The following is a 1,153,433-nucleotide window of genomic DNA, read 5'->3' on the forward strand; positions in this document are numbered from 1 at the left end:
TGTTAATGGCTTATTGGGAAACTGACCATTTTGATCTAAAAATAAACAAGAACATTATGGACTTTAAATCCCATAATGCTCTTAATACTGAGACGAGGAAAAGGGGTGCAGAGTTAATAGACGGCTGTGAGTGGTCTAGTTGTTGTAAAGACCAATACCTGAGTGAGACCTTTACACATTTAAAGGCCTTTCAGGGGCGGGCAAGGAGGAAGCAGCAAGGGGAAGCAGAAGCTGAAGTTGCCTTTGTGACAGCAGCAGGACGATTTGTGGAACACGTGGCAGAGGTCAGGACTCATTGGCTTGGCAAAGGACACACAGCGGGAAGCGGTATTGAAGTAAGCCACATCGAGAGAGAGAGAACCTCTCTACATGCCTTGAATTGCTCCGGTATTGGATTCACACCGGAGAGTGCACAGAGCTGTGAAAGCTCCATTGAAGGTAAGCGTGAGTAGTGGCAGACTGACAGAAGCTGTCACAAGCAGAGGAAGTCCTGAAGAGCGAAGCAGCAACACCGGAGAGTCAGAAGGAAATGCCAAGGCATACTGGTGAGTTGGCCTGAAGCAGGTGACCCCAGGGAGCTCCAAAGGAGACCACTAGGTAATGATAACTATTTTGAATACTGAACAATTAAATTAAGGCAAACTGGATGCAACTATCCTAACAATGGATTCCAAATAGGGGAATATTGGAACCCAAATTGGAAAAACCAAAGAAAAGTGAAATGCTGAAAAAACTCCCTCAGGAAGAGATGTCAAGGTGGAGATAATTGTCACCCGCATTGGAAGCAGCCAAAAGGTTGCACAACCAGAAATCAAAGGCTGCAGCAGCAAAGCCCGCCTTGAAAAAGGGATGAATGGGGAGAGAACTGTAACCTGCATTGCATAAGGCAAACAGACAAACAGGAGAACCATGATCCTTTTGTGAAATATCCATTTGAGAAAATATGTAAGCCAACTGTTTTAGAAGTCAAAAGACTAACCAGAGAAGCAGTTGTGAGTTCAAATCCCCCCATTGATGATCCTAGTATGGACAGTTTGGAACAAGCCTTACCACAGAGTACAAATTTTAGTAGTAGGAGTTTATCCTGGCAGTAGAGTAAACCAGGAAAGGGACCAATTTTAGTTAGTGCTGGCAGGCGAGTATAACAGGACGAAGAAGATGATTTAAAGTACAGCAGTTGTGGTAAATGGTTGTGATGGAAAAGAAGTGTCAATTCCATCACCTTGTTTTGATGAAATGTTGCATAATTGAAAGTGATTGTTGAACCATACTTACTAAAGTGTTTCTTTTGAATGAGCCATCCTGACTAAAGTGTTTCATATAAAGAAGAAATTTGATGCGCTAGTATGTGATTGGCTTTTGGAGAAAAGAACACTTGCATTTGAATTCTGAATGTATGTTTTTTATTGTGTTATATCTTGCAAAAACAAGCCTTTCACAAATAACAACAATTTAAAAATTTAGAAACACAAAATAAGAAAACAATCACATTTAAAGCATATCTAAAATTCATACAATTTCTTTAAAACAATATATAAAAATACATACAATGCTAATATCAATGGGACCCCATTTGCCCACATCAATTTGATCAAAAACATCTCAGATCCACTCAAGACCCCTAGGTAGCGGCCTCTAGCCTCCTCAAAAGGCACACATTGTGATACTATGGGCCTCATCACGACTTTGGCGGTAACCCTTAAATCTGGCGGTCGCGCTATTACCACCGGATTTAAGGGTCCGCCAAATCAGGACTTCGGCGGATTTTGCCCCAGCTCTTGGCTGGGGGGAAATCCACTGAAAATATGCGCTATAACCGCCAGCGGTAAGAGCGCAAATTTTCCCCATTGAGCCCAATGGGGAATGGGCCATTCCCGAATGGGCTCAATGGGGAATGGGGAATTACCGCCGAACTCGTGATCCGGCGCTATTAGCGCCAGGGAGTTCGGCGGGAGGGCTAATACCGCCAGCAGTAATACCGCCGGCGTTACCGCCAAAGTCATGATCAGGCCCATGTGTTTTAGCACTCTACATTTTTTCCTGTCCAAATCCTGTCCTGTCCAAATCTACAGTCAGCACTCGTTACCAAGTCACCCAACTTGATCCTCCTCTCTAGAGTAGAGAATTGATTTAAACGAAAACGCATGTATGTACCACACATTGTAGGACATGGAAACAATGACGCATACATTTGTGTTTCTGATTTCTTCCTCCCAAACTTAGCATATTCCGTATAGAGAGAGTAAATAGGAAGCAAGTCAGATGTATCGGCCCAATCTGCATCAAGCAGTTTGCCCTTGACCAGCTGTGGAGTAGCCCTTAGTTTGTCAACTGAGGCGCCGATCCGGCGCAAGATGCAACCCATGTTCTGCTTGAACTCTCTAATTATAACTGCCAACTCGAGAATCAATGTTTCCCCCAAACATTGGTAAATAGAATTGGCAGGCAGATTTAAAATGCTTGCATATTCCTCCATCCTTTTCCACACTGCCCTGGCTGCTACGGACGTAAGGCCTAATTCGTGCCTCACCACTCAATTTGGCACGGAGTTATTTAACCCCAAGGTCTTTTTCCAAAGCCTGCCCTGTAGAATTTTTAGAGGAACCCCCAAATCAAGGAGTGCAATGTCCAGCTGATAGAGGATTGTTGGCTCGATCTTCTGTATGTAGAACCTAATAAGAGGCAAGAGGGAGTATCGACATAACTGTGAGTACACTCTCCTCATTTTAGCTAGGAGAGCAAAAAACCACCCCTGAAGAGGGACCTACAAGCGTCTAAAGATTGAGCATAGATTACGTTGTATCCAAGATACTTCATGAGGACACCCTTTCCAGGGGGGTCACACCCACCCTCCAGAGAAAGGAGATAGAACACTTACTAGCAGTAAACATCTTAGACTTGCCTTCATTTATCTTTAGGTTATCATACCCAGCATACTGATGGAAAAGCATCAATTTCCTGAATAGCCCAATTGGTGTTTTATCAAAGAGACCTTTGGTTTACCAAACAGGAGGTTATGGAAATGTTAACAATTGCTTTGATTTGTGAACAAAGCTTTGGAAGCAAGAAAGTCACTTTGACAAGTTAAAGGATATATTGAATGGAAAAGTCTTGTTATCCTACATTGAGTGGAACTTTGGTATTTAACAGAACTTTCTTGAAACTGAACTTTGTTCTAGATAATCCTGAATTGATCCAGGGGAGGATAATCCAACCCTGGTCACAAGGATGATTGTTTATAACTTTTGAGTTTGAATTTATATGTTATTTTGTGGAGTTTAAAACAGCCAAATAATTCCTGTATAATTGTGTTGTGTATGTAAGTGTGAGGGTCAGATACGTTTTGGACATTAGGTCATTTTTCTTTAGCCTTAGTTTGCTAGGCAGGGATATCCTTGTTAGGTTAGGAAAAGATAGTCATTTGTCTCCCCCCTTTTTATTTAATAAAATTGCAAATTGTGAGAAATATATACCTGTGTGTCTGTTTCGCATTTCTGACTCCTCACAGTCTATACTAAACATTGTTGAAAGGAGAGTAGCAGAAACAGTATCCTGTTTAGCCAATCAGAAACCAGTCTATCCCTTTGATTCATATGAAAGTCTAACTCACAGTTGAGTGAATACAATTCTTCAAGTGCCCGAATGATACTACCAGCCAAAGTTGATACTCCAAGGATCTGTTTGACTTTTGACGTGGCCTGCGACGCCAATGGGTAGGGTAATGAGACTGAACTCTAAAAACATCCTATTCAAACAAAGTATTATTTTATTGTATCAGTCTATGAGCATTCTCTTATTTAATGATAGAAGAGTTGTGTTATACATCTTGCAATCACCCCTTTCCCCTCTTAAGAGTTGGCCTTGCCTTCTCAGCTTGCAGGATACCCCGTAACCTACATGGGGGCAGTGACTATCACTCTCGGAACACAGGGCTGAGATTAACCGCCCCAACACATATTACTATTGGTCTTTTGCCCCAGGAATTCTTTTCATGACTATTGGGCCTCATTACGAGGCTGACGCCTGTATTGATTTTTATCTGGCGGCCAGAAAAGGGCAATTACTGGGTCATTACGGCCTTGCCAGACCCGGTAATTGCCCTTTTCTGGGTGCCGGTAAAAATGATTCCCCATTCCCATTGAGCCCTATAGGGCTCAATGGTAATGGGGAGGATGGTATCAACGGTACCGTTATTAATGGTACCGTTGCTACCATCAAGTTCTGCTCGCAGGTGCCGGTACGGCCACCCGGTAAGACCCGGTGGCTGCAAGGGCACCCGCGAGCAGAGCTCATAGTATGGTGGTACGGTATCAATGGTGCCGGTAGCAATCCCGGCGCCGTTGTTGCCTTACCACCATACTCGTAATGAGGCCCAATGTCTGTGACAGGTCTAAAATGTCCCACTTCACTCCCTTCCCTCTTCTACAAATTTCTAATCCCCCCCGTATTCTTAATTAAATGCACCTTAAAGTGATGACATTTGCTAATGGCAAAATAAAAATCACCAAATATATACTTCAATTTGCAATTACAGTCGTGGTAAGGCACACATAGATCCTGATCTATTAATGCTGCAATGCAAAAAGGACCAAGTGATTAAGCAGTGCCCACTTCCGCCCTGTGCTTGCAAAATTGTGCGTTTTTGCAAGTCACCTATGTGGCGATTCACAAAGGTATTTACAGGGGTAAATCCAGCATACTCCAGAAGAAAATTACACCAGATTTACAGCGTGACTATCCCACTCATAAGTGTAATGTATGGGCCTGTCAAGCACCCACACGTGAACCCCATATGCATATCTAAACTGCTACCATATTTAAGGCCATACATGAGGGCAATGCAATGGTTGGCTTAACTAGTCTTATACAAGATGGCTACCCAGTACTCACAAACATCTCCAACTGCATCTCATACGCAACCGACTGATCGAGACCAAAGGGCTGCTATGAGCAGGGGAACGTGCACCCTTTGCTGCCAAATTGACTGCATGTGAGGAGTAAATGGGAGCATCTAGACAACATATACTTTCAGCCAAGAGGAAAAAGGAATTCAATGGTCAAAGTTTAAATTCCCTTGTTGACTCCGTACACCTTGGGTTCTTTAGGGCTAACTCTTGAGGGCCGAAGGCTCGCCGAAAAGGGGTGATGAGAAGCATTTTGCAATTGGGGAATGTTCTCATTTTAGGAATCACACCGCTGGTGGTCACATTTTCTGGAGTAAGTGCAGGAACGTCTTTTAAGGGTCGCCTGGGGTCGCACTGGTGACCCCAGAGGTCTCCCTTGCTACCCCTGTGGTCTTCCTTGCTAACCCTAACCTTTGTTTTACAAATTGAAGCTCCTGGGCTGTGGCAAATGCCATGTGGCTATTTGAGCTATTTGTCTTTCTGGAATTCTATACAATAATTGCTAGACTCATTAAAGGTTTTTTTCTGGCACACTTCAGGGGGTGAGTCACTGATTTAGTCTGTTCTTAAACACCTCAAATTCACAATGCAGACAAAATCCTCCAAAAAAGCATTTAGAGTAGAATAATCATCAATTTTGGACTACGTATTTTGCTTCTCGCAAGTTGCAGTTATAGCATGTTTATTTTTGCTTATACATATGGTGATCCATTCTTGTATGAAATGTATATCACGTTACAGTAATATTGTAACTATATTTTTCATAGTGTACTTAGAAACAATGCTATGTGAGGCCACCCCCTGTTTTGCCAAGTGGTAAACGGTCATGTTCCATCGCTTCCCGTGATGTCACTTTGGGGTGGGGTCAAATAACATCACCTCCCGTGATGACATCAGAAGTCGAGGGTCATGTGATGTCACTTCTGCTCCCCCTGGCATTTTGGTGAAATGTCGTCCCTGAGTAAGTGCATTTTCTGTGAGAATACCAACAATTACACACCAGATTTACGCCATGGGCAAGTTATGCATATGCTGGGGATGATTCAGTTAACTACTATAGAGCTCATTTTGCTCCACTTTTTGTTTTGTTTTTATTGTTGCGTGTTTAGTTTACAAAAAACCTTACACAACATATAGAACAAAAAACATCATATAAATATACATAACACTTAAAATCCACAATACGAACAATAATCTATTCACATTTAGAATTAAAAAAACAATGATATCAACATTAGTCTGTCACTTCAAGTTCATCACAGCATATACAAAACGGTAAACAGATCTAGTATCACGCTAACCAGAATTAATTGAAGCAAAAACTCCTGCATCTGTTAGATAGAAATAAATGACCAAATTCATTATTTCCAGTTCTTTGGCTACATCTTGCAGAAAAGCATTTAATGCCACAATTAAGGAAATATTGAGCCCCCACATACATCTACTCCAGAAAAGGTTAACTGACAGCTCTGAATCTTTATCAAACCTATCTTTGAAAATCTAGACGCGCGTAGGCTCAAAGTAGGGACAAATAAGCATTAAATGCTTCAATGTCTCTTGGGAGTTGTTATCCCCACAGAAACGACACCGAAAGACAAGAAAACTAGGCGCTGGTGCATCTTTATTACCCCAGAGACGTGTCCTCTCGAGAGCCGGTACCTTTTTGAGCCTAAAGCGCACTTAACTTGTTCTTCCCCTATCACAAGGAAACCTCTGGAGATGAAGGGGCAAACATTCCCGAACGTAGCCAAAATTGGAGTGTTCGTTGTAGGTGGAGTAGGAATTAACACAATCCACAGTTTCCACCCAATCTTCCCTGAAGACAAACCTCTTCACTATCCCCGGACGTTGAATAAGGTTGTTAAGCCAAGGGGAAGCAAGATTAACTTCATTTTGGCGCAAAACCTTTCCATGGATATAGCTCCATTCTGTATTTTGGCTGCCAGGAGCTGTTACGTGTAGACATACACGTAGGCGGCTCCCCGCCCCCAACATTTTGGTAATTTGCACAGCGGAGTGAAAAATGTGCAGGACTAAAAGGCGGCGTATAATGCGTGTACACCTCCTTTTGCCCTGCACATTTGCACTCTGCCGTGAAAATGAGTACATGGTAGGCAGCGAGCATGGTAGGCAGCATTTACAATGGCTCCTAATGGAGTCCGCCTGCTTCATGCTGGCGCATAAAGCCAACGGGCTCCATAGGGATCTCCAGCATTTGCACCGGCATGAAAATGCAGGGCGGTGCAAATGCTGCGGCATTTTGTAAGGCGGAGAGCAAGGGAGGCAGCAGAAACGCTAGTTGCGTTCTGCCCCTCCTCTCCACCATGCAAATTAATGAAAATATGGCGTGCCGTGAATGAAAGGCATAAAAGCCAGTCTCGGGAGGATAGCTCAGGGGCAACGTGCTCACCTTGGAATCAAGACGACACAGAGCACCGCAGGTTCGATCCCCGGGTCCGCGCTTAGAAACCTCTGGGTATTAAGCGCATTATAAATAACCTATCATATCATATCATACGCAAGCCATTTACGTATTTCATTTACGTTACGTCACCGATTAAAATGAGCTCTCACGTCCTGGCAAAATCTATGACCACCCAGGTATGGGCTAACAGATGTAATAAACTAGATGTGTAATTCCTTACCATTGTTAAACATACCTATTTTTAAATGTGATGCTTTTGCCAGAACAGTATTAAGTAGTGCACTCTTAATTGGCTTTCCCTAAACAAGTGTACTTTTGAGTGAAACGTGAGTAATTTTGATTTTGACTCTCGAACTTCCGCATAAAACATTGAGCAGTTAGGAGTGTCACAGTGGTGATCACAATTTTTCTACTAGGAACAAAAGCTTACTGTTTTGTTGAAGACAGCTTAAAATGATAATTATTGCCCCAAAGGGCAGCATAAACTAAATGGAGGTTTCCATGAATAGTTTGCTATATAGCTTATTTTGGTTGCCTCGGAAACAGCAGTTATTCCCTCTTTTAAGTTGAAAGCCTTGCATTGCATGCAGGTCACACTTCACCACAGAGACGTGTCCGTTTTCACGAGAAGCACATAAATAATAATTCTGTTTTTTGTATAGTGCCGCTAGCACCAGGAAACCAGTTTCAGAGCGCTAGGTAACCAACATCTCCTGAGATTTTTCCACATCTGCATCTGATTCCATTGCAACTGTGCAGTAGGGAGCCCGCCTGCTTGCAGCACCAGCTCAATGTGCTCGGGGAAGAAGGTCAGGCTTGACAGCCTGAGCTATGGCACAAGCTGGACAGCCAGTTTCCCCAGCAACCGAGCCTGCCTTTGGAAGATTGTGCTTTTCCTGAAGCTTGCTTTGTGTGGGGCACTAGTCAGCGTTATCCGGTAGAGGGTTTGCTCTGCTGTCTGCCGGCCCGACTCCTGAGCTGCCACAGAGTGCACTGTACGGCTCTGTAGCCCCAAGGAGGGAAGGAGCTGGTTCAGATCACTCAATATGAACCCAATTGGGATTTTAGGGTCCCCACACCTACATTTGCATACATTCCGCAGATGTTCATATTGATGACAACATTGAAATAAACCCTGAATTCCATTGCACTCTGATATATGGTACACGATAGGGGACGTTCGAATGATTTTGCCACCAGGCAGGGTTTTAGGTTGGCCATTAACATAGCATTACTTTTATGTTGTAAAAAGGTGCCATAGAGAACCAAACTCCACCTCACTGAGGAGGCCTAACAAGGCCGAAACATGTCTGGGGCTGCTTGTGTTTCCGTGCAGAGGGGACCTGGGCTAGCAGTTCGGGCTGGGCTGCTACCATTGGTGGCAGTACCCAACTGATTTGCATGTGGCTGAACCCCTTTTGCAATGCCGCAGACGGGCTAAAAAACGGTACTGTGGAAGGGTGCCCAGAGCAATGCCGCAGACGGGCTAAAAAACGGTACTGTGGAAGGGTGCCCAGAGCAATGCCAGTGGTTCAGATTCATTCAAAACCTTCCACCCATCACTTTTCTGGTTGCAGTAGAGAGAATTAGGCTATCTTCCATTGCGTACCTAATGAAACATCACCAAAGCATAGGCTAGTGATTCTAGGCCAATAGATGACACAAGGACCCTGATTCCCAGAGTGTTTTCCAATGTGTGTTTTTGCCTTTATAAAACGCTTCTGTGAATTAGGCCCAAGGGGTCACAAATCTCGGACTGTCCTGAGGTAAAAACACCTGACCTAAATTAAACACAGTAGTAATTTGTGCAAGCATGGTAAGGGAGGGGCTGACCGCTGAGAATGCACTCTAGATTAGCAGTCAGGACATGCTCCGCTCCCTAGCCTAAGCTCAGGCATCTTTCAGAAACCAAACTTGAAATTTCTGCCTTGTCTGCATTCAATTTGAGCCAGTATGGGTCTATTCGGTCAGCAGATTGCTAAGGGTTCCATGGCTAGCCCAGGACTACTGTGCACAGACTCAATCTGTTGCATACGGTTGGCTCTGCATTTCATATCTCCAGACCAGGCCAAACTTAGTTTCCTAATTGAGACTAAAGATAGACTGATAAACATCCGACACCAGCTTCTTCCAAATATTTTCCAAGCACTGTCAACATCATCTTCTCCAGAATAATCCAAGACCAGGAGAGATTGGATGTGGTGCCATAGTTGTTGAGATCCTCTACGTAAATGCCTGCCTTTACAAGGTGAGGTGGAACCAGGGCACTGGGAGCACTCATTTCAAAAGTGACCTGTTGATGTTCTCTGGTAGCCAAGGCCACTGTCCCAAAGGCCTCCTTATTAAAAGCCGAATGGCAGGAATCCTATTGTTAGTTAGTCCTTTTCAAGCCAGTGGTTAGTGTGAGGAGCTTGGCGGTGGAGACAGGGCTATATTTCTATGTCAGGACCGGAGGCAGGCATTATACCCATCATTACTTTATTATATCACTCAACCAGCAACCTTTTCAAAGTTTAAGCATCTTCATAAAACTACTTTTCCCTTAAAATTAAGGAGAAAATGGTAGTCCAACAGAAACGAAGCATCTGTTGCCTTTCACCAATCATAAACCTTGAAAAGCCAGTTAAGACCGCTTCCTCTTGTTTTGCTGCTCAAACAGCGTATAAGTACATTCCTTAGTTATTTGGTGTGCATACAGCATTTTTGGTGAAAGCTCCATGTATTCACACCAGGTCAGCTGATCAGTCTGCGCTCGCACTTTCAATCAGAATGGTGCCAGGTCCTCTCTCAGACTAGTGCACGTCAGCGTTATGGTCCTAACCGGATATTGAGTTCACTGGGGGAATCCTTCCTTCAAATTATTTCCTTCAGAAGGTGCTTGGCACCCGAAGCAAGCAAGTGGAGTGGGTTTCAGCAACAGTGCCTGCATCCTCAGGTCTTAGCTGCTGGACCAGATTACTCAGAGTGAGGGTGGCGCTTTGGTCTACCAGTGACAGGGGGCAGTGCACCAGGCTGAACATCCGGAATCAGTGCACTCTGCCCAACAGGCTTTCGGACTGTGACGCTCCCTGCGGAAAGACGTGCAGGGACAGAGAGGTGACAAAAACGGAAGCTGAAGTAAAGCAACGCTACTCAGATTGCCTGCGCTCAGCAGGGAAGCGCGTTCTTTCATTGCTTCAACCCCCCACTATCATTGCAATATTCTGATGACAAAAGGAAATGACTGCCATGGCTGACGAGCAGGTTCAAGATGTGCTATAGGAAGAACAGGGCGAACAAGAGACCTTATTAGACACCAGTTTCAAGAGAGTGCTGGGATCTTCAGTAGACCAGATCATCCGCACTGCGGTGTCAAATATGCTGGTACCCCTCAAGTACGCCTTAATGACATTGAGGAACCCCTCAGGGATAACAGACAATGAGCCTCATTACAAGTCTGGCGATAACCGTGCTGGTAAAACCGGCAGGTTGCCGCCGGACTTGCAATATTTACCGGTGCATGGCTTGCCGTAAACACCGGGGGATTACAACCCCAGCGTTCCAGGAAGTCAGGCGCCGGTAATTGTAACTCCCCACTCCGATTTGAGTCCCGTTAACAACGGTGCCGGTGCTTCCATGAAACTCTGTGGGCGGGTGCCGTTCCGCCTGCCAGGTCAGACCCTGACGGGCAGGACGGCACCCGCCCACAGAGTTGTACTATGCCGGTCCAGAAACACTGGTGCCGGTAGGCTTACCGGCACCAGTGTTTCTGGACCGGCATAGTTATAATGAGGCCCAATGCATGTGCACATAGACTCCCTACTGAGGAAAGGAGGACAGCGAGTCAGGGGGAAGTACTGTAACCTGCAAAAAGAAAATGTTACAGACCCCGGCTGGCTTTGATGCAACAGCTCCAGGGAGCTCAGAGGGAAGACCTGCTTTCATGAGACTGAAAGAAGCATTTCCTAGGAGCAAGATCATGGCGTCCACCTTCAGACCCTCAGGCCCAGAGGAAGGAAACATGAGCAATAAGGAACAAGACTCCCAGGAGTCAAGCGCAGAGTTGGACTGTGAACATGAGTGTCCATAACAACCCGCAACAGAGACCTGTGATCTGCATAAAGGTGCTGACAAAGAAGCAGGGATCCCAACCAAAATAGAGAAAGTGGGGGATGGGATGTTTGACCCAAAAGGTCTAAATCGCCTTAAATCCTCTGAATGGTCATCCTACTCTCGCGTGGCAGAATACCTAAGGGCCGTTCACACAAGCCACTAAATAAGGAGGTAAGAAACAGACGGAGAGCAAAATGCCCGTACCGGGGCATTGCTGGAAGATCCATGTAGAGATACACATAAAGATGATTAGCTTCCCGGGGAAAACCAAAATGGACCCAAAGGAAGGAATCACCAGGGTTCTGAAAGCATGCCAAGACAGATTGCTCAACATCACCAGGCTGCGGGCAAACATTCTATTTCTCACTGAGGCCCATGTTCTGAACTTGGCGCAGTGAAGATGCTAAACAGCACGATTCACTGTGTCAAACGAGGACGCCCAGGCTCCACTAGTATTCTCAAGTGGGCCTGGGCGTCCTCGTAGAGCGCGACAGTGCAATGTGTGGATTGCGCCTGTTTTTAGTTGTAACAGGCGCAATCCAATCTCAGCCGCATTTTTGTAAAATGCTGCCGAGAGCACAGTTCCTATACACCAAAGTGAGCAGCTTCAACATTGCAGGATGTTGAAGCTGCTTACTTTGGTGTATAGGAAAGTGTTCATATACACCTGTGCGGTGTATATGAACACTTTCATTTACACCAAACAAGGCTTCTTGTGGCACTCCTCTAGTTTAACGCCACCAAAAGGGTACCGTATATGTGCGCGAGTTTAGCGCACATATTAAACTGGCAGAGTGCCACAATAATAGCCTTTCAAAAAGCCAGTTTACGAATGTGGCGGTTGCTAGGATGGTTTCCAACCAATCCTAACAACCGCCACATGTATTCCGAAAGTGGCGCATTCCTTACGACTTCGGAAGAATGCGCCACCTTCAGAATAGGTCTTAAGTACCGAAAAGGTTGTTAACAGTGGAGTAACTTTGCTGAAAATGTGGGGGGGGGGGACATGACAACTGAAGGAGAGGGATGGAGTGAAGGGAGGGCGGATGGTGCCTCTGAGGGATGATTTTGGCCAAATTGTTAAAACAAATGTGATCGAATGGTAAATTTGACCGAATTCGGTCACCACCATTAGTTCAAAGCCAAAGATACCGAACATGAAGAGCAGTGGTTGCAGGGGTGGCCCCCTCAGCCCATGTTTGGTACTTTTGACTTCAGCGGTTGCGGGGTTGTCCCCCGCTTCCTCAGCATCGGTGGCAGGGGACCCAACAAAAAAAAGAAGAAAAGGTAAGTGGTGGGGTTTATGGGTGTACTGGCAGTTTGAGGGGACATGGGTTTGTTTTTTTGTTCCGAGGTAAAAACATATTCACAGCGAAAATGACTACGGTTAATTCCGCCGTGATTTTGTACGTCGGTCAACCTAAATCCCTGAGGGATAACATCACCACAAGAGTCCATTGCTGATGCTCTGTTATAACTTTCATAAGACTGGTGGCGTATCTTTAAAATTCAATTGGGCCCCCACACATCTTCAGCCGGACTGCCATGCACCCAGTGACACAACATAACATTCACAAAGTTAATTCCACTAGAACATACAAACAATGCATTATTTATCATTCATTCAGACACAAAAGTCAACACACATATGCTTGCACACACTCTCACTCTCACTCACACACAAATGCACGCACCTCCACTGACATACACTGTGTGCACACAACATTTATATGTACATTTAGAATAACACATGGAAACAGTGGTGCAACGTCCATTGAGCAGACCAAACTTTATCACCCCCTGATACCTGAAATGATGGGCTATGTTGGCTTGACCTAGCTGAACTATAAAGCCATGGCCAAAAGGACCAGATTCACTGGAATGTCAGCAATTTGCCTGGTTTTTCCTTTCATTAAAAGGCAGAAACCATTAATGCAGTGCAGTGGGTGACCAAGTATAATTGGTATAGATTTTTAAATCCAATACATCTCCAAACTTGGGTTCTGCACAGCACCTTATATGTCTACGTGCTGATAGGTTTTTCTACAAGATTCTGACTGATTAAAATTAAGGTATGTTTTCCTGTGTTCAAATGGCTCCAAGCAGTGGAGTACCGAGCGGGAGAGTCGCAAGGGGGTGGTCAAGCTGCCCCCCGTAGCTCTTTTAAGAGCCAGACCGGGACATTTGTCATTGGGACACCTCTCCCATTCGGCACCTCAAAGAGGGTGCCCACCGGCAAAAGTGTCCCACTGGCAGGACAATGGGCCTCATTATAAGTTTGCCGGTCCAGTAGTAACGGCGTCGGTAAGCTTCCGGCGCCGGTACTACTGGACCGGCAAACTACGAGTTCTTCTCACGGGTGCCTTTTCACCTGCCAGGTCTGACCTGGCTGGCGAACCAGCACCCGCGAGCAGAGCATGTCGGATGCACCGGCACCATTCACAAATGGTGCCGGTGCACCCGGCTTGCCCATTCCCATTGAGCTCAGTGCAGTATGGATGCTTTGTATGGGTGTGAATGCATGCATGTGTGAATGTAAATGCAGTGTGAATGTTCTGTAAGTCTGTGTGTAAATAAGGGAGTCGATGATTGGGTATGAATGCATGTGCGTCCGGGCACTGGGATCAAGGCTGGGGTGACAGTCAGACGACATGCATGTAGGTTTCTTCACAGTGGCATGGAATATTCTACTGGCATTATACGGGCAAATCTACTTCATGAGTGCTCTTACGTGATGGAGGGGCTGGGGAACAGGAGCTACTTTGGGACAACCAGCTTTACAGTGGCAGCTTTACAGTGGCATGCATGTTTTACTGGCACTATATGGGCAAAGCCAGCTAAATGAGTGTTCATATTTGGGTTGGGAGGACTAAGTTGGGCCTGAAAGTATGGGCATTTCTTTACAGTGCCCAGGCATGTTTTACTGCCATTATATAAAGCCAACTTCACAAGGGAGGGAACACTACAATCGGACAGCCAGCTTGACTGTTTTCTTACAGTGGCATGGCATGTTTTACTGGCATCATAGGCATAGCCAACATGATTAATGCTATTGTGTGGAATACTGACCTAGATTGGTGCAGCCAGTATGGACATGTTTTCTTACAGTGGCATGCCATTGTTTTACTGGTATTATGGGAAATGACAGTATGACAGTATGTGGGCATACTGGCCTATATTGGCCTACATGTGTGCAGCCAGTATGTACATGTTTTATTGACGTGTCATAACATTTTTCTACGGACACTTTGGGCAAAGCAAATATGAAAATGTTCTTGGGAATACTGGCACATATTGATGCAGCCAGACATCATGGACATGTATAGGCACAGCCAGCATGAAATTGTTTTTTAAACTGGCAGAACACTAGCATACATTGTGGGCAAACCCATCATAAAAATCCATTGAAACATGCTCCTGTGCTCCATTGGCGGCTTGACATCTAATGGACAGTGACCATTCATATACTGGACATCACACATTTGATTTGCTGCTTGGCTTACTTCTGGCAACTCCTTTTAATGTAACTTCCCATGATCCCCTCAAATATCAATCTATGATGTCATTTTCTTGCAAGGTTGTAATATTATTGCTTTGGCGTCCTGCATGTCTCCCCAAGATCTCGTACAAATGCAGTGCCTCTAATGTAGGGGATAGGGTGGCCAACTGTCCCATTTTTTGCAGGATTGTCCTGTAATTGGGAACTCTGTCCCGCAACTCTGTCCCGCAGTTTGCAGAGTGGCTGTGGGGGACGCAGGTTGTCCTCCAGCACAGCCACTCTGCAAACTGAAGTGGCCATCTACACAGCACGGCACTGCCGTCTGCTGCTTTCTTTCTCTGGGTGGCTCTGCAGCCCTGGCTCCTTTTGAGCCTGCAGGTCGAGCTGTATTGCCCTGACACCTGGCTTCATTCAAATGCTAATGCTTTGTTCCTGGGGTGGTGATGGTCATGTTTGCAGTTAAAAAACGTGATCATCACCTCCCAAGGACAAACCATTTGCATTTTAATTAAGCCAGGTGTTAAGAGCCATTAACAACTTTAAATTACAAAAAGGGGCGGGCCAAACGTGAATGAGATTGTGACGTCATCAGCGCCTTGTGGGCAAGTGTCCCACAAAAGACTATAAAAAAGTTGGCCACCCTAGTAGGCGATGTTGAGTGCGCATGTGGCATGATTGTTGTGCAAGCTAGATTAGAAGATCGCTTGGGTTGTCAGGTGTCCACTTGCTTTCAGTTCACGGCCAGCCTGGTCTCAAATGCCCATGTGCCAGGACACAATCAGAGAGGGCACGCAGTACTTGAAAAGAGTAAACACAAAGAACACTGCCACAGCAACAAAAGTCCTGTCAGGACCACTAACCCTCAAGTTAACGGTAGAGTAAAAAGCCTACTCTCCCAAGTGTTTGGAGCTGATCTTACTTGAGAAATCACCACAAATCCACCAATGTCAGGTTTCAAGGCTTGTTCTGCAAAGAGGCCTTCCTACACACGGGTTGGTGTGAAAATGATCTGCAGCCCATTTCACACAAAACAGCAACCGATCTATCATCCAAAGAAAGCAGGTACACCAGCAGAAGAGCGGACCCCACACATATCTCAGTACAGTGGTCAAACGGTAGAGACACGCCTTAAATTGCACATGAAGGCTACTACAGCCCAATTTCTTCACGCATCCAATAAGTATTTATTGCAGTATTAATCAATTAAAACCATTAATATGCAACCAGATAATATCCATGAACTCATATCACCAGGACGGTACAGAGATAACCTTTCGGCAGATCCCCCCTCCTCAGATCTGAACTACAAGCGAAAACATAAACAATTACTATAACACCTAAAACACTTATCCCTCTTTATCGTCTTTACAACAGCCCTACTTTCACGCGATTAAACACAAAAAGCTCCCGTTTTACATAAAAATACGTATTCTAACAATCACAAGACCTTTATTGCAAAGCAAACAGCTGCATGGTACGATACTTCCTCTAGATTATCTGTGATAAAAAAAAGAAAACGCTCAAAGAATCCCAAAGCACTCGCATTTCCATTCTACAAGTTCTCCCAGCCCCTTCATCCTCCTCAACTAAACTAGAGATCCACCCATCCTTAAACAGGGCTTGATCAAAGCACAGAATACACATAGTATTCTTCGTAAACAATAAATAAGGATTACAAAAACCTTGAATGCTTCATCCTTCACTTCTTTATTGCAATCCTTTAATCTTTATATGAGGCGCACCCACCATGTCGAGTTTCCTGAAATGTTCACACAGTTGGAACTTGAACCCTACATGCCAAAGTGTCCCATTCCATCAGAAGATACTAGTGCAGTCCTGGTTTTAACTTTGCATTCTGGGACTTATAGTCCTGGATTTGCTGATTAGAAATCCAAGGACTTCAAGTGCCAGAATGCCAGTGGCAGCTCATCCATAATGGGTGAGGGGGTGTTGACCCACCTGCCCCCTTACCCATTATGGAGGAGCTGAGGAGCCAGCTCAGTGAAACACTCAGCATTTAATAAGCTACTTTTTCCAACTGAGGGAGCGCTCCAGAGCGGGCGAAACTGTCAAAGGGAAACATGTTTTACCTTGGAATGTTCAGTTCCCAAGCCGCACATGCTCAATGAGCCACGCTGGGGGAGTTTTGCTTCCCCAGCCTCATTGGAAATGGGGGCTGGGGAACTGCGTGTCTGTATGTCCGAGAGTGTGCCATGCACCTCTTCACACATACAGGCAGAGCAGGCTGGAGTGGGGCGTTTCGTCACCCATGCTCAGGCCCCGATGCGCATGTGCAGGAATCAGGAAGCTCTGGCTTCCTGATTCCTGTTCATGTTACGGAGGAGCTGGAGCAATGGGGAGGACACTTCGGGACCGGGACAGAAGGTACGTTTATGTTCAATTATTTATTATTTAAATATGTGTATGGATGCGTGTGTGCTTGTGTTTTGAGTAGGGGCATGATGATTGAGTGCTTGCTGTGTGAATGTTCTGTGAATGTGTGCGTGTGCTGGTCCATGGAGCTGAAGTTGGTGAGTTGGGGGAGAAGGGTTGTACGACAAAGGCAATTTAAAAATGCCTTTGTTGCACAATCCCCCTTCCCACTGGCCAAAATCAGCTCTTCTTCCGAGGCGCTGTGGGGCAGGGATGGTCTTTTTTACTGGACATCTATGATAGATGTCTAGTAAAAAATGCTATCTCTGCCCTGGGCCCCCAGAGTCTGCCATGCACACATTATTACATTGATTGTGTGTGTGTGGGAGGAATGGCAACCAAGGGGGTAGGCACTTAATTTTTTTTACTGGGCCTCTATGATAGATGCTCAGTAAAAAATACCATGCCTGACCCCTGTGACCCCTAGTGCCTTGCATACACACAATCACATTCATTGTGTGTGTGTGTGAGGCACTGGGGCCCAAGGGGGCAGATATGGCCTTTTTTTACTGAGAATGCCTAGTAGAGAATGCCAGCCCAGTCCTCTGGCACTCCTAGCACCTCACATGCAATGTTATGCCTGACCGCTAATCCCCCAATGCCCGCATGCATACATAATTGATTATCTGTGCATGTGAGGAGCTGGAGGGCCCAGGAAGAAGGCATGCATTCATGGACCTGAGCACGGCCTTCAACAAGGTGAACAGGTTAACGCTGTGGGCTGTGCTAAGGTCCATGAAATGCCCAGAAGAGATCTTGACTGTGTTGCAGGAGTTAGATAGCGGAAACCGAGCTAGTGTGTGCAGTGGGCCGGTTGGGCAATGCACGTCTCGTTTCGAAGTTGGTCTGGGGGTTGCCAGGGCTATATTTTAGCCTAATCACTTTGTATATTAATGATTTACACAAAGCCCTGGTGGACTCCCAAGCAGACTTCCCGAGGTTGGGTGGTAGAGTTTTCCTGACCCTATCTTATGCGGATGACACAGTTTTGATTGCTAGAACTCCAGAGGCTGTACAGAAATTAATTGATGCCTACACGGAGTTCATGAATGATTTGGAATTGAAAATGAACACCTCGAAAATCAGCTGTGATGGCATGTGTTGGCAGGAGGAGGACCGTGAAAATGAATCCCAGGGTCTGCAATGGGGCAGTTATCCCAAGAGTCAAGGAGTTTGATTATTTGGGTGTTTGTTTTTCAGCGGCAGTAACAGGAAAAGCCCATCTAGGTAAGCAAAAATTGAAGATGACCCAATACCTGGGTGGTCTCTCCCGTTTAACGGCGGATGCCCTGGTCAACCCTTAGATTTGATATTTTTTTTCCCGACATTTTTGCATTCGACTTGTTTGAATTCGACTTATTCACTATAAACCGGCAAGTGCAACACATTTTATTATTCAATCCTCTTTGGCCAGAGATAATTGGCAGAACATTCCCTGGCTTTCTTTTATAAGTCATTTTTTAATGGAAAACAATGACTCTGCACTTTCCCCCAAAGTACGCTGCTGCTTCGTGCGCACATACACTATTACAAACGCCTGTTTAAAGCAGCAGTTAATAGGAAAAGGGAATGCAAGGAGTTATCCATTCTATCGAATAGAGCCACAGCAGCTACTAGCTGTGCGGGCCTTATTCAGTCATATCTCCTTTTGAGTTTGAAAAAGGGGGATCGTTGGTTGATTACCCGTGCCCGGTTTAATAGTGTGTTGCTGAGGGGGAATACCGGTAATTGGAAGGGCAGAGGGCTGTCTAATGTGCAGAGATGCAGTAGAAGATTTGTATGATTTTATTAAGTTTTGCCCTGCTTTTATGGACATTAGAAAGGCAGAGAATTGATCTGTATTGTCCTTCCTTTAACCGGCTGATTAATTTTATGTTGCCTGGGCACTGCCATCTTTTAAAAAAAAGAGGTGTGTTCATCAGAAAGGGGATCACTGCTGTTTAATAAATTGTATAATTAGTACTTTGCTTATTTGCACTAAAAGGATTCTTTTTGTAAAGCGTTTTATAATGGTATTTTTGCTATGGCCAATGTGGTAAATGTTTAATTGTTATGAACTGGTATGTTTGTGTTGTTTAATAGATGTGTTCATCCAAATGAACTTTTTTGAATGAATGAATGTATTAATGGGCATCTGTGACAGATGCCCAGTAAAACATGCCATGCTGGGCCCCCCAGCACCACACACACACACAATTGATTGTGTGCCTGCAAGGCGATTGAGGACCGAGGGGGCGGGCATTACTTTTTTTATTAGGCATCTATGCTCAGTAAAAAATGCCATGGCTGTATCCTGGGACCTCAGCAGCTGACACACAGCTGCTCCCTGGACCCCTAGCACCTCACACTCCCACATAATCACCTACATAATTAATGTTATCATGTCTGAGTGCGAGGTGCTGGCGCACCAGGGGGCAGGCATGGCATTTTTTACTGGGCATGGATGATACAGTGTTAGGGTAGGTCCGGTGGCCGTCAGAGCCGCACCTGGGGTTAGAGGAATTATTGTTAGTGGTCCATCTTTTTATCCAACCATGTCAGCAGACTTGCGTTCCTGGCCCATTCTTTAAGGCACTTGTCATTTTTTTCCTGAACTTTGCTCACAGCAGGTTTAGTCAAAGTCATGGTTTGCTCCCCACCACTCCATATACCCATCCATCTTTGGTGTATACTTTTCCATATATCAATAATTGTGGTTGTTCCCAGCAGCCTGGTTCTCCACCTGTTTCTATTGCGTTCCACTTGCAAGGTAAGTAGTCTGATGTTATTTCTTTTGTTTCGCCCTTTTCTGGCCCGTCAGTTATGTATCGTAGCGCTACAGTATGTTGCCAGTAATTTTCGAACATGGGTAGTTTTTTGATGTAATTATCTTCATAATGGTATGTTGCCTTGGATCTCCATCTGGGTGTTGCTGTTTTCCCTTGGAATCTTCCTCATGTCTGGAACAGTGTGAAATACAGGAGGCACTGTGCTGTTGTCACTGGTACTTCTGTGGCTAAGAAGGTCCTGGAGGCGCTCATGGCATATGGGATCAATGAGCAGACATAGCAGCTGTCCCTTGTTGTGTCCCTACCTATTTTCAACATGTGTTTATACCATATGTTGTTTGTTATGTGTGCCGTGCCAGTGAGGTATGTATCTACTCCATTAACATCAGTGCCAACCTTTCCTCTCCTTACCTTGTCAGCAGTGTTGTCTGTACCACCTGACACAGCTCTTCTTGCAGCTTTGGTAGGGGGAATATTAGTATTGGGTGTTGCAGAAACATACAAAGTCATGTAAAGTTGCCAAAGGGCAGTAGTTAGCAGTTCCGTCGTCAAAATAAACCACAAGGTTGTCAAAACAAGTTTTATTATTCCGACCATGGTTTTAGTACTTACACCGCCGTCTAGCGGTTGATGAGACGATAAAGGTGCCCGCCTGAAAATCGCAATAAAAAGCGTTATTGTGTTAGTATTTGTAAGTATTTTAAGCCCTGCATACTAGGTAATCATTCAATGTCCAAACAAACATTTCCTCCCAGATCCTTCGATTGGATCGATTTCTAAGTGTGGGCAGGATGTGGCGAAGTTGTGGGTATGTTTGCTCTATGTATGCGAGAAATGCATAGTAATAAATCTGTGGTGGCCTTTGTCTGGAAAGTAGGGGCCTTCTTATAGCATAGATGTATTGATGGGACAATGCTTCAGGGTAGTCAGTAGAGGGTAACATCTAAATCAAATATCACAGTCCATTTCTAGCATTTATTCATTTACAGTTATCAGATGCAGAACCCTGCATGTGCTTTGTAGGGCTTTATATTGTGGGAATGGTGCCCAACTTGTTTACCTGCTCATTTTACAGCCCTGTCGTAACTTCCACACCTTTATGGGGTCCTGTGAATCGTGGTGCGTTCCAACGCCTTGTAAAATTCCGGATGAGAACTGTGCCCCCTATTTTGATTGGGGGTTCCTTAGTTACTTCAGGTAAGTTGTCATTCCTTTCTGCACTGTCTTCTGGCCTCCCCTTTGTACGTTGTATCTGTTGAGAGATAAAAGATGCGCTAGAAACAAGTGAAGTCAGGTATGTACACATTTCATCCCCAAGAACGTTTGCGGTTGATTCACAGTCTTTCATAGCCCGTGTGTGTGGAGCCAAAGGGAGATGCATGCGTCATCCAGTTACCACCTCATGGGGCATTAAATGGTGGTCGTACTCAGGCTTGTTTCTAAGTTCAAACAGGGCCAGGGGTAGACAATGAAGCCAATTATTTTTGGTACTTTGCTGGGTCTTTGCTATGGTCTCTTTCAGGCGACCATTGAGGTGTTCACATCCGCCATTAGCTTGTGGGTAATATGCATATGCAAACTTGTGCTTGATCCCTAATAGGGCTGTTATGTTCTGAAACAGTTCATTTGCCAAGTGAGGTCTGTTGTCAGACCGCAGGACTTCACAGATGCCCAAACGTGGGACTACTTCTTGTACCAGGAATCTTGCTACTCTAAGGGCGTCGGCATGGGAGCATGGTCCCATCTCTCACCTTGAAAAGGGGCACACTACCACAATCATGTATGTATCAATAGCCTTGACACACGTTGATCATGTCTACGTAGTCAATATGGAGGTGTAAAAATGGTGCTTCTGGTCTCGGGATTATTCCCTGTATTCTTAGTGTGTGTCCAGTAGTGAACTGCTGGCACGTCAGGCAATTGCTGATAAAGTCTGTGACCTGTGCATTTAGGTTGGGGCAAAACCATGATTCTCCAATGCGTGCTGCAATAACCTCCTTCCCCGTGTGTGTGGTATAATGTCATTGTGCCAGTGCTATTTTCAATAGTGCTAGTGGCATGACTACTTTTCCAGTGTTGTTTTGTCGCCATAGGGTGTCAGCGGGAGTCAGTGAACATCCTTGTTTGACCCATAACTCTTTCTCACCTATTGGTGCTGCTGCCTGTAGTTCCATAATCTGAGTTTCTGGTAGGTGGTTGTATCCTTCCTTCATCAGCATCTATCTCACCCCTCCCCTTTCTTTTTTTTTCTTTGAGGTCCTTTTTCCAAAAGGTTAGTTGCTTTCCAAGTAAAACTTAGACTAATTTTATTCGGTTTCTATGAATTGCAGCTTTTCTTTATGGAAGTCAGAAAAATTAAAAAAAGGTTCTTGGCTAGCGAGAAAAAATATGTTGCCATAGAACAATAATTGTGTGCATACTGAGGAATTACCGGATTGCAGCTTGCGCTGCATATCCATCGCAGCATGCAGGCAACAGGAGATATAACACCCCCCACCTCTGGAACATGGCAGGTTCCTTGGTATGCACTGTCAAAAGCATCAAGGTTGGAAGAAAAAGCTTAGACTTCAGATCAACTAGGACCGCCACATGGGGATAATCCATTCATAAGGGTGGAGCCTCCTGATAACATTCAGATAACAAATTCACCTACATCACAATGTGGTATCATGATGACTAAGGAAAGATTTGGGTGTTAGACCCCCCCTTTTGGTTCTACACGTAGATACTGTTTCTTTGAGGTCCCACATTTCCCCAAAATAGGAGCCATGTTTTGCATAGCAATCTGCTGCTTCGTTCCCCTTTGACATTGGATCGTCTCCATTAGTGTGTGCTTGGCACTTTACTAAGGCAAGTTCCAATGGTTACGTAACAGCCTCTATTAACTCCCCAACAGTAGGGCATGCTTTACAGGTGTCCCATCCGCTCTTCTGAATCCCCTACTTAACCATCTTGCTAAGCCGGAGTGTACTGTTGATGTAACATAGGTGCTGTCGGAGTATATTGTAGCCCTTTTCCCTTCACATTCCCTGAGGGCCAATATCAGGGCCACTAGTTCTGCTGCCTGTGCTGAATATTGGGGGGGTAGTCAAACACTTCTTACTACCTTGCTCGTCCAATCCTCTGCTAACCTAACCACTGCCGCACCTGTTCTCCTGGTCACATCGCCCTGATCAATTGTTGATGAGCCATCAATAAATAGCACCTCCTCCCCCTCAAGTGCATCTTCCTCTACCTTCTGTGTTGCTGTATATACTTCAATAGCATTTGTACAATCATGGGCATATTGCCCTTTTTTGTATTCGTCTGCCAAGAAGTGGGCTGGGTTTACATTTTTGCACCTCACTATTTTTAATTTGAGTCGTGATAGTAGTATATCATATCCTGTTGCCCTCTGTGTTGTCAGTGTGCTTTTTGGTTTGTGCAGGATCGCGAAGAGGGCATGTTCCACGTAAAGTGTGGTAGAGCATCCCATAGTTATTGTTATTGATGATGTCTTTTCTGCAGCGAAGGCTGCAGCAGCCAAATGTTGTTTGCAAGGGAAGTGTCCTGTCATTACTGGATCCAATTGTCCGCTGTAGTATGCAACTGGTTTGTGGGCCATACTCGTTTTTTTGCGTGAGAACTGCCTTCTTGACCACCCCATCAAAGTGTAAGAATATAAAAAATTCCTTTTTGTAATCTGGTGTGCCTAAAACCGGGGCTGTAGAGATTTCCTCTTTTAGTTCATGGAAGGCATCTGTCATTTCCCTTGTCCACCCCAGCCGAGTCCGTCCTCTTTGTGCTTCCCTAAAGGTGGTAAGTAGAGGACACGTGTAGGTACTGTAGTCAAAAACCCATGCCATAAAATAGTTGCACAGGCCGAGGAACTGCTGCAGTTCCTGTACCATTTTCGGTTGAGGTGTGTCAAGTATTGCTTGTGCTCCCTTTGGTGCTTTGTGCCTGCCGCTTTGAGATATCAGCTGACCTATGTATAGTACCGCCTTCTGACAATATTGTAATTTTGTAATTTTGCCTTGTCCACCTTGTACCCTTTTTCAGCTAAGACATTGAGCATGTGTACTGAGTCCTTCCGGCACTCTTCCTCTGTGGTGCTGCAAATGAGAATGTCATCTACGTACTGTAGGATCGTGCTCTCTGTTTGGATATTTCCTAAGTCCATCTGGATCACTCTGTTAAAGATGGATGGCGATTCACTATATCCTTGGGGCAATTTAGTGTGTTTCCATTTTTGATTGCGGTACGTGAAGCTTGTTAAGTCCTGTGAGTCTGGGTGAAGGGTATTGGGAAAAAGGCATTCTTGAGGTCGATAACGGTGAACCATGCCGCCTCAGCTGGGATGCCACATCTTGGCAGGGTTAGCCGCTATGGGGTATTCTGCCTCTACAATGTGGTTGAGGGGTTGTAAATCCTGGATAAAACACCACAACCCCTCATTTGCCTTGTCGACGGGCTACACAGCAGTGTTCCATGGGGATTCTGATGGTACTAGGATACCTCTCTCTATGAGGGCGCTGATTATCTCATAAATGCCTTCATCTGCTTCTCTCATCAGGGGGTATTGTCTGGCTCTGGGTAGAATCGCCCCTTCTTCAGCTTAATTTTCCCTCCCCCTATGCTTTTTATGCATCCTACGTCATAGGGACTTGTTGTCCATAGTGTGTTAGGTACCTTCACTAGATCTTGCTAGCAGAAGGGAGGCAGTGCTGGAAGGGGTGCTTCTAGTGCCATTGCTATTTTTGGGCCACCTCTCTGTTTGTTATGCGTAACCAGAAGTATACACTCATTCCCATCATCATCTCGCTTTTTCCTTTCTCTTGTGAGCGTAGCTCCTCATCTGACACCTGAGTTAATCGACACCCTTCTGATAGTGGGATTATCGCCCTCCCTGCCTTACCCTCGTCATCTAGGGCGTGCACGGCAACCCAGTCTTCTCTTGCCACAATTCCCTCTATATCAATTGATATGAATGCTCCCTCCTTCTTATCTGCTGGTGTCTCTGGCCTAAAGAGGTACTCACCTGGCCTTCTCCAAATCTTCCCTGCTCTTCCTGGTAGCCATGCAAGTGCCATGTCTGTCCCGTATTCGAACATTTCGTGATCAGCTGCTCCCAGTCTGTACACATTTCCCGCAATATGCCTGTAGTATTTGTCTTGCTGTGAACATGTGAATGCCTGATGTGGAGCACACTATGCCTTTGTCTGTGAAGGATATTGTCATGTTCAGTCTGCTCATTATGTCGCGACCCAGTATGTTTACAGGTGCTTGTTTAGAGTAAAGTAAAGGCAAAGATAAGTCATGATCTCCTATTGATAAGGAGATGTTATCAGTAAAGGGAACCACTTCTCGGGCCCCAGAAAACCCTTGAGTGTTCATAGCATAGCCTGACAATGTGTACCTTCCCTCCCGTATGCATGATCCAGTGGCCCCAGTGTCAACAAGAAAGGAAAACGTTTTGTCACCTATCGCCACCTTTATGCAAGGTTCCTCCACAGGGTTAGGTGTTTCTGATAGGATGGGACGCAACAAGTTTGTCTGTGGGCTGTCCTATTGTGGGTATAGTGATTGTCCGTTTCCTGTGTAAGGGTTGTGCCCCACTATAGTTACCCCGCCCATCTTAGTTATTGGTACCACTGCCATTGTGTTCACAGGTTGTGCTGATTTGTCCTGTAGTTGTGTCAGCTGCTGTGCTGTTTGTGTATGTTGGGCCACTGGTGCAGCCATTTGTTGTTGGTGTTGTTGTGGTGCTGGTTGTGTTTGTATTTGTTTTGTTCCTGGCATGGTTTGGTGTTGTGGCGGATGTATGCTTTGTTGTGGCAGAATTTGCTGTTGGCCTGTCTGTTTGTTTGTTTATTTATTATTTATACAGCGCGCCACACCCTGGAGTCTTGCGTATAGTATCCATTGTGTCCGCCCTGGTAACCTTGCTGCCCTTGTTCACCCCACCCTTGTTGTATGACTCTACTCCTACATGTGTGGGACACGTGACCTAGTTGCCCGCACGTCCAGCACTGGGGCGGCTCTCGGGCCTGCCATGGGAATCCTCCTCCTCCCTGTCCCTGTTGCATTTTCTGTTGGTAACCCCTGAACCCTCCTCCCGGGTAATGTGATTGTGGTTCAAAACCCTGCCCTCTCTGGAACCCTCCTCTTCCTCTATAATTGTTCTGATACCCGTCCATTCCCATGTATCCTCCTCCCATTTGTGGTGCGTATTGCTGTACTGTATTATACTGCTGCTGCTGTTGGGGTTGAGGTTGGGGTTGTGATACTGCTGTCTGTGGCTGTGGGGCTGGGCTCGTTATGAGTGCTCCTTCTAGAGCGTATTTGGATAGTTTCTTTTGGATCCATTTTGCTTCATCTGCTTTTCTATCCTCTGCCTTTTGCTTCATCTTTTCCTGCCACAGTCTGCAATGGTGCACTATTGTGAGTTGTATTTCTGACCATGCTTTTGCTTCCATCCCCACCATTTTGTTCAGTTGTCTCTGCACCTGCGCAGTAACCCTTGTATCAAGATGTGATAAAAGATTGCTATCGTTTTATCCCATGGCTTCCTCGTCTCGAGGGGGCAAAGTTCTTGAATTTCTTGGATATAGCTGACGGTGTCTTCATCGTCACGAATATTGCGCCTATGTCTGATGTGCCGGGATATGGTGTCCGCAGTGCCTGCCACACTGCTTGTCTACAGTTTGCAAATGTGGATCCCTCATGTGTTGTGTTCTGGGTATTCACTTCCGGGAACCCCGCCCTTTTCCAAATGTCATCCGCGGCGTCACCCAGTATGGAGACCAGCAAGCCCTTGACGTCACCCACCGCTAACCTGTGTCCTGCCGCTAATTTTTCCATTTCATATATCCATTTCCCCTCTCCTCCACATAAGGACGGTAACCTGCACTTTATGTTTTCTTTGTTTGTTTCCACGGCACATACTGTGGTCTTGTCCCTCCCCTTTCTAAAAGGGGCATCTGTGAATACGCAGCCCTCTCTTCAGGTGCGCCCAGGATTGTCGCACCTGGATAGGGCCCCTCTCATCCTCCACGGTTGCCCCAATGTCTGGCATGTCTTTAGGGTGTGATTGTGGTGTGTTGTCCCGTGTCCCATTGTGTCCACCCCATGTGCACGAGTGCCCCCTATTGTTTATTATTGCTGCCCCATCTCTCCTGCGTCCAGGGAGGTCCTGCAGTCTATTAGTGTAAGGTGTGTGTGGGGCCACTTCTGCTGTTGTGTCCTGGGTTATGTTGTTAATGCGCTTCCCCCCACCCCTCGCTTCAGGTGTTCTACATTTCCCATAACATTCCCGTGCCTTTTTGCGTTATGTAAAGCTTAGGTGGCCCCTTTCCTTCTGCATCACTGTCCTTGCCATCTCCATCTGTCTTTTCCTCATCGCTACAGAATCCGTCAGAAAATGTCAACTAACATGGGAGTGGATAGCGTACTGTTACTGTCTCAAGATCAATGTTTGTGAAGCCACATGCGTTCTCCTCTTCCCTTCCCCCCAAATGTGTGACTTCGGTCCCTTTCGTATGCACCTTGGACGTACTTGCGTCATCCACTGCACATCCCTTAGGGGCCTGTCTGCCCTTTTGTCTTTCCCAGTGCTCCGCGGCACGTCTGTTCCTGTCCAACTCCTCCCTTACTGCTTTGCTCACCCTTTGCAGTGCTCTCTCGTCTTCCTATCTCTGCGTTCGTTCGCTCTCTCCCTGCCCTCTCGATTTCCAACTCCCTTAATCTTCCCTCCTTGTACTTACGTTGTTGGTCTAGGAATATCTTCCACCTCCAAAATCCCATTTCATTTTCAGTCTCATCCCCTTCACTCGAGTCCACTTCCGTTTTCCTTGCCTCTGCATGCACTTTGCTCCCTTCACCTGTCATATTCCTCCCTATAACCTCTCTCCGCTCCTTCTCCACCAATGCAAACTGTTCCTTCTTTTCCTGCTCCTTTAACTCTAGCTGCCTCACTAACACTTTCCTTTTCTCCTTTAATTCTGCTATTTTTGCTGCTACCTCTGCTTCCTCTTTTTCCCGCAACTGCCCTTCCCTTGTTACATGTGTTGATCTTCCTCAGCATCCCTGTCCCAGCTCGAACTCCCCTATGGCCTTAGTTGCGCCTTCAGCATCCCTGGTAGTTACCCCCTGTAACTGCAATAGCACTTGTGCCTCTATCCATTCATCTGGATCTAGTCCCACAATTTCGTTCTTTGCTTGTAGTAACCCGCTTTCATTGAGGCCTGCACTGTCGGCCTCTGCCCTAGTCCCCTCTTGCAGGGCATTAGGGGTAGCCACCTTTGGAGCGTATGGCGTTGGTTTGTATGTGGGGTTTGAGTATCCTTCTGCTGCTGTTAATTCTCGGGGCTCCTTAACTTCTCTTAACTCTCGCACCGGGTATAAGCCCTGCCCCTCCTCCTCCTCCTCCTCCTCCTCCTCTGCATCATCCAATGCAATGCTAGGAGGTTCAGGAGGGGGAGCGCAGGGGTCCTCCCCCCTTCTTTTGCCCCCTGTAAACGCATCATCCATGGCTGGTGTTCCTGGAACATACGCCATAGTTCAAATATCTCCATGCGGTTAGCTAACTTCTTCCCCTTCTATGTGTTGTGTAAATGGGTGAGTAGTGATTGCATCACGTCTTTGGAGAAACTGCCGTTAGGCAGCCTTGGTACTGTTAGCCTTCCATCCGTACCTTTTGTCCATTGTACGCTATATTTCACTATCCTGTCCTTATAGATGGGTAGCGTTTTACAGAGCTGCTGGATGGGGGTCACTAATGTTTTGGTCCCGCCGTACGATGTCCCCCCATCCCCCAATGGTACATCATAGTTCGTTTTGTATGTTACTTGACCTCTAATCGAGGATTTAGACTCTCCGCTGTCAGGGCAATAACAACTTATGTGGGTTATACAATTCAACTTCGTTTTATCAATATCTGTGGACATCTGTGGCCCCACACCGTTGCGCTACGTACTCTTGTACTTCCCCGTCTCCACCAGGGATGCAGATGTCCAGCACACCCCCTCGATTGTGCTCAGGCACGTTCCGCGCACTGCCGCTCGTCCACCTGTGTCACAATCTCAGCATTGCGCTGCTGCCCTTGTATCCGCTACATCTTTGGCTGAATGGCAGAACAGGCTCCAATAATGCCTAACTACTTTGTGAGCATTGAGTTACAGAGGGGCACAGTGATCTGAACAGGGCTCTAGGGCAACCGACTACAAGACCCTTGCATAGCTCATCATCGCCTTCAAATACTACACCTGGTTTACGCTCTTCATGCATTATACACCTGGTAGGTATGTTCCCTTATGAAATAGTGTACAAAGCAGGCATGCCGTCTATGCTACTTCTTTTGTTCATTGATTTGCATGGCAGAGCGGGGGCATGGAGCAGCATTAAATGCTTCCGTCAACCCCATCCACTCCTCCACTATCCAAATCTGCATGTATTGCCACCAGGATTTGATTTCGAGGCTGGTGGTAATGCATTGAATTTCCATGTTTTTCACTCCTGCTAAACACACGCGCTAAACATAGTGGATTCCATTGTAAATGCTGCCTCCCTCCCATGTGTGAAGGGCAGGTGCGTTTATACGATTTTCAGATTTTGGCTATTTTTACTGCATCCCTCACTTCCTAGTGCAAATGAAGAAAATTACACGGAGGGGAACTGTTTGCCTGCTGCAATTCACACGGATGTGGAAAATGACCCCCCCTATTTACTTTCTCGTAATTTTTAAATTGTACTCCTGTTTGTTCTATCACCACATGCTCAGAGTATTCAAACCACTGAGAAGTGTTTTGTTATCTTCTTGTGGTGCATTTGTATAGCGCCTTATGAACCATTGGTATGATCTCAAAGCGCTGTGGGTTGAACGCCCTCGCGGACCGTGGTCCGTATCAGTGCAGAGAGTAGTGTAGCATATAGTGCTTGGGTGCACTTGGTATGTGTGGCTGGGTGAAAGCTGTTCATTTGGCATTATGTAAAATGCCTCATAGATTAACAACGTCCACATTCAAACAAATGAGATGGTGTGGATCACCGATTCACACGCCCCCATTTCCGATTCCGAAGAATTTGTATAAACATTTTGACTTCCGAGGTTTAGAAATTCCCAGTTCTATAAAGGTGCACCTGAAAACGACCTTCTTCCAATGCAGCGCACTTGACCGCACAATGTTCTACAATATCTTAGGCTGAGTGAGTGCACCCAGCCATCACTTAATGTTACTGTTCAGTCGTCTGAATGCAAGGAGCTGCGCTATCTGGGAAGCCTTCCAGAAACATTGTTCGGTAAAGAAGTCACAAAAGGATCTCTTCTCTAGTGGGAGCTGTTGGGTCAGTGACAATTTCACCTGAGGGACCTGAGATGTAGGACAAGTAAAAACATGGGACGAAGAAGAATTAACTTGCTAGATGACACTTGGCCTTATTGCTGGAGAAAAAACGTAAAGGTTAATTGAACAAAACGGTTTAAGAAAATCAATTTTCATTGCACAAATGCAAACCTGTGAAAGCATAGAAGCAAGGACCAGTGAAACTGGAAGGCCTGCCGAGTACATTATATATATATATATATATACATATATATATATATATATATATATACACACATACTTTAACAAAGTTTTCATTGAAAATATATATATATATATATACATTCAATGAAAACTTTGTTAAAGGGACGTTATGGTTAAGTTTCACTAATAAAAACCTATGAAATTAATTGAAAAAACTTTATTAAAGGGACGTTACGGTTACAAGTAAAACCGAAAAAAAACCTCTGAAATTCGCCTGTTATGGTAAGCTAAGCAACCATAACTTGGGCCATCACTGTGCACTGCTAAAACTAACACCCAGCACATCAAAGATGACATCACAAATGTCATTGATGACATCACTGATGACATCACATATCTGGGCCACTTGTTTTTGTTCACTGACATATATAGGCCAGGTGGTTTTGTTCACTGACAGTCAGAATATTAAAATTGAAAAGGTGCTATATATCTAGACGTTAACCTTATCATATGTTCTTAAAGTGTGTTCCTTAGGGTTTAGTCTCAGCTAATGGTGCACATACATGGGGGAAAAAGCAGGCCTCAAAAACACAATTAATTTGTATACATGAAGTTAACCTTTAATGTTATAAACATTTTCTGATGATGCTGGTTCTTTCTTCCTTACTTTAGTTTCCCTGTATGTGCGCCTGATTTTTATGCATTGTGGTTCTTCATATGTACTAGCACAAGTGTAGTAAGTCTTGAATTGTGATCTAGTTATTACATGTTTAACATTACTCAAAACTTGCATACGGTAGCATTCATTATTGTACTTTCCAAAATTCTACTTCTATGGTGCATGCTGCAGCCATTGCCTATGTTTAAATATGATTAGGTTCCTGTATTAACAACACTCCAATACAATGTTGTTTAGATGAGTACATTCTTTAATACATTGAGTAGTTTATAATAGGTCTCCCGATCACCCCTGATATCTTGTTACCAACATTATAAACACAACCCCTTGTAGGGACTTTTCATCAAAATTAATTTCACATGTGATGTCATCAGTGATGTCATCAATGACATTTGTGATGTCATCTTTGATGTCCTGGGTGTTAGTCTTAGTAGTACACGGTGGTGGCGCAAGTTATGGTTGCTTAGCTTACCATAACTGGCGAATTTCTGAGGTTTTTCAGTTTTACTTGTAACCATAACGCCCCTTTAACAACGTTTTTTCATTGAATTTCATAGGTTTTTATTAGTGCAACTTAACCATAACGTCCATTTAACCAAGTTTTTTCACTGAATTTCATAGGTTTTTATTAGTGCATGCTATTTTCCTACAACTTACTAATATCATACTTACCCAAAATAGCAACATTTGTCTGCAATTTACACCTTAAAACTCTGCCATTTCCCACCTTCTAGCATCATTTTTAACACTTCTATACAATTTTTGCAACATTTTCAACTGATTTTCTGTCTGTAGACATCCACGAACTTCTGACTTCATCGCGGACATTCCGGACAGTGGCACATAACATACGCTGACGCATGGCATGATGACGTGTCCGAGAACGCGTCCACACTTCCCAATCAGATCCATGTTTCGCGGACAGTTTTGAACTGCATTTTCTACTTATCTAGGAACTTTAAACTTCAGAATTTCCCTTGCACAGCTCCTACACCTATTCTTACTCATTATCCATTAACAATCTAGTACACAGTACATGCTTGGAAGAATTTTAGCAAAACTGCTATTTATCTTAAAAATTGCATCACTTATTGCCATCCCTCCCCAAGAGCTACCATCACCACCAGCTGGAGGACCTTCACAACAAAAAAAAGCAGTACTTCCAAAGACAACGAAGAGGACCAAGAAGATGAGGTAGAGGAAGCACCCAGAGAGAATCATGGGTGTGGCCGTTCTTTACCACTGTTGGGAATGTACCAAAGGCTAAAGCTGCCAAAGTGAAATGCACAGAGTGCAACTTTGAACTCAGTGGCACACTCCCCGGACAGTACTCCTACGGCACCACCTCCATGTGCTGCCACACCAAATCCAATGACCGCAATGCTCTCAGAAAACTTCCTTTCTTAGAAAGTAAGTATGAGGCTATCCTCCACCTTATCTTCCTCAACCAATACTTTAACCACCCAGCCTACTTCTGTGGGACACAAAATCTCACCAGCTACCTTGCAAGCAATAAAAGATGCTGTTGATCCATATTTTTTAAGAAAACAGTCCTCTGTATGTACTACAACACATCATTCTGCAGAGGGAAGCAATTTGGAAGTGTTTTTGAAGCGGTAATCAAGGAGCATGAGAAACACTGCCCGCTCACCTTAGAAGTAACACATGTGCAACATCTTCCTCTCTCCACCTGCCCCTCCATATTAGTGCTTGGTGCCTCTTCCCTCCCCACCTTTCGTTCTAAGCTCTCCTGCCAAAAAAATAAATACATCAAAAAAAAACAAAAAAAATGTTCCTTTAGACACCACCTTTCACAGTTAAAAAATAGAAAAAAAAACAGACTCCATCTACTTTACATTTCTCAGTAAAGTATATAGACTCAATAAGATTTTCCAACATATCCATTAGCATGTTTTGTTATGCTAATGGGAATATTGTGGCGTTCATCCGCCGTTCCAGGGACTGGAACAGTGGATAACAGCCCGGCAGCCCAAGTTATCAGCCCAAGCGAAGCAAGGGTGGATAACGAGGTCTCCAGACCATTATCCTCCCATTGCAGTCCCTCCAATAGGGGATGAAGGCCATTAGCACCCCAGTTTCCCAAAGCGGGAACCCGGGGTGCTAGAAACAAATATTTTTCTTCCTACACTGGGACACACTCCTTTTCCAAGATGGCCACCATGGAAAGGGAAGGTGGGGTTCCATACAGGGCACCTCTTCACTTTCCATGGCAGCCTGAAAAAGCGAACAGAGAACCCTATGATCATATTACCACAAGGACATTTTTCTTCCCTTTCAAAGCTATCCCACTTTCGAATAACTTTACCACAAAGCCGGTCCCAGGTGGACATGGCCACTTTAACCCCATGTGTTGTCCCTCGTGGTCATGGCCAGTAGTCAGATTGTCCGTATCATGACCTTATTCCATGACCCAGACAATGTGGCCATTGCCCATGGCATAGGCTACAGCTCAGTCACTAAAGGTATATCACTATTTTTTGTACCTACATTATGCCACTTGACAAAGAATAAAACACAGGCACATTTGCAAAACCATGCTTTAAGGTCCTTACCAATGCTCCTTACACAAGTTTCCTGGAAATCCACAAATGTTTTATTTTTTCAAAAGTGTCAAATGTATGCACATACAATAGTCATATAACTTAGCCCCCACTTGACAAAATACATTCAGCCTTTACAAAAACATTTAGATCTAAAGCTAAAATCTTTTTGCAAACTTTTGAGTAGATTCCTCAAATTGCACCACATTTATAAGCCTTTACAATATTTTTGGATTCCCCCTCTAATTTTGCTCCCTCATGACAGATTCCCACTAGACTTCGCAAAAACATTTATATCGAGTTCTATTATCAGTTTGCCAACTGAAGTGTAGATTCGTCAAATGGCACATCATTTATAAGCGGTTACAGAATTTTGGGACCCCACCCCTAATTTTGCCCCTTCTTGACAGAATCCCACCAAACTCTGCAAACTCATTCAGAATCAGGGCAAGAATATAATTTGCAAAATGTCATGCAGTTTCATTACGTAGCATCAAAGTTATAAGCCATTCAAGATCTGCTTTTCACCAACCCTGTAATGAAGAGGTGTCCGCGAACTTCACAGGACTGTTTGCAAACATCCAGACTGTTCGTGGACTTTTACGGCGAAAAACGCCTGTTTTTTTGCTTCTTGCAGCCATATCCCATCCCATCCTCATTAACCCTCACCTCCCCAGAAATTGTTTGATAAGTTTGACAAGTGAAATGTTGTGTTTTTTAATATGTTTTTACTGCGATGTCTGCGGACACCGACCGCTGTTGGCGAATCCAAGATGGTGGGCGTTTCCAAAAATCTGACGCACTTCGCACTTTTCACCAATCAGTGGGCGTGTCTGATGTCCGTGGACACCACGTTGCCTTCTGAGTCAATCGGAGCCCTGTCCGTGGACCGGACAGGGAAATGGGTCTGAGGACCGAACCCAAATATCACTAATTTTTTGGACCTACTTTTTGGTCGTTTTAAAAATAACTACTGGATGCATTCCCACCAAATTTACAAACGCACGTTTTCGGGACCAAGACTCCGCTTCTGCCACTAATTTGGTGAAAATCCGTCCAGCGGTTTGGGCTGAAGGCATGAGCAAAGTTTTTCTCCATTCAGTCTATGGAGATTTTTTTTTTATTGGAACCCCCCCCGATAACTTTGCCCCCCCTTGACGAAACCTCACCAAACATTTTAAATAAATTCAGAGTGGGCCATATACCTCTTTTTGCAAAGTTTGGTGAGTATTCATCCAGGTTGAGTGAAGTTATAAGCCGCCCAAAAAGAGGTCTTCCTATGGATTTAGCAACTTAACCAAAACTACACGCCCGCTACCGTGGGTCATGATATATATATATATATATATATATATATATATATATATATATATATATATATATATATTCAGTGGAAAACCTTTGTCAAGAGGGATTAAGGTGATCAGACTTAACTCAACAAAACCCTTCAAATGTAGCACTCGCATTTGAAGCAAGTCTTCCTTAACAGTGCGCCCCCTGTTGCGCAGAGTATAACCACAATGCTATGCTACCGCAGCAGAATATTATGGCCCAATCCTTGCTTGACCAACTGCCCTCATTCAATACTCCATCGCGTTGTTCAGCAGAACCATGACATAAATACACAGAAGATGAAATTCTGCTACAAAGAGCTGCGTGTCCTGGTTGTTTGCATCATGATGTAGAAAGCCTGCCTCTTTGGGTAGGAGGTAGGCAAGATCACATTTCAGAGCACTGCAAGCTCTGGGAGGAAATCTGTGTAAAGGTAAACGTGACATCCACAGTCTGTGGATAATCGCAAGGAGACCCTAGGGAGCTCCCCACTACCACCACTGGAGCAGAGGCCATGGGAGGAAGAAGCCCTCACCATCATTGAAATGGCCAACCAACGGGTGAAACAGTGTATCGCACGTATGGGAACAGACATTCTCTTAGACAACCATTCAAACCCTATCCAGCTGATGTCTTCGCAGAGACAGGTGCATCATCACTGTATCAGGTTAACTGATAACAACCAGCCATGTTGACGTCACTAGTGACAACACAACATAGCAACGTTAGTCACAAAATAAATGGGCATGCTTGCACAAAGTTACGCAGACACACACACACACACAAAGAACATGCTTACACCGTTCTGTAGATAGAGGACAGACACATATATATATATACTGTCAAAAGCTTTTCCTTTTCACTAGCCAAATGCAGAAACACAAGGCAACAAAGCGTACATGCAGCTAGCTTGCAATCCCTTCATCGCAACTAACCGTAAGGAGCTACAGGGACATATAAGGAATCTATAAGGGATCAATCAATACTAATCACTAAAAAGGAAGTATTAGAACATATAGGGAAAATATAGAAGGACTGTAGTTTATTTGCATGCAGCCATAGGCCTCAAAATATGGAAGAAGAGATGCAGACTCAGTGTTTGTAACCAAGGACAAGAGCAGGTGGAACATTCCTGATTTCCGAGGCAGTGAGCCAACTCCAAAATACAGAATAAAATCCTCAATAATTGCAGACCGATAGGATCAGTTTCATGGTCCTCGCCCACGTGACCCAGCCGAGCCGAACAATGGGCAAACACTTATGGTGAGGAGAGGAGCTGTTCCCAGCATAGCAGACAAGACTGATACATGCGTTACCCACAGAACATTGCAACCTGCTGGCACTCTGCAAGGCTAGGTGGCTATATCAGTGACAACAATGGGGACACACAGTCTTTCCAATTACATTGAAAAGGTACACTGAGTGCTGTCAACAGCACAGGATCCCAGGCCTGGGGAGAACCGCTCCAGCCAATTCAGATGCTCCAACCTGGGGGTGGTGTGTAATGTTGCAGGGGCCAATGGTCATCGTGCGACCCTGAATCAAAGTAATAGATAGTTTTTGGGGAAGTCTCAGGCAAACCCACCTGAAATGGGAACACTAATGGAACAACTCACATAGGGGATCTCCATAGGTGGCATCAACCGAGCTACCCAATGGATACGGTTTTTGGGATGGGTTGGTGGTTGTGACGTCAAAAAGAAACAAAACCAAGTTACGTGGGCTCAGGAGCTGTGATTGCCAGAGATGTTGTTGTTTCCTGTATGATCCCTGCCCTTTGGAGAATAAAGACGGTTTACTTGCCCCATGGCTGAATTCTCTGTTATTGGCGGGGGGAAGGGCTCAGATGGGCCCCAAATACTCTGCTAACTTGTGACATTATTGGTACGAACACCCATATCCTCTGGTATACTGTTACAAAGGGAAAGGAAGGAGCGGGAGGAGGAAAAGGCCAGGCGGAGGAAATAGGGTGGCAAGAATAGGTAAAGAAAGAAGTTAAGAAGCAAGGAAGGAAGAGAGCAAGAGGGAAAGTGGGTCAGTACCATCAGTCAGAAGGAGGAGGAGAGGGGTAGAAAGCAAAGAATAGTGGACACTGACGTCCAGAGATAAGAATCCAGCATTGGCCAAGCGAAGGTGGGCAAAAGGTAAAGGTGTTCCTAGGGTTGAAAGTCTGGGCGTATAGGACGAGGGTTGGGCAGAAGCCAAGGTATCTTGGTTTAGACAGTTGAGGTCCTTGTGGACCTTGGGCTGGAAGCTGGCAGGGCCTAAAGCCTACATCTTTCAGATAGGCTGATAAATACGAGAGGAGACATGCTAACCAAGAGCCATATTCCGGATCTGGAGGGATAGGCAAACCCGCAAAAGGCACTAAAGTATACTTGCACCAGAGCAGAAAAAGAAAGCAGGCTAGCAGGGAGCCATAATCCAGACCCATTGGGACGCAGAAGCAAATCAAAGACAATGAAGAAGACCTTTTCGGCAGCCACAAATAACAGATTGTAAACCAAATGGTCTTAGAACCTGAGACCAGTTAGGTTCACAGAGACCCAACCCCGGGGTGACAACGCTCAAGAGAAAGCTGAAATTGTGGTGGCCTCCCACTAGATGAAACCCAAAGGAGAACAGCAAAAGAACCATACCAATCAGAATATCTGTCCATGAGTGATTGCCGTTGGAGGAGGTAATGACAATTGCCTGAAAGTAAACCCAGTATAGACAAGAAAGAAATAGGCTGTCGATGGTATACTGACGACCATGGCCCAGAAGGGCCAGATTGTGCCTAAAGACTTTGTGCTCTGATGTCTCAGCATCCAAGTCCTGGAGGACCTCAGGAGACTTTATTTGATTCAGGGCATAGAAGTCAATTAAGGGATGTAAGTGGTAGTGGTAGGCAATCCACTTGATACCCCTGGCACTGCCTCTGTGACCCCTGGCATGTAGGACTGCAGACATAGATGTCAAAAAGTGATTTACTGCTCAGCGTTAGGACAACAACCGGAAATAAGCTTCTGAATTTTGATTGTGAATACATCTGTAATTGTCTATTTGCATTCAGAGTGTGTGTGTGTGTGTGTGTGTGTGTGTGTGTGTGTGTGTGTGTGTGTGATATTTCTGTTTGCAGTTTGCTTAAGTCTAACTTTTTAAGGTATGCATGGACATTTCATTATACAATTAATGTGTATTAAGGTATATGCCCCGTTCCTAATCAGATTATCAAGTGAACCCTTATTCTCCAAATCTACTACCCGACATGCTTTCTGTTATGTCTGAAATCACCTCACGTGACTTAACTTATCCTTACCCAGGGGCTGCCCCAGGGTATACTCATCTACGACCTTCCCTCACTCAACTCAAAATGTTTGCCTTGTAGCCACTACAGCGCTCGCAACACCATACTATTTGACTATAGACTCCATTGGCTCGTACTGATGACGTATCCCCCATGCCACTGGGTGCAGCTTTTCCGGGATGTGCCTTGCATTACTGTTCCCTACATTGCCTGCTGTGTCCTCGCTTGGCCACCATGTCTGACTTGGACGAAGTAGACCGGACATGTCCTAGCCTCTTTCCGATAGACTGAAATCACAAAGTCATTTATTCATTGTATCTTCGAACTTGTCGATTTTGAAATATAAATATATTTTCGTGCTGCAACCATGTAATTTGTAACTACCTGTAACTGGCGCCTAGATGCCTCAGGACTTTTTGTACAGTATGGTGAAGGCGATGGAGATAGCTCATGGAGTTAAATACATGATGCTTGCAATTGTGCACATTCTGCAGCCAATCACACGTTTGAATCACAGAAGGTTCGACTCAGTCTTTCATCCTTCTAATGTTGATAAATTAAGTACATTACATTGCAGTACATTCATATGTATTTACTGTGCTACAAATTGGAAACGTTATTTTGTCAAGCACTTAATAAAATACAAGACCACACTCGTTTTACCCTGCATGTTTAAATCATATTTTCTTTTATATTTTCAGGTCGATTTAGAATGTAGTTTGATGCTTTGCAAATCCACTTTATTAAACACCAGCAGGTTGAAATGTTCATGAATATAAAACAATGCATAAATCGTAGTAAATTGGTTAAAAAAAAAAATCAAGATGGGGATATGGTCTACTCTATTGGGTTAATTGCAAACAATACAATTAGGAAACTTGGGCTAAAATCCCGGATTCTACACTTGCCAAAATGGTGTCACCCAAGCAAAATCACTTGGGCTCATATGGCAACATTTTCCTCAACTGCTCATATGGAGATCATACAGAAGTGAATCAGTTCAGTTTGCACTATACAAACTCTATCAAACGGAATCCCTGACACTTGTAATGCATCAATAATACATGGCAGCCTGCAATATCAATTTGAAAGTCTGTCAATCATTTCCTTATCACAGGCTATTTGTGACATCACTACTGACCTGTAATAAGAACATTGTATCACTACTGTTCTGTAATGAGTTATTAAACTTCGCTTCAGTTATGATGTCACAATACTTGCTACTTGAGCCAGCACAGAACCAAATTCCAGGTATCACTGCAGCACTTAAACCCCTGACCAGCCTTTCAAATTCGCTTTCTGTGACTCTTTACAAGCATTAACTGACAGGGATCTGTTTATAGCTGTATGTGTATTTTGTATACTGATGGAGATTAACACCTGAGATCACGAATCTGCATGTTATTGATTAAAGCACAGCACGAAAAAGTTTTAGAAGCATTTTCATTAAATTGCTTAAATTGTTTTTTTGCAATACATTAGAAGCTACATATTGGGCCTCATTCCGAGTATGGAGGTAATCATGGCGCTATTTGCGCCATGACTACCTCCCATATAGGTACCGAGTCCGCCCTGGTTCAAAGGGGACTTACCGGTCTATTCCGACCTTAGCGGGACTGGTAAGTCCCCATTGTAAAAGCCATTCCCATTCCAATTTGAGCCCCTATAGGGCTCAATGGGAAGGCGCTAATAACGGTACAGCAAATTGCGGTACCGTTATTGGCTCTGAATTCCCTTAACGGGTCCTGTCATTAACGCCTGGTAAAACCAGGCGTTAAGGAAGGGACCCGCTAAGGGAACTCGGAACAGGGCACAAAGGGATTACCGGCACCGATGTCCTTAACAGTGCCCGGTATCCCTTTGCGCCCAACTCGTAATGAGGCACATTATCTTTTTTAATCCAAACAGATTTTACATTATATATATGTACATCTATATGGTTGTATAAAATTGTTCGTTTTACAACTGTTCGAATTACAATTGACCTTTTCACAATTGACCGAATTGTGAAGGTTAACTGCAACATATATGCGGGGGGAAACCCCCCGCAAACCCCCCCAAAACCCAGACATTTTTTAATCCGGATGCTTTATTTATCAAAACGACTGTGAAGAGTGCCACTCACTTTGCCTGATGGAAATCAGTGCCCCAAAGATATATATATGGTAAATTGTGAAAAGGTCAATTGTGATGACCCTTTAAAATCAATCAATTGTTCATTCGAACAATTGTAATAGAACAATTTGGTGTAAACCCATGTATATATATCAGCAACTGGACAAGCTCTTTGTTGTGTTTAAAGTATGCTTTTGGTTTTGGTTTACTGTATGTGTTCTAATGTTCAGTCGTTGGAGGTGGGCCAGGCCGGGTGCCTGTTGCTTGTCCTTATACTTAATAAATACTTTGTTTAATCTTTACCTTGTTCGCATCATCCTTCAATTTATCAGTGGTGACAAGGATGGCTGGAGTGAAGAAGGAGAACAGCGATTAGCCGCCGGCTGTCCTGAGGCTGCTGCAAAAGCTTCAAAAGCTTCAAACTCGTTGCCGGTGAGAGAAGAGTGAGGCGGCAGAGCAGCAGTCACCGTAGCAACTGGAGAAAGCAAATCCCAGGTCAGAGGGTGCTTGCCACGCAAGTAAGGGGGCAGAGTCAATATTCCCAAAAAATTAAGCTGCGCACACACGTCCTCATAACGTCGCGCAGTTCCAAGTGCATGACCAGGATCACGTGCTCTTGCAGCATTGCTTACCAGCGTGACGTGTTGCTTAGCTGAGCAACGCGTCACAGGATCTGTGAAAGGAAGTGGACGCGTTGGTTGCTAAGTGGCCAACAACAATAGGAGAGATGATGGCACGGCGAAGAAAGGAGCTTTGTTATGAAATTTAACATGCAAGGGCCCCACTCATGCCAGGCAATCAGCTTCACCTCCCCAAATACAGCCACCATCATTAAGGAACTTGAATAAAAGCATTCCCAAGGGGTCTGACAAAGAGAACTGTGTTACAGTCACTGCGCCCAAAACACAGCCACATTTGCCAAGGGTACTGACAGAGGGAACTACGTTAGAGTAACTGATCATGGCAGCAGCTATTCCACCACCACCTCCATTCCTGGTCGAACCTAGCACCCCGCCAATTAGGTGGGAGAGATGGAGAAAAATGTTCGAGACCTACCTGGTGGCCATGGGTGGGTATAGGTTTAGCCCATCAAGGAAACAAGCACTTTTACTCTATAATTTGGGCTTCGAGGGGCGAAGGGTGTTCGATGGCCTTCCAAGTCTGTTGGAGGTGGGAGCAGATCTAGATGAGTTTTCCATAGCTATTAAGGGAATTGAAGAACATTTTGAGGCAAAGAAAAATGTCACATTTGAAAGGCATACGTTTTTCCAGAGGATTCAGGAATCTTCAGAGTCGGTGGAAGCTTATATGACTGCACTAAGGACACTGAGCCATACATGTGATTTTGGGGAACTAACAAACTCACTGATTCGAGACCAGTTAGTCAGGTGCACCAACAATCCCAGGGTTCAGGAAAAGCTGCTAGCAAAAGACATGACCTTGGAGCAGGTGATGGAGCTTACTAGGGGCATTGAACAAACTACCCAGTATATGAAAGAAATGAAACTGGAGAAACATGGGGGGCAAGAAGTATGTGCGATAGGTCAAAGAAACCTCCTGTGCCAAGGAAGGAAAGGTGGGGACATAAGTGTCTCAAATGTGGGAATCCCAGACATGCGGCGAGCAGTGTATTCTGTCCTGCTAAGAATGCGGAGTGTATTAGGTGCAGGTGGAAAGGTCACTTTGTACGCATGTGCGCGGAGTCAGTTATCAGTGTGGTGGAGCAGAAGCAAAGCAATAGTGACTAAATGATTTTCTCACCTGCCCCAGTCTTGAAGGCAAGCCACAACATATATTCAAAATCTCTGCATTATCCAAGGGAGTAAATGGTCTAGTAGATGATTTCCAGATAGATGGGCTGAAATTGTCGATGAAAGTAGATTCAGCGTCACCATGGACAATTGTGTCAGAGGATACCTTCAAGCATAACCTGCTAAGTAATGTGCTAGATCTGTCTCTGGCCCACGTGCAACCGTGTGGGTATGGAGAGGGGGCGAGATAGATCTGATAGGGAGGTTTCAAGGACTAGTAAGCTACAAGGGCAGAGAATTTGTGGCTAACATACTAGTGGCAAAGAAAGGTGCATCCCTACTAGGATGGGAGGAACAAATAAGTTTGGGTGTGCAGATTCAAGCGAGTGCACCAACACCAATTGCAATAGCTGAAGTGAATGATAGATGGGCTGTGGAATTTCCAGAAGTGGTTTTGGAAAAACTTGGAAAATTAAAAGATTTTGAACATTCCATTAAACTGAAGTCCAATGCTTGTCCTGTGGTGCACAAAGTAAGACCAGTTCCGTATAAAATGAGACAGCAACTACATGAACAGTTAAATAATTTTCTGCAAAGCGGAGTAATAGAGCGGATACAAGGAACGGAATGGCCATCCCCAGTGGTTTTGGTGGCGAAAAGCAACGGAAGAATGAGTACTTTGCATCGATCTTAGAGAACTCAACAAGAACATTCTGGTGGAAAGACACCCCTTACCGATCATATCGGAAGCTCTAGCTATTTTAGGAGACTCTGGTTGGTTCACTGTTATTGACTTATAGGCAGCATACCATCAAGTACCCTTATCTAGGGAGAGTCAAGATGTTACAGCCTTTATTACACCAGAAGGAATTTTTAGATACTTGCAGATGTCATTTGGGTTGGCATCAGCTGCCGCAGTGTTTCAATGTTTGATGGTGAAAGTGTTGGAAGGAGTTTAGAATGTGATTGTTTTTCAAGATAATATTCTAGTATTTGCTGAGAGTGTGGTGCAACAAGACAAAATTTTGAGGTGTGTGTTGGGGAGGTTGAGACTAGCTGGTTTGATGGTGCAGAGGAACAAATGTAGAATCGGTGTGCGTGAGGTGGAGTACTTAGGACACAAGATACCCACGCAAGGCATTGCCCCCAAACGTAGTCTTGTTGAAAGCACTGTTAAGTATCCCGCTCCACGAGACAAATATCAGCCAAGATCTTTTATGGGAATGGGCGAGTTTTACCACAAATTTGTGAATAATTTTGCCACCATTTCATTCCACCTGAGAGAGTTGCTCAAGAAGGGTGCCAAGTTTGTGTGGTCGGAGTAATGTCAGGATGCTTTCAAAAACAGTAAGGAAGGAATTGCTGATGCGCCTTCATTGGGAGGATCTGTGAGCGGCAGGGAAACAGTGTTGTCGGTGGATGCCAGCTTGTTAGGTTTGGGGACATCACTTTCGCAAGTGGATGGTGGAAAAGAAGAACACATATAGCCTTCGCATCCAGACTCTTGAGGGGTGCTGAAAATAATTACTCGGTCATAGACAGGGAGGCTTTGGATATGTTTTGGGCGGTGTTGCACTTTACATTTTTTTGTGGGGTCAGGAGTTCATGCTTAAAACTGACCATAGACCTTTGGTGCAGATGATGGCTGGTGAAGGTTGGGCTAAAGGATCTCCCAGAATATCGAGGTGGATGTTAGGCCTGCAGGGATACAATTTTTGCATGTGTTGTGTACCCGGCAAAGAAAATGTGGTCGCAGACTGCTTGTCGCGACTTCCTGTGGAGGAACAGGCGGGGGGCAGAGAAGTAGTAAAAGAGGATGAGATAATTATCCCTAGCATTGAACTTGGGGCAGTGGAGAAGAAAGAGTGGATGGGGGCAGAAAAAGAAGATGATGTACTTAGTAAAGTGAAGGAATGGACGGTAGAAGGTTGGCCTGGGAAAAGGGAAATTGAGAGGAAGTTTGACTGTTTTTACGAGGTCAGAGATTAATTGTGTTTGTCAGAGGCTGGGGGAAGACTTAGAAGAGGTGCCAAGTTGGTTCCTCCAGGAGGAGTCAGAGGGAAACTCATTAACATTGCCCATCAGGGCCACTGCGGAATGAGTGGGACCAAGAGGTTGTTGAGGCAGACTTATTGGTGGCCAGCAATGGACAGTGAGGTGGACAGGAAGGTGAGGGAGTGTAGAGCATGTGTGGCGTGTGGAAAGAATAAAGTGGTAAGAGAGACACCACTCTTACCGGTACACGTACCGAGTGGACCCTGGCAGAAAGTAGTGGTAAATTTAATGGGTCCCATTCAGGGGTTGGGGGATGGGTTTAAATTCATCATAGTGTTGATTGATTACCACTCGAAGTGGATAGAGTGGAGGAGTTTGACAGAGGCTACCACGATGGAATTGCTGGCATTTTTTGAGGATGGTTTTTTAATGGAATATTTCCCTTCAGAAATTGTAACAGACAATGGCGTACAGTTCTGTTCTGAAAATATGAAGAATTGTTTGTTGCGTTTCGGGATAAGTCACACTCGTACCGCTCTATACCATCCTAGGGCGAATAGGTTGGTCGAACGGGCGAATAGATTTTTGAAGGGGGGGCATTCAATTGGCCATGAGAGCTGGACTGTTGTGGACTGAAGTACTCAAGGAAATGGTTTGGAGTTATTGTACCACACCCCATTCGGTAACCAAGGTTTCCCGGTTTGTGTCACTGAAAGGGCGCCAAACGGCCACCAAGTTATGTCCAGGTTGGATGGGGTTATCTGGCTGTGTTCATGTGAACCGCAAGGGATTATGAAATTGATAGAAGAAACTCAATGTCAGTACAAAGGTGTTTTTGATGATGTGGCTAAAGTCAAGGAACAGGAGTGGGCAGTCGGAGATGTGGTGCTGATCACAAATCCTACATATGGACTCAAGTGTCTAGAAAGTAAGTTTTTGGATCCTAAGAGAATTACGGCTGTGAGAGGAAGTGTGGTGATTGTTGAGGGAGTTGAAGTTAGAGTGATAAGCAGGAGCAGCAAGAGCAAGAAGAGGGAGTTGTGTTGGGCAATGGCAGGATACCGTTGGGGGTTAAGAGTGTTGGTGAGGAGAGTTGTGTGGGTAGTGATGAATTGAATGTAGGTGGACAAGTCAAAGGAAGAATCAGAAAAGTTCCTATCAGATTTAAGGACTTTTATTGTGATTGAGTGTCATTGTTTTTTTCATTATAAGGAGTGAGATATGTTGTGTTTAAGTTATGCTTTTGGTTTACTGTATGTGTCCTAATGTAGTTCCAGTATTCACACGAGTTCTGGAACTGATCGGTCATTGGAGGTGGGCCAGGATGGGTGACTGTTGCTCGGCCTTATACTTAATAAATACTTAGTTTAATCTTTACCTTGTTCGCATCATCCTTCAATTTATCACTCTTGCATTACTTTAAACAAGAGGCCAGGTATTTAAGGGGGTGGCTGTGTATGACCATGTACTATAAGGAATACAATATCCCGTACCATACGTAAAAAGGGCATGGCAATTCACTTTGGAGTTCCGGGACCTCATAAAGGAAGTTGGCCTTTGGCCTCTTTCCTCTATTTGATCACAGAACTCCTCAGTAGCTTAGAATATCCTTATAATGTACAATAGGGAATGCTGTATCCACTATTTGTCACACCCAAAATCCTTGTAATCTAAAATGCATGACCCCACCTCCCCCACACTGACACCTAGTCCTCTTTGGACACCTTTTCACATTCTTGACTATCCTTGATTCTGAGCTTTTTGTCTTAAATGTAGCAGACCCAGAAGCCAAAGGCTGTGGCTGGACAAATAAGGCTACACTTGACATATAATGAAAACATCTGGATAGGTGAGGCTGTACCTTAAATATGATGACTATACCTGCCATAGGAGGTTTGGCCTATCATAAGATGGCAGTAGTAGTGAGTGAGTTAGGCAGCACTTTGCATATGATCACAGCCCTTTCACCTGTGATGCTATACTTTACATATGATGACTTTGCTTGTCACATGATCATTAACCTGGCATAAGATGGCACTAACTTGATATTTCAGGCTGAGCTTAGTATATTACAGCAGGCACTATGCATGTGAGGCTTTATTTAGAATTGACCTAGAATATGCGGCATTTACTGGTATAAGATGGAAGTAATTGGCCATATGAGACACAAATTACATAAAAAGGCTATGCTGCTAGCCTAGGATGGTTGGCTCAGGACTACACCCACGGTACATTGCATTGAGGCTGCACTGCAGTTAATATATGGCTGAAGACTAAAATAGCCCTATGCCCAATTTAGTACTATTTAATTAATCTTACACTTATTATAGGTCTTTTACGATTGTGATATTGCTTCTTGTGATGGGAGCAGGGCCAAAGGTCATTTGTTGATGTATTATACCATGTTATCAGATGTGTGAAATCACTTCTGCTACCCCTGACGCTTTGGTGAATTGATGTTATTGATCAAGGGCCTCTGGAGCTAAGGCCCAGAGAGCTGCACAAGCCTTTTATGAATTTGGAGGCTGGAGGAACCCAGACCTTTGGAACTTTACAGGACTTGTTTTCTTTCCAGGAGAAGCCTTCAAGACCAATGACCCTGAGCCTTATAAACATTAATTGCAGCTATTTTGTTCTTCACGACCTCACTTTATTTTAAGGAAAGACATGCATTTTGGTGTTGCCTGTATTAGGATGGGTTTCTAGAATCTGGCCTGGCAGGACAGATTTTAGGAGGCCACTCTAGATATAATGACTAGGGAACGCTGAGAGATTAGACAAAACCCAATCAAAGTAGCAACGGGGAGCAGTGAAGGCGTAGTCAGGGACCCTCAATGAGGCCATACAGTATGGCACACAATAATTAAATTTAGACAGCCAAGTATAAAAATACAGTAATTTATTATAGGCCTTATAAAAACACTAGAAAATTGATCTAACAAGTAGTATTATCACACAGCACTCTATGATGCACATATACACAGTCACATAGGTTATAATATATGTTAAATAACTGAGCACAGCAGGTAAGTATTTTAGATGCAGTCAATAATGGAACCAGATCACAATACAACCTAACTTAGTAACTCCAAACCCTTATCTGTATGGGGCCTGCCCAAAAGTCACAGGAGACCACTGTTTCTTATCAGAAGGAAGTCTCTATAGTAAGTTTCAGTAGACTTCTGTTGGTGATAGTATTGGTGATAGTATTAAAGTTCTACAACTATTATACCAGAGTTGAGTAAGACTTTTCCTTTCTTCCAGACCCAAGGCTAACCCAGGGGCAGGATACTTGACCCAGGTTTGATGACCACAAGTTTAGGGGAATGGAATAAGGAGGCAAAGGAACGTTTTCCCAATGTTATCCTATGGAGGACGGGGGAGGGGAGGGCAGACAAGCTGTGTTTACTTACCCCCATGACTCTGATTTTCCCAGATAAGTTTGTTGATCGTCTGGGGGTCGCTGGGTTATTTTTCTTCCACCATTTGTTCTAGTGAGAGGTACCCAGGAGTTGCAAGTTGCAACTTGTTGAATGGAAAAGCAAGATGCAACCCTTTTGGAGAGGGAATGCAGAATCTACCACTGCAGACCTCTTCAGAACACTTCACAGATTGGTGGAAGGTGAGTTCCAGCAACGGTCTCTGCACACGGGCGAGGACAGGCATCCTTCCAGACAGCATCACAGCAGCTTCTCCAGGACACAGGTTTCCTTAAAGGTGAAAAGCTGAAATTCAGGGAGAAGGCTACTGGTGGCACACTTGGACAACCACCAAAGTTCTGAGCTTGAACATGGAATGGCAATGCTTCTAGTGAGGTAGCCCATGAGAGAGCTGGTCCATTCACTGGGCAGTCCAGGCACACTTCCGAAGGCTCTGAAGGGCTGGATCCCCAAGAAGGCTTCAAGACTAGTTGGTCCCACTAGCTTAAGGGTTCAAATACTGCGCAGGGTCTTTCAAAATCAGGCAGAGGAGCAGAGCTTCACAGGGCTGGCTAGTGGAAGGGAGGTTGGGCCACTTCAGGGTTCGTCTTTGAACCTTCAGCAGGCTGCTCTTCTTTAAAGGATTCTTGGCACCAATGTTGATCTGAAGAAATTACTGCAGAGGGCCTTTTCCTATCCAAAATCCGAGCTGGAAGCAAAGCCAAGAACAACAATGGTAAGAATCTGCACCATCCAAACAGCCAGTAGTTGTCCAATCAGGGACAACTACTGGTTTCACATCTGTCCCACACCAATATTTTCTGGCAACATGGATGTGGACTGGAGCTAGACAGTTTGTGCCCCCTTCCTGGTCTACACACACACACACACTCACCAGCTCATGAAAGCCACAACTTTCCCAAACAAGTGCATGACCTTATAAGGACTTTCCTGACCTGAGAAGGCAGGAAGAAGGTCAAACTACAATATGACCAAAGAACAAGTGACAATCTTGTGACACAGTCATTTTAGGGCATTAGCCACGTTTAGTAGCCAAATGCGATAAACACAAATGTGTACATGAAAAATAAGGCATAAATGTTAGAAAGTGTAACTGCTGGTACCAGTTTTTTTTAGGCACATATACAAATAACACAGTTTCCCAGTGCTGATAGTCTGAAGGACTGATCAGTTTCCCTGTGACAATGAGCAAAAGGCAAGGCAAGTGAAGCTGAAGGCTTGACTACCCTTCGAAATGTCAGGACATGATATAAACAGAACTCAATGAATGGGGTTCCATAGGAAACCACGGGGAGAACGTTAGCAAGAAGAAAATCTTACATAACACTCGCCCCCAGATTATGAACAGGGGGATCTGATCCACCCCTGGATGGGTTTCCTGTTCCAGTCGGTTATACATCCTGGACAGCCCATCAGCATTGCTATGTTGTGCACCTGACCTTTTCTCAATGGAGTAGTCAAATCCTTGAAGGATTATGGACCAACTAAGCAATTTAGGATTCTCTTCATTCATGTATCTCTTCATTCATGTACATTAGCCACCTTAAGGGTTTATGTCTCGTCTACACAGTGAAGTGAGTCCCAAAGAGGTATCATTTTAGCTTCCTAAGGGCCCACACAATAGAGAAGCACTCCTTTTCCATAGTCGGCCATCTGATCACTCTCTGGCGACTAATAAAACATATAGGATGTTCCCTGCCTTTGTCATATAACTGTGAAAGGACAACCCCTATCCCAGCGTCAGGGACATCTGTCTGAACTATAAAAGGTCTCTGATAATCAGGTGCAATGAAAACAGGGGCCTGATGAAGGGAATCCTTCAGGCCTTTGAAGGCCTTCTCGCACTCTTCAGACCAAGACACCTTCTTAGGTTTCTTTGGAGTAGTAAGGGCAGTCAGAGGGGTAGCTATGGCTCCATAGTGTAACAAAATATTCCTGTAATACCCAGTGACGCCTAGAAAAGCTCTCACCTGGGTATGGGTTGTTGGAGTTACCCAGTCTTGTACAGTTTGTACTTTACTGTGTAGCGGCTCAATCTAGCCCTCATCAACCTCAAGCCCAATGTAGGTCGCTGAACCTTAACCAATCTAGCACTTGGTAGCCTTTATGGTCAAGTGAGTCTGCTGAAGGGCCTGCAACACAATGTTGTGGTGTCTCACATGTTCTTCTAAGACTGAAGACTGCAATATCATCCAGATATGTCATGCATGCATAATTTGTCTAACCAATTCAAAACATGTTTGACCAGCTTCTGGAAAATGGCAGGTGCATTCTTTAGACCAAAGGACATTACTCTGAACTGGTAAAGTCCCGCAGGTGTAGAGAATGCTATCTTCTCCTTAGCATTTTCTGTCAGGGATATTTGCCAATATCCCGCAGTGAGATCACAGGTGTTATGGCACTTGGCAGCATCTATCTTGTACGCCAACCCCTCAGTTCATGGTAGAGGGTGGGCATCTGTCTTGGCGACAGCATTTAGAGCTCTGTAGTCCACACAGAATCTTGAATCAGAAGTTCCTACTTTTGGTACCCAAACCACTGGGTCGGACAAAGGACTACAAGAAGGCTCTATCACCACAAGAGTCAACATATTGTTGACCCCAGACTTGAGTGAGACCTTACTTTATCTGACATCCTATAACGCCTACATCGGGTAGGCACACTATTCCCAGTGTCAATATCATGCTTACACCAAGGTGTTAAGCCTGAAGTTAGGGTAAACAGGTGGGGGGATAGCCTAAGCAAGGTTTTCACCTCATCCTGTTGTTGTAGGGTTAGTTGAGGGGACAATTTGACACCCTCAATGGCCTGAAGGGCTGCTTTGGAATAGGACAGATTCTTCATCCTCTCTTTCTGAAGCCAGAAGCATAGCTACATTTCAACTTCAGGGATGAATTGCTTCAACCTATTTACATGGAACAGTTTGGGAGCCTGACCAGGTTGTCCAAGGTCCACCAAATAGATCACCTAACCCAGTCTTTCAACAATGCGTTAAGGACTAGACCATTTGTCCTGTAAAACTCTATGCCTTATAGGATTCATGATCAGTATTTATTGGCCTGCGGAAAAATAAACAAGTGAAGCTTTCTGCTCATACCAATGTTTCACCAGTGCTTGTCCAGCCTTCAGCTTGACATATTGCCTGTGCCATCAGACGAGCCATCCTCTTTCTTAATCCCAACATATAGTCCACTACATTGGTAGTGGCAGAAGGAGTAGGCAATTCCCATCCTTCCTTGACTATGCCAAAGGCTCCCCTGATAGGGTGACCAAATAAGAGTTCAAAGGGGCTAAGTGAACCCTTTCCTGAGCTAGCTTTCTGTAGGCAAAAAGTAAGCATGGCATGAGGGGATCTAACATTTTCCTCTGTGGCTCCACAAAAGCTCCAATCATGTTTTTGAGCCCTTTGTTAAACCTCTCTCCTCGACCATTGGTTTGTGGATGGTATTGTCATGGTCATGAAGTCAGGGGCACAGGCATGCAGGGGTCACATGCACAGGAGACCTGGGTGGACACTGTCCCGGCGCCTTTGGTGCCAGGCTCATGAACAAAAGTAAACAAGAACACCCATTTAACACCAAAAGGCTTTTATTATGGACATAGCACTTCAGATGCATTTACCTTGAACATCCCATCCATTAAGCAGGATGAATTAACCTTGAACATTCCATCCATTCAGCAGCCCCAAGTGTATTCTTGGGTGTAGCTGCTAATGGATTGCCTTTGCATGTGCTCACTCTCTAGGAGTGGCAGGGTGTGGCTGGTAAGCTAGCCCTAATGGGCGTGCCCACGATCTCAGCTATATAAGCTGCCCCGATCCTCAAGACAGACGCTTCGCATTATTCTGCACTTTCAAGCAGCGTAACGCTCACCGTCGCCTGAGGTCAGACTTACCTTTGAAGATCCTGCTTCCTGGACATCCTGCTTCCTGCCAGCATACTTACCAACTAGTGGAAGCTGTTCTTACCTGTACATCTCTTCGGCGAACCAAGCATTCCTCTTTACACTTTCCGGAATGCCGAAATCTTCATCTTGGCACCGCAGCATGACACACTCCATCGTCGACAGCAGCGCCTGCAAGGAAAAACAGAAGACAAGGTTAGACATTGAAAGGTTGCACTTCGCCATACTTTGCGCTTTTCCTTAAACCATCACTTACCTGCTGTCGAACATTGCGGTAGAATCCATCTTCCATCCGGCCGAGTCTCGTGTCTCGCAGCTGCATTGAGGCTGCATTTCCATCTAAGGGAAGAAAAACAGAAGAGAGAAATTATTGCTGGCATAAAAAGGAACATATAAAGGCATTAAACAGAACAAACAGCATCACAAGAGCTCAACAAAGACTTACCAATCATAAGGAGAAGCATAGTATCAGCTGGACTGGACTAATCCTTATCAGGGATCGGTAAAGGAACTAGATACCATTCGACACGCCCCTGCCAGAAGTAGCAGGACGGAGAGCTTATCTTTGATATTTCACAAGTGAGCTTTATGGGCCGGCGTATGCTCACAGAAACCGTACTTTGGGGGTGAGGCGTTCAAGAGGTACAACAATCACAGATTGGCGCACTCACACACTGGCCTGAAGGGGGTGATTCAAGTTCAGGGAGAGCTGCGACCGTGCCCCAACGCCTCCACAGAGACCAAGTGAGCGTACTGAAAACGAAGAAAGCATGATTTTGGTTATAGACCTTTATTTAAGAAAATTGGAAAGAGGTCCTCGCTATCCCTAACTTCGAAGAGGGGTTTCCCGGCCTCACAACTAATACTAAAAGGGTCTGTCAAGATGTCTGTCAAAGTACAAACCCCCATTCTGTGTCAAAAACCTGCTTCTATCCCTCACACTCTAAAACTAAAGTAAACTAACACAAAGTTCCTCCTTTAAGGAGAGTTTCTCCTTTCTCCTGTTTCTTGATTATTACTTAACCAAAATGTTCCTTTAAACATGAACACCAGGGGGAGTGGCTCACTTTTCCTGGTTTGCAGTTTTGAAAACAGTTTGTATGCAATGTTCTCTCCGTCGCCTGGTGTGATTCTGTATACATTCCAATAGAACCAGGTGGAATGACTCCCTTCCCCTGGTGTGTCTTGATACAATGCACAATAACAACAAACAGGGTATAGTTGTTGTGGAAAAACAAGGGAGAGCATGGACAAGCCATTGGTTTCCTTTGAACCGTTAATAGGATAAGCCGTGATAACAAAAAAGCAACGGTTTTGTAGGAAAATTTATTTAATTCATCAGGATTACTGAAGCAAAGGACTGGGAGTACAGATCCTCAAACTCGAGTGCAAGGGGTGAAGGGAGGGTGGCAGATCCATTTTTGTTGATACAAAGCTATCCAGAACTGGGGATTAGATTCTGTAGCTGTGTAGTTGTGATAAGAAGGACCTGAACTAGGTCAACTGTTCTTATTCCATTTCCTGTGTGAATATTTAATCATTCACGTAGGTCACAGAGAGTCAGAGATACTTGGAGTTCAAAAAATGGAAATGCACAGTATAAAAAGGCCAAGGGGCCATGGGGTGAGGGGAAGCTCTTCTAAAAATTGCACACTCTTTCCATCTGGGTGTACGCAGGAACAGTTGTTGTCTCGCAATATCTTTTTCCTTTCAGTGGAGATATTTGATCTAGGTCATGAGAGCCCTCATGGCCTATAGGGTCGACCAGTTTCAATGGCAAGATTGGGCCATCTTCATCAGGACCGTCATTCCATTGGGAGATCAATCCAGAAAGGTTCAGAATGTCTGAACAGGGACAAGCACCTCCTGTAAGGATACAGAAGGAGGGTGAGGGGAAAAAGCAAAGGAGAAACCAATGAGTTCTAAATGGAGGACAAGGGCTGAGCAAATCTGGCCTTAGAAAAAACGGGGGCAGAGTGTTCTTAACCTTACCCAAAGAGTAAGAGGAAAAGTGAAAATCTTGTCCCAATAAAGTGGGAGTGTAAATTGCAGAGAAGTACTGCTGCCTGATCACCGGTGTCCATGGTACATCATAAGTGAGGGGAGGAGTGATGAGGTAAAAAGGAGGGGTGATTGCGCGAGGACCCCAATCCCTTGTGGGAACATGCTGGATGGCTCAGGTGCATAGTAAAGGAACAGAGCCATGGGTACCTCTGTACACAGTACGTGTGCTGAAGGAGGTCTGTCCCAAGGTGGCAGGCAACTCTGAAACAAAGCAAGGGTAAATGTCAATCTGGCCTAAAAAATAGGGCGTGCTGCAAGGTAGGGCAGTGAAGGCAGGAACCGTACCTGGTCAGAGTCTCCGGTGGAAGCGTCTGCTCTGTTGGATGGAACCGCTCGAAATGAGCGTGATCACCAAACAATGCCAATCGCCTATAAAAACAGAAGTGCAGCACGTGCCCGCCTAGCGTCGGAATGACGTAGGCGGGCGTCTAGGCAACGTCTGTGGGGAGCGGTGTAGGCCCGCACAGGCGCAACATGCCCAATCGCCTCTAGAGAGATGAGGAGAACACGTAGAAAACAGCTGTTGAATCCGGGAGCTGTACTGTGCAATGAGAAGCTGAGGTAGCAGGTGGATGGCCCGACCTGAGTATAAAAGGAAAAGGGGCAGCCACATGTCCATGGAAAGGTAGGGGGGGGGAGGGAGGAAAGAAGAATGCGTGTCTGGCCCGGGGGCACGGCAGAGCTGTGCAGAAGAGGGCAAGGGTCAAGGACCCAAGGTGGAAGCCCAATGGGGTCAAGGTTGTGGCTCAAAAATTGCAGGGGACCCGGACTGGCATCCGGGGGACCTAGGGTAGCACCGCTAGGTTGTGCCACTGAATATTTTCATTTAGGCCTTTGGAGCACATGTTAAGTCTGAAGATCCACTGCTGTTCCCTTCTAAACAGAATGTTGTTAAAGTTGCCCCCTCTCGCAGGTGGTATGACCCTTTCTATTATGGTCCATTTGAAAGAGTCTGCAGTGTGTCCTTCGGCTGCAAAATGTTGGACTGAGGGGGCAGTGAGTTTGTTAGTGCGTATGCATGACCGATGTTCGATCATGCGTATACGGACTGTCCTGGTTGTCATACCAATGTACCTAAGATCACAGGGGCATGTGATCATGTAGATCACTCCTTTTGAATTGCAGTTGGTCAATGTCATTTGCCTCCACGGTGTCTGCCATCCTATGTCGATCTCTGTGGTGCGTGATGTCTGGGGGCACATGGAGCAGTTGCCACAAGGTGCATGTCCTGTGGCTGGTGCTGTGTTCCAGAGGGTTCGCTGGCTCGATCCTGTGGTCGGGTGCTGTGTGTCAATGTTTTAACCACTTTGTCTCTCAAGTTTGATCGTCTTTTAAGAGCAAAGCGTGGGACAGGTATGGTGGTGTTCCCGGTGTTCAAGGTCGGCCATAATCTCTTTACTTCTTTCTTGATTTTGTTAAGAAGAGGCGAGTAACTGAATACTGCTGCGAGTCCTGTAGTGCTAGCTGGTTTGATGATTTGTTGCAAGGTTACAGATCTGGGGATATTTCTAGCTCTCTTGTAGGTGTCTCTAATAATTTTTTGCGGGTACCCCCTGTCTGCCAATTGTTCGCATAAAAGGCTGGACTGTGTGGTGTAGGTTGGGGTCTGGCTGCACAGCCTGCGGTATCGCAAGAACTGTCCAAAAGGGATATTGTCTCTAAGTGCTTTAGGGTGGTAGCTGGAATAGCATAGAAGAGAATTTCTATCTGTAGATTTTTTGTAGACACTTGAGACAAGTCTGCCATTGTTTGCAGAGATGGCAAGGTCCAGGAAATGAGTGGTGTGTTTCTCTTTGTCTAGTGTGAACTGTAGGTGTGGATTGAGTGAGTTGAGCAAGGCATGAAAAGATGCAAGGTCCTGTTCCGTCCCTTTGAAAATTACAAAAATGTCATCTATGTATCTACGCCATACGCCAAGTTTGGCAAGGAATGGGTTGGTGGTCGGGTAGATGTGTTCTTGTTCAAAAAGGTCGACGTAGAGGTTGGCAAGGCTGGGGGCAAAAGTTGCTCCCATCGCGGTGCCAGATACTTGTTGATAAAAGGTGTTTTCAAACAAAAAATAGTTCTTGGTCAATGCGATCTCTGCCAGTTGGTGAATGAAGACCGGCGACACACCATGTAGTTCAATGCCAGAGTGTAGTAGACTGTAACGCCCACCTGGTTCCCACGGGGGCGCTGATCTAGTCTGGATTACTGCAGCCTCTTCTAGCGTGATGCGCAGGACCCGGAACACCGATTGGACAGGACCTCCAAATCGTGCTTCCTTGGCCCGTAGGAATATCCTTCTGCAGATGAGAAAGGGGATTAACAGTCTGCAGAATGGTGTGCTAGCTCCCCTCTTCCCCCCTCCATTCCTCTCTATTCCTCCAAACCCGGTTTAAGCTCACCTTATGGTTTGGAAGGTTGAACTCTCCATCCTGCTTCTGGTGCAGGGGCGCGCGTTCGTCCAGTTACTTCACTGGTTTTCAGAATGGCGCTGGCAAAATCCACTTGACTTTCCTGAGCGATGCGCCGTAAGTATGAAAGTTCAAAGTTCAAGTGAGGCCCCCTTTATGCTGTCTTTCTCACCTGTGATATGTCCTTTATTTCAGGTGCAGAATGAAGGCGATGCGTCGAGGGGTTAACTTGCCGAGGTGAGTAGTAATGAGGGCGATCCCTCTAGATGTCCTTATCATTCCTCTGAAATGTCTCTAGTCCTTTCCCCATAGGGGCCTGGGTACGGTACCTGCCAACGGGGCGGCGCCGACCCGAAATGTGGAAGAGAAGCCGGTAAGTATTATGGCTGTTAATCAGGCTTTCCTTCTGTGTGTCCTTCTGCTCACCTTTTGTTTCTTCCTCTCTCCCCTAGGGGGGGCTAGGAAGGCGGCCTCACGGGCGCTGATGTATCCTTCAGACTCGGCTTCATAAATGATTGGAGCTATCATTTCCTGAAGAGAAGGTGTGGGGTCTGTACGAAGCATTTTGTAGCTGGTGTTATCGCTAAGAAGGTTATTGACCATGTCGATGTAGTTAGAGGTATCCATGATGACAATGGCTCCCCCCTTATCGGCCAGTTTTATGGTAATGGCTGAGTTTTTGGCTAGATCAGAAAATGCTGCAAGTTGAGGTTTGGTACAGTTATTGTTGATGAATGGAATACTTTTTTCAAATTCTGAGATTTTCTTGAGTAATGCTTGTTCGAAAGTCACTGATTCTGGTGTATTCATGCAGTGTGGAGGAAAAAAATGGGAAGGGGGGCGTAGGCCCGTTGCATCCTTGGTTTCAATTGTCTCATTAGTAAAGTACTGCTTCAAACTTATTTTCCACCAATATGCTGAACCTCCTCGACACTCTGCAATATGATCCAGAACAAGAATGGTTAGTGACTATCGGCATCGAGTCCCTCTATACTCGGATACCCCAACAAGAGACCTTGAACATGCTGAGCAGTCTACTACACTCTGGCATTGAACTACATGGTGTGTCGCCGGTCTTCATTCACCAACTGGCAGAGATCGCATTGACCAAGAACTATTTTTTGTTTGAAAACACCTTTTATCAACAAGTATCTGGCACCTCGATGGGAGCAACTTTTGCCCCCAGCCTTGCCAACCTCTTCGTCGACCTTTTTGAACAAGAACACACCTACCCGACCACCAATCCATTCCTTACCAAACTTGGCGTATGGCGTAGATACATAGATGACATTTTTGTAATCTTCAAAGGGATGGAACAGGACCTTGCATCTTTTCATGCCTGGCTCAACTCACTCAATCCACACCTACAGTTCACACTAGACAAAGAGAAACACACCACTCATTTCCTGGACCTTGCCATCTCTGCAAACAATGGCAGACTTGTCTCGAGTGTCTACAAAAAATCTACAGATAGAAATTCTCTTCTATGCTATTCCAGCTACCACCCTAAAGCACTTAGAGACAATATCCCTTTTGGACAGTTCTTGCGATACCGCAGGCTGTGCAGCCAGACCCCAACCTACACCACACAGTCCAGCCTTTTACGCGAACAATTGGCAGACAGGGGGTACCCGCAAAAAATTATTAGAGACACCTACAAGAGAGCTAGAAATATCCCCAGATCTGTAACCTTGCAACAAAACATCAAACCAGCTAGCACTACAGGACTCACAGCAGTATTCAGTTACTCGCCTCTTCTTAACAAAATCAAGAAAGAAGTAAAGAGATTATGGCCGATCTTGAACACAGGGAACACCACCATACCTGTCCCACGCTTTGCTCTTAAAAGACGATCAAACTTGAGAGACAAAGTGGTTAAAACATTGACACACAGCACCCCAACCACAGGATCGAGCCAGCGAACCCTCTGGAACACAGCACCAGCCACAGGACATGCACCTTGTGGCAACTGCTCCATGTGCCCCCAGACATCACGCACCACAGAGATCGACATAGGATGGCAGACACCGTGGAGGCAAATGACATTGACCAACTGCAATTCAAAAGGAGTGATCTACATGATCACATACCCCTGTGATCTTAGGTACATTGGTATGACAACCAGGACAGTCCGTATAAGCATGATCCAACATCGGTCATGCATACGCACTAACAAACTCACTGCCCCCTTAGTCCAACATTTTGCAGCCGAAGGACACACTGCAGACTCTTTCAAATGGACCATAATAGAAAGGGTCACACCACCTGCGAGAGGGGGCAACTTTAACAACATTCTGTTTAGAAGGGAACAGCAGTGGATCTTCAGACTTAACACGTGCTCCAAAGGCCTAAATGAAAATATTCAGTGGCACGACCTAGCGGTGCTACCCTAGGTCCCCCGGATGCCAGTCCGGGTCCCCTGCAATTTTTGAGCCACAACCTTGACCCCATTGGGCTTCCACCTTGGGTCCTTGACCCTTGCCCTCTTCTGCACTGCTCTGCCGTGCCCCCAGGCCAGACATGCATTCTTCTTTCCCCCCTTCCCCCCCTTTCCATGGACATGTGGCTGCCCCTTTTCCTTTTATACTCAGGTCGGGCCATCCACCTGCTACCTCAGCTTCTCATTGCACAGTACAGCTCCCGGATTCAACAGCTGTTTTCCACGTATTCTCCTCATCTCTCTAGAGGCGATTGGGCACGTTGCGACTGTGCGGGCCTACACCGCTCTCCACAGACGTTGCTTAGACGCCCGCCTACGTCATTCCGACGCTAGGCGGGCACGTGCTGCACTTCTGTTTTTATGGGGTTACCGGTCATTTGGTCGAGAAAAAAAAAGGCCGACAGGACAAATGGTCGACACCATTTGGTCGAAAGACAAATGGTCAAATTTTTTTTTTTTTGTATTTTCACTTTTTTTTTTTTTTGCGGGGGTCCCCCTCCCAACCCTCTTTTTTCGGAAAAACCCTTTTTTTTCCCTAAACAAAACCCTAAAAAATATATATATATATAAATAAATAAAAAATCGACCATTTGTCTTTCGACCAAATGTCTTTCGACCAAATGACTGGACAGCTTTTTATAGGCGATTGGCCTCGTTTGGTGATCGCGCTCATTTCCAGCGGTTCCATCCAACAGAGCAGACGCTTCCACCGGAGACTCTGACCAGGTACGGTTCCTGCCTTCACTGCCCTACCTTGCAGCACGCCCCATTTTTTAGGCCAGATTGACATTTACCCTTGCTTTGTTTCAGAGTTGCCTGCCACCTTGGGACAGACCTCCTTCAGCACACGTACTGTGTACAGAGGTACCCATGGCTCTGTTTCTTTACTATGCACCTGAGCCATCCAGCATGTTCCCACAAGGGATTGGGGTCCTCACGCAATCACCCCTCCTTTTTACCCCATCACTCCTCCCCTCAATTATGATGTACCATGGACACCGGTGATCAGGCACCAGTACTTCCCTGCAATTTACACTACCACTTTATTGGGACAAGATTTTCACTTTTCCTCTTACTCTTTGGGTAAGGTTAAGAACACTCTGCCCCCGCCTTTTCTAAGGCCAGATTTGCTCAGCCCTTGCCCTCCATTTAGTGCTCATTGATTTCCCCTTTGCTTTTTCCCCTCGCCCTCCTTCTGTATCCTTACAGGAGGTGCTTGTCCCTGTTCAGACATTTTGAACCTTTCTGGATTGACCTCCCAATGGAATGACGGTCCTGATGAAGATAGCCCAATCTTTGAGTGCCATTGAAACCGGTCGTCCCCATAGGCCCACCTAGATCAAATATCTCCACTGAAAGGAAAAAGATATTGCGAGACAACAACTGTTCCTGCGTACACCCAGATGGAAAGAGTGTGCAATTTTTAGAAGAGCTTCCCCTCACCCCATGGCCCCTTGGCCTTTTTATACTGTGCATTTCCATTTTTTGAACTCCAAGTATCTCTGACTCTCTGTGACCTACGGGAATGATTAAATATCCACACAGGAAACGGTATACGAACAGTTGACCTAGTTCAGGTCCTTCTTATCACAACTACACAGCTACAGAATCTAATCCCCCGTTCTGGATAGCTTTGTATCAACAAAAATGGATCTGCCACCCTCCCTTCACCCCTTGCACTCGAGTTTGAGGATCTGTACTCCCATTTTGATACAATGCACAACAAGGCCATGGGAAATTACTCCCTTCCCCTGGCACCACCAACTTTTACTTCCATTTCAGGACTAAGAGAATGCCTCTCTTCTCTTGGTCTGCTCCCGACACACAAAGCTATGGGGAATGACTCCCTTACCCTGACATCTCTCTACTTCCGCTTTGTTACCAGAAGAATGACTACCTTGTCCTGGTATTACTGGATATTCAGTGCCTTTCAGATTGATACACGCTTTGCCTTTATAACTTGCTTTCAATAATGTGCCAAATCTTCTTAGGATACCAGATCCTTCTCTTCTAACTAGTGGACTTATCTCCACCACTACGATGAGGAAGATTTCCTCTCTGCTTTAATGTCTCTTTGTTCGGGTCCCTGACACTTCTTATATCACCAGCGGTTTCCTCTTTTCCACTGTTTGTGATGGACAGGGACCCACACCCTTCCCTGGTTACCAGTGGGCTCCTTTTCCCCATGGCAATAATGTTCAGGGTCCCAGGCCCTTTCCTGGTGGCCAGTGGACTAATCTCTGCCACTGTCTTGAGGGTGACTCCCTCTGGTATTTGCTTGGTTTTGCTTTGGGTCCCAGACCCTTATCTTGCTTGGGTTCCAAACCCTTACTTTTCTCCTCTTTTCACTAGGCCCACTTGGCTCACTATCCTGCCAAGTGCTGCCATGAGGAAGATTACACTTATCATTAAGTTCAGTTAACTCAGATTCAGTAATTCCAATTAACTTGTATTTGCTCTCAAGCTTTATGCCCCTACCAGTTCCTGCATTACTCTGGCTACCTCTACTGGCTTTGGGACGCTCTGCCAGTTCTTCCTGGAGTCTTGCTTCATTCAAGAATGTTGCATGGGCCTTCCTTGTCTCTGCAGATCCTGGTCCTAGTTCTTCATTCCCGCTAGCTGGGCCAGCGGTATGGGCGCTGTTGCAGGACCATGTGGTCCACTTTCTCACAGTCGTGCCACCACTTCTCAGCCTCCAGCTATGTACCCGACCAGCTCCACAAAGGATTCTCGCAGCCTGTTTCTCGTCTCCACCGGATGAATGTGTTCGGCTTCCGCAGAGCGTTCTCTGCTCCGCCTATGATTTTCCCAGGCTGGACGGTCTCCAGTGATGCTTTGCTTATCGGCTGCCCCGCATCACGGACGATTCTCTCTGTCATTCTGTCCTTTGTTGCTTTTACATTGTTTTGGTGACCACTTCCTTGCAGAGCACTCAAAAGTGTTCTCTCATTCCATGAGTCACTTATCATGGCTCCTTAGCACCACCTCTTCTCAGAACCTGCACTGAGGTTAACCTTTGCTTTTCAGACAATCTTCTTCACCTCAGTTGATGAAATTGACATGATGTTACATTTTACATCTTGGATGGTCTTTTTCATCTCAGTTGGTGAAACTGACCTCATATTACAATAGCACATGGTTGTTTCATTCAAAGGGGCCAGTAGTGACAGGGTGCTAGAGGTTCCGGGTAGGTTTGGGTTTGACTGTTTATGCTGTGTATCACCCGGGTGGTTGTTATTATCCCCAGTAGGGACATCCCTCCACATGAGGTCCTCCCGCATTAAACCACCCCTAGGTGGCTATTGGGCAGCGATCTGACTGCGCTAGCCTCATGAAAAGGGGCTCCCTCATGGGAAGAAGTGACAACACCTAGTGAATCATCACACACACCCCACATTCCTTCCACATGGACTGCATGTACTTGGACATAAAGTTGCTGCCTCTGTCAGACAACTTCTTTAGGGAAGCCACTGCTAGTAGACAAACAAGACTGGTGCGGAACCTGCAGGACACAGTCGAGTGCGGCATACAAGGCAATCAAGACTGCAGACAGACCCAGAGACTCATGGAAAAGGAGGAGCAAATGGGTGAAGCTATATAATAATTATCACTAATGAGAAGGGCTTTACTGCCCAGTCCACACCTTGAGCATATGAAGATCCACACTTGATGTGTGTGTATGAGTCTGGGTGGGTTTAAGTGTTTACTATTCCCTATGTAAGTGATGCTGTACACCAAAAGGTGCACCAGACTTTCCAAAGTTACCAAAGGCTAATGGTTAGGTAAAGAAATTGCACCAACACGCAGAAGGACATTTTTTATTAAGTCAAAATGCCTATTCTCATATGCCCTTATGTTGAAACGTGTTTCGGCATCCTTTAGGCCTTTTTCAAAACTGGGCTATACACATCCACCAAAGTCATATAAAGTGGAAATAGTGTATCATTATGATATCATCCATATAAAAAAACAACCTAATCAGCAATAAAACAAAGGTTATGGAACCATGATATCGTAATGTTGCAATATTTCAACTTTACGTGACTTTGGTTGATGAGTATAGCCCAGTTTTGAAAAAGGCCTAAATAATAAAAATGTCCTTCTGAATCTAAACTTTAGAACTTGGTGCAATTTCTTTACCCAACCATTAACCTTTTTGTTAACTTGGGAAAGTCTGGCGCACCTTTTTAAAAAAGCACCTTTTGGGGGTACAGCATCACAAGCTTAACCATTTCTAAGGATTGGGTATACCTTAAGGCGCCTGCAAGGAGCGACGGGCAACGTGAAGAATTTCGGATTTCTGTGGTGCAGAGTGACAAGTTATACCCACCCTCCTCTATTCCCTATGTAAGTATGTACGTATTTTGGTCCTGAAGAATGCAGCAACAGTAATATGAGGAACCGCTGAAACCGGTCGACCTTGGATAGTGCCCAGTGAATTCAGGGGATATCAGACAAATGGGAAGATACTCCAATTCACATAGTAATAGTTTGTTTTTAATGGATCCAGTAATTGGACTTTTAATTGACAAAACTCACCCCCTGTTCTGACTCTGTGGCTTCCACAGATAATATTTCTTACTACTTTTTGGAACACGTTCACCTCACACTTTTTGGCTACCATGGACAGCCTGCCCGCTATGGGGGGGGGAGGGCAGGTGCACATTGAGCAAACTGGGAGGGATCATGTGGATGCATGCACCTGCATACAACAGTTCCTGGATCCGATGAACCAAACACTAAAGTTGATGCAGCAGGAACTGCGAGTTGCCAAAACCATGAGGGTGCTGGAGGAGGTGTGCGAGGCAAGGAGGGATGCAAGAGAGGCAGGGATAGAGGCTGTTGCTTCTTGGGCTAAAGTTGCTGCAGTTCGCACCAAGGCCCAGGCTGATGAAGAAGCACAGCAGCCTGGGACTTAGGAGAAACCCCAGGGTTCCTGACAGCAAGCCCAACACAATGTTCCCCTCGTCTATGGCTCCTGCAGCACTGCTAGAGCTCTATGCAGTGTTGGCCAATCCAACCTTTCCGTCTGTCACAAGTTGTTCACTCTCACTCGCCTTTGCCCTACCCAATGCGATGCTGCCCTTCAATCCGATCCTGAACGCATTAATGGAATATCATTGCAGAATGGATTATCTGTAGCTCAGCGAGAGGGTGACAGGCAGTAGGCATGCATTGCAGGGCCGTGTCAGGGCTCATGCCCTTAGGACTGGACTGTTAGGGACTGGCTCCTATAACTGGAGTAAAGCATGGATGATGATGATAAGGGCTCTTTGCACTGGATCTAAAAGAGTACGGAAAGCCGGTATTCATGAAGAGTCTCTTTACTTTAAAAAAGATTTTATTAAAGTTTTATACCAGTAAACAACAGATGTAACAATAACTAGTAAGTGATATGGCATTCATATAAGACAATTATACTGATACTGAAAAATGTACATGAATAGAATAAAGTAAACAAAATATCAAAGAATGTATAATAATAATTCAATAATATGCTTTCAACTATTTTAGTGGGGCTGCAACAAAATATCCACATACATGAAAGGTGAAGGAGACCATGGCGAAGACGCATTATTCTTGCTGGTTTGGGGACTTTTTAAGGAGGCAATGAATTTAGTGGTAGTGGCTCAAGCTCTAACAGGTGCAGCAGTTAAATGCGAGCGACGTGAAATGCAGCAAGGCAGGTTATGCCCAGGAGAAGATAATGAAACGCCAGTGCCCAGTAGGGAAGTCCAATGGTCCCTAAAGCAAAGGATTATTGGCCTCGTTATGGGCACCGCAGTGTGGGTAAAACAATGGTAAAGTGGCAGTCATTTCTTTCCTTAACACCACTTCACCGGCATATTTTCGCACCGCCGAATTACAAGTCTTAATTGCAAAATGGAGGATTAACCTCCAGCAAAAAGCTGCAGGCAAATCATCCACTTCGCTGCCAAAAATGGTCAGAATTGCCACAATAGAACTTCCATTGGTGGTAACGCTAAAAAAAATCCTCATGGAGTCCTATGGATTCAAAAATGGAGAAGTACACTTCAGTGCTACCACTCATAATCCTGTGATCATTTCACAGATGTTCCACCGAATTACCACCAAACTCGTAATGTGGCCAATTCAACTTCTCCCAGCCTCCTTACAAAGTAGTTTTCTCTTATTTGCATTTGCCGATTAGTGTTTTCAGCTAGATGCCACAGTAAGACAGTGATATAAATCACCTCATGAGAAGGGGTGTGATTTAATTGCAGGATGCAACCATGTGCATAATTTGTACTGGCCAGGCTCGGACTGGCCTATAGGGAAATTGGGCAGTGTCCGCAAACTGTTAGTGTGGGCCAGATTTTTTTGGTCAAAGTGGGCCACTTTTTTTGCCAATGTGGGCTAGTTTGATGAGTTACATCACGATGCAGCTAGTAGTTTTGACCAGTGTTAATGAATACACTTGTGTATAGGCACGTTACAAATGCCATATCATATCATATCAACAAATATTCCTTAAAATGCACAATTTGCATCACATTTTATGAAAAAACTCCCCCTTGGGTAGTACCATTTGTAATTGTGGGCCATCATTTCACTGGTGCCCGAGACAATTTTGTGCCGCAGTTAGACCCTGGTAACGCCCTTATGTTTTTATTGTATATATGGCTGATAGATTCTACATCTGAAGCCTCCCCATTTGGCTGGAGTCTTATTGTGCTGTGTAAGTGATTGGGGTTTACTATACCCTGCCCCAAGACAAAATCAGGAGCAGGTGGAGGCACTGTACATATGAGAAGAACAAAGAATCAGCGTCCTTGGACCAGAGAGCTTTAAATAGAGGGATGGTAAAATATCAGGGACGTCATTTCATGCTAGGGGTAGCGGAAGTGACATCACATGACCCTTCACTTCTAATGATATCACAGGAAGTGATGTCATTTGATCCCACCCTGAAGTGACAACACAGGAAGCTATGGAACATGACCTTTTACCCGTCAACAAAACAGGAAGGGCATCAAAAGAATTGTCCCTAAGTACACTACGAAAAATATGGTTACGATATCACTGTAATGTGATACACATTTCATACAAGAATGGATCACCATATGTATAGTTAATATCAGTGCATATAGGCCCATATTACTGTGAACGTAAGCAGACGTCCAAGGACAAATGATAATGATGTTTTATTATATTGCACTTACACTTGAGCGTTTTATATGGAACACATATACATACAATATCACCTAACCTGTGTTGGTACTCATTTATCAACCTCGGAAGGATGAGTTGGCCTTGCCAGGATTCGATCCTGCAACCTGCAGATCACACACACATAGCAGCAGCGAGCACTCAACCCACTGAGCTATCTTACCAGCTATAGCTATATTATCAGCTATAGTAAAATGAGAAATTACATGTCTGAATGTTCTCAAAGACAGAAAGCAAATTACACTCTGTAGTGGATACCATTAAACTGGTAACTGAGATTTAACAGCAGGACAGTTCATCTGCAGGTCTGGTGCAAAGTTGGCTAAGTCAAGCCTGCATAGATCTACTTTCCAGGCTTCAGAGGTTGGCAAAATACATACCATTGGGAGGGTTCATAACTGTGGATTAAAGAATTTAGAGCAGTGCAGGGAAAGCAGCGCACTCACACAGCATCCCGTACTCTGGGCACTCATTACCTCATGCATGCAAACAAACATCCTCATTGTGGCACAATGAAATCAAGGGCCACTTAATGTGCTATGGTCAAACATTTCTACACTGTATACAAGCTTTTAGGCGGAAGGATTTTGTCAAGTGACCGAGGACACCGGGATGGGAAGTCTTTTTATGATCGTAACACAGACAACGGCAGAAAAAATCATGCTATAACTGCAACTTGCGAAAAGCAAAATACAGAGTCCGAAATGGGTGCTAATTGTACCCTAAATGCTTTTTGGACGTTTTTGTCTCCTTTGTCTGGCGACGTGGGTGTGAGCAGCTGTGCCCGGAGCCTGTGTAAGTAACTCGCCGGTAAGAAATTTGCCCGGGTCTCTGGGCCTACAATTTTGTTTTTGTGCATACTAGTGCGCTTCCAGTGAGTTGTTCTCCCTCCCTCTCCCCCTGCAGACACTTCCTGTTCCCACTCCCTCCCGCCTCACAGCCCGCCAACCCCCCCCCCTGATTCCTGGAATGTCATAGTCCTCGTGGACTACCTGCACGCTCCTCTCTCCGCTCGCCTCCTTTGTCTGGCGACGTGGGTGTGAGCTGCTGTGCCCGGAGCCTGTGTAACTAACTCACCGGTAAGAGATTTGCCCAGCTCTTGGGGCCTCCAATCTTGTTTTTGTGCATACTTGTGCGCTTCCAGCGTGTTGTTCTCCCTCCCCCTGCAGCCACTTCCTGGTCCCACTCCCTCCCACCTCCCAGCCCGCCCACCCCCCCTGATTGGTGGAATTTAATAGTCCTCGTGGACTACCTGTATGCTTCTTCTTCCCGGTCTCCTCCTTTGTCTGGCAACGCGGGTGTGAGCAGCTGTGCCTGGGGCCTGTGTAACTAAGTCGCCGGTAAGAAATTTGCCCGGCTCTCAGGGCCTCCAATCTTGTTTTTGTGCATATTTGTGCGCTTCCAGCGTGCTGTTCTCTCTCCCGCCCTCCCCCTGCAGCCACTTCCTGGTCCCACTCCCTCCTGCCTCCCAGCCTGCCCACCCCCGTACCTGATTGGGTGCCCATCTGGTTTTACTGACCATCCCTGGCAGCCCTCTGCCTGGCAGCCCCCTCAGCGAAGGGCCCCTAGGCTAAGGGGGGCTCCCATTGAGGCGGCTCCTGGTTGTGTCTGCAGGTGTCAACAGGGGAAGCAAAGGTTGACCTGCATGCTACTCTGCTTACACCTGTCCACCTAGCAGATATCCAATCCTAAGTGAGCTTCTCTTCTTTTTCCTTTTCTCCTGTTTTTAAAACTGCATTGTAAAAGTGCTTAAAATTGTACTGTGAAACCTAGGCCTTGTCCCCTCTATTCAGGACCCTCAAACTTAGGTGTGTTCTTCTCCTGTTTTAAAACTGCATTGTAAAAGTGTTTAAAATCTGAGCCTCTGTCGTCTTGTTAGTCAACTTTCTCGCCTTGCTACCTGCCCTGTGTCCTTCCCTGGTGTTCTCCCCTTCCCTCTCCGCTCCTCTTCTCCCTCTCAATACCTACTCTGTGGTGCTCTCTGTCTCTCCTATTTTCTCTAACTGCTTCTCTATAGACTACCCTGCTCTCCTAAAATAGTTCTTCTACAACTCCACAGGGCTTACATCTGATTTGTACCCCACCCCGGATGTTTTTCAAGGACGGCAACCGTCTCCATATTGCCACTTTTAACTTACGCTCAGCTGTCAAACACACTTCCGACATCTGCCACCTTCTGGAGGAACTTGACCTCGACGTCCTCGGTCTCACCGAGACATGGTTCACGCCTAGCTCTGTCACGAGCTTTGACACCCTCCTCCCTGACGGCTGCAAGAACCTCTTTGCGCCCTGATCTTCCCCAAGCAGATTCCTGCCTCTGTCATTCCTACGCAGGCCTACTCCTCTTTCAAATGCCTCGTCTTCAGGCTCTCTCTCTCTCTCTCTCTCTCTCCGAGCCACTCCCTTACTGTGGCTACTATCTATTGGCCACCTGGTCAGATCTCCTCCTTCCTCTCTGAGTGGGCGGACCTCTCCTCTGCACTCCTGGTCTCGACCACTCAGCTCCTCCTTCTTGGAGACTTCAACATCCACCTGGATGCCTCCTGCCCTTCCTCTGGGCTCTTTTGCGACCTTTGCGACTCTCTCTATTCTCCCCTCTGGCCCGACTCACTTTGCAGGACACACTCTGGATGCTCTGATCTCCTCAGACCTTCCCCTTTCTGTCCCTCTCACCACTCCTCTCTCCTGGAGTGATCACTTCCTCCTTTCCTCCCAGCTCACCCTCTCTAACCCTCAGGTCAAGCCAACTCCATCACTGCCACCCACCTTCTCGGTCATCTGAACCATGAAGCGTGTCAGTAGAGGATTTTGCCGCCACTCCCCCCCCCCTGTAGCTGACTCTCACCCTGACACAATCCTGTCCATGCTCCACTCTGCTATATCTGATACTCTTGATTTCCTTGACCCTGTCACGAGGATCCGCCTGAAGCCCAAAACCCAGTGCAACTCCTGGTACGACTCTGACCTTGTCACCCTTAAACGCAAGTGCAGGGTGGCCTAGAGAAAATGGCGTGCTTCATGTCCATCCTCAGACAAACTGGCCTTCCGTTTGCACCAAAGGCAATACCAGCTCTCTGTCTGCACTAAGAAGAGAGCCCACATACAAGCCTGTGTCTATGCGGCATCTAACAATGCGGCTGAACTTTTTAAAATCTGCAAGTAGCTGGCCAATCCTTCCGCAGTCTCTACCTCTCCTGTCCCCTCCCAGGCCCTCTGCATGGCCCTGGCTTCTCACTTCATCTATAAAACTCAGGACATCCTAACCTCTCTCTCTTCCTTTGCCCCTCCTCCCTCTACTCCCTACTCTTCCTGACCCTTCTGCGACCACCTCCCACTAACTCCTTTTAAGCCTGTCCCCAGTTCTCCCCAGACGATGTTTCTAGGCAAGTCTGATCTATGAAAGTCTCATCAAAACAGGTTCACCCCTGTTCCTCAAAAACCATCAAGGACCACATCGACTCCCTGGCTCCTGCCCTGGCTGACTTCTGCAACCATTCCTTCGATACCGGAGTCTTCCCTTCACCCCTGAAACATTCTCTTGTACACCCTCTTCTTAAAGAACCCTCTGCCGACCCATCCTGCCCAGCTAACTATCGTCCAATCTCCATCACACCTTTCCTGGGCAAACTCCTGGAAAAGCTTGCCATCTCAATCTTCACACTGAATCTATTGGTTGTCTCCATGATCATCAGTCTGGCTTCAGAGCTTCCAGAAGTACGGAAGCTGCTCTCCTGAACATTGGTGAAGACCTGCTCTCCAACCTTGATTCCAACACCCCCTGTGTCCTCATCTTACTTGATCTCTCCTCTGCCTTTGACACGGTCAACCATGCCATCCTGCTCAACCATCTCTGTGATGACCTGGGGATCACCAGTCAGGCCCCGGCGTGGCTGACTTCTTTCCTTTCTGACCCACCCGCCCAGGTTCAACTTGGGTCCTTCCTGTCCTCTATCTCTATCTCTACCTGTGGTGTGCCCCAGGGATCTAACCTCTCTCCCTGGCTGTTCAACCAATACCTGGCACTTCTTGCCCACCGTATTGCCGCAATCTGCCCCAACATCCACCTCTTCTCCCTCTCTCATCTCTGACTGTCTGACTGCTATCCAGGAGTGGTGTGCCGCCAATGATCTCTGCCTTAATGGCAGTAAGACTGAGATTCTCCTCATCGGCACACCCGCTCCCTCCTTTCCTGTCACACTCTGGCCGGCCTCTCTTGGCCCTCTTCCTGATCCCACCTGTGAGGCTAAATACCTCAGGGTCATCTTCGACTCTACACTCTCCTGCTCGCCTCAGATCTCTGAAGTCTCTAAGAAGTCATACTACCAACTGCACCTCCTCAGAGGTATTCTTCCTTTCCTCTCCTTCCCCCAGAATCTCACTGTCATCAGAGCTCTGGTTCTCTCTAGGCTGGACTACTGCAGCAGTCTCTTTCTAAATCTGCCTACTTCCACTCTCAGCCCTCTGCAACTCATCCAGAACAGGACTGCAAGAGTTGTCCTTGGCCTCAAGCCCAGGGATCGTATCTCTCCAGGACTGAAATCTCTTCACTGGCTCCCAGTGGCTGCAAGGATCAAGTTCAAAACCCTCTGCATTGTCCACAAGGCCTTCTGGGGCCTGGGGCCTCAATACCTCCAACTCTCTCTTCCTAAATATCTTCCTTCTCAAGCTCTTCGCTCATCCACCTCCAACTCCCTCAGGGTCAGTCGCTTCTCCAAGCAACAAGTTAGTGGTAGATCTCTTTCTTTGGCGCCTCCCTCTGGAACAGCCTCCCTGCCTCCCTGAAACTCGAGGAGAATCATCTCCAGTTCTGGAAGCACCTCAAAACCTTTCTCTTTGCTTCTGCTTTTTCTCCCCCTCTCCCCTGCTGACCTCCTGACTGAAACCTAAAATGCATTGGTCACCTGACCACCCTGTTCACGCGGGCCCAGGTCCCTCCCCGCCATTCACACACACCTGCACCTGGGGACTGTTCTGGCTATCCCTGCACTTGGGGACTGTTCTGTATCCCTACAGTTCCACCTCCAGCACTTGACACCTGCTGTCTGCACTTACCCTTGCACTTGCCACCAGCTGGCCTTACTTTTATTTATTATTTGTTCTATTATCCCTGGTACTGCACTTTCCCCCTTCACCCTTCCCATGCACTTGCACGATCTTAATGACACCTGGCCTAGTAGGATCGTTGTCTGTCTCCCCCCGTTCCCCCTCCCTTGCCTCGTCGCGCCCTGAAACACTTGTATATAGGCGCGTTATAAATGCCATATCATATCATTGTGAATTTGATGTGTTTAAGAACAGACTTAATCAGTGACTCAAACCCTCAAGTGTGCTTGAAATAAACCTTTGATGAGTCCAACAATTATTGTATTGATTCTAGAAAACAAATCATGTGTTATTCCTATTCTTTCTTATTTAGGGTCACTGCCCAAAGTTGTACACTTGTGGAACCCCCTGTTTTTTTTTTAAGAGACCTGAACAAGAAAGCCAGCCACTCCAGACACAAAGAGCCACATGGTGCTGGTCACAGCCCAAGAGCTTCAATTACAAAAAAAAGTATTTTTGTAAAATATGTTTAGGGGTAGCAAGGGAGACTACGAGGGGTCGTAGGTGTGACCCCTGGTTACCCCCAAATGACATCACTGTAAAAGATTCCAGATTGCTTTTGTGGGCAACCATTCTTTTACCACTAGTTTGTGGCTGAAACCAGAAAAGGCTTCCAAGCACATGTACAGTTTTAAACATGGATGCTATGTGTTGAAAAGGGCGAGCCTGTCACTTGGTTTCCTGCAAGACTCACTGTGCGCCAATTTGTTTTTAAAAGGGTCATGGCTCATCTGATATTCGGAACACAGGGTTGCTATTTCGATAATGGTGATGCAAGCTCCAAGCCTGCAAATATTAAAGCGAACATTCCTGGAATCAGACAGCTCTACTTTAGTTAATTACTTCCCACACAGTCAGGGCGGTTTCCAGGCAATATGTTGCCCAGGGCAGACAATGAAAATGCATCCCCATGCAGCGCCCATGCATGTAGATCTCACTCCTATGACGTGAACTTCATAAGGCAAGCACACCTCGAGGTAATGCTCAAGATCAGTGTGCCCCTCTTACCTCAGGCACAAACATGGCAGCCAGTAGACCCTCCGGAGCTACAGGCATAGGCAGACTTGCCACTCAGTCAGGGCCAAGTGATGCTAGGATTGTTTTCGAAAGAAAATTTTACGAAGAAATAACTCACTGAAATGTGTTTTTTTTAATGTTTGGGGGTCCTCCCAACCTCCTCCCAATCACTTTTTACCCCTTAACCCCTATATATTTCGATTCGTTTTTTCAATGTAATTTTTTCATTAAAAATGGCATCGAAAAAACACCTGGGGAGGAAACAACGCATTACCCATGAGTGAACTAACAGACAATTCAGCCTACCACACAGATGATCAACATTATAAAATAGCACAGCTGTCAGGGTTCCCGGTTCTATGAATGGCACCTTGAGCCAGTCCTGATTCTTTTTCCATTGCATGCTGGGATTTGTAGTTTAATTTTTCCCTGATTGTAAATATGGGCCTACAAGTCATAGCATGCATTGTAAAAAACCCGGAGTGGCTCGAGGTATCACGCATGGAACTGGGAAACTTGAAAGCTATAAAATGGAGAATACTGCAATCCATTAAATTGCGTAAGAGTAACGCTTTTTATGAAGTGCAGGATAATTTATTGTGGCCTACGACAATTCCGGATATTTTTCAGTTATTACCAAACCAGAAGCTGGTTGGCATAGATGAATTTAGTGTGCCTTACACAGATTACATTGCTGCCTCCAGTGCTACATGAAGACTTAATTTGAAAACATTTCAGAACTCCAGAGCACAAGCCTCATTAACGAAAGCAATAATAATCTGATCGGGCAGAGTTCCTAAACTTACCCTCCACCACTGGGGTGAGTGAAACAGCCACATTTCACCTACTGGAAAAATGTGAACATTCTGGCCAAAATCCACCCACTGTAGGCATTTTGCTTACAGAGCAAAATTGACAATTTTTACAATTTTCAGGCACAAAATTGCGTTTTTCCAGATTTTGCATTTAGGCATCCAAAATGTCAACCAAATAGGGAGCCCCAAAACGTTTTGGCCTTTTAACTGGCCAAAACGTCACACGCCAAAGGCAACATCACTGAAAATTGAAATTACACCAAAACAGTGGTGGAACTGGCAGAAATTGCCTGAGCCAGCAAAGCAGAATATCAGGCGAATTTTCATAGATTCGCTTTGAAGGCTGTAACGTCGCCCACCCCTAGCCACCACCAAGTAGGTAAAATCCAACATATCCAGGAAAATAGCCAGCCTCATGTGTTATTTGATCCCTAGGTCCAGAGTAGGGAGAGTACTGCTAGATTTCACTGGATATTACACTATGGTTATGGGGCGATGGATCCTGCACCATTGGAAGAGGTAACCTACAGAAAAAAGAGACACTTGACTTCAGTAACAAATTCATTATGCAAAACGATGCCTCATGCCATAAACTGTCCTGGTCTTTCGCTTCAGCTTGTATGCTTCCTCCCATCTCCTTCTCCTATTCTCCCTTTAGTCCCTCACTGGTCTCTACATCCTGTCTCCCATTAATTTCTCTTGTCTTTCTAGCCTTTACTTCCACTCTTTGCTTTCATATTCCTTTCTATCCCTCTTCTCAATCTTACCTCTTGTGCGTACATCCATCTTTTACTAATCTTTTCATCCTGCACTGTCGCTCCACATCCACTTCCTCTCCTTCCATCTACCTTCCCTGTTACACACACAGCGCGTCTCTCTCTAAACATCATGTCTCTTGCATAACCATCTACATCACTATCATCCGGTTTTCTCTTTCACCCACTACTCTCAACTTATCACTGGCTGTCTCAACTATCTATCCAGTTTCCCAATCAGCGTTGGCTCTCGCTTCCATCTATGTCTCTTTCCTGTCCAGTCTCTGTTGCACCACCACCACCTGTGTCCTTGTCGCCTCTCTCCACCTTTCAGCCCCTCGTCAACTCTATGCACCTTTTTCTTTCAGATCTCATTCGTTCCCACCTCCATCTCTGTCTTACTTCTCACTTGTATCTCTTGCAGTCAACATCTCATCATCACTTCTATCTGTGCAGGTCTGCCTATCACCTCCCCCCCATCTGTCTAATGCTATCAACTTTATTTCAGTTTCGCTCTGACCCCATCTCCCTCATTGTAAGAATCAGCTAAAAGACCTCCTAGATTTACTATCACACCTCCAACATTCACCATTTCTAACTCGCCTCCTTCCAGTCTCCCATTCCCTTATCATAGTCTCTGACCTCATCAGTCTATTTTCCTCAGGTCCATCAAGTTCCTATTTCTTCCCTCAACTTTGGGCACTCAGCATTGTATGTACTCCACCACTCTTCCCATCTATCTCCATGATTTTATTGCCTGTCTTTCCTTCTGCTTCGATGTTATCTGTCAAGCCATTACTGAGTAGCATTAAAATGGGTAATAACAACTATTTTGTTGTGCTTACAAACAGGAAGACTCCATAATGAAGGGTTATAGAAAAAAGCAATTTCATAAACTGTGATTATAGGTGGCTATAAATATCAAAATGAATACTTTTTTTAGATAAGTGTAGCTCTTGCTACTGTAATAAAGATGCAAGTTCAATGCAGTATGAAGGAACGCACTTATCAGCTGTGAGAGTAGCACTGTAAAAGGGGAGGGGGCTCATCCTGTGAAATAAAATCCATAATAAAACGAATCCATAACTACAGGGACACAGGTAAGAATAATCAAACTTAGTGGGAGGACGCAAAGTGGTAAATAGGCCTTAAAAGCTTGCTTTTACAGAAAATGTGTGTTAGTTTTTTGTGCGCAGAAAAAGCAGCAGTGTCTGGTGACTTGGTGCAGAGTCTGCGATCCCAGGCCAATACTGAAAGCTGTATACAATGGTTGTTATTTTTGAGGTCATAGATTCAAGCTCACAGGGTCCACTAGCAAGTAATGAATGCATGACCATTTTATAATTCAAAAATCACTTGTAAAATACGATTTTCTAATAGAACCGAGAAGAATCACAGTGGTTTCAAATTGTACCATAGTACATTTTCACTGGGAAAAAGGTTAGAGTGTCCCCGATACGCAACATTTGTGTAGCAGTACGTCCGTGGTTCGAGGCTCTGACGGTGATGTGGTGGTAAGCGCTTCTCATGTGAATGGAGATGAGGCGAACATGGCAGATGTTTAAAGTTCTGCTGGTCGTCTCAAAAGTTTCAATGAACTAACTTTGTGCTGTGGGTATTGGTGGTGGCTTGTGATGTCACATATTGTAATTGAGGGTGGCGTGGGAATGTTTGTGGATCTAATTATTGAACAAAGTGCAAACACCAATCAGCTTTGTGTGGGGAGATTTTTTCATGTCTCACAATCACGAATGCTGATTACTTTGCATTGTTTAAAAATTCTAGATTTAGGGTGTTTCTTCGATAGCGCCTTTTCATGCAGTTCTGTTCCACGATCTGTTTGAATATAGCTTTCCCAGCTATGTCTGGGCCTTGAATAAAACTGTATTAGTTCTTGCACCGGCATACACTCCTTTTTGAGTACTTTTGTAATTTTTTGATGAGTTTCAAGGCGACACACTACCATGCTTTTTGCAGTGTACATAACAGGTGTTACTATGACCCAATCTAATGGGATACAGCAGCTGAAACATATAACAGAAGTAAGCTCTTGACTCAGTCCACTATGTGACTAGCTAAATATTTGCTAGTGAGCATTTGGTGTGATTGTACCTGCAGTAGTATGTACACAAATAGCCAAGAGGCAAATAAAGGACAAGTGTCGCTGCCTGGATTATTATATATTTTAGCAAAGAATATTACATCTTTTTCTGTCCTCCAGGTTGGCAAGCATATAGAAAAGCTACTTAGTTACATTACAAAAGTTGAAAAATGTCCCACCCCACATACAATAATTTCATGAAAAGACAAAGGGCCTCATTACGACCCAGGCGGTAAGGGATTACTGGTACCGGTAAGGGCACCGGTACCGGTAATCCCTTACCACCCTATTACGAGTTCCCTTTGCGGGTCCTCCCTTAACAGCTGGTAAAACCAACCGTTAAGGACGGGACCCCCAAAGGGACTTTAGAGGTAATAAAGGTACCACAATTTGCAGTACCATTATTACTGCCTTCCCCATTCCCATTGAGTCCTATGGGGGCTAAAATGGGAATGGGGAAGGGCCATGGTGAATGGGGAATTACCGCCCCGCCAACCTTGGAATGGGGCGGTAATTGCTCCATTCACCATAGCAGTATCGGTAAGGTTTTGGAGGTAACCATGGCGCTAACAACGCCCTGGTTACCTCCAGGGTCGTAATGAGGCCCAAAGCCTTTCCACCATAGTATTGCTGAATAAACTGATATTTCAGCGTGATTTTCAAAGCTGTATGCATTTTTAGGTGTGCCCTTTTGCATTAAATAAAGCTCTATGCGATAACCTTTCAAAGTTCTGTTTTTCCGAGACCACGGGAGGGTGAAGGAGACACACATTATCAGCTGCTGTAAACTTTATTTGTATTGCCGTGCACTACTTTGTAACATGCACAAATGTGTAACTTGTAAGCCTCGCATTTTCTTACTGCTGCGCCCTCCTACCTCCGGGTTTGGTGCGCATTAAAAATAAACAAACAAACTGCTGATCGGTGTAGATAATGACACCTTTTTGACCTGGCAACTGCTAAGCCTCGGCCTCGGCCTCGTCCTCATAGCGTGCGCATGTTTCCTTGGTTTAGAACTTCCAGTAACTTTTCAAGCCTGCCCAGACCCTGCCCCCAGACTTCGATGTGCTTCACTGACAATCCTCAACAGAACGCATGCTGCTCACATTGCGTATCGTCTGCCCATGAGGGCTTGAATTTCAGAATCTTAAAATGTGAGATCAACAGAAAACATATGCCAGTGTTTACCAAATTTCCTTTACTGCCAGATGCATAGTCAGCTGGTTCCACACTGTTGAACAACGCGGAATCACAGGCGAAGCTGTGGATGTTGGTCCATTCGAGCTGAAGGCCTTGATTACAGCACAATCTAAAACCGAAGATGGGAGATTTTATGGCAGGCATTCAGGATTCATACTATCCCATCTCTTTTCACATAAGGAGCAAAAATGACACAAAACAAAAAAAAGGACTACATGTCCCATACTTCCCAGCGTCTTTTAATCCACTGGAGGTATCTATCTCTGCCGTAGCTTCTGTAGAGTCATATATCGCCATTCCAAATCGTCTTTTTTTGCTGCTTCAATTTAAGCGTCAAGTTTCCATGCCAAGATTACCAATTAGTGATTCTATTTCTCTGAGTCCTTCTCTTCCTCATCCCAGCACTTATAGAATGAAGTGTCTATCCTTCTCGAGATAAGTAATCCTCTTCTTAGGGCGCTTGACTGGCTGGGGAAGCCCTGACGCAGGAGGGTATAAGGTCACCTACCACCCACCCATCTGACTGTCTGTATTCCAGCAATACGCTCACCAGCAATTACTCCCGAAGTGGTCAGGAGTGCATCTATGACTGGGACGAGTAAGAGAAGGAGTAATTTTGACATTCCCTCTTATTCCTTCTTCCTCATCTCAGTCCTTTCAGAGGGAGGCTATGCAAAGCAGTAAGCAAGGGGAACAGTGCAGCACCAACACAGACCAAACATGCAGATTCAGCGCAAACAAACTAGAACTTATGTCCACAACAGTCATTGATGTAAGACAGAACTGCTGACCAGAGGTACTGCCTTGGTCGACCAACATGTAGTTAGTAATCAGTGATAAAGGTATAAGGAATGGCTAGGTGGTAGTCCTGCAAATGTCCCCAAAAGGGACACCTTTTAAGGCGTCCCAGAAATGCACATAGCTCAAACAGAACTGCCCTGAACAGCGCAGGGGAGATTGTAGAACAGATGCCTCGGATGCCATGTTGATAACTAACCGAATCCACCTGCTCAGGGTTGCCGCTGTGGGAAGTCAACTAGCCTATCCCGAACAGAAGGTGACAAACATCTCATCACACTGTCTAGTGTCTGAAGTCCTGTCCAAGTAAAGTCTCAGCACCATATCAACATTAAGGGGTAGGACGAATGAGCACCAGAATCCCTAGTAAAGGTAGCATAGGAAGTACTAGATTCCTGTGAATGTGCAAATCTGAAATAACCTTGGGCGTCAACAGGGTTGGAGGCCGAAGCACCAGACCCTTTGGCACAAATATGGGGGTAGGATTTGGAATAAACTACGACCCACCAACTCCCCCAGCCTGTGGCCGGAGGTCATGGCCACCAGGGAAAGGCACTTGCACTTGTTAGATATAAGAAAGATAGGCAGATTCTCCAGCAGCTCTAAAGGAGAAGCATGTAAGGCCCAGAGGCAAGTCCCATGTGTGTAAGAAAGACTGTCAGTGGGTGAGAAATCTCTATATCTTTAAGGGCATTTGAGGCCAAGATCTCAATGGGATTGATGGGTACATAGGAAACCCTAAAAACCATAACTGACGCCAGCTGAACTCTCAGGGTAGAGTGAACAAGACCCAGCCTAGACCACTCTTGAAGAGAATCTTGCACTGAAATTGGGTTACAAGTAACGGGATCAATATTTGTCTTTAGACGCCATGTGAAAAAGGAGCACCAAGCATAAGCCTTATAGGTGGACATATACCTGCAACCCTGCACTGCTAGGGTGATGTCAGGGGAAAACACATTCCTTTCATGTCCATACCATTCAGCAAACATGCCAACAATTGAAGGGGCCAGGGTGGGAGCTGGAAGCAGTGTGTAGGAACCCAGATGCACGACAGATGACCCAGAGGCTAGGCAAAGAAGGAGAGGCAACCAGAATTTCTTGGCCATAACGGAGGCACCAAAATCAATGTCACTCTCCCCTTCTTTGCTCAGAGAGGGACCCTCTGAATGAGAACAAAGGGTGGAAAAGCAAGAGAAGGGACGATGGTCGAGGGGGTGAGAGGGCATATCCGCACTCTCTGCCAGAAGATACAAGGACCTCGACATGAATATCAGAAGGAGGGCATTCTGGCTGTAGGCAAGCTGGTCCACTGTGGGAACCACAAACTTGTTGTAGATATCTCGAAGTCGGGGATTCTTAAGGAATACTCCACCAACGAGGAAAGATATAGCTCAGGTCAGGGTGTCTGCTCTCCAGTTATTCATCTCTGTGATATAGGAAGCCAGAAGGGAGAGGTTGGCCTCTGTACACAATCTCATGAGCCACCAGCTACTTAGAGTGAGACCTGCTGATTGACGTAGGCCATGGCCAACTGATTGTTTGTTTCCTCTCCCTGAACTATGGAGGCATAACGAGCACAGCTCTCAAAATGGCAGAAAGGTCTCTCCCATTCGAGGACCTCTCCCCTGATTGCCTGCTCTATTTCCCTTGGAAGGAGGAGGATCCTAGAGTGGTTCCCAACACCAGCTGCCTGGCATTCATTGTGAGGGGTTGGGGTGGTGAACCAAGGGGTAAGCCTTGGAGAAGCAACTTCAGCATATTCTCCCATATGTGGCAGACATAACCTGATTTTCCTGGAGTAATCTATAGAGGCAGTATACCAGTGGGAAAGCAGATGAAATACTAGAGGCCTCACATGATGCCTGGCACCACAAAGACATATGCCACCATATCTCCCTGGACAATTTCCACTGGTGATCCTAGCTGTGATTCTTCTGTAACAGGTATGAGAGTCTGCTCTGTAGCTTAGAAGCCCATTGGGGAGGCTGGGATATCCTCCTCTACCTGGTGTTGAATTTTCTAGGTGGAGACTAGAAGAGACTTCTGCAGGTTCATTAATCAAACAAATCTCTCAGGAGGGAGTATACAAGATTTGACGAAATGGCAGGGATCAGCCAGTCATCCAAGTACATATGGTGACAGATGCCCATGGTACATATCTGGGCTGCCGTGGGGACTACGACCTTCATGAATACACTGGGGATTGTATGTGTAGGCCAAAGAAATCCAGGAATTGAAAGTGATCTGCCTTCACAGCAGATCTAAGAAACTTCATGTGATCCTGGAGGATGGGGATATTGCAGTACATATTAATGAGGTGAGAAAGTCCCCTTTGGAAACTGTGGGAGTAATCCCTTGGAGAATCTCTGTCCTGAAAGGGATCCCCTTGATGAAATTACTGAACCTCTTTAGATCTATGATTGGTCACCACTCCTCGAAGGCCTTCGCCAACAGGAAGGGGATGTAGTATGACCCCTTTACACCCTCCATTCTGGGCACTGGACTCATTTCCCCCTTTCCACAGGAGCTGAAGAAAACCCCTCAAGGGCTAGACTCTTCTGAAGATTCTTGGGCCGATAGGGGTTGACCATTATTCCTGAGTCCGAAGGAAGGGATCTGAACTCAATAGAGTAAACCAGAGAATGATGTCCTAGGCCTAGGCATCTCCAACCTCTTCATCCCATACTGAGCTGAAAATCTGGAAGTGGCCGCCGAATGGAGATAATGTGTGGGGGTCCACACTGCAGGATATAGGAAGTAGAGCAAGGTTATCAGTAGTCTTGATACGATTGACTTGAACCTTCCCCTACCACAGAACCTGCCCTGTATACTGCCCATAAGTACCTGGCAGGTCTCACAACTATCTGCGTTATTCATAACACGATGCCTGACCCCGACATCGCGGCTCCTGCAGACCACTGCAGTGTGTGCAGCAGTCTAGTTGCCGCGCCCCAGAATGCCTTGCAACGTTTCCGGGTCGACGCGCCAACAGCTTATCTGCCTTCTTATCCCGGACAAGGATGCGTTGCTACTCTCCAAGGAGCTTGCGAACGCTATGTGAGTCCGTGTCAGGGAATCCTTTCCTCTTTCTACTCAGGTTTACCTTTGGGCATATTTTCCTATTGCCACTTTACCATTGAAACTAATTGATCATTGTTGTTGTTTATGTGCGTTTACTTTAGGACGCCTTGTTGCCTTCCCGTTCTGGGGTTCTATCAGAGCCGCCCAAGCAACTCGCCTTCGGAGAATTTGTTTCCGGCATCCGCCTTCGACCAATGTGGGTTACTAGGGTTTCCTTTGGTAGGCATCCTTTTACCCTGAAGCATTTATAAGAATTTTGATTTCTTGTCTTGCGGGCTTATAGTTTGCTCTTCGATTTTCGTCATCCAGATCCAACACCCTGTACTCTCATCCCTTCAGAACCTCAGTCATTCATCAAGATAGAAGGGGTCTCTGTTTATTCTGGGTAACTATTGTTCTCTACTCCCCTCTTGGTGTGTAGGTTGCTTCCAATTATTCTTTAGTGTTTGTTCATCATTTTCCTTTGTTCTACACCCTCCAGTGTATCCAGTCTTTCAGATCATACCGGATCGTCGGTTACTCTCATTTCTAAATCTTTTTACCATCAGATCCCTTGGTAAGGATTCCGCGTCTAGAAGTGTCTTTTCCAGTACTAGGCAGAACCATTTCTAATCACTTTGTTTCACTATTTCCCTTTAGCCAATCTGATTCTTCTGCTCTGGATCCTATCCTTTAAAGACACGCCTATTCATCACCACACTCCCGGGATAGCGTAATCTACTTCTACGGGACGTTTCCAGGAGTCTACGCTCACTAGCAGCTCCGCAGGGTTTTATTCCCCAAGAGGGTTTCCCTGGGAACCTCCCTTAACAGTAGGATTGCCTAGAATTAAGCCTGTGGCGGACCTTAGGCTGGGCTGGTTTTCAATGGCTTGGTCAGATCATTGTACCAATTGACCTGCTTGGCTAAGTCATCAATGTGAGAACCAAAGATCTTCTGGTGTAGAGAGGAAAGATGCCCAGACGAGCCTTCTGGGATGCCTCACCACTTGCAAGGTCTGAGCCAGTATTGTTTTATGGACCTGGAACCACTGATACATCTCCCTGGGTAACAGCTCTCATCACATCACAGGAGATGTCAGAAGCCAGCATAATGTCCTCCTCGATAATCACCAACAGGTCCTCAGAGTCCTGTTACTGTTCCAGTATTGCAATTAGGGCCTGAAAGTGCTTGAGAAGTGACTGGGTGACACAGCCACCATAGCCACCAACTCCCAGTGCAATTTTTGCGCCCCCATGCTTCCTTTGAATTGCAGATTCCACCTGCCTGTCCATGAGTTTCCAATAGAGAAGCAGTTTTGGTGGCCATAGCTGTGTGTCCTGCAAATGAGGAAGAATGGAGTACATCTTCAAGGCGTTCAGAAATTCCTGACCGACCCCCAACATGGAATAGAGCTTGGAGGACCTTCAGAGGATGGAAGCCGTCTCAGGCTCCTTCCAATCTCTGGTGCAACTGTCACAGATACTCTGCAATACTGGTCAACTAGCCTTCAGTACCAGCGGATTGCTGTTGTAGGACTCAGACTACTCTTTCCTGGATAGGGGTATTTTTCACATTTCGTAAATTCAAGTTGTGAAGAAGATTTGTGGTCACCTCCTCCACAATCTTCTTTCACAGGAATTTGCCAGCCATTACACCATGCCCCCAATGGTGTCCAACACATTCCCCATGTGCTATTTACAGTTTATGTAACCAAAGTTCAGGTACAGACACTGTGATGGGCAGGCACAGGCAGGACTCGAGATGGAACCCTGGAAGGGTCAGGGGGGTCAGGGCCCACCCGCATAGAGCTCCTTTTACGTGAGGGAACCTGGAGTGATGCCGCTCACTCCTGCACCTCTCCCCTTGCCCCTGGAGTGGGGCTTGTGACCGCTCCTGTCATCTCTCCTTTGAGGAGAGGCTTGGGCATATCTTTGAGGTCTCTGGCTCCATAAAGGTGAGGAGTGTGCAAAACCAAGCCTACAGCTGCTACAGAACACACAAATCCTCTGGCATGGCATGGCTTGGCGCAGAGGACGATGACCACTGAAACGCAGAGGACGATGGCCACCTAATAGTGCCGCTCTGACCCATCATTACTTCAATGCCAGAATGTCCCTACTTACCGGTTCCTTTCTGCTCCGGTTCTTCTTCTCTGGACCATCGCTTTGTGGATGCCGCTTTCAACCGGAGGTCTGCTGCTCCTGCTGGCTTTTTTCAGTGTGTTCTGCCGGCCATGCACACATGCCTAACCGCATGCTGTTTCAAAACACTACACCTGCATCGAATTAAACCCGGCGTACAATGGCTAAGTTGTCTTCAATTCAACATTTTTATAGACATTTCTGCTCTTCTCCTTGATACTTCTATACTTTTAATGCTGTCCTGTGCATTTTTGGTGCACACACTTCCACAAGGATACAACACCCATTTTGAGATAAACCTAAAATATAGAGGCTACGTGTTTCCTCTATTTGGTGATTTATGGATATTATAGAGGTTTTGGGTTTTTGACTCTGACACTAGTGAAATCCTCACGCTGTCCTGTGCATTATTTGGTGCACGTACCTCTACAAAGAAACTACACTTATTTAGTCCTCAACTTGAATTATTCAGACTAAGTTGTCTTCAGTTTGGCAATTTGCTGTCATTTTTATGGCTTCTCTTTATTATTCTTGAAAATCAAACGTTGCCCTGTGCATTTTTGGCACCCTTTTTCTCTATTTTGGATATTTACCTTATACGATCTGCTCTTATGGCCACTGGTAAAGGCAACCAAAAAATGCTGATTATCAATAATGAATCAACCCCTTCCTCTGCAAATCTTAAAAGACCAAAAAGTAACTCACCTCCACCGCTCTCCCCTGTTGACCCTGCCATTGAGGCTATTTTACAGGAAATAAAATCATTAAAACTTTTCATTGAAACTACTAACCAGAAATGACAGCCACTTGATGACAGGTGGAAGGGTTTTTAGAAAGAATGTATTAGATGGAGAGAAGGGTTGCTGAGGATGTTCCTGTAAGGGTACTGCTGCTAGAAGAAATGGTTAAGGATCTCCAGAAACATAATGAGAAGTTGGAGACGAGGTGCAATAATCTGCGTGTCTGTGGCTTGCCAGAGAGGTGTGAAGGGACTGACCTCATTGCGTTTCTACAGAAGATGCTGTCTGCCCGGCTTCACCTACCAATGGATTCATCATTTAACATTTAGCGCGCCCATCGCATTGGCCCTGCAAGAAATCCTACATCCTCTCACCACCCTCATGGTACGCTCATATTCTATTTACTTGAATATACTCATCTTCAATTTATAATCTCTAAATTCAAGGAGAACTCCCTCAGTTGGCACGGAAACAAACTTCATATTTCATAAGATGTGGCGAAGATTACAGCTCAATGCAGAAAACAATTCCTGTCTTTCCATCCTGCTCTGAAATAGCTTAATGTGAGATATGGATTATACCACCCCTGCTCCTTCAAAGTTAATCATGATGGGAGAACCGCTATTTTTGATGATCCTGCTGACCTGAAGTCCTTTATTCGCTCCATCAAAACTGAGGGCATGGACACGTAGCTTCCCTTGAATTCCTCTTCCTCTTCGGGAACTTGATACTTTTATTTGCATTTGGCAGTTCACTTATATGTGTTCTATGTATTGCTGTCACTAATTTGTGTGCTATAATATTGGTGGGTCCAGCGCAGTCGTGGTGTCCTCCTGCAGTGGGACAGGTCTTTCTTTTTGACGGCTCTGTAGGTGTGTCATGGGTTTTGACCCATGTTGAATCAATAGACTGGGTAGATGTGGGGATGAGCTGTCGCCGCCCATTATTCTATCCCAGAACAAACTAAATCAATAGACTGGGTGGATGTGGGGATGAGCTATCGCCGCCCACATTCACGCCAGAATAGGAGAACTGCGCAGTTGGCACGAGACCACTCCAAAGATACAACCTTCTTGTGGGGAATTCATTTTCTTAATCCCAAAAATGGTTGCATTACCAGCACTCACCACGATCAGAAAGCCGGCGTTTTAAAACCACCAGACTTTTGTGTAAAACTGAACAAATGAAACAAAACCAGACCAAGGAAAGACTTGCTAAAAGGTGGATACAATGTAAAACTATATTCTGAATTGGACTTGAAGGAAGTAATTATTTAATGTATATGTAAAAATTGTAAGTGATTTAAACTGGGAACAAAAAGTGACATTTAGCGGAAACCTGGCTTAATGAAACTGGATTCTGCCTGACAACTACCCCCGACAGGAGTTAAAACCTGCTCAGCCACTCTTCCCCTTGCCAAAAGGAGTTGTCACCTCTCTGATTATATTAGGGGTGGAGCAGCTGGGGACTACAGGGAGTTGAACAAAGGCCTGTCCTGGACTCAGGCAAATGTTATAATGGGGGCGTCATAAAAGTGGCTTCCTCTTAGGGGAAACTGGGAGGGGCAGTGCCTCTGCTAGCAGCTGAGCTTGGGGGAAGTGGATAAACCAGTTATTTCACCCTGTGATGTGGGAAGCCACACCCCTTTTTGACACCAGGGCATAATTTATTTTAAAAAGATAGATAACTCAAAGTGCAGACTTGTCAGAATTATATAAGTAATATCATTATTTTTGTGATTTTTCTGTGAACATTTTGAGATGCGTTAGGACCCTGTGGTGTATTCTGGGGGGTTGCTAGCAGAAAATAGGGTCTCACTCCAAATGTCTTCATGTTACAAATCTGACACTTCATCAATTAATGTCCATACTCCTTGCGCACATGTGTGTAAATGTGGGTAAATGTCCGATATTGCAAAACCAGTTAAAAAGCGCAAAATGTTGTCATTTTTGAATGCAAGCCCCCAGGAAGATCAGAGGCGGACAAGCATGGACCATAAGGAATATATAATGTGCACATGTAATTTCAACAAATTGTATATCTGGGAAGGATGTATTTGAATCAAATATAGATTTGTGGGCAAACTGACAAGGGGAGGTTCCTCTGACCATAAAACCTACAGCATCACTCTGACTCACATTTCCTTCCCCCAATCATGGGAGAGGGGAGAATTGGGCCAATGACAAGTAGAGAGGGGCAGGCTTAGCTAGGCCCAGGCACACACCCATTTTCAAAACACATAAAACGAGACTGCTGGGACAGGTAGAGAGATTCAATTCCATTTGCTGCGGAGCATGCTGACCGACGACTTCACATCCAGAGATCCAGACTTTAAATCCATCAATCTCCAAAGACCAGAACTTTACTTCAGAACTTAAAGCAAGGGCCTAAACCCACAAACTGAGAACTCTTCTCATCAGGCATCGGCATCCTTAAAATCATTTGCAGACTATTCACAGCCGGGCTGAGCTGTTGATTCTGGCCTGAAACCCTGCGCCAGAAAGATCCAGAAGCAGTGCTGTACCCAGAGAAAGCAGAGCAGTATCCAGAACCAGAGGCCAGAGATCCAGAGTGACCCAGACCGCTGTGAGCAGAACCAGAGAGCTGACCCAGATCACTGTGAAGTGCCGAGACCAGAACCGGAGTCCAGTCCAAAACCTGACCAGATCCGTGGCGAGGCCTATTTCAAATTTATATTGTGAGTACCTAGCAGAACTGTGCAGAACCAATCGCTTAGTTAAAATAATCTAATCCAAACTATTTTAACCTAAGTAGAACTGCCTCCTAGAAATCGTATCATCTGTCATTTTTAAAGCAGCACAACTGTCACCTGTCAATTCTGCAGCTGCAAGCTGTGACCTGTCATTTTGAGTTACCTTTAAATCAGAAAAACTACCTTTATTTAATTGTCCGTATCTCTGGAACCGTTTGGGCTAGAACGAAATTCAACTTTCATCTGAAAGCTTCTAGGCTTTCCAACGAACCTAGAACCGACTTCCTACTCCATATACTTTTTCCGCAACCGCGAGACACGCACTCGCGAAATTTACCGCAATTTGTGATTTTGGCTCAATTTCTCCACTTGTCAAAATAGCAGCTCCATTCTTTCTTTTGTTAAAATCCGTTTGCAACTTGGTAATAACTCAGAGCATTGCTAAAGTGAGCCTGAGCTCAACACGCATCTCCCACTCACCCTGAATCTCTAGAGGGAATTAAAATCATTGGCACATTTTCTCACTCCATTGCCACCACATTCAAAGCACTTGGGCCTGTGTTTTAAAACTCATACCGGTTTTCTCTGAGCTCGCTGGGGTGGGAATTGAATTTCGTATTGTATTTGATTGCATTCCTGAGAACTGTGTGTGTTACTTCCATCTCCTTCCATTTCTTACATTGCATAGGGGAGGGGGGTGACTTGCCAGAGAAAAAGTGATTATCTTATCTTTTGCTAAAATCATTGTTGGGATTAACTTTGCATTCATCTGGTGCAAGTGACTAGAATCTTGAGATGAATGCAGGGCTTAGAATGTTTATCTATGAGTGAGTTCCAGGTTTGTTAGTTGCAAGGATGTAAGCCCTGAGAGAGGATGCCGGTGGGTGTCCTATGTCCCCTTTTACTTACCTGACTCTAAGAACTGTATTTGGTGTACCTAAACTTAAGTAAATAAGTTAACAGTTCACTGGAGTGTCAGAGTCATTTATGGCCGGACCCTGAATTCAACACTGGCGACGAGGATGGGATCTGGCTGTGCTGGGGGGACAGCACCAAAGGGAGACACCCACCGCCCCCCCCCCCCCCCTCTGAGAAGTGATCCTCTCTCAGGTAAGAGCGCTGGATGGCTATGAGGCACTGCAAGTGCAGTGAGGGCAATTGAGGTCCAGACAGAGGTGATACAGAGGCAAAGGGGGCAAGAAAGGCCCAGACAGAGGCGCTACGAAGGCACTGGAAAAACAGATCAGCTATGGATGTAAAGGTGCTGCATGAGGCAGTGGAGAGGTTCTGCCAGGGCAGTGAGGCGCTACAATGGGCAATGAGATGTTGCAGAGGCAGTGAGGCGCTGCATGAGGAGGTGCTGCAAGGGCAGTTAGGCGCTGCAACAGGCAGTGAAGAGGCACTGCAGAGACAGTGAAGCGCTGCTAGGGGCAGTGAGATGCTACAGAGGCAGTGAGTCGCTGCATGAAGAAGTGCTGCAAGGGCAGTGAGGTGCTGCAACAGGCAGTGAAGACACGCTGCAGGGGCAGTGAGGTGCTGCATTAGGCAGTGAAGAGGTGCTGCGTGAGGCAGTGAAGAGGTGCTGCATGAGGCAGTGAAGAGATTCTGCAAGGGCAGTGAGGCACTGCAAGATGCAGTTAAGAGGTGCTGCAAGAGGCAGTGAGTGGTCGCTGCAGAGGCTGTGAAGTGCTGCATGGTGCAGTGAAGAGGTGAGGCGCTGCGAGGGCAGTGAAGTGCTGCACGGGGCAGTGAAGAGGCACTGCATAGGGAGTGAAGAGGCACTTCAGTGACAAGGGTGTGCTGCAAAGGGCAGTGGGGACAAGAAGTTCTAGTGTTGAAAGGTACAACGGTCTGCTGTAAAGTGCAGTGGGCTCTGTGAGACTTATGGTTATTAGAAGGAGCTGTGAAGTTCATTGGAGCAGCAAGGTTCATTCATTCATTGGCATGGTGAAGTTCAAGGTGGCAGTCTCTCATAAAGCATTTAAGAGAATTGAGACTGTACAAACATTCAGAAGAGTTGGAAGTTGTTAATGGATCTAGGAGGGGCCTGGGGCCCATGGACTGTGCAAACATCTGTTGCGCCAAGGCTACAAGCTATTGGTCATAGTGAAGGCAGCTGAGATCACTGACAAAGTTATCCGATGTCAGCGCTTACCTTTGACTGGAACCGAAGGTTGCTGCGGTTGGCTTGAGTGGAGTCCTGGAGTTCGGCATGAGTGCTGCAGCGGGAGGCCTGACTCAGTTATGAAGTTTGATGGGGATGGGAGCTCTGTGTTCCTCCGTTACTCTCTATGCAATGGTGAAGTAGGAGAGAATGCAGAGGTGCTGGCGATTAGAGATGAGATACTAGAGCTGATATATATTAGTTTATTAGAGTGATGTTGTAGGTACATGTCTCTCTCTTTAATTGAGTTATGTAGTTTAACATATTTCTCTCCACAGGCGGACTACTGTCCATTACATGTGTTGCATGTGTAAAAAGGTGCAATGGTTGAGGTGAACCGTTGAGCGGACTACTGTCCATTACATGTGTTGCATGTGTGAAAAGGTGCAATGGTTGTGGTGAACCGTTGAGCGGACTACTGTCCTTTACATGTGTTGCATGTGTAAAAAGGTGCAATGGTTGAGGTAAACCGTTGAGCGGACTACTGTCCATTACATGTGTTGCATGTGTAAAAAGGTGCAATGGTTGAGGTGAACCGTTGGGCGGACTACTGTCCATTACATGTGTTGCATGTGTAAAAAGGTGCAATGGTTGAGGTGAACCATTGAGCGGACTACTGTCCATTACATGTGTTGCATGTGTAAAAATGTGCAATGGTTGAGGTGAACCGTTGAGCGGACTACTGTCCATTACATGTGTTGCATGTGTGAAAAGGTGCAATGGTTGTGGTGAACCATTGAGCGGACTACTGTCCATTACACTGTCTGTATAAAAAGGGAAATGTTGTTCCTAGACTTTGGTGCCATTGTTTTGGCATATGTTGGTAGACATGTATGCGGTGATGTGTGAGTGAAATAAGATATTAAGGTTTTGAGTGTTTATTAAATCTTCATTAGAGTTATTAAGTTGATAACAGTGTTCATCATTAGCTGTTCTATGTAGGCATATTAATATGTTCTCTCCACAGGTGGACTTTTAATTTTAATCCACAGATGGACATTGATGTTAATGTTAATAGATTTTGAAGTGGTGACAGGGTCTAAACCTTTTGGAGTTGGTTGTGGTTATATATGAAATGCTTTGAATAATCTTTTGTTTTTCAGGTAGGACTTTACTGGACAAATCTTTTGATGAAATATTGATCTTGCCACCGATACTTTACTGTTCTTGTTGTTGTCCCTATAGGGGAAAGATGTGTTGTGATTAACTTTGCATTCATCTGGTGCAAGTGACTAGAATCTTGAGATGGAATGCAGGGCTTAGAATGTTTATCTATGAGTGAGTTCCAGGTTTGTTAGTTGCAAGGATGTAAGCCCCGAGAGAGGATGCCGGTGGGTGTCCTATGTCCCCTTTTACTTACCTGACTCTAAGAACTGTATTTGGTGTACCTAAACTTAAGTAAATAAGTTAACAGTTCACTGGAGTGTCAGAGTCATTTATGGCCGGACCCTGAATTCAACAATCATCTCAAGTATTTCTGTACTGCATTTTATTCCTCATTGCTTTTCCCTTGAAATCATAAAAGTATTTTTGCTACTTGATCCATCCTATACTAACTCCTCATTGATTATAAAGAAGTGTGCTAGTGTCAGATTACCCATTGTTGATTAACATTATATTTATAAGGGCAATATCGATTATTAATTTATTATAAAAGCGTGGTATCTATATTTTGTTTTATTTCTCAAATAAACCTTTTAAACTTGCAAAACAGAACTACTTCTTGGCTCAGGGGGGATAGGGGGATTCTAAGAGAGGGGTGTTATATAGGGGTAGTCATCCAGAACTCATGAACTGGACATAAAGATATATCAATAAGGGTTTCCATTCAGTATCCCAGACTAGGCATTGACTTAGCTGTAGTGTTGAATTGAATCCTCTTACAGGTGTCACCTACTCCTATTGCATTTTCCTTTTTTTCCCCTACACCCCAGCCTGATCACATTTAGTATCATACATTTTGATGCATTCTTCTGCCTGGATTAGTGGTTTTTCCCTCATTTTCTCAAAGTATGCAATCTGTGGTCAGACTTCCCCTCCCTATCCCTATATCATCTTGAGCCTTCCTTTTCTTGATTGTACATCATTGATTCAGGTTGTAAAAGTATTGCACATATTATTCTAATCTGCTCATATACCTTGTTGCTTACTGGTCATATGTTGTTCTTACCTTTGTTAATGTGCCACTATGGTCTTTAAATGCATAACTTGGAACATTAAGGGATGTAATAATCCAATTAAAAGACACAATATCATCTCCCACCTCAATAAACTCAAGCCATCAGTGGCATGTATAAAGGAAACTAATCTCTCAATTGCAGAAGCCAGAAGCCATGAAATTCAAATCCTTTTGGGTCAAAGATATTATTGCTAGTCCTGAAATAGGTAAGAAAAATGGTGTTGCTATACTTCTTAATAGAAAACAGTAATTTTAGGTGAAGATACGGACACTAATGGGCGATGGGCATGGGTCAAACTTTTGATTGGCTCTGACTATGTTTCCATAATGAACATTTATGGTCCTACCCTACCTGACCCTAGTTTCTGGGTTTCCATGAAGCAAATCATCCTTAAATCCAGTCTCACTAATCTTATCATGTGTGGTGATGTAAACCAGGTATTGGATCCCTTTTTAGACAGGAAATCTAAGTGCATGTTCAAAATCTCTAAAACCCATAAAACCTTTGTGCGTTGTCTCAATGAAACCATCCTGTTGACACATGAAGATTATCTCATCCGACTCAGTTAGAATATACCTTTGAATATACATTTGACTCACCTCCCCATGACACACTTTCACACCTAGATTATATTTTTTCATCTAAATCTCTTACTGTTGCCATTATTGATTCCACTATTTCTAATATTACTATTTCAGACCATGCCCCAGTTAGTACCTTCTTTAATTTTGCTGACATCAAAAAGCTGCCTTCCAGATGGAGATTCAATAACTGTCTACTGCAGGATCGGCAGTTTATCCAGTCCTTTCAATCCTTTCATCAACCGTACTTTGCTGAAAATCTTGATTGTGACACTTCAGTGGTCACTAATTGGGATGCATTTAAAGCAAGCTGCGCTTAGGGGTCATATTATTGCTTACTCTAGCAGGAAAACGAAACAACATAAAAAACATCTTGATGATTTGAACCTTCAACTTTCCGATGCTGAAAAACAGTTCTATTGGGCCTCCTCTGAAACAAATCTGTCAGTCCTAGCCTTCCGTTTTCAAATTAACAATAAGCTTACCGAGATGGCTACCGGGACTATATTGAAATATAAAACCAAGATTTACCAGACTTTCAACAAAGCTGGAAAATCACTTGCCTCTTATCTTAAGGCCAAGAAGTAAAGAACCTATATCGCACACATTAAAGATAAATATGGTACCACCCTTACACATTCTGATGACATTATTTTTAGTTGCTTCAAGCAATTCTATTCTGACATATATACCCCAGAGACCACAGTCTCTCCTGCTAGTATTGCCTCCTTCCTCAGTAATATCAGCAGACTTTCAGATCCCCAGACTGACCTTACTCATTTGCAGGGTGATATTGCACTTCATGAAATCAATCGGCCATTAAGGGGTTAGGTAAATGGAAGGCCCCCAGATGTTTTTTCTATCAAATTCTTTAATAAGTTTGCCTGTTCTCTCACTCCTTGACTCAAATTGTTATACTCCTACTTTGTCTCCCAGAAATCCTCTTCTAGCTCCTTCTCTGAGGCTCTACTCATCCTATTCCCCAAAGCTGACAAAGACCTTGCTCTTCCCAACAATTACAGACAAATCTCCCTCATCAACGTTGAAAGCAAGATCGTTGCTAAGGTTCTTTTTAACAGAATTGAATCTTCTCTACCTGCTTTGGTTAAACCCGATCAAGTTGGCTACGTCAAGGGCAGGAACTTATCTGCAAATGCAAGATTACTGCTTGATGCTCTACATATTGTTTCAAAGGATAAAAAAGATAAACACGGCTATGCAGCTACTGCGCTTGATACTGTGAAAGCCTTTGATCGGGTCAACTGGGATTTCATGTTTCAATCTCTCTGATGTCATGGCTGTGGTCGAAAACTTAATTTCCCTTATTAAACTTCTTTATTCATGCCCCAAATCATCTATTTGTATTAATGGCCAATCCTCATCCTTCTTTCCTTTGCGACGGGGTACCAGGGCTGTCCCTTGTCTCCTATTCTTTACATTCTCTCTCTAAAGCCTTTATTGGAACACATAAGATCTGATAGGAGCATTCCTGGGATTTCTTGTGGGAAATCCAACATTAAAATTGCTGCGTATACAGATGACATTCTTATTCTCGTAAAGAATCCCAAACTTCATCTCCCTTTACTGGTGAATAGACTTCACCTGTTTTCTTTAGTATCTGGCTATAAGCTTAACAAAGAAAAATCTGAAATATTACCTCTTATGCCCTTCTGTGTCAAACATGATTTAGAGGCATTTGGGTTTAAATGGTGTCATGACTCAATTAAATACTTAGGTCTTCATTTTGCTTCCTCTGTGTGTGATACCGTCAAGCTCAATATGAAGTTATTGGTAAATAGACTCAAAGATCTAACTTTGATGTGGTCACCTCTCTACCTATCCTGGTGGGGTTGTCTCGACACCATTAAAATTATGTTGTCCCCCATTGTTCTGTATCACTTGAAACTTCTCCCGGGTCCTTTACCCCCCTCATTTTTCAAGTCTGTTAACTCAATCCTCCTCAATTTCTTGTGGGGATCTACAAAGTGAAAGAGAATTGCCATCAGCAAGTTAAAAGACCCATACGATAAAGGGGCAGGGGGTCAGGTTCCCAGACTTTAAGCTGTATCAATCTGCATTTCTTCTCAAACAATCCTGCTGCTGGTTTTCCCCTCCCGAATCCGCTGACATTCCCTCCTGGTGTGAGTTGGAAAACCAATTGGCACATCCGTGCTGACCTTACCTATGTCTTCGGCCACTTTCCGGCGACTTTTTTGGAACCCATTATGGCCTCTATGCTTTTGGACTGTTTCTCTTCCCTCACAGCAAAACCCTGTCCAAGGAACTTTCCCCATTTCTATGGCATATCAAATCTATTACCATCAATGATAGGGCTCTATAGCGCAAATCCTGGTTAAATAAAGGCATCAGATTCATTAATCAGATTGTTCATGGTTCCGCCCTTCTTTCATTCCAACAGCTTAGAGATTTGTTTTCCAACCCTATTTCGGATTTCAATTTTTATAATAATCTGGTCAATGCATGCTTAGACGCACTCCAGCATTTTTCTATCATCCTCATGCCTGATGCCTCTAGACTTCTGCTCTTAATCATGACTTCCGATATTAGAGCTTCCAAATTTTACAATGTATTGACTACTGTGGACACTAAATGGCTTAGGCACTCAAAATGGGAACATGACCTTGGGTGTGTCCTTGATGATCATACTTGGTCTCTATTGTATAATACAATTAGGGGTGTCTCTACTTCTGCCAACATTACACAAAATCTGTATTTCTTCATTCACAGAGCCTTCATTACCCCCCTAAAATTATCCAAATCTAAGGCTTGTGCAGATAGTTAATATTGGTCATGTGGTGGAGCCCCTGCTTACTACAAACATAGGTTTTTGATTGTCCCTTTGTATTTCAATTTTGGCCAGCGGTAGGGAGATTTCTTAAGCTAATCTTTATTGCCAATGTCCCCCTATCGTTTACGAATGTTTTCCTTGGCAGCCTTGCTGTCAATGATATTAACTTACATGCTTCTGCCAAGCTTTACGATTTGGTCATCACTCTTGCTATAAAGCTTATGACTGCCAATTGGAAATACTCACAAAATATCTCCAAAAAAGTTTGGTGGAATAACACCTGTCATGTGCAAAGAATCAAACTTTGTATGGCTACATACTTCGATGCTTTAACCAAGAATAATGCCACATGGGCTCATTTCATTCGTTATCTAGACTACTTTAGCATGTCCTCGTATGGTTCCTGAGCTGTTCATATTTTATCTGCTACAGTGGTCAGGGCACTTACTGTTCCTTTATATTGTATTATCAGATTTTGGCAATGTTATGAATTAATTATTCAAAGTATTATATTGTTGTACATCCCATTCCCCTTCCTCCTTCTCACTGTTCTCTTGTTTGTCCCCCTGGCCATTCCCCTGTTTGTCTTCATCTCATGAATTTGCCTTGGCTTGCAGATTCTGGTGTATATGAATTCTTCACTAATCAGTTCCATTGTATCATTCATCTGGTTATCAGATCATTGACTGTTTCACCTAGTTGCCTGTGTTCATATTTTGATCATTACTACTTTTCATTGTCATCTGCATTGTTAATACTATTACTTGTTCTTAACCTATTATAATCTCAATAAAGATTATCAAACATAAAAAAACACACAAATCCAGCGACACATGCAAGCCATTACCTAGTGTGCCTCTCGCTTCATACTACACATGCAGCGCTGGTTCTGGAGCTGGCCCGGTATAAGCTCCTCCTCTAAGTCTCCCTCAGGCAGTGGCCTGGTGAAAGTACTCCTCAAACCACTCAAAGAACAATATGATGTGAACGGCCCATCCTGAGCAGCTTGCAGGGGCAGGGGCATAGGTGGTCATCTAATATAGTGCTCCTGGCAAGCAAGGCATGTTAAAAAGGTACACCTTTTCCTAATGCTGCTTGACTATGCCAAGAGCAGGTTGGCAGCAACAGCTTTAAAAGCCGCCAATCAGCCCCTCTGCTCGCTGGAAGCTGCAGAAGAGAGAGAAATTTGAAATATTTACCAGAAGCGATCTGTAGGAAGACAGGAATAACTGGTGGAACTATGAGTGGGAGGTACCCTTATGCCCCCAACGCATCAGGGATATGGTCAGGGGTCACCCCTTGTAAGGGGATTCTTAAGGTGGCGAAAAGAAGAGGGTTGCCTGTCTCGGGAGGTTTGGACGCTTCCAGGCGTGACCTGGCTGTAGGGGAGTCTGGAGATTTTCCGGTAGGCCTCTGCACCCTGGGCCTCTTTTGTGTGGGACCTTACTTTATTTCCAAATGTTCCCATAGGAAAAGGGTTGGGTTTGCTGAAAATGTGTAATATGGGGCCACTATACAAATTATTTCCAGGACCTCTTTTGGTTCCCAGTCCACCCCTCGATGCTTCGTTCTATAATGACTGGGACAAGGGAGAGGGAAAAGGAGGTAGTGTTTTTAACATTCTTGTATAGTTAGTTATCTGCTTTTCATTCTTTTGCTCCAGTACTTGGGCGAGAAACACAGGGCAGGGAAATACACTTTTGCACTATGTAATAGCACTCTGCGTGCCAGTGAATGTAAACTGTAACCATGCAATCAAGTAGAATGTTTCCCTTAGATTTCGCTTTCGATTTGCAGCACATGCACTGGCTTTTCGAGAGGCCCGCAGTATAATTCAATCGGCAGAAGACTCGAGTCAGCCTCAAGGTTCAGGGTGGCTAGTTACATGTATATACACATGTGTACATTACAAATATTGCACAAACCCTGTAAAGAAGATAGCAACATCAAAATACAGTACAACTGGAGCAATTCAAAGGCCTATTGTCAGATGGGCAGTATTTCAGAATGAATGAGGGTCAGTTCTCACAAAAGGAGGAATTTGAAGAAGAGGAAGAGATTAACCTGAAACCTCATTGGACAGGGGATCATAGCATTCCAGAGAATGTTATGAGGAGTGTACCAAATGCCTGAGCGGTTCCTGTCACACCTCTTCCTATCTTTTAGCTATCCCTTCCACCTTGCTTCGTCCCCTTTTTAGCTAGATGGGTTAGCTAGACTGTGTCGCTGACGACATTCGCTAGGTGCTCCATGACTTCCAAGCCTATTGTCCTGGAGCTCGTCTAAAGGATGTCATCAGGTCAGTGAACTGCTCAAATTAGAGCTTCTTCTGAGTCTTTTAGTGCAAAACCTTTGCTCATGCTTCTGCTGTGGCTTTGTTCCAGCATTAAAGTGACATAATACGAATCCAACGAGCTTGCCCAAAAATATCCGTTTTGCTAGTTGGATGACATAACGTTGATATTTTATTAAGGCACGCAGGCAAGGATTATCCCACTGCTTGTCTAAACTTTGATAGCCTTAATGAGAATACACATGTTGTGATGTCATCGTAGAGCTTTGGGGGAGGAGGTACTGTCTTCGGAAGCACGTGTAATCATTGGTAGATGGGCAGCTTGGCGTAAAGGATGAATATATGAATGTAGAGGCTTTGTGTGCACCAGGCAAGAAAAGAGGATTTGGAATGATGATATAGGACTACATATAGGGGAACGAGGAGCAAAACTGTATACCTCCAAAGGCATCGGAGACGCTGGGAACTAAGAGACATATAAGCCCTCCTTACAAGTTTGCCGGTCTGGGAAGAATGCTGGTAAAAGTGGCGATAATACTGTGACCGGCCACTTTTTCCCAGGACTAGAAAACTACAGGTTTTCCGGTGGGGGTTCCCGGATTTACCTCCAGCCAACAGCAGGAGGTAAATCAGGACCCCACCGGCATAAAAGAGCTGGTATTTCCAGCACCGGTACAACTGGTGGCGGAAATCCTGGCAACCCCCTCCATGGAGTCATAAGGGACTCCATGGAATGGCAATTTACCGGCCTTTCCACCACCTGTAATACACCAGTAATTCCAGTATATCAGGCAGCGGTAGGTTAGTTTGCCGGTGTCTCACCGGAATTATCGTCAGGATACCGGCAAACTTGAGTCCTGTTAAAACAAGTTTTGAGTGTTATACATTTTTGCTTCTGACAAAGCAAAATGTCAGACTTCGCCCATGGAAATTGTGGCAGACTTGGAAACATTAACGATATCTACTAGGACCAGAGTAGTCGGTCTAGTCTTCTATGAAGGTGGCCGCTGTTTGTATATCTTTGGGCCACGCCCCCTGTACAGCGCATTCTATCCGTCCATTCTCCTTTGGACCGTGCTGCTGTGTTCTACGCAGTTTGCTTTCTTAGTTTTTTCCTCCGTGCCGGTTTGCTAACCGCCTTTCCACCCTTGTAGTTCTTGGTGCTGCCTTTGTGCAATCTTTCTCTATCTTTGTCTGCCATTTCTTTGCTTTGCTCTTTTCTCTTCCTCTCGGTTGTCTTTCGCGTGGCGTTTTACTGGTGCATTCTGCTTTCCTTTTCCGCTTGCCTGTCCTTTCCTTTCAGCGCTCCTATCATTTCAGTCTCGGCTTCCGCAAGGCTTTTAACCGCTGCGTTCTACTTTACTTACCTACTTTCCTGTTCATGCCTTCTCCGCATTCTAGCGCTTCACTCTACCGCTGTCATTATTATCGCTCTACACTATACTTACCTGTCTTCTGTTCTGTTTAATTTTCACTTACCCGCATTTCACTCTTCTACCGCTACCGATACTTCAACTTCTATTTCTTTCTTCTCGGCTTCTGTACAAGTCTTCCTCTCCGGACCTGCTGACCATCCCAATTCGGAATAGGGGTGGTGTTAGTCTTTACAGTCACAAGTTTATCCTCCCTTTTAAAATAGACTTTACAACTATCGTTGGCCTTCTGATTCCAAGAATCCTTCAGCTTCATATATCCACCCAAACGGAGCACACGCATTTCCATTGGAAAGGACTTCATTCTTGGAGCTGCTATTGGTTAGATCTATAAGACACCTTCCGTTGGATCTACTACCAAGGTTTTTTGTTACCTCAGCTTTTTCCCTGGTCTGGGGTTTGGCTCCTCGGAGTTCCCCAGTAGCAGGTACCAATACTGCCACGGTGGCCTCGGAGGGAGCCAGACCCTACTTGCACGAAAATAAAGAAAGGCCAAAGGAAAAGAAGGAAGCAGACCCAAAGAAGACATGCATGAAGAAGCTATCAGAGCACAAAGGCAGCTCTTCTGAAGATCGAGGTGAGGAGGAGGTTCGGGAGGGTAGGATACAGTCAGACACAAATAGGCAAAAGATAACATAAGTGTCACCTCTGTGCCTTAATAAAATCTTGAAGATATATTGCACAGCGAGACAAATGGATATTGTTGGCAATCCAGTCTGTGAGAGATTGCTGGCTGAAGAGCACTAGGAGAGATGGAGGTCACCCATTATTTTTTAGGGATGCCTCAATCTGGTTTAATCTGTCAGTCAAGGAGCACTGACAAACTGGTTCCTGGTGGATTTTGACAGAAAGGGATGGATTCCTTTTAGGGACCTAAAGCAGATTGAAGGTCAGATGGTGCGTACATACATGGAATATACAAGGTTGAGGAAAATAATCACAGAAGATAATGAGAACCATAATACTACCTTGATCAGCCTCATAGCTAAATTGCTAAGTAGTTTGCGGTCCCCCGCTGTCAAGTTACTTAACGTAGGATCTAAGGCTTCTGGCCATAACCTTGAGGAAGATGCGAAAAAGATGCTGCCTAAATGTTGGGCTAACGTCAACAGACAGAGGGTGTGAGGAAGTCAGATTAAAATTCTAAACAGGGTGTCTTGGACACCTGACTATTCAGAAGAGGTTATCAGCAAAATGTTGGGGTGTAGTCACGAAATGGAAAGTTTGGGTCATATTTTGTTGTTCCAGGAGAGGGATATTCACGGTGAGATTGAGGTCCTGGGCCATGACATGCAAAGTAGGTTGCCTCTTCGAATTCTAGGAAATAATGCTAGGTAAATGTTTGACTGGGCCTATAAGGTAACCCACTGTTCATTTTGGATTTGGTGATTGTGTAATGTATTAATCTACTGTGCAGACCTGGATAGTTACCTTCTCTAGTGGATGTTTCCGCTAGAAAAACCTATTTCACCCATTAGTAGTACTGGTGTCCCTGTATGTTCTAAGTACACCACTGTAGCTATGTTGCTGTAACAAAATCTTCACTGTGCTTTGTATTGTCTTTGAATACTTAATACACTTTGAATACAAAAAAGGGCAGCAAGGATTTCGTGCAGATCTAAATAATACTCCAGGACAGCCATCAAATGACACCATTTTCTGTGTTTCTTTGTTTTGGAAAACCTACAGGCATATCATGGCCAAAAACCTTAAACCAGCTTTAGAAAAGTAATGAGCACACATCACCTTGCCTTTGGAATTTAAATGCTACGGTTTTTACAATTGTACGAGAACCTTAGCTAACCTGCACTATATTTTAAGCCAAACATTGTTCTTTACGGCTGCATTAAAAGCATGGCATTTTTCATCCTATCCAGCAGGAAATGCTATCAGCAGAAAGAATCTACAAAGCTGTCCACGCTTAGTACACTGAGCGTGGTAGCCTTCATTGCTCAAATAGCCGTGTTTTCCACAGTTGCACAGCGTAACCATACATATATTTCATGATAATGGGTTCATCTCACTGTAGTCTGGGTGTGCTACTGACTTTTGCTTACGAATCTGCCAGGTACAATGTTGTTCTTGGTCGTCACGGGGCTGGGGCGTGATGGGGAAGCATAGCCACTAGGTTCAAGGACGCTTGTGGCATCACTATGGCGACAGCAGTTCTATAACGTAGATTAGTTCTGCAATCACAGCCTATAAGGCAATCCTCTACATACCAGCACAGCAAGGACAACATGTTCAGAGTATTGCTATTCTACGCATGATACTTATATAAACGTATGGGCCTCATTATGACATTGCCGGTATCCTGGCGGTATTAATGCCAGGATACCGGCAAATGGTAATATCGCCCCAGGCACTCAGGCTGGTGGTATTACCGCTGGATCACAAGTGTTGGGGTGACGTGAAAACCCCCACGGGACTCCATGTGGGGATTTGCCTGTATCACCAGCCCCGGTAATATTGGTGCCGATAACATAGGCTATTTTTGCTAGTCGGGTGTCTGAATTGCCTCCAGCTGTTAGCTGGAGGTAATTCCTTCACCCCACCGGAAAACGTGTACTTTGCCAGTGCGGAAACATGCCAGTATACGGTGATACCAGCATATTATTTCCGCACCAGGCTTATAGTCTGACAAAGGGAGTAGGGCAAGAACATCCTGCTAGCTCATTGGTGATTTCGTAAATTGCTAGATTTCATATACTTTTACGGTGTTTCGGATCTGCATCCTCACTGTTCCTGGTATGTACTTATTTTTCTTGTAGCACTAGGCTCTAAGGCCTCTTCAAAGTGTTGTAGAGAAAGAAGAGTGAAGAAAGAGGGTGAGTAGAAGCAGGGCCAGTCTTAGACCAAAGGCAGCCCAGGTGGGTAACATTTCTGGCGCACCCCACAACTCAGCCAGAATTTGTTCTTAACACCTTTTTGCGTTGCATGCCACACTACACAACGATCCAAAGCAGCAATAATTGGTTAAATAGATAGTACCCCACAAACCAGCTAAAGCCCACAAGAATCTAGAAAATGTGCATGAAAGTCAAATAAATAAAACAACTGCTTTTTACAAATGTTGAAAATAGACCAATAAGGCCCAGAGGATTGGAGCACAATTTTGGAGAGAACAATAACATGAGCCTGGCAAGTAGATATGATAAGCAACTTCTGCATATCAGAGACAGCTGGCCCTACTTCTTTTTGCAGCTCCTGCACATGAGACAGATGAGATACTTTTGATTGACAGCGTCTGCACAAATGAAACACATGTGTTTTAGAGTGCATACATAGATCACCGTGACGGCCGACCTGCGCATAGTGTGCTACTGCTCATGGCTCAAAGGTCCTGAGAACAGGAAATAGACCAGAGATACACGTGAATGGCAGCCCCTGCGCGCAAGGAACAAACCGAAGGCACGTTTGACACTTGCCTCAAAGTTCCTCCAAGGCAAATGCCTAAAAGAAATCTGTTGGGACATAAACCAGACCAGGTGAGGTAAAATAACTGTTTATTGCTTGTTGACGAATGACACGTAGTAGAGACCCCCAACCAGCTCTGCAGCACATCATCAACTGCTGTTTGTCAAGGAATAACATTCCAGGAATTCTCACTCTAGAACCATATGACCTCGCATCTAGTACAAGAGAGATTCATTTAGTAACATAGCAACAATGATAAGACATCATCATAACACCCTTCCCTCCCTTATCTGAACAAAAGAATAATTATGTACATTGAAGTTTCAGCATGTTACAAGATAAAATTGCCACACAGCACAATCAGAAAACAAAACAATGAGAAAAACAATGGTAAAAAAAAAATACATACATATAACAGTTTACCAACATATAGGAACAACTGATTAAGAAAGTTACATTTCTTATTTCCTCATTCTGGCAACCCTCGATAAATTCCATATCTGTCCACTTTCCAGTTTCACAGCACCCTCAAAAACATGGGCAACTGTAACTGGATCCGAATACAAAGGAACGCCCTTCTTGGGAATAACAGCTTTTCTTATTCTAACAAAATCACCAACCTCAACAGCTGTTCTTTTCCTGGCAAATCTCTCATTGGTTTTCTTAACCCATTTTCCCTTTCGCTCTTCCATCCTCCTCTTCACTTCATCCACTTCTTTATCTGTCTCTCTCGCCCGACCCAGCCAAGCCGGAGACAGTAATGTGCTTCCCTTTTGCCATCTCATTAACTCAAAGGGACTGACCCCCATTTCAACATTAGGAGCCATTCGCAAAGCATACATCCGTTCTTTGACTGCAACCTTCCTATCCAGACCACACACACTTGCCCCTCTAATTCCTTCCATTATACACCGGTTGACTCGCTCAATCATACCATTACCTTGGGGACAATAAAGCGCAGTTTTCTTGTGTTTTATCCCACACATTGCACATATGCTCCTGAAAGAAACCCCCAGTGAACTGTGGACCATTATCCGTCACCACACTCCTGGGTAGCCTTTCCCTCTCAAAAACTTCTTCCAGGAATCCAACAATATTCTGACCCGTGACTTCCTTCATCACTTTGAACTCCGTCCAGATCGAAAACATATCCACTAAGGCAAACACAAATCTACCTACCTTGACCCTTACCCATATCTACTGGGCCCAAGACATCCATAGCAAGATCCTGCCAGACTCCCTTTGGTCCTTTCACTTCTCTCACTGGCTGAACCACAGCTGATAAACTCTTTCCCGATTTAATACAGTCCACACATCCCACAACAACCCTTCCAACTTCGCGATCAAGGCCCGGCCACCAATAATCACCTTTTATTATCTCCTTGATTTTGTATGTTCCAAAAGACCTTGATGGCAATGGCAATGAGTCTTTTCCTCAGACAACCGGGAACAAGCAGCTTGTCCAACCGATATATTAAACCATCCTTAGCAGTTAGCGTTGCCCAAGGTTTTGAGTTTCTCTATGCCCCAATGACATGCCAAAGCTTCTTTCTCTAATACTGAGTAGTTGAGTTCAGCACCCTTCAACATGCGGGAGGCATGCATCACCACTGACTCTGTACCATCCACTCCCAATTGAGACATCACCACTCCAATGCCCGTTTCACTGGCATCTGCAGAGAGCACAGTTCTCTTCCTAGTGTCATACATAGCTAAAGGTTTAGCCATATCTATTTTCAACTTAATCTCATTAAATTCCCTTTCACATTCTCTGTCCCACTCAAATTCCATTCCCTTCCTCAACAATGCCCTCAACGCAGTAACACTATCGGCATAATTTTCTATGAACCGATGATAAAACTCTATCATTCCTAAAAACGATCGTAGCTCTGCCTTATTTCTGGGTGGTTGCATTCTCTTTATTCCATCTACCAGCTCTCTTTTTGGCCTCAACCCTTCTTCAGATATTTCATTCCGTAAATATTCCATGACCCGAGTGGAAAAAACACATTTCTCACCTTGCAGAGTTATACCACGTCCTTTGAATATTTCCAACACCACCTCCACTCTTCTCCTTAATTCCTCTTCAGTTCTCCCACAAACTAACACATCATCTTGAAAACACCATACATCACTCACTCCCTTGAGTAACTTGTCCATGACTTTTTGGAAAACGGAGGAAGCTGATATTAGTCCATATGGCATGCAGCAAAACTGGTAAATCCTTTCATATGTGATAAAAGCAGTAAGTTTACGTGATTCGACATCTAAGTTAATCCGGTGATATGCGCTTGCCATATCTAACTTAGCAAAGTATTTAGCATTTCCAATCCTACTCAATAGCTCACCCATATTAGGAGGAGGATGTCAGTTAGCTATCACACATCGATTCAATTCTCTCAAGTCAACGCATACCCTTAAATCCCCACTGGACTTTTTCACCACTACTACTGGGGAAATCCATTCCACAGCTTTAGCTTGTTCAATAATGCCAGCCCTCTTTAACTTCTCGAGCTCCTCACGCACAGCATTACGCATCGACACTGGCAAAGATCTGAGCTTTGCAGCTACAGTTGTGCTCCCATCTTTCAAAACAATTTGGTGCACCATCCCCTTGAGGCATCCTACACCCTTGTTAAAAACATCAGGATATTTGTCAATTAGGGTATTAGGACCATTACCCAACTTATTGGTATCTGAGGTATTTCCAACATTTAACACTTGCTCTTTGCTATTGGGATCTAACCTGATACACAATCCCCTTTGCTCTCTCCATCCTAGTAAAGTTTCACCTTTCTTGGTAAAGTACATTTTTCCACACGTTACCCTATTTTTAATTTTTAATTGAGCAGTACAATATCCTAACACTTCGATTCGATTCGATGCAAACCCCCAGGTTCTTTGTCAGAGGGGCTCAAATTATCCATCCTGCCACACACAACATTTTTGTACACTGCCTTTGACATCAAAGTGATTTTTGAACAAGAATCTGCCAACATTTTAACCTGATGACCATTTACCTCAACCAAAGCAGACGGGTGTTCACACTCATCAACTCCAGAACATTGTACCATATTCACTGTGACTATCTCATTTTCTGACCCTTCACCCTCCTCTGATGATATCATGTCATCCTCCTCCACAAACAGGGTACCTTTTCCACCACCAATGCGATAATTCTTACAACAGTTTTCAAAACGCCCCCATCTTTTGCAAATATTACAGTTAGCTCTTCTCCCAGGACATATGGGAGAAGTCGATAGATGACGCGCGGTCCCACACTGGAAGCATAAGCGGTCATCCCTCTTTTTGCCTCCTTGCGTACTGTCTTTTTGGGTAACTTTATTCCCAATCTGGCTCCCATCACCCTTGGCCTGGGTAATATCACCCCGCTTAGACGCTCTAGCCTTCTGTCTCTTTCTCTCTTTAATGCCATCTCTCTTCCTGTCAGCCACCCTCAGCACTTCGATTGGCTGAGAAGCCGTGGTTTCTTTGCTAGTTAATTTGGCAACACATTGCAAAGTATGTTCACTCCTTTTGGCAATGCCTAGTACTTCATCCAAACAAGGATCATCTTTTAACCACACTTCCTCACAAATTTTATCGTTAGAGCAGTGCAACATGAACTGATCCCTTATATGCTCATCCAACCCCGCTCCAAACTTGCAATTAAGCGATAAATGTCTCAGCCCTGTAATGTATTCTTCCACCGTCTCACCCTCATGCTGACATCTCATGCCAAAATCGTACCGTTCTAGCACCGTGCTTATCTTTGACTCAAAGTGTTTGTCAAGTTTTGCCAGCGCTGCATCAAAATCCTTCATGTCTTCTTTCACATCCAATTCACCCATATTAGGAAGTGTTTCATAGATTCGCTGCCCCTCATAACACAGGAAGTGCATAAGCATGGACACCTTCCTTTCAACAGACATTCCATTGCCGCACGTGGCTTTCACATAAAGCAGGAAACCTCTTTTCCAGGGGCCCCATTTAATTCTATGTTAGCCAGGGATTGGCATGAACATTTGCGGCCCAGGAACCCCCGATAAGGCCATAACTGTTGCAATGTGAGTTGGTTATAACACTCACACTACAATGGGGGTACTTCCCAGTCTGCCTGATGACACTGATAAGCGTTCAGAATTCTCCCTCACTCGAACTGCAGGTTTGCTTGCTTCTTCCTCACCTGTGTAATTGTAATTGCAGTCAAATCCAATGGCACACCACGGACCTCCTGGCGTAGCGTGCGCCTTCTACTTCTTAAGTGCTGCTCATAAACCTTAATGGGGCCAACATATTACGCGATCCACCAGATGCGGAGCATGGCCCCTGCTGGTTAAATACAGCTGGAGCTCTCCAGCTGGTCCCTCGTTGACGCCTTCCCCAGAGGGCCCTGGGCGGATGCACCAAGCGGGATGTCAGGATCCTGCCTGACTTCCTGGTGACGCTGGCGTACAGCTGACCCTGCACGCTTCACACGACAAGGTCATGTGACCGGCCGTGAGGTTCTTTCCTCGCGGTGACGGTGCTCCACTCCCAAAAAAAAAAACAAATGTACCTCTGGGCTGACTGGGGCCACACCTCGGCACTCAGTCATGCGCGGATGGCGTGTTGAGGTCGTAGACACCGTCCCTCCAGCGGATGCTAGTTCCTGGAAGGTCACACCTCCTCCCAGGCTACCGCTGCACCTCGTGGGGCCACCAGAGTGATCAACTCGATCCCGAACGTCTTCTGTGTTGCAGGGAGACCCGCCTCTCCAGTCCTGCAAACAACGTTGAATGGCGGCAGCACCTCCTCACCATGCGCCAGTGGTTGGGGGTCTCAGACTCCACTACTGGTCCCAGCTCCAGTCCCTGATGGGTGCTACCACAGCAATCCCATCCTCGTCGCCAATGTTGGGACATACACCAGACCAGGTGAGGTAAAATAACTGTTTATTGCTTGTTGATGAAGACACGTAGTAGAGACCCGCAACCAGCTCTGCAGTACATCATCAACTGCTGTTTGTCAAGGAATAACATTCCAGGAATGCTCACTCTAGAACCATATGACCTCACATCTAGTACAAGAGATATCCATTTAGTAACATAGCAACAATGATAATAAGACATCATCATAACAAAATCCTTGTAACAGGCACACCTAACCTGACGGACAGGTTCTGCCCATGACGGATATATGGTACATACTTAGTTCACATCCCCTGCACATAAGAGACAGATGGTAGACACATCTGCCAGCTCCTGCGCATGCACATTCATTAAGGTAGAAAGTGCTGTGATTGCAGGGACATGGCATGCTACATGTTTCATTGCCATATTATTTGGGTAACCCCACGAGTCACGACAGAACTTGCAGCATTGCAAATACTCTAACAATTCTTACACATAATACTTGCTTTCAACGGCACCAAAAGACCTCTGAATTCCGTTAGAGTGCATGTGGCATGTTGCACGAGTCTGCCCGTTCTATTCTTTCAGAGGATACACTAGGCATGTAAATGCTGGCACTAGTGCACTGTATTCTTGCTAAAGCACCATTCTTCCCCCAACTACGTGATGCTAGCACACATTCTTTGCTGAGTAGATCTTGCGAGAAATCTGCATTCTGACACTAGTCCTCTACTGTGCTTTCTGGCAGCAATGTTGGGAGGCAGAGATGTTGACTCCTACACTAACAGAGCTCGCAAATTCACAATTATTGTATTTGTCGTTCATGTTCTATATTCGCAAAATCAAAACTGAATTATCCACATGCAAATGGAGAAGCAAGCCTAGCTAGATTTGTGCATGTTATGTAACACATTAGGATATCTATAATAATGCATTGTTGAGGGACACATGTAACGTCATACACATGTATAGTGTGACTGATAGTAGTAGGGCTCAACTATATGGCACAGGAAATGATGGGCATAGAGTGGAGTGTACCTTTCACATGTGCACTTCTTATAGCAATGCACTGATGGTGGGCTTCTCCAGGGACTGTGAGTTGTGATGTGGTAGCTACTGGAGATTGCTGCCTGTAAACTTAGAAGGAGAGCTGTGGCCCGGTTCCTATAAAATGAGGGAACAGTGAAGGAACCCAGGAAAAGAAAGAGGGAGTGGAGGAGCAAGTGAAAGAAACGAGGGAGACAAATGAGAATAAAGAAAGAGGTTGACAGCAGATTCGGTTCTGTGTGTCTTTATGTCTGAGTCCTTTATTCCAAGCTGACACCAGATCCCTGGTGCCGACTACACATCAACTGGCGATAAGGAGCAGATGTGCCCACGCCCCAAGGCCACACACCATGATGAGAAGGTCCCATAAGACCCGACGCGACTCCCTCGAAGCAGGGCTGACCAGGCCTGAGCCACCTCAACAGAGTGCGGGACCCCAGAAGCAAGGAAAGGCCACAAGGTGTCCAAGAACTGCAGTGGTGCTATTTGCGAGTAGCCGAAACAGCAAAGTGCCACTGAGCTGAATTGTGCCCATTGCTGCCGCCGACCTTCAAATCGTAGTGCAGAAGTCACCAGACGTCCTCCCTATTGTCCCCACGACTGAGGCCCAGGAACACCAAGATCTGCAGGAACTACAACAGGAACAGAAGCCAGCTGGAACCATTTCTTCAGACCTAAGGTACTGTGAACTAAGGGGTAATTACCTCTTGTGTGTGTAGCTTGCTTGCTCTCACTGGAGACTTGCATTTGCTGCCCTTTGCAGAGTTCCTTGCAGCTTTGCCCTTCACAAGTCTCCCAACATGTGGTCCAACAGTGATTTCTTTTTACAACAAAACCCTCTTTAACATTGTGCAAGACTTTTACCTACCTTCAAGAAGTGCCTCAGCTGCCATAAACTTTGCTCAAGTGACATTGGCTGTCCTGGCTCCCTGAAGACTCTTCTTAACCTCTCCCTGTGTTTAACTGTCCCTCCAAAAAGTCATACAAACCTTACTTGTGTAGCTAGGAAAGAGTAAATCTACATTGCATTTGGGGTTCAATAGTGCTTACCTGTATAGCAAATGTGTTAACCATTGTTTCTTTAGGAAAAAATTGAGAAAAGGTGGGCACCACTTCTGGTTCTATAAATCTCAGAATCAAAAATAGTGTCCGTCTTATTTTCAATACATTTTTGCTTGTATGTGGAGCTACTGGGTTAAAAAAGTCCAATGACACTCGTACTCTATAACATGAACAACAAAATGAAAAACAGAGTGGAAACCACCCTGTAAAGCCCAGTGCTCCTCCTTGCTTCCCTTAGGTAGCTAAATCCGTTCCTCTGGATATTATTGGCTTGTATTTATATTATCGCTTGTGTGTTTGACTCAGTACTGTCAAGTTCAAATCTTTCAAGTTAAAGGGTTATAAATGAGATTTCAAATACTTTCTTCAGATATTTTATAGTTAATTTGTGTTTTAATCACACAATGCTTTAGGCGAACAAGCAATTCCTCCACTTAAAGTATCAGCTTTTGCCAATGCATTTCGATGCATAGCACCATCTTCAGGGCTACATTTTAACAAAAGCAATACCATTACATTACAAACAAAATTATGTAAATTGCAAACGTACATACCATCACGTAGACAAATATTGTTGCATGACAAGTCCAATCATATTGGTTGGTTGAAAAAAGGGAAAAGTAACAGTACATCCATTAGTTTCCTCAACCATATTATAATCATTGTTTAAAAAATCTACGTGTCTACACACAACCCGCAGTTCACGTTTACCTTAGCTTTCTTTCAGAGTAAGTGTCGCCTTGCATATGGGGGGCCCCGGGGGGAACGCGAAGCGTTTCCCCCCGGGGAGTTTTTTGGCGATGCACATGGCCAGCGAGTGGCCGTGGGGCAGAGCGCCTCCTGGGGGGTATTTAAGGGCTCGGGGAAGGTTCGGGAGGCAGGCGACGGTTAGGACTTGAGGATTGTCCTGTCGCCTGCTCCCGAGCCTTCCCTGATTGGGGCCTAACGAGGTGTGTGAGGTAGGGGATGGGGGCCAGGATAAGGGCCGAGGGAGAGTGTCGTCGGCAGCAAAAAAAAAAAAAAAAAAAAAATATAATGAGGGCGGGGGTCGCGGGCCCCGAATAGTTGGGGGTACCGTACATAAGGTACCCCCCCACCCCCTCCTTACCGAAGCCGCCGCCCGCGGGTTGGCTTTCGGCAGGGCGGGTGGTTCGGGCCGTTTGAGCCAGCAGTTGGGTTTTATAGTGAGGGAGCTGGGCGGGCATTCTCTCGACGGCCGCAGTGTGGGCCCGCAGGGCTCAGCATTGATGTTGCCGGCCCCCGCGGCTCTTTAGTGTGGGACGCAGTGTGTCGGGTGAGGGGAGCCGTGGGTTAGTTGAGCCCGCGTGTGCTGGGCTTCTTTTCCTCGCGTGCGGTGCCGGCGTGCAGCAGGGAGGGGGCAGAGCGGCCCTCTTAAAGGGACCGCTCCCCCTGTTACGATCCCATTGAGGATAAGAAGGTACTGCGGTGCGGCGTTGGGGCCACTAGGAGGGGGGGGCGGTGGAGCGGGGTTGACGGAGTGGGGGGGCAGTAAAATAAAAAAAAAAAAAGAAATTTAATAAAAAGAAAGGGAAAGTAGGAATAGGGGGTTTTAAGGAAAGGAAGGGGTTTTTGAGCAGGGGGGTGGAGGGTGGGGGGCCCTGTGGGGAGGGTTTGCGAGCAAAGCAGCTCGTAAGGGAGTGGGAAAAAGGGGGGCTATCCGGGTGCAGGGGGTGGTTGGAAGTGGGGGGGTTTATTAAAAAAAAAAAAAGCTAGTTTCAAAGCTAGCATTTTTTCAGTTTGGGGATAGGTCCACGGGTAGTTTTGGCTCGGGGGCTTAGGTTTGTTAGGTTCATTTTCAGGGGGCATATATATTGTCGTGCACAATCAGATTAGTAGTGCACGATGGTGGGCCAGAGAGCCGGCAAAAAGGGCCGGGTTGATGCTGAGGCTCTGAGGGAGGCTTGGGAAATAATTAGTGGGGCATCTGGGGCCCAGTGGGAGAGGGCAGTGGGGGAGGTCACAGGCGGAGAGGTCATGGGGGAGGGGGAGATAAGTGGTGGTAGGCCGCAGCGTAGAGCAGCGGCAGATGGGGCTCTCGCGGCAATGGTGGCCTGCACCCCATCGGCGGGGAGAGGGGAGGTTTGGGAAACTAGGGGCGGAAAGTGAGAAAGGGGATAGACAGGAGGGCGGCAGGGGGAGAAATGATTTCGGGTCATGAGGTGGCTTAGAGGAATAAGAAGGGGGCTAGTGAAGGGGGCAGAGGGGGGTGACAGGGCAAAGTGGAAGAGGGGGTAAATACCTGCAGAAGAGTGCAGGTGGAGAAAGGAGGGAGAGGTCCCCTTCAAGTGAGGAGGTTAGAGTGGGGCGCGGAACGGCCCCCCCGGGTAGGAGGAGTGAGGGCGGAGGGCGCTGCGCAGCCCCCGCTGGTCAGGTGGAGGTTGAGGGTTTCAGTACGGCCCCGCCTCAGTCAACGCAAGGAGAGCCTAGAGGGCGCAGCACAGGCCCTAGCAATGAGGTTTCCAGGGTGCAGGTCGGAACGCCTCGCCCGAGAGAAGAGGACCAGGCAGGGGTTCCCACAACCCCGCTGAGAAGACGTCAAAGGAGTGGCGGGGCGGACACCCTGGGCTCACAAGAAGATCATCAAATCATCCCGGGCATGAGCTCGCATCCACAATGTAGGAGCCCTCTAAGAATGGAGAGGAGGAGCACCGGTGTGGACGCCCGGCCGCAGGTGGCAGGTGTGGAAAGAGGTGAGCGGGAAAAGGAATGGTCATCTGCATGGCAGAGAGGGGTAAAAAATAGGTGGACAGGGGAGGAACGGGCTGGTTTTCAATGTGTAAGGAAGGAAGTTGGTGTGCAGGCCATTGGAGCCGAGGGGGTTGAAAAGAGCATTTGCTCAGTGGAGGTCCAAACGGACAAGGTGGGGGAGCCATTGGTGCTCGAAGTGCAAGCTGGAAAGGATAAGGAGTGTGAAGTGAAAAGAAAGGAGAAAAAATGGCCATACATGGGGATAACAAAACCATTGGGGGCGCACTTGAGGGCAGCGACCAGGGAGAAGATTGAGGCAGGGGAATTTGTGGATGTCTTTAAATTGCTCCATAGGGAAGTGAGAGCAAAGGAGGGGTCTAAGGAGGAAGAGAGGGAACTGGCTTCACGCCCAAGGGTCCCGGTGACCATTGAGAATTGGACATCGGCGTTTATTATTTATGCCAGTGTGTGCTGTAAAAAATTTACGGAGCGGTGCGTCCCTGCTTAAATATATGGACGTACTTAGGAAGGTTTTTCACGAGTTGGGAGTTTTGTTTGGGTACGCTATGATGAGGAATTCAGAGCGAGAAGGGCGGAGGATAGTTAGGCGGTCTGGGGGTGAGATAGACATGGATCTTTGGCTGCAATGGATGGCTCCAACGGGGCCTGCCCCGACATTACACACAGCAAGTGTGCTGCCTGTGCCTTACCGGCCCTTTCTTGGTCGCCCCGCCCATGAGGGGGCGGGGGGAGGAGGCGGAGGACAGCCCTCAACAGCATGTTGGGAGTTCAATAAAGAAAGCTGCATGAGGTGGAGGTGCAAATTTAAACACGAGTGCAGCAGGTGTGCGGGTTGGCATCCGGTTACAGATTGTTTTCAGGCAGGGGACAGTGGGTCAGGGCGAGGAGCGGGGTAAGGAAGTGGGGGGGAAGGACCGCATGCCAGGTAAATTGGGGTGTGCTGGTAGGTCGGGCTCAGTTTATCGTAAAGGAGGTGGGGGGCACAAGGTTTGATGAAAGGTTTGTTGGGAGCAAATTGAAGGGGACAGGAGAAAGGTGAGGAGGAAGATGCGTAGGGAGTGGAGGGCCCAGGGGGGAGGTATCGGTGGGAATTTGTTAAGGGAGAGGTAGATGTCGTTGGGAGGGCAGGGACGACGGTGGTGAAGCCCTCACGCTTGCCGCACGACAAGGTGAGTAGGCTTCAGGCTGCATGGACGGAGGTGCGGGAGCGCCTCTGGTGCAGCAGGGGGAAGTGGGGAGATGGGTCTGCATGGACGGGGGTGCACTAAGGCCCCTGGTGCTGTTAAATTATAAAAAAAATTTAAAAAAAGTGAAACAGAGAAGCGAGGTGCCGGAAGAAGAATTTATGTGTAAATGTCTGCATGGACGGGGGTGCAGGTTTGGCCCCTGGTGCAGCGGTGGAGAGGAGTAAAGGAAAAAAGGGGGCCTGCATGGACGGGGGTGCACTAGGCCCCCTGGTGTAGGTGGGAAACAGGTGGTAATGGACGCAAGTAGCTTGAAGATGGTGATATGGAAGGAACTGCATGGACGGGGGCGCAGGTTTGGCCCCTGGTGCAGCGGTGGAGAGGGGTAAAGCAAAAAAGGGGCCTGCATGGACGGGGGTGCATTAGGGCCCCTGGTGCAGGCGGGAAAAAGGTGGTAAGGGATGCGAGGAGCTTAAAGAGTTAGATGGAAGGGACTGCATGGACAGGGGTGCAGGTTTGGCCCCTGGTGCAATGGCGAGAGGAGTAATAATCTAAAGGGCCTGCAGGGACGGGGGGGTTCACGGGGGCCCCCGGTGCAGGGAGGACAATGCAGGAATGTAAGGGAATAGAACTGGACACAACAAGTGGAACAAATGGTTTATTGCTTGTAGGGGAGCTGTTTGCGACCTGTTTTACGTGGTTATTGTTTGGGGGCTTTCAGGGCTTCTGAGTTGGTCGGGGGGGAAAAGGGGGAGTAGGGTGACTGCAATGGGAAGATGTTCAAATTACAGAAGAAGGTTAGACATCAAGATTAAAAGGTCTAAGACGGTTATGAAGGGAAGGGGCTCTTGGGTTCGGCTGGGTCGTGGGAGCAAGGTCTTATGCCCAGTTGCAGGTGCTAGGGGTATTGCAGAAGGAGTTGGTGGCAGTGGGAGAAAAGGAAGAGGAGTTTGGGACTCATTACTTTAGGAGGGGCGCAGCATCTGAGGGTACCGGGCTGGGTTTTTCAGAAGACAAGGTGAGAAGAGTGGGACGTTGAAGGTCTGGGAAATACAAGGGGTACGGCAGGGAGTTTGATAATGGGGGTGTTGAAAAGGTGGTTAGGACTTTGTGGGCCAACTGTTGTTGAAATAATTTTGACTTGTCAGTGATTTTGTATTTTCTTTTTCAGATGCTGCGCGAAAGGAAGGGGAGTTGGCGCATGTTTTGATTTGTTGGCCATTCAATTGTTAAGTGGACTGGGAAGGAAGTGGAGAAAGGGGTTTGGAAGGTAACAGGGGTGCAGTTTCAAGGAAGTGGTGGTGAGACGGCACGGGTTGGGGGGCCTGCGGTGGGATCAGCTGCTTCCTATATTGGCAGGGACGAGGGAACGCTTGGGGTTCCAGAGGTGGTGATTATGCATGCAGGGGAGAATGACCTGGTGAGAGATTCGGGGTTGGCTCTGCTAAGGAAAATGAAGAGGGACGTAGGGGGGGTGCGGGAAATGTGGCCTCAAGCAGTGGTGGTATGGACTAAGTTGTTGCCGCAATGAGTGTGGAGGGGAATGAGAAGGGGGGAGCAATGGAACGGGCCAGGAAGGGGATAATCAGGGAAAGGGTACAATGTTGTGCCTCGGTGGCAGTGCAGGTCATGGACCATGAAGAAATAACATTTGAGGGTCTCCTTATCATTAGAGAGGTTGGGGTACACTTGTCCGTGTATGGGAATAATCACTACCTGGCGGAATTTGGTGCTTGGCTGGGAGAATGGGTAAAAAGTTTGAGGTAGAAAAGTGGGGGGGGGGTTGGGGCAGAAAGAACTCCTCGGGGGAGGGTTTTTCTGGTGCCGGGGGCATGGCCCCTTTTGATGTGGGGGGAGGGAAGCACAATGGGGGAATGACACGGGAAAGGATGGGGTGGCGCTGTTTGCACAAGCAGGTCACCCCGGGGGAACAGGTATTGAGCCTGGAGGGGCATGGCCCCTGGGAGAAAGCGGGACGCTTGGAAAAGGGGCAAGGAGACGGTAGGATCCAAGGGATCATTAGGGAGGAATTGGGTTATTTAATTATTTAATTGTTGGGGGAAAATGAAAATGTTTAATTTATTTAAGTGGTGGTTAAAATATTCCTTTAGTTTGTTAGGCCATGGAGCCAGTTAAGCGTTTGATTGTAAGCTTTGGCCTGTCACATTAAAGCGACCTTTTCCACTTTTAAACGAGTCTGGGTTTTTGTGCATTAAGCCAAAAGGGGGGCCCCGGGGGGAACGCGAAGCGTTTCCCCCCGGGGAGTTTTTTGGCGATGCACATGGCCAGCGAGTGGCTGTGGGGCAGAGCGCCTCCTGGGGGGTATTTAAGGGCTCGGGGAAGGTTCGGGAGGCAGGCGACGGTTAGGACTTGAGGATTGTCCCGCCCTCCCACCCCTTTCAGTTTCGTTAGGGTAGTGTCTGGTTAGGTAATATGGGGGGGGGCATTGTTTATGGGATTATGCAGGGGGTTCTTTAGATGACATGGCAGGTTCATGAGTTTTGGGGTCTGTTAAGAAGGTAGGGTTGGTAGTTTTGTGTGACAGGTCAGGGCATTGTGAAAGTGTGTGTAATATATGTTGCTGATGTGGCAGGTCAGGCTGGCTGCAGGTCATAGGAAGGGGGAGTTTGGTGTAGAGGGGAGTTTGAAGAGTGTTGAAGTGGGTCCGGGCGCCGGGGGCATGGCCCCTTTTGATGTGGGGGGAGGGAAGCACAATGGGGGAATGACACGGGAAAGGATGGGGTGGCGCTGTTTGCACAAGCAGGTCACCCCGGGGGAACAGGTATTGAGCCTGGAGGGGCATGGCCCCTGGGAGAAAGCGGGACGCCTGGAAAAGGGGCAAGGAGACGGTAGGATCCAAGGGATCATTAGGGAGGAATTGGGTTATTTAATTATTTAATTGTTGGGGGAAAATGAAAATGTTTAATTTATTTAAGTGGTGGTTAAAATATTCCTTTAGTTTGTTAGGCCATGGAGCCAGTTAAGCGTTTGATTGTAAGCTTTGGCCTGTCACATTAAAGCAACCTTTTCCACTTTTAAACGAGTCTGGGTTTTTGTGCATTAAGCCAAAAAGGCACATGTTTCAGGAAATCCTCCCTGTTCAAAAAGAGAAGTAAAGAGCTTCTCTGTGATCCATTTAAAAAAATGTGCTTCAAAAATGCTTGCTGTTCTTAGACGGGGTTCCTTACCTTCAAAGTGCTCCGGTTCCAACGTCTCGTAGAACGAGACGCGTGTGTGCGTACAGTGTGAGACTTGGTTTTGGCGTCTCCATGGTGATTGCGGCGACGCCCGCCGTCGAGGATTGGACGCGGCGGATGCGCCTCCAGTCCCACCTTCCCATGTGAGTGGGAGGGCGGGACTGTAGATCACCCCAGCAATCGCTCGTGTTAATGTTGCATATTTATAACAGTTTGAGGCAGTTCAAGGTAAAATTTGAAATGTACACGCAGATTAGATCATTGCAGAATCATATAGACTACATCTGAAAACAGGAAACAGTGGCGTAATAATCTGCGGAGCAGGACGTATGGTCCTGTGTGTAGAGGGCTCTGCCTGCGTTGGTACAAGCAGTCATACATATTTAAAGGTGTAGTGCACGGAAACGAATGTCACTGTGTGTTCACTCACTAATCCTGTGTCTGTGTAACATCGGGTGCACAAGTGTATGTTGCACTCCGTATCTCCTCCCTCCATAAATTAAAGTGGGTGCTCCTCAAAACCAATCATAAGAGAAACTCGTCACATATACTGCGCCTATAGATAGATAGGCGCAGTATATGTGACGAGTTTCACTTATTATGATTGGCTTCCGTTGACGCCCCAGCTCATTTTCAAGCATGTGTATGGTGGAGAGGAGGGCAGGAACGTAACATGCGTTCCGCTTCTCTCTTCCTCTCCGCCATACAAATGCTCCAGCATCTGCACCTGCATGGATTTTCATGCTGGTGCAAATGCTGGAGATCCCTGTGGGACCAGTCTAAAGCAGGCGGAACCAATAGGGATCCATTGTACATGATTGCATGGCACAGATCATGGACAATTACAATTGAACCCTCCCCGACATGCACGTCAGGGACGGTTTACCAGTGGTCGAAGTGTATGAAAAGAAGTAGTGGAGCTATGTTCCCTGCTGGCCTGCATCCACTCCCCACAAACCCCATCATCACGCTCCCTCCCACACACAATACACACCACCAAACACGTGCACCTGCTGTTTAAGGGGACGTTCAGTGCATTGCACTGAAAGGGCAAGTTTCAATTTCTTCCTACACTTTTATTTTAAAACGAAACCATTCCAGAACGGTTTCTTTTTAAAAATAAAAGTATAGGAGCTGTAAAAGGTAATTTAAAAAAGTAGAGGAGCACCGCTCCCAACCGCTACTGCTCACTTCGACCACTGTGGTTTACTTGTAATTGTGAGCACCACTTGACATGCGAGCATGGCAAGCGCCGCTTACAGTGAAAAGTAAATGCTGCCTCCCATGCAAGCATGCCAGGCGTTTACTCACTTTGCACTGCGAAGTGCAAATGTGAACGGCACAAGCTAGCGTACACGCTTGTACGCAGCTTTTTGCCCTTTATATTTGCATCTTCCAGTGCAAATGACGAAAACCCGGAACCGCAGAGGCATTTACGCTGCTGTATAAACATAACAGCTCTCTGCTGCCAAATTATACCTTTTTTAAAACTGCTGTCCTCTGTCCTCTCTCCCTCAAGTGTCCACAGGAAATTACTTCCTGTGCCCCGTCCCTAATTCCCATGGATATATTTACCCGGAGAGTCCTGAGCAAAGTGAGATTCAGACCCGAAGGCAATGCCAGCTACACACACCATTATTTCCCTTGGTGCTAATGTATGTGTTTTGGGAGGACAATGTAATAATTGCTTGAAAGAGATCATTATCCCGGGCGTGCCCAGGGACAGGTTGTGACATCCTCATAGCTAAACGCTGCTAGGCAAAGGCTATACATGCCAACATTATCCATTCTGTTCGGAAGATGCTAGTCCAGTCCTGGTTTAACGCTGCATTCTGGGACTTGTAGTCCTGGAGTTACCCAGTATAAATCCAGAACTACAAGTCCCAGAATGCAAATTTAAAAACCAGGACTGGACTAGCATATCCCGAATGGAATGTATAATGTTAGTATGAATGCAAGGCTGCAGAGCTTGGGGCCTTGTCATAGATGTCTTGGAGCCTGCACCTCAGAAGCTCCAGTGGCCTTGACAATAGATGTGGTCACATTTGGGGAACAAGGAGGACTCACGACACAGACCACTGCCTGTTCAACTTCAGGATTATGCCCCTACTGGGAAATGGTGGGTGGCGCAGCAAGTGTCAAGATTTACTGAATCGCAAATTTATGATTGGGGGCAGGTGTAGTAGAAATGGAAGAAATAGTGGTGCCTGGCTTTAACCAACACACATCATGTGGGCACATGATTACTGTAGTCCCCCACACACCCGAACAACACTCTTTCAACCTAGCTGCGGCCCCATCAGCACCTCTTCATTCCCCTCAACCTCCAATCCACCACTTCCAGGCATCGCCTTGTAGGAGGCAGCGCTGGCTGCTCCTGGCCCAAGTTACAATGGGCGTGTGTCCTGACCAGTATGCCATTGAAGACGATAGGCACACACCTAGCCATGGAGAGTGTAGAGAGAAGGAATGGGCTTCACTGCACTGGGGCCCATCCCTGTTTTTTTTATTAAAAATAACTCAAGACTTGGCTGTTGAAGAGTCTCATTCACAGGCTGTAACCTATCCTTTTTCTGGAAGTCATAGTAATGCAGAGGCCTGCAGCTCATCACCAAATAAACAAGTAGGGAAACAGGCAGAAAAGGTAGAGACAATATGTATTTGCATACTAGTGCATAGTAAGGGGTTAGGAAACCAGCATATTATCCCTGTCCCAAAAAGATTGGCCCCAGCTCAGAAACCCCAGAGTTTTTATATAGTTTTACCCAATGGCCCTCAAAGAAAAAGGAAGGACAGTAAGATATGTTTAGTCTGATACATTAATAACAGATGGCACATCCTGTGGCATGGCCCACCCAAGTGGCATAGACCATCTCCACTTTGGGAGCTTTCCATTACATCTAACAGCACAAAACTGTGGCCTTAGCATACATGTGATCTGCGTTCTCATTCTCAGGCAGTTAAACCCACCTTCATGATCTAATGTGGGGGAATGTAGGTAGGCATACCTGCACATTGGAAGGTCACTTACCTCATTCCTGCACCATATGGGAATTTGTGTATTGGCCAACTAATCAGTATTCATTCCACAGCAACTTTCATAGCATTTGCTGCGGCTCCTACATCATTGTCACAAAGATGGCTGCCGTTCTTACCGTCTGAGGCCACCAGCTTCCACAGTGTCCACTTGTGTGCTTTGAAGCACAAGTTTCAGTTTACTTTCGGTGCATTCTCATTTCACACAATTCCATAATTCATTTTTATTCCACACTTTGTGAAACCCTTAATAGCTCTTTCCGGGTCTCATTGTACACCCCCAGGTATACATACAGCTTTATTAGTGTTATGTCAGTGTGTTTAGTGCTGTCTTGTATATCATAATTGCACTGGAAAACAAGCAGATAAGAATATCATGCATACTCTGTCTGCAGCATTTGTGAAATGTCTTCTTCCATCTTTGTTGGTATATTTTTCCAAGGAGTTGACATGTTTCAACTCAATACTGCCATAAGCTGTAAAATACCTTCATTACAACTACAGATTACTCTTTCTTGTTAGTTCTTTAGGCAGCACTAGAAACAAAAAAAGAACACAACTATCACAATTTAAATAGCAATGGGTATTTTTATGCCATTAGTACGGCCAACCGACTTCACCCACTCAGTGCTTTGGCAGACGACATCCAAGGTTGAGCATATTGTAAGTGTTCACCTAACCAGTTTGAAAGCTGTCTTTTCTTGATTATAGTGAACTTGTAAAACATTAGCCAATTATTAGATTTCTGGCAGCAACTTTTTTAAATTCTCAAAATGGTATGATACCATATTTACCCAATCATCGTTCATTTTACATTTCAGTTGAATATTGAACAAGGTTACTGAATGCCATTTGATGCGTGATGCTCAGTGTGGTGAGGGAAAAATCTTGTTCAAGATGAGGTTTGGGATCTATGTAATGGTCATTCAAAATGGACATACAGGTTCCATTCATCATCAAACCTCTTCTAACCCTTCCCAATACACTCATCCCGTAATAGTCATTATACAGCTGGTCTTTACCTTCTCCCTACATTCGACTTTTGGGGTTTCTCTAGGGTATAGAGTCCAATCAACGCTAAAAGCAATGCACAGGTCTGGCTTTAGCTTGGGCATGTTCAGTACATATCATGTTTCTTACCTGGGACCTGTACTTCCCAGACATCTCAGTGAATAGCCCAGTCCCAGACAAAGCCTGCCCATTTTGGCATTCCATCAACCCGGCCGATAGTGGTTGCAAGGGAGAGTGGATTTTCTTTTAGAACATCCACTCTCCCTTGAAACCACTATCCTGTATCAATATTCCTATGAAATGGGTATCTCTAGCCCTATTGATTCTCACTGGTCCCCAAACCAAGGAATACAATCATATATTAAGGCCTTCAGAACTGCATGCGTATCTGCCCTATGAGTGGGGCCTGCTGCCACCAATTTCGAGAATAAACAGCACCTTTTCAAGGTGTACCATTTTCAGCATTGGAATAAAATCCCACTGGAGTTGTGATTTGGGGACCATGGGCCAGAGTGTGTCTCTTGCCGTACAGCAGTTGTATTTCCTGTATTCTGCGGCTAACATAACAGGCACCTTCAAATTAACTGTTCTTCAAACTGTGAAAACCTTGCGCATACCATTCCCTTTTCATCCCACTATTCCTCCTTTCGACACATGTGCTAGGCCATGTAGTATTTGTCATGCTTAGGAAGAATCAAATGTCCTGTAGGAAAACCCCACAGCTTGGTATGGTATGGAAAATCACATATTTAGCGCAAACATACACCTTGAATAAGGCCTCACAGCACTGAACAAGCAGGTAAAGAACGACCCAGTCCAAAAACACTGGGAACTCCACCCACCCAAACCTCCAAGAACACTCCGGAAAGTCCCTATTCAAGATAGAAACAGAAAGATCTTCAGCTTATGTGGGAAGTCTACATGGTTTGCATTACCCCGCAGGGAAATGGGAAGGCAATTCCATAGTTGCGCTGCCTGTGTCCCTGCCCTGCTATTTTACCAGTTTGAACTTCAGGACAGACAGCAGATTAGCTGAAGCACATTACAACCTTCTCCAGGGGTCATACCTAAATAGTTTGACACCAATAAAGTTAGGAATCCGAAAGTGCAGGGCTCTATGAGCAATAGAGGGCAACTTGTTTTTATCTGTTCATCCACCAGAAGCCAATGTAATGTTCATAAAGGTGGGGTGAAACGATCTCTCCGGCCTAACTTAAATAAAAGAAACCTTGCTGCAGCATTTTGAAATCTTTTTTTTTTATAACTTTATTTTTGGGAGTTTAGACAAATACATACAACAACAACCTGTATCAAGTAGATACATACAACAAAACTACGTTCATAGCACACACAGTTCCCAATTTAATCTTCTCTGCTTTGGTATGTGATACTGGCACTATCTGATGATCCATCGTGTTGACTCGCTTGGTCGCAACGGTCGAGGGGCGTGTGTCTCTGTTAGGACCTTTCAATCGGTGGAGTTACGATTGGGAACTCGTAGTATCGGAGTTGGAAAGTAAATATACAATGTATGGGCCCCACATATCCGGTGGGCGCGCGTGAAGGGGAAGGGTTCTTATGAATTCGGTGTCCATATCTTGGCAGTAGGTAATGTCTTTTTTCCATGCAGTTAATGTGGGAAGAGGGCCGCGACCCCAAGCCAGGGCCACTCTTCTGCAGGCTAGCACCAGGAGCAGGGCAGTCAGTTTCCTCACTGGGGCTTGTAGGTATTTAGTCATACTTAGGAGTGCGATGGTCGGATTAAGGGTCAGCACCTCTCTGACTATATCACTTGTGCACTGTAACACCGAGGACCAAAACCGGGCCATCCCAGGGCAGTGCCAAGCAAGGTGTATAAAGTCTGCGGCGGAGGCGCCACATCTTTCACATTGATCAGAAGCTTCAGGGTGGTGTCGTGTGTTTTTTAGGGGGTGTAGTATGTTTGATGTACGAAATTGAAATGAATCTGCTTAAAGCAAGTATTTATCGCTACTTTCTGAGTTTCAAAAAAGGTAGCAGCGCTCCTCTCCAGAAAGAACATGGCATGATAACCTGTTCTTAGATGAGAGTTTGCAGCACACGCTTTTTGCTCACTGTACCTTTCACAGATGGGAAATATCCATTTGCATATCAGTCTTTGTCCCGCCCTCATGGGCAGTCCAGCACCGAAATGCTATGGCAATTCCTCTCTGAACAAGAGTACCAAAAGCAACCCCATACACGTGTTTCAGCCTTGTTGGGCCTCATCAGTGAGGTGAAGCTTTGTCTCTCTGAGCACAGTGAGCAGGGAGTCCACGTCTGGTTGCCCCCAGGTAACTCAGGGTGACCAACCCCAAGTTCCTTTCAAATATTTCAAAAAAGGTAGCAGGCGCTCATCTCCAGAAAGAACATGGCATGATAACCTGTTCTGAGATAAGAGTTTGCAGCACACGCTTTTTGCTCACTGTACCTTTCACAGATGGGAAATAATCATTTGCATATCAGTCTTTGTCCCGCCCACATGGGCAGTCCAGCACCGAAATGCTATGGCAATTCCTCTCTGAACAAGAGTACCAAAAGCAACCCCATACACGTGTTTCAGCCATGTCTAGTGCCCCGTTCTAACTTGACTCCGGGAGATTTCATGTTGCCTAAGGTGATGTAGTATCAGGGCTCATTATATAGTAGTGAGACCATTTTAATAAAGAATTTCCCCAGGCCCATTTGTGTGAGTGTCGCAAAGAGGTATGGCCATTCCACGGAGTCGAAGGCCTTTTCGGCATCCAGTAGGACGGCGATTGCGTGATGTGTGGGTTCAAGTGCCGTGATGACTCCAAACAATCGACGAATACCGTACGTGGTGCTGCGTTCAGGGACAAAACCGGCTTGGTCACCTAATACCAGTGCAGGCATTAGGGGAAGGAGTCGGGTTGCTAAAATCTTTGCTAGGATCTTATTATCGAGATTGATTAGCGAAATCGGCCTGTAGGAGGCGCAGTCATCCTGGGGTTTGCCTGGTTTGTGGATGAGGACTACATTAGCTTCACAAAGGGTGGGTGGGAGAATCCCACGCTCCAGGGCCTCTTCGTATACTCAGAGAAGTAATGGAGCTATGATGGGCGCATGGGCCTTATAAAATTCCCCGGTGAGCCCATTGGGGCCCGGCGCTTTGGTTTTTGGGAGGGACTTTATTGCCTCAGTTATTTCCTCTTGTGAGATGGGTGCATTTAACGGTTCCCGTAGTTCTTGGATTACCCAATACAGTTCGGTATCATTGAGGTAGCTCTGAAGCGCCTCTGCACTGGTGGCGCTTTTAGAACTATATAGGTCCTGGTAGAATCTGTGAAACGTGTTCACTATTTTTTCTTCAGTATAGACCAGATTCCCTTGTGTGTCACGGATGCGTTCCACTCGAGTGGGTGTTTGATCGAGTCTTATTAGGTGGGCTAGGAGTGCGCCAGGTTTTTGTCCCTCTCCATACTGTCTGACTCTGTGTCTGCGGCCTCGAAACTTCAGCTCACGTTCCGCTGTCTCCAGAAATTTTGATAGTTCTATTTTCAGATCGACCTGTGTCTGCGAGTCTGGAGATGTTGTTGGTTTATTTTCAAGTTCCTTCAGGCATCGTTCACTGTCTGCTAGCTCGCGCCGTATCAGTTTTAAGATGCCATTTTCTTTGGTCATGACACGCCTCGTACGTAGCATTTCAGCGTCTCCCATAGGGTGCCGGCCGAGCTCACTGATTCTTGATTTATTTCGAGGAAGGTGGTGATCTCTTGTTGGAGTTCAGACGCGAAGACAGGATCCGAGAGCGAGCCTGTTTTAAATCTCCATTTAAGGGCGGTCTTCCGGATATCGGGCAACATAAACTCGAGTGTGACCATGGAATGGTCGGAGAGGGACCGTGTTAGAATTTGACAGGGTACCCAGTTGTATGGACTATGGGTTGTTACCAAGATATAGTCGATGCGTGAGCTGGTGTTATGGACCGCTGAGTGAAATGTGTATTCGTGTGAATTCGGATGGGTGTATCTCCAAATATCAGACAGCTCAAAAGTCTGGCAGATTTCTGTTACCTGGCGACTTGCTTTGGAGACTCTGTTATTCACGCTGTGAGATTTATCATTTTGGGGGTCCAAAGGAGTATTGAGGTCTGCGCCCCAGATGATTGTTGCTGTGGTATACGCTCCCAGATGGGACATGACCCAATTGAAGTTATTCGGCCCATCCATGTTAGGAGCGTAAGTGTTCACCAAAACTATTTCCTTTCCAGCAAGAATTCCCCTCACCAAAAGGGTCCTGCTCTTCCCGTCTTTCTTAAAGTTGATCAGGCTAAAATTGGCTTTCTTTTCTATTAGTATAGCGACTCCTCTCACGTAAGAAGAGTATGAAGAAAAATATCTATGGCAGCCCCATGAGTGGGCCCAGCGTTGTTCAGCAGCTGGCAATATAGATCTTGTATCTGCGGAGATACTGGAGGACCCTCCTGAGCTTAACTGGTTGGTTGCCACCTCTGATGTTCCAGGTGGCAATTTTAAACGGACCCATTTGGAGTAATTCGGAGAGGGGGGTCGAGCTCCGCCTCGTCTGTGAGGTTCAGACAATGCCTGAGCATGCAGGAGAAGTAGTTGAGGATTGGAGGTTCTGGAATGGGGTTCTGTGGTTGCTTTGAAGTCGAACGTAGCTGACCGAACAAAGGTAACTTAACAAAATGAACATCCCTCCCTTGCGTGGGCAACCCCCAACTGGCCCACGGTGTACCCACCCATAACACCATAACTGCAGGCATTGCTGTGCTCGGGGCGCTAGTAGCCCAACAGGAAGTAGTGTGGCTCTTGACTAGGTAGGTTTTTTTGAACTCTGTGGTGAGTAGCATATTTCATGAGGAGTCTGGAATGGTAGCTCCGCTGCTCATTGCCGAGGTCGGAGGCTATGGTGGGTCTCTCTGCATACGATCTTCACGTCGGAGCAGATCGACATCCGGAGCGGTCTAGGTATTCATTGGCCTCCTCTGGTGTGGTGAAGAATTGGGCTTTCCCATCGGACTGAATGCAGAGTTTGGCGGGAAACAACATGGAATAGAGTATGTGGTTATCTTGTAGTCTACGCTTGAATGACGTGAAAGAGCGCCTCTGTTCTTGCACTGTTGGTGAGAAATCGGGGAAGAATTGGATTGGGTCGCCGCCAAATTGGAGTTTGCCTTTTTCTCTGGCTGCCTTGAGTATTGCGTCCCGGTCCTTATAATTGAGTAGTATGGCTATAATCGGACACGGGTTTGCTCCTGGAATTGGCCTGGAGTTGGGGATTCTGCGTGCTCTGTGTGCTCTCTCTATGACAAATAGCTGGGAGAGCACTTCTGTCCCAAATAGTTCAGTGCAGATTTGTTCAACGTGGTGCTCCAGTTTGGTCTGAGGTTGTTGCTCTCTGACTCTGATAATTCTGATATTGTTCCTTTGGGAACTGCCTTCCAAATCTTCGTTCTTAGCAGAGACAGCCTTCATTTGGGATTCTAAAGCGGAGACTGTGGTGGTCAGGGCGGCCGTGCCGTCATCAAGGTCTGATACCCGTTGCTCCACACTGTCTAGCCTGTCTGCAGGTCGAGGCGGTGTTGAATTCGATCCACTTTGGATGATAGATTGTCTAGTTTGCTCCCCAGGTCCCCAATTTCGGCTTTCAAGTCTAGCAGAATTTCCTTGATGTCGAGGCTTGGGGTTTGGTCCGCTGCTGGGTCGATGTCTCTTGCGGGGGATGCTGGTCTACTGGTGGTGTTCGTCGACTTGGCGGAGGAGCTAGCTTCAAAATTCAGTTTTTTCTGCAACTTGTCGGTCTTCCCCATGGTTTGCTCCGGTCTGGCCCCCACGCTCTTAGTATCGGTCATAGTTTGGGCACTAGTTGTAGCGTTGTGGCTCAAGTTGCAGTTCAGGATCTGTTTGCCATTGTTGTTCGCGGGCTGTGGAGGCTTAGCCGGTGACTTATAGGGTTTGATCTAAATAATCATGGGGTACTTTGTGATTTAGCGCCCGTTTTCAGCTTCTTGCATGTAGAGTCCTGGCAGCATCTGTCTGAATGAAGTTTCTGGGGTTTGGCGTTTCCAGTGGTCTCTGTGGATTGTGGCACTGTATTCAGCAGGCAGGCACCCAACCGGCTTCCGTTTGGCATGGCTTTGAGGCTGGAAAGTGCCGTGTGACCGGCTGTTTGTGTGTGCCCGCGGTAGGTAGGCTTGCTGATATGTGGCGCCGGTCCCAGAAGTGGGGCCCTGGAGTGCAGTAGTGCCCCTGCACGGACGGGGTATATTGATTCGGTTCAGCCCCTAATCAATCATCACACAGAGCGTTTCCAGGTCGCCCCGTCGACTGCGGGCTGCAGGTATGTTCTTAGCGGACGTGCCGCGCACAGGTCTTTACATTCAAGGGACCATGGGAAGGTCTCATTTATGCGTTGCCCCAGCAGCGTAACCGACCATTCAGTTCTCTGTGTACGGGCACTGCGGTACAACACCGCTTGAGGATCGGGGCGTACTGGAGGTTGCTATCTGGAGAGTCGCGGCTTTATTCTGCTTTAGCAGGAGAGTGCACCTGGGGTGCCGTGAGGTTCTGCCGTCCACCCGGTGGGGCCGATTACCACCCGGGGGCGGCGCTTGATTGAAATATGTTGGGAATGCAAGTGCTCGTTTCCCCCAGGTGTTCTGTCAGACGCTGGCTCCCGCAACTTTCGCCGGCATCATAGGCCGTATGGGGTCAGGGGGTTCCACAAATCCGCCAGGGCTCAGGCCAAGCACCGCACGCGCCAGACTGGTCTCCTACCTGCACCTCGGGCGGGACTGCTCAGCAGGGCGGGCCCCCTTTACACCGGCTCGGCTCCTCAGAGATATAGTGTTTGCGAGCTTGTGCTGGGCGTCCGCGGCCGGTGTCGGATCGGGCACTGCGAGGGCTCCTCCCTATCTGCTCGCGGCCTTGCCTGCCACACAGGGTCCCAGCTCACTCGAGTCGGCGGGCCTCAGAGATCCGCCCGTAGTTCAGCCGATACTGGAGCCCAGGAGACAAGTATGGTATCAAACTGTTCAGCGCAGCTTCGGGAATCAATGCAGCGTTAGCTATGGCGGAATTGGGCACCACAGAGGGATGGGTGAGACAGGATTAATTCAGAGCCACACAGAGCTCCCTAGGAAGCCACCATTCTTTCCGGCATTCTAGCGTCCTCTCCAGCATTCTGAAATCTTTGAAGTCGGTTTCACTCAGCTTTAGGCAGGCCCAAATATATTGCATTGCAGAAATCAAGACTTCTTGAAATAAAAGCATTCACTATCTGGACTTTGTAAGAAAAAGCAAAAAAGTCCAGAAGCCATTTTAAGGACCAGTGATGAAATAAAACAGGAGGTAGGGATTTGAGAGCCTTGGCTTTCTAAGGACAATAGTGAGTCCAACCAAATTCTTAACCTACAAAAGCGGGTTTGGGCATCTACCAAGTGATGAGGGCCAAATCAGAGTCATCCATGCTTCTACCTCCTGCTCCGGATGATTAACCAACCCTGGAATCAGCATTTCTGATTGTTGAACATTGAATTTAAACCTGTCTAGGTGCATCTACATACTCATGTGTTCTAAACACGTTTTCACCCTGTTTCCTTGGGAGTCTGCAGCCTCTCCTACTTGAAATATCATGTATGTGTCATCCGCACAAACATAAAAACTGACACCGGCTGATCTAATAGGATATGCTAACGGCCTCATGTAAAGACTGAAGTACAGAGGGCTTAATGAGGAGCTCCAGGGGACACAACAGGTTGCTGGTTTTAAAGCTGATTCAAAATTGGGACACACCACTGACTGGGTTCAGTCTGATAAAAAGGAGGTAAGACAATCCAGGCCCCATAACTGCTAAGCCTAGACAGGAGAATGGAGTGGCTGACTGTATAAAAGGCGGCCGAGAGAACCAATAAAATTAAGATCCCTGAGCCTCCCATATCCACTGCCCATCTCAGATTGTCCACTGTGGCAACCACCACCGATGCTGTGCTGCAGCCAGGTCTAAAGCCCACCTGAGAAGCATCCAGCTAGTTCTGTGTTTCCACAAGGGCCTGCAAGTGCTCAGTGGCTATTGTTTCCATTAGTTTACCAACATAGGGAAGCAGGGAAATGGGCTGGTAATTCGGCAACAGGAGAGATCTAACATGGGTTCATTCAACAGTGGAATTACTGCTGCCCTCTTCAGAAGAGGTGGAACTAGGCCTGAATCAAATGAGCGATTTATTAACAGACATAGGTCTTGCACAATCACCCCCCTAGAAACCTTTAGATTTCTCGCTGAAGATGAAGAGAACATATTGCTTTTCCCTAAGCATTATTTTCTCTATCAGATGCTTGCAACATAGAAAAACGTTTGAGTATTTCATACAGTCGTTTTTCTGACTACGCCTGCCTCTGAGGCATCCTTTTCTCTGACAAGGTTTCAAAACAGACAGCTGCCCCTCGCCATTTTATCAGTGAGTGCATTCCCTTTGCTTACAATCTTAAGGTATTTGGTGTGCGACACACATCACGACTGCTAATTCCTTTGGAACTCGTATTTATTCTAGGAGTGCATTTACAAATGATGTATTTTCAGCAGGTGTTCCTTCCACAGTTAACTTTGCTCTTTCTACAAACACACATAATTGTGTGCTATCACAAAGACATAATGAGAATTGGTGGAAATATTGCTATAGTGCTTGAACAAGTAAATGTATTAAATACATCAAGTACAAAAAGGGTTGTTACTGCTGGAAACATCTGATTTGTATCTTAATTATTAGGTGTCTCAATGAATACAAAAGACACAGTGAACTGGATGTCAGAAGTACATGGACAATATTAATAGATATATTGTGATAAAATGCTCTTAAACCATCTAAAAACAAACAGATGTAAATGAATCGCTGAATACGTCTGTTTCTATATATAATGCTAAATAGGATATTAAGAAAACTATATAAGAGTGACATAAACCTCTCCATGTACTTTTGAGATGTATTCCCCAGTTCCTGTGTGAGTAGGGCTAACCTCCGGCGTGTGTCTATGAATTAGTAAATGCAGCCAGTTCGGCTATCTTTGCAGGGTTTATCCCCTCTGTGTGTTTGTTTTCTGACACTTAGGGCCTGATTCATGGAGGTGTTTTATAATGGCGCAATCCCAAAGGAAAACATTCCATGAATCAGGCCCTAAGTGTGCTGTACAAGCTGCCTAGGTAGGTTTTAATTCCTCTTTGATTTTCACACATTTTCCAACCACGAAAAGCTCCTCATCTGTGTTTTGTAATGGTGCTTTCTGTAAATCTGCTCTTGGTGTGGTAAGCACACTTGTGCTTACAATACAACTGTGTTCTTCACCACATGTGGGACATGGCAATAGGGGTGCAGGATTAAATCATTGACAATGTATAAGCCTAATATTTGCAAAATGTTACAACATTAGTTCATATTTAGTCAACCACACTGTAGACAAGTGTTTTGTCTTCATTTTCAATAAAAGGGCAGTAACAGCACATGGGACTGTTAGTAAGAGGGGCATCTCTAAAGCTATGTATTTGTGTAACTATGTGTAGCGAGCCCGGCTGCAGCAACAGACCTAAGGCTAGATGGGTTCGCTCTGGTTCCATTGCCCTATTATAATCAAGGCATAAATTAGTTTTCAAAAATGGATTAGCAGATTTTGCTAATTCAATTATTTTTGATTAGCAAACAGGCTCATTTGATTAGCATTTTTGTACTAATATTGTTAATGTCACCAGAAGTTATTTGTACCCAAAACATGAAGTGAGCAACAAAACATCAGTTTTGCATACGGCTGAAATAAGACATTAGTGAGAGGAGTCGGGCCTTGAAAATTCGGTATGCAGTTATAAAATCGCTGCAAAAATGTCGCCTTTACAAAAAATTGCAGCAAAAATGCAATGGTTTGACCCTGTAAAGGTATACCCCATTGTATCATTTAAGGGGAGCGGGGGGTTTCAGGGGTGTCCCCCACTCCCCTTAAATGGTATAATGGTTTTGGGGGTTGCAGGGGTGTCCCCCGCATCCTTTGCATGGGTTGCAGTGGCAAGACCACATCCTTTTTGCTGCAATTGTTTGTGTAAACTGACATTTTTGCTGCGATTTTAACACATGGAACTGAAAATTCTTTAAACTTCAACTAGACCTGCAGGTCGGGTAACTTAGTTTACCTATTCAACCTAAGAGATATGCACTTGACCCCTAGCAATGGAGGACAACCCATTTAAAATGTGATTTCTTTAAAATGGTACATGTCCCTACAAACCCACTTTATGTTTGGCACACACCCAGAGGCCAGTCATGCACAGTGAAACTTTTATTTGACATTTTTCTGCAAAGTAAATGTTAAATCAAAGTTTCAGACATCTCTTGCAAATGCTACTCACCCTTTATAAAATCTACTTGACTATGCCGTGGGCGAAAAGACTTTGCCAGCCATAGATGAGTGTCTAAAAGGATAGCTGCATGAATGGACACACATTTAATAGATATGATAAAAAAGGCTCTGAAAACAGTTTGGCCAGCTGTCTCCAGCAGTTGGTAATATATAATACAATCATAAAGAAAAGCGTAATCTGGAGGCCAACTACACTCTTTGGTATTGCAGTAGATCTGTAGATGTACAGACTGGATGGAACTATTGATCACTATTTTGCGTAAGCATCTAGTTCGCTTTATGTATTCATTATTTAAGAGGTAAGAAAAAGACTAAACAGAGTGGATTACCTAGCATGCTGAGAACTGAGCAAACTAGGTGAAATATTGTAGTTTGTTGTCATCTCACTTTCAGGGTACCTGGTATAATGCAACAGAGTGATAATACAGAATTTCAAGGATTATAAAGTTGCTCATGGGTTGAGCACCAGTTGCAAGATGTATGCAACATGCAGGTTACAGAACTAGGTTTGCCATCAAAATAATTTGATCATGTACATGTTCAAATGTGTTCACTTGTCAATATGATGCGTCTTTCCCAACAAAATGAAATACAGTGGACACAATGAAATTTAGATACACCAACATGAATGTTACTGTAACACATTGAGATTAAGATGTGCGTTCATGTTACGCTGGGCTTGTCTCTTTAAGAGACACGGACTGTGTCACGTGGCCCCAACACGTGACGCGTGACGCCGGGGGGAGGGATGGTTAAGAGTTAGTCAGAAGTTGTAAGAGGGAAATAAAAGACGTGTTTCCCAACCCTCAGTGTGCCTGTCTTCATTGCGAGGGCCCATCCGGGCCTAACAACTGGCGACGAGGTGTTTCCTCAGGCTGCCGAGTCCTCCTCCTCCTCCTCCTCGCCTCCGGCGCCCATCCCGCTCTGCAGCACACGTCGGGCACCGTCAGCCCGCGAGCGCCCGCCTCCTCCTCCACTTCTGCTGCCTCGCGCCGATCCCGGCCCTGCCTGCAGGACGCTCCTCCGCGGCTCCCGCGACACGTGGGAAGGATGCGTGTGCCATCCTGAAGGTTCCTCCTCCTCCGCCTGCAAAACGAGAAAGAAAGAAAAAAAAAAAAAACAAAACACCACGTGTGCTCCAGCAGACCTGATCCCAGGCCCAGCACAGCAGCAAGCCTGATCCCAGGCACTTTCCAGCACGCCTGACCCCAGGCCCAGCTCAGCAGCAGGCCTAATCCCAGGCACCCACCAGCAAGCCTGATCCCAGGCCCAGATTCCAGCAGCAGACCTAATCCCAGGCACTCGCCAGCGCACCTGACCCCCAGGCCCAGCCACCGACAGCAAGACACCTATTCCGGGGTGCATGACCATCCGCCAGCTACACCATCCAGGCTCCAGTGACCGCCAGCGGGCCCCCGGTGAAAGGTGGGTGACATCCTGCGCCGCCTGCTAGTCCACATTGCCCGCCACTAAGGCAACGGATCCCCAGAGACAGACGCCCACAGGTGAACCGCACCGCTCACCGCCACCATGAGCGCGCCCCAAGACCAGCAGGCTCTGGCCCCCCCCGCCCCAGCGGGGAGCACAGCAACCACTGCATGGCGCATGCCCCCCCCTTCTCCATGATGCCACAGGCAGACAAAGGCCCAAGGTGGGTCGAGTGGTTGGAAGACTTCAACACCTTCATAGACACCGCGGGGGAAGAGAAATCCCCAAGACTACGCAGCATGTTTCTGAACCTTGCGGGGAACGACATGAAAATACTATTGAAAACCATTCCATCAGCAGAACAAGCTGACTTCCCAGCTCTTATCGCAGCACTGAACAGACGGTTGGTGATTGAACCCAACAGGGACTATGAAAGATACATTTTCAATCAGTGCACGCAGAGGGTAGACGAAACGGTCGATGAGTTCATCACCCGCCTACGAATAAAAGGCGCAAACTGCCAGTTCCACGCTTTCTCCCTAGATGAGGCCATAAGGTTGAGAGTGATTGAAGGGTGTGTATCCCAAACACTAAAGAAGCAACTTCTTAAAAAACCCATCACTATTGATGAAGTTAGTCAGATGGCAAGGATTCTGGAGAGAGTCGAAAAACAAGTGACGCAGATAACTGGCACCGCCTCCTCCAAACATGACAAAAACGAGACGATCGCAGCAATGCAGGCCAGTAATGCCAGAACAACAGATAGAGGACCGAATCTCAACTACTCAACGACCCCAAGAACGCAACGCCAGTGCTACCGCTGTGGAATGCCGTATCCCCATGCAGGGACGTGCCCCGCATTGTCCCAGAAATGCGGCAACTGCGGGAGAGAGGGACATTTCCAATCGGTCTGCAGAGAGGGCAAACCATTCCCGACCCAAAGACCACCAGTCGCCCCGCAGTTTAAAATACCCTACAGGAATCCACAAGGCCAAAGCTACCAATCGCGCCCTTATCAACAAAACCCGAGAAGGTACGTCAGAGTAGTTGAAGACGTCTACCCATCGGAAGAACCCCAAGACAATGAAGAATACGAACAAATATCCCGCATAAGAGATGAATACGACGGGCCCCCAGTGTCCATCTCTCACTACGAGGCAGACCAACAACGCCTCGAAGATGAAGGTTATCAATACGATCACTATCGGCAAGATGAGTATGTCAACCTCATCATGGATGAAGGACAAGCACGTGAAGCACCCAAGATACCAATGGAAATAGGAGGCCACCAATTCTGTTTCCTGGTTGACTCAGGAGCTACGGTCAACATAATGGGTGAAAAGGAGTTCCACCAAATTCCCAGGAAACCAGCCTTAGTGCCATCTGAGTCCAAAATATACCAATGGGGCGCCGACACTCCACTACAATCAATTGGCTTCTTCGCCCGTCACCTCATCCACGGCAACCGTGCCATAACGACAAGCATACATGTAATTCGCAGTCCAACGAAAGGAAGATGCCTCCTCAGCTACAGGACGGCCTCCTCCCTGGGACTCATAGACATACACGTCCGAGACAGCGACAAGATCTATTCATCAGAGCCAACTCAAGTAGCGAAAGAGAGCATGTCAAACGTCCAAGCGGAACCCAGGGAGACGGACGTGATATCAAAAGACACCATCGTGAAAGAATTCCCCCTCATCTGCAAAGGCCTAGGAAAATTGAAAGGACCCTCAGTTAAACTGCATATTGACCCCACAGTTCGGCCCGTCCCCCAGCACCCGAGGAGAGTTGGGTTCCATCTCCAAGCTGCAGTGTCAGCCGAACTCGGACAACTCCTAGAAAATGATATAATCGAACCAGCGACAGGTCCGACCCCGTGGGTCACCCCACTGGTCATCGTGCCAAAAGAGGGGGGACAGCTCAGACTCTGCGTAGACATGCGTGTCGCCAACACCGCGATCCAGCGTGAGCGACACCCCGGCCCCCGAATCGAGGACATGATCGTTCAGATAAACAAGTCCACCCTCTTCTCAAAACTGGACCTTAATCAGGGTTACCACCAGTTGGTTCTCCATCCAGAATCCAGGGGCATAACCACGTTCGCCACGCATGATGGACTATTCCGTTATAAGTGCCTCAACTTTGGCATTTCGTCAGCCGCAGAGATTCTTCATGAAACCATCAGACAAGTCATTCGCCCAATCAGAGGGGCACTTAACTACAGCGACGACATCCTAGTATTCGGGAAGTCGAAGGATGAACACGATGTTGCTCTCCGCGCCACCTGCAAAGCCATTCAAAACGCTGGTCTCACCGTCAATGTCGACAAGTGTCGATTCAGCAAGACCAAGCTGAAGTTTTTTGGCCACATATTCTCTGCGGACGGAATGACACCAGATCCCGACAAAGTGGCGACAATCTTCAGCCTACAAGAACCAAGGCAAATAGCAGACGTGCAATCGTTCCTAGGGATGGCAGGGTACTGCGCAAGATACATACCACACTATGCCACAATCACGGAACCGCTCAGGAAACTCCTTCAGAAAGACATGCTTTTCGCCTGGACGGCAGAATGCCAAGATGCATTCGACTCTATCAAGCAATATCTAGCGGAAGCCAGAAAACTTGCCTACTTTGACCCCAACTGGCACACTGAAATCGTGGTTGGTGCAAGTCCAGTCGGGCTGGGTGCCATCCTTGCCCAAACAAATGGAGTGGACACCCACCCGAGACATGTGGTGGCCTATGCCAGCAGAGCTCTCTCAAAGCCCGAGTCCAGGCGGAAAAAGAAAGTCTAGCAGCAGTCTGGGCATGCGAACACTTTCACAATTTCGTCATAGGAAAAAAATGTACCCTAATCACGGACCACCAAGCCCTGCTCTCACTGTTTGGCAACCCACGAACCAAGATGCCGCCAAGAATTGAACGTTGGGGCATCCGCCTGCAAGAATATGACTATCAAATAATACATTGTCCGGGGGGGGACACAACCCAGCGGATTACCTGTCGAGACACCCCACAGGAGAAGCCACGCCGAGAAAAGGAGATGTAGAATACATTAGTTACGTCACCACGAACGCACTGCCTCCTGCAATATCACTGGAGGCTGTCGCAGAGGCATCAGCTGCCGATCCGTCCATAGCACTAGCTATCAACCTCACGGAGCACAACAGATGGAAGACCTACAGGAAGTTTCTGACGGAACATCCAGACGCAAATCGAGATGAACTGGAAAGGCTGGCAAAAGTTCAAACGGAGCTGGCCGTCAAGGACAAATCCATACTCCTCCGAGGGTGCAGAATAATAATCCCAGCAGCCCTGCGGTCGGACATTATAAAGACGGCACATGAAGGCCACCGCGGGCGGACAACACCAAACGGCAACTTCGGTGCCACGTATGGTTCCCATTCCTTGATGCGCTAGTAGACCGTTGGGTACGAAATTGCATGGCATGTCAATGCACAACCAGGGCCGAAGCTCCAGCACCGCTACAGTCAACTCAGATCCCTGAACACCCGTGGGAAAGAGTGGCAGTAGATTTTTATGGACCCCTCGAGTCCGGGGAGTACCTGCTCTTGTTCATTGATGAGCACTCCCGCTTCCCAATCGTGAAGAAGTCGCCGTCAACAGCCTTCGCCCACATAGCAGCTGTATTTGACGAAGTTGTGAGTGAGTGGGGCATACCAGAAATCATCAAGTCGGACAACGGCCCGTTTTGTGGCCACGACTTTGCAACCTTCGCCAAGCATCTGGGTTTCAAACACCAGAAAATAACACCAAGATGGCCACAAGCCAACGGGATGGCCGAGAGGTTCATGTCGTCTATCAAGAAGACCCTACAAAGAGCCAGACTAGAAAACGTTGACCCTCATCAGGCCCTGTGCAGGATGCTTCGGGACTATCGAAACACGCCACATGAGGCAACGAACAGGACACCGGCTAAAATGATGGTGAAATACCAAGTTCACACACGTATCATAAAACATCCCACCAACAAACCGGAAGTAGACCCGGAAGTCTTAGTGAGAGATGCGGAACGGAAGGAACGGGCCCGCATCCAAACAGATGAGAAAAGAGGTGCACGCACAAAAGAGATCCAGGTTGGAGACGAAGTACTGGTCCAACAGACTGTGGTCAAAAAGACTGACCCAAGGTTCTCCCCACAGCCGCTCCGAGTGACGGCCACAAAAGGAACCATGGTGACAGCCGAAAATGAAGAGCGGGAAATAACCCGGAATTGTTCGCAATTCAAGCTCACTGCCATCCAGGGCCTTGAGGGGCTAGAACCCCCGGATCCGGAACCGATGCCTTTGGACCCGAGAGACTCACTGTGGTCGCCACCGAGATTTTCACCTCGCCCAGGAATGAAGAGAACGCAAGGGCCAGAAGAAGATTCGGGAGAAGCCACCAATGGTCGACCCCATCGTGTCGTGAAGAAACCGTCACGCCTAGTTGAAGAATGTTAATGTTGTTGTTGCAAGGACATTTGTCCGGGGGTGATGTTACGCTGGGCTTGTCTCTTTAAGAGACACGGACTGTGTCACGTGGCCCCAACACGTGACGCGTGACGCCGGGGGGAGGGATGGTTAAGAGTTAGTCAGAAGTTGTAAGAGGGAAATAAAAGACGTGTTTCCCAACCCTCGGTGTGCCTGTCTTCATTGCGAGGGCCCATCCGGGCCTAACAGTTCACTGAAGAGCACAACTTAAATAGCTAACTTTGCTACACAAATGTCTATTTTATTAGCAAACCTACAGAATTGTATAGCAAATTGCTATGCGACACTGCTTATTTTATGCCTACTAGATAGGATGGTGTGTATCACAATGCTTCTGAATCAGCACTTGTGCATAGTCCCCTACACTTGGCAACATAGGCAAATGGCATTTTATCTTCTGGGCTCGGGAACTTGTTAATCATTTTTACAAATGTTCGTTCTGCTTCCTCTGTCCATTGGAAGGGTTCAGGTGTATTTATGTGACTCATTTCTTGTAGTGCCTTCATTATAGTTGCATAACGCATTCTCCACTAATGGAAATACCCAGTGATACTTTAAAAGGACCTCGTTTTGCTGACAATAACTGATTGAGCAAGTTCACTGGGGCTGATATATCAGGAACAAAAATAATGTACTTTCTCTTTACATGATTATTCTTTTTCTTTTGGCTACTTTATGGCCTTTCTTTGCCAAGGCTGTTAGTAATAGCAGAGTATCCTGTGTGTATGTTTCATGTGTGGGAGACACCATTGCTGCCTCTGGTTTCAGTGGGCACTGTGGTTTCTTAGGTAAGAGCTTACTTGGGTCTGTTTATTTTCGTACTGGCATCCAGTTATGGATCAAACCCAAATCATTGCACGTTAAGACCACATTTCCTGGAGCACTTGAGCTAATAGTTCATCTAAATCCTCAGCTTCCCTGCATGATTCATTACTTACATTATTCTCACAATCCTCTCGTAAAATAGCGATTACTTAATTTTCATGCTCAATAGGAATATTTTATATACACTTCATCCCGGGTACAATAAACAGTACATCTCAATTTTCACAGTAGATCTGTCCCTAGTAGATTCACTCAGGATCACATGCTTACCAGAAATGTGTACTGTGCCAAAATGGGGCCAATAGAAACTGCAAGTGGTTCAATCACAGGGTAAACTACCGGTGAATAGCCCAGCTATTAGAAATACAGATCGCTTGCACTGTTTCAGAGGCTGAAGGAACTCATTTAAAGTATTATGGGCCTCCTTACGAGTATGGCGGTAGCCGTGCCTGTATTACAGGCATGGCTGCCGCCGGTATGGATTTCTATCCGGCGTCCAGAAAAGGGCAATTACCGGGTTATTACAACCTTGGCGGACCCGGTAATTGCCCTTTTCTGGGCGCCGGAAAAAATGAATCCCCATTCCCATTATGGGAATGGGGAGGGTGGTAGCAACAGTACCGTTATGGACGGTACCGTTGCTACCATCAAGTTCTGGTCGCGGGTGCCGGTACGGCCACCCGGTAAAACCTGGTGGCTGTAAGTGCACCCCCGAGCAGAACTCCTAGTATGGTGGTACAGTAACAACGGTGCCGGTAGCGATACAGGCGCTGTTATTGCTTTACCGCCATACTCGTAATGAGGCCCTATGACTTTATTGAAGGGCCATTCTCGCTCCTGTGTAATTGTAATTGTTACTGTTTACTTGTACAGTGCTTATACACTAGTGAAGTGCTTCAAGGTGGGAAGGGAGCAAGGGAATACAGTAGTCATTGTTAGGCCTTGAATTTTCGGAATGATCTAACAAAGAAGTAACTAGCGTATTAGGCCTGAGTGAGACGGGTATGCCCAGACGTGGGTCCCGTGTCTGCTGGGCCTAGAGACCCAAGCTCTCCTCACTGATGAGGACCAACAAGGCTGAAACATGTTTGGGGATGCTTGTGGTCTCGTGCAAAAGGGATGTGACCTAGCAGTTCGGGCTGGACTACCCCTTTTGGGGTGGGACCAAGCCTGATTTGCATATGGTCTTTCTCCTTCTGTAATGGCTTGGCAGGCGAAGAACAATGGTCTGGAGAGTTGCCTAGAGCAATGCCAGAGGTTAAGATTAATTATAAACCTTCCAGCCATCACCTCTATGTTTTTGCATTGTCACCCCGAGTGGGACGGGTATGCACAGACGTAGGTCTGTGCCTGCTGGGCCTAGAGACCCAAGCTACCCAAGCTACTCCTCACGGATGAGGCCCAATAAGTCTGAAACATGTTTGGGGATGCTTGTGGTCTCATGCAGAAGGGATGTGACCTAGCAGTTCAGGCTGAACTGCCCCTTTTGGGGTGGGACCAAGCCTGATTTGCATATGGTCTTTCCCTTTCTGTAATGGCTTGGCAGGGGAAGAACGATGGTCTGGGGGGTTGCCCAGAGCAATGCCAGAGGTTAAGATTCATTCTAAACCTTCCAGCCATCACCTCTTTAGTTTTGGCATTTATCCTAGTGCAAGTGCATGAAGTGCTTCAGGCGCAACCAAATTAGGGAAGGGAGACAAAGGGGACAAGACAGAACTTACTAGCCCTAGTAAATTCAGGAAGGTCTTGAGGAGTTTCCTGAGCTTAAGGAACTTTGGCTCAAGGCAGAGAGAGGCAGGGAGGCTGTTCCAGAGGGAGGCACCTGCAGAGGATAAAGATCTACCCCCAAATCTCTGCTTGGAAAAACGGCTCACCCGTAAAGAGTTGGAGGACGAGCGGAGGGCTCTAGAAGGAGAGTATTTAGAAAAAGAGCATTGTAGATAGTGTGGGCCCCAGCCCCAGAAAGCCTTGTGGACTATGCAGAGGATCTTGAACTTGATCCCAACAGCCAGCCACGTGGAGCCAGTGGCGGTATTTCAGTGATGGAGAGATGCGGACCCTAACCATTTATCTTGCAGTTGATGTAAGGACTTGTAATATGACTTCAGCTGTCCCTTGGGAATGCTAACTATTACTTTGTTGTGTCTGCGAAATCACTGCGGCAGTTAAAAGGAGGGGTGGAAAACACAATGGTTCCTCCCCCTGCAGCTTGGAGCGGAAGCTGATTCAGATACTCGTATTTCCAAGGCCCCTCTTGTTTGCAATAGTAACAAGCTGTATTGCTAGTTTCATACCCATTTAAATGTCCTTGGCTAGGAGTACCTCCTCCATGGCATCTGCTTCTTCTCCGGGCACGTCAAGTGTCTCTTTCACATACCTGCCTCGCAACTGCTCTTCTGTACACCCGTGAAGACCTGCTCACAAATTTTGACACTAATACTCCCTCTGTCCTCATTCTCCTTGACCTCTCCTTTGCTTTAGACACGGTTAACCACAACATACTGATCGCACGGTTCAGGCTCTGGCATGGCTAATCTCCTTTCTCTCCGACCGCCCATCCCAGGTGGAAGTCGAAGCCTTCCTCTCGCCCATTGCTCTCTCAACCTGTGGCGTTCCTCAGGGATCTAACCTCGCCCCCTGGTTCTTCACCATCTAAATGGCTGCCTTGGCATGTGTGATCACCACTTTCACCTCTAACTCCCAGTGTTACGCTGATGACACGCAACTATCTTTCAGGTTACCCTCACCCGCCTCCTCCTCCACACGCATATCTGACTGTCCACTATTCAGTCATGATGTGCTGCAAACGACCTCTGCCTGAACGCCAGTAAGACTGGTATCATTGGCATTGGGACCCCTGCACCTGCTTTTCCACTTTCACTCTGGCTGGGCTCCCTAGGCCCTGTGCCCGCACCGCCCTGCGAAGCAAAAAAGCTTAGGGTCATCTTCAACTCCACCCTCTCCTTCTCCTCTCACATCTCTGCCATCTCTAAAAAGTCTAAATATCAGCTACATCTCCTCAGAGGAACTCTACCTTTTCTCACTTTCCCCCGTGCGGCTCACTGTCTCCCGAGCCCTGGTTCTCTCTAGGGTGGACTATTGCAACAGTCTCTTCCTCAATCTCCCTTTTTCGGCCATGCGCCCTCTGCAACTCATCCAGAACATAACCGCAAGACTTATCCTTCTCCTCAAGCCCAGGGACCCCATCTCTCTGCGCTGAAATCTCTCCACTGGCTCCCCGTGGCTCTAAGGGTCAAGTACAAGACCCTCTGCATTGTCTACAAGGCTTTCTGGGGCCTGGGACCTACCTACCTGCAACTCCTCCTGCCTAAATACTGTCCTTCATGGACCCTCCGCTCATCTACCTACAACCTTCTGCGAGTGAGCCGGTTCTCGAAGCAGAGATTTGGTGGGAGATCCTATGCCTCGCTCTGGAATAGCCTCCCTGCCACCCTCCGCCTTGAGCCTGACCTTCTTAAGTTCTGGAAACTCCTCAAGACCTTCCTCTTCTCCCCTTCCTTTGCTCTTCCTCTACCCTGCTAACCTAGCTCTCTGCTCTATCCATCTCTCCCTCCTCCTCCTTACAGCCTGCTCACTGGGTGTCTGGTGTATCTCAGAGTCTCACCTGTCCCAGGCAGCCCCACCAGTCCTCTCTCGCACTTGCCTCAGGGCCTTAATCCCACCCACCTCCACAGCACTTAGAAATAACCCAAGAGAGTGTCTCTCTCTGCACTTACCCCAGTCTCCACCGACTGGGTGTCTTGGACCTCCCTCTCCCTGTCACTATTTATGCACTTGCACGATCCAAATGCAACATGCCTGAAGATCGTCTGTCTGTTCTTCCCTGTCTTCTTCCCTTAATTGCACCAGTAAAACTGCAGAAACTCTGTTAGGCCTATTTGCTGTGTCTCATCTGTTAGATGCATATTACGCACTTACTCTGCCTGGGCAACTATTATTGTCTCAGAATTTCAAGGGCTCTGAGCGACTGTTGTTTTTCCCCTGTTCCCACCCTCCTTGAGTGCTTTGAAACACTTTCCTGTGTACAGGCGCTATATAAATCTCCATATGTCTTCCGGGATCTCCCGCCCCAAGGTTCTCTCCCATTTCCCCTTCGGTGTGGTTCCGGCCTCTGCCTTAGATTGGATGCACATGGCGTACACCTCCGATGTCACCTTACAACCTATAGTGCCACAAAGCATTTTATCTAGCATGTGGGAAACCTGTGGTTGATAGGGGAATGTATTGAACACCTGTCGCAGACTCACTTTCAATCTGTAATACAGAAATATGTCCAAAGCCAACAATGCCCCCTTCTCTCGCAGACCCTCCAATGTTATAAACTTCCCTCCGGGGAATAGTCCACCGAGGTGTGACATCCCCAGTCTCTTTACCATGGCCACAAATCCCATCTCACTTGTGATGGGGATCCTTGGCACATGCATTGCCGGGAGTAGCGGTGAATAGAGGGCATCCCCCTTCTTTTTGTGTTCCATTCATGTCCAGGCCCTGCAGATCACCTCCACCAGATTGCGAGTGTGTTGTGCTCTACCCGGTACTGTCAGAATGATCGATTTGAGCAAATCTGGCGGTGCTAGCACCCTTTCTACTTCCCCATGCCTCCTCTCCCTTTGCATACCGTACCAATACCTAAGAAACCCTGCTTGTGCTGTGTTGTAATAGGTCTCGAATTCGGGCAGTGCCAGTCCTCCCGCGTGTATAGGCGTTGTTAGTTTGTCCAAGGATACTCTAGCCGGTTTGCCCGCCCATAGAAACTGTAAGACTGCTGACTTCAGGCTGCGGAAGAATTCCCCCGGGACTCCTATCGGGCCATTCAAAAAATATAAAGGAACCTGGGGAGCAGTATCATTTTGATGAAGGATATCCGGCCGTACAGGTTAAGGGGAAGGTTTTTCCATCTCGACATGGCTTCGCAAGCTTCATCTAGGGTTCTCAAATAGTTGCTATGGTATACCACTTTTTCGTCCCTAGCTATATTGATACCCAGATAGCGAGTTTGAGTCATGTGCCATTGAAATCCCGACCCGTCCTGGTATTGTGCTGCAAGGGCACCAGAAAAGGGGCAATCAACGCAAGATTCAAACTTATTCATTTTAAACACATACATCAGTATTATTACACACCAGTTAAACTGAAGAAATATTTCCCTGATACTTCAGGGAAGTGCGTTAGATGCAGCGCAGACCAGGTGGATTTCCTCCATGTGGCCTGGGGTTGCCTGATCATACTTCAGTACTGGGAACAGGTGTTTGACACGATTAGCGGCGTCACAGGACAATAGACCCAGATCCGCTGTTGGGCCTGCTAGGGTATACCAAGGGGATGCCCAAATGCACCAGGAAACTGGTGGGCCTGTTACTCATATTGGCTAAAAGACGGGTGGCGATGCAATGGGGAGGGAAATGGAGCCCTAAAATATCACAGTGGCGGGCAGATATAATGTATTGCATAGACATGGAAACTGGGTGGGAGGTCGCAGTCCTGTGGTCGATGTAATGCTAGCAGCATGTGGGTTGTAGACACACACTTTCTGATTCAACAGCCTGAAACCCCAGAGGAGGCTTCACCCGCGTCCGGAACCCAGCCATGATTGGCTGGACGATGCATGCAGGAACTTGAATGTATGTACATGGAGACAAGTGGCAGGATTGGCAATAGTCATTTAACAATGTAAACAAATCAGCTTCACTGTATGGCACATATATAACCAAGGACATAATGCACATGGCATATTGTATAAACGCTGGAGTGTATCTGGGGAACTAGGGGGGTGGGTGCCTTATGTTTGTTTATTCTGAAAATGCCAATAAAGAGATGAAAAAAAAACAATAAAATACAATACAACTCCCTATTGACAAGCACTGCCCTAACCTGCCCTGTCGTTAGTTGCTGTTTTTGTAAATTCTGTCCCCGTAGGGCCCTTCATGTGCCCTCATTAGCCTCCTTCTTTTGCTCTTAACATGCAACACAAAGATTTGCAATACAAATTAACTGTGAAAGGGGTTTAGTCTGTCAGCCAATACACCCCAACTTATGTTGTTGCAGCCCCTGCACAAATGCACCTACTATTGCTTCCTGTGCTGCCACAGATGACTGATTTATTCCTGAATGATAAAAACACCTTCAAATGAATGATGTACACAAATCAGCTGGAGATTCATCTTTCCTTTGCTTACAAGTAGACATCTTGTCCCAATCAATCGGAAGTGGGCACCCTATGGAAACATTTTGTACCAACCTAATCTGAACCAACGAAGCACCATACTCACATTCTCAGTGAACCAGCCACACTCTTGAGTCAAACCCTGGCGCACTTTGGCAGCCATCATCACTTTCATGCGCTGATTCATATCACCCCATGGGGGATTATAGCACTACACAACCTTTCTCAATTACTCTTTACATTTCTCAGGTTCTTCTCTAATGTTTGAGAACTCTTTACTTCTTCACGCAAATTCTTCAAATCTCCAGAAGTCGATGGGGCATGTCCCTTTAGCAGGCTACCAGTTCCATCAGCATCCACACATGGTAGCTCACTTGGGGAGGGGGAGGGGAGCATTCTCTGCACAATAAACTATAGCTGCGTGAGTATGGGTGGAGATGGCAGTGGATGGGCTTCTTGCTTGGCTGGCCAGATCTTGGGGTAAGGGTGGTGCGCTCGCTGCACGCTGGGAGAGAGCTTGCTGTGGTTGTACTTATTGTTCTTGTGCTGGTTGTGCTGCTTGCACTGTGCGATACATCCCTAGTTTCTCAATAATATCCTCTGTTACTGCCTCATCTGTTTCTTAACCTTTTGTAATCAGTGTCAGGCTGTCAATTGGGGGCATCATTTAGCCATGGGATTAGACGAGCGACAAATTTCCCTTTTAAATGTTCCTTTCTTATATTGTTACGTATTTCCTAGTTTATGGAGCGCCCATGTTAATTTCTTCAAAATGTCTTAGTCTTGTGCCCCCTAATCTTTTTTAACCCTATGAAAAGCAATTTTTAAAAGACTCCCCATTCTGCTGCTATTGTTGACGAACCTTTAGCTTCTATGACACTTCTTAAATGAAAAAAGCTTTATTAGATTGAATATCCTGTTAACGGGAAATTGTCAACATTGCTCCCCTTTTGTCAGGATATTTCATTTTTCTAGGCACCTAAATGTTTCTGTTCAGTAACTTATATTAGTATGCTGACATGCCCCTGTCAGGCGGTTCCGGCTCTTTTGACTGTTTTTTCCATATCTTCTCATATTTTCGTAGGTCTTATTCCTTGTTGCCATGTCATTTGTTTTTGGGCTTTAATTTCTTTGTTCTTTATTTTTAAACTAAAGTTGCTTTACAATTCACTTGGGAGGTGTTTGTGTCCTTTATCTCAATTGTTGGGAATGGTTCACTTCATTGTCTCCTTCACCCCCTCCTCCTCAGCTTCCTTTCTCAGTCCAAAACTCAGAGAGAATTGTTAATGTTGCCTTGAAACACATTCAGAGAGTGCCACATTGAGATAGAACTGTGAATATTGGCCTGCGCCACATTGAGATAGTGGCACTCTCCCTATCTCCCAAGCTATCGCCCATCAACAGAAGTAAGGGAAGAACAATCTACGGCATATCAACTTACCAACTGAAAGATAGATAAGCTAGAATCACACCAGAGAACGATCATGGAGAGATCAGGATGGAAAGGTAAGGATGATATATCAATACCACCTTGGTCTACAAAGTAAACACAGTCAGCAATGGACCACAGACAGGAAATAGATAGGAAGGGAGCAGCTGATTGTAAAAGAACAGCACCAATACCAGAGATGGGGACAATGCACGCTCCAACCTGGTACACTAAGGTCGGAAATAACACTGCTGGGAACTTGCCACGCCATCACTCCCAGCAATTCGACATACAGGAAAAAATGTCTACCCCATAGGACAACCGGATACATAGAACATGAATAATAAGGACTAAGAGACATATAACCCACTAACACAAAAGCTCAAATTTCTGCATACACAAAAATTGACACAACCACCTTCTCGCACAGCAAACCGCACGCACCTCACCACACTGCAACAAACAAACAAACAACAGATAAGTCGCACTAACAGCACAGGAGGACTCACATCGATCCGATATTCACACCGAAGCTCAGAGCACAGTGAAAACCGAACTGAAGCTGCCAACAGGACACCACCTTTCTCACTTTCCTACTCCCTTTTCACCCGACTAACCTCATCCAGCCCTCTTGTTTGCAGATCCGCCTGAGCGCCTGGGGACTAATTCCCGTTGGTGACGGTGTGCGGTACAAATACCTTTAACATTAACATTAACAAAAAGGGCACTTGAAACACCCGAGATTCTTTTTTGATTTACCTTTCTTGATCAATGCTGCGCAGTCTAATTTGCACAGAGCCCATTCCCTGCCTCGCCCCGGAGCCAGCAGACAGCCTAGATGGCTGCAAAATTTATCATATGACCTTGCATAAATTCTTGAATTTGGTACCACTGAATTGTATTATATGTTTTATACTGCAAATGCTGAGTGCCCTTTTTACTCTTGAATCTTGTTACCTAGAACACACATAGCTGGGTGCCTTTGTTTTCCTGTTACTGCAATGTGTTTCAATCCTCTCATGTACAGCATTTTGGGGTCCTCTGGGCCAAGAGCACAGATACATTTGGGCATCCAAACCAAAAAAAAGATGGGCTCCAAGAATCTCAATTGACACAGTGCCCCCACTCCACTCCCTCATCGCAATCACACCCCATTGCTTGATATGCTGTTCTGGCAGGGATCAATATAAGCATGGGAACTCCCTGGATGTCCCATGAGCTAATCTCCTTCATCCATGCTGAATTCGGAATAATAAACACATGGGCTTTACAGGAAACATTAGCAATCAATGATGAGGGCACCGGAGTTCTAGCAAAGGCACAGGTCCCATTTGAACAATATCAGCCATACAGCCTGTATTAGAGGTGCAGTACACAGATCAGCATCTGTATGAAAAAATGTACACATACACCAGTTTTAAGTTATGCGTAATTTTTTGACATTTTTTTTTTATTTACAATTATATATAAACAATTGCTAAACAATTGAGCAAACACAATAGAGAAATAGAGAAAAGAAAAAAGAAAAAAAACAGTTTAAAAGGAGTCATTAAACAAATTCCAGATGTTCTCATACAATGACAACTTGTGTCTCAATTTGTAAATCATTTTTTCAGTTCTCGACAGACAGTGCATCTCTTGAATCCAATCTTCAAAGGAAGGGGGCATCTGGCTTTTCCAACCTCGCAGTATTATCCTTTTGGCCACAATGGTAGATCGAAAAAAACGTTTTTTGAGGGCAGAGCTAAGGTCAGACAACCCTGCATCATCACCAAGGATCACTGTCTTGAAATCCAAAACACACCCCCCACCAGTAATCTTGTCACACACATCACAAACATCACTCCAAAAACCTCTGACCCTCACACAGATCCACAACATGTGTTCCAAATATCCAACCTCCTGAGCACATCCCCAACACTCGACACTGTCCGAGATGCCTCTCATGTGTAATGTTTCCGGACACCAGTATACGCGATTAAGAATTTTAATTTGCCTAGACCTTTCACCAAAATTCAGCGAACATAAGGAAACATTTCTGCATAAATTCTGCCAGCAACAGACATCAATCACAGAACCAATCCTCTCACTCCAAACTTCCTGAAGTCTGTCATTACTTTGAAAACGTGACACAAATAACTTATAAATTCTGCTGGCCAAACCACCTTCCCTCCCATTCGAGTTGCCCAGAAAGATGTTCAAATCTAGGGTTTCTGACCAGTCAACTTCACCCACAGATCTCTTCAGGCGTCTATAAGCAGAATTCGATAAATTAACAAGACCCATCTATCTCTCATCTCAGCACCTGTTAACCATTTACCATCCTTCCCTATATCAGAAATCTGTTTAATACCAGACAGGAACCAATCAGGCCAAAAAATTGCCTTGGTGTTATCCCAAATCTTTGGATTCAGCCAAATGGAAGCCCGCTGACATTTAAAGGCGTCAAAGCCCAATAGCGCCAACACCTCACTCCAAGAAGTGCGCATAAAATCTGTCACCAAGAGTTTGTCACCAGCGCCTCTCGTATTGGTGGACAACAAAGCCTCTGGACCGAGCGGCCCAAAGACATTCGATTCCACTACCAACGGTCCAACTCTCCACTCAAAAAGGGAAGAAAAGAATAAGATGAGAAGGCTAAGTGATAGGCCTTAAAGTTCAGGACCCCCAATCCACCCAGGTGAACAGGAAGCTGTAATTTCAAAATAGCCAATCTTGGCGGTTTTCTACCGCATAGAAATTCCTGAACGAGACGGTCCAACTCTTTCCAATAGCAGTTTTTAATGCTCAAAGGAAGCATACTAGCCACAAAATTGATCTTTGGAGTCAAGTTCATTTTTAAGGCATTTACCTTACCTCATAACGATAGATTAAGAAGAGACCATCTGTCAAGGTCCATTTTACAATCAAGAATGACCCTGCGCATATTCTCATCAACCATAAGTGAGACAGGAGACGCCAGCCAAACGCCCAAATAGCGTAAGCACGTATCGCACCACTTAAAACCCATACCCTTAACTAGTTCTTTATCACAACCGTGGGATAGAGGCAACATCTCTGACTTCAGACAATTGATCTTGAAACCTGAACATTCATGAAAATCAGATAGAATCTGCATTAGACAGGGAAGGGACACATCCAAATTCTGAAGCACCAACAAGAGATTATCTGCATACAGCCACGCTTTCTGCATAACACCCCAGCAACCAACACCATGCAAACCAGGTTCATTCTTGATGCAAATAGCCAAAGGTTCGATTGCCAAATGAAACAAAAGAGGTGACAACGACATCCCTGATGAGTGCCCCGTTCCAAACCAAAGGACTCTGAGATAACCCTGTTAGTCTTCACGCCCGCCGTCGGATTGGCATATAAAAGTGCAACCCAAGGAATGAATTCCTCACCAATATTCATCTCCCTCAGTACAGAATACAAATAGTCCCAGCAAACCCTATCAAAAGCCTTGTAAGCATAAAGGGAAATGACAGCAGCCCTGCAGTCCGCCGCACCAGCAATTTTCATGGTAAGCAACAATTTCCTAATGTTGCTAGATGTACGTCTGTTTTTCATGAATCCAGATTGTTCCACACCAATTAATTTAGGCAAGAATTTTTCCAAACGTAATGCCAGAACCTTAGCCAAGATTTTATTATCGTTGTTGATAAGACTGATGGGACGGTAGCTCGCTGGGAGACTGCCGTCCTTTCCCTTTTTCAACAAAACAGAGATAGAAGCATGACTCGTACTTTTAGGCAGAGTTCCGTCCAAACATATCTTTCAAAAGCTCAAGTGCCGAATTTGGAAGAATTTATAAAATTCACACAGAAGTCCATTCAGGGCCGGGGATTTTCCACCATTCAGCTTTGAAATTGTAATTTTAATCTCATCAATCGTCACAGCCTCACCAAGAAGGCCACGTTCAACATCCTGAATCTTTGGAAGATTTAAATTCCTAAAGAATTTCCTTCCCCTGCCAGAGATGCCAACTTCATTGCTATATAATTTCATGTAAAAGTCACGAAAGACAGAATTTATTTTCCTAGGATCAAATGTAATTCGACCTTCCTTGTCAACAACAAATAGCAGATTCCAAAACCCTCTTTTCCAACCTGTAAGCAAACCATCTATCCCACCTCTCTCCCTTTTCAAAATATGCACAGCGAGAGTAGAATAAACTATGTTCTGCCCTAAGCGACACAATGTCCTCCATCTCCCTTTTAAGCTTCTTCAAGATCACTAGTTTCGCTGAATCAGTCGGGTCAAGCATTAAATCCTGAGAAACCTCACTGATTTTTAGATCTAGGTCTAATCTTTTCCTTTCCTCTCTGTTCCGTTTACCACTAGACAATCCCAGACAAATACCACGTATACAGCATTTAAAAGCCTCCCACGTGGTTGCTAAACTGATCTCGTCAGAACGATTCTCTTCAACAAAATAATTAGCTTCCAATACAATTCGGTCTAAAATATCATCATCAAATAAAATCGATGTATTCGGTTTCCATGAAAAGGACCTGTCACATTGAAATTTTAGATTTAACCGCATCTCTACTGAGGCATGATCACTCAATAGGATATTACCGATCACATAAGAAACAAAACTTTCTGTTACCGTCCCGCCCGTGAAAATCATGTCCAGTCTGGAATACACCCCATGGGCACCCGAAAAGAAACTATATTGACGTTTGTCCAGGTTCATGAGTCGCCAATTGTCTATCAGGTTGTGTTCCGTCAAAAGTGACAAGAGGGCCCTATGGTGATGATCACTCCGTGTTACCCGTCCTCCCTGACTACGGTCGAGCAAAGGATCAATAACAGTATTAAAGTCACCTCCAAGAAGAATATTAGATGTGTCAAATTCTAAAAGAGTCTGAGCAACCATTCTAGAAAAGGAACCGTCATCCACAGTTGGAGCATACACGTTGCAAAGAGTCACCAGAACCCCCTGTATCTCAACCAACAAGGCAATCATTCTCCCAACCTTATCAGCACGCTCACTCAAAATTTTTACAGGTATTTTTTTTCGAATTAAAATGGCCACACCCATGGATCTTGAAGTAAAAGAAGAACCATAAGCTGAACCAAACCATTCCTTTTCCAACTTTGAAATTTCATCACCTAAAATATGGGTTTCTTGTAAAAAGCAAATATCTGCTTTCATGTCACGAAGCATTGTAAACACTTTCTTTTTCTTCAGGATGTTATTAACCCCATTCACATTCCAAGAGACAACAGAGAGATCTTTATCAACCCTACTTGGATGTGAAGTCATCATTGAAACATCAGTAGAAAAGACAGAAAAAGTAAAGAAAGAAAAACAGAAAACAGGTGCGAAAAAGTCAAATAATAAAAACAAAAAAGTGAAGTGAATAAAAAAAGAACAGTTATGACTGTGAAGTCTATTCAGCTTAATACATACTAGACAAAACATTGATACCATCTCTATGCGTAATTACTTTAGTTTGTGCATCCATTGTATGAGTAGGGTTCATGTCCCCTAGTGTGTGCACAGGACAGAGATTGAGAGCCATGATATGATATGATATATGATATGGCATTGATAACGCGCCTATACACAAGTGTTTCAAGGCCAGACGAGGCAAGGGAGCGGGACATGGGGAGGATAGAGACAACGATCTTACTAGGCCAAGTGACATTGAGATCGCGCAAGTGCAAGGGGCAGTGGGGGGGGAAAGTGCGTGGAGAAAGTGGAGAGGGAAGTGCTGTACATGGGATCAAAAAATAATAACAAGTACGGCCAAAGGGTGGCAGGTGCAAGGGTAAGTGCAGACAACAAGAGTCCAAACTGAAGGTAGGGGACTGTAGGGTTACAGATACAGACCCAAGGGCAAGGGTTGCTGGGAGGCAGTGTGGGTGTGTAACTGGGTGGGCAGGGACCTGGGCCTGAGATCAGAGGGTAGCCAGGTGACCAGTGTAGTTTCAGACAGGAATCAGCAGGGGAGAGGAAGAGAGAAGGCAGATGCAAAGAGGAAGGTCTTGAGGTGCTTCCGGGACCGAAGATGGTTCTCCTCAAGTTTCAGAGAGGCAGGGAGGCTGCTCCAAAGGGGGGCCCCAGCCAAAGAAAGATATCTACCACCAACTCGTTGCTTGGAGAAGCGACTGACCCTAAGGGAGTTGGAGGTGGAGGAGCAAAGAGCTAGAGTAAGAAGGTATTTACGAAGAGAGAGTTGGAGGTATTTAGGCCCCAGGCCGCAGAAAACCTTGTGAACAATGAGAAAGGTATATTCTAGCTGAAAAACAGGACAGGGATTAGAAATTGTGAGGAGGTACACATAAACCCATCATATGTGCAGGGCACAGATTAACTGCCTTGCTAAGAAATGCCACCAAAATGTGAGAGGACAAATGTTTTCGCTGACGATGGCACAATACTATATAGTAAGATAAGATGATCTGATAGGGACCACAGTAATGTCCGGTCGCAAAGCCGGGATATGAGCCTCAACACTTTGGTTTCACTGTCTCCAATTTGGCTACTTAACCACCTCTCCAGACTAACATGTTATGCTCCTCATTGAGGTTGGTAAATACGTTTCCATGGTAGACGCTGCTGTACAGACGCTGCTGTCCAGTTTTTCCAACTCTTGTTCGGAGGGACCCAGCTGTAGACCTGCACAAAACTGCTGCTATGTTTGTTTGTATATATAGCACCGCCTGGTGCAGTTATGTTGTTTTGGAGGGCAGTAGGTGTTACTATAACCAGAGTTTATATACTCAGGTTTATCAACATTAGAGTCAGCTTTGGCCGAATTTGGTTTTTGGCACAATGATATATCGTTTTAACCATCCTGGCATTTGAAAGAATGAATATGTATTTGTACTTCAGTTAGAGCAGGTGATCAGTGTATTTCCTAAAGAAAGATAAACACGCTGTTCTAAAGTAAATGAACAAACTGCATGTGCTAAAAGAAAAAGAGAACACACTATACGACTAATTAATCAGATCAGAACTTAGTTGTCAACAACAGCCAGGTAGCCAACTCAGAGCCTCAGCAGCACACTATAAAATATTATGACGAGTTAGGTATATTTTGTTTAAAAAAGTGCATCAGTCAGTACGGTTTGGGGCCAGGACTGTGCTCCAAAAAAATGTATAAATGAATGAAAACCCTTAGTGGTGGTATGTGAAGATGCATGCATGGGGGGGGGCATGGGATGGAAGATAGTTGTTATCTATTCATGGCAATTGCATACCCTCCCATTTTGATAAGTTACACATTATAATGTGTAGCTTCTGAAATGAGCTTTTATTTTAGCAACAGTTCCTAACAAGCATTGGCAAAGTCAACAATTGTAGGGTGTGTATACCATCATCCTTTGGTAGTAAAAGCCACCTACCAAACGTGGGTCCCTTGCTCGCTCTATGATATGGAAAAAAGCTTCACGTCACTAATGAGCCACAACAAGGTCGAAACGTGTCCTGGATACCGTGTGTTTCCGCACAGGGGGGGCATGGCCTAGCAGTTCACATTGCACTGCTCCCACTGGTAGCAGTACCAGAGGGATTGCCCCATTATGCCTGGTCTCATTATGAAATGGCACATATGGTCTAAAAACCGGTGGTGTGTAAGTTTGGCCAGAGCACTTCTAATGCTTAAGAATAATTCAAAACCTTCCACCCGTCACATTTTTGGGTTACACCTACCAGGTCCAGGCAGAGCATCTGAGGAGGTAAACATGGCTGAAGGAGTGTGGCTATTTGTCCAAAAATGTGCCTTCAAATGTCTGGGAACTTGTCTCATTCTGTGTATAACTTTACAAGCCACACTAAATTAATTTGAAACTTCTTCGAAGAATTGAGGTGCGTTACTACTGAGAAAACATCTGTCTGTCAGGAGGCCTGTGACACTTAGTTGCACTGACTTCCCCTATCTTTTTCAGTTCTTTGTACCTGAGTTTCCCTCTCGCTTACTCTAATTCTATGTCTGCCATTCACAAGAACTTCATATGCCCTTGTTATTTTTTCTCTGTACCTGCCAGTTATTCTGTTTCCCATCTTTCTTAATCTCATTTTTTATTCCTCGTTGTCTCTCACTCTCTGCCTGCCTCTTTCGCTTTCCCTATTTCTATCTGTCTCACTGAACTATTTTTCACTGGCTTATTTCTTTACTTCCCTACTTCCCTCCATACTTCCTCTGTTTCTCACTGGTTATTTGACTCTCCTTTTAGCCCATCTACCCTATTTGTTTCTGCAGTCACTTTCGCTTTTGCCATTGCTTCACTTTAGTTTAGTATTATTTGTATTTTTAATTTTTTGTATTTATTTGAAGAACACGGATTTCAATTTCGATCAGAAATGGCTTACACTAACATATTCACATATAGCGGATGCATTCCCATGAAGGCTGCCTGTACAAGAGCATAAGGATGAGAACCAGTAGTGAGCCAGTTTACGAAGGTGTAAAAAATTAGGACATGTACCAGGGACAAAACCAAACAGAAACAAAATATAAATAAGAAAACAGGTGACTTACAAAGGTAACATTAACTTAAGGGATACAGGTTTTGAATTAAGGGGGAGTACTAATTAAACATACAAAATAACGTTATTAAGTATAACCGCAGGCAGTGGTGGGTCAGGTAGGCAGGATCATGGAGGGGGGGGGAGCTCCATCTTTAGCAAGTAAGTGACGTTTAGGCAGAGCTTTGAAGAGATCCACAGTTGGGCTGCCTTTGATTGTTATAGACAGTGGGTTCCAGTGAAGCGGGCAAAAAGGGTAAAAAAGCGGAAGTGAGAGGAGGCACAGGGAGTGTATGGAATGGTGAGTTTGAGGGCAAAGGAGGATCTGAGGGAACGAGATGGTGACCAAACAGAGATAAAATCAGGCAGGTCCTGATGGGCAAGGCCATTGATAGCTTTCTCGAATATGAGAAGGAACTTGAAAAGAGAGTAGAAGGAACTATGAGAAGGAACTTGCATGGAGAGCCAGCATGTTGTCGGTAGGTAGCAGTGGGGGATAATCTGGGTAGGTTGCAGACAGAGCGGCTAGCAAAGTGGAGGACTTTGTCTAGAGAGAGGAAGGAGTAGTGAGGCTGGCCAAGGAATGGGCTTGAGGAGAAGCCCAATTTTCTGAGCGCAAGAGTGAAGTTTAGAGTTTTTGTAGGATGGTTATTAAGAAAAGGATGCATTTTCTGAATGTTGAGGAGGTTAATGCGAACAGTAGAGGCAGGGGTAATGATGAATTGTTGCAGTCGTAGGTCGCTATCAAACGGGAATCTGAGTTTGCAAGCCTTGTGTTAGGGAGCAAGATGGTAAGGCAGGAAGGAGATAGAAGAGAGGCGCGCCGAAGGATGGCAGTAGAAGCTGTAAGAAAGAGGACTTCCATTGTTGAGTTAGGCATGAGGCAGCAGAGAGCCATCCAGTGATGAATTGCAGTGAGGCAGTTTGTAATCTGCTCTGAGATGGCGGGTGAAAGAGGGAGAGGAGAACAATATTTGAGTGCCATCTGCAATAAGATGATAGTGAAAGCCAAAGAATGAGATATGTCTTCCTATGGCAGAAGTATAGAGGGGGAAGAGAAGAGGTCCAAGGACTGATGGAGAGGAGGGATATCTCAGGGGCAATACCTTTGTCTTGGAAGCAAGACAACGCAGCACAACCCAGGTTTGAATCCCGATCCCAGGCCAGGGCCAGACTGGGTCAAGCAATAGGCCCAGACACCCAAAGAAAAGTGTCCCACCCCTCGCCTCAAAAAGGTGTCCCACCCCTCGCCTCAAAACAAATGGCCCTCAAACCATTATCCGTGAATCGGGTCAATTCAGGACTCATAATATAACATAACTTTGCATACAAGAATGGATCACCATATGTATCATTAATAGCTGTGTGTATAGGTCCATATTGTCAAATTACTGTGAATGCAAGCAGACATCCAAGGCCAAATGATAATATTTTATTGTATAGCACTTACGCTTAAGCTCTTATTTATAGAACAAATATGCATACAATATCACCCAACCTGTGTTGGTACTCATTTATCGACCTCAGAAGGATGAAAGGCTGAGAGGGCCTTGCTGGGATTCGAACCTGCAGATCACAGACACATCAACCCACTGAGCTCTCAACCCACTAAGCTATCATATTGGCTATAGTAAAGTGAGCAATTGTTCTGTAGTGGATACCATTAAACTGGTAACTGAGATTTAACAGCAGACCAGTTAAGTTCATCTGCAGGTCTGGTGCAAATTTGGCCGTATGTCAACCCTGCGTGCATCTACTTTTCAGGCTTCAGAGGTTGGCAAAATAGGGAAAGCCATCAGTGGCGTGACACAAAATGTGGGGGCACCCCTGCGAGCCATGCTGAGGGCCCCCCACCCCCAACTCGGCAACAAATCACAGGTCGTGCCACACTCTGGGCTGGCCTAGATTATCACGCTTGCACAATATGCACGAACGTGCTGATGAAGGGATATGCAGCACACTGTACTAGGAGAAAGATATAAATATGCGTTTTAATGCAATATACATCACACTTTCTGAGAAAAACTGACTAAAAAGCCAGTGTTTGCAAATGTTTTATAAGGTAACACCAATCCAATACAGGCAAGTCACCAACAGTGCACAGGAAAATTAATGCTTTGCTCTTAAAAATGACATGCCACGTTGAAAACGTGCCCAACTGGCTGCACAATATAGACCAGTGTAGACACCTAATAACATTACAGTAAAGCATGCAAGGCCACATTTAAACATACCTAGACTGGTCGCACCAAAATGCCAGTCGAACCAATAACACTCATCAAGAAGAGAGCACACATTCATTCCTGGTTATCTCTGGCCTCTAACAACACAGCCAAACTTTTTAAAATCTGCAAGAAACTGGTCAATCCTGTTGCGGTCTCTACCTCTCCTGTTCCCTCGCAGGCCCTCTGTATGGCTCTGGCCTCTCACTTCTCCGCTAAAGCTCAGGACATCCTGTCCTCTATCTCCTCTTTCTCTCCCCCTCTCTGTCCCCCTTTGGCCACCTCTACCTCTCCTCCTCCTTTCTCCTCTTTCTCTCTGACAACATCTGATTAGGTTTCTAGTCAAGTCTGATCTATGAAAGTGTCATCCAAGCAGGTGCTCCCCATCTCCTCCAGAAAATCAAGGACCATATTGACACCCATGCTCCAGCCTTGGACGATTTCTGTAATCACTCTTTCACCACTGGAATGTTCCCCTCTCACCTTAAGCACGCCCTTGTGTATGCACTCAAGAAGCCGTCTGCCGATCCTACCTGCCTGGCAAACCATTGCCCAATCTCCATCACCCCTTTCCTGGGTAAACTCTTGGAAAAACTGGCCATCTCCCAGCTTACTCTCCACACTGAATCTGTTGGTTGTCTCCATGACCATCAGTCTGGCTACAGAGCTGTCGTAGGCACATAAACTGCTCTCCTGAACACCTCTGAAGATCTGCTCTCTAACCTTGATTCCAGCATTCCTTCTGTCCTAATCCTGGCCAGATCCTAAATCTTTTCTCTACTTTCAACACAGTCAACCACGCCATCCTGATCAATCAACTACATGAGAACCTGGGCATCACGGATCAGGCCCTGGAGTGGCTGACCTCCTTCCTCTTGGACTGCCCTTCCCAGGTCCAACTTGGTCCCTTACTCTCCACCTCTCTCTCTACCTGTGGCATTCACCAGGGCTCTATCCTCTCATCCTGGTTTTTCAACCTCTACTTGGCCCCTTTGGCCCACCTAATCTCTACCTTCTCCTCTTTCAGTGTTATGCGGATGACACTCAGCTTTCCTTCGGGCTCCTCTCCCCTCTCGCTCATTCCTGACGGTCTATCACGATTCAGGATTGGTGGACCTCCAACTATCTCTGCCTTAATGCCAGTAAGACAGAGATCCTTCTCATTTGGACACCTGCCCCTGCTTTCCCTCTCGCACTCTGGCCGCCCACCTTGGGCCCTCTTCCTTCGCCTTCCTGCGAGGCAAAAAACCTTGGTGTCCACTTCGACTCCACTCTCTCTTTCTCTCCTCACATCTCGGACATCGCCAAGGAGTCCCACTACCAGCTGCTCCTCCTCAAATGGACTTTCTCACTTTCCCCCAGAAACTCACTGTCTCCGGAGCCCGGTTTCTCTCTAGGCTGGACTACTGCAACCACCTGTTTCTCAATCTGCCGTCCTATACTCTCTGCCTACTGCAACTAATCCAGAACAGGACTGCAAGATTTATCCTTGGCCTCAAGCCCAGGGATCGTATCTCTCCAGCCCTGAAATCTCTCCATTGGCTCCCGGTGGCTGCAAGGATCAAGTTCAAGACGCTCTGCAATGTCCACAAAGCTTTCTGGGGTTGGGGCCCAAACAACATTAAACGCTCTCTTCCAAAATACCTTCCTTCATGGACACCCACCCACCCATACATTTGTGTAAACCCTTTCAAAATACATTTGCACAGGCACACGTCATGGGGTTGAGGGAAGCCCTATTACTTCAAAAAGATTTTTTTTCTTTTTGAAGTCACTCTGACTTCATAAAGAAATTATTTCCATTAAGGACTGAACCATAACGGAATTTTTTTTTTATGAAGACAGAGAGTGACTTCAAAAATAAACTTTTTCTTTTTGAAGTCATAGGGCTCCTCCCACCCCATGACATGGAGGCCTCCAGCCTGGGGTCTTCCATGTCATGGGGTGGGGGGAGCCCTCAGACTTCAAAAAGAAAGTTTCTTTTTGTAGTCACTCTGCCTTCATAAAGAAATTATTTCTGTTACAGAAATTATTTCATTATGAATGCAGAGGGAATTCAAAAAGAAAAAAAAAAGATATTTGAAAACATTTTTTTTCTCCAAGTGGGGCCCCCATCCTGGACATGTGCTAGTGGGGGCCCCTACAAAGCAGGGGCTGCGGGGGGCCCCGTTATGCCAGTGAACAGCATGCCAGAGATGGGAAAGATAGACACATTACAACAAAGCATTCATTGTGGCACAATGAAGTCACTTGATGTGCTATGGTCAAATATTTCTACACTGTACACAAGCTTTTAGGCACAAGGATTTTGTCAAGTGACCAAGAACACTGAGATGGAATGTGATGATCGTAACAGAGACAACGCCAGAAAAAACATGCTATTACTGCAACTTGCGAAAACCAAAATACATATTCCGAAATGGATGTTTATTCTACTCTAAAATTGGAATGCCAGTTGTGGGACGTGAAAGAGGGGGGAAGCGGTATTGCACAGCAGAGGCCTCACAGATCTTTGTGCAATCTGGGGATCACAGTTCTAAATCCTGATACTGGGGCCGGGCCGACTTCATAGAAGCATGTTCTAATGGCAAAACCCTATTGGAAAACGCTCTGTAAGTAGGCCCATACCTAACAAGAAAAGGGTCAACAAGACAAGATTGCATACTTCTGAGCTCTATAAAATGAGATTCATTATGTTGAGCTTAAATGACATCTCATTTCCTTGCGTCCCTTATTAGACGATTAAGCCTATGACAGAGTGACATTTAAAGCATCGCTCACTGTTCTACTGAGGGTCTCAAGAGACATGCCTCGTGCGTGGGAACAGGTGCCTCGGAAAGTGCCTCGAAGACAGGGGACAACCGAGGACCAAGTAGAGGGGGCTGGGATTCTGACCTAAGTGGTGCTGTAGCCTGAACCTGGTAGAAGGGACATCTCCTTACCGTCTTCATTGGCACCATCAAGCCGTCAAACACTGGGGTTTTGTGGGAGTGATTGCCACCCATATTATTCTCCAGGTTCTTGCTCATCATCCCCGTCCAAAGTTGCCCGATATCCATCACCAACATCTCCTGGAGGTTCAATCCAATAAGAGGTATGAAAATAAATCCACAGAAACAACAAGAGCAGCTGGCTGTCCCGGGGCAGCAGAACGCAGCCCTTCCCTCGACTCCTGCACCTTCCCTGCTATGTGGGGAGGGGATGCAGGCATTGCTGTCCATGCTGCTGCCTGAGGTGTCCTCCTCCGCCTCTCCTGCTCCCTGCCCGCACCTCATGGGGACCACGCCGATCAGCAGAAATACGCCCCTCTCGGGCCATGACCAGCCCCGGGCCCACCACCAACAATTTGTTGTTGCAAATGCAATGAATCGCAACAAAAGGAAAGGCTCCAGGATTCTGTCACGACCCACATCCAGAAACCCCCCTGGCAAGCCCATGGGCCAGGAGGGGTCTTGGCTCGGGTCTCCAACAAACTTTGCCTAGGCCCTCTTGGGGCCAGTCCTGGCGCCTTTGGCGCCAGGCTCATACTTAATAAAGACTTGTGTGTAGGGAACTACTTTATTTCAAGTGCCGGCCAACATGAAGGCATCCACATAGCTTGGCTCCTTGGAACCAAGCTATGCGGTATAGTGTTTTGGGTGTGGTACCCTAGGAACTACTTTACCTGGATTACTTTCTTGAAACTATTTAAACCACAACTGACTTGGATAGCACGCTTCGCGTTACTTTGCAATCCTGCAACGTGACGCTCGTGTTCAGCTGTACCCTCGAACCTCGGAAGAACAGCATCTGTAAAGAGACAAAAGGACATTGTTAACAGCAGCAGCTTACCTGTAATTTTCATCACTAGCTGCCCACAGCTCCTGCGAACAGCACCCTAGGATCAGCGTGTCTCCCGGACCGACGGATCTACAAAAAAGGAAGAAACAAGACATTAGACACTTTTACAACATAACAAACGGTGCCAAAAAGTTTACCTCGCAAGTCGCCCCTCGACCAGCATCGCCTTGGGATTTCATACACCGGGTGAGCACCGTGATCTATGGGAAAGAAAAGACAACAGGTTAGCAAAGGCAAGGCATCATAGCGCTGCGCAAAGCGCCTACTTACCGCACCATAGCGCTCTTTATACGCCATCATTTACTGGCGAGACCCAATTCAGCCAATGCATCACATTGAACTTCCGCGCACCTAAGGAAGAGAATGAGACATTTATTAAACCAAGAAAGGCATGCAAGAATAACAACAATATACAACAGCAATAAGACCTACCTGAAAGACTCAAAGCGGGCCAGCATCAGTGAAGTAACTAGATCGCATTCGCCCACAAAGGACAACGCGCCCCTGCCAAGAAGGCAGGACGGAGAGCACACCTAAATTAACAACAAGGTGAGGAGAGGTCCAGAGGGGCTGCGGGCATACGGGGTGGTGTGGGGCTGCTTACCCCAGTTGCCCAGTCTTGAACATTGCCCACCTGTATTCCAGGCAGAACTTCCCCGCTGGTCATACCTGGGAACCGCAGAGAAGGATACCAGAGTCCGTACGGCTGGGTGGCGTCCCCGTGGATACCAGGTGAGCGTAACAGATTAATTGCATTTGCAACAACTGGCGCCACGCCGTCGCCGGGTCGGCTCACGTCCCAGGGCACTGCCAGGTCAGCAGGCCTATGTGATGCATTTATCAAAGAAAGGTAACACTCACTTTGTGCCATGATGAGGCGCAAGCTGCTTCTGGCTGCTGAGCGGGCTGCAGCCTGCAGCCCGCAGGCAAAGCCTACCAGCCCTGAGCCATATTGTAACCTGGCACACCGGCCCACATATAGTAGACCGCCCCCCTGGGCCTCGGATCAGCCCGGCCATGGGCCGAATGGCTGACGGGCCAGTCTGACCCTGTCCCACACTTAGAAACCACTTGTTGGTATTAAGCACATTATAAATGAACAATTATAATTATAATAATCCTTGGGGGATGCCAACAGGGAAAGGGGTTGTGTCAAAGATTTATGAGTTTGAGGAGATTTTAAAGGATCAACTTTCCAGGCAAGATGCAATCTGGGCAAGAGAAGATTTGCGAAACCCAAGGTCTGGGAAAGTGAGGGGGAGAGAGGAATGGTCAATAGCATCAAAAGCAGCAGAAAGATCCAAAAGGATGAGTACAGAAGAGAGTTTTGTTGGGGACGGCCCCCAGGTATGCTAAGGGACACTGGCAGTCCACGGACTCAGAGGGCCCAACACCCTCCTCCAGTATACACGGAGGACTGAGTCAATGGCAAGTTCAAACTGTGGTTTATTACAGGAAAAAACATGGATCAGCACAGGAACAGGAAATATTCACTTTTCCTCGGTTCGCAGGCCGGTTTTACTTCAGAATGGCATCAGCACTTCGTCACAAGTTGGGCCCCTCTCCAGAAAACATATCGGGCCAAGTGATTGGGTATTGAGTATTCTATTACCTATATGGGACATTATAGATGTTAGTCTACTGTCCCTTGCATGTCAGGTGGCTGGCCTATTCATCCCCAAATCACTAACTATAACATATTTGCAGTGTTGTGAATTTACCAATGGTTATTGCCCATTGCCACCCCTAGGACACTTCAACACCCTCAGCAGATAGCCCGTCAAGTCCTTTAATGCCTGGGGAACTAGTACATGTCCACAGCTTTGTACGAAGGTGGAACAGTCCAAGATTTCATGGCCCTTATGAGGTCAGCAGTGAAGGTGAAGGACCTGAAATACTGGATCCACTTGTCAGATGTTAGAAAATCTAATTACAGTGTAGTACCAGGAACCCTCCAGCAAGATGAACGAGAGGCAGCAACTCCTTAATGAATACAGGAAAAAACTGCATAGTGGCATAAGGGATAACTGAAAAAAGCAATATAGTGGTTCAGAGAAAAATATGCCTTTAAAGTAAAATGTATTGCTTATCATGCTCTTTCTCTCTCTCTTTCTCTCTCTCTCTCTCTCTCAAAATTGCATCTGTACTTTTAAATGTTTGACAATGCCGATGAACTGAAAATATGTTTAACGCCTTATATCCCACTCTGTAGGTGCAACAATGGTAGAAAGTAGCTCATTGTTCACAAATAGAATTGAGTCAGATAGATGTAGGAGTAATATAAGAGCCACTAGGGCATATTCATACAAATGTGGCCTTTATTGTATGGCCATTGTATTCGCCACGATATTATTGTGTTTAGGGTTGTACTGGAGCATTACTTTTATTGTTGGAGACATAAAAGAAGGGGGAAACTAATACAAGAAGGGAGCAGATTAATATGGGACGGTGTGAAACTAATATGAGACCATAACACCTACTTAAATATTACTACACTACACAAGAATCGTACAAAGGTGTCATCACAGCTTGGGCCATTTGCAATGAATGAAAGCGAAAATGTAATTTATGTATATGACGACTCTTTTTCCACCCCAGCAATGTTCACACTACCACCAAGTGACACCTACATAACCAGATGTTCTACCTCAACTGTAAATAATGTATACACTCTGTGTCCTACTGACAAGTCAGAAGCACTTTTGAATACTCCATACTGCCAGCTTAATAATGATACTAATGCAACATCTGATGTGGGTCTCTTTCCCATTTATTGCTTATATGCTTTCAGTACACACAAAACACCCAGTATCAATGGTAAAAGGTGCAAAAGGTCATTAACAAAAAGTACAAATGTGTCAGTACGCAGGCAGAAGTGGCAAACAAAGCAATTACAATACGATGCATAACACGGATTAGGATGAAGTGCTAGCCACCAAAGAAGTAACATAGTTATGCATCTCTTGCCCTAACACATCTGTACTATTCTCACAAACCTTCAGTGCTCTTGTGGGAGGAGCCAGGGGAGATGCATGTGCCGTCCCATCACCACCTCATGGGGTGTTAAATGGAATGGGCCTACTGGCCTCAGTATGGCTCCTCTCACAGCTCTGAGTATGCCCTGCTGGGAACTGCTGGCAAATCAAACAATTGCTCACAGATTCAGCCACGTGTTCCGCCAAATTAGGACAGAACCATGTTTCTCCAATGCATGTAGCAATGACCTCCTTCCCTATATGTGTTGGATAATGAAATTGTGTCAGTGCTGTGTTTAATAATGCTAGTGGCATCACCACCTTTCCTGTATTATGCTGCCACCAAAGTTAATCTGTCAGAGACATTGTGCATCCCCTCCGTGTCCACAATTCCTTTTCTTTCTTGGGTGCAGCTCGCAGCAACTACATAATCTGTGCTTCTGGAAGTACGCTGCACCCCACGTTAAGTACCATATTTCAGGTGCACTTTCGTGCTTGTGGGTAGATCCTCATTGTTCTCATGGCTCCACAAAATATGCTACACATTTTGCCTCAAAGTCTGCTGCTTCGCTTCCCCTTAAAATGGAATCTTACCCTTTCATGTGTGCTTCGCACTTCACTATGGCTATCTGTCTTGTATAAGCAATTACTTCAATCAATCTGCCCAGTAAAAGTGCATGTTGTACTGGAGTCCTGTCCACCTTTCTGAACCCTCTCCTGAGCCATCGTGACTGACCAGAGTGTACTGTGGATGTGAACATAGGCAGAGTCGTAATATATTGTCACTTTCTTCTCCATGCTGTGTTCCAGTGTTAGTATTAGGGCCACTAGTTCTGCTCCTTGTGCTGAGTAATGGGATGGTAGTCGCGCACTGGCTACTACTTCACTTGTCCCGTCTTCCTTCAGTCTTACTACTGCAGTTCCTGTATGCCTGACCCCATCTGTCTGATCAATTGTCGAAGACCCGTCAATGTAGAGCATGTCTCCCCTCTCAAGGGCATCCTCCTCTACCTTGCAAGTGTCACTGAACATCTCTGTTTCCTGTACAGTTGTGTGCATGGTCTCCTATCTTTAGGACATCTGCTAGAATTGTTGCTGGGTTGACAATTCTGCATCCCACTATATTCAGTCCTACATTCGCTTGTATCACCTCGTACCCTGATGCTCTTTGTGTAGTCAGTGTGCTCTTTGGCTTCTGCAGTATCGTAAAGAGTACGTGCTCCACGTACTAAGTGGTGGTACCCCATGGTTATTGCTGCTGGCTTCTCGACTGCAAATGCAGCAGCTGTCAAAGCTTGTTGGCACTGATAGTGTCCTCTCCTTACTGGGTCGAGTTTCCCACTGTAGTAAGATATTGACTTGCGTCCCATGCTTGTCTTTTGTGTCAGTACTGCCTTCATCACTACACCGTGAGTGTGGGAAAACAGGAAGAATTCCTTTTTGTAGGCTGGGATCCCTAGCACTGGTGCTATATTTATTGCTTCATTCAGTTCCATGAATGTCTCAGTCATCTCAGTGCTCCGTGTCAGTGTCTTGTTTTCTTTCTGTGCTTCCTTCAGAGCGACCAGTAGTGGCCTTGTGAATGTGCTGTAATCAAATACCCATGCTCTGCAATCATTGCATAACCCTAAGAACTGTTGCATTTGCCTCACTGTTGTGGGCTTAGGTGTTTTGCGTATTGTCTCTGCTCTTTCTGGGGGGATCTGTCGGACATTTTGGGATATTGTCTGTCCAAAGTATAACACCTCGTTTTGACAGTATTGCAACTTGTCCTTGTCCACCTTATATCCCTTGTCAGCTAACTGTCATGGCCACTCTGGCAGGCACACAGTTGTTGCCCATCCGCCCTCGTATGGGGCACTCCAGAGCCCCTTATGGAGCACAACATGGAGCCAGGTGGGTTTTGTCCTGGCGCCTCTGGGGCACCAGGCTCATGAAGAAAACCAGATCATTGGGAACGTTCCAGGCCCACTCCGCACGTGCATCTAGTATTAGGTGTGGCAGGACGTGCCCAGCCAGACTGCTCGAGGGCTTGGCTAAACAACCCAAGGCTATATAAGCCCCGCCCTCACACTGATCCATGCTTCACGTTACTTTGCATCTTCATGCAACGTGAAGCTCATCGCCACTTGGACCAGCTTACTTACCTTCTGGAAGCCAGTGTTCACCATCTCACTGCATCTGCATACTCACCTTCTGGAAGCCAACGTTCACCATCTCATCGCATCAGCATACTCACCTCCTGAAAGCCAGCGTTCGTCATCGCATCGCAGTAACATAATAACCTTCAGGAAACCAGCAACCCTGATTCCGGCACCACGCTCATCATCCAATGCCACGCCCATTGTCCACGGAGTCGGGCCCTGTAAAGAAATAGAAAGACAAGGTTAGACAATTGAATCTCAGCAGCTGGGGGTCGCGCCGCATTGGGACCACGCGCGCATCCTCAGAAGTCACTCACCTGTTGCCGGGCTTCGTGAACTCGTTCCCTGTTCGCTCCAGCTGCCATCTTCATCTTCGCAGCTGCCAGGTCGCAACATCACCTACACGGGGAAAGAGCAAAAGAGAGACATTAAGGAAAGAATGAACAACATTGCCGGAGCAGACGAAGCACACACTGTAAAGCAGGTTGAAAGCAAAACGGACTATACAAACAAAACATACTCACCTAGAAAGAAGTGGATTAGTCACAGCTGGACTGGACAGCCACACTGAGGGACCAGTGAAGGAACTCGGTCCTAGTTAAGCAAACGCCCCTGCTGGAAGGTGAGCCTTCTATGGGCAGCGCAACCTACAGGAACTACACCCTGGGTGGAAGGGGTCTGGAAGGGAACACTGGTCACAGGCTGGCATACTAACACCTCCTTTACATTTACATGGGAGCAGTCTTGAGCAGCACTACCACAGTAACTGTACAAGCGCTCAGGGAGAAGCCAGATGAGGGCGAACTAATCCCTGGGAGGGCTGCAACCGTGCCCCAACGCCCCCGCAGAGACCAGGTGAGCGTAACACTAACACAGTCAACATGTGTACAAAGTCCTTCCTACACTGTTCTTCTGTCGTGCTGCAAATTGAAATGTCATCTACATATTGCAAAACTGTGCTTTCCATTTGTATGTTGCTCAAATCCATCTGTGTCACTCTGTTGAAGATAGATGGTGACTCGCAGTACCCTTGTGGGAGACGAGTATGTTTCCACTTCTGATTTCTATACATAAAGCTGGTCAAGTCTTTTGAGTCTGGGTGTAGCAGTACAGAGATGAATGCATTTTTCAAATTAATGACCGTCAAGCAGGCAGGTTCCGCCGGAATGCTGCACAAAATTGTTAATCGGTATGCAACTAAAGGATATTCTGCTTTTTCAATGTGGATAAGAGGTCTTAAATCCTGTATGAAAAGCCATGACCGCCCTTTCGCTTTCCTAAGAGGATACACCACAGTATTGCATGGGGACTCTGATGGTACAAGGATGCCTCTCTCAATCAGGGCTGTGATTGTCTGATAAATGCCCTCATCTGCCTCTTTGGTTAGGGTTACTGTTTCACTCTTGGCAATATTGCTCCTGGTTTCAGCTTGATCTTCACTACCCCTATGCTCTTTATGTGACCCATGTCATAGGGACTTATGGTCCATAAGGTGCTGGGTACCTTGGCCATATCCTCCTCCCAGAATGGGGGATGCACCTCCAGTGACATTGCCATTCTCTGTGGTACTTCCCTGCAGTGTATTTGCAACCAATAAGTCACACTCATTTCAAACACCATCTCTATTTCTTGTCATTCTTCCCTGAAAAGCTCTTTGTCTGTTACTGTGGTCAACCTGCACCATTCACTGCTCTTCCTGCCCACCCTGTGTCATCCATCCTGTGCACTGCAATCCAATCCTCTCTTGCAACCACTGCCTCTATTTCTATTGGCACTATGATTCCCTCTTCCTCGTCCATTGGTAGCTCAGACCTGAATAGGTACTCGTTTGGAACTTGCAACATCTTCTCTGCAATTCCTGGGAGCCATGCAATGGCAATGTTAGTTCCGTCCAGGAACATTTCTGCATCCACTGGCACCCCCCCCTGTATCTTGCATCCACAATATGTTTGAACAATTTGTCTTACATTGAGCATGTGTATTCCTGGCACAGAGCACACTATTCCTTTGTCTGTGAATGAGATGGCCATGTTCAGTATGCTCATTATGTCTCGTCCCAGTATGTTTACAGGTGTTTGTCGAGAGTAAAGTAAAGGCAGCGATAGATCGTGATCTCCTATAGAAAGTGCAATGTTTGTCTGTGAAAGGAACCACTTCCCGAGGTCCACAGAATCCTTGAGTGTTCATGGCAGGCCTGAAAATGTGAATGCTCCTTCGCTAATGCAGGACCTAGTTGCCCCTGTGTCAACAAGAAAGAAAAAGGGGCTGTCCCCTATCACCACCGCTATGCGAGGTTTCTCCAAAGTGTTGGGTGTGATCAACAGGATGTGACACATCAAGTTAGTCAGTGGGCTGTCTTATTGAGGGTACAGAGACATCCCATTCCCAGTAAAGGGGTTGTTCACTACTATGGTAACTCCTCCCAGCTGTCTGACAGGAACTGACGGCATTGAGTCCACATGTGCTGTGGCATTGTTGCTCTGTATCTGTGCTAGTTGCTGGGTATTTCCTCAAATCTGTGGTGCTTATAAGTACTATGGTACTGGTGTCGGCATCTGTGGTACCTGCATTTGTGCTTGTGTAACTTGTACTTGTGCCATCTGTTGATGTGTGCCCTGCATCTGTTCTTGTTGTTGTTGGTCCTGTGCATAGTAATCATCCTGGTCCCCTTGATAGGGCTGCTGGCCCTGCGCTCCCCAATTCTGCTCCATCCCCCTGTACCTACACACTCTCAAAATGTGTCTTAACTCTCCACAAGTCCAACATTGTGGTGGCTCCCTCCCTTGCCCTTGGAAGACCCCCGAGAAATCCCCTGGGTTCCGCTGCACCTGCTGCCCATATCCTCAAAACCCTCCTGGAAAGCCTCCTTGGTTGTGATGCATCTGTGGTCTAAATCCACACCCTCATTGATGGCCCCCCTTCCTTGGAACCCTTGCTGTGGACCACCCATGAACCCTCCCCCCATGGGCAGTGCAAACTGCTATGGTCGTTGCTGCTGCTGCAGCTGCTGTGCCTGTGGGTGGGGCTGGTTAAGACCACCCCCTCCATCATGTACTTCAATAGTTTTTTCTGTACTAGTTTCAATGTGTCTATCTTCCTGTCATCTGCCTTTTTCTTAATCTTCTCCTGCCATAGCCTACAATGGTGAACTATTGTAAGTTGTATTTCTGGCCACCCCTTTGCTTCCATTTCGCCAATTTTCTTAAACTCTTCTGGATAGGCTCTGGTAGCTCCTGAACTAACATGTGATAAAATATTGCTACTGTTTTGTCCCATGGCTCTCGAGTTTCAAGGTGCCAGAGCTCTTGAATCTCCTGAATGTACTCCATAGGGTCTTCGTATACCCTCATCACCCCCGGAAACCCCAACCTTTTCCATACGTCATCAGCAGCATCTCCTAGGATCTATACTAAGAGCCCCTCTATGTCCCCCACAGCTATTTCCTGCTTTCCTGCTTTCATCTTCTCCATTTCATAAATCCATTCCCCAGCCCCTGCACTCAACGAGGGCAACCTACATTTCACATTCTCTTTTCTGCATGCTTCCATGGTATGTACTGAGGTTGTACCCCTTCTCTCTCTAATAAGGGCATCTGTGTGAACCCTGCCTCCTCCTCATGCGTCCTCCTAGTCAGTCTGAATTGTCGGTCCCCTCTCTCGCTCTCGATGCCTGCGCATACATCTATCGGCTCTAGTATGGGCACTCTGGTACTGTCGTCATATGTCCTGGTTAACCGTCCCCTTGAACAAGCCATGGCTCTCTCCCCTTTCCTTCGCCCTGGTTGGTTTCTAAGCCTATTGACATATGTAGTGGTGTCCTGTTGGGTTTGCAAGTTGGTTGCCAGTCGTATCTGCTCATTCGAGGTGCCACCTCCTTCTCCTCCTGTGTGTGTCCTAAACTTCCATGATACCCGCCTGTCTGTCCCCATCCCCACTGACTGGGATCGGAACTGCTCCCCTCTCTCGTCCCCACTGTAGCTGTCTTCATTTTCAGACCATGTGTCTGTGTTACTACAGAAATCGTCTGCAAAGCTCAGTCTCCTCGATGTCAAGTCTGTGTTGGGCTTTGTGCTGAGGACGATGTCCCTTAGGTTGTACCTGCTTCCTCTCCCCAGTCCCTAGGCCTGTTCCATCCCTTTCTACTGTGCTCCTGCCTCCTGAGCTTGTGCTGTCTGGTTCTGTCTGTCTGTCCTGCTCGAGTCTGTCGCCTCCCCTGTCTAGAGCTCCTTGTGACTTTACTGCCCTTATTGCTCGCTCGTCCTCCTCCCTACGCGCTTGATCCCTTGCCAGCCCATTCAATTGTAACTTCCTCTGTTCCCTATCAGCTAACTTGCGTTTTTCCGCTCTGCTGCTCCTCTTAGCCTTTCGATCTCCTCCAATTCCCTTGTCTTTCCATCCTGCTGATCTTGCTCTGCTCTCTTCCTTTCCTTGAGGTCTCTTTCGATACCCTCCTCCCGCTCCCTTACTATGCGCTCTTACTCCTCTTTCCTTCATTCCCTATCCTCCTGCTCCATCTTCTCTTCTCTCCTCCTCTCTCCTTGCTCTTGAGTTTCTCTGTTCATTCCTTTTCTCTCCTGTCCTCTTCATCCATTATCTCTGCCCACTCTGACGCTTTGCTGCTCCTCTTCAGCCCCTCCATTGCCTCAGTCGCTCCCCTTTCTGCCTCTCCATTGGTTTCCCTTCCAGCTTCAGGATTATCTGTCCTCCTATCCACTGGTTCATGGCTATGCTCCTGAGCCCCTCCTGAGCACCCTTCTGTGCCTCACTGCTCACCTCTTGATCAGTAGCTGGCTGCCCTGCACCTTTCGGCCTCTCCTCCTTAGTGTACGGCAGTGGCTTATATGTCGGATTTGAGCACCACTCTGCTGGCCTTAATTCTTGCATTAGGCACATCCCTTGCTCATCATCTGTGTCATTGGATACTACACTCAGAGAAACATGGGGAGGTGCAGAGGGATGAGCCCCTGGCTCCTTCACCTCCTGCTGGCTCAGCATCTACTGATGCCTCGCTGCCTCCCCCTCGCCCTCCTGGAACATGCACCACAACTCGAATATGGCCATGCGTTTTGTTAACTTCTTCCCCTTATATGTTCCCTGTATGTGTGTCAGTAGTGTTTGATGCACGTCTTTGGAGAAACTTCCACAAGGTGGCCATGGTGTAATTACATTTCCCTATGTACTTTTGGACCATTCTATGCTATTCTTGCAAATCTCCCTGTAAGGAGGGAGTGTCTTACACAAGTGCTGAAGGGGCATGTCCCCCCGCACTTCCCCTGATACATGTTTTTGTGCCTTAACCTGACCTCTAGTCGAGGGTTTCGACAGTCTGCTGTTAAGGGAAAAAGGTACAGTATAATGGCAATACTTTTCAGTTCATACAAGCCTCTGTGGCTCCACAACCTATCAGGTGTGCTCCGCGCACGCCTCTCCTTCACAATCACTGCCTCCTCAGGAACACCCACAATCTTGCGCATGTGCCTTCTTCGCACTGCCACTGGTTCACCTCGTCTGCCAATCCCAAGTTTCCAATACTAACTCCTCACTGTCTCTTGCTCTCTGTGTCCTATGTGCGACCGTACAGGTGATGTCACCAAACTAACCATGGTAGTGTTGAACAATCAAATATCGCGTGCACACTGCAATAGCCCGTTACTCCCAAACCACACAAAAACCCCACAGCTGTCTTCCTGCTCCAGGCGGAGTATACCAATATTCTCTTTTGATCGAACTGTACCCGCTGTGTTGGCTAGCATGCAAAACATCTCATTCCAGGAAACTCAATCATTCAACTCACCTTACACAATCTAGGCCAGCTCCCATGCTAACCCTTATAGGACATTATAGATGTTATTCTACTGGCTCTTGCATGTCAGGTGGCTGGCCTGTTCCATCCCCAAATCACTAACTATAACATTGTTGCAGTGTTGTGAAATTACCATTGGTTCTTGCCCGTTGCTACCCACCCCTAGGGTACTAAACTGTGATTGGCTAGAGCTGCCTTCCACAGGACTGGGATCCGCAAAGGTTCTTAGCTCACTGTGTAACTCTTCAAGGTGATGAGAACGATTATGTGTCTGTATTGTAACTTGTCTGCACCACACCTTGCCTTATGAGAGTGCTCTCCTGACAGTCTGTGTCTGGCAGCCTGGGACCGGCTCTCGTTTCCCACTGCCGATCACTGTCCATTGTCTGCTTCGGCCACGTGACATGTTCTGAGACAATGAATTTGAGCTGTGCAGCTCTGAATTATGAGGATGTATTTGTATTTTCTGCAGCTGGTGCTTTATCGTCTGGGGATTGGAATGTCATCCATATCTCTTGATCTTGGCTGCAGGTCCTGACTCACACTTCTTGCTCTCTGTCCATCCAGAATCAGCTTGTCATGAACCATTGAACTCGCCCCTTCTGGGCCTCCTGGTCCCTGACACATCGGGCCTTACACTCCATAATACTACCAACATGGTGGCAAGATCAGAACGCTGCTCTCCAGTCTTCACGTTCTACGCAGCGTCCTCTATAAAGAAGCCACACCCCCGCGGCCCCACGCGTCTCAACGCTGCTACTAGCTGTGATCGGACGTGTGCTCCGAACCTTCTCTAGTGCTACTTGCTATCCCCTGGCCCCTGGATTCCCTTCTCCCGACTTCTTCCCTCTTTCCTAACTTCCCGGAATCCCTGCGTCGCTTCCGCTTCCCCCCTACTCCTTCTTGAAATATCCCGGAGTTTCCCGTGATCCTGGACATTGAAGCTGAACGTAATCTGGAAGCCGAGGACGGCCGAGCAGGCTTATTTAAGTCCCGAACCATACGAAAGAAGACTCCACCTAAAGAGAACATCAGGCAAAATAGACAGGTGAGAAGGGGGGAAACCTGTGACAGATTGAGATGCCACCTGACCGAAGTCGATACAGACATGGAGGCGGCCATCCAGGATCTTATGCGTGGTATGCAAGAACTATCGACCGAAGTACAGAACTTGAAAGCGGAGAACGCCGCGCTGAAACAATTGGTACTTTCACGTGACTCTGCCTCAAAGGACAGCGTGCTATTGGGCGGCATTGTTGACAAATATGACGGCAGTGCAAAAACCCTACGAGGATTCCTGGATTCTTGTTTGGTCCACTGTACCTTCAAACCTTATTATTTTTCCACCCCCAGGGCTAAAGTGGGCTTTATTATTTCTCTCCTCTCCGGGAATGCCTTAGCCTGGGCCACACCATTAGTTAACACCAGAGATTCCCTTTTGGATGATTATGATGGATTCATTCAAGCACTTAAGACTATGTTTGACCACCCAGAACAGGTCTTTAGTGCTCAAGAGGGTTTACTCGATTTCCAGCAAGGCTCTCAGGACATGCTCACCTACGTAACTCGGTTTAAGCAATTGGCTAAAGAAGCGGGTTGGCCTTCTGAAGCTTTCTTCACCCTCTTTCAAAGAGGGCTAAATGAAGATGTTAAGGATGAATTAGCCAGGGTAGCACATCCTAGTTCTTACCAGGCACTTATGGATCTTGCTCTACAGATTGATTTCCGCATCCAGGAAAGAAGGGCAGAGAAAAGGAGACCAAGTCAACCATCCAAAAAAATCCTCTTGTGAGCTCTTCAAAATCCGAAGATTCTCCTGTTCCTACAAATTAACCCGAACCCATGCAGCTAGGGGCCTTCCGTGGACCCATATCCCCCCAAGAAAGGCTGAGAAGGATCCATACTGGCTTATGCATGTACTGTGCCTCGGACAAGCATTTAGTCAGAGAATGTCTCTTAGCCCCTCCACAGCGTTCGGGAAACGCCAGCTCCCGATCCTAGATGGAGCTCAGTTTCGGGAGAGAGATGCAGGCTCCACATCTATACATCCTTGAACTCTCCTGGACAAAACTCCCTGGTAGTCTTACAGACTTTTCTATCGTCATCCAAGAAGGAATCCTACCCCATTCTGGCACTAGTGGACTGTGGGGCCATGGGAATATTCATAGATCAGGAATGGGTCCTTAAACATCATATTCCTTACGAATCCCGGAACGTCCTGCAACCTGTAGAAGCAATTGATGGAAGACCCCTTTCTTCTGGACCCATAACCCTTCAGACTAAGGAAATTGAGCTTGCTATAAACCATCACCGAGAAAGGATAAAGTTTGACATCATAAAATCTGCCCATTACCCAATGGTATTGGGAATGCCCTGGCTACAAAAACACAACCCATACATCAATTGGACAGCTGGTTCCCTGTTCCTAGGTTCCGAATTTTGCATGTCCCATTGTCTGTTCCAGGATCCTTCACCGACAACATCAGAAGAACTTTCGACAACTCAGCAAGATCCTCTTGTGGTCTCCAACATCATCCAGGTTCCTAAAACCTACCAGGAATACGCCCATGTGTTCTCTTCTGCTATTGTCCAAGCTCTACCACCCCATAGACCTGAGGACTGTGCTATTGAAACCGAACCTTCAACCGTGATTCCCTTTGGAAGGATGTTTATCCTGTCTGAACCAGAGAAAAAGGCCCTTCGTGAATACCTAGATACTAACCTAAAAAACGGCGCCATACGCCCATCCAAGTCTCCGGCTGGAGCCTCATTATTTTTTGTTCCTAAAAAAGACACCAAGGAACTAAGACCTTGTCTTGATTATCGAGGTCTTAATCAGTGCACCCTTAAGGATCGTTATCCATTACCCTTGATTTCAGATATCCTGGAAGCCGTAAGAGGAGCCGTAATATTCACCAAATTGGATCTCAGGGGTGCTTATCACTTGATTCGCATTAGAGAAGGTGACTGTAACGCTCACCTGGTTCCCACGGGGGCGCTGGTCTAGTCTGGATTGCTGTGGCCTCTTCTAGCGTGATGCGCAGGACCCGGAACACCGATTGGACAGGACCTCCAAATCGTGCTTGCCTGGCCCGTAGGAATATCCTTCTGCAGATGAGAAAGGGAATTAACAGTCTGCAAAATAGTGTGCTAGCTCCCCCTTTTCCCCTTTCCCCCTTCGTTCCTCTCTAACTTCCTCCAAACCCCGGCTTAAGCTCACCTTATGGTTTGGAAGGATGAACTCTCCATCCTGCTTCTGGTGCAGGGGCGCGTGTTCGTCCAGTTACTTCACTGGTTTTCAGAATGGCGCTGGCAAAATCCACTTGACTTTCCTGAGCGATGCGCCGTAAGTATGAAAGTTCAAAGTTCAAGTGAGGCCCCCTTTATGTTGTCTTTCTAACCTGTGATCTGTCCTTTATTTCAGATGCAGAATGAAGGCGATGCGTCGAGGGGTTAAACTGCCGAGGTGAGTAGTGATGAGGGCGATCCCTCTAAATGTCCTTATCATTCCCCAGAAATGTCTCTTGTCCTTTCCCCATAGGGGCCGGGGTACGGTACCTGCCAACGGGGCGGCGCCGACCCGAAATGTGGAAGAAAAGCCGGTAAGTATTATGGCTGTTAATCAGGCTTTCCTTCTGTGTTCCTTCTGCTCACCTTTTGTTTCTTCCTCTCTCCCCTAGGTGCAGTGATGTGGCGTCCGATGCTGACAGCCGCGATGGAGCCGGGAGATGTCTCGAGGACAGGTGAGTGAAGCGTGGCGCTGCAGCGAGCAACGCAATGCTTTTAAATGGAAGTCTTTCTTCAGGGATGCTGGCGAGAAGATTCCGGATGCAGGTAAGAAGTTTGAAATAGTCCTTGGTTTTCACCTTTCTCTTCTCTTCCTTCCTTGGAGGTCTTCCAGGTTCGAGGCGGGCGTGGCTGGAGTCCAGGAGCAGGAGCAGACACGGTGAGCGTTAAGCTGCAGGAAGCAGAACAACGCGAAGCATGAGCTGCTGTCTGGGCGTGGCTTAAATAGCCTCCAAAGAAGTCCCAGGTATGTATCCTTCCCCAACTAGGTATGTATCCTTCCCTGGCCACGCCCGAGTGAAAAAATAGTCCCTATGAAAAAATAGTCCCTTTCAGGTCTCAGGGAGGCCTGAAGAGTGCAGCATGGTCTGCATCAGGTAAGTGCACAAAACACCTCCCTTTATGAGCCTGGCACCTATGGCGCCAGGACTGATGTCCAACATGAGCCTGACGCCAAAGGCGCCATGACTGAGTCCAAAGAGCCCCTATAAGGGGCCGCTGGGCTTTTACCCGAGGGCATGATGCCTGCTTCCGGGGGTGCTGGGCCTGGCCTGGTGCTCCGGGGGTAGGCATCATGACAGCACTCCCCCCCCAAGGCCCCTCCCAAGGTCGTTCCTTCAGGAGGTTTTGGTTTGTTTGGGAAATTCCGATGGAACCTTTTTACCAGCCGAGGTGCATGTACGTGATCACTGGGTTCCCAAGACCTTTCCTGAGGCCCGTACCCTTTCCAATCAATTAGATAGAAAAGTTTTGATTTTGAGATCTTAGAATCCAAAATGTTCTTCAGCTCGAATTCAGGCTCCCCATCTATCTGAATCGGTTCTGGTGGCTTTGTTAATCTGGTTCCTGGGTGCACTGGTTTCAAAAGTGACACATGAAAAATGGGGTGAATCCGCATGTTAGCTGGTAGATCGAGCTTGACTGCCACTGGGTTGATTATAGCTTTGATCGAGTAAGGGCCTAAATACCTTGGATTAAAAGTTTGAGGCCCCTTGAGTGATAGGTGTTTGGTAGCCAACCATACTTGATCCCCTATTTGGTATGGAGGCGCCTCTCTTCGATGCAGATCAGCATTCTTTTTGTATTTCCCTTTTGCATGTTGCAAATGTGCAGTTGCACCCTTGAAGGCTTGAGTAATCGTAGAATGCAAATGGTCCACTGCGGGCATTTCAAGGCTCAGAGGTGAGTCCAAGTCTGAAGTACGAGGGTGATGTCCATATAGGGTATAAAAGGGGCTCTGACCAGTTCCAGAGTGTATCGAGTTATTGTATGCATATTCTGCCACCCATAAAATGTCCTTCCAATTACCCTCCGATTGGTGCAACATACATCGTAGATATTGTTCAAGGGTCTGGTTCGTTCTCTCCGTCTGACCATCGGTCTGTGGGTGGTGGCTGGTCGAGAGTCTTACGTCGATTTGTGCCAGTTGACAACACTTTTTCCAAAAATGAGAAATAAACTGGCTTCCCCGATCGGAGACTAGTATGGACGGGAATCCATGCAAACGGATGATATTTTCGAGGAATTCTTTGGCAAGAACAAAGGCTGAAGGTAATCCTTTCAACGGAATAAAGTGGGCCATTTTGGAAAATAAATCCACCACGACCAGAATAGTATTGGAACCATTACAAGAGGGCAGGTCCGTGATAAAATCTAGTGACAGGGTGTGCCAAGGTGCTGGTGGAATGTCTAAGGGCTGAAGAAGACTGGCCAGTCTTGTCTTTTGACCTTTGTTTTGGGCACAAACTCCACAGGTCATCACAAAAGATTTAGTATCCTTTCGCCAGGAAGGCCACCAGAATTGTCGTTTAACCTTTTCCTCTGTTTTGGCAATGCCAGGATGTCCTTCCATCAGGGTATCATGATGAGAGGAAATAACCAGTTCTTGCAATTCCTTTTCTGGCAAAAATAAGCGTCCTTGGAAGTAAGGTAAGCCATCCTTGACTGAAAAGTTAGACCCCCTTTTGATCCAATCCTGCAAGGCTGAAGAGTCCAGGAATTGTTTCATTCGTGCTTGAATGTCTTCAAGGGTTTGTAAAGTGGTTATCCCCAAAATTCTTTGTTCGGGAATTATCGGCACAGGTTCTGAGTTTGTGTCTATTTCTTCCATTCCAATTCGGGATAGAGCGTCCGCCTTACCATTCTTATAGCCGGGGCGGTAGGTGATTACAAAATCGAACTCAGCAAAGAACAAAGCCCATCGGAGCTGTTGAGACGATTGAGCCTTGGCAGTTTTTAAATATTGTAAATTTCGGTGATCAGTGATCACGGTGATGGTATGCCGGGCGCCGAGGAGATGAGGAGATAATGCCGCCAAACCTTCAAGGCGGACTTAATGGCTAATAGTTCCTTATCGGTGATCGCATAATTTATCTCCGGCGGCGAGAACTTTCTGGACCAAAATGCTACGGGGTGCAGTTGGTTGGTTTCAGGGTCTCTCTGAGACAGGACAGCTCCCATGGCTAAGATGGACGCATCGGTTTCGACTATATATGGGAGATCGGGACGCGGGTGCTTCAAAATAGGTGTGGACGTGAACTTAGCTTTCAACTCCTGAAAGGCCTGTTCAGCTTCCTCGGTCCATTCAAAACGTTTATTTTTTCGCAAGAGTGCAGTGATGGGTTGCACCACACGTGAAAACTCCGGGATAAACCTGCGATAAAAGTTGGAAAAACCAAGCATGCTTTGGAAACCTTTCACCGAACTAGGTGATGGCCATTTGAGGATGGCATCCACTTTACGTGAATCCATTCGGACACCTTTAGGTGTCAGGATGAATCCGAGAAACTCAACCTCGGTGGTATGGAAAACACATTTTTCCAGCTTGGCAAACAGTTTTTGCTGGCGCAGTTTCTCTAGGACGGCCCTGACATGCTTTCTGTGATCAGATTCCGAAGAGGAGTACACAAGAATGTCATCGATATACACGACAACACAGACATCAATGAGTTCCCGAAGGACATCGTTCATGAAGAATTGGAAGGCTGCAGGCGCGTTGCACAACCCGAAAGGCATCACCTGGTATTCGAATAGTCCATATTTTGTACGGAAGGCCGTTTTCCATTCGTCGCCTTCTTTTACTCGTACCAGATGATAAGCCCCCCGGAGATCTAACTTGGTGTATACGCAAGCGTCCTTCACCTGGTCAAGGAGTTCAGGGATCAGAGGCAGAGGGTAACGATTTTTAACAGTTATCTGGTTCAATGCGCGGTAATCGATACAAGTTCTAAGGTCGCCTTCTTTTTTAGGCACGAAGAACAAAGCTGAGGATGCCGGGGACTTTGACGGGCGAATGAAACCATTGGCGAGGTATTGATCTAAATATTGTCTCAAATGCAGATTCTCTGGTTCAGTAAGGGCGTAAATCCTGCTACAAGGGGGTTGTGCACCGGGCACCAGATCGATTTGGCAATCGTACGATCTGTGGGGAGGTAACGTGTTGGCCTGTTCCTTTTGGAAGACGTCCTGAAAGTCTTGGTACTCTGGAGGTAGTTGCACGGGGACAGAGGTTACTGATGCTAGATTAATCTTTGGATTTTCTGGGTAGCAGGTTTGTGCACAATCCGGGAAGGTTATTCTCTTCGCTTGCGAATCAATTCGAGGATTATGTGTCTCTAACCAAGGGATTCCGAGAATAAGCTGAAACTGTGGAGCCTTGATTACATCAAACACAACTGCCTCCCGATGGCCATCCGGACCTACAAGTGTCAGCTCAGCTGTGGAATGTGTTCCCGGTCCAGAGGCAATTTCGGTTCCATCTACTGTGGTGATGACAGCTTTGTTGGTTTTAGGACGCAGAGGGAGGTTTATCCTAGAGACCAATTCTCGATCCACATAGTTTCCTATAGCCCCGCTATCGATGTATGCCTTTATAGCATGCAACCGTTTAGGCTGTTCCGGATCTACGAGGACCATTGGCACAATGAAATGCGAGGTCTGAGAGTTCGTTTTCAAGCTCGGCAAGCGGACCCCTACGCTTGCCGGGCGTGGTCGTTTCCCGATACAGAGTTTCCAAGGATTTTATTAGCGGCTCCTACCACCTTCTTGGGCGGCTTAACCGGGCAATCTCGTAGAAAGTGTCCAGAGGACCCACAATAAAGGCATAATTGCATCTGTCATCTTCTTTCCCGTTCTTTTTGAGTTAGGGGCCCTTTAACACCTCCGATTTGCATTGGCTCTGAGGCATCAGCCCCCTTGGGGTTAGTGTGGGTCTTGGCCAACACCCGGGTTTCAAACTTGGACCGATCTGCTTTTCTGTTTTGCAGCCTGTGATCCAATTGGACCACTAAGTCTATATATTCAGTGCATTCTTGGGGCGGATTTACAACTTGTGCCAGGACATCTTTAAGTTCTCCGCGTAGACCTCGATAGAATAACGTGATTCTTTTATCCTCTGGCCAACCAGTTTCCACAATTAGTCTATTGAAGGTTGCAATGTAGGATAGAAGGTCTTGATTGCCCTGTCGCAGAGATAGAAGTTCGTCATCCAGAGCCTGTCCCTGGGAGTGTTGAGCAAATAACCTTTCCATGCTTGTTTGAAATCCTTGAAAATCACGAAGAATCGGGTCATCTTGAGTTACCAGTGGGACTGACCAATCGGCAGCACAGCCACTGAGATATGACAACACAAAGGCTACCTTGGTCTGATCATTAGGGAAGGCCCCAGGTCTGCATAGGAAGTGCAAACGACACTGATTCATGAATACGGTGAATCGTTTGGGGTCCCCAGCAAAGCGTTCAGGTGGGGCCAGCGGCATGTTTCCAGGTAGATTAATCTGCACCGGGTTACTGGAAACCACAGGAGCGGGGTTCCCCCGGAACCGGTTAAACAAGTTTGTCCAGCTTGACCTTGCAAGAGCTGTCTCGCCAGGTCATCAGCTCTATCCTTTATTACAATCACTTCCCTCCTGAGGGCACTAGTCTCTTGATGAGCGGCGTGTACTTCGGCCCGTAATTCCCCCAGTAATTGGGCGAACTGGTCAGTTTCGGAAGTTTCCATAGCGCCTGGGTGGGAATTTGTAGGAAGGCTTCGCGTTCTGTAACGCTCACCTGGTTCCCACGGGGGCGCTGGTCTAGTCTGGATTGCTGTGGCCTCTTCTAGCGTGATGCGCAGGACCCGGAACACCGATTGGACAGGACCTCCAAATCGTGCTTGCCTGGCCCGTAGGAATATCCTTCTGCAGATGAGAAAGGGGATTAACAGTCTGCAGAATAGTGTGCTAGCTCCCCCCTTTCCCCCTTCCCCCTTCGTTCCTCTCTAACTTCCTCCAAACCCCGGCTTAAGCTCACCTTATGGTTTGGAAGGATGAACTCTCCATCCTGCTTCTGGTGCAGGGGCGCGTGTTCGTCCAGTTACTTCACTGGTTTTCAGAATGGCGCTGGCAAAATCCACTTGACTTTCCTGAGCGATGCGCCGTAAGTATGAAAGTTCAAAGTTCAAGTGAGGCCCCCTTTATGTTGTCTTTCTAACCTGTGATCTGTCCTTTATTTCAGGTGCAGAATGAAGGCGATGCGTCGAGGGGTTAAACTGCCGAGGTGAGTAGTGATGAGGGCGATCCCTCTAAATGTCCTTATCATTCCCCAGAAATGTCTCTTGTCCTTTCCCCATAGGGGCTGGGGTACGGTACCTGCCAACGGGGCGGCGCCGACCCGAAATGTGAAAGAAAAGCCGGTAAGTATTATGGCTGTTAATCAGGCTTTCCTTCTGTGTTCCTTCTGCTCACCCTTTGTTTCTTCCTCTCTCCCCTAGGTGCAGAGATGTGGCGTCCGATGCTGACAGCCGCGATGGAGCCGGGAGATGTCTCGAGGACAGGTGAGTGAAGCGTGGCGCTGCAGCGAGCAACGCAATGCTTTTAAATGGAAGTCTTTCTTCAGGGATGCTGGCAAGAAGATTCCGGATGCAGGTAAGAAGTTTGAAATAGTCCTTGGTTTTCACCTTTCTCTTCTCTTCCTTCCTTGCAGGTCTTCCAGGTTCGAGGCGGGCGTGGCTGGAGTCCAGGAGCAGGAGCAGACACGGTGAGCGTTAAGCTGCAGGAAGCAGAACAACGCGAAGCATGAGCTGCTGTCTGGGCGTGGCTTAAATAGCCTCCAAAGAAGTCCCAGGTATTTATCCTTCCCCAACTAGGTATGTATCCTTCCCTGGCCACGCCCGAGTGAAAAAATAGTCCCTATGAAAAAATAGTCCCTGCGTGCAGCATGGTCTGCATCAGGTAAGTGCACAAAACACCTCCCTTTATGAGCCTGGCGCCTATGGCGCCAGGACTGATGTCCAACATGAGCCTGGCGCCAAAGGCGCCAGGACTGAGTCCAAAGAGCCCCTATAAGGGGCCGCTGGGCTTTTACCCGAGGGCATGATGCCTGCTTCCGGGGGTGCTGGGCCTGGCCTGGTGCTCCGGGGGTAGACATCATGACAGTGACGAATGGAAGACAGCCTTCAGAACACCCTTTGGTCATCACGAATACTTGGTCATGCCCTTTGGACTCTCTAATGCTCCGGCAATCTTCCAACGCTTTATGGACTGGGTGTTTTCGGATATGCCATTTCTTTTCATCATCGTCTACCTGTGTAACGCTCACCTGACTCCCACGGAGACGCTGACCAGGTCTGGGCTGCTGCAACCTCTTCTAAGGTGATGCGCAGGACTCGGAACACCGACTGGGCCGGACCCCCAAACCTCGCCTGTCTGATGCGTAGGAAGATCTTTCTGTAGATGGGGAAAAGGATTTTAATCACCTGCGGAGTGACGAGTCGAACCCCTCCTTTCCCCTTTTACTCTCTCTTCAAACCACCTCTGAACCTTCCCGTTAATTCTCACCTTAAGATTTGAAATGACGAGCTCTCCATCCTGCTTCTGGTGCAGGGGTGCGGTAGAATCCAGTTACTTCACTGGTTATCGGACGGGCATTCAGGTCCAGTTGCTTCACTGGTTTATTGGATGAATAAGGCGCTTTCATAAGTATATGACTTATCAAGTTCAAGGGTTGTTCTCCCTTCCTTTTTGGCCTTTATTTTCAATGGACTGCTTTTAGTCTTTTAGCGCAGGTGCAGAGCGAAGATTCCACGTAGAGAAGACAATTTGCTGTGGATAATTCAGGTGAGCTTATGTTGGGGTGGTTTTTCTAATGTCTGTATGTTCACCCACTAATGCGCGTGTTGTTTTTTCCCCATAGGGGCCGGGGCGCGGTACTCCCAAAAGGCGTGCCGACCCGAGATGAGGAAGGATACTCCCCCACCAATCGCCAGGTAAGCCTTCTGGCAAATCAGTTTTTTCCCAATGTTTTCTCTGGCTCACCTTTTGTTCTTCTCTTTTCCTTCCTAGGTGCTGGAATGCAGCGGAACGTGCGGATGGTCGTAGGAGTTCGGAATTCCTTGTGGACAGGTGAGTTGAGCGCAGCGTTGCAATGAGCAACGCGAGGAATCCAAAAATAATGTCTTTTCCTTTAGGATCGTCGGCGTGTTGGCTCCGGATCCCATGCAATATCAGGTAATGTCCTTTATTCACCTTCTCTTCCTCTCTTCTTCCTTTTAGGTGTTCCAGGACTGAAGCAGGCGTGGCTGGAATCAGGATGCAGGAGCAGACACAGTGAGCGTCCAGCTGCTAGGAGCAGAGCAACGCGAAGCGTAAGCTGCTGTCTGGGCATGGCTTAAATAGCGTCCAAAGAAGTCCCAGGTATTTATCCTTCCCCTATCAGGTATGTATCCTTCCCTGACCATGCCCGAGTGGCAAAATAGTCCCACAGGTAAAGTAGTTCCTTTCAGGCCTCAAAGAGGTCTGGATCTGGCAGCATGGTCTGCATCAGGTAAGTCCACCAAAAGCACTCCCTTTATGAGCCGCCTGGCGCCAAAGGCGCCAGGACTGTGTCCAAAGGGCCCCTATTTGGGGTTGCTGGACCTTCCCTTGGGTACCTGATGTGTGCTTCCGGGGCTGCCGGTCTTGGACTGGCTCTCCGGGAGTATGCATCATGACAGCCCTCCCCCCCAAGGCCCCTCCCAAGATCGTTCTCTCCGGGGGCCTCGGTTTGTTTGGGAAATTCCAGTGGAACCTTTTGACTAACCGAGGTGCGTGCACATGGTCACTAGGCTCCCAGGATATTTCTTGAGGCATGTATCCTTTCCAATCTCTTAAATAGTACGATTTGGACTTTGACACCTTGGAATCCAAAATGTTCTTCACCTCGAACTCGGGTTCTCCATTTATTCGGATAGGTTCTGGTGGCTTGATTAGTTGGGTTCCAGGTTGCACCGGTTTCAAAAGTGATACATGAAAAACAGGATGAATACGCATATTAGCTGGTAGGTCGAGTTTACGGCCACCGGGTTGATGATGGCCGTAACTGAGTAGGGCCCCACATATCTTGGGTTAAAAGTTTGAGGTCCCTTGAGCGATAAGTGTCTGGTAGCTAACCATACTTGGTCTCCTACTTGGTATTGAGGTGCTTCACTTCGATGTAGATCAGCATTCTGCTTGTACTTTCTCTTGGCTTGCAGTAAATGCGCAGTTGCTTCCTTGAAGGCTTGAGTTATTGTAGAATGTAGATGGTTTACGGCGGGCATTTCGAGGCTTTGAGGTGAATCAAGGTCTGAGGTCCGAGGATGATGTCCATATATGGTATAAAAAGGGCTTTGTCCAGTTCCCGAGTGTATCGAATTATTGTATGCGTATTCAGCAATCCAAAGGATATCTTTCCAATTACTTTCGGATTGATGCAACATACACCGTAGATATTGTTCAAGGGTCTGATTTGTTCTCTCAGTTTGACCATCGGTCTGAGGATGGTGACTGGTCGACTATCTTACGTCAATCTGCGCCAGCTGACAGCACTTTCTCCAAAAATGGGAAATGAATTGGCTTCCTCGGTCAGAGACTATTATGGATGGGAATCCATGTAAGCGAACAATGTTTTCCAGAAATTCCTTAGCTAGGACTGAAGCTGAAGGCACGCCTTTTAATGGAATGAAGTGGGCCATTTTAGAAAATAAATCCACTATAACAACGATAGAGTTATATCCACAGCAAGGAGGCGGGTCTGTAATAAAATCCAGTGACAAGGTGTGCCAAAGTGCTGGTGGAATGTCTAAGGGTTGAAGAAGACCAGCTGGTCTCCTCTTTTGTCCTTTGTTTTGGGCGCAAATACCACATGACATCACAAAAGATTTAATGTCCTTTCACCAAGAGGGCCACCAGAATTGTCGTTTTACCTTTTCTTCCGTTTTGGCAATCCCTGGGTGTCCTTCTATCAGGGTATCATGATAACGAGAAATAACTAGTTCTTGTAGTTCTTTGTGTGGCAAAAATAGGTGCCCTTGGAAGTAAGGTAGGTCATCCTTAACAGTAAAGTTAGATCCCTTTAAAATCCAATCTTGCAAGGCTGTAGGGTCCAGGAGTTGCTTAACTCTAGTTTGAATGTCCTCCAGAGTTTGTAAGGTAATCATACCCAGAATTTTTTGTTCGGGAATTATTGGTACTGGTTCTGCGCTTGTATCTATTTCACCCATTCCTATTCGGGAAAGGGTATCAGCTTTACCGTTCTTGCTGCCAGGACGATAGGTGATTACAAAATCGAATTCAGCAAAGAACAAAGCCCATCAGAGCTGACGTGATGACTGAGCTTTGGCGGTTTTCAAATATTGCAAGTTCCGGTGGTCTGTGATCACCGTGATGGTATGTCTAGCGCCAAGAAGATAGTGCCTCCAAGCCTTAAAAGCGGATTTAATGGCCAATAACTCCTTATCGGTGATTGCATAGTTAACTTCAGGTGCTGAGAATTTTCTGGACCAAAAGGCTATGGCGTGTAGTTGATTAGATTCGGGATCTCTTTGGGACAGAACAGCTCCCATGGCTAAACTGGATGCGTCGGTCTCAAGTATGTATGGAAGATCCGGGCGCGGGTGTTTCAGTACTGGTGCGGAGGTAAATTTGGCTTTCAGCTCCTGAAAAGCCTGTTCGGCTTCCCCAGACCATTCGAAGCGTTTATTTTTCTTCAAGAGTGCAGTGATGGGTTGAACGATTCGCGAAAATTCCGGGATAAATCTGCGGTAAAAGTTGGCAAAGCCAAGCATGCTTTGTACTCCTTTCACAGAGCTAGGCGATGGCCATTGGAGGATGGCATCCACTTTTCGTGAATCCATTCGGACTCCTTTAGGTGTCAGGATGAAACCAAGAAACTCGACTTCTGTGGTATGGAAAACATACTTTTCAATTTTCGCAAATAGTTTGTGTTGGCGCAGTTTCTCGAGAACTGCCTTAACATGCCGTTTATGTTCAGATTCCGAAGAGGAGTATATCAGAATGTCATCGATATATACGACGACACAAACATCTAGGAGTTCTCGAAGGACATCGTTCATGAAGTTTTGGAAGGCAGCAGGGGCGTTGCACAATCCGAAAGGCATTACTTGGTACTCGAATAGTCCATATTTGGTACGGAAGGCGGTCTTCCATTCGTCGCCTTCTTTTATTCGCACCAGATGGTAAGCCCCCCGAAGATCTAACTTGGTATATATGCAGGCCTCCTTTACTTGGTCAAGAAGTTCGGGGATCAGGGGCAGAGGGTAACGGTTTTTAACAGTTATCTTGTTCAATGCGCGATAGTCGATACAAGTTCTGAGGTCGCCTTCTTTTTTTGGCACGAAGAACAGGGCCGAGGATGCAGGAGACTTTGACGGGCGAATGAAACCATTGGCTAGGTACTGATCTAAATATTGTTGCAAATGAAGATTTTGAGGTTCCGTAAGAGCATAAATTCTGCTACACGGGGGTTGCGCACCCGGCATCAGATCAATTTGGCAATCGTATGACCTGTCAGGGGGTAGCGTGTTGGCCTGTTCCTTCTGGAAGAAGTCTTGAAACCCCATGTACTCCGGCGGTAGCTGTAAAGTGACAGGGGTTACTGTAGCCAGGCCTATCTTTGGATAACAGGTTTGTGCGCAATCAGGAAAGGTTATCCTCTTCGCTCGCCAATCAATTCGAGGATTGTGTGTTTCTAACCAAGGGATTCCTAGAATTACTTGAAACTGCGGGGCCTTGATTACGTCAAACACAACAGCCTCCCGATGCCCGTCCTGACCTACTAGTGTCACCTCTGCAGTGGAATGTGTTACTGGCCCAGAGGCAATTTCGGATCCATCGACTGTGGTGATGACTTCTTTAGTGGTTTTTGGATGAAGAGGGAGGTTGATCCTAGAAGCCAATTCATGATCCACATAGTTCCCAATAGCTCCACTGTTGATGTATGCCTTTATAGCATGCAACTGTCCAGGCTGTTCCGGATTCACAAGGATCATTGGCATGATGAGGTGCGAGGTCTGAGATCCAGTTTTCAGGCTCGACAAGTGGACCTCTACGCTTGTCGGGCGTGGTCTTTTCCCGAATCCGGTTCCTTATGATTCTTATCCGCGGATCCTACCGTTTTCTTGGGTGGTTTCACCGGGCAATCTCGTAAAAAGTGTCCAGAAGCCCCACAATAAAGACACAATTGCATCTGTCGTCTTCTTTCACGTTCCTTTTGAGATAACGGTCCTTTAACCCCTCCAATTTGCATAGGTTCGGTAACATCGGCATTCTTGGGGTTAACGAGGGTCTTGACTAACACGCGAGTCTCAAACTTGGACCGATCTGCTTTTCTATTTTGAAGCCTATGGTCTAATTGGACCACTAAGTCTATATATTCCATACAGTCTTGGGGTGGATTTACAACTTGGGCTAGAACATCTTTAAGTTCCCCACGTAGACCTCGATGAAATAACGTGATTCTCTTATCCTCTGGCCACCCAGTCTCCACTATCAACCTATTGAAGGTTGCGATATAGGCTAATAGATCCTGGTTACCTTGTCGTTAGGACAGAAGTTCATTGTCCAGGGCCTGTCCCTGAGAGTGCCGAGCAAATAATCTTTCCATGCGTGTCTGAAAACCTTGAAAGTCTCGGAGTATCGGGTCGTCTTGAGTGACCAGTGGAACCGACCAATCTGCAGCGCAGCCGCTGAGATATGATGATATGAAGGCTACTTTGGTTTGGTCGTTAGGAAAGGCCCCCGGTCTGCAAAGGAAGTGTAATCGGCATTGATTCATGAATACAGCAAATCTTCTGGGGTCCCCCGCAAAACGTTCAGGTGGGGCCAATGGCATATTTCCCGGTAGATTAATTTGCACAGGGTTGCTTGAAACCATTGGGGCGGGAATACCCCCGGAACCTGGTAGAGGAGTTTGTCCAGCTTGACCTTGCAACAACTGCCTGGCAAGGTCATCAGTTCGTTCCTTAGATACAATTAGTTCCCTCCTGAGAGCGTTTGTCTCCTGACGTGCGGAATGCACTTCGGCCCGTAATTCCCCCAATAGGTGGGCCAGCTGATCGGTTTCGGAAGTCTCCATAGCGTCCGGGTGGGAAATTGTAGGAAGGCTTCGCGGTCTGTAACGCTCATCTGACTCCCACGGAGACGCTGACCAGGTCTGGGCTGCTGCAACCTCTTCTAAGGTGATGCGCAGGACTCGGAACACCGACTGGGCCGGACCCCCAAACCTCACCTGTCTGATGCGTAGGAAGATCTTTCTGTAGATGGGGAAAAGGATTTTAATCACCTGCGGAGTGACGAGTCGAACCCCTCCTTTCCCATTTTACTCTCTCTTCAAACCACCTCTGAACCTTCCCGTTAATTCTCACCTTAAGATTTGAAATGACAAGCTCTCCATCCTGCTTCTGGTGCAGGGGTGCGGTAGAATCCAGTTACTTCACTGGTTATCGGACGGTCATTCAGATCCAGTTGCTTCACTGGTTTTTTGGATGAATAAGGCGCTTTCGTAAGTATATGACTTATCAAGTTCAAGGGTTGTTCTCCCTTCCTTTTTGGCCTTTATTTTCAATGGACTGCTTTTAGTCTTTTAGCGCAGGTGCAGAGCGAAGATTCCACGTAGAGAAGAAAATTTGCTGTGGATAATTCAGGTGAGCTTATGTTGGGGTGGTTTTTCTAATGTCTGTATCTTCACCCACTAATGCGCGTGTTCTTTTTTCCCCATAAGGGCCGGGGCGCGGTACTGCCAAAAGGCGTGCCGACCCGAGATGAAGAAGGATTCTCCCCCACCAATCGCCAGGTAAGCCTTCTGGCAAATCATTTTTTTCCCAATGTTTTCTCTGGCTCACCTTTTGTTCTTCTCTTTTCCGTCCTAGGTGCTGGAATGCAGCGGAACATGCGGATGGTCATAGGAGTTCGGAATTCCTTGTGGACAGGTGAGTTGAGCGCAGCGCTGCAATGAGCAACGCGAGGAATCCAAAAATAATGTCTTTTCCTTTAGGATCGTCGGCGTGTTGGCTCCGGATCCCATGCAATGTCAGGTAATGTCCTTCATTCACCTTCTCTTCCTCTCTTCTTCCTTTTAGGTGTTCCAGGACTGAAGCAGGCGTGGCTGGAGTCAGGATGCAGGAGCAGACACGGTGAGCGTCCAGCTGCTAGGAGCAGAGCAACGCGAAGCGTGAGCTGCTGTCTGGGCGTGGCTTAAATAGCCACCAAAGAAGTCCCAGGTATGTATCCTTCCCCAATCAGGTATGTATCCTTCCCTGACCACGCCCGAGTGGCAAAATAGTCCCACAGGTAAAGTAGTTTCTTTCAGGCCTCAAAGAGGTCTGGATCTGGCAGCATGGTCTGCATCAGGTAAATCCACCAAAAGCACTCCCTTTATGAGCCTGGCGCCTATGGCGCCAGGACTGATGTCCAAAATGAGCCTGGCGCCTATGGCGCCAGGACTGTGTCCAAAGGGCCCCTATTTGGGGTTGCTCGACCTTCCCTTGGGTACCTGATGTGTGCTTCGGGGGCTGCCGGTCTTGGACTGGCTCTCCAGGAGTATGCATCATGACAACTTGGACGATATTTTGATATTCTCTAAGGATCCTCTCAAGCATGAAGAACATGTTAAATCAGTGTTACAAGGGCTGCGTGAACACAAGCTACTAGCAAAACCCGAGAAATGCCTTTTTCATGTTTCCACTGTTCACTATCTAGGATTCGTCCTTAGCCCAGATGGCATAGGCATGGATCAATCCAAGGTTAAGGCCATACTATCCTGGCCAACTCCGACCTCCGTAAAACAGATCCAATCTTTCCTGGGCTTGGCCAATTTCTATCGGAAGTTTATACCATCTTTCTCCGAGATTGTTCAACCGATCATCTCCTTGTTGAAGAAAGATACTCCCTATTATTGGACCCCAGCCCAGGAGAATGCCTTCCAACGCCTGAAAACAGAATTTACACAAGCCCCCATCCTGGTTCCACCTGATATAAATCGGCCATTCCTAGTGGAAACAGATGCCTCTAACTATGCCATCGGAGCAGTTCTTCTTTGCCCAATACCAGTTCCAGATTCACCATGTTCCGGGAACACAAAAGGTAATTGCTGACGCCTTGTCTCGGCGCCCTGACTATGAACCTCCTGTTGACCGAACATTTCCCAAGATGTTTCCCCACACAATAATTGTAGCCCAGGCGACCAGCCTCCTTGATGAAGTCCGCATTCAGGCTCAATCCTCGGAACTCTGGAAAGATATCTCGGACAAGAACCAGTGGAAACTGAAAACCAAAAATGGATACTTGTTCAAAGACAATGCCTTGGTCATCCCAACACAAAAACTACAGCAAAGGATAATAAATCTCTGTCACGATACTCTTTAGTCCGGGCATCGTGGTATTACCAATACCATCCGATTAATACAAAGGCAATTTTGGTGGCCTGGAGTGAAAGCTGATGTACAAAGGTATATCCAGGCATGCTGTGTCTGAAATCAAAACAAACATGACAACAAGAGACCAGCGGGTCTATTGCAGCAACCTCCACTTCCAACAAGGCCTTGGGAATTCCTAGCAACAGACTTCATTGTGGAATTACCACCTTGCAGGGGATACACAACCATCATGGTCACCATTGATTTGTTCAACCATGTGGCCCATTTTACACCTCTGTTTAAACTGCCATCCTCGTCAGAACTTGCTGGAATTTTCCTGGAACACATATTCCGACTGCATGGACTTCCTTCCAAGATCATATCAGACAGAGGGCTCCAATACATTTCTCAGTTCTGGAAACATCTTTGCCAAATACTAGGAATCCAACGCGCTCTTTCCTCAGGATATCCTCCCCAAACCAACAGAGCCACAGAGCGCGTAAACCAAACCTTGGAACAATACCTCCGTTGCTTGGCTACCAAGGTCCAGGACGATTGGTCCCTTTTAATACCAGTGGCTGAATTCGTCTATAATAATTCAGACCACTCTGCTATTAAGACCAGTCCTTTTTCTGTAGCCAAGGATTCCACCCTTCGGTTCTACCTTCTATCCTTCCTCATCCTACACCAGTTCCAACAGTCGATTCCTGTATTGAAATGCTCATTAATGTTCAAAGAGAAGCCAAAGAACAATTAGAAAAGGCCAGGACCCAGACCAAACTGTATGCGGACGCCAAACGAAGACCAAGCCCCTCCTACACAATAGGGGACAAGGTTTGGCTGTCCTTGAAACTGCTACCACGGCATTTGCGACCAAATAAATTGGCTCCTCTATATTATGGGCCATTCCTTATAAAGGAAGTCATCAACCCAGTGGCCTACCGACTCAAGAATCCACCCAGTCTTTCACACGTCCTTAATGAAGCCATATGTTCAGACTTCTCGAACTAACCTTCGGCCCAAACCAGTACTCATCAATGACCAACTGGAGTATGAGGTCTCCAGGATTTGCGATTCTAGATATAGACGTGGCAAACTCCAGTACCTGGTGGAATGGAAAGGATATCCCCCCAGTGAACGCACTTGGGAACTCAAATCTAAATACCCCCAGGTTACTCAGAAGGTTCCATCTCATACACCCGGGCAAACCCGGTGGAACGAGTTTCCGGAGGAGGCATGCTGTCATGAACCATCGAACTCGCCCCTTCTGGGCCTCCTGGTCCCTGACACGTCGGGCCTTACACTCCATAATACTACCAACATGGCGGCAAGATCAGAACGCTGCTCTCCAGTCTTCACGTTCTACGCAGCATCCTCTATAAAGAAGCCACACCCCGCAGCCCCACGCGTCTCAACGCTGCTACTAGCTGTGATCGGACGTGTTCTCCGAACCTTCTCTAGTGCTACTTGCTATCCCCTGGCACCTGGATTCCCTTCTCCCGACTTCTTCCCTCTTTCCTAACTTCCCGGAATCCCTGCGTCGCTTCCGCTTGCCCCCCTACTCCTTCTTGAAATATCCCGGAGTTTCCCGTGATCCTGGACATCGAAGCTGAACGTAATCTGGAAGCCGAGGACGGCCGAGCAGGCTTATTTAAGTCCCGAACCATACGAAAGAAGAATCCACCTAAAGAGGACATCCGGCAACATAGACAGGTGAGAAGGGGGGAAACCTGTGTCACAGCTCAGCTTGTATCTTGCTCAGAGGCCTGAGGCCTGCTGTAATTTTCCTGAATCTTATAATGTGGTTTGCACAGCTGCAGCACATTTCCATAGGTTAGTCACACTTGGCTCTGTCAGGTCCCATAGGTACTCCTGCAGTTCCATAGGGTTATTTGTGTCTAAGCATCTGCAAGTTCTGCTCAGGATCTCTTGCGCGTTGCGGTTTCTGCGTTTCTTCGTTTGGCTAATGGCAAAATAATAAAAGCAACAACAATATGTATATGTATCTGTCCTCTAACTATAGAACTGTATGCTCGCATTCTTCATGTATTCGAGTGTGTGTTTGTGTCCCGAAGTGCGGATGACACGTGTGCTTCGTACCTAATGCTGCTATGTCATGGTGTCTCGAAACAACGTCAGCAACATGGTCTCTTGGTATTTAGTCCAAGCTGTCCATACAGGTGTCTCTGATCATGAACTGTGGCTCTTTATCCACGCATGGATAGATCTGTATGTCCTTTGGTCGCTATAGCTGGCTAAGGATTTACCTCTCAACGTACTTGTCAATCATGGGTCCGTTGGGGATTCGTCCAAAATAGAATGGGTGATTGCAGTGTTTTCTGGCCTTCTTCCTTGTGAAGAATTTAGTAGGAGGGGGGTGTGATGGCAGGCTTCCCCATCCCTCTTCAGGTTGGAGTGGTGTACATTAGAGACAAAGTTGGAGACATGCATGAGTGCACCCTTGGTGGAGTGTTTACTGCGGAAGCCAGATTGCAGTGCCATTATCCTCAAAGCACTTAGTGATCTGATCTAAGACCGCCCGCTCAAGGACTTTTGAATAATGAGGAAGGGGAGAAAATGGGTGATAGTTCGCTGTGACGTTTGTGTCAGCAGAAGGTTTATTCAAGGTTTATTCAATAGCGGTAAGACAGTTTCAGATTTGAAGGAGTCCAGCGGAGAGAGAGAGGTTAAAGAGCTCAGTGAGATAAGAGCAAGTGATTGGGAGTAAGTCTTTCCTCATTTGGGGAACAAAAGGGGTGATAGGAGCGCAAGATGAGTATCACTGTGAAGGATGGGTGCTAACCCAATAGGAGAGGTGGAGAGTAGTAGTCAAGCATAGAAAAGATACAGGGAGGGGTGGTGGAAAGGAGGAGGGATGGGGAAGGACAGGAGGCTGTAAGAGTGTCGCATATTTTAGATATTTTGGAGGAAAGGTAGTGAGCCAAGTGATGAGCAGAAAGACGGGGCAATGGCTATTGGCTAGGGATGTATAAGCAAAGATTGGCAGGTAGATGAAAGTTTGTAGGGTTAACTGCAAGGTGAGTAAATTAGGTCTCCGAAGTAGAAGGATTCGGCAGATCCAGCGCAGCCGTTAGGGGAGTAAGGGATTTTTTGTAGTGTAGAGTAGGGAAGGTGTCCATAAATTTGTATCAGTGTTGTAGGTCACAGAACATGTTTATTTATTCAAATTTTACATTCCCTACTTCTCACCTTCCATTCCCTTTTTCCCCACTTCTTGTCAGACTCGGCTTTCTCCATTCATTTCCATCTGTCCCCTCACTTTTGCTGTGTCTCACTGTCTATTTCCATGGCTTCATGTTATCTATGTCTCACTCTGGTCTTTCTTTAGTCTCTCCCTCTAACACATCCTACATGGATGTTCCTCCCTGTATTTCTCTGTGCCAGACCAACTGCCCCGGTCTCTGAAGTTCTCTCATCTGTCCCTCCCACTTTCACTCAGTCTCGCCCTTTTCAATTCCGCTTTGTTTTCGCATCCTCCATGTATGTCTCTGAATGGCAGTCTTACTTTCTCTTTTCCCTACCCTCGTTATAACTGGGTCTCATGCCGTTCATCAAAGTCTCTCCATCTTACTTCCTCTAGGTCTTCCTGTCTGCATTTCTCGCTTTCTTTCAATATTGTGATGTCAGTACATAACACGAGTCAGGACTGTGAGCGAGAGCCCACCAAGGGACCGGATGAAGGAAAAAAAACAGGGGGTGCCCGGTAGTGGATTACCCAGTAGTACCGACTCCTGGCTGGTTGTGTTTTACTTTGGCTCCATAAGAACGGAGTGATAGCAAGTGTGTGAGTGTGATCCCGACCTCCTGAGAACAACTGGAGGTTGGAACCAATACATTATCACACTGGCAACGAGGTCGAAGTGCACCCACTGGTGTTTTCGCCCGCTCCGCGGTGCTCCCGCGGCCATCTGTCAGCAACTCACAGACCACGCAGAGGCAGTGCGCAACAGAAACACAGGGCAAAAGGTGTTAGAACATTCCCCACTCACGCAGGAACACAGAGGTGAGAGCGAGGAGGGGGAGGTGTGCTTATTTTACCGCCGAGTGGAGAAGAGTAAGCAAAGTAAAGGTAATGCTGCGAATGCATGCAGCACACACAGTCCATACCCATGGCGAGCCCTCAGAACAGCCCAACAAGGGAGAGCGGCAGCAGCAGAGGCCCAAGACCCAGTTCAGTGAGACTAGAAGGCCTAGGCCCAGAAGCGACACAGGCAACGTTTATGAGACCTTTTGATCCACATGCCTCAGGAGCAGTACTAAGGTTGGAAATGTGGCTCCAGTAATTCGTGCTCAACATGCAAGCCAGCAAATAACAGAAGGGAAAACACAGCGTACCTCTTTACTGTTAAACATCTGCAATGTTGCGCTAAGGCTATTCAACACCCTGCCAAATAGAGGGACGACAGACAACTACGATGCAGCAAAACTAGCACTAAACAACACATTCAAACCCAAATTGAACCCTGATTATGAATGATTCCAATCCTGCATGGTCAGGCAAAGGGCAAAAGAAAACATTGATGACTTCCACTCTTGACTCAGGGAACTGGCGCTAGGCTGTGAATTCCCAGAAGAAGAATTCGCCATCCAACTGTAGATCATCAATGGAATGTCATCAGACAAATTAAGCAAGGCAGTGCTATCGGAGAAGAACATCCCTCTAGACCGTATTCTAGTCATGGGCAGACTACAAGAACGTACAGACGACCAAGTAGCCATCATGGAAGCTGCCATGCAACAACTTCCGCTCAACAACCTCCAGAAAGATGAATAGATTGCTGCAGTCAGAGGGAGACCAGAAGGGAGATGATCCACTAATACTGAGCACCAAAGCGACGAGAGTCCTGAAAGTGGTGTGGAGGACCCTGGCACAGAGGAGAACCATGTCCAGCCCTAGGGGTTATGTGCAGAAAGTGCAAGAGGCTAAACCACTTTGCAGCAGTATGCCTCAACCTGCCCCATCAGAAGGGAACCGAAAAACCAGAGACATCGAACCACAGGCAGAAAGGCAAAGGAAAGGTAAGGGCTGTAGTTGCTGCATGTAGATCACCCAGCAGCAGCGACACAGAGGAAGAAGCATCCCCAGAAAGATGCTGCAGTCTACAAAAAATGAACAGGGAACGGGTCCACATGATTTTTTGTCATCAAGCCAAGGAAGAAAAATCAAAAGGGAAAGACATTGAGACGACCCTCCTGCACTACCGTAGTGGATGGGACACCCACCAAAGTTGTCGTAGACACCAGAGCAACAGTGAATGCCATGCCCCTGGTAGAATTCAAGAAAACTGAACTGAGGTCACACCTCAAAGACAAACAACTGCAACTATTTGTGTATGGATGCAAAAAGCCACTACCCGTGGCAGGGTCCTTCCACTCCAACCTATCGCATAACGGAACAACATGTGGAGCGAGGATATATGTGGTAGATGAAGGTCTGGAGATGCTGGTAAGCTGCCGTACAGCAGAAAGACTGAAGCTAGTCCACTTTGCGTTCAGCATTAACACACCTGATATCGACAACCTCCTAACAAAACATAGCAAAGTATTACAAGAAATCGGATGCCTCAGAGGTAGAACGGTTAAGCTACACATTGACCCAACAATTGAGTCCAAAGCAGTGAGACACCGCAGAGTTCTCTTCCCCATGCGTGAAGCAGTCGAGAAAGAACTACAAAAATTGGAGAAACAAGGAATTATCGAAAGACATTGGGACCGGGTCGTAGCACAGAAACCACGTCAGCCCAATGCTGTGAGAATCTGGATCGACGTGCGGTTGGCCAATGTGGCTGTACGCCACGTGACTCCGACAATAGACCAGCTGATTGTGGATTTCACCGGGGCAAACATTTTCAATAATTATAATTAAATACTTATGCTCTGGCTATCATCAGATACGCCTGGCCCGAGAGTCACACTACATAACAACATTCTCTTCCCACCTGGGTCTCAAGAGTTACGAGAGACTTAACTTCAGGATATCATCAGCTGCGGAAGTTTTTCAAAATGAGATACAAACAGTATTGAATGGACTAGCGTGTACCACCGACATCAGTGATGACATCCTAGAATACGGAACACCTACAGAAGAACACCATGAACGGCTAGCAGCAGCCCTAAAACACCCAGAAGAGGCTGGCCTCACTTTACATGCAGAGAAGTGCGAGTTTGGCCATGGCAAACTGAACTTCTTCGGATATGTGTTCAATGCAGAAGGGGTATCACCTGACCCTCGCTAAGGTGTCAGACGTAAAGAAGCCAAAGCCCCCATCAACATCAGAAGTAAGGAGCTTCATGGGGATGGCTACCTACTGTGCCAGATTCATCCCAGACCTGGTCACCATCGCAGCACCTCTAAGAAGGCTAACCCAGAAAGAAACACAGTGGGAATGGTCCGAACACCACCGGGACACCTTCCAGCGAATCAAAGACTCCCTATCAAGCACCACCAGGATGTTTTTTTTTTTACACAAACCGCCCCACAGTGGAAGCGAGTCCGATAGGAGTTGGGGCGGTATTGACTCAAATCGACAGAGAAGGCACGGTGTACCTGGCTGCATTTGCCAGCCGGGCACTCACTAAAGCAGAACTGAACTATGCCCACATAGAAAAGGAGACTCTAGCGATACTGTGGGGGTGCCGCCATTTTTTGGGGCAACCAGCGAAGGTATTCACAGATCATAAACCCCTGGTACCAATCTTCAAAGGCTCTGCGCCACACCCTCTGGCACGCCAGGAGAAGTAGATGCTGCAACCATTCAACATTGAAGTGCTGTACGGAGCCGCGTGGACAACCCGCGGACTACCTATCCCACCTTCCTCGACCGGCCACCATCCAAGAGAAAGAACACGCTATTGAAACGGGAGCAAGTATGTCACGTCGTAGTGTGCGCCCGGCTGAAGGCAATGACCTTACAGGAAATAGAGGAAGCGGCACGAAAACACACCATTCAGTCAGGAGACTGGAAAAATGTTCTATCAGCAGTGGCACATCACACGGCAGCGGCACAGGAGAAGTTACAAGCCCCGTTTTGAATCAGAAATGAGCTCTCTGTATCTGAAGAAGGAGTCATACTGAAAGGACACCCAATTGTTCCGCCAAAGGCACTCGAAGAAAGAACCATATGGCTGGAACACGAGGGGCACCAAGGCATCATAAAAACACAGGCTTATCTGAAGTCCAGAGTGCGAATGGCAAAAATACAGAACAGGGTGACAGAGCTGGTAGAGAGCTGCGCAGCCTGTCAGTCCTCGAGGAGACAAGTAGCGCCCAAACCCATCACAAGTGCAGACAGAAGGAACACAAGATTGGAATCAGTTAGTGTAGACTTCTGCACTGTTGCCGGAAAAGGATACCTGTTAGTCCTGATTGGCGAGTTCAGCAGATACCCAGAAGTCAAGCACATCAAGCCAACTGACACACCATCAGTGGTAACAGCCTTAGAAAAAGTATTCACTGTACATGGCATATCACAGAAGACAAAGAACGACAATGGGCCCCTTTTTACTAGCCGTGAACTATCGCAGTTCCTGACCAACCTCAACATCAAGCATCGGAAGATCACCTCGTGCTGGCCACAAGCGAACAGAGATGCCGAAGGATTCATGGGGTCCCTCATCAAGACCATCAGGATTGCAAAATACCAACAAAAAACGTGTACCATTTTCTTCGGTCACACCGGCAGAACCAACACACTTCCACAAGAGTCAGCCCACCTGCATTGACGTTTGGGGTGCCTATGCAGGCTGAACTACCACTGAAACCGAACTGGATAGCCCCGGAACCCGACACTACACTCATCGAAGAGGCAAGAAAAACTAAATGACATTGAGAGCCAAGTCCGTCGAGCACAGCACAGAGAACTGCAAGCTGGGGGCACAGTGCTGATGAAAAGCAGCACACCACCAAAGGAAATGATGCTGTCCTATGAGTCCTGCCCCAGGACAGGCCACAATTCCAACCACAGCATGGTGACTGCCACCAGAGGGCATGAAGTGGTAACGCAGAACAAATCTCACTTCTGCAAGGTACCCTCAACACCGGAAAGAACAGTCTGCACTTGAGGTAGGAGGAACCCACCCGCAAAAGTGACAGGGATGGCACCCCAGAACGAGCAATGCCACCCCTCGCAAGAGGAAGCGCCAGCGCTGCCCCTCCCCAGCGACGACCACGGTGAAAGCCAGAACGATCCCGAGCTTCAGGGGAGAACAAACACCAGATATGGACTCCGGGAAAAGCCTCAATCATCGACCCTCAACTATGAGGGTACGTCCTGCACTGAACATATCACCGAAGAACACGAAGAAGTGTTAGCCCGTCCGGGGAGTGAAAACATACAGACACTCCAATACTGGAAAAAGCGATTTGTGTTAAAAATATCTAAGTTTGGAAAGAATGTGATGTCAGTAGACTACCTGATTCATGTGAGTGCAGGTGAGCTCGCCTCACTTGTCACGGCACAGGATGAAGGAATTACAGCAGAGAATGACTGGAAGGGGATCAACCAGTAGTATCGACTCCTGGCTGGTTGTGTTTTACTTTGGCTCTGTAAGAACGGTGCGATAGAAATCCCGACCTCCTGAGAACAACTGGAGGTCGGAACCAATACATTGGGCCTCATTATGAGTGTGGTGGTCCAGAAACAATGGTGCCAGTAAGCTTACCAGCCCCTTGTTTCCCAGACCGCCACACTACGAGGCTGCCTGCCAGGGCTGCTGTGCCTGACCGGTCTGACCCTGCGGGCGCAGCGGCCCAGGCTGGCAGAGTTGCCATGGAAGCACCAGCACCGTTAGCAATGGTGCCGGTGATTCATTGGGAATGGGGACTTACAAAACTTGCATATATGTACACATTTATCTCACTAATTACAAATCCTTACCAATTCAGGGAAGAGCGCGATTTGCAGGTCATTACCTATAAAAGACTCTACAGGTCAGTTTACATCTTGATGCTGCCTGTCATCTTTTTTTTTTAATAAAACATTTTATTGTTTTACATAACATGGTCAATACAACCGTGAAACAAGAAAACAAGAAACAAAAACAAAAGCAAAAGCACTCCAGGACAGCATCCCCGGTCTAAATCAACACATTATTAATCTCGCCAGCCACCAAGATCTCCTCCCCAAGTCCTCTCCCCGTCCGTACATTCAGTGAGTACCGTTGACCCAGCCCTCAAGTCCCGTTCTCTTCCCACCTCCCCCATATCTTCGATGCCTTGGTCAGACAGCTTCTCGTACCATTGATACGACGTTCCATCATGGCACATGAGTCCATATCCAGTACCCATTGTTCCAGTGTTGGGGGGTCCGGCACACGCCACTTTTGTGCGATGTTACGCTTCATTAGGGCTGCCGCTGTATTTAAAAGCAGTTTTTTCCCATTTATTGGCGTCAGATTCGTCAGGTACACCCAGGACAAGGACCCGCGGGTCCAGTTCAATAGAACGAGCGAGTGCCCTAGACAGTTCTGTACAGCAGGCGTTTCAGAAGGTGTGGATCCATGGGCATGACCACAGGATGTGGAAGAATGTACCTTCTTCCTCTCCCCATCGGAGACAGTTCGGGTTCGTTGCCTTCTTCCAGCCATATAAAGTAGTCCTAGGATAATAGACTCTGTGCAGGATTTTAAGTTGCACTAGCCTCAGCCTAGAGGAGATGGCCACCTCACGCGGGTGCATTAGAACCTGGATCTAGTCCACTGGGTCTATTTCCCCCACATCTCTTTCCCATTTGGTTTTTAGTCCTGATAGCTCCGGGGTGGCAAACAAAGTGATGGCGTTGTAGAGGGTGGTCGTGCATTTGGTGGGGATATATGCTGGCAGTATATTGCGTTCTATCGGTGTATAGTTGGGGACCACCTCATCCGAAGGTATGTGGGCCCTCAGGGCATTGGTCAATTGTATGAAGTGATATAGTTCGGTATTAGGCAGATGGAATTTGTCCTGCATATCCTCGAATGAGATTAATTTCCCATCCCTCAGAATATCTTCTACCTTCGAAATTCCCGCTCTCACCCAGCGTGGCCACGGTTCCAATTTCCCAATTTCTTTCAAGTTGCTATTTTGCCATAGGGGTTGTGCCGCGGTGATTTTATTCCCCCACCCCACAAACGTGTCTGCCTGTCTCCAAACGATAGTGGTGTGAGTTTTAGTCGTGGGTATAAGGGGCCGCTGTGGGGACTGGTATAGTAGGTGTATTGGGTCTGAACCGTGCATGGCATCCACATCGGCCTTAATGTGAGGTAATGCCCGGTCCCCGTGAAGCAGATCATTGACAACTTCGAGTTGCGAGGCCCAGTAGTAGGTTTGGAGGCGGGGTACCACTATCCCGCCCTCCCAGATAGACCTCTGCAAAGTGATATGATATGATATGGCATTTGTAACGTGCCTATACACAAGTGTTTCAAGGCGCGACGAGGCAGGGTGGGGGAACAAGGGGAGACAGACAACGATCCTACTAGGCCAGGTGTTATTCAGATCGCGCAAGTGCAAGGGTAGAGGGGAAGGGAAAAGTGCAAGGGGGAGAGGGAGAGGTGAAAGTGCAGTACAGGGTTAAAAGCATACAGGATATACAACAAGGGCCAGCTGGTGGCAAGTGCGAGGTAAGTGCAGAGAAGTGCTGGGAAGGGGGGCTGTAAGGATACAGACACAGTCCGGAGTACAGGGGTTGCCCAGGAGGCAGTGCAGGGGAGTGTGGCTGGGCCAAGGACCAAGAACAGTGAGTGGCCCAGTTGCAGATTCAGTGCAGTTTCAGTAATTTTAGCAGGGGAGAGGGGGAGAGAAAGCAGAGGCAAAGAGGAAGGTTTTGAGGTGCTTCCGGAACCGGAGATGGTTCTCCTCAAGTTTCAGGGAGGCAGGAAGGCTGTTCCAGAGGGAGGCCCCTGCAGCGGAGAGAGATCTGCCCCCAACTCGTTTTTTGGAGAAGCGGCTGACCCTGAGGGAGTTGGAGGCGGATGAGCTAAGAGCTCGAGAAGGAAGATATTTAGGAAGAGAGAGTTGAAGGTATTTTGGCCCAAGGCCCCAGACGGCCTTGTGGACAATGCAGAGGGTTTTGAACTTGATCCCCGCAGTTACTGGGAGCCAGTGTAGTGATTTCAGTCCTGGAGAGATACGTTCCCTGGGCTTGAGGCCAAGGACAAGTCTCGCAGTCCTGTTCTGGATGAGTTGCAAAGGGCGGAGAGTAGAGGCGGGCAGATTTAGATAGAGGCTGTTACAGTAGTCCAGCTTGGAGAGAACCAGGGCTCTAGAGACAGTGAGCTTCTGGGAGAAGGAGAGGAAAGGAAGGATACCTCTGAGGAGGTGTAGCTGGTAGTGTGACATCTTAGAGACCTCGGATATGAGAAGAGAGAAGGAGAGGGTGGAGTCGAAGATGACCCCAAGGTTTTTTGCCTTGCAGGTAGGAGCAGGAAGAGGGCCAAGAGAGACCAGCCTCCCAGCTCAGAGCTATACGTGACTGGCCTCCCCCCAGATGAGTTCCCTAAGGAGGGTTTCTATACGGTTGAAGTTAGAGGTGGGGATCGAGAGTGGGGCATTCTGCAGAACGTAGAGAAATTTTGGGAGTGCCATCATTTTAAAGAGTGCAGCTCTTCCCATAAGAGTCAGGGGTAGAAGTTTCCAATGTTGGACGTCATTAGCAAGCCGGTCTATGATCGGTTGAAGATTGTATGTTCCGTATTTAGTGAGATCACTCGTGATCCAGATCCCCAAGTACTTAAAGCCCTGCCTCTCCATCCGGTATGGGCAGTCCGGTGGGCTGGCCTGCTCTCCCCCCTTCACCGGGAACAATACCGATTTGTTCCAATTAATTCTCAGTCCGCTGAACTCCCCATAACTAACAAGCAACTGGGTTACTATAGGGCAGTTCTGTATCGGATCGGCCAGATATAGCCGAAGGTCGTCGGCGTAGAGGGAAATTCGGTCCTCGTGTCCCTCGGGCATCTGAATCCCGTCCAGGCCCCGCTCTGGCAAAGCCAGAGGGCCAGTGGTTCAATCGCAAGGACAAAGAGGAGGGGGGAGGGGGGACACCCCTGTCGTGTACCCCTACCTAGAGGGAAGGATCGGGAAGTCCACCCATTTACCCTAACCTCTGCCTGGATGTTTGTGTACAGCAACTTTACCCATCCCAGGAAACTTCCTCCAAACCCTATACGTGTCATGATTTCCCAAAGGCTGTCCCATCGGATTGAATCGAATGCCTTTTCGAAATCAATTGCCAAGAGGGCCAGTGGAGTATCAAGAATAGGAGCCCGCTCCAGCGCGAGGTGGAGCCGGCGCAGATTCATTTCGGGTTGATTTGTGTGGCATGAAGCCACATTGGTCTGGATGTATCAGGGTGTCCGCTACCGGTTGGAGTCGATTGGCCAAGAGCTTAGCCAAAACTTTGGCTTCGCCATTAATTAACGAGATCGGCCTGTACGAGGCACACTTCTCCAGGGGCTTGTCTGGTTTAGGGATAACTACAATAGTAGCTCTGCATAGGTCCTGCAGGAGGGAACCCTGTTCTCGGGCATTAAACAGCATCCGATGCAGGGGGGGCACTATGTTATTACTACCTAATTTCTGCCAGGTCTCAACCAGAAACCCGTTGGGTCCTGGGGTTTTCCCCGGTTGCAGTTGGGCAAGGGCTTCCGCTATCTCAGCTTCCGAAAGATCGGAGTCGAGTAACGTGTTCTGCTGCTCCGACAGTGTAGGGAGTACTATGTCGTCAAGGGGTGTTGGGTCAAACAACACCGTTGGGGCCTGATATAATGTAGCATAGAATTGGGCAAAAGCTTCCGCTATCTCAGCGTCTGATCGGCATTTCTCTCCCAGTGGGGTGAGGATCTCTCGGACACATCGCTGTCCCTCATCTCTCTTTTCTAGCCAGGCCAGCATTTTCCCGGCTTTGTCCCCAAGCTCATATATCCTAGCTCTGGATTCCCAGTGGGCTTGTTTAGCGTTGTCCTACATAAGGTTCCGAAGCTGTTCAGTAGCACGTTTAAGGAATGTTTGGGTCTGAGGGGTTGGGTCAAGGGTATGTTCGTTCTCCCGTTGGGTTACCTCTGTCTCTGCCTCGCTTATCTTCCGAAGCCTGTCCTTCCTCCTATTCGCCGTCCAGGAGATTATTTCTCCTCACAGCATGGTTTTGTAGGCCTCCCATACCACTGTTGGGTCAGTTTTGCCAGTGTCATTAATCTCAAAGTATTCGGTCGAGGCTTCCGAAAGACGGTCTACCAGTTCCGGCCAGCCCAAGTAATAGTTATTCAGCCGCCACGTCCTAGGGGGGGCCGTACCTTGCAGTTTCATCTCCACCACAAGAGGCGAGTGGTCCGAAATTTCCCGGGGAAGTACGTCTGCCGAAAGTATTCTAAAAAGATCTGTATGCGGGACAAGTAAGTAGTCTAACCTAGAGAGGGAGCCATGGGCTCCGAATGGAATGAGTAACCTCTGATTCCCAGATGGAGTTCCCGACACACATCACAGAGACCCAAGGCAGATACAAAATTGGAGAGCCCCGTAGGTGTATTCGGGTTACGGTGTCTGAGGTGGGAGTGATCCATAGTGTTACACATCACATCATTAAAGTCGCCACCCAGAACCCATTTATAAGGCTGATGCTTACCCAACAGGGTGGTCAGTTCTTCCAGGAGTTCTTTCCCCAGTCCTGGTGGGGAATAGACTGAAATGAACCCAAAACTCTCCCCCCAGAGCGTTCCCAAGACTAGCACATAACGGCCCCTGGAGTCCTGCACCGTTTCTTGCAAATCAAATGGGATGCGCTTATGTATAAGAGTAAGGGTGCCCCTGGATCCCGTGGTGTATCCCGCATAGAAGGCCGCCCTATAGTTGGTCCGCTGGAAAGATTTACATTGTGAGCCCGCTAGGTGTGTCTCGGTAAGCAGGGCCACATCGGGCGAGTATCTATTAAGTAGTTGCTTAATTAATCGTCTTTTGATCGCGGAGCCCATCCCGTTCACATTCCAGGCGAGGACCCTAAGGGACTTGGGACGCGCCGTCAGTGGCAGTTGAGATTGGTCAGGTGCCATCTAGCAAGATTGTTAGAGGGGCAGGCCAGTGTTTTACGGGGGATACAATCCTGGTGTGTGTCGAAGTATTGTGAGACCAACAAGGATTGGTAACTGAGATGCCATCCAAGCGTGCTGTGGCCCCAGCTAACCAGGAGCCAAACCATCCCCTGAGGCCTACAGGAACAAATTGGCCCTGGGGTAACAAAAAACTCCTCCCAACTAACCCCTCCCTCCCCCTCCCGATACTCCACCCCAACTTGAAGTACCTGTCGCCCAAACATTGCTGACAATCAAAAAGGGTTGAATGCCAGATTGAACAAACCCTACTGTGAATCTAGTAAATAAATTGGGTGGGGGGGGTTTTATGCCCCAAGTGCGAGGGTAACAAACCTCTGCTTGCCGCTATGTAGATATGTGAGCGCCCTTTGTAGGCCGCGGAGGCCCTTCGTGGTATTGTTCATGAGGTGGTGACCTGCAGTCAGGAGGTTGAACTTCCGTCAGGGATCAGGGCGGTGCCCCGTCTCCCTCTGCCCCCGGCATGTCAGGTGATGGGCACTGGTCCGGTTCTCTATGCCGCTCCGGCGCTGGTCCAGGATCTCTGTTCCTGTTACTTCTGGGTCTCGATCAGTCCCCTTCAATGTGCTGCTCCGCCCAGCGCCATGCCTCAGCAGGGTCATCAAAGTGGACCGTTGTGCCCTTATGGTAAATTTTCAACTGTGCAGGAAAAAGCAGGCCGTATTTGACTCCTAGTGATTGCAGTTGTCTTTTCAGCTTACCAAAGGATTGCCTTGCTTTCTGTACTTCCCTTGTGTAATCGGGGAAGAAGGCCAGACGGGACCCGTTGAAGGTAATCGTGCCCTTGGTACGTGCCATTTGTAAGAGTGCATCCCGGTCCTGGTAATTCAAGAACTTCGCTATTACAGTTCGCGGAGGAGCGCCGGGCAGCGGCCTACCTGTGGGCATTCGGTGTGCTCCTTCTATGGAGACATTTTTTGAGAAGGGGTGCAGGTCGAACAGCTCCGTTATTAGTTGTTCCAGGAAAAGTTCCATGCATGGCCCCTCCTCTTTCTCGGGAATGCCAAGTATGCGAACGTTGTTACGCCTGGACCTTCCCTCACCTTCCTCAACCCTTGCCTCCAAAGTCTTGATTTTGGCCGAGACCCCCTGGAGTTGTTGCACATTTTGTAACCCATCCTCTGTAGTTGAGATGCACTGCTCTGCTTCTCCCGTGTGCGCAGACAGTTTCTGTAGGTCATGCCTGAGGAGGGATACATCCAGGCTTATTCGATCTATTTTCTGCTCCATAGATGAGCGAGAGTCTGCTATGGCGGCCATGACATCCTTTAGGGAAAGAGCATGCACGGGTTCTGTGTCCCCAGGAAGCTGCTGCTGCAAATCAGCAGATTGTGATGAAGGAACAGTATATTGTTCGATCCTGTTCTGTATAGTGGATTTCTTTGTTTTTTCCCTGCCCATGGTTGCCACCCGGCTGAGCGGATGTGTTCTTATGATGGAGCTCCTGCCTTTTGATCTCGTTGAGTGCCGCCCGGGTCAGTCTCTCCTCCCCAGTACAGTGTCAAAACATTGGGGTCATCCCCGCACCGTGGGGGGGAGGTTGTCATTCAGCTTACCACTTGCGGTCGGCACTTGGATGTTTGCGGGTTCGGGTCGAGCCGCAATTGCAACTATGCTGGCAGGTGTTTCCTTGGTCATGTGCCCGACCTCCTCACAGGGTATCAGCGTTGCCCAGGTGATTGTTCTCTAGGTATTGCTCGTGGGGACCCCTGCAGTGGCGTTGTTGGCCGGGGCGGCTTGGGAGGGAGTTCAGTTTGTTAGATCTAGGCCCCCCGGGCCCGCCGTGATGCAGGTGGCGGCCGAGCCGGTATCCGGGTGGGACTGCTCAGCGCCCCCTTTATCCCTGCACCGCATCACGTGCAGCAGTATCCCAGACGGCATGTGAGGAGTGGTTGCTCCTAATGTATGTAGGGCCGACTCTCACCCCCTTTATCGCGGCTCCGGGTTGGGCCCGGTTCTCCAACCCAAACCTCGGATCTCCCTCTCGCCCGGAAAACCCAGGGGACAAGCTTGTGCCTCTCTGTACCTCGTAACGCTCCGTGCCAGAGCGGGGGCTGCTCTGCTCCTTTCTCCCCTGGAGCTCCTCGGCGGCTGCGGTTCCCCGGACGTCTGGGTCATCAGGGCCCATGGGCCACTTCTGCTACTGATCCAGGTTGGTGACAATCCCTGTTGTAGGTGGCCGTGCGACCAGGCCGCCGCCGCAGGCGCGATCGTCCTGTCGGAGACACTGCCGGCACAGGATACACGCCGTCCCTTCTTCACTGCGGCTGGCGCTGCCCTTCTTTGCCGCGTGTGGGCGAGCCTCCTTACAACCCCGAGGTCGTGCCAGGCCAATCCCGGGGGAGTTCGAGCCGCTTCAGTCCGGGGCCAAACACAGAGCACCGGGGGGGCGGTCCACCTCCCAGCCGCACCTCGCAGCTCTGCCGCAGCCACGTCTCTGCTGTTCTCACAAACACAGTCGCGGGCGCGAAAGCCCACCCGCGGTCATCTTGTTCTGGAGGCCCGGCTCGCATCCCAGATTTTCGGACCACCGATGTTCAGGACAGCGGGCGCCCCCGGCGCTCTACTTTCACAGGGCTGTGCCGCAGGAGGACAGCTTTCAGCAGGTCTCTTTTTGACACGGCTAGCGCTCACAAACCAGGCTTATTTTCCAGGATGTATGAAGCGGCAGCGGGAGCCGAAGAGCCTCACGTCTGCATCGCCTCGCTATTGGCCACGCCCCCGCTGCCTGTCATCTTTTTGGCTTACTGCACAAAAACCCAGACTCATTTAAAAGTGGAAAAGGTTGCTTTAATGTGACAGGCCAAAGCTTACAATCAAACGCTTAACTGGCTCCATGGCCTAACAAACTAAAGAAATATTTTAACCACCAATTAAATAAATTAAACATTTTCATTTTCATTTTCCCCCAACAATTAAATAATTAAATAACCCAATTCCTCCCTAATGATCCCTTGGATCCTACCGTCTCCTTGCCCCTTTTCCAGGCGTCCCGCTTTCTCCCAGGGGCCATGCCCCTCCAGGCTCAATACCTGTTCCCCCGGGGTGACCTGCTTGTGCAAACAGCGCCACCCCATCCTTTCCCGTGTCATTCCCCCATTGTGCTTCCCTCCCCCCACATCAAAAGGGGCCATGCCCCAGGCACCAGAAAAACCCTCCCCCGAGGAGTTCTTTCTGCCCCACCCCCCCCAAACTTTTCTACCTAAAACTTTTTACCCAGTCTCCCAGCCCAGAACCTAAGAAGAGCCACACCCGTATCCCTCACCAGATCATTTTCCCCAGCAAAACTAATCCCCCCCATCTGTAGGCCCATAGCTTTCCCCCACCCCAGCCAACATAGGAAGCAACTAATCCCAGCCCAGCCCCCCAAACTCGGACATCTTACCACAACATCTTTGTAGTTGCACCCCAGTTGCCTGCCAACAACCCTTTTCTCGACTTCTTTCCCCGCCCACTTAACCCTAGAATTTCCCAAAAGCCAGATTTTGACATCTGACCGGACCTCCTAGCAGCATCTGAAAAAGAAATTACAAAATCACTTACAAATCAACAACATCCTAATAAATGCAACACTCTTGCTACCTACTGAAAAAATTCTATAAAGACATTCCGTTTGCCCCGGTCCCTGACATACCCTTTGTATCTCCCTTACTCCCAGCGTCCCAACCTTTTCACCTACTCCTCTTAATAGCCCAGCCTGCTACTTTCAGATGCTGCACCCCTCCTGAATGACTGAGTTCCAACCTCCTAACCTTTCCCACACCACTAGTAACACCTCCTCAGTACCGTATCCTCTCTGGCCATCTCCTTAACCTTCTCCGGAAACACCTCAGGTCTTCTCCTACCGTCCCCCAATATTTCGCCCCTTTCCCTAACCTTTATACAATACACCTAAACCCACTTAGACCCCCTCTTTCCTCTAAACTATTACCCCCCTGCTCCCCCTTTGCCCCCCCACCTTCCATCACCTTATTAGTATTGGCCCTGCGTTGCCCCCCCTGCACCGGGGGCCCACGTGCACCCCCGTCCATGCAGGCCCTTTGCTTTATTGCTCCTCCCGCCACTGCACCAGGGGCCAAACCTGCACCCCCGTCCATGCAGTCCCTTCCTTATCACTCATTTTCAAGATCCTCGCGTCCATTACCACCTGTTTCCCCCTGCACCAGGGGCCCTAGTGCACCCCCGTCCATGCAGGCCCCTTTTCTTCCTTACTCCTCTCCACCGCTGCACCAGGGGCCAAACCTGTGCCCCCGTCCATGCAGTCCATTCCACATAAATTCCTCTTCCAGCACCTTGCTTCGTTGCTCCACTTCTTTCCCCCAGCTGCACCAGGGGCCCTAGTGCACCCCCGTCCATGCAGACCCAGCTCATCACTTCCCCTAGCTGCACCAGAGGTGCTCCCGCACCTCCGTCCATGCAGCCTGAAGCTTACTCACCTTGTCGTGCGGCAAGCGTGAGAGCTTCGCCACCGTCGTCCATGCCCTCTAAACGACGGCCACCGCCCCTTAACAATTTCCACAGTTACATCCCCCTGCGGCCCTCCCCTACCTACGCTTCTTCCTCCTTGCCCTTCTCCTACCCCCTTTAAGTCACCCCAAAAACCTTTCATCAAACCTTGTGCCCCCCCTCCTTTTACGTTAAATTGAGCCCGAACTACCAGCACACCCCAATTTACCTGGCATGCGGTCCTTCCCCCCACCTCCTTGCCCCGCTCCTCGCCCTGCCCCACTGTCCCCTGCCTGAAAACAATCTGTAACTGGATGCCGACCCGCACACTTGCTGCACTCGTGTTTAAATTTGCACATCCACCTCGTGCAGCCTTCTTTATTGAACGCCCAACATGATGTCGAGGGCTGTCCTCCGCCTCCTCCCCCCGCCCCCTCATGGGCGGGGCGACCAAGAAAGGGCCGGTAAGGCACAGGCAGCCCACTTGCTGTGTGCAATGTCGGGGCAGGCCTCGTTGGAGCCATCCATTGCAGCTACAGATCCATGTCTATCTCCCCCCAGACCGCCTGACTGTCTTCCGCCATTCTCGCTCTGAATTCCTCATCATAGCGTACCCAGGCAAAACCCCCAAAACTCGTGAAAGCCTTCCTAATTACGTCCATATATTTAAGCAGGGCCACGCAACGCTCCGGGAATTTTTCACAGTACACACTGGCATAAATGCTAAACGCCGACGTCCAATTTTCAATAGTCACCGGGACCCTTGGGCGTGAAGCCAGTTCCCTCTCTTCCTCCTTAGACCCGTCCTTTGCTCTCACTTCCCTATGGAGCAATTTAAAGACCTCCACAAATTCCCCCGCCTGAATCTTCTCCCTGGTCGCTGCCATCAAGTGCGCCCCCAATGGTTTTGTTATCCCCATGTATGGCAATTTTTTCTCCTTTCTTTTCACTTCACACTCCTTATCTTTTCCGGCTTGCACTTCGAGCACCAATGGCTCCACCACCTTGTCCGTTTGGACCTCCACTGAGCAAATGCTCTTCTCAACCCCCGCGGCTCCAATGGCCTGCACCCCCACTTCCTTCCTTACACTTTGCAGTCCGGACCCTTCATCCCCTGTCCCCCTTCTTGCGACCCCTCTCTGCCATGCAGATGACCATTCCCTTTCCCGCTCACCTCTTTCCACACCTGCCGCCTGTGGTCTGGTGTCCACACCGATGCTCCTCTTCTCCTTTCTTAGAGGGCTCCTACTGCGGGGACAAAACATGTCAGCACACTCACCCAGCCAATCGTTTCACTGACCCCTTCCTCCCCGTCCACCCTGCACTTCCCCTTCCATATCCCACCTCAAGCTTCTTCTCTCCTCCCCCCTTTCCCTTTCCGCCCCATAATCTTCCACTTCCCATTGCCCCACATATTCCTCCCATCCCACTTCATCACCCCTTAAATACCATTGCGGATGCGAGCTCATGCCCGAGTTGAGTTGATGATCTTCTTCCGAGCCCGGGGCGTCCGCCCCGCCACTCCTTTGGCGTCTTCTCGGCGGGGTTGTGGAAACTCCTGCCTGGTCCTCTTCTCTCGGGCGAGGCGTTCCGTCCTCCACCCTGGAATCCTCATTGCTAGGGGCTGTGCTGCGCCCTCTAGGCTCTCCTTGCGCTGACCGAGGAGGGGCCGTACTGAAACCCTCTACCTCCACCTGACTAGCGGGGGCTGCGCAGCGCCCTCCTTCCTCCTACCCGGGGGGGCCGTTCCGCACCCCATTCTAACCTCCTCAAAGGACGGTGACCTCTCCTTCCTTCTCCCCCCTGCACTCTTCTGCAGGTATTTACCCCCTTCTCCCCTTTGCCCTGTCACCCCCCTCTGCGCCCCTTCACTGGCTCCACTCTGATTCCTTTGAGCCACCTTCATCTGAGAGTTCCTACCTACCCTAGAACTAATACTCGCTCCCTCCCTCCCTGGCTGCCCACCCGAAATCATTTCTCCCTCTGACACCCTCCTATCTAACTCCTTCCTCAACTTCCTGCCCCTGGTTTCCCACACCTCCCCTCTCCCCGCCGATGGGGTGCAAGCCACCACTGCCGCGAGAGCCCCATCTGTCGCTGCTCTACGCTGCGGCCTACCACCACTTGTCTCCTCCTTCCCCGTGACCTCTCCACCAGTGACCTCCCCCACTGCCCCCTCCAACTGGGCCCTAGATGCCCTACTAATTATTTCCAAGGCCTCCCTCAGAGCCTTAGCATCCACCAGACCCTTCTTGCTGGCTCCCTGGCCCACCATACTCCACTACTAATCTGGTTGTGCCCTACAATATATGTAGCCACTTGAAAATGTTTTCCTAGCTAACCTAAGCCCCCGAGCCAAAATTACCCGTGGACCTATACCCAATTGAACAGCTAGCCTTGAACCTAGTAAATCAGCCCTTCGCCACACCCAACGTTAATATGAATTCCCCAATAGAATGCTCCAAATTATTCTTAATTAATAAACATTTTTTTTTTTTAATATTTTCCTATACTTACCCCCTAAAATTACAGGCCAACCCCCTAACCCCCAGACCTGGCAATAAGGTGGCACCAGCCACAGAAAACCCCCCCAAAAACCAGAGGCCCAACTAACAGGGGCCGATATGCGCCCATGTCACACTGCCCCCTGGCGGCGTGTAAGCCCAACCGCCTACAAACAACAAATGGACGCGGCCCCTTTGAAGGGAGCACACTGCCCCCTCCGGCACGCGACGGCCACCGCGCGCAGCCTTCCTCCCTCAAAGCCAAAACCACACGGGACCGGGAGCTCCCCCCAACAACCGACCCGTGCGCGGGAAGGCACAGAAACAAATGCCCGCTGAACCCACCCCCACTCCCAACGGACCGCGTTCCCCTGCACCGTGCCGAAACCCCCCCCCGACTCCCTGCAGCACCGGCCGAAAATGCTGCGTCACGCTGCCATGCCTGGACGAACAAAACCCCTACGCCCACACACCGACCACGGGAACCAGAGCCTGACAAGCAAGGGGGGTACCTTATCTACGGTACCCCCGGCTATAACACAATTGAATTTATTATTATTATTTTTTTTTTTTTTTTTACTAACTATGACTAACCTCCCCCAACTTCTAAAACCCTGTTCCTCTCACCTATGCTAACCTGCCACCGAAGGCCCAGCTCCTCAGGGAAGGCTCAGGAGCAGGCGACAGGACTGATACAATCATCAAGTCCTAACCGTCCCCTGCCTCCCGAACCTTCCCTGGGCCCTTAAATACCCCCCCAGGAGGCGCTCTGCCCCACGGCCACTCGCTGGCCATGTGCAGCGCCAAAAACTCCCCGGGGGAAATGCTTCGCATTCCCCCCGGCGCCCCCCTTCTTCTACATCTCTCCCTTCACACCCGCCATCGTTGCATCTCTCTAGTCACGTTCCTCTTTTAAACGCCCCTTTCTCTGTCCCGCCACGCGTGACTGCATTGAAGTCGGGGAGAGCTTGCGCCGTGTCACCTGATAGACCTGGTGGCAAAGTGTGTAGTTCGAGTCATTCTGATCCGTGCGTTGTCTTCTTCTCGAGCAGGGTGGAGAGGGGAGCGGTCGGATGCTTTGGAGTGTCTTGACAAACGTGCACGACATGGATGTAAACGGATCTACTTGTCTGCACCTTAGCGCAACGCATGAGTGAAAACACATTTGGTGTGCCGGATTCCGGGTGTAAATGGTGGCAGCTTCTGAATGAACATGCGCCCTGTGCCTCGTGGCGGAAAACTGCTGCAAGAAGAGGTCACACACCCACGGAGGCAATTTGTGCCCTTCTAATGGCCACTGAAGGTAGCCGTGGTGAGAGGGGACAGCAAGGAGAGGGCGGGCAAATCCTCGGTGCGGGTTTGCATCTCCGAAACCCTGTCAGCTCAGTCCCGCTGCCGGCGGGGTGGTGCTGAAGAGACAGCTCTTCAGAGGCGTCGCACGCCAACTTGTCCCATCCGGTGGCGGTGTCCCGCCAGCCACACACACACGCACAATCTGCCTGTGTCTTACGAGAAAGCTTCGCCTGGGTCTGGCTTTTGGTCCCGTTCGATTCTTTAAATAAAATTATTCCCGATGCCCACATTCAAGCCTGGGTGAGACACGGGTGTAAACGCGAGCCTCCTTCCTTCAAAGGTGTCCTCGCAGAAGACAGCACGTGCCTGGCTGTCACCATCACAAATCAGGCCCTGATTGCCCGATAATAGTAGGGTCACGTGCCTGTTGTCAAGGTGGGCGATACGTGTCCGTAGACGGGTGGTCGCCGGCAGCCTTTCCCCTCTGTGTGTGTGAGGTGGGGAAGGGTCCGCATCCCTCCGCGCATTATTATCGTGTCATGGCAGCTGTAATAAAGGGGAAGCCGTGACTCAGCATCAAGGAGGGGCGCTGGGAATAATTCCCGGCAAAGGGGCAGATAGCTGAACCAGGCAGGAATCCGGTGTCAGCCCCCTCCCTTCTCAAACCACCACCATCCCGGAGCCGAAGATTGTCTGCAGGAGACGGGGAGGCAACGCGGCGCCACACCGGCACAAAGGGGAAAGCAATGCAACGGGCCACAGCGGCTCCATGCCCCCCGCAGACTTCTTGTAACCTGTAGGGCCGGGCGTGCGCGGGAACCCAGCCGCTGACATCTCCCCCACCCCGAAAGCTGACATCTCTCGCCTCCCCTCTTGCCATTGCCTAGGGACGGCAGAGCATCACTTCCGGATCAGTCCCCAGTTCTGCTGCAGAGTGCTTCTCCCGGTGTGGACGCTGAAGGGGCAACTTGCAGTCTCCCTCCTCCTCCAGAACCCATTGCAGAGAAAAGGGTAAGCGCACGACGCCCAACTTTGGAAGCAATGCCGCGCCGCCCCCCGATTGCACTGTTGCTTTGTAGTCATTGTTCTAAGCAATAAAAGGGGTTCAATGCAAGATCTATTGTCTGTTGTTCCTTCTGCCAACCTCGCCCGCCCCTTCCCACAAATACATCGATTAACTGCTGTTCTTATCCCGCAGGGGCAGATTGGCAGCTGGGGAGGGGAGACCCGAAGATGGCTGGCAGGAATGGCAGGCAGAACGGAGAGGAGGAGGAGGGCTTTTTCAAAAACCTGGGCTCCGGGAGCCCCAAGCCCAGGCAGAAATTCTGCGGCATGTTCTGCCCGGTGGAGGGCTCCTCGGAGAACAAGACCCTCGACTTCCACTCCCTGCCGCCGTCCAAAGGCTCGGGCAAGGTGGTGGCCCAGCAGAGGGACGTCGCCCACCTGGGCTACCAGAGCCCCGGCAGCAGGAGCAGCGGCGCCCGGGAGGACGCCGGGGAACCATCTGTTGATCCGGGGAGAAGGGTGGAGATCCGACGGGGCACCGGCAAGGAGGCCCTGCAGAACATCAATGAAAAGGTGAGCGGAGAATCTGCATGTTTGGCTGACATTCCGCTGCGTGCCATTAATGCTCCTTAACGCCCCCTTTTCGGCTTTCATTCATTGGCATTTCCTTTCGTTATGCCATGCAGCACCTGTTCATGATAGATCCCACTGTTACTGTGCAGTACCCGATAACCCCCATGTGCATTCTTCCAGGAGCAGCCCCACTGTAGCCCAAGCGGGGGTGTGTCCCGCTGCATGCCTCTTAAATCACTGTGAAATCCCACCGGGATTTGCCCCCTCATTAAGGGGAGGGCTGCCTTACCTTTTCGTGCACACCTGTGGCTGGTTTTAGGGAATTATGAGGGGGGGGCGGGGTTGGTCTTGTCTCTTCCATGCCCACATGTTCAACCATCAATGGGAAAGAAAACGCCCCACCCTTTTGGTGCAGCTCAGATCAGGAGGACGTGTGTGTGTGTGTGTGTGTGTGTGGTTAGAACAAGCTTCCCTGCTGGTGCTTCACACTTGGCGGCCCAGGACGAGTGGAGCAATGCGGAGGGGAGGGGTGCAACCTGACATTGGATGTCCCGAGGAGAGAGAGAGAGGCTCGTCGAACTGAGCCCTCCCCTGGGTGCTGCATGCATGCTCTCTGCCTTAGCGATGCAGCGCCCATGGCCGGGGCAGACCGATTATCCAGGACACGTGGCTATTCCCTGGGAAGCTGCGGGACTCAGCGGCGGGCGCTGCCTGCCTGTACCCGCAGGCTGGGGCTCACCGGGCGCACGCTGAGATGTACAGTAGCCCATTCCCGTTCTCTGGGGGAGCATGCGCACAAGAGCCGAACGTGGCGGATCCCTGCAGGACCCACGCCCATGGCCTCCATCAGGGGTGATGGGGAGGAGGGCTGCACAGGAATATATCAGTGAATTGCTGCCATGGACATTGTGTAACTACCATCTAGGGTGCGTGGAATTAAAACCTTGCCTTGATTTTTGGCATTCTGCAAACTGAACAAGACATTGGTTAGGGCTGATAAATGAAGCGGGTGTGTGGCCCAACCTCGCCAGTATCACATCATTATACTATAGCTGCTCATGGCATTGCCTCAAATTAATTATCAGGAAAAACTCCGAAATATGCCATTTTAAAGTGACAGCATTTATGGCATGGCGAATTTGGGTTATCTCGCTAGGCCTGGCTGGGCTTTCGCCCTAAAGTTCTCCCAGGCTGTCATTCGTGCTCTCGTTAGAAGCACAGCTGGTCGCGCTTTTGGCATTGGTTGCATGCCAGACAAACAGGGCGTTCCCCGTGGGCGATGCCCCCTTCTCCAGGAAGCCGAGGCTGCACGGAGAAGCTAAGTTAATCAAAAATAACGTCACAAATGGGGTCGTGCGCTTTTATAACGTGTCCCAGAGCGTTTTATTACCCAAATATATAAGCATTTGCAACGAAAAAAAAATGTAGGTTTTGTGTAGGCCTTGGATAGGTATTTGCCAGGCAATGACATCATTTGCCCAGGTGGTACGCAAACCAGTTGTTGAGATCTTATGGGCAGTTTGTAGCATCAACATGTGGAATCGGAGCACCTGGGGACCATGCAGATGGCAGGAGGGCGAGGACGTGGCTGTATGACCACCTTATGGAAGTTATGGCCCTTTATGTGAAGTGCTGCCATCATATTGCAAGCAGTCTCAATTGCCCCAAAATGCCATCATATGCCCCCCATAGTCCCCACATGAAGATTGTGATCGGGTACAGAAAGCTTTTTCAGACAAATTACTAAAAGCACAAGACAGAATTAAGCAAGAAGCATTGACATTCCCTTTGCCTATTGTAAAACATTTATCAATGCCTATAGAGGAATCCTATTCAGGTACTGATCCGACCAACAGTCAGTCGGATTGTATACCCAAGATTGCCACCTCACCCAGTTTAGCAACAACTTTTACCTTTAGGGAATCCACTGTTGATGAAATTACTAATATTCTTAAAATGATGCATCCTACAAACTGCCCTGGTGAGCTGCTTCCTTCTAAACTCATTCTGGAACACAAGGAAATGTTTGCCCCCTTTCTTTGTAGATTTGCTAATGCTAAGTTTTGGTTAGGTGTCATCCCCCAGTCGATTAAGAATGTTGCAGTCTCCCCCCTATTAAAGAAAGCAGGACAAGATCATATTGACCCAGCTAATCTTAGACCAATTACCAATACCTTATTCTTTCTTAAACTTGTAGACAAGGTAGCAACCATCCAACTACAGGCTTATGTACAGATGGCTGGTATACTACACATCAAACAATCAGGTTTTAGAAGCCATCATAGCACTGAGAGTGCTCTCTTGGATCTACAGACCCTCATGCTGTCTAAACTGGAGGAAAGTAAGTCAGGGCTGCTGATACTGTTGGATTTATCAGCAGCCTTTGACTTGCTTGATCATAAAATTCTACTTGACGGAATGAGGACTGTCGGGGGCCTCTCTGTCAATGCCATAGCTTGGTTGAGATCATTCTTGGAGGGCCGACGGTCACAGGTGTACTGGGGGGATAGTGCTTCTAAATCACAACTTATAACTTGTGGTGTGCCCCAGGGAGCATGGTTATCTCCATTATTGTTTAATATTTACATTCTTCCTCTCTGTAGTGAATTAGAGTCTTTTCAGATTTTCTTTTGTAACTACGCTGATGACTTTCAGTTGGTTCTCGATATCACTGGTGATTGCGATGCTGACCAACAAACAGTGAATATGGTTTACGAGAACGCGGGTGTCTACTGAAACAAACCGCTCAGGCCAACAAGCCAAGAATAAAGGATCTAATTACCTGGATGGATGGTTCTACACGGGGTGCTACCCCGAGATCGTACTCGGCGATTGATATCCATCCACCCATGCAAGACAAGCCTACAAACGAATGTGCCTACAAAGACCCTCTGGGAATAGGGAGATTCCCGGCTGGTCCCACTTCAAAAATTCAACGTACCATTACCCAATCCCCCAAGCCGAAGCACCCTGAGCTCCAACAAACCATCAAACAAGCTCCACTAGCGCAATTATGGTCTTGGATACCGAAGGCCCTCACGATCAACAAAAAGAAATAGCAATGCGCATTGCGTCCTCTCGCCCCTCTTTCCATCAGATCAACCACCGGGAAAGAGGAGATGTCGTTGGGGTCGTGGAACACTAGGGGCTTCCTGCACTTGACCAAGAAAGGGGATCTAAATCTTGGATGTTTCGACATAGTCTGTATTCAAGAGTCTTGGATGATGGAATGTCCCTCAATGGACGGATACGAAATAGCGTGCGCTCCAGCAAAAAAAGGGATTTTTGGTCACCCTTTCTCTGGACTTATAACAGCTATCCGCTTTGGCAGTGGACTACATCTTAAGAAAACGCTGAAATCCTCTACACACCTGCTTGCAACGGGGCTAAGCTGGGAACAGCCTTCTGAAAATAAGGGTCTTTTCACACAGCTGCCGTTAATCATTATCAACGTCTATTGGAATCCCACAGCCATAAGCAACAACTCCTTTCTAGCCCTGATTGGGCAAACTATCGACGAGGTTCTCGTGAAGTGTCCAGAGGCTCTCTTGATACTTTGCGGCGACCTGAACACCACTTGGCCCCCGCATGATACAAGCTGCATCCCTTCATCTTCCATATCTCTGAGAAAAGGACGTTGAACCAAGTGGCTGTCTTTGATGACCTCTAGAGCCTTACTCAGTGCTGGCGATCTATTTTCGAGAGCAAACCGACCACCAACATGGGAGAGGGGTAACTCCTACGCGGACACCGACCACATTTTTGTAAGCAGACATCTGGCAGCTTTAACAACTTCATTTGAAGTACTCAAGTCTACGGCTAGCGATCACAACCTGCTGGCCTTAAAATCGAAGACTCGCTCAACTGAAAAATTACACATGCACGTGCAAGTAGAGACCAATAACCAAAAAAAACGTCTCAAACTATCGGTGGACTCCCTGCTGAAGATCACGCACTACTACCAAAAGGAGGGAGACGAGCATTGCCAAAAGCATGAACTACTACCACCGGATTACCAACCACTCTTGGTTCCATACATATCGTCTAATAACAAGCCCAGACGCAGCAACAAACCTTTCACTCATGAGTATAGTGGTGAACTGGTGGAGAAAAGACGCCTAGTGAGGAAAATGAAAAAGCTATTGCGTGCACATCCGTCATCAGAAAACCAAGCCCGTTTCAACAAGGCGCAGCTAACTTACAAATCCTGGATCAGGCAGTATCAAACACACTTATATCAGCAGGACGCGGAAGCCATGCTGAAGCTGGTATGTGGTCATCATCACCCTCGAGAATTCTGGTCACTTTTGAGATCCACATCCTCCCCCCTGGAGGAACCACCGATAAATCCAATCAGCAAGGAGGGCTGGACGAATTTCTACAAAACCCTCTTCCAGGCACCCTCGGCGATAAACTTTACGGAGGTCAATACTCAACTGGAGCCTTGGGTAGACCTGAGCAATGAAGCGGAGATAATGAAAGTTCTTCATAGACTCCAACCATCGAGAGCTCCCGGTCCCGATGGAAACACCAATCTGGACCTTAAACAAAATCCAAAGGAATGGTCCACGTTGATCAGCGCAATCTTCAAACGATGCAAACACTCAAGGTCAATTCCGCTCTCGTGGACCACATCAATCGTGGTGCCCATATTCAAAAAGGGGTGCAAAGAGGAGGCAAAGAACTACCGCCCCATAGCACTGTTGGATACCATCGGTAAAGTCTTTGGAGCGTTACTGCTACAATATTTTCAGCGATGGGCAACACACGCTCCGTGTGCTGACCCGTTCCAAACGGGGTACACAAAAAACAACGGCACGGCGACCAACATCATGTACCTGAGCGCATTAAAGAGTAAAGTCATCGGAGGAGGGCCTCATGTTTTTTGGCCTTCATTGACTTGGCTCAAGCCTCTGACCAGGTCAATAGAGTGACCCTCTGGGAAAAATTGGGACACTGGAACTGCCCCACTGAAATTGTTCAACATATCCAAGCTCTCCACCAAAACACCAAGCTGCGTGTGAGGCTGAACCAAGCTGGCTTACTATCGGCAGAAATCCCAGTGGGAAGAGGAGTGAAGCAGGGCTGTCCATTAGCCCCGGTCCTTTTCATCGCGTATATTGGCGTCTCCAGATCGGAAACCTTGGGCTCGCGCTGCAGCGTGTTAAAATCCTGGAAAGAAGCCTGTAAACTGAAACTGTCGGAAATTAATTCCTCAGAGGCCGAGCTCATCCGAAACCCGAAAAAAATAAAAAAGAAAATGGGTGAGCTCGACTGGATCAAGACCTTGGATAACGCAGTAAAGGCAAAATCAGCTAGACACCTTCCGCCTTACCAAAGTAAACTAAACATGGTCCCAAACTACCTGAGCAAGTTCCCTAGTAAATCGGCCAGAAATGTTTTCTTGAGAGCGCGCCTAAATCTTCTGGAAACCCAGGAGATTTTAACACTTAGAGGGCTAAGTAACTCAGACAAATGCCGTTTCTGCACAAATGAAGAAGATGTTGAAACCATACGCCACCTGCTACTTAATTGCCCGGGGACTAAGGCAATAGGCAAAAAGTTTCTGCTACCGCACCTTTCAGCCTCCTACGCTAAGGAAGAGGAGCTATGGTGGGGCCGTTTAATGAGTGGAGAAAGGCTACTTGGACAATCGCCACCACACAGACTCTTAAACACATTTTGGCCCTTTGAATCAAAGCTTGGTCCATAAATCAACTAAGCTTCCACTGTGATGCACTATGACGCAAATTAGACTTTCTTTTCTGCATTTACGCTCTTCTTTTTTGCATATACGTTCTTCTCTTTTGCATTTTTGTCTTCTTCTACAGTTCTTTTGTAAAAATCATTAATTTGATTAAATCAAGTAAATAAATAATATGGTTTAACTACTGATAAAGCAGTGGATGTCCACCAATTGGCTCTGCTTGAATGCCTTAAAGACGGAACTGATGGCTATTTGGCCCCCGTCGGGCACTAACCCAGTTGGACCAAGAGTATGCAAGTTTCAGGTAGATGGCAGTTCTATTAAGGTTGTGCAGAAAGTTAAAACTCTGGGCACCTTCATGGAATATAGCCTAGACTGTGAAGCTCATGTCACAGCCATTACTAAGAGCACAAATTATCATCTTAAAGTGCTCAGGCAGGTCGCCCCTCTTATTTCAGTTGAAAATCGCACCAAACTTGCAAGAGCCGTTATTTTGCCACGTGTAGACTACTGCAATGCGCTCCTAGGTGGGGCACGCAAAGCTAATATCCAAGAATTACAAAAAGTCCAGAATAAAGCCATCCGCATCATCTTCCAGATGAAACGTTCAGAACCTACTACGGCAGCTAGGAAAAAACTACACTGGCTTCCTGTGGAAACCAGAATCCAGTTTAAACTCCTAACTATCTGCCATAAATGCATTTTTGGGAATGCTCCAACTTATCTGAAGGACATTGTTAGTATTTCTCAGCCCAAAAGAAACCTTAGGTCAGCTGAAGACTTCTTATTAGGACAGCATCAAGTGAAACGATCGCGTGGGCTCGGCAGGGCTTTTTCCACTCAAGGAGTGAAGACATGGAATGCGTTACCGGCTTCCTTGCGTAAGACCAAGGATCTCCGCATTCCGGAAACAACTGACAACATATCTCTTTAATTAGTATGTATTCTCAATAGCAGCTCGGTCACTATACCTGTCTCTCGGCGCCTGGATGCCTACAGGCTTTGGCGCGGTACAAGCATAAATAACAATAACAATAACATGAAAGCTATAGCTGCGCATGTCCACGTGCTCCCAAAAGATGGCAAGTGCAGCCTCAGGTGCCCCAATAGTGCCATCACAAGCCTGGTATAGGCACCATATATAAACTAGAACTTTACATGGCCAGGTGCTGGCAACATTTGAGAAGTGCAGCCTCCAGTGCCCCAATAGTGCCATCATAAGCCTGGTATAGGCATCATATGTAAACTACAGCTTTACATATCCAGGTGCTCCCAAGAGATGCCAAGTGCAGCCTCAGGTGCCCCAATAATGCCATCATAATCCTGGTATAGGAACCATGTGTAAATTACAGCTTTACATATCCAGGTGCTCCCAAGGGATGCCAAGTGCAGCCTCACCTGCCTCAATAATGCCATCATAAGCCTGGTATAGGCACTGTATGTAAACTACAACTTTACATGGCCAGGTGCTGGCAACATTTGGGAAGTGTAGCCTTGTGTCCCAATAATGCCATCATATGCCTGGTATAGGTAACATATGTAAACTAGAACTTTACAAGGCCAGGTGCTGGCAACATTTGAGCAGTGCAGCCTCATGCCGCAATAATGCCATCACAAGCCTGGTATAGGCACCATATGAAAACTACAACTTTACATGGCCAGGTGCTGGCAACATTTGAGAAGTGCAGCCTCCATTGCCCCATTAGTGCCATCATAAGCCTGGTATAGGCACCATATGTAAAGTACAACTTTGCATGGCAAGGTGCTGGCAACATTTGAGAAGTGCAGCCTCCAGTGCCCCAATAGTGCCATCATAAGCCTGGTATAGGCACCATATGTAAACTACAACTTTACTTGACCAGGTGCTGGCAACATTTGAGAAGAGGAGCCTCCATTGCCCCAATAATGCCATCATAAGCCTGGTATAGGCACCATACGTTAGGGGAATAAAATATGCAGGTGCTGCTATCACATGCCCAGTGCAGCCTCAGAACCCAGTAATGCTACCATATGACTGGTAGAGTCACCGTGCATAAGGTTTAGCCTTGCAGTTGCTGCTATAAAATGCCAAGTGCAGCCTCAAATACCCCAACAACACCATCATATGCCTGCAGTAGTCGCCCTATATTAGATATACCCTCACCTGTGCAGCTGCTGCTATCATATGCAAAGTGTAGCTTTGGGAATGGGAAGTTGCCCCCCCCCCCAAAAAATGCCTAAAACACTGGAGGGGACAACCCCCTTTGGCACAGCCAGGCGTCTCAAAAGAATTTTTCAAGTGCTTAAAAGACAGCCTAATTGATTTACAAAGAAGTACAAAAGAAAGAGCTGCATCTAATATATTCAAGTGCATTGTGTAGAGGAACGTGGTTGGTCAGTAAATAGCTGACAAGTAGGAGGCCAAAGATACTCCGGTTTTTAGCAAAAATCACATAGGGCCTCATTACGACCCTGGCGGTATGGGGTTAACGGCGCCGGTAGAGCTGCCGGCGCCGTTAACCCCATACCGCCTCTTTACGAGGTACCCGCTCAGGACACCTGGTTTGACCAGATGTCCTTAGCGGGTCCCGCGAGCGGCCCAGCATGCTAACGATGGGCCCGTCATTAACGTAATCCTGTGGTAACTCCACGGGACCAAGTGCTGGTAACGGTGACTGAGCTTGGTGGTAATTCGGCGGATTTACCACCAAATTGCATCCAAAGTCGTTATGAAGCCCATTGTGTGGTGGAATTTTCAAGCTCATAATAGTCTTATCTCCACACCACTAAGCCCTTCCAACTAACGCCCAAACATCTCGTCTCTCACACCGCCATGACTTGTACCATCAGCACCTCTTCCTCAAAGCAAATAGCTGTTCTTCCTAACACCTGTAACCTCTTTAAAATTATTTATTTATGCATTTTCTCTACAGTCTTTCTGTATGTACGATGACCCCTCTTTTAGCGACCGGCTCCAATTCTCTAGGCACTAGGATAGCTGATATTTTCTTGGTGTTGAATTTCTTTTGCTACCTAAAATTCTAGACAGACAGGTGGTGTCTTTGATATGATATGATATGGCATTTATAACGCGCCTATACACAAGTGTTTCAAGTATTTACTTGCCTCTGGTCACCTTAAACCGCTGATGAGACACGATCTGGCACGTGGGTTCAGTGCCAACAAAGTATGTTTACACTCTGACAAGCTTGAAGAAAGTGGTACAGGGAAGCCCTTTTGAAAAAGCATAGGCCAACAATCCAGCAGACTGGCCTTTGAGATGCAAGTCTGAGCACACTGCCTCCTCTTTCGAAGCTGGCGTTCGAGTAATCTCTAGCTAGGCAGGGCAAACAGGCAGAAGCGAGAGAGAGACAGAGAGAGAAAGAAAGACAGATATAGCTAAAGAGAGACAGGGATCAAAATGGAAATTTGTTTGTTGAGCAGGAGTCAAAAACATCTCCTGGGTATTGGGCATCACCGTGTAGGAAGGAGCTACCTCGGGAGAACCAGGAGCTTGCACATAGCACGCTGCAAATCTACACTTGCATTCGATGCAAATGCTACATTTTTGTCCATGATGTATGTTTCACTCTGCTTCAAATATGCCACAGAAGTGTCCTTTAAACACATTTTGTTCCTACTACCAAACCTCAAGTTCTGAGGACAGCTGTCATAAGATGATTTGCATGACAGGATGTTTTATTCTCTGATCACATCAATTGCCAATATCCTTGTGTAGACAGTTAAGGTCATCCCTAGCCTATCTGAAGATAGACCATCTTCTATAAAGCTGCCATTTACCCTTCCATGCTTCTGCTGGCATGGAGTATGGGGACCTGCGGGTACTCTCCTTTGATTTATCATGCTTGACCCTGCTGATATCATTGTGCTGGGTGGCACACATATTCACATTGTCTTTTGCAAATGCCATGACAAAAGAGTCCAAGAGATTGTTCTTCTAGTGGAAGCGATATTGTGGTGGTGAAATAGTCAAAAATGTAGAGATTGCTATGGCAAATCCAAGCCACAATTGGTGCGTGTTCTTCCGTATCGAATATTCATGAAAATCCGCCTCTTGATTTAATGGAGCCCAGTCTAAGAATAGCTCAAAGGTTCTTGACATTGTGGATTTTCTTACTTTGACAGATACATTAGATATGACAGGGCTACTGTAAGGAACCCCTCTTGAGTTCAGTCTCAGGCCCATGCCTTCATACCCCGATAAAACGAATGGAAAGAACAAGTTACTTGTAACCCCAGTTCTTCTTCATGTATGTATTCATTACATGTATACATGCTGAATATCTCTGCTCATATGTGGCACATTGGAACACTGTTTAACAGGGAGAGCTTTCTTTACTTCCCTATCAGTTTTTAAGCAATAACTAATAAATGTAACCCCCCTAAAAGCACACCAAGTCTGTTTTACATTGAATTTCAAATTTTCTTTAAAAAAGGAAAAAGGGAAAAACAAGGCAACAGGCGGATAATGTTAACTAATTGAAAATGCACTGCCACATGAAGCTGCGCCAAGGTCCCACAATGCAGTGCAATGACCGTTATAGTCTGCTTATTTGTCCTTAAGGCTCCAACTGGTGATTCTGTTTTCATTCTTAAACTCTTCCTTACTTCTCTCGAGATGAGGGTGGGTTGTTCATGAATTTAATATTGATACCCACGATGAGAACTAGGATTACAAGTAAATAACTTTTCATTCTCCATCGCAGGATTCTCATTAATAATATTAATTAACACTAAATTGAATAGCAAGCACAACTCCCAAAGAATTAGAGGCAAAGAAATCAGTGAAAAGGAAAAAAGAAAAATAATATAATATCAATCTCTCTATTTAAAGAGATTTCTTAAAGAACAAGGACCAAAACAGCAATATAGATTCATCCGCACTAACTCTGCTTACTCTGTTTGACAGGAAGGATAACATCCATTGTACTGCTGCTGATGAAAAGTTGGCCAATACCTTCAGACGATCTGCCAAGATGGTGTGGTCGACAAGGTTGAAAGCGAAAGATTGATCTAACGATAAGAAGGGAAGTGAGACCTTTATCCATTCTACTGAGTAGCTTTGATTTTAAATCTAGAAGAGAAGTTTCAGTCCGGAAGCCCTGTCTAAAACCCGATTGAGATGGGTTCAGGATAGGGAAAAGATTAAGATTTTGAGCAATCTGAGAGTAGGCAACTCGATCTAGAATTTTGAGGAGGAAAGGAGTATTGGTTATGGGCCTATAGTTCGAGGGAATATCCTGTGCCACGCCAGGTTTTTTTAGAAGCGGAGTAATCCATGCAAGTTTCAAATCATCGGGTACCACACCGGTTATTAGGGAAGAGTTAATACATTTGCATATCGCTTCTACAAGAGTTGGTAGACTGTCTTAATGATGAGGGTGGACCAAGGGTCCCCCTTACATTTTGTAGCCTTGAGCTGGGAGATCACTATTGCGAGTTTGTCCATGGTGATAGGGCTAAAGTTAAAAATTGGAATAGCTGCATCTCTAACAAAGGGTTTACGCTCCCTGATGTCCAAATTACAGACAGTCAGAGATTTTATAGCTATAATGCCTTCTCGAATGTCCGCAAGTTTCTTAACCATCGCATTTTGAATTTCAAGACACCACTTGGCATCTTTGACAATTGTGGATGCCTGAGGTTGGGGTGTAGTCTCCTGCTCTTTAAGAGGTAGCCAAGGAGATTCTTAGGTTGTGGTTATCCTTCTTGGCTGCCACTATGGCGGACTTGTAGCTCTTAGAGGCTCTTTTTAAGGGCACCCAGATCTAAGGGTGTTGGGTTTGCCTTCCAGATGTAGAATAGCTTAAGTGAAGTAGATTCCATGCTTTGCAGTTCCGGGAAAACCACGGTTGACTTCTTTTTCCCCTCAGAAGACTTCTCTTTAGATTTCGGTGGGGCCAAGGTATTAGCCACATGGTAGATTCATGGACACGGAATCCGGCGAATCTAAATCTGAAAAAACTGGCAGATGCCCTTAAAATGGGGTCAATTTTTTCACGAGTTAAGTGCTTCTGATTTCGAAAACAAGACAGAGTGCGCATAATTAGGCTTAATTTTAGTAGGAAATGGTACTGTGAAAGAAAAACGCACAAAGGCATGGTCTGACCAGGGGCAAGGAGAAACCGAAATATCATGACACAGAACGTTAGAGACTGATATCCAATCCAATGTATGACCCATTATATGGGTTGGAACATGAATGGATTGCATCAGCCCCAGGTCTGTGAGCGATTGTGACAGCTCTCCGGCAATCGGATCATCAGCATGGCCTAACCAATAGTTAAAATCCCCAAGAACTATAAAGTGTACGTTAGGCTTTAGAAGAGGGAGCAGATAACTAGAAAGGGCTTGGGTGAAGTTTTCTGTTAGGGAAGGTGGGCTGTAAATTAATATGATGTTTACTGTGGCCTCAGCATTCATACCAAGTTTGACATGCATAAACACAACACCATCCATAAGGTAGCCTTTCACTTCCCGTACAGAGCGAGTATCTTTAAGAATTAGAGCAACCCCTCCCCCCCTACCAGCCATTCTATCTTGTCTCAGCATGTTATAAACTGCTGGAATAGATAGATTCAAGGCAGGACCGGCAGAGCTAGATCCCCACATTTCTGTTAACACACATATATCTAGATGATGAAGTTCTATATAATCTGCGACCTCATGTGTGTGTTTAACCAGAGATCTGGTAGTAAGTAACATGCATCGTAAGGTATCAATGGGAGAGAGAGGATGTCGCAGGGGCTCTGGTGGATTCGCTTTATTAGCAAGTTGTACTTCCGAGATAGGTGTCAAGCTATTGGATAATATATCCTTGGGTATCTCAATTGGATGGACAATCCGAATGGCCGCCAAGTGGCTTACAACAGTAGGAGCAATTAGTTCTGCTTCCATGGGAGGGCAATCCACGAGATCAATACAAGTCTCCTGCGAGGATGAGATTGAAGTAAGAGCTGGGGAGACCGTCGATGGGAGACTCACCCTCATGAGATTAGCTGAGGCTCGCCGCGGGCTAGCAAAGATGTTTTTAGCTGCATCAATTGCAGCCAAGACTTCCTGCAAGACCATGGCTGTTGACCAAACAGAGTAGTCAGCCAACACTTTGGCACATCCGGTCACGGACCTGAACAGACCGGCTTGCCCCCTTCACGCCGGTAAGTAGGGCTAGTTGAACTACAATTTTAGATGGGAGTTGTAGTTTTCTCCCGTTCTGTGTGCGTGCAGGAAAAAAGATAGTTCCTGATTCAAGTCGCACAGCAAACCTACCTCAAAAGGTAATAATGAGCTACTTGAGAGGATAAAAACACGCAAACAAAGAGGTGAGTGAAGTATAGGAAGTATATAAAATGACAATCACGCTAAAATCATAGGATTTAAAATAATAATTTAAAATATCCTTACAAATAGCACAACAGTCACTCAGTTTTTACAATCAATAGTGAGACAACGGGGAAGCCAGGGGCTTTATAGTCTGCACAGACCGGCTTGCCCCCTTTGCGCCAGCACGTTCGCACCAGGTTTATGGGTAAGTAGGGCTAGTTGAACTACAGTTTTAGATGGGAGTTGTAGTTTTCTCCCGTTCCGTGTGCGTGAAGGAAAAAAGATACATCCTGATTCAAGTCGCACAGCAAACCTACCTCAAAAGGTAATAATAAGCTACTGGGGGAACATCCCAAATGGCGGTTCTACCCGGTTTCACCAGGCTCTCCTCCATCTTGAAGAGTTCCCTTGCACACTTCCCTCCAGTATACATTTGGTGGCAAGAAGATATCTTTGTCAGGAGCAGCTCTGGTAGTCCTCTACTTTAATAACAGGTGAAGAATAAATGCCTGTTACATGACATTACAAAGGTAACTTTTGCATACTCCAGTCTACATATCTAAAGAGATGATCAATCAATGAGGGGTTGATCTGTGCCAGTGCATGGCTTTGTCATAAGATCCCTGCTTACTCATCAAGGAGAAATCATGATAGCATGATTCGCAACCTTTCCCTCAGACGCATCATCTAAGATGGGCCTTGGCCCTCTGTGGTAGCAGATGCATCGATTGAGGGCATATGGGCCTTTATTGCTAGATGAAAGCACACCGCTTCTTTAGCTTTTTAGAATGGCCAGCGTTTCAGCGTAGCATGTCTAAACTGCTTGAAGGGATGTTAGAGAGATGAACGGCCATTAATTCCAGCGTGAAAGGGGGCGATCGAGCCGCTTTGCTGATAATTATGGGCAAAGGATGGCTCAGCGGCAATACACTCGCCTTGGAAGCAAGACGACCCGGAGCAGCACAGGTTCAATCCCTGGTCCGCGCTTAGAAACCTCTGGGTATTAAGCACGTTGTAAATAACCAATTATAAAATGAGAACAACTTTATGACTATTTCCTTAGAATATGACCAATCTGAGCGAATCCCATTGATTCTTTGGGGTTCAAAAGGTTTGTTTCAAGGTCACCAGTGCAATGTTTGATATGTGCGGAAGTCCGCAAACAGAAAGGTGCAGGGAAACACCAATACAAGTGCAAAATCACTGCCTCTATCAGATCATATATAAAACCATGTCATCGTCCTAGTGGCTTACGATGAAGTAACTACTGTTCATGACTCAATGCACTAGTTCTTACTGGAAGCATATAACCTTTAGTGCACCTACTATGCACCATGGGAATTCCTCCCAGACATTTGAATTACAGGGAACAGATCTCTGAGTAGTCCATTGACACTACGGAAAGATAATTGTATGTCAAGTTACTCACCATAGTGGCTCTTGCACTCGTAGTCCATAGATACTTTTTCTCCATACTGATGGAATATCCGCCCCTTGGGGATGGGTCCGGGGCATTACGCAGCAATACATTTTTCATAGCACAGTTAGACAGATGTGCATTGGGGGGCTAGGGCCCTGAATAGCTCCAATCCCACCCTTTGTTGCTCTGGGAAACGAGTGAATGCATGAGGCTGCGCGCGATCAATGCGTAGTGTTCTGCATAGCCTACTCCTATTATTTGACATGGAACCTTACTTTGAAGTAAGTCGGTTTCCCTATGCAAGATCATGCCAGGCACATTAAAGTACCTTCACCTGAAACACTGAGATGCTGGACATTGACAAGGTGCTGCGTTGGAATATGTTAATACATTCATAAAACGCGACCCTATTGATGCTAAACCCATGGCTGCTGACATTTTTAAGAAAATAACACTGCTCAATGTATGCTGTTACTTGGGTGAAGCTTTTCGTCCCCTAGGCTATTGCACCGATTTAGGACTGATCAAAAGTCTTGGCACTTATGTACTACTTAGAGTGAAGTTGATGCAAATGTTGCTAACATGTAACTGTAGATTTTGAAATATTAGCGCGTAAATGGGTTGCCCGTTCTTCTGTCCGCTAATTTTGTCACTTTTTAGCTTTCTTTTCCCTTTGCCTTATGGCTGTTGTTGGTAAAATTGATGGTGGTGTTGATCAGACACTTATAATGAGCTTCCCCCAAAGGGGGAATGTCAAGTTATGTTAGTTAGCCAAAAATAGTACATAGGTGCCCCTCTGCGAGAACAAACACGGCTTAATGACCTGTTCATTATGAAGGTACCCACTCGAGTGTCCGCAGCCACACTTTAGCTCACTGTACCTTTCACAGAAGGGAAATATCCATTTGCATATCAGTCTTTGTCCCGCCCACATGGGCAGTCCAGCACCGAAATGCTTTGGCAATTCTCTTCTGAACAAGAGTACCAACAGCAACCTCAGGCACGTGTTTCAGTCTTGTTGGGCCTCACCAGTGAGGTTGAGCTGTGCCTATCTGGGGACAGTAAGCAAGGGGTCCCCGACTGAATGACCCTAGGAAACACAGGGTGACTAAACCTAAGTCCCTTAAATAAGCAAAAATAGTCCTTAGGCGCCCCTCTGCCAGAACGAACACGGTTAAATGACCTGTTCTTTGGAAAGGTACACACTGGAGAGTCTGTAGCCACACTTTTTGTTTTTTTATGTTAGTTAGCATTTGTATAGTGCACAACTACTGGTGGCATGACCTTTTGCCAGGGGTGGACTGGCCTTACGGAGCTCTGCAGATTTCCCGGTAGGCATCTGCATCGTGGGCCTCTTTTGTGGGTTATTTCCAAATGTTCCCATAGGAAAAGAGTTGGGCTTGCTGCAAATGTGTATTATGGTGGCCGCTTAGAAAATTATTTCCAGGGCCTCTTTTGGTTCCCAGTCCACCTCTGCCCTTTACTGCTGGGGGGTGCCCCGGAGCATTGTTGGGGGGTGCCTAGATGCGAGGTTGGAAGACTGTAGCTGTGAGTGGTTGTCAGATTTAACAGGGGAGGTGCCTAGTCCCATGAAGTCATGTCTTGGTTATTAGAGGTAAGAGCTGCTGCCTTCAGGGTGTGAGCCCACAACCATAGACCACAGTACCTAACAATTCCAGGGAGCAAAGATCCCGACAGGCAAGTGCTCCTTTTTGGAAAGTATCATTGATACAGTTGAGTTCTGTGTCGGAAACAGCCTCCCTTTGATTGTGCGAGCAGTCATCAGTGAGCAGAGGTGAGCGGAGGTGCGGCTTGACATGTCTTCGGTTCTGTCGGTCTCCGCTCCACACGGTATAATAGGCTGTCCGTATGCGGGTCTGTTAACATTAATTAAGATGACATCAGGATGGTCGGTATCTGAGGTGAAGTGTCCTAATCCATATGTACAGATTCTCTTTCTAAAGCAAAGGATGGATGCACCATATCCGGCATTGATCTTAATGAACATCTATTGGCGAATAAACATGGGGAAGGAGCGGAAATTCATGGACTCTATAACAAATTGTATAGATAATGCAATGGTTGAATGGGAGGAGGTGAAGTTTGTGATCTGTGGTGATTTAAATATGAAGCTGTTGGATAAGATAGGCCAGGTTTTAAGTGAGAGCAAATAGAAAGATAGAGAGAGGGAATGGGTGCATAGTATGGGGGTAAGAGAAATGTGTATTTTTAATGCTCAAACGGAGGAAGATATCCCGGGTCGTCCAACATGGAAATTGGGAGAATCAGAGTTGTGTATAGACTACTGTTTTGCCTCTGAGAATCTCAGGGAGAAGATCGAAGATCGATAGATTCGTAATTATGCCACAGAGACAGAGTGATCATGATTTGTTGGCTATATACATCACCAGGTGGAAGAAGGATGAAAGTAGGGAAGGGATGAAGGAGGTTGAATTGGGTTGGGATGGAAATCGATTAAGATTGAAACCACAGGAGGCTGTGAAAGTGAGTGCTACCTGTTCCAGCTGTGTGAGGACCCCTCAGACATAAACTACACGGGGCTCCTAAATGAGTTCAGCAGGAAAGGGGATTCAGGGGAAAAAAAAACTTGGTTCAGAAACATGTTTATGATCTTCAGATGGTGAGAAAGAGTTGTCAGATGAGAAAAGAGATACAAAAAGATAAGGAAAGATGAGCAAGAGAAAAAATCTGAAAGAATTAGGAAAGTTAGACAGTCTTACAGAAATTGGTGCAAGAGATCCAGGATTATACGTGCACAGAATGACGCTGAGTCGATTATCAAGGCGGTTTGTGCAAAAAATGCAAAAAATGTTTGGGAGCTTATTAATAATGGAGGTGTTTTTCGACAAGCATGTACTCTGGCTATGGTCTCGGCTTCCTTGGAAATTCGCCTTCGATTAACACAACGCCATTATGTTACTTGGTAATCTGAGGGCCTCTCAAGCGGTGGGGCCTGACGGTCTCTCAAACCAAGAGTTAAAGAAAAATAAAGAACAATTGGGGAAATTGTTGGTAACTATGTTCTCACAAATAATGATAAATAAAGAGATTCCATCGTCTTGGAGGGAAGCGAATATAGTCCCCATCAATAAGAAAGGCGATAGGGCTGAGCCTAAAAACTATCGCCCTATTGCACTTATTTATTCCATTGGAAACATTTTTGCCACTGTTCTCCTGAGAGACCTAAGGAGCTTGGCTGAGAAAAGTGGGATATTAGACCCCCGACAGACAGGATTCGTAAGGGGGGTGAGCACAGCCCATAACCTTTTTATCATAAACATATTGAAGGAAAGGGCATTTGAGGAAGGTAAAACTTTATTCCTGGGCTTCATGGACCTTGGACAGGCCTTTGATGGCGTCATAAGAAAGAAATTATGGGCCAAATTGCAAGCTTGGGGATGCCCATGGGACCTGGTTGAAGCCATTGAAGCCCTATACACTGACAACTCCGTAAGAATCCGTCTGTTATCAAAAGGGTTGCTCACCCAAAAGATCTATACTTTTAAAGGACTAAAGCATATCTGGCGGACTCGCAAAAAGAGGTGAGAGCTTGTCCCCTGAAAATAAAGAAAAAATCCCATGGATACTCTTTGCGGATGATCTGGTCTTCTTAGACCAGACCCTGATAGGGCTACAAAGGAGGTTGGGGGCTTTTGAGGTCTATTTAAAAGAAAATGGTATGCGGATCAACATTCCCAAATCAAAAGTCTTGATCATGAACTAGGTGGGTAAAAAAAGCAGGAAAAATGTGAGTGGAGGGGGGAGGCGATGCCCCTGGAAACTGTTGAAACTATGGTGTATTTGGGACTGACAATAAATAGAAGCTGGAACGAAACGGATCACTATAAATATCTGCAATTAAGATTGACAACGCTAACTAACCAGGGACGGGCATTCCATCGTAAATATGGAAAATTCACATTGATCCCTCTAATATCATTTTACAAGGAAAAGGTGGCACAGATTTTAACATACGATGCAAAAGCCATGCTCCATCTATCTTGCTTGGTGTGGGAGAAATTGGAGGCCCAGTTCTGGAGGAGGGTGTTGAGGCTCCCAAATAGTCTAACATTTTGTGTGATCAGGCAGGAGCTCATATTGCAGTCATTAGAATCTATGGCACTGTGGAAGACAATGTCATTAAATAGGAAGTGTGCAGCAGACTCTACGACTTTGCCTTTTGCAATCCTGCATCTTGGTAAAGGGTCCAAGGATAAGCATTTTGAGCTTTGGAGAATGAAAGTGGAAAACATCTTAAAAATAAAGAACATAGAGATGGAAATGTTGATGCAAAATCCAATAAAGGCAAAGAGGAAACTTATGGCAGGGGATTGGATTCTTACCCAAGACCAATGTGGAAATAACTAAATGTCCTACCTAAATACCTTCAACAATTTCCATCTTCAAGGTACAGAGACGTTATGCTTGGATGTCGTTTAAACATCTTGGAAATGAAGGAGGTGCAATGGCTAAGAAAAACCCCAGGAGTGGAAAACCTGCAGTATCGATACTGTAAGAACAGTGATACTGTTGAAACACCCATGCATTTGATAACTAACTGTGAACCATTAAAGCAAATTAGAAGTGCCTTCTTGGAGGGGTTTGAATTGATGGGTGAAAGCATCAATCCATCAGAATGGTGGGGATGGGTGTTAATAGGGGATCAGAACAGATTGGTAATTGCTGTGATGAAAATGTTGCAATTCGTGCTACGACCGGTGTCTAGATAGGACTACAATATACTTTGTTTGTTTGTTTGACTTTGAAACCAATAAAACATTTAAATTAAAAAAAAATATTGATACAGTTGAGTTCAACTATTATTCATAATACCTGAATAATACTTCAACTCCAACTGTATCAATAATACTTTCCAAATAGAAGCGCTTGCCTGTTGGCAGCTTTACTCCCTCGAAGAGTGTAGCTGGCCTGCTGTAGATGGGTTCAGATTGTGCTGATGCTAGCAAATTGGGAATAGAAAACATACCATGTCTTATGGCACAGGCAACACATATGAATATGCATTAGTGGGTTCTATGTTGAGGCAAGGGAAGATCTAAAAACGGATAACCTGTATACTTCTCAAAGCTCGACTATGTAGTGTTAGAATTGAGCGTATTATTAATTTCCGCACGGCGACCATGTACGTGCACCCTCTGCTTTGCAGCATAGACCCCTATTCTATACCCCACATAGTCCTCCACCCTCTTAACACTTTTCCCTACTCCTTCCAAGTCTCACCTCTGCTTTCCTTCCCCAACAATATTAGTCTCTGCTCCCCAAGGTCAAGCACAATCACGCCTGTTGCACCAGAACCTTCTCCTAATCCCACAGCCTTACAGAAAACACCCAGGCTTCACCCCAAAGAGCACCCGCCTACTCACTAGAGTCCTTATCCATACTACCCCACATCACTCTGCCCTGCCCCCTAGTGCCTGCACTGCCCCTTCTTCACTGTCCTGCTTCCTACCACTCGCCTTATGCTGACCACCCGAGTCTCAAGCACCAACCGGAACAGGTAAAGCACTGGTCGATTCCATGTTTGCCATTTTATGTATGTCTGCGTTTTACAGGTAGGTCATAGAAGGTCACATAGGGCGCAGCGCTGTTCCTGGCCACTCGCCAATGGCCATTTCTCCACAAATGTGTAATACATTATAGTCGCCTCTCATAGTTGTGTTCATCCTGCATGCTTCCTTTCCCTTACATATTTTTATTTTTTCAGTGTGGCTTGGACTCTTTTGCTGCTGTCTTTAATATTACACCAAAAATCAAGGTAGGATTTAGTTGTAGTGGTGTGTCACCAAGTAGCACTGTTCCATAAGATAACACCTGTTAATACTGCTGATGCCAACAGGGCACTGCGTGGAAACGATCTCTGAAAGCAGCAGCACTACCACACCTTACTCCAGTCATGCATATTGGTTCTCCATGCCACTGGAGTGGCCTGGAATGAATAAAAGGCACCCTTTCTTCCAGCCTCACCACTAGAACAAAAGCTCCCCTACCTTCAGGACACTTCCCGGTGCCTTCATTGGCAAGTCTGGCCTTGCTGGTCAAAAAACAGGTCCCAAAAAGTTTTTTAAAAGAGTTTTAGGCTGTGGAAACAAAAAAATCAAAATGAAAGCAACAGATGCAAATAAAAACATAGGTGCTATGTTGCAGAGGAACTGCTCAGGCTCTAAGCCTGATGCATGGTGGAACTCAATTGGCTTGGTGCACACCAACCATTGAGAAGAAGTAGGAGAATGCTTCCATGATCGAAGGTGTTGGTAGTTCTGCTGCTGTAGTCCACTTCTCACGTGACTCGTAGAAGGAGATTCCTATTTCCGGGATTGTGGTAAGAGCTTGGAGGCGCTTCAAACTCTAATCACTGCTTTCAGTGGAGGAGGGAAATGGATGCCAAGATTCGGCCCCTCTGGCGCCCCTGTAGCATCAGCTCTAGACAATGTGTTTGTCATGACAAATATGTGTTCTTGCTTAACGAAAGATGCACTGTGCCCATTTACTCAACTCTTGTCTCTGCTCCTCTGCTTATTCTTTATTAAGTAAATGTATGTGCAATAAATAGTATGTTTGATCCAGCTTGCACGATGGCACGCTGATTGCTTCAGATCCAAGCATACCGGCCAGCAAACGCTGGGCAAAATGGCCTAACCTTTGTGTTATTATTTTACTGCATATCAACGCACAGAGGCTAAATTCGATGCACATTACAGCGGCCCCTAAATGTATGGGGGTTTCCTCAGTGACCGTAAAAGTCATTCCAATTATACTCCTTTTGTAGAGGATTAGAAATGGTGCAGGAAAGGGGAGGTTCACGGTGGTCTTCTTTGTAATTATTAGAAGGAGGTAACGTAAAAGGGTGTCCCAGGATTTACTATTCGTAGGATAATGGGGGCGCAGCACACAATTGCCAGAATTAGCCTTTTAGGAGACACCAAAGGGGGCGGGAGTAGTGTAGATTTCAGATGGAGCCGGGAGGAGGGACGTCATATTGCCTGCGGGAATGAGATGCTCGGTGTGCACTGAGTGTGGTCTTGACATTGTATACATTTCAATTGCTCTGAATGCTGAACAACATTGAATATTGCATTTTATTGTGTAGTCCTTTCAATTGGAGGAAGCAAATAGAAAGATTCAAGGACTTGCGTCCGTCTATATTTATAGTGGGCTACACCACCTATTCAGTTGCCAGTACCATTCATAGGTGACTTTGAAAAACTGTTAGCGTGCAGGAACTACAATTCTCATATCTCCCTGTGCGCTGTTCCTTTAATTGATGGCGCGTTAGTGCCGGTGTTCTGTAATATTTGGTATCCCATACCGATCCGGTATCCCCTGGTCTTCGGCTGCCTTCGGCTGATCGCTGATTGGCTGTATTACACCTGAGCAGTAGCCCTTCTTCCGAGCTGTCACAGACATAAGCAGCAATGCACTGCGCAGCACGTTGCTGTAATAGATAAAAACACTGTTCATTCTGAGAGAAAGCTTTGCATTAAAACGCGAGGCTGCCCCTGAGGAAGCTGCTGATGTAAAGCTTTCTCTCAGAATAATAAACAGTCATTCATCTATACCCACAACGGAAGCCATTAACGACTCGTTACAGTTCATGAAATGTCGAGCTGTGCTTTGTGATAATAACAATACAGTTACATCTCAGTGATATGATTTTGTCATGAAGATGTATATTACTGCAAGTACATGTTTTTTTGTATGATCTTTGTAAAAGTTGATGTATGTACCCCCTACGCACTCCTCTATGCAGTGTCAAGCAAAATAAAATAAAGGTTAAAAAAAAAAGACAGTTACATCTTATGAAAACCTCCCTATATTATCCTGTAAGTGGAGTATTCAGCATTGCACGATGTGGTGAGGGGGACAGCCACGTGAAACGCCTGCTACTTTCCCCTCAAATGCAGTGCACGCAATTCCGGGTTGTCTCATTCGCGCCCACAAACCGCCCAGCCCTGCCCCAATCTATTTTTTTGGTAACATTACTAGTGGCATCTCGCATTTTAACACAACAAAAATGAAAAAGGGCAGAATCATTACAGATGCAGGGAACTCATCTATTAGAGCTCTGTCCAGGCGCTGTGGGGCAAAATACATACACATCAACTCATTTGCATATGGATTGCACCAACAGAAATTACTTCACAGAAAGCAAATCGCAAGGAGCATCAACAGTCTTTGATACTTGGGGGTGCCATGCAACTGACTTTAGAATACGTTGTCATAAGTAAGCCAAGTGGCAAATAATTTTCTGGTGCAAAATACCTAAATTGCATTGTTATATATGGAGCAAGTCAGGCTTTTAAAAAATAATAACAGCATGATATATTAAAGCTTTGAAGTGAATCACTTACAGAGCTGCAGATAAGACACAGTCTGATTACATGGTCTGCCCAGGATCACACACTTTGGTTAAATGGTGAAACTGGGATGTGGACAATTTAAGCAACTGAGCACTTCTTCACAGTTTTAGTTTATATAGATTTTTATTAATGTTTCCCTTTGCATTTCATCTGCTTAAATAATACTTTATCTATGTAACTGGAGGGTCAGCTCATGAACAAGTGGAAGGACTTAAGAGCTAATGATACTTGAAACGAAAGGGATGGCGCCCTGCCACTTACTTTTAGTCTCTTGACCTAAACATTTTGGTCAAGGCTAAGTTATTCAGCATGCTTAGTATGGCAAAAGCTATTTCATTAAGCTAACTGTCATACATATACAAAAAAGACGAGCTTTGGAGCCCTTCAAAGGTGCACTGTAGCTTTTTATTTAGCCATTGTCAGTGAATGCAGGGGGAATTTTTTTCCCGCATTTAAGTCTAACATGAAACTAATTCGTTTTCTGGTGTACATAAGGATCAAATTACAGTCATCTTATTAAACAAATGCAACAAAGAAAAGATAGCAAATGCTTAAGGGAAATTAACAAACAAGGCAAATTAATGCACAATCGATGATTTGCCTAGATGTGCAATGAATGCAGCGAAACATGGTGTATTATTTAAACACAAGGCAAACACCTATGTGGGATGTGTGGAGTCCAGACCATGTGTCAGAGAAAAGACTTTCTTTCTTTCTGAGACTGGGTAGATTTGTTACTGGCTCCTAAAGGAAAGGGACCTAGTCGTTGGTCAACGACTAAAAACGGATTGAGTTGTGAAGCGGGAATGGGGGAATAAAGCCCTCAAAATGATGTAGTCCTGTGACGTTTCGGCGGAAAGCCTTCTTCATTTGCCTTGACTTGGTCTCCCCTATATGGAAAACAAAGGAAAGAAAAGAAAAAGAGGGAAATGGGCTCAGAAAATATTGTAGAGCTCGTCTAGGAGGTTCAAATCTGATGCTAGTTATACTGGGATGCAATAAAATCTAATTGAGACCATGTGAGTGAACAATATGTCATTGTCCACTGGCTTGCTGGCACTTGGTTACTGACCTGGACAGTAATCAGAAAGTGGTGTTTTCTTCCAGTTGGTGGTACCAGGGGACTGGGAAAAATGAGTGGCGGACCTCTTCAAGCAGTAGGAGGGGATTTCTGCCGCTAGGTAACTGGTGTGCTGGATGCACTTGGGTATTGGGAAAAATATTTAAAAAACACAGAAAGCATATATGTATGAGTAAATAAATGGTAGTCACTAATGTGTAGTGAAATGCTTGACTAAAACAGTTGACATACAAGTACCTGTTGGCACAGTCCTGCAGCCGTTTGGAGATTCTTGGCTGTGTTCAGTTGTGCGAGGACCTTATGAATGATGCTTGTAAAAGGCAATCAAGCGGTGGTCCACATATTGGTGGGGCTCCCAGGATTATGGGGTGTGAATTTTGCCGCTCCTTAATGTGGCTGCAGGACCCTGGAAATGAGAAACCAGGGTACAGTTTATCAAGAAGGCGCTCTAAAGAGATTCAGAAAAATCTGATGCTATGAGACTTCTGAAAGCAAGGGGCGGAAGGCGCCCGCCCGTGTTGGGTTGGATCGTGCCGTCGTGAGAAGACAGGAGCTTAGGACATGGGTAGCTTCCGTGGCGGGGGCGGTAAACCCCCGGCTCCTTCGTGGCAAGCCCTGCAGGGCGCTCTTACCTACGTGTCCGAAAAGTGAGTCGATTGCTTTCTTGGGATGTGGAGGTCGGCTACGAGAGCCGGCGTCGGAACAGAGACAGTCAGAGCTGCGTCGCAAGTACGCTCAGCGCAGGCGCAGGTAAGAAGTGTCTGTTCCCCTGCACATGCGCGAACCATGTCGGTCCAAGGGTTGGCATGGTAACCGAACAGTTTATGCGAAGCGTAATATGGCGTTAAAGGAGTGGGGTGGAATCAGAGCTTCTATCGTGTGGGCTGTGAATGGGAATATTGAATAGGGAAGATGTTGGTTGCGATTACGGAGGGCACAGATGTACACCCCCCATATACTGGTAGATTCTTATGGATTGAATAGTAAGGCAGTTTGTTTCCGCGATGATTGTAGGCAGCGTGTTGTTTACAAAATAGACAGTGACACAAGCATTTCAAAACTCAAAGTAAATATGCTCAGCATCAACTGGTGTGCGTATGATGATACAATATATATATATATATATATACATACATATATATATATATATATATATATATGTACAAGTGATACCAAATAGGAGTGAACCATGGCATATGCAGGAAAGACAAGGTTGGCACAGGATGAAACCCATTAGCAAATAAACTCTTATTGTGCATATCATTAATTGCTTTGCATGAAATGATTGCGTGTACATTTTTACGAATGGTACATAAGGAAGCACATTGCTAGTTAGTGCTCCACTTTATAGAAAATGTAAAGCACCTAACAATACAAGGACATGATGTGTACTTGTGCGGTCAGGCGTTGATAGCACACCTGGCATATTGCTCGAGTACAGCCACATAGTGGACTGTCCTATTTGTGTGAAGGAAAAGAAGTGGTGGGTCCCCCCACGAGTTTAGTGAAAGGGGTAGGGACTAACCGGTCATCTGAAGGTATTTGGTATGGCCTCGTTGAGACCCTTAGTAGTAGCCTTAAGTTTAAAAATCCACCATGATTCCTTATTGTTCAACGCATTGGATGCATTGGTGGTGTTGGCTACTGTATCTGCAATCCACCAGTATATATCATCCGCACTATGTTGATACTCCATGAAGTGCGAGACTAGTGGTGCTGTGTGGACTCGACATCGAATCCTAGAGCGATGTTCGCCAATTCTTTTGTTGACTTGCCTCTGGGTCTGGCCAACATATCTGAGTCCGCAAGGACATTCAATGATGTAGACCACATTTTTAGTTTTACAATTTGAGAAATGTTTGATCTTCCATTCCTTTCCTTCAATTTGGAATGATGTTGTTTTCCTAGTAAACCTGCACACATTACATAATACTTTATAGCAATGCCTTGGAAGCAAAGCACATCACATAAGAAACTACCCTTTCATTATTAACTTTCACTATACATCATTATAGAAATATGTTGAGGAATAAGAGGATGGATTTAGTTTTATTGTCCCCATCCTGCATGCAAAGTCACAATAGCATCATGCAGATTGATGTGAGCCTAACAAATCCCCCTTGGGTAAAGCCATATTCATTATTTCATAAAGCCTGCAGCAATATGCAACCGTCTCACACCTGATCACTCCCTCCCATGCACATTTCTAAATGGACAGACGTTCCTGCTAATAGTCCACCCTCCCTTCCATCAGTGCCTAATGGTTCACATTGAAATGCTCTTGACACAGAGCAACTTGCGAGCCCCTCTGCTGCTGCCTGGAGCTCCTTGGGACATTATCCTGGCAGAGGCTTCGGAAAGAGTAAGGTGTCCTGCTGCCAGGACAATTACTGTGCTGAGCAGGATTTACTCAGCACACATTGTCCTGCCAGGGGGACACCTTTCCCGTTTGGGCACCCTCATTGAGGTGCCGAACAGGAGAGGTGGCCCACAGACGAAAGTCCCAGTCAGTCTCTCAAAAGAGCATGTGGGGTGGCAGTGTGCCCTCCCTCAGCCCCCGCTCGGTGCGCCACTGTGTCCAGGTGTTCTCCAGCCGATCAAGATATGAAGCTTTACAGTCCCTGGTGCCACATCTATGAGTTTATGAACCACCCTTGTGCATTTCACCCATCCTACGGATTGAAGGGCTTCAACACACCACATAAGACTTCCTCCATTAGGTTCTACACTTTTTTTGTCAAAATGTTATATTCAAGAAAGAGCGTGAACAGTAATTTCAACAAAGTGATACATCCTCATCATATACCGCGCAGATTCCTTACATAAATCAAGAAATGCAACCTTTCAAATACAATTTTCCATCAAAGAGGCACTAATAAAAACAACCACAAACAGCAATACATAAGGAAAGTCGGTGGGTACAAGGTGTGTTTGTGACAGACAGCAACAGGAACATCGACAAGACGGAGCACACTGATACAACAAGCATTAGCAATGCAAACAGTTTGGGCTTTTTTGTAGGCATGGCAAAGGCACTTGTCAGGCACAGTCGTATTGGTATTAACTGCCCATTGGTAGTTGCAGGTGCAAAATGTGGCAGTATCTGGGCATCTAAGCATTGCCTGGCAAGTTCCTAATATTATACAAAAGCCAAAACTGTTGGCTTTGCCAATGCCTGTGCTTAACAGCACTTCAACAAAATCAACACAGAGTGCTTATAAATTAAGTGGCTGACTGCAGACCTGGCTTCAGCATTTTTATTACACCAGTAGTGTGTTTACAGCAGCAATTAAGTCTGCAAGCTGTGTGACCCTCCTCATATGCCGATACCTGAAGGGTTTCTGTCAAAGTGGCTGATACCTTAAAAGTAGGTACTGGGACAAGCAAGAGGAACATGGAGGTAATATGCCTGAGAGATATGTGTAGAAATGAGTATTTCTACACATAAAGTTGACTTACGACTGTGCCGGCACTGTTGTTACCGGCCGGCACTGTTGTTACCGGACCGGCACAGTATGACTCTGCGGGCAGGTGCCGTCCCGCCCGCAGAGTTTCATGGAAGCACCAAAACCGTTATTAACGGTGACGTTGCTTCCTTGGTCCCCATTCCCATTGAGTCCTATTGGACTCAATGGGAATGGGGACGAACAGAATTACCGGCGTCTGACTTCCCGGCCACCGGGGTTGGTGTTACTGGGAAATCAGGTGCTGGCAATTTTTGTCGGGTCTGGCGGCAACCCACTGGTTTTACGGGCAGGGTTACCGCCAGACCCGTAATGAGGCCCATAGTCTTGTTATTGTTAACAAGATACAGTATTATTCTTCATAAAGTACCTATGCTGCTATCACACCCGGCTGGTGTGCATAGTGTAGTTTATTCCACAAGCAGGAGAGCCCCATGGGAGCAACCGCTCTGCCTGCCGTTCTGTGCTTTTCTGTGCAGCGCCCTGCGAGACCCTCACACGCCTCCTCAACCACGAACGGCGTGCCCTTGTGGCGTCGGGCAGAGCGTTGCGGGCAACACAGTATGCTGTGCTGAAACATCAACACAGTAGGCATACATGGTTGTGCTTCTCACCCCTTACAGCATCTGCAGGTAAGAAGCCCTCAATTCCGAACACAAGTGGGATACTGCGTTGGTGCATGGGTGCAGCAGGCACGCATTATGTTGCCTCCCTTTTACAATGGCCTGGGCTCAAACCCTGAGTCAGGAGATAAGAGAGATGTTGTGCTGCTGCAAAGTGCCACATCTTCTCTCCTCCATGTCCTTTGGTCTCACGTCCTTAGTTCAGAAGATGTGCATGAGTGGAGTACTGTACTGATGTATTCCTCTTTTGTGCAGATCAATACAGAAGCCCTGCCGGATTATTTGTCAGTGAGCAGGATTGATACAGCCTTCCCTTTCAAACCCCACTGCCACAAGCTTGTTAAAGCATGTTCGCTGCTTCTAGTGCAGTTCTTGGTGTAATCCCCTGGTTTAGCAAAGTCTTCCATACCAGATGATACTCTTAGAAAGTGGAACTGTTCCTATTTCATCAACCTTGCGGCAGTGGAAGCTGCCAATGTTGTCAACGCTGTGAGGCCTCATTAGAATATGTTTCACCATGAAAATATATTAAATAAATAAAATAAAAATTGTACCTACTCCTGCTCACATGGAGATCACGGGAGCAAGTGTATTATTCTTCTCCACAGCAATATTACCAGTCTAGCTATTTTATAGGCTGTGTATATCATACATTTGTTAAGCAGGAGATGCATACAGCAGGCGCAGGCAGTATGTAAAAACAGATTAATTGGCATGCTTATTAATGCCGTTCAAGGGTGCCCCAGTGATTGGTGGTGTTCCACAGGTGGGGATTATATTTATAACATGTGTTTATCCCTTCCATGATGATTTTCTGGATGCCATATTGGGTGCTGGAATGGTAAGTGGGGAGCAGGTGCAAGTGGATCTCGGTCACCTGGCCTAAACTCTGCCCACCTGGTGCCTTCCTGCCTGCTGCTCTTTTTCACCACTTAGCAAGCCCCGCCCACCTGGTGCCTTCCTGCTTGCCGCTCTGTTTCCCTACTTAAGGAGCCCTCCAGCCTCTTTTCCTTTGCAGATGGGGAGCAGGTGCAAGTGGATCTAGGTCACCTGGCCTAAGCACCACCCACCTTCTTAGCCCTGCCTCTTCTTTCCTGCTCTTAACTACTAGATCAAGGGTGTCTCTCGCCTGGGCGTCCTAAGCGAAGGGCAGACGAAGAAAAGGGCAATTCCTGTTTGGGCCTGCTCAGACCAGGAGGACCCAGGGCCCGACCCCGTGCTCAGACAGCAGGTACGCATGCACCAACATGTGTTACCCCCTCTGTCCCCACAGGCCATCCCCACCCTCTCTGGTCCCCCTGTGATGTTCCCTTGTGCCCCAACCCTTCTCGCACACAGGTGTTGCCTGGTTTGCTTGATTCTTCTACCCTGCTCCCCCTACCCCATTCCAGGCTACTTCTACAGGAGTCTGTCCTGATAAATTCTGGTTTCACCATCACCCTCTTGTGGCCAATGCTGGATTTGACTTTTATGGACTTCATTCATTCACGGTGCGTCACTCTTTCTCAACTCTCATGCTGGATTTCCTTTGCATCTTGTACTCATGGTGGCCCTGAATCATGCTGTTCCCATCTTCATCTTGTATTCTGGCTTGCAAAATTATGCGTTACTACTGACTACTGCAATTCCATTCGCTCTCCACTCTTGCTTCTCCACTCTTTTTGGCTGCTTACTCTCTGTTCTCTCCTCTTTTCCCTTCTCCCTTTTCATATCTCCTCCCCTTACTTTCTTCTATGCACTTACTCTATCAGAATTGTCCCTGGACCTAATATGATAGCAACCTTGTCTGTTTCCTCCACACTTCCATTACTGTTTTTTCCTCCCCACTCCACCTCCAGCACTATCTGAAATGTCGTCAGGCCTAGTATGATAGTCGCTTGTTTTGTTCCTCCCCTCCCTTTCTGCACCCCTCTCCCTCACCTTTTGTTTTTCTCCAGCTCTACCAGAAATGTCGTCAGGCCTAGTACGGTAGTCGCCTGTCTGTTTACATTTCCTTCCCATTCTCCCCCTCCCTTCCTTATCTATGTCTTAGCTCTTGCACTATCTGAAATGTCGTCAGGCCGAGTACGATAGTTCATTTCACATCCTTGCTGTTCATGGCCTGTAAGAATGTCATTGTATTTTCCCTTGTTCCCTCCCTTGCCTTGAAGCGCTTTGAAACACATTGTGTATAGGCGCTATATAAGTAAACTATCATCATCATCATAAGTGTTTGTCTTTATCTCTCTCTACCTGTCTCTCTCACACAATCTTTGACAAAACACCCTCCATAAACTAAATGCACTCTTGCCACTGCAATAATACACCTTGACCATTAACCTTATATAATTTCAAGGTCTTTGATAGACCCTGAAAGTATAAAAGGTGCAGTCTAGAGGTGTTCCTCAGATCTCTGTGGTGGGGACCCAACCCACAGAACAACCTTACTGGCTCAACAGATGGCTATAGTCGGCCATGGTCCATAATCTCTGTCCATGATCGGCAAGGCTTGACCATGATTGGCAATGCTTGGCAATGGTTAGCTATGATTGGGGATGGTGGGCCATGGTTGGCAATGATTGACTTGGGGATAGGCAACTGTGGTTGGTTTGGACGCTGGCAAATGTCAGCAATGGCCAACTGTGTTTGGCAATGGTCGCCTGCTGTCTGATCCTAAAAAACGTTTGGTAATATGAATAATGCAAAATGCAAAACCTTTTAACTGCAGATAACCAAGACTAAAGAGAGTTCAGCCAAACAAAATCCAGACTCTGTATCTGTCACTGCCAACCCTTATGTCATGCTTTCGCCTACTTGGCGCTTATCTGATCAGGTTTCATTTTGGAAACGCTTTCAAATTGCGTCCCGATCCAAGATTGCTCCCAGACGCTCTTGCCACGCGGTGACATCAGCGCGTTCACGTGCTCGGCAACATCTGATACCCGGAAATAAATAGAGGTTTTCAGAAGGCTTCTCGCATTGCAATCGTTTTGTATTGCGGAACGCTAGTTTGCCTTGCAACCTCGTGTTTTCTACTTGTTCCTGGTTCCTGTAAAGACAAATTCCCAGAATAACAATTGTACCTGGAACGTCTTCTCAGCACCTTGTTTTTTTTCCCCCTCAAGGTTTTTTCCCCCCTGGGATCTTGCTCCCGGGGTAGCCGTAGTGCTTACCTGTTATCCTGTAATCGGGTTGCATGGTGGCTACCTGAAAGGACAGGCCTTACCTCTTCCCAGCAAAGGAGTCCAGAAGCAAAGAGGTAAGGTCTGAACCTGACGCCTTATCTCCTAGTCATCATTTAGGGCATTAATTTTGGCTCACATGCAGAGGGGAACTAAACCACCACCTGATGGAGCCAAAACTTATAAATTCAAATGTAATCAGTACTCAAATAATTCTACTAAAATAAAAAGTCAAATAAAAAATGAATCAAATAAGAGATAAAAGTAAGTTTGAGTCCCTGTAATATAGCCAGGGGTGTTAATGTCTCTGTTACAGAGATATACGTGTATCCTACGGGTCCGAATTTCCCATTCCCAGTTAGATTGCACAAAGGGTTAATATGCCTGCTCTGATTTGTCTGTAACATGCACTGCATATACCTACCATTCCAAACAATGGAAGAGCTGTAGCCCCTGCAGCTCACCCCTGAAAAACAGAAAAATATATTACATTTGCTTCTCATAAAAACAAATGTCCCTTCTTTTGGGTGCTCCAGCACGGGAGCAGGACTTTTTTCATTTCAATAGGGCACTGCTGCTACACCAGAATGGGACAGCCTTTGAAAAACTGCCCATGCTGGTGTGGCAGCGGCGCACTATTTAAGTGATAAGTTCTCCGCTCGGACACATCAGCTTGGAGCTTTTCATTTAAATAGGACGTTGCTGCTACTCCAGTACAGGGTAGCTTCTGAAAGGCTTCCCTGAGCTAGTGTGGCAGCGGTGCCCTATCACCCACCAGATACAGAGGGACACCCTGCGGCAGACCGGGCTTACAGCCGCCCGTCTGCCTCATGGGGTAGAGCTTGCTGAGGTGGGTCGTAGAAAGGTTCTGGACCGAACAGGGACTTGCCTGTACTTCAGATTCCCATTCTAGAATCAGAAGACGCTGCTCTAGTATTTGTGTGAGTGGGTGGGGGCTGTGCATGGGGGATGTAGCCGCTTCCCTCGTGTGCTGAGGAGGGACACATTGAAACAATCAGTGAGGGATCCTAGCATTCTCAGTGTCCCAAAAACGAGTCTGTTTGGGTTGTAGCTGAAGACTGTGATGGGAGGCAGGCCTAGTTCTCAGTTGTCAAACCCTCAGAGGAAGCCACTCCCCAGGGTTATGATCAAGCTCAGTGGGACAACTTGTCAACTAACTGCCAACTCACCCTAGTTTTGGCAGAGCCCCCATTGTTTGTGATTGCCCAGATACAATTCCCTTTCACACTTTCCCTTCAACATACAAAACATACAGTAGTCACTCAGTGGCCGATTAAAGCTTGCACCCTATGCCTGTTTAACCGCTGTGAGAAACCTGAAGGTGTCACCCTGGCTAAATCCCAGAGATCTGTCGTCCAGGTGGCAAGGACATGGCCATCGCTATTGGATCCGGTGGGTGGACTAGTGAGGGAGGATCACCTGGATGGGGTGTCCTCGGGGAGTGTGAGTGGGACACTGAAGGGTGAGACGTGGTATCCCCCTTCCTTCAACACCTTTTCCCCATCCTCGTCCGTAGGACATTCAAAAACACTGCCCCCCCGCCCCTTTTCCGACACGAACACTTTCGCACAACATGAAAGACAATGGACTAACACCAGAGCCGTTTACCTGACTTGTCCCAATACCAGGGTCAGGCAAAAGTCAGGCAATTTATCAGAATCACACACACACCTGACGGCCTATTCCCTTCCCCAGAGGGATAAAAAGGGGAGCAAGAGAGCATAGAGAGCACAGCACGAGCGTGGCAGACCGCACAATGAGACAGCTATCATGACCAGGCAGTTCAAGAGTAGGTGAAAGGCGACAAACATCGAGAGGCAGACAAGGAGCGAAACAACCTTGCCCTTCTTGAGAAAACCCAGCGAAACCTCTGCAAAAGGAATCGTAAGACCGAGGACAATAGACCAAGTGTCCTGCAGCAGATGTCAAAGGTACACCGAGCGTATTGACGCTGATAAACTGGATCGAGGGAGACTCCTGCTACCATGGTACCGGCCTTGACTCCAGTTGTGAAGAAAACCAAGCGGTTCATCACAGCCAGTGAGTCGAAGGAAAAACTGATAAGAACCGGGCTGTGAGGAATGAAAGTAAAAGAAGTTCAAAGAAAAATTGTAAAGGGGAGACCAGCTGGAGAAGGGGACCAGACCACGTGGGTGCTGCTTCGAGAAACTCTGGTCGACTCTGATTGATCCCTGAGTGAAACTACAGATACCAGAAGGCCGTAGGAGAGCCGTCGAGATAGCTCAAAGTGGTCATACAGGAGGTCAAGCAAAATCCCTGTACAGTCGAAAGCCTTTGACCTAAGAACTATAAGAAAGCAAGGGAAGTAAGGAACAAGTTACTTACCTGTAACTGTTGTTCTCCAGCATGGGTCTGGGATGGATTCGCTGGGAATCATTGATCTCTGGGTCATACTGCCCCCAACCAATGACTGCCCTCTACCTAAGCCCCTCCTCTGGCAGCCATCTTCAGATTTGGTAGCACGTAAAGTGGCAGTATGACCAAGAGAAGAGTCGCAGAGGGGTTTGAGGGAGGGTTCACATGTGAATCCATGCCAGAACCATGATGGAGAACACCAGTTACAGGTAAGTAACTTGTTCCTTCTCCAGCATGTGGTCTGGCATGGATTCACATGCTCATGAATACAAGAATACATAGCAGTACACACATGCAGAACCATGGGAGGTGGCAAGGCTCAACATTAAGCATTTCAACAACGAAACATTAAGCATCTCTCACCAGGCTCACCTTCAGGCGAACAGGTTGCACAGCACTGCCTGGCCGACTCTGGACTCCTCCCTGGAATCCCGGTCGACGCAGTAGAATCTTGTGAAGGTGTGCGTCAACCTCTACGTAGCAGCCCTGCAGATGTCCAGCAGGGACACACCAGACAGGAACGCCATGGTAGCAACAATCGCTCTGGTTGAATGGGCTCTCGGACAGCCAGGTAACGGTCGGTTTGCCAACCGGTGACAGAGCATGATGCAGTGCATGATGCAGCCGGAGAGCCATCTGGAAATGGAAGCCTTCGAGAGAGCCTTCCCTTGGTTCATAGGTCCAAAGTTCACAAACAGCTGTGATGTCTTCCAAAGACTCTTCATGCGGTCCACGTAGAACTTCAGCACTCTAGCCACATCCAGCGAGTGCAAAGTCCTCTCAGCCGGCGACAAAGGCAACGGGAAGAAAACAAGTAACACCAAAGGCTCGTTGAGATGGAAGTCCGACGGCACCTTGGGCATGAAGGAGGGGTGCATCCTCAGCACTACCCTCATCTAGTGGAATGTCAGGTATGGAGGTTTACAGAAGAGGGCCTGGATCTCTCCCACTTGTCGTGCAGAGGTGATGGTCACAAGAAACACTGTCTTCCACGACAGGAACTTCAACGGTGCCAAATGCAGAGGCTCGAATGGCGGCCCCATTAGCCTGGTCAGCACCACGTTGAGCTCCCACGCCCGGGCCGTGGCCTCACCGGCAGGAACGACCGGAACAGTCCTTTCATGAACTCCTTCACCAGGCGATGAGACCACAGAGATGACCGCCCGAAGTTCTGGTGTAGCGGGAGATAGCCGCCCGATGGATCTTGATGGAGGCATGTGCCAGCCCCGCCTTGGCCAGCGATAGTAGGTACGGCAGCACTTGAGGGGCCGTAATCCGCAGAGGGTTAATCTTCTGTGCCCGGCACCAGACAGAGAACCTCTTCCATTTGTGTCCATAGCACTTGAGAGTCGAGGACGCCCTGGCCTTTGCAAGCAAGCACCTCCTTGCAGTCCGCCGGGTTATTGTACCCTCCGAACTCTAGTGCTGCAGGAGCCAGGCCTGCAGGTTCAGCAATCCTGGGTCGTTTTGGAGGATGGCGCCTCCTTCCCTGGCGAGAAGATCCGCGTCCGCCGGAAGTTTGACCAGGGGGACGCTGACATGTCCACAAAATCCGGGAACCAGATCTGTCTCGGCCACGCCGGTGCGACGAGGATCATCCTGCACCGGGACCGTCTGAGTTGACTGAGTCGCAGCAGCAACGGCAACGGAAGGAAAGCATACAGGAACAGGCCGTCCCAGGGGAATGAGAAGGCATCGCCCATGCTCCTCGGCTGGGGAAACCTGCTGGCGAACCTCTGGCACTTGGCATTCGTCACCGTCGCGAATAGGTCGATCTGGGGATTGCCCCATCGTCGGAATAGGAGATCCACTTGATCCTGCCGAAGCTCCCACTAGTGGCACGAGTGCAGCTCCCTGCTGAGTGAGTCGGCAATGGTTTTCTTTATTCCTGCCAGATGGAAAGGTACCAGGAGCATCCCTTGGGCAATGGACCAGTGCTACAGATCCTGCTTCCTGATGTAGAACATTGTGGTGGTGTTGTTGGTGAAGACCCTTTCCACCTTGCCCTTGAGGGACGGAAGGAACAACCTGAGGGCCCAGAACATGGCTTGGAGCTCCAGGACGTTGATTTGTAGTGACCTCTCCTTCGGGAGCCAAAGGCCTCTTGCGTGGAGATCTCCGGTGTGCGCTCCCCATCCTTCCAGGGAGGCGTCCGTCGTCACTGTTTCCTGATGTGCTGGGTCTGGAAGTCCATGCCCGCCGCCAGATGCGCGCAGGTGCCCCACCACGAGATCGCTTGGCGGAAAGTCTCACTGAGTGAGATCCTGTCTTTGAAGCTGCCTGCCACTTGCATCCAAAAGGCGTCGAGGAACTCCTGCAGTGGTTGCATCAGCAACCTGCATAGGCGCATGCAATAAATGCGCGATGACATCATGCCGAGTAGGGACTTGATGGACCTCACCCTAGCCACGTCCATGGTCAACAGCCGTTGTACCTTGCCGAAGATGGCCTTCGTCCTTTCCTCCGACCGCAAAGCCAATCGTGCCACTGTGTCGAGTCTGGCTCCCAGGAACAGGGCGTCTTGCGACAGTAACAAGTGGGGTTTTGCGAAGTTGATCGAGAATTCCAGATCCGTGAGCAGTTGGACGGTCTTCGCTGTGTGATCGACGGTGAGTTTCCTTGACTTTGCTTCGGATGAGCCAATCGTCCAGGTAGGGGTAAATGTGGATCCCCTGCAGGCGCAGCCGCGCCACCTCCACCGGTGCCAGGCACTTGGTGAAGACCCTGGGTGCTGACTTCAATCCGAAGGGAAGGGCCTTGCACTGATAGTGTCGTCCTTAGACCACGAATCGTAGGAACTTTCGATGTCCTTTGAGAATGGGGATGTGGAAGTAGGCATCCTCCAAGTCCAGCGACGATAGGAAGTTGCCTTCCTCCAGCTGTCCCAACACGTGCTGGAGGGTGACCATCCGGAATTTCTTGGACTTGATGCATTTGTTTAGACGACGAAGGTCCAGGAGGGGTCGCCAACCGCTGGTCTTCTTTCGGGCGAGGAAGTACCGCGAGTACACTCCGGAGCCCCTGGAGCCTCTTCGGGACAAGTTCTATCGCGCCCTTTTTCAGCATTGCTTGTACCTCCGAAGTAGCTGTGGGACGTGGTTTTCCTTCCTGGCCACAGGTGGTAGACGGGGACACTTTCTTTGGAATTCCAGAGTGTGCCCGCGGCCCAGCGCGTCCAGCACCCAACGGTCGGTGGAGATGGACTCCCACACGCTGACAAATTTCACCAGCCGGCCTCCCACCGGGGTGCTTCGGTGGGGGCCCGATGCCGTGGCCGGTTCAATCCTGCTTCGCCAAGGCCTTGGCCTCCCTGGCGACGACGATGTCCTCCGGCCTTGCCACGGCCTCTGTAGGCCTCCTGTGACGATGAATGGGTCGCTTGGCGGTACGACGAGGAACCACCACCAAATCCTTTGGAGGCACCTTGAGACTTGCCTCCGGAGGTCCGAAAGGGTGGCCGTCGTTGTTGGAGATAACCCAAGTCCCGGGCCGTCTCGGTGTCCGTCTTGATGGCCTGCAGTGACTCGTCCACTGCCTTGCCGAACAGGTTGTTCCCGTCGAAGGCCATGTCCAGTACCCTGGTCTGCATGTTCTGATGGAAATCGGTGGCCTTAAGCCAACCGCGCAGACGAAGGCAAACACTGTTGCCCATCTGGCGAAAGCCGATGTCGGTGATGGCCGTGGCCACCGGGATGCCGTTGTCCGAAGCCACCTCACCTTTCTGCAGGAGTTCAAGGGCTTCTGCCCTCTTGTCGTCTGGGAGGAAGTTCAGGAGGGAAGCGATCTTGAACCACAGCTCCCTATTGTAGCGCACCGAGATCGCGAGGGCGTTGGCCACTTTGATGGTCGTCGCCGCCGACAAGATGACTCGTCGCCTCATGGCGTCCAGCTTCTTCCCCTCGCCGTCCGGTGGGGAAGTGGAAGCTGATCCCGTCGCCCCTGCCGATTTCTTCTTTGCCGCTGCGCAGACCACCGAATACTGGGACGGCTGAGCTCTGAGGCACATCGGGTGGAATCTGGGACCCGGTACTTCTTCTCATAACGGTCCCTCTTCGCAGGAGCCGTGGACGGGTTCTTGAGTAGCGACAGTCCTTCGTCACAGATCTCATCTAGTAACAGTACTGAGAGGACGGTCTTCCTCTTGACCTCCCATCGCTGGAAGAGGAAGCCCTCCTTCTTCTGTTCTTCGGTACAAAGTTGGAAGAGCTCCGAAGGCCTGGCGATCATGGCGTGGAAAGAGCCAATTTCGTCGGGAGGGGAGGCCCGGGCAGGAGGTGATGGGAGATCCATCCCGTCGTCACCACCATCGTCGTCCGTCCCCGTCGTCACTGTCTCCGTTCCAGTCTCATCCCTCGGTGGAGGGGAAGGAGGTAAAGGCTGGAAAGGAGGGGGAGGATGGATTCACCTCTGCTTGTTCAGTGGGCTTCCCGACGGTCCAGGTGCTGCTGGATCATCCGCTGGGGTTAAGGGCAATCTTGTCCTTATCTCCGTACACAGGGCCTGGATAGCCATCAAGATTGCTCCTGAGTTGTCCTGTGGCATAGGCACCAGTTGCGACGGCTGGGGAGTAGGGTCCTCCGTCTTCTCCACAGTCCGCGGCTCCTCGTCGGCTCCACCGTCGCTTTCTACGTCTGCCTCGTCGGGATCCCTCCCGTAGGACTGGACTTCCTCGAACCTCTTGTCCAGGATCTTTGCGATGCCAGCCAGCTCATCTTCAGAGGTGGTATCTGTGTCCATTATGGCTACCGTGCCCCCCCTCTTTCTCCACCCGGGGTTTCACGGGGGTCTTATTGATAGGCTGAAAAGAGGATTCCCTCCGGGGTGGCAGGGAAACTCTAGGCCTGGATGTCGTCTCTGGATGGGTTAGCCTCCACAGGCTTCGCCAGGGTCGCCACGACTCCTTCGATCGAGGCCTTAGCCGGGTGAATCAGGGCCTTCGTGACTTTGGAAGCGCCTGAGGCCTTCACCTTGTGGGGAGGATCGCTGCCTCGCTCCCCCTCGGCTGTCGCCGTCTGGTTTGACCGGGGTTTTCCCCTCCAGCCAGTTGGCAAGTCGGGTACGACAATCCCTCATTGTCCGTTCCGACATGTTCTTACAAAACGCACAGTCCTTCTCCACGTGCGATTTGTGATTGTGAAGGAAGTAGACGCACCGGGAGTGCTCATCTTCCTTGAAGACATTCTGTAGTCCGCATCCACGGCAACTTCTGAACAGCTTGGGTCCTGGAGTCGTGTTTCCCTTGTCCTGGGCCATGACCACGCGGCGTAGGCCTCAAAGGTCTTCCGGAATCCTCCGAGAAGTGAAAACTCAACGAAAATTCGCCCTTGAGGGCAGAGGCGGATCTAACGGTCGCTAGGCAAACAAAAGGCGACCGGGCCCCCCCCCGCCCCGGGCCCCCCCGGCCCTTCCACACAACAGGGCCCGCCCCTTCCACACAACAGGGCCCGCCCCTTGCCCGCCCCTTCCACACAACAGGGCCCCGCCCCTTCCACACAACAGGGCCCTTTCATTTTAACACTCCGGGTTCATTCCAATCCTGGGCCAGGACTGGCCCAGGAGACGTGTCTACGTCACAGTGACGCAGTGTTATGTGCCGGCGGTGTGATCCCACGAGGAAAAAGAAGTAATCTCCATTGCCCGGGCCCAGCTGAGAAGAGAAGGTGCTGCTCGAGTCGAGGCTGTCGAGTGGTGTTTGCTGTTTGCTGTCTCCTGCCTACTGAAACAACGGGTAAGTTTAGCTATTGTGGGGATTTGTGTCTCCATGCTCCCGTGACTGTCTCCATGGACCATGCTCCCCTCCTGCCCCAGCCCCTCGTGAGTGTCTCCATGCCCCCCTCCCTCCCCAGGGCCCCCGTTTGTGTCTCCATGCCCCCCTCCCTCCCCAAGGCCCCCGTTTGTGTCTCCATGCCCCCTCCCTCCCCAAGGCCCCCGTTTGTGTCTCCATGCCCCCCTCCCTCCCCAAGGTCCCCGTTTGTGTCTCCATGCCCCCCTGCCTCCCCAAGGCCCCCGTTTGTGTCTCCATGCCCCCCTGCCTCTCCAAGGCCCCCGTTTGTGTCTCCATGCCCCCCTGCCTCCCCAAGGCCCCCGTTTGTGTCTCCATGCCCCCCTGCCTCCCCAAGGCCCCCGTTTGTGTCTCCATGCCCCCCTGCCTCCCCAAGGCCCCCGTTTGTGTCTCCATGCCCCCCTGCCTCTCCAAGGCCCCCGTTTGTGTCTCCATGCCCCCCTGCCTCCCCAAGGCCCCCGTTTGTGTCTCCATGCCCCCCTGCCTCCCCAAGGCCCCCGTTTGTGTCTCCATGCCCCCCTGCCTCCCCAAGGCCCCCGTTTGTGTCTCCATGCCCCCCTGCCTCCCCAAGGCCCCCGTTTGTGTCTCCATGCCCCCCTGCCTCCCCAAGGCCCCCGTTTGTGTCTCCATGCCCCCCTGCCTCCCCAAGGCCCCCGTTTGTGTCTCCATGCCCCCCTGCCTCCCCAAGGCCCCCGTTTGTGTCTCCATGCCCCCCTGCCAAGTCTGGTGCTTTGAAAAGGAAAGATAAGCATCGACTACTTTTGAATTCTGCAGCAAGCGATCCAAAACAGAGGAGATTATGTTTTTCCAGTACAGATTGTCAGAAGAGCTTGAGTACAGAAAGAGGGGGGCAAAAGTCTATTGGGGCCTCAGTTGCTCTGCAAATTGGTGAACCTGCTGTGGCATTTCCATTGTATGCGTGCACTCAACAGCTCTATGAATGTGCACCGGTAGCTACGGCTACTATAGCAACTAACCTAAACCAAAATGTTGACCATGTTGATGTGATCACAAACATGAGCCCACAAAAAGTACTCCAGAATAATTCTGTAACCGATTTGAAAATAGGAAGTGCTGCAGATAATACAGAGAATGAATGTATCACTGAGGTGGAATCACCGGGTGATAAATTAAGATCTGTTTTTGTAACAGATAAAGCGCTTTACAAACATGTTACGAAAGCTGAACTGTGTGCTCTGGTTTCACATGGTGCATGCCAACCACTAGAAAAAGACTTTGCAGATGGCCAATATCCAAGAAATGCCAGTTTGCGTCACTTCTCCTCTTCATCCTATTTCATAAAGAATGCATTAAATGAAAGTGTAAGAGTGAAATGGCTGGCTTACTCATACAAAGAACACTATGCATATTGCCATTATTGCTGGCTTTTGGGTGACCATGAAGCCAAACATGTAAAGTGGGTTCAAGGCTTCAATGATTGGCGGCGTCTTGGACAATCAATGATGCTACACGCAAAAAGCAAATCGCACATGAGAGCTACTTTAGCTTTTTTAGCTTACAACAATGACCAAAGCATTGAAACATTTCTTGACAAACAAATTTCCGAAGAAGCTAAGAAGTGGCATGAAGTGCTAACTATTCTTTTAGACATAGTTCGAAGTTTGTCTACTTTAGGAATGCCTTTTCGGGGTCATCGGGAAAACCTAGATGGTCTCAACTGTGGACTTTTTTTGACGGTTGTTAAGTTGATTGCCAGGTACAATCCTACTTTTAATGCTCACCTCAACTCACAAAGCCGTATAAAGTATGTCAGCAAAACCATAACTGATGAGCTCATTAGCATGATTGCTTTGGAGACTAGGAAGTCAATCCTAGATTTGTGCAAAGAGGCGAAATTCTTTACACTGATTGCCGATTCAACGACTGATATATCCCATGTAGATCAAATGGCAATATTGGTACGATATGTTCATATTGATAGAGAAAAAAACAATGTGACCATCAATGAGAGCTTTCTTTCTTTCATTGACATACAGCAAGCAGATGCAGCTGCATTGTGTTCCCGCATTGTGAATGTTCTTTTTGGGGACTATGGGCTGAATCGTAATTATCTATGTGGGCAGGGATATGATGGAGCAAGTGTGATGTCGGGCGCACGGGGTGGATTGCAGGCAAAAATTAAAGATTATTTGGGAGACCATCTCTATGCCCCTTATATACACTGCCCTGCTCATCAAATTAACTTGGTTCTGGTACATGCAGCAGAGAACAGGGCCAGCCCAACCACCAAATGTTTCTTTGCCGTCATACAATCAGTGTACACTTACTTTGCATTTTCCAATCGTCGCTGGGCACTTTTATTGAAAAAATCAGAAAACCATGAACACCTTACTTCGCTTGCCCAGGAAAGTGACTCAATAGTTACAAAGGAAAATTCCCAACTAGATGACATTTGTAACTTTGATGATCTAGAAGACTGCAGCGGAATTCCACAAGAGGAATCCTCCAGTGCAGTAGAAAATGAAAAAGAACTATATGATGTCGCACCTAGTTCATCAAGCCAAGAATATAAAAAACCTCGCCATGTTCCATTGCGCTTAAAAGCCCTGTGTGAAACACGTTGGTTTGCTCGTTTGAAGGCAGTTGATGCTATGAAAGAGAACTTTTTGAACATAATTGAGTGCCTTGAGGATGAAGCCCATGCCCAACGAAGTAATGGAGAGGATGTAATGAAGGCAAGAACACTCCTCTTATCAATGGATTGGGTATTTTATCTGAACTTGTTGTGGTGGCAGAAAGTCCTCACTGTTATGGATGCTGTGGCACGCATCTTACAGTCTAAGTCAATTGACCTATTTTTGGTTGCTGAAATTTTTAAAGTGACAATACAGAAGCTTCAGAATTTAAGGTCAGATGATGCCTACTTTGATTTGATTAAATGTGCCAGAGAAGAATGGGAAGCAATGGGGCTTGAACAGAATGATTTCCCTGTCCAACGTGAAAGGCGTGTACCAAGGCGTGATGGAGAAACTTTAAGGGATGTGGCACTTTCACCTTTGGAAAAACATAAACTAGGATACTTTGAAGTATTGGATAACATGCTTGGTGAAATGAGAGAGCGATGCAATGGCTTCCAAGAAGTGAGTGAACTGTTTGGCTTCCTACAGCCCCAAAGGTTATCAGGCCTGAGCAGTGTTGAGCTAGGAAAACCAGTTGAACTCCTCCTAAAGAAATATTCAGTCTTCAGCCCGGAGCTACTGGGCAACCTGGTCTTATTCCAGACCTACTATTTTGAAGTTCAGAAACATGTCAAAACTGGGAGTGCATGCCCCACGAGTACAGTGCTAAATTATCTGCAGTTTATAATCTCCTCTTCTCTGGAAGATGTCTTACCAGAGATGTCCATGCTGTGCAGGATATTTTTAACCCTGCCAATAGGCATTGCAAGTGCAGAGAGGAGCATGAGTACTTTAAGGCGTGTGAAAAACTACATGCGCTCTACCATGACACAGAAGCGTCTAAGTGACTTGGCGCTTCTGGCAATTGAACAAGCTACTGTGTATAATTTAGATTTATCAAAACTGATAGAAGCATTTGCAAAGGCAAAGGCACGAAGAGGCAGTGTATTCCTATAAAATTTGGGGACCTTTGGTTGGCGCTGGCAATTTATTTACTTCTAGCATTGCACTTTATTTTTTTATGTATGCGTAGGGCATCATTTTATGAAGCTTAGCTGGCAATTGTGTTTTAACTTCCCTTATTGCACAAGAATGTCTATCAAGGAACTGTTTTTTTTTGGTTGCACAATACTGAATTTATTGTACTGCGAAATGTGTACTTATTAAAGACATATTTCCACAAGGTTCTGTATTTTTGTGAAAAATGTCCAGAGTTGTAATTACAAACATTGGATCCAGCTAGACTTCTTAGAGCCATTTTTCTAGGAAATTGGGCGCTCTTTAAAAGCTTTAAGTAATTCTCTTTCGCCATTAGCCTTGAAGCATGTTCATTTCCAACATTAGCTTTAGGCTTCATCCGCCAATATTACCATTGATAGCAAAGCCTGCTTAGGAGGCCCATCTGTTTCCAGTTAGTCAGACCCCTAGGCAACTGTAATAAAGACAACTTCATAAAAAATAGCTTTTGTCCCTAAAGTTTGCCATTGTGCACTTGTTACCTCAATTAACTCCGCCCACCCTAAGCTCCGCCTCCATGACCCGCCCACCTAGGGCCCTCTGTCAGGTGCTGCCCACGGGGCCCTTTGCCTTAAATCTGCCACTGCTTGAGGGGCGTAGAAAATTCCGAAACGGGTCCCCGTTGATCGGAAGTAAACTCTTTGAAAAATCGCAAAATGCAGTAAAAGCTCGAGAGCTATAGCACGAAGACTCTTGAAGGTGCGGTAAAAATCTGAAGATGGCTGCCAGAGGAGGGGCTTAGGTAGAGGGCAGTCATTGGTTGGGGGCAGTATGACCCAGAGACCAGTGATTGGTTACTAGTAGAAAGACAGTTCAGAAACGAAACTGAAACTGATTTTTTCTTTACCGAGGATTTCCAGCCTGACAACGGGGAATATGCATGAGCATGTGAATCCATGCCAGACCCCATGCTGGGGAAATCCTGCAAACATTGAAAGTAAATGTGAATGTGAAGTTGGACAGAGTGAACCTGGAAGAGTGATGCTGACTAAGAGGGGACAAAGTCTAAAGTCCCAAAAAACAGTGCTTTTACAAACGTGAACCTGGTAGAGAGATGTCCTCTATGAACTGTTAGAAAAGACATTAAGATTTGGGAACCAAGAGAAAGCCATAGTGAACCCGGTGGAGGGAGGCTGAAAGCAAAGAGAGGTCTGCGCCCTGAAGAGCGGGACCCAGGGGTGAAGCCATCACCCGAAAAATAAGCCATAGTGAACCCAGTGGAGGGAGACGGAAAGCAACGAGGGGTCTGCGCCCGGAAGAGGGGACCCAGGGGTGAAGCCATCCCCTGAGGAATACGTAGAACAGAACTTTGCGTTTGTTGGTCATTTTTGTAAACCTATCAGGCACTCGGAAACAGGAGACTCAACCACTGAAGGCCTTGATATTGATAGGAACTGTTTTAGGATCCAAGCCCAGAAGAGGGGGTTTCCGGGGTGGAAGTCATCACCCGAGACCCACTGAAAGGGGACTGTATATATGATTTGTGGAATGCGATTGGTACCTGAAAAGGAACTTTGTGTTTGTTATTTTACTCACCCTAGAAGGCAAGAGACTTTTTGGAGATAAAAGAGACTTGGCCATCGAGGCTCCTGATAAGCTAAAACAGAACTGTCGTCTCATGCTGGGAGAGCTCGAGACTGTGCTGTGCTCCAAGACCCCACCTTAACCCGTGCTCAAAACGTGGGCAAGGAAGACCCAGGCTACCATATCCTGACATATTATTTGTGAACACTTCTTTCTTTTTTTGAAAACTATCCCACACCCTTTTTCGATTAGTTGGAAGGCTTGGCAATAGGTTTCTTAGTATAGGCCCTTTTTCATTTGACACAATGCCACTAGGACTGCCTTATTTTCGTTTGATGGTCGACGCTTGCTCCTATCTTAGATTTAGGTTTAGATTAGGCGTTTTTCCAACCTGCATACAGTCTAATAAACACCCTTGAACTGTGATCACTTGTGTCTGTCTTTACTGTTGCCACCAGGAGTTCCTTACACCGCCATCCCCCTTTTTCTATCTGCCCCCTCATCCACAGAACTTCCTGACAAGAGTTCATATCTGCCAACTAGATATATGCCACCACACGTAGTGCTATGGGTCTATAGGAGGTATAATTAGTGGGGTCTTTCCTGGGCTTCAGGATTAGCGTAATCATGGCTTCACCATAGAAGGAGGGAGGGAGCCTTGCTGGAAAGCTTCTTGCCAGACTTTCAACAAGTGCATGGACACTTTAGGACTAAATTCGTTAAATAAATACAGCCTTTAAACCATCCGACACCAGGACTTTTGAGGTGGGTAGCGCTGCAATGGCATTCATTATATCTTTTTCCGTGATTGGGGCATTTAAGAGTATAGGGTGCTCTGATTTAACTTACGCTTTGGCATATCGCATAGGTTTTCTTTGAGTTCCATAGGGAATTGGGTATGCTTCCTAGCATACAGTATCTTGCTAGAAGTATGAAACAAATACACTATCACTCAGTTCTGGCATAAGTGTCCCTTCATCGTTCAATATGGTCGCTATGTTGGTAGGCCCCCGTTCAGAATGCAAAACAAAAGGGGTGATGGCTGGAATGTTTGGAATGAATCTTAACTACTGGTATTGCTCTAGGCAACCCTCCAGGCCATTGTTCTTTGCCTGCCAAGCCATTACAAAAGGGGAAATACCATATGCAAATTAGGCTTGGTCCTACCCCAAAAGGGGCAGTCTAGCCTGAACTACTAGGTCACATCCCTTCTGCACGAGACCACAAGCATCCACAAACATGTTTTGGTCTTGTTAGGCCTCATCAGTGAGGAGTAGCTTGGGTCTCTCGGCCCAGCAGTCATGGGACCCATGTCTGGGCATACCCGTCCCACTCGGGGGGACTACAGCAAAACAAAAGAGGTGATGGCTCTTTCAGAACACAACAGTAAGGCTAGTAAGCGGCAGGTCTTCCGTCCTCTCCATATTTCGGGTCTGTGTCTGGGCAGAAACTAATTTCACCTCCTGATCTGCCAGTGAGCGGAATTGGTCCAGTTGAACTTTTATGGATGGAAGCAGGATTGTATTGCTGGACCTGATCCATTTCAATCTCAAGTTGTCTGATCTCTACCTCGAGTTCCGTCAAACTCTTCCTTATGGCCTTATGGACTCCATTCTCTATGCCTATGCAGCATGAAGATAAACCTTTACTGTGTCCCAGATAGTAAATATTCAGGGGGACCAAGCCGATGTTAGTTTAAAAAAAGGTGTTAATGACCACGTTGATGTCACTTTTAAATGCTAGATCCGACAGTGCATGCAATTTAAAATGCCAGAGACGTTGCTCAATCGCATTCTTCTCAAGAAGAAATGCCCACAATAAGCGGGGGTGTTCTGATAGAGTTCTGAGGAGCAGAATGCACTCTCAAGACCTATGTAACAGCCCCGTCCCGATTAAGATACATTCAATCCGTGACTGCATTTCATGGACTGAAGAGTAATATGAATATTCCCTATCACTTGGATGGAGTGTCCTCCACAGGTCTAAAAGCTCAAAATCATACATGCCCTTGTGAATTTCCTGTGCAGAGAATGAAAGAGCTCTAGCAACTCTGCTGGATCTACCTAGAGAGGTGCTTAAAATAGTGTTGAAATCTCCAGCCTTGGGTATGAAGATGATTAGCACATTTACTGCTGTTTTTGCTGCCTATGCTCACGTGAGGTGGAGGAGGAGGAGCATTTAACCCTAACACAAGTGCGGAGCGTGGCGCGGAGGTGAAGTCAAGTCAAGGAACAAGTGATTATTGGTGGGGGACTGCCAGCCTTTCCAGTCTGTTTTTGCTGCCTATGCTCATGTGAGGTGGAGGAGGAGGAGCATTTAACCCTAACACGAGTGCGGAGTGCTGCACAGAGGTGAAGTGGAGGCACAAGTGGTTGTTCGTGGTTCGTGGTGGAGCGGCATGGAGGGGGTTACTGCAGTCACTAAGGTCTGCAAGTAAGTCATCGGCCGACCTCCGTTGGTAACCCAGGTTTCCTCACCCCTCTGCACTTTGGTACTTCCGCATGATAGTGGAGTGCGGAAAACCTGTAACCCGAAAGTGGGAAAGTGAAAGCTAGACTGTTGAAAAATTGTACGTGAATATATTTGTACTGCCCTCCACTTTTGCCTGCTACTCTACGTCCAGACAACTGAGTGGCTATTTACTTATTCCGGCAATTGGATAAAGAGGAGTGTGCCAAGCTAGAATCCCTCCCGTGCTACTGGTTGACTATTGATTTGCCTCTGAAATCTATCGCTCTCCAATGCCTCTGACTGTTTCAAGTTTTGTGTTTATGAGAGTGGGGTTAGGGGGATACAGACAGACTAAGGCTGCTCCTTGAGCCATCGGGCGTTCCCTGCCCCCCCTCTCTGGGTCTCTGGAGGTTTTTCCTGAGGACTGGATGCCGGTGGCCATCTGTGACTGTGGGTGTTGTGGCTGCCTTTGGAGCCGAACAGTCCTTACTAAGCTATCAATCCAGGGTGGCGGGTGGCTGTATTTGTCCCGCAGATGGTTGTGGTCCTCTGTGGCCAACAACCCATTACCATTTGTTTCTTATGCTCTGGCGCATGCCAGAAGGTCCCACTGCATAGTCACCATTTAGACATTGACGTTTTAGCGGTCTGTTTACTCTTTTTAACCAATTTTATAATGGCTCAATTTTACTGTTCTTAGGTGCATTTCCACCATAAGCAAGGGATGATCATTGACCGGGGGCACTGACAGAAAGGGCAAAAAAACGAAACAAATTAAAATGGCCCAGGAACTTGCCAAGGTTAAGCCCCATCTTTTGCAACACTCCCTTGATTCGTATTTGGAAGACATGGCCAGCAAAATAGTGAATTGCGTTACTGTTACTGGAAAAGCAACATGGGATGCCATTTCAGGTTCAGGAGAGAATCCCAAAGGTTGCACCACTGAAAACATAGTTGTATTGAGGGGATGGGGGCCTTAGGGGGCACAGTGGTTCAGGCAATGGCTCTACAGGAGCAGTTGCTTGGGGTGTGTATACCTCAGGATCCTCTGCACCCTGGTATGGAGGCAGATAAGAAAGTAGAAGTGGAAGGGGAGGGGGTGAGACTAGGAATGGGGCACCGGATGGTGAGTGTTAGAGGTTACAGTTTGTCATATTAGAAGTTATAATATTTAAATGTCTATGTATTGATGGGCTTGTGTGTGCAATACATCTCATCCATAACTTGGTTACTGTTGTCATAATATGTTCACTGACATCACCTCCTGGAATGTGGAGTCTCAGGATCTGGGGGACTCCACATTCCACTAGGTCAGTTGCGAAGATTTCCCCTGGCTGGGGGTCGTTGCTGTTACTAACTCAATAAAGAGTTAATTATAACTTTTGCACAGTGTGGACCCATCATTACGTGTCTTAACAGTGAGGGTGTGTAGTAACGGATCAATTGGTGAAAAGCCATATGGGTGGGAGCCCGGAGAGGGAACTGAGACAGGATCTAAATTCCTCCTACAGGGGGGAGGAGGATAAGCTTTGGCTGGAATCACTTCTAGATGTAAAGCTCAAGCCCCTTTAGACCATCCTAGAGTCATTGCAGATGTTTAAGTCTGGCTGGCTATCCTGGATGACTCAGAGTTCTAACAAAAAGAGTGGCAGAAATAAGTACGGTTGGGGTTGGGGCAAAGTCGGTAAGATATTATCGGGGATCGGGGGGTTGAGGGGTGACCGTCCTGGCCCGGTCACTGAGGTTGGCGGGCTGGTGTTGCCGGCAAAGGATAAGGCAGTAACCACACAGTTAAGCTCGGTAACTGTTAATTCAAATTTTACGGGTACTGGGAGGTCCGACTTAAGCTTTAGGACTTTCATAGGGGACACTGGGGCTAACATGCATATAGAAGGGCTGTAGAAGAGCATTTTGAATTTACTGCCTGCAGCAGCCCCTCTTATGGGGATTATCATGGGTGTACCGGGGCTCCCTAAGTGTGGATTTGAATTAACTATTTCACTAATGAATAAAACGACCTATTGGATCAACACCAACCTGAATGGACCGAGCATTGACCCAAGCCTTATATTAATGGCAAGAAGGGTAGGAAGGGTAGGCCAAAAACCCAAATGTATGAAGGGGCACTGCATAGTGGTTTCCTTCTCGGATGCAACGATGGTTTGTTATTTGGTCAACTCTAATTTATCCAGAGGCCTAAAACCAAACAGCTACAGTCTCCATAGTAGGCCTGTCTCTCAGGATTTGTTTTACGGTTGTACAGGGAGGGTGGCTGATTCAGGGAACCGCTTGAGCAAATTTGTTAGGAGGAGGGAAGCACAGAGTTACCCCACGCACAGGGGCCTTTGTATCCACCTCTTGGCCACAGATTACCTTTGGGTTGGAGGTCCAACCCTAATTTAGAAATATTGACCCCACAGAAGGGAGAGGCGCATACTATTGGGGTTGAGCTAGCTAATCGGTATGAGGCCCTAACCTCCTGTGAAGATCTGGACTGACATACGGCTGACCAGCCCAGCCCAGTCGACTGGGAGCTTTGTGAGGGGGGCGGGTCCTGAGATTAGGGGGTACACATGTTATCTAAAGCAGCCCCTTTGGTAGCTAGCTTGATATCCTGGAATATAGCCAGGCCAGGGGAAAATTCAAAGGGGAAGTCACTGTGGAGATTTAAAAAACCCACAACTAGAAGACCCAAGAGTGGAACAGGGTACCCCGCGGGCTCCATCGTAGCCTAGAGGCCTTCCGCTGACCCATCAGAGGCGCACGTAGCCCGGTGCCTGGAGGAGAAGTAAACCACGAGAGCGAGACCCGACTACAGGAGAAAGAGAGTTCCCCCTGAACAAAGGCAAAGGAGGTGCCCCCCATGCTTCGTTGGTGAGAGAGGCCTTCCCGGGGGACCCCTCGGTGCCGTGGGGCAGAGAGAGGGCTTGAAACCATCTTGTTGCGGAGTGGGGAGGCAGACGGCGGTGGCTGGGGGGCCTCAAAGCACACAGGGGCCTCGCAGCACACGGCCCAATGCCACCTCGCCTCGGAAGGATCCAGAAGAAGAGGTGAGGAGGTCGCAGGGGAATGAGGAGGCCCAGAGGAAGCCAAATCACGAGCCAGGCTCCCCCCCACACCTGGCATATATAAACGCTCCGAGACACGCTGGAGGGAGCGGGGGCCCGAGAACTCTCTCAGACCCTCTTTTTCGGTGTGCATGGGTCCCAACGTTGGAGGGGAGGGCAGCTCGTGGACTCCGGAGGCATGGAGGGGGATACAATAGCGGCCCTCTGAGGCTTCCACATCGAATCCCGGGGTGCCAATAAACGGGACCCCGACCCATTTCAGCGCAGAGCCCGGGAACCCCTCTGGAGACTGAAGCAGGCGCAGAAAATAAGCAGGCAGCAGGTGCCCCGCCATCCCAGTCCTCGGTGGAGCTCCGAGCCACGCAATCCAGCCTACCCACGCCAGGGAGAGACAGAGAACACGGAGGGAGCCTAAGGCCAGAAGCAGAAGGCTCAACACGGGAGGCCCCACCAGAAACTGGGCCCCAGACCTCATCTGGGGAATCGCTTAAGAACTCTGGGCTTGCAGTGTGGCCCCTCCAGGGCAAAACAAAACAAAGGAGTCTGGAACGAGGTCCTAGGGGTACAGACAGGGAAGCATGGAAGTCTGTACCAAACTATTGGAACCCAGGGGATCGGAAACCTGGAGCAACCATTGATAGGCACCCCTGAGCAACAGCAACAAGCACTTACCCACGCAATCCTATCCCTCCAGCGTTTCTGTAGGCCTCAACCAACACTAGGAGCTGTGCCTGGCGACACGCACTACAATATGGCCACCGGAAGTGCCCGCCCCCCCCCCTCCGCACCACTTACCAGGGATGATCTTAAAGACATGGAAATCAAGGCCATAAGGACAGATACACAGGCCTCGATATTGGCTCTTAAAGGGAGAGTTGACACTCTTGAAGAGGAAATGGAAGGTATGGAGAATAACCACCTCCAGACTGATCTGCTGGACATGAAATATGAAGCGAGGCTGACAAACCTGGAAATGAGAGAAGAGGACATGCTTTTGAAGATGGACGACCTTGAAAACAGGGAACTCCGATATAACCTGCGTATTCTAGGGGTGACCCAACAAAAGTGGGAAGACAGCGGCGGACGTTGGGAGGATAGTCCTAGGCTTAATAAAGCAATTCTGCACCCTGGAGTTGGGCAAGGAAGTCCAGCTGGAATGAGCTCATAGGGGTGGTGGAGGCAGAGGGAAAGGCCCAAGATCCATCGTGGTGCGTTTCCTCCGCTACAGAGAAAAGATGGAGGTCCTAGAAAAGGCGAAGAGACTGGGGTGCTTCTCCTTTGAGGGGGACACAATCAGGATTTATCAAGATCTCTCCGCCCTCACACTTACCTGCAGAAGGGAATGCCGTCCCCTCACACAATGGCTCACTAACAGGATATACGATATAGATGGTCCTACCCATTTGCCCTCGAATTTGAATGGGATGGAGTGGATTATCAAGTCACGGGGGAAGGAGGCTTTACGAAGGGACCCTGACGCCCCAGGAGCATAGACGAGAACTACAGGGCCCCTGGGCCAAAAAGAAGAAGATAAAGGGCAAGAGAAAATATTTTAAAAAACAACACCCCGACGCATGATCTAGAGGAGGATTAAAAGATTGGGGCTGCATCAGAGGTGCAGGAGTCGGGAAAAGTTAAAGGACCCCAGCCGGGGGTGGCGAGGAGATAAGGACAGCGAGGGACGGACGGACCTCTTCCCCGAGTGGCTTGCCAACTGGCAAGCGTTGCAGACAAGGATGGGAGGGGGTCGAGGAGAGGGAAAGGGTTGGGAATGTATGGGGTCAGGCACAACATAGATCGGACTCAAGAAGTGAGCTGAGCGGCTTCCATATGGCCGGAAGAGGTGTAAATCCAAAAATGTCATTCGATGACAGACAATGAGAAAAGGGGCCGGGTTGAAACTTTAAGTCTAGGATCGCTTAATGTAAAGGGCCTTAACTCACCAACAAAGCGCTCACTCCTGGGGAGGGAAACGAAGAATGCAGGTCTGGGTGTACTCCTAGTACAAGAAACTAGAACAGTGAAAGGGGAAGAAAGGCGCATTCCAGGTTCACATGTGGGCCAGATATTCTGGGCATCAGGCCCCACCAAAAAGAGAGGTGTTGGGATCCTACTCCGCAGAAACCTTAGGCTAGAGTCGTCAGTTTGGGGCAGAGCAGGTGGAAGAGCAGTGGTGGTCTCGGGAAACCTGGAAAACTCCAGAATTACCAAAGCAGCCATTTATGGCCCAAATATGGGTCAGATGCAATTCATCAAGGAGGTACTGAGGGAGGTATTGGATAGGGCTGAAGGGCTCATCCGCTTGGAAGGCGATTTTAACATGTGGGTGGACCGGGGATTGGATAATAGTGGGAAGCCGATCCCCACAGGTAGTAGGGGGGGCAGCCATACAGAGGGTTCTTGGACTTAATGGGGAACCACAGGTTGGTAGATCTTTGGAGGGAGACTCACCCAATTATGAAAGGCTATACATTTTACTCCGCAGTCCATGGCTCCAGAACCAGGATTGATTATATATTTCTGGAACACCAGCATATGAGCAGAACTGATGCTTGTAACCATCACCGGGTTAGCTGGTCAGATCATGACCTGGTTTGGGCAGACATTATTATATCGGGTTTAAAACCGAGGGAATGGTTGTGGGGGTGAAACAACCTCCTATTGAGGGATGCGGTTTTTAGAGAGCAGATGATGTTTTCAGCCATTAGAGAGTACTTTGAGTTAAACAACACTGGTGAGGTTCACCTGGAGACGGTATGGGAGGTGGCTAAAGCTACATGGCGGGGTAGATTGATTAGTGAAGGGGTGGCCAAGAAGAGAAGTAGAACGCTCTTGCCCCACAAACTAAGATCTGAGATACGCCTATTGGAGAGAGTCGAGGGGAAGGAAGAGGAAGAGACGGAGAGAGACCTGGGGATCACCAAAACCAAGAGACAGGAACTTAGAGAAATGGAGATGGGTAAAATTGTAGCAGGCCTCCAACACCTGAGACAGAAATATTACAAAAAAGGGGATAAGGCGGGTGCCAGGCTGGTGGCGAAGCTCCGTGCCCAGCGGCCAGATAGATGGGTGGCAAAGATCAAGAGTGGGAAAGAGGGGGAAAGATTGGATCCAGAGGCGATAGCGGGAGAATTTGCCAGTTTCTATGAGATATTGTACGAGAAGGAAGGAGTTTTAGGAGGGGAAACATTAGAATCCTATTTGCAGGGAGTGACCCTCCCGACCTTTAGACCTGGAGAAGTCTTCACCCTAGTGGCCCCAATAAAAGATGAGGAAGTCCTCCGGGCAATATCAGGTTTGAAGCTGGGGAAGGCCCCGGGAGAGGACGGGTTCACTGCAGGCTTCTATAAGGCATTTGCAGGCCAACTGGCGGATTCCTGGCGGATCTGTTCACGAATATTATGTCCACAGGGAGGGCCCCTCCGTCGTTTGGGAAAGCATTCATCACGGTCATCCCCAAAGAAGGAAAAGACCCTGCAGACTGCCAATCTTATAGACCAATCTCCCTCCTGAACGTGGATGCAAAGTTGTTCACCAGAATAATTGCAACAAGACTAGAGGACCTCCTTCCGGAGCTCATCCATTCTTATAAGGTGGGCTTCATACAGGGGAGGCAGGGAGCAGACACCCTCAAGAAGACTCTCCATTTCATGAGGGAGGCAGCACCCAGGGGGGGCAACCCAGTCTTGGTGGCCATAGATGCCGAAAAGGCCTTTTACTGAGTCAACTGGGAGTTTCTACATGGGGTACTAGAGAAATTTGATTTCGGTGAAGGTGCCCGACGAGCGTTCAAGGCTCTGTACGCAGAACCGTTAGCCAGAGTTACGGTAAATGGGTGGCTATCATGTAGATTTAATCTTCAGCGAAGGACCCGACAGGGCTGCCCCCTCTCGCCCCTATTTTTTGCAATGACAATATCTGAGGGGGTCCCCTGATGAGATGGGTATAGATGTGGGAGACAGAACCTTTAAACTCGGTTTCTATGCAGATGATATAATGTCCACGTGAGGCAGCCAGCCCAATCTGTCCCAGCCGCATTGCGGGTGATAGAGGATTTCGGGCATTTTTCAGGATTGAAGGTGAATGTGGGCACATTTGGTCCCCACCAGTGAGGGTCGCGATTCCTGGCCACAAACATTATCAGTCCTGGTTTGAAGCGGGGCTTTGCAGGGTGGGTCAGTTGGTGAAAGAAAATACATTCATAAGCATCCAGGAACTGGAGGAAGCATTGGGCATTGTCAGGCTGTCCCCACTCCTCTATCTAAGATTGAAGGGGTATTCATGGCAGGGAAATGGAAGCAGCATATACAGAGGCCACTCGCCCCAGTAGAGAAGGTCTTGCACACGCATGTAGATATGAAAGGTCTCATCTCCCTCCTGTATACGGCGCTTTTGTCCCACCGTGAAGGAGCAATCAGGGGTCTAAGAACGAGATGGGAGAGGGACTTGGGCTGTGAAATTGGGGACGGTTTATGGGTGCGACTCTGTAGTAGGCCATTTAAGACCTCAATTTCGTGTCAATATAAGATGCACACCATAAAACTGCTTCACAGGTGGAAATATGACCGGGTAGTACTCTCCAAGATGTTTCCAGCGGTGATTCCCCGTTGCTGGCATGGATGCAGGGAAAAAGCCAATTATTGGCATATGTGGTGGACATGTCACAAAGTGTGCACATATTGGACAGAAGTGTTGAGCTGGATCAAAGAGGCGGACGGAGGATCCCACCCACTAGACCCAATCTTAGTATTATTTGGACTTGAAAGAAGGGATGAGCGGTTGGACAATCTTCCACACCTGTCACATTGTTTACTTTTAGCGGCCAGAGCCTGTCGAGCTAGAACTTGGAAAAGGACCTGCCTCCCCATGAAGAAAGAATGGGTGGCAGTGGCCAAGGATATTTATCTTATGGAAAAGATCACAGAAGCTATACAGGGATCCAGCGTTCTGATAGAGACTGAATGGCTCGGGTTCTTTAGTGCTTTTAGTAACATGGAAAGTACTGGTTGAAATTCCCAGAGAACAGTGACTCGGCCCCACCAAATAGTTAACTTGGAAAACACAGACTTTAATTCAGAGGAATCGGCCCATTTCCGACGATCTAGTGCCCGGTCGGGACTGCCGACAATGGATTGAACAGTATAAGTGAAAGCAGCGATCAGAGACTGTGCCTTGAAAGCGGGTTGGGGGGAGGAGGGAGGGGAGGGTGTATACACCAGGGAATTATCTAATTTTTTTTGTATAAGGTTTATAGGGACACAAGGGGCCTCATTAGGACCCAGGCGGTAAGGGGTTTACGGCGGCGTAAACAGCGCCGACCCTTACCGCCTGATTCCGAGGTCCCTTAGCGCCATGGAGGTTTTAACACCTGCTTTTAGCAGGTGTTAAAATCCATGGCGCTAAGGGACCTTGTTGTTAATTACGCCACCGTAATTTACGGTGGCGTAATTAACGCCTTCCCCACTCCCATTATGCCCTATGGGGCAAAAATGGGAATGGGGAAGGGTAAATGGGTTAATGGGGACTTACCGCACCCACTCACCTCGGAATGGGGCGGTAAATCCGCCAACCAACATGGCGTAAACGTAGTTTACGCGATGGTGGTAAAGGTACGACCCAGGCGGTAACTTACCGCCTGGGTCGTAATGAGGCCCAAGTCCCTTTCATGTTTGCTCCGAAGGTTCTCTGTTGTTTCATAAAACCAATAAAAATAAATAAAATTAAAAAAAACACAATGTCATTCTCCTGCAAGAGACCTGAGCCTTGGAGACCACACTGTTAGATGGCTACACATCGTAGGGGATCTCAGCAAAAAAAATGCTAGAGTAAGATGTTATGGGGGTCTGGCGATTTTGGTGAACCCAATAAGACTAATATCTTGTGAATACATCTCCTAACCCCCATAACACGCAGCAAAAAACGTGGTTTACACACTTAAAATCTTTTGTGAGCCCAGACCGTTATCAAAAGCGACCACCAGCTGGGAGGCGAGCTTGTACACAACCGGTGCGCCGACCTGAGTGGCAGCACGCACTTCAGAAGCTGAAGGGATTTGAGAGAGCAAAACAACATTCTGATATCACGGGCCCCGATCAAAGACTACTACTGAGGACAACTGAAACACGCACGTCTCCCAGGAAAGGAGGCAACTGGAGTACTGGCCTGCTTGTCCGTGGCGTGAAGCGGCAACAGGGCCCCTAATCCTGCACTGTATGAGTCTAAGACACACGTTTGAACTGAGACTAATGGAAACACCTCCTTCCCGAAAGATAGGGTGCCGACCAAGCCAATCCTCAGGCCAACAAAACAAAGGAGGGAGAGGGCATAGGTGATTACGCAGCGGACTTCTGGGAAGAAAACCACAAAGTGGACAGTGCATATAAACCGTAAGAGAAACCAAAAGGAGGGAAGAGGTGTTAGAGATTACAACAGCACCTCCCTAGCGAGATAGAAGCCAAGGCTTGTGGCTCTGCCGTCTTCGGAGTACCGCAGCCGGGTGGTCACGGACAGCACCATTTGGTAATAAACGCTGGACAGTGCACCTGCAAAGGCGGAACAAGTGTCTCTGGTGAACCACTTGACCAGTATCCAAAAGATCCTGAAACAACAGCAACAACTGGATGGTGCCTTACCGAATCGTTGCGCCCGAAGCGAGCACCCCACTGACCTAAACAGCTACACAAACATAGGCTGAGAGGGAAGGGAGCAACTGCAACGCAACACTGGCTTGACCACCATGGGGAAAGACAGGGCAAAAACGCGACAACGCAGAGCAAAATGGAGCAGTACACAATCACTACCCAAGTGCCCCCGCAGGAGCAGGGCACCATGGCGATGCATTGGGACCGAAGGATGACAATATGTCCCTTAAAGACATCATGAATGCTATCACCAACTCAAGGACCTCCATGGAAAAAAAGATGGACGGCATAAGTACTGAGGTGTCGCTATTGCGCCATGAGCTGCAAAAATTCACGGCCCGTACCGGGGAAGCAGAGGGCCGCATGTCGGAAAAAGAGGACAGGCTGAGGACTGTAAATCACCAAATGACCGGAGGATTGGCACGCCTCAAGGCACTGGAAGAATGAGTGGAAGAGAGTGAATGCAGAGCAAGACGGAACAACATCTGGATCCTTGGATTGCCTGAAAACTCTGAAGGCCTGAGCATGGAGCTATTCCTAGAGCAATGGCTTGCGGATCTATTCACCCCCAAGACCCTATCAAATTTCTTCTCAGTTGAACGTGCTCACCAACGGGCAGACAAATACCCAGAGCTCCCCCGCGTACGGTAATAGCAAATCTCCTGAACTATAGGGATCGGGACGCCATACTGCAGATGGCCAGAACTAAGGGCTCCATAACATTTAATGGCCCCAGAATCGCCTTTTTCCCAGACTTCACCAGGGAGGTTCAGAAAGCGAGGCAGTCCTTCGACCCACTCAAGAAACGCCTTCAAGCTCTTCACATAAAATACGGACTTCTGTTCCAAGCACAACTGAAAATGTACCACAACCGTACGACATTGCATTTCACGGATCCCAGAGAAGCGTGGAGCTGGGTGGAAAGAAACCTAGAGGGTGACTGGAGGCTGAATCAGAGGCAAGACATCGACGGGAGTCGCCCACAACCAGAGAGAGCACCACCTGAGCTCTCACAACAGGAGATGGAAGCACTGCCAAATGAAGGCAATGACTTCTGAAAGCAATCTCATCCTTTTTTCGAAGGGGATACCAAATATTACAGCTAATATAGTGCTGTAATATTTGGTATCCCGTTGATGTTGAGGGGTAACATTTAACAACGCACTGCTTGAACTATCTCTTGCATTGGGGAGAGGAGTACATCAGAAGCCTACATTGTGACAGCTTTTGGAAGCCATTGCATCCTTTTTTTGAAGGGGATACCAAATATTACAGCTAATATAGTGTTGTAATATTTGGTATCCCCTTGATTTTGAGGGGTAACATTTAACAAAGCACTGCTTGAACTATCCCCTGCATTGGGGAGGGGAGTATATCATAAGCATACACTGTGACAGCTTTTGGAAGCCATTGCATCCTTTTTTTGAAGGGGATACCAAATATTACAGCTAATATAGTGTTGTAATATTTGGTATCCCCTTGATTTTGAGGGGTAACATTTAACAAAGCACTGCTTGAACTATCCCTTGCATTGGGGAGGGGAGTACATCATAAGCCTACACTGTGACAGCTTCTGGAAGCCATCTCATCCTTTTTATGAAGGGGATACCAAATATTACAGCTAATATAGTGTTGTAATATTTGGTATCCCCTTGATTTTGAGGGGTAACATTTAACAAAGCACTGCTTGAACTATCCCCTGCATTGGGGAGGGGAGTACATCATAAGCATACACTGTGACAGCTTCTGGAAGCCATCTCATCCTTTTTATGAAGGGGATACCAAATATTACAGCTAATATAGTGTTGTAATATTTGGTATCCCCTTGATTTTGAGGGGTAACATTTAACAACGCACTGTTTGAACTATCCCTTGCATTGGGGAGGGGAGCACATCATAAGCCTTCACTGTGACAGCTTCTGGAAGCCATCCCATTCTTTTTTTGAAGGGATACCAAATATAATGGCTAATATAGGGTTGTAATATTTGGTATCCCCTTGATTTTGAGGGGTAACATTTAACAAAGCACTGCTTGAACTATCCCTTGCATTGGGGAGGGGAGTACATCATAAGCCTACACTGTGACAGCTTCTGGAAGCCATCTCATCCTTTTTATGAATGGGATACCAAATATTACAGCTAATATAGTGTTGTAATATTTGGTATCCCCTTGATGTTGAGGGGTAACATTTAACAACGCACTGCTTGAACTATCTCTTGCATTGGGGAGGGAAGTACATCATAAACCTTCACTGTGACAGCTTCTGGAAGCCATCCCATTCTTTGTTTGAAGGGGATACCAAATATTACAGCTAATATAGGGTTGCAATATTTGGTATCCCCTTGATTTTGAGGGGTAACATTTAACAGCGCACACTGCTTGAACTATCCCTTGCATTGGGGAGGGGAGCACATCATAAGCCTTCAATGTGACAGCTTCTGGAAGCCATCCCATCCTTTTTTTGAAGGGGATACCAAATATAATGGCTAATATAGGGTTGTAATATTTGGTATCCCCTTGGTGTTGAGGTGTAACATTTCACAAAGCACTGCTTCAACTATCCCTTGCATTCGGGAGGGGAGTACATCATAAGCCTACACTGCAACAGCTTCTGGAAGCCATCTCATCCTTTTTTGAAGGGGATACCAAATATTACAGCTAATATAGTGTTGTAATATTTGGTATCCCCTTGATGTTGAGGGGTAACATTTAACAACGCACTGCTTGAACTATCTCTTGCATTGGGGAAAGGAGTACATCAGAAGCCTACACTGTGACAGCTTCTGGAAGCCATCTCATCCTTTTTTTGAAGGGGATACCAAATATTACAGCTAATATAGGGTTGTAATATTTGGTATCCCCTTGATTTTGAGGGGTAATATTTAATAATGCACTGCTTGAACTATCCCTTGCATTGGGGAGGGAAGTACACCATAAGCCTACACTATGACAGCTTCTGGAAGTTACCCCATCCTTTTTCTGAAGGGGATACCAAATATTACAGCTAATATAGGGTTGTAATATTTGGTATCCCCTTGATTTCGAGGGGTAACATTTAACAACGCACTGCTTGAAATATCCCTTGCATTGCGGAGAGGAGTACACCATAAGTCTACACTATGACAGCTTCTGGAAGCTATCCCACCCTTTTTCTGAAGGGGATACCAAATATTAGAGTTAATATAGGGTTGTAATATTTGGTATCCCCTTGATTTCGAGGGGTAACATTTAACAACGCACTGCTTGAACTATCCCTTGCATTGGGGAGGGAAGTACACCATAAGCCTACACTATGACAGCTTCTGGAAGCTTTCCCATCCTTTTTCTGAAGGGGATACCAAATATTACAGCTAATATAGGGTTGCAATATTTGGTATCCCCTTGATTTTGAGGGGTAACATTTAACAATGCACTGCTTGAACTATCCCTTGCATTGGGGAGGGAAGTACACCATACGCTTACACTATGACAGCTTCTGGAAGCTATCCCATCCTTTTTCTGAAGGGGATACCAAATATTACAGCTAATATAGGGTTGTAATATTTGGTATCCCCTTGATTTTGCAGGGTAACATTTAACAATGCACTGCTTGAACTATCCCTTGCATTGGGGAGGGAAGTACACCATAAGCCTACACTATGACAGCTTCTGGAAGCTATCCCATCCTTTTTTTGAAGGGGATACCAAATATTACAGCTAATATAGGGTTGCAATATTTGGTATCCCCTTGATTTTGAGGGGTAACATTTAACAGCGCACACTGCTTGAACTATCCCTTGCATTGGGGAGGGGAGGACATCATAAGCCTTCAATGTGACAGCTTCTGGAAGCCATCCCATCCTTTTTTTGAAGGGGATACCAAATATAATGGCTAATATAGGGTTGTAATATTTGGTATCCCCTTGGTGTTGAGGTGTAACATTTCACAAAGCACTGCTTCAACTATCCCTTGCATTCGGGAGGGGAGTACATCATAAGCCTACACTGCAACAGCTTCTGGAAGCCATCTCATCCTTTTTTGAAGGGGATACCAAATATTACAGCTAATATAGTGTTGTAATATTTGGTATCCCCTTGATGTTGAGGGGTAACATTTAACAACGCACTGCTTGAACTATCTCTTGCATTGGGGAAAGGAGTACATCAGAAGCCTACACTGTGACAGCTTCTGGAAGCCATCTCATCCTTTTTTGAAGGGGATACCAAATATTACAGCTAATATAGTGTTGTAATATTTGGTATCCCCTTGATGTTGAGGGGTAACATTTAACAACGCACTGTTTGAACTATCCCTTGCACTGGGGAGGGGAGTACATCATAAGCCTTCAATGTGACAGCTTCTGGAAGACATCCCATCCTTTTTTTGAAGGGGATACCAAATATAATGGCTAATATAGGGTTGTAATATTTGGTATCCCCTTGATTCTGAGAGGTAACATTTAACAACGCACTGCTTGAACTATCCCTTGCATTGGGGAGGGAAGTACACCGTAAGCCTACACTATGACAGCTTCTGGAAGCCATCTCATGCTTTTCCTGAAGGGGATACCAAATATTACAGCTAATATAGGGTTGTAATATTTGGTATCCCCTTGATTTTGAGGGGTAACATTTAACAACGAACTGCTTGAACTATCCCTTGCATTGGGGAGGGAAGTACATCATAAACCTACACTATGACAGCTTCTGGAAGCTATACCATCCTTTTTCTGAAGGGGATACCAAATATTACAGCTAATATAGGGTTGTAATATTCTGTATCCTCTTGATTTTGAGGGGTAACATTTAACAAAGCGCTGCTTGAACTATCCCTTGCATTGCAGGTGAGGAGTACATTGTTTGTCTACACTATGCCTCCTTCTGGAAGCTATCCCACCTGTTTTTTGAAGGGGATACCAAATATTACAGCTAATATAGGGTTGTAATATTTGGTATCCCCTTGATTTTGAGGGGTAATATTTAACAACGCACTGCTTGAACTATCCCTTGCATTGGGGAGGGAAGTACACCATAAGCCTACACTATGACAGCTTCTGGAAGTTACCCCATCCTTTTTCTGAAGGGGATACCAAATATTACAGCTAATATAGGGTTGTAATATTTGGTATCCCCTTGATTTTGAGGGGTAACATTTAACAACGCACTGCTTGAAATATCCCTGGCATTGCGGAGAGAAGTACACTATAAGTCTACACTATGACAGCTTCTGGAAGCTATCCCACCCTTTTTCTGAAGGGGATACCAAATATTACAGTTAATATAGGGTTGTAATATTTGGTATCCCCTTGATTTTGAGGGTTAACATTTAACAACGCACTTCTTGAACTATCCCTTGCATTGGGGAGGGAAGTACACCATAAGCCTACACTATGACAGCTTCTGGAAGCTTTCCCATCCTTTTTCTGAAGGGGATACCAAATATTACAGCTAATATAGGGTTGCAATATTTGGTATCCCCTTGATTTTGAGGGGTAACATTTAACAATGCACTGCTTGAACTATCCCTTGCATTGGGGAGGGAAGTACACCATAAGCCTACACTATGACAGCTTCTGGAAGCTATCCCATCCTTTTTCTGAAGGGGATACCAAATATTACAGCTAATATAGGGTTGTAATATTTGGTATCCCCTTGATTTTGAGAGGTAACATTTAACAATGCACTGCTTGAAATATCCCTTGCATTGGGGAGGGAAGTACACCATAAGCCTACACTATGACAGCTTCTGGAAGCTATCCCATCCTTTTTCTGAAGGGGATACCAAATATTACAGCTAATATAGGGTTGTAATATTTGGTATCCCCTTGATTTTGAAGTATAACATTTAACAACGCACTGCTTGAACTATCCCTTGCATTGGGGAGGGGAGTACATCATAAGCCTTCACTGTGTCAGCTTCTGGAAGCCATCCCATCCTTTTTTTGAAGGGGATACCAAATATTACAGCTGATATAGGGTTGTAATATTTGGTATCCCCTTGATGTTGAGGGGTAACATTTAACAAAGCGCTGCTTGAACTATCCCTTGCATTGCAGGGGGGAGTACATTGTTTGTCTACACTATGCCTCCTTCTGGAAGCTATCCCACTTGTTTTTTGAAGGGGATACCAAATATTACAGCTAATATAGGGTTGTAATATTTGGTATCCCCTTGATGTTGAGGGGTAACATGGAACAACGCACTGCTTGAACTATCCCTTGCATTGAGGAGGGGAGTACATCATAAGTCTACACTGTGACAGCTTCTGGAAGCCATCTCATCCTTTTTTTGAAGGGGATACCAAATATAATGGCTAATATAGGGTTGTAATATTTGGTATCCCCTTGATGTTGAAGGGTAACATTTAACAACGCACTGCTTGAACTATCCCTTGCATTGGGGAGGGGAGTACATCATAAGTCTACACTGTGACAGCTTCTGGAAGCCATCTCATCCTTTTTTTGAAGGGGATACCAAATATTACAGCTAATATAGGGTTGTAATATTTGGTATCCCCTTGATTCTGAGGGGTAACATTTAACAACGCACTGCTTGAACTATCCCTTGCATTGGGGAGGGAAGTACACCATAAGCCTACACTATGACAGCTTCTGGAAGCTATCCCATCCTTTTTTTGAAGGGGATACCAAATATTACAGATAATATAGGGTTGTAATATTTGGTATCCCCTTAATTTTGAGGGTTAACATTTAACAAAATACTGACTGAACTATCCCCTGAATTGGGTAGTGGAGTACACAAATTCTTTCTGTGCACTGTGACTCTGGGCCAGCCCAAGGGGTGCTCGGGGCACCAACACACTATTAATGTGACAGGGATTACCCTGATCGCCGTGATCACACGACAAGACCGCAGCTGCCGTGGGCTCCCGGACAAGCAGCTGCTCTGCGATCACACAGCGGGCCAGTGGCCTGGAGACACCCAGGTTACACATGCTTGTCTGGGGGCACCCAGACTGCACCCAGACTAGCAGGGCCGCAGGCCTGTGATCACACAGGGTAGGCTTGCAGGCCCAACACAATGAGACACAGAGGCAGAGTGCCATTACATTTAGTCTACCGCCGTGGTATTGCACGTGCGTGTGCAGGCTCCTTCTTTTCACAGTCAGGTATGAGGCTGTCATGACACATCCTTAGAGGGACAATACATGTTCTTAAAAGGGAAACAGCACAAATACTCCCACTATGCTATGAGATGTTTAATATATATATATTGTCAGTCTGGTTTATTGTGTGATTTATCTGCATTTCATGTCAACCCTGTAAAATGAAATATTATTTGTATGGCCCTCATTACGACCCTGGCGGAAATCGAAAAACCATGGCGGAAATGCAATACCGCCATCGAATACCGCTCGGTGCGATTATGACCCGTCACCGTAAAGTACGATGCCATTAGCGACACCGTAGTGAACGCCAACGCTAACTGCACCAAGTACGCGCACGCGCACTGCGAAACCGTAATTACCACCATGGCGCAACGGTACGGGAATTCTGACCCTAGCGGACATGTACCTAACGCCATCAAGCATGGCGGAAAGTACCATTCCGCCATGGTGAGAAGTACGGCATCGCAAACCAACCGTAAAAGGCCCTACTGAGTGCCTGTACACCACTCCCTGCCAAATTGCACAACTCCTCGTAGGTGCAATGTAGTCACACAATGCAACCAGTGAAATGTACAAGTCACCCATGCATGCCAACGAACAAATGAATGTAGGGGCTCCAAGTGCCTTGTGAGTGGCCATCCATATTAGCCATGGCACCATTGCCGTACTGATGCAGCACAGGCATGTGAAGCTTCAAGTACAGCAACATGAACTGAAAACTGAGACAAACAAAAACAGGCCCCCCATCGCTTGACACCAGTGTAAGGCAACATACAAAGCAATATCCTGAGTGAGACTGCACCAGCCCTGTACTCCTGCCAGTAAACAAACCAACCATCAGCATAAGCATGTACCACACAAGTTGGCAGAGTGACTGAGCAGCCAGGCACATCTCAAGAGGGGTCAATGGGAGCAGCAGGGCACAGATGGCACGAATACAGAAGCTATTCCAATGGACATGACCTCAGTCTCCCTCCAAGAAACGCACGCAAACACAGGCACCTGTGACCAGCCATATTCTGAAAATCACATCATTCCACCAATCCACCTGGCTGACCGGCATCTGTTACACAAAAGCTAATCCCCCTCCCATGAGCATGACATCATCAAAACAGACATAATTGCATCCCCTATCCCTGACCTTACTGGCCTTCGTAGGCAAACGCGCCCAGTACAGTACCACGCAACTATACTCAGAAGGCCGAACCCAAAGCAGATCACCTCACAATACATCGCTCCACAAATAGGAATATGCTACATTACTTGCAAAGAATAACGCTACACGGTCAATATCATAATCAAAATTTAATGCACAACAAAATCACCCGGGCCATACAGCTATTAGGTCATGAACTCCAAATCATATCTCATAATTGTGGGCTGCATCCGCAATAAATGACCAGCTTCTTCTTGTGTGACGCCCTGTTCCTCCATGGTACACAGGGGCTACATTCACGTTCAAAAAGGCAACATGGAAGCGCCTAGAACCGCAGGGCCGTCCCATTAGGTAGGCACTAGTCCAGCTGAAAGCTCGAAATGTTGCTCCTAGCCACTAGTACTGCGTAAGGGCATGTGGCCCATTGGCGATCGTCCCATAAGATCGTAATGGTGCTCCACTGATTAACAGGAAGCAGCAGGTGTCGGGAGTAAAAGCCATCTGCAGGAGTGGCATACAGATGGCAGCGGCAAAAGGGGAGGAGATACCTGTCACCCAAATGAAACGAAAAAGAATAGTATGGGCATCTGAACTCCATTTGAATTACTCACTTCAAAGATCACACTAAATCCACAGCCATATGCACGCTAGCCCACTCAAAAGGATTATTCGCACCCAAAAATCACTTGCGATTCATAACTATATAAATCGAGGTGAAAACACTATTGCAAACGAGTGTTTGTGTGCATGCATCTGTTAAAACAGAATCCATTAGATGGGATTAGTAACGTGCATAGACACAAGTGTTTGAAGGCGCGTCGAGACAGGGAGGGTTCAACAAGGGCAGATAGACGATGGTCCCACTATGGCAGCCCTGCATCACATGGTGCAGAGGAAGTTGATAGATTCCAAAAAGCCATGTACATGGCAGACTCTCTATTAAATCATCTGTCCATGCATCCATACATCATTCCCTCATCCCGGTATAAAAACGCCTGATTATTTACTCACATAACATTTGAAATTTCCATTGAGTCTGTGCTTAATGCAGTCTGCAAAATCCACTGTGCTCCAGGCCGGAATTCTAGTGTTGTGAAGTAACATGTATATGGGAACGTCCTGCCTTATCCTCCACTACGCTATTGCGCATCCCATACTATTCATATCAATCATTGCATTCTCGGCATGGCCCCTGTCCCAAGGACATTAAACAATAGAACTTTCTATCTGCAGTCAGACCTGTGGGCGTCTCCTCGCCGCTAGCTGGAAACCGAAAGCGCTGTCCTTCGAATTCCTCATTTGCAACATCACGTCGAAAAGGCATCTGTGACCGCTTGAAATCACAAATCCATCCATTTAGTGCGGCAGTGTGTGAAAATGGCAACTGGCTTCACTCACAAATGGGACGCCCCGCCCGTCGGTGAACCGCGGTACAGCGCTGCATGAGGGTCCACCGTTAATCGAGTACTACATTCCACTGACCCTTCACAAGTTTGTTCCCGACTGCAAAGATAGTATGTGAAACAATGGGACCATAGCAGAATTAACATATGAAGCAATATCTCACTGCCATCGGGATGAAATACATGATTGTAATAGCAAGATGCCATTCGTCGATTTGCAGCGTTGTGTGCGGGACGTGCTCGCCCAAAGGGGAGTGCAGCTTGCACAGGTGGAATGAATCACCAGAGGTGGAGGCTATACAGCTTGAAAACACATAAATTGAACACCCAACCCCCTCCCACAACCACACCCACTCCAAAATGCTACCGGCAGGACTAGCGATGTTGGCCCTGGGGGACCTGATAGCACTGCAAGTACTCCAACTTCAAGAAGAAGACGAACACCAACTACTACAACAACCGGCCGCACAGAGGAGACGCAGGAGGAGGAGGAGGGCAAGGCAGGGCCAGCAAGGCCCACCAGCACAGCCACTACCACCACGCAGGCAGCCCGCAATCCCACGCCTCCGAGCACATCCGTTCAACCTCACTGATGAGCAGATCCACACCCTCTACCGTTTGGACCGGGACACCATAACCGCCATTGTGGACATGACACACGCTGACCTTGTGAGCATGATAGATAGCCCAACCGCCATCCCACCCCTACTGAAGGTGGTGTCTGTACTCCACTTCCTGGCCACAGGCACCTACCAGCACACAGTCGGACAGTTGCATGGCATTTCACAGCCACTGTTGTCACGGACACTATTGCAAGTGCTCGATGCCCTCCTGAAGCACGCAGACGACTACATCTCTCTACCACGCTTGGAGCAGGAAATTACGAACACAAAAGTGGGATTCCATGCACTTGCCGGCATACCGGGTTGCATTGGTGCCATCGACTGCACCCATGTGGAATTGGTAGTCCCACATGCCATGGAGGCCCAGTACCGCAACCGAAAACAATATCATTCTCTTAATGTACAAATGGTGTGTGACTCAAACAGGATCATTACACATTGTTGTGCCCGATTTCCTGGATCAACCCATGATTCCATGGTCTTACGGAACTCTACAATACCACGCTACATGGAGCGTCATGCAGGGAACAGATCCTGGCTACTCGGTGAGTCTCATTTCATGCATGATAATGTGGGGTATGTGATGCGGCAATGACCTGGCAGGAAGGGGGGGGGTGCTTACGTAGCAATGTCATTCCTCAAACATCCTTTATTGTCCACATACAGGTGATGCCGGGTATCCACTGAAGAGATGGCTCCTTACACCACTCCGGAACCCACAGAACCAGCATGAGGAGGACTACAACCATGCCCACTCACGTACCCGTGTAGTCATAGAACAGGCATTCGACCTACTGAAGGGTCGTTTCCGCTGCCTCAGCAGGTCTGGCGGGGCACTCCTGTACCGCCATGAGAAGGTTGCAAAGATGGTCATGGCATGTGTCATGCTACACAACATGTGCATACGTAGAAATGTGCCCATGCCCCCTGACGCAGAACTGCAAGCACCTGAATATGGTCATGATGTGGGTGGGGATGTGGCAGCACCTCAAGGAGTCCGCGAGGCACAGGAGGGCCGTGAAATTCGTCAGATTATCATAGATTCATGCTTCTAGCACTCACGCCTGGTGGCTGATACATGGACACGGGACTTGTGGCACTGTGTGTGTCTGGAACATGCACAATATGGACTGTACGCCTATAATGGCCTCGTACACAAAGATCAATGTCCACACATCTCATTGGATGATTGTGAAATGTTTATAGCATATGTGAAATTGTGTTACACACCCCATCGACCCGCCTCCCAAGTAAGCCCAACACACCCCCTCCACCCTCCTACCTCCCCCCCGAACACCAGTGTCCAAGGATGCTCATTGTCAGTGGGCAGATGCTATTGCAAGCCCCCTCTCCGGGTATCAGGGGCACCCCTGCCTGTGGAGCGCAGGTTCCTCCCAGATTTACGTTGGGGGCTGCCCTGGACGGAACTTGCAACGGATGATGTCTCTGCCTGCTCACGTCCATGCATGTCCCTAAGGGTTTGTGAGAGCTCAGTGAGCACACGGCGCACAGCGGCAAGTTCAGCACATACGTCTTTGGACGTCGCATGCAGTTCCCCCCCTCAGGCTCTCGGTGCTTCTCTCCATTTGTACTCTCAGGCTCTCGGTGCTTCTCTCCATTTGTACTCTCAGGCTCTCGGTGTTTCTCTCCATTTGTACTCTCAGGCTCTCGGTGCTTCTCTCCATTTCTGCCCTTAGTGTCTCTGTACATGTTTCTATGGCTGCCTTGGTACCCCCACATTCATCAGCATGGTCCTTGAGGAGCGTGGCCAGTTGCTGCTGTTGCACGATCACCTGGTCGAGGGACTGTTGCCTCTGCTGGGCCATGGCCATTTGCGGTGGTGTCACAGAGGGGCTGATCACCTCATGTTGCCTTGACACAGGGCTTGTGGGGGATGGCCAGTCGTCGTCTTGTGAGTGCCCCTGCGTGGTATCCTCATGGTGTACGGGATGAAACAAACAGGGGGATTGAGACAGGTCATGGATGGATCGTACATCGACATCACCGTTTTCTGTGTCGGAGCATGCTTCCATTAATGCAGTGTCACCTATGGTGCTGCTGCCACCAGAAGCAGTGCCTTCTGTGGCATCCATTGGGGGGGCCTGTGGTGGTGGTGGTGGTGTTGTGGCCCTGCTGGCTGCTGGGGTGCCTGTTGAAGTCCCCTCCTGTGTGCTGCCACTTGATTTGTGCTGCTGCCGTGTCTTGATCCGTGCAGCTGAGGTGGAGGGTCTTTGGCCGTTGGTCTTGGCCCGCTTTGCAGGTGTGCTGGTAGGGGTGTCCTGGAGCTCGTCGTTTGAATCGGACCCTGTGGTGGAGTAAAGGAGGGCGAGCGTTATTTATGGGTCTGTGGAAATTGGAATGGCAATGTATCACATGCATTGGGGTGGTACCTGAGGGTGATTTGGGTCAGGGCCTTGGAGGTGGTTTCATTTTTGTGTGGATTGAGGGTGCAGTTGTATTGCAGCCTGCAGTTAGGGGGTGCCTGCTGCACGTGTAGAGGGTGTTTTTAGGAATTTTAATTATTTATTTATTTAATTTGACTTTTAATGTGCGCTATCAGGCCAATGTAAGTGGACGTTCTCCTGGACATGTGTTTCTGTTGCACTATGTGGACACATGGTACTTCACATGATTGGACATTGTGGTTTTAGCATAGTTTTATTTGGGACACCTACCTGATTCTTCGGATGTCTGCACTCCTTTCTCCATCCCTCCGACTCCCTCTATGGTCTCCATTCCAATGGTGGAGGCACAGATTTCTTCCCAGGGGGTCAACTTGATGGGTGATTCCGATCCTCCCCCGGTAGCTGTGGCAATGTTACGGTTGGCGGATAGTATGCTCCGTACGCGTATCCGCAAGTCGTCCCATCGCTTTCTGCATTGCTGTGGGTTGCGGGGTGCGGTCCCCACCGCACTTACCCGCTGTGCCACCAGGGCCCATGTGGCCTTCTTGTTCGCAAGTGCCGTCCTGGTCATTTGCGTCGAGAAGACGACGGCAGCATTCTCCTGGAGGGTCTCTGTGAGCACCGTGAGTTCCTCACGTGAGAAGTGGACCTGCCGCTTGCGGTCGCACGCTTTTTTCGCTACTTTTCCCATTATTTTGGTTTCACTAGGGTGGATGACGGGTTGGGATGTCTCTCAGGGTAGTATTTTTAATGGTTGTGTGAAAATTCTGATTTTATAGGTGTACAGCGTGCTGTTTCCCGTTCCGGGACCATGTTTTTGCTTCCGTTTCCGTATATTTACGGTCACCGTATTTTCGATTGCCGCTCATTACGGTGACCGCTATGTCCGGTGGCGGAATTGCACCTAGGTCGCCGTACGACGGCGGTGAGGGGCGTTTTGGGGACATTTCCGCCATCGCGGACTTTGCACTTCCGCCAAGGCGTAGTGCTCGTGCCCGATGGGTCAGAATTAGCCGCACTTTACTCCGTCGTGCAATGGCGGAAACGCTATTTACGCTATGGCGGTCAGGTCAGTTGCTTTCCGCCAGGGTCGTAATGAGGGCCTATGTGTTTTACATGCCTGCCATGATGACTGCACCGCTACGCCACACCCTCTACAGTGAACCCATCTATCGGGTCAATTTCCCTAAGGAGGTAGTATTCTGGAGTATTTTTTCAATTTTCAGCCATAGTTTGTGTAGTCATTTCCATCACTGTTGGCAGCTGTGATTTATTAAGCTACAAATTATATAACCCACTAAGTGTTGGCAGCTATGATTTTTTAAGCTACAAATAACCATATGACCAACTAAGTTTCATTCAACTCAAAGCAGTTCGGCTGACTCATCAAGTAACAGTGGCGTACCGAGCTGCGGGAGTGGGGGGGGCCAAGCTGCCACCCCACAGGCTCTTTTTAGAGCCTGACCGGGACTTTCGTCAGTGGGCCACCCGTCCCGTTCGGCACCTCAATGAGGGTACCCAATGAGAAAGATGTCCTGCTGGCAGGACAATGTCCCAAGGAGCTCAGGGCAGCAGCAGAGGGGCTCTCAAGTTGCTCTGTGTCAACAGAGCATTTCAATGTGAGCCATTAGGCACTGATGGGAGCGAGGGGGGACTATTAGCAGGGACTTTTGTCCCTTTAGAAATGTACACGGCAGGAAGTGATCAGGTGTGAGAAGTTTGCATAATGCTGTATGCTTTATGAAATAATGACTGTAAAGATGTGCTCAGTTGCTTAAATTGCCCACATCCCGGTTTCACTATTTTAACCAGTGTGTGATCCTGGGCAGATAATTTAATTAGACTGTCTTATCTGCAGCTCTGTAAGTGATTCACTTCAAAGCTTATGTGTTAATATATGATGCTATTTTTTTTTTAAAAAAAAGCCTTACTTGCTCCATATATAACAGTGCATTTTAGGTATTTTGCCTCACAAAATTATTTGCCTCTCGGCTTACTTATGACAACTTATTCTAAAGTCACTTCCATGGTGCCTCCAAGTATCAAAGACTGATGATGCTCCTTGCAATGTGCTTTCTGTGAAGTAATTTCTGTTGGTGCAATCCATAAGCAAATCAGGAGATGTACATGTATTTTGCCCCAGAGCGCCTGGATAGAGCTCTAAAAGATGAGTTCCCTGCATCTGTAATGATTCTGACGTTTTGACGTTTTTATTGTGTTAAAATGCGATATGATGAGACAACCTGGAATTGCGTGCACTCCATTTGAGAGGGGAAAGTAGCGATTTTTAAGAGGGGAAAGTAGCAGGTTTCACCGTGGCTGTATGGAACTCGGGCGTTATGCCGGTGTTATGCAACATTTGGTATCCCATACCGAGGCTCAAAACTTACCGAGGCTCAGAACTCTCCTACTTTGGTCTGTGATCTACGAAGACAGCCGAAGACAGGGGATACCGGATCGGTATGGGATACCAAATATTACAGAACACCGGCACATTTGACTGGCCAGTTTGTGCCTGTTTGTGCAGGTATGCGCAATGCAGCGCGCTAGTCTCTGCTTAGCGGTGAGGTATTCCATTCTGTTCTTCTTAGTCCCTCTCTACCTTTCACTTGCCACTGCTCGACATTACTTGAAGTTAAAATGCCAATGCTATACGCACCAGCTACCAGCGATGGTAATCTAGCTGACACGATAATAGCTGAATTGCCATTAACTTTGAGCCCACCTAGATTGACACAGGCTGCTGCCATACTAAAACGATATTTGTCTATGAGTTTCCTAACCACGGAAAAAGCGTTTGCGGCTAGTGGGGTGTGTGAGATCCAGGGAGGAATGGTTTACACTGATCACTCATTCCGGATTAATACTTTGGCTGAAACTATAGCAGCTACTCAGACTACAGGCAGCACATATACTGCGATTACAGCCAAGGCACATTCTGAAGCTAGAACCACCACAACATATATCAGTACTTCTAAAATAAAGGGCCAGGCCAGGAATGGTTCGTAGCTATACTTCAGCAAACTTGGATTCAGCCCTAGAGGGCGATCTTTCGCGACCCATTAGATCGGAGATTAATACAACATAGATACAAAATCTAACCACATTTAATATACTAGGGGGTTTGACAAGCCTTGTTAGTAATTGGCACTGGCAGTTCGTGGATGTCCACTTCCTGTGCGGTTATCTGAGCACTAGTCGTGTGTGCGTGGTTGAGGAATGTAGGCACATCAGTCAAAAATTGTGTCTGTGCATGTTTATTATGTACTAAATAACACGTGACAATTGCTGCCAAAGGTAGCCTTATGGGTGAAACAAAGAGCCGACGCGCGTGTCGTCCAAAGTCTTTATCAAGGCAGACATAGGTTTGGTGACATGGATGCTGGAAGCAAAATCTGGTGGTCTGAGAGTCGCCTATTTAGAGGTGCCTGCTCCAAGCTGGATAACTTATCAGGGAGAAGGTCTCCGTGGGTCTGTCTGGACTAAAACAGTGCGCAGGGGACCACTGATTCCAAACCCAAACTCCAACCCTTCTGAAAACTACATTTAATATACCTCTATCCATTTAATCCATTTAATCCTTGACACTAGTTCTTACTTTCACTAGTTTATGTGGTCTGAATACTGTGGACACCAATGCTGAGCAAAACATTGAAACTGACGATGGCCTTATAGCTAAGATAGACAGCCAGACAGGAAAAAATAGCAATGCATCATCGGCTGCTTCACCCTCCAATACTAAAGGTCCTACCACGGCTGTAAATCGCTCACAGAAGAATCATGCTTGATCCTCTAGTAAGCCTGCTGTAACAAATCAAGATATGAAGATTGCACTATCATTGGTGAAACATCCAGCAGAGGTGGCAGATCTCATTATTATTGAATCAAAGATAGATATGCTGTTTTAAGCTGAGACATGGCTTCACCTGGCAGCTGGTCTCTTTCAAATGCTGTACATGACTCCCATCTCATCTTACAGCAAGAACACTTAAATCATGTAGGTGGCAGGATGCTCTAATTTACCCCAAAGCACTTAATATACACTCATTACAAATCCAGGACACACCAGGATGCGAGATCTTACACATTGAAATTAAAGATAACCCCCCTCTTTCATACACTTTTCATACCTATAATGACCACCTGAATAGATGCCAGATTTAAAAAATCTCCTTATTGAAGCAGCCAAATCATGTATGACTCCGAGTCCCATAAATATCATACTGGTAGACTTCAATCTGGGATACCCCAGTGATAAAGAAGCACTGGATTGCTTGACCATTCTAGAAGAACTCAACTTCTCTCAACTAGTATGTGGCCCTACACATGAAATAGGGCGAACCATTGATTGGATTCTTACAAATGTTGATGTTATCACCCACATTTCCCTGTCTAAATGCCCCTGGTCTGATCACGCAGTGCTCAATTTTGACCTAATTATGCATGATAAAACGAGGGCTCCCAGGGCTGGTGCAACAAAAATCATTTGTCAGAATTTCAGTAAAATCTCTTATGAGTATATGACCCCTTTGCTCTCAACATTGTAGGAAGACACATTGCGAGAAAAACTCTGGAACAGAAAATCATTCTCTATCATTCCTCTTCTTGGAAGGATGCGTTGGACCTCATTTCTCCCATTGGGCCTAAGAGGGTTGGATCACAGAAAAATATGTTCACCGACACTTCCAACATAAAAAATCTTCACAGGACTAAGCTCCCAACAGAGAGAAAATGGCAGAAGTCTGGGCTTAGTGAACACATACAAGAATGGGTCCTTGCTCAAGCCAAATACAAAGCAGCCTTAATAGCTTCCAAGAAAGAGTTTTATAACACCAAAATCTTTATGGCAGCTAATTCCCCTAGAAAATCCTTCAACTTATTGCGCAAGAGAGAGAAGGGGCCCACCACAATCAATGGCCTATCTGCATCTCCTGAGTATATCCAAAATCCAAAACATCAGAGATGCCATTGGAGCTAAGGCAAATTTATCCCCGAAAGAGCCAAAACTTCCTGAGGAATTACCTAATAAAGAACAGGCCTCGACTCCAAAATGTTCGTTTCAAACTGTTTCACCCACTGATCTGGAAGAAATTATTCTTGGGCTAAAAGTCACTAATTGTATGAGCGACATCTGCCTTGGAAAGATCATAAACAAATGCTCCCCGTGTTTGGTTAATGCAGTCACCTCAATTGTAAATGGAACCTTCTCTATTGGTTTAATTCCTGACTCTGTGAACGATACATGCATTACACCTATCATAAAAAGGCTTCACTGGACCCGGGTGACCCTGGGAATTGCCGCCCAATCACTAACATGAGCTTTGTCTTGTAAATCCTGGATAAAATTGCTCATTCTCAACTCCAGCACTTTGTTGCCTCTGACAACTTATTAGGAACATACTAAGGCTTTTAACAGGGCTATTGGTGTTCCTAGACCTCTCAGCTGCCTTCGATGTCCTGGATCATAACATTCTCATGGCACGCTTGGCTAACGATCTTAACTTGACGCAACAGTCCTTCAATTGGATTAGCTCCTTTTTACAAGGTAGATCAGCCAAGGTGGTACTGGATCAAGACTCATCCAAATCCCACTCTATTTTGCAAGGAGACCCACAGGGAGCATGTTTGTCCCCTCTGTTATTTAACTTGTATATCAAGCCTCTCCATGATCTCTTGCTTGAAAGTCACACCATCTTTCAAAACTACACTGAGCACACCCAACTGCTGTTCACTCTATCTGGTAATAAGGCTGATGACAACCACCGGATTAATGATACATTCAGTTGCTCAGTGGGTGGATGAAAGAAACTGGGAAATGCTTATGAATCTATAACACTAGGCTCCTATTCCATTCCCATCATGAAAAAGGCTAAGTCTTTGGGCATTGTTCTTAGCTCCAATAAGAATATGAACGCTCACATCTCGGCCACTGTCAGTGCTTGCCATTATTACATCCGGTTGTTCCGGCAGATTATGGCATTCATAATGGATACCAATGCCTCCACCACAGCCAGAGCGACCGTGGTAAGCAAGCTAGACTATGGAAATGCCTTATGGTTGTGAGCGCCTGCATACGGAGTAGATCGATTTCAGGTGGTACAAAATGTAGCTGCTAGAATATTATCCAATGTTGACAGGCATTCTCACATTACGTCTTCATTGAAAAAACTCCACTGGCTACCAGTTGTGCAGAGGATCAAATTTAAAACCTTGACTATCACACACAAATACCCGTATGGCAAAGCACCTGACTACCTAAATGAGTGCCTCAAATGGCACAAGGGAGGGAACATGGGAATGAAAATCAAATATAATAATGAAAGATAGAGGCAGACCTACTAGGCCTTGTGAGCATTCAGAACCAGCACTCAGTTGTTAGTGATTAGTAAACGCATCAAACGCACCACAGTGGGTGGCAGATTGGGTGGCAGATCGCTCCAATTTATTGCTCCTGCATTATGGAACATGCCACTGATGTTCATGAGATCTGACTCCTCTCTTCCTTCTATTAGGAAGAAGCTGAAAACGTTCCTCTTTGCGGAATTCTTCACGTAGATTGTTCCCCAAATGACGCTGACTGTTCCTCCATGTGGTTCTTTGTTGTTTTGTTGATGTTCCATGTTTCAGCGCTTTGATGCCCACGGGTTCAAGCGCCATGTAAATAAGTAAATAAATAGATAAATACAATTCTCTGTTGCTGGGATTTATACTGCACTGTGCTACCATTTGCATGGTTTCCAAGCATTCTGGTTGACCTGATAGAGGGCAGTGTTGGTTAGTTCAGTGAAGAGAGAGGATACATGCTGTTGTGTGGATGGATGGTTCGTTTTGAGGTGTTCTGTGTCACTAGCATAGAGTAATTGGTGTCGTAGGGCTAGCATCCTATATCCATGGTGCAAAGATGCATTGGCCGGGTCTGTAGTGTATGAGTTGGTTGCAGAAGTGTGATGTTTTGATGTTTGATGTTTGTTGTGGGGTATTCAATTTACATGTGTAGCTGGTTTAGTTGGTATGTGTGTTGTGTGGTGGAATATAGAAATTGAGCATTTAAGGGAGGAATCAGTCAGAGACCTTGTTTGGGGAGTGCAGAGTATATTGCAGCCACATAAAGCAGAACATTACACGCAATGTCAGCGAATGACAAAGGAATGAAAGGCATAAGAAAGCATTAGAAGCCACCGCAAAGCATGAGAATGCCGAACAAGACCAAACAACCCCGTTTCCTCCCCGTGCTCCTACCACGGGCGTCTGCTTCCCTTTCGCACTTTGCTACTGTCAGACTTTGTTTCCCGCTGCCCCTCTCCCCTCCCTCCCCCCCACCACACCCTCTCTCTCCTTCAGATAGATACATTGTAAGCTGTATGCAACACGGATCTGGGGAGATTGGCAGGTGAAAGGAGGGCCAGTCTGGGGGTTCCACTAATGACCATGTGTGCTGTACCTAGTCACAGTAGATGGTGCAGTTAGACCAGAGAGATGGTGAAAGTGATATAAGGACAGAGGCACTGGGGTGGGGGAAGGCATTGCAAGGCTGACTGAAGAAGGAATCGGGGCTAGGAGGAAGGGATGCTGTGGGGTGGCCACATATCGAATGGGTAAACACATCAGCGCGAGCTGCAAAATGCGTCAACTTAGTTCCATGTGTGCATTATAAAGATGACATCAATCTTGACGTCTGATAGGATCTGTTCTGTGAACTGCCAAGCGATTATACTTCTGCCAGAAGTTGCTGTCGATATGCTTATGCAATTTTACTATTGATATATCTTGAGTGGGAATAAAGGAGACTTGGCCTACTGACGCTGTACTACGTTTTGGGATTCATTTGTTGGATGCATTTTACCATCTATTTGTATGATTAATCTGTTCTTTATCATGTTTGGAATGAGTGCCTTATTACACATTTAAAGAAAGGTCTGCTTGTACTCCATGTGTTTGTCAGACGATGGTGGGTAAATGTCCAATGACGTGGCTTCTGGGAATTGGTGTCAGAGAAAACTGCCGAATCCAGCAGACACAAAAGTATAAACAAATAGAGCCCGCGAACACAAAAGGACACAGAGCAGCCTGGGGGACTGTTCGCCAGTCTTTGTATTGGGGCGTGAGTGGCAATGGCTAATCGTTCGAGCTAGTATATCTGTTTTAGAAAGCGGTGTACCATGGCCTATTGCAGCCGAACCCGTGAGCTTAGGTGTAGGGGCATTTATCATAGTCATCAAGGCATTGGTTTGTAAGGTATCCTTCCACGTCACTGCCAAAGTGGGCACCTACATACCTCACAAAAATAGCATGCCACACACATCAAAATAGCAGTGGCATACACAATTTCATAGACAATTTCAGAATCAGAGTTTTCCACATGAGTATCTCACTCATGAGGAAAACTCTCTGAAATTGACTGGAAACAGCATCAGACACAGCGGGGGTCATTTCAGTCTGGCGTAGCGTACATGCTTTTACCACTCCGTTGTATTGATGTGTATGGCGGGGCGAGGGCGCGGAGTGGAATTACTGTTTCCGCCACCCTCAGATAAACCTGCACACATTATCGCCGGCATCTGATTTTCGTGCTGGCTGTAGTAACGCATTGGATTCCTAGGAAATCTACCTGTGTTTACACCTGCTAAAAGCAACAGAGTCCATAGGGACCGATTGTAAATGCGTCCTGCCATGCCTGAATGGCAGGAGGCGTTAACACAATTTGCACAAATATCTGCAAAAACAAGGCGTTAAGGCAGTTTCGCCTTTTGCTTTATTTTGCACTTTAGAGGGCAAATGACGAAAATTGCATGGAGGGGACCTTTTTGGACACAAGTTCAAACATAATATGTCCCCTCTCGGCGATTGACAAGCCTTTTGAAAATGAACTCCAGCTTGTGCCCCAGGGAGGGTGGGTGGGCTTGGTGGGGTGGGGGGTTGGGTGCCATATCACCTCGATACTTTAGAGAAGATCATCTCTGGAAGGAAAGTCCAGGAAGAATCATTTCACTACATTTAAAGAATCCGAAAAATGATATTGAGGCATGAAATATTTTGCGGCATAAAAAGTGCAAGTTTTGCAGCACAAAATTGCATTTATTGTGGCATTTTTGCTGGGTTATTTCATGCTGCAATTTCCTGGTGGGTCTTACAGGGAACACATATCATCGACTATCTAGCACACTTGTTGAAGCTGGGAAGGAGCATTTGGTGAGAGGTATTGGAGGAAATGCATAAGTTATCCATATCGGGCATCTTCATTACATTCATAAATAGGCAATAGCGTAATTCCTCCAGAAAAAGCACCTTGTTGCTGCTTTTCTTCAGTCCTAGCGTGTGCTATGCCCTATAGAAACAAGTGGAACTGGAAAACAGACAGGCAGCTAGAAATGTACAAAGAATAAGACCCCCGTCCCCTTAAGACAGCCAGACTGCACCAGAATCTCATCAGGCACCATAGTTATGTTATGTCGATATGCTTTTCTACTGAGCCAAATTATCACTGTAGCAGTTTCTGCAGAGTGGCATACCACCCACCCACCAGGGGTATTGAGGCCTTGGTCTGCTGGAGGAAGGAACATGAGACAGGGGAAGGTAAGAGGACGTGAACGCGGGAAATGGATACTACAAACACAGGGAAGGAAGGAGGGATGTGGCAGGGGCAGAATGCTTTGTGATGGCATGGGCGTGCATCAGGCTTATTAGGTGGATCATAGTTCTGTCAAAGGGCGGCAGGGGGGATATGTCCTAAAGTGCTGTGACAATTTTCTTATGCTTCCAGGGCAGACATGAAGAAGGTTAGTACACGTTCCAATGTTGGATGCACGAGGGGCTTGAGGGCGTACTAGGGAAATTAGTGACAGTTGAGCCTCTATGTTTAACTGAGATATAGTCTCTTTTAACCTGGGATCACTGGAGGTCTGATTATGAATTTAATGACAATACCTATGACAACATCACAGATTTGTAAGTAAGGAACTCTTCCTTCTCCATCCTGGATCTTCCTACACACTGAAAAGAACAGCAAGCTCCTCGCAACCCCAGGAAGCAGGGTCACACAGGGCAAAGAGATCAGTGGGTTTCATTCGAATTGGTTGCCTAAGGATGCGTGCCCCTCTTGAGCATTGCCACTCACAATACAGCTAAGAAATAATGTCTTGCAACACATGGATTGATATCAATTTTGGTAACTGGGCAATTCCTCAGAGGTGAAGCAGTAGCCTATTTTCTTCTAAAGGAATAATTGCTGGGTTTATTTGGGAGAGACATATTGTCTTTTTGATGTTCAAAGAGATGCATTACAATATCCATCTTAAAAATTGAAAGTGTGGGGGTTCAGAACCTGTACCTGGCTGGATGTAACCCACAATAGGCTGTTTTCTTCTTCTGCTATCCTTTGTTCTATGTAACTAGTAACAAAGAGCACCACTTACATCACAAGTGTAAAGGACATTTTCTGCTGCAGAGGTTGAGTTTTAAAAAAGCATATCAGGTAAATTGACTGATTAATGTAAAAATCTTAAATTAATTTTGGTAAGGATGTAGGGTAACGTTTTAGGAGCTAGTTTATTCCTATGAAGTATTGTCAATGCCTACTGACAACATCTTAACAAATCGACTGGCCTGAATTTCACTCACCTTCCTAGCTGATATAAGGGCTACCAACAAGGCACCCTTATACATTGTTCAGAATGCTGACCGATTTGCTTTGACAAGGCAATGTTTAATGCACACAATGCCTCCTCAAAGGTGTTAGACTTTCTAAAATTTCCTAGGCTCAGCCAGACGTGGACCCCTTGCTCATTGTGCTCTGAGAGGCACTGCTCCAACTCACTGATGAGACAGACCAAGGCTGAAACATGTGTCTAGGGTTGCTGTTGGTAATCTTGTTCAGAAGAGAATTGCTATAGCATTTTGGTGCTGGACTGCCCATGTGGCGGGACAAAGACTGATATGCGAAAAATCATGTGAGATAAAGTGTGCTGCAGACTCTCGAATGGGTACCTTCCCAAAGAACATGTCATTTAGCCATGTTTGTTCTCGCAGAGGGGAGCCTCTGACTATTTTTTGAGACTTTCTAAAGTGACTGCAAGATACCCTTAATCACTGAGTGGTGAAATATTAAAGCTCAGATGCTTATTTTCTGCAGTATTAAGAGGCGCTAAGTGGGCGTTGATGGATGGAAAAGAAAGGCCTGATTTAACAAGATACAGGTGGGAGGGTAGTACCGATTCTTCCTGGCATGTAAGGTGATCATGGCCTGTTTGCACTTGAAGGTATACAATGATCTGGGGAATGGTCATGTTTCCTCTTTAATGATGTTCATGTCGTCTTCAGATAGATTTAATGCAGTCACATTTAACATTGACAGGTTGTGATGGCACATGCTGCTGTTGAACTGGTCAGCAAGTCTGGTCTGCATGCCAGTTTCCTGTGTAGCTCCTGAGATAGGCACAGAAGGTCTGTGTGCCACCACTAACATGGCTAAACTGGAACGATCCACTTCCTGTGGTCCTCTTCATCACTCCTTCTCTTATTTCAGGACCTCCTCCCGTTTGGGTCAAACAGTCACCCAATCTCTAGTATTGTGTAGTGTTGCAAACACTTCCATTTTGGCTCTGTGACTTTCTTGGATGCTGCTTCTGTCATCTGATTCTCACGGTGCAACCCGGGTACCCTTAGGTTGTCGAACCATGGCCGGCATCAGATTTTGCACCAACATTTCAACCCGAGTACTTTAGCTTTTTCCTCTCAGAAACAAACCCTCTCAAGTTAGGTGTAAAGCAAGGAGAACCTCCCCTTTTCTTGTCTCATGCTCAGCACGATTCTTACTTATGCCCCCTCTCTACAAGGTTAGGTGTACCTTCCTGGCTCAGGTCTTAAAGAGCTGTACTGCTCATGCCATCCCACCTAGTGCTTGCTTCTGTTAGCTCCTTCTAGTCTCTTTGTCCTTCCATCATTGGTATGTCCACCTCATTCTCTAGGTGTCTCCCTTGCCCCACTCATTCCTTTCCCTCTCTTGACTTCAGTCCTTGATATCACTTCTCCTGCTTTCTTAATTGGTGTTCCTTCATCATCACTTTTGCTAGATGATCATTGTTCACCTGCTCTCCTTCCTCTAGATACTCTTCTTCCTCATTCCATCCTCACTCCCTAGCTAGAGTATTTTCCTTCCAACTCCTCTCTTTCTTTTATCACTGGTTGGTTCACCTCCTCTACCTCTCCTTCCTTTCACCCTATCACACTCTATTTCTCGCCTCCATTTTCTCTCCCTCCTACCTTTCCCACCTCACTCCTCCACCTGTCACTTTTCTCACCATTCTCAGCACTCTCAGAATTGCCTCCTGGCCTGGTGCCCACAGTGCACACTTACCCGACTCTGCTTTTATCCTCAACCTGTGGGCGCAGTTGGGCTTGTGAGAGGTAAACGCAGAGCAGCTCTGCATTAATCATTAGTAGACTTTTTGATTGGTGGAGTCCTGAGCAAACCTAAATTCCCCATTGTGTCAAGGAGTTCCCCCCCTTCTCACCTGGGTCCGGTGCTTGCCGGTGTCTTCGATCGCTGCCTTCTTGCGAAAGCTCCTGGTCTTGAACAGTGCTGGTCGAGTCTTGTCTGGTTCCAGGTTGCGTTTAGTTCTTGGAAAAGCTAATAATGCTTGGAATCAGGAAGGGGGAAGGGTGAGGAGCGGGTAATAGCACTGGGACAAAGGAAACAAAGGAAACAATACCGCGAGCTACGAACACATGTCTGAGGCTACTCTGCAATAGCATTGAGACGTATGGAGCCGCGGAAGGCGTGGTCTATAAATGGATCACGCCGCGTTCAGAGCATGGAGCGAGCAAGGGCTTCAGCTCTGGACGGCCATGTTGGAAGTAGTACGGAATGTAAGCCCCGTTGAGACAAGGACCAGGAGGTCCAAAAGGGGCGTGATCTGAAGTTCATGACAGCATGCCTCCTCCGAAGGCCTTTTCCTCCAGGTTTTCCCCGGGTGTATTAGGTGAAATCTTCTGAGCAACCAAGGAGCCTTGATATTTGAAACAGGTTCCCAGGTCCTTTCGCTAGGAGGATATCCTTTCCACTCCACTAGGTATTGAAGATAGCCCCGCTTATACCTGGAGTCACAAATCCGGGACACCTCATATTCCAGTTGGTTGTCAACCAGTAGAGGAGGAGGTCTACTGGATTTTCGAGAGGATTGGATTTAGGGCTTCAATAGGGATGTGTGAAAAACTGGATGAATTCTTTTCCAGGAGTCAGGTAGCTTGATTCGATATGAGACAGGATTGATAATCTCCTTGATGGGAAATGGACCATAGTAGCGGGGAGCCAGCTTGTTTGGTCGCAAGTGTCGGGAAGTAGTTTTGATGACAACCACACTCGGTTACCGACCGTATAGGAAGGACCTGGTCTTCCCTTGGAGTCTGCATACCTCTTGGTCTGTAATCTGTCTTTTTCCAAGTGTTCTTTAGCCTCCCGGTGAATGTTGATCAGAGTTTCGATCCAGGAGTCAACAATAGGTACTGGTGTAGGGTAAGGAAGAACCAAGGGTACAACCGATGGATGGAACCCCTGACTACAATAAAAGGGGCTGGTCTGTAGTGCTGAGTGTTCAGAGTTGTTGTAAGCGAATTCCGCAACGGGTATCAGGAGAGACCAGTCATCCTGGACCTTGGTGGCGAAACATGAGAGATATTGTTCCAGGGTCTGGTTTGCACGTTCTGGGGCTCTGTTGGTTTGGGTGTGATATCCTGAAGAGAGGGCACGTTGGATTCCTAGAACTCGATAGAGGTGTTTCCAGAATTGTGAAATGTATTGGGGACCCCGGTCAGATATGATCTTGGAAGGAAGCCCATGTAGTCGGAATATGTGTTCCAGAAATATTGCAGCTAGCTCTGAAGAGGAGGGTAGTTTCATCAGTGGAGTAAAATGGGCCATATGGGTAAATAAAGGTAAATAAATCTATGGTGACCATGATGGTAGTATATCTTCGGGAAGGTGGTAACTCCACTATGAAGTCTGTAGCAATGATTCCCCATGGTTTATAGGGTAGAGTGGGCTGCAGAAGAAGACCCGCCGGTCTTTTGTTATCACGTTTATTTTGGGCACAGGTCATACAAGCCTGGATGTATTGCTGTATGTCAGACTTCATTTTAGGCCACCAGCACTGTCTCTGTATAAGACGGAGGGTGTTGGTGATACCTCGGTGCCCGGAATTGAGTGTGTCATGACAAAGGTTTATTATTTTCTGCTGTAACTTCCGTGTAGGAATGAGCAGTGCATTGTCCTTGAAAAGTAGCCTTCATTGGCTCTTAATTTCCAGTGGTTTCTTGTTGAGATGTCCTTCCACATTTCCGAGGATTGGGTTTGCGATCAGACTTCTTCCAGGAGATCAACTGCTTGGGCTACGAAGATCGTGGGAGAAAACATTTTAGGAAATGCCTTATCTTCAGTGGTCACGTAGTCAGGACGGCGAGACAAGGCGTCAGCGATCAGGTTCTGTGATCCAGGGACATGAGTAATGTGGAACTGATACTGGGCAAAAAAGTAGGCCCAATGTGCCTGACGACTGTTCCTGCACTCCAGTGACTGTAGGATCTGAAGGTTTTGATGATCAGTACGGACTTGGACAGGATGTCTGGCTCCCAGAAGTAGGTGTCGCCATTCAGTGAAGGCTTGGCGAATGGCTAACAGTTCCTTTTCCAGGACGGAGTAGTGTGTTTCACTCGGAGTTAAGGTTCTTGAAAGATAAGCAACGGGGTGTTCCAAATCTTCAATTTCTGCTTCAACACTGCTCCTATAGCGTAATTAGAGGCATCCGTTTCCACTAAAAAGGGTCGACTTGTATCGTGTTGAGCCAAAATGGGAGCTTGTGTAAACTCGGTCTTCAAACGCTGGAATGCAGTTTCTTGTAATGTTGACCAGACAAATGGGGTATCCTTCTTTAGCAGAGGCACTATAGGTTGTACAATCTCGGAAAAGGTGGCTATGAACTTTTCAATAGAAATTGGCTAGTCCTATGAAGGATTGGATTTGTTTCACGGACGTGGGAGTAGGCCATGCGAGAATGGCCTTTACTTTTGAAGGGTCCATGCCAATCCACTCTGGACTAAGGATAAATCCCAGATAGTGCATAGAGGTAACGTGAAACAAACGTTTTTCAGGCTTGGCTAAGAGGTGATGTTCCCGGAGTCTTTGTAGAACTGCCTTAACATGTCCTTCATGCTTCAGAGGGTCCTTGCAAAAAATCAATATGTCGTCCAGATAGACAATGACGAAGAGAAACAACATGTCAGAGAACACCCTATCCATAAAACATTGGAATACTGCTGGGGCATTGGCTAGTCCAAAGGGCATGACCAGGTACTCGTAGTGTCCAAAGGGTGTTCTAAAGGCGGTCTTCCACTCATCTCCTTCCCGGATACGGATCAAATGGTAGGCACCCCTGAGATCCAATTTGGTGAATATTGCTGCACCTCTCACTGCTTCCAGGATATCCGATATCAAGAGTAGTGGGTATCGGTCCTTAAGAGTGCATTGATTTAGGCCACGATAATCGAGGTAAGGTCTAATTTCCTGGGTGTCTTTCTTAGGAACAAAGAACAATGATGCGCCTGCTGGTGACTTTGAAGATCTAATGGTACAGTTTTCAAGGTTTGTATCCAGATATTTTTTGAGGGCCTTTTTCTCAGGTTCGGAAAGAATAAACATCCTACCGAAAGGGATCACTGCCGAGGTTTCCGTTTCAATTGCGCAGTCTTCGGGTCTGTGTGGAGGTAAAGCCTGGACTATGGCAGTGGAAAAGACATCGGCGAATCCTTGGTAGGCCTCCGGAACCTGTATTATATTGGAAACCATGAGTGGAGTTTCCTGCTCCTTAGGTGGTTCCTGAGGGGGTGTTAAAGGAAGTTCCAGGGATAGACAATGAGACATACAAAACTCTGAGCCTAGGAACAGTGATCCTGCTGTCCAGTTTATATACGGGTTGTGATTTTGTAACCAGGGCATACCCAATACCATGGGGTATTGGGCAGACTTAATGATATCGAATCTGATTAGCTCTTGATGGTGGTTTATTGAGAGCTGGATTTCCTTGGATTGTAGGCTTATGGGCCCTGAACTGAGGGGTCTTCCATCGATTGCTTCCACAGGCTGCATGGTGCTTCGTGCCTCATATGGGATTTGATGACTGACAACCCATTCCTGATCTATGAAGGTTCCCATAGCTTCACAGTCAACCAAGGCCAGAATGGGGCAGATCTTACTCTTCGAGGGTGAAAGAAATGCCTGGAGAACGACCAGTCTGTTTTGTCCAGGAGAGTTCAAGGATGGAATTGATGTGGAGCAAACATCTCTCTCCCGAATCTCTGCTCCATTTAAGATCGAGAGCTGGCGTTTCCCGAACACCGAGGAGGTGCCAGAGGACATTCCCTGACCAAATGTTTGTCTGAAGCACAATACATACACAAACCCGCATGGATCCTTCTCAACCTTTCTTGAGGTGATATGGGTCCACAAAAGGCTCCAATTTGCATGGGTTCAGGTTCTGGGGCTGGGCTTGGGTTTGCGTCCGTTCTGGCTGTGCTCTCAAAGGACGTCTTGGGTGGGTTTCCCTTGGATTTCTTCTTTTCAGCCTTCCTTTCCTGGATGCAAAAGTCTATTTGCAAGGCCAGGTCCATTAGTGCTTGGAATGAATTTGGTCGAGCCACCCTGGCCAGTTCATCCTTGATCTCATCGTTCAGGCCTCTCCTGAACAGGGTAAAACTAGCCTCAGAGGACCAGTCTGCTTCCTTAGCCAATTGTTTAAATCTGGTCACATAAGTGAGCATATCTTGGGAGCCCTGTTGAAAGTCCAGCAAGGGTTCTTGGGCAGTATAGACCTGCTCTGGACGGTCAAACATGCCTTTAAGGGCCTGTATGAACCCATCATAGTCATCTAGGAGGGCATCGCCGGAGTTAACAAGGGGTGTTGCCCAAGTTAAGGCGTTGCCGGAAAGGTGGGATATGATGAAACCCACCTTAGCCCTAGGAGTCGAGAAATAATAGGGCTTAAAGGTAAAGTGTACCAGGCATGAATCCAGGAATCCGCAAAGTGTTTTTGCTGAACCATCATACTTGTCAACAATACCGCCCAACAGGGCACTCTCCTTTGTAGCAGAATCCCGGGATAAGACCAATTGTTTGAGCGCGGCATTTTTCGCCTTAAGATTTTGGACCTCGGTTGATAATTCTTGCACGCGTCGTATTAAGTCCTGCACGGCGGCTTCCATCTCATTTTTAGGTTCGATCGGTGGCATCTCAAACTGTCAAGGAGTTCTCCCCTTCTCACCTGGGTCGGTTGCTTGCCGGTGTCTTCGATCGCTGCCTTCTTGCGAAAGCTCCTGGTCTTGAACAGTGCTGCTCGAATCTCGTCTGGTTCCAGGTTGCGTTTAGTTCCGGGAACGTGGAGTCCAGGAATCCGGGAGTCTTGGAAAAGCTAGTTATGCTCGGAATCAGGAAGGGGAAGGGTCAGGAGTGGGTAATAGCACTGGGACAAAGGAAACAATACAGCGAGCTACGAACACACGTCTGAGGCTACTCTGCAATAGCATTGAGACGCGCGGAGCCGCGGAAGGCGTGGTCTATAAATAGATCACGCTGCGTTCAGCGCATAGAGCGAGCAAGGTCTTCAGCTCTGGACGGCCATGTTGGAAGTAGTACGGAATGTAAGCCCCGTTGAGACAAGGACCAGGCGGTCCAAAAGGGGCGTGATCTGAAGTTCATGACACATTGTGTCTTCCCCTGTGAAGCAGACAACAGTATGTCCATGTGCCAGGGTCATGAATGTGCTGTTAGTCATTTTGGGGTCTGATGGCCCTTTTGTCATGGCCACCAATGCAAGGATGGCAAAGTGGGGTATGGTTCTGTGTAATTCTTCTCACTGCTTTCTTCTTCATTCATGATGACCTTGACCTCACTAGTTCTGATATTGGACTGACTCATGTAAAACCCCAGCGGCTAAGTTTACTAAGTCCAATGCTGTTCTCGGACACGCATGGCGGCTGATAAGTGTCTTGCAGAGCCCTGTAGTAATGGGTCCATGAGCAGTACTTTATATGTCCCAAAGAGACTTCTTGTCTCTACTTGCTCATCATACTTTGTTGACCATATGGCAGAACTGAAGGGGCTCCTGGACACATGGCACAAGAGGCTATGGATGAGATGGAGCCCATGGGAATTTCCTGTATGTTGCCTCTAGGGCCAACATCATGGCAGCAGCACTTTATCACAGAACAATCAGTTCATTCAGATGGGATCCTCCAGGTCAGATCCTTTACTTGGAATTTGTGGCACGTATCAGGGTTCCATCCTGAAACCATTTTAGTTAATATTTATATGGAGATGTAACAGTGTGGTAGGAAGCTTGAGGGTCTCTGTACTGACACCCAACTTTATTTTTGGGGTTTTATCGTTAGTGCATGTCCTCCACCAAACAGACTTTCTCTGTGCTATTTAGGCTTTGATGTCTGCACTTTTCTTGAAACTCAATTCTGCTAAGTCTGAGTTCATCATACTTTACTCTTCTTCTGTGCAAAAACAATCTATTGTCCAGGAGCACACCCAGTAAATGTTACAATGATAAGTTAACTTATAGGATAGTAGGAGGGTGCGGGGGAGAGGAGGAGAGAAACAACCCTGCACTTGGTTGTACAAAGACAATAAGGAAAAAAGGGAGAATTAAAACGGTTTCCACAATCGATGGAACACTTGTGTCCCCTGCACACCTTTAAATATTGATTACCAAAAAATGTTTGTTATTAGAAAAATGTTTATATAAAATAGTACCAAACAAATTCAATCTAATATCACAATTATGTCAAGTATTTACATTGCAATACTTGATCAGTGTCACTACACTTAGTTTCAACACACAGCTTCAAAAATGGTTACAAATAATTTGACATTTCAGAGCTTCAATCTGTGCTCAACGCGTTTCAGGACTTCTTTCCCTTCATCAGGTGCAAAAGGTTCATTATGTCCTTCCTTCAAGTGTTTTAAGATAAAGAATATACTCCATTAGTATCTATTATACATTAACTCTCATCTTTAACTACCATCGCTGAGATACTATCATGGCCCATCATAAATCCATTCACCTGGTGTAGGTCAGATTATCGAATATTCAGGTGTCTTCAATTGCACTATGATAAGACTGGAATCCAGACCTGTTGAATAAGTAGGAAATGGTAAAAAACCTTGCTTCCCTAACTCTGCATATGTAACTAAAAGACAAAAAAAGGCTTCCTTACCTAAGTTCAGGTAATCAAGCGCAGCATGCTTTTTCTAAACTTAGCCTGTGGAAGAACATTTAAAATCAAATCCCTATGTACCAGATGTAAATATTTAGAGCTTCTCATGAATGATTCTCAATATACAAAACATACATTGGTTTCATAGGCAGTCTCAAAAGTTCTTTCAATTAAACAATTTTCTAGTTGCCAGCATGCTGCTCCTCTCCCCTTCCCTATATACAAACAGGTTAAAAGTATCTGTGTTAAGTATTGTTTGGTCATTAGGACAGCTTGTGCACACTCAGATGTACCACAGCTTACCTCTGTGCACATAGACTGGTATGTTCTTAAGATAGTGAAAATATCCAATTCCTACTCCATCCCTGGCAGGAATTTAGGTATTCCTAAAAGTAAAAAGTAGATCTCAGGCTTCCCATACTTATGGGCACTAAACATTCAATAAAAATCTCTATGTCTAAGACAAACACTACCACGGATAAGCACGCAACACATTAGCATTTGATGAACAGGAAGCTGCTCTCACCTGAGTCTGATGGTTTGGATCCTTTCTGAGAGGTTTTAGATTTTTCCTTCTTGGTTTTATCGTCACAAAGTCGCTCTTCGTAGAGAAAGGGCCTATCCTGAGCTGCCGCCACTATGGCATGCTGCGGATGACTATACAGAGAACAATGCTTAGCTATTGAGGGACTTTTTTAGGATGACACCTTTCGAAAGGTACCTTGCGACCTGATAAAAAGTTGGAGTGAAAAATATTAAAGTTCTTGATATTAGGTTGGGTAAGTATTTAAATCCTACGTCGCATTTGAGTAAGCTGCTACGGAGACTTCGAGACCCTCCACTCTTTTTGTTAGAACTGATTCTGGTTTGGGTGAGCTTACAACTGACAGTGCGCTGTAAAATAAAGAGATGAAAAGATATTTTCAATAGAAAAAGTGTGTTCTTTTTATTTTGAGTTTAAAGCCTTAAAGCATGACACGTGTTTCGGCAAAAATTGCCCTTTTTAAATACAGGCTAGATAGGCATGTCACAAAAGAAAACAAAAAGAGAAAATTATTTTGTAAATGATGAAGCACTTAAAAATGAAAAATAGAATACATAATAAAAGAGCACACATTTCTTAATCTTCAAAAACGAGTATGCCAAAAAAGAAAAAACATGGAAATAAAATCACAGCATTTGTTTCACAATTGGTGCCTAAACCACTTAAAATAAGATAAGTGTGGAAAGTCAGGAGAGGAAAAAAGGGGGGGAAAGTCCTTGCAGTTTAGCTAGGTGCTGAAATGTAAGTGATGGGGTACACAGAGTCATAGTGATCACTACAGTGGTAAAAGAAAAAAAGAGACAAAAGACCCATATTCTTACCCTGATTCTGTTTCAAAATAATAGCAGCATAATGCAAAGGGGTGCAGTAGGTCATGGGGTTCAATCCCGCCTGTGTGAAGTTAAATAGAAAAAAGTATACATGTATATTTCCTTTGTTTAGTTTTCCGTTTGGTTATAAACTGATGGCTAATCAAGGACACATATCTAGCCAACATACATATGTCAAGTCTGTGGGATACGGTTGAAAATAGAGGGTTGACATGGACATCATTCAAACTCGATTGCTAAAAATGATTCAAAAGGATAATTCCTGGAAGAGTGAAAAAGAAAGGAAATGGACTAAGATAGTGCCGCACGTATTGTTATAACAAGATTAGTTTCGGTATCTGTACACAAGTTTGTGTCAAGTTTTCAATTATGGACATCAAGCAAAGTGTCTTTATACACTTTTAGAATTCAGTACCGGCAAAGCGCGCTTAAAATCTACATGCAAGTCCCATTATGCTGGGTGAAAAGATGAATACACCCAATAAGAGATGCTGAATAGAATATGGTTGTAACTAACACGTGCGCTGCTGTCAGCGACACGTGTATGCTCATAATGAAAGCGAGTTGAGTGAAAGCCCCCCATTGTGGGTGGGAAGCACAAGAGGGTCCTACCTCGTACTGAACGGTCCTCAATGTGTCGGGTTGTCCGCTGCTGTGACAGTGGATTCAGTGGACTAAAAAAGAGTCTTTTGTTAGTGTCGAGTAATGGCGGCCATACTTAGGGAAGAAACACTGTGCGGACACTATTGCACAATGTAAGAATGCCCATTCCATCATGACCCGGGAAGAAAAGAAGCCGGGTCAGGCTTAGTATTGAGTTTGAATGATGTCCATGTAAACCCTCTATTTTCAACCGTATCCCACAGACTTGACATATGATTGTTGACTAGATATGTGTCCTTGATTAGCCATCAGTTTATAACCAAACGAAAAACGAACCAAAGGAAATATACATGTATACTTTTTTCTATTTAACTTCACACAGGCGGGATTGAACCCATGACCTACTGCACCCCTTTGCATTATGCTGCTATTATTTTGAAACAGAATGAGGGTAAGAATATGGGTCTTTTGTCTCTTTTTTTCTTTTACCACTGTAGTGATCACTCTGACTCTGTGTACCCCATCACTTACATTTCAGCTCCTAGCTAAACTGCAAGGACTTTCCCCCCCTTTTTTCCTCTCCTGACTTTTCCGCACTTATCTTATTTTAAGTGGTTTAGGCACCAATTTTGAAACAAATGCTGTGATTTTATTTCCATGTTTTTTTCTTTTTTGGCATACTCGTTTTTGAAGATTAAGAAATGTGTGCTCCTTTATTATGTATTCTATTTTTCATTTTTAAATGCTTCATCATTTACAAAATTATTTTTTCTTTTGTGTCATGTCTATCTAGCCTGGATTTGAAAAAAGCAATTTTTGCCAAAACACGTGTCATCCTTTAAGGCTTTAAACTCAAAATAAAAAGAACACACTTTTTCTATTGAAAATATCTTTTCATCTCTTTATTTTACGGCGCACTGTCAGTTGTAAGCTCACCCAAACCAGAATCAGTATACAGAGAACAAAGTAGTGAGCAGGAAGGATAGGTCCAGATATAATAGAGGGAAAAACCCTCTCCAGACGGAAAGAATGCGCAAATGGTGGCTCCAGAGAAACGGAGTCACAAGAGAGATCCAAGGAGACGGTCCACAGCGAATTGGCAATAGTATAAGAAAAGGGTGAAACCCCAAAGGAATGCAAGAGAGGGCCAGGGAGGGGGCAAGCAAAACAGGACCAGGAAGAATGAGCAGGACAGGAGAGAACCAGGAAGTCCAGGAGGAGAGACCAAAGGGTAAACCGGAGAAAATGGGGACACTGTAGAAGGAAGGCAAGCAATAGGAAAACTAGCATCTTACTCAAAAGCCGGAGCGAGGACATTTGCAACACGAGGCGCTCCATGGCTCACTGGCTAATGAGGAAAGCTGCAGCTGCGAGCTGCCATCTTGGAAAAGAGCTAGACCGCTAGCTGTAGAACATGACGGAACACATGCTGCTTCAGGAGAAACAACCGTGTTGTGAGCCGTTTGCTTCTCCTTGCTCCACTGATGTCACAGCGACCAATGGGCAGCTGTGACAGTATGCCCCCTCTTTATCCAACTGGGTCTCTGTTTCCAGGGAAGTCGCTTATGGAATTGGTAAACCAACCTAGGAGCATGTATATGGGAAACCGGTTTCCAAGTGTGCTCGGATAAGTTAAACCCTTTCCAGTGGACTAGATATTGCAGAGAACCTCTGTAGTAACGTCAGTCGCAGAGCCTTGAAACATCGTGTTTTGCAGGTTCAGAAACAGGGGGTCTGTGTCCTGGTGATCTCATAGGACGATGAAATGAATCAGGTCAGTAGTTCTTGAGGAGGGACGGTGGAAAACCGGGTGTATGCATTTCCATGAGGGTGCGAACTTGAGCTCAAAGGCCACCGGGTTGATCTTGTCATTGTTTGAAAAAGGTCCAACGTAACGAGGAGAAAACTTGGATGGTCGTATCCATCTTCGTAGATATCTTTTAGACAAACATACAAGGTCTGCAATGTTCCATTCCGGGTTCTCCTTATGATGTAAGTCTGCATTCTTCTAGTTTCGTGCCTTAGAAATCTTTAGATGGTGGTAACTATCTCTTGGGTTTCCTTGATGTTATTCAATTAGTGATTTAAGGCAGGGATGTTGGATGGTGGACACATTTTCTACAGGAATACTCTGGGATGGGTACCTGAGAGGCAGTAGAAGGGTCTCAGCTTTGTGGCAGTGTGAACCGTATTGGTATAGGAGAATTCTGTGAGTGGAAGTAGATCAGACCAGGACGATTGCACATTGGTTGTGTAATAACAAATATATTGTTCCAATGTGTGGTTGAGTCTCTCTGTTTGCCCATTAGATTGGGGATGATAACCAGAAGATAGTGCCCTTTCTATCCCGAGTAGATCACAGAGAGTCTTCAAGAACTTGGAGGTAAATTGGGACCCCCTATCAGTGGTTATGGATAAGGGAAGACCATGTAGAGAGAAGGGAGCAAGTGCTTCTGCAAAGTCCTTGATGACTGTCGCAGGGCAGACATCACCTCGGATTCGGGAGGGTTTGTTGCCCTTTGATGATCTGGGTGACCTCAATTGCTGAGACCTGTTTGAAATTAAGTAGGCCTTGTGAGAAGGCTGTGGTTCCCAGCGCAGGGGTCAGGGGGCTGTAGTGCCTCTGGTCAGAGTGGCTTTTTTCAATAGAATCTTCTTCTGGAGCAAATCAATTTTATCTTGCAATGCATTTTTGATGTCAGTGCACCACATGCTCTCTTTTGTGCATTTGGCGGGTGGGGGAATGGGTGATTCAAGCTCTCGTGATATAGAGAAGAGCTCTCAGGAACTTAAGTTTGTGTTGGCTAGTCTTGTATTCTAAATGGAGCTTTTAACTTGGAGTATTGCTAATTTGTAGTCCTTGGATGCAGCGTTAAAGTGAGCTTTATTGGCCTCAGGTGGATTCTTTTTCCAGTTGGTTTCTGCCACTCTTTTCTTTGCATAGAGGGCTTTGCGGTCAGAGGAGAACCGGGAGTTGATTTGCAAGGTTTGGCTTTCCATTGGGTAAGGGGCGCTGCGATATTGATGGCCCGGGTGCGGGTTTCATTGCAAATATCTACCAAGGAGGCCGGCTCGCTGGAGAGAGTTTGAGAGGAAGTAATATCGTTCAGCAGTGGCAGAATACAGGTGGCAGTTATATTAAGAGAACTCCTCGTTTGAGTAGGGAGCAAGGACCTGGGTAGTGTTGGGAGAGAGTCAGATGCTTGTAGGTTAAAGGAGATAATATTCTGGTCGGACCATGAGCAAGGCAAGTTGGATGATAATGTAGCATAAAAGTTCTGGTCAGCGAACAAGCCAGCCCAGATAGTGCAAAAAAAGTCTGCAGGTCACATGTCATCACCAAAGTCTGCCAGTCACATGTCATCACTGGTGGAAAGACCTGCATGGAGGAAAGAGAATTCAGGGTCCTGGAGTCCAAGACATCTGAACATTCAACACTGGTTTGACAAAAGCAATGGTCAAAGACATCCGTACAGCGAGCAACACTCAAGGTCACTAGACAGCAGGTTTTTCACCATTGCAAGGAGAATCGGCTATCACTGGAGATCTGATAGGCAAGATGTCAGACAATTCTGATGAGGTTTTGGTCTGTGGCTCTACTCCTATCAGAGGGAAATCCTTGTGCTCAGCCTCTCAGGCCACACAGCTGATCACCATTTAACATTCAGAGACCCAAAGGGCAGACCTGCCCTGGTATAAAGAGGTGCAGCATTTTATGGTGAGGGAGGGTGCCAGTGGGTGGAGAACCAGCAGGAAGGAGATGGCAATTGGTAGTCCAATCTACCTTCTCCTCTTTCTCTCTAAACTCGTAGAAAGAGCTGTCTACTCCCAAGTCGCTTCCTATCTTAGCTTCCATTCCCTTCTTCCATTGGTCCAAACTGGTTTCTGTCCAGTCCACTCTACCAAGACTGCGCTGCTGCACTTTTCCAACTCTCTTCTGCCAGACACAACAAGCTTTCATCAATTCGTATCCTCCTTGGTCTATCTGCTGCATTCCATACTGTTCATTCCCCACTCTACATTCTGCTTTAATGTCTCTTGGCTTATCAGATGCAGTCCTTCAGTGGTTCTGGTCCTATGTTTCCAGTCGCTCTTGGTTTCATTTATCCACCCTGTCTCCTTCTCCGTAGTGTCCCACAAGGCCCTCTGTTTGGCTCTTTACTATTCCCTGTCTAGACTATTCCTCAGGCTGCACTTATTGAGTCCTTTAATCTTTCAAGTCATTTCTTTGCTTTTCCTCTTTCCGATTCCCTTCATTCCACTGTCTCACCCTGCCCTTCTGCTCTCCAATCTTGGATGTCCTCTCATTTCTTACATCTTAAACAGAAATTCTCTTTTTCCCTGCCTATCCCCCCTACTTCCTGGCCTGTGGTCCCTCTTTTCCTTCCTCTGCTTGCAATCTCAGGGCCACTTTGATTCATTCTCATCCTTCTCTCTTCACATTTCTACTGCTGCAGCTACCTGCCACTACGATCTTTAGAACATTTGTTGCGTACAACCTTTTCCTACTTTGCGTGCTAGTACATTTCCAGTCGCCTCTTCAAATTTTTCTCGACTCCACTATTGCTTTGCTCTTATAGTAGGTCTTTCCTCTTCTCTCCTTACCCACTTTGCTCGGTTTTTAAATCTGTGACACAAGTTGTAACAAATGAAGCACCAAGAATATTCAAGTTTACACTTTTCATTTGAGGTGTCAGGATGGTTGTTTTAGTTTCTATAGTGTTCCCCTGACATTTCACAAGGATAGTATAGGTTTTTCTTCCTAGGTTAGTCCCTAGGGACCTTTTCTTTTCTTCCCTTCCTCCTTCCCATCACTTTCTCTTTCTGTCTTTTCCTCAGGGATATGGTGCCCTGCTAACCCTTCCACAACCAGGCCTATAGTGCCCTGCTCACTCTACCAGGGATATAGTGCCCTACTCACTGATCCCCACCCAGGCATACAGTATCCTGTTCACCAGTCCACACCGAGGGATATAGTACCCTGCTCACTAGTCCACACGGAGGGATATAGTGCCCTCCTCATTAGTCCACACCTAGGGATGTAGTGTCCTGCTCACACCTCAGGGCCTCTGCCCTTTCTTTCTCTTGTCTGGGCCTCTGCCCTTTTTCTGCTCTGCCTTCCCCTTGGCCATAGCCTCCATCGTCATCTTCGCTGAAGATGTAAATTAATTTATAACGAACAAACATCTCGCCACCAAAGGGGCATCGTGGCACAGAATAACTTTAGGTAACACCTTACAGAGCTAACTGAGTCAAAGGATAGAATCAGCTGTTACCTAGGGAACTAACAGATTTTCATTTTTTTCCTAAATTCAACATGTCCTTCCAGGAAGCAGTGTGAGCATGGCAGCGTATTCCATAACCTTGCCGCCTGAGCAGAGAATGAGCACCTGCCGCAATTTTGGTACCTGAATTTAGGAATTGACAAAAACCCAGCAGAAGTTGACCTCAGATAACAATTTGGCGTGTACTGTCTTAAATGTCTCCATATGAATGGAGGCCCTTTACGATGAAATATTTTATGCACCAGGCAGAGAGCTTTCCATTCCATTCATGTTGTCAGTGGTAACCAATGTAGGTTGCACAGAGCCGAAGAAATATGGTATAGTTGACTCAACCAAAATCGTATTTGTGGCACAACATTCTGGAAATATTTAAGTACTGTATTTGATAGTCTAAACAACTGGCCACAAAGGCGTTCATCAGTTGAATTTTTGCAGGAAAAGAAAAGTTATCCGAGAACCTTTTTTAAGCTGCTCATTTGAAAAAAGCAACTACTTGTAAGTTTTCTTATCTGTGAGACCACAGAAAGGTAGGCATCTATCCAGACACCTCGATTAGGAATACCTTTTGCTGGAATAGACTATGGACCAAGCAAGGGAGGCCATTATCAATTGGGGTCTCATTCCGATTTGGGCGGTGCAAGTTAAATGCAGCAGTATTACCATATACCGCCGCGTTACCGCACCGCCCAACTATGAGGTGGGCGGAAAGTTGGAGCATTTACCTCGAGCTATGAGCTGGAGGTAAATCCGCCGACTTTCTGCCCCTTTTCAGTGGAATTACTACAACGTAATTACAGCCTTGGTAATTCCGCCGAAAATGCCCCATTGAGTCCTATGGACTAAAGGAAAATGGGGACTTACACTGCCACCGTCACTTGTAAACCGGTAGTGATATCGCTGGACCAAGTGGCAGTAACAATAATACAGTTTGGTCGTATCTGGGTGCATTTGCAGCACAGCTACCACCAAACTAGTAATGAGGCCCCATCATTTGAAGGACGAACAGCCTTTTGATTACAGATTAAGATCTCTGTTTTCTGAACATTTATTTTGAAACAATTCCTGTCCATCCATTTCCTGACCTATTCCATGCAATATTTGAGTTCTTCTATTGCTGAGCCCTAAGGGTTTTCTAGGGGAAGAATAAGCTGGGTGTCACCTGCATACATATAGAAAGTTATTCCTGCCCCACGGATTTGCTCAGCCAAATGTTTTATGTAAATATTGAAGAGCAAATTGCTGGGAGAGGAGTCCTGAGCCAATCCACAGGAAATAGATATTTGTGCAGAAAAAAAGGTGGGAGGGACACAGTTTGAACACAACCAGTCAAAAATGACTTTAGACAATTCCATGCATTACCCTTAATTCCCATCTTGAGCAGGCGTCTCAGCAGAATGTTATGATCCACGGTATTGGAGGCCAATGAGAGACCTAGGAGCACTCGGGCACCAGTTTTTCCTGTATCCACACAAAGCAGCCGCGTTTTGTATGTGCATACGGTACAGTCTCCCCTAATAAACTCAGTAGAACAAAACCACATAGTCTGGTCATCCTTCTTGGCCACCACTGTCATAGGTGACATGTTATAATCTTGCAGTTTAGGAATAGGTCACTTGAGGTTATAATTCCCAGTTTCCTCAGATCTCTCACCATAATGGGGGTCACTCTTGAATTTGAGTCTTCGAATCTAGAGGTAAACATTGTGGGTTGATCAGATTTAGAGTGCAGTCTTCTGCATGCCAAAACTATGCAGGCTACATTAGCTCACCCCTTGTGCATGGTTGGGTCTCTTGTAGAGCTACTTCTAAATTAGCTAGGGTCACAATTGTCTTTTCAAGGATCACATGCTGTCAGATAAGAGGAGTGTAGTGCCGATGAATTGAATGATGAGGCTGGGCAAAAAAAAAATATTATGTCTCTAGGTCAGGAACACCCAGGCACCAGAATCACAGGGGAGGGTCAAAGCATTCCAACCAGGCCCAGCGTATGTCCCCTGTCAGTGTATTCTGTTATGATTTAACTAATAAAAAGAGCATGTTGGGTGTTTACTTGAATGTTAGAGAAAATGTATAGAAATGTTGGCCCAATCACCCTTTTAATAAGCGAGATTCTGCACACCAATTATATAGGGTGGGAGATCCATCTCTCAATTCTCTGAGGAGCATCTGCTAATTCCGGTTTCTGAGTACTCATACTCAAACTTATAGACACACTTTACTTCATATTACACATAAGGATGCCTGGCAATTTAGATTCTAGAAAGCTGGCCCCACTCATCACAGATCTTCACCCATTCTATGAGTGTTTTCAGCAAGAGGAAGAAGCTTTGGCTTATTCCAGTTTATTTTGAGTCTGGAAAAGTCTCCAAAGTTCTTATTTTCTGCTACTATAGGTAGCGAGGTATCCTCAACATTTCTTACATAACGGCACACATTGAACAATGTTGTTAGGACCTGCTGGTTATACAAGAGTAGTCTCCCCTGGACATTCTATTCTTGTAAAATACAAGGTAGGGCCTTTATTATCAGGGCTAAGGGAAGTGGCAACAGGGCACAGCACTACCTCCAGCTTCGACAGCATAAACAAGGGTCGGAAGCATAGATTTTGGTCTACACTCTGAATAGCGGCTCTTTATAACAACCTAATAAGGTCTAAAAAACATCAGCCACCACCATTCTTCTTAATAATGAAACCATAAAAGGCCACTCTAAAGACTTAAATGCTTTCTTTGGCATCAACAAGCATTGCTACTACTGGGAGCTGCTGGTCCAGCATCATCAGAACATCAAAAAAGGGCCTGATGTTTGCATGTTCAGATCTATCTTCTATAAATGCTGAGTAGTCAGGGAATTCCATTGAAGGCTGTAGTGGGAGTAGACTGCAAGCCTGTACTTTGGCCAATAGCTTTTTGTCAAAGTTTAGTAGTCACAGAGAGTGGTAGAGCTGCTACTTGGAGCTATTGTTACAAGGTTTCAAGAGTTCTGTAGTTGCATCCGCCCCGGTAGAATTAGTGAGACTTTGAACTGTCAGAGCCTCCTCAAAGAGCAGTTTGAACTTGGGGACAAGCTGTCCAGAACACTCCCAGCAAAATCCTCTACCCATAGTCATTATTGGTGTCAATCATTTCCTTGTCTCTCAAGGTAGAATTCCACACAGTTCCATGTGTAATTTGCCAAACCATGCTGTCTCTGCATAGCCCAGATGTACTTCAAAGACAGCTGTTGGGTAATGCTCCCTGGAAGTACTTCTTCAAGGTATCATTCACATCTTTGCTGCTCCTGCTCATCACCCCATCTTGCAATAGAATTAGTTTAGTCTCACAACCTCTAACCTCCTGCTGCAAGGCCACCAACAACACACTACCAAAGCGCTTGCTTTCTCCATATTTCCGGCCAATAACCCTCAGATTTATATATTTCATTTTGCAGTAGGTTCTCTTTAATCTAATATACAATTTCGACCATCTTTGTGTCTCATTATCATCTTCAGGAGTTGTAGTTTCAACTTCATTGAGATTAGTTCAGCCCGGATTGCACAAAGTATCCCCACATCTTTTAATATATATATTCCTCTAAGGAATACTTGAAGGTTTCCCAGAAGGTAGATTGCAGGGCCATCTCTTCATTAAAAAACAAAATGGAGGTATTTGTTTCTGCAATATGGCTGTGAAGGCAAGATTTGAACCACATGGTGCTCACTTTGGGGCCCAATCTACCTAATGAAATGAGAGCAATCACTGGGGAGCTATCTGAAAGAGTGCAAGGGAGAACTGCAAATTCATTGGTAGAATGTAAATTCCCTATAGAGCTAAGCCAGAGATCCCACCTGGAAGATGTGTTGTTGCCATTCATTAAAAAGAATACTCACTCTTAGATCCGGGTACTGCCCTTCAAACAACCAGCAGTCCAAAGGTAATCATTCTGTCGTGAATGACAACACTTGAATTAGCGTGGGAGCTAGTACCTGTTGATGGCCTTTTCACGGACACGTCCAAGGTGGTTTTACAGTCAGCAACTATTAGGAAATTGCAATCAATCAAACCATTGCATCTTGCACACACTCCTTTGAAGTACTCATGGGAATCACGTTTAGGCTCATAACGATTAACTAATGCAATGCTGCACCTTCAATGGTTCCTGTTACAATGACATATGTCCCCTCTAAATCAATTATGGTTTTATGGCAGCAGGATTGGAGACTCCAGTGAGCTAGTATGAGTACCCCTCCAGAGTATGTTGAGTAACTGGATTGCCACTTAGTGCTGCAAACATTACAAAAGAACTGCCTTAATTGTCAGAGATTGTTAAGCAAAAGAATTTAAAAGTTTGCTTTCAAGACAAATTATATTGGTTTCCTTTCGCAAATTCCCCACCCTAAATTATAGTGTTGTATTTACTGTTTTAGTTGCACTTCAGTGCTTTTTATAAAATGTGCGTCGGTTGCTTAGAGTATTTCTTTCATTTCTACTCCGATAATGGTCTTTGAGTCAGCTGACTCGTCTCCTCTGCATTTATGTGCAGAGAAATGCATCCGTGTACAACGGGTGCGCCTAATGCACGTTGAAGGCACGCAAAAAGAAAACCTGTCCGCCCTTCCTGGTTCGCTCTGGGCTCAAAACTCTAATGTTCAACCAGTATGTGGCCTGAAGTCTGTTGGTAAGTTTGACTCTTGTCTTTATACACACTCTACTCTCCGCACTTTGGCCCTTTGAGACACTGTGTTCGCCGAGACACTGGACTGAGGACCCTCCAATTCTAACTTGCCTGACACCTCCTGCGTTATATGGGTTCCTAATTAATGCTCACTCTTTAGTTAACCATCGCCTAGAAGTGTTTGACCTACCTCTACATGATCCAGACATTGCCTGTATTACAGAAACATGGATTTCCAACAGCTCTGCCCCTGAATTTATCGAAGCTTTGCCTTCAGATTATGCGATCATTTATGCTGACCCCAAGGCAACTCATCCTGGTGGTAGAGTTGCTTTTCTTCATTAACGGCATCTCCAATGTGCACGTATAACCATTTCTCCTTGTGTAGGGATAGAATACTTGTTAGTCAGAATGTATTTTTCAACCACTCAGACATTTTATGTTTTGACTGTATATTGACATGCTTTGATGCCCAGTTTGTAGAGATCTTTGTTAATTGAATTGCAGACCTTTAGTTGAAGTACCCCTCCCTTTATGTCATGGGGGATTTACATTTCTGGCCTGATGACCCTTCTGATCTTCATGGCCGTATATTAATTAATTTGCTGGCTGACCTGTAGATACTCCAATAAGTGACTGGCACAACACACATTAAAGGTCAGTCGCTTGATCTTATCTTTTCTACAGAGAATGTAGTCACTGTGTTTGCCTGCCTGCCTGCGGTCTGGTCCAATCACTTTTTGGTCCCTTTTACAATAGCTTTGCCTTCTCACTTTCTACCTGTCAGTTTGCTCAGTGCAAACTGGGAATCAAAGCATGGTGGACAATGTATACAGTCAAAACATACAATGTCTGACTGAGGTACTGGTGGTTGGCCCTCTACCCTCTATGGACCGATACATTCTGGCCTCCTTCTCTGGGTAATCTCCCCTCGCCTGTTGAATCAGTAAAAAACCTAAGGGATAAGATTTCTACCACTCTTTCTCCTGATTTGCAAATTTGTGGCAGATGTAGCTCTGGCTTTTTTAAGCTGAGAACTTTAAAGAAACTGATGCCATTAATCCCTGCTAATATGAAGGGCTCACTGGTTGCCTGTGCTGTCTTGGGTATCCTAGACTATTGCAAGGTCACCCTGCAGGACCACTCTAAATACTACCTTCAAAGGCTTCAGGTGGAGCAAAACACAGCAGCTTGGCTGGTGGCTGGCCTTCCCAAATCTCCCCACACCTCCCTGATTTTGAATAAACCTCATTGGATTGGAGTGAATTTTAAGTCTCTGTCTCTCATTCATCGTGCTCTTCATGGTCAGGGGGCCTTGTGCACAAAAAGCCTACTCTCTTTGTCCCTGCTGGGGCACTGTGCTCCGCTGGTTACTATCGTCTTGTTGTCCCCTGGGTTAAAAAAAGCACGGTTGGAGGTTGGATGTTTTCCATGGCAGGGCCTCGGTTCTGGAACTCTCTGCCCCTGGCTCTGAGTCTAACTGATGATTTCTGAGTCTAACTGATGATTATCTTCAATTCTGTAAGGGTTTAAAGACCTTTCTGTACCCGCATTGATTGGTATGGCCTTCCTTTTTTTTTACGTTGTACTACTCTTTCTGACTAACCCTTGTGGTGTTCAGTAAGAGCACCAAGACAGCTTCGGGTAATAGATGTGCTATACTAAGCTCCTATAACATAACATAACAAATGCACATCATACTAGCTGTTAATCCATTCCCAACCAACCAACCCACCCCATCCTCCAGGTCCACCCCTAATATGTTCTACAAGGCACCTGATGCCTCACGTTATAAGAAATACTTAGATGGCCTTCCGATGCTATTCCCTCCACCCACCTAAAACAATACCACCCATTGTCCCAAACCACTGTCTGTCATTAATGTCCATGCCGAGCGACACCATGTGATGCTTCACTTCCTGGTAAACATGGCCGGCCAGATCCGCTTACAATCTCTTCCTCCTCTAACAACTTACACTGTTGATGGGAGGCCTTTTTGTACTATTGTTCAGCCATTGTGATTCATTGGACCCGGTTTAAACATCCTTGATCTACTGCACTCATGCAGGCAGAACGTTCATAGCAAGCGGTTTAGGAGCACACGCGCAGTCCAGTTCATAATAGCCAAGCATTGCCTGTTGCCAATAGGGGCAACGGGGCGCACTAAGGAAAGACGGCAAGAAGTTGAAAGAAAAATAATAAACACAAGAGTGATGAAATGGGATTTCGTCATGATGCGGGTGGGTGTATTTTACCTGTAAGGAAAACCCAAGTTACCACCCCTCTTGCTGTGTTGTGCCCCTAATCGGTATTTTGTTAATTTGTTTTATTGACTCAGGTCTGCATTTTTCTTCCACAGCACTGCCTCAACCCCTGGCGAAACAGAAGTGGACTGTATCAGATAAGTGAATTTCCTAGAAAACACCAAGTTAACTTCATTTCCGTCTAAATAATCCAGGATAGGGCTAAAGCGTTTTATTAATGATTTTATACAAACCAAAAGTAGAACCTGTCAGGGTTGCGGCAAAACGCAATAAACAATGCATCAGGATGGTAACAGTTAATAGCAATTAAGGGTATCAGTACTGTTGCTACTATTTTCCAACTTTAAGGGGATAGTAAGGAGTCAGTGCCTCTCAATAATGGAGGACAACAAAATCAGGGACTTCTCTGCTTGCTCCAAATGGGTTTGGTACAGGGATGTTGAATGTATTAAAGTTCCAAAAACAAACAATCCCACACCAGGTAATAAGTGGAAAGCAAATGTGTCCCAAATGTTCCTCAGAATATCAACAGAAATATAATGGGTCAAAACAAAAGGGGTACCATCCTGAGAGATGGTGTTTTTCCTTCGAATAGGTCAGAAGGGTTCAACTTTCTTTACAGACTGCAGGGTTTCCCAAACGCAGAGCCACTGTTCCCAGACTGATAGATGTTTCCTCAGGTCTACAATTCACCGACACCTAGGGATTTTCCCCGGTGCTCTCTCCTTTTGTGCCGGCAAGGACTTCCTGCCAGGCGGGGTCAAGGATGGCACTTGTGGGTTTGTCTGATGCATCGAATGGGGTTCTCTTCCTGCCGGCTAGAATGGACTTCTTGCAGGTTGGCCCCAAGTTTGGGCCTGTTGGTTGGTCTGGTGCACCCTGGTGGGATTCTCTTGTTGCGAGTTGTAAAGGAATTCCTGCCAGTCTAGGCCATGCTAATCACATTAACGTTGGTCGGGTGTGCTCTGGTTAGGCTTGGCAGAGAAACGTGTCAATATCCTTCCACACAACTCACTTCCCGTCTGCTCTGCATTCTGTTTGGGGTCTTTGTCCAGGCTTACTGAACCTATGCTAGTCTCCCTGCTCCCCAGTGCATAGCGGTGCAGCCTTGGCCAAAGTGGTCCTGCGAAACCTCCCTATTCTTGCTTTCTATGTGGATGGTTGACCCTTTTCCCTCCTGCAGCAGATGATTCAACTGTATACCCCTCTCTTTTGGCTCAATGTCTTTCTTATGGTGTCTCCTCTTCTCCTTCTGCTGACAGTGCTCACTTCACTAATGGTATCTTCTTTTCCTTACTTTAATTTTCCCTTACTTCCATGACTGCTCCTTGACCCTGCCCACACAATTTGTCTCCTCCTAAATCATGACTTTCCTCTCTGCAAGACAAGTTTTCAATCCAATCACCTTCACCTCTGGCCTTCGTACTTCTGCCAGCAATGCTCTCTCGTCTGATGGTAACCCTTCTCCTTCAATACTCCTCTATTCTTCCAGTCTCCAATTCTCTCCTTCACCTCCAGTACAACTCCTCACTCCTAGGTGATATCTCTCTCCCTTCCTCCTTTTTAGGCTCTTCACTTTTTCCTCCTTCAACTCCCAAATATCCTCCATGATCTCTTTCCAGAGAATATCTCTCTCCTGCACAATATTCCTCTTCTCCTCTTTCCAGATGGTACCCCTCACTTTCCTCTTCATGCCGAAGAAACCCCTTTGTACTTGCTTCAAACTGATGTTTTTCTCTATTCCCAAAAAGCCAGCGGGCCCTCAATGAGACTCACAAATGACTGAGACGCACAAGTGTTTAAAATAAATATGTTCATTTCAACCATCCGGGGGATCATTTGCAAGAAGCATCAATCAGATGAGCCTATACCAAAACATATACTAGGGGAGCTTCTGTATTAAGCCTAGTGTAGGAGTTTAAAATTAACAGATCGAGGACCCTTTCTTTCACAACACCTGCCCACCTATCTGACATGCTTCTGCCCATTCTACTCCTCTTAACTGTAATCTCCCTTGGGACCTCTGCTATCCACATGTACTGTCATGATGCCTACCCCCAGGCATCCGGACCAAGTCCATCAGCCCCGGGAGCAGGCATCTAGACATTTAGTAAAACCTCAGCAGCCCCGGCTAGGGGCTATCTGGGTTCAGTCCTGGCGCCTTTGGCGCCAGGCTCATAGTAGGAATCAGTCCTGGCGCCTAAGGTGCCAGGCTCATAGTCACTACTTACCTCAGGCAGACCATGCTGCAAATGACTCCAATCCAACATGAAGCCTGAAAGGGACTATTTTTCTACAGGGACTATATTTTACTCGGGTGTGGTTCTAGGGGCTTCTTACCTCAGACTACTTTTAAGGCTATTTAAACCACACCCGACCAGCAACACATGCTTCGCGTTATTCTCCATCCAGCAGCGTAACACTCACCGTGCCTGCAGCCTGCATCCAGTCTTCTGCCACGCCGCCTCGAATCCGGAGCTCTTAAAACAAAGAGGAAAGAAAGGGACAAGGTTAGAAAACAAACTTATTTCTATTCCACACCTGATTCTGGATCCATCTTGTCTCCGGACCTGTAAAGAACATCATTTCTGCACGCGCCGCACCTCCAGCTGCAGCGCCGCGCCATACTCACCAGTTTTCACAGCATCCTTCGGGTCGGCGCTGCCTCCATCATTTCTTCGCCGAACTTCGGCACCTAGGAGACCAAAGAAAACCACAAGGTGAGCCGAGGGAACCAACAAATATAATTCTTACCATCATAGACTTACCTGATTTACCACCGGAGGCATCCTTTTGTGACTCTCCATATTTTCACGTGCCGCATCTGTAAAGAGAGACAAAACAACACGTTTTCTTCGTGCAACATTTACCAGACAGCGCCGGGTAATACAGACTCTTACCTGAGCGCCAACAGCTGCCACAAGAGCATCTTTTCACGAGCCAGCTGCAAGACAAGAAAGGAAGGGGGGAACAAGAGTGAACATCGGACATATTGAAATCTATGAACTTAATACTTACTGGTCCTAACCAGAAACCTCAGAGTCAATACTCTCCGGAACTCTCCCGAGCCTTCAAACCAGTGAAATAACTGGAATCAACACGCCCCTGCAAATCCACGCAGGATGGAGAGCTCATCTTTCAAGAATATAAGGTGAGATTGCTGTGAGGGTATTTCGGAGGTGATTAGTTGGGGAGGACTGTGGGGGTGCCATCACTTGAATCCATAAGTGGCTAAATTCATCTCTCCACTTGCAGGAGAATATTTCTACTGGTTAAGCAGACAAGATTAGGAGGGCAGATCCAGTCAGTCATCGCTGCACTACGCATCACGTGGGTGGAGACCGCAGCTGTCCGGGTCCAACCGACGGCCCTGTGGGATCAATTCCCAACCAACCAACCCATCCCATCCTCCAGGTCCACCCCTCATATTTTCTACAAAGCACCTGATGCCTCACGTTATAAGAAATACTTAGATGGCCTTCCGATGCTATTCCCTCCACCCGCCTAAAACAATACCACCCATTGTCCCAAATCACAAACAGAACGCGAAGCCTATCTACAAATCCCCACACGGGTGTTATGGAAACTTCAGAAACCGACCAACTAGCCCTATTGTTAGGGGAACTTAGGGCAGAAGTGCACTCCGCGCGCCAAGAGACTAATGCCCTCAGGAGAGAACTGATTGTGTCAAATGAGCGCACTGATGATCTTGCTAGACAATTACTGCAAAACCAAGCTGGGCAAACACCATTACCTGTACTCGGGGGGAATCCAACTCCTGTTTCATCAAGCAATCCTGTGCAAGTGGTTCTACCAGGGAGCATTCCTTTAGCTCCACCCGAACGTTTTGCTGGGGACCCAAAAAGGTTTGCCGTGTTTATGAACCAATGCCGCTTGCACTTTTGATGAAGACCTGGAGCTTTTCCGAACGACCAAACCAAAGTAGCCTTTGTACTATCATATCTTAGTGGCAGCGCAGCGGATTGGTCAATTCCATTAGTTAACCAGGATGACCCTTTTCTTCGGGATTTTCAAGGTTTTCAATTGAGCGTGGAAAGACTATTTGCCAGACATTCACAGGGACACGCCCTGGATAACAAACTTTTATCATTACGACAAGGTAACCAGGATCTACTAATCTATATCACCACTTTCAATAGGTTAGTGGTGGAAACCGGATGGCCAGAGGTAAAACGAATTACATTATTTCATCGTGGACTTTGGGGTGAACTCAAAGACGTTTTGGCCCAAGTTGTGAACCCACCTCAGGATTGTGCAGAATATATAGACTTAGTGGTCCAGTTAGACCACCGACTTCAGAATAGAAAGGCTGATCGAGCTAAGTTCGATAATCGGGTATTGGTTAAACCCAACGTTACCCTCAAAGGAACAGATGTATCAGAACCGGTGCAGATCGGGGGGGCCAAAGGACCCTTAACTCAAAAGGAAAGAGAAAGAAGACGGCAGATGCAATTGTGTCTGTACTGTGGGGCCTCAGGACATTTTCTACGGGATTGCCCTATAAAAACATCTAAAAATGTAGTCGGAGTTGCTGATAAAAATCAAACAGAGCCTGATTCAGGAAACGACCATGCCCGACAAGCGTAGAGGTCCGCTTGCCAAGCTTGAAGAAGGATACTCAGACCTCGCACTTCATCATACCAATGGTCCTTATAGATCCAAGGCAGCCATCACGTATGCACGCAGTGAGGGCATACATTGATAGCGGGGCCATAGGGAACTATGTGGACCACGAGTTGGCTTCTAGGATGAATCTCTCTCTCTGCAAAAAGACCACTTCGGATGTCATCACCACAGTCGATGGAACTGAAACTGCCTCTGGGCCTGTAACTCATTCCACCTCAGAGATGACACTATTGGGTCAGGATGGGCATCGAGAGACTATTGTGTTTGATTTAATCAAAGCCCTGCAGTTCCAAATAATACTGGGTATACCTTGGTTGGAAACAAATAATCCTTGTATTGATTGGCGAGAGAAGAGAATAACCTTCCTGGATTGTGCACATACTTGTTACCCAAAAAAAACCTTGAACCAAGGCCTGGCCACAGTCGCTACTCCAGTCGTGCAGTTACCTCAGGAATATCAAGAATTCCAGGATGTTTTCCAAAAGGAACAGGCAAACACCCTACCACCTCACAGATCATACGATTGTCAAATCGATCTCATACCCGGTGCACAACCTCCATGTAGTAGGATCTACGCCCTTACGGAACCCGAAAACCTATAGGAGTACACTAGAATATCGTCTATGTATACAACAACACAGACGTCAATGAGTTCACGAAGGACATCGTTCATAAAATACTTGGACCAATACCTTGCTAATGGCTTCATTCGTCCATCCAAGTCCCCTGCATCTTCAGCTTTGTTCTTCGTGCCTAAAAAGGAAGGTGACCTCAGAACGTGCATAGACTACCGCGCATTAAATCAGATCACGGTTAAGAACTGATACCCATTGCCTCTGATCCCCGAATTACTAGACCAAGTAAAGGACGCTTGCATCTACACTAAATTAGATCTCCGAGGGGCATATCATCTGGTACGTGTAAAGAAAGGCGACGAATGGAAGACTGCTTTTCGCACTAAGTACGGGTTATTCGAATACCAGGTGATGCCCTTCGGGTTGTGCAATGCACCAGCAGCCTTCCAGTATTTTATGAACGATGTCCTTCGTGAACTCATTGACGTCTGTGTTGTTGTATACATAGACGATATTCTAGTGTACTCCTCTTCAGAATCAGACCATGTGAAGCACGTTCATGCAGTCCTTGAGAAACTACGCAAGCACAAGTTATATGCAAAATTGGAAAAATGCGTTTTCAGAAGTTGAATTCCTTGGATTTATCCTGACTCCAAAAGGAGTCTGAATGGACTCTCGAAAGCTGGACGCAATCCTCAAGTGGCCATCACCTAGTTCAGTTAAAGGGGTACAAAGCATGCTCGGATTTGCTAATTTCTACCGCAGATTCATTCCGGATTTCTTACATGTTGTACACCCTATCACAGCACTTTTGCAAAAAAACTAACACTTCTTGTGGACCGAAGAAGCTGAAAATGCCTTCCAAGAGCTGAAAGCGAAATTCACGTCTGCACCTGTCTTAAAGCATCCACGCCCCGAACTTACATACATAGTTGAAACTGATGCATCCAGTTTAGCCATGGGAGCTGTCCTGTCCCAGAAGGATCCTGAAACCGGTCAACTTCACCCAGTAGCATTTTGGTCCAGAAAGTTCTCGGCACCCGAGTTAAACTATGCGGTTACCAATAAAGAATTATTAGCCATCAAATCCGCCTTCAAGGCTTGGCGGCATTATCTACTCGGTGCCAGGCATACCATTACGGTAATCGCGATCACCGGAACTAGCAGTATTTAAAAACAGCCAAGGCCCAATCGTCGCATCAATTTAAATGGGCATTGTTCTTTGCCGAGTTCGATTTCGTGATCACTTATCAACCAGATTATACAAATGGCAAGGCAGATGCCTTATCCCGAATAGGGATGGGAGAAGCATATGCGAACCCGGAACCGGTGCCTATAATTTCAGAACAAAGAATTCTTGGCATAACCACTCTACAGACACTAGAGGATATTCAAGTAAACATCCAACAACTCTTCGATCCAACAGTCCTGCAGGACTGGGTGAAGAAAGGCCCGGACTACTCAGTCATCAATGACCTACCTTATTATCAATGGCGACTATTTCTACCACACAAGGAACTACAAGAACTAGTCATCTCCAATTATCATGACACCCTGATGGAAGGACACCCAGGTATCGCAAAAACTGAAGCTAAAATTAAGAGACAATTCTGGTGGCCCACCTGGCGAAAAGACGTAAAGTCATTTGTAATGTTTTGTGGCATTTGCGCCCAAAACAAAAGTCAGAAGAAAAAACTAGCTGGCCTCTTACAACCTTTGGATATTCCACCTACACCATGGCACACCTTATCGTTAGACTTTATTACAGATCTATCTCCATGTAATGGATTTAACACCATTCTAGTTATTGTGGATCTTTTTTCCAAGATGGCCCACTTTATTCCTCTAAAGGGATTACCTTCTGCTTCAATTCTGGCCAAGGAGTTCATTTCACATTTTTGGAAGAAATGTTGTCAACTGGCGCAAATCGATGTGAGGTTATCAACCAGTCACCATCCCCAGACCGATGGTCAGACGGAGAGGACCAACCAGACCCTTGAACAGTACCTACGTCGCATGCTACACCAGACCGAAAGTAATTGGAAAGATATTTTATGGATTTCCGAGTATGCATACAATAACTCTGTACATTCAGGAACCGGACAAAGCCCCTTTTATACCATATACGTACATCAGCCTCGAACCTCAGAACTAGATTCGCCTCAGCATTTAGAAATGCCTGCAGTTAGTCATTTGCATTCTACTATTACACAAGCCTTTAAAGAGGCAACAGAACATTTGAAACAAACATAAGAGAAATATAAGAAAAATGCTGATCAACATAGATGTGAAACTCCACAATACCAGATTGGGGATCAAGTTTGGCTGGCTACAAAACACATACCTCTGAAGGGAACTCGGACTTTTAACCCTAGATATTTGGGACCTTACACTATTAAGGCCATTATCAACCCGGTAGCCGTCAAATTGGAATTACCCTCTAATATGCGCATTCATCCGGTCTTTCATGTTTCACTTTTAAAACCAGTTCAACCAGGAACAAGATTAACCAAACCACCCAACCCCATCTTGATAGATGGAGAATCTGAATTTGAGGAAAAAAATATCCTGGACTCCAAGATGGTTAAATCAAAACTTTTTTATTTAATCGATTGGAAGGGCTACGGACCACAAGAAAGGTCATGGGAACCTAGTGACCACGTCCATGCACCTCGATTGGTGAAAAGATTCCATCGGAACTTCCCAGACAAACCAGGGCCCAGGGGAATAACAACATTAGGAGGGGCCTTGGGGGGGAGTGCTGTCATGATGCCTACCTCCAGGCATCCGGACCAAGTCCATCAGCCCCGGGAGCAGGCATCTAGACATTTAGTAAAACCTCAGCAGCCCCGGCTAGGGGCTATCTGGGTTCAGTCCTGGCGCCTTAGGCGCCAGGCTCATAGTAGGAATCAGTCCTGGCGCCTAAGGTGCCAGGCTCATAGTCATTACTTACCTCAGGCAGACCATGCTGCAAACGACTCCAATCCAACATGAAGCCTGAAAGGGACTATTTTTCTACAGGGACTATTTTTTACTCTGTAGTGGTTCTAGGGACTTCTTACCTGGGACTACTTTTGAGGCTATTTAAACCACACCCGACCAGCAACACATGCTTCGTTATTCTCCATCCAGCAGCGTAACACTCACCGTGCCTGCAGCCTGCATCCAGTCTTCTGCCACGCCCGCCTCGCATCCGGAGCTCTTAAAACAAACAGGAAAGAAAGGGTACAGGTTAGAAAACAAACTTATTTCTATTCCACACCTGATTCTGGATCCATCTTGTTTCCGGACCTGTAAAGAACATCATTTCTGCACGCGCCGCACCTCCAGCTGCAGCGCCGTGCCATACTCACCAGTCTTCACAGCATCCTTCGGGTCGGCGCTGCCTCCATCATTTCTTCGCCGAACTTCGGCACCTAGGAGACAAAAGAAAACCACAAGGTGAGCCGAGGGAACCAACAAATATAATGCTTACCACCAAAGACTTACCTGATTTACCACCGGAGGCATCCTTTTGTGACTCTCCATATTTTCACGTGCCGCATCTGTAAAGAGAGACAAAACAACACGTTTTCCTCGTGCAACATTTACCGGACAGCGCCGGGTAATACAGACTCTTACCTGAGCGCCACCAGCTGCCACAAGAGCATCTTTTCATGAGCCAGCTGCAAGACAAGAAAGGAAGGGGGGAACAAGAGTGAACATCGGACATATTGAACTCTATGAACTTAATACTTACTGGTCCTCACCAGGAACCACAGAGTCAATACTCTCCGGAACTCTCCCGAGCCTTCAAACCAGTGAAGTAACTGGAATCGACGCGCCCCTGCAAATCCACGCAGGATGGAGAGCTCATCTTTCAAGAATATAAGGTGAGATTGCTGTGAGGGCATTTCGGAGGTGATTAGTTGGGGAGGACTGTGGGGGTGCCATCACTTGAATCCACAAGTGGCTAAATCCATCTCTCCACTTGCAGTAGAATATTTCTACGGGTTAAGCAGACAAGATTAGGAGGGCAGATCCAGTCAGTCATCGTTGCACTACGCATCACGTGGGTGGAGACCGCAGCTGTCCGGGTCCGACCGACGCCCCTGTGGGAGCCAGGTGAGCGTAACATGTACCATGTGGTTGCTCCTCCACTATTCCATACCCCATACACAATTTAGACTGCACCCTGTTTGTTCTTATCACCCTTCCAATACTCACTCGAACCTCCTTTACTCAACTAAGATCCCTCAAGAGATTCATCGCCTTTCCTCTCTACCCTCTCACTCTCTGTTCCAGAGTCCCATGGTGTGGCCATTCAATCTGCCCGTCAGCAATAAATCCTCCTTTCTCATCAACCACTGATACCCCCATTACTCCACACTCCACACTCTTTTTTAATTTTTTTAAAAAATATGTTTATTTTAAACCAAGGCAGGGCAACAACAGTAAAATATAAACAAAGCATGTGAGACAAAACAATAACTCCCCTCCGATCGCCCTCCCGCCTCCCCCCATGGCTCATGGTCTGGGGACGCTTCCGGCTGGTTGCGTTTTCTGTGCCAGCTTCGGCTATATCCCCCTTTGAGGGAGCGTCCTGGTTTCTCAGAGCCCGCCGGATATTGGTAGGCTTGTAGGTTAATGCACGAAATTTCTGGTCATACTCCAGCACTGGGGCCCAAATGTTCTGAAAGCGGTGGAGAAATCCGACCCTTGCCGTTTTTACCTTCTCCGCGATTAGTATGTCCCATATTTTCCCCCACTATTGGGACATATGGGGGCCATCCAGCGTTTTCCAAGAGCGGGCGATCACTATTTTCCCCGCTAGGAGGCATTGAGTCAGCAGTTTAGCTCTGTTCCCAGAGCGTGAATAGATCCCGTGACCCGGGCCCCCAGAAGGATGGGTTTGGGCTCCGGGGGGAGCTGTGTGGGTGATCTGTTCGATGGTTGCTAAGCATAGTTTCTGGAATTGTTGGACTTTTGGGCATGTCTACCACATGTGGAAAAAGGAGCACGGTCGGCCGCACCCTCTCCAGCAAGCGTGGTCGATGGACTGGTTCATGTGATGGAGCCTGAGGGGGGAGTAGTGCCAGCGCAGCAAAATTTTGTACGCGCATTCCCTGTTGGTGACACAAGCGGACGACTTTTGTGTTCGGGTCCAAATATCTACCCAGGCCTGATCATCGACCGGGTGTCCTAAATCAGCCTCCCACTGTGCCATACATCGGGTTCTTGATGCTAGAAAGTCCCCTAGAAAACATCTGTACAGGGTGGAAATCCTGCCCCGAATTGGAAGGTCTTTAAGAGTTAGTTCGAGGGAGGTGAGAGGGCGTGTGGCCGCCGGAAGGTTTGGGGCTAGGAGCACCAGTGATGTAGTTGTATGTACGTAAACCTGTCTCTTTCTTGGAGTCGAAACCTGTCCTTAATTGTTCAAAGGTGCAAGGACGGTCTCCCTCATACAGCTGATCTAAGGTTTTGAGGCCTCCCACTATCCAGTTTTAGATGTTTTGGGGGTTTGCCCCGGGTGAGAAGGTCGGATTGTGAAAGATCGGCGATAGGGGGCTCAGACCCCTCGGTATTTTCTTACATTTCAGCGCCCAATCCCAGGAGTTCAACGTATGTTTGGTCGCCAGCAGAAGGCCTTCCCATTGTTCTCTAAGAGAGGGTGGGATGTGTGGAAGGAACCGCAGGGGGAGCAGGAGCCGTGATTGTTCCAATTCCACCCATCTTGTGCGGTCTGTGGTAATTTGCCACGCGCGAATGTGTGCTAATTGTGCTGCCACCCTGTAGGATTGCAGGTCGGGAACGCCCAGACCACCCAGTCTTGCGTCCCCGAGCATTGATTTTTGGGGATCCTGGCTTTCTTACCTCTCCAGATGAACCAAAGCATTCTCTTCTGCAGGTCGCGGAGGGCGGGAGCTGGGATTGCGACCGGGAGGGAAGAGCAAGCGTAAAGGAATCTTGGGAGTAGGTTCATTTTGCAGGCCATTATGCGTCCCATCAAGGAGATCTCCTGGGTCGCCCAGCGCTTCAAGTCGCCTTCTAGGTCCCTGAAGAGTCGAGGGAAGTTGGCTTGATATGTGTCCCTCGGGTTTGCGGGTACCTGGACCCCTAGATAGGGAATGGCCCTCCTCTTCCACGCAATTGGACACATCAGGGCCAGTGCTTCCCGTTCCTCCGGGGAGAGGCCCACTCCCAGTGCAACTGATTTGTTGAAGTTGATGGAGAAGCCGGTGACTTCTCCGTAGCTGGTTATTTCAGACAGGGCATGTGCTAGTGAGGAGCGGGCTTCCGTGATCGTGAGCAACACGTCATCTGCGTATAGGGTGATTTTGTGCTGGGATGGGCCTACCTGGGGGCCCTTGATGTGGCTATTCAGTCTGATCTTTTGAGCAGAGGGTTCCATGATCAAGTGCGAATAGCAGAGGAGATAGCGGGCAGCCCTGTCTGGTTCAGCAGGTCAGAGGAATCGGGGCAGAGAGTGAGCCATTGATCCTGAGGAATGTTTTCTGTGATTGATAGTTAGCCAGGACCATTGCTTGGAACGCCGGGCCAAATCCAAAAGCCTCCAGGGTCAAGCTCACGAAGGACCAGTCCACCCTGTCAAACGCTTTAATGGTGTCTAGGGCCATCAGCACCAGCCCCTGAGAGCCCCGGGAGGCCAAGTCCACCAGGATCAAGGCTCTGCGGACGTTGTCACCTGCTGATCTGTTCAAGATGAAGCCTGCCTGGTCAGGGTGGATAATGTTGGGTAGTACACGTGATAAGCGGATGGCAAGAATTTTCAAATATAGGTTGGCGTCAATGTTCAGCAGGGCTATAGGCCGGTAGGAGGCCGGGTCTTTCCCAGGTTTTGGCAGAAGGATGGTGGTGGATTCTTGCATTGAAGGGGTCACTGCCCCCGTCTCTCTGAAGGAGTTGAAAAGGACCACCAGGGGGGGAACCAGCTGCGGTTTGAAGATTTTGTAGAACCTTGATGAGAATCCATCCGGGACCGGGGTCTGGTATTTAAGGGATTTAAAGGCTTCCTCGACCTCCTCACTTGTAATCGGAGCCTCCAGGCTCTCCTTCGGCGAGTCGTGTAGTCTCGGGAGGGCTGCTTCCCGTAGGTATTCTCACTGTTTAGCCTGGTCCCGCAGTGGTGCCTTCATTACCTGGGCTAAATGGTCCGCCGCTAGCTGTTGCTTTTTCAGTTCTGCATATTGTATCACCTCTTGTGGGTCTCGCAGTCCGATGATGGTGTTACTACGTTTTGCTTTAGACAGTTTAGCAACAAGTAACTTGTTCGCCTTGTTGTTCTTCACATAGTAGAATTGTCTAGCTTTGACCATAAGCTGTGCAGTGTGTTCGGCGTAGTGGGCCTCCAGTTTCTTTCTAGCGTCCGCATAGCTCGCTGAGTTTTGGGGGACCAGCCTTTTCCCTTATGGGTTTCCTCCGCTATTTTGAGTTCTTCCTCCAGACCCTGGCGGGCCTGCTGCCTGTTCCAATGAAATGTCACTCCCTGCGCGATTAGTTCTCCCCTGATCACTGCCTTCAGGGCATCCCAGGTGTTTGCCGGGGAGGTATCTTCAACTGGATTCTCACTGAGAAAGTTTTTGATTGCCGTTGCAATCTTGCCCCATAGCGGCATTTCATTGAGGATTGGATCGCATAATGTCCATCTACGCGGGGAATTGGGCTTGGATAGATGTGCTCGGATCTCCATGCATTATGGGGCATGGTCCGATAGGACTCGCAGGCCGATGGATACTTCGTTGATGTAGCTAAGCAGCTGAGGGGATGTCAGGAGGAGGTCGATCCTTGAGAAGGTTCAGTGAACATAGGAGTAGAAGGAGTAGTCCCTCTCGGAAGGGTGGCGCACCCGCCATGAGTCCACTACATCCAAAGATCTAAGCAGGCGTAGGAGGCTGATGCTTGAGTAAAGTCTCTGGGGGTCGGGGTGAGATTTGTCTTTCATGGGGTCTGGTACTCCATTGAAGTCTCCCCCAATTATGACTTGGCCTTCAGTAAAGTGGGAGCCCAGTGAGTCATAGAAAGCTGACTGTCCAGAGTTGGGGGCATATACTGAGGTGAAAGTGTACAGGTCTCCCAGTAGGAGGCATTTGACTGCCACATATCGTCCTTCCGGGCAAGTTTTTGTCTCCAGAACCTGAGGGTTTAGGCCCTTCCTGAAGAGGATCACTGTACCTCCTTTCTTATAGCCCCCTGAGGCAAAGAACTGGAGTGGATAAGATCCGGAGCGGAGACACCCAAAGTCTATCGGTAGTAGGTGAGTTTCGTGGAGCAGGGCCACCGCTGCGTCTTCATCCTGGAGCTTTTGCAGAATCGACTTGCGCTTAGCAGGGGAGTTCAGTCCGTTGACATTGAGGGAGAGACATTTTAGGGTTAGATGCTCCTGGGTTTGAACCATCTCTGGTGCCGCATCTGGGGGGGGAGAGGTCAGAAGGGTGTTAGTCAGCCGCCATCTCGAGGAAGTGCTACGAATGAGTCGCCCTACACTTGTGTTTTTAACACAAGCCCCCGACTTTGTGGGTTCCGCCGTTCCCCTGGCCAACCGGGCCAACTGTCTAGGTAACGGTAGTGTAGCATTCCAAGGACTCATAGGTGGAATGTCCCTTGGAAATGGGCATGGGCCATGGGTAGGGCCTGCTGTGTTAGTTATAGTTGTTCGTAAGCTAGATCAAGGTTGGTGAAGTTCCTTAGGGACGGAGCTGGGCGGACGGCAGGCGCGCATGGCAACAATCCGCCTGTTATGGTCTTGCACCTGGCTACCTTCTTTTGCTGCCCCGCAGTACCTTCGACCAGGAGGACCGCCTAGGTTTTGGGAGAGAGGTGGCTCCCGGGCCGGTAGCATCGTCCGTTCATGGCGATGTGGCTTCGTCGCACGAGGCATGATGCATGATTTTGTTGGTGTCGTCATGATGACTGATTCTGCGTAGAGTGCTGTTGTATGAGAACTGTAGGGCAGTCGGGAATAGCCATCTATATAGAATCTGATGCTCCTGAAGAAAAAGGGTCAGGGCTTGAGGGACTTCCTTTTCTAGAGGGTGAGAAGAGAGAGGTCCTGGTAAATTTGGAGTGGAGAACCCTGAAAGGAGAGCTCATCCTGTGAGCGGCTGATTGCTGAGATAGCCTCTTTTGTAGTAAAGAAGTGTCTCTAGTTATGACATTGGGGGGGAGGTCCGAGTCCACCCCACGACGTGGGCGCAACCTGTGGGTGCGATGCAGTTGGAGTTGGGGTTTGTGCAGCTGTGGGAGCAGAGATTGGAAGAAATCCCCCACATATTCTGCCAGGTTTTTGTCCAAGACAGAGGACAGGATTGCACATTTGTCCTGTAGGGATCTGATCGAGTGTTGGATTTCCCCCAGTGTGGGAGCGGTCATCGATCTCCCCCACCCTTTGTTCTATTTCGGTCACCCTTTGATCAGTGTGCTCTAGTTTGGTGGTGAGCTCCATCATGCAGGATCTGAATTCGGACTTGATGTCGGTCATAAAAGCCTGAACGTCTCCTTCGGTAGAAAGGGCTTCTTTGTCCTCTTGCGATTTTTGTGGAGTGAGCTTGGGGGAGTCAAGTTTCTTTCCCTTGTCAGTCGATGTGAACATAGTGGCGATATCTGGGTTCTTTCTGGCTTTTGGTTGCTTCGCCATTGCACGTGATCGGGGTGAGGTGGGTATTCTCGGGATTCCTTGGCGCTGTGGAGTGAGTGTGATGCTGGAAATGCATCGGAGGGACAGGGCCTCCGTATCCTTGTCCTTTACTGCTTTTTATCATGTGTTTTGTCGTGTTTTCCGTGCAGGAGTTCATGTGTGACTCCTGGCGGTGCAGCTCTCTCTTTTGGTTTGGTGAACAGACCCATGGGATACCCTTATGGCACCCATGGGTGGGGTTACAACCCTATGCCCCTAGTGTATGTTTTTGGGCACCTGTGTGTGGCCCACAGAGCAGGGTATGGACTGGTGGCAGCTCTGTGCTGAATTTACTGGTGCCCTGAGCGTCCTCCATTTTGGGATGCCCAGGCCCTGTAATTGGAATCGGTGGATTGCTGATGGAGACAAAATGGTCCCCATGGCCTCTTGCCTTCCATCGCCTGTTACCTTGATCTTCCCGAAGTCCCGGGAAGCCCTGACTCTGTCCCTTCCCCCTGACTGGCTGTTGGGTGGAAGTTCCATATATGGTAGTGTGGGGAAGTGCTGACCAGACTGGCTGGAGCCTTCTCAACGACTGTATGTTGTTGGTACGCCTGTGGGTGGGACCTGGGTGAATGGAGTGTGTGACGAATATGCATTCTATGTTGTGGGTGTCTAGTATCTGGTGTTTGACACAATGGGCCTCATTACAACCCAGGCGTTAAGGGTTTAACGGCGCCGTCGGTGCCGTTAACCCTTAACGCCTGATTACCATTTTAACGCCTGCTTTTAGCAGGCGTTAAAATGCAAGGCGCTAACCCGCCTTGGTGCTAATTACGGCACCGTAATTTACGGTGCCGTAATTAGCGCCTTCCCCACTCCCATTATGCCCTATGGGGCAAAAATGGGAATGGGGAAGGGTAAATGGGGAATGGGGATTTACCGCCCCACTCACCTTGGAATGGGGCGGTAAATCCGCCATCCACCATGGTGTAAACAGAGTTTACACCATGGTGGTAAAGTAGGGAACTTACCGCCTGGGTTGTAATGAGGCCCAATGACTGAGACAGCCCTGCCCGAAACCGTATGAATACAGTGTGGAGTGTTGGATGGCTCGGTACTTGTCCCAATACACATAACTTGTTGCGAGTGTCTGGAGAGAAGTGAATGGCCTGAATGCACTGTGTGTCTGATTGGCTACCTGCCTGCATGAATGCCCTTAGTCGTGATTGGATACTTGAGTATGACCCAGCGGAATGAATGGGAGATCAACAGTATATCTGGGGACCTCTCACTGCTAGGAATCGTGTTCAGAAGCTGAAGTCCACTACGACGAGTAACTGGAGTGAAGCTTAACGTTGAAGCCCTGCTGGACGAGAAGAATTGCTGTTGCTCTCCTTCACAATCTGAAAGCTGCTGTGTCTCCAAGGACTGACCCAGAGAGGACCTGGTAAGCCGCCCTCTTCCCGAGCTACGAGGGACCATCGTGCACCAGCTGATCTTTGCCAAAGCTCCCTGGTAGACAGACCTTCGACAGGCTGCTGACCCGAGACGGGGACCGCTGCGGAATCACAAAGAGAAGCGCCCGGACTATTGTCCGCCACTGTCGACGACTGCCGTTGCCGACTGGAGCCGCCGTGCTCCTGTTTGTCTAAGAACTTCATTTGATCCAAGGGCGCTCTTGTCCGCATTGTCGCCGCTGTATCCTGCTGGAGAAGGCCTGACCGTCGACCCGCCGAGGAGCATCGGGTTTCCCACCACCCAAAGACCACAGAGACACCGACGACTTGATGCCCTTGCTGTGCCACAATTCTTCAAATTCTTTGCGGTCCAGAACTATCGACACCGAGGTGCCCCGCGCGCCTCTTCCTTGCAGGATGTTTACGCTTCCCTATCAACGAGCACCGCTAGGAACAAAGCGGCCACTTCACCGTCGTAGCTCACCCTGTTCTCCGTCGGACGTTCGACGACCCGTGACTCCTGCCTGAAAGGGAGGACACTCAAGAAGGGCCGTCGATTCCCTGACGAGGAACGCTACAGTGCCAGGTACTTTGGGGTTGCAGAACTATTGGGAAGTCTAGTGTGAACAATATATGGACTGGGCTTGTATTTTTATCCTACAGGTTGCCCAGGTGGGGGGATCTCCACACAGAGCTGTGTTTAACGGTAGTGACCAGTATTCTGGCAATTGTTCAACCATCTTGCTTTCCTTCCTCTCTCTACTTCTGGTTTCCTCTCTATTGATCTGTGTGACATTTAACTGTATTTTTGATGCACTTTAAAGAGGTCTAATAGTAATGGTGGTACCACGTAGAACTGTATATTTGCCATTATAGATAACCGAGTACAAAGTGAGGTATCGTGATATTGTATATAACCTTGAATATTAATTATATAAAGACTGTGTTTTAACCGATGCAGTGTATGGACATTCCTTTGTGGGCGCTTGGGTTCTACACTGTATTTAAGAATCAGCCTGCATCACCTTCCTGAGAAGCTAGGCCTTGATTGCTCGACCACGTACCAATAATAGAGAATCTTAGCTGGGGTCCTCTGTGCCTCTCCTCTACCATATAGAGAGCAGAAGTACAGACACCCCCCTCCTGTCCTTTACACTGGTGGCAGCGGTGGGATGCTTATGGTTTTAAGAAACAGTGTATAACCGTGCCACTTACGAAGGATATCTGCACTTTGTTAAATTAAGGTTTAGTTGTGTACAAGATAACTGCATTACAAGCAATGGAATCTATTACAAATGGTAAATTGACTCGGATGAGCATAGAGGCTCTCCAGAGTGCTTGTGAAGCCAGGGAGTTAGACTTTGTGGATAAGTCTAGGGTTGAGCTGATAGCCGCCCTGGTGGACTACCAGACTGATTGTGAAGCTCTTGAAGGGGGGGATGCAACCAATGAGGACTCTACCCCGAGGGTTGTCGCCAAATCTGATTCTGGGAATGCCACCATTCCTACTGCTTCTGTTCCAAACCCCAGCACTTCCTTGGAGCTTGAGTTATTAAGGATGAAATTGGCCTTTGAATATTGCAAGTTGGAAATAGATGCTGAGCTTAATGAAGAGGAGTTGGCACAGCAAGTGGAACTCAAGAATAGGGATCTTGAACTCAAAGACAAGGACACTGAATGTCAGCGAATCCAGTTAGAGAAAGCTCAAGTGGAGACTTCAGCTAAACCAGTTGAGAATGTCAGGTCCCCAGAAATCAAGTTTATGAAAGATTTGGTTGGTGTGTATGTGGAGGGTTCTGATATCCTCCATTGGATTGAAGCATTTGAAATGGCTTGTGCAATTCACGATGTTGATAAGAGAGATTGGGCTAAGTGTTTGTTAAGCAGAGTGCCTCAAACTGGTTATGACTGTATTCTGAAACTGAGTGTGGAAGGAAGGGGTCAGTATGAGTGCATGAAGTCTGCTTCAATTACCAAGTTTGGCAAGACACCGACCCAATATCTTAAACGGTTCAGGGATTTTAAGAAACAAGAGAATGTGTCTTGGATTGACTGGGTGAGTGCTGCGCACATGAACATGATGGGGTGGATTGATGGTTACAAAGTGAAAACGTTTGTTGAATTGCCCCACCTTTGTTTTTTGAGCATTTTTCGGAAGCCTGTTCACCAGAGCTGCGTCAGTATGTTGCTGACCAGAAAACTTTGGACCCCTTTAAGCTGTCTATGTACCTGGTTGTTGTACCTCCTGGCTCTTCTCTCCCACCTAGGTAACCAGGACCTCATCATGCACATCAGTGTACTCCTCCCATTTCTCTTCACACTATCCCTTCGACTCACCCAAGCTCTCCAGCTACCTACAGTAACAACCTCCACACTCTGGGTTAAAATGGACCAGCCTTCCACCGGCATGGCACCCCCACGTCCACTCGCATCGCCTAGAATAAGCCCGGCAGCACCCTCTGTAGGCCATACCAACCTATACCTCAACGACCCAGCTCTATGGCTGGATCACTTTGCCAGGAAACCTACACCTAACCAACCCTGCCCCCTCTCTCTCAGAAATAAGAGACTAGGCTCCAGATTCCGCCTACGCCTACGCCACTCCCGTCACATCGCCAGGAAACAAACCCCCCTCTCTCCTGGATCTCTGTCAATTACCACCACATGCAAACCCACCTCCACCAAGGCTAAATTGCACATGTTCAAAGGCGCCCTCATTAATGCCAGATCCCTCACTGCACATGCACTAGACATAGCTGACCTCATCACCACGTCCGACCTTGACTTCCTAGCTATCTCCGAAACATGGCTTCATGCCGCATCTGGCCCCTTACTAGCGTTAGCCCTACCGCCGAACTACGGCATCACACGATGTGACCGCTCCTCCACCTCTTCCAAAGGCGGTGGTGTGGCCTTCATCCATAAAAATACTCTTGACCTAAGAGTGTTACCTGACTCCAAACTCACATCGGCCGAATTGCTGTCTGTCAAACTAGCACTCACACCTAACCAAACAGCCACCATGCACCTAATCTATAGACCTCCAGGACCCGCTCCAACATTTGTCAGTGAAATCTCCACTCTCCTCCTCAACAATACAAAGATCAACTCGCAAACAATCATCCTAGGCGACCTTAACTTAGGTCTTGGTGACTTAAAAGATCCGGTGGCCTCTGACCTTGAGATTGCACTATCTGACCTCGGCCTTACCTTATACATCCATGAGCCTACCCATATTAAAGGTAGAACACTTGACTGGGTAGCTGGCTCCAATTGCAATATCAAAGTCCTTAACAATTCCCCCTGTCTATGGTCCGACCATCACATTATAACTTTCAACATTGAAGCCACACCACGAATCCCGTCACCGTTAGCCCCAGCACTCCCAACTCGAAGCAAAAAAGATATAACCAAGGAGAAACTCCTCCCGTTGTTACTCCCGTCCCTTAACACAGCCACCAACTCCTTCTCTGATCCATCCTCACTAGCACACACCTACAACCAAACAATGCAAACTGCCATTGATTGCATAGCACCTCTCAAACTTAGAAAGGCTAAACCTCAAGCCTATCTCAACTCATGGTTCACACCACAGCTAAGATCGCTCCGCAAAGCCAAACGCTGTGCCGAAAATCGATGGAAAAGCCACCCCTCAGACGAGCATAAAGACAGTTTCCTCCTAGCCTCACTCTCCTACAAAGATGCCATCATCACGGCTAAAAAGGAATCTTTCAACAACCGCATTATACAAGCCGACTCGAACTCCAAGGAACTCTTTAAAATCCTAAGAGAGCTTGAAACTCCAGTCGCCCCCCCTGACACATGCGTGAAAGATAGTAAATGGTGCGCCAACATCCAAGCAGCCTTACTAAATAAAATCTCCACACTACAAGACAAAATCAAAGATAAACAGGACAGCCTAAAGCGCGACAACCACGCTCATTCCCTCACTAAGGCCCCCTTACCAGACCCTACTAATATCACACCTTTCGCATTCTCTCCACTTACCGTGGCAGAGGTAGAAAATATAATTCTTAGAATTAAGCCAACTAACTGCCAAGGTGACCCGTGCCCAGCCCAGACTATCAAGGACTCAGCACATGAGTTGGCTCCATTCATCACGGCCTTCATCAACTCTTCCTTTCAAACAGGCATTGTCCCGGACAATCTGAAGGACGCTTGGGTTATCCCACTGCTTAAAAAACCTTCCCTAGACCCGAACATTCCCACTAACTTCCGACCTATCACCACCGTACCATTCCTGCTCAAGATCCTAGACCGTGCCGCATACTTTCAGATCCAAAACTACCTGGAAACTAATAACTTGCTAGGTCTACGACAATCTGGCTTCCGCCCCAGACACGGGACAGAGACCGCTTTATTAGACCTTAAAACTCAAATCGAGGTTCTAAAGGATCAAGGCAAATTAGCACTGCTACTACTTCTCGACCTCTCAGCCGCATTCGATCTGGTCAACCATCAGATCCTGTGCGAGCACCTCCATTCAGCGGCCAACTTCTCTTCCTCGGCTGCGGCTTGGATCAAATCCTTCCTGAGCAACAGATCCATGAGAGTCTTTGCCCCAGCCGCAGCCGCGGACCCCTCCCCGATTCACTGCGGCGTTCCTCAGGGATCTTGTGTGTCACCTACACTTTATAACATTTTCACGAAACCACTCTTTGATGTACTTGACTATCTGGGTGTCTCCTATACCAACTATGCGGACGACACCCAGATACTCATCCCCATCACTGGTGATTATCTAGGTGACACCAAAGCCCTTAACGACATCTACTTGGTCATCCAGGCCTGGATGGCCCAACATCAGTTGTGCTTGAATGATGACAAGACGGAGCTCCTAATCTTGGGCACTGCACAACGTCTGAGCAGACTAGAACCGTCCTATCAATCATTCAACATAGATGGTAATATCATTCGTGTCTCAAAAGATACCAAAACGTTAGGTTTCTACCTTGACGCCACACTTTCATTAACCCGACAAACGAATGCTGTCAGATCTGCGTCTGCATACACATGCAAACTCATCGCAGCTTGCAGACCTTTCCTCACTACGTCTAACAGCGTTACGCTAGCGAGAACCCTTATTATGGCTAAAATTGATTACTGCAGTGCTCTTTACCTTGGCACCAGCCAAGAGAACCTGAACAGACTTCAAACGACACAAAACAACGCCATTCGTGCTGCGCTAAACATTCCCCGACACCACCACATCACAGAAACCAGAAGTAAGCTAAATTGGCTACCTGTCAAACAGAGAATTTCACTCAAAACACTTGCCCTTACGCACAAATGTCTAGCCAACAAAGCCCCGATCTACCTTGGTAGTCGACTATCGCGCCACTCTACCTCCCGACCTCTAAGAACAGCCCAATCCCACTGTTTAGCGATCCCGAGATTTAAATTGCAAAAAGCAGGGGGCTCAAGTTTCCCTGTCTTAGCTTCCAAGTTATGGAACTCCCTCCCTGTCTCAATTAGAGCGGAAGACTCTTTCAATACCTTCAAAGCCAACACTAGATCCTGGCTTTTCAACCAGCATTAAGGCCATCTTCGCGCCTCTCCCCGACATACCCTGACCTGCCGTCCACTACTATCATCTATCGACACTGAAACTACTGTACATATGTCTATAAGATCCTCTTGCAAATATATATAATGACTCTTTGCTTGACCTGCATTTTTGGATCCCATGTTTGTAATAATGCTCTGTTATGCCTGCATTTCTGTAACCTTGTACTAATTGCGCCCTGATGCCTCCGGGCCTGCGGGTCTGCGCGTTATAAATAAAATACAATACAATACAAGCTTGCTAGGTTAGCTGACAAGTGGGTCTCCCACCGGGTGTCCCCTAACGACTCCAGTGGGAAGGACAAGGACAAGGACAAAGAAAAGGGGGCCTCTCAGAAAGCTGAGGAGTCCCAAAAGCAGTCACAGTCGGGTAAACCAAAACCTTCCTCTCCGAAGACCCAAGGGCTAGTGGGGATAAGTCTGTTGTGGGTGGTAGTAAGAATAGTGGTCCGCCTGCTGCAAAGCAGGGTCGCAGTGGCTCCAGTATCGTACCCCGCACTCCTGGCACATGTTGGGATTGTGGGGCAATGGACCACCGAAGGGGTCACCCCAAGTGTAAGGGTAAGGCACTTGGAGTCCAGTCTGTCAGCCTGACCTATCCCTACTCTGTACCTGAGGTGGAGGCCACTGTCCCTTGGGTCCTGGGACCAGTATGCAGAAGTACTGGCGGAGATTATTGTCCAAGGCTGCGACGTACCGGTTATTGAGGTGAGGCTCACGTGGATTGGAGCCACCCAGCGTGGTGAAGAGTAGACGGGGATTTTAGTTTCATCAGCGTATTGTGAGGCTGTGTTGTAATCCCTAGTTCCTTAGTATAGACTGCGGGGGAGAGAAGCAGCAGAGTGGGCCGGGGCGCCCCAGGAAGGAAGTGAGGAGAAACAAAGGAATAGCGCTGTTGTAAGTGTACCCCTGCCTACAGGGGATCCTTGGTGTATAGGACTGGGGCCCAGTTTGTATCAGGAGTTGGGTTGTCTCCGGTAGCCACGAGGGGTCCCTCCGATAGTTGTGCCGTCTAATGGACTGGCTGTGAGGCTAGGGGGAGGTGGTAAAGCGTGCCCGTTGCAGTTTCACACTGTTGGTTGGATATAGTCTGAGCCCAAGAGTCAGGGCAAGGTGGTGCCTCGCTCCCCTCAAATGCACCAGGCAAAGAAACCAGCTGGAGCCATTCTGTGCAGGAGGAGTGGTGTAACTGCCAGGCGGACCCTCTGAGATATATCCTGGAATATATCCTTGAAGGGGAGCACTACCCTGCTAAAACAGGAAGGCTTGATTATGTGTCACTGAAATGAAGAGTGTCTTGCCATCCAGCCACATAGGGTGCCCTCTGTTCCCTCGGGATAGTAGTGTGGTGGGTTGCTGGTTCAGTGACCAGGCCGTGGAGTTCATAGGGAGCTGCTGCCAGTCTGGGGCTTTCTTATAAGGAGAGGAGACCCGGTATAACACTGACTAGGATAAGTTAACAGTGTATACTCTGTCTATATCCGGGAGGATAGTTGTCAGTTTAAGAGGACAAAGCTAATGTGCAAATGCTAGAGATTAAAAAATAATGATGATAACTCAAGGGTGGGGACCACTCATGATTAAAAGATAGGTATCAATTTTAATAAATAGTTATAGAGATTAAAACATATAATTAAATAAAGTGGTCCAAAATACAATACTTAACATCCAATATATAAAATACAGGGGATACGTAACAGGCTATCATAGCAAGTTAAAACAGGTTCACAGAAAAAACAAACACAATTGGTACTTGTAAGGCAAATAGTGAAGTACCAGATTCTATTGAAATAAATGTGTCATAGAATGATATCTCTGTTTATAGTCCACAGAGTTGTCTCGACATGTTTCTGTTCATCAAGGCATTAGTATAGAACATTCATCAGGAGGAAGAAGTTTTACATCGTAGCCTAATTATTATTGGATCAATAATATAATCAGCGTCTGTCTCTTAGCATCTGTGGGGTTAAAAACACATAAAACAAAAGGTCATCTTATGGGTAGCTAGATACTTTGATAAGTTCTAATGAAAGAACTAGAGCGCAATATGTAGGGGAATAGTTACCTAGAATGGTGCTGGTGGGGGCTCTCTACTTTAATCAATAGGTAGTTGTAGAAGAATTATTCAGTCCTACAGAATATAGAATATAATATATATATATATATATGTATGTATATATATATATTAAGCACAACGGGTTGCTTAAAGGAAAAGCTTTATATGAGCTCACAACATTATAGCAGAGTTAGTCGTCCATTCCGTTTAGCATAGCTAGATAATACAATAGGTTGAATTGGCCTTAGGAAATAGCTAGCGGTGAGAAGGAGCTCCGGAATGGGGGGGATCGATACAGGGATGACCCGTGGCATGCAGGTGCTCCGGAATATCGAAGTAATAGTGCAGTCATTGTCATAATCAGTCCAAAGGAGTATATTAGCATCGTGTAAAAACGGACTGTACTGTGAGAGGAGTGTAGTGAGATGAGTACTGTCACCCAGGGATATTAAGAAAGAGGAAGAGTGAGGGCGAGGTAGCCGGATAGAGAGAGAAAGTGAGTGGATCTGTAATAACGGCAGTATACGGATCTATTACAACAGTGGTGAATGTCGCCGCACCGGGGGGTGTTAAAAATCGGTAGGGGTATAATACCTGTAGACTGGAACAAGAGATGTTCAGTCTAGGTAAAGACCACAAGTTTTACTGGCAGGCGGGAAAGGATCCCTTCACTCGACGCTGAAAAAAAAGCAGGTATAGTCGCATTCAGTATGGAGAAAGTAAAAAGAGAGTGTAAAGTGTGCCTGGTTTGCGATCAAACGCGGTGCTTACCTATTGAAGAGTATACGAGGCGTGTAGTGCAGGGTACGAGTTAGAGAGGCTCCGTGGATCAACTGAATACGTGAGGGGGCCGATGCCTCTGTGTAGTCATGGAGATGCGGGTAGTCCTTCTTTCGTGTTAGTCAAGCGAACATGCGTCGGGATAGAGGCGAGGGAAGTGGCGGCCATGTTAGGCTGGAGTGTGAATAGGCATGAATAATAGAAATATGTGGAAATAACGGTTAATGAGAATGAAGATAGAGGATATCATTAGTGATATTGCAAGCGTGACGTAGAAATGTGAAATGTTGATTAAGGTTGCATAGAGGTTTAACATGAGATTGACGGATGTGATGAAAATAATTATAAAACTCGACAGAACAAAGTATATAGTAGCGAGGAGTGAGCTACTAAGAAGAAATAATTAGAAAATTAAATTAATTTATAGGTGGGGTCATAAGTGTAAGAAAGACTGGCAGGGATATGAATGAAGAGGTCTTGAGAGTATCGTGTAGGGCTGGCGACAAGTAGTGGATAGTGGTACCCTCGAGGGAGGGAGCTAGATGTTGTGCCATTCAATGGATTCATTAAGACCTTTGACATCACTACGTAAGGTGTAAATCATTTTTTGATCCATTTTCAAAAGTTTCTTTTCACATGCTTCACAATTAGTCCCTTTAAGGGATATTAGTACAGTCCATGTGAAGTCTTCATGATTATGCTTCTGGTGGATGAAGTGTTTAGCCAGGGGAACGTTCTCATTTTTGTTTCTCAAGACAGCTTCGGTGCTCCATGATGCGAGTTTTCACTTTGCGGATGGTCTTTCCCACGTAGTGCAGTCCACATTTACATGTAATCAAGTAGACCACAAACTCAGTATTACAATTAGTGAGGATCTTTTGGGTCCAGCATTTTAAAAGGTCAATATCAACATCTTTACTTTTGGAGGTAAGTTTGCATACCCCACATGAGCCACAGGGATAATGTCCGGTGGCATCTGGAAGGCCCCATAGAGTAGTCAATTTGGGGTCAGGTATGTTAAGGCGTTTCAGTTTTCTGTTACTAACTCTATTGCCTATAGGGGTGCTTCTTTTATAGGCGAATATTGGCATCGGCATAGATTGAGTAGCGGTATTGAAGATTTTCCAATGTTTTTTGATGATATTGGTGATTTTAAAACTCTGGTCCGTAAAGGTGTTAACACAGACAATACGGTCATCTTTAGGTTTATTAGGTTTTGGTTCTAGTAGGGCTTCTCGGTTATATAATGTTGTGAGCTCATATAAAGCTCAGCTCAGCTAAGCTAAGAGACAGACGCTGATTATATTATTGATCCAATAATAATTAGGCTACGTTGTAAAACTTCTTCCTCCTGATGAATGTTCTATACTAATGCCTTGATGAACAGAAACATGTCGAGACAACTCTCTGGACTATAAACAGAGATATAATTCTATGACACATTTATTTCAATAGAATCTGGTACTTCACTATTTGCCTTACAAGTACCAATTGTGTTTGTTTTTTCTGTGAACCTGTTTTAACTTGCTGTAATAGCCTGTTACGTATCCCCTGTTTTTTATTGGATGTTAAGTATTGTATTGTGGACCACTTTATTTAATTATATGTTTTAATCTCTATAACTAATTATTAAAATTGATACCTATCTTTTAATCATGACTGGTCCCCGCCCTTGAGTTATCATCATTATTTGTTAATCTCTAGCATCTGCACATTAGCTTTGTCATCTTATATATACTACCAGTCTGTGGCAGCATCCTGTGTTGAAGCTCATGAAGTGTTGGGGCAATGTTGATGGCCTCGCCGTAAACGGGAAGCCAACCAGCCTAGGTTGGTCCCCTTGCAGCTTACCAGGAAGAATGCAGGGCCGGCGTGGGGAGGAGGCACGAAGAATCCGGAGCGCCTGTGCCTCTCCGCTTCAGATGGGGACTCCTGGTGCTGGGACACCAGATCCGGGTGCTCGGTGTTGCTGAGGAGGAGCTTCTTCACCGCAGCCTGGGTCGGAGCTCTCCCCCATAGGGGGGGGTGGCGCTGGCAGTCACAGAGCCGTTGCGGTGGAGGCAAGAGAGTTTTTCAGGATATTAAAGCTTAGGGCAACGCCTCCCCTGGCCTCCACCCCGCATCGCCGCAGGCTCAGCGAACTCCATCCGCCATCTTGAGAGGAGGCGGCCAAGGGGCAGCGAGGTTGAGAGCTTGCCATGCAGCCTCCAGGCAGCCGTCAGCCCCAGAACCTATCTCCCTGCATGCCACAAGGGTTCCGACACCTCAAATGAGGTTGCTGCATGTTTTTATAAGCTAGAACTGCACCTAAATAGCCACACAGTGGACCCGTCACAGAGGCCTCTAAGATCGTCCGCATTGCCGGAGCTCCAGGCCACGCCCCCCACACTCCACACTCTTTGTGATGGTCCTCAAAGAAGCATGGATTACCACTCTTGAACTGGCACTCTTGCTGCCCCTCATACTGACTCCACTACCTTCTCCCACTCCCCTCAACTGAAATAAAAAAGGTCTAATGATCTAATATGCCTCACTATAGGTCCCTCTTCCCAGTCTGAGTTCACTCCTTTCTTTATTTTAGCATATCTCTGCCCATCTATGTGCTCCCACCCCCACCACTATCCTACTCCTCAATCACACACCTGACAACTTCAACCGTTTCTTCACAGACATTGACCTACTTCAGTAAACTCTACCAGCTATTGCCCCTGACTTTGTTAAAGTTGACCTCAACATGACCAACTTGCTCAATGTTCAACAATTACAGCTGGACTCCCCTCTCTGCAATCACTCTGTGTTCAGCTTCCATAACTTTTCTCCAGCAAGCTCACAGCAACCTTATTTCCTTACCCTCCTCTCTTGACTCCTCTGCTCTCTTTGTTAATTTCTTGCCCTTTCACCACTCACTCATCCACTATTTGTCACCTTTCCATCTATCACCAAAAGAAAATGTGCCCTACCTTGACCAAGTCAGGATCTCACCCCAAGATCTGCCCGCTTGATCACTATAACAGCTGGTGCACCTTTACCTACACCATTGGCACAAAGTTTGGCCCACATTTCTCCTTACTGCTTACAAGGACTCCCTCCTTGCTCTCTCTACTGTTCTTGACTCTGTCAAATGTTTTTACTACATTGACATAAAAATCCTTTCTCTGCTCAAACCTGGAAAACAGTCCATGTCTCTCCAGGCCATACTTGCCCTCTTTAAGCTATGCTCCATAGTCTCTTGCCCCTTCTGTGTTGACTTTACCTACCACTTCGCTAAAATCCCCAAACTACAGGGCACCTGTCCACTCTTTGGTCACTCTTCCAATCCTTCCTTCCCTCATTCTTCCTCCCTCATAAGCAATCCGCCAGCCCTATTCCTTACTTATTGACTGGCCGCAGGGAATCTAAAGGGCCAATAAAGTTCAGCCCTATTTCTTCCTAGGTTGCTGACGGTGTTTCAGCTGGTATTAACGAAGCCTGCCTAACTTGTAGATGTTTCTCACTGCTGATACATATGTAACAGTTTTCTAATGCTGAGTTCACTTCTATGCCCACCAGTATGACTCTCTGGTTCCTCTTAGTCATGATAGTGCCAAAAGTCATCCTTATAATTATTGTGTACCTCAAATGTTAGGGGTGAAACGACTTGTCTGCCACTTTCCAAAATGGGCGTAAACTCTCTGGCATTGGTCTCCCACCTGATCAATCATTATTTATCCAATTGCTAAGTAGTGACATTGTCCTATCCGGAGCCATCCCCTCCATCCAATGTGGTTTGCTCATCTCCACATATATTTATGTCCTCTAATATTGTCTATGGATGCTTCCACACATTCATCCTTTAGGAATGTATTGTCTTCCGCTTCCTTTACTGGCATCCGTGATATGCAGTCTGCTTGGGAGTTTCTCCTTCCAGTATATGCATGATGCTGAATGTGTATTCCTGAAGCTTTTCTGCAATGCAGGCTAATCTGGGTGTGGGGGATTTGGTTCCTCCAAGACTCAACATGTGTATCAACAGTTTGTGGTCCAGAACCAGGTTGAATTTTGTTCCCCAGGCATATGTTCTAAAGTATTCTTCAGCCCAGACAACAGCTAGCATTTCCTTTTCAATGGTGGAATAGTTTATCTCTGATTTGGATAAGGATTTTGACACAGAGCTATTATATGTTTTGTGTCTCATTGCTTCTGCGTTAATGTTGCTTTCATATGAACTGACATCTGTTGTGACATATGCCTTGAACTTTGAATGAAATGGCTTGAGTCATGGTGCTCCTACCAACATACATTTTATTCCGTTGAATTCAGTTTCTTGACTGTCTGATCATGTGTAGTCTGCCCCTTTGGTTTAGAAGCTTCTCATATTCATGATCGAGGTCGAGCATTAGGGAATGAACTTGGCATAGTATTCCACCATACCAAGAAAAGAATGCAGCTCAACTTTATTTTTCAGTTCTGGTGCATTGGCAATGGCATGTAGCAGGTTCTTCTTTGGTCTGATTCCATCGGGTGAAATGGTGTACCCCAGATATGTTTAATTGTTGTGTTTTTAAACTGGCATTTGTCATATTTTAATCTTATACCTTCTTTTGTAGTTCCTCCAATACATCTCTTAACACTCTTTTGTGTGTTTCTTCTTTCTGAGCATACACAAAGATATTGTCCTGAAAATATGAGATATTCCTGAGGCCATTCAGTTGAGAGTCCACCATTCTTTGATAGAGGAATCTGATGACAGGCCGAATGGCATGCATGTAAACTGATGTGTCCCAAAAGGGGGGATAAATGCTGTAAGTGGTCTCAAATGTTTGTGCTTGGGTTCTTTGATCATTAATATCAAATTGATGATACAGGGAATGGGGCAACTATCTGTAATTACCTACTGATTTAGGCTGCGTAGGTCAATGCAGATTCTCAGGGACTCTGATTGCGGTTTCTTTAGGAGGACCACCAAGATCAGCCATTCAAAAGATTCCTATAATAAATGTATTTTCTGAACAATGATTTAAGTAACTGAAGGGTACCCCCAAGGACCCACTGAGAGTCTTCTTCCTCTCAGTCTGATACCGGAATTCTTCCAAACAGGGGGACGAACATGAAAGCCTCCCTGAGTCCCTTCCTCCACCTCCCAGACAAGCTTAGAGGAGAAGAAAGGCCTCAGGGAAACCCTCTGGGGAATAAAACCCTGTGTCGGCGACTGCTGGATTGATGTCGTCTGTGCAGCGAGTGTTCAGGTAATAGCTGGTGGAAAGCTGTCTAATGGAAGAAGCAGAAGAGAATGGTAAGTAAGATGTGGGTCAGTAAAAGATAGGAAAAACAAGGTAAGGATGTATTGAGTTACCCTTAAAAAGGATTTGATGATTTACCACGCTGGAAGAGATGTCTTCCGGCAATTACCTATTGTGTGCGGAGGTTTGTTAGCACAGTACAGAATATAGAGCAAACAGAACGTTTATAGACAAACAAGATCTTTACCTGGCAAGAAATGATAGAAGGGCATAGGAGTACATACGGCAGGAGTATGCACCGAGTGAGAGGGCTTGTAGACTGAACTCGGATTCCTGAACTCGGGGAAGTGAGAACCCCGAGCAGTCTGCTCGCGGGTTTCCGGACCGAAGCCGGTGAACAGGTGTGTGTGAGTGAAGGCTTGAGTCTCTGCCGAAGGGAAGGAGCCGGGTGGGCAAGCAGAGTGAAGCGTTGTCAATGAGGAGTAGCAACGCATCCGCGCGTTGCTGACAGGAACTGATAAACAGAATCCCGAGTAGGAGGGTGGAGCTTGCTCGCTGCTCGATAGCACATCGTCTAGACCCACACCTTCCGATGCGGTGGCCATCTTGGAAGTAAAAATGGGCGAAACCCGTCTATGGGACCAACAATGCCACAGGGACCAACGTCTCCGGAGGGGCGTGACAATTCCACTGGTTCATTGGTGCCTTCTCTTGTCTTTTTCTTTAGCTGCTTGTGTAGGACCCCTCGGGAAGACGTCAAAACTGGGTGGACTCTGTTTCACAGCAACTGCTTCCAGTCACATGTGGATGTTGTGCATGTAATTGGTCACACAGCCCAGCGGCACTCAAATAGTTCCGGAGATTCTTTTTTCCGGAATTTTTTTTTTTCACTCTGTATTGACAATACTTGGTCGACCATGTTAGGGTCTAATTGTATGTCCAATTTGGCCTGATCATCCCATCGCAGTACTGCTGGTCTCCTTTTTGAAAATTATACTTTTGTTCTGGATCTCCTTTCCTTTTATTTCTATCCTGCATCTCTCATAACCCAGCAGGTTCACGCTGGCTCAACCAAACACATTTGGCTGCACTTTGTTCTTGTTCCCAGTGATGTTTTGTTCCCCAAGCATTCTTTTGTAGATGTTAACTGGGATTATGGTTAGATCCAGCCCGGAATCAGCCGTTATTCTTGTTTCTCTGCCATCTAACTTTGCAGTGCAGTGTGAATTTTCTCGTCACTGTTTTTCTGTGCTCAAAATCAATATTGTGGGTTGATATTCATCCGATGAACTGTCATCTGTCCTTTCATCATCCACTTCCATGGCCAATATCCTGCTGCATCTCATCCTGCATGGTGTGGTGAAATGTCCTATCCTACCACAGTTTGAACATTTTCTCCCTTTTCCAGGACACATTCTCCTGTTTGCCAGGTGAATTGAGCTTCCACGCCATTGACACCACCATGTTTCTTTCCTCTACGTTTTCCCACCTTCTCTACTGTCATCATATGCTATTGTTCTTTCCTTGTTCCTCTTGATCTGTATCGTGTGAATTACGCTGGTCAGCTGGCTTCCCAACATTTCCTTGCACTGTATCATCATTTCTTCCACTGCTCTGGCTATTTAAATCGCCTTATCCAATGTGAGTTATTTCTCTACTATACATTTGTCCTGTGTCTTCTTGCTGTTTTATGTGCACCGTCAGCATGTCTCTAATCATGTTCTCAGTACTTGCACCAAACTCACATAAGGCCACCATTTCTCTTAATCTGATGACATAGTCATGCACTGGTTTTGGGCTTTCTTGCTTTCTTGTATCGAACCTTATTTTGTGCAATACTGTACTCTCTTTTTTGGAAAACCTATTCATTGTCCTCTGTATCGCCCCTTTATATACAATATATATATGCAAAGATTATTTGTCTCTCTACACCCATGTCATTGAGTAACATCTCCTTCTTTCTTCCTGGGGCATAGTTTGCTCCACCCAAAACATCTATATGTGAAGTAAATAACGGTTCCCACTGTGTGACAATATTGCTGGCCTACCTGACGTCAGCAGACAAAGTTGTAATGGTGTTGCTTCTTGCATTGTGGTCTTGTAGCATGGTGGTAGGGATAATGTCCTCTTCGCCAATTATGTTGTGTTCTGTGATGTCAATAAAGCAATGGATGAGAAGATGTATGCACTGTTAATGATTTATTAACTGTAATGTAATTCATACAGTGCTTTTTTATAAAGTTTAGTGCAAAATATATATGTTAGTTATTAGAGATCGTGTCCTGGATCTGGAGGCAGCGTGTCCTCGCCTTGTGCTCCCTCACGTGCTGTTGCATAATCTCGTGGGCTTGGGCCATGCTTGCGAGACCATGCGCCTCCTCACTTGAATAAAAGGAGCAATGAAGATGAGCGGAAGAATGGTCTGCACCACGACAAGCATACAGAGCAAATTGTGAGTCCTGACTTTATGCTGTTAGAGAATCCCTGCTTTGGTGCTACATATCTGGGATGCTGAACTGGGAATGATGCCTTGCATAGTTGAAGTCTCTGCTGTACTCTTCCCTCTGTTCCAAGCAGTGCCTGGCTGGACTCCACGTTGCTGCTGGTCAGTGATGGAGTGTTTACTGGAAGACATTTCAACTTTGGAAAAACTTACAGTAGCTCTTGCTTAGTTAGGGTCATTTCAGAAGACTCATGCCTGGCCAATATAAGTTGGTCAGAACATCACCTACGCAGGCATGGTAGGTCCAAGTCAACTTCCTAATGGAATACAGGTAGTCATATGTGTGTAATATGAATTTTGTGACCAGGTTAGTAATCTGTGTTTTCTGTGTGTTTGCAGGAAGCGCCGTAAGAAAATATAGGCCTCAAACATACCCAGGTCGGTCCGATCAGCCTGTGTTATTATCCTGGTAAAGTCTTGCCGGTTCTGTCGGATAACTCGCCAGCATGTGAGTGTCACTAACCATGATAGTTTACAATGTCCAAAATAATCTACACCCGCACTAATGAAGCCAGAATTAGTGACCCAAGCTGTAAAAAATACATTTTTACTTCCAATAAAGATTACTTGATAGATGTTCAGGGGACTGCAACTCCGCAGAGGCGTTGGACTACGACTCCCACGACACCTCACCAATGAATATGATGGCAAGGGCTGATGGCAGTTGTAGTGCAACACATCAGGAGAGCCAAGGTTTGCAAAGGGTAAACGAAATGTATACCTAAATGACAGAATATTGAATTTCGTAGATCGTTTATTTCATTGTATAAGCCAACATGCTGGATCTAAAAACGTTTTTAGATCACAAGCGAGGTCCAATAGTAGAACATCCTAAACAGAAGAATATGTAGGAATACGAAGGAAATAAAAAACAATGAAGGAAGCATAAAAAATAAAAGGTGACACAATACAGTGCTTTTTTAGCAATTCGGTTGAAAGGAAATGTTGCATGTCTCTTCAATAGTGTCCGCAATGACGTTGTCCATCACATCGTAGCAAATCTCTCATGATAATTACAGAAACTTCATTTCCCATGGAAGTTGATGGATGTATGCCATATCAACAGTACGAAGCGCACATGCTTCAGCCATACACATATGGGTATGACACTTCAAGCTTACCCGCTTTAGCCCTACACGTACAGCACTTACGTTGCGGTCGCTGCTGCCTCGGCTGTAGATCGGGATACCAATAATGTTGCTGTGCAATCTCAATGCTCCAACTCAAAGTTGCTGGAACCGATTTATGGGATTCATGCTGTTCTCATGGTCAGCTTTAAGTGACTTGCTCCAGAGTTGCAAACAAAGAAAATTTGTTAACACTAGCTCCTACAGGAAAGACTAGCAATATTGTCTACAAAGAAGCATTGGTTTAGTTCATTAAATAAACTTCAAACTAGGACTGAAGTAGGAATTTCTGTGTTAATCACGGGTACACCTGCTAGTCCTTGAATAAACAAGAATCATATACACATCCCCCAATGAATTGAACTGAATTGCTTATTTTACACACACCTGTGGAGACCTTAGCTGCCCCTTTTGGCACTTATTTTTCTAACAATGTGTTATTTATTACCTGGACATCTATTCATAACATTGAATTTTGTTTTAACTTTATTGGTTACTTTCAGTCTCGTTAAAAAAAAATGAACTGCATGCAGGGTACCACCAACATTAGCGCTTGTGTGCTGTTGGGTACCCTGCGTGCAGTTTTCAACATTCACGCAGTAGGGGAGAGCAAAGCAAACTGTCTTTTTTACTCTTTATTATTCCTCTCTGTCTATTGAAAAAGTAAAAGCTGCCTTCAAGTACATTTTCTTTTATGGAACCCGCCAGGATGTGACTAGATGCAAAACCAAGACGGATTCCATAGAAATCCACTTAATTGCATGCCCTTGTGAAAATGTCATGCAGGCATGACATGAAAAGCACAGATGAGATGGAGGAGGACTGCACGGAACAGATCTCATCCATGCTCTGCTCTCTCTCTGTCTTGTCACCACAGGAAAATGGGGTATTATGCCTTTCTTTTATGTCCTGATTTACCACTCCATCTCCTTTAAAATGTGGCTGTTTGTGTGATAAAATATTTATAGAAACCGTCACTAACTTATTTAACATCATCTTAAATCATATTTTGGGGTTGAAGGTTTCTCTTGAATCACCACCCCAGAATTGAACCTCTCCACACAATTGCTTCTGTAAAGGCAAACAGCATATCCATTGCTTCCACTAGTGCACCAGAAGTAAGAGCAGAGTTGGATCCTGGAGTACTGAGATTGCATATTGAACAACACAACACACACAGCATGTAAAACAACAAAGATGATGGAGTGAAGAGCAATGTACTAGACTGATTGCAATGGTCCTAGTCATCGACTGAACAACATAAAATCAAAAACACAATGAAGAAAGTAAACAATAGAAATGTGTGCCAAAATAACGTGATGGCACAGGCAAATACTATAAGGGATGACAACTACACGTTTATTAAAAACCACAGGGAATTATACGATATAGCTCATGTTAATAGATTAGTATGGGCAAGACACTAAAGAATGGCATAGTCATGGTACAATACATTTCATGCAGGTCTGGCAAAATTGTAGATTTTAAGGCAGCTTTCGCAACCAAGATTTAAGGTTTAATAGAGGACAATTAAATGAAGCACAAACAAAAACTGGAGGAATCCATTAGTGCAGGTTCCCCAAATAAATGTTGGTTCAATTAGGAGTAGCTTGATGATAATAATGTTTGTGATTCTAGCTCCTTATCTTTTTAGGGCACTAATCTGAAGGTCTGACAATTGGAACACAAGAACAAGCAACCTCATACTCTGATCAGCAATAGTTCAGACCAAGTTAACTCAAGCAGGAGCTCAGTAAACACACCAGAGATAGTGCTAAAATGAACAAGTTACTCTCTTACCTGGTAACGTTATTTCGATGGGATGGTCCGACGACGTATTCCATATCTATGACAGTAATCACCACAGCTGTGCTGCTTCGGAAAATCTTTCGGCGTCTGCGTCCTGCGTCGATGACGTTGATACACCGCCCTCGAGGACCTCCTCCGACAGTCAACGTCACTGGATGTTATAAGTAGGACGCACGACGCCCATAGCCTCAGTTGTAGTTTTTTCCCAGAACGTGCGGCACCAGTCTTCTGCCAGTCTGACCACACAAAGCCCTGCACAAACGTAAGCTGCAATTGCATAAGAAATTCTGTAGCGGGGAAGGCAGGGAGGGAGCGATATGGAATACGTCACCTGACCATCCCATCGAAAGAACGTTACCAGGTAAGAGAGTAACTTGTTCTTTGAGGGGATTGGGTCCTCTGACGTATTGCATATCTATGACAGACTCCCAAAGCAGTATCAATGCAAGGAGGTGGGAAAAGAATTTAGAAAACAGAAATTTAGAATGCTCAATGAAATTGCGGAGTAAAGGATCGCCTTGCCAAAGGCCAAATCCTGCCCCCGGATGGAATCGAGGGAGTAGTGACGTACAAAAGTATGTATCGAAGCCCAGGTGGCTGCATCACAGATGCTACGAATAGGAACACCCCTCTGTAGGACAGTAGAGGCAGCCATACCCCTGGTAGAATGGGCCCGTAAGTCGACCGGTGGGTCCTTACCAGCCAAGCGGTAACACTCAGAGATAGCCAAAATAATCCAGCGAGACAAAGTCTGTTTCATCACAGCTTGTCCCAAACGCTTTCTAGCGTAACCAATGAAGAGTTGATCGTCCACTCTGACCCGGGACATGCATGAAATATAAAAGGTTAACGCTCTCCTAGGATCAAGCCTATGGAGCCTCTCCTCTTCCTTACCAGGATGTGGAGGAGGATAAAACGCCGGAAGAACAACCTTCTGGCCTAAATGAAATTCTGACACCACCTTCGGAAGAAAGGAAGGACATACTCTAAGGACAACCCTGTCCTTATGAAACACAGTGAAGGGTGGCTTAACTGAAAGTGCCTGTAACTCACTCACTCTGCGAGCGGAAGTGACCGCAACCAAAAATACAGTTTTAAGAGTTAACAGTCTCAAAGGGCATGAATGCAAAGGCTCAAACGGAGCACCCATCAGAAACTTGAGAACAAGGTTCAAATCCCAACCGGGCACCTGGAAAGGTGACGAAGGGAACACATTAGTGAGCCCTTTCAGAAACTGAGAAATCAAAGGAATTTTAAAATAGGAACACTCTTCAGATGAGCGCTTAAATATGGACAGCACCGCCAGGTAACCTTCAACGGTACCCACTTGCAGGCCCCTGTGGGCCAAAGAAAGCAAAAAAGACAGAACTACAGGAATGTCACATGAAAAAAGATCCACATTCTTAACCCTGCACCAGTCGCAGAGCTTACGCCAACGGCAACGGTACAGTGACTTTGTTGCTGGCCGTCTGGCCGAGAGCAACACCTCCATCACGTCTTCAGGGAGGTCCCAATCCTTATACCTCAACCTTTCTGAAACCAAGCGTGAAGGTTGAGGGATCTGCCCTCTGGATGGAGAACCTGACCCCCCTCCCGTGAGAGCAGATCATCTCGGTAGGGAAGACGACGTGGAGGGCAGATGGACAAGTCGAGAAGGTCCGGGTACCACCTCCTCCGGGCCCACGCCGGAGCAATGAGGATCATCCGGGAACCGAACCTCCGTAACCTCCGCAGTACTTGCGGGATGACGGTGACTGGAGGAAACACGTACCGCAGTGGGAATGACCACTCCACCACAAACGCGTCTCCTAAGGCTCCGTTCGGAGGAAATTCCCTCGAGCAGAAACTCTCGCACTTCCGGTTGACACTGGAGGTGAAGAGATCCACTTGAGGGGTCCCCCAAAAGGCGAAGATCTCCAGGAGAATCTCCTGAGCCAACTCCCACTCGTGAGAGATCGCGCGCTGCCTGCTCAGAGTGTCCACCATCTCGTTTTCATCTCCGGCCAGATGAACTGCCGAGATCGAAACTTCCTGCTGGATTGCCCAGAACCAGAGCTGCATCGCCTCTCTGCACAGAGGAAGTGACCCTGCCCCCCCTTTTTGTTGAGGTAGTGCATGGCCACCGTGTTGTCCGTCCGGTCAGGACATTCTTCCATCGCACAGTCGGCAGATAAGCTTTCAGGGCTAGCCTGACGGCCCTCAGCTCCAAAAGATTGATATGGAGTCTGGACTCCGACGGAGACCAACGACCGCTGACTGTCAACTCGTTGGCATGAGCTCCCCATCCCGTGAGGGATGCGTCTGTCACGATCGTCACCTCGGGCTAGGGTAGCCAAAATGGAGCCCCCTTCAACAGATTGTCTTCGACGGCCCACCACAGAAGGTCCTGGGCGACCGAGGACGGCACCTGAACAGGGTCCGACATCCTGCCGCAGGACTGAGACCACTGGAGCTTGAGTGCCCATTGCAAAGATCTCATCCGCAAACCTGGCCTCTGGCACCAGTAGAATGCAGGATGCCAAGAGGCCGAGCAATCTCAAGAACTCGAACGCTGGGAGACTCTGGGCAAGCTGAAACTTATGCACCATCTGCTGAATGTGATGAGCCCTCACCTGGGGAGGAAAACACTGCCCCAGGGACTTGTCAAGCACTGCTCCGATGTACTGGAACCTCTGAGTTGGTGTCAATTGGGACTTCATTAAGTTGAGGGAGAAGCCCAGCTTGTGGAGGGAGTGGTAGGTGACTGACAGATGATCCAGGACTTGCTCGGGAGAGCGTGCCCTGATCAACCAATTGTCCAGGTAGGGGTAGACGTGAATCCCCCCTTTCCTGAGGTGCGCTGCCACCACTACCATGAGCTTGGTGATGTTCTGATCTTGATGGTCGTGCAGATTATTGAACCTCCGTCCCCGAGTACCGCACAGACAGAAAGGATACACTGTCTGTGCAATCTTTGAGGCCACAGGTGTGTTGAGCCGTCAATCAGGTAGCAGGAACGCCGGAAGGACCCCTGACCGCTGCAAGACAATAGTTAATGGTTAAACAGGAGCAGTGCAATTGATACGGGTAGCGGGTAACAATCAGTATGAACAAGGCTTACCCAGGAGTGTTGCAAGTGGGGTCCTAAATGTGGTAAGAGCCACAGATTGCTGGTAGTGGTGAAAGATGCGTTCAGCACGGCTCGAAGGTGGGACACACCTGGGTCTGATGTAGATGGACCAGTAAGGCAAGAAGTTCAAAAACCAAGTTCCAAGATTCTAGATTCAGAGAGGATAATCCAAAGGCAGTCCAAGAGAGTTCCAAGGTCAAGGTATCGGGGAAAATAAGGTGGAATCCAAGAAACAGAAATCCGAGGGGCAGGCAAGACAAATCCAAAGAACAGTCCGAGGTCGCAAAATCCGTGATCAGAAACAGGTAAACCAAGGCGCTACACAATCCTCCAGAGATCAGCTGTGAAGCGCTGTACCCACGTTGCCAAGATGCTTTTAAACTGATTAAGTAACCACGTGATGTGTCTCACGGACGTGTGAGACGTGACGTGATCACGTGGTCACGGGACGCTGGATGTTCGTTGCCGTAGGAGTCTCCGTGGGCGTGACCAGCCGTGAGCGCGCCTCCATGGTAACTGCCAGCGAAACAAAGGACGGTAGACGCCGGGGCTACAGGCTGGTGTCCTCCTACACCAGGCAAACTGCTGGTTCTTTCTATGTGCAGGGACTGCTCTTGTTGTTAGGTGTGGTGTGGGACTTGTGGTTGTGTGATTCTTAATGGGGCGAGCAACGGGAGACGTGACAGAGGCCCCCCCCCCCAAAGGCCCACGACCCCGTGGGCTGGACGGGTTATCCCGATGAAAGCGAGCAACCAGTCGTGGGGCATGGAGGTCCCGGGAGGGAACCCAGGAGCGTTCTTCAGGGCCATACCCCAACCAGTCAACCAGATACTGGAGGCGACCCCTGCAGAGACGAGAAGCCAGAATAGCACTGATCTCATACGTATCTGGGGAGGACACAGAAACAGGGGCAGGAGATCGGACCATCCGGGTGGCAGAAAGACAGGGCTTGAGTAGGGAAGTGTGGAACACCGGGTGGATCTGCCAGGAAGAGGGAATAGAGAGTCGTAGGGTTACTGGGTTCAGAACATGTGAAATCTTGTAGGAACTGACAAACCGGGGCAACAGTTTCCGGCAACCAGGAATCCGCAAATGACGAGTTGACAGCCAAACACGGTCCCCAACCTGATAAAAAGGAGCCGCCACTCGTTTCTTGTCGGCCTTGGTTTTCATAGAGGCTTGGGCTTCCCGTAAATGAACCAGTGTCTGGGCATGGATAGATTGCAGATCCCGAGCACAGAGATTGGCGGCGGGAGTGGAGGAGGAAGAAAAATCGGGAAGAGGAAGAGAGCGAGGATGCTGCCCATAGAGCGAATAGAAGGGGGAGAACCCGGTGGACGAATGCCAGGCATTGTTGTATGCGAATTTGGCCAACTGGAGTAGGTTCAACCATGTATCCTGGTACTGAAGGGTCAAACATCGCAGGTACTGTTCGAGAGCCTGGTTTACCCTCTCGGTCTGGCCATCGCTCTCCGGGTGGTAGGCTGAGGAGAAGCGTGCATCAATGCCAAGGATCTTGGTAAGGGCCTGCCAAAAACGGGATGTGAACTGTGTACCACGATCGGATACAATGACTTGTGGAAGACCAAAGAGACAGAAGATTGACTTGAAGAATAGTTGAGCCAGTACAGGGGCTGAGGGAATCCCGTGACAAGGAATGAAACGGGCCATCTTAGTATAGGAATCGACTACCACCCAGATGGAGTCGTACCCTTGTCTGCGAGGCAAATCTGTAATGAGGTCCATAGAGACCGTATGCCATGGTATGGGAGGAATAGGTAGGGGCTGAAGGAGACCCACGGGACGACCCCTGCGTGTCTTGCACTGTGCACAGATGGAGCAAGTGTTTACGTAATGTTGCACGTCGCGTCTCATAGATGGCCACCAACACCATCGCTTTAGTAACTCCAAAGTGCGATGCTGTCCAGGGTGCCCATTGATGGCCGCGTCGTGAGACCAAGCAAGTGCCTGGTTACGTACATCGCTAGTGGGGAGGAATAACTTATCCTGTATGAAGGGCAACCCTTCCTGAAGTACCAAATCCCATTCTGTTAGTATTGTGGATTATGTGAAACCCACTGTCGGATGAGAGTTAGCATGGAGGGAGGAGGAGTGCAAATGCATATGACATGACCTTCGTTCAGAAGAGTATCTGGGTATAGGGGCAAAGAATCCCCTCCGGGCGAGCGAGATAAAGCATCGGCCTTACCATGTGAAAGTCCTGGTCTATGTTTTACCACAAAGTCATAGGTGGCAAAAAACAAGGTGCCAACGCACTTGTCTGCTGTTCAAACATTTAAGGGAGGTCAGGTCCTGCAGGTTTTTGTGATCTGTGTAAACCACGGTTTGATGTTTGGCCCCAATGAGATAATGTCGCCAGGTCAATAATGCATCCTTAATGGCCAGTATCTCCTTCTCGGTAACTGTGTAATGGGACTCGGAAGGTGTAAATTTCCTTGAGTGGAATGCTACGGGATGCAACTGACCCGTGAAGGGACAGGGTTGGGAGAGCACTGCGCCTAATGCAAAGGAAGAGGCATCGGCCTCCACAACAAACGGGAGTTCGGGGTCGGGATGCTGTAGTACAGGAGCTGTGGTGAATCTAGCTTTGAGTGTCTCAAAAGAACGCTGATGTTCTGAGGTCCAACAAAACTGGACCGAGGACTGGTCAAGGCAGTCAGTGGTGAAACAATGGATGAAAAACCGGCAATGAAACGCCGATAAAAATTGGCAAAGCCCAAAAACGACTGAAACTGTTTGAGACAGGTTGGAGCGGGCCAGTCGATGATGGCACAGACTTTGGACATGTTCATGGATAGACCTCCAGGTGTAATAAGAAAGCCTAGGAACTCTACTTTCCTAGTATGAAATACACATTTCTCGGGTTTGGCGTACAAGGAATGTCTTTTTAGCCGAGTCAGGACTTCTGTGACATGGCCTTTGTGTTCCTCCAGTGAGGACGAAAATATCAATATATCGTCTAGGTAGGCCACAACAAAAACGTCTAATACGTCAGAGAACACCTCGTTAACAAAACGTTGAAACGTAGCGGGGGCATTGCAGAGACCGAAAGGCATTACAGTATACTCGAACAGCCCTTGTCGAGTACAAAATGCCGTCTTCCACTCGTCACCGCTACGCATACGAACCAAGTTGTACGCCCCCCGAAGATCCAACTTAGTAAAGATGGATGCCTTGGTCAATCGGTCTAATAGCGTGGAGATGAGGGGTAAGGGATACCGATTCTTGATGGTAACGGCGTTCGATCGTCTGTAATCAACACAGGGACGTAAGTCACCCTCTTTCTTGGGCACAAAAAAAATCGGACTAGCAGCTGGGGAGCTAGAGGGTCGTATGTGACCTAAGCGTAGGGCTTGTTGGATGTATTCCTTGAGTACTAACTCTTCCAATGTAGATAAGGAGTATATTCTGCCCTTTGGTATAGTTGCCCCAGGAACCAAATCAATGGGGCAATCATAGGGTCGATGTGGTGGTAGGCCTTCTGCCGTGACTTTGTGAAAGACCTCTCGGAATTCATGATAGACAGTGGGAATCCCAGCTGTAATGGTCCCCACAGTGTGTGGGACGTTCATAGATGGATCTGTCTCCTCAAGGCTGGCAGAGGCCATAGCCCCAAGGACAGTGGCCGGGGATGAAATCGTAACGGACTCGATCAAACAGAAGTGTTGGCAAACTTCAGATTCAAATGTGACCTGTCCTCTGCCCCAGTTAATCAAGGGATTGTGTTGTTTGAGCCATGGAATGCCTAAAATGATACCGAACTGCGGCGTGGAAATGAGGTCAAACGCTAACGTCTCTTGGTGCGTGCCCTGAATCAGCACTAACATGGGAGCGGTCTGGTACTCAAAGGGACCAGAGACAAGTGAGGTACCATCGACCGCTTGTACCGGCTCTGGATACTTTTTCTTGATCAAGGGTAGATTAAGGTCATGAGCCAGCGAAATATCAATAAAGCAGCTAGTGGCCCCGGAGTCAATCACAATCTGTACTGAGTGTACCAAATCTCCGGCTGGCTTCAGCTGGGCCTGGACCGTAATCGGTCTGATGGGACCGAATACAGGTTCATTGGGGGTCAGAGAAGGACTCGCCCGTACCCCCATGCCTAGGGGCGAGCCTTCTGAAAACCCAATGTTTTATTTTTAGGGCGGCGAGGCCATTCTTTAACATAGTGCCCTAAAGTACCACGGTAGAAACAGGCGTTGTCGGTTCTCCGACGTTCCCGTTCGGCCTGAGTGATGGGACTCCGGATCCCACCGATTTGCATGGGTTCCGGAACAGAGACGGATGGGGCTGGGAGTGTCTGATTGGAAAAAGCTGTCTCTGCTTTCCTCTCAGACCTGCAAGCGTCCACCTGTAGGGCCAGATCCACTAACTCAGGGAAGACTGAGGGAAGAGCCGGCACTACAGAAAGAGCGTCTTTCATGTGGCTACAGAGACCACGGTAGAACACTATGGCTTTCTTTTCTTCAGGCCACGAGGTCTCTGCAGCCAATTGATTGAAACGAGTGATGTAATCAATCAGAGTTTGTTTACCCTGTGTAAGATCAAGCAATTCCAGGTCTCGGGATTGTGCCTTATACCTGGTGTCAAAAACCTTTGCCATTTCTGTCACCAGTAGATCGAAATTGTATAGAGCAGGGTGATCACTCTCTAATAACAGGTTCGCCCAAATGGCCGCTACACCTGACAGGTGAGAAAGAAGGAAAGTTGCTTTGGTAACAGAGTCAGGAAAAAGCTGGGGTCTACACAAGAAGTGAAGTTTGCACTGGTTGAGAAAGGTACGATATTTCCTGGGATCCCCCTGATAACGTTCGGGGGCAGCAAGAGGAAAGGAGGTTGGAAGGACCACTGGAGTGGGGACTGTGGATGCTGTGGACGGATGTGCAGGCAGATCTGGGGGGGTGGGGTTGCCGAACTCGGCATCTGCGGGCAAGGGGGCACGTGTGCTTTGTAGGGCATCGAGTCTATGGTGGATAGCCGTTGTGGCTGTGGCCATGTCGGTCCTAAGGGCCGCAACATCTTGCATTAGAGCGGCCACAGGGTCCCTGGAGGAGGTATCCATTCTCTGGACGACCAGGAAGGCTTCACAGTCTGTTCTGATCTTGATGGTCGTGCAGATTATTGAACCTCCGTCCCCAAGTACCGCACAGACAGAAAGGATACACTGTCTGTGCAATCTTTGAGGCCACAGGTGTGTTGAGCCGTCAATCAGGTAGCAGGAACGCCGGAAGGACCCCTGACCGCTGCAAGGCAATAGTTAATGGTTAAACAGGAGCAGTGCAATTGATACGGGTAGCGGGTAACAATCAGTATGAACAAGGCTTACCCAGGAGTGTTGCAAGTGGGGTCCTAAATGTGGTAAGAGCCACAGATTGCTGGTAGTGGTGAAAGAAGCGTTCAGCACGGCTCGAAGGTGGGACACACCTGGGTCTGATGTAGATGGAACAGTAAGGCAAGAAGTTCAAAAACCAAGTTCCAAGATTCTAGATTCAGAGAGGATAATCCAAAGGCAGTCCAAGAGAGTTCCAAGGTCAAGGTATCGGGGAAAACAAGGTGGAATCCAAGAAACAGAAATCCGATGGGCAGGCAAGACAAATCCAAGTCCGAGGTCGCAAAATCCGTGATCAGAAACAGGTAAACCAAGGCGCTACACAATCCCCCAGAGATCAGCTGTGAAGCGCTGTACCCACGTTGCTAAGATGCTTTTAAACTGATTAAGTAACCACGTGATGTGTCTCACGGACGTGTGAGACGTGACGTGATCACGTGGTCACGGGACGCTGGATGTTCGGTGCCGTGGGAGTCTCCGTGGGCGTGACCAGCCGTGAGCGCGCCTCCATGGTAACTGCCAGCGAAACAAAGGACGGTAGACGCCGGGGCTACAGGCTGGTGTCCTCCTACGCCAGGCAAACTGCTGGTTCTTTCTATGTGCAGGGACTGCTCTTGTTGTTAGGTGTGGTGTGGGGCTTGTGGTTGTGTGATTCTTAATGGGGCGAGCAACGGGAGACGAAGACCCTCGGGCGGAGGTCAATTCGATAGGCAGGACGACTGAAAGTGCGAGTCGCCAACCGCAAACCTCAGGTACTTCTTGTGCTTTGGATGTATCGGCCATGAAAATAAGCGTCCTTGAGGTCGAGAGACACCAACCAGTCCTGAAGCTGAAGGGCCTGGAGGACTTGAGAGAGTAACCATCTTGAACTTGTCCTTCCTGAGGAGTTTGTTCAAACCGCGCAAGTCCATGATGGGTCTCAATCCCCCGTCTTTCTTGGAAATCAAAAAATAAGGGGAATACCATCCCTTGTTCCTCTCCACTACAGGTACCAGTTCTATGGTGCCTTTCTCCAGCAGGGATTGAATTTCCTGCGCAAGGAGCGGATCCGGACTCTTCAAAGAGAAATTCCCCGGTGGATTGTCTTGAGGCCTCTGCCGGAAAGGAAGACAGTAGCCGTGGGTTATGATCTCCAGAACCCACACATCTGAAGTAATGGTGCGCCACTCTGCAAGATGCTGCGCCAGCCTTCCCCCAACCGGCGAACCAGGGGACATGGCCTCATGACTGAGCTGTTGCAGCTGCGGCGTTGCCTGAGGGCAAAGAGGCAACTGCACCTCGAGTACCTTGTTTTCCACCTCTGGCACTCCTACGGTGGCCCCTTTGACTGGCAGCTCCTCTCGCTTTACCAAAGGATGAGTAATAACGAAAGAACCTCCCCTCCATTGCTGTCCCGTAGGACGAAAAGGCAGAGGTTGTCGAACTGCAGCGCCCAACGTCTTTGCTGCAGCTTTTGAGGTCTGCAACCTCTCAAGGCTCTCGTCAGCCTTGCTGCCAAAAAGATTTTCCCCGTCAAAGGGCATGTTGAGGAGCCGGGCCTGCACATCAGGAGCAAACCCCGACTTCCGCAACCACGCAAACCTGCGTATCACGGTGCTCGCCGCAATGGACCGGCTGACGCAATCTGCCATGTCCAAACCCGACTGAACGGCCTCACACATGGCATTCTTGCCATCCTGAACCATGGCAAGGAAACCATCCCGTTCGTCCCCTTCGGGAATATGTTCAGCCACTAAGGAAACACAGTTCCACAGAGTGTGCGTGAAACGTGACAAGGCACATACAGAGTTGGCCGCCTGAAGCGCCATACACCCTGAAAAAAACACTTTCTTCGCCCAGCCATCAAAACACTTGTCGTCCCTATCAGGAGGGATGGTAGGATACGACGCCTGCTTTGCCGGGGTCGTAGCTGCCTGCACCACCAAACTCTCCGGAATGGGGTGCTTGGACAAGTAGCAGGGGTCGCTACTGGCTGGGCGGTATTTTCGCGGCAAAGACTTGCCCAGTGCCGGGAGACTCTCCGGAGCAGTCCAAGCCGCTGCCACCCTCCTCTGTAGAGCCATATGAAACGGCAGTACCGGGTCAGTTGGTGGACCAAGGTCGAGGATATCCGTAAGGTCATCCTGAAGAAACTCCCCCGGGGAGCAGACCATCCCAAGTACTCGGTGACCCTCGACCTGCGTATCACGGTGCTCGCCGCAATGGACCGGCTGACGCAATCTGCCATGTCCAAACCCGACTGAACGGCCTCACACATGGCATCCTTGCCATCCTGAACCATGGCAAGGAAACCATCCCGTTCGTCCCCTTCGGGAATATGTTCAGCCACTAAGGAAACACAGTTCCACAGAGTGTGCATGAAACGTGACAAGGCACATACAGAGTTGGCCGCCTGAAGCGCCATACACCCTGAAAAAAACACTTTCTTCGCCCAGCCATCAAAACACTTGTCGTCCCTATCAGGAGGGACGGTAGGATACGACGCCTGCTTTGCCGGGGTCGTAGCTGCCTGCACCACCAAACTCTCCGGAATGGGGTGCTTGGACAAGTAGCAGGGGTCGCTACTGGCTGGGCGGTATTTTCGCGGCAAAGACTTGCCCAGTGCCGGGAGACTCTCCGGAGCAGTCCAAGCCGCTGCCACCCTCCTCTGTAGAGCCATATGAAACGGCAGTACCGGGTCAGTTGGTGGACCAAGGTCGAGGATATCCGTAAGGTCATCCTGAAGAAACTCCCCCGGGGAGCAGACCATCCCAAGTACTCGGTGACCCTCGACGTAAGGCGCCGGTACGAGGGGTCGGCATGAGTGCCAGGCTCAGGCCTACAAAACTCCACCTCCGGAGAGGTGTCCAGCCCACTAGCATCGTGCAGGGACTGCCTCAGGTCCTGAAATTGGCTATGGCCCGAGAGAATCTTGTCTGGAACCGTATTAGGAACCATTGCATCATCAGAGCCCTCATCCACCTCTGAAATAAACTCAAGATGGCGGTAAGAAGGCACAGAATGTGAACCAAAGCCATGCTTGACCTTGGCCAGAGCCTTTCTAGGGGGTTCCACCGAGCCTTGGGGAACCCCCGTCGACACAGCCTCGAAAGGCATCGAGGGCATCCAGTGAATCGGCGTCAACGCCGAATGCGGCGCCGACAGCTTTGATGGCGTCGACACAGGCCTCGAGGCCGGAACCCCGAGCGTGTCCTTCGACAGCCTGGGCGCCGATGGCGCTGAGGACTTCTTCGGAGGCGAGGCCTCGAAAGAGTCCGTCGACGACCTCAGCACCACCGGCGTTGACGTCTTCCTCGAAGACATCACAGGTTCACACGGTCTCAAGTGCGTCGAGGACCGGGACCTGGACCGGGCATGACAAGACCGATTCCCCTTGTCCGAGCGGGACCTCTCCCGCGAATCGTGCCGACCACCCGAGCCCGAAGGCGTGCGAGCGGTGTCTCTCGACCGATCACGACCGACCCCACTCGGAGGCGCGGATTCGAGAATCGCTAACATTTTCTTCCCAAAGGAAGCCCATTCCTCTGGCGTCGCCTGCTTGGTAGGGTAAGCGACCCGCCGATGCGCCGAGTCCTCGGAAGAGGACGGGGAAGGCGACCGATGACGGCACTTCCAGGAGTGCCTCGAAGAGGCAGAGGAGTGGCGGGACCGACTCCGGGACCGAGACCCACTGGACTTCCGACAATGACGCAGAGTCCTCTCGAATCGTCCGTCGGAAGCCCTGTAGACCTCGACTTCTGTGGCTTAGACACCTTACCTACCGATAACTTCTTCTTGCGCTCCCCCAAGGCTTTAGACGTAAGCGAATGGCAGTCGACACAGTCATCCGTGTCATGGGCCTCCCTGAGGCACCAGAGGCAGGCGTTGTGCGAGTCCGTAACCGACATCTTGGACCCACAATCCCTGCACTTCTTAAATCCCGGACGCGGGGTGGAAGATGAGGTAGACATCCTTCACGAAGAAGAAACTTCACAAAACAAACAGTTTCGAAGAACCGAGAAACAACAGAAACTCCAAAGAGTCGAGGCGCGCCAAGATTCCCGAAGCGAACACGTTTGCGGAAAAAACAGAACTGAGGCTACGGGCAACGTGCGTCCTACTTATAACATCCAGTGACGTCGGCCGTCGGAGGAGGTCCTCGAGGGCGGCGTATCGACGTCATCGACGCAGGACGCAGACGCCAAAAGATTTTCCAAAGCAGCACAGCTGTGGTGATTACTGTCATAGATATGGAATACGTCGGAGGACCCAATCCCCTCGAAATGTACATATATACAATGTATTCAGCATTAACACATAATTGATGGTATTAACTAATAGAACCATAAAAAAGTCTTACATTCTCTTGTGGTGTTCAGTACGCAGTCACCTATAGCATAGCTGTTCTGCTTCAGTGCAGGACCTTTGCATTTGGGGGTTTGGCACCGCTGATGGCTTCAAGCTGGTCTTCGGGATGTTGTGAGGGATGCAACGATGTATACCTCCGGGTGGTGGCTTACATTATGTCATTAGTCGAAAACATTCTATTGCCTTCCATCTGTGCGAATGACCCAGAATTTAGAGTAGAAAATAGTTTCACGAGTTGTTGACATAATATCCTTTAGCGAGCAAAATCCAAGCCATAACATTCATATAAAATGAAACCTCACAGAGTAACATATACTGTTCCTCTTTCAAAAGGGCAGCGTAAAAAAGGGAGAAAATCTCAGACCCATTGGCTGTGCACATTATATGTTCCAATCCTCCTCAGCAAGCTACAATATGCCACAATACATTCACCTCCATCACACTAGCCTTTACACCGAGGATGCTACCAACTGTTCAATGCAGATTTTACATGCCACACCCCTCAATTGTGGGTTATCCGTATGCTACCAATGATGGTCAGTTGCAGGTTATCCAATTCATTAATATAGATTTAGTAGAATTACACAGTTATGAGTCTAAAGGTTGCTCCAAAGTAACTTTCACTTCATCCATGTGGATGAAATTGGTATCATCTCAACAATTTAATTATAAAAAATGGGATATGATGGCCAATTACGCCTTGAACTACATCTAAATATCAATAAAATAAGTCCCACTGATCTGAAAACCAGGGTATTGATTTCAATGAACCCTTAAATGGTGGCAGATAATATATTCCGCCAGGCAATTTAATTTTCAAGAGAACCAAGGAAAAATCTTGCAAAGCATGAGTGTCAGAGCAGTGGATGTGTGCAACCCAAAACATAGAAGATAGTACCCAGTGGAGCTGGTTTCCATTCACATTACAATCCAAAATGTTGACACTTCTCTAACTCTGTGGACTGTACTACTATTTAGGAGTGACCCCACTATAGGTATTAACAAGCAATACTAGGAGAATGTACATTACCAAAATGGGTGCCTGTCCTTTGCCTACAGGAGGCTTGGTTGATGGATATGGTACATGTTGATCGAATGAATCTTTTGTTGAACTGACTCTTAAACAGAAGAGGGTTTAATGGGTGTCAGAAATTCCATAAACATTGAACAAATACACTTAGGAAAAGGAACTCTAATATCCTAATTGGCATAGTATAGTGCATGGCTTAATCAAAATGTACTTTTGCTATTGTTCATTAATGTCCATAGTCCACTTAGTCAAGGATTCATCAAGGCTGTTATAGATGGCCTCATAAACATCCTTAATGTGGCGTTATTAGCCCTCAGTGTTGCCCGTGGTATGGGTACATAAGGCTGTTAGCATCCTTTCCCGATATGGGAAATTAGAAGAATAAAAATACATGATGAAAAAAAAGCGCACTTAAAAACAGCGCAGAGAACGGGGCACGTGAGCACCTTCAGCCGTCACTACAGCAAGACATCATAGAGAATTAATGAGCACTAGAATGCTCATGGAATCATGGAGAAGGGGAGGGTTGGCAGCCATGTTGGAAGTAGAAAGGAATGTGGATGCGGCTTCACTAAGGAACGCAAACCGCAACACAAACGCAGTGATGGTGGCGAGCGGCAGCAGTTACAACGATACAATAAGGTAACATGTCAGATGGAACGCTGGCTGAGATTGTCCATTCCAGCCCGCCGTTCCACTGACCTGATTGGCTTAGTGCATGTTCCAGGGTGCTCATGGCTTAGCGCATGTTCCAGGGTGCTCATGACAATGCCTAGGTGTAGCTTCATTTACCCATCATTATGTTGGGGGATCATAAAGCAAAATGCTGGTTGGTGGATCAATCCCCAGCAGATGCCGCAAACATAAGGGAATGAGAAGGGAGCATTATGGATTTCTCTAATAGAGACAAGACATTTTAGGATGTTGAATGGACATGTTGTGGGTCATGTACCTGGTCAATCTACATGTGCTTTTTTTTTACCACAAAAGAATGGCCAGGCAAACCCAGCATTGACTGAGAAAACGTTTACACTCAGCAACCTCACTATGTTTCAGCAATTTTTGTGAGGGACAACACCAATCACTGTACAGGCATTTTAGGCCCTAGGGTACTCTTAGAATTCGTTTTTAGAGTTGATTTTTGTTCTTTATTTTTTATGGGGCGCTTCAAAAAGAGGACAGAGAAAGGTTCTAACTGTCCCTACCTTAACTACAAATATCCTTAGTATGCTGTGATGAGCCGCCTGTATACAAGTGGATAAAACAAGAACAAAAGGTACTTATTTTTCATCCCTAGGCCAGCAGATTTCGTACTTAATTTTCACAATGCCACTGTTCAAAGAACAACAACTATGAACACACCTCATTCACAGAGTTATGGAAAACGTAATTTTTTTAAAAGAAAAAGGGGAAATAGATCACTCAGTAAGGTATTTTTGGCAAAAAGTAACTTTATTAGCCAATACTCTAGGTAAATAAATGTAATTAAAATATGCAGGCTGCGAAGATTTACCAGCGAGGAGAGGAATGTATTAAGTCATTCAACTCAACTGGTTTAGTGTAATATGTGTCAGGCCATCCCTGACACATCACTACGTGCATGTGTACCAATTTTGATGGATATCTAAGTAGTACCACCTTCTTCAGGACTGTATTATAGGAGTACAAAACTGCAATACATTAAATGTCTTTTTGTCGATCTTATATTGCCCAAACGTTTAGAACTTACAGTTCAGAAACATCTCACCTTATTCTTGTGTGGCAATTATTATTATTATGGTATTTATTGAGCACGGACCTAGTTTCGAGAAGCAACGAATCGGTTTACAGAGGACCACACCAATACAGATACATAACTGAACGCTTTAAAGAGGTGTACAACATTGCAAATGCATAAAGGGATGCTTTCAGTGGTAACAACAGAACAGATATACAGCGGGGGGTAAAATGCAGAGGGAGACAGGGGAGGGGTACAGCTGTACTCGGTGGCGGGGAGGCGAGGGGCGACGTGATGGCCTAGGTGTTAGGGAGGAGAGATTCCTTTAAGAGGTGGGTCTTGAGTTCTTTTCTGAATTGTAGGAGTGTGGGGGCAAGTCTGATGCCGACAGGGAGGAGGTTCCATAGTCTTGGGGCATAGGCAGAGAAGGTTTGTTTTCTGGTCCATTCCTTTTTGAAGTGGCAGATTTCAAGTCTGCACACATCCTAGCTTCTGGTGGTGCGCTGTCCACCGTAGATGCAGTTTCTCCACGAGGTAGCTGGGTGACTTGAGGGCCACTGCCTTATAGATGATGCAGCAAAACTTGAGGGTGATTTGTGCGTGCAGTGGGAGCCAGGGAAGGTCGATGAGGGCGGGTGGATGTGCTCGTATCTGCCTAGATCCTTGATGAGCCAAGTAGCCACGTGTAGGACACTTCTCAAGGGCACAAGGGAGGATGAAGGGAGGCCTTCCACTAGCGCATTGCCCCCATCCAGGTGGGAAATGACCAGTGGGTGAACGGTGGATCTAAAGCTGTCCAGAGGGTGGAAGGGCTTGACTTTTCGCAGGAGGGAGAGCTGGTACCAAGCTGTCAAAGTTTTCTTACTTTGTGTTTCTTGAAGGAGAGCTGCTTGTTGATATGGAACCCGAGGGACTTGGTTTAGGAGGTGAGTTCGGGTATGAAGCCCGCAGTGTTCATGGTTGATAGCCAGGTCTGTATGTCTGGGTGTTCGATGTTGTTGGTGAGGAGTAGGAATTTGGTCTTGGAGGGGTTGAGCTTCAAGTATGCACTGGACATCCAAGACTGGATCAGCGAGAGGCAAGTTTTAAGCCTATGGATGTCCTTGATGGAGTCGATCTTGAGGTATAGCTGTGTGTCGACAGTGTATTGGTGGATGTGGATGTTGTGTGTATCTAGGAGTGCTCCAGGTGGCTCCATGTATAGATTGACAAGCACTGAGAAGAAGATGGAACCCTGTGGGACTCCACAGGTGACTGGTAGCATTGGTGATTTAGAGGAGTCCCTCTGAACAAACTGCTTGCAGTTGGTGAGGTATGACTTGAACCAGCGTAGGACAAGGTTGCTGATCCCCATGCGCTGATGTAGGGTGTCCGTAAGCGCCTGGTGGTCTACTGTGTTGAAAGTGGCTGAGAGGTCGAGTGGAACCAGGAGGTCAAGGATGTTGAGGGCATCATCGATCACCTGCATGGTTGCTGTCTCCATGCTGCATCTGGGTCTGAATCTGAATTGGTAGGTTTGGAGGAGATTGTTTGTGTAGATGTGTTGCTGCAGTCATGTGGCTGCCGCATTCTCGATGATCTTCCCTAGGAAAGGAAGATGGGTGATGGGGCGATAGTTAACTAAGTTGTCGGGATGCAGAGTGGGTTTCTTTAGTTGAGGGGGGATATTTCCTGTTTTTATGGTTGACTGGAAGGTGCCTTGAGTTGGGGCACTGTTGATGATCTCCAGGTAGGGAAGAAGAGCTTCTGTCGGGAGGGTCTTGAGGGTGCATGCTGGAAGAATGTCATCTGTAAACGATGTGGCTTTGAGGGTGGCCAGGGTTTCTACCATGTCCTCTGTCGAGAGTGTCTTGAATGTGGTCCAGGGTGTGGAGATTTCACAAGGAGGGACGTGAGGTGGGTCTGTGGATGCAGAGCAGGCGTTTATGTGCTGGCAAATGTTGCTGATTGTCGATGAAGAAGACGTTGATGGCAGTGGATATTTTTTATGGAGTGTGTTATGGCATGGTTTGGTAGCAGGTTGATGCAGTACTTGACCGCTTTGAAGAGGGCTCTGCTTTTATTTTTGGCTTCTGCTATGGTATTCTGATAGTAGGAGGTCCTGGCTATGTTAATTAGTTGTCGGTGGGTTGCTCTGAGTTCCTTGAGGAGTGCCAGGCCGGATGCAGTCCTCGAGAGGTGCTAGGTTTTCTCTTGTTTCCTGATTGACTCTTTTGCTGAGGTTGAGTTCTTGCATGTAGCAGGGTGCTTACTTTTTCAGTTTGCAGGTGCGTTGTTTCAGATGCGCATGTTGGTCGATAGAGACTGAGAGTGTGGCGCTGAGTGTTTCCAGTGGGGAGTTGCAGTTCCGTTGGGGGTGTTTGGTGCATGTAAGGTGTAGGTTTGGGAGGTCATCTGTGAGGGTTCCTCTGGGAAGTTCTTGAAGGACCTGAAGGTTTGTCTGCTGGGTTTCTGCTGGGAGTGCTTGACTGAGGTGGTGTGCAGGATGTTGAAACGCGTGGCTAGCTGCTCAGACCAGTCAAGCAGAAGAGGAGAGCTGTAGTTGAGGGAAGACAGTGCAGTGATGATTAGGTTGAGGATGTTACCTGTCTCATGCGTTGCGTCTTTCGTGTGCTATGTGAGGCTGATGGTGTCGAGAAGGCTGAGGAGAGCTTCCTTCATCGGTTTGGTGGCATTGTTGCCTGGGAGGTTGAAGTCACCTAGGGAGATGCTGTTGGTGTGCGTGAGTGACATGGTGGTGACCAGGTCAGTGAAAGGCGGTGTTGGGTTTGGGTGGTCTGTAGATGAGATGGAAGGTGACTTTGGCAAGATGCGGTGCATATTGATGAACCATTTAGTGGTTCTCTTTGGTACTCAGGAATTGTTAATATGGTGTCTTCCTTTATGTTTTTTTCTCACGCTACGCGTCTCCATTGAAGTTCTCGTCTTCTGTATTTGAACTCAACATGTGCATCAACTACATCTGATTCTACTATTTCCTTGGGTAAGACTTTTAAAAAGCAATTTCACAACAAAAATATAATTATCCCTTACAATTAAGGTGAAATGGTCTGGCTGGTATGACAACCTCTTGCACTGTTTTGCATGATTTGGCCACCAATAAGGGACTAAATAGGATTGTATGGACTAACCTGAAGTTGCAATTGGTTAGTTCTACTTTGTATAACTGAAATATTCTTTGTATGTGGTTTGGCTCTGCTGCAAACACAAGATGGTGTGATGGGATCATGAAGCAAGACACAGGCAACAGATTTAAAGTTCAAATAAAAATAATATAATAAAGCAAATGTCAGGATGGTAGAAGGCCTAACTTGAGATTTCCCAACCTGAACAAAACTAAGGAAAGTCTGAGTCAAAGAGGTCCCCTTAAAAGTCTGTCTGTGTCCAAAACCTATTCTTGCCCTCACAACTAAAGCTACACAATGCGTAAGGATGTCAGAAATCAAAGAAATGGTGATCAAATCAAAGTTCTGAGCTTCTTCCAGCTCTTCGCTTTCTTGTCAACTCCCCTTCCCCAAGTTCAAGAAAGTTCCACAAAAAGTCTCAAGATTACCTTTCTCAAACTTCAAAGCAATACAGTTCCACACAATCCTCGGAGTTCCCTTCCCCAAATTCAAGGCAACACAGTTAAAAAGAAAAGGGTCTTGAGGCTGTGTCCTCAAGACAGCTTCAGCAATTCCTCGAGTCTCAGGGTTGCCTTCCCCAAGACTTCAATTTTGGAATTTATACTTGTCTCTGGTTTTCAAATGTTTAACACAACTCCAGGTCCACTGGATCAAACCTCTGGATTGTATCAATTGTTCGCTTATACTGTTCTTTCTTGGAGTGTTTCAGAATGCCTTTGGTTTAAACATTTTAGGGTTCCCTGGTCTAGGCGCAGTTGTGAGAACGCATGGTCCACCCATTTCAGGTCGCGCAACAAAGAACCCTAGGCTCTTCAGCCCCCACAGTATATGCAGCTTCCCACTTTCTTGGCTTCTCTTGGTCAGCCTCTTGGCTTTGCGATAAAGGGGTTGCACGCTTTATACCTGTCTTTGGCCTTGCCCCACTATCTCCATTCATATAGTTCACTTTGCAATGGTCTTATCAATCTCCCACCTCTCTGTCGCACTTTTTCACACTTGTGCCTTTTTCTGCAGGTTATTTTCAACTGGGCACTTTCCCATTTAACTTTCATCAGTGAACAGCGTTGCCCACAATGTTTCATTCAACTCGGTATTCAATGTGTGTGATTTCGTTTTCCTGTTATTTTTCATTCAGTTCGGTATTCAATAAGCTTCTTTTATAATGAGCGTTTCTCTTGGTCTCTTCAATATGCTAAATGCCACTTTCATTGATCAGGGATACAAAGACTTGGTCCCCCAGTTCTGAAAATCCTCACACACAACTTGCCTTTTCATTGCTGTGTCTAGTAAATGCTCGGGCAATGGTCCGTTACTTAGTTTCAGCTTGCGTGTCAGTTCAAATAAATGCAATCTCTTTAACCATACTGCAGCATTACTTTTCATCATTCGTGTGGATAGTGGCCCGGGGTTTCGGGGCTCTGAGAAACTCACCAGCCTCTTTGAAGTGACTGGGTTGCATCGTGAACCTTGAGGCAAACTGCTGCTGCTTCTGGCTTCCCACCAGGCTTCAGTCAGCCCCTTTTCACACTTCATTGCTTCTGCTGCGCAACCTCTGCCACACAGAGTATGAGCTTCTTGGCCATTCATGGGATAGGATTTACACGTCCAAGAATCCTTATTCATGGCAGGCTCTGCTCCCGACAGTTTACTCGGTCTGCCACAGCCCTCACGGCTACCACACCTCCTCTGCTTCAGATTGTTCACACCTGCTGCTGAAGGAAATGGCCTTCACTCAGCACTCACACAGGCCTCCTGGTTTCTGGCTTGTTGCTCCTTTGGTCTCCTGATATACACCTGCAATAACTTAACATGTTGCAGGGAAGCTCCCAATTGAATTTGTCTGACCATAGTTAAGGGGCATGCATGTCCTTCACAGTACTTTGCAGTCATCTTCCTCGTCATAGAACTAGAGTGGTGAAAGGAGCTAGTGTTCATTACTCCTAGTTGTCTCTACTTTGTCCCAGTACTGTCTTAGGTAAAGTGTGGGAAAGTGAGGGGAGATTCTATACAATAATCCGTAAAGGCTGGGGGAGGATTAGGGTGATCTTCAAACGGAAAAGGGGCATACCATGCCTCATCTGTGGGTACCCCACTCTCAATCACCAAGGACCCTCCACCCAGTTTATCTTATCTCGCTTCTTCACCGCCATGGTCAGGATCCACAAGCGATGCCTTTACCTGGCCACCCGAGAAGAGGATCCAGGGGGAGTAGGAGTCAGGTTTCTCACATAGGCTTACATTGTGCAGAGGAATAGAACAGATTAATAGAGCAGGCCCAATACACTTACCGCACTGTTGATGGTAAAGGGCTAAATAAATAAATATCCATAACATGGATAGTGTTGCGATTTTATGGATGCCCAAAAATATACCAGGCTTAGAAGAGATCTGTGGTACTGTCTATTGAATAAAACGTCCTCTGCATCCATAAAAGTAGTGAAAATTAGGAATTTAAATCCGAAATACAAAAATTGGTTAACGTTTCACAAACAGGATGTGGACACAAACACGGCAAGGTATGTTGACCAGTCTTGAATAAAGACCCAAGGAATTTCCAGAGATTATTTAATCAAAATGAAGGTTTAGAAGTGTAACCACAACTGAATCCAATCTCAACCACAATTTAGGAGCAGTGGCGTCGCCAGGAATCAAATTTAGGAGGGGCACAGAGGGGGCCAAAGACAAAAGTTGGGGGGCACAGACAAAAGTAAGGGGAGAACATGGTCACTGCTCGTCTTAGGTAGGGGGGCACATGGGGGGGCACAGGGTTTCACAGGGGGGGCCCTGGCCCCCCCAGTACCCCCTAGCGACAACAATGCTTAGGAGAACTACATTGACACAATTTATTCACTACACAGCTCAGAAGTAAGTCCTATTACAATTGTGGAAGCTGTGCTTTCGAATTACAATAGAGAATTGGAAAATATCATTATGATAATTAAGAACTCCAAGAATGTGAGAGCACCGGGCCCAGATGGTCTCATTAATTCTGTACTGAAATCTTTGCCTTAACCATTGGTGCAAAGTACGATGTATACTGCTTATTGTGATTTGACAAGCAGGTATTGCCTCAACAATCTGCAGATACAGTTATTAATACCTGCATATGAAAAGGGCAGCAGGCATTTTCTTTTTTTAAATCACTCTTTATTGGCATTTTGTAGTAACCAGTCGGAAACAAATAACAATACCAACATTCTCTTCCACCCTCTTCCCCCCAAACCCCTAACTCCCCATTTCTTGACTGATTTCCCTATGACCTTCCTAATGCCTCATCCCTATCTCCCTTTTCGCCAGCTTCTCCCATTCCCCTTAATTAACAGGACACGCTTACGGATACCTCCCTGAAGGTTCCCTCCAAGGCCTCTCCCTGCCCCTCTCCTTCCCTCTCCTCTCAGTTATCTCACCTCCTTTTCCCATTCCTCATGGTGGTTTCAGGTCATTTGATATAGACAGATCGTTCTAGGGCAATAGACTCGATGTACCCAACTATTGACTTCTAGTCATGTTAAATGCTTCATTTAGGTACTTTGCTAAGGTACTCGTACATTACCTTGTTAGACGGGTAGAGGAGAAACAGCTCCTCCCATTGTCCCAAATGGATTTTGAAAGTGGTTAAGGTAAATCAATCAATTTACTGACACATCACACCCATAGATGTTGACGAACGCTGAAGATTCCTTTTATGCAGTTTGTGTTGATCTTTTACTTTTGACTGTTAAAATTACTTCATGTTTAGGAAGATGCTAGAGAACCGGGGCATTCCCCTGTTTTTATTGAAAATGTTAATGACATATACTGATGAGACAGAGGGTGTCTGGATAAGCGGGTTGCCACAGAAGAAATGTGCACATATAGAGAGGATTGAAGCAAGGAGGTGTATTAGCGCCTCCACTCTTTAACCTATGTGTCTGATCTATTTGTATGAGTGGGATAGAGGCGTTCATTTCTCCCTATCTTGAGTGAAACATCAGTGTAGTGCCTTGCCTATGCTGAGGAAATCTTGATCTTGTTCCTCACACTATATATGGTCCAATGGATAAGCTTGGACCATTTATCAAGGCCCTCAAATTGAAAATGAATTGCAACAAAGCAAAGGTCATGATTTCCAGTAGGCACAAACATTACACTAACAATTGTAATATAAAGGGCCTTAAAACTGAAATAGTAACTCATTACAAATACCTGGGTGTGACCGCTCGGAACAATGGGGGATGTAAATTGCATCAAAAGCCAGTTCACAGGTAAGTAGAAAAATCCATGGCCACAATTAGACATATTCACAGTGAAGAATAGTTGTTATAGTCCATTATCATTACAAGGGATAACATAAGCAGTGTTGCATAGCGATTTGCTATGCAATTCTGTGAGTTTGCTAATTAAATTGACACTTGTGAACAACAGGTAGCTATTCAATGTTCAATGAAAGCACAGCTCGCTCTGCTTTCCTCTCTTACCCTCAGGGCTACCTCCACCCTATTTTATCTATTCACTGCAAGTTCGAAGAGGACAATGAGAGATTGTGGAGGAACTGATTAGTGATGCACAATTAAAATTGCCAAGGGCCTTTGTGGGAGTGCTAGGCAAGAAACATTGGGCCTCATTATACGTTTTCTTGTCCGGTAGTAATGGCGCTGGTAAGCTACTGGCGCTGCTACTACCAGACCGGCAAACTACGAGTTCTGCTCGCAGGTGCCTTTACGCCCGCCAGGTCTGACCTGGCGGGCGTACCGGCACCCGCGAGCAGAGCATGTCAGATGCACCGGCACCATTCACAAATGGTGCCGGTGCATCCGACCTCCCCATTGAGTCCTATGGCTCAATGGGAATGAGGAGAAATTATTACCAGCACCTAGCTATGGGGATGTACCGGGTCCGCCAGGGCTGGAATGCCCCAGTACATCCCCATTTCCGGGTGCTGGTAATAATTACCGGCACGGCTACCGTCGTACTCGTAATGAGGCCCAGTCTCTCTTTTGCAAATAATTCCAAACCAGAAGAAATCGGGATGCTACTTTTATGAAGCTAACTATATCCTATGTTAACTTTATTTTTTTTAAAGACGGTGCTGCAATTATATTCCTTAAAATGTAAGTTGGTACATAATGCATAGTTACAGTATTGCTGCACTACATTGTCTCCATGTTTTTCAGTAAAGTTTAGGTTAGTGTATCTAAATCTTATATTTTCAACTATATATCATTTTGTATGGAAAGTGCAGCATATTGACGATTGAAAAAGTACATGATCACATGGCAAATCCTTTTGATGGCAAATCTAGTTCTGCGTATTGCTACGTGGGATGCCCACCTACTACATATAGTATAGGAAGCAACAAATGTTAATGAAAAAGACTGTCAAAACAGTTAACAAAACGTCTTTTGAGGTGCAAAAGGTGAACACACCCTTTCTGTTCATGTAATCCATAATTGATACTCAAGGCTATCCTATTTTTAGGGCAGACCACCCATGCTCAATTCTCGTAAACTATGTTTTAATAAAGACTTAATATGAGAGAATCTATCATGGCAAATTCAATAAACATTTTTAATAATATTATTTTGAAAACAAAAATGTTTTACTCATTTTGGTTTACTTCGTATTGGTAGTATAATGTATAGGAAACATACATTCTGTTGACCATCTTCAGGTTTTGTGTGTTCGGGGGCCAGCCGTCGGCCGTTACACAGGCATACATACGCACGCGCCCATGCATACACAGAACACACGCCGGAGACGTGTGATGGCTCCGGTCTCCGGCGCGAACTGCCAGGCACCGCCTTTATTATTTAAACGCGCATGCGCGAACTCCGTGGAGGCTCGCGCATGCGTCCCTTGTGTACTCAGTACACAACATCCCTCCTTTTCCCCCAGAAACAAACAATTAACAATTAACTGCAGAAAACAAACTGGTTCCTTCTTCGGATTTCCAACGACAGATTTCCCCACCTATGGTGCAGGGTCCATGATAAAGTCTCGGAACCTCTGTGGAAGCCGTCGTCCTGCCCTGCTCGGGGATCGTGCTGCCGCGTCACCAGGGGCCTCCGATGTCTCGGGATCTGCAGGTGGAGTGGCTTCCTCTGTCCATGTCTCTGCCTCTTGTTCCGGGACTTGTTCCGCTGTTGTCTCGCTACCTGCGGGTTTGATGCGCTTAAAGAATGACACATTTCTGGTGACGGTTCCTCTGGCATTGGCTGCGGTGACCATTGTACCTTTCACGTGTGTTACACCCAGTGGTTGGGTCTCGTAAGTTGTCGACAACTTTCCTTCTGGTCTTCTGTTTCGTACCAAGACGGTATCTCCAACTGCAATCTGTTTTTCAGGCAGTCTTCTCCGCGCTGTTTCATTATCATTTCTCAATGACCTTTCTGACTGTACTTGGTCACTGTCGATCACTCCTGGTTGTCTCCCTTCTGATTCAGGTATGAGTCCTCTTGGTATCCTCTTGAAAAGTGCTTCTGCAGGGGCTATTCCAGTTGATCGATGTGGAGTTGTGCGATACTCCCGGAGAAATTCGAATAAATTCCGTCGGAGGTCTTCTCCTCCATTTTCGGATATGCGAAACACCTTGTTTAGTGTGCGCATGAAACGCTCTACTTCCCCATTGGCTCTTGGCCATAGTGGGGTGACTTTTCGGTGTTTTATCCCTCTCTCTTCACAGTATCGAGCAAACAATTGCCCTTGAAAAGGTGCCCCATTGTCAGAACATAACTCGATGGGAAAACCATGGGTAGCAAATATCTTGTCCATGGCTAGGGTGGTGTCGTCGCTGGCCTTGGACTCGACCAGTTCCACCTCTGGATATCGGGACCACTGGTCAGTTACTAGGAAGTGTAGTCCTCTTCCGGTAGAGCCAAAATCGGCATGTACTGTCCCCCAGTGTAAATCACTCCTTGCCATGGTCTGAATCGGTGGTCCTCTCTCCGCTGGGCTAGTGGCTTGGCACGGGATGCATGCCCTCACAAAATCTTCCACTCTCTTTTCCAATTCGGGGAACCAGACTTTGAGCCTAAGACGTGCCTTCATTCTGGTCATCCCTTGGTGTCCGTTGTGTGCCAGCTGAAGGACCTTCGACACGAGTGACCTGGGGATCACAATCCGGTGTCCTCTCAGCAGGAGACCATCGGCAGTTACTGACAGTTTGTGTCGTGCACTCCAGAGCAATTGCAAATCCCTTTGCATTTCTGCATTTCTCCGGGCATTGTTCATGAGGAGCTCCCGCCATGCTCCTGTGGCTACCGCACCTTTCACTCTCAGAAATGCTTTATCTGAGTTAGATTCGTTGGCAATTTCTTGTCTTGTCAAGGCAATGGGAAGTGCGGACTCGACGACCATGTGAATGGTGTCCACACAATTTGCAGCCTCCGTAGTATCTCTGGATCGTCCTGCACCGGGGTGACGAGACAAGTAGTCCGCAGGGTTGTGCGTACCAGCTTCACCCCGTACTCCATGAGGGATAGCATCCACCTTTCTATTCGAGGTGGCGGTTTGGAAGAAGCGCCTGCCAGAATGGGAATTAGGGGCTTGTGGTCCGTCACCACTACAACAGGTTTCCCCAGGATATATAATCTAAAATGTTTACAGCCCCATAGTATTGCGAGGGCTTCGCGTTCAATTTGAGAGTATCTTCTCTCTGTGTCGGTGAGTGCCTTGCTGGCGTATGCAGTGGGTCGCATGGATCCCTGTTGATCCGCCTGCATGAGAACCGCCACAAGTCCCACTGGACTGGCATCCACTATAATTTCAGACTCCCGGGCTGGGTTGAAATATGCCATGGTATCTTGTTCAGACAGAGCATCCTTGATGGCCGTGAATGCTCTCTGTTCCTTTCCAGTCCACGTCCATGCCACTTCATTCCTAGTGAGCGCTCTCAGGGGTTCAGAGAGGGATGCTAAATCTCGAATAAAGCGCCCACAATAGTTCACCATCCCTAAAAAGCTGCAGACTTCTGCCGGGGACGTGGGTGGTGACGCCTCTCGAATGTCTTTCACCTTCTCAGGAACTGGGGATATGCCTCCCGCATGGAAGACAAATCCAAAAAACTCTAGGCTGTTCTTCAGGAATTCGCACTTTTCTTGGTGCAGCGTCAGCCCGAGGCTGTGCAGTCTGTGAAATGTGTTTTCCAGACGCTTGATATGCTCTGCTTCAGATTTGGCAAAAACTAGGATATCGTCTGACATGTTTATGACTCCTTTTAGTCCGGACAGAGCCCCCCTGATGGCATTTTGGAAGACTTCTGCCGCAGAGGATATTCCAAAACGGAGTCTTTTATATTGGTATAGTCCTTCGTGAGTTGTAAAGGTCGTAATATATCTGGACTCTGGGTGGAGCTCCAACTGGTGGTAACCTGCTCTCAGGTCTAGTTTTGAAAATAATTTTGCTTCCTGAGGTTCTCCAACAATGTCGTCTAGAGTGGGAGTGAGATGACGTTCTCTTTTTATAACCAGATTAGGTAGTCTCATGTCTACGCAAATGCGTACAGCCCCAGGCTGTTTGGGCTTTGGGGCCACTACAATTGGAGAGACCCACGGGGTGGGTCCTTCCACTTTTTCAATGATGTCTCGTTCCACTAAGTCTTGCAGCTCCTTTTCCGCCTGAGCCCTCAGATGAAACGGTATGCGACGATGTTTCAGCGCCGTTAGTCTGACTGACCCATCAATGTGGAGCCTTACGGGCTCATCCTTCAGTTTCCCTATGCCTCTGAAAAGCCTCTCAAAGCGTGTCAGCAGGTTGTTCAGATCTGTATGATATACAGCAAAAGTGAAATGAACAAGGTTGAGTGCTTCAGATGCCGCGCAGCTTAAAAGAGAGTGCGGGCTTACGCTGGTAACAAAAAACCTCACTTTGATGCTGTTCTGGCCATGGGTCACTGGGGCTACGAATACCCCTTGGATGGGTAGGGGAGTATCTTCACCAAAAGCGTATATTTGAGCCTTGGAGGGTCTGCAAGTGCGTTGTAATGTCTGTCCGCCAGTATGCAGACTGAAGCTCCCGTTTCGATGAGGACTGGAGTGGGAATTTCTCCAATGTCTACAGTACATGTGGGTCTTTGTCGAGTTCCAGGGCCATTTTCGATGCTGGAAATGAAGAATATTTCTTCATCCTCTTCTTCCTCTTCTTCGGCAATGTGTAGGTCATGCACGTCCTGTTCAAGGGATGATATGCCCCTCACGGTGCGAGCGCCACCTCTACCGGCCCTCTCTGGTCCTCTGTTTGCTGCCACGGGCATGGTGGCCCTACACATTCTGGCGTAATGCCCAGGTATCCCACACCTGCCGCATGTTCATGATTTGGCTGGGCATTCACCTTTGTGTGGGAGGTCATATCCACAGTAAGAGCACGACTGAGGGGTACCTGATGTCATGGGTCCTTCTCCCCTCTTCGGTGTCCATCTGGCCTTCCCAGGTGTGAAACGTCCGACTGCAAGTGCCTCCTCCTCATTCTTGGGATGCGTGGCTGCATCCATTTTCGATCCTCAGGCCTCCGCCAGTTCATACGCTCTTCCCATGTCTAGGATTTGCCGGAGAGTCAGCCCTGGTTCCCTCAGGACTTGCCTCCTGAGTTTTCCTGAGCAGCATCCTTGCAGCAATTGGTTTCGGACCATTTCCTCTTCCTTGACCCACCTGCAGGAGCTTGCTAGGTGTCTCAAACGGGCACAAAACTGGTCCAGTGACTCTTCGCTCCGTTGTTTTTCAGCCCCCATGACGAACCTGTCGAAGTCAACATTCGCTAAGGGTAGGAAGTGATCCCGAAGTGCTTGTTTGACAGCGTCATATGTCGCCGCTGGAATATCGAGGGAGTCATATATTTTCTGGACTTCACTGCCTGCGGAGTACATCATGATGGCGATCTTTGCCTCGTCCTCTGTCTCCCCCGAGGCCCTGAACATCATTTCCAGTCTTTTGACCCATATGAGCCATTTTGGGCCAAGTTTCGATGGGGGCCCCGTGGTATCGAATTCAGGCATGGGAGCCAGAGTGGTGCGCACTCTGCGTGGTATTGGGGCAACGGCGCCCTCATCATCTGTTTCTTCACCCATCACAATAGGTACTCACAGTATTTTCTTGGCAAGTTGATGGGTGATCCGGCTCCCAACTGTGGCAGAGTCTTCCTGCTGGCTCTTCTGCCACTTCCTGTGTCACAGCCCTGCACCAGCTGGGCTGTGAAGTGTCCAAAAATTGTTGCAGCTGCTTGTAACGGGCAGATGGCGCACGAGCACCCAAAACGGGCCGCAACCACTGCGTGTGTTGTAGTGAACGAGCACTCAAAATGGCCGCCGGCTGTTTGAACGGGTCCGCGACTGCGGAGTTGTATTCCGTTTCACTGATGTCGTCGGAAACGGGAAGACAGCTCCGATCCCACCTTCGTCGCCAGTTTTGTGTGTTCGGGGGCCGGCCGTCGGCCGTTACACAGGCATACAAACGCACGCGCCCATGCATACACAGAACACACGCCGGAGACGTGTGATGGCTCCGGTCTCCGGCGCGAACTGCCGGGCACCGCCTTTATTATTTAAACGCGCATGCGCGAACTCCGTGGAGGCTCGCGCATGCGTCCCTTGTGAGTCTATACTGGTGAATTGCCTTGTGCCTACCTAGGCGCACATCAATTGAACTAATAAGGTATGAAATGGAATTATTTTAATTAATAACACTAGAAAGCATTGAAGTAATTGAAAATGTGACACACGAAGGGTGATACTTTATTAACTATTCTTAACAGAGCCACTTTACATTTGAATGCTGGAGGTGAATATACACCCTGGATACCTCCAATATCCATCACATCAAAGGTGCCATGAATAAATCTATTATCGAAATCACACCGAGGGTGCAAGATACAAGCAATTTTACGTAAAAGCCTTGAAGACATATCTAGTGATTAGGGAAACTGACAACCTTCCTGGTGCTATCAGGCTGTTTCCGTGTCCATAGAACATACATGTAATTCTGTTTTAATACATTAAGGACATTTGCAAATCTAAGTATTTGGGCACATTTTCCAGTTGAACATAGATATTACTGATTATGTGAGTATACCAAGAGCTTAGTTGCCCTAAAAGAGAGAAAGGAATGGGCATAGCAGAGATTATAGAGATGATGGTGGGCAGAGCAGGTTGTTGTGGAGATATGAAGAGAAAAGGATAGAGAAGAGTCAAAGGTAATCCCAAGATTGTGAGCAGTGGAGGCAAAAGGAAGTACTGATGGCGGAAAAGAAATTCCGAATGGAGCGAGGGAGGGAGAAGGGGAGGCCGAGGGAAAGTAGAGGACCTCTGTCTTGGAGGGGTTGAGATGAAGGAAGCAAGAGGCCATTCAGGTTTCGACTTTCGAGATACAAGAAGAAACAGTGGGCCTCATTAGAAGTTTGGCGGTAGCCTTGCCAGTAAAACCGGCAGCCTGCCGCCAAACTTCTGAAAATTTCTGGTGCCTGCGAATGGGCAATTAATGGGTAATTCCAGCCCTGACGGGCTCGGTAATTGCTCATTTGCGGGCGTCAGAAAAAAGATGCTCCACATTCCCATGCGGCCCATAGGGCTGAATGGGAATGGGGAGGCCGGATGCACCGGCACTGTTTATAACAGTGCCGGTGCATCCGACATGCTGTGGTCACAGGTGCCTCTCTGCCCGCCAGGTCCGACCTGGCGGGCAGAAAGGCACCGGTGAGCACAACTCGTAGTTTGCCGGTCCAGGAACTACGGTACTGGCATGCTTATCGGTACCGTAGTTCCTGGACCGGCAAACTTATAATGAGACCCAGTGTCTTGAAGAGAGGGGGAGAAAGACGAACAGGAAAAGAAAATGCGTTAGTGTCATCAGCGTTAAAATGACAGGAGAAATTAAAAGAGCTGATGAGTGCAAAGAGTGGAATAGTATACAGGGAAAACAGAAGGGGGCTGAGGACGGAATCCAAGGGGGGACCCCAAAAAGAAGGGGCCAGGGGGAGGAACGTTGAGCAGTCCAAGCAACTGAGGAAGAGTAGTTAGTAAGATAGGATTAAAACCACCTCAGGACAGACCCAGAGAGACCCAAAGAAGAAAGGAGAATAGGGTGTTCTACAGTATAAAAAGCAGCAGAAAGATCAAGAAGGATAAGATTTGAAGATAGCTTATTGTTTTGTGCAGAGAGAGGAGAACTGGAGAGATGTAGAAGAACAGACTCTGGAGTGGGCAGGACCAAAACCAAATTGGAGAGTGGGAAGAAGAGAATGAAGATGCAAGTAGACAGAGATTTGAGTAAATACAACTCTCTCTCGAGATGTTTAGATAGTAAAGAGAAGAGAGATTGGATGGAATTTAGATAATGAGGAGAAGTCAAACATAGGCTTTTTGAGGATAGGGATGACAACAGCATGTGTATAGGAGGAGGGGAAAGTAGAAGAAGTCAGAGATAGATTGAGAAAAGGAGTCATAAAGGGAATCAAAGTAGGATAATTGGAGGAGATGAGGGAGAAAGGAATAGGGCCCAGGGGGGAGACCATGGGGTGAACACGCTTCAGGTAAAAAAGGATGCCTGCATCAGCAAGAAGTGAAAAAGTGGACAGTAAATGCAAAGACGAGAAATGGGGGAGAAGAGAACAGGCGAATACAGAGAATAGGAGGGGGAGGAAATAGAGAGAGGAGAAGAGACAGAAGTGGGGAGTACAAAAGAGGAATGCAGAGATGTCACTTTAGAAGTAAAGAAATCAGCAAAGTCAGTAGCAGAGAGTTTAGTTGAAAGAACAGGGTTGGGAGGGCGGAGGGCATTGAATAGAATTTAGCACCAGAAAGAGACGACTAGGGTGATGGGAGAAAGAGTATTAACAAGGAGGAGGGAGGAGTAAAGTCAAAGGGTGGAGGCAAAGCCTGCAAATGTCTGAGAGTAATTGGAGTGACAGGGGAGAAAACAGGAGAGAAAAGTAGGGTGGACATGGTGAGAGAGTGTAGGGGGATGTAAAGAAGGCGACAAAAAAGTGAGTGTCGGTCGCGTTGTGAGCCTCTGCCATGATTAGGTGGTTTTACTGCCTCTGTTATTTTTCTCTGTCCTGGACTACAGGATGTGGCAAGAGTCTCATAAGTTCTAATGGAAGAAACCCTTTTGAACCCTAGGTGATTTTTCACTGTTAGTGGGGGTAGGTATTCATCCCCCACCTTTTTTTCCAGTTAGGATTTTCTCCCATTTGTCCTCGACCTGTGTTCTCAAAGCTTAACAAGGTTTCTCTATTTCGGCTTGTGGTCTCTTAACTGCCACCAGAGTCCGGGCTTGAATCTCACCTAGCTTCATGCTTTTCCACAGGGTTTCAGCCCAGGTTCTCAGCAGGATCCTAGTATAGTCTATCGCCTCTCACATACTCTGGCTTAGCTGGCAGAGCTACCACTTTATCTGTCTTTCTGGAAACAGTTAGCCTTTCCAATGTGGCCATCAGAGGTACTGTTCTTCTGATTCTCTTTCTCCTTGATCCATCATTGTTACTTGTCCTTCTTGTCCCATATAAGCAAACAAACATAAACATAAATATTGTCTTGGCCAACAAGGGTCCAGCTCCCCTGGTTCTCCTTCTCTATCTCTCCTCACTGTAAAACCACTTTCGCTCACTCTGGAATGCCCTTCTTAGACCCACCAAGTCAGGAGGCTTGTGCCTCTTTTTATACAGGTGTTTATGAATTAAATGGAACAATGAAGGATCTTAGTTGTGGTCCTAGTTTCCCCCATTGGCACCATACTGTGTGGTTGTCCCTTGCCTAATGGTTCATAGTGTTGCAATTAGTGCGCAGGAGCAGGAGAATGGGTAATGGTATGGGTATGGGTGTGTGTGTTGTGAGTATGTATGTGTTTTGGTTTGGGTGGTGGATGGGTGGGTGGCTGGGGCTGAGAGATGGGGGTTTGTGGGTGCGTGTGTGTTGGTGTGTGTGTTGTGTGTATGTGTTTTGGTCTAGGGGTGGGGGGTTGTGGGGGCTGGGACTGAAATCCTAAGGGGAGAGGGGAGGATTCTGGGGCTGAAATCCCACAGGAGAAAGTAGGGGTGGGGGTTTAAGGGGAGGAGAACAATGGGGGGGGGCTTTGGGCGAAATCCCCAGAATATTTTAAAAAAGGAGGTCTCAGGAGAAAAAGACCTTTACAATGACAGTTTTCCAATCAAAAGAACATCTGTCAAAGGAATTCAGTTTTTTCCTCTTGAGACCTTTAAAAAAAGGTCAATTCACATAGAACCAAATAAACATGCGATGTCCCACAGATACACCAGCAACATTATAACCTTGAGGATTTTGGTTAGGTGAGATTTCTAAGTTGCATACAAATATACAAACTTACAATCATGTCATAAATCTGATAATAATAATAACATATGTTCCGTATTTTTGAGCCCATCTATGGAATAATTAAAGTACTACATAATTGTGTTTTTTCCATAGAAGAGCAAAAACAGAGATGGAACTTTTTAAGGGACAAAAAAACGCAAGCTTTATTAGGTGTAAATTACTCAAGAATAAAGGACAATGCTTCAAACAGGTAAAAATAGGCAAGTCATACATTCCTCCATACAGCTTTTATTTGGAGTTAATAACTGCCATTACTGATAACACTTTCTTGTTTCTCCATCTTTGATTTTCAAGGGAAAAATACAAAGTAATTAAACTGATAGTTACCCAATCAAGCCTTGAGAAAGCACTACGCAGGAAACATGTGGACATGTTCTTTAATTAATTAATGGCATTGGAATAGACTAATGAACAATAATAATCACCCAGCGTGGGCTTTGACTAACGAAATTATAACCAACTGATAATGATTGTTTAATGAACATGTATAGAAAAAATAGAAAATTGGCATTGGTATTTATCAATGGTTACTATAATATTGATGTGATATCTTGTTACAGAAGATGGAATACCAATGCATTGAACTGAGGCAGGATTTCCAGTCTTAAAATATTTTTTGCCGGGGCTGATGCATACTGTTTGTGCCTTTATTCTGTAAATTCTTTTGAGAGATACAATATGAAGTATTTTTTGCAAGGAAGGTCACACTTAAGGTAAATATCAATATGCTGCTAAGGTCAAGTGTAGATAACGGTATCATCAAGGATTCAAACCTGTGCCCAACAGAGTGAACAATGCCTAGTGCTAGCATTGACTGAACTCATGATCTATCTTGAATCTACATGCATTTGAATCTGCATCCGTACGTTTTGCTTATTTATCGGGAAGCAAGCAAAATTGATGTAATAATGGGTCAGGGGTATTGTAAAATAAAGAGAGGCAGGTAAGGATGGCAGTTCTATGTGATTTGGTAGAGAATATTTTGGCGAATTCGAATTAGTCAATACTTTTTGTTCTTGTATTACATTTGGCTGCAAATATATGCAGGGGAGACCCCCGGCAACCGTACCCGACTTCGACAAAATCTCCTACATTGTAATCTATCTTCCTAATCCCAGGATGGCTTGCCACCATTTACAAAAAATGCAAATGCTCAGATGCAAATGTATAATGTTGTGAGCGCATACATGTAAAAACATGGAACTGTGTATTTTTAGAACTACCTGTTCTTAAAATACCATCTAATTATGAGTTGGGTTATGTGACAAAGTGTCATGTCAGAGCCTGGGCAATGGGAATGAGATGACTTTGTGGGCTGGGTGCTATCAAGCTCTTTGTGATGCTGGCCCAGAGGTGGTACACAGAGATTCCCCATAGTCCAGCAGCAGTCTTAAGTTTTCATCTCACTTCCCACACATAAGCAGCCTCTGGGTTGTTCCTGTTATATAGACCTGACGGTATAAAAGGGGATTTCCTAGAGTACCTGGCCTAAAAGCTGTGACTTGAGACTAAAGAACCAGATGAAGGAATAATCACAAAGCCCCATTCCCTGACGTAAAGGTCCTATTGTAATCCTCTTAGTTGCCCTAGAAGAGGTGAACATATATCAGTGAAACCAACCCAGCTAAGCGAGTTTGGTGGCGTGGCAGCACCCCTCACTGATTAGATAGGCACCCTTGTGAGAATTATGGAAAGTTATTTCTTTCCGCTAAATCAGGGAAACACAAATAATTCTTAAGAACAGATAATGGAATTTATTTAAGTATAAATATACACTGTTCATTTGTGCAGGTCAGCCTGTGGAATTCTCAACAAGGACTAATCTGTTAGTTACGCAGCACTGTGGACTCGATCCGGCAGGTATTCGAGGTGCTTGGTACATCGAAGCAGAAGCATGTTTCCGCAATGCCTAAAATCAACAAAGTTAATTTGCACATATTCTTGCAAGGGCAACACAATGGAGCTTGCAGAACCCTGCATGCACCAGACAGGCTTACCAATCGAAGAAGCAAGAAGACACAAGACAAACATCATTGGGTGGCACACTAATCATCTGCTAGCAAACTTAGACCCAGACAGTGCCTCAACTTGATGTAATCTGAGCAATTGGCCCCAATCACAAATGGATAACACATGCCTCGTTTGTAGTTCCCCTGGCACTTCTTTGAACAATTGGACAGCGGTGTTATGCAGCAGATGGAAGGGGTAGGAAAGAAGGATGTGAGTGTGAGAAATTTGAGGTAGGAATATGAGAGCAGTACGTGGCACAGCAGTAAGAAGGAAAGAAGTAATAGCAATGAAGTGGAGAGCAGTAATGTGAAGGTGGTTGAGGAAGTGGATTAGAACTTTGGAGGAGGTGAAAAGGAGCAATTTGGTATAGAGGAGTAATTTGGAGAATGGGAGATCTTCAGGTAAGAGAGAATGCAATAAGGTGACAGAGAGGAGAAGCAGTAGTTTGGCGGAGGAATGAATAGCGGTTGAGAGAGGAGTGGATGTGGCAGAGTTAAGGAGGAGCAGACCGGAGGAGGATGAGAAGAGAGAACATCAAAGCTGAGGAGTCAGAAATAAGAAGCAGTAAGATGGAGAGGTAGTGAGGAACCTGACAGAGGAGACGAGGCAAAAGAGAAAGTGGAGGATCATGCAGGAGGGGAAGAAGGAGGTGCTACACTCTAATCCAAGGGAGGAGAGGATCAGGGAAAGAGGGAAAGGAAATTAACAGAGCGATGGGGAATGTAGCGCAGAGAGGCAGATAAAGGAGGAGGTGGTAAGAGAAAGAAAGGAGAAGTAAGAGACTAGTAAGGAGTTGGGTTGACCAAAGAAAAGGCGGGGGAGGGTTGATCAAGGCCAAAGTGTCTAGGGAGGCTACTAGCTTGGTGGGGGTGTTGTACCCATTGATATCTTGGACAGCTCATCAAGGGCTTAAACCACACAACTCAAGGTCCACTGTGATCTTGCAAAGGATTTTATAGATACTCTGACGCCTAGTCCCTGTCCAAAAGACAGAAGGCAACAGGGTTGGTGTTGCCAGTTTTCCTTGGAGGCAGCATCCTGAGATCTAAACAAACCAAGCAAGATACTGCAATGGCCAAGAAAGAAATGTACAGCATTTAAAGCCCCACAGACTGTGAGTGACTATTTCGTTCCAGTGAGGAGACAACGTCTAAGGGAGAGAGGTAAGGACTAAGGACCATGCGCCTAAAGAGAAGCATCACTGGTTTTGTTCTGTCGAATTCTGATTCAGTGATTTCAACTAACCATAATTCCTTATTTTCCTGTTGGTGAAATACATCTCTTGAACCTCACAACCTGGCTTGCAGTTGTCTGTCGCTCCCTTGGCTGTGACAGTTCACATCCAATACCTTTAGCACGGGTTACATTGAAAGTAGTGAATGGGCTAAATAACTCATATCTACGCCATGCTATCCTTTTTATTAAATTGTGCTGTAAATATTGTATATGATGTTTAAAAAACCACATGTTTTTGTCCTTAGAACCATAATCATGAGACCCTCAGTGTACAAAAATTTCAAATTCAAGTGTTTTTGCCAGTGTCGGCATTTCTGTGCTGTAAATTCCCTAATCGCAATTCCTCAAGCTCTCTCTAATTAATCTCCTCCATCTCACCTTCTCTGGTGGTGATGCTTTTCCAAAGCTGATAGGGACTGTGGTTACCTAACTCAGTTGGGCGCCTCCCTCTGGAACTGCAGTCAACGATCACTCTGGTGGCATGAACTTCATTGCCAAATCAGGAGATATCGCAAGACCTCGCTGTTCACTGAATAACTTCTTTCAGCCATGGAAAACAGCTTTGTCATCCTTGCTGCCCTGAGGCAACCACTAAAGTTGGTGCTATATAAAAGTGTCACAACATAAAATACCACATACTGAAACGAGCAAAATCATTTTCATCAACCACCTGCACTAGCTCTACGCCTTCCCATACGGAAATCCAGAGGACATAGAATCTACTTTTCCTGCTGGTAAGCATGAAATGGTAAGAGTGGGTTAATTTCTAAAGCACCTCTGCTTTGCAAGCCACATTTCTAGATTCTGATTGTCCACCATTATGCAGAGTCCAAGGAAAAGCTCATTGACAGACTGAGATAAAGAAATATACAAAGCATGCATAAAATGTTTTAGAAATGCAGTCACTACAGCCAAGAAATCCTATTCGGATGACCGTATAGCCAAGGCACAGTCCCAACCCAGGGAACTTTTAAAGGTTTTTAAAGAGTTGGAAACTACCAAACAAAATAAAGCTGATATGATTGTTAGAGATGCTAATTGTTGTAACTTAGTACAAGAGGCCATGGACTCCATATTGAAGAAAATCAAAGATGGGATTGCTTTATCGAATAAAACCATCACCAATAAAGACTTTAATACCACCATTGCGAGTCACAAGGAATGGAAAGTTGAAGAACGTTTCACGTTCAAACCTATATGTCAAACCGAACTGGAATTGATTATTGAGAAGCTTAATCCCTCCAATTGTAAAGGGGACATATGTCCTGCGTTAGGTATCAAATCTTGCTCTTCCGCTCTTATCTCCACTCTCTGTAGGTTTGTGAATGCCTCATTCAGGGACTGTTGTGTGCCCTCTTGTATCAAAAACTCCTGGATAACACCTTTACTGAAAAACACCTAGCGCTCCATTGAATGATCGGCCCATCTCGAATTCTCCTTTTCTTTTGAAGATTCTAGATAGAGTTGCATACTCGCAAATGCTCACCCATTTGAGATCCTTTAACATGTTGAATCAACTGCAATCTGGTTGTAGGGAAGATCACGGCACAGAGACAGCTTTGCTGGACTTAAAGTCCAGGCTCCTCCGGCATATGGATCAGGGCGATAGCAGCATGCTTATGCTCCTGGACCTGTCTGCCACCTTCGATCTGGTGGACCATACAGTTTTGGTCAACAGAATGGAGGAGGCAGCATGTCTTGCCTCCTCGGCGGCACAATGGGTTAAATCCTTTCCTTGTGAACGTCAATGGAGGGTGAGTAGTGCTCTGGCAGGCGCTAATCCTAAAGAGCTTGCCCAAGGAGTTCCGTTGGGGCCTGTATTTCTCCAATGTTATATAATATTTTTACAGTGCCTTTCTTGGATTTCCTAGATCAGAATGGCATTGAGTTCACCAACTATGCCGATGACACTCAATGTTTCATCCCTCTTACAGATGTCTTTGTAGAGATGAAGCAAACATTAATAAGATCTATAGTTTAATTCTAGTCTGGATGTGTACTAATGGCCTTGCACTCAATACTAGCAAGACTGAACTGATGCTTTGTGGGAACGGCAGTTAAAACATGTTGGTTGAAAAAAACAGTACACACAACTTCAGATTGATGGCTGTACCATACAAATGAAAAGGAAGGTCAAAACTCTGAGTCTACCTCTACTGCAACTTGAACATGAAAGCTCAGGTCAGCAGCTTGGTAGCCTCAGCTGCATACTACATTAAGCTTCTATCCAATGCATGGCCTTTTCTCTCCAAAGCAAATCGGGTAACTTTGGCAGGTGCTTTAATAGGATCGAGAATCGATTACTGCAGTAGCCTATTGGTCGGCCTACCTAAGTGTGAGGTAATTAGGCTTCATGTTATGCAAAATAATGTAGTTAGAGTCATTGTGGACCACATATTGGATGCAAGAAGGGATCTACATTGGCTCCCTATTAATGGAAGAATTTCCTTTCGGCTTATGGTCATCACACACAAATGCCTGAAAAATGCGGCACCATCATATCTTAAAGATGAATTGGTTCTTAAAGCAAGTAATCACAATTTAAGATCTAATAACTGTTCTCAACTCAAAAAATGCAGGAGGATTTTTAAAATGGCAGGAAAGGTTCTAGGTCCAGAGAATGGAAGGACAAGGAAGGCTAGGTCAAAGAAGGAACTAGCAATGCAACAGGGTGGGTACTATGACATTGCGACATGAGGCACCTCGTGCCCGGTGTCTTCTTGTAGGCAATGAACTGGGTTGCTCAACTCTTTGCTATGGTTTGAGGATGCAAAGGGCAACACCATGTAAGCACCATCTTTGATGGACACCCAGGAAGGATGCTTCCAACATTGCCATAGTGAATGTCCTGGCAATCGATGCCCGGGTCTCTGGCAGGTCATGACAGTGGTCTGGAACTGTTGCATCTGCTTCTGGTTTTAAAGACCATTCCAGATCAAATATCTGTTGTAGTTCTTGCCTGCAATGCTATCTTATATCTGGCGCTGCTTGAGTGGATGCCAAGTGGACCCATCTTGAGTGTAATGCTTTTGCATTTATGATACTTTAGTATGTAGCTGCTTCTAACTGCAGTAATGCTGTGTTTATAGCATGGTTTTGTTTGCAACTAGTATGCATTCCTTCTGCCTTATAACTTGTACTGCAGTCATAACCTTCTTCTCTGGAGCAAACTTCTGCTCAGGAATTGTATAGACATGTGAGTGGTATACTATAGGTTTAGTCTCACCATGATTACACACTAGATATGTAAATGCATTCTGGCTAGGAAATGTCACCTCTAAATCTTTTTATGTGTTTCTCTTCTGAAGAGTTATTTGCTGGATAATGTGGTGCAAAACGCGAGTGTGCTCCCCCTTCCAGTCTGATGGACGGAAGCTGGGTTTCAGCCAATCATATAGCGGTTTCAGTAATGCTGCATAGACTGCAACAAGGGTCAAAAGACCAAGCAAGGCCCGTAACTGGTTAAGTGTGAAGGTGTGTGCATTTCTCCAGGAATTGAGGGTCAAATGCACTTCGCTCATTAGTTAATGAGAACCCCAGCAACATGATTTCTCTGTGAGCTATTTTAGAATTTTTATTAATTTTTAATTGAAATGCATCCTTTAGGTGCTAGCGTCGTTATAGTTTGATTTACCTTTTCTAAATGTTCACTCAAATAATCACCTGTACAGTATATCTCATCAGATTTATAAATCTGGGCTCCTGGTGAGGAACCTATTCTGCCCAGGAAGGCTAGTTATGAAACAAGGATACACTTGAATAGGTCAAAAAAGTTCACTTTTGCACTCTCCTTTTGTCCTGTAACCATAACAATTAAATACAACACGTAATTTATGGTACCAAGATGGGGTAACTTCTTGATTTTTATAAAGTTCAGCAAGGTACATTTGTCAAAAAAACATACATTTTTCCATAACAATTATACAGGGTGAAAAAACACAGAAGCATAAACAATATTTAGTCCAATTGCTTGTGTATCAGAACAGGAAATGAATCCTCCACTGTCATAATCTGGTAGACAGTATTGTAGAGGGAACAAGTGAACATTTCTAACAAGGACAACAAAACAAATAACAAAATGTTCTTTCAGAAAACAGTGACAGTGCACTGTGGTTTAAAAGGTGCGTCCACACTGGAGTGTTTCAGCCGTCTGTATCGGCTAAGTGAGACTCGTATCTGACACGGCCTTCATCAGGATGGGGGGCTGTATGAGAAGGAAGTTCGTTGAGTGCGGTGGACAGGGAGAGGACAAATTATTCAGGGGAGTGCTCGAGTGGAAATAATTTTCAAACAAATACATTATTTTACTGTGCCATGTGAGAAGTATCATGGAAGAAACACAGCTTACCTATGGGGAAGAGTAGCCACAGGCACTTTTATAGGCAACTGTCTTGTGTTGTAGTGGTCCCAAGCTGCTCCTATTGGCAAAGTGAGGGGTGACATACTAAATATAGTCTCCTCAAATGCTTGGATTGTCTCAAGGGAATACGTGATTGAATATAGATACTGTCTGCTTGAGAGAGCTTACCTCTTAGTAGGAGCTGTGGTCTGTGATCTGGATAGGCCTCGCGGCAATAAATGTCCTAAAAGAAGTCAATGTATCAGTCACCTGATTAAAAATGATCCAGCCAGCGTGAAAAATCTAATGGCACTGGTTACATACCTATTGATTTCTTTCTAACGCGCGCTTGCGGGGTGCGCATTGCAGACGAGGTGCTGCAGAGTTCTGCACGGGTTGCTGAGTCACTCCGTGAGCTTGAAGACCAGGAAGCACAGCGTTGCTAACACTGTTGCTAGGTCTCGATTCCTTTTATATGGGCGGCCATCTTGGTTGATTACACAAATAAGACCAAAGGCATGAGAGAATTAATGAAGAAATGCATAACATTTTTATGGTCAGATGAGTGTAAAGGGGAATTCTATCAGATAAAATCTGCAATCAATGAGGCCCCAACACTGGGGATGTTTGACTGCAAGGCAAAAACCATAATTTCGGTGGATGCCAGCAAGATTGGTCTAGGGAGAGTATTGGAGCAAGTTCAAGACAAAGGTTTAGCGGCAATTGCGTCTGCATGAAGAATCCTGAGGGGTGCAGAATTAAACTACTCCACAATTGAGAGAGAAGCTTTGGGAGTAAAATGGATTTTGGAACACTTTAGGAATTTGGTGTGGGGGCTGCCCATCATCCTCAAAACTGATCATAAGCCATTAGCACATGAGCTACAATCCAAGACTCCACATCTGATATCACCAAAGACTAGATGTTGGATTTTAGACATACTGCAATACAACATTTGTATAAGCTACACTCAAGGCAAACTAAATTTAGTTCCTGACTGTTTCTCCAGGTTGCCATGGGATTGTGGAAATGCAGACACTGAATCAAGGATGGAGTCTGAGCCCGTTGACATTATAGCTACCATAAACCCGAGCATAACAAAAGAAGAGTGGAAGAATTTGGCTGAAATTTACCCGGAGCAATTGGGTCTCAGAGAAGCCTTAAACAGTTAATGGAATGACTATGATCAAAGCTTAGGAGCTTACGCTCAAATAAAAGATGAGATATCCATGGACTCGACACACATTTATAGAGGAGATTGTGTCATCCCTCCCACGAAGCTGAGGGAAAAGATATTTACGTTGGCCCATGAGGGACATTTGGGCAGATGTTTCACCAAGAGAAGAGTGAGGTGTAATTACTGATGGCCAGGAATGTAGAGGGACATGGAAGAAAGTGTCACAAACTGTACTGCATGTGCAGCAAGTGATAAAGTGAAAACTGCGAGGAAAACACCTTTGCAACCAGTGGAGATTCCCTGTAAAGTGTGGTCAAACCTGGCGATTGATATCATGGGACCGTATGAAAATCTAGATACTGTCAAAATCTACATTGTGGTTCTAATAGATTACACCTCAAAGTGGGTTGAGTGGGGAGTTGTGGAAGGGAATGTCACCACTGGGAACATTTTAAGTTTTTTTGAATGAGATTTTTAATAGAGAAGGTGATCCCAAAGAGATAGTTTCTGATAATGGAGCTCAGTTTACCTCACTAGAATTTCAATTGTTTTTAAAAGATAGAGCAATTGAGCACATAACCACATCACTCTATCATCACATGGCCAATGGTCTTGTTGAAAGAATGAACAGATTTGTAAAGAGTGTAATTCAATTGCCTGTGGCCAATTCACTTCCATGGACAGATACCCTTAAAGAGGCTCTTTGTACTTATAGAACAACTCCGCATTCCACCACAGATGTAGAGCCATTTACTATGATGCGTACCAGACTAGCATCTAATCGTTTGAGACCTGCATGGATGTTCATGGATACAAGTAAAGTTCATTTGGACATTAAGCAAGTTATAAGAAGGGTGAGAGAAACAGGCAAAGTACAAAGAGTACTATGATTGGAGAAACGGAGTGAAGGAGAACATAATCAAAAGAGGAGACTGGGTTTGTATCAAAGAGCCCAAGAAAATGTTAAAAGGGGAATCCGGGTTCAGACCGCCACAAAGAGTACAGAGTTGTTCTGGAAAATCAGTTGTGTTGGAGGATGGAAAGAAGTGGTCATGCGATGATGTTGTACGGGTGGAAAAGGATTTCAATATGGCAAGTACCAGTAAGTCAAGTACCCAAGTGGTGACAGACCACACACACAGGAGAATACAGGACAGCAACGCTGACAGAAGAGACAATGTGGTGGGAAGTAGGAGTGATGTTTCAAAATGCGTATTATCCAAAAGAAACGCAGGATGATCCAGAATTTCAACAATGACTATATTTACTACTGAGAGGTATCTGGACACCTAGGGAACACAGATGTATCCTTTTCTCTTATTTCAGCGATGCCTTCTTGTTGTTTCACATGTTTGTTGTTTTTGTTTTATTTCATTTTCATTCTTTGATTTTTTCCTTTTTCATAATATAAGGGAGGGGGGATGTTACAGTGGATCTTCTACATATTACATTACGTATGTGTTGTATAGTTATGGTATGTAGCCATTCCAGAACCATTTGAGTGTGAATATGCCCCGGCAACCATACGCTCTGGGGGCTCTATGAATAAATCTAAATAACCACTAATTCATGCCTCACATAGATTCATTACACTACCCTTCCTGCATATTTTCTACCTCGAGAGTCTGTCCTTGGTTGGCATAATCACAGTCTAGCATTGCTGAACACACTGCTCTGTTTAACTTCTCACCTTAGTGTATGGATGGTGATCCTTGGGCTTGGAACAGCAACATTTTACTCCTATGAGAGCGTGAAGATTAGATAACCGCTGCCCTCCCTGTATTCTGGTTACTGCCTTCATACTAAATTTTCTTTTTCTCTTATAAGAGCACAGGATTAGAAACCGCTGCCCTTCCTTGTATTACAGTCACTGCCTTCATGCCAAATACTTGTCTTTCTTTCCCCTCCACAGCCTAGACAGACAGCTCGTCGGCAGTGTTGTCAAGTAGATCAGCGCTAATGAATGCTGACACTGATATATAGGAATTATCATTTATTCACGAACATACATTACAGGCTGTGGCCAGACTCACCGGAGTCTATCAACTGACAGAATGTAAGCCAAACACAAACAATTCCAGGAAGAACCTTACAAGAGAAACGTTCCATCCTGACCTATGTACAGAATATATACACGGGAGAAAACATATAAAAGACATAACAACTACCTCTGAAACCCCAATAAACTTTACCCATTCATGAAAACAAACACCTACATACATTCATACAATTCCTACATGCATGCATACACGTTAAATACAAAAACACTGAACTTACCTGCATGCACCTGGCACACGTGCCACAGCCCCCATGGGCAAGCCCAGATGGCCCTCCCCTCCTCACTGTGGCGTAGGCATGCTGTCTCATAGGAGAGGACTCCTTTCTTGTCAGGCAGTGTGTTTATGCTGTTAGCGTAATAATGGGAGGCAGCAGGGCCAGTCTTCCGATGCCACGCCTGCTCCCATTATTTTGCGCTAAGTTTGTTGCAGAGCCAAAAGGGCTAAACAAAAAAAATAGAAGTGTAGCTGGGAATGCGTCCCTGTGGAGATGCAGGCAGCACAGTCCCTTTTCAAATAAAGCACAAGAGGTACTGTGCTACCTGTCACGCAGGTTAGGTGGCGGCTTGCCAATCAGGCGAGGGGGCAGTACCCCCCCCCATAGTGGCGGGCGACCACTGCTACATTATGCTATGCAAAGTTGTTATTGCATTCGACACAGCAGCTCATACAATCACAGTGACTGTCATGTCAATGGAAGCAGCAAACACATCAAGATCTGACGTCTTTCAAACTGCGAACCACACACATGTAACATGTTTAAACTCTACACCAGCAGCTTGCACTGTGAAAGAGAAGACATTTTCTTTCATATTTCTCCTCTGGGGGGATGGGTATTAAAAATGTTCCCCCTTCCCACGGTCAGTCTCCAGGCTCTCTGATGTACTTCACAAACATTAGGCTGAAATGAGAACATTAGATAGGGAGGCGTTCAAACAAATACAGTTTTACCTTCCATTTCTTCTACCAAACCATGAGTTTCTTTCCATTGTCTAAAGAAAACACAATTTTTCTGACAGCACACAGAGGATGACAAAAATCAACCCTTTACAATAACTAAATAGATACAATTTAGCGGTCTGCAGTGCAACGTTTTAAAAGTATAATCACTTGAATAATCTTCTACGTAGATTACAAGGTGAATCTCCCTATAAATTATGACTTAGCTGTCATAGCTCACTTGCTCAATGCACACCAAACTGTGCCACCTTAGAACCTGCCTCTTCAATAAGGCAGCATACACATCCCAAATGGGGTAGATGGGTGCAAACATTATCTCTACGAGTCTGTAAAATGCATAATTATATGTGCCTCAAGTCTGGATCCTATTTCCATAGGACATCTGCTTGGTTCCATATAATCATTTATTTTTTCAAATATCTTTCTGAGTTATTTATTCTCTATTTATTTTTTGAATATGTCGATTTTGTAGTTATTCTTTTGCTTTTGCAATTATTTCTTTTTAAAAAAACACTATTTTGTTCTTGCTTGTTCTTTTCATTTGAAGAATGAGCCATCACTCTCTCATCAAAAAGGACCTAAATCATCTTTCTTCTGGCCTGGAGAGATAGCACATCTTAAGGAAAGGACAAATGGCACCTCTTAATGAAAGGAAACATCAATTTGAGCAGTCAACAGACTTCAAATACAGAAACGGCGCACATGGTGTGTGTGAGAGAGGGTGTGTGGGTGTATACTCCAATATCTTTATTATCTTTCTGGGTGCATGCTACCTTTGCAGTGCTGTTTCTGCTGTGTTGCATCATTATTTGTTTGGGTTTCCTAGGGAGGGCATGCTCTGCTATGTGCCTACACTAAGCTATATGGTCTATGCTCTGCCCTGTTTTCCAGTGCTACACTCAGCTCGTTTAGGTTTGGTATGCTACACCGTTTTGTGCTCTGCTATGCCATGGCATGTTTTTAAGTTGCTGAAACATGATGTGCAATTCTTTTTGTTGGGATCAATGTGTTCTTTTCCCAAAAGCTAAATGTAAGTTAACTACAATCTATCTGAGTATTGCTGTTTTTTTACTTGCATTTGCATGCATCTATTCACACTTTTTGGGAGTGGGGAGAACACTATGATGTTGCTTTTCCTTTTATACTAGTTGGATAGTTCATACTATATTATGTTGAGGTTTCATTAAATCCACCACTTTTCCTCAACAACAAAAAAATCGGTGGAATTACCACTCAGGAATAACGGCGGTGGTAATTCCGCCCAAAAATTCATAATTTGGTGGTGCAGAAAAAATGGAGGAAATTTCCTTACCACCTAAAAAGTGGCAGTAACGGAATTACCTCAATTTCTTCTTGCACTGCAGAATTCAGAACGAGGCCCACTGTCTATGGCTCAGCAGTGGTCAGGCTTGTGAGTGCCATGTTATACCCCCTGGCGTGAGGAACACTTCTCTCCAGCTATCTCTTCTCTGAGCCCAGTAGAATACAGTTGATTCCCAAAACAAATGTGGTCCAATTGTACACATAGCTCCTCCACTTTTTCCTTCTAATTCCTTCCTGAGCATCTCATCTACCCTCTGCCCTCATCCCAACTATTTACCCGACTTTGCTTCTCCCTACCACTACTGCATATTCTATCATACTCCTCCTTTGCCTCTCTGACAGGCAAAGAGCTTCGACACCATATGGCAGGAGGCACTATACAAATATAAGATAACATAATATAACTCAGTTTTAATTGCTGTCCCCTTAAGTACTATTGTGAATAAGTCCACAGAACATATGAATACGAGAAATAAGCTTCACCATTTATTTAAGGGTAAGAGAGGTTGGGAACCACTCTTCAAGTTTTTTAAAAGAAGGCAGTGGTCTTCAAACTTTTTGGGTCTCGGCCCCCCCAAGCCAAATGCGGGCAGGCCAGGGCCCCCCAAAAATGCCAAATGAACAGTAAGTCCAAATGGCTATGAACTAGGGTGCGCCATCACCGCACCCTACTTACTCCCAGTATAGTCCCTGGGCTCCCCCACCTGCTCCAATCACAGTCTCTGGGCTCCTTCATCCCACTCCTACCCAGTCCATGGGATCTTCCCACCCCACCACAGACCCGGGGCTCTCCCCACCCTGCTCACACCACTATCCCATGGCTCACACCCTCCTGCTCCCAGCACAGTCCCTGGTCTGCCCCACCCTGCTCCCAGCACAGTCCCAGGGCCAGTGGCAGCTGGTGAATTTTTTAAGTGGAGGGGTATAAAAAGTTCCCCCAGATATGCCACAGCGACCGAGCGTAGCGAGGGAGCCCAAACCAATCAAGGGGGGCTTGAGGGGTTTCCCCCCTGGAATGTTTTTTTTAAACAATGGGTTGAATGTTGCATTTTAGAGCATACCTTTTAAAACAATTGGGTAAAAAGCCAAACAGTTTGCAATTGGCACTGGGGGGCCCAGGGGCAAGCATGATAGAAAAAAAATACCATCCCTGTCACCTGGGCCCCACAGTGTCTAGCCCAATCAACATGATTATGTGTGTATGCAAGGCGCTCGGGGGCACAGGGGAGAAGCATGGTATTTTTGACTGGACCTCTATGATAGAGGTCCAGTAAAAGTAAATATCATTGCTGTTCCCTGGGCTCCATAGCGCCTCAGAAGGAGAACTGATTTTGGTAGGTGGGTAGGGGGAGTGTGCAACAAAGTCATTTTTAAAATGCCTTTGTTGAACAACCCTCCTCCCCCCACTCACCAAAATCAGCTCCACTGACCAACACAAACACACACACACATTCACACAGCAAGCACTTTGCTCCACCCCGCTCCTGGCTGCTCTGTCCATATGTGCAAGGAAGCGCAGGAGCTCCCCCTCACACATACAGACATGCAGTTCCCGGCCAACATTTCCAATGAGCTATGCAAGGCTTGCAAAGCAAAAAGCCTCCAGCCTTGCATGGCTCAGTGATCATGTGCGGCTGTGGAACTGTTTCCCTTTGACAGTTTAGCCAGCCCAAGAGCACTCCCTCAGCTGGAAAATGCAGTTGAGGGAGTACTCAGAGTTTCACTGGGCTGGCTCCTAGGCTCCTCCATAATGGGTGAGGGGGCCACTGGGTTGATGCCCTCGCCCATTATGGATGTGCCGCTAGGCTCGGACTGGCCTGTAGGGCAATAAGGTAATGCTCGAACCAAAAATGCTAGTGTGGGCCAGTTTTGTTGGTCTAAATAGGCCACTTTTTTGGCCAATGTGGGCCAGTTTGATGCATTACTCACAACGCACCTAGTAGTTTTGACCATTGTTGCTGAATAAATATTCCTTAAATATCACAAGTTGCTTACATTTTAACAAAAAACACCCCCTTGGGTACTATTCAAACAGTCTCACTAAAGGAATGAATTGTCCTTTGCAACTGTGAGGCCCTTTTTCATTGGTGCCCGAGACAGTTTTATGCTCCAGTCCGACCCTGTGAGCCGCCCCTGCCCATTTCCTACATTTAAAAAATAAAATATGTATATTTTATTTTTTGTTTGTTTCAGGCTGGGGACTTGCGCCTCACCCCGTAATGCGGCCACGCTCCCCTGGGGGGGTGGGTGGGGTGCACCCCATAGTTTGAAGACCTCTGTTCTAAGGGTTTTACATTATTACAACCAATTAAATTACATCTACGAGGGTGCCCAGGTGTTCGCTCACGAACCAGATACCCTCTGGGCGCAGACCCAGGACTGTGGTATGTGGGACGGACCGCCCTGCACTGGCTGCATGACTGGAGTACCGGACCCTGCTGCTAACGTGGGGGAGACCACGGACTGCAGCAAAGGCGTGGTTCGACACTGCCGTATTCACCCTGCTCAGAGTGACATTTGTGGTGGTTTTCAACAGTACCTCGACAACGGACAGTGGTCGCGGCGAGCCGGAAGCCTCCTCCCGACAGGTAACAGGCTTGCAGTACCCTGAGCCTTACTCCTGGCGTAGTCAACCATATTCGTGGGCGGCTCCTGCCATGAAGGGACCGCTTTCAATCCTGCAACCTTTGTGGGGATAATGGAGACTCCACGCACCCTACCCCGCATGATCGCACTGGGCAGGCACCCTTTGCAGCCACAGTCGTACACTTGATCCTTGTGGAGGGGGAACTTTCCAGCTCCTGAGAGGGCACTGAAGCGGCCCATCACATACCGGTGTCAGCTAAGCGTATGAATATGCCGGTCCCAAGAGGTGCTCTATCCCGCATCTGCTACAGAGACTGTTCAAATATATGCAGTCCGAGACAAGGGAGATGGGGGAACGGGTGAGTTTCACCGAATATACGGAGTGAACACTTCTGACCACTGATAGCCGCGGCCTGCTCTGCCCCTGCGGTGCGGGATGGGGGAGTCTCGGACAGGTTGGAGAGGCGCGTGAGTGGTGCCTGAAGTCTGCTGGCCGCTGCGCTCTCCTCAATGAGGTGGACATCTTCCAGCGGGCTCCTCCATAAACTATCATTCGCTGGGTGAGGGGCCATCTTGCCTTCCTGGGGCGCACCCTTTGCCTGCAGATAGGGGGACACAGCAATATATAGTTTTGCTGGTCTGAGAAGTGATGAAGCTCACATTAGGGTCTGAAGATACATTGCATTACTCTCACTATGTGGGAGCATACAAACCATTCTGTCCCATACATGGTGAGGCAATTAAGACACCACAGTAGGAATGCGATGAGACTGCTTGGCATGGTTCGTGGGGGCAGCAACATAATAAGACCAATTGCACATGCATGTAACTGGCTAGCAACTCCTCTCTCTTCATAAGTATGGACAGACTGACCACAAGTCCTGGATACCGGTTGTGCTCCACGGATTGACGGCCGCTCCCCCTAAAATCCCAATACGGAGACAGATGTCGCTGGATCATGTCCGCGGGCGTACCCCGGAGTGGCTGAGAGGAGTATCACTCTTCATGAAGCAACAACATAGATCTGGCCCTCACTACAATCACCCCGGTATCTGACACAAGCAGTGGTCAAAAGCTGCGGAGTGCTGGGTGCCAACAAAGAGACGACACCCATCTGCATTGCTCGTCGGCTGGCTGGGTTCTGTCTGTCGGGTGGTGCAGCGACTGGTTTCTCCCCCAGCCGCTGGCTTTGCTGGCGGGGGATGGGTGGCCCTTCTTTCTACTTCTCTGAACCCCTGGTTCGGCTACTCTGTGGGCCCCCACCACCGGGTGAGCTGTACACTCCCGTGCCTTGCCTGATTCCACTGCCTTTCTCCCAAGGTGCTTGAACCCCTGCGTTGTCGAGCTGCTCTGTACTGTTGGCTGGGGCCCCGCTCTGCGCACTAAGGAGCGGGTTTGGTTGCCTCTGGAATTCACCCTACCAACGTCACCCCTCCATTACTCTCCCTTGCTGCAGTCTCACATATATCCTGGTGCGTTCATGACTAAGGAAGCCAGTAGGAAACAGAGCTCTATTCATATATTTACCAAGGCGACACCAAAGCTGAGTGAGGCCCAGCCAGAGCCAGAGGCTGAAGCCCCCCCTGCGGTGTCTACTGAACCCACAAAAAATGAGGGGGTATATGCGGAAGTGGTTTACTACACTTCACCCAAAGCTTGACGATATGAGCGAGACAATCAGCTCTTTCAAAGCCTGGTTGGAAAAGACTGATACCCGGTGACGGAAGTGGAGTCTAGAGTCGGCCTGGCAGAAGATAATATAACTACATTTAGATCAGAGGTGGCCTCGCTGTCCAGACAAGTCCAGGTGGTCAGTAAAAAGAACGAGGACCTGGAGTCTAGATCCAGGCGCAATGCCCTGCGCATTATTGGCGTTCCTGAAGATATAATTGATGGCCCCATGGAGGATTATGTGGAACGCATCCTTTTTCTCCTTTCTGGATGCCCCTAAGCTCTTACCACAATTCGCAATTGAGTGGGCCCATCGATCCCTGGCCGTGTAGCCCAAGCACGGTGCTTCCCCCCGTCCTATCATAGCCAGAGTGCTAAATTATCACGACAGGGATGCTTTGTTACTTGCGGTCAGAGCTAAAGACGAATTACTTCTTGGCCATGCCTGAATCCATTTGTATCTGGACATCTCCATGGCTATTCAACAGGAGCGCAAAACTTTCCTAGCAGCCAAGAAACATCCTAGAGAGCTGGGCATTAAATACTCCATGCTATACCCAGCTAGATTCAGGATCGAACATGCAGACAGGGTCTTCTTTTTCACCATCCTGGAGGAGGCCTCCAAGGTCATTGATGATCACTTTCCTGGCTAACAGCTGACTCCCATCACCTTTGCGGACCCTTCCTGACTTCTTTCAAAATATGGACCTCCCATACAAACACGGGAGATCAGTGCTTAGTCCACCTGTGCGATCTCCTTCCACATTACCTGATACGAATCCATGCTCTATGCTTCTTTGTCAATCTCAGAGTTGTGCATCATTTCATGTTTCCTTATTGGCCAGCGCACATCCCCCATGCAGTGCTGCATCTTGCTGTTTTGGTTTGATATTCTTTTGGGGTTTCACCTCTCTAATTGGGAGGGGAAAGGGGGGACGGACAAACATTTGAAAAAATGCTTGACTTATGATTGATGGGACGATTTTCAACTTGCCCTCGTGTTGAGTACACCATGATTCGACCCTTTCCGGCCTGGTCGGGATTTTGCTGGGCATGCTTCCACTGTTACGAGTCTACCGTCTAGATGGCGGATGAAGGTATAGTATGTATGGGCTGGAATATTAGAGGATTGGTCAATCCTGTTAAATTGCGTGAACTGCAACTGTATTTTGAATGGCATAAGGTCGAGGTACTTTTCTTACAGGAAACCCACGCATTAGCTAAGGGGTGTGACGGGTTTGCTAGGTCATGTGGCCCCCAGCCTTACTATACCGTCTACTCCACTCAAAGCCCTGGCGTTATGATCCTAATACATAAGTGGCTCGGACAGGAGGTGGTTCTACTCAATGTATATGGTCCAAATATTGATGACCCCGATTTTTGCTCTCATCTCTCCTCCCTGTTGTCTGGGTTCCCCCTCATTTCTATAGTGTGGGGTGGTGATTTTACCACCATAGTTGAGACTGATTCAGATACGTCTCATTCTAAAACTCACCAGCTTTCCAAGGCCGCTAAGACCATTATATAAGTACAGGCCTTTCTGAGGGTGGTTGACGCATGGAGACTGACACATCCAGGTTCCTGAGTCTTCTCCTTCTGTTCATCGGTACACAATTTGCACTCTCGTATCGATAGATGGCTATTATCTGATATACTTATCAGAACTGTATGGCAAATGACCATTCTACCTAAGGACCTTCTCACATCACTCCCCGGTTACGGTTTCATTAAGGTGGGGGGAGAGCAGTGGGGGCGTGCTCATGGAGACTGAAACCAAACTTCTTGTTGGACCCGTTATTTGAATCTGAGCTGGGGTCCAATATTGACGACTATTTTGCGTTTAATACTGGGTCGGTAGACTCTCAGGCCACTCTCTGGGAGACTTTTAAGGTCTACATTTGTGGAGTTGCCTTGGCGAAGGAGGCTGGATCCTTAGAGTGATTCGTAAATCCATTGGGGAGAGCCAGCTCTTACTGGCCGGGCTGGAAACGCAATATGCCTCATCCCCAACTGCTGCTACACTCGGCGACATAGGGACAGCACTAGATACCTTCCGTGCCCAGGAGGACCAAAAACGCAAGTTCCGGGATGATCTCCAGACTGCTAGGAAATACGGCAAGGGGGATCGCCCCGGCCGTCTATTAGCTAGATTGATCCGCCATGAGAGGGGGCTCCCCATATACCAGCAATTGAGAGATCGGACGCTACTCTTGCCCTCTCGTCTCAAGAAATTAACGACAAGTTTTCCTCTTTTTATGAAGCGCTCTATACTAATATCGATACCTCCCCTATGGCAGATATCAAATCCTTTTTCGACAGTCTTCTGCTTTCCGTGTTGTCCGAGGCGATCAGGGAGGCACTTGGCTGCCCAATGATAACGGAGGAATTATCTAAGGCAATAGACTCACTATCGTCCGGGAGGGCCCCCGGTATGATGGGCTTACTACCTAATTTTATAAATGTTACAAAGGTCGTCTGGTGCCCCAGCTGGCAGCAATGTGGGAGGAGGCCTGTGTGGCCGGTGAACTCTCCCCCTCGCTCCGTGAAGCGTTTATTTCAGTATTACTGAAACCTGACAAGCCGGCCACGCAGTGCGGCTCATACCGGCCACTTTTGCTCATTCATTATGACGTCAAAATATTTGCCACAGTGTTGGCCCTCTGGTGAGTGCCATATATGGCATTTATCGTTCACCCCGACCAGTCGGGATTCGTCCCGGGGTGCTCTACCGCTCTTAACCTGCGTCACCTATTTGACATCCTGGCCCGAATCTACCCAGAGGCGCAAGTTGTAGCAGCCACATTAGACATGCAAAAGGCATTTGATTCGGTTTCCTGGAGGTTTTTGTGGTTGGTACTAGAGAGGAGTAATTTTGGCCCCTGCTTGCTGTCCTGGGTGAAACTACTATATGCATCCACAGTCGCCGGGGTCCGCACTGAAGGTCGGTGCTCCACCCAATTTAAGATAGCCAGGGGCACCAGACAGGGCTGCCCCTTCTCTCCTCTGATATTTGCGTTAGCCATTGAGCCCTTGGCAGACAGAATTCACCAGTGACATGCTCATAGAGGTATAAGACTCTCCGGGGACCCTGAGATCATCTCACTCTATGCAGATGATGCATTGCTTTACATCGCTCCCCTGAGGAAAATTTGGCACCAATAATAGAAGACGTTATTCGTTTTGGTGAATTATCCGGGTTAACTGCTCTAAATCCACATTATTTCCGTTGACGGACGCCACCACGGTCCCCCGGGCCCATTGTGAGTTTACCAGGTCTCAATCAGAGATGAAATATGTTGGGGTAGTAGTGACGCATCACCAGACCTCATTATACGATCATAACTATGGGAATTACCTCACCTTTCTTACCCGAAAGAGTGAAGGCTGTGCTAAATTGCCGATCACACTAGCCGGGAGGGTAGCAGTTCTAAAAATGGTGATACTCCCACAACTTTTAAACAGATTTCAGAACGTCCCGCTTTGGCCTGGAAATGACTTCTTCAAATCATTAACACGGACTGTCAATGCGTTCTTGTGGCACTCGCGCGCGGTCCGCCTGAAGTTAGACACTTTGGCCACCCCCATTGCGCAGGGAGAGTTTGCTGCCCCTAATTTGGATACTGGACTGCTGCTCAGGCCCATTTCGCAGCGTATTGGTTTGAGCCTGGTGGATCCCCTTCCCGCGTCAAACTTGAGCACCTGGCAGCCGGTAATCTGTATGTTCGTTCTCTGGTTCGCCCCTTTCCAGGTTTGAAACTTGAGCCCACCGATCCCTCCGGAGTCACGATGATGGCGTGGAGTAGACTGTGGAAACAGGTAGACACCGCTTATCCATTTCACAGTGATTTACCCCTGTGGAACTGCCTCCCGGAGACTCCTCCCGTGGATGGTGCAACTGTCCGCCACTGGTTGGGGACGGGCTTGGACAGTATTCGGGATGTTTTTACTATGGGATCCTTCACAGAATGGCAGGACCTGCCAGAGTCCATGAGAAAACGTCCCTCCCGATGGCTACAATACGCCTGCCTGCGCCGAGTGCTCAAGGGTAGGTGGCATGAATTCCCCTTGATTCCCCCTGATGATTCCCTATTATCTGAGATTATGATGGGCACTGCAACGAGTGGGAAGGTCGCCAATTTATATGGTCTTCTTCAGGGAAGGACAGCCTGTTCATGTGATAGGCTCTGGGGTGCTTAGAGTAGGGACTTCAGTATAGATATAACCTACTAGATATGGGAATCCATGTGTGTCCTTACCCATGAAGTCTCCTTTAATTCTAGGTTCAAACTGATCCAGTTTAAAATGCACCACAGATATCACCATACCCCGGGCGGGTTACATCGTATGTCAAGAGACTGGCCTGCTGAATGCCCGAGATGCAGAACAGACAATGCTGATTATATACAAATGCTTTGGTCCTGCCCAAAGCTCACTTCTTTTAGGGAGGAGGTATGTGAGGCGGTGTCAAAAATACTAGATTGTACTATTACAGCATCCCCAATGACCTATTTATTCCACGAGTTCCCCCACACCGGCTGTGACCCAACCAATGGCTTCAGGCTGTCACTTGGGCCTCTGATATGAAGGAGTGCTGGTCAGCCATGCAGCCGGCAACGAGTAGACCCAGAAACATTTGGGCCCCTTTTCGATCCCATGTATACTCCTTGACTGCTGAAGATGGGAATGACAGTGACAAACCACTGTCCCCTGATCTTTGTCCTTGTAATTATGTCTACATGACTGTTATCGTGTAATACTTATGAGTTCCTCTGTTCAGACTCTGCGTGGTTGCACTGCCCGGTTCTGTACTCTCAAGGTCAGATGTTGATGATTCATACAATGCTCGTTGCTTCCTGTTGTAATATCAAGCAAGTTAAATAAAGTTTAAAAGAAATGTTTTCTTTATGGAGGTGTTTCCCCATGTCCCCCTTACCCCTTGACTACCACCCCTATCCGACCCCCGCAAACCTCCCGTTTACCCCTTAACCCGTAAATACATAGATACAATAAATTCAAAGTAATTCAAAGTAATTGTAATGAAGTAAATTACTGAAAAGTAATGTACTTGGTTAAAACAACCGGAGACCGTCCCAAGGCCGCACAATTTAAATATGGGAAAAAGCATCAGTACTCACCTTTTCTTGAAGAACCAGTGATACACTTCAACACCTATTCTAGATATCTTTCTAGTGCCAGTCTCTGGGCCCTGGTCCTCAGATATGTTTCTGCTCTAGCTTAGTGCTACACCTGCCTTCTCTCCCACTCGGGTTGCCTGGATACAGCCCCCTCCTGTTCTGTGCCTCTGCTCTCGGAAGCCACTACTTGCTGACCACCAGGTCTTGTAACCCCCCCCTCCTCCTGCTTCTCCTCTTACAATATCTCTTCTCTGGAACAACTTCCCCTTTTTCTAAAATTACAGAGATTCCAGACTCCTTTCATACTGGAGAAAATGTGAGAAATTGGGCCTCATTACGAATGTGGCGATAAGGCAACAATGGCGCCGGTAGTGCTACCGGCGCCGTTGTTACCATACCACCACATTACAAGTTCTACTTGCGGGTGCCGCTCTGCACGCCTGGTCAGACCAGGCGTACAGAGTGGCACCCGCAAGCAGAACTGGTGATTGCACCGGCATCGTTATAAACGGTGCCGGTGCAACCATGCTCTCCACCCCCATTCTGCCCTATGGGGCCGAATGGGAATCGGGAGCCCAGCCGTACTGGCACCCGCGAAAGGGCAAATCCCGGCCCATTCAACTCGTAATGGCCCGGTAATGGCCCATTCACGGGTGCCAGTAGCGATTTTGGCGGCCCAATTGTGCCTCATTACAAGCTTACCGGCACCGTTGTTTCCGGAACGGCATACTACAGGTCTGCCTGCCAGAGGCGCTGTGTCCGGCAGGTCTGACCCTGCCAAACACAGCGGCCACAATAGGCAGACCATCATGGAAGCACCGGCACCGTTAATAACGGTGCCGGTGCTTTCGTGTTCCCCATTCCCATAGGGTCCTATGGGAATGGGGATTTACTATTTACTGGCACCTGACTTTCCAGACCGCGGGGGTTGTAATACCCCAGTGTTACCGCCAAGTCAGGTGCCGGTAAATACTTACGGGTTTGGCTGCAACTGGCCGGTAATACAGGCACGGTTACCGCCGGCCCCGTAAGGAGTCCCATTGTCTAAAAAAGGTTATAGTTTTGTTGGCTGTAAATTCGTTTGGCTTCCTGGCTTCTAGGCGGGCATGGCCCAGAGGACCCAGCCTCCCCATGTAGTCCCCTCCTTGTCTCCAAATGTGTAGAACTGTGTAGTGTTATAGTCCAGCCCCTCCTATGGTCTACCATATAAAAATCAGGCATGGGAATTATGGCAATGTCGAGATGACATCTGGCCATCCAGGTTAGTGGGGAATTTGTGCTAATTTATGTTAGCCTGTGTAAGCATGTAAAAGCAGTCTTAGTGCATGTGCCTGCTCCCGGTTTCAACCTGTCTTGTCTATTTGGCAGTATACTACCAATAGGACCTCCCTTTGACCTAGAGATAGTGAACATAACTGTGTTCTCCTTCACACCGTATGCATAAGTAGTGGGGAACCCTTGTGGGTTAGGAATATTTGCAATCAAGCATGACTTTATGTCCTCAATTATGTGTGTAGTAGAGCTTGTCAAAGCTGCCACCACCATTCTTGTAGTCTGCTGTTGCTCAGACTGATCAGAATGCACATTGCCGGCACTGCGCACAGAATTCTTTGTGTGCTTCTGTATGCATAACCCAAATGAGAGGATTTGCCTCTTTGATGTCCCAAACCTTTTGCTAAGGTTGATTTGAATATTTGTTTGCCATTGGAATCTCTGAATGAATTCGCTAGCTACCACTGTAGGTCAAAATGAGTCAGACACAATTAATGTGGGCTTGTGTGGGTCCACTTATCCCAGTGCAAGGAGGAGGCCATGCAACTCAACAACCTGAGCTGAGGTATCACTTAAATGTTTTGCTTCTGTATCCCGGTATACAAAAGCATTATTATGGCTGAAATACTCTTTTACAGCAGCACAGGCAGTTTAATAAGCAGAGCGTGTTCCCACTGCTGCGACAACAATCACATCACATATATGACATTTGCAATTATCCAAAGTGGGAGTCTGTCAGATGGTGCTCTCAACCTTTTGTCTTGAGTGGCCGTTGGTGGTAGGTGCTTAGGACATAATCGGGACTGGTGTGTCTCATGGTGAGGTTGATGGCTCTGCTGTAGATTGTAGTCCTGCAGATAGGGACGACCCTCTCTGGACACCCCCTTCCCCCAAAATATACGCAAGGTGGACAAGGAAAAAAACCCACGGGGAAAAAACCTCAAGCAGTGTCTTCAATGCTAGTCAGTGTGGCAAAATGGGATCCCAGAAATGATATCCAAATGGCCGGCAACTTAAAGAAGAAACAGGTATTGGAGAATGCAGGAAAGGTTCTAGGCTCAGAGAATGGAAGGACGAGAAAAAATAGAGAGATGAAGAAGGCTAGGCCAAGGAAGGAACTTGCATGGCAACAGGGTGGGTACCTTGACATTGCGACATGAGGCTCCCTGCGTTCAGTATCTTCTTGTAGGCAATGAACTGCGTAGCACAACCCTTTGCTATGGTGCGAGGACGCGAAGGGTGGCACCATCTTGGGATGGGCATGCAATGTTGCACTATCTTTGGATGGACGCTCAGAAAGGATGCTTCCAACATCGCCATAGTGACGTCACGGCAATCGATGCTGGGTCTCTGGCAGGTCATGACCGTGGTCTGGAACTGTTGCATTTGTTTCTGGTTTTAAAGACCATTCCAGATTATACATCTGTTGTAGTTCTTGCTTGCAATTCTATCTTATATCTGGCGCTGCTTGAGTGGACGCCAAGTGGACCCATTTTGAGTGTAATGCTTTTGCATTTATTAAACTTTAGCATGTGTCTGCTTCTAACTGCAGTAACGTTGTTTTTATAGCATGGTTTGGTTTGCAGCTAGTGTGCGTTCCTTCTGCCTTATAACTTGTACTGCAGTCATAATCTTCTCTCATGGAGCAAACTTCTGCTTGGGAATTGTATAGAGATGTGAGTGGTATGCTATAGGTTTAGTCTCACCATGATTGGATACTAGATATGTAAATGCATTCTGACTAGGAAATGTCACCTCCAAATTGTTTTATGTGTTTCTCTTCTGAAGAGGACTTCTCAAAGTAATTTGCGGGTAAATGTGGTGACAAATGCGAGTGCGCTCCCCCTTCCAGTCTGATGGACTTCTGCATACTCTGTAACAAGGGTCAAAAGTCCAAGCAAGGCCTGTAACTGGTTAAGTGTGCAGGGGTGTGTATTTCTGCAGGAATTGAGGGGCAAATCCTCTTCCCTCATTCCCTCATTAGTTAATGAGAACCCCAGAAACATGATTTCTCTGTGAGCTATTTTAAATTTTTTTTTAATTGAATTGCATCCTTTAGCTGCTAGTGTCGTTATAGTTAGATTTACCTTTTCTAAATGTTCACTCAAATCATCACCTGTACAGTATATGTCATCTACATATGTCAAACAATTCTGAATGCCCTCTATAAGGGATTGGATTCTGCTTGAAATATTCCTGTGCTGTTTTTATATCCTTATGGGAGTCTTGTGAAAAGAAAATGTTTCCCTCTGAATGTTATAGCTGTGTACTTGTAGCTCTCTTGGTCTAGTGGCTGGGCACAGAATCCATTATCCATATCCAACACAGTCTTATACTTACATCTGTTTATGTTACTCAAAAGGTCTGACTTGTGCATGTTCTGAACAGCCTCTGTGTGTGAGTTTGCATTGGACATTCTGAAATCAATTACCAGACATTATGAAACATCTGGATTGGAGACTGCGAGAAGTACTGCATTTAATGGGGTTGCTTGTACTAGAACCCCTTGGTCTAATAATTAATCCACCATTATCTTTAAATGTGGAGTAGCCTGTACTTTGATTGGATATTGTTTCTGGGGCTTTGGTGTTGCAAACACTGGCATTACATGTGCGGGCAAACAATATCATGTCCTACGTTATTCTTGAATAATTGTGCTGCACTTAGAACAGCCCATGATGCTGCATAAGTGTTCACCAAGTGTTCCTTGACCCCCCTCACCCTTGGGCTTTCCCTAACATAACACCTGAGCCAGTCATTTTCTGCTAAAAGTCAATTTAGTGTTATGTTCAACTTAGACCAAATTAGTTCTGTATCTTTCTTTTGGAGGCTCCTCTTCAAGCTGTATTGTAACCAATTACACTTTATTGTCGTTTACCTCTTCCCCATTAGGAGCAGGGACATCTACTTGCTCATCCGCAGGGATGTGATTTAAATGCTTCTTGCATCTTTATCTGAATATGAATACGTGTGCCAATATTACTAATAGTCAGCATTCTGTTTTTTTAGTCACTGATACTGTCCTGTAAGTCTGGTTTAGCCCCTTGGTCCACCATTAAAGGTGCTGTTTGCTTCCTTTCTCCTTTCTTCCCTCACAGGCTTTTGCTGTCCTGTGGGTGATAAGCCCTGTTTCTTCTCCTTCTGTAAAGAGGCAGAAGATAGATATTCTTTATTGCTGTATCTGTGTGGTTGCCTAAGCTTTGCTCTATCACTAAAGTGATAGGTACTTCTCAGACCACTCCTGCTCTCATAGGATCTTCTACCCCAACCAGCGTCCTGCCTGGGGTTGGTACTATCCCTCTCTACAGAAACTGCTCTGCCATGGAAGGTCTCATTCTCTTCCTCTGCTGTGTGGGCATGCAGGAAGTATGTGTCCTTCCCTAACCCCCTCTATTTGAGAAGGTGTTTCTGCCTGGTACCCGTTGTAGTAGGTTGTGCCCTTTTCATCTGCTTACTCTCACTCACCTCCATCTTTGCTCTCTCCCCGGGGTATCTATACTGGAGATTCTTACCTAGGGACCTATAGGTATCGTTCACAATTTGACTAAATTACATTTTCTTTTCTTGTTCACTGGGCAACATGGCAAGGCATCGAAAGACTTCGAGTCTCCCTGATTCTCCTTTAATAAGTGACATATTACACCCTCAACCCACTGCTATTTCTAGTCCTAGACTCCTTGCTGCTTCTGCTCCCTGTGTGGTCAATACCTCTCCTAGAATAAATGTTAATGCTGTAATTAAGGGAGTCCCTATCAGATGAAGGACTAGCCAACTATACACTGAACCCCAGCTGTCACAGTGTTCTATGGGTGGATTATAACCTGCTGGCCTTATGATTGTTAAAACCCTCTGCCTCTGCTGAGAAAAAACAAGAGGGTAAGCAGCCTCAAGCTGGCTCAATTTAGAGGAATACAATTTAGGGATCTCCTCATGCTTAACTGGACCACTGCCCAATAAAGTCTTTAGTGTCTGAAACCGGAGTGCCTCTTCCTTCCTGCTAACACTGGTTGAGGTGCTGCTGATGCAGCCCCCAATTCGGTGTCAAACGGTGTCAAAGTGTCCCATCAGAATGTCATAGTGCTCCCTGATGTATGGTTAATTTGCATCCCTCTCTGGTGGTACCAAAGATGTGTTCAAAGGCTAACCCTTTCATAGAAAAAGGACAATGCCTAGCCCTGGCAGGGGGATTTGTCAAACCCACTAAAATTAAGGTGATTTACCTTCTGCAAAGCCAATCCATGATATCTATAAGGTGCATATTGTGTCTGGTCATGGGCCCGCCTAACGTTTAGGGTGTCGAACCTGCCCCCTGGATTGGCCTCAGGTGTCTTAATGTATGTAAAAAGGGTTTCCCTTGGCAATCTTCCAGGCACAGCCACTTATCTCTAACACCTCCTTCATGTAACCATCTAGTTACTGCTTGGCAGCAATCTTCAGGTATACGGTCATTAACATGTGGGTTAGCCATTTATATAAATATGTGGTTTAGCCACCATCTACAGGACTCCTGGTCAGGTCTCCCTCTTCCTTTCAGGGTAGTCTGACCTCCTTTCTTCTCTTCTTGCCGTCACCTCCAAGCTTCTCCTCCTCAGAGACTTCAAAATTCTGATTCAGCCACTGGACTCTTCCGCAGCCTCTGTGACTTTCCCTCACCATTCATCCCTCCGGTCCGACGCACTCAACCGAACATAACTTGGATGCTCTCATCTCAGCAGATATCCCCATCTCCAACCCTCTCACTACACCTCTCTCATGGTCTGTCTATGCTCTCCTGCCCTCTCACATGTATCTTTTAGGTTCCCCGACTAAGCCTGTACTTGCACTGCCAGTCTCCTTCTGTGTCACGATCCATGCCCTGACCCCCTCAGGTATAACAGCCCCCTGGCAGCAGTGGGGCTAAAGCGCTTCACACTGGCCCCAAGGGCCTTAAAACTCCATCAGAAACATACATGGAGTCAGTCCTGGCGCGATTGGCGCCAGGCTCATTATCAGGAATAAAGCAATACCAGTTTTGGACCTTAATCCAACATGGAGGCCTATTACACAGCTCAGTTCTTTAGAACCAAGCCATGCGGTAGTGTTTTGGGTGTGACTGGGCCTGGAACTACTTGGCCTGGAACTACTTTACCTAGGCTATTTAAACCACACCCAAACAGCAGAACACGCTTAGAGTTATTCTGCACTCCTGCAGCGTAATGCTCACCGTGTCCAGCTCCTGCTCATCTGCTTCTCCGGCGGCCCGATCCTGAAGCCCTAGATCCGGATTCCATTAATAACCTAGAAATACAAGATCAGCATTAGCAAGCCAGAACACTTACCTGTGAAGTAACCGGCCTTGAATCCATCCTGCGCTCCGCTTACCTCGCCCATCTCCAGAGTTCGCCGCAACCTGCAAAGGAAAAGAAATAAGGACAGCATCAATAACAATTCTTACCTGGGCAAGCAGCGAGTCCTGGCAGCACCCTGCGCTTCTCTTACCTCGCCCATCTCCGGGTTTCACCGCAACCTGCAAGGGAGAAGGAACAAGGTCAGCATTAACAAAGCACTTACCTGGGCAAGCAGCGCTTCGATCGCTCATCACTCCGGAACATCACCGCAACCGGTACAAAGAAGAGAAGAGAACACGGTTTAGCAATTAACACCAATAAACAGCGCAATGCTCCGCGCATCAATAACTCACCGTGGTCTTCGCCATTGGCGCGGAAACTCTGAGATCGCAACCATCCCTGTGAAAACAAAAAGAGACATTGTTAGGGAACAGCGTAGTGGAGAAAGACACGGAGAAGACAGAGAAAACGGAGGGAAAGAAAGAGACAGAATAAAGACGGAAAAGACATAACTCACCTGGAAGACAGCAAGCAGAGTCGGAGTCACAGCCGGTCTGGACCCGACATAAGGGCACATGGACCAGTGAAGCAACTAGGTCCACGGAACGCCCACACCAACCACGCGCCTCTGCACAGAGACGCAGGATGGAGAGTTCAATGCACAAAAACCTACGGTGAGCAATAACCCCAAGGGAGGGGATTTGGACCAGAGGGAGGTGGGAGTCCACCCATCACAGAACCAGTATCTTAACCCTCCATTCTCCTGTTATAGGCGCTACCCAACGTCTGGCACATAACCAAGCAGAGAGGGGTCCGGGATAGCGCTTCGACCTCCATCCAGTATTGTGTGGCTCCCCCGTGGATACCAGGTGAGAGTAACAGATGAAGTGAGTGGCTGCTTTTGCCGCCACTTTCATTCCCCATCCCAGTCCTGCCTCAGGCTCCCACACAGGCCTGGATAATCCTCAACTCTCTATCTCCAACACCATGGACATCCTTGCACCTCTCATGAGTATCCGCATGAAGCCTACCCCCAAGTGCAACACCTGGTATGACTCCGACCTAGCCTCTCTGAAACCCAAGTGCAGAGTTGCTGAGTGGAGTGGCGGGCATGAGACACATCTTCTAAAAGACTGGCCTGCTGCCTGCTCCAGAGACAATACAAACTTCCCATTTGCTCTAAGAAGAGGGCCCATATCCAAGCCCGCATCTCTGAGGCCACTAACAACATGGGCGAACTGTGTCAAATCTGCAAGGAACTTGCCCATCCTATTGCAGTCGCCACTTCTCCCCGTCCATCCCTGACCCTCTGTACTTCACTAGCATCTCATGTCTTAACCAAAACTCAGGACATCCTCTCCTCACTCTCCTGTATACCTCTCCCTCCTGCCTCCCCAGCTCTCAGGCCTAACTTGGCCCCCTGCTCCCCTTTCCTCCTACTCTTCTCTTTCTCGCCCACAGCACCGGATGAGGTATCTAGACAAGTCCTCTCTATGAAAGTCTCCTCCAAACAGGTGCTCCCCTGCTCCTCCAGAACTATCAAGGACAACATTGGCTCTCTTACGTCAGCCTTGCTTGATTTCTGTAATAACTCCTTTGCCACTGGCTCCTTCCCTCTACCCCTCAAGCCCTCCCTTGTGAATTGTGTTCTCAAAAGGCCCTCTGCCGACCCCTCCTACCCTGCTAACTACCACCCTATCTCCATTACCCCCTTCCTGGGCAAACTCCTGGAGAAGCTGGTCATCTCCCAACTGATCCAACACACTGAATCTGTTGGTTGCTTCAGAGAAGCCAGAGGCACGGAAGCTGCTCTACTGAACACCCTTGAAGACTTGCTCTCAAACCTTAAATCCAACTCTCAATCCGTTCTTATCCTTCTGGATCTTTCCTCTGCCTTCGACATGGTCATCATGCTACCCTGACAAATTGGCTCTGTGACACCCTTGGCATCACAGGCCTGGCACTGGACTGGTTGACCTAATTCCAGGTCTTCCCAGGTTCAACTGGGCCCTTTTCTCTCCCCTATCACACACTCCACCTGTGGCGCCCCTGAAGGCTATATCCACTCAATGTGGCTGTTGAACATCTAGCTGGCCTCTCTGGCCCACCTGATCTTCTCCTTCTCTCCTCACATTATTGTTATGCAGATGACACGCAGTTCTCCTTCAAGTTCCCTCTACTGCCTGGCAGGCATGGCGTGCCACCCACGATCTCTGCCTTAATGCCAGTAAGACTGAGATCCTTCTCATTGGGACCTCAGCTCCCTACTTCCCTCCTACGCTCTTGCCGCCCTCTATAGGCCCCCTCCCCTCACCCTCTTGTGAGGCAAAAAACCTTGGTGTCATCTCCTTCTCTCCTCACATTGCAACCCTTGCCAAGAAGGCCCACTATAAGCTGCACCTCCTCAGAGGCATTCTTCCTTTCCTCACCTTCCCCCAGAAACTCAATGTCTCCAGAGCTCTGGTCCTCTCTAGGCTGGACTACTGCAACAGCCACTTCCCCAATCTTCCTTTATCCACCCTTCGCCCCTTCAACTGATCCAGAAAAAGACTATCAAGACTTATCCTTGGCCTCAAGCTCAGAGACCGCATCTCACTAGCCTTAAAATCTCTCCATTAGCTCCAGGTTGCTGGTAGAATTGAGTTCAAGACGCTCTGCATCATCCACATGGCTTTCTGGGGCCTGGTACCCCACTACATACAACTCTCTTGGTGTGGATACCTCCCTGCTGCAGTGGGGGATAAAGAACACCCCCACTTCCTCCATAGGTCTTGCTCTTCTTGTGGGGCTTGACCTTGTAACTCAACTAACTGAACAGTAGACAACATATTAAACCCTCCTTAACCATCATACACCGTCCTGACATCTGTTTAACACTTTTTACTTCAAAATCAGAAATATTTGGGAAATATGTTGCCATTTTAGCTTCTAAATCTGCGGCTTCGTTACCGTGAGAAATCATGTCTGTTCTTTTAGTGTGGGCTGCACATTTCATGACAGCAATAGCACAGCCCAGCCTGGAAGCACCCCCCTCCAGGGATCAGAAATAAATTTACACAAACACTGTGCCAATTCTTCATAGTTATGTATGTTTCTAAGCCACCCTACCATGTACCAAATGTACCAAGCAGTCCTAAGACACGAGAGGGCAGTAGAACTACTGCCTGGTTTAGTGTTCTGGCTGGCATCATCACTACACAAGGTATTTGTTCATATTGAAGAATTGCCCTTTAATGACTCCTGTGTTTGTCTGCTCTGTGCCAACAACAGAAACTATTACTTTGTGGAATGTTAAAATATCCTGGGAACAGCTTCATGAGAAGAAGAGTCAGGGTCTAATTCTCAAAACAATAGCTAGTGTGTGTTGTGGAGAATCCTGCAGATCCCCCCCCCCCTGCCTAAAGCCTCCTCCCAAGTGGCCAGGAGAGGGCATACGCTTCCTGATCCCAATCCTGGGGGTGGTGTACTGCGGGAAGATCACCTGTGTGGAGACAAGGCCCAGGGTAGTGGGGTGATTTCACAGGATGAGACACAGTATTTTTCCTTAAAGAAAAATACTCTTACTGCAGGCTGAGGGGAGGAATTGGCTTCTTGCCATTTTGATATATCTCGACCGCCTACTAAGGATGGAAAGGTAAACACTAAAGAAGTGACTCAATCTAGTGTTGAACCCAAAGAACAAATCTTTTATATACCTAAATCCTCATATCCTCCACAATGCCAAAGGTATACCAAAAGGAACAATGAATATGTATCTTTACCTGTCCCATCTACCTCTCAAAAGGTTAAACCTTATAACTCCTCTTTCAATAATATCAAGGAAGCAAAAACATTCTTAAACATTTTAAAGATCTGAGAAAACGAAATCTTTCTAAGGAGGACTGCATGTCCCAGAATCCCTCTGGGACTGTGACGAAGAAGAGGGCCGAAGAGGCATGAAGGAGCCAAAGACAGGCAGGCCTAGTAGCTTTTGGCAAAGTCAAGCAATTAACCCTAACGGCCTGTACCTGAAGCCAATAAACCCACCTGAGGGGCATAAAAGGTGCCAAAGACAGGCAGGCAGACTTCGTAGCTTTTAGCAAGGGCAGGCATTTAACCCTAAGGGCCTGTACCTGAAACCAATTAACCCACCTGAGGGGCATAAAAGGCTGCAGCAGGAAGGAGCAGTAGAAAAAAGCTGGAGCAGGAGCTGGAAGGTCGGCAGCAGCAGAGCACAAGGAAGGAAGTGTGACCAGAGAAGGGACGCCGGAGTAGAGGAAGAGCAGATTTCACCTGCAGGCTCTGAGTTGGTACTGTGCTCACAAACTCTGTTTGGCTGTGGCAGCATTGCAAGAGGCTGAAACAAACAGGCAGTCTTTCCAGGTGCACCTAATTGCTTTGAATGCAGAACTGAAATTGTGCATCCACCCAAGCCCCGTGTGCAGAAGCAACCCAAGGGAAGCTTAACGCTGACCGAAAGGTGGAAACGTGTATTCTTTTTAAGTGGAATTTCAACATCAGAACCAAATCATGTACACCTAATTTCGTTTCCATCAAGGAACTTGCTATTTGTAATATACCGAACATTGTTGTAGAAGTTGTAGAAGTGGCTGAAGTTGCATTAAGAACAAGTATTACCCAAACCAGTAGACCAAACCCTGTTTTTGTATGCCAAATCATCAAGAAGACCCTGCTGGTAACTGTAACCAGCTTATTTTATACTCACTTGCACATTAAAGCGAGTAAAAGTTGTTCACAGAAGTGGGAAGTGATTCTAACAAAGGAATTATATTACACATGTATATTAACAAAGCTGAAGTAGCCGTGTGTAGTGAAATAATCTCTTTTCCGCATGCCAAGATGTAACCTGTTGCTGAGTGTTCACGTGTCACTTGTTAAAGAAGAGAACGTTCTCGGTAAACCTAATGAAGCCGAACTTGACTTTCCTGCAATATTACAAGTGTATTTAACTTCCGAAGAGGTTGCGCATGAAACAGTGTTTCCCGATCGCCTTGCAAGCTTATTGCTGACCGAAAGGAATTTCAAAATCAGAACAAAATCGCGTACATCTAATTTCGTTTCCATCAAGAAACTTGCTAACTGTAATATACCTAACATTGTTCTAGAAGTTGTAGAAGTGGCTGAATTTGCATTAAGAACAAGTATTACCCAAGCCAGTAGACCAAACCCTGTTAAAGTGAAACCAGCTCATTTAAGATCTAAATATCACTACTTTAAAGTCGCTGAAGCTATTGTAACCACCAAGTCCTCTGATACAAGAGTGACAAGGTTGTCCAAGGCTGAAGGAGTAGCACTACAGCATAGGGGCAACAACTGGAGGCAAAATAGAAATGAAGCTGGGGAAGGGAGCTGGGTACTTATTAAAAGAAATATTAAATCTGCAAAGCTGAAACTGTTTAAGTTGAGAAGAAACAGTCTGGAAGCTAAAGACAGATATTTTTGTAGCTGCGAGACAAAAGGAAAGGCAAAGAGGCTGCCTCTCTTACCATACAAGAGATGAGTGCCTTGCCCACTTGTAGAGGTCGAAGAGCCTTGTGCAAGTTGCCTAAAATTATAAGCAGCAGTAGCAGCGGTAGAACTGTTGTTATCGATACCTTTGTCAGCACTGTATCAGTTGAATGTAGTAGAAGTCAACTGTGGAGCAAGTGAGCCTGCTCACACAGTATCATTGGCAGGAGGAAGTTGCTAGAGAAGGAGCAAACCCTAAGTGGAAGCATCCTGACAACTGTATTTAAAGATGCTGCAGAGGTTGCAAGAAGAAGAGTTGTTGTTAAGCAGAAGTGGTAATTTTGTCTTCAACTTTACCCATTCTTTCCTGGAAGGAGGTTATCCAGGAATACCATTGGTGCTGTTGTTTCCTTCGTGGAACTTGGAAAGGGAATGTTTTCATCCGAAGGAACTGTTACAAGTGGATTTTTATTTCTATGAACCTTTGTTTCTTTGGAACTTTTCAAGACTTGATTTAAGACTTTTATTTCCTTGGAAGAAATTGACTTTGGGACATTCCTGGGGGAGCAAGATCTTCCCAGAATAAGTAGAAGTCATCCAAGACACTGGTTGTTTGGTAACCTTTTAATGATGTTGTTTCTATGTTACTTTGAATGTTTCTGTTGTTTAGTGTGAGGGTTTGTTTGTTTTGTGTATGCTAGGAGGCTTTTTCCTTAGATCTTGGACTAGGTACGGAATCCCCTGGTAGAGTAGGTATAGTTAGGGTTTATTTGATAATTTTGTTTAAAATAATATGTTAAACATTGAATAAACTAAACACAGTTGTGAGTCTCGCATTACTGACTCCTCACAGTGTCCTGGCCCTCCACCATGGGCTCTGACATTATGGTTTTCTCTCAAGGGAAGCAGGACTGTGGTCTGATTTTAGTAAATGACAGAACATTCAGAAATGGGCCTAGTGTTGTGAATGGCAAAACCTATCACCTTCATGTCAGTAACTACCTCTAAAGCAGCAGACAGCAGACTCTGCAATTTTACTGTTAGACATTAGGGCCAATTTGGCATAATGGTATACTTGGTGGTGTTAAGATGCTAGTGAAACGCAAGAAAGGCCTGGCTCAGTAAAATAGCGTAACATTCGTCAGCTTGTCATGTATTCTCGGAGCCTATACTTCCTGTTACGTTTGGTGTGTTGATAGTCCATCTCCATTTCTACACAATGAGGTCCCGTGAACCACGTTTCATAGCAGTGGGCCACCATCTTGCTTTCACTCACTTGCCAGCTCTGCATTGGTTTGCTACTCTGCGGTCCTTCACTTTCCCCCCAGAGCAAGCATCTTCAGGACTGTGCTTTCTCCCAACTTCCTTCCATAGTGGCTCAAAAACACCAGCAAGGAGCCAACTTTCAGATCAATGCCTCCTGCACAAACTGTCTTTGGAAAAACGGGTGCTCTCGTCTGAATTGTTGGAAATAAAAGAATGTGGTCTATTGATTAAACTGCCGATTTTAGAACAAGAAGAGACGGATTATAATCATGGCTTTCTCACTTGACCATCTGTGAGATCTTGGGAACATGACTTTTGCTCTGCATACTCCAATTTAATTATCTTCCAAACATGGGAGGGCTAAGTGATCTAGTGGCACACATATAAGTGAAAAGGGACTTATCTGTTGTATGCCGAACCTGGTTGGAGCCGAAACACAGCCAGTCACCCTGATAAACATGCAAACAGAGAACACTGACCACTAAACAAACCACTCCAGAGAAAAATTGTAATACAGTTCAAGATGGTGCCATGACATATTTTTAACCAACTCTCTCTACACCATGCGATCAGATGCCAGAAACAGAGAATGGTGGGCAATGAGGAAGAGCCAGTGACCAAAAGATCAGTGAGTACAGGTCCTGGAGCAGTATTTAAAAAGCAAAAGAGAACCTCCTTCATTAAACTATAAGAATACCTAGTAAAAAATAAAATGATCTCATACCACATGTGATTATCTTATCTTTTCCCTTCTAGTTCCGTTTACATACCTCACACATGTGGGAATGCTTAGCAATAAGCTGAACACCTATCTGAATTGTTATATTAAAGTAAATGGATGTACAAGGAGAGGAACGGGAGGACATGTTTTTGGTGGCGTACCAAGTTTCTGACTTTGGTATCAGAATATGTGGATCATAATGGTGGTTTCCCAACTTGACCAAGATGGTTTGATCTTGTGCAGATCACTCTATCATGAGGAGAGAAAGGGCAGTGGACATGGTAAGAACATGTACACAAGATCATACAGTGAGTAAATACGTATCAAACAACATGCATTCAGGAATAAAGATACATGCACTCTAAAATTCAGGTTGTGCAAGTAGAACATGATACAAATATATGAAAAGGGATGTGGGTTAAGCCCTCGAAAGCTACTTATGATTATAAAGAAAGTCAGCAAGCTTCTCATCCCCAATTGCAATTACAGGTACTGCTAGCGCTAAGCCAACCTATAGAACAAGCAATGACAGGGACTGTGAGCAGACACCCTTTGTAGCAATTTAAAGACAAAACTCACAAAGCCAAGAGGCACCCACTTGAATGCCAGTGGTGCATACAAACCATGTTGATCAAATATGGATCCTAAAGTCTATAACAGTAAAGGGAGGATGACCTAATACTTCAGACTTGACAAGGGACAAGTAGGAATAATGCTAACAGACTAAAGAGGAAAACATAAGCTCTCACAGAATGCAAGAGAAAAGGAGCAGACCACGCCTAACCATCAATTGGAATACAAAAAGTACTGCTGGGGAAAATTCAATTACAAGTCCAACTCTCCGCCACCCGACCTAGGGAAGAAAAACAAACAACAACAAGCATAGGAATTCTCACAAAGAGGGGTATTTCAGGGATCAGGTTTACACTGCAGAACACAACAAGTTCAAAGATGTATAGAACATAGACAAACTGGACTGTTCTGGAACAGGAAAACACTGGAAGTGCCAACTTAAAAAACAGAGGGAGATAGAAAAGGGATCCAGGAAGCAGAACATTACTAATAAGCACTGTTGGGGATCAAGAAAAAGACTTGGACACAGTAATCAGTTTTGGTGCAAACTTGGTGTATTATTGATAAGCAATTAATAAGGAGGGTTGGGGAAATCCTTTTTTTCCCCGAAACCTAAGAGGGGTTTCCCTGCCTCAACCAAACTAAGGATCGTCTGTGTCAGTATGTTAAACAAAAGATCGTCCTCTGTCCTGGGTCCAAAAGTCCTAAACTGACCCTCACTCTCTAAACTCAATATAATGTGTAAAATGGGATTCTGGTAATCTACATAGCTTTCTTTCAAAGTTCTCAGCATAATGTTTTTAAGGTGCAGAATAGAAAAGAAATAAAAGTTCCAATAGAGAAAGGGGTCCTCCATTCGCCTATGTTTTCTCTGGTCTTTCACTGTCTATCCAGCACTTCTTTTTTTATCAACTTTATTTTAATGTTTTCAAACAAAAGTATGTAAGAATACAACAATAAACATTTTGAACAATATAAACAATACATCCTTAAATTAGAAACCAATAAGTCCTCTTTTGTTCTGCTAAATCAGCTATAAATTTGTTTTCCCTTTTTCCACTTTCCCATTAGGGCAACATTCTTCCCTGCTAAGTAATGTTAATGCAACAATAATATCTACTTATACACTGGACAAGAACACAGAACAAACATTTAGACAACAAAAAAAGGCAAATTACCATATCCCTCCATTTCTAGATTGCTTGAAAGTACACAATACTCAATCCAACGCTCAACAACCATTTAAGTCATTAAAGGGTGCCCAAAGATCCAAATAATTCCCCTCTCTACCTTGCCTCTGAAACAAGACTCGCTCAAAATTAGACAATACCAATGTATCATATATCCAACTCTCAACTGCGGCTTTTTCCTTGTTTTCCACACTTTCAAAATCTGCTTCACCGCTATCACAAGTACTTCGTCGATCCAATTCCCAAACCACCAGGCCGTTTTACATCGCCCATTATGCAATAACAACAACACCTGCAATGGCATACTTGGAAAACAAATTGATAAGATCACGTCCAATCTATCCAGCACCTCACACCAAAACTTCAGTGTTCGTGAGCAATACCACAACATATGAACAATTGTTCCTTTTTCTTTTCCACATCCCCAAAATACATCACCATCTAACAACCCCAATTTGCACATAGGTTCTGGTGTCCAATACAGCCGCCCTAAAATTGTCTGGTGTATAAGTCTTAATTTAAGGTTTTACTTGCTCTAATAGCCCACAGGCAACATACTTATCCACTCCCCTTCTGTAATTGTATACCCCAATTCTCCTTCCCATTTTTCCACTAATTTCTTCCATGAATCAACAGCAAAACTGCTCATTGGCATGAGGTTCAGAAATGTGGAAACCATACGTGGCGATATGTGAAAGATAGAATAACCTGCCAGCTCCTTCTCTAGTGGCATAAACAACATATTTAATCTCTGATTCAAAAGAAACTCCAGTTCCCTGAACCTATTCCTTTCCCTTTATCCAAATCAAAAATCCCTTGTAGTACTTCGAATGATAAAATGTGCCCATCACGCATTATATCCCCTATCTTTAAAATCCCTTTTTAAATCCAACTTCGCCAATTTAATGTCTTGTTTGCGATCCGTAACCCAGGATTCTGCCAAATAGACGCCTTGTAGTTCAGATATAAATTCCCATTAAAGTTTATTAACCACCATCACATCATTTCTTTAGTCACTGCAATGGATGGCAATTTAATAGCCCCGTTTGGTAATTTTTCCATTGAAAAAATACTATCCAATTGGAATTGAGAAAGCCTATCCCTCTCTACTGTCAACCAAGCCGGCTCACATTCTGCTTCTGGTAACACATAAAGGGCTGCCTTTTTTTAGTGTAAACCCTCTATAATAGTTTTCCAAATCCGGATATGCAAATCCTTCCTCCTTAGTACTATGTAACAAAATAAATCTCGGAATCTTTGGAGCTTTCTTTTCACCCCAGAGGAAGTTTTGAAAGATTCTGTCTATTTCCTTGATATTTTTCTTTGAGAAATGTAGGGGTATTGATTGCATTATATATAGAACCTTTGGCAAAAGGGACATTTTACTTGCATTAACCTTTGCCCATATTCCCAGTTCCAGCCGTTCCCACTTTCTAATATCTCTCTTTAGATTTTCCACACATTTTGCCACATTTAATTCTACCATCTTCCTTATATCCTTTGTTAGATAGACCCCTACTTATCCTGCGCCTCAGACCATTTACAGTTCCAATCAGAAAAATCCCCTCTCCTGCAAGACAAGGAAAGCGGAAACACCTCCGTCTTATTCCAATTAACCTTGTAACCTGATAATTTACCCACTTTTTCAAAAGTTTCCTTAAACCCAACGCTACCATCCTCCGGATTTGAGAGAATCACCACCATGTCATCAGCATAAGAGAGCACTTTAATTTCCTTGTACCCAAACTTCAAACCCCTAATTCTCTGCTCATTGTGTATCAAAGTTATCAATGGTTCCAATGAAATATTAAATAGGAATGGTGATAGAGGACAACCCTGTCTTGTTCCTCTGGTTAGATTAAACAGATTAGACGGCTCATTATTCACCCAAATGCGTGCCTTCGCTGCATTCTGTAGACATTGAACCATTCCCACAAATGTATTTCCAAATCCCATTTTTCCCATTTTAAATCTTAAGAAGGCCCAGTTTACTCTATCAAACGCTTTCTCAGCATCCATAAAAACTAAAGCTGTGTTTAAAGATTCATTTTGATGAAGACTTATTATGTCAACAAGCGTTCTGATGTTATCATACCCAAATCTATTTATCATAAACTCTACCGGCGACTCGTGTATTTTTTTCCTGATACAACTTTCCAATCTGTTTGCCATTATTTTTGCAAACATTTTTACATCCACATTCAATAAGGATATTGGTCTGTAATTTCCACATTTTTTATTGTCTCTCCCTTCCTTACGGATAAGCGTGAGCATGGCCTCACTCATTGATTGGCACATCTCCCCCTTCCATAAAGGAATTAAAAAGCCTACATAAAATGGGAGCTAGGAAATAATCAAACTTCCTATAAAATTCCACCGCAGGCCATCCAATCCGGGGGATTTCCCCACCTTGAGTTGTTCAATTGCCAACAAGACCTCATTCACATAAATTTCAGCCCCAAGAGACATACTATATTCTGGCGTTAGTTTGGTCATGTTTAGAAGTTCAAACAAACCCTCCAAATCCACCACTTCTCAATAGAGGTTAATAATGTTCCAATTCTGAAAGGGGACAACTTTTTCCTCGAGGTCCTCCAGTTCTTATATTCGCATTGTTTTCCTTATATTCCCTTAGTTTTAAGGAAAATACTTATTTTCCCTCTACTTCTTCTATCTTTCATATTCAGCAGTTTAGAGTCTTTCTGCTTCACAGCAGGGGAATGACACTTCCCTTTGAATTTCACTGCTTGTTACATTTTACTTCCACTGTTCAACTTTCCTCGAGGGTCCTGTGTTTTCCCTTTTTGTTTCCTCTTAATCATGTAGTTCTTTACAATTCTCAATTTCTCACACCCAGTTGTCCTTCTACCCTTGGTATAGTCTACTGCCAAGGTATTTGTAACTGATCCTTAAAAGGGGTATTAATTCTCCATTTTGTGTTCATAACTTCAGGTTCACCAGTTCCCTCACTCCTGGTTTACTCTCCTTCAATGATATTACTTCACTTCTCTTCTCACTCCTGGTTTACTCTCCTGCCAGGAAATTACTTCACTTCTCACTCCTGGTTTACTCTTCTGCCAGGATATTCCTTCCTTTCCTGGGTGTGAGTCCCAGACTCACTGGTTGCCTGGTGCACTAACCTGCCAGGGATTTTCCTTTCTCTGTTCACTCTTTCTTTCATTCATGTTACAATATGTTTCCAATGATGGGTCCCTAACCCTTCCTTGACCAATTTCACAGCTGTGTTAATTCCTCTTTTCAAGGGGTGGGTCTCCGACCCTCTCTCAACACTATTTGCATGTATATCAAATCTCCTTATCAAGCACTGGTTCTCCTACCTATCTTTAACACTGTTCGTATATGTATTAAGTATATCAAGTCCTCTTCTCAAACATTGGGTCCCTGACCCTCCTTTAACAATGTTCGCATATCTACTAAGTATACCAAATCTTGTTTTCAAGCATTGGGTCAGCACTCCTTTTTCAACAAGGTTTTTATCTGTGTCAGTTTCTTTACTGTCTTCAATTGAGCTCTCCCGTTTTATCACTGCGACACGGCACTCACCTTCACGCGCCCCGGTAACCCATTTGTTCTCCCTGGTCTTACAGGGCCGCTTTGGCGGCTCTTGCTTCTCATCTTCAACTTCTCTCTGAATCCGCTGACTGGGTGTGCATCCCGTCAGTCGGCCAACTTTCTTTTTTGCTTCCTTCGCTTAGGGTGGCTCCACCTGCCCATGGTCATCAAGCGGTAAGCTTCCTTCAGCTTAGTCTCCATGCACACTGTTCGTGTCAGCCTCCATGCTACTTCTTATGACCGTCTCTTCTCTGGCGTCCTGACTGGCATCAGAACAAGTTACATACAGCTTCTGACCTGCTTCTCTCTCCCACACGGAGCAACTGTGACAACTTTAAACTTCCCAGCATTGGACAAAAGTTTCAGAAGTCTAGAACACAGTGTTGGCTTCCCGCTCCTAGTCATGTTCATTGCTCCATTCCTCCTCCTGATCTCAGTACTAAAATGGGCGGGAAGGTAAATAGGGTGATGGGTTGGGAAAACATGGAAAATCATCATCTATGGCATACTAGGCCATACAGATATGTTGTAAAGGCACATGGGTGTCATGTGGAATTGGAGCAGTATGGTTATGTTATTTTGAGCCAATGTTTTCCTACCTCTCTGCAGTTGGTCTTCCCCTACGTGGTCTTCGCGCAGATAGCCACCCCCAGGGTCCCTGGCCACGTTAGAGAAGCTTCCCCCCCAGAGAGTCAGTGATGATATTGCTATATTCTTCACAGCACACAAAATACGAATACAAGGATTCAAGAAAAAGGAACATGTGTTCCTTATCGTCCACTAAATTGTGACCTGATAGGGTGGAGATGAAGCAGTGGGCAAGGCATTCTGGGAAGAATAGGCTTTTGAGTAAAGAAGCATACTGGCTGCCAAAAACCTGAACTATATCCAGTACGGAACTGAAGCAGAAAATGTGTTTTTAGAGGTTCCACATCTACACAGTAATGTGTCTTAAAGTATGTAAGGAAAGTCCAATAAGAAACTGACCCCAAAGCATACCCTAAAGGGACCGGATTGTCACTTGTGTGCGTGTTGGCCATTTGCGATTTCTATAAACGTGTATCTCAATCACATTTCGAATTGTGATTTCCTTTAAGGAATTCACAATACCAAGTCAAGTATAAGAGATACTCATTTGTTTTCTTTGTTTTTATAGTAAATCATTTTAAAAATAGAATTATAAAGATGTATCTTCATTATTATATTACTAAACGTGTAATCCTGTAAAATGTACTAAAAACAAATGTGTCAATAATCTTTTTATTATATGTGACTGAAAAAGTAACATCACTTGAATCTCATGTTGAAGTTAGATTTACCGTACTGTACTGGTCCGATTAAAGAAAACGTTTTCTGGAAAGCATTTTATAAGCAGAAGCTAAAAGCAACTCCTATAGATCAGGCATCTGTCAGCCAGCCAGTAGGAGCTATCTCTGGGAAACGTGGAGCATACTTTGCTGCAAATGGAACTTCCACATGAGATGCAGACTAATATTCTACACATTACACTGGACATGTTATTCTTTAAATTTCTTCTAGATTTGTCCTAGTGCTCCTTTTCACACATTTCCAAATACACAAAGTTAATATCACACAGGTATGCTTGTATGACCCTTGCTGGCATATGGAGTCACAAATAGCTCCAAGTATGATATGCTATGATATGGCATTTATAACACGCCTATAAACAAGTGTTTCAAGGCACGACGAGGCAAGGGAGGGTGAACAGAGGGAAGACAGAGACAATGATCTTACAAGGCCCGGTGTCATTCAGATAGCGCAAGTGCAAGGGAAAGCTGCTGGTGTCTAGCTAACCAGGCATTTCTGAGCAACAATATTTTAGCACAGTTACACCACTCCCATATATTTCAATCCCTTCATGGCTACCTAAAATGTAAAGTGTTCAATTATGCTTAATGGACAAAATCTCAACTTACCCACTGTGAGAAACCTGAAGGTGTCTCACCCGCTAGTCCCAGAGGATCTGTTATCCAGGTGGCCAGGACATGGCCATTGCTTTTGGATCGAGTTCCTGGGGGTGGACCAGTGAGGGAGGATCACATGGATGGGGGGGGGTCTTCAGGGAGTGGAAGTGGGACACCGAAGGTTGATATGTGGTATCCCCTCCCTTATGACACCTTTTTGCCATCCTGTTCAGTAGGATATTTAGAAACTCTACTCCCCGCCCCTTTCTGACATGAACACGCAACAACGGACTAACACCAGAGCCTGACATGTCCCAACTCAAGGGTCAGGCAGAGTCAGGCAATTGCTGATAACTACGCACACCTGACTACCCTTTCCCTTCCCCACAGGGATAAAAGAAGGAGCACGAGAGCACACTTTGAGCAAGGCCAAACACATGAGGAAGCAGTTATTCCAGGACGGCAGTTCAAATGGAGGAGAAAGGCGGGGAGATCTGAAAGGACGACCAGGAGGGAATTGCTCTTGCCCTTTTCAACCCTGACCTGTGTAGCCTCAGAGAAAGATAATGTAAGACCGGGAATCACAGCTGGCAAGTGGTGTGATGGATATCAGGAGTATGCAGGACCCTCCCGCACTGATAGCCAGGGCGGGGAGAAGCGATTTCCATCATGGTACCATCCTTGACTCCAGCGACAACAACAAAAAACGAGTTCAGCACAGCTGGTGAGTCGGAAGAAGCTGATAGTGAACCGGACTGTGTCAAGCTCAAGGTTGCAGTGGCAACATTGTATGTGAAGAAAGAAGATAATAGACAAGAGGTCTTTTGTGAGTGAAATTGGTACAAGAAACAGCGTGGTCCAGCACCATGTGGGTGCTCATTCAAAGGACTCTGACTGGTACCCCTCTCATGAGCAAGGAGAATGTATTGAACTAACTTTGTGGAAACTACAAGTTCCAAGAGGCCTCAGGGGAGGCCGGCGTGAGGTATCAAAGTGGTCATACGAGGGTCAAGCCAAACCCCTATACAGTCGAAAGTTTTTGACATGTTGTGGAAGTAAAGTAAAGCCTGACTGGAGGCTCAAGGGAAAGCCTGATTGGGGGCTGAGACCTAAGGGGTCTAGAATGACATTTTGTTGAACTGTGAACTGTGGCAAGTGTGAACCCGACAGAGGGATGTCGAGAGAATGCTAGGGGAAGGGAACCCCTGCTTTTGATGAGCTTATGAAATTGTGAACTGTGGCAAGTGTGAACCCAGCGGAGGGATGACAGGAGAAAGCTGAGGGGAGCGAATCCCGCATTTGTAAGAAAGCAAAGTGGGCTGTGTGATAAGGGCAAATGTGAACCCGACTGAGGGATGCCTGTGAATTGGGGTAATAGTGACACACCCATGAACATTGTGACAACAAGCATGAACCTGATTGAGGGTGTCCACAGTGAAGTTGTTGGTCTGACCCCAACGGAGAGAGGCTATCATTGAGAGAAGGATCGGCGCCCGGCTGAGGTGGATCCAAGGGTGAAGAGTAATCACCCGACATGAATATTAACAGAAGGGACTTTTGTATTATTGTATTTAGCATATCAGGCCCTCTGAGGCAAGAGACCTTGCATGAATGAGACTTAGGCACAGAAGGCCCTGCTATTGAGGAAAGGAACTGTAAGCTTGTGCCAGAGAAGCCCAGGAGTGTGCTTTGCTGAAGAGTCCCACCTTGTCCCATGCTAAAAATGTGGGGAAGGGAGGGCCTGGCCATAACATCATGACGTATCATTTTGTGAACACTTTTTTTTTCTTTTGAACATGATCCCACACTATTTTGTAGCATAGCGGTAAGTATTGGCCATATTTTTCTTTTTTTAGTATAGGCCCTTTTTATTTGACTAGACTCCACTAGGACTTTATTATTATTATTTGATGGTCGTAGCTTGCTCCCATCTTAGATTTAGGTTTCGATTAGGCAATTATCACATCCATTTTACAGTTTAATAAACACCCTTAAACTGTGATCGCTTGTGTCTGTCTTACTTTGATACCATGCCTTCCTTACACTACCCTTCCACTTAAATATACCTTACTTTTTGGGCTTGTAATTAGAGACTATGATAGGGATCAATCTGGGACAAAAAATAGCCATGCTTCCAATAGAAAGTGGCACATATTTGTGAATCATAATTTGTAAAACAAACTGCTTAGCACCTGGTAGTACAGTTTGTAGACACATATGCGCCAAACCTTTGCAGTAAAAGTGATCAAAAGTACTAGTTGCACAGAACAATAAGCTAGTGAAATTGGCCAACATTACCTGGTCAGTAAATTGCCACCTTTTAAAAGCAGCTTAAGTTATATTAGGGCGTTTGACTGGCCAGGTATTTTAAGTGGCAGTTATAGAATACCAATTAAATGAGTCGCACAATATACAAACCCATTAAAGAAAATGCAAATTACATCCAAAATATGTACCACAAAGTAGGAACTGTCTGATGTCCCCTTCTGTCCAGCTCCCATGTCTCAAGCCATTAACAATGCTCCAGAGTTACCAGCACCCTGGTGCATTAACAGACTCAAAGGAGCTTTAGACGCAAGGCTTTAGCCAGGAGCAAATGGGTACAGTTGCAGTTCCCCAGCATTCCCCAGTGTCTAATACGCTTCACCTATGGTTTCCTTCCTACAAGGGGTAGACATTTCAAGTTGCACGATACTAGCTCGCCATAAAAAGTTACTTGCCATCTCAATTCTACATATACACACAGCCCTGCTCCTATGTGTATATGTATTTAAAAAAAGCTATAAATAAAGACAACACCTATTGTGCTCAATTGTTTAACCGCACACAGAAACCAGGTGGGCAAAAGCTATGGGACATGAGTGCAGCTAACATCCCAGACAGACCATCACAGAAGGACTCCGTCACAGCATCCTTCATCAGAACTCCTTCTATCATACAAGGTGTAATACTGCCTCCTGTGTTTCTGCCTGTACCAGATAAACCTCCTATGCCATATCCCCAATGGTAGACAATGTTCCAGAAGTAATTGGAAGCAGTAGATAATGTAGCACTTGTTGCAACAAGATAAAAGGCAATACTGGCTTCTGTGCGTAGAAGGGCAACAGATCTTTGGAGGTCTACCGAACCATGTACATAATGCCACTGATCATGACAGACTTAATACATATGAAGAGGCGAGAATATCATGTATCAGTGCTATCTGCATCAGACCACCCAATGATCTCTCTCAACAAGGCATCGTACAACCAAGATGAAGTAGAAATCAAGAAACAAGGTGCCCTGACGGATGCATATCAAAGGCAGATCAACAAATGGGAGAGTATTTAGTGAGGAAGGCTCTTCCTGTCTTGGGCTGGCCAGTCAATGACACCAGATCAATCTAGGCCAAACCAAAGATGACCAGGCAACTTACCATGAGCACACACACATGCATATAGACTATTGTATGGTAGACTGAGGTATTCAGAGGGGGTACTGGCTGTCTGTCAGGATACAAACACTACATGCAGGCCTTTAGATAAGGGTTGTGATGGGCCTTTTTACGCATTCATATTTTGTAAATATGATACCTTTTATCTTTCTATGCAAACCATTTATGCACCAGTTTGGAGCAGAGTGCAATGCAAATGGAAAGTAAATTGATGGAAACCAGAAGATCTCTTTTGATTCTCATCTCTATGGATGAAATTACAGGCCATGTAGGAACAGTTCAGACATTTATCTTTGTTGTGCTGCACGCACTGAGCCTGTCAGAAACATAACACAGTGAAAGGAGGAATGGTTCTTTCTCTTCAACTTCTGCTGTGTTTTGGGTCTGTAGATGCTCATGGAAAGGATGCATTTCATAATGCATGCATATTTATTTTGCTAGCATTTTAGGATCATAGCATTAATAAGATGGAAAACTTAATACAATTGTGAAGTATTCTTTAAACAAACAAATTATGCTTTTTGGTGAATGCTTCCTTGTATTGCACCAAAGTATTTTTCAGAGTTCCTGTGTTGTGTACATTTATCATCAATGATAAGGACAATGATGTGTTATTAATATAGGGATTTCACCAAAGCGCTGTACATAGAACTTATTTACATACAATTATCATCCAACCGAAATAGATACTAATTTATCGACCTCAAAAGGATGAAAGCCAGAGTTGGCCTTTCCGGGATTCGAACCTGCGATCTGATGGTCACTTGGACATCGCAGCAAGCCCTCACTCTGCGGAGAAATCTTACCGGTGCATGATGCATCAAGATGCATATATTTGGTTTTTTCTTACATATTAATGTGTGAAAGAAGTTTTCACAAATGTAATTACTTGTTTGAAGCCGCACATTTTGCTACACAACTGTTTTAGTTTTATTCTATTCATTTTCAAGTTTAATAATGTTCTGGTTGCCTTTCACATACAATTTACACTCTGTTATGATTGATTGTCCTGTCTGGTCCCTGCTTCCTGAATGCAAGTGGTGTGAATGCATGGTATGATGTCTTAGATGGAATGCTAGGAGAATGATTGGAATGTTGAGTGTGGATGTGATTCCACCCAGGGCAGTTGGAAGATGTAGCCTGGGTGGTGGGAGCCAGTGGGTTCCCCTCTGTACTTCCTTATCTCCTTAATGTACCTGATGTGACCTGATGATCTGTTACTTAATTAAAGTGACTTGAAAAATACCTGGGGCCTACCAGAGTATCCTTTATGAGTAACCCTGACACAAGAACATAACAACTGGCGACGAGCTGGTCCTTGATCAGGACCCAAGAGAACACAGGGAAAGACAGGTACCTGTGTAGATGAGTGCCAGAGAGAGGATAAAGGAGACTGCTGTGGGGGGTGCAGCATGGGAAGTAAAGGAAATGAGAGAGGGCTCACTGCCCCCCAAGACATGTACCCACTACCCAGGGGAGGTAAAGGTGCCAGAGACTGTTTAGACAGAGACTGTTTGGATTCGCACCCAAGGCGAGGAAAGTTTCTAGAGACTACTTTGCTCTGAGGGTGTCAGCCTGTTTCTGTGAGGCACCTAGAGCAACTGGATTGATTGTTTGCCCCAGAGAGCTGTGGGTCCAGAGTGCCCAAAGTGACCAGGAAAGGAGTTGGCTCCCAAGGGGAGGACCTGAGGGTGGCCAATCTGTCGCGCATGCCACAAGGTTGCATCTTGAGGGAGCTGGGCGCTGGAGAAGTGCGCCAAACTTGCAGACGTGACGCTGTAAAGGAAAGCGTCAATTTTTGTGCAGATGGAAATGGAAAGATTTTCTGCATTGTCATGAGAGCGCTCTGACCCATGTGGCCTCCCAGAGCGCTGTGTTGTAGAAAACAAAAAGAGCGTGTAACGGGTGGAATGGTATGGCCTAATGGTACCTCAGAGTGATGGGCATAATGACCTCCAGCATTACCTCGGTGGCCAGCTGCTGTGACGGTTGGTGTTGCAGAGCTTTGTGTGGCGCGGCATCCAAGGTGGAAATGGTGACCCCAGCGAGGCTGCTTGGGGAGCTGCTGATCACCTGGAATGCCAGCGAGGTCCGTGCTTGGCTCCCAGTGCTGCGGGAGTCGACTGCAGCTGCGTTGTTCAATAAAGAGCCTCAGAGGAAAGCACCCTCTCACGTGACCCGACATGACAAGGAGGTAATGGAGCGTTGTCTTCACAAGCAGCCTTCTCATGTTACTTCCCAGTCACATGGGTGTATACACTGCGGGAGGCTTAGAACCACCATCCAGCATTTGCGTTTACAATCCCAACATTGGACAGCCCACAGCCTAATGTTCCGGTGTAATGATACCTCCGAGCAATGAATAAGATATGGTTTGCTGTTACGATCCAGTGGGAGACCGTACGAGAAGTGATACTGCCCTAGAGCAAGGAGTGACCAGTACGGTATGGGGAGGTCCAAAAAGGACACACAATGTAGATGGTGCAGTGACTTTGCTACCAAACACTCCTGACACAATTGCTACATTTTGCGCCATGTTTTGCCTTCAGCGCGCTTGGTCTCCTACAAAACAATAAAATAAAGAGAGAAGATGCAATGCTGTACTGGATAGCGTATTGACATGCCTGCGGAGTACTCCTCCCATTATGACCACATTTAATTTACAGGGGTCTACCAGAAGCAGCATTGGATTGTGCCGGTACAGCTGTGTTTGATCCTCATGGTTTGATTTATTTTTTGATTGTAAATGATGTGCGCACCTTTTTTTAAAAAAGGAAAAGAGCATATGTAAAGTGAAGTTGAGGGATGTGTTAGTGACTTCCTGATAGTTCAGGAAGTACTTCTGGTATTTCACTGAGGTTTGGCAGTTTTCAAAGAATTTGATGTGAATAGATGTGGGAGAGGCAAGCGAGATAAGACACTTCGAACTCCGAGTGTAGTTTGATTTTATGAACAGTCTAGAGGTTTTTTTAAGAGTAATTCAAATTTACAGTGTTGTTTTTCAATAGTTCATACTCAATTTCTTTAAATTAGTATACTTCATCATTTAGTTGCAATTTCATATACAATTTATTAAAACAAATAGTGTGGCCCAACGTGTTTCTCTTCTTCAGGGGCGAATCATTTTTTTCAAATTTAATCTTAAAAGTCAAACATACATTTAAATTATAATTGTGTCTCAATATCATTACAATAATACATTGTAGCTTCAGATTATTACAATTGTTTGCAAGAAGATTTTGGAAATCATTTCAAATCATAAATTGAGTATGAACTATTGAAAAGCAACACTGTGTAAATTTGAATTACTCTTTGAAAAAACTCTAGACTGTTTGGCTTGAATATTCGGCCATCGAAAATGTGCAGGAGATGGGAGTTCCCTAATTGGGAACTACTCTCAGACATGGGAGAGAAATAACACTAGAGGTAATCTTTTGAGGCTTTGCAGCATGTTAAACGTTCTGCAAACCAGCAACACGCATCACTTGTAAAGGAGTTTATGAGGCTTTTGACATGCTAGCTTGATACCTTTGAGGTTCTGCGGCATGTTTAGGTTGCATCTTGCAAGTATGCAACATGGACATTTAGTATGAAGTTGCATTTTGAGGGTGGAGGTTCCTACATTCCGGGGATGCCGTTTGATTTGCTAGTTTAACAGTTTTGATGAATTGCAGCATGATTAGGTTGCATCCTGCAACTATTCAACATGGACATTTAGAGTGTGCACCCATAAAGTCTTTTGGAGTTTTTTGCAGCAATGTTAGGTGGCGGTATTCTCCACATGGACTTTTAGAGCAGCATGTGTAGTACTGTTTTGAATAATTATGAGATCGCTGTGGGTAGTGGATGGCGTTCATTCATAGTTGTGTTTAGACATATGGGGTGGGTAGGGCCCTGCCCACACACTGCTGTTCCCATATGACGATGTCTAAGGATATCACACTGTGTTGTGGTGTTCAATTATCCAGAGTAATAAGCGACTGCAACGCTTACATGGATGGCTTGAGTTTGTGGTGCAGAGTTTGTATTGATGCATAGTCTGCATGTATTTACGGGTGTTTGATGCATGGTTTAGGGACCAATGGTGTGCTAGTCGAGAATGGCTCTGGCTGCAGTTCCGGCATCCAGTGATGGAGTTAGCCACTGGATCCAGTCCTTCTCAGTAGTTGATTTTCTGTAGATGGGGTTTTGTGTGGATTTGTGCGGATGTGATGACTGGCATCCATGGTTGACTTCTATTGTATCATTTTATTCTGTTTAGGCCACCGTAATCATCCTGGATTGACTTTTGGATGATTTTGAAGGTCTGGGCAACTTCCACATCTTTTCTGCTGGTGCTCAGCTGGTCCAGTTGTGGGCAGCTTTGTCAGTTGGAGTTCAGTGTTGAAAGCTCTGGGTGTCTGGCCTTAAGTGGGTTCCCCTCTGTACTTCCCTATCTCCTTAATGTACCTGATGTTACCTGATGATCTATGTTACCTGCTAACAGTGACTTGAAGAATACCTGCGGCCTATCAGAGTATCCTTTATGAGTAACTCTGACACAAGAACATAACACACTCTTGCTAAGGCAAATTATTTGTACGCTTACAATTTAATTTACACTCTAATTATATGTGAGTGATGTTGTAAAAGTCTCTAGTTCACTGTCTCAAGAGGAGTGGTGGAATATGTTTATAATGAGAGAGAAACCAATGATGATGTTGGGCATAATGAAATTCATGGAAGTAGTCTTAGAATTGTGAAGTGAGGGATTTTCATCTAATCCTGGTCTGTGCGGTTTGTATCTGTATTTAACATTGCTCTATAGGATGGATTTCTATTTCTTTTACCCTTTTTTGGATGTGTTTTGATGTCTGCTTTTTCTGTTTCTTTTTTTAAAAAATCCTTCCTTTTGATAAATTGATGTGTTGTATTTTATGAAAGGTTTGTAATAAACCAACCATAAACATTTTTAAAAAAAGATATATATATATAGTACTGCCACCACAAAACCTTATCTGGGGCACGGATGAGTATGCAATATGTGAGGAGTCAGCAATGAGATTCAGACACAAGGTTATCATGTTTGGGGTTAAAGACTTTTATTAACACAAAGGAGGTTGGGAAAAGGCCTCCTGGATCCTGCTCTAATAGGAATTGCTTACCCTAAAACCAAGGATCTGTCTGTGTCAGGATGTCAAAATCAAAAACTGTCCTTGTGTTTAAACATTCTATCCTGACCCTCATACTACAAACCAAACTGAAATGTGAAAAGGGAAATATCTTTAACCTAATGACTGCAACAAGAGTTCATTAAGGAAAATAGAAGTGGGGTATGGCCAGAGTCCATGCCTTTAGGACAAGTCTGACGTGAGCACCCGCACTCATCCTTGATTAGATCCTTTAAGGCAGCAAGATCTCCATTATTGCTGCACGTACCTGCTGGCTGAACAACTTCTGCTATTGCTGCTACTTTTTGAGGGGTCCCCAGACAGCTGCGAGTGCTATTTGTGGCAAAAACCTGGTGCTGCACGACAGAGCTCGCAGTTCCCAAGATGCTGGCTGTAGAAATGCAGTGCTGACACAGTTGGAACAGGAGACCGGGATTTGCCTGGGGGCTGCTGCCGCACCGGTCGTTGGTGGAGCATCGGAGTGGGGCTCCGTGAGTGTGCAGCAAGGCCCCTCTGCACTGAGCAACCCGGACCGGGGGAGACACTGTCGAAGACCCAGAGGAGCTGGGCTGTTGTGGTGGCCGGCCTTGCCGGCCAGAGGCTGCTTAGGAACGAGCCGCCCTGGCTCTCTGTGGCTTGTCTGAGGAGCGGACCCAACTCCGAACGCACCACTTAGAGGTGCAGGGACAAGACTAGTCCCGTGTGTGTTGTGGTCTGTATCAGTGGCTCCCTTGCCCTTGCAGGCGACCCCCATTGAGGCACTTTGAAGGGCCACCTGACCCTGGCATTGAAGACAGAGGTAGGTTGGAGGTGGGGCTCCCTGTTACGCTCACCTGGTTCCCATGGGGGCGTCGACCGGAACTGGGCCTCTGTTGTTTCCACCAGCGTGACGTGTAGCGCCGAGATGACTGACTGGACTGGCCCGCTCTGCCTAGTTTGTCTGGCTCGCAGGAATATTCTTCTGCAAAGGAGAAGGGGAATTAACCACCCGTGGAATTGAGTGTCAACCCACCTTCCCCACTCCCGTTGTCTTCCCACAGATCACTCTTGATGTCCCCTCCTTAGTCTCACCTGATGGTTTGGAAGGATGAGCTCTCCATCCTGCGTCGACCGCAGGGGCGCGTTGATGACCAGTTACTTCACTGGCGTAGAGGAATTGGTGAGTTCCAGTATTGACTCTAAAGTCCAATTGTTCATAAGAGTTCAAATGTCTGATCTTCACTCTGTCCGATTCCTTGCAGGTTGCCGATTAATCCACTCGAAGATTTCCAAATGGCAATTGGTAAGATTCAAGTAAGTCTATTGTGGTTTTCCCCTTAGGGGCTGGGGTACGGCGATGAAGCAGAGTTGACTGCGCCGACCCGAGATGAGGTGAATACCCCCGTGGTAAATCAGGTAAGTCTTTGGGAGTAGCTTGTATAGCCTTAGAGAGTCCCCTTGCTGACCTTGCTGTCTTTGTCTCCTTAGGTGTCGGAGGGTGGCCGCGAGATGGAGAGAGCGTGATGGAATGCTGAAGTACCGCCAAGCAGGTGAGTTCAGCGCGGCGCTGTAGGAATGCGAAGCGATGCTTCAAAGACTTCTGTCTTTCAGCTCTGTGGCGAAATGGATCAGGATTCAGGTAAGGATTAAAGTTAAAACTCCTGTTCTAACTTTTATCCTTCTTTTCTTCTTGTTTCAGGAGTCCCAGGACTGAAGCGGGCGTGGCTGAAGACTGGAGCTGCTGAAAACACGGTGAGCGTTACGCTGCAGCAAGCAGAATAACGCGAAGCATGAGTGGCTGTGCGGGCGTGGTTTAAATAGCCTTGGAAGAAGTTCCAGGTAAGTATTCTTCCACAGCCCCACCCAAGTAACAAAATAGTCCCTTCAGTATAATAGTCCCTCCTAAGCCTCATTTGGCTTGAGTCTTCATGCAGCATGGTCTGCCTCAGGTGAGTATGCAGCATGGTCTGCTTCAGGTAAGTTATCAATAATGAGCCTGGCGCCCATGGTGCCAGGACTGACTTTATCTTTATGAGCCTGGCGCCATAGGCGCCAGGACTACACCCAAACAGCCCCTAACTGGGGCTTTCGGGCATGCTCCAAGTGGCATGATGCCTGCTTCCGGGGCTGCTGGGCCTGGTCTGGTCTTCCGGGGGCAGGTATCATGACACTCCCTGCCCTCATAGCTAGATGGGCCAGACCCTCACCAAAGCGTGCATCGGATAAGTCTGCTAACTACGAGGAGCATGTTGGCAGCACACTGAACAGTCGTGTGAGGGACAGGCAGCCATGTACGATGCTTATTGAATTATACTGGGCTGAGACTACTGCAAGCCACCAAGAGCCATCCTGAAAGGAAACTTGATTTATCACCCAATAAAAACTGCTGCACTGTGACTCAAACTAAGGTTGCAATACGTAAATAAAAAAGCACGCTGGGAGAGTGCATGCAGTGCTGGCCGAGTGCTGCTGGTGTATGCTGTTATAACACTACTTCAAGAGGGCCCTGCGCAAGACTGGACTGTCTTTGCTGATTGGACTGAGAGGCTGTAACTCAATGCAGCACTGCTTTATGCTGATCTGCAGGCAATGAGGCAGTGGAATGGACACAGAGGCTTGCACCTGGCAAACATAATAGGAGGGAAAGGAGCTAGCTGGTACATCACAGTTATTTATGTCACTGCTGGAGACTGTGCCCCCTGTACAGCTATATTACCTGGCAGTGAGTGGGCATTGGACAGTCTGGGTGTGCGAGGGGGTGTACCTTCATGAGAGGGTGGTCAGCTCCTGCGCTGACAGTGGGGGTAGCACTGCATCTTAAAACTCTGCAGGTATTTGATGCCCGGTGAGGGCCTGGGATGACTGCTGTTCTCCTCACTTTCATTCTCCATAAAGCTTGTTGGGGTACTGGGACTCATTTGGCACGGGGTTGCTAGGTGCCCTCTCCATTAACTGCACTGAAGGTTTGGAGCCACCTGCCTCTGGATAAACTCTTTGGCTGTTAAATCTGGTCCATGACTGCTGAAGAAGGGCTGTCCTGTGTACATCCTGCTTTCCTCGCCTATTAGTCATTGGCACACATTCCACAGTTGCAGACCCATAGCTTTCTCTTTTTTTGGCATGCCAACCGCTAAATCCAAGGGAGGTAACAAAGGCACAATCATAGAGTCCTTTGCAGCTAAAAGCAGGCACCGTGACTCCCTCTCAATGAAGGAACCGGAACGGACAAAGGAGACGCCAAAGTTGGCGGAGACGCAGGAGGACAAGATCCTATCCACGATTGCGGCGTCAAGGACCTCCCTGGAGAGTAAGATTGAGGAAGTCAAAGTCGATGTGCACCTCTCGAGACAGGATGTTCGGTCTCTGGCAGAGAAGGTTACAGCTACGGAAGAGTTGCTACAGGAAACGGTGACAACCATCATTGACCTGGAACGGAGAGTAAAGGCCCTGGAAACGAAAAATGCTGAATTAGAGATGCGTGCTGAAGATGCCGAAGGAAGGTCACGCAGAAATAATATCCAGCTGCTGGGCCTCCCGGAGGGGACTGAAGGATCAGACCCCCACTTCCTATATCAAAAACCTGATTCTTCAGGAGATATGCCCTGGGTGTTTTTCCCAGGGATGTGTGATTGAAAGAGCGCACTGCTCGCTACGGAAACAACCACCCCCGGGGTCCAACCCCCCACCTATACTTGCCAGGGTCCTACATTGTAAATACAGAGGTGATTCTAAATTCTTCAGATAAGGTGGCACTGTCCAGCGAGGTAAGTCAATGGTCGCAATTTACCCGGATTACACACCGCAGGTTCAGAGGAAAAGAAACCTGTTTGTCTCTACAAAAGAGCAGCTCCGTAGTAAGGGCCTTATGTATATGCTAGTTTTCCCTGCCAAACTAAAGGTGCTCCACAAAGGTAAATCGCTTTTTTTAAAGCCCGGTGGTTGCCAACTTATGGGTAGACCACAACAGCATGACTGACGCGGCCTCTGAAGATAGCTCGGATAGAAGAAAGAAAAAATCCTGAACTAGTTGTAATGGGACATGCAGCACTTCACAGGCTACAACTGACACTGGAATATGACTGCTATTTGAGGAGGTGCTTGGTTGGGTGAGCACAGCACCGCAGTCCAGGGCTTGGTATCACTGTCACCCTCAGAGCATTGGACGCGGGTGGTGCTGGATGATCGCTGGTACCCCCCACCTAATTCCCAATTGGCGAAGTCTCGCACAAAGGGGATGGGTATGCCCGAACGGCTGGACCCTGTTTAGCACTTTTTTTGCCCTGATGTTAGGGGTACCTACTGTTTGTTTAGTTAGGTAGGTTGTTGTATTCTGGTGGGAATGTTGGCATTCTAGGTATAGCCTGGTTAGGGCAATAGGAGTTCACTACACTCCTATTGCCCTAACCATGCTATACCAACTTTCCTTCACTCCTTGAGCAGTAAGCTGGCCCAAATGAGGGGCACCTTATTTCTTTGGGGGTTCTTTAACTGCTTTAGAGACCCGATCCTGGATAGATGTGATTCCAATCGAGCTGGGTCACTACCGGCTTCTGCAGCCCTTAATCATATACTGATGGAGTTATCGCTGGTCGACATTTGGAGGGAACAGAATGCTAGCAGGTGGGAATATTCATACTATTCGGCCCCTCATAGACTTTATACCAGAATTGATTATTTATTTGCTGGGGCTGAGTATTTAGCTGCATTCTTGAGAGCGGAGTACATGGGGTGTGGTATTTCAGACCACTCTCCACTACTGTTCACTGGGGTATTCAGGGACCAAGGCCACCTGTCCCGACCTGGTGTAGGCTGACGGAGTCACTACAAGATGATGCTTTCAGGGCTAAATTGGATGTCCTTGTTCCCTTCCTTGTGACTAATGTGGGCAGCGTAGATAGTTGGGGAACAGTATGGGGGTGCTTAAGGTGGTGACCAGAGGAGAAGTTATAGCCAGGGCTGGGGGGATCAGGAAATCGTTGTAGGATAACCTGGGGCCTTGGAAGACCGGATCCAAGAGGTTGAGTCAAAGGTTGATACTAACCCTACCACTGAATCTGAGCTCTACCTGCTGCACACCCAGTGTGTGGAAGCATGGGAGGGGCTATGCAAGTTTGACTACACAGTACACATGGCACGTATTTAAAAAGAGGGGGACATATCGGGAAGGCTGCTGGCATGGCTGTGTAAGGCTGAATGGCCCAGATGAGCAGTCACACTAATCCATGTTAAAAGCAGTATTCACTGGCGGTCACAGGCAGAGATAATTTACACTTTTAGTGTGTTCTGTAGTACACTATGTAGACATGCGATACTGGTTGACCGAGAGGACTTGTGCTTGACCTTCTTCCAGATTCAGTTACCTACACTGACCTATGTGCAGGCGGCTTCTCTAGAAGGTCATTTAACTGAAGAGGAGCTGAGGGGTGTGATTTTGTCCCTGTTCAGTGGGAATGCACCGAGAGGAGATGGACCTCCTGTAGAGTTTTACAAAGCTTTTGGTTACACCCTTACACCTGCCCTGCTAAAAGTATATGAAGAGGCATATGACGGGGGTCTACTCCCACATAGTATGAGGAAGACGTACATATCCCCATGCCTAAGCCCAGGGAGCCTGCAGAGCTATGCGATTCAAACCGAACCCTGGCTATGTTAAATCAAGACATAAAAATATTGACTGCACTGCTTGCTGGGAGACTCCGGAAAGTGGTGCCATAATCCATGAGGATCAGACAGGATTAGTTCCTGGGCGGGGCACTTCCATGAATCTTCGCCGCCTGCAGCACGAAGTGGACCAGACTAATTCCCGGAATGCTCTGTATGTTTGTGGCATCTCTTGTTCCTATGAAGGTGTTTGATTCTGTTTATTGGGGATTAATGTGGGCTGCGTTGAGGGGTTTTGGAATAGGTGACGGCTTCATACGTTGGGTAAAGTTATTATATGCACAGCCGAAGGCCAGTGTGAAAACGGGGAGACGGGTGTCAGAGGCATGGGACATACAACGAGGAACCCGGCAAGGGTGCCCTCTGTCACCCATGCTTTACATACTAGCATTGGAACCACTGGTGGTTTGCCTACGTCAAGAATGTTCTGAGGATGGAGTGGTGGTGGGAGGGTCTACTCACCTTATCTCCTTATATGCGCATGATGTCCTCCTGTTCTTATGCGAGCCAGAGCGCAACCTGCCCATTGTCCTAGAGACCCTAGATGACTATGGTAAGCTGTCTGGGATTTCATTGAGCAGACGGAAATCGTGCCTTCTTCCCCTAGTGGGACTGCAACAGTTTGATACGCAAGATCTGCCGGAGTTAGGGCTAGAATGGGAGGTTGAAACATTCAAATACCTTGGAATACACATAGCCCACATACCTGAAGACATGCATGTTAGAAACACGGTCAAGGCAGTGGACGGGGGGAGGCAGTCCATGGCATTTTGGGGTAATTTGCCACTGTCCTTTTGGACAGATCGCAATAGTGAAGATGATAATATTGCGTTTCCTTTATTCCTTTGCTAATGTACACTACTTTTTTGCTTCATGTTTTTTTTTCACCAACTAGTCGCCTTGCTCAGGGAATTCTTGTGGGGCCAGAAATGACAGAAAATCGCCCTGAATACTCTCTGCATGGCTTATGGGAACGGGGGAGTACAACTTCCATGATTAGAGCTTTAATACTTAGCTGCACAACTTCAGTACGTGGTGAACTGGCTGTCAGATGATTCTACTATGAAGTTTAGGCTATTGCAAGATATGCTGCACTCAGCAGTGCTGAAGGAAGCCTTGTGGGTTGCAGATTGCTGCGTAGACCGCACGTCATTGCTGGTTAGACTTGGGCGAAACGTCTGGAAAAGAGTGGTGAAAGTGCTAGTGTTGTGCAACCTGTACTCCCCGCATATCCCAATGACGGCGGATGCATGTTCGGAGCAGGGGAACTGGCGGTGGCCTGGAGATGGGAAGATCTGGGGCTCACCACATGGGGGGACATGTATATAGATGGAAGTTATAGGGATCTAGATTAATTGACGCAGATTGAGGGTCTCCTCCAAAGGCTAGTACTTATGGTAACGGAAGCTTGTGGCATTAGTAAGGAGGAAATGGGGGACGCAGCCGGAAGAACCAGAACCTAATAAGTTAGTAACACTACTGTATGAACTGAAGGATGGTTGGCACCCAGTGTCTCTGCTGTATAGTTGCTTATTGGGTGCATTTAGTGTGCAGAACATGAGATTGAAATTGTTATGGGAGGTGGAATTGGGGCTGGACTTATGCAACACCCAATGGGATGCAGCATTGATCTTTGTTAAGACAGTTTCCCGTAATATGAGGTTCCTCCTTTTACAACTGAATGTACTCCACGGTACATATATGACACCCAATCGAGTGGCTAGATATAATCCTACTGTGCCATCTGTCTGCCCGTGTTGTAATATGGAAGATGCTGATATTATCCGTATTTTATGGTACTGTACGCAGGTGCAGGCTTTCTGGCAACAGATAAAGTTAACATGTGCTAAGGCTGGGGTGACACGTTATCGCTGGGACCCGGCGTAATGCTTGGTAGGAACATACCATAGACGGGAGAAATTCAGGCACATGGTTAAACTGATGGATCTGACACAGGTTTTGGCCAAAAGACGCATAGCAATGGCCTGGAAGATGAAAGGGGGACTGCAGTATTCTCTTGGGTATAAAGATCTTGTAAGATGGAGTGCAGCTGAAACCACTGAATGGTATAGGGCTTTGAGAGCTGGAATGAATGAGCCCCCAGACAATGTAGAGGCATGGAATGCCCTTCTCCTGGCATTGTTCCACCAAGCCTCTGTGAACATTAGGATGCTATGTTGTTTTTTGTGGACTGTGTACTCAACTGGACTCGTATCCAAGTGTGACGCCCTTGCCGATCCCCCTACCCCACTTGCTCGAATTGGTCCCTTTATTTAGATGGCCCTGAGGTTATGGACGTACCATGGATGTGGACTGTTGGCCCCACCCTCTAACTACTGGCCCAAGGAATTTAGGATGCCCTGTTTTTTTTATTAGAACACCTTTTGTTTCTTGTCACAATTTATGTTTTGTCATGAATAGTCATGTTGCCTAAACGATACTGATTGTGGATATTGTACTATGATTGCTTATACCAATAAACAGAGTTTAAAATAAATAAAGGAAAATAGAACAGCTCCAACATAAAGTTTCTCCAAGGTATAAGAACATTGGTTCCAGAGGGGGCTTCTTCCCTCAGGTTCTTTTTCAAGATTGTTTCTCTAACACATACGTTTTCCAAGGCCAAAACCGTTGACCCCCAAAGGGGAGGGTTCCCTTGTCCTGGATTGTTTCTTGATATCTATGACTCTTCAATACAATGTTTTCCAATGTCAAAACAGGTCTTTATTGTGGGGGATTCCCATCTCCTGGATTTTGTATCTCAGCAATTAACTCTTTAACATAGAAATGTACCAAGATTAGTAGGCCTTGGTCCCAGAGGTTAATTCCCTTCCCCTGGATTCTTCCTTAATGGCAACAATTCTTGGTCTAACAGATCTTTGTGTCTTTCTAGGCTCACACCAATCCTGTTCGTTTCAAAGGTACTCAGCTTTGTAGTTCCTTTTTTCAAAAGTTCCTTCTAATTCAGCAAACACAGTTGTATATCCTTCCTTGGGACATCCTGCAGGTGTCACACTCTGTCTCTTGTCTCATCGGTTTATCTTTTGAAGTCTTCTTTCTCAGAGGTCTTTCTTTACTTCTGGTCATTCAGGACTTGTACAGGTACGGGCGAGTATCCTCTGTCTCCAGTGTGCAGATCAGATACCAGCGTTGAAGAGATGGTAAGCGTTCAATATTCCAGGAAGATCAGGTGAGTAGTGATCTAAAGTCCGGGATGGCTCTAGGAACCAGGAAGGAGTCGAGGTACTCGCAGAGAGCAGAAAGCAGAATGCGAGTACGGAATGGAGCAGGACCGAAGGCCCGGGAGGGAAGAGGGATGAACGTTTCCTCAGGCGGAAGCCCGAGGAGTAACACAAATGATACCAGGAAGGATTCTAGGGATCCGCTGACTAGAAAAGGGAATTAGCACGGGAGTAGAGGGAAAAGTTAGGTACGCGCTTGCCGGATACTTGGAAAGGAGCGTTGAGACGCGCAGAGCCGCAGGGGCGTGTCCGTTTTCTAGGAAGTGGCAGGTCTTGCAGAAACACTAGACAGCAGGCTTCTCAATGGTGCCGGCCATGTTGGTAGAATAGCGGACACGACATTGCGGTGCTTGATGGACCATGAAGTCCAGAAAGGCGGAAACGGTGAATCATGACCGCAGGTTTGCAACTGCCTGGTATATTGCCAGTACTTCTTAAGCACTTGTACCTGCCTGGTTTACTCGCCTGCCAGGACTTGTTATAGTCACAGGTAACAGTTCTTCTTTCACTTCCACAATTGAATATAGCTTCTTGGATATTGTACATCTGATTGATTGACATTCACTCTGGGTTCCCCCCATTTTTGCATTCCTTACACTCATATATGCCTGGGGACTGTATTCGTAGTATGTTTTCTTGATTTATATCCAGTCTCTTTAATGTTTCTTTTTCTGTAGCTTCAATGTTCAAAGTTTTTATTTGACATGGTTGCCGAAATGCCCGAGGTCCCCACTTTGCTCGGGCTGACTCGCTGGCTCTCTGTGGCGTCTTCGGTCCTCTTTGCACTTACGCGGCAGAGCTTTGCCACCCACTCTCCACTCTGGGCTGCTTTCACATCTTTCCGGCTTCTCTCGCGGCTTTGCTCCAGCACGCCTGTCTTGCTTCAGGTCCCGGTAGGTGAAACGCTGCCTTCTCCCATTGCCAAATGCAGAGGAGTCTTCCATTGGCTCCTGGCGTGTCTGTGGCATGTCCTGCTCGTGCAACGTTCCTCTACCTCTGTTAGCGAATCCCTCTGCTCTGCCATGCCAATTCGGGCTTCCCAGCCTCACAGAGAGGTGCAACAACTTCTCCTAGACAGCAGTAGCAGCCGCCTCTTGAAGTTGGTTTTCAATCTTTAAATGTCCCACGCACAGGTGCATACAACTACCACGGGGGGAAGTTTGTCCTAAAGGGTGGGTTTCTCTATTTTCCCTAAAGGGGGTATAGATGCATGACAATAGGCCATTAGGGTGTTGGGTATCAAGGGGTTTTCTTCATGGACAAATGGGGAATACCCTGTCTCATCCAATGAAGCCATGACATCTTCCCGGAGGCTTTCTCCTCCCATGTGATCCTCCCTCATTTAGCAAACCCCAGGGTCGGAATCATATAGCGGCTGGCGTCCTCTGGCCACATGGGAGGAGGTTGCGGCCGGGGAATCCGTGATGACTCCACTGAATTCATCACAAACGTCTAGTTTAAACCGCCATTAAAAGTTAACATGCAATCAATGTTGTAAGTGGCACTATAAATGGTCATTGGCATCAAGGCCCTTGGTGAAGGGTTAGTGGTTGTCATAGTGGTCACAGCCTCTTTTAAATCTTCAAAACAATGCTAAAACTTTCAAAGCCTGACTCTCCAGTCAGCGCAAGCACTGTTACAAAACTAAAATGAAATGGTTACATTTGTTATGAAATGGAAACACACTTACTTTAGTAGTAATCCAGATAGGTATTTAACTGTTTTATATAGCGCTTTATGCAGGGTTCCTTCAACTTCTAAGCAGTGTGATTAGTATTACCTCAGTAGATAGTTTAATGACCTTTGATCACTTAACCCCTGCTGGGCATGTTCTTTGTGATGGGAATTTGAACTGCTAAGGCCTATGCTGTTCCCTTTCTATGCAAGACTAGCTTGCTTTCAGGGCCCTTCATTTACCTATTCAGTGTGGGGGTGCTTGCACAGCTCCATTCCGGGCAGTTAAATCTCTATGCGAGTGGAACTTATACTGCTGTGACCTTATTAATTGAACATTTGTATGGCGCCTATACAGCAAAAAGTGTTTCCAGGTGCCACAAGACAAAAAAGGGGGCTGAGGGCAGGGGGAGTGAGGGGGGGACACAACAATAACAGTCCTACTAGGCCTTGTGACATTCATATCGTGCATGTGCAGTAGAAAAGTGCAGGGGGAGGGGCAAGGTCAGGGGGATGGGATAGGGAGGGGGTGGAGGGGGAAGTGCTGGAGGGAGTGGCCCAGGGTTGGGCAAGTGCTAAAGGGTGCCAGAGAGGGCGAGTGTCAGGGGGAAAACCAGGGGATATGGACAAGTGCGAGGCAGGGGTGTGAATGGCCTCAGAAGGCTAGTCAGGGAAGGGTGCCCAAGGGCAAGTGTGAGTAGGGAGGGGAGGACTGGTCGAAGGAATGTTTTAAGAAGCTTCTGGAACTTAAGGAGATCTGGCACAAGTTGGAGAGGGGAAGGGAGGCCATTCCAAAGGGAGGCTCCTGTCATAGAGAGAGATCAACCCCCTACTCTCTGCTTGGAGAAACGGCTGATCTGCAGAGAGTTGGAGCTATAGGACTGAAGGACTCTAGCAGGGAGGTATTTAGGAAGTGATAGTTAGATGTAGCAGGGATCCATGACCCAGAAAGCCTTGTGGATGATGCAAGGGGTCTTGAATTTGATCCTTGCAACCACTGGCAGCCACTGGAGAGATTGTAGGACTGGAGAGATGCGGTCCCCAGGCTTGAGGCCAAGGATAAGTCTTGTGGTCCTATTCTGGATAAGTTGAAAAGGGTGAAGGGAGGAGAGGTAGATTTAGGAAGAAGCTGTTACAGTAATGAAGCCTTGAAAGAACCAGAGCTCTAGAGACATTGAGTTTCTAGGGGAAGGTGAGGAAAGGGAGAATGCCAATGAGGAGGTGAAGCTGATAGTTGGCCTTCTCTGCAAGATCTGCAGTGTGAGGAGAGAAGGAGAGGGCGGAGTTGAAGATGAGACCCACATTTTTAGCCTGACAAGAGGGTCAGCGGAGGGGCCCAATGAGGGTGGCCAGAGTGTAGTAGGGAAGGAGGGGATATGAGTCCCAGTCTTACTGGCGTTAAGCCACAGATCATCAGCAGTGCATCATGTCTGAATAGCAGTCAGACATTCGGGAATGAGAGAGGAAGGAGAGGAGGAGGGGGAGGAGGAACGAAACTTAAAGGAGAGCTGTGGGTCATCAGCATAACACTGGAAGTGAGGGGAGAAGGGGAGATCAAGTGGGCCAGTGGGGCAAGGTACATGTTGAAAAGCTACGCCGAGAAGATAGAGCCCTGAGGGACGCTGCAAGTCAAGAGTGAGGTAGATGAGAGAAAAGGGCCCAGTTGCACTTGAGAAGACTGATTTGAGAGGAAATTATCTGTGCTAATCTTGTACAGCTGAGCCCCACAACATTCCTGTTCCATGTGAGGAAAGAATGATTTAGTGAGGTCCATGGCATACCCTTTATATATTAGGGAGTGTGCACTCCTGAAGAATATGTTGCACTCTGTGAGGGAAGCTTCTACTGCAGAGACCCATTCCTTATCTGTTCTGTGTGGGTATCCTTTACACTTGCTTTGACCTGCATGGATGAACTCCACCTGTTCTACATGATAAAAGTTTGCATTGCTGTTGTCCTGATTTGCCTTCTCTGTTGTTTGTGGGAGGGTAGCCTGAACGGCTCCTACTCAAGCTGACCTGTTCTGTGTGAGGGAAGCATTAATCAGCATAAGCTGTTGTTGTACCTATTCTTTACACACAGGGGAAGCTCAGTGTAAATGCGTATCTGTTCCATTTGTGAGATGATGGTTGTGCTTTTGCGCACTGTGTTTTATCTGATAATTGTGAGAAAATTCAGCATTTCTGTAATGATGTGAACCACATGATAATAATGTCAATACAGTTAACTTTTTAACAGGCGTCGGCTGGATGTCACATATGTTTTACTCTTTTGTGAAGGAGAAAACTAATTTTTACTTCCTTGAAATCACATTTACTCTCAAAGTGTATAAACAGGGAATACAATACTCCCACCTAAAAATCTTATATGGAGCACTGACTACATGCGATTAAGGCCAAGAGCACTCTCTGGCAAACAACGTCCGACAAATCCTGGTGACAGGCTGCCGAGAAAGGTTTACTGGAGGAAATGTGTATAAATGGTGTCATTGAACCAGCAAAGGGCACAGAATGCATAAGCCCATTACTACTGACAACAAAGCAGGATACATCCAAACTGAGACTCTACGTTGACATTGGCAACCTCAGCAGTGTCATCAATGTTCCCATCGTCAGCATGTCCAAGTTGTTCACCAAGTTGAATATGAAATATGTGTTCCACCAGAAGAGATTACGTGACAGCTTAAAATCAATGAAGTCATTCATCACCCATTTTAGGGTATACAAATGCACACTGACTTTTTATTTGATTGGGACAGTGGAAAGCCACAAAAAAAGGTAAACACTGTATTGCGGATACTGCAGGTATCCAGCCATAGAGTGGGAATTGTAAAACATAGTTTAAACCATTAAAAGGTGGTGTGGCAAGAAATAAAGAACCAGTAGTAGCAACTGTGGAAACTCTAGGCACCAAAAACAAAGAAGAGTTAAAACTTGCTCATGGGCTGATTGATGTATTATCATTTGGGATAATTAAAGAGAACATTGTCAAAATCTCTTGTATACGCCCATTCATCCCGTCAATTCCCGCATTCATCACATTGGATGCCCATTTGTACAGGGGTAGCGCTACACTTATGCAGAAATTCAAAGGGAAGGAACAAGTATTTTCATTAATTAGGCAGAAACCCAGGAGTTACTGTGAAGCAGAGGCTACCTGAGCATCAAAGACATCAATCTGATTTGAAAACACATTCTTGTACAACATATTTGGTACAGTGTGAGTGGATTTTCCACATATCTTTTGAGTTTTAAGAAGAACTACATAAGGTATATTTACCTAACCACTCATCCATATTATTCAATCCTGTCTGTTAACACAGAGGTTTAAGTTATTTGCAAATGTAAAATATTTTATGAAAGTCCAAGTATCTACAAGAACTTAGGTTAGTCAGTCATACTGTAAAGAACTGCGGTATTGTGATTTGCAGGAGTTATGTATTCAGAGAATCCCAGAAGGACCATAGCCCTAAACCCAGCCCCGTAAGACCAAAGGAAGTAGACTTACTTCTGCGTACCCCTTGAAGAAATTCTGAAAGTGAAGGGAGAGGACTGAAACATGTTGGGAGAAGGCAATGTGCATTGTGAAAGCATTCAAGGGACGGGAGAAAACTATTAAATACAATTAAGAACAATGGTGTCACAAAATGTAAAGAACAAAGAGTTATGATATAATTGACGGTGACGCTATACAGGTTGAGGAAACATTGAAACTCAATTTGTGGATGTGAGAAGAGGAATCTGTTCCATGTACAGTATTGTCAATATTTTATGTATACAAAGGATTGTTTATTAGGTAATATCTCTATATGACAGGCTTGTGAACATCAGTGAAGGTTTGTTTCAATGGCATGATCATTTTTGTTGATAGAGGAACGAGCACTAACTTTAGCATCCAAGATATTGTCTGCAGCAGTCACACTTTTCTGTAATAGACAAGAAGGAGCCGACATGCACATGGGCTACATCTACTTCAGGACATACATCTGGATTAGACGGTCTGTCTTCTTACCAATCAGAGGACTCTGGTGAACATCTTGAGCCCAGTAGGCACCACGTCATCTAACTCTCGTTTAATAAAGCTATTGGCAAATAAGATCATCGTAAGCAAAATAATGAGGTCAGCAATCAAAAAATGATCTCATGAGGCACACTAAGGAGCCATCCTGATTAAAAGGGGGTTGAGAGAAGCATATTAGTGACCAGTGTAAGGAAGGCATGGTATCGAAGTAAAGACAGCCACAAGTGATCACAGTTCAAGGGTGTTTATTAAACTGTATAATGGGTGAGATAAACGCCTAATCTAAACCTAAATCAAGATAGGAGCAAGCTACGACCATAAAATAATAACAATACAGTACAAATGGAGTCTAGTGAAATAAAAAGGGCCTGTACTAAAAAAAAAAATGATTGTGAATCCATACCCATATGCTACTAAACAGTGTGGGATAATATTCACAAGAAAAGAAAGAAGTATTCTAAAAATGATAAGTCAGGGTGTTATGGATGGGGTCTCCCTTCCCCACGGTTTAACCACGGGACAAGGCGGGACTCCTGAGCACAGCACACTCCTGGGCTTCTCCAGCATGAGCTTACAGTTTGTTTCCAAAATGTCAGGGCCTTTTGTGGCCAAGTCTCTCACACAAAGTCTCTTGCCGCAGAGGTCCTAATGAGCCATAAACAACAAAGACAAAAGTTCCTTTCAGTAATCTTCACAGCGGGTGATTTCTGTTCACCCTTGGATCCCCCTCAACCAGGCTTCGATCCTTCTTGCAATGTGGGCCTCCCCCAGTCGGGCTCACAACCGTCTTTAGTTCAAAATATCAGCAACTTGTAACATTCAAGAGTCTCAATGTCTTTTTCAACAACCATTCACTGTAGACATCCCTCAGCTGGGTTCACACTTGTCGACATAATGTTCACGGGTGTATTATGGTTCACCCCGATTCACCGGCATCCCTCGGCCAGGTTCACATTTGCCAAATACACAGTTCACTTTGCTTTATCACAATGCAGGATTCACTTCCCTTAGCTTTCCTCTTGGCATCCCTCCGTCAGGTTCACAGATCTAACACAGTTCATGATTCAATCATTTCATCAGAAAAGCAGGGTTCCCTTCCCCTAGCTTTCTTTTGGCATCCCTCTGTCTGGTTCACGCTTGTCACAGTTCACAAGAAAGTCACTCTAGACCCCTTAAGTTCTTTTCTTCCATAAGCCCAGGTCTCAGTCCCCAGTGAGGCTTTACACAATTCTATTAATACAATGTTCTGTTGTCTCCTTAATGTATCAAAGACTTTCGACTGTACGAGGGGTTTTGCTGGACCCTATTATGACCACTTTGGCACCTCCCGCCGGCCTCTCCTACGGCTTCTTGGTAATTGTAATTTCAACAAAGGGGACCATCCAGAGTCCTTCTAATGAGCACCACATGTGGCGCCGTACCACTCTGCAGCTGGTCCTTCATGGGGTTTTAAAAGTTCAATCACACAGTTCGTTGTTCATATACTGTTGCGGTTTGCAACCCTGGGCTCAACATACTCTGGTTTACTATCAGCTCTCTCCGACTCACCGGCTGAACTTGTTGGCGTTTCTTGCCTCTGGCGTCAAGGGTGGTACCATGGCAGCACGCGTTTCTCCTCAGCTTGGCTATCAGTGCAGGAGGGCCCTGTGTACCGTTCACATCTGTCACACCATAAGCCAGCTGTATCGCCCGGTCTTATAATTCCCTTTTCAAAAGCTTAGCCGGTCTGGGTTGAAAAGGGCAAGGGCAATTCCCTCCCTGTCGTCCTTTCAGGTCTCGCTGCCTTTCTCCTCCTTTTGAACTGCCTTCCTGGAATAGCTGCTTCCTCATACGTTTGGCCTTACTCAAAGGGTTTATCTCTGTGGGTAAGGGAAAGGACAGTCAGGTGTGTGTAGTTATCAGCAATTGCCTTACTCTGCCTGACCCTCGCGTTGGGACATGTCAGCTAAACAGCTCTGATGTTAGTCCGTTGTTTGTCACAGTGTAGGAAACTGTTTCTGTTGGAAAAGGCATGGGTGGAATTTCTAGATATCCTACGGGGTAAGATGGGGAAAAGTTGTCATAAGGAAGCGGGTTTCGCGTCTAACCCTTCGGTGTCCCACTTCCACTCCCCGAAGACCCCTCATCCAGGTGATCCTCCCCCACTGGTCCACCCCCAGGAACTGGATCCAATAGCAATGGCCGTGTCCTGGCAACCTGGATGCCAGATCACCGGTTACAAGCGAGTGAGACACCCTCAGATTTCTCACACCAGCAACAGAGAAATATAACAGAAAATAGACAACAGGGAAGCATGAAGGAATAGTGAAAAACACAACAGCATTAGTCAGCATCTCTCCAAAATGTAGAGTGTCCGAGGGGGACATGGGCTGAAGTTAGAACTGTGACAAAGAACCAACAGAACACACAAAAGTAGTGTCCAATGCTGTTACTGACAAACATGGACTCAGACAGGACCTTGTGGTTGCACCAAGATCTGAAAAGGAAGCTTGTCTGAAAAGTGTCAGGGTGCCTAACTCAGCGTGAAGGATGAACTCAACTGTGAGACTGTGGCTTTCCTAATCGTATGCTTGGACTCATCAAGAATCACTGGTCTAATAAACACTCTTCTGGATAGAGAGCCTGTTGGCTTCCAAACTCACAGTTTCAGCTTACTTTTTGTCTTCGCCACACCACGGTTATAGCGTTTCTTGAGTCAGAACTCATGTTACAGGGATATAGTGTAATCCCCTTTCTGGTCTCTGGCTCATGACAGGGTGGGTGGTACAACTTTCTGTAGCAATGAAAGGGAGCCAGGGCTTAGCGGTAGCTCCCCTATGTGCTCTGTCAGGAAAAGCACAGAAACGCACAAAACTCTCAAACAAAAATTCCTTCCGTATTCACTCGTCAGGTTCTGTAACCATTCAATATTTATAGTGATCACTTTTTACAAAAAGTAAACTAATGCATTTTCATACATAGAGCATTTGATAACTTGTCATTGGACAATTCAAAAACCCTTTAGGTATATATAGGTGATCTTGGAACACCCTGCATATCCATTATGCATCCAACCAGTATAAAACCCCAATTTCTTATTTCACATATCTCAAGAAAGACATCACATCCCCAATACACATGCATGTCCACACACTTGACTACACATCTGTCTAACACAATTCAATTCACCACAAAATTAAAATTGACATTTTTCTTTCCACATGGGCAATTCGAGAAACTCTTCAAAAGCACCTTCAACCTATAACGAAATTAATAACAATTCAATAATGTGGAGATCCCAACTGGGGCAGACATTGACGAGTTATACACAAAAATACTTTGAATTGAAAAGGCAGAAGATAGGGTACTGTATATGCCTACTTCCTTCTTCTTTACTTTGTAGCTGTACTTTTCTTATATTCTATTGCTCTGCCATCAACAATGAGGTCTTTCAGACAGTGACATATGTGTCTATTCCATTAACATGTCCACTACTGTCCGATAAATGGTGGCACAAAATAGCCAAAACATTGGCAACTTACAGTTCTTTTAAAATGTCATTCACTGTTAAAATAAAATCAATCTGTGATACAGTGCTACAAAGGCTTTCTGCACTCTACCATTCCTTGGTCTAGTCCCTGTTATTGTGTGGGACATTGCTGTCAATAGGCTCTTGGTTCTCTCTCTCCTCTCTCTCCTCTGTCTGGTATGTACACTGAAGCAGGCTATCTGTTCTCTCTCTCTCTCTCTCTCTCTCTTTCTCTCCTTGGCCTGGTCTCTGCTAGCGTCTGGCATAGAACCCCAAGCGGGCATTTTAAGGTTGTGCGGGCCAGATGTCATGTTTTATTTTTGGGATGTGTGCTTTGTTGATCTCACATTTCTACTTTGTTGAGCATTATGTTTGCTTCTTGTGGGGCTCACAAGACTTGGTTGTTATGTTATGTGCTTGCTTATTTCGCGCTGGTAGCTCGCAGGCATCAGGGCGCGGGAACCAAGAAAATCAAAAACACGTCATTCTCCTCCTGGAGTTAGATAGTATACTAGGGAGAGGGGACAATATTACTCATTGGAACAGCAAGGTTTTAAGCTGTTTCCTAAATCTCTGGTAGTTTGCTTCTAGCTGTAGTGCCATCGGCAACTTGTTCCAGTGGTCTACTGCTTTCACCAGGAAGTATTTACCTTGCCCGATTGCACACTTGGCACCGGGAATATTCAAGAGACCCCTGTCGGCTAATCTTAGGCATCTTCCGGGTGTGTAGAAGGAGAAATGTTTTTTTAAATAGCTGGGGACCTCTCCATATAAGCATCTATGGATTATTGTCATGGCCTTAAAATTAACTCTATCCTCCACTCTTAACCAATGGAGTGCTCTTCTCCCTGTTGACACATGTTCTCTGTTTTTTATATTCGTAACTATGCGAACTGTGTTGTTTTGTATGACTTGGCACTTTTGAATTTCACTCTTCGTAGCTCCTAGCAAAAGAGCATTGCCATAGTCGAGCCGCGACAGGATGATAGCTCTGGCAATTGTTGCAGCATTGACTTCATTGATGAAGGGTCTTATTGCTTTCAGAAGACGCAGATAGTAGGCGTTATTTTTCTGCAGGTAGCTTACCTGTACCCTGTTGAGGGTTGTTGTGGCTTCCTTGTGTATTTTCGAACACTAGAATACCATGACTCTAGCTAAGCATGTTCTGAAATGGTTGGACACATCTGATGGCCTTTGGAAAAATGTTTGCCCTGTAGGATAAAAAATACGGAACCAAAGAGGGGCATTACAAATCATCTTTTTTACATGAATACATATTTTGTGACCTTGGGCGATACAAACAATTCTTTACCCTATCACAACGTGCCTTTACAACTCATATATTTTCAAAACATCACTTTACTGTGCTCACATAAATAATGATATTAAAAAATATGTTTTTACACAGTAGTTTACACAGAAAACAACATTTAATTGCATAATTTACATTTTATTTTTTGTAAAGTGCAATGGGGTTGGTAGGTGAAAACAGTATAGTCTCACAAAATGTTTATTCAAAACTAACCACCACGAGATCAGCTTGCCCCCATGTTCAATTATCAACTTTCCCAACTACGTTGCTCACACATTTCAGATGTTTTTTCAAACATCAACTTCGTTGGCCCAGGTACCGAATTCTATCATCTGTGCCAGGGGAATATGCTTAATCTAAATGTTAGTCCATAACATTCTTTCCAGCACAACCATCCGCTGTCAACACTGTATTTCAGCCACAATCTTGGGTACAGTAATCCCCCACCTCTCCCCCCCCATCAGTTCCTCTGCCTGGCCTTCATCAGAACCACCACACTCCTTTCTTCAACATCCAATGGGACCCCCTTGACTGGCAATGTCTTCATAAATCTGTGAATACATTTACAAGGCACAGTGCATCATTATTCCTCCGCCCTTGGTCACATTTATTGCACTAACATTAAATAATATATTCCACGCTCTTCTTAATTTCTTGTTTTCATACCTCCAATTTAGACATCTTGTGTAAGATACTTTGTAAAAACATATTTTCAACACACACATTTGTATGTAAGGACAATAAGGTGATGTTTTGAAAAGGTAAAGGCACGTTGTGATAGGGCAACGAAATGTTTAAATCCCCAAGGGAACTAAATATTTATTGAATTAAGAAAGTAAGATGATTTGTAAGGCCCCTCTTTAAATCCGTGTGTGTTATGAATATTAATATTGGTGTGAGAGGGGAGCCTATACGGTCCCCGTTCTATACGATGTCCTGTCTGATATTCCAAAGTTGAACCATTGACAGCAAAATAGGCCCACCTGAGTCGAAATGAATGGTATATATATCTTGAGCTCAGATGGAGTTCGCGTTGGTGGTACTCTTTATTGAAGTAAAGTTTTAAGAATTCAGTCGCATTATTAGGCCGTGTGTTCATGTCCTCGATGCCTGTGTTTGGCACTCAACATGTCGACACACAGCTTCACACGTCCTCCTCGTTTTTGGACACTGACTTGGATGACAATCATAGTTTGAGTTGGAGGGAAGTTCTTCTTTTACTGCGTTCTAGAGTTCTTTTCCAACATTCCTTGGATGTTGTGGGGCAGGCTTCACAGCAGTGTTGACATGAACGTTTATGAGGGTGTTTTTCATCTTGACCAGGCCTTGATAGAGCTCAGAATGACATTCCATGAATGACATGTCCCTTCTGACTTCACTTTAGCATTGCGCGAGAGGAGTGCGTCTTCTTTGGTTGCTGTGGATATTGTTGTTATTTTCCACTGAGTACACTTAGAGTGCTGTGTAAAAACGGAGGCACATGCTCATTGTTGTATTCTTTAGATATGTGTTTCTGTGGGGGCTGTCTGCTCGCTGTAGTTTAGATTTTCTATGAACAGAAGGTATGAGGACAGTGCTTTAAGTGGGATGGGAAATTGAGGGCGGCTGGAAACGCCACCAAAATATTAGTTTGGGGACGTGGCATTTAGAATTCTGGGCATGGTCTACGTGTAGCGCATTAATCCTTTTTTTCTGTTTTTTTATTTGTTTTCTCCCACTCTCTACCTCTCACCTTCAAAGCCCCTGGAGAATTGAGATTACAAAAGCAGTGAAAACAACAGCACATTCCAGTGCACTTTTAAAAGCCAGGGGGGACAATGATACACAATTAATCAAATATTTTGTAGATCATGAAAACATAACAAGAAGCAGAAATAGGTATGCACTAGAATCTAAATCGCCCTACCATTGTTGCTTGAAGACCGAAAATATATTATTGGAATGTTACAGGATGAAACCCCAGGTTTATCTCTCTTTTCCTTAAGCTCCAGTGATTGTCCTTATGGTGCTTCCTGGACTGTGTACAACATAGCTCAACACTTAAGGAATTTAATTATTTAATTCTTTAGCCAGGAAATCACTTTTGTTAAGGTCACCTGGAACTTAACTACTGAGACCACATAAACAATAGCAGTGGTTTTTGTTTCTTAATGGCAGCACCAGCACCACAACAGGTAGCCCTTTTATTACGAGAAAGTGATAATCTCCCTGAGTCCCTCCCCACTCTATTGACGTTTTCATTGCCAATTGTGAAGAATGTCAAACAACCATTTCCTGCAGCAATGCCCCGGCCCACTGAAAGCTCTAGGTGTGGGGGTCCCCTGGAGGTAAATCTGTGTCGCTAAATGCCTGAGTTCAGTAAGACAGGCCAGTTCTTTGGAATGTTCAACGTCCAGTATGACTACAGTTTTCCCTGTGTCAATCAGGAACGTGAAGGGGTGTTAATTCATGAATGAGTAGATTTTAACTTGGGTCTCAACAATCCTAAAGATGGTAAAGCCTCCACACTTAAAGACACTATGTCAGAGTTGGGGTTCACACATCGTATAAACAGTCCAACACACAAAAAGGGCCACACTCTAGGCTGGCTGGCAGATCTTAATTGTTCTATTAAGATGTTGGGGAACACACCCTGCGCTTGGACAGACCATCATTTAATCACCTTCGCTATTGATAAAACTGTAACCCGTACCTCCCCTACAATGGCACCAGCATTAATGGCAAGAAGTAAACGGAACCTGACCTTAGAAAATCTGATACCACTACTACATCCTTTAACTCAGACTAACTCTAGACATTCTGACCCCTCTGATCTAGTGAATCTGTATAAGGACAACATGACCAAAGCTATCAACACGCTTGCCCCACTAAAACTACAGAAGTCTAAGCCTCTCGCCCATATAAACAAATGGTACACACCCCACCTAAAGATCCTTAGGAAAGAGAAACAGACAGCAGAGTCAAATTGGAAGAAACACCCGTCCGCACATAATAAAGACATATTCAGTGCAATGTCACACAACTACAAAACAGCTATTATCCAAGCAAAGAAAGATAATTATAATGACCGTATAGCGAAAGCAAATTCAAATACTAAGGAATTGTTCAATATACTAAAAGAACTTGAGTCACCCGCCCCCATACCTGACCCTTACATCAAAGATACTCAACGGTGTACTAATCTTCAAAATGCGCTCCAAAACAAAATTACAATGCTACCTGACAAAATTAACGCAAAACAAAAACCTCATTAACACCACCTTACCTCCCAATCCGCCTACTCCTCTACTGGCAACACTGCTTCAATTTAACTTTCAACCCCAATCCATCAAAGAAGTTGAACAGATCATACTTAAATTTAAACCATCCAATTGCAAGGGCGATATCTGCCCAGCCATTTTAATCAAAGAAGCAGCCTCTGTGCTTGCTCCGTTCATCACTACGTTTATCAATGCTTTGTTTGCTACGAGCTCTGTACCTACTAGCCTAAAAGATGCATGGGTACTTCCATTGCTAAAAAAGCCCACGCTTGACCCTAATAACCCATCTAACTACCGGCCGATCACCACGGTCCCTTTTCTATTGAAAATACTGATCGAGCAGCCTATCTCCAAATCCAGCATTATCTGGAACTTAACAGTCTACTAGGCCTAAAACAATCTGGATTCAGACCCAGACATGGGACAGAGACAGCACTTGTTGATCTAAAGAACCAAATTCAAGCATTAAAAGATAAAGGTAAATCTGCCTTGCTATTACTACTAGACTTATCGGCGGCCTTTGACTTAGTGAACCATGATATACTATGTAAGCACTTGTCATCTGCCGCACACTTCTCTGACCAAGCCAACATGTGGATTAAATCATTCCTTAATAACAGATCCATGCGCGTCTTTGCTCCATCCGCCTCAGCCTCACCATCACCTGTATCCTGTGGAGTCCCCCAAGGATCTTGTGTATCACCAACACACTATAATGTTTTCACTAAACCGTTATTCGAAATTCTTGACCATCTGGGTGTTACGTATACTAACTATGCTGATGACACCCAGATCATCATACCTATCACTGGCGACTACATGGCAGATAGCAAAACTCTGAATGACATCTACAGTATTATTCAAATCTGGATTGCCAACCACGGTTTATGTCTAAACGACGATAAAACTGAACTTCTCCTACTTGGATCCCCGACCAAATTGAGCAAATTAAATACTGCCTTCAAAACCTTCATCATCGATGGCAATACCATCAATGTAGCACACAGTGTGAAAACACTGGGTATCCACATTGACGCATCACTATCCTTCAAAAAACAAACAAACGCACTTGCATCAGCCACTGCCTATACATGCAAGCTTATTACAGCCAGTCGCCCTTTCCTATCCACAAATAACTGCATATAAGTAGCAAGAGCACTAATGTTATCCAAACTAGACTACTCTAATGGGCTTTACTTAGGTACATCACAACAAAATAGAAACAAAATGCAAGTAATGCAGAATAATGCAGTTAGATCAGCATGCAACATACCAAGGAACAGCACATCTCCACAACTAGACAAAACCTCAAATGGCTTAACATCAATCAAAGAATTGACCTCAAAGTACTATCATTAACACGTAAGTCCCTACACAACCAAGCGCCATCCTACCTTGTTACACATTTACACAGCATACTTCAGTAAGACCCACCAGAATAGCCCAAACTTACTGTGTAAATATACCCCGTTTCAACCAACAAAGAGCAGGTGGAGTTAGCTTCCCTGTTCTTGCTGCAAAAGAATGGAATGCACTCCCCCTCACCACAAAAACGGAGCCATCATTTACGATCTTTAGGAACGAGGTCAAATCAGCTCTTTGTAACCTAAACCTCATTTAGCTATCCTACTGCTACTACTCTGTCATTGTATATATGCTTTTGTATATATGCACCTGTTTATTATGTAATTACTGCTTCTACTGCTGCATGATATTGTTGTTGTCCGTTGATGCACAATGTGAAGATATAACATGTAAGATATAGGCTCAGCTGCCCCAGGGCTTCTGACGCGCAATACAAATAAATAAATACAAATTCTATCTTTGTGTACGCCACCCTTCTCATATGTTCTGCATGGGTCGCACAAAATGAATGGCTTCCTGCTCCACGTAATGAAGCTGTGTTTCGCGTTGTTGTAAACATTCCTGTATTCCAGAATGTTTGCATCCCCGTAAATGGTACTCCTAAGCCTAATGGCGTAGCATGAAGTGTTTGTACTGCATTTGACGACAACTGAAATGAAAGCACAAGGGACCAGTGGGCAGTCTACCGCCCTTCCAACAATTACGTAGGGTAATTTCATGCACAGCATTTTCCACATCTGCTGTGGGCAACAAGAGGGGCACTCCTGTAGGGCAGCGGAGCTCTAAAACATCCTTGCAGACCATATGCCGCCCTACAGACCCTTATCCGGCAAAGGGCATTGTATTGTGCATGTACTGCAACACGCTACTCTACAGAGGGAAGGTACTTGGAAGTGCGTGGGAAGGCTCCTTCCTAAGTAGGTGAGGGCCACCCAATAATTCTGTCTGTCGGCACGTTCCCTATGGTATCCATGCAGGTGCTGCCCCTTCTGTACCGGGCCTTTCCTGCTGTTCCTTCTGTGGCATGTGTCAGAAGACCATAATAAATGGAGATGAACTGGGAAAGGAAAAAAGGGAAATAAAGAAAGCACCTTTTAGAGATGAACAATGGAATTGCCAATGAATGGATGCAGGGCGGGAGGCGTGGCACTGTGCAAAACACTGTAGTTGAATCAGTTGGAAAGGGGGTTGCTGTAGAAAGAGGTTTCTTTACGTGTTGCACAGCGTTTTGAAGAGGGTCAGTGCGCAACACTTACTACAACATTTTTTCACTACTTTCAAGAAGAGCACCAAGGCAATTTGGATGGGGTGTGCAGAAATCGGGATGGCAGGCATAGTAAGATGAACGTTATAGTTGGGGGAAACCGTTTGTGCTATGAAACGTCATATTCCCATGTGTGAAGTACGCCATTGGCACATGTTGTACAGAGTGACAAATACACTTCTTCGCAATGTACCACGTTTTCTCCATCGGTGTCTGCATAATGTGATAGAAAGTTATGCAAGAGATCGGAAACAAACGCATGACCCGGGCAAGTGCCTCCTTCGTTGCAAACGGCACTGAAACTCGAGTAACATGCTGTGCAATTTTCCCTCCACAATGAACAACAATAATATCGGCATGATTTCGTGTCACCAAAGTGTCACACAGACAAACCAAAATCAGTCACTTCATTGTAGGAACTCCATAGCACTACACATCCACATGATAGATTCCAAAATGAGCAGCCATTGCACAGTGTTTTCCATTCACTTTCGGTCAAAGTATTTCAAACTCCCCTAAAACCTGCAAGCTGTGACGCGTGAAACACACAGCTATAACCGCACCCTCTGCATTTCTGTCGACAAATACACTGTGTACCACAGTCTGTGCGTACACACCACACCCAGAAACCTTATTGACCAATCACGTAGCCTCTACAGGCCCATTTCTGTGGCCGTCATCTGCAAAAGGGGCGTATCTAACACGTGCCACCCTGCAACTATCACGATATTTGCAGACTTTTCGTGCTGTGCGTGCGCGGGAGTGGGGGAATAACTTTCAAACAGGGTAGGGAATGTCGCAACTCTTAAACAAGACTTTTTTCTTTTAAAGGTGCTTCCATGAAAACACATTTTTTTGCAGTTTTATAAGTAATTTTGTGTTGTCAACGTCAGCTCACATTCTTACAATAGGGTCTTCAGTGCAGCCAATAGATTGTGAAACAAAATGTCATTGCCACATTTTTCGACAAAGACAGGCCATTTCCTTTGAAAAGGTTTATATATCGCGTACTAATGTTCTCATTCTCACAGGAGAACATCCCAACAGCACTCAAGAAGTCACACATGCTTCTGTTGATGAGATCCCTTCCGACCTCTGGCTGGCGACAGGAATCCTTGGACTACTTCTACACTATTCTCGGTGGTATACATGAGAAAAGCACTGTGGCAGTGGGAAAAATGCACTGCACTGCTTTCATCATCTACTTCAGGTGACGGTACACACAGGAACAAGGCATGGAACCGAAAAAGAAGGCTCCAAAGTGCACGACCACAACATGTACAGTTGCTGAAGAGGCCATGCGTGGACATTCTACAAGCACTCCGCTGAAACAGAACGCTTTGACACTGCACCACAAAGCATCCACTCCCTCCAAACTGAAATTGCCACAAAAGCCTTCTTGGAGGGGATACACAAACAGATCTTCCACAAAGGCATCACCCACGACAAAATCTGTGCATCTTGCCATGTTTGCCACCCGCACTAAACAAACTATTGGAAAAAATGATTGCCGCCCTTTCCTGTGACGCACACCCTGCGCACCTGATTGGACATTCCCCACAGTCCCATTTCCATTGGCCAGCATGGTGAGAAGCGCAGAATGTGGCACGTGCCTTTCCCCAAGTACCGCGAGGGCCACGCCCCAGTGAAGTAGGAGGAGCCCTTCTTTCTATTGGTTCTCTTGCCTGTGACGCACTCCCTGAGCACCTGATTGGACAAAGGCCATACTCCCATTTCCATTGGCCAGCATGGTGAGAAATGCAGAATGTGGCACATACGATGACCCATGTACCAGGAGGGCCGCGGCACAGTAAAGCAGGAGGACTCCTTTTTTCGCTTTCCGCTCCAGCCATGCATGCAAGGCGCTAGGCCCTCCCCACAGAAAACACACCATAGTGCAGGCTATGGGTAAATGCTCATGTCATGTGCACTGCACTCCCCATCTGCAATTCAGCCTGCCAGCTTTCACCTCGGGCACATATTTGCAGGCATGGCTTCATAACGTTGCGTTGGGTGTGCTGAACGGAATGTAGGAGCCCGTGTATGTTAGCCAAAGTTTACATGTGTGCTGCTGAGCACGGCCTTTCATGCTGCAATATCTTACAGCCCTCCCAAAAGCAAGTGGATTATAAGGGTCAAACCATAGGGAATGCAATTGGTGGCATGAGGCTCCCTATTGTTCAACAGGGGCAATGATGTACACTGTATGCTAATGTACGCATACCAACTCACTTCTGCTGCTGTACCAAGTCTACAGTGTCCTCCACAACCATTGTGTAAAAGTCACCAACTTCAAATGCATGCAGACACCATTGTACACGCTATGTTTAAATGCTCATGCCATGTGCACTGCACTCCCCATCTTCAATTGAGCCTGCCAGCTTTCACCCTGGGCACATATTTGCATCCATGGCTGCATAACGGTCCGTTGGGTGTGCTGAACGGTATGTAGGAGGCTGTGTATATTAGCCATAGGTTACATGTGTGCTGCTGAACACGTCCTTTCATGCTGCAATATCTTAAAGCACTCTGTAAAGCAAGGGGTTTATAAGGGGCAAACCGTATGAAATGCACATGGTGGCATGTGGCGCCCTATTGTGCAACAGGAGCAATGATGTACACCGTATGCTAATTTATGCATAGCAGCTCTCTTCCGCTGGTCGACCAAGTGCACAATGTCCTCCACAACCATTGTGTAAAAGTCACCAACTTCAAATGCATGCAGAGTGACAACTGCATCGCTGCAATAGGTTGTGGTGGCTGTTATAAAGGACTAGGCTGTTGGGTGCAGGTGTGGTGAACGGTATGTAGGAGGCTGTGTGCATTGGCCATGTTTTACATATATGCTGCCGAGCACGTCCTTTCATGCTGCCATATCTTACAGCACTTCCTAAAGCATGGGTCTACTAAGGGCCTAACCATAGCAAACGCAAATGGTGACATGTGGCTCCCTATTGTGCAACAGGGGCAATGATGTGCACCGTATCCTAATGTACGCATAGCAGCTCACTTCTGCTCCTCTACCAAGTCTACAATGTCCTCCACAATCATTGCGTACAAGTCACCAACCTGACATGCATGCAGACTGACAAGTGCATGACTGCATTGCATTGTGGTGGCTGTGATGAAGGCCTAGCCTGTTGGGTGCATGGTCTACGCCTATGGCCTTCGGCCATGCACCCAACAGTCTAGGCCTTGCCGACACCCACCACAACATATCAAAGTTATGCAGGCAAACATGTAGGCATGTGCCACAATTCAGAAAGGCAACATAGGCACCAACACTTCTACCCAACCTCTGCACCCTAAAGCAGGAATGCAAGCACACATGTTCCACTTACCATAATGCATAAACATACCACAGGATTTGGCACCACTACCCACTTCCAATCAGAAACCATTTGCAATAATGCCAACCAGACAACACAATCGTTGCAACATTGGTCCTGCTCTCCACACTGTACTACGTGCATACAAGCAGAACTCCAAAGTTGACTTCAACACTTATTAATCCACGCAATGCACACTACGCAAGCACATGTAAACACCAGTTGCACTGTAACCTCTTCCATATTTACACTATTGCATGCAGACTGACAAGTGCATGACTGCATTGCATTGCGGTGGCTGTGATGAAGGCCTAGCCGACACCCACCACAACATAGCAAAGTTATGCAGGTGAACATGTAGGCATGTGCCACAATTCAGAAAGGCAACATAGGCACCAGCACTTCTACCCAACCTCAGCACCCTAAAGCAGGAATGCAAGCACACATGTTCCATTTACCGTAATGCACAAACATACCACAGGATTTGGCACCACTACCCACTTCCAATCAGAAACCATTGTAATAATGCCAACCAAACAACACAATCGTTGCAACATTGGCCCTGCTCTCCACACTGTACTATGTGCATACAAACAGTACTGCAAAGTTGAGTTCAACACTTACTAATCCGCGCAATGCACACTACGCAAGCACTTGTACAAACCATTTGCACTGTAACCTCTTCCATATTTACACTATTGCATTAGTGCACCCAGTGGCCACATTACACGACTGGTCACTGCAGCATCTCCACCCATACACCGACAACTGTACGATGTTCTACCAAACACCCATGCAACCAACAATGTGCAATGCAGCCAAACCACACACAAAAAGCGACAATGTAGCACCGACTTTCAACCAGTCGACATACCTTTTCAACCAGTGGACATACTTTTCTGTGCAAGGACTGCAGCCATGCATTAAAGGGGCTATGGACTTACCACACAGAGCACACCATAGTACACTCTATCTGTAAATGTGCATGTCTTGTGGAATGCACTCCCCTTCTGCAAATGTGCCTGCCACCACTCAACACAGAAAGACATCGCCGCTGCAGCTGGCATGCCATAACGAAGGCTGCCTGCAATGACCACACAAGATTGTTCCGTGTTGAGATAACACAAATTGCTGTAGAATGCACGGATACTGCTGGCACACCAACGTCTTCTTCTAATGAGATGTATCACTTGCAGCACTTCTGACTCCCCCACCCTTTCCATCCCTTCTTCCCACCATCAGATGCCGTAAACTATGTTTTCCAGGCCTGTTCGCCGCCACACTGCTCTCGGAAACAACATGCCGGCAGTATCGAAAACTATTCAGGTACAACACGTCACCGTACACTGCAGTGCAATCACATTTTTCACCGCGTGGCAAACGGGGAAAAGGGACACTGGAGCGGAGGCAAATATGAGTACTTTTAGTGGCCACACAGTTACATACAAGAGGCCCAGCCATGAACACAATGCATTAGGGGCTTGGCACACACACCACAACACTGTCCTGCGATACACCATGGCAGCATTTCCCAAAACCTTTGACCCACATCACGCTTCCCTCCAGCCAACCACTGGCCGCGTCCAATGTTCGGGGACAGCACAGCGTACCGCAGGCCAATGAGACTTCGGTCAGCGGAGCGAACAGGGAAATGGGTCCGCGGAGCGGACCTAGATATCACACATTTTTTGGGATGTACATTTCAGTTCTTTGCAACAAAAGTACTGGCCCGATTTCCACCGAACACACAAAAGCACGCTTTCTGACTCAAGCCCACGCTCCTGTCGCAAATTTGGTGCAAATCCGTCCAGCCGGTGGGCTGTAGCCGTGCGCGAAGTTTTTGCCCATTCAGTCTACGGAGAAAAAAAAGAAATTTGGGAACCCCCCTATAACTTTGCCCCCACTGCACGAAACCTCACCCAACTTGGTGAAAAAATTCAGAGCCGACCATATACATTTGTTTGTAAAGTTTGGTGAGGTTTCCTGCAGGCGACGCCCCAGGGGGTAACTCGGGAGTATATCCAACTATATAGTCCAACCTAATGATCCTTTAAATGTTGTTTCCTGTCAAGTTGATTCACAGTTGTTACCAGTAAGTAGCAACTTTAGTATGCCCAGATTTGGGATTTGGACCATCAGCAGTGAGTGTACTCTTCTCCAACATGGCCGACACAGTGAATTACTCACCCCACCTACGCCATGGACGTTATGCCGTACCACAGTGATGCACAGTCGCTTATGTATCAGAACTTTGGTTACCATAGTAACAGCTCAGTTTACAATAAGCTGGGTGACCGAGCCGCTTCAATGTTCTCCCTGCACCGCAGTGATGATCTGGGCACTGCTGAACACATGTTTATCCAAGCACCCCACGGCATGAGCCTTCTTTCTCAGTATTAGTTAAGATCTCTTTTCACTTGCATCATCCTTTCGAGCTCGACATTTTTTCTGATGACGCACTATTATATAGATCAGCGACACCTATGGTCAAATTTGGTCAGGCTTTCTCCTGATATCAATTAGTGATGCAGGTCAGACAACCATTTACATTTTATGATCCGATGGCACACGGATATTTAGCACGCAGCACTATGATTGATACCCTTTTTAAGTGCACTATACCAAGCATGTGCCACTTCCAAATAGATTCTAATGGCTAAGGGCCACGATGTCGCTGAGCACACGTTTGTGCATCTGGCTAAGACTCACCCATAGCTTCTGGTTTTTGATATACTGTGTTTTAGCATGTGCACTTTGTCTAAGCATGTGCACTCATTTTTGTATTCACGCATTACTCAAATGGTAAGCACTAAATTAATTATACACACTGTACCGTTCTCAATTGTTTCATAATGGAATGTTCTTTCTTTTCTCCTTTATGTTTTTTCTACATGTTATTCGGATGTCACATGTTTGTACCTTTTGTGGCCAAATGAACATGTCATATAACATATTGACTTATCTAACCCAATAACAACTCTTACCCAATTAACACAGTGTTTACTTTCATTGATGTATCGAATCCAACTATAGATTGTTGGGATGACCATGGTTGTGATGTTTTTCTTTTTTGATGTTTTTGATTGATATCTTTTTGATCTTTATTATTTTTCTTAAAACACATGGATTATCTCATTCATTATCTCTCTGGTTATGTTGATTTATTGATGTTTATCCACGGCTATCTGATTAATCTCACCCAAACACACCGCCATGATTTATCTCATCTACAGGCCCCCTGGCCCCACCTCTTCATTCGTGGAGGACATCTCATCCATCCTAGCTTCTAGCACCAAGCCCAACTCTCAAATCATTATACTTGGCGACCTCAATTTAGGCTACCAGGACACAAACTGCCAAAGCCATCGACTTAGCAAGTGTTCTAGCTGACTTTGGCCTCACCCAACATATCAGAGAGCCTACCCATATCAAGGGTCGCACTCTTGACTGGGTCTCAGACATGAACTGTGCGCTCAAAGTAACCTCTGTGTCACCTTGTGCTTGGTCTGATCACCACAAAATATTATTTTCCATTAACTCCAGTCCACCCACGGATAAACCCAACATTGCCCCTCCCACGTACACACGCAACAAGAAGGATATTACGGCGGAGAAACTACTCCCACTGATCCTCCCTCTACTGAACACGGCGTCCTTCACCTGCTCGGACCCCACAGTCCTAGTAGATACTTACAACCGCGTCATGTTAAAAGCTCTCAATACCATCACCCCTCTCATATTGCGCAAACTAAAACCTCGCCTCCACCTTAACTCCTGGTTCACCCCTCACTTACGCGATCTGTGTAAAGAAAAAAGAAAAGCTGAGGCCCAGTGGAAAAGCTTACCCTCCCTAGCCAACAAAAATAACCTTACCACAGCCTCCCTTACCTACAAAGAAGCCATCTTATCGGTGGAAAATGAAGTGTATAACAAAAGGATTATACAAGCACAATCCAACACTAAAGAACTCTTTAAGATCCTCAAGGAACTAGAGTCTCCAGTTGCCCCGCTTGATACGTGCACCCCCGACACTCAGTGGTGTTCCAATATCCAAAAGGCTCTGCTAAACAAAGTTGCCTTACTCCAAGACTAAATTAATACTTTACACCCCTTACCATGAAGGAAGTTGAAAATATCATCATAAAGCTCAAGCCGTCCAATTGCCAAGGAGACGCCTGCCCTGCTCCGTTCATAAAGGAAGCTGTGTATGACCTCGCCCCTTTCATTACCTCTTTCATTAATGCTTCCTTCAAATCGGGCACCGTACCAGACAACCTTAAGGATGCTTGGGTCATCCTGTTAATCAAAAAAACGAATCTCGATCCCAGTAATCCGTCCAACTACAGCCCCATCACCACGGTGCCTTACCTACTCAAAATTCTGGATCGAGCGGCTTACCTCCAAATCCAGGAATACCTTGATACCAACAACCTATTAGGGCTCAGACAATCTGGTTTCCGTCCCAGACATGGCACGGAGACAGCCTTGATTGATCTGAAAACCCAAATCGAGGACCTGAAAGACAAGGGCAAACAAGCACTCCTGCTCCTTCTTGATCTTTCAGCAGCCTTTGATTTTGTCGATCATCAAATCCTCTGCCACCACCTCAAGATTGCTGCTCACTTCTCTGACGCAGCTACATCCTGGATTAGCTCCATCCTGGCAAACAGAACCATGAGGGTCTTCCGCCTTAGCTGCAGCTGACCCAGCACACGTACCATGCGGTGTCCCACAAGGATCGTGTGTATCTCCCACGCTTTACAATGTGTTTACTAAAGCACACTTTGATATACTTAACTATCTGGGTGTCTCATACACTAACTATGCGGATGACACCCAGATACTCATCCCTATCATGGGCGACTATGTAACCGATGTCAAAGCACTTAATGCAGTCTACACTGTCATCCAGGCCTGGATGGATCATCAGGGGCTCTGCCTTAATGACGAAAAAACAGAGTTACTCATCCTAGGCTCGCATTCCAAACTCGCCAAACTAGACCCCAAGTACAAATCCTTTATTATCGATGGGAATGATATCAAAGTCACTAACGTCACTAAAACACTTGGAATCTACCTAGACTCTACTCTTTCCTTTAACAGACAAACCAATGCAATAGTTTCAGTGTCATCCTACACCTGCAAAATTATTACAGCGTGCCGTCCTTTCTTGACAACGAGCAATTGTTTGATCCTCGCCAGAACCCTCATCATGTCCAAAATCGACTATTGCAACACCCTCTACTTAGGGACCAGTCAAAGAAACCTTGATAAACTCCAGGTCACCCAGAACAATGCCATTAGGGCAGCTCTCAACGTTCCCAGGCGTTCTCACATCTCCTCCACTAGACGCAACCTGCACTGGTTACCCATCACACATCGCATATCTCTCAAAGCACTCGTCCTAACTCATAAGGCCCAGAACAATGCAGCCCCCGCTTACTTGTCCAAGCACTTCACACAACATACAGCTACCAGACCTTTGAGCTCTGCACAAGCTCACACATTGACTATTACTAGCTTCAAGCTTCAGACAGCCGCAGGCTCGAGCTTCCCAGTCCTTGCGGCTAAGCTCTGGAACTCCCTTCCCAATGCTCTCAGAAACGTTCCATACATCCACTCCTTCAAAAATAAAAATAAACTGTGGCTACATGAATGGGATACCCTGGCCACCTCACTTTAATCCATGCAGCTGTCTAATCCTATCATCTGAAAATGGTTGTACTTTGTCTTATTCTGTATATTTAGGTCTACTCTTCTATATGCAAATCCTTAACTATGTTGTACATTTTTGTAAATTGTAAATGCATCTATGTCTGTAACCTGTAACTGCATTTGTAAACATGCGCCCAGATGCCCCGGGGCAAGGTGCGCACTACAAATAAAATAAATACAAAACACAAAAAACTGGTTCTCCCTGCTCATAGGATTGGGGGTTATACTACGAATGTTGTGTGTACCAAGTGAGAACAGGGTAGACTCAAAAGACCACCTACCTAATCGAGAGAGGACGGCCCTTGTTGGATCTTGCTGAATTTAGGATTTCCCCTGAGTGCCCCTCCGTGGCCCTGCGCGATAGCTTGGTAACCAAGAGGCTCCCAGGGCAACCCTCATACGGGAGAAAACCCTGTGGAGAGCTGCTGGGGTGCGTTGTCTCCAAGGGATCAGGAGTGATGGGAGGTTGATCCTAGGTGCTCTTGTACTGTCGTGATGGTTCTTGCCCGGGACTAGGCTGAGGAGTTTTAGGAAAAAAAGAGATTAGGCAGGAGCGTCCGTTTGGGAGTTTACAAGGGTGTTAATTCCCCTGTGTGGGCTTTGGTATCTTACCCTGAGCTAGGATAGGCTACCTGGATCTGGTGTGGCAGTCTTGACCCAGGGAGAGAGAGCCTTGAGAAGTGAAGAGAGGCTGGAGGGAGAGAAGGGATAGTTAAGGAGCAGAGAAGACTACTGTAATAATGTGGCGAATAGATATCAGGAAATGACCTACCAGCCAGTAGCAGGCGTGGTCCTGAAAAGGAGCAGTTATCTGGACACTTGTTTGGCGTCCAGTTCCGCCCGATCGCATATAGGAACTGAGAGGGAACCTGTAACTGAAAGAGTTATTTAACCGATTATCCTCCTAAACGGTGACAGAAGCACTGTATGATCCTGAGAGAGTATCCGCCTACCGCATGGTTGGAAATGGGAAACCGAAGAAGCAGGCGAAGAAGGCGAAAGCTGTGCGGTCGGTAGGAGTGGCTTGGACTGCTCAAGGAATGGCGTCTCTTGTCATACTAAAGATGATATCTGGGTCAAGTGGACAGAAAGAGAAAGGTTTGAGGAATAGGTCAGAGGATCTGTAAGGGATACAAGAAAAGAGAAAGCTTCAATATTCTGAACGAACTCACGTAGCACTTAAGTACTCCTATGAGAGTAGCAACGCGCGGATCCCCTGGCGTTCTCTCCGGATATACTGTGGAGTGAGTGAACGTAGCGTCCCGCAGTGATTCCTGGGAAATGAAAACTAGACTGCTACTGCTACATGTCGGCATGGCCATATTGGGGTGCGTCAGAATCGGCCAATACGAGTGACCTGCAGTGATCATCATCACAGTATGCCCCCTCTTAAGGCTACATCCCCCCGGCTTGCTCGGATGTCTCAGATGAAATCTTTTCACTAAGCGAGGTGCGTGTACAGCGGTTTCTGGCTCCCAGGTCCGATCCGCGGGGGAGTACCCCTTCCAGTCTACCAGATATTGTAGAAGCCGTCAGTGGTATCGGGAGTCGCATATATCAGCGACCTTGAATTCTGGTCCTGAAGCAGAAAGTACCGGTGGAGGGTGAGCTGAGACTGTAGGGTGGAACGGGCTTCGGTTGTCTGGTTTCATTTGAGAGAAGTGAAATACTGGATGGATACGGGCCCGGCTGTTTGGGAGCCGGAGTTGGAAGGCAGCTGCTCCAATAGCGGCGACCACTCGGAAAGGACCAAAGAATCAGGGAGAGAGTTTGGATGGTACTAGATGTCGGGAAAGAAAACACGAAGAGAGCCAGACCCAATCCCCTGGTTTTATCGTAGGGGCTGGAGTCCGATGGCGATCTGCAAAATGTTTCATTCTGCATTGGGACTGTTGTAAGGCGGTCACTGCGGAACGATGACCTTGTCATATCTGATCCATTAAATAGTCCACATCTGGAAATTTGGTGTCCGAAGCTCTCACCATGGGAAAGGATGTGGGGTTAAATACATAAGAGCAATGAAAGGGAGATGTTCTGATGGCTGAGTGCTAGGAGTTATTGTAAGCATTATTTGGCTATAGGCAATAGATCTTTCCAGTCGTCTTGGGCTGCAGAGACATAACTCCTCAGATACCCTTCCAACGTTTGGTTGAGTCATTCCGTCTGACCGTTGGACTGGGGATGGTAACCTGAACTGAGTGCCCGAGATATTCCGAAAAACCGACAGACATGTCTCCAGTATTGGGAGGTATATTGTGATCCTCTATCTGAAATAATGGTATCAGGCAATCCATGTAGTTTGAAGATTCTGCTGATGAAAATGCAAGCTATCTGGGCGGCCGACGGGACACCGACAAGGGAGAGAAAGTGAGCCATCTTTGTAAAGGTGTCTATCGTGACCATGATGGCGGAGCAACCCCCGACAGTGGTAACTCCACTATGAAGTCCGTGGAGATTATCTGCCATGGGCGAGAAGGTAATGGCATCCTGACTAGTTCCCCTAGAGGAGAATGATGAGGCGTCTTTGACTGCAGACAAATGGGAAAGGACCCCACGTATTCTTTAATGTCCTTCCGCAATGTAGGCCACCAGAAGTAGCGGGAAACCAGTTCATGAGTGCTTGTGACCCCACGATGTCCAGCCGTCTTGGAGTCATGACACATACCCAGGACCTCCTTTTGGAGGGATCGGGTAAGTATAAATGCTCTGTGTCCACGAAAATAACAACCGTCTTCTCGGGTCAGGGCCAATTGGTCGGAACGTGAGAGCTGTTGTCTCACTGCGGGATTGGATTGGGATTTTAGACGTGTCAAAGCCCGGAACTGTATGTAATCCCATGGCCATCCGAGGAAAGATGGGTTCCGACCTGAATAGCTCGCTGGGAAGATGTTCTTTCCGGGACTTTGGTTATCTCTCCCAGGGATGAACGTGAAGGGGATTCCGAACGGTGAGAAGAAATGTGCCCATCGGGGGCATGTATGGGCGTACTGGAGGATCCTTAGATTGTGATTGTCGGTTCGGACTTCTACTGGGAATTTTGCTCCTAGCAATAGGTGGCGCCACTCCTCGAATGCACGTTTATGGCCAGCAGCTCTTTTTCTAGTACAGTGTAGATTAGCTCAGCGGATGCGAGTGTTTTGGACAGGTATGACACTGGGCGTTTTTGATCTAGGTCATCCATTTGGAGTAGGACAGCGCCTACGGCGTATTGTGAGGCATCCGTCTCCACTATAAACCTGCGGTTGTGGTCTGGAGTCACCAGGATTGGAGCAGAAGTAAAGAGTTCCTTATGTTTTTCGAATGATTGATCTGTGATTGGAGTCCAAGCAAAAGGGACTCCCTTTTTGAGGAGGTTCATCAATGGCAGAGGTAAAGTTGAGAAATTCTAGATAAACCTCCAGTGAAAATTTGAAAACCCCACACAACTTTGGAAGTCTTTACTGGAAGCGGGAGTGGGCCAGTTCTGCAAAGCGGACACCTTTTCCGGATCCATCGCTATCCCTTTAGCGGCCAGAACATAACCCATATATGTCACTCATGGCTGATGGAAGGAGCATGTATGCAGCTTGCAGTATAAGTGGTTCTGTTGAAGTCTTCGTAGGACCTCCGCCGCGTGTTTTACATGTTCTTGGACCGAAAATGAGAAGACCAAAATGTCATCTAAATAGACAATGAAGTTATGAAGGAGTAGATCGGCAAAGAGGTGGTCCATGAATCGCTGGAAGATAGCGGGGGCGTTTGACAGGCCAAAAGGCATTACTCTATACTGGTAATGACCAAACGGTGTTCTGAATGCCGTCTTCCACTCGTCGCCCGACCTCACTCGAATAAGATGGTAGGCTCCTTTCAGGTCCAATTTGGTGTAGATACTGGCCCCTTTTACTGCCTCCAGGATATCAGGGATCAATGGCATCGGATATTTATCTGGGACCGTGATTTTATTCAGGCCACGAAAATCAATGCAGGGACGGGGTTTGGGGGTATTTCTCTTTGGGACGAAGAACAAGGAGGCACCTGCTGGAGAGGTGGTCTCGGTGATGATACTCCCGAAGGACCTCCTTTTCTGTGGCCGATAGGATATACATTTGACCAAAAGGTAGGGGCTGGTTCGGGATTAATTCAATAGAGCAGTCGTCCCTCCTGTGCGGAGGCAGTTGAGTATATTCGTAGGTGGAGAAAACCTCTTGGTATTGTTGATAGATCTCCGGAAGAACAGAGATCTAATTGAGGCTAGTTACCCTCTGGGAACTTGAGAGAGTTGGAGCCGGGTCTACCAAGACCTTTTCTTGATTTCCGATACAATGCGTTATGCAGTATTCCGACCCTAGGAAGAAGGATCCAGCCGTCCGAATTGATAAAAGGATTGTGCTTCTTGAGCCAGGGCAACCCTAAAATAATTGGATGGTGCGCTGCACGGATGATATCTAGACTGAGGATCTCCTGTTGAGAGGAAATGGACATCAATAGTGGGCTTGTTTGGTCCTTGATAGGTCCCGAGACCAAAGGGCTCCCATCCACACTTTCCACTCGGATGGACTCTGCTTTGAAGGAACGAGGGATACCATCGGAGGCTGCCCATTGGTCATCCACAAAATTACCTGCAGCCCCACTATCGATAAGCGCCGGGATGTCTTGTAGCAAGTGATCCCCGATGGTGAAAGATACTTTGAGCACTAACATGTTGGTATCAGTATGGTTGGCACACATGAATGAATGAGATGTCTATGAGGAACCTTGTTGTAACAAAGGGTCCTGAACCGTGGTTCCTCTTACGGGCGGACGCTGGCGTTTCTCGAGCATCTAGGTGGCACAATTGGGCATTCCTGTACGGTATGTGTGTTGGAGCCACAATACATACACAGTCCTAAAGTCCTTCTGCGAACTCGTTCTTCCGGTGTTAAGGGACCTCTGGCTGCTGTCCCCAACTGCATAGGCTAATCTGTAGTAAACACTCACTTATGTGATCTCATGAATTGTGATTTGACGAATTGACTTCTGTTGTAAATGATCAGATGACTGTATTGTGTCCTGAAGAAGGACTTCAGAGAGTCCGAAATGCATAGGCAAATATTGTCTCTGCACTGACTTTGTAAACTAATAAGCCAGAGTTTAACCTTTGGACGCTAAGAGCACTAAGAACATCCTTTCATTTTTTAAATGACTGTATTAACCCAATATATTAGATACAGCAATATACTTGTACACGATATCTCCCCCTCCAGCCTCCATGAACAGGACCGTACCACCAGTTTGGTGAGTACACCCATCTTTAATACTTGCATTTATAACCAGTATAACAACAACAGCCAGACTAAGTGTACCACCATCTGTCCTTAGGAAAACCAGACAGTGGTGACGCACGACGACTCACATCCTGGCACAATACTTAGAAAACAGCACCAATAATATGGTGAGTGATTCCCACTCCCTCATTTTTGACTGTGATAAGCAAGTATAAAGAAAGGAGCTAAACACATACATATGGGAGTGACATTATGTTCTTTCTCTCACCCCTGTCTCATTGCAAGTTTACAACAGGGATGAGGATTTAGAAGACTGGTCTTGTGCAGCTTTATAGTGATCCACCACACAAAATGTCACGCCTGTGTTTGGGTCCTGAAGAAAGTGGGACAGAAGCAATTGGTATCCCACTGAAACCGGTCGACCATTTTTTATTGCAGAATGTCTGAACACCAACCAGACGTCTTTGATAAATTAACCCGTTTTCTGCTGTTTTAAAGTTGTACGAGTGAAAAGATGAGTAGGGGGTATGAAAAGCAAACTACACTCCTTCCCGTGCTCCTTGTTCCGGTATTTCCGTATTTTAGTATAGTATGGAATTTGTTTTCTATGCACTATTTGTTGCACTTCTCTGAGATTGCAGTTTGAAATAAATTAGGGCCAGCTTTCTCTGTCTATCCCCTAACCCTAGATAGGCGGTACATCAGCTCCCACTGGGGACAGTCACACGAGGGCTACCTAGTGATGGTTGGAGGGCCAGCTTTAGCTAAATCAGAAGGCTTCTAAAAAATATTTGAAGTAATAAAATGTCACCTGGACTTTTTTTGTCTATCCTGCCTACGGGCCTTTGGTCCAGGTTGAGGGGCCCACTTGGTCCAATATTGGATTTAGGGATTTTGGTTGCACTGGATAGGACTTCCCTTTGCTCCTTACTCATTTTTTCCATTTTAGCAGCAGTTTCTCTGTGTTTTTCGAGGAGTCCATGAACCTTGCTGTGCAAAGGGGCATCCGGTGAGTAGTGGGCTTACAAGCTGTTGGCTGCCTGTCAAAGGATGTGGCACTTCTGTGATGCGCTTAAATGCAGACCTTCAGAATGATGCAGGCGGTAGAGTCTGTTGTCAGAAGGAGGCCGGTATCCTTGCAAGGGTAAGGCGGTCTCCCCTTTTGGCCGGGCGCCAGCTCCTCCATGTGGGAGCGAGGTTTGCCATGTGGGTTGCGTGGCAGGACTGGCCTATCCCTTCCGTGTTCAGGATCGGCAGGTTGCTGCATCCCATCCTTGTCGCCAGTTGCTAAGGGGTCCAGAGGTACCGGGCCCACATGGCCCAATGTTAGAGAAGCATATTATGCAAAATGGGAATTATTCTAGCTTCATTGTCTCTATCATCAAGGGAACTTATAAATACCAGCATACTAATTGATGTAATCTTAAAAGATTCCATGAGTTTCTCTTTTGTCTTTTAAAGCTTTGAATACGACCAAAATATAGGCTTGTGAAATTGTTATTTATAAACATGCAGAAAAAACTTTGAGTTGTACAAAAAAAGCAAACTTTTTTTGTTCCAAGTGAGCTGACATTCAAATATTCTTGACAGAGGCGTGCAATATCCGGTCCGCTCTCTTCTGTCTAGAATCCCTGCCACTCAAATGACCTACAGAAAATTGGCTAAACAATGCCACCAGCATGCGAGAAGGCACACCTTTTCACAGAAGACAGCACAGTAATGTCAGTGATGTAAGATGATTTGTCCAGGATCACTGTATTACCTGCTCTCAAAACCAGGATACAAGCATGAATGCTTTGGTTCCAGTCTCGAATTTGGATACCTAATCACCTCTCAGACTAATACTTTATGCTCACCATTGGAGGTCACTGCATGGGTTTTACAAGTCCCCATTTGACCAAACCAATTTTCTAGACCTTTACCACACTGATGCTATGTTAATTTTTATAGCAACCGCTATCTGGCACAGGCACATTGATGATAATAGCACTTGTTGTGCTACAAAACAATACATGCAGGTTTATCAACTTCAGACAGTGGAACGCTGGGTCTACCTTGCAGGAATTTAGGCCTACAGAGCAGGGTATGGGCTGGTGGCAGCTACATGATGATGTGACAGTGGCTCTAGGTATCCTCCATTTTTGGGATACCAAGGCCCTGCCATAGGAATCAATGGATTCCTACACAAAGGCAAGGTGGCAACTGGTGGTCTCTTGGTTTCCTTTGCCTTACCCCTTTGTTTCTCAAAGTTCTTGGACGTCCTGACTCTGTTCCTTTTCACAGACAGTCAGGGTTGGAGGCACGTAGGGGGGGTTCACCACATTATAAAAGGACCCTTTATTGACCTGGGTGAGTGGAACTTAAAGCCACTGAATGACACCAACGTTAGCTCCTGGCTCCATATAAAGCGTGACAACAATGTGCAGGAGCACAGCTTCACATTACATTTCATCTAGGACCACTTTGAGTATATGCATGACATGCAAGCACATAGCATTACAAATGCGTGTTACTGAGCCCACTTTAAGCACTTGTGGAGTTGCGGGAGACCAGTTCATGCTTTAACCAGTATCAGTTCAGGACATGTCAAACACTGATGGGCCCCATCTTCAGAGGGCCATTTACATGGTTCCTATTGCATAAAGTACTGCGCCGGCACGGAACACACTCATCTCCTGCACCCTTAGGAGCGCTGGCATGGGGAGTGCAGTGTTTCCCATTAAAAGGCGCGGGCAGCCGTGCCACTTTGTTTCTCCCCTACCCCCACATGCGGGAGACAAACACAGCAATGTGGCAGTGGGGGCAGCGCTCCCGGTGGCAGCTCTTCCCCCAGTCGGGAGGCGGACAGATGGATGCAGTGATGCCCGCAATTTCCTTTTCTGTGAATAAACATTCACCCCTTGCAGGGCCAGGAACTCCCTCTTTACTTCATCTCAGACCGCAGAGCACAAAACACTCACCGCCGGTGGACCCAGGATCATTCTGGGCCTGCCGTCATAGCGACCTTGAAGGCTGGCTGTGCACCCACCTTCAGCCTCGCTCCTGTCTGGAGTTCAACAGCTGGGCCCCTCTTTCCACTCTCCGGTGGGAGATTTCTTGGGGCGGCACTGCCTGCTTCGTCCTCTCTCCACCACGCGGGGGAGGCCGCATGGCATCTTCTTTCTTCCTGGCGGTCGACGCTGCCTCAAGACAGTACGGGGCACAGTGGCCCATCCTCGTTGCCATTGTTATGACTGGACCTGCGGTCACGCAGGCCAGTCGGTCCATTGCTGGGGGCACCCAGCACACTCATTGGCCCAAACCGTTGCATGCTGGCTCACGGCACAGCCCGAGGGCTTGCTGGCGGCACCCAGCAGACAACAAAGGACAGGGGGCTCCCTGTCCGCCTGTGGTCACACGGACGCCTCAGTGCCTTTTGGGGACCCAGGCCATCATATCTACACGGGCGTTGATTTGGTCACATGGTCACTCACACGTGACATGAGCATGAGCCCTTCACAGGGGCTCCTTGTCCTTAAAGGGACATAACGCATAGCTCTCAACTCACACGCTTTTGGCGGGTGTCACCTTTGCAACACAAATGGTTGAGAGCTATGCATAATGCCACAGGTGTGGATAGCTTTCTCGAATCACATGGAATTGGAAAACATGAGATCAAACTCCTAAGATTAGTCTTAGTGGTAAATTATGTTAACACACATTCACACACAATATCTAGTGTCCTTTGGACATCAGGATAGGTGGCAATAACAACCATGCTCGTCTGCCGGTTAATTGGACATAACCCGTGCATCTGTCCATTTTGTACCAACAGACATTATACTTACTCATTCTTCCGTTCCTCCCGCAAACCTTACACTTCAGGTTCCATCCCTACCATGTCCAAGATCTCAGAAAACTCTTTCCTCCAAATCTTTTCCTTAGTGGCCAACGGATGTGCCATACCAAGGAGTTCACTGCCACCCGAACCAGAGCAAAGCCTGGTATTGGTCTCCCATACTGAGTGCCAACGCCCCACACTGCCCCTGGTTGCTTGTAGTTGCTGTAACCGGCTGTGACCCCTGGTTCTCCCCACTAAGGGAGGTGACCCCAGCCCCTGACAACCCTTGCTCCCACCAGGCCGGCCCATGCTGTGTCCCTGCTGGAGTTGACCCTCCCTGCGGCAACTGGACCCCGACCCCTTGAGGGCTGATTCACCCCTTGATGGTGCACCGCCTCTGCATTACTTGCCAACTGATTAAATGCATTAATGTTACCACTCAATAATTGACCATTTCCCCATGCTTGCGCACGCTGCATGAACATACCTTGTACCATCTCCAAGGATGTGGGTCCTTCCGCAGCTACTACCACCTGTCTGGTTACAGAAGTGCTGGACGTACTACCACGGTTCCCTGGAGCCTCAGCAGGTGCAGACACCGGTAAAGCTACAGCCTCCTGTGCCCTCCCTTTTCCTCTTGCCCCAGTTGATCTGCGCTTCTTTCTGGCCTTGGCTTGTTGTTTGCTTGCCTTGGCCCTCTCCTTCAAGGTTCTCTTCCTTTTCGATGTTGGCTCCACTTCTTCCTTGCTGTGTTCCTCCTCCTCCTCTTCTCCTTCTTCTAATACTTGTATCTCCCTTAATACTTCTTCATTGGAGCTGTTCTGAAACATCAGAGGGGAATCCGCCCTTTGGCTGGGACCAGATGTATCTTCCCCCAGCTGGGGAACCAATGCATTCATCCAATTAGGACGATGTTTTGCTGCTGCCAATCTGGCCATGGACAAAAATGCCTCCGGATCCATCCTCTTGCAGTGAGGTTCTAACAAGCTTTTCTTACACTCGGGTCCTTGCACCATAAACTGAAGCACTTTCAAACATGCTTTTGTGATTGCCTAGTTCCTTTTTGGTAGCGTTGTTGTGCAGCATTGCCTTTGCTTAATGTTACAAATGGACCTCAGATTTATGCCTTGTTGCCTTAGCTCAGTAGCTCATTAGCCTCCCGCAATGTCTCTTGAATGTATTTAAAAGTTTCACCCAGGTTTCCCGATGCAGTCAAAGAATTTTACCAATGTCCAGATGTTTCACCCCGGCGGCCCGCTGCCGCTCACAGTATTTAACAAATTGTCCTAGAATGTGCAGTTGTATGTATGTTTCACCCAGGCGGCCTATGCAGTAAAAGTATCTACGAATGTACTAGACGTTGTTCATCTTTGCACCCCAGCGGCCCGATGCAGCCAAAAGTATTTACCCAAAGTACTTGAACTTTTCGGCTGTTTAACCAGGCGGCCCGACGTAGGCACGAGAATTTCTGCTTGTGTTTATGCCTCACCCCTTGGTGGCCCGGATCTTTGTTTTAACCTGGCAGCCCGATGCAGTCACACGCTTTCACAATTGTATGTTCTGTTTCACCCCTTGGCGGCCCGCTGTCATGATCTCTGCTTCCAAAAGATCAGGACTTGCCCGACTCCCTTGGAAGCAGACCCATAACCCTGGTTCCGAGTGCCAGCCAGTCCCAATTGGGACCTTTTGGACCCTGTCCTGGCGCCAGTGGCACCAGGCTCATAAAGATGCCCAGTCCCAGCGCTGGAAGCGCCGGGCTCATAATGCTTGGGTGGACTTACCTGCAGCAGACCATGCTGCTTACTTACCTGCCAGTTGAACCCCGGATCCTCTTCTGTTTGGGACTACTTTTCCTGTTGGGTGGGGCAGGAGCCACTCCCTAGGTTCAGAACACTGGAACTCTTCTGGAAAGCAGGAACTCTTTTCTTACCTAGGCGTGGCTGTGGAAGGAGACACCTAAGCACTACAGGAGGCTATTTAAACCACACCCGATGGATGAATCTTGCTTTGTGTTATTCTGCATTCTCTGCAGCAGAACGCTCATCGTGTCTTCTGCTTCTGATCCTGGGCCTAAGGAAACAAAGGCTTACCATCCTGGAATCCAGTCTTCAGCAGCACCTGTAAAGACAAAGAAAGAACAGGTTAGCACTACGGTCTTCAGTGGCAGCGCATCTCTTACCTGGTCCATCGGCTGTCACCAACGCCTCGCGCTGCATTCCGGCATCTGAAAGACAAAGGCTTACCTACTCTTCGCATGTTCCGGAGGTCTTCGCACTGCATTCCGGCATCTGAAAGACAAAAGCTTACCAGCTCTTCGCACGCTCCGGAGGCCTTCGGCGCTGCATTCCGCATCTGAAAGACAAAAGAAGGTGCGTTTAAAGACATTGGGCAACTTTATTACTCACGTGCCATTACTCCTTACCACGCCGAATCCAGTGGGTATTCCAGCACCCTTCAGCTTCTCTAAAGCTCCGAACTTGTACCTGCAAGATAAAAGGGACAGTTAGTGCGCATCGTGAAGCAGGCTACAAGCGCTTACCTACGTGCTTCCAGGCGCTTCTATTCCTCACGCGGGTTCGATCCTCAACTCTCATCAGCCCGCCATCGCCGGAACTCTGCAAAACAAGAGATATCATTACAAAAGACTTTTAAGACATTTGAAGCGCCCAGAACTTACCGTTCGTGCAGTTAACGACGGACAGCAGTCCTCTGAGGTCAAGAGGCCTGCACCCTTATCCAGTGAAGGAACTGGTTACGGCACCCTGCCCCGAGGCAGATGGAGAGCTCGGCGTTCACTTACCTAAGGTGAAGGCGTTAACCTTTGGGGTTCTACAGGAGAAGAGAAAGGGAAGAGGAGAGAGGCACCCAATAACCCCAGTTCATTAATCCCATATTTTCTATCTGCAGACATCTTACTCTTCGAGTCAGACATACAGTGCACAGAGGTCCAGCCCAAAGAGCCAACCGTGTGTTACACATCACCTTTGAAGATACGGCATTCACCCAGTCAAGACCGGCGCCTCTGCGGGAATCAGGTGAGCGTTACAGAACACAAAGCCTACCGCAAAACTCCCACCCAGGCGCTATGGAAACCTCGGATACCGACCAACTAGCCCAGTTACTTGGGGAACTAAGAGCAGAAGTGCATGCAGCCCGTCAGGAAACGAATGCTCTAAGAAGGGAACTGATTATTTCCAAGGAGCGAGCAGACGATCTCGCTAGACAATTGCTACAGTCACAAGAAGGACAAACTCCGTTACCCGCATCAGGGGCAAATCTTCCTTCAACATCCTCTACGAACCCAGTGCAGATCAACCTACCTGGGAATGTACCTCTGGCTCCGCCCGAACGATTTTCTGGTGACCCAAAGAGGTTTGCAGTATTCATTAATCAGTGCCGGTTGCACTTCTTATGCCGGCCAGCAGCCTTTCCAACTGATCAAGCTAAGGTAGCTTTCGTGCTTTCGTACCTTAGTGGCAATGCAGCAGACTGGTCTATCCCTCTAGTTAATCAAGATGATCCGGTTCTCCATGATTTTCAAGCTTTTCAGCTCAGTATGGAAAAACTGTTTGCAAGACATTCACAGGGGCAGGCCTTGGACAATGAGCTCCTTTCATTGCGACAGGGTAATCAAGACCTTTTGGCTTATATTGCGTCTTTCAACAGACTGATAGTGGAAACTCGATGGCCTGAGGACAAAAGGATTACGCTGTTTTATAGAGGTCTACGTGGAGAGCTCAAAGATGTGTTAGCCCAAGTAGTGCATCCCCCGCAAGACTGTTCGGACTATATTGACTTAGTCGTTCAAATTGACCACAGACTGCAGAACAGGAAGGCCGATCGTTCCAAGTTTGATGCTCGAGTATTTTCCAAACCACCAACTCCTACCAAAGGAGTAGACTCCGGGGAACCCATGCAAATAGGGGGCCTGAAAGGACCACTAACACAAAAGGAGCGGGAAAGGAGAAAACAGCTGCAATTATGCCTCTATTGCGGAAACCCAGGGCACTTTCTTCGAGACTGTCCGGTGAAACCAGCCAAGAAGGCAGTAGGAGCTGCAGTTACCAGGGTCACAAACTCTGAGCAGGGAAACGACCTCGCCCGACAAGAATAGAGGTCCTCTTGCCGAGCGTTAAAACCAGTTCCGTGACCTCGCATTTTGTGATACCTATGGTCCTCATTAGCCCTGAACATCCGGATCGATTACATGCGATTGAAGCTTACGTCGACAGCGGTGCCCTTGGCAATTATGTGGATCATGAAATGGTTTTGAGGATGAATCTGACTCTTTGTCCAAAGGCTGTAAAGGACGTCATTACTACGGTGGATGGTACGGAGATAGCCTCCGGACCAGTAACGCATATCACCCAAGAAGTGACGCTAGTAAGTCAAGATGGACACCATGAGAAGATCGTGTTCGATGTGATCAAGGCCCCTCAGTTCCAGATTATTCTAGGAATTCCTTGGTTAGAGAAGCACAATCCTCAGATCGATTGGCGAGCAAGAACGGTTCAGTTTCCAGAATGTGTCTCTACTTGTCACCCTCGACCTGGTGTTGCACTGGCAGCAATTTCCTCGGAGGCTCCCCAGTTACCTCCTGAATACCTAGAATTCCAAGATGTTTTCCGGAAGGATCAGGCTAACTCTCTACCTCCTCATAGGTCTTATGACTGCCAGATAGACCTGATACCTGGATCTACTCCTCCTTGTAGTAGAATTTATGCCCTCACCGAGCCTGAGAATCTTCACCTCCGACAATACCTGGATCAATACCTAGCGAATGGGTTTATTCGTCCTTCCAAGTCCCCTGCTTCCTCAGCTTTGTTCTTCGTTCCAAAAAAAGAAGGGGACCTTAGAACTTGTATAGATTATCGCGCCCTGAACCAGATCACCGTTAAGAATAGATATCCGTTACCTTTGATCCCTGAACTCCTGGACCAAGTCAGAAAAGCATGCATATATACAAAGCTGGATCTTAGAGGAGCCTACCACTTGGTACGAGTAAAAGAGGGCGATGAATGGAAGACGGCCTTCCGCACCAAGTATGGGCTATTTGAATATCAGGTCATGCCCTTCGGACTTTGCAATGCCCCGGCCGCCTTTCAATATTTTATGAACGATGTCCTCAGAGAGCTCATAGATGTGTGTGTTGTTGTTTACATTGACGACATCCTCGTTTATTCTTCATCGGAAACTGAACATCGGAAACACGTGAAAATGGTCCTCGAGAGATTGCGTCAACACAAACTTTTCGCTAAGTTGGAAAAATGTGTTTTCAACGTGACTGAAGTTGAATTCTTGGGATTCATATTATCACCTAGCGGAGTGCGTATCGATTCAAAGAAGGTCGATGCAATTCTCATATGGCCATCGCCATCCTCCGTAAAAGGTGTTCAAAGCATGTTAGGCTTCGCTAACTTTTACCGCAGGTTTATCCCCGAATTCTCTCGAATAGTCCAGCCCATCACCGCCTTGTTAAAGAAAAACAAACGTTTTGAATGGTCTACCGAGGCGGAACAAGCTTTCCAGAATTTGAAGACTAGATTTATCTCTGCACCGATCTTAAAACATCCTCGCCCAGAACTCCCCTACATCGTTGAAACTGATGCTTCGAGCCTTGCCATGGGGGCAGTTCTATCACAAAAGGACCCAGTAACCAATCAGTTGCATCCCGTGGCATTTTGGTCCCGCAAATTCTCGCCTCCTGAAATCAATTACACTATTACTGATAAGGAACTTCTAGCTATCAAGTCCGCCTTTAAGGCTTGGCGGCATTATCTTCTGGGGGCCCGACACACCGTTACTGTGATTACAGATCACCGAAACCTGCAATATTTGAAAACCGCAAAAGCTCAATCCTCTAGGCAACTCCGTTGGGCACTATTCTTTGCCGAGTTTGACTTCATAATTACCTATCGACCTGGTACAAAAAACGGTAAAGCTGATGCCCTTTCTCGGATGGGAGTGGAAGAACATTTGATCAATCCTAAACCTGTACCTATCATTCCCGAACAAAGAATTCTAGGTGTAATCGCCACACAATCCATAGAGGAAGTTAAGGATAAAGCCAGGCTACTGGTAACTCCAGCAGACATACAGAATTGGCATCAGCAGGGAAAGGACTTTACGGTGAAGGACAACCTATTATATTTCCAAGAACGGTTATAGCTGCCCAGCACAGATTTACAGAAAAAGGTAATCTCTTGTTATCACGATTCTTTAATGGAAGGACATCCCGGTATGACCAAGACCTCGGAAAAGATCAAGCGCTACTACTGGGGGCCGTCTTGGAAAAAAGATATCAGAGACTTTATAATGTCCTGTGGAGTATGCGTCCAAAACAAGAGTCAAAAGGAAAAACCAGCCGGCCTCTTACGCCCTATTGACATCCCGCCTCGCCCTTGGCATACGCTTTCTATGGACTTCATCTCCGATCTACCTCCATGCTCCGGATACAATACGATCCTAGTAATCGTGGACCTATTCTCCAAGATGGCGCATTTCATTCCACTCAAAGGCTTACCAACAGCAGCAACTCTGGCCCGAGAATTTCTCGAAAACATCGTCCGACTGCACGGTTTTCCTTCAGTTCTAATTTCGGATCGAGGTAGTCAATTTATTTCTCATTTTTGGCGAAGTTGCTGTCGGTCCGCTCAAATTGATGTGAGACTTTCGACCAGCCACCACCCTCAAACCGACGGACAAACCAAGAGGACCAATCAAACTCTGGAACAGTATTTGCGCTGCATGCTACAACAAACTGAAAAAACTTGGAAAGATATCCTTTGGATAGCCGAATATGCCTACAATAACTCTGTCCACTCGGGAACTGGGAAGACCCCGTTTTTTCTTTTATACGGTAGTCACCCTCGAACCTCGGAGTTGGATCCACTCCAAGATCTTGGAACACCAGCAGTAGACCACCTGCATTCTACAATCACCCAAGCCTTTAAGGAAGCCGTTTCTCACCTTCAAAGGGCTAAAGAACAATACAAGAAAGGAGCAGACCAACATCGGAAGGAAGCCCCCCAATATCAAGTAGGAGATAAAGTCTGGTTATCCACCAAATATCTACCTCTAAAAGGACCACGCACATTCAACCCAAGATACCTTGGTCCCTATTCCATCACTACCATAGTAAATCCAGTAGCGGTCAAGTTGGACTTGCCCCCTCACATGAAGATACATCCGGTCTTCCACGTCTCTCTATTAAAACCCGTGCAACCTCAAACCCGACTAACTACATCTCCAAAACCTATTCTAGTTGATGGAGAACTCGAGTTTGAAGTCAAAAGCATACTGGATTCCAAGATCTCCAAATCTAAACTATTTTACCTGATTGACTGGAAAGGCTACGGTCCCCAAGAAAGATCCTGGGAACCTGCAGAATATGTCCACGCGCCTCGTCTAATCAAAAGATTTCATCGAACATTTCCTAACAAGCCCAAACCCCCGGAGAAGCCCGGTTTGGGAGGGGCCTTGAGGGGGGGTTCTGTCATGATCTCTGCTTCCAAAAGATCAGGACTTGCCCGACTCCCTTGGAAGCAGACCCATAACCCCGGTTCCGAGTGCCAGCCAGTCCCAATTGGGACCTTTTGGACCCTGTCCTGGCGCCAGTGGCACCAGGCTCATAAAGATGCCCAGTCCCAGCGCTGGAAGCGCCGGGCTCATAATGCTTGGGTGGACTTACCTGCAGCAGACCATGCTGCTTACTTACCTGCCAGTTGAACCCCGGATCCTCTTCTGTTTGGGACTACTTTTCCTGTTGGGTGGGGCAGGAGCCACTCCCTAGGTTCAGAACACTGGAACTCTTCTGGAAAGCAGGAACTCTTTTCTTACCTAGGCGTGGCTGTGGAAGGAGACACCTAAGCACTACAGGAGGCTATTTAAACCACACCCGATGGATGAATCTTGCTTTGTGTTATTCTGCATTCTCTGCAGCAGAACGCTCATCGTGTCTTCTGCTTCTGATCCTGGGCCTAAGGAAACAAAGGCTTACCATCCTGGAATCCAGTCTTCAGCAGCACCTGTAAAGACAAAGAAAGAACAGGTTAGCACTACGGTCTTCAGTGGCAGCGCATCTCTTACCTGCTCCATCGGCTGTCACCAACGCCTCGCGCTGCATTCCGGCATCTGAAAGACAAAGGCTTACCTACTCTTCGCATGTTCCGGAGGTCTTCGCACTGCATTCCGGCATCTGAAAGACAAAAGCTTACCAGCTCTTCGCACGCTCCGGAGGCCTTCGGCGCTGCATCCCGCATCTGAAAGACAAAAGAAGGTGCGTTTAAAGACATTGGGCAACTTTATTACTCACGTGCCATTACTCCTTCCCACGCCGAATCCAGTGGGTATTCCAGCACCCTTCAGCTTCTCTAAAGCTCCGAACTTGTACCTGCAAGATAAAAGGGACAGTTAGTGCGCATCGTGAAGCAGGCTACAAGCGCTTACCTACGTGCTTCCAGGCGCTTCTATTCCTCACGCGGGTTCGATCCTCAACTCTCATCAGCCCGCCATCCGCCATCGCCGGAACTCTGCAAAACAAGAGATATCATTACAAAAGACTTTTAAGACATTTGAAGCGCCCAGAACTTACCGTTCGTGCAGTTAACGACGGACAGCAGTCCTCTGAGGTCAAGAGGCCTGCACCCTTATCCAGTGAAGGAACTGGTTACGGCACCCTGCCCCGAGGCAGATGGAGAGCTCGGCGTTCACTTACCTAAGGTGAGGGCGTTAACCTTTGGGGTTCTACAGGAGAAGAGAAAGGGAAGAGGAGAGAGGCACCCAATAACCCCAGTTCATTAATCCCATATTTTCTATCTGCAGACATCTTACTCTTCGAGTCAGACATACAGTGCACAGAGGTCCAGCCCAAAGAGCCAACCGTGTGTTACACATCACCTTTGAAGATACGGCATTCACCCAGTCAAGACCGGCGCCTCTGCGGGAATCAGGTGAGCGTTACACCCGGTTCTACATTCAGGCAGGCATTCGCAGCTCAAATTTCATGCTTCATTGTTGCCTTACCCGGCAACCGTGCCTTTTCTGAACCGCTCCGAGGTCCTCGTTGCTCGCCGACTGCTTCGCTCAGCTGGTCCGGCTCTTCCCTCGATCCTGTGTAGTCTCTCTCCGGCCCCGCTGCTCCTGCTGCCCTCCGGTCGGCCGCTCCAGGCTCCTGCTCCTTCGGTGTCACAGGCACCAGCACCGCATCTCGTCCGCTGTCGAGTCGCTCCTGCTTCCTGCCTTCTTGATGCTCCGAGCAGCGACGGCTGCTCCCACTCCTGTGCGGCGGCTTCCCAGGCACCAGCATCGCGGCTTCGCGATCGTCTCCTTGGTGAGACGGCTGCTTCTCAGCTTCTTTGTTCCTTCACACGTCCGGCAGTACCTTGTGATGAAAACACAGGAAAACGAAATTCCTTCCTTCTCGGTGGCGGGCGTCCTTTTGCAGGGGCTGGATGCTTCCTGTAGCAAGACGCCCACCGGTTATAAGGGGCACCCCCACCCCTTTCCTGTTTGCCCTTTGTGCGCTTTGCAGTGCTTTTGCGTGCTTTGCTAAAACCCTCCCCGTTACCCAAGGGGGAGGAAGGAGGAGGAACCTGCCTGAGTTATCGGGGTGCCTCCTCCATTTTTGTTGTCTTCTGTCGTCACCTGCATTTCCCTTGCACGTTAGATTACATGTAAACTACCTCGAATTATGCTACGGCAGCATACATGCCAACCCTCCCGATTTAGGCGGGAGACTCCTGATTTTTAGGTGAAAAATATTGCTATTTTTCACAGTATCCCGCCTAAAATAACTGTAGCCCCAATGCATTCCAATGTGGAAATATGCGTCTTCCGATTTCCCTCTTTAAATCTCCCCTCCCAGGTGTATCTGAATGTTGGCATGTATGCGGCATACTTGCCAACCCTACCGATTTAGGCGGTAGGATACCGCTTTTTAAGCAGTCCTACCGCCTACCGATTTTTTGACATCAAATACCGATTTTTTTTTGTAAAAAAAAAAAAAAAAAAAAATTTTTTTTTTTTTACATTTTTTTTTTTTGCCCATACCAGCTCGGGGAGTCTTTCAAGGGCTCCCCCGAGCTGGCGTACCGGGAGAATGCCAGGCATGCAGGCTTTTAATGTCAAAGGCACCCACGGCGGTGGGCTAAAAGCGCCCTTCCGCCGCGGGTGCCTTTGGCAAAAGGCGCCATTAGCCCCCCACCACGCCAACTCGGGGAGTCTTTCAAGGACTTCCCCGAGCTGGCGTAGCGGGAGAAGGCGCGGCATGCAGGCTTTTAATGTCAAAGGCACCCACGGCGGTGGGCTAAAAGCGCCCTTCCGCCGCGGGTGCCTTTGGCAAAAGGCGCCATTAGCCCCCCACCACGCCAACTCGGGGAGTCTTTCAAGGACTTCCCCGAGCTGGTGTAGCGGGAGAAGGCGCGGCATGCAGGCTGTTAATGTCAAAGGCACCCACGGCGGTGGGCTAAAAGCGCCCTTCCCCCGCGGGTGCCTTTGGCAAAAGGCGCCATTAGCCCCCCACCACGCCAGCTCGGGGAGTCTTTCAAGGACTTCCCCCGAGCTGGCGTAGCGGGAGAAGGCGCAGCATGCAGGCTTTTAATGTCAAAGGCACCCACGGCGGTGGGCTAAAAGCGCCCCTCCACCGCGGGTGCCTTTTGGTCAAAGGCGCCATTAGCCCCCCCACCACGTCAACTCTGGTGAGTCTTTCAAGGGCTCCCCCGAGCTGGCGTGATGGCAGAAGGCGTGGCAGGCGCCTCATTGTCATTGAATGCACCCGCAGCGGCGGGCTCATTCAATGACAATGGGCTGCTGACGCGCCCTATTCCTATCATTACCTCCTCGACTGACTATTTTTGAAACTTTAAGATTCCTACAGATTTTTGGTCACAGAATGTTGGCATGTATGTATGCGGCAGGCCCCGAGCTAAAGAGTTGCTGTCACATACACTCCAGGTAATACTCAGTAAGTGCTATGTGACAGAGAAGCTTACGTTTCTCTTTTCCCTTTGATAAGAAAATGTATATTTTATAACATGTCTTTCCTCTCTGACAGCCAGCTGGCACGTCACAGTGAGATTTTGTGAAAGCGAGGATTACGCAGCCGCCGTTTCTCTTTCCCGCCTTCGTCTCTTCCATTCAAACGGGCAGGGAGCACCTCTTATTTACATACGAGGCATGGCCATCCAATCACGACAACTGGCGTGACAGACGTACGCGCGCGCCCTCGTTTCACACAGGCGCGTACCCTGCTCCACGAAAAATGGCAGAAACGAAGGGAGGGGGAGAAAGAGAGAGAATTGAGAGAAGGGAGTGGTGGCTGGGTCGCGCGTGCGCAGTGCTTCTTTGCTGCACAGTCTTTTATTGCTTCAGTCCATCAGGCTGGGCTGGCAGCAGAGGAAAGAAACGGGTCCTCATTTTCTTTTTTTTTCATTTGCCACCGTTTTGGAATTTCCGCCAGAGGAAGTTTTTCAGCCTGTCACAGGAAGCAACGCTGCAGACAACCTTTATTTAAATAAAGAGCAACCCCACTTGTGCATCTGACCCTTGGGGGAGCCCACTGAATTGCAGACTCCCTGTGCACCCCCCCCCCTCCCCAAAGATGTCTTACCAAGGAAAGAAAAACATCCCTCGCATCACGGTGAGTTGGGGGGGGGGCGGGCTGCATTCAGGGTGGGGTATTCTTTTGCAAAAGGGAAGAGTCTTTGTTGCTGCCTGTGATGAACCAGCCTTGCCAAGGAAGATGCAGGACTAGAGGGGGAGATGATGCAAGATGGATGGAGCAGTGCACAATCTCAGCCTGTGAATTACCACAGCGAGATCACGTGAAACACTATTCGTGGAATCTGCATCCAGGTGCAAAATTGGCACAGTTCTCATCAGAGCATACAAAGGGCGCGGGTGTGGGGTGACCCTAACCTGTCATTTTTTTTAATGTGCACTTTCCCTGAGCGGGGGTGGGGCGTACAGTAAAAATGGACACAATGCATTTTTTCCTTTCGATGCTTGTCTATCCCCGTATGGAACGTATTTTTAAAATCAGATTCGGTGTGTGAGGTGTGGTGGTGGTGTGGGGAGGAGGTGGGGGGTAAGGGAATGGTGGTGTGGCAGATGATCAGCTGTTTGCTATATTTGATCAAAACACTTGCTGTTCTTGTGAATGCAATGTAAGAGAGGAAGGATGTGTCAGTTGGAAAAAAGAGGTGGTGGGGGCGTTTCAATCCATAAAAATCTACGAAATTCATTTATAGGACTTATTGAGAGGACCTAATAGGCGGTACTCGAGCTAGGGGCGTAACATTGTCGGCTATTTTTAAACTGACAATGTATGCTGTTCACGTAAAGACCCTGTGCAAGGGGCTTGTGCAAGTACATGTTACGGGCGGGGAGATGATCAGGGATATATGCCTACAGTAAAATCCAAGCACTTCACATCACTGTGCCCATTGTAGAGAGGGAGATCGAGGGCAATAGATGCTCAACTGTGTTGTTTTAAAATCACAATTCAGTTCATTCCTGCATATCTTCTTAGAAGAGACGGGTGCATTAATTGCTAGTGTAAGAACCGCTCGGCCCGTTCCTGTAAAAAAAAAAAAAAAGCTCACACGTGTGGCACTGGTGGATTGTGTGGTTGCCATACTACACATTTTAGCAATTTCAGGCAAACTTATGTGTAGAGGGGAGGGGCGCGTGAAGATATTCAGCAGCTGTTCAATTCTGTAAAATGCATGCTACTTGTGATGAAAGGCTTTTTTCAAGTGGGGGGGGGGGGGCATCGATTGCTTGATTTAACAGAATGGCATGCAGCTGTTATAACGTTAACAGTCCGGTGGTGTAGTGTTGCTCTTCATGTTTTAAAACCAAAACACATAGTATAATACTACACCACAATCGGGAACATTGAGAGGGTTGTCGCTGTAATGCCTGGCTATGAGATACATTTGTCGTCACGCCAGAGGTACAGCTTAAGGAAGTGTATCGCTAAGTGTTCTCCAGCCACCCCCTAGAGATGCAAGAAAGGGCTGCAGAAGGTTGCCCGCTTGCGAGCATTCTACGCTGCTTTGGAGCCTTGCTTACAAGTCTGCTGCTTTCCCAAAGAGGCTTTCATACCCTGATACAAAGAGACTGCTGTGATGCTGGGCAGCAGAGCCGCAGCGACCATCCCTGAAAGCGCAGCAGATGGGTTGCTGCACGTTTCCATCCTCTAGTGCAGTACAACAGCCCCTAGTGCAAGTGGCTCTGCCCTTAACCCCTCCCCCGTACCCAATTAAACCACAGAACCGGTTGGCACGGGGAAATGTTGGCGTGCGGGCAGGCACAAGAGCAGTGCTCTGGGCGTGACTTATCTATTGTGATGTAGAATTAACTGTTTTAAAGCGCATACAACTGACTGTATTTGACTTTTAAATAATTAGAGGTGGTTATGTAGAATTAGTTATGTCTGTTGGTGCCAAAGAGTCGTCCACATATAGACAATTCTTCACTTCCAATTATTTGTCGGAATGAATGGGTCGTAGTTCTAAATGTATCACTTCTCCACTTTTCATCAAACAGAAAGGTTGCTATGTTGTAGCTGCTTCATCTTGTCATTCGTTGGCTGGAAGGCTTGGTTCTTTGGGTTGTCGTCTTGCAGATATCGCGCCTTTCAGTCATTGAAGACATGGGCACGCCTAATAAATCTGTGGCATCAGGCACTTGGGTGTGGAAGGATGTGAAACAAGCAATTGGTGGTCGTGTTTTTTGAGTATCGAACATTTAATTTTGCCATTGCCAGATGTTACATGTCATCACTCTGGCTCTAAGCTTTGCCCTGATGTTTTTTCTCTCCTGTCTATAGCAAAGGCATCCTCTCTTGCAGGTGTCTTCAACCTTGGGGTCTCCAGATGTTTTGCACTAGAGATGCCCCCTTTGGCACACGGCCCTAGCTAGCAGTTAATTGCAACGGTTCATGGGAGTCATGGTAGAAAACATCTGGAGTGCCGCAGGCTGCAGACCCCACTGCCTGTTGGATAAATAATGTTGCATCTTCACCTTTATTTGAAATTCTAGATGGGTTCAGTTGCCTGGGCAATGTTGTCTTAGGCCTACTTCTTTTTAATTGCTTTATTTTTTACAGTGTTTTTGTTTACTAACATGCATGGAAGTGTTGACTCTCTGACCCATTTTTGTGAATCTCATGTAAGACGGTATGGGTGCCACTTTAACTGTCAGAAAGATGCGCCTTCAATGTGGAACTTGTGTGTGGTAATACATGCATTGGATGATTGTGGTTGGCCATTGTTTGCTCTATTTTCCAAACGCAGTATGTCTTTTTCTATTTTAACAATGGGCAGGTAAGAGGTGTCGTTCTTTTATGCCTTGGTACAGATGCATTTTGGCTTATACCTTGCCAAGCTCTTCATGTAGCGATGCAATATTTTGCAAGGAACAATACATTAACAATTGATTAAGGTGTTCAACCATTCCAAAGCAGGGCCCCGTTTTTAGCTCTTGGGATGTGGGTGTTGATGGCAGGGGGAAAGGGCCTAACTGATAGAGGAGCAGCCAAATGTCTCATGTTGTTTGCTCCTCTATCACTCTGTTGGTTTTCTTGCATGATCTCTGAAACACCAGTGACTGTTAATGACCTCTTCTCAAGGTCTCTTCCATCCTTTTACAACTTTGGATCGTGCTACTTGCCGGTGGATGGCTTTGAATTTGCTACACTCTACAGAAACACTTGTCAGTCATTTAGAAAGTGATATTAAATGTTTTTTCGGGGCTGGTGAATTTTTAATCATGGCCAATGAATTAATCTTAAGAATTGAGGCCTTCTAGTACCATGTAGAATGGCACTTCATTAGGCTTAATGTAGACGGCTTCATTTCTGACTGTCTTTGCTTCTTGTTTTATTTTCCCTGGTAACATATCAGTGTTTGAAACTGTAAAATTGTTCCCGTTAGACTAGATTTTTAGGAGAGGACATATGTCATGTCATAAAAATCAATGAACTTGGAATATTGTAGAGTTCACAATCCGTCTTCGACTTGTCAATGTTTCTTTACAGTGGTTCAGGTAGTGAGTCAATCTGCACTCCCATGCCACACATTCATCTACATCCTTAATTTCTTCAGGCCTTTGTACACATGATGCACTTCAGGTCGGATCCCACCAGCTTCAGGTGTGATTTACCTCCAGGATCCATTCTTTCCACCTTACCTTTTCAATATCTACATGACCCCTCCTTAGTAACTTAGGCCTCAAAAGTTTCAGCTATTCAAATAATTCCCAAAACATCTACAAGCTTTCAAACCACTCTATATAAAATCTTCCCACATGTCTTGGCACGCATTGGTCCCCCGATGACTACTGGCTGACTCTTAATCCAACCAAACTGCGCCTATGTTTGCAGCACCACTCTGCCATGTCCATACCAATTTCTTGGCCTGAGAAAATGGGAATTTGCCCTCTGTCTAAAACAATGGCAACAAACTGGACCTTTGATTTTCATGATTAAGCCATCGCAAAGAGCTGTTTCTTTCAACTTTAAACAATCCAGTGTGCCCGCCCTCGGCTTCCAAAGTTTACTAGCCCACTAGCATTGGTGAGGAGATTCTATGAAGGTCAAGGACCATTTCATGGTGCTCCACGTTGCTGGGGAGTATGACAAAGTTTGAAACTTATATTTGACATTTACTGCAAACAATATATGATTGTAGTAAGTGGCAAATCAAAGTTTCACTGTGCATAGCTGGTCTTTCGGTGGCAGAATTGCATGAAATTTGAAGTGTGCTAATGGTCGTATGCACCGTTTCACAGGAAGCACTGATAAATATTTTGTCACCATGGGTGGGGCAAGTGCATTTCTCTTAAGCCAAGTTTGGAAAGTAAGTAGCTCACCATGCAGGTTTAGTGGATTTTTGAGAATCTGTGAGGACTGCAGTGTCACGCCTTACCTGGCCTTCTATAACACACCAGTGTACTCTAAAAATCTCATGTAGAACACATATTCTCCATGTAAACGTATTCTTAACCTACCTCTCATCGGCCTGCTAGCTAACATTTTTCCATCGTCTCTAACCTGCTTCTGTCTGTCACGTCCTCTGCCTCCACTCTAGCACTTCACCCATCATGGTCACATCCCAAGCACAGCTGGCCATGCTGCCTACCTACACATAAATATGTCCAACGTTCATTGTCCTTAATATATGTATGTCTACTTATGTATTGTCCCTGGTGACTGTTCCTTTTACTCCCTCCACAACCTGTTCAGAATGTCCCTCAAACTCGCCTCATTGTATGAAGCTCACTGCTTCCTTTCAAATCTGATTTCTTATCTATTGTACGGTCTTTTGTGATCAAAAGAGCACAATTCCGCCTGTATATAACACATTAAACAAACTCACTACATTTTCCTCACCCACTGATGTGAGGAAAATGTGGTACTAAGTGAAAAAGCGATTTTTAGTTTCCTGCTGATTCATGATAGCTTTATAAAAAGCAGTAATTTGGTCTTTCTAAAGCAATCATGACAAATACCTTTCATCCACCCACAACAAGACCCCCCACACCCTCTCACTTGTAGCCCAGGTGTTTCCCAGTATACATAGTGTGATGCCTCTGGTGTGTCACCTAATGAAAGGTGCACTGCCCCAAGTGTACTTTCTTACTTTCTTTGAGTTAATTTGTTGCTCAGAGTAAATGGTGTGCCAAGACTGCCTAACAATGATGGATGAGCTCCATTCTGATTTGACGATCAGAAGAAATTCGGTGAATCTAAATCGGTATTTTGGTCTTGAGAGCATTTGAATGAGGTCATTTCACATGGAACAGAAAATGTTCCTCACACAGGTGGGCGTGTACATTATCTAGCAGTGGCATTGAGGCATCCTCTTTGCACACCAGTGAGTGTGCATGTTATCCATTAGTAGTCTCCAACTCGCTAACAAAGATATGTGCATTTTATGTAATGTATGTTATTATGTATTTAGCTTTTTTGTGTATTAGTGTCACATATACCATTGTATAGATCCCATAAGCACTTTGCACTTTGTTTTGACAATTTTGTATCGGCTAAATTGTTGTTTTTCTCTTTTGTATGTATGTCATATGGTGCAACATGAGAGGATCTCTTCCTTTTTTATACAGTGCACACTGTGTGTAAGAATATGTGGTACACTGTATTATTTTAATTGTTATGACTATTGGGAATGTATAAGTGCCATGTTTTCTGCTGCTAAATAACTTATTATAAAATAATGCATAATCCTATTGATGATTTAGTTTCAGAACATTAATGTGGCCAAGGGTTCGATTTATTTATTCCATTTTTATTTTTTCCCCCACCAAGGGTGGTTGTTTGGCTAAGTACATTTATACTGTTTGAATTGGGTAGTGCACGTCCACATATATCTAACAACTCCTTCCACAGTACTGACCCAGAATCCACCAGAAGGAAATTCTTCCGTTAAAAACAATTCAACTCTTCAATCTAGCGATACAGCCTTAGTAATAGTGCCAAACCTCAATTGGAAACTTTGGTTGCGGGGGAGAAGGAAGATCCTGAGCAAACAATTCCTATAGAGGAAAAACCCCTGACCTCCAGAAAACCATTGAAAACCTGGTGTTCAACGGACTCCAGCTAAAGCCTCCACCAACAGACACCCACTCTCAGCCACTTGGAACCTTTTCTGAGTTACATGAACATGCCACAAACCTACACACAACTTCTCATCCGAGGTAATGGGGATATCTGACCCTTTCCGGTCAGTCTCTGTAACCTTTTAAATGGAATCGGACTGACACTTGCAGACATGCAACGGGCATGTACACAATGTGGCAGACTATTATCTGCCACTTTTGGGTCATTCTCGCTCGACTTTTTAATTGGAATTAGACTGATACATTTGTGAACATGAAATGGGCCATGACACAACGTCAGCAAAGGAATACAGGAGAGCAGATTCACTCATATCGGCTCCCGTGCCCTTTAACCAAAAACATTCGATGGAGGCCACAGCCATATACACCTGACCAACATTCTCCAACCCAAAGGTTCCCTCCTTTTTAACCATTCTCTCTCCCCATCTTTCTGATTCACATCTTTATCTCTCTTCACATTACACTCCTTTCACAATCAACCATTGCAAACGGGAGAGAGCCTCCTACAAGCATGCTTCATTAACAGAGCAACACAATGGTTCACATCTGTAGTGCTAGCATTCCCTTACAGCAGCAGCTAACTAGGTCCTTGCAGCACTGACCTTCGCTGATTGATCCTGGGTTCTCCCTTCTGGATACAAAACACAGCCAAGATCTTTCTGCTAATTCTCACCTAGAACCACACAAATACTCGTGGGACCTTCTGCATCAATGCCACATGTTTTGCATCCGTCTTTCCCTCTATTCCACCAACAATCCACTCCCTTTTTTTTTCTTCCACTGCCACGTGAAGCGATGTTGCCAAAATGGCAGAAGACCGCTACACTAGATCACGTTACTTTACATGACCAACCTGCACAGCTTAACCACAAAACCTAAGGCAGGCTCCCTGCGTTTGATCAGCTGGGGTCGGGACACTGTTCTTGGTGCAGCCTCTGCACTAACCCCAGCAGGTGTCTGCTGTCATCGGGAGACGACGCAGGGGTGGACCGGGGCAGCGGGATGGGTGTGCAACACTGGTCGGATAACGGGTCATGGGTAATAAAGAGCCCCCATAGTGAAGAAGGGACACAGGGAGCTGTCCAGATGGAACGTATGAAATAAACCCACCTTCTAGTTTTCTTCTCTTGGTTAGTCAGCAGCTAGAGATTCCATGCTGCTTGACATTCTGCATACTGAAATGAACACACTGCATTAAGTGAATGCCAACGAGCATAGAGTTTGCAACACCCCTCCGGAGAGGACAAACACACAGAGCTATAGTGTACTATAGAAGAGTGTACTTACAGTGGTCCCATTCCAACTGCATCATATCTCTCCAAACCTCAGAGCATTCTTTGATAACACTGCACAGCATTCCACATTTTCATTTCAGCCACTCTTGCCAGCCCATGTTCATTCTCCCTGATGTAGAAACCTCCCAAACACTAAAGTAATTATGTACAAATCAGACGCTTAAAATATCTTAGCCAAAAACGAAATTGAAATCGTACAAATAAGCTTAGCTAGTTGAAAATAATGCGAGTTATATTTTGCTCAATGGTCTGCATCATTAATAAACGGACTATTGCGAATGGTTTTAGAGGTGATCTGCCTAAACCTTTCCAGTAAGCCACTGAGTGCATAGGTCTGATCTATAGCTCCAAGCACACCCCATAGCCATCAACTTGAAATTAAAGATGAGCCAAAGCTGTTTTTGTCTACCCGGTTGTGTATTGGTTGTGTATACCTAATATTGCTGCTCGTGCTGGGTTATGCAATAGGCATCCTATATATTGCATTACAGGAACGATCTATATTTGGTGTCATCTGGCTTTTCAGCAAGACCCATCCACTTAGCCAGCTCTAAACAGATTATCGTGCGCTTGCACTTTTGATGTAATACTGACTCGATACTGATTATTGCTATTTTAGCTTACATATTTTTTACTATTCCACTGGTAATGTAATTTTGTATGTATTTTACAGTATTGGTTTTAGTGTCATTCATCAACAGTACTATACTGGATGAGTCTTATCGAACTTTAACATCGCTACTGGTGAATGTCGTTGTTAATATTTTCTAGTCATTATGAGCTTATTATATTCATATTTTAAGTGACATTCCCTGTTGATATTTCTGCATATCATACATGGGACATCTTGAGATGCGTCCCCTACCATGATAATTCACTTTTGCACTTTAGAGGCTAACTGGAAATGACATTTTTGTCATTTACACACTTGCTTCATAATTATGCACAAGCTCTTTGATGTCTTGATTTGTGTTTGCCATCCCGACATGCCTTTAGTCCGCATACTTACTCAATGTAGCTTTTTTGAGGCATAGAGTTATGGAACAGCTTTGACGTTTATCCAGTAATTCATTGCACACCCTATAATTGTTAATTGAGGCACTTGCCCGCTATTTGCATAATTGAAATGTATTTCAGTTGGATATTGACTTTGTGCTCATTATTGGTTTTTCACGATTGCTTGAACTAGATTTCCAACATTCATTGGATGTTTTGATATTTTATCATTTGGTTTTATATATAGCCCTAAGGTAAAGACACTAGTACAAGATGGCTGTGCGCTAAGACCATGGATACCCCTCTCTTACATCAGTATCACATGGCATCCTAATGAACAGGATGTCAAAATGTCCACAACTTTATTTAATCTAGCAAATGTAAACAAACAATGTATAACAGCCTGAGGCAGCCCGAGTCACGGATGGAACGCATGGCAACTTTTTTCTACCTTTGGATAGTATCTGCATTTGCCATGGTTTCTAACTACAGTCCTACAAATCTGAGACTGCTGATTTTTAAATGCTTAAATAAATTAACAGCTTTTTGCAGTGTTTTGCAACCAAACCCCATGTCCGCTACTGCTGGTTTCCCACAAACCAGCAGTAGCAGACCCAGACAGCCATGCCTAGATATACGTGCACGGTAAGCCCTAACTTGGTTTTTATTTAGAAATATCAAAAGCAGTAAAAGCTTCATAGATAATCATGTTATTCAACATATTTGAATACGGACTCCTCTATGGCACTCGCAACTAGCTTCATAGATAATCATGTTATTCAACATATTTGAATACGGACTCCTCTATGGCACTCGCAACTATTTTTGATTTGCAGACACACACAGGAATTCTCATTTATTGAACCTCTTTCAGTTTTAACCCGTCCTGATGAAGGCCGCCCGCTAACAGCATCTTCCAACTTCGTCTTGTGGCCGAAACAAACATGTCGACATTCCTACACAGTATTGAGTGTTCATACTGTTCATTAAGCTGTTTTTTTCAGCAAATAGAATGACCTGTTGCTTCCAACAAATGTAATCGGATCCTCCTATTTTTGCAATATTCTATGCTTATAATTTTTCCTTTACATGTTTGTACTATATTCACATTGTATTTTTGCTTTCATTATTGTTCCTGTGACACATTTTGGTTTATACCATTGTTAGTATATGTCTTGTACTATTATGACACATGGAATTATGATGTCTACCATTTAACTAATCTACTAGTAAAACTGGACAGATTGAGGAATTGCTAGGAGCCTTTTTAGTTTACCATTTTTGTTTCCATACTTAACATTTTGTGAATAGCGATTTCCATAGCGAGCAAATCAAAGTCGGTTGCTGTTTAAAAATACAGACCTAATTTTCCCTATACAGTTGTAATTGGATTTATAAACATCCTGCTCTTCTGACAAGGAGTGACAGGAGGGACTTCAGGATATGAAGGAAAATAATTCGACCAGCAAGTTTAAAAATACTTCAGAGACTCCACAACCGAAAGTTCTATTGAAAATGCTCTGCAGTCTTCTATTTTTGCAGTTTGGCATTTATGGATTTCAAAATGTCCAAAAGGGGCTTAGCCAAGGCACTGGAAAGACTGTAGTTGTATTGTATTCATTGACAAACTCCCCAAACCTGCAAGATCCTGGTGAGTCCCTGTCCTAGTGCATGTAAAGCTTTTGCCAACTTCCAGTTCATCCTCCTTTTTTGTTGTGTCTACTCTACCTTAAAACCTATGAAAATGAAGCTGCCAAATTGTTTCCCTCCGGAGCTGCTATGGCAGCATAGCAGAAATAAACCTTACATTGACACACCCACAAAACCCGAGTCCCATTCCAGATGACTGACCATAAGCCCCTATTGCAAGTGCAATGTGTGCCAAGTTGTATGTTCATCAAAGGTAAAAATTGTTTAGTGATTCAGGATAACGCTTTAAAAAAATCTCGTGTAACTTGTCTTGGTGCACGAATATATAGTTTTAGGTCTTCTACATAACTTTTTCCAGGAGCAAGTGTGTTTCCCCGTATTATGTAATCATTGTCACCACTTTATTTGGAAGCATTTATCTGATTTTTCTCGTTTCGTAGAACTGTGTGATGTTCTCAGCAATCCCTTGTAGAGCTTGTCCTTCACTAGGCGAGCTCATGTGACCACAACATGATGGATCGGCTGATGGTGCATGCCAAAGCAAGCTGTTAAATGATTTTGGATTTTAAACATGTGAATGCCAAGCTCTAAAATGAGAACTACTGTGAAACAAAGATTTTATTTTTCCCAGAAATACAATTATCCGCACCAATAATTGTGCAGTAGTGCATTTTAAACGCAGTTTTATTTTTCTGTATCTTTTTATGATTCGATCGAGGAATTCCCCATATTTGCTGTGGGAGCCTGTCCGATAATGCATCCTAGGTGTCCCAGGATTGGCATTACATTAAGACAGACATGCCAGGACCATAGGTGAGGCATTCCCTTGGCTGGCACAGTCAAGAGGTCATCTGATATGTGGCAGGCCACAGGTTTGATGGTTTGCACAGCACTGGGTCTCCATGGTTGTTCTCTGGCTATCGATTCTTTTTCCACTGGGGGCACGTTAAATGCACAGACTTCTGTGATCAGTTGTTCTTCAATGTTGTGCACCGCACCTGGTGGGTTGTGCACTGACTTATTCTGCATGCGTGGAGTGCTATCCCCAGAGGCGAGGGGGTGTGGAGAGTGTATTCTTGGGCATACCAGTTTGGTTAAAAGAAAATTCAAACCAAGTGTGTTCTTGATTACTGATGAATGTTTTACAGTTTCAGTGACAGTGCACGTTATGTCTCAAAGAATCTATCGATAAAAGAATCGGATTATGACCATCAGCCACCCTTTTTTCCTATGCCATGTGCGACGTTGCTATCTTATCACACTGCTGGCCAGCATGAGTTGATTACAAATCTAAAATTGTGGTTGCATAATTGCATGAATCTTACAAACAAGTGATATGCAGATACATAGGTGTTAACTCACTTTGTCGTCATGTCTCATCGAGTAATGGCACAGAGTGTTTATTAAGACAGCGTTAACTGGATTTATGTACCAGCTTAGGGAGCTTGTTGCACTGTATCGCTCACAAATTCAGTTAACGTCTTTTCATTTTAGTTTCAGTCGGTCATTTTTATCATTGTGAGTAGGTGTTTGGTATGAGTGTTGACGAATGAATGGTGGTAGAGGCTGTGTCTTCTAGCAAGGAGTTTCCTTGCCTGGCCTGGCCTGGCGCTTGGTAGCCTTATTTATATGTTTGATTTGCTGTATTCATGTGTGTAACTTTTTCAAATAGCATTTTTGCTTTGGATATTTTTCAATAAATTAATACTTTATTTTTTTTTGTTTTTAGTATGTCATTGCATATCTGTTATTGTAGTTCTAAGTAAAACAATTGTTTTCGGAATTTCACTGGGGTCCCTTCTTCTTTGGTTGTTGTATCTGATATAGAGAGCCTTCGAAGCACATTAAGAAACATTATCAGAACTTTTTGTGTGGTGGGTCTTGTACAGACCCGCAATGTCTCGGAATGGATACAGTGACATGTTTTGAGTACCCTCCAGTCAAAGGCAGTTGGTGGTGTTTTTTCGATTTAGAAATTATTTTTTTTCGTCTTATTGTGAACATGTTTTAGTCAGTAATGCAATAAGACCATTTCCCATACAAATAATATATTGTAAATCTCCTTGTAGAGAAAGTATATGCAGTGGAAGACATTGTTACATTTTTTTTTTTTTTTTTTTAGTGAACATATTTAAAAGTGGGGTGTGGCGTGTGTGTGTGTGTGTGTGTGTGTTTTTTGTTTTAATTTTTTCCTCAGCATCCCTTCCCCAGTCAAATGCTTAGCAAGGACACAGCTGTTTTGGCTACAGTAATTATTAGGCTGCTGAGATATTGCCTTTAAATAGGGGTTCTCTACCTAAAAGGTTAATTTAACCCTTTTAACACTTGGTGCTCTTCAGTTGGAATTTTCACACATGAAAGCAGCCTTGACATTTTAATAGTTGACATTTGGGTATCCGCAACTAGATGTTTACTACTCTTTATGGGGGTCCCTGGCCGGCCGGCAGTCCTTTATTCTGGACTGTTGCTTGGTAATATGGAAATGTATGATATTGTATTTTTTTTCGTTTCTTTTTTTATTTTTTTATGGGTTCCTTCTGATTCCGAGAAAATGCATGACAGAATTATTTGGAGGTACAGAGAAGAAAAGTTTTGGGGTGTAGCAAATTGATCTTGTCCAGTGCAGTTTGATCACTTTTTTTTTTCTGCAGACCTTTTAGTAGTTTAGCTGCATGCATTCTCAGATTCTTTGATTTAAACACATTTCCATGGTTTTGCGAGAGATTTAGTTATTTTGTTTTGCCGTACTGTCATTGATGTATGTGAAGCAGTGTTCACCAGTCGTTGGGCTTGCGTTTTTGTTTTCTTGTCAGTAGAGTTGCAATGGTTGCGTATGCTGACAGAGTCTAATATTATTGAATTACTGCAGGAAAACTTGCTTAATGTCTTGCACCACTCTAGAGAGAGTGCAATATTGAGAAGGTTCTAAAGCTGCTTCGGGGATCTGCAGAGTTCTGAATTGAGTTACTCTATATGTAGGGCGGGGTAAAGATACTGGCATATTCAGTCTCATCGCAAGTACCAGATGAAATGTAAACTGGAAAAATACCTTGCACAATATTAAAACTCGACTAGGGTTTAAAAAAACAAACAAAAAAAAGATCTATCTAAAAGCATGCTCTGTCTTGGGAGCTAAGGCAATTGAAATGTCCAATAGAGAGGCAAATTTAAGGTGCCATTTCTATCGCAATTAACTATTTTAGGATTCTGCACAAATGGAGAATTGCCATTGGCTGACATGACATGGTCATAAATAGCCAGCAATGCTGAGATTGCTTTTGAAACGTCCTTTCGTGATTTGCAGCAGGGCCAATTCTGCAACGCACACTGCAGGGCTGCGCAGCACGAAGATGGATATGTAGTCAGAGGGTTAGTGCTAACTTGCATTTTTGTCCTGACCACTCAATTTCACCTCCTCAAGCATGCAATGCTTTTACCTTCCTGTCTTGGATTGAGCTTTGTGCTTAATTGGAGTAGAAACCCTTGTGTATTGCTTGATAAATATTAATGCGCTTTCATTTAGAAACCTAAAAGGTTAAAGACGATTTACATCTCCTGTATCCTTAAATTAAATTCACTGTTGAGACAAGGTTTGCTGCTGACAGTAGGCTTGGTGAAAGGGCGAAGGGAACAACTGAGCCCATTTGTGATTTAAGAAAGCAGGGTTTTTTTTTAAAATTTCAAAGTACTCCTAATTTTGTCAGTTAAGGGACCTTAGGCACAACTGATAAATAAGATCAAATGAAAAATTGATCTGGTAAAACGCCCCACAGTGAGCATTTAATCTCACTTTCTACGCCCCTCCTATTTCTCCCATGGCCCCTACTACTTTAAAACCCATGTAAGGCTATGCCTGCTCTCCTGGCCCCTCTCACCTAAAATGTGGTGAAACGGTTCCAGTGAGCTGGGCAGAAATCTATTCTCCTAGTTTTTCAGTCCACAAAATGGCAACCAGGCAATATTGCGTTATGTCTTGGCTGCCGCTTCAGAAATTTTAATGTCAGGTTTATGCAGGTTGTATAGACCGTATGACCTATATTATAGTGTTGGCACCCCTGTTCCAAGGGCTGGAAATGGGGGGGGGGGGGGAGGAGAGGCACTTGGCCGTAACACCCCTGTCCAGCACTTGGAACGGGGTGCTAATGCTATTAACACCCCGAGTTACCAAAACAGTAACCTGGGGTGTTATGACTCTTTAGTCCAATGAACATGATGCAGCGTGTACCACGTTCATTGAATGAAAATACTGTTCGGATTGGGCGCTGCGGTTTTGGAAGGCAGGGCTCCAAATGGGCCCCTCTTCCATTTTCCTGCCGGCCGCAAACCGAGAAGGAGGGAAGCTGATGCAGCAGCAGGCTCTGCCTCCACAGTCAGGTAAGTGGGTCTGAGGAGAGGGTGGGAAAAAGTAAAAAAAGAAATGAGGAAAGGGTGGGAAGAAAATGGCAGCCCGCAGCGGGTGGAAGCCTGCAGGTTCCATGGAAAGCTGGCAGAGATTGGAGATTTCAACCTGTGATCCGCGAAACCTGATTGGCTGCGCCCTCTAGCCCCGGGTACTAATGGGGATTTGTGTTTTGAAACCGAGACCATTCTGAATAGATTTAGTGAGAATGTGTTTGTAGGTTTTGGCTCTTTCTAACCTCAAATGATTCGTTTTTTATCAAAATGATGGCTGTGAAATGCTTGTAGCTTAACATCCCATTTCTGCACAGGCTGGTTGTAGCTCTCACATTTGTTAAGAGTGGGAGAGGAAGCAAGCAGTGTTACAACCATTGGTGTGCCGTGGTGAGTTATGCAGTTATTTTCAGTGGGTGTTGGAGACTGTGTGTGAGTTTATGTATATGCCCAGCAAACGATGGAGGTGGCAGGTATCTATTTGCAAGCTAGTCCAAACCAGGAAACCTAAGTGACCATGGTGCTACTCGTGTCCCTCAGATTTTAATTTTAGAACTCTTGATTTTTTTTGTTCTTTGTAATGCTGAGAAAACTGCTGAGGCCATATGACCGGTTAGCATATTTAGGGTCTTCTATCTATAGCAATCCATAAACTACATTTGGGTTCGGGAGTATCTTGTGTAGACGCCTGCCGTGTCCATGTTTCTGAAACGGTGCAAGAAGCGGAGAAGTTGTCCAATCCTCTGTTTTGCTACAGCTTGACACACCCAGCTTTTCTTGGTTGGAACGGTGTGCAAATACTTACTGGCAATGTAACAATTGGTGTCATCCCTTTTGTTTCCTCCGAATTTTGGTCTCTTTGCAGACTAAACAACACTGCATGCTGAAAGCTTCCTCCCGGTTTTTCAGTAAACAATCTTTGCATTTTAACCAAAGACTGATCCACACATAGTATTAACATACAGTATAAAGTCCACCACTCTAAATTATTATTCTGTACTTTAGATGCACTCTAGCCAAGAGGCACAAGTACCGAAAAGTAGGGTGTTTAGGTGAATGAGAGCTGTTTGTAATCCATGCTACTCTGCACCTAGTAATTTATAACGAGCATTGGCAACGCCAACAATTGGGGCTTTTGTGTGGACATGGGGGCTGGGGGAGGGAGGCACTTTGCATACTGCTATTTAACTGACCATTGATTGTAGCAGGTGCAAAATAGTGCGGGTACCTGGGCATCTACTAGCGGTGCCTGACAAATGCCTAATACCTATACACAAGCCAAATCATTTGGCTTTGCCAATGCTTGTTTTTAACCGGACTTCAGTGGAGGACACAGAGTGGGGCTGAAGGCCTCACCTGGTAAAGACCTTACACCATTAGCGGGTTTACTACTTTCAGAAAACTACTTTGAGAAAACACTGGCGGGCACTTCAAGTGCAAAGTTTAATGGTAAGGCTTGATTAAAGCGAGTTGAAAGAGTGGGCATGAGAAGGTGTTTTGATTGGGTATGGGCAGGATCTGGGTGGGAATGGCCATAGGGATTAGCATGGGCATGTGCCGTCAGTGGCTGGGCAAATGATTAAGCAACACCTACAAGCTGTATGTCCCTCCTCTTACCATGTCTCCCTATCTATTCTCGAATGCAATAGTTTTTTTTTTTTTTTTTTTAACTTTAAAATTACTTGTCGAGTCAGGCAGTCATAATGGTAACGCTCTTTTCCGTGGCATTGCTCTGCTGGTATCCCTTCCAAACCTGACAGTAGAGCTGTGTAGGAGGTGGGATCGGGCCCGATTCCTACGTCTGGGTCCTATTGTTTTTGTTGGGAGTATTTGCCTGTTTTGAGGGAGTGGAAGTAGCTGGTGTGCTGCTTACCTGCAGAAGAGTGTTTGGGATGGGGATGTTGGGAATAAGAATGGGGATTTGTGCTTTAGTGATAGTGTTCAGTGAGGAAGGAGATGTTGGAGTATTGTACAACACAATGTGCCCTGAGTAACCTCATGCCTTTTTGTTCAAACCTCCCTTTGGACTCTGACTTCAGAGCGCCTGTCCCGTGGATTCGGACATTGATCCTTGGCTTAATGCTTTATTGTTTCAGTGCATCTTGGTACCAGCTGCTAATTTTGGCGAATTGATACGTTCGACATGTGGTCCATCTGTGATTGGTGACCCCACTAACGGACTTGATGACATAAAATGCAAGTTTAAAAACCTTTATTTTGAAAATGCGGTGGTGGGACTTGGCTAAAAGGTCTAGTCATCTTTCCGATAAAGGTCATTCTTGTTACTGCGCTTTCAACGTGGCTCTGTCTCCCATGACCAAGCCATCTGGGGATTTCTATAACCAGCATGATACCCAGCATGCAATATGATATTTGAATGTGACTCTTGCATGTGCTTCAGGGGTAGAGCACTTGTATCGCCAAAATGCAACGTTTTATTCAAATGCTTCTTGCACAAAAGCTTAAGGAATAAGGGATTCCTGGTCCAGAGTGCAGTATTTTAATTTTCCAATAGCTTGCTTGAGCAGTAGGAGGTGCCTACATCTGGCATGCATTGTTTTAGTCGGCAAGTAGTTTCCCTTCACTTCTGGGGGCTGGACTTGCTATCCCATCTTCAAATCCTGTTGCATCATCTACAAGGCTGTCATCCTGAAGTCCCCAAGCTACCTCACTGTGAAACCCAGCATCTCCAGAGACCCACGATCCAACAGAAGTAAGGAAATGTGCAGACTTGAATTACGACAGTCCAGGAAGGAAAGAAGCTGAAACCAGGCCTTCTCTGCCTACGTTCCAAGACTCTGGAGCCTCCTCCCCGTCAACATCAAACTTGCCCCATCACTTCTACAGTTCAGGAAAGAGCTCAAGAACTTTCTCTTCAAGGAATGTCTCCTCCTTAACACCTAGGTTCATACACCCTCTACTCCCCACCCTACCCGAGAATAGGTGATGTGCTCCACACTGCCCCCACCCCCATGCTGCCATTTGACCACCTTCCCCTGTTAGCTCCCTGCTCCTTTTTTCTCTACTTCCCTCACACTGTTCCCCCCCCTCCCTTGCCCCCACATTTGTAAAGTTCTCTGTTGCTTCCCGAATCTAGGTTCACGCTCAGTAAATACCCTAATATAGGGCTGGGCAATGTATCGCGTTTTGGCGATATATCGATATATTTTCAAAATCGATATATGATACCATTATCGTTAACAGTGAGATATATTATTACATATAATAAAAACTTATTTACATTTTGGTATTAACACAGCTGTGTTTGTCAAACAGGAACCCTGTATTTGCTCTTTATTTTTATCAATGTCTTCTAAATAAAGGTGTTTGACATCTGTGACGAATCCCGCTATGTTATCACTTCTCCCAGGGAGGTGAGGTTGCTACCCGATAGTACCCCTGGGGTTGGTACTCAGTGGGTGGGAGGATCCCATGGATGCCCCCCCCTCCTCTATTGGAGAAGTGAGAACATTATCCACACCATCATGCTGCCAGACATATTTCACCCAACTGTACAAATGGGGCTCAGGCACCCCATCCTCTTTGTCTCCTTTTCTACTAATTTCCTTATGCATAGCAATTACGTATATCAGGCAGATCATACTTTGACGAGGAGGAATGAGGGAAGGGTGAATATGGATGACTCCAAAAGTATTGCCACATGGAAGAGCACTACAATGAAGAGCTCTAGAACTGATACAAACATACTAGCTACTGGAAGCTAGAAAGACAGTCTGATAAGATGAAGGATTCAGTCCTGCCCGGAGCAGCTTGACACTGGGGAGCGGAGCAACGCTGAGAGGTCACGCTGCGGACCTGAATGCTTGAAGCAAGAGGGTGGAAAACGGCCATGACCTACCTGGTTGTTTGGGAAGCCGGCATCCGGTGGCAGAACCCAAGCCATCCGAGTAGTCCAGGTGAGACCCGACGCGTGTTGAGAAACCAGCATGGTGGAACCATCGAAGGAAGACTGCAAGAGCCCAGGGGAAGCTGCAGAAGCTTACTGGCGTTTCCGAGGACTGGAGCCCTTGTGGACTAAGTACCAAGTACAAAGGTATGCAGTGGGGTACCGGGAAGGCACAGAGACCCCCAGAGGCTTTGGTTGGGAGGAAGTGCGAGCCGTCTTCCTTGTCCTAGTGGGATCAAAGAGAGGCCAGTTGAAAAGATAGGGGGTGAAGGAGCACCCCAAAGAGATTGAAAGAGAAGCCTGGCATGATAGTGAATCAGGCCTAGTTAAACATTACAAAGCTGTAAAAAGGGTTGGGGACCCGACATTGAGAAACCAATAGAGGTATACTTATGAGATGATGCCTGGCAGGATAGCGAAACATTAAAAAAATAGTCATAGGCGCCCCTCTGCGAGAACTAACACCGCTAAATTACCTGTTCTTTGGGAAGGTACCCATTCGAGAGTCTGCAGCCACACTTTCGCTCACTGTACCTTTCACAGAAGGGAAATATCCATATGCATATCAGTCTTTGTCCCACCCACATGGGCTCTCCAGCACTGAAATGTTATGGCAATTCTCTTCTGAACAAGAGTACTAACCCCAGACATGTTTCAGCCTTGTTGGGCCTCAGTGAGGTGGAGCTGTGCCTCTCTGAGCAGTGAACCAGCCATAAGAAATAAGTCTTACAGAGCTGAGCAAGGGGTGTTGGACCCACAAAACGATACAAGAAGTCCAGGACACGAGAAGTCCAGGGGGAAGAGATTCTTTAGCACAAGGGAGATGTATCCTTTTGTAGACGACAGAACTTTGATGAATTAGACTATTTGTAACGAGGGCCCGAGGAAGGGAGACGCCTACCCAAAATTGTTTTGGAATTTTGCTGAGATCAGGGATAGAGAAAGACCTTGCAGATCATGGGGAACAACACATTAAAGCCTAATGACTGGTAGTGGAAGAAGGATTTCCCTCCCACCCCTCAACCCCCTCCATTTATGAACTTCCTGAAACATCCCGAAGGAGGGAGTGCTCCTGTTATACCCAGGATATGTTCTAGTTATAGGTTTCTGTTGAAGTGCAAGGCTTGGAAATAGGTTTGGGAAATAGGACGGTGGACTATTTACTTTTGACAGACATTCTGGTGTTATCCTTGGTTTTGTTTGAGGCAGGGAAACCCCTCTTAGTTATACACTTGCCTCAAGCCCAGGGACCGTATCTCTCCAGGACTGAAATCCCTACACTGGCTCCCAGTGACTGCGAGGATCAAGTTCAAAACCCTTTGCATTGTCCACAAGGCCGTCTGGGGCCTTGGGCCAAAATACCTTCAACTCTCTCTTCCTAAATATCTTCCTTCTCGTGCTCTTCGCTCATCCGCCTCCAACTCCCTCAGGGTCAGCTGCTTCTCCAAACAACGAGTTGGGGGCAGATCTCTCTCCGCTGCATGGGCCTCCCTCTGGAACAGCCTTCCTGCCTCCCTGAAACTTGAGGAGAACCATCTCTGGTTCCGGAAGCACCTCAAATCCTTCCTCTTTGCCTCCGCTTTCTCTCCCCCTCTCCCCTGCTAAAATTACTGAAACTGCACTGAATCTGCAACTGGGCCACTCACAGTTCTCGGTTCTTGGCCCAGCCACTCTCCCCTGCACTGCCTCCGTGGCAACCCCTGCACTGCGGGACTGTCTGTATCCCTACAGCCCCCCTTCCCAGCACTTGTCTGCACTTACCTCGCACTTGCCACCAGCTGGCCCTTGTTATTTATCCTGTATGCTATAACCCTGTACTTCAGTTTTCCCTCTACCTTTCCCCCCTGCACTTTTCCCTTCCCCTCTACCCTTGCACTTGCGCAATCTGAATGACACCTGGCCTAGTAGGATCGTTGTCTGTCTCCCCTTGTTCCCCCCCCGCCTTGTTGCGCCTTGTAACAGTTGTTTATAGGTGCGTTACAAATGCCATATCATATCATATCATATCATAGGGACAGATGAGGTACTTTGCCTTCTTTTTTGGTTCAATAAAAGTTTATGCCAACAAGCATGCCACCTTTTTGTGTCCCTCATCTACTTCTGCATCCTTCCACATCTTGCATGTAGTTGGTGACTTACAGCATTTAACCCACATAAAGATTATTGAGATATATATTGCCATTCAGCCTCAAAAATATTGAGATATGACTTTTGGTCCTTATCGCCCATCCCTACCCTAATAATAATAATGCTGCAGTTGTAGTCGGCAGAGTGCTTTGTGTTCATACTGCTGGATCAGTTGGGAAACTTTAATGCTTGAGCTACAACTTTGTTCCGAGTCCCCAACCAGTGTCTTTATGGTTCCTTCTGCTTGCTTTATTTATTGTTGATTTATATGGCACCCACTGTATGTCGTTGGTTGCTTAATGTCGTCTAATTGTTTCTCTTGTCTGGGGTTTGAGAAGGTATCTACAGGCTCAGCTTCTCCCATTTTCCCCCCCAAACCGCCCCTCCCCCAATCGGCACTGCATTGGTAAATTCTATCCTGCACTCGTCTTCCACTTCTTTCTACAGATGCAAGTGATTTATTTTCACTCCAGTGCCTTGCTCGGCTACCACAAGCCAATTAATAGGATGTGATAAGTTATTTATAACACGCCTGTACACAAGTGTTTCTAGGTGCGAGAAACACTTCTCAGCAAAGTTTTCTTAATCACGCTCTATGTACTCTACCCGGGAGTGTTCTTTTCCACTAGGCCAGTGTGTCATCTTTGGTTGCCTGCATACTGCCCTGCTTTGTCATACTGCCCTGCTTTGTATCTGGTATCCAGCAGGCATGTTCCTGTTGGACCAGGTTTTCAGATCTTTCCTGGTAATTTGGCCAGCTTACTTTAGAACTTCTCTTCACTTGCGGATGGTCCATCTTCCTATTCTTTTATGTTGCTGACCGCAGCATCTCCTCAGACCAACTGTGACTGCTCAGTTTCCTTTCCACTGGGATTTTCTAGCGAGTGCTGTGCTGCAGCTTGCATGACATGACTGCTTCTATGACGCAGTAGCTCAAAGTGTGGCAGGCATGCCATGGACGAAACACTGCTCCAGGCATGACCTGTAATTGGTCCAAATAATTTGGCAGTAAAGGAGAGGAATACTGTACGCAGAAGCTTGGCTGACACAGGCCTTGTTTCTCAGCCACAATTCTCTTACTTTATCCCATCCCATATATAAAGATAAATAAACTTCTATTGTACATTCATAGGGAAACCTCTTGTCATCAAGGTATTCTGTCGCTAAATTGATCAAAGAGGCCAAAGTCAGAGTGTCTTTACAGGGGGTCACTGATCTCCTGAGTTGGCTTGCTATATCCTTTTTTAGTTTGGGCTATTGGGTGGCAATGCCACCTTCAAGCCAAAACTAATGTATTGGAGTGCAGATAGGGAAATGGTATATGAGGAGGAACACAAAGCTTCAAGATGTTTGGTTATTTGCCTACGATTCACTAGGCGTCATCACCTCTAACACGGGTGCAGCTCTTTCTCATGAGGCCAGGGAGGTGAAGCCGCTACCCAATATTCCCCCTAGGGTTGGTTTAATGCAGGAGGACCTCATGGGGAGGGACTCCCCTACTGGGGAGAAGGATGAACCTGCCTAAAACCTTGATAACCCTTTCACATCACCCCTCTGACTGATACATCCATGCGCTATTGTAACATCATGTCAGGTTCCCCAACTGAAACAAAGAAAGATCTGAGACGTAAAGATTAACCCCAATGCAAGTACTGAGAAGAGGTGGCCCCCAAGGAGCCATGAAGAGTCGCCCATGGGAGTAAACGTTGAAGTGCCCCAAAAGGGGAGTGTTCACCTAAGAAACATAAAAATAGGCAAAAGATTCGGTGAAAGAGAAAACGGTCCTGGATGCAGGCCAACTGAAAAGGAGAGCAGTACGGGAGAAGGCTCAGCCCAGAATAAGCAAGGAAGGCACTGACTATCTCAGAAGAAGCCAAAAGCTGTAATCTGCTGTGTACGGGAAGTGGGCAGTGAGAATCCTTTGCCTGGTGATGTGGAACTGGTCGGGAACGTGTCTGGAGGCTGCGAAGTGGAGGCACAATGTTGGAAAGATGGGCTGTGCGGTCCTGCAACAGCACCTACACCACCGGCCTGGAGAACTGGAAAGAGACGCAGAATGCCAGCGCAATGCTCCGAAATGAAGCGAGACCCCAGGAAGAACTGGCGGTGTGCTCCAAAGCCAGAGAAGGTAATGTCCCTTGTGGCAGTACTTTGCAGGAGAGTGAACCAAGTGTGTCTAGCACAAGAGAGATAAAGGCACCCAAGCAAGATAAGGGTCTGGGGCCTGAACGAACATCAAGCAAGTACCAGAGGGAGTCGCCCTCCAGACAGTAGCCCACTGGCTACAAGGGAAGGGAAGGGAAGGGAAGGGAAGGGAAATGATCTGGAATCCTGTCTACAACCGCAGTAGGGGGGATAGAAGCTCACTGGCCACCAGGGAAGGGTCTGGGACCCTGTCTACAACCGCAGTGGGGGAGAAGAAACCACTGTTCACACTCTAGGGCCCCAACAGAGAGCCATTCAAGCTCTGAGGAAATCTTCCTCTCTATAGTGGCCAGAGATAAGTCCACTAGACATAAGAGAAGGATTTGGGATTCTAACAAGATTTGCAACATTGTTAAAAGAAAGTCCCAATGGAAAAGTTGGTGTGATCCTGGAAGCACTGAGAAAAGATGTTATCAAATAATACCAGGAGAAGGGAGTCATTCTCCTGGTAGCCAAGCGGCAGTTGTGATGGAGACGCCAGAGGAGGGCAGTCATTACACCTGGCTTTGTGATTGAACTGTGCCAAAGCAGACCAAGAGAAGGGAGGCAATCTCTTGGCCTTGAACTAAGAGTTCATGTGAAGCAGCCAAGGGAAGGGAGTCATTGCCCTTGGTTTTATTGGAATTTCTGCAGAACCATGCCGAGAAGGTAGCCATTCTCATGGAGAGAACATTATGTAAAACTGTTTTTTGAAATTTGCAAACCAGGACAAGGGAGTCATTCCAGTGGCACAGTGAGTAGAGTGCTCGCTTTGACACCCGTGCAGAGCTTGCTAACGCAGGTTCGAAACCCGGCGGGGCCAAACTCTGCTTTTCATCCTTCCGAGGTCGATAAATGAGCACCACACAATGTGGGTAATAATAAGCAGCGCTTAGATACCCGAGGGTTCGTAGCGATATATATATACCTAATTAATTCCCCTTGGGTATTTTTGTTTTGAAGGAACATTTTGTTAAACACCGTTCAAGAAGCAGAAGAAAGCAACTCACCTTAAAGAAGGAAATGTGTTAGTTTACTCTTTAGTTATATAGTGTGAAGGGTAGAAGTAGGTTTTGACACAGGACTGTGAAATTTACTTTGACAGACTTTCTGACAGACCCTTTTAGTATTAGTTTTGAGATTGGGAAACCCCCTTTTCCCCACAAAGCGAGATCCCACAAAGGGATATTGAGGACCTCTTTTCCATTTCCAAAATAAGTCTACAACCCAAGTCCTGCCACCTTTTCGTGTCAGTCTACTTCTTTGACACCCTTACACTACCTATTGCTTGCCCATGGCCCTGCTAATCCCTATGGCCATTCCGTCCCAGTTCCTACCCTTCCCTGCCCAAAACACCTCCTCATGGGAACTCTTTTAGCTCCCTTTAATCAAGCCTTATCAAACTGTGCACTCAAAGTGCCTGTCAGTGTTTTTGAAAGTGGTCTTCTGAGAGTTAATGTCTTAATTGGAGTTGTAAACCCACAACTGCTGTCTTAACTAGATCTGCCTTCTGCCACTTGATGTATTAGCAATATGCCTACCCTTCATTGAAGTCCTTTTTAAAACGAGCACTAGCAAAGCCAACAGTGTTCAGGCTTGTGTAGCAGTATTAGGCATTTGCCAGGCACTGCTATTCGGCTCCTTGCACCATTTTGCAACTCCTACCCTCAATGGCCAGTTAATACCACTACGGCAGTGTCTGTCAAATGCCTTTCCCATACCAACACAAAAACCCAAACTGTTGGCATTGCCAATCCTTGTTTTCTGTATGGTACTTGGTGTTTTATTCCTATGTGGTCGCTTGCTTACCCTGATGCAAGAGATCTAGTTGCTAAATGTAGAAAGTGTATGTGCTCTACACCCATATGCAACTTTGTAGTGTTTCAAATCTGTTTTGTTTTTTGTTTGTTTAAAGTGAGTGGCATGCTGCAGCTATATATAGTCTTGCTCTCCAGTACTAAACCCGCAACCATGATTACCTTCTTACCAACCAAGCACAGCAGATTGTCTGATAAAGTGAGTTCTCATTTATCTTTTTAGTGGCTTTTGAGTTCTGCTTGAGGAGGGTTTGCAAATTCTGAGCTGGCTGCCTGCTTATAATGTGGTGCCACAGCTCGCCTGCAATTAGTTATTCACTCAGTTACTTGTTATAGTTGAGTAGGGCTGTCATGTTTTTTTACTGGCAAGAATAGATTTGATATACCTGGACTGTACTGAGTACACATTTTGGTCTAGTTATTGCAGGATTCCATGTATTGCAAGACTATCATGATTCGTTTGGAGCACAGACGATGTTTTTTTAAATTCTCATTTCTTTCAATGAATTGTGGTTGCCTTCAAAGTATGCCCAGAGTTCCTCAGGCCCTGCCTTAATCCCTCCCGTGTCAGCATTGCACTGCTTCGCTTGAAACAGCGATGCCGGAGGTAGGGGGGCCATGGAGACTAATGCACCCTAAAGTTGAGGGATCGCAACTTGTGCTCCACATCCCATCAAGCGGCGGAGTGGCGTGCGTCCGGATTTGAAATCTGGTGTTCTTGTGGTTTCTGAAGTTCCTTCAAACGTTCTTCCTTTTTTAAAATTTTTTTTATATCACGTGCTATGTTTTTCATTTTTTTCATAGTTGATTGACAGTCGTAGCCTCTATTGAAATTGACTGACTCGCTCTCTGCCGCTGTACCGAATTGCCATGTTTATGTTTTGGGTTTCCAATGGTAACAGACATTTGGTCAGCATCCCCGACTTGCACTCATACGGAGCCAAAAACTGACTTTTTTTTTTTTCGTTGCGAGGCTGCGTTTGCATAAAACCACAGTAACAATGCGTCGCTTCACTTCCCCTCTGCATTTCACTAGCCGTTTGTTCGGGTTTTTTTTTGGGATCTCTGATGCATTGTCTAAAAATGTTTCCCTGAACAGACGTGTACACTGAGGTATGCTGGCAGAAATTAAATGTAGGACGTGATTGTTCGGCCTACCGCAGCAGGCTTGACTTTCTTCTGTATTCTTGCAGTACACTCGGGCCTTGCTGCTTCTTCACGTGGACAACCACTAAAAGAAGGGGTGCGCCAATGCAAATGAAGATCGGTTTCATAGCTTGCACTTAATAATGCTCATCCCTTGCCATCTAGCTGCACTTTTAATTGAAAGTTAACATTGAACTGTAGTGCACATTAACTACATTATTCCAAGCGGCGGATATGATCGATTATACCAAAAGAATGACCTGATTTAGTTTGCTTCGGTGGATTTATATAACGCTATTGGGCAGCCTTTTGGATGGTATCCGAGTGCTGCGGTGGTTGAATTGGAGCATTTGGATACAGCCGCAGTAAAGTGAATTATTATTCACCTAGACTAGGGGTACCCTTCCAATGCTTAATGCCCACCTTCATGCGGTTCTATAAGCCCTGGGGACACTAAAGCAAGGGTAAAAATGGCAAGCCACTAGTCGCCCATAAGTCAGTCGCCACCTCAATTCTACACATACACGCGGCAATTATCACTTGTCTGTGGCTAGTGCACATTTTGAGCACTGCACTAGACTGACTGTTGGCTTCAATTAATGTTTTCGCTCCCAACTGACTCCCTCTGTTTTGTGCCTGCTGAACCAGAAGCTTGCCATACCCTACCTGTTCCCTGTTGGTGTGGGGGTGGGGGGGTGCCACTGGTGTTGTGAGGGTGCTGTTCATACACTACTACTTGCCAAGCTCCCTCCCAGTTCTCCCTTTGTCGCCTTGCAGTAGGTATCCACATTCAAGGTTGCTCCTGAATATCCACTGGAAGCACCCATTCAGAATCGTTGGGAGTCTTTCATATAAAGAGCAGCACGGTTGTGTTAGTTCCAATCCTGCTTGGATAAGGCATACGTATAACTGGAAAGGATTAGCCCCCAGTTCAGATACAAAGTGAAAATGGATGTGTGAATTGCTGTGGCATCCTCGAAGCTGCTGGAATTGGGATGTGGGGATGTTCAACGTTTGAATGTATACCTTTGGCCTATAAGGCTCTTTTGAAGGATTGAGTGCCATTTGTGTTTTGTGAGTAATAAATGCCACTATACGGTTGCTTAAAACCTGCATTTAAACACGAGTCCATAAATCCATACAAGGGGCGTATACGTTCCGATCTTTCTGCTAATGGACCTCCAGGTAGTCCAGTAATTCAGGGCAGATATAGCAAAATGTTTCACCATAGATGCTGTTTGAGCTTGAGCCATACACAAGTGTAGTGTTTAAACACAGACCACCCCTTCCGTCTTACTCCAGCCGTGTGACTGGCTGCTATGCATCAATTACATGTAACTGTGAACCATTAACAGACCCTGGGTTTCAGGCCAAACTCCTGCGGGTTCCCTGCCGTGCCTGCAATCGTAGGGTTAATTAACAGTTAAACCTTTTGAAGAATGGGCTTTTGTGAAGCAGGGTGCTGGATGTAATTATTAGCACTGGACCAGACCACATTGGCAATTCATCTTAGCATTGGACTGGGACTTACCTCATCAAATACAATCTTTGTGATGTCCCAGTCTGATAAACAGCAGGCCCTGGGCTCCTCAAGGCATGCTCGGGTGGAGCAGAAGGTGATTTGGTACTTTGTCTGCAAAAATGCCGTATCCTGAGGGCATTGTTGGGTGGTAACATCCCTTGACCCAAATTGATGGGCTTGAGTGAAGTGGGGGCTTTTTGACGATGCCATAGGGATGTTGCCACCTGGTAATGGCATGTGGGGAGGAGGGGGTCTGGCATTCATTGTGTTTAGAACATTCCACCCATCATTGTGGGCAGAATGTTCTGTTTAATGTGTTTCCTTTCCTCGTTTTAGAGTATTCTACAATAGCCATTCCTGGACCCCTGGGATTAGTTTGTATATGAAGTCACGCTATTCAGAAGTTAAATTGCAAATTGCCTTTATTTTCCTTTCTCGTGGCAAAACATTCTGCCCGTTGAACATTACCTAATGCGATAGCACAAAACATTACCCTCTGATTGTTGGCATCGTTTTAGTGCAAGTTGATAGAATGCTAGGTGCTGATTGAGCAGTTGTGTTGGAGACCACTTCAGACAATAGCATCCTAACAGGATGAACCAATGACCTTATGAGTGGAAATCAACAATGTCAAAAATGTGTTGATTTCCCCAGAATACCACCATCCCCTAGCCCTGATTAGATCCCCTGCCCCCTTGCACTGCTTGCTCCCGCCTCCCATGACGATCCATGTTGCAAACTCTGTACCTAACCTTCTAGTTATCTTCTTATAATGACCAGCTGCATGGAAAAAATGTGTGCACAGTTCTGCTGCTAGAAATGAATTATTTCTATTGATTGGTTCTACCACACACTTACACTTTTATTTCCGATCCAAATACCCTGTGGTCCGTGGGGGCACTGTTGCTCCCACCCTAGTTCTATATTTTAGCAGTGCCGTGACCTGAGCCCTCTTGTGCATCATACTGTGTCCTTCATTGTCACTGTGTACCCATTTGTTTATCATCTGGGAAGGCACCTGCTGTTTGAAGAGCAACTTCATGGCCATAAGAAAATACTCCTTCAACAATTAATTGGACTCCGTTTAGCATCCCTTTCCATCCTTCATTCCGTGAGGATTTCTGCCCAGCAGTAACAATAACATTCCATTAAACGAAGACTGCAGCCTTTAGCTAAACCATGATACTCTGCAGCTTTCTATAACCAGACACCACCCCCCCACACCCCTCGGATTGAACATTACACCCCCCCTCCCACCCCGGATAGACCGTTTCCTCCTCCCGCCACTTTGGATTGAACACTCCCCCCCCCCCCCACACTGGATAGAATATTCCAGCTCTCCAATCCGCATTGGTTTAAAAAATGGAGGAAGGACTGACAAGATGGTCTGACTCTCCTTGGAGGCACCATGAACGAAGTTCCAATACTGCAGACTGGAAACTGAACTTGAAGCTGCTGACCGGGACGTGTTCGGAGAAAGGATGGCATCCTGACTGGTCTGACGAGCACCAGCAGACTGGAGAGGGAAGAGAAGCACTGGTGCAGGAAGGTGCCAAACCGCGCTGTGGGAAGAAGACACAGCCTGGCTCCAGGGAAGTGTTGCAGAGCTGCGGAAGTCGGTGTGCGAAAAGGAGAAAGGAAGGTGTTGGACGCCTCGGGGAAGACCGAGACCGATGCCTGGAACCAGGAGCCCACTTTGAAGGTACGGGGGCTGCCTGGGTCCAAACAATGAAACGCTGTTTAGAGCCTGGGACCCAAAAGACTATCCCTGGCAGGATAGCGAACCTTCATCATAAACTTTATTTGGCCATATGCCATCAAAGTTCAGCCTAACGAAACAATTCTAAAATTTCAACATAAGAATACCACAATGAAGGGGAAAATGGAGTAAATGGAAGAAAACGAGCACCATTTACAGGTTCAGATACCCAGATCACAACATCTCCTAGCTGCCCTTGTACCCAGGGTTGTCAAGTTTTCTCCAGATAGAACAGTTTTGGATGGAGCGTTTCCAAGGGGGCATACCGATATCATGTAGGGGTGCAAACTCAAAACAATCCAGCTGTTGACCACCCTGCCATGACGCACAGACCTTCACAGGACATCCCTGGTCAATTGCTCTTTCCTAAGGGACAATTTAACAGAGTCAACATGCGAATCTCCATCCGTGGACATTATGATGCACCCCATCATGTCATCGCTGGACACAAAGTGAGATTTCTCCACAGTACGAATCCAATGGAGGGATAGTGTACCAGTGATAGTGACCACTATAAAGAGTGAGTGAGATTAGGTCTGGGACCCGCTAAAGGAGACCAGAGTTCCTCCATTGCCATTCTTCTTCATGGCAGTACTTGGCAGGGTAGTGTAGCAGGTCTGCCCACCCGAGCCACTGACGAGGCTCATAATAAGTGAGAAAGGCCAGGGCAAGGGAGTCCTTCCCCCTTGTGTTGAGAGCTGTCTTGTGCAGCCTGGGAAAGGGGAAGGGAGACATTCCTCCTGGCATTGAGAACTGAAAGCTTAGACAGGACAAGATGGAAGGGAGACATCCACTGGTATTGTGAATGGACAAAGTGACTTGGAGAGACTTTTTCTTTTCTGGTTTCTGTATACAAAGAAACCACCCAAGAAAAATTTTGGAACTTAAGCTTTGCACCATTCGGAGAGCACATTTCGTCACCATGAGGTGAACATTCACCCACCGTCCAGAAAGGGGAACCATTCTTCTGGATCAAGAAGATCACCATTTTTTTTTAGTTAGTTTAGAATGTTTAGGGACAGAAATAGGTTTTGACAGAGGATGGTGGACTATTGATTTTGACAGACTCCTTAGTGGTTTAGTTGAGGCAGGGAAACACTTTTTTATTTTCATACAAGTCTATAATCGCAATATTGCTACCTCCTGTGTCAGTCTCGTACATCTAAACCCTTACAATATATATTCGAATTACCCTTTGATGTCATCACCTCATCACTACCCAGTCCTAAGGCCTTGCTAAAATCATGTTAATAGCCTGTACTTGTGATCAGAGGTCGAAGTGGGCGGGAGCGGGCGGGAACGGTGCTCCTATACTTTTTTATTTTTCAGTTTCACTGTTCCTATACTTTTATTTTAAAAAGAAACCGTTCCGGAACGGTTTCGTTTTAAAATAAGTGTAGGAAGAAGTTGAAGCTTGCACTTCAGTGCAGTGCACTGAACATTCCCTTAAATAATAGGTGTGTTTTTGTTTAGGGGTTTGGACTGTGTGTGGGAGGGGGTTTGTGGAGAGTGGGGCAGGCTGGCAGGGAACATAGCTCCACTACTTCTTTTCGTACACTTCGACTACTGCTTGCGATCCCCTTTTGGGATGCCGGATTTGCATCTTCACACACCCACATTCAGTTAATTTATTAACTGATCACTTCTCCTTTTTCAGAATCCTTATCTTACAAACCACACGTAAATTTCCCTTGCTTGCCGCATGCTCCTCCGGTGTACAAGTCAACACCCACTGTTGCCATAACAATCCGATATTCTTTGTAATTTTTAGGGTCTGGAGGAGGGCTAAAGAGTATCCTTTGGGGACCAATTGGATCACCTATCTGATCCATGCATTTCTCTTGACCTCCCTACCCCCCTCCGGTGGTACAGTTGCATATTAATATTTCGGGACTGGGGCGTGGTGCCCTTTGGCCTGTGAGCGACACCCTATATTTATCCTTATTCCCACCCCTTATAACACCTCAACCCCATGTGGCATGCATAGAGAACAATGAGGGACACTGTGAGAATTGGTATTTTGTTAACCAGGTGGGCACCCACAAAAATATTTGATCAAACTAGTCCTCTTCAACCACTCTGCTTGTGTCCTTTTGCGTAGTCATGTGTAGCGCGTTTATTGCTTCAGATAAGCTTCTGCTCTGTGTCATTTGAGGGAGCAAACATGCAGCATCTGCTTCCTATCTTTGCACACACTCCTCCTTTCATCGCTGTAATTGTATCTAATATATATTTTGCAGAGTGGATAGCCTATCTGCCCTCAACTATTCCCTGATGGCAGTTAACCCCCTTTCTGTGCCATTGGCCAGCTGCAGTAATTCATAGCGGTTGATATGCAACCATTTGGCGTTCACAGCAGTTTGGATGCTTGGGGCAAGAAGCGACGTAAAACGCTGCTGCTTTATTAAACAGGTGAAACTCCATATGTATCGCTGCTAATCTGTCAGCGGATTCCTGTGACCAGTAATTATTACTGCACCTGTGCCTTTGCAAGTTCAGGGAACTCTTTGTGGATTTGTGATGCACATTTTGAAGAGCGGGATTTTCAGAAAATGGCATAAGGTCGGAGTCACTACGGGCACAGTAACTAGGGAACACGGTCCACCCCAGCGTGGAGGGAACTGGGTATAATCTAGGGTGCTGCAGACCCAATAGTAATCCATGAGCACCGCTGACTCTGCTCGCAGGCTCGGGAGCTCCATAATTCTCTTGCATGCTTTGTTCGTTCCCATGTTGATGCTCCCTTTGGATCTGAAACATAAGGAAGATTGTGTGAGGACCTTTTATTTGTACTTGTTGCTTATTTTCATCAGTCCTGGTCAATGCCTAAACATTGCTGTTCCTGGTGCCAAAACACCTACTTTTTCTTGTAATTTTCTGAAGGAAAATCTTCTCCCCCCCCGAATACAGGGGTGACTGCTGCAGTAGGGACTGTTCCTCCTTTGGTGTTGGGGTTTCTGCAGATGATGCAGACGGTCAGCATTTGCAAGGTGCAACCTGCCTTGATATAAACTTTAAGGAATTGGTAAGTTCTTTAATACCACTGACATTCTTCCCCCAGACCTCTGCAGAGCTGTGAGCATCTGTGATTGCAATTACTGCTCACCTCACTGCTGCACATACAATCTCCTACCTGTAACAATCCTGTGCGGAGTTAGGTGGTGATCCGAGCCAGGCTGGTTTGTGGAGCAAACCAAGCGAGCAGTGCAGCCAGATCTTGCAAAGCGTTTTACACATCTTTGCACTGCGTTCTTTAAGCAAGCCATTGAGGTGCTGCACTATTTTGTTGGCCTGAGGTTGGTATGCAGTGCATCATTTGTGTTTTATGCCCATTGGGGAAGTTATATCTTTGAAGAGGTTGTTAAAAAAATGTTCTCTGTCAGACCTCAACACCTCACAAACACCTGAGCGAGGGAATACCCTCACACACTCTAAATGTAGCTAGCTTATTTGGCATTAGCATTGGCCGAGGGACCTCCAGCACATGGACACACTTCAACAATCAAATAAGGAAAGCTGTTACACCTGGAAATCATATCTATGAAGTTGATCTGTAGATGTCTGAACGGCCCTCAGTGGCATAGCAGGGTTGTTTTTGTGGGTTCGAGTGTGTGCCCAGCGGTGTACCACTGACAGGTCACACAGTTGTTGCTGAATTCTTCTACATGTTCCTGTAAACTTGGAACAAATCATTGTTCCTGGAGGTCCGCTGCAATATACTCTTTGAATGTGTGTGCTGGGTAATGCAGTTGATCCAGGACAAGCGTAAGGGACTCATGGGGCATTACGGGCTTCCCTGTACTGGTCTGTCTCCATATTAGATCTGTGGTTGATGGGGAGTAACCTCTCTTTGTCCGTAGGTCCTGTTCTCGCTGCAGGGTATGTCCCATAGTTTTTATATGGGCCACCGGTAGAGCTTTATGAGGTACTTGTTGCAGAGAAATGTTTATTAACATGGGAACTTGTTCTGTAACATTTGGTAAATGTGCAGCTTCTTGTGCTGCTGTGTCCGCTGCATCATTACCCCGATAATTGAAGTCTGTACTTTTTTTTTTTTTTTTGGTGTGTGCTGCACACACAACTGCTAGTCCTGAGGTAAGGGGCAGTACTTCTATATTGCGGAGGAAGGATCGCTTCGGGGCAACGTGTTTGTCTTGGAGGCAAGACAGCGCAGCGCAACACAGGTTTGAATCCCTGATCCTGTGCTTTGAAACCATGTGCTGGTATTCAGCGTGTTTATAAAAGACTTCTATTAATTTGGAAAATAAATCTGCCTGTTGCACTGGTGTGCCATCTCTTTTCGTGAACCTTCTCTCCCATCTGAAAAATCCTGAGTGCACTGTGGATGTGGCATATGCTGAATGTGAATAGATGGTAACACAACATCCTTTTGACACTTCTTTTGCCATTTTTAATGCCACCAGTTCTGTTGCTTGTGCAGAATTGTGTAGGGGCAGTCCTAATGTTGACATTACCTCAACCCCTCCCCCCACCCCCGCTCATAGTGCACTATGACTGCCCCCATTTGCCAATAACCAGACTTCTGATCGATCTTCAATGAAAAGTATCTCTCCTTCCTCTAAGGGATCTTCTTTAACTGTTCTGAGAGTGTCTAATGTGTCCTGGTAGTCAGTACATTTGTGTACATGGTACCCTTCCTGCACTGACTCGGCGAGAAATGTAGATGGATTAACAATGTGGAATCTCACTATGTTAATGGAATTATTGGACAGTATTACCTCATACCCTAAAGCTCGTTTGGTGGTAAAGGGAGACTTGGATTTGTCCAAGTTGGCAAATCCTGCGCGCTCCACATAGAGCGTCACTGGACATCCCATAGTGATCATGGATGATTTCTGTACTACAAATGCTGCTGCGAATGCGTGTACACATTGAAAGGGAAATGCTGCTGAGAGTGCGTGTTCACATTGAAAGTGTTTCCCTGCAGGACTGCTCTAGATGACCACTATAATGAGCCAAAGGCTTGTGTTCTTGGGAGGTCTCCTGGGTGAGGACAGCCGTCATTACCTGACGATTGGAATGGGAGAAAAGAAAAATCATTTTCGTATAATCTGGAGTTTGTAAAACAGGTTCCTTGCTAAGTGCATTTTTTAATTTGTGGAAGGAATCTATCATTTCCGCTGTCCAATTTATGGGGCCCTTTCCTATCTGCTTCCTTCAGCCCCTGGATGTGGAGCTTGGTTTTGGTGGAATAATCAAAAATCCAAGACCTGCTGTAATTGCAGTTCCAAAAATTGCTGCATCTCTTTTACTGCATGCGGTTGTGGTGTGTTGTGTATTGCAGTCGCCCTTTCCGGAGTAACCCTGCTCCCATCTGAGGAAATTGTCCTAGATGAACAACTTCTTTTTGGCAGTTCTGCACTGCAGTTTGTCCTTCTCAACCTTGTATCCCCTTTCGGCCAATAGTGTCGGAGTGTTGCTGACTCCTCTCTTCACTGCTCTTAGGTGGTGCTGCACACTAAGAAACCATCAACGTATTAAGTCACTGTGTTAGGCGTTTTTTCAAGTTACCTAAACCCATTTGTAGTGATCTGTTGAAAACACTTGCAGATTCACAGCACCCTTGTGGGAAAGGAGTGTGTTGGAACCTGATCCTGCAGTAGGTAAGCACAGTGATACTTTGAGTCTGGCTGCAATGGAGTCGAGAAAACCTAATTCTTTAAATCTGTTACTGTGAAATGCTTCGCTCCTGTGGCAATGTTACACAAGATGGTGTCTGGATTCGGGGCCACTTGAATCATCCCCCAAGACCGTTCTTTCACTTACTTTACAGGATATATGGTGTGTTGCATGGGGATTCTGATAACTTAATAATGCCTTGTCCTAGCAGACCAAAATTGTTTCATAAATTCCCTCAGCAGCTTCCCGTGACGGCGGTGGCAGGGGGGTGGGGGGCTTCTGTTTTACTCTAGGTAACATTGCCCCTTGTTTCAGCTTGATGCAGACCACCCCGATTCCCTTCAGCAGGCAGACATTGTGGGGGCCGCTGGTCCATATTCCTCTGGGCACCTTGTGTGCTGGTAATGCTTTTGTGATGAGTACTACAACCAACTGACATGGTATGCAATATTGAAACCGCATTTTCACTGCATCGTCATCCGTAAAGAGCTTTTCATCCATCAAGTCTGTCAATCATTGTGTTGGGCCAACGCATAAGACAGTGTGCCATTCAGTACCTTCACGGTCTGCCCTGCAAAATTACCATGTCTTTATTTGTCGCCGCTGCTTCTAAGTGGATGATGATGATAGTGGTGGCTGGTGTTACTTATTTGTACACTTTTGGTCTGAAAAAGAATTTGGTGGTAATTGAAATGTTTGGTCCTTAATCCTGGGCACCCATCCTAATAATACTTGTACTTCATAAAGGAATAACTCTGGGTAGAGTGGTGCACCTTGCAAAGTGCTATGTGCGCAGAATGCTTGTATCAGTGCTGCTGCCCGAGTATAACGGATGCCTGTAGTGGAACACACCATATCCAAGGGCACTACAATTTCTTGTGTACCTATGGTAAGAAATACATTGTCAGTGATAGGAACTGTTACAACAGCCCCAGAAAAACTGTGCGTGCCCATTACTTTGTGTGACAGGGGAAACTTGCCTCCCTAATACAGGACTGGATAGTTCCTGTGTCGATCGAAAATCCAAATTCATTGTTGCCGATCTTCACTGCAACCTCTGGTTCCTCTTCTGGGTCTTCAGTTACCGAAAGGACTGGGCACGCCAGAGTTTCTGTGGGCTGTCCTATTGGGAGGTTGTGGATGCCCCAGGGGATGAGAGGAGGCTTCCCCCGAACACTGTCACTCTTGTATAGTGTGGTAATGCTTTCTGATTAACAAATTGTCCCATTGTTGGGCCGGTGATTGTGCTTGGAGGGTGTTCGGTTGTGGGTATTGGGGGCAACTGCTGTTGCTGGAAAGTGTTTGGCGGAGCTTGTGCGACCGGGGGCAGCTGCTGCATTGTATGTTCACCATTTGTGGGAAAACATACTTTTATCTGCGGGGGCTGCATCTGTGGCTGTATTGCATCTGTGGCTGTATTGCATCTCTGGCTGTATTGCATCTGTGGCTGTGGGGGTTGCATCTGCTGCTGTGGGTCATAGGTAAGAGTCTGATATGCTAAGGGTGCCCCCTGGCCATATGTTGCTTGGGGACTGCTCCTACAGTATCTCGCAAAGTGTCCCACTTTCCCACAAATAAAACATGGACCTCTAAACCTGGGTCTCGCTCCTCCATATCCAAATCCCCCCACCCCCTCTGGAAGTTTCCCGCTCCATGTGGAAAATACCCTCCTTGTGGGAAATTTCCACTGTGTACACTGTCCCCCTTGCTGATTATACCTTTGCAGGTAATACACCCCCCCACCTGTGGATATTACCCCTCCTGCTGTTCGAAACCCTGGTTGTGCCCCACACCACCCTCGCACATTGTTGAGCTCCGGTTGTCCTTGAACAGTGTTTGTACTTACTGCCCTTCTATGCTTAATTTAGCCAAGTTCTTAAAATTCTTTCAAATGGAAAAAAACAGATTTTAGGTCATCCCAGAAGCCTTTCTTGGGGGGGCTCTCGGGCAATACAACCTTGTCTTTGCTCAAGCCGCTGGTCGGAACATATAATTAGGCTGAAGCCCGTTTGCATGTCAGTCACATGTTTTTGGCTGTGAGTTTGGATCTGGTTTTAGGGATAAACGCTGATTTGCCAGACTCATTCCTCCATTTGGACCCATGCCAGCACATTGGGTCTTAACAAGTATTGGCACGTGGAGATGCTTATTGACAAAGACAGTCACTAACTGTTATTGACTGCATTCTAAACCTTCTGTCTTCAGAAGCAGACAGGGAAACAACAATGCTATTTCCAAGCAATATCTTTTTCAACAAGTCTCTCTCTGCGAGCACCTTTTTGGCCTACAACATGCTTTAAACACATGACAAAGATAGCTAAAACATTGAAAAATGTATTCACTTTCTTTTGGTGCACAGAGAAATAGTTTGCTTTTATATATCACCTAATGCATGCTCATGTTAAATTTGTTCCAGTTCATTGAAGTTGCAATTAAAATGCTTAACTTTTGAAGACAACCACATTATTTAAACACTACAAAATAAAACCACATTCAATTTACAAACTATTTACTTTTCTCACTCTGAAAGTAACATTTCCCCACCAAAACATGTATTGCTATTACCAGCATGCTAATACCCTTACAGACCTCTGGAGGGGGTCATTGTTGCTTGTGTTAATGCCATTTCCCCAGCTTGTGGCCTGAGGTGAAGTTATCGGGTGTTGATGATCCCTCCCTCTGTCTATAAGGCATTATGCGAGTAGCAAATCTGCTCTCAAAGCCTTGGAGTGTTGGCTGGAAACACGTTGGGGCAGGCTACGTTTTTGGTAAATATGCCCCATAGTGCAGATGCTTTAGAAGGTTGCTTTTGGTAAAATTAGGACTTTGAGTACTGCGCTACTGCTGTGAGGTTCAAGAGCTTCAATTCTGAGGCAATTGCCAAAGAAGCACAGTTTTTTTTAAAGTTTTATCTCTGCAGATTTACTTGTTGTGTTGGACAAGATTAACATACTATATATTTTGGAAGAAGGAGATTCCTAGCATTGCTGTTTGTTGGAAAATAGCGTGGCATGTGCATCCTCTGGGAAGTGATCTGGCACATGAAATATCAATATTCAAAGCGTTTCCATGTGTAGTCCCATTTTTTTTAAATGAATATCCTGAACATTCAAATATGGACTGCACACCAAGGCAGATCTTCTGTATCTGTCCTTCTGGCCAATCCCTGTTGTGATTTAGTGATGGTTTTGAGGGGGGTGGGGGAGTACATATTGCAGTGAGAGAGGCTGCAGGTTAACTTTGTAGAGCACAGTTAAACAGATCTTTACGTATAGTTAGGGGGAAATTGTAGCCCCATACAGTGTTTGTATGAGTGCACCAATCTTGGTTCCAGTCCATGTCAATCATTAAGTGACCCTCCAGGTGTTTGGGACTTCTACTTCCATCATTCTTAGCCAGCATGGCCAGTGGTGAAAGATCATGGGTGTTGTAGTCCAAAACATCTGGAAACCTACATAACCATAGTAGGCTGTACATCGCTGAATATGTCTCAGCAATACAATACATCAACAAACAACCTTCATAATCATCCCTATGGAAAAATGAAACTAGAAAATGAAAAAAAAGAGAAGGAATCACAAGCCAACACAGACAACAAAACGCACCTCAAACGCGCACACACATGCCACATTCCCCCCAACTAAGCCTTCATCAAATACCTCCATATCATCCACCACAGAAGCCCACCCTTAGCCATATAGGTCGTTAAAAGGCCACCATATTTCTAAATAAGTCCTCCCGATTCTGTTTCAGAAGCATACATTTCTCATAACTGGATAAAACCTATAAGTCGGCCTACCAGCCCTCCACCTTTTGGCTTTTTTTTCTAGTCTTCCACACTCTCAAAACCTGCTTAACCGCCACCACCAAGGCTTTCTTTATCCAGAACTCAAAACTACGAGACACACCACATCTCCCACTAGTCGACAGCAAAAGTACCAGAAGAGGTGACCTTGGAAACGTCACATTCATAACCACATCCAACCTTTTTAACATACCCCCAACCCCCTAGCTTCAACAACCCGGGAGCAATCCAGCAACTTGCCCCTTTTCCTACCACTTCAGTTTCTGACAGCAGAGCAGGTGCTGGCTGGGGGGGGAAAGCAAATAAGTTGGATGGTAGGTCTCTTTGTGGTGCCCCAACTAGTCAGTCACAGCAACCTGTGTTCTAAAAAGCTTCCTTCCAATTTCTATGACCATAAAAGTGAAGTACCAAAAAAGAGCAATGTGCTCCTGTTTGCATCTTAATAGATAGGGACAAGCCTGTAAATCTTGTGTTGAAAAGCATTGCCTTCAATTATCAATATTTGGAATCTACTGGCCTATGGGAATTTTGCAGTTCGTAGACATGGCAACAATTTTTATCCTCTATGGCAAGCCATTTAAAACAAGACTGTTCTACTGGAGGATGGGCCAGGGAACCTCATTGTTATGAATTTATAGTTTATAAAGGTTTTACAAGATGGTGGCCAGGAGGGGGTAGTGCCGTAGGAGCTCCATGAAACGAGGTTGGACAATCCAAGTTGAATCCCGTCATCCAGGTAAACCTCACTTGGTTTCACGTGGAGGAGATGGTGGTGAGTAGCTTAATGTATTTGGGGTGCGTATTTGATACATTGAGGCCTTAAGAGTCAGGAGGTTTGTGTGAAGGTGACCTGGAGCTCTTCTCTTTTGTTTTTGGGGAGCTGGTAATGGCAACCAACCGCTTGGCGTACAGTTTTTTTTTTTACTGCATGGTGTGTGGATCTTGGGAAGTCCCACTGGCTGTTACATGGAGTGTGGGGATCTGCACCCCTAATGAATTAATACAATTGTTGGGGGAGCAAAGGCTTCTGCAGTGGACACAACACTAACTGATGTGACTTTGGTATCAGAAGAGGGGAAGGAACAGATGGCATGTGGTCTGTAGGAGTGCTGAAGTCCTGGGGATCAGGGAAAAGTGACTAGGGGTGTGGGGGAGTTGCTGATGGAGAGAATATGATGCTTCTGAGGGAGAGCGGGGGGGATTGGTGGTGAATACTGAGCGTTGGACAAGCTTTGCCACCTTGTTTTGCACAGGCTGACCCAGACTCAACAGTTGGATCTCTGTGCTTACATAAGAGTTGCAGGATACTGAGGGATGCATAGGTGATGGGAGGGGACTGTGGGTGGGGTGGTAGAGACTTGACGAGGTGGGATACCATGGTGATTACATGCCCTTTTATCCCATTCTAGCAGGGTGCCATGATGGGCTTTGATTATTTGGAGTTGGAAAGCTGAGGGATATAATGGGCCTTGGCTTTTGTTTTCGCTCCCATCAGGATTGAGTGCATTTGGGACAGAGGCAGGGTGGCATGGTGGCATGGTGGGGGAACAAGAGGCCTGGGGGAGTTTCAGGAGGGTGATATGCAGTTGGGAGGGGGTTGGGGGTCTTGGGTGGTCTAGTGGGAGCAGGGAGGTGGATGGAAGAGTGTGTGGGCCTTCTTGTAGATGGGTTCCTCTGCTGCTGAGCACTAGGCATTGGGATGTGCTGGGTATTCTTCATAGTGGGGGACTCTCTGCTAGGTCGGCTCATGGGCAGGTCAGACTGTCTTGTCCTCTGTTTGTATGAGCGTGTTTATGTCCTTGCACCCTGATGCCTGTGTGCCGCTGGTGCATTATAAATAATAAATAATGGCAGTAGGGGGGTTGCTGGAATAGGGGGTGTGGGCTTTCCCAGAGAAGGGGTTCCTTAGGAGGCCAAGGTTCTTGTTGTACGACATGTGATACGTTGTGTCGTATAGTGAAGATGCCACCACCGCAGGAGACTCTCTAAGGGGTGGTGTATTTTGCTAGAGGGGGTGACTAAGTCCAGAGTACGACCAGGTCATGTTTAACTTGTTTGATTCCATGTGCCTTGCGTGGTGCTGGGCGTGATCAGCAATGAGGGGTGTAGGGGGCTGTTGGATGGGCCTGCCCATCTTCCCTCTCCTTTTGAAGTGCGTTCATACTCTGTTTCCTCAGAGTGGTAGAGATGAGATGAGATGGGTATGTATAGGCGTGAGCTCGGTTTTAATCTTCAGAGTGAGATTAAAATTCAGGGATGGGAGGCATGGTGGGGAGGAGTAGCACAGGGCCTTGGGAGGTGTGGGGGACACTGATGGGCCTAGTGGGAGCATGGAAAGTTGATGGAGTAAAATGTATGGATCTTGTTGGAATTTGTGTTTCAATGCAGGTGGGGGCTTAGGGCCGCTCAGTGGTGAGGGGCTGAGATGGGAATGCTTGTGAGAGCATGGCAATGGTTAAAATGAAGTGCCTGGGCCTTCCTGGAGAATGGTATCCAGGGCAGGCCATGGGTCTCATTGCTCCACATCGTGTGTGCAGGATGTTCAGCCTCGCAGTGGAGATACAGCGGCTCCCCAGTGGGTGGAGGATTGGTTTGTCAAGGGGTGACTAACCCCATATTACCATGCTCTCTGCTGATATGATGTGAAGGTCGGGTGGGGGGGGGGGGAGACTGAAGCCAAGGTTTTTGTGGAATTCTTGGGGTATCTAGTCAATTCATCTAAACCCATTCCATCGAAATTTTTCCATCTGAAAAAATGTCCAACTAATGCATGTTTTTGGGGGGGGTGAAGGGTAAATTTTTGTTCAGGTGTATTTTAAAGGGTCAAAAACGGTGGTTTGGGAGGACCCCCCCAAAGAAAATAAAAATGCATTAGATGTACATTTTTTAGATGGAAAAATTTCGATGGAATGGCATTCGATGCAATGGTTTTAGATGAAATGACCATAAACCAATGCTTGGAGCTGACCAATGGCCTAGGTTTGAACAGGTGTCGGGGGACATGAGCCTGGGCATTAATTTCCCACTCGCTTTGCGACTTCCATTCGCTCATTTTTGGGTATATCCATGTTAATCTAGATGTTGAAAGAAATTGGTACGACCAGCTAATAATTTATTTGTTAATGTGTGCTTATTATTTTATTTTTTCTGTACTTCTTACTGCCTCGGGTTCAAATGATGATGGGGGGGGCTAGGGGGCTCATCGTTTGCAGATATTGAGATTTGTGATTTCAAAGCTGTGTGTTTTGCCACAGCTGTACGAATTAATCCCACTGAATCATTGAAGTAATTACAATGTACATATTTGCATATGTGTAGCCTTCAGCATCTCTGCTCGCGAAGTAGCAGTAGGATATGAACACAGTCTCCCACTCTGCTCACACTGCATTTCTACAGCTCATATATGGGAATTCACCATTATGAAGACCACTCCCTTCTCACCATTTGCCGTGGACCCCCCCCCCCCCTTTGCCATTCTGCTCCCATTCGCCCTTTCCTCCGCCTCATTTCCCCTAGCCTTTCACCGTTCCCTTTTCCTTCACCTCTTTGTGCCTCTTCAGAGCCTTGCTTTTCAGCCTTGAGCTCCCAGAAAGCTCTGTGCTGGGGTAGTGGGCACACAATGACCAGCCCTGGACTTTTCAGTCACCAAAAGACTCGATAACCCACCAGCAGCTGTTGTGTGACTGGCAGGCAGCGGGGGGCCTGAGGGCACCCACGCCTGAGGTAATTCCACAAATGTGCGTATGTCTGTTACAATGAGATCTGTGCCCAGATTAATTTATTTATATTGCATATAATTATGATCATTTACCGTTTTATTTATTTCTGTATTTTACAAACGCGGATGGCAAGAGTAAATATTCACTCGGTTTCTAAAATTCCTTTGACTTATTTGGGTTGTTTGATTTGCTAAAGTATGCCTAATAGTATAACCGCTCGCTATCCACGTTTGAAGTCTGTTTTGTCGGCTTTTTAACCTGTTCCATTATTTTTTGTTATTGTTGCTTCATTCACTTGAATGGACTTTCAGTCTTTACCCTGTTCTGGTGCCATTGACTTAAATGTAGCCTGGCTCCTTCTCATAATTGATCTCATTCGGTTGAAGGGAGTCCTTGGAGCATTTTCCCTTTCCCGGCATTGCTACAGAACTATGGCCAACTCGCAGCTTGAGCACTTTAACATATTATTTGATTAAAGTTCATCTGGCTCCCTCTTCCACTCCTTACCTCATACCACTTGTTTTCACGCATTCATCTTTACAATGCCAAATTCTTGGTGCTGACACCCCTTTCAGTTGGTTTGACAAACTGAACCCCCCCCCCCACCCTCTCCCCCTAATACAGGGGTGTTTCTTATAAAACTGCTCTAGTGAAAGCCTCCGCTCGAGCACTTGAGTCCATCTTGGGGCTTGAGGCCAAGGACAAGTCTTGCGGTCCTGCTCTGGATAAGCTGCAAGGCAGAGAGTAGAAGCATGTAGATTTAGAAAGGGCTGTTGCAATAATCTAACCTAGAGAGAACCAGTGCTTGTGAGACTGTGAGCTTCTGGGGGAAGACCAGGAAAGGCAGAATACCGCTGAGGAGGTGCAGTAGGAAGTTTGATTTTTGATAATTATTATAATTTTTATTTTTTTACAGCCATCAGAGATGTGGGCAGAGAAGGAAAGCGTGGAGTCAAAGATGACCCCGAGGTTCTTGGCTTCGCAGGTGGGGGTAGGAGGGCCTAGGGAGGCCGGCCAGAAAGTGCCTGGAAAGGAGGATGAAGGTGTGCCAATGAGGATCTCCGTCTTGCTGGCATTCAGGCAGAGATCGTTGGTGGCACACCAATCCTCAATGGTAGATAGGCAGTCGGAGATGAGGGAAGGAGAGGAGAAGGCCGAGGGAAGCCTGAAAAGGAGTTGTCGTCAGCATAGCACTGAAAGTTGGAGCAGAAAATGGCAATGTGAGGGTTGCTAGGTATTGGTTGAAAGCCAGGGTGAGAGGTTAGACCCCTGCGGAACACCTCTGGTGGGAAGGGAGATAGATGAAAGGAAGGACCCAAGTTTGACCTGAGAGGAAAGCGGGGTATCCAGGCCAGAGCCTAATCTGTGATACCAAGGTTGTCACGGAGACTGTTGAGCAGGATGATATGGTTGACCGTGTCAAAGGCAGAAGAGAGCTTGAGTAGGATGAGGACCGAGGGGATGTTAGAGTCAAGGTTGGAGAGCAGATCTTCACGGATGTTCAGGGGAGCAGTTTCCGTGCTTCTTGCAGCTCTAAAGCCAGACTGATGGTCATGGAGACAACCAACAGAATCGGAGTGAAGGTTAAGCTGCAAGATGGCCGGCTTTTCTAGGAGTTGCCCAGAAAAGGAGTGATGGAGATTGGTCGATAGTTAGGCAAGAAGGGTCAGCAGTGGGTTTCTTGAGAAGAGGGTGCACAAGAGAGTGCTTCAGAGAGGGAGGGTTCCAGAGGTGAAGGAGAAGTTGCAGAAATCAGCCAGGGCAGGAGCGAGGGTGTCAATGTGGTCATTGATGGTTTTGGAAGAAGAGGGAGGAACCTATTTTGACGAGACTTTCATAGATTGGATTTGTCTAGAGACCTCGTCGGGGGAGAAGAGGGGAAAGGAGGAGAAAGAGGGTGGTTGGGGGTGGCTGTAGGAGGGCCAAAGTTAATAGAAGGAGAGGGGGAGGGGACGAGAGGGTGAACCGGATATCCTGGGTTTTACAGACGGATGTGTAAAAGGCCTGGGAAGCGGCAGCAGAGGTAGAGACTGTAGCAGGGTTGGGCAGCTCTTTGCAGATTTTTAGAGTTTGGCTGAGTTGTTAGAGGCTGCAGAGACACGGGCTTGAATGTGGGCTCTCTTAGTATGGATAGAGAGTAACATAACCTAATGAAGCACAGCATTTTGGATGTAGACTGTACAAGAATGTGTGGTCTCAGTTTTTACACCCGCTGGCAGATTGCAAATATTGAGGTAAATGTGTTAAATTGTGCAGATCATTTGGGGCATGAAACGGAATGATCCTTTGTGTTCAGCGCATTTGGCTGACGCAATCAGCCGTTGTCATGTTGGGCAAGTTTATGCCGATGATGCCCAGCGGGCTCTGCACTTTTTCATCAGTCTCAAGTGTGTCATGATGTGGAAATGCAATTATGTACAGGATAAATGGTGGCCGGCGCAGTTAGTAATCTCTCTATTGCCCTACAGGGAGGAGTATAGCGTATCCACTGGATACATTTCAATGCTGGACTAGGGTGCACCAATCTCAGTACCTTGTGCCGCTGTGTGATCTTGGACGCCTTGTCACATTTTCCATACTTCTCACTACTGTGAATGTTTGAACCTGGTGATCCTAAGGCTCAAGCTTTTCACTTGATGCCAGCACACCTCAGTGACTGGCCAACTGGCCCAACACCCTTGATACATGATTATCATGAGGCAACATCAGCGTAAATGCGCGCCCTCGTGATAAATAAGTGTACAGAGCTGCGTGCTGGTGGGGGGGGGTACATCTTGGCACTGCCGCAGAGTGCTCTTGGCCTGCTCTGCGGAAATTCCATTGGCTGGGACTGCCTAGCTATTTAATCAATCAGCCGCTCTTGTTGGCTGATTATGCCTGGATCCTTTCCACATAGCCTCCGTCTGTGGGCCCATAAGCAAATCACTGGATGTCACCCAGAAGTTTAGAGGAAAAGTCTTCACTCCCCATTGTGCATTCTTCTTTCGATTGCCGCTGCAACTCCTGGGAATCCGTCTCCTGACTTTTAGGGACATGCCCCGGCCCCCTGCATCCTTTTTTTAATTCCCATGCATGGAATCCGATATGTGTTTTCCTGAAACTGCTCTTCTCTTCATAGCGCCTCTTCCTGGCTCACTTGCCACATCAATGTAGGCCGTCTCTGGTTGCCAGAAGATGTGGTTGCCATTTGGCATTTATATATCTTTACTCATGACTTCTTTTCTTTCCAAATATTGATTTCTCAACCATGTAAACTTTTAAGCTCCCCTATATTTTGCATTTTCGAGGCCTGTTTTGCACCATTAAAATGCTGTTTATAAATGGGGTTGTGCCTAATGTCGTATTTAGTTTTCGTCCGATTACTGAATAGTTAATCATGCACTCGACCAAAGTCAATTATGAATCTGAATAGGTTTATTTAATCATGTTCCGAATTTGAAACACACTTTTTAAAAAAGATAAGAAAAGCGCAATTTTGATTGTTCTCCCATGTTTCATTTATTTCTCTTTTAATTACTCATCTTTAATTACTCAACATACCATCTTCAATGAAAGCACGCTCAAAATCTTAATGTGCGCGACTGGCGGAATTTCTCGAATTAAAGTTGGCTGCATGGATCGAAATTCTTAATTTTAACTCCAATTGCAGGGATTCAGTACTTTGATTGCAATAAATGTTAGTGAAGCTCCATGAACTTTTGCATACTAACACATTTTGGCTCTGTTTTTCACAGTATTTCTCCCCCCCCCCCCACCAAAAACAAACCAAAACAACCAGGCCGAAGTTCTAAATGGTCGGACTTTTTGCGGGATTTTGTTACCCTTTTTTAAATGGATAAAGGAGGTGGGGGAGTAAGGGTATACATTAAGGTGGGGACGATATGGGTTGATGGCTCCAGAGCGGCCCCCCTGCAATCTTTTTAAAAATACATTTTTTCTGGAATTCCACAAATTTTAAAACTCGTTGTTTTAATTATGATTTTTTTTAACATGGAAGCTTTTTTCACCCCTTCAGCGCGTGTTGTTTTGTCATGTCCTTTAGCAGATTATTTAAGTATATACATTTAAGGATGCATTACAACAGTATTCTACTTTATCTAACATTGCACCTTATATATTCAGCTTTGCTATTGCTATTTATTATATATTTCTGCATTATCATGTTGTATTTACAAAATCCAATACAAAATATTCAACAAAAATAAGCAGAAAGGGAAAGAAAGCATACAACCAAGTGAAGAACAGAATACCAATAAAGTGATGACCAAAAGTAGAGGAGATGTTGCGTATGCAAAATCAGTGCTATTCAAAGTGGCAAGTTTCACGAACGCAAAGTGCTAGTTTGCAATGCATACTGCCATTTGCACTGTGTATCGCACACATAGCTACCTTGCAACTCGCAAGAGATTGACAAGAGTTTTCATCTTTCCTTGCAGCTCACATAGAAATGGATAAATGATTTCTGTCCGTTCATGCAGGGCAAAAGGCGAGGCTACATGCGAAGTGAGTGGGTTCGATCTCCCTACTAGAAGGCACTCCCTCCCCATAGGCCAAATGTGGAAGCGGACTGTCGGAGAGCAGGAGCCCTTCATTTGACGGAATTTACCCAAACCACTTCAAGAAGACTTTGTTGGGCAGTCGTTCAATTCTGGCAAATCTCAATCTATGTCCATTTACTCAAACCCCCCCCCCCCCTCCAACCTCAACACTAGAGGGGTAAAGGGTGTATGGCGCTTTTTTCCTTTTTCTCTCTAGTCCACTCTCCTCCCTACAAAACACGCCGGTACCGTGCCCTCTGCCTCTCTCGCTCCACATAAAATATGCTCTCATCTCACACACCTTTTTGATTAGGCAAGATTGGCCCAGAATGTTGTTGGAGAGATTTCTTCAGTTCCTCCAAGATTTTGTACTTCCTGACGTGCAGCTGACTGGTGACCAGCCCTATTGACTTGGAAGAAGCAGCCTACCTGATGATGGGTCTTCAGACTGCCAAACATCCTCCATTCCTACCAGTTTCACTTTGACTTTCTCGTACACCAAGCTCTGTATACTTCCTCTGGCAGCCAGGGCTTCAGGGGAACTGGAGAGATATCCCAACATGAGGCTCCTCTGAGTGGCCTCTTAGGTCGGGCATGCTGCTATGACTAGCATAACGGACTGCCTCAGCCCTACTGGTCTCCACTACTGGTTGTGAAGACTTGTAGTCTCTCCACAGACCTTTCCTATAGGAACAAACTATGTTCGCCTCACCACTTTCTCTCTCCAATGCACCAACATAGGCCCATAGTCTTCTGTTTAGTCGTGAATGCTTTCACATAACGTTTAGTTTCATTCTTTTTTGCAAGCTACACTCCATATTGCCTCTCGGGTTGATTGTATTCAAATGAGAAGACCAAGTATTTGGCTGGCACCGAATAGTTTTTATTCAGCTCGATCTTGCACAAATACTCAAAAACCGAAGTTCGATCCACTCCGACAGGGTTCGAAATTAAGATTTGATAAGTGGGAGTCAAAACCAGTTCCTGGGTGTTTTTGGCGTTACCCAGTAAGCAGGAGCTACCTCTGAGGAACCAGAACTGTGTATTTGGCACACTAAATCTAATTTCCACATGAGAGGCACACGCTAACCTTTCTGCCATTACCTATGATCCATGGTTCCCAGTGAGGGGTTCGAATACAAAAGGATGAAATGCAATATTTTCGAACCAAAAAAATCTAAAAAAAATAGAATGCCCGTTTTTTTTTTGGGGGGGGGTTCCCCCCCCCCCACCAAAACCCCGTTTTTGGGGGGAAATGCCACTTATTTTTCCTACACGAAACCAAAAAAAGGCATTTGATCATTTTTTTTTCCGATCCTTTTGTTTCGAACATATTGCATTTCGAAACTTTGTATTCGTAGCTTTGACTGGACACCATGATCCATTATGCTTAAATGTATCCTTGAGGTGTTTTAAATTCTTCTTTTCTAACATTCTCAAACACTGAAAGTTAATGTGGCATATGAATGTTTGCTGGGCTCGGGAGCGAAAAGTAGTAGCTCCTGGTAGTTGTTGGTTTCAAGCTGACTAAACTCTCCTAGGGTAGAAGCAGGAGCTAAATAGCTCCCAGCAATATCGTCCCTGCCCCTAGTTACAAAACCCTTTCAGGTGAAGAGCTTGCTGCACTACAGTAGAATGTCATTGGGTCTATCTTTGATAGGACAATCACCCACACTCCCAGTTCAGTTTGTTGCTTTAACCTACTGAGTTGCAAAAAAGTCTGAATTTAGGAATACCTTGTATATTATGTCTACAAGCGATCCATAAGCTTTGCAAGTCTTTCAGAGCACTTCAGATTTAATCTCAATCTTTGGTACTTCTTGATTGACCATGCATCCCTTAAAACTCCTCAAAGCCCTGTAAAGTGCATCCTTATATGTGATAATGAACACCCTCTGCCTTACCTTTTTAACTTCTATCAGGGGACAAAAATATAAAAGTTGCAAACTACTAGCCAGCCATCAAAAGCCCCTTGCCACCTCAATTCTAGATATACAGACAGCACACCATGTCTTACTCGCCAATGGACGAGTGCACGTTTTGAGCCCTGTTTCCATCGTACACTACCTAGTATTTTGTTCTCTGGTTAATTCTTCGTGTCTCTAACTGTGACCCATTCTCGTGCCTACTGGGAATTCGGAGCTCTTTTACTCTTGCTTTCTTTTTTTTTGTATCGGATGCTTTGAATTTGTACCTTCTCCCTCCGAGCATCCTGGATCTGATCCAGTCTGGGGCGCATTCAGGCAAAGGTGCTGAAAGGAAGCCACTAAGTGGCTCTTATCATGCGGTTTCCCTCGCGTGCTCTCCTTCTTGGTTTTAGTGCTGCCTCTGGCACCATTCCCTGCTACTCCATTGTCGAGTGCCTGTCGCTCTCCTACACCTTGACCTCAATTGCACGTTGTCGATTTCTATGTTCCCTGCAGCATCTCCATGCCCTGGGAAAACTTAAAGGCTGTTCTTTAAATGCTGTTATGGTTATTCTGCACATATATTCCCATATCGGCCACTTTGTGCCTTCTTTTTTTGGAGTGAAAACATTTGTGAAACAGAAAGGCATTTGCACACTCATACAAACTGTAGGGGAATGATTGCATACATTGAAAGTTTCCTGTGCACAGTTTATGAAAACGTACTTTTCTAACTTTTTGCCCTCATCTATCCAGACACTATTTCTCCAGTTTCTCTATCAAGGCTGATCAGGTTTACACAAAAAAGTAGCTTTGTTGCTTATGTGTTTGTTACTTGTAAATAACAATTGCTGAAGCGAACAATTTCATTAGAAATCTAGAGAGCATTTAGCCACTGGGTGAATGGTTCTGGGATTCTTGGCTGATGTTCTCATGTGTCCTTTAATCTCCCTTGCCTCGGAGGGATGGTGTTGGTACGATATGCAGGATGGCTAGAATGGCTTAATCGTGAACCCGGGCTATGTTCACTTGTAAAGGCTATGTACTCATAAGGTGTGTCTTTATTTCAGAGCGACCGTCTTTTGATCAAAGGTGGCAAGATCGTCAACGATGACCAGTCTTTCTTGGCCGACATTTATATGGAGGATGGGTTGATAAAGTAAGTGACTCAAGTCCTGAGGTAACCAAAGCACACCACAACATCCTAAATGTGTTCAGGATTTGAACAAGGCAGGCTGATTTCAATTTTTGAGTGTACTAACATTTATTTTTGTGAGAGCAGTCCCATAGTAAGGATTTGCGTACATTTGATTGAGAATGTTCAACCCCATGCTCCCCATATAGTTGTGAGAAGATGTCATTTACCTCCTCATTTGTTTCCTGTACACCCATTGGCTATACTGTACCTTACCATGTTTTCATCACGATATTTTTTTTTTAATGTTTTTGTCACTTCCTCTGTCAATCGTTTAAAAAAACAGTCACAATTATTTGTGTCCAGTCTTTGAGTTCCTCCAAGAACACGCACATGTGTGCTCGCAATACGCACTCCCTCTTTGCTGCAAGATTGGCCTTTCACTCGCCCTTAGGAGTATCCACTTCGTTTATTAGCTCCTGCTGCCCTTTTCATGATTTCTGATTTCTGTCTTTGCACCTATTTCAATTTCACACCGGTACCATCTCCAAGTGAGCTGGGCAGACACAAGTTCCTGTATGCCGTGAGGATGTTAGACATCAACTGTATCCCGTTTTTGAGGCATCGGGTTCCTTAGAGATTTTGAGGCACTCTCATCTGGGGAACAGGCCAACCAGGGAGATGTGGAGAGGCCATAGCAGTAAAGCACAGCTTGAGCATGAGAAGCATACTGCCGAGGCATTCAGAAATCTAGGGAAGGAAGCACCATGGAAAGCGGTTACGAAAAGCTGCTTGACATAATTGTAGGATGGCAGTCTGCGATGGAGACGCTCGAGGTGCCCTAAATGGGACACTAGAAATCCATGCTGACATCAAGCGGAGTTTAGAGATATAAGTAAGGAGCTGTATTAATCGTATAATACGCCAATTGGGGCTAATAGAGTAAATGTGTTATCAGATTGGATACATTGAAGATTGATAGGATACATTGAAGAATGATGAAAATGAAAGACAGCCCAAAAATTGGCATTGTGCGCCTTATGTGGAAGGAGAGGGTCGAGAGAAAGCAAGTGAGATGTTTTTTGGGCAGAACTAGGAAGAATGTGCAGGGCCCGCTTAGAAGCTGCTTCAAGGGGTAAGTGGTGCAGAGAAATGCACTTGGAGTGACTCCCGGAAGCCTATGCAGCAAGAGAAGTATATTGATGGTCAGGCAAGGGCACAGGAAAGGCACGCGAAGCAGCCACCTGATACAGTCCGAGACACACTATGTTGGAGAAGCGATTTGTAGATGAAAAACAAATGCATGTTGTGAGTCTCTGGCTGCTATGAAGATGGTAGATAAACGTTAAATTACCAGAGCCGATTAGGAAGTCAAGTGGGGAGTGAGAATTGGCTGTAAAATGGCAGAGACCCACCATGAATGCAGGCAAACCAAAATGACTAGGGTGCCCTACATTTCTCTATTTACGCCTTTGTTTTTAAATTAAACAAATTGTACTGCAAGTCCTCTTGAGCACACAAATGGGTGCACAGAGGGTAATGTGACCACATCATGTGACTGGATTTGCATTCTTTCCACATCCTGAGGGTCCTGCCTGGGAAAAATGTAAATCCCTGGGCTTACAACACCCAGGACCAAACCTGAATCCTAACTGGAAGTCTGGAAGCCATCTTATTGGCACCCAGATGGTCAGGTGATGCACTTGTTTGTCAGTCTCCCCTGGGAGTCCAGTCCAGATTTCTCCAGTTAAGTACCAAAGGTATTAAAGGGCAGCTCTCTCTTTGGGCCTGCAAGAGCAGGAAAGGGCCAAGAGCAAGAGCCCCTGCTCATGCCAGGACTTCACACTGCTAGCCCTTTGCCTGACACGATAAAGGGATCCTTCAACCAAATGACACTCCATTTGCTGCAGCCCTGCTGTTCCCTCACAGGCCCAAAGCACATCCTTGCTTTATGCCTGAACTGCCTTTTGCTTACTTATAGCCCAATTCGAGCCCACCTCTGAACTTGCACATGCTCCTTCAAAGCTAGCCTTTGCACCACTTTCTGTTCACCCAACTACTCTCCCTCTTGGGCTTCATCCTTCTTACACTGTCTTTACGTGCCTATTTTTCTACCATCAATCATGCACATTAACTTTGTCCCATTCCTCCTTGTACTCCCTTCTCCGCCTCGCCTTCTCTCGAAGCCTTGAGCCACAATTTGGCCTAACCTCTACCTCACTTGCACCCCCATGCATCCACACCCCTCCAACCTGATACTCCTGTTCACTGAATATCTCCAACCTCCTCTATCCCACTCGTCTACTGCGCAACACCTGCTCATCTTTGCCACCTTCTATCACTCTTTCACTTGGCCTTGGACTCCACAGTCCCTCTGCAACAAGTCTTCTTACATGGCTTACCACTTTGACTCTTATCACCCTCAACTTTGACTCCTTGCCATCACAGAAACCTGGATATCCCCTCATGAGTACACTTGCAGCTCTCCATGCTGATGCTGCTACCGTCTCCCACTCTTTCCGGCCTAATGGGCAGGGTGGTGGTGTTGGGTTCCTTATCAAAAAGGCCCACTCACCACCACCTCTGAAATTGGCTCTACCTCTTTTGAATATGTTATTCTCCCCTGGCTCTCTATTGAACCCCAGACCCCTGGGCCTCTTCACTCATTCCCTGATCTAAACCTTCTCCTTCAGTTACTTCCCCCAATATCCCCATTAACATGATGGGGACTTTAACCTTCCCAAGCCATCCACAGCCCTCGCCTTGAATGCATCTCCTTCCTACCCGACGTCCCAGTCTTCTCCATCCAAGACGAGCCTAACCACGCTGGTGGGAACTCTCTTGACCTCGTCTTTCTCTCCTCCTCTGCTCCAACCTCTCCATTGACCTGACCTCTAACCCCCTCTTGAAAACTATGTTCACTTTAACATTTTGTTCCCTCTACACTCTATTCTTCCTTCTTCAATGACCAAGGGGAAATTCAAGCAGCACTCTCTTGCTCTTGCCTTGATGGTGTGAGGACAACTCTCGTCTCTCCTGCCCCTCTAGTCCCCACTCCTGCCTCTTTCAATGACTATTCTGTAGTAAACATTCCTCGAGGCCGCACTTGTGTATGGCTCCAACTTTCCCTTTTAATTCTCAACACTCTAAATTCTCTTCTATACTTGTCCTTTTGGACACCTGCTGCTTTCAACACAGTCGACCACCTCTCTTCTCTGTACACCCCAGGACTATGGGTTTCTCAACTCTGTTTGCACATGGATAGCCTTCTACCTGTAAAGTTGCTCCGTTGAAAATCTCCTGATACCTGCGAACCTCTGACCACCACACCCACCCCTCCTCCTTTGTCATCTTGAAAGTATCAGCCCTTGTACCTTTTTGCTCTTCACCCTCTGCCTTAGTTACTGATCTCATCACCTCTTTGCTGACAGCACTCAATATTTTCTCCTTTCCCGCCTTCACCCCAGCCATTGTGCAATGGATCACCATTGGTCTTGCTGGAAGCCATCACTCAATTGCTCTCTGCTGCCTCAAGTAGAAATAGTCAAAAATAGAAGTCGTCCTGCTTTTTTTCCAATGCCATCCCTACTCTACCCTTGCCCATCTCCTTCAAGTCTGACTTTCTTGCTCCCTTTCCTAAGTCTTACAACCTTGGGTCCCTCTCTGATGAGGACCTTCGACTGCATCAATTCATCACTGCTTCTGCTGCTCATATGAACATTCTCAGCGTTGAGCAAATGTGTTTGTCTTACCACTCTACAGAAACATTACTCTCCACCCTCATGCCCAGCATACGCTACTATTGATCGCGCCTGCTCCTTGACCTTCCTCTTTACTCCTTCCTCCCTCTAGAAAGTCCTGAACATCGCTGCCTGCCCTCTCTTCAACCTATCCAGATCCACCCTCTCAACCCCCCCCCCACACTTCTACCTACCCACACCATGCTGGTTGGCTCTCCATGCACAACGACTCCCATCTCAAGCTTTTTCTCGTCTACAAAGCTATCAATGGTGTTGCCCTTCAGTACTTGTCTGATTGTATCTTTATCTATTAACCATCCAGTTCTCTCTCTTCCCCACTACTCGCCCTACTCCATTTTAATTCCCTGGCCATCGCAATCAATGCCAGCCAGACTGGATCTTGTCAAAGCTAGGCTTAAACCTCAGTTACCTGCCAAAGAGGGTGCATCCCTGGCACTAAACCCCCCCCCCCCCACACCCTCTCACGCCCGCAATCCCCCACTCACTGCCTCCTCCATACCTGACCCCACCACTTCCTCCAGTGCTAGGTAATAAAGGCCTTTTGTATATTTTGAGTACTTCGTTTAAGTTTCAAGCACTTGCACCCCCTAGGTTAATGTTACTTTGTAAGTCACCCGTTTCTTAGGTTCCATGTGTTAATATCCTCGCAAAAATATCGCCATATTTTTGCGGCGATATTAAGCCATGGAACCTGCGGTGGACACCCCTGCAACCCCTGGTCCCATTGCCCCATAAATTATTCCCAGTAATAATATCGCCTATGGCCTTACCCCAAGACCATATATATATATGGCGATCTTATTGGTTGGGATAATATTACATGATACCATTTCTTATATAGTTTTGTTTTGTCCCTGGTCTTTGTTCCACTTTTTTCACGACCTGAAACTGGCTCATCACGTGTTCTAATCTTTGCGCTGTTGTATAGGCACCCTTCTGGGGAAGGCCTCTGCCATCTGTGAATGGCTGACTGCATGTCATTTATAGCCTTGCAACACAAAAAGCGTATCATTGCTATTGTAGAATAAATGTTGTTAGTTGGTGCGCCTCTTGCATATCTGGATGACCCTGTCAATGTTTTGCTGCGTATTTAAAATCAAATAGAGATCGATTTGTTCCTGGAGAGGGCCATGACCTGTTGCAACATGTTGACACCCCCTTCTGTTTCATTGCATCAGAGAAATGGCCCTGTGATTCTCTTGTTGACCCCCGGGCTTGTTTCTATCACTACTCTGATGCACCTTTCAGTGTGAAGATGACCTAGCAGACGACGCATGGACATGCCATGCACCTGCCATCGTTCACTGACCGCTAGCGGTTGGGAGTACTTATATTTGCAATGCACTCAAAATAAATGTGCGTTTTTTGTCTTGTGCTTCTCAATTACTAATGGCCTTTTCTTTACACTTTGGCAAATGCGGAAATGACTGAGCCCATGCATGATATTTGGAACGGCGACTGAAATGAGATACAAATGCAGAATCATGTTTTTACATAGACTTACGGATTGCCTTATTAAGCAGTGGTTGGAGTCTTTGCAATCTGTTTTGAATAATCAATGCAACATCGGATGCAGGCGAGGCCAACTTGGTTTGTCTAGTTATCGAGAATAGCATCATTTTCCACTTTGCTGAGGTCTGGGGCATTGCATTGATGGCAGCAGCCTGACCGATGAGATTGCGCTTCAGGTCTTCCTCTTAAATGGATTGAATTGTGCTGCTGGGAAAAGAGGCCGCAGTTTCATCCCATGCTATACTTGTTGTCTGGATAACCGATAAATTAAATTGCCAGAGTTCTGTACAGTGTGTTCAAAGAATCTAGGTCCGAACCTAAAAGTGCTTAACTTCCCAGTTTGCTCTATATCTTTGCTCACTGTGTGGACTTCATTAATATTGATAGTATATGTATAGATGCTAACCTTTAAGCATATAATCATTTAACATTTAGGAGGCAGACTTTTCCATTGAACAGCACTCCTCAGCAGGCACACTAACTTCTTTCTGACGTGCAGGACTCTGTAGTGTGTGGGGCTTACAGCTTTGTTTTATTCAAAAGAAACAGAAAAGGGGTAAAGTGGGAAGTATGGTCTACTATCTTCCCTGAATTACTCTTGCTTTCAGCCAATGGGCCAGTGGTGCTTCACTCCGGTTGTGCCTTGTCTTGACTGATACTTTCAATGCAAAACCCTCTGACAGACCAAATGCTCAAGATGTTGGCGAGAAGCAGCTGCACTGTGATGGGTATAGTAAAGGAGCATTTTGAAATGTGCAGTCCATCTTATTGAAGCTATTGTATTTGGCCCTAGTTTGTGAGGTGGGGTCCAGACTTGAAATTTTGATATTGTCATAGAGGTTTTCCTTGAGGGTTGTGGTGTAGAGGGGGTAATTCTTTGACAACCCCACGTGCGTTGAACGATAAAGAAATTGATTATGGTTGAATCGTTCTATTTCTGTATATTTTTAATTAGGGTTCCTTTCTGTTAAAATATAATCTCAGTGCAGCTATTGCTTTCCCTGATGGCACTTGTTGGCATCAGTTTGTACCACGTGTTCCTGCCATGTATTAACTCTTCAGTGGATGGAATATTTAAAAGGTGACAGAGCGAGTTGGAATATAGGATTCTGCTTCGCCAGGAACTTTGTGGTGTATGTGTGTACAAAAGTAAAGCCAGGGAACCTCCTCAAATTGATATGGAAAGTTGGCCGGTCTTTTAAGGCTGGTGCAGTGCTAGATTTCTTTAATGCCTACGTGGACCAAATGCAACCCAGTTGGTTCTGAATTGGTCCACAGCCCTTACGTTTTGGTTGCTTTTGGAGGGACATCCAGTGTGCAGTGTTCTTAAGTAAGAACGGGGATGCAGATTTTTACTCCCAAAAAATCTAGAGAGCCCCTCCATCTACTATTGATGATGGCTTTTTAAAAAAATACACTGTCTTTTCTTAAGTCGTGAACAGTGACCTTTTCTTCCCTCCCCCTTTAACACCCACCCACTCACTACACTAGCTTCTGTCCAAAGAGCCTTCTCATTGAGTGGTGCACATTGCCATCTAGAGCGACTTAAGAAAAAGGGGGGGGGAAATAGGGTTGTGTTCACAAAATTGGCACTTAGCCTTCTTATGTCAAATCTTTTTGTGGAGATTGTCCACTTAAGCAAGAATCATAATTTTGGTTCATGGGGTTTCCCCTTGCTTCTTGTGTCCTGATACGAAAAGCGGGAAACGCCCAGATAAATTGCAGAACTGAAATAAAGTTGGAAAATCATTAACTCGTTTGTAATTTTGACCTTGTCTCCTCAAAGGCAAGTCTACACAATTTGCAATGTTCAGTCTTATCTTACTTTAGTCTAGGTACCCCAACCCTTTTCTATTGCATTACCTTCATTTCTTCTTTGGAAGTTCAATGGTAGAGGAAATTGAACTTTGGTCCGGTTACCAAGATTAGCTGCTTCATTTTAATGTTACCTGGAGTAAACCTATACTGCTGTATACCCGTTTTGCAGGAGTTTCTCATGTGGGTTGAGAGTGGATGTTATGCTGAGACATAGATTTCTTTGAAACCCTTAAGCATCTCTTCAGGTACTACAACAGTACTTGACTTGCTTTGGGAGAAATTTGGTAAATTCGTAAATGACACGGATTGTCTTAAAACAGTTCAGTGCTTGGAAGGAAAATCTCTGCTGTGGTAGAATTTTAGAGTGTGATAATGTTGATGCTGAATGTAAGATCGTTTTTAGTTTAATGTGATGCTTTTTGGATTCAGTGCTTTATGTTGAATTGTCTGCATCAAGCGCTATTTCAATTATTTGCATTAATATGCTATTGTGTGTGTATAGTTTGTTTAATAAACGAAATTGCGCAGAAATCGGAAAATGGAATTAAAGTGTCGCGGTACTATCCGCATTCCCACAGCACACAATTTCTTACTCACCAGCCAAAGGCTAGTTGTGAGTGCACATTTTGAGACGTGTTTTTGTTTTTCTGCCTGATAAAACTTGTGGGCGCTTAATTTGGTGTGAATCAAAGCATTGTGGTCTTCAATGTTATTTTAGGTTTGTTCTTTCAGTGGAACAGTGTACCCATTGTCAATGGTTATCATCCATAGAGCAACAAATTCACAAAGCAATACATTGGCTTGCCATAACTATTTTGGGGATGTAATGGTCGCTCATCCATCAGTTTTGTGCTGAGTGAAGCTGTCTAAATCGCACTCTCTATAACGCATAGAGATTTGAGTCATTTAGAAGCGCGCGCACTCAACAAATTGAATCGAATCCTGGCGCAGGCGGGACAGTAGACTTGATGGAAAATGTAGTCATATAGGCATCAGTACCATTGAAATTCACAGAAAAAGAATAAAGCTTTCATTTGAAAAGGTGGGTTTTTAGACCTGCTCGAAAGGCCGGGAGGGAATTGGCGTTCCTTAGATTCAGCGGGAGGCTGTTCCACAGTCTAGGTCCAACAACTGAAAATATGCAGTCTCCTCTTGAAACAGTTTGTCCTTGGGATGGTAAGCAGATGTTTGTCTTCCGACCTTAGGGCCCGAGCAGGATAGTACAGACTCGGTTTATTCATTAAATAGTTTGGTGCCAGACCATTAATACATTTATAGACCAAGCAACCAATCTTGATATGCGATCCTCTACCGCTAGCCAGTGAAGGGAGCGGCAGAGGCCTGAGGTTGAGGTGTTTTTAGATATGCAAATACCAATCTTACTCCTGCATTATGTGCTTTTTGTAGGCGATGGATCTGTTTGGCTGGGACGCCAGCAAGGAGTCCATTGCAGTAGTCCAGTTTGGAATTGACTAAGGCTTCCATGACCAGAGCACGGTCCGTCTCGGGTACATAAGGAAGTGCTTGCCGCAGCAGGTGGATGTTGAAAAAAACTGACTGTACTTTGGCTGAAACTTAACCGTCGCAGCCCAGGTCACTCTGCCAGATGCATCCTAGATTTTTTTACCTTGGAGGCATATTTAAGTCTGGACCCCAGGAACAGGCGTGAGGGTGGGCTACTTTTCCCCTCCAATAGATGTTTAGGTCCAAACAGAATAACCTCTGTTTTCTTGGGTTTGAGCTGTAGCCAGTTACCACCCGTTTCCTCCAGACATCTGCCTACCTTGACAAGGGCATTTTCCACATTATCAAGTCTGATCTACAGCTGCGTATCATCAGCGTAGGAGTGGAACCTGAGACGGTGGTTCTCCAAAATGTCCATTATTGGGCGTAGGTAGATATTAAAAAAGAGGGGATAGTGCAGAGCCCTGTGGCACACCACAGCATTGGGAGAAGATTTCAGATATAAAGCCTCCCAGCTGTACACATTGTTTACGCCCTGTAAGAAATGAGGCGAACCAATCCAAGGCACATGCGTCCCCATTCACTATATTCTTTATGCAGTCTAGCAAAATGCTATGGTCCACTGTGTCAAATGCAGCGGATATGTCTAGCATTACAAGCAGGGAAAGTTTACCTGCATCCCTGCCTGCAACAACTCGTCACATACCACCACCACCACCACCACCACCAATAATGCCGTTTCCATCCCAAATTTGGGGCGAAAGCCGGATTGCAGAGGATGAAGAAGACCCTTGTCTACGATGTAGTTCTGGAGCTGACTTGCGGCTACCTTTTCCAAAACATTTCCCGGCCACGGAAAGCCTCCAATGGGGTGATAATTCTGATAGTCTGCAGGGTTGAGACCAGCCCTTATTAACACAAGGGAGATGACTGACCGTTTCAGAGGGTCTGGAATCGCCCCCTGCGTAAATGATGCATTTGCGAACTTGGTCATAAAAGGGGTTAATTCTGACGATAATGGCTTAGCAACAAGTGCTGAAATTGGAAAAAGTGAGTCATTCGTGGGTTTTAGTTGTGACAGGCGGCTACATAGGTCCTCCTGATGCCTGCTTAAAACTAAACTGGGCAATCCCAGTAGTTACGTTTTCCATTGCCCTAGTAGTTTCATTAATAGTATTAGTAGCAATCAAGGGAGGCATACTATCTGGCTCCATTTGAGACCTGATGCTATTCTGAATGTTCTAAAGGTTTTCCCTGAAGAAAATGTTCAGCCCATTTACATGGTCTACAGAGGAAATCTTCACTAGGATATTCATATTGGGATTAACAAAATGTGCAATTGTTCTGAATAACTCTTGGCGATGATTCGCTGCAGCTGTAATTTTTCCAGCTAAGAAATCAGATTTAGCTCTGAAGATGGCCTTTTTATAATTGGTCAAAGCTGTTTTTGCTAGAAGGGCATGTTCAGGCAACTTTGAAGAGTACCGTCTATTCATGTGATGTTTTTATTCCATTTTAAGCTCTGGGAGCTGTGTTATACCAGACCTTAGAGGGTCTTCTAGGAATACTTGACCTCAATGGGGCATATTTAGTACAAATATTTCTCATTTTTTGAGTCCCCTGTTTAAAAAAGACGTCACAACCTTGAGATAAGGCACACTGACTTGGTGACTCCCCTACCTCAGTACCAGGTATGCTATCCAGTTCCTATTTCCTAGATATTGGCACTTTACTGCTGCTACTTGCCTGCAAAGTTCATCAGCAGTGAAAAATGTTCATGTTCTAACATTTCAGCTCCACACTAGGTTTTTAGTTGCACAATTCAATTCTTTACACTTCACCCAAGATGCAAAAACCCATCAATGGCTTTTGTTGTTGCATTGTAGACTGCCTATTCAGAAGTAGTTTCTTGCAAGTGATCATAGCACCACTTGACCATCTCCAGATCTTTATCACTGGCACAGCTAGAGAAAAGGTGTGCATCACATGACTAAATCGGCAAAGCTCTTTTTGAGCCACCATGGTTTCTCTAGTTCAAGATGGATTGCTTGTGAATTTAAAAGGATTACGATGTAACCATTGAAGATGCCAAAAGAGCAGGAATTTCATGCCGATGGTAAATAATGCCTCTGGCCTTCAGTGTTTTTCTAGGCACCCTCAGAAGGCATTCATTTCGATTGCAGAGTTGAGAAAACACATTCTGTGTTTTCTGGCTGTGTCAGGCTTTGTATAGCTGACAGGCTTGTCGTCTTGTCTTCCAAGCTCTGCTTGTCCCTCAGTTCATCGGTCTTCAATCTGTTATTCAGTCAAGATCCATTTCTTACATTGCCAGCTTGTGATGGTCCTTTTCCAGCTATTTGTTGGATCAGAAACTGGCCCATAGCAGTTTAAACTAAAAGTGGCAGTGCAATTAAAAAACGCCAAATAGTTTGAAGGAATATTTTACAGTTTTTTTTTGTATGTGTATTTGAAAAGATCTAGCACATCATTCAATTGTAGCGCTTAGTACAGATTTGGCAGTTTCCCTTAGGCCCGGTTTTTAAATCATCTACGATTTACTGTTGGTGCATTCCTACTTAGCTTATGGTTGCTAATGATCTCTGCATAATCAGAGTGTGCCATTGCCAGGGCATTGTCAGTTTTTACAACCTTTATATGTCCAGGTTTAAACAAATATTTTCATTAACAATTTCCATTTGATAAAATCTCCATTTGCTCACGGTTTTACCTTTCCAGTGCCATTCTACTCCCATTTTAAAACCCACTATATTTCAATTCTGGACAATACTTGTGTACACCGAGTTACCAAAATTTCAGTTTGACAATCCCAGTATAACTTGAGTTTGACAATCCAAGTAAACCCACAATTTACACAATTCCATTATACTTTGTGTAACATTCAATTTACACAATCCCAGTATATTCAGTTGTACCACCCCAGCATGTTTGCTTTTGTTCAATCACGTTCTATTATGTTTGCCAATCCATATATTCCCAGTTTGATAACTACGATAATACCTACTGTTTTGCACTGTCACTGTACTCCCGGTTTGAACGATTCCAATATGCGCAGTGTGCAGAAATATCATTCTCCAGCATTGGGTCTGGCATGGATGCGCATGCTCATGAATATTTCCTGTCGTCAGACTGGGAATCCTCAGTAAAAAAGAAAGCAGTCTTGCTTTAAAGCTTAAAAACAGCCGTTCTCCTATTAACCAATCAATGGCGGTTGGGTCATACAGCACCCATCCAATGATGATCGTCTCCTAAAACCAACCCCCGGTGGCCATCTTCAGATTTTGAATCGCACGCTTTAGTGCTGGGAGCCCTCTTTTTAGTTGCTTCACGAGCTACTTCTTGATTTTGCTATTTTTTGGCAAAAATTCATTACATTTTTGTACAAATGGTCAGTTGGACCGACCGCTTATCCGTACTGGTGACGTGGACCCATTGCCGGTGAAGATCAGGCCGTGGCACCGTCGGATCTTCGTGTCAAGTTGGAGGGCCTAGTCGAGGCCCACTTCGTGCCTCGTCGTGTCCGAAGAAGGCAAGAGGAGCCTGTACAAGCTCTGAGGAAGATGTGGTTTGAGGAACGTCTACATGGAGGACAGGCACACAAAGTGTCATTACTGTCCACATCCCGAACACGAGGACTGATGTGAAATCTGCCAGGGTTTCCGTGCCAAGACAAAGCGGGACCGTAACCGTAGGTTTGTGGCTTGGCTGAAGGAGGAGAGGGGCCACAGGCGTTACCCCCTGGGCGCACAGGCCGCATTCAGGTCAGGATCACCGTTGGAATATTCACCCTCTGGGAAGAGGTCTAGATCCGCTGAGGGTGCTCCCTCATACATGATCCGGAAGAAGGCGAAGCGCCATGCTGCTGATCTGACAAGGGCCGTGACAGCGGGTCCCAGTTCGGTGTACACTCGCTCACTGTCCACGTTAAGCCTGCCGGTGCATGGTATGTCTGAAAGGCTACCTTCCGCATAGGAAACATGGCCAAGGAAGGACACTCCCAAGAAAGACTCATCCACGGCGCCTGCATCCAAGCAGAGCCGGCGAGTCACAAACTAAGGTCCCCGTCCCCGGGTTTTGGAGATGAAATGAGAAGCAAGGGCAGTACATAGGGCCTGGGAGGAGTAGAGACTGCAGTAGGGTTGGCCAGCTCCTTGCAGATTTTAAAGCGTTCGGCCGTGTTAGATGCCACAGAGACACGGGTTGGATGTGGGCTCTCTTCTTAGTGTGGACAGAGTCGGTATTGCCTTTGGAGTAGGTGACGGGCCAGTTTGTCAGAGTATGAACAAGAAGACCTCCATTTCCTCTCAGCTGCCCTACGCTTACGTTTAAGTCTAGCTAGGTCAGAGTCATACCAAGAGTTGCACTTTGATTTGGGCTTCAAACGGCTCCTCATGACACGGACTGTGTCAGGATGTGAGTCAGCCAGAGGTGGAGGGGCGGGGGGGAGATGGTGGTGGCGAAAACCTCCAGTGACACACGCTTCATGGGCCGGATGTCCGAGAAGGTAGGTGGCAATGTTGGTGTAGACTTGGCCTGTGGGGCAGAGAGGGAGAGGGAGAGGTGAGGTGAGGCGAGGTGATCACTCCAGGAGATCACTCCAGGAGAGAGGAGTGGTCAGAGGGATGGAGAGGGGGAGGTCCGAGGTGATCAGGACAACAAGTGTGTGCCCTGCAGAGCGAGTCTGGCCAGAGGGGAGGATAGAAGGGATGAGGGAGTCACACAGGTCACGGAAGAGTACAGAGTAGGAACAGGGCGTGTCCAGATGAATATTGAGGTCATCAAGAAGGAGTTGAGAGATTGTGGCCAGGAGGGAGGAGGAGAGGTCTGCCCACTCGGAGAGAAGGGAGGTGATCTGACCAGGTGGCCGGTAGATAGCCACAGTAAGACAGTGGCTAGGAGAGCAAGAGAGCCTGCAGACAAGGCATTCGAAAGAGGAGTATGTCTGTGTGGGAATGATAGAGGCAGGGATCCACTCAGGAAAGATCAGGGCTACCCCCCCTACGGACTGAGTGGATCTGGGTGCAGAGAGGATCTTGTAGGCATTAGGGAGGAGAGTGTCAAGGTCATGACAGAGCTGGCTGTGAGCCATGTCTTAGTAAGACCGAGGACCTCAAGGTCAAGTTCTTCCAGGAGGTGGCAGATGTCAAAGAAGTGTGTGACACAGCAAGCGTTGAGAGTGGCTAGATGAAGGAGGTTTCCAGCCTTCAAGACCTTCCGGTGAGGGGTACAAATCAGAGGTACACCCTGTGGAGGTGAGGTAGGAGCCCGAGTTTAGGGTAGAGGAGGAGGGAAGAGAGGGCAAGGTAGCCAAGGGGGGGGGGGAAGAAGGGTGAACAGCAGGAGAAGAAAGGAAATTGATGAGGCAATGGGAAACGCCTGTCAAAGAGGAGGAGATTGGCCTGAGGGCCTTGGACCATGACGGTGCCCTTAAGGTAGACCTTAATGATGGCATTAGAACAGTCGAAGGGGGCCATAAGAGCTTCCCATCGGGTGCCACCATTAATGGGAGAGAAGGAGACAGGGCAGAGCACAGAGATCTTAGTCCATAGATCTGGTGCAGGAACGACAAAGAGGATGTCGGTGACTATCTGGCCGAAGGACTGGAATAAGTGTCAGCAATAGGGAGACCAGGGTTGCAGGCCGAGGTATCCTTTTTGAACTTTTTCCTAGCAGACTTGGTAAGAAGGGGAGGATAATCAATGGAGAAGCAGGTGGAAAAGATAGGAGAAACAAAGTGCCATGGCAGTGGTAGCGTGAAAAGGAGGGATGGTGAAAGGCAGGTAGGAGTGGAACAAAGACTGGTGAAGTCACTGGGCAAGCAAGTTTCAGAGAAGCAACGGATTACAAGCAAAGTGCGGAACAGGTTAGCAGAGTACAGCACGATTTGACTTTTAAACCTAAAGCACAAAACAGCAAGAAGCTAATTTATAGTTTGGTTCAGATGCAAGCAAAGGGTCAAAATGCAATGAAATGCAGAGTGCCAAAATACAAGTAGAGAGGGGGAGTGAAAGACCAAAAGGGAACAAGTGAGCACAGAAAGGAGGGAACTAACCCATAGTTACGGAGGAGAGAACGTCAAGGCAGGCCATGCATCTTGAAGAGTGTGTTGGCAGCATCATTGAAAGGTCTGGTGCCAGGGTGAAGAAGGGACCCAGAGTAGCGTTCTGGGTGCAGACGGGGGCCTTAGGACTGGGCCTTTGGTGAGGGGGCTGGCTAAAGCCTGCCGGTCCCCAATTGGCCAGAAAAGGGCACTCAGCAGCCAATGAAGCTGCAGGACAGAGGAAGGCAGCTCAGTCACACTGCCATAAGCACAGAAGAAAAAAGGGTCGGCCATTTTAACAGCACCGCATGTTAACCAGATATAGCAGGCAAAAATCGGGGAAGCACAAAAAGCTTCATGTAGCAGTCAGCAAGTGAGAGGAGAGAGGCTGCCAGGTAGCGCGGTGCAAATGCGCTATATTTACAAGCAATTTTCGCACAAATTGTTTTGTTAAAGAAAATTGCCCCAAATTGCTTTGTTTGTGCCGAGGAGGTGCAAAGGTTTAGGGCAAATGCACCTACCTCCTGGAGGAGGCTGCAGCAGTCCAACAGGATTACAGATACTCGGATGCAGATGATAAGGATGCCAGACCTGTTCTGATTCACTCTCTTGCCAGTACAAATCCAAATACTGCAATATTCTCTGACCTGGTGTCCTCCCCTGCCAGGCCAGAATAAACTGCTACTTGTAAGTACTTCTGTGGTAAAGGTTAAGTTTAACTAGGTTAGAAATGTCTTGCTCCACAACATCATGTGTTATAAACTCTTCAACAGAAATGAGAACCACGCTAGTGCTATTTGTTACAACTGTGTGTTCGCAACACTCACTGCAGGTTATGCTCATCTCCCTCTGAATTACTTCTCTCAGAAGGGCAGTCGGTCTGCCACCCTTGTTTCTCCCCTTTAGCATCAACCAACTACTGATAAGAATTCTGTTTCACTTTCACAATTCTTTGGTTTTGGCAATGTGGGTTTAAATCATTTTTCTTTCAGAACCTCTTTTTCATATGGGCAATAGTGTTTACCATTGTGAACTGCCTCCTTCTGGCTTGGGCAATTCTGGTTCTTTCGTAATTGCTTAGATATGTTTTTGTTTTGGCTTGGGCAATGAGCGCTTGTCTTTGCTTTTATAGATATTACCCCCTCTTGTTTGCTTTTATTAGGTGCCACAATGTCACAATCACACCCTTTTGTTATGAAAATAAAGTTATTTTTCTGCCCTCTGCGCAATGCTATATAAGCTTGGTTCACAACAGCAACTTTTATCTGCTTCGCATTAGTCTGGTATTCAAAAGACTTCTTCCTCTGCAACGCTACTTTGTTTAGCTCTGTTCTAAGACTAAGATCCCTGTATTGGGCTAGCGGGTCGTTATGGAGCGCTCTAGGGTCACAATGTAACGGTGAACTCACTGGGTATGGTGTGCGTGTCTACTTGTTTGATGCCTCCAGGTGTACTGCTTAGATTTCCCTACACGGCCTGGCAACATCCTATTCGAGGCTTCCGGCGTCCCACTTCTGTCAATTTCAGAGCTCTTATGACTTCTGCAGCTACTAGGAGCTCGTTCACCACCAATGCTCGTCTGACAGTTGAAAATGCTGTAAAAAGGTACGCTCTCCGCTGTGCAGCCTCTGCAGCTGCAAACCCGTCTTCTCAGGACCGGCATTTCAATTTCACACCGCTGTGGTCCAGGCGTTTTTGCTCACGTCTGAATTCTGCTGCCAGGTGGAGTTGAAAAAGCTGCTCCACGTTCCACTAGTGCTCTCCCCTAATGCCTACACCGGATGGGGTTTTTTATACCTACTAGTCCTGCTCCAGTGAGGGTCATTTTCTTTAATTGACTGCAACTGGCATTGTCGTACCTTTGTCAGCTTAAACCTCTCCTGAAGATATAGCCTCCCCTTGTCCCATGTTGCCAGAAGAGATGGAGGTATACCTGTTTGGCTGTGCCTGTTTCAACTTCATGACTGAGATCATTGCTGGTTTAGTACTTGTGTGGGACTGAGTAGGTGGTTAAGCCACTCATCAGACCTGTTTTCCTCCAGATCAATAGTCATTTCGTCACAATAATGCCAGTATATTTTTGGTTTGACCGTCCCTGTGTAATCCAATTTTACAAACCCATTATACTAAATTTGATTTGGTGATTGGCGCACCACAATACTAAGTTCAATATGAGATACAAACTATAACATTTTGTCCATTTTTTATTTGACCCATTATGCTTGTTTTTATGTCTGAATACTCATACATACGTATGTGACCGTAACTGTGTGTTTGTGAATGTATATGAATAAGGCACTAGTTGGAGTAGGTTGGTAAAAGAAGTTTCTGTAAGCTGCTCATGTCAAGATTATCAGGGACTTTTAGGTTTCAAGCAGGCAGTAAATTGCTCTCTTCAATCTTAAACCTTGCAGTATGCTTCCAGTTGGAATAACACAAGTATAATTACAGTCCACACATACCATGCACTTTTTCCCTACTGGCTATCCACGTTTACAAAGTGCCAGCATGTTCAGAAGTATATTCCGTTTTGCAGGCCCTATTCTGCTCCCAGTATCACGGTCTACTCGGATGGCAAAAATCCTGGTAGATTTCCAGTTTTCACAGTCCCAAATGGTCTACCTTCAAAAGATTCCATTCCTTGCTAGTAATTCCAGCCTCCTATTTGGAAGTGGTTGCAGTTTATACTGTTCCACCTGCTTTGTCTGCTGGGTGATGGCTGCATAAAATCTCAGATCTGCTGACCACGCCACTGCCAATTCTGGTCCTCTAATAAATGTTCTCTGTATGGAAATCCCGTAAAATCAGATAATCTGTGGAAGGTCCATGGTCACCTCAGACTCCAAAAAAAGACCTACTCCATTTTCGCCAGTGGCTCCCCTGCCATGATAAAGGTGCACCATGAAACCATTATTGCAAACCCACGCACGTTTTCCAATACTTCTATCTTGGCCTCCATCTTGAGGAAATTTCCTGGGCAGGATTTAAAGCGATTCATGCCCTCCTGATGTTGGTATGCTGTTTATTCCATAAACCTAAGACTTCACTGTCAAACGCCCTCTAATTTGACCACTTTGCCAGACAGGTCTTCAAGTTTGGTCTCAACTGATTGAGCTGCTTTCTCAGTTTTCTCTGATTGTTATTAAAATGTGCATAGAGGGCAGTTTTTGTTTTGAGGAGTGCCCTTACGCTACAACCCTTGACTTCCATTATTTGGCAGTTGCTCAGCACCTTCTGTGGCCATTTTTCTCATTGTGACTTCAGGTCCTCTCCTTCATCTTTCCTGTGCTAGTCAGCCTCTCCAAACATCTACCGAGATGCCTCCAAATTATCCTCACCAACCACAAACTGTAGGCCAGCGGCTCTTGACCGCTTCGCAGGAGATGCTCCACAGTCCTCTCCTAGACTCCTCTCCTAGGCCTGTGACTTGTGAGGGGTGGGGGGAGGGATGCCCCAGATAGCGATCCCACCTCCACCAAGAAATTGCCATGGCAGGCAGCAGAAAAATTTACCCAACCAAGGCTCCTGAATCCTTTGTGCGTTTGCAGGAAAATCTCATGTCCACATTGGGTCTGGTTCCATGCAGCACTCATGATGACCGGTCAGACGTCTGCTCACTACTTCATGATTACTCCAGTTACTGTGTAGCAAGATGTAAGGTCTTGTCCATGATCAAGCCCCTTCAATGTGTCCGTGTGGGGAAGTCTTGCTGGTATCACCGGTGCATCGGGATACAGCGGGCCTTTTGCATCCATATCCCCACCACAGTAGCCCCTTGAATAGTAGCAGGTGGCATGAACACAGAGCATTGGGCTGGAGCCTGGATTCAATGCAGTCATCTTGGGTCCCAGCTGGCTTGTCTCCAAAACATTTGTTTTTGAAAAAACATGTATTTTTAAGCAAGTAAAAATACCTTAAGTACAGGGGTAAACATTTTAAGTTACTAGCCGACATATAAAGCCACTTGCCACCTCAATTCTTTACCTATACACACCACACGTTATTTCTTACTCTAAAAGGGTTTGTTTTTGTTTTTTGTTTTATTCGTATTTATATAGCGCACAACAGCCCGAGGACATTGTGGCACTTGTTACAGTACAAAGCTTAGTTACTTAGTTACATGGTCATTAGCAGTATATATACAGGTTACAATATAGTTATATTACATTTGTGTTATATTACAATATACATGGCAGAAGTGGAGGAGGCAGTCCTCCACTTGCTAGTTGAGGAGAGTGGCCTTGAGGTTGTTGCGGAAGACGGAGATGGAAGTTTCAGCTCTAAGGGTGGCAGGGAGTGAGTTCCAGAGTTTCGGTGCAATATAGGAGAAGCCTATACCTCCCGCTGTGGCTCTCTTTATGCGTGGTATGTGTAGCTGGTTGGTGTATCTGGTGGGGCGAGTGGATGTGGTCCTTGATATTGCTTCAGATAGGTATGCAGGAGCAGTTTTGGTGATGCACCTGTGAGTGATGGTGAGGATTTTCAGAGTAATACGGTCTTTGACCTGGAGCCACCGTGCTTCACGTCTGGCGTGGGATATATGGTCTCTTCTAGGGATGCTCATGGCGGCTCTGAGGGCATTGTTTTGTGTGGTTTGCAGTCTGAATGTTTTTGGCGGAGGTGCCAGCTAGAAGGGCGTTGCAATAATCGAGTTTGGCTCCTATAGTTGCTCTAGCTATGGCCAAGCGGTTGGGGGTGGATAAGTAGGGTTTAATGGCATTGATGAGTTTGGTGCTGAACGCTGATGCAGAGGCTATGGCGCTGACTTGTTTGTTCATCAATAGATTTGCATCAATGTGAACACCTAGAGTCTTGACGGAGGATGATACGGAGATGGTCGAGTTGTCTATGTTGAAGTTGTTATATTGGGGGCTTAGTTTCGATAATGTGTTTGTATGGCCCAGGATGAGAATTTCTGTCTTCTCCCCGTTAAGACAGAGGCCATTGATTGCCATCCAAGCTTGGATAGTGGCATAGATGTTGTGAAGGGCCGTGGCGTCTTGGTCATAGAGTCCAGATAAGGGTAAAAGTATTTGAGTGTCATCTGCATAGTTTGTATATGCAACACCCATGGAGTCAAGTAGGTCGAAGAGGGGTTTTGTGAAGAGGTTATAGAGGGTGGGGGCTGTACAAGATCCTTGGGGGACACCGCAGTTTATAGTGGTAGGATCTGCGTTAGCTGCGTCAGAGTAGACCTTCATGGCTCTTCCTTCAAGGAAGGAAGTGATCCAGGATGCTGCTTGATTAGAGAAATGGGCTGCATGGGTGAGGTGGGTGGTGAGTGTTTGGTGATCTACCAGGTCAAAAGCAGCTGATAGATCGAGGAGGAGGAGTAAGGCAGGTTTGCCTTTGTCCATGATCTGTGAGATTTGAGTTTTAGGTCTAATAAGGCGGATTCTGTTCCATGCCCGACACGGAAGCCAGATTGTCTTTTGCCTAGTATGGAGTTAGCTTCTTTGTATGATTGGATCTGGATGTGAGCTGCTTTGTCCTTAAATTATCACGAGCCAATGGCTAGTGGCGAGTGCACATTTTGCACCCTGCCTAAGTAAACTATTTATTTTTTCACCATAAAATTATTTTATTTCCAAAAGTAGGGTGTAAAATACTCCCACTTCAACATTTTCTTTGGAACACCTATATTGGGATTTTTACTGTGTACCGATGCCATATGCATTGTCTACAGGTCGCTCTGATAGATCTGAAAGGGAGTTGGGTGGTTTGGTTAGTCTGGCGTGGGGAGATAGATTTGTATCCTGTTTTGTCGCATGCAGACTGGAAATACCCTTAGATGGAGGGAAGATGGGCAACAAAGAAGGTGTCTCAAAGAAAGATTATTTTACTAAGAGGAACAGCAACTTTAGTATACAGTACTCAAAAAGGCATTATCACAGTAAAAAACTGTCACTTGGATGTTTACTTCAAGGAAAAATAAAAGGGGTACAGTGCACCTGTAGCACTGCACTGGAATTACAATGGTGGAAAAGACTCGTTCTCACCACTGGTAGAATCGTTCTTTCCACTGGTAGACTTGGGGGTCTGACCGGTGCACCCCAGATGAAATAAAAAGCGGGTGAGTGAGGCAAAAGGGCCGTACTCTGCCAAAATAAATCTGTTGGAATCCAGACTTAAAGCAGATATGTTGGGCGACTCCCTTTGCACTCTGCAGGAAAGTTGAAAAAAGAAAACCTTTCCTAACAGAAACTGAACCAGATGACTGACTGCATTCGGTCAATATAGTTCATGACAAACTAACATACCTACTAAAGTTTTACTTAAAGTGTTCAGCCAATCCACAAAACTCCAAAAACTGGGAAGGGACATCATCCAACTCTCTGATCGGGGATGCTGGGCCAACTCTATTGAGTGGACTTTCCAAGTTGCAAGGAAACGACTTAAAGGACCTCCAACCTTTCTATAGGCTTACTACAGGAAATCTGTCCTTTGCCATGGTCTTGCTTTAGTCCTGTAGAGGGAGCTGTCCATGGTTCTGAAGAAGGTAGCTAAATTTGTGTTGATCAACACCTTCTTAAGATCCTGCCCGGTCTGCCTGTGTAAGCGCATGCTTCAACCCTCGTGCATGACTGTGCCCTCCATTCCTGGAAAGGCTGTGCCCAGTGTAGCCCTCCCAACCGGTAGAATGGATTAGCCAAAAGTACTATAGCTTTTAGACTCTGTCCTCCAGCTCGCCCCACGTTGCTTGAAAAGATGCACAGCAGCCCCCACACTTTTAGATAACACATTTCTTTCCCTGATTGCATCAGTTTTATATCTTTTACTCCAATGAAGCGAATTTTCTTTGTCCATATATGATGCCAGACTTTGTTTTTCCTTTCTTGATGGCTGTCACAAAGGCTCGTTGCAAAGGCGGGTGTGGCTCTAGTTGTAAACCGTGCTGCCACCTGCAAGGTTTTGGCTGAGCTGAGTATATGTTGACATGGGATGACCTGCCTTAACCTCTTGTATACCTCTACAGGCTTCATATTTGGGCCATAGGTTGTGAAGTGGGTTTGACGCATGCCTCTGAAAAGTGAGTACTACTGGGTGCGAATCTCGTATGCTCCAAAGAATTATTTATTCAATTTCTTTTGCTGACAGGGCAGACCTAAATAAAATATGGGGTCAAAGCTTATGTACACTTGGGGCAGCAATTGGCCTCGATCACCAATCAGTGAGGCTGTACATTGACGCTTGAAGGGTGTAAATAATGGAGACAAGACCCCAAAATGAACCCCTTGTCTCATTGGTCCAACTTCAGCTGGCAGGGCGTCTGGAAGATAGTGACGTTGCCCATAATAATGTGGCATTTTGCTGCTCTGTGCCCTCAATTGGCCATTGGAGATGGCGTTGAGACTGGCTTAAAAAAGGAGTGTCTCTAAATTGTTTCAGATGAATGGGAACCAGGCAATTAATATGTAAGCATTTTAAGTGCACTGATCCCTGTTACAATTTTGAAGATTTTCGGAGAATGGGGGACAGTGGATATTCTTCATTTGCACCCTGGGAGGCATCCATTCAATAAAAATGCTCAGAATGTGGACTGTATTCACAAAGGAAAGCCTGCGTTCCGAGCAGTTTGATTAGTCTCAGGCTCTTCCCTTCCCCAGACCCCCTTCCCATTAGCACCCATGTAGCTCCCTACATGGGTGCTAATGGGGGGCCCCCTTTTTTTGTATTTTTCTAACAAAAACAAACCACTTGCCTTTATCCCAGGGCTGGTCGCTGCAGCGCTGTCGTCCAGGCAATCCCTCTTCAGTGTTGACGCCAGTCATCGGCATTGAAAACGTACTTCCTAGATGACAGCGCTGTGCGTCAGGAGGCGAGGGAAAGGTACGTTTTTGTTTCTTTAAAAAAAAAAAAGAAATAGCACCTGTGTATGGATCTACACAGGTGCTTATGCCGATATGACCCAAGGTGGAGGATCCACCCTGTAGCTAACGGCCGCCACCTCTGGGCATATCGCCTCAGTATCGCTTTTGAAATGAGTTAATGCAAGGAGTAAGAAGTAGTTTAGCTCTGGCAAAGAACCACTGAATTGCTATGCTTAGTTTTCGTTATCAACAGAGCATCTTTTAGTGGTTTTTTAAAAAAATGTTTTATTTTTTTTAATTAAGCCACCGTAGGTCGAACCATGTATACTTTATTGGCCAAAAGAATTGCTGAATCAACTTTAACAGATGGGCCTGCCAGGCTCACATTGTAGGCCCCAGCTTGTGAAATCAATTGGGGCTCGATTCCTAATCTCATTTTGACTTCTTTGCAGCTACTCAGTATCTAATCTGTGATAACCTTGAGAGGTGGATGATACTATTTTGCTATTGTACTGTTTCGCATCTGTCTTGTGTTGCTGAACTGCACCATTCCTCTTTTATAGGCAAATAGGAGAGAACCTCATTGTGCCGGGCGGTGTGAAGACCATCGAGGCCCACGGGAGGATGGTGATTCCGGGCGGCATTGATGTGCATACCCGCTTTCAGCTGCCAGACCAGGGGATCACGTCAGCTGATGACTTCTTTCAGGGAACCAAGGCTGCTCTGGCTGGAGGCACCACCATGATCCGTAAGATAATGGCGTTTTTGTATTTGATAGCCTGGCTTCCTTGTGCTTTTAGTAGCCTTTTCCTGGAGATTTCTTTTCTATTTAACTGAGCTTTATTGGCTAAATGACCTTGTAATTCTCTTTCCATTTCCACAAGTAGACGCGCTTTCGAGCGATGATCTTAATTTTGGTCATGTACCGCTGTAAATCCACGTGGGAAGTGGGTCTGGTTTGCATGCTCCCAAGATGCAGTAGAATGATTTACTGCAGAATATTGTGGAATTACTGAAAGCTGCATTTGTTGGATTTTGTTTTGATGTAGTTCTTCAGCAAGAAGCACCATGCAGGCATAAATGTATTCGCTTCTGAGGCTGGCTCTTAAGTGCAGACTTCACCCATTTCTGCAACTCTACAGAAATTTAAGTTGGGGAACTGGTCAAACCCACCGTCTCGGTTTCCTTTAACCACACCCACAATGCATTAGTCCCAGGCCTGTCCCACCCAGTATTACTAAAAGACTAGGCGGCTGTTGTGCCCGCAGAGGACACTAAACCCCATAACCTCTGTGTATATAGATTTGGCACAATGCCAACCCAAATATGCGCTGAGAGTATGCTTTCTTTGTGCCCATGCTGAAAATGTAAATGTGTTCCGTGCATTGTTTTCTGGAAAAAACACCTTGTTTTAAACTCGCTGTATAAAAACCAGTTACATTAATAATATAAATTGGTAACCGGCGCAGCGATGCCATGGGATACACTTCATGTGGATTGGCTCGTTTCCGAGCCATACCACAGTGTAATCCTGTGGATTTGCCTGCATTGCGTGCCAGGTACACTGACGTACGCCGCCATCGCTGACTCAATGCTTTTACACGTACAATGCATTCTGCACGTGTAAGCCAATATGTGAAATGCACATTACTACATTGCACGTATAAAAGCATTCCTCTCCATTCACGACTAGGGGTCAACTTGGCCCAAAATGACAGTGTTGCTAGAACTAACGCGTACTGCTGTGACTGCCTTTTCAAACTAAATGCCGCTTGAAAAGGTTTCACTACGGCATTAGTATCCCGGGGGCTACAAACCCGGAATACTAACGGTAATAACCCCCTCCCCGGTGGGCCATTACCGCCTAATGGTAATTCCCTTGGGACCCCAGTTATAACTTTGGGCCCGAGGGGCGTTACCTTAGGTGGTAATGGCCCGTTGGCGAGGGGGTTATTGCTACAATATTTCATCAAGGTATTATTTAGGCACAACCAGATGGAGTTCTCTGGAACATGTCAAATTCCTAAGTGTATAAAGCAAAGTGTAATGTGACTGTAAACGAATCTGTGGGTGCCCTGCTTTCTTTTTGATCACTAGAGTTCCATTATATGGATTCTTAGTTATATTAATGTGTCCCTCATCTGTTTGTCCGGGACAGTTGCCTTGTTTATTCATTCTTTACTTTGGTAAACATATATTTTCAATGCAATACAAATTTCATGTATGGATGAATAATTTGGGGATAAATGATTTTGACAGTTTAATGGGTAACCATTTTAGGCACACGGCACTCTAGCCCATTTCATGGTGGGCGCCATTTTGAAGCACTGCAAACTGAAGTCCTGCATTTTTCCGGCACGCATGCGTCTAAAGTGAGGGCTGTGCTTCCGTTCAGCAGCCAAAAGGGGCGTTGTCACTATTCATTTGAGCTGACTTCAACTAGCAACTAAGATGCAGAGCCTCTCCAGCAATTTAGTCAAGGATGAAAACTAAGATTTTCTGAAGACAAATGGCAGCATTCTTAGAAATGGGACAATATCGAACCCCCGGCTCAAATGCGGGATTTGTAGCATTGTAGTAATGTGCTTTTTCTTTGGGAGCTGCTGCTGTAGAGCAGACGAGAGTTCATTTTCTCTCCCTTCCTGGTTGGGCAGTCCCATTGTATACCAGTGGTCAGCTGCTGGAGTTGAGAAGACCTATTATTCCCCGCGGCGTGCACTGCTGTGCTGATTAAGATTATGTAACATCGAAGGACCCTCGTTTGATTGACGGTGAGCCAATGGACTTTTCGTTTTAACAGTGGCGCCTCACAGCAGTCTGTCATGGAGGGAGAGGAGTTGGTGACTGGCGCCAGGTGCGATAAGAGGTCTGTTAGCAAGGGGAGCACAAATTAAGTCACAGGACTAGGAGTTTTTCAAATGAAAAACTCCTTTTATCTCTGCTCTCTTAGTTGGGGGAGTAAGCCCCGCCCACCTTGCATATAAACAATCCTCGTTCATGTACTGTATGCGTATGGCATAGTGCAATTAGAGAAGCCTACCAAGAGGTTGGGTTAGCCTGTGTATACAGCCGGCCCTGCATGGACATATGCTCACATTGAGTTGACTGACAGAACGAGGACTCAGTAGAAGTTAGTTTACGTGGTGTCTCGTAGTCCCCTATGTATTTTTATTTTTTTGAATTTGTAGCGCGCACTACAGCCCGCAGGCACTGAGGCACTATTACAGGAGCAAGTGAGTAGGCTTGATTCAGGGTTACAAGAGAATGCGGCCCAACAGTAAAGTTACTTGGTCATGGTTACTAGGAGCAAATACAGTAGTTATTAATATTGATACAGACAAGGGTGGATGAATATTTGACAAACAGGAATGCAAATGGGGATGTATGATGTGTAGTCCTACACATAGCAGGGTCTTAATTGCTTTGCAGAAGGAAAGATTAGTTATGATAATCCTGATATGAGAGGGGAGGGAGCTCCAGTGCGAGTTCCAGTGCATAGCGGTGTTTAGCAATGATGGCCCCCTGAAGCCCTCCAAATGTTTTGGCCTACAGCTTCCATCGTCCATGGTTTACCTAGTATAGTCCATGGTGAAGGATAATGGGTGTCTTAGGCCAAAACATCAGGAGGGCCGTAGGGTGCCTACCACGGTATGCGACCATTTCATTGACCGCCGCTTGAAGGCTTACAATTTGCTCTACTCAAATATACACATATGTAATGTTTGGATAGGAGGGGTCTGCCGTGGGGTGGCGGGGCACTCCTAACAGGAAAAAAAAGAAAAAGTTCAAAAATAGGTCGACCAAATTGCAGATATAAAACATGAATCTATGAAACACCCACTGCTGCTGTAGAGTTTGAGGAAGTAGTCAGCCTTCCTGCCTCCCTGAAACTTGAGGAGAACCATCTCCGGTTCCGGAAGCACCTCAAAACCTTCCTCTTCGCTTCTGCCTTCTCTCTCCCTCTCCCCTGCTAAACCTCCTTAACTCCCCTTCGAAGTCTGCACTTAACCTGCATCTGGGCCACTCTGTGACCTCGGCCCAGGGCCCAGCCACTCTCCACTTGCACTGCCTCCCTGGCTCCCCCTGCACTTCGGGACTGTCACTGCATCCCTACAGCCGCCTTCCCAGCACTTGCTCTGCACTTACCTCGCACTTGCCACCAGCTGGCCCTTTTATTCATTATTTATTATTTTATTACGCTACTTACCCTGTATTGCACTTTCCCCCCCACCTCCTCCCCCTGCACTTCTCCTTTTCCCATTACCTCTGCACTTGCGCGATCTGAATGACACCTGGCCTAGTAGGATCGTTTGTCTGTCTTCCCCTTGTTTCCCCCCCTCCCTGCCTCGTCGCGCCTTGAAACACTCGTGTATAGGCGCGTTACAAATACCATATCATATCATATCATATCATAGTCGTTTCTGATACAGTGGGACTCATTCTACGTTTGGTGGTATTTTGGCAGTAAATCCACAGAAATCCCACCAAACAGATTTACCCTTACTGCCACTTGGTCTGGCGGAATTACCACCTGATTGAAGTGATGGTGCGGCAGTGTTGGTCCCCATTTATGGAGTCCATAGGGATTCCGCTTGAATTACCAGCAGTGGTAATTCTGCCGAAATGGCTGCATTTTGGTAGTAATGTGGCAGAATTACCTCCAGCATTTTGCTGGATGTTTTTCCTCCACCTCACCGCCAAAACCATATTTGGCCGGTGCGGTAATGCTGCTCCGTTACCGCCACATTTAGCTGCAACGCCCAACTTGCAATGAGGCCCAATGTGTGGATTTCATAATCTTCTGCCACTTTACAATGTTGGCCTCCGCAGACTCCATTCTGCACTGCTTTTGTGTCTGTGATTTATTCAGCGCAGGTGCCTAGCACCTATGTCTTTGTGTCCCAGATACTCTGTATCCTACCATGACATGCATTCATAGGTGCTCTTTCGGGAGTAGTGCTGAACCGAAGTGCTATACTAGTGCTTCTTGTGGAGTACCACCATGAGGGCCTCTGACTGAAAAATGATGTGCTCAAAGGTACAGCAGGGCTGCTTAAGGAGTGCCTTCACAGATGCTACCAACTGAAAATGGTCTTGTTGCTGAAGCGCTGCATTAGTGCTGCTCTAAAGCGCTTTAATGGCACTGCTACCGGAGTGCCACACATGGTTTTAAGAGATGAAGTTTGACTGCAGAGGATCGAAATTGAGATTTTATGAGCAGGAGCTCAAAGTAGCTCCTGGCCATTGGCCATCTTCCAGGAGCCAGGAGCGACTTCGGTAGAACCAGGAGCTAGTACACAGCTCATGAAATGCAAACCCTTACCTCTTGCCCATGATGTACCTTCTATTCTGCTTCATATCCCCCTTAGGTGGGTCTTCGAGTTGCTTTATTTATATTACTAAACATACCAAGTTAATTTCACATATGTATGTTATTATGGCGCCAGTTGGCCTGGAGAGTCAAAAGTAGCTCCTGGTAATTGATTTTTTTCAAGCTAACCAGGCTCTCAGCTAGACATGTCGAAACCTGCGGCTGTACTTCCATGGGCTTTGCATCTAGAGCACCAGCTGGGTGCTAAGTAAAGAAAGTAGATGTTTACGGGGAGTAGTGGTGTTTTGCACTTAAAATCCCCTTTCTCCAGCATGGGGTCTGGCATGGATTCATATGCTCATGAATATTCCCCGTCTTCAGGCTGGGAATCCTCGGTAAAGAAAAATCAGTATCACTTTCGTTTCTGATCTGTCTTTCTTAGTAGTAACCAATCACTGATCTCTGGGTCATACTGCCCCCAGCCACTGAGTGCCCTCTCCCTAAGCCCCGCCTCTGGCAGCCATCCTCAGATTATTACCGCACGCTCAAGTGTTGGGAGTCCTCGTGTTTAGCTCTCGAGGTTTTTATTTTTTATTTATTTTTTTTACTGCGTTTTCACGCTTTTTCGGGAGAATTTCTCATTTTTTTCGGTTTAATCGAGCCTCAAGCTCCACCGTTTCTACTTCCGATAACGGAGACCCGTTTCGGAATTCTTCTACGCCCCTCAAGGGTGAAGTTTTCATCGAGTTTACACTTTTTGGAGGATTCTGGAAGATATGCGGCCTACCTCAACGGACATGGCCCAGGACAAGGGGAGCTCGACGCCCGGATCCAAGCTGTTCAGGAACTGCCCTGGATGTGGATTGTATAACGTTTTCAAGGATTACGAGCATTCGCGATGTCTCTACTGCCTCCATGGGGACAAGACTCGTGTGGAGAAGGACTGTGCGTTATGCAAGAACCTTTCGGAACGGACCAAACAAGATCGTCGTTCCCGCCTCGCCACCTGGCTGGAGAAGGGCACAGCAGGGGAGAAGGCAAAGAAGAAGTCTGAGCGGACTTCTAAGTCCTTTGAGGGCGCCCCGGCGACGGGGGCCCAACAGAAGGCCAAGCACCGCGAGTCCGCGGGCTCCGGGAGTCCCGAAAGGTCGGGCTCTTCGGTTGCCAGGAAGGAAGGAAGAGGAAGTCCAAGAACCCAGGTAGGCCGCTGGAGAGGACCCGGTCGATCTCGAAGGGGGAGCGAGGCGCTGACCCTCCCCCCAAGGCGAAGGCCCAGGACGCACCTAAGGTGGTGAGGGCTTTGATCCACCCGGCTAAGGCCTCTACCGAAGTGGTCGCTGCGACCCTGGCAGAGCCGGCTGAGACTACGCCAATGGAAACGGCCTCTGGGCCCAGAGTATCCCTGCCGCTGCGGAGGGAATCCTCTTTCCAGCCCATCGCTAAGACCCCCGTGAAAGCCCCGGCTGAAAGAGAGGGGGGGGAGGGGGCGGTGGCCATTACAGACTCGGAATCAGCCTCTGAGGAGGAACTGGTGGAGAACGAGAAGGGCCTCAACTAAAGGTGCATAGGCCTCAACGAGAGGTTCATAAACCTCAATGAGAGGTTTGAGAAGGTTCGATCTCAGGGGACGGTCCCTGCTGACGTGATCGAAGATGGCAACGACGACGACGAACAGGGCCCAGTGGAGTGGCCATCCCGTCCGTCGCAGCCATTGCCCGAGCCCCAGGATAGCTCGGCGGCCATTTTGTTGGCAATCCAATCCTTATGTACCGAGATAAGGACGAGATTACCACGCACCCCGACGGAGTAGCCGGAACCAGGCCCGTCGGGGAAGCCCTCCGAACAAGCGGAGGAGAGTCCACCCCGCTCTGCCCTTCGTACCTGCGACACCGGTGGACCCCTCATCCCCCTCGCCGGACCCTAGAGAGGATACGGCGACGGGGATGGACGATGATGGCGGCGATGACACAGCGGACATCCCGTCGTCCTCTCCCCCCGTCCCCCCACCACTGTCCCCAGCCGACGAGGTTGGCTCTTTCCACGCCATGATAACCAGGGCATCCAAGCTCTTCCAGCTCTGCCCTGAAGAACAGAAAAAGGAGGGGTTTCTGTACCAACGGCGAGAGGCTAAGAGGAAGACGGTCCTCGCGGTGCCTTTACTCGACGACATCTGGGACGAGGGGCTTGCTGTCCTCAAGAACCCTGCCATGAAACCCGCCAAGAGGGACAGGTTCGAGAAGAAGTACCGAGTCCCTGATGCCGGCCCCTTGTGCCTCAGGGCCCAGCCCACGCCGGACTCGGTCGTCTCGGCAGCGGCTAAGAAGGCAGCGGGCGCGGCGGCTTCAACTTCCACTTCCCCGCCGGACAGCAAGGGCAAGAAGTTGGACTCTATGGGACGGCGAGTCATGTCGGCGGCGACGACGATTAAGGCGGCCAATGCCTTAGCGATCGTGGCCCGCTACGACAGGGAGCTCTGGTTCAAGATGGCTCCCCTGCTAGATTTCCTGCCTGATGACAAAAGGGCGGAGGCCCTAGAAATTCTGCAGGAGGGCGAGGTGGCGTCGGATCACGCCATAACGGTGGCAACGGACATTGCCGATACCAGATTTCGCCAACTGGGCAACAGAGTTTGCCTCCGACGAGGATGGCTCAAGGCGACAGACTTTCGCCAGGACGTCCAGACCAGAGTGTTGGACATGCCGTTCGACGGCAACAACCTTTTTGATAAGGCGGTGGATGAGTCTCTACAAGCCATCAAGACCGACTCGGGGACGGCCCGGGCCCTTGGGGTGCTTCAGCAGCGACGGCCCTTTCGGAGCCCCGGAGGCAGACAGGGTGCCTTCAAAGGATCCAGCGGTGGCTCCTCCACTTACCGCCAGGCGGCCCGCTCCTCTTCCCAGGAGGCCTACAGAGGTCGCAGCAAGCAAGGGGGGTTCCCGCCGTCGTCGCCAAGGAGGCCAAGGCGGCAAGGTCGCTTCCAAGCAAGACTGACCCGGCCGGGTTGTCGGGGCCCCCACCGAAGCACCCCGGTGGGAGGCCGGCTGACTAAGTTCGTCAGTGTGGGAGTCCATCTCCACCGATCGTTGGGTGTTGGACACCCTGGCCAACGGGCACTCGCTGGAATTCCTAAAGAAGTGCCCTCGCATTCCTCCCGTGGCCAGGAAGGAGAATCATGTCCCTCAACTTCTGTTGGAAGTTAAGGCGATGCTCAAGAAAGTTGCCATCGAGCTCGTCCCCAGGAGGCTCCGGGGCTCCGGAGTATACTCAAGGTACTTCCTCATCAGAAAGAAGACAGGCGGTTGGCGCCCCATCCTGGACCTGCGTCGGTTAAACAAATACATCAAGGCGCGGAAATTCAGGATGGTCGCCCTCCAGCACGTGCAGGGACAGCTGGAGGAAGGCGTCTTCCTATCGTCGTTGGACCTGGAGGATGCTTACTTCCACATCCCCATTCTAAAAAGGCACAGGAAGTTCCTCAGGTTCGTGGTTCAGGGACGCCACTGCCAATTCAAAACCCTACCGTTCGGATTAAAGTCAGCACCCAGGGTTTTCACCAAGTGCCTGGCACCAGTGGCGGCACGGCTGTGCCTGCAGGGGATCCACATCTACCCCTACCTGGACAACTGTCTAATCCGGGCAAGATCAAGGGAACTGGCCGTCGATCATACGGCGAGGACCGTCCGGTTGCTCACGGAGCTGGGGTTCGCCATCAACTACCCCAAATCCCACCTGGTTCCATCGCAAGTAGCACTGTTTTTGGGAGCGAAGCTCCATACAGTGGAGCAATTGGCCTCCCCTTCAGAGGAGAGGACCAAGACCATCCTGGGCAAGGTGCAGCGCCTGTTAGCCACGGACGTGGCCAGGGTGAGGTCCATCAAGTCCCTTCTCGGGATGATGTCCTCATGCATCTTACTTGTGCCCCTTTGCAGACTTCGGATGCGTCCGCTACAGGAGTTCCTCAATGCCCGCTGGTTTCAGGCGAGGGGCTGCTACGAGGACAGGATCCCTCTCGACGAGGAGTTCCGTCGGGCGATCCTATGGTGGGGCACCCGGGCTCACCTCACTACAGGCACAGACTTTCAAACCTTGGCGTTTCAGGAGACGGTGACTACGGACGCCTCTCTGGAGGGTTGGGGGGCCCGCACCGGAGATATCCACACAAGAGGCCTTTGGCTCCCGTAGGAGAGGTCTCTTCACATCAACATCTTGGAGCTCTGAGCAGTGTTCTGGGTGCTCAAGTCGTTCCTCCCGTCCCTCAAGGACAAAGTGGTGAGGATCTTCACCGACAACACCACCACGATGTTCTACATACGGAAGCAGGGGGGCACCAGATCCCCAGCCCTATCCAAGGAGGCCCAGGATCTGTGGCACTGGGCTGTCGCCCAGGGGATGTTTCTGGTTTCTTTCCACCTGGCAGGAATAAAAAACACCATTGCCGACTCACTCAGCAGGGAGCTGCGCTCGTGGCACGAGTGGGAACTGCGCCAGGTTCAAGTGGATCGACTCTTCCAACGATGGGGCAAACCCCAGATCGACCTGTTCACGATGGCAACGAACTCAAGTGCCAGAGGCTCGCCAGCAGGTTCCCACAGCCGAGGAGCATGGGCCATGCTTTCTCGTTCCCTTGGGACGGCCTGTTTCTATACGCGTTCCCTCCATTGCCGTTGCTGCTCTGCCTCATCAACCAGCTCAAGAAGTCCAGGTGCAGGATGATCCTCGTCGCACCGGCGTGGCCGAGGCAGATCTGGTTCCCGGACCTTCTGGATTTGTCAACGTCCCCGCCAGCCAGGCTGCCGGCGGACGCGGATCTTCTCTCCAGAGAAGGAGGCGCCATTCTCCACCACGACCCACAGTCGCTGAACTTGCAGGCCTGGCTCCTGCAGCACTAGAGTTTGGAGGGTACAATATCCCGGCTGATTGCAGAGAGGTTCTTGCAAAGGCCAGGGCGTCCTCAACTCTCAAGTGTTACGGTCATAAATGGAAGAGGGTCTCTGTCTGGTGCTGTGCACAGAAGATTAACCCTCTGGGAATTACGGCCCCTCCAGTGCTGCCGTACCTGCTGTCACTGGCCAAGGCTGGACTGGCTCACGCCTCCATAAAAATACATCTGGCTGCCATCTGCCGATATACCAGGACGACGGGACGGGCGTCCTTGTGGTCTCATCGCCTGGTGAAGGAATTTATGAAGGTACTATTCCGATCATTCCCACCGGTGAAGGCTCCTTCCCCGGCGTGGGAGCTTAATGTGGTGCTGACCAGGCTCATGGGGGCCCCCTTCGAGCCTATGCATTCGGCGCCTTTGAAGTTCCTGTCATGGAAGACAGCGTTCCTTGTGGCCATCACCTCTGCACGACGAGTGGGAGAGATTCAGGCCCTATCTTGCAAGTCTCCATATTTGACTTTTCATGACACGAGGGTGGTGCTGAGGACGCACCCCTCCTTCATGCCCAAGGTGCCGTCGGACTTCCACCTCAATGAGCCCTTGGTGCTACCAGTTTTCTTTCCGTCGCCTTCGACGCCGGCCTAGAGGACTTTGCACTCGCTGGATGTAGCTAGAGCGCTGAAGTTCTACATGGACCGCACGAAGAGTTTTCGGAAGACGTCACAACTGTTTGTGAACTTTAGTTTAGTTTATTATTTATAGGGCGCGCCATACCCTGGGGCATCAGGGCGCATAGGACAAGAATATGCTCAGCTTAGTTACAAGTACATAATAAGTAGTAACAGTACAAGGGTATCCTACAATGCACAGTATATAGTAGGCATATATATACACGGCCGGAACTAGGTCCAGAGCCAACACAGTTTTACAGGTGTGGATATACTATCGGGAGTATACAATAATATATACAGTAGTAATATACATACAATATATAGTATACAATAATATATACAGTAGTAATATACAGGTATCAGGAACATTCCAGTGCAAAAGGAAGTTGATTTAGATAGTCTGGTATAGGGGTGCCAGTGGAGCTTGTTAGTTTACCAATGGAAACAGTCAGGACAGGGAAGTTAGTTAGGTGTCATTTACTCTCAGCCAATTGATCAAGTTCTGCCTGAATTTCGCAAAGGGCTGGGGTTCTCTGATGCCAAGGGGTAGTGAGTTCCACAGCTGCAGAACTTTGGGTCTGTGAATCAAGGGAAGGCTCTCTCGAAGACTCCCATTTCCAGATGGCTCTCCGGCTGCATCATGCATTGTCACCGGTTGGCAAACCGACCGCTGTCCGGCCGTCAGAGCCCATTCGACCAGAGCGATCGCTGCTACCACGGCGTTCCTGTCTGGTGTGCCCCTGCTGGACATCTGCAGGGCTGCTACGTGGAGGTCGACGCACACCTTCACAAGATTCTACTGCGTCGATCCGGACTCCAGGGAGGAGTCCAGGGTCGGCCAAGCAGTGCTGCGCAACCTGTTCGCTTAAGGTGAGCCTGGTGAGGAGGTAAGAGACGCTTAATGTTGAGCCTGTTGCCACCTCCCGTGGTTGTGCGTGTATACTGCTATGTATTCTTTTGTTCATGAGCATGTGAATCCATGCCAGACCCCATGCTGGAGAAGGAACAAGTTAACTTACCTGTAACTGTAACTGTTGTTCTCCAGCATGGGTCTGGCATGGATTCACATGCGAACCCTCCCACCTACCCCTCTGCGGCTCTTCACTAGGTCATACTGCCACTTCGCGTGCTACCAAATCTGAGGATGGCTGCCAGAGGCGGGGCTTCGGGGGAGGGCAGTCATTGGCTGGGTGCAGTATGACCCAGAGATCAGTGATTGGTTACTACTAAGAAAGACAGATCAGAAACGAAACTGATACTGATTTTTTCTTTACCGAGGATTCCCAGCCTGACTAAGGGGAATATTCATGAGCATGTGAATCCCTGCCAGATCCATGCTGGAGAACAACAGTTACAGGTAAGTAACTTGTTCCTACTGCGTTATACCTTACAGATTTATCTGTGGGTCCCTGCCCACGTCCTTGCGGCTGTATTGCAGGGTTTGGTGAAACAGCAGTTTTCCTGCTTTTCTATGGGGCAGGGGCAGGTAAGCCATAAACTACTTTTTTTACCGGTGTAGAGGAAGGTTGGTCGGCATGGGATGGGCATGCCCCACTAAAACAAATGCATCAATAAGACCCTCACAACGAGATGGGCCAGGTCGTATCTGTGAGGATGACAACTTCTTTATCTTCCTGAAGTTATTTGGGTGCCATGTAGGCACTGACTTGCGCAATAGACCCCTGAGGAAAGGTAGCAACCTGCATTTTATATTTAAATCTGCACACATGGTTGGAGATTCAATGTGAAACGCAATTAAACTTCTGCTACAGATTTTCTTAGTGTTCCCTTACTACCTTAAAGAGGTTCTAAGGGGGCGGGGCGCCTACCAGCCCCACATAGTATTGTCCACAATATTTGCACACACCACTAGCCATTGGCAAGTGATTATTCACTCTTGGTAACTAAGAGATGTTGGGCTGTGTACATATGAAGAGCAGACATTCATACCGGATGCAAGTTACTTTTATACCTTGCTAGTAACATGCAACTTCAAATAATTACCCTTCGTGCATCAATAACAAGGATGTAGTTTCACTGCCCTGCAATATCAGTGCACCATCTTTTTCATTTCAATCCAATGTTTAGCTCAAGTTGGACTTTGGAATGGTGGTTTAGTTTCAAGGAGTCCATCTGCGGTGGGGCGTGCTCTCCTTCTCTAATGATATGGTCTCTTTTTACCAGAAATTTTAAATCTATATTCTTCTGTCCTAATTAATTGTTAAATTAACGTATCACAACTATTGAGTTTAAAATGTAAACATGTTACTTAAAAATTGGTGCATCAGAAACATTCTGAAAATTATATGCATGACACCTGTATCTTTAAAAAAATCACAATCTAGTGGTTATTTGCCCTAATGCTGCTAGTTTCAAAACTACTTTTGCCAGCAAATTAAACAATATTTGGTCAAAAGACCGGAACCCAAAGTGCTCATCAATTTCAAACACATTTTTTCCCAAAAAAGTTATATTGAATAAATTCCAAATTGTATGTATATGCTGCGGGTATTCATGTCAAAGTGGACTCTAAGCCGCAGGAGTCCCAAACATGACAATTCAGCGGATACACAACCACTCTGAGCTGATCACGATGTTTGTCAAAGGCACACAATATTAATCGCAAAGAAACAGCCGACCTGTGTTTTAGACCACGTGTCTTCTTCCAGGCTGAAGTAGATTCCTTATTTTACACCCAATATTGGGTGATTTGGGTGAACTGATACATCCATTTAATGGGGCCGCCAGTGTGGTCTTGAATGGATACTATACTCTCTTGCCGGGTTGGCCTCTGTAATTTCTGCATTTGCCAGCAGTAGAGTCCTCCGTCTGTTGTCCCAATGTGTGTAGTTGAACAGGATGCTGCATGGGCGTTTATAGTATGAACTATGTTATCTTGATTTCTATTGCACACCACTACCATTTACAGGGTCTGCAGGCACTCCCGTGGCTCTGTAAGAGTGGGTGGGATAGGTTAGTGAGGGAAGAGTTATAGGATAGAGATTGTGCTCTTCTGTTGATGTTTGCAGAACCAGGAGAAACGGGCGTCTGTGCGTGTCTGCTTTCAGAGTTGCTTGAATTGCCTTTGGACATGTGTGGTACCTACGTGGAAGGAATGCATGGGAGAAGCTAGGAGCAGGAGATGGTAGTTGTTTGATTGTTGGTTCCTGGATCTGTGCTGTCCCATGATTGCCTTGAGCGAAAAGAAAACAAATTATCAGTTGTGAAGGACACATATGAAATCTATATATTTCGGAGGCTTGTGGAATTTGTTTAGATTCACATGCTATGCATAGGCTGACATCTAGTGGTAGCTGCAGCGTATTACAGTTTTTGAAACTCGAAAAGGGACGTCGACAGGGCGTGCCAATAATACTATCCCTAGTGTGACGTCTACTGTACCCATGGTCTTTCACGCGTCAAGGTCCCTCAGATTGTTTTTTTTTCCACCATCATAGTCTGACGCATATCGTAGAGTTCCTTCTTCGCTTACGCAATTATCTAGAAAAGGTTTAATTGTAGTACATCTTTCTGTCCTTTTGATATCAGTTTACTGCAAGATCTTCAGCGAAGGCTTCAAGGACAAGTTTCAATCGTCGACCGCTACATCCACCTCGACGATCCTTTCTCTACGGCCTCTGCCCTGCACAGTAGGATGATCGGGGAGGTTCATATTCTAGTCTTGTTAAGAGAATGCATTTCCCCTTTACTTTCATCTACTTCGCTAGGCTGCCACCCCCATACATCATGGAAAACACGCCTTTTAAATGTTGCCCTTCCTGTAATGGGAAATTCCCCTGGAAAGACTTGGACCAGATGTGCAATCTTCATCTCCCCAGGGACCACGCTCATTTTTCAAATGGTTCAGGCCTAAAACCCTAAAGGACCTCAAGACCAAACGCGGGCCCACCATGCCATGCAGGCTGAGACCGCCATGGACGTAGCGGGAGCCTCCAGCGACGGCATTATCAATGTCTTCAGTGACGCAGAGGGTGATCAGGATCCATCGGATTCCCACGTGCAAGCCCTTGACCCCAAATGGCAGGCCGGTGGTTCTGCTACAGGGATAACACTCAGCGGCTCAACCACTACCAAGTCCCGTCACATAAAGCACACCTCCCACGGGCGAAATTGGACCATGCCGTCGACCGATAGGCCACACGGTGGTTGAGGAAGAGGTCTGAATTTTCCCTGTCTTCTGGGCTGTTGCGATCACCACATGACCGGCCCCCGAAACAGACGGTAAGTCAGTTTCCGACACTGTGTCTAAACCTACAAAGTCCTCAAGTGCCAACGACCGGGCGTTGAAAGACGCGTCAACAGCCTCCAAAAAAAGCACAAAGCTCTCTAAGATGAGCGAGTTAATCAAAAGCACGTTCCCGGCACCCTGTTAAAGGGCCGTAGGTCAAAAAATCAGAAGTCTTCGATGTCCCAGGGGGGAAAAAATCCAAGCATCTAAAAGCAGGAATTTTAATCCCCAAGAGGGCACGCTTTCAGGGGCTACGCCCCATAAGAAAGTCCCTGTCCCATAGCCCCCACCTACACCCACTATTCCTACTCCTTTGGTACTGCCAAGCTCCTCACAATGGACAACAGAAGAATTTGAAAGTTATGAGGAGGATAAGGATATTAATAAAACAGGAGTTTTATTAATTTCTTTGAGCACCCCAAGGTCCTCCAAAACCTTCATGGGACTCCACAGAGCGGGGCAACAGCCACTCAGCCAACTGCCAAAGCCTGCCTGGACTCCACGCAGGCTTCCACCTAGGGCAAGACACTTACTACTATACCACGCAAGGCTCCCAGGACCACATACACATGCCCAGACGACAAAGGTGACACGGTGGATGTGGACCAATATTATTATGATGATGATGATGATGATGACTGACGCATACGTCATCCAGTCCCCAGATCACACCGACCCACCGGTGGCAGACTCACCAGTAGACAACCAGTTAAAATATAATGACCTGCTCCTAAAGACTGCAGAGCACTTCAAAATATGATATATTTATTTATATTGCGCCCATACAAAAGGGGAGGACAAAACAACGATCTCACTAGGCCCATTGACATTGAGAACAACGCTAGTGCAGGGGAGAGGGAAGGGGGAAAGTGCAGGGGAGGAGTGGGAAGTGCTGAACACGTTATCAAAACAGTGTGGCCAACAAGCAGCAAGTGCAAGAATTAGGCGCAGCCAAAGGGGGGGGGGGTCTAATAAGTGCGGGTAACAGACTGTAGGGTTGCAGATACAGACCCAAGTGCAAAGGGTAGTCAGGAGGCAGTGAGGGTACCCAGCTTGGTGGGCAGGGATCTGGGCTCAAATTCAGAGGGTAGCCAGGTGCCCAGTGCAGATACAGACAGATCAGCAGGGGAGAGGAAGTGTGAAGGCAGAAGCAAAGTGAAAGGCCTTGAGTGCTTCCAGAACCGAAGATGGTTCTCCTCAAGTTTCAGAGAGGCAGGGAGGCTGTTCCAGAGGGAGGCCCCAGCTGAAGAAAGAGATTGACCACCAACTCGTTGCTTGGAGAAGCGACTGATCCTGAGGAAGTTGAAGGTGGAGGAGCAAAGAGCTCGAGTAGAAAGGTATTTCCGGAGGGAGATTGTAAGGTATTGCGGACCCAGGCCCCAGAAGGCCTTGTGGATAATGCAGAGGGTCTTGAAGGTAATCCTTGCAGCCACTGTGAGCCAATGAAGACATTTCAGGTCTGGAGAGATGAGATCCATGGACTTGAGGCCAAGGACCAGTCTCGCGGTCCTGTTCTGGATGAGTTGCAGAGGGCGTAGAGTAAAGCAGGCAAATTTAGAAAGAGGCTGTTGCAGTAGTCTAGCCTACAGAGAACCAGGGCTTGAGAGACAGCTTCTGGTGGAAGGAGAGGAAAGGAAGAATACCCCTGAGGAGGTGCAGTTGGTAGTTTGACTTCTTAGAGACGTCAGAGATGTGTGGAGAAGCGGAGTCAAAAGATGACCCGAGGTTCTTAGCCTCACAGGTGGGAGCAGGAGGGCGGCCAACGGAGGCCGGCCAGAGGGTGACGATAAAGGAAGGTGTAGGAGTGCTGATGAGGAGGATCTGTCTTAATGGCATAAAGGCAGAGGTTGTTGGCAGCACACCACTCCTGGATTGCAGACAGTCAGATGAGAGAAGAAGAGGTGGCAGAGGGGAGCCTGAAAACAAACTGTCGTCCGCATAGCACTAAAGGTTGGAGCAGAGAGCAGCAATGCGATGGGCGTGGGGTGCCAGGTATTGGTTGAAGAGCCACAGAGAAAGGTTAGACCACTGGGGAACACCACAAGTGGAGAGTGAGCTAGATGAAAGCAACGACCCAAGTTGGACCTGGGAGGGTCGGTTGGAGAGGATAAAGGTCAGCTAGGGCCTGATCATAATACCCAGGTTATTGGAGTCGTTGAGCAGGATGGCATGGTTGACCGTATCAAAGGCAGAAGAGAGATTGAACAGGGTGAGGACGGAGGGGAGATGGGAATCCGGGTTAGAGAGCAGGTCTTCGTGGATGTTCAGGAGCAGTTTCCATGGTTCTAGCTTCTCTGAAGCCAGACTGATGGTCATGGAGACAACCAACAGAATCAGTGTGGAGGATCAGCTGGGAGATGGCCAGCTTTTCCCAGGAATGGAGTAATGGAGATCGGGCGATAGCCGGGGAGGAGGAGTCAGATGTAGGCTTCCTGAGAAGAGGGTGCACAAGAGTGTGCTTTAGAGGGAAGGAGACGGCTCCAGTGGTGAAGGGGTGGTTGCAGAAATCAGCCAGGGCAGGAGCGAGGGTGTCAATATGGTTCTTGATGGTTTTGGCCGAACGGGTAAGAACCTGTTTTGACAAGACTTTCATAGATCAGACTTGTCTATTAATCTCGTCGGGGGAGAACATAGGAAAGGCAGAGAAAGTGGGAGGAGAGGCGGTTGCAGGGGGGCCAGATGTAGCGGAGAGAGACGCTGAAAGAGGAGGAGAGGACAAGAGTGGGCCAGGATGTTCTGGGTTTTGGAGATTAAATGAGAAGCCACGGCCGTGCAGAGGGCCTGGGAGGGGACAGGAGAAGTAGAGACTGCAGAAGGATTGGCCAGCTCCTTGCAGATTTTAAGGGTTCGGCCGACTTGTTGGATGCCGCAGAGACGCGGGCTTGGATGTGGGCTCTCTTCTTAGTGCGGACAGAGAGCTGGTATTTCCTTTGGAGCAGGCGGCAGTCCAGTTTGCCAGAGGATGCACAAGATGCCCGCCATTTTCTCTCAGCTGCCCTACACTTGCGTTTAAGGGTGACAAGGTTAGAGTCGTACCAAGAGTTGCATTTGGCTTTGGGCTTCAAGCAGATCCTCATGACAGGGGCAAGAACATCGAGAGTATAGGCGATAGCAGAGTGGAGCTTGGAAAGGGCAGTGTCAGTATGGGAGTCTGCCAGAGGTGGAGGAGGGGGAGAGAAAGTGGCAGCGAAAGCCTCAACTGACACACACTTCATGGGCCAGATGACCGAGAAGGTAGGTGGCAGTGCTGTAGCTGGCTTGACCCTAGGGGTAGAGAGTGAGTGATGGGAGGAAAGGAGAAAGTGATTGCTCCAGGAAGAGGAGTGGTAAAAAGGTTGCGAGAGGGGGAGGGTCAGAGGAGATGAGAACATCCAGAGTGTCCTGCAGAGTGAGTCGGGCCAGAGGGAAGAATAGAAGGAGAGAGAGTTGCATAGGTCGCAAAAGAGCCCAGAGGAGGGACAGGAAGAATCCAGGTGGATGTTGGTCACCAAGGAGGAGGAGTTAAGTGGTCCAGGCCAGGAGGGAGGGGTAGAGGTCTGCCCACTTGGAGAGGAAAGAAGTAATCTGACCAGGTGGCCTATAGTAGTAATGGTGAGAGGCCAGAAGAGAGAGAGAGAGAGCCTGCAGATCAGGCATTTGAAGGAGGAGTAGGCCTGCATAGGAATCGAAGGCAGGAATCCACTCTGGGAAGATCAAGGCTACACCCCCACCGGGACGGTTCGTTCTGGGGCGGAGAGGATCTTGTAGTCATCAGGGAGGAGAGTGTCAAAACCTGTGATGGAGCTGGCCGTGAACCATGTCTTGGTGAGACCAAGGACATCAAGGTTAAGTTCTTCCAGGAGACAGCAGATGTCAGTGGAGTGTTTGACAGCAGATCGAGAGTTGAGTGGCAAGATGGAGAAGGTTGCCAACCTTGAAAGACTTCCGGGGATGGGTAAAAATCAGAGGTACACCCTGCAGAGGTGTAGAAGGAGTCCGAGGTGGGGGGGGTTGGGCAGAGACAGGGGGCAAGGTTACCAGGGAAGAGGCAGAGGTGGGAGGCAAGGAAGTTGGAGAAGGAAGAAAGGGAACAGCAGTGGACGGAAATAAGTTGATGAGGCATGGGAAGCGTCTATCAAAGAGGAGGAGGTTAGCCAGGGGTCCTTGGAGCAAGACGGTGCCATTCAGGTAGACATTAATAATAACAGAGGAGTAGAAGGAGGCGAGGAGGTCCTCACATCTGGTGCCACCATTAATGGGAGAGGAAGACAAAGAAGAGAGCACAGAGACCATGTGAAGAGTCCATAGCTCTGGCGAAGGAACGACAAAGTGACACATAGACACACAAGAAGTCTGAGTCGACAAAGACTTCGTGGAGGACATCTTCCGGGATAAAAAATCAGAAACCTAATTTATCTCCCTATTGCAGTCAGTACAGAGACTCATCCCTCTCTGCTCACACCCAATTTAACACAGGCAGTCAACCCGCGCATCAAGATGTTCAGACAGTCCCCATCAGACCCCTTATACGTTAGGGGGCAGTTAAAGCCCCACTCTTTAGTAGTTAATACTACGAGAAAGAGGGCAGGAAAACCTCTGGCATCTGCCAAAGACCCTTCTGACAAGGAGAGTAAGAAAATCTACCCCCTGGGCAGGAAGGTAGCTTCTTCGGCAGCCTACCTAATAAGAATTGCTAATAACACAACGCTATTTGCCAGTTACAATTGTCACACGTGGGATGAAATCGCTCAACAGATACTCAGTCGCACAGCCCCTCAAAACACAGCTCTCACTCACCATCGCAGAGGGGAAACAAGTAGCCAACTGCATCCTCAAAAACAACTTGGACGCAGCAGACAATGCTGGGAGAATCGTGGCAGAAGGCAAACTGATTAAATCAAAGCACATAAATATTCCTTAAGTTGAATATTGTAGACCCAATTGGCTGCGGAAATGGGCAAGCATCTGTTCATGGTGCATCTCACTCGGTGTACATATTTATTATTAAACCATGTAACACTCCTATTCTATTTTACAAAACTATTGTATTCATAATTTTACAAAATGTACTTAAAACAGATTGCAATTAGGATTCAATCTCAGTTGCACAGCAGTTGTGGACAACATCAATAGTGTTCATCAGATTTTAGCCTTAATTATTACTATCCTTCCATTTTCTCATTAAAATTTGATGCAATCAATTCTAAATGTCCACATTCTCTCTCCATCTTCATTCGTAACCCAACATGTTTCGCTCCTCACTCACACACTTTAAGATCAGTTATCGTGGAGTTTCTTCAGGGGTGCACTAATATTTGTTTGTCAAATTCAATATGAAAATGCCTTTTCTTTATCCTCTCTTTATGACAACAGTTTGTCGTTTTTCATGTAACACTGATTAAATGCCACGTATGGCTACAGAAATGGTTTTGTCCAAAAAGACTGAGTTGAAAAGACGTACCCAACCAAAAGTCAAACTTTTAGAAGGTAGAACATTTGGTAGATTTCGGCCTTTTGGTTGAGTAGGTCTTTTCAGTTCGGTCTAGGGCTGCGGGGGTGACCCCCCCCCCTCTGCCCCCCGAGCTTACTATACTGTGAGCGGGGGTTGCAGAGGTGTCCCCTGCAGCTGTCCCACAGTCCCTCCCGCCCCCCCCCCCCCCCCCAAAAAAAAAAAGAGGGCTGTAGGGGGGTATACAGTACAGTGAGCGGGTTAGCTGCGGGGGTGTCCCCCGCAACTCCCAAAGGAAGAAAAAAAAAAGAAAGGACCCTGTGTTACTGGTACCCGATCACGGAAGTGAAAGGGAACCAATGTTGCAGGGACCAGCAAGTCAGTGGCACGATAAGTAGGGGACTGGGGGTGAGATTGTGTTTGGGGTGTCGGCGGGGGTTTAGCCAAGTTTGAAATGTTCAGGGGAGAAAAGACCGAAGGTTATTTCGAAAAAATGATCTTCAGTCTTTTCTCCCTCAAATGTTTAGCTCGGTCATTCAACCCCAAACCACGGCAAACAGGCTTCAAACTTGAGACCCAGGCAACCCTTCTAAACATGCCCATTAACCCCAAGTCTTTGTTTGGGAAAGCAGTGGAGGATGTTCTCGAGCGCAAAAGGGTTAAATGACACCTTCAAATCCCTAGGGCAGCTCACCAACAGCAAGAGGGGGCTCTAACTCTTGCTGTTTCAGAGGACGAAACTGCCAACAGGCCTCAAATTACAATCGAGGTGGCCAAGGTTCGTCCTAGGGTTCGTCACAGGGGCAATCCTCAAATGGGTTTTCAAAAAGGCCAAAGAAGGTCTCAAGTAGGGGTAGATCCTCCTCAGGAGGGGGTTTAACCCCTCCCAAGCAATGACCGCCCTCTACACTTTCCCTCCCATGCACTCCAGTAGGAGGTAGTATTTCACACTTTTCGCAGGCATGGGCGGGGATCACTTCGGGCAAGTGGGTACTTTGTGGTGGGTAGGTATTGTATAGAGCTGATCCAAACAGCCAACCACCCGCCAGGACAAAAACACACCTCCCAGGAAGAACAACATATCCTGTTGGAAGAGGTGAAGGTACTGCTTCTGAAGGATGCCATAGAAATCGTCCCAGTAACCAAGGGTATTTATTCAATGTACTTCCCTGTGCTGGAAAAAGACTTAACAATGCGCCCTTTCCTAGACCTGCGTCCTGTGAACACCTATGTCAAGCCACAACAATTCTGCATGACAACGCTACAGAAGATAATCCCACTGCTGAAGCAGGGGGACTACATTGCAACCTTGGATATGAGAGATGCAAACTTTCATATTTCAATGTTCCCAGCGCACAGAAGGTTCTTGCGTTTCAAAATAGCAAACCAACACTACCAATTCAAGGTACTACCCTTCGGCATAGCCTCCACTCCAAAGGGTATTTACCAAAGAACTAGCGCAAGTGGCAGCGCATCTACGCAGAGAATCAATCCCATTGTACCCTTATCTGGATAACTGGCTGATAACCGGGGAGTCCCCCCAAATTTGCAAGCAAAATACCCAGGAACAATCGATCTCCTATTCCAATTGGGTTTCTCCAGTCAATGAGAAAAAATCAAGTCTCGTTCCAAGCAAGACAAAACAGTTCTTCGGAGCTGTCATTAAGACAGAAGAGGGTCTAGTCTTTCCGTCAAACGAAAGAGTGCAAAACCTACTGCTGCAAATACCTCCGTATCTAGCCAGTCGCCAAATAACCATACACAAAGCTTGCTCTTGATGATGGCATCATGCATTTACCTGCACCCGCACGGCTGTGCATGCGTCCAATGTGAAAGTGGTTAGCAAAACAGTGATCGAGTTGTAGTTTCGCTAACCCTAGTGCATGCACTACTCTGGTGGTCAAAGGAAAACCTATTAAAAGGAAAATCTTTTCACAACCCTACAGTGCAAGCAGTTGTCACAACAGACGCGTCACTCACCGGGTGGGAAGCCCATTACCTTCACCACACAGTGCATAGCCTGCGGACACATCACATCCCGAAATCACATAAACCTTCTGGAATTGTTTTCAGCGCTCAAAGCACTCCAAGCTTTCCAAGTACACCTGTCGGGTCAGTACAAATCCTCAGACAGCACAACTGCCATGTTTTACGTAAAAAACAGGGGGGCACACACTCTCCAAGTCTGTACAAGCTAGCACAAAATATTTGGAAGTGGGCACTCAAGCGGAGCATGTTTCTAACATCGCAACGTGTTCCAGGGGAACTCAATTCTCTGGCAGACTCATTACGTAGAGATCCTCGAACAGCACGAGTGGCATATCGACAGAAATATTGTAAACTATATCTTCTCGCTATAGGGGTTACCCTCTTTAGACCTGTTCGCCACAAGCCAAAACACGCAATGCCCAGACTTTGCATCCAGTTTTCCCCAACACGGGTCCAAGAGGAACGCCCTGTGGATGAGCTGGTCAGGGAAATTTGCTTGTTTTTCTCCCAACTCCGCTACTGAGCAAGGTGGTAAACAAAATGCACCAGGAACAAGTGACACTAATCCTAGTTGCTCCTATGTGGGCGAGACAACCTTGGTTTCCACATCTCCACAAACTGGTGATGTGCAATCCATTCAAACTCATGTGCCCCTTCAACATGGTACACAGCACGGGGGGGCAACGTTACACCCACAACCTCTGTCTATGAATTTGGCAGCTTGGCTCCTGAAGTGATAGAATTTGATGATTATTTGGCGATTTTAAAACTACCTCAAAGGTGTATGGACATCCTCAAGGAGGCACATTAACCAAACCCCAGACACTGTTATTTTAACAAATGGAAAAGATTTGTGATATGGTGCCAGTCAAAAGAAATAGACCCGCTAGAATGTACTCCATCACACATTCTACATTACATGCTCCACTTACTAGACTTGGGTCTAGTATTTAACTCGAAGTTCACCTAGCGCCTATCCGCTTACACCACTTCTCAAAATAAGGTGTCCTGGTGGAATATCCCCATTATTAAAGCATAAAAAAGCTCCACCCTCCCATTTCAAACCCGCCTCCAGGGTGGGACCTAATGTGGTACTTGCAATGCTCATAGCCCCCCGCCCCTTTGAGTCTATGAAAAAGTATACATATACATATAAAACAGCTTTTCTGGTGGCTATCACCGCCATAAGAGTCGGTGAACTACAAGCTTTGTCAGTGCAAAACCCATTGTTTGTTATATACAAAGACAAATTGGTATTGAGAACACACCCTAGGTTTTCACCTAGTTCATTTCTAAGTTCCATGTCAATCAGTCCTTCGAACTACCAGCTTTCTTTCAAAACCCTTCAGCTGAGAAAAAACTCCATACACTAAATGTAAGGAGGGTGGTCCTTTACTATGTAAACAAGACTAGACCGCTAAGAAAAACAGACCAACTGTTTCTCTCCATAGCACCTGGAAGGGAAGTTGACGGTGTTTCAAAGAACGCCATCTCCAGATTGATAGTCGGATGAATACAGCTCTGCTACTCTGTCAAATCTGCCTTTCACACCAGATCTTGCTCTACCATGGGTACAGGAGCTACTTTGGCCTTTATCACCAACGTCCAGCTGGATGCCATTTGCAAAGCAGCTACATGGAGCTCTATCCATACTTTTACTCAGTACTACTGCATTGACACAGATTCTAAAGCAGATTCAAAGGTGGGACTAGCTGTGCTAAAACATCTATTTGCCACTGTACCTTCTCACAACCCACCACCTTCTCCAGACACTGCTTGCTAATCTATGCATAGCATGTGATCTAAGCAGATTCCACAAGCCTCAGATGGGATACATTACTCACTATAATCGTATTTCTGATGCTTGTATCTGCTTAGATTGACATGCACCCACCATTCCTCCCCTGTGGAGTAGAAGGTGCATAGATGTTTTTCTGGCTTTCTCCAGCATGGGGTCTGGCATGGATTCACATGCTCATGAATATTCCCCGTTGTCAGGCTGGGAATCATCTGTAAAGAAAAAATCAGTATCGGTTTCGTTTCTGATCTGTCTTTCTTAGTAGTAACCAATCACTGATCTCTGGGTCATACTGCCCCAGCCAATGACTGCCCTTTCCCTAAGCCCCGCCTCTGGCAGCCCTCCTCAGATTTTTACCGTACACTCAAGTGTTGGGAGTCCTCGTGTTTAGCTCTCGAGTTTTTTTTTTTTACTGCATTTTCGCGTTTTTTCAGGAGAATTTCTCATTTTTTCGGTTTAATCGAGCCTCAAGCTCCACCGTTTCTACTTACGATAACAGGGACCCGTTTTGGAATTTTTCTACGCCCCTCAAGGGTGAAGTTTTCGTCGAGTTTACACATCTTGGAGGATTCCGGAAGATCTGCGGCCTACCTCAACGGACATGGCCCAGGACAAAGGGAGCTTGACGCCCAGATCCAAGCTGTTCAGGAACTGCCCTGGATGCGGATTATATAACGTTTTCAAGGAGGACGAGCATTCGCGATGCCTCTACTGCCTCCATGGGGACAAGACGCACGTGGAGAAGGACTGTGCGTTCTGCAAGAACCTTTCGGAACGGACCAAACAAGATCGTCGTTCCTGCCTCGCCACCTGGCTGGAGAAGGGCACAGCAAGTGAGAAGGCGAAGAAGAAGTAGTCGGAGCGGGCTTCTAAATCCTTTGAAGGCGCCCCGGCGACGGGGGCCCAACAGAAGGCCAAGCACCGCGAGTCCGCGGGCTCTGGGAGCGCCGAAAGGTCGGGCTCTTTGGTTGCCAAGCAGGGCGCTACTTCACCGGCATGTTCGACCACGAGCCAGCGCTCTGGTTCGGGGAAGAGGAAGTCCGAGAACCCGGGTAGGCCGCTGGAGCGGACCCGGTCGATCTCGAAGGGGGAGCGAGGCGTTGACCCTCCCCCCAAGGCGAAGGCCCAGGACGCACCTAAGGTGGTGAGGGCCTTGATCCACCCGGCTAAGGCCTCTACCGAAGTGGTCGCTGCGACCCTGGCGGAGCCGGCTGAGACTACGCCAATGGAAACGGCCTCTGGGCCCAGAGTAGCACTGCCGCCGCGGAGGGAATCCTCTTTCCAGCCCATCGCTAAGACCCCCGTGAAGCCCCTGGCTGAAAAAGAGGGGGGGGGGCGGTGGCCGTTACAGACTCGGAATCAGCCTCTGAGGAGGAACTGGTCGAGACCGAGAAGGGCCTCAACGAGAGGTTCATAAACCTCAACGAGAGGTTGCAGAAGGTTCGATCCCAGGGGACGGTCCCTGCTGACGTGATCGAACATAGCAACGACGTCCCGTCCATCGCAGCCATTGCCCGAGCCCCAGGATAGCTCGGTGGCCATTTTGTTGGCAATCCAATCCTTATGTACCGAGAAGGACGAGATTACCACGCACCCCGACTGAGGAGCCAGAACCAGGCCCGTCAGGAAGCCCTCCGAACAAGCGGAGGAGAGTTCACCCCTCTCCGCCCTTCGTGCCTGCGAGACCGGTGGACCCCTCATCCCCCTCATCCGGAGAGGATACGGCGACAGACGATGACGGTGGCGATGACACAGCAGACATCCCATCGTCACCCCCCCGCGGGGCGTCCCCAGCCGACGAGGTTGGCTCTTTCCACGCCATGATAACCAGGGCATCCAAGCTCTTACAGCTCTGCCCTGAAGAACAGAAAAAGGAGGGGTTTCTGTACCAACGACGAGAGGCTTGGAGGAAGACGGTCCTCGCGGTGCCTTTACTCGACGACATCTGGGACAAGGGGCTTGCTGTCCTCAAGAACCCTGCCATGACACCCGCCAAGAGGGACAGGTACGAGAAGAAGTACCGAGTCCCCGATGCCGCCCCCTTGTGCCTCAGGGCCCAGCCCACGCCGGACTCGGTCGTCTCGGCAGCGGCTAAGAAGAAGGCAGCGGGCGCGGCGGCTTCAACTTCCACTTCCCCGCCGGACAGCGAGGGTAAGAAGTTGGACTCTATGGGACGACGAGTCATCTCGTCGACGACGATTAAGGCGGCCAATGCCTTAGCGATTGTGGGCCGCTACGACAGGGAGCTCTGGTTCAAGATGGCTCCCCTGCTAGATTTCCTGCCTGATGACAAAAGGGCGGAGGCCCTAGAAATTCTGCAGGAGGGCGAGGTGGCATCGGATCACGCCATAACGGTGGCAACGGACATTGCCGATACCGGATTTCGCCAACTGGGCAACAGTTTGCCTCCGACGACGAGGATGGCTCAAGGCGACAGACTTTCGCCAGGACGTCCAGACCAGAGTGTTGGACATGCCGTTCGACGGCAACAACCTCTTTGGTAAGGCAGTGGATGAGTCTCTACAGGCCATCAAGACCGACTCAGAGACGGCCCGGGCCGTTGGGGTGCTTCAGCAGCGACGGCCCTTTCGGAGCCCTGGTGGCAGACCGGGTGCCTCCAAAGGATCCCGCGGTGGCTCCTCCATCTACCGCCAGGCGGCACGCTCCTCTTCCCAGGAGGTCTACAGAGGCTGCGGCAAGCAAGGGGGTTCCCGCCGTCGTCGCCAAGGCGGCAAGGCCGCTTCCAAGCAAGACTGACCCGGCTGGGTTGTTGGGCCCCCGCTGAGGCACCCCAGTGGGAGGCCGACTGACTAAGTTCGTCAGGGTGTGGGAGTCCATCTCCACCGATCGTTTGGTGTTGGACACCCTGGCCAATGGGCACTCGCTGGAATTCCTAAAGAAGTGCCCTCACATTCCTCCCGTGGCCAGGGAGGAGAATCACGTCCCTCAACTGCTGTTGGAAGTAAAGGCGATGCTCAAGAAAGGTGCCATTGAGCTCGTCCCCAGGAGGCTCTGGAGTATACTCAAGGTACTTCCTCGTCAAAGAAGACAGGCGGTTGGCGCCCCATCCTAGACCTGCGTCGGTTAAACAAATACATGAAGGCGCAGAAATTCAGGATGGTCACCCTCCAGCATGTGCTGGGGCAGCTGGAGGAAGGCGACTTCCTATCGTCGTTGGACCTGGAGGATGCTTACTTCCACATCCCCATTCTAAAAAGGCACAGGAAGTTTCTCAGGTTCGTGGTTCAAGGACGCCACTACCAATTCAGAGCCCTACCGTTCGGATTAAAGTCGCCACCCAGGGTTTTCACCAAGTGCCTGGCACCAGTGGCGGCGTGGCTGCGCCTGCAAGGGATCCACGTCTACCCCTACCTGGACGACTGGCTAATCCGGGCAAGGTCAAGGAAGGGAACTCGCCGTCGATCATACGGCAAGGGCCATCCGGTTGCTCACGGAGCTGGGGTTCTCCATCAACTACCCCAAATCCCACCTGGTTCCATCGCAAGTAGCACTGTTTTGGGGGCGAAGCTCGATACAGTGGAGCAATTGGCCTCCCCTTCAGAGGAGAGGACCAAGACCATCCTGGGCAAGGTACGGCGCCTGTTAGCCACGGACCTGGCCAGGGTGAGGTCCATCAAGTCCCTGCTCGGGATGATGTCCTCATGCATCTACCTTGTACCCCTTTGCAGACTTCGGATGCGTCCGCTACAGGAGTTCCTCGATGCCCGCTGGTTTCAGGCGAGGGGCTGCTTCGAGGACAGGATCCCTCTCGACGAGGAGTTCCGTCAGGCGATCCTATGGTGGGGCACCCGGGCTCACCTCACGACGGGCACAGACTTTCAAACCCCGGCGTTTCAGGAGACGGTGACTACGGACGCCTCTCTGGAGGGTTGGAGGGGGCCCACACCGGAGATCTCCACGCAAGAGGCCTTTGGCTCCCGGAGGAGAGGTCTCTTCACATCAACATCTTGGAGCTCCGTACAGTGTTCTGGGCGCTCAAGTCATTCCTCCCGTCCCTCAAGGACAAAGTGGTGAGGATCTTCACTGACAACACCACCACGATGTTCTACATACGGAAGCAGGGGGGCACCAGATCCCCAGCCCTATCCAAGGAGGCCCAGGATCTGTGGCACTGGGCCGTCGCCCAGGGGATGTTTCTGGTTCCCTTCCACCTGGCACGAATAAAAAAAAAACATCGCCGACTCACTCAGCAGGGAGCTGCGCTCGTGGCACGAGTGGGAACTGCGCCAGGATCAGGTGGATCGACTCTTCGAACGATGGGGCAAACCCCAGATCGACCTGTTCGCGACGGCGACGAACTCCAAGTGCCAGAGGTTCGCCAGCAGGTTCCCACAGCCGAGGAGCATGGGCGATGCTTTCTCGTTCCCTTGGGACGGCCTGTTTCTATACGCGTTCCCTCCATTGCCGTTGCTGCTCCGCCTCATCAGCCAGCTCAAGAAGTCCAGGTGCAGGATGATCCTCGTCGCACTGGCGTGGCCGAGGCAGATCTGGTTCCCGGACCTTCTGGACTTGTCAACGTCCCCGCCAGTCAGGCTGCCGGCGGACGCGGATCTTCTCTCCAGAGAAGGAGGCGCCATTCTACACCACGACCCACAGTCGCTGAACTTGCAGGCCTGACTCCTGCAGCACGAGTTTGTAGGGTACGATATCCCGGCTGATTGCACAGAGGTTCTTGCAAAGGCCTGGGCGTCCTCAACTCTCAAGTGTTACGGTCATAAATGGAAGAGGTTCTCTGTCTGGTGCCGTGCACAGAAGATTAACCCTCTGTGGATTACGGCCCCTCAAGTGCTACCGTACCTACTGTCGCTGGCCAAAGCTGGACTGGCTCACGCCTCTGTAAAAATACATCTGGCTGCTATCTCCCGATATACCAGGACTACGGGACGGGCATCCTTGTGGTCTCATTGCATGGTAAAGGAATTTATGAAGGGACTATTCTGATCATTCCCGCCGTTGAAAGCCCCTGCCCCGGCGTTGGCGCTTAATGTGGTGCTGACCAGGCTCATGGGAGCCCCATTCGAGCCTATGCATTCGGCGCCTCTGAAGTTCCTGTCATGGAATACAGCGTTCCTCGTGGCCATCACCTCTGCACGACGAGTGGGAGAGATTCAGGCCCTATCTTGCAAGCCTCCATATTTGACTTTTCATGACACGAGGGTAGTGCTGAGGACGCACCCCTCCTTCATGCCCAAGGTGCCGTCGGACTTCCACCTCAATGAGCCCTTGGTGTTACCAGTTTTCTTCCCGTCGCCTTCGACGCCGGCCGAGAGGACTTTGCACTCGCTGGATGTAGCTAGAGCGCTGAAGTTCTACGTGGACCGCACGAAGAGTTTTTGGAAGACGTCACAACTGTTTGTGAACTTTGGGTCTGTGAAATCAAGGGAAGGCTCTCTCGAAAACTTCCATTTCCAGATGGCTCTCCGGCTGCATCATGCATTATCACTGTTTGGCAAACCGACCGCTGCCCGGCCGTCCGAGAGCCCATTCGACCAGAGCGATCGCTGCTACCACGGTGTTCCTGTCTGGTGTGCCCCTGCTGGATATCTGCAGGGCTGCTACGTGGAGGTCGACGCACACCTTCACAAGATTCTACTGCGTCGATCGGGACTCCAGTGAGGAGTCCAGGGTCGGCAAAGCAGTGCTGCGCAACCTGTTCGCCTAAGGTGAGCCTGGTGAGGAGGTAAGAGATGCTTAATGTTGAGTTGTTGTATTGCTTAATGTTGAGCCTGTTGCCACCTCCCGTGGTTGTGCATTTCTTTTATTCATGTGCATGTGAATCCATGCCAGACCCCATGCTGGAGAAGGAACAAGTTACTTACCTGTAACTGTTATTCTCCAGCATGGGTCTGGCATGGATTCACATGCGAACCCTCCCACCTACCCCTCTGCGGCTCTTCACTTGGTCATACTGCCACTTGGCGTGCTACCAAATCTGAGGATGGCTGCCAGAGGCGGGGCTTAGGGAGAGGGCAGTAATTGGCTGGGGCAGTATGACCCAGAGATCAGTGATTGGTTACTACTAAGAAAGACAGATCAGAATCTAAACTGATACTGATTTTTTCTTTACCGAGGATTCCCAGCCTGACGACTGGGAATATTCATGAGCATGTGAATCCATGCCAGACCCATGCTGGAGAACAACAGTTACAGGTAAGTAACGTGTTCCTAATCTGCTTTACTACACATGTACTCATGGTACACTTCATGCTACCTCATGTCAGAAACCAATCAATCTGAGGGACCTCGATGCGTTAAGGACCATGGGTACAGTAGACGTCACACATTGGATAGTATTACTGGCACGCCCCGTCAACGTCCTTTTTGAGTTTCGGAAAAATAAAATGTAATACTCTGCCGCTACCACTAGATGTCAGCCTATGCATAGCATGTGAATCCAAGCAGATACAAGCATCAGTAATATGATTACGGTGAGTAATGTATCCCATATTTGTGTTCTGAGGAACGTGTCTTGGCTGTGCCCTTGGTAAAAAAGAATATATTCTGCTTCTATCTGTAGCTTTAATGTGCCTGCGCGTGTTACCGATTCAATTAATCATCCACAGGAGCAATAGGCCATGCTCAATCATCCTTTCTCCCAGAACAAGTTCATTTGAATCACTCGCCTGTCGGTTCCTTCTATCGCACAAGGATTCAATCACCTTCCACCTCATCTACAGACCACCTCACAGGAGTGACTTTCATTGCAAACTTCTCCAACTTACTTTCCTCTGCCAAATTGGCACATTCTAGTAATTTCTTTCTTGGTGACTTTAACGTCCCAGAGTCACATGCTGACACACACACTTAAAGCATGCTTTTCACATTGACCGCTTCCATGGACCATAAGCAAATTGTGCTCTCCCCCACTCACAACAAAGGCAACATCCTAGACTTGGTCTTTATATCATTCCCCTACATCATCTGTGCAGACCCTTTCCCACTTGCCTGGTATGACCACGCTGACAACTCATTATCAGTCACCCACTCAACTACAGCTCACAAAGCTCCGGCTAAAAGCCCCCTCACACAACGGTGCTCATTCAAAATCTTCTTTGTCACCACAGGGAATGCCCTGGGACTCCTGGAATTTTTCTGCAACTATGCTGTGAAACGGGTGGACCCTCATGCACCCCAAGAATACAGCGGCCAACGGACAAACCAACTGCCCCATTGTATGCCCTCGAGCTAGCCTCCGACAGATGCTCAATCAGAGCCCTAGAGCAGTGGTGGCACAAAAACCATAACTCGGGAGACCTCATCAACCTCAATCTCTCAGCGCAAACTGTAAGATTCGGATTACTGAGGCTAAAGCTGCTTACTACTCCACTACCGTTGGGGCAGCCTCGAACAGGAGCAAAGCCCTGTTTTGAAGTAGTAAAGCATTGTACCAACCCCTTACCCGACCCAGAGGTACCGGCAACTCAGGAAAAATGTGATTGAATACATTTTAATTGAAAAGATAGACAACATCCGAGAGACCATCAAATCAACCTCTCACAGCATTAGCATCCCTGGCATGCACGCTGCCCCTCTGGATGAATTCTCTTCTCTTTCACCTAGATCTCCTAAAAATGTTTGTCTCCCTCAAACCTACTTCTTAGTCGAACAATATAATTCCGGCCTCCAGCATTATGCAGTTGCCGGGATCAGCGCTCCATGTGCTCCGCTGCATCATTAATGCCTCCCTCGCAGAAGGATCATTCCCCAACACCCTCAAAACTGGTCTCGTATGACCTTGTTTTCTAGATCCAGATGTCCTAGCCGACTACTGGCCCATTACAAACCTCCACTCTATTGTCAAAATCTTGGAAAAAGTAGTTGCTACCCAACTACTCGCCAGAATCGAACATCTCCACCTCCTAAATGTCTATCAGTCAGGGATCCGCCCTAAGTGTAGCATCGAGACGGCCACCATCCAGGTGGTGGATGAGGCCCTAAAAATCGGGGCGACTCATGCCTCCTCATCCTACTTGACTTTTCGGCTGCATTCGACAGTCTATCACTGCATCCTTCTCTGTCCTTGCTGACAGGATGGGATTCTCTAGCACTGTCCTGAATTAGTTTACCACCTATTTTGCAAGCAGACACCAGGCTGTTCAAATGAACTTGTATTCTAACTGACTCCAGGTCTCCTGTGGAGTCCCCCAAGGCTCCATCCTCTCACTAATCATTTTTAACCTTTACGTGGAGCCTTTGGGCACTCTCCTCAAAGATCCCAATACAGCCAAGCACCAATACGTGGACAATACTAGGTTGTACATGAGTGTAAATAGCGTGTAGGACAATGGTCCCTGCGATTACCTAGCCATTATCCAGTCCTGGATGTCGACTGCCTACCTCCAAACTAAACCTATCCAAGACTGAATTCATCCTCATCCTCCGCCCGGTAAAAAACGTGTCCAACAATGGCTCAATGACATGCGCTTAGAATGATTTGATCCACAACTCTCATACTCTGCAAAATCCATTTAGCCGCCTCACCTTCCAGAAACACATAGCCAAGAAGGCCCAAATAGCCTTGATCAGAATCTCTACCCTTCAAAAAATCAAACCCTTTACCCTGCCGCAGGACTTCTGGACTGTAGTGCTGGCCCTTGTTGTCTCGCACATCGATGGGGGAAATGCTCTCCTTGCAGGGCTACCAGCTGCTCAGTTGGCTCCCCTAAAAGCAGTTCACCATGCTGCAGCACATCTTATTACAGGAGCACAGAAATCTGACCGAATTACCCCCATCGTACTCGACTACATTGGCTTCCACTCCAAGCGAGGATACTGTTAAAAACTGTGTGTGTCATCTACAAAGCAGTCCTGAGTAGCACGCCAGCGTACCTGGCAGCTAAGCTCCACATATCTGGTGGCAGATCAACCAACCGGCTTGAATCGCAACTCGTCCGTAAAGAGGGCCCCTCAAACAATCCTTTCTTGTCATGCACCCACCCTCTGGAACTTGATCCCAGTTTTGGCTTTCAATGTCCCCACAATTCTCCAGTTTCTCAAATCTCTCAAGATCTGGCTCTTTTAAAAACCTGACCGTGGACTAATTCCAATGGACACACCAACCTCACAGTACTGCGCTACTGTTAAAAGATGGCAGCTCAAATGTGGGCTACCCCCACTCTGTACAGCGCTCTGCTGCTCTGGAGCTAGGGCTGCGCTTTAAACAATTAAAAAAATATGTTTGTGGTGGCTATGTCTAAAGCGACTTGAAAAGCAAATCCTGTGATCTGCATTAATAATTTATCTTTCATTGTGCACAGGATGAACGGCTGTCTGTTCTTGTGATCACATCAAGGCATATTGCTGATATTCTAGACCAGTTATCCGTTCTAACCTGCGTTTCTCCTGATAAAGGTATAATATGCTCTTGCAAGTAGCCAGGGCGATCCTGCGTATGGATTAGCTTTTGTCTGATCAAATTGCACAAATTGCTCTCACTTGCAATCTTCCTTTTCAGGCTTGGAGCATAATCTGATTAAACTTCATCTGTCATCTTCCTGCTGTCTTCATCCTTCACTAGCCCCATCCCCCATTGTCATGGTACCCAGCAATGGAAAGGAGGATGGATATGCGCGGTTTGCGGCAACTCGCTCCATCTGTTGCCTCTCCAGATTGTCTCTCCTTTGTTGGAATAGCAGACTACATTACGGACCTGTCTCAAATTGAAGCCTACTTATGACTGGTTACGTGATGTGTTTGTTTCAGAAGTGCTGGGCTGCTCCCTCACACAACCTTTTATAGTAATACCAGGTTAGCTGGACTTACTCCTGGAATTGACATTCAATTTCTAAAGTTTTACTCAACACTGAACCTTCGGCATCGTACCTGTGCCAAGAGGGCACATGTCAACCGGAATGGCAGTACCAAGCCATACAAATTTGGTATTTAGCAACAGGGGAATTATGATGGTTACTGAGTGACCACAACCTAATCTTTTAAATTGAAGTCTGAATGCAATTGTTTCTTCGTCTACTTAACCTCCGCTCCCACAGACCTCTGCTTTTTTTCTGTGCAGTTGAATTCACGTCTGAACCATTTTTGTTACAGCTTTTGACCAGTTTAGTATGTGACCATTTCCATCTGACCTGGTTAATTTTGGTTGTCATTACATTTGAGAGGGAAGGCAGAGTTGCACCCTGCTATATTTCTATATCTAAAGACAGATTTCGAAATTCAGATTTCGTGTGCAGGAGCTAGAACAAGCTCTTGGGCATTGGGCATTACCCGGTAGGCAGAAGCTACCGCTAGAGAACCAGGAGCTAGTACATAGTGCTGCAAATCTAACTTTTATGTGAGATGCAAACTTTAACTTGTATCAATTATTTACAATCCATGATACTTTAAATGTTTGTTTATACATATTCCCAAATACAGAAATGTTAATGTCACATAGGTATTTTGGTATGGCACCAATTCACCTCTGCACTGGAGCCAAAAGTAGCTCCTGATGGGTGTTGGTGTCAAGCTAACCAGGCTCTATGGAGATAGACGCAGCAGCTAAATGGCTCCCAGAAGTTTAGAATCCAGTTTTATTGCCTGCCTGCTTTAGGACGGTTTTGGTCTGCAACCTTGGTCTTTCATCCTTCCATTTCTGCGGTTGGTCAAAACTAGTAAACTAGTAACTGCTAGTGATCCCTTAACATAGTTGTGTGGTTACCTTTTACTTTTCCATACAGTATTTTCACAATGTATGACCCACTATATCCAGAGGACCCTCATGCTGACGAGTCTGAACCAGCTGACGGTTCTGCACCCAATGGTGTGGTTCGGAGAAGGTGAGGGGTAACCTGAGCTAACCTCTCAGGGTTTGGGAATCTTCTTGCTAATGCTCAACAAAAGCCCTTTCAGTCCTGGAAATATTGTGCAATTAATGCAAACTGAAAATCTATTTTTAAACCACATTATCTTTCTGCAACTGGTTTTCTGACGTGTCATTTTTTTACTCCATTCTCATTTCAGGGTTCGAAATTAAGAGATTGGATAAGCAGGCACTAAAATTAGCCCCTGTGTATTCTGCAATAACCAGTGACTGGGAGCTACCACTGGGGAATGAGGAGCTAGTACAGAGCGCCCCGCAAATCTAACGTGGTCATAAGATGCATGAGTAGCATAGCTCAGTGGCAATGCACTCGTCCAAGAAAGACTATGCAGAGCAGCACAGGTTCGAATCCTGGGTCCGCGTTTAGAAACCTCTTCTGTATTGAGCGTGTTATAAAATAAAAAAACAATTATAAAACGTATAATTGTGTCCATTATGTCCCAAACACACAGTTAAATACAGCTAGGTGTGTTTGTTCAGCATCCCTGGCCTGGGGAGCCAAAAGTAGCTCCTGGTAAGCTGTTGGTGTCATTCTAACCAGGCTCTATTAGGCTAGAAGCAGGAGCTAAAAAGCTCCTAGCTCCCCTCAATTTCGAACCCTGCATTTGGAAAATATTTAGAATCGAGAGTTGTTGTGACTTACTGTGCTTGGCAGTCTTCCAAACATGCCAAGTTGTTCCGTGCTCCCTTAAACTGGACGTAAATGAAGGAACGTACATTTCTTGGGAGCAGTGCGGCTTTCATTTTCAGTGTTTCTCTTCTCTCCTCTACCGCCTTCCTCGCCTCACCCCCACCCCCATCTCAAAGGAAATCCTACCCTGTACATTGATTGCCAAGCCTCTGGTTCTTGCAGACCATGTTGGTTGGGTGCATAGCTTCCTCTGGCAGTAGGCGTGATCTCTCTCTCACCACACAGTTAATTGTTTTGCGATTGTTTTCTTCCTTGTCACACTATGCATCCGTTTCTGATGACCAACCTGGAACCTCAGTGTCCACACAGCTGCATTTAGCACTATTGACCAAGGGCGCTGGAGTTGGGCCACTGTTTCTGGGGCATGAGGGCCTCCATAGATGCTGGGGCAAGGCCACACTCACTCCCCCCCCCCCCCCAATATTCAAAGCCTACAGCCAGCCCGCTAGGGCCGAAGCCTGTGGGACCAAGGGCGTGGGAGTTGGGGCTCCTCCCACAGGGGGAAAGGGAAGGCCCACCTACTGTGTTTCCCTGAGTTTTTTTTTTCTTCAATACACCTCGGAGCCTGCTTAATAGAGAAGAGCAGATAAAGTCTACGGCGGACAAGGTGAGGAGTTGCGACAAGGGGGGGGCACACTTTGTTCCACCTTTACCCCACCCACCTACCTCACTATGTTCGGTAGAACTTTAATGGTGCCATTGGTTGGCTCCCAACCTCCACAACATGTTCCAGTGTTCAATCAACCTAAGAGGAAAATAATCTGTTAAGAGCGAAACTGTTGGTGCTACTCCCTGCTACAGGAACAGACTCTGGTAAATTCAAGCGGCATCCTCATAGCACCCCTTATGCTTGCAGGTGACGCCTACCAGCTCATTAAGGAGATCAACCATTTTCTCAGAAGTAGTCTGGATGTCGGGGGGAGTAAAGCCACTGCAGAGCATGAAAAAGCCATTCTACCCGCTAATGACTGTTCCAGTAAAAACAGCAGAGTGACCACATAAATCACAGGAAGCAACAGGCCAGACTGCCTTGCGCATGGATCGGCCTCCTTTAGTGCCGTACCTGGGGAGCCATCTTTAAAAGGGGGGGGTCTGAATCATTCAATGCCCACCCAGGGGACGAGGAGTTATCTGCACGCCCCCCCCTCCCTGTCCCCAGTTATATATACGGATATGGATTCTACCACTGCTATCATTTCTGCCACCATTCCCACAGCTCAAAGTTCTCTGATGGTTCCTTGTTTCTCTGCCCTTCTTGTCCTGATGGAGGCGATGTCTTAGATCCCACAGCAATTGGCCCTGTTGGTGGCGAGAACTTCTCAAACCATAAGTGTTCAGACCCACCACAAAAAGGTTGCGAGGGGAGGGGGGTATTTTTGCTTTTTTGGCCCAATTAATTTTCACTAGTTTCGAGAGACTCGCAATCCATAACATCAAGGTGCAGGCCCTGTGTCTCGAGTATGGTCCCCCAGCCAAGTGCCAACTCTAGCTGTACATTTGCCCCATTAGATCACCTGCCACCCCCTCCTTGGCCCAAGAAAATTAGCCTTTCATTGGCTTTCAAATGCAACCTCCTCTTGAACAAACTAGTAGAGATAAAGAAGTTGCTCATGCTCATTTTGGAAGATGGTAGGGGAGGTGGTGCTAAGGTGGGAAGGTCAAAGGCACAATGAGGACAACATAGGGGCCCTCAAGCCAACACCCGAGAGACTAGAGCGTACCCAGGCATCTGACCAAAATCTGAGCACCACTGCTAGCACCAATACTCCCCAGCCTGAGAATGGCCTCCTGATGTAAGTCGATCCCAGCACTCAAGCGAAAATCTCTAACCAGCAGCACAAGTCTGTCCAAACATTGCCATTGTCATGGCTAGGGCATGAGCAAGGGGGCCGAGCACTACGGATTGGGGTGACAATCGAGGCAGGGGGCAGGTAGCATGGAATTCACATAGGTCCTCAAGATCAGCCATGGCAACTTAAAATTCCAGCGTCGCAAAACAAAGGAGCATGAATTCATGAGGGTGCCGCGGGGGGGGAGGAGGGGTGAGGGAGGGGTCTGATGGACCTTTTTTGCACACAGTCCCTAAAGGTGCCTATGGCCAGTATGAATCCAGGGACTCGCTAATAAATGTACTCGCTGGCTTCTAATGGTCTGACCTGATTAGCTGCACACGGATTCATCACAATGAGGGGTGCTCCTTCGACTCCATTTGCATTGAATTGTGGGACAAAAGAGTGGCCAATGGATAATTGGGGATTGCAACGCTTCGATGCTTGTCACCAGCCAGCATGATTGAAATCCGTGCCTTTCACCACCCAAATGAGCTTCTCATTGGAATGTGGCGCCAGTCTCTCTCTGTGGCATATGCAGTCCCACTAGGGAAAAGACCTGGCGGGGTTTCCGTTGGAAAAGGGGTGGTAGTCCCCATGGCTACCGGTTTATCTCCTAATGAAGGTCCGTTGATTTAGGTTGGGTCTGAGGGGGGGCGTGGCCACTGTAGATACTGTGTTTCTCATTGCTTAGACGTTTTGGATGGTAACTTGTTTTATTGCAAATGTTTTTGACACATGTGTTGTGTATAAGTTGTACTTTGATGGCCCTGCGACCGGATACAGTTGATACTGACTGATTCACTATTGATTTATTTTAATAATTTGTTATTTACTTACTTGCACATCACCAGTGTGAAATATCTCCCTGTTGGTCATTTCTAGCAGGCGTGTGACTGAGGCGTAACGTACATATCGACACTCTTGCAAGATTTTTCATGCACACCGTTTCGCAAATATCTACGGTGTTAACCCTTCGCCTGGCAGATGGCTCTTAGCTCAGTATGCAGAATGGATAAAATGTGTTTTCTACTCATGTTTATTTTTGAACCATCTGTAGTCCCCCGCCGTTCTGTGCACAGCTTTGCGTGGATCACCTGGCAACGCTATGTATTATTTCCATCATTAACCATTGGCAGCCCCCACGCCCCCTGAGGTCTTCCGCTCGAAGTGGTTTCCAGTTGGATGCTCCGCTCCAGTTTGGCGAGGCTGGAATCGCAGTGAGCGTATTGATGGCCCAGCAGCCTTTGCTGCGTGCCCTGGCGAGGTTGACCTAGATTTTCCTTGCAATAGAAAAGCGTGGATTTGTAAACCTGCCGGCAGCAGGGCGCGATAATATTTTGTGTGCGCTTGAGTATATAATCTGTGTTGTCCTAAGTACTTGGATAACAGAGAAATCCCTCTCTTCCACAGATGACTCCACTAAGTTTCTTTTCTGTAGTATCGCAGCATGCTTAGGGGTAGTGCTGTTGTCCTGGAAATGCACTGTGTGTTACAGCTGCTAGTTTTGGATGCACTTGAAAGGCAGTCTCTTGCACCCTTTCTATGCAGACCGCTTCTTAAGGAGATCGAACGTGTGTAATGTTAGTCTATACCTTAAGCACACCAATGACCAAACTCACAGACTCCAACCCATTGCCCCTTCCTAAGGATGCACGCAATTGGGAGTGAGACTGATGGTTATTTGTATTCATACCCAGGCATGGATATTAATTTTAATATCCTTCCTTTTCACACTTGCACGAGGAAAATATACTTGCCTCTAAGTGTTCGTCTTTTATGTCCCTTAGCAAGGATGCTTGTTGACTTTGTCTTTTTTTTTAACATGGACATTCTTGAGCTTCCATGTGCTCCGTTTCATTGCATTAATCATCTACGGTGAAGTTACTCGACTAACATATCTTGACATTACTCGTGGAGCATGTTCGACCTTGCAGTTACCGAAAGGTGAAGCTTGTTCTTCTGTGACCTTGACGATGAGGTGAATGCATCCACGCTGTGCACACAGTCTCCACGACTAGATGTCATTCCAGATACCAAATGAATGTCTAATAGGCCAGTCTTTCTTTGGGTTCTGCAGAAATGCAGTTTATGCCACAGAGCTTTGAAAGACCTTTTTTCGCTACAGTGGCGACCCACGTTGTTGCATAGTGCCTTTTGCTTTTTAGGAAACCCCTTTTTTAAGCAAACTCGTATATGTTGCATGAACATTGCCTGGAGGATCATACCAACTCCATGCGCACTTTGAAGTCTGCTTGTGTATTTCATTGGGGCCACACGCCCTCGAAAGTCGATTGTAAACCTAGGATACTTTAAAAAAAGACTGTAGAGGTGTGCCATGCGGCAACAAAAAAGACGCGTTTCCGTTTGGTGCCTTGGAATGCACCACTTCCTGTCCGACAAGTACCGAACTCTCGTTTGCCCAGGTCGCAATGCAGCAAACTGCCAAACATTAGGGCAAACACCAAGGTTTTCTGAAGGTGTTTTTATAATGTTGCATGACTGTCTGCTAATATGATTTCCCTGAATTAATTTCCATGTCCTAGTTTTGGGATGACGATTTCTGACTTTCTCTGACCGTGCTTTCCTATTGTACAATGTGTAAAGAACTGCCTGAGACCGTAATCTGAATGCGTCAGGAGACCGTACCTTAGATTGGACTTGATGAAAATAAAACGCCAGGTGCCTGCGTGCCTCGCAGACCTGGACGGTTCACTGTTGGGATGAAAATGCGCCTCCCAGTGATCTCTGCTGGTCAAGTGCTTGATGTTGGGAAGTGCAAACTGGACGTCAAAGCCAGTGATTTACTCAGTGTTTCATCCTTGCAAGTTTGGTTAAATGAGCACCATTGAGCAGGGTAATAGTCGCAAGTGTATTACCTACAATGTTTGGAAGTCACTATCTTGGCAGAGTTTTACTTTGCTAAAAAATAAGGCTATGGCCATGAACACATTTGATTGCAGTGCAAACAGGTTTAATTTGCACTATTTTTATTTGTTTATGCATTACATTGAAATTTATTACAAAATGGATATTTATTTTATTTGTAACGCGCTAGATGACGGGCATGATGGCACAAAATATGTGACAAACGCACAGACAAAGATTAACCACTAGAAGCAGACAGCAGAGAAGATGGGTTCTATGGAAGATGTACCGTGTCATATTATTGGGCAGACATTTATTCAAATAGATGTGTTTTCAATCTGCTCTTGAAAAGTTGCAGGTTGGTACGTGACCTCGAGTCTAGTGGAAGCAGATTTCCACAACCGTGCAGCTGCATGTGGAAAAGATCTATGCTCCACGTAGGACGAATGTACTCTCAGGGTTTCTAGGAGACTGCTATTGTCAGACCTCAGTACGCTGTGCACCAATAGGCACGAGATGCGACTGGCCAGATACTTGGGGGGGCTTGCCCCAAGAGACATTTATGGGTAATGCACATCACACGGTAGATGATCCGGCTCTGAATGGGGAGCCAATGTAATGCTCTTAGCTGATGTAACACGATCTCTCCTTTGTAGCCCTGCCACAATGCGCACCGCCTTATTTTGGATCACCTGCAGCCGGGTCAGATCATGCTTGGAAATGCCCAGCAATAGTCTAGAGCAATAATCTATCTTGGCACCGATAATGGCACGAGCCACTGTGGCACAATTTTCTGAAGACAGAAAGGACTGTAATTGTGCTAGAAGTCTGAGATAATATGTGCTGCAGACAAGGAGTTGACCTGATTTTTTTTTCATGGCCAATGCCTGATCAAAGATCGCACCCAGTGTCTTGCCGTTATTCTGGGTATAAATAAGTCTGCAATTTGAAATGATATGTGTTTCGCAGTGAGTTTTTTTTCAAATGCGTTGCTGTACCCAGAATCATAAGTTCGGTCTTTGAACTATTTAGGGCTAGTTTATTTACTTGCATCCATGCCTGGAAAATTTCGTAGGTGGAATTTAGCAAGGCTGCGCCACGTGCATAATCACCAGTCATGGGCACAAGACGCAGTGTATCGTCTGCATAGTTCGCGTACACCACACCAAATTTATCTTGTTCAAATAGAGGAATCCTGAAAATGTTAGCGGGTGGGTGCCACGCATGAGCCCTGTTGGACCCCACATAAGACCTTGTCTAAAATCTTCAACAGATAAATAAAGTATACACATTACCCCAAATGCAAGCCTTTTGCTCCTTGAAATTGTCTGTCTTACAAGTCAGTGCCACTTTATGCGTAGCTTTAGTAACCCAAGACAGACATTTCTCAAGGCTGGCAGACAGCCACATACCTGGTTGCACCCTTATTGGGGATCGTCAGTGCAGTATAGTGTTGACAGCCTTGTGGTAGGAGCATTGGGACAGGTTTACAAAATACCAATACAGTGATGGTGGGTTTCAAAAGGCTTTTGGGGGGGGCGGGGATAAAATACTTTCACCTGAAATGTGAATCAATTTGAGCTAGTCGCAGGCAACATTGCCATTGCTGGAAGTTCACCTCCAGTTCAGAGCCACATCGGAAATGGCTGTCAAGACTATACTGCAAAGCCAACTTCCTGGAGCAAAAGGCCTGGAATTAGGATAAATTGTACACTCCCAATACCTTCAAAGTAATGATGCAAACCTTCACTTCCTTTCTAGGCGAGCTTTTAGTAATATTTCTGGTTTTCCTTTTCGCTTGTTACAAAGATGCACTGATATGTTTGCCCAACAGTAGTTTAAAGACTGAATACACTCCCATTGGTCCGCACCATTGAGAGCGGAACACAAGACACACACCGCAGCTCGTGAGAAAGGGGTCATTCACACGATATCTGTTGGATAATGACTTTTGTGAACTCTGTATTGGATACTTTGGAGGCTGTCCGGAAAACAACAGGGAAAGCTTATAAAGCTAAAGTACACGGTACAACCGTGTTTGTCCTTTTAACCGTTAACAAAATCACATATGATAACACAAAAACAACGGTTTTGTAGGAGAGAAGGTATTCAAGGTGCATCAAATGTATGCGAAAACAAATAGGTGAGTTAAAGTGCTCACACTCGAATACATGAGAAGGAGGGCCACCTGGCTCGGCGTACCTTGCCCTAAGGAAGAACACCCTGACCCTGACGGGGCGCCTATCCCTGGGTTGCGCGTGGTGTATCGCCTACTAAAAAGATATAGAGGAGAGTACTATCCCTCAACCTTCTATACTGGTGGCGATGTCTGGAGACAGACACGAGTAGTCCAACAGGGACATCTAAAAAGTGGTAGACTTCAGCAGGTGAGGCAGCGTGCAACAAAACTGTATATTAGATCTTGAGGCTGCTAGAATGCATGGATACAACCTGTGAGACAGGTCAACTGCTTCTATTCCATCCAGAATGTATAACTTTAATAATTCCCGTAGGTCATTGTGGTTGGAGTATGAAACAGTGCTGCTGGAGACACCACTGGAGGGTATAAAGAAACAAACCCAGCAAAAGGGCTGTAGGGCTAAAAAATGGCTCTTATAAAAAAGGTGTAGCTCACTCTGTGAAAGTGAGTGTGCTACAATTTAGCAATTTTTGAAGAGTACAGTCTCTTTGGTTGGTGTAAAGAGATCACGGGTAGGTCATGAGAGCCCTCATGACCGAAAGAGGTCGACCGGTTTCGATGGCATGGGGGATTCGAACCATCTTCTTCAGGACCGTGACTTGAAAAGCAAACGAGTTTGCCAAATGTTCAGATAGATGCTGAACAAGGGGATGCTGGTGTCTCCTGTAGGGAGACAGAAAGGAGGGGGAGAGAAAAGGAGGGGCAATTACATTGATGAAAGGATGAATAAAAAACAGGCACCAAAAGTGTGCAGACTTATAGGTGGTGATTGTCATGCAGGCGGTGGGCCTCATTTCTCAAAACCGCCAGTCTCGAGCTGTACCAGCTAGATACAGCTCACGGATTCCACGGAGCCCAGCAGTTGCTGCTTTATAGGTATGGCACACCCCTAGATCATTTGGCACTATACTTCAACTCATGAAGCCATGTGGTTTTGGAGCTATTACCACCTACACTCTGTGGTTTTTTTGTTTCCTGCAGGCACATCATCACCAGATTGTGCAGGTATTCATTCCTTCCTCACCAGCACGTTGCTGTATGCAATCCAGTGCCATCCCTCGCCTCCCAGACAGACCTTGTGCCTACAGGCTTTGGCAAAGAGGTAGGCCCAGAGCCCCCATTTTATCTTTATTATTTTTTACTTGCATTATTTTTTACTTGCACTATTTTGGGATAGCTCCCCCTTGTTGTGGACCACACAGAGGCTCCCTGCCTTCTTGCCCTGCAGTGCACTAAATTCTAGCACATTCGCTGCCCCTCACTACCTAGACAACAGCTTATCAGTCACTTGTAGAGACTCGTTTCCTTCACGGTCTACCTCCCCCTCACCCTATTGTCCTTGTCTTCCCTCACTTATGGCGTTGAGACCCTACACAGGTGTCCAGGCACCTCCACCATTCCTGCAAACTTCTGACCGCTGCAGTTTTTTTGCTCCGACATGCTCCGCTCCATGCATGACAATCACCACCTATAAGTCTGCACACTTTTGGTGCCTGTTATTTATTCATCCTTTCATCAATGTAATTGCCCCTCCTTTTCTCTCCCCCTCCTTTCTGTCTCCCTACAGGAGACACCAGCATCCCCTTGTTCAGCATCTATCTGAACATTTGGCAAACTCGTTTGCTTTTCAAGTCACGGTCCTGAAGAAGATGGTTCGAATCCCCCATGCCATCGAAACCGGTCGACCTCTTTCGGTCATGAGGGCTCTCATGACCTACCCGTGATCTCTTTACACCAACCAAAGAGACTGTACTCTTCAAAAATTGCTAAATTGTAGCACACTCACTTTCACAGAGTGAGCTACACCTTTTTTATAAGAGCCATTTTTTAGCCCTACAGCCCTTTTGCTGGGTTTGTTTCTTTATACCCTCCAGTGGTGTCTCCAGCAGCACTGTTTCATACTCCAACCACAATGACCTACGGGAATTATTAAAGTTATACATTCTGGATGGAATAGAAGCAGTTGACCTGTCTCACAGGTTGTATCCATGCATTCTAGCAGCCTCAAGATCTAATATACAGTTTTGTTGCACGCTGCCTCACCTGCTGAAGTCTACCACTTTTTAGATGTCCCTGTTGGACTACTCGTGTCTGTCTCCAGACATCGCCACCAGTATAGAAGGTTGAGGGACAGTACTCTCCTCTATATCTTTTTAGTAGGCGATACACCACGCGCAACCCAGGGATAGGCGCCCCGTCAGGGTCAGGGTGTTCTTCCTTAGGGCAAGGTACGCCGAGCCAGGTGGCCCTCCTTCTCATGTATTCGAGTGTGAGTACTTTGGAGGCTGGCCACCTCCCCAGAGCTCAAGAACATAGTGCCTGGTCCTCCCAGGAACACCACTTGTCTAGTTTTCCCTTCCCACAGCTGCTTGCCGATGGGGAATTGGTGGTTATGTGACCAGCATTCTGGTACAGAGCCACCCTCCCCCCTTCCGTGTAGAGCGGCTCGTTTGGCTGAGCGGTCTGTAATTTCATCAACTTGTTCTAGTTATGTTGGCTTTCTCGTGATGAGCAGCTTGAGCCCCTCCTCCCCTTTCCAGACCCCTGTCTTATTGGTCACGTGTTTCAGATCGAGGATTCCCAGATCCAGCCCGCCCCAAGGGATTTCCCACTATGTGTTCATGATGGTGCTATTTTTGCCCTTTTCCCTTCTTGGACTGTGTTTATACTCCATGCATCATTACCCTCTACTGTTCCAGCTGAAGCCTGTTGTACGGGGGTTCTGTGGCTTTTAATACCTGTGTCATTTCCTGTGTAGCTGCCCTAACTGTCCATCTTCTTTACTCTGGCAGTTGGTAGGTGCGTCCCCCTGTCTGGTGCTGAATTAGCACCTTTAACAAAGAGCATGGAGGTGAATTATTCAGGCAGTGTGCTGGGTGAGGTTTTGGTTGGTGAGAGAAAGTGGTACTTTGGTTTGAATGAGCGTGTCTGAGTGTAGTGGTTGGGGAGACTAGGGCGTGAATGAGAGGGTGACTGGGAAGTGAAAGGAGGATGAGGGAGGGAGTAGGAGTAGTAGTGTGGAGGAGGGAGTAGGAGTAGTGTGGCAGAGGGAATAATGGTGGCAGTGTGGAGGAGGGGGTGGTAGTAGTGGCGAAAGGAGCTGTGGTGAGAAGAGGGAAGGGAAGAGGGTAAAAAGGTGAATTACAGGCAGGGGAATTATCCATCTCCCCAATTATAGGCAAGATAAACTGGGACAAGGAAATCCTCTGCACCAAAAAACAGAATTGGATAGGAAGGTAAACTATATACACGTTCTGTAAGGCGTTACTGTGGAAATTGGGTAAAACAAATCTGGTGGCTTTCTGCGACCACATCCAAATGTTGCAAGTACTAGTTGTTAGGGAGAATTCTCTCTTTAGGCTGAATTTCCTAACCTAGTGAGTCCCCCAGCAGCTTTGCTGGATTTCTGGAGTTTGTTTTTTTTTCTCCTGCCAAGAGTGAGACTCTTTTTCTCCCACTCTTGGACATGATTTATGGTGTTCCTTTGACTGTTAATGTGTTTTATGGGCTATGGGGTCCTTTACTCCATAGGGTCTCATGTGTTTTTACTATGTGTTACACAGCACCCTCCGTGCAGTAACACGGGGGTGTCATAGTGACACCCCACCATAGACTCCATACCCTGGGACTGACTACTGTCTCCCAGGGCATGTAAAGTCACCATTGGCTTTACTAGTCCCAAATTATGAACAGAAACCAGTACAAACCATCATATTGTGGACGTACTGGTCGGGGCAATTCGATTGCCCCGGGGTCTGTTAGTCGAGGGGGCACGTCTCCGTCCCCCCTGATCGAGTTTTGGCTGGTGGCAGTGGATACTACTTTTTATATTCGACCGCAAATATATCCCTATGGGATTTTCCCATTGTTCGAGGCTACCAACTTTAATTATTTAATTCTCATAGCCTCGAACATACCGCCGGTTTATTTATTTAATATTAATTTGCCGGTTGGTATTTTTTGCCTGGACTCGATTCTAAAATGGCGTTTGTGTTCTCTTCTGTGACTCCAACCCAAGTCGAGCCCTTTGTTCCACTTTGGCGGGCTTCTCCACAGAAGCCTCCAAAAGTGGTGCCACTCTGTCTGGGTACCACAGGGGGTGTGGGAGGGGGTTTAGGCACCCTGGACTGAGTTACCTTGGTAACTCAAGTCGCACTCTTGTGTGATTGGGCCGGCTCACCACTTAGCATGTTTGATTGACAGCTAGGCTGAGTGAATGGGGGTGTGCTGCATAAAAGCAGGGCTTTGGGGACTGGAACCTCAGAAGTTGCCACAGGACCTGAGAATCCGACGAGGGAGAAGCTGAGCCGACCTACCACGATGACACCACCGGTGGAGCCCTGCGGAACCGACTCACCACTTCCCGATGACGGAGAAGATCTCCCGGCTGGAGATGCTTCTTCCTCTGACTGGTGGGCACAACCAGTTTACCTTCTTTTCCTCGCATCCCAGGACGTTTTGTGGTCGGATTGCCCGGCAACCAGATAGCCACTTACCACTGGACCGCGAATAAAAAGACCGCTCCTTTTACCTGAGAACTCCGCGACTGGTTTCTTCCCTGGCAGTGCAACAGACTCATGTCTTCCTCCCCGCCGAGATCCTCTCTTCCACCGGACGAAGCACCGACTTGCATCCGCTGCCAGGAACAACTGCCCCCGCTGGAGTATTCTCACCACTTTAAGGTACCGTGTCCGCCAGGCCTCCCTTTCTAAAGATTGCTACAAGGTAATAATAATCCCTTAACCTTCTGGACTGGGCTGGTCCCTTTCTTTTGGTCCAACTCTTTTTGAACCTTTGCAAGACTCTTGTGCACTTCAACGGTGTGACCTTGGACATATTTCATTCTGATCCTCTTAAAGTGGTTCCGGCCTACTGAACTCTAACTTCACGGTTTTACTTGCCTTCCTCTCTTGTTTTGTTCTTGTGAAAGTGTTGGGATCTGTTTCAAATTATACTCTGCTTTTCTCTCCCTTTTAAAACAAATTATTAGAGTGCCATCTGTGTTAAGCGCTCACCGCTGTCTGAAAACAAGTGGGGCTTTACTTAAGACTTGTCTAATATTCTTCTAAGGGAGTGTATATCTTTTAGTGACCGTGTTTTTGAACTGCTTACTATTAGTGCCTGTGTGTTTTTCTAGATGTGGTTTTTAAATAAATAATTATCTCTTTTACACCAAGCTCTGGTTAGTGTTTACTTGTTCTACTGTGTTCTTTTGGCCTATTGTGAATTCTCTGTATACTGCCTAACTCTTCTTGAGGGAAGTCTGACTGCTCAGCCAGAGCTACCAAGTGAATCTGTGTGGTACAGACTGCTACCAAGTGGGTTTACTGCCAAACACCTGTAGTCTTTAATCTTTTGCAGTGGTCCCAGAGGGAACTGCACAGGTTTCTGCCTAACACTAGTGTTACAGGTTAGTGTGCAGTGATTGGATGGTGTAACAAAGTGTGAGCTTAATGTGGAAAGTGGATGGGGATTGAGAAAAGAGGATCTTCTCAGCATTAGAGCATTGGAAAGTTGCCAGGCCAAGAGTATTATTCAAGGTGGTGAGAACAGTCCCAAAGGTGCTGCATGTTCTCAACAAGTTACCATCTCTGATCTCCTGGGCCTTGAGACGCAACATTCAGCTTTGAACGTGGTATTGCTTTTGTATCGTCCTACCTTCAGTTTGATGGGGAACAGCCACCTCAGTCTCGCTTGAATGAATAGGCTCTGTCTTGCCGGGTTCAAATCACGTGTGTTGGGACCAGAGAATTGATTTCTCCTGCTTGCAATTATGAGGATTTTCGGCTTGTGTTTGTTGCAGGTGTCCGATCTCCTGTTGACTTGAACCATTCCCTCTGTGTCCTTGGCAAGGCTGTGCACAGTGGCTGCACTGCCTGTCGGTTCATGTTGGAGTCCATTCTGCTTTTTTATTCACTCCAATGTAATTGTGGTTTTCATCTTGATTTACATGGCCACCGTGTTAGTTGCGTTTAAGCATTAGCACAATGTTCATATGTATTCTTGTGCATCTTGTGGTTTCTGTGTGGAAAAGGTGTGTGTGTGTGTGTGTGTGTGTGTGTGTGTCAGTCCTTAACTATGTGGGTCATAAGCATGTTCTTCGTGTCTGCCAGCAATAAATCAAAGTGTCTGCTTAACTTCATGCAGGGATGCCTATGTCCTTCATGTCTAAAGCATCTATGTCATGGAGTTAGTTTTGATGTCATTAGCCTTCTTCAATGTCAGTCAGACGACTTGTTCCATTGATTGCAGCTGCATCTCTTCAACACCATTATCAGGATATGCTATGAGCGGTTGTCTGAGGGAGTAGCGTTTCTCACACCTGCGATACATCGATGATAGGGAGGAAGGGTGCAGGAATGATGTACACCTTTTCGTTTCTCTGCTGTCGAGATGAGAGTGGAATAGGTGCAACAAGTGCCATGTTTAGGTCTCCCTCTTCAAAGGAGTAAGATCAGAGGGTTGAGGTAGACCACAGAGAGCAGAACATCGGAAGAGCAAAGTGTCAGGGAGAGGAGACAGTGAGGGGAGTAGGAGGAGGCTGGCAGAGAGAGATCGCTAGAGCTAGGGAGAGGACTAGTTTGGTGTGTAAGACCAAGTTGGATAGTGTCTGGGGGGCACCAAATCCACATCCTAAGTGATCTTGGGGACCTTAGAATAGGACCCTCCTAGTTTGTTCTGAGAATGTGAAGACACATAAGGCATTTTGCTTGTAGGCTATCACCTTGTGCTAGGCAGCTTTTAGGTCTGTATGGGTTACCAATCTCTAGTGGCCAGCCTGGGTTTGAGGGATGTCTGAGCTAGGGAGGAACCACCTTTAGAGCCCCTCTCCTACACATACATATTAAAAACCCTTGAACTATCTTTGGGAGTTCATGGTTTGAAATTAAGAAGCTATAAGTAGTAGTAGTAGTCGTCATTGATATAGCATCTTTTCCCAATTTTATGGCCTCAACGCGCTTTGTGGTAGCAACTCCCTCAGGGACCAAAGTCCAGGCATGGGAAAATTCCCAGAAAAGGCATATATGCATTTGGCCAAGATTAGGGATTGGGTTGGCAGACTAGGCTCCAGTAAGCAACCAAAGCGGTCCGTCACGGTGATGGGTGCTGAAGGAGGTCCTGACGGAGCGCTAGTGCAAGAGACTCCATATTGGGCCAGCTCCTGGGTTACCGGCATTAACCAATGACCAGGAGCTACCATTGGGGGAAGGGGGTTGGCGGAAGGAACTTTTACCTGGTATTCTGCAAATCTAACTTTCATATAGGATGCAAATGTATCATTTTGTCCATTATTTGACTCCTTATGCTTTAGATATATCCATACATTTATTTATAGATTGTCCCAAAAGTACAGAGTTAAATTCATATAGGTGTTTGTTCGGCATCGGTTGAACTGAAGAGCCAAAATCAAATCTGGGCTGCTGTTGGTGGCAATCTAACAAGGCTCTTCCTGGCTACAAGCAGGATCTAAATGGCCCCCAACTCCCCTATCTCGAACCCTGGATTTTGTGTGTTCTTGAGGCCATCTGGGACACATGGGTTTGTTGTGGGATCTCTCAGACCCAGATACAGTAGTCTCTCACATCCAAGGGGATGTTGAGGATAATAAGACTGAGGAGAAGGACCTGTGTTCCCTCTAGCCCCTACTACCGGCTGTGACCTATATGGGGGACACGAAATTGATAATGTCACCCCCAGCGGAGGTCGTTGTCAGGACTTGCCTGAAGCTGAAGATAACGGAAGGAACATATGGAACAATTGCCCTGAAGTCGAGCATGGCCAACAAACATTCCATAGACATGGAAACCGAGTTATTGATGGACACTACAAAGGAGAAGTATCAGTGGCCCGCTCCCACCTTGCACATTATTCCTAGGCAGTCTTTTGAAAATGGGGGTTATGATTCTATAGTGACAAGCCTGGAGCTGAGGGATGCCCTGTCTAAGGAGGGACTGAACATCTCTAGGTCAGATGGAGAGGGACATCCATAAGAGCCCCAACAAAATAAAAATAAAAACCCTTGAACAGTCTTTCAGAGTTTGTATGTTCTTGGGGCCATCTGTGACACACCATACTTCTTATCTGGTAACTTCTGAGTTCCTGATAATTGTGTTAGACCACCATGGCCACACAGCCGGATAACCTCCAAAATATCAAGCTCCCTGGTTTTCCAGAGCAGTGCCAGTGGTTCAGATTTATTCTAATCCTTCCACCCATCACTTGTTTGGTTATAGTGGGTACATGATAGTCCAGGACACATCAGCCCAGTCTTGATCAGTTTTTGTGTGACTATGCAGCGATTTGTTGCTACAGTCCTGTGAGCTCACATAATCTGACCATTCTACCTGCATCACTGAGTCCATGGGTCTTGTGACGAATCTAGTGATGTCGTCACTGCTTTCCTGGTGGGAATCTGGTCTTATGTGGCCAGAGAAAGGCAGAAGCTACCTTAATCTGACCCTGGGGGTGGCTGTCTGTGGGAGGACCATGCAGGAGAGGACAAACTCCAGGAAGGCAGGGTAAAGACACTAAATCAGAATAATTCTTTACCTGGGTTCCTTGATAACAACCATTTACTTTTCCCTCATTCTTGTATGGCATATTGTAGTGTGGATAAAGAATCTCCACGGTTTACTGATCACCAACCTTACGTACACTCCGGACCCTCTGTCTTCTTGCCCCTCACGACTCCATTTCCTCTTCACTCTTACCATAGCTGGCTTCCCATTCACTCCCAACTTAAATTTCACTTCCTCTGTCTCGTCTTTAAATCTCTTCATGAGCTCGCTCCCCCCTATCTTTCATCTCTCCTCTTTCTACACTCCATCCTGCACCCTCCGTTCAGCTGATCTCTTCTTGCTTACTGTTCCTCCCTCCCCTTGTGCCTCTTCTCGTTTCCGTTCCTTTCAACTCCTTGCCCCCTACACTGAAACTCTACCTCTCTCTATCCGCTCCATTACCTCCTACTTCTCCTTCCGTGCCTCCTTAAAATCTCTTCTCCTTTCCCCGGCATGATTTCTTCTTCACTTGCCTTTCACTTCTCCCTCACCCCCTCACACTTCCCTTGCTCATTTGAAATTCCATCTTCTTCCATCTCCGCGCTATATAAACTTAATAAATACAAATACCACTGAGACGAGGAAGAGGGATGGAATGATGAAGATCACTAGAAGTGGCAAGCCAACGCTGCGTTTTAGTCTTTGGAGGATGTTTACAGGTGCCAGGACATTCGCATATGGCACACCTGAACAGAACTGGAGACTCAATCCTCACAATGCTGGTTGGGATACAGGAGGAAAGCAGGCTGCAGAGTAGAGCGAGGAAACTGCTGAGAGTGATTTCCAGGGATGTCAGGCAAAAGAGTGTTTGCCCCGCTGTCCTCACAAATGGGAGCTGCTGAGTGAAGGAAAAGGCAGGGCGGGAACCGAGAAGCTGACACACGCTCTGTCAGAAAACGGTCAGCGATGGAAACCGTGAGACGTGAGGGATGCCAAAGAAGACCAGTAAGCCCAGAGAAAGAGTTTAGGATACAGGGGCGCTTAAGGCTGGATGCTATGTATTGTAAGTAAAGGGTATACACCCAGATTAGGGTGATGGGACATTTAACACAGTTGGAAAAGGGTTGGTGACCTGATTATATGAAGAATAAAATTACCTGGATACAGAAGAGTGAATTCTGACAGTGTAAACCTGGGATTTGCATTCAAATACTGAGCAAACTAAAAAAAGCCATGGCAGGAAAGTAAACCAGGCACTCGGCGAGTCTGGGACTCGCACCCAAGTAGCAAAATCATAGAAACCCTGGTAGGAGAGTAAACCAGGGATTTGAGAAAAGGGGCAGAGACCCCCAGAGGTGAATTGTGGAAAAGCTGAGAAGGCTCCGGGGAAGAGATCCTCCCCCCCTCCCGTCCTCCCTGGAAAGGCATCATGAGCCGAACACAGACAAACAGGTTCAAGTTTTTCAACAAAGTTTTATTTTAACTCAAAAGGCAGGGTGGATGAATGCCTAACTTGCTCTATGCTAACGTGGGATTTCCCTACCTAAAGAAAACGAAGGATAGTGTGCGTCAGGAAGTTATTTTGCACATATCTAGCGCCTTATGTACCATTGGTATGGTCTCAAGGTGCTGGTAGGTTGAACGCCCTCGGGAACCGAAGTTCAAGTCAGTGGAGAGAATAGAGAGTCAAACGGTGCGTGTGAGCACCGGCTATGTGTGCAGCTGGTGTGGCATTCGTGTGATAGCTGCTTTCTAGCGGTAGATGTGGTGTTTGAGAGATCAAGAGTATGTGTTTGTTCTGGCAGGTTTTTATCCAGACTGATTCTGGCTGCGTTGGGCCTGAGGAGAATGCCTAGGCTGGAGGGTGTATAACCAGCAGTGTTTAATTAGGGTGATGGGGAGTATGAGGCAGGTGTTGGTATGAGAACAGCTATACCGAATGTTGTCATAATATCGCTGTGTTCTAGTTGAGTGGTGGTGTAAAGAAGAGAGTAAGCGTGGAGATGTGATATGGCCTACTCTAATAGTACCATGTACTCCGGCTGTTCCATGCATTACGACCGTTTCAAGTACTCAAAAAAAATGTTCACTGCCATGCTCTTTCATACGTCCCATGCACTCAAATCCTTCTATCCCACACATATATCACCCATTTGCTCGACACTCTACGCCCGCTAAGCACTCTACGCCATAATCTACATCTGTTCAGCACCTTACAAGGGCTCAATACCACCACACCCTACATCCTCTCAACACCCTACATCAGGTCAGCCCCATCACGCCCTATATCGGTTCAACACCCTAAATCAGCACAACACTTTACATCTGCTCCATTCTATTAACCACTCACACAACCTACATCCGCAACACAACCTGCATCCGCACCACACTCTTATCTGTTCTATGCTCTCATCTGCTCCAAGCCTCATTCATTTTGCACGCTTATGGCCTCTGCGCCCCCGTCGCCTCTGTGCCCCCGTCACATCTACGCACTTCTCTGCCCTTCGTACTCGTCGGCTTCTACGCACTCATCCGCTCAACTCTCTTCATTCATTCATCCTGCATTATCGGTTCAACTCATCTCACTTGTCATACGCACTCGATCCGTTACATGTTCTCCATTTGTCCCATGTACTACACCCGTCTCATGTACTCGCATCGTCTATTCTGTACTTTCCATTTATACTATGCACTCATACATTCCATGTCATCTGTCTATTCATCCGTCTCCTGTATTCATTTTACTTCCTCTTCACCTTATTAATTTCGTCTATTTTGTTTCTTTCGTTCATTGCAGTCATTACATCCATTTAATTAATTTCAACCGCTTTACTGCTTTCGTACAATTTCTTTTTCACTTCACTCCTTTGATCTACTTTACTCATTTTATTCTTATTGTCCTTTAGTTTACACTAGAGGTTATTAGTTGTCGAATTCTCGCTTGGATCTTGATGTTTTGTTTTTTGTTTTATTGTTATTTAAGATCTAGTATTTTTGTTTAGTCGAATTGTTATCCATTTTATCCTTATGTCCACATTGATCCTCTTCTCTATTACATTTATTTTGACAATTTCCTTAATTTCAGCCACTTTGATGTTCTCGTACAACATATTAATTTTATCTACTTCGCAGGCTTGATTCTTTTTACTCATTCTATTTTGTTTGTTTATTTTAGCTAACCAATAGATGTTAATTAGTTTTCGATATCTCGTTTGGATCAATATGATGCGTTGCTATTTATGATGTAGTATTTGGTAAAGTCATTGAGATGCTGTTATCTAGATTGTTAGTTTCAGTTTGGGTCGGTTTTAGGGGAAGAGCCAAGTTTTCAGTAGTTTGCGGAAATACATGAGGTCTTCCGTGAGTCGGATGTGGGGCGGGAGTGCATTCCACAGCGTGGGGGCCATGGTTGAGAAAGATGATCCGCCTAACCTGACTGAGTTTGTTTTAGGTATGACTAGGAAGCCGGCTGAGCTTGATCTTGGAGTACGTGGAGGGTAATAGGGTTTTAATTTGTCTTGCAGATATTGAGGTCTGCATTTATGCAGTGCTCGGAGGGAATTGCATAATGTTTTGAAGGTCACCGTTCGGACAATGGGAAGCCAATGCAGAGTTTTGAGGGCTGGGGAGATGTGGTCTCTCTGGCCGAGCGCTAGTAGCAGTTTGGCTGCAGCGTTTTGTGCTCTTTGTAGTTTAGTCAGTTGGTAAGCGTGGATTCCGAGGTAGAGGGGGTTAGCGTAGTCCAGTCTTGATATAACAATGTATTGGACCGCGGAGAGTCTGCCTGGAACCAGTTCAAACTGGTTCCAGGCAGGAATCCCAGGAGACAAAGAAAAGCAAAGTGTCAGACACCTCCTGCCTCACAGACACCTGAGCCTCGGTGAGCTTCAAAACTAATTCCTCCCAAAGAACAAAGCCAAACCAGGACCTCCCTCATTCAGGAAGGCAGAAGAACCAAGAAAGGACAAGCACACAAAATGGCATAAAAAAAGGGGGCCAGCATTTTGGGTGAATGGCGACGCTTTCTGTACACATTACTGCGGCTGTGAATACAGCCAGGGTAGAAAGTTGGCCGATCATGTCCACTTCCACCAGTCATTCAGGTATGCTTGTCGCCAATAGAAATGGTTACAGGAGCAGTGAGAAAGGGGATGCCATGTAACCCCTCAGCACTCCACATAAGGTGGTGTGTGCTGATCTCACAAAAGAAAAGTTAAGGATACAAAGTATCCAAACAAAACATTAGTCTGTGTCCAAAACCTATACTTGCCTTATAATTGCCCTCACAACTAACTGCATACAATATGTAGGGTTGTCGGCATAAAAAAGGAACAGTGTTCAAAGTAAAGCTCCGAGCTTCTTCTAGCTCTTTGGCTTGTGATCCACTCCCCTTACACAAGTTCACAGTAGTTCATCAAATACAGGGGTTCCCTTCCCCAAGAATTCAAAACTTCTTGCTTTCAAAACAACACTTGACTTCAATATCACAAGGTCTTAGCACAAGACAAGCTTCTTGGTAGGTGTTTTTAGTGGCTTTTCCATTTAGGGGCACCCGGTCTAGGTGCAGTGTCAGACCACATGGTCCACCCATTACAGGACATTCAACTGGTACCCTTCCGTGACTGCTTTTCCTTTGCTACCCATACAATTCTTCTTTTCAGCAGTGAGGTTTGCCTCGGTCACATGGGTCACTCTTCTGACACTGTATTGTGGCTTGTTCAAATACCTTGCGCTTTTTATACCTCCTTAGGTTTCCTTATAATATATAGTTTTGCCTCAGTCACATGAGTCACACATACTGTATCGTGGCTGGTTTAACCACCTTGTTCTACTTTCTTAGGTTTACTTGGCACTTGTCAATGCTTGTTTCTTTATAATGCACTGTTCTTTGCACTTCCTTGGCTGTGGCTAGTTTTAGATTTCTCATATCTTGCATGAACTCTTTGGGCTCTCTTGGCTTTGCTAGCACTTGTTTCAATTAATGTAGTTCACAACTTTCCTTTCAGTAAAGTTCACTCTTTCCTTGACTCCTTTCAGGATGCAGAGTGTTTTCAACTTGTTCTCAATTCGATAGGTATTAAAAATACTTTTCCTTTGCTTTAACTTGCTTTCAAGTCGGTAGGTATTCCGAAAATGTCTTGCTTTCATTACATTTAGTATTCCAAGCACGTTTCATCTGCTTTCATTGCGTTCGGTATTCAAAATGCCTTGCATTCACTTTATTTCTATCACCGCCTGCCAGCTCGGTGTCCCCTCCCACACCCCCCACACCTTTCTGGTTTCAGTCACTAGTTGGTTTTAGGGCTCCTTGCGAGTCCTTTTGCCACCACGGGTTCCTCTATCTCCGTGCAGTTGCTTGCGGCGGTGTCTAGTCAAAGGATCGAAAAAAAAAAAGGCTCGACAGGACAAAGGATCGACACCAAAGGGTCGTATTTTTTTTTATTTTTTTTATTATAAATATTTTTTTAGGTTTTTCGTTTTGAAAAAAGTGATTTTTGGCAAAAAAGGAGGTTGGTGGCGGGGGACCCCCCCCCCTCAAAAAAATGTGAAATAAATAAAATTCGATCCTTTGTCCTGTCGACCCTTTGGTGTCGATCCTTTGACCTGTCAACCCTTTTACTTTCGATCCTTTGACTGGCAACCACTTGCGGCTTCTCCCGTCTGTCTTCTTGTGGTTCACGCACACCCAGCAATGCTTCAATGATGAAGCAGGATACATACCACTGCTTCCTTCGGTTCTGCCGGCCTCCATCTCACGGTTTGCTACCAGTCTCCAGCCTCTTCTGTCACTGCTTCCTGCTGCGTACACTGTGTAGTGCTTCACACTTCTCCAGCGCTCCTCTTGCCACACCGGAGTGGTCTCCCTGCGCACAGCTGACTGTGCTCCCGCAGCTGACACCATCTGGTTTGGGCTTCCAGCTTTTAAAGCTTCCGCCTCCGAGTTTCATTACAAAAAGGACTAGACCACTCACCAGCAAAGTGGTAGCCCTGCCTTGCTCTTGTTGTCCTCCTGGTCCCAGTACTCAGTTGGGACTTACAATTGTTAGTTTTCAAAAAAATTAGGTTGTGGTGTTCTAGTTTCCTCTTCTTCGTCCCAGTACCATATTGATGCATTTTGGATAATATTTAGGGAAATCTCAGTGAAAGGGCTGACTAAAGCCTATGAAGGCTTGAGGGATGGAGGGTTTGTGGTGGAAGCGAAATTGGGGGTTGGGGGATACCATGTCTCACCTTAGGATGTCTACTTCCCCACTCCCCAAGTCTCCTCCACCCAGGTGATCCTCCCTCGCATATCCACCCTGAGGGCCGGGATCCAAAAGCGATGGCATTTCCACGGCCACCTGATAAGAGGATCTCCAGGGAAAATAAGGGAGGATGCCCCTGGGTTCCTCACACCTCTCTCTTCTTGAATTGTGGACTGAAAGGGAAGAACCATACCCCCTTTTGCAAAAGGCATCAGAGGTCCAGAGAGGTCAGTACATTTGAAAATGTTGTGTAAACGGAGAAAAGTCAAGGGAAGAGCCATTCCCCTCGGGATTTTGGAATATGCAAAAGTGACATTTGAAGAAACAGAAGAACTCTAGGGGATGGGAAGGCTATTTCGCTGGTGGAACTGTATTTTATTTCTTTTCTTCACTTTAGAACATTGTGTTTGGAACTTTGGAAGGAAGCTGCGGGTGTTCAGCTAAAAAACATCCCCATTTCACATTATATTTTGTTTAGCGTGTGAGGGTCAGCTTAGGATTGTGGACACAGGACAGAGAACTCTTTTAGATTTAGACATCCTGACAAATGTTACTTAGTTTTTTTGAGGCAGGAAAACCCCTCTTAGAGTTGAGATAGGTAAGATTTCTGCAACGCCTCCTTTTAGTTTTTATAATATAATGCAAGTAAAATGCAAGTTCATATTAAAATCAGTTATTCCAGTGATGTTTAGATTTTCCCCAGAGCTCATGTTTATTTGGTTGTAATTTCATACATATACATATACATATTGGAAGCACTCTTTTTTGTGCTTTAAGAGGGACAGTAAAGCGACACTTGGTGGAGGCTAAAAGCATGGTGTGGAGTTTTGGGAGGCGAAATGGCACTGGCGGATACGTCTTTACTATACGCCTTCATTTGCACCCTTCTGGGCAGCTGATTTGTTATAACAGGGGACTGTTCAGCTGCAGGTTGCAGGCCCTTGTGTTCGAAGTACTGTGTTTCACCCACTTGCATGTGTTGTGGTTTGCCCATTGATCGGTAGTGGTATCGGTCTTCTTGCAAAGAGTGACCACTCTTTTCTTAGGCCTTCTGTAAGGAACACATGGTTTTGAAGTGAGAAAGACACAAGTGATCAGTTTAAGGGTGTTTATTGAACTTTCATAATGGTGTGAAAAACACATATCTAAACCTAAATTTACAGATGGGAGCAGGCTACGACCATCAAATAATAATAATGCAGTCCTAGTGGAGTCTTGTCAAAACAAAATGGCCTACACTAAAAAAAAAACTATTGCCAATCCTTAACGCTAATTTACAAATAGTGTTCGGGAATGTTTATGCAAAAGAAAGAAGTGTTCACAAAATAAGTCAGGATGTTCGGACCATTGGCCTCCCTTCCCCAAGTTTTCAGCATGGAGCAATGTGGTTTACTCTAGCCAAGCACACACTCTGGCTTCCTGTTCCAATTCCAGCATCAGGGCCTTCTGTGCCCAAGTCTCTTTTCTCATCAAAGTCTCTTGATTCAGAGGACCTGATGTACAAAACAAATTATAGAAAGTTACGCTCAGTTGTGCTCAGATACCTTTTCTATTACGGTGGATCACCCTCTTCAAGGCTCAGATCTCTTTTATTTTAAGGTTCCAAAAATATTCCTTCTCGGTTGACTTAGTTCACCGCGGATCCCCCGCAACCGGGCTCAGATCCCTCATCCCCTTTTAGTTGGTCTCCCTCAGCCGGGCTTGGACCAATTGCAGTTCACTTTATACTTATTGAAGACTTTAGAATTTGCACAGGGCTTAGCGTGACCCGTCGCAGGACCACTTCGATACGAAGTTCCTTTTTTACAATGCAGTTGCCATTCAGTTGGATACTTAACGGGGACCTTCGAATGAGCACACATTTGGCGCCGGACCACTCTGCACACAGTAGGTTATTTGGACTTTTCAAAGTTCATTCACTTCTTTAGATTCCACTTGTTCGCCCCTCTCATTACATGTGCTTCACTGTCCTGGATTTCTTCATACAATGTTGCCGCTTGCAACCCTGGTTCATACACAAGCTGATTTCGTATGTTTCTCCGACTCAACGGCTGTGCTGCTTTTACTTGTGCAGCTTTTTTGCAGGAGCCAAGGACAGTACCACAGCGGCAATCATGCCTGCTGGCCTGGGTTATCGACACGGGAGCGCCCTGGATGTTATGTTATTTTTCTTATACCGCGCCAAAGCCTGTAGGCATCCAGGCGCCGAGAGACAGAGGCGGCAGGCTACCAGTGAAAAGGTAGTGTGCTAATAAAAGAGATGAGTCTTCAATTGTTTCCGAAACGTGAAAAGATCCCCGGTCTTGCGCAGAGCAGCTGGTAACGCATTCCAGGCTTTAGCGCCTTGGATATGGAAAGCTCTGCCAAGTCCGCGGGAACGCCTCACACGGTGCTGGACTAGTAAAAGATCCTCCGCTGATCTAAGTCTTCTTGTTGGTTGGTAGGTGCTTATAACATCTTTCAGATAGATAGGTGCAGTCCCGAAGACGCATTTATGACAGATGGTAAGTAGCTTGAACCGAATGCGTGCCTCAACAGGGAGCCAGTGTAATTTTTGTCGTGCTGCAGTAATCGGTTCAGAGCATTTCATCAGAAAGATGATACGGATGGCTTTGTTTTGAATTTTCTGAAGTTCATAGATACCGGCTTTGCTTGCCCCACATAGGAGTGCATTACAGTAATCCACACGTGGTAGAATAACAGCTCTCACCAATTTAGTGCGATTTTCAATGGAAACGAGTGGGGCAACCTGTCTGAGCAATTTAAGATGGTAATTAGTGCTCTTTGAAATAGCTGTGACTTGAGCATCACAGTCTAAACTACTCTGCATATACGTGCCTAATGTTTTGACTTTTTGCACAACTTTTATGTCTCTGCCATCAATCCTGAAGCTTGAGTACACCTGGTCCAGTTTAGTTAATACCTGACTGGGTCCAAAGAGCATAAGCTCAGTCTTTGAGGCATTTAGGCAGAGCCAGTTGGTAGACATCCACTTTTTTATCAGTTGATCCGCTGTGTCGACCAAATTTTGGTCAGTATCATGATTACTGGTAATGTCAAGGACCAATTGGAAGTCATCGGCATAATTACAAAAGAAGATCTGAAAGATTTCCAATTTGTTACAAAGAGGGAGGATGTAAATATTAAACAGTAACAGAGAAAGACATGCCCCATGTGGGACTCCACAAGTCAATAATTGTGGTTCGGAAATGCAGTCTCCCCAATGTACTTGGGATCGTCGACCCTCTAAAAACGATCTCAACCAATCTATGGCATTTGCAGAAAGGCTCCTGACTGATTGCATTCTATCGAGAAGGATTTCGTGATCAAGCAGGTCGAAGGCCGCTGATGAGTCCAGCAGCATCAGCAACCCCGACCTACTTTTTTCCAACTTGGAAAGCATAAACGTCTGTAGGCCTAAAAGGGCACTTTCAGTGCCATGGTGGCTTCTAAAATCTGACTGCTTAGTATGAAGTATATCAGCCGTCTGCACATGGTTCTGCAGTTGGATGGTTGCTACCTTGTCTACAAGTTTAAGTAGGAACAAGGTGTTCGTAATAGGCTTTAAATTAGCTGCATCGGAGGGGTCTAATCCAACCTTTTTTAATAATGGAGAAACTGCAACATTTTTTAATGGTTGGGGAATTTTGCCTGACCGAAAGGAGGCATTTGCGAATCTACATAGGAAAGGCGCAAACTGCTCTTTGTGCTCCAAGATAATTTTTGATGGAAGAAGTTCACCAGGACAATTTGTAGGGTGCATGGATTTCAGAATGTTTATCTTTTCCACTACGGTGGTTTCCTTAAATCTAAAACTAATGGCGGGTTCAGTTTGAGTGACGGTAATTAACATGGAGTCTTGTTCAGTATCAGTTAGCTTGGCGTCAAGTAGTAGAGTTTTACTTGACAGCTGTGTGGAATTAACTGTGACAGATGGGGAGATCAGAGTCTCCTGCTTGATTTTATCTTGAGCTTTGCGTAATTTGTCTGCAAATGCTTTTTGTACTCGGTCACAGTCCTCAACTGTAGGTTTGATGGAGGAGCAACAGGCAGTGGGTTTTTCCCAGGATCAAAAAAGAAGAAAAAGTTCCTTAGTCTGGTCTCCTGCAGAACTAATTTGATTGTTGTAATGAGTTTTCTTAGCCTCGAGGATTTCTATTTTGTACTGCTTTTCTTTACGCTTCCAATCCAATAGATTGGTCATAGAGCTGTCCTTACGCCAAATGTGTTGGGCCTGCCTTTTACTAGCTCTGAGATCAACCAAGGAAGGAGAGAACCATCTATGACGATTTGGTAAGTCTCTGACCAATTTATCTTTCAAAGGGGCGAATTTATCTAGCATATCAATAGTCAATTTGTTATAGTTATCTATAAGTGACTCTGGATCATCAGAGTCCTTAGTTAAGGTAATCAGAGATGACAGAAAATGGATCAAAACGGGTGTAGTAATGTTCTTCAAATTTCGAACTCTGACCGGGTGTGTGGGAACATGTACTCTATGTGCAAGAGCTGGAAGTCGCAAAACACAAGTGACAAAGAAATGGTCGGACCAAATACATGGAGTGGTCCGGATGTCTTCAACAGGTATGTTACTACTACCAACCCAGTCTAAGATATGACCCTTGTTATGTGTTGGTTCAACATTATGAATTATGATCTGGTGAGTAGCCAGCATTTTTTCTAATGATAAAGCTTTCTTATCTCTCATCACCTTTCCAACGATTGAAATCCCTCAGGATACCTTTTTGATGCACAGTGTAGGATTGCTCAGCTTCAGTTTTCGGTCTTAGGCTTCTCAATTTCCAAGGCTCGTGAAAATAACTGTTTCTAGAGGTCAAGGGTACTTCCCTCCTTGCAACTCTCTCTGGTCTCATCGCCTTTCTTCTTGTGTTAAACTGCCATCTTAGAACTGCTGCTTCCTCGTGTGCTTTTCCTCGCTCAGAGTGTACTTTCGTGCTCCGCCTTTTATCCGTGTGGGAAGCGTGATGGCAGTCAGGTGTGTTATGATCAGTAATTGCCTAACCTTGGTGTTGGGACATGTCAGGTATACAGCTCTGGTGTTAGTCTGTTGTCGCTCACGATGAACTGTCTGTGAGAAAATGTTTGTGTCGGGAAAGGGGCAGGGTTGAGCTTCTAGGTATCCTACCTGGTAGGATTGGGAAAAGGTATTACATGGAAGGGGATACGGCATCTCACCCTTCGGGGTCCCACTTTCACTCCCCGAAGACCCCTCATCTAGGTGATCCTCCCGCACTGGTACACCCCCGGGAACTGGTTCCAATAGCGATGGCCATGCCCTGGCCACTTGGATGACAGATCCTTGGGCGCTCGTGGGTGAGACACCTTAAAGTTTCTCACACTTCACATGGTTTCATTGGGAATGGCGTGATTTGTTAGGTGCAATTTGATTGTTTTCTGATCTCCATTGTCTGCGACATAGATTTTTTTTAATACATTTTATCGGTTTTAAACGAATAACAAGATTTGAGCACTGTTCACCAACAAGCGTTTAGACGAGCAAAACAATACATTTGCAAAATAGTGATATGATTTGAACATCCAATCTCTAAGCACAGTGTATAAAGCTAGACATTTAACTGCCCTTTTCCCATTTGTTCCACATTTTTCAGAATTTCAAGGGCCAACACTGTGTCAGCGACACGGGTTTGACCTATTCTTGCTTTCTATACAGAAGTAAAACGACTATTTCAACCAGTTGATAGATATGACATCACTAATTTGTATTGTCACTTTGAAGACATGCATATAATTACACTTTAAGAAAGACAATGTCACATATAGCGCCATGAGCTGTCCAAAAGGGACAAAGCTGCTCTATGCATGTCCACATTACATTATAGTATTTCGATATTGCCTTTGAAAGGCTGCTGTGACCAGTGCCTTAAGTGGCACTACAAATCGAGCCGGGGCTCATCGAGGGGGCGTGGCCTAACAACGGGGGGGTCTTCATGGCCCGTTAGGCCACGCCCCCTTGACGAGCCCCGACTCAATGGGCTACTGGCACCCATGCCAGGCTGCCTTTTGTAGAGATTAGCACCCTCTCCCCAATGGAGGAGAGGGTGCTGATCTCTGCATTTATTTTGTATAGGCTTGCCTGGCAGGGCCAGCGCCTCGCCTATTCAGCCTTAATGGTGGCGCTGCACCTTGCCAGCTGGGGAGGGGCAGCGTCACCATTATGGCTGAAAGGGTAAGGCCACTGGAAGCAGAGGCCTTTTTCCTAAAGACTGAAACTCCCGCGAATTCGCGGGAGCTTCAGTATTTAGAATGCAAGGCCTCTGCTTCCAGCGGCCTCACGTTTTCTCCATAATGGTGGCGCCGGCCCACGTGCATCACTTGATTAAAGGGATGCCTCGCAGGTGCGGCGCCACCATTATGGCTAAAAGGCATTTTTTTCTGAAGCCTGAAGCTCTCGCTCACGAGCGAGAGCTTCAGGCTGTAGAAAAAAATGCCTTTTCGTGGAAAAAAATGCCTTTTCGTGTAGTGGCCGGGGCTGCCAGGGGAGATTAGTGGGCCCCGGCAGGGCCCCGCCTCAAAACGAAATTTCGGAGCCTGCCGGGGCCCAGCCCCGGCAGGCCCCGGCCCACTTAAAGCCCTGGCTGTGACAGACTAACTCCTGTTTTAGACTGATGGGGTTGGAGCACTAATTATTGTCTGGATCATCTCTGAAAGGCTGTTGGAGCTGGGGAGAGTCAGTAGCTTAGAATGCTCCCCTTTAAAAGCATGGCGTAGTTATGGCTAAGTTGGGCACACCTCAAACATCATAAATTGTCACGGATTCCTCAACCCTAATAAATTCAGTAGATAAATTAATTGTAAAACAATGGTTAGTGGGGTTAACTACATTTTTGCCAGATTAAACAAATACAAACGTACTTGTTTGGATTTTTCATTATTGCAAGGTAAAATATGTGAATATTTGAAGTTGTAAACTTCTATCCACGTATAATTCAACCAACCTCCATGATTCCCTAGAGCCACATTTTCACATGGACATACAGCACACCTTTTCTTACTGGTCAAGGGTGAATTCACTCACCAATGGATAGCCGTGAGTCCATGTTTTTGATGCCTGATTATTATTCATGCAACTAAAAGGTGTTGCTTTCTAAAACATAGCCAAGACCTATATCGTGTTTATGTTTAGAAACGAGGAGCACTTGCCTACAGTGTTTGAGGCTGGATGGATGGGAATCTGTTATTCACAGGAAAGGCAACAAAATAAGAGGCTACCAAGAAACCGGGTCCATGCCAATAATAAGCATTACTGTGCTGATGTGGGACAACTATGGAAACTCTGCACGTCTCCAGTTTTATATTAAAGCGAGGTTCAAGGTGAAGATGAGGTAGAGTACATTGCATTGGAACCGGGAAGGAAATTAACAAGTCAGGACATGGCCCATACTGGCTGTCAATACCTAGTGAGCAATGATTATGGTGCATTCAAGAATAAAAGCAAAAATGATCCGGAGACAAGGGTAAGATGCATGGGGTTGCTGCAGACCTGTAGTGAGCAGACCAGATGGTTCTGTTTCTCTTTACTTTAAACATATGGTTATCTCTGAAGTTCTAGTATATGAAAAGAGGAAATTATGGTGTTTCAGGCAAAGAACTGGGAAGATTGAGTAGAAAATGTGTGGTTGTTTGCCAATGGTCAGTGCTCTGTGATGATTCACAAGGCAAGCCCTTTCTCATGAGGCTAAGGGGGAGCGGCGGCTACCCAATATTCCCCCTAGTGGTGTTTTAATGCGGAGGACCTCATGGGGACGGACTCCCTGCTCCCCCTCCGCGGGGACAAGGAAGAACACCTAGGGTACAGCCTGTTGAGCAATGACACTCCCCAACATTCCGTAGACCTGCCCCCCCATCCCCCTGAGCCATTTCATTGAGAGTAAACCCATTTATTTTTATAGTGCATGGGATATAGCCAGAACAGAACATACAGAGACATGGAAGAACACAAGACGAATGAAGAATAACCAACTCTTAAGTACTGCACGAGGTGGCCCACAAGAGGCATGAGGAATTCCAAAGAGACATTGACTACATGTGTGGGCGCTGCGCCACTGCGAGTCCTGGGGATAAAAAGGAAATAGACGAACTAAAGTGTGTCTGATCGTGGGGTAGCCAGGAACCTGCTGGAGCCGGCGGCAGGCTGCAAGAGCCCATCTTCGGTCTGACTGGAGCAGACCCATCTGCGAGGCAAGCAGTGCCGTGATCGCAACAAGGTAGACTGTCGGGTCCAAGAGCGAAGCCAAGACCGCGAGGAGCAGAGGACCGCAGAGGTGCACAGGGAACAATGAAGCGGACAAGAAGAGCAGAGGAAGCCGCTAACAAGGAACCCCATCCCAGGAAGGACTGGCGGCGTGTCGCATCCCACGAGAAGGTAAAGGGAGGCGCCAGAGGCCTGCTTAGGAATACAGGGGCGGCGGAGAGGGGGTACAGAGGGTATTGTTACTCACCCCAGTGGCAGCTATAGGGCTATTGCGGAACAAAACTCTATAGAGTGCATCAGAAAGAATCTCCCTCATCACAGTAGTAGCAAAAAAACGAGTGGATGACATAAGACCAATAACGACCTGAGACTGGTCGGGGACCGTAACAATTGCGAACCAAGCATCCGAGGAGAGCGTCCTCATCACAGTGGCAACAATAGTCCTACTGACCAGCAGAGATGGGTCCGGGGGACCCCCAACTATAGTTAACCAAGTATCCAGCTGCCTCATCGCAGTTGCATCAATAAGCCCACAAAGCAGAGTGCGTGACAAGTGCTGTTAGCTGCAGGAGCAGCTTTATCCGTGCTACCGGCGTTCTCGAGAATTTCTTTGAACTTGGCTCTACTTTGAAGTTCGCTTCGTGAGGGGATGGCGCTTTACCTGCAGAGGATTTGTGCCTCTGTCGTAGTGACATTCAGTGACATTCAGGCCCATTTCGGATACATCCTAAACCCTTTTTGCATTTTGTTTTAACCTTTATTGTGAAGCCCCGCCCACCAGAAGCAGCATAAATGTCACACACGCTCATCTACGGGTGCGCATTGAGCAGAGTGTGTGACGAGTGCTGTTAGCTGTTTGCTGGGTGAGGTGGTGAGGGGGGGGGGGACTCATTTTGTTGGGGCTATCTGTTTTGGTATCTCCAGCTACTGATGGGGATTAAGACATCGAGTCTCATGCTCTGTTTGGATGATTTGTTGGTCACTTAGGTGAACGGACAGGGTGGTGCCTACCAGCAGTGAGCCTTTAGCTCAGTTACTGAGAGCTGGGGTCAACGCTGCCGATTAAGTTGCATGGAGCTATCCTGCTAATGTAAGTAAACTATACAGTTAAAAGCTATCACGCTGGTTGTAACATTCTTCTTTTGCCTTGTAATAACAAGTAACTCATAAATGGCGATATGTCATAGGGTCGCGGTATGGTGGGTGTCGCCTTATCATGTTTGGGAGGTAACCCAGGTCCAAGGCTGTTGAAGGTACTTTTAATTAAGTGTTTGAGGCCTCGAATGTGTATTCTGTGACATTTGGTTACCCAAAATAACTCCTGTACTCCTGTTCACAATGAGAAAAAAAATGATGTCTTCAAGAAAATACATTCTATCTGCGCCTTTGGTGTTTACTATTCACAGAGGCAGTATATCAAAGGCTTTGGCGTTGCCCTTGACTCCTTCTCCAGAAAAAGAATGTGAGGAGATGGTTTGTGGGTTCGCCATTAGCCCTCTAATTTTGCCCTTCGATATCCAATCTCCGGAGGTGCTGGTTCATTCTCAATCTTTATATGTAGCGGACACATTTTCAGACACTATGGGAACTGCTAATGTTATGATTCTGCCAAACATCTCTGATCCCATTAGGGGCATGTGCTGGATCGATCTTTCTTGGATACTCTTCCCATTTTTCTGTCAATCACTTTATTGGGCTTGTCACAACATCTGGAAGAGGAGGGTGGGTTGAGAGTTGAGAACAGTAACCATCCACACTTGAAGAATCCCGAGGTAACAAAGGCCAATGAGGAGACATTCTTAACTAAAATAATTTTGGACTGGAAAGCTGAACTTGAATCAAATTATAGACGTCCATCTTGAGCGAGGTACTTGAAGCTATGACTTGTCTCTGGTTGCTGCTTGTTTACTATAAAGGAGAGTGTGGCCAGTATAACTAGTGCCATCCACCTGAGTGCAGGTTTAACTAAAAATGATTGGAAGGGGGTGACTCGGGAGCGGTGTTGTCCCCGAATGTGATAGAGGCTCTAAAGATTCCCACTAGGGAGTTGGTGAAGGATGGTGGAACCAGAGTGGGGCATATTGTTCAGCGTAGGCTCCAAGATCTTGAAGAAAAGAGATGCAAATTTTTTTTTTAAATTGGGCTTGGATTTAAGGGTCTCCAAGATGTCATGCAGGTTTTTGCGTGGAACGGCACTCCTCGACCTACACAATCAGATTGCCGCTGAGAAGGATATCCTAAAGCGAAATTGAGGGAGTGCAAAGAGGAGGGTGTCATGGAGATCTCTGGATTCAGAGGAGGTTTGTGGGAGGGATGAGAAGCTTGGAATTACTAAGAGCTCAACAGTGACAAAGAAAATGGGTCCCAACCGTCTGTTGGATGCTCTGAAACGGTACCCGAGTAATGGAAGAGTATCATGGAAACCATCTGATGTGGAGCAGGAAGCTAAACAAACGTATGGAATTTTTAAACGTCCTTGAGACTCCTTAAGTCTTTGACCTTTAGAAGTCGAAAGATTGTCCTCAGAAGCTGTGACTTCCAGCTATATCCTGGGTATGACTGATACCCAGGATATAGAAGGAACTAGGGGTCCCACCTTTACGTTAAAATCAGGAATTCACTGTGTGTCCATAAGAGAGGGGGAAAGACTGTGACGCTGTACAAGGAAAGATCTCTAAAGTGATGACAGAAGCCGAGGTAAGACTCTTGGTGAACAACAATCTGCTTCACGAAAAGAATATTGTTTCCCTGGCCTAGTTAAGCGAGGATTCTAATGGGGGGGAAAGGGGCAATTTCGCTAAATCGATTGGTCCCAGTAATAAGTATTATGATCCAAGATATGAGAGGTACCCAGGTGGACCACAGGAGAAGTTAGAGATGCTTCAGGGATCTCCTAGGATGGCAGAGGGGCAGGGTCAGGATGATCAGCACTTTAGGTTACGTGATCCAGTGTTCCGGAGGAGCCCAGTCTTATCCTCATTAATTTGAGGAAGGCGGGCCTCAATCTCTTCACAGAATTTTTATATTTACCCTCCTTGAGGATATGTTGGTGCTAAGGCTGATTACATCTGCTGATATTAAATTAGTAGACTTCATTCAACCTAACAGATCAGATTTATGTCAGACTTGTAATCCCCTCCCCGCTTGTGCGTTCCACACTTCATAATGAGGCATGCAGTCTACAAAAGTGTGGCTATAATATTACTAGATTTAAAGACCCTAAAGACGATGCAGATTCATCCTACTTCTATACAAAGGGAAATGAGAAATACAGGGGAGGAGAGGTGTCTGATGGAAGAGAAAGGGTGCTCCACTGCAGAGGGCCCCAATTGGTGCTGGTTGGCACTCTCCCTAAGAGACTCCATAGCTCAATTAAAAAGGTTGAGTCAGCCACCTAGTCGTCTTGGGTGTGTTAGTCTTGGTTCATGGAATACTAGAGGGAATGTTCTTTTAATTTCTAATGAGAACTTGATTAAGGATCTGAAGTTTTTTGATTTTATATTTTTGCAGGAAACGCGGGCCTTGGGAAATCTTATTTGGGATGAGTTTGAGGTAGCTTGCATGTATGCAAAGCAGGGGATTAGGGGCCGTCCCAAAGGTGGTCTGGCTATTGCATTCAAGCAGGGCCTCAACATAACTAAAACGGGTGAATGAAGGATTCTGGATGCTTTTTTCCTTATTTCCATTCATGTATCCCACCCTGGGGGGGGGATCAATGGCATGTTGCTTGTAAATGTATATTGGAACAGACTGGATAAGCAAGAAACAGAACTGGAAACTCCCGTTGAAAATCTGAGTACTTTGCTAGATGAGTGGGTTTCTCAGGTCCCTGGTGGTGCCCTTATCCTGGCACGAGATTTGAATCCTAACTGTATGGAGGCATCCATGAATATGCAGGAGCTAATCTTTCAATGATAAGTCTAACTTCCCACACTTGAGGAATTCAATTCAGGGTGCACAGTGGCTTAACTTTGCAGAGGTGTAGGGGCTGGAATTGGTTGTAAATGATACCCCGACCTGGCAGGCAAGATGTTCCAGCTCTATTATGGATTATATATTTCTTTCTAAACAATTGTTCGGTATGATACATATTTTAAGATATGTCAATCACAGTACAGTGACCACTCAATGTTATGTCTGTACTTGAGATGGATTCCAAAGGTTCCCTATTCTGCGACTGCTTTGGCCAATTTGGAAGTTAATGTTGGAGGGAATAGATTTAAAATGGTTCTCGGCTAAGACTCGAACTGAATGCTAGTATGCTGAACGAGTTTAATCCCTCAACTTTGGGGAAAAAGAGTAATGACTTATTCTATTTTTAATTTTCCGGTTTACTTAGATAAACATATGGCTAGGCTCCTTCTAATGAATCGTTCTAATAGGGTAGTCGTTGCTAAAGATAAGCATGCACCTGATCCTCAGGTCTTGAAACACTTGTGTATAGGCGCGTTATAAATTCTATATCATATCTGGTGAAAGAACGCAAAGCTGTTCTCCAAAAATTTGTTACAAATTTACACAAGAGGGGGACTTTGTGCTAATTGTAAGATACAGATAATGACAGTTAGACAAATCTATAAGAACTGGTTGAAAGAGCATTGTCTGCCTTATATCAAAGGGATAGTGAACAGATGATGGCTTGTCTCAAGGGACACAGTACCCATAATTTTGGGGAATTAGTAAACCGCACAGAGGCTAAGCAAGTGCAGTTAATCATCCACCCCACCGCCGAGGACAAATGGCTAAAACATTTTAAGAAAATATATATATATATATATATATATATATCTCCTACACTAGTGGAAACTCTCATGGTGGATGGTCATGAATGGACTATGGATATTTCTATTGAGAATATTGCCAGAATTATTGTTAAATCCAAATCCTGTAAAGCAGCAGGTCCCAATAAATTTACTTTTGTGGTTTTGAAGCAAGATGTGAGCCTATGGCTAAACTCTTACATGTTTATTACTGGAACATGGTGCTACGGAGGTCTGCCCCCCCTCACCCCCCCTTTCTTGGCAAGTATCCTATGTCATTCCCATTTTTAAAAAGGCTACAGGCTGTGCCCCTTGAACTACAGGCCACTTGCTTTAAAGGATGTGGAATCCAAGATTTTTGCCTCAATATTATTGGAGCACATTCAGAATTGGTGTGATTCTAATAAAATATTAAACAGACAAATGGGTTTTTGGAGAAACATGGGAACTGATTGTGGGGGTCTTTTGCTCACTTGCTTACAGAGGAGTGCATGGCGGCCTAATGCATTATCTGTCTTTGGCATCCATGGACTTGTCCATGGCTTTCGACATGGTAAACCGAGCCCTGCTGTGGAATAAGATCTTGGATTTTGGTATTCCCAAGGGTTTGTTAAGTATTCTCTTTCATTTAGATAGAAACTCAGATTAAGGTTTGAGTAAATTCAGAAGGCATGATGTCGGCCAGTCTCAACACACAATGGGCTCCGCCAGGAGTGTATACTAACTCCAACTTTGTTTAACCTGCATGTGTCAGATGCAGGAAAGGCTTTAGATCAATGTGGTCTCGTATCACCTAAAATAAGGGCTCTTAGAGTTCAGTGGGCGGCCTATGCTGATGATTTCGTCTTGATGGACTGTACGCCGATTGGGCTACAGAGACTGATCAATGCATTTGGTCTATACATGGCTGTGTTGGAGCTAAAAATTAATCCATCCAAAACTGTAATCATGCAATTTGCTAAGGGGACTAGGTCTGTTACTAAGTTTCGTTGGTAATGGGAGAACAAGGTCCTAGTAAGTAAAGGGATTATGCAATACCTGCGGTATTTCATCTCTGCAACACATTCTAAAATCTTTTACCGGAATTGTCTGAAAATAAAAGCAGTGGCATCGGCCAGAAAGAAGAGGTTGATTGATTGGAAATTTGGAAAATTCACTATGGCACCCTGCAGGGAATATTGCAGAATGAAATTCCTGCCTAGATTGTTATTCCCTGGAATATTTTCCGTCGTGCAGGGTCTTGTATGGAGAGTGGTCCTCTTTCATTTGCCTAAATGTGTTCCTATCAATTAATTAGGTACCAAAGAAGACTACTGTCAATAGGCAGCATCATGCAATGGAAAAGACTCTCATTACTCAGAAAATGCAAATTGTCCCTGTCTTTATAGTCTGTTGGGTGAACAGGAGACAGAAAGTTTTGTTAAAGATCTACGCAGTGAATGTGCCGTAATTCTGCATAACTTGGGCTCATCCGTGCAAACTCTCATGGAGAATCCCAGGAAGATTAAAAAAAACTTATCATAGGCAACGATTGGTTTATAAACAACAATGAAGTCATAGGGTTTAAATTGTACTCTCAGGCAGTTTCTTCTTTTAAATGGTACCCCGACATGGAGCATTATTTTAAGAAATATCCGAATAGAGGCGTGCGTGATAACATAATGCGTTTCCGCTTCAATGTATTAAGAACAAATGAAATATTGACCAGCAGGCACCAACTGGTTAGCATGCAGGAGAAATGTAGATTTTTCCAGATTTTTTGTGAGGTGGAATCATTATTTCATCTGTTAATCGTATGCCCAGCCTTGTTATATGCCAGAATGCATTATTTTGCATCGTTTGTTTGACAAACAACGGGTGTTTAGAGAACAGCTATGGATGTCTTTACTGCATGGTGATTCAATGCCTCTAAAGGTGAGAGCTGTCATTAATAAAAAATGAATGTAAGCTAGTTTGAACGTAGGATACAGGAGTTATTCAAACATGTTCTACCGATATTAATTCCTGCATCGTGGTTAAGGATAGTCTTTCCATGCATTTGCATATGAATTCCTGAAAATGGTGATGTGCTAACCCTATGCTTGGTTGTTTACTGGAATATCCAGTTTTTCATACTGACTGTTTTAGATCTTACAGGATTGTTATTGATGTGAAATTCTAGCTGTAAATATTTGCGTTTACTATGGTTTCTTTCAATTGTAAGATTTTATTTCTAATGAATTTCAGCTTACTTGAATTGTTTTAGGTCAATGTATATTGCTTGAGCTTTGAAGGTTTTTGTAAAGGTTTAATGAACCAAAACATTTTGAAATAAAAAAATAAGCCCACTGAGGGTCTCAGACGTGAATTGGGCATACGAGCTTGGTAAGATTGCAATTGGTGCTTGTGCCACTGTGCGATCAACCTGTTATCAGAGGATTCATCAGAATCTAAAATCATTGTAACAACTGGCGTATTCAGCGATAATCAGTTTATTCATCTAGCAAGGACAGTTAACCCATTACGAACTGAAATGCTGACATTAAGTTGCACACACATTTTTGCAGTGGGATATGTTGTTTTCTGAGTTTACGACCTTATAATTTCTAATCTGGTATCTGTTGAGCGCGTTTACATAACATTGGTTTGGCTCCGAATATCACTCGGTATATAAATAACTAAGAAACTAAATTTCTTCTAAATTGCATTTTATCCATCGAATATTCTTATTACACCACTCTTTTCCCAGGCAAATATTTCCATGTACAAATACTCCTACCTGTCACTATTGCCGAACAACAAATTTAATGGCATTCTTAATCCTATCCCTTACCTGCTTTGGAAGCCTCTTTTGTCAAATTTATGTACACTTTTCTTTGCAAACTGTGTTCTAGAAATAATTTAAAAAAATGTTTTTAAAGGTTAGGTTAAACGTTTCAGCATATTATGATCTGTATTTGTTAGTCTATTCTTTTATTTTATTCCCTTGGCAGATTTTGTTTTGTTATTCTATAGTGTAGCTCCATAATAAACAAATCAAGACTATTGAAAACTTCCTTTCTGTTAAATCTTATCAGACAAATGCTGCATTTTGTTCCATTTTTAGTTTTGCCTATTGGGTAATGTTAAAGCGCCACCAATAAATCAAAATGATGGCCTTGGAGTACAGCTAGGGAGAAATTCGATTAGAGGAGGGTTACTTACCCACCCATTGAATGCCCATGCCCATGGCCATGCTAATCCCTATGACCATTCACACACATTGCAGCCCCAAAAACACATCCTCTTGGAATCTCTTCAAGCTAGCTTTTAAAGCTATACCATCAGATGTTGCGCTCAATGTGCGTGCCAGTGTTTTTTCAATGCTGTTTTCTGAGTTCTGATGTAATTGTAACTGTAAATGCAGTACTGCTGTAAAATGTCTTAATCAGGTCTTCCTTCAGCCACTCGATTTAGTACTATGCGTGTCCTTCTCTGATGTCCTGTTCAAAACGAGCATTGTCAAAGACAGCAATTTTGGCTTCTTATACGTATTGGGAATTTCAAGGCACTGCTGTTGTATGCCAAGGTACTTGCACCGTTTTTCAGATGCTACCATTGATGGGCAATTAATAACACAACGGCAGTGCCTGGCAAATGCATTTTCCATACCTACACAAAAGCCAAAACAGTTAGCATTGCCAATGCTTGCTATGGTTGCATACCATTTGTTTATCATTTCGTTGTTAGTCTTGGATAAATGCATCTTGCTATGATGCTTGAAGTGTTTCTTAGTCATTTAAAAAGCTGCTCAACACATTATTGCCACAATAACAATACTGTCGATTATTTTCTATTTTACTCTAATAAGCGTTCCTTTTCGTGCTTCTTTCTTTGACATATGTGGTTTTCCAATGTACCAAAGCCAGAATGAGGTTGCGGCCGTCAGGGCTGACCGGTTTAGACCATCTTCAAATCCCGTTTTTGTCTCATCTTCCATTGGCTACGACTTAGATTGGCTACCCCTTTTCCTTTTTTTCACCTTTTTTTTTCCTAAATTCCATTCCAGGACCCTTGGCAATACTGTTGTGACGGTTCGTGCGATCTTGTCAATTCTCCCCAGAGAGTAGCCCTTCCTTGTGATGCTAGGGAGGGGAGTTGCTGAAACATTCCACCTACCGGTGGCAGTAAGTGGGACCTCACAGGGAGAGTCTCCCCTCTTGGACATAAGAACTCCCTCTCCGTGAAAGAACGCCCTAATCCTCTTTCCTATAAGACCCTGAGGGCCTCATTGTCACAAGAAGTCCTACCTGAAGAAAATGTTTGCCATTGTAAGATCTCTTCTTTTACACAACCAAGACCTGAAACCACTGAGAAGTGGAAGAGTACAAGAGACATGAAGGATGGCAATGGGTTGGAACCCCATAGTACTGAGAAAATGAATGAAAGGGCAATAACAGCTACTCCTTCAATGAAGATAGCCAGTACTGGGAGTTTCTACTGGAAAGAAGCCAGCCGGCGACCCCAGGAAGAACTGGGAACATGCAACCGCCGAGTCAGAGGTAACTGGAGTGGCGGGAGGGCCAGGTAATTGTAAAAGCCTTGAAGCTCAAGAGTGGTACGGGAGGGGATCTCCCCGGTCACAGTAATTGTGAAGACAAGAAGGCCAAGAGTGGTACGGGAGGGATCTCCCTGGTCACAGTAATTGTAAAGACAAGAAGGCCAAGAGTGGTATGGGAGGGGATCACCCTGGTCACAGTAATTGCGAAGAGCATAAAAAAAGGCAAGAGTGGTACAGGAGCAGTCTCCCTCGTCACAGTGATTGTGAGAACCCTAAGAGAAGTAGAGCGTGGTACAGTTGTAATCTCACGCATCACAGTGACTGTGGAAACCATAAGAAAAGCCAAGAGTACTACAGGACTAACCTCCCTTGTCCTAATAGTGAGAGTAACAGTTTGGTGAACCAGCAGAGTGAGAAAATATGAACAATAGTTAAGGAAAGAACCGTTTTGGACATTGAGGGCCAATAGTCATTGGATACTTCAGAAAGACCAAAGAAGTCACTTTGGGGAGTCGCAGGGTCTAATTGGAACTGTTTCAAGAGACTATAAGAAGATCAGTCACCAAGGCTTAGTCAAATAGGCCAGGAGAAGGGAACCATTCTTCTGAGCCCCCCTTTTTTTTTTTCCTGAATCATTTTTTTAATTTATTTTTTTATTTTCCCATTCAAAATGTTCTTTATTGGATTCACAAACAGAGTACTGCAACCACAGATCATGAATCCCTTTTGAATAGTGTTAGGGTCAGAAACGGGTTAGGTTTTGGATAGAGGACAGTTTTTGCTTTGGACAAACCACCCTGATGACGAGTACCTTAGTTAGAGTTCTCTTACGTAGGGCGATCCCTTTTAGTATAAGGAAATATAGGACTTTTTATTAATAATTCAATGAAAGCCTTGTATAAAATGCTACCCCTTTGTCCGACTCGTTCTGACTTACCACTCTATCCACTCCACCTGCCTTCTTGTTACTGATTAGTTTGCATATGGTGTTTTCCATTTGAGTTATTACTGTCTTCACTGGCAAAAATGCCCTTTACCATGCGGAACACCATACTCAAGCTTCATAAATTGTCTTTTCAGTAACTTTCTGAAGACTGCATAACCATGAAGTTAGAAAGTCATGTTAATCAATGACATATGTTCAAAACTCTGGATTCTATAGAAGCGTTTCTAAAGGGCTAAAATTTACATTTGCCAAATCGACTAAGGGGGTAGTTTAGCATCGTTGTATCAAACTTCGTGTTCCCTGGAGAATCTACGCTGGTGCCTTTCTCCCAGGTTGGTTGCTGGATCTTTGTGAGTACATGGTGTTGAAAGCTCTACGGTTGAACTGGATCCCAAGGCTGACCTAGCTTTGGCACCCCAGCCTCTACCAGTAGTGGTGGTTGTCCTATACGTACCTCTGTGTTTATCTTTCTGAACACAGTTCTTCCACGACTTATCTGATGCGTTACGAAGCAGATAAATGTCCTTGGAGCGCAACATTTTGCCATTGTTACAGACCTCCCGGTCCGCTAGGCTCCTTTGAGGAAGAACGTAGTCCACTCATGTCCACCAACACGAAGCCCAACTCTCAAATCCTTAAACTAGGTGACCTCAATTTAGGCTTCAATGACTCCTCTGACACCCAGGCCACCTCCATCGCTAATACTTTAGCAGAATTTGGTCTTACCGGAAGAGTCCTTCTCCCTAACTACAATTTAGGCAGAATCCTTGACTAGATAGCAGACATTAATTCACTGCTACCATCACCTCCATCGAGCCTCAACCTTGGACAGACCAATCCCTGCTCATATTTGAACTTCGAGATCGCTCCCCTCCCAACAGTGAACACCTCATTACCCCATCCATACCCGCCGGGAACAAAAAGAACATTACTGTAGACAAACTTCTACTGCTCCTTCAACCTCTACTTGAGCCTCTCCCTACCTCATCCGACCCCTGAGAACTAGTGGACCTCTACAACGCAACCTTAACTGAAGCACTAGACAAAATTGCCCCCCTAAAAATGTGCAAAAGCAAACCCAAAGCACATCTTAATTTGTGGTATACACCAGAACTAAAATCCCTAAGAAACGAAAAAAGAAAATGCGAAACATCCTTAAGAAATAACACCTCTCAAACCAACAAAGACATCCTGCTTAGGATTTCCACCAAATATAAAGAAGAAATTCTGTCAGCTAAACGTGAAACCTACAACAACCGGATTGGAAATGCTATCTCAAGTTCCAGAGAACTTTTTAAGAGCTCGAATCCCCAATCCCCTCCACCGATAACTGCATTAAAGACAAGATCTGGTGCACCAAAATTCAAGAAGCCCTAACCAACCTACTTCTAAAGAAAATAGAAGCTAAAAAACAGTCGCTCACGTCTCAACAGACCTCAACCAAACCTACCCCAACGATTTAAATACACTCCAGTATCCACCCTGGAAGTCATGAACATTATTGCCTCACTGCAACCCTCAAACTGCCAAGGTGACTCCTGTCCAGCCTTGGTCATCAAAGACTCAGCTAAAGAATTGGCCCCCTTTATCACTACCCTCATTAATGCTTCATTCTGCACAGGCACAGTCCCTGCTAACTTGAAGAATTCATGGGTACTCCCTCTACTAAAAAACCCAACACTCGATCCCAGCACCCCTACTAATTTCCGACCTATAACCTTTCCTTCTCAAAATCATTGACTAGGCTGCCTATAACCAAATCCAAACCAACCTTGAGAACCATAAGCTACTGGGACTTAGACAATCGGTATTCAGGTCCCAACATGGGACAGAAACCGCCCTGATTGACCTAAAGATGCAAATCAATGGCCTGAGGGATAAAGGTAAATCCGCTCTTCTGCTTCTGCCTGATCTGTCCGCTGCCTTTGAGCTGGTTGATCATAACTTACTTTGTAGACACCTTTTCTACTGTGGCTCCCTTTTAAGCGGAAGCAACAACCTGGATCCAATCATTCCTCGGTCACCGCACAATCAGAGTATTCTCCGTCTCCTCTGCAGCCGACCCCATCCCCATCACCTGTGGTGTCCCACAAGGTTCATGTGTTTCACCGACCATGCACAACGTTTTCACCAAACCTCTGTTTGACGATCTGGGCCATCTGGGTGTCACCTACACTAACTATGCAGATGACGCTCAGATCCTCCTGCCTTTGACAGGGGACTGTAATTCTGATCTAGCCCTTGTCAACAGAGTCTATCATCATTCAGGCTTGGATGGCCACTCATGGACTTTGTCTGAATGATGAGAAGACAGAGCTACTCTTACTAGCCTCCCCAATCAACAAGAAGCAATTGAGCAACTTATACTGCTCTTTCAACATGGACAGTAATGATATCATGGTGGCCAATGAGGTCAAGATACTGGGTTTCTACTTAGATTCTTCTTTGAGTCTGCGTAGACAGGTTAGTGCCACCGCCTCATCCACCGCCTACATCTGTAAACTTATCCACTTCTGCAAACCCTTCCTATCTTCGGACAGCTGTACGACCCTAGCATGAGCGCTAGCCTTATCCAAAATTGACTACTGTAATGCACTCTACCTAGGAACCAATAAAAACATCACCAACAAACTCCAAATGCTGCAGAATAATGCCCTCCGAACAGCATCGAGTATCCCTAGACAACACATACCCACTACTAGACGGAATAAAAACTGGCTCTCCACCCAAGAAAGGATCAAACTCCAAACAGCCTCTTACCTATAAATGCCACAACAATGCTGACCCCCCAATACCTGGCAGAAAGATTCGTTAAACACAACCCTTCCAGACCTACCAGGTCCACAAACTCTGGACTCCTAAGGGTGCAGAGATACAAAGCAAAATGAGCGGGAGGTAGCAGCTTCCCTGTGTTGGCCACCCAACTCTGGAACTCCCTCCCCCCTGACCATGCGCACTGAACAACCCTTCCTCAAATTCAGGAAAGACACCAAACTCCAGCTGATCTCCAAAAATACACCAGTCTAGACACTACCTCCTCTTACACCCATTTGTATGTACTCTCCCTTGCAGCCACTTCACCGGAGCTTGTTGCGATGACGTGCATATTCCTTACCTCTTGCTTAAGTGTGGTATTGTACCTTCACCTCACGCCCTGTACGCAATGTGACAATGATGTAATGCTGTGGAGGCCCAAACTGCATACTTTCCTTGTAATTTAATGTATCTTGTGTGTATATATACTTTGCCGTCTGATGTGTATGTACTATATACTCTGTAACCATGAACATGCATATTCTTGTAATGCGCCCAGATACCTTAGGGTGGGGTGCGCAATATAAATCTACAATTCAATAATAACCATCTTTGTTTGCTTGAATTAACGTTTGTTTGCATTAATTTGCATTGTTCTGTTTTTTTTTTTGGTGGTGTATCCTAGCGATACATGATGGCATCAAAGTCACCAAAAATAGATGTAATTATCCGGCAAGTTATTTTTGCAGGTTTATTTTCTCAATCAACTTGTTTGTACAGCTCAGTGTGTGTGTTACAATTGTGAGCAGAATTATTTCATCTTTGCACAGTTTGCCAGTAGAACAGCATCAGTGAGGGTGGGTCACTGCCACTCCACACTGCGTCATAAACTGCTGTGGAAGTGGATGTCCGCATCTTTCGCAAGACATAGGACACACAGGTTCTAGAAGCTGAAGCACCCGCTTTAATTGAGAGTCGGCTAAGAAGATTTGAACAAATCTCCAAGTGTGGCCATTTAGGAACTGTAAAAGGGGCTTAAAAGCTTCATTCACTTAGAAATAAAACGTGTGTGAAACCAGAGTCTTAATCATAACCACCCTTTGAGTGTTTAGTATTCCAGACTTGGTTCTATTGTTTGAATCTGGCAGCTTGTGTTACGGTTTGTTTTGATGAATGGAACTTAATGGTTGTGTGGCTCACAAAAGATTTCCTTTGTGAGATGGGTAGTCTTTCTTCAGCTTGAGCAAGGACTCTTCGCTGAGCACCGGCAGGCATGCCATTACTTTTAGCTGATGTATGGTGAACGCAGAAGGGAGGCAGTACTGCAGGACAATATTGATTGGATGCTATAAATACACTTGTCAGAAAAATGCTAATTAGGGGCATGTGGAGTCGAATTGTGCAGCACATTGCGTGCATTTCCATTACTCTCCTTTGTAAAAAGGTTCTCTAGCTTTTTGAAGCCACGCGTTCCCCTTGTTTTGAATCCTTTTTTGACTGCATAGGAATTATATATATTTTTTTTTTTACTCCTTTTTTTCTTTCGTGACCTGGGTTGAGATACAGCAGCTGGTGTCTTTTAACCATCTGCATTTAAAGTGGGATGGTGCGAATGCTCGGTGGATCTACCAGCACCCATTTAAGCTCAAGCTTGCCTGCCTTCTCCAAGCAGTGCACCCCATATCCTGCACACTGTTGTATGTCAGGCCGCCATCTTTGAATTTGACTTGTCACTGAAGTGACGGTTGAAATGGGCAATTAGCGGCACTCTGGGGAGGGTCATGGCACGGGTGAAATATGCTCCTTCCAAGAAAGAAAGGAACACACGTTTTGATTGGGGGGTTCCCTGACCTTCATAAATGTGGCCCCCCATGGATGGAATTGCATGCAATTGATCAAAATATATAGGTTTGTTGGGTTCGGTGCTGCAGGACCAAACATATAGGGGGCATTCTGATAGGTTTTCCTTTTGAACTTTGCCTGCTTAATGGATAGAACTGCGTGAAACTTTCCAGAACTCGTACTTAGCCAACTCTGATTATTGTTGGGAGGTTTCATGAAGTTCTGCCTGCTTAATGGATAGAACTGCGTGAAACTTTCCAGAACTCGTACTTAGCCAACTCTGATTATTGTTGGGAGGTTTCATGAAGTTCTGCCTTCAGGGGCAGAATAAAAAATTCACATAGGACATTTCGCAAAAAAATAGCACAGAAATCGCTGTATCAATTGGTAACAAACTTTAAAAGTTGTTGGCAAGTAGTTTTCATTGTGCCTGGTTTAAGGCATGTCCCCAGGCTCCATGTCCTCTGGGCATAAGCTATGCCCATTGCTCCTATTTGCACTGTTGTAGCAGCATCCACCACGCAAGGCCACAGGCCATGCAGGCACTGTGGGTATGTTCATTGCACCTGGCCTATGCCATGCCCAGTGAGCATTGTGTGTGCATTTGCAGAGACATGGCCTATATCTGACTTCCTGGCACTGTGCCACTAAGCAACGCCTGCAGCCATGCCCATTATAAACTGCATGTGTTTAATATGGCTGGTGCATGGCAAGAGGCCATGCCCAATGAATGGTGTCCACAGGCCATGCCCAATGCACAGTACGTATGTTTGCTGACTCCTGGTATGGTACCGACTATTAATTGCTGGAGGTTGTGCCCTGTGGACACATTAGATCTTTCCCCTTCCTATCCTGTGCCTTTTTCCTTGTCTCGTCATCCTTGCCTCTTGCACTCTTTTTGCTCTCATACCATCTTAACATTCGTACTAACTGGGCATAGTCTCGCGAGTATAGCTCAGGGGCAACGGGCTCGCCTTGGAAGCAAGACGACACGGAGCACCACAGGTTCGATCCCAGGGTCCTCGCTTAGAAAACTCTGGGTATTAAGCGTGTTATAAATAACCTATCATATATCATATAATGTCACTAGCCACCCTTGTTTCTCCTCATTCACACTGCACACCGTTTCCTACTTTCAAAGAGTCCTTTATCGCTTGCCAGTGGCAAGTGCAAAGTTTGAGAATAAATTAATGTTTATCCCCCCCCTTTCTCTTGTTTTTTTTTTCTTTTCTTCCCTTTCCCATCTTTCATATTGGTTGTATTACTCTCTCACTCTTGTGCAGCCTGTGTGCTCTATCGCAAAGAGTAGAGGAGATGTGCACAGATGGAGACGGGGTATAGGAGCTATCGGTCAATTGAGAACTGTCAAATTGGGAATATTCTCGGGGCAATTATTTAAGATCTTGCAATCTGGATGAAAATAGTTCAGTCTTGGCAAGTACAAAATAGTATGCTGTCTGCATGAGGAGAGCTGGCATTCGTGCCTGGGTGTGAGTTACATATATGTGTGGCTAGTAATCTGTAACTTGAAAATGCCCCCATTAATTAATTACTCTGTGTCTTGCTGTTTATTACTTTTATCCCAGACAACTCCCCACCGCCCCCACCAAAATTCCCCTTGTAACTGTTACATTGAAGCAGGGGACTGGTTCTGTATTAACAATATATTTTCTATTCGGATGCGACCATTGGGCTTTGCAAACCTGTCTTACTATAACATGTCCCATTGATCTATGCTGGGTTGCTACGGGCCTCTGAATCTCTGATCACAGATTGTAGTATTCTTTTGGTTTAGCCGCTGGTAAACACATGCATACTGTGGGAGTAAGGACTTTAACTAGACCAAGAGTAACTTTACAGAGAAAAACCAAGCATACCAGGAAAAAAACACCTAAAGTGCATGGATTCAATACTATTGACTAGGTCTTGGAAGTGATGGAGGTTTGATCTCCAATTTCAGCTCTTTGTGGATATGTTCCACTGACTTGAAAGCAAATGTTGCTCTAGAAATATTTATTGTGTTATTTAGTTCATAAGAACTTTACATATAAAAATATAACGTTACTTACTCGCACCTTACAATTCATCTAAACGCAGTACATTAAAAATATTTTAAGCTAAAATGAAAACTCTAGGAATAAAACTCTAAAATGTTCATAAGTTCATACTTCAACATTTCATCATCTATAAAACTTTGTAAGAATATACCCATTTCTGAAAATCTTTGAAACTTGCTTCTTAATATGGAGCCATATTTGGTATATAGCAATATGTACATGAAGGAATGGGTGTCAAGACTGTATGTGCAGAATTTCTGTTCTAGAATTGATTCGTATCTGTGTACCAAATGCCCGAAGTGAGTAATATATAGTGGTCCGAAATTTGGACATGCCGTAAAAATGTTTCAGTTTCTCGGTTCCTTCTCCCAACTTCAAGCAAGCTCCTATAGTAGGGAGCACTGTTAAATGATTAATGCAAATCAGTAGCCTTAATCTGCAGACTTCGGGGGCTCGACCGAGCATGAAGTACTGCTCAGGTCTCATAAATCTGTGGATTACGATAGACCTTGCCACAGAACTGTTTAACGATACCAGGTGTTGATAGTTACAGGTCCAATCTCAACATGCCACCTTTTTACCAACAATTGTCTTCAAGACCTCATATTTCGTCCCTGAGAAATCTATAGCATAACACATCACCAAAAGTCCTATCGACTCTGTCATTGACCTCGTACTTAATCCATTCACACCGCACATACTGTTATACACAGATGCCCCCTTCTTGTCATCTCTTACAAGAGTCTACTTACATGTGCGTGTTCACCCTAGTTTCCTCCGTTACAGGGTCCAATACCGGCATGTTCTTCTATCTGGAGCCATGCACCGTTTCAGAGAGCAGAGAGGATTTATATTAAAATGGCTCCTTCTAAATCTGCTCAGGAAACACGTTTTCTTTTTATTTGGGGGACAGGTCGCTGTAGGTGGGCATGGCTTTTTCCTGGAGAAGAGGCCTGGAGCCTTCCCCAAAGTATGGGAGAACTGGCATCACGGCACGGTCACCACTTGTAAGGGTGTCCCTAATTACGCTCACACCAGAATCTATACACCCCTCTAGGGAAAATAAGGTAAAAAGGCGATTGTGTAAGGATAACCAGTTTAATCTTACAAATATTAACAATGTCAAGGGTGTGGAAAGAGCTGCTCAAGTTGTGGCGGGACTGGGAGGAGGAGGCGGGAGAGGCCATGCAAGATGGGCAATGGGAGAGGGCCCAGAGATATCACAAGAAGGTGTCCAGAAATGCTAGGCTACAACAAATCCAACTATATGTTACTCATAGAGCATACATGACCCCCCCCCCCCACCCCGAATGATAGGGCATTTTTGTATCTCTGCATTTCCGAATTTTCCTAAGTGTGGAGAGGAAGAAGCAGGGTTGATTCATATGTTCTAGGCATGCGCAGAGGTTGGGAAGTTTTGGGGGGGAAATTAAACGCAAGCTATCTGAAAAGGGAATTAAATTGGATGTGGAATCCATATGGCCATGCATGCTGGGGGCATTCACCAGGCCACGAAACATGTATGTAAACCCAAAGACTTTGCATACATCCTGGGCAAGAGGAGAATCGCCATGAGCTGGAAGGCCGCTCCTAGACCTAGACTAGAGTTGTGGTGGAAGGACCTCCTAAAATGGGCAGACGCCGAAACAGTGGCATGGTATGAGGCTGAGCAAAACAAAGAGGACTGTTTCAGGGGTATTGAACTGTGTGTTGCCCAAACTCGTAGTCACACTAAAGAAACACAGTTCTTTCGACTGGGACGGATTTCAAAGAGTCACTGCGCTTGCAAATCGTCTCTGGTGCACTGTGTAGTGCTAAAAAACACGTGCTAGACCATCTTGGTCGGTGCATGTGTTGGCTGCCGTGCAGATGAAGGGTATCTCCAGTTTTAATTGGTCTTCTCTGTATTGGCAGGTGCAGGTTTAAAAACAAGAAAGAGCTTTCTTCAATGGGTTTCTCTCTGGAGAATGTTCACCTAAAAGATGAAAGGGACCCCTAGGTATGTGGTCTGGGGGTCCTTTATCGGAACGAGTTGGACCTGTGCAGCTGGTGCTGTGCACTAGGTCTAGTCGTTCTGTAGCCGACCGGTTTCTGTGGAGCACTGCGGTTGTGCCACATTCATCAGGGCTAGGTAGGGGGCAGCTACATGTGTGCCCACTGTGATTCGTCTACAGCAGCGTGGTCTGCAATACTTGTGGATCTCTCCCTGTAAGGATGACAGGAGGGAGGGGAGAGAGATAAAGCACGGATAAATATCCAATTCTACACCTCAACTGTAGCTAGTTACCAGAACACTGCATAGTACAAGTAATAAACAATGAACCAGAGGCTTACCCTCTCCGTGTGGTGTAAATGCTCTCCACGGGGGGGGGGGGGGGGTTGAGGCAGCCCGGAACCTGGGGGCCAAATAACAGTAATTACTGTCATGTATCAATGCCAGCGTGCATCTTTGAAAGCGACAATGCTCTTAATGCAATTATGACTATTGATAACCAACTTGTGTTAATAACACTGTTAAGGTGCACGCATAACGCGTTGCAGCTTAGTTCTAGAAAGTACATTTACAACATGGAAAAATCCCCTCAGAGGTGCGAGGGTCCGCGTGCCTGCCTCTTGACCCCACGTCCTCGAGATACGGAACGAAACAGTTGTCAGTACAGTCTACAACAAACCAACAGATACAAACTCACTACTCATTTATGAGAGTTTCCACCCTGCAAGCCTGAGAAGAAATGTACCATTCGGACAATTCTTACGATACCGAAGAAACTGCACCACACTGCCGGATTACAACCAACAGTCAACATGCCTGGCCAGAAAACTGACCAACAGGGGCTACCCCAAACGGATAGTCAAACAGGCACGCAAACGCGTGATGAACATCCCACGAGAAACCACCCTGGAACATCATGCCAAACAGAGTGAATTCCAACACAGCATCATAGCAGTCCTTAGTTTCTCGCCCAGGTTCCGGGCTGCCTCAACCACCCCCGTGGAGAGCATTTACACCACACGGAGAGGGTAAGCCTCTGGTTCATTGTTTATTACTTGTACTATGCAGTGTTCTGGTAACTAGCTACAGTTGAGGTGTAGAATTGGATATTTATCCGTGCTTTATCTCTCTCCCCTCCCTCCTGTCATCCTTACAGGGAGAGATCCACAAGTATTGCAGACCACGCTGCTGTAGACGAATCACAGTGGGCACACATGTAGCTGCCCCCTACCTAGCCCTGATGAATGTGGCACACCCGCAGTGCTCCACAGAAACCGGTCGGCTACAGAACGACTAGACCTAGTGCACAGCACCAGCTGCACAGGTCCAACTCGTTCCGATAAAGGACCCCCAGACCACATACCTATAGGGTCCCTTTCATCTTTTAGGTGAACATTCTCCAGAGAGAAACCCATTGAAGAAAGCTCTTTCTTGTTTTTAAACCTGCACCTGCCAATACAGAGAAGACCAATTAAAACTAGAGATACCCTTCATTTGCACGGCAGCCAACACATGCACCGACCAAGATGGTCTAGCACGTGTTTTTTAGCACTGCACAGTGCACTAGAGACAATTTGCAAGCGCAGTGAGAGCAACTGACTCTTTGAAATCCGTCCCAGTCGAAAGAACTGTGTTTCTTTAGTGTGACTATGGTATGAGGCTGCACACAGGGGAGAGGGTGAGGAAGCGGGACCACTGATGGAATAGAGATTAATGATAGCCTCATTGCATGGGTGCACCCCAAGTGACCCAAGTGCCTGAGAACCAGGAAGAGAATTGGTCTGGAGCAACGGTAGCCAGAGGTATAGAAGGGAGTGCTCGAGTTTAAGGGGAAGGGAGGAGGGAAGACATTAGGTAAGCAACATTTAATGGATGCTGTTACACTTGTAACCTATAATGTCGGGTGTGTGAGTTGTTTTTTGTTTGTGAAATTAATAAAATAAATTAAAAAAAATAATCTTACAAATGAGGATGGTAGCAAAGGACTCTGCTGCCTGAACAGTCTTCTTGTGTCCCTCTTCCAGATCCTTCCCGCCAGAGTGGTCTCAAGCCAGGGTTTATATAGGTGTAGCTTGCTGTGGTGATGCCACTGGAGCTTGATCATGGCTTCATCCCAATCTGTCCTTCCATAATAGGGATGCTCCAAAGCCGCCTTCCTTCGTCAGCAGATTTTGTTCAGGGCATGCTGTTCTACATTTTGCGATCTATGCAAAAACACACTGTAGCTCATGCTTTCCTCCATTTGGGTAACTATGCAAAAACACACTGAAGCTCTGCAGACTTTTACAAACCTTGAGGCCTAGCCCAAAGAAAAATAAACATTTGTTATTCATGTTCAAACATTTTCAAGTCATTCTCTCCATATTCCACTCCTGCTCACATTTAAACTGGGTCCTGGGTCCTGTAGTTTCCTCTTCACTTTATAACTTTTATCTTTAAATGCACTTTGCTGTACAAAACATGCAAGTCCTATTTTTAACGCGCATTGACCCTTGATGGACATGGACAGTGGACACCTGGCACCTGGCAAGTCAGTTTGTGCTGGCCATGGTTTGAAACTTTTTTATTTTCATTTTAATATTACATAATTTACAATTACAAACCTCATGGGGACGAACACTGCACACTAAGCCTGTGGTCTATTTTGAATCCCACAGGCCACATTCCGTGCCACATTGAGGAAGGAGGGAGAGTTTGACTAATCTACAGCACTAGCTAATCTTTCAAAACTCCTGGGATCTGACATTACAAATCTGTTCAACTAATAGTTGTGTCTTATATTTAGACAATAACTACCTTCTTCAGTGCTTGCCTATGTCTGTGTATGTGATTGTTTGCATGAGAGAACCTTCCCAGTGGCCCTCCTCCCTCTTAGTCCATTATAGCGCCTTAAAGAGATCTTGCCTAACTCTAAAGCGCTTGGGGGGGGTTTGGGAGGATCCTGGTTCCTTACCAGCATGACTACAATCAGCATGCCAATTTACAGAGAGGAACATGTTATTAATCAGTTGCAAGTATTTATTACCTTTCTGTGTCCCAGCAGGATTGTATTAGACCATACTTGCCAACAAGTTATCTTTACCAATAGTCTGAGTTCTGAAAAAGAACTCTCCCCTTTGTCTTAGGATCATTGCTTTCATAGATGGCAACCCCAACTCTAAGCACAAATACTCCATTGGGGTTGACTGTAGCAAACTCAGCATATTACACCAGAAGTAACCCTCTATAAAGTTGAGCCAATCCCAATTTACAATCTCCAAGGCTTCCAACCCGTATACTAAAGAGGAGCAGAACCCATGTTTGTACAGCAGCAAAATCCTGCTCAAAGAAAAGCTAGCCCTCTTTTGCAAATCTCTTTACCAGGAAAGGTAACTGTCTCGCCTTTCCAGTTTGAAACTTTATTATGCTTTCATAGCCCGCAGAATTCCTCAATTCGAGACCCAGGTATTTATGAGGATGAAAGCTGAATTTGACCCATTGAGGTTTCCATGGCCAACCTATTAATGTCTTGACAGTGACTAACATTGTTTTTTTCCAAATTTACCACCAACTAATTTTCCTTAGTGTAGAGATCTAATTCTCCAAGTAATCCCTTAATTCCAGCAATCGAGTGACTAAATAGTATCCAATCATCCACATACAGAATTGCTGTAAGTTTTTCTAGGTTTATCCTTGGTGAGCATTTTGCACCAACCTCCAATCTACGAATCAGGTCAGCCAAGTATAAGGGGGGGGGGCATCATGCAGCCCTGTTTGACCCCTCTATTTATACCAATTTCAATTGATGGAGAAACTTCAGTTTCCAAGGCATATCCTGGCTGTAGTATTGGTATGCAGGGCCTTCACTAGCTGTAAAAGCCACCAGGGATATCCCCATTTTGCCATTTCTGCCCACAGTAAGCCTCGATTTACTAAGTCAAACGCAGATTTAAGCAATATACAATACTGGATTCTGTTTACTCTTTGCATCAGAAATCAGTCTATCCAGGATTCTGATGTTGAGTTGTACTGGCCCCTGCACAGAAACCCGTTTGCAATGGATGTAGGAGTTTATCAACCCATGCTTGCACGTGTCTCAGCACACTGGAAGCAAACGCCTTCCCTATGGAATCAAGTAGAGATAACAAACCGTTCTCTGGCAGTATGGTATTGCCCCATGCTGACAAACCTTTACGAACAGGGTGCATAGCAAGGTTACTCATTTACCTGTGTCTGCCTTTAAAACTGCTATAGCCTGCCCGTTAGGCCCTTGAATTTTTTGCTTTTTCGATAATCTGTTATTCTCTCCTCACTGAAATGCAAAGGCCATGGATACGTATCGCCCTCAGTCTTGCCCCCGCCTCCTCTACTGCATCTGGCTCAGCATTTTTGCTTCAATAAACTCCCAACATGTTTCTTCCTGGATTGGCTTTAGTATGTTTTTCATCTCTTTAGGGTCTTTAGCCAATGACGGGGTTTTCCACATTGTTCTCGGATTTCGGCTTAGCATTACTTTAAGTAAATGTTTACATTTTTTTGCTAATCCTCTTGTCTTTAAAGAGTTTTTGATTTTCTTAATGGCCAATAACCTTTGTACCGAGTGCGGCTGAAATTTTAAGTACTACCCTTCTCTACAGGACTTACACTTTGCCACTTGTACCTCAATATCGAATAAGACTGCTCTTTTATTCGCAGCCAAGGTTAAAGGCCTGCCCTTTTGGACCCCTACCCTACCCTACTTGTTACCTCAGAGATCCAAGTCTCAATGTCCTCTGCCATAAGATTTAACAGGTGGACCCCCCCCCCCCGCTCCAACACATCAGCAAGCTCTCTACATCCCTTCCTGATGTTACCATTTTAGTATTTAGTATTTATTTGTATAGCGCGTCAAGACCCTGAGGCAACTGAGCTCTTCTTATACATGTTATAAGGTTTGGAATTTACAGAAAGATTTGCAGAAAGATATGTACAAAGTAAGAGACAATTTACAGTCGTATACAGTGTAAGTACATAAACAATAGCTGTGAATATACAGATCTACCAATGCAGGGGCATATAGACAATAATATCCTTACTGGTGGTGGCTATATAACAACTCAGTTATGGTCCTGGTCCCAGAGCCAAGCTTTAACCTTATTTTGGTATATCATGAACGAGGGCTCAGCTCCAACAGTGCTAGGGAGCGGATTCCATTTTTTAGCAGCTAGGACTGGGAAACTAACTCCACACGCCCGTTGTTGGTTAAAGCGCGGAATGATGACACAATGTGTTTGAGCTGTTCTGCTCGGTCGTTGTGATGTATGTCGCGGTAACGTGTTGCCGAGGTATATGGGTGCCTGATTATATAAACACTTGTGTTAGAGAAAGTGTTGTGAGTTCAATTCTATGTTTGATGTTTAGCCAGTTTAGATTCTGTCTAGCTGTAGAGATATGGTGTTTCCTTGGGATGTTACAAGCTGATCTAACTGCGTTATTCTGCATGACTTGCATTTTGTTTATATTCTAATAGTCCAGCGAATACAATTTCTGCCCTGATTTACCTCCAGCTCCCCCGGCCCTCTTCCCTAGACCCCTCCCCCCCCCCCCCCCCCCCCCCCGGGTCCTTGTAGTTTAAGTTTCAGGATGGCATGGTCACTATACTGTGTCGGAGTTATTTCCAGAGAAGAAGCAGTCTCTACAAGGGGACTATTCCCACACATATAGTCCAAGGTTCCTCGTTCATTTCCCACATTTCCGGTTGGTTTTCCTGGGATGTCATTTATGAGCTGGCAATTCATGGGCATCCGTTCCCAGTCTGATAGGAAAGGAAGCCACTCTGGACCCTTAATGTTAAATTCTTTCACTGTCAAGATGTTTTTGGTCAGTATATGAGGAAAGATCTCCCTAGAGGGGGATTCACTGCATCTGCGTTAAGGTCCCCACTCAGGAGGACACATATCTGAATATTGGTCATCCACCCAAGACATTGCAAGCGTATCTAGATCATCAGAAATGGCCTCAGTAAGGTCAGAGCCTGGAGGATCTTATAAACACAAGATTAACAACCTTTTTGCCAAGACATTACCCCCGGCCTCCAAAGGTTTAATTTGTGTCGAGTGTAAATCTTGTCTGTCCCCTCGGGCCCACTGGAGGGCCTCTCTATTGGTCCTTTCTTAGCCAGGGCCTGCTACATGGTATAACCATCAATATGAAAAAAGTTGCATAACTATGTTTCCGATAATAAAAGATGTTGGAGTTTACAAGAAAATCCACTGAACCATTGTCTGATACAAAATGAGCGACCCTGTGTAGTTCATGAAATTATACAAACATTTCAGTCGTGGGATAACACGGCTCCCGGTATAATGCTCTTCAGCCATTTCAATCATTGTACATGATCAAAATGTGATGCATCTTGATCTTTCACTGGCACCACAGAGAGGTGTTTTTACCTCTTTTGGGCACATTTTACAATGGTCGCAGGTTTTGGGGATTGTCCCTCGGCACAAGGGTTACATCCAACTTATCCAAGGAATTCCAGTGAGTCTGACTGTGCTCTTATCAGAGATGCTGTAGATGGTAAGGAACAGTGAATTATTGTCATACTCTCATATGCCAGATCCATTGGTTGCACAAAATCAGTATCACTGGAATTTAGGATGCATAGTGTGGGAATCTTCACAAACAACTTTAATAAGGTAGCGCGGTTTATTGGCTTCTTGTTTATAATTGTCCCCACTGAGTACTGGCTACTATCCTGTTATCTAGAACGAGTTGAGGGAGTAAAGGAAGGAGGGGTGCCCCATTAGTCGGTAGATTTAATTAGAGCGGTAGTGATCCACTCTCAATGTTAAGCACATATTGTTTCCCAGCCCCACTAACTATGACTTCTTCCCTCAATGAAGTAGCTTGGCTGAAATCGTTGTCATTTAACAGTCAACTAGTTGGGGCTCTCTCACTTTGTTGCTTGTGCTTTTTCTGTCATTTTTCTTCTTAGCTTTCTTAGATTTAGGGGGAGCCTCTACAGGGCAAACGATTGTAGAATTTAGGGGTTGATTATCTATTCCAACTAAAGGATCTAGTAAATTCGTAGAAGCTTTAGTGTGTAATAGTTGGCGTTTTTTCTTTTAACGCCTTTCCTTGCGAGTTGGGTAGTTCATGGGGGAAGGTAGACAAGCTTGTGCATCCCCTATATTAACATCAATCTCCTGTGATTCAATCAAAATTAGCTCCACCTCAGACTCCCCCGTCCCCGGGAAAATTCATGGGCTCCTCATTGTTCTTTGGGAGCACCCCTTCAAGAAATATGCCCACAATATTACCATGTTTAACCACTTCCTCATGTATACGTCCACACCGTTTCAATAAGATCTTAATAGCAAAATGCTGTACATTATTACTAGGTTCTACCATAGAGTTTGATGCATTATGCAGGCCATGACACCTAGATCATGCATCAACAACAATGATGGTGGTGTATGCTCCATACATATATTTGGCAATGCCGACAGATGTGTCATGGGACCAAGGGCAGAACTCAAATTTGTAGCATCCAACTCATTTGTTCGCACATTTGAAACGGGCTTGCTCACAATTATTGCTGGCGCCGCCGGCGTCTGGTACCGGGCGCATAGAGTTGCTCACAAGGTAACATAGATCGAGCAAGGAGCTGTCAATATCTCCAAAAGACAATTAGAGGTCAGATTTGCTCACCAAAGGTTCCTAGTGTGAAACTTGTGCCTCAGTCGGACTAGGCACTGCATTTATCAGATGCAGGGTGGTGTCCTGTTTTTTTTTATGAAGAACTTTTTTTTTTTTTTTAATTGAGGAGTTCTTGAGATGGTCTGGGGTCACTTTTGTGTAAATAGGTTCTGCGCATTCTTCCGTTTGAGAACCACACACCCCCCCTGCGTCGCAGCACGCTTACATGCATTTGCTTTCCCGTAAGGTTTTTGCTTCCTTAGGTCATAGTTCTTAGTTTTAATTGGAGCTTTCCCCAGCATTCCAGATAGCGCAGCTGCTAATTTTAGCCGACCAAGGCCTCACAAATGTTTCCCCTTTATTTAAAGAACGTAAAGGCGTGGGGGGAGAAAGGGATCAGACAGGAAAATGCAAGCCAACAGTCCGGCTTACGCAGTCCGCAAAAAAAGAAATCGATTTTACTTTACTTTGAACCAACTAACTTTTGAGCAGTTTTAGGATCCACTGCTGCATAAAGGAAAAGAAATGTGCATGCAGAGGCACTCCCTTACTATGGGTGCGGTGGATGTTTCAAAAAAAGCACTGCAGGTGCTCTAAAGGTTCTCCATCTCATTCAAATCCGATCCCACCGGAGGAGTCATGCCGCCGTCACCCAGCCGCCTCTGATCCACAGAACATGTGAACACTCCGCACCACACTCTGCTCTAGAATAATGCAACCTCTCTCCTAAAAAGCCATAAATGCAACCACTGTTAGACAAATATCGCAAACCTGTATGGGTTTTACTTTCACCCTACCCTACCCTCTTTCCCCCCTTCCAACACTCCCGAAGCAACAGAGGTTCTTTTTGCCTTGCTCCCACCACATCCACTGGGTTCGTTGTGCCTACCCTACCCCACACCACATGTCTGTCTCCCCCATTAGCCTCTGGACTCTTTGGTCCCACCCTCCCACTCCCTGCCCACCCCAGACCCTTTTTGTCTTCTGCCAGTGTTAGGAAAGATTTCCATTTCATGTGTTTTTTTCCCTCCAGTTGTGTCCCCCCCGCCCACCCAACCTTTTGGTTTGTTCTGACTTTGCCAGAGGAGCACAGCCTTCTGCTGCACTTCCCTAGGCTTTTTCGCTCACTTTGTTCTGGGGAAACTGACATGCCCTTAAAGACAGTCAGTACTGGGAGACTTTGATTCCCTTAGTCCTTGCCTATGTTGCAACTTTTCTGCAACATGGTGCAAGCGCACAATGTACCATACAGTACAATGCACTTGGGCCTTCCTGTCATTTCTAAAGGCCCTAGATACTCTCGAAGGATGTTCTATAAGTGCAGATGTGCCTTGGCCAGGGCTGGTGGCAGCTTATCTTTTCATGCATTATTAACCCTTTGCTGCCAGGCAAACCGTGGTTACCGTGTTTGGCACACATATGTGGTCTGGCTCCAAAATGGCTATGCCACAAGGTTCTTTGTCCTGTCCTTTAGCCATCTTGCCCCATCACCTTCCCCAGGCCGAGTCGACCCGGGTCAGTCCTTATTTGGGCAAGCATTCTCCCACGAACGCCAAGCTTTCGCAGGCTTCTACATCCCTTTTGTGTGTGCCCCCAGGATGTGGGCTGGAGTGTCTGGTTCCAATACACCTCTGTGTGCCAGAGAGTCTGGTGTACTGTGAATGCCTGGGACCACCGTGGTGCATGATTGGTCCATGTATGGTATGCTTGTATGTGAGCAGATATCCCATTGGGTCCTCTTCGTTTTGGCATGACAGAGATTTTGGATAAGCGAAGGCTCCAAACGCCCATTCCATGTCGATCTCTGGAGTTCTCACTGAACGAAGGATAGGATCCAAGTATCCTGAAACTAAGAAGCCGTGTCGAGGAACCGCTGGTGACCCGCTGGAAGGTTTTGCACCCTGAGCCCGCTGTCGTCCCACTGGACCCGGTCATCCTGGAAGGTCTGCAAAGACGCTTCGACCCATTGGAATAGTGGGACCACCTATTCTCGGTCCCTTCATAAAAACCTGAAAGTAAGCCTTTTCGGAAGTGTCCCTGGGCCAACCAGCAGGCTGACCAGCTCGCGCAGGACCTTTTGCCCTGATACCACTGCCGTTTCGAGGAGGCCCTTGAAACTTAGTTCCCTGTAAGCTCTGTGTTCACAGCACTCTGACTGAATTTTTTACTCTTGGCGTTAGCAGGTCTGGAGTAAAGAGAGCACCCGAACCAGAGTACATGCAGTTACCGTGTCGCTGTGCCGTGGTGACAAACTTTGCAAAACCATTGCAACTGTGCCCCTCTATGTCCTGAAATATGCTACAGCAGAACTGGCCTGATCCATCCACCAGGAGCAGAGAAACTGCCACTGTCCTGTTTGGGAATCAACGCTGTAACTTTTGTTGCTGAAAACCGCAGAGCTGCGAGATTGCCGCATTTGATCCTGCAACCGAAGTGGACTCGACTGCCGAAGTTTGGTCCGGAGTGCGCCTGGGGTTGGTGAGGGGTCGGTGAGTAATTGCAACCCTAACCGGTGGCCCCTAGCGTATCCATCACTTATTACGCACGAGTGGCCCGTGATGGCCCCTCTCCTTTCCACTGCTAGTGCAAACTAGCAAACTATTCCTGAACTCTGCAACCTGCTCTTCCATGTTGGGGAGACCCTCCACGAATAGTGGGAACTTATTTTGTACCACCTCACCCACCTTCCTGAGCTACTACAGACCCTTCAAGAGACCATCTGCATTACTGCGTGCGCCAGCATTGCAAGTACATTTGAGCAATAGGCTTCACTCTTCTTAGGGATTGGACTGCCTTTCAGTTAGGATTGTGTTTGATGCAGAAGGGACTGTCTATTTGCATTGCCTGCTTCCTTCCCCTTTTAGGTGGTGGACCCATTTTGTGCATTAACCCGTTAGACCCCATTGGTCTTGTGTGTGTGTGTGTGTGTGTGTGTGTGTGTGTGTGTGTGTGTGTGTGTGTGTGTATATATATATATATATATATATATATATTCGAAAGGAGAGGGCGAACTGCACCCCCGCGGGCCAGTAGCAAATGGCAAACTCCAGGAAAAATGACGAAAAAAAAAACACTGTGTAATGAATACAGATGTTAATTTTAATGATTAAAAAAGGCAAAGTTGTACAAAAGGTAAAACGCACAACGAGCAGCAACACAGGGACAGACGGAGGCAGGACACCAGGTGCACTTATAAATATATATTATATATAAAATGATTGTGTTGGCTTAGAAGTATTACTGTGATTTTATTTGTGTGTTGAAACTCAAAGGCCTTGAAATAAATGTATTTGTCTTTTTAATATATATACACCTGACTGGGAGTGTTTGTAAGTGTCCTGTACTCTGTGTGCTCATTGAGGTTTTCTGTCACCCTCACCCCTCCTGACACCTAGTCTTTACCGTCGCCAATGCTACCTTGATTGGTCTGGTTTGTCCAGAAGGTTACCCTGTTCCAAGAAACTAGGCTGGCCTTCTGAACTTCTGCCCACCAAGTCAGAGTTCAGAAATCCGTCTTAACGGCCCGTGCATATGCTTACTGCCTGTGCTTCTTGGCCTTGCCTCCACCCCCTTTGGCTCACTTCCCGCTTGCATGCTTTTTGCTGCCCCTGCATCATGCCCCTTTGCACTCCTTTTGTCATACTTCATCCCGCTGAACTCCATATTTTTCCACACCGCCAGACACACTTCCCCTACCACCGCTAAACAGACCTACTTTCTGAAGGAGCTGTTGTTTTTGGCAATGGTATGTTTTTTCAGCTAACAGGCACTGCATTTGATCTTGTTCTTGTGATTGAAATCTTCAGGTGTTCATTTGAGCGGCCACAGATGAAGCTAGCACGGCTTTTTCTTGTACCTATCGGTACATTCACAAGAGTTCAATTGTGAGCACTTTTAGAAATGTGAACATCATTCATTTTTTATTTGCTTATGTATCAGTAGTCCAGTACAGACCAATCTTCTTTCTCGCCTTCATGGTATGCACTTCTAATATGGTCCACATACTAATGGCGTGACTATTCGGTCGGGAGTGCTTCAAAGGGTGTTAGGCTGATTTCGAAGGTTTCTTTCAATAGACGTTTTTGCTTCTACTTCAACACTGGCGGAGCCGGGTATTGCCCCTGGATCCCATTAATGGCATTCCCTGAGTGAAATCCTTGTGACATGTTAGGGAGAATTCTCCAGAATGGCTAATTTCCCTTACCTACTGAGTCCCTCAGCAGCTTTGCTGGATTTCTAGGATTTATTTTTTCACCTGGTAAGAGTGTGAGCCTTTTCTCCCACTCTTACATGTGTTTTGCTGTGTGTGTTTACATGTGTGTGTTCATAGACTGTAGAGCTTCACCTACTCCATAGGAATCATCTTTTTACTGTGTGTTACACAGCACCTTTAGTGCAGTGACACAGGGTTGTCTTTTTCAGACTTCCCACTTTAAACTCCATTTTCTGGGACTAACTACTGTCTCCAAGAGCATGTAAAGTTGCCATTGACTTTATTAGTCTTTTTAAATTCACAGACCCAGCACAAACTGACCCAGTACAAACTATCTTACATAGAGTTCTGAAAAGGGTTGTCTGTTTCTCATGGAACATTATTTTGTTCCCCTCTCTTTAAGATTTGGCTGGTGGCAGTGGTATCTACCTTATTTGTCCTACCGCAGTCTATTTAAATAGCCTTGGTACTGTTTTAGGCTAATTTAGTAGCCTCAAACTTAAATCCGCTGCACCCCATTTACTTTTATTTGGTTCAGGCTGGGTTTATTCGCCATTTCTTTTTGTAAAGGTCTTTCTCGTGTTTTACTCCGCGCGCCAAACCAGGTTTGGTTCCTTTGTTCACCGTCCTTTGGCGGGCTTCTGCACAGAAGCCCTCCTTAGGCACCTGAATTTCTGAGGGGGACAGGATGTGAGGGAGGGGGTTGAGACTCCCTGCACAGGGTCTCCTTTGAGACCAATGTCGCACTCTGTATGATTGGCTGTGGTGACTGTCCCGCCAGGACAGCCACCCTGCTGTGTGATTGACCGCCAGGTTGTGTGAATGGGTGAAAACTGCATAAAAAGCAGGTGTCTGTGGCTTGGAAGGCAGAGTCGCCACTGGATTGAGAGAACCGAAGAGAAGAAATAAGAGGACCACTACCACGACTGAACCTCCCGGTGAAGCCCTGCTGCGGGTCAAAATCTCCAAACTTCGACGACAGAAGATCTGCAAGGAATCTTCCCTTGAATTGGTGGGACCAACCAGTTCGCCAAACACCAAGCAAGGCCTCTTTCCTTTGGTCAAATTTGCTGTGCACAACTGCAGTGAACCGGATAGCAAGGAGGACCGGACCCTGTTTGGGTTTTATGGAGCACACCTTTTATTCGTTGCTTTGCTCTGCTGCTGGTTTCTTCCCTGGGCAGTGCAGGCTCCTCCAGTCTTCTACTTCGTGTCAGTCCGTCATTCGCTTCAGGAACCGTGAGCCTGCAGGACCTGCCAGGAACTTCTGCCTCAGCTACAGCCTTCTTTTTCATTTAAGGTACTGTTCTAACCCGGTTGTTCGTTCTGTCCGACCGCGGTGAAATTGTTTGAAATCTTTTGCCAATCTGGGGGCTTGTCCTTCTCTACTCTTTTGTAACTTTTCTTTCGACCAACTTCGTTTTGAACTCTTGGCAAAGACTTAACTGCGAACTACTCTGAACTGTGTGATCCTCTGCAAAGACTCTGTAGCATTAACACTGGCCCAGGCCTATTGATTTGAATCCTCATTGTAGCAAGCCTTTTCTAGATTGCCCTGCCTACTTGTTGGTGCTGCTTAACTTTGTATAACCTTGTCTTTCCCTTCCTTTTTAAATTGCTGTAGTACCATTTTGCTCACAGTTCATTTTGAGCCTAACTTGTCCAGAATTGATTGGGGGTTATGTAGTATATTAAGAGTGTGTTTCTGCTGCTTCACTTAGTGAATTGTTTTACAACTGATGTGTAATTTCTGTGTATGTATTCTTTTACTCAGAAATGAATCAGTGTTTGTTTGAACCATAGTAATTGCTGTCCTTTGTCTAACTATAGATATTGCTCACTTTACTCTTGAGACAAGTCTGGCTGCTCAGCCATCGCTACCACTTTACTGTGTAGTACAGGCTTGTACCAAAGGTGAATTTGTACTGACACTTGTAGTCTTAATTGTGTGCGGTGTTCCCAAATGGTACATCATATGATTCTGCCTAACACATGGATTACGAGCTTTGGTGCAGCATCAAATACAATGCAAGAGTCGCCACTTTGAATTTTCAAAACAATGTATTGAGTCTTCTAAGAATCTTGTTTGGAAATTTCGTATGCCTCATGAGGATTTGCATTTAATTTGCCTTCACAAATGTACCTTTTGTAAACCTGCCGCATGTGACTAAAGTCGTCTTGTGCTACTACTAGAATAGCACTGCCAGCAGTGATTCATCGCACTGACCCACAGGAAGAGCACTTCCCGTGTTTTAACAGACCTACAATATATGTGAGTTATTGTCAGTCACTTTGGCACAGTCCTGTGGGGAATCCAAACCCGGATTACAACTTGGACACTTTTGTGCATCCTGAACAAATCGCTGATGTGCGTGAAACTTCATCAAAAGAAGACAGTTATTGAAACACGTAATTTTGTTTCTGTCCACTGCGTGGCTGCAGTGCGTTTCCATTGACTGCTATGCATGCAGACACTGGACGGATTCGACAGCTACTCAGGGGTGGACTGGCCTATAGGGAACTCTGGAGATTTCCCGGTGGGCCTCTGCACCCTGGGCCTCTTTTGTGTGCTATTTCCAAATTTTCTCATAGAAAAAGCATTGAGCTTGCTGAAAATGTGTCATATGGGGCCACTTTGAAATTAATTTCCAGGGCCTCTTTTGGTTCCCAGGAATTATTTCCAGGGCCTCTTTTAGTTCCCAGTCCACCCCTGCAGCTACTGTTGTGATGACCGTGATGCCGAAGGCAGACTATACTGGTCAACAAACAAGGCGGACACCTGCTTGCAGGGACTGGGATGCTCGGACAGTTTCATTTTCAGTTTCTCTTCAGTTGTATAGATTTACATCGGTCTCTACTGCCATCTTAAACAGTGTTTGGATTCATTTGCAGTTCTGACGCTGTGCTACCCACTGTGGCACTTTGATAGTTTACCCTATATCGAATATGTTTTTAGTTTTGTTTGTAATGCACACTTCGCCACTGTAATTGGTCTTAAAGCGCCAAGATTTGTTTGTGTAACGGCAAATTGTGACACCCGCCGAGGGTGGCAGCTAGAACCCATGTTCCATGGGTTGAATAGGACACTGGGCCAAGGAGAGCGGTAGTGGGAGAGTGGGGAGATAAAAACGTATAGACTTAACTCGCAACTTTCAGGGAAATTAAAACAGAAGGGTGAGTGATTATTTGGGGAATGGATTGTTTTTAGTGTTTTGACCAGAAGAAAATGTACGCAAACTCTGAGAGCTTCCCTTCTTGTCCCACAGAAGTTGCATGAAAAAGAAATCTTGTGGCGTTATTACTTTGTCATGTTGTCTATGCGTGATGGCCTTCAGGTGTGCTCTAGAGTGCCAGGGATTTGTGTGAGGGGTGGGGGCTGCGGGGGTTACTAATCAGGTAATCTTATTGATTCCAGCCAGAATCAATATGATTCTGGAGGACCAAAATCCTGGCAGCTACAGGGGGCTCTGCTAAAGCTGAGCCTGCTGATGGGTGTGCCAGATCCGCCCATTGGCTGTGTGCTGAATGAGTCCTGGGGAACACAAAAGGTGTTCAACAGAGGATCCCCCCACCCAGAACCATACCAGATTTGCCCCGAATGTAGAAGAGGGAAAGCGTGTTGTATGTAGTGAGTTGGTAAATAAGCCCTTGGAATGCAGTGCGAGGGGAAAATTACATTGGAGGTAAGGTTATAAAATGCTTCTTTGACCTAGTGAGCCTGCCATGGAGACATTCACATTAAGGACAGCACTCTAGGAGGGCAACTGTTCATAATAAAGTCTGTGTGCAGAAGCTGCCTGGCAACTTAAGCACATGAATCAAGGCCTTTCTGTGCCGCCTTGGTGTGTTCAAGTGACGCCCAAGGGAATCGCAGAGCGCGCCCACTCCTACTTATTTGCTTTGCTCTGAATGGCTAGGTTCTATTGAGAGAAAAGCTGGGAGGAACTACAGGCACTCTTAAATGAGGGTGGATGTGATCTGTGGGTCCTCTGGGAGGAAGGCTTTGGACTGGGTTGTCAGGGTGTTTTTGAGACTTGCTGGGAGTTTTGAGGATGGTAATGGTGGTGAGAGAGGTTGGATTGCTCTTGGGCAGAGACTTCTCCACATCTGTGGGGTAGTACTGGAACTTTCCTTCCTTTTCCCCCATAGCCATGGCTGCGCCTAGTGACCCATTAATTCCTTTTGTGAACTTTTGAACGCACATGGAACTCTCCTAAAGTGACTTTGGAGGTACTTACCTGCCTATGGACATTTTTACTTTGGTCCTCGTTGGTCCTCCTTGGTTCCAGAGTTTCAAGTTGAGCAAAGAGCACTGATTGTATATGCATTGTAAAGTCTTACATTTCACTCCTGTTCATGAAGAATGGCTTGTTATAATGCAGGGGTTGAAATTGGAATTCCTGGAGCAGGAGCTGGAAGCTATTAAAGCAAAGTCTCATGAATGGGTTCCCAAAGTGGTGTGCGTTTTTAATGAATGGCTTAAAATAAATGAGTAGCAAAGAAACAAATTCAGGGAATTTAAAAATGCTTCTTTGGTTTTAATATTGGGACATGCACACCTTAGTCCACACTGGACTGCCTGAAAGATGATAGAACTGGGCTGTTTTTTTATTTCAAACTGTGGCACACCCCCCAAAAATACCATTGACACCTTTCTCGATATTTTGCTTTACCTTTCGCACTACTGCTGATTTTATTCCTGTGGTTTCTTTGTAGATTTTTTTAAAATTTCTTTCCCTTTTATTTCCTCCTAACTATTCTTTTGGTCAGTTCTTCGGTCTTCCCACCTCATTTGGTCATTATTGCCCATCTGAGCCACTCCATAATTCTGTGACTACATCAATCTCTGTGGCGCTCTCAGTACTGCCATGTTTATATCTGACCTGGCCTCTTTTTTTTTTTCTTTCTGTGATGCCACCTTGCTTACACTGCTGCAGAAGGTGGAGCTAATACATGGCGGGTAAAGCAATCTAACTTCCACATGTGGTGCAAACCGTTATTCTACTTTAAATGTCATCTAGACCTTTCCTCAAGCTCTGTTATGCACATTCCTGAACATGTGTATGCTTGCATAGCACCAGTTCAGTTAGGGAGCCAAAAGTAGCGCCTCGTAGTTGCTGGTATCAAGCTTACCAGGCTCTTCTAGGTTATATGCAGGAGATGCATAGCTCCCAGCAATTTCAAATCCTGTAATATGATATGTTAGGTTATTTATAGTGCGCTTAATAAGCAGAGGTTTCCAAGCACGGACCAAGGGATGGAACCTGTGTTGCTCCGTGCCGTCTTGCTTCCAAGTAATTACTTCTCTTTCCATGAGCGTAATGAGTTGGCGCTATAAGTGCAAGCGTGTTTTGACTTTTATGGGTCTTTGGCTTTTTGTTCCCCTTTTTTCACTCTAGCTGCTCCATTTACTCCTAAATTGTGCATTTGTATTACTAATCATACAATGCCCTTAGAGGTTTTGGAGCTCCTGTGACTGTGTATTGTTGGTATATGGAGACGAGTGTAGGATTTTTTTTTTCTGTGTGTTTATTTTCTAGGGTGTCCTTTTTCTTCCCATCCCTTAGCCTATGTGTAGTTTATCACCAGATAGTTGGCTTACGTTTCAGTGTTAACAGTGGGTTGGGCTTTAACTGACCACGCTGCTTTATACATGCACTTCGAAGGGATTGTGTCCTCCGACGTATTCCTTATCTTAGATATAAATCCTTCAGCTTTGCTGGCCTCGGAAAATTTTTTCGCCAGAGGGCGCTGCGCGTCGATGATCGCCGAGTCGATGACCCTCGACGGCCTCCGTGCCGACGTCGACGTCACCCTGCCTATAAAGGCCGCGCGCAGCGTCCGTTGCTCAGTTCCGTTTTTCCGCGCTTCGTTGTGCCTCGGAACACCGTTGCTCAGTTCTCGTCAAAGATAACGTATATAATAACTACTATTTACCTACGATATCGATGGCATCCTCCTCCGACCCGACGACCCCTCGGTCCGGTTTCAAAAAGTGCCGAGACTGCGGGAAGAAAATGTCGTTGACGGACCCTCACAGGGTCTGTTTGTGGTGTCTGGGAATCACGCACCAGAGTTCGGAGTGTGAGGAATGCCTTTCCATGACGGCGAAAGCCTTGAAGGAGCGTAGGGGGAAGCTCGAGAGAGGTAGGTCAACTTTAACTTCCTCGAAAGCTTCTTCGGTAGAGTCGAGACGTTCGTCTCCTCACCATAAAAAACACTCTCGATCTAGATCACGAAGTGGCTCCCACCACTCGTCGACATCGAGACACTCGAAGAAGAGACGTAGGAGATCCCCTTCGTCATCTTCGTCGAGTTCTCCTGAGAGAGTTCATTGCCCCACAAAACGCAGCTCGCAAGCTGAGTGGGAGGAATTCAGGAAAAAGATGCTAAGCGTCTTCGAGAAAGCGGCCTCGTCCCCCTCGAAGACAGCTGAGGGTGATACCCCGGGTAAAAAACCCAAAAAATCTAAACGCCGCGAGTCGCAGTACCCGGCGGAAAAGTCAACCCGAAAGCGCCTCGAGCCATCGGGAGATAAAGCATCATCGACGCCATCGTCGAAAACTCCTTCGAAACAGAGGTCGGCGCCATCGACGCCGTTGTCGAAGGATTCATCGGCGCATCAGTCGATCGAGTCGACGCCGACGTCGACGCCGATATCGACGCCGGTGAAGGAAAGAACCACGGCTACTCCACAGCCAACGGTTAGACAAAAGACCTCCGACTCGACGCCGAGAACGTCGACGTCGTTCTCGAGCAAGACTCCGATCCTTTCGAGTTCTTCGAGGCCTAGTACACATTTCTCGACGCTTTTCACGGCGCCTTCGAGTACTTTCACGTCGGTGTCGACGACATCGACGTTTTCAAGGCCTGTGATGATGGCTCCTTCTGCATTGGAAATGGGGTTTATACCATTCCAAAAACCAATGTATCCCCCTTTAACCTCGATTTTTGAGGAAAGGGAGGATTCAGACCAAGATATTGATTTACAGAGGACCACATCACCAGAGCCAGAGACTTTCGCCTCTGAGGAAGGAAGATTAAAAAATCTTCAGGATGCACTTCAGGAAGCTAGTGGCTTGGACACTTCTCCTGAAGCAGAATTTATCAAACCAGACCCAGGAGAACATGCGGAGACTCCATATAGAGCTCTGATGTCTAGAATCATAGAATTTATGGGTTGGTCTGCACCTTCTCCTGCCTTTCAGCAGGATGACCTCACTGACATACTGGACAAGGGCCCACAGGAGGATCCTGTGGTTCCATTTCACTCTGCTCTACAGAGAAGGATTTTGACAAACTGGGAAACGCCAGAAATTATCCCGGCAGTAAATAAAAAACTGTCAACAAAATACAGGGTGGCTAGTTCTGACCCTGAATATTTGTCAAAACACCCTACTCCTGAGAGCTTGGTTGTACAGGCTGCAACCTCATCAGGCAGCACATCTGCATACCCCACTGCTCCGCAGGATAGGGATGACAAAAAATATGATGCCATGGCTAAGAAGGTTTTTTCTGCCTGTAGCATGGCGTTAAAGTCTATTAACGCGACCTGTACGCTCGCTAGGTTCAGCCACACCCTTTGGGAGTGCGCTTCATCAGCGGCTGACTGCCTCCAAGAAGGAGAGGAAAGGGACGCATTTTTAAACATCATCAGGGATGGTAAAGATGCGATGTGCGAGACCCTACAAACTGGCCTAGATTCTGCTGACAGTATCAGCAGGGCCATGGCGGCAAGTACCACAATCCGCAGGCATGCGTGGTTGAGGAAGTCTGGTTTTGCCTCTGACGTGCAGACCAGGCTTTTGAATATGCCCTTTGACGGTTCTACCCTCTTTGGAAAGAAGGCGGATGACAGTTTGGAGAAACTGCAAACGTCCAAGGCAGCAGCCAAGTCATTGGGAGCTGCTATCCGTCAGAATACCTTTCGTCCTTCGGGATCATCGTGGAGAGGACGGTCCTTTCGTTACTATTCCTCATATGGAAGGGGCAGGGGACGACCGGCTCAAAGAGGCCAAGGAAGATTTACCCGTGGTGGACGGGGTAGGGGAAAGAAAGCCGCACCCGCAGGAGCAGGAGCCACTTTACCTTCGGCAACTGCATCAGCCGCTTCAAAACCACTCTGAGGTCTCCCCTCACAGAACACCAGTAGGGGGCAGGTTAACTCACCATCTGACGGAATGGCAGGCTATTACGTCAGATGCTTGGGCTCTGGAGACAGTAGCCCAAGGTTACTGCCTGCCCTTCCTACATATCCCTCAGAGTCATCCACCGGGGAACAACCCTTTGAAGCTTCCAGATCCGCTCCTCTTGCAGGAGGTTTTAGACCTGCTAGAGAAAGGTGCCATAGAACTGGTACCTGTAGCGGAAAGGAACAAGGGTTGGTACTCCCCCTACTTCATAATACCGAAGAAGGACGGAGGACTGAGACCCATCTTAGACTTACGGGAATTGAACAAATTCCTCCGAAAGGACAAGTTCAAGATGGTGACTCTCTCTCAGATCCTTCAGGCCCTCCAGCTTCAGGACTGGTTGGTATCTCTAGACCTCCAGGACGCTTATTTCCATGTGCCGATCCATCCCAGGCACAGGAGATACCTGAGGTTCGCAATTGGCAGCTCTCATTATCAATTTCGAGTTCTGCCATTTGGGCTAACCTCCGCCCCGAGGGTCTTTACCAAGCTAATGTCGGTTGTGGCTGCAAGTCTAAGGAGGGAAGGGATTCATGTCTACCCTTACCTAGACGATTGGTTGATCAGAGCTGTATCTTCGGAACAGGCTCAGAGACAACTAGATTATGTTTGCCACTTCCTTCACAAGCTGGGCTTCTCCCTCAATTTAAAGAAGTCACAGATGATACCATCACAGAGACTCCAATTCATTGGAGCAGTCCTGGACACTTCCCTGGGAAAAGCCTTGCCACCAGAGGTGAGGGCTCGAGATATTCTGCAGATGGTCATCAGATTTCAGAATGCCCAATATCTCCCAGCCTACGACTTTCTGAGGTTGCTAGGCCTCATGGCATCCTGCATATTCCTCGTGCCGGAGGCTCGCCTGAGAATGAGATCCCTCCAGTGGGCACTGAGAACTCAGTGGTCACAGTTCTCAGGAAGGATGACAGATCTCCTTCGGATCCCGGTCAAAGTAGCCCGAGACCTTCAGTGGTGGGCCTGTCGGGAGAACATCCTGAAAGGAGAAATGTTTTGGCAACCATGGCCGGAGATAACAGTAGTCACGGATGCCTCACTCACGGGGTGGGGAGCTCACGCCAACGACTTGACCATCAGCGGTCGTTGGTCTCCATCGGAGTCCAGACTACATATCAACCTGTTGGAGCTGAGAGCCATCAGACTAGCGCTGAAGGCTTTTCTGCCGTCTGTACGGGGAAGAAACGTCCTAATAATGACGGACAATACAGTGGCCATGCACTACCTCAACAAAAGAGGAGGCGTAGGCTCACTACCACTGTGCAGAGAGGCGATGCAGCTCTGGTTTTGGGCAATTCAGGAAGGAATCTCTCTATCGGCAATTCACCTAGCCGGAGAGAAGAACTTGACAGCGGACGCTCTGGGCAGGCAGAGCACAGTCTCTCACGAGTGGGAGATAGCTCAGGAAGTCCTTCAAGAGATCTTCGCCCTTTGGGGAACCCCTCAAGTGGATCTGTTCGCCACCAGTATCAACAGGAAGTGCGACAGATTTTGCTCAAGGGAATTTCCCCCGAGAGGAGCTCTAGGAGATGCGTTCGTAGTGGACTGGGAGTTCCCACTTCTGTACGCGTTCCCTCCGGTCCCTGTCATTCCTCAAATGATCAGGAGGTTGAGAAGGTTTCGGAAGACCATGATCCTAATTGCCCCGGATTGGGCCAGGAGAACGTGGTACCCGGACCTTCTAGACATGTCCATCTGCCCTCCAATTCGACTGCCATACAGAGAGGATCTTCTCTCGCAGAAGGAAGGTCAGGTTCTCCATCCAGCCATCAAGACCCTCAACCTTCACGCTTGGTGTCTGAAAGGTTGAGGTACAAGGATTGGGACCTTCCGGATGATGTTATGGAGGTGTTGCTTTCGGCCAGAAGGCCGGCAACTAAAACTCTATACCGCTGCCGTTGGAACAAATTTTGCAGCTGGTGCAGAGAAAAGAATATTGAACCCTTTTCTTGTGGTACACCTATGGTGTTGTCATTCTTACTTTACCTGGCTAATTCAGGCCTACAGGTTGGCACAATTAAGGGCTATCTCGCAGCGCTATCAATCTTTAAGCGCACTGCAGAGGAGCCTTCATACTTCAAAATTCCATTGGTAATACAATACCTAAAAGGATTAACTAATGTTTATCCCCCGAAACCTTTTCAAGTTCCCTTATGGGATTTAAACCTAATTTTAAACTTCCTAAAGGGTGCCCCTTTTGAACCACTACACTCTTGTTCATTGAAGCTTCTCACCCTCAAAACTGTTTTGCTAATAGCATTGACATCTGCTAGAAGGGTTAGCGAGTTGCAAGCCTTATCGTGTAAACCTCCACATACAATCTTTTACAAGGACAAAGTTGTTCTTCAGGTGAAGCCTAACTTCCTCCCGAAGGTAGTCTCGGAGTTTCACATCACTCAGAAGATTATATTACCTTCTTTCTACCCTCCTCCTCATCCGGGGAAGGAGGAAGAGAGACTGCACAGGCTGGACCCTAAGCGAGCCTTGAGCTTCTATATCAGCAGATTGGCTAAGATCAGACAAGCAGACCAACTCTTTGTAGGTTATGCAGGACATAAGTTGGGCCTTCCAATAACAAAACAAACCATCTCCAGATGGATTATTTTAGCCATTCTGGAGTGCTACAAATTGGCAGGAAAGGAGCCTCCTCAAAATCTAAGGGCTCATTCTACCAGGGGTATCGCAACATCCTCAGCCCTTCAAAGAGGGGTGCCAATTCGAGATATATGTGCGGCTGCCACATGGTCGTCCGCACATACATTTACCAAATTCTATAGCCTGGATTCCTCCTCTAGTCAAGAAACTAGATTCGGCAAGGCTGTGTTACACTCTGTCCATTCTGGAAGGGTAACATAACTTTTATTACTCCCGCCTCCAGTCACAATACCACTGCTATGGGAGTCTATCTAAGATAAGGAATACGTCGGAGGACACAATCCCTTCGAAGAACTAGTTACTCTTACCTTGTAACGTTCTTTCGATGGGATGTTCCTCCGACGTATTCCTTATCGACCCTCCCATCCATCCCCGCAGTATGACTTCCTGTGGGTTTGCAGCCTATGCTCCTTCAAGGTGATTAGTCTAATCCAAAAACATTACTGGGGACTACAAAACGGAACTGAGCAACGGACGCTGCGCGCGGCCTTTATAGGCAGGGTGACGTCGACGTCGGCACGGAGGCCGTCGAGGGTCATCGACTCGGCGATCATCGACGCGCAGCGCCCTCTGGCGAAAAAATTTTCCGAGGCCAGCAAAGCTGAAGGATTTATATCTAAGATAAGGAATACGTCGGAGGAACATCCCATCGAAAGAACGTTACAAGGTAAGAGTAACTAGTTCTTTTACCTGATAGAGGTATGTGTAACTTTATTATAAAGCATGTTTTTCAGTATATCAACGAGGGTGTTTTCTTTGATTATCTATGTGGAATAACTTTACTTCCCTGCTAGCTTTCCTCCCTCCTTGAGTTAAGCCTGACTGACTGTTCTGCCACAGTTTCTAGCCTTAGGGAGTCCGGTCTTTCCTTTTAGTGAGAATCACGGATTTGCCTTTTGTTTAGATGTCTACACAGTCTGCCAGAGGGCTGTGCAAAAATCTCCCTAACCGCTATATATCTTTTACTTTCATGCCCCTTCAAAGTTCAAAATGAAGATTCCGTGAGCAGGTGCTAATACAGCACCTGGCTATCCGGCATCACCAAGTAGGCAGGAGCTACCGTTGGGAAGCTCGGAGCGAGTTCCAGTGTACCGTGACTAAATTGCACATGAGATGCACACTATAGCTATAATACCTGAGCCGGTGGGCTAGATCCAGTGGTAACGGCCAGGGGTCCAAGTTGGATATGGGCCTGCTGGATATGGTATTATTTCTATAACCAACCCTGGGTTTTGAATCCGGAAACCGGTGTGCTGACAGCAGTATATTTTGTTGGAATGAATGGGACACCTTGTGGTGTCATGATAATTCAAACAAAATACTTAACTAAGATGGCCGCCATTCATGTGGAAGGTGTGGCTGCATACAGAGCCCCTGTTCCATTTCCATGGCTGCCCGGGGGGCTGGAACGATTGTGGAATAACCGCCGCCGCCAGAGGTCAGAAAAGTAGGGCATGGGTGGAGGGAGCGAAGGAAACGGATGAAAGGGCAGAGTGGGGGGTAGATGGTGGTATGGGGAAGCAGCCGGCAGGCTGCTGAGAACACAGGCTGGGTTTGTGGAATTCAGCCAGCGATCCGAGCAACCTGATTGGTTGGCTCCCCCTCCCCTTGTGCTAATTTGTTTTTTACCCTCATGTAGCCTCCATTTTATTTGCGTGTTGTAATTCTTCTTTATTTACATTCTCAAACATTCAAAGTTGGTGCCACATATACATGTTTGTAATGCACCAGTTGGCCTGGTGGGCCAAAAGTAACTCCTGCTAACTTGTTTTTACGGTAACCAGGCTCTGCTAGGATAGAAGCAGGAGCTAAATAGCTCCCAGCAATTCGAACCCTACTCCTTGCATCTATCCTTCATTGTATTCACCTTCCATGTGTTCTCCATCTTAGAGATTCCTTCATTACATTCATCCCATGATGTTGTTTATTTCATATTTAGCAGTTTAAGCACAGAGGTGCATTTTTACACTGTCTTGCCCTCACTAGGCTTCCCTTAAGCTGCAACATGACCCTTATTCTCTCTTACTCAGACTCATACTCTGATAAAGATCTCCTTAAAAGGCCATTTTTGAAAACCAGCACATTGAACTGTGTTTCTGAAGTTTGTCGGGAAGGTGGGGTATGTTGTGAAACATTGGGACTATGTTCTCCCGTCTATCCCCTAGCACTGACACGTCTGGTCACCATGCTCCGGCGAATCCCTTTGGGAATCGCAGAGGTGGATGTCCTGCAGGGCCTTCTCTGCCTCTGCAGACGTTCTCTCGGGCTGATGTATTTGACATTGCACTTGGCGTCTTGCCAGGAAGCAGCTGTGGACCTCTAGGTCTTCTGCACCGAAGACGTGAGACTACAGCAACTCCCTTCTGCCAGAAGTGGCCTTATCTCTGTTTATTGGCCCCGTCCATGTAAACTGTTGAGCATGTAAAACAAGCCCCTCCCTATGTTGCTCATTTCAAAGTGTGTACAATGAGGGCAAGGCACATAACTTGGCCACACTGAATGCTTTGTACAAGAGTTCCTCTTATGATTGCCATTTTGTCTGCTGGCTTGTTTATAACTGCATGGCAGGGCAGCCCTAGATAATGTGCTTTCATTACTGAGGCAAAACAAATGCTCGTAAATCTATGCCCTTAAACCTTTTTTTTGTGTGGCTTTCTTTTCCCCTTAACAGTGCTTCCATTATAATCTCCTCCTCTCCCACTGCATGTGGATTATGGGAGCGCTGTCCACGTTACAGATAAATGTGCTCGCTTGTTTCTGTAATCAAGGATCCTGCCTTGCGTGGTGGTATGAAGCATCTACAGTGCCAATTCACCCTTCCCAGTAGTTGTTTTAGAACATCTAGGATTTTCTGGTTCTTGGCGTATTGTGTCCAAGCCCATGATTGTGCACACCTCCCCTTGCATGGAAAAGGGAGCATTGAAAAGGGGAAAAGGAAGGGGAAAGAGGGCACATTTTCCCCAGCTAAAGCGGAGAATGCAGATGTGGAGGAGGGGGGGCAGTCCTTTTTCTGCTTGCTTGGGAAATTTAGAAAGCTATGGTCCTACATAACTAAGAAGTGAAGAAAAAGGAACTTTCTAATATTTTTGGCATCACCTGAACTGCCTGGCGCAAGTTCCAAAATCAGTAGGTATTTGAAGAATACATATTGTGGCTGTGCGAAGGGCTCGAGTTCTGCTCAAGTTGACCCTAAATTCCGAGTGGGACAGTCCATATCAGACTTTTGAAAGCTGAAACTGGGTGGATAAACTGGGTTCCCCCGTTTGACTGGGAAATTCAGCATGTGTTGCAAGCCTACAACCATTACGGTTCTCGCCATCCAATGAAGTCCTATTGGAACTGCCTCAACTTTAAATGAAGCGGATGAATTGGCATCCTGTAACGTTTGACGTAGGGCGAACGCTTTATATAATCGAAAGAGCCTCATAGAAGTGATCCTATTCTAACAGTCATTCTCGGGCAGACACGCGCATTGAAGACCATGATGCTGAGAAATCATGAAACGCAAAGTATTGAAGAGGTTATGCAATATAACAAAGACGCCTGAGGGCATCATGTAAACATCAGAGCTGGTGAGACGGGCTGATCCTGCCCCGAAACCTGGGACACACTAAGGCCACTGTTCTCCCCTAAAATTATAGGACAGTAGTAAAAGGCTCATACGAGAGGGGGCATTTAAGAACTTGGTCAGTGAATAGTAAATCTATGCGATTTGCCTACGCAAAGTAAATATGCTTTGCATTTTCGGACACAGCTTCAAACTCCCTCTTAGAATATAGTTTGTTTGACACTTTTTGTTTTCCTTTTTATTTTTTTAAAATTAATTTGATCTTTTTTATAACCCTGCTGTCACACTTCACTGAATCGTCTTTTTTCCTCATTAGCAAACTTTGCTTTTGGACCACTAAAATGTCATCTTATAGAGTTTTAATGTGCTATTTATGTAGCAGTATTTTACTGTGCTTGTATGCAAATATTTGATGTTGAAATGCAGAAGCAAGGACCGGTTCTCAAAGTTGCATTAAACTGACGGTCGTTTCTACACTGGGGAAGCAAGGGGCCAAAAACTCCCGTCAGTCTCTCAAACGCAATGTTCTATTGGCGTGCAATGCTTATTTACACCGAAGCCCAGTCTCGTGCAAGAGTGTCCTTAGTTTGTGGGTTCAAAGTCACTCCACCGGGCTCAGCAAGTTTACCCAGCAGCCTCTCTGGTCGGTCATCGGCCATTTGGTGTAGATGTTACATTGTGCAAAATGGTCCCTTTTTAGCTGGAGCAGTACTCGGAGAATTATTTGCATATGACACCCCATTCCAACCAACCCGAAGACCTGCATTTCTCTACTTATGTTGGCAAAGGGCAGCAGAGTGAATCTAGGCTAAATTAGGTATTTGATGAGTCCACAGAAGACTCATGATTCTTACTGGGACTGTTCTGGTTTTAAGTGATTCCAGGCACTATTCGAATTAGTAAGAATAGATGCCACTGCTCTGTCTGCGCCAGTTTACATATGTACTTTTATTCATTGGTCAAGATTGCTAATTCAAAAATGCGTAATGATAGCAGGTGTCCAGTACATTGACACGTATTTTGGCCTGTGGCCTTCTTCAGAACTGGACTGATGTTTACAAATTAAGTGTTAGTACTGTACATAAGCACCCACTCAAAATGTTCATATCAAAACGTGTGGTCACATTCATTTAATTCAATCAGTGTCAACCATTAATATAATAGCAATAGAAACATCACATATATCCTCACAATGAAAATGAAATCGCGTCCTTTGAGTATATATTGGATATTTACAGGATAAAAACAGAGATTGGAGGGGTTGGACCAGGGTAGGATATGTTAGGTAACAAGAAAAAACGGACAAAAGAAAAAGTAATATGAGAGAATAAGAAAATGGTGATATAAACATATAATAGAACACGTTGCAGACTGTATAAGATGTTAATTATGCATAGAAAACCTGTATTTGTCATTTAAACATCATTGTGTTCCAATGTACCGTTCGTTCCTTACTACTTAGTTTAGAGTACCTGTTATTCAAATGGGCTTTTCATCATGATATACATGAGAACTATTGGTACACTAGCATATTCATTGTTTAAATCATTTACCTCCATTTTTTTGGTAACTTGTTAATCTGTGTATGATCCTACAATAGGTAATACTGTTAATCTATAAAACGTAGTGAATAAGAGGGTGAACTCGCCAAATTAGGTGTTAAGGGAACCACCTTCAATTAATAGTGCTAAATTCAGTATTCCGGCATGATCACCATGCCTGCAAGTGTTATCAAAAGAAGAAAATGCTGCTCACATTGCAATATGTGCCTCTAGTTGCATATTATAAGTACGTGGCTTGTTTGGTACCGTTTCATGCTAGTTAAATTCAAGATGTTAAGCTGTCCCACTTTGACCTATTTGTATCGAGTATTTGCATTACAGTTCACTAGGCTATAGTGCTATCTGTGATAACGTGCTTCGATTTCCTTAGAAAAGCTGCTTATGTGGAAAAATGCCTATATGGAACGAGAGTGCAGTGGGTTAACTCTTTTGCCCGCACGCGCTGCGACAGGTGGTGGCAATCTTATTATGAAGCTTCATTGCAATACACTGATCATGTCGTGCTAAGCTCCTTCTAAACAATCCCCCAACATCTCCTACTATTTGAATTAGGCTCATTTGTCACCCCTAGTGGAGGGAGGTGATGAGACAAATACAATACGAGGGAGTAAATTCTAAAGGGAGCGACTGATTCGGTGAATGAGAGAGAGGAGTTAGTGGAGAAAGAGAGGGAATGCAAGGGGGTGGGGGGTGAGGGAAATGTAGGTAAGCAATGGGAGTAAGAGACCATGAAGGCGAAGTAAAAGAGGGCGAACGAGGGGGAATGAGAGAGAACGAACTTGGGGTGGGGGGGGGAAATGTGGGAGCTGCATCTTGGAAAAATATTTGGGAACAAGATGTGCCTTTCTAAAAAAAGACATTACCTGGTATCATTTCAGGAAACTGTCCCTTTTGAGGGGGTGAGCACCAACTATATTGTTTGCAGTACTACAAATAAATAAGATATTTTGGGGGGCAGCTTAACTAGAAGAGAATAAGCACAAAAGTTAGTATACAATGTTATTGTATCTGCGTTTTTCTTTTTGTTTTTTGGAACACTTTTCCACCCCAACCTTCCTTTTGCAGAATGGCACATGAGGTTGGGACATCCGACCGATATTGAAAAATCTGCCCAACACCTTTTGCCTGCCGAGTAGCTGTTGTGAATTTAACAGTGATTACCCCTGTCTGCAGGAGAATGTTTAGGAAGCTAGTTCGTACACCAAATCGGGGCACCAGCCTAAAATTGATGTTGGCTCCTTTTGAACCCTACGACTTCCAAGGCATACAATTCTTTCCTTGGTTGTTTTATACAGTTTTAAAATGTTGCCTGCTCCCAAATTCCGACACTTGCATGATTCAATTCCAAAACAAAGTAGGCGAACAGTATAGTGCCCTAAAATCCACCAACTCAATTTCCTACCAATGGGTTAGCAGGTGACTTGGAGGAATGTTTTCGATACACAAGACATAGTAACATTCTCGTCGGAGGAGTAGCTATGATGACAAATATAAGATACAGAAGTAGAGGATTGTTTGAAATTACATCACTCCTACTTTGTTGTGTCATGTACCCCTTCATCAAGTCGTTTATATAGCAGCATACCCCCTCAAATTAAATTCTTCCTTTCATTAACATTGTATATAAAGTGTAGAATATAGTTTGGTAAAGCCAGGGGTGGGATAATGCTGTGACATAGTCGCAAGTGGAATGGTGATTTTATAAATTATCTTTTGTGCCGCAGTAGCCTGAAGCCTCATTGTGAACTCTTGGAAAGAGTATAAGATGCACCTGTTCTGTCGCGTCATTTGCTTGTTATATTGAGGTTCAATTGCACATGATTACACTCTGTTATCATTTTGGTTTGTTTAGCAAATCATAGGCTGCATTTGGCTTATGTAGCCATTGCCACATTGCAAGGTTTATAAATGCTGAAGTCTCCTTCTATGACTTCACAACAGTGAAATATGGAAGTCTTGCTCTACAGATATAGGGGACTAATGCAGTTTTTCTGACCACCAAAATCTCTGGTGGTGTTTTGACGGAAGAAGTGAAGCTAGACTGAGGTGGGGAGGGCAGCAGGACACCATCCCATTTATCTTTTTAGCCCAGATAATCTATTCCCCACGCCTCCTTTGTCCATCTCCTATACTGCTGGTCTTTGGGATAGTGCACTGTGTGGAAAAGGGGATGCAGATGGGGGCCATACACAGCATACAAATATAGATTGGCACTTATATCACCTAAGAGTTTCAAATGACCTTTTTGAGCATTGGAGCTTCACTCCCATCTATCGAATGTTGCTTGGAAACCATTGATTACTATTGTACTGTGGTTAATGTTTACTCGTTTACAGTTCTAAATGCTGAAGATGCATGGAGGAAAAAAGCATTGGTTTGCATACATTCAGTCGCAGGAGATCGAATGTGCTTCATTGCAATATTCAATATTCGCTTGTACATTCGATCAGAAATCCCTAGATTGCCGTTTGTTTTCAGCATATCTCATAGAATTCTGCTCTAGAGACATGAGAACAGTTGTTTGCATTAAGCAGCAAAAGGAAAATTTGGCCAACCTCCATCATATAGCTCAAATATCTTTGAGCCGTGCAAGCAACCTTGGCTCCCAACATTTTAATAGTCCTCCCAATGACCTCACTCTGGTGAAGGCGATACAGCAACAAGTGCAAGTCTTAGGGGAAGTTCACTCAAAATATTATTGTCTTAAAAGATGGGCCATAATAAATATATATGAAATATTTTTAAATTAAGGTCCTATGTAATATTTTGAGCAAATGTGGCTCAAAGTCAAACATTTCAAGCACTAGGAGACATCAGTTTTGTGAAATGAAGCCTCCCGTGCTTCTGCTCTCGCGGCAATAATGAAGCAAAAGCCCCTTACTGGGAGATTTTGTTTATTACAGCCGGAGAGCAGAGAATGCTATCTGGCTCCTTCCTGCCCTGTGCTGCTGGTCAGTGCTTCTTTGTGCTTTTATTCCTGCTTTCCTGGGCTCCCCTGAGGAAACTTATAGCGAAAGTCCAGGCAATTATAAATGCAACCGCGTTGTATTTATGATTGCTGTGCCTTTCTTAAAACTCCCTGGCTCCCCTGTCTTGGGGGAACCCGGGAGACTTAAAAAGAATGTACAGGCAATTATAAAATACAACTTTGTATTTATGATTGCCGTGGCTTTAGTTTCAAGTCTCTGGGGTACCCGAGCCGGAAGTCTCTGAGCTCCCCCGAGCCGGGGGAGCCCGGGAGACTTAAAAAGAATGTCTGGGCAATTATGAGTACTTTGCAGGCTGCCGGCAGAGTATTCATAATTGCTGCAACTTTAGTTTTCAGTTTCCAAGTCGCAGTAATTATGAAAACTCAGCTGGCAGCTGGCAAAGTATTTATAATTACTCTGCCTTTCATTGTACATTTTCTGTGCTTGCGAACAGTGGAGGCTGCTTCATTTCACAAAATGGATGCCCCCATGTCAAAACTTTGAGCCTCAAAGCTTTACATAGGAACTTTCTTTAAAGAATGTTTATATATATTTTTTATTATGGGCCATCTATTGAGACAATAACATGTTTGAGTGAACTTCCCCTTTAAGTTAATCTTTGCTCATTATTGAAACCTTGGATCGATCCGGATCTTCCCAACCATCATTGACCAGTGCTCTTATCTGTACGTCTCACGTCTGTCTGTGCAGTGTCGATCTGCAGCATGTGTGCTGTCAATTAATTTGGCCCTCTTTTGCCAGCTCTCTTACTATTCAAGTCTCCTAACTGAAATTCATCCCTTTACACTTCTTCCCTTTGCTGTGGTCGACTTCGAATAGTAAGGCTTGTAATTATTGGTCTAACCAGTTGGATAAAGTAGCGGTCAAACGATGATCTAACTTTGTTGACCACTACTTCAGCGTCGACTACTGAGGATTAGTCAACACATTGTACCATTGCTTTTATTTGATCATTTGGTAGTTGCAAGCGTGCTTACTTTAGGGAAGAACAATACTAAAATGTTAGTTCTCTGATGCGACATAGCAGTCAAACAGGCCTATTCATGCAGGTCGCATGGTGGGGACCATCTTTTGAGAACATGCTTGAAGTGCCCAAGCTACACCATCTTGTACCTGTGCACTGCCTCTAAGTCTATAAAGTCTGAGGTATTTCTTCCCATCTCTTGAACACTTGGGCCCCGTGAGACCCGCAAGAAACGAGATCTCCACCATATATGCATTTAATCATGAAATACACTTTCATATCTGTATTGAGCCCCTTCTGGGTATTGAGGATTAATTAATCTCTGTGTATCATGATTCTAAGGCTCACTCCCCCTTTTGTGATGCCTGCATACAAAACATTTGCAGCTGTACTGCAATGTGTATACTGCAATGCCGCTCAACTCTCTTACCTAAGCTCTTCTCTGGATCCTTCATCCATTTATGCTTCCCTGCTCCCCCTCCGCACTTTGACTTTTCCTTATTTTATTTATATACAGTAGGAACAATGCTTTTTTTTATCACAAAATAACGTAGAATAGATAAGAAATCAGTGTTGATGGGAAGCAGTGAGCTTCTTATAATGGTGCGAGTTGAGGGACTTTCTGACCAGATTGTGGAGGGAAGTAAATGGAACAGTCAGCAGGGACAATACATAAGCGGATATATATATAGATTAAGGACTATGGACATTGGACATTTTTAAGTGCAGGTAGGCGGTGCAGCCAGCTGTGTTTGGGATGTGAATGATTGGTGAATTGCCTGAGTGGAGGCAGAGGAAGTGAGGGACAGAGGCGAGGAAAAAATGTTAGCGTGCAGGCAGGTGAGACGTTGCTTTCTTCTTTTCTCCTGGTACTCTTCAAAACCTCTTGTTTGCAAGAGGGGCCTTACAAAACAGCACTAAAATGTGTTTGTATGGTCACTTTGCAGCCACATAAGCCTCAAGTCTCTACTGTTATTTGGAAAATGTCTTGGTGAGTTTTTTTACGTGGATGTTTAATGCACCCGCTGCTTTGCTAGATTTGCTACATGTTTCTGGGGAAGAATGTTCTACCGAGATTGGGCTTGATGAACAGAAACATGTTGGGATTGATATTTTAATGACACATTGAGAATGTTGTATTTTTGTTATTGATATCTTTTGTGTCTTGTTGATTTGTATGATTGTTTGTGTTATTGTTTTAGATTCAGTCGCCTATACTGTATGTATCACCTTGTTGTAATAGGGTTGTTTATATATGTTTAGGGTTGTCTATATTTAATTGAATAAATGGATATATTTTTTGTAAATTAATCAGTGCACTTAGTCCATTTTTTCAGGACATGAAGTGCCGGGAGATCACACAGAAATACTAAGTTGGGAGGTATTTATTTATTGAGTGAGTGGAGATAGGAATCATCTGACCCCTTTTTTTATCATATTGCTAATTATCAAGGCTTTCATGGAAAGTGTCAAACCCTTGCACCCACCATTTTCACAACCTGCACCACAGATCACATTGACGTACAGTGTTGCACAGTCATGTTGTCACCGTTTGAACCCGTGCAAAAGAATACATCACAACACATCACTTACAAGGTTGCATTTTTGTGTTGCTGTTATTTCAACCAGAAGAGTTAGCAGTTGGTAGAGGATCCTTTCTCATAATACACAAGGATAAAGTGTTTTTTAAAAACTATCCTAATGTTTCACTTAAGTGTAGATCTAAATTTGAAGTCAACCACTCTGAGGCTTTTGAAAGACCAGTGAAAGGTAAACCATCTAAAGCTGCACAATTGTTACACTCACTAGATTTTATGAAGGGTGGCAATGCTCTACATCAACAGACTGTTTTAACGTCAACTGAAAGGCTTTTATACGGGGAGAAAAAAAACAAAAGGGGAAGGGATATTGTGGAGCTAAAATGGAGGGGGCGGGGGAAATCCCACCTCCCTAATTACCGGATTCATCCGCATAGAAACAGTAGTGCAAAGACATACAAGTTTAAAGACATGGGACCCATGGCTGTGGCTTTTACAAGAATTGGTGTTTCTTCTAGGACTGTTGCAAGTCAGCGACTACATGTATAATGGTACCAAACCTGCATGTAGTTTGCATGCTTCTTGAATTTTAATATTTCTGTTCTTCGCGTTTTCCTTTCTTCCTCTGGCTGACGCTGAAACTGCACTGGTTACCTGGCCACCGTCTGATCTCGGGCCCAGGTCCACTCCCCCACCAGTCGCATTCCTGCACTGGGTGACTGTTTTCTGTATCCCTACGGTCCCACTTTCAGCACTTGACACTGGACGTCTGCACTTACCCTTTCACTTGCCACCTGCTGGCTGTACTTTTGTTTATTATTGTCTTACCCCATGTACTGCACTGTCCTCCCCCACCCTCCCCGCACTTATCCTCCTTCCCCTTCCCCTTCCCCTGCCCATGCACTTGTGCGATCTGAATGACACCTGGCCTAGTAGGATCGTTGTCTGTCTACCCTCTGTCCCCCCCTTTGCCTCGTCGCGCCTCGAAACACTTGTGTATAGGCGTGTTATAAATGCCATATCATATCATCATATCTTGTCGCAGCTAAGACAACGCCTTTTTCAAAAATAAAGTATACAGCTGTGAACACCAACTTGTATTATATCCAGGATTTGCTCTTTTCCTTCTCAGACTAAATTAAAACGTATAGTACATTTCCATTACTAAAATAACCCCATTTGCTTGACATGAGCCAGTAATGCAGCTAAAAATGTTGGATACGGTATTGCTTTTTGTACAGTTTTTACTCTGGGTGATCATTAGGTTTGGGCATACATTTTAATGAAAAAGTTTCTAAGAGGACGATTTAATGGTCTTTCGTAAGGGCCCCCTCAGTAGAATTGTGACACTTCGGGTTTTTTTAGCATTACCATTTGTAAGTAGTCCAACTTTATCGAGATTTCTCAAACATTTAATTGTTATTGGTGATATTTTCTGGTGCGCCTACCCCTACACGCATATTTATATTTATCCCCTTTTTATTTCAGTTGACCATGTGGTACCAGAGCCCGGGACCAGTTTACTTAGTGCGTTCGACCAGTGGAGGGAGTGGGCAGATAGCAAATCTTGCTGCGATTACTCTCTGCATGTAGATATCACAGAGTGGCATAAAGGCATCCAGGAGGAGATGGAGGCTCTTGTTAAAGACCACGGTAAGTCTTGTCATGGTCCTAATTTAGAACGCGTACTGTGGTTTGTTTTACTGAATCCAGCGGTCAAGAGTCACTGTTGTTGATTGTTTAGAGAACGGTGGGGCAATTTGGGAAGACCTTGTGTAGCCTATCCCAACTGTCCCCCATTACCATACTGCCTATGTGATCCTCACACCCAAGCAGGCAAAGCTTTATGATATTATTAATCTAAAAAGGGAACTTTGCAGTAACAACAGAAATCACCCTAATCTGAATTTCCCACAAAGGTTCTTTGGCCACAAAGCCTTTTATAGGAGCAGCCGACCTGCAGTGTACCAACTTCAACAGCGTTCACAACTCTGGCTCCACCTGTACTAAAAACTAGGCATTTAGAGGTACCCCCCTGAGGTATGGCATGTAGAGAAAGAGACTGCAAAAGAGAACTGACATCACCTTAAAAGTACATGCAGCCTTTTCTTACTTGTAGATTGATTTCTTCCTAGATTCTCTGAAAAAATGGTAGTGAATGGCGAGATACTTTGTCATTGTGTACTTTTTGGGCGGGGGTTTTGGAACGTGTAACCACTAAAATATTGTCAAAACATTGCTACTGTAAACTGCTGTAAAAAGGGAGTTCAGGAGCAGTGTATGGCGTTGGCATGGCAACATGACAACGCTTGGCGATGAAAATGGCCAAAGCACCAGCTGAGCCTTCACCCTCTCGCTCATGTCTGCCGGCCTGCTGCTGTTGCTGTGGAGATGTGCGCCCTACCAAAGTAAAAGCAAAATGACTGCATTTAACTATATGGGTGTTAGATTTTCGTTCCTATGCACCAATCCTTTTTTTAAGTTAAAATTCTGTCTGTTTTACCAGCGGCCAGATCTGTCAAGTACCGGTGTGACAGACGGTACTCAAGCAGTCCTTTCTCTGTCTTTGCCAAGCTTCCTTCTTTCAGGGCGGGCTCACTACACGAGCTTGACAGTGACCTGTGCCGCCGCTTATATCCATGTTTCTCGGACTGTGATAGCCCCTCCGCCGACATCATACTTTACTTTTCGTCCTTTAGATGGCTACTGCATGATACTCATTTCATTGGTTGACTTGTCTTTTGTGCCCGCCTATTGGAAGAGTGGTCAGCTGAGTGACTTTGATTCATTCAATTGGTCCAGCGATGTGTGCACCCCTCCCCACCACCCCCTATTGGAGTAGCCAGCGGATTGGCTGCAAACACAATATTGTACCTGTGGGGGAACAGAGCCCGCTTCTGCTCAGCGGTAGGATCAGCAGTACGGACACCCTGTGGGAAACGTGCAATAAAACCCACGGGAGAATAATGCCACAGGCGTTACAAGTGAAGAGGTGCAGCAGGCACTCCGACACACTTACCAGCCATGTCCCTGAGTTCAGCTTCATTGCACTCGGGGAGAAATGTGGACTCTGAGTTGAATGGTGGCTTGGCTGCTCCCGCCCAGGTGTAGTTCAAGAGCCTCCTCCCATGTGACCTGTTGTTTGTCTGTTACTGTTGGAGCGGGATAGAGTGAGGCGGCGTGAGCACAGCGTTTGCCTTACTGGTGGCTGCTGTGTGGTATGGTTTGCGTGCTGACTTGAGAGCGACCTCATTTTCGTTTGCTTAGAAACGAAATTAGTTTTATTTTGCTTTTCCAATTGCGCTTTCTGCACAGCTTGGCCCCCCACCACTCCCTGCCTGCTTCCATTGGGTCCTAACTTGCTGCTCCCGCCTCCCCACCATCCCCGCTAGTAATTGGGCCTTCCCATAGTGGAAGACCTTAGAGAGTGTAGGCCCCTGTGCTTGTGGGCGGTACCATTTTTCTGCCACCTGCACTGTGGAATGGTCTGCCTGCTGACTCGATAGTGGCCTCATTTTCGTTTGTTTGGAAACAAATTCTTTTTTATTTTGCAGCAACTGATAGGCTTTTTGCTCCCTGCTAGGGACGTGCCTTAGCACCCCTGTGGCCGGTGGGCAAAAGAGCAATGGGACCACGACGAGGAAGTTCACTAACATTTAAAAGAAAATGTGCAGTACAAAATGAACCAACTGCCCTGCAAAAATACACTTTGCACAGTTCCATGTATCGGGGTTTGAGCCGGCAGTGCAAATTCACTTTGAACCGTGCAAACAATTCCATGAATCTGGCTCCATATATCTCCACTGGAAGTTTGAGCATGTGCGTCAAAGGCCATGTTATTATTTTTGAAAATGTGTTTAGAATCACTCGTTAACAATGTGGCTGCTTTGATTGTTGATTTTCTTATATTTTCTATTCATGTGTATCCACTGAAGAATAATGACCACAATTCATCTCTGGTCTCGTAGTTTGGATATTTTCTTTTTAACGTTTATATTTCTAAACTCTCAGGGTGATTTTTCCATGTAACTTTGTGGGATGTTTTTGAAAGCAGGAATCTTGTTTGACACTACCCCTAGATCTTCGACTTTCATGTAAGTCTTTGAAAATAAAATTGGGAGCATTGCTAAAATTAGGAAGAAATTGTCAGGCTGTATATGCACTCAATTCGAAGCAAATTGATAGCTTAAATGTGTACAGATGTTTCTGAGAGGTTTTCTTTGGTTTGGGGGGAGGCTCCCGGTTGCCTTCCCACAATAAATAAAAATGTTTTTCAAAATAAAAATAAAAAAAGGAAACCATGACACCACCATGGGGAAGGGCCTCGGATGGCTGGAAACGCGGTGGGAAAACGAAAACGCCTGCTGTTCTAGCCACCTGATTGGCTAATGGCCTTTCCCCGGGCACGACTGTCATTCTCCATATCACATGATTGGGAGAGGCATGAGGGAGGAACAGCAAAACCTGCTATGCTGTTAGAACCGCTGCAGATGTTTGTCAATGCCAGAATTGCTAAGCCTCCGAGAATGACTTCCATTATTGGGGGGTGGGAGGGGCAGCTCTGCAGACTCCATGCATAGGACGTCCAGCAAACTTCAAAGGCCCTGGAGAGCAGAGCAGGGAACCGCTAAACCACTACTGGCCCAGGAGAGCAGCAAACCACTACCGGCCCAGGAGAGCAGGAAATCACTATTGAAGACTCGCCCCCACTCAGACCCATTTGGTCAGTGCTTGCCTTCAGTCATGCAATTGCTGAGTTTCACTCCATGCCATGTAGATGGACTACAGAATAGAAACTTCTTGAGATTATACAGATCCGTGTTTAGTGATAAATCTGCAAAAGCCCCGTAGGGCAGACTGGAGGGTGTTCAGCTCGACTGAACGCTTGTGCAATGCGACTATGCACTCCATTAGGTTATTAGTAGTTTTTTCTTTATAGAAAATGGTGTTGCAATAACAGGCATTTGGGCTTGCAGTATAGGTAGACTCCCTGTACGCCTTTCCCGCACCCTTTGAGGCGGCTCGAACTTCACTTGTCCATTCTTCCTCTTGCAACAGGTCATAATGCGGTGCCTAGACTCCTACTGACTGGTCTGTCCCTGTCCAGGGAGGGGCCTAAAGTCTGTGGTCTTTTCTCTGGCGGGGACTTCCTATATGACCTGGCGGCTTATTCCTGGTACCCTTGTGCCCCAGATGTTAGCTGTCAACCTTTTCCTCACTTGCTATTCTTCTTCAACTGCCTTTGTGTCTTTTCTCCCTCTCTTTCTCTGCCAAATCCCAAATCCCTCTAAATCCTATCTGCTTCCCTCTAAATTTCACTCCTCCCAACACTACCCTCCCTACTCGCGCCTCTCTCTTTCCTACACTCAATCCATCTACTCTTCGTCCAAAAGGATCTCCTATCACTCACACCCAATTGATACCCCTTTCACAAACCAACACCTTACCTCTTCCCTCTGTAAACACTCCAAAGTCTCCTCCAATCCCTCTTCTAGATCTCAAACCCTCGTCTCCGGGCTTTTGGTCACCCTTCACCTCTTTGTCCTCATCCTTTCACCTCTCACTGTCCACTTACTTGGCTGGCTTATTATAGCCTCCCTTTACGGCCTAGAATCTTCCGCTCCATTGACTACTCAATCAGCAGATTCCCAGGGTCAATCTCGGAGTTGGCACCTTTGCCTGGAAGTCTTCATGAGACCTCCCCTCTAGCCCCCACCCTCCTTTCAGCCTCCATCTTTGCCATGCAGTCACTGTGGCCGTTTGTTCTGTTTCCCCTTCCTGGATGAAGTAAGTCTTCGCGCACACAGGTTTTGGAAAAGGTTCCCTGGTCTACCTTTTCGCTGGGCAACTCCCTGCTGGTTTTAGCTCCTGCTGATGTTGCCCCACTCTTCCCAATATCCAGTCTGGTGCTTATGGTGCTTGGACCTTCAGCTTCTGAAGAGGGAAGCCTAGTGCATCTCCATTTGGGTATCCTGCCTGTTCTTACTTTTGCTAGCTGGGTCTTCTCCAATAGGGCCAGGCAGTGTTCCAGATAGGATTTGGAGGTGGGAGTATTTTACTCACTATTTTGTAAAGTTCGGCATATATTTTATTTTTTTAGAGAGTCAAAATGTAAGTCCATTACCCAATGGGAGTATTTTATAAGCGGGTACAGTTTTTAACTGGGAAACTGAAATTGTAATAATGATTTCTTTGCACCTAGTTATTCATGTACATTAAAAGATACACATTTACCTCTTCTGATCAGGCCGTAATAAAATTAGTTTTCTCGTATGGTACTATATGCACTTGTGGGCTTAACCTATCCATGGAGTTGTGTGGGTGTACGCCGGGACAAGGTTCTACGTGTCCGTTTCCTATTTTTGTTGGGAGTATTTTTAGTCCCCATTTAAATTTCTGGGAGGATTTGCCTATTTTTAGGGGGTTAAAGTGGCTGTTGCACCCCTTATCTTTAGGGCTGGGCCCAGGTGCATTGTGGTACTTGTAGCTTTTCTCCAGGAGGTGCTGCTTCCCAGGAACCATTATCCATTCAAGGGAAGGAAGAATCTGGTGCATGTTGGCCATAGTTTATTCAGAACCATCTGAAAGAATTGAGAGATCTGGCCAGGACAGTGTCCATGGCACCAGTGAACATGTGCGTGCCGTGCACACTGGTCCCCTTCACCTCCCCCACACAACCTCCGGAGTAGGTCTCTGGCATTGTCCTACTAGGCCACCTTCTCCAGGTTGAGACGGGCCCCTGGCACCACTGACTGGGTCAAACCCATGACCCTGTCGGAGAGATTGGCCCAGTGCAGTCATTCCAAATCACGCCCTTCTTCCTGGTCTTTCTATCAAAGGGGTGGGTTTGCTTATGTGGGTGAATCCACCTTTCCAGTAAAATGGATGGGAGTTTGACCCCTGACCTGCTCGGGCCACATGTGTCCTCTCATAGGTGAGGGTACACCAAAGTAACCCTTTTTTTTCCCCAGCCGGTTTTTCTTGTCTGACTGCTGCCTGATGGCTGGTGACCTTCACTGCCCCATTCTTTCAGGGTCGCGTGGTAAAACATATTAGAATACATCTCGATGAAGAACGACTGCCTTCAGTGCTTCACCTCTATCCGAGACATGCGCCATGCAACTCTCAGCATCCATAGGTCCCTTTCTCCCCTAAGCCCTCTCCCCCCACCCGCCCACACCAAGGCTTCTGGAGGTTTGGTGTTCTTTTGGCAAGTTGTTCCAGCAAGTCTTGTTGATGGTTCCATTGTCCTTATTGCTTTCTTTACACTCTTCAGCTCTTGTTCCTCATATACTGTATTCTTTGCTGTTATGCATCTTTGGGTTATCTGCTTACATTGTGCAGCTAGTGTCAACAATCCCTTTGTGACATAAGTTGTGCTGTTTCTAGTAGCACATGCACTTTTTCACCTTGGAGGGTTTTGGCTGAAAAATAATTTAAATTCCTTTTCAAGTATAATTGTGGCTCACGCTTTTGGCAACTTGAAGATTTTGATACCAATGAGCCAAAACCTTTCTGTGGACCATAGTGACTGACAATGGTGAGCAGTCACTTATTTTTATTTTCATGAGTGGAATTGAAGCCTAATCTGTAAACTTATTTGTCTATCTTTTTCAGACTATAAAGTGTTGTCAATATTTCCCCTTTTTTTCCCTTTATTCTCCCAGGTGTGAACTCTTTCTTGGTGTACATGGCCTTCAAAGATAACTTTCAGCTCACAGATTGCCAGGTAGGGGTTGTGATAATGCATATAAATGTGGGTTTGCCTTGGAAGGATGGTAATAAAGTGGTAGTATCGGGAGCAGGGTACACAGCCCATCCGGCGGCTCTGATTTGCAGGTAGGTTTCACTGGTGCAAGTTGTGTTCGGAGCAGCCCGAGAGCTGTCCATCCCATGCATTATCCTCCATTGCGCCCATATACCCCTGCACCTGCTATTGTACCTGGGCTGTGCAAACGCGGCTGCTAAAGGCTTTTGTTAACAAAAGAAAAATAACACAGCCTTCCTTCTTGCTGTCACCATTTTGCCATGTATTGCGTGTAATCCACACTGTGACTACATCAAGGAGCGGCGTCAGAGAGACCAAAGGTACATTTTATTTCTGAATGCCTTTAGCACTTGCATCTTGACCCGGCGGGTGCTGGTGACGATGGTTACTTGGATAGCCGGTGGACCCTACTGGTAAATCCACCCTCCCCAAGTTTAGGACCTGAGGGCATTACCGGAATTAAAATGCATTTTAAGTTCATCTTTAATGTAAGGTGAGGGGCACATGTAATGGCAGTATATATATAGATGAGTGCAGTTTGGAGCAACCAATTTTCTGTTTGCTGATCTCTCTGGCGCCCTCAGTGTTATCCTTGACTCTCTCTGTGAGGTCTGCAGGCTGATCGGTGTGCATTGGGGATGTGGGGTTTTGGAATGTTGGACGTGATGGAAAAGTATGCAAGCTGGTTCTGGAAATCACTGCTGGGTTTACTGTGAGCTGGTAAGGACTACAACGAGGCATTCATCTGCTGTGTGTCTAGTTTAAGGTGGCAAGAAGGACGATGGGTAGGACATACTGCAAAGATCCTGGATTAAGACTTATTTCTGCGACAAGAGGGGGTGACAGTTGGGGCATGTTTTATTTTGCCCTCTGACCATCCTGCACAGGTTCTTTAGGCTGTTTAGTTATATTGTAGAAGAGCGTGTGGGGTAGGTAGCATAAACGGGCATGTATATAGTCCTTGCTTGAAGGTCATCTGGTCCTCCAAAGTGCATGTTCACGTGGGCTTTGAATTGCATGGTTTGGTTGCTAGGGCAGAGAAGCAACCCCCTCACTTTGCGTTTCCAGTTGAATCCTCGTACTGTTTCTAGGGCCTGGCTGCTGAATCAGTCATCCCGCCATGCGTTTTTGGGGCTTAACCTCTTCAATGTGGTTTCTGGACCCCTTCTTTGAAATTCACCCTGTGTGATGCAAAGGGTTTCAAAGTGGATCCTGTTTTTGATTTAACTGGGAAACAACGAAGGGTCGATAGTAAGGGTGTGATGTATTTTCATCCTTGCAGTCTCATTAGGAGTTTGACGTGCTGCGGTTCGTAGGCTTTCTAGATGGTTCAGCAGGTAGTCTGAAAGGCATCGATAGGACTGTTTGCCTGGTCAAGTGTTGAGAGCCATTAGGGTGTTGAATTCCAGTATTCCGTGTGGCAACGTCTGATTTGACCTAATGGAACACACATCTTTCTTGAAAGAAACGGCTTCTCGTTATTGCTTTTACTTGACAACATTGTAGAAAGCCACCATTTTATGCAATTTATGAATGCCTTTGGACCTGGCTTATGTCTGGGAGAATGATGTTTACGGCGAAGAGTGGTAGAGGGGGCCCATTATTAGGGTTATACGTTGATGGGGAGAGTTGGGGGAGTTACGTTTATTGTTGATGATTGTGTAGGATTTTTGTTGTGGACAAACCTTTCATTTGTTAAATTAATTACATAGGTTTATGATTGAGCGATTCAGGTGGTGTGGTGGACATATTAATGAGCAGAAGGTTATCGATTCAGCAGTCTTTGGCTTATGACGAGGCTGGTTATAATGGGGAGGGCTATGAGGTCTGATAATGTGGCGGCTGTATCATGGAGGGGGAACTTTACAGTGGATCGATTGGGTGATGTGGTGGCGATTATGCAGATGAGACAAGGGGGCGGAGTTTGGGAGGGGATGGACAGGCTGTTTATGTTGGGGGCTTATGAGGGAGGAGCTAATGATGGGGAAGTGCGTTGTTTTGCGGTCTTTGTGGGCAAGGTTTTAATGAATTTGACTTACTCTTGTGCCCATCCGGGCTTTGAGGTTTGAAGGTTTGATGGTGTGGAGGGGGGTGGGGGATCAGCGAATTCTTTTTAATAGGTTTAGCAACCTCTGGCCAGAACTTGGAAGGAAGGATTGTATTCTAATTTTTGAGAGCACTGAAAATACCTGTGGCAGGAGGGTGTAAGCACTTGTCAACCCATGCTCTCCTATTGCCTAAACGTTACACTCAGATCACTAGGCTTATGCTAGGGCAGTTCTGTTGGAAAGGCTTGTGATGATGAAAAATGTGAACCGTATCGTGTGGCTGTATGCCAAGTGACTGAATGCTGCCTGGAGTAACAATTTTGTTTTTCAGATATACGAGGTGTTAAGTGTAATCCGTGACATGGGAGCTATTGCACAAGTCCACGCAGAGAACGGGGACATCATTGCTGAGGTAATTTGCCATGGCTAGTTTATGAATGAAGCTGTGTGATGTATGACCCGATTCGACATAAGCATGACTTGTCTCTCACACTGGTACATTTTCTTCAAAGTTCGAGGAAGCAAATAACACACCGTAAGTGTCTATAATGGGCATAAATCAAAATAAAATCACACATTTGGGGAATTGTAGGAGCCATGGTAGTACAGTAAATATTTAAAGCAATAGTACTTCCATGAGAGATTCTTGAAATGTGTAGACAGGACTTACAGCCAGCAGTGTAAGACTTTTCATGATGTGTAATGTGAACTGGAACCTGGTGGTTTTGGGGGTGTACTTTTCTATGACACCACATCACTGTTGCCAGCCCTTTCCCTTTTGCCACAAAAGCATTTTTGTATTTTATTTTAACCACAACCGGAAAAGGCCACTGTTAAAGTGTATTTCTGATTTTATTTATATATATATATATATATTGTTTTACTTGGTCTTGCATTGTAAGTTTCTTGTTGTTCGCCAGTTATGGTTTTAGGCGCCAACCTCATTGCCTGCCTGCGAAGTCTTTGTTCAAACCATCTTGCTGCCCTACTACCTATTCATTTGTATGTATGGGATCTATAAAGCACAAACGTAGCTGGGAAGCAATGCAGCTCTGCACATAGGGGACACACTCTGGCTCAAGGGTGCAGAGGAGCTGGAATGCCAAGTGGAAACGTGCCCGAGTTTGAAAGAAATGGCTGAGTTAAAGACGGTGCACAGCAGTATTCACTTTCGTGGATATCTAATGGACCCCCGAAACATCAATGGCAAATAAAATACCTTTTCTATATTCAGGCTTCCTTCTTCTAGTTAGGTTTTCCATCATTTTCCCTATGAAATATTATGTATTTAAAGCCCATACAAGCAAACCAGTCTTACAATCTACAGAGGAAAGAAAATTCTGCCATCCCTTCCAATTTTCAGGCAAAGTAAAGCAACTTTTACATGTCAGACATGCTAAGCACTTATTAATATGCACTTCTTATTAAATAACTGTGCGTAATAAACTGGAGCCTTTTTAATGCTTTTCCAGCTTGGGTTCTTTACAGCCCAGGTACTTTCTTGGCCTCATCTACATGTCCTCTTAGTTGTTTTCTCTCTACTACATTGCACTGGCTGCTATATAACCCACCTGTGGAGTTCTTTCTGCTCCCTCCTACCCCCAATTTGGAATAGAAAGTTACTTTATCTGTTACCAGATATTTGGAGACAAGAATTTAACAAGTGATAAATCTTGTGTATGTTAAACATGGACCACGGGATAAGCGTTTGTGCCATGTATTCTAAATACTATAGCAGGATATATTGTCATCTGGGTGGGTAATGATAGAATTCTCTGCAATGTTTTAATGTTATGTAAATCGTGTGCTAATAGAATTCAAATGTGTATGCTTTATATTTTATAGTTTACAATACCAAGTAATATGTTTGCGTTGACACATGCTTGTCAAATTTAAAATTGATATATAAAAAAAGCTAAAGGCTTTGTTGCCGGGGTAACGTACTTGGAAAGCAGTAAGCTTAGTTGCCTAGGAAACAGACTTTACCAGCAGTAATCGAAGTGTACGATTTTCTTCCGATAGTCTTAAGCAATGAAGAAAAGCTGGCTGTATATTGGCCATTTTTGGTTTGGTTGAATTATTATTTTTTTCCCTCTTAGAGAGGAAAACCTTGTTTACCACTGCCATTGTACTACTACCTTAGCATCTTAGCCTCTCCTGTTGCATACCCATGTATTTGCTGTTTCTCTCCGCCAGTACCTCTCCTCCATCCACCCACCTCCCTCCTTATTTTCCAGTGGGCGGAAACCTACCCCTTTATATTTGTATGGGAACATTTGTGAGGCAACCCCACCTATCCCTTTTTCACTCTTCTATGCATTGCCAGGCTTCTTATTCCCCATATCCTTTCCCATTTCCAACCCTTTTTCAATTTTCACTAATGTTTTTATTTCTCAACATTTTCAGTAGGTTTTCATCTCTTAAGGTTATGGGGCAGGGAACATGTGGGTTTAAGTGATTATTTGAAGTGTGCTAGAGAATCAAGCTTTCCAGAGACCTTCAAAAGATGACGCTAGTATTTCTTTTTATAGACGAACGCATACATCAGTGACACCATGGACACCCATTTGGAAATGGGGTCATGCCCTACTGCATTTCTAAGTAAAACCCTTAATGGTCTCCATAACCCAGGACTTGTAATATACATTTCAAAAAGTATTCTTGATCTATTTTAGAGGGAAGCTCTGCTATGTTAGCATACCCTGTGATCATACAATTCTGCTTCATCAGATTACACTCCAGAGCAGAGCAGAACAATGACTCCCCTTTCCCCTGTTATTGGTGATTGGAAACACTACTTTTATATGTGAAGCATTGTAGTAGTTTTGGTCATCGGGATCTACATTGTTTTCCAATAAATCCCTGGCAGAAGTGACTGAAGACAAAGGCCTGGAATCATTCAAGAGTGTGTACCGCAGCTCAGAAGAGCCCTATGTTCTGTCAGGGTGAGTACTGCATCTCTTGACAGCAGCCCATCTTACAAGAGAACCATTAAACAACACTAACTGGTCATGTAGATATGGAATAGGTACCCCTTAATTACTAACAACTCAATCTAGTGATGACCCAGGTTATCAACTGAGGACGTGGTACGTAAAAAATACAGAAAGCATCCACCTTTGGTTGGACCTTTTGATGGAAGGACTGCATCCTTTAGCTAGGGACCAGATCCTATTTTCAATTGGGGCGTAGCATGTCAGCTATGCTTTGACTGTTGTGTCTAGGTGTTGATTCAGGAGTACTTGAAAGAAACGTTGTTTATGGGACCTTGTGTCTGAGCTGGACCATACAGATTGTGACTGTTTAGCAAGCTCTTTCACAGAGCACCACACAAAGAAAGATCCAGTTATGGGTGGACCTAGGTTTTCCCAACCTTAATAGAAGTCTTTATAACTTCTATGTAGAGCGAAAAGACTTCAGAAGTGGAGTCCGCAGAGAACCACAATGCTAAAGGAAAAGAATCCGTACACCATTACCAAATTACCAAATTATAAACCTTAGGCAAAGAAGAAAAGAAAACATACCCCCTTCTTTTTCGCTCTAGTTGGGTGGTCAGATTAAACATATCAACATTTTTGTGACATTGAGGGCAGGGTAATATGTGAGCTGTTCAGTGATTACCTAAACTAAGTTAATGTCATTTCAGGGTTCGAAACTGAGGGGAGCTGGGAGACATTTAGCTCCTGCTTGTAACATTCGAGGAGCCTGGTTAGCTTGACACCACCAGCTACCAAGAGCTACGTTTTGGCTTCCCATTCCAACTGATGCCGAACAAACAAACCTATGTGGATTTAACATTTATAAATAACCATTAGGACATATTTATACATTTAAAGCATAATGGGTCATAATGAACAAAGTGATATGCATGCATCTTATGTGGAAGTTATATTTGTGGAACGTTATGGACTAGCTCGTGGTTTCCCAGTGGTAGTTCCTGGTCACTGGTTAACGTGGGATACCCAGGAGCTGCTTTTAGCTCCTGCTTGTCCAATCAAAATTTCAATCCCGGTCATTTGCTGGTAATGGCAACATTACTAAAAGGATTGTGAGAGGGTGGCCTGCTTCAAATAATCACGCTAACTCAGATGGCAAGTCCAAGGATGTTTATTGGGACTTTACAGATGGGTATGGCTTCTGGTCTTAACATTCTTCCAGGTCTACCGGGGCCATAAGGGAAAATTGTGCTAGTGCTGTCTCTCACGATCTCCACTTCCCCAGCTTTTTCTCTTCCTGCCTAATGCAGGCGTCCCTAATTAGGATGTTGGCATTCTCGCCAACAGTGACCCCTAACTGTCGTCTGATCCATCTGGTTTCTGTTAGTGGCTTCCCTAAAGTGATGACTGACTCCTTAGGGGCCTTCTAATCTTTCCTTGACCTGGCCCGCTTAGTATTTCCGGGGAGTTGTTGGGGATAATGCCTTCTTTGACCCGGGATCACTCTTTTCGTCAGACTTCCTACCTGTGCCTTCACTACACTGGTTTTTAAGATGTTGTGGCCCCGCCGTACTACTGTCCCGTTGATCTCACCGCAACCCTTTGATCGGACCTCGCTTCTTACTTCTCACTCCTTTTCTTCTTACTGTCGCTACCTCCTGTTAGTACCATTCTTATCCTTTCCTCCCACTCTACTTCCTTATCTCTTGCTGTTCTTGTTATAACCTCCTCTCTCTCTCTCTCTCTCTCTCTCTCTCTCTCTCTCTCTCTCTCTCTCTCTCTCTCTCTCTCTCTCTCTCTCTCTCTCTCTCTCTCTCTCTCTCTCTCTCTCTCTCTCTCTCTCTCTCTCTCTCTCTCTCTCTCTCTCTCTCTCTCTCTCTCTCTCTCTCTCTCTCTCTCTCTCTCTCTCTCTCTCTCTCTCTCTCTCTCTCTCTCTCTCTCTCTCTCTCTCTCTCTCTCTCTCTCTCTCTCTCTCTCTCTCTCTCTCTCTCCTCTCTCCTCTCTCTCTCTCTCTCTCTTCTCTCTCTCTCTCTCTCTCTCTCTCTCTCTCTCTCTCTCTCTCTCTCTCTCTCTCTCTCTCTCTCTCTCTCTCTCTCTCTCTCTCTCTCTCTCTCTCTCTCTCTCTCTCTCTCTCTCTCTCTCTCTCTCTCTCTTTCCCCCCCCCCCCCCCCCCCTAGTCTCCTACTCCCTGGCACTCTTACTGCTCTTCCTCTACTACTATTCCTATTCTGTTATTCTACCATCTACTGCCTATTCCACTTCCAATCTTTATCCTCCACTGCCACTATCTCAACTCCAACTACTTTTGCCACTACTACCACGACCACTCTGCTACTCCTACTTTATGTCCACTCCTCACACTCTCCACTCCCACATGCAAACACTCCACAGACCCCCCACCCCCTGCCCAATAGCCTGTTTCTCGACGTCCTCACCAAACCATTCACACACACTTTCTCAAATATCCCACACCCTTCCAGGATTGGATACTTATCCTGACAAATAGATGTACCTGGCTCCAGGGGGTATATCATGGAAGGGCTTCAGAGGCTTCCCAAGAGCTGTAAGCGCCGCCCTCTCTTCATGCAATCCTGGCATCGGAGCTGCCACGTTTGCAGAAGACTGGTTACCCCTCTTCCTTCAGGCCCCCTCATAGGCCTTTTAATATAAAGGTAATCCCTGATGGTTTAGTTGGGTTTTTCCTGAGGTTATTAAAGTCCTTGATTTTACTATTTTTGAATTCCTGATGGTGTAGTGGGTTAAAGCAAGGCCTTATTTCATCAAACAAATTCCCTGGTGGGCTAGTGGAGCTCCCTACTTGCGCAGCCTCCAGTAGACTTGGTTTGCCAGCACTGCACCCATGTGATGCTTGTCGCAGCACCTCCTGGTGCCACATACCTCATTGATGCATCCTGTGGCTTTTGTTTTATTAATTTTTTTACCTCTTTATTTTAATTTTGTAAAAGACAACTTCAATATTAATACAAAATGTATACATTAGAATAGTAAATCAGTACAATGTGATCAAAAGAATGAAGTAGTAATTAGTATGGAACTAGAACAAATACAAAATTGCAAAAACATAATATCCGCACGATTTTAGAATCTCTAACGAATGTTTGATAAAATATTGTCACTAATACCAATAATACACAAACCAACACAAGACATAACGAAACACTAACTACTCCAGCATGGGGTCTGGCATGGATTCACATACTCATGAATATTCCCCGTCGTAAGGCTGGGAATCCTCGGTAAAGAAAAAAATTCAGTATCAGTATCAGTATCAGTATCAGTTTCGTTTCTGATCTGTCTTTCTTAGTAGTAACCAATCACTGATCTCTGGGTCATACTGCCCCCAGCCAGTGACTGTCCTCTCCCTAAGCCCCGCCTCTGGCAGCCATCCTCAGATTTATACCGCACGCTCAAGTGTTGGGCGTCCTCGTGTTTAGCTCTCGGGTTTTTTTTTACTGCGTTTTTCACGTTTTTTCAGGAGAATTTCTCATTTTTTCAGTTTAATCGAGCCTCAAGCTCCACCGTTTCTACTTCCGATAACGGGGACCCGTTTCGGAATTCTTCTACGCCCCTCAAGGGTGAAGTTTTCGTCGAGTTTACACTTCTTGGAGGATTCCGGAAGATCTGCAGCCTACCTCAACGGACATGAGTCAGGACAAAGGGAGCTCGACGCCCGGATCCAAGCTGTTCAGGAACTGCCCTGGATGCGGATTATATAACGTATTCAAGGAGGACGAGCATTCGAGATGTCTCTACTGCCTCCATGGGGACAAGACGCAGGTGGAGAAGGACTGTGCGTTCTGCAAGAACCTTTCGGAACGGACCAGACAAGATCGTCGTTGCCCGCCTCACCACCTGGCTGGAGAAGGGCACAGCAAGTGAGAAGGCGAAGAAGTCTGAGCGGGCTTCTAAGTCCTTTGAGGGCGCCCCGGCGACGGGGCCCAACAGAAGGCCAAGCAACGCGAGTCCGCGGGCTCCGGGAGCGCCGAAAGGTCGGGCTGTTCGGTTGCCAAGCAGGGCGCTACTTCCCCGGCACATTCGACCACGAGCCAGCGCTCTGGTTCGGGGAAGAGGAAGTCCGAGAACCCGGGTAGGCCCCTGGAGCGGACCCGGTTGATCTCGAAGGGGGAGCGAGGCATTGCCCTCCCCCCCCCCCACCCCCAAGGCGAAGGCCCAGGACGCACCTAAGGTGGTGAGGGCCTTGATCCACCCGGCTAAGGCCTCTACCGAAGTGGTCGACCCTGGCAGAGCCGGCTGAGACTACGCCAATGGAAACGGCCTCTGGGCCCAGAGTATCCCTGCCGCCGCAGAGGGAATCCTCTTTCCAGCCCATCGCTAAGACCCCCGTGAAACCCCGGCTGAAAAAGAGGTGGGGGGGGGGCGGTGGCCGTTACAGACTCGGAATCGGCTTCTGAGGAGGAACTGGTGGAGACCGAGAAGGGCCTCAACGAAAGGTCCATAGGCCTCAACGAGAGGTTCATAAACCTCAGCGAGAGGTTCGATCCCAGGGGACGGTCCCTGCTGACGTGATCGACGACGAACAGGGCCCAGTGGAGCGGCCATCCCGTCCGTCGCAGCCATTGCCCGAGCCCCAGGATAGCTCGGTGGCCATTTTGTTGGCAATCCAATCCTTATGTACCAAGATAAGGACGAGATTACCACGCACCCCGACGGAGGAGCCAGAACCAGGCCCGTCGGGAAGCCCTCCAAACAAGCCGAGGAGAGTCCACCCCGGTCCGCCCTTCGTGCCTGCGAGACCGGTGGACCCCTCATCCCCCTCGCCGGGAGAGGATACGGCGACGGATACGGGGACGGATGATGACGGCGGCGATGACACAGCAGACACCCTGTAGTCACCCGCCGCCCCATCCCCACCCTCCCGCGGGCATCCCCAGCCGACGAGGTTGGCTCTTTCCACGCCATGATAACCAGGGCATCCAAGCTCTTCCAGCGCTGCCCTGAATAACAGAAAAAGGAGGGGTTTCTGTACCAACGACGAGAGGCTAAGAGGAAGACGGTCCTTGCGGTGCCTTTACTCGACAACATTTGGGACGAGGGGCTTGCTGTCCTCAAGAACCCTGCCACGACACCCGCCAAGAGGGACAGGTACGAGAAGAAGTACCGAGTCCCCGATGCCGCCCTCTTGTGCCTCAGGGCCCAGCCCACGCTGGACTCGGTCGTCTCGGCAGTGGCTAAGAAGAAGGCAGCGGGCGCGGCGGCTTCAACTTCCACTTCCCCCGCCGGACAGCGAGGGTTCGAAGTTGGACTCTATGGGACGACGAGTCATCTCGTCGTCGGCGACGACGATTAAGGCAGCCAATGCCTTGGCGATCGTGGCCCGCTACGACAGGTAGCTCTGGTTCAAGATAGCTCCCCTGCTAGATTTCCTGCCTGATGACAAAAAGGCAGAGGCCCTAGAAATTCTGCAGGAGGGCGAGGTGGTGTCGGATCACGCCATTACGGTGGCAACGGACATTGCCGATACCGGATTTCGCCAACTAGGCAATGGAGTTTGCCTCCGACAAGGATGGCTCCAGGTGACAGACTTTCGCCAGGACGTCCAGACCAGAGTGTTGGACGTGCCGTTCGACGGCAACAACCTCTTAACAACCTCTTTGGTAAGGCGGTGGATGAGTCTCTACAGGCCATCAAGACCGACTTGGAGACGGCCCGGGCCCTTGGGGTGCGTCAGCAGCGACGGCCCTTTCCGAGCCATGGAGGCAGACGAGGTGCCTCCAAAGGATCCCGCGGTGGCTCCTCCACCTACCGCCAGGCGGCCCGCTCCTCTTCCCAGGAGGTCTACAGAGGTCGCGGCAAGTAAGGGGGTTCCCGCCGTCGTCGCCAAGGAGGCAAGGCCGCTTCCAAGCAAGACTAACCCGGCCGGGTTGTCGGGCCCCCACCGAAGCACCCCAGTCGGAGGCCGGCTGACGAAGTTCATCAGGGTGTGAGAGTCCATCTCCACCGATCGTTGGGCGTTGGACACCCTGGCCAATGGGCACTCGCTGGAATTCCTAAAGAAGTGCCCTCGCATTCCTCCCGTGGCCAGGAAGGAGAATCACGTCCTCAACTGCTGTTGGATGTAAAGGCGATGCTCAAGAAAGTTGCCATCGAGCTCGTCCCCAGGAGGCTCCGTGGCTCCGAAGTATATTCAAGGTACTTCCTCATCAGAAAGAAGACAGGCGGTTGGCACCCCATCCTAGACCTGCGTCGGTTAAAACAAATACATCAAGGCGCAGAAATTCAGGATGGTCACCCTCCAGCACGTGCGGGGACAGCTGGAGGAAGGCGACTTCCTATCGTTGTTGGACCTGGAGGATGCTTACTTCCACATACCCATTCTAAAAAGGCACAGGAAGTTCCTCAGGTTCATGGTTCTAGGACGCCACTACCAATTAAGAGCCCTACCGTTCGGATTAAAGTCGGCACCCAGGGTTTTCACCAAGGGCCTGGCATCAGTGGCGGCGCGGCTGCGCCTGCAGGGGATCCACGTCTATCCCTACCTGGACGACTGACTAATCCGGGCAAGATCAAGGGAATCTCCGTCGATCATACAGTGAGGACTGTACGGTTGCTCACAGAGCTGGGGTTCTCCATCACTACCCCAAATCCCACCTGGTTCCATCGCAAGTAGCACTGTTTTTGGGGGCGAAGCTCGATACAGTGGAGCAATTGGCCTCCCCTTCAGAGGAGAGGACCAAGACCATCCTGGGCAAGGTCCCGGTGCCTGTTAGCCACGGACGTGGCCAGGGTGAGGTCCATCAAGTCTCTTCTCAGGATGATGTCCTCATGCATCTACCTTGTACCCCTTTGCAGACTTCGGATGCGTCCGCTACAGGAGTTCCTCGATGCCCGCTGGTTTCAGTCGAGGGGCTGCTTAGAGGACAGGATCCCCCTAGATGAGGAGTTCCGTCGGGCGATCCTGTGGTGGGGCACCCAGGCTCACCTCACGACTGGCACGGACTTTCAAACCCCGGCGTTTCAGGAGACTGTGACTACGGACGCCTCTCTGGAGGGTTGGGGGGCCCACACCGGAGATCTCCACGCAAGAGGCCTTTGGCTCCCGGAGGAGAGGTCTCTTCACATCAACATCTTGGAGCTCCGTGCAGTGTTCTGGGCACTCAAGTCGTTCCTCCCGTCCCTCAAGGACAAAGTGGTGAGGATCTTCACCGACAACACCACCACCATGTTCTACATACGGAAGCAGGGGGGCACCAGATCCTCAGCCCTATCCAAGGAGGCCCAGGATCTGTGGCACTGGGCCGTCGCCCAGGGGATGTTTCTGGTTCCCTTCCACCTGGCAGGAATAAAAAACACCATCGCCGATTCACTCAGCAGGGAGCTGCGCTCGTGTCACGAGTGGGAACTGCGCCAGGATCAAGTGGATGGACTCTTCCAACGATGGGGCAAACCGTAGATCGACCTGTTTGCGACGGCAACGAACTCCAAGTGCCAGAGGTTCGCCAGCAGGTTCTCACAGCCGAGGAGCATGGGCGATGCTTTGTCGTTCCCTTGGGACGACCTGTTTTATACGCGTTCCCTCCATTGCCATTGCTGCTCCGCCTCATCAGCCAGCTCAAGAAGTCCAGGTGCAGGATGATCCTCGTCGCACCGGCGTGGCCGAGGCAGGTCTGGTTCCCGGACCTTCTGGACTTGTCAACGTCCCCGCCAGTCAGGCTGCCGGCGGACGCGGATCTTCTCTCCAGAGAAGGAGGCGCCATTCTACACCACGACCCACAGTAGCTGAACTTGCAGGCCTGGCTCCTGCAGCACCAGAGTTTGGAGGGTACGATATCCCAGCTGATTGCAGAGAGGTTCTTGCAAAGGCCAGGGCGTCCTCAACTCTCAAGTGTTACGGTCATAAATGGAAGAGGTTCTCTGTCTGGTGCCATGCACAGAAGATTAACCCTCTGCGGATTACGGCCCCTCAAGTGCTACCGTGCCTACTGTCGCTGGCCAAAGCTGGACTGGCTCACGCCTCCATAAAAATACATCTGGCTGCCATCTCCCGATATACCAGGACTACGGGACGGGCATCCTTGTGGTCTCATCGCCTGGTAAAGGAATTTATGAAGGGACTATTCCGATCATTCCCGCCGGTGAAGGCCCCTGCCCCGGCGTGGGAGCTTAATGTGGTGCTGACCAGGCTCATGGGACCCCCATTCGAGCCTATGCATTCGGCGCCTTTGAAATTCCTGTCATGGAAGATAGCGTTCCTCGTGGCCATCACCTCTGCACGACGAGTGGGAGAGATTCAGGCCCTATCTTGCAAGCCTCCATACTTGACTTTTTATGACACAAGGGTAGTGCTGAGGACGCACCCCTCCTTCATGCCCAAGGTGCCGTCGGACTTCCACCTCAACGAGCCCTTGGTGTTACCAGTTTTCTTCCAGTCGCCTTTGAAGCCGGCCGAGAGGACTTTGCACTCGCTGGATGTAGCTAGAGCGCTGAAGTTCTACGTGGACCGCACAAAGAGTTTTCGGAAGACGTCGCAACTATTTGTGAACTTTGGGTCTGTGAATCAAGGGAAGGCTCTCTCGAAGTCTTCCATTTCCAGATGGCTCTCTGGCTGCATCATCCATTGTCACCGGTTGGAAAACCGACCGCTGCCCGGCCGTCCGAGAGCCCATTCGACCAGAGCGATCGCTGCTACCACGGCGTTCCTGTCTGGTGTTCCCCTGCTGGACATCTGCAGGGCTGCTACGTGGAGGTCGACACACCTTCGCAAGATTCTACTGCGTCGATCGGGACTCCAGGGAGGAGTCCAGGGTCGGCCAAGCAGTGCTGCGCAACCTGTTCCTTTAAGGTGAGCCTGGTGAGGAGGTAAGAGATGCTTACTGTTGTTGTTGTATTGCTTAATGTTGAGCCTGTTGCCATCTCCCGTGGTTGTGCATGTGTATACTGCTATGTATTCTTTTATTCATCAGCATGTGAATCCATGCCAGACCCCATGCTGGAGAAGGAACAAGTTACTTACCTGTAACTGTTGTGGTCCAGCATGGGTGTGGCATGGATTCACATGCGAACCCTCCCACCTACCCCTCTGCGGCTCTTCACTTGGTCATACTGCCACTTGGCGTGCTATCAAATCTGAGGATGGCTGCCAGAGGTGGGACTTAGGGAGAGGGCAGTCATTGGCTGGGGGCAGTATGACCTAGAGATCAGTTACTACTAAGAAAGACAGATCAGAAACAAAACTGATACTGATTTTGTTCTTTACCGAGGATTCTCAGCCTGACGACGGGGAATATTCATGAGCATGTGAATCCATGCCAGACCCATGCTGGAGAACAAGTTACAGGTAAGTAACTTGTTCCTCCCCCACCCCCTCTTAAAAATATGAAATCTAAGCAAATCTAGCTCCCTTTTTTTTTTGTGTACATCCTGTGGCTTTAGTTAATGGGCCGATCTGACGTGCCTAGCCTTCCTCCCTGGCGGCATCCTCCTGTGTGCTGTGGGGCCTCCCGTGGCCTTGACGCTGCTGTCTGCTTTTTTTTTTGTTTTAACAATGCACAGGTGCAACTAGACACAAACCTTTATACCCTCCAATATTACCTATGTCCTCTTTGACAACATTCCAATCCCATCATTTCAATTACAAGAGTTGTAATTCTGGAACTAAAATATCCATCTATTTACATAGATGTTTCCAAAATACAACATTATTAGTTTGGTGGTTCTGTTACTCTATTTTAGTTCAATAGTTTTATCGCTGATTTCGAGCAGATAATATTAGTTGAGTATGTGATCTCATTCTTTTGACCAAATAATTGGGTATCACCATTTAAATTTCTCCTGCACAGAGGAGAAAGAACAATGCATGCAACATTATAAAAAGCCCACTAGACTATAGTAATGGATGTTTGTTCATTTTTACTTGTAGGAGCAGCAGCGGATCCTGGAACTGGGCATCACCGGTCCGGAAGGACATGCACTTAGTCGTCCTGAGGAGGTGAGTTGTGTGTTGTATTCAACATGCTTTCTATAAAATCTCAAAAACTCAAATTATAGTTGTACTTAGGCAGCAAAACAAAGTCACTGTAAACTCACAGTGGAACACCTACATCACCTTCATGTCACGTAGTTAAGTTTGTCACTACTCCACACCAAGCACACATCTCATGCAGGTTTTTGTGTTTTGCCCACCTACTCACGAAGAATGTAACTTATGTCAATTCCTTACATTCCAGCTGTTTGACTGTATGATAGATTGTATTTTTTTTGTGTTGAGTATTTTAGCTGAAAGCACAGACTGTTTGTTTCAATTTTGTGGCTGTCTGTTCTTTGACACAATGGTCTTGTCCAGACGAATGAATGGCTTGTAGAAGGAAGACGCCAGTTACTGATCCTCATAGCTCAGCCTATGCTGTTATCGACATCTGAGCATGGTGCTTCTACCTGAATGTTTTGCCAACTGAATTTGTTGACCAATAAAGGTCTAGTTTTTAAGTATATACTCAGGAGGGTCTACAACCTCGTTTTAGCTCACTTCTCCTTTCACAGAGGAGACGTATCCAATTGCATATCAGTCTGGTGCCACTCACCTAGCCAGCACTGATATGCTAGGCAATTCGAAATTCATAGCATTTCGGTGCTGGACTGCCTTTTGTGGGTGGTACCGAAACTGATATGCAAATGGAGATTTCTCCTCTGTAAATGGTGCAGAGAGCATAATCAGAAAACTGTTGTATGGAATGTGACAACTTTTAATTGGACATTGTTTCGAGGCTCAGGACTAGTATGCAGAGGGACGCCATTGCCATGTAATTTCAGAAGATGAAGCTTCTCCATGTCCTTTTAACAATAGTATGTCCAGGGTTGGGCCACATTAGCTCTTAATGATCCTGCTGCTCATCCACTTTCATTGCATCCTGCGATGTAAACAGGGTTGATGCGTCTTTGCCGCTCTGCATGTGCAACGCAAGTCTTCACTGTGCTACAGTTGCAATGTGGCAGAGAACCACAAGTTGTGAGGTGCAGGGAGGGTGTGTGTGCACGGGATGGGGTATTTTTTTACAGAGACTGGACTCTATCCACACCATGAAAGGGGAGGAAGCGGAGCCACATTGGGAGTATGAGGTAAGTGACAGTTGATGGGTGGGGGCAAGGTGGTAGTAAAGTGGGGGATCTCTCTCCAAAGAAGCAGATTGGGGTGGAACAAGGCAATGATTTAAGTGCTCCAATGTATTTATCCAGGAATGGTGTGCCGCCAACGACCTCTGCCTTAATGCCAGTAGACTGAGATTCTACTCATCGGCACTCCCACTCCCTCCTTCCCTGCTGCTCTCTGGCCGGCCTCTCTGGGCCCTCTTCCTACTCCTACCTGCAAGTCAAAAAACCTTGGGGTCATCTTCGACTCCACACTCTCCTTCTCTCCTCACATATCCGACGTATCTAAGAAGTCACACTACCAGCTACACCTCCTCAGAGGTATCCTTCCTTTCCTCTCCTTCCCCCAGAAGCTCACTGTCTCTAGAGCCCTGGTTCTCTCTAAGCTGGACTACTGTAACAGCCTCTATCTTAATCTGCCCGCCTCTACTCTCCGCCCTTTGCAACTCATCCAGAACAGGACTGCAAGACTTGTCCTTGGCCTCAAGCCCAGGACTGAAATCACTACACTGGCTCCCAGTGATTGCGAGGATAAAGTTCAAAACCCTCTGCATTGTCCACAAGGCCGTCTGGGGCCTTGGGCCAAAATACCTTCAACTCTCTCTTCCTAAATATCTTCCTTCTCGAGCTCTTCGCTCATCCGCCTCCAACTCCCTCAGGGTCAGCCGCTTCTCCAAACAACGAGTTGGGGGCAGATCTCTTTCCACTGCAGGGGCCTCCCTCTGGAACAGCCTTCCTACCTCCCTGAAACTTGAGGAGAACCACCTCTGGTTCCGGAAGCACCTCAAAACCTTCCTCTTTGCCTCCGCTTTCTCTCCCCCTCTCCCCTGCTAATACTACTGAAACTGCACTGAATCTGCAACTGGGCCATTCACCGTTCTCGGCCCAGCCACTCTCCCCTGCACTGCCTCCACGGCAACCCCTGCACTACGGGACTGTGTCTGTATCCATACAGCCCCCCTTCCCAGCACTTGTCTGCACTTACCTCGCACTTGCCACCAGCTGGCCCTTGTTATTTATCCTGTATGCTGTATGCTTATAACCCTGTACTGCACTTTCCCCTCTCCCTTTCCCCCATGCACTTTTCCCTTCCCCTCTACCCTTGCACTTGCGCGATCTGAATGACACCTGGCCTAGTAAGATCGTTGTCTGTCTCCCCTTGTCCCCCCCCCCCCCCGCCTCGTCGCGCCTTGAAACACTTGTGTATAGGCGCGTTACAAATGCCTTATCATATATCATATCATATCATATTTACTGTGCAGGAAATACCAGCACAGTAAATACAATCTGAGGGTATGGAGTCATTGAAGGCACTGGTTGGTCAAGATAGTGATGGGACTTTCCTTCTGTTCAAGCCATGATAGAGGTTAACATGTTTTCATGGGCACCACCCCTTCCAGCTGCTTCCTGCCATGATCAATAAAAGCACAAAAACAAAGAACAAAAAGCTGACATTCAGCCTTTCTCTAAGTATATACTGCTCTTTTGAATGCCAAGTCGGAGTCCCTTTTCTAGTTTGCGACTCTTTTCAGCACTGCCTATAACCATCCAGTGTTGCTGTATCCATTTTATCATGTGCTTCTGAGCTCCAGCATGGTGTTTGTTCAGCCAGTTAATCTTTTACGTCTCAAGGACTCATTATTTTAGTGACTATCATTTTGCAGGAAAAATATATTAGAAGCCATTCTATTGATGCTTTCTGCAGGTCCATAGCATGCATTCCTTTTAAGTGTGGCACACCAGAGGAAGGAGCCTGATGCACCAAGGACATTTTTTCATCTTTTTATTAAATAATAACGAAAGAAGGGCCTAACCCTCCCTATTTCTATGGGGATATTCCCTACCTACCAAAACTAGACGAGGGCTACTCGTCTGTCATCAAAGTCCAAAGAAAATGTCATCCGTTCAAACCCAACTTTTAAATATCCCTACCACTATAGATAACAACTAAATAACAGCAGAATGTTCAGATTCTGGTAGCTTTCTGGGCCTCTTCTCAGGGTTATTCCATGAAACTAAAAGTTTTGTCATTCCAAAAAGTGGTTAAGTCAATAAAGGTGGTTTCTCAAGTTTCCTTGGTTCTCTTATAAGACTCTGTTGCTCTTGATATAGGTGTATGGATTTTTCCACGGTAAGTTTATGGAACCTTCCTGTATCATTGTTACACCCCTTTTGGCAGTGATCTTTTAATCTTCTCCCCGATTGCTTTAACTCCTCTACTCTCTAAGTTTCACTGTCTTTGATCAGGTGTTCTGGTCCCTTAACTCTTGTGGCCTCCCCTTATAATTTGGGTTTCTCAGGCTCCCCTAACTGGCATTCCCACTTAATTCATTTCATTTCTAAAAGTATTTCATAGAGCACTGCCAGTGCTATTCAACCGTTGTTTTCATCAACTCTCTTGGTGTCTTCCAAGACATATATCTTGCGTTTCTCAAGTTACCAAAGTCATTAGTATATTTTTCATACAGTTAATTCACTCCCAGTTGCCTCCCCCATTCCTGAACCACTGGGTACCATTTCTTGTGTAGGGCTGGTTCACAGGGCTTGGCGTCAGGATATGGCGGCTTCGCTTTCTCTCGCTCTCTAATTTCTGTAGTTTATCGCTGACTTGATCTTGGCATCTGTTCGCTTTGGTAGGCTCTGCACACATCGGCAGATGGGAGGTTTTGTTCCTCCAGGTCTTGTTTAGCGTGCCGTGGGCCCACCACAGCATCCTCGTTCACAACACCAAGCAGGACGGTCTCTGTGCCCCTGTCCCTAGCGGATTGTTCCACTGCTTGCTACACTGCTCGTGCTGTGTTCTCTCGCCCTCCTGCTGCCGTTTGCTCTGTGACTCCAGCGCTCCACCCCTCGAGGATGCACCTATGTCGGAGCTCCTTGCCTGCGTAACCTTCTGCTTTTTTTTATTTTGCTTCAAAGTTTCTCTTGAGTTTTTGTACGTCATCCAAAACAAGAAGTATGTCTTTCCTCTTTGATTTTGGAGTTCAGGCGAGATCCAACATTATCTGAAACCAAAGGGATGTCACAACTTTGTGGATTTAGAACAGAAGTATACAAAACAGAAGTAACATTGTTTCCAATTCCCATGTAGGTGGATCATGTTCTCTGGACCGAGAGTTCCTCATCTGAATGGGAGTCCTTGTCCCCAAGAGACGACTCACTCCCAGTGTGGTCCCACTTGCCCACAACCCTAAGGAGGGTCTTGCTCAGTGAGCTCACCTCCCTAGTCTCAGTCGGTGACTCCCCTCAGGGAGAATTGACAAATACCCTATATTTGTCACAAAATGTACACACATTTTTTCATTACAGGCAAGGGATCACCAATGATGACTGTGTGTTGCAGATTGTAAATTAAGACTACACCGATACAGGTTATTTGAATTCTCTTTTATTAACAGGGCTACGGCACTGCCAAAACATTCAACTATACAAATACTAAAAATGCTACAACGTCTACAGTAGGGATGTAACGGTATAACGATATACCGTTAAAGATACCGTGAACCACTTAATTGAACAATAATAACCGTCACATTGTTTATACCGTTCATACAGTTAAGTGTGCTTTTCAATCTGATTTGGAAAGGCTGCAGTAAGCAATTGCTGCGCAGCCATGGTTTTGCACTGTTGGATGTGCCGTCTGCCAAGTAGTTTCAGTTGGATCAGTTTTTAATGCCGTTCTATAAACCACACGTGCCTTACACAAAATCAATATGTTAGCAATAGGAAGAATAGATACAGTGCCAAGAAGGAAAAAGGTTTACTTTGGGGTGGCGGCTTTGGGGTTTATATATTTATAATGGATAATGTTCTCTAAACATATGGCAATGGGGGGTTTCCTCTGGTTCTATCATTGAATTTACATATAATAAGTCACACTGCGAAATTCACTCATCTCTGTGGGTATTGCCTGCTGCCATACCAAAGGGTAACATGTCAGTGATTACTGAACACCTTTTGGCCCGCAAGTAAACTAAAGGCTGTAACGTAAAGAGAAAGTGTGTGTGTGTGTGTGTACGTGTACAAGCGTATACTACCATCAGCCTCCATTGATCTGTGGCATGCAGGTTATCAAGATGGCAACATGCTCATCTTCACCAGTAGCCAGTGGGGAAGCAAAAAGCCTAAATGACCACTTAAGAAAAGCTATTCAGTTTGCTTTGCCAGTTGCAGCAGGCCTCCACCCCATCCCCTCCTCTCCACACGTGTGTGTGTGTTTGGTGGAAGCAAGGCATTTCAGTGGAAAGTATGTTGAAAAGCCCAATTCTGGCCCTGGGTGCCTGGTTTTGTTTGTGATGATACATCTGTCAATTTATGAACTTTTAGAAAATATTTGTTAAGATCAGTTAACTCCACCTGCTATACCGCGATAACCATGATATACCATCATTTGGCAAGAAGGTTATCGTACCGTCATAAAACGAATACCGTGACACCCCTAGTCTACAGTGTGCTATAGATGGATTTGAAAGTATGCCAACCTAACATTATAAAAAACGTTTCTTCTACTGGTTTTGTAATGTGAAATGCTCATATTTTTGCTCAGATGCTGTGGGTGCCACCACACTCTTCAGTGCATTATGTGTTCATCGCCCCCTTAGTTTGTGTCTTCCTCAACAGTACTGTCCTACTGTATTCATCCTTTGTGGCAGCTGCACTTGCTGCATCCTTCTCGGCTGTTCAAAGTCTTTGCATTCGCCACATGATTGTGCCCCGTGGCATCCCAAATCTCTGCTACAGGTCACAGTGGCTGACGGATTCCGCATTCTGCTCCTGTGTTTGCCAGCCCCCCCATGCCTTTGTCAGAGGATGTGTCTTTAAGGCTCTAATGCTGTGGTGAGCAACTTGAGGCCATCCACGTGTTTTGGCCTGCAACGTCTATTTGCTCTAGCCAGCACAGTCCATGGTGAAGGACCACGGGAGTCACTGGCCAAAACCTCTCGAGTGCCACACAAGTCGGCCACCATTGCTGTAATTCCTCAGGAAGCAGACTGAATGGGGTGCTCCTGCGTTCTCACACTTCATATTTGTTATTCACTAGTACTGGATTTATACACCCTCAGGCACCAATACTTTGGAAGCCTTTGTCGATGATTTCAAATGTTTTAAAGAAAAGTTGTTTTCATCAATCCTGGCTGGTTAACATTTTAAGCCAGAACAGCACAAACACATACCCCAAATACTAGAAAGCCTAATGGCTCTTTTCCCCCCCCCCCCAAGATTATTTTTGTAATAATGGGCAGAATTGGGTGCATTTTACAGCACAATTTACTTTTGTTTGGGAAGGGGAACAAATGAGCTTTTTCAATGCTTCTGGTTTCTGTTTTCTTATAGTACATAAGAACATTTCCGTGCAGCAATGTGTGCTCATCAGAAAGATTTGCTCGGAATCGAATTACTAGACAAATTTATATTTGTGCCAAATCATCGAAGCAGTGCAATCACCACACTGGTTAAAAGGACAAGTTTAAATTGCAAGCCAGTAAAAATTACATCAGTTATAAATGTGTGAAGAGAGAATTCCACCAGTTTTAAATGGTCTGTTAGGCATGTATGGACATTCCCTTGATGCGTTTTAAAACAATTCTGCAGCTACAACAACCGCAGTTTGTTAATGTCCATAGTATCCTTGGGGACCCCCTAACCTTGGGGAACATGTAGGTCCATTCCTAGCCTCTCAAATGGCTAGACTGGCACTGACGACACTACTTCTACAGAGCGCATTGAGATAAAAAAAGTTAATCTTTTGTAAGATTATCTTATGGTGGGTATGGATGTGTGTCGAAGAAAAAATATATTCCCTCATGGCCATGACACGGTCGGATAGCAGCAAGGCAGCCATCGTGAGGTCACAAAAGTATTTTGGCTAAAATACTGCATGGACAATGTGGCGTAAAATGGACACACATTTTTAAACGGATAGTTTACTCTAAAATTGTGTTGGCTCAAAAGATGGGTCACAACCAAAAATAATATATAAAACATATTTTTAAAGAAAGTTCCTATGTAAAACTTTGAGGCAATGAGGCTCATTGTTTCCATGGGGGCATCCATTTTGTGTTTTGAAGCAGCCTCCCCTGTTTGTTAAGCTCTGCTCTGGCTGCAATAAACAGGGAGCAAAGGCCCCCTAGTCTTTTGCTTACTGCAACCAGAGCAGAGCTTAACATGGAGAGGAGGCATCCTTCACTTTCATTTTACGTTTTTTCTGTGCTCTACAACCCCAGGGAAGCACAGAAAACGTAAAATGAAAGGCAGAGCAATTATAAATACTTCACCGGCTGCCGGTGGAATTTTCATAATTGCTGCAACTTTCTTTTCTAGCTTCCCGTGCTCAAGCAATTATGAATTGCTTTCTTTTCTAGTTTCCTGAGCAATTATAAATACTCTTCCAGATGCCGCTGAAGTATTCATAATTGCCTGGACTTTCTACAAGAAAAGGCACAGCAATTCTAAATACAACGATGTTGTATTTATGATTTGGTTCGAAAACCACAGGAATCATAAATTCAACAACCTTGTATTTATGATTGCAGTCGCTTCAGCTTCGAGTCTCCCGTGCTCCCCTGGGTTGGGGGAACCTGGGAGACTCCAAGCAAAAGCCTCTGCAATCATAAATACAATGTGGTTGTATTTTAAATGCCGTGGTTTTCCTTTTAAGTTTCCAGGGCTCCCCCGGCTCAGAGGAGCCCGGGAAACTTAAAAAGAAAACCTCGGAAGTCATAAATGCAACCGTGTTGTATTTATGATTGCGGTGGCTTCAGCTTTGTCTCCCGGGCCCACCCTTGCACATACGAGCAAAACACATCTAGATGTTCTTCTCTTGGCTAACCTATTTATGTTTGACAGTGTCAGAGAAGTTATTTGAACCTTATTAGCACCCTGGGTGGAACATTGTATTTTGATTGGCCAATCGAAAGAAGAGGCCTCATGCAATAGTTGCCAGAATGGTGCTCTTTCTCTTGGCCCAGAGGAATTCATATCCGCGCTGGTGTCACTCCCCCTAGCACCTCCACCCCATCCCTGTCTCCCTCCTTGGCAGTTCCTTCTTACTTTATGATAAGACTGCTGGTACCTCCATCCTGCACCACGTCAGCATGCCTCTAGGCCGACTATTGCTCGATTCTTGGGAGCCATTCCTGAATGGATTTTCCTGGTTTTTGGTATTTCTTTTTTCTGCTAGAATTTAGGACCTGCTTCCAGCATCGTTACTCGCAGCTGCTGGTCAATATTGGTTCTTATGAGGCTTGATGCCCTCCTTGGGCTTGAGCAAACTTTCATTCTCATAAGAGCCATATTGCCGGCAGCTGGCACCAGCCCCCCCCCCCCCCCAAATGCAATGAGATTGGGAATTCATACATTTGGTAAGAGGACCTTGAAGAACTTCCTCAAATCGGCTCATAATTGTAAAGTGGATGGCGCTTTCCCACTGGATAGCACTTTAAAGTTTGAAGTTCGTGAATGGAGTTCTGTGTGGAGTCCACACAAGATTTCTTAAAAGCAGAGCTTAAAAAGCCATTCCCTCTTTTGTCCACAGATAGACAAGCTTTCTTTAAAGACTACAGCTCTCCTTGTGAGAGATCTTGCAAAACAGTAATGTGGAAGAGTGCTAGCTTACTACTTTCACAAGGGAAAAGGATGAGCATGGTTTAATGCTGGTTGTTTTTTCGATGGGCACACATTTGTAAGATCTTGCAACTGACTTATAATTGGTAAGGTTCCCTGTGATCTCCTAATGCAGTGTAAGATGTGCAGTGGACTTGCGGGCTGAGATGCCTGGCATCTGGCTGATGAGGCCCCATTCTTTAAGAGTACCAAGTGGCCCTAAAATGCTTCAGTAATGGTAGCAGTAGTATTTTATGGAGCGTAAAAACGTCTCTAGAACTAAAAGCTAGTTTCAAGGCACTGGCCATCCATTTGACAGAGCTCTGTATCCCCTCACTACTCCGAGGGATCCGGCACTACAACCTGCCTCCACCGCTGCATGACAATATTTTGGAGAACAATTGAAAGTAAACCGAAACCTGTATTGTACTCGGAGATGCAAAAGTGGCCTTTTTATAATTGTTTTGCAGAGATTTTACACTGTATGTTTGAGTCTGCTAGTCGCTGCCCGTGATTGTGGGTTGCTTTTTCTTTCATACAAATAGTTCTATGTACTTCAGGAAATCCATTTCATGCCACATTTAGCCTCTGTTGCTGTTTCAGGGGTATATTTAAATATTAGGATTGTGGGGGTGAACATTAATATCAAACATTGATGTGCAAAGTGTCCTAGTTCTTTGGTGCTTTATGGTGCAAGGTAGTCCTTATTCAGTTTGTAGATAATTTAGAACTGTGCATAAATATGTCTATATATTAATCCGAGATTTATGAAACTGTTGGTCCTGAGCTCTGGCGCTATTCCAATTTACCCGTTCAGATTTCACCACGTGCAGCAATCATTGTCTGACACAGCGCTGTAAATAAGCAACCGATCATCAGATGACATGATCAATTGTAGCAGTGGCGGTCATCCTTTTTGTTAAATTGCCTTGTCTCCTGTGTATAACCTGGTTAATAAATTCAGTAATATGCACGTCTTGCAAGTTTCTCTTGGGGCACATACATTCTTAGTTTCCAAGCTGTAAATTATTTCTCTCCCATGTGGCAGCCATTTTAAATCTTTGGAGGCGCAAACCTTTTTTGTCGGGATAAATCGGCCTATGGAGGGTTACTTATTTTGCTATGCTGTGTAGTTATCCCCATCATTGAATGCATCAAGTCATATTTTTGCTTTTTCATCTTTGGTAACCTTTTCCTTGTGTACTCAGTTGATTATTAAGTGTTGCAGAAGATCCCCAAATCCCCAGACTGTGGTTTGGGTAGTTGAAATGCTTTTGTTGGTGAATTCTATACTCCCGATGGCGTGTCTTAAGGCTTCACTTAATGCAATCCTTAGATCTGTGGCTAAATTCAACTTTTTTTTGTGTGGGATTGGATATTGAATGCCTTATGCAGATATTTTAATGTTGCCCTCCTATATCCATATTCAAGGTCAAGAATTCTGAACCTGATCTCATATTTGTTCCATAGAACGTAGTGTGGGATTGCTTATAATATTTTAATCATTTGCCCCAAGTCCTTACTTGTCAGGGGTTGTGGTTATCAGGTGTAATCTGAAATGCCCAATGTGCTTTTCCTATAATGATTTTGTTTGTCATATGCAGCTGTGTCTTTGAAACTTGGTATGTATCCTTGGTAAATTAGTCTCTTCTGTTGATCACCTACACAAATTCCTTTAGACGCCAATAGCTCCACCTTTTGACATGTACTGTTTAAGCTATTGACTTTTGCAGATGTGATTTTCGTAGCCTTCTTCATATAATTCATTGTATCAAGTCTGTGAACACCCCTCCATCTTATATACTCTCTTGCAACATGATCATATTAAGCTGATGCTAATACCTGTGCCCGCTTAGATGACAGATTATGGTAGCAGGAGAAACTTTTTTTTTTTGCAATGCATACTAATTTGTATGCATGGTTTTGGTTTTAGCCTGTTACTTTTGAATTCCTTAGTTTTGGACTCTTATCTGAGCTTTACTTCCATACCTGCTGAAGAGTTTTCCTCTTTTGATATGATTGGTAATATTACAGCCTCCAACTGTACAAACAAATGGGGTCTCCAGGGCCTGCCAGTTTTGTGATAGTAATCCAGTATAATTTGTATTTATCTGAAGAACAAAAATGTCAATTGCAAATTATTCACAATAACATAGGCAGGTTGCGGCATTCCCCAGAATGGTGCCTGCACAAATATGTATATATGACATTTATAACGTGCCTATACACGTGTTTCAAGGCGCGACGAGGCAAGGGAGGGGGAACATAGGGAAGACAGACGATGATCTTAGTAGGCCAGGTGTCATTCAGATCGCGCAAGTACAGAGGTAGGGGGAAAGTGCGGTGGGGGAAGGAGGAGGGGACCGTGCAGTACATGGGATAAATGGAATAAAGCGATAAGTAAAAGGTATGGCCAGCTGGTGGCAAGTGCAAGGGTAAGTGCAGACATCAGGTTTCAAGTGCTGGTAGGGGGACTGTAGGGATACAGAAAACGGTCCCCAAGTGCGGGGGTTGCCAGGGAGGCAGTGCAGGTGTGCAACTTGAGGGGGAGGGGACCTGGGCCTGAGATCAGAGGGTGGCCAGGTAACCAATGCAGTTTCAATTTCAGCCAGGAGTTCAGCAGGGGAGAGGAGGAGAGAAAGCAGAAGCAAAGAGTACGGTTTTAAGATGCTTCCGGAACTGGTTCTCCTCAAGTTCCAGGAGGCAGGGAGGCTGTTCCAGAGGGAGGCCCCAGCCGAAGAAAGAGATCTACCACCAACTCGTTGCTTGGAGAAATGACTGACCGTAAGGGGGTTGGAGGCGGATGAGCGAAGAGCTCGAGAAGGAAGATACTTAGGAAGAGAGAGTTGAAAGTATTGTAGCCCTAGGGCCCATAAGGCCTTGTGTACAATACAGAGGGTTTTGAACTTGATCCTCGCAGCCACTGGGAGCCAGTGCAGAGATTTCAGACCTGGAGAGATATGATCCCAGGGCTTGAGGCCAAGGACAAGTCTCGCAGTCCTGTTCTGGATGAGTTGCAGAGGGCAGAGAGTAGAAGCAGGCAGATTTAGAAAGGGGCTGTTGCAATAGTCCAGCCTAGAGAAAAACAGAGCTCTGTAGACAGTGAGCTTCTGGTGGAAGGAGAGGAAAGCAAGAATACCTCTGAGGAGGTGAAGCTAGTAGTGTGACTTCTTACAGACATCAGAGGTGTGAGGAGAGAAGGAAGGTGAGGAATCGAAGATGAACCCAAGGTTTTTAACCTCGCAGGTGGGAGCAGGAAGAGGGCCAAGAGAGGCCGGCCAGAGAGTGACTGGAAAGGGGGGAGCGGGTGTGCCGATGAGGAGAATCTGTCTTACTGTCATGAAGGCAGAGACCATTGGTGGCAAACCACTCATGGATAGCAGACAGACAGTACGAGATGAGAGGAGAGTAGGTGGCTGAGGGTAGGCTGAAAAGGAGCTGAGTGTCATCCGCAAAGCACTGGAAGTTGGGGCAGAGAGCAGCAATGCGGTGGGGAAGAAGTGCCAGGTATTGGTCGAACAAACAGGGAGAGAGGTTAGACCCCTGGGGAACACCACAGGTAGAGAGGGAGGGAGGTAGGGAGGAAGGGAGGAGAGGAAGGACCCAAGTTGGACTTTGAAGGATTGATCGGAGAGGAAAGAAGTCAGCCACACCAGGCTCTGACTAGTGATGCCCAGGTTATGTTGGAGACGGTTGAGCAGGATGGCATGGTTGACCATGTCAAAGGCAGAAGAGAGATCAAGTAAGTTGAGAACACGGGATGTTGGAATAAAGGTTGGAGAGCAGGTCTTCACAGATGTTCAGGAGAGCAGTTTCCTTGCTTCTGGCATTTCTGAAGCCAGACTGATGGTCATGAAGACACCCAACAGATTAATTGTGAAGATTAAGCTGGGAGATGGCCAGTTTATCCAGGAGTTTGCCCAGGAAAGGAGTGATGGAGATTGGACGATAGTTAGCCTGGCAGGATGGGTCAGCAGAGGGTTTCTTAAGAAGAGGGTGCACAAGGGAGTGTTTCGGGGGGGATGGGAAGACTCCAGTGGCGAAGGGGTGGTTGCAGAAGTCGGCTAGAGCAGGAGCCAGGGAATCAATTTGGTCCTTGATGATTTTGGCGGAACAGGGATGAACCTGTTTTGATGAGACTTTCATAGATCAGATTTGTCTAGAAACCTTGTCTGGTAAGAACAGGGGAAAGACGGAGAAGGAGGGACGAGAGGAGGAGAGGTGGCTGAAGAAGGGCCAGAGGAAGAGCAGAGAGTAGAGTGAGGAGGGGGAGAGGAAGAGAGGACCGGATGTCCTGAGTTTTGGAGATGAAATGAGAAACCAGAGTCGTGCAGAGGGCCTGGGAGGGGACAGAAGAGGTAGAGACTGCAGCAGGATTGGCCAGCTCCTTGCAGATTTTAAAGAGTTCGGCCGTGTTGTTAGATGCCGCAGAGACGCAGGCTTGGATGTGAGCTCTCTTCTTGGTGTGGACTGAGAGCTGGTATTGCCTTTGGAGCAGGCGGCAGGCCAGTTTGTCAGAGGATGTTCCTCTCAGCCACCCTGCACTTGCGTTTGAGGGTGATGAGGTCTGAGTCATACCAGGAATTACACTTGGTTTTGGCCTTCAAGCGGATCCTCATGACAGGGGCAAGAACATCGAATAGCAGAGTGGAGGAAAGGGCTGTGTCAGGGTGTGAGTCAGCCAAAGGGGGAGGGGGCGGTGAGAAAGTGGTGGCGAAAGCCTCAACTGACACACGCTTCATGGGTTGGATAACCGAGAAGGTGGGGTGGCAGTGCTAGAGCTGGCTTGGCCTGAGGGGTAGAAAGGGTGAGCTGGGAGGATAGGAGAGAGTGATCACTTCAGGAGACAGGAGTGGTGAGAGGGATAGAAAGGGAAGGTCTGAAGAGATCAGAACATCCAGAGTGAGTCGGGGTAGAGGGGAGAATACAGAGTGGCAGAGGTTGCAAGAGAGTCCAGAGGAAGGACAGTAAGCATCCAGATGAAACGTCTGACTTGCCAAAGTTAACAATTTACCTAGTGGGAAAACTGAAGAGAAGTATAACATTACTGTATTCCTCTGCACTGGAGATTGTGGTGGGGTCGGGAGGATTGGGCAGAGGACAGGGAGAGCTCCTTTGACAAGTGAGTGTTAAGCCAAGGTTTGTAGAGTTGCATTCGGGCTGGCTTTGATTTGGTACAGGCAGCAGGTTGAAATGGAGTGGGGCGAATAGGGAGAAAGACCGGAAGCGAGAGGAGGCATGGGACAGTTGCATTGAAAATAGGAGTGGAAGGAACGAAATCTTGAGTAGGCCGAGATGCAATTGCACAGGTACTTTGGAGCAAGATCATTGCTAACTTTGGTGAATGGCAGAAGAAACTTGAACATGTAGCAGTTGTGTACGGAGTGCCAAACAGCATGGTGTTGGTAGGTAGAAGTGGGGGACAATTTGGGTAGGTTATAGTGGTTCGTAAAGTTGAGGACTTGGTCTAAAGGGAGAAAGGAGTAGATGGGGGGGGGGGGGGGTGGAGGGGGGGAGCCAAGGAGAAGAATGTTTCTGACCTCTAGTGAGGAGAGCAGTAATTAAGAAATTGACTCAAATGTTGAGACTGTTAATACGGGCAGCAGAGGTGGTAGTAGTGATGAGTTGTTGCAATTGGGTGTCGCCATCAGAGGAACCTATATCCTTGCGCAGGGGAGCACGAAGGTCCGGTGGGAAGGAGTGGGGAAGGATGCGATTTTAAAGCTGGGAGGAATAGGACTCTATTTTTGAAGAGTTTCACATGAGACCACATAGAGCCATCAAGTGCCCTATTGCAGCAAGACAGTTGGTAATCCATTTTCGAGATGGCTGGGGTAAAGGAGGGAAAATTGAAGAATTTAATATCAGCAAAGAGTTGATTGTGAAAGCCAAAGGACAAGATGAGTCTTCAGAGGGCAGGTCTAGAGGGTAAAAAGCACAGCACTAATAACTGATCCTTGTGGGATACTGATAGGGAGAGGGGCGAGGCCAGAAGTGTGTAAGTTCCACGAGATTTTAAAGGAGCAGCCTTCCAGGTAGGAGGTGGTCGAGATGTGAGCAAGTTTGTGAAACCCAAGGTACTAGGGACAGTTGAGTAGCTGACGGTACAATATTCCACCCAAGGTCCAAAGGATGAGTATACAAGAGAGTTTAGAGTGGTGAGTATCAAAGAGTAAGAGACTGAGCAGTCTCAGTGGAGTGTTTACTACAGAAGCTAGTTTGTAGTGGCTCTCCAAGGCCATTACTCAAGGTACTTAGTGATCCGGTTGAAGACCACACGCTGATGGACCTTTGAATAATGGGGAAGGAGGCAAACTGGGCAATAGGTCACTGGGACATTTGGGGTGAACAGACTGCTCCTATTTAGTCATTTGAGGGCTCCATGGGGTTCAGTAATTTATCGCAAGCAGTAATCAATTTTGTGAAGTGGTAAAACAAAAAGATAATAGTAATTGCCAGAGGCTTTTCACCACTGTCGTCAAACTCTCTTAATCGGTGTAAGGCATTCTTAGTGGCAACAGTAAAGACAGACGCAAGTGATCACAGTTCAAGGGTGTTTATTAAACTGTATGCAGGTTGGAAAAACGCCTCATCTAAAACTAAATCTAAGATGGGAGCAAGAGTTAACCATCAAATGAAAAATAAGGCAGTCCTAGTGGTGGTGTCAAATAAAGGCCTATACTAAGAAAAACCTATTGCCAATCCTTACAACTAATACAAAAAGGGTGTGGGATAGAAAGTGTTCACAAATAGTATGTCAGGATGTGGTAGCCTGGGTATCCCTTCCCCAGGTTTTGACTATGGGTTAAAGTGAGATCTTGGAGCACAGTACACACTCGAGCTTCCCCAGCAGGAGACGTCAGTTCTGTTTTCAGCTATCAGGGCTGTCGGTGGCCAAGTCGTTTTGCCTGAAAGTCTCTTGCCTTCGAGGACCTGATGTATTCAACAAACACAAAGGTATTTTCCATGTATACTCTTTGTGATGGATTCACCCCTGTGTTCCCCTCCATCCACTGACCCTTCACTAATCGTATTCCACAAATCAAATAAACATTCAAATTTCATTGGGCTTTGGGTGATGACTTTCACCCCGGATTCCCCTCTTCTGGGTGCAAAACCCTAGAAAGTTATTTTGTTATCAGGACCTCGGATAGCTATGTTCTCCCACTTTCAAGGGCTTGTTAGGTTCCAAAGTATTGAAACAAAAATTCTTTCATCTTCAGGTCATAGTTCTTGACCCCTGGCTCCCCCTCATCTGGGCACATACCCCTCTCAATTCTCAGCCTCCCTCCCCTGGGTTCACGGTTGCTTTCAGTACAACCTTCCTCTGTAACCCTCACAAATCTTAATGGCTTTTCAACCAGTTTCTTCTGTGGACATCCCTATGCCCGGTTCACGCTTGTCAACACACAGTTCACGGGGACTTCAGGCTTCGCCCCTTTTTGTTAGCATCCCTCAGCCGGGTTCACTCTTGCCAACTTCATCAATTATGGCTTTCGTAATTACCCGTCGGTCAAAGTCTTTTGAATGTACAGAGGATTTTGCAAGACCTCTGCATGACCACTTTAACCGTTCGTTTACAGCCTTACCAATGGCAATGGCAGTTTCAACAAATGCGGGCTTGATCAGAGTGTCTCAGGTTAGCACCCACGTGGTGCTTGATCCTTTTGCAGCTGGTCTTCCCTTCCCTTAGAGTTCTTTGAACTTCCCTTAAATTGCTACTTTACAGTTATAGTTCAGCACAGTTTGGTTTTTATCGGTTCTCCCCATGACTCACCGGCTGTGATGACTGCTTGGCTTTTCAGCATAGCTGGAGCCCAGGTTGGTAACACGGTAGCATGAGTCTCCCTCAGTCCTGCTTATCAGCGTGGGCATGCTTTGTGACCCGTTGATATGTTGCATCACACTTGAGCTATTGTCCACGGCCTTACGATTCCCTCTCTGGAGGTTTCGCATCTCTCCTTGTCAGCCTGTCGATATTTGCAGCCTTTCTTCTCCTTTTGAACTGCCAGGTCTGGATAGATGTTTAGTCGTACTGTCTGCCATGCTCGTACTGTGCTCTCTTGCTCCACTTTTTATCCCTGTGGGGAAGGGAAAGGGACGCCAGGAGTATGATTCTGGTCATTTGCCTGTCTTTGCCTGACCCTTGTATTGGGACATGTCTGGTAAACGGCTCTGGTGTTAGTCCCTTCTCTTGCGTGTTGTGCGAAGTGTTCGTGTGAAAGGGGCCGGGGGGTGTTTTTGAATGTCCTACGTGGTAGGATGGGGAAAAGGTGTTTAAAGAAAGGGGATACCGCATTTCACCTGACGGTGTCTGACTCCCGCTCCCAGAGGGCTCCCCCCCCCCCATCCAGGTGATCCTCCCTCACTGGTCCACCCCCAAGAACTGAATCCAATAGCGATGGCCGTGTCGTGGCCACCTGGTTGACAGATCCCCCAGGGTTTAGCAGGGAGACTCCTTCAGGTTTCTCAAATCAGGCCCTAGGTCTTTGGATTTTTGAGTAGCAAACGAGTTTATAGGGGCGCTTTGGGTTGGCGCTATGAAGGATGGGTGCTAATTTAGTAGTGGAGAAGAAGGGGGGGCGATGTGGTGGGAAGTAGGAGCATGGGGAGGGAGAAAGAAGAGGGCTGTCAATCACACATTTAGAGGAAAAGTAGTGCATATGAAGTCTTAGTTGGGCTAGAATGGGTCTATACGTAACCAAAGTACCAGTAACTGGGGGCATGTTCCCTGGGTGTCTGAGGTAAAAGCAGCTCCACAGTGAATGCAGAGTCACTGCGTCAAAGGATCCCTCTCTGGAAGTAGGAGTCTGGCTAAGGACCAGCACTACGAAGTCCTGGCATGAGCAGGGATCTACCCTACCACTGGGGAGTTGACCTTGCTACTTTTGGACCTTACCCATGGGTAACTCCATAACCAGAGAGGCCGTGTCAGTGTGACTCACTGGGAGCCGAACAGAGTATTCAAGATGGCTTCCAAACAGGATCAATGTAGGGTAGTGGTTGTTGTTGGCCCAAGGAACTTTGTTTTTCAGGGAGGACCCTCTGTTGGCGCACATATTATCGCTGGAGGATGCTGATGAATATGTTCCACATTTGCCAATGGAATACACCTTGCATTCCTCAAAAGAAAATTATCTGTTTAATAGAATGATAGCTTAGTAACGTGACATAACATAAATAAAACACACAACTCCACAAGTTGACATTTTAAAGGCCCACAAGTAGTCCCTATCAGCAAATGTACAGCTGAAGAATGATTCCTTAAAAATGTGATTTGCCGATGTGTGAAATTCAAATAATTAATGAGGAAACAGTGTCATTCTATTTTTTTTTCTTTTCTTTTTTTTAAATCCCCTTCCTCCCAATGGATCAGACAAAATATATTTGTATAACAGCATTTGTCTGAAAACGGAGGAGTAAAGGTAAATTGCAGAAATGTACTGATAACTTGCAAAGTTGTTTAATGCACCTTGTCATATGTAGTTTTTGTATTACTACCGTTCAGCCTTGGGTCTAATGCCTTAATATTTTAGGCGAGAACTGTTGATTTAATTGGTATGTGCATCGTTTTGGGGGATTGAGTCTCACATCAGCACTTATGTTTAAATAATGCCTGTAGGTTTCTTTTTAATATTGTGTTTCTGCACCTCCATTAATTGTTTACAGTCTAATCTTGATAGGAGCAAACCAAGCTGCTTGGCTCGGCAGTCCCAGAATTAATACTTGGTTTGTCCGTAGTGAAATATTTAAAGGTAATCGTAAAAATAAAACGCACATTAGGGGTCCACCAGAGCAGAACTTTTATTGTATGCTCTACAGTATTGATACTGTGCTCATCACTACCATAGTTGTCCTTCTGCACCTGGCCTTGTCTGACACCGTCAGGGTTGCGCCAGACCTTAGTCTGTGGAAAGAAAGAGTAGGATTGGAGGCAGATCTATATATAGCTGTTCACTAGGCCAAATGCTACTTGTCCTTAATTACCTATTGCTTTTGGAAACCGCCACAGTTGCAGTCCAGTTTATTGCAAACATTTGTGTTTACCTTTTTTTTTTTTCTTCAGTCCTGAGCTATGGTCGTCGGTAGCTGGATCGACATGCATCCAAACTACCACAAAGCTGGACTAATCGCCCCCAATTTCGTCCTCCCTTCCCTTGGTTTGTGGTAGCTGCACCCACTTTGCCCTTCCACTTAACTTTCCCTTCTCCTTTTACCACCACAGGGTATGGTCTAGTTACTCTGGATCGAAGCACAATACACCAACCTTCAGACAAACCTTAGGTGCTCTTAGACTACTACTGTGATGATTTGGCACAGTTAATATCTTTGGGACCTAACATTTACTAGTAAACCAGAGCAGTGTGTCAGCCCTTCGGGACCCACACTGGAATAGATGGGCACCTGATATTAACCAACATGCTCCTGGAGTGATTGTGATTGGGTGCTCCTGGTTGCAAGTTGTCATTAGAAAAACACTTCTGATACCAATAGTTCAATCTAACAGGGCTATTTTGAACAATCATCCAACAGTTGTCTGCCTCACATTGCTGACCCCTCACAGTACCCACACCCAGGAGGGACTATCGGGTAGTGGCCACACTTCCCTGGCCTCATCGGAAGAGATCTATTTCCTCACCCCCTTAGCCCCCCCCCCTCTCCAAGGAGCAGTGATCCTACTCTGGGATTCATCACACCAAGCTAAATAAACCACACGCCCACTCCGTTCTCCACATTTACACAGCACACAATTTCTTACTTATCAAGAAGTTGTCCCTCACTAATGACTAAAGGTGAGTGCAAACTTTGAGGCCTCAGAAGATGCAAACATGAACATTCAGCTTATTTATATTCTCATACTAAAGGAGTGGCTGGCAGTATCCAGTCGCAGAGGGTCCTAAAAAATATACTTATTAGTGTTTATGAATATTGATTAGCATCCTGGATGATTGCAGCAGTTAATCAGGATGCTCCAAACCCGACTGATCCTGGCCCAGATTCAAGGTTATCTGCATGCTGCTCAAAACTGCCCTCCTTAGTGACTGCTTCCTGCCCTATGCTCTCCTGTTGCCCCTGCTGCTCACCCTAACTCCCCAAAAACCTGTCTGCTCTTGCGTTCACCTTGCCACCCGTACATTTCCGTTGTCCAGACCTCAGAACCCACCATGGAAATGTGATAATCGCCTACAGGAACTATGGGATTTCCACTAAAACAGAAAACTGGAAAAAGGACTGTTTTAACAGTGCCAGGATGGAGTGTCGACCGAATCCCAGCAAGGGTCTAAGCTAAGAGGACCTGGTGTTCTAGTATAAGTCCTTATCTGTAAAAGGAAAGAAATGGGATTTGGCCCCCTGGTGGCTATTTCCCCAAAATCACTTAGCCGCACGTTATTTATAGCACACCATCACACTTTCCTTGGCAGTTACTGGGCTTGGGTGTTCTCCTTGGGTGCTTCATTTCTGGGCTTAGATATTCTAACCCTCTGGCCGTGTACAACATTCGGATGCTCAAAGTGGTCACAGCTAACATCTACCAGCCAATAATCTTTGATTACACTGGCAATCCTCAAAACGATTTACCACAATAAATCCTGTGATTGGATGGGTCGGTCTTGTGAGTTTACGCAGGCTCAGGGCTCAAAAGCAACTATCACCATCTTGCAGTCAGGAATTACCGTCATGGTAGTCTGCAGCTCTGAGTGGTGTGCCCTATGTTTTCGGCTTGAATGACCTCTGTTATGCATCTTGTGCTGGTCACAAGCTTCTGATCTTCCCAGTAAACATTTGCTGATGAGCTTGGGAAGTACAAGTGGGTTCACAAGCCACTGTCTTGCTTTGCGTCTCACTCAAAGGGCGCCTGCTAATGAGCCTCCTGCTTGTTTCACTGCATAGTACCATGAACCAGTGTCTGTATGTTGTTGCAGCCCCCAAACCGACTCCCTGGATACCCATATATGGTTCCTCCATATTTGGCCCCAGAGCCTCCTGACCCCACTGGCACTGCTACTCACAGGTGACTGCATCACAGACCTAAGCCTTTTGGTATACATTCACTGTTCCAATAAATGTATTATACCGCTTCTTTTATTGCATTGACAACAGCGGCTATGGAAACATATTCTCAAATGTTGCATCTGGGCCTTTCACCCTCGCTCCCCATTATCATATCATCACCTCGATTTTTAAGAGACTCATTTTCTGGAAAAAAGTCACCTCATTAGCAATTATTTACTTTCTATGTTAACGTTTCCAGCAAATCCTCCCCATTAGATTTGCAGTGTCTCCTGTTCATCGTTTTGGTAGCTGATCTCCTCCATCATTGTTATGATTCTAGAGATGTGGGTCCTAGAATTGGACACAGCACTCTACAAAAGGCCTCACAGATGTGAGATGAATACTTGGAATGAACCGTCTAGCCTCATAACCAAAGGGCAGTACATTACAATACATGGTGTAGAGGATAGGCAAGGACTTTCCTCAACTCCTTGACAATCCTGCTTTCCCCTCATTGGTTTAAGTTCAGGAATGTTGGGTTGGTGGAGTTAGGAAAACGAGAAAGGTCATGGGCTAATGCTCCGCTTAAAGCCTTGCAGATCCTTGGCACATTGTATGCTCCTCTCTGGCTCATGCGCTAGCAAATGTGGTGTCCCTCTCTGGTACATACGCTGGCAAATAACTTGACATGTTCATGTCTGAACATTCTGGCTCCTAAAATGTATCCAGATGTATGTGATGGGATGTACGCCCCAACCCCACTATGTAAGGTATGGCCGCTTGCTTGCATAGCACTACAGAGTTGTGATCTAAAAGAAACCTGCAAGGGATCTTGATTTGGCACATACAGGTATCACTCCAAAATACAGAAGAAAATAACCAATACATGTTTACTCCACATTTGCAGTAAACTAAAATGCACAATACCCGTTATACCACACAAGGGGTTCAAAGGTAACTGGGGTCTCCTACAGTCGCATGGCCAGGATGATGCCATTGCACAATGGTTGCGATATCTGTGATCAACGCATGCCTGCGTTTTTGCTTTCGGAATTTCCATTTACAATATTTTGTGGCGCGCAGTGATCACTTAGATGCATAGGTTTAGGGCTGGAATATTTTATGGCTGTATGTTTTATGGCCCCAGTAATGTTTGAATGTAACAATATCCTTCCCATTGTTTTATGATTGAAGGCTTCAAAAAGAGCAGTAGCATGTAGTCCTTATTGTTGAAATCTCTGCTCAATTAACTTTCTCCATGACATGCATGCCATTGGTGGTATCACAACGTGTATGAAGCTGCTTCTCTATTAAGGGACCTGAGGGCATCCTCCATGTACCCCCCTAATACACAATTCCATATGTGCACACCACTCTGGTACTGAGATGAAGAGGACGGTGAAAAATCATTTCCATGGTCCTGCAAGTGCCACTAATTGGGGTCAGTAAATGACTTACATGAGCAGCCATTTGAAAGGCTAAAGGTGTATATAAGAAGAAACCAGCAAGAGGCAGGGAGAGTCCCGCCTGTAAGAAGAAACCATCTTGGGGAGATAGACATAGCAACCCAGTACAGAGCTGGGTGGAGAGAGCGCTGCAAGAGAGCAGAGAAGACACTGCAGCCCGAGCAGGCTGTGAGGAGGTCGGGAACCCTGCAGAATCCAGTGCTGTGTATCCTCCGCTGGAACTGGGGAAACTGAAGACTTCAGGAGCTGACAAAAGCAGCAGGAAGGTTTGGAGTAGACTAGCGCCGCTCGTCAGAGCTCCCGGCGAGTGAAAGGGGAGCGAGAGACTGCAGCGGAGAAAGCCAAAAGCACCCAGAGGAGCTCCCGGAGACAGGGGAGTGATGGAAAGGTAATAGTCACACAAGGGTGCTGCAAGGGCTGGGCTTGGCACAAGGGGATGCCGATCAGATGAAAACTCATGACGTGGGTGTTGGAAGATAGAAGGAAAAATGACAAACGATCAGCTGCAATGTGTCTTATGCATTATTAAATACCGAAATAAAAAAAAGTTATGCAAAGTACATGGAAGTACCGAACAAATGAAATTAAAGTGATATGCAATTTTGATTACAGTGAAAGCAAGTAAAGACCGTAATGGACAATGTGCACGTATGAACCAAATAAAAGCCAATGACAAGGGCTGAAAAATCAAGTAAAAGGCTAATGATGAGCACTATTGTGAAGTGTGAAAGCAAGGTGGTGACAAGGAAAGCACCCCACAAAATGAAGGGTTTGAAAGTTGCGCTATGGCAGAGACGAGAAGTTGCCAAGCATAAAAAGAACTGCAAGTGTACAATTGACACAGATTCAAAGAGGGAGCTTGTGTTGGTAAGGAGGTCTAATGAGAACAAGTAAATCCAACATAGTGCCAAGGGTTATTGTTTTCTTGACCTGTAGTGGGTGGACCCTATGGTCCGACAACTGCGCCTAGATCGAGTAACCCCTACTTAGCGTGAACCAAGGAAAGTTAAGGCACTGAAACTGCCGTACATTTCAAGTATTGAAGTTATTCAAGAAGAACAAGTTTAGTGAACCATTGAGAAGCCTGAAAGGTTGCAAAGTTGGTTTGGCGCCCTTATTGAAAGACAAGAATTGACTGTGTTGATCTTGGGTAAGGGAACCCTGAGACCCTTATACAATTTTGCTGAACTTGGGGCAGGGAACCCCGAGGCCTATTGGAACTATGTTGAACTTGCCGGGGGGGAGGGGCGGGAAGGTAACCCCATGCTCTTTTGGTATGGAACTGTTTTGAACTTGGGGAAGGGGCTGCAAGCCAAGAGCTGGACGAAGCTCAGAACTTTACCTGGAACACTCTCTCTTTTGGTGCTGACATCCCTACACATTGTTTAGCTTTAGTTGTGAGGGCAAGTACAGGTTTTGGACAAAGACAGATTTTTGAGTTGACCTTACTGACTCGACTATCCTTAGTTTCTTTAGGTAGGGAAATCACACCGTGGTACAGGGTAAGTTAGGCCTTACACCATAGTGACATTTAATTTAATATAAGTTTTTTGTGTAAACATTGCATCTTTTGACTTTGTCTTGCTTCATGACGCCTTCACACATGGTGTCAGGAGTGGGGTGCGACTCAACCGATAAAAGTTGGGGGACACTCAGTTTGAAAATTTAAGTACCAGAGCATCAGACCCATCAGTAGCCACTAAGGGTTCTATTGGGTTCAATATTTGTAGCAGCAGGGACAAAATGCATTCTACAAGGTGAAAGAAGACTGATACCCACTAATTTGAAAGTAATTCCACTCCCTGAAACTTATTAGATTGGCTCCCAAATCAGGACTCTCATGGACGTTTGGAATTGATGTACTGGCTGGGGTTATAGACCCAGACTTTAGAGGTGACATTAAAGTATTGTTACAGAACCATGGAAAAGATCCTTTTTTCACATTCATCAAGGAGATCAAATTATTCAGGGGTTGCTTGACAGGGCAATGTTCCCTAGGATCAAGGAAGAGGCTGGGAAGCAGAGAACAGAAAGTTACTCAAGGTTTCGGGGAGGTGGGTGACACCGACAACCATCCAGAACCTGAACCTAGAAAGGTCAGAGAGGAAGAAACTGAAACCCTTACCGACCTTGCCCAAAGGAACGACCCGTTGTTGGCTGAAGGCTTAGAAACAACCCAACTGGTTATCCGTGAGAGTCATAAGCAAGTGGTACTAGAAATGGCTCACTCACATTTGAGATTACGGAAACATGAAGTTATATTGCTGAGAAATACATAATTGTTCACCTGACATTAGCTCACCAAGTCTTTCACACAGGGCACCCAGTGTGTTTGCTCTGCCTGCAGGCAATGATGATGCCCATTGGTAGCAAGCATGCTAGAACACCTGCAGAGGCACAGGGCTAGTCTAGCTTATGAGAATATTTATCCTAGTGCATGGGTTACTCAACATTGATATCACATTTCTTCATTTGCAGTCAAATCAAAAATGAATGGAGGGCTTTCTTTGGTTTAAAATGCATGGTAGAGCGTTTGCATTCTGTGGAGCGCTACCCCGGAAGCTCGGGGCACAAATGGTTGTGCACAAAAGCGCACTGTACTGTACCCCGGGCTTCCAGCGCTGCTCTCTGCAGATTGAGAGCAGGAGCAGGTAAACGGGTGCCAGAGCCTGCTGCAGCTAAGTTGGGGAGGGTATAGGGGCGGGCGCAGGGTGCTGTATAGTGCGTAGGGATTCGGGGGACTACCCCCGACAAAGAAAGGGAAGAGGTCCGTGCACAACTGTTTGTGCATCAATCCGCAATGTGACCTTTTGTGCACAGCCCACAGACATAGAACCTGGTAAAGGGTTAATGCTCCTCTGTTGATGGGCGCATCAGACGTACAAGGACACAAAGGCAGTTTCATATTCCTAAGCGGTACAGGTGAATGAGTAAGTAATTGACAAATGCAGAGACGTGTGAATCAACAGAGGGCGGGCAGGGAGGGGCTTGGTTTAAAACCTGGTTGGACCGACTTTGCCATTCGTCCATCCCAAGTGAATAAAAAAGCACCTTGAGTTGTGCAAAAACGTAGACTATTGAAAGTCAGGAGACTTTTCCGTTCGTGTTGTGTCTTCTGTAAATGCCAACATTACATAGCTTACTCCAGTAAGTTTCCTTCTTTTAAGGTGGAGGCAGAAGCAGTGAACCGATCCATCACAATTGCCAATCAAACAAACTGCCCATTGTATGTTACCAAGGTGATGAGCAAGAGTGCTGCTGACATCATTGCCCAGGCCAGGAAAAAGGGTAAGTATGCAAAGTTATCTTATATGGGTGCCAACCAGCAATATTAAGCCCATTATTTGTTCCAACCCGCTTCAATCCTTTTATGCTTTGCCTTACTTTGTATGCATTGAGTAGTACTAAAGGATAGCACACCTGTGATGCTGTGAAGAGTGCAGCGGAAGGAATATTGATTACTGTATTGATGGGGAATTAACAACATTTCTAGTGGTCTTTAGTTGACAGAAATCGATGCCAAACAATGCTCCCATTACAATTCAAAAATCCAAGATAGTTTTCAAAGTCACATACAACATTTTCCAAATTTCAGGCATGATTGTGACATCCCTTTAGTGTGGATATAAGGCTCGCATGTCAGAATTTTCCTCTGATATGTTCTAATTGTCAAATTACCAAAAACCTCACATTTCTAATCGAGATGAATCTTAAAAAGATCAAGGACGGACCCTATCACTGTTTTAAATAGGACTTTTGCATTTAAAGAAGACATTTTTGTATGCGTTGCTGTGGACACTTTTCTGACTGACCAGTTTGATTTAAGGGTTAGAATAACTTCAGCAAGGAGTCATGGTTCTTAGAAACCCTGGAACCCAGAACCTCAATCGCAGTTTAATGTGAGTCTTCTGGAGGAAACAAATATTTGAATTCCAGAAGTAATGTAGTGAGTGTCAAGCTTTAACTTTAAGAAGTTGCCCTTAATGTTGGGTTGGTGTTTTTCCTTCTTCAGGGACGGTTGTGTACGGTGAACCCATCACGGCAAGCCTGGGTACAGATGGAACTCATTACTGGAGCAAGAACTGGGCAAAAGCAGCAGCCTTTGTTACCTCTCCACCCCTCAGCCCTGATCCCACCACGCCCGACTTCCTCAACTCCTTGCTCTCCTGGTAAGTAGCAGACTTCTGTGTGCGAAGTGAGACAATATTTTATAGCCCATTCACTTTCTCACCCCTCGTTCTGGGCTTTGAGCCAAATGTCTTCCATTTCCAGTAGTGCTATCATTGCATTTCATGATGAGAAATCGGGCATCATGTTTTTTTTGGTTGCAAATACACGTGATGAGCAACTGTGATCCTGAAGGTGGGTGTGCCACCATTTAATCTAATCATCCATCAGTGCTCGAATTACCCCCTACAACAACCTGTACAAGTACATCCCTCCAATAAGCCAGAAGCATTATACTGAGTCTTCTATTTAACATTGCCAGTACCACAGGGCTCTTTGCCAGCTGTGTTTTATTTGCGAATACAGTGCATTTTACAGTGTAACATTTAAAGAACAGCCAAGGGGGGAGCCATGTTTAAGACATAACATTTTTAAGATTTGCACTTTTTATCTGTGTGCTGTAAAAAATCTCCATAGTGTCATGTTTATATCACAAATCAAACGGTTGTAAGCTAAGGCACCAATTTAATTTTGCAACATTTTAAATGACACCCTCCTGAGGCATTCTGTTAATCTGCCATTCGGACATCTCAGTATTTTAAAGCAGCAACCGTCTGTTATCAAAAAGGCAAACCACTTCCAATAATCCTAGCCTGTGATAGCTGACATTGCAAAATGTTTACCCAAATGGTGACGCTCCTGGTTATTCATCTCAGAAAATAGACCTGTCCCACATTGGATTTATTAATTGAGTTTTGTTTCTTGCTGTCATGCTTAGAGTGCCTAAAGCAGGTTGTCCCAACAAAAAAACAAATACCAGCATGGCTGTTGGGTGCCCAAATGTCCCTCCATATGAGATGTTCAACTTAAAGGGTACATGTATGCTTCCAACATAGTAGGCGTAAAGCCTCTGTAGGTTGCTCCTTTCTCTGTACTTTTTACAGTGTAGACTGCTTAGTCCACAACAGTGGCATTGCTTGTATTCATTGATTTTTTCCCCCCTGTTTATGTCGGCACACCAAGCCAGTGGAAAACAGATAAAGGGGGAAACCTGTATTATGCGGAATGAAAGTCCTAGAAATGGGAGTAATTCAGCATGGGCAGGGCTATATGAAGATCTAATATTAGTACTTTATTGCATACTTTCTTTTTATGGTACTCCATGGCACGCTGACACCCATCCTCCAAAATCCAATGGGCTGCCCTGTCCATGTACATTTGAGCCGCACACTTGGTATAGCCACCAAGAGACTGGAGCGCATCTCTATAATAGTTTCAATGTCCCATTTCTTTTTCCCCCGATGTGAGGGTAGTTGAAGGGAAGAGGAGGAGACTGTATAATACCTGTACTGGATGGGAATATATATAAATACACTAGAAGAGATGCAATTATTCCAACTGCTTTGGACAGCTCAAATAAAAGGTCTTGAGATTGGACCTTTGGGTGGAGGCACAACCCTATCACAAGGGCCTTTTATCACAAACAATAGTACATGCTTTGAACTGGCATGAATCTTGGGGTCCTGACCACCGTCAGTAACAGTATACAAAGAAAATAGGCCAGTCATACGAGAGTAATTGGATTATATAACTAAAGACCGAAATTGAGTAATCCACCAGAATAAGTGGGCCTGGCACGCCTCGTACGTAGTCGGAATCTGTGTTTTTTGACGGTGGTATACTTTTCTTGACCACTAGTATGTTGGCAAATTATCGAAAAGTCTATTCAAATGTCCTTACCCCATCCTTGTCAGATATAAACCAAATTCTCCCCTAAAATGCCTCAATAAGCTGGGACTAATACAGAACCGTGATGAGTGGCCGGCATGTGCATTCAGAGTCTCATTGTGCTGCTATTACAAGTTATGCTTTGTGTAGCCCTGACCTCTATTGGAGACTGTTCTGTTTTTCATATAATGGGATCTTTCATGCTTGGAGCCTTTTCCCATGGAAAATGTGTTATTTCAGTTGTTTTGAAAACACAGCACCATTGATCCATGTGCCTTCCTGTGACAGTAGATGTGAGATGAAGTCCAAATGCTTCTAAATAGTGATTTCATTTAGATTCTCGTCCTTCCTCAATGTTTCATTTATTTGCACGTATAATTGGAGCCATCATGTAAATTATCTTGCTCTGGCTACCACCGTTCCATTCCTCATTTTACTTTAAAGGAGTGTTTGCCTCAACAATCAACCAACACGAGTAGTATTGTATTAAATTAAATATTGCAAAGAACTGCGTGTTTGAATGTGAATTTAACCCCCTCCCCCTTGTTTTCACCAGTTGCACTAGATCAACTCTGTTAACCGGGAAACAATAGACATACTAAAAGTTTAACCAATTTTTAATGCAAGTTAAATGGTGGGGGGGGGGTAAAATGCCTCTCTTCCCGGTGCACCCTCACAGCTGTTTAAATGTACCATTCTCTTGAGCTCTGGTTGTAATGTTCTTAACTTACCTTGCATCTTTGATCTCACACATGTCTAATTTGCCTTTCCATGTAGCCTTTTTCATGGCTGGATGAATATGTCCTCTGGTTGTTCTTTTCTAGGTAATCCCCTGTCCCCCACCCTCTGACGTTCATCGGTGGGGGCCTAGTGTGGCTGAAGTTGTAGACACCAGATCTTTTTTAGAACATTAATTTTGGCCCATCTTTATAAGGTAGTTTTTCTCCTTGCTGGCAAAGGAATTCAAAGACCTTTCTATCATAACCACCCAATCTCTGCCTCAATTTTGTGGCACACCTGGGTGTGTAACCCACAACCTTTACTTGTTTGTTTTTTCCTACCTTTCTGCTTGTATAATAGCTTTGTTTTCCATCAGGTGATAGACGTAGTGAAGAAATCATTTGGGCCAACAGACTATCAGTAAGAGCCATGAACCATATTGCTGTATGACTTGCATCACCTGCCCCCTGATAATGGAGCAGTTGCATTTGCCTTTGTTTACAGTGGAGATCTTCAGGTGACGGGCAGCGCGCACTGCACCTTCAATACGGCCCAGAAGGCTGTGGGCAAGGACAACTTTGCTCTGATTCCTGCTGGTACCAACGGAACAGAGGAACGAATGTCTATCATCTGGGATAAAGCAGTGGTAAGAACTGTGCAAATACACCAGAAAGCGGGCCGTAGTGCTCAATTGTGTGCACCAATGGACACTAAAGTGTGATCATGATCTGGCAGCAGCTCCTACCTCCCCCCGTCTGCTTAAGACTGAGATATGCCTCGTGTCTGCAGACTTGCACTTTCATGATGGTACCATTATATCACTCCTCCTCCCTCCACTGACAATGATGTGGCACATTCTGTTTTGTGGGCCTGTTTTTGTGGGCCTGTAAAATGTGTTAAATGGATGTAGGAAGATGGATCCAAGTGCCTAAACAGTTGGCTTTCTAGTCAGGACCCGACAATCGATCCAATCTGCTTTGCGGACTGAACCAGGACAGTAACATTATCTCCCATGCCCTCTTCTTCAGCACAACTACTTGCTAATAGTTTTTACTGTGGTATTTAAGCTTTACCAAGGCTTTCAAAGTGGGATATAAAGCAAATCTGAAAATTGGACTTAATTGTGCTTCTTAAACTAGCGTAAAATTATGTGCGATACATATTCCCGATTATTGGCAATACTTGATCTTGGGTCTCTGCTGTCAGACCATGACCAGTCACTTATTTTTTGCCTTTTCGTCAGCCTCCACTTTAATGCACTTAGTTTAATGAAATGTATACCTTGGTGAAATATGGGACAGTCTAACTTCAAGTGATGGGTGTGCACATGTTGCTGCTCCATGACAGGTGACTGGCAAGATGGATGAAAACCAGTTTGTAGCAGTTACCAGCACCAACGCCGCCAAGATCTTCAACCTCTACCCAAGGAAGGGCCGCATTGCAGTGGGCTCTGATGCAGACCTTGTAATTTGGGATCCTGACAGCATGAAGACCATATCTGCCAAGACCCACAACAGTGTAAGTGGGTTCTGTAATTAAGAATATTTCATTTTTATGATTTGTTGAAACCGAGGATGGTGCACCTCTGGCTACTAGGGTTCTTGGGTTTAGCGGGATTGTTTAATGGTTCATCCTTGCTTCAATGTTGGTTTTATTCTGTTCACTGTATTGCACCCTTCAGGTATAATGGATTTTTGGTGAAATATGCTAAAGCTTTCATGGTTGGCACTAATAGCCCTAGGTCAGACCTATCTGTTTGATTTAGAATTGTAAACCTGATATGATAGTTCTCGAAAGTTTTTCAAGAAATTAAGTTGGTCTTGCTTTTCTTAAGGTTAGATAAGAAATAATGGCTTTTGCAAATGTAGCAAACCTGGTAGGCGTATTTTTGTTCTGTGTAAAGTCTATAATTTTGTTTCGAGGGGATTGGGTCCTCCGACGTATTCCATATCTATGACATGTAATCACCACAGCTGTGCTGCTTCGGAAACTTTTCGGCATCTGCGTCCTGCGTCGATGACGTTGATGCGCCGTCGTCGAGGACCTCCTCCGACGTCCGACGTCATCCGATGTGATAAGTAGGACGTACAACGCCCATAGCCTCAGTTCCGTTTTTTCCGCGAACGTGTTGCTTCGTGTTTCTCGGTTTAAACGCCTCGACTCTTTGGAGTTCTGTTCTTCTCGGTTCTTCGAACCTGTTCGTTTGTGGAAATCCTTCTGCAGATGTCTACTTCGTCTTCGACCCCGCGTCCGGGTTTCAAGAAGTGCGGGGAGTGTGGGTCCAAGATGTCGGTGACGGACTCGCACGACGCCTGCCTCTGGTGCCTCGGGGAGGCCCACGACACGGATGACTGTATCGACTGCCAGTCGCTCACGTCCAAAGCCTTACGCGAACGTAAGAAGAAGTTGTCGGTAGGTCGGGTGTCCAAGCCCCGGAAGTCGAAGTCTGCGGGGCTTTCGATGGATGATTCGAGGGGTGACTCTCCGTGTCATCGTCGGAAGTCTCGTGGGTCTCCTTCTAGGAGTCGGTCTCGCCACTCCTCAGCCTCTTGGAGGCATTCTCGGAAGCGCCGACACTGGTCGTCTTCCAGGTCCTCTTCGGAGGGCTCTGCCCGGCGCGTCGCTTACCCCTCCAGCCATGCGACGCCGGAGGAATGGGCTTCCTTCGGGAAGAAGATGCTGGCGATTCTTGAGTCGCAGGGTACTCAGCCGTCCGCGCCCCCGAGTGAGGTCGGTCGTGTGAGGTCGAGAGACACCGCTCGCAAGAGTGGTCGGCACGAGTCACGGGAGAGGTCCCGTTCGGACAAGGGGACTCGTTCTCGACGTACCCGTTCCAGGTCCCGGTCCTCGACGCGTTTGAGACCGTGTGCACCTGTGAGGTCTTCGAAGAAGACATCGACGTCTGTGGCGTCGAGGGCGTCGACAGGCTTTCTCGAGGCTCTGGCTCCGAGGAAGTCGTCGATGCCGTCGACGCTCACGTCCTCGAGGGACACGCTCGGGGCTCCGGCCTCGAGGGCTGTGTCGACGCCGCCGATTCTGGAGGCGCTGCATCTGAGGTCGACGCCGATCCTCTCGGCGCCGATGCCGGTTCTCTCGACGCTGGCGCCGATTCGCTCGACGCCATTGACGCCTTTCGTGTCGGAGGTACCACAGGGCACGGGTGGACCCCCTAGGAAGGCTCTGGTTAAGAGCAAGCACTCTCGAGTGCCTTCTTTTCGCCACCTGGACTATATTTCAGAGGCGGATGAGGATTCTGATGGCCTGGTCCCTAGTCGGGTTCCGGATGAAATTGTCTCGGGCCATAGTCAGTTTGACGAGTTGAGACAGTCACTGCATGATGCTAGTGGACTGGACACCTCTCCGGAGGTGGAGTTTTGTAGGCCTGAGCCTGGCTCTCATGCTGATTCCTCGTACCGGCGCCTTATGGCTAGGGTTTCTGAGTACTTGGGATGGTCTGCTCCCCCAGGGGAATTTGTGCAGGATGATGTGACAGACATCCTTGATGTTGGTCCCCCAACTGACCCGGTTCTGCCGTTCCATATGGCTTTACAGAGAAGGGTGGCGGCGGCTTGGACTGCTCCGGAGAGTCTCCCGGCGGTGGGCAGATCCTTGTCGCGAAAATACCGTCCAGCCAGTGGCGACCCCTGCTACTTGACCAGGCACCCCACTCCGGAGAGTTTGGTGGTGCAGGCGGCCACGGCCCCGGCAAAGCAGGCGTCGTACCCTACCATCCCTCCTGATAGGGACGACAAACGTTTTGATGGCTGGGCGAAGAAAGTGTTTTCTTCTGGTGGTATGGCGCTTCAGGCGGCCAACTCCATTTGTGCCTTGTCGCGTTTCACGCACACTCTGTGGAACTGTGTTGCGTTAGCGGCTGAACATATTCCCGAAGGGGACGAACGGGATGGTTTCCTTGCTATGGTCCAGGATGGTAAGGATGCCATGTGTGAGTCCGTTCAGTCGGGTTTGGACTTAGCTGAATGCGTCAGTAGGTCTATGGCGGCGAGCACCGTGATACGCAGGTTTGCGTGGTTGCGGAAGTCGGGGTTTGCTCCTGATGTGCAGTCCCGGCTCCTCAACATGCCCTTTGACGGTGAACACCTTTTTGGCAGCAAGGCTGACGAGAGCCTTGAGAGGTTGCAGACCTCAAAAGCTGCAGCGAAGTCGTTGGGCGCTGCAGTTCGCCAACCTCCGCCTTTTCGTCCTAGGGGACAGCAGTGGAGGGGTGGTTCCTTTCGCTATTACTCATCCTTCAGTAAAGCGAGAGGAGCTGGCAGTCAAAGAGGCCAACGCAGGGGTACCAGAGGTGGACGACAGGGTACCCGTGGTGCCAAGGCCGCTCGGGCAGTTGCCTCTTTGCCCTCAGGTAACGCCGCAGCCGCTCCCATTCAGTCGTGAGGCCATGTCCCATGGTTCGCCGGTTGGGGGAAGGCTGGCGCAGCATCTTGTAGAGTGGCATGCCATTACTTCAGATGTGTGGGTTCTGGAGATCCTAACCCACGGCTACTGTCTTCCCTTTCGGCACAGGCCTCGCGACAATCCACCGGGGAGCCTCTCTTTGCAGAGTCCGGATCCGCTCCTTGCGCAGGAAATTCAAGCCCTGCTGGAGAAAGGCGCCATAGAACTGGTGCCTGTAGCGGAGAGGAACAAGGGATGGTATTCCCCTTATTTTTTGGTTTCGAAGAAAGACGGGGGATTGAGACCCATCATGGACTTGCGCGGTTTGAACAAACTCCTCAGGAAGGACAAGTTCAAGATGGTTACTCTCTCTCTCAAGTCCTCCAGGCCCTTCAGCTTCAGGACTGGTTGGTGTCACTCGACCTCAAGGATGCTTACTTCCATGTGCCGATCCATCCCAAGCACAAGAAGTACCTGAGGTTCGCGGTTGGCGACTCGCACTTTCAGTTTCGGGTCCTGCCGTTCGGATTGACCTCCGCCCCGAGGGTTTTCACCAAGCTCAAGGTGGTGGTGGCAGCGCATCTCAGGCAAGGGGGGGACTCACGTCTACCCCTACCTGGACGATTGGTTGATCAGGGGGGAGCTCTCCCGGGCAAGTCCTGGATCATCTGTCGGTCACCTGTCGCTCCCTTCACAGGCTGGGCTTCTCCCTCAATTTACAGAAGTCCCATTTGACGCCAACACAGCGGCTCCAGTACATCGGAGCAGTGCTCGACACTTCCCTGGGGCTGTGTTTTCCTCCCCAGGTGAGGGCTCTTCACATTCAGCAGATGGTGCACAAGTTTCAGCATACCCAGATGCTCCCAGCGTTCGAGTTCTTGAGGTTGCTCGGCCTCATGGCATCCTGCATTCTTCTGGTGCCAGAGGCTCGCCTGCGGATGAGATCTTTGCAGTGGGCACTCAAGATGCAATGGTCGCAGTCCTCCGGCAGGATGTCGGACTCGATTCAGGTGCCGTCCTCGGTCGCCTGGGACCTTCTGTGGTGGGCCGTCGAAGGCAACTTGATGAGGGGGGCTCCATTTTGGCTTCCCTGGCCGGAGGTGACGATCGTGACGGATGCATCCCTCACGGGATGGGGAGCTCATGCCAACGGGCTGACAGTCAGCGGTCGTTGGTCTCCGTCGGAGTCCAGACTCCATATCAATCTGTTGGAGCTGAGGGCCGTCAGGCTAGCCCTGATGGCTTTTCTGCCGTCTGTGCAAGGGAAGAATGTCCTGATCCTGACGGACAACACAGTGGCCATGCACTACCTCAACAAAAAGGGGGGGGCAGGGTCACTTCCTCTGTGCAGGGAGGCGATGCAGCTCGAGTTCTGGGCCATCTAGCAGGAAGTTTCGATCTCGGCAGTTCATCTGGCCGGAGCCGAAAACGTGACGGCGGACGCTCTGAGCAGGCAGAGCGCGATCTCTCACGAGTGGGAGTTGGCTCAGGAGATTCTCCTGGAGATCTTCGCCCTTTGGGGGACCCCTCAAGTGGATCTCTTCGCCTCCAGTGTCAACCGGAAGTGCGAAAGGTTTTGCTTGCGGGAATTTCCTCCAAAAGGAGCCTTAGGAGACGCGTTCGTGGTGGAGTGGTCCTTCCCGCTGCTGTACGCGTTTCCTCCAGTCCCCGTCATCCCGCAAGTGCTGCGGAGGTTACGGAAGTTCGGTTCCCGGATGATCCTCATTGCCCCGGCGTGGGCTCGGAGGACATGGTACCCGGACCTTCTCGACTTATCCATCTGCCCTCCACGTCGTCTTCCCTACCGAGACGATCTGCTCTCACGGGAGGGGGGTCAGGTTCTCCATCCAGAGGTCAGATCCCTCAACCTTCACGCTTGGCTTCTGAAAGGTTGAGGTATAAGGATTGGGACCTCCCTGAGGACGTGATGGAGGTGTTGCTTTCGGCCCGAAGGCCAGCAACAAAGTCTCTGTACCGTTGGCGTAAGTTCTGCGACTGGTGCAGAGTTCAGAATGTGGATCCTTTTGCATGTGACATCCCCATGGTTCTGTCCTTTTTACTTTCTTTGGCCCACAGGGGCTTGCAAGTGGGTACCGTTAAGGGTTACCTGGCGGCGCTGTCCATCTTTAAGCGCTCGTCTGAAGAGTGTTCTTACTTTAAAATCCCTTTGATTTCACAGTTCCTGAAAGGGCTCACTAATGTGTTCCCTCTGTCACCTTTCCTGGGGCCCGGTTGGGATTTAAACCTTGTTCTTAAATTTCTTATGGGTGCTCCGTTTGAGCCTTTACATTCTTGCCCTTTGAGGCTGTTAACTCTGAAAACTGTGTTTTTAGTTGCGGTTACTTCCGCTCGCAGAGTGAGTGAGTTACAGGTACTTTCAGTTAAGCCTCCCTTCACTGTATTTCACAAGGACAGGGTTGTCCTTCGAGTTCGTCCTTCTTTTCTTCCGAAGGTAGTGACGGAATTTCATTTGGCCCAGAAGGTTGTTCTTCCGGCATTCTATCCTCCTCTGCATCCTGGTAAGGAAGAGGAGAGGCTCCATAGGCTTGATCCTAGGAGAGCTTTAAGCTTTTATGTTTCACGCATGTCCCGGGTCAGAGTGGATGATCAACTCTTTATTGGTTACGCTGGAAAGCGTTTGGGGCAAGCTGTGACGAAACAGACTGTCTCGCTGGATTATTTTGGCCATCTCGGAGTGCTACCGCTTGGCGGGTAAGGATCCACCGGCTGGCTTGCGGGCCCATTCTACCAGGGGTATGGCTGCGTCTACTGCCCTGCAGAGGGGTGTTCCTATTCGCAACATCTGTGATGCAGCCACCTGGGCTTCAGTACATACATTTGTACGTCACTATTCCCTCGATTCCATCCGAGCACAGGATCTGGCCTTTGGCAAGGCGGTCCTTTGCTCTGCTATTTGATTGGCTATTCTAAATTTTGATTCTAAATTCTTTCCCTCCTCCTTGCTTTGGTACTGCTTTGGGAGTCTGTCATAGATATGGAATACGTCGGAGGACCCAATCCCCTCGAAGAACAAGTTACTTTCTTACCTGGTAACGTTCTTTCGATGGGATGGTCCGACGACGTATTCCATATCGCTCCCGCCCTGCCTTCCCCGCTGCAGAATTTCTTTTGCGATTGCAGCTTACGTTCCGCAAGGCTTTGTGTCTGACTGGCAGTTGACTTATGTCACACGTTCTGGGGGAAAAAACTACAACTGAGGCTATGGGCGTCGTGCGTCCTACTTATCACGTCGGACGTCGGAGGAGGTCCTCGACGACGGCGCATCAACGTCATCGACGCAGGATGCAGACGCCGAAAAGTTTCCGAAGCAGCACAGCTGTGGTGATTACATGTCATAGATATGGAATACGTCGTCGGACCATCCCATCGAAAGAACGTTACCAGGTAAGAAAGTAACTTGTTCTTTCATTTTTTGGCATTACTAAAGAGGGACTACACCCTTGCAAATAAACCTAACCCCACCCCAACAAGAGGATTTGGACCATGCTTCAAGGTTACATGCCCTCTGTGCTAGATTTTGTGAAGTGAAGCAGTAAAGGTTACTCCAAAATTAACAATTCCACCATGCAGACTGTTGTTGAATGTTGCCTAAGCCATATGAAGTGTAACAGTAATAATGTTGGATACGCCTGCACATTCGGTCTAATTGTGCTAGCAATATGCACTAGAGCCTGCACCATTGCACACTATTTCTCTGACCACGTTACTGGGGCCCTTCATTTCCCACATGAGCTGTTATATAATTGGAAATTACCCTCATGCCCTCACCGCTATTCTGAGAACATGACCTTTGCAGACTCCGAACATTTTACACCTTCCCTTTTGGACAAAGGCCGCTCCCTTAGGATCGCGATCACATCAAGCCGTTGACAACTGAGCATTTCTGATTTTCAGCCACTTGGTACTAAGCCTCCCTTTTATCCTTAGACATCCACTTTTACAACTTGCTACCACCTTGTGATGAACAACTTATTCACACTAATTGAAATAGATGGTGCCTGGGCTCAAGGCTCAACCAAGTCCACCTTCATCTAATTTCCCTTCTTCCGGAAACGGTTAGTTTTCTTTCCCCATTGGGACAGTACCCAAAGCATTTAAGCTTGTGCCAGCGATGTACCAAACAACAATTGTAACTAGGGCCATAATATGTAAATGTTGGCCCCAGTGCTAAATATTGATCCTATGCACTTGGCACCACTTTTGCCATTTGTGTAGTATGAAATGGCACAAATTGGTTTGGTCCCAATTCATTTTATAGATCCATCTAGCCTTGTGACAGAACCTGAAAATGTTCACTGCTTTCCACTCTTGGACATCATTAACCCTAAAGTGAGTAAATATGGTAAGTGTTTTGTGAATGCCTGACATAAGGCTAGTTTTCTCTTATAAACTTTGAATAAATGGAAGGCATTCCAATAAAACATTCTAAGCCTCTGTTTCAGTATTTTTCCAGCCAAAACATGAGAAGCAACATCAACACTGAGAATAGACAAATGGAATCCCACAAGATAGTTGTAACAGGCTTTCCTGAACCAGATTGTCATTTCGCGCATGACCTGAAAAAAGTCTGTGTTCATCCACAATATTTTATCTGCCTCTTTTCGGTGAGAAAGCTATTGGATCTAAATCAAGAACTTCTGACTCCAGCGACGATCGTCTATTTAGCTGCTATATCAGATATACCATTGACCAATGGGACAGGATGTAAAGTGTAACAGCAGTTTCCCTTCATAAATAATGGGTCAAAAACTGAAAGAATAAGGAGAGGCGATCACATGATTTTGAGCGACTTGCTTAGTTCATGCAAGTAGGCCAGTCAGAAACTTCCTACGCCAACCCCCCCCCCCCCCCGACTACCCCCTCCCCGCTCCCTCCCACATATGCTGATTTCAGGATGCTTCAATGTCGGACATGCATGATAAATATGGCATTTGATGGCCATAGTTTTCTTTGGAAAGCAAATTCCATATTTCCATTTTTGCAACCACAGGCAAAGCAACGTAGAGCCTCAGATATGAGGTGAAAGTGGCCTTTAAGATGTGCTACTGCTCTCACCTACCCCCCACCAGTCACAGCAACTCTGGTGGAGGAAAGGGACACTTAACGTTTCCCCCACAATATTTTAAACACATTTGGACACGTAGGTGCTAAACACAACTGCACAGGCATACTGAAGTCTGTTCCCTATGACTCCAAAAATATGCCACCAAAATCGGGGCAGGTAAACCAGTGCATATACCTTTACGAGAAGAATTACAATAATTAAGGAGCAGTGCATCTGCTTCCAGGAATGAAGGGAGAATGAGGGATGTGTTCTACATCCATTGTTATCCCATAACAAATATGCCCCTCCAGGGGACACTTGAAAATAAGCGTGCAAGCTCAAGCATTCAGTATGAAGACACGAAGATGATATTGTTGGCTCAAAAATCGATTATTGCTATAGCCTCCTCATCGGCATCACACAATCTGACACCAACCGTTTACAGGTCATTCAAAATGGCGCAGTCTGGGTAGTGAAGGGTCTGAGATGAAAGGACCATGTGTCGGAGGCAAGACAGAGCTTGCACTGGCTCCCCGTCAAAGCCAGAGTGCACTTACTAATCCCACACAAATGCGTCATGGGTCAAATGCCAGCCCACCTCATTGATGCTATTGTAAAAAAAACAGAGCATTCGATCTCTAAGGTCGAACAACACTAACCTTCTAAAAACAATAAGTTGCAAAACAAGTAAAGCCCTCGGGGCAGCTTTTAATATAGTAGCCCCGTTAGCCTGGAATGCCTTTCCATCGGACCTCAGGGACATTGAGTCCACAGACACTTTTAAAAAGAAATTGAAAACATTTTTATTCTGCTAGTCCCCTGTCTTACTCTGGCTTCTTCCTTGCCCAAAGTGGATGATCATTTATATGTTTCGTCCTGTTATTGTGTCATGATGGCGCTCTTAAGCCTTCGGCTACCTGGTGCACGGTAGAAATTCACAATAAAGTAAAGTCTCTGTGTAATGCAGGTTTGCTGCAAAAAACTACCGTGGGTATCTGCGTTCATCTAATAGCCATTGCTAGGCTACGCTCCCTCAGCAGTGTGATGGCAGTCACTTGTCACTACAGTAACTAGTCGAGATTGGGAAGTTTCGAGTGATTGTTAGTGCTAATGTGATAAGGTCCTCAAAGTGATAAGGTCCACCATCTATTTGACAAGAGGAAACCATGTAAGATTAGCTCTGAACGCATTTCCGAATTTAGCAGCACACTAGGTGGTGCAGAACTAGACACCCAGCAACACATGTCCCCGGTCAGACTCTTTGCCAAGAGGTATTCAGTACAGGAATACCTCTTGGCATACAAGGACCTGACACACGTATGTCTACAAATTCACAATTTGGAGTTAATCTGGACGGCAGTGGATGAACTATTTCTGGGTGGGCCTCTAAAATACAATTACTTGAAACCAGGGAAAACAGTAAATGCAGGTATCTTGCTTTAAGGCGCTCGCAGGATGGCTCAAAGGGGAATGCACTTTCAGTGATTTGTTAAGGGACACTGGGTTGTGCTTTTCCCACAAATTGACTTGATTTTACAAGAAGTAAGAATGGTCTGGTTAAAACATCCGCCAGGACGTTGAAACGGATTTCCCGATTTAGGCATGGCATGCGTTTACTATGGTGGAAAAGTCCATTGTAACATAATAGCAATTGCATGTTAATTCAAGTGGCTGACCAGACCGATGGGACAAGTAACCCTAGTTCACATACTACTGATTTCATAATTTGGCCAATTACTACACAAGTGCATGTTTGTTTCATAAAGAAAGCAAGAAGGTATACAAAGGGAGGTTGTAACTGTCAAATGGAAGAGTTTTGTCATAGGTTGTAAAGAAAGATTTACCAATACACAGTGATGAAAAATACATATGGCCACGCCTCTTTGTGTTTGGCAGATAGCTTGGAATATGTACATGAGTACATTAAGCAGGTCTAGCATAACATGAGACCTCACAAGGATCTCTTAATTACTGTAATTGGAAAGTCTGGGAATCCTTTCCATCTACTGACATCGACGCAGCCCTCCTACATTTTGCTATGACTTGAATATTGCTCCCTCAATTGGGGATGTTCATGAAGTCTTTTTCCTTTTTACTTTCCTTGCTCAAATCCTCATTTAGGGGCGCTGGTCAGCTCTAGTGGTTACCACTGCAGGGGGCCATGAGATTACCTTGTTTTACTGTAGCACACATCAGCTTACAGTGAACTGCTCCAGGGTTACTATTATCCTTTTTTCTTTTGTAACATTTTTTGTTACTTTTCAAAATAGTCCAGGGCAAGGGTATTGGCTGCAGAGACTATTAGACTGTTTATTTTCTCGTTTTTAATGTGTGCAGTTTTATGCTTTACAGATTAATTCCATTTTGCATACTGTATACTCAAAATAGCCATACCACACATTTTTCCTCCTGTTCTTTGGCCATATTCCTTTTTGGCCTTCTTTCTGCTTTCTCAGATCAGGAAATGCCATATTTGGTTAGACCTTTTGCTTGCTCCAGTTTGGCGTTCCTGGCCAAAGTGGAGGTGTGCACATCTCGGCCAGATAAGGGGGTGTTTCGTCTGCCTTGTCCCAATCCACATTCCAGCCAGGGGATGTCTGTTGCTGGGCAGATGTGGAGCAAAAGACTGTCCGTGATTGGACAGACCATGCCGGTTTGAATGATGCAGGTGCTTACTATTGGTGGACTGGGGCAGCCCCCAGTCTGAATTTGGATGAAAGAGTCCTGCAACTGCTCGCCAACTGGGGCCAAGACCTCAAAGAAGAGGAGCATCATGCTGAAGACTCGAAAACTGCTGCTGATGACTACCGGAATTGTCTCCAGCCAAGTCCCGGTGATCCACAGAAGTTGATTTTCGGCTGGTGAAACCAACCAGGTTGCATCACTGCACAAGAACCCTGCCATTGGAAGCCTTCATAAGTGTCACTGTACCGTCCTGTGGGGTGACTAACTTCCTGCAGGGTGCCTCCTGTACATCAGTAGTCAATGAGCACAGGTCATTGACTTGCGGCCCAAGACCAGTTCTCCTGCCTATCCTCTGCATGTAGAGGGACCTTTCTGAAGCTGTCTTCTCTGCCGATAGTGTTGACTGCTGCTTCCTGATTGGGGTGATCTTTGATATGCTGTGTCCTGGGGGTCTTCTGCCATCGTGGGACCTGCTGTGGCTACAATACTGAGGGGCCTACTGTGCTGCTTGAGCTGTCCTGCTGGAACGCGGGAACACTGTCTAGCTGCACCCAATCCCAAAGTTGAAGCCAGCTATTGCATCTGCGGCCCTGTTTTCCATGTGACTGGACCAGTGACAAAAATAAGTGGGCCCAGTGTTTCCGAGTATCCCAAGGTTGGTCCCTCCAAATAGGAGTTCAGGGTGGGATCTTGCATACCTGTTGCCACTCCTGCCACAGGGATTTTGTGGGTGTAAAGTCCATTCTCTTGATAGGCGGAGTTCTGCCAAAGACCCCTTGCCCCGCTGGGGTGGGATTGGGAGAGTATCCTTAACCTACTTTTACCTACCTTCAATACTTTCAAATATATTTCTTCTATAATTTCTACTCACCTGCTAGCGTTCGCACTACTTATTCTGTAACTTTAAGACTTCCATCTCCCAAACAGGTATTTTACGTGAGATAGTGATTCTCAGAGGCTCTAGGCCTACTTACCTGTTGGGGAAGGACTGCTTATAGTTTAGGTGCCTTATAATTATAATGCAGGGTACATGTCTTAATCTTCACTGTTGCTTCACTTTACTGTCTACAGTTTTACTTTTTTCAATATTTGGTGATCACCAACTGTATGGGTATATATGTTTATGGGGTTATATATACCTCCCCTTTTTACTTTACAAGATAAGAGATTTAAATGTCTAATAAAATGGTATTCTTGTACTGCTGTTTTGCTAGAGTTATCAGTGTTCACTGTTGGGTTTACTGTCCCATAGCTCCTGAAGTCTACCTTGCTGCTTAGTGTACACTGCCTTGATAGTTTGGCCAGACCTAAGTGTTAAATACCCAGTTCATCAAATAGGGAGGCCCCTCAGAACCATCCCACTGGGTTGGTTCTGAAAATACCATCTTAACAACATTGCCTTCTTAGAGGGTCTGAAAATGAGTCTGAAGAGTTGTTGATGGTAGGGTATAGTGGGAACCTAATGTTGTTCACCCTATTGAGTCCACCACTTGATCCAATGTATAATAACCCATTGCATTGCCTTCATGGAAAATGACCTTATTAATGGCAATCATTCAATGCAGTACATAAACTGCAGGCTTGATGAAAATAAAAACACTTTATGCTGAGAGCTAAGGATAAAGTGGGAGTGGCAACATGCTGAAGATTTCTTTTTGTAATTCCAGTTTTTCACATTCGGAAGACTGGCAAGTCTTTAGTTAAGATGTTTAATCTGCAATAGAAAGTAGCTGCACGGTTTCTATTGTAGACGACCTGTGGGCAGAACTCCGGACCACAGAGTGCATATCCTCTTATGCTTTTAGAGTAATCGCCAGGGTATTGCAAGGGCAATTGAAAACAAAGGCGAAAATAAATCACCAAGAAGCGGATGCACAGTAATGGTCTAAGCCAAGAGCGCTACAATTAATACAGTGGCGGCCAATTCTCTGCTAATTCATGCACTGCTTTTCTTTTTTTTTCAACAGTGTATTTTATTGGTTTACAACATACAATGGGGTCAGCTCGGGGTACATGTGTAAATACATTTTAGTAGTGTGAGACAATCAACATGGGGCAAAGCATACACTGATTTTCGAATGTTGGGAGTTCCACTGACATGGGTCAGAAGATAGGGGAGAGATTAAGTGTTCACTGTTTCGTACACCATCGGGATGCTGGTGGCTGGCGCACTATCCCTGGGAATTGTTCAGCATAGTCAATGAAGGGGGCCCAGATGCTATTAAATTTCCCCATGATTTTTCAGTTGAGTGGCTGTTATTTTCTCTGCCACTGCTGTATCCCAGCATTTTGGCCACTACATGGTGATTGCCGGACCTTCAGGGTGCATCCATAGCCGGGCGGTGGTGATTTTAGCTGCGGTGAGGAGGTGGGTAATCAAGTACTCCATCTGACCCCTGAGTAGGATGTCGCCCGTGTTGCTCAGTAACACAATCCCGGATCCCTTGGAATTGTCAGGCCTGTGATTGATTTTAGTCTGGTTCAAGAACTCTTTCCAAAATAACCCTGATTTTGGGTATGACCATAACAGATAGAATAGTGAACCAGTTTCTGCGCATCCTATCCAGCAAAGCGGGGAGTACACTGGGTTGCATTTGTTCAGTATTTCTGTGGTGTCATACCACCTGTAGCATACTGTCATTGCTTCCTCCTTATTCGTAACACATTGTGAGGTTTTGTGCGTGCAGGTCCAGATATGCCCCCATTCTTCTGTTTCCAATTCTCTTCCTAGATCCCTCTCCCGTCTGAGCATATAGTTTTTTTTCTTATTGGGGGCCCCCCTTCTCTAAGAGTTTATATGATGTTTTCCCCCTTGGGCTGTAGATGTTGGTGTGAGTTCTAGCGGGTTCAGTTCTCTTCTCCCATGCATTTTAATGTTGTGTTGTGACATCCAGTGCCAGAGTTGTGCGTAGAGGAATGTTTCATTCTGGGATTTGAAATTTAGTTTTGCTTTCTTCAAAGGAGAGTGGTGCTCCATTAGTGTAGAAGTCCTTCATTTGCCTTAAGCTCCCCTCGCGCCATTTGCTAAATGTCTCTTGTTCGAGTCCGGGGGTGAATTCTGGGTTATTCCAGACTGGAGTGAGTGGCCCCAATGATCCCTGTGTCCCCATAGGCTTGGTGCCTTTTTCCAGCATTGGACTGTGTTTCTAGTGGCTGTTAGCGGGCCGGTGTCTGGAGCCCTGCAAGGTGTGGTAGTGTGGATAGGGGTGATGAGCACCAATGTTCCATTTGTCTCCATCGGGGTATATTGGTGTCTGCCTGTCATGCGAATGCGTGTGATAGTTGGGCCGCCAGGCTATATCTAAGAACGTCTGGAACCCCCAGCCCTCCCATCGCTGCCCCTCTGAGCAGAACTCTTTTCGCAATTCTTGTTTTTTTCTTGCCCCAGACATAGATCAAGACCCTTTTTTGCAGTTTTTTGGAGCTCTTCTGGATTTATAATTACTGGTAGCGCCAAGCATTGATAAAGGTGCCTCAGGACCATGTTAATTTTTAGTGCTGCGATTCTTCCCAGCCATGAAACCTCCTGTTATGCCAGTATTCCATGTCCTTTTAATAGGGGTCGGAGTAGCAGGGGAGGTTGGCTCGGCATGCCCTCACCTTTCTGTTTGGTATGTTGCCGCCTGGGTAAGCTATCTGTGATTTGGCCCATTGGATGCGGCTAATGTTTCAGTGTTTCTCTGCGCTCCCGAGTAATGTTTATTCCCAGGGCCCTTGATTTCCCGTAATTGTCCATGAAGCCTGAGTCCTCGCCAAATGCTGAGATCTCCTGCCATAGTGCTTCCAGAGTGCTCGATCTGTGTTGGGTAGAGGACATCATCGGCATACATGGAGACCTTGTACTGACTTCCCCCAGCTGTAGCCCCTGTATGTGTGCGTTGTTTCGTATTCTGGTTGCAAATGGCTCCGTTGAGAGAGCGAATATTAGAGGAGATGGGGGATAGCTCTGTCAAGTGCCTTAAGAGATATGGAGCTTATGGGATCGAGTCCCATTGATTCTTAATGAGGTGGAGGGATGTTGGATCATTGGCCATGCCCCATTTGCTAAATTTCGGGCCGAACCCGAAATGGGATGTTGTCCTCTGGATGTAACCGCAGTCCAATAGATCAAATACATTGTGGGCATCGATGGAGATTATGGCCATTTCTATTTTCATTCTAGAGGCGCTTTCAATCAGGTTTAGGGTGCGCCAAATGTTGTCATGGGTGGTGCGACCTGGGATGAAACTTGTCTGGGTGGATTAGGTTTGGAGGGCCCTTACGAGTCTGGTTGCAAGGATCTTTGAGAAGATCTTTGTATCGTTGTTGTTCATTAGTGTGATGGGCCGGTAGGCTGCACCGTCCTCGGGCTCCTTATTCAGTTTGGGGATTAGTATAGTGAGGGAATCCTCCATAGATGATATGATGCTCCCTGTTGTCAGAAAGAGGTTAAAGAGTGTGCTGAGTTGTGGGGCTAAAATGTGAACGTACACGCTGTAAAACTTTGCGGTGAAGCCGTCCGTGCCTGGGGCTGCGTTTTTCAGGTTTTTTTTGCTTCTTTCACTTCCTCTGGGGTCAAGGGGTTCTAATTGTGCTGTCTCAGACCTTCCTGGGGAGTTGGCCAGGTAGTTGGCTTGCAATTGCTCGCCTGTTGGGCTTCCTGTCATTTTCTCGTTATGTTGGGCCATCATTGCGTTCCTTTTGTCGTTCTCGCAGGAGAGTAGGGACCCGTTTTTACTTCTCAGTGTGGACGTGTTATTTGGGGTGTGTACCTTTTTAGTTTATATACCAAGTCTATTCGCTTTATTACTGTTTATGTAATAGAACTGTTTGGCGTATGCCAGTGTTCTGGCAGACCGATCTGCCAGGTCCATTTCCAGTGCAGCTTTGACTTTTTTGAGCTCTCTGCTTGATTTCGCCGATTGGTTCTTTTTGCGTGGCCCTTCCATGGCCGCTACCTTCTCCTCGAGACTATGCGGCTGCAGTTGTCCCATCCTTGCTACACACCTTATTACCACTCCCCTGATCACTGGCTTCCGAGCATCCCACTGGAGTTTTCCCCAAAGTAGTTAGTGAGGGTTTTGGATATTTCCTCTTTGAGTACTGCATCTTGCAACAGGGAGTCCTGCATCTTCCAATGCTGTTGCAGTGGGCTTGGGAGCCCGCATACACTGATCCGGGCCTGTACTGGTGCTTGATCCAAGATTACCCTCGGGTGAATCTGGATTTCCTCCAGGCAGGGGAAATGATTCACTAGACATTAGGATGTAGTCTATTCTTGAGAGGCCTTTATGGACATGGGAATAAAATGTATAGTTGCATTCCCCCTCATTGGAGAGTTGCCAAACATCTACAGTTTCTGTTGGAATATTCCCATTCAGGGCTTGGTGCCTTTCTTGCCTCTTTGTAGTGTGCCTTTGAGACGCCTTCTTCGCTCTAGTTTTGTACAGGGCTGCATGGTCCCCTTTGAGTCCTCTGAGAGCCGAATCATCTTCGTCGTTGTTTTTCCCCTGCTCGGTGTAGTAGCTTGTCAGCCTCCATCAGCGGATTTGCAATTCTTTACCTTACAGGTTGAATCGATCTATATTGTTTTTTGTATTTTGCCATTCGCCCATAGGCCTCAAGGCTCTCACATAGACATAAACAGAAATATATATCATAAAACAAAGTAGGCAGTCGGTAAGGAAAATCAGGTATGTTCAAACAACCAGGTGAGATGGCTAAACCATCCCTTCATCAAACAGCAATGTCTTCAGCTGTTTTTTGAGTAAAGCGATGGATGTACAGCTTCTGAGATAAGCGGAAGGGGTTTCCAAGTAGTAGGTGCCCAGATATTGAAACTGGCACTGCCAATCCTCTGGAGGATGACTTGTGGCTGATACAGCAGCTGATTGCCATTAGAACAAAGGGCCCTTCTTACAGACTCCTTTGGTCCTGTTGGTAAGATAGCTGGGATCATTTCCTGATCAATTTAATTTCCTGCTCAATGGGGAGCCAGTGTAGCTTGCTTCTAGCAGACGAGATCTTAGAGCGTCAGCTCAGTCCATAGACGGACCGGACCGCTCCATTTTGAATTACTTCCAACTTTTTTATATTTGTCTTAGATGTACCCATCAAGAGGTTATTGCAGTAATCAAGTTTTGTATTTATGATTGCACCTGCAATCACAGCTCTGTTTGTTTCGGACAGGTACGGCCAAATTTACCAGAGTACATTTGTGTAGAAGGCGCATGTTATATCATTACCATTTATCCTAAAACATGCTTCTCCAGCATGGGGTCTGGCATGGATTCACATGCTCAAGAATATTCCCCGTCGTCAGGCTGGGAATCCTCGGTAAAGAAAAAACCAGTATCAGTTTCGTTTCTGATCTGTCTTTCGTAGTAATAACCAATCACTGGTCTCTGCGTCATACTGACCACAGCCAATGACTGCCCTCTACCTAAGCACCGCCTCTGGCAGCCATCTTCAGATTTTTATCGCACGTTCATGTGTTGGGATCCTCGTGCTATTGCTCTCGAGCGTTAGTGCTATTTTTTCACGTTTTTTCTCAAAAACTTTGTTTTTTTCGGTCAAAAGAGCCTCAAGCTCCACCGACTCTCCATCCGATCAACGGGGACCCGTGTCGGATTCGTCTGCGCCCCTCAAGGGTGAAGATTTCGTCGAGCTACGCTTTTGGAGGACTCCAGAAGCTTCTCAGTCCCGGACATGGCCCAGGAGAAGGGAAGCTCAACGCCCGGAAAGCTGTTCAGGGTCTGCCCTGGATGCCAGCTGCAGAACGTCTTTAAGGAGGACGAACACTCCTTTTGTCTCTACTGCTTACATGAGGACAAGACGCACGTGGAGAAGGACTGTGCGTTTTGCGGCAATATGTCGGAGCGGACCATGAAGGACCGCCATCAACGTCTCGCCAACTGGCTGGAAGGGAAGAGCCCATCAGGCGAGAAGAAGAGGAAGAAATCCGAGCGGTCTTCTAAGACCTTTGAGGACGCCCCGGCGACGGGGGTCCAACACAAGGCCATGATTTTTTTTAAGGAGGCTGTTCCTTGACCACTGCCACCATTCTAGGTACTAGAAAAGATTTAAACAAATTGGCAGCGTGCGGGGTACATTTCCCTACCTCAATTAATCTGTCCACCAATAACGTGTGGTCAATCAAATCAAAAGCTGAGGAGAGGTCCAGTAATAGGAGTAATGCTGCATTGCCTTTCTCAATGATACTGAGCCGTCTCAGTACTGTGATTGGCCCAGAAACCAGACTGTTCAGAGGCCAGTATGTGTTTGCTCTCTATGAAATTCTGGTATTGTATGTAGGCGATCTCATCACACTTAATATAAACGGCAGATTAGTGATTGGCCTATAATTTCTGGGGACAGTGGAGTCCAGGTTTTCCTTTTTTAGCAGTGTGGTTATCCAGGCTTCTTTTATATGCTCAGGAACATATGCCTCGCTAAAAGAGCGGTTCACAAACTGGGTAATCCAGGGGGCAATTGTTTCCGCGAAATCCTTAAACAAGGTTGCCGGGAAGATATCCCCTTTACAAGAAGTGGGTTTTATACTATGAATAACTTCCAAAACATCCTTCTCAAGCACTTTCTTTAAATGAGAAGGACGTAGAGCCATCCTGCTCAGAAGCGATGTGTGGGTTCCCAGACGTTTTAACATCATAGAACGTGTTCACCTGGTCTCTTAGCCTGCTCGCGTTTCATTGTGTTTTTTTAATGAACCCATCATGGCTGGCTTGACACCAGGCATTGTCTTCCGATATCATAATTGTAGCCAGTGACCCCTTTAACTCCTGCAGGACCTTGGGCTTGGATTTAGCGTGTGCCACTCTCTCATTTAAGTTCTTTTTAAGTTCTTTGCCTTAACCTTAAAAATGTCTTGCTTGTATAATCTTGCTGCTTGTTTGTAAATGGTGGCCAGTTCAGTTGTTGGATGTTTTTTTTCAACAACGCTCAGCCTTGCGTTTGGCTCCTCTGGCTTGCAAGAGCTCCAAAGAGAACCATTTGTTATGACCAATGGTACTATCAATTTTAGCAGGTTTCAACGGGGCTAAGTAATTGAAAGTTTGGTTTGTAGCATTTCTAGAAGAAGCAAGGTACTTTTCAAGTGATATAAGGTTTTCTAATGAAGGTGGCAGTGCTGTCACTTGAGCTATAAAGGCCTCACTGGTCACTTTCCTAGAATTTCGAGAAAGCACCAGTGGTCGAGTCCTATTTATGCGTGTATTTTGAGGTGGGGGCAGATAACATTGATTCAAGTGATAGCCTCATAGCCATAGATTCTTGATCCTAAGATTATTTTCCCACAGATTAAAATCACCTAATATAATAAAAGCAGTGGTGTCTTTTGAAACGCTGCCTATAAGAGCTAAAAGCTGTTCTTCGGAAATTGGTGTTAGTCTAGGTAGACAATATAATAGTAATATACAAAGAGAATTAGTAGCGTTAATGTTAAGTTTTAATAGAATTGTTTCACAATATTCAATTTCTGGAATGCTAGAGGAATAAAACCTCAGTATTTGTTTAAAGAGAACAGCACCCACCCTCCTCCCGATCACTATGGAGAGAGGAGTAGTCTGTTGACGTAACCATTGCCTTAGCGTGATGCGTTGCTTTATTCATACAGGCTTGCGTGAGGGATAAAGCATCAAGATTTTGTTGAGAAAAAAAATCTGATATTTCTGTGGAATGTTTCACTAGTGATCGTGTATTTTAGCAAGCAACATTTCAATTTATCACCTGGGGTTGTTATACATGGGTCAAAGTTACTATCTTTCCCATGAAAAGTAGGACATTGCATAAGAGGCTCATTATCCGGTGCAGCAACATTGGTTGTACCAATTGGGTCAGCCTGGGTTAAGTTCCCAGTCTGCCGTAGCTCCTTTAGCTCGTTGCTTTCATGCCCATCTAACTGGGCTATATCAGTCACCGGAAGGTTATCTGCTGCGAGGGCTCTGATGGCAGGTGCTCTTTCCTAACCTGCTGGGCAACAGTGTTGATAAGGCTCTGCAGGGGGAAGGTGGTGCTTCTTCTGGTGGGCTGCTTTGTGCTTCGGGGCTAGCGGCTGTTCACTTGTCGCTGAACTCATTTTTCTCCTTCTGATTGATTCACCCTTTACACGTTATGTTGCTCATGCGGTCTGCATCAGAGGAGCTCCGTTGCCACAGCTCCTGAAAGTGACCGTGCCCCACCCCCATCTCAGGGAACGAGGGGTATGGCTGCCATGGAGTAGTGCCAGGGGCTTTGCCTACCCCCCTGGGGTCTTAGTCATCTGGGCCTCTTATTACGCGAGCCCCGGTCACCATCTTGGAATTTTATCCAGCTGCGTCGCAACTTACTTCCGAAGTGGATTCCCCAGGGATAGGTCGTGTGTGGGGTTATCGGCTCCAGCTCGCTGGGCACAGCACCTTCCCTCAGCCTGATGACTGTTTTCAGGCTAAACCATACGCTCTCTGCTGCAATAAATCCTTCAGTCGTCATGTCTGGAGCTAGTGAGTACTACATTTCAGCCGAGCTCCAAGCCAAGCCCACCGCTTTACATTTAAAATAAATGTTTTTTATATTGCACTTCATGCCGGTCTCCAGCCTCTAAGTGCGGGACAAGGACTAGGTATTGAACCCATGCTGCTCTGTATAATCTTTCCAAGATGACTGCGTTGCCTCTGAGCTGTCCTCTCTGCTTTAAGTGCTGTCATTTTGATTCTCACTGAATACCATAAACAATGTTGTAATTATACTCCACTCTGGTTTAAAAGAAGCCATGACAATAACTAGAATGCATTTATTTTTTTAATTAAACGACTTTGGGCTTCATTACAGGTACAGTGGTATGGGGGAAAATTGGATGTAATGGAATTACTACCACTTTCCCCACACTGCCGAGAGTTGAAGAGAATTTACTTTCAGCATTTAGATGAAGTACATCTTCGCCTTTACCTCCAATAATTGATGGTCTTGCCATAGTGGAGTTACTGCTCGCAGTAAAGCTTCAAAAATCCCAATGGAGTTTATAGACTGAAAATCCAGAGTAACTCTGTCACACCAATAACATTGTGGTTGTAATTCCGCCAGCCTGAGTGGCAGCAATCTTATTAGAGTTTGGCAATTCCATGAAAAGAAATCACACCGTAAGTCGTACCTGTAATGAGGCCCTTTGTCCGGTTTCCTGGTTAGGGGTGAGTGGAATTGCTCAATTACGTTCCGTGTGATAATTGGTAGGTTGCTGGCAAAATGGACCTGATCTGCCAATTTCGTCTGCGGAGCGGAATTGGGAGTTTCCCACCTAAAATATAATTTTTTGAAAAATTACATTTCTGGGGTCGCCTTTGTCCACATATGTGCTCCCATACATTTCGTTTTTCCCTGGAATTTTCTTTTGTGTTTCAGACCCTCAAAAAGCCAACATTTCTTGGGGGGAAAATGAAATTCCCACAAAACACAAATCTCAGATGTATCAGAAAATGTAGAAACTAGCCCAGCCGGCAGAACCAAATTGTTGTTGCATTTCACTAGTTCAATTCCGCCGGCAGTCATTTTGCCTCCCCTTGACCTCTTTAGTCTGGTACCCTGGCGCAATCTGGACATCATATTTTTTTTGTTTATTTTTTTAAGCTAAACAAACAGCTGTTCAGACATTCCCAGAAAAGTAGTGTCTGTGCAGCTTAATCAGGGTGGGGAAATGTGAAATCTGGACCAAAACTATTTTGCCACAATTACCTGCTGGAGGCTCATTTCTTACCAGAGGCTTCCTATATGGCACAGTGATCACTCCATTTAAGCAAGCATGGCCTTCATACCAGAATCAGATGAAAATTGCAGAAATAGTATAATGTTGTAATAAGGCAAACCATTTGGTTTGTCTTTTCAGAAACTTTGAGGCAGTTTTTTCATTTCATTAGGAATTCTGGGCCATTTCATTAGGGAGTTAATGTTCGAAAACCTTGACTTTGTTATAATTACTACATCACAGAACCCTTATTCCCTTACATGTGTCTGTCGCGTCACTGTAGGTATGCACATTCCCTATTGGAAAATGTCACTATGTAGACCATGTTTTAGTAAGCACTAAAACACATCTATGCTTAATGGTCAAGGTGGAAAATCCTGCAGCCTGGCTTCTTATTTCTAACGTATGCAAAGCTTTGTCTGGGTGGGGAAAGAGAGTTTGGCCACTGTACAATTTTTAACGGGAGTTGAAGTTTTGCTATGTGCACATTAAAATGGTCGTTCATGTATTCTAATTCCATAAATGTAATGCATCTGTTTTTTCCTTCTTCCTCTTCTCTAGTCTGTGGAATACAACATCTTCGAGGGCTTAGAGTGTCGTGGGTGTCCGCTGGTGGTGATCAGCCAGGGGAAGATTGTCCTTGAAGATGGTAACCTCCATGTTACTGAAGGCTCTGGCCGGTACATCCCCAGGAAACCATTCCCAGATTTCGTTTACAAGCGCATAAAGGCCAGGAGTCGGGTAAGTACAAAATTCCATTCCCCATAGCCTTTGCTCCAAATTTGTGCATCCGTGTAGAAGTGGGAAGGGGGAAAGGGAGGGAGAGGTATGAGGGAGAATATGCAAACTCCTAGAGAGCCTCACTGTGATCATTTTAAGTGGATCAGGTTCTCCCCAGAGACTCCTATTTTAAACATGAAGTGCCAGTTTTCCATTCTTAAATGCCATACTGGGCTATATCATCCCCCACTTCGTCATCTGTGAGCCTTTTCCCTTCTCTTTGTGTGAAATGTCACTACATCCATTTTCAAAACCCATTTTTCACAACTTTTTTTGGTTTCTCCTATGCCACCTAACCTTTTCATGTTCTTACCACACAAACCTGATGGCTATATGTATATGCAACCGGCTGTTGGTAAATACTTCCCCCCTTATGAGCCAAGCATTCATCCTCTCTCACTCTCACACCCCCCCCCCCCCCTCGAGTTTGCCAAATACTTACTGCTATATAATCCTCTATATTTGCTAGTTACAGATAACGTACCCTTTAATATCTGCCTCTTAGCTCCCCTTCCTACATGTATGGACCCATATTCCATCCTCAAATCAATGCTGCTTTCACACATAGTCTCATGTACCAGCTTCCTATTCACTGGGTACAAGGTTCTGCTCAATGCCATTGGACACATGGCATCATATACTATCTTCTAGCCTCTACTGGTTATGTGCAGAGCCTCCTGTTTAATAATGCATCCACTTGCTACATTTTCCATTCTTCTCAAAAGTACTAGGAACGACCAGTGTTCCCCACTGTTGACCATTTGCTCAGAATCCTGTTCGGGGAACTTTGTAGTCTGACCTATAGAACTCCTCTCAGAGAGATTTCTGGTGCTTTCTTTTATGCATGTGTCTTCAATTCTAAGGATATCGCTTTTTGTCTTCCAGCTTGCTGAGCTGAGGGGTGTCCCCCGTGGTCTCTATGATGGCCCTGTTTGTGAAGTATCAGTGACGCCAAAAGCAGTTACACCAGCCACCTCTGCCAAGACCTCCCCAGCTAAACAGGCGGCACAACCTGTCCGGAACCTCCATCAGTCCGGATTCAGCTTGTCTGGTACGTATGGCTATTTAATATTGCAGTGTTTGATTCTCCATGACCTTGCTGGCTGGTTGCGATGGATATGGTACATGCATTTTGTATCGGAAGAGCATCTGTAAAAAGTTTTTTATGCATACATTTGTACTATATGGTTTTCGTGTGGAATTATGGGCATGGTGCTGAATTATGTGTTTAGTTTGATTCAAACTCATGAGGGATACAGAGAAATTCAGAAGAATAGAATCAGGGATTCCTTGTGAATTGACCGAAGTGCCTGAGAAGTTGAATCCTCACTGGGCATTGGTGGATGAGTACATAATGATATTTCCAGAAGTAAAGTAATAACACCTGTTGACTGAGTAGCTGTGCAGGTCCCCTGCAATAAAGTTGGGACAAAGGACGTTTTATTTGAGGTAAAAATCCAGATTTTTAAAAAACATTTAGAGATCTGATGATCATCCAGGTCCCAACCGAGGAATACTTTTTTGCCAAATGCCCTGCCCCAGCCGAGGCTTACATTTTTGTCTGAGAGTTCAGTCCCACATTGATGAATCCGGAGCAGTTGGTAGGTACAGACAAACCTTCCCTGGCTCTTAGAGGTGATCATGTTTTTAATTTCATATTAATTTCAACGCTTGTCATGGTTGCATACATCTGCAACAGATTTGGGTAAAAGGCTCTTTGGGGAGGGCTGGGCAGCATCATCCTGTTATCAGCCACAAAGGTCATTGCCTACCACCTCAAAATCATGCCAAGGAGGCTGTGGTACATCAACATGGTCCAAGGACTTCAATGATAATCTTTGCCATGATAGCCAGTTCTATGGAGACCATTCATCTGAAAATACCTAAAAGGCCACCTCTGCACATGTATTGGAATGATCAGCTCCATGCTACCAGAAGAGCTCGATAGGTTTCGGAGCACTTGATTGAAGCTGTCCAAAGAGGCCTGGGGTGTAGGAATACTTGCAAAATAAACCATACCAGAACTCCATTGCTTTGAAGCACAAATTTTGCATACAAGTTAATGCCCTCCCCGTCCATCTCTGTACTCTGTGGTCTGGGTTAGCCAGGCACAGAAATGGCAGAGGCCATTTTCCACCACACACCAACTAACACGTCTGTTAGAGAGATTTATATACAACCCATTGGCGAGGGCTGTAAAACCATGTAGCTTAATGGTAGAACAACAAATATTGCCAAATGGGAAGCCAACCACTTCTAAAAGTGATAGACCTGGCAGAGCTGTCAGGCTTAACTTCAAGAGGGAAGGATGGCTGATTGAAAAGATCAGTTAGTCCACACAGTTAACCAAAGAAGAGTCCAAACACTGGTGTGATGTCAAAATATATATTTTATTAAAGTTACACGTATAATCTTTTATCCGGATAAAGTAAGTACTGCTGCACAAGATGGAACCAGTGTATGTATAAGAAGCACTAATTGTCAATAAATACCCAATCCACCCCCGCTACATACTAACATGTAATCCTGCTAGCCAGTAATACACATAGTCCAAGGTAGGAGAGGAGAGACCAGGGAACCCTAGACACGGTAGACCATTGCATCCCAAAGGTCACAAACAGGACCCCAGTTGCCACACCAACAATGAGTGTAGTATTCCTAACCTTCCAGCACATAGAAACATGAGTGATCCAAACTCGTATTAAACAGTAAATGTATAGTACCAAAGGGGAAAGAAAAGAGGTTGCATTATAAAACCCAAAAGACCATTTTCTATTGGACACTTGCCACAAGGACTCATTCATTAGACTGCACACAAAAAAGATGTCGACGGAAATTTAGCAAAAAGTGATGAACAATTTTTAGGCATTTCAATAGCAGGAGTGTAATGCAGGAATCTAATTGCGCAGATCAAAATCGGGATCCACCTCATGGTCAGAATAATTCACACTGATCATGCTTTTCACTAGTACTCATGACATTCTTATGGCAGACAGTGATGCAGAAGAGAAACAGTGTAACAGTATTTTCTAAACGAGAATGCTTCCAGGACATTAAAAATGCAGATACAGTTGTGAGCGCCAGCAAAAATTCTGGTCTTTAAACATTAAACCCAGAGAGAACCCAGGAATAATCACTGTCAAGGTAAGTACCTGTGAAAGTCCCTTCCAGAAATGTTTTAAGGTACGTTTTTTAAGTTCCCCAAGGAACACAGAGCAAAGCCAATAGGCAGTTCTGTGATTGTAGTGAAAAGCAAGGTAAGTCCGAGTTGTACACAACTTGTGCAGAGATGGAGGCAACCCACCATAGCGCAGCACAAGAGAAGACCCCCTTAAAAAGATACTGGGCCAGGTTTGAGACCAGCAGCCAAACAGGATTCAGCCCCCAGTGCAAGTAAATGGGGGGGAAAACATTTGAAGCACGACTAGAGACCTCTTCAACCACATGGACTCCTCGGGGGGTAAATCCACTCCAGGGCTCCGAGGTGAGTACTTGTTCCAAAAACATAGTTCCAGTAGAGCAAAACAATCTGGTAAGTAGTTTTTTCTTTTGCAGTGTGGGATGTTTTTCCCCACTAGTCCAGGCCCTGCAACATTACTGTGCATTGCTTGCATCAGGAACATCAGAATGGCCACTGGAAAGCATTCTGCTCGCTAAAATCATCCAAAAGTGCGCAGTAAAAATCTGAAAAATAGGCTGCCATCCACTTTTTCCTATGTCAGTGGTAACACAGGAGACCACTGCCAAAACCCACCTTTGGCTGCCCACAGAGCAAGGCTGATTGCAAATGAAACACAGAGCTCTGTGAAAATTCGTTTTTTTCTTGGTTGTCAAATTTGCAAAATTCATGGCCCACAAACCACCCAAAAGATCCAACCTCCTGTTGGGTGTTGAACATCATTCTACTTCAAGAATCCACATAAATATAATGTCAGCAGAAGTATATGTTATCTGAACAAAGTCCACTTTTGAAGATGGTTGCTGGAAAGACCTCTGTCAAAAATGGGTGCAATACCGTTACTCGCCTCTGTCAGACACTGGCGATCTCTAAATCTGACAGGAGAAACTTGTGTCTCAAAAAGCTAAATATGCCAAGGAAGGGACTTCCATCAAATGCAATAAAGGGTACCACACATTGATTTTCATGTTGAAAAAGTCTGGAATTGAAGATATGTTTGCTTATTTAAAATTTGTAACTGTAATTTTGCACAAGGGACAATGTTAAAATGGACTATAAGGTAACAAGATTCAGCTAAACTTCCAAGAGGTTTCCCACATTGAGCTTCAAACACATTCCACACCTCCTCCCTAAACAAAGGAATCTTTTCTCCTGTGCTCTGCTGAGTATCTGACAGGCAAGTGTGAAAGGAAATGGGAGGGACACTCTGGCATGTGGCTCTGGGAAAGAGACAATGGCGTCCTTGAACTGAATGAAAATGTTAATTTGGGTGTGACTGACATCAACTGCCCTGGCAGGAAGACCAGCCATGTGACTCTCTGACTCAGCCAAGCTTTGGAGGCGGCCCAGACTGAAAATGTGGATTTGAAATTGGACTAAATATATTTTTAAGGAAAAGACTTATAAAATATTGTACCGAACTGACAAAAATATGAAATTTAGAGATTATTAAAATGAAAAATTTGCTCACAGTTTAAAACTAATCTGGATCTGTGCGACATTCAGAGACTGAACCATGAAATTGTTCATATTCTAGCAATTGTGATTATGTTGGGAACATGAAAAATTACAGGAATATGCCCAGAGGGTATGTGCATGTATGTGTAAAAAATCGTACAGATCCGAAAATGTGTAACCAACCAAAAGCGCGAAAAATTGTCATTTATGAACCAAAACTCGTAGGAAGACAAGATTTGGACAGAACGTACTTTAGTCAATCTGTGATGTGTATATGTATTATTAAGTTGTGCATATTGAAAATGTTTTTGGGAAAAATAGATTTTCTGGGTAAAAGCAAAGGGGAGGTTCTTCCCTAGATTGTAAATGGCAGCATCACTCTGACACATAACATATCATGACACACTGTTCCCTTCTCAAATCGGGGGACAGGGAAGTCTCTGACCTATCAGATCCTTAGAGGGTTGGGCATAGACAATCCGCCTCCCCACCCACTTTGGAAAATGGATAAATGGGGACTGCTGAGGACAGGCAAGAGACACTTTCACTCATCAACTGATCCACTGGCGAAGCACCCTGCAGGAAGAACCAGACTCCAGAACCCTGAAGCAGAGGCCTAACGCAAAAAGCTGAACCCTTTTCAGCAGGCCTTTAAAATCTTGCGAACCTGATTTAACCCCTAACTTCCACGGGGCCTAACCTAATATATTCAACAGCCTGGCTGAGCTTTTGCTGCTTCTGGCCAACAACCTTTGCTAGAACCCAAGATCCAGATCAGTCCAGCAGAGCTGTAACCCAGAACCTGTCAGATCCAGTCCAAGAGGCCGTGCAGAGACCAGAGTGCTGAGAGCAGAACCAAGTGCCTGAGACCTGTCCGGTGGGGAGCGAAGTCCAAGCCAAACCTTTGACCAGATCTTTGACGGGTCCATTCTATTCCAAAGCCATAGTTGTAAGTATTTAGCCTAGAATTGTCCATAGTCCTCTCTTAGTTTTAAAGTAATCCATCCAACCCATTCTAACATATCCAGACTGCATTATAGACTCTTTTGTCATTCTGAATCCTTTCTTATCCATCTAATCCTGTGATAATTATTGGTGTAAACCAACCTGGTAGTAATTCAAAGCGCAATTTCCTTTGAAATCTTGACTCCTTTTGAGAAAAATCGACCTTTACTAAAACCTCTAACCTTTGCTAGGAACGTAATTTAAACGTCATTTTGAAGCTAACATCCTCAGCTTTCAAACACACCCAAAACGACATTCCTTATAGTTTTTCCGTTATCACGTTTCCTGCACACGGAAAAGTTGCCGCGAATTTGCATTTGGCTCAATTTCACCAGCTCTAAAAACAGCTTTTTCTTGTTTTCAACTTCTGAATTTCGTTTTCCATCTGCTAACCATTCAGCAATCATTGCTAGTGTCTACCTGAACGAATCCAAAGCCACTCTCACTAGTAGCGAATTAAAATCATTTTTAGCATTTTTCCCATTCAATTCAACCACATTTAAAAGCAATTGACCTGTTTTAAAATCATTACTGTTCTCTCTAGGCTTGCTGGGGGAATCGGGATTGAAGCTGCAATTGATTGGTATTCCTGATACCTGTGTGCCCTCATTCATCTCTTCATATTGCATATTGGGGGGAGTGAGTAACAGGGGGAAAGAGTGATTTATATTGTCTTTGGTTGAATTCATATCAAGTTTCTTTCTGTGTTGCATTCTTCCTATCATTGCATTTCCTTGACCACACAGTTATTCTCTGCTACATTATTCTTCCTATTCCTACTCCTAATTGATTAAAGAGATTGTTGATATTGTCATATTACCCACTGCCGATCATTGTTCATATTCAGAAGTGTGATATTCAGATATTATCCATATTTATAAAAGTGTGATATATATATATTTCTGAGGCTTGTGGAATCTGCTTAGATCACATGCTGTGCATAGGCCGACATCTAGTGGAAGCTGCGGAGTATTACAGTTTGTTTTTCGAAACTCGAAAAATGGGCGTCGAAACAGGGCGTGCCAGTAATACTATCCCTAGTGTGACGTCCACTGTACCCAAGATCCTCAGATAGTGTTTTTCCGCCATACTGGTCGGAAGCATTTTGCGGAGTCCCCTGGCCTTAGCCATACTTTTGCTAGAATTTAAAATATAATCTATTGACACTTTCCCACCCCAACGTCGAACTTCGACACTCGACGCCGGCTGGAGAAGAAATCGACCGTCGGCTGCTGCGCGACGGATTTGGGCCTCGGAAGGCCGCTGGCCTCGGCCCGGGCCTGGTAGGCCGCTGGCCTCGGCCCTGCAAGTAGGGAGAGTGGGGGGGTGGTACATACTCTACACTCTTGGTATATAGGTACACCTTATACATTTCCTACACTTAACAGCCCGCTGCCTCAAGGTGCTTTTCAATTCTGCCCCAAGTGCAATCGCAAATACCCTTGGGTCGACAGGCACGCCACGTGCAATCTCTGCTTGCCGAGGGACCACCCCGAAGCGAACTGCAGAGCGTGTAGTAGGTTTAAACCTAAGACACTTAAGGACCATTCGACGAAGCGTTGGGCCCACCATGCCAGGCAGGCGGCCATGGCAGCGGAGGGCGCCTTCAGCGATGGCAGCGGCGCCGTACTTTCGGACGGCGAGGGCATTACGGCGTCGAAAGACAGCCGAGCGCAGGTCCCCGACCTCGGAAGGTCGTCCGGCAGGGCGGCTATGGGGAAGACCCCCGGCGACACAAGCGCTTCACATACTACACACACTAAACACACTAAGTCCAACCGAGACTCGATGACGTAGAGTTCTCGGAAAGAGGCACAGACAGAACTGTCCGATTCGGTGTCCTCTGGGCGCTCTCGATCAAGATCGCCGCATGACTCCAGGCAATCATCCACTCTTGCCAAGAGTGCCTCGCTCCCTAGGCTAACAGAAGTTCGTTCGTCGGAAGACGAAGAGGACTTCCACCCCCAGGCTGCGCTCCAGGAGTCGGAGCCCGCAATTAAAGCCAGCGAGGCCCCACGCTAGAAGGACAGGGACACCTCTCCCGATCCTCGACGCCAGGCGTCGAAAAACTCCAGAGCCACTAAGGGACAGGGAAAACATTTTTCTACGCACGGGGAGGGGGGGAAACAGCAGAAGAAACTACCTGTACATTCTTCCACACCTGTGAAACACTCCAACCCCCCTAAACAGACAGACAAGCCCAGGTCTTCTGATGGGTCCACAACCAGCAAAGCTACTCAAGATAAATCCCATAGACTTGCTGAGAGTCATTCCCAGTTCCAAAAAATGGTCCAGTGAAGACATAGATAGGGTCATGTCAAGAATGTCTTCTCTGGCTGATTTTTATGATAAAAATCCAGAACATTTCCTCTCGTATGATCCACAAGGGGCCACACCCTCAGGCTCTACTGATCCTATCCCCCCCCGAGTAAGAAGGGCCGGTTTGAAACTCCGATGAGGTCTGAACCCTTCGAGGTACAACCTTACGCAAGACCATTCTCACGGTATCAAGGAGAGGCTTCCTTTTGTGAAGACCAAGAATTTGGTATAATAGAAGAGCAAACCGGGACGGGCTACTATGGGGATGACGAGGACCAGGAAGAAGAAGAGGATGACCCGGAAACATACAGAGTAGATTCCCCGGTAGAGAACGAAGCCCCGGTTACCGACTCCTCCTAAATGAGGTTCTCGCTCGCGCAGCAGAACATTTCCACATTGACACCCACGGTGTACAGGAGGAAAGGGACTTCGCAGAAGAGTTAGTGGGAGAAAGGAGGCCTGTTGCACAGACCATCCCTATCCTTAAATCCATTCAACAGAGAATAGATCCGTCCCTGGTGAACCCAAACCTCACCAGAGCAGTCAATCCCAGGGTTGAAAACTTTTCAGGGCAGCACAGTCTGACCCTCTCTATATAAGAGGACATCTGAAGCCAGACTCACTAGTAGACACCAACACTCGTAAGAGAGCTGGGACACCCTTGTCTTCGTCAGAGGCTCCTCCCGACAAGGAGAGCAAAAAATTATACGGTTTCGGCAGGAAGGTAGCCTCAACATCTGCCTATCAAGCAAGGATTGCTAACCACCACCCTGTTGGCCAGCTACAACTGCCATCAGCGGGAAGAAGTCGCGGCTCTCATAGCCTCTGCTCCTGAACCGTTAAAGGGCCAATTAGCTCGGATTTCCGCAGAGGGTAGAGTCGTGTCTGGTTGCATTTTAAAAGCAACCTTTGATGCCGCAGACAACGCAGGCAGATTGATAGCAGAAGGTCTGTTATCAAGAGACATGCGTGGTTACGGCAGTCTGGTTTTAAGGCAGAAACACAGGCATCATTGTTAGACAAACCGGTGGAAGCCGATCTGTTGTTTGGAAAGGCGGTCGAAGACGCACTAAAAAATGCCAAGGACGAATACGAGACACACAAATCCCTTGGCCAGTTAACCAATAAACCCCCTAACCAGAGAGGGAATAGTAATTTCCGTCGCCCACGCGGCCAAAATTCCCAGAGAGGATCTAACTATTCCCAGGGGCAGAGTACACAGTGGAACAACAACCAACAGTCTACCCAGGGTTACGGCAGAGGTAATAGGAGAGGTTGTGGTAAAGACAGAGGCAGCCCCAGCAAGGGAGGGGGCACGCCTCCACCAAAGCAGTGACGCTCAGTTCAGGGTCCCTTCTCACGCATCCCCAGTAGGGGGACGCATTTCAAACTTCACCCAGGCTTGGGAAGGGATCACATCAGACAGATGGGTGCTGTCAACAGTATCCACAGGATATTGTATAGGGCTACTGCAGCGCCCCCGGAACCATCCTCCACGACAGAGTACACTCCTTAGAACATCAGAAGATTCTCCTCGAGGAGATCGCCATTCTTCTACAAAACGACGCGATAGAACTCGTCCCGGGACACCAGGTAAACAAGGGTATTTATTCAACTTACTTCCTTGTGCCAAAGAAAGACTTTACAATGCGCCCAGTATTGGACTTGCGGCCTGCCAACAAGTATGTCAAGCCCCAAAAATTTCGTATGACCACGCTACAAGAGGTAATCCCCCTCCTAAAAAAAGGGGGATTACATGGCAACCTTGGATATGAAAGATGCTTATTTTCATATTTCCATGTTCCCAGCGCACAGAAAGTACTTGCGCTTCAAGGTGGACAGTCGCCACTACCAATTCAAGGTACTGCCCTTCGGGATAGCTTCAGCACCAAGGGTATTCACCAAGGTACTGGCGGTGGCGGCCGCACACCTATGCAGGGAGACAATCCCAGTGTACCCTTATCTGGACGACTGGCTCATAACGGGGGAAACCCCAGGAATTTGCAGGACAAACATTCAAAGGACTATCGACCTCCTCCACGAGTTAGGCTTCTCAATCAACGAGAAGAAGTCAAGTCTGGTGCCAAGCACCTCAAAACAATTCCTAGGAGCAATCCTGGATACCCAGGAGGGGTTGTCCTTTCCTTCAGAAGAAAGAATTCGGAATATACTACTGCAAATTCCGCATTATCAGTCCGGTCAACAAATAACGGTACGCAAAGCAATGCGTTTACTGGGCATGATGGCGTCATGCATTTACCTGGTCCCCCACGCGCGCCTGCGCATGCGTCCCATGCAGGAATGGTTGGTGAAACAGTGGTCTCAGGCAAGTGGTCAGTGGGACGATCTAGTGGTCGTTTCGCCCACACTGGTACAAAGCCTTCACTGGTGGACAAGAGAGAATCTCGCACAGGGGAAACCCTTTTACGATCCCAAAGTACAGGCAGTAGTCGCTACAGATGCATGTCTGACGGGGTGGGGAGCTCACCATCTCCACCACACAGCTCAGGGTCTCTGGTCTCACTCAGTGGCCAAGAACCACATCAACCTGCTAGAGCTTCTGGCAGTATTCAGAGCGCTTCAGGCGTTCGAGACCCATCTACTAAACCTGTCAGTGCAAATCCGGACGGACAGCACTACAGCCATGTTCTACCTGAACAAGCAAGGAGGGACTCGCTCGCCAAATCTGTCCAAGCTTGCCCAGAAAATCTGGATATGGGCACTCAGACGGAACATCTTCCTGTCATCCCAACATGTTCCAGGGGAGCTCAATTCCCTAGCGGATGCTCTGAGCAGAGACTTCCCTCCCAGAGGAACACGAATGGGTTCTTCACAGAGAGGTCGTAGAAGATCTCTTCTCTCAGTGGGGTTTCCCCACTATAGACTTATTTGCCACAAGCGAAAACAGACAATGCCCAGGATTTGCATCCAGGTTCCCCCAACCAGACTCCCAGGGGAACGCCCTGTGGATGAACTGGTCAGGGATGCTTGCGTACGCTTTTCCACCAACTCCTCTCATCAGGAAAGTGGTGAACAAGATGAACAGGGAGTCGATGACGCTCGTCCTAGTTGCTCCCATGTGGGCAAGGCAACCGTGGTTCCCACACCTACGCAGGATGGCGATGTGCGAGCCCATCAAACTTCCAGCCTGGTACAACCTACTGTCCCTGCACCAAGGTCAAACAGTGCACCAGCAACCCAACTCAATGAACCTAGCAACCTGGCTCCTGAGGTCATAGTTTGGACACCTCAATTTGCCACAGAGGTGTATGGACATCCTAAAAGAATCTAGGAAACCAATACACAAGGCACTGTTACTTTGACAAGTGGAAGAGGTTCGTTATCTGGTGCCAGAGTAGACAAATCAACCCAGTTGATTGCACTCCTTCCACTATTGTTACATACATGCTCCACCTGCTAGATGCAGGATTGGTTTTTAACTCACTGAAAGTACACCTGGCAGCCCTCTCGGCTTACACCACTTCCCATAGCAAGGTTTCGTGGTGGAAAGTACCAGTAGTTAAAGTCTTCATGGAAGGAGTAAAGAGACTTCACCCTCCTATTTCAAACCCACCACCAGGGTGGGACCTTAATGTGGTGCTAGCCAAGCTCATGGGCCCCCCTTTCGAACCCATGCATAAAAGCAGTCTCAAACACCTGACTTATAAAACGGCCTTCTGAGTAGCTATTACTTCTATAAGAAGGGTCAGTGAAATTCAGGCTCTGTCAGTGCAGGATCCCTTCTTTACTATCCATAAAGACAAACTGGTTTTACGCACACACCCTAGGTTCTCACCTAAATTTATATCAAAATTCCATGTAAACCAGTCCATCGAGCTTCCGGCTTTCTTCCAGAACCCGCAAAGCTCGGCTGAGGTGAAACTACACACCCTAGATGTGCGTAGGGCGGTCCTCTACTATGTAAATAAAACCAGACCGCTGTCAGGCTGAGAGGTCCTGCGTCCGCGGAAGCTGCTGAACCCCCGACAATCCCCCTGAGATGTATTTCCCAGAACTAGATTTCAATTCAGCTCTGTAAATTACACCCCAAAGGGAAAGGGGGAATGGGATAACAAAACAACACCAGGCAGACTGCGTCAAGGCTAACCAGAGCTGAACCTGCAGAGGATAAAAGAATAGCAGATACACTTCCTTAATTCACTTACTTAACCTTATGAATGGGAAGACATTAATCCTTAACAAATAATTAAGAATCATACCTGGCTCTTCTCTTGAAATTTCTTAGAGAAGCTGATAAAGAAGCTGAAAATCTCTCTTACTTGAGACACTTGAAATTCTCAGCAACTTCTTACTTAAGGCACAACTGGAAGTCTTAGTTCATTGTCTTTTTTCCAATATGCCCTGGATGTTCAGTTAGATTGTCTTTAAAATATTCTTTCTTGTTCTTTCAAATTTTTCAAACTATTTATAATCATATTGAGTTTTTGAATCCTTGAAGAAAAAACACGTGCTAAACGCACACGCAGGTTATTTCCATTCAGATTAACGATGAACTGTACATAGAAATCTTCCTGGTTGAAGAACACGCGCAAACAAATGAAGACGCGCGATTAACAAAATTCACACGCGCAAAAATCCACATGCGCATTAAATCCACACGCGCATTAATCCACACGCGCAATAATCCACACGCGCAATAATGTTCTCGTGCGAAACACGCGAAATAAAAACACCCGCGCTCTTGAGTTCAAACGCGACGAATTGATTCTCACGCGCAAAATCACTCGCGTTGGAAAACACGCGCTCTTTGTTTCATACGCGACGAATTGATTCTCACGCGCAAAATCACTCGCGTTGGAAAACACGCGCTCTTTGTTTCATACGCGACGTATTGAGACTCACGCAAAGAAACACTCGCGCTATTAAACACACGCGCACTTACATCGCATGCGACAAACAGATTCTCGCGCTCTGAACACCCGCGCTAGAAATCACACGCGCTCTTTAGTTCTCACGCGACGTATAGCTTCTCGCGCTACGGATCACCCGCGCTATGAAATACACGCGCATTTAAAATCGCACGAGACAAAAAGTTACTCGCGCTCGGAGCACCCACGCTAGAAAGCACACGCGCACTTGAATACGCACGCGACAGTCAAATTCTCGCGCTATGGAACACCGCACTGGAAAACACACGCGCACTCCGGGAGTTCAATAGTTTTAGTAGATACACAACTTTTCACGAATTTTCAAGGAGAATGTTATTATGATGAACAAAGTTACAGTAAAAATAAAGTCACTTATCTCCTGAGCGAATTCATAAGGATTTCCTGCTTTTCCTGTCTTCTAAAACGAATTCCTGCCAGCTGATGACTTCTCCTGTAACCCCCAAGAAAGTAGCCGCTCAACTGCTGATGTCTGAAGGATTAAATCCACCAGGCCTAAGACTAAAGCAGGAGCAGCCACTAAACACGTCCTCTCAGATGGGGTTTTGATGATGAAAGGCACAGAGTGACAGTTTAGAATGTTCATTGTTGTTCTGCATTGTCTTCTAACCAATCAGAGCTGTCACTGTGAGGCTCCATCTTGCCTTGGGTCAGAACCAGGATTCTGAATCGGCAAGTTAAGGCCAAACCAACTATAATGGAAAACTTCCCACCCACACAAAGCTAATCTGAAAAGGATAAATAAAGAGAAATAATGAAAAGGAAACTTGAATAAAGGAAGGAAACCTGACAAATAAGGGAAGGAAACCTGACAGTACCCCCCTCCTAATGCCCAGTCTCTGGGCCTATCTTATGTGGGTTTTTAGCGTGAAACTTAGCAACTAAACGGGGGGCATGTACATCAACTGAATCTTCCCATGATCGTTCCTCCGGTCCATATCCCTCCCAATCAATCAAATACTGCAACCTTCCCCTCACTTTCCTAGAATCCAAAATTTGTTTAACCACAAATTCCTCAGATGAATCCTCCAAAATCACAGGGGAAGGTGGTGTTCTAAATCTAGTTCCTGAACAAACTGGTTTTAAAAGACTAACATGAAAAGTAGGATGTACCTTCAACTGCTTGGGTAATTTCAATCGTACTGCCACAGGGTTGATGATTTTCTCTACCTCAAAAGGGCCTACAAATCGTGGACTGAACTTATTCTTCCCCTTAATTTTTAGGTACCGGGTAGAAAGCCAAACTAAGTCTCCCACCTTATATTCAGGACCAGCCTTTCTTCTCAAATCTGCACACCTTTTATATTTCAACTTATTTTCTCCCAGAACCTTTTTTGCTCTATCTAAGTTATTTTTCATGATCAACAAACGATCTTCCACTCTAGGATTCCCTGAATCCTCCAACACCTCAAAACTCAGAAAGCGAGGATGAAACCCACGACCCAACAAGAAAGGGGACATAGAAGTAGCATCTTTTCCACAATTGTTGTAAGAGAATTCTGCCAACCACACCAAATCCACCCATTCCTCTCTAGCTTGTAAATAACACCTTAAAAACTTCTCCAACTCTTGATTTACTCTCTCCACTTGTCCATTACTTTCCGGATGATACCCAGAAGTCAAACTAACTTCCACTCCAAGTTTCTTACAGAAGGCCCTCCAGAATTTTGAAATAAATTGAGATCCCCTGTCAGAGATAACTTGACTTGGGAGTCCATGTAGTCGAACTACACCTTGCAAAAAACTATGAGCCAGTTTTTCCGCGGTAACCTCTCCCTCCATTGGTAAAAAATGTGCTTCTTTAGTAAGAAGATCGACCACAACAAGAATGGTAGTACAACCCTTATCTTGAGGGAGATCAACTATGAAATCCATAGAAATTGTGTGCCAAGGACGAGGAGGAACAGGTAACGGCTCCAATAAACCATGCGGCTTCCCAACTTGACTTTTCGCTTGTGCACAGACTACACAAGTTTTAACAAAGTTCAATGTGTCTTGGCAAATATTTTCCCACCAAAAATTCCTTCGAACCAATTCCAGAGTTTTTCTGAAACCAGGATGTCCTGCTAAAATGGATTCATGACAATTTCTCAAAACCTTTTCTCTTAAATCATCAGTAGGTACATAAAGCTTGTTATCAAAAAAAGGAAGATCGTCTTTCAACCTTCTAGCTGGATCCAGTCTCACCCACTCCTCCATCTTCTGCAAGGACATATTTTGACGAACTTCATTCAAAAAATCCATTTCTTTAATGGCTCCAGCTAACAAAAAACGTTCTGGAGCAATTATAGGTTCTGGTTCTAGAATCTCTTTCTCCTCACTTCCAGGAAATTGGCGAGATAACGCATCAGCTTTTTTGTTCTGACTTCCGGGTTTAAAAGTCACAATGAAATCATAATCTGCAAAGAATAAAGACCAACAAAGTTGTCGTGGAGTCAAAGTTCTTGCAGATTTTAAAAACAATAAATTTCGGTGATCAGTAAGGACCGTTACTGTATGTCTTGCTCCTTTAAGAAAATGTCTCCATTCTTCAAAAGCGGCCTTTATTGCTAACAGTTCACGGTCAGCAATTGTGTAGTTCACTTCAGCAGCAGAAAACTTCCTAGAAAAGAATGCAACTGGATGTATTTGACCAGTAGTTTCATTCCTTTGAGAAAGCACCGCCCCAACGCTAAATTTGAAGCGTCCGCCTCCACAAAAAAAGGTTTAGAAAGATCTGGATGAATTAGAATTGGACTAGAAGTAAATCTTTGTTTTAACTCTTGAAAAGCCTTTTCTGCTTCAAGGTCCCAGTCAAATTTCACTCCTTTTTTCAAAAGTCTCGTTATAGGAGCAACCAGCCGAGAAAAACCTTCTATAAATCTCCTATAAAAATTGGCAAACCCTAAGAAACTTTGTATTTCCTTAATCTTAGTAGGAGAGGGCCATTCAAGAACGGCTTGCACTTTTTTAGGATTCATTTCTAAACCCTTAGGTGAAATTATAAAACCTAAAAACTCCACAGAATCGGTATGGAATTGACTTTTTTCCAATTTGGCAAACAAATGATTTTCTCGCAACTTTTGTACAACCAAGCGCACATGTTTCTGATGTTGATCTAGGTCAGAAGAGAAAATCAAAATATCATCAATATAAACGACAACAAAAATATCCAAGTATTCTCTAAAAACCTCATCAATGAAAAATTGGAAAGCCGCTGGAGCATTACATAGACCGAATGGCATAACTTGATATTCAAACAGCCCAAACCTGGTCTTAAACGCTGTCTTCCATTCGTCCCCTTCCTGCACACGTACAAGATGGTAAGCTCCTCTCAAATCTAATTTAGAGAAAATATTTGCTCCTTGTATTTGATTAAGCATTTCTGAGATGAGAGGAAGAGGATACCGGTTCTTAACAGTAACTTTGTTAACTGCTCGATAATCTATGCAAGTTCTAAGCGTGCCATCCGGTTTTGGTACAAAAAATAAAGGAGAGACCGCCGGTGACTTAGAATGACGAATAAACCCTTTGGCCAAATTTTCCGACAAATATTCTTTTAAATCATTCTCTTTCTCAGTAAGAGCATATACCCTACTACTACGCAAAATTGTTCCTGGCTCCAGTTCAATTTTACAATCAAAGGGCCTATGTGGTGGTAATTCACCTGCCACTTTCTCATCAAATACGTCCCAGAAATCTTTGTAACACTGGGAAAGTTGACCCACTACAGCTCCCACATCATGACCTCCAATTCCAGTCTCAGCCAGAAAACTAGACATGGAATTACTTTGTTTTACATCTTCCTCTAAGAGACTTCCTGAAAAGCAATTCTCTTTACAAAAATCGGATTGCATGTCAATTGTCCTAGCACTCCAATCAATTAATGGATTATGGAGAGTAAGCCAAGGCATGCCCAAGATAATCTTCAACAAAGGAGCATCAATTAACTCAAACGAAATTATCTCTCTGTGACCTCCTGATAACTCCAAAGTTAAAGAACCAGTTCTATGAGTAATTGGACCAGAAGATAAACACGTACCATCAACAGCCCTAGCCTGCTCTACAACCTCCTTCTGAATAATTGGAATTCCCAAAGATTTGGCCAGACCCCAATCCATGAAATTCCCAGTCGCACCAGAGTCAATCATTACAGGACCATTTCCCTTACACTCCAACTCAAAAAATAAGGATACATTTATGGTTATATGAGGAACCGCTGTCTGCACCGTATTGGCGATCTGTTGTACCTTGACTGCTGATGAGGAAGAAGTCTTCTTGGGAGTGTAAGGACAGTTTCCTAAAAAGTGCCCACCTCTTCCGCAGTATAAACACAGATTATTATCTCTCCTCCTAGTCTTTTCCTCCACTGTTAACGGGCCTCGGATTCTTGGAGATGAATTATTGCCTTTGGGTCTACTCTCTATTTTAGGTCTATCTACTTTAACTATAGACTTTACATCACTCTGACCATGACGTCTCTCTGCCTTCCTTTCACTCAAACGGAAGTCCAATTGAATAACCAAATCAATCAGACCTTCACAAGTAGAAGGGCGTTCAACTACTCCAGACAAAGCATCCTTTAACTCATCTCTAAGGCCCCGATAAAACAACGAGGCCTGTTTAACCTCGGGCCACTTGCTTTCTAACACAAGGGACTTAAATTGTGTTATATAAGCAATCAAGTCTCTATTACCTTGTTTTAATTCTAAAAGTTCACCATCCACTTCCAGAGATAACTGTCTTCTATCAAACATTTTTCGGAATATCTCTAAAAAACTGGTATAATTTCCTAAAACCGCACTCTTTTGACTCACCAACAACCCAGCCCAAGCAGATGCCTCCCCAGAAAGATATGACAACATAAATGTTATCTTAGAAGCATCCGATGGAAATAATTCTGGTCTACTCATAAAATGTAATTCACATTGTGTTAAAAACACCCTAAATCTCTTGGAATCCCCATGATAACGTTCTGGGGGCCCTAAAGGAACTGGCATAATTATACTCCTTACCCCTTCTGCCACTGGAGGCGCCCGTTGTATGTGTGGTAACTGATCTTCTCTTTCTAACTCAGGTGGAGAACCTGCGCCCCCTGAAACCTCATCCTCTCTCCCCTCTGTTGAATTTGTGTAACTTTAACACTTAAGTCATCCACTTTTTGACTAAGTAAGGCATTTTCATCCCGAGAAATTTTCAACTCCTCCCGTAACTCCCTGATCAAAGATCCTAACATCTCCATGGATTCGTCGGGTTCATGACAGCTCGGGCGGACTAAATTATTGGCCTTTCATTCTGTCAGGCTGAGAGTTCCTGCGTCCGCGGAAGCTGCTGAACCCCCGACAATCCCCCTGAGATGTATTTCCCAGAACTAGATTTCAATTCAGCTCTGTAAATTACACCCCAAAGGGAAAGGGGGAATGGGATAACAAAACAACACCAGGCAGACTGCGTCAAGGCTAACCAGAGCTGAACCTGCAGAGGATAAAAGAATAGCAGATACACTTCCTTAATTCACTTACTTAACCTTATGAATGGGAAGACATTAATCCTTAACTAATAATTAAGAATCATACCTGGCTCTTCTCTTGAAATTTCTTAGAGAAGCTGATAAAGAAGCTGAAAATCTCTCTTACTTGAGACACTTGAAATTCTCAGCAACTTCTTACTTAAGGCACAACTGGAAGTCTTAGTTCATTGTCTTTTTTCCAATATGCCCTGGATGTTCAGTTAGATTGTCTTTAAAATATTCTTTCTTGTTCTTTCAAATTTTTCAAACTATTTATAATCATATTGAGTTTTTGAATCCTTGAAGAAAAAACACGTGCTAAACGCACACGCAGGTTATTTCCATTCAGATTAACGATGAACTGTACATAGAAATCTTCCTGGTTGAAGAACACGCGCAAACGAATGAAGACGCGCGATTAACAAAATCCACACGCGCAAAAATCCACACGCGCATTAAATCCACACGCGCATTAATCCACACGCGCAATAATCCATACGCGCAATAATGTTCTCGTGCGAAACACGCGAAATAAAAACACCCGCGCTCTTGAGTTCAAACGCGACGAATTGATTCTCACGCGCAAAATCACTCGCGTTGGAAAACACACGCGCTCTTTGTTTCATACGCGACGTATTGAGACTCACGCAAAGAAACACTTGCGCTATTAAACACACGCGCACTTACATCGCACGCGACAAACAGATTCTCGCGCTCTGAACACCCGCGCTAGAAATCACACGCGCTCTTTAGTTCTCACGCGACGTATAGCTTCTCGCGCTACGGATCACCCGCGCTATGAAATACACGCGCATTTAAAATCGCACGTGACAAAAAGTTACTCGCGCTCGGCGCACCCACGCTAGAAAGCACACGCGCACTTGAATACGCACGCGACAGTCAAATTCTCGCGCTATGGAACACCGCACTGGAAAACACACGCGCACTCCGGGAGTTCAATAGTTTTAGTAGATACACAACTTTTCACGAATTTTCAAGGAGAATGTTATTATGATGAACAAAGTTACAGTAAAAATAAAGTCACTTATCTCCTGAGCGAATTCATAAGGATTTCCTGCTTTTCCTGTCTTCTAAAACGAATTCCTGCCAGCTGATGACTTCTCCTGTAACCCCCAAGAAAGTAGCCGCTCAACTGCTGATGTCTGAAGGATTAAATCCACCAGGCCTAAGACTAAAGCAGGAGCAGCCACTAAACACGTCCTCTCAGATGGGGTTTTGATGATGAAAGGCACAGAGTGACAGTTTAGAATGTTCATTGTTGTTCTGCATTGTCTTCTAACCAATCAGAGCTGTCACTGTGAGGCTCCATCTTGCCTTGGGTCAGAACCAGGATTCTGAATCGGCAAGTTAAGGCCAAACCAACTATAATGGAAAACTTCCCACCCACACAAAGCTAATCTGAAAAGGATAAATAAAGAGAAATAATGAAAAGGAAACTTGAATAAAGGAAGGAAACCTGACAAATAAGGGAAGGAAACCTGACAACCGCTAAGGAAAACAGATCAACTGTTTGTCTCCGTAGCTACAGGCAGAGAGGGGGATCGCGTCTCTAAAGGTGCCATCTCGAAGTGGATTATTAACTGTATCCAGCTGTGTTACTGACTCTCTGAAAAGACTCTGCCTTTTACGCCAAGGGCCCACTCTACTAGAGGCATTGGGGCCACTCTGGCTTTCATTGCAAATGTACCCCTTGACACCATTTGCAAAGCAGCTACTTGGAGCTCTATTCACACTTTTACTCAGCATTACTGCATTGACACCCATTCCAAGGCAGATACGCAAGTGGGACAAGCGGTTCTAAGACACTTATTTGCTCATGACCCTTCTCACATCCCACCTCCTTTTTCTGGTACTGCTCGCTGATCTATGCACAGCATGTGATCTAAGCAGATTCCACAAGCCTCAGAAGGGATACATTACTCACCGTAATCGTATTTCTGATGCTTGTATCTGCTTAGATTCACATGCTACCCACCCTTCCTCACCTCCGAGAGAAGGCGCATGATTGCTTGTAGTCTTACCTTTCTGTCTATCTGCTTGGATTATCTGTACTCGCGCTACTCCTCATGCTACCTCATGTCAGAAAAAATACAATCTGAGGATCCTAGACGCGTGAGGGATCTTGGGTACAGTGGACGTCACACTAGGGATAGTATTACTGGCACGCCCTGTGTCGACGCCCATTTTCGAGTTTCGAAAAACAAACTGTAATACTCCGCAGCTTCCACTGGATGTCGGCCTATGCACAGCATGTGAATCTAAGCAGATACAAGCATCAGAAATACGATTACGGTGAGTAATGTATCATATATATATATATATATATATATATATATATATATATTTCTGATGCTTGTTAATCTGCTTAGAATCACATGCTGTGCATAGGTCCGACATCCAGTGGTCACTGCGGAGTATTGCATTTTGTTTTTCGTAGTCGAAAAGGGACGTCGACAAGGCGTGTCTGAAATACTATCCCTTTAGTGACGTGTGTTGTACCCACAATCCTTCACGCGTCGAGGTCCCTCAGATTGTTTTTTTCCGCCCAGCTACTGGTCGCCTTTACGCGGAGCTCCTCGAGAGACATTGCAGATTCCATCTCCTCGACCTTTGGTCGTTTTTTCCTGTTAAAGATTAATATATCGATCCCTCCCTCGACGCAGTTGTGAAGCTGTCTGTGCCGAGCAAGATCTTCGACGGAGGGGACGAGCGGAGGAGATCCTTCGGCGTTGCCGAACACGTGGCCTGGCCTCGCAGGCCAAATACAGTAGGGAGAGTGGGGTCGTGGGACATCTGATTCTTTTTCTGAGAATGCCTTTCCTTTTCCCCTTCCTTTCCCTTGGGGTAGTTATCACGGTTTATTGCCTCGGCTATGGAGAGGACACCCTTTAGGTTTTGCCCACTTTGTAAAGGCAAGTTTACCTGGAAGGACAAGCTTTCACGGTGTAACCGCTGCTTGCCCCTCGATCACAAAGAGGAGGGTTGCTCGGCTTGTCGGCTTCTAAAGCCAAAGACTCTAAAAGACCGTAGGGTCAAGAGGTGGGCGGCCTACGCTATGTCGAAGGCCGGGTCTTCACCCGCCGCTGCGACCACCGACAGTGACGAGGAACGTGATAACACGACCTCCGCTACGGAAGTCGTACACCCCTCTAAGGAGCGCTCGCGCTCTTCGTCGTCTGTCCCCGGCCCCGACGGGCTCGGCTCACGCCCTGCTTATGGGGATGAACACCCCGGCGACACTGACGCACACGATACAACACATAAACACACAACCCATGGCTCTTCTTCGTCGAAGACGAAGAAAGCATCAGCGCCCAAGGAGACGCAGGTTCCACCGGCGGCCTCCTCGGACCGTTCGGGTTCGAAGCCCCTCTCGCAACCGCAGCCGCGACCAGCGACTGGGCTTTTGGCAAATAAGGGCGCCGCCACCAAACCATCGGCCGCCGCGCACCAGCAGAGAGCGCACGCCGCCGTAGAACGTTCGACACCCGTAACGTCGAAACCACAGCCCTCCGCTGACAAACGAGTCACAGAGAGCTTGGCGAGGATCGTCGTAGCCGACGCCCAGAAGCGTACGCCGAAGGACACGTCGAGCGCTACGCAAAGGTCGAAAGACACGCCGAAAAAGCCTGCAGAAAAACAGGGACTACCCCCTTCAGTTGGGGGGGACCCCCAGCACACCGGAAGGCTTTTCGGAGGGCGACGGACACTTTCCTCGACGTTGTGGGAGAGGTCGAGCCGTTTTCAGGAGGATAACACTATTTTTCCCCCGCTAGACCGCTCAGGGGTACCCCATGAAACCATGGAAAGGCTCCATCTCTGCATGGAGAGAATGGAGAGGTTTATGAACACCCAGAACCCTCCCACTCCCAAGAGAACAAGAGCAGGGCCTCAGGAGGACCCCAGGGCCAAATACCCGAGGCAGGACACAGCCTTAGACTTCCAGAATGTGTATGACCTCACGGGTGAGGAATACTTAGAAGAGGAGGATGATTTTGTGGACAATGAAGGACAGAACCAAGAGGAAGGTCTGGAAGACAGCCCTGACATGGTAGGAGAAGGCTTCGGAGAAAATCCAGAAGAAGGACCTTCTCATCCCTGGCAATCCCACATTCAATGCCCTGTTGCGCAGAGCAGCAGCACATTTCGAATTGGACACTGGGGAGATCTCTCCGGAAATAGACTTTGTAGAGAGAGTAATTAAGGAGAAACCCCCAGTCAGCCAGACCATTCCCCTCCTCCCTTCAGTGAAGAGAAGAATCATCCCTTCGCTATCCACACCCGCACTAATCAGAGGAGTTAATCCAAGGATTGAAAAACTTTTCACTCCTTCACCCTCAGACCCGCTGTACATCAGGGGACATTCCATTCCGGATTCCCTTGTAGTAACGAATACAAGGAAGAGGGCAGGGGTGCCGCTGTCCACCAGTGAGGCACCACCTGACAAGGAGGGCAAGAGGTCATATGCCCTTGCTAAAAGAGTCACATCCTCGGCTGCCTTTTCGGCAAGAATTGCGAACAACAATTCTTTGCTAGCCAGCTACGCGGACGCGCAGTGGGCCAAACTGCGCAAGGACGCCGAAGAAGCGCCGGAACCACTACGTACACGCCTGCTATCTACTATTGGCGAAGGAACCCAGGTCAACCAGAGTATTGTAAAGAACTCTCTGGATGCTGCTGAGACAGCGGGACGTTCCCTGGTTCAGGGAATACTCCTAAAACGCCATGTATGGCTGCGCAACTCAGGGTTCAAACCGGAGACACAGGCGTCTTTAATAAATAAACCTGTTGAAGACTCTAACCTCTTCGGGAAAGCGGTGGATGAGGCTCTGGAAATGGCTAAAAAAGAGTTTGATACTATCAAAACTCTTGACCAGATCTCTAAGCCCACTACCAGACGCGGCTATGGCAACAAACGCTTTTTTCGTGGCCAACAACAGAGTCAGCAGCAACAGTACCCTGCCACCAGTTACCAGGCCAATAGTGGGCAGTACAGCCAAAGAGGCCAGCGCAGGGGCAAAGGGAGAGGTCGGGGATCCGCCCCCAGAGGCTCCCAAGCCCCCAACAACAAGTGACGCGAAGATTCGCGTTCCCTCCCATGCAACACCGGTCGGGGGCCGGAAAACATCCTTTCTTCCAGCATGGGAGGGAATAACGTCAGACCGCTGGGTACTTTCCACCGTAGCCCACGGATACTGCATCGAATTCAACAGTTCCCCAACATACAGACCCCCGAGGGGACGACGCATGACACCGGAACACCTTGCTATCCTTCTCCAAGAAGTACAACAGCGGCTGGAAAAAGGAGCCATAGAGGTCGTACCTCTATCTCAGGTAACGGAAGGTATTTATTCAGTGTACTTCCTTGTACCCAAAAAGGATCTAACCATGCGCCCTGTATTAGATCTATGCCCAGCGAACAAGTTTATCAAACCCCAGAAGTTTCGTATGGTGACCTTACAGGAAGTGATCCCACTGCTAAATCAGGGAGATTACATGACAACATTGGACATGAAAGATGCATACTTTCATATTTTAATGTTGCCAGCGCACAGAAGATACCTCAGGTTCATGATAGAGGGCAAACGCTATCAGTTCAGAGTGCTACCCTTCGGCATAGCATCGGCACCGAGGGTATTCACGAAAGTACTGGCAGTGGCAGCGGCCCACCTGCGCAGGTTGTCCATCCCAGTTCACCCTTACCTCGACGACTGGCTCATAACAGGGGATTCTTTCGAAACATGCTTCTCCAATACCCAAAAGACGGTAGACCTTTTATTCCAGTTGGGCTTCTCCATCAACAAAAAGAAGTCCAGCTTAGACCCCAGCCAAGTCAAACAATTCCTAGGGGCTCTAATTCAAACAAAGGACGGCCTCGTCTTCCCCTCCAACGAGAGGGTCCAAAACATGCTGTTTCAGATCCCTCAATATGTGATCGGTCGAGAGGTGACGGTACGCAAAGCAATGCGCTTGCTAGGCATGATGGCGTCGTATATTTATTTGGTACCTCACGCGCGCCTGCGCATGCGCCCTATGCAAGAGTGGCTCAACAGCCAGTGGTGTCAGGCCAGCGGATTATGGGAAGATCCAGTGGTGGTCTCGCAGGCCTTGGTTCTCTCGCTACGATGGTGGACAAAGGAAAACCTGGAAAAAGGGAAACCCTTTGCCACACCCGCGGCGCAAGCCACTCTAACCACGGACGCATCCCTAACAGGATGGGGGGGCTCACCTATCCCATTAGACTGCTCACGGAGTGTGGACTCCGAACGTAGCATCCAAACACATAAATCTACTGGAGTTACTAGCTGTGTTCAAGGCGCTAAAAGCCTTCCAGGAACACCTACAAGGCAAAACTGTGTTGGTCCTTACAGACAGCACCACAGCCATGTACTACATCAACAAGCAGGGGGGCACCCACTCTCCAGGGCTGTCCAAACTGGCCCAGAATATATGGAAGTGGGCTCTCAAACAAAACCTGTTTCTACTGTCAGAACATGTACCAGGGGAACTCAATCTGCTGGTAGACAAACTCAGCAGAGATTTCCCCCTGCCCGAAGAGTACGAATGGCGACTGCACGAAGATATCGTCTTCGACGTCTTCACACAATGGGGATTCCCAGAAATAGACCTATTCGCAACCCTGGAGAACTCACAATGCCTAAGTTACGCCTCCAGGTACCCTCAGAACCAATCCAAGGGGAACGGTCTGTCGATGCAATGGTCAGGGAAATTTGTTTACGCTTTTCCCCCCGACTCCCCTTCTCAACAAGGTGGTGCACAAGATGCACCAGGAACAAGTAACCATGATACTGGTGGCCCCAATGTGGGCCCGACAGCCGTGGTTCGCTCACTTGATGGAGATGTCTCTATTTCCCCCAGTGAAACTCCCCTGCCCGTACAACATGCTGTCACAAGACAAGGGCAGGACTCTGCATCCATGCCCCCAGAACATGAACTTAGCAGCTTGGCTCCTGAGATCATAGAATTCGGACATCTACTGCTCCCGCAGAGATGTATGGACATTCTCAGGGAAGCCAGAAAACCTAACACTCGCCACTGCTACTCTAGCAAGTGGAAGAGATTTGTCATCTGGTGCAGAGGGAAAAGCATCAACCCAATTGACTGCTCTCCCACACATATTGTTCTATACCTGACCCACTTATTGGATTCAGGTCTAGTGTTCAATTCCATTAAAGTCCACCTAGCGGCACTTTCTGCATACACCACTTCCCAACTCAAGGTGTCGTGGCGGAAGATCCCTGTTATAAAGGCCTTCATGGAGGGAATAAAGAGAATACACCCCACGATAGCTGACCTAGCTCCGGGATGGGACCTTAACGTGGTACTTACCAGACTCATGGGCTCACCTTTCGAACCCATGCACAAAGCATCTCTTAAAGACCTCACTCTTAAGACTGCTTTTTTAATAGCTATCACCTCCATCAGGAGGGTAAGTGAACTACAGGCTCTTTCTGTTCTAGACCCCTTCGTTACAGTTCACAGAGATAAGGTGGTTCTACGCACGCACCCAAGGTTTGCTCCGAAGTTCATATCGAAATTCCACGTAAACCAGTCTATAGAACTGCCAACGTTCTTTCAAAATCCTTCCAACTTGGGAGAAAAAACTCTGCACACACTAGATGTGCGCATAGCGGTCATGTTCTACATGGAAAGAACCAGACCACTGAGGAAGACTAATCAGTTCTTCGTCTCGGTGGCAGCAGGAAGAGAAGGGGATGCAGTTTCAAAGTCCACTATATCTAGATGGATTGTACAATGCATCACTCTCTGTTACACTCTTGCTAAGAGAGAACTGCCCTTTAGGCCAAGAGCACACTCTACTCGAGGCACGGGGGCGTCCATAGCATTCATTGCAAATGTTCCCCTTGAGTCCATCTGCAAAGCGGCTACCTGGAGTTCTGTGCACACCTTTACAAAACACTACTGTCTAGATGCACACTCGAGATCTGACTCCCAGGTGGGTCAGGCAGTATTAAGACATCTTTTCTCTACTGTTCTTTCTCATAACCCACCGCCAACTCCGGGTACTGCTCGCTAGTCTATGCACAGCATGTGATTCTAAGCAGATTAACAAGCATCAGAAGACAATGCATTACTTACCGTAAAAGCATTTATGATGATTGTATCTGCTTAGATTCACATGCGCCCACCCTTCCTCCCCGCTCGGATGGAAGGAACATAGACTTCCTTTTATATCTATCTTTTCTGTACTCACTCACGTCTAGAAGGCTCCCTCAGGGCAGAAAAATACAAACAGAGGGACCTCGACGCGTGAAGGATTGTGGGTACAACACACGTCACTATAGGGATAGTATTTCAGACACGCCTTGTCGACGTCCCTTTTCGACTACGAAAAACAAAATGCAATACTCCGCAGTGACCACTGGATGTCGGACCTATGCACAGCATGTGAATCTAAGCAGATACAATCATCAGAAATGCTTTTACGGTAAGTAATGCATTGTCATATATACAACTGATATTCCAAAAATAGTGCTCAGCCTTCACGTAGCTGGTGCTAGGGACAGGAATCTTGGCCGGATTTCTAAATATGTAAAAATACACATGTGTGAAGGAAAGTTGTAACACTTAAAAAAAAACCCAACCACAACATGTAGAAAATAAACCCTGCACACACGACCAAACCGCTTGCTACAAAAAACGTATTTTATTGCATTTCAAAAAGACTTGTGCAACCAACACTGCCTAATGGCTTCAAAGGGGCAGACATAATGACCATGCCTCCCTTGCTGACAATCTGGTAAAAAGAACACTCGCCCCACCAGGGTGGAAACCGCCACGCGTTCCGCTTGATTAACAAGCTTCCTCAGGCTATTTACTTCCCAAATACGTGAAAACGCATTACTTTTATAAACAGGAAATGGGTCCGCATCGGTCTTAAGCTCCTCCCATTTGCTTTTAAGTTACCGATCATATGATCGCAAAAGGCAGTGGTAGTAAACTCACAAATTTGCGGCCATCTTTGAAAGGATTCAAAGTGACTAAATTTCGATTGGCGCTAATCCCATATCAGCTAATGCTATAATGGAAAATGAATGGAAAGCGCGGGAGAAGACGCATACCAGATGCTATACCCTATTTCCTGACAAAACATTAAAAACAATAATGTGTTGCTGAGCGCCAGTGCGCTAAAATATCATTAAATGGCTTGGTTTCATCTTACATGATGAAAACCACAAACCATTACACTCCATGGTGCGGAGTGTCCTCTACTGAAGCCAGAGAAAAGTGCAGCGCATTTCTCTGTTCCCTCAAATTGTGTGTCATGACCTTCCTATACACGTAGCATTTGCTAAAAAAGAACTGCACGCTAGAGGTACACGAGCAGCACAAACTGTGATAATATTCAAAGAACTCAACTAATTTGACCTCACGTGCAAAATAAATGCCTAAGTAAACAGCAAACCGGAAAGTGCATGGTGCATATCTGTTTGCTGTTTACTTAGGCATTTATTTTGCACATGTGAGGTCAAATTAGTTGAGTTTGAAGTGTTGGTTTTTTTTTTGAAGTGTTACAACTTTCCTTCACACGTGTATTTTTACATATATATATATTTCAATTCTTCAAATAAATTTTTTAATTTGCAAAACTGACCTATTTCTTGGTTCAGTGAGACTGGGGGAATTCAAAGAGGGGGGCGTTATATAAGGGTACATCATCCAGAATTAAAAGAACTTTTGACATAAAATATATAAATAAGGGTTTCCATTGGGCATCCCATACTAGGCATTGACTTAGTTGGAGTGCTGGATTGAAATCACTTACAGCAGGGAAGGTTAAAAGTTTTGGGCACCTAGGGACTTGAACGCTGGACCAGTGACGACTCGGATGCCAACTAAAACAATAGACTTTCCTTGGAGTGGGATCCACCAGCCAGAGGTGAAATAGACTCCAAGAGGACTGGAGAAACCAGACTCCAAGAGGACTGGAGAAACCAGCAAAGCAAGTTCTGGTGGTTTGACAAATTCAAGAAGGCAGACCACCAATAGAAGCTGGTGCCACAAAGAACACTACAGAAGGGGCAATCCAGTCAGGCCCAGTTCAAATGATGTGGCTGCTGGTGTCCCAATAGTCTTCCCTTTTGACAGTAGCTTCACACACCCCAAGGTCGAAACATCCAAGCAGTAAAAATGGGAGAGGAATGACATTGAGCAGCCATAAATCGTAACCAGTGCTTAAGCCCAGCACACAGGGTGCAGCTAGTATGTCCAGATCTTGCCCCGAAAATTCCAAAACGGGCTAGCAAAAAACCTCCAGCAGGTAAGTAAACCTTTTTCTCGTCTGAAAATCGGACACATTTGAGTGAGTGTACGGATAAGGTCTCCCCTACTCACACTTGAACCAAGCCAGCCCACCAATCAAAAGAAGTGGTTTATAACATTTTTTGGCAGTCAGCCAATCAAGTTGGCCCCAAAAACATTCGAACTCCCAGGACATCCCCACAGGAAGTGTGATGGCCTTCCCAAAGCCATGAACTGGTCTACACCACTTGAAGCCACTAGCCATTCTAGGCCTGCCTCACGGTTTCCATGAACAAAGGAAACCCAAGGCCCACAAATGCTTAGTGTAGGACTTAATCCTATAGGACGCCAATGGCTACCATAAAGGCACGACTAGTGAGTTACATCTGCTTGCATACCTGCTGCAGCCAAAACGAAATAACAAAATTACAACTGCCACCAACTTGCTCCCCAAAACCAAAGTAGGGTGAAATAATCGCATTTTGTGCAAAAAAGCAATGCTTAAAAAAAGCACCTCAGGAACAAGAACCCTATGGTCTTCCACAAACCACATACTCAGAGCTGCAGTAGCATGGGGACTTCTCTAGAAGTACTTCTAACCACAATGAAATAGGTCAGAGATCCAAAACCTTCAGAAATCCCACTTCAGCATACTTAACCCACCTGCAGATCACCAGACCCACATTAAGGTCAACCCTTACCTATTTTTGTAGCGCTCAATTGCCACTTAGCTCAAGGACGTCTGCTGAGGTATAGTCTGGCTTCTTTCCCCTCACAACGGGGAATTATGCCACTGTTCTGAAGCAAACCCAGCTGGAACACTGGCCCGCCCCAACTACAATTCCATTTTGAGCCTTTATTTACTTCTCGAAGCCGATTCCAACCTCCATATCTGGGCCAACTTTGATCACATCCAGTCTAGATTTTGCTAAAGTATGTCCACAAATCCATCATCCTGTCCTTTTATGTACAGCTGTAGGCTCATCTTTGACATGCTAGATGCCCTGTGGTATTGAAACACTTTACCACAGTACTGTCCTCCAGAATCTATATAGCCACTTATCTGGGTGGTGCACCACTTAATTGAAATATCGACAATTGAGAGTTTGGGTCGCATTAGTGTACCCTGGGAAACATTATGCTGTGGCAGCATGCTGTAAGGATCAGCCCCCACCTCCTTGCTGTTAACAATGATTCCTTTATGCCACGTCAGTAATAGCTGGACAACACCCAGATAAATGTAGCACATGTAATTGCATCCGCAGAAAGAAGCATCTTGCTTGCCCCAAGATGGGCTTAACTTGAATGAAGATGAAAATGGGAAGGGTTAATTTTACATGTCAACAGGAGTTTTGCTGGTGCCTTCCCTCGTTCATACATATCCACACACAAAATGATTTGTAGAATGTCTTGGAATTTACCTGGACTCTTCCCTGCCAATCGAGTGCCTGCTGAAGTGCAGTCCTGGACACTGGCTCCCAAATGGGTCATTTGGTATGCACTCTGGACTGTGGCAGAACCCTCAGGAAGGACTCGCAAAAAACAGCATAGAAGGATTTAGTGTGTGGAAAAAGAACATGGTCTTGTTCGCGAACCACAGCAGTTCTGAGGCCACCATCCATTGGTTCGATTCACGCTCCCGAATCTTTGGTGGGACCATTAGAATTGTAGGAAAACCACACACTAGCGTCCTGCATCATTTTATTGGGAAAGCATTCCCCAGAGTCTCCAGACTTTGAAACCTCAATGCAAAAAAGTGGACGTTTTGTGTTTGTTTTTAATTATACAAATAGGTTTGTTAACCCTAACATGTTGACTATACATGTTGAATCTGATTGCTTCATTTTCAACTGGTCTGTCTGGTGTTTCTGTCCATTGCATCAGGCCTTTTTGCAGACCATGTGTTCTGCTGAGGAACAGCAGAATGCTCACACTTTCGTAATTTAGCAGAGACGTTCTTGAGTTACTAATATGCAAACCTGAGTCTACGATAGGCATTCAGGGGAATGCTAAACACCCAGAAGGCCTTCAAATCACTCTTGTCTTCAAAATGCAAGAGACTATGGGTCTGCTATTTTTGCCAAAGAAAATATCCTGTTGCCTTCGCAAACCTTGCTCTTTATACCTCTGTAATACATGCTTTCCTGCACGTTCCTGTAGGTGCACAGCTCCTTCTTTGGAACTAAATAAGGCACTTCCCAAATGAATGGGCATTCCCATCAATCACGTCTATACCTACACGCTTGTTGGCGTTTCTGTCCTGGAAAGTGTCTCGCTTGTAGCCCTTCGCCTAAGGGAGTGCTCGCTCTCATTGAAATGTAAGAGTTGAATCAATCATGTCTCATAAATCATGTCGGAAAGGGGCATACAATTGTCTCGGGCACCAATGAAAAAGTGGCCCCACCGTTACAAATGGCAGTTCATTCCTTTTGTGACAGACTGTTGTGATGCAAATTGCGCATTTTAATGAATATTAGTAACACTGGTCAAAACTACTAGCTGCATGGATGCCCACATGGGCTAAAAAAGTTTCCCTACCTTTGACCAAAGAAGCTGGCACACACTAGTCCGAGCCTGCTCATAAAGACACGTTTGTACATAGGAAACCTCTTCCTTTGCACCTAGTTCAGGATAGCGTATCATCTTCATCTGCTCCGGGTATTATTTTGCCCACTTTATTTTTCAAACATGGTCATTCCTGCATACAGTTAATGTGTAAAGCGTAGTTGATGTATTGTGTGAACAGAATGGTGGGAGGTTTTATATGTACTGTTGGCCAAGTTACATGAACGGCTTGAAGTACCCCCCTAGCCCCCTTTACAAGCACCACTGTTCAGATACTGACCCTCTTCTGAAGTCTTTATGAATAAATGTTCTCCGATTTGGATTCACTTTTAATCTGCAGAGAATAGTTTACTTGAAGTTCAAGTTACTAATGCATATCCCCAGTGAGTATCTCCAAATTTCTCTAAATTCAAGTCAACCTTCCTGCCCTTCCCAAGTTTTGGAGGAGAGCATAAAATGACTCTCTTGGTGCTGCGCTGTCCGTCAATACAAAACCCTTACTTATGAAAAAGTAGACATAGAGGTTTTTCCAAGTTTCAGCTGCATGATGAGGTCTAAAAAAAAAAAAAAAAAAAAGGGGGACTCGGGGGGGGGGGGGGGGGGGGGGGGGGGGGGGGTTTAAAATCCGTATAAACAACATTGTGCGTTTGAGGTCCAGTTAAATAGTGTCACTCTGGCCCGATTGTTGTGCCTATTTACTGCTGTAGAATTGGGAGGGAATTTTCATATTTCTATAGCACACTACATTTATTGTTCCACGTCTGGGCAGGAGAGCCTTGCTGGAGAACTACTGTTATAGGTAAGTAACTTTACATCATGGTTAGGTCACTAGTTTTCAGCTGTGGTTTGACTTGTGCCCTCACCACCTGTTTGACAAGTCAGGACATGTTGGAGTAATCATGGTAAGTGGGAGTGTTTAAGAGTTTTGCTGTTTGAAACAATTATGACCAATGGCCTGGTGCCGACCAATGGCCTGGTGCCAAACAATCTAGCTGGCCAAACTGGCTCCCAATGTGAAACTGAGAGCTACGGCCTCATTCCTTTACCCGTGTCTGTAAATGGCGTCGTCCCTCACTTGCCTTAAAATTAACATTACTCTTTGCCTCCTTGCTGCTGCCTTCTTTGCGTGCAGACCCAGCACTGCTTCTCGACCTGCGGACCACTCAAGAATTCGGTCATTTGCTCTTCTAATACCATACCTCTTGGCTCAAGGTCTCAGTCTTTGAAACAACCCTTAAAGCTACCTACTTCAGGGGGGAAAGTCTCCTTGTCTAAAGTGTCTTTCTCCTTCCCCTCCCCAATCCTTCAACTGCACACGGTCATTGCCATGTGGGCATGGGGTTAATCAGGATCATACCAAAATAGAGAATGCAATCATGTCGAAACCCAAAATAATGGAATTCGAGACCCCCAGTTTACCACATACATATGTGAAGGCGGGGTTAAGTAAATATAAAAAAAGGTATTTTCGGCTTCCACATCATTTTTTTGCAGTATTCACATGGATCCCGGGCTATCTAAACACTCCTCGAAATATAACATATAATGTTCAATTCAAATGCTGTAAGCCTGTTTTAATAGTACCCTTGCCATCCTTTGGCCCGCATGCTTGCTTTTGCTACCATTGACTGTCATTTGGTGATCACTCTATGCTCGCGATGAATAGTTCACATGCTCATGAAATGGCAGAAGAGGGAAGTCTGTGTGCATTTCACTTTGCTCTGCCGCAGAGTCCCAGCACAAACATCACTTGCTGGTTGCTTGGTTTGTCTTGCTTGGATGCACGAGTAATAACCCTTCTTTTTTCTTTTTCCTTCTCTCTAGGTGCTCAGGTGGATGATAACATTCCACGCCGCACCACCCAGCGCATTGTGGCGCCACCCGGTGGTCGTGCCAACATCACCAGCTTGGGCTAAGGGCCATTACTTGCCAGGGCAGACTGGGGAGGGGGACGTGGCGAGCACACCAGGAGGACCCTTTCGTTTTTGTTTTGTTTATAGAGCCTGTGACAGTTGCTGTGGTCAGCGTAAGGTTGCACCAAGCCCAATCACAGACCAACACAAACCAGCCCCCTGCTTCACCAATCTACTTGCCTATCTATATAAATACAAAAGAAACGCCTAGTCTGACATCCTGGACATGCAAACAAATAAAGACAGTGTTTAACATAAGTAATCTCTCTTCTCAATAACGTCTTTCTTTTATCAAAGGAAGGGTGAAGTGAACTCCCCAGGAGCTGCTTTTTTAATTTTTTTAAACCATGATAATTATTTGACGACAGAGGACTTTCCCAAGTAAGTTATTCCAGGTTTTAAACTGGACATCTTTTTGAACCCACATCCATAGGAATTGACAAGATGACGTGTATAAAATCCAAACTGGCTTGTGATTTCTACAGAAAAAGAAAGAAGCTGCTTCCTGTTTGGAGAGCGTTGCAGGCTCTGTCGCATCCGTTTACTGGAATCTATGGAAGCTATGCTGGAAATAGGAATTTGTCTTATTGTCCCTGCACATTTCATTTTTCATTTTTGGTTTTAAAGTCATTGCGAATGCCATGCTCCCTACCTGCTGTTTATTTATGTGACTACAGCTGCATCATGTCTGCTGCGAGAAGATTGCTTAGGTCGAAGGGAAAATGGTGTAGTGTTGAAGACCTTTGTTTATAACACCTCCTTCTTATTAAAAGTTTGTCCATACAAGCTGCAGTGGCATCCCTCCCACATCTTTCCCAGGAGATTCGGCAGGATTTGTTTTTTCTTTCACCCATTCTTGGGGCTTCAACACAGGTGTTTTCACATACGTTTCCAGCCTGCCCTTTGTTTTCACTTGAACTGGTTATTATAGGGTCGCCTTTAACCATAACGCGTTTTTCGGTGATCATTTTGTAGGTGGACCAAAGCTTATGTTGTTGATCTAGAACACGTGGATGCGTTTTTATCACGCTGGCTTTTTACCATGTGCTGGAAGAGACCTAGCTGATGGCCCTTGTGTTTGGGTACCTAGTCAACTTGACCCGTCCCCTGTTTTGTTGGTGAACAAACCTCTTTTCATACTTGGAAGGCTGATTTTTCGACTGCTGGGCATTACCAATTGTTCAGATTGCCAAATGATTCTCAATTGGCATTTGGATTTTGTTGTGCGTTATAGTTTTTGTTTGCAAAAAAAGTAGTGGTGGCCCAGTTAAGAGTGGGGAGTGAGTGAGTGAGTGAAGTGCTGATCACAAGATGTTAACTGGCATGTTGGCAAAGAAAGTCAAAGCCTCTGTGTTTATAGCGGGTGAGGTAGGGACGAGGTGATGAGGCAGAAGGCATTGGAGGTGGAGAAGGTTTCTTGGAAAAGGCTAAGGCAGAAAAGGGGCCGGTTTTGGCAATACGGGGAAATCGCACAATAGGTTTGTATCTCTTTCATATGCCAACAATTTCCAAAATGTCTGTACACCCATGTGTGTCTCAGATTCTGTTGTATTTATGAAGGTCAAAGGTTACCTGAAGTGTTGTAGAGTATCTTACATCTCTAGGCAAATGACAATAGGTCCCTATAGGCCATAACCGAACACGTTTTCTGTAAGAAGATATTTAATGGGCACTTCTGTGGTGGTATGAAGTTACCCCGCGCAAGCCTTGACGTGAATGGTTAAATGGCTCTAGTGTGCCCCAAGAGCAGTGACTAACCCTGGTAAGGATGGTCGATGTGCACCTTTTCATAGGCATGTTAGGATGACAAAGGGAAGCTTGGCTGTTGCTGCCTTCTTGCCTCAGTAAACCAGATAAAAAAAAATAAAAAAAACAAAGGAAGCCAAGCTTAAGGATGCAGACTGTTTTCATCCTAGTTCCTGTGGGAACAGTTGTACAGAGTGGTTGACCATAACGGTGCCCTCGTGCCACGCATGCCGTAAAAGGAGCAACTGTATAGAATGGTTTGGATTAGTGGTCTAGTGAGATTTCAATATGTCATTTGTTTTTTTTGTTTTTACAAAACTGCTAGTCATACCCACGCTCTTGTGCTGAATAAAGGTCTGTTCCTTGCCACGGGGTGTAGCCAGTGATGCAACTTAATTTTCAAGCAATTAATGTCAATTGTGGAGCTTCTCAAGCTTACTCCTAGAATAATCTTTAGGTGAGCAGCTGATCGGGAGTTTTACTTGGATGGAACAGTATTCATAGTGGTTTAAAAGCTATGCTGGCGGGACGGATTCTTAATAAGCAGCAGGCTGTCCCCAGTGGCTTACATGTCTTATTTTCAGGCTTAATATTAATAATTGCTCTGCGTAAAAGTTCCTCTCTTCCCATTTCCACATGCAGTCACTATATCTCAGCTCCTCTTTTGTAACTTATTTTTTGTTCTCATTTCATGTAATTTAAGTTTTCCTCTTTGTTGTGTGTGTGTGTGTGTGTGTGAGAAATCTATTTGTGTGATGCGAAAGCCAGGTTTGCTTTTATAAAGCAATAGTCGGACAGCATAAATTGTGTCCACTTGTTACTTTTTTCATTCATGACGCTATCTTTTGTTGCTTTGTCAAACAAGTTGAACGTTAAAAAGAAATTTTAAAGAAAACCACCTAGTCTGATCTTTTATTTGGGCAATATTGTAGTAAATATGTATGGTGGCTGGGAATAACCCCACTTCAACCACCAAAAGGGAGACTGGCCGTCTTTGTTAACTGCAGCTCTTAAGTGTTCACTTGAGTCTTCCTTTTGATTCACCGCACTTGTAAATCCTCTGTATTGTTTTTGTGGAAAGAAACGGTTAAGAATTTCGCAGACTGTATAAGCATGTTCTCTGTTGGCTTGCTTGTTTGTCCGTTAATGAATGTCTTATGTAAATGCTATGAGAAAGGCGACTTGGAATAAATTAACCGCAGTGACTTGATGCTCTAAAAAGATGTAGGATTTTCTTCTTCTTGCTGTATTTTTTGTTTTCTTTAAAAAAAATCCCTTGGATTTGTGATTGTGAGTCATGAGTGAAGGATCTGTAAAGCACTAAAACCCAGTAAATGTGTGTAGGCAAAGACATTAATGGTTTTTGACCACTGTTATACTCAAATGAATTATGGTAAAATGAAGTGATGTATTCCCTTCCTTAAGCGCTGTGTTTTAATTACCACGGGACCCTCTAATAAAATGATGTTGTTTCACTATTGGTGTCGGTCTCTTCTTTTCATTGCGACGGAATGCTCAGTTGTACCCTTTTCTTCTGTTCCGTGTGGGACTGATTTTTAAGGGTTTTTCTAAATTGCCTTGCGCAAGTACAGCATACCCATTCTATACAAAAGACAATTGCCTTCACACAACATGTGCTGCGATTGCATGGTCGCAGCATGTGCTCATGTACTGCAAAGGCCAATGTGTGGCTTGCCATATTGAAGTGCACATTTGATTCGTAAAAGGATGCTTGTGCTTTAATGTGCAATGTAATAGAAAGTGATATTATGTAGCAAAAGATCTGCCATTTTGGGCGGCTGCTGGGTGCAGGCTAGTGGGAGGTGTCGACGGGTTCCGTGTTGGAAGTACCAAATTCTTGTGTGCCTATGTTTTTCAAGCTGCTTTCTGGAAGTGACACTTGCGGTATCTGTGTTTCTAGATTGGAGGGCCCAGGACCCCTATAAGGCTAAAGGTGTATGTGTGGTAGGATGGAGGTTTTGCAGAGTCATGTAGCGATTGCTCCTCGTGGCTTTGTTCTGGTTAGTGAGTTAGTGAGGGTACAAACGGATATTATGATAAAAATAAATGCTGCTAATCCGCCCTGAGACCCTAATTCACGTGATCAATCAATAATATGTAAGTGTAGTAGATAGGTCCCTGCTTATTATGCTAATCAGACAGTTCTCATGTTGTGAATATGATTTATTGGCCAAATTCTGAGTCCACAGCAGAGGCGGATTAGCAGCATTTATTTTTATCATATGCTCATAGTGGGAGGTCAGGGGGACCCCACTATGCTGCTTCTGCTACACATAACCACCATTTATAGTAGGGCAGACTAGCGCATCCTGTTAGGTTACTCCCCACATTAACTGACAAACAGATTCGGCTGGGTTTCTGTGTATTTACTGAAAGGTTGGTAGGGGGAGATCGGTGGAAGTTGTTCAGATGCGGGAGGGTAGTACTTTGAAAGTGGTCCACTTTCCTAGTTGCCATCTGGGAGTGCTTGTGAAGAGATCTTTAGGCCCTGTGACCGTAGAATGATGGGTGTAACTGTGATGGTATAGAAAAGAGGAGGACTCCAATTCCTGAGTGTAATCTGGAATTAGCTTGAAGATGGCTGAGCTGACTGTGGTGGTGTCTTTTATGGCTTCCATACGGGGCTGTGGTTGCCGCTTAAATGTGAATTATTATAACAAATAAAAAATAATTTTTACCGAATCCAAAATAACAAAGCCCTTCCCGTTTCCCATGTTCAAAACCCAACCCCCTCCCCTCCCCTCCAGATTTAACCCCTTACCCCACCCCCATATATGGTATTACCCACTCATTCAATTTCCTTAACATTCAGTTAGTCACAGGGCTATTCCTGCGCAAAGAGCTTTTTGACTGTCCTTTCCTTTTCTGCCTAGAGACAATCAAAACTGTTGCATTAGATCGCCTTTTGTCCCACATGTAAGAAATTAAGACATAAAGGATTTGTACAGTTATTAAAAGATAAGCGTGATATAATGTATAACAGCAATTTCATAAAGGCAACCAAAATTAGACCTGAATTTTGAAATGAAAGATATCGCATCAATTTGTATAATGTACTGTATTGCTGATTATATTTTGCTCTGATACTAATCTGTCATTTTATGTCAAGTGATGTTTGCTGAATAGTATTTTCAAAACATTATTGCATTGAAGTGACTTTCTGAACTTTGTGGCCTTTCAATGTGCAGCATTCATTCACAGGTTAGTTGCCAGCAATGAGAATAAGGACCCTCCTTGGAATTTCCAGTTTATGTATGGGACTGTTACAGTGCTGACCAGTGTGTGTCATATGAACTTCTTGATGGCAAGCTCTGGGCCCCTGCCTGTGTGCAATGCATAGGGATTTGAGTTGTGCTCTGCATGTAGGAGCCAGTAGAGGACCAGCTTGCTGGGGTGATGTGCAGCCATCTTTCCAATATTAGATGCAGTATCTCTGCTGAGTACTTCACTCTTTGTAGACAGGTCAGCAGACGATTCAAGGAGGCTTGGGTATAATCCAGTCGAGTTATAGTCAGCTGACTGCCAGAGTTCTATGTGGGAATGTTCATTGAGATATGATGTGACTTGGGGATTTTAGTTAAAGGACGCACTATGTCGTAGCCTGTATGACTGCGCAGGAGCAAAATGCACCACCCACCCCTCCCACGGCTGGTAAGTTCTGTAGAATAGGGCTAACCTTTGACTGATCGGTAGGGTGGCCCAGAAGAGGGTTGGGGAGAAGTTGTTGATAGGTTTTGGGTAACAGATTAGGTTTAGGTAGCTTGGAGCTTATTTGTGTTATATTATTCTTTTCACTACACTTTAACTTTCATTCACTTATGTGAGTTAATGTCCACTCAATAGTGCTAGGTCTGTTCTTCCCAAATTGGACCATTCTTCTACACTGTACATTAATTGTTAAGACAAAATATGGGGTTCCTGTACTCTGCTTTAACCGAAAACGTGCCACAAGAAAGCTTTGAAATGAACACAACTGTAGCAAATTCTTGCACCAAATAAGAGCAAAGTGCTTGGCTCTTGTAGGAAGTGTGGCCATTTCTTTGGTTTGAGTTCTTGTCTGGCTGAGAGTATCTGCAATTACAAACCGTTAGTTTCAACATTGCATTAATAGTTGGCCTCCAAGGTAACTTCCTCACAAAGGAAATCGCAGGTTATGTCTTAAAATAATCAGGTTATTTATCACCCAACAAATTAAGTTCACTAGTTTTGTTTGTTTAACATGTCTAAATACAATATCAATATCTCTTAAACATGGTAGAACCTGTCCTGGATAGCCCTACAACTGAGCAGAGGTTAGTGCATCAAAGACTGAATCCAAGCAATGTATTTGTGTCTGGATTCCAAGCCACAACAAACTACTTTGCACTCCCATGATAAGCTGTGTTAGGCGGCACTAGCAATGGATGTCCCCTCGACAAGATGTTAGGCGCGACAGTGACTGTTGTAGTGGAGCTTGGGGGAAACACATCTACACCTTTTGGTTTCTTCCATAGCGGGCAGGTACAGCTTTATTCGTTGATGTGCAAGACAAGGAAACTGCATTGTGCATCTAACAAGGACTGGCCACTCTAACTTAAGCCACAATCAAGCCCTTCTCTTCATAAGTCACTAGTCACCTCATCCAAAACCAAAGAACTTTCTACAACACATTACTAGACCTTCGTTCTGACACATCCTTCCTCCTGCCAATACAATGAAACCTTTTGTTAGTCCTTCTATAGAGTCAATTTCTGGTTTTTGCATCCTAGGACATCATAAGGTCTTGTGATTTCTGCCCAGGGGCATAGGCGCCCCACCCGCCTTGATGGCTTCTTTACGAGCAGTCCATTGTTCGTACTGGTTCTTACTGGTCTGAGCCATCATGTGGGCCAAAATGACCTTGGCTCCAACTCCTGCATGCTCAAATTCAATGGAAACAGTAGGTGCAAAGCCAAACCTTTATTTCAATGCATCAATGTCCCACAGAGTCCTCTGAAAGAGAAATATTACTATGGCTTTGCTGACTTGACATGGCTAGGGTGTTTGCATACATTTTACTTAAGAAATTTTACCCAAGGAAGAGAGGCATTACCGGGCCAGGTAATGCCCGCCCTGCGAGGGTAATATTGCTATTCGTATCCGGCATGATGTACCGGATACTAAGTATTTTTCTTTTGTTGATGGATGCACTCGTTTCTCAACTTTATAAAACATTTTTAAAAAAGTGGCCGCTATGGATCTGGAAAAGACACTATGTAGTCCCTTCTCCCTTTCCATGGCAGCCATTCGTACAGCTGCGATGACGTGCCAGGACCACTGCTGTTCCTGGCTCTGGCACACTAGGTAGGTGGGGGTGGAAATGTGTAAAAGGGGGGGTGAGCGGTGTGGGGGGGAGAGGACGTTGGCGCAGGGGAAGCTCTTACTTGGTGGCGGAAGATGGCGGCCTCCTGCACTGAGGAGGCTGAGCAACGGAATGACTATATGGTCATGTCCCCGCATCCTCCTTGGCTGGGAAGATTAGGCCACGGCCCCACCGGGTACTACTAATTGTAGTTATTTATTTTCTCTTGCTTTATTAACTAGATTTCTTTTTTCTCCCACAAGCCCACCCCTTTGCGCGTTAGTGCAGCCCAACAGAGACAAATATTCAAACTTGATTACTTTCCAGAAATCAGTCTTAATAGTGGGCCCTAGCCCTGTTTTATATGGGATCCAGGCTTATGTGGGCAGGCCTTTACTATACCCCTAAATTACCTAAAGTTCAACATTCATCAGAACGCCTCCTCCTACAACTAACTCATTAGGATTATAGAAAACATAATTAAACATATTCCATTAATAGTTTTGGTTATTTAATTTCTGTTTGAGTCAGGAAATGGTAATATGTATCTTGTTTTTCTTTATCTCTGCGTTTGTTTTAAGGGCAGACTCTTCACATGTAATATTTTGTATGATCAGGTGTGTCTGGGTTAGACTCCTCATCTAACATTGTTTTTATGTGTACACAAGACACATTTGTAAGCAGTCTCTTAGGTGTTAAATATGTAAAGATGGTATTCAATAAAGAAGCATAAATGTTGTTGTATGTACTTTCTCACAGAGTTCAATGAAGTGGTGATAGTCCATTGCAAGTATTGGTGGGCATGTGATGCTGATGCTGGCATCAGATTCATCATGATCAGACTGTACAGAATCCTCTCTGCTTACCACTTCATTAATGGTGCAGCTAAGAACAGATAAGTGTGGCATAGCCAACAGGCTCTTATCTTGTACGTCCGTTTCTAAGTTATAAACATTCTTTGTGTTGCAAGATGTTACAATGTCTGGGAGTAGTAGTTGACGCAGGAACAGTTGTATCTGGGTGTGGCTCTAGGTGGCCGTTGCCATTCTGTGATGTAGTTATCGATTCCTCTATAAGCTCTGGGGATGCAGAACTGTGGTTAATACCATCTACAGTATCCACTTTATTAGTAGATTTTGTAAGTATAATTCACTTTGTGATTTTACTGCCCAAGCATGCTAGGGAGGAGGTTAATTGGTCCCCCAGTTTAGTGCTCAAGGAGTCTTCGCTAGCAATTTTAGGTGAAAACGTGTTAGTGATGTTTATGGCTAATGGGTCGTCATTACTAATATGGTTAGTTGAAGCCGCATTAGGGCATTTTAAAAAGCCAGGTCTAGGTTTTCGAAAAGCATAAAGGTTTCAGTGGAGGAATAAGCTGCATTTGGTAGTGCCAGACTTCTCCAGCATGGGGTCTGGCATGGATTCACATGCTCATGAATATTCCCCGTCGTCAGGCTGGGAATCCTCGGTAAAGAAAAAATCAGTATCAGTTTCGTTTCTGATCTGTCTTTTGTAGTAGTAACCAATCATTGATCTCTGCATCATACTGACCACAGCCAATGACTGCCATCTTCCTAAGACCCGCCTCTGGCAGCCATCTTCAGATTTTTACTGCACGTTCAAGTGTTGGGAGTCCTCGTGCTTAGCTCTCGAGCTTTTACTGCGTGTTTCGCGCTTTTTCAGGTGAACTTTCACATTTTTTCGGTTAATCGAGCCTCAAGCTCCACCGTTTCTACTCCCGTTATCGGGTACCCGTTGCGGGATTTTCCTACGCCCCTCAAGGGTGAAGATTTTGTCGAATCAACCTCTTGGAGGATTCCAGAAGATTCGCGGCTTACTTCGAGATGGCCCAGGACGCGAGTTCGTCACCCGGACCCAAGCTGTTTCGCAGCTGCCCTGGATGCGGGCTGCAGAATGTGTTTAAGGAGGACGAACATTCGCGATGCCTCTACTGTTTTCATGGGGACAAGACTCCTGTAGAGAAGGACTGCCAGTTCTGCAAGAACTTGTCGGAGCGGACCATGAGGGACCGTCGATCTCGTCTCGCCAGCTGGTTGGAGAAAAGCTCAATGGGCGAGAAGAAGAAAAAGGGTCAGAGCGGGCTTCTAAGTCCTGTGCGGGCGCCCCGGCGACGGGGGCCCAAAACCAGGCCAAGCGCTGCGAGTCCGCTGGCTCCGGGAGTGCCGAAAGGTCGGGCTCTTCGGCACCGTCAACCACGAGCCAGCGCCCCGGTTCGGGGAAGAGGAAGTCCGAGACCCCGGGTAAGCTTCGGGAGAAGCCCCGTCCGATCTCGGGAGAGGGGGAGCGGGGCGTCGCCCCTCCCCCTAAGGAGAAGGCCCAGGACGCACCTAAGGTGGTGAAGGCCCCTATCCAGCAGGCAAAGGCCTCTATCGAGGTGATCGCGGCGACTCTGGCCAAGCCGGCAGAGACCCCGCCAGCGGAGACTGCCTCCGGGACTAGAGTTTCCCTGCCGCCAAGGAGGGAATCCTCTTTTCAGCCCATCGTCATGGCCACCATGATGGAACAAGGGGGGGGGGCATGGTAGCCTCCTCGAGCTCGGAGTCAGCCTCGGAGGAGGAACTGACCGAGGTCACGAGGAATCTCGGAAGTACAATTCGAGAAGGTTCGGTCCCGCAAGGAAGATCCTCGGGAGATAACCGAGGAATACGACGATGGCGAGGAAGAGCAGCCTTCCCTTCCGGCGCAGCCGGAACCTAGGCCTCAGGATAGCTCGGCGGCCATTTTGTCTGTGATCCAGTCCTTATGCTCTGAGATAAGGACGAGATTACCACGGCCCAGGCCGGAGGACCCGCAACCTGGCCCATCGGGAAGTCCTCAGAACAAACGACGGAGGACCCAACCCTCTCCTCCGCTCGCCCCCGTGAGGCCTGCAGTTCCATCCTCATCCTCCCACGAGTCGGGAGATGACGGTGCGGTGGGCTCGACGACTGGTTCTGAGGGCGACGACGACGGAACGGGTCTCCCGTCTCCCGTCGCACGGGCATCCCCGCCCGACGAGATTGGCTCATTCCACGCCATGATCGCCAGGGCGTCCGAATTGTTCCAGCTCTGCCCGGAGGAGCAGAAAAAGGAAGGTTTCCTCTATCAGCGCCGGGAGGCCAAGAGGAAGACTGTCATCGCGGTGCCTCTAATCGATGACATCTGGGAGGAGGGCCTGTCGGTACTCAAGAACCCCTCCACGGCACCAGCCAAACAAGACCGGGTCCCCGAGACCGCTCCCCTGTGCCTCAGGTCCCAGCCAACGCCAGACTCGGTCGTCTCGGCGGCGGCGAAGAAGAAAGCGGCGGGGTCAGGAGCCTCGACGTCGAATTCCCCTCCGGATGGCGAGGGAAAGAAGTTGGACGCCATGGGGCAACGGGTCATTTCGTCGGCGGCGACGACGATCAAAGCGGCCAACGCCCTGGCGATCGTGGCCCGTTACGACAGGGAGCTCTGGTTTAAGCTGGCCCCCATATTGGACTTCCTACCGGACGACAAGAGGTCCGAGGCCCTGGAAATACTTCAAGAAGGCGAGGTAGCGTCGGACCACGCCATAACGGTGGCAACCGATATTGCCGATACCGGGTTCCGCCAGCTGGGCAACGGAGTTTGCCTACGACGACGGGGTTGGCTCCGGGCGACCGACTTCCGTCAGGACGTCCAGACCAGGGTGTTGGACATGCCGTTCGACGGCAGCAACTTGTTCGGGAAGGCGGTGGACGAATCCCTCCAAGCCATAAAAACGGACACGGAGACGGCCTGCGCTCTAGGAGCCCTTCAGCAATGACGGCCCTTTCGGAGCTCCGGAGGCAGACGGGGGGCCTCCAAGGGATCCAGCGGTGGCTCGTCGTCCTACCGCCAGGCGGCACGCTCTTCGTCTCAGGAGTCCTACATGGATCGCGGCAAGCAGGGAGCGCCTCGCCGCCGTCGGCAAGGTGGTCAGGGCGGCAAGGCCACCACCTCCAAGCAGGACTGAACCGGCCGTGGCCTCGGGCCCCCACCGAAGCACCCCGGTGGGAGGCCGGCTGACGAAGTTCGTCGGCGTGTGGAAGTCCATCTCCACCGATCGTTGGGTGCTGGATACCCTGGCAAGAGGACACTCTATCGAATTCCTGAAGAAGTGCCCTCACATTCCACCTCTGGCCAGGAAGGAAAATCACGTCCCGCAACTGCTGTTGGAAGTACGGGCGATGCTCAGGAAAGGCGCCATCGAGCCCGTCCCGAAGAGGCCCCGGGGCTCCGGGGTGTACTCAAGGTACTTCCTCGTCAGGAAGAAGACGGGTGGCTGGTGCCCCATCCTGGACCTTCGTCGTTTGAACAAATACATCAGGTCACAAAAGTTCAGGATGGTCACCCTCCAGCACGTGCTGGGACAGCTGGAGGAAGGCGACTTCCTATCGTCGCTGGACCTGGAGGATGCATACTTCCACGTTCCCATCCTCAGAAGTCACCGAAAGTTCCTCAGGTTTGTCGTCCAGGGACGCCACTACCAATTCAGAGCACTGCCGTTCGGATTGAAGTCGGCCCCCAGGGTCTTTACCAAGTGCCTGGCACCTGTGGCGGCGTGGCTGCGTCTGCAGGGGATTCACGTCTACCCCTACCTGGACGACTGGCTCATCCGCTCAAGGACGAGGGAACTCGCCGTCGAACACACTGCGAGGACCGTCCAGCTACTCGCAGACCTGGGATTCGCCATAAATTACCCAAAGTCCCACCTGGTGCCGTCGCAGGTGGCCCTGTTTCTGGGAGCGAAGCTCGATACAGTAAGGCGCCTGGCGGCACCGTCAGAAGAACGGACGAAGACCATTCTGGGCAAAGTGCAGCGCCTGCTAGCCACGGACGTGGCCAAGGTGAGGTCCATCAACTCCCTCCTGGGGATGATGTCCTCTTGCATCTACTTGGTGCGCCTTTGCAGACTACGGATGCACCCTCTTCAAGAATTTCTCGACGCCCGTTGGATGTAGGCGACGGGCACCTTCGAAGACAGGGTCTCCCTCAACGAGGTATTCCGGCGGGCGATTCAGTTGTGGGGCGTTCGAGCGTACCTCACGGCGTGCAAGGACTTTCAGACGCCGGCGTACCAGCAGACGGTGATGACGGATGCTTCCCTGGAAGGTTGAGGCACCCACACCGGAGATCTCCACGCAAGAGGCCTGTAGCTCCCGGAGGAGAAGCTCCTGCACATCAACATCCTGGAACTCCGAGCCGTGTTCTGGGCTCTCAAATCATTCCTCCCGTCGCTCAAGGGCAAGGTGGTGCAGATCTTCACGGACAACACCACGACAATGTTTTACATACGGAAGCAGGGAGGTACCAGATCCCCAGCCCTATCCAAGGAGGCACAGGATCTGTGGCACTGGGCGGTCGCCCAGGGGATGTTCCTGGTTCCCTTCCACCTGGCAGGAGAAAGAAACCCCATCGCCGACTCGCTCAGCAGGGAGCTGCGCGCGTGTCACGAGTGGGAGCTGCGCCAGGATCAGGTGGATCAACTCTTCCGACGAGGGGGCAAACCCCAAATCGACCTGTTCGCAACAGCGACGAACTCGAAGTGCCAGAGGTTCGCCAGCAGGTTTTCCCAGCCGAGAAGCATGGGCGATGCGTTCTCGTTCCCCTGGGACGGCCTATACCTGTATGCGTTCCCTCCGTTGCCGTTGCTGCTTCGACTCATCAACCAGCTCAAGAGGTCCCGGTGCAGGATGATCCTCGTGGCACCGGCGTGGCCGAGGCAGATCTGGTTCCCGGACCTTCTGGACTTGTCAACGTCCCCATCCATCAAGCTGTCGGCGGACGCGGATCTCCTCTCCAGAGAAGGAGGCGCCATCTTCCACCACGACCCGGCGTCGCTGAACCTGCAGGCTTGGCTCCTGCAGCGCTAGAGTTTGGAGGGTACGATATACCGGCCGACTGCAGAGAGGTTCTTGCAAAGGCCAGGGCGTCCTCGACTCTCAAATGCTACGGTCACAAGTGGAAGAGGTTCTCTGTCTGGTGCCGAGCACAGAAGATCAACCCCCTACGGATTACGGCCCCTCAGGTGCTGCCGTACCTGCTATCGCTGGCAAAGGCTGGGCTAGCCCATGCCTTCATTAAGAGTCATCTGGCGGCGATCTCCAGATATACCAGAACCACAGGACGGACGTCCCTGTGGTCCCATCGACTGGTGAAAGAGTTTATGAAAGGACTGTTCCGGTCGTTCCCGCCGGTGAAGGCCCCGGCCCCGGCGTGGGAACTTAACGTGGTGCTGACTAGGCTCATGGGGCCCCCATTCGAGCTGATGCACTCCGCACCGATGAAGTTTGTGTCGTGGAAGACTGCATTCCTGGTGGCCATTACCTCTGCACGACGAGTGGGAGAGATCCAGGCCCTATCCTGCAAAGCACCGTACTTGACTTTCCATGCCTCGAGGGTGGTGCTTAGGACGCACCCCTCCTTTATGCCCAAGGTGCCGTCGGACTTCCATCTTAACGAGCCCCTGGTGTTACCTGTTTTCTTCCCGTCTCCTTCGTCGCCGGCCGAGAGGACTTTGCACTCGCTGGATGTGGCTAGAGCGCTGAAGTTCTACGTGGACCGCACAAAGAGTTTTCGGAGGACATCACAGCTGTTTGTGAACTTTGGACCTGTGAATCAAGGGAAGGCTCTCTCGAAGTCTTCTATTTCCAGATGGCTCTCCGGCTGCATCATGCACTGCCACCGGTTGGCTAACCGACCGCTGCCAGGCCGTCCGAGAGCCCATTCGACCAGAGCGATCGCTGCTACTACGGCGTTCCTATCTGGTGTGCCCCTGCTGGACATCTGCAGGGCTGCTACGTGGAGGTCAACGCACACCTTCACGAGATTCTACTGCGTCGATCGGGATTCCAGGGAGGAGTCCAGGGTCGGCCAAGCAGTGCTGCGCAACCTGTTCGCTTAAGGTGAGCCTGGTGAGGAGGTAAGAGACGCTTAATGTTGAGTTGTTGTATTGCTTAATGTTGAGCCTGTTGCCACCTCCCGTGGTTGTGCATGTGTGTACTGCTATGTATTCTTATATTCATGAGCATGTGAATCCATGCCAGACCCCATGCTGGAGAAGGAACAAGTTACTTACCTGTAACTGTTGTTCTCCAGAATGGGTCTGGCATGGATTCACATGCGAACCCTCCCGCCTACCCCTCTGCGGCTCTTCACTTGGTCATACTGCCACTTCACGTGCTACCAAATCTGAAGATGGCTGCCAGAGGCGGGGCTTAGGGAGATGGCAGTCATTGGCTGTGGTCAGTATGACGCAGAGATCAGTGATTGGTTACTACTACGAAAGACAGATCAGAAACGAAACTGATACTGATTTTTTTCTTTACCGAGGATTCCCAGCCTGACGACGGGGAATATTCATGAGCATGTGAATCCATGCCAGACCCATGCTGGAGAACAACAGTTACAGGTAAGTAACTTGTTCCTTACTGTGTGTTGAATAGTACAGTCCGATGGTCTAGTCCTCTTGGAAGCTTCTTGAATTTCCATAATATCTTTGTTTGCTTCCATTCCATCAGCCGGTTGACGACCTGGTGTTGAGACACTTTGTATTCACATCAGCAAACCTGCTAAAAGAACAGATGACGGCATCAAACTCAAAGCAGTGGTTAACTCAAGTATTCTCCTTACCCTTTTCAGAGACATTACATATTACATCAGGGGGGTGCACTGTTTTTCTTGATCAAAAATCACCTCTAATACATGTAACTGCATTTGGGCTTCATTATTTTTCTCAACCTGTGGCAGCACTTGTAACACATTCTCAAACCTCCAAAGAATCAAACTGGTCTAATTATGTCCAAAGTCAAACACGTTGCTGTCTGTTTTCTTTCTGCTGGCCAGAGCACATAGATGCTGTTTAGTATTGGTCTGAAGAAATAACATCTACAGATGGCAATGACGCCAACTCTGTCCTACTCCTCGTTTCTTGGAATATAATTGCATCTTGAAGAGTAATACTTTTTAGCATATCCTTCCCAACATACTCCGTTCCCCTCGAACAATACCTGACCTCTAGTTATCCTTCTGAGACATTGCATGTAGAGGTTGAGAGGGGTGGGGGGGGGGGCATAATAACCAATGTGTGTCTCATCCTACCCACAAGTTGGAGGTTGTTCCTGGGGCAGTAGTCTGATATCGAGCTAGGATTCCAAGAGATTGCACAATGAGTCGCCCAGTCCCAGTTCGTCTGCCCAGGAACCTTGTGTAATCAAATTTGCCAGAGCCCATGCACCATCCATCAACTGGGCCCTTTCCTTGAAAGGTGCAAAACCCCCGTGAAATCTCCATGTGCTTTTGGCCAATTCTAATCGAGCACATCTTCTCAGATCCTTACAAGTTGATTGTTCAGGAAATCTTGCACCTTGGCACAAGCAAAAAAAAAATTCTGAGACTGCTCGAATGGCAGCGGTGCTCTGAAAATGCTGAGTCAAGACTTCTCTCATTGTAGAGATGAGAGCAGCAATCACATGCAGCTCCAGAATATTAGCTTCTGTATTTGTGAGCTGTGCCCTAGTAATAGGCCCTGTTGCTCTCTCCAAACGACAGAATCAGCCATTAAGGAACTGGTCCCTGTACATGCTCAATGCTGCAAGGGCTGTATTTGCTAACAACCAAAGATTCGCATTTACCCTCCCTGGATAACATTACTTGCCATTGTTGATCTAGACGAGTAGCTGCTCCCTTTATGCAAATTGGAAACTGAGAAGTTACCTGAAAGGCATACAGAGGGATAATGAAGGTAAAGACGGATCTGTACCTCGACCTACCGATGTCATTAACCACATCATATCTGATTGATGGCAGAGTTATCTTTGGTAAGACAGACTTTGGAGATGGACAAGAGGACATGTTTGAAGAAGATGTTTAATCTTAGAAAGTGAAGAACACTTCCTCAAAGCCCTACATCTATCATGGGTTCCCTACTCTTCATTAAAAAAAAAAAGAATAACAAAAAAAAGAAACTGGTGCTCATCAGGATGGCTTTACAAATAAACTCTTATCTGTCAAACCTATGCTGCCTTATATCTGTCCTACCACTATGAAAAGAAATGAGGACAATTTAAGCTTCAGTTTAGGATGGGATTACTCCCCCCTCCCCCCGCCCCTTGGGTAAATCAGTAGTGGCTGGTTTTTTGACCCACACCAAAGAGTTCTCAACGTCTTTTCCAGCTCTTGGCCTGGTATTGCAAACAAACAAAAATGTTTGTGTTCTTTTGTCAAAACGGCCATTCCGTACAGTTTCTGGTGTATCCCCTCGTCGTGGGTGTATTGAACATAAGACCCCTTTAAACTGTGAGGTCAATATTCACAAAAACATACCATTCTCTTTATCCTTGGTTGAATGGCTTTCAGCCTCTGGTAGACTACCGACCTATTTAGTCTAACTTGGTTATTGCTTCTCACCCCCCTCCCAGGGTCTTTGTATTCCAATCCCAGGATGGGCTACGGGCTGGCTCAGCCCTTCTTTATAGTTTCTCTCATGCCCTTTTGGGGTTTTTGGAATATCAGCTCTGTGTGGGATAAGGCCCTGCTCAGCCCTGCTTCAGTTGTGGTTTCTTTCGCCCCTTCTGGGGTCTTCGGATTATCAGCCCAGTGTGGGCTATGGGTTTCTATAACAGTTTCGCTTTTCAGTTCTGGCACCCCCTTATGTGGGGCATTTGAATTTTCAGGCCCACGTGGGTTTGGTTGTAGCCTCACTGCCCTCTACTCATTTAATGCTGCATACCTTTTCTTCAGTGTCTGCTTGGTAATGGAGGCGGTCTCTCTGCCCAGCATGAACCTGCATTCACCTGGCTCTGGTTCGCATAGTCTGCTATTAATAAATGTATTCATTGAATACAGACAGGCTATCAAGAAACAAACTGTCCTGAGACTGCAATGGCACTACCTATTTGATACCTCTGAGAAAGCTGGGATAGCTACCAAGTTTACAGCTCTTAAATTGTAAACCAATCTATATGTATATAAGGGTGCAGAAGAAGGCATCTGACCAAGAGTTGTCATAGTGGTTGGCGTAAAGACTCTTATTGAATTCAAAAACCTAGTTATCCCTAACTCTAGGAGGGGTTTCCCTGCCTCAAACTAAAGGATCTGTCCGAATGTCCGTAACTGAATAAGGACCGTACTGAGTCCTTACCTCTGTCCCTTACACTACCACTACAGAGTCTTAATCAAAAGTAAAGTGCTCTCCCCAGGAGAGAGACTCCCTTCTCCTGGTGTCTTAAAAGAAAGTCTCTTCAGGACTCCATTCGATACTGGGGAATGACTCCCTTCCCCCTGGTCTTTGTTTAAACACAGTTCCAGGTGTAGCCAGGAGGAATGACTTCCCTTCCCCTGGCTTCTCTGGTAATGTTCAAGCTGGATGCAGGGGGAATAACACCCTTCCCCTGGATGTTAGTAGCAACAAAGTTCCAAGTGTGTCCAGGGCTCCCTTCCCCTGTCGTCTTGGGTAACTTTCACAACAGTTCCATGCTCTCCTTAGCCTGTCAGTCTTCTTTACCACCCTCCGATAGTCACCTTCTACCTATTTGGGACCGCAGACACTCTTCGCTCCCCTTTTCTAGTCAGGCCCACTTGTTGCATATGATGGACCTTTGCGTGTTCAAACTAGCCTGATCTTCTTTTTGCCAATGTAGCTTTTGTGGTTCAACATTCTTTAACTTATCGTTAAGACAGAGTCAATGGCAGAATAATTTTAAATTAACCTCCTATAGTACCCGGTAAGTCCCATGAATGCTCTTGGGTCCCTTTTGGTTTTTGGGGTCCGTGTTATCTGGACAGCTGTTATCTACTTGGGTTTGGAGTTCTTTTTTTTATTAGGCCTATTTGGTTCGCTCCCCTGCCAAGTACTGCCATGAGGAAGATGGCTGCTATCAATAATAGGCTTCATCTCGGTTCGGGTTCCAGACTCTTGGTTCTCTTCCCTTCTCACTAGGCTCACTTGGTTGACTCTTTCCAAGTTACTGCCACAAGGAAGATGCTTCTTACCATTATCACTGTGCAGTTTATCTCTCTCCCGCATCTCCAAGCCCCTACCAGTCCCTGTGATGTGCCCGTTACTTTATTGCCTTCGGGACTCTGGACCGGTTCTTCCTGGTTGCTTGCGTCTTCTCGCCGGGTTGTGCAGGCGCCTGGCTTGTGCGCCTCTTGTTTCATGTACCATGTTCCTGGCCTCTTGACCGATGGTGTAGGTGCCGTTTCTGGATCGATTGGGGTGTCTACCGAGGTAGCATGGCTTCCAGGCTCCAGTCACGTGCTTGACCACCTCCACAACACCGGGAAAAGGATTAGTGTCATCGCCCTCTAGCCTTTGGGAGCGGACTGCTCTAGGATTTCCCACTGCATCCCCTGCCTCTCTTTTGAACTTCCTGGATCGGACTGTCATTTGTGCTGGTATGCAGCTCTCTTACTAAATGTCCTTTGTCAGTTTTTATGCATTTCTCCGGACGACTCCCCTGCGGAAGTCTATACCGTTCCTGTATCGCCTCTGTGCCGTTCTTACTGGCTTCCTATGGCCACCTCGCCTCAGTACTGGCCTTGCTGGTAATCTTCATGGGATGAGTGATCTTTTTCGGCCCAGTACTGGAGCTAGTCATACTATCCGTATTGTTAGCAATCTTCTACGTCTCAGTAGAAGTAACTGGTATAATGTTACAATACCAAATAGAAGTGCTCTGAAACACATGTATGAGCGCAATACAGAACATACCATGTCATGAAGGGGAGGTTGGTGGAAAGGTGGTAATGGGCTTGAGAGGGTTAGGTTTGGGGTGTTGTGCCAACTTTTACCCATGAGGTCCTCCCACATTAAACCACCCCTGGGCAGAACATTGGCTAGTGGTCGCACCACCCTAGCCTCATGAGAAGGGGCTCCCCTATGGGGTGAAGTGACGACACCTAGTGAATCGTTGCAGTATTCTTTCTTGGATTGTTGACTGGAAAAATCAGAGTATTCCAGGGACTGGACTTTGCTACTATACCTTGCTTCAGTAGAGATTCCTTCACAGGCGCTGTACCTTCCATTGCTCCTGGTCATAGAGGATACTGAGGAATACATGAAGGGCTCTTTGACTGATCCCTTCATCTTAATGGGCTTTGCATTTCCGATATAACCTACTTCGTTGTCTTGTTCTAACCATAAGGATTTGGAGATGGCCTCAATTCTTTTAAATCTTTTTTTCCAATCACTAGCTGTGTGTTGCATTGGTTTCTCTTAAACCTGTAAGTTGGCTAGGTCTGTTTCTATATTGTTACTGGAGACATTAAAGAAAAGCCTCCCTGGAGTGCAATAGATGTTGCCTAAAAGGTTAATGGAAGCTGGTGAATTAAGTAGGAAAGCATGTGCATCAGTGATTGGAGATGCCTGGTTTTGCTGCTGCTAAATATCAGGAAGCAGTCGGATTGAATGGCCGACTGACTGGCTCCTGTGTCCACCAGGCAAGAGACTACTTACCCATCACCTTTGGGCTGAACATAGGGTCCCTCTTGATCTATGGGTATCACACAGTATATAGTGATATATTTCTCAGTGTTGCTTTCCCGTTTGATGCAATTGGGGTGATTTACTGAGCCTAAACTTCAGAGCATTAGGGTTAGGGAGGTGCCCTGTCCAGGAGGGGAGGGGAGTTGTACATTGTGGTCTATCCTACACTCCTTCCAGTGTACCACCTCCTTACAATAATTACAGGCCATAAGGACCCATATACTCCAGGTTGTCCTGGCTGATTCCCATTTGGGGCTTCTCTTCCCCTTGCTCATCTTCCAAATTCACCCCTAAAATTACCCCTGCTCACAGGTCGACAAAGGTCCTGTTAGTTCTGTAAATGTAGCGTCATAAACTTGATCTCAAGATTTTCATTTTCTGTTCTTGATATGCTAAACCGTGGCTCGCCATAGTCACTAACACAGAGAATGATTTATCCTGCTAGTGTATACAAGTGGTCTTTAGTTGAGCTGGAAGTTTTGGATGCAGTGCAGAGAGAAATGCGTCGGCTATTGCCTCCTGCTGTCTCATCAGTTTCTGTGATGCCCGAGTGCTGGGTGAACACCAACTTCAGTTGGTTTGAATCAGTCTGGGATTCTCCTTTGTTTTGCCTACAATTAATAATCTTGCCCCAAACTTTTTTCTGGGGCAAAACTCAGCAATGGCAGCATTAATTCTATTCTGAGCATGCTCTAATGGATCCCCTATCCTTGGATCTGCTGCTGACCGTTGGGCTTGCAGGGTGATTCTCTGTAGGCATAACTAATCTCATTCATGTAAGCCAGGGCAGGATTCTAACACTGTATGGAGTTCCTCGCTGAAGATCCTCGTGGGTGTAAGGGAAGTCTTTAGCCAGGATTCTCAAATAACCTGGCATCCTTGGACTGTCACATATTGATTCTTCTCATCTCTCCTGGCCTCCTGATGGCTAGCCTTGTGGGTACCTGAAAAGTTGTCCTGTCCATAATGAGTACCTCCCCTAGTCGGAGATATAGTGAAGGAAACATTATCTTGTATGCATGTGAACCTAGGCCGTGTGGCTCCTTCACTCAATAGGGGACAGAGGTTCAGGAATGCTTGCTGTAGGCTAGCCGCTCACTGGTACTGATGGTGGTTGTGACTACGGTACAACCACTGGAGCAACCGCGTTGGGTGGTTAGAGCAACTGCCTGCAATCCCTGTACATATGTTAGTAAATCACTCTGTCAAATCTTCTGCAGTCTGTCCAGTTTGCTTTTCACCTAAATCGGTGGACAGATTAGTGTGGGGGTCTGACCACTTCACATGGCCCCATCGCCCCCTCGTGGCCTCGTAATGTTTTGTGTAATCTGATTGCTGCAATAATCCTGTGGCAAAAAGGCTGATTTTTTTTTTGGCTGTACTTTATATGCTGGTGACTCCCCCCCCATACAATAAATAATTACCCTAACGGCAGAATGCGGCCATATCGCTGGATACAAGAATATTCCAGAACCCATTACAAGACCTTCTGACTAACCGATCTCACCATCTGCCAATAAAGTGAATCCTTCATTTGTCTGTATTCCTTCCAAAGTGTCAATTTTCAGTTGCTGCGTCACGAGTACTTCCAGCTTTGTGATTTCTGCCAAGGAGGGTAGGCAGCCTGCCCATCATGACGACTTTCGCTCTTTTATGAGCAGTCTATTAGTCATACTAGTCGGTCGAGTTCCATCATCTGCTCCTACTTTTTTTTTTTCAGCAGGTTTGAGCAGGAGAAAAGCCAAACATTTTCATTCAATACATCAATGCCCTACAGAGTCCTATGAGAGAGAAATATTACCAACGCTTTACTAATGTGATGTCCCGGAGGCGGTCTACATTTCTCCAGCATGGGGTCTGGCATGGATTCACATGCTCATGAATATTCCCCGTCGTCAGGCCGGGAATCCTCGGTATAGAAAAAAATCAGTATCAGTATCAGTTTCGTTTCTGATCTGTCTTTTTTAGTAGTAACCAATCACTGGTCTCTGGGTCATACTGCCCCCAGCCAATGACTGCCCTCTCCCTAAGCCCCGCCTCTGGCAGCCACCCTCAGATTTTTACCGCACGTTCAAGTGTTGGGAGTCCTCGTGCTGTATCTCTCGAGCTTTTGCTGTGTTTTCGCGCTTTTTTCAGGAGATTTTTCTCATTTTTCGGTTAAATAGAGCCTCAAGCTCCACGGTTTCTACATCCAATCAACGGGGATCCGTTTCTGAGTTTTCTACGCCCCTCAAGGGTGAAGATTTCGTCGAGTTACGCTTTTGGAGGATTCCAGAAGTTCCGAGGCCTACTGTCATGATCTCTGCTTCCAAAAGGTCAGGGTTTTCCCAACTCCCTTGGAAGCAGATCCATAACCCAGGTTCCGAGGGCCAACCAGTCCCAATTGGGACCTTTTGGACCCAGTCCTGGCGCCAGTGGCACCAGGCTCATAAATATGCCCAGTCCCAGCGCTGGAAGCGCCGGGCTCATAATGCTTGGGTGGACTTACCTGCAGTAGACCATGCTGCTTACTTGCCTGCCAGTTGAGCCTCTGATCCTCTTCTGTTTGGAACTACTTTTCCTGTTGGGTGGGGCAGGAGCCACTCCCTAGGTTCAGAACACTGGAACTCTTCTGGAAAGCAGGAACTCTTTTCTTACCTAGGCGTGGCTGTGGAAGGAGACACCTAAGCACTACAGGAGGCTATTTAAACCACACCCGATGGATGAATCTTGCTTTGCGTTATTCTGCATCCTCTGCAGCAGAACGCTCATCGTGTCTTCTGCATCTGATCCTTGGCCTAAGGAAAAAGGCTTACCATCCTGAATCCAGTCTTCAGCAACACCTATAAAGACAAGAAAGAACAGGTTAGCATTACGGTCTTCAGTGACAGCGCTTCACTTACCTGATCCATCGGCTGTCATCAACGCCTCGCGCTGCATTCCGGCATCTGAAAGGCAAAAGCTTACCAACTCTTCGCACGCTCCGGAGGCGCTGCATCCCGCATCTGAAAGACAAAACAAGGTGCGTTTAAAGACATTGGGGAACTTAAATACTCACGTGCCATTACTCCTTTCCACATCTAACCCAGTGGGTATTCCGGCACCCTGCAGCCGCTCCGAACTCGTACCTGCAAAATAAAAAGACAGTTAGAGCGCATCGTGAAGCAGGCAACAAGCGCTTACTTACGTGCTTCCAGGCGCTTCAATTCATCACACGGGCTCCATCTTCAACTCACTTCAGCCCGTCATCCGCCATCGCCGGAACCCTGCAAAACAAGAGACATCATTACTAAAGACTTTTAAAGACATTAGAATTACTCGAAACTTACCGTTCGTGCAGTAAACGACGGACAGCAGTCCTCTGAAGTCAAGAGGCCTGCTCCCCTTATCCAGTAAAGAAACTGGTTACAGCACCCTGCCCCGAGGCAGATGGAGAGCACGGCGTTCACTTACCTAAGGTGAGAGCGTTAACCTTTGGGGTTCTACAGGAGAAGAGAAAGGGAAGAAGAGAGAGACATTCAATAACCCAGTTTATTAATCCCATATTTTCTATCTGCAGACATCTTACCCTTCGAGTCAGACATACAGTGCACAGAGGTCCAGCCCAAAGAGCCAGCCGTGTGTTACACATCACCTTTGAAGATACGGTATACGCCCAGTCAAGACCGGCGCCTCTACGGGAATCAGGTGAGCGTTATACCTACCCCGGACATGGCCCAGGAGAAAGGAAGCTCGACGCCCGGGAAGCTGTTCAGGACCTGTCCTGGATGCCAGCTTCAGAATGTTTTCAAGGAGGACGAGCATTCGTTATGCCTCTCTTGTCTCCATGAGGACAAGACGCACACAGAGAAGGACTGTGCGTTTTGTGGGAACATGTCGGAGCGGACCATGAAGGATCGCCACCTCCGTCTCGCCAACTGGCTGGAAGGGAAGAGCCCGTCAGGCGAGAAGAAGAAAAAGAAGTCGGAGCAGTCTTAAGTCCTGTGAGGGCGCCCCGGCGACGGGGGCCCAACAAAAGGCTGAGCACCGCGGGCACCGGGAGCGCCGACCGGTCGGGCTCCTTGGCTGCCAGGCAGGGCGCATCCTCCCCGGCGCCATCAACCACGAGCCAACTCTGGCTTGGGTAAGAGGAAGTCCGAGAACCCGGCGAAGCTTCTGGAGAGGCCCCGGTCGATCTCGAAGATTCCGGCAGAGGGGGAGCGAGGCTCAGACCCTCCCCCCCCATGGTGAAGGCCCCAGGCGTACAGAAGGTGACAATGGCCTTAATTCACCCTGCTAAGACCTCGATTGAGGATGTCTCTGCGGCCCTGGCTCAGCCTGTGGAGGCTACACCAGTGGAGGCGACCTCAGGACCCAGAGTCTCCCTGCCACTGCGGAGGGAGTCGTCTTTCAGGCCCATTGAGAAGACCCCCACGAAGTCCTCGTTGGAAAAGGTGGGGGAGGGGCTGGTGGCCATCGTGGATACGGACACGACCTCTGAAGAAGAGCTCATCGAAGTCGTGAAAGAGGCCCAGCCCATCGGGAGGGATCCCGACGAGGGCGACGACGTCGCCGACGAGGCTCCTCAAGAGCCCTCGCGCCCGTCGTTTCCGGCGCCGCAGGACACTTCGGTGGCCATTTTGTCAGCGATTCAGTCCTTATGCTCAGAGATAAGGACAAGGTTGCCCCTCCCCCGACGGAGGTACCTGAGCCAGACCCGATGGGGGAGACCTGAGCCAGGACCTTCGGAAAGTCCACCGCATAAGAGGACGACGACGCATCCTATGCCACCTCTCCCACCTCTGCGGCCTGCTCTGCCTTCCCCCCCGGTCTACTACCCACGGGGATGATACAGGCACGGACACGGCTACGACAGGTACAGATGACGACGGAGGCGACGACGGGACGTGTCCCCCGTCGCCCCCTGCTCGGGCGTCCCCACCCAACGAGATTGGATCCTTTCATGCCATGATTTCCAGGGCATCCGGGCTCTTCCAGCTCTGCCCAGAAGAGAAGGAAGGGTTCCTTTACCAACGGCGCGAGGCTAAAAGGAAGACGGTCCTCGCCGTACCGCTTCTTGATGACATCTGGGATGAGGGGCTCGCCCTCCTCAAGAACCCTGCCACGGTGCCGGCAAAGAGGGACTGGTACGAGAACAAGTACCGGGTCCCCGACGCTGCCCCCTTGTGCCTTTGGGCGCAACCTACCCCGGATTCGATCGTCTCGGCGGCGGCAAAGAAGAAAGCTGGGGGGGGGGGACATCGCCCTCGACATCCACTTCCCCGCCGGACGGCGAGGGCAGGAAGCTGGACACGATGGGACGACGGATCATCTCATCCGCAGCGACGACTATCAAGGCGGCCAACGCCCTGTCTATCGTAGCCCGCTACGACAGGGAGTTGTGGTTCAAAATCGCCCCTCTGTTGGACTTCCTTCCGGACGCCAAAAGGGCTGAGGCCCTTGAAATCCTACAGGAAGGTGAGATTGCTTCTGACCACGCCATCACGGTGGCAACGGACATCGCCGACACCGGTTTCCGTCAGTTGGGCAACAGCGTTTGCTTGAGACGACGAGGATGGCTCAAGGCCACAAATGTCCGCCAGGACGTACAAACCAAGGTTTTGGACATGCCCTTTGAAGGGAACAACCTGTTTGGGAAGGCGGTTGATGAGTCCCTTCAGGCCATCAAGACAGACACAGAGACTGCCCGGGCACTGGGAGTGCTCCAACAACGACAGCCGTCCTTTCGGAGCTCCGGAGGCAGACAAGGTGCCTCCAAGGGATCCGGCAGCGGCTCCTCCACGTACTGCCAAGCGGCAAGATCTTCGTCCCAGGAAGCCTACAGGGGACGCGGCAAGTCAGGTGGTGCCCGTCGTCGTCGACAGGGAGGTCAAGGAGGCAAGGCGGCCTCCAAACAAGATTGAACCGACTGTGAGGTCGGGCCCCCGCCGAAGCACCCCAGTGGGAGGCCGGCTGGCGAGCTTCGTCAGCGTGTGGGAGTCCATCTCCGACCGTTGGGTGCTGGACGCCCTGGCCCAAGGGCACGCCCTCGAGTTTCAGAAGAAGTGCCCTCACGTTCCACCCGTGGCCAGGAAGGAAAATCACGTCCCTCAACTACTGTTGGAAGTAATGGCGATGCTCAAGAAGGGTGCCATCGAGCTCATCCCAAAGAGGCTTCGGGGCTCCGGAGTTTACTCACGGTACTTCCCCGTAAAAAAGAAGACAGGAGGATGGCGCCCCATCCTGGACCTGCGACGACTGAACAAGTACATCAAGGCACAGAAGTTCCATATGGTCACCCTCCAGCACGTGCTGGGACAGCTGGAGGAGGGCGATTTCCTGTCGTCGTTGGACTTGGAGGATGCGTACTTCCACATCCCCATTCTAAAAAGACACCGAAAGTTCCTCAGGTTCGTGGTCCAAGGGCGGCACTACCAGTTCAAGGCCCTCCCGTTCAGATTGAAGTCGGCACCCAGGGTGTTCACCAAGTGCCTCGCACCGGTGGTGGCGCGGCTGCGCCTACAGGGGATCCACGTCTACCCCTACCTGGACGACTGGCTCATCCGGGCAAGGACAAGGGAGCTCGCCGTGGAGCACACTGCGAAGACCGTCCAGCTTTTCACGGACCTGGGATTCTCCATCAACTTTCCAAAATCCCACCTGGTTCCGTCGCAAGTCGCCCTGTTTCTGGGAGCCAAGCTCGACACAGTAGCGCGGCTGGCCTCGCCGTCGGAGGAAAGGACCAGGACCATTCTGGGCAAGGTGCAGTGTCTGCTGGCCACGGACATGGCTAGGGTAAGATCTATCAAGTCCCTCCTCGGGATGATGTCCTCCTGCATTTATCTGCTGCGCCTTTGCAGGCTTTGGATGCGCCCCTTACAAGAGTTCCTCGACGCCCGCTGGGTCCAGTCGACGGGCAGCTTTGAGGACAGGATCCCTCTCACCGAGACGTTCCGTCAGGCGATCCGGTGGTGGGGTAACCGCTCCCATCTGTCGGCGGGCACGGACTTTCAGACCCCAGCTCACCAGGTGACGACTGACGCCTCCCTGGAAGGTTGGGGAGCGCACTCTGGAGATCTCCACACGAGAGGCCTTTGCCTCCCGGAGGAGAAGTCGCTCCACATCAACATCTTGGAGCTCCGCGCAGTGTTCTGTGCCCTCAGGTCCTTTCTTCCGTCCCTCAAGGGCAAGGTGGTGAGGATCTTCACTGACAACACCACCACGATGTTCTACATCCGGAAGCAGGGCGGAACCAGGTCCCCGGCCCTATCCAAGGAAGCCCAGGATCTGTGGCATTGGGCCATCGCCCAAGGGATGTTTCTGGTGCCTCTTCATCTGGCAGGAATAAAAAACACGATTGCCGACTCACTCAGCAGGGAGCTGCGCTCGTGCCACGAGTGGGAACTACGCCAGGATCAAGTGGATCGACTCTTCTGACGATGGGGCGAACCCCAAATCGATCTCTTCGCGACGGCGACGAATTCCAAGTACCGGAGGTTCGCCAGCAGGTTCCCCCAGCCGAGGAGCATGGGCGATGCTTTCTCGTTCCCCTGGGACGGCCTATTTCGTTATGCGTTCCCTCCGCTGCCGTTGCTGCTCCAGCTCATCAACCAGTTCAAGAGGTCCCGGTGCAGGATGATCCTCGTCGTACAGGCGTGGCCGAGACAGATCTGGTTCCCGGACCTTCTGAACTTGTCAACATCCACACCAGTCAAGCTGCCGACGGACGCAGACCTTCTCTCCAGAGAAGGAGGCGCCATTCTTCACCACAACCCGGAGTCGCTGAACTTGCAGGCCGGGCTCCTGCAGCACTAGAGTTTGGAGGGTACGACATCCCGGCCCACTGCAGAGAGGTTCTTGCAAAGGCCAGGGCGTCCTCAACTCTCAAGTGCTACGGACATAAATGGAAGAGGTTCCCTGTCTGGTGCCGTGCACAGAAGATTAACCCTCTGCGGATTACGGCCCCTCAAGTACTGCCGTACCTACTGTTGCTGGCCAAAGCTGGACTGGCTCACGCCTCCATCAAAATACATCTGGCTGCAATCTCCCGATATACCAGGACTACGGGACGGGCGTCCTTGTGGTCTCATCGCCTGGTGAAAGAATTCATGAAGGGACTATTCTGATCATTCCCGCCGGTGAAGGCTCCTGCCCCGTCGTGGGAGCTTAATGTGGTGCTGACCAGGCTCATGGGGACCCCATTCGAGCCTATGCATTCGGCGCCTTTGAAGTTCCTGTCATGGAAGACAGCTTTCCTCGTGGCCATCACCTCCGCACGACGAGTGGGAGAGATCCAGGCCCTATCTTGCAAGCCTCCATACTTGACTTTTCATGACACTAGGGTGGTGCTGAGGACGCACCCCTCCTTTATGCCCAAGGTGCCATCGGACTTCCACCTCAACGAGCCCTTGGTGTTGCCAGTTTTCTTCCCGTCGCCTTCGTCGCTGGCCGAGAGGACTTTGCACTCGCTGGATGTAGCTAGAGCGTGATGTAGCTAGAGCGCTGAAGTTCTACGTGGACCGCACAGCGGTGTCCGCTCATTTGGTGGAAAAAAAAAGATCGAATGACCATTTGGTCGAAACCAAATGGTTGAAAAAAAAAAATGGTTGAAATATTTTTTACATTTATTTATATATTTCTTTTCGTTTTGATTGGTTAAAAAAAAATTAATATATAAAAATGGGGGTTGGGGGGAACCCCCCCCCCCAAAAAAATAAAAAAAAAAATTCGACCATTTGGTGTCGACCAAATGGTCATTCAACCATTTGGTTGTCGACCAAATGACTGGTAACCGTCACAGCTGTTTGTGAACTTTGGGACTGTGAATCAAGGGAAGGCTCTCTCGAAGACTTCCATTTCCAGATGGCTCTCCGGCTGCATCATGCACTGTCACCGGTTAGCAAACCGACCGCTGCCCGGCCGTCCGAGAGCCCATTCGACCAGAGCGATCGCTGCTACCACGGCGTTCCTGTCTGGTGTGCCCCTGCTGGACATCTGCAGGGTTGGGACAAGGAGGTCGACGCACACCTTCACAAGATTCTACTGCGTCGATCGGGACTCCAGGGAGGAGTCCAGGGTCGGCCAAGCAGTGCTGCGCAACCTGTTCGCCTAAGGTGAGCCTGGTGAGGAGGTAAGAGATGTTAATGTTGAGTTGTTGTATTGCTTAATGTTGAGCCTTTTGCCACCTCCCGTGGTTGTGCATGTTTGTACTGCTATGTATTCTCTTATTCATGAGCATGTGAATCCATGCCAGACCCCATGCTGGAGAAGGAACAAGTTACTTACCTGTAACTGTTGTTCTCCAGCATGGGTCTGGCATGGATTCACATGCGAACCCTCCCGCCTACCCCTCTGCGGCTCTTCACTTGGTCATACTGCCACTTTACGTGCTACCAAATCTGAGGATGGCTGCCAGAGGCGGGGCTTAGGGAGAGGGCAGTCATTGGCTGGGGGCAGTTAGACCCAGAGACCAGTGATTGGTCACTACTAAGAAAGACAGATCAGAAACGAAACTGATACTGATTTTTTTCTATACCGAGGATTCCCGGCCTGACGGGGAATATTCATGAGCATGTGAATCCATGCCAGACCCATGCTGGAGAACAACAGTTACAGGTAAGTAACTTGTTCCTTCTTTATTTTTGGCTCATTCAGTGAAAAACATGTCTGTTTTAAAATGTAATTTCCCAGCACTAAAGTTGAGAGCTGTTTTCCAATGGGAGTGAGAGCGTCTGTTATCTAAAATGTCTTGCCCTTTATCTAAAGGGACCATCTGAAGACTTGAGTCCTTGCATACTTTTTCCTGCAGCCCATGGAGATTAAAATGAGGTTTTATTTCTGCAAAAGATATGTAAAGCTCTGTTTCTTTTTTTTTTTTTGTTTAGCATTGGTTTATCACAAACCTTTTAGCTATTTTAACTTTTTACATGAAAAAATCAATTTGATATTTAGCTAAACCTTTCATAATGGGTAACTTCATTAAAACCCTTGTTTAAATGATTCTCTTAAAATAACATCTTCAGAAAATGTATCATAGCAAAACCAAGTGAAAATTGTCACCACCTATTAAAGCAGCCCAGCATTCCTAAAATGATAAAGTGCTATTCTGCGAGGGAAAACCACCTCATTTGCACAGTTCTAATATCAGTTAGTCCCCTACAAGACAGTAGAAGTTGTTTTTAAAGTTTCCAGTTCCTTTTGGTCTTTTACAATGTTAGCAGTCAGTGGGCAATTCCCCCCCGGTCTCGGGCGTGAGGCAAGCATCTCCCTTGTCCCAAACCGATTCAGTCTCACCTTAAGAAATTGGTCCCTGTAGTAGCTGTTGGGGAATTTCGACAAATGCTTTGGCACCGACCCATATGCCCTTGTCTCATGTTCGCAGTGATAAAAGTTTTTGTAGTTCTTCCCTTAGCTCTGCATACATATTCACTATGTTCTCCAGACGTTCGCCTTTACTTTATCAGGAAAACACTTGCGTTTGTTTATAGTGGTGTCTAACTCCGTCAACCGGCGATTGCAAGCCTCATTCCACTCTACTAATATATGGTCTCTGTTTGAGTTTATAGTTGTTTTAACAAGTGGTATAGGGGGGGGTCTTGGCTGCCTTCATACACTATGGTAGAGGGACAGCCTTTTCCAACAAACCGTTCCGTATAGAGAGACCAGGCCCAATTCTAATCAAATCACTTGTATATGAGTAGATCTCGGTAGACCCAGGACTGTTTTCCATAAGGCTCCCTCTAGAGTCGACCAAATCATGCCAGGAAGATACCAGGCCATCCCTTCCCTGTACATCAAGGCTGCCACCACTTTCAGTTTATAAAATTGCATCGTTGGTGCTAGTGAGAAAAAAAAGAATGTGCAGGTTTCTCCCTTGTGAGATTAAGTTCTTTATCTTAAGTTTTAGTGCTTTTTTCAGTCGGTGCATCAGCCCTACTGCAGTTGACTGGTATCCCCAGGTAGCAAAACACTTTCACTTGTTCCAAGGACTCGCCTTCTAAATACCATATGTGGGACTGTACCTTCCTTCCCTGTGCGGGTTCCAGAGTCAATACTTTGGCTTTAGGAACATTTATCTCCAGGCCATTCTTCATGACGTATCCCATCAGTTTGTTCATTTCTCACTTGAGACAAAAGGTGTTTGGTCCAAGAGGACCAAGTCATCTGCATATAAAAGCCTGTTAAACGGCTTCCCACCTGTCATTGGAAGGAAGCATCTGGCTTTCTCTAAAGTGTCCCCCAGGTCAGATATAAACAGATTAAATAGTTCAGTTGCCAGGCGACACCCCTGTTTCAGGCCCTTAGAAATCGGTGTCTCGTCTGATAGAAGACCTGCACCGTTCAGGCTAACTTTTAGTGATGTGCCAGAGTATAAAACTTTTATGGCATCTAAAATATCACTGGGACACCTACATCCCACCGGTTTAGGCCACAACAGATTCCCATTAATGCTATCAAAAGCCGGTTCTAGGTCTATAAAACGCAGGTACATTATGGCCTTTTTCTACAGTACCCTCCCCTTTCAAATATTAAGGAGGAGGAGATTAACATTCGTTCCCATCTCCTTTGTGAATCCTGTCTGAAACATCAGTTTTTCCGGTGACCCTAGTCCACTCGGTCAAGGATTGCAGTACTATGGAAGCGAAGATCTTTCCAATCACATCAACAAGGGCAATAGGTTGATAGGTCTTTGGTTCAACCCTATTGCCCTCCTTGAACATAGGGATTATCACTGACCGCTTCCAGGACCAGGGCACCATCCTTGCTTTTAGGATCTGTGTAAAGAGTAGAAGCATTAAATTGGCCCACTTGTCCGGGTCTCCTTTCAGTGCAGCGTTAGTAAACCTGTTGGGCCCCATGGCTCTGGAAGAGCTCCCCTTACCAATATGCTCCACAACGTCTTCGCTTTCCATCGGTATGTACCATGATCTTGCAACCAAGTTGCCTTGAACTTTTTCAGTGGTTCTCCGTTTACCAAAAAACGAGTAGAAAAGTGATCCATACCTCTTCCTCAACGACCATTAATGAAGATGAAGCTTGTGTTGCTTCCATGCAGTTGATCCGCACCCAAATCTCTTTTGTCCGTGACTTGCATATAAGCTTTAGCATTTATTCCGCATCCCGGTGCATCATGGTTGCTTTATATGCAAATAGGCTGTTTTTATAGTGCTGTTTCCTCTATTTCATTGCGCTTGAGAGATCCCTAATATGGATGCTTTTTATCATGTGTCTCAGGTCCTTTCTCAGTACTTTCCGCTCTAGGATAATAGTTGCATCATATGAATGGTGATGTTCAAACTGCCTTTTTCACTCTACTTTATTTGTTTCAGCAAATCTCTGTAGAATTGTAGAATCGGTACATAATGAAGTGCCTCTAGATTAATTGGATCTCCCCGTAAAGCAATCTGGTCTTGATATTGGGAGATCAGGTCTTCAATATTTTTTTTCGGTCCTACGAAATATTATTTTTCCTTTATTTATTTTGACTGTGTTTAGATTAATACACTTTTCAGCACTTTTCCCGATGTTCATATTTGGTCTGTGAATATGATCGCTAGTAGTCATTTCGAGAAATTTGAATTTACTTATTGATAAAATGTTTCCTGTGACCAAGACATAATCCAAGGTTGGTGAAGGAGTGCCTCTGTGCCGAGTCGGGTTGCTGGGGATGTCTCCCAGCATACATCCATTGAATATGTGCTGGTCCCTTTCTTCCATTACGTGCGTCCACCTCATGCCCCTCTCTTCCGCTGGAGGTTGTATATACTGTGAGAAACTTTAGTGTGTTCTCACTCCTGAACCCCTTGGATCCTCTACGTGGGTGGCCAGGGAAAGGCCATCGCTAGTGGATCTTGACCCTGTCGTCGGGGAACCGAGGGACAATCACTTGGGTGGAGGGTCCTCTGGGATCGGGAGTTAGACATACTTGGCGAGAAATGGTATTCCGCCCCTGTCCCTTCCAAGAAGAACCCTCTATGCCTCAGGTAGTAATAGGGTGAGGGTATTGTCATACATGTCCTAGTGACCAGGAAAAGGCTATGTGATACTATCGTCCCAAACGTAGCAGAAGGAGAGGGAAAAGGGTTAAATATAAGATGGGCGAGACAAGGTATCCCCCTTTTCCTACTGACAGTCAACCCAACCTTTTCCCAACTTTTATAGGCTATTACAAGCCTGTTCCCCTCATTTCCCCATCATTGACATTTGACAGTACCGTGAAAAAGAAGATGCCTGCTAAAAGCTGTCAGTCGTGCATGTCCCACTAATTGTGGTCAGGCAGGACTCATTGACTGCTCACAACTGCAGCCTGTCAAGAGGCTGCAGGTGTATAAAAGGAGCTCACAGAGAAATCAAGGGAGTAAGAAGATTGGAATCGAGATTCAGACAGGAAAAGCAGCAAGGAGATCAAGACAAGCGGCAGGGAAACTTCCTGGAAAGAGACTCCAGCGACTGTGAAGCAAATGGCCCTTGGAAACGTGGTCGAGGCGCTGGCACACCATAGAGCGGAGGGAGTAAAGAGGTAAGCCGTGAAGAAAGGCCATCACTTTCCCTCGTGTCCACGTTGCTCATTCTCCTGTGTGGCAAGGCCCACACAGGAGGGCCTGGGGGGGCAGAAGGAGGAGGCTGGGCCTTGAAAATCAGAGGCAGAGTGCTCTGGGCTGCAATGAGACCTGTCAAAGGGACCAGTGAGATGCTGGTGGCTGGGAAACCCGGTGTGCAAATTAATGAACTTTATTGTCAAGAGATATTTTGTAGCCGAGTGGTCGCGTGGCTCTCATGCGCACATTTTCTAAAGTTTCCAGTCTCTTGAAACTTCAATCAGTGAAACAGCAGGATTACTTTGTATCTAATTCGTTGCGTGCAGTATTAGACACGTTTTTGAAGGTCTCTGGACATTGGGCAGTCCACTTAAAGCAAAACGATGTAACTTTAAACGCTTGACACAGAACAAACAAATAATTACAGAAGCATCTAAAGCGGAATGAACAACACTTCTTGAACAATAGACAATGTCAAACTAAGTTTCGAGTGGAAACTCATTATTGACTATCGATCTAAACTAAAGCTTTGCCAACAGACAGAATCAATACCTGTTTGAAGCCAGAGAAGGAACAGGACCCTAAATTTAAGTAAACCATCACATGCATAGTTCCACAGCTTTACACTTAGGAAAGGGAAGCTGGAAGAAGCTCAGACCTCTGTATTGAAAACTATTTTCTTTTGGTTAATGACATCCCTACACGTTGTACAGAATTATTTGTGAGGGCAAGCATAGGTTTTGGACTGAGACATATTCCTAAGTTGAACTCTTTGACTCAGACTTTCATTAGTTTTATTTCAGTAGGGAAATCCCACCTTCGAATAGGGCAAGTTAGGCATTCAACCATCTGGACATTTAAGTTAATAAAATCTGTTTGTTTGAACTTTGAATCTGTTGTCTGTGTCCTCATTCATGATGCCTTCACAATACCAAATTCCTGTCATCATGTCGGGCCTGCATGGACTACACAATGGGATTCCTATCCCCGCACAAAATGATGTTACAGGTCTCAGGTCGTATGTACGTGGAGTCTATTAGGTCCCTCACTCCTTCTATGAGGTCCTCCTCACTGATCGCCGCTGGATTCCAGTATAGATTGATTAGTATAGTGGGCCTCACTCCCCGAAATAATGTAGGGTCCCATTTTAGTTCCAGAGCTTGCATGTAGGGGTTTCTGTGTTCCCAGTTCACCACAGATATCCCCCTGCCTATTTTCACTGTGAACAGTAGCCCTGAAGATGGCATCCATCTAGGGCCCTTTATTGCAGGATTTAAGACTTTTATGAATCCGTCTAGAGAGGAAGTTGAACATCAGTTTTCCTGGAAACACAATAGGTTGTAATTCTCAAAGGCAAAATCACCTCTTTTCAACAGATTGGCATGGTCCTTTGTGTTCCAAGATCCCAGTATTATGTTTCCTGGTAGAATCTGGGATTTTAGCTAGTGGTTTGAGTTTGTTCAGGCTTCCGCCATCCAGGACCAAGTGTTTTTAGCCATAGATGTTTATGGCTGTTGGACCATTTGGACTGCTCTCATCTCTTACTTATGTTTCTGATGTTAATTTTTAACTGTATTTCCATAAAGGATTTTAAGTTGGAAACCATTGATGACTCCTTCATTAGATGGCTTATACAGTCTTTGAATGTGACGTTCTTATTGCCTGCTATTTTTTCAGTGATGTTGGGAGTCCTTTGGTATTTCAACATAGTTTTCCTCACTTGACAGTCACTTACGGGGTATTTTGTGTACTACTGTTATTTCAAAGCCAAATGGTAAAAGGAATGGATGAGCCTCCAATAACATCTGTTCACAATGCCTGATTCCAGTTGCAAGTACACCCTGTTTAAGGTTATGTCGTTTACAAATTCCACCACCCTTATGTCTGATGAGCAGATCGCTCTCAGTTTTGGAATGGAGTAAAACTACTTCAGGATGTTTCCTCTGTTCAGGGTTAAGTTATCCTTTGATTTGACCAGTGATTCCAGCAGCAAACAGTTATATCACTCATCTTTTGGTGATTTGTTTTTGGTCCTGATATTGATCTTGTGATCATCCTTATTTTTGGTAGAGGAGCCAGGTGCCTGTTCACAGGATCTTAATGTCAGTACTGGTTGATGTACGTCTTGGAACTCAGGTTGTCTGGTATTTGTTGCCAAGTCTTCCATTTGGATGTATGTATTCTCTCTCTCTGGGTTTTGCAATGATGTATTGGTTAATCTCCATTGTTCATCTGCTCTCCAACGTTTCTGTGCCAGAGTCACGAACTCTGTTGGTTTGGGTGGGTCCAGGGATTTTGCCTTCAGGGCAGGCTTTTGGATAACCTGATTTCCAAGATCCCAGGGGTTGGGGGTTGGTCGGAACCCCCCAGCGCCTTCCGTAAGCCCCCAACCCTGAAGGACTCGGACAGAGACGTCCTCTCGGTTCGGGCTTCCCGGTCGCTCTGCTGCGGCCGGGAACGCCCTGTTTATTTATGTTGCACGCGGCGGTGTGCAACGTCACGCCGCCGCGTGCGCGCCCATTCATCGGGCAGCGCCACACTAGGCATTTCTTTTTTAATTGTGTTCCCTCGCATGGTTTGTTTACGCTGTCTGAAATTTGAAGTGTTTTACTGGCAAGTTTCCATTGTTTGCCCGCTCTGCATCGTTTCTGTGCCAGAGTCATACACGCTGGTGAAATGATTTGTATTTCTTGGGGTTCTTCCTCTGGATCCATGGTGTGAACCGATACGTTCAGCAAATCGTCCATAGTCGCACCTTCCTTATCACCCTTTCCCAAACTCAGATGTGCCTGTGTTTCAATAATTTCTTCCACCGCTACATGAGCGATCTTGCAGGTCTTCTTAACTATTGGTCTGGGTGAAATAGTTTGTGAAAGCTGGACTGTTCGATATCTCAAGAATTTCTGTGAATCATTACATTTCATCTTTATTAATTGCTTCTGGTTTCTTGGTTTCCTTAGCACTTTTTTCCTTCCTTGCCTTCTTCTTTTGTTGGTTTGAAAGATTTGGAAGATTTCTGGGGATTTTTGGTCACCCTCTTCCAACCACCCGTGCAGCGTCGCACCTCTCCAGCTGTTTATCACTGAGCGCTTTGTGTGTGACTGAGTTTGTGACATCCTGTTCTTCATCGGTTCTTGAGTTTTCAGTCTGGGTCTGGGTCTGTGGGGGCTTTGAGGCACTATAAATGGCCAGAAGAGTGTTTTTGACCTCTGTTGCGTGGTGAGCAGTGGGCTCCTCTAAACAGAGTGCGACATTTCATCTATGCATGCTCTCTCCGAATTGTCTTTGAGGGCCATTTTGAACAAGGCCGAGCCTCCACTGTACAATCTTATCTTATTGTCGGGGGGAGCTGCTTGATTTGCTGCTTTTTCCTTGATGATGTTCTCTGTAACTGTTATCGGGGGGTTCGTTTCTAGATTGCATAGCTGTAATGAAGCCTTCTAAGAATAGTATTTTTGCATGCAACATGGCTATCTATGGAGCACGGTCTTTCATGAAGCCGTTTATGGCTTCATACAATTTCAATAATGGGGCAAGTGGTATTGTAAGCGCAGACATGATGTTAAAGTTCTCAGAGATTGGTGGATTTCTAAATCCCTCTGTAGGCCTTCTGAGTCACAATAGATTTTTCTCCGACCCAGAAGAGTTGGAGGTTAGTGAAAGGGAGAAGTTGTCATCTTAAGTTTGGTCCTCTTTGTTGTCGATAAGGTCCGGAGATCTTGCTTCCAGTAGTATTTTATTTTCTAAGTTGCTCAATGGGTGCGCAATTGTTAAGAGTCCAATTTATGGGTCTAAAATCATCACTCAGAGATCTGGGTGCACCCTCCCCGAGTCAACTTTGTGTAGAATTCTCTCAATTCCCTGAATATCTGTTAACAATTTTGATTCAAGTAAATTTGCTTGAAATATTAGTACCCCTTGGACTGTTTGATCTGGGGTGCTAGTTTGGGGTGGACACAGGCCAGCCCACAGTATGGCAGCGAAAGCAGTTTTGGCCTGATTTATTTGTGTCCCCGTTGAGTCCGGGCTTGTGGCTACGATCCATTTAGTAAAGCCCTTATCCTCTGTTTCTTCTACTGTACCCTACAGTATCTCGCCATTGGTAATCTCTCCTACTTTTTTTAGGCGGTTTTCGTTGGTGTTTAGAGGAACTTTCTGGATCTTGCCCAACATTTTCGATTTAAGTGTATCCATTTCGCCGGACTCAGTAGAGCTGTAGATGGAAAGTCAGCTATATCTACTGGGTCCCCCCTTATGTACATCCCCTCAGTCTCCTTGATGGTGGTTCTTTTGAGGATTGGCTTGGCTCACAGTAGACGCAGTTAAAGGCCTCTGCGACTGACCAAGGACTGCGTCTCCCGCCCGTATCGTGGACTGGCTGTGTCACAGATTTCCATTTATTCTGTTAGTGGTTTCTGGTCGCACAATCTGGACTTGGGCTGTTGTGGTAGTGTTCTCTGCCACATGCGTTGGAACTGGTGTCTGCTGACACGTGATGTTACTGTTACAGAATATTTAAAAAAAAAAAAATCTTTTTTTTTTGCGTTTATCAATTTTATGATTTTGCAAAGTGGTTTACTTCATTCTCTTCACTTCTATGCACTTTAGTTTCAGTTTCAGTGTAGACGTTTTATGTCGTTTTTGTGCATTCATCCAGTGCAGCTTTTAAAATTTTTGTCGTTGCTATGGACCACAAAGTTCTTGACCCACTCATTAAGCGGGCCCACCACACTTCTTCGTTGTATTGGGAGAAAGGTTCCAGTAGGGGGCCAAGAAAAGCTTTTCTCCATTTGGTGGTCTTTGGGCATTTTAAGAGAAGGTGTTTCACTGACTCCTTTTCAGATTCGCTTTTGCACAAGCGACATTGATTTGTGGCAGAAAGGCCCCTTATCGCCCGGATTTCGTTGGTTGGGAGTAAGTTCAACCTAGCCCTAAGTAGGGTTGAACGTAGAGCTTTGTCCGGAAATCTTTTGAATAGTTCGAGCGTGGCATCCAGTTTTTTAGGTTGAGGAGACAGGTGGTTTAGAAGTTTGTTTTTTTTTCAGCCGTAGTGTGGGTTTCAATCCAGTCTTCTTGGTCCATTTTCTTTTTCACTTTGGTAGGGTTGCCGATCAGTGTCTCTTCCGATGGGGCCATGTTGTCCAGGGTGGCTCTTTGTTTAAATGCCCATGTTGTCAGCATCTTGCACGTACCGTTGAGCATTTCAGTATTTATCAAGTTGTAAAGTGGGGGGGGATTCCTGCATGAGTATTTTCCTGAAGAGTGACATTTCTCCTGCCTCATTTGCTGCTTTCAAAGATCGGAGGCCTAGTTCACGTCTAATGCCTGCGATTGGTGTTGAATCCGGTAATTGGAGGACCTTCCGCCAGAAGTATCCCTCCAGTTTGGCCCATATCGCAGTGGGGAGAGTGGGTTGTGCTTCTCCTCTGTAGACCAGGCAGAGGACCACCTTTCCTTTGTAAAATTTCAGGACCGGTAACAGAGAAAACCGTCCATACTTTCTGTCGATGATCCGTGCCTGTGTTGTCAGTTTACGAGTTTTTTCCCACAGATGCTTTTGCGCTGCGACTTCTGATTTGGAGCTATCCATCATCACACCAAGATATTTAAAGTGTTTTACGACCTCTAATGCGGCTTTTTCAATGTGCCATATCGGCTTCTTTTTTTGCCTCTTCCCGGATGGTTTTTCCAGTATTGGAATTTTCGTCTTTTCCTTATTAATCTCCAGGTTGTTTGTGGATATGTAGCAAGCCAGATTGTCTAGTTGTCTTTGTAGACCAATTTCTGTCTGGTCGAGGAGGATTATATCATCGGCATAAAGAAGTCGAGCTAGAGGCGTTTGGCCGATTTTTGGAGGGAATGATCTTGTTTGGTTTGCGTTTTCTTTATAGTCCCCCAAAAAAGAGATGAACAAAGCAGGCGCCAGGGGGCATCCCTGCTTAACCCCTCTGAATGTTGGAATGACTTCAGAGAGTAGACCTTGATGGTTCAGTTTAACTCTTATGGAGGTTTTTGTATGGAGAGCTTTGATGGGCTCCAGTAGGGACCCCGGGAAGTTCCAGGCAGACAGTTTGGACCATAGTAACTCTGTCGACTTGGTCAAAGGCCTGGGTCAGGTCTATGAAGGCTAAGAAGACTCTTCCAGGGCCTTCCATAAGTTTGCTCTTCAAGATGCTGAGGATCAGAATGTTGACTTGGGTTCCGCTTTTTCATGAAGCCCGCTTGAAAAGGGTCGTTGCATTCGGCCATTTTAGCCCAGGTTTGAAAGTTCCTTTGTATGAGCGAGCCATAGATCTTTCCAATGGTATCCAACAAAGCGATTGGGCGGTAGTTCCGGAGCCGACCTGTCACCTTTCTTGTAAATGGGGGCAACAACTGAGGTAGACCAAGAGACTGGGATTGATCTGGACAAGGTACAGTTTTGGAAGACTTGACTAATAAAGGTCGCCCATTCATACGGGTGGTTTTTCAAGTCGATGTTTGTGATTCCGTCGGGACCCGGAGCTCTAGATGGTTTTAGCCTTTTTATTGCTGCCGTAATGTCTTCAATATCAGAGAAGTCTGCCCAAGGAGTAAGGTCTAATGGTGCAACTGTTTTGGGAGCAATTCCCTTGGGAAGTTTGAAAGTGGACGAGAAGTGAGCTGTCCAGGCAGCCTCTGCGACACAGTTTGATGTCGAGGACGACGTCTTGTTGTCGTTCTTTTTTTTTTATCAGTTGCCAAAAAGCTCAGGAATTTTTGTCTGCTAGTTTCTTTAGCATTTCTTCGGCGTCTTTCTGGTATAGAGCTGATCGGTGGAATCTTAGCCAGGATTTGTAGTTTTTTTGCTCTAGCAAGTAGATTTTATCTGCGTCGCTCGTTTTTAAATTTGCCACTTGTCTCTTCAGTTTCCTGAGTTCTCGCCTTTTGAGCACTAGATCTAAGTTGTACTCGTGCAGCGGGTTTGTTGCAGCCTTCCTTTTTTTCTGTGCTTTTGAGTAATATGGAATCAGCAGCGGTTGGTAGTCTGCTACATAAATTGTACCTCCAGATTCTCTGTATTCCTGCCGTTCGTAATTTCTTGTCAGTTCTCTAATCCTTTCACTCGTAAGTCTGAGTCGGTTTCCTTGGGCAGTGGGTTCTGGGACTTCAGACAGGAGTATTCTTGTGCTGTTCTCCGATGGCCAGCTGATTTTCAGGATGTTGTGATCGCTCTGTTGTTCGCAATGTTTCAAATGAACCCAACCGTGCTAGCATGGCCTCAGATGTGTAGATCTAATCTATAGTCCCCTTTTGTGCACCTCTTTCCCAGGACGGGATGGGATTTTCTGGTAGGAGAGCTTCCTCAATGTTGTGGATATTTTAATTGGATCCATTTACTTTCTCTTAGCTCTGCACTCCTCACTCGCACCATCCGCTACGTTTTCGGTTGAAGTACAGGTCACTCTAGTAACACTCACCGTTATGTTCTGGTCCATACCTCTACAAAAGCTGCGGGGGTGGGGGAGCATCATTCGCTGAATGTGGTTGTTCGGCTTTCTTCTTTCTATTGCTTCTTAGATTGTATCCGTCGTCAAGCAGGGTTCCCGGCTCCATGACAGGTTTTCTGCTTTAAGGTAGCAAGGCATTCCTGAAGCACTCACTTTTTAATTGTTGCTCAATTTATTGTGTGGCCACCATCTGCTGAAGTGGTCTATGGGACATTTTAAATGTATACATCATACCATTGAAGCATTATAATTTTAATAAGTCCAATAATATTGATCAAAACCTGGATTTTGTCTGACTGCAATAATAAAAATATGATCCAGTTGGCAGTGTTTGTAAAGCGAACTGGGTGCTTTGAGAACAGATTTGCCTGGGTGTTAAAGACCCCATTGTTAAAAGTAGCTTGATGGAGAATAGGGTCATGGAGGGCTTCTTGAATGCGAAATGAAGGCGGTTGGAGAGTGCTGTAGAATGGAGGTGTGGCCAAAGTACAGGGCTTGGCTTAAAGAGTACTAAGTGTGGCCTAAGGAAGAGTCGGGTAAGCTAGGGAAAGAAGCCTGTCCCAGAAAATGCATCATAAGACCATGCAAACATGTATTTTGGGTTACTCTGCATTTTCTCGGGTGGTCTTGATTGCATCCATAATCTGTGCACCATACAACTGCCTCAGAGAGCATAAGAGGAGCATCAAATGTTTTGAAATGGGCTCTGCATCTTTAGCCAGCCCTGAAATCTATGAGAAAGTGAAGGGAGCAAATGGCACCAATGTACGCTACTGGCTGTTGTGCATACAAAAAGAGAATTTTGAGACATTGAGAATAACCACAAATGTTTATATTTGACAAACGCCTGTCACAGTGATTCAAGCCTGCAACCTGAGCACAATGCACACCGGCTGTGCTGTAAATTACATTGGTGAAAACATTCCAACAGTAATATGAGGTGTTAGCCGTTATGCCTGAGCCGAAAACTGCTTCTGGTTTCCCTGCATATATTTTATCAAAGGAAGAGGGGGCCTTCATTGTATATTTGATTATAATGCAAAGGGAGGCTCCTCTGTGTGCTTTCATGTCCTTGACTCACGCTCAGGAAAAGTAGTCCTAAGTGCTCAAGTTGGGTGGACTGAGGGAGCTCCAGCAGTGCCCTGGCCCTTGGCCATTTTCTGGAAACTCCCACTTTGATTCGCGATCACTCCAACACTCATATTTTTTAATTATATGGCAGTGCTTGTGCCACCTATGTTGCAAAGCATTGCTAACCTAAGAAAGAAGATTAGTTGTTTAGGACAAGTTTCTGGTTGGCATGGTAAGTGGAAAAGCTAAAGCATGAATTTGCTGAATTAGAAAATGTAATTCTTTTGTGTTCCTTGGATGTTTAAATCAAACCATGGTGTTTTACAATGATTCTCCAAATCAGGAGTCTTGTTTGAAAGCACATTCTTCATCCTACACTGACAGTGATCCCTCCTTTGCCTGGCCATCCACCGCTGTAACAGTGACCTCTGCAAAGGGCAAGTGGGGGGCGCAAGAGGATGGCCTGCCGCACTCTCTGCTCCTTTCTGGAATACTGCTCTTAGCTAAATATTCGTTTTAATGAAAAATTCTTGCTTCACCTCCCGAATTCATTTGTCTTTACTGCCTTGGTGAAAGCCACAATGTGCTAGACTGCACGTTGTGCCAGTCGATGCATGCAAAGGTGCTCCGAGAATGCAAAGCAAAACTGTTCACCTTTCCCCACAAGTTGAGAGGGGATCGGCAAACCCACTCAATCGTCCGGCATGGTACCGTAGCGCGGTCCCCCTGTCTGGAAGGACAAAAAGAAAAGGAAGCAATGCAAGAAGGCCTCAGCGGCACCTTTTCTGACCAAGTCCTCTTTACCAGAGGAATAGGAGGCTTTCCGTTTGAAGATGCTCGACATCGTTGCTAAGTCTCAGGCCACGACGCCTGCACACAAGTGTGCTTAAAAAGTTGATTTTGGCTGTGGGTTTATACTGTATTGTAGCAAGCAGTTGATGTATATATGTTTCAGCAGTCAGTATGCAACTTTGTGGTAACCTCAAAATTATAATCAACGCGTACCACATTTAGGCAGACCACTGTTCAAGTATCAAGACACACCATTTCTAAGAGCATCACCATCACCACACATGATTAATCTGGCCCTTCAATATCACCATTATCACACATTATCTGTGTGAGGACCTCAACTTCCCGATCATCTATGTGTGCACTTTACCATCACAAACTGTTCCTTCTTTGTGGCGCCAGGCCCCTGCCTGGCTCTGGGTACAACTCTTGAACCTTACTGGGTATTGTAAGGAACTCATGGTGGCAACAGTAAAGACAGAAACACTGATCACAGTTCAAAGGTGGAAAAACACCTAATCTAAATCAAAACTAAGATGGGAGCAAGCTACGACCATCAAATAAGGCTGTCCTAGTGGCGTCTTGTCAAATAAAAAGGGCCTATACTACCTATTGCCAATCCTCACAACTAAATACAAAAAAAGAGTGTGAGATAGGGTTAACAAAGAAAGAAGTGTTCACAAATGAAAAGTGAGGCTGTGGTAGCCGGTGGTCTGCCTTCCCCATGTTTTCAGCAACAAGGCGGGACTCCTGAGGACAGCACACGCTCGAGCTTTCCCAGCACGAGACGACAGTTCCGTTCTCGGGTATCGGGACCTCCGGTGATTAAGTCTTTTCTACAAAAAGTCTCTTGCCTCAGAGGACCTGATGTGTTCAAATTAATGAACAAAAGTTTCCTTTCAAATGTACGCTGGGTGTTGACTTTTCACCCCTGGATCCCCCTTTTCCGGGTTCAGATGCACAAAAAGTTCCTAGCGATATTGGGACCTCCGCTGGTTAAGTCTCTTGTTTCCGATGGCCTGTGGTTCAAAAATAACAAACAAAAGTTATTTTCTGATTGCTCTTGGGATGATGATTCTTCACCCCTTGGTCCCCGTCTTCTGGGCTCAGACCCCTCTCGAATATCAGCCTCCCACCGTTGGGTTACCCTTGGCTTGTATTCAAAAGATTTCTCTGTTGCATTCACTTGTCGATGGGGTGCTGGCTTTTCACCCCTGGATCCCCCTCTTCCAGACTCAGACCCTTCTGGAATCTTTTACTCCCTCTGTCATGGTCACTACCACTTTTTCTCAAAAGTCTCACACCTGGATCTCCCTCTTCCGGGCTCAGATTCCTTTTTGAATAGCAGCTTCCCTCTGTCTGGTTCACTATGGCTCTTATTTATACGCTTTCTCCTTTTGCTTTCACAAATCTTTGGGTGATGGCTTTTCACCCTTGGGTACCCTCTTCCAGGCTCAGACCCTTCTTAAATGTTTGCCTCCCTCTGTCGGGGTCACTATAGCTTGGTGTCCAAAACAATTTCACAATTCGTATTCACAATTCTTAATGTATTTTTAAACAGTTCACTGTGGACATCCCGCTGTTGGGTTCACTCTTTACAAGTCACTGTTCATTGGGACTTCAGGTCCTGTTCTATCTGCATCCCTCCATCTGGTTCACTCTTGACAACTCTTGCCAGTTTCACAGTTCATTCTCTTTTCTCACTATGCGGGAAATCATCTCCCTTAGCTTTCCAATTACGTGCAGGTCAAAGACTTTCGTCTGTACAGGGGGTTTTGCTAGACCCCTGTATGACCACTTTTCCTTCTGGCTCTCCTAGGGCCTTCTGGGATTGGTAGTTTCAACAAACGTGGGATCAACCAGAGTCTCTCGAAAAAAGCACCCACATGGTGCCGGACCCCTCTGCAGCTGGTTTACCCTTTATGTTTACAGTTCTTTGTACTTTTCTTAATTTGCCATTTGCGACTTTCATTCAAAACACTTCAGTTTCTTATCTGCTCTCCCCTAGACTCGCCAGCTGTAATGAACCGCTTGGCTGTTCTTGTCTCTGTAGTCAAGGCCGGTTCCACAGTAGCAAGCGTCCCTCCCTGTTCTGAATATCCGTGTAGGCGTGCTCCATGTACCGTTGACATCTGCTGCAACACACAATGGCTATTGTTCACGTTCTTACAATTCCTTCCATGGATGCTTTGCGATTTGGGTCGGAAAGGGCCTTGCCACCCTTTCGGTTCTCGCCGCCTTTCTCCTCCTCTTGAACAGCTGTGCTTGGCTAGCTGTCTCATCGTGCGGTCTGCCTTGCTCGTAATGTGCTCTCACACTCCACCCCTTTTATCCCTGTGGGGAAAGGAAAGGGCTGTTGGATGAATGTGATTCTGGTCAATTGCCTGACTGTGCCTGACCTTTGTGTTGAGACATGTCAGGTAAACAGTTTTGGCATTAGTCCATTGTTTGTCACAGTGTAAAAAAGTGTTTGTGTCGGAATAGGAGGGGGTAGCATTTCTAGATCTCCTACGGGGTAGGATGGGGAGAAGATGTCATGAAACGGGAGGGGTTGGTCAATGATATTTATGAGGGATTGTGGGAACGGTAGTTTTATCAAAGTATACTGGGAATTTGGGAAAGAATAATCAGTGGGACGTCGAAGATTGACTGGCAGTATTCGGGCAGGAAACAAGGTAACAGGGATTCTGGGAGATATGGTTTTTGAGTGGAACAGGGTTTCTAATGGATTTACCAGATGTGGAGGGGATGTCCGATTCTAGTAAAGGAGGTTCATTGCATTGTTGCGGGGGGGTAGGTCGAGTTGGTACAGCCAATAAAAGCCTCAAGGACCTAGTCTTCCTCATCCCTTTCTCCGGTATAATACTGTGCCTCAACTGGGGCATTCCCCCGAGCATATCCCCAGGCTCCCCTACCCAGGTGATCCTCACTCACTCGTCCACCCCCAGGGTTGGGATCTGAGAGTGCCAGCCCTTCCCTGGCTAACTGAATAAGGGATTCTCGAGGTCTGATTGGGAGAATACCCTCAGGTTTTTCATAGTATCCAGCATATATTAAGGAATTCACACATGGCTCAAAATAGACCCTCTGTCTCTTTAAGACACTTTGTCCCTGTAAGCAACCACACTGTCTAGGTTCCCAGCCCAAGTGCAATGCCCCACTTGGATCACAGAGACACATCAAAGATTTCTTAGTGAAGCATCCTCCATCAGCTGAACAGTGCATCATTCTTGACTCTGTACCAAGCACCCATATAGGACATGAGAGAGATATGCTCCCCTATGCATCAGGAACCAGATCAGATTGTAGCAAAGCTTTAAAAAAACCATGAGGAGGCACTCTCAGAACCCAAAAAGATCTGACGCATCAAAGAAGTAAACTCCCGGTGCATGGGTTCCCATACGGCAAGGCAGGGTCACTACTTGACACACACCCTTCCAGTTGGGATCTGTTTGGATCCCTCAGAGCTGCAGAACAGAGATTGGACAAAAAGGTGAGTAGAGAAAACTTGTATGGGAAGGACATCCCCTTTGCTTAGAATTTAGAAGCGAATAGTCACCTGGGATGTCGTTTCAGCTCCAAGTTGTGCATTCAGTTGTGCCCTGTCGGTCAGTTACTTCCATGGCCTGAGGAGGAATACTACTGATGCAGGGAGCATCTCAATATCAGATGGGTCTGTGCCACAGACCTCATGGGTAGGAGCTGAATATAAAAGAAATGAGCTCTAATGACTTAAAACATGAAATCAGGAACTGTCAGGTTTCTTGGTCTTGTGCGGAGGTAGCACAAACACCTGCCTCCCTGTTAGGTCTTGCTGCCTGGAATGTGTAAAATCAGACTTCCGTGACCTGCCGTGGAAAGAGGGTTAGGGTCCACAGGATTGGATAGGTAGGGGGAGTTAGGGTAACCAGATTGAGGGATAGGTAGTGGTATTGGATGGGTATGGGAATTTTGGGAAAGATTTGTCTTGTTGCCCTTTCCTGGGGTTCCTGAAATCGTAGGTACTCTGCCCACTCACTCCAACACACATGCACACTATGCCCCCCAAGGCCCTGCCTAGTCTGGACTTCCAGCCCTAACAATCCTGCCTTGGTATATTGCATTTACATGTGTATTGCATTAATATTCACTTGTGCATTGCATTCTTATGCTTCACAGGTTGCATGCAACGTGCTGGTTGTTGGAACACACAACCTGCACGCAATTAACTAAAAACAAAGGTTACGGCATTTAGCTTTGTGTCGTGCTGCCGAGGGAGATACGGAGCTCTGCTATAAATAAACCAAAGAAATATGTGATCTTGCACAGCGGAAGCGGTGTCTGCAAGAGCAGAGTTCTGCATCATAACACAACTGCATTACACATGACAAGTAAGCGGACTCTCACTGGCGGTCCGCAATGCGTGAATCCCATTGGTTTTTGGTGCCGGTTCTCACAACACTCGTTCTATCGTGCCTGGTAGCTGCTGTCAGCTGTAAGCATCTATGGACACCAAATGCCTCCTAACCGCTCTTAAAAGAGCTGCAATGCCTGAACGCTGCTTGCATTCCTTTGTCACTCCCCGAACACCATGCTGCAGACACGCCCCAAACCCTCCAAACTATGCCATTAACACAGTAAATGTACTTATCTGTTGCTGAACGCGGGGCTTGCAGTAATCACAGGCGAGGAACGGCCTGCGTATTGCAGCCTGCAGGAGCCCTCTGATCACATGTCTGCTCCCTCTCGTGTTCTCCAACACAAGCGGTGCTCTTTGAGCATGTCACGCGCTTGCGCAATGCTTTGGGCCTTGTCCAGGTGGATCCTGAACGAGCCTTCTGAGTAATGTAGTTTCCTGTCCCTTTTTACATCCTGGAAAGTTTTCAGTGAATACCAAGCCCTCTTCCTGCATGCAACACCAAAGGAGTGTCTTAAAATAGGGATACCTATGTCTTTTCACCCTTTTCCTCTGGCCACATGGTTGAAGGTCCCTGTTAATGTCTGCAAGGCACTTCCTGCTCATGCTTGCCACACGTGAGTTCCTGACAGGAAGGCCTGGAAGACCATCTGACAGTGAAAGGCTTTGGCTTGTCATGAGAACGCCAATACTGGCACCTTGCGTTCCTTTATACTCTTCTTCCTTTTGCAATCACCAAAATAATGGCTGCGCTGTCTTTGCCAAGCACATATGGGGCAAGATGGAACCGGGAACACACGAAGAAAGGCTGCCAGTGTGCTTCCTGATGTGCACCAAATAAGAGAGTTGAAAAGCAGCGCTGCTTGGCTGCTAGCTCCAGAATTTCCCATGGAAAAGAAAATATTTTGCATTAAAATGATGGAGCATGATGGCCTTTTTCTTCTGTTCAACAATACACAGTCCTGATCCAGTGAGACCCAGCTATGCCCAGCCATATTCAGGTTGCGCTCCAGCAAAAGATAGTACTGAATGACAGGCTGTGTCGGGCAAAATCTGTGAAATCACAAACAACTTTACTCCCAGCCGTATGGAAAAACGCTTGACTTTTTGCTACAAAATATCCCAGATAAACTCTTTAAAAGAAACCTTATATCTCTGTGCATATGTCAGTTTCAAGGGATCTTTATTTGGACAGATGCTTGTGCATTAAAAACATGACTGGCGCTTTGGAAAGATTCAGAAAATGAATGTAAGAAGGCTGCATTTGAAAATGACATCCCTTCAGAATTAACCATGTGTAAAAATGGTTGCTTTTTGCAAACAAAGAAAATGCTGTTTAAAAGTGAAATGTGGAGTTATGGCCATGTCCTTGCATAGAAATGTGAAGGGGGGGGGTTGTTTGAAATCTAATATAATGTTTTATTCCAACAGCCTTGCTTTTTGGCCCAGGAAAAAAAAAGAATAACAAAAAGAAATATGCATTTGCTGTACTGGGGAACCAGCAAAACAGGCTTTGCTGCTTGGCTTCAAAGGACATTTGTGTGCTGGCAACAGGATTTGCCTTCCCCAAAAGGGGCCATTCCCTTGAAAACCCTGAATGGACCAAGAGGAAGCATGTCACACACTTGTTAGACTTTGTGTCTTGGCTTCAGCCTGTTACAATAGAGTTTCAGGACACTTAGGTATGAAATTGCAAATAACACCTCCCCTCAACCTCTACTGTGGGGCTTCAAAGCCAGCTCTAGAGCAGCCTTTGAAGTTATGCCCTTATTTGGGAGACAATGCTGGCCATCTGGCTAAAGACTATTTTATTAATAAACTTTAAGACTTTTATCCCTGCAAACGGACCATGCAGGAATGTCAAAGTTTTACAGTTGAAATGCAATTTTAGTGGTTTTAATATAAGATGTGGTAGCCTTTAATAGCATGTTGGGGACGGAATGGCAGAAAAGTGGATACTCTGCGGAAAGTGTATATGGTGCCACTTTGAAATTCAATACTAACATGACTTATGATGTGTACACATGTATAAAGTTATAGCATTTTAGGTAAAATATTTCTCACTGAAAATGATGAAAAATTATTAGAAGGATGAAACAATCACATACAGACCTGGGAGTTGGACTCCCATGCTCTGTGTGGAATGTCATTTGCATATGTCATTTGCGAGAGTGCCACAATTGTAAAAATGTGCAATTTATGTCAAAACTGATTTTTGGCAAACTTAACTGTGGGAGGGCCTGGGCATAGTAACCACACACCATAAAAACTGATGTCATGTCCTTGAAGTACAACCAGCTGACAGGAAGGCGGTTAGTCATCCCTTGCCAATCCAGTTGTTAGAGGCATGTCCAGCCTATGCCTGCCCCACCGTATAATCCTGTGATGTCATCGCCTTATAAAAGGGGGAAGCTCACAGAGACCAAGGACACTCTCTTCGGAATTTTCCAGCGCCTGCGTATCCAGATGTTTTATATTCATCCTGCAAGACTCCAGACTCAACTGCCAGGAAAGGTATAGTTGATCCAGGCCAGAGCATAGCTGACCCTATCCAGGCAGAACCACCCTTCAGAACTAAACCCCATAACAAAATCCCAATAACTCGGGGAGAAAGGGGGGAAAGCTGTGTTACCCTTTTTTAGAGTATGCTGTGACCAGACCGGCTTTCTGCCCCGCTACCTGCATGCAGCTGTGCCGTGACCAGACCTTTGCCCAGCTGTTTTCTGTTAGGAGAGCTCGCCACTGTAACCAGTGACCAGATATTGCCTTGCTGGACAGAAACTGTTGGCTGTCCCAAAATCCAAAACTCAAGCGCTGATTGTGAGCATTACCTCATCTCATAGCAACACATAGTATACCCCAACCTGATACCTTGTCTTTGTTCCACCTTCTAAGTAATCCCATCCATACCCGGATAACTTGTTGAAGATGGTCTGAATCCTCTGTGTATTCTGTTCCTTGATTTCCTAGTGTCAGCGCAATTCTTCCGTTCATTTCAGTCTTGCATAAGTCCCTAGCCATATTTTGAATAATTTAATTAATTCCCACATAGAGCTCAACGCGGGGAGAAGATGTTAACCTTCAAATTAACCTTGGAGCGTACCGTGTCTTTCTTTAACAATCTAGCCATTAAACCCAAAACCGGAATTCCTTTCACCTTGAAAATCTCATCCAGTTCTCCAGCTAGAGTCACTCTTTCACTTTTATATTGTCACTTTGAGGTGCATCTATCACCCAGCATAAAAATCACATTCCAATTGTGCCTATTTCACCCTTTTTTCAAACAATTTTTGACATTTAAACCTCGTGTAATTTAGCAAATGCAAATTCTGTGGGTGTGATTCTGGCTGCACTGTGTTGTCACTTCAAAGTTGATTTTTGAATTGGGTGCCCTTTGGTGGTACCTTTCTTTGTAGTTGCTAGTGTTATTACATCCCTGATACTGTGATAACTCATATTTGCCTCATTTATTCAACCGCACATTTAAATTATTTACCAATTCCGAGTGTCATTTATCCAATTTCAAAGGTTTTCAAACCCGATTTTGCCTCCCGTTTTGTGAGGGAAGTTCAGATTTTAATTCTGTTTGCTGCCTAGTATCCATGACTCCTTGCTGCTCCTTTCTATCCACTCAACATTAGATTTGTTGGGGTTTGAGGGAGAATTGCAGGGGGAAATCTCAACTTGGGTGCTATCTACCCGAACAGTAAAATTGCTCCTATTCACCTGTGCTTTGGATGTGTTCTAGTAGAAGGTCAACCAAGTGTATTTTTATCAGTGTACATTGTAATTATCACCCCATTGTGTGATTTTCTTTGAATTTGAAATAAATAAGTATTGTATTCCCACCAACCGGCCTGGTTCATGGTCCATTGTGGGCCGGGGTATTTGTAAAAGAGGATGCGAGATGGGTTGGGTGCCAGCTCAATCTGAATTCTAGGAAATAAAGAAGAAGTATTCTAATTGAGTGCTACATCCTAGGATAAGGGCTAGGGTCCTGGTCCGGTGTGTGACGCCCAATTGGAATCCTTAACAGTGTGCATGTGCGTGTTGAGGGGGGACTGTTTTGGTGTGGGCAGGGCCCGGGGAGAAGGTAGGTGCTTCTTAGTTTCTTTTTGGCTGGTTGGAGGTGGACAGGGTCTGAGGGCCGGTGAAACCCTCTGATTTGAAGAGTGGAAGCATGTGGTGAATGGTAGCTAGAAAGGTTCAGGGGTGAACATTGAAGGCTGCACTGAATTTAAAAAAATGAGGCTTTTCGGTGTGTAGCCTTTGGTATTCGGAAATTTCACATAGAACCAAGATAAAGTCTTTGTCAGTGGGCAGGTGCAAATTTCAGCTGTTGTGGCCAATGGTAAGCCTTTTTATGTGACCATCAATTCAAATCTCCCCCCCCCCCCCCGGTAAAAATAAACCTATCTCAAAATGTGCCAGGATTCCTCAAAAATAGCCCCAGACTAGTGACAAATACTTTTCTTATTCCTTTCAAGGGGTAGGGTTTCACTGACCTCCTGGCGCCGTTTTGCTCCGTATTCTCAGCAGAAGTGTGTTGGCTACCCCTTTTGAGCAACTGTTTCTTCAATAGCCTGTCCAATGAGAACATATTTCGACTCCAAATAGTGTGTCTGTTTAAAAATGTTCTTCATATACTGGCATAACACGGCTGCGCTCTATTATTCTCTGCAAAAAAGATAGAAACACTGATTCTTTTAATTTTGTGAACATACTGGAAAACTACCACGTAAATTGACAAAACCTAAACACGCAAAAGCAGAAACCCTAATCATAGATGAGGAATCCATGGGAGGAAGGAGTCCATTAGAAGAACAAGTTACTTACCTCTTGGTAATGTTATTTCTGAAGCATGTTCCGTCCACGGGTTCGGTTGTATCAGGTACATGTGCACATATGTAAATAAATTGTTCTCTTATTACAAACATGTGTAAATATGTTATTCTGCAATTTTAACCTTTAATGTGTTTCGGCCATGGAGTGCAGCTATAAGTGAATTCTATTGCCGAATATAACACTTTCCTTTATGCAATGGAACATTGGGGTACCTTTGGAGAGAGATGTTATGACTTGAAGAAGGCAGCCTGATGAGATGGCAGGTTGTAGCTGCTTACTATGTAACTTGATGAGAATTTGATGGAAGTAATACATGCTTACAATTACTTCAATGTGCCTAAAGTGTGCATCTCATTACTGGTGATGAGGATGGGATCTACTGAAGCAGCCCCAGCATGAGCCTGCCTGTGGCCATACTGCTGAGGAACTTGAACAAAGGCAAGAAGTGCAGGCAGAGGAAACAAAGCGCAATATCCACACAAAGCCTGTTGAGGTCCTAAAAGTAAAGTGGAGACAGCACACCATCGCCGGAGATGCCCCTCATCCATCCAAGGTACTGAGCGCGAGGGGGTTGGGGGCATCGCTGACAGTCGTAACAAGTGAAGCCTGAGGGTGTGTGCACGCTAAAAGGGTGCAAACGGACATTGTAAGTTCAGGCAACCTCGAAAAAGCAGCGGCAACCATTTTAAAGTCAGGCGACATCCGGAAATAGGAAGCAAAAAGGTGCAGGGCGGCCATCATAAGGTCAGGTGACCTTTAAAAAAAAAAGAAAATAAATAAATAATAAAAAAACTATATAAAAAAAAAAAAACTAGGAACGCTCCAATAAAGGGCTGTGCAGCAACTTCAAGGTCAGGTGACCTTGGAGTAAAGGACAGTTTGCAGAAAACACAAAAATGAACATCCCAGAGCCAATATTGTTTCTACCACATCAAGGGGAACCAAACATGAAATTAGATGATTGGAAGGGAGGAGTCATCCGATATAAACATGGGGTATATGACAGCAATTTTGCTAGTGATAGAAAAGACTCCTTGCTTTATCATTGCTTTCGACAAGGACAAGCAGTATTCAAGAAACTACCAGAACTGCCTGCAAGTGAAGCTGAAAGTTTAACGAGTTTTGAAACAAGTCTAGCCAAACTGAACAAACACTTGGTTGTCGAAGAGAATATGTTCTTGGCAAGATACCATTTTGCCATGCGAGAACAAAAAAGAGGCGAATCCATTTAGGAGTTTGTAAAAGTGCTTCGCAGTTTGGGTATAAAATGCAAATATGATCACTGTAGGGATGAACATATCGGCGATCAACTCTAATGATAAGGTGCAGTGACCAAAAGTCAGAGAAGCTCTTTGGTGGGAAGGGGGATGCACCACAGACATAACGCTGGAAAGAGCAATTGGCATGGTAAAAATTGTAGAACACACAGAAAGATCCATAAGAGCACTGGGGGCTGAGGCCGGTAAAATTGATGCACCAGTGGCCAATGTGGTAGAGAAGATGGCACCAAGAAAATAGTTGGTGAAGAAGGGGGAGGTGAGAGCAGCACAGAGGAAGAAGATGGAAGTAAAACAAAAGTACAGCACGAGATTCCCCAACAAAAGGTGTTACTGGTGCAGCAATCCGAAACACATAGCAAGTGACACACAATGCTTTGCACATCATATAGTATGCAGTGTGTGGCAGGAAGTGTCACATTGCTCACTGTTGCAAGCATTGTACTAAACTAGGAGAAATCAAGACCAATGGGGAATGTTCAAGCTACTGGCAGCATGATGGTACAAGCAATGAAGACGAAACATGTGTGGTAAATGTAATTGATGCGAGACCGAGAAGAATAAAGCCACGTGCATTGGTTGATATAAATGATGTTCCAGTGAATTTACTAATTGATAACAGAGCAGACTACACACTTGTGAATGTTGAAAAGTTTACTTGTGTGAACTACAAGAACCCAGTGTGAATGAACATGCTTTTGGGGGCATATCAATAGACATTGTAAGGGAGTTCTGGGCGCACTTCAAGTGTGGTGAAGGTGAAGTTCAAGGGATGGGGAGTCGCAGCAAAAGGAAGAAACCTACTGTCATGGAATGCACAGGCTGATTTGGCGCAGAGACACCCCGACCACCCAACACAAGTGATAGTCATATGAAAATACCCAGGAAAAGTGGAAGAGAAAAGAAATGACATCACAAGATGTTTTACAAAAGTATTTCAGAAGAAAAAATGGTTGGCTGAAAGGATTTGTACATTTAATAAAGATGAAACCAGGTGGCATGCCAGTGAGGTCCAAGGCACGCACTATACCTCTGACTTTATGTGCAGATGTCGAAAAAAAGTTGGAACGTATGTAAGTGAAGAGCTCATCCCAGAAGCAGCAGAGTGGCTAAGCCCCATAGAAGAAGTACGCAAGCCTAATGGAAGTGTGAGACTATGTATTGACCTGAGGGGGCTAAATAAGAATGTGTTACCAGATAGGTTTCCATTGCCAAAGATTGATTTTCTGTTGTCAGAAATTGAAAGGGGAAAGGATTCTCAACAGTAGATTTGAAAGCGGCTTACCATCCGGTCAAGCTACACCTTTCTATGGATCTTACAGCATTTATAATGCCTTTTCGGTTGTCTAGGTGCAGGAGGATGCCATTTGGTCTGATTTCTGTACCTAGCGTATTTCAAAGAGTAATGAATAAATTGCTCTAGGGAATAGAAGGTTTAAGGTGTTATCAAGATATCTTAGTGTGGGGAAGGGATGTAGAGGAACATGACAAACTATTGAAAAGTGTTTTGGAGAGGATGGACAAAGCAAATTTGACTAGATCAATGGAAAAATACAGGTTCAGAGTGAAGAATGTACAATATTTGGGTCACGAGTTATCCGCTGAAGGAATAAAGCCCAGTATCTAGAGGCTATTAGAATGATGAAACACCCAAGAGAGATGCAGGAGGTATGTTCCTATTTAGGTCTCATGGAGTATTATGGTAAATTTGTTAAAAACCTGGTAGAAGAACAAAAGCTATGAGAATGCTGGTGAAGAAAGGAGCAACATATATTTGGTGTGAGGATTGTGAAAGGCAGTTTGTAGATGTAAGAAGTTGTTTGATGCAGGCACCCATCTTAAAAGGATTTAAAGAGGATTGGAATGTGAAATTGTTTACAGATGCCAGTGAGAATGGTTTGGGGTGTGTCCTTATGCAGAAAAAGGGGAAAGAATTGGAGACCGTAGCATTTGCATCAAGAATATTGAAGGATGCAGAGCGGAGATATTCCGTCATAGAACTGGAGGCGTTGGCTCGTGTGTGGGGAGTGGAAACATCTAAACTATTTTCATGGGGAAGAAAATGCATACTGGTTACGGATCATAAACCCCTCATGGGTGTTTTAAACATTAAATTAAAAGGTTTGATGACATCTCTAGGAGAATTGCTTGATGGATCAGTGGGCTGCAGAGTCTGGATATGGAAGTGCACATGTGAAGGGTGAACTTAATGTGATTGCAGATGCTTCATCACAAAATGCAGTCGAGGATGAGGAATCGAAAGGGCTTGAGGAGGATGGAGAAGTGTTAAAAATTGCAAAGTGGCAGACAAAAGGGAATGGAGAGAACAGTGTGAGAGGGACGAAGTGTATACCGCGGTTGTAAAGTATATGCAGGAGCGTGACCGAAGGAAGACTGTGAAGAATTAAAAGAATATAGAAGAGTAAAAAATCAGTCGAGTATTAGAAAGGGATTTTGATCCGAGGAGATAGAATGGTGGTACCAGCAGGAATGAGGGGAGTAGTACTTGCACACCCAAATGCCCTTCATGGGCTTTGGCAAGATTTTTGGTGGCCTGTGTTGGATAGGGTGGTGGAGAATTGTTTTAAAGAACTTGAGGGTTGTAAAAATTGTGAAAAGATTTTGGTGGCTAGGATGCCACCAATGACTGATTGAACCACATATTTCTGTCTGGGATGTGATTGCGGTAGATATTCTGGGTCCGATATATGCAAGAGGACAACAACGCGCTTACGTAATAGTGGTTATGGATTTATTGTCCACATGGACAGATGGGAACATGGTAAAGGACATGAGTGCACGCATGGTCGTGAGTTTTTTGGAAGGAGTATTTTGGAGGGAGGGTCTTTCCCAGGAAATTGGTATCAGGTAATTACCCACAATTTGTGGCTAGAGAAATCGAAGAATTTTTAAAAGAGAATGGAGTGGGGCATACCCCAACAGCGATATATAATCCCAAGGGAAATGCGACTGGGAGAGATTCAACAGGACTTTGATGGAACCCATACGAATTGCTGTAGTGACAGATGGAGATTGGTCATGGGCTGTGGTAGAGAGGGTCATGCAATACAGAATTGCACCCCTTCAGGTCACAGGAGTTTCACCGTTTGAGGCATTGAGAACGCGATTACCTAATACCAGGTTGAAGCCAGGATGGATGGAGAAATTTGGTTGTTACCACAACATAGTGCATCAAGAGGGGATATGTGAGAGGGTGATACATGACCAGATAAAATATAAAAGGAGGTATGACGAAAAGAATTCTGTAAGGGAGCGATTGATGCGAGAGGGTGAAGTGGTGGAGTGGGATGAGAGTGCAGAAAGGATATATGTGGTATTCCAGCCCTCTAAAGGTGGTGAGAGATTTTGGAAATACAGTACTTTAGAACAATGGTGAGAATTGGATTAAGGTGAGGGTGGCAACATGTGGAATGAGGGAAGCACATTAAGGGAAGGTCCTTATGCATACCATGCCCATAAAGGGAAGGTGGCGTGTTGTATCTGGTAAAAGTGTATGTATGTAAATACATTGTTCTCCCATTACAAACATGTTATTCTGCCATTTTAACCTTGAATGTTTGTGGGCCACGGAGTGTACAGTAGAACAAATTTCATTCTGAAATCGAACATTGGGGTACTGTTGTTGGAAAGAGATGTTATGACTTGAAGGAAGAAGGAAGACTGATGAAATGGCAGGTTGGGGCTGCTTACTATGTAACTTGATGGAATCAAATACATGCTTACAATTACTTCAATGTGCCTCAAGTGTGCATCTCATTAGATTCCCTATCGCCCTTCCTACTTGCCATTCTTGGAGTAGCATGTACACCTTAGTTTTGCAGTCCCTCTGCATCAGAGTGCTAGAGAACTGAGGTCTTGGGGTGCGGCATACATATACTGGCCATGATGTCCTGTTCCCTGTCTGGCGCGGGACACTTAGAAGTGTTGGGCGGAACAGACACTGGGCCACGCTGTGCCCCATGATGGCTGAAAATGTTTATGAAGAGCAGCTAGCGCTGGGGGATAGATTTCAGCGATGAGGAATCCATGGGAGGAAGGTCCATCAGGAAGAACATTTCTGGGAGGTTAGTCATTTGTTCTTCTGTGTGTGAGAATGGCTGGTTGTGTGTGTGTGTGTCCATCTGCCTCCTTTCTCTGTCGCACACTGCCTCATCGACATCTGTCACACTCGCCACACTCTCTCCTGCTGTTGATTCTCTCCCTGCACTCTCAGACTCCCCGGCACTGCCACACCCTCTCCTTGCACTGACTCTCCCACACTCTCCTTCCAGTGTCTCCCTCTCCTTGCACTCTCTCCATCTCTCACCTTGTCGCTCTTCTTGCACTCTGTCCTTGCCTTCTCTCCCATTCTCTCCTTGAGCTGTCACACTCCTTGCGCTGTCACAATCTCCAACTCTGTCCTTGCACTAATCCTCTCCCTCTGTCACTCACATTGTACTCTCCCACTTACACCTTGTATGCACTCTCTAACTCAATCTCTTTGTACTCTCTCCTTGCAGTGTTTCTCTCACTCCTTGCACTGAGTGTCTGCTTCCACTTTCCCTCTGCTTGCACTTCATATCTCTCTTCTTGCGCTGTCTCTCTTTGCACGGTCTCTCGCTCTCTTTGCACTGTGACACTCTCCGACGTTCCCTCCTTGCACAGTCACATTATCCCACACACTCTCCTTGTGCTGTCACATTCTCCCAAATACAAAGAACAGCAGTAAATACCAAATGTATTGGCTTTCCCAAAGCTTGCTGTGGTCTGCTGTATGTATCCCTTAATGAACAAATGAAAGAATGGGTGGACATGGTTAATTGCAAACCCTCTTGGTAATAAATCCTTTGCACCTAATGGGGGCTTTCTACCCTAAGATTAGCTGAAAATAGTAAAATGTCACCATTACGGCCGGGCCTTGAGCCCAACGTTGATTTCTTAGATCCGTGTATGAAGCCGCCCTTATTTCTACACGCGATCGGAAGTGGCAAGCAGTTCCTAGTACTTGCACAAGAGGGCGAGATTGCACCATTTTCTAATGCATGCGACGGTAGCTGCTCTTTGCGAAAATGGTACCTCCCAAGAGACTGTGTCACAGGTTATGCAGTTGATTTCGAACATTATCTTTGATGTTAACACATTTTCTCCTTCCCTTAACAGTGGCCCAAACAGGGGGCCAAATAGACGAATGTCTCCTCTTTCTAAGAATGCTGATAATGGTTTGCAGGGCACGGCGATGGTATCTATCATACGAGACGACGCACAGAAAAAAGCCTCTTAATTCAACGTGTGGAGGACCCGTTTCTGTAGGTCCAGTAGTGTGCTGACTGTTGATGGAGGGCAACTTGCCCGCGCTCAGGGAAACTGCACATGTTGGTCCAGTCTCCGCGCCATGATGATCAGGGCTTGAGCAGGCGCCCTTGAAGCGGCTATAGCAGCACTTGTAAATTGTAAATCATGTCTGTTTAGGTGATTTTATAATGTAGGATTACTTTTATTTGTTCCTGCTAGGGAAGTGCTGGTCAAGGGCGTTAACATGATGTCCCAGCAGGACTATACAGGCTGCAGGCTTTTTCCCCTCATTCTCTTGGTTTCTTTTAAGTAACCCCTTTGGCACGTCTTATTGCAGGCCTTAGCAGACACGTGTGTGGGAATTTCCCATTTCTCTGTCAAGCCACAGCTCACTGGGATGGGATGTTTAGCAATTAAAAGCCCCATAATCTACATCTCTGCTAAACTAAATACCAGACTAACAATGCCCACTAGTCTGTGCCCTGCCTGCTTGGTTGACATGATACAGAAAGGAAACCGGTATGCCTTTTTCTGAAAGCAAACTTTTCATAAGAAAGAAGGCATAATCTTGGAGGCTAAGTGGAGACAATCTGCATTTTTCAAGCATACAGTGGTGTAATCGATGTCCGAAACACTGCAAGGGGATGTTTTACAGAAATTAGGGCTAACATGGGTGTTTTAGGCTGAGAGTGGCACCAGTGGCTTGAAACCAGAGAAGCCACCTCTCCTATGCTGGTATCACAGTGCTCTGGGTAGTTTTCACTCGCACTTTTTTCATGTTGAGTGCTGTAGTTTCCCTTTTCTGTTATGGTCTTTCGCACATGCCAACCATTCGGGGTAAAGAGACTCCAGGCCTTTTTAACTTTGCGTTCTGGGACTCGTAGTCTTGTAGTTATAACTGGGGAAACTAGGGTTATATTCCCAGAATTAACTTACAAAATGATGTTTGGGGGCTCCCTTGCCTACAGCTGGGAAGACTTGCCTGCATATGTTAGCAAAAAATGCCTTTATCTGGAGTAGTGCAAGGTTTGCAAATGTAAAAGTACACTGTAAAATTTGTAAATACGATTTTTGAGAGCACAGTTTCATTTGATGCAGTTTTGTGCACATAGCCGATCACACAATTAATATAGTTTACCTTTTTGACATGTGGGCAGAGCATGTGGGTGGAGTCTTGTGTGGCTATGGGCGGGGCATACATTTCAGGGTTTTTGATTTTCAGATGTAGGTATGTATGCCTGCAGGTCAGGTGTTAAAAAGGGCCAGCATGCTAACTAGTCCTCCAGGCCGAAAACTTGAAGCAGGACATTTGGGCAGAGCTATTTTACTGCAGGTTCCAATCTCCGCGCTCCCTGTTGGTTTCTGTGCATTACCCCCACCAAAGCTCTAAAATGGCACAATATTGTCACCTAGTGGACAACATCACTCTTCAAACGAGATGAGAATTTCTCGTTAAACCAACCTTATTTTATTTTTAAAAAAATGAACGACTGAACCTTGTAAAGATGCTGGCTGAGAAAGGACAGCACTTAAACTTTAAAATGGTGTTACTCGTTCGGTTTTTGATGACACTCCCTTTCAGAGATGGAAGTTTAGTATAAATCATTGGTACGCCGTACCACTAGTTATTTTAATTTTTACAGCTCTGACCTTTAGTTCAAAGGTCAAGAGATGCGTCCGGACGTGTTTTCTTTCTCTGGAGCCAGTTATATCGACTGAGGCCGGTCAGTTGAGCACTGCCCATTTGCCAAGTCTCAGCGAGGCAGACACACACACTGATTCCGTGGCTCTGCATGTTGGTAAAATGCTTAGGCAATGGTCGAAGTGTACGAAAAGAAGTAGTGGAACTATGTTCCCTGCTGGTCTGCCCCGCTCCCCACAAACCCCATCCCACACACAATCCAAACCCCCAAACACACCTACTATTTATGGGAATGTGCAGTGCATGAAATGCAAACTTCGACTTCTTCCTATACTTATTTTAAAACTAAACCATTCCAGAATGGTTTCTTTTTGAAATACAAAGTATAGGAATGGTGAAACTTAAAATAAAAAGTATAGGAGCACCGCTCCCGCCCACTTCGACCTCTGTGCTTAGGTTGCAAACACATTTCTTTTATTAGTGACAGAGCCTTTCATATGCATGATGGAACATTTCCAGCTCAAACAGCTCGCAAAACACCAGTTACCTTGCAAATCTGTGATAGCTAAAGTGAGCAACACAAAGCACCCATTTAAAGATGTGTTTATATCCATGACGACTATCTTGATATACAAATAAAGTTGCTTTATTTCATTACTCGAAGGTTTGCAACATCATGAATAACAGAGCTGGAGGTTTATTGCAAAGAATTCTCCATATTCATCTTAGTTTTTTTACACAACTTCTGTTATAACATGTCTTAAATCACTCAAAGTACTGTGGGGGTTACCCAGACTTTTCAGGTTGGCAGTATCTTGCATTAGCACCCCTTTTCAGGGGCGCAGCTAATCGGGTTCCGCAGATCGAGGGTGGAAATCTGATGTCAGCACACGTTCCACAGAACCTGCAGACTGCCTTCCCTGTCGCGGGCCACCATCTTCCCCCCACATCCTACCGTTTCTTTTCCTTTTTTCATTTCCGAACCCTCCCTCCCCTGCCCCACTTACCTTATTGTTGCAGCAGCTGCACCAGTCGCTGCCACCGCAGCAGCTTCTCTCCTCCCTTTTCCTGCCAACATGGTAATAGAAGAGGGGGCAGTGTGCGGAGCCCGGCCTCCTGCAACCATGGTGGCCATTTTGGATTAGTATTTTCAGTCATTAAACGGGACGCTCGCAGCCTCCCATTCAATGAACGAAAATATTTTTTACATTTCTTTTGTTAGCGTTCCAGGTTACCAAAGCTGTAACCCAGGGTGCTAATGGCGTTAACACCCCGTTCCAAGGGCTGGAATGGGGGTAAAAAACTGGAGCCCACGGTTACCCCCTGTTCTAGCCCTTGGAACAGGGTGTTTACAGCATATTCTGGCACTTTACCATTGAGTATGTGAAAATTAAAGACACAATAACATTCTTTTGGCTTAGCATGTTGCTATAAGGATTTACATGCTGTCATGTGACTTTATTATGCAATTGTTTTGTTATTAAACTCTAAGACATTATTACTGCAGACCTTGAAATCCAACTATTTGAGCCAAAGTTTGTGATCCTGGTCAGTCATTCCACCCCACCCCACTCCCGACATCCCCCTGCCCATCCCACCATCCCACTCCCTCCTTTTTGGATGTAGCCAGAGTACCACTAGTTCCTTTTTTCCACGTCTACCACTGCTCCCTTTCCACTTTCCCACCAACACATCACTATGAGCAGGGCCAGCCCGAGGCATGGGCAATATGTGCGGTTGCCCCAGCCCCGTGCTTTTGGGGGCCCCGCAGCCACCAGCTGCCAAGAGAATACAAAGTGATAGAGGGCTGCGCTGATTCCATCCAGAGGGCTGTTTCCGGCGCCCGTCTTAGCGCAGCAGGCAGCAGCACTGCATGCCTCCACCCCCCTGTGACTCTCTCAGGAACATAATTTGGGGGTAGCCAGGGGTTGCAGCTGAGGCCCCGGAGATCTCCCTTGCTACCCCTGTGGTCTTCCTTGCTACCCCTAAAAATAAAGGAGAACAAAATGTTTTTTTTAATTATTTAAATCCAAGTTCCTGGACTGTGGCCAGCGCCAGGGGGCTCTTTGTTTCTGGAGCAACTGACCTTCTTGTTCAGGCCTCTTAGAAATAACAGGGGGTTCCACAAGGGTAACACTTTGAGCAGTGACCCTAAATAAGAAAGAATAGGAATGACAAATGTCTTTCTGGAATTCTATACAGTAATTGCTAGACTCATTAAAGGTTTATTTCTGGCACACTTCATGCTGATTTAGTCTGTTCTTAAGCACCTCAACTCAGCCTTTCATCCTTCGGAGGTCGATAAATGAGTACCAACACAGGTTGGGTGTATTGTATGTATATTTGTTCTATATAATGCGCTTAAGTATAAGTGCTATAAAATTACACATTTGGCCTTGGACGTCCGCTTGTATTCACAGTAATTTGGTTATATGGGGTTATACACACTGATAATAATGATACATCTGGTGATCCATTCTTGTATGAACTGTATCACATTATAGTGATATCGTAACCATATTTTTCGTAGTGTACTTAGGAACAATGCTATGTGATGACACTTCCTGTTTTGTCAAGGGGTGAAAGGTTGTGTTCCATTACTTCCTGTGATATCACTTCAGGTGGGGTCAAATGACATCTGTGATGTCATCAGAGGTCAAGGGTTGTGTTCTGTCACTTCTGCTACCTCTGGCATTTTGGTGAAATGACATCCCTGGACTCTCCTCTGCCACCTTACCAGCAGCGCAACAGACCCTGTAGTGCTTCACAAGACTGATCACACTCCTTTAAAGTCGAAACTCTTTACAATTAATGGCCCATTTAAGAGACATTAATTTGGACAAGATTTTATTCTGAAAGCCTATACAAAAATAATTGTTAGCAGCCCAAACCTGACGACAATTAAAATGTTAATAAAAAACTCTAGTTTCCTGTGTTTTTTTTTTGTGTCAAATACATTTTTTGTAAAATGTCACATTTCACTAGCATCATCAAAACATGACTTTGGCAAATGATACAAAACACTTGGTTCCCTTTTCACATTCGTTTGAGTCCAAGTCTTGAAAGACAGCCTGCAAGCGATATTTGATCATTTTGTGCAATTGCATTCTGGTATTTGTAGTCTTCAAGATGGGGTGAAAATAACACAACAGTTGTACTATTTTTGTTTAACATATTTCTTTAAGGATTCCTATATTGCTGGAGCACTTTTCAAGTCCTCTTAATAAAACAGAGTATTGTTAGAAGCCAAAAGTTGGGCTCCGGAGGGGAAAGGATCAGAGGGCAAATTGGTTGTGATGCTTTACCTGGCCCATGGATGTGGGACGCGGTTGCGTCCTGTTCTGATTTTCAGGGTACAAGTTGAGGTTGCATCTGCATTGACCGCATCTGCTCACTTTTTACACAGTGTGGACGCTATCCCCCTTGGGGCTTTGAGGCCGCAATGCAAAAGGCCAGAGTGCAAAAAACAGCATGGTTGCTCAAGTGTTCGGCCACCAGGATTTGAACTCGGGTCCTCAAGCACTCGGAGACAAATGCACGTGTCTTCAATCCACATGTCTTGTTGTGTTGGTATTTTCCTTACCATGGAATATTGCAATATACATTTTTGGGTTTAAAAGGTGTGCATCTTTTATACTTTTCTAGCGGTGTTACAAGAACATCTCCTCTAGCTGAATATCTTTCAGGTATTGATGATTTCTTGAAAGACAATGCTCATTTGTGTTCTGCTTTTTCTTCTGTTCAGGAAAGGTCATTTGACTGAATTGTGTGTATTACACTTTAAGATCGATTGAGTCCCTGTTTGTATGTTAATGAGCCCCACCACCACCCAATTACAGGGGATTTGAGCCCCATTAAAACCATTTAAAGACCTGCAGAATTGCTTACTCTGACTACCTCTGTACCTTCACGGTAGATGGGCTTTGCTTCGATTGCACTTAAAGTCAACTGTGCAGCAAAGGCACTTTGCCTATTCTGGTTAAGGGCACATACCTGATCTTACATCCTTGCAATCTGCAGTCACATTAGGTATGCTTTGATTACTTACCAGAGATCTTCATTAATCGTTGTCCTGCTCTTCCTCATCACAGTACTTTCTTTTTTTGAGGTACTCGTCTCTACAAATGATTCAGCTCACTCTGTTAGCATCTCCACAATAAGCCTCACTCCTGATGTAGCCACATATATAAAATTAACAGCTACAATTCAAATAATACATGTCAGTTTATTTGATCCCACAGATATTAATGACTATTTTGTGACATCAGTTTATGCGATGCAAATAAGTGGGCCACACACATCTTTTGCCGCTGAGGGTCCTGCAAATACCAGGGCCAGCTCTGACTATGAGCAGGCTCAGGGACGACATTTGGGGGTTGCCAGTGGTCGCACCTGCAACCCCTGAGGTCTCCCTTGCTACCCCTAAAAACAAGAAGAGTGGCTCTTTGTTTCTAGAGTGGCTGACATTTTTCTTCAGTCCTCTAAAAAAGAAATGAATAAATAACGGTTCCACAAGTCTAACACTTTGAGCATTGACCCTAAATAAGAAAGCATAGGAATAACAAATGTGTCTTTCTGGAATTCTATACAATAATTGCTAGACTCATTAAAGGTGTATTTCAGGAACACTTCAGGTAGTACACCCGGTAATGAGCAACGACCCCTCTACTGGGCAGCAGTTTAATGAATGGTTGCAGCGCTTAATGTGAACAGTAATGTGGCGGCCCTCTGAAAACTCAGTTCCTGTTAAGGCCGATGATGTGCACCTTACAAAGAGTCCCGCCTTTCTCAAGCCGTAACAACCACCACAGGGGCTTCCCCCCCAAAGCTCTTCTTAGACTTCTAGGAGAGTGTGGAGATCTCGGTGTCCCCAATGTAGAGGGTGACATGATCACCTATTCCTGGCTTTTCATAGGCAGTGGTTTGTCTGCATTCATAGCTTTGGTGCATTTTAGACCATTCCTACTGAGCATTTACTTTTCATGCAGATTGTATCCCTGCCAAATAAATTGCCTGCTCCCATGGAGTCAAACCTCCATATATGTTGGTCTCCAGAGATTCTTGTGCTATCTGTATGTGTATGAATTACAGGAGGACAGGTCCTGCCTTTTATCTTTATGTGGTGATACAATTAGTACAATTTAGTGAGATAATGGTAACCTCTGTTAAGCTAGAGGTACACACTGTGAATGTTTACTCCCTGCAGCGGATTTACTCTCGACCTCATGGGGCCTTCAAGGGCCCCCCTCCCCTCCCCTCCCCTCCCCTCCCCTGCCCCCATCCCTGGAAGCACAAGGTAGTGCTTAGGAGGCCATGATGGCATCTGGGTTGGAGTTTCAGCATCCACAGAACTAATAATGGGTCTCCGAGATGTATGTATCTTAATTTTTTTTGGGACCTTAGGAGGCAGATCCTCCAGTGTTAGCATTGCTTGGAGCACGGCCAAGGGACTGGTCAGAAAAATTGTACATTAAAAAAAAATGTTTGAGAATGTATGTGGTGGGGAGGCACTGTTGCGCCAGTTTTTGTGCACAGAGAGACATAAGGGAGAACTGTGGGCAGTACAGATGTATCGCTGAGACAGACCGCATAATTTGCCTTATACGCTAGCAAGAAGGGCAGGGGGGACCGCATGAGCATATATTACTGAGATAGAATAAATGATTTCACTTGGGCACTAAAGGTGGAGCAGCACCAGGCGTGCATGGTTGATGCAGAACACCTGATTTGCCTCGGGCACAACCAGCAAGATTCGTGCAAGCGCAGGCTTATATTTTCGGAACAGCCTTCATATTTTCTTTGAGCACAAGCACAGTGAAAATGTAATTTACAGTGGCAATGATGGTATGTATTGCTGGTCAATCGCATTATGAAAAAGTGATTTACAGGGGCAAAGCTGGTATATAATTTTGAGACCTGCTTCATAATGAGTGCTGGCAAACATAGTTGACACGCCTCATGATCTGCTTTTTATGTAATGAGCATAATGTGGGTACAGTGCAGGCATATTGTGTTGAGTTTCGTTTGTAATAGCTCGACTCAAAGAGCTAAGCTGAAAGTGTGAAAAAGTGCACATCAAATTGTATGTCCATAGTTAAGACCCCTGGTCTCCACCTCTTTCCCACTTTGTCAAGATTTAGCATTGTAGGCTAAATGGGAAGACACTCCTGGTTGCCCTCTCAAATTTTCCAATCGCCTCAAAACCGTGTCCCCATAAATGACGTGTGGATGAGTGCCGCAATAAAAGTGAGTGACCAAGGCCGGCACACAAACACCTATGGGTGGAACAAGACCAGTGATCCCCATTCCTACAGCGTCTTCACATGCCAGCAGCAGAAGCTCTAACTGTTACTGGAGCACATGTGAGCTCTTTAGGTAAGAAAATCAATGGGCAGTGTATCTATTGGGCGGGGAAGGAGGGCAACATGCAGCGTGAGGGTATTATGGGGGTTGCCATTATGAATGATGTCATTGTAGATGTGCTGTTTGCAGATGCACTTGTATGCTCTAATGCCATGTGCCGAGAGTCCTCACGGTCTGCTTTGGACACAACCTGGATACACTTGTTGTTTTCAGAGGCAGTGCTCACCTATTGTTGTGGAGACCAGCCGCATTACTCAGTCACAGAAGATGGCTGGTTAGGACTTGGTCTTCCATTGACAGAACCAGATCCACACTCGCCCCCACCAAAACTCTGGACCTTTTCCATAGATGACTCAGTTCTGCCATGTTGGAGGTTCCCCTGTGAGGCTCTGAGTGGTTGACTGCCCAATGAACAGGGCTTTAACTGGAACAGGACTCTCAGAAAAGACTGAACACCCACATCCTACTCTCCCTCCTTTATGTTTTAGGGTCGCCTCTTGGTAGTTCATCCTGCTTAAGGCCCTCCCTAAACTGTTTCATAGCGCTTCAGTGGAACATGAGGGAGTCCCTAAGAGTAGACTTTGAAATCAAATGTCTAGTACATGCCCTCCCTGATGTTATGATGACAGTAAGAAGAGAACAGAAAGTAAACTTTAACGGGAAGGATGGATTGGCAGGGTAAGAGTCAAAGAAGGAGAATATGAGCGAACAAACGGGAAAGAAAGAGTTAAAAAAAAGGGACCAGTGAAGGGGGTTGGTTATAGGGTGCTCTCAAAAATAGGTAGGTATAAAATAAAAATGTTTTTTTTATTTGTTTTAATTGTCTTAACAACTTTTCAAATTTTATAATACACATATAAATAAAATTTTCACTTTCTAATCATACCAATAATACAAACAAAGTAAAATACAAAACAGCAAAAATAGATAAAATTCACAAACAATTTTGTTCTAACACAAATAAAATAAGGAGTTTGTACTACAATCAATTTCATAAAAGATAGATGAAGGAACAGAGTACATCCTAGTGCACCCAACTGTTTCTCCCTAGTGCACAAATAACATCACCCCAATACTCAGCCTTCTCTAATGATAACTTCTTTCACTTTCACTTTGTTTTGTTAATCAAGGCAACACCATTTGTAGATATTGAACTATGGCTGTCTGTACTCTTGAACGAGTACTTGAAAACAATCTTTCTCCAGCATGGGGTCTGGCATGGATTCACATGCTCATGAATATTCCCCGTCGTCAGGCTGGGAATCCTCGGTAAAGAAAAAACCAGTATCAGTTTCGTTTCTGATCTGTCTTTCGTAGTAATAACCAATCACTGGTCTCTGCGTCATACTGACCACAGCCAATGACTGCCCTCTACCTAAGCACCGCCTCTGGCAGCCATCTTCAGATTTTTACCGCACGTTCATGTGTTGGGATCCTCGTGCTATTGCTCTCGAGCGTTAGTGCTATTTTTTCACGTTTTTCTCAAAAACTTAGTTTTTTTCGGTCAAAAGAGCCTCAAGCTCCACCGACTCTCCATCCGATCAACGGGGACCCGTGTCGGATTCGTCTGCGCCCCTCAAGGGTGAAGATTTCGTCGAGCTACGCTTTTGGAGGATTCCAGAAGTTTCTCAGGCCCGGACATGGCCCAGGAGAAGGGAAGCTCGACGCCCGGAAAGCTGTTCAGGATCTGCCCTGGATGCCAGCTGCAGAACGTCTTTAAGGAGGACGAACACTCCTTTTGTCTCTACTGCTTACATGAGGACAAGACGCACGTGGAGAAGGACTGTGCGTTTTGCGGCAACATGTCGGAGCGGACCATGAAGGACCGCCATCAGCGTCTCGCCAACTGGCTGGAAGGGAAGAGCCCGTCAGGCGAGAAGAAGAGGAAGAAATCCGAGCGGTCTTCTAAGACCTTTGAGGACGCCCCGGCGACGGGGGTCCAACACAAGGCCAAGCACCGCGAGTCTGCTGGCACCGGGAGCGCCGAACGGTCGGGCTCTACGGGCGCCAGGCAGGGCGCACCCTCCCCTGCACCTTCAGCCACGAGCCAACGCTCTGGGTCGGGTAAGAGGAAGGGCGAGCACCCGGCGAAGCTCCTGGAGAGGCCCCGGTCGAGCTCGAAGGCCCCATCGGAGGGGGAGCGAGGCAGTGTCCCCCCCCCCTCAAGGATAAGGCGGTGAGCGCACCTAAGGTGGTGAAGGCCTTAATCCATCCGGCCAAGCCCTCTATCGATACTGTCGCGGCGGCCCTGGCTCAGCCTGTGGAGGCTACACCAGTGGTGGCGACCTCGGGGCTCAGGGTCTCCCTGCCACCTCGGAGGGAGTCCTCTTTTGTGCCCATCGATGGGACCCCCGTGAAACCCCCGGCGGGGAAGAAAAAGGGGGGGCAGGGCGTCGTTGTAGATTTGGCCTCAACCTCAGAGGAAGAGCTGATCGAGGTCTTAAGCCACGGCCTTGGCATGGAAGAAGACCGGCCCGTCGGGATGGATCCCGACGCAGTTGACGACGACATCGTCGAGGGTGCCGACGGGGCCCCTGATCGCCCGTCGGATTCCCCTCTGCCAGCGCCGCAAGACAACTCGGCGGCCATTTTGTTGGCTATACAGTCCTTATGTTCAGAGATAAGGACGAGACTACCGTTGCCGACGGAGGAACCTCTCCCGTCGGGGGATCCTGAACCGGGACCTTCTGGCGCTCCCCTGCCCAAGAAAAGAAGGATTCACCCTCCTCCTCCTTTTCAGCCGTCGCGCCCCGTCCAGCCCTCCTCCCCGTCCACCCGAGGGGATGATACGGGGACTGACACGGCAGCGACGGGTACGGACGACGAGGTATACAACGAGGATCTACCGTCGTCACCTCCCACCAGGGCTTCTCCGCCCGACGAGATTGGATCGTTCCACTCCATGATCGCCAGGGCATCCGAGCTTTTCCAACTCTGCCCTGAGGAGAAGAAAAAGGAAGGATTCCTTTATCAACGGCGCAAGGCCAAGAGGAGGACGGTCCTCGCGGTGCCTCTACTGGACGACATTTGGGATGAGGGCCTCGCCCTCCTCAAGAACCCTTCCACGACGCCAGCTAGAAGAGACCGGTACGAGAAGAAGTACCGGGTCCCGGACGCGGCCCCCCTGTGCCTCCGGGCGCAGCCTACCCCGGACTCCGTCGTCTCCGCGGCGGCCAGGAAGAAAGCGGGGGGGGGGTGCGGCCTCCACATCGACTTCCCCACCGGACGGCGAGGGAAAGAAATTGGACGCTATGGGACGCAGGGTCACCTCGTCGGCAGCGACGACGATTAAAGCGGCCAACGCCTTGGCTATCGTGGCCCGCTACGACAGGGAGCTATGGTACAAACTGGCTCCCCTGCTGGACTTCCTACCGGACGACAAGAGGGCGGATGCCCTGGAGATCCTACAGGAAGGCGAGGTGGCGTCGGACCACGCCATCACTATTGCGACTGACATCGCCGACACTGGGTTTCGCCAGTTGGGCAATGGCGTGTGCCTTAGGCGGCGTGGATGGCTCAAGGCTACGGACTTCCGTCAAGACGTACAGACCAGAGTCCTGGACATGCCGTTCGATGGGAACAACCTGTTTGGGAAAACAGTGGACGATTCCCTCCAGGCCATTAAAGCGGACACTGAGACGGCCCGGGCCCTTGGGGTTCTGCAGCAACGACGGACGCCCTTTGGGAGCAGCGGAGGCAAGGGTGCCTCCAAAGGTTCCGGCGGCGGTTTCTCCACCTACCGTCAAGCGGCCCGCTCGTCGTCTCAGGAGGCCTACAGAGGACGAGGCAAGTCCGGCGGACCCCGTCGTCCTCGCCAAGGAGGTCAAGGCGGCAAAGCCTCGTCGAAACAGGATTGAACCGGCCGTGGGGTCGGGCCCCCACCGAAGCACCCCGGTGGGAGGCCGGCTGGCGAGCTTCGTCAGCGTGTGGGAGTCCATCTCCACCGACCGTTGGGTGCTGGACGCCTTAGCCCGGGGCCACGCGCTCGAGTTTCAAAGAAGGTGCCCGCGCGTCCCCCCCCGTGGCCAGGAAAGAGCTTCACGTCCCTCAGCTTCTCCTGGAGGTAAAGGCGATGCTCAGGAAGGGCGTCATCAAACTCGTCCCAAAGAGGCTTCGGGGCTCCGGAGTTTACTCGAGATACTTCCTCGTGAAGAAGAAGACGGGAGGAGGGCGCCCCATCCTAGACCTGTGACGTCTGAACAAATTCATCAAGGCGCCGAAGTTCCGGATGGTCACCCTCCAGCACGTCCTGGGTCAGCTGGAGGAAGGAGACTTCCTGTCGTCGTTGGATTTGGAGGATGCCTACTTCCATATTCCCATCCTAAAGGGGCACCGAAAATTCCTCAGGTTTGTTGTCCAAGGGCGTCACTACCAGTTCAAAGCCCTCCCCTTCGGACTACGGTCGGCACCCAGGGTATTTACCAAGTGCCTTGCACCGGTGGTGGCGCAGCTGCGCCGCGAGGGGATCCACGTCTACCCCTACCTGGACGACTGGCTCATCCGAGCCAAGACGAGGGAGCTCGCCGTGGAGCACACGGCAAGGACCGTCCAACTTCTCACGGACCTGGGATTCTCCGTGAACTACGCCAAGTCCCACCTGGTACCCGCGCAAAATGCACTGTTTCTGGGAGCGAAGCTCGACACAGTGTCACTTCTGGCCTCCCCGTCGGAGGAAAGGACCAGGTCCATCCTGGGCAAGGTACAGCGGATGTTGGTTTCCGACGCGGCCAAGGTGAGGTCCATCAAGTCCCTCCTCGGAATGATGTCTTCTTGCATCTACCTCATTCCCATATGCAGGCTCCGGATGCGCCCGTTGCAGGAGTTCCTGGACGCGCGCTGGATCCAAACGACGGGCGGCTTCGAGGAGAGGATCACACTCGACGAGAGTTTCCGCCGAGTGGTCCGGTGGTGGGGCACCCGCGCGCATCTGACGGCGGGCATGGACTTCCAGACCCCAGACCACCAGGAGACAGTGACCACGGATGCCTCCCTGGAAGGGTGGGGAGCGCACACCGAAAATCTGCACGCGAGAGGCATTTGGCTCCCGACGGAGAAGTCCCTCCATATCAACGTCCTGGAGCTCCGTGCAGTGTTCTGGGCCCTCAGGTCCTTCCTTCCGTCCCTCAAGGGCAAGGTGGTGAGGATCTTCACCGACAACACCACCACCATGTTTTACATCAGGAAACAGGGCGGAACCAGGTCCCCAGCACTGTCCAAGGAGGCGCAGGACCTGTGGCATTGGGCCGTCGCCCAAAGGATGTTTCTGGTGCCGTTTCATCTGGCAGGGATAAAAAACACCATCGCCGACTCACTCAGCAGGGAGCTGCACTCGTGCCACGAGTGGGAACTATGGCAGGATCTAGTGGTTCGCCTCTTCCGACGGTGGGGCACACCCCAGATCGACCTGTTCGCGACGGCGACGAACTCCAAGTGCCGGAGGTTCGCCAGCAGGTTTCCCCAGGCGAGGAGCATGGGCGATGCTTTCTCGTTCCCCTGGGAGGGCCTGTTCCTCTACGCGTTCCCTCCTTTGCCACTGGTAATCCGGCTCGTCAACCAGCTCAAGAGGTCACGGTGCAGGATGATCCTCGTCGCACCTGCGTGGCCGAGGCAGATATGGTTCCTGGACCTTCTGGACTTATCAGCGTCCCCGCCAATCAAGCTGCCGGTGGACGCGGATCTACTCTCCAGGGAAGGAGGCGCCATCCTCCACCACGACCCGAAATCGCTGAACTTGCAGGCCTGGCTCCTGCAGCGCTAGAGTTTGGAGGATACGACATACCGGCCGACTGCAGAGAGGTTCTTGCAAAGGCCAGGGCGTCCTCGACTCTTAAATGCTACGGACACAAATGGAAGAGGTTCTCTGTCCGGTGCCACGCACAGAAGATTAACCCTCTACGGATTACGGCTCCCCAGGTACTGCCGTACCTGCTGACGCTGGCCAAAGCTGGACTGGCACACGCGTCCATCAAGATTCATCTTGCTGCGATCTCCCGATACACCAGAACCACGGGCCGGACGTCCTTGTGGTCTCATCGTCTGGTGAAAGAGTTCATGAAGGGACTGTTCAGATCGTTCCCGCCGGTGAAGGCTCCGGCCCCGGCGTGGGAGCTCAACGTGGTGCTGACCAAGCTCATGGGACCTCCGTTCGAGCCTCTGCACTCGGCCCCGTTGAAGTTTCTGTCGTGGAAAACAGCGTTTCTTGTGGCCATCACCTCCGCACGACGAGTGGGAGAGATCCAGGCCCTTTCCTGAAAGGCCCCGTACTTGACTTTTCACGACACGAGGGTAGTGCTCAGGACGCACCCCTCCTTCATGCCCAAGGTACCGTTGGACTTCCATCTCAACGAACCCTTGGTGTTGCCTGGGTTCTTCCCGTCGCCTTCGTCGCCGGCTGAGAGGACTTTGCACTCGCTGGATGTGGCTAGAGCGCTGAAGTTCTACGTGGACCGCACGAAGTGTTTTCGGAAGACGTCACAACTCTTTGTGAACTTTGGACCTGTCAATCAGGGGAAGGCTCTCTCGAAGGCTTCCATTTCCAGATGGCTCTCCGGCTGTATCATGTACTGTCATCGGTTGGCAAACCGACCGCTGCCTGGCCGTCCGAGAGCCCATTCCACCAGAGCGATCGCAGCCACCACGGCGTTTCTTTCTGGTGTGCCCCTGCTGGACATATGCAGGGCTGCTACGTGGAGGTCGACGCACACCTTCACGAAATTCTACTGCGTCGATCGGGATTCCAGGGAGGAGTCCAGGGTCGGCCAAGCAGTGCTGCGCAACCTGTTGGCCTGAGGTGAGCCTGGTGAGGAGGTAAGGTGCTTAATGTTGGGTTTGATGTAATGCTTAATGTTGAGCCTTTGCCACCTCCCGTTGTTGTGCATGTGTGTACTGCTATATATTCTTTATTCATGAGCATGTGAATCCATGCCAGACCCCATGCTGGAGAAGGAACAAGTTACTTACCTGTAACTGTTGTTCTCCAGCATGGGTCTGGCATGGATTCACATGCGAACCCTCCCGCCTACCCCTCTGCGGCTCTTTACTTGGTCATACTGCCACTTCACGTGCTTCCAAATCTGAAGATGGCTGCCAGAGGCGGTGCTTAGGTAGATGGCAGTCATTGGCTGTGGTCAGTATGACCCAGAGACCAGTGATTGGTTATTACTACGAAAGACCGATCAGAAACGAAACTGATACTGGTTTTTTCTTTACCGAGGATTCCCAGCCTGACGACGGGGAATATTCATGAGCATGTGAATCCATGCCAGACCCATGCTGGAGAACAACAGTTACAGGTAAGTAACTTGTTCCTTGCCACACTTGATCACTCCTCATGCAATTCTGAAAAGTTATCACCCACTCAAAACACTGAGCCCAAACTTCACTTAGTGCTCCGCACTCTACTATTAGATGTTGTAGGGTTTCTCTTTGTTGTAGCACACAGCAGTATCTACAATAGCCTTGTTCATGTAACAACATTTGTCTTTTACAAAGTACGTCTCGCGTTTTCCATAAATTTAATCTAAACCTTAGATAGCCTGTACGTACTTTCTGCGATGGCCATTTCAATAAGTAGCTCGCCATAACTCCATATTTTTTCATTCCGAATAGGGATATGTTAAAATCTTTATATTGGGCGTACCCTGTTAAGTTCTCGGACCAATCCGCCCGATTAAATTTTTGATTTATACCTTTCCGGGTTTGATATCAATAGCTCTATAGTGATATCTGCCTCAGCCAATTTGTCTAATACATGATTTTGCCACTCCACCACAACTTGGCTTCTAGATTTAATCAGATAAGATATCGCCTCTAAAATGCTGTTACTTTTTAGACCTAGAAAACCTTTGCGAAGAAACGCACACTGCTTCCACGTTACCTGTTAGTACATGGATAAAGGTCCCAATTCATGGCGTAGAATAGCTATAGGGACACTATTTGGCAAGTATAGCATCAGCTTTCCAATACACGGCATCCAGCACATCCCAGTACCTTTTCTTTGGGATAATACCCTCCACATCATATAACATAATTGGTAACACTTTCATCTTGTAGAACAATGCAATGTGTTTTAAAGAGAATTTCCCAAATTTATTCATAGGACTCGTGATTGAGAGATGCGGTGCTGGAGTCTATTCATTACAGCAAGCACATCGACCTGCATACTTTTCACATTATTAATGGTCCCCCATAGATATTTATAATGGGTAACACTTGATAGTTGAGAGTCTTGTAAATTCCATGCGTTCCTCTGACTCTTTGAGCTAGACTTACTGCCACACCTTATTATTTGGGATTTCGCTCGAAGGGGTTATTTGAAAGTCGTAAAATAGGAGATTTGGGTGTCATTAACCCAGGCAACCAGATTTTCTGGACCATTCCATAATGTATAGTCTTGATGAGCATAACGCATTTGACTTTCCGTTCATTTCCACAACTACGGAAAAACCTGGGCTTGGTCCTGCGCTCAGGTAAGTTCCAAAGCAGAAAGCAATGGAGCTTGTGTGAGAGCCCTGCTCCATGGCCTTAGTTCAGCAAGGTTTCAGACTGAATGGGCGATTGACTAAGGATGCCCACTCTCACCCGTACTTTGTGATTGACTAAGGATGCCCACTCTCACCCATACTTTGTGATTGACTAAGGATGCCCACTCTCACCCGTACTTTGTGATTGACTTGGGATGTCCACTCTCACCCGTACTTTGTGATTGACTTGGGTGCCCACTCTCACCTGTACTTTGTGATTGAATAAGGATGCCCACTCTCACCCGTACTTTGTGATTGACTAAGGATGCCCACTCTCACCCGTACTTTGTGATTGACTTAGGATGCCCACTCTCACCCGTGCTTTATAGCATGATAATAGAAACACTTGCTATGTCCCTGAGAATATATTAAAATACAGAATACAAAACAATGTTTGCTAATGATTGATCTTAGTTGGCGAACTAACTGCCTCCATACCACTGATATCACATCAAATATTGCAGTTGTGTGATGCAGCTGGCTACACAACTAATTGGGATACAACTATGCTGAGGGCCTTGCGTCACTGCTCTCAAAATTAGTTTTTGTCTTGGAGATTTTAATGGGCAGAACCACACATTATTTAATTTGAAATAATACCCAGCAGCCTTTGCAAAGTAGCCCGTCTGATCACAGAGGCCCCATCAGGAAACCTAGATACAGAGGTGCATTGATGGTAACCCAAGTTAATCTTGTCCTTGCAATGTTGGCTTCCATGTCTTCAGCAGGGCGTTCTTTGCCACGCCGGCCCTCTCCTCGCTGCATTTAATTTCCAAGGGGCCCTTGTAACACTCCAATGCCTCGTTTTGAAGGGGGTGTCCCTGTCCGCCCCCACACATGTCTTTCCCCTCACTAGCTCATTCCCCTTTGCCTGGTGTGCCCACTACTCCCCATCGCCTGGAAAGCCCCCCCCATCGCCCCACTCCCACTCACTCCCCTTTAACCATCCTGCTGCTCTCTGTCGCCAGGGAGCGAGGTTCCCACCAGAGTCCCTGCCATGCCTGCTGTTGCTCCTGCCCTTTTACCAGCCCTCCTCTCCCTGCACCCTCTTTTCCTTTCCCGCTGCATATTTTATCTGAACGGGCTCTGAAGAGCTTGCAAGCTAAAGCAAGTTATGCGTCTGCTTAGTACTGGAGTGTCTACTCACTATTGGGTTGAACATGCTACAAACACACAGAGATGTGTGTCCCTCTAGAAACACTCTATGTAGTTCTTGCGCGGAGTACAGCGATCCAACTCTCTCTGGAGCCTTGCACCATGTATAGAAAAAGTCTGTACAGTGTAACAGCCCCTGGTGGGTATTTTGGCCAACTCTGGGGTGGAGCTTAGGCTCTGGCAAGTGGGATATGCTGAAAATAATGGCATTCTGACTCTCTGCCCAGCTGCGCATCTTGTCCAACTTCCTGCTTCTGCCCCTCTGCTCTTTCTGCCCCTCTTCTGTTTCTAGACTCGCGGCTGTCAATTCTGCCGACATGTTGGAGCAGTACTGTAAATGCACTGATGCAGTAAGGCACCGCTGCAACCATAGCAGTCCAAAGGTATGTCACCCAATATTGTATATGACTAACAAACGGACTTCAAGGATTCCCTTGGGGCGTGTTTTCAAATGTGTTGATGTGTTAAAAAAGGTTTCTTTGGTGGGATGTTAAGGGTACATGTTCATTTAATGAAATGCAGTCACTGAAGGCTGTGCCGCTGCCTGTCTGATATAAAGGGCTACCAAACGAGCTTCAATCTCATCCAGTCTCGCCACTTTCGTTCAGCCTTCATCTGCCTTTCAACTGACTGCAGATTGAAAAGGCAGTTCAAAATATCATTCACTTGAACTTGGTTCCGGGTTCGGCAGAGAAGCTCAAAGTCCTTAGAGCCTTAGAAAAGATCTTGCTGTCAATGGCTAACAGGCAGAACAATAAATGAAGATTGGGCCCTGCTGCCTCAGAAAACAGTCCAAGGTGGCTAACCTTGTCAGCTGTGACTGACAGCAGACTTGACCACTCTGAAGCCAGAGTCTGCTATAATTTATGCATACATTCATACATCCAAGGGCTGCTTATTTCAGCCAGTACAAGTTGTATGTGGTAAGTGGGGCTAGCTGGCACATCATGGCTTGTTTTGTATTGTTATCATGCGCTGTGATGAATCAGATGTGATTATCCCAGAAACCCTGGCCTGGAACCCTTCTCATGTGGCCAGGGAAAGGCAGACGCTTCCTGACCCTTAGGGTGGTGTTCTGCTGGAGAATCTCAAAAGTGGGGAACCAGGTCAGGAATACTGGGAGAAGCCATTCAACTTCCTTAAAGATCCTACAAATCTAATGGCTTATTGTAGAAATGAGGTCTATGCATAGGTTGTCGGTGAAAGGATCGAATACAAAGGATCGAATGACAATACTTTCGAGTCAAATGGAGCGAAAAAAAGGTACATTTTCTTTCTTTATTTATTTTCTTGGGAGTGCCCCACCTAAACCCCTGTTTTTGGTGTAAAAAACACTTTTTTTTTTCCTATACTGAAGCCACAAAAAAAAATACATTTAAAAAAAGGCATTCAACTTATTTTTTTTCTCGGTCCTTTTGACTCGAAACTATTGTATACAATCCTTTTGTTTTCCATCCTTTGACTGGACACCCTATGCATACAAAGGTAATCAGTACATTGGAGACTTCAAGTCCCACAATGTGATAAGTACTTGGACGACGAAGAGGGAGTTGGAGGCCCTAAACTGCAAAATGCAGTCTTGTGGTTCTCATGACCCACATCTGAGTGGAACTTTTGAATATATATGGCCCCTTCAGGGACTGGCCATTAGAAGCTGAGTCAGGAGGTGGAGCAGTTGCAGAGGCTGCCGTTTGCAGTGGCAGCAGCAGAGGAAAGCGAGCAGAGACAACACCGGAGCATCCGCTATATTTGGAGCGGGTGACGGTCCTGATGGGGGTTTCCAAGCATGCTAACTTTAATTGCAGAGATTGCGTAGTAGGAAGCGAGGTTGTAAGAAACTTTCCAGAAGGAGAGAAAGGCTCTCCTTGGTGCGTGTTACATTCTGGTGGCCTTCTAGCACTGGAGTGTCCCAGGAGCGAGGAAAGCTCCTTTCCTTACCGACGTGGGCTGCGGGAAACCAGCAGAAGCAGATTGCCATCCAGGAGGCAATAGAGGAAGCGGAGCGAGTTGTGGCAGCGAGTTGATTGGATGCGTGCGACTACATCGGTGAGTTTACCATTATCGGGTAATCTGGGTATGCTCTGTAGATGACCGCTGGCTACAAATAACCTATTTGAATACCAAACTAATTTAAAGAAGTTGAATTGCCATAATGGGAACTTTGTAAGCAGACATGAAACGAAACCTTGTAATCCTTGTTATCAAGGCCAAATATATTGCCAAGACATAGAAGGCGCAATACTCAAGCAAGCCAACACTAACCACCGTTGCCAAAGTAAAGAAAGAGCAATACTGAACACAACTCATTATAACCATTATTGCCAACGTCGGGAGGCAGTAGTTGAGCAAGATGTCAACAAGCATCGTCAAAGCCAAAGAGGGGCAAGTGTTGTAAAGGAACATTACCAAAAGTGTTTTGATATAAAAGTGGGAAAACAAGAGCGGCAGGAGATAAGCTCTTCTAAAATAAACTATCAAGGAGGAGAGGAGAATAACCTGCATTGCATGTGGTAAATACACAGTGGAACAAACAACACCAATGTATCTCATGTCTTCCCAAAAGAAGGGTGAATTTCGCTATTGATTGAAAGTGAAATACTTTATTAAATGGGTTTGAAGTAAACCACACCAGAGTACTTGTAGCAGTGTTAGAAGCTTTTGTCCTGGCAGGTTAGTGAACCAGGAGGCACTTATTCAAGTATTACATTGTGGTTGAAGGATGTGGGGAAAAATAAGTGGCACAACCACTAAAAGTGTTACGTAAATTGTGTTTGAAACATCCTTACACAACATTGTTGTTGATACAGAAGAAATGTGAAATTATTTGTGTTTAATTAAGGAGTCGTCGTGTTGAACTGTTATCTATATTTGAAGAAATAAAGACTTTTTATCTAATTGAACTTGTGGTTAAGAAGTCCAAGTGGAAGATTTTGGAGGAAGGCGAACTTTATGGTTAAAACCTGGCTATAAACGGGAACTTTCTTATTTTGAACTTTGAATTGAAAATCCTCCTTTGAATCTGGTGAAAGGGTATCCAACCCCGGTTATAAAGATACAAAGTTATTAAGTCTGAGTTGAATCTAACTGTTATTTATGTTATATGTGAATTGCCATTGATTACATTTGTGTTTGATGTATGTACACGTGTGAGGGTCAGATTCCTTTAGTTAAAGTGTTTCCTTTATATATTTTGAAAGGCAGGGACATTCTCTTTAGGTTAGGGATAGTGAGGTGTTTGTCACACCCATTTAAGTTAATAAAATGGCTACTTGTGAAACACCTTTACCAAGTAGTCTGCCTCACATTTCTGACCCCTCATAGTGTGGACCTAGTTTCGAGAAGCAACGGAGTGCTTTACAGAGGTATACAACAATACATATACATATCTGCCGGTCAGATAGCACAGCGAGTAGAGCGCTCGCTTTGACATCCATGCAGAGCCTGCTGATGCAGGTTCCAATCCTGGCAGGGCCTAACTCAGCCTTTCATCCTTCCAAAGTTGATAAATGAGCACCACACACTGTGGGTAATACTAATAAGCGCTCGATGCCTGAGGGCTCATAGCGCTATATGAATGCAAACTACTATTAGTATTATACAGATACACAATGGAGTGCTTTACAGAGGTAAACAGTACTGCTGCATAACAAGGCATATTTCAGAAGGAGCAGAACAGATATACAGTGGGGGTAGGATACAGAGGGGCACAGAGGGGTACAGCTGTATAGAGTGGCGGGCGAATGGGGGCGACGTGATAGCCTACGTGTTGAGGAGGAGAGACTCCTTGAAGAGGTGGATCTTGAGTTCTTTTCTGAATTGCAGGAGCAAGTCTGATGCTGATGGGGAGGAGGTTCCATAGTCTTTGACGTAGGCAGAGAATGCTTGTTTTCTGGTCCTTTCCTTTTTGCAGTGGCGGATTTGAAGTCTGCATGTGTCCCGGGTTCTGGTGATGTGCTGCACGCCAGAGATGCTGACATTCTTCACGAGGTTGCTCGGTGACTTGAGAGCGACTGCCATATAAATGATGCAGCAAGACTTAAAGGGGATTTGTGCATGCAGTGGGAGCCAGTGAAGGTCGATGAGGGCTGGGGTGATGTGGTTGTATCTGCGTAGACCCTTGATGAGATGTGTGGCTGCATGCAGGACACTTCTTAGGGGCGCAAGGGAGGACAGAGCAAGGCCTTCAATGAGTGCATTGCCCCCATCCAGGTGGGATAGGACCAGTGCTTGAATGGTGGATCGAAAGCTGTCAGGTGGGAGGAAGGGTTGAATTTCTGCAGGAGGGAGAGCTGATACCATGCTGTCTTGAGTTTTCTTTGCTATGCGTGTCTTGAAGGAGAGGTGCTTGTTGATGTGGAAAACAAGAAACTTGACGCAGAGGTGAGATCTGGTGTGAAGCCTTCATAATTGATAGTCAGGTTAATAGGTCTGGATTTTCTATGTAGGCTGCACGTACAAGGATGGACTGGGGAGGATGACTAGTTTCCATGGTGAACCCCCTGCACTGAGCCAGCTGACTACCCCCCACTTCCAGTGCCACCCTCTGGAAGGACAGAGCTTGGAGGTGGCTTGATGGCTGAACCCCAGTTTTTCCCACTGTAGTCGTGCAAACGATGAACAGTGTCATGTGTGACTGTGTGTACACAACAGTTTCTTTTTTCCAATTCAGTGGTGGAGGTTCATTTTTTGGGGCCTGTATTTTGCTCTGCCAATGGTTAAAATATTTTCCCAGCTGGAGTGTTTTAATGCTTGGGTCAACAAACTACCTCAAGGCAAAGGTTTCTGATCTGGCAAGCAAGGCAAGGTTTGTCTCATGGCTGCGTGTGTAATATGCTTCAGTCTAAAATCATCATACAGTGTGAGGAAAACTAGAACATAAGCATATTCTCGTTGCTTTTTGCTTCGTTTCGGTTATTTTGGAAATGTTACAATAATTCAAAAACAGTCACATAAGGGAAACGGCTGATCATTCAGGGATAAGTATCAAAACACCCTAATTCCTAATTTCAAATGATTGTAAACTTCTTTTAACATTTCCATGTTTTCAGTGTTTATTTCGGCTGCAGCTGAGACAAGGGATTTCAGTAAATATGAAGACTGCCTCACATAGAAGGGCCAGACAATCATTACAAATTAGGTTGTAAGCTTAATGGAATTTAGGCAGCAAGCAAATTAAGTGGTTTATTTTTGTATTCACTTGTCTATTAGTTATGATCTGATGTTATAACGCACCTGCACACAAGTGTTTCTAGGTGCGACAAGACAAGGAGGGGAAGAGGGAAGGGGAGAAGTGCCAGAGGGGAAGGGGGACCTGCAGTTAACTCACAAGTACAGCCAGCGAGTGGCTCAGAAGTGCAGAGAGAAGGGACTGAACGGTTGCAGATACAGACCCTTAAGTGCTGGGTAGTCCAGAAGCAGTGCAAAGACAACTGGACATGCAGGAGCCTGGGCCCTAGTTCACAGTGGGGACCAGGTGACCAGTGCCTGGAGCAGTCGGTGCATCAGCAGGGGAGAAGAAGAGAGAAAGTGGAAGCAAAAAGAAATGTCTTGAGTTGCTTTCGGAACTGGAGGTGGTTCTGCTCAAGTTTGAGAGAGGCAGGAAGGCTGTTCCAGAGGAAGGCCCCAGTCGAGGAGATAGATCTGCCCCCAACTCTCTGCTTGGAGAAGCCCCCGACCCTCCGAGTTGGAGGTGGATGAGCGGAAAGCTCAAGAAGGATGATGTTTTGGAAGAGTAAGTTGGAGGTAGAGCGGTCCCATGCCCCGGAAAACCTTGTGGACAATGCCAAGGGGCTTGAATTGATCCTTGCAGCCATGGGGTGCAAGTGAAGAGATTTCAGAACTGAAGAGATAAGATCCCTGGGCTTGAGGCCAAGGACACATCTTGCAGTCCTGTTCTGGATAAGTTGTAAAGGTCGAATAGTAGAGGCAGGAAGATTTATAAAGAGGCTGTTACAATAGTACAGCCTAGAGAGGACTAGAGCTCTGGAGACAGTGATCTTCTGGGGGAAAGTGAGAAAGGTAAGGATACCTCTGAGGAGGTGCAGTTGATAGTTTGACTTCTTAGAGACGTCAGAGATGTGAGGAGAGAAGGAGAGAGTGAAGTCGAAGATGACACCAAGGTTCTTCGCCTCACAGGAAGGAGCAGGAAGAAGGCCCAGAGTGGGCGACCAGAGAGAGAGGAAAGGAGGGAGTGGGTGTCCCAATGAGGAGGATCTCAGTCTTACTGATATTAAGGCACAGATCATTGGTGGCACACCATTCCTGAATTGCGGCCAGACAGTCTGGTATGAGAGAAGAAGCGGAGGTGGCTGACGGGAGCCTGAAAGAGAGTGGAGTGTCATCTGCATAACATTGAACATTGGAGCAGAAAGTTTTGATGCGGTGGGCAAGAGGTGCCAGGTAGTGGTTGAAGAGCCAGGGAGAGATGTTAGACCCATGGGGTCCACCACAAGTAGAGAGAGAGAGAGAGGAGAGGAAAGACCCCAGTTGGACCTGAGAGGGTCGGTCGATGGGAAAGAAGGTCAACCAGGCCAGAGCCTGATCAGTAATACTAAGGTTGTCCCAGAGACGATTGAGCAGGATGGCATGGTTGACCGTGTCAAAAGCAGAGGATGGATCAAAGAGAATGAGGACAGAAGGGAGATTGGAGTCAAGATTGGAGAGCAAGTCTTCACAGGTGTTTTCCGGAGAGCAGTGTCCTTGCTTCTGGCAGCTCTGAAGCCAGACTGGTGGTCTCTGGCAGCTCTGAAGCCAGACTGGTGGTCTTGGCGGCAACCAATAGATTCAGTATGTTCATTAAGGTGGGAGATGGCCAGCTTTTCCAAGAGTTTTCCCAGGAAACGATTGATGGAGATCGGGCGATAGTTAGCTGGAGAGGAAGGATCGGGCGAGGGCTTCTTTAGAAGGGGGTGCACAAGAGTGCTTAGAGGGGGAGGGGAAAGTTCCAGTGACAAAGGCGTGATTGCATAAATCAGCCAAGGCTGGAGAAAGGGTGTCAATGTGGTCCTTGATAGTTCTGGATGAGCAGGGGAGAACCTGCTTTGATGAGACTTTCATAGTTTGGACTTGTTTAGATATGATATGATATTTTATTTGTATCGCGCCCATACACAAGTGTTTCAGAGTGCGATGAGGCGAGGGAGGGTAAACAAGGGAGGACAAAACCATTATCTTACTAGGCCCAGTGACATTGAGAACGTGCAGGGGAGAGGGAAGGGGGAAAAGTGAGAGCGGCAGGGTGGGAGTGGAAAGTGCAGAACACTTGATAGCACCTGCTGGCTGCACTACCTGTTGTTCTAAGTGTGAGAATAAGGTGTAGACAACAGTGGTATCTGATAAGTTCTGGAAAGTGTCATGATGCCTACCTCCAAGGAGCCAGACCAGGCCCAGCTACCCCAGAGGCAGACATCATGTCCCAGAGGGAAGTCTCAGCAGCCCCAAGTAGGGGCCCTTTGGACTCAGTCCTGGCGCCTTTGGTGCCAGGCTCATATTGGACAACAGTCCTGGCGCCATAGGCGCCAGGCTCATAAAAGATGACTTTGTGTTTAAAGGTGCTTGGTGTAAACTTACCTGATGCAGACCATTCTGCAACATCCAGGCCATCTAGCGGCCTGAATGGGACTACTTTATCTTTGGGGACTACTTAACCACACGGGTGTGGCTGGAGGAAGAATACATACCTGAGAGGAAGGATACATACCTGGAACTACTTTGAAGGCTATTTAAGCCACGCCCAAGCAGCAACTCACGCTTCGCGTTGTTCTGCATCTAGCAGCTGGACGCTCACTGTGTCTGCTCCTGCATCCTGACTTCTGCCACGCCCGCCAGCATCCTGGAACACCTGCAAAGGGAGAAGAGAAGAGAATAGGAGAAAGAAGAGTCCTTACCTGCTAAATCCGCATTCCGGAGACATTTCGCCGACGATCCTGAAAAGGAAGACATTCATTTTAAAAGCACATTGCATCGATCGCTGCAGCGCCGCATTCCACTCACCTTTACTAGGCGCCTCCATGTTCATCAGCGACCATCTGGATTCGCAGCCACATTTCAGCGCCTAGGGAGTAAAAGACAAGAACAAAGGTGAGCTAGGGAAGAGAATAAGAAAACCTTAATTTGCCATCATAAGACTTACCTGTTGGGTCATTCCCACTTCATTTCGGGTCGGTGCCGCATCCTGGCATTTCCGGGCCCCGGCCCCTAAGGGGAAAAAAGAGACATCAGCGTTAGTGAGCGAATGCTAAGACATTACCTGAACGCTCATTAAAGACTTACCTGATATCTACTGGAACTGCACCTCTCACTTCGGGTCGGTGCCATATCTCCGGCATTTCCGAACCCCGGCCCCTATGGGGAAAAAAGACACAAGCATTAGTGCATTAATGCAAGGACACTAAAGGAACCTCTCATCAAACAACTCACCTGAATTTCCTTCGTCGGTTCCATTGCTCATCTCGGAATCTTTGTTCTGCACCTGAAATAGAGACAACGGACAATTATTATTTCGGGCTCATACTTATAAACAGAATTCTCACAGTACTTTACCGGGAAGGTCAAGCAAACTTTTACTCTCTACAATCCATGATCCAGTGAAGTAACTGGATTACAACGCGCCGCGGCATCAGAAGCAGGATGGAGAGCTCATCCTTTCAGACCCTAAGAAGGATATTTCTGCGAGCCAGACAAGCCAGATTTGAGGGTCCGGTCCTGTCCATCTTCTGAGTCCTGCGCTTCACCATAGAAGAGGCAACAGCATTCCAAACCAGGCCTGCGCCTCCGTGGGAGTCAGGTGAGCGTAACAGAAAGGGACTGTAGGGTTGCAGATACAGACCCAAGTGCAGGGTTGCCAGGAGGCAGTGTGGGTGTGTGGCTGGGAGGTCAGGGAACTGGGCCCGAAATCGGAGGGTAACCAGGTGCCCGGTGCCAAAGCAGACAGATTGGCTGGGGAGAGGAAGAGCGAAGGCAGAAGCAAAGAGGGAAGGTCTTGAGGTGCTTCCGGAACCAAAGATAGTTCTCCTCAAGTTTCAGAGTGGCAGGGAGGCTGTTCCAGAGGGAGGCCCCCCACAGAGGAAAGGGATCTAGCCCAAACATGTTGTTTGGAGAAGCGACTGACCTTGAGGGAGTTGGAGGTGAAGGAGGGAAGAGCTAGAGTAGGAATGTATTTACGGAGGGGAGAGTTGAAGGTATTGTGGATCCAGGCCCCAGAAAGCCTTGCGGACAATGCAAAGAGTCTTAAATGTAATCCTTGCAGCCACTGGGAGCCAATGAAGAGATTTCAGGGCTGAGAGATACAATCCCAGGGCTTCAGGCCAAGGACAAGTCTCAGTCCTGTTCTGGATGAGCTGCAGAGGGTGGAGAGGGGTTGCAGGCAGATTTAGAAAGAGGCTGTTGCAGTAGTCCAGCCTAGAGAGAACCAGAGCTCTGGGGATGGTGAGCTTCTGGGGGAAGAAGAGGAAAGGAAAAAATACCTCTGAGGAGATGCAGTTGCTAGAAACATCGTCAGGGGTTAACTGGGAAAGGAGGAGAAAGGAGGAGGCGAGACAGCCTCAGACAGGCCAGCAGTGGTAGAGGAAGAGAGGGTGGACAGGATATCCTGAGTTATAGTAGTGAAATGAGAGGCCAAGGCAGTGCAGAGGGTCTGGGAGGGAACAGGAGAGGTAGAGAATGCAGTAGGATTGGCCAGCTCCTGCACATTTTTAAATGTTTGTCCGATTTGTTAGATACCGCAGAGATATGGGCTTGGATGTAGGCGCTCTTCTTAGAGAGGACAGAGATTGTGTCTACACTGCCTTTGGAGCAAGCAGCAGGCCAGTTTGTCAGGGGGTCTGCCCGAGGCCCTCCACTTCCTCTCTGCCACCCTACACTTGCGTTTAAGGGCAGTGAGGTCGGAATCATACCAAGAGTTGCATACCAAGAGTTGCACTTGGATTTGGGCTTCAAGCGGATCTTCATGATAGGGACATCCAGAGTGTTAGAGATGAAGGTTAGAGAGGGCTGTGTCAGGGTGCCAGCCAAAGGTGCAGGAGGAGGAGAGAAAGTAGCAGCAAAAGCCTCAACTGACACACGCTTCATGGGCTGGATGACCAAGAAGGTAGGTGGAAGTGCTGGAGTCGGCTTGAACTGCGGGGAAGAAGGAAAGGTGGGAATAAAGGAGAAAGTGATCACTCCAAGAGGGAGGAGTGGTGAGAGGGTTAGAGAAGGGGAGGTCTGAAGAGATCAGAACCTCAAGGGTGTGCCCTGAAGAGTGAGTCAGGCCAGAGGGAAGAATAGAGAGACAGAGAGCGCGTGAGAGAGAATCGCAGAGGTTGTGAAAGGGCTGGTAGCATCCAGGTGGATGTTCAAGTCTCAGAGGAGGAGAAGTTGGAAGGTAGAGGCAAGGAGGAAAGGTCAGCTGACTCAGAGGAAGAGGGCCACGTGGCCAGGCTGCCTGTATATGGTGCCCACAGTGAGAGAGAGAGAGGCCAGGAGAGATGGAGAGGCTGCAGACCAGGCATTCTATCAAAAGCAAATGGGAATAATACATAAATGGCTTTAACTCTCACCACACCCCATTTCCTACCCCTCCACTTCCCCCCCAAAGTTTGTTCAGTTCATTACATTCCATCCAAAAATCTGTCCCAAATTTCCTAAAATAGTTTACATGTCTTCTGTCGACATAACATGACCTTTATAAGCAAACACGTTTTGCAAAGTTCCTCAAACCAAAGCAGTTGGGTATTTGTCACTTTTCCATTCTCTGAAAATCACTTTTTTGGTCGCTATTTCAGCTTGAAAAAGCAACATTTTTGAGGGTAAGATGGGTCCTCTAAAAGATTGTCCTCTCCCAGGATTAGCATTTCCAGTCCATATAGTCGAAACATCTTATTCATGGATATCGTTATCTCACTCCAAAAGCTTTGCATCTTATTACACTTCCAGATAATGTGATCTATTGTGCCCCCTCTGTTTGTGCCCCAACAAGCCATTGAGCCACTCAGACCACTCTTGAATAGCCTACCTGGGGTCCAGTGCACTCTATTAAGTATCTTAAGCTGTCTCGCCCGTTACCCGAGGTTTAGGGACATTAATGGTATATTCCTGCAAACGCTGAGCCATCTATTTTTTGTCATGTCCGACCCAAGATTATCCGACCATGTCTTAAGCATATCTTTGTTCCCTTCCTTATTGCTGATCAAAAGTTTATATTTTCTGAGGTCCACTAAACTTGCCCCCAGAACTCTTCCTTCAGCATTTCCGGCCGCTCCAATCACCATCTTTAGGGAGCGATACTCTCCACATGCGCAGTCTTTGAAGTTCTTCATGAAAGTTTATTGAAGGGTAACCACTTGTTGTTTTGTATCAGGTCTCCTAGGCATCGCACCCCATTCATATACAAATCTGCCAAAATGAGCATCTTCTCAATCCTCATTTCCGGATTCAGCGAGATAGATGAGCTCTCGGAGAAGAAGGGATCTTGATTTACAAATTTTGATAGTTTACGCCAGCAAATCCTTATGAATTCAGGAGTTGATGTAGCATTACTTCTTTGGTTCCTTGACATTAAGAGAGCCTTTGGCTCAAGGGTAGAGTTGAAGCTCCCAGCTGCTCACTTGACTCTCCTAAAATCAGTCCACCATGCTGCACAACGTCTTATTACAGAAGCATGGACACTTTACCAAATTACCCCCTCCTACGTGAGCTACATTGGCTTCCACTCCAAGCCAGGATACTGTTCAAGAATGCATGTATCATCTACAAAGCATTCATATGTAGCTAAGCCCCACATATCTGGTGGCACTCTCCTCATGCTGCAAATGTACCAACCGGCTTGAATCACAACTTGTTCGCAAAGAGGACCAGCAAACAATCCTTCTCTTGTCGTGCACCCACCCTCTGGAACTCGGTCCCGTTGTCGGCTCCGAATGCCCCCACAGTTCTCTAATGTTGCAAATCTCTCAAAACATGGCCCTGTCAACAACTGACCAACGACTAATTCCAATGCACACACATACTGATGCAAAGACCTCACAGTACTGCGCTACGGTTAAAAGATGGAGCCCAAATGCTGGCTACCCACACTGTGTACAGCGCTCCGCTGCTCACAAGCTAGGTCCATGCTTTAAACAATAAAAATAAAAGCTAAATTCTGCTTGGGACCATTTGTCGAGGTCTCTTCCAAGAAAGGACCGATGTCTTGCTGTGAGCACTAGATGATATGCCACAAAGTCGGGAACTCCCAAGCTCCCCCCAACCCCACCTTTTCACATGGGAGCTATAGTTTCCATAATTTCAGACCTGGCTGTTTGTGGCCCCTTAACAATTCTTGTATCAGTGTCTCTGTATCAACCATTAACATCTGGCCGGAGGGAGAGGGATCATACTTAAGTAGTCATTTATACATGGGCCAACATATCGCATTAACTTTGCCCGAAGCATTACATTTATCTGCATCTATCCAGGTCCATCATCCCGTTTGACACCATCCACTTCATATCCGCCATCACTCGATTAACATCCTTTGTTAGCCATACTCCAAGAAATGTAATCTTCTCTGGGCACCGGTGGGCTCTGTAGTGTTGCATCTCATCTGCCTTACATTTTCCGGAGGCTGGCAGTGCTTCTGATTTTGCCACTTCATTTTATATCCAGAAACATTCTTAAAACGTTCGATCTGTTCCATCAGAGCTGAAAAGGAATTCTTCACACTTTGTACCATCAGCATAAAGTCACAACCTTTGTACGAGTCTGCCAAATATTACTCCTTGTATTATTTTATTCTCTTATCGAGCCAGCCAGGGGCTCAATGGCAAGAACAGACCATAGCGGAGATAAGGGGCAACCTTGTCTAGTGCCCCACTACAGTTCTATGGTATTAGAGGAAAGGCCATTTGTCAAGATTGACCCGTAGTATTGGTGCATAATAATTTGATCCATTTAATTTAAACTTGCATCAAGACCATATTTTTCTGATGTCCCTAAAAGGAAACGCCATTCTAGATGGTTGAAGGCTTTCTCTGCATCCAATGAAAGGGTCACTACTTAATTTTCTGCCTTTTAAATAAAGTTAAATTCGGTCTGTGCATGTTAACAAATGTGACATCCCCTGACAAATGTGGCTTGGTTTGTACTAACCAATTTCGGCAATACTTTCTCTAATCTCAACGCTATAACTCTTGTCCGTATTCTATTGTCTGTATTGATTAAACTAATAGGGCTTTAGCTTGTGAGAGAGTTTGAGGGGTTATTTTCAATACAATCGATATGGAGGTTGTGACAGCCCCTACTCTCTAGATGAACTAAACATGTCAGCCATTATCTCAAACACAGCATCCGTCATTATTCTGTAGAATTCTGCTGGTAGCCCATCAGGTCCCGGATATTTCTCAGTATTTACATGGAAAACCGATTTCATCACTCGTTTGTAATTTGGTCAGCTTCCCCCTTGTTTTCGCGGATTCCGACAGTCTGGTTAAAGAATGATCATTGAGGTATTCAATCAAGTACGCACAATCTATACTTCTCTCTGTGTACAGCTTTGTATAATATTTCTGGAACTCCCCATTGATTAACCCAGGATCATATGTCAAGTGACTGGATTCTGTATCATTAAACAGATTCACTTTTCATTATCCAGTATTCTTAAGCAGTGAGCAGCAGGCAATCCCATCATTCTCCCCCTTCATAGTAAGTACACCTTGTCCTAAAAAGCACCTTTTTGTATTTATTTCAGATAATAGCCTATTACATTCATATTTATGCTTACGTTACTCATTGTTCTCCACAGTTGGGTTTTCTATATGCTCTTTTTTCAATCTGTTCACTGTACATTCCAATTACTGTAACCATTGATCCTGGACATCCGTCTCTTGCTAGAAAGACCTATCAGTAGCCCTATCGTACGACACCTAAAGACTTCCCCAGTTGATTCCACACTCGCATCAACATTCCTGTGAATAACTCCCTGTGAGTAGCCAGGAATGAGACTCGGGCACAAGGGGATCATGGCTTTGGTCAAAGACCTTTATTAAAATAAAAGCAGGTGGGGAAATGCCCATCTGTCCCTGCACTAGAGGCATTTCCCTACCTAAAACCAAAACTAAGTCTGTCGATGTCGGAATGTCCAAAACAAAACCGTCCCATGGCCAAAGTCATATTTCCAGAAGGTTAGAGATCCTTGTTGCAGAGGGTGGCACCCTTCCCCTGGATTTCTCTTCCCTGTGCTGTATATTCAAAGATATCAGCTCCTTGAGTTTCTCTTCATCTTGTTAGGATCCCTGGTGTACTCTGCAGCCATGGGTTTACTCGACTTCTCTTTGGTTTCACACAACCTTTGGCTAGTCCTGATATATCCCTCTCAGGACCCCTTTTGGCAATGTATTTCTTATGCACTGCTCAGTTTGTCCTTCCCTGTTGTGTTTCCCTACAAGGGCTTTCTTTTGTGAACACACTTGCAATTGCCTGGTATACTATCTTCCCAGGGCTTGCTTAAAAGCACTTGCAACTGCCTGGTATATTTTTCAAGCCAGGGCTTTTCTTCATGTGGGCTCGGCACCCACTTTCAAATGTAATATCTTCTTGGGGTCTGCTTTATCTAATTCTGTATCTGCTTGGTACACTATCCTGCCAGAGCTTTTCTTAAATGTGTATAGCATACACTGACATTCCTGAAAGTTTCTTACTTTTCATGTGTTTTACCTTTCAATGAAATGGTCACAGGCTCCTTCTCTTTCAAGTACCTTATTTGCTTTCTTTACAATTATTCGCCTTTGGCATATCTGCCAATACACAGCAGTGTCCCACTTCTTGCTGGCATGCTTTGTTCCTCTCACAATAAGCTGGTGGTTGTTGTTCCACATCTCCCCATCTTGCCACCATTGTTTGTTGGCTTTTCTACATTTTGCGGTCCCTGCTGGCCCCTTCTGCTTCGTGTTAGGGTTCCGTAAGGCAAACAATGCTGCTCCACATCTGTAGATGCCCAGAAGCCCTGAGTTGACTTCTGGCGTTCTTGCAGCATGTCTTCTCTCGTGGTTAGCTGTCCCCTTCTTTCTCTCTGAGCTGGATGGTTCCACAGAATCCCTCGTAGCCCCACAGTCTCCCGGTCCTCGCAGAGATATGCAGATATGTCTCTCCAGCTGCGTGTCCCAGTCAGCTGTTGCTGCTGTTGAAATCTCCTGGCTATAGGCATGTGTTCCCAACAACTTCAGTGGAGCTTGTGTTCTTGGTATTTTCCACTCTGCATCACTCGGCTCTTTAATTCTCAGAATTCAAAAATCTAGAGAGATCTCATTTGAGACTGGATCATGATCGGAAATTATATTGTTACCAATTTCCCCTGAGATAGTTATGCGTGAAATGCTCGGTCATCCACCACATATCTACAAGCGAGTGCATGTCATGATAGCCTGAATGGATGCTAAACTCATCAGTAAGGTCGGTTAATCTCTGAACATCCTTCAACTGAAACTCCTCAAGTAAAGAATTCAGGTTCTATGTGATAATTCTGCTTTATGTAGGTCACCCAACAAAAAGACTGATTTTTTTCAGGCGATTTTGGGCGGCCTACAAAAAGCAAAAATCCACATGACCCCCCGAAACCCCATCCCTCGGCACCCCCACCTAAATAAATAAACAAACACACCACACATACTTATCTATTCTCCACGGCCGCTTCTGGGTCCTGTTGTGCCTGTCAGCCCCTGCACGCACTTGTGTGCATCGCAGGGGCTAACAGTTCGATTTAGAAAGACCGCTCTGTGTGGTCACAGAGCGGTCTTTCTAAATCTTTATTTATTTTTTTATTCATTTTTTCTAAAAGGGCCTATTGACCTAATATCAGAATTCAGGGTTCTTCGATTCCCATCTCCCGTCCAAAACCTTTGTCACTGCTTCTGTCTAAGATCGGATCCAGTATCTCATTAAAGTCCTCTCCCAAAATAATAATATTCTGGCTGACAATCTGTAGATATTGGGCAAATATCCTGTGGAATGAGCCATTACCCCATACCGGAACATAGATATTACTTATAACCAATTCAGACTCTTGTATTTTCAGTTTGAGATGATCCTTCCCTCATAATCTTTAGTATGGGTGATTATCGAAAATCTGTAGCTTCTTTTTAATGAGGTTACAAACCCCCCTATAATTTGAGGAGAATGAAGAGCCAAATACCTTGTCAACCCAACCTTTGCACGGTTTGTTAATATCTGAATGAATCAGGTGAGTGTCTTGCAATAACACCATATCCACCTGCATTCTGTCTAAGTGATCCAACACTTTCCATTTTATTGGGGCAGTTCATGCCATTTTATGTTCCAATACCTTATTTTCTGATTTTGGTTAGTAAAATCGTCCATAGTCATATCATACAGGTAAGATTCTTTCACAGTATATCAAAACAAAAAAGAATATTGGAAAAATACCTTGTTGGTGGTGTTGGTTCCAACCGAGCACCTAGGAACCTTGATATTGGCAATTTCTCAATGCCCTCCTCCCCAATCCATAGCATCCCAAAATTAACATATCATGGCACATTAAATGTGTCCCCAGCTGATAAGTCTTTAGACATATCCTCTCTCTGATGGAAACCCACACATTGTAAATCAGCTTGCCTAATCACTAGTCTATAGTTTTCATGTTAAGTCATACAATCAGGCCATGTGGCAGCAGTCCATGTACTACGGCTCCAGTGAGTGCTTAACCCGTCAGATAGAATTACGCTGCCCCTGTGGTACTCGCTCGAGCGAGACACCTCCCACCCGACTCACCCCAGGATTTAGGAAAAAAAAGAAATGCCCCCAGGAGCTAGGTGATCACCCCCGGATGAATCATCGTCAGACTGCAGGGTCGCTTCATCCATATTGAGCTTCTGTGGCTCGTTCTAGCATGTCACATATATACGTGAGTTTGCGTCGATGTTCTGTTTTGGAAAAACTGACCCTAATTGGCTCCTGGAACTCAGCATACAACAATCCAAAGTGGGCTGTTTAACGAATTTGGCGCACTACCTCCATTATGGCAGTAATAAATAAAATTGAAATCAACCTGAATGCTTAGAAAAAGAAACCTCAAACAAGCAATTTCATACATGTGTTGGACAACACTCCATCCATTTGATGACTCATCTTTTCGGGGTTATAATGCTTCTGTGCTAGTACTCCTTAAGCAACCTCAGGGCTTTCTCCGAGTTCTCTCATGTTCTTTACCCCATCCACCATGAACATCTTCATAATTGCCAGTTTGACCACGATAGCCTTAATGTTTTTTTCCTGTGCCACTGCTTTGGCTCTCATAAATGTCCTCCTTTTCTCCAACATCCATTGGGTAGTCTGGGTACACTGAAAAAGGTTTTCACTAATAAATCCTTCCCGTTTCCCCTAGCTTGCCTAGCTCCATTCTACCCACTCATCAGGCATAGTTAAGAGCCATTTGCATGAATGATACTAGCTCCATGTACTGCAGATAAAATTGTAACCACTCGATTGTCTACATGTTTCTCCCATCTCATGTTTTTCCAATCCTATAAGGTACAAGGCGTAGATTATAAATTCTGCTCTTCATCTACAAATCCACGTTCCTGATCTTTAGATTTGATAATTCACTCCTTCATTCATTATAAGACCCGAAGTTACCTGATACATCAGACGCCAGCTTGCTGTTGTCTTTCTCCACTTTAGAGCTTCTGGTTTCCAAGTGGTTGATCTCCAGTGATAGCTCAGGAAGGGAGGATGTTATTTCTTCACATCTTGTACTACTTTCAGCAGGAGGGTATAGATGCCCTGAGGCCTCAGTGTTTCCTCCATTTCTGAGCCTTATTTTGGAGTTTTCGGGGTGGGGGTTTCCGCTATGTCAACAATTCTATTACTCACTAGCTGGACCCAGCGTTGCCCCCGTCTTTTCCAGAAAATTATCAAGTAATGGAAGAACAGTAATGTTTCACCCCTGCCTTACAGATTAAACGAAAATAACTGCCAAAAATAGCATGATAGATTATTCTAAACATTGTATTTTCTCATTTTACAAATAAAAATATTTAAAATTCTGAAAAACATCACAGAAACTTGAATTGAAATGTGTCACAAAAGTGCTTTTTGGTAGACAATGTTTTTGGTTTTTCCATCTGGAGAAGAGATGAACAGATTATTTGGTGTTCCAACTCTAGAGCAGGAAACATAAAGTTGTCCATGAGAAAAGCATGAGGCCTCCAAGTTGATTCCAGCAACCTTCAGTGACTGTCCTTGGGCTTTGTTGATTGACATTGCAAAGGCAAGTTGAACAAGGAATTGGAGACGTTTGAAGTCAAATGGTAAATCAGTTGGAATTAGAGGAATTATTTGTATGAATAAGTCTACTCCCTTTGAAAATTCTGTCAAAATGGTGGATTCAATGATGTGAGGAAAGAGGTTTTTGATGCAGAGCCGAGTGCCATTGCACAGCTTTGGTGGGTATAGGTTTCTGAGGAGCATTATGGGTGACCCAATCTTCAAGAGCAGGTTGTGGGATGGGATACCTGGTGGCTCCAATGAATTCAAAACCTCTGTTGGGTAAAAGACAGCTTGAGCTGCTTCGGTGACTGTCAATTGACTTGTAGCATTTGGCATCTCCAGGTAGCGAGTTTTGTATTTGAGCATTGATGTCATTAACACTGACATTTTTGTGAGAAAGGATTGCTCACTCACGCAGCCATTTGTGGTTTTGGAAGTGAACCTTGATGTTTTGGAAAACTTTTCATTTCAGTTCTTCACAGGACTTCAGGATGTTGCATAAGTTGTTTGGGAAAGTGAGGAGTCCTGTTTCAGGGTCAGATGGAGTTTTGCCCTCGCCCAAAAGAAGTGGTTGTTGAGAAAATTGGTTACTTGTAACATCTCCCAACAGGTGAACTCGCATGTTAGTGGTTAGGGACATTTCCTGACAATTCTCCAGAGATGGGATGCTTTCAAGCAGGCATTGAGTTCATCGGCGGGTGTTGACCTTGGAATAACAGGCAGAGTCTGGTGAAGGTCACCTCCCAAAACAACTGCTACTCCCATCAATAACTGTTTTTCTTGTAAGTTTTTTAGCATCCTGTCCAGAGATTCAGAAGTCCACTTGTGTGACATGGTGCACTCATACCAAACAATGACACAGCACTGTACTTTGGCTTGTCCAGATCCTTTGGTTATGTTGCAAACTGGCTCTGCTCCGTGAGCTAAGTTTAGAGGCAACTTGAAGGTTGAATGGGCTGTTCGGCCACCTACCAGCTTTGTGGCACCGATACCAGAGGAAGCTATGGCTAGAGAAATCCCTTTTTGCTGGCGAACCTTTGCCAGTAGCAAGTTTAAGACAAAGGTCTTTCCAGTTCCTACAGGAGCATCAAGAAAGAAAATGCCACCTTTCTTGGCGTGTATGGCATTTAGAACTTCATGGTCTGGTTCAAGTGAGGTTTGTTTGTGGCAACATAGGCTACCAAGGTGTCAGTGTTGTAATTTGTCTTGCACAGAATTTCTATGGAAAGGAGATTGTTGACACTTCTCAGTGGAGTTGGTAGTCTAAGTTGGCAAAGACCTTTTCCGGACATTGAGTGGCAAATGTCTTCCATAAGAATGAGTGCTTTGCTCAAGTTCGATTTGCAGTGGTGGGTTTTGTCTTATTAGCTGCAAAAGGATGTCATCAGTGATATCCTCTTGGTATTTTTCCCACCAAGATAGTGGATTTGAAATGGCACATGTCAGCAGCATGCAAAAGTGATGTCTCACGCGGGCCGGCGAGTGTGTGGCACTTGCTTCCTCCATAGCCATGTCCCAATTTTTGTCCTTTTCAAAGAGTTCCCTTCTCTTGCAAGTCTCTCTGAAGGTTTCACACACCCGACTATTGGTTGTTTTCAAATCAGTAAATGATGTGGGTCCTTTGACAACATGAAGTAGCATTCTCAAAAAGAAGCACTCTGCATATGATGGATGTACTGTGTAGACACGACCAGGAGCCTCTGTAGATTTCACTCCAGGGTAGCCTTCAACATCTGCTCCGTGCTTGTGATGTTGAAATGCTTTTTGAGATGGATTCCATGTGTAGTACTGAGGAATGTCACTGTACAGATTTGTAGCTGCAACAGGATCATTCTGGCAAAGTTGAAAGAAAGCAGTTAAGGTTCTTTGGTGGGTTCCCAAGTTGTTGCCACAAGTTGTCTTGGTTGAAGTACATTCTTTGTCCATTCTCTCAGTGGATACAAAGATGAACAACTCTAGGAAAGCGTTCATGAATGGGAAAGCTTAGAATCCTCCAAACTGCTGCATTGCTGCTTATGTACCGCCCCATTTGAATGTGCAAACCTCATCCAGATTTGCTCCACTTTTTTGAAGCTCAAAAGCTGCTTGGTCACTGCCCTTGTTAACATACTTTCAGATGTACTTGATTGATTTGATCGATTGGCAAGATTCAACATTGATGTGAGATTGAAACATTTTGGACAACGGAGATGTATGAAGAACAATTTGTTGTGAATTTCAATCTCCTGATCGTTCCAACACGCATTTTGATCTTGCAGTGAAACCACCATCTTCAGGTGTTCATTGTCTGTGCGAAGGGTAGACCTCACATCTCCATTCTGTTTCTTGGATCAGGCCATGTGGGTACTTTTTGGAACACGTTCCGTCAAACATGCAGGGAGAGTTTCACATGGGCTATGAAGCATGTTTTTAGTGATGTCAAAGAGTAGGGGGTCTTCTTCAGGGTTTGGTAGTTCTGCAGAGATGACTTGGTCAATTTCTGTTGGTCTGATTTATTTATTTTTTCTTTCAGCCAAATTAGAATGTGGGCATGGGGAAGGCCTCTCTTTTGCCATTCAATGGAGTACATCCAGCACCGAGTGTCCCCAAAGGCTTTGCATTTTGTGATGACGTCCCTCAATTTAGCCAGTTTTCTTTTGAAAACTCGAGCAACCACTTTCTGATGATCAACTGCCAACTGTCCAGGCCGAAGATTTGTTAGGATTTCTGGCCAAAGAGGATTGCAAGTGAAGGTGATGAAAAGGTCAGGCCATCCGTAATTCCTGACATCTGTCATTGCATCTTGGGCGTACTCATGCATGTGTTTAGGGCTTTCCATGAATATTGCTGGCAAAATAGCTATTTTGCCGAAGTCATTGGTTTTGACATAATTGGCAATGACATCTTTGAGATGAATGTAGTCATCGACATGCAGCTTTTTTTTTATTGGTGCGTTTGTCGAGCAAACGTTCAATTTTGATCTTGGCATGCATGTCAACAATGAACTGATGGAAAAGCTGGCGACGTTTGAGAATATTATTCTCCACTCTGACTCGTGTCCTGATTCTGTGAGCATAGAAGTCCATAGCAGAGACATTTTTTCCTGGAAGAGGGTTGCCTGTAATTGTATCTGTCTGTGGTATGCCAAATTAATGGCCATCTTCGCCTTTCCAAAATACGATGGGATAATGGAGGGCATCATATGTTCGATGTGTTTCTGCAACTCTTTGAGGTTGTTGTTTCGTTTCTGAAGGACAATGTTGCGGAATTCAAATTCCTCACCCACCATAACAATGGCAACTTCATATCTGGTAGGAGCATTGTACTTTCTTTCATGCTCTTCCCTTGGCGTTTTGTCTGCTCTGATCAAAACTTTGTAATAATCTTTTGGCATTTGTTCCAGTGCTGTCTTGAAAAGCCGAACATAGGCATTGTTTTCATGGATAAATAGTTTCAAGTCCAAAACAATGTCTTGGAGAACATCAGCAATGCTGGAGCACCTCTGTTTTGCCTCATTTGTCATCTCACCCATGAAGTAGGTTCAGAGAAATTTTGGTTCTTCATTTGGAGGTGGGAGTAAGGATCAAGTTTGATGGTAGACTTGTCCCTGCACCTTGAAAGTTGGCATGAAGCCAGGTTCTCAATTTTCCTGCGTTGCACCAAAAGATGTTGTTTGAAAGCATGAATTGTACTTTCTGATGCTTTCTAGGAAACGTTTTTATGTCGGTGTGGTCCCCAAAGTAAATCTTCCAGAAGGACCAGGAGTAGGGCAGAGAGGCATTAGTTTGACTTTCCCATTTGAGCAACACATTCCTGGTGGCTCATCAATTCCATTTGTATGCTCCGCAATCAGTGCAAATGGTTTTTCTTGCTTCCAATCACAACATTTGGATGCAGATGGTAATTGTGAAAGGCTGCTCTTTTTAAATCCCTCTACATACCATTTACCCTGATGGTTGTGGCTTTTGTCCTCATGTTACCAAGTCTTGCTTCAGTTTGGTCTGGCATCTCATTTGCCCTGGAGAAAGTTTCTCTTCTCCTCTGGTCGGCAAGTTGTGCTGCTGTTTGTTGTGTTTCAGAAGCTCGTGATATTGATTTTCGCTTTGCACCAGATGGAGCTTTTCCAAGTAATGCTCGTTTTTCGGGAGGCATTTTTCAGTCACTTAATGTCTTCAGCACATTTGTTAAAATATCCAAGAAAGATTGATTGTGCCCTCTTCTCGTGAAGTAAACTGTAACTTTGCCATTTTGCAGAGTTTACACTTTTCTGAGTGTTGTCTCCTTCTAGTACCTACTTTATTGAATCGGGCTGAGCATCAGTAAATGAGGGTGACTACGGAGTACATTTTTTGCATCCAAACATAGACTACAATCTTGCCCCAGACAAATGAGGAATCCGTGCAAAATTTGGTAGACGTGGGTTCAACAGTGTGGATTTGTTTAGCCAGACAAACATACACACACATGCATACATTCAGCTTTATATATATATAAAGATTGTAGTGTATGAATCTTCAATAATTCATAGAGTGAGGAGAGCAGGAGCTATAGGCTGGTCAGCGGGCATTCCAGAATTAAATCACTAACAGTGTTAGTGTGACTGTGTACACATTACAGTACATTTCTTCTCTAATCATGGCTTTTCGTTGCAATGGTTCATTTGTTGCGGCCTGGAACGTTTGCTGTCCCACTATTTCATCTTCTTAATATAGAACATATCAAATAAATAATAAGAAATGACAATACTTTAAATATTCTCCCCTCAATTCAAATGCAGTAATAAAGCAGCATATATAATGTCTGTGGGTAAAAGCTTCATTAGCTTTCAGGAAGAAGACCAGTCAATCCCTAACGAGCATTGTCAATGCCAATAGTTTTGGTGTTTACTGTTCTTGCAATTTGCATTTGTAGGCCCCTAGGTGCAGGGAGTGTGCAAAGTGTGAAAGTTGGATGCGATAAGGGGTGCAGGTGTGCAATAGAACGAGAAGAGGAATAGAGTAAGGGGGGACGCCATCGATGGAGGGTGCCATCGATGATGAGCAAGAGGAAATATGAGCGAGAATGGGTATGAGTAAGAGGGTAAGAAATAAAGTGACAGTGTGAGGGGGAAGGATGAGAGGGTTAGGGAGAGGGGTTAAGAGAAGGTAAGATGGGGTAGGGTGGGTGGTGGGGTAAAGAGAGGTGGTAGGGTTGAGTAGAGAAAGTGGGAGTAGGGTGGGTGGAAGGGGGTATGGCAAGGGGGTGGGTTGGTAGGGTGGCCGGAGTTAGACAATACACTGTTTTTTGCATTATTTATATTTGATTATAATAGCACTGTATAGATTTAGGTAATCAAGCTGCTGATTGCTGAGGTGGACAATGGCTGTCTTGTATAGGATTTTTTTTTTAAATGATCGATGGATAATGGACAGGCTGCAATGATGTGTGCCCAGCAATGTTGATGGAAAGAACTACTGTTGGGAAAGACTTAAGAAGGGCCAGAGAAGACCAGCATTTCCTGGTGGCTGCTGCTTCACTCAGTACCGTAGGGCACTGGAGGCAATGTGCTGCAATTTGGTCCCTAGCCCCACCAACTGCTGAAAGCAGAATAGTGCTACCAGAGTGAAGCAGAGAATAGCGAGGCCCTTAGTGCTGGAGGAGCCCAGACAGAAGACTGCTTCAAGCCTGCTCTCCCACAGTTGGTGGATTGTGGGAGGAGGAGGGCACCCTGGGCCATGTCATCCAGAGCATCCATCACTGGTAGAATGTAATCCCCAGGTGGCAGTGACACCCCAAGCAGCCCAGGTGAAGAGTACATCATGGGCCATGTGAGTGGGGTGGCCCAATGAGGAGATGGTGCCGGACTGCAGCGTGCCATGTTAAGATGACAGGAGACACGGCTGAGGAGGAGCACAGGCTTCATGAACTGCAGACAGCGGAAGAACAGGGCAAATGGGACACTCCGGCAATATAAGGGCCTGCACAAGCCCGCAAGAGTGCTGGCAAAGGCACAGCGAACACAAGAGGTATGAGGCGTTCAGCCTGGACTCAGTGGCGTAACACAAAATGTGGGGGCCCCCTGCAAGCCATGCTGAGGGCCCCCCCTCCCCCGCCCTCCACCCTGGCAACAAATCACAGGACGTACTACACCCTGGGCAGGCCTAGATTATCACGCTTGCACAATACGCATGAACATGAGGCTGAAGGGGTATGCCTCACACTGTACTAGGAGAAAGATACAAATATGTGTTTTAATGCAATATACAGCACACTTTCTGAGAAAAATTGGCTAAAAAGGCAGAGTGTTTGCAATTGTTTTGTAGGGTAACACCAATTGAATACATGCAAGTCACGAACAGTGCACAGGAACATTAATGTTTTGATATTAAATATGCCATGCCACATTGAAAACATGTCCCACTGGCTGCACAATGTAGACCAGTGTAGACACGTTATAACATTACAGTAAAGCATGCCAGGCCACATTTAGACATACCTAGACTGGCTGCACAAAAATGCCAGTCGATGCAATAACACTCATCAAGAAGAGAGCTCACATTGAAGCCCGGGTCTCTGCTGCTTCTAACAACACGGCCAAACTCTTTAAAATCTGCACGGACTGGTCAATCGTGTTGTGGTCTCCACCACTCCTCTTCCCTCCCAGGCCCTCTGTATGGCTCTGGCCTCTCACTTCTCTGCTAAAACTCAGAACGTCCTGTCCACTATCTCCTCTTCCTCTTCCCCTCTCGGCCCCCCTTTGGCCATCTCTACCTCTCCTCCTCCTTTCTCTCCAACACCACCTGACAAGGTTTCTAGACAAGTCTGATCCATGAAAGTGTCATCCAAACAGGTGCTCCCCTGCTCCTCCAGAACCATCAAGGACCATATTGACACCCTCACTGCACCTTTGCTGGTTTCTGTAATCACTCGTTCACCACTGGAACGTTCCCCTCTGCCCTTAAGCACTCCCTTGTGCACCCAATCCTCAAGAAGCCGTCTGGCCATCTCCCAGCTTACTCTCCACATTGAATCTGTTGGTTGTATTCATGACCATCAGTCTGGCTTCAGAGCTGCCAGAGGCACAGAAACCTCTCTCCTGAACACCCGTGAAGATCTGATCTTTGACCTTAATTCCTGCATTCCTTCTGTCCTAATTCTCCTTGATCTTTCCTCTACTTTCGACACAGTCAACCGCGCCATCCTGATCAATCGACTACGTGAGAACCTGGGCATCACGGACAGGTGCTGGAGTGGCTGACCTCCTTCCTCTTTGACTGCCCCTTCCAGGTCCAACTTAGTCCCTTTCTTTCTGCCACCTCTCTCTCTACCTGTGGCATTCCCCAGGGCTCTATCCTCTCACCCTGTTTTTTCAACCTCTACTTGACCCCTTTGGCCCACCTGATCTCTACCTTTTCCTCTAACTTTCAGTGTTATGCGGATGGCACTCCGCTTTCCTTCAGACTCCTCCTCTCTTGCTCATTCCTGACTGTCTATCTGTGATTCAGGATTGGTGGACCTCCAACAATATCTACCTTAGTGCCATTAAGATGGAGATCCTTCTCACTGGGACCCCTGCCACTACTTTCCCTCTCTCACTCTGGCCGCCCACCTTGGGCCCTCTTCCTTCGCCTTCCTGAGAGGCAAAAAACCTTTTGTCTCATCTTCGACTCCACTCTCTTTCTCTCCTCGCATCTCGGATGTCGCCAAGAAGTCCCACTACCTACCAGCTGCTCCTCCTTAAAGGGACTCTTCCCTTTCTCACTTTCCCCCAGAAGCTCACTGTCTCCAGAGCCCTGTTTGTCTCTAGGCTGGACTACTGCAACAGCCTCTTTCTCAAGCTGCCTTCCTCTACTCTCCGCCCTCTACAACTAATCCAGAAAGGACAGCGAGGCTCCTCCTTGGTCACAAGCCCAGGGATCATATCTCTACAGCCCTGAAATCTCTCCACTGGCTCCTGGTGGTTGCAAGAATCAAGTTCAAGACCCTTTGCATAGCCGGCCAAGTGGCACAGCGAACAGAGCGCTCGCTTTGACATCCGTGCAGAGCTTGCTAACGCAGGTTTGAATCCCACAAGGGCCAAACTCAGCCTTTTATTCTTCCGAGGTCGATAAATGAGCACCACACACCGTGGGTAATAATAAGCAGCGCTCAGATACCTGAGGGTTCGTAGCGCAATATAAATGCAAAATTATTATTATTATTGTCCACAAGGCTTTCTGGGGTCGGGACTGCACTACATCCAACACTCTCTCTTCCAAAATACCTTTTTTCTCGATCCCTTTCCCTGGCTACCTCCAACTCTCTAAGGGCTAGATGCTTCTTCAGGCAGAGAGTGGGGGGGTAGATTTCTCTCCTCTGCAGATGCCTCCCTCTGGAATGGCCTCCCTGCCCCTCTCAAACTTTAGTGGACCACCTGATGTCCGGAAGCAGCTCATAACTTTCCTCTTCTCCTTTGCTTTCGCTCTCTCCATCCCCTGCTGACCTACCTGACCTACCTGTCTGCTGTACCGACTGGTTTTCTTGTCTACCCTCAGAGTCTCACTGAGTCCAGGCTCTTTCTTGATCAGTCACCCTTGCACTGTTGATGGCCTACCATTCACTTAGGGACTGTGATGTAACCCTACAGTACCTTGTCCTCCTTGCACTACTCAGAGCCGCACTGTGCTGGCTGCACTTACTCAGAGCATTACAGCCCTGTTTTCCACTCCCCTCTTCCTTGCACTTCCACTCCCTTTCCCCTTGCATTTCTCATTCTCGCACTTGCACGATTTGACACAAGGCATAGTAAGATCATTTGTCTTGTCCACCCTCTATCGTCACTCCATTGCTTGTCGCGCCAAGAAACACTTGTGTACAGGCGTGTTATAATAGACTTATAATCATATCATTTTATCACAGATGCTCAAAAAAATATACAGTGCTGCTGTAAGAAATGGCTAGATTTGCAGCACCCAAATGCCAATCTAGCCAGTTAATTACACTTAGCAGGACTGCTTTATCAGAAATGCCCAGTTAAAAAAAAGTCATACCAAACTGAGGAATAACTAGACTGGCTGCACCTAAATGCCTCTCTAGCCACTAATACCACATATCATGCCTGCTTAGCCTAGACATGGTCAACCATTATGATTTATCGCACAATCCCACCGCCCATACATCCCCTCTCCCTCCCATGCCCTACCCCAACCTCCAAAATCAGCGCCTTGGCCCAGAATTACCTTCACATCCCTCTTCCTTGTCCCAGAGCTTACGTTTGAGGCTCCTTGCCTCATAGGTAAGTACTGGGATGAGGAAGAGTGGGATTAGGAGTAAGGAGGATACAGGTAGCTAAGTCAGGCATTATCTCAATGTACCTCTACCTCATCCCAGTTCTTGTGTATGAGGCATAGTGCCTCATACACAAGTTCTGCCTCATACACAAGTACAGGGACAAGGAAGAATAGGGCTAGGAGTAATGACGATTACCAATAAGTAATTAAGGCATTAAACACAAGTAGGGGTTTAGCAATATTCAGTTGACTGGGCTGTAGCACTCACCCCCAGAAATGTTGGGATATGTTGAATCAACCTGGCTGACCTTCAGAGCAGTTGCCGGACAGAACAGTACACAGATGTTAAACGGCACCTGGGTTTCGCTGTTAACAAGGGCCAAGCAGTTACTAACTTAAAGCATTTCACTGTTAGTACTTGCATTCAAATGCCCAATTTTTAGGCAATTGAAATTGTGATGTGTGTTTAGTACTTTCTTCCAGGGAAGTGATTGGAAGGGTAGAAAGGGACCAAGAGAAGGTTCATTCTCACTACAATTCATAAGTGGGTGCAATCACACTTAAAGGATAGAGTTAACTGCTTGTAACATTGAAGCTGCACTAGAATAGTCTCCTTAAAATGTGTAAAGATGTTGGATGCCCCCACACAAATATGTTTGCCTCCCCCACCACACGTGAAGTTAGCGCCTCTCCCAACATTTGAAGGATCAGCCCCCCGAAATGCAGGTTTTGTTGCACCCCTGAACACAAGCACAAACATCATTCACCATATACACGCATGCACATGCAGCCATCCTTACATTTAAGTGTGCACTCTTTCACCATACAGGCACACCAGGCAGCCATTCATACATTTAAGTGTTCATCCTTTCACCGTACACACACAAACGCACACACACACCCAGTCACCCATACTTTTGTGTGTTCCCTTTCACCATACACTCACACAGGCAGCCACCTCCACATTTAAGTGTACATCCTTTCACAAAACACTCACACACGCAAACGTCATGGGGTTGAGGGGAGCCCTATTACTTCAAAAAGAAATTGGGCCTCTGTATAAGTTTGCCAGTCTGGTAACAATGGTACCGGTAAGCTTGCTGGTACCATTGGTACCAGACCGGCAAACTACGAGTTCTGCTTGTGGGTGCCTTCCTGCCCGCCAGGCCTGTCCTGGCGGGCATACCGGCACCCACGAGCAGAGCATGTCGGATGCACCGGCACCATTCTGAATGGTGCTGGTGCATCCAAGCTCCCCATTCCTATTGAACCCTATGGGGATGAAATGAGAATGGGGACCATTAATTTCCGGTGCCCACGAATGGGCAATTACCAGGTCGGGTGGGGCCGTAATGACCCGGTAATTGCCCATTCGCGGGCGCTTGGAAAAAAGCACAAGTTTGGCGGCAGCCTGCCAGTTTTACCGGCAAGGCTACTGCCAAACTTGTAATGAGGCCGATTGTTAATTTTTGAAATCACTCTGACTTCATAAAGAAATTATTTCTGTTAAGAATTGCCACTCTACAGCAGGAATTTCTGTTATTAGAAAAAGAAAGTTCAACATCTAGAGTGCCTACATCTACGGAGCATGGGGAAATGGGTGTTTGGTAGCAAATTAATGGTGTGACATGGCCAGTGGCCCAAAAGAAAGATATTGGTGCAACATGTACAGAGGTCACAGCCGAAGGCTATAGCTAGTGTGACCTCAAGAAACTATGCCCAAAAGAAAACCTGTACAGTGGCCACAGCAGAAAGCCATGACTAATAGGCCCTAAGCAAACTAAGGTAGCAAAACCCTGGAAATTCAGTGACAAACCATTTGTTAAGAGTTGAGGTGATCAGGTTTAATGCAACAAAAACCCCTGAGATTCAGCACTCTCATTTCCATCAAGTCGACCTCTGAGAAGAAAATGCCACATGAACCATACATTGATAAGGGGTATTGTCCAGGAGAGGGCCACAGAGAAGAAAAGCAATTGAGGGGAATGGGGGTACCATGGCAAGATGGGGAAACTTGCTGAGTGCCTGTGAGCACACGGAAGAGGTTTGGATTTGTTAGTGTCTTTGTGGGAATATCAGGGGAATCCCATGGACATGGGTAGTTCAATGCTGCTGTATGTGTAGTTCTTTGACGGTATTGGGGGAATCCTGTTACGCTCACCTGGTCTATGCGGAGGCGTTGGGGCACGGTTGCAGCCCTCCTTGAACTTGAATCACCCCATGCAGGCCTCTCCCTCAGTAGAATATCTGTGAGCGGTGGTACGTGGTGATACTGCTCCTGCGTGGAGATAAGAGTATGTGAATGCGCCAGTCTGTGATTGTTGTGCCTCTTGAACAATTCACCCTAAAGTACGGTTTCTGTGAGCATACGCCAGCCCAAAAAGCTCACCTGTGAATTATGGAAGAGAAGCTCTCCGTCCTGCTACTTCTGGCAGGGGTGCGTCGAATGGAATCTAGTTATTTCACTTATCCCTGATAAGGATTAGTCCAGTCCAGCTCTGACTATGCTTCTCCTTATAATTGGTAAGTCTTTCTTGAGCTCTTGTGATGCTGTTCGTTCTGTTTAATGTCTTTATATATTGCTCCTATTTATGTCTGCAATAATGTCTGTCTTCTGTTTTCTTCCCTTAGATGGAAATGCGGCTTCAATGTAGCTGTGAGACGCAAGACACGGCCAGATGGAAAATGGATGCTGCCATAATGTTCGACAGCAGGTAAGTGATGGTTTAAGGAAAAGCGCAGTATGGCGAAGCGCAACCTTAAACTGACTGTTTTTTCAATGTCTAACCTTGTCTTCTGTTTTTCCTTACAGACGCTGCTGTCGACGATGGAGCGTGTCGTGCTGCGGTGCCAAGATGAAGATTTCGGCATTCCGGAAAGTGTAAAGATGAATACTTGGTTCGCCGAAGAGATGTACACTGAAGAACAGCTTCCCCCAGTTGGTAACTATGCTGGCAGGAAGCAGGATGTCCAGAAGCAGGATCTTCAAAAGTAAGTCTGACCCCAGGCGACGGTGAGCGTTACGCTGCTTGCAAGTGCAGAATAACGCGAAGCGTCTGTCTTGAGGATTGGGGCAGTTTATATAGCTAAGATCGTGGGCACGCCCATTAGGGCCGGCTTACCAGCCACACCCTGCCACTCCTAGAGCGTGAGCATGTGTGAAGGCAATCCATTAGCGAAGAATACACTTGGGGCTGCTTAATGGATGGAATGTTCAAGGTTAATGCATCCTGATTAATGGATGGAATGTTCAAGATTAATGCATCTCAAGTGCTATGTCCATAATAAAAGCTTTTTGGTGTTAAATTGATGTTCTTTGTTTACAAAGGCGCCAGGACAGTGTCCACCCAGGTCTCCTGTGCATGCGACCCCTGCATGCCTGTGCCCCTGACTTCATGACCATGACAAATCCTGTGGGAATGGGGAGAGAGTGAGATAAAGTAATTTTACTACTACTGTGGTCACATCTTCTAGGCAGGGGGCAATGGGTCTCGGTGTCAAAGTCATGGCTAGTGGTTCCCAAAGAAACCTATTGGTGCATCATGTACAGAGGCCATGGCATAAGGCCTTGGCTAGTGGCCCCCCAATTAAGCCTATTAATGCAACATGGCCATTGTCCATGACCAAGAACTATGGCTAGTGGGCTTAGAAGAAACCCATTGGTGCAATATGCACAGTGGCCGCGGTCAATGGCCATGGCTGAAGGCCATGACTAGTGGGCCCCAAAGAAACTATAGTATAATAAAACACTTACATTTCAGTGGAAACACTTAGGAGGGAGTTAAGGTGGTCCGATTTAATGCGAAAAATACATAGCAACGTAACCGTTGAAATTCAGTAAAAAAATTAACGGGTTAATAGAGTTGGTGAAGCCATCAGTGACGTCATCTGTGATTTCGCTATTGTGATCATACACTGCGCAACAGAGGGCGTATAGTTAAGGTGGACTTGCTTGAAATGCGATTGATACATTTCAGGGGTTTTGTTATGTTGATTCTGATCACCTTCTTCATAGTTAAGTGCATTGCAAATGTTATGTAGAGTAGTCTATATGTTCATAAATATTGCAGATGTTAAGTAGGGGGATTGTAGAGTGGGAAACTGTATTTAGGGGAATGTTAAGTAGGTCATCTTAAGTATGTTCGTTGAAGTGCATGTATAAGGGAGTAGAGAGCAGATAACCTGTCATGAGATTGTGGAAGGGAGCAGTGGCCTGCCTGAGGACACCAACGCCATTCTCTGGCCTCATGCTTCAGTGGATGGTTCCAGGAATTAGGTAAGCGATCTGTTGCATCCGTCTCACCCTATGGTACTCCCATCTGGGCAATGTTATGAAGGGGATAGAGTTTGTGTTTTATAAATAGAGAGGGGTCCCTGTTGAGATCCCTTCAAAATCCACCTTGGTGTCAGGGTCAAATGGATGTTGCTAAGGGTCTTAGGTATCAGTGAGAGTTGAAATTTCATTTCTATCTTTAAAATAGAGGTTTTAGTAAGAGGCGTTTTTGCAAAAATAGGCGCGAAAAAATGAAAACAGAAATTTGATTTTAAAAATGACAGATAGGTTTTATTACACTATATTAATGACTATGAAAAAGAGGATACCACACATGAAACTTCACAGCTACGTGGCCATCACAACCAGTCCGTGGTGGATACTCGATTTCTGGGAATTACTTTAGTCATTCAAAATCACTAAGGAGTTATGGTTTTGTAACACAGGTGGGACAATCAGCGCAAATCAGCGCAAGAAGGTTTCTAACAATACTAGGGTTCTAAATTTAAAGATGGGATGGGTTGAGATTGGGACAGTACAATGCAGATATACTATGGGTCACTGTTCTTCCTATTAATACTTACAGAAGAAGTTATTAAATTGGACCTTCAGCTCTGGTCAAGGAATCGGGTCAGGTCTACTGGCAGCGGGGCACCTCTGAAGGGATCGGATCAGCGGCATGGTTCTGGTCACTTTTGGATTGCACCTCAGACTGGATTTTGGTTGGGCCTTTCTGGTTACTGGACATGGTAGATAGCACAATGCAAGTTTAAGCGGGCAAGCCTTAATGGTAGCAAGCCAAGCTGCAACAGAATTATTCTTTTAAGTTCTGCAGGTTTTCAATTGGGTCAAGCTAGCAATAGTTCCGCAATGCTAAGTCTGGATACTGCAAAGAGATCTGGATCTTCAGGGAATTCTGGAGTCAGCTACAAGATGAAGAGTTCTGGAATAAGGTGCTGCGCGGACATCTGGATGGGTTCTGGAAGCAGTGTGTTATGTGTAGTGAGACTCCTATATTTATACATTACAAAGTTTATGGCGTGGGCAGAACTTCAAAACACACCCCCATGTCTGTGTGTGGCTACAGGCATGTGCTTTGCCCTGGTTGGCGGTCTGAGCAGAGCTGTCATCTTTTATGACAGGATTTAGGAACTCCCACCTTGATTTTTACCAAAACATAACTTTTGCACAAATGTACATTTCTAACATTATGTACCCTAATAAAATTGGACACATATTTTATATTCGATTGTCTACATTCACATTCACTACCTATCTTTGTGCGAGCTGTCTTGGTCATTCTGATTTTTATCAATTTTAACTATAACGGTTTGAATTAATCATTTCTAATTCGGTACATCTCTGGGCGCTGATCAGTGGACCATGTACATACAATTTTAGGTTTGCAACATTGATCATTTTGCTACAATAAGACATTTTTCATAACTTTGGTTCCATAAATGGTACAAGTTTCATTAATGTCTTCAAATAACAAGTCTGAAATTAGTTTACTGTCTACCAATTTTCAGATGTGTTCCTCTTTAGGTTGCTCAGTTAAAGAGTTCTAAACTTTAATCAAAAACAAGGATTGTACATCAAAGTTCTCCTTTGTAACCTCCCCTTTTCAGGTAGCAGCTGTCCAGTCTTTTGATCAGGGGTGTGTATTGCCTTCCAGGAGGGGGAAGTTCCTGCCCCTCCCAGCAGAGGTCAATGCTCAGCCTGTCCTTTGTTCTTTGGCTCAGCCCCAAACGAAAATCTACTGAGGTCCCATTGTACTGCTTGTTGTCATTATGGGGGAACCATTAGCATCACTTAAGCCATCCTGTAGCAAGGGAGTGTCAAGCTGAGATGTCAACTTTCCCAGGCCAGGCACTTTCAGATCAGAATTAAATAGTTGATTAGCTCCAGGCTGAGTTCCTGTAAAATTCACCTACAATCTTTTATTTAAAATATATAAAATTAACAGAGTTTATAATGGATTTTTACATTTTAAAGGAATTAAGTCCTTCACAGAAAAATGCTTTAAACAGGAAAAAGAAAACACGTTTAAACTGGGTTTCACAGCCAATTTCCTTCGGCAGCTGTCAGACAGAAATGCCTGGATTCCTCTGACTGCCTGGAGAATCCATGATTTCAGCACACTTTCTTTTCCATAATTCTCTGGAAAAATGACAGATTTTGACCTTATGTACCCTTGTTTCAGGTGACAGATGACAGGTGACAGCAGTGATTCCTGTTTTTACACCAACTTTGCCTGTGTGTGTGGCAGGGCGTGCAGCTCTTTTGTGGTTTGTGGACCATGCACAATTTTGCAGATTTAGTGCGCACGGGGGTTATCGCCTCCATTTTTGGCAGTTTTCTTTCCCCATTGGCAAAGGGGTGCAGTGTGGCGCATTGGCGTGGATAAAAATATTCCCCATATCCCCCTCCCCCGACTCCATCGTGATGTCCAGTCATGGGGGAGTTGGGCACTTGTTGTTATTTTTCCTTCCTGTGAAAAAATCTGATTGTTTCTCCCATCAGCAATGGATGCGACACGCTCTCCTTGCTGGTTCTGGTTGGAAGTGTGGAGCGGCACTCTGGGTTCTTGGTTCTTTTTTTCCGGTCCCCGAGGAGTCCTTCTTGGTGATTAGGAGGTTCTTAGTTCCAGTGCTAGAAAACATAACATAGCACGGTTATGGAAATTTCCCCACTACTGCTCCCCGAGGGGTGTAGCGGGGCAGATGCATGCATTGAATACAATTTACAATATTCCCTGCCTATATTTAATAATGGTCTTAACATTCTCCTTGCACGTACACAATGAAAATTTAATAATTATTTTTATGTCTCTGGATTTTCACCTTCTGGGTTTCCAGTTGGCTTCTCTATTTGCTGCAATGTATGCCTGGGATGGCAACTCTTTTGTTGGTTTATGTGGACCCACTTGTCTTCCCCTTCTGTCAAACTACCCTTGGGGATGCGGATTCTGTAGGCGACTGGTGAGATTCTGTCCACAATTTCAAAAGGACCCCGCCAACTTGGGAGGAATTTGTGCTCTTTGGCTTGGTTCCTTTCGAAATTGTACAAGTAGACCCGGTCTCCTACTTGATATTCCTTTTTTGTTGTTTTAAGGTCATAGTGGGTCTTCATACTGTCTGCATTTCTCTCTAGATTCTGATGAGCATACGCAAAAGCATGTTGAAGGTGTTTTCTCAGATTCTCAACATACTCATGAGTTGTGGAGGCATTTATCAAGGTCTGCTCTTGGGTTCTGTAGAGCAGATGCTGGGGTAGCACCATTCTTCATCCAGTCATCAGCTCAAATGGAGACATTTTTGTTGCAGAAGAAGGGGTAAATCTGATGCCCATCAGGACAAGGGGTAATCGAATATCCCAACTTGGCCCAGAGTCTGCCACAAACTTTTTTAAAATGCTCACAATAGTTTTATTGTACCTCTTAACTCTACCACTAGAGGACCGCGGTATGCAATGTGTAATTTCCATTTTACCCCAAATATCTCCCAAATCTTGGTCATCACTTAGCTAGTGAAGTGACTACCTCTGTCTGACTCAAATCTTTGGGGTAGTCCAAAATGTGAGAAGATGTGACTGATTATCAGGGCAGCTGCTGTTTCTGCCTTGCAATTTGAGTCCGGGAGACATCCCACCCATTTAGTAAACAAGCATGTTACGGTTAACATGTACTTGTTCCCCCTAGAGGAGCGAATCACGTGCCAGATGAAATCGACTTGCAAATCTTACCAAGGCAGTGCCATCCCCCTCTTTTGCAGGGGAGCACAGTGTGAGTGTGATGTTGGCTGAATTTGTGGACACACAAGACACCCCTTCAAGTATTGGTTGAGGTCCTGCCCCATGTGTGGCCAGTATGCAACGTCCTGTAAGATTTCTAATGTCGTATGAAACCCCCGATGACTGGCTGTGGCTGCATCAATGGCGTGACTTAGCATCAAGCTTCAGAATGAGGTAGGGACCACCTACTGGTCATGGCCAGATATGGATCTCCTCACCAGCAAACCGTCTTGGATTCGGAACATTTGTGGACATTTCATCAACACCCTGAGGTCCTCTTTCCCAATGCAATCGGTATCCATCAGGGAAAAGTTCTCAGGGTCCTCAATGGTTGATAAAATGTACCAATTATTGGATCCCCTTTTTGAGCCGTAATCAAATCAGCATCTGGGGTCTCCTTACTCCATTGGGCAGTTGAGAGTTCATTGTGAGCATTTGTCTGGGACATTGTGATAGCAATGACCTGGATTCCCCCAACAGGGACTCGATCTCAAGTAGATCCCCTTGGATGGCTCCGGTTTTGGCCAGCTGATCAGCTAGGTCATTTCCATTTTTCTGGTACCTCTACTTTAGAATGACCCTTGATCTTTTTCCAGTAGATGGTCATCCCACTAGAGGTGACCAGATCATCAATATTCTGGATTAATTTTCCATGTTTTAGTGATTTATTGTTAGCACATAGCATGCCTCTGGTTTTCCAATTAACCAGGTGCTCCACGAACCTGTTCCGGACATAATCTGAATCAGTGATTATGACCAGTTCGTGGAGTTGGTGTTGGACAGCAGTGAGGATGGTTTGATGCACAGCCATCAGCTCTGCCACTTGACTACTGCTGGGATCGATTTTGTACCCAGCGGAGGGTTCTCGGGCATCATTCACCCATGCATTCCCCACGCTGGCCACAAGTTCCTTTTCCCCATTGTTGTCAACATGGTAGGAGCACCCATCCACATAGACAGTGGGCATTCCCTCACACTTGTCTTCTTCATAGACTTTGTGTGGGGAATTAAGGTATGACTCCATGTTGTCCTTGATTTTAAGACTTTCGTCCTCGAGAGAGTTTTCTCTGGCACAATCATGCAAGTCAGCCAGACCTCGCGCGAGGGGACTCTTCTTGTTTTGGCCATATCTGACCTCTACAGGAAAGCCTTGCATTAACAGGATCCAGGAAGTAATTCGGGAATTACTCACATTTCCGTCCCGGATTCTGTCACTTTGAAGATATTGCAGAGGCTGGTGTGGAGTCTCCAGTATCATGTGTTCCCCCTGGATGAACGGGCGGTAATTCGTCAATGCCCACACCGTTGCCAGGAGTGCCTTCTCGCAATCGTTGAATTTTTCCTCCACAGAGGATAAAGACTTACTCGCATAGGAGATGGCTTTATTGACCTTGTCATGCTTTTGGTATAATACTGCAGTCAAGCATGTATTTGAGAACCCTGTCTCTATGAAGAACTTCTTGTTTTTGACAGGGTAAGTTAGGCAAGGCGCTTGTGAGAGGCTTCTTTTGAGTTGTCTTACTGCCTTACTAGTCCGGGTCCAAGTGTACTGCTGTCCCCCGTATTGGTCCTCCCTTCTGACAGGTACAGTCCAGTACCCATTGGTCAGGTCAATGGCAGTGTCTACCTTTGACTCCTGGATCTGGGCCAGCCCTTTGTCAATGTAGGGACGAGGACATCAGGAAGTGTGGACCCATTTGTTTAGCTCCCTCAGGTCAGCACAGAGTCTCCACTGGCCGTTTGGTTTCGAAATCCCCAGCACCAGATTATTGAAGGTGCTGTGGACTGGATATCCCACGGGACTTGAGGTTCTTAATTATTTCTGGAAGGGACTCCATTGATGCGAGAGGCAAGCGGTATTGCTTCACAATACTGGAGTCATGCCAGGGTCCGTGGGAATTGTGGTTGTTTGGATTTCAGTACGACCACAGTCATATGAGTACCCTGCAAAGAGATCTTGAAAATCGAAGAAAACTTGTTTGAATTTTTGCTTTTGCTCCAGAGTCTCGCAGGCATCCGCTAGGTTGACTCTCTCTTCAACCATTTGCCTGAAGTCCGGAAATACTTCTGGTTTGGTTACTCAGCGGCCTCTTCCAGCTGGGTGGAGAAGTCCCTAGTTAAAGTATTGACTTTGACTGATGGCTTCAGGTGGGGAATGCAGTCCTGGTGGACTTGAAAGATCACCTCATCCCTCCTGAAGTCACAGGTCACCTCTTCATTACCATAAGGGCAGGAAGAGTACAATAGGATATTCCCCCCATGCCGTGTGAAGATCCTGTCTGGTGGTGTTTCATTGTCGCTATCATTGTCACAATTGTCATTGGGATTGGTCCTATCAGTTCATAACTTAAATCTATGGAAAAATGTTGGTCATCAACCGTCATTCCAATAATGGTGCTTGCGCCTAGAGTGATACTCCTAAGGTTGCTGTTATCCACCACCATTGGAATGGTGTTGTGTTCTGTATTGACTAGTGGTGTTGGGTTTAACCCCAACCCTTGCTGTTGGAAATGGGCATTGAGGTGAATATATGCGTCAGGATGTTGCAGTTTCTGTCCTCTTTTAATTTTTACTTTAAGTGTGAATTGTTGGGACCATTCTGGGATGGTGACCTCCTCTCCAATATGAACTTCAACTGCATATGGCAGCAATTGAGCTGACCAAAATGCTTTCTCTGGGTCATCAAAGTCCATGGGATTACCTGCTAATCGGGACAGGGCTTTGAGGTTTATTAGGTTCAAACTAATGACAAAGTGATTGAGAATGTCACTGCCTAAATAAAATGCAGCAGGGACATCTCGCACCACCCAACAATAATGGACTTTTCTCTTGTTGCCTATGGAAATTTTGAGCATGCACCTGCTATGCAGGAGATGTTTGGAATTGGGAGTTTCCAGGTCCATTTCCCATTTGTCTCTTAATATAAAGGTGGTAATGGCTAGATCTTTTGGGAGTTTTCGGAACATGGCTTCGCTGATGATGCTCTTACCGTTGTTCACGCACACTCGGGTGAGAACAGAGTCCTTCACCCCCATTTAACTGAATTGGGATGAACCAACTGTTCTCTAATTTTCTGAACATCAGCCAGGCTTTGAGCTGGTTTCTCATCATTTTGGACTATAGAAGTGGGATTTTCTGATTGTGAATTGGTATAGAATTTAAGAGTATTTCCTTCCAGTGTGTAATGCCACTTGAGACTGGAAGGAAGGTTGATTTTCGGAAATAGAGAGGACTTCCCATCACCAGTTTGTTGTCCTACTGCAATTACTGTCACATCAGAGTTTTTGTTGTTTTGAAAATGGAATTCAATTTGGTCAGGTTTTTGTTCAACCATGGTGCATGTGCCATTTAGACTAACATGGTTGATGCTATGTTTTAATTTTATTGGCCCATTAGTCTGGGTCCAAAGGACCTTGTTTACACAATCTATTAGGGGGGACAATCTACGCAGGATGTCATTCCCTAGTAAACATGGTGTGCCCTCTGGAGTCACAACTATGACCAGGTGTTTCACCTTGTGTCGCCCATGTCTAAATCCGCAGTCCGCTCGACAGGAATTTCATTCCCATCAAAGTTCTGAAGTTGTCCAGGAAGAGGGGTGAGAGGAATTTGGTATCTTTCCCCCCTTCCTGAATTTAGCTGCTCAAAGATCCTCTGACAGCAAAGTTGCTAGGGATCCAGTGTCCACCAGTGCTGGAATTGCACATTGCCCTTGCACTTGGATGGAGGCGTATAATCTACCTTCCTTCTCCTCCAATGGGCAAAGGTAATGGGTGTTCTTGGTAAACTGGATGGTGAATTGACTTATTTCTGACTGACACCGGGATAATTGGGTCAAGAGACGGTGTTGGAGTTGGGTAATCTGGCAAAGAATTTTGACACACCGCTATTTGGGGAGTTTCGGGCTCCCTTTGTTCTAGTTCTGGGCTGCCCCCCCTTTTTGGAGGCAGTCCCCGGAATAGGTCTGGGCATGATCCTGTGCGGGCGCTTGGGGATCTGCAAATAAAAATGGGACGGTTGGATATTGGAGGAGTTTTGGGCTCCCCTGATTCTGGGCTGCCCCCCCCACCCCTCCCTTTGGAGGCAGTCACCAGAATTGGTTTGGGCAAGTTGATTTTCTGGCTTGTCATACTGGGTTTCAATGATGGGCGGTTGTAACCCATTCCCCACATTTACCCAGTCTTAATTGGGATCTCTCGGGACCCATTTTTCTTTGGGGGGGAGTTCCCCCATCCCTGAAGGAGAAGATCCTTTTCCCAGAGTCCTCTGAGGACCCCTCTCCTTCCAATTGGAAGACTCTAACCTCCTCCACAAAATGGGTCTTTTTAGGCCCTTTATTTCTCCTACCCGCCCTCTGCTCTTTAGGTTGCAGACTTTCGGGAGCAGGAGATTTTGGTTCCGGTTCCTGGGTTTCCAGGGGCTTTTCACAAGTGGGGAAGGAAGCTTCCTCTAAGGCTTTACACCCCCCTTCCCTCTGTGCCTCCTCCCTTGGAACTGGTGGGTTGTCAGGGTTTTCTCGACGTCATTGCTCTGGAGTACCATACCCTTGGTTTGAGGGATTCTGAGCCGGCATGCTCATCTGAGGGTTCTGCTGAGCCCTCAACATGTGACCCAGACCCTGTGACAAGTTCTGGACCTGGCGCTCCAGTTGGGACACCCACTCTGGCTGCTACGGTGGTCTCTGGTCCATCCTAGATTGATCACAGGAAGGGTAACCGTCCCTTCGCCATAATACCTGTGGTTGGGATAGTTCTGGCACCCCTCCACCCTTGGCCTCCCCTCTACCGGATTGGGCTGTCTGGGCTCAGGAAAGTGGTGAAAGAAAGAAGGGTTGTTTTGGGGGTTGATGTTTGGCGGGTACCGGGGAAAGAAGCTCACCCAGGCATTTGGGGGATTCATGCCCTCCTGGGGAAAGTTAGAAGGGAAGTTTCCTGGGTTGGCAGCTACATGGTTGGCTCCCCCCCCACCCCCTCCCCCCTTGGGCTGGGAGAGTCCACACATAGCCCAGGATGGGTCTAGGGGCCCTCTTTGTGGGATTACCTCCCTGGCTACCTGTCTGAGTCTTTGGTTAGGAGGATTTTGCACAGGAATATTTTTAGGCCCCCCCATCTCCAGATCTAAAATGGGGGCAACCTTCACCTCTGCCACCTTCGCAGCAGCAGGGGTGTTGGCTGGTTTGGGGTTTTTATTTGCATTTCTATTCTCTGCCGGTTTCTGCACTTCATAAATACGAGTCGCCTGTTAAATGACCCAGTCCAGTGATCTCTCTCGTGAAAGTCCCCCACCAGCTGGGCCATGATGTATTTAGGGAGTGCATGAAAGAAGGTATTAATTAACTCCCTACTGTCTGTGCGCACCCTCCTGGTGGTCTGCACAAAGGCAAGTTTTAATTCTTGCACAAATTCTTGTTGGGCCTGGTCTTCCACACATTGCAGATTGTAGGCCGCCTTGCGGGCCTCTTGAGGGTTCCTATGTACGGAAAAATGTTTTAAGATGGCCTCCCTATAGGTGGGAGGCAAAACCCGTGACTTCACTTCACAAGAGATTTTTGTTAAAAACAAAACTTTTTTGGAGTGTTGGACCAAGCCTAGTCAAAGACAACACCTATTTCTTTGGATTCAGAGATATATTTCTTGTTATGAACGCCGTTCCTAGGGTTATTGAATACACAATCCCTCTTAATGTTGGGATCAATGTGTGGCCTGGTATGTGGATGTCTTTGATCCATAATTAGTACCTCTCAAGCAATAGGAGGCAAGCAACATCTAACGCTGGAGCGTTGCTTCCGCACTGCTATTGAACTTTCCCATGCTTGGAGCCGCTTGAGTCTTTCATGACTCATTTTTCTAAAGATGCACATTATGCTGTTTCTGAGAAATGCATGCCATGCATATGCAGATGTTTTGTAGCCTCCTTCCCTGCCTCGCGCTTTGGGTTGTTTCTACATTATATATAAAAATATACCTTGGGACACACGCATGTATTACGCGAAGTGTCCTAATTGCATTTCTTCAAACTTACTCCACTTCCATGTACATTATCGTTTTGGAAGCAGTCCCTTTAAAAACCTCCTACACCATGGAGGCAGTTTAAAAACAACCAGTGACCCAATAGGCTTCTGGCCGATAGGGTGGGGATACCCGACTGGGCTTATGTGCACCGCAGGCCAAACTCTTTTTTGAGCTGTCCTGTTCAATGATAGAGCTAGTTTTTAAGTTTTTTTTGTTTAAATTGTTTGTTAAAGCAAACGTGGTTTTCCCTTCATGAGCCCCACCATACTCCACCTAAATCTCATAGATGATACTCTCTTTGTAGGGGTGCAAGGAACGCGTGATCATTTTGGATTTGGGAAACTGTAAATAACTACATGTTTCGAATCCAGGACCCTGACATATGGGAGCCGCTTCATCTTTGATGGGTAAGGTATATACATTATGACCCTCTATCCTTCCGAGGTAATTTGTGGGACATGTCCCTAATGGCACTCTCCTCTCATCTCATCTCCCTCCCATCCCTCGCTCTTCACAACATAGGGCGACCTCCTGTTTGAATAGAAGAGATTCATCATCACCAGCAGAAGAAATTAGACCACACGCTAATCGGTGTTGGTCGCTAGCCCTGAAGAAAGTGGTCCTAGCAATCCTAATACCACTGAAACTGGTCGGCTTCTATGTGACCAGATTGGAAAAATACGGATCAGAGACATCCACATACTAGGCCACACATTGATCCCAACACTAAGACGGATTGTGTATTCAATAACCCTAGGAACGGTGTTCATAACAAGAAATATATCTCCGAATCCAAAGAAATAGGAGTTGTCTTTGACTAGCCTTGGTCCAACACTCCCAAAAAGTTTAGTTTTTAACAAAAATCTCTTGTGAAGTGAAGTCACGAGTTTTGCCTCTCGACTTATATAATCTTTTTTCCAGCCGAGAGACACTAGATCAATACCTCTATTTTAATTGGTTGCATTCCAAAAAACCAAATAAATCTCAATGTTTATTTGGGAAAATATAATGTGAAAAATCTCGAAGGACAAAGCAAATAAGAACTCAGCACTGTGGACCAATTCCAAAAATAAGCAATATATTGAATAGAATTGACTCAAATCAAATTGTGATATGATAATAGGGAAGATTTGAGTTTCAGATCCCCCAACCAGGTTCTACTTTTGTGGATACCGCCCTATAGGTGGACCACCTTGAGTGGTTCTGATCCTCCAGCCCCGCAAAGAAGCTGGAGTGTTCCGGGGAAAATATCCATTTCACATATTGAATGCAACTCTGGCTATCTTTCAAATGGAAAGTATCCATTATTTGCTCGTATAACTCGAGGTGCTCCCAAACTGAATACTTGGCATTTTTATGATGGGGAGTTATGACGCTCCTAATGGCCCTCTTAATTTTGTTGGCTTTTTAGTCTTAGCCACCCGTGTCCACTCATCCTCTGACTCAGAGGCACTGCTTTAGGAGGTGGCTATCTGATCCTCTAGGCTCTCCCTGATTCTGCGAGCTTGGGAATGGCTTGCAGAATGTGGGGGCCTAGTTTCTTGAGACCTGTTGCGCTCAGAAGAGTCTTCTGACTCTCCCTTGCTCCCAGGATTGGCTAAGTACCCCTCCCCCCACTGCCCTAGCTGGGAAGAGGCTTTTAAGATGCTCTTTGTGGGCCTAGTTTGATGGAGTTCCCCACCAACATTTTACAGACTGATCCTTTGGTAGACGGTATTTTTGAGGATTCAATTCCCTGATTCTCCCCTCACTGGAGTCTTCCCGATCAGAGAGGCTAGCCCTTACATTTGGAAATCTCTACAGAGATGCTTGCCCATCCATTTCTAGGAGGCGCTGATCTGTCAGTCCCAAGTTGCTAATTCTGCTGAAGTCTACCATCCCCGTGGCCCTTGGTTCATATGAGCCCGTGGACATGAGGGCGGCAGTGTCCATGGTACTGAAGGGGTTAAAGTCCCTGATGACATGGGTCCTGATGTTATGATCGGGGTTTCTCTGTCCCTTCATACCTCATCTTTTTTTAGCCCCTATTCCCTGGTGACATGCCAAAATCTGACTCTTTTGCTCCTCTATTAAGGCCTTACTGGTCTCAATGATTTGCTCTTGAATGGCTGTTTGTGGAGCCTATCATTCTTTTCACAGAGAGCCTCATTGTCTCTCTGTGCTTCCTGCCTGGATTGGAAATACTGGGCCTATTTTTGCTGCAGGAGACTCACTTGCTGAATTTTGCCATTATTGGTCTGAACGTTCTTTGCCAGAGCATCCTCCACCTGCCTGGTGTGCTCTAGTAGCTTCTCATATTCAATTTTAACTTCACTAAACTCCTGAAGAGCCAGCTTTCTTTCTTCTAACTTAGTTTTTAATTGGCTGACTTCCTTTCCTAAGGCATCCCTGTCCTGACTGAGTGTGCCCCTCTGTTCAGCCAGGCCATCCCTCTGTTTTTTAAATGCACTAGATCTGGTGCTCCTCATCAAATTCCTCTTGAGAGTGGATGTCTTTAATAATTAATTTATTATTTTCCTCTTTCAAGGATTCAATGTGGTTCTGTAATGTGATTATCTGTTCTGTGCAGACTCTATTATAATTTAATTGATGCGCCAGTTTCTGTTGACTCTGTTTTAAAGAGTCAACCCTTTCCTGATACTCATCTGGCAGTGTCTATAATTTGGTATCTTCCTCTGCCTTCTCTTGCTGTAAGAGGGCCACATCTTCTTTTAGTGTGGTGATATACTGCATAGCCTCTGTTTCTGATTATTGGCACTCCTGGAGCCTTTGCTCTGCAGAGTCCAGATTAGTTTGGATTTTCTGCAGTTTTTCCCCTTGCTTCTTTGATGGAACTATATTTTCTGTATGCTTTTCCGATTATTCCTATGTGGAGTTACAGGTAGGCCGCTATTTTACACTGCTCCTCTTTTATTTTTGGGGCCATGTACAGTTCGCTAAGCGCTTGGTGCAATGGACCCTTGTCCTGCCATATATTTAGGTCTATGGCAGTGACTTGTTCTTTTATTTCCTGTAACCATACCTGTTCATCCTGTTCGGGCCACTCACCCCTGACAAACAGTTTGTGCAGGCAGTGTTCCCTCGCAATATTAATTTCTACTTGGTCGCTATTTTAGAAATATCAATTTACTTATGGCTTATTTCAGGGTTAAAGGAACGGTTTGCCCAAAATTTTTATTGCAAAAAAAGATGGGCAATAATAAAATAAATCGATTGGCTTTTTTTTTTTTAAGTCCCTGTGTAAAATTTTTTGAGAAAATGAAGCTCAAAGGGAAGCACATGGGGGCATCCATTTTGTGAAATGGATGCCCGCCGCTGTGCTTGCTTTGGCTTTTGCGACACTAATGAAGGAAAAGCCAGCCAGCTGTGGTAAACAAAAGTTACCACTGGGTGGCTTTTCCTTCATTGGTGCCGGGACTCGGAGGACGGAGACCGGAGACTACAGGCAGAAAAGCTGCAGCTGCATCCCGGTAAGTGCTATTTTTTAAAATAAAAATAACCACTAGCTGCGTTTTTTTTTCCTACGTTTTCCAGGCTGGAGGAGCCCAGAAAACTTAGTAATAAAACCGCAGCTTTAAAAATGTATTTTTGTTTGCAGTAGCTTTTGAAGCTACCGCACACATAAATACAACGTTATTGTGTTTGAAAACGCTGCGGTTTCTCTTTCCAAGTTTCTCAGGCTCCTCCGGCTCGGAGGCGCATGAGAAACTTGGAAAGAAAAAGGGGAGCACCGGAGACCCAAGGATAGCCACGGCAGCAGAAACACAACGCGGTTGTGTTTCCATGCCGCAGTGTTTCTGCCTAAAGCTGTTTTCCCATTTAGGGCTCTCGGGCTCCCCATGAGCCGGAGGAGCCTGAGAAACTTGGAAAGAAAAACTGCAGCGTTTTCAAACACAATAACGTTGTATTTATGTGTGCGGTAGCTTCAAAAGCTACCGCAAACATAAATACAATGTTTTTAAAGCTGCGGTTTTATTTCTAAGTTTTCTGGGCTCCTCCAGCCTGGAAAACTTAGAAAAAAAACGCAGCTAGTGCTTATTTTTTTAAAAAATAAATAGCACTTACCGAGATGCAGCTGCAGCTTTTCTGCCTGTAGTCTCCGGTCTGCATTCTCCGAGTCCCGGCACCTGAAAGAAAAGCCACACAGTGGTAGCTTTTGTTTACTACAGCTGGCTGGCTTTTCCTTCATTAGTGCTGCAAAAGCGAGCACAGGCGGGCATCCATTTCACAAAATGGATGCCCCCATGTGCTTGCTTTTTAAAATTTTGAGCTTAATTTTCTCAAAATTTTACATAGGGACTTAAAAAAAAAAGTGGCAATCGATTTTTTTTTTTTTTTTTAATTATTGCCCATCTTTTTTTGCAATAAAAATGTTTGGGCTAACCATTCCTTTCATTTACTTTCCCAAACAGGTCCAATTTTTGGAGTATTTATTTTGAGAGGTGCTTGTACAGTGTAGCACAGTACCCCAACCCAGCAAGCTGTCTGTACCCTGCAGGCTAGTATGCTGTCAAGGGTGGTATTTTGAATTCAGAATCGCAGCACGAGCCCCGAAGCTGTAAGGGATTTCAATCAGGCACTCACCCAGGTCTCACCTAGCATGTAGTGCGCGATGAAACCCTTATTTACTTATGTCTATAAGTTCAATATTCTGAATGATATACCACTCAAATCATGCCCGTCCCAAAATACCCCCCAGGTCAAACTGAACCAGGAATCAGGCTAGTTTGTGAAGGTAAAGGTTTATTTATTTAATGTTCAAATCACTCATAAGTTTAATTTATATATATATGGGACAGCAATCACCTAACAGTGACAATACAATTCAGAGTATAAGTCAAGCAATTGAATTCACTTATAATGATGCAGCATAGAAAACACAGGAAAAAGAACGGTTTTGTTTTGTGCACAGATACCGTTTAGGTTAATATTCCCCCTGCAAAGTTTTGTTTAAATACAAATGAGCAATCCTACACCAATGTAAGTAATGAGCAGGTATTCAGGAATGAAAGACAATGTCTAGAGTTTAGATGCCAGCTTCCATCCCCCAACAAGAGAGAAAACCGTTTTTGCCAAATTAAACTTTTAAACTGACGGGTGAGAATGGCTTTGTAAAATAATGCAAAAGGGTGCAAAAATGCTTAAATGGAGAAATGTTCTAAGGAAAGAAACACTAAACAAGTCCTAACACACATGAGCTATAATATAAACAACGGTACACACTTTATATCAGAATGGGATAGAAGAATCCCTGGGACTGAGAATACTATGTAACCTGCACTTTCCCATGTACCCACCACTTGTGCCTCTCCTGGGCTAAAGATGGTGACTGACCTGCTACTTTGCAAATTTAGTTTTATGATGACTGCTTGGCTATACATCGTCTGTACTTGGTATTGTCTCACCCTGTGGTGCCATGTTCTATGAATGTGTAACTTCCGTAAATGTGTAACCTCTGTAACTAAGCTGTAAACCTACTTGTTCTCATGCACCCTGCTACCTCAGGGTCTGGTGCGCTCAACAAATAAAACAAACAAACAAACAAGAAGCACTTTGAAATGGGCAAAAGACACCTGGAACTTTGTCTAAAATTGCAAATTCGCAGCAAACATTTATTATGCGATATTGGAGAAAAACATGTCAAATACACTGTTCCACAATGCAGTCGATTTTAAAAATGACAGATAGATTTTATTACACTATATTAATGACTATGAAAAAGAGGATACCACATATGAAACTTCACAGCTACGTGGCCAGCGCAACCAGTCCGTGCTGGATACTCGATTTCTGGGAATTACTTTAGTCATTCAAAAACACTAAGGAGTTATGGTTTTGTAACACAGGTGAGACAATCGGCGCAAGAAGGATTCTAACAATACTAGGGTTCTAAATTTAAAGATGGGATGGGTTGAGATTGGGACAATACAATGCAGATATACCATGGGTCACTGTTCTTCCTATTAATACTTACATAAGTCAATGAATCGGGTCAGGTCTAGCGGCAGCAGGGCACCTCTGGAGGGATTGGATCAGCAGTGCGGCTCTGGTCAATTTTGGACTCCACCTCAGACTGGATTTTGGTTAGGCCCTTCTGGTTACTGGACATGGCAGATAGCAGGATGCAATTTTCAGTGGGCAAGCCTTAATGGTAGCAAGCCAAGCTGAATCAGAATTGTTATTTTAAGTTCTGGAGGTTTGCAATTGGGTCAAGCCAGGAATAGTTCAGCAATTGTAAGTCTAGATTCTGCAAAGAAATCTGGATCTTCAGGGAATTCTGGAGTCAGCTACAAGATGAAGAGTCCTGGAGTAAGGTGCTGCGCAGACATCTGGATGGGTTCTGGAAGCAGTGTGTGTTATGTGTAGTGAGACTCCTATATTTATACATTACAAAGTTTATGGCGTGGCAGAACTTCAAAACACACCCCCATGTCTGTGGGTGGCTACAGGCATGTGCTTTGTCCTGGTTGGTGGTCTGAACAGAGCTGTCATCTGTTATGACAGGATTTAGGAACTCCCACCTTGATTTTGACCAAAACAGAACTATTGCACAAATGTACATTTCTTACATTATGTAACCTAATAAAATTGGACACATATATTTTATATTCAATTGTCTACATTCACATTCACTCCCCATCTTTGTGCGAGCTCTCTTGGTCATCCAACTGATTTTTATCAATTTTAACTAACGGTTTGGATTAATCATTTTTAATTCGGTACATCTCTGGGCGCTGATCAGTGGATCATGTACATACAATTTTAGGTTTGCAACATTGATTGTTTTGCTACAATAAGACATTTTTCATAACTTTGGTTCCATAATTGGTACAAGTTTCATCAATGTCTTCAAATCACAAGTCTGAAATTAGTTTACTGTCTACCAATTTTCAGATTTGTTCCTCTTTAGGTTGCTCAGTTAAAGAGTTCTAAACTTTAATCAAAAATAAGGATTGCACATCAAAGTTCTCGTTTGTAACCTCCCCTTTTCAGTTAGCAGCTGTCCAGTCTTTTGATCAGGGGGTGTGTATTCCCTTCTTGGAGGGGGACGTTCCTGCCACTCCCAGCAGAGGTCAATGCTCAGCCTGTCCTTTGGCTCAGCCCCAGACGAAAGTCTACTGAGGTCCCATTGTACTGCTTGTTGTCATTATGCGGGAACCATTAGCATCACTTAAGCCATCCTGTAGCAAGGGAGTGTCAAGCTGTCAAGCTGAGATGTCAACTTTCCCAGGCCAGGCACTGTCAGATCATTATTAAATAGTTGATTAGCTCCAGGCTGAGTTCCTGTAAAATTCACCTACAATCTTTTATTTAAAAGATATAAAATGAACAGAGTTTATAATGGATTTTGACATTTTAAAGGAATTAAGCCCTTCACAGAAAAATGCTTTAAACGCGCCAATTTTTCAGTACCTTAGGAAAAAGAAAACACGTTTAAACTGGGTTTGACAGCCAATTTCCTTCGGCAGCTGTCAGGCAGTTATGCCTGGATTCATCTGACTGCCTGGAGAATCCATCATTTCAGCACACTTTCTTTTCCATAATTCTCTGGGAAAATGACTGAATTTTTAAGGGCATTTTCGGATTTTGCCCTTCTGTGGCCTTGTTTCAGGTGACAGGTGACAGCAGCGATTCCTGTTTTTACACCAACTTTGCCTGCGTGTGGGGCAGGGTGTGCAGCTCTTTTGTGGTTTGTGGACCACGCACAATTTTGCAGATTTAGTGCGCACGGGGGTTATCGCCTCCATTTTTGGCAGTTTTCTTTCCCCATTGGCAAAGGGATGCAGTGTGGGGGCATTGGCGTGGATAAAAATATTCCACATGTGCATGGTGCATCCAAGACTTTTGGCGGAGGTGGAGGTGGCAAGTGGGGCTTCTAGGGCAGTCAGCCACTGTAAAGGTTGGGGTATAAGGGCTTTTTTGCTGTATATTAGGATCTCTGAGGATTAGGTGGTTGTTGGTCATCCAATGGTCGATGTCTGAGATGTGAGGTGGTGAGGCAGGGATCTTGGGTATTTTGAAAATGATCTGAGGATCGTCTGCATAATGGTAGCAGGTAAGGTTGTGTGACCAGATGAGAGCTGACAGTGGCTTGGGTAGAGGTTGAAAAGAAGTATTGAGATGGATGAGGGGGGGAAGGAGAACAATTTGTGAGCAATTAGAAATAACGGAGGTGGTCCAATTAAGGGCATAGTCATTGATGCCTAGTGTGAGGAGCCAGTTCCTCAGTATTGTGTGGTTGATTGTATCAAAGGCCACAGATAGATCCAGGAGAATGAGTGTGGCACACCCTTTGGAGGTGTCGGTTCTTAGGTCGTCCCAGATGGAGACCAGAGAAGATTACATTCCACCGAGGGGTTGTAAGCCTGATTGGGCTGGGCTGAGGAGACTAATTGCTTCAGTGCAAAGCCCAAGTTGGTTATATGGTGCACGGTCAATTAGTTTGGCAATGAAGCGGTTATTGGAAATTGGGCAGTAGCTTGATGGAGAGAGTCAGTTGAGGTTGTATTTTTTGAGAAGCTGTTTTACATGAGAGGTTTTGAAGGCTTCTGGGAAAATTCCTGATGCAAGCAAGTTATCTACAATGGAAGGGGCTATGCTGCTGGGACAGGTGCGTATAAGGAAATTTTTTAGAAGGGGCAGTGGGCAAGGTTCTCTTGGCGAGCCAGAGGGTTGGCTAATTTGTAGTAGGTTGCTGAAATCGGCATGAGAAAGAGGGGCAAAAGAAGCGAAAGTAGGTTATAAGGGAGAGTAAGGGTTTGGGTTAGTGGAGGATTTCGAAATTGATGGCAGGATCTGAGCTAGTTTAGTGGTTATGGAATGGTGTCTTTCAAGTGCAGTGTTATGGAATTGGTTGGAAAGTTTATCACAGGGGGCTTGTGAGTTTGGGTGGGAGGAGTTTAGGCAGCTGGGGGATTTGAATTCCCATAGGATTGAGTGGAGTTCCCTGCATGGATTTTTGGAGCTGGAGATTATGTTCCCATAATGGTTTCTTTTGGCTTTCTTGATTTTGTACAAGTACGCCCTGTTCAGTCTTGCAAGGGCTGTTTTGTTAGGAGTGGGGGAGGTCCCCAAGCTCCCTCTAGGCAATGCTTGAGAGTTTTGAGCACTGTAAGGGAGGGGTGTACAACTTTTGGCATGAGGTAAATCGTCGGGAGGGGCAACAGAATGGTGTGAGGGTTTTCATAGCTTCACAGAGCGATAGGTCAAAAAGATCGATGGAGGGGAGTCCTTCCTTGCAAGTGAGATCTGGGAGTGTATGAAGAAGGGTTTTGGCCAGGTCTGGATTGACGATGATTTTATTCCAAAGAGGGCGGGTGGTTGGGGTAGTTGAGGGATTGATTGTTGGAAGTGGTGGGCTGGAACTGTTAGACCAGTGGTATGTAGACTCCTCAAATCCAGTTTTTCTCCATATTGACATGTTCTTTACCCTGCATGCACACCTGATCTGGCATATTATCACATGAGGCCTCAACATGTGCACTAGTCAGTCATCATTAGCCGTTTGCAAGTTAAAATTGACTCTTTATGAGAAAAAATGTCATGCAGGGTGTATATGGAGAGCTGAACAAGCCGGCAAGTGACTTTTATGCCTGGTTAGTAGCTTGCAACTTTAACTTGTTCCTCCTGATGTTAGCATCAGTTATACTCAATACAAGTGGATTGTAAGGTACACCATTGCACATAGCAGAGAAATGTACCACCATTAGTACATACATCCTAATGCTTTTTAAGCAATGTTTCTGTGAAATTGTTCAGTAAATTGCACAGTTTAGAACCCATTATTCCCCAAAAAGTTCTAGTTGGGGATTCTCTCCCTCTGGACTATTGCAGCTAACTAAAGTGTTGCTCCATTTTCTATAGTGGCCTTCATCAGGACGGCATCAATTGATCAGCAAAATTGATGCGCCCAAACAACAAAGTTGTCAATGTTAATCCTAATACATTTGTTTCAAAAGCCACATTAGGACATCTTCATCCATGAAGGATCTACCTGAATGAAGAAGGCCCCACATGGTTTGTTTTATTTGATCCAGTGTGGGATTACTGGGGTATATTTTCGTAGTCCTCGACAATGCGTCCTGTCGCATTTGTTATAGTAGCAGTCTGCATGCACACGAGCAGCAGATCACTCGCACCGGCACCGCTGTGGTTCATGAAATGGCTGTAAAAGGATTAACATAGATGACATATTTACACTGGTGTATCATTTATGTTGGAACAATTGATACCATCCTAATGAAGGACAATATATAGGGTGGAACAATTTAGTTGACTCCAAAATATTTACACATCTGTAACAAATTAACAATGTACAAATCGATTAACACATTTTTACTGCCAAATGAAATGTGGTTTCTTTACAAAACCATACTATTGCTGTTTTATGGGCATTTGTCATTCCCATGTATTGACTGACTTTTAGTGTTTTTTTATACATGATACAATTAAACTCTGCATGAAGAACTCTGTGTTTGCCCTCACAAAAGCTTTTTGATGTATCTAATTGTGTACGTATAGGCTTGATTCAGGCATTTAATGCATTAGTTTTAAATGATATTGCTTTGCGGACTCTGACATCGTTGACGCTTAACCTACGTTCAGGGGCTCTTCTTGAGTGAAAACAGAAGGGATTGGTCATAGGAGATATTTGACAGAATAAACGTAACCTTGGAAGCTCAGTTGAAAACTGATCCATTGCTAGCTCTTTGTGTCCTGCCTGCTCCCCAGTTCTTTGTGTCCTGCCTGCTCCCCAGTTCTTTGTGTCCTGCCTGCTCCCCAGTTCTTTGTGTCCTGCCTGCTCCCCAGTTCTTTGTGTGCTGCTTGCCCCCCAGCATGAATAGTGCTGCCACACTATGCTTACCAACATAACGTCTAAGTGAGGACCTGAAAAACCAACCAAACCTGCAGCGTGAAGACTTGGATGGGAGGGTGTGACCACACTGGTGACCATGGGAAAGGTTCTGTTTCTCGCATGCAGAGATGGTGATACATTGATGAGCACTGGTAGCTATAGCTTGAACTTGGAGTTGACAAATCGGAAGCTGAGCTTGAACTCCAATACGACACCACATTTGCCCATTCTGGCTCATAGACCTGCTGGCGCTACCTCAGTTTTATTATTGGGGGAACCCTGCATTGCACATTACTCTTAAAGTTGTTATACATATTTTTTTATAATTTGTGGCTTGCTGAGATATTTTTGATACATGCTTACATGCTGATTGTATTGTTAAATGATGTAACATGACAATTCTTATTATATGAGAAAAACCAAATAAAAAAAAAACGAAAACTGATGATAAGCTTCCTTAAACTGTTCATCAATGCCAACCTCGTGATGTACCGTCATGTAAACGAAACACCTCAATTCATGCAAAGCCAACCAATTACCCCCAGAAAAAAGCCTACATTCTTTGGAGTTCACTTTAACAGAAAAGATACTGGCCTTTCTCACCCACCCCTCTACTGTCCTAAATCACAGGACTAGCTTTCTCCACCCTGAAAGATTCTCTTTAGGAATAGGTTGGTGCTATGGAAGGATCTTAATGAGCAATTGATGAGGTTTCTGTGTTGGACCTTTGACCCAGCAATGGACTGTGAGGCGTGATGGTCACACCTATGGCAGGGGCCACAGAAGGGCATTAGGGAGCTCTGGCAGCCACTAACAAAATGATGTAATCCCTGTAGGTGGTAAATGGAGGCTCCCGCAGAGCTCTCCTAGTCCCCATGCCTCAGGGTCCTCATCCAGTGCCTGGTAGTCACCCCTGTGTGTGAAGTGGTAGTGTCCTTCAAAAGGAAATGTCTTCGATGAGGAGTGAAGGATAGCGCCCAGTACTGCAAGTCTATGAGGGAATTTGGGGATAGAAACCCCAAGAAAATCAGTCCATGGAAGAAGTTGCTATATTTAAATTGCACGCAAGAAATAGGCAAGAAAGGCTATGTCCCCGCCGCATATTCACTATCACAGTTGCGTTCTGTGCTGAGCATACCTCGTGCATAACACACACACACCCCACACACCCTATGAACAGACAGAAACCTCCTGACTGTGAGGGAGACTGAATGACTAGTGATTTGGTGTTATTTCTGCAAGATTAGCAGGCCAATGAGAATGGAAGAACCGGTGGTGGCCAGGCCAATTACACCACACTGTGAAAAGGTTGGCATGAGGAAAGCGAGTAATGGGCCTGCTGGTGGACTAGAACTAGAAGAACACTAGCACACAGGAGTGAACCACCTTCTGATAGTGATATCTGCCAGAGCTAAAGCTGAGCTCAGAAATAGACCATAGCCTGCAGTTGGCTCAAGCAAGTGGCTGGATGTCTTAAGTTGGTTGTGAGGCTAGCTGGTCCAAGGACCACGTTTGGCTATGGCTTCTAAGAACGTTTTTTTCCAACCATTAGGAAGGCTGCTTTGCCAGAGTCAATTGTTTCAGATAAAACAAGATTAAAGAAGGTGCATGGAGGAATGTAGTCTGCTTGTTAAATGACTCAGTTTAATTCTTCTCCAGTTTTCAGTGTGGAAGAGACGGGCTGTGTTCTTTTGGATTGAGGTTAAGGATTTCGTTGCCATGTTGGACAGCATGTTCACTTTTAAGGGAGACCCAGTCAGGGTGTGATGTGTGTCTTGTTTCTATGTGGTCATTAGGGTGTGATGGTACTTAAACTGTGATACTATGATGAATGGCTGAGGAGAGCGTGGTGTGAGGTTTGGTGAGAGGGCGTGCACTGGTATCAGATCACCTTTGTACTGTTGTGGGGAGTTGGGTCGGTTGTGCTTGTTCAGGTTGCGAGATGCTTTGTAGTAAGGTGAGGTAGATCTCGGCTTGTGTCACTCAGACAGTGGAACAGGCCTTCAAATTCACGTTTTTGCACACTCCACTCCAGATGTCTGGTAAAATTTTAGGAGACATCACTTGGTGGCTCCTAGCCTACAGAGATTGGCAGCTTCCAATGTGATAATATTTAGTTATAGGTTGTGTCCGATATCCCCAAATATACGATTCAGCTCTCATCTGCCTTGACTGCCACCCTACAGCTCAAGTCTGGCAGAATACGCTTGTGCTGTTCCTGCTCGATCACACTATGACTGAATCAAACAATGACGCAGCACCCTGGCCCATGGACAGGCAGGACCTGGATCAATGTGATGAGAGATTACATGTGTACACAATTGGAACTAGAGGGGCCATTCACTGCCCAGAAAACGCACCAAACGACCCTCCCCAGACATCACTGCCAGTGGAGTAACTTTGCTGAAAATGTTGGCGGGGACATGACATCTGAACAAAAGGTGTCCCAGCCAAATGAATGGGGAAAAAATGGTGTGCCATGAAAGTTGTGGGGGGGACAAACACCCCTGCCCCCCAGCCCCCCTCTAAAATTACGCCCATGATCACTGCATCCATTAGCTGACCCTGGCATGTGGGAATGCAATTCCCTCAACCATGTGTACAGTGCACCACTCCTGAGAGCAGTGCAGCCCATAATCCTACATGAGTCATTGTGGGCTGACTGAGCAATATCCCCATCTGCTGTCCATGAGAGGTACTGCAAAACCAGGATGGCATGGATTGCAGTTTACTGTGGCCTTCCTACCATGAAGTGATGTGAGGGTGGGAGGAACCTGACCAGGTAATGAGGAAGACTAGGATATCCAGAAGCTGTGCTGCTGAAGACGTGGCGGGCTGACACGTCAGTCGTTTAGAAGGGCCTGTCCAATTTAACACGTCTGTGGCCATTGTTGCAAAACTAAATGGTGATGGGTGAAAAACTTTGAAGTTATTTTACCCACTGCCCAATTGCATTGGGCACCCTGATGTGCATTACAGAAAAAGAACAATGCTATGCAATTCAATACTGGTCTCGCATCAAAAGAAGTATTGCAATTCCTTCTGCATGGGACTGCTAGCTACCTGGGGGACAGTTCCAGCTTGTATAGGCCTCATCAGATGCAGCTTTGGGCCCCTAGCTACAGCAAGCCTGGCAACCAGTCAGGGCCTAGAAGGGTGCCTTTGCAAAACTAGAAAGTGATGCAGAGCCGTTTGTGGTCATCATGGTGTTAAAAGTCGAATGGCTGAACAACATGAACTAGTGTGCCCAGCAGCGGCCATGCTGGGGTGGCAACCCCTGAGAAGAAATAGGCTTTGGATAAAGGATCTCGCGTTAAGCAGTAAGCTGGAATTGGGCACAGTGAGAAGTGCAACAGACAAGGTTTAGGAAAAGCAAAGGGTCGTTTGAAGGTCATGTAGACAATATAATATTGATAAGTTCCATCGGTAGTTACAAGCAAACGTTCATCCCCAAAAATTGGGAAAATAAAATAAACGTTGCACCCACTCCACATTGAAAATATCGTGGGTAAATTCATCAGCTGGTGCAAAAACAAAAATATGGCAACATATAACGTTATCTAGATGAGCAAGGCAGAACATGTTGCTGGACTATGCATAGTTGCATAGTGGTATTTGGTCAGCCATCCTCCAAGGGTCATGGGTCTTGCCACCTCCTATGTGTGTCTTTGTCACCCTCACTCCACTCTCTAGGTTATTTCTAATGGATTCCTTCCTCCCACGGAATCCTCATCTATGATTTTCCATCCCCATCTTCAGAGCGTGTTCCGCCACCAGGGGGAAAAGCGTGGCCTCGAATGACAACTATGTCTCATGCTGGATACGTCGCTGCCAATATATATCGAGGCGTCCAACCCCGTCACCTCAGTTTCTATTTTTTGTGCTCTGTTCACTTTGGGAACATGCTACTTTGTTCAAACTATTCTTTCGACATCATGCCCAACCCTGTCAAGGCTTCTGGGTTCAAGTCCTGTGCGACTGCGGCCAACAGATGTGAGTATCCAACCCTGAAAGGATATGTTTATACTGCCTTGGGGAGGATCACGACACCCAGGAATGCAGGTCGTGCCAATGTGGGCTGCAAAGATTTTCATCTATTTCCACAAGGAAAAAGGTGTAAAGAAAAGATCGCGTTTGAGGTCTCGGGGCACGAAGTGTTGAGACGAAGACGGATCTCCAGCCCAAAAACAGAAAAAGCACCTAAATATGGCTGCTACCTGACCATTCCTTCTTGGTACCACTCTTCTTCATATCCCAAGAGGAGTTCCCACTCCAAAGACCCCTGCAGCCGGTACCGCAGGCACCATTCTGAACCAGTCCTACCCCCCAACCCCCCAGGAGGAGTACGAGGCCTATAGGCTGAAGATGCTTGACATCGTTGGTAAGGCCCCAGTGCTGGTGGCCTCAGCCATGGTGCTAATGGTGCTGTTAGTATCGATGGGAGCTGCCATGCCTAAAATGTCTGCAGAGAACCCACAGGAGACCCGACCAGGCCCCTGTGGGCCATCTCTGGCTCCTACAGGCGATGACCCATCCCAGCACTGACAGGCTCCACCTTTGTGGTTTGAGACATCACCAGCACCATGCTTTGGCATCTTCAACACCAGTCAGCAATGATGACCCTGAGATAGCCCTTGAATATGCTCCTCTCCCTTTATGTCAAAGATGGGTTGGTTCTTTGAAGAAGAGGACCCCGTCCCTTTTTGGGAGGCAACCTCTGAGCCTGGGAGAAGAGAGAGAGAATTTGCAGACGTGTTCTATGGAGAGAATGAGGACTTGCTGGGACTGGCCACAGATTTCTAGGAAGCCACCGGCCTGAATACATTCCTCTAACAGGACATACTTCCTGCTCCCAGTCCGGAGAGGCCCCAAGTGTCTTTCCAAATGTTGATGGGCAAGGTGGTTGACACCTTACGGCTTTCAGCACTTTCTAGACCTAAGATTCACTACAAACTGACACACCTTCTGGTAGAAAGGCCGAAGAACGAAAGTCTGCTGCCTTTCAATGTGGCAGTTGAGGCCCCCATGCTGGAAGCCTGGGAGAAACCTGCATCAGTCCCAGTTCTTGACAAAGAACTGGCCCCGTGCGACCCGGCTTTCCTTTCCACCCATGCCTCCCTGAGAGCTTGGTGGTGCAAGCCCTACACCCCAACTTGCTTACATCTACTTTCTCTTGCCTGGGACAGAGAAAGCAAGAGATTGGATGCATGGCAGAAGAATTCTTTTGCAGCAGGTAGTCCTTTCCTTTTGCCTTTTGTCAACAGTGAGCAGGGCAGCCAAATTCTTCCTAGAAGATGAGGTTCAGCATGGCTTTGAGAACATTGCCCACGATGTTAGGGGGGGCTGCTCCAAATCCTCCCATTGTGGCTGGACACGGCTGACTGAGTGGGGCGGGCAATGGCTACTGGCACAGTGGTCCGACAGCATTCCTAGATGAGAACCTCAAGATTTGCACAAAGTGTTCAGTTAAAGCTCCTGGATATGCCTTTTGAGAACACAACCTTTTTGGGTTGAAAGATGAGTCTTTGCAGAGGTCTCAATCCTCCAAAGTGATCAAGTCTTTAGGCATGGCCATTCAGCAACCATCAGCAGCACCCAAAAGAGGTTGTGGATTCTGACCATGTGCTTCCCATGCCCCTTGTGGTCAAGCTGCCCCAGGTAGCAACAGTCTTGCCATTTTCCTAGGGGTTCAATGGCCAAACTGCCACCAACCAAGCAGTGTCCCAATGGAATTTCAAGAGGAAACAATGTGTGGGAAGGGAAAGGGTCAAGAGCCAAGGAATTCAGCGCCCCATGGGTCTGAAAAACGTGTGGGCTTCTCTTGGAACAGCTATAAATTGACCGGACAGTTAAGCCAGTAGCTCAACTTTACAGGGGCATCCAGTTCAACATCCAAGGACAAGTGGAGAAGGAACTCCACTACCTGATAAAGGTGGACCTATCCGAACCAGCAAAAGGGCCTATCCTGTGGGTGTCGCCTATTTTTTTAAAATGTTTTATTAGCTTAAAGTGCATTTTATTGCAATGCAATCTTTTTACACTATTTCAAGTACACATTTTAAAATATCACAATTAAAACCACATATATTATAAATACACTTTATCAAGTGTTACACACTAAAACTCATCATAAAAAGCATTGCTAATTGTACCAGGCTTACACTTAGTATATGAAATTAACGTTAGTAATGTCCAGATAGCATGGCTAATGGCACACCCCTTCCTAAAACCAATTTGACTAAATGTTAGGAGTCCCTTTTCAGCCACCAAGGCAGATAGCAATTCCAGCAGAATACTGGTAAAGATTTTCCCACTGCAATCTAACATCGCTAACAACCTATAATTTCAGGGAGGTTGTGTCAGCCGTTTTTAAAGACTGGGATTAAGATAGACTTGTTCTACGTCTCCGGTATTCTGCCTGTAAGAAAATCTTCCGAACAATTGTTCAAGATAAAGGCCCACAATTCAGCATCTGCCTTCAATACCAGATTAGAGGGGCCATCGGGGCTGACTGCGGAGGATGGTTTTAATTGATTAATTTTTGGCTCCAAGTCGATCGTTTTTATATATTCACTGACCTTCGTATTTATCATAGGTCTGGCGTTCTCATAAATACTGTTGGGCCATCAAAGGTTGTCTTTATATAGTTTACCCATTCCTCTTCTGTGACCGCGACTAACTCCCTGATCTGATTAGGATTTGCCTGGGAACTTCGCAACCAATGCCAGAAGTTTCTGCTATCATTTGTCCTGATTAATCTACTCATGAATTTCCAGTCATTATCATTTAGTGAAAAACAGTGATATGATTGGTTATTTATAACACGCTTAATGCCCAGAGGTTTCTAAGCGTGGACCCGGGTATCGAACCTGTGTTGCTCGTGTCGTCTTGTCTTCAAGGTGAGTATGTTGCCCCTGAGCTATCCTCCCGAGACGGGACTGGTTTCTCACCCAGTTTTTATATCTTTTCTTCAGGTTGGAACTCTTTTCTCTCTTTTCAAGCAAAGAGAAGGAGATGTCTGTTCCTACCTTTCGGAGTGCAGAGTTTAACTCTCTCTTCCTTCTGGCAATCTCCGGGTCATGTCAGCGGCCTGGTTTAAAATTGCCATTTTGGATAGTCGATTGTCTAGCTGATCTATTGTTCAGGAGGACTTGCCTCACCATCGTCCCTAAACAAGCCTGGATCTGAGTATCACTTCCCAGCCATTCGTGGCTTCTCAGCCGGGTGTTCAATTTTCCTATGCTACTTATTGACCACTGTAGACAATTGCCTGCAAGGTTAACCTCCAGCCTGCCAGTCAGCCTATCTTTAGGTGTTTCTGCGAGCTTCTCCATAGACATAATCAGCATTACATGATCACTTGCTTCCATTGATCTAATCTCTAATAGAGGGGTTACCATTTGACCACGTAGGGTTATCCATTCCCGGGCCCATCTCCATGGGCCCAAGGTTAAACTCTGCCATTACCCTTCGCCATTCCTCTGCCCACGCCATCCCCCTTGGTCTGTTACCCGTGCTGAATCCTTGTCTTCCCAATTGGGCTTGCATACAATCAACGTTAGAGTCCCCTGTGATAAACACCATTGCTCTGGGATATTTAATCACCCATGCTCTTAAAGTTTCTATTACAGCGTTCATAATTTTTGATGAAAAGCTCCCCCCTGGTGGATCATAGAGTGTTGCTACCAGGATTGGAGATGAGAGAATTCTGGGGTTTGTCAGAATGACCGCCAAATAATTTGGGTGAGGATGGCCCTAAGTGAATTTGGCCAAGTTGAAGGGGGCTCTAGCTCCAATGCACAAGCCACCTTTGGGTCTGCCTTTTACAGGTGGCTTCGCTAGACGGAAGATTAATGTATAACCATCCAGCAAACATGGGGCACACAGCCATGTCTCCTGTAGGTAGAAACAGGACATAGCTCTGAGTATTCATTGTTTCATAATTGCAAAGAAAAGATCCATGCTCTCTTGAATTCAACAACAAAATTGAGAATCCTTTAGCACTTGACCCTTTGACCTGTCACTGGGTGTAAGTTGGTATATCCGTCCATCTTCCCCGTTGCCTCCTAGAGATAGAGGAATCGATCATGTTTCTGTGGCCAGGATAATCCTCGGAAAACCTTCCCTTCATGTCCCAGGTTTTGTACTGATCTGAAAGGAAAACCTGGATAACAAAACCTAACTTGCTAAGAGCCCCCACATTTTTACACATTCTCTCAACCATCCTAGGGGACACAAAAGTCACCTCTGCCAAGTTATCCAAACTATCGAATTTGGCCAGTGCCAGTCTTAGAAGATCAATGGATGTGATCAGGCCTAGGTCGGGTATCGTGTGCAACAGTTCCAACAACCATGATTGATTAAAAAAGGGCTATTTATCGTCGTGTTTTACTCCACAAACTTAATGTGGGTCAGTTCTGCAAACCAGGCTGGATCACTCATTTGGGTTTCCTTAATCTTGTTGCACGGTCTTAGCTGCTCCACTCTGCCTGCCCAGGTTAAAGGAGCCGTCTCCTTCCCCAGTAATGGGACTTCAAATATCTCCTTAGTTGCCATTTTAGGGCTTGGGAACGCCAAGAGTTTAATTGGCTTTGCTATAGGTACTAGGTTTCTCTCTAGGTGACCAGCGTTCAGCTCCCCCAAACGACTGGGCTCCTGCTGCTTGCTGCTGTTCCGTGATCTTTGTACCACACGGGTTAACCCTTCGTGAATATCATTTCCTTTTTTTGAGAGGGGAATAAGACATTTTGCAACCCAGTCATCCATAGGGCCCTTGAGTAGCACGTGTCTATTTTGTCCATCTGGTATACTATTTGTGATAATAAAGGGCCCCTTTCCTTTGGTTTGCTTTCTCTACCTAGGTCTGGCTTGCTGCTATGCTCCTTTTACCAGTGGAGAAGTACCCCTGTTGTCTTAAGACCCCTCTTGATATGCATGAGCTTTCTAGGTGGCAACTTGGGGGCATTTAACAGGGATAATTCAGCACAAATTGCTTCCAGTGCGCCACTGTCTGACTCCGCCACCATGTGGGCCCTTTCTTGTGATGCCTCTTTCCTCCTGGTCGAAGACGTGGCACTTATTGTGTGATTCGTCTTTTGAGCTAACAGTTCTTCAAAAACTGGACCTTTCACAGATTTTTTAAACAGAGCCATTCTGCCAACTCTTCCCTTATAAAGTTTTGTTCCGTGGCCATCCTAGCACACAGCTGAAACAGAGCATCGATTTTTGTTTCTACAACATCGAAGCCCTTGTCCTTACTAGGGTGACGGCTCCCCTCCTTAACAGGCTCACTTTCTCCTTCTCCCCCCTAGCTTGTTTCATCTTCATTCTCACTTTCCCCAGGTGCTGACTCAGATGAGGTCATACATTTTTCCAAATTTGGCATGTGTAAAATGTTTGAGGACATCAGGTTATCCAACTCAAAGTCCGCTGGAACCATGGAATTCCTTTTGGCCACGCGGCATAGTTTCAAAAGTGAGCCGTTGTAATCAATGGATATAATTGAGTCCTGCGCCATAATTCCAGACAAGGGGAGTTTAGCCCCTTTTCCCAGGAGTTCACCTCCCTTTTTTATTAGCTGTGAAATAAGACTTACATTTTCGGCTGATTTGAGGATGTTGTTAAAGAGGAGGTATTTGCTGCCTTCTTTTTGCAAGGCAGTGTCATCACTCCGGATTTATTCAGAGTTGGACTTCTGTTTTCCTCTTATTTTCATTTCTCCAACCTTTTTTGCGCATGGATTATTTGCTTTCCAACTTTATCCCCCCGCTCATGCGGTCTTTGATATAAAAAATCCAATTCCATCTAACAAAGGACCGATTCTAGCACTACACTAAGAATGGCAGGTAGAGGGTTCCACAGCTGCAGGGGACCCCACTTGGGCACGTAGAATGTCACTGTATCAGTACTTCAATCTTTGCATTTGCTGCATTCAATTCCATGTGCTGGATTACACTTGGGCTCCAAGGCAATTAGCCAACAGTCACCCAAATGGAGTCTCTTGGGTCCAAAATGCGGGCTGACCCGCTGCCTAGCAATGAACTAAGACACTACCGGGGCCCACCTACAGGCCGTGCCTACTCAGCTTCTTTTGCCATAGCCGGGCTCAATGTAACACTACAGCCCACATTCGCTTCTGCATGAAACAAAACCCAGCTCTCCAGTCGCTTTACTTTAAGTTCCTTGCTATGGTTGTCGGGCTACACACCATATCCACAGGTCAGGGAGCTTTGAAAAGGATCAAACAATTAATGTATCAGATCAAATGACCAGAGAAAACAGTTTGTGAAGCACTTACGTGTATACGCCTCACTGAAAAACCACCGAACACAACCAAGCACTTCTGCAGTACTTCCGCTACACTCCATGTAGCCGGAATCTTTTTTGAAGTCAAAGTCTCCTGATCCTTCAAGGAGCCGCTATGTTTCCTCCAGGCAACACAATAAATCCAAGGCAAATAGCTTTCTCCATGTTACACCGCTATACCAACAGCATCTCCTCTGGGCACAACCAAACACTATTGTGCCAGTGCTAAAGAAGGGACCAGACAACATCATACGACTTTGCATTGACATGAGATTTCCAAACCAAGCTATCATGAGAGCGACACCAAGCACCATGCATAACGGACATGGTACATCTCCTTTATGGGGCCACAATATTTTTGAGACTCAATTTAAACAACGTTTATCGTCAAATAGAAATCAGTGAGGATTCCCGTTTTATCACAACATTCACATAATGCATCTAGGACTCTTCAAGTATAAATGGCTGAACTTTGGGATATTGTCAGCTGATAAGATCTTCTAGGAGGAAATAAGCAAAGCCATCTGCCATATACCCAACTGTCTCAACTACAGCGACAATATCTATGTTTTTGGCACATCCTAAGACCAGCATGATGGATGCTGTTCCAGGTCTGTAAGGGTTTTGAAGAGGCTAACCTCATCCTTAATGGGGACAAATTTGCTTTAAAAAAAGAATCCACTGTGAGGTTCTTCGGCCACGCGTTGAACCTGACCCTGTTAAAGTCAAAACACACACTGACGCACCTCGACAGATAAATGTAGCTCAGGTACGGGCCTGCCTGGGCTTTGTGAGCTACTGTACTTGTTTCCTCCCTGAAATTGCATCTGTTAGCTCTTCCTTGTGCATGCTCACGAAAAAGGACCATGTGCTCACATGGTCCTTGGATTACCAGTAGACGTTCAACAAGATCAGAAGCAGCATGGCGTCTGCGGTTTGCATGCCATACTTCAACCTGCACACGGAGGTCACAGTGGATGCCAGCCCAGTTGGAGTGGGGCCGTTCCTAGCCCAGTTCACTGCCAAAGCGTCTTTGCCATGGAAAACCATCTCTTATGACAGTTGGAGCCTAACGGAAATGGAACAAGCATACTTGCAAGTAAAAAAAGAGAGCTTGGCAGTAGTGTGGGCTTGCAAGCATTTTCACTTGTTCCTCTTTGGGAAGCTATTTATCATTATCACAGACCATCAGGTTTGTAACAACCATCTATGGAAAACCAGCAAAGCACATGCTCCCCCGCATAGCATGATGGGGCTTGCGCCTGCAAGACTACGAAGTTTACATTGTTTATAAGCCAGGGAAGGCTGCAAACCCGGCAGACCTGGTTTCACAAAATAATGGTGGCAGTGGCTGACCAATACATCAACTATGTTGTACATCATGCATGCCCCATCAGCCTATTGACTGAGGAACTACAGTAGCACACAGAAGAAGAAGACCGGAAGAGCAATGTCGTCATCACCTGCCTCAAATCGGTTAAGAAGAAGCATGCCCCACGTCTTCCGCAGGCAATGAATCTGTGGATCTCCATACCATACGAATGCTTGCATTTATGAAGGACGAACTGCCATTCTCAGTTACTGCTTAAGGGGAATACAATTGTAATCCCTTCTACCCTATAAAGACAAGTGATAGACCTAACCCATGAGGGGCTTAGAGGCCTAGTCTCAACAAAACGCGTAAAGCACCAGAAGGTTTGGTTCCCCAGAATGGACCAGCTACTTGAATCCACCCTGAAAGAGTGCAATATATGCCAAGGCCTCCAACCACAGGAGCATCCGGAACCACTGCATATTACCCCATTGACTGAAAATGCCTGGAAGGAGATAGCAGTGTATTTCCTTGGACACTACAGTCAGGAATCTACATACTGGGGGCCCTAGATGAACACTCATGCTATCCAGAAATCCAAATACTGCAGTCCACCGTTGTGTCTGCTGTTGTACCAGCAATGGACCGGATTTTCTTCACATACCGGATACAACAGATTGTCAAGTTGGACAATGGGCCCCCGTTCACCAGCAGTGAGTTCAAGGGGTTTGCTGAACACACAGGAGAATAACCACGTTATGGCCTCAAGCCAACGGAGCCGTTGAGTGTTCTATGTACGTCCTCAAAAGAATGGTATGGATATGGAAGCCACTAGAGCAGACTATCTACCAACTATTGCATGACTACAGGAACACCCCTCACAGCACGACGGACAAATGACCAGCAGAATTAATGTTTGGCAGACATGTGCGCTGTAGACTTCACTCGATAGTTGACATGAAAAACAATGCGGTAAGAAAACACACCAAGAAGACATGCCGCAGAATGAAAAGAAAAGAGCAAGACCTACGCAGACGAAAGGCTTGCAGATAGGATAACTAAGCAGGAGACGATGTACTAGTACGCCAGCACATGCCTCATAAAGGAACGCACCATTTGGCCCAAAGCCAGTAATGGTAACACGCATAAACGGTACAATGGTCATGGCAGAATGTGGCGGACGACAACTCACATGCAATATATCTTGTTTTAAAAGGACGACACGATATTCTGAACCCAATGTAAGTGATGGAGAAATGATACGCATGAGGAGTCGGGCTACACTGGAGGTGAAGAATGAAGCAATGGCAGAACGTGAAGTTGAGCAAAGTGAGCACCAACCACAAGACCACACCTGACCTTGAAGAATGAGGAAGCGACCCACGCAGCGGATTGTAGAACTGGGTTAGCAGTATTAGTAGACCGTTAATTGAGGGGGAGCATGTCACGTTCTAATAGAGAACCTTCTAATAGAAAGCCGGTCAGCCTCTTCATGTAGAAGGCGGCCCAAGGCTGTGAGAAAGTGACGTGGCAGGTAGCACGGCAAGGCTCGGGAAATGAAGTTAGTTTACATAAATGAAATGCAGTGTCCGGTTGTCTTTCGGATTGTGCATATCCCACAGTGTGAGACAGGAAACGTCCTCGTACTATTGCCTAAGTCTAAGCTCTCTCGATCAGCGGCACGCTGCCTGGTTTACATGGTGACGCGCTGGAAAGGGGACCATTATCCGATGTTGGGGGACCTCTCCCTACACCAGAGGTCTTCAAACTGTATGCCTACACCCACCCATGATCGAAGAAAACCGGACAGAGGACAACATTTCTATGACTGAATACTGACATAATTTGAGGAGTGGAGTCTACTACAAAGCAGCAACGTGGCCTGGCCTTCAAAAATAACGTTAAAGGCAAACCTCTAAATACAAAATGTATGTACACTGAGGCAATAATAAGGCAACGCGATTTCCCGAAGTCTCACTTTAGGTGGAGTTATTTAATTCCTCTCCACTCTTAGATGGCAACTGTGCTTTTACATCTGAAGAGCATCTCTGACATTATAATTCTCCGTGTTATTTAGAAACGGGCGCTGAAGAAGAGCTCCAAAACCAAAGACGTCTGCTATTCTTGGTGAAGGAACTTGGGTGCTACATGCTAATAACCCCGGTATCCCACTGCCGCAATGGGGGACTTTACAGACTCTGCGGTTTTCCATTTTGGAGCGCTGGATGTTTGGAATCGCTTCTCGCGAGCTGCAGAGATGGAGTCGTGTGCGGCCAGACTTATGTGGATACAAATCACTGCCAAATTCCAGTATAAACCCATTTGAACAACTGCCTCCATCTGAGGTCCGCACTCTGTCAGCGATGGTCACACATCTTGGGGCTTGCCGTGTTGCCTTTTCATGTCCGCCTTTTTATTTCTCACTAGTGCTTGGCTGCTTTAATCCACTAGGTGGCAGCAAAGGTCAAGATTCGAACTACAGTAGCAGTCCGTAGCTCAACTGAAGCTAATACAGGAAATCCAAGTTTAGTTTAGCGACCTCTAGAGCCTCATCACTCTTATCACGTTTATAAGCTGTAGTCAGTGTCAAACATATCCGTGATTGCAGAACTTCTCGCAGAAACGTTGGTTTGTTGGAGACACAGTCACGTTAACGCTACAATTATTTTATTACGTTATAGTGAGTTGTGATTGCAATCCATGAAGCTAAACGTTGGATGATGTTCATTCGAAATGTACATAACACACCGTACCTGTTTCCTTTCATCGAGGGCAAAGCCTCACTCGTCCGTGGTTTACTGAACTGTAGAGTTGGTCCTTATTTACCACCAGGAAACCATTGTTGCATGCCTGGCACTTTGCAAACGAGCGGAACAGACCGTAGGAATACACCATATAAAGTATAAACTTCAAGCTTGCCTTTGACGCCACTCTCCCCAAAGACAAGTGAAACAATGATGTATTATCTATACGCACTTAAAATACGTATATGCGTGTATATTCTACTCCTTTGTTGAGGGTATGTGTCTTTTTGTATGCCCACCCGATCAATTCCTCCTAGAGACGTGCCTGAGTTTACACTCCTGAATTGGGTGCCATTTTTACGAATTTAGTAGTTCTTGTTTGCTAACCAATTTTCTTCATAACGCAATTTATTGTGAAAGCCCATGTACATGCGTGAGAGAAATGTTCAGTGTGTATATTTTTTAGGTTTTCAATATATTTCCTAAGGCAATGGTGCCCTCTAGCCGTGACAGTAGGCAAAGCTATGCGAATTGGGATTGCCTCTATGTATCCTAAGGCAACCTCTCCTTCTAGCGGTGACAAAAGGCAAAGCGACTTCATCAGCCAAACATACATCTGGCCTTTTATTATTAGATTATGCATTTTTAAACATATTTTGCCATAATTATTGTCTTGCTTGATGGGTAGACTGTGCCTGCCATACATGACTCTATCAACCACAAGGAGGCAGACTTCAGCAGCTGCCCCCTATGCTTTAAACCATTTTAACAGGAATTAAAAAGAGAAACTTTAAAAAACAGATTGAATAATGTACCGTCAAATGACCAATTGTTGCACCAAAGATCACCCCAGAGTCCCACCCATTTGTGGGTGCCGCCTACATGACTTGCTCGTCAGCTGCTGTTTTTCTCATTATCTCCACAGCCTTGTTCTACGTCCCACTCTTTACTCCTGAAAGCGCCTGCCTTCCCAACAGCAATTCCAAAATAACTCTACCAAAACTCATGATTCTACCCTCCTAAGCACCATATGAGGTGAGCACACTTAGCCAGTAACCTCCTGCTTTGTTTCCTGTGCCCCGGCTTGCTGCATATGTCCCTTCCACTACTGGATAGAGGGTAGCCCGGGCTGGTGGGCTTCTGGGGGGTTGAAGATGGATTGTTCCTGTATCCCCTGTAGGGGCAGTGGGTACAGTAGAGAATGAACGAGGGGGCAGATGCAGAGTACGTTTGACCTCTTCTAGGCCCTGAGCGGGGCAGCATCCAAGGAAGCTTTAGGACCATGCCCCAATGCATGAGCTAATGTTAGCATGACCGGTGACAACACTTATTACATTGTATATAACAGATTACATAAATAATGGCATTAGACATTACATGATCAATAAGCACAAACAAACTTTGATTTTATTAATAACAATTTAGTCCATGACCAAGGCTGGCCATCATCAAACACCATAGCTAGTGGTCAGTTAGTGTTGCAAACTAGCATTGTGCATGGTTAGAAGACTAGTGGCCCGTCACAACAGTGGGCAACGTTGAAAGCTGTAGTCAGTGGCCACAGCTAAAGGCCATAGCTAGTGCCCATTAATATGTTAGAATATACAGCCGGCATAGCCAAAAGTCGTGGTCACTGGCTAGTATGCAGGGCCAGTGCAACGAATTTTGCAACCCTAGGCAAACTGTCAGATTGGAACCCCCCCCCACTCCAGATCCTAACTTTTCTCAACCACCCGTCCTCATTTTGTTACTGATTGCCGCAAACCTCCTTCTACTCCATCAGATACTTGTGCATGAGGGCTTGGTTCAGTGAAACAGTGCTGCATCGTCCTCTTCCATCCAATGTGATGAGCTGCAGAAAAAACAGATTAGTGGCAGCCACCATTTTTTATAAATAAGTTATAGATGTCACCTTACCACATTTCCTGGATAGGCTCCCCCACCACCCCCCTCCTAGTTTCATCCTGAAGGCTGTTGAGGAGTAGGCGTTTGGGAACAGGATTGGATACTCATTTATAGAACCTCCTAGAAATGCAACTAAAACATAGGAAAGTAAACCATAAAATAGATAGTGGGTTGAGCAATCACTGCTGTGATCTGTGTGTGATCTGCAGATGCATCTTGGAATCCCAGAAAGGCCAACTCAGCCTTCATCCTTCCAGAACGATAAATGAGTACCAGCTTTAGTTGGGTGATAATTGTATCTAAAAAAATGTCATGTAGGTTTCAGGTTTATGCGCTCACAATGTAGACACTTAAGTGGACTGAGCGACAGAGAGCAACTGTGATTTGCTCAGGATTACACAATATTGTGAAAGTGGGTCATCCAGTTTTCTGATTCAGTTTTCCTGTTGCCAAGTTACATGCATGCATTTCAACAGTTTGGCAAAAATATCCCATAGATCCATTCAAATTGGAGGCATTGTTTTTTTAAAACCACCTTACACAAAATCTCCCCCAACAAAATAGCAAAACATTTGGTTGGCTTTTCTGAGGAACAATTGAGGTTCATATGTGAATCTGGCAACATACCATGTAGAAGGTTATGGAAACATGTTATGCAAAACATGCCCAGTTTGCTTTTAGAGGAGAAATGACCACAGGAGGAAATGTATATCTGCAAACGTTAAGCAGTAAATAACTCTACCGAGTGGCATGTCAAAAACGATGAAGGACACATGCTGAGAATTAAAATTTGAGAAGTAGACAAACTTAATGAAACAAACCCCACTTCCACACTTCAAAAAAGATTAACTGTTCATTTTTTGAAAAAAAAGAGCTGAATCATGTAAAAGCATGCTCCCAGGTGAAAGGGCTGAAGACAGCAGGTGGCACTTCACTCTCATTGAATTGCCCCCTCCCACCAACCACACCCCCCACAGCCTTGTGTTCATGAGGTGTGCATTGCACTGCTGGAAGGGCTGACTTCTAGCCCAGCATGCATAAAAAGAAATCAACAAACAAATGTCAGGCAGCTCAAAACAGCAGCTCCAGGTGCCCTGCCAGATTTGGTGCCACACCACAAAAACAAAAGAAACAAGCATTGGCAATGCCAAAGGTTTGGGTCTTTTTGTAGACATGGGAAAGGCATTTGCCAGGCACTGCTGTAGTGGTATTAACTGGCCATTGATGGTTGCAGGTGCAAATGGTGCAAGTACCTGGGCATATAACTGCAGTGCCTAATACCTATACACAAGTCAAAACTGTTGACTTTGCCAGTGCTTGTTTTTAACAGGACTTCAGTGAAGGAGAGCATAGTGCTTAGAAATTGAGTGGCTGTAGGCAGGCCTGGTAAGACATTTTTTATTATATAAGTAGCACGTCAGCTCAAAGTAAGTGAATGACTCTCAGAAGACTGCTTTGGAAAAAAATTGGCAGGAACAACAAGTGAAAAGTTGTATGGTAAGGCTTGAGTAAAGCAAGCTCAAAGAGATCCCAGGAGTGGATGCGTTTTGACCTGGAAATGGGTTGGAATGGCCATAGGGATTAGCATACCTTGGGTAGGTCAATAAGCAAACAACACCGACAACCTTTGTGTCCCTCCTCAAACGCCATTGCTCCCCACTCAGATGCAATAGTTCAGATTATAGGTGGTGCTTTCCAAAACAAAAAATAAATACTCTCATCACATGGCCTGCATCAAGTCCAGGACTGCAGGACAACTGCCCCTTCTGCTTGCCACCTCCATCACCATTGTGGCAGGCTTGGCCTGACTGAATTTTATTGTTGTAGACGTGGGTATCTTCTCAGTATCCCCCTGCACGGAATCTTGCGGGTTTCCGTGGACCGTGGTAACCCTAAGATTTTCATATTGCTAAGTCACTTCTCTCCTTCTTTTTAACCGGGCAGAAGTGGCAGGGGACACTGGAATCTCAAATGGACACACGTGTCCCACGCAGGCAGATGGGGCCAATCGGCCCACCCAGTATGACCATTGTGGAGGAGGTTAGATTTACTGGGCATTGGATTATTGGATTGATAGGTGAGAGGGCAACGGGTCAAGGAGGGGTGTATTGCTGTGAGATGTCGGAAGAAAACAGTGGGAACGGGACAGGAGGACAAGAACAGGAAACAGGAGAAAGAAATAGGGGGGCATTGAAAACATGAGGGGATCAGACAGAGACACACACATACATCCAGGATAGAGCAGTGGTCATATGTGTATAAGGCATAGGGACAGGTGATTGGTGGCAGAAGGAAGGGGCTGGGCAGAGGCGTGGACTGAAGGACACAGGGATGAAGAGTGGAGACAGAGGGCAGATAGACTAGAGAAATGGAGATGGCACCCCAACAACAGTGTTGTGGACACGAAAATCGTGCAAGGGAGCATAGCAGAAGAACGGATGGTGTTAGGCAGAGAGGCGCAAAGCCGCAAAGGCACATGGACAGAAAGATGAAATAGGGGAATGCAGTGAGTACTAAGGGCAAGGGAAGGTGTAAGTAAAGAAGGAAATACACAGGCGGCAGAGAACGGGGGAGGAGTGGCAGAAGACCGGAGGCGACTGGGTCGAGAACACAGGAGCAGGGCACAGAGCAGGCAACCAGGCAGTGACAGGAAGGTCGGCATGCTGCATGCAAGAATAGGGTCGCCGGCGGAGGCGAGGACCATGAAGTGTCCAACTGGGAGAGGAGAGCAGGGGTTGAGTGTCCTTGTGGGACATGGGGTAGAGTCGTATCCAGGTACACACTTGCATCAGGGCACAAGGAGTATGCAGTCTATGCTAATGATGTCAGCAACTCATACAGCGAAAGTGCTATAACAATAACAAATTATCAGTACATTTTTTACATAATATTGCTGTAAGCCGCAGTGGCAGACTTCAGGCCGCGACCCGCCCCCTGAGGGGCTCTTACTGCTAGAGCCTGCAGCCTGAGCTATTGCCAGCCAGCCAGGCATAGGCATAACATTTAATTAAGACAAAGAGAGGGTTGGGGAGGACTGCATCATTGATGCACCATGGTGTTAGTCAGCAGTAGTCGGCACAGCACCTCGGTCCTCACCTGCGTCGTACTGTTACTCTCTCACTTTCTCAGCACAGCCATGGCCCGGCCCTGGGCTGCTCTCAAAGGCACAGCAGCGGGGGCCCCGCCACCAGGATGGCCTAGTACGAGCACTGGTCTGGCGCACCGCACAGCAAAATGCTGCTGCAGGCCTGCAGCTAGTGCAGGGTGCGCAGGCCGTCACCACGTCTGATGGTCCGGACCAATTCAAGTTCACAGGCTCAGGGGGCTCAGGAACTGCTGCACAGTGCACTGCAGCATTCACTGGCTCATACCATCGATTCAGCGATCGGTCGAGAGGGCATGTGCAGTGCTTCGTGGCATGCTAATGCGCAGGTGCCAGTGCTGCCACTCCCATGCCACTCGTGACCCTGACCCGACCCTGAGTCCCAACCTTCATGGTGCCACCTGGTCTGCTGCTGCTACAGCCAGCCTGCAGACAGTGTAACAGGGCAGGGCTGCTGCTATCACTAGAGGCAAGGCAGTAATTTGTATGGAGGTGTTAATGCATCATTTTGCCGCTCTAACATTTCCAACATCTAGGCAAGCGCCTAATCTTAGTATTTACAATGTATTTTATTTATAAAGTGCACCAGGCCCAAGGGCAACCGGGCGCATCACTTGGTTACAGGCATAATAAAAACAAGGGCAAAGGCATTACATATACAGCAAATATATAAACATATGACTTATATATACAGATATATACAAGTAATGCAGGGAATATACAAGTGTGGGTTAGACAGGTTTAAGGCAGTGGGCAGAAAATGCAGTAGCTACTGACTCTAAGGTAGGGTCAAGGTAGGTCGTGGGTGGACAGCCTCGATTTGGCTTTGCGTTTGAAGAGTGGGAAGGAGGGTTCAGCTCTCAGGGGGTTAGGTAGCGAGTTCCATAGCTTGGCAGCTAGGACTGGGAAGCTACGTCCACCGGATCTTTGGAGGTTGAAACATGGGATATCAAGGCAGTTAGTTTGGGCACTTCTGAGTGGTCTGGCGGTGGTGTGTTGAGAAATTCTGCTGGCTAAGTAGCGGGGGGCTTGGTTAGCGAGGCTTTTGTGTGTAAGCACCAATGCTTTAAGAGAGACTCTATGGGAGACTGAAAGCCAATGGAGATTCCGTCTGGAATCTGAGATGTGCAGGTTCCTAGGAAGGTTGAAGGCCCCTCTAATTGCATTGTTTTGGATGATTTGTAGTTTTTTAGATTGCATTGGTTGGTGCCTAAATAAAGGCTGTTGCAGTAATCAATTTTGGAAAGGACCAAAGTCCTGGCTAGTGTGGTGCAGTTGGCTGGTGAGAGGAAGGGGCGGCATGCTGTGATGAGCTTACATGTGTAAGCTTCTGTAGAGGATCCTGCATTAGTTTGTCTAGATAGAGTGTGGAGTCAATGTAGATGCCAAGTGTTTTAGTATCCTTAGCAACTTTAATAGTGTTGCCATCGATAGTGAAGGATTTAAAGGCTGGGTCAAGTTTACTCAGTCTTTGGTGTGAGCCAAGGATGAGAAGCTTGGTCTTTTCGTCGTTTAAGCACAGCCTTGCCTAATGATAGCACCAGCCCTGCTAGTATGGTGTTGAACACCAATGCTAGTGGCTGGTAAGTGTATATAATATACAGTGGGCATGGCTGAATGCCATAGATAGGGGCTGGTTACTGTTGTACAATACACAGTGGGCACGTCCGAAGTCCATCGCTTATAGCATGTTAATATTTTAAAATGTACAGTGGACATGGCCAAAAGATGTCCAAACTGCTCATGGTCAAAGGCCATGGCTAGTGGCTCATTTATATAATATACCTGGGCATATGTTTTACTTGAAGCCAGTCCTTTTTTTCCCTTTTCCATGCTGCTCAAATGCGGTTAGTTGGGGCTGTTCAGTGTATCGCAACAGTCACCAAGAGGGTGGCCATAAAACAAGGGGCTTGCAGCACGCTGCTTCAACAGGACCTTCTGCTGACATTTAAAGTGGAAGCGTTATATACCAGTATACTCAAAAATGCCAGCTTAGAATTGATGAGGCAGTATCTGGACATACATAACGATACGTAAGACAAAGTACCAACAGAATTTATCTCAGAATCCATCAGGCTTGCACTCAGAGAACTTTCTTCTATTTTAAAAGCAGCTATTCAAACACTTGCACGGGACAAGCATGGGTGCAACTTTTTCCCTAGATTGCCAATGTGTACATGGATAACTGAGAATTCTTTCCTGTACTATAATTGGAATCCTTTCTTGGTCAATATAAGAACCTGGCATCAGTATATCGATAACGTGATAATAATCTGGAAGGGCCCAGTTTTAGAACAAGAAGACTTTAGTACATGCCTAAATGAGTGTGACCCATACTTACAATTTACCATGACTCATGATGGACCCTCTGTGGCATTTTTGGATCTGGTATTAATAAAAACAGAACATGGCACCATTGAGACTACTGTGTTCTGAAAACCAATAGATGAAAAGTATTACACTTTAGTAGTTAGCACCCCGTTAGCCTGAAAACCAACATGGGTTTTGGACAATTTCTACGAATGAGAAGAAACTATACACAGATGGCAGAATTTAGTAAACACTCGGACGCAGTTGAACAACAGCTAAAACAGAGTGGGTACCCACGTAAAGAAATCAAAGTGGCAAGAAAAAGAGCAAAAAATATCACAAGAGATACCTGTCTGACTAAACAGCGAGAACCACGGAAATGCATGACTTGTGTTACCACATACAGCCCAATCAGTAATGCTCTAAACAAGTGATTCTAAAAAAATAGCCATATCATACATATACCAGACTTTACTCCTATGAAACCACATTTTGCTTTAAAAAAAAACACAGAATCTGAAACAAATGGGGCCTATCCCCCCATCATAGGCCACCATAAGTGTGGGAACTGCTCAGTATGTGCATGAACACAAACCATAAACCTATACAGTATAATATGGTAACTCAAAACATTCTCAAACTGTAAAACCTCTTGGGATATACATTAGGAAAACAAAAATAGAAGCCTGCCAAAGGGTCTGTGAGCATAGATCATGCCTCAAGAACCAGGTCAAAGAAAAAACAATGGTGGAACGTGTTATGACCAAAAAACACAAATTCAATGATTTTTCATGGTTCAATATACAATGCGTACAACTTCTACCCAGGGGAGGGGATCAAGACATTGCATTAAGAAAACTTGAGCAAAGATATATACAACGTCTTGATACTATCAAAACTGGTCTCAAAACCAGTATTGAATGGAACCCCTTTATTTAAATAGATATACCGGAGTCCATACGACAAAGTCAAACCCCTGCTGCTATGTGCCAATATTAGGGTTAGTGAACCACTATTAGTTTGAGTGCATCAATATGGCATACAAACTGTTGAGACATGATAACATGTGGTTACTCTATGATATGCTTATATAATACACTAAAAGATGGGTGCCATTCTGAGGCAACGTTCCAACTTCTGGCTGTGCTTCTCTGAGATGCTAAAAAGCTCTAACAACTACAAGTAGAAAAACGTAAACATCATTATCTTAGAAATAGTAGGCATCTACACATTATGTACATTCCAATGAGCACAGTATAGAAGAACTAATTGCAGGGGATATATATATGGGAACAAGGCAAAAGAAATGTGTGAATCAAACTAAAAAGAATCCCATGCACATTGTTTCACCACAGATGTTGATTCATTGCATTAATTACACCAAAATAACATACAGGGGACACAGATTTGAAACAAGGCCGATGTTATGAACCATGCTAAGATGGCTGCCAGATACTCTGGTATGCCATAAGGATGTACACAGAGAAACCGCTCTATTGCACAGCACACTGAGCACATGATCAAAATTCAGAACGTAAAGGGGAAGGTGTTTACTCAATGCCAAATCAAGGGAGTGAAGCGAAGCAGAAATGCAAGCATAGAATACACCGGGGAGGCAGCACCCAATGGCCTGTGAAGTAAGTATCGCCGGCGGCCTCAGCTCCCTAAACCAGCTCTTTGAGAGGAATCAGCCACTCACCTTTGAACAATGCAAAAACACCTTTGACCTGGCAGAGACAGACAGATTCACATACATGCAACTGCGGCATTGGTGTTACCATCCAACAACGCGCGAGGCAGCCACCCAAGATCTAGACCCTACAGAGCTGACACCGAGGGCGCATCTCAGCGATGTACAAGCTGTTGCAGACAAATCTCCTGGTCGCTAGAGCAACCTATATGAACCAATGGGAAACAGACCTAGGACACCCAATAGAAGACCAGGTCTGCTCAGACATTTGGTCTCACACGCAGGCTTCCTCCTTCTGCATCACTAATCGGGAGTGTGCCCATAAACTACTTCTAAGATGGTACTACCCGCCACTTAGACTATACCATATAAACCCAGCCTTGGATCCTCGATGCTGGCGTCGATGTGGCCTAGAGGGATCGTTCATCCATATGTGGTGGTCCTGCCCAGTGGTTGCAAACTTCTGGGCCCAATGCATTGCCACCATAGCAGACATAACTGGGATAAAGCTGCCCTTGAAGCCAGAATCAATCCTACTAGGAGCCCCGCTTCCAGGCATATACCCAAGGTCGGGTAGAAGTGCCACCCTCCTCTCTCACCTCCTCCTGGCCGCTAAAATCACAGTGGAACTAACCTGGAAATCGCCGGAGGGACCCCTGATGATCCTATGGTGGCTGAAACTTTGGGACATATTTGTCGTAGAAAAGATCACGGCGGCAAACAGAGGCCTCCTTCACCGCTTCACGAACATCTGGTCCCCTGTAATAGACTATGACCAGAGCTATCCAGCACTAACTTTTAAGCCACGAGCGGTAGCAAACGCTCTAAAGGCAAGGAGCACAGAGATCATATAACGGACAGAGGAGCAAGATTTGGACGTTAACTAAGGGGGGACGGGAATGGGGTTGATGGGGGAGGAGATGATAAATGAGCTGCACAGAGTGTCATGAAAGAATATGTTGTAATGTACTTTTCTCTGGTGTGTCGATCAAAAATAAACATGTTTAAAAAAAGAAATATGTGCCATAATAAAATCAAACTATGTTTGAGTACCAAGTTATACTATATAACAGCAGATTTGCTGCAGTGCTGTGGCTGCGCTCAAATTCCTAGCAGCCCTCCGCTCCTACTGTAATAAGAGACGATGCGGAGGAGCCAGTAATATGTATGCACGACACAGCAGGATTAAAACTGTGCTTCCAGCAAGCCCCAGAAGGCGGTGGCTCACCACACATTTGTATTAAGTAGCTACCAAAATTAGATTAGGCACGTCATCCTTAGAAATGGGGATGGGCGAGCATGTCATTATTTGGGCTGAATGCCTTAACAATATGTCTGTGGAAATAGAAGCATGTACATGACAAGCTCACAACTATACCTAGGGATGTACACAAATAGTGTTTTGTAAGGATACATAAAAACAACTCCTGACAGTAGTTTTGATGAACAGGTATGATGAACAGGAATTTCAGAAACAAAATGACAAAAGCACCAGGTGTAATCAAATTGGCCACAAGTACTGAGGTCAGCGCATCCTTCAACCATCAAATATGAATCCATTGAAATTATATTATTGAAAATACAATAGAAACAATAACAAATCGTATTATTACTGCAGGTGCCACAGCATGAACAAGTATGCTCCATGAAAATTCATAAAAAACCCTAAAAGAAAAATTGTCTTGCCATGTCTGCACAATAAGACAAAGGTCAGTAATCCGTTGCGGTTGAGATCAGTTTGCATAAGAGCTCCTATACAAAAAAGAAACCTCACTGAAAAGTGTGTTTTATGTTTAAAGTTTACAGTTCAACTTTCCCCTTCTCTAGGAGTTAAACTTCTTTATTTCACTTTTGCTGTTCATATGCTTTATCGCTTCAAACAATTTACTTTTCACTGAGACTTTCGAGTGGGCTATTTTCTTTCACCGGACCACTCCATTACTTAGTATCGCTGTTTATGCAGCTGTCTTTCACTTCAAAGTTCATTCACAGGTCTGCCTTTCCTCACGTTTCATTTACACATGTGCAGCCTTCACTTGCGGCACAATGTTCCTTTTTCTAACTTTAACACACACCGGTCTTTCAGGTCGCTTGCCAATTCACTGGCTGTGCGCGTCTCTACTTGGTGTTGCGATTCCCAATTCACGAGTCAAGGTTAGTAAAACAGGCTTGGCCTCGCCTAGCCAACTATGCTGTTCACCCGAGAGGGTCACTGGTGTCATTGAAACACAATGCAATCTTCCCTTGTGGCATCTGGCCTTCTCCACGTGTCTTTCGCTGCCTGTTGGAGGCAACAAACTCCAGTAAGGAAATCTTGGGGTTTTCGACCCGCTGCCGTTCCTTGATCCATAACTCTGCTCCAGTAAGTTTGCCTTAGTCCTGGAAGCCCTGCTTGTATTGGTGTTCCACCTTGCTTTGAATGTGTCTTTGGGTTCTGCCTTTTATTTGTGTGAGGAGAGCTTATTGGTATCAGGTGTATGCACTTAGAATTAAGTGCCTGACTTTGACTGACCCGATTAGCATGTCATGTCCAGTATGATGTGTGAAAGTTAATGTTGTTACTCTGTCACCATCTTCCTCGGCCCAGTGTTTGAGTAAGAAGGGGATGGAGTTGGGACCTCAGAGCATCCTAAACATAGGATGGGTTGGATAAATAAAATAGGGGGTATACGGCGTCTCACCATCGGCAGCCTCACCCGTGCTCCCCGAAAACCCCTCACCCAGGTGATCCTTTGCCACTGGTTCCCTCCCAGGGTCTGGATCCAAAGGCAATGGCCATGCCCAGGCCACCTGAGAGAGATCACTGGGGACTAACAGGTGAGATACTCTCTGCTTTCTCACATACCTTTCCCCTATGTGATGTAGCCACATCTGTTTCACAGGTAAACCGGCAAAGGAAATTGAATGTTCCCCTGTTCTTTACCTTTTCAGTGTTCCACAGCGAAACAGTAGGGTTGCAGGTCGAAGAACCATCAGATGACTCGAGGGTTAGAGTCCTTTCATTGACTTATCCATATTAAAGGTGAGTGGTTGGTGACAAGTTTGAACTTTCTCCCCAGAAGATAGTGCCTTAGATGGACGATTGCCCATTTGATGGCAAGGGCCTCTAACACTAACACAGGGTAGTTATTTTCACGTGGGAAGAGTTTACTAGTTTACTAGACTAGTGAGTAGAAATGGATGTTCTAACTCATCGTCTATTTGCAACAAAACTGCTCCTAACCGAGTGAGAGAGGCATCAGTCCACATCCGTCCAACGTCCAAGGAATCTTCTGGCATTTCAGCATTCCTGAGTTTGTCTGTTAACCTGGCTCTCCTATCTGAGAAATTTGGGATAAACCTATGGTGATAACCAATCAATCTTAGGAATGCGCTTGGTCTCTCTTGGTCTTAGGTGTGGGGGCATCTAGGATGGCTTTCACATTTTCTTGCTGGGGCTGGACACTGACATTCCCTACAAAGAAGCCTAGGTATTTCAACAGCTGATTGAGCCAGCTTACATTTGAATGGATTGGCAACTAAGCCGAACTCTCTGAGGGTCCTCATAATAGTAGAAAGATGAAAAAGATGGTCTTCCCAAGTTTTACTACAAATGACTACGTCATCAATATAGACCCCACAGAAATCGGAGTAGGTATGTAATATCCTGTCCATAAGTCATTGGAAATTAGAGGGCTTTAAACTGGAATAGTCCCAGGGGTGTCGAGAAAGCTGTCTTTTCCTTATCAGGTCCATATGCTCCATATGCTGGGACCTGCCAATATCCCTTGGTTAAATCTAGGGTGATAGGAATGTGGCATTTCCAAGTTTATCTATTAACTCATCGATGCATGGCATAGGATAGGCATCGAAGGCAGATATGGTGTTAGCCTGCCAGAAGTCTATGCAAAACCTCCTAGAAGGATCTGGTTTAGTTACCAACACAATAGGGGAGGACCATGTACTTGAAGAGGGCTCGATAATGTTTCCCTTCAGCATTTCTTTCACTTCCTCAACCACTATTTGTTTTCATGCTTCTGGGGGTCCATATGGTTTCAAATGGCCCACTTTTCCCTTTGGAGTTCTGATATAATGATACGTACCATGTACTCTCCCTGGTTTCTCACAGAATATATTGGGGAATCCCATAATAAGGTCATTCACATCTTCTTGTTTCTGTCTAGATAGTTCTTGGGGAATAAGCTCAGAGTTGTCTATCTCCTCTGGTACCAAACAAGACAATATCGAGGAGGTGACAGCGCAAGGATTTTCTTTCCATTCCTTTAGGAGATTTAGGTGGTAAAGGTGGGACTTTTGCTTTTTATCCGGTTGGGCTATTCTATAGGTACAGGATCCTGTTTGCTCTAGCACCTCATATGGCCCATGCCACTTTGAGACAAGTTAATTTTCAGATGTAGGTAAGAGGACTAATACCTTCTGTCCTACTGAAAAAGATCTTAAATTCACCCTCTTGTCAAAGGTTGACTTCAGCGAGTTTCATGTGCTCTCACAAGCGGGTAGCTGTCTGTGAGAGGGGAATAGGTGCCTCTTCTCTCTCTCTTCCCAGGTCTCTCGGAGCATGCCGAGGGCATCTCTTGGTTCTCTACAGTAAAGTAATTCAAAAGGAGATAATTTGGTGGCTTTCTAAGGGATCTTTCTTACTGCAAATAGGGCCCATGGAATCACACAATCCCAGTACTTCCCATCCTCATCTACCAATGTTCTCAAAAATCATTTTAAGGGTCTTGTTAAATTTCTCTACCAATCCGTCTTTTTGGGTGTGGTAAACTGAGGTTCGTAAGGTGGTAATTCTTTGACTTCACCTGTAAGTTTACTCATGAAATTGGATCCCTGATCCATTAGAATTTCCTTTGGGAAACCAACCCTAGAAATAAATGGTAGTAGGTGTTTTAAAATTAGCTGGGTTGTGTTGTTTCGCATGGGGAAAACCTCTGGGTACCGGGTAGCGTTAAGAGAACATATTTATAACCCAGTCAAGAGGTTTACAACAGTCCAATGATATCCATCCCAATTCGGGAGAAAGGGATTTCTATTATTGGTAAGGGGTTTAGAGGGGCAGGTAAGGGGTTATGTGCACTGGTTTTCTGGCATATTTCACACAGCTGAATGAAGTTCTTTTTATCAGAATGGATACCTGGCTAGTAGAATTTCCCACTGAGGTGAGCTTGGGTTTTAGATTGTCCTAAATGTCCCCCCGTCAAATGAGAATGTGCAATCTCTAGCATGATCCTACGATGGGTTTTGGGTATTACTAACTGAGTTTTAGTTAGGCCTTCTCTGGAGGTTTCCTCTCTATATAATAATCCCTGTTTCAGGAAGAAAAAGGAGCTCCCCTTTTCTTGGCCTTCTCTCTGAGATATCACTTGTAAGAAAGCCTCTGCAAGTGCTGGATCGTTTTGCCGGGTGCAGGCTAGATCAGGAAGGATGGTAGGCTCGTCTTCCCTCTTTGCCTCAGTGATAGGTGTTTTATCAGCCTCTCCAAAGCCCAAGCTACTTCTCTGTTTCCTCTGGTTCACTTTCTTCCTTAAAATGGGGAAATAGGGCATTTTCAATAATTCCCTATGCAATGTTGTCCCCATAGTTTATTTCAAATGGAGTTTTGCCATGGTTCTGTTGTAGAACCTTTATGTCTCCCCGAAATTCTGTATCTATGAGGACTGCCAGGACAGCTAGACCAAGCTTCCAGGCCATATTCTGGGGCCAATCTTATATAACAACCTGCATGGGGTATTAGGACTAAGTCTGTGGAATCATCCCTCTTTTCCCTGGAGGTATAGTGGCTTCTCTGCTGCTACAAATATCAAAGCCTATGGGTTGTTTTGTGGACGTAGAGGGTTCTAAAGCTATGTGAATATGTTTCTGGAATTTTCGGGTCTCCCAATTTGTCTCAATTGAGTTGTATCCAACTCCTGACACGATGTGTAGGGCAGGCATGGTATGACAAATATGACACTGACACAATGGGTACAATTTGTAAAATCTTCATTGAAATGGTTGGAGAAGGAGAAACTCCTATTATGTCCTATAACTAAGATGGGAGCAGTCTCGACCATCAAATAATTAATAACGCAGTCCTAGTGGAGTTTGTCAAATCGAAATGGCAAATGCTAGCAAAACTTAATGTCTGCCCAATTTCTTGTTCAGAAAAATGCAAAAAGGAGAAAATGTATTCAAAAGGGAAAATCAGTGTTTAAATAAATAAATGTGGTTGATCCTGCTTTCCTCCCTGCGTTAGACCTCACAGAGTAAGGCCGTCCCTGTAGGCAGGATGACACACTTTGGCTTGGTTTCCAACACAAAAAACAGTTCAAAATATGGTTCGTGGTCCGTCTGGCCTCTTTTCTTGACTTCCAAAAATAATGTTTCAACCAAAAAATTCAACGGCCCCCCTCTGTCGGGCTCAGACCTTTCACCACACAGTTCCTGTAGGTCCCCCTCTGCTGGGCTCAGACCTCTCACAGTAAAGTTCAACACAACTTGCAAGGGAGCTCCTTTCCCCAAGCTTATTTCACTTTGGGTCTCCTTCTGTCTGGCTCAGGCCACTTTAGGATGTCGAAAAGCTTTCAAATGTGCATGGCTTTCTCTGCAGACCACTTTGACTCAGTTTACAGTTCAACTTTCACTTTCCCCTTCTCTAGCAGTTAAACGTCTTTATTTCACTATTGCTGTTCATACGCTTTATCGCTTCAAATAATTAACTTTTCATAGATACTATTGAGTGGGCTATTTTCTTTCGCCGGACCACTCCTTTATTTAGTATCGCTGTTCTTGCAGCTGTCTTTCACTTCAAAGTTAATTCACAGGTCTGCCTTTCCTCTCATTTCATTTACAGGGGTGCAGCCTTCACTTGCAATACAATGTTTCTATTTCAAACTTTAACACACACCGGTCTTTCAGGCCGCTTGGCAACTAACAGGCTGTGTGCGTCTCTTCTTGGTTTTGCTGGCATCCTTCAAACACAATTGTATCTTCACTTTTGGTACCTGGCCTTCTCCATGTGCCTTTCACGGCCTGTCAGAGGCAACAACCTCCAGTAAGGAACTCTTGGGGTTTCTAACCCGCTGCTGTTCCTTGATCTGTTGCTCTTCTCGGGTAGGTTTGCTTTTGTCCCGGAAGCCATGTTCGTACTAGTGTTCCATCTTGTTCAGAGTGTGTCTTTGGGTTCTGCCTTTTATTCGTGTGAGGAGAGCTAATTGGTATCAGGTGTGTGCACTTAAAATTAATTCCTTGACTTTGCCTGACCTGATTAATGGTACATGTTCAGTACGATGTGTGAAAGTTAATGTTTTTACTCTCAGTAAAAACTTTTACTTCCTCAGCCCAGTCTTTTTATAAGAAGAGGGGGGGTAGTTGGGACCTTGGAGCTTCATAAAAAACATATGATGGGTTGGATAAACAAAATGGGGGGAATACCATGTCTCACCATCGGCTGCCTCACCCCCACTCCCCGAAGACCCCTCCCCCAGGTGATCCGCCTGCACTGGTCCACACCAAAGGTCTGGATCCAAATGCGATGGCTGTGCTCTGGCCACCTGAGAGAGAGAGCCCTGGGGGATAATGGGTGAGATGCTCTCTGGTTTCTCACATATTCCAGTTACATACCCTAAACTATAGCCTCCACAATGTACTATAATCATTTCTGGATGTTTCCAATGCACCATATCTTCACACTTGGGTAATAGTTATCTCCATTTCATTCCACATATTCCATGCCAGGATACCTCAGCTAATTTTAATCCAAGATTGTCGGAGGTGCCAAGGTGCTCTACATATACCTTCAGCCAATAAATCATCTAAACATCCAAACACTCTTCTTATTCATAGCCATGCTTGCAGCAATTCAATCAAGAAATAAAACACTTCTTACCCTGTCCTCCTCTAAAGTTCAACTCCTCCCCCAGAAAGAGGAAACCTGATTGGCGCATCCCAATGATGTCCACGGACGTTCGCAAGTGTCTGCAGTCTCCACAGTCCTCTTCCCATGCAGGGCATGATTAGAGCACCCAGATGGCACGTTCGGACATTCGTGAACAGTTGTAGATGTCTAAACACAGGGCAGCCCTTTTACCCTTTTTACTGTTATCTCTCTAACACTCCCTGATGGGCAATTTCATACAATCGCACATCCATTCACGAATCGCATCCATAAACTCTACATCTATCCCTGCTACTCACTTCAAAAGTTAAGCTGTACCTTTCAACTCTGAGAGTGCATTTACCTTGTGATTCAGGGCCTGCTCTATCACAAACTAGCTGTTAACGATGTGTGTTTGCAGATTCCAAAACAAATACTACCGGTATGGTTACATTTGCAAAAGTAACTTTTTTGTACCACACTTTCATATATGTATAAGCAGCTCCACAATGCTATGCTATCTGTTAACTACTGCTATCAGATGCCATGTCCCACCTACTCGCATCAAGTGCCAGTTAATACTACCATAGCAGTGGTTACAAAGTGCATTTGTGTTACCTTTACAGAAATGTAAAATGATTGGTGCTACTCATTCATCTATGAATCTTTTACTCAACTACTATTAAAAATATGCATTCCCGAAAGGCAACAGGTTTGCCTACATATAACGCTACACTATTTTACAGCCACTGCTACCAGATTCCATATATATGCCAACATATTCCACCCATTTGCAACAAGTGCCAGTTAACATTGTTACAGCAATATTTTACACATACTGTTTCCTTACTTCAAAAACAGGTGAACATGGTTTGAGCACCTAATGCAGCTGTGCATTTCTTGCCTTTTAATGAAGTGCTGCTAAAAAGAGGCAATCCTAAAGGCAACAGTTGTCTGTGCATATTAAGGCTTAGTGTTTTCCAACCAGTGCTATCACATGCCATGTAGTACCAACATATTCCACCACCCCACATCAAAAGCCACTACCAGTTACGGAGTTGCACACACACTAAAGACAGGGCGTTATTTCTTCAGCTTGTCAGCTATTTAACTCCTTCAAAAGATAAAAGACAAAGATGAGGTTTTGCAGTCCAGTACATGCATGGTACAAAAGAATACTGGTTCCAATATCATGCTGATGTATGTTGTTAAACCTTGGCTAACCCACCCAATTTGTCACTTTAAGTTGTACAGAATATGCATGGGATGACTTGAATGACTTCCTATGCACTGCAAACCAATGTAAAGAGGGAATAGGCATGGGTGGTCCAGGAGAACTATATTCTCTTGATCCTTTTAATGTGTCAAAATACTTTCACCATAGTTTCATTGCGATGCTGCACTTCATCTGCAATAAAAACACTCCTCAACTCGGAGAAGCAGAACACTTCTTTTGGAGAAAAGGATATGAAGCCAGAGGAGCACCATACATCCACAGGCTTTTGTGGATAAACATGCTTCCATATTTGGCCATTACAGAGAGAACACTGTTTTACAATTTATTGAAAACTACATTACCTGTGACATCCTTTCAGAAGGCACACATGGTGACCTAAGGACACAAATGTCATGTTTCCAACAAGTATGGCAAATACTGCCGACGGCAATATAGAAACAAAGGAAGGAAAATACTGCAATGTAGCTTCGGCTTCCCTAGACCAGTTTACATCAAAGGTCAAGTAAATAGTTTCATATCGTCTGTTAGGCACAGTGTAAAAGGGAAATCTCCCAAAACACATATAACATTAAAAGAAATGAGGCATCCAAGTACAACAATGATTACAATCCTGACATTGCCCTCTTAATGAATGCAAATATTAACATTCAATACATTGCAGACAATTGTACTGCTGTTGCAAGATATGTTGCACACTATCTCACCAAAGCTGAGAAGATGGAGCTAAAACACCCGTGGGATGACATTTAATTTGAGGAAATACTGTCACAAAAATTGTACAGCTTTGGTATCAACATGCTGTCACATAGAGAACGTGGGTCCTACGAAGCTGCAGATTGTTTAATAGGTACATACTCATATGGGAAAACTGAAAAAATTCTCTGGATGAACCTTGGTCCAGCTTCATCACGAAAAAGAGTACTTAAATCCTATCAAGAAATGAATTGAAACAATAGCCACAAAGGATTCCAACAGCCAAGATATTTTTTCAAAACTATTCCATTGACTCATACTATCCAAGCAAATGTACTTCATTGGAAAAAATGTGCCTTTTTCGACATAGCCCAAAACTATTCCTACACAAATAATGTGTCGGATGATGCAACTGGCAAATATTCGGTCTTAAATTATGAAGGAAGCCTAGTAAGTAAGTAATCCCGACACTGGCCATGGCCACAACAATACACTTCAACCATGTCACAAACACTGTAGACACTTCACTAGCCACTAAAATATATCGGCATATTACTGTGGCCATGGCCAGTGTCCATTACATAATTACTGGGCACCTATCACTGTGGCCATAATTACTGTGCACATATTAATTTGGCCATGGCCAGCTTCCAGATTGTCACACTTCAATAGCCACTAAAATATATTTTTTAATTACAAACACACATTGTATTACACATTTATAAAATCAGAAAGGAATCACGTAGCACATCATATTTCCATGTCCAAATAAGTCTGCAGACAGATGTTCATGTCAGCACCCCAAAGTACATCCATGGAGGTGTGTTCATTTCTATATCGGTCACGGACAGTAAAAAAGACTGTAGACTAAGCGAAACACCATGGCTGTTTTTTTCGACAATAAAAACGCTTCCATTTAGACTTTTTGTCTCTCCCCTACCTAAACACTCTCATCACCAAAATAACCCCAAATGTATTTTTCACAGCAAATTTCTACCATGCTGTCCGCAGCCTGAAGCTGTGGTCCGTGGATCCAATATGTTGGTTGTTTCAAAAGTTTTGACACACCTCATGTTTTTAATTGACCAATGATTGCCACAGGTGATGTCCATGATTGTTACGTGGCTCCCTGATTGGCTCAGAGGTGACCGCGGATCCCAAACCAGGAAATGAGTCGACAGACACGACAGGAAAATATCATTTTATTTTTTTCTTCCCTACTTTTTGCCACTTAAAAAAAATAAAAAAATACTGCACATATTTAAACCAAATTTGCAGAAGAATGCTTTCGGGACCAGGTTGACTCTTAGTGCAAGTTTTGTGCAAATTTGTGCTGGGGTTTGAGCTGTAGCTGAGAGAAACGTATTTTTTCCATTCATGTTTATCCGGATTTCAAAGGTTTTTGGACCCCCCTATACATTTTCCCCCCTTGATGAAATCACACGAAAGTTCGAAAAATAGTTCAGAGTTGGCTCTATACTTTTTTTTGAAAAGTTACGTGCAAATCAGTTGAATGGAACCAACGTTATAAGCCACCTAGAAAATGACCTTTCTAAGGGTTGAGGAACTGAACCATAACTACAGGGACTCTACCGCAGACCCTGTAATATATATATATATATATGAATATATACAATCTTTTAAACTTACCCTGCATTGATTATATATGGATTCCTATTTAAAAACAATGAAATATAAAATACGTATTTGCAGTTGTCTATTTTATCTGCTACCTTTCTTGTAATGAATATACATGTTTCTTTTTGTCATCTTTTTTATAGGGTTTTTGTATTCATGCCAAACTAAGCAAACTTTATTAGGCTAATGGCAATGGGGAACCCCAGGGTTGACTATCTGTTAGGGCTTGGAATTACCCTGGGATGGACCCTGTGCTCTGCAGAGGTATATGCATGCTAAATAATACCAAAGAGTTCACTGATGAGTCTGACACTAAGACATTACAAGTTTATTTACTTATTGGACATTTGTATGGCATCTATACACAGGTGCCACAAGACAAGACAAGATGGGGTGGTGGGACATGTGAATCAAAAAGTAGAACATCAAAAATGGTTACATTGGCTTTGTGACAATCCTACTTTGCAAGTGCATGACATGGTGTTAGGTACAAGGGGGACGGGGTAGAGGGAGAAGTGTAGGAGTGGGGTACCCCCAAGGGTGGGTGTGGACACGTGCTGGGAGGGCCAAGGTGGCAAGTGCCAGGGGAAAGGGGGAGAATGAGTGCGGTGGACAGGGAGGACCATCTTGGGCTAGTCTGGGGAAGGGAGTCTAGGGGCAAGTGCTGGCAAAGGATGCTCGGGGGACCTGTAAGGGGTGGTCTGGCCCGTGTCTTACTCTGATTGGACGAGGCCCCTGTCACAGCGGCAGATGGAGAGTTAGCAAGGGAGGGGGAGGGGGAAGGAAGAGGAGAAAAGGAACGTCTTGGGAGGTTTCCGGAACATAAGAAGATCAGGCTCAAGTCTGAGGGGGGTGGAAGGCCTTTCCAGAGGGAAGAGCCAGCCAAGTAAAAGGATCTACCTCCCACTCTCTGCTTGGAGAAGCGTTTGACCTGCAGAGAGTTGGAGCCATAAGACAGAAGGATTCTGGCTGGGAGGTATTTAGGGAGGGAAAGCTGGATCTGAAGAGGTCCCAGGCCCCAGAAAGCCTTGTGGATGATGCAAAGGCTCTTGAATCTGATGCCTGTGGTCACTGGGAGCCAGTGGAGAGATTTTAGGGCTGGGGAGATGCAGTCCCTGGGCTTTTGGCCAAGGATAAGTCTTGCAGTGCTATTCTGGATTAGTTAATGGGGACGAAGGGAGGTAAGAGGCAGGTTGAGGAAGAGACTGTTGCAGAAGTCAAGCCTCAAGAGAACCAGGGCTCTGGAGACATGCTTCTGGGGGAAGGTGAGGAAAGGTAGAATGCCCCTAAGGAGGTGGAGCTGAAAGTTGGACTTCTTGGCAAGGTCCATGATGTGTGGAGAGAAAGAGAGAGAGGAGTCAAATATGATCCCAAGGATTTTTGCCTCACAAGTGGGTGAGGGGAGAGGACCTAGGGAGTCTGGCCAGAGAGGGGGAGGAGGTGCAGGATCTCCAATGAGAAGGATGTCTGTCTACTGGCATTAAGGCATAGGTCATTGGCAGAGCAGCATGCCTGAATAGCAGTCATGTTTGAAGGAGGAGGAGGAGGAGGTAGAGGAAGACAGCTTGAAAGAGAGCTTTGTGTCATCTGCGTAACACTCGAAATAAGAGAGGAAAGTGGATATCAGAGGGGCCAGGTAGATGTTGAAGAGCCAAGACGATAAGATAGTGCCCTGAGGGATGCCACAGATAGGGAGTGTGGTGGAGGAGAGAAAGGGGCCCATTTGTACTTGGAAGGTCTGTTTGAAAGGAAGGAGGTCAGCCATGCTAGTTCCCAGACCATGATGCCGAGGGTTCCATGGAGACGGTTTATGAGGATGAAGTGGTTGACTGTGTCAAAAGCAGAAGAGGGGAGGATTAGGACAGAAGGAGTGGTAGAGTCCAGGTTGGAGAGTAGGTATTTGAGAGTGTTCAGGAAAGCAGTTTCAGTGCCTCTGGCAGCCCTAAAACCGGATTGGTGGTCGTGGAGGCAGCCTTCCATTTTGGTGTGGATAGTCAGTTGGGGATGAACAACTTCTCCATGAGTTTACCCATGAAATGGGTGATAGAGATAGGGCGATAGTTAGCTGGGCAAGAAGGGACAGCAGATGGATTCATTAGGTGAGGGTGCACAAGAGAGTGCTTGAGGGGTTGAGGGAAGGAGCCAGTGGCAAATGAGTGGTTGCAGAGGTCAACCAAGGATGGGGCAAGAGAGGCGATGTTGTCCTTGATGGTTCTGGAGGAGCAGGGGAGCACCTGTTTAAAGGAGACTTTCACAGAGCGGACAACTCTAGAGATATCACCTGGTGCAATGGGTGCTAAAGAGGAGAGTATGCAAGGGGGCCAGGGGAGGTGAGAAAAGGCAGGGCTGGGGGGTGCAGATGATGGAGAGGACAGGATGTCCAGAGTTTTGGAGGAATAGTGTGTGGCTTGTGCAGAACAGAGGGCCTGGGAGGGGTGGGGGGAGAGGAGGAGACTGTGTGAGGATTGGCAAGTTCCTTGCAGATTTTAAACATTTCCACTGTGTTATTTGTGTGTCCAGAGATGCTGGCTTGGGCATGAGCCCTTTTCTTGGAGCAGATGGAGAGATGGTATTGCCTTTGGAGTAGACAGCAAGCCAGTTTGTCAGAGGATGAGCTAGATGCCAGCCACTTCCGCACTGCAGCTTTGCACTTGCATTTCAAAGCGCCCATGTCAGAGTCCTACCAATAGTTGCATTTGGAGACAGGCTTCATGAGGATCCTCATGATGGGGGCAAAGATGCCCAGGGTGTTAGAGATAGATAGATGGAGGTTAGCTACAACAGAGTCAGAAGAGAGTCTAATGAAGGGTGAGGAGGAGGGATGAAGGAGGAGACAAATGCAGAGACTGACACACACTTCATTGGTCCAATGATGGAGAAGGAGACTAATAGAGCAGGCAGAGGCATCAGGGGACAAGGGAGGTCAAGTTGGGAAGAGAGAAGAGAGTGGTCAGACAAGGAGAGAGGGACAGTGAGGCGGTTATAGAGAGGGATGTCTGTTGAGATTGTAGCATCCAAGGTGTGTCCAGCAGAGTGGATTGGGCCAGAGGGAAGGATAGAGAGGGAAAGTGTGTCACATTGGTTGGGGAAGAGAACAGTGGCCCAATCGAGAGAGTCGAGATGGATGTTGAAGTCCCCACGGAAGATAAGTTTGAGGGATGGAGACAAGAAGAGAGGAGGACATGTCAGTCCATTCTGAGAGGAAGAGGGAGGATGGTCCGGGGGGTCTGTAGATGGTAGTGAGAGTAAGAGAGAAGGTAGGTGAGACAGACATCCTGCAGACTAGACTTTCAAAGGATAAGTAGGTTTGATTGGGGATGATGGAACCCGGTACCCACTCAGGGAAGATCAGAGCCACTCCTCCACCAGTCCGCGAGGGTTTGGGATTGGACAGGATCTTGTAGCCCTCAGGGAGAAGTGTGTCAAAAGCAGTGACAGAGCTGGCCTTGAAGCAATCTCAGTGAGAGTAAGGACATCAAGGTCAAGGTCTTCAAAGAGGTGACCATGTCAGAGGAGTGTTTCGTATCAGTGCGAGAATTCAGGGTAGCAGAGTGCAGATGATAGCCCCCTTTACAAGATTTGTGAGGGGGGCAAATGGGTGGGGTGCTTCCACTGGGGGGAGGGACATGGGGATGAGGAAAGGAGGAGAGGAAGGAAAGTGAGGGAAATTGAAAAGAGAAGGAAGGCGCATGTCAAGAAGGCAGAGGTTGGGATGAGAGCCCTGGGCCATGATAGTGCCATTATGATAGACATTAATGATGCATTTCGAAGATACGAAGTGAGCCAAGAGCATTTCTCATCTGGTGCCATCAGTAATGGGTGAGGAGGAGAAAGGGGAGAGGACAGACACCATATGGGGGGTCAATAGGTTAGAAGAAGGAACAGCAAAGAGAATGTCAGTGATAGTCTGTCTAGAAGAAACATTGATGTAGGTGTCTGCGATGGGCACCAGGGTTGGCACTCAGGAGTGCCTTTATTTTGTTTTTTCTGACCATACTTTGTGATAGAGGGAGGATAGGCGAGAAGCAGTTAGAAAAGATAGGGGAGATGGATAGCACCATGGGGCAGAGACAAGAGGAGGTTAGGGGGGTGGGAGCCAGAGTATAGGAGGGGAGAGGGTCAAGCGTTTTGAAACACATAGGCGCTATATAAATAAACTATCATATCATATGCAACAGCAGAATCACACCAGGCGGCCAAGCAGACAGAGATAAGTGAGCACACTGGAAATGCCCAGGTATACAGATCATAACAAATTGGTAGCATACCTACATTCAATTTTAGCCACAAGCACTCAAAAGCAGTACACAATGGATGGTGGTGGATGCACAATTGGAAGCACACCTAAATTCGATTTTAGTAGAAAAAACCCTCATAAGCAGTACACAATGGTGGTGGATGGACAGTTGGAAGCACACCAGAGAATAGAAAGAGATTATAAGTCATGTGTTTTTACTTTTTATTCGTTGAAGCAGGACATTAGGAGGACAGTAGCAGTCCGTGTGATGCACATCACGATGCATAGTACTATTGGTGCAGAGAGTTAGAGGTTACAGATTGGGCATGTATGAATAGGAGCAGGCAGTAATGTGAACAGATGTAGTGTCCAAGGAAGGTGGGTGGACCAGACGGATCCATAATTTCTTACCAGGGCAATTGAAATGAAGATTATGCACGTGGTCAGAGCGCGTGGGTCACCAAATCAGTATGACGATCATTGAGAATCTTTGAGAGAGTTGTTGAGTAGCTGCTGGGAGAGGTGCTCCCTCCACAGCCAGACAGGGCCAGACAGGGGGCCTTGGTGTGGGCATTGATTTGAGGTGCTGGCTTACGCCTGCGGGCTCACTGATTGGCTCAAAGTGAGGCGGTGCAACCAATCAACAAAGCTGATGTTGTAAAAGCCGAGGCACTCCTGTGCCTGAATGCAGGAAAGTGGCAGTGGCCGTTTTAGGCAGGTATTGTGACCTCGGAAGTGAGCAACCCTCCCAGGGCAAAGAAAGACTTCCAGCATAAAGCAGCTTCTAGCAGATGAAAACACGCACAACCTGATAACAATAGCCAACTAGGCAAATTGCGAACGTCGGTGCGAGCCAGCCACGTGTGCCAGGACAATGCCCAGAAATCATGCCCAGCATCACAGGGCTTACCTCGAGTTGTTGGGGGTGGTCCGCCTCGGACCACCCCCAACTTACAATTTTGTGCTCAGTAGAGGAATATATCTGGTGGTACTCTGCCAGAGGTATTTTCGATTTGTATTTCCGAAACAGAAATATGCCAATATAACATCCACCCTAGAGATGGGGATAACAATTGTACTTTGGTCTCTGGTGCTCCTCTTCTGCTTCTCTGATGCTGCCTTTTCCTCCACTGTATCCATATAAAGCAGGAAAGGGTCCGGATTGCCTTTTCTTGTGCATTTAAAACATGAACAGTAGTGGCTAGAACCACAACTGTGCATTATCAATCCCCACCATCAAGATGCCGCTGGAAATTAATAAAACAAAAGGAAAAGAATTATGCAAGTGTTTTTTCTGGAGTTCTGCTATTGGTAGCCCACTAATACCAACACGTTAGCAGGATGCCTGGGCAGAACTCTGAATTGGGTGGATATTATGAATACTATTGGGTAAGGCAGTATTTACCTCCAGTGGTATTAAAAAAAATATCCGGCCCACCTCGAATGACCCCTAGGAGAACACTCACCCCGCTCCCCACTCAACATCCACTAGGTGATATTAGCCCGCCTATTTAACAGTTTCCATAAACATTAACAGCTAAAAAATCGACTTTGCTTCAATGGTACCTCTCCTCACTTAGTGTAGCTTTGTATTCAGTCTGATACTGAGGACATGGGCGTAGGAACCAGGGGGAAGGGCGTGTTATGACCTACCTCCCACATTCCTGATGGTGGGCTCCTTAAAATGTTCCTCCCTTAATCCCCCGCCATTTCTGATGTGCGAGATGCAGACGGATATAAGATATGGGAATGGATGGGGATTTCTCTTTAGTGTGTGCTGGCAGAATCGTGGGTTAACAGAGCACTTCATCGCCTTAGACAGCCTCTATTACAATGGCTGTCCATCTGTTGCCCTGATATTTAGCAACACTTGTGTGTATAGCGGCCATAACAGGGGGCAGAATGCTTGCAGGTTAAATTACGAATGTCCCTCCCATAAGCATATGCTGGACATTTTCTGGAAGTATAGTTTATTTATATAGCGCCTATACACAAATGTGTTTCAAAGTGCTTCACGGCAAGGGAGGGAACAAGGGAAAATACAATGACATTCTTACAGGCCATGAACAACAAGAATGTGAAATTAACTATCGTAGTCGGCCTGATGACATGTCAGATGGTGCAAGAGCTAAAACACAGATAGGAAGGAAATGGGAAACAGACAGGGGACTACTGTACTAGGCCGAGGTGAGGGAGAGGGGAGGGGAAAAGAGGGAGCGGAATAAAACTAGCGACTATCGTACCAGGGCTGATGAAAGAATGGCTCTGCCATGATTATTTTACTTGGTTTTCTGGAGTGCTGGCTATTTCACAAAAAATACTGGTATGTATTTTTAATGTGCTGGAGGGGATACATGTGGTACGATTGTATTATGCGCTCCTTTTCGAATAATAAAAAATTGCTGAATGCCCCCTGCCCCCACAAAAGAGAATTATTTTCATTTTACTTTGTTACAATACTCTTGTGACTCTTCTTTGGGCATCGATGATGTACAAGAGATACTTCTGATCATCTTTCTTTCATATGTTTTTTATATGACCCCAACATACATCGGACATATGTGCTGCTGGTTCTCAATAGCAGTGGGGCAGTGGCCAAGCGTGAGGCTGAAGGGTGTTATCCCATCAGTTCCGGCTGGACAACCCTTCATGGGAGGTTCTAAGCTTTCATAGGAGGCAGACATTGGTAAACTTGAGACAGTAGGAATACGATCCGGAAGTTTGAACTGCCCTGACCATTTTGACGTGGCGCCAAGACTGATTTGGCGACGGCTCTCCTCTTATGCAGTAGCAAAAGAGACAAACAATGGAATAGAAATCTTCCCAAAGCAGTTGCCAATGGTTATGATTAATTCTAATGTTTTCAGTCCATTCATTACTCTTCAGTGCTACAGGGGTGTATTAAAATGCAATAAAATATTGCAAGAAACAAATGATATATCAGGATGCTATTGTGAGATCAGATGTCGCTCAGTGACATTTGTGAGGTTTGATGTAGGCCCTCCTGAAGCTTTCTGATGCTCCTGCGGTTCCATGTGAATATGCCGCCTGAAAAATGCCATCAGGGAGGCTAATTTATTTTCTTGACCCCTAAAATACTTTCCCAAAATGTTCTAGGAGGGGTGTCATTTAGGATTATAAACTCCAATCCTAGAATGTTTGGGGAAAGTGTTTGATTTTACTGAGGGCGCATATTTGGGGAAATGTCGCCACCTGGCGGCATTTTCCTTGAAGGAATGTTAACTGGATAAGGCTCCTGCTTGCTCTGGCTATTCCGCACTAGCCTGAAAACTAAATAACTTATCTTAAAGTTGATTGGAGTTATATCACTTAAGTTTCAATTTAATTAATAGATACTAGCAACTGGGAAACACAACAAGCTAATCAGAAGGCTCTCACTGTGAGCATTAACCAGTGGTTTTGAGTCCCCAATCCGAGCCTTCAGGGTGGCATGACTCGCCTCTTCATGCCTCTGCCCTGCTACGTGTCTCCTGTGTGGTGTGTCCATCATCAGGGCTGTCTCTGCTCCCTCCTCTCGCCTGCTCTGCCACACCCCATTCCCACATATGGACCCCAAACTGGAACTGAAAGGTGCCCGCCTCTTTGTGCCTGTTTCATGATTCCTTCAATGCCATCTCTGGCTCCCTGGCCTTGCCTTAACTCAGTGTACTCAAGCTCTGTACTTCTAGTGCCCTCACCTTCCATTTCCCAGTGGATTTAGCACCCAGACTGACAGCTCTGTGGAGCACAGGAACTGAAGTGATTTATATGACATGATAGGTTAGTTATAACACGCTTAATACCCAGGGGTTTCTAAGTGCGGACCCGGGGATCAAACCTGTGTTACTCTGTGTCAGAGGCGAGCACGTTGCCACTGAGCTATCCTCCCGAGACTGATTGTGACAAGGGGCCTCATTCCGAGTTTGGAGGCAGCCATGGCACTATTAATGCCATGGCTGCCTCCAAAACCGGGTCCGGGTCTGGTCTGGTTGAATGGGGATTTACCGAGACATTCCGACCTGTGCGGACCCGGTAATTCCCCATTCAACCAACCATTCCCCATTCCCATTTGAGCCCCCATAGGGCTCAATGGGAATGCGCTAATTACGGGCCCGCAAATAGCGGGCCCATTATTAGCGCCCTGGTCCCTTAGCGGGACCCGCAAAGGACGTGTGGTCAGACCACACGTTCTTTGCGGCTCCCGCTAAGGGACCTCGGACTTGGGTGGTAAGGGTTTAACGGCACCGGTCTCCTTACCGGTGACCGTTAACCCTTACCGCCCAACTCGGGATGAGCCCCAAGGTGTTTTAGGGATGAACGAGTTTTCATGTTAGCAGCAGACATTCATAATATTAGGGAGCAGCACCCTTTTTTGTAGCAAGAGTAGGGAAGAGATGGGAAATGGTGGCTGTTCGCCTCTTTGTTGGCCAGGGTAGCGAGGCTACAATTATTACCATCTGAGAATAGAGCTTGGGGTTTATTGTAAAACGTTGGGACGCTGTGCAGCTCACTACATGCCCCAGACCGCCAGAAACCTGCTGATTCAACTGGCAAGCGTCCCAAATGCCTGTTGCACGTGCACCATGGACAGATCATTTATCATAGGTTATGCGTGTGCACTTCAAAAACCTGTATGACTGTAACTTAAATTCGATTTTGAAAATCAATGACAGAAGTATGAGCTTTACTCAACGTAAAGCAGACTGCTGTTTGCGACAGCAAATTAGTAACATTTTGAAATTGGAACTAAGAGTTTTGTTGTCGTTTTATCTGCGACCAATGGACGAAATGCCAATATATTTTAGTGTATTTAAAATCATGAGTATATATACATAAATCCATGCATAGAAAACGCGGCGAACATCTGTAAAACACATTTCTCATTACGAAACCACCATAAGCATTAAAAAACAAGCACGCATATGTGTACTAATGGACGGCTTTGTGAATACAGTATTTCTGCTGATCATGTAACAGAACCGGAACTTCAAATAAACACAGAGTGAGGGCAGCTCGGTGTGCCGAAACATACTCGCTCCTTTTGATCCCTGCGGCGGGCTGGTCGCGGCCAACAAGGCATGCTGACAAGGGATGTGCAGCGAACTACCCGTGCCAAAATCCGAATGCCTGGTGCCTAATTGTCCTGCTTCGACAAAGCTTTGTTCATGAATGAGGACACAGTAGCGTTCAGTCAGTTCCAGCAAAGCTTCTGTCCTTGGTCAGAAGAAGCACACAGACTCTGATTAGATCTGCCACTGGTATGTTTATTAAAGAAAAGGAATAAGGCCGGTCTTTCTCTATTCTGCTAGGCGGGCCTACTTAGCAAAACTAGATAAGGTGCTCTTACGTTAATGTCTGTAAATGAAACCACCCACCACCTGACTCTAATCTATCTTACCCTAAAACTATTTGTAATGACTCAAAATCATGAGAATGTCCCTCTTCTTCTAAGATTTCTTAACTTTTATCTTTCAGCCACTTTTCTATAGGGGATCTTCAGATAGTCTCTAGTGATGACTTTGACCAGTTCATACAGTTCACTTATGATTGTTCTGGTATTTTGATTCTTCTCTTGTTTTTCTCTATATGCTTGATCATTTTGTCCTCCCTTTGTAAACGTATCCAAGGACTATCTTTTCCTTCTGTGCTATTTCCTGTTTTCCTGAATATGTCATAGCCTTGCTTTTGCTCTTTATGTGGATATTTTCTTTAACTAATTCCAGCTTTTCTTAGGTTTCCTGTTTATATCCAGTTATTTTATCTCACTTAGGCCTTCTTGGTATGATTTTTTATGAATTCCCAGAATATTTCACTTTCACTTCTCTTTGTACTGACTGTACAACACTTTCTGCTAGACTACGGGCATGAGCAGTCCAACAATGATCCTCATTCACTCTTATCATGATTTCTCTCTCTTGACTGTGACGAGTATAAGCATTCCAACAGTGATTCTCATTCATTGTCGTTATGGTTTTTCTCTCTTGATTGTGACTAGTATGAGCATTTCAATAATACTTGTTTTCATCTCCCCCAGGTCTCCTGTTATCCCTATTGCTTTCAGTTCTTAGGGCTAACGTCACCAGGGTTTTAGTTTGTTGAGGATCGGCTTCCTCTCCTTCTAATCTGCCGTCTCATATTTTTTATATTATAAAAGAAGGATAAGATGGTAAACTTTCTCTACTTCCACCCCTCCTTCTCCACTAACGATTAGTCACCTCTGTCAGATTCTCCGGCACTACAGGTCTTGACAACATAGACTGCGTGCAACATTCCAAATTTCAAAAAACATTTTTGTTTAATACAGAATATTTAAATTAAAACATAAGATACTACCCACACCTAACACAGTGTACAAAACTACCACTAAAACCTACAAAATCTAAAAAGCTAAATTTCAAATAAACCACTTACAAATGGACACAGACGAAATCAGATATCACAGTACATAGAAAAAACCTAAATGTGTCACTAAAACAACATATAATCCCAACATGTTTCTGTTCTTTAAAGCCCATTTCGGGCGAACATTCTTCAGGGGAAGCTTTAAAACATCCACTATTCTTCTCAACACCGTGTTGAATGGGTAGTTTCAGGCAACCAGCCTGCAAAGAAGGGAAACAGAGGAAACTAATCAGATCCCCAGGGGAGGGGGTACTACCAAATGTAAAAGTGGAGTTGACTCAGTCAAGAGAACAATTCCACAAAAAGGTTTAGAAATTAAACCAATTAGATTTACCTTAATGTGGTGAATCTTCAACGCACGTCTGTAAATGACAGATAGGCTAATTTTTCTTCATTGAAAAACCAAGATACTTCAAAAGGCGTCTCAATCCGCTGAAAATATCGTCACACCTAGAAAGGACACATCACACTACCAATGAGCCACAGATCACTACAGGACAACAGTCATGAATTGTTCAGGATATATTAAATAAAAATTACCTTCACGCAAGTGAAGCCACCCACAACGTGGGGCAAGCGGAGGAAATCCCTTGTATGACAACCAAGTCTGCAGATGATTACAAAAGAGGACGCAGAACCAATCTGTAATATAAGAAGGGCGGTCACCAACCATCTCAAAGAGCATTAAAATGCACCGATACACCACGGCTCCCAAATGTGTAAAAAAAGGGAAGAAAAGAAACCATTTCAAGCCCAGCCTAGGTCGTGCATTAGAGCTTATGCTTCCAAACAGTAGTGTCATACACCAGCGGACTTCACAGCCATTAAATGTGTAAAAACATGCTGAACGTGACCAAGTAGTGGGAGATAGTACACAACACCTCAACGTTCAGTAAGTAAAAAACTGCGGAAAAGGGATAATAGCCACCAACATCACTAAAAGTAATGTAGCTACTAAAGTCCAAGAACAACATGCTCACCTCTAGATTAGGAGAAACAAACTCCTCGCTAATGACTCGCGGGTTTGAAAGAAGACCGTGCAGCACCAGCATGTGTTTTCACCAAGTGCAGCAAAACGCTCACCACTTCCTAGTAAACACTAAGAAAGGACAATACTTTTCGATTTAAATACTAGCCAGCAAGAAAATACAGCGGCCATCTTTTACATGCAATCTTCCTAGTGAACACTAAGGAAGGACTACACTCTTCAGTTAGGTACTAGCCGGTAAGAAAAAACTAGCGGCCATCTTTGCATCAAACCACCCAACAACAAGGGGAAGCAGCGTTGAGAAGAAAGTGCACTGGGGGGCACAAAACCATTCAAAAGAAATCGACACAGCATTGCAAAAATCAAGCAACAGACATATGCAAATTTTTGCAAATATAGATGGCACAAAATAAGGAAAATTCAAAAAAATTCAAAACACAGCCAAAATTGCAAACAATAGTCAGATAGCAGAAAACATTTATGTTTGGCTGACCAGATGCCAATCAATACTCTCATTGAGCCCCAGAACATTACTTTGCAATTTAAAAATAATTTTTTGTTCCAGGTTCAATAATTTCTGGTCTGTCTCGGCTTTCCTATGGCCATGCACCTTTTTCAAAATAAACCACGTAAAGTCATTGCAGCCATGTTTCATATCAAGAAAATGTTTCACTAAAGGAGCTGCAATCACTTGATTTCTGATGCAGCTCCGATGTTCCACCATACGGGCTTTACATTGTCTGTTAGTCTTGCCTACATAATATAGGCCACAGGGGCATGTGATTAAATACACAACATTGGATGTGTTACAGTTGGTCATTTCATTACACACCCATTTCCGATTAGGTAAAATTTGTATATATCTAATCTCTTTAGTTTGGGCACACATACTACATTTACCGCAAGGAAAATGCCCTTTTATTTCCGGTAAACCCCATAACCTGGTTTGTCTCACCAGTGGTGTACTTTTCTCAGTTACATCATTCCTGATCAAAATGTTCCTTAGGTTTTGACTTTTTCTAAAGGCCACCAAAGGGGGCAAGGCTTCTTTTCCTCTGTATTCCTTTTTCCAAGTTTTCATCACAATAGATTTAATTTTGTACGATAAATTTGAAAAAGTATTAACAAAAACAGTACCAATCTTTCTCTTTATTTTCACATTTTTCTCCAAAAGAGCCTCCCGATTATTATTGTATGCTCTTTTTGAAGCAGTCTTAATTAATCTAGGTGGATAGCCTTTGTTTCGCAGTTTCTGAGTAAGTGCGTCCGCACTTAGACGGAAATCATCTTTTCTACTACTATTCCTTTTTAACCTTAAAAACTGCCCAAAAGGTAAGTTGTTTTTCAAATGCTTAGCATGATGGCTGTTAAAGTGCAGAAGAGAATTCTTGTCAGTAGTCTTTGTGTAGGGCTTCACTTTTAACACTCCATTCTCATGAAAGATGGTAATATCCAGAAAATGAGTCTCAAAGTCACATATGGATCCCGTAAATTTCAGAAAAAGATTCTGTTGTTTCAACCAGGTCATAAAGCACTCAGCTTCTTCTCTCGTACCATCCCATACAATGAGTATATCGTCTATATACCTCAGCCACTTCCTCAACTGATGGATATAAGGATTAGTGGCTGGGTATATCACAATTTTTTCAAAATATTCAACATAGAGGTTGGCTAAATTAGGGGCCATGGCCGCACCCATGGCATTGCCCTCTATCTGTTGGAAAAAAGTTCCTTGGAACTGGAAAAAGTTTTGGGTAAGGGCAAACTCAGTACACCACAAAATAAAGGCACTGCTTACAGGGTGTCCATCCTCTCTGCCCAGCAAAATTTCTTCAACAACCTCTAATGTCGCCCTTTGTGGTATCATAGTATAGAGGGATTGAATATCCAAACCTATCAATAAAGAGTCGCCTTTTGAAGTATCTTGATTTTTCAATGAAGAAAAATTAGCCTATCTGTCATTTACAGACGTGCGTTGAAGATTCACCACATTAAGGTAAATCTAATTGGTTTAATTTCTAAACCTTTTTGTGGAATTGTTCTCTTGACTGAGTCAACTCCACTTTTACATTTGGTAATACCCCCTCCCCTGGGGATCTGATTAGTTTCCTCTGTTTCCCTTCTTTGCAGGCTGGTTGCCTGAAACTACCCATTCAACACGGTGTTGAGAAGAATAGTGGATGTTTTAAAGGTTCCCCTGAAGAATGTTTGCCCGAAAGGGGCTTTAAAGAACAGAAACATGTTGGGATTATATGTTGTTTTAGTGACACATTTAGGTTTTTTCTATGTACTGTGATATGTGATTTTGTCTGTGTCCATTTGTAAGTGGTTTATTTGAAATTTAGCTTTTTAGATTTTGTAGGTTTTAGTGGTAGTTTTGTACACTGTGTTAGGTGTGGGTAGTTTTTTTTTTTTTTTTTTTTTTTTTTTTTTTTTTATTTATTTTTTGTTTTTGATGCATACGCACCTTTACAAAATTTACAGTAGAATTCAATACATCTCTTAAGCAGACATCTTAACATTAAATTTAGGTACAAAAAACATGGTTAAAATATATATAAAAAAGATTAAATAAATTTATAAAACTCTAGTTTTTCAGCAAAATCATTCATATACTTGATATGCATACTATCAAAAAAAAATCACAATACTTAACAACGTTATGAGTCTACACCGCAACCGACTCAAGAGCTGCTTCTATAATTTTAACCAAGCGAACAGTCGCAAGAATTATTGAGTTATTTGACCCCCACATGCATCGAGTCCAAATTAACTCTCTGCTACTTAAAGTGTTGGTGGGACTAAAAGAGGAAATGATTTTTAGACGTTCGATTTCAAAGGTAGGACATAGCATAAATAGATGTTTTAAGGTCTCATTAATTTCAGGTGTTTTACAAAATCTGCATCTAATGTCCGCAGCAGTAGTATCTTTACTTGCCCAATGTTTCATTCTCATCTTGGTATGTAACAAGTCTAAGCGAAAGCGCATATATGTTGCGCGGATTTCTTCATTTGGTAACAATAATAGATATTGCAGGCGAGGTGTTTGAGCATGTCTGAAATGTGCGTATTCAGTGAATGAAGAATACTGTGTTAATTGTTCACACGTTTCAGCCCAGTCATTCCAAAATAAACGCTTATGTGCCGTACAAAATCTTCTTTGTAAGTCGTCTGCTGCTATGTTAATGTTCTCTAGGATAAGTTGTATACGTTGATGAAAACATGCAATAGACCTAGGCTTTGATTCCCTTAGCATAATAAAAAAGTCTTCATATAAAGAGTTTTTTTCTGGAAAATTCATCTTAAGGTAAGTTTTTAACAAACGCCAATTATGACGAGAAGCCAAGGAATTCAATCCTAGCTCATGTCGGACAATTGCATTAGGAAGGGACGCGGGAAGGCGAAGAGTTGCCTTCCACATCCCAGCTTGTACTTTATTCAGGAATAGCGATAAATCTAATAAATTCAAGTCCAGACCATATAAGATAATGGCCTCTACCTTTTTTAAATAAAATTCCAGTAGGGGTACTAGAGAAAATTTACAATGTTTACGGAAGATTAGTCTCATCTGATTTTGTAGAGGAAGGACTTTTTCCACAACCGATTGTTGCCAAAATAGAGCAGAAGAATTATTAGCCAAGTTATATCCTAAGTAAATTGTCTGAGTAACAATTTTAATATAATTTGAGTCCAAGTTCCATCGAAACTTTCGTAACTTTTTTTTAGAGGATAGTATCAGAATGCTCGATTTCAATGGATTTATGGTAAGATTATTTTGTTTGCAATATGTTTCAAATGTTTCTAATTTGTTCTGAAGTCCGGAATGAGTACTATCAAAAAGTAACACATCATCAGCATATGCAAGCCAAGATAGACGAAGCTTACCTAGCTTGACTGGGAATGAGTGATTATAATCCCAGATCCCTTCAATATCCGAAAGATATAGGTTAAACAGGACTGCTGCCAAATTGCAGCCCTGTTTAACACCAATCGCAGTTGGAATAGGCTGTGTGAGGTGTCCCTTGCTAGTAATACGAACTCTAATTGAGGTTTTATGATGTAAAAGCGCTATTAATGCCACCAGACCTGGCGGAAACTTAAGATCCAACATTTTGGTCCATAGCCTGCTTCGAATAACGCAATCAAAGGCAGATGACAAGTCCAGTGAAGCAATAAAAATTGGTCCATTGGTAGGGGTGTGAGTTTCAGCAATTAAGTGTGCTAAAATGGATGCATTCAATGGAGTTCCCATTTTTTTTCTAAATCCAGTTTGGGCTTTATTAATGCAGTTGTTCTTATTAATGTGTTGCTCCACCTCATGGAGTAATAAAAGCGCAAAGATCTTAGCAGCAACGTCGATCAGAGCAATTGGTCTGAAATTGAGTGGGTCGTTCAAAGGACCTTTTTTATGAAGAGGAATGATAATAGATTTAACCCAAGATATTGGGAGGGTTTTGCTTTTATAAATGGCGTGAAACATCTTCAAAAATACATTGGCCCAGAAAAGGGGATCGTCCTTTATAACGCATGGTGGAAGCCCATCCGGGCCTGCACACTTGGAGGATTTAAGCTTTGTGATTGCTGACACTACATCTTGGACGTCCCAAGGACAGGTCATTGGAATAAATTTTACTAAATCCTGGATATCCACTGGATTAAATCTTTCTGGTAGATGATATTTTTGTACAAAAAATGTATACCAAGAATTACCATCTATAGATGACTCTATGGAAGATGGATCAGGGTACTTGGATGCTCTAAGCAATTTCCAGATGTCCCGAATATTGTGCTTACAGATGTAGCGCACCATCTTCTGGTTTTCCATCAAATGAAATGCAATTCGGGTCGATTTTATCTTGTTTTTAAAATACCTCAAAACCAATTTTTTAGCTTTGGACAAATTGAACCAATTTGTCCTGCCATATTCTTTCCGTATTGCACGCAACGCAAAATTTTTCTCCTTTTTTAATTTTGCAATAGATCTTTCTAAGGTAGAGCATGAACGAGCAGGTTTCAGATTATTCTCAGCATCATCAGCCAACGTTCTCAAGTGCTGTTGTATCATCTGACTATTCCACTGAGAAATAGTCTGAGTAGAGATATCATCTAATGAGTGGTCAGGCCACCAGTCGCGATTAATTAAAAAGGTCAGACGCCGACATGTGGATGTGTTCCATCTGATAGAGATGAACGGTCTATCGTTCTGGATTAAACCCAGCGAGTGAACCCTATCAAAGGATTCAATGTTAACCGCTAATGAGCATTCTAAAATGGCATGATCTCCATAAGGTGGAAAGTGGGGTTTGACCAAAGATAATAGACCCGAAAGGTGCCTTGAGCTTACTATGTAATCAATAGTGGAGAAGGCATTCCCCCTATGCCAAGTATAAGAGGTTTTAGGGCAAACAGCTTTACTTATACATAGGTCCCAATCAGAGAAAAAATTAGCCCATCTTAGGCCATTCTCACGTGAGATTTTCACATGGTACGCCAATTCAAGACTCCGGGAAGCATTAGGATATGTAAATAAGTGGGAATTAAAATCACCACCAATTAGTATCTCAGCTGTCGGAGCGCTATGGCAAATGTCCATAAGGGCATCATTTAACATTGTTATAGCGTCACCAAGTGATATTGAAGTAGGATTCCAATAAAGGGAGATTAACATAACTCTACGTGGTGTGTCCATATTAATAGTTACATCTGCCAATAGAAACAACTGGGTTGAGACTCTATGATTTATTACAAAAGAAAGATCGTTATTTAAGAGGATAGACAAACCGCCTACCGGGCGACCAACAAGTGGTTGCACAGCTAGCTGGTTGATGGCCGTAAATCCATCTAATTGAAGGTCATAAACACACATCGTTTCTTGTAAAAGTAAAATTGAGGGCAGGCTTTTGATAGCCTTATCATGGAACCGTGTTAAAAGGTTCTTAAAACCACAACAATTCCATGACTGAATAATAGGATTTATACGTTACGATTTTGCCACAGCAGTAGGCAAAGAAGACCCTGAAAGTGATGAAGCTTTGGAGGTAGGCAAAGTCCCCACTAAACCATTTAATGCCAAAGTCAAGGAAGCCAATTGTGACAGGATCTTTGCATTTTCCGATTGCTCTGATGGCAATTCCTTTTTGTTGTTATCTTGTTTCGCAACCAAGGGCGTGAATTCTAAGAATTGCATGGCGTTTTCTAGATGTGGAAAGGCTTGCAATTCCAATCCCAAAGATAGCAAATCCGTTTTATGTTCCCAAATGAGTTTGGCAATAATGGACGATGCTACTTTGCACAGCATACGATTATTGTTAATCAGAGGCAACCTAATCCATTCCACATCTTGAGAAACTAAGTTGCGTAGTGAAGGAATTTTATACAGAGTATTCAACAGAAAAGAGCGGTTAATAGATACCATACCATTGATCTGCGGATTGCTGGTCCATCCAATTAAGGTCTGATTTTCCTCAGCAATCTCGTACAGAGCCCTAGGATCTATACTGGTAGATGTTGTTGACGGGAGGGGCAACCTCATGTTAACTGATTGAAGCATTTGCTTCAGCCCATCTGGCTTTTCTGCAAAAGACGAAGGCCCCAGCACTGCTCCATTATATGTGGATACTAGGCTAGGCGCAGCCTGTACAACAGGTATTTCGTGATCCACTTTGGGCTTGGTAAGGGACGGACTAGCAGTGTCTACCAGGGCAGCATGTTTTACATCGCTTTGCACCAAGCTCTGTGATGAGCTCTCATGAACTTCAAGCACTGATGAGACATGATTAGATTGATGAATCGTTGTCGAAACAGAGACCGCGTTAGATGCCTCTGAAACAATTAAATCATTTTCAGAGGTGCTTGAAGCCACATTGCAGACTGTTTTTTTGTTCTCAATCGGAAGGAAAAACCTATTCAAGTTTACTTGATTAGTAGCTGCCTGTGGTAAATTGCCCACAACACTAGAAAGGATATGAGAATCACTCCGAGTTTCAACAGACCCTTCAAAGCTTGTTAAAGGTTCAGAAGTATGGGAGCCCTTCTTTTTACCCTTCCGTTTGTTTTTAGGGGCCTGCCATTGAAGTGCAATCCGGCTCTCCTCATTTAGTTGGCTGGAGTCAAAGGGCACTTCTGCATCATCAGTATCCGTCAACTGCACAACGTCATCATTTATATTACCATTGACTGCCGAGTTTTGCAAGGAGGAGACTGCAGTATAATTTTTGCCAGAGCAATACGTGTTTTTTTTCGTCTTATTTTTGCGTTTTATCGCTCTCTGATGGGCTTTTTTCATTTTTCGAGAGGCATGATATATATGATTGGGCCCGGCCGAATCGCTCGTTTTCTCGTCAGAGACAGACTGGTCCATTACCGCTATAAGAGCGGATGGACTGTCGGGTGTAATTTCAACTGCAATAGTGGTCGATGGAATGTTTCTAATGTCACCTGTTTCCACATTCAAAAGTTTTGCATTCAACATGGTTTGTTCAATCTGTAAGATTCTTTCATGCTGCAATTTGACAACTTCAACCCACTCTGTAGAATGGGATATAGAAGTTGAAGGGGCCTCTGCAGGGTCTTTAACCACTGCTTTAGCAAAAGATGTGGGCAGACCATGGAGAAGCAGAGGAGACTCAATCGTTTGTGTACTTTGAGAGATTAAAGCATGCCTGAAAGAGGTCGTCGGGATGCTCCTCCTTGCAAACTCGACCATTCGTTCCGGGCAGGATGCATGAAATTTATGGCAGGCCTCTTGGGCTAAAATGAATCCCTCAATCCTAGCCAACTGTAGAGAATTGGCATTAATTGAATCCTTCATATCCTTCAGAATTGCGTGAGTAAATTCATGTCCTTTATCTAAAAGATTAAGGATACGAGTGAATACAGGAAATGAATGAGTATCCTGTGCTAATGGATTGGGAGAATTCCTATCGTTTGCATAAGGAGAGCTTGAGGTTTGATGAAAAATGGGCTCAGCGGAAAACCCCAAGGAATGCTGTTTAAATGGGGATTCCTGATTCGGTTGCTTTTCACAATGTACCTTGTTGTGAAGTGAAGATGCATTGGGGGATGAAATACTCGTGTCGCATTCACCCAAAAGAGCATGAATGTTTGAATGAGACACGGCTCTATTAGGCAACATGCTGGAATGAAAGTGAACCTGTTCATGTAGCCCGTGTGAGGATGCAGCAGGAGTAGAAGGGCCCAAAGAAAGGCTGATACGTCTTTCTAGTGCCTCAATTATGCCAGGAGCCAACATAGAGACATCAGAGATCACGGGCGGAGATTTACACATTTCTCCCAAAAATACTTCTTCATTGTGAACTTCATCATTAGCTGTTTTTAACGAAAAAGGCATATATATATTTTGGTCAATTAACGACTCAGTAAGAGGAGTGCCTTTTGCAGAGTGCTCACTACATTCTAGTGTTGTTTTTGAAGCGACAACCTGTGAAGGGCTGTCAGGGGGGGTAGAATGTGAGCTTTCCATATTTAGGAGAGCCAAGGACGGCTTTGTCTTTGCTGGGATCTTACCCATATCTAGCAAACATTTGCCATTCCTTAATGTAGTAGAAGAGCACTCCATTTTGCAAAATGGCTACACTCTGTCAGCTTTAATAAGACTCGTACTTCAACGAGTTTAGAAGACAAAAAAACAAACAATGCAAGTTACTCTTGCCAAATCCAAATTATGGCTAAATCACGATACCTCACTAAAGCCTCGCTAAAAAGTTCAACAAGACTCTCCACTCACCAACCGCCTCGCGCCGCGCACCGCGAACAGCCAACAGTCCTTTGCGGTGCTTCGCGGTGCGCGGCGCGGGTGCGCCAGGAAGCCGAGGATAAGGGGAGGTGCGGAGGGCGTGGAAAGGCACGGGCCAATCAGCAGATACCTAAAAGGAAAAAGAGCAAGCTGAATGAGGTGTCGAACATATAAGTTATTAATTGGCGCCTCCCGCAATCCAGTCCAAAAGTGCACAGTCTTTCCTCCAATGTTGTAAAAAAGTGCACTGAAAAGTAAATCCAATCACCTGGAACTGACGAGAGTCAGGCACTGCAAGGGGTTACAGGAAAAGACTTCCTCCTTGCAGAACAGCAGCGCAAGTGTAGAAACTGAAATCCCTTCAGAAACGCTGAATGCGTTTTCCGAGCGGCACAAAGGCGACGAGCAGCTAAGTCCAGGACAGCCAACAGTCCTTTGCGGTGCTTCGCGGTGCGCGGCGCGGGTGCGCCAGGAAGCCGAGGATAAGGGGAGGTGCGGAGGGCGTGGAAAGGCACGGGCCAATCAGCAGATACCTGGAACTGACGAGAGTCAGGCACTGCAAGGGGTTACAGGAAAAGACTTCCTCCTTGCAGAACAGCAGCGCAAGTGTAGAAACTGAAATCCCTTCAGAAACGCTGAATGCGTTTTCCGAGCGGCACAAAGGCGACGAGCAGCTAAGTCCAGGACAGCCAACAGTCCTTTGCGGTGCTTGTGGGTAGTATCTTATGTTTTAATTTAAATATTCTGTATTAAACAAAAATGTTTTTTGAAATTTGGAATGTTGCACGCAGTCTATGTTGTCAAGACCTGTAGTGCCGGAGAATCTGTCAGAGGTGTCTAATCGTTGGGGGAGGAGGAGGGGTGGAAGTAGAGAAAGTTTACCATCTTATCCTTCTTTTATAATATAATCTATGTTCCTATTGGTGGAGTAAGATGTGGTACATATAAATAGGATCCTGTGTACCTATTTGATTACATGTCTCATATTTTTTGCCAGCCTCTCTTCCCTGTGTTCGTCTTGGATGGGCACCTGGTATCTTGGGGGTCTGCTTGTCCTGAGTCAGCCGTGTCAGAATGGTTTTGGCCGTCTCATGTTTTTTGCCAGCCTCTCTTCCCTGTGTTTGTCTTGGTTCGTCTTGGATGGGGATCTGGTATCTTGGTTGTATGATTGTCCTGAGTCAGCCGTGTCAGAATGGTTTTGGTGTTGTTTCTTGCACTTATGATGCACCACGGTCTTCCTGTGGTTACGCAACTGGTCTCTGCTTCTTTCTCTCACCCTGCTTAGGGACACCGCGCATCCAGCTTCGGTTCTTCTGGCTTTCTGGTTACCGATGGTAGCACACCTGTCACCTCTTGATCTCTTGTGTCTGCAGGGCATTGTGTGTCTCAACTCAGCTTTGCTGTCCGGTTAGTGTCTCTGTACTTTTGAAACTCACAGGCTCTTCCTTCATTTCCCCAGGCCTCTCCCCCCTTTTGGATTGACATAGCTGTGGGCCTTCCCCTGCCCAAATGTTTTTTCTTGTGCACTCTCTTCTCCTCCATACATCCTCTTCTTTGTCGCAGTGGAATGTGAAAATACAGAAAAGGAATGCGAGTTTGAAAACATTCTTTGCATTTTGTGTTAGCAATAACACACATTGACCTTCTCTTCACAGATCTCATCTTCAGGAAGGTTTAAATGTGTTATTTTGTAAGTTCCTCTTGGGAGTTCCTCCTGGGAAAGGGGGTCCTTGTCTCCAAAGGGGGAGTTTCTCCTGGTGAGGTCCTACTTGCCTCTACCCGTAGGGTGGGCATTGTGGAGCATGCTCACCTCCCTAGCCTTGGGGAGAAGGGACAAATTCCCCTGATTCATCACACTTCCTAAACTGGGAAAATGGGATCCTCATTGGAGAGGAATTTGAACTTGCGAGTCCGGGCATAAACAGAGTGATGTGCATCCATGTTTTAGATTCATAAATGCAAACAAAGCCCTTGCCAGCGGTTTGAAATGACTGCTTTTCCCGATTGAATCGTGTTGGAACTGGAAAAGCCTTCATGGCTTGTCTGTATTTTGTGCTTTGAATTATTTTGCTAATATCTTAGCAGTGTCTTCTTTCTTGGCGTTTTCAGCTGCAACCAATCCATGCCATCTATTGCCTTACTCTCATTCCCCACTTAATCCCTCCCATCACCACCCTTAGTAAAGACAACCGAAAGAAAGACAGAGTCCCTGGAAAGGCTTGGTAGGTGACTTGCCCTTACTGCACATTCCAGCAAACTGCAGGACCCACATTCCCACTGCAACCTTCGTTCATTCAGCCAATCAGGGCTGTTTCGATTCAGGAAATGATCTACTAATTTACTAACTCTCCTCTTCCTAGTACGCGGTAGGATGTGTGATATGTACCTGCTGGCACCGGTAGATATAGTTTCTTGTTTCCCTTTTCTCCTTTGTTAACTCTTGCTGCAAATAGCACCAATTATGGCTTTTCTTTCACTACAATATCTACACATTCCGTCACTCGCCTCAGTCGTCAATTAAGGTTGGGCCTCTCGCCATATAGGTTGCCACTACTTTACTGTGGTTTATAATGACCAACAGGTACTCAATGCCAATGGACTTAGTGGCACTCACTCAAAAAAAACGTTGAACCAAAAAAAGGGACCAGATGTATGACTGAATGTTGCATTTTCAAGACAGTGATAAACAAAGTGACAAGCTTCGCTAGCGCAAAGGGTACGTTTTCTATGTACGAAATGGATATGTTGATTGGCAATTGCCATTGGAACCTCATTGACTACATTGCAACCTCTTGTAAGTTTCAAGATGGAAGTGATGGAAAGTGAGGGTTTCCCACTAACTGTTCATGCAGTCTCAAACCATTATTAGTATCCAGCGAGGGCGCAATCAGAATGAAAGGACCATTCTGATTGGCCCTCGCCGAGGCATTACCTGGCCGGGAATCCCTCAGCTGGGATTCCATGCCTTTATCCACGGCGGGGGGCATGGCAGCCCCTCATCCAATGAGGAGGCTCGAAGCAGGGTCATCCTTGCTCCGAGCCTCCACATGGCTGGAGGCCGCCTTCGTCCCCCGCCGGGGATTCAGGTATGCTTTTTTTTGTGTGTCCTCCCACTCCCACTTACCTTCTGCCTGCTTTGCCCCCGGCGGGGGACAATGGCAGCCTCCAGCCGTGTGGAGGCTCAGAGCGGGGATGTCTCCGAGCCTTCTTATGGCTGGAGGCTTCCATCGTCCCCTGCCGGGACCCAGGTATGTTTCCTCCCTCCCTCCCAACCCAACCCCACTAACCTTCTTCTCTGTCGTCTTTTGGGAACGGACGTGCTGTTCCCAGTGCGTCTGCTCCCAATGGCTGCCATAGAAAGGGAAGAAAAATGCTTTTAGTGCCCCGGTCACGCATATCTTGCAGGCCAGGGTACTAATAGCTATATGCCCCTTGTGGCGGGGGCATTACCAACTCTGGTAATGCCCCAAGGCCTTCGTTATAACTATGGACCCCGGGGCATTACCTGAGTCGGTAATGCCCCTGCCGCTTGGGGCATTTTGCTTAAAAATGTACCTAACTGTCTGTGGTAAGAAGTAACCAATCTTAAAGTGGAAGCAGTCCATCCAGGACAGCTTCTACTGTTCACAGAACAACATTTTTCATCAGGGTCCATGCAGCAAACCCCCAAAACTGCTGCTTGCACTCCTTAATGTAAGTATGGCCAGATGGCACAAGAAGAATTGAATCCACTGTATGTGGCTTGCACATTGAGGACTGAATCCACACTTTCCAAGTCAGCAAAGTAAGGTCTGAATCAAGAATGCACTGTTAGCATAGTAATGCCTGAACCTGCAGTACTCATCGGAAGGCCTGTACCCAGAAAGCAGAATGTGACAAAATGATTCTGCCCTGCAGGAGTACTAGGATGAATAGTGGTTAAACCGCCTACTCAGCCCTCAGCCCTCAGATTTCTACAAAACAAGACTGATCCCAATCATAAAGGTGAAACAGGCACAGACAAGAGAAAAACCTCTTCACCATTTATGGTAATGTGGGCCGAGGGCAGGCTATTCTCTCAAGCGGGGAGTGAATGTGAAACAATACCTGTGGGGAGGAAGGATTGCTCAGGGGCAACACGTTTGTCTTGGAAGCAAGACAACACAGCGCCACACAGGTTTGAATCCCAATCCTGTGCTTAGAAATTACTCACTAGTATTAAGCGTGTTATAAAAGAACAATTATAGTTATGCTATAAAAGCAACCCAAACAGCAAAGCACAACGGTCCAAAATAAAGGAATGTCCAATCAAGGTTCTACAAAAATATATATAGTTTAATTAAACACACTATATGCAAGAATTGCTAAATAGAATACACTACAAAAACGCAACACTGTGGAAAGAGTAGAGAACATGCAGGAGTTAGAAAGATGCAGCCCTCTGGGTAATGAAGCTGGGGTGAAAGGCAATCAGGAACCACAATGTTCATAAAAGGATATGTTCTTGTGTGAAATCGGGATTAAACGTGACCTAGCCAGTCCCTAGGGCCCAAAGAGGGACCATGGGGGCAGTTAGCAGTCAAAATACCTTCTCGCTGTTCTTGGTGGTTTGGCAGCAACGAGCCAGTCTTCTTGGCACTGTGAGAGCAGTTCAAATCCAGTTTGAATGCGGTGAGTCATGGTGATCCAGAAGGGGAGCAGCGTTGAGTCTGGTTTGAAGTGAGGCAAATGTTGGATTGTATTCTTCCATGGTGGTAAGCTTCTGCTTTGAGCCGAGCGATGACCCACTCAGCTGGTGCAGTGCACTGACACACTAGTTCGAGGATGCCACTACAGCAGTCTGAAGGGAGTTTGAAGAAGTTCCAAAGACAGCACTACAGATTCCATTGGTTTGCATTTGTTTGAACACGGTCAAAATGAAGGCGACCTGCTGTTTGGTTTCTTCAGTTGCTGCAAATCCTAATCCAGGTTCTCAGGGACATGTTAGGTCCTTGCAATCTTTCTCCCAAACACCTTCTGGGGTCCTTCACCTCCTGTGAGGTCCTGGGGACCACTAAGGAAGATCTTACTTCGGCAGCAGGCCACCATCAATGTGCCCTGGGGATGGTTAGTGCGCAAAGCCTGCCTCTCTCTTGGATCATCTGCCTTTACCTCACAACTAGAGGATTTAGGAAAGGACTGACCTTCCAGCAGCATTCTTGAAGGGTTGAAATTCAGAGATGAATCTAAGAAGGAGCGGATGATGCACCTCTTTTAGGGTAAAGGTTCACAGGTGATTGGACAAAAGTAAACCTGCTATAAGGGGTCCAATTCCTGTCCCTGAGACAAGTGGTCCTTGCCTTTTGCCATCATACCCAACGTGCTTTGTGCTAAAGGAAGTGGAGGGCACAGGAAGGAAAGAGAGGTACAAAGAGAAACCAGATGGTGGAACCCTCCTCCAACTATGCTCAGATCGCTCTGCCTACACTCAACCCACCACTTTCTCTGATCCACAGCATCATGGGTCCTTTTGGTATGCAAAACCCTGGTGTGAGGCTAGTGTTAGTATGCAACCTCAACCCCCATGACGGCCCCCCTCTAAACTGTACCACCCCTTCTGGATGGCTTTTTGACAGCCGTGCAGGCTCACGTACCATCGATTCTTTGCCTGAGCAAAGCACCCCTAGCAAGAACGGTCCCAGACGTAGCCCCGTTCTACACGTTACATGTATGAAAGTGTATGTGCAAGGTCCTTTCCTCTATGCAGAACCCATCAGCATTCATAAACCACCAGACAGCAGTATAAAAGCAGAGTAACATGACTCAATTGTTCTTGCAGCAGAGTTACCTCTACGCCAGGACCTTTACCACTACCGTTGTCTGTCAGGTACTTAGCTAAGTATTTTGATGTTTAATTTTGTTCTTGTTTCCTTCTCCATTCTTGGAACCCTGTCCCCCTACCCTGGAGCTACACTGCTAGGTTTACAGAGACGTCATTGTAATCCCAAGGTGAGCAACTATCCAACCGCCTCCCTTATCTGACCCCTGTGAACCATAGTACTAATCTTCTGTGCTTTGTGCCCTCAAAGCTCCAGCTGCCAGGGCCATTGTCATAGGGGTTGTGTCCTGTAGCACTCTTGCCTTGGGGGACAGACTCCCCTGTGCAGTTTCTGTTACCAGGGCGAGGGGGAGGCAACCTTTAGGGTAGGAGTGTGTCAGCCTCCACAGCCTGTGAGAGTCTGCATCTCATCCTGATCCTCATCTACGGACCTGACAGCTAGTTCCTTTGTTTTAGGGTGTGCCCTTTGATTATTGTTTCCCAGGTCAACCCCTGATGAGGACTTCCTAGGCTGAAGAGTAGTGTTACCCGACAGCACAAAGGATCAAAGGAGAGGCATAAACCTTCAGTCTGGTCCTGCCGGGATGGCAGGGACAGGCTGTCTGACCAGAATATACATAACCCTTCCACATCTGAGCTGGACTCACAATGCTGACACAGGTATGATATATAATCAGTTGTGGTTCTTAATAATTATGTAAACCCTTCACTGCCATATCACATGGGGCATGGCTTATATTTTCAGATTACACTGCCACCAAGTAAGTGGTTTATCATCATATGGAATTTAGAAAAGAGGTGCAAACTCAAATGCAACTTCTCCACTACAGTGACTTGGCTGCCATAGCAGCTGTCGAACGTGGGACCTGTGACCTCTGAATGTGATCTGTGCTATTGGAGAGGAGGAGTTTCAGACCAGGAAGAGCGATGCAGCATGGTGTAGGCATACACTATGCTTTTGGCACTGAGCTTTCTGAAAGGGGGTCTAATTAGATGACCACCCTTTCTGAGATGCAACTACCTGCATCATTTGATTATTTATTAAAATTTTAAAAAGCTAGAGCTTTCACACCCTCACCAAATGACAATTCCTCGTAGGAGGTGCTTGGCTGTAGAAGGCATCGGGCCTCACTGAGAGACCCACAAGCAGACCAATCAATGTAGGCATATCAGCTCCTAAATGCTGGTACAGTGACCCTGAAAGTGGCATTCTATTGGGTAATCAGATATAGGTGGAAGGAATGCACTCACAGCATGTGGAGGATGGTGATTATGGCAGATATTGTTACCCACTCCTGCTTACATACAGTCCTCAGGATTAGCTTGCACTGCTCAGACCAGGTGTATATGCATGATCACACTACCATGCCTCAGGTCACATTGTGCAACCTGTTTTGCTGAAGTCACCCAATGAAGTCTCCTCACAACACTCCACTTTGCCCCCAGCCCCTCAATGACTCATACAGGTAATGTTTCTACTGTGTACTACACTGCCCTGGGCGGTCTCAGAATGTTATCTTTTACCCATTACTGCTGTGCTGGGCTGAAAACAGCCCTCAGTACCATTTCCCGGTTCCGCGCACCTATACTGAGGCATGGGCCCGGCTGTAGCCTCTCTCACCCGCTCTTGAACTGCTCACATCTCTGTACCACTCCATAGTTATGCCCCCTCCCTGCACACAGCTCACTGAGAACTATGCTGCTACTTGGGGAACTGGGGGGCTGGAGGGCATTTCTTCCTCGCTGGGGCACCCAGGGCTTTTGGTTCACTTGATCCCTCTCAAATCAGTACCAAAATGCCTTCTCCTTGATGGGCCCAGTGGCTCCTTCCCATCTGCTCCTAGTGGCTTTAATTTGCCCAATTGGTTGTCTCTTGGTAATGATGCTGGTCCCCCTCTTATTATTATTATAAGGGTATTTATTGAGCACAGACTTAGCTTTGGGAAGCAACAGGGTGCTTTACAATCATATGGGGAAGAACACATTGAGGGAAGCAGAGAAAAAAGGAGCAGGAAGCTAACGGGGGGGGGGGGGTGGACAGTGTAGAGCAGATCACCAAGACTCAGGTAGGATGGGACGTGCAGGGGGTGTGGACATAGATGTTAAGGAGGAGCTATTCCTTGAAGAGGAAGCTATTCAGCTCTTTACTGAACTGTGGAAGTGATGGGGTGAGTCTGATATTGATGGGGAGGAGGGTCCAGAGTCTTGGAGCATAGACAGCGAAGACCTGTCTTCTGGTTCTTTCCTTCCTGTACTGTCGTAATTCAACTCTGCACATTTCCTTACTTCTGGTGGATTACAGACCCCTGAAATGCTGAGCTTCTCAGTGAGCTATCTTGGGGACTTCAGAATGACAGCCTGTAGATGATGTAACAGGATTTGAAGATGATACAGGCTTGCAGTGGGAGCCAATGCAGTTCGATACGGGTCGGGTGATATTGTCGAATTTGTGGAGTCCTTTGATATATGATATGGTATGGCATTTATAAAGCGCCTACACACAAGTGTTTTAAGGCGCGACACAGCAAGGCAGGGGGAAACAGAGGGAAGGCAGAGAAATGATCCTACTAGGTCAGGTGTCATTCAGATCGTGCAAGTGCAGGGGAAGAGGAAAAGTGGGGAGATGGAGGGATGGGGACAGTGCAGTACATGGGTAAAAGAACAATAAAACAATGGGAGAAGTAGGGCCGGCTAGTGGCTAGGTACAGCAAAGTCTTGCTGTAGCATGCAGGACACATTACAGGGGTGTCAGGGTAGTAGCTGGAAGGCCTTCCATAAGGGCATTGCCACCATCCAGGTGAGAGAGGACCAAGGCTTGGACAGCGGATATGAAGTTGTTTTCTGGGATGAAGGGCTTGATTCTCTGCAGGAGAGAAAGATGGTACCAGGCTGTTTGTGTCTTCCTTGCTATGTGCTGTTTGAATGTGAGTTGTCTGTTGATGTTGAACCAAAGGGACTTGGCACAGGTGGCCAGCTGGGGTGTGAATCCCTCGAGGTTCACAGCAGAGAGCCAGGTCTGCATGTCAGGGTGTTCGGTGTTGGTCAGCAGTACGAATTCAGTCTTGGAGGGTTTGAGCTTTAGGTCAGCACTGGACATCCAGGACTGGATCAATGTGAGGCAGGCTGTGAGTCTGTGTCTGCTTTCAATGGAGGATATCTTGAGGTAGATCTGCATGTCATCTATGTATTGGTGAATGTGGATGTTGTGTGGAGCGAGGAGTGTTCAGAGCGGTTATATGTGAAGATTGAAGATCACAGGGGAGAGGATGGATCCTTGTGGGACTCCACAGGTGATGGGTAGAGTTGGTGATCTGGAAGAATCCATTTGTATGAACTGTTGGCAATTCGCAAAGGTAGGATTTGAACGAGCTGAGGACGATCTCGCCGATACCCATGCGGCGATGTAGATTGTCGGTGTAAGCTGCTGCTTGTGGTAGGGCTCATTGTCTGAGTGTCAATGAAAGCCTCCCAGTCCTGAGTGGGCAGCCAGAGGTGACAGCCCAGGGAGGAGACCACCCTCTACAACACCTTGATACTTATTTATCTTCTCCAATGCTCATCTTAACCTCTTTCAGTCCATTCCATCTACCCGTCCTGGTAGGGGTGGTCTGCCCATCGTCTTGGAATCTGAAAGTTCAATTCAACCCTTTCTATGTGAATAGTCCTGACCATGAACCATACAAGTACCTTCTCTTGGAACAAGTGCAATTCTCTTAACATATGTAGTCGTGTAAGGTAACCACTTTAACCTGAAAACAATTTGAAGTAACACTACATCTGCGTGTATCTGGAGGAAATCAATACTCTTAATAAACCAAAGGGCTGTAGGTTTGTTTACTTAGCAGGTGCTGACTAATTACCCCCAAAAGGTGGTTGAACACATTTAGCCAGGGTTACACTTGTCTTGCTGCCCACTTGCGTGTCAAATTAAGAGTGCATAAAACAGTGACCAACACGAGCAGCGGGTTATAATAACTAAATATATGAAGGCCGTTCTGCTGTGCATGGATTCTTTTAGGTGTAGTTCAACTTTCTTTGCTCACATGACAAGTCTCCTCACTTTTCGGAACTACTTGTCAGTCTCATCCCTGTTTTAGTAAATGTTTCTTCCAGTCTCCAAACATAGTTGAGCCTTTCACTTTCTCTATAAAGCAGACAGTTCAGGGAGGGAAAGCCAGATAAATCATAATTTGTCATGTTGCTATAAAGCGTGGCAGAGCTGCGCGTGGAGATTTGGTGGTGCTATGTGGGAGGCATAATCTGTGTATCCGTCCATTTGGACCCCTCATATAGTATGTACTCATTCCTCCTTTCCCCCAGAAATGTGCAGAATGAAACTTGTTTTGTTTTGGCATAAAAAAGGCACCAGATTTATTTTCCACAACATCATAAAAACTACACTGCACACATTTGTGGAAATAACTCTGAAGATGCGGCGACTGCTCCGTGTCCAACACCTGCTTCCCCCTTTTCTTCCAAAAGTCCAGTGCAGGCCCAACTCTCCCAACCCTTTGCGCCTGAGCCTCGCCTGCCCATGCAGGTGTTCCTGGGCGGGGAGAGCGCCGTTTCCTTGGCGGAAGCTGGGCCTTATTGTTACCCCTAGCCGCCCCTGCCACTTAGACTCCCAAGGGGCGCTGGTCTCAGAGTAGACCCTTCCAGCTTTCTGCTGGCTCATCCGGAGTCTGTCTCTTGTGCTTGGTCGCCCAAACACTGCCACATCGCCTCAGCGTCCTGCGACGCCGACGACCAGGCTTGCCCGTCCCTTTCCCTATTTGTAGGTTGGGTGGAAAACGAAATCCTCTTCCGTGGTGCGGGCGGGCATCCTTCTGTAGGGCTGGATGCTACCTGCAGTAAGGAGCCCGCCCATTATAAAGGGTATCCGATTCCCCTGCCCTTTCCTTTGTTGCCCTTCACAGGCTTTTTTGTTTCTCTGCCGTTCTTTGGCCGGGCCCTCCCCTTGTCCAGGGGGGAGGGAGGAGGAGGACACCGCCCAGGTTATCGGGGTGCCTCCTCCATTTTCCTTTTCTCTTTCCGTCATCACTGGCATAGTGTTTCACCTGTGGCACTGCTTAAGCGAAGGCCGCATATTAGTAATTTATCGTTGCCATTTAACACGTAACGTTGCATGGAAACTCAGAATTGTGAGTTTAACCGTATGATACATCAATGTTTATCGCAGAAAGCTTCGCATTGAAATATCACCCTTTGTTTAGGTTCCTTATTCGGTAATGGGGAAGCATCCTTGAGTGCGAACTAAGTCATGCAGTCCCAGAAACAGTTCTGCGATTTCCCCAGCAGAGGGCGGACGAGTCACACACGACGTCCCGGAACACGACTACTTACCCTAGTCGCATGGCTTTTTTGTTCTTATTTGTTACCACGCCGCAAAAGGATGCTCTGTAAAATGTTCTTTAAATGGTACAAGCCACTAATTGGGCGAGAGGTGTAGGGCATGAGAACTCAGAACAAGCAATGTGAAAGCCGACCGTGTTGGCTGAGGTATAGAGGGTGGGCATTTGTCAGAGAATGGCTTCCTTTGCGGCACAGTACACAAGTAAGGCGCAGTTTGCTCGGGCACTCGCATCATATTTCTATCAGATGCTAGATTTTGCTGAAAGCAAACTGGTACTGCCAACAAGTTCGGGTCTTATTACTAAAAGTGAAATCACTCACAAACATGGCATATAATGCCCCCAAAACCCCGGGCATGCACAATACGCCCATCCAATGCCCACGTGCCCTCGCCAATATCAAGAATATGCCCTGCTAGCATTTCAGTGTCTTGTTGATGTATGCCCATTTAGCATAGGAGGATTAGATGGCCTTGTGGCAACATATCCACTTCATGCAGGACTGACTGGGAGATTGCTCGCTGCTGGACAATGACCCCCTACGTTTGGCTCTCTGCAAAATAAATCTTCAACTTTACAGTGTCTGAAAGTGAATCTTCAAAAAGTCCACCCCTATCGACGTTTTCTTCAAGTTTGGGGAGAGAATGGGGCCTGCTGGCCAACATGCTAACTATGTAATATGCAATCTGAAATCAAATCCTGACTTTCCCACATCACTGAAAAGGTGTGATCCTGGGCAAGTGGCACACTTTCTATGTTGCTCAGATGACAGTACCACGCGCTGTTCAAGAAACCTGGGCTATTTTATGCTTCACGGAAGTTTCTGAAGGATTCAGTTAGCAAAGACGTTTCATTCCAGCCCTTTGCATTGAGGAGCAGTGCCGGGTGCTGCTAGCACGTGTTCCAGACAACAACAAGCATCAAAACTATTTACTCCGACAGAGGTTTTGTGATTTTCACAAACGGGTTAGACTCCTTGGGTTTGCGTTTGTTCCTTTTCAGTAAGTGAGATGTATTGACCTTGAGCGTAGACCCCTCCCACTTTCTTCAGCTGCTTCCGCATGTAACTGACAGAAGAAGCACGTTACATAATACTTTACATTTTCCAATTTTGATTAAGCAACGCCTACATCTACATACTATCGGCGTCGTGCACACCCCTTGGAACATATAAAGCAACATGTGTGTGCTGTGGTTGCATCATTTCAGAATAGAACCACAGATTCATTCAAAATAGTGCACAAAATCTGGGGGACCCACTGTGAGCCATGCTGAGGGGGCCCTTCCAACTCAGCAACACATCACAGATCGCACCACACTCTGGGCCGTGTTAAATTACCACGCTTGTGTAATACGCCCAAACGTGCTGCTGCAGGGGTATGCTGCACACTGCACTACTAGAAAGGTATTAATATATGTTTTAATACATTATACAGCACACTTTCTGGGAAAAATTGGCTAAACAGCCACAGCGTTTGCAATTGTTTTGTAGGATAACACCAAGCCAAACATCCAATACATGTTAATGTTAAAGGAAATTTGTATCGTGCACTATGACCACCGGAGTCGTCTCCTGGCGCTCTGGCGGCTCTGAAAAAGGGAGGGGCAGGTGGGGGGGGGGGGGTTGGTGACTTTGTGGGAATGAGCTGGAAAAGTGCAAGAGAGCAGTGATATGCTGTTGGCAGTCTCAGCACGGTGGGTCAGTTGGCTGGGCTTGGGGTGTTTACGGTATGTAGTCAACATGTGCTGTTGTGCAAGTCTGTGTGGTTTGTTTTGTTGTTGCAGTGTAATGAAGTTTGTGCGGATTGTTGTGTTGCAGGCTTGTGGTTGTGTTTAGTTAGAGTTTGAGAGGTGTATGCAGAGGGTGGGAAATTGTTAGTGGATCAGTTAATTGGCATTGCTGTCCTTGCAATTATGTCTATCATACTATTCCATTTGAGTGTGGCACTTGCTAGTCTTCAATATCCTATCTAGATGTGATGCAGGCCAGTGATCACGATTCCATGTAAGTGTGGCACTTGGTAACATTCACAGTTCTATTTAAGCGTGGCGCATGCTAACATGTGACGCAGTCTAAAGTTAAGAATTTCATCTAAGTGTGGCAGATGCTAACATTCATAATTCTAGCTAGATGTGATGCAGTCTAAAGTCAAGCATTATATCTAAGTGTGGCACATGCTAACATTCACAATCCTATCTAGATGCGACGTGGGTAGAGTTGAGAATTACATCTAAGTGTGGTACATACTGACATTCATAATATTATCTAGATGCGACGCAGGCTAAAGTCAAGAATTCCATCTAGGTGTGGCAGATGCTAACATTCATAATTCTATGTAGATGTGATGAAATCTAAAGTCAAGCATTACATTTAAGTGTGGCACATGCTAACATTCATAATCTTATCTAGATGTGACGCAGGCTAGAGTCGAGAATTCCATCTAAGTGTGGCAGATGCTGACATTCATAATTCTATATAGATGTGATGCAGTCTAAAGTCAAGCATTACATTTAAGTGTGGCACATGCTAACATTCATAATCTTATCTAGATGCGACGCAGGCTAGAGTCGAGAATTCCATCTAAGTGTGGCAGATGCTGACATTCATAATTCTATATAGATGTGATGCAGTCTAAAGTCAAGCATTACATTTAAGTGTGACACATGCTAACATTCATAATCTTATCTAGATGTGACGCAGGCTAGAGTCGAGAATTCCATCTAAGTGTGGCAGATGCTGACATTCATAATCCTATCTGGAGGCGACGTAGGCTAATGTTCATAGTTCTCTCTAGGTGTGGCACTTGTTAACATTGACAAGTATGTTAGTATGCAATGCAGGCAATATTTACAATCGTGCCAAGCATAGATTTAGAATGCATTGTGTTAGTCTATGGCAGTCTAATTCATGGATAGGTAAAGTAGAGTGGCGGGGGCTTTCTCGAGTAGAGTAATTGGTTTAAACCCCACCCATGCCACACTTACAGTTTTTTGTTGGTGTCTGTTGACTCCTGCCTTCATAGGCTTCCCCTGGGGACTCCTGCAGACACTTTGGGCCTCATCACGACTTGGGCATTACCGCCGGCGGTATTATCGCTGGCGGTATTAGCCCTACCGCCAAACTCCCTGGCACTAATAGCACCGGATCACGAGTTCGGCGGTAATGTTAATCCCCATTCCCCATTGAGCCCATTCAGGAATGCCCCATCCCCCATTGGGCTCATTGGGGAATTTTCGCGCTCTTACCGCCGGCGGATTTCCCGCTGGCGGTAATAGCGCACATTTTCAGCGGATTTCCCTCCAGCTCAGAGCTGGGGGGAAATCCGCCAATGCCATGATCTGGCGGACCCTTAAATGCAGCGGTAATAGCGCTACCGCTGCATTTAAGGGTTACCGCCAGACTCGTGATGCGGCCCTTTCTGTGGCCGCCTCTTGTAGGAGCCGCCCTCTACCTTGGGCCCTTAGCCGCAGGGGCTGCCGGGCAGAGTGCTGCTCTAGGAAGGTGGGTTATGAACATGCAGGTCCCCAACAGTGCACAGGAATATTGGTGCTTTAATTAATGTAATGCTTTGCTATTAAAAATGCAATGCCACAAAGAAAACATTTCCAACTGGCTGCACAATGTAGAACAGTCTAGACACATAATAGCATATTACAGCAAAACATGCAGGGCCACATTTAGACATACCTAGACTGGTTGCAGCAAAATGTCAGTCAAAGCAATAACACTTATCATGGTTATTTTATTGCAGATGCTCATAAAAATATACAATGCCGCACTAAGAAACGGCTAGACTGGCAGCACCCAAATGCCAGTGTAGCGAGGTAGTTACACTTAGCAGGACTGCTTTATCAGAGATGCGCAGTAAAAAAAAAAGTCAAGCCAAACTAAGAAAGGTCTAGACTGGCTGCACCAAAATGCCTCTCTAGCCACTAATCCCATATATCATGCCTGCTTAGCCTGGACATGGACAACCATTATGATTTATTGCACAATCCCCACCCCACCCCCCACACAACCCCTCTCCCTCCACCCCCTGCCCCAACACCCAAAATCAGCTCCTCAGTCCAGAATTACCTCCATGACCCTCTTCCTGTAGCAGTGCTTACATATGAGGCGCCTTGCCTCATAGGAAAGTACTGGGACGCGGAAGAGTGGGACTAGGAGCAATGAAGATTACAGGTAACTAAGCCAGGCATTACCTGCATGTCCCTCTACCTCATCCCAGTCTTTGTGTATGAGACAAAGTGCCTCATACACAAGTACTGGGATGGAGAAGAATAGGGCTAGGAGTAATGAAGATTACCAGTAAGTAATAAAGGCATTACACACAACCAGTAGCACAACACCATATTGAGTTGCTGACTGGGCCTCAACCCCCCCGTCCCCCAAGCCTCCCACCCCCAGAATTCTGGGCTAGGTTTCACTCAACCTGGCTGACCTACAATGCCGTTGGCGAACAGATCAGGACACTAATGTTTAACGACGCCTGGGTTTCGCTGTTTACAAAGGCCCAGCAATTACTAACGTGAAGCATTTCATTAGTACCTGCATTCAAATACATGCTTATTTAGGCAATTGAAATCGTGATGTGGGTTTAGCACTTGCATGCTAGGGAGTGATTGGAAGGGTAGAGAGGGGACAGGAGAGCACTCACTCTCACAGCAGTCCATAAGTGAGGGCTTTCAGATTTAATGGAGAGAGTTAACTGCTTGTAACATTGAAGCTGCAGTAGACTAGTCTCTCATTAGAATGCTAAAGAAGTTAGATGCCCCCACACAAATAGGTTTGCCCCTCCCCACCGCCCATGAAGTTAGCACCTCTCCCAACATTTGAAGGGTTAGCCCCCCTGAAATGTAGGTTTCCTTGCACCCCTGAACACAAGCACACACATACACCATTCACCATTAACACACACATGCACACCCAGCCACCAACACATTTAAGTGTGCACCCTTTCACCATACAGACACACTGTATACCGTGCACAGGAGGTAAGCTCCAGGCATCCCGACTCATCTTTTGCCTTGAAGCCCCTCAAAGCACCTTAATCTGCGCCTGATCCGCGCTCACTTCCTCTGTAACCCTGATGGGTTAATACCAATACATGCACAAGATTGAGTGCATACTACGATCCCATGTCCATTCTCCTTTGGGATTCACAGACGGCTAACTGAATCCAAGATGGCCGCCACCCTGATCCTCCCATTTGCCTGACCCTTGTCTCACTGTGTGCCTGTCCTCCTATGATTTGCATTGGCTGCCATTTGAACTTGAGCAGCACACCAATAGCTGGCAGGCTATCAGCCGGCCTACGAAGTAAGGCCTAGGAAAGAAGGCCTGCTGATCGAGCTGACAGAGCGCAACAGGAGCCAGGTGCCGCATGCTGCCCGCATTACCTCTGCCCTTTCATGGACTATAGGTGAGACTATACCATGCCTGCCTACTACTTACTCTGTAGCAGGGTCTACCATGCAAGCTTTACAAGCTGTTGAAAATCCCACAGCCCCCCACAGAGTTAATATCCACATTTATTTTGACTTGCTCGCCCTGAAAGTACAACTAAAACATTTCCAACCCGTTCTGTTAACGCGATGCACAATGTTATGGGAAAGCATTTTGCTCATTTACTGCCTAACACTATTAGCATTGTTTAAATAATTTCAATTATTAACATATCAATCATATTATGAATGCCTGCCAAAGTATACGACAAGCTTAATTGCCGGTGTTGATTACTGCTAAGAGTGCTTGTAAATACATGTGATTTACTAAACCGCCAGAATAACAAAATTTGACACTGTTTTAGCATTACTCTGCCCTTCAAATGCAAGACTGAATGTACCTGCTTAGCCTCCCTCAAAGGTAGCTCAAATGTATTGCTCAACTAGACTAGCATAACGTCTTAACCTACCCTGCAGAGTTTCTCGCCTAGACTCACCTGACAATGTTTTTCATCGTAATCTACCTAACTACTTTCTGCACAACAATGTCTTCGCCTTCACAAAACCTGTCTATAAATATGTCGGATAGTTTTAGGGGACCATTGATGACCCCAGATACTGAACAGCCCTTAGGAAATGCACACTTTCCCAAATCCCTCAGACTCAACAAACCTAGTGACCTCATACGCAGAAATTCTAATTTACGTTCAGGACTCCCCAAAATATATGAACCTCCTGCTAGATACAACATCAGTGTCTATCACCGTACCCCCCGTGAGGTCGCTAATAAACAAAATGTCCCCTTAACTAAAGCTACCACGAACCATAACCGTAAAATAGACAATTATGTCAAACCACGTGCTAATCTCACCAAATGTTCTAGATCTACCTCAACTAAGCCACCTATCTCAAGCCCCATCCTTAAAGGAGCACTTATTAATGCGAGATCATTAATAGCACATGCAACAGAAATTGCTGACATCCAAACCATTACTATGCACCTTATCTACAGGCCCCCAGGCCCTATTGGCTCTTTCGAAGAGGATATTTCTAATATACACTCAGATAACCTAAAAAACTCATCACAAGCCCTCCTACTAGGAGATTTGAACCTGTGCTTTAATGATCACAAAGACGCACAAGCTACAAACATAGCTAATGTCCTTCAGAGCTCGGGTTTACCCAAAAAGTGATGCAGCCTACCCACGAGAAAGGCTGCACACTTGATTGGGTAGCCGAACATAACTGTAACACAGCCATCACCTCCATTAACCATCTAACCTGGACAGACCACGCTATCATAACCTTCAAAATCGATGTTAAAATCCTCCCAATACAAAATAATCCCATAGCACCTCCTACATTAACAAGGAATAAAAAAAATATAACAGACAGGCTATTACCGTTAATTCTCCCTACTTTAAATGCGCTGCCTGACACTCTTGATCCCTCCACATTAGTAAACGAATTCAACACAGTCATGGCCAATGCCTTGGACACTATTGCCCCTTTAAAAATGCAAAATAGTAAACCTAGAGCACACCTAAATGCCTGGTTCACCCCTTAACTAAATTCAATAAGGAAAGAAAAACGCAAATGTGAATCATCGCGGAGACTAACAACATCCGAGGAGAACAAGGCTACCCTCATTGATATTGCAACTAAACAGAATCCGACGAGCAAAAAAAAGAAAGTTTTGACAACAGAATAATGCAAGCCAAATCAGGTACCAAGGAGTTCTTTACTATACTTAAAGAACTGGAGAACCCAATCCCGGTACCTGACAACTGTATAAAAAACAAAACATGGTGCTCTAACATTCAGAATGCCCTGTGTAACAAAATTACCACCCTCCAAGTTAAAATCGATAAGAAAAAAACTAATATACCCCCACTACCACCCGACCTGACAACTCTCATATAACTGCCAAACCGAAACCTGAATTTAAATTTAACTTCTTGAAAGTGTCCATACTTGAGATGGAAAAATAATATTATTTCTGAAACCGTCAAACTGCCGAGGCGACAATTGCCCGGCACAAACAATAAAAGATGCCGCAAGAGACCCGTCACCATTTATCACAAAACTTATCAATGCTTCCTTCTCCTCAGGAACCATACCTAGTAATCTTAAGGAATCATGGGTCCTCCCACTCCTTAAGAGGCAATCACTTGACCCAGCCATACCCACAAATTACAGGCCTATCACTACGGTGCCATTCCTTCTGAAAATATTAGACAGAGTGGCATACGTACAGATTCAAATCAGGTTTCAGACCACAGCACAGGACTGAAACAGCACTTATTGATCTTAAGACCCAGGTTGACGAGCTGAGAGACCAGGGGAAGACCGCACGGCTTCTCCTCCTGGATCTCTCAGCAGCATTTGACCTGGTGGATCATAAAGTGCTCTGCAACCATCTAGAATCAGCAGCACACTTTTCACACCAAGCTATAGCTTGGATTAAATCATTTCTAAGTGAAAGAACTATGAGGGTCTTTTCTACCTCAGCAACTGCAGACCCTGCCCCATCACATGCAGTGTACCCCAGGGCTCATGCGTTTTCCCTATGATGTATAACATTTTTACTAAGCCCCTGTTTGATGATTTAGACCTTCTGGGTGTCACCTACACCAATTATGCAGGTGACACCCAGATTCTCATCTCACTTTCAGGAGATTATAGACAGGATTTGACCTTGGTAAACAGGATATACCTCATCATTCAGGCATGGATGGCACTCCACGTTTTATGCCTGAATGATGACAAAATGGAACTCATCATACTGGGGACTACACCAAAACATTAAGAAACTCAGTCAGGACTATACAGCCTTCATCATAGACAGCCACTCTATTAATGTCGCCAAAGAGGTAAAGACACTAGGTTTTTACCTTGACTCCTGCCTTACCATGGCCAAACAGGTAAATGCTATGGCATTGTCTACAGCCTACACGTGTAAGATGATCAGATCAGCCAAACCATACCTCTCCACAACTAGCTGCACCACTCTGGCAAGAGCACTTGTATTATCGAAGCTAGATTATTGCAATGCTCTCTACTTAGGATCCAACAAATACATCACTCAGAAATTGCAAATACTGCAAAACAATGTCCTTAGAGCAGTATTGGGAATCTCTAAAAGAGAACATATATCTAGAACTAGAAAACAATCCAACTGGTTATCCACTGTGGACAAAATTAAACTTATAAAAAAGCATCCTTAACGTTTAAATGTCTCAACAACCTTGCACCAAAATACCTGACAGAGAGATTCCAAAGAAGAGTCTCAATCAGACCTACTAGAACAGCTTACACTAATTGTCCTGTGCAGATCTCTATGAACCTTTTGGTTGTTTATTAATGTCGGGAAATATTTCAGACATATCTTCCTTATGATTAGAGTGTAGGAAAGGAAAGGACTTTAGACCACTTTCCTCTAAACTAGGTATCCCATCACAAATGTTTTGTTTTCCTGATAGCACACACTATTTTGCTTTGACATTATTTCACTTGAGTTACCAGTACCCTGTTTGACATCCATCACTCTATCTTTTCTGACAGCTCATGATTAAAGGTGTGACCTCCATTTGTGTGCTGTGTGATTCTGTGTTTTCTCCTGTCATAATCATGGTATATGAATTGTATGGTTTTCTGTGCTGAGAGAACCCAAGACAGTGGCAATCTAGGGGAACCTATGATCCACCTAATGTTCTGTATTATGTATCACTAAAAGCATAGGAGGGAGGGGAAGGGGCTTAACGTCTTTGTTGCATTTTGCAATGCGGGCCTTGGCAATCCAATCTCTTCTTTGAGTCATTATGTGTTACTTCTACTATGACAAGTCAATATCTGCTCTAACACATTGAGGTGGTTCTATCTGTTCTGTATGATTCCACCATACACTTCCACCATACACTTTACCTTATGTCATTTTACCTGTGCACTATCGCAACAAAGTGAGATACCAGGGGTAGTCTGATTAAGCCACAGGCTGTAGGCAAGGAGCTGGAGTTGGGGTAGCCCAGGAGCCTGGGTGCCACCACCCGGTCCATGATGTAGGACCAGAGGAGGTGTATGTGGGATCCCCAGGTTCCCCTTCCACCCCTAGCTTTGTTTTTCTTACAATGTTGGCCCTAACACTCCTTGGTGGAATATGAAGATGTTACTTCCTGGGGAATACAACAGAATTATGACAGAGGCCCATGCAGTCCCGAGAGGCACCACATTGGCCCTTCACAAACCTCTCAATACAGATCGGGATGTCTGGTTCAGTAAAGGCAGAAATTAGTAAGACAGTCTTGGCCAGCCTTGTGTGGGCCTTGCTAGACCCCACATATGCCAACCCAGACAAGACAGAAATATGAAATCTTACTTCATTATAAAAGACAGGTGACCCCATTCCTTGCAACCCACAGTAAAATCAACTGAGAGAATAAATCCAACATGGTGGACAGAGCTCAAATCATATCAGCGGGTGGAGCCATGCGGACAACTGCTGACCAAGTGTTAGCTCTTGGTGAATTTGTATTTCAGATGAATAGTGGCCAGTCAACACACTCACACGGTTGACACATCTGCTCACATTTACACCATTAGACCTCTTGGGCGCGAAGCACCATGTTAGGATAAAAAGGGAGTGGGGTAGTCTGGAAGTGTGGCAATTATGATTTCATATCATGAGATGGAGTTTGGAGTGTGTCAGCGAGGTAAGAAGGAAAGGCAGAGATAGAGCGAAATGGAGGTGGAGAAGGAAGAGAGAAGAATGGAGGTGGTTGGCAGAATAGCAGAGGTGGTATAGAGAAGTGGAAGGAGAGAGAAGATTGAGAAGGGTAAAAAGGAGCAGAAGTTGAGCTTGGGGCCCTTTAGGAACGTGCATGCATTGGATGGGTTCACAGATAACCCTGAGTCCAAATAACTGAACCAGGATAGGAAGATGGCAAAGTACTGTTTTACTAACAATTATCTAAAACAGGGAGTTACAATGAACATCAATGAACGTACGCTTGATTTCTCTCAAAAACATTTTCACATAACATAGAGTTTATACTGAAAACACGTGAGAGGTGACGTCATTCTACGTGGCAAATAATAAACCTACTGGGGATCGGGATAGGCTTAAGTGGAACATCTAAGTACACATTGTATAGGAACTAGGATTGTGTTTGGCTGCCCACTGTCAGGTGGGCAATTTATGCCTACCTCTAAAACATGTCATCTTCAAAATCATTAGATACAAGGTTTTTGATTGATCTTCAAACTATAAGTTTCTTCGTTATGTGGACCACTACAATTGGTTGGCACGCTTGTGCCATGTCTGGAACATTCGGTTCATTTAGCAGTATGTAAGCCCAGACCAAGGTGCAAGGAGATGGGCCTGACTCTACTTCCCCACCCAATTAGCTCAGCATCTTTGATCAGCCAAGCCTTCTGCCATGAAGATTGTCTTTGAACTTGGGCTTGCAAAGTATCCTTGTCTGTGGCAATACATTGGAGTGTGGGAACTCCCTATCGTTGTTCTAGCGCTCCAAGTTCGACTCTGTTTTCATCCTTGGCTCACGTGAGAGGAGACCATGATTTGCTCCATATTGCAGCTTTAAATGTCATAAATGAATAAAACTTGGCATCCTTGGTGTTCTCCCTTTGCACCTTAATAAGGAATGATTCATCCTTTGTACGTTCGCTCCTTTCTAGAATAGATAGCTGACCTTGGCTGCTGTTACGCTCACCTGACTCCCACGGAGGCGCAGGTCTGGTTTGGAGTGTTGTTGCTTCTTCTATGGTGAAGCGCAGGACCCGGAAGATGGACTGGACCGGACCTTCGAATCTGGCTTGTCTGGCTCGCAGGAATATCTTTCTGTATGTGAAAAGGGAGTATTAACAATCTGCGGGAGAAAGTATAAGCCTCCCGCTCCCTTCTCACCCCTCTACGAAACCCTCCTGCCACCCCCACGTGAAGTCTCACCTTAGGGTTTGAAAGGTTGAGCTCTCCATCCTGCTTCTCATGCAGGGGCGCGTTGTATCCAGTTACTTCACTGGGATTTTGATTGTAGAGGGTTCAAGTTTTGTTTTCCCGGTATAGTACCGTAAGGATTCTGTTAATGAGTATGATTCCGCAATAATAATTGTTCGTTGTCTCTTTTTCAGGTGCGGAAACTATTCCGAGAAGAGCTGTGGAACCGAAGAATGAGACTCTGGTGAGCTTGATGAGAGTTCTCTCAGTGTCCTTGTATCAATGCGCTCACTAACTCTGATGTCTTTTTTCCCCATAGGGGCCGGGGTCTGGAAATGCCTGGATGCGGCACCGACCCGAAACAAAGCTCAATCCAGAAGAAATCAGGTAAGTCTTTAATGGGCGTTTGGGTAATGTCTTTTCATGCGCCCACTAACGCTGATGTCTTTTTTCCCCATAGGGGCCGGGGTCCGGAAATGCCTGGATGCGGCACCGACCCGAAACAAAGATCAATCCAGAAGAAATCAGGTAAGTCTTTAATGGGCGTTGGGTAACGTCTTTTCATGCGCCCACTAACGCTGATGTCTCTTTTTCCCCTTTGGGGCCGGGGTCCGGAAATGCCAGGATGCGGCACTGACCCGAAATGAAGTTGGAATAACCCAACAGGTAAGCTTTGTAATGGAAATTAAGGTTTCCTTGTTTTCTTTCCCCTCTCACCTTTATTCTTGTCTTTTTCTCCCTAGGCGCGGTGATGTGTCTGCGAGTCCTGATGTCGCCGTAGAACGTGGTGGCACCTTGTACAGGTGAGTGAGATGCGGCGCTGCAGCGATCGATGCGATGTGCTTTTAAATGGATGTCTTCCTTTTCAGGACCGTCGGCGAGATGTTTAGCAGGTAAGGACTCTTCTTTACCCTTTTCTTTTCTCTCTTTGCAGGTGTTCCAGGATGCTGGCAGGAGTGGCAGAAGACAGAATGCAGGAGCAAACACGGTGAGCGTCCAGCTGCTAGATGCAGAAGAACGCGAAGCGTGAGTTGCTGCTTGGGCGTGGCTTAAATAGCCTTCAAAGTAGTTCCAGGTATGTATCCTTCCTCTCAGGTATGTATTCCTCCCCTGACCACACACCGTGTGGTTAAGTAGTTCCAAAGATGAAGTAGTCCCATTCAGGCCTCAGAAGGCCTGGATGTTGCAGCATGGTCTGCATCAGGTAAGTTAACACTAAGCACCTTTAACACAAAGTCCCCTTTTATGAGCCTGGCGCCTATGGCGCCAGGACTGTGGCCCGATATGAGCCTGGCGCCAAAGGCGCCAGGACTGAGTCCAAAGAGCCCCTACTTGAGGCTGTTGTGACTTCCCTTGAAGACATGATGTCTGCCTCTGGGGTAGCTGGGTCTTGTCTGGCACCTTGGAGGTAGGCATCATGACAGTACCCCCTCCCAAGGCCCCTCCCAAGGTCGTCCTTTCCGGGGGTTTCGGCTTGGTTGGGAATTTTCGGTGAAATCTTTGCACTAATCGCGGGGCGTGTACATGGTCACTTGGTTCCCAAGATCTTTCCTGAGGTCCGTACCCCTTCCAATCAACTAGATAGAAGAGTTTTGACATTTTGGAATCCAATATGTCCTTAACTTCAAATTCTAAGTCCCCATCGATTTGAATTGGTTCAGTGGTTTGCTTAGTTCGGTTCCAGGCTGCACCGGTTTTAACAGTGATGCATGAAAAACGGGATGAATTCGCATGTTGGCTGGTAGATCGAGTTTAAAGGCCACCGGGTTAATTATAGCTTTGATGGGATAGGGTCCAATGTATCTGGGATTAAAAGTCTGCAGTCCTTTCAGAGGCAAATGCTTGGTTGCCAGCCACACCTGGTGTCCAATCTGGTACGAAGGTGCTTCACTTCGATGTAGATCAGCATTTTCTTTGTATTTTTTCTTGGCTTGTTGCAAATGAGTTGTAGCTTCCTTGAAGGCTCGGGTTATAGTAGAATGCAAATGATCAACTGCAGGCATTTCCAGGTTTTGAGGAGGGTCTAGGTCTGAGGTTCTAGGATGATGACCATACAAGGTGTAAAAAGGGGTTTGTCCTGTTCCAGAATGTACAGAATTGTTATATGCATACTCTGCGATCCGTAGAATATCTTTCCAGCTGTTTTCAGATTGATGCAACATGCACCAAAGAAATTGTTCAAGGGTTTGGTTAGTCCTCTCGGTTTGACCATCGGTCTGGGGGTGGTGACTAGTGGATAAGCATACATCAATTTGTGCCAGTTGGCAACATTTCCTCCAAAAGTGGGAAATAAATTGGCTTCCTCGGTCTGAGATTAATATGGATGGAAAACCATGCATACAAACTATGTTTTCCAGAAATTCCTTGGCCAAGATGGAGGCTGAAGGTACCCCTTTTGAAGGGATAAAGTGGGCCATCTTGGAGAACAGATCCACGATTGCCAAGATAGTGTTATATCCATAGCAAGGAGGCAGGTCGGTAATAAAGTCCATTGACAAGGTGTGCCAAGGGGCCGGTGGAATATCCAAGGGTTGTAGGAGACCGGCTGGTCTCTTCTTTTGACCTTTATTTTGGGCGCAAACTCCGCAAGACATCACAAAAGATTTTACGTCTTTTCTCCAGGATGGCCACCAGAATTGTCGTTTGATCTTTTCCTCAGTTTTTGCGATACCAGGATGTCCTTCCATTAATGTATCATGATAGTGAGCAATGACCAATTCTTGCAGTTCTTTGTTGGGCAGAAATAACTGCCCCTGGAAGTACGGTAAATCGTTATTAACGGAAAAGTGTGACCCCTTTTGAGTCCATTCTTGCAAGGCTGTGGAATTTAAAAGTTGTTTAACTCGAGTTTGAACGTCCTCTATAGTTTGTAAAGAGGTGAAGCCTAAAATTCTTTGTTCGGGTATAATTGGTACTGGTTCTAAGTTTGAATTTGTTTCATCCATTCCAATCCGGGATAAACCGTCCACTTTGCCATTCTTGCAACCAGGGCGGTAGGTGATTATGAAATCAAATTCGGCAAAGAATAAAGCCCATCGGAGTTGGGGGGATGATTGGGCTTTGGCCGTTTTTAGATATTGCAAATTCCTGTGATCTGTAATCACTGTAATGGTGTGTCTTGCGCCGAGGAGGTAATGACGCCAAGCCTTGAAGGCGGACTTAATAGCTAGTAATTCTTTGTCGGTGATTGCGTAATTGATTTCAGGAGCCGTGAATTTCCTGGACCATAAGGCTACAGGGTGCATCTGGTTAGTTTCTGGATCCCTTTGAGACAAGACAGCACCCATGTCCAAACTGGAAGCGTCGGTTTCAACAATGAAAGGGAGATTTGGGCGCGGATGCTTCAATACAGGTGCGGAGGTGAATTTGGTCTTTAGGTCTTGAAAGGCCTGTTCTGCCTCAGGAGTCCATTCGAAACGTTTATTCTTCCGTAAGAGGGCTGTTGAACCACTCGAGAAAATTCCGGGATGAATCTTCGATAGAAATTGTCAAAGCCAAGCATACTCTGAACCCCCTTAACAGAGTTAGGAGATGGCCATTTGAGGATGGCGTCCACCTTTCGCGAGTCCATTCGGACTCCTTTAGGTGTCAGGATGAATCCGAGAAACTCGACCTCTGTGGTAAGAAAAACGCATTTTTCGAGTTTCGCAAACAGGTTGTGCTGGCGCAATTTCTCAAGAACTGCCCTGACATGTTTTCTGTTTTCGGATTCCGAGGAGGAGTATACCAGGATGTCATCGATATATACGATGGCACAAACATCGATAAGTTCCCGAAGAACATCATTCATAAAGTATTGAAAGGCGGCAGGTGCGTTGCATAATCCGAAGGGCATCACCTGATATTCAAAGAGCCCATATTTGGTGCGGAATGCAGTCTTCCATTCCTCGCCTTCTTTTATACGTACCAGGTGATAAGCTCCTCGGAGATCTAACTTGGTGTATATACAAGCATCTTTTACCTGGTCAAGAAGTTCAGGGATCAGAGGCAGAGGATAACGATTCTTAATCGTTATTTGATTTAGGGCGCGGTAGTCAATACATGTTCTAAGGTTGCCTTCTTTTTTCGGCACGAAGAACAGAGCTGAGGAAACAGGAGACTTTGACGGGCGAATAAAACCGTTGGCAAGATACTGATCTAAATACTGACGCAAATGAACGTTCTCAGGTTCAGTAAGAGCATAAATCCTACTACAGGGCGGTTGAGCATTGGGTACCAGGTCGATTTGACAATCGTACGACCGGTGGGGAGGTAACGTGTTCGCTTGTTCTATTTGAAAAACGTCTTGGAACTGTTGGTATTCAACCGGTAGTTGTATCGTGGTGGAAGTTACTGTGGCCAGACCCATATCTGGATTTCTTGGATAACAAGTCAGTTCACAATCAGGAAAGGTTATTCTCTTTGCTCGCCAGTCAATTCGAGGATTGTGTGTTTCTAACCAAGGGATTCCTAGAATTACTTGAAATTGTGGGGCCTTGATTACATCGAACACAATTGCTTCCCGATGTCCATCCTGTCCCACTAGTGTCATTTCTGTAGTGGAATGTGTTACCGGCCCCGAGGCTATTTCGGTTCCATCTACTGTAGTAATGACATCCTTGTTAACTTTCGGACGGAGAGGAAGATTAATCCTGGAGGCCAATTCACGATCTACGTAGTTTCCAATAGCTCCACTGTCGATGTATGCTTTTATAGCATGCAACCGCTGAGGCTGTTTCGGGTCCACGAGCACCATTGGCATGACAAAATGCGAGGTCAAAGAGTCTGTTTTCAAGCTCGGCAAGCGGACCTCTACGCTTGTCGGGCTTGACCGTTTCCCGAATCAGGTTCTATTAAATGGTTGTCCGTGGCTCCAATCACCTTCTTAGGTGGCTTTACCGGGCAGTCTCGTAGAAAGTGACCAGAAGCCCCGCAATAGAGACATAGTTGCTTTTGCCGTCTTCTCTCTCGTTCCTTCTGCGTCAATGGTCCTTTAACACCGCCCATCTGCATAGGTTCTGAAGCGTTGGTACTCTTAGGGTTAGCGTGAGTTTTGATCAGCACTCGAGTTTCGAACTTGGACCGATCTGCTTTTCTAGTTTGCAGTCTGTGGTCAAGTTGGACCACTAAGTCTATGTATTCTGCGCAGGCTTGAGGTGGATTTACTATTTGAGCTAGAACATCCTTAAGTTCTCCGCGCAGGCCTCAATGAAATAGTGTGATCCTTTTATTTTCGGGCCACCCCATTTCTACAACCAGCCTATTAAAGGTGGCAATATAAGATAAGAGATCTAGGTTACCTTGTCGTAAGGATAGTAGTTCGTTGTCAAGTGCCTGTCCCTGAGAGTGTCGAGCGAATAATCTTTCCATGCTCGCCTGGAAGCTTTGAAAATCCTGGAGAATTGAATCATCCTGACTTACCAACGGAACAGACCAATCGGCAGCACAGCCACTGAGATAAGATAATACAAAGGCTACCTTGGTTTGATCATTAGGGAAGGCCCCAGGTCTGCATAGAAAGTGTAGGTGACATTGGTTCATAAAAACGGCATATTTCTTGGGGTCCCCCGCAAAACGTTCAGGCGGGGCCAAAGGCATGTTTCCAGGTAGATTGATTTGTACCGGGTTATTCGAAACCATTGATGAGGCATTACCCCCAGAACTAGGTAAAGGAGTTTGTCCTGCTTGACCCTGCAACAATCGTTTGGCCAGGTCATCAGTTCTTTCCTTGGATAAGATTAATTCTCTTTTGAGAGCATTAGTTTCCTGGCGGGCGGAGTGTACTTCTGCCCTTAATCCCCCCAAAAGCTGAGCCAGCTGGTCTGTCTCGGAAGTTTCCATAGCGCCCGGGTGGGAAATTGTAGGTAGGCTTCGCGTTCTGTTACGCTCACCTGACTCCCACGGAGGCGCAGGTCTGGTTTGGAGTGTTGTTGCTTCTTCTATGGTGAAGCGCAGGACCCGGAAGATGGACTGGACCGGACCTTCGAATCTGGCTTGTCTGGCTCGCAGGAATATCTTTCTGTATGTGAAAAGGGAGTATTAACAATCTGCGGGAGAAAGTATAAGCCTCCCGCTCCCTTCTCACCCCTCTACGAAACCCTCCTGCGACCCCCACGTGAAGTCTCACCTTAGGGTTTGAAAGGTTGAGCTCTCCATCCTGCTTCTCATGCAGGGGCACGTTGTATCCAGTTACTTCACTAGGATTTTGATTGTAGAGGGTTCAAGTTTTGTTTTCCCGGTATAGTACCGTAAGGATTCTGTTAATGAGTATGATTCCGCAATAATAATTGTTCGTTGTCTCTTTTTCAGGTGCGGAAACTATTCCGAGAAGAGCTGTGGAACCGAAGAATGAGACTCTGGTGAGCTTGATGAGAGTTCTCTCAGTGTCCTTGTATTAATGCGCTCACTAACGCTGATGTCTTTTTTCCCCATAGGGGCCGGGGTCCGGAAATGCCTGGATGCGGCACCGACCCGAAACGAAGCTCAATCCAGAAGAAATCAGGTAAGCCTTTAATGGGCATTTGGGTAATGTCTTTTCATGCGCCCACTAACGCTGATGTCTTTTTTCCCCATAGGGGCCGGGGTCCGGAAATGCCTGGATGCGGCACCGACCCGAAACAAAGATCAATCCAGAAGAAATCAGGTAAGTCTTTAATGGGCGTTGGGTAACGTCTTTTCATGCACCCACTAACGCTGATGTCTCTTTTTCCCCTTAGGGGCCGGGGTCAAGAAATGCCAGGATGCGGCACCGACCCGAAATGAATTTGGAATAACCCAACAGGTAAGCTTTGTAATGGAAATTAAGATTTCCTTGTTTTCTTTCCCCTCTCACCTTTATTCTTGTCTTTTTCTCCCTAGGCGCGGTGATGTGTCTGCGAGTCCTGATGTCGCCGTAGAACGTGGTGGCACCTTGTACAGGTGAGTGAGATGCGGCACTGCAGCGATCGATGCGATGTGCTTTTAAATGGATGTCTTCCTTTTCAGGACCGTCGGCGAGATTTCTCCGGAATGCGGATTTAGCAGGTAAGGACTCTTCTTTACCCTTTTCTCTTCTCTTCTCTCTTTGCAGGTGTTCCAGGATGCTGGCAGGAGTGGCAGAAGACAGAATGCAGGAGCAAACACGGTGAGCGTCCAGCTGCTAGATGCAGAACAACGCGAAGCGTGAGTTGCTGCTTGAGCGTGGCTTAAATAGCCTTCAAAGTAGTTCCAGGTATGTATCCTTCCTCTCAGGTATGTATTCCTCCCCTGACCACACCCGTGTGGTTAAGTAGTTCCAAAGATGAAGTAGTCCCATTCAGGCCTCAGAAGGTCTGGATGTTGCAGCATGGTCTGCATCAGGTAGGTTAACACTAAGCACCTTTAACACAAAGTCCCCTTTTATGAGCCTGGCGCCTATGGCGCCAGGACTGTGGCCCAATATGAGCCTGGCGCCAAAGGCGCCAGGACTGAGTCCAAAAAGCCCCTATTTGAGGCTGTTGTGACTTCCCTTGAAGACATGATGTCTGCCTCTGGGGTAGCTGGGTCTTGTCTGGCACCTTGGAGGTAGGCATCATGACAGCTGCTTCAATCTTGACTCCAAGCCAGACAAATTCACCATACAGCTCCATGATTCTTCTTATTCTTGCTGTGACACAATTCTCCCTTTCTTCTTCATGGGTCCTGGCTTACTAAATTTATGAATGATGTCCAGCTTCTATACAATGGTGACTTCACCTGCATTCTATTGACTACATATAGCCAGCTTCTGTGATGACTTAAACTACCTTGCGTTTCAGCATCTGTACAATTATTGAACGGTTGATTCTCTGCAACACTTTGTGCATGTGTAATCCTCTTTTTCATTTTTAAGAGTTCAATCGATTCTTTACTTTCTCATTAGTTTCTGTAGGATCCATATATCCTCTTCAGCCAGTATCCTGAGACCTTGCTCATACTCTTATGACATCACAGACTTCTTTCTTTGCTTTTTTCCATATTCCTTCAGGGAGTTCCTACCTCAGATTTTCGTCTCTTCGGAGATAAATTCGATAAGGTTGTCTCAATGGGTATCTTCTTTCAAATATATGCTGCAATATTGGCACAACTGCTGATGTGAAACACAGCACGATCTCAGGCTTCCAACATATAGGATGTAGGGGGCGGAATTTCCTGCAAAGTCATGCAGCTGCCCCTCTACACAGTTGTGAAGAGAGAAATATGAAAGTGGGTGGGAAAGAAAGGAGTAGAGACAGAGAAAAGCAGGGAGAGAGAGACAAACACAGTTGGGGTGAAAGAGAGAAAAAGCATAGGTTCTGAAGAAAGCCAAGAGTAGAGGAGATGGAACGGAGGAAATAGGAGGAGGATAGAAGGCGAAGACAGAAGGGGATTTGATTGAATGAAGGGTGGGGTAAGAGAGAAAGAAAAAGTTGGAGCCAAAAAAGAGTAAGGAGTGGAGAAGGGAGAACAAATAAAGAGATCTGTGAAGGTGACAAGGAGCTAGTTGAAGAGTTAAGAAGGAACAATCTGAGTAGTGGAGCAGGAAGGAGGCTGGAAAGTGATGAGAGAACAAGCAGAGGAAGCCATAGATAGGAGGGAGGAGAGAGGTGGGGAAGAACATGAAGAAGGGAAGAGTGGATAGGAGGTGGGAGGGATAGGAAGAGCAGAGGGGAGATAGAGATATATCAACCAAAACCTTGACACCGAGGAGAATTGGTGGTTGGAGGCACCATTTTAAGAGTAATGGCCTGGAAGAATAATTGAGACTGGCAAGCACTGGAAACACACGGGTAAACATCCTTTTAATCCCAGGGTCCACAACCTGTGAAATGATTTGATGCCTGACTTCTCTAGAAGACTGTGAAGAAATTACTTCTGCTCTGCAGGAGTATACACGCGAGTAGTGAATAAACCACCTACTCAGCCCTCGCACTTCTACAAATCAAGAGTGATCCCACTCATAAAGGTAGAAGAGGCACCATCAAGAGATATACCTCCTTCAATTTTTGAGTTAAAAGGGGGCAATGGAAGGCTATTCTCTTAAGAGCGGTGTAAGTGCAATTCAGTATTGACCCAAAGAGCAAAGTATCACAGATCAAATAAAAGGGAATCTCCAAAGGAGGTTCTATAAAAAAAAATATATATATATACTTTTATTAAACAGAGCATCTGCCAGAAAACTAAATTGTTCTTTGCACAGGGGTGGGATGTTGTTCTGAGACTATGCCGAAAAGAGCTAATGCAGCACTCAGAGTGAGAATACAGGGGTGAAAAGGCAATTTCAACAACGACAATGTTCTTTGTAAAAGGATGTGTCTTGGAGAAAAAGGTGTCCCAGTGTCCTAACCAATCTCTAAGGCCGAAAATGGTCTAACCTGTGGTAAAAATGCAAGTTCAGTGTGGTAAAAAGGCACAAACGTATCAGCTGTCGGATACACCCACTAAAAGGGGAGGGGACTTTATTGATAGCCACACAGTTCTATGCACCAGGCTGGAGAATGCCCAAAATAATTGTGTTTCAAGCGAATAACATATAGGCGATAACGTTGGGTTACAGCTCAGTATACAGGGCTTAACATCAGACTGAGGCACTGTTTACAGTCCTCAGAGCATGATTTTCACTAGAAACAAATTCAAATGTTATTAACTTGCTTAATAGCAACAGAGGTTGGCAGCACATTGCAAATTACATTTTCCCAGGATTTTACAATAAGAAATAAACAGCCTTTGATACTTTTGAGGTCAGGAAGCAAAGCTCCTGGGTGCTGGAGAAATGCAGTGAATGCACAATAATTTTATAATTTGACATATTAATTTATGAAACTGGTCTACTTATGGTTTCAAATTGCCCCTTTGCAAATGTGAGCCTGGCAAGAGGTTTGAAGAGTTCCTAAGATGCAACATTAAAACAATAAATTGTCAGTGGTTCAAGGCTCTTGCAGTGTGATGATCGGTTGTGTTCCCATGCAAAACGGATGGAGATGACCGGCGGCAGATGATGATCCGCTGGTTATCGCAAATGTTTCAAGTTTTTGGCACTATGATGTGGGAATTGGCGGTTGGACTGTGACATCACAGGGTTGATCGAGGGTGGTTTTGCAAGGTTTGCATGACCCAATAATTTCAAGATAATGTATGTCCCACTATAGGGGAATGATGTACCTCTGCCAATTAGCCGCACATGGAGGACTAACCTAATGTTGCAATGTGGCTTGATGCTAATTAGTTCGTATATTTATAAAAGCTCTTGTTTTAGGGGCGTATCTTTGACAGCGCCTTTCATGCAGTTCTGTTCTGCATTCTGTATGAATCTTGCTTTCCCAGCTGTGAATGGACTCAGAATAAATTGCGTTACTTCTTGCTTGGTGTACACACCTTCTTGTATTACTTTTGTAATTTTTTATTGGTGAGTTCTGAGGACACCCGGTATACATTTCTGGTGGCCCGTACAGGTATATCTCATATATCATAAAAGAAGGATAAGATGGTAAACTTTCTCTACTTGAAACCCTCTTTCTCCCCCATCAATTAGAAACCTCTGAAAGATTTTCCAGGCACTACAAGTCTTGACAACACAGACTGCGTGCAACATTCCGAATTTCAAAAAACATTCTTGTTTTATTCAAAATATAAAACATAAAAACTACCCTCACCTAACACAGTGTAAATACTACCACTAAAACCTACAAAATCTAAAAAGCTAGGCTTTAAATTAAACACGTACCCAAGACACAAACAAAATCACATTTCACAATACATAGAAAAAACCTAAATGTGTCAATAAAACAACATATAATCCCAACATGTTTCTGTTCTTCAAAGCCCCTTTCGGGCGAACATTCTTCAGGGGAAACTTTAAAACATCCACAATTCTTCTCAACACCGTGTTGAATGGGTAGTTTCAGGCAAATAGCCTGCAAGGAAAAGAAAAGAGGAAACTAATCAGACCCACAGGGGAGGGGGTATTACCAAATGTAAAAGTGGAAACGGCTCTAAAAAGGGGGAAGCAGCTCCACAGAAAAGTCTAAAAATCAAATCAGACCACTTAGATTTACCTTAATATGGTGAAACTTCAATGTACGTCCGCAAATGACTGATAAGCTAATTTTTCTTCATTGAAAAACCAAAACTCGTCAAAAGGCATCCCAATCCGCCGAGATATCGTCACACCTAAGGTAGACACATCAAACTGCCAATGAGACATCCATACTGTCACAGCCACAGGTCATTACAGAATAACAGTCGAGAATGTTAAAAATATGACAGAAATTACCTTCACGCAAGTGAAGAAACCCACAACGTGGGGCACAGGGAAGAACTCCCTTGTTCAGACAACCGAATCCAGTCCACAGATGACTACAACAATGACGCAGTGTCAATCTGATATATAAAACGGGGCCATCACTAACCGACTCAAAACCAGCAAACTGCACCGATGTACCACAAAAACCCGGTGGTAGAAGTTAAAGCCTCCAAATGTTTCAAAAGGATCCCACAAGTACACCAACCACGGTCATGCATACAAAAGTGGTGCCATCCAAAAGGTTACTCCACAAAAGAGGATTTAGTGTTGACATGCTGACCGTCAGAATGGCAAGTGGTCATGCAAAACAGCCGTCTACTCGGCAAAGGAAAGTGCGGTAAAGAAAGGATAGAAATACCAACCCCAAACGTGACGTGAAACTACCCATTCAACACAGTGTTGAGAAGAATTGTGGATGTTTTAAAGTTTCCCCTGAAGAATGTTCGCCCGAAAGGGGCTTTGAAGAACAGAAACATGTTGGGATTATATGTTGTTTTATTGACACATTTAGGTTTTTTCTACGTATTGTGAAATGTGATTTTGTTTGTGTACGTGTTTAATTTGAAGCCTAGCTTTTTAGATTTTGTAGGATTTAGTGGTAGTATTTACACTGTGTTAGGTGAGGGTAGTTTTTATGTTTTATATTTTGAATGAAACAAGAATGTTTTTTGAAATTCGGAATGTTGCACGCAGTCTATGTTGTCAAGACTTGTAGTGCCTGGAAAATCTTTCAGAGGTTTCTAATTGATGGGGGAGAAAGAGGGTTTCAAGTAGAGAAAGTTTACCATCTTATCCTTCTTTTATGATATATATCAATATTCCTATTAGTGGAGTAAGATGTGGTATGTGTAAATAGGAATTTTTGTACCTATTTGAATACATATGGCCCGTACAGGTAGAAATCAGCTTTACCGACCAGACGTGGGAATTCCAGCCGTGATCCTGAAGGAGTGTGGGAAATCGTTTGCAGACCTGTCCTAAGAGCTCAACACCGAGGAGGCCATGCAGACGCCGAGTTCGCAAAGGTCTGCCTGGTCAAAACTCTCCCTGTGCTCGGAAGGGGCAACTGGTCATTAAAGGAAGACTCTGGGGTTGAGAAGTCTCGAGAATCTCCAAAGAAGGATACGTGAGTGTACCCGTGCATGAATGCGCAGGCGGGAGGGATTATTTATATGGTATATAGGACACACCCTCTAGAGGTGGAGGGTGATTTGCCATAGTAGGGTAGATTTTAGGTCCACTTACCCGATAGGGAGTGAGTGGGCGGTGGCCCATCGGCATTAGAGCAAATGGTTGCATAGTAAGTGGCTGACCTTGTTAGACGAGAGTTGCGTGTAGTACAGGTAATTGGGAAAGTTGCCGTAATTTATTATTTAAGGGTTAAGAAGTAATTAAGTTGTGAAGAGAAGGAGAAAGGGCATATGCATTGGTATTTTGTTGAAACAGTAGTAGTTTTTTGTGATAAAGTGAAGTTATTGTGATTTCTGTTTATTGTGACTGCGGAAAATCGCTAGAGCCGAACTAATATGTAAATATTGGAGGAGCTGTGTAGCACCTGCAGGGGGCACGGTTGAATGGAGGGAGGAGCAACCGAATCCTAGGCACACTAACATAGGGCATAGTTGTTAAGGTGGTGGGCCTGTGGAGATGGCCATTGTGTGCGAGTGGTGTGAAAGGGCGAGCCTGAGGAGAAGGCCAGTGTGAACAAAATATGGTGAACAAGTTAAATGGTAAGTATGAGAGTGAGTGAGTGAGTGAGTGAGTGAGTGAGTGAGTGAGTGGATGTGAGTTAGGAAGGGGGTAAAAGTGTTTTGAGATATAAGTAAGAGGGGCCAAGAATAAAAGGGGTAGAAAGAGTACTCTAACAATTGTGGAAAAGGGTGCAATAATGTTATCATATTATGGGGAATCACCCCTTGATCATATGTGTAAATAATTGCCCCAATATCTCGATAAAACATTTTATTTATTTAATAATACACTTACAGCTTGCAATAGCTTTGCATATAAAATTCATTAACATAGATAGTAAAACAGAACACTTGTTCACATTAAAATATCCTGTGAGAAAAGGTTCTTAAAGTTTCCATGCACTCTTCATAAACTTTCATCATATAAAAAATCCAGTTAAGATCATCTCCCTCAAGCAACCTGTTCCATCTTATAGTTGCGTCTTCATCCCAATACATATTACTTTATGATTTCAAATGTTGTGTTCTATGTGTGTCTAAACCGATGCGATGAGATATAATATACTCGGCTGATTGAAGCACATTCTCACTGCATAATCTACATAACCGGTCTGCCGGCAGAATGCCAATTTTGGCACCCTTGAACTCCAACACAACACTAGCATTAAACTTAAACAATTGGCAAGGCACCAATATAGCTTGCAGCCACTATACGAGACATTATGGTTTGGATGAATATGTCGCTGTTAACATCGGTAGCCAGTCATAGAACATCATTTTGCATAGTATGGCAGTATATATTCATTTTTCGCCACCTTTTCAGAGTATCAATGTAAGGGTTTTTCTTAGCTACATCATACCCTTTCATCCATCCATTATGTTTCGCCCACAGATAACTCAGTCTATCAAATAACTCAGTTTCCTATATTTCTATAGGCCTGCATCACACCCACCGTGTCCTTAGCTAGTTTCATCAGGTTCTCGTAACTCATTACTAACTTATACTTGACTCTTGCAGCAATTCTCATTACGCTGAATTCCAATGATAGGTATTCAACCGATAGCGATCTGGGCATTCTGAAGAGTATGCGCAAGATTTTGGCCTCCAGTAGGGCTAATTCTCTGCCCAATGTATACCCCCATACCTCGATCCCATATGTCATACAAGGGACAATATTGGCCATGTACAGAAGGACTATGTTTTTTCTGTAGCCCCCCCTAGTGTGCCGATAAAATAACTTATCGCATGACACATCTTAAATCACTTAGCTTTGGTTTCTTACCAGTGTACAGTCCACCTGAGCTTATTGTCGAGGTGTACGCCCAGATATTTATAGCAGGCTACAACCTCAACTGTTTTCTGGTCTGATGTCCAAATCTTTCGATTAGATTTTTGAATCTTTTGTTTTACCTAGGAAAGTGACGATTTTAGTTTTGGCTACATTGCCTGGCATTTCGGTGCTGGACTGACTTTGGCCAGGACAAAGACTGATATGTAGTGGAAATTTCTCTTCTGTGAAGGGATGGTGAGCTAAAGACTCTGGTTGAGATTCTGAACCAGGATATAGGCTGGTAGAGAGGCACTCCCAGGACCCCCCCCCCCACCTTGTTTGTGCATATTAAGTAGATTTGGGTGTCACCCTAAATTACTATGGTAATCCAGACATGGAACCCTTTCTCACTGTTCTTAGAGAGGCAAAAGCTCCACCTCACTGACGAGGCCCAACCAGGCTGAAACGAGTGTCTGGGGTTGCTGTTGGTACTTTTGTTCAGAAGAGAATTGCCTAGCATTTCGGTGCGGGACTTCCTATGGGCAGGACAAAGACTGATATGTAGTGGAAATTTCTCTTCTGTGAAAAGGGATGGTGAGCTAAATACTCCAACTGTGGATATAGGCCGGTATAGAGACACTCCCAGGACACCCCCTTGTTTGTGCATATTAAGTAGCTTTGGGTTTTCACCCTAAGTTACTAGGGTAATCCAGACATGGAACCCTTGCTCACGGTGCTTCGAGAGGCACAGCTCCACCTCACTGACGAGGCCCAACCAGGCCGAAACACATGTCTGGGGTTGCTGTTGGTGCTCTTGTCCAGAAGAGAATTGCCTGGCATTTTGGTGCTGCACTGCTTTTGGATAGGACAAAGACTGATATGTAGTGGACATTTCTCTTCTGTGAAAGGGATCGTGAGCTAAAGACTCAGGTTAAGACTCTAATCCGGGACATAGGCCGGTAGAGAGACACTCCCAGGACCCCCCTTGTTTGTGAATATTAAGTAGCTTTGGGTTTTCACCCCATGTTACTAGGGTGATCCAGATGTGGAACCCTTGCTCACTGTTCTTAGAGAGGCACAGTTCCACCTCACTGACAAGGCTCAACCAGGCCGAAACACATGTCTGCGGTTGGTGTTGCTACTCTTGTTCAGAAGAGTAGTGCCTGGCATTTCGGTGCTGGACAGCCTTTGGCCAGGACCAAGACTGATAAGTAGTGGACATTTCTCTTCTGTGAAGGGGATGGTGAGCTAAGGTTGAGACTCTGAACCAGGATATAGGCTGGTAGAGAGGCACTGCCAGGACCCCCCCACCTTGTTTGTGCATACTAAGTAGCTTTGGGTTTTCACCCTAAATTACTATGGTAATCCAGACATGGAACCCTTTCTCACTGTTCTTAGAGAGATAAAAGCTCCACCTCACTGACGAGGCCCAACCAGGCTGAAACAAGTGTCTGGGGTTGCTGTTGGTACTTTTGTTCAGAAGAGAATTGCCTAGCATTTCAGTGCGGGACTTCCTATGGGCAGGACAAAGACTGATATGTAGTGGAAATTTCTCTTCTGTGAAAAGGGATGGTGTGCTAAATACTCCAACTGTGGATATAGGCCGGTAGAGAGACAATCCCAGGAGCCCCCTTTGTTTGTGTATGTTAACTTGGAGCCCATTATCTTTTGCATAAAAGCATAGACTATCCAATTTAGTCTAGAGGCTCATTGGTATATAATTAAGCAGTAACAAATCCTCAGCATAGCCGAGCTAGCCAATTTTTAGCCCTCCAATTTTGACCGGACGAGAGCTTATAGATTCATGCGCCCTTGCCAGATCAGCCATATACAGATTAAACAAGGGAGCAGCTAATATGCAACCCTGTTTAAGCCCTAAGGCAGTAGGAAATGGCTCACTTACTCGCCCTTCCCCATCCAGCTTGACTTGCACAGAGGTTTCAGAGTATAGCAGCTTAATCATAGACAACAGGCCGGGAGGATTCGTCCATGCAACAAGTTTATTCCACAGTCAATTCCTCAAAATCGTGCCAAACACCGCACTGAAGTCTATGAAAGCACAATGAACTTGGAGTTGGCGACAATCCCAAGCATATTCGATGGCACTAACTAGAATCAAAAGGTTGTGGGAGGTACTAAATCTTGCCCTGAAACCTGCCTGGTTAGGGGGAAGGATCTTATAATCACATATCCACTGATTCAATTCTTTGAGTAACACTTTCACAAACATTTTTGAGGGGATGTCAAGCATGTGGTAATTCAATGGATCATTCCATCATCCGTTTTTATAAATTGGGAGTATAATACTTTTTTCCATGAATTAGGAACATTCCCACAGTTGCTGATACATGTACAGAGAGTATATAAAGAACTAGCCCACGTCCTGGGAGATAATTCTAAGATACCATTGCACGTGCCATCCAGGCCAACAGCCCATGAGGTCGAAAGCAGTCTGATTAGGTTGGAGATTTCATCCACCGTAGATTTGCGTATCCATTTCTGAGTATCCATAGTATGCCGTTCATCTACAGGGTCGGCAGCACCCAAAGTGTTTCGAATATGGTGCACCCATCATCGCTAAAACTATTAATGGGCAGATATTTCTTAGCAGTGCCTTTCATTACAGACAAGATGCCCCTGTTAATATTAGATCCTGCATGGTATGACTTCTTAACCATCAGAGATAGGTGGACTTCAGATATTTAATCTGGAGGGAAGCTCATCAGCCAACAGACAATCTTTCTTGGCTTTTAAAACATCCACAATGTCTAGCCTCAATTTCTTCTTGGCAGCTTGAATTAGGTGATCGTACTTAGATATGTGACCATTTCCCTGATTTCCACCATTCACTTACACTCTTATAGTGATAACATATTAAAATATCACTTTCATTGGATGAATGACACAGTGGGAAAGTGTTTTCAGGAATGGCCCAGAGAGGGAACATTTCAAAAGGATATAATTGGCAGTATGTATTCATATCTGTTAGCAACATATTAACATATAAAGGTGCAAAGCTTAAAAAGAGACAGGACAGTTTAGGTTTAGAGAAAAAAAAGGGAGAAGGGGAGAGGGGAAAAGGAGAAAGCTAATGTTCCATCCCATGCCTATGGATCGTTTCTATTATTTAAGCCAACTGCAAGATATACAAATCTTATGCGGGCATCTTTGGACAGGGACAAGACCAGGAAAAATAAGGCAGAGCCAGAACCTCATTCAGAGGATAAGAAAGAGAAAGGGAATAAGAAATATTCAGTGGACTTTAAGAGAAGCACACAACAGCAACTGGACTCAACGTTTAGAGAAGTGGAAAAGGTAATGGAGTGGGAGATAGAGAAAAAAGAGAAGTAACAGGGAAAAGCAGAGGACCAGCAGGGATGGATAGCAGGACATATGCAATGTAAAATTGATATCTGGGGACAGGACATGAAAGAGGACGAGCCAGACATGACAGAAGGTGATAATACTGCATCAGACTGTGAGTACAGCAGTGACAATGGCAGTCGGGATGACACATTCGACCCTTGTGATTTAACAAGTGTAGGCAGAGGAAAGAGGCAAAAAGAATTATAAGAAGAGGAAAGATGGGAACAAACAGGGAACAAGGCTTTGAAGCAGGAAAAAAAGAATGGCAGTAGCAAAAAAAAACGTAACAAGGGGTTATGCCCAGAGAACGAACTCAGTTGTCCCTTCTACAGAAGGCAAAAGTGAAAGTACATTACGTACCCTGGCAGAAAGTGGATAGGTATAATTTGGTCTACAGTTTACCTTCACTTATGGAAGGGGCCTTCAAGTGGATATATGTATTCGAGAAGGAGATAGCAGGGATCCCACTGACCATAGGTCACATCAAGAGTTTATTGGCAGTTTTGGTAGGGGAACAAAATGGCACTATTTGGCAGCAAGAAGTGTATATAGAGGTGAGGTAAAATTAAGCACCAACATACATGACAGGGCACCTTTTAACAATTACCAAGCACGTGTGTGGAAAGCTCTGAGAGAGCTGGCTCCAGATACGTCAGATATGGGATCAATATTGAAACGTAAAATGAAGCTAGATGAAGACCCTGCAGAATACATACAATCAATACAAGAAATGTGGACGTAAGAGAATAAACAATCATGGGACAATATAATACCTTTATTCATTCTAGTGAGGGGGCTCTCTACAGATATGCAGGCTTCCCTAGAAAAAGTAGTGGGGATAGAAGCAAAAGGATGGCCCGAGATAGAAGTGAATATCGTACATTATTGTATAAGAAAACAGGAAAAAGAAAAGGAGGCAGTAGATAATGCAGTAAAAGCAGAAAAAAACAAGTGCAGAAAAAACTGGCCAAAATAAACATGGAAGGGGCAGTGCTCACAGGACTGGTTAGCATTCCACCCGTCCAACAGGGCGGGCTTCCAGTAACAGTAGCGTAGCAAAGGGGGATTTACACAAGCACCATATAACCCACAATCGGAAGTACAACTGATACAATAGCAACTCAGATTTATAAATGCACAACAGCCTGGATTTGTACACACAGGCGGAGTAAATCCATACATGGGACAATATCAGACAGTAAGGAGATATTATCCACGGGGAAGGGAATTTGGATATACGGTTATGGGGCCCCAGTTTGGAGGGCAGTGTTTTGTCTGTGAAACCTTTGGTCACTATGCCTGAACATGCCCACTCATTCAACAAACCTAACAACTAGGAGGAGTGCAGCCACAGTAGCAATATATGCATACATCCACACACCCTCAGCAGGTGCGAATAATACTGTAGCAACAGATGCAATTGCAACCTATACAGGCACAGGTTGCACCAACACAGGGGCAAGAATCAGCCCAAGAGGGAATGATAGCTGGATCACAGGGTACTATAAGCATACTGCAGGCACTAGTGCAGACACACACGCAAGGGAAGGTGACAATACTGGGACAAAGTGAGGTTCCCCATTACACCGGGTTCACAGTGGTGGGTGGAAATCCATTCACGTCTTCAATCAATACATTTTCCCAATAGGGTTGCCCATGGGAAGTAAGAGTGTTTCCTTTCCAAGAAGTAGCATTTCAAACAGGACAAAGGGACGGTTCCTTTCTAATAGATACTGGGGCAACCAGATCCTCTATAAAAGAAGGGGTCCCCATTATTCAACAAGAAATTGGACACACAAGGCTTTTTGGGGACCATCCAAGTGGTTCCTCTAACAAAAGATTTACCACTGACAATAGGGATGCAACATATTGTAGCACCATTATTGTATTCAAAAGACACATCTATCAACATATTAGGAAGTGATTTGTTAAGCAAATTGAATGCCACATTTCATTTTCAGAGAAAGGGATGGTGTGTGCCACACCTGGGATGTAACCAGCCAAGGTGGCAGTTTTGATACAAGCATACTATGCACACAGCACATTGAGAAGGATACCCACGCACACAGAGATGTTCTTGTATGGAGTGCAAGTATTGCTAGGATGGGTCCCAGAGATACAGGCAAATGTCTTTCAACTATCAAATGAATTTGTATTCAGACCACTCTACCCTTCAAACTTCACACCAGTCACACACACACACTGCTACACCTAGAGGAAGTAGTAGGGAGAATATATATGGTTATACTGGTTGTTACAGATGATGATAACATGGAGTGGCGATCAATACTCTGTATTGCTCCCACACTAGCACTGACAGGAGTATCAGACACAGAGTTGTTTGCTTCTAAAGATGAAAAGAAAGGAGAGATAGTGTTTCATCTGAGCATACCCTGTCCAGTACAGATAAAGGAAAGGGCAGTGCCCCAGGTGACAGAATTGGTGAAAAGAGACAAAATACGAGCAGGAGGATTTGGAAAAAGTTTCAAATAATCTATGGACCAAAGTACCCTTTGATGCGAGAATAGTGAAAGGGGCAGAAGCAGTTTGCATTACGATAAAGGAAGGAGCACTGGTGCTGTGAGTGAAGCAATACCCCCTTTCACAAGAAGCAGATGAGGGTATATATGAGACACTGCGTGCCTTATGGCAGCAAGGTATCAAAGAGGAATCCACATCACCATGCAATAGGGCAATCTATCCGAGAGAATAATCAAAGGATGGGGCATACAGATTCATACAGGATCTCTGCCCTCTTAACCACGTAATTGAAGTCGAATTTCCACTAGTTCCAAATCCTGCGACAATTTTCCACAGCATCCCAGCAGAGGCACGCTACATCACAGTAGTGGATTTGAAGAATGATTTAATCTCCATTGCCCTGCATCCAGACTCCAGTTATCTCACTGCATTTACATATCGCAGGACCAGATTTGAATGCACGAGAATGCCCCGGGGTACTATGAAGGACCCAGCATATTTAACAGAGTAATACAAATGGATTTCAGCAATTTGCAAGTAGCAAGTACAGTGATACAATACGTGGATGACCTTTTAGTGTGTAGCACAACAGAAGATGGGTGCAGAGAGGACTCAGTGACACTACTAACATTGCAGGCTGACATGGGGTACAAAGTGGACAAAGAAAAATTGCATTATTGTCAAACAGAAGTGGTTCACTTGAGGCAAATTGTATCAGCTGATTGGAGAAAAATAACACCAGAAAGGGTTGAAGCAATCCATAAAACACCCCAACCTAAGACAGTAAAAAAATGCAACAATTCCTGGGTTATGTAATTATTGCAGAGCATGGGTCTTTAAGTAGCACCAACGTTTTGTTATGTGGGTTTTCACTTTCCACATGCTTCTATCTATGTATCTTCAACCAAAGGGCAGAGGACTGTGTACTCGGCCGTGGTCTTGCTGCAGTTAGTGTGCATTAACAGTTTCCATTTCCTGGGAGGCCAATATCCATCTCTGTTGTATGTTCTGCAAACTTAAATAAAGTGGACTTCTCACGTCAGATAGAGTCAGTTGCTCATAACCTGTGTTCTTCCGCACATCAGCCCTCACCAGCATCCTCCTTAAGTTATGACCCTTGTTAACATGACTAGCAGGTTTTCTATGTAAAGGCCCTGCTGTTCAGGATGTGCCATTGTTTGACGATCAACGTTCTAAGGAGAGGGTGATGAATGTGTTCGCGCATAAAATTCGGTCTTTGCTTTCCTCCGCTATTCCACCGAACAGCGACTCAGGGTTTTTGCTAGAGGGTCGTATATATTCTATTTCATTATAATTCTCAAAAGGTATCCATTTGCTGCTCCGCAGCTCCACATTGACTTCCTAGAACAGCGAGTTCATACTGTTCCTAGGTAGATGCAAAAAGAATGTGTCATAGCGTAGCAATGCGTTGCTGTCTGTAAGTTTAAGAAATGGATCAGACCTTTATTTGTGTCCTTGTCAAAGTCAGACACATACGAAAGCTTATCTCTATATAATCAGTGAACTACTGTGTCATACAAGGAATGTTTTGAAATTCTATTTTCTCTCGGTCATGTTCTTTCACAATCTCCATCACTGCCTGTTAGGATACTTGTATTTAACAACTCAAATTCTATTAGAACAATGTTCTCTGGGTCATGGTGGGGTTCTTCTAGAATTTTGATTATGCGCTTTGTGTCCTTGAAAAAGGACCTCATCATTGGTCAATTTCATTTAAGGAATAAATCTTCAAACTTCGACAATGGAAAATTAAAATAGATCACAACTAACCCCGTGTGTACAGAATCTCCATAGACAAAGTTTTAATAATTTAAAATGTTTGCAAACCTTAAAATAGTTTGAATAACATTACCATGCCTGCCTTACCTTCTTGCTTCTAGTGTTGGTGCAGTGATAACAGGTGTTATAACTATCAACCTCATTGTTACTCCATTGTTAAACCTCAGAAGGATAAAGGGATGAGTTGACACTGCTAGGATTTGAACCCACCACTGCAGTTTTCACATAGGTCTCTGAAACGAAAAGCACAACCCAGAAGCTCCCTTGCAAACTTTACCAATAGTTGCCCTAATTCTTCATGACTTTTGTAACCTGCAAGCGAAAGCAGTTCTCAACCATCAGAAAACAAACATTTCCTTCATGTAGAGATCAAGAGTTGAAGTTTGATTGACAATGACATCGAAAAAAGGTTTGTCCGCATGGCTAACATGGCCATGAAAGAACATTGCAATACCAGATGGAAATCAATAGAGTGAGAGATGGGCACCCCTCTCAGCCTAGGGTTTGAGACCTACTCGAGTGGAAGCCAGAGCCATTCCAGCCAGCTACTTTTCCCCGTCCTAGGTGCCTACATTTATATGCGCAGTACCACTGTGGATCACCCCATACCTCTTCAGAAATACGCTGGCAACTTTCTTTCCATTCCTTTTAGGCAACCTACAACAAAGATCTGGGTGCAGCGCCCGCAAGCTAAGAGCCTAGCAGACCCTACTGACAGACTACTGCCATCTTGAGATCGCTCTGAGCAGCAGAAAGAGAGAGAGATGCAAAGCAGAGCAACAGAGAACCCTAATGGCTGCATGGAACACTGCATGATACCAGTTGAAACCAGTGTACACCCTGACCCAGCAGCTGTGACTATGTTTCCTAACATGAACTGTTACAAACGTGCTGCCAAGCGGCTTCCTTACACATGCACTAGAGACATTCACGTACTTACTGTGGACTTAGCATTGGTGCAGCAGCTCCCTGTCATGAACATGAACACTTTTCAACATGAACCACAATTGTCCCCGTGCCAGAAAAAGGGGTGAAGCTTAGCACCCTTTTTTATGTATTCTGGTATGTATAACTCCTCCAGAAATGCGTGGGTTGTTATGATCAGGTCAGAGGAGCATGTGATAGATGAAGAGACCAGATGGATGAAGGATGGTGCACTGGAGTGGGAGGTGATGCTGAAAAGGTGAGGTATTGGTTGCGTAGACCAAGTAGTACTATGTTGTGAGGGTGCGTCTACGGTGGGAGTGAGATTGTTAGAGAAAGTGTAGAGGGTGAGTGGAAGGTGGATAACTGAATAGAAGGAGTAGTAGTAGAGAAGGTGGAGAAATAGCGGAGTGGCAAGGGGAGAGTGTGGTAGTGGAGAGGAGAAGGGAGCATTGTAGTGGATTGGAGCGGGGGAAAGAGTAGGAAAGAGTAACATCAGAGGGTGGAGGTAGAGAATAGAAAGAGAGAGAGACATCAGCGGGGCACAGAGGGAAGAACCAGAAGAGCAGTCAGGTGGAGTTGGAAGGAGGAGAGTAGTGGAAGGAGTGTAGAACAGCTGTGAGGGATAGGGAAAGATAGAAAGCCATCTGAGAATGTGGTTGAAATGATTTTTTCAGAATCAGACTTCACTTCCATAGACACTTAGGGCCAGAGATCAAATACAAGAGCACATTAAAAAAGTGCAGAAGAAGTACCTTTTTTATCTGCACTTGTTTGAGCAAAATGTGCGGGACCCTCATTATCACAGATGACTTTCACATTTCTGTGAGGATGCACAGCAGTGCAAAAGATGTGTTGGCTGGCCCTTTGTATACAATAGCAATGGAAGCGCGCCTCTGACATTAATGGATTGCAGGCTTCCAGCCAGGGGTCAAGTCCTAAAAAATTAAAGTGGGGGGGGGGAATGATGAACAAACGCATCGGGATTTCACATTCCAGAAATGAGCATATCAAGGTGAAATATGCACATTTCATTAAGTTGGCTTTGCATAACTACTCACATTGCACAGGACGAATGGCATTTGCCTTTCATAAAATCAACACACACACAAATCCAAGCGAGGATATTTTCTTCTAATAGTGTTTTTGAAAAAGTTGAAAGGTGTGCATGTTTTAAACTCCAAGAATCAATACAAATGTTTTTCCAGGAACTTGCAGAACCGAAATGGGGCATTTCACCTTAAGCAGTTTGTTACCGTTCATCGGGTTATTTATTGCAGTGGTGAAGTAAGAAGGAAAATAAATGTCTGGCCTGCAAACCTGACTACTGTAGTTTGATTCCCGGGTTCGGCTTTAATTCATAAATTCAAAGAGGACATAAAATGTTTCTCATTATAGCTGGGGGGACTGAGTCCACCCTCTGAAAAAAGTGGGTGGGCGTATTGAGCCCTGCTCCCAGCACCCATGTGGTTGCTGGGATTGCATTTCACAGTCCCGGGCCCTTAAAAGCCTGTGACAGTGAAATGTGATGAATAGAAAAGAAACATTCTATCTTTTCTTGATGGATGGAAATGCAAGTGGGGGAGCTGCTGCTCTACTTAACAGGGTTGGGAATGGCTCTGTCATAATAATCACGCCCCCATAAACACCCCCTTTTTTGCACAAATGCACGAAGGGGGGAAAGTGGTAAACCATTTTTGAGAATCTGGCCCGTAGAAAATATTTCACCCACGTTCTCAGAAAATATCTAAGTGCAAAAATAGAAAGGTTTTAGCGCGTGCAACCAGAATTTTGATGCACCAAAGCCGAGCAGAGGCCTGGCCTCGGGGATGAGTTGGCCCGAGTCCAGATCTGTTTTAGAAAGGCAAGATGAGTGTTTTCAAGCTGCTAAACACAGGGAGACGCGGAGATTATGAGCAGGGCAGCAGGTACAACATTACTGTGAATCCGAGCGGGCTCAATGTTGATGTACCTGAACAGCAGGAGGTCTACTATTTATACAAGCGTAAGTCATAAAAAGTCCCTGGGTTTCACAATTCTCAACATGTAGATTCCTTCCCATGGCCTGTCTTCATTCTCAGTCACTCGCAGTCTTGGGGGGTTTAATTGTCCACACTGGTGTCCAGTGTTTTTTAAATCAAATAATGATCTCAGTACTTATTTTTTCCCTACACTTTTTTGGAGCATTTTGATACAAAAAATGTGATGGTATGTTTGGTTGAAGCATATTCTTTTGTATTATTATTGTGCTATGGTCAAAATATTCAACCTTACACAAGACATTTTGGATAGGGGGGCTGTGGTGGTGGTAGAAGGTGGGTGCTAGGGGTATTTCTCTGCATTTTGTGGGAAAAACAATAAAACATGTGCCGTTAAACATTGTTTGGAGAGACATTGATCATTAAAACACACAAAACTCCACACCCTTCTTTCTTGCCTCCTGGTTTTTCTTTGTTTATGAGCCTCTGCTTCTCACCCTCAATTCCCTGGAGTGCCCCTTCACGTGATTCCCAGTTCTCAAATAGGTCCGACATATTGGCCAAAATAAACAGTGAATTGACTTAAACATGCAGCAAACACCATTTAGGCGAGAAAATAGAAATTCACTCTTTTGCGGGTTCACAATGGCCTTATCACAACTGAATTGCCCATAGCCCCGTTTCTAAATAGAATTTTACTTACATGAGAAAAGCATAGGGCAGGTTGCATCCAAGCTTAAACCTGCCTGTCAATTCCTTTGAACTATTAGCAATGTAAAAAGTTCAACAAGGTGTAACACAGCTAACACAATTAAAGATATTATTGCAGCAGTGCAATTTTAGCCTAAGCTTTCTAAAGAAATCCCATTCCCTTGTCTTTTTTTCTTCTTTCTTCGATGTAAGAGAGATGTCCAGCCATGTGTGTAATTTTCCAATTTATCGCGAGACCCTCATCTGAAGAAGTCGTCTTTGGGAAAACTGATGGAACTACCATTTTAGCATACATTTCAATTTAGTCCAATAAAAGATATCAACACTTGGGGCCTCATTACATGGTAGGCGGTAAGGGTTTACCGGTACAGGTATTTTAACGGTACGGTAAACCCTTACCACCTTACTACGAGGTCCCTTTGCGGGTTGGAGAATGTAACGCCTGCTTTTTGCAGGCGTTAAAAACCAACCCGCAAAGGGACCAGGGAGCTCATTACGGTACCGCAATTTGCGGCACCGTAATTAGCACCTTCCCCATTCTCATAGAGCCCTATGGGGCAAAAATGGGAATGTGGAAGGGCAATGGGGCAAAGGGGAATTACCGTCCCGCCAACCTTGGAATAGGGCGGTAATTCCCCTTTCCACCAAGGCGGTGCCGGTATTTTACCGGCATGGACCAAGGTGCTAATAGCACCTTGGTCCACCGCCATCCGTGTAATGAGGCCCTTGGATTTTGTTTGATTTTGAAACTGTAGTAACGCCGCTTCAAACCCTTTCTCTGCAGTTTATAAACATCCTAGTATGCGTACCACAGAAGGGTGCTGCAGTAAGCAATTGATTACCATGTAGGAAAATATGGGGGGAATCCATTTTGATTCTCTTCTGGTAGTGGAGCCTTGTTCGCCTAAACAGTTCATATTAAAGGAAAGCATCTTTGGCACTGCATTTTTCACTCTTAATTTGTGGCCAGGGCATGATTGTTTCCAGTGCTCCCAGGAGCCGCATTTGCCACCCAGTAACATACCAGCCAGCCAGCACGTTTAGTGAGCAAGCTTAGCATCCCCTTGCCCCAATGTGAAAATAAAATAAAGGTGTGCACCTAAAACACATTTTCATATTGTGACCTGTGACAGAACTTATGTGGAGCTAAACGGGATTCCCAAAAACACATTTAAGTACTTTCTAAGAAAGTTGCAAACAGTGGTTTGCATATCTGCCTCTTTCGTAAATGAGGTTTCAATATGTCCAAGGGTACATTTTTAGAGGATGTATGTGCCCATTGACCTACTGACCTTCATGAATATGTTCCTCTCTCAGCTTGCACTCTCACTGCTGGCTTAGAGGACCCTTCTTTGTTCACCCCTTTTAATACAATCCTTTCATTGTAGTAATGCTAAATGAGCGCTTCACAGTTTATTTTCCTATTTCTTTTGTTCCATTGTGTATTGGAGCCATGGCATGCTCCCTTTGACATAGAACCGATCATCATCGCAATGTCACCAGACCCACTATGGCTTATTGGGGAGCGACCCCAGGCCTCCATGTCAATCCCACATTTACCCTCTCGGGATTTTGTCACATTATGCATGTTTCCTGTATAGTGCTTATTAGGGCCTTTAAGGGAACTTTGCCTTCTAAGCACATGTGCTTGAAAGAGTGATGCTGCTGAATTTCACTGAGGATCCCGCACTGTAGCCATCTGTTATTCCCCTCACTCTGGGAAGCTTTATAACATATCTGGCGTGCCTGGCAGGGGTGAACTTTGCCTTCAGAATGGTGAAGAGCTTGATGACATGGGAATATGACTTCACACCAGTTGCAGGAATGCAGCTATTCATCCAGGAGCTGTTATGGATTTTTAAATAAACCCAATCATCCGTACATACGCCTCACTTCACAAATATATCCACCTTTCACTCCAGTGATTCCTGCACTGTTATCTCCGGACCCCTCTGAACTGGATTATCAGCACACGGGAGTATCGCAGACTCTGCACAGCCTAGCCACTCACACGAAGGACATAGCTTGTCTGCCAAAGCTTCAGTTTCCTCTGGTGTCTACCGCCCATTAGCTCAGTCTCCAGAGAGCCTCTGCAGTTCTGACTGAAAAATATTGCCTCTTTGCACTGCACAACTCCGGATGTCTGCTGCTCTGCTATTCTGCTGTTCTGCTCCACACCCATTCCATCTTCTCAATTTATATGCTATCCCTGTCAATCTCACTAAAAACCTGCCTCTAACATGACATGCAACATCATCCGATTTGGTTTCTCTGGGAATATAGCTTTGTGAATAGATTTGTAACATTCATTTCCTCTATGTAAAATGGTGCTTTCACAAGAGTGCATATTTTTCTTGCAGTTTGTGCAATGAAATCACAGCCAGCAAACGGCCTGCATGTGTTAATTCTGTTGCAAAAAGCACCTTACTTTTGACATGTCATTTGAACCTGGTTTGCACTGCTTTGTTACAGACACATTACCAATTAGTGGGAAGGGGTGTTGATTGGTTAGTTTTGGGTGAATATGTACATATTGCAAACTGGACAGATGACCTGTTCACCCTGAAGTGGCTCATTTTAAAATGTGCTTACTACAAGAATGTACATTTTCATTTGTAATGTATGCCAGCTATTTGATGTCTGTATACTGTTTACTGCCTCCTCTGAATATAATGTTATGGCCCACTTACTGCCCCATACATATATTGTCCCTACATCGACAGCATCTCTCCTACAGAGCTTTACCCTTCAAATTTCTCAACTATCAGGGTTTTGGCTGTTGCCTGTATGTCAGGGACGTAATTTCACCAAAATGCCGGGGGTAGCAGTAGTGACATCACATGGCCATTGACCTCTGATGACATCACAGGAAGTTATGCATTTGACCACACCCCAAAGTGGCATCACAGGAAGCGATAGAACACAACCCTTCACCCCTTGACAAAACAGTACGTGGCATCACATAGCATTGTTCCTAAGTACACTACGAAGAAAATGGTTACGACATTGCTGTAATGTGATATACATTTCATACAAGAATGGATTACTATATGTATCGTTAATATCAGTGTGTATAGGCCCGTATTACCAAATTACTGTGAATGCAAGCAAACATCCACGGACAAATGATAATGATGTGTTATTATATAGCACTTACGCTTAAGCACTTTATATATTAAAATATATATACCCACTATCACCCAACCTGTGTTGGTACTCATTTATCAACCTCAGAAGGATGAAAGGCTGAGTTGAGGCGTTTAAGAACAGACTAAGTACTCAACCCCCGAAAGTGTACCTGAAATAAACCTTTAATGAGTCTAGCAATTATTGTGTAGAATTCTAGAAAGACACATTATTTGGTATTCCTAATCTTTCTTATTTAGGGTTAGTGCTGAAAGTGTTAGACTTGAGGCACTCCTGTTCTTATTTTTCTTATTTTTTTTTTTAAGGAGCCTGAACAAGAAAGCCAGCCACTCCAGAAGTAAAGAGCCACATGGTGCTGCCACAGCCCAGGAGTATGCCTTACAAAAAAAAAAGAAAAAAACACCCTCATTTTTTTCTTTTCTTTTTTTAGAGGTCGCAAGGGAGATCTCAGAGGTCACAGTTGCGACCTCTGGCGACCCCTAAATGAAATTCCTGCAGGACATAATGATTCAGGGACCTAGATACATGATGGGAACACTGCAGAGGCTCATGCTGTGGCCACTATAGGTGAGAGGAGCAGGCATTACCAAGGCCCATATTGTGACTGTTATATCTGGTAGTCTCGGAGCACAACATGATGTGTGGGGAAGTTTGTAGGGCACCTGATGCATGAAGGGAGGAGAACTACAGAGGCTTATGCTTTGGCTATTTTATGTGAAGGTAGGCACTGGCAAGGCCCATATTGTGTCTGTTATATGTGGCAGTCTGTTAGCAGAATATAATGATGTGAGGGACCTAGATACATGAAGGGAACACTGCAGAGACACATGCTGTGGCTACTTTATGTGATGAAGAAGGCATTACCAAGGCCCATATTGTGACTGTTACATGAGGTAGCCTGGGGGCACAACATGATGTGTGAGGAAGTTTACGGAGGACCTGTATGCATGAATGGAGCACTGCAGAAGCCCATGCTGTGGTTATCTTACAATGGTAAAGCCTGAATTGCTAAACCCCTTGCAGTTCCTATTCTCCATGAAGAGTGAATGTACTGCTAAGCCACATGCGATGCCTGTTACATCAGAGGGACACCTGCACTGTGCAGGACCATGCTATGCATGATCTATTTGAACAGAGCTTGAACAAGCACTGCTTATACCGCTGTGTCTATTTGGGGAGGGGAGCACATACTACAAAGGCCATACTATGACGAATATTTGTGGGGTGAGATTGCACTGCTGAGTCCCATACTAAACTTTATTTGCGGGGAGCTTACACCTGGGACACATATGCTGTTTTTATATAATAGGAGCTTGCACTAATGAGGCCATTCCCATAACAGTTCTTTGTGCGGGGAGTTTGAAATGCTAAGGACAATACTAAGACTATTGTATGCAGGGGTCAAGTCCTAAAAATGTAAGTGGGGGGACTCATCAACAAATGTAATGGGATGTGATGTCACCAGAAATGAGCAGATCAAGGTACAATATGCACATTTCATTAAATTTGCTTTGCATAATCACTCAAATTGCACAGGACAAATGGCATTTACCTTTCATAAAAACAACACAAACATAAAACCAAGAGAGCACATTTTCTTCTAATAGTGTTTTTGAAAACGTTAAAAGATGTGCATGTTTTAAACTCTAAGAACCAATACAAATGTTTCCCTGAGACGTGCAGTACCAAATTGGGACAATGTATCATTAGTTGTTTGTTATTCTTCATCAGGTTATATAATGTAGTGGTGAAGTGTCCGGCCTACAAATCAAACCGTGGTTCGATCTCTGTGGTCACCTTTAAAGAATACATTAAAAGAGGACATTCAATGTTTCTCATTTTAGCGGGGGGGGGGGGACTGAGTCCACCCGCTTAAAAAGTGGGTGTTACTCCGTCCCCCACGTGTACCCTCAACTTGAGCCCTGATTGTAGGTGCAGGAAGCTTGCACTGCTGAAGCCCCTGCTGCAACCATTCTACCTAATCGAAGCTTGCACTGCTGAGTCTCATGAAGTGCATATTGTGTATGATGAAAGCTTGCCATTCTGCTTTTCGCTTCTGTGTTGAAGGAAGGCTACCTTGCACCAATGCAGCCCACAAGACCCTTTTCAGTTTAAGGGAAGATTTCACTGCTGAGGCTGAAGTCAATTTCTTTTGTGCAAGAGAAGCTTGCACTACTGAAGTTCATGGTTACTTCTTTGTCAGGGAAACATTTACTTCTGCTGCTCATGTTGACATACTCTATTTGAAATAACACTGGTGTAGCCTATTCTGTACCCGAGCTGTTGGATGAAATTCCCTTCTACTCCGACCTATCGTGATGTACTCTGTGAGGGAAGGTCATGTTGACCCATTCTCAGTGTGTGAAATATGGAATGCTGTTGTTGTTCTGCTTATTTTACTGTTTCACATGATGTGACTAGTTTTGTCATTATGACTTGCAGTACTGCTACACATAATGTGCCTGTTCTGTGTGTCGGAGAGAAATGCACCCTGTTGCCCTACCAAATTCCCTGCAAAATATCTTGAATTAATGTTCAAAACTGCTTCAAGTGTGAATTGGACAGCCAGACCCACATCCCCTTCAAAAGTCTATTGCACAGCCTCCACCACCCCAGTCCTGCACGTGTCAGGCAGGATTTAGGCTAATCACATTAGCTATCAAAGAAGGACAGCACAGGTCAACCTGACCTCCTCTGCTTGAGAGAATCATTCAAAGTCTTGCACTGCTGCTGGACGAGTACTAAATGTGTAAGAAGCCTGGGCTTCTGAGGCACATGTGGTGCCTGTTCTATGAAAATTGACCTGCTCACCTACAACTTTATCCATTATTTGTGTGGGAAGCTTGCTCTGATTCCCGTAAAGCGCCTGTTCTATGTGGAAGGGACTCTTTGTATGCTAACCGGTTCACTACATAGGAAGTTGCATTTATGTTGCTCATTCTGCATCTGTTTTATGTTCCTTTCATAAGTGTCTGTAAAGCATGTACCCACTTAGCACATTTATTTAGAAAAATACACTATATAATCAACCATTATGCCCATATGCTTATACTTTTTTAAGGATCTGAAACCCCTGAAAAACACGTGAAAGAAGTGAGTCTTGCTGGCTCACCCACTCATGCGGTTAACACCACCATCTCAATTCAAGTTCACCAGTTGTCACTGCCTTTACTATGATATAAATGGTTATCGTTTTGTCAAATACCCTCAAGTTTCCAAGCTAAAAAGTCTCCAACATCATCCTAACCTCTTGCCGGTACGGTTATACAAAGCACTGGTGGATGACAAATAAAAATGTTGAGCCCTGGCATTTATTATTTTACAAATTAAGCACTGGCGAGGAGCATGTCCCACCAAATATACAGAGCTTAGCCGCAAGTTATGCTGGTTTACTACTCACGACTGCTTTGTAGATGATAAATGAAGTCTTAAAAAGTATCCTGGCTTGGAGTAGAAGTCAATGTAGTTTGTACAAGATGGGGTCAAATATCTGTGCTCCAGTAATAAGATGTGGTGGACTGCTTATAGGGGAGCTAAGTGAACAGCTGGGAGACTTCTCTCTCAGGAGAGCATTTCCCCCATCGATGTATGAGACCACCAATGCCTGTACAACTGTTTGGAAGTCTTGTGGCGAGGTGAAAGGTTTGATTTATTTGAAGTGTAGAGATTCTGAGACATGCTTTTTGTGGTTCTTGGCCTTGCTGCTCTGGAAAGACAGGTTGCTGTCAATGGTGAAGCCTAAGGATTTGAGAGTTGTGGATCGTCGACATCCATGTCGACATCCATGTCTTGATGATAGCTAGCTAATCACAGAGACAAATTATGTCCTGTGTGCGATTTACTCTCATGTACAACTGAGTATTGTCTGCGTAATGGTGGATGGCTATATTGGGCTCTTTGAGGAGAGTGCCAGAGTGCCCTGAAGCTCCAAGTAAAGGTTAAAAAGGATTGCTGATGTGGACAGGAGCCTGTAAAACAAGGTAGCTAAAAGTAGTGATAATATATGTAGGCTGCTAATGGGGACAGTGTTCAACCTGTACAATCAGTTTGATGTACAAGTTAATTGCTTACTTATTCTCAGGAAATTCTTCATTGAGCACTGGTTCAGCTGGACCATTACTGTTGAATTTATGTAACCTGTGAAGAAAACATAATACGTTATTTACATTTGAACCTCTGTAGCATGCTTTTCTGCTTCAAATACCCAGTCCCTTACCTCAAAACTAATCGCCACAGGGATTTCTCCTGGACCTTCCTTCACTTGCTCTGTATCGTGCCTAAGGGGGAGGGGGACTTTCACCATCTGCGCCTTCATCTTCCACTTCAATGTGGAGACCGCACTGTGTGGCAATATTGTGCAACACAGCATATTTGACTATGATCTTGCAGATGCTAAATTTTACAACCTTGCACTGATATTACATCACTGAGGAGAAAGGTGTTTTCTTTCACCCACTACACAGAACTTTGCCCAGATATTCTAAGACTGGAGCTTTTTTATTTAATAAGGTTCTTCCTAGAATATGCTGCAAAGACTGGATAGCGAGAGAAAAAACATGTTGCTTCTACTTTAACATTGGGTGTTGTTAAGTAGAAACATTATTTTCTCAGAGATCCCTTGCAGCATGTCACTGGTGTACACAGCAGTGCTCTTCCACTTACATGGAGCAAAAAAACATAAATTCAATATTCTTAATATCTGCTCCACAGCACATTGTGTCCTAGAGTGTGCTGTATTGTTCCATATCAGTTTCATGAGAGTGGATTTGGGATAGATTTGAGATCTGTGGTTGCCTGGCATATGAACTATCCCTCTTCTGAAACTGAAAGGGGGGTTGTCTAAAGGAGAGAGAGAGAGAGAGAGGGAGAGAGAGATAGAGAGAGAGAAAATATATATAGTCATCTGTGGTGCATGGCTGTTACGTACCATATTAATGCACACTCATCTAGCTGCCAACCCCTGCCACCCCCCAGGATATTGGCATGCAAGTCATGCATTGGTGCCTCTGTGCTTGAAGATTTAGGAATGATGGGTTCTACCAGGATACCGTGCCACAATGTCAATGATCATGTGCTGTTCATTGGCAACAACCTGCAGATTGAGGGAGTACTGTTTCTTTTTTTGTAGGACTGTGCTCTATCTGCTGGGGGCAGAGCAGACAGCTCAACACCTCCAAGACTGAATTCCTACTCCTCACCAACAACACTGAACACCCAGACATACAGACCTGGCAATCGAACCCAGAGGGCTTCAAACCGAGGTCACCTCCTGTGCCAAGTCCCCCAGGTTCCATATCGACAAACACCTCTACTTGAAGACACACATAGCTAAGGAAACTCAGACAGCTGGTATCAGCTCTCCCTCCTGCGGGAAAGTCAAACCCTTCCTCCATCTGTACAGCTTCAGATTCACCATTCAAGCACTGGTCCTATGTCACCTGGATGGGGCAAAGCCCTTCTCGAAGGCCTCCGGTTGTCCTCTCTTGTGCCCCTGAGAAGTGTCCTACACACGTCTCATCAAGGGTCTACACAGATAAACTACATCACCCCGGCCCTCATCGACCTACACTGGCTCCCACTGCATGCAAGAATCACCTTCAAGTCTTGCTACATAATCTAAAAGGCAGTCACCCAGCTACCTCATGGAGAAACTCAGCATCTCCGGTGGACAGAGCACCACCTGAAGCCAGGACATCTGCAGACTTGAAATCTGCTGCAGCAAAAGGGAAAGGAACAGAAGACAAGCCTTCTCTGCCTACACCCCAAGACTATGGCACCTCGTCCCTGTCAGTATCTGACTTGCCCCATGCTCCTACAATTCAGCAAAGAACTTTAGACTCACCTCTTCACAGAGTCCCTCCTCCTCCACACCTAGGCCAGTATGTCACCCCCCTGTACCACCTGACTCGCTGGACGCTGTCTGCCCCTCTCCTCTCCGCCATCTGGTACAGCTGTACTCCTCCTCTGTGCCCCTCTGTATCCGATCCCCTGCTGTATATCTGTTCTGTTGTTACCTCTGAAAAGTACTCTGTTATGTACCTGCTGTATACCTCTGTTGTATACCTATGTAAATTGCTCCGTTGTTTATCTGTATTGCTGTATACCTCGGTAAAGCCCTCAGTTGCTTCTCAAAGCTAGGTATGTGCTCAATAAATATAACAATAATAATAATAATAATGGGTCTAGTCTATTTTGCCTACCATGTTAGGGAAATTGACATTAGCATAGTGATATTCTGTCAGACACTGTAGCTTTGCTGGAATGCCTGTATACTACTTTTGTGAGTGAGCATAGCATAATGAAATTGATGACTGCAGTGTGGCATGGCACTGTGTGATGTTCCGCCTGCCATTGCACTGTGGGCTGGAAGCTGCCAGAAGTGAACAGGTGAAGGCAACACAACATCTGCAAATGAGTTGGGAGAGACTGGCTGTCCCACCATAGTGCAGGAAGTACATCATTGATCAGGTCGTATACTAGCTGCTTGCTGAGCCGGTATCCTTCGTATACTTCATTCTCAAGCAGCTCAAAAAGTGTAACTCTTTCCTGTATATGCGCCCCCTCCTCCTCATACCCTTATTTCCGTTGTCCAGCTCCATTTTACATATCCATCTGGCCACAGCGTGAAGGTCTACCCTTGTGGGTGATCTGAGGGATTACTGGATTTATTTGACACTTTAAACCTGATTATCACCCACTTTTGGGATGTGATCACATTTATGTGATTTCATTTGTTTTGGTTGGTATCAGCATCACATTCAGGGGAGTATCCAGCATTGCAAGAGTTGGGTGTGTGGGGGTTGGGGGCGAGCCACGAAAAAGGTCCTGCTACTTTTCTCATTCGCGTGCCCAAACTGACCACCCCTGCCCCAATCAACTTTTTTTGTAACCTCAGTGGCAGATGGCATTTGAGCACATAGCCAAAAAAACAAAAAACCGCAGTAACATTACAGATGCAGGGAACTCATCTAATAGAGCTCTGTCCAGTCGCTCTGGGGAAAATACATGCAAACTTCCCAATTTGCATATGGATTGCACCAACAGAAGTGACTTCACAGAAAAGGACACTGCAAGGAGCGTCACCAGTCTTCGATACTTGGAGACACCATGTAAGTGACGTTAGAATAATTTGCCATAAATCAAATAACTTTGTTTTGTAAAACACCTAAATTGCACTATTATTATATATGGAGCAACTCTGTAGTCATTAGACTTTTTCTTTTTTTAAATTATAGCATGATATATTAACATAAGCTAAGAAGTTAATTTGAATCCCTTGCAGAGCTGCAGATAAGAGACTGTGCAATTAAACGATTTGCCCAGAATCACACATTTTGGTTAAATGGTGAAACCGGGATGTGGACAATTTAAGAAACTGAACACATCTTCCCAGGTTTAGTTGATATAGATATTTATTAAGGTTTTGCTTTGCATTTCATGTGCTTAAATAATACTTTATTCATAGCAATGCCTTGGAAGCAAACCACATTACACAATAAACTAGTCTTTCATAGTAAACTAACTATACATTAAATACATTGTCATAGAAATATGTTGAGCAATAAGAGTATGGCTTTAGTTTAATTCTCCCCATCCTGAATGCAAAATCACAACAGCATCATGTAGATGTGAGCCTTACAAATCCCCCTTGGGTTTTAAAGCCATAGCCATTATTTCATAAAGCATGCAACATTTTGCACCCTTCTCACTTCTGATCACTCCCTCCGATTCACATTTCCAAAGGGAAAAAAGGTCCCTGCTAATAGGCTCCCCACCCTCCCATCAGTGCTTATTCGCTCACATTGTAATTCTCTGTTAGCACACAGCAACGTGCTAGCCGTTCTTCTGCGCCCCCAACCGCCCCCTATCCCCCCGTACATCACTGACCACATTGTAATGGGGCTAGAAAAGATAGGTCGACCCTTCGAGCTTTCTCGAGGAGTGTCACACTATCTTATAAGGGCCTTCAATTACTACCTTATCCATAATATATCGGCGTGACGACAGAAGGGGGATGATGGGTGCGACAGCCTTTAACAGAGGCCCAGCAATCCTCAGCACAGGATCTCCTGCCTCGTGCACAACAGTCCTTCATCCCTTTCTGCTCAAGCAATAATTTATGCAATTTGAAATGCAGATTTGGGGATGCCACTTCTATAGGCAGGCATGCTCACATTCATATACCAAATAAATCTGCTTTTAAAAAGAGAGGCATGTGTTACATGTTCACTCGTGTTTCTTTTACATGAAATGCAGCTGCTCGCTTTGCCATAGGTGTCCCAAATGTGATGGTGTCACGTGAGCGTGACGGCAACGTTAGCCATCGCGCATGCACTGCTACAATAAAGTGGGCGTACCCAGGCGAGGCAGTGCATGCCAGGAGCCTGATGAGTACAAACCTGTGTCCCGCATCTCCTTTCAGGTATGGAGAGCAAGGCCTGGTCATGGGGAGTTCTGGGGGCAAATCAAAATATCACACTGGTGACAAGGATGCTACTGGTAGGGAGTTAACGTTATGACATTCCATTCAACATCGGCAATGATTTCTGACGCCTGCCAGGAGCATTAACCCTCGCGAGGACGTTTCCTACACCATTTTGTGTAATCCATGGTCACAGCTCCACGTGTGGAGTGCTCGTGCGCCACAGGATTCATTTTTGGAGCCCATCAGGGCTAGACATTCCTGTAAAGGCCACAAAGGCCAAACTGGGGGTCACAGGGACCCTCACATCCAAAAAAATATTATTTTTTTCTTCTCTCTTCATCTCCTCTACCACTGTCACCATGAGTAATGTGTACAATGACGACCGAGGTGCAAGAGGGGCCTTACAAGGTAGGAGAACTCCCAATCAGCAAGGAACATTGGCCCCAATGCCTGAGTTCGACACATCAGGAACCCTCTCGAAGCTGGGGCCCAGATGGTTGCTGTGGGTGGAAAAACTCGATATGTACTTTAAAGCAACTGGAGAGACGGACGACGAAGCGAAAGTGGTGACGCTCATATATGGCAGCTGGGTCTGAGATGCATTGCATTTTCAAGTCCCTTACTCGCACTGATATGGAACATTTTATGCCGCTTGCGAATCAGGACTTAGTAAGTTTTGTCATGTGCAGTGAGAAGCAGCGGGAAGATGAGTCCCTAGATAAGTTTTGTGGGAGGCTTCGTCACTTAGCTAGCACATACCACTGGAAAAATGAAGAGGGCATGATCTGTAATCAGCTGCTACAAGGGTGCTGCACAGGGAAACTACGCAGACAAGTCCTCCGTGAGCCAGGGCTGATGCTCGCTCGCATTCTCGAAATGGGTAAGTACTATGAACTTGCAGACAGCCGCGCCACCAAGATGGACCCTGCAGTGAAGTCACTGAAAGGCGATGATGTTTGTGAGGTTGGGCGGCCATCGAACATCAGCCCTTCGAGACTCAGCTGGCCCCTAAGGAGAGCCGAGGCACCAAACCATGCCCCAAATGTGGCTACGATCTCCCACATGCAGGTGACTGTACGGCGAAGGGGAGAATATGTGGGTGCTGCGGGGCCACAGGACACTTTGCGAGAATGTGCCAAGCGCCCGCCCCAGTCGCCATTCCCAGGGGGCCCGAGCAGGATGACCATTGACCTGCCTCTGCGACAAAGACTAGTGGCCGTGGTGGAGCAGGAAATGCACGGCCTGGAAATAGCAGAAGAGGAGGAAGAGGAAGAAGAGGTCTTCTTTATTTCGAGCATCAAATCTGTCAAAAAGAAAAGAAGACAAACCAGGTGCACGGTAGCGGTGTGTGGAACATTGACTCTGGTGCTGATAGACACGGGTACATCCGTTTGTGTACTAGCGACCCGCCACTATGAGGCACTCCCATGGCCTGCAGTGTTGGCGAAAGCACGGCCAAGATATTTTCGTTCGTTGGGACACAACCACTGCCCCTTCGATGCGCGTTTGTGGCTCCGCTGGCCCATGCAGACAATGGGCCTCATTACAAGTTTGCTGGTACAGTAACAACAGTACCGGGAAGCTTGCTGGTACCGTTGTTACCGTACCGGCAAACTACAAGGTCTGCTCGCGGGTGCCTTTTTGCCCACCAGGTCTGACCTGGCGGGCAGAAAGGCACCCACAAGCAGACCATGTTGGATGCACCAGCACCATTCTGAATGGAGCTGGTGCATCCGGCCTCCCCATTCCCATTGAGCCCCATGGGCATTTTTTTCCAGCAATGGGCAATTGCGGGGCCATGTTGAGCCAGTAATTGCCCATACCGTCAAAGTCATAATGAGGCCCAATGCCATCCGAGCAAAGTTCTTTGTAACAGACATTAGTACACACTCGCTTCTAAATTGTACTGCGTCAGAGGCACTGGGGATCATACATTTCACACTTACAGTGTACGCAGAGGACATCATCGACATATTGGAGAAGTTCGCCGACATCTTCCAAGGAGTCGGGAGCTCAAATGTGAGCCAATCAAGTTACATATTGATGAAACAGTGCGCCCAACGGCGCTAAAACATTGGTGCATACCGTTCCACCTGAGGGAACAAGTGGAGAAAGAACTGCAGAACTTAGTTGACTTAGATATTATTGAAAGGGCAGAAGGCCCAACCCTGCTGGTGTCCCCCATCGTGGTAGCCACCAAACAAAAACAACCATGGTCTGTCTAAATCTGCATGGATATGAGGCTGCCCAACCTCGCCATCAAACAGGAGAGACATATCATACCCACTCTGGATGATGTGGTGGGGGAACTACAAGGTGCAAATGTATTCTCCAAACTTGACCTGTGTTTCGGGTACCACCAGTTAGAACTACATCCGGACTCGCACTACATTACGATCTTCATGTCTCACCATGGTTTGTATCAATATAAGCGATTGAGCTTCGGGGTCTCTTCAGCAGCCGAGGTCTTTCAAAATGTCATCAGGGGGTCTCTGGCTGGCCTGCAAGGTGTTATAAACTTGAGCGATGACATTTTGGTCTATGCCACATCGTAAACTGAACAGATGACTCGCTTGGAGAGGCCACATGAGAGGATTAGGAGTCTAGGTTTGATGATGCACTGTGAAAACTGAAAATTCCTTAAAGACAGCATTGAGTTCTTTGGCTTCACCTTTAGTGCCAATGGGATCTCCCTGGATCCACAAGAGGTCAGGGACATCTGGGAGGCGAGACCTCCAGAAGACATCTCAGAGGTTACGAGCTTCCTCGGCATGGTGACCTATTAAGGGAGATTCATTCCGAATTTGGCAATCCTTTCAGGACCTCTCTGGACCCTCACCAGGAAAGACACTACCTGGGCATGGTCGGAAGCTACACAAAAAGCCTTTGTCACCATCAAGAAAGCGCTTACAGCGAAGAAACAATGGCATTCTTTGATCCAGAAAAGGAGTAAAATAATTGTTGTGTATGCCAGTCTGGTCGGACTAGGGGCGGTACTCCTCCAGCCTGATGACCAAGGCCAAATTAAAGCTATTGCCTATTACAGAAAGGCACTTACTGCCACGGAACAAAGGTACTCACAGATTGAGAGGGAAGAGCTGGCAGTGCTGTGGGGTTGCCGGCACTTCCGTAACTACATCCAGGGCAAGCCTGTAATTGTAATCACCGATCACAAGCCATTCATCCCCATCCTTGTGGGATCCTCATCCAAACCACTTCCCAGGTTAGAGCGGTGGATGTAAGCCCTAATGGAATACTGAGTCAGACTGCACTACATGCCAGGTATCCACAATCCAGCGGATTACTTGTCACAACATCCTAGGAGTGGCAGTGATCAGGAAGCAACAACAATGGTGGGCAGTAACAGACAGGTCAGTGTGGTGGTAGACACAGCAAAGCCTATAGCACTCACCCTGAAGGAGGTGGCTGACACCTCGAGAGAGGACGAATGTTTCTGACTGATTCAAGAGGCCACAACCAATGGTGAGTGGAGGTCAGTACTATCCAGTATTACTTGCAGAACCCGGGAGACTCAACGAGAACTGGAACAGCTGTGGCGAGTCCCACATGAACTCTCGGTGACCAGAGATGGACTGCTACTACGGGGCCGCCAGATAGTGGTTCCGAGGGCACAGATAGTGGAACTGGCACACTGTGGCCACGAGGGCACAGCAAAGACAAAGGCGAGACTACGCCCCATAGTGTGGTTCCCTGCCCTCGAGACAAGGGTGGACGAGTTCACCGGCAGATGTGTCTGGTGCCAGGCAGCTGCCCCAGTAAACCGGGAGCCATGCATAGAATCCATGGAGAGAAGTGACACCTCCTGGGACACCTTACATGTAGACTTCGGGTAGACAGGGAGAGGAATGTATTTTATTGTAATGATCGACCAGTGCTCAAGATACCCAGAGGTAGAGCTGTTAGAGTCGACATCCTGTGAATAGATCATCCAAGTGATGGAAAAGGGGTTCGCCACCCATGGGTTCCCACAAGTAATTTGCTCGGACAATGGACTGCCATTTCAGTGAGGGAGCATTGCAGAGTTAATGGCAGATTGCGGCATCATGCACAGGAAGGTGACACCTAGATGGCTGAGGGCCAATGGAAAGGCTGAGCACTTCATGCAAACGCTCAACAAAGTGTTCAGGATAGCCCTGGGGCAGGGAGGAGAACTGAAAAGGACCCTGTATCAGTTCCTCAGGCAATACCGAACCACCCCCCCACCTGTCCACAGGGGTGCTCCCAGCTGAAACCCTATTCAACAGGTGCCCGCGAGAGCTCATTCCGGAGGCATAAGGCTGACAGCCAGGCATCATCGACGATCAAAGGACATCAGAGGACCGATTAGCACACAAAGAGGGAGAAAACGCCAGACGTCGGCTACCACCACAGGACATTGCGGTGGGGAACACTGTCCTGGTGAGGAACCACCACCTGGAAGGAAAGCTGTCCCTCAATTATGAGCCCATTTCCATCGGAGTGACCCAAGTAAAAGGGTCCATGGTGACCGCTGCTGATCAGAGAGGGATGGTGACAAGGAACTCCAGCTTCTTTCGGAAGGTAGGGAAGGAGAGAAGCGGAGAGACCAATGAGCAGAAGCCTCCCCGGCCCGAACTGTGGACAGAGAACAACCCCCAGAAGAAGATACTCGGGATCCAGAACAGGCACCAGTTGATCTGGAGAGAGAGATGGTGGCAGAGAAGCAATACCCCCTCAGAGAGGGCCGTCACTGTCCCTTGAGGTTCAAGGACTACATCATGGGCCAAATTTGAAGTCTGTCAGAGTTTTTCCGTGTATTGCCCACGTTGAGCCCACCATATGTTCATGTGTTACTACATGCATGTCTGTCACGTTGACAGCAGTTTGTGCCTTTTAGCTATGTTTAAAGTTTGTTATGAAAAAGGAGGAATGTGATGGTGTCACGTGAGTGCGACGGCAACGTTAGCTGTCTTGCATGCGCTGCTACAATAAAGTGGGCGTACCCAGGCGAGGCAGTGCGCGCCGGGAGCCCGATGAGTACAGACCTGTGTCCTGTGTCTCCTTTCAGGTACAGAGGGCAAGGCCTGGCCATGGGGGGACCGGCGGCAAATCGGAATATCACACCATACATTAGTGAAACAAAGGATACTGTTGCGAGTAGAATGCCTATTTTTGTTAATAATGGCTAATACTGCATGCTAAGAACTGCACATATTAGTTTTGTGGATGCACCACTAAAGAAGCAGGCAGAAAACAGGCACGCCATTTTTGATTAGACACATGGACATGTTGCAAACCACTTTTGCGGTTGAATGATGTTATTGGGCAATGGGTTGCTGGAGCGCAACATCCCATTTCTTTGCAACGTGCGACAGGGACTGAACAATGAACTGCTGAGTGGGAAGACTTCGCTGAGCGCTGCTCCCAGTAAAGTAGGTTTTTCGGCGACAGATAGAGACAGCCGCACTTGTGGTGTGAAAGTCGGAAAAAAATATTGATCCAAAGTGGGAGCGAAGGCTATAACCCACTCCCTGGCACAAAGAGCACTGTGCATTTAAATTCAGAAGAGCAAGCGGTATCATAACATTTCATGCAGAAAGTAATTTGCTACAATAGCTAGCAACAGGGCTGGCAACATGTTCTAAAAGATCGCAGCATGCTGAGTCCCACCCAATGCATTCCGAAAGCTACTTGCATAAACCAACTCTAAGATTAAATGCCAGCCAAATAACTTAAGGAACTAGGTTAAGGAATGTGTTATTTTTTAATTACTTTAATTACTGACTAAAGCATTCATGATTGGCTTGACCCTGAAAATGAACAAGCTTGAGTACTTCATAAGTGGGCATCATATATGCCAATATTAGCAATTCCATTCCATTTGGGAGACACTAGTCCAGTCCTGGCTTTAGTTCTGTATTCTGGGACTTGTAGTATTGGGTTTGTAATGGGACAATCTACCACTAAAAGTCCCAGAATGCAAAGTTAAAACCAGAAGTGCACTTATATCTCCCAAATGGAATGGATAATGTTGGCATGTATGGGGCATATGTGCAGTAAAATGTATGGCCATTGCTTCAACAAGACCATAGTTAGTGTTATGTTCAGAGGAGCTGGCTTGGTAGAATGTTGGGTGAGGTCTATACCTGGGCTGTGGGGACTGTAAGCAGTTAGTGAAGATGGATGCTGCCTGGAGACCACCCTTTTCTAATGCCCTGGCTGCACTGTGAAAAGCTCCAACCTCAAGGCTATATCATCTCTTCAGTAGTGACAAAGATGGGCTATGCACAATGTCAGACAAGGATGCAGTTCCACACCTGCTCCCTTAGCCCCTAAAACACCAGTTGTGTAAGGACCTGTACTACCTACCAAAGGAAGTCATGGATGGACTTGCTTAGACGTGGCTTCTTCTCTTCTGACTGCAGATTCAGGTTTGGTAAAGTATTCATGTCTGGGACATCTCAGCTCAAAGATATAGGTGTCCATCACTAATGGTCTTGCTCTACAAGCTGAATTGACTCATAGTCGCTGCTTATGTCGGTTGCAGTGCAGTAGTTATTGTTTCAGTTTGGCAGTTCCGGTAGTGCCAAGGTGTTACCAGCAAGACTACGTGTGAGTCCCCTGAGACCTGGGCTGCCACCAGTAGTGGGCGAGTGAACCTTTCAGTACATAGATAGTTTGCACTTGATTGGGAATCTATACGCGTCTGATGTAGGTGCCGTATACAGGCCACATGCCTTAATTGAGTGTGTGCTAGACCATACATGATCCTTGCAAGCGGGAGAAGACCTTTTAATGTGAACATTATAGCAATCAATGTGTACAATGCAAGTAAGTGATGGTGTGTATACAGCAACACAACTATCCGGATAAGGCAGTGTCACAAGGAGTTGCCCAGCAATGAAGGGTGTGTTGACACTAGCACTGTATGTGGACACATTATTTCATGTTAGGTTTTTGCTGCAGAGGGATTAGCATGGAGCAGCTTGCTGTAAATTGTGGTACAGTGTTGCTAGGCCGACTCCCACGATGCCTCACCATTGACCATGCTAGCTAGGACTGATGGGAATCTTGGTCCAAAACATCTGGAGAGTGAAAGGTTGCAGACCCAAGTGCTAGGCAGTGCCGTGTGATAGCACAGAGCAGATTTGTTGAATACATTACTAGTTATTGTGAATGATTTTTTGTTAAGTTATTGTGTCTTTTAAAAAGCAAGAGTGGCTGGGCATTATACATAAGGCTAAACAATGGAGGAGCAAGCCTTGTAGGCCATAGCGTTGTAAGGTCGTTTTTTGGGAAGAATGTGTACTGTGCAACTGGAGCCAATTTTATGTGGATGTGTGTTTGCTTGTGGGTTGTGGTGGACGTTTTGGAGTGTTTCCATGAGTGCTCTTTTCAAAATGTATAGGTTGTCAGATGGGAATAATTCTATTGGGCCAGCATTGCCCTCCCACACCTCTACTTGTGGTGAGGCCTCTTGTGTGCATGCACGAGTTACATTTGTAGGGCACACTCATAGCTGGGAAGCAGCACAGTGCCGTATACAGGAAAGGGACAGGACGCAAAGTTAGTACAGAAGAAGGGGCTGGAGGTTAAAGGGAGGACAAGGTACAGGAGGGTTGAGAGGGAGCCCAGGATCCAGTGATCAACAACTAACAAGCTGTTCTTTGACGATCAGCGTCTTTAGGTTCTTTCTGAATTGCTTGAAAGAGGGCACTGTCCTGATAAGCACTGGTATGTTTTTCAATGTAACTGACGCATAGCATGGATATATCTGCTATCTGGTTCTCTCCTTGCATTATTTTCCAGCACGAAGATGTGTCTTTTGTTGTGTTGGCCTCTGGAGAGGGTCAGTATTTAACCAGGTTGGAGGATGCTTGTGTTGTCACTCCCTTATAGAGGCCTGCAGGAGTAGCCTGTCCATCTCCTTGAAGAAGGGTGCATAAGGGTTTTACATGAAGGATCTGCGTGAAAGTACTGAGTTGAAAAGTCCGACAACCAAAAGGCTGCATATATATATATATACATATATATATATATGTGGGGGGAGACCCCCCACAGACTCCCCCCACCTTACACCTATACATTTTTATTGACTTTACCCACTCATATATACGAATAAATGGTGGTCGGACTTTTGATGGTAGGTCATTTTCTACTTAGGTCATTTTGTCCTAACCCTTACAATAATGGCTTTGGCATACGGACAGCTTGCAGCAGGGCTAGAGTGGAGACCTAGACACTGTGAAGCAGGGCGCTGCCACCACTCAGCTCATACGATAGACCTTGAATGGTGGTTTGCGAGTCTCAGGTTGGGGGATGGGCTTGATGTTCCACAGAAGAACAAGATGGAACCAAACTCTATGTGCCGCATTCAAAAAATAAAATGCACATTGCATGGATGGTAGAACCAACATTTGCGCCTTTGTGCACTTTAGACTGCAGTGTGTATACAATTGCAGGTATCTATGTATAATATCAATAATGAGTACCTCATTTTCAAACCTTCAAGGTTGTTACAACATCATAAATCAAAGATCACAAGATCACAAGATACATGATACCTGAGTGATCATACAACTTCAATTCTGTAATTCGTCAAGTGATTCATCAAGAAGAGGATGTAAAGTGAAATAAGGTTCAGAGCAAGAGAAAGAAATATACCCATAAATCCACGGCCTTCCTGCTGGTATCAGCAGTAGAGTTCATGATGATGATTAATACAAGCATGAACACCAGGAGTTACCCCAAGTAGGGAGAACAGTACCTTTAATCGGGCAGGAGCGTTTTGACGTGCTGCTAGACCCTAAATAAAGCAATTTGCACAGTAATGGTATCAGAGTTCAAACAGTAGTCCCAGAAAGAATCAGCAGTGATTGCCTCGTAGCTGTGGACAAATCTACCGAGCATGCACATTTATAAAGGCCCCAGACTGACACATTGTGTGATTACATGTCTAGCAGATTCTAATTGTCCTACTATACCACAGATACGGCAATACCTGCCTTCTAGTGCTACCTTTGTGCGGGTGCCCAAAACAGCCATTACCGGTAGTTGATTTATACAAAGTTTCAGTAAGAACTGTCGTATGTCCGGGGAGGGACATAGCAACAAGTAAGGCTAGATTTTCCAGTATCGATGCACAACATGCAACACTGCCTCATGCTCTTTTCGCTTTGACAGGTTTATATGTCTAGGAGGATAGCTCCGCGGCAAAGTGTTCACCTCGGAAGCAAGACGACACGAAGCAACACAGGTTCGATCCCCGGGTCTGCGCTTAGAAACCTCTGGGTATTTAAGCGCGTTATTGTTAGGGAGAATTCTCTGTTTAGGCTGAATTTCCTGACCTAGTGGGTCCCCCAGCAGCTTTGCTGGATTTCTGGAGTTTGTTTTTTCCATCCTGCCAAGAGTGAGACACTTTTTCTCCCACTCTTGGACATGAATGTGTGTAATTCCTTTGAATGTCAATGTGCTTTATGGGCTATGGGGTCTTTTACTCCATAGGGTCTCATATGTTTTGCTATGTGTGTTACAACACACCCTCCGTGCCGTAGCACCGGAGCGTCCTAGTGGACCTCCATCATAGACTCCATACCCAGGGACTGACTACTGTCTCTCCAGGCATGTAAAGTCACCATTGGCTTTACTAGACCTAAATTTACTAACAGAACTAGTACACACCATCCTATTGTGGACATACTAGTAGGGGTAATTCGATTACTCCTAGGTCTGTTATTCGAGGGGGCACTGTCCCGTCTCCCCTCGTCGAGTTTTGGCTGGTTGCAGTGGAAACTACTTGTTATATTCGACCCCGAAGATAACCCTATGGGATTCTTCCCATTGTTGGAGATTAATACTTTTTCCTGTTAATCTCTAACATACCACTGGTTTACTTATCTTAAATAAGTCTATCGAGTGGTATTTTCTACCAGAACTCGGTTTTTAAAATGGCGTCTGTGTTCGTCTCTGTGACTCCTAAACCAAAGGTTGAGCCCTTTGTTCCACTTTTGGCGGGCTTCTGTACAGAGACCCTCCAAAGTGGTGCCATTCTGTCTGGGTTACCACAGGGGTGTGGGAGGGGGTTTAGGCACCCTGGACCGAGTTGCCTTGCCAACTCCAGTCACACTCTGGTGTGATTGGCCCAATTGGTGAGCCACCCCGCTCACCACTTAGCGTGTTTTGATTGACAGCTAGTCTGAATGAATGGGGGTTTTCTGCATAAAAGCAGGGCTTTTGGGACTGGATCTTCAGAAGTCGCCACAGGACCTAAGAATCCGACGAGGGTAAAGCTGAGCCGACCTGCAACGATGACACCTCCGGTGGAGCCCTGCTGAACCGACTCACCACTTCCCGACGACAGAGGGGATCTCCCTGCCGGAGAGTCTCTTCCCCTGACTGGTGGGAACAACCAGTCGCCTTTGCTTTTTCTTCGCTCCAGGACGCAGTGGTCGAATTGCCCGTGCAGAGCACCTCGGCAACCGGATAGCCACTACCCCTGTACCGCGACCAAAAGGTGGTGCCTTGTGATGGAGCACTCAGCGGCTGGTCTCTTCCCTGGTGGTGCACCGGACTTCACTTTTCTTCGACAACGAGATCATCTCTACTCTTGGCAAAGACCCGACGTGCATCCACCACCAGGAACAACTGTCCCCGCCGGAGCTGTCTCTCCACAAACAAGGTACTGTGTCCGCCTGGCTTCCCTTTCTGCCGGATAGAGTGAGGTGTTTTAATCCTCGCCTTTCCATTGGGTCGCCTCCAAGCTTTCTTAACTTTCTGTTCTGAACTGGTCCAAACTTTCCATAACAATTTGCGATAAAGACTCGAAGAGCATTTCCACTGAGACACTTTTGGGACATATCGCCTTGCCTCTCTCCGAGTGGGCCTGGTCTCTGAACTTTGTGATCTGCAGTAGACCCTGCCTTATTTGCCTTGCATTTGTCCAAAAAGTATTGGTACCGAGTTGATTTCATAACCTGCCTTATTTTTCTCTCCCGTCCTAACGAATACTAGAGTGCCATCTAGGTTAAAGCATACACCTCTGTCTGCAAATAAGTGATGCCGGTAAACCTAGACTTGTCGAACTATTGTTAGGGGGATTGATCTGTTTCTTCGTATAAGTAATTGTGATTGAAGTTGTTTGCCGTATTAGTGCCAGAGTGTTTTCCATAGATGTGCTGTTATAAATAAATACCTTTATATCTTTACACCGAAGCCTTGTTCCGTGTTTGCTTGTTCTACTGTGTAAATTGCCCTATTTTGTATACTCCACATACTGCCTAACTCTTCTTGAGGGAAGTCTGACTGCTCAGCCACAGCTACCAAGTGAATCTGTGTGGTACAGACTGCTACCAAGTGGGTTTACTGCCAAACACCTGTAGTCCTAAATCTTTTGCAGTGGTCCCAGAGGGAACTGCACAGGTTTCCGCCTAACAGTTATAAATACGCAACTAAGACAAAAATTACAATTACGCAACTAAAAAAAAAAACAATTCCTGCAACAGCGCCTCAATGCCCACGGGCTGTGTGAGCGCTTAAAAAATTCAAATAAATAAAATAAAATAAATAAATATATAGTTCCCGCACCAGTCCCATCTATTGAGTTTGTGCTAAAAAGATTTTTTCAAGTGCAGTTTTCCTTATTGACACTAGGAAGTGCAAAAAATAGTGTTAGAAAAGGTGAACATGCCTTACCATGTTTTTTTCATTTCATAGCTCACAAAGTGCAAATGTGTTCAGTATGTTACGCTTACAGAATACATTTTTTTATGCCGGAATGAAAATCCCCCTGAATTGTTTTTTTAAAAGTCACCCAGTGCACTAAAAGGGTTGTTAAATTAAACCATATGATCCTAGGTATTAACACATATTTTTGTTCCCAAAAATTGGAACCTATGGGCTTCATGTTTCATGGGGGTGTAATGTTAATGGAAAGCATAAAAGCCTTCAGTAAGGCTTTTATGCCTTCCATTAATGTTACCTCCCATTTTCAATCATTTGTATGGCGGAGAGGAGGGGTGGAACACAACTTGCATTTCAGCTGCTCCCTACCTCTCACCATACAAATGGTCCAGCACCTGCGCATGCTTCTATTTTCATGCTGGCACAAATGCTGGAGATACCTACTTAATCTGCCTGCTTTATGCACCCCGCCAGCGTGTACAATTACAATTAAAGCCTCCCTGAAATGCTTGTTGGGGGGAGTTTAATTTAAATTGGGAATACTGCTTAGCATGCGGCCATGGCAAGCGGTGCTCACTTTGCACGCTTGTACACCACCTTTTGCATCCCACAGTGCAAATGACGAAAATTTGGCGGTGGGGAGCCGGGCACGTTACAGCAGTTTCTCTTCCATAAGGAGCTTTCAGGTCCTATGTTACCTTATCCGGGGCCCTGTTTAACTTCTTAAGATACAAAATAGAGAATCCATGCAAGCCGATGCACAAAAAGAGCAAGCAAACACACCATTGATCAATGCCTGTGTGGCAGAAGTACCTTAGCTCTTTTCCCCATGTAGAAAAAGAAGAGAATCCAAGTGGCTGTATCTCAATGCCAATCTGTATACTTCGCCACGAGTACGGATCCACTCCACCCACCACACACTGACCAGGTGAAGATAAAATATCCTTCCATGCTGTTGTGGGCGAGACCATGCCTCGGGCTACCCTTGCTCACACACACGCTATCACATTCATGCAATGAGACGTGGGACATGCGTGTGTGCCTTCCGGAGTCCCGGCGGCAACTGCCGCACGGACGTAGTTTATTCCGAACGCTCATGTGCAAACCAAAACGAGGCTCGCGCATGCGCCGTTCGTGATCATAACATCACATCCCATTTTTTCTTTAATTAAAACAAACAACATAACCATTACTATTTCAGAACAGTAAAACCCGCAAATACAAACATATGACCCACAGTGGATTGTGGAGCCGCTCGGAACTCGGCTCATCCTTCAGAGTCCAGGACGTAGTCCTTGAGGCGAGCAGGCAGTCTGCGGTCTCTCCGCACAGGGTACCGCAGGGTACTTTGCGGAACTGTGCTGGGATCATCGGTATATGGGACAGCGCCCTGTGGGGCATCGGCCACTGTACTTTCTCGTACATCCGTAGAGGGGGCACCCTCTCCATGATCACTGGCTTCCGTTGAAGTGTCCACCTTTTTGAAGAATGATCTGTTACGAGTGACCGTCCCACATTCACACGCCGCCGTGACCATTGTGCCCTTCACGTGCATGACTGTCCATGGGTGAGGCTCATAGGGGAGGGACAGTTTGCCTTCCGGTTGGCGGTTCCGGACGAGCACAGAGTCGCCTACGGCGACTTCCTTGTCTTGGAGGCCCTGTCTCTCGCTCTCTCTCTGGTTGCGTGCTTCTCGGTCTTCCCTCACTTTCTCATTGTCAATGACCCCGGGTCCCCGGCCTTCTATCTCAGGTATCATCCCACGGGGGCAGCGCCCGAACAGTGCTTCCGCGGGGGCCACACCCGTTGACTGATGAGGGGTGGTCCTATACTCTCTCAGGAATTCCACAAGCTTTTCCTGTAGATTTTCCCCTCCACTTGCCGATATTCTCAGCACCTTGTTCAAAGTGCGCATAAGTTTTTCGGCCTCCCGATTTGCCCGCGGCCACAACTGCGACACTCTCCTGTGATGGATGCCCCTTTCTTTGAGATACTGGGCAAATTGGCTGCCGGTAAAGGGAGGGCCGTTGTCGGAACATAGTAGTTCCGGAAAACCATGTGTCGCAAACATTTTGTCGAGGGCTCTGGTGGTGTACTCGGTCGCAGTGGATTCCACTACCTCCACCTGCGGATACCTCGACCATTGGTCCACCACCACCAGAAAATACATGCCCCGACCCGTCGATCCAAAATCCACGTGGACATTTCCCGAGGGTTTCTCGCTCCGTTCTATAGATCTAATTGATGGAGCCCTCTCCCCCGGACTCGCTGCTTGACACGGCAAGCACCTTCTCACAAATAGCTCAACCATCCCTTCTAGGTCGGGGAACCATAACTTGGGTCGGAGTCTCGCTTTGGTCTTGGCAACCCCTTGATGCTCTATGTGGGCCAATTCCAGTACACGCTTCCTCAGTGCCTGTGGAATCACTATTTTCCTCCCCCTCAGCAGTAGGCCGTCGTCTGAAATGACCAGCTCGTCCCTCACCCTCCAGAGTGCCTGAAGGTCCTTTTGGGCATCTGCCTGCAGCCTGGAATTGTTCTGGAGCACCTCTCTCCAATCCCCACTTCTCACTGCCATTCTGATGATGTGGAATACCTCATCCTTGTATGACTCCGTCACAACGGTGAGTCTGGACAGCGCTACCGGCAAAGCACAGTCCACGATGTGGCAGAGCAGCCCTTGGCAATCATACACCTCTTTGGTCTGTTCTGCCTTCTCATGATTTGGGTGTCAAGACAAAAAGTCCACCGGGTTATTGGTCCCCTGTACACCAGCTTGACCCCATATTCCATAAGAGCCAACATCCACCGCTCAATTCTGGGCAGCGGCTTTGATGACACACCCGCCAGGATGGGCAGCAGGGGCTTGTGATCGGTAACGACCACGACCGGCTTGCCCAGGATGTAAAGATGAGAATGGTGACAGCCCCACAGAATGGCCAAGGCCTCTCTTTCTATCTGCGAATATCGCCTTTCCGTGTCCGTTAGCGCCTTGCTCGCGTAAGCGATGGGTCGCATGTCTCCTCTTCTGTCCGCTTGCATCAATACAGCCCCTACACCCACCGGGCTAGCGTCAACAACAATCTCCGACTCAGCGGTAGGGTCAAAGTACGCCATGGTGTCCCCGTTGGACAGGGCATTTTTTATGGCCTGAAAGCCTTCCTGCTCCTTCCTTTCCCATACCCAGACGGCATCATTCTTGGTCAACGCCCTGAGGGGTTCCGACAGGGAGGCCAGACCCTTGATGAAACGCCCACAGTAGTTGACCATCCCCAAGAAACTCCTTACCTCCGTGGGGGACTGTGGTGCTGTGGCCTCGCGAATGTCCTTGACCTTTGCAGGATCGGGCGACACGCCACTGGCTTGAAAAATGAACCCAAAAAACCCGATCTTGTCTTTGAAAAATTCACACTTTTCACAGTGCAGGGTGAGACCCAATGCCTCCAACCTCTTCAGTGTGAGTTCCAGTCTTCTTAGGTGTTCTGTCTCGGATTCGGCGAATACCAAGATGTCGTCACTCATATTCAATACGCCTTTCAGTCCTGCTAGCGCCCCCCTGATGGAATTCTGGAAGACCTCTGCAGCTGATGAAATGCCGAAGCTCAGGCGCTTGAACTGATAGAGGCCATCATGAGTCGTAAATGTTGTGATATAGTGAGAATCTGGGTGGAGCTCAAGCTGGTGATAGCCCGCCCTCAGATCTAGCTTCGAGAACACTCTCGCCCCTTGTAGTTCTCCAATAATGTCATCAAGAGTGGGTGTAATATGTCTCTCTCTCTTGATAGCCGCATTCGGGAGGCACATGTCTACACAAATGCGCACCGCTCCCGGCTGTTTTGGCTTGGGGGCCACCACTATGGGCGAGACCCAGGGCGTCGGGCCTTCCACCCTTTCAATGATGTCCATCCGGACTAGTGAGCGGAGCTCTTCCTCCACTTGCTCGCGGAGATGAAACGGGATCCCCCTATGTTTGAGGGCCGTGGGCCTGATGGTGTCATCGATATGTAGGTGTACTGGAGGAGTTTTCAATCTTCCCACCCCTGTAAAAATTCCTGAGAATCTGGACAATAGCTGCTCAATGTCCACTTGATAGACTTCAAACGCAAAATGCACGAGGTCCAACGCCTCTGACACCGCACAACTGAGTAGGGAGCGGGGACTCACGTCAGTGACGAAAAATCGTGCTTTTATGGTTTTGTTGTCTCTGGAAACAGGTGCCACAAACACACCCTGAATGGGGAGTGGTGTGTCTCCGCCAAAAGTGAAGATCTTCGCCGTGGAAGTGTCCAACGGTGGTGGTCCTGGTATTGATTGGTAGTGATCGGAGGCAAGCACGCACACCGAGGCTCCTGTGTCTATTAGCACTTGTGTCGGCACTCCAGGAATGTCCACTACACACTTGGGCTGCCTCTTTTTCTTTGCTCCTGTTGCCAAACTCGATATGAAGAACACCTCATCCTCCTCCTCTTCTTCCTCAGCGATGTTTAGCATCTGCATCTCCTTCTCTACTGTCGCAATGCTTCTTTGCCTCCTTGAACTGCCGCCGATTAATCTGGGTGGACACCTTTGCGTGGCAACCGGCGCTGGAGTACGACACATTCGGGCATAGTGTCCGGGCCCGTTGCACCTACCACAGGATCTCGACTTAGCAGGACAGTCCTCGGAGTGCGGTAAATCATGCCCGCAATATTGGCATATGGACGCAGCCCCTGGCGTTGGACCACCCTCCTGGCCTTTCTGGCTCCACCTGGTCTTCGACGACGTCTGCTTCCCTACCGCAACGCCTCTTCTGACCTGCCGGGGTGCACTGCCGCATCCATTTTGGCACCCCTTGATTCAGCCAGCTCATAGGTCCTTCCGCTGTCCAGGATCTGCACAAGAGTCCAACTCGGCTCCCTCAACACCTGTCTGCGGAGCTTGCCTGAGCTGCACCCTTGTATTACTTGATTTCTGATCATGGTCTCTTCGTTGTCCCATCTACATGTCATGGCCATTTGACGTAGGCGAGTGCAGAATTGGTCAAGTGATTCCTCTTCCCGCTGTTTTTCACTACAGAAAAGGAATCTCTCATAGTCTGCATTGGACAGCGGAATGAAATAATTATTTAAGGAGGTCTTGACCGCGTCGTAGGTGACCACTTGCAGGTTGAGGACTTGTGTGGCATAGAAAACAAACAGAGGTTTTTCCATGGCACCCCTGTGTATGAGATTGGAGCTCCCACGGTGAAGAAAGCTCACTGCTTCAGTGAGCACAAGGCATCTAGATTGGAGAGAAATTATTCAACGCTCATGCATGGATAGTAAGAAAAGGAATAATAAACAGGAAAATTGTGCGTGCCAGTGTTCAGTGTGGGGCATTGTGGAGCGTATTTGCACGGTAAGAAAGCTCCCTGCTGTTCTACAAGCAATGAATAGTGAGTGGGGATGCTGTCATGGACTTTCAACTAGTTGAAAGGTGTCTCAAGCCTCAAGGGTGGGGGTGTCACTGCCCCATGTAACCAGTCTGTAGTCTTATAACATGGCAATATATTACATTTGTTTGGGGTTTTATATGTACTCTTTGCAGTGCTCGCCTCACAAGCTGAGTTTGCTGGAGCCTTCTGGCCATCACTTCCCTTGGGGTATACAGAAGTGTTATCCCCTCGTTGCCTTTTAACACCAGTTCCTCCACATCAGCCACTTGCTGACAAAGAAGGATTTATAGCTTTTCAGTAGGCATTTAGTGTTTGAACTACCAGCTGATTTGCTGCCCCCTGATAACTGGTGGCTATTAATCCCCACTGTATTGCGTTGCCTTCATTATAATGTATGCACCCCATGTGTGCCTCAGAGAGATTTCAGATCGAAGTAAAGGGGGCACCCAACCGTAATATTGAAATGGACCCCCAGGAGCCGTGACACATCTTCAGTAGGGCCTGATGGTGAAGACTGGTAAAGAAATTACACTCTGCCAGTCTGCTGGCTTCCTGGCAGGGATCGGGAGCAGAGTTATGAAAACAGAATCATTCTGTATTGAGCCTTCCATAGCCGAAGAGAAATAACAGAGAAGACAGCCTCAGCCTGTTTTGAGCCCTCCAGACCTTTGCAAGGCCTTTTAGAGAAAAGTAGCACTCATTGGTTGTTTGGGCCCCGGATATCCCCCACAATGAAAGTAGAACAAAGCAATAAAGCCCCACCCAATTCCGAGCTCTGCTTTCAACCTTTAAACTGGAAGGTAACAATCCTTTGCCTTTCATAGAAGTTAGCAGAAAAAACCTGAAAGCATCACGCCCTCAGTTCTCAGAACTTACATAAATCACCAACAGGACACTTTCCCCACTGACAAATAGCCGAAATTCATCCCTTCTTCCCAAGAGGGACCCCCACCCCTGTGAGGCTAGGGATGTGAGCCCGCTCCACAATACCCTCACTAGGGGTAGAAGCAAGTGGGACCTCACCAGGCGAGACTCCACCTTTGGGGACAAGGACTCACATTGCTGTGAGTAACTTCCTAGAGAACACTCTAAAATAACTCTTCAAACCTTTCCTTTGAAAATCTATATGAAGAGAAAACCAGTATGTGTTATTGTCAAGGGGAGATGGTAAATATTTCTTTAAAGACAAATTCCCATTCCACTTGGGCAAAGAAGATTACGTACGCAGGAGAAGAGAAGCTGCTGAAGACAGAGAGAAAGGGATAAGGAGTTGTGCTGGGGAATCCCCACGACTATGTAATACCTGAAAGGGGAGGAGCCTAGAGATGTGAGGGGAGAACCTGTGAATTACAAAAAGGCTCGAACACTGGTTCAGGAGAAGCCTGGACGTGCAGTGTCCTGTAGTTTTACGAGTGCGAGAAGTGGAGACAGATGCGCTGCAATGTGTAGCAAGGAGACAGAGAACCTCAAGAGAGATAGAGGCGGAGAGTGGTGGCATGACCATGGAAGGCTTGTGGTGGACCAAGGGACCCAGAAAACCACCTGACAGTGACAAGCACAAAACAAGCCTGTAGATATAACGCTGAACAGCCATCCGAGAAGACAAAACGGAAGAAACGAAATAGAAGGGCCAAGAGAGTCCAAGCTGGAGAGAGAGAGAGAGAGAGAACCAACCCTGAACCAGTAGAAGACCCGGTGATGTTATCCCTAAGAGCATCAGGTAATAGGGAAAATGGGAGACCCGGGAGGGGGACAGCGAGTTAAGATAAAGAGACTGTAGTTCTGAAACCCAGAGAAGTGACTGAGAATCATTATTGGAGTTATACTCTTCCCAGTCAACATAAAGAGACTGTATTATTAAAACACAGAGAAGTAAGTGAGAATCATTAGCGAACCAATCATACTCGTCAAGAAAAAGAGATTAAAACACTGTCACAAAGAGGAGTGAATGAAAATTGTTATTGGAATAACCAAACTCGTATCAGTCAAGATAAAGGGCCTTCTCATGACCCCGGCGTTAACCCTTAATACTGGCGGTAACAGATTTACTGCCACAAACACAGTCCCACTGAATCACAGCCGGCACTACTATAGCCGGCAGAATTTGCGCCAGCTGTACTTCTGCTGATACACCAAAGCGCAATTACTGTCAGATCGCAAGTCTTGAGATGTGGAATTAGCACCGGAATTCGGCGCTTATACCGCCAAAAACACAACATATTTACCTCCAGCCTCCAGGTGGAGTTAAATGCATAAAGGTGCCACACGTGAAGTCACAGGTGGACCCAATTCAGTAATGAGGGCTATATAAGGCACACACCTTCACCAAACATAGTTTCCAACACCATGCTGCCACCAGCTATTGCAGGATGGGACATGCAGCTGCTCATGCTGCGTCTGGAACTACAGGAAAACCAGCACATGGTGCAGAGAGGAAGAGGGAGAGGAGGAGGAGGAGGAGGAGATGCCATGTAAAGCGAGCGGCCATACCCAGGGTCAGGCCTTCAACCTGGACTCTCACAGATGGGAACCCTGTACCACCTCAACAGGGAGGCCATAAGTGAGCTCCTCATCACAATCCAGGGGGACATAGAGAGCAGGATTAACATCAGGATAGCTGTTCCCCCACTACTAAAGCTAGTGTCTGTCCTGCAATTCCTAGGAACTGGCACCTTCCAGCACTAAGTGGCCATACTGCACGACATGGCACAGCCAAACATTTTGTGCCATGCTCGTCCAGGCACTGGAAGCGCTTCTGCACCGTGTTTCATGGTACCTCTCATTGCCCACCCTCCCAGCACATGCCATGAAGGCACATTTCCCTGCCATTGCACACATGCCAAATGTCATGACAGCCCTGGACTGCACCCATGTGGTGTTGGTGACCCCTCAGGAACATGAAGCTGAGTACTGCAACAGGAAGCACTAACCCTCACTGAATGTGCAGATGACCTGCCATCCCGATCTGTATATCACACACTGCTGTGCCAGCTACCCTGGGTCCACCCACGATGCAATGGTCCTAAGCAACAGTACACTGCCTGGATACATGGAGAGGCACAGAGGACAATGGACGTGGATAGTGGGTGAGTAAAAGTGACATCACACAATACATCAAGGTGCGGCAATGCATCCAACCATATGGTTGCATGGGCAAACAGCAGAATGGATGCCTTGACAAGGCAATGTACATATTTGATCTGCCCTCATTCTGCACTAATGACACTGAACACCCCACAGAACTTGTACATGCTGGATGAATCTGTATGAATACACATATTCACATTAACAGTAAGGACTACTAACACGCACATGAATACAAGTACCACAATGCAACATGATAGAAGCTTCATCAACGTTAGACTACATGCGACATCATAACCCACTCAAATGGCCCTGGCAGTTCCACAGCCAGGTACCCAGGTACACCCAGCCATCAATGTAGAGCCACTGCCACCGGAAACCTATGGAGCCCCGAGAAACCATCGACCAGGGCACATGCACGAGAGCAACATACAGGCACAAGACTGTCACCATGTCATCTTGACATGACAACGATAGACTCTTGAAATATCACTGGGCAGGATCAGAGGGAGCGGCACAAGCAATCTTAAATCGCTTTTTAGGAAAAGTCAGGTGATTGTGCTACAAGCAAATGTTGAAAAGAATACCTGACCTACCTAATGCAATGGTGTCATTCTCAGGTACAGCACTGCATTTGAATCAGGAGATGAGGTCTTAGGCCCCTCTCTTTATGTGGCACAGTGTGATCTTGGTCATATCATGCTTCTATCTACAGGGCGCCCTTGTTTTTTTCTATTGAAAGTGTTTTTAGTAGCTGTAAGCCATTGAAGGACCTTATTAGTTGTGCCTCTGGTTCCTAGTTGTTGTATTATATGTGTTGGAAAATTGTCCATGTGATTTCACTGGGACTTGAGAAGAATATATACAATTGGGGAAAAGTCATCATTGAGAATTCAGTTACACACCTGTAGTGTCCCTAATGACATCAGACATTGGTGCCTCAATATGAGGCTGCCAGTAATGATAAAAAATGAAGCATTTGAAAAACTGCCTGTTACTACTGACCACCTGATTACAAACTGAGTTAAGAATGCAGATTTTAAGAAATCTCAAGTGGTTGAATAAATACTCTGTCTGTGAAGACTTCTGCAAGCGGATATGCAGACAAAGCTACATACAGTATTCTCCACCTAATTACATGTTGATACACCACCTGAAAACCGTAAAAAATTCCTCACATGTTTTACTCCAACTCATGGGTTGTGGTAATGGCTTCCAAATAGGGTATAATAGTTTAAAGAAAATATAAGTACCACAATAGATGAAGGATACAAAGGGGTCTTTCAAAACTGCACCACCCATCAACACAGAACACTAACAGCGACCATTCACACTCACACTCTGGTGGCTTGCAAAGTGAACAACGTCAGATGCCTAAAGCTGCAAACAACATCTGAGGTCGATGACAAGCAGGTGAGACCAAACAAGGTCCAGATGCATTCAATCAAACTAATGAATGGCTTTTTATCGCTCTTCATGCCAGAGCCCAGCCTCAATGCATAGGAGTGGGTATCAAACTCATGCTGCTCTGCATTGTCTTGTTTCCGAAAGAAGTGCGTTGCCCCCAAGCTATCCCCACTGCCTGGTAATAAAGTCAGTGCAGGAGGAACTCCAGCGTGGGTTACAGGGTCTGAGCAGTTGTCTGTTATGGACACAGAGGGAGTAGGGTCAGTCTGTTTAGGGACTATTGGATGTTGGGCTACTCCAACTATTCCAGAATTCCAGATAAGAGGGAAAATCAGCTTCCATACCCTGTGGCCTCACTCATCCACCGGTACATGAGGGTCTTGATTGCAGTAGCCTCCTGATGTACCCCACGCTACTTCACTACCACTCTTCGCCAGTGATCGAAGTGAGCGGGATTGGTTGGGAGTGCAAGTCCACCACTACTGTTAACAGTTCCACTACTTTTTTAAACCATAGTCACCACTCTTGATCTGATCTTTTAAATCATACCTCTTCACTTTGCCCTCATCTAAACTGAAATCTGACCATACCTTTTGGAAGCCTAAGTGACACAGTATGGATGCATTCTGGCTGTCTTCATCTTAGCCAGGGAAAGATGGGAGAGGTCCTGGTAACACTAAGAAAGAATCCCTCCTCACAATACATATGCCCCTGATTTCTGAACTTGCCAAGTTATAATCTCAGGACAAATGCTAAAATAATTTATTTTCTAAAGGCCCATACCATTGGCAAGGGACATCAGGTGGCTGCAGAGGATGTATCCATTCATACCCATGTGCATGAGTAAAGTTGTAGTAGGAGCCTTAGTGACTAGTTACTTGGGAAATTGCAATGCACTCCTGGGAGTACTTATTAGCAAACTCAAGGTTGCTCCAAACTGATTGGTTTCTGGACGTAGGAAAATTAATCATGTTCAAACTGTTGTGACGAATCTGGACAATCTGTCCCTTCTCCCCAGAGAGAGATCACCTCCTTTGAAGCTACGGAGGTGTGTCCGCTACACATTACCCTCCCTATGGGTCTGGACAAGCGGGACCTAACTGGGAGGGACTCTCCTCTTGGGGACAAGGACTTCCATTCCAACATGGAACTCCAAGTTAAAACTACATTTGCATATATGGATGTTGAAAACACTGTTGCATTCTCTGTTGCAACTATAAATCACCAAGGTCGTTCTGTAACCCTATTGGTTTCAAGTAATGTTGATCTTAGCCTGAGTGCCATAATAATGGAAGACAGACATCATTTAATCCTTCTAATAACGTCTATAAGACAGAAGCAATGGTGGAAGGAGAGCAAGTGCTACACAGAGGCGAGCCCCAGGAGCTCCTACGTCATGAAAGGGCAGAGCTACGTCGTGCCGCGCAGCCAGCGGGGACGAGCAGAATGAAAAACCTGCTAGCTCGAGGCTGGACGGCAGGTGCTTGAACTGAGCAAGAGGCCCCGGTAAAGGCGAGACAGGGGACGGAAAGACAACTGTCTTTCTTGGTGGCCTGACCACTTAAGAGCAGTGGTGGGCTTGGCGCCTAGCAAACAATGCTGAGATTCGGGAGGAAAGAGGAGCCAGAGATCCAGAGCTCCCACCAAATGTGTTGTTCCCCCCACAAGAGTCACTGACAGGGCTAGAGACGCTACAGAGCTGTGGAGATGAGCAAGCAACATGACTGCGGGTTCCCAGGAGCACAGAAACCGATGCAGGTATGAAACCCATAGCAAATGTAACAGGCATATGGCCCCATTGAACCAGAGAGCAAACAGGACCATTTTACTGAAAAGCTGGAATAGCCACCAATACTGCGTATAGTCAAGAGAAAGTAACGGGCCCCTTGCCCCTCTAGTGCATAGAGAAAAGGAACTCGAACAATGTAATAGAAGGCTCGAATAACTGACAAACTACTCCAAGTTAAGTGAATGAGACAGCCACACATCATTCACTAAATAAGAGTGGGAAAAGATACAAAAACTGTATATCAAGGTTGAAGCAACTGCCAAGTATGTCAAGAAGTCACAGACAGAGGTCCCACATTGAGACTAAGTAAAGGATAGCAGAATACTCTATAAAACAGACAGCATAGTAAATAAATCACAGGGAGCGGTATTATTAGACTGAGAAAGAACCCTACACTGATTTGTATATTGAAAGATAAAAGACTTTTTACCACGGAGCTAATGCCCTTTTGGGATACTGCCCATGGTGGATAAAGTAAAGAAGGAGTAGGAAGTGACAGATCATTTGAAGTAATCATTTGAGAGGGAAACCCTTATGGAAAATGCTTGTTGATTTTCCGAAACGATTTTATTAAGAAAATCTACAATAACTGCAAGACTGAGAGCCAGTAAAACACAATTGGGCCAGGCAGAGGTCCATACTGAGGCTAGTGAACAAGCCTCTGTTTTCTTTTGAGTTAGGTATTTTTCTAAAGTGGTAGGGCCAGATAGCTACTTAGGACTCACACAGAAGACTTTCTATTCAGACTTAATGAGCACCTTTAGTTTTACTTTTGTTAGGAAGGGAACTTCATTGTGATAGGGTTAGTTAGGCCTTTTGTTTTTCATTTAAATATAACGTACGAATCATGATCACATGTAGTCTGAGTCCTTCTTTTAGTTAGCCACGTAGTTCACAGGAAGAGTAGAACATTCAGTTAAAAAAATCTTTGCATCATTTTCAAATATCCTTATTGAGACTGCTCCTGCTACCTTCATGATAGCACATAGTACATCCCAGGATGAAACCTTTAGTCTATGGAGGATCACAGAATTTGTATCCCTGAAACTCTGTCAGGACAGGCGGGATAATAAGACTTTCATTCTTTAGAAACAGGATTTTCAGTACAAATACCAGATTCCATACTTGACAACGCATGCTTTTCTTTTGTTTCAAGCCCCTGCTGAAGCAGCATCTGTTCAGGTAGAGGTTAGGTATACGTTGTACTAGAGATACAATCAGTTTGTGTACCCCAAATATAAATGATCCAACTGACTGACAGACTGAGGAAAAAAAGAAAAGCAGTACAGGGGCACCACCGTTTTCACCCGTTCCACACACTTGGCTGTCAACCCTCCCTGGCTGAAACACCTTGTCACATGGTACACTATGCTCCAGCCTACCGTGTACACCACCAATGTCACAGTTCCACTACTCTTTCTGGTACATTTGTACCACTGCTCCCCTCTCATTCCTCTCTATCCTCCTCACTGTATTCTGATGGATGTGCTTCTTGTGTCACTGCCATTGATGGCAGAGGTCCCTGAGGCTCCTGCCTTAGTCTCCTCCCTCAGTGCTTGTGGCTGGTAATATTGGCCGAGACCCCGGAAGCACTGGGTGGAATCCCTCCAGGCCATGCGGGTGTTGGTGCTGTGTCATTGGGGGCATGCCTGCACGGGGAGTATCTCCATAATAACCCCTATCATTAATATCAGTGGTGGAAAGTGTGTCATTGTGATTATAATGATGATGGGAGTCACCCTGGGAGTTCAGGATGTTGTGGGATTCCTGTTTCTGGTTCCTCTTTCCTGCTAGGAATGTTCTCTAATGGCAGAAAATACTTGGCTGTCAGGTCACGTGATGAGGGAGACAGAGCAGAGCGATACAATATAGGGGCATATGGTAAAGGAACTTGGGATAACACAGAATGTCTAGCTATTGGTTCTGACCCTTCACCAAGTCCCAGGCTGGATGATTTCCCAGGCAGAAACGGCAACATCATATAGATAGGATGTACACAGCAAGGTCACAGGCCAAATGCCCAGTACAGTTTGCAATGCGGCTGAATTAAAGAGTAGATAGTAGAACATGAAGCTCAGAAATTACAACTTCATAATTTTAGGAGATTATTAATAACAAAAATGTAATTATTATGATGTGTTTCCATCAACTGGCTAACAGAGACTGACCCCAAGGGCTTGACCCGAAACCCGTCTTTTGATGACAATGACATGTTCCATGATTGGTTACCAAAGAGAAGGTCTACACATTTGGATTTTAAAGAACCTTGTCAGAGGCAGCTCATTGAAGAATCACCCTGCAGTCTTGAACATTATTATAACCTTTGTAATTTAGGATCAGGATAGACATTTTCCACAAGCCATTGCTTTGTGTTATGAGGTCTGCTGTAATTAATCCCATTTGTTGCAGTCTGTTGTTGTACATCTCCCCATTACAGTAGGGAGATGGTGTGAACTTGATTCCTGCATGTCTGTGAAGAGTGGTGACTCCTCCCAGATGAACTGGTGCAGATGCAGGAGACCAGTCAAAAAAGAGCCCTAGAACAAGATACAAGAGATGACAAGCTTGGGGCCGGAGGTTCTGTGTAGGGCGTGTCTCGTCAGACCCTGCTAGAGGGGAGAGATACGATTGTTGAGATAGCCATGTTAACATGTGGTGGCGGTGGTGGGGGCTGCCGGTAAATGTGTTCTGGTCACTGTGATAAGGTTGCGAGGTGCCAAACAAAGGAGGAGGGTGTGAGGAGCATCGTAATTTACCTTCTCAAAATTTTAAATTATTAGAGGGGCCTTGAGGAGAGGTGCATATGTCCTGAAGGGAGTTACTCGAATGCATTGGGGATGCAGTATCTTAATATGTATGTCCCACTAGTGACACCATTAAGGTGGCATGTTGAGAATTGTATTATTTGTAAATGTCTTGTTCGGGACCTGATTGGGTTTGGTGGGTTGATAACCTTGCAAGCAAATTGTATTACTTGTCTGGCTAGGGACACCATTGAGGTGGTGTGTTGAAAACCTCACAAGAATATTGTATTATTTGGACATGTCCACTCAGGGGATTTTGGGAGGCACCATTAGGTTAGCATGTTGAGACCCTCTGGATCAAATTGTATAGACATATGAGAACACCACAATCGACTTTCATTAATTGTTTATATCCATTTGGGGTGACAACTGATTTGAATGTTGAGAAACTCATGAGAATGATGTGTTATTTGTGCATGTTACACTGGGACAAAAATAAGGTGGTATGTTGAGAACCCCACAAGCAAATTATATTACTTGTGTAAGTGCCACTGGGACCCAATTGAGGTGGCTTGTTGAAACCCCACGCGCAATAAAAAGGGATGTTACCCTGACTTGAACATTCTAGAAGAGAGTGGTGAGACCTGTTCAGAAAGGTATTGATGCGCCAAAGCATATAGAGCCCCCCTAGTTTCAGCAATATACTTTGGGCAGGACGTGGTGTCCAGTCAAACCAACATACCGCTGGCAGAGTGACCACAACAAGATGGCATCCAACCCTGCTGCTTCCCTCAATAGGAAAGATTAATTGCGGATCATGTCATCATATATTACTTCATATCAGAGAAGGGTGGTAGTGTACCATGGAATGATGTTGTCATTGTCCCCAAGAAACATTGTAGAATATTGTTAAAGATTTCAAACAAACAGGACCCACAATTCCTAACAAGAACAGAGAGACACTTCTATTACAAAACCTAGGGGATGGATTAATGATCAAAAGGCAGGCAAGGCGAACATGGCAGGAGATTTTGATAAGACTTTAAATAAGGCAGAGTCTTGCAATGAGAAGATGACACAAATGGAGATCAGCAGGAGTGTTTGAAGTGGAAAGTGACAGTGAATTAGTTGCCTGGTGATCTTGAGGAGATACAGGAAGAGTTTGAGGATTATCGAAAAAGGTCATCCATATCTGTCTGATTGTAGGAAGTATTTGTTTGTCATTTCAAATAGCTGGGGCATGGGCTGAAGAAGCTGACACCCCTGATTCCCTTTGACTTCAACCTTCAATATACTATATATTATATATACCCACCCCCTTATATGACAGCTTTTTAAGATCTAGATATAAATGGACAGAACAATGTGGTGTTTATGAGCAATTATTGGATGTTAAAAAATACGTCTCCCTCAACTCAACCGAGAAGTGGCAGGTGGAGCAATAAACTATGCCAAGGTGTGGGAAGACGAAGAGCGAACAGGAAAATGAAGATTAACTTTTGGGAAGGAGAACATGATGTAATGCAGAAAGCAATGGAGCAGATGAAAGAGGAAAGATTTTCGATACCGGAAGCTTAGGGAAATCCCTCCCATTTTAAAGGAGTTCCAAAGTCATTAAAGGAATGCAATGATAGTGCACCATGACCCCTTCTCCAAACAGCACACACGACTTCTTAGAAAAGCATAGCTCAGTCAATATTTTATCATAACAGAGGCATGGCTCTTTTAACATACTGTTGAGACATCTGCAAGATAAATATAGAATAATAGATGGGATCACTTTTGAGGAGGACAAGGCTTAAAAAGGCATTATCACTAGCATTAAATACTGAGAATAAGTGTGATCAAGGGAATCAATCTCTTATAACTATAGAGAATCCGACTAAGAGTAGGAGATGCTCAAAATGGAGGATAACATTGGAAGGACTAAGCCCATGTTGTAAGTACAAGCATCCGATTCTGTTAGAGGAGTAAGGGGTGCAGAAGTTCTTTCAATCCGAGGATCATATATATATGGTTAGGATTTGCAATAAGCTTGAAGCAAATAAAACATGTCTGACTGCTTATATTCTGTAACATGAGACAAGAAGTGAGGGAGCATGTGATTGCTATTAATGACCAGAAGAAGACAACATGGTTAGATAGAGTGGTGTGGGGTACGTTTTTAAAGAGAGTGCATGATTGTTGGAGGTAGAAGAGACTTAGCATGTCAGTGAGTGAGATGAAGGATAGTGATGGGCAGAAAGTAGGAAATATGAATGCCAATTGGGAATAACCATCACAGAAATCAACAAGGATATCAGCAGAATAATGGCAGAGGGAACTTTTGGGGTGTTAGTGGAAGGAGATGACAGTTTGTAAAAAGAGAGAAGATTAAGTGGCAAAATTAAAGAGCTGTGAGGTTCCAAGCAATAGGTAAACATAGAACGCCTGTGAGTTAATGGTATACAGCACACATTGGATAAAGTAAAGAAGGAGTCGAAAGTGACAGATAATTTGAATTAATCATTGGCTAAGGAAAGGATAAAGCCAATTGCCCTGGTGAGGGTAGCTTAGGTTGAAACAGGAGATCATGATGAAAGCAAGAGCACAACCATTATACAGGCCTTAGCGAGCCAGGGGCAAACCTGATTCACTGATAAATAAGGACAGTGCATGCCAGAGAGTGAGTAAGGTTCAGAGAGTTGTCATGTGACTGATATTGTATTTGTTTTTTGGGACAGACCTTTGATAAAGGACAATGTGGACGGAGGCAGAGTCAATATTTTATGCGAAACAGGGGCTTCTGCATCAATGGTGACAGACAAACACCCATCGAAACCTACACTCTGAATGGCTAGTCTACAAGGTATAAAGGAGGGAACGTTTCAATTTGTACAGAAGGGTTGCAAACTGACTTAGGAAAACATTTCATAGGAAAGGTTAAGATGGCCACTGCTGGAGACTATTTTATTTTGGGGGTAAAATTGTTGCTTCAATTTAAATTAGTGGTAGATACAGTGATTAATGGGTTGTGGCAACTGGAAGGACACATTGGGAAGGAAGCGTAGGAGCACACACATCTTGTATCATGATTGTCTGCCATAGGGAAGGCAACCTTGAACTATAAAACAATGAAATTGAACTATTAGTCATATATTGTGATGTTTTTGCAACAACTAACGTAGATGTAGGATGGGTTAATACATAGTTTGAGATACACATCAAGTACAGTCAAATAGCAGGTAAAGCTATTTCCATCCCCAAAGGAAAGCTTATTATTCATTATACCATTTAGAGACTGTGTCACAGATGGCCTCAAGAACAGACTAACTCTCAAAGGGTTTTTATTGAAGGATTTGAGAAGGGGCTCACAAAGAGTCATCCCTGTCTCTCTCGTCTTCCCTATGCAGTTTCTTCCCTGGGCCAGGTATCCCTCAACCCCAGGATGGTCAGTAGTGATCAGTAACCCCTTCTTTCTACTGGTTGACTGTCTGGTCATGATGGCCTAATGCCAAATACCCTTTCAGTCGTTCTTCCTCTGGGAACAACCTAGGGCCTGCAAGGCAATTTTTACAAGAAGAAGTGTCTTCCAGATACTTTGGATTCACATAGTCCCCCATTCCTTCTCTGGTATGTCCTTGTAGTTCTCTCCCTGATGTTCTGTCCTTCCTCTCCCTTTCTACCACTCTTTTCTCTTTCCTCCTCTCTTTCCCTTTGATCCCCCATCTCTCTCTCTCTCTTCTCCTATGTACTGCTGATGTCTGTTAAGTGACTCCAATCAAGCACTCCCACTAAGTCAGTGCCTTGTCTGGGATTGCTCAAGGGAAGCCCTTATTTATATATTTTTATAGCAAGTTATACCCTGGATGATAAACCCTTGTATAACACCCCTCTCTATGAATCCCCCTGATCTCACTGAGCCAAGAAGTAGGTTTGTTTTGCAATTTAAAAGATTTATTGGAAAAATTAAACAATATATATATATCACACTTTTATAATAAATGAATATTTGATAACACCCTTATGAATATAATTTTGATCAACACTAGATAATCTGACACTAGCACACTTCTTTACAATCAATGAGGAGTTATTACAGGAAGGATAAGGTAGCAGAAAATACTTTTATGGTTTCAAGGAAAAGCAATGAGGGAAACATGCAGCACAGAAATAAACTTGATATGATTTCAACAAAAGATAATATGATCACTTTTTCTTTGACAATTCCCTCCCCCCCTATGCAAGATAAGGAGATGGAAGGAGAGCACACAATTCTCACGAATACAAAATGCAATACAAATTTCCAGTTCCCCCAGCGAGCTTAGAGCAAAACAGGTATGATTTTAAAGCAGGCAAGAGCCTTTTAAATGTGGTGGCATTTGAAGTGCAAAATATGCTGAAAATGCTTTTAATTCCCTCTAGAGGTTCAGGGTGAGTGAGAGATACTTTAAATCAGTTCAGGTCAGCCCTACCAATGATTCAGGGATGGTTATCGGGTTGAAAACGGGATTCAGTAATGGAAGCAAAAGACAGATATTTTTACACGTGGTTGAAATGAAGCAAACTGTCAATTCGCGGCACTTTTTTCCGAGTGCGTCGATCGCGATTACGGAGGAACTATACGTCAGTTAGGCATGTTGGAAAGCTTAGAATCTTAGCTTTAAGATGAAAGTTAAACCACTTTCCTAGCACACGCGGTTCAAAAGATACGGACGATTTAATGGAGGTAGATTCTCAAAATAAAAGTAAAGCTCAGAATAACAGATGACAGTTTTGCAGAATGGACACACGATTTCTTATGATGCAGTTCTAAATAGGTTAAAACAGTTTGAATTAGATTATTTTAAACTAAGAGATTGGTTTGCAAAGTTCTGGCTGAGTACTCACACTATGAATTTGAAATAGGCCGTCAGGGTCTGGTCAGCAGGTTTGGACTGAACTCCGGTGGGTGGTTCTGAAGTCACAGCTCTCTGGGTCAGCTCTGCTCTGCACTTCACAGCGGTTTGGTCTGGGTCTCTCTGGTTCTGGTCTCTCTGGATACAGCAGTGCTTTCTGGGTCTGCTAACGGTTCTGGCAAAAGTTCTTGGTAAAGAATCCAACAGCTCGCCCGGCTGTAGAATGGTTTGGTTGGATTGCTGGATTCTGAAGGCCTGCTGAGACGAGTTCTCAGCTTGTGGGTTAGGCCTTTGCTTTAAGTTCTGTAGTCTATCTGGAGTCTAAGTTCTGGATGTTCCTTCTAGATGTTGTGTGGTCCGGCAAAATGCTCCACAAGAAAATGGAAAATGAATCTCTTGCCTGTCCAAGCAGTCTCCTTTTATGTGTTCTGCAAGTGGGTGTGTGCGTGGCCTGCCCCTCACAGTTTATCATTGGCCAAGTCCACCTCTCTCCCTTGATTGAGGGAAGGAATGGAGTGTCATCAGGCATTAATTTTATGGCATACAGAAAGAACACTCCCCTTGTCAATTTGCCCACAAATCTATTTTTGATCCAAATACATATTTATCTATGTACCATTTTTCTAATGTTATATGTCCAGTTAACATATTTTCTGTAGCACCAAACCATCCGATCCCTGTCTTTGTAAGATGTTGTGTCCACTTATGACAGAATTCTGCCCTTTTCATCAAGAACACAACCTCTAAACGTTTCCAGAATTTACACAAACATGCACAAGGAATATGGGCATCAGATGATAAAGTGTCAGATTTTTAACATACAGACATTCGGAGTAATACCTTATTTTCTGCTACTACCGCCCTAGAACATATCACAGAGTCCTAACACCTCTTAAAATGTGCACAGAATAATCACAAGAATGATGATATTATTTATATAATTTTGACAAGTCTGCACTATGAATTATCCATCTTTTTAAAATTATGCTCTGGCCCAGAGGGGTGTGGTTTCCCAAAGCACATGGTGGAATTTCTGGTTTGTCCACTTCCTCCAGCTCAGCTTGCTCACAGAGGCACTGCCCCTCCCAGTTTCTCCCAAGAGGAAGCTATTTTATGACCCCCCCCATATAACATTTGACTGTCAAGGAAAGTACATTGTTCTGTTTCCTTCCAGTCCTAGGTGCCACTCCCCTGATTCAATCAGAGAGGTGTCATCTCCTTTTGGTGGGGGCAGCAGAATGCAGCCAGGCCTGGGAAGAGTTGCTGGGCACGTTTCAACTCCTGTCGGGGGTAGTTGCCAGGCAGAATTCAATCTCTTTAAGCCAGGCTTCAGCTAAATGTCACTTTTGTTCCAGTTTTCTACATCCAAAACAAACTTACAATTTTTACACATGCAGCTAGAACACTGATTCTAAGTTCAAAACTATGACATTTAAACAGTTGCAACCTATGTGACACTCAAAGTAGGTCACTCATTTATTTTAAACATTTCGATTTTAGTGGCTTTAAGTCCAATTTCACTTCAGCTGCTGACATCCACAGCTCAGCCAGTTTTGTTGTAAACATTGTTTTGGGCACTTCATCTTTCCAGATTTTGTATGCACACAAGACTACATTCTGCCAAATGTCTGCTGGTGTTCAGTGAGATTTTTGAATATCTTGCAATGTTTAAAATAGGCATTTTTAGCTTGCATTTCAGAGAAACAAAGGTGATTTCAAAGCGCTTTTTGAGCTAACAGGCACTGCTGTTTTTCCTTTGGCACCACGTTTCACTCATGGCGCTTCTGGCCCACCACACTCGCACTGGTGGGTGGCAGGTTAGGCGAACATTTTGGTGTGTGCAAAAACTGCACGGTTTTCCTGGATTCTGGTGCAATGTGGGCTTTTTCGGCCATCTTGGATTTTCTGAGCCCACAGCACCAAATGTTGCAGCATAATAGCTCGAATGTGGGTCAATACACCTGACATGTCGCCCTTCCTACTACTGTCGCCGCTCTCTAGAACGCCTTCCTCCTTACCTGTCTAGTTCTCACCCCTCTGGACTATCACCTCTCTCCTCTCCACTCTTTTAATCTCGCGTGTACTACTATTCATCCTCTCTATTATTACTTCTCTGCTGTCGCTACTACTACTTTCCCCCTCTCCACTACTAGTAGAATAGAGGATAGCCCAGGGGCAACGTGCTGGTCTTGCAAGCAAGACCACACAGAGCAACAGAGGTTCGCGGATCTGCGCTTAGAAACAGTGCTCAAGTACGGTATTAGGCGTGTTATAAGAAACAATTAAATAAATTAATAGTACTCGACAATTCACCTACACCTTCTCCCTCAATCACTCTCTTTTCACTCCTTCCCTCAAATACCAGTCTGTCACCTCTTCTATCCACCTCAACCACACACACTCACACAAATGCACCACATTCTCCACATTCTCCTACCAATCAACACCACACGTTGCACTCTCCTTCCTCAATCCTTTTCCATTGCTATGAGCCAAGAGTCAAAAGGACAGACTAGAATGTTTGGATAAGATGATGGAAGATTTATAAATGAGCTAATGCATAAATGACATTGGTAGTAACATTACATTAATATGTTAAAGGTTGAGGAAACCCACCAGTTCTGATGGCGCTCAAAGCCTCTACCGAAATCTGAAATCTATCACTTCCACTCGCTGATTTTACATCTTTTGGAGTAGAAAAAAACTCCCTTGGAATTGTAAATAGGAAGCTATGTGATTTGGCCACATTTGAACTGGTCGAATACCATATTACCACATTTTCTTTACAAAATATTTCACAGCAAAACACGGGCAGAAAAGCATCCCTATTCCCCTGTAAGCCATACCTCAACCCATCACTGATGTGTTGTAAAAAGCCCATACAAAATGTGGTTAAAAGAAAATGAGTTGGCAAACGGCCAAACACATAAACCCACAGTTCCTTCTCAGGCTTTAAGTGCCTTCCAGGCTTTCTTTCACAGAGAAATGAGGGACATTTTGAAGAACATAAAATGTGAAACTTAACTGCTTCATTATGTTGTGAACCTTTTAATTGCTTGCCAGAATATAATATACCATGTGATCCATGTGAAGTTGGTACTGGGCAGGCGAACAGAGACAAAATGCTGTTTGCACATCCTAGAGTGAAGTTCTTGGGCCTAGAAATATTGGGAAATGTTAACAACATTGACCAGGGCAGACTGAAGTAAATTGCCCCATACCAATGGTGGATGATATTACCTTTTTGCAGAGTCTTGTGGGGGTGCCATGGTTTTGGCAAGCATTCTTCACATTCTTTTTAGTTTGGGCTATTAGGTGGCAGAACCACGTATAAGCCAAAACTATGTCCTTAAAGTACAGATGAGGAGAAATAGCATATGAGGAGGGACACAAAGCTTGAAAGAGGTTGTTTGTTTATTTGCCCACCCATTGAATGTCCATGGTCATGCTAATCCCTATGGCCATTGCCACCCAGTTCCTGTCCTTACCCGCCCAAAACACCTTCTCATGGGAACTCTTTCAGCTCCCTTTAAACAAGCCTCACCATCAAACTTTGTACTTAAAGTTCCTGACGTGTTTTCGCAAAGCAGTCTTCTGAGAGTTAATGGCCCTCATTACATGTTTCCCGGTATCCCGCTGGTAATTCCGGCAGGATACTGGGAAACTGACCTACTGTTACTGGCCCTTGATATCCCGGTAATACCATGATATCCCAGGTGCCAGCAACAATGGTAATTCCCCATTCCATGGGGTCCCATAGACTCCATGGGGAAACTGCAGGTATTTCCAGAAATACCTGCTGTTTTTTTTGCTAGTGGGGGCCTGATTTACCTCCAGATATTGGCTGGAGGTAAATCAGGTAACCCCTGATACGAAGTGACCTCCAAGCTTCTTTAGGTAACTTGTTAGCTTTATTGGTAAGCACTTAAGGCACAGATTCATGAGGATATATACAAGAGTGGACAGGACATAACACTGGCTCCCATCACCCAGGAAGGGGAGCTCTAACTGCCTGAGTGTGGAACCCTCTGGTAAACATTCCAACATTCACACAGCAACGCTCCATATGACATCACAAGCTCACAGCATCCACAGGCAGTCACTACACAACACATCTCCTTCCTTTACAATACTCAACACACACATAGATGCTACTACATAACACATCTTCCTCCTTTACCAATACACCCTACACCTGCACACATACATTATGCAGCATGACACAACACAACACATCACCTACCCCACACACGAGAAGACACTGGCAACAGGAGGAATAAAATGGTACACCCTTTTATGGAGGGGTGTGACTCAAAACAAACATTTCAACCTCATACTAACCCTGGAGGCTCTACCTCCCTGACGTCCTCATACTACTACCAGAGGCGCTAACTCTCAATAACCATTGTGGCACTAACCCACACTCACTTAATACTTCTGACGGAGGCGCTACCTCCCAATAACCATAGTGGCACTCACCCACTCTCACATCAAACTCACTTAATACTTCTGACGGAGGCGCTACCTCCCAATAACATATTGCAGAAGGCCCTACGTCCTATCAGACTCTTCAAACCTCTACCTGAGGCGCTACCTCCTATTAAAGACTAGCAGAGGCAATACCTCCTATTCAACTTCAAACTTCTGGCGACGGCTCTACCTTCCTATACCCATTCTGGCATGGCACTCACCCACTTACAATGCCAGCCAAACTTCACACTAACAACAGAGGCACTACCTCCCAATAACCATAGTGGGACTCACCCACTCTCACATCAAACTCACAACTTCTCTGACTCACAGCATACTTCATGCTAACATTATACTATATCATAACAGAGTTAGTTAAAATTCATATGCACTGTAACATCCTAAATGCATAACTTATACATTTTAAACTAACAATCAGCAAAGCAGGTTCAATAACACTCTAGGAATTCCTAAAAGTCTGCGTTGCCTACAAGCAACCTACTAATGTCACCTACTAACACATCCTAAGTGTCCATAGCCAGTCCTAGGTTTTACCTGCAAATTCCTCAAATATGGTTATAACTAACTTCACACATAACCAAACTCATCCATTCCACTTTCAAGCTGTTAAACTGTCATTACACATTACACTTTCTGCTAAGAGTCCATGGGTGGCTCGCACCCTAACCTGTAAATCCTAACAAAACGTTACATTATCTAACCGCATGACATGAATACCCATAACACACCACACGCATTCACTGGCATCTCACCCTTAACCAGCGTTTTCCATATTCCAACATTACACTTTCTCAAATATGCAAACCTTAAGCAATAAACCAAATGCCATATCCGGCAATATACATGCTTCCATGAAAGGATACATTGGGCCTCATCACGACTTGGGCGGTAACGGTAACGCTATTAGCGCGGGCGGTATTAGCCCTACCGCCGAACTCCCCGGCGCTAATAGCGCCGGATCACGAGTTCGGCCGTAATGTCAATCCCCATTCCCCATTGAGCTCTGTACTATAACGTGGGCAGGGCACGCTATATTCTTTACTCGAACTGTTACGCCATGATGATTAACATGAACAGGCGAGCACAGTATCCCCTTTACCCACCATCCTTCGGTAGGCGCAATATCTTCAGATGCCGTCTGCGTCACAACTCTACATGCAGCTCCTTCCCCTCTCATGCCGCTTATAATATAGAAGCTTCTTAATCTCATACGCTGCTCCTTCGTCGCACCGATGAGCTGGCATGGCGAACACCGGCTTCTTCCCATATAGCCTCAGAACCTCCTGCCTCTACTTCCTGGGCATGTATGGAGACACCTTTGGGTGCTTTGCCCGAAAGTCTTCCACTGTATTCGCAACACCAAGACAGTTCCTTTCATAACGATGGGAGCGCTGCGCTCAACAGCTTTACTGACTCCCTCTGCTCCTAATGGGACCTTATCAGTCACAACACGAAGTGGAGAGCAGCAGAACTCCTGCAATGACCAACGGTCACCCATACGGGCCAGCAGTACCTCGCGTACCATTCTTCCTACAGTACGTCCGCAATGCTCGCACCCCTGCTACCCTGCTACATACATCTGGGGCCACCTGTTCTTCCGACAACTGCACTCAAAGCCCATACATGATTTTCTGTGCTTATGATCACTTCCATGCTCTTTTGGAACACTTCCATTCACTTTACTTCTGCAATGCTACTGTGGCACTTCCATTCACTTTACTTCTTCTGTGCCCCATTCTCCTGCTTGTGGAATACATTCTCATTCTTCACCTTACGGGCCAGGCTCTCTTCCTGAGCTTCTCACCATCTAGTGGCCCTGCTTGTCTATCCATCCCTGGACCCAGCTCTCCCTCCACTTTATGGGCAGCTGATCGCTCCTGTTAAGGCTTTCCTCCTTCCCTTTGGTGCCCTGGGTGATGGGTCTTACTTGTCTTGGGGTCAGTGTTGTCCTTTTTCTTGTCTACCTCTTCCCTGCACCCCCCACAGCAGTTTTCTCCAGTCCCCTTCACCTTCTTGCACGCAGGTTCTCCTTTTTAAGACCAACTCGTTGCCAATTTTACAAAGTGACCTCCACGCTTCTTTAGGTAACTTCTTAGCTTTACTGGTAAGCACTTAAGTCACGGATACATGAGGATATATACAAGAGAGGACAGGACATGACACTGGCTCCCATCACCCAGGCAGAGGAGCTCAAACTGCCTGAGTGTGGAACCCTCTGGTAAACATTCCAACATTCACACAGCAACGCTCCATATGACATCCCAAGCTCACAGCATCCACAGGCAGTCACTACATAACACATACATCAGGTAACCCCCACTGGCAAACTTGTAGTTTCGCGGTGCAAGAAAACTGGCGGTCACAGAATTAACACCTCTTTTCCCACACCGCAAAACGTATGAGGCCCAAAAACGTAATTGGAGCAATAAACTCCTATGACTATCCACTATGGAATTATTTGTTTATTCTAAACTGCAGGATGCACCTTACAGCGAGGTGCAGTAGGGATGCTTTGTCTGCCTATAACTTTGTTTTCTGCAACTTTTGGTTACTTGCATGATGTGCCCAAGACTGCATGCTGGCAGCGGATCTTTTTCTATTGACTGACACACTTGTGCATTTTACCGCATAATGACTTTCGAGTATCATATACTCTAAAATGGCCACGCCCCAAGTCTTTCCCTTGTCCTTTGGCAATCTTATATTTTGGTCTTCTGCCGACCCTGCCCAGGGCTGGAGCACACACTCTATGTGATACGGCACAAAAGATTCCACTACAACATACCTCTACACACCCATGTCATCTCTCACTAGCCCTTAAAAACTGGCAGCATGGAAATTAGAATCAATGTGTTTGTCTGTGCTATGCCTCATCACATGTATCATTTGCATGTTATTTGAAGAAATGATATAGATTGCTATGAGTCAAGACAGCCTAAATGTCTGAGTAAGATGATGTAACATTTATAAATGAGCTAATACATAAATAACGTTGGTAGTAACATTACATTAATATGTTAAAGGTGGAGAAAACACAGCAGCTCTGATGGCGCTCAAAGCCTCTACCGAAATCTGAACTCTATCGCCTCCACTCGCTGATTTCCCGTCTGCTGGAACCCCTTACCAAACGTCTACATGACCTGCTGCTGCATCAACAGGGGGACGTGATGCTCCTTGACCAGTTTCCATCCGGGGATACGCCGCATGATGCAATCCTTAAGGTAGACAGGAGCAGCCCCCTGTATGTGCTTGAAGATGATACAGAGAATGTTAAGCTAAATGGTACCTGTACCCAGAAAGCAATCATTTCCGAACCCCTCGGAGTCTGCTAATAAGTTTCATTGACATACCCCACCCCCAGGTGTGCATTATATCACTCCGAACGACTAGTCACTAAGGTTACTACTGGAGCGGCATACCTGTAGACTGCATAAAGGGACACATCCCCAGTGGTCGAAGTGTATGAAAAGAAGTAGTGGAGCTATGTTCCCTGCTGGACTGCCCCGCTCCCCACAAACCCCGCTGCCACGCCCCCTCCCAGGCACACTTCAAACACACAAACAAATGGACCTGCTGTTTAAGGGAACGTTCAGTGCAGTGCACTGAAGTACAAGTTGCAATTGTTGCCCACACTCTTATTTTAAAACGAAACCATTCTGGAAGGGTTTCTTTTTAAAATAAAGTTATATGAACAGTAACACTTACTTAAATAAAGTAGAGGAGCGCCGCTCCCAACCGCTGCCACCCACTTCGACCACTGCAAAATCCCACATAGTCCCCTGATATTAAACTAACACCCCTTTTGAATGGTTTGGACCTTTATTAACTGTACAATCTAAGCATTTAAACTGAGATAACAACATGAAATGTTTTCCAAAAATCTGGGGTGTGAGGAGAGATTTCTAATCATTGTTTATAGGGCCTCCTCCATCTTCCCCTGGTTAAGATGAAGCCATCAAAGACCATACAGGCTGAGATGTCATCGAAGATTATTGAATATAGGGTCAAACAGATCTCAATGTACTATGGTGTCGTAAAATGAAGACGTCTCCATTAACTGCCACGAGAACCTCTCTGGAATAGTGAAATTATTGTAAAAGGTAGTTGTGCTGTCAACAGTAGTGGCATCCAGTTCCTGATAGTTCCCATTATTTGCAACCTCTGCTTGTAGAACATGTTAGGAATATTTTCTAATTCTGGAAAATGCTTTAGAATACGTGAGTATAGGTTTATGGAAAAACACAGAACGTCTAGTGAGTGCTTCTGCTAACGAAGCATGGAGCCACAGGCTGGATGGATTCCCAGACACTGATGGCAACATTAGATACCCAGCAATGCCCTGAGTCAATAATCCAGAACAGGAACCAGTAGGGCTGCATTCTATGGGGCAGATTCTAAAACAATTGCACAAATGAAAGGTGCGCAGATAGTGCACCTGTTTCATTTGTGCTATTTTTAGAAATGTGCAGGTCACGTTATTGTCAAAGGTGACCTTATTGCCAAAGGTGGCCTGTGCCTTTCAGGAGGGGCTCTTAAAGGTGGAGCAAAGGTGCACTGTTCAGCCCGTTTGCATACATTAGTGTCAAGAGCACGTCCCCAACACTTATGTATGACAGGCTAACAGCAACCAGGTGTTTGGAGTGCATTCCACCGAGACAGGCAGTTAAAGGTCCTGTCTCAGTAAAATGAAGACAAAAAAAAAATTCCATCCACGTATGGGGGATGGAAATGCTAGTCTGAAAGCTATGGTTTAACCCGCTGCTGTTACGCTACAAAAACTTTATTGCATTTATAGGGCCTCATTACGACCCTGGCGCTAAGCGTAAAACGATGGCGGTAAACGATTACCGCCATCGTTTTCCGCTAGGGCCGATTACGACCCCTGACCGTTAACTACGATGCCATTAGCGGCATCGTAGACAACGCTGCCGCTAACTGCGCCAAGGGCGCGTGCACGCGACCTCCCACACCGTAACTAGCGCCATGGCGGTAAGGTACGCGAATGCCGACCCAAGCGGACATGCACCTTACGCCATCACCCAGCCCGTAAAGTACCTTACCGCCATGGCGCTAACAACGCCATCGCGAATCAACCGCAAAGGGACATGTTAAGTGAATGCAGCTGCCACAGGTGCACAGAAACAGCACAGGTGAAGGCAATACAGACACAGGAAGCACAAAAAGAGCACACCCCACCCCTGCCCACACCCAGTCACACACCACAATGCTACCGATAGGACTAGCAATGTTGGGGCTGGAGGACCTGATAGCAATGCGAGTGCTACAACAGCAACTACAACAACAACAACAACTACAACAACAACAACAACTACAACAACAACAACAGGCTGCACAGAGGAGACGCAGGAGGAGAAGGAGGGCAAGGCAGGCCCAGCATGCCCCACCAGCACAGCCAGTGCTACCACGCAGGCAGCCCCCAATCCCATGCGTCAGACCCAACCCATTCAACCTCACCGCTGAGCAGATCCACACCCTGTATCGACTGGACCGGGACACCATCACCACCATCGTGGACATGATACACAACGACATCGCCAGCATGATTGAAACACCCACCGCCACCCCCCCCCCTACTGAAGGTAGTGTCCGTGCTCCACTTCCTGGCCACAGGCACCTACCAGCACACAGTAGGGCACTTGCATGGCATATCACAACCATCGTTTTCGCGTACAATGACGCAAGTGCTGGATGCACTCCTCAAGCACACAGATGACCACATCTCACTACCACGGACTGCCCAGGAGATTGCCAACACCAAAGTGGGTTTCCATGCACTAGCTGGCATACCTGGTTGCATCGGTGCCATCGACTGCACCCATGTGGAATTGACGGTCCCACGTGCCCAGGAGGTACCGTACCGGAACCGCAAACAATTTCACTCAATCAACGTGCAAATGGTCTGTGACTCCAACAGTATCTTCACACATTGTTGTGCCCGATTCCCCGGATCAACCCATGATTCAATGGTCCTGAGGAACTCAACATTACCACGCTACATGGAGCAACAGGCAGGGCCCAGAACCTGGCTACTCGGTGAGTCCAATGTCATGCGCATTGAAATGTGAAGTGGGTGGGTAATTGACATACCAATGCAGGGGGGGGAATGATGCATACTCCAACTGGCGGGAAGGGGGGGGGGAATGATGCATGTTCCATCTGGCTGCGACTAGCATTAGCCACAACACACCCTGAGGCAGCACTCACGTCACCTGACACCTGCATACATGAGGCCTGACCTAAGAAGACCTGATATGTCAATGAAGGTGTCACCCAACCCTGACACAACCACCTACAAGTGCATTGACCATACCGTGACCACATACACTCCAAAGAAATGTACGTCCATGCACGTCACCAACAGCTCCTACTGAAAGGCCTGTTCCCCATGACTGTGCCCAAAGGAGGCACATGATGGACTGGAAGAACAATGCACCAAAACACAGACAGCAAGGCCCACAGACTGTCCCCATGGGCAACAGTCTTGTTCACTGGGGTAATGATGAGCCAGACTGCATTCCCGCTATCATGTGAATGCAACCCTCACGGGACACGTGCCAGGTCACCTACAGAAACAGCCTGAACGGACACAGTGGATCGGCACTCACAAGGCACATGTCACCCCTGCATACCTCGTGCCTTGGAATTCAAAAGCGGCACATGTGAGACATGTGGCACACTCTGTGAAAGTCGATTATAGAGGTATATCCAATAGACGCTCCATAAAGTTGCACCTAGAAATGTACCCAATAGCCTCTAGATAACTGATTTTAGAAATGCTCCCAATAGCCTTTCTGGAATATTGATATTACAAGTGCGACCAGTTGCCTCTCTGTGGAAAACTCAATTTAGAAGTGTGCCCAATAGCCTCTCTATGGAAAATAGTATTTAGAAAACCGCCCATTAGCCTCTCATGGGAAAATGAATTTTGTAGTTTGCCCGGTACCCTCTCTGGGAAAAGTTGCATTAATAAATGTGCACATTGAAAGAGCATATAACCCATCAAATCACACCACCACGCTTACTCTCTCCTTTACATCACCACTCAACTAGAACACAGAGATACTATGACACCATTCGGTATAACTGTTCCCATACTAACACCGCTTACTCCACATCAATCTATGTAAACACTGCTGGTTTCACACCCCCAGCCAGGCGTTTTCCTCAGGCCTAACGCAGCCACATCCGTCCTGGATAAATCCTGCCAGAACGAACACATTATCCTGATCTCTCAACCACCACATCTGCCGCTAAGAAGCAGCTATTACACAAGTACCGCACGAGCTGCACACATACCCGGTGCTCACACGCACCTTTTGACTCTCCCTACTCTCTCTACTGATCTGAACTTCGGTTCCCAAGGACGTTCAACCTACCAGCGCCTTCAGACCATACCAATGGTATATAAGGCGCTATATAAGTGCAAAATAACAATAACAATAACAATATAGCGGTTGCACGGTGTGAAACCAGTAGCACAGAAGAAACTGGTGCAAAATCAATGTTCAATGCAATTCATGGTGGCATTTCATGTACATCACTCAAGCTCATCCCTGACGCATACATTCTTGCCCACATACAGGTGATGCAGGCTATCCCCTGAAGAGGTGGCTCCTTACACCAGTCCGAAACCCACAGAACCAGCATGAGGAGGACTTCAACCGTGCCCATTCCCGTACGCGTGTAGTGATCGAGCAAGCTTTTGGCCTACTGAAGGCACGTTTCCGCTGCATCAGCAGGTCTGGCGGGGCACTCCTGTACCGGCATGAGAAGGTTGCAAGGGTCGTCATGGCATGTGTCATGCTACACAATATGTGCGTCAGAAGAAATGTGCCCCTGCCCCCTGACGTAGAATTGCTACCACCTGACGATGAGGATGATGAGGGTGGGGATGGGGCACCACCTCAAGGAGGCAGCGATGCACAGGAGGGGCGTGTCATGCGTCAGACTCTCATTGACCAATGCTTCTAGCACACACAGCGTATGCGTGTCACATGGAGACGGCACTCGGCGCACTGTGTGTGTGTGGGACATGCACACTGTGGACTCTACAACAATGTAGCACATGGACGCAATAAAGATGTCAACACATTTGGTTTGTGGTAATGATAAATGTGTATTGCAACAGTGAAATCTTGTGACACACCCCCTCCCCCCTCTCACCTCTCCCCTGCACACCCCAACACACCCCCTCCACCCTCCCACCTCCCCCCTGAACACCCCAACACACCCCCAACCCCCTCCCACCTCCCCCCTGAACACCCCAACAATGGTGCAGTAGTGTCCGTGCTACAAGGTGCGGAGTAGTCCTGCTGAACAGGCAAGTCAAGGATGTGTATCCCCTCCCATGGCCCCTGGGGCACCCCTGGCCGTGCTGCGGAGAGTGCGCCCAGATCTACGGACGGGGCTGCTCTGTGCTGAGCTGGTGGTTGATGAGGCTCCACGCCCCACATCCGGTCGCATGTCCCTGATGGTGTGCACAAGTTCACTGAGTTCATTGCGCACAGCCGCTAGCTCAGTGCATATACTCCTTGTGGAGTTCTCTATGGCAGCTGTGACACGGTCAGCTGACCGCTCCATGGCATCCCTTGCCCCACCACACTGTGCCACATGTGCATTGAGGAGGTCAGTTAGTTGTTGCTGCCGTGTTGCAATGTCCTGTAGTGCCTGCTGGTTCTGCTGGCCTATGGCCAGTGCCATTTGCATCTCCGGTGCGATGCCCACCTCAGGCTGGGGGGATGGGGTGGCTGGCCATTCGTCGGAGTCGGACTGCCCCTGTGTGGCATCCGCCTGCAGGGGGCTTAGGGAAATTGCGGGGGAATGTGGATGGGCAGTGGGCCCTTCAACATCAATGTCCTCAATGCTGCCTGGCCCGCTGTCAGAGTCTGCCGCTATGGCTGCACTCTCCCCAAGGGTGCTGCTTGCGGCAGAGGCTGTCCCCTCAGTGGCCACAACTAGTGGCATGTCTGCTGCTGCTGCTGTGTCTGTGTCAGCAGTAGTGGGGGCTGGCACTTGCCTGTCCTCTACCCCAGGCAGGGTTGGTGGCTGCCGGTGGGTTCCCTTCCGGACGGCTGGGGTGGATGCCTGCGGCCTGGCCATTCTGGAGGAACAGGATGCGGTGTTGCCCTCTTCCTGGGGCTCTGTGTCGGAATCTGTGGTGGAGCAAAGGAGGGATGTGTTATTGATGGGTCCGCGGACATTGGACGTGCATTAGGGGATGACATCTATACAGTCGGTGCATGCAGCGCATTTCATACAGGTTTGGTGGCTTTTGTGTGGAGGTAGCATGGTGCTATGTGTGTTCCAGCAGTTAGGGTGTGCATGCTGCTTGTTTGCAGGGTGGTGTTGGGATGTGTCTGTGCATGTTCACCTGTCGATGTGTTGCATGTGCACTATGGGGCGACTGGGTACTTCGCACAGTGGGGCTTTGTTGAGTGTGGCATGCATAGCTCTGGCCACCTACCTGCGTCTCCTGGGGTCGGCACTCCTCTCTCCATGGCTCCGACACCTTCAATGCTCTCCATCCCTATGGTGGATGCGCATATTTCCTCCCACGCCTGGAGCTTGATAGGTGATTCTGAGCCTCCGCCAGTTGACATGGCTAGGTTGCGGTTAGCCGAAATGATGCTACGGACACGGAGCCTCAGATCGTCCCAGCGCTTCCGGCACTGCTGGGCTGTGCGGGGTGCGGCCCCCACTGCACTCACTCGCTGTGCCACTAGGGCCCATATCGCCTTCTTCTTCATGATAGCCGCCCTTGTCATCTGTGTCGAGAATACGACTTCCGCATTCTCTTGCAGGGTCTCTGCCAGCATGTTAAGTTCCTCCTTGGTGAAGCGGTCTTGGCGCTGCCTGTCACATGCCTTTTTTACAACTTTGGGCATGTTGGATGTGGTTTTGGGGTGGGTGATGGGTGTGGATGGTTATGGGGGCCGGATGAGGTATGGTAGTGGAGGATGGCGATGGATTGTGTTTTTAAAGATGGCCGCCATGCCATTTCCCGTTCCTGCGCGATGGCGCTATTTCCGCTTCCGCCTATTTACGGTGACCGCTAACTGCGGTGACCGCTAAGTACGGTGACCGCTATGGTGTGCGTGGCGGTAGTGCTCCATGGACGGTGTGCGATGGCGGTAAGGGACGTTTTTGGCCCATTAGCGCCATGGCGTACTTTACATTACCGCCATGGCGTAAAGCACGTGCCCGATGGGTCGGAATTAGGTGCTATTTACGTCTTCGCTACTCGGCGTTAACGTAATTTACGCCATGGCGGTAATTTACGGAACTTACCGCCTGGGTCGTAATGAGGCCCATAATGTGCACCAAAAGACCCAGAGGCGTAAGGGCGCAACGCAAAAACAATATGCAGGAAACATACAACCCAAAAACATATAAAAACAATAAAACATGAAATCTACATTGCAAAGTAAGAACTAACTAAAACAGTAAGCAAGCGATACATGCAGACAAAATAAGTAAAATAGGCAAAAAGCCCAACAGCATATGATAGAAAAGGTATGGCCCTAGACAAAGGAATTCACAATCAACTTTCGCTCTGATGCCACGTTATTAAATTGTTTCTACGTGATAGATACAGAGGGAGGTTGCTGCTACCACAGCCCACTAATATACAGTCTCTATTTTCAGATGAACACCTTTGGTCAATTTTGATTCTTCGAAGAACCTTAAAGTCAATAGTTCTTATAATCCATGGGCTAGTCCTTAATCTCAACCAGGCCGTGACCTTGTTCCTCAGAGATTCTTTCAATTCAAACCCTACATCTGAGATCATAACATTTCTCTGATCAAAAACAAAGTCTTTCAAACACTTATCCTGGATACTCGGCATCTAGTATTTAGTTGTTTGCCGGTCCATTTTAGATGATGGTTTAGCTTTATTATTCCTACGCTGAGTTCCCAACAGCACAGTATGCCTGGAGCCTCAGCCACATTATGAGACCCGACCAGAGATGATTGAGTATGTCCTTCTAGTGCAATAGTGGAAGGAGCCTTTCTATGAATAGCCTCTGCACATCTTTTATCAAATCCTATAAAACAGCCAAATCTGTTACATTCATCTAACTCTGACAATTATTATCCTCGGTCCTTTTCCGATGCTTAGTGACGTCCACTAACTGGGGTTCAAAGTTAGATGTACAGAACAATTTTTCTAAATCCACCATTGAGGTTTGACAACTTTTCTCCTCCCTTCTCCTATATGAACATGCAGCCGTTTGACAAGATCCGTCTATATTGACAAGCATCACAAATTGTGCAGATTCATCCAGAAGATCAAGCTGATTGCCAAAGTCATAAAAATGTTAACATTTCTGAAGGTCGGCTATGATCCTATCCTTAACTAAATGCCACATCGATTCAATGTTGTCAGGATCCACAATCTACCTCTCCATAGAGTCTTCCGCAGGTTTTAGCATACTAGCCTACAGAGTGTCTTTTTCTGTCCCCTCTCTGTCCTCTTCCAACTGTGGGGGTGAATCGAGACACATCCTCAATGGGACCTTATGATTGTGGCTGCCACACTGCATAGAACTGGCCTCATCCTGTTTAAAGTTCTCAGCTTCATGCTTAGATTGGCCCTCTTTCCTCATTCCAAATCAATATTGGAAAAGGGAGTATGGTTTGCTCTCTTGGACTCGTCTTCTTCTACAAGCACTACCAGCCAAGACCTTGGATAGCATATTCCCCCTGAGAGTGCTGCATATGCCCCTCTTTCGCCAAGCCATACCTTACGAACGTAGCTCAGCGGTGGCCTAAAGGCACTTCTGGCCACCAGCCACTGCGCACATAACTATCTCCCGTGTTAAACTATTAGACACGGGAGAACCATAAGCATTATTTGGGAGGAATATAAGTTGGGAGGGGGAATAGAGTTGCAGAACAGTGCATTGTAACTTACAACCGCTATCAAGCCATATAATAGTTGGTAAAACCGGCGGCACAGAACTACAAAACCACAAACAAAGGGAGCTGGCGGAGAGAAGTATGGGGAAATGGCAACCACAGCAATGCTTCTATGCCATACCTCCCACACACTCTCAGCTTAAGGCTCTGTCCTCACCTCACGCTGGCCTCTCAGCAGAATCACTGGTGAAATATTCCTATCATGCACTCCTTTAGCCCCTAGGTTTATGCCAAGCCAGGCTCTGTCGACACTGCAGTGCACCCCCACTCCATCTTACTCCTTGCTACTCCCACATTGTCTCAGCGGCCGAATCCTACTCCGCTGCACTTTGCTTCCTGGCATTTCAAAGGTTAGAAGAGGGGACCTAGCAATGAGCAGACGTTCCAGCCATCAAGCCGCAAACAGAGAGGGCGGCTTCCAGCAGCTCAAAATGTCTTGGAGCCCTTGACTTGCACTACCCTAAGAGGCGAAGGAGGTAAAACAAATGACAAGCAAATGATGGCTAAGCTCTCTAATGCAATAAGTTGAAATTGTATGCTACTCTGACAAGCATAAAACACCTTGTTTTTGTGTGCGAATAATGTAAATTGCTTCAACAGAAAGTTCCAGTAATTTAATACTACAGAAATGATATTTATATTCAAAACATGTCAATAAATACACAATAGTGAAACAGCTTTGACAATTGATTTGAAGGTGACTATACACAAAACATATGAATAAAGTGGAATCTCCGAAATTGGTCAGTTAAAGGATGGAGGAATTATTACACATTAAAACATGAGTACACTTAGTCATTCCAAACACAAACAAACAAACAAACAAACAAACAAACAAACAAGAGCCCATCTAGACACCAACAGTAATTGTACAAACAATAAAGACAAACAATAAATAACACAAAATATTCATCAAGAGATTAGCACAACATGGTTCTAGTGTGGTTGCATGTTCGCTTTAGCAGTGTAAGTTACACTATTTTAACCAATATCTAACCATCTGAAAAGTGATATTTGTACCCTTATCGGTCTGGATGATTAAAAAAGTTGAGTATTTATCTAGGGGCCTCATTAGAACTCTGGCGGTAGCTGTGCCGGTAAAACTGGCAGGTTGCCGCTGGATTTGTGATTTTTTCTGGTGCCTGGCTCCACGGAAAATCCAGGGGATCACGACCCTGATGTTCCTGGAAGTCAGGCACCAGAAAAATATAAATCCCCATTCCCATTTGAGTTGCATAGGACTCAATGGGAATGGGGATGATGGAAGCACCGGCACCGTTAATAACGTTGCCGGTGCTTCCCAGAAAGTCTGCGGGCGGTCAGACCTGGCGGGTGGGACGGCAGCCTCGGAGTGTGCCGGTCCAGTAACAACAGTGCCGGTAGGTTTACCGGCACTGTTGTTACCAGACCGGCATGCTCGTAATGAGGCCCTATGTGTCTACTTAAGACCTTATGTTCCGGCTCTCTATCGTCCTACAATTTTAGGCGGAGCCTTCATCAGGATGCTTGTGTGGATTCATGAGCTCTTGGATGGATTCCCTGAGTTTGTTCCCTGAATATGGATGCACATGCCCATTTGTGTCCAAATTTGACAATTACATGTTGTTTGTTATCAGCGCCCTGATGCCTGTGAGCTTCCGGCGCTTTATGAAACAGGTCATCAAAGACAACGCTCTGGCACTGGTACCTTTCTTCAGCGCCTTCATCAATACATCCTTCAAATCCAACCTAGTACCCTCCTGACTCAAAGAAGCCTGGGTGCGCCCATTGCTGAAGAAACCCACACCGGATCCAAAAACACCAGGGAACTACAGACCCATCACCACGGTACCCTTCCTTCTGAAAATCCTGGATAAACCAGCATATCTTCAAGTTCAGAAATATCTGGGCACCCATCACCTACTTGGTCTCCGACAGTCAGGCTTTCGTCCCAACCACGGCACAGAGCCCGCCCTCCTGGACCTCAAGAACCAAATAGATGACCTCAGGGATGTAGGTAAAGCTGCCCTCTTAATACTTCTTGACCTATCCGTGGCATTCGACGTGGTTGACCACGACACCCTTTGCCGCCATCTCACAACTGCCGGCAACTTCTCAACCAACGCCACGGCATGGATCTCCTCCTTCCTCAGCGGTAGAGTCATGAAGGTCTTTTCAGACCAGGCCTGCGCACAACCCCACCTAATCAAATGTGGGGTTCCACAAGGATGCTGCATTTCACCCACCCTCTACAACCTCTTCACAAGGTCACTATTCAACTATCTAGACACCATGGGCATCACATACACCAATTATGCCGACGACGCGCAGGTCCTTATTCCTCTCACTGGAGACTACGATGCAGATCAGACAACCCTCAACAACATCTACGCCACAATTCAGTCTTGGATGGCGGAAATCTGGCTCTGTCTGAACAGCGAAAAGACCGAACTCCTAATCATTGGCTCTCCGAACATAATCAAAATGATGGGCTCACAATATGACTCCTTTCTCATCGACAACACTCGCATCCCTATATCCCAGGCAGTCAAAACACTTGGGGTCTATCTGGATTCTAATCTCACCATGACCAGACAGGTAAACGCAATTTCGCCAGCAGCTGCTTACCATTCAAAACTTATTACAGCAGCCAGACCCTTCCTAATGCAACAAAACTCCCTCAGCATCGCCAGAGCAATCATTGGATCCCGCCTGGACTACTGCAATGCGCTTCTACAAGGCACGTCAGCAAAGAACATCAGGAAACTACAAACAGTGCAAAACAATGCCTTGAGAGCAGCCACAGGAATCTCCAGAAGAGAACATATCTCGGACATGAGGAAATCGGTCCATTGGCTTCCCGTGAAGGAATACATCCTCTTTAAAACTCTCGCACTTATCCACAAATGTCTCCATGATACCGCACCACGATATCTCGCTCAGAGATTCCCAGCGCCCCCCTCGAACAGACTCACAAGAGCCAGCTATACCAACTGGCTCACTATTCCCATGCTAGCACATCTCTTCACTTGCACCAAAAAAGGTTTGAGAATCTGGCCCTTAGGGTAGGTTTGGAAATTACAACTTTATACTTTTAGGGGATTATAAATAACAGAAATATAATTCTTATAATGAGTTTCCCCGAACTTTCTGATAGAGATTGTCCCCACACTCTAAAAATGCTTGTGTTGAAGACAACATGATCTTTGCAGCGTCCGGTCCCAGAAAGAAAAGTCTACAACTTTGCATTGGACGGAACTACATTAGAGGGAGGCACCATGAATATATGCCTCTTAAGTCTTGGGAAGAAATAGAAACTTTATAATGTAGTCGTTGGGTAGAGATTTTCCATTTGCAATCGCTTTGTGGTTTGATTTATGTTGTACTAAATCCTGGTTGCTATAGCCTGTTGCTGTCCACCTCGATGGTCCAGGGTTAAGGTGGTGTGAACCTGATCATTGCATGTATACAAACCACATTGCTTTGCCAGGTGCATTGGTGCTGGTGCACCAGGCACAGAAAGAGCCCCATTGCCTAGATCTGGAGGCAACCCATCTTGTGGCTAGTTGAAGTGTAGGGGGTAATGCTGGTCAGCTTGTTTTGGAGGGTAGTGACCGAATCTCTGAGGCAGGTGGCCTAACCCTTCACTACCCTCTTTTCTAGCCTCCCAAGATTCAATGTGTGGTGGGGTATCGCCTGATTCTTCCATTGGTCCTGGCAATGCTGCAGGTAGAGATATGGAGTGGGATAGTGCGGGACCCACTTGGCGGTTGGCTTACAGAATAGTAGCCAACTTTCCAGAGGTTTCTGGCCACCATCCATGTCTGTTGACAGATGCAGTGAAGATATCTACTTCTGCAGGAGTGCTGACAGTGGAGAAGGATCTGTGCACATGGCCATTGTTGCAATGATGATGGTGCACTGTGGTTAACAGCAGCACAGGTGAAGGTGGTACAGGTGACAGTCGGTACGCCTTATGATTTTACAATGCCAGTGACTTCAGGATGCTATTGGTACCTCTTTGAAATGTAGACAACACATATAAGGGTGAAGAGTAATGGTTATGGACATGCCTGACACACATGTGATTTAAAGGCCTCTCAGTCTGTCAGTGAATGTGTACATTTAGGGCTTTTGCCAAGAGCTTGTCTCACCCATTCTCTTCAATTCTTCAATGACCAAGAGGAAGGTTGGGACTTTTCTGCCAGGATATCTAGGATGGTAGTGGTCCAGGTGATACCTCCAGACAAAGCCTCTTCGCTGCAGGCTAGATTTGGATGAGTGCACTAGGACGTAGCTGGTATCTTCCTGGATAAGCGGCAGAGGAAAACCTTCTGATGAGACCAGCATCTAGTAGACAACCCCTGCAAATGAGAAGGAACAAGAAGAAATAGAAGAGATAATAACTACACCGTGCAATTGAGATGCACAGGTGAGAGGAACGTCCCTCTTTAAATAGTGTGAAGAACCGGGCATAAGCTCCAGATATCTGTTGGACCAAGATCCTTGTGCAATAAATCGATCAACCATCTTGAACCATAACTTGTCTTCAAAGAGAGGACATGCAAACAGTCCTTCTCTTATCACACACCCACCTGCTAGCACTCGATCCTGTTATCAGCACGGAATGCCCCCACAATTCTCCAATTTGAAATATCTCAGAACATGGCTTTACCAGCACCTGACCAAGGGCTAATCGTAATGGATGCACAGACCGATGCACAGACGCTACTGCTCTCAAACTAGGTCTGCTCTTTAAACAATAAAATTAAAAAAATAAAATGAACTCTGCCAGTATTCTTGAAGTGAGGCCTCCCCCTCTGGAAAACAGACGGAGAAGTGAAGGTAGAGGGGTAGGGCCATGTTGCAATAAGGAAGGAGATTAGAACATTGATGCGTTGTGATCTGGTGTGGGAATGAGCTAAGCAAGGGATTGTTTCTTGCAGCTGGGACTCCTTACCAAAACTTGAGCAGAATCTCTTGTGGTGGTGTCTGATGAACATGATTCTCCATGGTTCAGCAAAACAAAGGATAATTGCCACTGCTAACATATACCAGGGTCCTCACTTCATGGCGGCGACAGGCATGCTTTGCACAGCCCATATGCAACTGTTATGTTGCGTTGTGTTTTTTAGTATGGTCCTTCATCACCAATGCCAGGTATCTGACCCAAAGGAAGGTGGTGTTGTAGTGGCATGGGTGGATGGGTACATAATAAGTTTGCTGATATGGTACAAGAAGGGGGCTACAATGGAAATAATGTAGATGCTCCGGACTTCGTGACAGAGCTGCTGGTATTTTATGTTGCTGCCCATGATTGACTAGCCACCACCTTCATGTCTTTTGCCTGATGAATTTAGCCAATATATTTTCTATGTCTATGGTGACAAGTTGCTTTCTGAGTTCTGATGAAACAGGACTTTACACTGTATAATGATCACCAAAAGTGCACTCTGACAGCCTGCAGTCAGGAACTTGATGTTGTCTTACACTGTGATATGTGCACTTGTATGACAGGGCTGGAAGGGATACTTTAAGTGTTTCAGCTAGATCTTTGCTAGTAACGACTGATACATGGCCCTTGATATGTTATATGTTCAGATGCATGCCTTGGTAGGGACTAGTGGGGTTAAATATATTTGCAGTGTACTCACCTCCTGCTGTAGATATTCCTGCATCCACTTCCGGGGAACAACTGCCAGAGATCACACCCATGTTGATGGCTGAGTGGGCACTCCATTCTCACTGTCACATGACCTGCTGTGGAAAGCTTTCTACCTATTTCTCCTCTGGCGAAGCTCTGCCTCCTGTGCTCTGCTGCAAGAGAGTGCACTCATAGCTAGAGGCCATTTAACCTCTTAATGGACTCAATCATACAGGGATGACTGGGGAAGTACTCTACCCAGTCTGTGGTGGCCTCCCACGGGCAGGCCTCCTCTGGGCAAGGATTATTTTCATAAAGTGGCCGAAGAGTCGGGTTGACTCACTTGCCAACTATTCAGCCGGCACCTCTGGCTGTCCATCAGAAATGCCATCTACCAACGATGCCCATCTCCACTTGGTACAATAGCTCCTGCTCCGTCCCCTCTAGAATAAGGACGGGCATTCATTTTGCCTGGATGGCCAAAGGGAAAGGGTGATATCCCGGGCATTCCCTTCTATCAGTCATTCCCATTTCCTGCCTGCACACGTGTTTGGATCCTGCAGAGATTCCTTTACTGCTACACCATCAGATGCCTTGTGACTGTGTAGATTTACACACTGATGAGTACTGCTACCCTATGTATACTTGTAAATATGTATTTTTGTAAATTGTTTACCACTGCATCTGTCGCAACTGTATCAACCTATGTACACACTGTAAATTACTGTACAGCACTGTAACCAAGCTGAGAATAACCTTGCTACTCCTGCGCCCTTATACCTTTGGGGCTGGCGCGCAATTTAAATGAATGAACATAAACATAAAATGATTTACATGTGATGATGACATTTACCTCTTGCAAGCTTTCTGGGTAAATTCCAACAAACTCCTGATGAGGACCTGAGTGTGAGGTTGACAGTATATGGTGGGATTGAATATGCTAGTTTGGATGTGAGTCTCTCTTTAGAAATTCTCTGTATCCTCCTCCTCCTTGTTTATTTTTTATTTTTAATACGACTTCTCATCTTGTCACATTTCAATTCCTTGTTAGACTTCATGACCCCAGTTATAGAGATTCCAACACCCAGAGAACACCACACCCATAAGGACACTGTCTCATTTTGAAAATGTTAGATTTCTCTGCTTGCCGCATAGATGGTGTAGTGTGGCATTTTGCTCACATTTTTTAGAACATTTATCAGCATGAAAGGAAGCCATGGAAAAATAAGAGCTGAGAATCTCCTCACATTAGCACTGTGAAAGCATGAGGTTATATAGACAATTCCACATTTTCATTCGTTTTTTCTCGAAAACCAGACATTTAGATCAAAAGCCATGATAGCTCTACAATATAGATAGATAGCTCAGCAAGTATGGGGAGGAGTGGATGAGGGGCACGGAATCTAGCCAAGATTAAGGAGGGGATAAAACCATTCTTCCAGTGCTGCAGAGGAAGAGCCTCAGGTTAGGAAACAAGAACAGACCTAAATCTTATGTTCAAGTGCATCAAAACTCGCATCTCTCGGATGCCTGATCTATTTTCTTTTCTCTCCACCCCATGGTGCTGTACCCTGCTCTGCCACATTTACTAAATATCCGGCCTTTGAGCCACATTCACGAAGGTTGGGTCCACAGAATGCAGCCATCAAACTGTGGCCATCAGTGTTCGAAGCAGATCCCTTAATTCACATTAGGGGCCTGCGTGCAGATGTGGTGGTCTGCAGCCCACCACTCCTTGCATATCTAAGTGTCAGGCACACACCAAGCACCTAAACATGCATTGGCCATCTGCACTAAGATCGGCAGATCGCTGGAGGCAGGCCTCCACTCATGTAGGTGCAAGGTGAGAATTGCATTTACTAGGCCTACAGTGACCCATTAATTGCAACTGTGACTTTTCATTGACACCTCTAAGGGTATCAGGTAATAATGTCCCCATGCATAATGTCCCCATACATAATGTTGCCGGGAAAAGCCATTGGCGACAATATATATGTTGACATTATGTATGTGTATGGGGACAGGTTGAGGGGATGTCCCCTGCTCCCCTTGTAAAATAATTGGGTTTAACTGCTTGATGGCTGGACATAGACCTCCTTAAGTACTACTTTACCAAGCTAGGAGATTCTCGACAGCTTGGGTCTTAAACAGCCCTCTCTCTGGTGGCCCTTCCCCTTTTCACTCCTCCCTCTCCTGTTAATTATCCCCATCCTTCTTTCAGGCCTTCACATCCTCTTTCTGTTTCCGTCTTCCCCCTTATTTCCTCTTTAGTGATTTGCCTCACTCTACTCTGCACTTTCTCCACTCTTTCATTCTTTCTTATTTTCTCCTCCCTCATTTTAAAATTGAAATGTTCTGCCTTTCTCCACTCCTGGCTGCTCCTCCACATTCTCTTTTTCCATCTCTTCTCCTGCTCAGTGCTGCTCCTCTTAATCTCCTTCATCCACCCCTGCTTCCCATCTTCTACATTCTGTTTGTGTCTCCCTTCAATACTCCTTGCCATCTCTTTTACCTCAAATACTCCTCTTCATTCTGATTTCTGACACTTCTCCTCATTACAACTCTTATTCACCTCCTTCAGTAGCCACGTGCGTCTCTCCCTTTTTTAATAATGGTCTCCTTTCAACCTCTGTACCACTCTTTGTTGTCTTTCTCTCTTCCTCGTCCTTACTGGTCCTGTGTATCTCCTCTACCCCCTTTCTCTCCACCTCCAATTTGCTCCAAACCTTCTTCTCTGTTCTGTGATTCATCTCCTCTGCAACCTCTCTCCTTTCCTCATCACTGTTTCTCCATTCACTATCCCCATCATATGCCTCTTGCTTCTGACTTCCACATCACTCGCTGTTTCACCCTTCCTGTTATACAGCAGATATACAGCCCAGGGGTCTCTCAGTTAATTAAAGGACTGTCCCTGGGCATTGCAATGGAGTGAGCTCTGCCAGGGGCCCACTCAGCAGGGCACTACACATTTCCCAAATGTTGCCTCTTGGTAGGTGTGCATAGTATGGGCCGCCACCTTGGATCGGCATTCCTTCCCATTGTCTTCACAGGCTTCTAGCAGGTGTTGACGTTCTACCTTGCTAATGTTAAATTTGCAATGGTTTTCTTTCCTCGCACATGATCTTAGGAGACCTGTCAGTTCAAGATTTTATGCATGAGTGCTGCATGTGGTAAAGTGCCTCTATTGAAACCAGACTTCTAACAGAATGTCCTTGCCTCTGTGGACACCTACGGAAACAGGTTTCTGGCCCATTGGGGTTAATAGGCCAAGATCATGTTGTGGCTTACATGCAATGCTTTTAGCAGCACATTCCTTTGGAGTTAATACATCACCTTTCATTCAGGTAAATTCACCTTAACCGTAGTTATAAACTTGATATGGATAAGCAATCTCTAGACTAGTGGGCAAGGTGCTCCCCTTCACTGCTCAGGGGGTCCGCTGTACTGGGTGTTTCCACAGCAATAATGGGGACCCTCTATTGTCCAGGTGAATACCTCATGAATAAAGTGCTGGTCTCTGGCATGCACCACCATCCAGCGATGAACCTGGTGCCCTGGCCAGAACTCCTTCTCCTGGCTTGCCCTTCTCTGTAGCCACAGGCTGATGGTTCTGTCACCTCTTCCTGCCACTGGATGCTCCTCACCACTTCCAGTACTTGACTCCTTGCCTTAGGGAGACTCAGACCCAGCAAAGGGCAAACAGCTAAGGGCCAACCTCCAGCCTTTCCTCAAGCCTCATTACTTCTTATCCTTTGAGCCATTGCTTTTCTGTGTCCTGCTACTTGCCTTGAGTACCATTTAGGTATTTGCTCAGCCCGAAACTCACAAAAAGCTGCTCTTACTATCTCTTCCTTTATTTTCTTCTTTCTTCCTTTTCCTCTGTTTAGAACTCTTCCTATCCTTATCATCTCTTTTCTTCGACACCCCCCCCTCTTCTCGCTCATCTACTCTCTCTATTCACAAAACCTTCAATCCTAACTGTCATCACACTTCCTCTTCTCTGATCTACCCTCAGAGACTCTCTACTCTGTAGACTGAACACCAGTATGCATCTAGATCTTGATCTCTACATATTGCTCTTTGGAATGCACAATCTGTCTGTAACATGATTTCCTTTACCTCTGACTTCCTTCTTTTCTATTCTCCCTCTCTTGACCTTATTACTCTTACAGAAGCCCGGATTTCTCCCTCAGACTCTGCAACTCTTGCTGCCCTTCATGTCCTCACCTACACCTACACCTTCACCCACTCTCCCCACTCAACTTGTAGGGGTGGTGGTGTAGGACTGTTTGCATCTTACACACTTCCTATCTCTTGTACTCCCCTTTCTCCAGCTATTTCTCCTTTTTTATCACACTATCTCCACAATCACTGCTCCTTATGTCATTCATATTCTATCTCTCTATTGGCCACCTGATCCTGCTGGTCAATTTATTGACCACATCTCCAAACTGATTGACTCCCTTCCTCCCAATCATCACCTCATTGTCACTGGTGACTTTAACCTACACTCTCTCTCCACTCCTCTATCCACTGACTTTATCTCTTTTCTCCTTAACCACTCACTCTCTTCTGTCCACTCTCTGCTGACTCATTGAAATGGCAACTCCCTTGACTGTATCATCATCTCCTCTCAACTCTCTGGCTATAATATCTCCAATTCTCTGTCTCCCTTTTCCCTCTGATCATCACCCCTCCCTTTCCACCTACCACCTCCATTATTAAGTGCAAATTTCTCTCTTTCAAATTCCCTATCTGCTGTTCCCACCTACACCACCCTCTCTCTTGCAATGCAAAATTCACTGTTCCATTCACTGATAAAGCCATCAGTAACTTTAACTCGGCTCTTAACACTCCCTTCTCCTCTCATTTCCCTCTTACTACATTCTGTCTTAAACCGTCCCCTCCACAGCCTTGCAATTCCCCTACAATTCACACCCTGAACCCAGCAATGAGGTAAAACCTTCGCACTTGGCAAAGATTTCCTCGGACCTCCAACTCTATCTGACTGTTCTTGAAAACTACTCTTCTGCTCTCGTTTCTGTCAAACATGACTTCTATCTCCCTCATTTCTTCTCAGTCCTTAGTACTTAGACACTTCCAGAAATCTTTCAACTCAATTCTCTTACCTCCTAAACCCTCCTCCATCTGCTCTACTCTTACTTCTAATGATCTATCTCTTTTACTTTGCTTCAAGGATTTCCAAAAATCAAAATAATCTTGCATCATACCTTCTATCCCCCAACTGCTCACTTTTCTCCAACACTTCTACCGTCCTCTCCTGTGACAATTTCTTCCTTCGCCCCTACTAACCCTGATGAGATTCTTAACCTTCTCTTCAGGGGTAAACTTTCATGCGCCCCATTGACCCTCTAGCCTCACACATAGTGAAACTCATAGCTCCCATTCTTGCTCCATATGTTACTTACCTGCTCAACTCTTCACTTGACAGTGTCACTTTTCAATCATCCTTCAAGTCAGCTACTGTCATCTCTATGCTTAAGAAACATGGCCTAGATCCTTACTGACCTGACAACTTTCGTCCTGTCTCTCTTCTACCTGTGAGGGGTCAGAAATGTCAGCAGGCCACATTGTGAAGTTTTCTCAACAAATGCCATTTTATTATATTATAAGATTGGATGAATGCCTCACTATCCCTACCTGACAAGGATTTCCCTGCCCAAAATAAACTGAAAGAAATACTCTAACAAAGGATATCTGTCCCGCACACTTTTACATATAACAAATAAATAAAAGAAATGTATGGCAGTTCAAAACACTAATGACTGAATTCACAATGTAACCATAGTGTCCCTTCATAACCTGTGTGGACTTCCCTTCCCAAGGTTTAAACAAAAGTGTTTCTGCTTCACAGTTTAAGAAAAGAACACAAGGAAATCCTGATTTGTAATTAAGTTCCAATACAGTTAGATGCTACTTCAACTTTTCAATGGAAAGTTACAGGACAAAAGCTATATAACTATTTTTCTTTGAACAGGTTCTCATTTGCTCAATAGCAACACTGTTTGTTTGTGTCAAGATGATTTGCCACTCTGATAACCCGAAGAAATACAACTTCTCTACAACAGCCTTGCACAGCACTACTAACAACATAAAATGTCTCTGCCAGGACCACCTTGTAGCAATCCTTCAATTTCCACCTAGCCCATTTCCATGCCAGGTCTACAGTCTCCAAAGGTTTGCCATCCGGGTATACTCCGTTTCCCGAAAAACATTTCAAAATAACAGGTGCTTTTGTGGTCAATGTTAACTGACAAGTGGTTACAACAGCTTCACAGCATTCAACAAATTACAGCTTCAAAACCTTCAACAACTTTTCAGGGAAAAGAAGATTCACATTGGTGCTCTTTAATACTCTTCTACAAATGATGCTCCTCTCCTTCTGGATATCATTTCCTAGAAAGGCAGCCTTTTTACCATTCATGTTTACCCACTACACAAGCAACCGAAGACTGATGAGGATAGGGTCTCTTCTGGCCTCTCCCCTGGTTTTGGCAATGTATGTTTATCCCAGCTTGCATTATAGGTTGTATACAATATGGGCAACAGGTTTCAGATCTCATTCGCCTTGCATTAGCCCTCTTCTGCTGTTGGCAATATTGGCTAGATGGTGTTTGCCTTGGTTTCAGTCTCTCTTGGCTTGAGTAATGCCTATTGACATTAAGTCTGAACAAAGTTGCCCCCTCATGTTGCTGGGTTTTCCACAGACTAAGGTTACGGGCATTTGGCTTTGATATAGTAGGTGTTTTGCTGCTTTTCACTAGTTTGGTATTCAGAATCAACTTGGGAATCATTTTGACACACGCATGAGTGCTGCTCTGCAATAATTTGGTATTCAAAACCATTCTCTGCACTACTTTTGCTTCTACGCGAGCGTTGCTCACTTGCCGAACACCTGCTTTCAACAAGCGAGTAGGGACAGGGCCCTCCAGGGTCACTGACAGGTTATGAACTCACTGTTCCCCTCGCTGCTCACAGGACCTCTGCTGCTGTGGCTCCTCACGACCCGGCAAACTGCTTAGTTTAGTCTGCCTTTGCCCATCCCATTTCCAAATGGAGCTCTTCTTGCTCCTGTGGTGCATGACAGCCATTAGAGACAGCTTCGACAGGCTCTCTATTTCATTGACTTCCTCTGCAGCCAGCCATCCTACATCCTTGCAACACTCATGCATAAACCTACCCTTGTGACACCCATGCAAGGGGGCATGCAGCACAGACTTTCCCATCATCACTACTAAAACCTTAAATGATACTCGCACCCATGGGACAGTGGGCTACATTCCAAGTTTGCTGGTATTCCTGCGGTAAATCTGTCTGGATACCAGCAAACGGAAATGCTCTTACTGTAACATTGTCTACCGGAATAATCGGCATATTGCCAGTGCTGGTAAGGACGGTAAATCCCCATTCCATGGAGGACTCCATGGGTCGATTGTGTCACTATTACCGGCCATGCCAGTAATGAAGGCAGTTTTTGGCCAGTAGGGCTCAGATTTATTTCCATTTCTTAGCTGGAGGTAAATCCATAATCCCCACCAGCAAAGTTGTAGTTGGTGATCTGGTAAAAGTGCCAGTAAATGTTATTACTGGCACTTCTACTGTGTGCTGGCCAATTTGGAATGAGGCCCTGTCTGGACAATCAGGTAGATGGACATGCAGGTGAAATCCAACAGTGACCACCCATGTTTTCTCATCCACCTGAATGCCTCCTATGTGTGTACACCATTTTTAATTTTGGCTGGCACCCCAACACCCTGAGCTATTCCATCACTGACTACCACACCCATCAAGACCTGTGGACCAACCCAACTTCCCCTGCACTTACCTGACTCCAAAACTGCCTCCAATGCCCATCCTTCTCTGTCCTGTGATGGCCGCCAATGAAATAGTAAAGGACTTTCTTCTATTACTATTTTCAATGGCGTCTGTGTTTTCTTTTTTTAGGGACATTGGGCACACGCAATACTCTCAGTGCCCATGTCCCAAAAAAATGCTTTGAAGGTGTTTACAGCCACGAGTGTGCCCCAAAGTGTGAAAAGGGATCACACTCGCAGACAGGGCCAGTAGCAGCTCTGGGCCCTTGCTAGGCACTTGCTTCGCTCAGACAGACTGAAGACTTGGGCTGCCGGTGTATTACCAGACTTGTCCATCCCCAAACAATGCGGGGGTGATCACTATAATAGAGCCTGAGAAGGCTTGGAAAGGATAAACATGGCAAAGTGTTTTCTTTGTCAGCGTCTTTCAAAGGGAATGTGTGTTTATTTGCAACATTCTCAAAAGCTTGAAGGTTCCTCTGCATTGAATTCTGTTAAAGACCTCTGCATTTTGAAAAGATTTTGAAGGAATGCCAGTTCTTTCAAGAAATGAATATGGGAAATTATAAACTATTGAAATGTCTGTGAGCAGGTCTGGGCCAATATCACTGAAAGAACTGAGCTATGCTGCAGATCTTTTCGAGGACTGAAGAGGCATACTCTATGCATATTCCTTTCATAGAATGAAGGCATATCCATCTATTATAATGCCTTTTTTCCAACAGAAAACCACTTCTCAGAATGAACATAATGCACAGAAGTGGCGATAAGACATTATGAATGTGCCTATATGTGCCTGGGGTTCAAGCCAGGAGTTACATTTATTTGAAAGACAATTGAATTGCCAATTAGATCCCACTTTATAAATCTTGCGGTAACTGTAGAAACATAGTCTCTCAGTATGTGCTTGGTACCACCATCATTACCGGTAAATGCCATTTGCATTAAATAGTGTATTTTAGAAATACATCATGACGAAAAATACCTGATTAAAATACCACATGCAGGAAAACAAACACATGACTATGAGTTGGAATCCCACATGACAATCCTGCGCATTACGCCATATTTTTATCTGTGGGCACAATGTAATCACTGCTAGATGAAACAAGACGAGTCATAGGTGCGGAGGAGGACTGGCAACATTTAGCCTGGGGGGCAAGTTTACTTTTCTGGCTCATAGTGTAATGGCTCAAGCTCGCAGTGCAGCGGCCCCACCTTCCAGAACAAGTAAACTCAACACCACTCCCACACATTCTCAAGTAAATATCTAGTAAACATTATTGACATTACTTTCCTTTTATGGAATACATTTTTCAGTAATGCGGGTGGTTTAGTAGAAACCCAGACCCCTGGAAATTCTCTCGGTTACCAAACATACTACCATTATATCACTAGCATAAAAAATTTAGTGAAATGGGAAATCTTGGATTTGAGCCCAGTTTTCAATGTGTTACAGTTTGCAATTTGACAACAGGCTATATCCCATTGGTACAGCAAAGCAATTGATCAATCAAGGGGTTGGGTTTGTTTTCAGAGCCAAACATGAGCTGGAGTGGCAAAATACCCATTACCCATTCCTGACTTCCTGCCTCCTCAGCCGACAAAACAGAAAACGTACCTGCACTATGTGTACCCACCCCCACAACATAAGACCCTCACTCTTCATCATGCCTCCTCACTAGTACACTTAAATTGATACATTTATAATTATGTATAGAGTAACACTATAGTATAAAACCATATGAGTGAGGCGGTCTCTACAGATAGTTAATGAACAGAAGGCACAGCGATGAAAAGACACATAGGGCCTCATTACGACCCAGGCGGTAAGTTACCGCCTGGGTCGTACCTTTACCACCATGGCGTAAACTACGTTTACGCCATGGTGGTTGGCGGACTTACCGCCCCATTCCGAGGTTGGCGGGGCGGTAAGTCCCCAATCCCCATTTACCCTTCCCCATTCCCATTTTTGCCCCATAGGGCATAATGGGAGTGGGGAAGGCGTTAATTACGCCACCGTAAATTACGGTGGCGTAATTAACAACAAGGTCCCTTAGCGCCATGGATTTTAACACCTGCTAAAAGCAGGTGTTAAATCCTGCATGGCGCTAAGGGACCTCGGAATCAGGCGGTAAGGGTCGGCGCTGGCGGTAAACCCCTTACCGCCTGGGTCCTAATGAGGCCCATAATGTATAAAGTGTGGAAGGTGGCGATTGGAGCCCTGTTTTCCTGGCAGTTTCCATTTCAGAATGTAGGGGAGACTATATCTTCTCCTATTCCATCTTCAATATTAGAAACACAAATGCTTTCTGTAAAGTTGTTATTCAAGGGCTAAACTAGTATACTGTTCAATAAATCTGACTTTCAAAGCACCAGTGTATCTAAAATGGGGCAGCCTATTAATCATCTGTATCCTGAGGCAAATATATCAGAGAAGCAGACTAAGATTATAATTATAACCAAAATGTACTATAAATATAATCCTAGTCTTCACAATTGAGTGGACTTTCAAAGCACCAAGTCAGATCATAAAGCAACTTGAAAAAATATAAGCAAAGTAGTAACTGAAACATATGTTCATGAAGCAAGTATGTATCACTTAGTCATAAAAAAGGGGGTCAACACAGTCATAAAATCGGGGGAAGTGGCATGCAGGTCAGACATAGATCTCAGTAACAGTCAACATGTTGTCTACAGTTCCCGATGTGTACCTCCATCTCATTTACCCTATGTTCCTTACCGATCATCCTCATGTGTCCTTCCCCTGCACCACATACTCAATGCCCCCCTGTTTCTTATAATTAAATTTCAGATCTTTGTTCCCCTTTTGCTCCATCATTTAATTCAATCACCTTCCCCTACCTTGAACACACCTCCTTCCCTTGCACACATTGCTCAGTCACCAATTCCTTGGCACTCACGCCCTTTATTTGCCCATTACACCAAGCCCATTCCTTGTCACTCACCACCTTCTGTTGCTCCAGCTTAAAGGTAAACAGTAGACCACCTTGATTTGCCAGTCAGCCTCTGCCAGACACTACAAGAAACCATGGGCAAGGTCTTGCTGGTAATTGTGGCTATGGAGTCTGCATTTGGACAATGCAGAGCAGTAAATGGAAAAGGGACGTGGCTTTTTTGTGCTCCAAAGTTGCACTTTCTTGGAAAGTCGGCTGCATATACAAAATCACAAAAGCAGAGAGAACTGCAAGGTGAACTCATTGGGCCTGGTGATGGAGAGGCAGCAATAGTGTCCTATTATATTTATGTGTGTTTTCAAATAAGATGGAGAGAGTGTGTTTGTGTGTTTCAGTTTCTGTTACTGGGGTAATGTGTATGAGTGTAATTGTGATAGTGAAAAGTATAGGTGGAAGGATGTGTCTGTGTTCATGTGTCTTTGCATCTATATATCTGAAACTGGTGTGGATTTGAATGTGTGTTTGTGTTGATGACATAAGGGAAGCGTGTTCTGCACAAGACAATGAAAAACAATCACAGACTTGTGGGTTGTCATAGTTGGGAGGTAACAGTACAATCATCAGTATTTGGCAAATAACATTGATTCTATCATCCAACTAATTCTGGATTTGATCAAATACTGTCATTAGTATTTCATGGGAATACCTGTGGTGGTATTTTAGGTGGAAACCTTCCAACAAATCTACCCATTTTCGTCTTCACCTTAAAGGTGGAGGAGAAGAATCCAAAATTGTCCTACATTTTTTAAATCTCTATTTTTATTTTACAGAACCGAAGCACAGTTGCTTCCCTTCGATAGAGTGAACAATGTATTTACAAAGGGCCATGTTTAGGGGGGTAAAAAGGTGGGCATCTCTGATTGCCTCCTCTCACCACCTTACCATATTATGATATGATATGATATGATAGTTTATTTATATAGCGCCTATACACAAAGTGTTTCAAAGCGCTTCAAGGAGGGAGGGGACATAGGAAAATACAGTTCATTCAGTAAAAGTCCTTGAACAATACAGAATGTGAAAAATAACTATCATAATAGGCCTGTCGACATTTCTGATAGTGCAAGTGCATAGAACAAGTAAGGTAAGAGGTAATGGATAGGAAGGAGAACAAAGCAAGCAGTAACATTACTATGTCTGACGACAATTTACGCAGTGCAGGTGGTAACAAGAGGCGGGTGGGAGGGGGGGCAAGGGGAAGGAGGGGGAAGGAAGGAGAACAAGGCACGCTACTGAGCAAAAATGTCGGTGACAAATTTAAAAAGCAGGGGAGGGGGGAGGAGGGAGAAGAACAAGGAGGGGAGGAGGGGAGACAGACAAGCTGCTGTCAAGAGTCACGGAACAGATGACAGGAGTAAGTGCTAGGAGGAGGGGGGCTGAGAGGGGGAGAGAGAAGGGGGGAGTAGGAAGGTAGTAGAGGATGGAATTGAGGAGGGGGTTACACAGTGACTAAAGGGGGGAAAGGGGGGCTCACAGTGACTAACGGGGAGACAGGGGGTCACACAGTGACTAAAGGGGGGCAGGGGGGCTCACAGTGACTCAGGGGGGCAGGGGGGCACACAGTGACTAAACGGGGAGACAGGGGGTCACACAGTGACTGACGGGGGGCAGGGGGGCACACAATGACTCACGGGAGGGCAGGGGGGCTCACAGTGACTAAACGGGGAGACAGGAGGTCACACAGTGACTGACGGGGGCAGGGGGGCACACAATGACTCACGGGAGGGCAGGGGGGCTCACAGTGACTAACAGGGGGGCAGGGGGGCAACAATGACTCACGGGGGGCAGGGGGGCACACAGTGACTAACGGGGGGGCAGGGGGGCACACAATGACTCACGGGGGGCAGGGGGGCACACCGTGACTAACGGGGGGGCAGGGGGGCACACAATGACTCACGGGGGGCAGGGGGGCACACAGTGACTAACTGGGGGCAGAGGGGCACACAATGACTCACGGGGGGGCACACAGTGACTAAGGGGGGGCAGAGGGACACACAATGACTCGCGGGGGGGCAGCGATCCGGCGTACCACGGTGGACAGCGGTAGACAGGGCCTTAGGAGTGGGCCTTGTGAGGAGGGCCGGCCAAGCCTGCCGGCCTTCCCATTGGCCCTGATGTTACATGCTCCAGCCAATCAATGCCCCCCAGCAGCACCAGGCCCAGCACTCCAGTGCAGGGTAAAAACGAGTGGCCATCTATTATGCATAAAAGGTCCAGAATGTACCCTTTTGTGCATACAAAAAGTCAACAGCAGTGATATGAGCGACTACTGTACATAATCCATTTCTTCCTTCACATTGATGCTGCAAATAGCTGAAAAGAAATGCTAAAAAGCATCGTTTTACATTACCACCAATAAAGGTGGTATTTATGAGATAGCACTGGCAGTATTCCAGAAATACCACATCAGCTGGTGGTGAATATCGAGCAGAGCAGATTTTCAGAAAACCTCCAGCGGACTGATAACTTTCATCAGCAGTATTAAATAATCTGCCCAACTCTGAATCCCACCCTTAGTTTGTAGTGTTCTAATAATTAATACCTGAATATTACCTCTTTCTATGTGTGTCTGTCAACTGTGTCCAAAAGTAAGCACCACAAACATTCTAACAGCCATTTCTATAACCACCATAAAGTAACATCCATGGGTGCTATTAGGGCTGCTATTAAATTCTTCTTGTAATGAACTCACCAGTGATTCAAGAATTCATGATTGAAGAAAATCACCAGAACATAGGGGAAGCATTCGTAGAGAATAAAACAAGGACATCAAATTCTTATAAAATGTGGCCCCTTCCTTCCCTGGCAGGTCGGTGTCGTGATAAGATGCTGAGGATTGTAACAGACCAAAGGTGTATGGGAAGCGGGGGTACCAACATTACCACGCAGGGTCAGAGAATCTGTTATTTCATTGCATACATTGCCACTGCAGCCACCTTTGCAGGTGTAATCACAAGCACCACACAAACCCTAGGTGGAAAGAGCTTAAGGGCGAGCACAGTGGAAAAAACTGTGATTGTTGAATAAGTATGGCAAAATAATATGTCTACAGTTTTTTCTCAAATTTAATTAGTGATCTGTGCGAGACCTCAGACAAATACAATGGTCCTGATTCACAGCCCCAATGTGTTTAAATTTAAGATGCCCGGTTTGAAATCTGAAAACTGGGTGGGAGTACAAATTCTGCTTCACCTACTAGCTCCCACTGAATGTGTTGTTGTCTATCAAAGTTATTGTATTACTTGTTGTGATATAGTCCTATGGACCAGAATATGTATGTTTGTAGAATTAGCTCTAAAATTTAAATATTTGTTTTTTTCTCAAGACAGGTCTGTTCAGAGCTGTGATGACAGGAATCAGGAGATGGGTACTGGATAGGAGTGTCTTTTTATTTTTCACCAGTACTCACATGTAGGCATTTAGTCTTTACACTCTTAGGTTCCCAGCGGTTGTGGCAGCACACGACTGGGCCCCACATGTAATGTGCCTTGGGACACAAAACAGAAAGTGAAAGTATACTACAGGGGAACATGGTTAGAGTTAGAGCAATGAATATAAATCGACAAGAGCCACACATTCCAGGTGATGGAGCAGTTAGAAGTGATGAAATAGTTGGCACTGAGGAGGAAAAGGAGGCAAACTATCCCGAATGGGAAACTGAATCCAAATACATATAGTAGCAAGTATGCATGTCTATAAATCTGTATTACCATAAATTATACAAGACCGAGCGTAAACTCATTGTTCCATGTGCGTCACATATTTTTAAAGTGTTTGTGCAATAATGGATATACAATAATGATTCAACAAGAGGTCAAATATTTGACCTAAAAAATATGGCAAACATATATATTAATTAAAAAGATTCTTAAAACAGCAATGTGAGATAAAATAAATGAAAAAAAAATCATTATAGATTTAAATTAAATTATTCCTATATACATTGTGACACAAATTGTGATATTTTAATTACGAAGATGCGTTGTCATAAACATTGCCATATTTTGTCACAGAAAATGCTGATGCATGGCATTGCAATGATTAAAAATGAGAGAGAAGTATTTCGTGTGCAAACCGCATCTGTTATATGCAGTCTAGTTAATCCATACTTATACACACACTATTGGTTAATCTTTAAGTTCCTTTTGTTTGAGGTTTTAGTTATGTTTTATTCTATATTCATTCATATACTGTAACAATATTCCTGTAGCAGCTTCAATTGGCCTGGGCTTCACTTGACACGTGGCCCATGTTTCATGATAAGGTGCTTTGTCAAGGCGTCACACTCTAATTAAGTCAACAATTGAAAACATTTTATTAGAGCCCTAGTTGTTTAGTTCCAAAAGCATAGGTATATCTTATGTTAAAACATCATTATCTCAGAGTAAGATACACTAATAACTTACTGTTCTGTATGTTGATAGCTCCTAGTTCATAATCAGTTTCAATCAATTAAAAAGTTAGGTTTAATTCTAAAATTCAATACTAGCTAGCTGACAGTCATCATATTTTGATAACCAATGTAAACTAAATGTTGTATTATATTGATGCACAATGTATACTTACCAATCGTAATGAGAGATCAGATTTAATTGTAGTAATTGGCATCCAAACTTCATCTGTCAAATGCAGTTAATCCTGGAGAAAATTAACATTAGATTGATGATTTAATGCGGTGTGCAATGCGTGTGAATACGGTTGGCTATTCCTTATCTCCCTAATTTTACTCACCAGATTGTTACATCATATTGGTTCCTCATTAAAACTGTATTGTTGAGGTCGTATTTATATTTTGTTCTTGATCTTCTTTCATAGAGCATAACCATATTTCATTAGGACAGTAAAACAAACCATGCATTGAAATGCTGGTATGTTATACTTTCTTTTGTTATTTGTTTCACCTTGCTTGGAATTATTGTTTATGGTCTCTTACCCTAATACATGAATTTACTATTTGTGGACTAATGTACAGCCTTGAGAACGACCTGATAGGTCGAAACATGTGTCGGCTGTTCAGGGACCAATGAATTGGGACTTGAAGACAAATTTGCACCTTGTCTTATGGGCTTTTCAATATGAACTTTGGGATCTGCGCACTGATCTTACCTTCCGTCCTCAACCTCATATTTCATTAGGGGTGTCAATTTATTTAATGTAAGGAAGATGTTCTTTTCCAGTATCGTTGGTCTACTCATTATTTAAGGTTTGTCACAAAAATAATTTTTTAGTGAGCTGCAACCTAACAATTTGGTTATTTACCTCAAATATCTTGTGTTGTACTAAATTAGCAATGTTATCCATATTTGTAATTTCCCATTTGTTGATAGTAATCAGGGGATACCATTTGATTCACTTACCTTGGGCTTCAGTTCATTTTTCTAAGCATGGTCATGTGCTGCACGTGGTTTTTAGTTACAGTGGCTATTTTGAGATTGTTTATATAGAAAGACATTAAGGGGGGCCAAGCTTCCACTGATGTTATTAGGAATGGTCATTAATGGTGGCCATCTTAGAACAAAGTTGTATCTTTGATTTGGCAGTCTGCTTTTCCACCATTCCTCCACTTTATCTTCTATGTATATGCTGTAAATATTCAGTAGAAAAGCATTAGTTGAAGCACCGTAATTGCGTTTCCCCTCCCTAACCCCCTTCCATTACCCCCTATCACTCATCACTTTGTGTGATGCACATTGTTTTCTGAGCGTGTCTTGCAGAATTGCTGCTGTAATCATGTAAGATTCACAAGGTCTTCCTCTGATAAACCAAAAATGTCTGCCCATACCTGGCCCCCCAACCCACCCCCAAGCTACCAACTTCACATGGTGTCTTCTTTCCCACTCCCGACCTCTAGCCTGATGTGATTGCTAGTGCTAGTGGTGTTGGTATTTATTAAAGCGCCTATGGCCAGACCATCTAAGCACTGCCGTTCGAAACAATCATTGTTCCCGTAGGTTTGACTACATAAACAGAAGAGATGAGTCTCTTTCTGATGTCAATAATGTTATTAGACTCTGTAAGGTCATGGGGGAGTTCATTCCAGAGTTTGATGGCATCCTTTTTCCTCCTCCAAATAGTGTTTTGACTTCTTTCATTTGTGGCTTCTCCCGGTAATGTCATGGGAATCACTTGCATCGAGCAAAAAGAAAATGGTGGCTGTTCATTTTGGAAAAGCCTCTGAGCCTCTCTGCTGCATAGTACCAAGGTGACATATATAAAGGTGTTAAGGAACATGGGGCAGCCCCACCTATCTGTCGAATATTTTGAAAACTACTGGAGTGGTTTACCCCAAACCACTCAATGAAATCAAGTCTATGCTATGTGCCCAAATTGTTTCTTATTCGGTCCAAATTTACACCGTGGTTTTTGTGCTGTCGCTTTCAAAAGCAGCACTTTTTCTCTTTGGGAAAAAGAATGGGAGTAGGTTAAAAACTGTGTTTTATGATTTCTTAATGCCTTTTTTTTATTTTTTAACAAATTGTTCCAAAAGCTTCCTGTTTGGGGGAGGGGTGCCTTGACAAACATTTTTGTGTAGAAAATGTCATCCAAATCTATCTAGCAAGTCAAACATTATTAGTCTCTCTCAGCCTCTCTGCTGCAAAGCACCAAGACTGATTAAAACGCTTTTGAGTAACAGAGAGCACCCTATTTTCTGGTAAATATGTTAAAAACTACTGGATGGATATACCCCAAACCAGTCAAGCAAATTAAGTCATCCATTTGTGCCCACATTTTTCTCATTTGGTCCAAATCTGCCAAGTGGTTTTCATGCTACAGTTGTTCATAAACTGCCATTTTTCTCTATGGGAAAATGAATGGGCGTATATTAATACATTTTTCATTTTAAAACATAGTCTTCCTAATGTTTGGATGGCCCTTCACAAACCTTCACCCAAATCTATCCACCAAATTCAAAGTTCAAAGTTATTAGCAAAAGAAATTTGAGATAAAATGCCTCTCAGCTTCTCTGCTGCAAAGGGCAACGGGAAATATAACCGTTTTTTGGGGTGCATGGGCCAACCCATTCCCCGTCGAATATTTTTTAAATTCCTGGACAGATTTACCCCAATCCTGCCCTGCAAATCGAGTCAATATTTTGTGGCCAAGTTGTTTCTTATTTGTTCCAATTCTGTCCAGCAGTTTTTCACCTTCGGTTTGACCAAATTTGGACTTTTTCTATGGAAAAATTAAAGGCATTAGGTCAAAAACAGCGCTTGTTTGCATTCTTAATACATTTTTCATTTCTTAACAAATCTTTCCCGAAAGGTTTGTCACTGTCCACCCCTCCCCCCCAGACTGGACATTTTGGGAAAGATTTGTTAAGAAATTAAAAATAATATACATTACAAGGCCTGCAGTAGCAGTACTGTAGTTATGGTTAAGTTGCTCAACTCATAGATAGAGCATATTTTGGGTGGCTTATAACTTTGCTCCCCCTGGATAAATCCTCACCAAACATTGCACAAAAAAGTATATGCACCCCCTTGAATGATTCTGCAAAGTTTGATGTGGTTTCGTCAAGTAGGGCAAAGTTATAGGGAGGGGGTCCCAAAATGTGTGGAAATCCTCATAGACACAATGGAAACGAAATGTTGCTCATGCCTACAGCCCAATCCGCTGGATGGATTTTCACCAAATTTGCGGCGTTAGCAGCGGGTTGGTCCCGAAAGTGTGCTTTTGTAAATTTGGTGTACATCCATGTAGCAGTTTCTTTTACAAAGCCCAAACAGTAGGTTAAATCAAATTGTGATATCTGGGTCCGGTCCACGGACCCCCCGACCAATCAGGGGCTGCGTGATGCTCACAGACATCAGATATGTCCGCTAATTGGATAGTGAAAAGCGTGAGGTGCGTCATATTTTTTTTTATGATTACAGACTGCAGCCGGTGTCCGTGGATAGCGCAGTGGGGGAAAGTCTGGAAAACACATTTGGAGTTATTTGCTGGCCCAAGGAGGGGCTGGAAAGTGTGGGTGGATGGAATAAAGATGATATGGAGTTGTTTTTCTAGGTGTAAAACAGGCGTGCGGGTGCCGCGCCAGTCCCCAGACTTTGCGATAGTCCGCAGCGCTGTAAATGAACAGTTTGGAAAACACATTCAGGGTTATTTGATGGCTGAAAGAGGGTATGGAAAGGGTAGGTGAGTAAAATAGAGATGATATGGAGCTGTTTTAATAGGTGAACACAAGGGTTTGCAGATGGCACCGAGTATGTGGTCAATTTTAGTGTGCGCAGACGTCATTTCAATTGCATGGGGTTCAGGGTGAGTTTTGTTATTTGAAGGAGTATTGTACGTTATATGGTTTAATTCTATTGTGGTGGTTGTGACCAGGGGTCAGAATCTTGGGGGCATGGACTTAGGCCTCTGCATCCTGATGGGCCTGCAATTGCTGTTTTAGAAGAGATGTTTGTCTTTTTGTCTTCTGATGGATGTGCAGGTGAATTTTGAGTTTTGTGGTTGTATTATTTGATGGAAAAGAAGTTGGTCGTTGTTTCTTTAGCGGTATTGATGTGAAATCTGTTATAGGTTGTGTTTGTATTCGTTTTTTTTAATGGTTTTCTTTTTTGCTGTACAGGGTACATATCTAGATGGGGTGTACAGTGCACATAGTTTGTTATATTCTAGGATGCAAGGAATGTCAGCGTTGACTTTGTTTGCATCAAAATTAACTAGGAATAGACCATTGCGTGTACAGAGACGTGAAAGTGCTACGTAACTCATACCTTCTTTAAAGAATGTGCTGCCAATATCAATCAATGCATCATCTAGGGTTAAATTTTGTGATTTGTAAATAGTGACAGCATATGCAAGAGACAAGAGAGAATTGTTCTCTGCTTATGTTCATGCCTTTGAAAAGAAGGAGACAGCTATTGTGCGGCCAATTTTTTGAACTTTTGCAGGTTTGTCAAAGTGGATGTTGACAATCTGAATATTCTTGTCATGTGATTATGTTTGTAAACCAACAGCTGTACCAATTGCTCCATTGAGTTAACCTTGTTCTATGTTAAGGTTACGTTTTAGAATTACTCTGCAATTTAGACACAAAGTTAATATTTTTTCCAATCCAGCTTTGTTGGAGATGCATTTTTCTAAGCTATTTAGTCGTACTGTTGCTTGTTGACACATGGGGAGTGTCATGCTGTGCACTTCTAGTTTGTTTGTGGAGCTGATATGCAGTATGGGTTGCATTTCTTTTTTTAACATTGTATCATTAAATTCACTACAGTGTGCAAAGTTGGCATCAAGAATATGCATTTGATATTTTGATGAGTTAATTGTTCCATGACATCAGGAGCAGATTTGCTTCACCCATAGAGCTCATGGGTTAGTCTACTATTTAAGATGGATTTTGCTAATGCTTTTTAAAATGTTAGCATAAGTGAGGTCTGTAGACCGACACAATGTTTTGAGTTAGTTTTCTGTAGAGAAAATGTTACTAGAGATTTACATTTACAATGCTGCTGGGTGTGTTGCAGCATTGTTTGTGTCCTAATGTTTTGAAAATAGTTGATCTTTTACTGGTGTTAACTGTAGGAGGTCTCTGAAAACAGTAACATTTTTCCTCCAAACAGTTGTTCGTAGTCAGTTTTTAGGACTTCTTGCATTCTGAGATGAATTTAAGCCAACATAAGGTTGGAAACCATGCTTACTTCATCTATCAGGTGTACTTTCTTTTGTTCAGAATTCTGCATACTTCAATAGCAGCTTCTGTGGTCATTTGTAGTATTCTAATGTGTTTTGGTGTTCTACTTTGAGGAGCAGTAATCAGTGTAAAGTTACACCTTCTATGTTGTAAGCAGCTAAACCTGTGGGGGCTGTTACAACAACTGAAAGGTTGTTGTTTGTTAAGTGTTGTAGAAATGTGCTGATTATTATAATTAACATTTTACCAGAACCAGCTTCACCACTTACATACAGGAGCAGAAGTTTATAATGTTTACAGCTACAAGTTTTAGTTTCATGTTTAAAACCATGTTCAATTTCTTCAGTGACTTTTAGATAAATGCTGAGTTGTTCGTCATTTAGTTGAGATTTCAGCACTGACAAGGCTTCTTCAGATTGTTTATATGGATACATGGTATTTAGTACCTCGGTCATGGCTATTTCTGCTTCATTTAAAATGAGTGGTTTTCCAAGTGGTTCTTGGCCTCCTTTAAGGGAAGGTTGACTGCCCTCAGGAGTGTTTTTATCTAGTTGAGCTTGAATTTCTTCCTCTTGTTGGCGTTCATTGTCCAACATTTCTTTGTATTGTTTGAAATTTACATTTGTTATATTGCTTTCATTTGCATTGAATGCAGCTTCAAATGAGTTATAGTCACCTAATCATTCTTCTTTTCTCCAAAGGTAAAAAAGGGGCAGTATGGACATGTAATAAAGTTCTGTATGTTGCAGAGATTTAAATAACTGTATATGATTAATTAGGCTGGGTTAGGGAAGTTTTACTAGGCTTCCTTCAGCTGAGACTGAATATTTGCCAGTTGTCTCATCAGGTGTGACATTGCTTTTGTCGAGTAGTTTTGGGCTATGTCGTACAGACAAATGTTTTCCAAAACAGTACTTCGGTTTGGGTATTATGTTTCAATTAAATTGTTTTTTAAAATGTCCTGGATGTTGAGATCATTTGTGGCTATTGTTTCTATCTCTTGGTAGGATTTTAGTACTCTTTTCCGGGATCAAGCTGGACTAAGGTTTAGCGAGGCAATATGTTCAGATTTGCCATATAAGGCTGGACCTGTTAAACGGTCTGCAGCTTCGTGGCATGCGCATTCTCTATGGGAGAGCATTTTTATACCGAAGCTGTACAATTTTTGTGACAGTGTTTTATCAGATGATATGTCATCCCAGAGGACTCTGAGCTCTGTTTTCTCAGCTTTGGTGAGATAGTCTGTGAGATGTATTGCAGCTGCAGTGGAATTGTCTGCAATGTATTGTATGTCTATGTTTGCATTCCACAAGATGGCAATGATTGCAATGTAATCATTGATGTAATTGGATGCTTTGTCAATTTTAATGTTGTATGTGCTTGTAGGGGATTAACCTTTTACATTGTGTCTAATAGAAGACATCAAGCTATTTACTTGTAATTTTTTGCAAACTGGTCTAGGGAAGCCAAAACGACATTTGGCATAGTATTTCCCTTTGTTTTTATATCTGCGTCGGCAGTATTTACCACACTTATGTTTTTTGCAGCGTAATATTTGTGTACGTAGGTCACTATCATTGGTTTCTGAAGGAATTTTGCTGGTAATGTATTTTTCAATAAATGGAAAACAGTGGCATCACCGTCATTGCCAAATTTGGGAGCATATTTTATCCACAAAATCATGTGGATGTGTGGTGCTGCTCTAGATTGATATTCTTTTCCCCAAAAGAAGTGTTGCACTTCTCCAAATGGAGAGGTACTTTTATCACAGATGAAGTGCAGCATGGCAATGAAGCAATGGTGATAATACCTTGATACATTGACTGGGTCAAAACAACAGAGTTCTCCTTGTGTTTTTATATATATTCCATCTTTATTTTGGTTTGCAGTGCATAAGAAGTCGTGCAAGTCATCCCATGTGTACTGTGCACATCTTAAAATAACAAACCATGTGTGTAGACCTGTACCTTAGCCTACAACGTACATCAGCATGACGTCGGAACCAGTATTCTTTTGTAGCACACATGTTTGCCAATAGATTTGTGATACTTGGCTGCAAAACATCACCCTTTTATTTTTTTAAGCATTTGGGTAGCGGACATGTTTAAAAAGTTAGAGCCTGTTTTAATGTGTGTGCAACTCCATAACATCGAGGTAGCTATTTTACTTTTGAAGAGGAGGTGGAAAATGTATTATACATTTTGTCTGAATCTGGGGTCTTCAGAATGCATTTGTAATGAGTGATATTCTGATGCGCTAATTAGTGTGGACCTTTCATCATAGCTTCCTCTTTTTCCTGTGGAAAGAGTAGAGAAAAAGAACATGCTTCTACATTTTTTCCCATATGCTCATTGTGGATCCTTTGACTTGATGCATTTGATATGTTTCTAATGTATCTTCAATGGTGTCTTTGGAGTGTAGTCTGTGAACTGTATACTGGTTAGCTGCAGTAACAGGATCTACACGTTCAAATTGGCCAGATATTGGTAAATCTTGAATTATTTGGGTGGTTTCTTTTAAGTTTTCCTCAGTGTTTATATCTTTGTAGTATTCATTGTTTTCTTTGAGAAATTGTAGGGCTTGTCTATGGCATTGTCAAAGCCATAGAGCGAGGGCTTATCGACCAACCAAGTTTCCTGAAGGCAGAGCATGTCAAAATCACCTACGTCTGGTCCGCCTATTGTCATGAGATGCTGGTGGCCTCTGGTATTCCAGGATCCCATCCTTAATGTTTTTGCTTCAGGTGTTTCTGCATGTTGAATTTTTGTTGCGTGTGGCGGCCGTCTTAGGTCAGCGAATTGCTATCTCGTCAAATGGTTTGTAAGTGCTTTTGGGATCCAAGTCCACAGCCCTTTTCTTGAATTAAGGGCGGCACCTTTTTCTGTAGTGTTGTGTAAAGAAGGTTTGGAACCTTGGTCAGAAGCTTTTCTTTCCGTTGGCACCGGGCCTTTGGAGCCCTCTTCGAGTCCAGCGGTTCTTTTCTCATAAGAGTGCCCCGTACTACTGGACGTGCTTTCCCTTCCTCAGGTCTTTGATCCTCCGTCGACTGAAACTTTGTCTTTTCAGCATCTGTTCTTCGTGTTTAGGAATTATGAGTTCTATAGTTTAAGCCAGTGTCCAATGTAGGCTTATTTCCATGTCTGTGGCTTCTGTAAAGAATCTCAATTTTTGATATGTAGCAGGGTTTACGGTTCACAAAGTCTGGCTCCCTTTTTCTTCTGGGATTTTCAGAGTGGCTTCCTCTTAACTCAGTAAGTAGTTATCCTAGTCTCTGAAGTTCCTCATCTACTTCTTTAGGTATATCCTTCACGAAGAGGCTTTTATATGGAGTTTGTCCTTCCCTTTTCGATCTTTATGATATGTTTCCACTAATGTGAAGTCGTCTGACCTCAGTGCTCTTAATTTGTGGATTCTACTGAGAAGATTCAGAACGGTTTTCCTGTTCAAAACAACATTGTTGTGGTTGTGGATATGTTGCTCCAATTTGAAAATATGTGTCTTGATAGTTTGCCTATTAGGTTTGTCATTTGAGCCTCTTTTTTTCCTTTGTTTACTCTCAGTTTCCCTTCTGTGTGGTTGCCCAGGCAAAGAGTATTCTGTTTGATGTGTACTGTTTGTCAACGTCTTTGAACTACACCTTCTGTAGGTTGGGATTTTGGCATTTGCCTCCTTCCCCGACCCTCCTTGCTTGATAACGGTAGCAACACTTTTCTGCCTCACTGTTGGGGTTGTTTGATTTTTCAGCTGTCTCTGCATTTCATTTGTTATTCTCTGTCTCTGAGAAATTTTTGACATGGAAGTCTAGTCTGTGAGGTGGCCCAGGTTTTTGCAGTTTTCTTCACGGGTCCTGAAAGGCCACTCAAAGTTTCCTTTTCTAGTGTTGTTAATCTCAAGCAGAGAGTCTTCCAAAATCAAAAGAGTGGTAGAAGGCCTCGGCTGCGGAAATGCGGAAGCTCCCTCCTGCGATGTTTCGTGGTCAGTGGATAGGTGTTGAGTTAAATCCATTAAGGGCTTGTCGGCCAGAAAGTCTTCAACTGTTCTTTGTGATTTGTCTAAATAGTCCTGTCTTCTCGTTGTTTCTTGCGGCTTTAGTGTTTTTATCTCGCTTGAGTCCTTTTGTGATTTCCTAAACTGAGGTTTTGGTGGGACGTTTGTTCTATGAATAGTTTTTCATGTTCAATTTTGTCAATAGCTGAAAGGCGAAGTGTGACTTGTCGTTTCCCACCCGCACCTACTTTGGCCATTATTTTTAGATTTTCAAAGATTGAGAAGTATTTCTCTGTCTCCTCTTGGGCCTGTGTTGTTTCAATATCAATGTTTTCCTTAAACTGTGAGGCTTTCTGGGGCTTTTGTGCATCCTCAGCGTTTTGAACTTTCGGTTTTAAAGGACTGTTGAAGGTAGGTGGTATTTGATTTGAGCCCGAGACAGGCGTTTCATGTTGAACTGGACAGGTAATGCTCGCTTGTTCCTGATTACGGTTTGTAGGTTGGATTTCTTGGTTGGTGGGTTTCGCCGGGTGAGGTTTCACTGGGGTAGTTTGCGTGTCTGCCGATTTGAGGAGGACCCCCTCTTTTCTCCAATGTAGCTTGTTGTTCGGTTAATTTTTGCTCCGTTGCTATAATGTACCCTTCCAGAAACATGAGTTTCTTAGGCATCATTGCTATGATGGTTGTGTGATCTTTCAATGTATCATTTAAAGACTCATATAGTTTGCTGAAGGGGGCCAGCGCAATCGTCACTGCCGACATAATAGTCAAGAGGTCAGGTTTCTTAGACAGTGTTTCTTTTAGGGTGTTAGATGGTAATTCGCTCAGTTTCCTGTTTCTGGATGGAGTGCATGCCGGCATTGCCAATTGGATACTCCAAGAGGGGAGGGTATTAAGTGTTTCATATGAATTGCTTTGGTCCTGAATAGGTTGTAGAGTGACTTTTCCTTTGTCCATTTGTAGACTTGGGAGGGCTTGATCTTTGAGGACGCCAGATTTAGAAGGCCTAGTGAGAAGTATGGCATCCGTCTCCGCCATGAGCCCCGATTTGGGCCATACCTGGGCTCATAGAGCCAATCAGAAACCGGAGCCAAGATTTCTGAAAGGGAAGGCTCCATTGCATTAACAGGGCTTTGAGGAGAGACTGGTCTCGATGCAATGGTTAGAGGAAAACAGTTTGTATGCCTGTTATCATGGTTAATTTGTTCCTTTTGGGGGTCTCTGCCTTGTATCTCTTTCTGAGAGGGCCCAGATTGCTCCAAGTTGTCAGACGTACAGACTGGTGTTATGCGATTGGTATTCAGTGGAGATAGTGCTGGCACAGGTATGGAGATTCGTGTTTTGGCTATAAAAGGTTCTTCAGTTTTTTTCGGGCTTTTGTTGCTGGTTGTTCTTCTTGCACAGTCACGACTATTTCTGCATTTGATAATTCGGCTGGTAGGTCGAATTTCCGTTTGTACTGCTTCTTAAAGAAGTCTTTTAAAGCATTGGATAGCAATGGCTTTGGCAAACTTTTCTTGCATGTGTCGACTTTTTTTTTCTTTTCTCTGATTGTTGTTTGTGAATTCAACCCTCACGTGCTTTTCTGGTTGTGAGAGGCGCTGTGACATTTCATTACCCCTTTTCTTTGATGTAACTTTTTTCTGAAGTTTAGACAGTGGTTATTTGTTCTTGACTTGTGTCTTGTGAGACGAAAATGGTGGGCATCTCTGCATGGTGTTTTTTTTGTCACGGTTTCATGTGAAGGGTCCAGTGTGGTAATTTCTGTGTCTGTTTCATCACTTGTAATCGTGATTTCATTTACGTCTAGGAGGGACTGGTCAGACACCCCCAGGTATTCTGTCCTGCTAGAAGAGCCTCCATCACTGTCCCTGTTTACTTCAACTACAGCATTCACATAGGCTTTCCAAGGCGCATCACCTCCCTGTTTCGAGCGTCTGTTTCATTAGTTGGAAGAGCCGAAGACCTGTTAGGGATGTGGAGATAGAGAGAGCATCCCCCGCTCCGTCTCTTCCCAGAACACTCAGCTCCTTGAGGACACCATGAGTCACAAGGGGGTTTGCTCCTTCCTCCGGGTGGCTCCATTTGTCCGGACCCTAATTTGTCTGCATTGCTGCCTTCAGCCGGGGACATCTGTACCCGCCCCACCCCGTTGCAGGTGCATGGGTTCCAGGGGATCTGAAAGTGCAAAAGGCTGTTGTGAATGGTCCTTTGTATTTTCCATGTACTTTGCGTCCGGTTCAGTGTTTTTCCACGACAATGTAGATACTTCATCCAGAGTGTATATTCACTGTTTGCAGGAGTGCTGAGGAAAAAGCAGAACGAAGCCTTCTCAGCGCCAATGTCAGAGGCGTCTTTTCCCTCGCGACGGTGGCGGAAACTTCTGAGGCGCCGACCTTCGTCTTCATCTTGGTTGTAACTAGCCGACATAATTCCTGGTATGGAAGTTAGAGTAGCATCAAATTCCATTTACTTCCAGTGACTGCCAAGGACTGCAGCCACCTCTGCGGTCTGCTCTGCGGCTGCTCCAAGGCCGTAGGAAGGCTTTTGTGGGTCCACACACAAACAATAGAGAGCAGCAACAGACTCTCTTGCCAAAAACGTAGCCCGACTGCCAAGGACTGCAGTCACCTCTGCGGTCAGCTCCGCAGCCGCTCCGCAGCCGTAGGAAGGCTTCTGTGGGTCCACCCACAAACAATGAGAGCAGTAACAGGCTCTCTAGCAAAAAACATAGCACGACAGCCAAGGACTGCAGTCACCTCTGCGGTTTTGTATTTTATTTCTGCTGTTAGATATAAAGCTTATTGGAATCATTGGAATTCCTCATTGCACTCATTGTCCTCTATTTTATAGGCCTATCTATAGGCCTATCTACTATTTTTGTGTTCTTTGTATTTTTAAAGTTCTGCGACAACAGACACATACTTGGTCTGGTATTTCAGCAGATGTGTTTTGAAACTTAGCTATTTCTTTTTGTATGTCTTTGTTGGGAGGTTGGTGCTTGCAAGTATTTTGCAAATGCTTTCTGAAGTTACTGAATTTGCTTTGGCAACTTTAGTTCCAAAGTATTTGCTTTTGCATGCAATTCCTAAAATACAGGCTAATAAATGTCCCTGAAATCCTGGACAGGAGTCCATGGTGTGTAATGTTTGCATTTTACTTGTGTCTTTTAGTTTGACATAATGATTAGCATACCTGTAGTATGTATTGTTAGGTGCAGATGTTGTTGAATCTGGAAATGGAAATAGAAATCTTGGAGAGTTTCACAGTAGTTTTTAATGAAGATGGCTGTGATTAACAGGAGATATGTATTCTCAGAGTTCAAGTGAACATCTGAAGTGTTCAACTAAGATGAAAGGGTTAGGTGCAGAGTTTTTGGATGTGATTGGTGGATGGATGTGTGACTGATTGAAAGCAGCCAATGAGGGAGTGTTACAAACATGAAGGTGGAAAGGGTAGAAGGGCTGCCCTGTGCTACAGGGTCCACGGACACTGCGGTAGTTCGCGGATGGCACGTGCCACATCCGGGTCTTTTAAGGATGCCTGGTGTTAGGCAGAATCCTGTGCAGTGCCCTTAGGGACCACTACACACAATTAAGACTACAAGTGCTAATACAAGTTCACCTTTGGTACAAGCCTGTACTACTATGTTAAAGTGGTAGCAGTAGCGGAGCAGCCAGGCTTATCTCAAGAGTATATGAGCAGTAGCATAGATAACACAAAGGGACCACAATTACTGCAAACACTGACTTAAGGTTTCAGGTAAAAAAATATAAGTACATTTATTGTATTTGGTCAAGCGGGTTTATGTTCGAGGCTAATATAATAGCCTAAAACAATAACACGTTTATATAGTATAATCGCAGTAGAAAGATTAGGGTAGATACCACTGCCACCAGCCAAGGCTAAATGTTAAAAGAGCAAAACAATGCTCCAGGAGGGACAGATAAAAAGGGCTAAGGATTAACCCTTTCCAATACTCCATGTAAGATGGGGTGTACTGGATCTGTGGTTATTTGTCTATGTAAAGTTAATGGCAACTTTACCCTTTTCTGGGGGACAGTAGTCAGCCCCAGAAATGGAGTCATTGGGAAGTCTCAAAGACAACCCTGTGTCACTGCACTGAAGGTGCTGTGTAACACACAAGAGAGTGGGGCTACTGAAGTGGTGTACTCCAGAGTCCACAATCACAAAGACAGATGAGATACACATGGCAAAACACTGGTAAGAGTGGGGGAAAAGCTCACACTCTTCCAAGTGGAAAAAAGTAAACTCCAGAAATCCAGCAAAGCTGCTGAGGGACTCACTAGGTAAGGAAAAGTAGCCATTGAATGAGAATTCTCCCTAACACTCGCCCCCGAACCCACAGACTAAGGGACAGGAGGATGTAATCCACTCCTGGATGGTTCTCATACCTCTAGTAGGTTATAAACATCCTAGAGAGACCATGAGCATTTTGGTGGTGACTTCCTGCTCTGTGCTCAATGGAAACATCAAATCTTTGCAGGCAGATTGACCATCTGAGTAACTTTGGGTTTTCCCCTTTCATTTGCATCAGCCATCTCAAGGGTTGGTGGTCAGTCTGAATGATGAAGGTAGATCCATACAAGTATGGTCTAAACCTCTTCAGTGACCACACAATAGCAAAACATTCACGTTCTATTGTTGCCCACCTTGTCTCAGGATCCTTTAACTTCCTGCTGATGAAACACATGGGGTGTTCCCTACCTTTCTCATCCAGTTGACTAAGGACTGCACCTATACCTACATTAGAAGCATCAGTTTATACAATGAAGGGTTGGTGGTAGTCAGGAGCTCTTAGGAATGGAGCTTGACAAAGGGCTTTCTTCAGGCCTTCAAAGGCTTGATTGCACTCCTCATTCCACATGACCTTTTTAGGAAATTTGGGAGAGGAGATGACATTCAAGGGAGAAGCTATGGTCCCAAAGTTCTCTATGAAGTTCCTGTAATACCCAGTGAGACCTAAGAAGGCTCTCACTTGAGTTTGAGTAGTAGGGGTGGCCCAGTTTTGTACAGCTTGTACTTTGCTAGCCAATGGCCTTATTTCACCTCCTCCTACCTCATGTCCAAGGTAGACCACTGTACTCTGACCAATTTGACACTTGCTTGCCTTTATAGTCAGAAGGGCCTGTTCCAGAGCCTGCAATACATATCCTAGGTGTTCAATATGTTCTTTCCATGTAGGGCTGAACACTGCAATATCATCCAAGTATGCCATGCAGAAGTCTTCCATCCCATTCAGAACTTGATTGACCATCCTATGAAATGTAGCAGGTGCATTCTTTAATCCAAAAGGCATTACCTTGAATTGGTAGAGGCCAGCTGGGGTGGAGAATGCAGTTTTCTCCTTGGCATGGTCTGTCGGGGCTATTTGCCAATAGCGTGACGTTAGGTCAAATGTGCTGAGGTACTTGGCTGCACCAATTTGTCCACCAGCTGATCTGTCCTAGGATGCAAAGGATGGGCATCAGTCTTTGTGACTGCATTTAGAGCTCTATAGTCCACACAGAATCTCAACTCCTTGGATCCTGCCTTTGGTACAAGCACAACTGGGCTAGACCATGGGCTAGTAGAAGGCTCTATAACCCCGAGATCAAGCATCTTGTTGACCTTATTCCTTATATGGGTTCTTACATTGTCTGACATTCTGTACCCCCTGCTTTTGGCAGGCAAACAGTCACCAGTGAGTATATCATGCTGGCCCCAAGGGGTCAAGCCTGGTGAATGTGAGAACAGGGAGGCAAACTGATTTAACAGTAACTTGCACTCATCCTGCTGGTCAGATGTGAGACTGGAAGAGAGATTAACTCCTTCCACTTGCTCATCTAAAGGTAAGCCTCTGAGGAGGTCAGGCAGAGGTTCACTCTCCTCCTCCTCCTGAGCTGAAGCTAGACGCAAAGCTCTTATGTCAGGTTTAGAGACGTAAGCCTTCAAACGGTTGGTGTGAAAGACTCTGGGGTCTCCTTAGGATTGCCTAAGTCCACCAGATAGTTCACCCCTCTTCACCTCTCCGAGTTTACCCACAACTTTGAAGGGTCCTATCCATTTGTCCTGCAAGGCCCTCTGCCTTGTGGGGACCATAACAAGAACAAGCTGGTCTTGAGTAAACTCAATCATGTTATCCTTCTGGTCATGCCAATGCTTGACCAGAGCCTGACCAGCCTTCAAGTTATCACTTGCCTCTGCCATCATGTGTGACATTCTCCTCCGGAGACCTATCACATAGTCAGTCACTCTGACTGGCTTGGGGGAAGGAGCACTCCCCAACCCCTCCTTAATCAGGGCCAATGGACCTCTGACTGGATTGCCATAAAGAGGTTCGAAGGGACTGTAACCTACTCCCTCCTGAGAGACTTCTCTATATGCAAAGAGAAGGTATGGCAGTAGAAGGTACCACTTTCTTTTAAGGGGTTCTTCTAAAACACCTATCATGCTCTTCATAGTTCTGTTAAACCTCTCCACCAATCCATTGGTTTGGGGATGGTAGGCAGTTGAGAACGTGTAGGTGACTCCACAGGTTTTCCACATGGCTTGCATGTAGTGGGACATAAAATGTGATCCCCTGTCAGATATCAACTCCTTAGGAAAAGCTACTCTGGTAAAAATACCAAGTAGGGCCTTAGCCACAGCCTGAGCCATAACAGTCCTCATAGGTATTGCTTCAGGATACCTAGTGGCATGGTCCACTACAACCAGGATAAACCTGTTACCTGAAGATGTGGGAGGATCAAGGGGACCAATAATGTCAATCCCTACCCTCTCAAAAGGAACTCCCACCACTGGGAGAGGCACCAAGGGTAGCACATTCTTGGCTCCACTCTTGCCAGAGGTTTGGCAAGTGTGGCAGCTCCTTCAGAATTTGTCTTCTTCTAAACCCATCTTAGGCCAGTAGAAGTAAAGAGAGAGCCTTTCCTTGGTCTTCTTAAAACTTAAGTGACCAGACAAAAGTATCTTGTGGGCTAACTGCAGGAACTGAAGTCGGTTCACTAGAGGTACTACAAGTCTTTTGCAGTCTCCAGCGGTTGACTCAGTTGGTTCACTGTAGAAGAGGCCATCTTTTCAGTGCAACCTATCCTTTCCAGGCTATTTCCCATCGAGCTGAGAAGCTGCCTGTAGGCGAAGACCTTCAAGAGTAGGACACTCTCTTTGTCCTCTGCTGAAGTCTGCCCTGTTGGGTCCACCTTCTGGCAGTAAAGACTGCAGAAACAAAGAGGTGATGGCTGGAAGGTTTAGACTGAATCTTAACCACTTGCGTTGCTCTGGGCAACCTTTCAGACCATCGTTCTTCGACCGGCCAAGCCATTACAGAAGGGGAAAACCATATGCAAATCAGGCTTGGTACCACCCCAAAAGGGGCAGTCCAGCCGGAACTGCTAGGTCACATCCCTTCTGCACGAGACCACAAGCATCCCCAAACATGTTTCGGCCGTGTTGGGCCTCATCAGTGCGGAGTAGCTTGGGTCTCCAGGCCCAGCAGGCATGGGACCCGCGTCTGGGTATACCCGTCCCACTCGGGGTGACAAAGACTCTGGGTAAGGCTCTGGGTAAGGCTCTTGTAACCAGGACTCATGTCTGGCATAGAGTCTACCAGGACCCCCCTTGTTATTTGCATATTTCAAGTAACTTTGGGTCTCACCCTAAGTTACTAGGGGAATCCAGACATGGACCCCTTGCTCAGTATTCTTAGAGAGGCACAGCTACACCCTACTGATAAGGTTCAACCAGACCAAAACACGTGTCTGGGGTTGCTGTTGGCACTCTTGTTCAGAGGAGAATTGCCTAGTATTTTGGTGTTGGACTGCCCCAGGGCAGGACAAAGACTGATATGTTTAGGATATTTCTCCTCTGTGAAAGATAGTGAGCTAAAGACTCTGGGTAAGGCTCTTGTAACCAGGACTCATGGCTGGCAGAGAGTCTCCCAGGACCCCCCTTGTTATTTGCATGTTTCAAGTAACTTTGGGTCTCACTCTAAGTTACTAGGGGAATCCAGACGATTTATTTTCGCGGCTACGCCTGTGCCGTTTGATGAAATCGGCATGTGTGGAATTACTCAGTAAAACGTCGAGCACCTTCAATGTGGCTACGCATCTGCGTGTCTGATGCGCCAGCCAATCATATCATGCGCTGCGGCTCCGCGCCTACACGTGACTCCTATCCGCGTCAATGAAAGTTCCAATCCCACTTTGCAATGTATTGATGCGGCTATGCCCATGTCAAATGAGGACATCCACGTGTGCAAAAGTGTCCAATCAGCACATGCAGTGGTGTGTAGCTACGAATAATCACCAAACCCACAAAAAATACGTTTTTATTGATCATTGCTATCAGTGCTTTTTAGTGAAAGGTTATCCAAGTAACTTCAATAACTTTTGGCACTTTAACCCTTTAATCCTTCTTCCTTTTTACCCACTTTTCATGAAATCCTCTTTTCACTTGTCTTTGTTCAGTTTGTCTATTTTTGTTTTTGTTTTTTTTTTCGTTTTTTTTAAACCTTTTCATTCTTGAGGCATTGGGCCTCATTACGACCCAGGCGGTAATCTTCCGTCATTACCGCCATGGCGTAATGAGCGTTTACGCCGTGGGGCGATGGCGTAAAGAGCGCCACATTACGACCCATCGCGCACGAGCATTACGCCATGGCGGTAATGCAATTAACGCCATGGCAGAAAAGGCCCCTACCGGCATCGTAAAGCGAGCCAGGTGCACTTCCGCCACCGTAAGTAGCGGCCACCGTAATTAGCGGCCACCGTAATTAGCGGCCACCCTAATTTGCGGTGGCCGTAAAAAGCAGGACCGGAAATAGCGTCATCGCGCCAGAACAGGAAACAGCACGTCGGCCATCTTTAAAAACACAATCCATTGCCATCCTACCGAACAACACCAGATCCAACCCTGACACCTGTCCCAACCAATCACACACCCATCCAACTACCCAAAAATGCCTAAAGCTGTTAAGAAGGCATGTGACCGCCAGCGCCAGGAAAGATTCAGCCGGGAGGAACTCTGCATGCTTGCGGAGACCCTGCAAGACAACGCAGCTGTCGTTTTCTCCCCTGAAATGACCAGGACAGCGATAGGGAAAAAGAAGGCCATCTGGGCCCTGGTGGCCGAGCGCGTCAGCGCGGTGGGGACCGTACCCCGCACCCCACAGCAGTGCAGGAAGCGCTGGGACGACCTCCACATACGGGTCAGAGCGGTCATCTCTGCGAACTGCAACCTTGCAATGGGTACCGGTGGAGGGTCGGAATCCCCACTAAAACTCCAACCGTGGGAGGAGATTTGTGCAACCACGATTGGCATGGAAGCCATTGAAGGCGTCGGAGGGATGGAAAGGGGAGCTCCGACATCAGGCGATGAAGGTAGGTGCCTCAAACAAGACATGCCATAGTCACTGCAGTCCATTCATGTGTAGCACAAGGTTGCCCTAGAGTGTAAATGCAACACATTTCCACACTGCCCATAGCCACATGCGAGCACCACCCTGTATACACTGCTGGCACCCGCATACCTGCATCCACATTCCACACTAAAAGGAGACAACCTGCATGGCCCTGCCTGAAATCTGCATCATCTACTGACCAGAATAATGTCTATCATTGTCATTCCAAAGTCTGCAGACCCATCAATAACGCCCTCCCTCCTTTGCTCCACCACAGGCACAGATTCACACCCCGAGAACCAGGACACCACTGCGACGAAGAGAGCCAAGAAGGCCAATTATACCGTCCCCGCACCCTCGACCTCAGCTGCAGTGAGGCAGACCCCACAACAAGCAGGACCCACTGCAAGCATACCGGACGTCCCACCGGCAAGCACCCCTGTAGTCAGCAGGCCAGCAGCAGCTGCTCCACCTCTACCAAAATTGCCTGCCACAGAAGGCACCGGGTCAGCGGCCAGCAGCAACATGGGTGAGACAGCTGCAATAGCTGCATGTTCAGACTCAGACATTGAGGAGCACGAAGTCAGAAGCCCCACTGACCTACTACATTCCCCCTGTTTGTCAGACGCCAGCCCCCATGAGGATCACACACAGGGGCACACAGAGGTAGAGGAGTGGCCTTCTACCCCATGCCCAGTCCTCAGTCCACAGGAGGGGAGCAGCCCCTCCATCACACCACCAGCACTGGCCATGGGCCAGCAGGGGCAGCAGTCCCTCGAGGACATCACAGAACGGCAGCAACAACTGTCCACGATGCTGGCTGAGCATGCCGCGGAATGTGCGGGGGCTAGGGCAACCATTGAAAAGGCCACGGAGACCCTAAAGGCCGAAGTTGCGCAGAGCACTGCCACCCTGAGGGATGCCATGCAGGCCATGTCCAGGGACATCTGTGCTGAACTTGCCGGCTTGCGTCGTGCGCTCACTGAGCTCACCCACACCCTACAGGACGTGCATGCACGGGGGCAGGCAGGGACATCCTCCACTACTAGTTCTGCACAGAGCAGCGCCGTCCGACGTTCCGGACGTAACCTGCGCTCCACAGCTAGGGGTGCCCCGGGGGCCGGGAGAGGGGGCTTGTAACAGCCTGTGCCCACTGTCACAGGCATCTGTTGACACCTACATGGGTGTGTTGGGGTGTGCAGGGGGGAGGGGGGAGGGGGTGTGTTGGGGTGTGCAGGGGGGAGGGGGGAGGGGGTGTGTTGGGGTTTGCAGGGGGGAGGAGGTGTGTTGGGGTGTGCAGGGGGGAGGGGGGAGGGGGTGTGTTGGGGTGTGCAGGGGGGAGGGGGGAGGGGGTGTGTTGGGGTGTGCAGGGGGGAGGGGGTGTGTCACGATGTTTCATAGTTTAAATACACTTTTTTCTTTCCCAAAATGAAATGTGTGGACATTTTCATTGCGTATGTGTGCTTTATTGGTGTACAGTCCACAGTGTGCATGTCCCAGAGACACACAGTGCCCCAAGTGCAGTCTCCATGTGATTCACACCAGCCGTGTGTGCTAGAAGCAGTGGTCGATGATACTTTGGCGCATTGCACGCCCCTCCTGTGCGTCGCCTCCTCCATGGGGTGCCGCCCCATCTGCACCCTCCTCATCCTCATCGTCAGGTGGTTGCAGTTCTGCGTCAGGGGGCAGGGGCACATTCCGTCTGACGCACATATTGTGTAGCATGACACATGCCATGACGATCTTTGCCACCTTCTCATGGTGGTACAGGAGTGCCCCACCAGACCTGCTGAGGCTTCGGAACCGTGCCTTCAATAGGCCGAATGTCTGCTCTATGACTACACAAGTACCTGTATGTGCACGGTTGAAGTCCTACTCGTGCTGGTTCTGCGGGTTACGGACTGGTGTAAGGAGCCACCTCTTCAGGGGATAGCCTGCATCACCTGTATGTAGGCGAGAATGTATGTGTCAGTCATGTCGTCTGATCAAGAACATGATGTGCCAACAGGGCTTGCATCCAACTGTTACTTTGGCTCACTTCTACATGCACTAATTGATTCACACAATGCAACCAGTATATGCTCATGGCTCCCATGGCCTGTTTTGCATGCCATCACCCAATGTATGCAGAGGGGTTGAGTGCAGTGTGAATGCCCATCCTCTGTCTCCGTTCTCTGTGTTACTCACAGCCAGGTGGAGTATGCATCATTCCCCCCCCTTTCAGCCAGGTGGAGTATGCATCATTCCCCCCCCTTTCAGCCAGGTGGAGTATGCATCATTCCCCCCCACTATCAGCCAGGTGGAGTATGCATCACCCCCCCCTTTCAGCCAGGTGGAGTATGCATCGGTACGTCATTCACCTGCCCACTTCCATGACATTGGACTCACCGAGTAGCCAGGATCTTGGGCCTGCATGTCGCTCCATGTAGCGTGGTATTGTGGAGTTCCTCAGGACCATAGACTCATGGGTTGATCCGGGGAATCGGGCACAACAATGTGTGATGATCTTGTTGGAGTCACAGACCATTTGCACGTTGATTGAGTGGAACTGTTTCCGGTTGCGGTACGGTACCTCCATGGCATGTGGAACCACCAATTCCACATGGGTGCAGTCGATGGCACCAAAGCAACCGGGTATGCCGGCTAGTGCATGGAAACCCACTTTGGTGTTTGCAATGTCCTGGGCAGTCCGTGGTAATGAGATGTGGTCGTCTGTGTGCTTGAGGAGGGCATCGAGCACTTGGATGAGTGTTAGTGAGAATAATGGTTGTGAAATGCCATGCAAGTGCCCCACTGTGTGCTGGTAGGTGCCTGTGGCCAGGAAGTGGAGTACAGACACTACCTTCAGTAGGGGGGGATGGCGGTTGGAGTTTCTATCATGCTGACGATGTCGTTGTGTATCATGTCTACGATGGCGGTGATGGTGTCCCGGTCCAAACGGTACAGGGTGTGGATCTGCTCAGCAGTGAGGTTGAATGGATTGGCTCTGATGCGTGGGATTGGGGGCTGCCTGCGTGGTGGCACTGGCTGTGCTGGTGGGGCTTGCTGGGCCTACCTTGCCCCCCTTCTCCTCATGCGTCTCCTCTGTGCTGCCTGTTGTTGTTGTTGCTGTTGTAGCACATGCATTGCTATCAGGTCCTCCAGCCCCAACATTGCTAGTCGTATTGGTATCATTGTAGAGTGTGACTGGGTGTGGGAAGGGGTGGGGTGTGCTCTTTTTGTACTTCCTGAGTCTGTATTGCCTTCACCTGTGCTGTTTCTGTGCACCTGTGGCAGCTGCATTCACTTTACATGGCCCTTTACGGTTGGTTCGCGATGGCGTAATTAGCACCATGGCGGTAAGGTACTTAACGGGCTGGGTGATGGCGTTAGGTGCATGTCCGCTTGGGTCGGCATTTGCGTACCTTTCCGCCATGGCGCTAAGTACGGTGTGGCCGGTCGCGTGCGCGCACCCTTAGCGCAGATAGCGGCAGCGTTAACTACGATGCCGCTAATGGCATCGTAGTTAACGGTCACGGGTCATGATCGGACCTCGCGGAAAACGATGGCGGTAACCATTTACCGCCATTGTTTTTCACTTAGCGCCAGGGTCGTAATGAGGCCCATTGTCTTTTTAGTATTGTCATTTTTATTGTTTATATATTCCTCCCCAGTTGGACATTCCAACATGTCCAACCATGATAGTAGCAGCACTTGGATCCCCAATCCGTCACCACCCAGGAAGAAAGCAACTGGAATGAAGACCAGCACAGCCAATTGGCGATACTTCAAGGTGAAAGAACACTGTTTGAAAAAAGAGGCAGAAGACATGCTGTGCACATTGTACAAGAAAACTGTATGACGGGCCTTCTAATGTTCTGTCCTAAAGCCTAGGAACATCAATAATGATAAACCATCTGGTGCGAGTCCACGTGGATGATGCCTATCAGAAATTGCACGAGCACCATGAAATTAAAATGGCCTGTGTGGATGATGCCTTGCATGGGTAGCCGTGGGAGGTGCTACAACTAAGGAATGGGCAAAGTTAATATCTGAACACCAGGTTAACTGTCATCCTTATTTTTTTTAAGTGCCATTCCACCCCTTTCTAAAAAGAATTCAATTATGAAATGGAAGAAAATACTAAAAAAAATGTTCGTTTTATTTTAATTCCCTTTTTTATATGTTTTATCGTTAAGTGTTTTCCTCCCCTGTTCCACACCCCCGCCATTCCCCCAAAACAGCCCTTTTAAGGGCCACCCTTTAAGTTAAAAAAATAGATAAAATTGAACACAGACTGCAAACATATATTACAATATCTATAGTAATTTAGTTTATACAGTTTCAGCGCCTGAAATCCCCCAAAATGTTTGTTTGTAACTGTGGTTAAAATGTTAACAGGGGAGCCATTTAGCCGTGGATAGAACTATTCCAGTTGTTTCTCACCTTAGCCGCTGAAGCATAATCTGGCGACTCATTGTCTGATGCTGTAGCCGGGGCTAGAAATAATAATATAAAAAATATACAAATCTGTGTCTATACATATGTGCATTGCACATATATATATATCATGTTTATCAAATGTCTTACACAATACCTTTATATGTGTTGTCTTCTTTCTTCAATATCACTAACTCTGAAACAGAATTAAATTTATTTCATAATAAAATAAAAACAAGAATATTAATGTTTTTTTCATAATGGTACTAAGTGAAAACTGAATGTACTCCTAGTACACAACCAATAAAATGTTGTAGTCATTAATCCTGCAATAGAGGGAAAAAAATCCAGTTGGAGAGAAAATAATCTCTATTCAGTTCTTTAGAATATTTTACAATAAATATATATACATATATACATTATACACTTTTTCACTTTCTACAAGTATATCTACATAACATGTGAAATTGAAATGAAACAATTTACTAAAATAAACATTCTATCAAAAAAACTTAGAAAAAATAAAACTTTAACAAGTGTAAAAGAGGAAAAAAAATGCAGTATGATTACCTCATTGATTACCACAACTATACCAGCCATATTAAGCTAACTACGAACTTGGGTTTGCATCAGCAAATTCTAAAAGGAATTGCCCACAATGTCAATAGTTTATGCACCTGTAAAGGCATTTCACTGCAATGAAGATATGTTAAAATACTGTAAAAACATTATTTAATATCAAATGATGACACATTCACAGATCAATGTATGCAACCTTAACCAGGAAACAAAGACATATAATCTTACTATGTCTTCAGTTTTACAGATAAATAAATGAAGACATGCCAGCATTGTAACATTATTTTGAGTATACATCTTTTTAATAATATTCCAAATAATAGGTAGACAATAAAACCTTTTGTCCGTGTAAACATATTAACACTTAGTAAAAACAACACTAATAACCTAACAAGTGTCACTTCCATACTTTTTGTAAGATCTGTATGCATCCTTTGTTTGGCCACCTACACACATGAGAAGTTCATAACGATGTTTCAAAATGTAACCATCATATTTAAACATTTAACTAGGAATTGTTATTTCAACTTCTATTGGTACAGATAGTTGTGTGCAGTGTGGAATACTTTTTCTTGATATCAAAATTCATTCTAAAATATAAAAAGTATATCAACATTGCCATTACAATACTTCTTTTATAATTTGGTGTGCATCCTTTTTATGGCCACCTAGATACCTAAGAAGCTAATGACAATTTTCTAAAATCTACTATAAAAAATGAAAAAAAGTCCATGGTTTAATGACTCAATACATTGTACGACTTTTCTGAAAACCTCCACACTGTACGCAGAACATATTTAAACATTGAACAAACTAACACTTCAAGTAAGCTGTTTTCATTTTTTTATTGAATTGGAATACTTTTTTAAAACATAGGGCCTCATTAAGACCCTAACGGTAGGGGGTTAACAGCGCCGGTAGAGCTGCCGGTGCAATTAACCCCCTACCACCTCATTACAAGGTATACGCGCGGGACATGCTAAGGACACCTGGTAAAACCAGGCGTCCTTAGGGGGTCCCGCGAGCAGACCAGGATGCTAACAACGGGCCAATCATTAACAGGCCCGTTGTTAGCATCCTCCCCATTCCCATTGTGCTCTATGGGGGCTCAATTGGGAATGGGGATGTACTGGGTCTGTGTTCCTTGAATGGTGAAATACTGGGCCCTCCAAGGTTGGAATAGCCCGGTATTTCCCCATTCAAGGAATTCAGACCCGGTACCCTTTATGGGTGTAGATCAGAAAGATCCTGAGTAGTGTAATCTTTCTTACATTGTGGACACATATGATTCCACTCATAACTAATTCCTACACTTTCCTGAACTGATACATCAAAGACAGTCATTAAAGATTCTTGACTATCTTCCTGTGTATTCTGAAAAAATTGTTGATTTCCACTTGTAACAGCTGCTACATTTCAGATTGACATTGCCAAATGTGTACTGTGTGATTTTTCATCTACAGATATTTTAAGAAATGAAAGTTCCACACATAGCTGCTTCTCTGCTGTGGAGGCTACTTCTTGCATCAATGGAGTAATTTGAAACAACATACACAAAGCTGCATTACAATTGCATCCAACTCCTATTGCTAAATCTGCAATGAGAGTATGTTATAGTTGAACAACTCTCCAACTCCAGTAGATTCTGTTGTTTCTTAGTATTAAAGGCAATGGTTTTATTTGAAAATACTTTCACTGACTCATTATTTTTCCTCGCTAAGTCGTTAGCAGGTACAGCTATAAGGTTCAGGTGAGGAGCATACATTACATACAACCTATTATATTCTTCAATGCAAGAAATGTCAGATGTCACTTTTCTTTCATCAAAGATTATTAAAAATAAACCTTCTATATTTTTCACACGTGACAAAGCTAAATATGACATTCATTCTTTAAACACTGTATGACCAATGTCAATAAGGACTGCTTCTAAAGTCAACCATTGTGATGTATGAAGGTATTGCATATGCAGAGCACAATAGAAACTGCACTCTTTTCACAAAGTTATCCTTAAAATGCATGAAATGTGCAGAGGTCAGAGAAATCAAATGAGTTTCTTCTAAACGATCATACTTTACTTCAACATGTTCAATATTGGTACTGTGAGGAAAAGTGTGAAATGCAATCACTCTTCCCATCACTCCATTGACTAGACCAATTCCTACACTCAAGTTCCTCTTTAACATTACTTGTGCATTGATGTACAGTTTTAAAACTGCTTCTAGTTCTGCTGTTTTAGAAACTGAATGTTCTAGTTGACCTAATTGAGCTTTTGCTCTCTTATCCAACTCTAATGGCATAACATGACCATCTAAAATATCGCATGATTTTATTGCCACAATATTTTGCTTCTCTGGCAGTAGCATTGTAGAGTTAAACGTGTTACACTCTGCAAGTGTGCACATCAAAGCAACACAATAAAGGTTTCTTTCCTTAAGAGTCAACATGACATCAGACGGACTGCAATCTGCATGAAACATGTTAGAAATCAGTCTTCCCTTTAAGACTACTTTCACATTCTCCACAAGAACACCTATACAAATCTCATTAAGTATTTCTGCATACTAGCTCTGCAGATTTGCTTCGTATTAATGGTATGTTCCTGGATTGAAGGTTAAAATGACCAATACTTTGTATACTTCTTTGACTATGCTTAGAATGCAGCATTTTAAAAACTGGTTGACCTTTCACAGGAGTTAATTTTAACAAGATTGTAGAAGTTTGTGGGGATTTGCTTTTGGTTCAACCTCTTACGCCGGCGATCCTAGTTTATATCCGATTAGGATATGTGTTGTGTTGGTGTGGTGGTTTGGGAGGGGCCAATCCCCCCTCCCTGTTTAAATCCTGAAGTCAGTAAACCACACTTTTTCTGTGCCACCCAAAATAAAGAGCGAATTCCAGACAAAATTTCACTATGTTTGCTGACAGAATATTTTTTATTATTTTTGCCCCTGGTTGGTTTACACGTGTTTCGGCCTCTCTAGGGCCTTTCTCAAAACAAAAACTTTCTGGGCAAATGTAATAACAAGTTAGGTTCAAGTCATAGGGCCTCATTACACGGTAGGCGGTAAGGGTTTACCGGTACCGGTATTTTACCTGTACCGGTAAATCCTTAACGCCTTACTACGAGGTCCCTTTGCGGGTTGGGGAATTTAACGCCTGCTTTTTGCAGGCATTAAAAACCAACCCGCAAAGGGACCAGTGGAGCTAATTACGGTACCGCAATTTGCGGTACCGTAATTAGCGCCTTCCCCATTCCCATAGAGGCATATGGGGCAAAAATGGGAATGGGGAAGGGCAATGGTGGAAGGGGGAATTACCGCCCCGCCAACCTTGGAATGGGGCGGTAATTCCCCTTTCCTCCAAGGCGGTACTGGTAAATTACCAGCATGAACCATGGCGCTAATAGAGCCATGGTTTACCGCCTACCGTGTAATGAGGCCCAAAGTCTTGTCTGTCATGGGATAATCCCTGTCTAGGTTACGAATCTCATCTCTCGCATCGGCACTGTTACTGCTGTAACATGTGGTTGATGAGACTTGCCTTCTCATGTCTCACTAGACAACCAGCACATCCATGTACTTTAAACAGTCCACTGTCAGTGTTTGCTTCAATATTTTGGTATGAGTAGCCTTCTGCTACTTCATATAAACAAAGATCCTCCAATGATACAGATAGATTTGGATAATATGTATCAATCAAGTTGGTTTTCAGAATATCTGTACTGTCAGGTACTGCTTCAGCTAACTGATAAATTTCACTCAAAGGCTTCAGTACCTGATTTCTAGTACTAGTTCGGCCAAGACTTAACCAATGTACAATATTGCTACATCCATACAGACACAGGCTAGTTAGCCGATCTGCAGCTTCGTAGCTACGACACTCAGACCAAAGCTTAGACATTTTTGATTAAGACATTTATCTTCTGATAAATCTGCCCATACTTAGATGCAATGCTCTTTTTCAGCTTTTGTCATGTTCTTGCAACATAATGAGCATCAGCTGTTATATCATCAGCAATATACTGTGCATCAGTATTTGCATTCCATAGCTGAGCAATGGCAGGATTGTAATCATTAATTCATTGGTATTCCTTATTTCTTTTTAAACTATATGTATTTCTTGGTGACTTACCCGTCACATGGTGTCGAACAGATGACATAAAACTATTGACTCGACCAACTGGTGTCACAGGCCTTGGAAAGCCAAATCTGCACTGAGCGGAGTACTTGTCTTTACTTTTGTATTTTCTCTGACAGTACTTTCCACATGAGTGCCTTTGAAACCTTTCCACCTTGTTCCATAGATGAGTAACCACATGCTGAGGAGGAATGGAACAAGTACAAAAAAATTCTATGAACTCCATCACACAGCCATCACTTTTTTTTTTAACAAACTGAGGAGCATCTTTAATCCACAACAGCATATGTACATGTGGAGCCCCGCATGCCTGGTACTTTCCTCCAAAAGAAATGTTCCACAGTGCCTAATGGACAATTTTCTTTATTACATAAGAAGTGTAACATGGCTACAAATCTGTGATGAAAGAACCGCAGTACACTTACAGGGTCCATGGAACAGAATTCTCCTGGTGTCTTGTGTTCTATGTCTTCTTTCGGTGGATTACTTTCATGAATCCACTTTGCAAGATTTTCCAAACCATACTCAGTGCAACTTAACGTCACAAACCATGTTGGAGGGCCCAAGATTCTGATCATGCATCTAACCTCAGAGTGTCTCCTATATCAAAATTCCTTGGTTCCTCTCATTGTAGCAAGAATATTGGTAAGTTTACCTTCTAAAACGTATTTTTTTCCTTTCACCTGTTGCAGCATCTCACACGCAGAAAGATTTTGATATCTAGCTCCGGTCTGAAATGTATGAGCAACAGCATAACGTAATGTTGAAAATTAACTTTCATACAATAAGTGAAAAATATATTCATCATTGGTGCAGAATCGTGAATCTTCAGAATACATTCTTGTACAACGATTTTCTCAAGAAGAGATTCAAACCATCTGATCATCCAATCTGCCTCCTGTACCAGTAGAAAAAAAACATATGGAAACAACTATATTCTATGTTTTTTTCCAGACATTGATTGGTGCTCCTTTCATTGTTTTCATTTGATACAATTCTAAACTGTCACCCATGACTTCACCTGAGTTTAGAGGATGAATAGTGTAATGTGCATACAAGAGGCGTTGGAACTGACCTTCACTGGTTTTGTTTGTTGGCTCAACATCAAGTATAGACAGGCCTGGTACAGTCAGACTGCCTTTGTATAAATCATTGTGATCCAATAGAAACACCAATACGTTTTTCACCTTTCCAATATCTATAAGCTGTTGCCAAATGCTCTTATCTTTACTGGCAACACCATTTACTAAAACAAAGAATCTGCAATGTCACACTTCACTCCTAGAGTGTTCATATTTGCTTCTCACACCTTGCAGTAATGATTTTTTAGGCAGATTTGACATCTTTCTTCGGAATCTAACAATAACTTGGAAAGGATAAACAGTTTTCAATGGAATCACTTCATACATGTTCAATTTTTGAAGCACAACAGGGATTTCAGGCACTACCATATCATTCAAGACACTTGTACGAGGAATACCTCTTTGATTATGAAACCCAACACAGTGTTGATAAACATAAAGTGCCTCACTTGTGTCAAATCGTTCTTCTACAAATATAGATAAAGGTTATTTCCAAACATCTTCTACATTGTGTTAAATGTTCTCCTCAAAGAACACTAGTTGCACTTGAGACTTATAAAAAGTGCATCGATAAGATATGCAAACAATGGGCCTCATTATGAGTCTAGCAGCAGTCGTGCCGGTAAATAACGGCACGGCTGCCGCCGGAGTCATGATTTGTCCAGCACCCGGCAATGGGGACTTACCGGGGCATTATGGCCCCATCTGTCCCGGTAATTGTCCATTGCCGGGCACCAGAAAATGTTGTTCCACATTCCCATTTGAGTCCCATTGGACTCAATGGGAATGGGGAGGACGGATGCACCGACACCATTCATAAATGGTGCCTGTGCATCCGTCAAGGTCTGGGAGCAGGTGCCGTTCCGCCCACCAGGTCAGACCTGCCAGGCTGAAAGGCAGCTGCTCGCAGAACTCGTAGTTTGCCGGTCCATAAACAACGGTACCGGCAAGCTTACCGGTACCATTGTTTCCGGACTGACAACCTCATAATGAGGCCCAATGTCAAGTCTTTCAGTGGAAGGCATTTTAAGCATTGCAATACATGTTTTATACCGTTGAAAAATCAGATCCTTTGAAACCATAGGATCATCATTTCCACTTCCTGTAAGTGTTTCATCTACGTACTCATACTCTTGTAAAAGCATATTTATCATTTGCAGTGTAGAAATGAAACTTTCTACAGTAACAGTCAGAAGTGTTTGATTTAAAAGGGCAAGAGACATACTTGGTGTTTTGCACTCATACAGTTTGACTAGAAAATATCTCATTTTAGTTTGTTGTGCATCCAGCATCCGTATATGATGAAACTCTTACCTATACTTTTATCAAGACAAGCTAGAGAGTGACGCAGAAGTCCTCTTTTTTTATGAACTTGCAAATATCTCTTTAAGAATTTATAAGAAAACTTTTCAATATTGCTCAAATAATTGCAAATCCATACCTCACAACGCTTTTTAGGTTTCCTTTTGGACTGACCTAAACTTTCCATTTCTGTATTATCAGACCTTAGGATTTCTTTTTTTTTAGGAGTCACACCATTTCAGACTTCATAGCTATGTCCACTCTAATCAATAGCTAGGGGAACCTTTTTTCCTTGAATGTAACTCTCCTCATTAAAAAATCTTTCTGTATGAGAAGTGTGTTTCCACTCTCCACCAAACACATCACAAAAGTTGTCACGTGTAAGTACATTAACTCTTTCTATATTTGTATAGAATGGTGTAGTCACATTAAGTTCTTTCTTACGTTTATTCAATACCTAATGAACAATTTTCTTTTCACATGAAAAGCTTTTTTAATTATTACTTCTACTTTTTTCTTTTGCAAAAAACACTTTACCACGTATCTAGACTTGGGTTCACACTACTGCAAAGATTTGTAAAAACTCGAGAGTAATGCATTTTCCTATACATATCTTTATTCCTCGCATATTACCTGGTTCATTATCCTGCCAGGACTTTTCCACATTGCCTGGTTCACTATCCTACCAGGGCTTTTCTACCTTTCATTCAAGACACTACTTTTCATGTGTTGGGTCACCGACTCTTTCTTAACAATGTCCACATCGGCTTTACTTATTTGCTCTTAACAATGTGGCTCTGCATAATGTTTATAGCAGTTTGACTGTCCTTCCTTAGACTCTTAACAATATTTGTATTGGTATCAACTATACTGCCTTTACTTAGACACGTAACAATGTGTGTATTGCTATCAACTGTTTTACTTGCTTCTGTTGGGCTCTCATGCACTGTGTATCATGCACTGTATTCACCCTGAAGTGCCACGGTAACCCGTTCAGTCTCCTCTGGCTTACCGGTCTTCTGTGGCTTCTGAGTTCCTTGCGTTTCACTTACAGCTTTTTGGCTAATGGTGAGTTCTGTGAGCCGCTCTGCTTCTGCCTTCCATCCATATGCATGTGACAAACTTCTCCTGGTTTTGCTTCTCTGCATGTGTCCCTCCTCTGCATGGCACTCTGCAGTCTGCTCCTTCCCGGCCTTCCAAACAGTGTCAAAACAAGTTAGCCACAGCTGTAGCATCTGCCAGTCTCGCTGCCCCTTTGAGTCCTTCGTCACCAATGCCTACACAGGGCTCCTCTCTCTGTAGGGTTTCCTCAAGCATCCTCTCCTCAAGCTGTTAACTTACCTGATACTGTCTGCTTCCTCCAGGTTTCCCGACACACGTTGGTAGGAATGGGCATTTTTCTAAGTTGTGCTGTATTTAAATCTCCCGGCACCTGACAGAGCCTTGAAACAACAAGAGCGTGCCTCCTGCTCTCCGGCTCTATCCATCTTCTTTGCTCCACTCCTCCTCCTCATCTCAGAACTGTCAGTCATATGGGAATATGAAAAAGAGTTGTTATCAGTCAACTGGAGATAGGCATGCATTTTACGATTAGTCATAGCTGGATGTTTTATTCCAACAGTATAGTATGTCCTGCAGAATTGAGAAGGTAAAGGATATACATCTATAAATTGTATAATATCTGCCTGTATTTTTATACCATATACGTCAACAATTTGTATTGCTTGTATATCTTTGCCTGTGTAACCTGAATCATTGTACCATTTATCTCATTTATTTTTATTGATTGTATTTCAATGCCCGTGTAACCTGTAAGATTGTTTGTATATTCATGCAAGTTTTCAGCACCCAGATGCCCCAGGGTTTGGCTGAGCTTTCCAAATAAATAAATACAAATACAAATACAAAATAAAGGAGACAAGGGGAAAAAGGGATAACCTGTTGTATCCAGCGATTCTACTCCATTCCGCCAGGGTTTGTCTCCCCCCATGTGGTCTTCCCCCAGATAGTTGTGGGATGTATTGACCCACTAGGCTCTGCCCTGCGACATCACTGTGTGCTGGTGGCACCAGAACCAAAAAAATGGCTGCAAAAAGTCCTATGCGCGCTAAACCTCTGAGAAATGCGCAGTGAAACCGGAAAAGTTGGCTGCCAATCTACTTTGCCTGTGTCAGTGGGTAACAGGAGACCACATTGCCAAACCTGTCATTGGGATGCCCACAGAGTGCATATTGAAACTTCATGAGAGGGAGTGCTTCATTGCCAGGAAACCCAAAGGTGCTCTGAAATCCTTTTTTTCCCTTGGCTGCTGAAATTGCTAAATCATGGTTCAAAACATCAGGAAATATCCAACATCCTTGCTGGGTGTTACCCGTCACTCTATTTAAAGAATCCACATAAGCACACAATGTCAGGAGATGCAGAATTCATCATAGAATATCCACATTAAAAAGTGTGCTTGTCTGTGAAAAATCTATAAAATATTGGCGCAGTACCGTCGGCCGCCTGTATGAAAGCTGTCAGTTAAGTGCATTAGAAGGTAAACTTGTGCATTAAAATCAAATTGTGGAAAAGAAGTGACTTGCCACCAAAAGCAATATAGGCTGCTAATATTCAATCTCTATGTTTTAAAAAGACTGGAATTAGAGATCTGTGTGTCTATTTTTGAAAATGTAAAGTTTATTTTAGCAAAGACAATTTAAAACAAAGTGTGTTAAAGTAACCTCTGATGCCAGCCACAGAACTTCAAAGGCAAATTCCACAGCGTGCCCCAAACAAAAGGTGCCTTCCTTCTGCTCTCTGCCCCAGGAACTCTCAGTCAGATGCTAATGAAATGGGGAGGGGACTTTGCTCTGCTGCCCCTGAGAGAGACAAAGAGTTTCCTTGGCTGAAAATAATATGCTGATGCAATTGTCAACAGAAACTAATGCCAGAAGGAAGAGAGGCGGAGATTGCTCTTGACTCACCAAACCTTTGGAGGCGGGACAGACAGATATGTGTATCCTCAAAAAACAAGAAAGTATATGTTTTAAAAGGACTGACAGAGGACTGTGAAAATTTGTAAAGGTTTGTAAAATATAGTGTTGTTAACGTGAAAATCCTGGTCACGGTTTTAAAACTACTTAGAACTCTGTGCTATGTTCAGGGACCAGACTACAGAATTTGTGGTTTTGTAGCAATTGTGGTGATGCCAGAAACATGAAACTTCACATGATTATGCCCAGATGTCATGCGCACATATGTATAAAAATGTGGACAAATCTGACATTGAGTACTAGACTAAAAGTGTGAAAAATTGCCAAATCTGAACCCAAGCACTCACCGAGACGCCGCTCCGATGAATACTTACTCCAACAAATATCTGATATAAATATGCTATTGGTATTAAGGTTGCAAAATTGTAAATATGTCTTGTATGAAAAATAGATTTCATGTGCAGAAACAAAGGGGAGGTTCTCCCTGGATTATCAAATACAGCCTCATCATGACACCATGTTTTCTTCTCGAATCAGGAGAGGGAAAATACTCTAACCAATAGAATCCCGAGGGGTGTGCCTAGTATAATTCAGCCTTCCCACCCCTTTAGAAAATACATAAATAGAGACAGTTTAGGACCTAGACACACACACACAGATTCACCCATCAACTGATTGGTGACGGAGCACTTTGCAAGAGAAATCCATATCCAAGACTCCAGAATCCTGACTCCAGAATTTTGAAAGCAAAAAGGCCCATTTCCAAAGCTGAACCCTTCTCAGCTTGGCCTTTTAAAATCCTGAAACCAGATTTTACCCCAGACCTCCAAGGGGAACAGAAAAAAGAACAGCCTGGCTGAGCTGTGCTGCTTTCTTGCTCCAAATTCTTGCCAGAAATCCAGAGATCCAACCCAGTAGAGCAGAGCTGTAACCAGATAGCTGCAAACCAGAACCAACCCGTCAGATCCAGTCCAATTTCGCTGTGCAGTGTCCAGACTGCCATGCTGATTGCAGAACCAGAGTGCTATGAGTCCAGTCCGGGGTGCTAGCAGAATTCCAGTCCAGAAAATATCCCTGACCAGATATCTGACGGGTCCATTCCTATCAGTGGTAGTGAGTATCCTTAACATAGGATTGTTGCTAGCAAATATCTTATCAATAAATAATCCTATCCAAACCCACTCTCTTATATCCAGAACTGCATTGTAGAAAATCTTTCGTCTTACCGGAATCTTTCTCTCATCCCTATAGTCCTTTGATAATAGTAGTGTTAAAATCATCTTTGTGCTAATATATTTGCTGAAGAAGACAAGCGTCTCGGCAGGTAGAAACCATCCAGAGGCGTCACTGGGTTGGTGGCTGTGCTGTTGTGTAGTTTGTGGCTTCATAGACTCCCTAGTACATGAAACTTGCTTGTAATCTTAAAGAAAACGCAACCTTGTTTTACAAATTTTGACTTGTTCTGAAAAAAAACAAACTCTACAAAAACCTTCATAACTCCTGAAGCTAACATCCTCAGCTTTCCAACGAATCCAAAACCGTATCCCAACTCCTTATAGTTTTTCCACAACCGCGCTTTCCGCGCGCAGAAAAGTTTGCCACAAATTTTTCGTTTGGCTCAAATCTATCACGTGTGAAACAGCTGTACATTGCATCTGACCTCAGGATTAAGTTTTCAACCTGCTAGTTATTCAATAATCATTGCTAGTGTTTGTCTGATCCCATACAAAGCGGCTCCCACTCGTATTGAATCCATTTTAGTGAATTAAATCTATTTTCAGTGTTTTTACTATTTGTGCAAAGCCAATTTTAAACCATTCTTGACAAGTTTGCAATCATTCCTGTTTCTCTCACTGTGTTGCTGAGGGGAAATTATTCTGTTGAATCCTGTATTCCTGAAACCCGTTTTCTCCCCTTCCATCTCTTTATACTGCATATTGAGGGGGGATTGAGTAGTGTGCAGGGGGAAAGTGTATCACATTGCAATTTTGATTGAACCCACACAAATGTATTGTTTCTATGCTGCATTATTTTTCCTATCCTTAGTCCTTCTGATTAAAGAGAGTTGCTGTGACATCATAGTGCGATATATATATATATTGTGAAATACATAAAATAAATCCTTTTAACTTTGCAAAACAGCCTGCTTCCTGGTTCAATGTGACCGGAGGGGGGGGGGGTTCAAAGAGAGGGGCGTGATATAAGGGTATATCATTCAGGAATAAAAGAACTTATAGACATAAATAAATAATTAAGGTATTGACTTAGGTGGAGTACCGGGTTGAAATCACTTACAAGATTGGGGGCTCGTGTTAGGGATTTCTGAATTAGATATACCACTTCTGACAGTTTAATACAGTGTCCTAACTAACGGGGTACATAATCCCTGTTGGGCTACCATGCTGTGTTACTCTGTGAAAAGCACCCCTCAATAGGAATGCTCTAAGGAATTGGTCTGTTTTGCAAAAATAAAATAAACTCCTGTAAATCAGAAAGGAAATCAATATTTCCAGAATGGCGACCTTGGTAGAGATTAATATGGCTAAAGAACACCAACTACATAAATTATTTGTAAGGGGTGAATGGACAGAGCAGGATCAGAATGTGTGGTTGCAGGCAATCACAGAACAGACCAATGCATATGGCCCTGAGTGAACTGCATATGGCCTCTAAGGCAAAGGAAGAGCAAAGCAAGATTGCCGAAATAGCGGCATATCTGTACCTCCATATTGGAGCAATACATGACAAATATGCCGAGGGCCAAGATCTGGCAACCAAGCAACTGCAGGCATTACAAAAGGCCCAAACTGATCTGGACTCTGTAGAGCAGAGGCTGCAGAGGAGCCATGAATCAGAAAATGAAATTAGGCAGTACCTAACCAAAACAAAAGAAGAGATGGGTATTCTGCAGCAGGAGAAGGTAGAACAGGATACCAGAATGCTGGCCTTGCAGAAGGAGTATCAAGAAAGCTTGGACTCTCTACTGCAGAGCCAGAAAAAGCTGGAACAGCAAATACATTTTAACAGGGCATGCACAGAGCAGGTAGTCACCCTGCAAAGCCGACCTAGACAAAGAAAAGGAAGAGAATAATAAACTAATTCTGAAAGACCTGGACAACCAGGCAGAATTTGATGAAGAGCTCCAGAAAGCTGGTGCGCTCCAAAGACAGAGGGACGACCTGGCTGCACAGAGGCTTACTCTTGCACAGGAAAGGGACACCTTAGGCCAGGAAGTCTGTTATTTAAAAGAGAAGATAGAAGAAAATCACCTGGCCCTTCAGGGACTGGGTGACCTCCAAAAAGACCATGGAAAATTGTTAGAGCACACCAGGAGGGTGGAAGATGCTCTAGCAAGGAAGGACCAGGCCAGTATGGACAGGACTCAGGAGGTAACCCTCCTGCAGCAAAAACTGACCCAGTAGTCTAAAACAACACAGGAAGCACAGAGAGACAATGAGGCTCTCTGTGAGAAAAATGACAGGGTCCACAGACAGGTAGCTATGCAAGAGCAATTGATAGAAACTAGCAAGGCCTTGATAGAGGAACAGAAAGCTCAGGTTCTTGCTTGGCAACAGGGAGCAGGGGCTGAGAGGATGAGTTCCGCTGGGAAAGGGAAACACCTGAGCATAACCTCAGGAACCCTACTAGCAGAGGCCTTCATCTCTTCCAATCCCTGGACTCTGCCAACCCCATGCCCACTGGCGCACATGAGCCAAGGGCCACGGGGATGGCAGACTTCAATCCAATGAGGAACATGGGGCTCATGGATCAGCGCCTCCTAGGAATGGATAGACGGGCATCTGGGTATGGGTTCCCAAGTACTGTCAAATTTAGTGGGGAGCTCCAGGAGAGTAGGCCCACTAAGGACATCCTGAAAACCTCTGCCCAGCTAGGACAGTGTGGGGGGGGGGTACTCATCAAGTCCTGGGAGCAAGGAGGAATCATAAGACTCCTCTGAGCGCCCCAGGACACAGGAAACTAGGTCCCCACATTCTGCCAGCCATTCCCTGGCTCGCAGAATCCTGGAGGGTCTAGAAGACCAGACGGGCACCTCTGGGAGCAGTGCCTCTGAGTCAGAGGAGGAGTGGACCAGGGTTACCCGAACCAAAAAGGCCAATAAGGTAAAAAGGGCCTCCCTCAAGGATCCCCTAAAACAAATCAAAGCGATAAGGAGCGTCATAATGCCCTATCATAAGAACGCAAAATATTCTGTTTGGGAGCACTTAGAGCTCTTTGAACAGATGATGGAAACTTTCCATTTGAAGGACAGCAAAAGCTGTATTCAGTATGTGAAATGGACCTACTCTCCAGAGTACTCCAGCTTCTTTGCGGGGCTGGAGGACCAGAATCATTCTATATGGTCCACCTATAGGGCGGCCATCTTGAAACATTTTTCTGTGCACAGAAATCCTCAGGAGGCTCGCAAGGCAGACTACAACAATGTGGGGAAGATCATGCCCCACAAGAATTTGTTCAGGAATTAAAGCGTGCCTTTGCGCAGACCACCAGAAGGGTGCGCACTGACAGCAAAGAATTTGTGAATACTTTTTTCCACGCTCTCCCCAAGTACATCATGACCCAGATAGTGAGAGATTTTCATGAGAAAAGATCACTGGGTCATTGAACAGGTCACACAGATTTATGAGGTGCAAAAGTCCATAGAAAACAAAAATACTCCAAAAAGCCCCAAACCAACCAATACCCCTGCTGCTGCTAAGGTGGCGGAGGTGAAGGTTGCCCCCATTTTAGATTTGGAGATGGGGGGCCTAAAAACCTGCCTGCACAGAATCAGAGCAATCCCAAGCCCAGAAGGCCATCGGGCCAATCACAGTCAGGGAGCCAGAGAGGAAATCTCACAAATGGGATCCCCAACTCTCCTGACTACATCAGCCCCCGCTACAAGGGGACTAGACCCATCCTGGGTTATGTGTGGACTCCTCCAGCCCAAGGGGGGGGATCCAACCAAACAGCAGCTAACTCAGGGAACTACCCTCCTCACTTCCCCCAGGAGGGCAGTAATTCCCCAAATCCTGGACAGAACTTCTTCCCCAGGTACCTGCAAAACTTTCAACCCCAAAACAATCCATCCTTCTTTCCCCACTTTCCTGAGCCCAGACAACCCAATCCGGGAGAGGGGAGGCCAAGGGTGGAGGGGTACCCACATTTTCCAAACCCGGGGTATTTTCAGAGAAGTGATAGCTACCCTTCCCGCGATCAGCCTTGGGGAGAAATGAGAACCCCATATCAGCCTGAGCAGGTGTCACAACTAGAACGCCAGGTCCAAAACATGGCATAGGATCTGGGTCGCATGCTGAGGGCTTAACAGAACCCTCAGATGAGCATGCCGGCGCAGAATGCCTCAAACTCCGGACCTGGTGCTCCAGAGCAATAACGGAGGAAGAACCCCTACAACCCACAAGTTACCAGGGAGGAGGCACAAGGGGAAGAGGGGTGTAAAGCCTTGGAGGAAGCATCCTTCCCCACTTGTAAAAAGCCCCTGGAAACCCAGGAACCAGAACCAAAATATCCTGCCCCCGAAAGTCTGCTGCCCAAGGAGCAGAGGGGGGTAGGAGAAATAAAGAACCCAAAAAGACCCATTTTGAGGAGGATGTCCAAGTCTTCCAATTTGAAGGAGAGGGATCCGCAGAGGACCCTGGGAAAAAGGATCTTCTCCTTTAGAGATGGGGGAACTCCTCCCAAAGAAAAATAGGTCCCAAAGGATCCAAATCCAGACTGAGTAGATGTGGGGACTGAGCTACCGCCGCCCATCATCCAACCCCAGAACCAACCCCAGAATCAACAGCATGAAAATCCTCTGGTTCAAACCCATCCTGGTGACTGCCTCCAAAAAGGGGGGTGAAGCCCAGAACCATAACCAGGGGAACCCAAAACTTCCCCCATATCTAGCTGTTACCTTTTCTTTTCAGATTCCCAAGACTCCCAACAGAATTCTGCCCAAATCTCTTCTCTATCAGTGTCCAAAACCAAGAAACTAACCCACCAGTTGTCCAAAAATGTACATTATCTGTTCCCCCTTGAGGAGAAGGAGGGAAGATTTTATGCCCCGGTCCAGATACAGGGGCAGTGTACAATTTTGGCACTGGTGGACACTGGATCCCTAGCTACCCTTCTGTCAAAAAGGGCCTTGGATAAACTGAATTTGTGAAGGGGGGGGGGGAAATACCAAATTCCTCTCACCCTTCTTCCTGGACAACTTCAGAACTTCGACGGGAAGGAAATTCCCATGGAGGGGACTGCGGATTTGGACATTAAAATTGGGCAACACAAGGTGAAGCACTCGGTCATAGTTGTAACTCCAGAGGGCACCCCTTGATTACTAGGGAATGACCTCCTGCGAAGGTTGTCACCCCTAATAGATTGTGTAAACAAGTTCCTCTGGACCCAGACTAGCCGACCAATAAAATTGAAACAGAGTGTCAACCATGTTAGTTTAAATGGCACATGCCACATGGTTGAGCAAAAATCTGACCAAGTAGAATTTCATTTCCAAAATAATCAAATCCCAGACGTGACAGTAATAGCAGTAGGACAGCAAACTAGTGATGGGGGGTCCTCTCTATTTCTGAAAATCAACCTTCCTTCCAGTCTAAGGTGGCATTCCACACTGGAAGGAAACACTCTGAAATTCTTTACCAATCCACAATCAGACATTCCCACTCCTATAGTCCAGAAAGATGAGAAATCAGCAAATTAGAGAGCAGTTGTTCATCCCTATTCAGTTAAATGACGGGAAGAACTCTGTTCTCGCCTGAGTATGTGTGAACAACGGTAAGAGCTTCATCAGCGAGGCCATGTTCCGCAAACTCCCAAAAGATCCAGCCATTCCCACATTTAAACTGATAGACGAATGGGAAATGGATCTGGAAACACCCAATTCCAAACATCTCCTGTCAAGCAGGTGTATGCTCAAAATCTCCATAGGCAACAAGAGCATAGTCCATAATTGTTGGGTCGTGCGAGACGTCACTGCCGCCTTTTACTTAGGCAGTGACATTTTCAATCGCTTTGCCATTAGTTTGGACCTAATAAACTTCAAAGCTTGGTCCCGATTAGCGGATAATCCCATGGGCATTGATGTCCCAGAGAAAGCATTTAGGTCAGCTCAATTGCTGCCTTATGCAGTTGAAATTCAGATTGTAGAGGAAGTCGCCATCCCAGAAAGGACTCGACAATTCTCCCTGGAAGTGAAAGTTAAAAGAGGACAGAAATTAAAAAACACTGACGCCTATATTAATCTAAATGCTTATTTACAACAGCAAGGGTTGGGGGTAAACCCAACACCACTAGTCAATATAGAATATAACACCATTCCAATAGAGGTGGATAACAGCGACTTAAAGAGTATCACTCTAGCCGCAGGCACCATTATTGGAATGGCGGTTGATGACCGACATTTTTCCATAGATTTAGGCAATGAAGTGTTAGGACCAATCTCCAAGGACTGTTTTGACAGTGATAGTGATGACAACACAACACCAGACAGGATCTTTACCCGGCATGGGGGGAACTTCCTGGTGTACACTTCCTGCCCTTATGGTAAGGAAAATGTGACCTGTGACTTCAGGAGGGATGAGGTGATTTTCCAGGTCCATGAGGGCTGCCTTCCCCACCTGAAGCCACCAGTCCAAATCATCACTTTGACCAGGGACTTCTCCACCCAGGTGGAGGAGGCCGCTGAGATAGCAAAACCAGAAGTCTTTCCAGGCTTCAGGCAGATGGTTGAAGAGAGAGTCAACCTCGCTGATGCCTGTGAGACTCTGGAGCAAAGGCAAAAATTGAAACAAGTTTTCTTGGATTTTCAAGATCTCTTTGCGGTGTACTCATATGACTGTGGTCGCACCGACATCCACACAACAGCAATTCCCACGGACCCTGGCATGACTCCAGTGTTTGTGAAGCAATATTGCTTGCCTCTCGCATCAATGGAGACCCTTACCGAAATAATTAAGAACCTTGAGTCCTGTGGGATAATCCGTCCAGTCCACAGCACCTTCAACAATCCGGTGCTGGGGATTTTGAAGCCAAACGGCCAGTGGAGACTCTGTGCTGACCTAAGGGAGCTCAACCAATGGGTCCATACTTCCTGATGGCCTCTTCCCTACATTGATCAAGGGCTGGCCCAGATCCAGGGGTCACAGGTATTCACTGCCATTGACCTGACCAATGGGTACTGTACTGTACCTGTCAGTCGGGAGGACCAATACAAGTTGGCCTTTACCATCGGGGGGCAGCAGTACACATGGACCCAGACTCCCTTCTGATACATCAACTCTGGCAATGAATTTAACATTTTTCTACATAAGGCCATGCCCGACCTGGGTAAAAGGGGTAACCTGGCTTATGTAGAGGATGTTTTAATCAAAAGCTCAACTGTGGAGGAACACATAGCAGAGATCCGTTATGTTCTGACACAGTTGAGGGCTGCCGGAGCAAAACTCTCCTTTCAAAAGGCACAGTGGTGTAGAACCTGTGTCAATTTCTTGAGGCATGAGATTACTCCTCAGGGTCTCTGTCCCCAGGAGAAGAAAGTGGAAGCACTCCAGAAGCTGAAAGACCCCACAACTCTGCGGGAACTAAGGAGCCTCCTTGGACTGACTAATTACAGCAGAAAGTTCATTTAGGACTACGCAGATATCACAAGACCCCTGATCCATCTTTTGAAGGGGGGACAAGTGGGAGTGGGGTCCAGAACAAGCCGAGGCAGTAAGACAACTCAAAAGAAGCTTCTCACAAGCGCCTTGCCTAGCTTATCCTGTCAAAAACAAGGAGTTCTTCTTGGAGACAGGGTTCTCAAATACATGATTGACTGCAGTAATATATGAAAAGCATGAAAAGGTCAATAAAGTAATCTCCTATGCGAGTAAAACTTTATCCTCTGTGGAGGAAAAATTCAATGATTGTGTGAAGGCACTCCTGGCAACGGTGTGGGCATTGAAGAATTACCGCCCGTTTATCCAGGGGGAACACAACATAGTGGAGACTATGCAATATCTCCAAAGTGACAGAATCCGGGCCGGAAATGTGAGTAATTCCCGAATTACTTCCTGGATTCTGTCAATGCAAGGTCAGCTATGGCCAAAACAAGAAGAGTCCCCTCACGCAAGGTCTGGCTGACTTGCATGATTGTGCCAGAGAAAACTGTCTTCGAGGTTGAAAGTCTTAAAATCAAGGACAACATGGAGGCATACCTTAATTCCCCACACAAAGGGCCTCATTACGGGTCCGGCGGTAGCCGAGGTGGTAAAACAGCCTGGTTACCGCCGGACTTGTATTACCATTCCGCCTCCGTGATTCCCGGAATTACCGGGGCATTACAATCCCGGTTTCCCGGGAATCATGGAGGCGGAATGGGGTTAATCCCCATTCCCTTTGAGTCCTATGGGACTCAATGGGAATGGGGATCATGGAAACACCGGCAGCATCTCGTAATGCTGCCGGTGTTTACTCGTCCGCCAGCAGACGGGTTGTGTTAAACCCGCCAGGTCAGACCTGGCGGGAACATCACCTCCCGCCTGCAGGAGTTGTGATCGCCCAGCATGGAAACAACGGTGGCGGCGGGTTTACCGCCACCGTTGTTTCCATACCGGGCGATTTGTAATGAGGCTCAAAGTCTTTGAAGAAGACAAGTGTGAGGGAATGCCCACTGTCTATGTGGATGGATGCTCTTACCATGTTGACAACAACGGGGAAAAAGAACTTGTGGCCGGCGTAGGGAATGCCTGGGTGAATGACGCCCCAGAACCCTCCGTTGGGTGCAAGATTGGTCCCCGAAGTAGTCAAGTGGCAGAGTTGATGGCTGTGCATCAAGCCATCCTCACTGCTGTCCAGTAGCAACTCCACAAACTGGTCGTAATCACAGACTCGGATTATGTACGGAACGGGTTCATGGAGCACCTGGTTAACTGGAAAACCAGAGGCATGCTATGTGCTAATAACAAACCATTGAAACATGGAAAATTAATTCACAATATTGATGATCTGGTCACCTTGAGTGGGATGACGATCTACTGGAAAAAAATCAAGGGTCATTCTAAAGTAGAGGGACCAGACAAAACTGTAAATGACCTAGCTGATCAGCTGGCCAAAATTGGAGCCATCCAAGGGGATCTACTTGAGATTGAGTCCCTGCTGGGTGAAATCCAGGTAACTGTTATCACTAGGTCCCAGACAAATGCTCACAATGAACTCTCAACTGCACAATGGAGTAAGGAGACCCCAGATGCTGATTTTATTATGGCTCAAAAAGGGGATCCAATAATTGGTAAGTTTTATCAAAACATTGAGGACCTTGAGAACTTTCCCCTGACGGATACCGATTACATTGGGAAAGAGGACCTCAGAGTGTTGATGAAATGTCCAAAAATGTTCCGAATCCAAGACGTTTTTTTGGTAAGGAGATCCCTCGCTGGCCATGATCAGTGGGTGGTCCCTACCTCATTCCGAAGCCTGATATTAAGTCACGCCCATTATGCGGCCACAGCCAGTCATAAGGGGTTTCATACAACACTTGAAATCTTAAGAGAGGTTGCATACTGGCCACACATGGGGCAGGACCTCGACCAATACTTGAAGGGGTGTCTTGTGTGTGCACAATTTCAGCCAACATCCCTCACACACCGTGCGCCTCTCCAAAAGAGGGGGGTGACACTGCCATGGTCAGATTTGCAAGTCGATTTTATCGGGCCCGTGATTCGCTTCTCTAGGGGAAAAAAGTACATGTTGACCGTGACATGCTTGTTTACTAAGTGGGTGGAATGTCTCCCGGCCCCAAATTGCATGGCAGTAACAGCAGCTGCCCTGGTGGATCAACCACATCGTCTCACGTTTTGGACTACCCCAAAAGATCGAGTCAGACCAAGGCAGCCACTTCACTAGCAAAGTAATGACAAAGAATATGGGAGATACTTGCGGTCAAAAGGAAATTACACATTGCCTACCGGACAGCCTCTAGTGGTGCAGTGGAGAGATACAACAAGACAATTGTGAGCATATTAAAAAAGTTTGTGGCAGATTCTGGGCCAAGTTGGGATATTCGATTACCTCTTGTCCTGATGGCCATCAGATCCTTCCCTTCATCTGCAACTAAAATGTCACCGTTTGAGCTGATGACTGGACGGAGGATGGTGCTTCCCCAGCATCTGCTCTACAGAACCCAAGAGCAGACATTGATCAATGCCTCCACAATTCATGAGTATGTTGAAAATCTGAGAAAACACCTTCAACATGCTTTTGCCTATGCTCAGCGAAATCTAGAAAGATCTGCAGACAGCATCAAGACCCACTATTACTTAAAGACTACTAGAAAAGAATACCATGTAGGAGACCGTGTCTACTTATACAATTTCCAAAGGAACCAGGCCAAACAGCGCACATTTTTGCCTAGCTAGAGGGGTCCCTTTGAAATTGTAGACAAATTCTCACCAGTCGCCTACAAAATCTGTATCCCCAAAGGCAGTTTGGCAGAGGGGGAAGATAAGTGGGTCCATATTAACCAACTGAAGTGTTGCCATCCTAGGCACTCAGAGGATTCTTCGGTGACCCCAGAGGGGGTCACTCCAGCTCCCTAGAATTCCCACTATAAAATGATTCCATCTGTATAATTAATAAATTGCCAATAGAAAAATATTGTCCTGATATGCCAAATGTATGTGTCCGCCCCACTACATAAATAGTGGTGGGGAAATGTCTACAAATATGCTTTTGCTTTGTCATCCTAGAATTGGAAACCATGGAGACTAAAACCAAGGACGACCACCCAAGGACCGGAAGGAAAGATCCAAGTGGCCCGGGGTATCGCTCCATACTCTCATCTTGTATTGGCAAGGAGAACCAGTCGATCCACCATCAATGGGAGAAGCTGATGAATTTTGACATTTGGACCATAAAGAAAAGAAACTGATCATCCCAATCTCGTGACTTCCCTTGACAGACGGTCAAAGTCAAATCGCAAGGGGGGGCTTGTGGGATGCATTGACCCACTAGGCTCTACCCTGCGACATCACTGTGTGCTGGCCGCACCAGAAGCAACAGAATGGCTACAAAAAGTCCTGTGCACGCTAAACCTCTGAGAATTGCGCAGTGAAACCGGAAAAGTTGGCTGCCAATCTACTTTGCCTGTGTCAGTGGGGAACAGGAGACCACACTGCCGAAACCTGTCATTGGGCTGCACACAGAGTGCATATTGAAACTTCATGATGTGGAATCAGAAAAATACAATATTAAGGCTTTTACACCATGCAAAGGAAAATACACCGACACAGGCTTGTAAAGATTCCCAGAATCTTTATTACAAAACTGAACAGTATCGAAAAAAAGTACACAAATAGCCATTTGGCCATCAATACATCACAGAGACCACCAGCAGGGTTCAATGTGAGCAGTGAGCAGGAATTGCTAGCTGGACATTGCCGTATTTATACATTTTCGTTATAACGATATCCATGCTCTTTCAGGTTAAATATGAACTGGGCTAGGGTCGCGCCAGGTTCGTTTCCTAATTTACATATCTCGTGCATGCGGTTTACTTTTCAACATATTTACTAACACACACTATTATTCTCTAGTTTAACGTTACACTCTTTACACATTGCTTTAATACAGATCAAACAAATGTTTCACATGTCGTATTTGGATAGCGTTATTGTTCTTGTATACTTGTAGGTTAACATCGCCGATTCAAGTAATCCCCTGATCCCGAGGTCAACGAAGGACAAGGTCTACATGACCCTAACATGTAGCCTGAAGGCAGGTTGGACATTAACTCTCCTACAGAGAATGAAGAGGTTAACCCTTTAAGTGCCAAGGACGAGGTATCTGGTCCTTGACAGTGCACACGCAGTGCCAAGGACGAGATAGCTCGTCCTTTTCGGCACCTTGTTTTGAGCCATCCCTGCAAAGCAGGGATCGCTAAAAACTGTAATCCAACCCCCGGGATATATGAGGGGGAGGTCCCCCCTCACTGCCAGGGGGCTGGATTACCTTCAGTTTCACGTCGGCGTGCGTAACGCACGTCGGCGTGAAACTGAAAGTAAATTCCCCGCAGCAGCCATTTTCGGCTGCTGCGGGGAAGAGAGAAGGTAAGAGACCTTCTTTGTCCGCCTCGATCTCCGGCTGTATTGGCAGCAAATGATGTACCGCAACGGGGGGTGGCCCTCAACCCCCCCACCCCAAATGGAGGGCCCCACCTCATGCAACCCTCCCTGGGGGCAGATATCTGCTCCTAGGAAGGGGCATCTGACCCCAGGGAGGGATGCATGAGGTGGGGCCCCCCCTATCTGCCCCCAGGGTGGGTTGCATGAGGTGGGGCCCTCCATTTGGGGTGGGGGGGTTGAGGGCCACCCCCCATTGAGGTACATCATTCGCTGCCAATTTAGGGTGGCCCTCAGCCCCCCTAAAAAGCAGCCTGTGACTTTGTATATTTGTTTTTGTTTACCCAACTTTGCTTGGTGCAGATGGGCACATTAGTGTGGCTATCTGCCCCCAGGGTGCCCGAACCCTACTGCCCCATCTATTGGGGGTCCTGCCCCACCTTTTGGGGTGGCCCTCTCCCCCCTCACCCCAAATGGAGGTGGGGTGTACCTCACGCAGCCGTTTGGAGGAGGCCCAGGGAGGCCTGCATGAGGTGTGTCCCCCAGCCATTGGGGGTGGGGGGGGCACCCCAAAAGGTGGGGCAGGACCCCCAATAGATGGGGCAGTAAGGTTTGGGCACTCCGGCGCCAGATTGGCAACAAATGTGCCCCTGTGCACAAAGGGGAGTTGGGTTACCAACGGAAAAAAGTGAAAATGTTGGAACGTTTTTTAGGGGGGGCGGTGGGGCACCCCAAAGGGTTGGGAAAGTTTCTAAAGGAATGGGGCGTTAACCCCCCCCGCCCACAATGGAGTGGGTGCCATGTCATGCAGCCCTCCCTGGGACCAGATATCTGCTCCTAGGAACAGACGCCTGAGCCCAGGGAGGAGTGCAGGACAGCCTCCCCCCTTATCTGCCCCTTGGGAGGGCTACATGAGATGGGCCGCCCCTCAAATTGGGGTGGTGGTGGAGAGGTGCAACATCCTTCACGTTAGAAAATTCCACAGCGGTGTAGGGGGCCCCTCCGTCCCCGCAAAAGGGCAGCCTGCCATTTTGAATTGGGTTCTTCGTTTACTATACCTGCCTTGGCGTAGAGGGGCACATTGGTGTGCCAGTCTGGCGCCGGGGTGCCCAAAACGTACAGGCCAATGCAACAGGGGGGCCAATATGGGTGGTCTGGTATTTGGGTGGGCTGACACAGATAATATATGTTTTGTTATTCCCTTTACAGGTCTTGAGCAGTTCAAGCTTCTCCCTTGTTATGTACGTATGAAATTTTGCTTATTCCAACATTTTATAGTGGGTGGAGGGCACATTGCTATTGGGATGGGGGTGAACAGGGCCTGTAGTGTTCTGTTGTGAAGGAAGTGGGTGCTCTGGGGAGGTATTGGGGTGGCCAGGAACACACTTGCCCGGGTTGCGGACAAAACGCCCCCCAGTGCAGCTGAACAGTGCTGTTTCCCTGGGAGGGAATTTTGCCACTTAGCCATCTGTGCAATGTTTTTTTGTGTGTGCTGGGGGTTGCCATACACCCATTGGTCTTATGCCAGTTTGCTATCACTGTGCAGTCCAGCCTTCTGTGGAGGTAGATGACTGAGAAGTTTCATGTATGTGGTGGAAGGAGCTGAAACATGTACAGATATATGCCAGACAGTTTGGATGTGTTATTGGTAGGCAAAGCACTGAATGTAATTCTTTTATGTTTCTGTTGCAGTTGCGGCTACTGAAAAGCTTATGCTGACTTATGTAAGTACCACATATATTACTTGGTAATGTGCGGGTGGAGGGTTACTGTGGTGGGAGAAACTGTGGCTGCAGTGTCACTGGTATGGGTGAGAAAGGGTAGTAGGGCGGTTCGGGGGCCAGTGATGGGAGTGCCTTGCATTGAGGAAACTGGCTGCTTTGCAGAAGGAAAAATTGGCCGACATAAGTAGCAGCTCCTTTTCAAAAATGTTGCCGGTAGTAATGCAGATGGTCATTTTGTTCTGAGCATGGTACGCGTACTTGATACAGAGAACACTACTTTTACTTCAACGATCACCATTTCTGTGGTCCTTTTCCAGCAGTCGTCCCAGTGAGCCCCGCCAGGCTCCCCATCCTTTTGCAGGGGGAAAAGCTGTAACGCAGGGTAGCTAGAGGGGCAGGAGGGGTGGGGGGTGAAGTCATTGGCCTTGGGCGTCCATCTCCCAGATGGATATTTTGTCCCTCAAAAGCAGCAGTGGGTGCACGGTGCCCCGGCACGGTCCCCATCCCGTCCTAGAGGGGAAAGCTGCAGTGCTGGCCAGGCAGAGATGTAGGGTGGTGGTGGTTGATGTGTGTGACCTTGGCTGCCTCTCTGCCTTGGTAGTCGAATGGCCCCAAGTTCACCAGTACTTTAGGAGCTACGCCCCAATTTCTCACAATCAAAGTGTCCAAATTTGCATGCATGTGTAATGAATGGCGCACATTCTGTCAGAGTAACTATATTCGGAGAGGTTACAAAGCACCCTTGCTGCACAGGTCATATCCTCTGTCAGACTAGTCACCCTGCCAAAGTGTAATGGTGTAGCATGTGGAAGTCACCTTACCACCGTGCAGTGCAGGCGGTGGGCCACATGAGCAGACAACCTTTACTGATTACAATTGCCCCAGCACAACTGTGTTATTGGCACAAGGTGACATACTGTCTTCCTCACCTCTTTCCCACCTCCTTCCCCTAAAACACAAGTGCCAATTACGTAATGACCTACTGTAAATTCACATGAGAGGTGCATGTCCGAATGGGTGAAGTGTGTGTCTGGGATTGTTACAAGAGCCATGTGTTGACGCAATCATTCAGCTAGTTGGTAAACTGTATGTATAGGCATATTCATGGGGGTTCACTTGTTTCCATATCATAGTGACGATGAGGGTTGTGTAGATAATTGCCTACTCTTTCACCCAAAGGGCTGCACGATTTTCCGAGGGCCAACCACATCTGGCTCTCAAAGGGATGCCCTCCTGGTGCATTGGTTTGGGGTTAGGGGGAAGTGCTTTCACCAGCTCAGAGGAGCCATCAGCGATGTCCATGCAAAAGGAGATGCAACCCCCCCACCCTACAGTGGTGCACCTGGGAGGAAAAGATTTAGCGTCTGTGGGAGGGGAAGGGATACATGAGCTGCTAATGGAGGAACTGGAATGGATAGCACAGATGTTTCCAAACAGTGATGGTTTGGTGCCAGATTTCCGGGATTTATTTATTTATTTATTTTTTCTGCAGGATGCCATATGCCCACTTGTCTTATTTCCATTTCCAATCCGTGTGCAGTCTAGCCTTCCGTAGTGGTAGATAACTGAGAAGTGTCATGGAACTGGTGGAAGGAACTGAAAAATGTACAGATAGTTGCCAGACAGTTTGGATGTGTTATTGGTAGGCAAAGCATTGAGTGTAATTCTTTTATGTTTCCTTTGCAGTTGCGGCTACTGAAAAGCTATTGCTGACTTATGTAAGTACAACATTTATTACTTGGTAATGTGGGGGTGGAGGGTTACTGCGGTGGAAGGAATTGTGGCTGCATTGTGAGTGATAAGGGTGGGAAAGGGTAGTGGGGAGGGTCGGGGGCCAGTGATGGGTGTGCCTTGCATTGAGTAAGGCAGCTGCTTTGCAGAAGGAAAGGTTTGGCCGACATAAGTAGCAGCAAATTTAAAAAAAAAATTTCCAGTAGTTATATAGATGGTCATTTTTTCTGAGCATGCTATGCACACTTGTTACAGAGCTCATTCCTTTCACTGCAAAGTTCACCATTTCTGTGGTCCAATTCCAGCAGTGGTCCCAGTGTGCCCTGTCAGGGTCCCCATCCTTTTGCAGGGGGAAAAACTGTAACGCAGGGTAGCTAGAGAGGGGGGGTGTCATTGGCCTTGGGCGTCCGTCCCCCAGGTGGATATTTTGTCCTCCAAATTCAGCAGTGGGTGCAGGGTGCCCTGGCAGGGTCCAATCCCTTCCAGGAGAGAAAAGCTGTAGTGCTGACCAGGAAGCGATGTAGGGTAGTGGTGGGTGATTGGTGTGACCTTGGCCACCTCCCTTCCTTGGAGGTGAAGTGCCCCCAAGTTCACCAGTGGTCCTGAAGCTATGGCCGAAACACTCACATTGAAAGTGTCTGAAGGTGCACCCATTTGTGGTAAATGTGGCACATTCTGTCAGGGTACCTATATTCAGAGAGCGTACAAAGCACACTTCCTGTGGACTTCATATCCTCTGTGAGACTAGTCACCCTGCCAAAGTGTAATGATGTAGCATGTGCAAGTCACCTTACCACCGTGCTGGGCAGGCGGTGGGCCACAGGAGCAGACAACTTTTACTGATTACAATTGCGCCAGCACAACTGTGTTATTGGCACAAGGTGACATACTATCTTCTTCACCTCCTTCCCCTGAAAATAATGTGGCAATTATGTGTCGACCTACTGTTATCTCAAATGAGAGGTGGTTTCCGAATGGGTGAAGTGTGTGTCTGGGATTGTTACAAGAGTCATGTATTGGCGCAATATTTGTGTAATTTGGTAAAATGTATGTGTAGCCATAATCATGGGGGTTTTCCTGTTTCCATTTCCTAGTGAGGATGAGGGTTGTGTGGATTTTCGGCCACTCTTATATCCAAAGGGCTGCACGACTTTTCCGAGGGCCACCTACATCTGGGTCTGGAAGGGATGGCCTTGCAGTGCATTGGTTTGGGGTGAGGGGGATGCGCCTTCACCAGCTCCGAGGAGCCATCATCGCTGCCCAAGCAAAAGGAAAGCCCCCCCCCCTGACCTTATAGTGGTTCACCTGGGGGGAAATGATTTTGCGTCTGTGGGACGGAAGGGGGTACGGGAGCAGCTCATGGCAGACCTTGAATGGATTGCACAGAGGTTTCCAAACACTGTGGTGGCCTGGTCCCAGATGATTCCCAGGATGGATTGGAGAACTCAAGGGAATAGAAGGGCCATCAACCGCTCGGTGTGGAAACTGAATGGCGAGTTCACTAGACTGACAGAGGGCAACACCAGAATACGGACCATTCACCATGGCAATATCAAAGGTGCTGTGATGTTTCACAGAGATGGAGTGCACCTTTCCAAAACAGGCATGGAGCTGTTCATTGGAAACATAATGGATTTTGCCCAGACGCTATTTTAGGGGGTTTGCCCAGTGACTGATGGACGCACTGGAAGATGTGAAAAGTGAATAAAAATGGTAGTAAGTATGTTGGCAGTGAGACTTCCACTTTCTAGCAATTGTTTGCATTCATGGCATGTGAAAGCATTCAGTATGTTTCTGCTACTTATTTCTTAGGTACCCATCACTACTTGCTTCAGCCTAAATCAATTTGCTTGGCCTTGCAATAATTTTGTCCTTGTGAGCTTTCCCCTTACAATAGACACCCCTATGTGAATGAGCAGGTGTTTTTGTCAAAAGTGTGCCAGCAGTTGCCCGGAAGGGCCAGCCGTGTACTTTATTTATCTTCCCTTTCTGCTTCTTCATTGCCTATGGCTTTTCAACTCACCCAATCACTAATACGTTGCATGGTTCCTTCTCACCTCGATTTCCCATCCACAAGCATCCCATGGAGGAGGGCATGGTGCAAAGCATGTTGGCTGTTTCTGAATAGGTAGTGTGGCTGAAATCCTCGTCCCCACGCTTGTATTTCTGTACAGTTTAGCGGAATAGTACATTGTCCATAGATTTTTTGTTCTCTTTCTTTTAGGTGCAGGTGTGTTGTAGCTGTCTACCCACTTGTAGGAAAGCAGTCAGCTGGTCCTTAGCATTTCACGTGAGTGTTTGCAAAGTACTACTCCGTTTATTGTAGCGTGCAGGGAGTACGTCATATTGCAGAGGGCTGCTACAGTTTGTGAGCAAAGTCTGGACCTTTTGGTGTACTTGTGTGGAGTAGGTTTGTGGCACTGAATACCACTTACTGTGCTATGTTCCATACTTTCAGAAGCACACATACTTCTTGTTTCAGTCTTCATCTGGTCTTTGGGCAGTGAAGGGTTCCATAGCGAAGGTACTCATGGCTTCTCGGCGATCAATGTCTGGTGCGGAGGCATTAACTGCAGTGATGGAGTCTGGCTCAGAGCAAGGCACAGATGTGTACATGCATTCTGAAACAGATAGTGCTTCTGAGGGGCAGGAGGGAAGTGATTGGGGAAGTGAGATGGCCATTGACGAAAGTCCCTCCTCCCACTCATCATCGTCATCATTGATGATGAAGAGGAAGGAAGAGTGCGTCCACCTTTTCGCACACTTCCCACACGCAGGGGACCTGTAAGGGGGAGGGGACGTGCAAGACGCCCACGCAATGTGGCAGTTCCTGACATGACTCAAGAGTCGCTCTGGGTGCCTCCAGCAATGGCTCAGCCTGTTGTGCCCCCTTTCACTGGTATATCAGGGGGTTTCAGCCTATTGATATTTTCAACCTTTTTGTTGATGATGGGTTCATTGCAGATGTGGTTCAGCAAACCAATTTATACGCTGCACAGTTCATGAGGTCTAGGAGTCCCACTCTGAAACCCCACTCCAGAGCATAAGCATGGGTACCCACAAACAATGTTGAAATGAGACAGTTTTGGGGTCTCATTTTGCTCATGGGAATTGGACACAAGCCGTCTGTCGCAATATACTGGTCTACTGTAGCACCACTTTATTGCCCGTTTTTTTCAGCTACAATGAGCAGAAATCGCTTTCAAGCACTGCACCGTATGTTGCACTTCAATGACAACTCGGCAGCAGTACCCAAAACGGACCCAAACTTTGATAGGCTGTTCAAACTGAAGCCATTTCTGGACCACTTCACTCACCGATTTGCAGAGGTGTATGTTCCTAGCCAGAACATATCCATTGATGAATCGTTGGTGTTGTTCAAAGGTCGCCTTGTATTCAGGCAATACATTCCTAGCAAGAGATCACGATATGGGATTAAAATGTACATGTTGTGTGAAAGTACCACTGGGTATGTCAGCAGCATGAGAGTCTACACCGGTAAAGACTCTACCCTAAACCCTCCGGGCTGCCCAGCCCATTTAGGGACAAGTGAGAAGATTGTTTGGGATCTTCTCACACCATGGCTCCACAAGGGACATCATTTGTATGTAGAGAATTTCTACACTGGAATTCCACTGTTCAAGGAATTGTTCAATGTGGGCACACTGGCATGCGGTACAATCCGCAGTAACCACAAAGGCTTCCCCAGACAACTTGTGTATAAGAAGTTGGCCAAGGGACAATGTATGGCATTG

At 46.1% G+C, this 1,153,433-nt stretch overlaps 1 protein-coding gene across 3 annotated transcripts; it reads left to right on the plus strand.

The window, feature by feature from the left end:
- Positions 1 to 210,867: 210,867 nt before the first annotated feature.
- On the plus strand, positions 210,868 to 791,908 carry LOC138491968 (dihydropyrimidinase-related protein 2). 3 transcript variants are annotated; one of them, XM_069618856.1, is made up of 16 exons: positions 210,869 to 211,284; positions 211,472 to 211,851; positions 232,048 to 232,098; positions 539,913 to 540,001; positions 562,965 to 563,149; positions 681,846 to 682,010; positions 688,025 to 688,086; positions 690,505 to 690,585; positions 703,008 to 703,076; positions 728,463 to 728,583; positions 729,308 to 729,464; positions 732,415 to 732,556; positions 733,258 to 733,428; positions 755,331 to 755,510; positions 756,435 to 756,600; positions 788,599 to 791,908. In XM_069618856.1, exons 2-16 carry the CDS (start codon positions 211,507 to 211,509, stop codon positions 788,688 to 788,690), a joined length of 2,076 nt encoding a protein of 691 aa, XP_069474957.1. In that variant the 5' UTR covers positions 210,869 to 211,284; positions 211,472 to 211,506; the 3' UTR covers positions 788,691 to 791,908. The 3 variants fall into 3 exon arrangements, with proteins under 3 accessions (XP_069474958.1, XP_069474957.1, XP_069474959.1); XM_069618857.1 differs by lacking the exon at positions 232,048 to 232,098 and having other exon boundaries at positions 210,868 to 211,284; XM_069618858.1 differs by lacking the exons at positions 210,869 to 211,284; positions 211,472 to 211,851; positions 232,048 to 232,098 and adding an exon at positions 489,912 to 490,439.
- The last annotated feature ends 361,525 nt before the right edge of the window (positions 791,909 to 1,153,433 follow it).

This window comes from Ambystoma mexicanum, chromosome 10, assembly GCF_040938575.1.
Source record: "Ambystoma mexicanum isolate Mex_15411 chromosome 10, UKY_AmexF1_1, whole genome shotgun sequence".
NCBI lineage: Eukaryota > Metazoa > Chordata > Amphibia > Caudata > Ambystomatidae > Ambystoma > Ambystoma mexicanum.

What these genes read in the sequence shown, in the direction of transcription:
- LOC138491968 (XM_069618856.1), top strand. Translation starts at nt 211,507, where the DNA reads ATGGCTGGCAGGAATGGCAGGCAGAACGGAGAGGAGGAGGAGGGCTTT. An exon ending in ACGGGGACATCATTGCTGAG is followed by an intron (nt 690,586 to 703,007) that starts GTAATTTGCCAT and finishes TTTTACTTGTAG; the next exon opens with GAGCAGCAGCGGATCCTGGA. An exon ending in TCATCTGGGATAAAGCAGTG is followed by an intron (nt 732,557 to 733,257) that starts GTAAGAACTGTG and finishes GCTCCATGACAG; the next exon opens with GTGACTGGCAAGATGGATGA.